This window comes from Spermophilus citellus (genome assembly GCF_964194105.1).
Source record: "Spermophilus citellus genome assembly, chromosome: 3".
Taxonomy (NCBI): Eukaryota; Metazoa; Chordata; class Mammalia; order Rodentia; family Sciuridae; genus Spermophilus; species Spermophilus citellus.
In genome coordinates, this window is record NC_138184.1 from 178,618,482 (window position 1) to 179,771,914 (window position 1,153,433).

Here is a 1,153,433-nt window from a genome sequence, read left to right on the forward strand (position 1 = left end):
TTCTACAGCAAAAAGCATTGCTTCAACATTCCCACCTCTGCAGGCTCCTTATAAATGGTGGCACTTGGGAGAGCAGCTTAGCAGTATAGATGCATAAAATGTTAGCATTTAAATTTAACTACAGTAGTGAGAAAATGCTATATTTCATTTTCAAGAGGGGTTGCAGAGCACTTGCATTTTAAGGCAAGGAATAGTTCCAGAAGGTGTGTTACTCCCAAGGACTGCATTCCAGTCACTCCTGCTGTCAGTGGATTCCAGTCACTAACCAGCCAAATGGCAAAGGCTTCTTAGAGCAGGTAAACCAATCTCAATGTCTTTCCCTCCCGGCTTAGGTGTTAAAGCAAATATATTTGTTTTCAAATAAATGAATCATATCAGACTGTGAGTCAGGGGTTATCTCCTCCATCTGACTAGGTTATAATGGAGGATTGGACTGAAGATTTATCCTGGACCAGGGGTTCCCTGAGACCAGATAAGAGGTGTTCAGCTGCAGGCAGGGAATATTCTCCTGCCGCAGTCTTGGCTGGGCACAGAATCACGAGCCACCACGCAGCTTTGTAGATTCAAACAGCAAATCTTTATTCCCGAACTCACACCGGCCTCCACACACGTTCTGGGGCAATCCCAGTTCTGCTGCCACCCAATTCACCTACTACACGAGGCTTTCTTCCCAAAAATCCTCTCTGAGTCTCACGAGAGCTCAATGGGAGCTCAGGCAGCAGGAACGCCCTAATTCCAGCAGCAATAATCCTCAACATCGAACTTCCCTAAAATCCAAGGTCTTAAACTGGGAACGCCCTTAACCCAAGGACCGGGATACTTCCTCAAACCTGATCAGCTCTAAACCCGGATCCGCCTTGGTCTTTGAGCAAGGTCACCTTACAATCAATGTCAACAGCGAAATCATTAACATGGGGTACGCTAGCAAGGAAATTTTGATGCGTCATTTCTACTTGGTAATGGCCTTCAGCATTCTCCGGCTGTGTCTTCTCATCTCCCCTCCCAGTGAGCCTCCTAGAGCAAAGGCTGTCTCTCCTCTTAGAGTGGAACTCCCAAAGGACAAAGAGGGTCTTTCCTTTCCTCCGTGTCCCCAGGAAAGCCAAACCCAGGGAACCATGTTGTCATTTCCCCAACACTGAGGCCCCTGTTTTCCTTCCTCTACTCCCCAAGAAAATCCTATCCTGAAGCAGCTGCTCCTGAAGCAGCTGCACCAGCAGAAGGTCTTGAACCACCTGTCCCCTGATCTGCTGCTGGCTGTGACTGCCAACTTGATGGAGGATGAGAACTACTGACGGTACTGCGGCAGGCAGCGCTGGCTGGCGCTCCACGTGGCCAAGCAGCGCAGCAGTTGGAAACACAAGTTCTTCGAGGGGCACTTGGAGAATTTGCTGAAGCACTTCATCCCGGTTACCACGGATCCCAGCATCATCCTCGACTTGCTGCCCCTCTGTGGGAACTACATTTGCAGGATCCCTGTAGTTCAGATCCTTCCACCTGTGCAACTCCCAGCCTCGCCACAGACCCAGAAGCCATACCACTCTGACAGCTAGGGGAAGTTAGAGGAGCCCACCTTGGACCACTATCAGCTGGGCGATCTGGTGGCTGGCCTGATCTACCTGGAGGAGCTGGACCTGGTGTACGGTGTCAAAGACTGTGGCATGAACTTCAAGTGGAACCTCTTCCTTTTCACCTTCGGAGACTGCCACTCCTTGGCGACCACCATCAAGGCATGCCACACCCTCAAGGTTCTCTAGTACCACCTTTTTAAAAATTATTATTATTCTAATTTGTTATGTATGACAGCAGAATGCATTACAATTCACATTACACATATAGACCACAATTTTTCATATCTCTGGTTGTACACAAAATTAAGTCACACGATTCATGTCTTCATATGTGTTCTTAGGGTAATGATGTCCATCTCATTCCACGGTCTTTCCTACCCCCATACCCCTCCCCTTTGCTCTATCTAGAGTTCATCTAATCCTTCCATGCTCCCCACCCCAACCCCATTATGAATCAGCATCCTTATATCTGAGAAAACATTCAGCATTTGATTTTTTGGGATTGGCTAACTTCACTTAGCATGATATTCTTCAACTCCATCCATTTACCTGCAAATACCATGATTTTATTCTATTTTAATGCTGAACAGTATTCCATTGTGTATATATACCACATTTTCATTATCCAATCATCAACTGAAGGGCATCTAGGTTGGTTCCACAGTTTAGCTATTGTAAATTGTGTTGCTATAAACATTGATGTGGCTGTGCCTTGTATTATGCTGTTTTTAAGTCTTTTGGGTATAGACCAAGGAGTGGGTTAGCTGGGTCAAATGTGGTTCCATTCCCAATTTTCCAAGAAATCTCCATACTGCTTTCCATATTGGCTGCACCAATTTGCAGTTTCACCAGCAATGTATGAGTGTACCTTTTTTCCCACATCCTCACCAACACTTATTGTTTGTTTGTATTCTTAATAGCTTCCATTCTGACTGGAGTGAGATAAAAATCTTAGTTTTGATTTGCATTTCTCTAATTGCTAGAAATGTTGAACATTTTTTCATATATTTGTTGATTGTATATCATCGTCTGGGAAGTGTCAATTCCTTGGCCCATTCATTGATAGGGTGACTTTTTTTTTGATGTTAAAATTTTTGAGTTCTTTATATATCTTAGAGATTAGTGCTGTATCTGATGTGCATGTGGTAAAAATTTTCTCCCAAAATGTAGGCTCTCTATTCACCTCACTGATTGTTTCTTTTGCTGAGAAGAAGCTTTTTAGTTTGAGTCCATCCCATTTATTGATTCTTGATTTTAATTCTTGTGCTATAGGAGTCTTATTAAGGAAGTTGGGGCCTAATGTGACATGATGGATATTTGAGCCTACTTTTTCTTCTATTAGGCACAGTGTCTCTGGTTTAATTCCTAGGTCCTGGATCTACTTTGAGTTGAGTTTTCTGCATGGTGAGAGAGAGGGGTTTAATTTCATTTTGTTGCATATGGATTTCCAGTTTTCCCAGCACCATTTGTTGAAGAGGCTCTCTTTTCTCCAATGTATGTTTTTGGCGCCTTGTCTAATATAAGATAACTGGAGTTATGTGGGTTTAGTCTGTGTCCTCTAATCTGTTGTATGTTTTTAATACCTTTGTTTATTTTTATGTAGTGCTGAGGATTGAACTCTGCCTGAGCCACAACCCCAGCCCACAACACCTGCTGTTTTTGTTACTATTGCTCTGTAGTGTAGTTTAAGGTCTGGTATAGTGATGCCACCTACTTCATTGTTCTTGCTAGGAATTGCTTTAGCTATTCTGGGTATCTTATTTTTCCAGATGAATTTAATGACTTATTTTTCTATTTCTATGAGGAATGTCATTGGGATTTTGATTAGAGTTGCATTAAATATGTATAGTGCTTTTGGTAGTATGGTCATTTTGAAAATTATTTCTGCCTATCCAAGAGCAAGGTAGATCTTTCCATCTTCTAAGGTCTTCTTTGACATCTTTCTTTAGGGTTCTGTAATTTTTATTATATAGATCTTTCACCTCTTTCATTAAGTTGATTCCCAAGTTTTTGTTTCTTTGTTTGTTTCTCTTGAGGCTATTGTAAATAGGGTAGTTTTCCTCATTTCCATTTCTGAAGATTTATTACTGATATACAGAAATGCCTTTGATTTATGGGTATTGATTTTATATCCTGATACTTTGCTGAATTTGTTTACTAGTTCTAGAAGTTTTCTGGTGGAAGTTTAAGGATCTTCTAGGTATAGAATCATATCATCAGCAAATAGTGCCAATTTGAGTTCTTCTTTTTCTATGTGTATCCCTTTAATTTCTTTTGTCTGTCTAAGTGATCTGGTCATTTTTCCAAGAACTGTGTTAAATAGAAATGGTGAAAGATGGCATCCCTGTCTCATTCCAGTTTTTAGAGGGAATTCCTTCAATTTTTCTCCATTTAGAATGATGTTGGCCTGGGGCTTAGCATAGATAGCCTTTCCAATGTTGAGATATGTTCCTGTTATCCCTAGTTTTTTCTAGTGTTTTGAACATGAAAGGGTACTGTATTTGTCAAATGTTTTTTCTGCATCTATTGAGATGATCATATGATTATTATCTTAAGTCTACTGATGTTATGAATTACATTTATTGATTTCTGTATGTTGAAACAACCTTCCGTCCCTGGGATGAACTCCACTTGATCATGGTGCACTATCTGTTTGTTATGTTTTTGTATTTAATCTGAGAATTTTTGCATCTATGTTCATTAGAGATATTGGTCTACAGTTTTCTTTCTTTGATGTGTCTTTGCCTGGGGTTGGAATCATGGTGATACTGGCTTCATAGAATGAGTTTGGAAGTGCTGCCTCTTTTTTTTCACTAAGTAACTTGAGGAGTATTTGTATTAGATCTTTGTTAAAGGTCTTGTAGAACCCAGCTGTGTATCCATCCTGTCCCGGGCTTTTCTTGGTTGATAGGCTTCTGAGGGCATCTTCTATGTCATCGCTTGAAATTGGTCTGTTTAAACTGTGTATATCATCCTGATTCAACTTGAGCAAATCAAATGACTTTAGAAATTTTTCAATGCCTTTGATATTTTCTATTTTATTGGAGTACAAGTTTCAAAATGATTTCTAATTATCTTCTGTATTTCTGTAGTGTCTGTTGTGATATTTCCTTTTTCATCACTTTCCTTCTCTTCGTTAGCATAACTAACGGTTTGTCAGGTTTTTTTTCAAAGAACCAACTTTTTGTTTTGTCAGTTTTTTCAATTGTTTCAATTTCATTGATTTCAGCTCTGATTTTAATTATTTCCTGTCTTCTATTAATTTTGTTGTTGGTTTGTTCTTCTTTTTCTAGGGCTTTGAGATGTAATGTTAGGTCATTGATTTGTTGACTTTTTCTTCTTTTAAGGAATGAACTCCATGCAATGAACTTTCCTCTTAGTACTGCCTTCATAGTGTCCCAGAGATTTCAATATGTTGTATCAGTGTCTTCATTAACCTCTAAGAATTTTTTAATCTCCTCCTTGATGTCTTTTGCAAGCCATTGTTCATTCAGTAGCATATTGCTTAGTCTCCAGGTGTTGAAGTAGCTTTTATTTTTTTTATCTTATCATTGTTTTCTAGTTTCATTCTGTTGTGATCTGATAGAATGCAGGGTAGTATCTCTACTTTTTTGTATTTGTTAAGAGCAGCTTTGTGGCATACTATATAGTTATTTTAGAGAAGGATCCATGTGCTGCTGAGAACAATGTGTCTTCACTTGTTGAAGGATGAAATATTCTATATATGCCAATTAAGTCTAAGTTATTGATTGTATTATTGAGTTCTGTGGTTTCTTTGTTCAGCTTTTGTTTGGAAGATCTATCCAGTGGTGAAAGAGGTGTGTTAAAGTCACCCAGGATTGAGGAGGAGATATCTCATGGAGGGACCAGATTAATGAAATTGATGGGTTATTCAGAGTTAAAAGCAATGGCTGTTTACTAAGCAGCATTGAAGTAATTCAGTGATTAATAAAGATTAAGGATATAGGAGCTGGGGTTGTAGCTCAGTGGTAGAGTGTTTGTCCAGCATGTGTGAGGCACTGGGTTTGATTCTCAGCACCACATATAAATAAATAAAAATAAAGTTCCATTGACAACTAAAAAAGAAATATATTTAAAAAAAGATTAAGGATATAAAAAATAAAAATAAATAAAAAATAGAGTCACCGAGGATTATTGTGTTGTGCTCTATTTGACTCTTGAATTTGAGAAGAGTTTGTTTGATGGACATAGATGCTCCATTGCTTGGGGCATATATATTTATAATTGTTATCTCTTGTTGGTGTACAGTTCCCTTGAGCAGTATGTAGTGTCCTTCTCTATCCCTTTTGATTAACTTTAGCTTGAAGTCTACTTTATTTGAAATGAGGATGAAAACCCCTGCAACTTTTCATCTTCAGTCAGTGGATATCTGTTTCTATGAGATGAATCTCTTGGAGACAGCATATTGTTGGGTCTTTTTTATTGATCCAATCTGCTAGTCTATGTTTTTGGTTAGTGAGTTTAGGCCATTAACATTCAGGGTTATTATTGAGACTTGATTTGTATTCCTAGCCATTTTGTTTAGTTTTGGTATTTAACTTGACTTGTTTCCCCTTTGATTAATTTTTCCTTTAGTGTAATACCTCCCTCTGCTGATTTTCATCACTGTTTTTCAACTCCTCTTCATGGAGTATTTTGCTGAGGATGTTCTATAGTGCAGGCTTTCTATTTGTAAATTTTTTTAACTTTTGTTTATCATAGAAGGTTTTTATTTTATCATCAAATCTAAAGCTTAATTTTGCTGGATATAAGATTCTTGGTTGGCATCCATTTTCTTTCAGAGCTTGGTATATGTTGTTTAATGATCTCCAGGTTTTCAGGATCTGGGTTGAAAAATCTGCTGAGATATGAATTGATCTCCCCTTGAATGCGATCTGATTCCTCTCTCTTATGGCCTTTAAGATTCTATCCTTATTCTGTATGCTAGGCATTTTCATTGTAATGTGCCTTGGTGTAGATCTGTTGTAATTTTGCACATTTGGTGTCCTATAAGCCTCTTGTATTTGATTTTCCAATTCATTTTTCATGCTTGGAAATTTTCTGAGGTTGTACATTCCTTTGGTTTGAAACTCTGTGCCTTCCTCTATCCCAATATTTTTTAGATTTGGTCCTTTGGTGCTATTCCATAATTCTTGGAAGTTCTGTTCATGGTTTCTTACTATCTTTTCTGTGTGGTCAACTTTATTTTCCATATTGTATACTTTGTCTTCATTTTCTGACTTTCTGTTTTCCAAGTGATCTAGTGTGTTCATGATGCTTCCTATTGAGTTTATTTGTTTGGTTTATTGTTTCCTTCAAGGATTTCTGATTGTTTTTTTTATTGTTTGTTTTTTTCAGAGTCTCTATCTCTTTCTTGAAGTAATCTTTTGCTACCTGTATTTGCTCTCATATCTCTTTGTTGGAATGGTCAACTTTAGCCTGCATTTGCTCACTTAGGTCATTCTTTAATTCACAGATCATTTTAATTATGAACCTTCTGAACTCCTTCTCTGACATTTCATCCACTTTGCTGTCCATGGGTTGTGTTATTGTAGTGCCCTGGTTTGTTTGGGGATACTTTCCTTCCTTGTTTTTTTCATGTTGTCTATGTGTCTTCCTTTCTTGCAGTGGATCTGAGATATTATAGTTTCTACCCTAAAATCTTGTAGTATCCATGCAGATTATCTGTACCTCACCTTGTTGTTGGGCTTCCAGACTCTGCAGGTGACCCTCGAAGTATTCTACTGCAACTAAAGGTGGTGGTGGCAATAGCAGAGGTAACTCAAGATAGCAGGGGAGGTGCCCCAAGATGGATGCAACGTCTTTCAGAGATGGGACTGAAAGGGTGGACCTTACATTGTCTTTGGGATGCCTACTCTGAGATGCAGCTGCTTCTAGGCCCTGTCTGTTGTCAAAAGGTAAGGCTATGGTGATGGAATTGCATTAGACCAGGCTCCCAAGGTGTGTGTGGAGGGGGTGGGGGGATTGGTGGACTCAGACCTACCCTGGGCCTGGGTCCCGTGCAGGTCAGCAGAGTCAGTCCTGTTCCGGAGCCTGAGTTCCAGTGGGTGTCTGTCAGTGGCAAGATGGACCTGGGCCTACCCTTGATGTAGGTGGATCGGGGCCTGGTCTGAGCTCCAGCGAGGGTTTGCTAGTCAGAGGAGCTCAATGTCTTAATATGACACCATTTATTTAGAGAAAAGGATAAAAACTTAAATATTGAACACAGTTGGGACTTGATACATCTCAACATCACTTATTTTTCAGCAGGTTTCTTGCTGACACCTCTGAACCAGCTGCTTCAAAAAAAAAAAAAAACAGTGAAGAGCTTATTGATAATGTACATTTCTTGGTTCACAGACTTATAAAACAGTAACTCTGGAGTGAAGCCTAGGATTCTGTATCTTTTATATGCCACTCAGGAAATTTCTGAACACATGAGAGTTTGAGAGACACTATCTTAAGAGATGTTGGGTGAATAGAACCTAAAAATAAAAACCAGGCTGAATGTTATATTTCTTACTACAGATTCTTTTTGACCTACAACATGGATATAATCTCTCTCTAATTTCTTCTAGATTAGTTTCTTTTACATGCCAATTCAAGACTATGTAATTCAGTTCTCTGAAATCATCCCTTCTTATTTCCTTTAGGCTGTTAAAACAAAATGTCCTCAACTGTCTGGGTCATAAACAATATAAATTTATTTCTCAGAACTATGGAGGCTAAGAAACCCAAGATTAAGGGTGCCAGCAAATTTGGTATCTGGTGAGTGCTTTCTGGTTCATAGATGGTGTCTTCTAGCTGTGTCCTCACATATGGTGGAAGGGTGAGTGAGCTCTTTGGGGGCTTCTTTAACAAGGACACTAATCCCATTCTCGAGGTTTCCATCCCCATGAGATCATCACCTCCCAAAGATTCTACCTCCTAATAATATCACCTTTCGGGGAGGGGGGGTAGAATTTAAACGTGAATTTTAGGAGGACATAAACATTCAGACCATAGCATTCTCTTCCTGATCTTAAAGGCCTCATTCTAAAATTACAAAACTACATGAAAGGTCATAGTCAAGTCTAGACACTCTCTCTCTCTCTCTCTCTCTCTCTCTCACACACACACACACACACACACACACACACGAGTTTTATCTCAGTTTGTGCGGGTTTGCCTCCATCATATTGTGATAAACTATAACTCTGCTTTCATCAACCACAATACTGTTTTCAAAGAATGGGAGACTGACACCAGAGAAAGCACACGTAAGATACTTAATTTATTTGAGCTCCAGTTTTTTTTTTTCATCTAGAAAATCAAAATAATAGTATTCTGGATTTTAAGAGGATTAAAGATAATTTCTATAATGTACTTGTTCATTGAATCAATCATAAATTCAAAAAATCTTTACTGGGGGTTGCGGAGCTGCAGGTCCCGGAGAGGGCTGGGCGGCCCAGCCGGCCACGAGGACGCCGGCGCCAGGGGACAGAGGAGCATGAGGTGGAGGATCACTAGGCAATGCTGAGCTGACGTGGATCTGGGGCGAACAGTCTGGGCCTCTCAGAACACACACTGAGCCCGGATCGGCTGAATTCAAGCTCCTGTTCGCCTGCTTCCCGCAGACAAACAGCTGTGACTCAGCACTAATCCATCCGGCTGAAACAACTGGTCAGCCCTTCTGATCCTACGGAGGTAAATGCCTACCGAGCCTTCATAGGTAGTGGCCACATGTTTGAAACGGGGCTTGGGAGAGACAGTAAGGACCCACCCGTTGCATTGGTCACCCGGCAAAGGGAAAAGAACTGTCGCCATTTGCAAGAGATACCACCATGGCAGAGAACTGACATCATCAGACTGCGGCGGAAGAGATAACTTCATTGAAACCTGCGGCTACAGGTGTGTAATTCCCTAGCCTTCCCTCTCCACACATCAGGGAAACCTTAAGGGCCCCTCCCAGCTCTCCCGTAAGGGCCCCTCCCAGCTCTCCCGTAAGGGCCCCTCCCAGCTCTCCCGTGAGCGCGATAGCCAGCCCCAGGGAATCAGAGGTAGCGCGGGACCACGGAGCGGAACTACCGCTCCCACCAGGGCTGACTGCTAAGGTCTCTTGCACCAGCTACCGGGGGCGTGGCTACCGGAGGCCAAGTAAAATTCGCTGAGGATTCTCAGCCCCAAGCTCTACAAACTTAGGGTCTGAGGGAATAGCAAACTGGAAGAGTGTGCCCAGTCGTTCATGAAAACAGGGCTCCCGGGAGCAGCAGACCTGGCGTGTAGCCAGTATTGTGGTGAGCATCACCCGTGAGAGGGGCCTGGCTAGAGGAAAAGTGGGAAGTGACTAGACACAAGAGGAGGCCCTAGGCACTCAGGATTGGAGACTCGCCCAGTCTGGGAGGAGGAGCTGCTGCACAGTGATTGGTTCCCGCATATTGACAGGAGAAACTTGGCCTGGTGGGCACAGCGCCACCTACTGGAAGAGAAGTTAATCAAACTCTAAGACTACATTTATTAGTTTTTTTTTCTTTTCTCTTTTTTTTGATTTGGGTTTTTCTTTCATTTTCATTTTTCTTTCCTGTTGTTTTCTTAATTTTTTTTTACAATTTTTTTAAAATTTTTTTTCTTCTAATTTTAATTTTTTTATTATTTTTTTAAAATTTTTTTTCTTTTTTTATTTCCTATTTTTTTCTTCTTTTGTCTTTTCATTTCTTTTCAATTATCTTATCCCCCCTTCCTTGAATTCTACCTGCTTACTCTCATTCTCTTTAGTGACTTCTTCCCTTCCCTTCTAATACCTTTCCTCCCAAGCATCAAATAAATTTATAGGAGTAAACAGTAACTCAGCAGTCAAACAGAACAAGAAGTAACATGAGCAGCTTCAAAAAGCAAGGAAGAAAAGGAGTACAAACAATGCAGGACAGCCTAAATATTCAGGAGGACCTAGAGTCATCAGAAAAATGGTCATATAAAGAACTCAAGGAACACCTTAGACAGATGGAATGGAACCTTAGAGAGGATACAAGACAGCAAATTCAAGCAGCAAAAGAACACATTGAGAATGAATTACATAAACAGATAAAAGAAGAAGTTAAGCATCTTTATCAGGAGATAGAGATTATAGAAAATAATCAAACAGTAATTCTAGAAATGAAGGAAATGATAAACCAAATTAAAAACTCAATTGAGAGTATCACCAACAGAGTGGAGCAAGTAGAAGCCAGAACGTCAGATAATGAAGACAAAATATATCATCTTGAAAAGAGTCTAGCCAACTCAGAAAGGCTGGTAAAAAATCACTAGAAAAACATCCAAGAGTTATGGGATAACATAAAAAAACCAAACTTACGAGTCATCGGGATAGAAGAAGGTACAGAGATTCAAACCAAGGGAATGAGTAAACTGCTGAATGAAATAATTACAGAAAACTTTCCAGAAATAAAAAAGGAAACAGATATACAAATTGAAGATGCATACAGGACACCGAGCACACAAAATCACAGTAGACAAACGCCAAGACACATTGTTATGAAGACATCCAATATACAGAACAAAGAGAAAATATTAAAAGCTACAAGAGAAAGGAGGCAGATTATATTCAGGGGTAAACCAATAAGGTTAACAATGGATTTTTCATCACAGACGCTGAAAGCAAGAAGGTCATGGAACAATGTATTTCAAACACTGAAAGACAATGGATGCCAACCAAGAATTCTGTATCCAGCAAAATTAAGCTTCAGGTATGACAACGAAATAAAAATCTTTCATGATAAACAAAAGTTAATAGAATTTGCAGCCAGAAAACCAGCATTGCAAAGCATTTTGAGCAAAACACTACACGAGGAAGAAATGAAAAACAATAACCAAAACCATCAGTGGGAAGTGCCTTGGTAAAGAGAGAGGGCGGGGGGGAAAGATAATCATGGAGAAACAAACTAAATTTAAAAAAAAAGATAAATAATCAAACATGGATGGAAGTACAAACCATATATCAATAGTAACTCTAAATGTTAATGGCTTAAACTCTCCGATAAAGCGACATAGGATGGAAACATGGATTAAAAAAACAAATCCAACAATATGCTGCCTCCAGGAGACACATCTGATTGGAAAAGACATACAAAGGCTGAAGGTAAAAGGATGGGAAAAAATATACCACGCACACAGTCCTTGTAAGCAATCAGGGGTGGCCATACTCATATCGAATAAAATCGACTTCAAGACTAAGTTAATCAAAAGGGATAAAGAAGGACATTATATACTGTTAAAAGGAACCATTCACCAACAAGACATAACAATTATCAATATTTATGCACCAAATAATGGTGCTGCGACATTCATAAAACAAATTCTCCTCAAGTTCAAGAATCAAATAGACCACAACACAATAATTATGGGTGACTTCAACACACCTCTCTCACCATTGGACAGATCCTCCAAACAAAAGTTGAATAAAGAAACTATAGAACTCAATACCACAATCAATAACCTAGACTTAACTGACATATATAGAATATATCAACCATCATAAAATGGTTATACTTTCTTTCTCAGCAGCACATGGATCCTTCTCAAAAATAGACCATATATAATGCCATAGGGCAACCCTCAGTCAATATAAAGGGGTGGAGATAATACCATGCATTTTATCTGATCATAATGGAATGAAACTCGAAATCAATGATAAAAGAAGGAAGGAAAAATCCTACATCACATGGAAAATGAACAATATGTTACTGAATGATCAATGGGTTACAGAAGACATAAAGGAGGAAATCAAAAAATTCTTAGAGATAAATGAAAATACAGACACAACATATCGGAATCTATGGGACACAATGAAAGCAGTTTTAAGAGGAAAATTCATTGCCTGGTGGTCATTCCTCAAAAAAAGAAAAAGCCAACAAATAAATGAGCTCACACTTCATCTCAAAGCCCTAGAAAAGGAAGAGCAAAACAACAGCAAATGTAGCAGAAGGCAAGAAATAATTAAAATCAGAGTGGAAATCAATGAAATTGAAACAAAAGAAACTATTGAAAAAATTAACAAAACTAAAAGTTGGCTCTTCGAAAAAATAAATAAGATCGACAGACCTTTAGCCATGCTAACGAAGAGAAGAAGAGAGAGAACTCAAATTACTAACATACAGGATGAAAAAAGCAATATCACAACAGATGCTATAGAAATACAGAAGACAATTAGAAATTATTTTGAAAACCTATATTCCAATAAAATAGAAGATAGTGAAGACATCGATAAATTTCTTAAGTCATATGATTTGCCCAGACTGAGTCAGGAGGATACACACAATTTGAACAGACCAATATCAATGGATGAAATAGAAGAAGCCATCAAAAGACTACCAACCAAGAAAAGCCCAGGACCGGATGGGTATACAGAGGAGTTTTACAAAACCTTTAAAGAAGAATTAATACCAATACTTTTCAAGTTATTTCAGGAAATAGAAAAAGAGGGAGCTCTTCCAAATTCATTCTATGAGGCCAACATCACTCTGATTCCGAAACCAGACAAAGACACCTCAAAGAAAGAAAACTACAGACCAATATCTCTAATGAACCTAGATGCAAAAATCCTCAATAAAATTCTGGCGAATCTAATAGAAAAACACATCAAAAAAATGTGCACCATGATCAAGTAGGATTCATCCCTGGGATGCAAGGATGGTTCAATATATGGAAATCAATAAATGTTATTCACCACATCAATAGACTTAAAGATAAGAACTATATGATCATCTCGATAGATGCAGAGAAAGCATTTGACAAAGTGCAGCATCCCTTTGTGTTCAAAACATTAGAAAAACTAGGGATAACAGGAACTTACCTTGACATTGTAAAAGCTATCTATGCTAAGCCTCAGGCTAGCATCATTCTGAATGGAGAAAAGTTGAAGGCATTCCCTCTAAAATCTGGAACAAGACAGGGATGCCCTCTATCACCACTTCTATTCAATATAGTTCTCGAAACACTGGCCAGAGCAATTAGACAGACGAAAGAAATTAAAGGCATAAAAATTGGAAAAGAAGAACTTAAATTATCACTATTTGCAGATGACATGATTCTATACCTAGAAGACCCAAAAGGGTCTACAAAAAAACCACTAGAACTAATAAATGAATTCAGCAAAGTGGCAGGATATAAAATCAACACGCATAAATCAAAGGCATTTCTGTATATCAGTGACAAATCCTCTGAAATGGAAATGAGGACAACCACTCCATTCACAATATCCCCCAAAATAATAAAATACTTGGGAATCAACCTAACAAAAGAGGTGAAAGATTTATACAATGAAAACTACCAGAACCCTAAAGAGAGAAGTAGAAGAAGATCTTAGACGATGGAAAAATATACCCTGTTCATGGATAGGCAGAACTAACATTCTCAAAATGGCGATATTACCAAAAGTTCTCTATAGGTTTAATGCAATGCCAATCAAAATCCCAATGGCATTTCTTGTAGAAATAGATAAAGCAATCATGAAATTCATATGGAAAAATAAAAGACCCAAAATAGTAAAAGCAATTCTAAGCAGGAAGTGTGAATCAGGCAGCATAGCGATTCCAGATTTCAAACTATATTACAGAGCAATAGTGACAAAAACAGCATGGTACTGGTACCAAAACAGGCGGGTGGACCAATGGTATAGAATAGAGGACACAGAGACTAATCCACAAAGTTACAACTATCTTATATTTGATAAAGGGGCTAAAAGCATGCAATGGAGGAAAGATAGAATCTTCAACAAATGGTGCTGGGAAAACTGGAAATCCATATGCAACAAAATGAAACTGAATCCCTTTCTCTCACCATGCACAAAAGTTAACTCAAAATGGATCAAGGAGCTTGATATCAAATCAGAGACTCTGCGTCTGATAGAAGAAAAAGTTGGTTCCGATCTACATATTGTGGGGTCGGGCTCCAAATTCCTTAATAGGACACCCATAGCACAAGAGTTAATAACAAGAATCAACAAATGGGACTTACTTAAACTAAAAAGTTTTTTTCTCAGCAAGAAAAACAATAAGAGAGGTAAATAGGGAGCCTACATCCTGGTAACAAATTTTTACTCCTCACACTTCAGATAGAGCCCTAATATCCAGAGTATACAAAGAACTCAAAAAATTAGACAATAAGATAACAAATAACCCAATCAACAAATGGGCCAAGGACCTGAACAGACACTTCTCAGAGGAGGATATACAATCAATCAACAAGTACATGAAAAAATGCTCACCATCTCTAGCAGTCAGAGAAATGCAAATCAAAACCACCCTAAGATACCATCTCACTCCAGTAAGACTGGCAGCCACTATGAAGTCAAACACCAACAAGTGCTGGCAAGGATGTGGAGAAAAGGGTACACTTGTACATTGCTGGTGGGACTGCAAATTGGTGCGGCCAATTTGGAAAGCAGTATGGAGATTCCTGGGAAAGCTGGGAATGGAACCACCATTTGACCCAGCTATTGCCCTTCTTGGACTATTCCCTGAAGACCTTAAAAGAGCATCTACAGGGATACTGCCACATCGATGTTCATAGCAGCACAATTCACAATAGCTGGACTGTGGAACCAACCCAGATGCTCTTCAATAGATGAATGGATAAAAAAATGTGGCATTTATACACCATGGAGTATTATGCAGCATTAAAAAATGACAAAGTCATGGAATCTGCAGGGAAATGGATGGCACTAGAGCAGATCATGCTTAGTGAAGCTAGCCAATCCCTAAAAAACAAATACCAAATGTCTTCTTTGATATAATGAGAGCAACTATGAACAGAGCAGGGAGGAAGAGCAGGAAGAAAAGATTAACATTAAACAGAGTCATGAGATGGGAGGGAAAGGGAGAGAAAAGCGAAATTGCATGGAAATGAAGGGAGACCCTCATTGCTATACAAAATTACATGTAAGAGGTTGTGCGGGGAATGGGAAAATAAACAAGGAGAGAAATGAATTACAGTAGATGGGGTAGAGAGAGAAGATGGGAGGGGAGGGGAGGGGGGATAGTAGGGGATAGGAAAGGTAGCAGAATACAACAGTTACTAATAGGGCATTATGTAAAATTGTGGATGTGTAATCGACGTGATTCTGCAATCTGCATTTGGGGTAAAAATTGGGAGTTCATAACCCACTTCAATCTAATGTATGAAATATGATATGTCAAGAGCTTTGTAATGTTGTGAACAACCAATAAAAAAAAGTTTCCATTATTGTTCCTGGTTAAAATGTTCATATTTTTATTCCTGGGGGAGAAGGAAATGTGGGACTGGCAAGAAGAAGGCTGGGGACTAAGGTCAGGTTAGTTTAGGAAGATGAGTTTTATCAATCTTTGCCAGCTTCTCAGCAATGCCTGGAATTAATCCTTTTCTCCAGGAGTATAGGTTATTATAGGATCCAACCCTTTTATTTGTATGTCTTGATAATAATATTGGAGATAGAAAGCTCTCGCTAGAACAATGTTGTGTTCAAGAGCAGGTAATGTTAAATATGTGCTTTTGAAAAATATAAATAAATTGCAATATTCATTCCTGTTGCCTTCATTTGTACTCACGGTTACGACTTTGGTCAGGTGAATTTAGAAACCCATTAGATTTTAAAGCATGATTTAGTAGAATTATTTCCTTAATAGTAACATTATTTTCTTAATTTGAAAAGTAAATTGCACAGAACAATCCAAGAACACTGAGAAAGAAATCTATAATGTTTTTGCAATACATACCATATATATATATCCCTAATAATGTTACCCTAAACTCTGTGTGTATGTGTGTGTATAGTTGAGCATTCCTTACCTGAACTACTTTGTGACCAGGGTGCTTCATATTAGGATTTTTCCCCCTGATTTTAGAATATTTGCATATATGTGAAGAGATAATTTGGGAGTAAGACTCATATGTAAAGATGACATTTGTTCATCTGTTATATACATCTGATACATATAGCTTCAAGGTAATTTTATACAATATTTTAAATAATTTTGCTCATGAAACAAAGTTTTATGCTTTGAAATTTTCCACTTGTGGTATTATGTTGGCCCTAAAAAATTTCAGATTTTGGAACATTTGGGATTTTGGATTTTCAGATTAGGGATGCTTAATGTGTGTATATGTTTTTGTTTTTCTTTGTGTAAGATTTGACTACTTGCCAGAACTCCCACCAAAAATGTCTACATACAGTCATAGTTAATTCCAAGTTCAATCATCCCAACCTCTGAGTTCTGTGGTCGAATGTAAAGAACTGGCCCAGCATCAGGGACCAGTTTTCTACCCTGCATCCCTTCCTTTAACTCACCGGGAGACTATGGGCATCAACACTTCCTTGCCTTGGGCAAGAGTTTTTCTCATCACGATATGAAGGGTTTTGATAAGATCATCTCAAGTTTTTTCTAGCTTGGCGATTCTAGATCTGACAAAATTTTAGAAATAATGGTTCTGTTTTCTGGTCACTTTAATTGTGTTCTTTCATTCTGGAGAAAACTTTTGCCTCCCCCTTCCTGCCTTGTCTCTCTTTTCTCTTACCTTTTTGTTTTCTTCTCCTTTGTCTTTTTTCAAACTGCAGGTGGGAGATGTAGTCCTCATTGATAGAAGGAAGATTCAAATTTCCTACCTCCCAACAATTTCAGTTTTTTCTTATAAAAGAAAAGCTCAGACCTTCTATGCTAATTTCAGCTTCAGAGACGAATGTGTGAGAATGTATTTGTCTGAAAACAATTCCTCAGAGGAAGCCACACTGGCAAAATGGCTGGTCTTGCCAGATGGTAAGACGGCTGCCTGTGGGCTCTGCTACTTGGGCTCAGCGTACTCCCTCCTGGTAGGATAGTATTGTCTTCTGTTTAATAAGGAGTTTGCAAAAACTCACCTGATTTGGACTTGAACAGTGAATTATCTATGTGTCTTTATGGTAGGACACCGGGTTTGTCTGAAATGCTTATTGACTGGGGGATGTTGTGGACTTGCTTGGTGGTGGGAAGGAGAGGCCCCTCTTTTCTCGTGGTGGAGGGAGCACTGACATCCAGGGGTCTCTGGGAGTTTTCCTAGTCAAGGCACTGCTCTGCCACTGTCCTCCCTAAGCTGCAGCAGTGACAGGATCACACCTCAAAGCATAGCAGCTGGAGACTCTGCACATGCTGCTAAAATAGTATCAAAATTGAGGTGAAAGGTTTAATTTTAGACTTTTAAGAAGGAGGCTTCTCATCTCCCACCAAGTTTGACATCAAATTGTTGTTTAGGGTTTTTTTCCCTCCCGGCTTGCTGGCTATAAAGCCCTTGACTGTCACTCATCAGGACACAGTAACATATTTGCAATACAGACTACTTAAATAGGGTTAACACCAAAAGTTTCCTTTTTTACTGTCTTTATATTGTGAGAGATCTTCAATCCTTAGGTCATATGCAGAGATTTTAAATTTAGTTCAAATTTGACAGGCCATTCTAGTTTCCATTTGGAAACTTTGTACCTTTTTTTGGAAAAATGATTCTTTCACCAAGGAAGGATTTACTAACAGGGGTGCTCTTTTATCCTGACAGCAGAGCCCAAAATATAAAGACTAAATCCCACTATTTAGCTCATAGCGGGGATATGGAAAACTGTTTTTTTCCTATCAAGGGTCATAGGAGGGGGAAAAAAAAATCTAGTGCAGGTCACACAAATTAAAAATAACTTGATGGGATTAAAACATAAGAATTTATAGCAAGTAACCATCTGTGAAGGTTATTCTGTCAAGAACAGGGAACAAGAAATTCTATTTTGAAAGTGAAACATAATAAACACTCTCTGTTTTGATAATTTTACTTAAGGAGGGAGGATGAAAATAAGTAGAGAAGGAAAGATGGAAGAAAGGGAGGTGGACAGAGAGAGGGTAGAGAAGCTGCCGAAGTAGAGAGAGAGAAGTGAGAAGGTCTGGGATATAGGAAGGGGACTTTCCCTTACCTGGATCTGGACTTCCTCTCCAGCTATAGTGCTGAGCACAGTTCCCTTTCTTGTCTTTAAAGTTCACTGCTCTGTGGCTTCACTTTTCCCATAGGGACAGCTCTCCCTGTCCACAGCCCCAGCCCTCCCGTCTGCCAGTACACCTGCCTGTACCTCTACTTTCTCATTCAAAAACTGCACCCAGGGGCTGGGATTGTGGCTCAGTGGTAGAGTGGTCGCCTAGCACATGTGAGGCACTGGGTTCAATCCTCAGCAACACATAAAAATAAACAAATCAAATAAAGGTATTGTGTCTACCTACAACTAAAAAAATTAAACAAATAAAAACAAAAACTGCACCCAGAACTTTCCTTTGACAATTCTCCCGAGTTCCACTTTCTAGTTCAGAGAAAACAGCTGAGGATCCCTCCCTCACTTCTAATTTATGGCAATAAAACCAGAAATGGCTACAGCCTTGTCCGGAGCTTTCATTGTCTCTCCTCTGTCTCTACCTCCCTCTTTGATTCCTTTCCCTTTTCTCTTCCTCCTTCGTCTCTGACTGAAATGGGAGAAAAATTCAGAAGTACCATCAGTCTGCCAAATGATGATCTCTTTCAGTTTTCTTCCTTCCAATCGAATTATCACTACTTATCTGGATTTGGAAGAATTGAGAAGGAAAAAGGAAGAGGAGAAGAAAGGGAAAATAAGCCTGGTATCAGCTATAGACAGGAAAGATCCTTTAGTGTGCTTTGTGATTACCCATTAATAAAAGAATAAAATTAAAGTTGTTTAAAGCAATGGATTCCCTGCCCACTGTTGTTTCTCCATCTCTCACTTCTTTTTCCCTGACAAATGCAATTATGTGTCAACTCTTTGTTAACTGGAGTTCTCTATAAATGGTATGTGCTGTGTTGTGTGAAACAGTTGATTTGAGTCTTTGATCCAACTGTTGACAGGTATGTTTAAAGTTTTGCAAGTCCCTCTTTCACCCACCAACCATAGACCCTCTTTTGGCATCAGACTTCTACAATGAGTTCCCATAATCCCTACGCTATGGTTTGGATCTTGGGGTGTCCCCTGAAAAGCTCCTGTGTTAGGCAATACAGCAATGTTTAAAGGTGAAAATATTGATTATGAGAGCTGTCATCTCATCAGTGGATTAACCCATTTGGTGGATCAATAATTTAAATGGACTACTGGGAGGTAACTGTGGCATGTGTGTGTGTGTATGGAGGAAGTAGGTCATTGGGAGCATGCCTTTGGGCACACTATGTTGTGTGTTCTCCCTCCATATTTCTCTTTCTCTCCCCACCCCCCTTCCTGGCTATCCTGAGCTGAGCAGCCTTCCTCTACCATGCGCTTCTGCCATGATGCCCTGCTTCACCTCAGGCAATGGAGTCATCCAACCATAGACTACACCTCTGAAACTTTAAGCCCCAAATAAACTTTTCCTCCTCTCAGTTTTTCCCATCAGATATTTTGGACACAGTGATAAAAAGCTGGCTAACATATCCTGATACCTGGTAATCCATGCCCCATGTAATCTCTTCCTTTACCTTGAGTATGTCCTGGACCTAGAGATTCACTTCTAATGAATTGAATATAGTAAATGTGATGGGATGTCACTTCCAAGGTGAGGTTACAAAGGGCCATGATTTCCTTCTTGTTGGCCTTCTTTTGTTTTCTTTCTCACTTGCTCATTCTGATAAAGCCTGTTACAATGTTGTGATCTGCCTTATAGAGAGACCTATGTGGCAAAGAACTAAAAGTGACCTCTGGCCAACAGCCAGCAAGGATCTAAGGCTTCCAGACCCAGAGCCTTCTCAACACCACAGAGTAAGCTGAGAACAGAGCCTGTCCCAGCCTAAGTTCGAGACTCATTTTGAAATGACTGAGAAGCCAGCAACACCTTGATTTCTGCCTTAGGAGATAGATAACTTGAGCAGAAGATCTGGGTAAGCCATGTCTGGATTCCTAACCAATAGAAATTACAAGATTAAAAAAAAATGTGTACAGTGTAAAGCTGTTAGTTTGTGGGGCAAGGTTTTATATGGCAGTAGATAGTTTTAAGTGACCTCTTCTTTAACAGAATCTTTTTTGTATCTCAATATCCTCAGATGAGGTTCATGATTTGTTTACCTTAGGCCATATTTTGCATTTAGAAAGCATTACTTAATAAGAGTCTTCTGAACTACATAGAAAAGGGAAATTTTCTCACTAGCCCTAGAACACTTGTTCCTTTTCTTACCCATCCTTCCTAGACCAGCTTCATCTTATACTCCCAAAGACTTTCCAAGCCCTCAGAACACCCTAATCTGGCCCATATGATTTAGCCACAGGTTGTTTATTTCCCTGTATTTTCTCTCTATTTTTGCATATCTGTCAGGCTGGATTGGAGTGTTTTATGGTGTAGTGGTTGTGACTTCATTTGGGGCTGTAAGCCAAATAGGTAATCTTGAGTCACTTGATTATTAATCTTGGAAATAATCAAATAGTTTATCTGGACTCACTATTAAAGTTCATGCTCATTTATATACTTTGGTTATTGTTAACACCTGGTCAATGGAAAGATAAATAATTAAACAAGTCAAAATATTTGGCCACTGGAAGTCTCAGGAAACTAATAATCACTTCTGACATCAAGATTATCACAAGAAGTTTTGATTTGAACTTAAACTCATATGAAGTAATATAGATTTTTTTGGGACAATGTAAGCTAGCAGCTACAATATATGTTCTTTCTATTTGCTAAGCATTGTTGCATGTGCTTTTCTTGACTCAGAATTCAGAGATTCAGATTTAAAATATAATGAACAATTTAAAAATAATGTAAAATCTAAACAATTTTAAACCTAAAGAGTTGAAATACATGAATGAAAGTCACATGAGAGATTGAATTACATCCAGCAATTTTTACAAAGTGATTTTAAAATGTAGTATGTATTAAACTTTCTCTAGTGTCACCTTTTAGCCTTGGAGGGAGCTAAATTGTGTGAGCAAGGTGATGGTAGTGGTGTTGGCTGTGGGAGAGATGGTGGTGGTGATGGTAGTGGTGTATCTATTTGATTACAAGGTTAATAGATAACTCATGGTTACCTACCCGTCCATGATCAGTCCTTGATCTGTTGGGCCATTGCTTGTGGGGCTATGGTGAAGTAGCATATCTCTTCAGGGAAAAAAGCAAAACTGCTCACCTCATGGCTGAAAAGCAAAGAGAGGAAGAGGAAGGTGCTGGGTTCCCATTATCCTCTTTGAAGCCATGTCCCCAACGACCCAAAGACCTCCCACTAGGCTCCAGCTCTTAAACTTTCTACCACCTTCCAAGGCTTTTCCATAAGGACCTAAGGACACTTAAGGTACAAAAACTATAGCATCTGCCAATCCTAGGACCACAAAGTTATCTGCCTTTGGCTGTCAGAAAGGGAAAGAAAGGATGAGAAGGCATCTACTCTGAGACTTCCTTGGACCCAAAGTGACATGCATCATTTCTGTTCATTCCACAAGAAAGAATTAGATGTCGGACCCCACCTAGATGCAAGGGAGGAAGAGGAAATGCAGTCCCTGAGCGTGTGGGAGTAGTTTCTCTCTACCAGTAATTCCACACTATTGAAAGGGGAGCATGAGTCTTGGTTGGAGAAATGTCTTTGTCATATGAACTTTATAGATAAGGAATTACAATGCAGAAATATTAAAAATGATGATATAAAGATGTCATGAGTTGTTAATGGCAAAGTTAGAGCTGGAACTTGACCTCTTTTTCTCCTCAGAAAACACCAGATGGAGTATTACTCTATGTAAACAGAGAGTAATATAAGTGAAAAGGGAGCATTTGTGGCCATGAGCAGGTGTGGATAGCATGGGTATATTCTCCCAGGGCTCCTGATTTCTTTTTGTATGAGTGTGGTGCTGGGGATCAAACTCAGGGCCTCACACATACTAGGCAAGCTCTCGATCACTGAACTAATGTCTGCCTCCTTAGGCTTTGCAAGCAAAATTTTTAAAAATGTACTAACTGACTGTAGGAGACTGATTTCCTGAATGTAGTAATTTTCAAATTTTAGTGAACATCACCAGAATCACCTGGAATGTTTGCAAAACATGCAGATTCCCAAGCCCTATTCCAGTGAATCTCATTCAAACTGTTCTGGGATAGGGTCCAAGAATCTGTGCTTATAACAAGCACCCCAGAAATTCTGAGGCAGGTGGTCCTTGAATCACACATGGGACAGTGCCTTGATTAGTATGTGTTTTGTGAAGTTTGCCTGGGAGCAGGTGATGTAGATGCTAACCTTGACCTGACCATTCTTTCTCTGCTTTACCACGCAGTTACATGCTACCTGACTACTAATTGCTGGTGCCTAAACTTCTTTGCCAGTAGGACTTTACCTGGCCTCTGTAGGCTGCTTTGCCACCCATGTGGTAGGTTGGAATTCCTGGAGAATTAACATCACTGGGGAACAGTTCATAACCAAGAGCTCATAGGTATCTTTGTATAGATACTTCACCTCCCTCACCCTCAGTTGGAGCAACTCTGTGGTGAGTTTTCTATACTGGCTTCCATAGTTCCCCAGTGGGATTTTATTTCGGGTGCCCACAGTGGAACCTAGTTTGATAACACATTCTTTATTGGCTCACTTCCTCTCCTGTTTCTTGTGGTTTCCTTTGCCTCTTAAGTTGTCTTGAATTTTTGTCTCAGGTCATGCTTCTGGGGAAACCCAAAATGAAGCTAGTACAGATGCACACACAATCTACTACCTCACCATCTAGAGGAATTTCTCCCATGACTCCTGTGTGCAGATAGGAACTGATTGCAGGAGTGAGGAGCACATTGCTCTTATGAACCTCATTGGCTCTGTATTACTGTTAGTCTAACATGTCTAATCTTGTTTCCAGCAGCCAGTGTCTTAATAAACTGAGCAAAGCCCACATGATATACTTACTGAAACTTGCAGATGGTCTAGCAAGGAAAATATTGTCTTAGTTTCCAAAAGAACAAATCCCATCTCCACTGTTTCCTGTCAGTTTTGCTTCATGTGGAAACTTCCTGCTGGGCCAATATGCCTCCTGGGTGAGTGTCCTGCAAAGATTCCAAGCTTTAATGGTTATCCAAAAGCAGGAATTGTGGCATAAATCTCCATGTGTAGAATACATATCACAGCTTGAGTTAAATGGACCCCAAACATATGGCATTGTTTTTTTGCATTTTCTAACACATGGGCAGTTTCTCACATTTTAAATCAACCGAAAATGAGAAGATTACAGGCAAATCTTCTTGGAGGATTAACTACCAGGAGATATATTTGGTTTGCATAAATATTTGGACTGAGATGGATGATGAGGTCAGACACTTTGCAAAGACGTATTTCACGCTGTAGAAAGTGTGAGCCCAAGGAGAGGACAGGTGACTCTGGAATCACCTACTTTCCCAGATTGAACTGCCTGGGCTTTAGTCACTTTCCCCTGACTTGGACTGCAGGAAAGGGCAAGCAGAGTTATGGTGTCTGGACTTGATAAATAGGGCTTATGCAGCTGGTATCCTTTTTATGTGAATGTTACTGACAGGGACCCATCACTCCCGGAAACAATCTCTCTTCTTATGTCCCAGTGTTGCTATCAGTCTTATAACCTGTGTATGAGCCTATGTTGCTTGCTTAGGAACTACTAGGTAAAGTCATTGAAAACACTCAAGATTATGTTGAAAAGCCCTATTCCCTGTTAACTAGATTTCATGTGGGATTTGATTGATGGCTACATTCTGAGTTATCAAGAGTTAAGGATGATACAAAGCTAAGCATCAAAATTATACTTTCTCTAAGAGAGATCAAGCCTTCTTATCTTGATGAAGATAAGAAGGCTGGCAACAGAAAAGGCAGGGATGTGCCTGTAGGACACCAGTTCTCTGCAGGTAAGATCAATAGGAAAGGAGGAAAGCAGCTCGTTAAGCATTTCTGTCTTTAGCAAATCACTCAGCCTTGTCAGGGCTCCAAAGCCACAATGGGCTGTGTTGTCCTCATTATGAAAATGGGCCCACCACAATTATGCTATGAGCATGTATGAATGTCACAATGAATCCCACTATTATGTATAATTATAATGCACTAATAAAAACATAATTTTAAACATTAAAAATAAAAGAAAATTAAATGGGCAAACCAGAGTGGTCTGCTGGGCCCACAGCTTACCCAAGAAGATGCTGAAGACCATTGTATGGTAAATGGCTCTGTGTACTCAGTACTTTTAGGCTTGCTCCACCTGCCCCCTCTTTTATGCCTCTTTCCTCCCTAAACGTAATAATATAACATAATAAAGGATTTATTAATATCCCTGTTTCCCAGGATAACTCTGCTCAGACAGAGATCAACAGTATGGAGTTTGGGGTGGGGTGGGATAGGATGCCTGGGCTGGAAACCAGGCTGCTGAGTTTACTTCTGTACTTCTGAGGGAGGAGGAAGCTCTTTCAATTCCTAATAAAGCCCCCCCAAGCTTCCTAGTAAACACACAATGAACAGATCCACTGAGCCCCATTTCTGCATCGATTAAAGATTCTTTCCTCTTCTCACCTTCCTTGTCCCAGCACTGTACTGTATATACCCAAAGAATTGAGATTCCTTATACAGGAAGGTTTGGGGGCCAGAGAGCATATATCTCTCTAAGTCTGCCCTCTTCCCTCCAGGTGGTTGTGGCCATAAAAGATGACTCTACACACAGGTAATTTCTCCTATGGAGGTAGGAAAGGGAACCAACCAAGGGAGAAGTTTCCCTGGGCTGGAAACCTGTAGATTTTTCTAAGTGACACAGGGTGAGGGTAGCTTTAGGAAACCAGGAAACTTTACACTCTAATCCTGGTCTTGGAAAAAGCAACAGCGCCAGAGAAAAAGTTGTCTATGGGATTTTGAAACTGATTTCTGCCTCTAGTGCTCTCTAGCCACGCCCATAAGCTTAGCTTTCCTTCTTCTTCTGTGGAGTAGGATTAATAATTTTGATCATCTCACAGAGTTGTTGTGAAAATTAAAGAAGTTTGAACAGGATAATAACTACATACAGGAATTAATGAATGTTACTGTCGTGGTATTTATGAAGTTCACTATGCTTAGGAATTCCCAATGGGGAAAGAGGACCGTCCTGCTCGGAGTCTGTTCTCCCGTCTGTCTCCACTCTCCCTTATCTCCCAGCTGTGCCACTTTCTCCCATCGCTGCCCCCTTTCGCAGGCTCCCGGCCTCAGGCTGGAGCTGCAGTTGCGCACGGACGCCTCTAGATGGAACTTTCTCACCAACACAAGGCTTGGCTGGCCGCAGGTCCTCGGGCGCCGGGCAGCTAAGGGGCTCTCTCACTCTTTCGCGCGTGCGGGTGCGGGTGGGGGTGGCTGAGCCATAACTAGAGGGGAGGGGAGCTGGACTGTGCACAGGAATCGCGGCGGGCTCCCATCGGCTTGGCGCAGGGAATCCCGAGGTTTCCCTGCACCGCGCGGAGTCTTCAGGAGTTTTCCTGCTGCGTCTGCGGCTCTTAGAATCATCTCAATAAAATGACAGTCGCCTGTACCGCCTGTGCCCCTTCTTGAACAGTGCCCATAGTGAGACCATACGTGTCCAACCTCGAGCTTCAGGGGCTCAGTAGAATCTGTCCCGGTTCACTCGGGGACGGGGTGTGGGGGAGATGGTCGCAGGAGACACCGGGCGGGATAAATGGCGGAAAGGTAACGCGGTGGGGGGCAAACTTTGCGGGGGCGGGAAACCGCCTAGCTTGAGGGATCTACTTTGAGCTTCCCCACAAAGAAAGTGTGTGGCGGGACACTTGTCATCTGTGATGTATTCTTCAAAGTGACCCTGCTCGGAGCCGTGCTAGGCGGGCGGACCTTTGCACTGTTGGACCGACTGCGGTGCTCCGCGTCGGCGTCGTGCTGCTCCTTCCCGTGGGGGCCCCGGGCTCGCCAGGCAGTTGGAGGAGCCACGTTCCTCCTACCGGCTCCCGCTCCCCTCTCCCCGCAATCTTTGGGCCCTCCCCCTTTTTTGATGGGGGCGGGGCAAGTAGGGGTGATTTTGTGAAAATCAGAACTATTGATATTTCTGGTCCCCGCGTCGCTTCTGGCTGAGGCGCAGAGGGGGTCCTGATGCACGAGTATCTTTGCCTCTGTCCGCGCCGGGGCTTCACCGTGACATCGAAATCCAGGGCTCCCGCCCTTCGGGGTTCCTCCTCCGGCTTCCCGAGGTGACTAGTTGGCGCGAAGCGATTGGCGATCCCGGGCGCGATCCCGGCCGCGGCTCCCCGCACCGCGCCGGGTGAATGGCCGCGGGCGGAGGATCGGGAGGCGCCGGGCGCAGACCAATCGCGGCCGCCGGTGGGAGTATTTGTTATTCACATGGAAGAGACTTGGAGGCGGCTCGGCCAGCTCAGCCCCCTCAGCCCCGAGATCAGCCACAAGTGCGGCCGCGGTGCTCGCCTCGCGCGGCGGCGGCGGCGGCGGCGGCGCTGACATGGAGCTGTGGGCCCCCCGCGGGCTTCCTCACCGCGCCCTCTGCGGGGAGCAGGGTAAGACTCCAAGCCGAGCAGCAGACAGAGGAAAAGAGGAAAGCAAGTGCAGAACCACAGGAAGAAAAAGCCCTCAGCCCCCCCAACTCCCTCAAACGCGGAGCTTGCTGAAAAAGGAGCCCCCCTCCCATTTTGTTACCCTTTACAATTTTCTCCCTAAAACCGTTCAGCTGACAGCCAGGTGCACCGTTCCTTCTCAGATCACTTTAGTGATTTGCTCATCCTGGGCACAAATAGATGGCCTTGCATACCCGGAGTCTGGGAGAGATCTGGTGGGCGAAGAAAGGAGAATGGGGAGAGAGGGAGAGTGGGCACCAGGGGGCGAGGGGCTGGCCGGGCATTGGAGCTTGATTGGGTGTCTGTTGATTTTACGTTGCAAATAACAAGGCAGCCACCCCTCTTGTCTTCCCATGATTACATTCCAGTGGAGAGGTTCAGAATAGAGGGGAGGCTTAGCTTGGAACTCTTAGGGCTTGAAGATGTGATCCCCCAAAAGTTTAGTCGGCGAATGGGAGATTGAAGGGTGAAGGGAAAGGGGCAGGCGCGCCTGGGATGCTCTGATGGGGCGTTCGGCGGCAGGATTTTAAATCGCTCTGCTTCAGATTGTCTGCCCTGGGTGACCTCCTGGACCTGCCCTGGCGGAATCCGGACTTGCCCCGCCGAGATGACGAGGTACCTTCATTTTGCCAATATAAAGCGAGGGATTTCCGAAGTTGGCGGCTTCTGGGATGAGTTGGGGTAACCCCCCCCCCCCGCCTTCCTGAGCTTGGGCTAGATGGATGTCTAACCAGGATCTAGGGAAGACTGGGGTCGCTGGGGATGCTGGGCGGTGGGGGTCCTCGAGACCCGTATCCCCGTGTGGCGCACGCTCTGCCTTGAGTTTGCGTTCTCTGAGTTACCACGCGAGGTTGGGATTTCCGTGTTTCCCCCGGTTCCCCGCCCCGTTTTATGGCTCTCGGGAAACACTGGAGTTCCGTGCCCCCTGTTGGGGGTGGGGGAAGAGGAAAGGTCTTTGGGATCTTGAGTTTCACCAGCAAACGCGCCCCGACAGCTCCTCGGCAGATCTACCGCCAGAGCAGCCCGAGTTTCGCAGGCACTAGCGCCGGGTGTGGGCGCTAGGGGCGGCCAGGTGTGGCGCGGGCGGGGGCGGAGGCGGAGGCGCTCCTGGCGGGGTTGCTATCAGAGGCAGGGTCCCCCGGCGCTCTGGGGGACAAGGACTGCCCCGGAGATGCACCAGGAAGGCAAGAAACACCAGGTACTTCCCCTCGGCCCTAGATTCTACCCAAACTGGGCTTCTATGGACCAAGGAACTGAGAAGAAAAAGGAAGATGCAACGGGGAAGAGGGGACCCAGGGCGGGGTGAGTGGCTGCTGTCTGAGACGGAGATAGAGAAGAGATAGACCTCTCAGCTTTGCAGATGAGCAAGTCCATTTGTTCTGTCAAACAGCTCAGAGATCCCTTGAGGTTCATACAGTTAGTGAAAAATATAATAGAAACACACACACACACACACACACACACACACACACACACACACACATCAACAAAGTCCCCCCTCCTCCGCACCCCCCGGTCTGGGTCTGGCTCGCTCCTTGGTGCAAATGAAATAAAGAGGAGCGTGCGAGTCACCCAATTGCGCAAGACAGCACCCCCGCGTTCCCCTGAAGAATTGCTTCCCCAGTGGCCCAAATCGGGCAACCCGGGGTCAGAGGGTGGCTGCACACCCAGGCTAATGTGATGAAAATAGATCCACTCACAGATTCCAAAAGCCCCAAACCCTCAGTTCCTTAAGGAAGTCCCACTCCGGGAGGGAATGTCTTGTTTGCCAATTGGGGGTGATCCTTTCCCACAGACCTGATGGTGTGGGAGTCTGGTGAATGTCCATTAATACACTACGGTCTGGGCTACTACCACGATTGAATACAAATGTTGCCCATTGACACAACTAGAAGATATGGTTTGTGGTGGTATTTATAAGAAAAATTAGAAGCAGGAGAAAAGCATTCTGATGATAGCTTGTATTTTGCTTGAAAGAAAAACAAAAAGAGAAAGAGACACCAGCAGGTAGATCTTGGATAAACAGCTTATTATACTTGACTATATTTTCCATTTTCCATTATAAAATTGTTTGTCAATAATTGCAAATGGCTACAGAAACCACTTTAGTTTACCTTGGTCACTTGCTTGTGAATAATATCTTGGAATATTTCTGTAGGAAACAGAATCACTGTGTGAAATTCATTCTCTGGTTCTTGAAAATATATGGGTTGATAATTTTGAAAAGAAAAGCTTTATTCATCAGGGAAATGATTTCTAATGCAATTTTCCTATTTCAGAGTCAACTACAGGTTGTACCATTTGTAAGATAAAGACAGAATTTTTACCTTTAAATATGGGATGTGGAAACAATTCGATGAGGGGAGGCTCTCTAGGAGATGTTTGCCCAGAATAAAGAAAAAAATGCTGAGAACACAACTCAATACTGTTATGTAGGCTCAATTTGTTTTATTTGGTTTGTGCTAGCTAGTTCTGCCCTATTATGCCCCCGTTAGCAAGTTATGGCTGCCTGAATAATTCTAAAGGCATCCAAGTCCAAAAGGAGTAGAAAAAAGAAAGAGCTAAGTTCCAATGAGTACAGAAGAAAGTTAGAAGTCTGGAGAGATGTGCTCTTTTCAAACTTGGCTGGGCAGGTTGAAGCTGCTTTGGGGCTTATTTAATTGGTATTTATGCAGCAAATAACCCAGCTGACATTCACATTGGTAGCATCATGTGCCAGTCTTTGTGTAAGAACGTTCCATTGTCTTCAGGGCATGATGCACAGAATGCTGTACACACACTCTTATGACAGTGATGATGTTTTTCCTTCCAAGTTTCTTTCCTGCTGCCTGCTGCCTGTAGTTAGAATGCCCAACATGAGGAGAACTTTGCTTTAGTCTGGGAGTAGCATTGCTCTGTCTCAGTGTCTTAAAAGAAGATGCTGCATGGATGGAACCCACACACAGCCCAAAGCTGGCTGCCATGCCTGTTGAACAAGCTGGGTGGCAAAGCTTCCGAAAACTGCTGCCCTTTTCTTGATAGTACCTGATTGGGTATCACCAGATTCACACAAGTAATTTGCCCAGTAGGAATGGTTACCCCATGTTGTTCCAGGACAGGCTGTGAGCAGACATCCAGCTGGACAATATTGTTTCCATCTCCAGAGAGGATTTCTCTCGGCTTGAAATTTAGATTTGGGCTTTATTTTTCTCTTTTTTTCCCTTTCTTTTAAATTTTTTTTTTCTCAAAGATATTTTATTTTAGTTTCTTCTTGGTGATTTGACAAGTTATGACAAACCCACCCAATGATTTAAGTATAGTGTTATCTCATTCCAGGACCCACCTTATGAGTGGTGGTTACTGCTGTTGGAGTGATTTGAGGAGCATTGTTGAGAGAAGGTGCCTGACTCATTGCTCCCTTGCTTTGGTTTGTTACATTGCCAGTCTTAACTACTGTCAATGGTGATCTATCCCTGGTAAAGGAATTATGGCTTTCCTAGGAATCATCTTAAAACTGCAGATGTTCCAATCGGGAGGAACAGGAATGCATCTTCAAGTTTTGATAACTGCTGATGAATTCACTCCCTGGGGAGTACACAGGTAATGAGAGAGCAAGGTCTTGAGGTCATGAACCATGGGACATGCCAGCACTGTGGGAGGGAAGAGATTCAGCTCTGAGAAAGGCAGAGCAGGTGAGGGGAAGTGGGAAGATGTAGGAGAAGCCCCAGAGGAGTGTGTGGAGGTTGTTGAATAGGGTTGGCTAATTTCTTACTTTTCCTGGCAGGATTAGGCCTAAAGATAGAAATGGTTTATTGGCTGGCTCTTCTAGTGTAATAAACCCCAGTGGCAGAAGCATTACATTCTTCTTACACTTTAGAAAGGTTTCCTATTGTCCTGTTTTCGCTACAAAGGCTACCTGATCACTAATTCCTTAAGAATAGTCCTTTGGATGCTCATAAGTACCCATGACCTTCATTTCCCCAGATCAGATATTGGTACTTCCATGCACCTTCCTTATATGTCCTTTCCTCTAGTTTTCCTTTGAGGTCTCTGCTCTCAGTATGGGCTCTCCAAGATTAATTCTTGACACATGACTGTCATTAATGTCTGACTGGCTATGCATGTGATGGGAAAGTGGTCTTCTCAGATCTTTCAAGTAATAATATACCAGAAAATACTTTATTTCTAGGGCTGATGGCTAAACTAATAGCATCCCTGTACATTCTTATAACACTTTTATAAAGTAATTTTACACATAGTATGTCATTTGATTTCTCAGCCTGAAAGATGGTCAGAAATTATTCCCCATTTTAAAACAAAGAAACCAGGATAAGTGACTTGCCCAATGCAACACAGTTGTGGGGAGTGAGACTAGAATAAGGATCTTCTAGGACCCGAATATCCCACTTACACCCCAAATGATCAAAGTAGGGTTAGCTCCATAACCATTAGGGTCTCCTGTACCTAGCAGGCATGGAGAGAGGCAAAGGTGAATACTGCATTTGAATCCAGCCCTGAGAATTTAGAAACAGACATATAATCTGTTTCCAGGTCCTCATATTCAGACACCAACCTCAGGTAGACTTTAGAAAGGAAATGAGATTATGTGTAAGGCTTCGGGCATACCATAGGCATTCAGTAAGTATTAGTCTCAACTCCTTTCTCTCTTCTTACCTGTTGTATACTATAAAAGTGGCTTCTCATTTCTTTAAATATGGTCTTTTTATGCAATAGTTGTTATTGGAAAAATAAGGGTGCAGATTAAATTCTACTACATCAGAATGCATTTCAAATACATGGGATTTAGCTATTTAAAGAAATCCTGTGGTGAATTCTTTTGTAATGCAAATAATCACCTTCTCATTTATCTGTTTAGTAAGTTGAGCATCTTGCAGCTCAGATTTTCTTAATATGGGGACTGCTTGTCTAGAGGAGCTTTCACAGCCCTCTTTCACTGATGGGAAAAAAGTCATTCAGCTTGCAAATAAAATCAGTGATTGTATTCACTTGGAAAAGCCTTGCTCTGATGTTTGAGCACAATCTCATTGTCCCTTATCATTAAATAAGAGAATCTCAGAGTGGGAAGCTGGAAGACACCTTAGAAATTGTATGGTTTATCTCACTTATTTCACAGATGAGGAAATGGAAGCACCACAGAAATGAAGTGACATGTTTGGTGTCACCAGCCAGTGACTGCCAGACAAGGATTCAATTCCAGGCCTTGGTTGCCAAGGGGAGAACTCTGTCTGCCCTATCCTACTCTGTCCCCACCAAGGATCCACACAGTAGCAGCCTGGGAGATGGTACAGAAATGTAATGCATTTTTCAACAACCAGAAAGAGCTGCAAGTGTGGGCAGTTTCACGTGAAACTTCTGGTTTAGCAATTTGATGAGTTGGTGACAACATTTAGCTTAACGTTTTTGTTAAAGAGCTGAATGACATGCAGTGTAGGAATAATGCTTTGGCCTTTTTATAAGAAAAAAAAATTATGATTCTTGGCTAATGACATTTTTCAGCAAGGATTTTACCATGTAATACCTTAATTTGCTCTTGGAGGAATACACAAAGGCTGACCCTGATAGACCCTGTGTGTGGCTGTGGTCCTATTCCCCTTGGCACCAACCTGGCCAGGAAGCCAGATTTGAAGTACAGGTATTTGGATAAACAGAACTGGTTATTTCCAACACTTTGAGAGATTAAAAAACCACTCTCTTGGAATGTCCCCAGATTCTCCCACATTGTTGTTCTTAAAGAGCTGATCACTGAAGATATATACAGTATTGAAATATTTCAGCAGAAGGGCAGGACTCTCACTTTCTCATACTGCCATGGCCAGTTTCTGCAGAACTGGGGGATTTCTCAAAGAATAGTACCCACCTTGGGGGCCTGAGGATTTTGAGGGTGCTATAACTTGCAAGTTCTAGACTTGGGGCTATAATAAACCTTTTGGAGCCTTCTTTTCTCATTTATATAAGAATTAATGATCAATGTTTGGAAATTCATTGATATTCTATTTTAGGTCAGTATCTCAGACTTTGGAAAAGAAGATACAGAGAAAATAAAAAGAAGCAGAATTCACGACTTTGGCTCACTTGAGCTCTCTTTGCTGGTCTTTCAAGAAACAGCTGGAACACCATTAGGGAGCCACAGGCTCAAGTTCCATATGGGGTGTCTTCCCCCAAGGAGACCAGGCCCACAGGAACATCAGTGGAAGGGCTGGTGATATATAATGTATGGTGTACTTGGAGTGGATTGAAATGGGGTGAACGGGAAGGACTAGGGGGATCATGGGTAAGCTTGCCTACAGGGTTGCACAGCCCCTCCCTGGGGGCCCAGGAGTAGTGCTGAGTATCCCTTCCTCTCCGAGGTCATTTTCAGAAGGATAGTCTTCAAACCCTCTTGATAAAGTCCATCAGCATAGGCCAGTTCCTTCCAGCCCCAGAAAAAGGTCAGTTACTTAAAATCAAACATGGAACATGAAGCAGAGCTATTTGGATCTATAGTGCAGAAAGGTCATTATTTCTTTAAATTCCATTGATTCCAACTGGGATGAGTTTGGATTAAAGCTCACAACAGTGCTATAAGAGCAAGATTGGGCAATGTAAGATCGTACAGTGAAACCTCGGTTACAAGGTTTTTTATGAACTTTCATATATATATATTTTTCCTTAGAATTTAAAAGGAAAACTAAAACTTCTAGCTATCAAGCCGTCTGTGATTTTCATGGCAATGTATCAGACTCTGCAATAACTGCAGTATTCAAACATTTTGTAAGTAGCTCTGATTTTATTTTTAAAATGACAAGCAAAATTCAGCAAAAACCTTACCAACTGGACAAAACCACAAAAAGTTGCTCAGTTTTAGTAGAAAAGGAATTAGAAACCAGATTAGCAATGGTAAAGCTGCAGTTAACTGAGCATGTCCCCTGTCCAGGTACTGTGTTTACCATGTGCTCCTTTATGGGCAAGAAAATCAAGTGCTAGAGAGCTTGCGTGCAATTAATTCTATGTTGCAGAGGAGGAAACTCAAGCAGAAACTGAAGTGAGCTGTCCAATAAACTTATAACCCAAACAGAACCTCTCGTTTTTCATTTCAATGCATTCACTCACTAAACCAAAAGATTCTTGCTTCATTGCTCTCCATTCCCCGACCTTTTCCTTAAATTAAACTTCCAAACAGACCTAGGAGATGCTAAAGAGACTAAACATTATTACAAACACCAATACATTTTAAAGAAATTCATATTTATTACTTTCAGGACTGCATTGTAGGTAAGGATGCTTTGTGATTAGAAGATAGATTGTTTATATGTTCATCTATAATTGAAAACCACTTATTTTCTTAAGTGTTTGAATATGTGGGAGGTGAGGTGGCATAAGGAAGGAAAGCTGATCTTTGGAGAATAGATTCTATCTGTTCCCCTTCACCTTATTTGTTTATTCTTGATTCTATCAGAAAAGAATGTATGGGACACCATTCCAGCCATGGAGACTTGGTTTCATTTTCTAAATTAGTGGTCAGAGTTACTGAGGTTTTACCATCATAAAACTGATCTTCCCTGTGAAACTGTAAAACACAGTCTTACTTCTCTTGATGGGTTGTATATGGTCCATACCTTAAATGGACTCATCCAGAAAGCTGAGAAGACTTTCCAAGTGTTTCCTTTGGTGGAATACTTGAGGCCAGGTTCTTGTGGGATCAGATTTTTAGAGGGAGAATGGCTGCTAGGAGAACTGAGTGGTGAGAAAAAACAGAAGAGGACTAAGTTTTGGGGGGCAGTGTAGAGACATCCAAGGCTTACCATGTGCCAGGAGACAGCAATACTTGTGGCAGGTAGCATAGAACTATCTTAGCAGAGTGGGCCCTGGTTGGCCAGGCTCCAGGTAGACACTCAGAAATACAGCTCAACAGGCCTACTAAGAACCCCTTTCAAATCTGAAAATGAAAAAAAAATGCCTTTCTCTGAAGGCATTTGGGCATCTGTTCAGTTGTCCTCTAGGGAGGCACGATCCTTCCTTTTGGGACAAGGAGGATGGAAAGAAAATTTTATGAACTGGAACCTGAACAAGTGAAAGGAAAATACAACCAGATGTTGGTTAGCTAGGGTAGAGGGAAATGGGCCAAATTTCAGGTTTCAAACTCATATATAAAATAGGTTAGAAATGAGCATTAGATTAACCATCCTGCCAAAATAAATTGGTCCTGTTTATTCCCTTAATTATCTGTACGTTTCAAATCTCCCATTCCCTATGTTAAGTCAGTTCTCATTTTTCAGTTAAACCTCTTCAAAAGACTTTTGAAAGAATTTCCTGGAATTCTTTAAGGACAAAGGCCCTAGAATAAACTTTTTCTATAGATTTTCCTGTAGACTTTTTCACTCTAGGTTATTTCTAGTCTTGATGAAATAACTGTTTCCCCTACTGAGTCAGACAAAATTAAGAAGGTTTTCAATTGATCTCCAGCTCTGAAGTGCTCCTTGTGATTCTAGGATCAAGGCATATTTACTTCAGAACTGTAAGCATGCCCTGACAAATTAATTGGGAACTCTGACAATGGTAATAGGAAGATCTTCACATATAACCCTCCCTTTGTGTTTAATTTTCAAGTCTTTGTTTTGTTATGAGAAAATGATAAGATGGCTTACAGGAAAAAGCTGGTATTCTATGTTAAAATTTTCACAAGCTATAAAACTTACATATTTTGAGATCTTTGTAGGTTCTTTCCTTTTTGTGATTGAATAATCACTTTTACCCACTGGGAAATCTGGGACACTAAAAAAAAATGTCATTAACAGATGACTGGCTTGTTGAATATACCACCTTTCATTATGATTTTGTGGTCAAAATTTAAATGCTGACTTCAAATAGCTGTAAAAAGTAAAAATAAAATTGCAAAGAAATAATGCCATTCATCACAGGGTATTTAGCTGCGTGGAAATAGGATTTATTGAAATAAAATGATAAATAAAAATACTTTCTGTCTTGAGAGAATCAACCTAGTTTCTGATACTTTTCAGTTTCTCTTGCTCTAAAAGTGTCATCAATCTCCCTGTTTAGATGCAGTGTGGCCAGGTGTTCAGAATCACAGGGGGACAAAAAGAATTAGTTTTTTACTGAATAGGGGAAATTTAAAAAAAAAAGAGGTTGGTTTAGACAGGGCTTAAATATACGAAAATCAGCTCCACTAAACTGAACACCCTTTCTTCCCTCCCCCTACCTTCAGGAATAATTCTGCTACAGGGCTGACTTCAAGGACGTGAATCGTTGACCTCATGCCAACATCAGAACCTCAGATGTTATTCTAATTTTCGCATCATTCCAGGCAAGTTGACTTTATATGGGGTAAAACTGAACCTTAAGGGTCTGATGGAATTTCACTGTGACGTTCACATCAAGACAACTTGCTGAAACCCACAGAGCCTTTCCCCCATGGGACCTGATGGTAGCCTCCAGAAGGTGCAGCCTCAGGTGGTCCCCTGTCTTCTGTGGCAAGAATAAACTTTGGGTCTTGGATTGCAACACCACTTGTGGAGAAAATGGTATGCGAGGGAAAGCGATCAGCCTCTTGCCCTTGTTTCTTCCTCTTGACCGCCAAGTTCTACTGGATCCTCACAATGATGCAAAGAACTCACAGCCAGGAGTATGCCCATTCCATACGAGTGGATGGGGACATCATTTTGGGGGGTCTCTTCCCTGTACATGCAAAGGGAGAGAGAGGGGTGCCTTGTGGGGAGTTGAAGAAGGAAAAGGGGATCCACAGACTTGAGGCCATGCTTTATGCAATCGACCAGATTAACAAGGACCCTGATCTCCTCTCCAATATTACTCTGGGCGTTCGGATCCTTGATACGTGCTCCAGGGACACCTACGCTTTGGAGCAGTCACTAACCTTCGTTCAGGCATTAATAGAAAAAGACGCTTCTGACGTGAAGTGCGCTAATGGAGATCCACCCATTTTCACCAAACCCGACAAGATTTCTGGAGTCATAGGTGCTGCCGCAAGCTCCGTGTCCATCATGGTTGCTAACATTTTAAGACTTTTTAAGGTAGGTAAAGGCATTGTCTTTCTGATCCTTGTGAAAGGACAGTAAATGGTTGACTCCAAGTGGAGGTTAAAGAAGAAAGTGAAGATGAGGATGCCTATAGGTAGACCCTTTCTGTGTCACCAGGTTCCTCAAAAGGGGGATTCTGTGTCTGGGTTTCTACATGTGTTTTAATTCTACTATTTACAATCAATTGGATCAATCGTAACTGTTTTCCCCAAATAAAGAGAAAAATGGTAAGTCTGTGACATATTGGGTCCTTTACCATCTTGGAATGATATCCTCAATAAGGCTCATTTTTAATTAAAGCAAGCATTTTTAGAGAATAATGAATACTTAGCGCATTGATCATACAGCATGTTTCATCGGTGTTTGAGGTATGTATGAGATAATTTACTTGGTGAGACTTCTCTAAGGTGAGATGCTCTGTTGTGACAAAAGTTCCTGTGTGAAGAAACAGTATTTATTACTAAAGCGTAGATGGGAGTGACACTCTGGGAGATAAGATGGCCATAAAATTGTCAGGCTTATTATAACTACAATAGAGCAGAACCTCATTAATTCAAACTGCTCCAATGCAGACTTGGAATAATTACATATAATTCTTATTGAGTTAATAGTTCAAATTTAACAGGATAAATCAAGACACTTTGATTTAAGTTTGATGATCTATTACTTATACACTGAATTTATATGTTGAATAAAATTGGCAATATGAAATACTATATGTAAAAACAGTTTGAAAAGTACAAAGTGCTATAAAAATAGTTATTGTAACTCACCATTTTCATTAACTTTCTCATCTTATTTATTAATATCCATTTTGTAGTCTTTTGTAACAGGCATATTTTTTTAAAATTGAAAATACTTTTCACTCTGATTTCTTACTCAGTGGGACTTGATTTTTTCCAACTTAACCTGAATTAATGAGGCTTCATTTTTTTATTGTGAGAAATGATTCCCATGCATATTAAATTTAAAGTTGGACAGATGACAGACATAGTGACAAAAATGAACAAAGTAATAGAAAACTTCACAAAAAAAAAAAAAGATGAAAGAGATTGAATCAAAGGCTTTCTGGTTTGGAAGATATCTTGGGGGCCCCATCTAGTTTGGTCCACATCTCATGCTAGATCCTCTCCAACATCCCCTGAGAGGCTGCACAGCCGCTATATGAATTCCTTTAGTTTAGAGGAAAGAATGCTAAGAGGCAGCTTTCATCAATTTCAGTTTGATGAAATTTCCTCAAATGAGGAGGCTATTGAGTAGAAGCTCTCTGTGTCTGAGGCATACTGGAGAGGCACAAACAGGCCCCAGAGAGCACACAGACATTTGAGCAAGACATTAGGCTCAGTCTCCTGGTAGTGAGGACATTAGGCTCAGTCTCTTGGTAGTGAGAGGACACAGGATCAAATAGACAGCCAAAGGTGCCCTCATCCTCTGTCTTCTGAAACCCTAAAGGAAGCTAAGCATTTGCCAATAATCTCTCTTGGGCTGATGGACTCCTTTCCTGGAGGCAAGGTGCCCAGCCAGGATTCTCCAGGGTTCTCCCACCTCCTGGAGTCTCAGATCCTTCCCAGAGGTTCCAGTTCTGTGCTGGGTGGCCTTTTCTGCTGTGGGGTCTTGTCTAGCTCAGCCATTTCCCCAACTGTTCTCACCATGCTGATTTGACCTTCCTCTTTGCCTGCTCCAAAGCATTCCTTTTCAGTTCTTAACACAGTGACTATGACTCAGAAATACTTAGAGGAAAACTCTAATAACGATCTCCTCCTTTCTCTGACCTTCTTCTTATATGTTAATGTCCATTGCCATCAAATCCCACAGTAATACCTATGAATCTGTCCCCTACCTGTAGTGTCCAGCCAAAAGTAGGCAAGGATTTGAGGAGTGGGGTGGAAGAGATAATGAGCTTATCTGAGGTTTTCAAAGCTTGTTTACATTAATTTTTACCACAGTGTCGGCTTGTCTGTAAGATGGTGATAATAATACTGTAATAATAGTAATACCATGTTAGGTTGTTAGGTATATTTGATTAAGAGAAAATGCAGTTAAAGGGTTTTGTCAGGACCTTTGGTTCCTTGGGCTGCTGAAGGAAACTTCAGGCCACCTGAAGGTGAGAGGGGAGTTTTGTTTTGCATAGGCTGGACCTGGCTTCCTTCTGCTCTGTTCTTTCCTTACTCACTGGCTGATTCTGTTACTGTTTTGAATAATTCTGGAGGGACTCCATCTGACCAGGGGATAGGATTACTATTGATCCTCTCAGTGCTTCTAGGCCAGCTCCTGAGCTACTGCTCAGCACTCCAGGAGGCTGCTCTGGCTACTCTTGACTGACCATAGGGAGTGGGTTATATTTGGCCGAGGGGGGGGGGGCGCTGGTAATGGTAGAAGTCATAACTAACATCATCAGTACACTGGTGAGAGCACACATTTAGCCCTCAGGAAATATATCTGTTTATTAACCAAGCTACTGAATTCAAAAAATTGATCTCATTCAAAAGTGAGTCAGTGAGAGGGTGTAGGTGCTCAGCCAGTCTTTCAGTTGAACCTGAAACCAAATGAATGCGAATTAGATAATTCCAATTTATTGTGTGCCTCATTAATTCACTTTGATGATTGATATACGACCTCCAGCTAGCACTCCACAGTGATTTTAATTATGAAATAATGATAGTTGCTCTTGGGATAAAAAATGGTCCACTTTACAATATGGATAACTTCTGTTTATACCCCACATGCTAGGACTGACATGAAATATTAGTATAGTTATCAAAGAAATGATTAACAAAGCATTAGAGGTTGGGATTCGTTCCATTTTGAAAAATAATCATCTTTTAAAGCCAAATGCTATGACTTGAATGAAAGGAAATTTTAGGAAAGTTTATGACCCCTGCAGGACAGCAACACAAGACTTACAGAATTTAAAAAGATGCACAGAAATCCATGTGCTGCCACTATTCCTGTCTTTTAGTCTGAGAACATACAAACAATTAACCTTGATCAGGGGAGATAAAAAAGCTCTCAACTTGTGAATTTACTTTCCTGCTCAGCAATAAACATGAACTAGATTTGAAGAACATGGCTGGAACCTGTTTAAAATTTTATAGAAAATATTTGGGCCAAAACTAGAACTTAACCTCTGAATGTCTTAGTTCTCTTTTTTGGACAATTTTGGAAAAGTCTGTCTCTACCTGCCAGAACTTATCTGAACTGAATTCTGAAGGAGGCTGCATCCTTCAGGCGTCCCCTTCTACTTTTCTTCAGTCTTGTCTCTCCTGTGACAACCTGTTCTGTCCTGTGCCCCTCTATGTTCTTCTAATCAAATCTCCTACAAAAGATCCATGTATTATCTGGCATCTGCATGTTAGTGCGTCTGTATTTAAGTCAGAAGGGGATTTCATTTGCACAGGATCAAATGGAATGAAATGATTGGTCTTTGTAAAGGATATTCCAGCCTCAGCAGGGGAGGTTCATTTAGTCCCCGCATGGACACCACCTCTGCCTGGAGTATTGAAGGCCCGGCTCATTTGATCTAGAGGGAATTGGTGTTGTCCTTTTTGTTTTTCTTCTTAGGAAGAAAACTCAGAAGCAAATAAAAAAAAAAAAAAGGTCCCTTTAATTTCAGAGATGAATGCACAAGGGGGAGTCAGACACTACCTGGGAGCAAGAAACACTGTGTGGCTTAGGCTTACAGGATACTGAATGCTCAATTAGAACCATAGTTCTCAACCCTGGCGGGGGTGGGTGGGGTGGGTGGGTTATTGGGGTAGAGGTGGGGGGGGTTGGGGTGGGGGGGGTGGAGGCTTATGTCACTCTCTCTTTCCCCATCAAGGGGTGTATGTCAGGTTATCAAAACTATCTGCCTCTCCAATGGCAGGACCCAGTGAGTGAATCTGTGGCTCCTTCCTGCTCTCTCTGGGAGCTACTTTTCTCAGAGGAGTGGGAGTGTCCCATATCCCTCAGATGTGTTGAGAGTGGAAGCAAGTTTGCAGAATAGTTCCGCCCAATACAAAGGTGGCAGTGAATTTATTAAAAAAACAAAAACAAAAAACAAAGGTCTGGTAGTGACCCCTCAGGACCTCCTGTATTGTAGCAAGCTCAGGAAAGAGGTGTCTAGCTCCCAGAATTTGAGTAGCTTGAAAAATAGTTTTTTTAAAAAATGAGGTGTCTTCTGGGAAGCCCGTAGATTAAAATTATTTATGTTTAATAAAGAGGTCGATTTTGTTGCCATTTTTTCTAGACATTTCTAGCCCTTTCCTTTACATCAGGTCTATTCCTCAAAACACTAATCACATGTCTTAACTTTGGGCAAAGGATGAACATTCTGAGTTAAAAAGAGCACATTGATGCTGCAGGTAATGCAGGAAAGATGTCCTCAAAGATTCATTGGGTTGTAAGAGGACAGGGTCAGATATAATTTCTCCCTCTTCTGTTTTTCTAGTTAACTTCACCTGGATTGTAAATTTTCTACTCTTGAAGGATAGGGGTTAGATAGCCTATAATGTATTTTTCCTTCCCAAGCAATCAAATGAGACTTTTCAATAGCAATCCATTTGTGGGAGGGATAGATAATTTCTCCTTGTGAGGAACTGTGCTGGTTATAAATGGCTAAAATTGATCTTCATGTGAAATAAATGAAATACAGCGAAGTATCCCACTTCCCTGGAAGTCTTTGCCTACTTTGCTGTGTTAACAAAGATATATTTTCTTTCAAGAGACTCTACCAAATGTAGCAATCACTAAAGCCAAGTGTTTTGCAAGTTATTTATTCCGTACAATGGATTTTATTAACTGTAAACTATGAAGAGGTAAATCTGCCATATCCAGGCTCATCTAGTTAGATGGACAGATAAATGACCACAATCAATAAACTCAACAGGAGGTAAACATTTCATGTAAGACTTATTTAAGGGCAAATAGATAACAGAAAATTGAAAGATAGACTCCTTCAGTCATTCCTTTGGCTTTGTAGCAAGCTCTAATTTAACTATGAAAAGAGCTCATTTACTTTAGATCAGATATTCTTTCCAGTGGCCCAAAGCAGTGACATTGGATGAGAATGGGCCCAGAGAGATCTGTCAAAAGCATGCACTTCGTAATCTCTCTCTCTCTTAAAACTCTTTAATGATTACCATTCCGAACCCTTTATCCCACAAAGGTTCACCTCAACTTTGCCAAGGAAGTCTTTTCTCACTTTCTTCAACTAGATTAAGTTTCTTGTTACTTGTACAAAGATGCCTCCTGTACTTCCTCTTTTTAACCTGTACTGCACACTATTGTAGTTGTTTGTACTCATGTGTATCCCCCATTAGACCATAAGCACCTGGGGCAGGATCCATGTATATCTCCTTTATACATGTCCAGGAAATCAGTAAATGTTGAATGGATGAGTGAACCAACCATATCTCTCCACTCACTCCCTTGTCCTACTCCCAAATATTGGAAATAATATTTGGGTAGATAGGACAGAAATAGAATTTTGTGTATTCTACTTTTATACTTTTTTTTTTTTTTTTTTTTTTTTAGAAAAAGGAACAGAAGGAGGAAGAAGTGTGGAGAAAAAAGGAAACATGGTGTATTTTGGGAGTTCTATTTTCACATGCTTCCTCGTTTTCCTACGCATTCATATTCTCTCTAAATAGATTTTTAAAGTTAAAATTTAAATAAGTAGAGTACACGAGTGCATTCTCATTTTGAAAGGTTTAAGCAATAAATAATTTAATAGTGTAAAATAGAAGGGGTCTATATCCCAACACATCTATTAATAAAATTACACATGCACACATAATTTTATTAATAGCTATGTGTCTTATAACTTTCTTTTCTACTTAATAATAAATGTGGGAGAGATTTCCATGTTGGCTAATATAGGTCTGCTCGGTGATTGTTAACCCTGGCAGCACGTTAATGTTACCTGGATAGCTTTTTAAAAAATCAAAAGCCAAATGTTCTCTCTGATATGTGGATGCTAACACACAATAAGTGGGTAGGGTGGGGAGGGAAGAATAGAAGTACTTTGGATTAGACAAAAGGAATGAAAAGAACGGGGGAATGGGAATAGGAAAAATAGTAGAATGAATTGGCATGTGCTCACATATTTCACACGACCAGTGAAACTCCTCATCATGTACAACCACAAGAATGGGAAGTTATACTCCATGTATGCATAATATGTCAAAATACATCTTACTGTTATGTATAACCAAATAGAACAAATAAAAAAAATATGGATGTTCAACCCTGTCCAAGATCAATGAAATTGGGGTAGAGCCCGGCCTTTATACATTATAAATAATTACCAGGTGATTCTAATATTTGTCCAGGATTGAGAATCATAAGACATTAATGGCTGCTTGATTTTTAATTATATGAATAGACCACAATTTATTTTACAAATCCCTGATAGAGAAGCAATTAAAGGTTATATCCCTTTGATTTCTTTCTTTTTCTTCTTCTTTTTTGGTCCTGAGGATTAAACCCAGAGGTATGTTACCACTGAGCTACATCCCCAGCCCTTTTTATTTATTTATTTTTAAATTTTGAGTTAGGGTCTTGGTCAGTTGCTTAGGACCTTGCTAAGTTGCTGAGGCTGGCCTTGAACTTGCAATCTTCCTGCCTCAGCCTCCTAAATCACTGGGATTATAGGTGTGCACCACTGTGCCCAGCTTCCCTTTGATTTCTTAAGATCTTTTATCATTTGAAAAATAGTCCTAACAATGTTAGAGCCTCATCCAAACACTGTGAGCTCTCGAATGAAATTTGGTATCAGAGGGTCATTTCTTGGACCATTAAAGGGGCTGAATTAATGAATAAATAACCACAACCATCTTGCTATAGGGTAGACTCCTCCTGGGACACAGGCATACATCACAGGCTGTGGCCCTTCATAACTTGGAATGGGTGTAGTGGAGATGTGCTCAGACTGTGAAAGAAGCTCTGTGGCTCTGGCTGGGTGGAACAGATTTAAACATGGTGAATTTAAATCTTTCTTACTTTTTTCTTTTCTGTAGCCCCAAATGGTCTGAAAATCCTACAGCAAATACAAAGGACATTTTAAGAGCTTATTTAGTGATAAAAATGCCTATCTTTTGGGTACCTGAAACAATGAGTTTGTTTTAAAAGTAGTGAGAAATCTTTCCATGAGAATTGCTTGTGTTTGGATGCTATATATATATATATATTTTTAAGTTGTCTAGAAACCTTTCTAGGACAAGTCAATGTGGCTGTCAATAAATAAATAGATCTATATAAGGAAAGTACTGTTCTTTCTACTAAATGACCCTAAAGATAACAGTATTTAAAATTTTATTTTATAGATTTTATTTTTTTTAGAGCAGTTTTGCGTTTACAGAAAAACTAAAAATTCAGTGATTTTATTTGATTTTAGTACAGGTATCTGTTTCATAGTCCCCCCCCCCCCCCCCGCCCCCAACCAAAGGTTATAACTTCTCAGAAGACAAAATTTGAAGGCTGTCTTATGGCTCCAGTTCAGTGGCTCTCAAACTTAGCATGCATCAGAATCACCCAGGGGGCTTGTTGAAACACAGATTGCTGAGCCCACCTTCAGAGTTTCTGATTCAGTAGGTCCAGGGTGGGCTCTGAGAATTGGCATTTCTAACAGTTCCCAGGTGATGCTGATGTTGCTGTTCTGCAGGCCACGCTTTGAGAACCACCGCTCCATACAAATTGCTTGCTGGCTGACTTAGCAAGTCAAAGGATGCAAAGCAAAAACGAGATTTCACAATATTCTGTCTGACAGCAGCCTTTTTTCTTTCGACTCCTACCTGGTTAGACTTCAGTTCATGTTGGTCATAATCACAGCAGCTGCTGTATGCATCTATTTTTAATTGTGTGCTCCTTTGGAAGTTGTGTTCCTTATTAAATAATGCATCGCTCGGGAGTCGTGATCGATGTAATGGTCACTGGGACACGATTCCTAAAGCAGGGTCACCCAGATCCTGCCACTTTTACTCATTTTTGACTACAGAAACAGTAGAGCAAACTGATGTAAGAAACTTAAACTGCAAGATACACATTAACTGGGAATTGAAACAGTAAGAGATGAGGGAGGCTATGATTTGTCTCAGCTCCCAGCAATTTGTCTTCAGAAACCATGACAGCTGCCTCCTGATTTCCATTATGCAATGAGATTGCAAATAACATTCCACAGCAATCTTAATCAATAGAGGGTCACAAGAGGCCCATCTTCCCCATGGTGGGGAAAGGGCCTATTTACCCATTTAATTGATATAACACACTTTCTGGCAAAAGACAGAGACATCTCTTTTAGCTATAATTGAGGACTCTTCCTATCTCTCTTAACAACATCGAAGCATACATGTGATTTTCATGTAGTTTAAACATATAATGAACACCAGGATGGTAAGGTTGAGGAGTTTAGGAATAGTATTTATCCACAGCCACCTTTATCTATTTCCAGGATGAGGCCAATCTCTGTAGCTTTCCTTCATTAAGCCCAGCAAAGCCCGTCAACATGTGTTCTCAGTGTTGGTCTTTAGTCTCCCTCCAAGATTCTTCCGGGTACCTCCTGAGCAGAGGGAGGCTGGTTTCCTTGGTATAATCTAACCCTAAATCTGCTGGTTAATTCAGAGAAGTCATGGCTCAGCCTCTGTGTATCCCCCACAGCCCCACAAAGCCCTGGGACATGCGGATGGTAACGTATCCTTGTACTAGCATCTTACTCTTGCTTTCCTTCACACAGATTGAGAGTGAACTCTAGCTTTCTTCAGTTCGTGGACTATTTCTTATACTTTAAGTATCTACATCATGTTAATTCTATTTATTTGGGTTCTCAGAATGCTTGTATTTATATTGCTTATAGAGCAAATGCCATATCCTATTCATGCAGATTTGTTAGATATTTGTGTCTTGTAGATATTATCTTTGTTATCAGAAGCTGTGTATTCAAACTATAGAATATTATGAAGTACTTATCTAGTGATGCTGATATTCTTAAGAGATGAAAATGAATTATATGACATAGCTCAGGTTATGTGGCCAGACTTGCTGGGTTTGAGTTCTGATATAATATATATTAACTGTGTGACTTTAAGCAAGGTCATTATTCTCTCTAAATATAGCTTTATTATCTCTAAAAATGTAGACAATAGTCCCTCCTTTATAAGATTTCTAATGTAGGCTGGTAAAATGAAATGCATAGAGTCCTAAGCAAATCCCTGGTACAGAGTAAGCACCATGCATATTGGTTATGATGCTGTTGAAGAGGAAGGTATTATGTCTCCCCATCAGCTGGACATGAATTTTGAGTTGTACTTCTCCAATTTCTCAACCATTCATACTGACTTACCCTATTTTGTGAATAATAACAGATTAACATTAAAGGTGTAGTCACTGGTCAAGAAACCAGAACAAAATGATAGGTCCAAATGGGTTCTGGTATAGAGCAAGGCTGTAGTGTTCTTCAAGGCCAAACTTGAGACTGAGACCTTATCAGCTCATGTGCTAGCCAGGTGAGCTAATAAGTAGGAAAGTAGGGTAGCTATTATAGTCCAAGTGTGTGTGTTCAGTAGTGAGAGTCAGTTTTATTTAAAAAACAACAAATTAAGAAAAGACTGGGTAGAAAAGCTTTGCTAAAATTCAGTATCGCTTCTGCACCTGAACAAAAGTGCCCTTAGGATTTAGTTATGCAAAACAAAACAGAACCAAACAAAACAATTCTGGCTTGACTCTGCAGGACCCCAGTTTTTGATGGTAGAATTGTGGTTGAAGCTGGGCAGCTAACTAACCCCAGGGTAGATGGCAGGGTTGGACAGACAACACACAGTCAACTAAGACTGCTACCCTCTGTTCTGGGGATGTTATGGTTTATATATGAGGTGTCCTTAAAAGCTCATGTGTGAGACAATGCAAGAAAGTTTGGAGGTGAAATGATTGGGTTATGTGAGCCTAAGCCTAATCAGTGCATTAATCTCCTGATAAGGTTAATTGGGTGATAACTATAGGCAGTTAGAATGTGGCTACAGGAGGTGGGTCATTGAGGGTGTGCCTTTGTGGTAGCTATTTTGTCCTTGGTGAGAGGAGAAGCCTCTCTCTGCTTCCTGGTGCTATATCCTGAGGCACTTTACTCCACCTCACTCTTCTGCCATGTTGTTCTGCCTCACCTCAAGCCCTGAGGACTGGAGCTTGCTGTCTGTGGACTGAGACCTTTAAAACCATGAGCCCCAAATGAACTTTTTCTACTCTAAAATTGCTCTTGTCAGGTCTTTTGGTCACAACAGCAAAAAAGCTGACTAGAACAGGGAAGATTTTTTTTCTTTTTCTCCCAGGGACATCTATGTAATACCGATTTCCGTCACCTGATACAAATGTTTTCAATGAAAGCACTAGTCAGAAGTAATTGCTCTAGAAGTCACATACCTTTTATTAAGTCAAACATATCAATTCTGCCCTAGTAAATTTTCATTTTAATAAAATATGGATAATTTATTCAAAGGCAGAAGGACTTCATAGGGTAGATAAATTATGTTTGCACAATGCAGACTTATACAGGTCCTTCTTAACCAGACCACATAAGACAGAATCTTATGGTGGACTCTGAAATAATGCTGAATAGTGCTTGGAGAATTAGGAATTTAAGAATTAGACTTTAAACTCAGTGCTGAATAGTGCTTGGAGAATTAGGAATTTAAGAATTAGACTTTTTTTTTTTTTTTTTTTAAAGAGAGAGTGAGAGAGAGATTTTTCAATATCTATTTATTTATCTTAGTTCTCGGCGGACACAACATCCCTGTTGGTATGTGGTGCTGAGGATCGAACCCGGGCCGCACGCATTCCAGGCGAGCGCGCCACCGCTTGAGCCACATCCCCAGCCCAAGAATTAGACTTTAAACTCAGTGCTAAATTCCTTTACTCCCCCCTCCACCAAGAGAAACAGAATAGTGTTAGCAGTTTACCCATTTTTTTTCCCTCCTTCTTTAACCTAATGGTGAAATAGATAAATGGGCAATTTGCAGTCAACTCACCAATAGGTATTTATTCAGACCCCTGTAGGTATGTGTACCATGTTTGACACTGCAGCAGATAATAGGAAAGAAATATAAGATCCTAAGCTGTCATGTTGCTTGGAATCTAGTTGAAGATAAATTACTAACATGTAAAATAACAGTGAACAACGTGAGTTGATCTCATAAGGGCTATACCATTGGGCAGCCTTCCAGGTTCAGAGCAAAGGCTGACATCATCTGAGTGAGCTACAGTTACCAGCCAATCTCTCTTGGTCAGCTTGGGCTGCTAGAACAGGCACCATAGACTGGATGGCTTAAACAGCACACCTTTCTCATTGTTCTGGAGGCTGGAAGTCTGAGATCAGGTACCAGGATGCGTAGGTTCTTGGTAAAGGCCTTCTTCCTGTATGGATGGATCTTTTCATTGTCTCATTGCATCCTAACATGGGAAAGGGAGAGAAAGAAAGGGAGAGAGAGGAAAAAGCTCTCCCTGTTTTTTTTCCCCCTATAAGATCTGTTCATATTAGTGCCTTATGAGGGTACTAGTTCATTCATGAACACGCCACCCTCATGAGTTAATCACTTCCAAAAAGCGCCACCACCATTACATTTCAACCTATGTTTCTGGAGGGACACACATTCAGTCCACAGCACAAGGCTTTGTACAGTGATGTGGAATTGTGTTGGGCTTAGAGGTTTGTGTAGGGGTTTATAAACTTAGAGTCTGGAGAGAAGAAAGAATCTTCTAAGCTCAGGAATTCCATGGACCTTTGACCTGAAACCAGATCACACTCAGCTATGATGGGGGTGGAAGTAAGTGGACGCTTCTTTTTCTCCTCACAGCACCTGTCTGGTATGACAAACTTTTTGAGGATTATTTTAGGAGTCTCTTAGGAAGACACAAAATGAGGAAGGTTGGAAAGCTATGTCCCCAGATCCCCGTGAACACAAAGTTGGGGGCCTCCAGTTAAAATCCAAGCCGCTGGGCACGGAGTATTCAAAGGACAGAATCAGGGGTGCCTTTGTGATCAGAGGTGGAGGAATAGGTAAAGGGGTGCATTGCTGTAAGATTTAAGGAAGGAGCCCAGAAATCCCCTCCACTCCCCATCCTGGCCACTCCATTCTTTCTGTTTGAAAATCTGTATAACCTAAGATCAAAAATTATGCTTTCCCCCCTCATTTGTCCCATGGGTATCTTGACTGTTTATGCTATTATCATTAAGTATAGGTATGTAATTGCCAAATGAGAAATTAAATGCATTTTCAATGAATTGATTCTAATAGCCTCATTTCCATAGGACAAACCTGTCTTTGAGGGGCTCACAGTTCCATCTTTCTGCCTTTCTGATCCTGAGTAAGCAGAGCAATCTACCTGTTCTGCTTTCTGTTTCACAAGATAGTAAACAGATCTCAGCAAGATACACATTTGGAGGAATTGACAATCATCTGAGCAGAAAGGGTTTTGAGTGATTGGGAAATAGATTTCGTATTGAAAATGGCATAAATGATAATTTTTCTGCTTAATGCTGCAGTGCTTTAGCCTTGATTTCTACTCTCCTGTCCCTATAAATTGGAATGGGAGCTCAATGGGAGGTGTTTGTCTTTGAAACCACGGGAATGGATTTTTCTTCCCTTCTGCCCGAGGAAAGAAGATACTGGAAATTCCTCTTATTTTTAAAGTCTGGATTCCTTTATTTCATTTGCATTCATGTAATTCATGCAGTTTAAGCAGCTAGTGAATTTGGCTGGGGTATAAATTAATATTTACAGGTAAAATTTGCTGAAGATAAAATAGATTAAGTGGAGAATATTTTTCCCACAGCTTCCTTCTCTAACGAAAATGAAATAACCCAGCATCACTCCTTTACTGAATGCCCCATCTGTCGGCTCCAGTCTGATCTGAATCTGTACTGTCTTGGCAGTTTTGGGACCCAGGGTCTCCACGTAAAGCAGGATGGGTTTAGCACATGCTGGGAGAATTAGAAATTTAAGATTTAGTCTTATGTTTTCTTTTAAATATTTCTCTGAATTATACTGAACTAAAATGAAAACCTTTATTTTGGAACTGCAATTATAGTTAAATTTCAGCTTCTTCTAATCAGTTTTATGCATAGTATTCGATAATTTTTTTTTAGCTATTAAATCAGTGCTCTCAAATTTCATGGTACAGGATTAATGAATAAATATTTGGCACATTATTTTAAAATTTTTCACAGGGTTTAAACTAGTAGCATTGGTATTTCAATCTAGTAAAATATAAAAACTATAAAAATATAAAAACTATAAATTCTGCTTATCATATCTACTTGATAAATTACCTCTAAAGTATCTATGCCCATCTAAAAAATGGTTCTTATGAAGGAAAAGTACATAGTTTTGCATTGTATTTTGTCTTAAGCAACTCAGAATTAAGTTCAGTAGAATTCCACAGTTTTTAAATGGGATGGATCTTAATCAATTATGATCCATGGGCATTTGGACATTTTCAAGATGTTTTAAGAATCTTGGCACAAAATAGTTTTTATTTTTTTCAAAGAGATTGTTTTCCCTGGTTCCAAGTCCTTGGAATCATGGTCTTAGAATTGAAAGGGATTTTTGAGGTCTTCTTGTATAGCCTCCCATCCAAAGTCAAATCTATTAAGTCCCTTGGCAGGAATTATAGGTAGATAGGATCCTTTGATCTCTGTGTTAAACCTATTTCTCAACCCACTCCCTCTCCTCTAATGCAGCTCTTGTCATGGGGTAGTCCTTTAGATGTCTGAAGAACCTTCTTATCCCCAAGCCTTAAGTTCTCTAGGCTAAGTATTCCTGTTGCTCCACCTGCTTCTCCTGGTAGTAACACCAGACTTAATGTTTGCAGGCCTCCTATATGCACTATGCTAAACACTTAGTTTGCCTAATCTTATTTGATCTTCATCACAATTGTCAGATAAGGCTCATTTCCTCTGCTGAAAACCATACTTCTCTAAGGTTACCCATAAAGTGAGTAGCCAATGTGTTTTCAAACCTAGGGTCTGATGGACTCAAAAGTCTGTTTTCAACCATTGCTTTGTGCTGCCTTTAAGATGGTACACTTTCAGATTTTCTGTATGGTTTCCTTTCGTTGAACACACTCCTGCTGTTAGTTTAACACCATTCAGAGTTAAATCCATTTTTTTCTTTGCCATTCTGAAAGATTGAAAAAAGTTAAGCCTTCCACTTGGAAGACTTCAGCTCTGTAAGCCTCATCTTCTCAGTGTGTAGGTGGTCAGAATGGCAGATGTCTGTTCAGCATATCCATGGTGGGGAGTAGCCTCACTACAAGGACGAGGTCTGACTGCCTATGATTCAGTGTGCCTTTCTTGCCATTGGAGTGGCCACACAGCTCCCAGGAAATGTTAGGAAACTTGCAAAATTTTTAGCAGCATTGACAGGAGCTTCCTATTGTTGCAGATGTTTTCTGAGGAGGATATCTGATGGGAAGAGTTTGTATTATTACAGATGGTCAGAGCAGTTTATAGATCAGGAAGTTCTCCATGGAAGGACTAATATATCCAGAATTCATTTTTGAAGTTGACGACAGGATGTGGTGAAATTACGTGGATTTCAGGAAAACACTGAAAACATCAAAATAAATGCATATGTTTTGCGCCTACTCCTTTCCCAAACTAAAATGTGGCTTATGACAGCATTTCCTCAACATGTGGGATCAAGTTCTAGATCAAATGGAGAGAAGATAAAATAAACCTATTTATATTAAGGTTTTAAAATTTTACTTCTCATTTCCATTAGAGTCTAGCTTAGAATGGTTGGGTGCACATATGGTTTTATCAATATCAGAAAAGCAAACCATTCATTTTCATCTGTGTGGGAAGAGGGCAGAGCCCTAGCCCTGTATCTTGGTAGAGGAAGAGAACTGAATTCTTTCAGCCACTTTTGTGGGGTGGTCTTGGCCTGTGGCCCACTGTCCCTGTGTCATTCCAACCAGAGAACTGTTTTCCACGGTGACCCAGTGGGCTATTCCTCTGTTAAGTGTGTCTTGGGCCTCCATTCCAAGGCTGCTTTAAGCTATAATGTGTTTGGTTAGACCTTTACTTTGAAAACACTTTTGATCTTTTTAGAGTTCCTCTAGGTTTTCCAATTAGATAAAACCAGCTTTTTATACCTTTTGTTTCCATGGTAATGGATTCTGGGACTGCTTTAGAAAACCACTAGTTTCATGTGCCAGTGTAAAGTTAGGATTATGGATTATGCAGTAAATATCTACGTGTACGAGGAGTCTAGGGCTGATAGAAGCACTTGAGAACAGAGTCAAGAAGGGATATGAACCTATTTTTTTTTTTTTTAAGCCACATTTAGTGGAATTTGGAAAGCGAGTCCCGCATTGCAGGCAAATGACTTGGGAACATTATCGTGAAATTTAGTGTTTGCTAATCAGCTCAAGGCAGAAAGAAATAACTAACTTGAGGCACTGATTTCAAATTTAACAATATATAAGAAGCCATGGAACCCCATTCCTGTTTTTCTTTTTTCCACAATCTTCCTGCGTTTTTGCAAGTGTCAGTTCTGCACTTGGGAGTCAGATGTGGGAAGAGAGGCTTCCTCCAGTTATTTGCCTTTTAGTGAAAAGTAGGTTGTTCAAAAAATCTTGGGGAAATCTACCTGGCATTGTCTGCAAATTCACCTTTTAGGAATCTGGGGTACAGATCAGAACTCAATAGAAAAATCTAATTAAGAGAGTTGGCTAAAGGCAGTACAAACATAATAAGTAGAGATTTTCTTAGAAAAATAGAACTACTTTTGTAAAAATCTTTAGGTGCTGTGTATGTGGAAGGAGGAATAATCAGAACTTTTTTGATCAACCCTGATTTTGCCCCCTACAATCTTACTGTTTGTTATATCATGGGATTGGGGCGGGGTAGTGGGGTGAGAGGCAAGAGAAAAGGCAGAGAGAAGGAAACAGGATGAGAGATTGGACAGGAATTTTGGAAGGGTGTGCCACATGGTTTGCACTTATTTGGAAGGGGACAATGAATCAAAGTCCCCCTTTCCACTCTAATATAGATTTTAATATTTTAAGTTACCAGTGCCATTATTAAGTATATTAAGAGGCTTTTTATGTGACCTGATTATAATTCTATTTGGAATAATGAATGACATATAATTGACAGGTACCCTCCCCAGGACCCCCCCCCCTTTTTTAAACATAAAAGTTATAAAAAAATGTAATGAAAAGTTTTCAGAAGCATTCTTCCAAGAGATAGAAACACAAGGCCAGCACATTGTATAAAGTGATTTCCAATAAGACCTGGGGTCTGGAAATATTTAGTATTCCTATCCCTAAGACAGCAGAATACAACAGACAATAGTATGGCAGTATGTAAAAACGTGGATGTGTAACTGATGTGATTCTGCAATCTGTATACGGGGGGAAAAATGGGAGTTCCATAACCCACTTGAATCAAATGTATGAAATATGATATGTCAAGAGCTATGTAATGTTTTGAACAACTAATAAAAAATAAAATTAAATTAAAGGAAGGTTCATTCATTTCAGTACTCAGTATTCATTTCTTCTTAATATTGCTAAGACTGAAAATACCTGTTAAAATAGGTCTTTCTAGCTGGTAGGGAGAGTGTATTAAGACTGATTGATTTTTGAACCCGTGATTTGAAGTGTTGGGGCACTTCTCTAAACTTGCTCAAGCTCTAGCAGACCTTTATCAAAGTCATCTTAGCTCCATCCAGCAGTGCAGCTTGCACACAGAGCAGATGATCAGAATGTAAATGTACCTATCTCCCCAGGAGGTTGCATCCACCATGCCAAAGGTTAGCTGAGACCCAGGCCTGGCAAGGATCCCCTTTGGGTACACTGGCTGGTCAGTCTGTTGCCATTGAGAAGAACCTTCTGTAGCTACCAGTACAAACATTCACTCAACCACACTAATGTCCAAGGCAAAGCTCTGTGGGAAAGCCTGGTGGGATCTCCCCCCCCCCCCGCCCCGATTCTATTCCAAATGTACCCCCAGAGCAGCAGATGGACTGTGCTCCCCTATAAAAAGGCTCTAGTTAGTTGTAGAGGGATTCTGCCTAAGAGGTGGAGATGCTTCTACCCCACCTCCCCCCTTTTCAGTTTCTCCTTTGCTCCTTTCCTGCTTTCCGGTGGGTTACTGGAGCATTTTGTAGAATTCCATGTTGATTTATCTGCAGTGTTTTAGAGACTATCCTTTTATGTAGCTTTTTACCTACATCATTTATTACAGTCTACTGGTGGTGTCTATACTTCACTGGAAGTATAGAACTTACCTACCTTTACCTTTCCTCATAATCATAGGATTGTCTTAGATATTTCTGATGCACATCTTAAGGACCATTAGATAGTGTTATGATTTTTTTTGCTTCATTCATCAACAAAATTTAGAAAATTTAAGAGGAGAAGCAAAGTCCATTGTATTTTTTATCCACTTTTTGCTCTCTGTTGTTCTTTCTTCCTTTCTAATGTTCCAAGGTTCTTTCTTTGACCTTTTCCTTTCTGATTAGAGAACTTCTTTAATTTCTTAGTCTTCCTTCCTGAGAATGCCATCCATGAAGAATATTTTTTCTGTATACAGAATTCTGATTAACAGTTCTTTTCTTCCAGCCGTTGAAAAATGTTATACCACTTCCTCTGAGCCTTCTTGATTTCTTTTGAGAAATTGTCTGACATGGGATTGTTTTTCTTCTTGTAGGTAATGTGTTATTTTTCTCTGGCTACTTTGGAAGTTTTTTTCTTTGTCTTTGGTGTGACAATGACACACCTTGGCAAGAACTTCTTTGGGTTTTTCTGTTCGGTGTTCACTCAGATTCTTGATTCTCTTTTGCCAACTTCAGAAAGTTTTTAGCCTTTATTCTTTAAGAATTTGTTTTTCTCTCCCACCCCTTTTCCCCCACTCTTTCTGAGAGTCAGCTGCGATAAGTCCTGTGAGTCTCCAGCGGTTGTATTCTTTTTTTTTTTCCCTTAGTCTAATTAATCTTTAATTTAGCTTGGGTAATTTCTATTGTTCTTTTGTCAAATGTACTGATACTCTGTCCTTTCTGTTCTATGAAGCCCATCCACGGAGGTCACTCCCTTTGTTAAAAAAATTTCAGCTATGCTATATTTTATTTAAAATTTTTTCTACTTGATTCTACTTTCTATCTTTATTTTTTTCCTGATGTCCCATTGTTTTGCTAACTGTAGCTTTTCATTGTTTCAGCCATGTTTGTTCTTGCCCCCTGGGGCTGATACTACTCAGTGCAGGGATACTAGTGCCTCATTACTTGTTCCCAGGTGACCTCACTGACACCGCTGGAGATCAGGCCTGCACGGTCAGTGGTAGTAGCGGAGCCTGGACTCTGCACTAACCTTCCCTGATGCCAGCTGAGTGGGCATTGCTAACTAGCTGAGGTGGAAGCCCGACTCCTCACTCAACCCTCTGAAATCAAGCTGGGGTGTTGAGTGTTGGGTCTGTATAGAGGCCCCACTAGGCTTTGGCCTATGTGGGAGGGGGTTGACCACAGGGTGGTTTTGTTTTTTTTCTTTTCTTTTTTTCTTTTTTTGGTGGTGGCATTTGGCTGGAGTACAGGAATTATTATCTACATGTTTTCTTTTCTGCCTAAAGGGGTTATCTGCCCCTTCCTTGGTTCTTCGGATAAATAAAATTTTTTTGCTTGTTTTATTTGTTTTTGGTAGCTATTGGCATTTCCAGCTTGCTGGTTTCTCCACAATAGACAAGAAAAATAAATGCACTATATGGGGAAAAACTAAAATCCAAGAATTTACTACCATGTTATTCCTTGAATCCTGAGGTGCTTAATCTGCTTGATTTCATCTCTCCTCCTGAGTCGTCTTGTGTTTGTCTTGGATATGATACCCATAGTTTTAGCTACATCTATAAGAGGGATAGGGTAGCCCACATTTGCTCCATCTCTTCCAAAGCCCCTTTGGATCCTTATCTTTATCCATTACAAGTGCCTTTTATATTGCTACACTCTATCAAGGCACAATTTTGAGAGCATCTAGTAATTCTTGCAGGAGACTTGGAACAGGAATGGCTGCAGTGTAGAACTAGTCTCTGTGTAGCTCTGGAGCCATAAGCAGGACTGGTCAACTGCCTTGTGGTTGGAAAAACCTGGGTTCAAATCCTGTTTCTACTATGTATGTGTTACTTAATCTTGACCAAGTTATTTAACTTTTTCATGTCTTATTTTCTCTACCAGTTATGAAGACAAGGGGTAACATATTTCGGGCACCTGGCATATATTAAATACTGTATAAGAAGAGTCATTATTGTTACAGTACCAGTTATAAACCCTCCAGACATTTTGTCAATAATCTGACCTCTATCAGGAAAGAAACCAGTTTAAACCCATATTCTAGGGTATTATTTTAGGTAAGCAAGTTATTGTTAAGTAATAATCCCAGAAATGACAAATGACCTCTCCCAAATCCTGCCTCTGGAGAAGAACATTGGTTAGGATACAGAGCAAGGATTGGTTCCTCTTAGAAAGTGGATAGAGTGATTTCAGAAGTGAAGGGTAGCTTGTTGGTGATACTATGTTGTGATGAACCCCCATAAAAAGATTTCATACTATAAGAAGCAAATTAAAGGATGTTGGGAATATTTCTTGTTCTCTAAGGAGAATTGCAAGAATGAGTATTTTAGGGAACATTCTTTTGCCAATGACAGCATAATCATTCAGACTTAAGAAAATATCTTTCAACATCTAATTGTAAGCCAGGGGAGAGGTAAGAGCTGAGAGGGTGAGAAAAAGGTGCTTGGTGCTTTTCCCAGGAGGAAGGGCAGACTTCTAAGCTAGAAGGGAGAAAGGGACTATTTTTTATCCAGTGACTGCATTCATTGTTGAGGGACTCTTGATAGAGAAAGTTATGGAGGCCATTTAATTTGGTCTCTATGGGGACTGAGCCAACATGTCATCTTGGAGCATTCATAGAGTGTCAGGTCAGGTTTCCTAGAAGCAGAGCTGAAGAGGGGGAATCTTATGCACCTGAGTTGTTGAAGAGCATCCTCAAGATAAAGGAAATAGTTTCAGGTGAAGTCTAGTCTTAGCCTGATCCTGTGGGATGCTCCAGAGCATCAGTTATATCAGAATCTGTTTTGCACTGAGGCAAGGAAGTGTTATCTTTGCATCAATCAGTCCTGAGCTATAGACACCCTCATCCTAAGTTAGAACTCCTTCCCAGACACCTGTGGACAAGGTGGCTCTGTCTAGGACCATTCTCTGGAGAAGGTATGAGGTTAACAATAGCACTAGGAGTTGCTTCAAGAGGGATCCCTGGAAAAATAGGCAGGGATTGGGCTTAATGCTCCAGGTTTTATCCATGGAACCATGTGAAAGCCACTGGTCTGGGTAATGGACGTCTTGGTTTATACTTCCAATTTGCTGTGTGACCTTGAGCAGTACTTCAACCTCTCTGCCTTATAGTTGGAAAAAAAAAGATTGCAATATATGGACTTTTAAGGCCCGTTTGATTGAGCTGAATTTACTGAAAATATTGGACTTAGTAGGATCAGGGCTTCCTGGCCTAAGGACCATAAAAGACCAAAGGCGGCAAGTGAAAGTGAAAGGCTACCATCACATGGCCTGAGCCCAAGCAGGCACCTTATGGGCCCTGAAAGTAAAGAGGCTTCCTTATACCAGGGGTCCAGGAGTGAAAGGGACTGGATAGCTTGATGATCAATGAGACAACAAGGAAGTTCACATCAAAAACTAAGTCCAGAAAGCAGATTCTGGGAAGAACCAAAACTCTTTGTCCGTTGTCTGAGTGGTTAGAGTGGGAATTTGTTCTGGTTCAAAGTTGGATTTGATGTTTAGCATCTAAACTTCAGTTTCTTCTATTTTTTGTCAACTTTTTTTTTTATATTCATTTCATCCATCTTATAAGAACCCTCTTTTCTGATTTGATTGCATTATTAGCAATATTTTATAATAATTCTTTGGCTCGTTACTGCAGCTTGTGCCATTAGGGGAAGAGGCAGATATTTCCATATTTTGGCATGTGCCTGCATGCAGGGACTAGACAGCTCCAGGGAATATTGGGAGCAGGTGAAGTTGTACAGATGGAGTAAACCTTATCAATGTCAGTTCTGGGGTTCTCTGAGGACAAATGCCTTCTGGAGGATGGATGCTTCTCTTGAGAATACTTTGTTGTCATCTAACACAAGTGGTTAATGTTTTGCCCAGTTACTCTTACTGAAATCATGGCATCGATTCACTGCTAGTTCCTGAGACTTGTTTGTTTTTTCAGGACATTTTAGGTCAACATCCATCAAAATAGACTCCCAGAGAGACTTCTCCTTTCATGAAGGGCTTTGGATTACAAAGCTCTTACTCTTCTCAAACTTCAGCTCCTCCTGGGTATTATCCCAGGCCAGAAACCCTGCCCTGAGAAGTCGAACCTTAGGTCAAATCAATGGGCTTCATATGACATTATGAAAAAAATCCTGAGTAGGCTTTTTCTTTGGGCATGGTTGCTTCTGTTGGCTTTCACCGAAAGCCAAACATTTATTGTGTGGAGTTGGATGTTTCAAAGAAGTTTTCAGGATTGATTAACTTATTAATAAAAAGATTGAATTCTTATGGGACCGTTTTCCAAAGGGCTCTGTATCTATCAAGGCTTCAGGGCATTAGAGAGGAAAGAAGGTTCCAGCTTGTTGGAACAAGAGGCAGTCTTGCCAAGGAGTGAGCTGCTTGTTTGCATGGGTTTTGCTGAGTTTGGGTGCTGCTTAGTGTGTTGAGCTTTCAAAGGGAAGAGTCAGTTTGTTGACTAGTCAGTAGATCAATGGTCTGCTGGGGCTCGCACCCCTCAGATGCTCATCCCCTGCTGGGTGAAGCTTTTAGGCAGGGGGCAGAAGCTTGTCTGCATTACTGGATTTAAATGAGGCCAGTGTGGCAATGTCACTTTTTGTGCTGACTTTCCTTTTCCTGGGTTCTTGAAATATCTGTGGTCATAAATAGGGACTTACTTAAAGTTCTATTATGTTCACCTCTAACAAATAGTTTTATTTAGAAAGATGAACTTAATACTTTAAATACCTCCTTAAGATTTAGTAGTGTGATGGAAACCAGTATGGAGATTCCTTGGAAAATTGGGAATGGAACCACCATTTGACCCAGCTATCCCTCTCCTTGGTCTTTAACCAAAGGACTTAAAAACAGGATACTACATGGACATAGCCACATCAATGTTTATAGCAGCACAATTCACGATAGTTAGATGCCCTTCAGTAGATAAATGGATAGAATATTACTCAGCATTAAAAGAGAATAAAATCATGGCATTTGCAGATAAATGGATGGAGTTGGAGGAGATAATGCTCAGTGAAGTTAGCCAATCCCAAAAAACTAAATGCCTAATGTTTTCTCTGATATAAGGAGGCTGATTCATAGTAGGGTAGGAAGGGGGAACATGGGAGGAATAGATGAACTCTAGATAGGCAGAGGGGTGGGAGGGGAATGGAGGGGGCATGGGGTTAGAAATGATGGTGGAATGTGATGGTCATCGTTATCCAAAGTACATGTATGAAGACACAAATAAATAAATAAAATTAAATAAACAAAATGAAAAAAAAAAGATTTAGTAGTGTAACTGATGAAATAATTTTGGTCATGGAAGTAAAAAAGTTCTTTACTGAATTTCTGTATCTCAGTCTTGAGGTAGCAGCTGACATTCTCAGGATGTGGCTTCCTTCCTTGGCTGAGATGTCAGCGGGACAGATATCGCCATTTGCTGCTAATGATGATTGATGTTAGTCAAAAAAGTTCTTCTATGTCAAGAGGGCACTTGGAAGCTGGCTGTAAAGAGCAGTTCTCAGCATCGGAAAGCATTTGTTATCACTCACGCTTTGATGCGGCAACACATTGCAGTTCTTGGCATAATGAGAGGCAGGTTTCAGGAATTACTGCCGCAACCAACTCATACCTGCCAAACTATAAAGACAAACTGTATTGAGGATTAAAGGATGGAATCCCTTTGTGCTTTGTTGCGGCAGAACTGAAAGGTTCATAATGACAGACGGAACCATTAGGAGGCATGAAAGGAAAAGCAGCAGCAAGGCAGAAAGTCTTCTGGGCTATAAAGGAGTTGACGCCCTTTGAACATTTAGGTTCAAATAATGTGCCGTCCTGTCCTTTATCTCCAAAGACAACACTACTGACCCACTGTCAGTAGAGCGCGTGCTGTGGGTTGTTTTCCAGCAGAGGAGATGGATTTCCTTCAGATCCATCTTCTCATGCTTGCCAGGGATCTCTTTTGGGACCAGTGACAGGCCCTGAGGAATCTGAAACCTGGAGAAGAGGAAGATGGAGTTTGATGGCTATTGGCTTGTTGGGTCCCCTTCTCGACACTTTACTGAGTTACCTTGATTATTCTTCATTGCCAGCTTGCCCTAGGAGTTAGGAACGCTTCTTATCCCCACCTACAGATCCCCACTGAAGAGGGCGAAGAACTTGCCCGAGGTCATGCAGATCTAAATGGTACAGTCAGGATTTGAACTCATTGAGTCTGACGGCAGATCTGAAGCTCTAAAGCCCTACATCCTGTAGCAGTCTAGTTGGCTGCTGAGAACATGGACTCTGGAGTCAGAGAAATAGGGGCTCCTGAGTCCCCCAGCTAACTGCAGTATGAACGTGGGCAAGTTTCTTAGCACTGTAAGAGCAATAAAGGAAGTCAGAGAGGCCACTGTTATTAGGGTTTGGTTGATTATTCTGTTTTTGTCCCAGGAGTGAAGCTAAGAAGTGGTAGTTCTTGAGGGTATGTTAGAAAGAGCTATCTGAGTGCTAATAGTTTTAACAGTGCAGTTTTACGGGCCCCACTGAAGAAAGATTTTAATTCAGTGGCTCTGGGGGAGTGGTGGCTAAATAGATCCAGGAACCTGCATTTTAAGCAAGAGCTTTATGTGATGCACAGGAAGTAATCATCAGGTACCACATTGAGAAGCCCTCATGTATTGGAGTCATAGTTCTGAGTTGGCCTCTCCTGCCCTAGTCCAACCTACAAAACTGACTGGCCACAGGTGGCATGCATGAGGTTTTAGAATTTACCAGAATTCAGAATTGCATTTCATTATTGGCTTGTGCATTTAGCCATAATTGAGCAACAGAGTGGCACACAGATATTCTGCAGATTCTCATAATCTTAAAAAAAAAAAAAATCCAAAAGGGGGAAAAAACCCCAAACACCAAAAAGAATTGATAAATTTCAGTGCTAGCTGGTTCAGAATAAGTGATGGAGCAAATCCAAGGATCCCTACGGGACTCCTACAGCTGGAGGGGACTTAGCAGACCCTTCATTCACACTGTGGTTTTACAGATGTTGAGCCAGAGGGCCAGGGAGCGAAAGGATCTACTTTTTTAAAAAATCACACAATTAGGTGAGGGCAGAGTCTGCAACCAATTTTATGTTTGACCACTTGGCCACCCCTGAACAAAAGGCCAAAACTGAACTCTGGGAAATTCTGCGTTCTCCAAATTCAGGCGATGGTGATAAGGAAGGAGGAATCTCATACCTGCTTGTGGCTACATGACCTGTTTTTCTGGATGCCTTTCTCTACCACGTCCAGCCAGTAATGGCAGCTCATTCTTCAGGGCCTTTAGCTGCCTTTTCTGGAAAAGTCCTTTCCCTGGCTCCTGCACTTGCTCCCAATAGAGTTCATTACTTCTTCTTTGGCCACTATGGAACCTGATGGCATTTATTTCACTTCCTTGAAATTTTTGTTGCTGTCTTCTTTCCCGGGATGAACTAGGTGATATAAGTAGAGCCACCCTCCCTTTTTGGACACTTGTAGACATTATTTGCCATTTATTTATTTATTTATTTACATATATATGAATAGACCTCTGGGTACATTTAGAGAAAATGGAGAAAAGCAAAATATGGATATGATAAATGGGAAAATATGAAAATAATTAGATAATTTAAGAAACTGATATGGACAATGAAAAAAGTAAAACAAGATGGTGTGATAAATGATGTGGTCAGGGGAGCTCCTTTTGGCTGAGGATGAGATGTGGGATTCATGTACATATCTGAGAGAAGAGTATTCTAGATGGGAGGAAGAGTGTGTGCCAAAGAACTGAGATGAGGATGACTAGGAGGCCAGTGTGGATAGGCTGAGATAGTAGGGGAAGGCGGCCTCATCTCCAGGGGCCCATCTGTAGACCCCAGCTTACAGTATAGGGGTAATGGGAAACTTGTAATAGTAGGTGCTTAAGTGGGGGAGTGGTATTTTTTACAGATCACTTTTATTTATTGAGCCTGGACTTGTCTCAGATTCTTAGAAAAATGCCCCAGACACACTCTACTTGTCAGTTAGTTTGTATTTTTTTTGGGAAAAGATTTTTATAGGCATTCTTGCTATATTCTTTGAGGGCCAAATCCATATTTTAATCACTTTTACATGTTTATCAGTTTGGATTTGGCAAAGAGCAGGTTCTTGGTGAATATTTGGTGCATAAATGAATGATTTCTGGACTATTTTGTCCTTTGGAATAGAGAATAGGCAAGGCTGTCTCTGTTGGGATTTTTTTTTGTAAGTCCCCTAAATGGTAGGTAATAGCATATTGTGAATGGGTTGGCTGACACCCCAGCTTACCTCAGTTCATGTCAGTTTTTTTTTTAATAGAATATATGGGTATGGGTAAGCTGGGAGGTAACAGAGTAGGGTCTCTCCAAAGCCCCTGAAGTTGCAGCAATATTCTCACCAGCCTTTAAGCAGCAGTTAGAGAAGAGCTGGTGATGTCTGCCTCTGGCATCATAACAGACTGAATAATGAGAAATTCTTCCAGTAGCACACACACACAGAAATGTCAGGTATCATACAAACATCAACCTTTTAAATGCATATCTAAGCCCATAAAATAGAAAATAAATCCACAAGGGCTAAAAATGAAGAGGGAGCTGACACCAGAGTGGTGAGTAAGCCACCAAGCAGTGGGCTGTTTTGGGGGTGTCTGCAGATTGCAAAAACCCAGGGCCTTGGTTTCTAATTACCACACAACAGGGGCAAGCTGGGGAGCCTTGTGGATTGGGAGACAAAGTCTTGGATTCTACAAAGTGGGCAGAACTGATTAAGAACCTGCAAAAGCCAGAGATCTTGAAGATGTGAACTCTCACGGAAAAGAGGGACTAGAAAAATCCATCTAGCAGAGAATGTTGGTATGAAAAAATTGTTCCAGGGGATATGGGAATAAAGGAGTCTCTCCTGAGAATTCTGGCCCCATGAGAGATTCGGGCTCAACTTTTCATGGCCTGTGTATACAGTTCCAGAAACAGCAAGTAGAGGAGTTAAGTTGATTGCTATGTGTGAGAGAACCAGAAGGCCTGGGCAGAATCTGAAAAGAATCCTCTGTAGAGGCAGGCAGCCACAGCTGGGGCTCTTCAGGATTCTCAGAGGTTAAAATCAGCCACCTAGGAGTTCACAATGGAAAGTTGCCAATTACACAGGGTAAACAAACCCTAAGTGGAAACAACAAAAGATAGAACTAGACTTCCGAAGAACTCCCATGGAAGAATGATCAGAGTCAGAATATAAACTATGTCCTTAAAATGTTTACTGAAATAAAAAATGGAATTGAAAATATGAGTAAGGAACAAAAGGCAATTAAAAGGGAGGAGGCAGCATTTGAAAAAGAACCAAAGCAAAATTCTAAAAATAGAGTATTATGTTGGAAATTAAAAGCTCAAAAGGGAAGGAAAAAAAGGTTTTTAACCTCCAAATGTTGTTTTGAAAAATCACTGATTTTGATAAGAGTTTGAGTGTACAATATGGCTAAAAAATCATAATCCCAGAAAAGTGTAAAATTATTAGTGTACCATGATGGATTTCCACAAATTAATGTAGCATGTAACTAGTATCCAGGTCAAGAAATAGAACACAATTGGCATTTCAAAAGCCCCTTTCATGTTCCCTTCCAGATCATCTCCCTCTGAGGGGAACCACTGTCCTGAATCCTATTATTGTATTACTTTTACCTGTTTTTAAATAAAATATAAATAAATTTATATAGTATATGCTATTTTATGCATTACATTTGTCTCAATGTTAGAAAATGATAAAAATATGAAATTCATTCATTTTTTTTCAAAATATAGATATAGTTTTCTTCTTTTTTAAGGTAGGATTCCTTTGTCTAAGTATACCCCAATTTATTCCATCTTGCAATTGATGCACACTTGTATCATTTCCAGTTTGGGGCTATTATTTATCTATATCAAGTCTCGGTTAAAGATAGCACCATGTTACAGGTTTATTTCTAGGAGTGGAATTGCTGGTCACAGAATATGCCTGTTTTCAGCATTAGTAGAATTTGTCTAAACAGTTTCCACAATTTTTACAACCCAGATGAAATCTGTGTGGAAATTCAAGAATTAACCATTCTTAACATGTCAAAACTCACATATAAAACCTAACACAATGGATAAATTATCAATAGATTAGACCCCATGAAGAATCAGTGATTTGGAAGATAAATATGAGAAAATTCCCAGGATGCAGCACAGAAAGACAACAGAAACAGAGGAGTTAGGTTAAGGAAAAGGTTAAAATTAGAAGACCCAATTTATTTCTAATTGAAGAAGACTCAGTGTAACTGAGTCAGAGAGCCTAAAATTATCAACTAGGTATTATCCAGTCAAGATGCAATATGAACCACACATGTCATTTTAAAATTTCCAATGTATTTTATTTAACCTAATATAAACAAAATATTTGAACATGAAAATTATTTAAGTATTTTTACATTTTTTCATATTAACTCTTCAAAATCCAGCAAGCAATTTTACAATAAGGTTTAGAACAGCCTCATTTCAAGTGCACAAAAGCCACATGTGGCTAGTGGCCACCATATTAGATAGCGTAGATCTAACAAAGGAAGGTATGTGAAAGTGGAGACGTTGACTGCGGGTCATTAGGTATTAGGAGAAGTGAACCAGCTGAAGTAGAGGGCAGGAGGAATGTGGGTTAGTGTAATGCCACTATGGCAGCACAGAGCTTTGAGTTTCTACACTCTTGTGTCCTTTTACACATTTATTATATCCTTCAACATCCGGTGAATGGTAGAATTACAGCTGCTGAGTAGTTCCAAGCCATAGTAAACAATGGCCTAGTACAAGAAGAGAAATATGTCCTATCTGTTGAATTCACAGAAGGGATTTAGAAACTGAAAATTTAATTATCCCCATGCAAATTTGACCAGAAGCCTAAAGTGAACATGTCTGACATTTACATCAAAGTTCACTGTGGGTATTAATAGAACCAGGCAGGTTGGAAGTGGTTTTCATTTCTTTGGCTCTAATAATGCGAAAACTTGACAATGAGTACAAGTAGGTCGTTACTTTAGTTTTTATGTCTCAGTTAAAAGATAGCACCATGTCCTAGTGTGCTCACACAACACAAAAGCTTTATTATTGGGATCTAGATCAAATACCATATAAATTTGACCCAAGTAACCCCAGGCTTCCTGGGAAATTCTATGTTTGGGTAAAATACGTGACTGTAGGCAGTTGGTTCACTTTTGCAACAACTTCAAAAGCGGGGAAGCAAGGCACTTGGAATCTGTCTAGCCTCTGCTGTTTGAAAAGTAGTAATAGAATTGAAAATGTATTTTTGTCCTTAAAAACACCTCTAAAATCTGTGTTTATTTGTGTAATAATGCGTTTTATGCTGGCTCTGCCAGTCCAAAAATAGGGGTGTGACTATTATGCAAGGGAGACCATTATGTAAGGTTGTGATCTTTAGAATGGAAAAAAAAAATCTTTCTCACACCCCAAGTAAGAAACAGATTCAGCCAAATCATTGCTGTCATTTTGTGTTTGATTGTGGGGTTAATAATGAAATTATTAGTTGAACCCAATTATCCCTGGTACTTGGATATAGCATTGTATCAGTCTAATCCCACTGCTAAAACAGAATACTTTGGGTTGAGTAATTGATAAACAATAGAAACTCATTTCTCACAGTTCTGGAGGTCAGGACATTCAAGACCAAGGCATTATTAGCATGTTTGGTGAGGCCTTGCTGTCTGACCATCACATGTTGAAGGGGCCTTGTTGCTGCATCCTCATGTTGGGAGGAGCCAAAGATGATTGGGCATGAGTCCCACCTAAAGTCCTCACCTCTTAATACTATCACCTTGGGGATTAAGTTCCAATCTATGAATTTTGGATGGACCCAAACATTCATACCATGCAAGCATTCCAGAAGGTTCTGCCATACCAAATCTGAGATCCTTTTTATATTGGCTCTTCAAAATTTTATGAAACAGTCTCAGTCTGATAATACAAAGTTGGTTATCTTACAAAATATGTGGAATCAAGTCTGTCTGATGTTGAGCCTTTCATTTGGGTCCATTGTCTATGAAACCAAAAGGAGCTTTATATAGCCAATGCCAGTGTTCCCTGGGGTCTTGGGATTGAGTTTATTGGTGGTGTGAAAGATAATTCAGTGGAAGGAGTACTAGACTAGATATGTAGTGCCTGATTGTGAGACTTGGGCTAAGTCATTGATCACTTTCTGTTTGGGTGATTTTGATGTAATAAAGATTTATCATCTACACTAGGATTAGAAGAAATCTTAGGGATTATTTATTCTCATCTCAACTCAAAAAGCTAGAACTGCTTAAAGCATCTACAGCATATAATCACTCTGTTTTGGCTTGAATAGGCCAAAGTCACTCTTTTACAATAACATTAACTCTGTTGTTCATTATTCCCAGGGTTAGAATCTTCTTCTTCTTCTCCTTCTCCTTCTCCTTCTTTTTCTTCTTCATTGGAATGTTCTTCTTTGCATTAAGCCAAATTTTTTTTTAGCTAATAACCAATTCATAAGGGGCTTAACAGGTAAAATATCATAAATATGAAATGTTTTTTAAAACAAAGTAAAAAATGTATATACCTATATCAGTATAGTTTACTGACATGGACCTACGTATATGGATCATAGCCTAAATTGTAAATGTCAGAATTCTTGTTTTTCAAAAACTTCAGTAACTCCCCAAATTGAAAGTATCAATATCTTTGTGGTTTTGACTTATAAACTAGAGTTTTGTGTGTCTGCCTTAAAAGTAGGGGAAAGAATTATGTCTCTTTTGACTAACAAGGAACACTCATGGTTTTAAAAGCTGGTTTCATTCATAATTACCCTCAGTTTTTAACACTGAAAATCTTTGCATGGTTAGGAATTCTCTCACTTCTAAGGGCTTGCTTTCCTAGACACTAGAGCCTTTTAGCTTTCTCTAATGCAGGGTAGTGGACGAATCACAGTCGTGGGGGTTCCACTGGTTCATAGGCAGTTTTAGAACTACATGCTGCCCCTGATTTGTTGCCTGAATAGAGAATATTCACTCATATTATTAATTCGTTCAGCTAATAATTGCTGAAAATTCAGCACTGTCTTGTTAATGCTCAGCACTGTCTTGACTCAGGAAACTCTAAATATCCTCTTCAACATGATGTATCCTTTCCAGAAGATCTTCAATCAAGATGGAGCTAGTCCAGGCCAGCTGTGGTGCCAGGGGACTGTGTGTACCCAGGAGACTTGAACATAGATCTCTATGATTTCCCCTTGGGTGAATTTGAATCTATCTAAAGCATCTCCCCTCTTTACCCTGCCAGGCTTTGTCCCTGGAAGGAATTTTATGGAGGATGTGGGGAATCCCCATGGTTCACAGTCCTCTGGCTACTCTGGAAACTCTGGTTCTAGCCCTAAAGTTTTGGGATTTGGGCTCAGGCAGGGAAGGGTGTGCTAAGTCACTGAGCAGCAGACCTGGCGGACTGGAGTCCCAGGATTTGTGGGGTGAGAGCCCCTCGCTCACTTCAGCATTTCTCTTTCTCTGTACAGCAAACAGCTGAAATCTTGGCAGGCTGATGTATTCTTGGCTTCGAAAAATGTGGTAGGGTGTTAACCAGTTTCTTTTCTAACTTAGCACTTGGCTAATTTCTTTCTAACAGCTGCTGTATCTCCCTGTGCCACATTGACTGAGTTTTCCAGGTGAATTTACCTCCTCAGCAATCTCCACGTGCAAATTGAAGGTGTAGTGTCTTGTTCTAGGTGCTAAACCTTGTTGAGGCAGAAAGAAGAAACTGAACTATATTTAAGCAAACACGGTAGGTAAGTCCCTCAGCTCACAGCTGGCGAGCCCTTGCTGGCTCCCAGAAGTACAACAGCAGCAAACGGAACCTCCATTTTAGGTATTTATATCTAAGACATTGAAACAAACACACAGTAGACATTCCAGAGTAAAACTTCTGTGGGAAATGGAACAGGAAACAATGTGTCCCCAAGGACAAGCCAAGCATTCAAGGCAAAAAAAAAAAAAAAAAAAAAAAGAAAGAAAGAAAATCAAGTAACAGGAAAAAAAATTTGGGCTGCTCACATGCTAGGAAACTTGATATTGTACTGTAATGAAATGACTGAAAACAAATAGCTTCTACGATTACAGGCAAAATGAGGTGGAGTAGAAGCTGCTAATGCTAGAGGTGTCTGGTGCACTGAAGCAAGTGGTTGGGGCGGAGAAAGGGGCAGATCTGTGAGATTTGAGACCAGCAAGCTAGGTTGTAACTATAAAAGCTTTCTAATGATTCATTTATGGATCTGCCTCCCCAGGGAATCTTGAGTTCCTTGAGATGGAATAGCAGAGACTGGCTCTGGAGTCTCTGTATCTGTTACAAATCTTGGTTTCCTACTCATTAGCCAAGTGACTCAACACATTGCTATATCAGTTTCATCATCTATGAAGTGGCCATTGTAGTGACAATTTCCTTGTGGTTTGTGGTGGGGACTGTGAATGATAAGTCATGTTCTTAGCATGGAAGCTGGTACTCCTTACATGTTAGGTTTTGTGATTGTTTTCTCTACTTCTGTGGTCTGTATTTGGCTTAGTATGTGGTTGATGTCCAACAAATGTTTGTTCAATAAGTGAGTGTATTTGATTAGCAGTTTAACAAAAATTTTATCTTCATTGATGATTGATATTATTCAGTGTACCAATAATACAGGAAACTTTGAAATAAAGGATTCTAAAAATAATGACCAAATGCATAGATATAGATACAAAGATAAATATTTTCTCTTAAGAATATAGTAAGCACTTTTTTAAAAATCAGGACTATATTCCCTACCATATGTCTCATCATTTTTCAATTAATAAACCAGTGTGTAATTAGTCATATATCTCCCCAGGTCTGCTCCTATTAGTTTTAATAAAAATGGCTGGCTCTACAATCTGTCAGTAATCTTAGCGTCATTGCTGCCTCCTATTTTCCCCATATGCACTCATAAGTTTGTGGACATTCAAGCCCTGTTCATTTCATCACCTGATTAGCCTCTGAGTCTGTCTTGTGTGTCTTTCCTTACTTCCACTGCCTTAGTCCAGCTACTGTCAACTCTTGTCTACATTAATGTCATAGTGCTCTGACCGATAATTAAGGACAAGTCTTCTAGGAATGTCCAAGGCAACCAGTGATTAAACTTCCTGCTGGCATGCTCTCTGGTATTCATGCTCATAGAACTTATGAATGATTTAAGTGGCTTGGATTTCCATGGGTTTGCAGAATGTTTGAGGTGCTTGCTTTCTCTCCTACAGAATTATGCATGGGGAGAGTGCTACTGAAGCTAGTTGGATGTGCATCTGAAGTGCACATAACTTGAGATTGTTCTTGAAGTTTGTTGTTATCATGGAGCTATGTTAGTTGCAAGGAAGATCATGATTTAGGTGTTGAGAAATTGACATAAGAAGATAGGAAAACTGCACACACACATACACACACACACACACACACACATACACAACTTAATCCAAATTTATTTAGCAAAGTCCGCATGTATATGTAGAACAACTGATGGTGAAGAAAAGTCTCATAGGACTAAGGTATCAATCACTCAGGATTCAGATGCTGAAAATTTCTAGATTGATTAGGAAAACCCAAGTAAATGGATTAATAAACTCAAATCAGCAGTTCTAAGAGAGGACTTTACCACATTTGGCACCCTTATTGACAGGCTTACCAGAATGGTTAGGGAATCTGACTTGGCAAGGAATCGTAAAGCATGCTGGTGGAGTAGCATGACTCCCTGTCACCCACAAGGTCCAGTTATTCTAACTCGTAGGTAGAGGTTGAGGAAAATGCTCAGTTGCAGTGGTTGGGTGGAGAAATACATTCGTCAGGAAATAAAACTGAATGGTTTAAAGACTTGTCCTGGGACTGAAGTTCTGGATGCCAGTGGCTCTCAATGTTCTCATCTGTCTCTACCTGGGCTTCTTAATGGAGTCCAAAATGGATTGGCCTTTTAGAACATGAGGTTAGTCAATCTGTGGTGATATAGTTGTATGAAATGATGCTTATAAGCATTCCTGTTTCTGAAGGAAAAAGAGGGACCTATTTTGTGCCTAGGAACCCGGAGAGGTGGGTGGAGAATAGAAGAGGATGAATAGGAATACATGGTGTCCAGTTGGAGAAATAGGTGAAGGTCAGAGGAAAAGAAGTAGTGTTTGTGAAAACACCGTGTGAAAGTTTGAGCATACACAGGCTCAGGGGATCAACTGTGATCCTAGCAAGTGAGTGCTCCTCCAGATGTCTCTCCCCAACCTGCCACAGACCCCAGGAAAAGTGTAACACACTGGACCCTCCTAGTGGACCCAGCAGAGTGCAGTGGAGAGCTGCAGAACAGCAGTAGGGATGATAACTCCCAAGTCAAGGACCTCATGGTGGCCCTGGAAACATCGTGGCAGTGTGCCAAGTCTCGTACTTGACTCCAGAGGCCACAACAAGCAAGAAGGGCAAAGTGGAGGAATGCGACTGGCTGGTTTTGTGCTTATTGGATGTGACATCTGATGACATTCTCAAATGGATTGGAGAAGGCTTCACGAGCAAGCCTGAGACCTAGTAATTCAGGCATTAATGGAAATGTGACTCCATTTATATTCATGGGCTGGTGAAACTTGGAATATTTGGAAGTATATGCAGTGCCTTAATTCTAAAATGCTATGATTATGCTATACTTACTAGCATTCACACATGGTGAGACAAAAAACTACTTAGCACTAATTTACAAGTGAGTCACAGAATTTTTAGCCCAGGAAGGAACTTTAGGAATCATCTACTTCAACCCCACATTTTAGAAATTAGAGTCAGAGAGCAAAAGATGGGAAGTGACTAAGCTCTGTGATATTGGGCATGTTAGTGACAGAATTAGGACTGTATCCAGATCTCTTGGGCCCTAAATTTGGCCAGTTGAGGACAAAAGGGAGGAAGACGTGAAGTTTAAGAGAATTCATGAAAAGATATCAAGTACAACTTGGTTTCACATAAGGTTAGAATTCTAAAAAATTTCATATTTACTGTAGTTATGTATCAAACCTGCCAGTCGTTCTCTAAGTAATAGTATATATGTAAAGAGAAAGTTCTGAAGCTTTAGTTCTATCAGTAGGCTCCAACATAAATTGTGTCTTTGGCCATTTCTAGGAAGCTCCTCCCTGTAGGTTGATTTCACTGCAAAAGGGAACACAGGCTCACATGCTGCTCATATAGGCTCACATGTCCATCAAGCCCTGCTTGAGCTATCTCCTCTCTCTCAGACACTCTTTCACTAAATCATCTTATAACTGTCTCCTTCTCATCTTTCATGCAAGAGTCACTTCCCATAGGACTGCCATTCCTCACCCTCCCCTTCCCAGACTGGTGACACTCTCTCTGTGATCTTCAGCTTTGGGTGCTTTTACCCCACAAGGAACATTTGGTAACACCTGAAGACGTTTTGATTGTCACAAGTGGGATTCTAGTAGAGAGAAGCCAGAAATGGTGCTAAATAGCCTATAACCCACAGGACAGCTGCCCACCACAAGAAATTAGCTGGTCCAATGTGTCAATAACATCAAGATTGAGAAACTCCATTCTAATCCATTGCTTTAGCTTCCCCCCCTCAAGACTGTATTACAATCTTATTTATTTGTTTACACATACATAGTTGTTTTGGTCTATTTTCCCCCATTCCCCCTACCTCAAATGAAAGCTATGTAAGACCAGGAAATTTGTTTTATTGTTGGATAAGCTTCTTCTGGAACAGAAGCTTATATGGTACCTGGTAGGTGCTACATAAATATGTATTGAATTGATTGAATGAATAAATGTCAACACTATTAGAAAAACAAATTATAGGACTAGCTGTGCTATGGTGTATTCTTCTAGCTGATGAAAGAAACTAAGGCAAAAGTACCAGGTAAAAGAGAATGCCTGAATTTTGTTGTGGTTATTCCCATATGTGTCAGCTTTTTGTTGCTGTGATTAAAATATCTAGGAAGAGAAACTTAGGAAGAACAGTATATTTTGCCTAATGGTTTTAGAGGTTTGGTCCATGATCAGCCAACTACATTGCTCTAGGCCTGAGGTGAGGCAGAACATCATGGTGGAAGAGTGTGGTGGAGAGAAGATCCTTGGTTCTTAGAAGCTAGGAAGCAGAGAGAGTGAAAGAAATGGGACAGGGACATGATATAGTCCCCAAGGGCATGCATTAGTGACCTCCTTCCTCAAGCTATGCCCCACCTGCCCACAGTTACCACCCACTAGTCCGTTCAAATTATTAATCCATCAAATGGATTAATTCACCGATGAGGTTATAGTTCTCACAATCCAATCTCTTCACCTCTGAACATTGCTTAACACATGAGCTCTTGGGGGGATATTTTTAGATCCAAATCATACTTTCCTACAATCTGAATCAGCACAATATTGTCATTCAGAAAAATCAACAAAAGAAAAAGGTGAAGTTTATTGAAAACAAGTGGGTGACAGCTGTCGGTATAATCCCATAGCTCCCATAACTGTAGTTATCTCAGCTCCCACTGAGAAGGGGAATGGAAAGGAAGCCATTTGTACAGAAGCTACAATTGGCAAAGAGTAACAACTTATTGATTCCTGCTGTCCAGGAAGGCCATGTTTCTTCTCCATGCCTTTTCATTCCTAGTCTGTATTGAATTGAGAACACAAATTCTACTAAAATGTAATAACAGCTTCCTAATGTAAGCTATTGCTCATGAGGAAATGAAAGGAATTATTTAAAACACTAGAGAAGGCCAGAGTTTCAAGTTGGTTTATTTCATCTGGTAAGTTATAGTTTAAAAAAAAAATAAAGAGCAACCCTGTACTAGAGTCAGATTGAGATCTCCTCGGTATTGTTTTCTCAGTAGAACAAAATAATATATTAGTGAGCACATCTAACTAGCAAATGTGATCAGGAGTATTGTGGAAATAAAGATGGAAAAGTGCCTTAACAGCTTTAAAATTCACAGATGGCAAATCAAGTAAAAGATCTGTTTATCACCCTCTGAGCACTTGGTAAAATGTACATCGGAGGGCTGGGATGTTTCTAATGGCAACTGCTGCACTTTTTGAAACCTCAGTGGAACCCTTGACTCTCTGATATTTAGCTTTTCCAGTGTCTTGCAGCAGAATGGAGAAGCCACTTTCCTGACCAAATGGCTCGGTGCGATCCAGTTGTACAGCCATTCTGCTTTGCCAGGAGTGTCTGAAGTAAAAAAATTAGAGAGTCAAATATGTATAATAATGCAATGGAGAGTGTTGTGCCATGTGCTATGTTTCATAATGTCTTGCACAAACAGCTTGATATAGAGCATTATGGAGAATTAAAATCTGCTTTCAAGTGTTGGGGGCTCTTTCTGTCGATAATCCAGTGACTGTTACATACATTAACTGTGTGGCTGGGGTACCACTTCTTTTTTAATGGCATGAAAATGAAAATTAATTAATGAACGCAACAGCCACCTAGAACTCTAATGCATTTGACCACAGCTCTTATATTTAGCCTATTTTATATTTTAAAAATACCTCAGCACCATCTTTCTTTATTCACATGACATATATTTAAGCATGCTATAAAATTTAAAAAATTATGTAGAAGCCTTTTAATTTGAGGCCATCCCATTTGTTGATTCTTTTATTTCTTGAGCTTTGGGAGTCAAGGATGTTATTGTCTGTTCCAATTTATTGCAGTGTTGACCCTTTGTTTTCTTCTAGCAGATGTAGTGTTTCTGGTCTAGTTCTTAGGTCTTTAATTCACTTTGAGTTGATTTCTATGTAGCATCAGAGGGATATAGTTTTATTTTTCTTCATATGGATATCCTGTTTTCCTACACTGTTTATTAACAACGTTTTCTCTAAAGTATGTTTTTTGGCACCTTTGTTGAGGATCAGATGACTATCTATGTGAATTTGTCTCCGTGTCTTCTATTCCATTGGTCTTCATGTATGTTTTTTTTAAATATATTTTTTGGTTGTAGATGGTCACAATGCCTTTATTTTTATTTTTATGTGGTGCTGAAGATAGAACCCAGTGCTTTCCACATGCAAGGCAAGCAAGCACTCTACCACTGAGCTACAACCCCAGCCCTTCATATCTGTTTTTATACTAATACCACACTGTTTTTGTTACTAAAGTTCTGTGGTATAATTTGGGTATTGTGACATCCCTAAAATCATTCTTATTGCTCAGTGTTGCTTTGGCTATTCTAGGATCTTTTATTCTTCCATATGATTTTAAGACTATTTTTTTATAGTTTTGTGAAGAATGTCTTTGATTTTTGGATGGGAATTTCATTGAATCCATAAATTGCTTTTGGTAATATATTCATTTTTACAATATTAATTCTGCTTATCCAAGAACATGGGAGGTCTTTCCATCTTCTATGGTCTTCAATTTCTTTTTTCAGATTTCTATAGTTTTCATTGTGGAGGTCTTTCCCTGGTTAGATTTATTCTCATGTGTTTTATTTTGTTTAAGCTACTGTGAATGAAATAGTTTTTCTGATTTCTTTCTCAGCAGATTCAGTATAGGAGTATAGAAAACCTATTCAGAGCATGAAGATAAGACCTCCAGAATGGGAGAAAATCTTTGTCAGTTACTTTTATACAGGGATATCTAAAGAATGTAAAAAACTTAACCTCAAGGAAACAAATAATATAATCAATAAACAGGTAACTGATCCAAGCAGGCACTTCTCAAAAGAGGAAATACAAATAAATGGCTGACAAGTATATGAAAAAATATTCAATATCCTTAGTAATCTGGGAAGTGCAAATCAAAACCAAACTGAGCTTTCATCTTATTCCAGTTAAAATGTCAATTATCAAGAATACAAATAACAATAATTGCTGGTGAGGATATGGGGAAAAATGTAACTAATGTATTGTTGGCAGGATTGCAAACTAACACAGCTACTTTGGAAAGCAGTATGGAGATGTCTTAAAATACTAGGATTGGAACCACCATATGACTCAGATATCCCACTCCTTGATATTTATCTAAGAGAACTGAAATTAACACACTATAGTGATACATGCACACCACTATATATAGTTCTGCAATTCACAATAGCCAAGCTATGGAACCAGCGTAGGTACCCATCAACAGATGAATGGATAAATAAAACATGGTATACATAAAAAAATGGAGTTCTACTTAGCCATAAAGAACGAAGGATGAATTATGAAGTTTGCTGGTAAGTCCGTGGAAGTGGAGAACATCTTGCTAAGTGAAATAACCCAGACTCAGAAAAACAAGGGTTGAATGTTTTCTCTTATGCAGAGGCTAGTGAGAAATAAAGATTTTTTTTTAAAGGGGGAGAGTCCCATTAAAATAGAAGGGAGAACAGTGAAGTAGAGGAAGGGGACCAAGGTAGAGGGAGGAGGGAGGGATGGGAAAGGGAAAGAGCTGTGGAATGAAATTGGCCAAATTATGGGATGTGCATGTATGAAGAAATCACAATGCATTCTACTTTTATGTATAACTATGATGCACCAATCAAAAAAAATAAATGGAAGGAAGTCCAGAAGAGTAGAGGAAGGGCATCAAGAGGAGAGAGGGGAGGAAAAGAGAATGAACAGGGGATTGAAATATTTTGAAACACATGTTTTTTAATATGCATCTATGGAAATGTCAAAACTCTACTGTTATGTGAATGTAGAAATAACAAATTAAAAAAATCTATCAAGGCATGAAAAAACATGGAGGAACCTTAATTTATATTGCTAAGTGAAAGAAACTCGTTTGAAAAGCAGCATTCTATATGATCTTAAATATATGTTATCTGCAAAAGGCAAAACTATGGAGACAGTACAAAGATTAGTGTTTGTAGGGGTTAAGAAAGAAGGATGAGTAGGGAGAGCACAAAAAATTAGGGTAGTGAAACTATTCTGTATGATACTGCAATTGAGGATGTATGACCTTATTATGCATTTGTCAAAACCAGAGGTGTATACAACACCAAGAGTGAATCCTAATGTAAAAAGTGATCTTTAGTTAATAGCAATGTATCAACAGTGGTTCAAACAAATGTGCCAACAAATGAAAGCTGTTAATAATTTTGGAGAAGGGATACAGAAGAGGGGACAGATGGGAACTCTCTGTACTTTCTGCATAATTTTTCTTTAACCCTAAAACTGCTTTAAAAAGTAGTCAAGTTTTATTGGAATCTAAAATATATTTGTAATTTCATATTTTATAAATATTACATTAAATATTTATAAAATTTAAAAAACACTATTATGTATAACTATAATATACTAATAAAAAGTAGTAAAATTAGGAAAACTGTTTTATAGTTATAGAAGGTTTCTCCTCTTTCTCTCCTTTCTCTGCCTTGTCAACTTCCCCTTTCTTCTTCCTTAAAACAGTTCATGCAAGTTCAGCCTTTAAAACTTCAAATTTAATCACCACCTTTAAAAAAATACTTGTTGTCAGATACAAAAATGTGAAATTTACTTGTTAAAATTTACCTATCCATAACATAAATATGATAATTCCATTTATATCCTATATTTGATGTCCAATTATAATATGGATCAACTCATGTTCTTCTGAAACATAATTTATGGTGATTACCTGACATAGCCTTTGGATTCTAAGAAAGGTCTTAGGTCTGTTTCCTTACCAAACATGAAGAAATTGTCTGAATGGTAGAGACCGCAGGGCTCTTGCTTCATTGAGCTAAAAAAGATGAATTTATTCTGAAGATGAAGATTCTTACCTCTATAAAATACCTTTAAGTCATTGTAACCCTAACCCTAACCCTAACCCTGACCCTAACCCTAACCCTAGGGATCTCAGAAGACAAGAATGGCTGATTGATTAAAAAGTTTAATAGAAATCTTAAAAAATAAATGGCATATTTGAAGATGTTTATCATCTTATAAATAAATGAGTGAATATTTGTCTTGTGTGGAGGGGGGCTTCATAGATACAGAAACTTGAGTCCAAATTCTGGCATATCCATTTATTAGGTCCTAAATGACTTCTCAGAGGAATGTGATACTCTGGTATCTTACACACATTTTGTGTATTCTTTTGCCTGTCTAAAAAATAAAGCAAACTTTTTGAAGTCTATATGATAAAATGGGGACTAGTAATAAGTACCTTGTAGGATTATTATAAAAATTAGTAATATGTATGGAAAGTGCTTCTTTATGTGATACCCAGGAGGCATTCTATAGATGTTAATTTATCAGCAATATTAATTTGTAAATAAGCAAAGTAGAATACCTTAAGAATCTGGAAAGAAAGTTCTGTTTTGTGGTGATGTTTATAAGACAAGATAGAACTTAGGGTGTTACCTCTGAACATTGCTGCACTGGGAACCCAGCCTTCCCCACAGGAGACTTGGGGGCACAATCCTAAGGGACATCAGTGTTGTCAAAACATTTCTTCTGTATCTATTGGGATACTTATATATTTTTTTCTTTATCCTGTTGATATGGAATTGCATTGCTTGATTTTTGTGTGTTGAACACCTTTAATTCCTATAATAAATACCACTTGGACCTGAAAAAAAAAAGAACTTAGGGTGTTAAATATGTACACACCACACACACTCACACACAAAACACACACACACAAATGTGCATATACATATACATTCTAAACCAGAGCCTTTCCTGAAACATCAGATGCAAGAGGGCATCTTTCAGCTGTGAATTTTAGCTTCTCAGTGAAAGTGCAACTCCTAAAAGGCAGGATCAGAATTGTCAGTTCTCTCCAGGGCCTTGTCAGGAACACGGGAAGGTTTAGCAAGGATTGGTTGATCAGGACAATGGTTCTTCCTACTTTTATTTCCTTAATGATATGACAACTTATTTTTCTTTCTTCCTTAGGATTTGGGGTACAAAAAGAGATGAGTCTTGGTCACTCTTTGTGCACAAAATGATAGCCATTTCCTGACTTCACTTCCTTGGCCTCACAAAAAACGAAAGAAAGCAAGTCCTATAGGGATGGCTGTGTTTGAGGCTATTCAAATAGTTCTTGGGCACCTTTTGGACTTTCCTTACTGCCATCATGCTTTTTATATTTTCAAGGTTAGGAAAGTATATGCATTTCATTGCAATATCAAGAATAACAACAACACGCCTGTAATCCCAGCGGTTCGGGAAGCTGAGGCAGGAGGATCTTGAGCTCAAAGCCAAGACCCTGTCTCTGAATACAATACCAAATAGGACTGAGGATGTGGCTCAGTGTTTGAGTGCCCCTGAGTTTAATCCCTGGTACCAACCCCAAGAAAACTACAAAAAGTAATAAAATCACCATCCCCTCTATGTGTCTTGGTGAGTGTCCCTGGATCCCTCTGGGTAGATCCTTTTGTCAGATCACTGAGTCTCTACCTTGACTGTCAAGGGTGAGAGTGAATATGACAAATCATTAAACATATTTTAGCAAATCCTGACCTGAATAAGGCTACAGACTTATTAGGAAGCATGCTTAATTGAGAAGGAAAAATGGAAACAGCAGGAACAGATGAACTTGAGTTGTCATCCCAAATCTACTGCTTATTAGCTGTGACCCTGGTAAGTGCTACTTTATTCATCTTTAGAAGAGGATTTATGCAACTTACCCTTACCTTTTGGTTTTTATATGGATCAAATGAGAACTCAAGAAGCACTAAGGACAGTATATAGCACAGAATAGGTATTTGATAAATGTCAGTCTTCCATCCTCCTCCCTAGACAGGCCTGTAGGCCTATCTGAGGATATTTTTATTTGTGGGTATGTGTTTTGGAGTGTCAGATGAGAAAATATGAAAGCACTCTGCAAACATAGAGCACAATATCCACATAAGTGATGAAAATGACAGATTTTATGATCCCAGATATGACAAAGCTGGGCATCTGTTGAGAAGTTGGCAAAGATTCTAAATTAATTTTGACTCCCCCTAGAAATTCCTTGATAATAGATGAGTAGTTTTGCACCCCATATATATTGGAATGAAAATGTTTCCCCGAATTCATGTCTACCTGTAATCTTAGCATGGAATCTTACATTTGGAAATATCATCTTTACATATTAATTAAGTAAAGGTGGAATCATACTGGCTTAAGGTGGGCCCTAGTTCAATGACTCATGGAAGAAGAATGACTTGTAATAAAAGGAGGACACAGAAAGACAGATGCAGGGGAGAAATCCTTGTGAAGTTTGAAGAGAGATTGGAGTGATACATCTAAGAACCAAGGAATTCTAGGGATTGGCAGCAATCACGAGAAGCCGGCAGAAGCAAGGATGCATTCTTCCCTAGAGCCTTCAGAGAGAGAGCATGGTCTTGCTGAAACCTTGATTTCAGACTTAGCTTCCAGAACAAAGAGAACAGATTTCTATTCCTGTAAGCCACTCAGTTTGTGGTGTTTTGTTAGGGCAGCCTTAGGAAACTAATACACCCTCTAGGTGGCCCTGACTTGCCATGATTCAACTTAAGATTTTCTGGTTTGATGATGTACCCATGCAACCAGTTCCCTTTTCACTTTGCAGTATTCAGTTAATTGCATGAGATATTTGACACTTTATTTTAAAGTAGGCTTTGTGTTAGATGACTTTGCCCAACTATAGGCTAATGTAAGTGTTCTGAACACAGGCAAGGGAGGCTAGGCCAAGCTTTGATGTTTGAGAAGTAAGGTGTATTAAGTGCATTTTTGGAGGGGAGGGTACTGGGGATTGAACTCAGGGGTACACGACCACTGAGCTGCATCCCCAGCCTCATTTTGTATTTTATTTAGAGACAGGGTCTCACTGAGTTGCTTAGTGCCTCAAATTTTCTGAGGCTGGCTTTAAACTCTAGATCCTCCTGCCTCAGCCTCCAGAGCCACTGGGATTATAGGTATGCACCATCACACCCAGCTATTAACTACATTTTTGACTGGTATTTTCAATTTATCAGCATGTAACTGCAGCATGAGTCAATAAACATCTGTATTTCCCCTCTTTTTATTAGTCAGAATTTTTCATTGTTTAAAATTAAGTCACAATGTTATTTTAACTTGAAAATAAAGATTAGTAAGAGGTCAAAGAAATCCTGCTAAGTAGAAATCAAATCTGATATAATCCACATGCAAAAGTTCCCAAAGTGTTGGCATTTTGGTTTTGTTTTTCTTAGAAATCCACCAAAGAATGTGGGATGAAATCAAAGCTGGGGGAAAACTTTGAGTTTCTAATTAGTCCCATTTATTTTCAAAACAGGTAAATTATCTAGACCAGAAAAGGTGTCTGTGTGTGTGTGTGTGGGGGTGCTAAGAATGAAATTTAATAGAATTTTTATAATGGAACTCTTTTTAATATTAAAATCATGTTGGGTGTCTTGACTATGGTCAAGATATGATCTAAAAGTTCTATTTTACCTACCTCCTAAACAATTTTGGGCTATGATGTAGTCTGCAGAAGGCAAGGAAATTAATCTAGTTTGTCCTATGGTTGGGTTCGTTCCTCCAGGGAGGGATCCTGTTTTCTTCTTGATACCACCCCAAATCAAATAAATGTAGATCCTCTTTCAGGCTTATGGTAGACGTCTGTTGAATCAATATGTGGTTGAATAAAGGAAATGGCGACTGAATTGAGTTGATACTTTCTGTGGGAGTAGAACTGCACATTCACAGCTTCTCAGTTAATGCTGAATGTTAGCTTGCTGTAGAAGCACAAAGAAATACATAGGGTTGGGTGAGGTTTCCATCTTCCCATCTTTCCCCATGCTCAGCCTCATTGCTTTATTGTTAGCATATACAAAAGCAGTTTATTTCTCTTCTTTAAGAAAAGTGTACGAATGATTGTACTTCTACATATAATGTACAGTATTCCTGGTCATTGGACATATCCCCACTCAGCACCCCCATCCCCCTAAGAATCACTACCAATAAAAAAGCAAATCTGAAGTATTCTAAAGATGAATAGTATAAAGTACTGAATAGTGTTTTGTCTGAAGCCTTTTGTTTTGTTTTGTTTTTGTTTTTCCCTTTAAAAGATCTTTCAGCTTAAAATAGGTACTGCCATTGTTATTGTGTTCCCCTGGTTAATTAGGATCCTATGCAGTGCTGGGGGGAAAACAGGAATGGCTTGTGCTTTTCTAAATGGAGGTTCAATCCGTTAAAAATGAGCATCCTTTGTAACAATAGGTGGTGCGGTTAGAGACAAGGCTGCTGAAAGATGAAATGAAAAGAAATCCTACCCTTATATGCCCTGATCTCAGGATTTACCAAAAACCAGTGCCTGGAACTAGGTGTGGTGATCCACATCCAAACCAGAAGAACCCAACTTACCACGTGCCATCTCTGCAAAAACCCACAAAGGCCTTGCTTCTTTGTTGCAGAGTTGTGCATCTGTAAAGGAAGGAACTATCTAATCAGTGATGGTCCTTTAAAGGCACATCATTGTATTTGTAAATCTGCCATAGGACCTTCATCTGTGATATATGGTCTCATTTTATTTGAAACAATTATAATTTCTTCTTGATAGGCATTCACAGGTTCTTTAACAGAGTTGAGGTGAAAATCCATCATGTACTATGAAATGAACCGGTCAATATAAGCTAGAGGTCAAGTCCTAGACTAGGAAAACAAGCAAAAAACCCTTCACACGGTATCTCAGTGAGAAACTAGAAATGACAACAACTAGTATTTATAGTGGGCTCACGGTGCCCCAGGTGTTTCACAAGAATCAGCTCATTTGGCCTTCCTAACAGTTACACCAGACTTTTGTCTAGTTTGTACACATCATGTTGTGATCTATGCTTGAAATAGCATAACTATTAAACAAGTTAATTATTTGGTATTCATGAATCAAGGAAAGCCTTATTAGGCCCATATAAAAGAAAAACAAAACCTTCTTTAGTTGCTTCCATGTACAGAATCAAAAGATGCAATATGTGCACATGATTTGGAGTTTCATTTTCAAATGCGTTCTGATAAAGAAATGACACAGGGAGGGCCTATGTGTATTACTGCCCACAGGAAGTGATTTTGTAGAATATAATTTTTTGTCCACTTTCTGAGCCCCACATCTTATCTTAATATAGAAGCACCTGAAATAAGAATAAGGAAGAATAATGTTCTTCCATTTACTTTTGTCAAATATAAATTCAGTTTTCTGCATTTAATATTTTGTTCTCGTGAATAAACAGGCAATATCAGAGAATTTCCTGGCATGTTTTATTGTCTTCTTTTCTATTGTTCCCTCTTTTCTGTGAGGATGTTTTATTCCTTTTCTATTTTTCACTTTTTCTAGTAGATTTCCTTTCTCACTGAAAATGAGAGAAACTTTTTGTTTAATGACATCAAAACATAACAAAACAAAATACACATATAAATCAATGAATTTTGAATTGCAAAGCCTATAAGGAAAAAGTATCCTTTCTTCTATAGCAACCTTCTCCATCTTGCTACCTGGGCATAGAGACGGTTAATGAGCAACTCCTTTGAGACGAAAAGTTTGAAGTAAATTCCAAAGTTTTGTTTCCTCCTAATTTCTTTGATGATTACCTTTCTGCATAGGTTGTTGTGGTTTTGTGAAAATATCTTCTTAAAAGTAGATAAAATTAGATAATTTTACATGTGAGCTAAAATTGTGATTTTGAGATGGGAAAGTGATCTTGGATTATCTAGTGGGTCAAACCTACTCATTCAAGCCCTTAAACACAAAGTGTATTTTTTTTTTTTTAGTTGTGTTAAGAGATTGAAGACAGAAAAAGAAGGGAAGCAATGTTGTTGGCTTTAAAAATGGAGGAAGGGGGCTGGGTGCTGAGGAATATGGTTGGCCTCTAGGTGTCAAAGCAAAGAAATAGGTTTTCCTTTATAGCCTCCAGAAAGAAATGCAGCCCTGTGAGCACCTTGATTTTAGTCCCTTGAGACCCACTCTGACTTCTGATTTCTAGAACTGTAAGACAGTTTTTTGATTCTTAAACTACTAAGTTTGTGATCATCTGTTATGGCAATACATATACTGAAAAAGTATAATGATATTACAAAGATATTTTTCCAATCCTCTGTGCTCAAGGGAGGAACCCCATTGATTACCATTGTAAGTATTTCACCATTTACAGTTAATTTTATCAATGAAGTAAATAAAAGTTTCTATTCTCATACCTTGAGAATTAATTGTAAAGTTGCCATTTTGTCTTTTAACTTACATATAAAGAGGAAAACTGAACTGTGCATTATTAAGTGGCTATTATTAATAAAATGTAATTTAAAAAATTAGCTAGATTTTGTTTTTGTTTTCATTTTTCCTGTTTTGTACTAGGGATTGAACCCAGGGCACTTAACCATTGAGCCACATCCCCAGCCCACCTTTTTAAAATTTTTTGTTTTGAGACAGGGTCTCACTAAGTTGCTTAGGGCTTTGCTAAGTTGCTGAGGCTGGCTTCAGACTTGAGATCCTCTTGCCTCAGCCTCCCAAGCCATTGGGATTATAGGCATAAGCATGTGCCACAACGTCCAGCCAATTTTCTAGTTTTTAAGTGAAGAAATTACACACTACCAATTTGGATGAGATAAAATATAATTTGAAAAGTAGTCATCCCTTTTACTCATTTACAGGCCTAAATAAGACTATTTTTTTTCTTTTTAAAATTTGACTTTCTTTTTCTTTAAGAGAGTTTGCTTGCTTAGAAGTTATTTGCTTTCAGATCTATCTCAATGCATTGACCATTTCAATTTTGAGGGTAGTTACCAAGAACTTAAATAGCATCTGCCTTTAAAGGGTACATCTTTCTTGGTTCAGGCACCTTGGGTACCACATGGTCTGTGGTGTTGGTTTTAGGACCCACTGCATCCCCAGATCTCTCTCTGAAGGCCTGGGTGGTCAAGATGAAAGGGAAGTGTTGGGGTATGATACATGGTAAACTACTTTTGAGAGTCAATCAATGTAGCATGTGGACAATCATACTTGAGTTTTCCTGGAAACAGTCATTAATGGAGTCTGTTCTACTACAGGTCAGAATGTACCTTTGTTCAAAATAACTACACATGCTAGTATTGCAGTAGATCACAGTTGTGGTACAAGACAGACATGGATCCTGAACCCTGGTGTTAGTGCCTTAAGGGGCTTCCTTTGATTCTTTTTTTACCCAGAGACAATTATTTTCCTGGTTTGTTTTAGTTATTTCATGTTTTTTTTTTTTTTAAATTTTGTTAGTATTGTATGCTGAGAATAGTCGTGGTTTTGGGGTTTGACATGCAAAATTCACAAAATGTGAATTACAAAATTGATATTTTTTGGGGAGAATTGTTGTCATTATAACATCATAGCAATTGTCCACTATAAAGAAGAAAAAAGTCCTCTCATTTGATTAGTTAACATTGCTTGCTTTATTTAAGAAGAACTCAAAGGAATGTTCAAAGCATTGTAGAGATTTCAAAGAAACATTTTTTTTATCCTGTAGAAGACACAAATCTATTTGGAGGAAAAACTCACATTCAAATGAAAAGATAAAGGATAGATGTTTTTTAACTTACATACAGTCAGTGAGGGAAAATTTCACTATTGTGAATGGGAATTGGGTGTCTGTGGATAGCAGTAAAGCAGTGAGCTGGTTGGGCAGAGTCAGAAAGACAAACAAGCTTTTAGGAGGGAAAGGCCTTGTGGCAGGGCCTAAACAAGTGATGAACACGAATGAGTAGATCATGCATTAAACTCTCATTGTGGGAAGGGGAGCAGAGAGATATAGGTAAGGACCAAAGTTGATGGGGTCTGTGAGCCAAAGAAAAAACTTGAAACAAGAAGATCACTGTTGGATCCCATTAAATGGAAAAACTTAAAATTATGGAAGTCCAGGTAAAGCATTATTTTTACATTTTTATATTCTATCTGTTGTTTCAAGTGAGTTCTTATGTGGGGAAGGGGAAACATACAAACCACAATCCTACCTGGAAGTCCCTGCAAAACATGGCTTGGCTTGTGTTTATTAATCATTTTGATATAAAGACTCTTTAAATGGTTTTCCTTGTGTAAGTGTGACTCAGGAGTAATTTATGCTGATTTCTCTGGATGTCTTGCCAAAATCAGTCTCATTACTTGGTATTCACATTTTCTATATCCTATATAATTAGTCTATCAGAAAAGCTAGTTAAATGAGGGAGTTAATATCATTTCTGACAGATTAACCATCAAGTTTTGTTGAAATGGGGCCATTATCAAGTGTAAAGTTCCTAATTTTTTAAAAATGCATTTGATGCTTAAACAGAAAATCCCAGAGTCACATGTGGTGCAGGAGCAAATTAATCTCTAGAATAATGAATGTCGAAGGTCAAATGACGATTTTCTTCCAAGTCTTCTGCTGTTATTTCATAGACCCTTAAGTATGGGATGAATACTTAAAAGATAACATAATTCAACTTCTTTATAGTAACAATACTGATAATGATGATAAGAGCTACTATGTATTGCCTATCATTTATTAGCTCACTTAATGTTCATGGTATTACCATGAGTGTTCTCCTTTTATAAATGAAGAAACCAAACTTAATTAACTTGTCCAAGTCAAAGTCTGACATGGTGTTTGAATCTAGGTTTGCTAAACTCCAACTCTAAAGCCCATTATGAGGGGAAAAAAACTCTAACTCCAAAGCCTTTTATTGCTACATTATGAGGAAACATTATGAGGCAAAGAAAAGCTAATTAAGTTATTGAAAGCCTAGAACTTATTATTTACAGAGTGGGGGTTAGAAGCTACATCTTTGGACTCAGAGTCATTGAAAGAATCTGGAGCCAGTTCAGCTGGTGGTAAGAGTGTGTCTTGACCTTCTCTAGATAACCTCTGTCACCGAATGGGGCTGCTTGCCTTTGAGTTGGGGCCTCATATTATTTGCTCATGCTTCAGGTATAATTCATGTTATAACAGGAATTGGATGTTAATTCTCTTGGAATCTTAAATTGAATTATTTTTTTTCTGCTTTTGTTTTCTGATGCTTGGAACAACAGGTGAAACTTTTTCTGAAAACAGACATTGCAGAAAGATCTTAGATGGGTTGGGCTCTACCTTTTAGAGATACCCAAACTTATGGGGACAGCTCCCTAAATTATGATAGTATTTATTCCTTCCATTTTTTCTCTGAAAGTTGCAAGACTAATATTTCAGAAAGTGATCTAAGACTATAATCCATACCACTGTTCTTTTTCCATAGTATTAACAGTCACTCTGGAGAAGCTGATCTTTCATTCTTTAAGCCTTGGGAAGACTTAGAGCCACCTGAAATGCCCTAGGAGGTTGCTTCAAATTGGAATTGGGAATCAATCCATCTCAAATTCACTTTGAAGTTAAACTATGGAGTTGACTCACTCAGGGATCCACTCTGATAAGGAAAAGTAGGTTTTGATTAAATTTGGTCTTCTAATAAATGATACAGAAACTTCAAAACCAGAACTCAAAATACCTGCCTGGGTCAGTAATGTGGAGTCTTCTTCCATTGACTAGCACTTTGGTTGGACCTTGGTGGGATTTATGAATTTTACATTCTCATTTATGCTCAAAGTCTGTTTGTATGATGATGTTTTTTTAAGACAAAATTGTTAAAATAGAAATTCAAAAACATGAAAAGCTGGGCTGGGGATGTGGCTAAAGAGGTAATGTGCTTGCATGGCATGTGCGGGGTGCTGGGTTCGATCCTCAGCACCACATAAAAATAAAATAAAGATGTTATGTCCACCGAAAACTGAAAAATAAATATTAAAAAACCATGAAAAGCATAAAAAACAAATTTGTGTTTTGTATTTACTTTGAATATGGTTCAATGGTCATCATTTAGGGTCATACTTAAACATTTTTTGTTTCTGTAGGACACACAATTTATTAGGGAAGACAATGGTGGAATATATATCTATTATATATATATATATGTATATATATACACACACACACACACATACACATATACATTCACATACACATACACACATGCACGCGTGCACACACTTAAATAGTGATAAATATTAAGGAGGTGAAAGAAATAGAGCAGAAAATACTTGAACATTTTTAATATGGTTTTGTCCTTACAAAATTTAACCTGCTAGGGAAACAGTGAATGCTTATGTAAGGCATATGGTAGATATGGATGGGAGAGAAAATTAACAATTATAATTTCTGCACAGAGATAGCACTGACTTTGTATTGAAATACTTTAGGAAGGTGAGAAGGTGGGAAATGAGTCGAATCTTAAAATATAGGTATGGGGAAACTTGAAGGTGAGAAACATGAGATGCATATAGGGGATATGTAAGTCAGTTTGGCCCAGTGGGGATCAGAGTGTCAAATATTCCTAGGGGGATGGAGCAAAAGCAGGAAATGTGCACTGGCCATGTCCAGCCTGGTAACCCCTCTCAACACAAGGCTTTAGGAAGCTTCAAGTATGATTACACATTTTATTTTAATACCACAAAGAATGTGATGATGGCAACTCAGTCCCTGTACTTGTTTAGAACATGACCTTCATTCTCAGCAGTTCCAGGGGTTCCTGTGCTGTATACAATATAAAATGCTCCCTGGCTGGGAGACAAGTATTTTTTATGTCTCTCAGACTTCCTTTCCTTTGTGAGCCCTGATGGGCTCCTTGAGACTCGTGATAAAGTGCAAACCTAGCTGTTGAAAGCAGAGAAGCCATAAATTAATGTATAGGAGCTGAGAGAGACTTCTTTGGAACAGTCTGGAATCTCAGACCACAGTTTGCAGTATCTCCCAGAAACAGATTTGAGAGTTCAGCTCCCTAGAGAAGCTACTTCCTCCACCCCCATCACGGCCTCGGGAATTTGAAATCAAAAACTGCAAATGGACTAAAATTTAAATGTAGCTTTAGTATCTATGACACACTTCGGTTAGCTATTCAAAATAATGATGCATAATTTGGTAGCATAAAACATATGTTCCACTTTTATACATTTGTTCTATTTACTTCCTCCAAGTTTTTATTTGAAAAGGTACTTCACATATATTCTGTGCCCCAGGTACCATTTCCTGATCAGAATATTGGGCAGATATTTCCATGTGGAGTTTACTTATGATGTGGTGATATGTTAGTGGGAACAGCAGTTGTTAAACACCATTTTACAAAAAGAGGGGGGAAAATGTGTTTCATCAGTTTGCTGCCACAAATTGAAACATACATGCAAAACCATGAGTTTTAATAAATGTGACATAAGTTAACAGAGCATGGAAGACAGAAGAATGGAGAATGGTGTCCCTAAATCAATTTAATGTAGTAAGAACCCCAAATAAACAACAGATTGATCCTCTTCAGCAAAATATACTAGAAAAACGAAGGCTGTCAGAAATTGTTCACAGTATATTCTTCATCAAATTGCAGTGGAGATGATCTGACAGAATTGAGTACAAAGTCATTTATGAGAAATTTGTCTTCTTGGTAGCTAATGTTGAGAAGGTTATTTATATTAACAGATAAAATAGGATGGTAGTACACAAGCAATTATCCAAATTTTGTAGATGTGGCTCTGCCTGTAAATCTGGGTAATGATGACATATCTCTTCTAGGACTACATTAACTTATATCATATCATAATTGTATTGAATGAAGGGAATGTCCACTTGAAGATTAAGACATCATAGTGCTAACCCCTAGCTGATTGATAGACAGATGACAAGGCCCTGGTCTTCAACCACAAAAGAAACTTTCCAATTAACTATTAGTCAATATAATTTTAACACTAACCCCTTTTATATTCATTACATTCCCCTATAACTGTCTCATTGCTGGAAGGTTAAAGGATGTGGAATTAAAATACTCTGCTTCTTCATATGGTAAAAATAATGCAGGTGGTTAAACAGTCAAGTGCATTGAACCCAGAAATAGAGATTCTGATTTCTGCAGAGATGTAATTTCATTTCAACATACTTTCAATCTGAGGCTGCTTCTGATATTGCAGTGACTTGGTCTTGACCCTGATGTGACTTGAGTTGGTGTTTCCAAAATATAAACATATACCTGAATCAGATGAGAAATAAAAATCTAGAAATCAGAGTGCACTACCTTTTTGTTTTTATTTTGTTAAAACTTACAGTGAAAGCAATTACTAAATTTGAAATCATGAAACAAAATTTTAATCTGTTTGGAATCTTTGTTATAGCAGATAGGATATTTTAATTTTTCTTTTTAAACATTAGAAAATTGACTCTTGTCCTAGACTTAGAAAAAAAGTTTAAAACTTTTATTAATGAATACAAGTGTTTTACCAAGCCACTTCAGTTGACTAAAGGATACTCAGAGAGAAATCAATTCACTCTCAGTATAAATGTTATTTACTTCAAGCTCATATTTAACTAATTATAGTAAATTCAAGACTGGAGTTTAAAAAATAATGTCTGAGCTAGACATTTATTAGAGGGGGCGAAAAACCACCTTTTTTTCTGTTCAGTTACCTAGTTTAGTACCTGCAACTATGCCTGGGCTCTATCTCTGTAATGCAAACTATTGTGGATTTTGTTGTTGTTGTAAATGTACAGTGGATGTGATGCATCATTGGCCTTAATTCTCCAGCTGTCCCTGTGCCATGCTCTCTACAATTTAACTTTACAGTCCATTTCCACTGAGTGTGGGAGATAATTCCCTGTCCCTGAGTGCAGACACATGACTTGCACTGGCCAATAGAATGAGGTGGAAGGGAGGGTATGTCAGCTTGGTGCTGAGGCCTCAAGAGCCCGTGTGTACACTGATGTCCAACTCCTCTTCAGTTGACATGACAATGGTCTGAATAGCCTGCTGGAGGGTAAGAGGCCTGTGGAACAGAGCTGAGTCATCCCAGTTGTCCTCAGCAAGGCCATCTGACGGTGAACATGTGAGCGAATCTGGCCAAGGTCAGATGAGCATTGAACTGATCCCCACCTGACCCAGCATAAAGTCAAATGCCTCTTACTGAATACCATGAGGTGTGTGTGGCTGTTTGTTATGTGGTACTGTTCTGGAAGTAACTCTCTGGTATGTTACTCCTGCTGACTATCCTCAGAGGTCAAAACACGTTGATTTGTATTTTTCTAGCAGTGGGGATGAGTTGCTGTAAGTTGGTTGCCATCTTTCAAAAGGTTCTCCTTAGAGTGTAAATTTAAGAGGGGGCTAATTGGCTGTTGGGTCATGGAATGGTGTTTAACCTGAAAGGCTCCATGGCTCATGAACCAGAGAGATGCAGTCTTTAATCTTGACTTCTTTTCACCTGCAATTACCTATTTACCTCCCTTGATTTCTTGCTTCTGTTTTTTTTTTCTTGTTCTTTTATTGTTCAGCACATGTTAACTAAATGTTTATTTAGTCCTTCCTATGGGTCAGATGGCCAGTATGGGACCACATGAAGCAGACCAGAATGCACTTTATTTCAACCAATTAAGAAGAAATTATTTAGGTAAAACATCAGTTTGGGGTATTTGATGAATATTTAGGAGTACGATTCTTACCTTAGGAGAAAGAAAAAGGTAGAAACTAGGGCAAATAAGGAATTCTGCAGATCCTCTTTCAAAGTGAATATAATAATGCCCCCCCCCTTCTGGCCAATTCTAAATAAAGCTGCTTCTCTGCACTGGAGATGAATCATTGCATTCGTGGTAAGGCACTTGACAATTACTGTTGTTTACAGAGAGCATCACCAGCAGCAGGGGTTAAGAATACCCCACAGTTAAAACACAAACACATTTGCAATGATGAGTGAAGGAAAAATAGCTGAAACCCACTTAGGTCTGTAGCTCTTCCTAACATACTGCATGTGCCCCTGTTAGGTAGTAGGGGAGGAAATGTCACTGGAAAGAGAGAGCTCAGGGTAGATGTTTGACTAACATCCAAATTCCTACAAAGGCATTTTTGAAGCGTCTAACTTTTATGGCAGTTTTGGATTTACAATGGCAATATAAAAACCTGGGCAATGGAAATCACGAGACAGTAAAAGTTCCTTTCACTACTTTGGAGGCTCAGTGTTTATATTAGCACTTAACACAAGATAAAAGCCCTAGGTTAGGAGTGTGGAGAGCTGATTGGAGGAGAATTGCTGTCAAGTCAGCCCTGGTGTATTGACAGGGGAGGCTCTACTTGTTCAAGGTGAGTGAGTGTCCTCAGACAATTTGGATAGTTTAGATTTGACTCTCTGGATAAAGTGAATTACTTGATTTATTAACAAACCTTGCTTGCTATTTGGTAAACACTCTATCAAGCTTGGCTGGAGGTGCCCTTAATAGATTGCTTGGGAAGATTAAATATGGCATGAGAACAAGTTAGAAAAAAAATGATGTCAGATATAGTATATAAACAAAGTAACAATTGTAACAGGTACAAATAATAAAGCACAGATAGCAGTTGATTCATTAAAGGTGGTTTTGTCAAGGTGTTGATCCTTAGTGCAATGCTTGAGATGACTTGGTTGAAGCTGTGACAGATGCTCCAGATGGGGTCAGGATGTCAATGTTAGAAGGGGGTGGAAAGTATCTTGGAGCTCAGGTAGCCCCTTACCCTGGAAATCTTAGCAGAGCTAAAGTCTGCCTTTTGAGCATTTTGTTAATATCTTTAAATTTTCACTGTTAATTCATTAAGAGGCATTATCATTTTGAGCCAATGATTCTTGGCTCAGCCACTTACTAGTTGAATGACATGTGGCAAGTTAGTGGCCTCAGGGTCTCTGTTTTCTCACTTATGAAATAGAGTCAACATTAAGGCCTGTGTCATAAAGTTCTTGTGAGAATGCAGTGATCCCTGCCTAAATATCCCATGTGGACGTGCTCAGAAATGACAACTGTTACTACATATGAAGGATAAGGACAATGCTTTGTACTCCTAGAACCTAGGCACAGTGGTCTCCCCTGGGCAGTCACTCAGTGTTGCTAGGTGGATGTGTGAAGAGTGACTGATACCAAGGGGCCAACTCTGCAGAGATTATTTACATGAGATCAGAAGAGCTCAGTGGAGGAATGATAAAATCAGAGCTAAAAGAGATCTTTGATATTGCCGAGTACCATTCTCTTGTCATTTTTACAGATGAGAAAACAGGTCTGAGTACATTCAAGTTAACCTGAGCCGTGGAAGCCGGGTGGATGGGAGAATAGTGTGAAAATATTATATTGGAGAATAGTTGTGCTTAGATGGAAAGATAAAAGGAGTCAAGGAACGGAGAGCAGGAGCCATGGGCTCTGAGGCTTATCACAGGGAGACTCGCACAGAAGGGGCTCCAGGAGAGGGTTGTGCCCAAGGAGTACACAGAGGAAAGGCCAGGAGTTCATGCTTCTTTTTTTTTTTTTTTTTTTTTATTGGATGTTCACAACATTACAAAACTCATGACACATCATATTTCATAGATTAGAATCAATTGGGTTATGAACTCCCATTTTTACCCCAAATACAGATTGCAGAATCACATCGGCTACACATCACATTTTTACATACTGCCATATTAGTGACTGTTGTATTCTGCTACCTTTACTATCCTCTATAATCCCCCCTCCCCTTCCCTCCCATCTTCTCTCTCTACCCCATCTATTGAAATTCATTTCCCTCCATGTTTGTTATCCCATTCCCCTCGTAAACTCTTCTATATAATTTTGTATTACAATGAGGGTCTCCCTCCATTTCCATGTGATTTCCCTTTTTTTTTTCCTCCCTTTCCCTCCCGCCTCATGTCTCTGTTTAATGCTAGTCTTTTCTTCCTGCTCAGCCTCACTGTTCTGCTCTTAGTTGCTCTCATTATATCAAAGAAGACATTTGGTATTTGTTTTTTAGGGATTGGCTAGCTTCACTAAGCATAATCTGCTCTAGTGCCATCCATTTCCCTGCAAATTCCGTGATTTTGTCATTTTTTAGTGCTGCGTAATATTCCATGGTATATAAATGCCACATTTTTTTTATCCATTTATCTATTGAAGGGCATCTGGGTTGATTCCACAGTCTAGCTATTGTGAATTGTGCTGCTATGAACATCGATGTGGCAGTATCCCTGTAGTGTGCTCTTTTAAGGTCTTCAGGAAATAGTCCGAGTAGGGCAATAGCTGGGTCAAATGGTGGTTCCATTCCCAGCTTTCCCAGGAATCTCCATACTGCTTTCCAAATTGGCCGCACCCGTTTGCAGTCCCACCAGCAGTGTACAAGAGTACCCTTTTCCCCACATCCTCGCCAGCACTTGTTGTTGTTTGACTTCATCATGGCTGCCAATCTTACTGGGGTGAGGTGGTATCTTAGGGTGGTTTTGATTTGCATTTCCTTGACTGCTAGAGATGGTGAGCATTTTTTCATGTACTTGTTGATTGATTGTATGTCCTCCTCTGAGAAGTGTCTGTTCAGGTCCTTGGCCCATTTGTTGATTGGGTTGTTTGTTTTCTTATTGTCTAATTTTTTGAGTTCTTTGTATACTCTGGATATTAGGGCTCTATCTGAAGTGTGAGGAGTAAAAATTTGTTCCCAGGATGTAGGCTCCCTATTTACCTCTCTTATTGTTTCTCTTGCTGAGAAAAAACTTTTCAGTTTAAGAAAGTCCCATTTGTTGATTCTTGTTATTAACTCTTGTGCTATGGGTGTCCTATTAAGGAATTTGGAGCCTGTCCCCACAATCTGTAGATCGGAACCAACTTTTTCTTCTATCAGACGTAGAGTCTCTGGTTTGATATCTAGCTCCTTTATCCACTTTGAGTTGACTTTTGTGCGTGGCGAGAGGAGGGGATTTAGTTTCATTTTGTTGCATATGGATTTCCAGTTTTCCCAACACCATTTGTTGAAGATACTATCCTTTCTCCATTGCATGTTTTTAGCTCCTTTATCAAATATAAGATAGTTGTAGCTTTGTGGATTAGTCTCTGTGTCCTCTATCCTGTACCATTGGTCCACCCGCCTGTTCTGGTACCAGTACCATGCTGTTTTTATTACTATTGCTCTGTAGTATAGTTTGAAGTCTGGTATCGCTATACCACCTGATTCACACTTCTTGCTTAGAATTGTTTTTGCTATTCTGGGTCTTTTGTTTTTCCATATGAATTTCATGATTGCTTTATCTATTTCTACAAGAAATGCCATTGGGATTTTGATTGGCATTGCATTGAACCTATAGAGAACTTTTGGTAATATCGCCATTTTGATGATGTTAATTCTGCCTAACCATGAACAGGGTATATTTTTCCATCTTCTAAGATCCTCTTCTATTTCTTTCTTTAGGGTTCTGTAGTTTTCATTGTATAGATCCTTCACCTCTTTTGTTAGGTTGATTCCCAAGTACTTTATTTTTTTTGAGGATATTGTGAATGGAGTGTTTTTCCTCATTTCCATTTCAGAGGTTTTGTCGCTGATATACAGAAATGCCTTTGATTTATGTGTGTTGATTTTATATCCTGCCACATTACTGAATTCATTTATTAGTTCTAGTAGTTTTCTTGTAGACCCTTTTGGGTCTTCTAGGTATAGAATCATGTCATCCGCAAATAGTGATAATTTAAGTTCTTCTTTTCCTATTTTTATGCCTTTAATTTCTTTCATTTGTCTAATTGCTCTGGCCAGTGTTTCCAGAACTATATTGAATAGAAGTGGTGATAGGGGGCATCCCTGTCGTGTTCCCGATTTTAGAGGGAATGCCTTCAATTTTTCTCCATTCAGAATGATGCTAGCCTGAGGCTTGGCATAGATAGCTTTTACAATGTCGAGGTAAGTTCCTGTTATCCCTATTTTTTCTAACGTTTTGAACATAAAGGGATGCTGTACTTTGTCAAATGCTTTTTCTGCGTCTATTGAGATGATCATATGGTTCTTCTCTTTAAGCCTATTGATGTGGTGAATAACATTTATTGATTTCCGTATATTGAACCATCCTTGCATCCCAGGGATGAATCCTACTTGATCATGGTGCACAATTTTTTTGATATGCCTTTGTATCTGATTCGCCAGAATTTTATTGAGGATTTTTGCATCTAGGTTCATTAGAGATATTGGTCTGTAGTTTTCTTTCTTTGAGGCGTCTTTGTCTGGTTTCGGAATCAGGGTGATGTTGGCCTCATAGAATGAATTTGGAAGAGCTCCCTCCTTTTCTATTTCCTGAAATAACTTGAAAAGTACTGGTATTAATTCTTCTTTAAAGGTTTTGTAGAACTCCGCTGTATACCCATCCGGTCCTGGGCTTTTCTTGGTTGGAAGTTTTTTAATTGCTTCTTCTATTTCATCTATTGATATTGGTCTGTTTAGGTTGTGAGTTTCCTCCTGACTCAGTCTGGGCAAATCATATGACTTAAGGAATTTATCGATGTCTTCATTTTCTTCTATTTTATTGGAATATAGGTTTTCAAAATAATTTCTAATTGTTTTCTGTATTTCTGAAGCGTCTGTTGTAACATTGCCTTTTTCATCCCGTATGTTAGTGATTTGAGTTCTCTCTCTTCTTCTCTTCGTTAGTATGGCTAGGGGTCTGTCGATCTTATTTATTTTTTCAAAGAACCAACTTTTTGTTTTGTTAATTTTTTCAATAGTTTCTTTTGTTTCAATTTCATTGATTTCTGCTCTGATTTTAATTAGTTCTTGCCTTCTGCTACATTTGCTATTGTTTTGCTCTTCCTTTTCTAGGGCTTTGAGATGAAGTGTGAGCTCATTTATTTGTTGGTTTTTCCTTTTTTTGAGGAATGACCTCCAGGCGATGAATTTCCCTCTTAAAACTGCTTTCATTGTGTCCCATAGATTCCGATATGTTGTGTCTGTATTTTCATTTATCTCTAAGAATTTTTTGATTTCCTTCTTTATGTCTTCTATAACCCATTGATCATTTAGTAACGTATTGTTCATTGTCCATGTGATGTAGGATTTTTCCTTCCTTCTCTTATCATTGATTTCCAGTTTCATTCCATTATGATCTGATAAAGTGCATGGTATTATCTCAACCCCTTTATATTTACTGAGGGTTGCCCTATGGCATAATATATGATCTATTTTTGAGAAGGTTCCATGTGCTGCTGAGAAAAAATATATCCACTTGATGATGGTTGATATATTCTATATATGTCAGTTAAGTCTAAGTTATTGATTGTGATATTGAGGTCAATAGTTTCTTTATTCAACTTTTGTTTGGAGGATCTGTCCAATGGTGAGAGAGGTGTGTTGAAGTCACCCGTGATTATTGTGTTGTGGTCTATTTGATTCTTGAACTTGAGGAGAGTTTGTTTTATGAACGTCGCAGCACCATTATTTGGTGCATAAATATTGATAATTGTTATGTCTTGTTGGTGAATGGTTCCTTTTAACAGTATATAATGTCCTTCCTTATCCCTTTTGATTAACTTAGTCTTGAAGTCGATTTTATTCGATATGAGAATGGCCACGCCTGCTTGCTTACGAGGACCGTGTGCTTGGTATATTTTTTCCCAACCTTTTACCTTGAGCCTGTGTATGTCTTTTCCAGTCAGATGTGTCTCCTGGAGGCAGCATATCGTTGGATTTGTTTTTTTAATCCATGTTACCAGCCTATGTCGCTTTATTGGAGAGTTTAAGCCATTAACATTTAGAGTTACTATTGATATATGGTTTGTACTTCCTGCCATGTTTGATTATTTATCTCTTTTTTTTTCCTTAATTTAGTTTGTTTCTCCATGATTAGCTTTCCTCCCATCCTCTGTCTTTACTGAGGCACTTCCCGCTGATGGTTTTGGTTATTGTTTTCCATTTCTTCCTCGTGTAGAGTTTTGCTCAAGACGCTTTGCAATGCTGGTTTTCTGGCTACAAATTCTTTTAGCTTTTGTTTATCATGGAAGATTTTTATTTCGTTGTCGTATCTGAAGCTTAATTTTGCTGGATACAGGATTCTTGGTTGGCATCCATTGTCTTTCAGTGTTTGAAATACATTGTTCCAGGATCTTCTCGCTTTCAGCGTCTGTGATGAAAAATCCGTTGTCAACCTTATTGGATTGCCCCTAAATGTAATCTGCCTCTTTTCTCTTGTAGCTTTTAATATTTTCTCTTTGTTCTGTATATTGGATAGCTTCATAACAATGTGTCTTGGCGTTGGTCTATTGTGATTTTGTGTGCTCGGTGTCCTGTATGCATCTACAATTTGTATATCTGTATCCTTTTTTATTTCTGGAAAGTTTTCTGTAATTATTTCCTTCAGTAAGTTACCCATTCCCTTGGCATGAATCTCTGTGCCCTCCTCTATCCCGATGACTCGTAAGTTTGGTTTTTTTATGTTATCCCAAACCTCTTGGATGTTTTTCTCGTGGTTTTTTACCAGCCTATCTGAGTTGGCTAGACTCTTTTCAAGGTGATATATTTTGTCTTCATTATCTGACGTTCTGGCTTCTACTTGCTCCACTCTGTTAGTGATACTCTCGATTGAGTTTTTAATTTGGTTTATCGTTTCCTTCATTTCTAGAATTATTGTTTGATTTTTTTTTATAATTTCTATCTCCTGATAAAGATGCTTAACTTCCTCTTTTATCTGTTTTTGTAATTCATTTTCAATGTGATCTTTAAGGTTCCTTTCCATCTGTCTAAGGTGTTCCTTGAGTTCTTTATATGGCCATTTTTCTGATGGCTCCAGGTCCTCCTGAATATTTAGGCTATCTTTCATTGTTTGTATTCCTTTTCTTCCTTGCTTTTTTATGCTCATGATACTTCTTGTTCTGTTTGACTGTTGAGTTACTGTTTACTCTTATAAGTTTATTTGATGCTTGGAAGGAGAGGTATTAGAAGGGAAGGGAAGAAGTCATAATTTCCGGCAGGTCTCTTTTCAGCGGAGTTTTGCTCGAAGTTCATCAGTAGGTAGAATCTGGGTGTATTAATGGATCTTTTTGATCCCGTTACTGTAGAGATACTGAACGTGCTGTTTCCTCGCCGGCCGCCATCTTTCCTCCAGGAGTTCATGCTTCTGAGGAGAAATGATGAAAACACCAAAGGCCGATATGTGACAAAGGAGTTTGAGCCAGTTTCGGATGATTAGCTGGTGGCTTTGGAGGCCATTTGGGTACACTGCCATTTCCCATTTGCAGGGAAGCCCCCCAATTTAATGGGAGTTGGAGGCTTACTTTGATTATACAGAAGGACATGCAGTTCCTCTTTGAATCTGGATGTTAAAAAAAAAAAGTTTCTGCTTGTTTCAACTGGAACATTCTTTAAAGAAAAAAAGAATCCTCTCAAAATAGTTTGGTGTTGGCAATGGGGAAAGCAGAAGCATACATATATGATTCTAACATCTCCAGGTACACAGTGTTGGGGTGATAATAACCTAGATGTTTTGATATTAAAGAATATCCTTTTAAGTAGCTTGTACTTGTCTTTGTCAAGAAGTACACTTGGAAGGCAGTACTGGGTTTGTTAATAAACTCCAATTATGCTCTTATTGGTGTATTCTCCACTGGAGTCGAAGATCAACATGTGTTTATTGTGTAATCTAAGAATAAAGAAATGATGAAAATTTCCCTCTTTATCTCACTGTTTGAGGAAACAGATTTATTATGGTACATAGGGCCTTGCAGAATCACACAGCACTTGATGTCTCTTGATTGTGCACAACTTGAGAGCCAATCATAGCTGCCCAATTTGATATACCCCCAACTTTCAGACCTCTACTTTCCTGTACTTTAAAGATCCCTCACTTCATTAAACTCTTCCCAGATGGATCCCTTTGTCTAAGTTCTTTCATATCAGCTTCATGATATTTACATACTATATATGAAGAGGAAGGAGAACAAAGAAGAAGCTATAGCGAACTGTACATTACTTTTGTGTAAGATCATTTCATTCAAGTTGAAAACACTTGTCATCAAATTAATACATTTTATATTCTTTCTATGAACAGATAAATAGAAATAAACAGAGGGATGATTTAAAAAATGAAGGGAGGGTCAAGGGAAGGCAACAAGGTTTGGTGCAAGAGGATGATATCACCCTTATGGCTGAAGGTACCTGGGGTTGGGCTTTAAGAGGTGGCTCTCTTCCAGGGGCTCTGGCTTTGAGAGAAGAATGTAGCCATTGTTTACCCACAGGACAGCAAGCAGGGAGCTAGAAAAATAAATACTCTCATCTCCTGTCTTCTGACCTCCTGCTACTTGACCTTCATGGGCAGTTAAAGTGAAGGAATCCCTTAATGAGGACCACAAGGACCAGACCCCTGGAGGTCTCTGGTGAAGAAGGTCCAAGGGTTCTCTGGAGAGGCAGTGAAGAATATCTAGCACTATATCTGTTGCATTTCTTGGTTTGAACCTTCATAGTTGGTCATGCATAATGAAGACACAGGGTCATTTTCTCCCCTTCCCTCCAAGACAATCATAGTTTAATCATAAATTTTAATGATTGATGATGATGATGATGATGATGATGATGATGATTTTTGCCTCCTGGATATCTGTCCTGGTTATCTCTTTAGCTATGGTTTATGCAATTTCTGTGTCTCTATTTTTCACATCTCCTCTTTTATCTGTCTGGTCCAGAGGTGGTTTTTTTTTTAAGGTCTCAAATTGGTGAACATTCTTAATTATGACTTAAAATACCCTAGAGAGGTACATAATAGTGCACACATAATGAGAAAGATAAGATACAGAAATTCATTAAGATGATTAAGAGTGGGAAAAAATTTTATGTGTGCAGGTGTGAAAGATCAATTTATATGTGCAGGTGTGAAAGACCATACACATTTTGTATAATAGATATTTGTTGGAATCATCTACTCCTGAGATAATATATTGCCAGAGATCTTGGATCCCCTTCTTGGTCCTGCAAATACAGCAAGTTCTCTTGAACAACTTGGTACCTGAATCCATGAACTTGGATGAGCCCAGTGATTGGGTGGCCATTTGGGCAAGGGAATATGATAGGAGGATGGACTTAATTAAGGCTAATTCATCATTTTTTTTTCACAGATTGTGCTTTTGGTATTGTACCTAAAAATTAATTGGCATGCCCAAGGCCGCTTAGATTTTGCTTCTGTTTTATTCTAGAAAGTTAATAATTTTGCATTTAGATCTGTGGTCCATTTGGAATTAATTTTTGTTAAAGATAAACCTATGCCTAGTTTTTTCCCTTTGTTTGTTTTTCATATAGCATCTAAATATTCCAGTGCCATTTTTTTGGAAAGACTATCTTTGCTCCTTTGGCAAAAATCAGATAATTATATTTGTGTAGGTCTATTTCTGAGTTCTTTATTCTATGCCATTGATTATGGTCTTTTGTCTTTCCATTTAAGCTTTAACATCAGTTTATATTGCAAAATTGCTTGCTGGGATTTTGATTGGGTTTGCTTTGTATCTATAGACCTATGGGGAGAACTGGCATCTTAACACTAGCGAGGCTTCTTGCCCAGGAACATGGAATTTTCTCCATTTATTTATTTCTCTGATTTCTTTAATCAAATTTATAGTTTTCTTTATATACATATTGTATGTATTTTGTTACATTTATACTTAGCTATTTCATTTTGGGGGTGCTATTGCAATTTTTTAAATAATTTCAAGTTCTACTTGGTGATTGTTAGTATGTAGGAAATCAATTCATTTCTGTATATTATTATTATATCTGTATAATGATCTTGCTATACTCATTTATTAATTCCAGAATCCTGCCCTCCACACTATTTTTTTTATTTCCTACATAGACGATGATGTCATCTGTAAACAAAAAAAATTAATATTTTCCTTCCAACTCTGTATGCCTCTTATTTTCTTTGTTGTCTTATTTCTTCAATTAGGATGATGTGCATATGGAATGGAAAGAGGCGATATCATTGTCTTGTTCATGATCTTAGAGAAAGTGACCAGTTTATCACCATTAAGCATTATGTTAAGTATAGGTTTTTGTTTTTGTTTTGGTAGATGTTCTTTATCAAATTGGGTAAGTTTCCTTGTATTCCTAGTTTGTTGGGAGCTTTTTTTTTAAAAAAAATATATAAGTGGGTGTTGGATTTTGCCAAATACCTTTTCTGCACCAATTAATATAGTTATGCAGTTTTTCTTTAGCCTGTCAATGTGTTGGATCACATTGATTATCAAACTGTAAAGCAGCCTTTCATGCCTAGAATAAATCCCACTAAGGCAAAACTTTGTTTGAATGTCCCCACCAAAATTTATATAGAAATTTAATTCCCTTTGCAAGGTATTTAAAGAGTAGGAACTTAATCCAACTATATATTTGCAACCACTGGGAGATATCTAAGGTCAAATGAGGCCATAAGAGTGGGTCTCTAATCCAATGGGACTGTGACTTTATAGGAAATGGAGCTAGGATGCTTAATGCCTTTCACCATGTGGAGGCTTTCACTGCCTTGGGACTCTGCAGAGTCCCCACCAGCAAGGAGGACATTGCCACATGTGGCTGCCTGATAGTGGAATTCCCAATCTTCAGAACCATTAATCAAAGAATTTTTTTTTTTTTTTTACAAATTACCCAGGTTCATGCATTTGGTTTTAGAAGCATAAAACTAAGACATTCTTTGTTGTCTTATTTCTTCAACTAGGATGATGTGCATGTGGAGTGGAAAGAGGCGATATCATTGTCTTGTTCATGATCTTAGAGAAAGTGACCAGTTTATCACCACTAAGCATTGTGTTAAATATAGGTTTTTGTTTTTGTTTTGTATAATTAAATTTTTATACATTGTTGTATTTGATTTGCTGATATGTTGTTGAAGATTTTTAGATTTATGTTCATGGGAGATATTGATCTGTAGTTTTCCCATCTTGTAATGTTCTTATCTGTTTTTGGCAAATTATTAAGGTAATTATGCACTTATAGAATAAACTAGGTAGTTGTTCCCTGTGCTTCTATTTTCTGAAAAAAAATTGTGAAGAAATGTATCATTTCTTCCTTAAATGTTTAGTGGAATTCCAATGAAACTATGAAGGCATGTTGCTTTCTTTTCTGGATGGCTATTAATTATTGATTAAATTTCATTAGTAGATAAAAGTCCTAATCAAATTATCTCTTTTTACTTTTGTGAGTTTTGGTAGTTTTTGGTCTTCGAAGAATTGGTTAATTTCATATAATTTGTCAAATTTGTGCGCAGAGTTGTTTGTAGTATTTATTATCCTTTTAGTTTTCCTTATGATTGACAGTGATAATCTTTCATTTTTGATATTGATAATTTGCATTTTCTATTTTTCTTGATTAGTCTGGCCAGGGATTTATAAATTTAATTGATCTTTTGGAAGAATCAGCTTTTGATTTCATTGATTTTTTGGGGGGTGGGGTGGGGAGGGGGTACCAGGGATTGAATTCAGGAACATTTGACCACTGAGCCACATCCTCAACCCTATTTTGTATTTTATTTCAAGACAGGGTCTCACTGAGTTGCTTAGCACCTTGCTGTTACTGAGATTGGCTTTGAACTTGCAATCCTCCTGTCTCAGCCTCCTGACCACTGGGATTACAGGCATGTGCCACCACGCCCAACTCATTGATTTTTTTTAAAAATATTGTTTTCCTGTTTTCGATGTCATTGGTTTCTATTCTTATTTTTATTATTTTTCTTTTTTGCTTCAGGATTTAAATTGTTCTTTTTCTCTAGTTTCTTGTGGTAGGAACTTAGACTATTGATTTTGGCTTTCTTCTTTTCTAATGTACTCATTTAATGCTGTAAATTTCCCTGTAGAACTGTTTTATTCATCCCACAAATTTTGATAGTTGCATTTTTATTTCCATTTAGTTAAAAATATTTTTATTTTCTCTTGAGACTTTTACTTTGAGCTACATGTTATTTAGAAGTGTGTTATTTAATCTCTAAATATTTGTCAGATTTTCCAAATCTCTTTCTGTTACTGATCTCTATTCAATGCCATTGTGATCATACTTACATGATTTCTATTCCTTTACTTTTGTTAAAGTGTTTTTTTTTTTTTGGTCAAGAACATGTTATGTTTTGGAGAATAATCCAGGCAACATGTAATTGGGCCTCATTTTTAAATCCACTCTGACAACCTTAGTCTTTAACTTTGCATATCAAAATCACTCATTAAAGTAATTATCGATATAGTTGTATGAATGTGTACTAAGTTTCTAACAATTTTCTAATAGCTGCACTTGTTCTTTTTCCTTTGTTCTAACATTTTCTGCCTTCTCTGATTTTAATTGCTTTTTAATGTGTTTTTTATCGTATTTACTCTCTTAGCAATTATACTTTTAAGATATTTTAATGGTGTCCTAGAGTTTGTAGTTTATATTTGAAATTAACTTCACCCTAATGACACTATACCACTTCATGTGCATCTCAGGGACTTATTCTAGAAGTATTCTTATTTCCTTCCTCCTCTGTCTTCTCACATCACTGTTGTGTTCATTTCATTTACTCCTATGCTACAACCACCCAATATACTGTTATGATGACTCAGTGTTTGATTTCTAGCACTTTCTTTTCATTATTTCTCAGTTTCCATAGATGGCTTACATTACCCATCCACTCTTGCATGTCATCCAATTTTTGCATTATAGTCCTTAATATACTAATCATCATAATCAAATTTGCTGTCTAAAAGTTCCAAAATCTGTGCCATATTGGAGTATGATCATAATACTTCCTTTATCTATTTATACTAGTTTTTCTTGAATGTTAGTATAATATGCTTTTGTAGTTTTTGTTGAAAGCCAGTCATAGTGTGTCAAGAAATAGAAAATGTGTAAATACACTTCACACTTCAGTATGAAGTTTTAATGTTAATATGCCTAGAAATTGGGCTGGTTTTTGTATCTGTTGCAAGACTAGATACTGGATATTTAGAGATGGGTGGATCAGGAAAGGCAGCAGGAAGCATTGTTGTCTTTTTGTAACTTGGGTAGGTTTTGACTTGTTAAGTAAGGGTTAGGCAATCTCAGGTAAAGTATTATAGTGAAGGTCTGGAATTAAGAAAGGAAGAGGCTAGAATTCCCTCAAATGATGCTGTTTGAAAGTCACAAATGGACTTGGCTGGGGGGAGGCAGTAGAAGTGTCAGAGCAAAGCAGCAGAGTACCAGGAGTTAAGGATGGGGTCATAGTAGATATGGCTCCTTGTATAATAAGCTCAGGATTCTGTATGCTTTACTTTTGTTTCTTTGACCATTTACAAATGTGAATCTTATGCTTGGGTAATTGAAAACTCAAAAATCTGGGATTGGTCTAATGACAGAGAACATAGTCAGTGACAACGAGGAAAACTGAAGGGGTCTCTTCCATTGCTATGGTCCCTGCATTTCCGTTCTCCACGGTTGATATGCACTGAATAGCCATTGCCTTATGTTCTTTCTCAGTGAATTTTTTCACCATTTAAGTTTTTTTTGTTAAATAATTGTACTTCTGATTTCTAAATGGAAATCGGATTTGGGTTTTTTTTTGGGGGGGAGCAAAAAAATGAGAAATTTTTAATATAGTTGTTGCTCTAGGAATGTCCCATTCTTTTGAGAGTTTGGAGGGGATGAGATGGAGGGGAGTATTCTGGAATTTAAGTGCTGGTTGTGGTGACAGAGGGCATCCTCAGGAGGTATCCTCAGGATGGTTGCTCTGTTTAACCTTTCCTTGTGGGCTTTAGGCCACTAAGAGCTTGAGATCTTGCCTGCTGACATTCCTCTCTTTCAGAAATCTCTATCTCCTGGGTGCTTTCTACTCTGGTCCACAGAAACCTGATATAGTGAGGAAATATGACACGGGTCATTTATACCTTAATATGTATTAGTTCTGTTCTCTGGAATATTTGCAATTATCTAAGAGTCATCTGTTATCTTTGTTCTCTTCTCAAGATGTCAGAACATCATTGTTTAAATGGGTGATCTTTGTAGATGATAGAGTCAAGACAAACTTCCTAGTGCAAGTAAAGTTATATCAAATAGGGAGTTTCCATGTTCTCATGAGACTCATTGGGTGCAAACTGTCATGTATGGAAAAAAGGGAAATCTACTACAGTCACCACAAAGTGCCCTGTGTGCCCATACCTTACTGTTTGAAGAGAAGGAAGGCAGGTATAATAGAAGTATTCAAATGTGGGCTTCAGAAGTATAGGTTGACAAATTTACCAGCTCGGAGCTGTGAGCATTGGCAAGTACTTGGTGTTAGCAAACATCAGAGAAAACTTTAAGCAGCTTTTTCCACCTTGTTAGGAAATAGTCATTCTTTATTTGTTCAGTTCTAGCTTCACATTCAACCTTTAGAGGGAAGTGTGGGTAAAAACTGGTCCACTTGGATGCATTTCATCTTGCTTTTGATAGTGCTTCTCTTGGAAGAGATTTTAAAAAATAGTTGAAGTTAAAAGCTTTCCATTGTGACAAATAAACTTTCAGAATTTCATTGAAAAAATTTAAATAGAATGAATTAATTTAGTCTTAAAAAAAAAGATTTTGAGGACTTAGAAGACCAATTTGGCTACCCCGAAACAGCCTTTGTCAGCTCTCCTGCAGAATGAAGGTCAGAGGCCCAGGGCAGAGCCTTTCTGTTCAGACAGTGGGTTGGTCTGGGGTATAGGCTGGCCTTGTTCAAACTTTAGGTAGACAAGCCTTCCTATGGAGGCTTGCCTCTGCATTTCCCACTTCATAGTGTGGCTGCCATGTCATCTTCTGGGATTGCCCTCCCTTTTACCCTGCCCACCAGTCATTCCTGTTTAGTACTAAAATACTAAGGGCAACACAAGTAGAAAAGTCAGATGTCAGGGCACTACGAGCATCTTATGTTTAGACCTGTTAGCATTGTATTCAAGTGGGTGTAGAATACGTGTGAATAATGAATATCTAAATATTGATGGGGGTGTGTATGTGAGTATGTGTGTATATTGCTATGCTTATTTCTGTATTTATTCTTGCCTAATTACAGTTACCTGGTTACTTGTGAGTTAGCAAGGGATAAGTTATATCAAAAGTTCATTTTCATAGGTTAAACATCCAGGTGCCGTTTTTAGTTTTATAGATGGCTCTTGGTGATATTCAGTGCAAAAATCATGAATCTCAGAGGATGAAATTTTAGCATCTGGTAGTACTTCTTGACCTCTACCTGAAGAATGTGTCTCCTGATTCTAGGAGAGTTGGTCAAGTTGCACCTGCAGGAGGGCAGTTGGGCCTCCTGACTAGTCAAATGGGATGTCTATCTTCATGGTGAACTCAGGCACAGGTGTCTTAGTTGCATCACCCCACACTCCTCTGGGCAGCCAAGAGGAATTTCAAGGTGGTATCTCCACTTACACTAAGGATACTCTTCAAAATCATAACTTGCATCATGTTGCTCCTCTGCTTAAAGTCCTGCCAGGGTGTCCTGTTTTACCCTGAGTAAAACACATAGTCCTTTTAAAGGCTTAATAAAAGTCTGTACCATCTGACCCTCCTGACCTCTCTGGCCTCACCTACTCTTTCCCTCTGACTCTGCTCCATGTCCTCCTTGCTCTTCCTGGAACAATCCAGACATGTTCTCTCTTTTCTCAGATGTCCACAAGGCTCATTCTCACTTTCTTCAAGTAGTCAAAAGTCATCTTCCCAAGGACCCATAACTACCTTATTTAAAAATGCATCTCCTGGCACTCATTTACTTCACTGGATTTATTATTTTCTCTGTAACACTTATTATTTTCTGAAATACTATATAATTTACCTGTTCATTATTTTATTACTTATTGTCTGTTTTTTAACTATAGTGAAAACATTAGAGGGCATGAAACTTAGCTATATTCTTAGTCCCTACATCATGGCTTGGCACAATGCTGGATGTCACTGGTCATGAATAAAGGGGTGAATGTATGAAATGAGTGAGCTAACAAATGAATGAATGTATGTGTTACTTACTTTCCATTTGTTCCTTTTCTTTCTAGGAATTTTTTACCCCTATCTTCCCTATAATCCACCACCCTATGCCAATACACAATCTTGGTGCAAACTTGTGTTAGACCTGAGAGGTAGGCAAAAGGTTAAAATCAAAAGGAACCTAAGAAAACTCCAGAAGGCAAGTGATGTGTAAAACATTTGCACTCAAAGAACATGATCATTTTTAACCCTCCTATCCTTTAGGTGACAGTTATCTTCAAAATGATTTCATATGAAATAAAATGGTTGGTAATAGTGGCCATAAAAGAAAGGCAGATTGTGGAAAAAATTGTATTGGGCGCCATTCTTAATTATACCAGTAAAATGCAAAAAAGAAAATGTATTACATACAAAAAAATAAAAAAAGTAATGGATTATTACTTTTTAAAAATCTATAACTTTAAATATTTTTATATTCTCTGATAATTTGTAAGATTTGAAGAATATCTTAACTTCACTAAAGTTTTAAATTATAGATCGCTAAATGTCAATAACAATAGCAACAAAATTACAGTCTTTTATACTCCCACTATGTAAGATATGAAAGACTTTCACCTCTTATTATGTTTTCCCCTATACTTTCATGTTTTTAGTTAATATAATATATGGGCTTTTTTTTAAAGAGAGAGAGAGAGAGAGAGAGAGAGAGAGAGAGAGAGAGAGAGAGAGAGAATGAATTTTAATATTTATTTATTTTTTTTTTAGTTTTTGGCAGACACAACATCCTTGTTGGTATGTGGTGCTGAGGATCGAACCCGGGCCGCACACATGCCAGGCGAGCGCGCTACCGCTTGAGCCACATCCCCAGCCCCCAATATATGGGCTTAATAAATTTTCAATTAAATCATTATGTTCACATTATCCATAGGACTGGATTAATATTTTAAATTATACTAATGTAAATTTTTTTAAAAAGGAGAAACTATTTATTGGCCAGTGACAGCAATGAATAACATTATAGTTTAATATCAGTTAAGTAAAATTATACAGAAATAACAGATGTATATCAATTTAAAAATATTGAAATTCAGTAAGATAATTTATGTATAAATTAAAATTTGTATTTACATAGAAATATTACATTTTGTATTCTGCACTCCATTTCCTTATTTACATTTTTTTACACAAATAAAAATTTCAGTGGTCATAATGGAATGATGAATTAACTCAAATTAGTTTCTTTCTTACAATTAATATCCTATCATTGTTCGAGTCTACTGTTTTATATATTTATTTTAATTAAAACAAAATTAAATTGCAATTTTAGGCTCATGTTTAAATTCCTTCCCACAAATCCATCAGAATATCCTATACTTTAAAGTAATCCATATAAAAGTAGTATAGAATAGCCTTAGAAATTCTAGAACAAAAAGTCAAATATGACATGGATTATAATGTTTTATGTCTTTAGCTCCAAGTTTGTATTATATGGTAACTGCAAAATTTCAACACGGAAGAAAAACAGTATCTCTTAATAAACACACACTAACAAATACAGGAAAATCCAAATACGCTAACCAGGCTTCAGTTGAATCTATTGCATTGAATTTGCTCTTTAAATGTGAGGATATGGAGTCCCATAAGAGTTTCCAAAGTAGACTGGAATGACTCCTGAATGTTCACACCCTTTACTTATAGAACAACTCTGTGTCTGTGATGGGATGCCCCTGGAGTCCACTGTGTCCCTGGGATCGGTCTGAATTAATTTACTTGTAAACAACAGTGTATATTAAAGAATGCATAATAAGAATGTGTTAAAGTTTGCATGTACATTATTAACATCTACCGTAACCCAGCAATTATTAGAACTTACACAACAACAACAACAAATTGGGGGGGGAACAGGCAGTATTTTCTCACATGATTTAGAATTGTTGACACATGGTGATAAGAATAGGTAGTCTCATATTTAGAAGGTTTTATTTTTAAAACATTATTATTATTCATATAGAACACTAATGATATTTTTGAATTCTCTACAGATAGCGCACTGTTTTGCCTGTGTTCCTGTCAGATGGTCCTCCCTTGTCTGCCTTTGGCATGCCACTGGAGACACTACTCTTTGTAGACCTTCATTCCCCAGATCTATTAATTGATCTATCTTTCTGGATGGACACAATATTTGTACAGATTTATGAGATACAGGGATGTTTTGATTCATGTATACTTTGGGTATTGATCAACTCATCTTAAACTTTTGCCACATTTTTACATTTAGAGTTCTCTCTGCTGACTATTTTGAGTTATATAATGCCAGTCCCCAGATTTTAAAAGGATGTTTTAGAGTTAGTGATATCCTTCCTTTAGTAGAGAAACTTTCAATTTTGTTTAACTCATGCTTGCAGCTCATAATTTTAAATCCAGATACAAAAGGAGAATAAAAACCCTTTCCTTTGATCAGAATAAAGAATTGCCTAGAAGATTAAGATAAGTCATACCAGAGGCCACAAGAAGGTGAACCAATGATAATTTAAACATGTTATTTAAGAAGAAAAATTTAAAAATTCCTTTAAAAATATTTAAAACTAGGACATTGAAGGATGTTTTTATGATAGGTATCTCTGTGAAAGGATGTGAGAGCGAGAGGCTAGAATTCTCAGGTATTTCTTCTCTCTGATATTTTTACTTGTGAGATAATGAAATGGGATTTTTATTATTTTGAGAAGAAAGATATTTTCTTCCTGTTAATTCCTCTTTTCACATTTGAAAGCTTTGGTGTTACCATAAAGCAAGGGGCTGCCTGTGCAGTTCTATTTGTCCTTGGAAACTGGACCACTCTATGCAGGGGCCAGTTTTTGGATGGTGGCTCCATCCCAGCTCTCACTGGGGACATGGAACAAGATGAGGACCTGACCAATTCTATCACAATTTCAGAAAGAAATCTCATGAATCTGAGTTGGTTGAGATCCTGGACAAGAAGGGCTCTCAATTCATGTGATCTTAAGTAAGTTTCTTAAAAGTTGATCTTAAGGATTTTATTTCTAAGCCTTTTAAATTTTCTAATCTTGAGTGACTTTGGGCCCTGAGTATAAAAAAGAAGGATAAAAAAAAATCCTCAGAGTAAGGGAGCAGAAGATCAAGCAGAATGTTCAGCTGGCCAAGATAGTTGATTGTTTAGTGCTTTATGTGGGGAGAAGTCCAGGGGCTCAGGATTAAATGATCCCATGATTTTATATTGCTAGAAATGAGTGTGTGTGTGTGTGTGTGTGTGTTTCCTCAATATATTCCATTAATTCACTTCCCAAGAGCTCATTGGGTAATAATTTTCATTACTAGAATTCTTTTCCCCCATGGTGGAAATAAGCACAGAATTTATCTTTCTTTCTGAATCTCCTGACACTTTCTAAGGTAAATCCTTATTTTGTTAATTCTCAGATTGTGAAATGGTCAGAAGACTGATAGCAGGGCTGTCGGATCATGTTCCTTCTGTCCCATGCCTAATAATTTCTCATTCCTCCCCTCCACCCATACAGCTTCTCACCCCCTCCCTCCAAGCTCACCTCTCCCAGGGGTGACAGCTCCCTTTGGAGTCTCCCCTCACCTTGGCTATAAATGGGAGTGAAGATGAGAGCTGAAGGAGCAGGAAAGAATTCTTCAGTGGTGATTCTGATATAAAAAGAAAGCAGGTGAGCAGGAGCACACAGCAGTTTAGAGGTGTAATTCAGATGGCAGGCGATGTCTGAGGAAACAATTAAGGGTGAAGAAGAAATCAAAAGGCCAAGTCTGTGAAATGGTAGAAGAACCTGTCAACAGTGTGAAGGAGCTGTGATGACAAAGCAGTGTTTGTAAAATTAGGTCAGTGTGAACTAGACAATATGGGGAAGGCAGGACATTTAGACAGGCAGTGTAATACAGCTTCCGCATGGACACTAGAGGTTTAAAATGTGACCTTATCCATGGCCAAGTCCACCAGTCCTGGTTAGGATTCTAGATTATCATGGGCTACTTTTTTTGGGGAAAACATATAATTCCCAAATATTTGAAAGTTTTAATATCGAAGAGTTTTTCATAGGCACTATAATTGGTTTAAAAACCAATTTCAATATGTATGTTGTCATCAAAATATTACCTACTTAAGCCATCCCAGGCCACTTTATCAAAAATAATATATTTCACTGTTTTTACTTTGTTTTAGGTTCTTCATAACACTTCGCAGTATTTGAAGCCCATCCATCTGTATGTGTGTATGTATGTGTCTGTGTGTACATGTCTATTTGTGTGTTTACTATCTGCCTCTCCTGTTGGAAAGAAACCTGAATGAGGTCAAGGGCTTTGTTACTGTTGTATTCTCAGAACTTAGAACAATCTAGACATGTAGAGAAGCTCAGCTCATGTTTCTTGCATAAACAGAAATAGTCGTAGCTAGCATTTATCAAATGCTTAGTGTCAGCCAATCTCAGATAAACTCACTTTGTGTTTATATAAATCTAAAAAAAATGCATACAGTTTTATTAAACCTTATTTTACAGATGATAAAATCAAGGCCCTGAGAGGTTAGGTACCATCCCAAAGTCATCAGGGATTGGTGGAGCTGAGATACCAGTTCTAAGGAGAGCCATTTTGGGTCAATATGGCAAAGAAACAATTTGCGAGGTAAACGAGCTGAGTTTCAGATTGAGTGAATTTTGATATGGAGAGGGAAGGCTAGATATCCCACGATACGATGAAGGAAAGTCAGAGAGGAAGTTTTTATAAAGATTTACAAAAGGATAAAAAAAGAGGTTTGCAAAAAGGTGTACTGTAAGATAAGATTAGAGAGTGCACAAAGGCCAGTCTGAGCTAGAAGGTGAATAAATTGTTCAAAAAATTAAGATATCATTTGTAATGTACATATTGCCTGAAACAAATTAAATTGTTCTTCTGATTAAGGTAAATTAGGTTTTACTCTCTAGTCCCAGTTTAGAAAGGACCACAAATTCATTGTTTTCCACCTTTGTCTTTTAAAAAACATATTTTAAATTGATACATAATAATGGTATACAGGGGTTGTGGTTGTGGCTCAGTGGTGGGGTACTTGCCTAGCATGTGTGAATCACTGGGTTTGATTCTCAGCACTGCACATAAATAAATAAAGATCCATTGACAGCTATAATATAAAAAAAGGTACATTTTTACGAGATAGAGTGTGTTATTTCAATACATGTGTACAATGTATAATCATCAGAGCAGGGAAATTGGTATGCCTATCACCTAAAACATTTATCATATGTTTGTGCTGGGAACATTCAAAATCCTCTCTACTAGCTATTTTAAAAATATACAATTAAGTGTTTTCAACCATAGTTACCTTACTGTGCTATGGAACACTAGAAGCTATTCCTCCTATCTGAGTGCACCCCTGAAGCCCTTGCCTCTTGAGGTAGTTCCAGGCAAAATTATGGAGTGGGCCATGTTCATTTTGTTGGTGTTCTCTACTCATTTTTTCTCTATTCCTGTTTCAATTCTGGTTCCCAGGGGAAACAGATAACATCTCCAAAAGGAATGTTTTTCCATAAAAAAATAAATAAAAAATAAAGCCTTTTTAATAAAGGAAAATTTTCAATATGTGCAAAAGTAGAAAATTATAAAGATTGCCCTGTATCCATTAACAGGTCTCTTAGCTTGGATAATTATCAGCTCATGGCCAAACATATTTCATCTATTATTATTTTACCTCTAAATATTTTAGGCTGTATTTTAAAAGAAAAGAACCACTTGAAAAAGTGACCACAGTATCCTCGTCACACCTGGGAAAATAATAATGAAGAATGTTGTTATTGAAGCGTTTTATTTATAAAGGGATAAGGGTTGAGGGACTTCAACTAGGGATGGTGAATCTCCCAAGGGTAAGCCACAGAGGGAAGCTACCACAACTTTTAACTAGGCTTGAAGAGGTTGCCACAACCTATGGGGACTTGCAAGTGTTGGAGAGCTCTGCCTGGCAGAAGCTGTGCCCATCAGCTGCCAACCAGTGGGAGAAAGGGAGTGCTGTAAGTATCAGAAGTGTTCTGTCCTTCTACCTTCTTCTCCCTGGAAAGTCCTTTGCATTGACTAGGTTCAACAGGAAACCAGAGGAAAGGTCAGGCTGATGGGGTTCACATAAGTCAGCCCCTCAGGCACACAGAGGACGGAGAAAGGTAGAGAATGAATTTGAAGCTGTAACTCATTCCTGCCTAGCATCATGCAGATGCCAGGCTTTCTTATTAGGATGTATTTTGAAGCACTTGTTCACCTCACTGTACCTCAGACCCTTAATCTATCACTTTGGGTCCACATAACATCATCCACATAACAAAAGAAAATAATCTCCTCTTGTCAACAGTGATGAGCCAGTGGAGTTAGATATTTTGGTTACAAAAGCCTTTTCCCTTCCAAAGGCAATCCTATTTTCAGCTGATCTTGATGCTACAAAGTAAGAACTATGCTTCAATATACTCGCATCTGACATTGATAAATCAAGGCACGAGGAAGCTACTCTAACTGCTTTTCAAACTTGCTTTGCTTTGCCGTGTTCCAATTAGGCTTAAAATATTTAGATGAGAAAAAGTAGTTCTGGTTCATTTAAGACAAGCCTCCAGTAAGAGGCAGTTTGGAATTTGCTGTTAGAAGCCAGCAGGGGTTATAAAATCCAGAGTCTAGTTAAATAAATCCTTCTACTATTAACTCTCTGGTAAGACAGGAAAGAGGAACTAGAAGAATGGTTAGTCTAGCAAAAGGAGAGAATAGGAGTTACCTGCAGTTTATCCTTGGTTACCTAGGCAACCATCCCCCGACTGCTGGAAAGCCATCCCAGAGGCTTGATTAGGTAGAAGAAAAAGACTTCCCGTCTTCCTTTCCACATCATTCTCTTCTGGTTTAGGAGAAAAGGGACAAAAAGAAAAAATGGGAATAAAGGAGAAAACAAGTGTGGAAAATCCCTGGAAGATAAAGTTGGAGAGAGAGGGGCAGCCGCTGGAGGAGGAGGGCTCCCTGGTCACTGGTACCTTCCCCTTGGGGCTGAAGTAGGGGTGCAGAAAAGGCTCAGCACCCCTGAAGACCCCCCAAAGAACAGAACCTACCTTTTGCTACTGCCTCAGGCTCCAGAATATCTTAGTTATGGAGGAAAACCAGAGACCTGGACCCACAGAATTTTTAGAACATACAGGAATTTTACAAATCATATGCAGTCTAGTACTATATATCTAGGAGAATGGAGGGACCTTCCAAGGACAATCCATCTAATAATGGTGTGAGAGTGATGAGTAATTCAGCTTGAGTATCCCTGATCTGAAAATCTGAAATCAAAATGCTCCAAAAATCCTAAACCTTTTGAACGTCAACATGATGCCACAAGTTGAAAATTCCACACTTGACCTCATGTGACAGACAAGCCACAACACAGATCCACTAACCATTTTATAAAATTACCTTCAGGCTGTGTGGATAAGGTGTATGTGAAACATAAATGAGTTTCACATTAGACTTGGGTTCCATCCTCAAGATCTCATTTTGCTTATGCATGCTTTCCAAAATCCAAAAAGTTCTGAAATCCAAAACACTTCTGTTTCCAAGCATTTCAGATAAGGGATACTGAACCTCAGTTGTATTCCATCTACTCTGACATTCCTGTGATCAGAATGTGTCTTACAGTTGTAGAGGTAAGGAGATAACTGAGCTAGAGTTTATTTAGCTTACATTACTTTTCCTTTCATGGTAGCACAGAAAATGGGACATTGCATAATGTTTGCCAGGAAGATTAAGGTCTAGAGTTCAATAGCACAGCAGAACAGCAATTTATTGTATATTTCAAAATAACTAGAAAGTGAAGATTTTGAATATTTAACACAAAGAATGGTAAGTGTTTGAGATGATAGATATGCTAATTATACTGATTTGATCATTACACATTATATACACATGTTGAAATATCTTCTTGCACACCTTGGATATGTATAATTATTATGTTATAATTATAAATAAAAAATAAATTAACCATCCAAAAGATAATGATGCATTGTATCACGAGTGATCTTTAGATCCACTGAAATAGGTGAATAGAATAGTGCATCTTCTGCTGGTGTGCCCTTTAAATCCTACTTGTTGTAGTGGTTTTGTTGATTCATGACTTATAGAGATTTTTTATAGATTTTTTTGATAGAAAAAAATTAGTCAAGTAGAGAAATGTGTATTTTATTTCATATAGCTGCTGTTCATGGTTGTTTGTTTGGTACTAGGGATCTAACCTAGGGATGCTTTACCACTGAGCTACATCACCAGCCCTTTTTATTTTATTTTTTTTTAAATTTGAGACAGGGTCTCACTAAGTGGCTGAGGGTCTTGCTAAGTTGCTAAGGCTGGCCTCGAACTTTCAATCCTCCTGTCTCAGCCTCCTGAGCCACTGGGATTACAGGTATGCACTACTGTATATAGCTGTTCATGTTTGGGATAAATCTGTGTGTTCTACTTAGGTAGCTCTACTACTACTACTACTACTACTACTACTACTACTACTACTATACACACACACACACAGAACACACACATGCATAGAAACACATGCATTATAGTAACCTATTTTCACTTAAGTCCTCTTTAGATGCTTCTGTGTCTGCAGTTGGCTGAGACTGGGTGTCAGAGTTTGGTGGTAATTGGGTAATGGAAGAACTGGAGTGTGAGTTAGGCACAGGGGGAAGCTAGGACCAGAAGACAGAGTCCATCTCTCTTCTATTCCAGTGTTCCTGGACCTCCAGGTCTCACAAGTGGGTCTCCTTCTTTGCACTTCTTATTTTTTTTTAACTCGGTTTCAATATTTTTCTTTTCTCCTCCTCTTTCCCTCCTTCTCCCTTCTCCCTCTCCTCCTCTTCCTCTTCTTTTTCCTCCTCTTTCCAAGGTTCAAGTGTCAAGCAGATTGGATTTATTTGATGAGGATGGGAACATTTATTTGGTTCATTATCTCCTTACTCTGGATCATGGTTCTTAAAAATCTGTGTGATCACATTTCTTTCAATAAATATATATTTTTTTGTTATTTAAAAACAAAATTTCAAGTTTATGGCAAAGAATATTTAAGCAAATCAGAAAAGTATAGGGATAAAGTAAAACAATGACCTTTAATCCTAACATCCAGGAGTAACCCCTCTAGAAGTAACCCCTGGTCTTAACTTTCTTTCCCCTCAAACCTGAAACCTGCTTATTTTTACTAAGAAAAGACAGCTCTGGCTGTTTCTCTGTGTTTGATCTTCTTTCCTACTTCCTGAGAAAATGACCTGGAGCTGGAGGGCTCAGCTGAGGTGGGCGCAATTGTGAGTTTGGACTCACCTCTGAGTGAGGTGATGCTAGGTGTCCACCTGTGGGGCATGGCCTGCATCCCCTGAGGGGTCCTCAGTGCTGCTCATCCTCCCTCAATTCATTCTGTAGCCCCAAGGCTTCTCTGTGGCTGGAAAACTACTATTTCACTCCTGCCAACCTTCTACAGCTCCCAGAGGAGGGGGAAAGGGCTAGGCCACTAAATTTGCCTTTCTCCTGATTTATTTTGATGTGAAGGCTTGAGATTTTGCAGTTCCCCAGTGTGACTTGTGAGGGCCCTGTGGGAGTGTGTGTGTGTGTGTGTGTGTGTGTGTGTGTGTGTGTGTTTCAGATGACCAAACCTCCTTACACAGTGCAACTCTGCTGCACTCTGGAATGTTCTCTCTTCCCTATTTTCTTAAATAATGAATTTAGGTTGTGGATTTTTCTTTGTTTTCCATTTTTTTAGTTAATCTTTGTTTAATTGCTTTAATAAAAAAACTAGCGTTTGTTTCAGTAAATGTGGATAAAGGGACATAACAGGAGTCAGTTTATTCTATCCTCTAAGACTGGAAGTCCCTTTGGCAGGTTTCCAGGTCTAGTACAGTTGAATTTGGAAAAACTCACCAATCACCCATCTATCTTCCTGCAATGGAAGCTCTCAGTGTCTGAGAATGTAGACTGTGGGCTGGGGTTTTGTCTAAGGAGGTATATATATGCTACCTCTCTTTTGCTGTATTTTATTAGATTAGTGTTTTCTTGGAAGAGATGCATGTTAATAATCTTCAAAATACCATTTTCTAGTTTTCTCATGTTTAGGCAATGCTTTTTATAAACCTCTCTATTAGATACGTTCTTTTACTTTCCATTAGAGTACTTATTTGTTAGTTTTGCTTTCCAAACTGTGGAAGTAAAGTCAATTTTCAGAATCATCTTTTATTCGAGAAAATAACAAAGTAGTTGGCTTTTGAGCAGGCTTTATTTGCACTTTATATCAGATCTTTAGGGGGAAATCTAGCATTTGGATTATTTTGCTTATATTTTAGAATAGCCTAACTTAATAAGAAGACAAATCTTCTTTATCTTTGGTCTAGTTGCCATTTAAATAACATCAACCCTCACAAAAAACAGCACCGTGCTCCATAGCTCTGTACACAAGTACAGTCAGGGTAAAAAATGCCTGTGGCAAAATGGATATGAAGCTGATTTACCAAATGAGAAGTATGCTAAGGGTTTACAAATTACTAAGAAATCTTGTAAGGTCACTTTTCAATTCCTTTCTTCTTCTTCTCCCACAGATTTAAGTGGGTTTTCGTCCTCATGCATTCACTCTGACACATCTGACAACTGTCCTCAGATCATGCCTTAAGCCTCTGCAGAATGGCTTCAATGGTGTCCTATGTTTAAAGTTAGTAGTGGGTTTGTCTAAAACCTTTGCGGGTGTTTCTTCCCCCCCCCTCCTCTCTGTAACAATTAATTAGGTCATCTTTAAAAATAGATGCTGGTGGCTAAGCTCAGCATTCACTCAGTATTTCCTGTCTGTTAATTTGCTGTGCTCACAAGCACTTTCTCTTGCATCTTATTATCAAACAGTGACTAAACGGCTTTACTTAGGTAAGTTATTTTTGCCAAGAGGACCTGTATATACATCAAATCTGTTATTATTAGTTCACAAAAAATGACTTGAAGAATATCCAGGATAGCTGAAAGCAAAGCTTTCACCATACAGACCTTTCTCCTGGGGAGTAGGTTTTATGGCATATTTGGGGACCAGCAGAACTTGCTGGGAGAGGTTTTATACTGTTGCTCTAGATTTTTGGCTAGGGTCCTTCAGACAACAGACACAGAGAGACAGAAGAGGGATCAATGAGTTGTTTATTGCTGCTACCTATAGCTAGGAGGTGGTGTAAAGACCAGGAGAGTATATTCAGCCATTTTTTTTTTTTTTTTTTGGTACAGATGAGGTTATAGTGAATCTTGTAGTCACCCCCCACCACACACACACCCTAATCCACATGTTGGAGTCTAATACCCAACATGATGATATTAATAAATGGGGCCCTTGGGAAATGATTAAGTCATGAGTGCTTCATGCTCATGAATGGGAGTAGTGCCCTTATAAAAGAAAGTCAAGCTGAGTGTGGTGGCTCATACCTGTAATCCCAGCAGCTCCAGAGGCTGAGGCAGGAGGATCTCCCGTCTCTAAATAAAACACAAAAAAGGGCTGGGGATGTGGCTCAGTGGTTGAGTGTCCGTGCGTTCAATTCCAGGTACCCCTCAAAAAAGATGGGTTAAGCAAGCTACCTTGCTCCTTTCCCACTACGTGAGGCCACAGCATCAAGGCATCATCTTTGAAGCAGAGCCTGAGTTCTTAACAGATCATGAATCTATTGGTATTTTGATCTTGAAAGTCAGAGCTTCAGAACTCTGGGAAATAAATTTGTTGTTCATAAATTATTACACCTAAGGTATTTTTTGTTATAACAGCAGATGGGATGCCATGACTGTGTCTAAATGTCTGGATGACCATTGGATTACTGAGTTTGTGCTGGCTTCACTGACAAGAGAGTGAGCATTGAGAGTGTCCTTTGTCTAAACCAGGAAAAACATTCCTGAAGAGCCTTTCAGAGCAGGACATTTCTGGGTGCTATCCCATGCTTCCTCTGTCTAGGCTGTGAGGCTCTTATCACTGACATGGTCTCAATGGTGGACTCTGCTGAGATGGAGTAAATAGCAATTTGGGGGCTATTAGACCTGACCAAGTTTGTGTTTATTTGTGCAATTTTTTTAGTTGCTATCTTATAATTCTTTTTTTTTTCTATCTATTCTAACACATGCCAATAACTTCTGACACTCAGCTCCCAATCATCTGTAGTGGTGTTGTTTGTTTCTTTTAATTAGATCTCAGGTACTAAAAGTTGAGTTAATCATTCTTAGTTCAGAGAACACTGCCATCATTGATTGGTGCAAAACCCTCTCCTGGTTTTATTTTATTTCTCTTTCATCTTGCCTGATCACTGTTCTAAATTCCCTTCTCTCCCTTAGCATTCACTCTGATGTCTTTGATGTATTGTTTTAAATATGTGCAAACCTTTGTTAAGTATAGGGCTATTTTTCTGGCATGTGAAGGTGTCTTTAATTTACATTAGTAGTATTATATTATAAATCTTGCTCTGTTCTCTACTTTTATCCCTTAGCTCTAAGTTGGATGTGTCACAAATGCTCAGTTAGGCTGCACTTAGAACCAACCCCTTACATTTCAACATCAGCAGCTGCATCAGTTTTCTCACTCATGCTATGTGCTTATTGTGGGTTGGCCATGGCTCTTCAAAATGACAGGAGTTATTAGACCTTCCATTAGATTTGGTGTATTTCATTGATAAAGGAGAAGGGCATATATTACTATATCAGAAATTTGTTTTCATATATTTTGGTAACTATGTTTTCACATAAATGTTTTTCTTTTTCTAATGGATTGTGTTTTATGCATTTAAAACGGTATTTTAGAATGAGTCCATAGAATTTACTGGTGCCACTGCCACATGGTTCCTGGCACCAAAAGGTGAAGAGGCTCCATTCTAGAATATTTGTCCTTAGTATTTTCTGTTTGGCCTCTTTTTTCCAAGGCCTTTTCCTTCTTTCCCCTTTCTTTCTTCCTTCTCTTTCTTTCTTTGCTTTCTCTCCTATTTTTATATTCTTTGCCTTTCTTTCCTTACTTATTCCATTTTGTTGTTCCTTTGTCCCCTCCTCCTTTAGGACCTTCTCTATGACCTTTCACTTTTCTTTAATCTTTGGAAATTTTCAGTCATTATTTCTTCTACTGTTTCCTTCCATTTTCCGCTTCTCTAAGACCCTTTTAAAAATATGTGGACACATGCATATTCCACATATCATAAATATTATCTTCATATCCTTTTCCTTTTCCAGCACCTTATGACCTTGTGGGAGACTTGCTGGATTTGCTCTTTAGTTCACGCCATTGTTCTTTGACCACATCCACTCTGTTATTTATTCTATCTGTGGATTTGTTCCAATTTTGTGGATTTGTTTTTCATATCTGGTATATCTACTTAGATCTTTTTGAGAAAATTTTCCTCCTGCTTTATGTTACAATACCCTCTCCTTGATGATATTTATTCTGATTTTTTTTTTTTTTACTTTTAATCATAATTGGTGCATTGTAGTTGTATATAATGGTGGGATTTATTTTTACCTACTTGTACACGCACACAATATAACAACATAATTTGGCCAATCTCATTCTTTAGTATTTACCTTTTCCTCCCCTTTTTACTATTCAAAAGTGTTTTTATTACCACATTATAGTTATATATAATATTGGGATTAATTTTGGCAAAATCTTGGATGCATAGAATATAATTTGCCCCATTTCAGTCCCCAGTACTTCCTCTTTATTGCCCTTTTCTATCTGTTCCCCTTCAACTGCTTTGCTGGACTTCCTTCTTCTATTTATTTATTTTTCTCTCTCTCTCTGGATATATATATATATATATATATATATATATATATATATATACACACACACACACACACACACACACACACACACACACACATATACACGGAATTCACTGTGGCATATTCATATGTATACATACCTAATTTTGTCAATTTCATTCACAGTTTCTCTCTTTTCCTGTTTCTCCTCCTTCCTCCTCTATCCCTTTCGTCTACTCCACTGATCTTCCTGCTTTTTTTCATGGGATCACTCTACCTTTTTTCTCCTTATTTTTCTTTAGCTTCCACACATGAGTGAAAAAATTCAACCCTTGATTTTCTGAGCTTGGCTTATTTCACTTAGCATGATGTTCTTTATTTCCATGCACTTACCTGCACCTATCATAATTTCATTCTTCTTCTGGCTGAGTAAAACTCCATTGTGTTGTAGACCACATTTTGTCCATCTAGTCATTTATTAAGGGACATTTGGGCTAGTGTCCCTTAGCTCTGTTTTATTGAGTATAGGTTATTCAGTGAATTGTCTTTCATTAAAACTGTCAGCTCACTTCTGTCTGGTGTCCTACGTTCCTCACCTCTGCTGCTTTTGCTAGCAGTCGTGAAGGAAGAGCCAAAATTAAATCCTAGCCCCTGTCATTCTTGAGGCTGGAAGGAGCGGAGGGTGTTGGGGTGCCCCTTGATAGAGTTCACTGCACCAAAACCTACATTAACACTTTGCGTTTGATGCTTCTTTACTAAGAATCTCTGCCCCTGGGCAGGGGGGTGGGGGGCAACTCTCAATGCCTCTCTTCAGAGCCTGTTCATTTTTGTCTTTTCTACTTGGTTGTTAAGTCTCAAACTGGGGCTGTGGAGCCTAATCTTCTCCAATGTAGGTCACGTTCCTCTGCTCCAGAGTTACCTTGTGACTGCTACAGCGTGGTCTGGTGCTGCTTATTCTGTCCCAGTGGTAAGAGGTCAGGTAGATTTCTATGGAGTGAAAAGAACAACCCCCAACCTGTACACTCACATATTGCCCTTCCTGCTTTAACTGACTTCCAATTTTCTTCTACGTTTGCTTACTACCAATCTCTTTCTTCCCAGGGTTTTTTTTCACAGTCTTTATATTAGTCCTTCAAATTCATGTTATTCTTCCTTTCCTTTATGGCTTCTCTATGGTTGGGCTAAAGAAGGATTTTGATAAATTCTGTATTCTGGAAGAAACATGGTTCATCTTTAAATGTGATAATCATTATATATAAACAAATATTTCAGAGAATTCCTAGAGTGTGCCAATCCATGATTTTGTCAATGAGAGGTAAAGGATCATATCAAACAGTTCTTTTTTTCCCTCAGAAATTCCTTATATGGCATGAAAAATACTATAAACATAAGTAATTAATCCCATCTTAAATGATGGATACCAGGATTAAACATTAGCCAGTTTTCTGGAATGTCTCAGTCCCCAGTTTTTCACCATCCTCCTGTTCTGTACCAGACAGTAGGTCAGCTTTCATTGTGTCCTATGTTATCAAGCTAGGAGACGCCTCCATAGTCTTCAAAGGGCACAGATCCCTATAGACATTAAATCAAAATGAACATAAGGAGGGTAAGAATAATTTCATTGTCTTTCTTTTTTCTTTTGTAATGGGGATTGAACCCAGGGGCACCTAACTGCTGAGCCATATCCCCAGTCCTTTTTTATATTTTATTTAGAGACAGGGTCTCACTGAGTTTCTTAGGACCTCACTAAGTTGCTGAAGCTGGTTTTGAACTCACAGTCCTCTGCCTCAGCCTCCTGAGCTGCTGGGATTACAGGCATGCACCACTGTACCTGGTTTCAATGTCTTTCTTGACTTCCTTAGATAAGGAATGGGATTCCAGCTTGTTTGGTATGCACATAAACATTACATTTACTGAGTGGAATTTTGAGCTCTCTCTGTGACAAGACTTGTGAATAAAACTTTTGTGAACCAAACTTGACTTTTGGTTCCATTTAACTTCTTAATGCTTTTCTGTGATTCAATGTTGGCTCGTCATATAATAAATCTACTTCAGTTCAATTGGTAATTCCGCTTTTTCCTTCCCAAACATTGGTGATTGAGAAGGACATTCATTAAGTTCATGACTGGAGTATCTTCCCCTTTGACCTCCCTTATGTACTTTTTCAGTGAAGTAAGTACTTTGGAAGATATTTTATTTTAAATGATCAATGACAGTTAGGTAGGATAAAAGAACTGCATCCTGTTTCAAGAAAATAAATTTCCCCAAACGACAAAACTGATTTTACAGGTTATAAAAGCTCCAGAAATGCCATGCTGAGTTAGATCAGACCAACCTGGATATCTCCTGCTCGGTGCTACAGCCATGACAAAGAAGTAAGTGGCACTTTGTGGGTAAGTGTGGGGTGGATGTGCCCTGCTGACAAGGTAAATAGCTCTAATTTCTACTCAATGACATGTTGGAACTATCATCCTAGATTATAGTTAAGTCCTTCTGGGAACCTACTTATATTTTCAAGTCTGTATCAATTCTCAGAATAAAGAGTTTCGTGTTTGCCTCCTGCTGTGTAAAGTGGCACTCCCTTTTATTTATTCCAAAGCCACCTTCTTCAGGCTTCGAGGGGTGCCTCTAATTCTAATATTCCCATATATGGAGGAACACAGTCTTATTTCTGTAACTCCCATGTCTTTTGCAATATGTTAGACCTCTTTAAATCAATATCAATCCTAATGTTTCTAGACTGTTTCAGTCAAAAAACCGATCGAACAAAGCAATCCACATTCATTTAAATTATCTCTCTTTCAGAAATTTTACTCAAACTCCATAGGATGTAGTCCTGAAGTCAGTAAAAAAAAAAAATTTGTCCATGAGTTGGAAAAAGCAAATGTCAAAATGAATTAATACCTAAGAAATAGTATTTGTCTGCAAGGTAGAGGAACAGTAAAATTCAATTCAACAGACAAGTAGTAGTGAGTATCTATGATGCACCAATCACTTTTCAAAAGATTGAACTAAGTGTGGCATTTTCCATACCTAATGGCACACTGAAGGACACAGTAAGGGTGGGGTGTAAGACTTCAGGAAAAGGGCAGACCAGCCTTTGTAAATGAGGAGATAATCTGAGGAGGAGGAGTAGGGGGAGTTTGTAATGGATGGGAGGGGGGGAGAAAGACCATCCCCTTCAGAGCTTGGAACTTAAAGTGACACATAGTGCTTTAAGGCAGGAAGTAATTGGAATAGCTGGAGCACCAGGTGCTGAGATGGAAGCAGCAAGAAGGGCTAGAGAGAGCTGTGGGTTGGGGTGGGAGCTGGGTCCTGAGAAGGAGAGGGAGGCATGCTCTATTATTTTTCTGCCTCAGTTCCAGTGCTCTTTGCAAAACTGAAAAGTGGGATCAGCAGGGCAACGGGGTTCCTGTAAAGCATTTCCCCAAATTCCAGGCTACCAAGCACAGTTTCCTTACAGGAACAGTGACACTATTTCTGCTGCTGATTCCCTTGATCTTATTTCTGGATCTCTGCTGCCCTCAAGGTGCTGTCCGCAGAGGAGATGGGCAGCTTTGTGGTCTTCATCACCCGTGCCCCCCAGGTCCCCTGAAGTTGCATCTGTCCTCACCTGTCCTCCCCTCTGCCACTGTCCCACCTCAAATGCACAGTCCAGGCCTCAGGTTTTCCTTTGTGCATATGTTGGACTTAACTGTCAAATCAGTTGTGTTTTGCAAACTTAAAATATTGCAGTATTAATATTTATATATATTCAGATAATTTAGATGATTTCTATTTCTAATTGAGTTCAAATGACATTTATGAGCATCTACTTTGTGCTAAGTATTAATGACACAAAGTGAATTAGGCCCCTCAAGAGTCCAGTATTGAAGGAGAAATGAACAGAACTGGGTTGAGAAGTTTGATACTTCTCTAAATTTATAGTTACCAACTTCAAATTGTCCAACAGTCCTCTGTTTCCCAACCAACTTGCTCTAACACATGCAAAGCGACTCTTTCAAATCACCCCACTCCCCACCTCTTTCTCTCTCAAAAATCTATTATGTACCAGAGAAAATGGAAGATACCTAACTTGAAATGCATAGACTTGTAAACCCAGAAACTCAGGAGGGAGGCTGAGGCAGGAGGATCTTAAGTTCAAGGCCAGCCTGGGAAATATAGTAATATAGTGAGATCCTACCTCAAAAAAAAATGCTGGGGTGTAGCTCAGTGGTAGAGTGCTTACCTAGCATGTGCAAGGCCCTGAGTTCAATCCATAATACCCCCCTTTCACCCCCCCCCCAAAAGAAAAGATACCTGACCCAACCATCTCAATTTCTACTCAACTTTAAGCCAGCCTATAGCCAGACTCATCAGGTGTTCCTCATATCAAGGCTGCAGCTGTGGTCAGGGTGTAATATTATCCCCCATTCTCGCAGTCTCTATGCTATCAATTTTCAAAAAAAAAAAAAAGAATTTCTCTCTTCTTTATAATATTTCTGACTATGGGGACTTCAGGATTGGCCTCACACTAGCTTTGCATAGTCCTTCTATTAGCTGCAACTTCTTGCCTGCGGAAGTGCTTCTAATAGCCGTGAAATATGTCTTTCCCATGGACTATAAATAAAACGAGCCTCGAATTTCATTAATGAATCCTTCCTCTCAATGTCCCAAGTGATCCAAATGCTAAAGATACAGTATTTCACAGCACGTTGTACGACCTTTTATGTAATATACCCTTTAAGTAAGTGGGTTATGGTCTTGTGATTAATGTGGCCTGATGTTCACATTGAGAAAACGGAAGGGTGTTAACTGCCTTAAGAAACCCAAGAGTTTAAGGAGAATTTTGTGATCCATGCAAATAAGATTGACTAATTTGTTATTCTACAAATGCAATGCCTATAATTTAATTTTGACTGACAAATGGTCCCAAACTGTCAAGAACATAAGTAGCACGCAGCAGTTGAACTCTAGTTCTGTGAAACATATCTGAAAAGTAATTTTATTCCTGATTTTCCTTTTGGGTAAATTTCCTTGGAGATCTTTTAATTGTTTTCTCCAAGTGTCATCCAATGTGCTTCCAATTGAAAGAAATAATTTCTGGCTCGTAATACCTGCATTCATTTATTTAAAAAAAAAAAAAAGCTCAAAGCAGATTTGCAAAGGAAAAGCCACCTAAGGACACTTTAGGCTGACTTTTTCCTGGGAGCAGGTATTGACTACTGTGGAGTTTGAATGTGGAGATAAACTGGAGTGAGAATGGGGATCCACATGGAATTTACAATCCAGTTCAAGTGCCGTTCCAATCAGAATAGAGTTATTAATTAGCTTGGTAGAGTGTTTCCTTTGTCCTGATCATATTTTGGATTTGAAGGTAAACTGTGTCCAGTGCTTTTTCTCGTTTTGTGACTTCACCCTCTCTACCCTGTCTCTACTTTCACCTGTCATCGCGGCCACCAGCATCAACTTTATATTTTTGGATTTTTCCACTGTGCAAGGGCTTTCCCTGTGTTGTTTCTTACTTACCCTTCGACCAGCCCCCACAAGGTGAGCATTACTTTTCAATTAGTTTATTTTCCACTCAGTAAGTGGTAAAACCCTCATGGGAACTTAGGCCTAAATGACAGAACATCAGTTCTCTTCACCCTCGGCATGTCCTGCCACTCTATCCTGTCCCTGTAGTTTTTACATTTTGTTCACTTTTCCAGGTGGCCGGAAGTAGAGGAGAGATAGCAGCTCCCCTGCTTTCAAGATCAAAAATAAACTTGAAAATTCAACAATTAGTAAGTGAGAAATAGTAAGGGTAATTTTAAAGTGCCCTAGGAACATCTAATATTTTTTAAAAAATTGTTTTTGGATCTCCAGAATTTAAAAGACTTGGAATGAAAAAGAGAAACCTGTAAAGTTTCATAATATAAAATATAATCTATATTTAATACTGCCAAGAGAAGAAAAGTATAGCATCCGGCTTTCTAAAGACCTCTCCAGGTGCATAATATCCCTTCTTTAGATTTGCAATCTGTAAGCTAAATGGAAGCAGCTTTCTTCCCTATGTGCTTCCTAGGCCTCAGATCACACTGAAGAGATTTTGCTCAGAGGTTCTCTATAAATATATATGCTCAACTTTTGGCAAGTCTCTGTGCGTCTTTATTAAATCTCAATAGAGAGCCATAAACTCAGGGACTCAAGGGCTACATGATCACAGTAATGAAGGGCAGATGTTGCAATGTGACTGAACACCTCTCAGAAGATCACCTGATGTGTTTATTGTTCAAAATGTCTTTGATGATCCCCTGAGTTTGATGTGACTTTTCACAACCTCCAACAATTAGCTTTTGGGGTATTTTTTCTTTTATGACACAAGTGGATCTTTGGAAGAGGTGAAGAAGATCCTTAGGGAAGAGAGAGAACTGCTCCTTACTTCTTACTTGCAAGTAGGAGACTTGCTGGAGATGGTTGATACACATACTCAGGGGCAATCAGACCACTTAGGTAGTTGACTTTATTGTAAAAGTGTGTAAGATGTGATTTTCTCTAAGAATGCCAAGGCTAGAAGGATCTGGGATAGCACAGCTTCTGGGGACTGAAGTCAACCTGTCAGACCATGTTAAGAGCCCTTTAGAATGTAGAATTGCCACTGCTGTCCTAAGGAGACTTGACCTCTCACAAAGTCCTTGTGTACCAAGAAGCCAGGTGGCTGCACACTTCTCGATGCCAGCATATGTTATTCCCCAAGGAGTGAAAAGTGCTTTATATTTGCTAAAATTTGATGCTTGTAAGAGATAGTACATACAAGCTTGGAAAAACCATACTTTGTTAAGACAGCATTTCATGGTACCAGTTTCCTTAGACTCATGTGGCACCATCTTGTTTTTGAGGCAGTGTCTGCCTGATTCAGACATGAGTGTGCAGTGGCATCTGGAGGGCTTCTTCAATTCTGAACTTTATGAAGCTACCCAAAGGGATAGCTGGGAATGACTGAGTCCACACTATGCGATGAAACCCATACATACTTGGACTCTTCCTAGGAGAAGAAGTAGAGCAGAGAGGCTAAAGGACAGGTCTGAGGGCTGGGTTGGTTTTAAATTCTGCAACATCACTTTTGATGGTGTGTTTTGGATATGAGTTTCACAGTCTGTTTTCTTCAGCTACTCCAATTGGAAAATGGGAATAATACTACTTATTGTCTATTGTGGTTGTCATTAAATGAAAGAGGTGGAGAGCCAAGTCTATCCATGGCACACCAATTTTTGGGGTAAGAGAGCAGGTAGGACTCTGACTTTAATTTCCAGTTCTTTCCTATCAAGATGTTGGGCATCCTATTGTCATGGTCTTCTTTTCTTTCTGGTTCTGGTGACTCCAGTCTCTGCTGAGCACTCCTGTATGCCCATGCTCTCCTGTTTCACCATCTGAGGATGCTCCCCAGCCTCAGAGACCTTTGCAGTCCCTTCGATTAAAATGCCTCCAGTGTTAAGTACCAGTTCTTTAGCAAATGCTTTCTGGGAGATGATCTATTTTCTCTCAGCTGAACCTTCCATACTATGTCTGTCATCTTTAAGTTCTACTGAGGGAATGAAAAGTGAATTTTATTAATTTTAATATATTTATTTTTGAATGCATTTATGGTTTAAGATATGCAACATGATGTTAAGGTATATGTGTAGATAGTAAAAAGAATATTTACTATAGTGAAGCAAATTAACATATCCAACATTTCACATGGTTACCTAGGTGAGAGCCCCTAAAATATACTGATTTAGCAGGAATCCCATACACAGCACCAAATTTTGACCCCCAGGTGTCTTGCTGTATTTAGGTCTGTACACTTGCTGATCCTACATATCTGCTACTTTTTGTCCTTAGATCTACATCTCTCTGTCCACCTCCTGTGCCCTTGATAATTTCTGTTTTGTTATCTATCTGTATATTTGAATTTTTAAGGTTTCACATAAGTGAGATAATGCAATATGTGTCTTTTTGTGTCTGGCATAATGCACTTAGCGTGATGTCCTCCAGGCTCATCTCTGTGTTGTGGCAAATGGAAAAATCTCGGGTGTTTTTGGGCTGAGTAATATTTCATTGTATATATGTACTACAGTTTCATTATCCATTTATCTGTTAATGTACACTTAGGATGTTTCCCTATCTTAGCTGTTATGCATAATGCTGTGATGAACACGAGAGTGCATTGACCCTTACTAGGTGGTGATTTCATTTCCTTTGGGTATATGCTGGATCATATGGTAGTTCTATTTTTAATTTATTTAGAAACCTCCATGCTGTTTTCCATAATGACTCTATCAATCTACATTCCCACTAGCAGTGCACTAGGGTTCCCTTTTCTCCACATCATTGGATATTTCCTTATTAATTTCCTGTCTGGTTGATCTATCCATTCTTGAGTGAGGTCTCCTCTGCTATTGTATTGCTATCTGCCTTCATGTCCATTAACATTCACCTTATGCATTTAAGTGTTCCAACATTGGGTGCATATATATTTATAGTGATTATATCCTCTTGATGAATTGATCTCTTCAGCTCTTTTATAGAGAAAGTTTCTTTCTCATGGGTAGGATTGATTGTGCAGAACTGGGGATACTTGAATTGACTCTTGTGTTGCAACCATTAAAGAAATATTTCTTATATATTACTTCATACCTGGGGGAAAGTTCCAGGTTTCGCAAAATTTATTGGGCATACAGATCACTTGGAGAATGTTGTTAAAGTGAAGACTGATTCGGTGGGTCTGTTATGGGTCCCAAGTCTTTGCATCTTCAACAAGTGTCATATGAGGCTAGCCCACAAAGCATACTTCATATAGCAGGGGGATGGGCCTCAATGAGGTGTTGGAGTTGAGTTCCATGGAGGTCAATGATAGACACATGATGCCTTTGAGCAACAGAATATTCTGTGTTCCTCTACACTAATTTTCATTAAAGCTACATTTGGGGCACCAATAATATGTAAACCCCTGATTTATTTTTTTGGAGTAAATAACATGAAACTCTATGCTTAAATCTTGATACATAAGTATATGAAGACTCAGGTGTTACAGATAAAAGGAGAAACCAGTAAAAATGTGTTGCTTTAGTCAATACATATGAACTTCTCAAAAGAGGTGATCTGAATCCTTGGGGGCATTGGGGCAAAGGGAACTTGTCTAAAGCAGAGACCTCCCCCTCAGAAAAAAACCACAAACCTCATTTTAGTTAACGAAGAAGTATCCAGGACCTAGGGACCATCTTTTAGGCCACGGAAAGTCCTCTGAAGAGATGTAGGACTGTAGAAGTGGGATGGCATGGGGAGTTCCTATAAAATGAATGACATACAAATTTTAATGGGAGTAACTAACTGTGGACACAAGGATACTTTTGAAAGGGAGGGGACCAGTAGCTCTAGATCTGTTCCACTGGAGCAGAGGCTTCTCTTTGGTGAACTATCTGGGTAATTGAATGAGAATTTCAGCTTTAATTCCACAGATTAAAAGATAGATTTCAAGAAGAACATATGTCCTGCTTATCACATCCCTCAGAACTCTCAGCTAGGAAGAAACACTTCCAATTCCAACAGTTGGAATTTGTCCTCCCTCTCCCATCTCTTATCCCTCTGTCTCCTGGTTCTTTACCTCCCTGAACCCTGAGATCCCCACTCTTTCATCTGAGGCTGCCTTTGCCATGGAGAACGCTGTCTTTTCCAGCTGTGTCTCTGAGGACTGCTCTGTCTACAGAGCCACAAATCTCTCCAGCACCATCTCTGGGTGACGTGATGCCACCCTCTTGTTGCTTGTTAGGTTTCCCAAGGGGCTGCGTGCCTGTTCTGTTTCATTCTGAAAGGTAAAACATTACTGAGAGACTCGCTGTCCTCTGAGACCTATCTATTACAATTAAAAAACAATTAAATCAGAGCAGATTAAACAACAGATCAATAACTTTTTAAACTCCAGATATGACTTACTAAATAGAGTGTTTGTCCTCTGAACATGATCTCCTGCTGCTGGCTACAGACCCATCCTAGCACCCTCCAGGGGCCCTGGAGAGGCCCAGAGCACTAAGGGCCATCACATTCCTCCTTTCTGCTGTAGCTCACTCTGCACCAGAGACCTGGAAAATGTTCTCAAGGTCGTAGATAAAATATAGAGTACTAGTTAAATTTCAATTTCTGATTAACAGTGAATAGTATTTTAGTATAAGTATGTTCCCTGCAATATGAGAAAAAATCCACAATTTTTTAAGCACAGATATCTTTTGGGTGTGTTTATTTTGCTAGATCTGATAACCCTAGTACAGGGCTTTTGGTAGTCTTTATTTTTTTGTTTGTTTGCTTTGACAACTCAGAGATTGGTAACATATTAGCCACCATTTTTCATTCTTTCACACCTCTTGGCTTCAAAGTGTTGAATGGCCAATATTTGATTTCAAAAATAAAATGAATTCTATCTAATTTTGTTTTGAGAAATTGTTAATGCCACTTGACACAATTAAGTGCCGTTGGTGTTTTGCAATATCAGACAGGAATTATTGACCTCTGGTAATATGAAAAACTGGATGCCATGACTGGGTTGCTCAGCTTGGCAAATTGCTTGTTTGGATTTCATGACCAAACATGAGTCCCTAATTGTAGAATTCGGCCTTTAAATATTTTAGTACTATGTTTTTGCACAAGTATATACAAGCACCTTGAAACATAGGTATTACACAACTACACTATTGCTTGCATACTACATGAATTGAATCAGATTCTTAACACTGAGAAACACTTGGAAAACTTATTTACAGATAAGACATTGTAAATACATACATAAGAGGAAAATACTTTTGATCATGGGTAATTTGAGTCACTGTTTTTGCAAGGAGAAATATTTAACTCGAATCAGATTTAGCAATAATTTGCATCAGGCTATTTACAGTTGAGAAAATTAATGAAAATGTCATCTGTTTAATTACTGTTTGTTACCCTTAATTAAAATGTTAATTGAGTACATTTGTGTGTGCAACATACTTAATATGTTTACTTTTTGACAAAGGGAATGACAGTGTTTTGAACCTTCTATATTCAAATGTTTAATTGTTCACTTAAATATTTTGAAGGAAAGATGAATATATTTGAGGATCATTGGAGCAAACCTTGAAAAATCATTTTTCTGCTAGCTGTTGATAGTAGATATGTAGAAAATCAGCACTTTAATCAGCAGAGAGGAAATCTACCACAAGCGTGCATTTTTGTCTTATATTTGCATGTGAGGAAAAGGGACAAAATTAATTAGCTGTAAAATGTCCATTTAGAATGACATTTGTAAGATTTGTAAGTAAAGAAATTGATTATAGGGAGATGTTCTTTAAATATACTCTTGCCTCACTAGCAGTCAGAATGCATGAAAGGATAATGAGAACCTTTATGTTCTCTTATATTGATGTACACTTGACCTTTTCATTTGACCAACATTTGAAATAGTTGTTTCAAATAACACATAGACCTGTGCTGCAAAATTGGTTTGAATTTTCTCTCAACAATGGTCATGATTTCTCTTCTCCACTCACACCACCCTCTGTTCAGTAAACAAACATATGCTGGATGTGTTTTGAAAAGCAAAACACCTCATATATCAGCATAAAAACAAAATGGTTCCTTTTCAAATAATTTATGAAGTGTAATGCCTTCCCAAAACAGCATCAGTTAGGCAATAGCATCCACAGTGCAGAATCTATCAGCAAGCCAAGCAGTTGGGGAATGGGGGACAGATTATGAAATAGATGTACTTGGCCCTTGTGAAGCTTCAAGTTTAAAGGTTTCTCTTCCCCCAACTCGAACTTACTCTTTTGTTTTTCTTCATGATAAACTCTAAGACTTTAAAATCTAGTAGGAAGAGATAAGCTGGTGCTTAGAAAGTAATAATCGTGAGAATAACAAAAACATAGTTTTATTTAGTGCCCATACTGTTATAGTATCTCATTTTATCATCAAGACAATCCTGTATGTAAACACCAATTATTATTATTATTCCTGTTAAACTGAGGTATAGCTTCCCAAGACCATGTAGTTGCGATGTGTCTAGGAGTTGAGATCAGACATTCCGGTCCTAGAGTTTGTCCTCTTATCTCCCCACTATTCCTACAAGAGGGATGAGCTATTTGGAATGACTGCACACCTAAGCCTTCTACAGCAAACCTAGGAGGAAGTACTTGTGTTATCGTTTCAGTTTTAAACTCAATGATTTGTTTATTTAAGGACTTTTAATGACCTTTTAAATATTAAAAATGATTAAGAGCAAATGGGGTAGCATAGGCTTGTAAAATGTTTTCTGAGAATAGTTTATCATGTTTTTTTCATAAATAATAATAAACCTTCCGCCCCTAATAGGGCTTCAATTCAGTGACTTTGTGGAGCTACATGGCCTTTGTTAAAATTTCATCTCTGCCACTTACCAGCTGAGTGATCATGAGCAAATTATTGAACCTCTGTAAGTGTTGGCGTCTTCTTTTTACAAAAAGCAGATAATAATTCCTCCCTTACAGGGTCGTTGTGAAGATTAAAGCACAAAGCACAGTGTTGGGCTCATTCTAGAGGGCCATGAAATGTGATCTACAGCTGCTACAAATTAAATAAGCAAATCATTATGTTGAGAAGCATCAAAATAGACATTAGTTAATACCTATTAGGATATCTCCAAAGAGATTTAGGGACAATATATGTGGACATGTAGCTTAACTTGCCTCAGAGAATAGGCTAGCGTGATTTCAAGCTTGCCCATTACTAACAGTGAATATTTATTATAAATTACAATGGAACTTCTCCATCTGTTACACTACTCGAAAGTATTCACCAAGAGCTGGTTCATTTTGCTTTTCTTCTTCTGTTCCAACAGCCTGTCTATTAGTTCTGGGGCAAAGAGCCAAAATTAAAGGGGAAGCTTAAAACAGAGGCCAGACAGGAAGGCTTTAATGAGCCAGGCTTAATCTTGAAGGTGAACGTGGAAGAGAAGAGAATGACTTGGAATATTCTTTTCACTTTACCCCTGTCTGGGGCTTTCTGCTGTGGCAGGGCAATTATTGGTCAAGTTCTCTCCTTGATGGAGTGGTAGAGTAAATGAGTGGGTGTTTCTTTACTCCAAACATTGGCTTATTTGCTTATTTATTTATTTTGGTACTGGGGATTGAACCCAGGGGTGTTTTACCACTGAACCACATTCCCAGCCTTTCTTACCTTTTATTTTGAGATAGGTTCTCACTAAGTTGTTGAGGAGTGACTCCCTTGCCTCAGCCTCCTGAGTTGCTGGGATTTGGGGAGAGCACGACAGCACCCGGCTCTAACCATTTTTTTTAAATGTGATTTATGCTAAGAAATACATTTTATTTTATTTTATTTTTTTTTAAAGAGAGAGTGAGAGAGGAAAGAGAGAGAGAGAGAGAGAGAGAGAGAGAGAGAGAGAGAGAGAGAGAGAGAGAATTTTTTAATATTTATTTTTTTTAGTTCTCGGCGGACACAACATCTTTGTTGGTATGTGGTGCCGAGGATCGAACCCGGGCCGCATGCATGCCAGGCGAGTGCGCTACCGCTTGAGCCACAACCCCAGCCCCAAGAAATACATTTTAGATAGCTGTCTAGTCTGTTAAGTATTATGAGTGTAGGAACTTCTATATGTTGCATTCATTGGTGTGTCCAAGTATCTAGAAAAGTACCGGGCAACTGATAGGTGTTCAGTAAATAGCTGTGTGTGTATGTATGCATATATCTGAATAATAGCTGTATGAATATATTTGGATAAGAGTTTCATCACACATTCTTTTTTTTTGGGGGGGGGTGTACCAGGGATTGAACTGAGGGGCACTGCACCACTGAGCCATATCCCCAGCCCAATTTTGTATTTTATTTAGAGACAGGGTCTCACTGAGTTGCTTAGTGCTTCACCGTTGCTGAGGCTGGCTTTGAACTCATGATCCACCTGCTTCAGCCTCCCGAGCTGCTGGGATCATAGGCATGCACCACGATGCTAGGCTCATCACATGTTTTTAAATTTACCATTTGCTTGCAATGCATTCTGAAAAATTCCTATTTCATCCCATAAAAAGAAAAAAAAAATCTCAGTCCAGACTTACTAAATTATTTTCTGTACACTCACTGGGGAGAGAACCTTAATATGTCATTCTTTCCCATCCTCTGGATTATGATCTGCAATTTGAAAAGCACTGCTTCTCACTGGGAGCTAGTGGTATTGTGTGTAAATTGTCTTGTGTCATTGGGACTTATCTTTCTTGCTGCCTCAGTGCCTGGGTAGGCTGGGTAGTCTCCAGTCCATGTGCTGCCTGGGAACTCACACTACCATAACCATGCTGCATGGTTAGAATAAGTCAGTTTATCCTGGGGCTTCTGAAAACATGAACTGCACTTGGGTGAGTCTTGTTTTTGTGAAGTCCCAGTGCAAATGGTAATTGTGGGGTAGTACCCTAGTCTAAGAAGCATCTATGCCTGACTACAATAGTTTGGGTACAGTCTTCCATGAAGGCAGAGGACTGGAAAAGCATGACTTATTAAAGTTCTTCACACATTTGCTTTTGGTCCATTCAGATAATGAATTTAAAATTAATTACAAATGGATTTTGAGAACTTAAAAGACTTTTTTGATTCTGATTTCCTTCTGAGTTATTTGTATTTAAATTGCATATTCACTGTAGGTAGGAAGAAGGAAGATGAGGTAGGGAAATTGATGCAATTAAGTGTTTTGATAGGTGTGAGAACTGCAAGTCTTTAATTTCCTAAGAAAATATGTGGGAGTAGAAAGAATAACATATTCAAATATTACATTTTTTTGTGAAGAAGAACTGGAGGTCCTATTTCTGTTCGTTTCCTAATCTTTACCCGTTTGGATCATCTAACTAGAAAAAGCAATACTTAGGTTTAAGTTTTGTGTGTAATATCTAGAAGTTTTAATTGAATATTAATTCCAACATTGAGTCTAGGTCAGAGGGCCATAGCCTAGCTCAGGTAACTATGATGTTGTGAGCAAAAAGACCTGTATCTGGAAAACCCCTTAACTACACAGGTGAGATGAGCACTCCAGGAGGGGGCAGGGTTACAGAATGAGATTGGCTGGCTATTGATAGCAGCCTGAGGGCTGGGGAGGAGGCAGGTGGTAGCAGCCTAATATAGCCATTGGCTTCACACAGGTGCAAAAGTGCTAATGAACAAACGTTGACAGGTTGTGGAAGCTCAGTGATGGCCAACTCAGAAGCAGGTGATATCTGAAGTTCCATGAAGCAGAAAAATAACAGTTGACTAATAATTCCACCCCTATGCAGGCAATCACAGACTCTGAGTTGGGACTGGTAGAATGATTTAGGGTCCTAACCCTAGAAGACCATGATATCATGGGGCCCATTATTAAAGTATAGGAATAAGAAATCAGTTATCTCTGAGTGATAAGTTGAGGTTGTCTTCAACTCATGGAACACACCTGGTTTTCAAACAGGGTCACAAAGATGTGGTTTAATGACAAATGGCAAGATATTTGACATTGACTTTCACAGCATGGGAATAGAGTACTCCCTTGCCAAATCAATATCAGCCCTTGAGCAAAGACAAGGGTGAAGTATAAAGCTGAGTTGAGTTCAAGGGCCCCAGGTGCTCAAAAGGAAGATGGAGAGATGGAAACTGTCAGAGCCTGGAATAGAAGACCTCATAGTTCATCAGGGTGTTTGAAGTACCATAATAGCTGAATAAGAAAGGCAGAGCACTTGAAACCAGAGTAAGCATCAAGGTATGACATACCTTTAAATGATTGCACTTTAGTGCAGAAGTCTTATGTTTGCCTTTTCTTTATGATAGTTTTGCTTTTGTGGTTCCATTATTCAAGATGATGCCACACTAATGTGACTACAGAATTGATCCATAAAGTTTGCCTCAAGGCCTGATGTGCTCAGGTTACTTTTGTAACCTTTCTATTGTGGAAGGAAGAAATAGACAGCCTTAATAGGTGTGTGAGATGCTCAAGGTACTGTCTGACTTAGTACCAAACTGATTCATGGGAGAAGTTTCCAGATAACTTATAATCAAGAAATTAGGAGAACACTTAGTTTCCCTACTTATCACCAAATCTGGGCTCATAAGCTGGAAGTCAGCACAGCAAAGTAATTAGAATTTGTGGGACTGAACATCAGACACAACAAAATTGGAGTCCCATCTCTACCACCTAGTATTATGTAAGACTTGAGGCATATTTCTTAGCAACCTAGAGCCTCTGTTTCCTTATATTGAAGAGCCTTTGTCACTAGGATTAGATAATATACGTGACTCATTTGACAAAGTGCTGGTGTCACTAAGGACAAAGTAAATGCTGATTATTTTTGTTGTCATCACTCTTCTTGTTAATTGCATTAAACTATTTATATTCTCTGTTCTTATCTTCTTGTTAAAGATATAGAGGGTGAGCTAAAAGTTGAATTTCAGGCAGGTATGGCGATTGGGCTCTCTTTCATGCTTTTCCTACTAAAGGGAGAGATTTTTGCCTTGGTGTGTATGCATTATAAATAAAATTTTAGAATTTATAGTGATGTAGGCCAAATTCCAAGAGGCAAATGCTTTATTCACTCAAATATTAGTTATTATGAAATGGAAATGGGTGATTCCTTTCAGTGCCCTCTTTAAACATTAAGTCATTTAAATTTGGGTTCCAGGACCAGTCAGAGGACTGGGAACCTTTAGAATGTTTATAAAACTGAAAAGAAGCATTGAAGAAAATCTGTGCTCCATAGTGGAGACCAGGAGCAGTGGAATGCTTGGGAAGACACAGGTGTCTGGGCCCCGTGCAGGGCATATAAAGGTTCCACAGGTTGCCAACTGATGATGAGTCTCCAATACATTTGTGAGGAGGATATATAAGTCTCTGAATATATGGACCCAGTTATATAATAACTGAAACAAACTCAATGTAAAAAAAAGGGGGGAATATTTCAGAAAGAATGAAATGGGTGGAGAGGAAGATTAGATGACATGATTTGTTTGGAAAAGGTAGATGGAAGAAAGGGCTTTGTAGCTCTGCACTGAAGACATCAGGAAAGTTAAAATTAACAGTTGTGCAGTCTCATCCACGCCACCTGTTTTTGTCACACTTCATGGAAAAGGCTCTGAATGTTCTGCTTATAGGTTGTCTCCATTATCCAGACTGCTTGGGAAAGAAGGGTTTCATGCTGGGTGTGGTGACTCACAGCTATAATCCCAGAGGCTCCAGACGCTGAGGCAGGAGTATCACAAGTTCAAAGCCAGCTTCAGCAACTTAGTGAGGTCCTGTCTCAAAAAATGAAAAGGGCTAGAGATGTGGCTCGGTGGTGAAGTGCCCCTGAGTTCAATCTCCAGTACAAAAAAAAAAAAAAAAGCTTCAGATATTGGGCGATTTTGTAATATTTGCATATAGACATAACTAGATATTTCGGGGATGGGTCCTGAGTCTAAATGTTAAATTCATTTATGTTTCCTATCTACCTTATCTGCATAGACTGAAAGTAATTTTGTGCAGTAGTTAGTGCATCTGTGTTTTGACTCCAACCCATTACATGAGATCAGGTGTTGAATTTTCCAATTGTGGTGTCACGTGAGTGCTCAAAAAATTTTGTATTTTGGAGCAATTCAGAGTTCAGATCTTTGGACTAAAGATGCTCAACCTGTACTTCTGATTGGGATTAGAGGACCAGTTTGGGGGTGAGGAGGGAAGAAGAAGGAATGGAAATAATCTGACTTGTGTCAAACAGGTTGCTATACCCTTGGAGAATTTTTTTTTTTTCCCTACTTGGGATTGAACCCAGAGATGCTTAACCGTGGACTGACATCCCCAGCCCTTTTTATTTTTTTATTTTGAGAAAGGATCTCCCTAAATTGCTTAGGGCTTCACTAAGTTGCTGAGGCTGGCCTTGAACTTGCAATTCTCTTGCCTCAGTCTCCTTAGCTGCTAGGATTACAGGCATGTACCACTGTTCCTGACTTGGCAAATTTTTAAAAATCCGGATCCCCTTTTTCAAAAGGAAATGAGGAAGTATTATTAAATTCTAACTTGAAACCTTCCTCTGGGTTTACAATCTGGCACAAATATTTTCATTTCTTTACTTTTTTTAACAAGAATTGGAAATGGGAAAGATTTCCTATAGGCAAAACTCAGTTATTTGAATTTTTACTCAGAAAATGATTGCATTTTGAATCAGAAAATAAACTCACCTGATTTTTAGGGCCTACAATTCTATAATTAAAAAAAAAGTCAAAAGCAAATTAAAATTTGGAAAGATGCCCAGACAAACCCAAAGATAGTAAAACATTGGGGGAAGTTTAAATTTCAAACCTTAGGTAGAAAAACAACAGCTGATTGTCATAGCTAAACAAGTCTCCATCTACATAAGTTTAAACAGGGGAAAATTTAATAGTTGAACAATAAATATTCTCCATTTTTTCTTTGATTCACTTGATAAAATACATTCACATATGGCGGAGCCAACTGCTCTTACCAAATGTAAGTTGTAATTGATACATTTCTCCTATATCCCAGGCATTGTGCTGGATCCTGGTGTTAAAGAATTGAGTATGGCATAGCTCCTTCCTGTAATGACCCTCATGTAAGGAGGAGGAGAAACCGGAGCAGATAACATGTATACGAGGTGGGAATTGGGGCTATAGAGAGGCCCACATGTTATTAAGCCTTTATAACTACATTTCATAGCATGCCTAACCTGGGGTATTGTGCTAGAGACTTAACTATGTGGTGTGTGTTTATGAACACTAACTCTTATGACAGAGCTACTTTTCTCATCATTTTATAGATGAGAGAATCAAGGCTTAGAAAGCTTGTTATCTAAGATCACACAGCTGTTTTTTTTTTTTTTTTTAATCAAACCTGAGATGGAGCTTGGAAGTCTGAATGACCTTGAAACCTATGTTCTTTACATTACAGGGCTGTAACTTTTACCCTCTGTCTAGTTCTTGTCTATATTCCATCAACCTAATTATGCCAGTATTCATTTTTTTTCCAGGAAGAAAATTTCTTTAAATTGGAAGTATTTTAGAAATTGCTTACATGTGATGGGGAATTTCCTCTGGAGTCAAATACTAAAAAGAAAGCTAGAGCTCACGGCAGTCTCCATGTGAACGTTACTGCTTGGTGCACGTTGTTCTGGTAGAACGAAGTGTGATGTCCAATTCATTCTCAAATGCTGACATGTCTGCCACGTGAAATGAACAATAAATCTGCTCTTTGTAGGGATGTCCATTGCCTGTGCACACCCACATTCGTGAAAATAGTGAGTTGAGTCTCAAAGTACACAGTAGAAATTGACACATTTTTCTAGTCCTGGGTAAGTTTTGTAACTGAACTTGGGTACTAGAGTTTGAAAGATTTTGAATAAAAAATATATCCCTTTGGTGGAGAGAGAGAAATATCTGGTCTACCACAGCTTACCAAATTTACGTTTGAAATACATTCACATTTCACGTAATAGAAGTTCTGCTGGTTTGTGCTTTATAACACACTAGTTGAAAGGTACTATTATGGATGTTAGCTTCCTTCCTGAACAGAGAATAAATATGACATAATCCATTCTGCCATAAGATGAGCTGTTAGAAATGATGCTTCTGGCTTTTAGGGGTAAATCATATCTATGGAATGAATTAAGAGTTGGGTTGTTTGCAGTATATTGGATTTGCCAGTTTCACAACTGCATTCATTAAATCCAAATTTGATGAAAGCTATTCATATTAAATTTGATATCCCCATTTCAAGAAAGTTACATATAATATAAAACTCCTTTGAAAATTCTGTGGCATTTCTCTTCTTTAATTATTGTCCTTTAATAGTTAAGCCATTTTTTTAAAAAAACTTAGTTACCCATGCTTATTCGTGAAGTACTTCATAATTTATGACTTTTAATGAATTAATTCAGAGTTCAGTGTTCTTGTTTGATTTTATCTTAATGATTTGGCATTGAAGAATCTAAGATTAGGGAATGATCTTAGTCTTTCAATTGAATTTGATGAACTTTTGAAGAACTCCTACAATGAATGCAGCATTGTACAAGAGGTAGTTGGTTTGAAAAGAAAAATAAGAAATCCTCAATTTCTGGGAAATTACTGTGTATTGAAATAATAACAGGCAACATCTCTGTACTAGGTATCTCCCCTATTATTTGCCAGAGAGGGACAACCTCTTTAGATGAAACCAAATGGGGAAAATGACCTGTCTTATCATATTTAAATTCTCCTTGAGTCTAAGAACAATAATTCTAGATGAACATAAGTGTTGTCTCTCTGACCAACTGCTTCTAATAGTTTCATTTTAAAAATTACTCATAAAAGGGGCTGGGGATGTGGCTCAAGCAGTAATGCGCTCGCCTGGCATGTGTGCGGCCCAGGTTCGATCCTCAGCACCACATACAAACAAAGATGTTGTGTCTGCTGAAAACTAAAAAATAAATATTAAAATTCTCTCTCTCTCTCTCTCTCTCTTTAAAAAAATTACTCATAAAAAAAATTACTCATTAGTTTTTAATCTCTCAACTCTGACTCTCTAAATGATTTCTTCTCATTTGTACCCCTGGACCATTCCCATCTGAATAGCAGAACAAAGTTCACATGGAGGAAAAGGTAGGGAGAGAGCAACTGGAATTAGTAAAATTGTTTTTATTATGAATAATTAAAATTTTAGCTTTATTATTTTCAAACTTTTATAATAACTCAAATAATGCCTAAAAAGTATTACATGGAATATTTTTGGTTAGAGGATTTTATAGATGTGCTTAAATAAATAGCTAAAAAATAATTTGTAATTTGTTTTATATAATGTTAACTTTTATTTATATGAAAAATGGATATTCTTAGATGTCTCAAAAAAGCTTTTTTCCCTCTTGAATGGGTTAAATATAATTTTCTGAAAATGTTTTCATTTTATTGTTTTACTGAGTAAAGTTTTATTTTTAATATTTTTTTGGTTTTAAACAATTTATTTCTACTGTACTTTGTTTTTTTGATTGGTTCTTTTTAGTTATACATGACAATAGAATCCATGTTGACATACTTATAAAAGCATGGAAAATATCTTCTTCTAATTCAGTTCCCAATACTTCCCCTTCCCCTCCTTTTCTCCCACACTGTTCCCTTCCCTCTACTCCACTGATCTTTGTGACATTTACCCATAATTATTTTTTAAAATAAATTTCTTGTAGATGTACACAATGGTGAGATTCACTGTGATATATTCATATATGTACATAGGAAAATTATGTCAGATTCATTCTGCTCTCTTTTCTTCTCCCTCTCTTCCTTTCATTCCCCTTTGTCTAATCCACTAAACTTCTAATCTCCCCCACCCCACTTGTTGTGGGCTAGCTTGCAGGTATCAGAGAGAACATTCAACCTTTTTGGGTTGGGGATTGGCTTATTTCACTTAGCATGATAGTTTCTAGTTCCATCCATTTACAGGCAAATGTCATAAAGTCATTCTTCTTTATGGCTTATACCCCATTGTGTATTATGCCATATTTTCCTTTATCTATTCATCTGTTGAAGGATGCCTAGGTTGGGTCCATGGTTTCTCTAATATGAATTGAGCTGCTATAAACATTGATGTGGCTGTGTCCCTACACTATGCTGATTTTAAATCCTTTGGATATATACCAAGGAGTGGGATAACTGAGTCAAATGGGTCCCGTTCCTCGATTTTTGAGGAAACACCTTACTTGCTTTTTCAGAGTAGTTGCTCCAATTTGCAGTTTCACCAACAATGTATGAGTGTACTCTCTTCCCCACATCCTTGCGAATATTTATTTTTACTTATATTATTGATCATTGCCGTTCTGACTGTAGTAAGATGAAATCTCAGCGTAGTTTTAATTTGCATTTCTTTAATTGCTAGAGATGGTAAACATTTTTATATATTTGTTTACCATTTTTATATCTTCTTTTGAGAAGTGTCTGTTTTGTTCCTTTCTTTTAAAAATTTATGATACATAAACAAATGCTGATTTAACCCAACATGTCTAATTCCAAGTTAATGAAGTCCAAATCAGTGACAAAATTCAGTACAACAGATAGGAACAATGATCTGTTAAATATACAATTCTCCTGTATTAAATTTCATTATGCTAAATGTTAGCCACAAATTTGGTATATTTTTTAAAATTGATGAATTTTACAGAAAAGTCAACCTGGTAAAAGATCTTTGTGAAAGTTCCAGACCCATTTTTTTAAAAAAATATTTATTTTCTAGTTGTAGTTGGACACAATACCTTTATTTATTTATTTTTATGTGGTGCTGAGAATTGAACCCAGGGCCTTGCATGTGCTAGGCAAGAACTCCACCACTGAGCCACAACCCGGCTCAGCTTTTTTTGCTGCTGTGATAAAAAGACTTGACAAGAACAATTAGAGAAGGAAAAGTTTATTTTGGAGCTCACAGTTTCAGAGATCTCTCTCCATATATACCTGACTCCAGTCTTTGGAGTCCCTGGATGAGGCAGGACAGGGTGGCAGAAGACTGTGGTGAAGGAAAGCAGCTCAAGCCATGGCAACAGGAAGGAGGGAGGGGCAGGCGCCGGGGGAGGGGGAGGAGGAGTGCTCCTGTCAACTAGGACAAAATATATACCCTAAAGGCAGGCCCCCAGTACCCACCACTTCCAGCTGCACCCTCCCTCAATAGTCACCACTCAGTTAATCCCTATGGAGATTTGTACACTGATGAGGTTAAACCTTTCGTAAGCCAATCATTTCATCTCCAAATTTCTTGCATTGTCTCGCACATCGGCTTTTGGGAGACACCACATGTTTACACCATAACACCCATGTTTAGCAGCTCAAAGGAAGGCCAGCTGAAATTTGGATGGATACCTCACTCAGCTGAAATATGTTATATGTTCAGAAGATTTAAGTCTTGCCTACATTTTATAGTTAAGAGCTTAATTTATTTTCATATATAAGAACATGCCTATTAGTAAGCTGGTCAGGAATTTCACAAACATTGCTTTGATATTTATAATATTTTAAAATATCATAGTAGCTGCAGGCTGAAAAATATTATTTTAATTTAATTTTTCTCTTCAGAATAGTTTGACTCTCCTACAATTCAAATTCCATCTTGGTCACATTTACCTTTGATAGCAAAAATGTTTTAGTGCATGCTTGAAATAACCCCATTTGGTTCTCACACTTTCTTTATTGAATCATAGCAGTTTTTAAGAGTAAATCAGCCCCACTGGAATTTATATAATGGTGGTTTATCAAGTTGAGGTGATATTTTCAGGAGGTGAGATCTGTAGCAAGTTGTGACTATGTTTTAAATTGATCTTTGAAGTGTTGAACAACTTTATTGCAGCCTTGTAGATATTTCTCACCCCTCCTTTTTATTTCACTAATCTCTATCTTTTTTTTCCTCAAGGAAGAAAACTTTCTGAGCACAAATGTACTCAGAAATGAGTTAGTGATTTTCTCACAAGTTTAATTATTAATAGAGTATATGATAATAAAAGAATAACTGTAGTTGCTGATGCCTGATTAGCACTTTTATGTACCAGGCTCTCTATTAAATTCTTTTCATGTATAATTTCATTTAATCTTCCTACTTCAGCACACCTTTTGTATGGGGAAATTTAGGGTGTAATCCTGTGAGGATGCATGGAGATAATATTCAAGTCACACAGGTAATCTAAGGTGGAAGGAGGTTGCAGAATTTGCCGGATGCCAAAGTCCATGTACCTAATGAACGTTATCCACCTCCATCAAACTATGTGTCTTAGCTAGCTAGAACTTTTAGCAAGCCCTATGTCTAATAAGTTCCCTGGTACAGATCGCAAAATGGCTTGACTTTTTAATGTATTAGAAGGTAATGCTTAATTTTTTGACAATTTATTTATTAGTGTGCAGATGAATAAAACAAGAAGTATAAAACCACAATCCCAGTTTATTTTGTTATTTGCTTCTTAAAAAGTTGATAGCAATTTATGGATTTAGTTCCATTAAAAAAAAATCCCAGCTATTACTCTAACAAGGGCTTTCCTTAGGAAATGTGGGGCAGGGGACAAGTCTGGGACAGAGCATCTGCAGCTCATCTTTCCCATCCATCCACCCAATCATAGCAGTGTCCTGGAGGATTCGGCTCCTGCTGGTGCTTAGAACCCTCTTTGTCTGCTACTTACAAAATAAGATACCTTCCTGTCCCTCAGAACCCATCTGGAGTGCCATCTCTCTAGAAAGTCCCTCACTAGCCCTGCAGCCTTAGCCAGATTCCTCTCTTAATTTCTAGCATAAGTCTCTGACCAGCTGTTGTTGGTTATTGTCTGTCACCCACCCCTACTTGTTTCTGAGCACCTTGACTCACAGGGTTTCAAGTACTGCCATGCAACAGGTTCTCAGCACATACTTGAAGAGTGAATGATAGAAAGAATGAATAGGAGAGTTTTGAGAAGGAAAAGAAATAGTTGGAATGAACAGAATGCAGTAAAAGTTTACATTTATAGCCTGAGCAGAGCTAATGGGATGAACAGCAGCAAGAGGCAGAGGAGGGCATTTTTCCTCAAGCACGTGAATCCCAGACCTGCCTAACCTGCCTTTGAAATGGAACAAGAGTGTCCCAATTTCATTCCCTGAGAAACAACTGTGTCCCTTGTCACTGCTTTGAATATGGCAAGACCCTGATCCAAACTCCAGGCCTCAGATTTGCTGTGTCCCAGAGAAGGCAATTGCACCATGCCAGAGATAATGAAGACTGGTCGGTGGTGTATAATGGCTTCTAGTTTGTCCCTATTTTTCTTTTCAAGACAGCAGAATTCAAAATAAATGACATGCTTTAAAGTAATGTTCTTTATTTTGAAAAATGTTATTATTAGAGTTAAAAATTAAGTTCACACTGTTCGGATTACTCTTTTGCATTTAAGAGTTCAGAGCTGCTTAGGTTTAGGGAGGGAAACATAATTAAACATAAGTAACAGATGCCAGGAAACAAAGGATAAAGGGAGGAAGTGCTAAATTATCACAGTAATGTGGCAAGACATGCAACAAATCTCCTTCCACCACAGACTCAACATTGGATGGGATCAATCAATTCTGTCTTTAAAACCTGGGGTGGGAAAACACAGAAATGAGAATTGTGGAAAATCATTTGCCTAAAAGTATGTGATGTTATGATTTAAAAGAAATTAGGAACTTGTGGTTAGGAGATACCTTTGACTAATGTCCTCATTGAAAGTTAGAGACAGGTAATAACTGAGAAATTGGCATAAGAATGAAGCCCTTCCACTTTACTTAAAATGGGAACAACATTTTCAAGGTAAATAGTAAAAAAAAAAAAAAAAAAAAAAAGCCCCCCCCCCTTTTTTTAAAGAAATACCCATTTATCTTAAGAAATAAAAATAAAATTATGAAGCTACTTTCTTCCAAAAGCTTTGTGTTTTCTATAGTTGCAACTTGATCTAACCATTCCAAAGATCATGTGTACATACATGTCTTTGCATGTGATTCTGGCAGGTCACCAGTACACATTTTATGACTTTATACAATGCTGACTTTTACAAGTTTCCAAGATTTTCATTTTTTTTGATACTATGGATTGAACTCAGAGGCACTCACTGAACCACATCTCCAGCCTTATTTTGCATTTTTCTGAGTTGCTTAGCACCTCACTTTTGCTGAAGCTGGCTTTGAACTCGCAATCCTCTTGCCTCTTCCTCCCAAGCTGCTGGGATTACAGGTATGTGATATCCCACCAGCATCCATCAAGGTTTTTGAGTGGAACAAAACTGAGTGTTGGGAATGGACTACTTTTCAGAGGCAAGGGGATTTGTGAATATATTTAATTATGGCAACTTGCTTTTCCATGCAACCCCCTTATTGAGAGAACTTGGCTAACACATGCTCAGACAATTAAGGATTCTTATCATCTTGCTTCCAAACAAAAACCTCTTGTGTTGCCACAAATCTTCCTACTGAGAAATGACTGGGAGATATGGGTTCCTCAAATTATCTTTATTGGTTACAACAGAGGCTCAAATTTAGAAAATTACTGTTTGATACATGTATCAGTTTGCTGGGGCAAGCTAAACTAGGAGGAGAAAAGACTACCAATATTCTGGCAATGGGAAAAATAACTACATTCATAGGGTGGGCTCCGAGGACGATCTTTCAGATTGTTTCTCTCATTGGTTTAGTTTCCTGTGGCCTGGGAATTAAATTCCCTACTGTGTGCAATTTAGATTTATTGAGAGATTGGGGGTTTTTTGTTTCTTTCTTTCTTTCTTTCTTTTTGAAAGCTGTTCTGTGGCGTGTCTGGATGAGAAGGAGCAATGACATTTTCAGCACTTTAGCACAAGGATTTGGGAATTTGAGTTTTGGTTATTTTGAATATTTAATTTACATGAGTATATATTTTTTTCAGAGCATAATGAAATGAAGGTTAAAATTATACTAAAGAACAGGGAGTTTGGTTTTGTGCCCAGCACTTTAGTTTTTCAAAGATATTGAATAATTTTGCCTTGATGTGGGGAAAGCATTTCAAAGGAAATGAATATCTTTTCATAAAAGAAAGCTATTACTTAATAGCTGCTGCAGGGAGTGGTAAATAAAAGTGTTAATTCTTGTTTATGCCTTGACTGAAAGGATAATAACTTTTTGCTTTATACCTTTGATTCTATAGATTTATTAAAAATGTCAGAATATGAAAATGTTAACTGGGTTCTTTCTATGAAATGTATAAAATCCTGACATACTTATAGACATCCAAATACATTATTTATAAGAAATAATTCCAATTTATCAGTGAAGGAGTTCTTTTGAAGTCACAGGATTAATATTGATAATACAATTATTATAGGACCTTAATTCATGGTTTTTTTTTTTTGGTTAATTTTCATTCTTCTTATACTCGGATATTAGCTATTGTTCCATGCTTTGATGGCTTTCTGCTGTGATAGTTGCTGTCTACAGCTGATGGGGGTGTATGTATGGGGTGTGTTTTATCAGTTTTTTAGCTGCTATGACTAAAGGAGCTGACCAGCACCATTGTAGAGGAGAAAAAGTTTATTTGAGGGCTCAGGGTTTCAGAGGTTTCAGTCCACAGAAGTCTGGCACCATACCTCAGTGCTCCAGGTGAGGCTGAACATCAGGACAGAAGAATGTGGCAGAGGGAAGCAGATCACCTGATGATCAGGAAGCAGGGAGAGAGAGACTCCACTGGCCAGATACAAATATATGCCCTAAAGCCACACCCCCAATGCCCCACCTCCTCCAGTTACCACTCAGTTAATCCCACTCATTTAGTTTACTAGGGAGAAGGGGAACGACAACACACAGATTCTGAATGTAGATACAAAGGAATCTGTGTGTGTGGTAGGGGACAGTTTTTCCTGCTTATTCCCAGGGAAGTTATTATATGGTATTTTAGGAAGAAGGTGGTCTCTGGAATCTGACAGATTCTGATTTAAGCCTTACCCCTTCATCAAGAGTTTGCTGGGCTTCAGTTTTCTTATTTGTGAAGTACAGAGAAGGATGCAGATATTTTACAAGATTTTTAGGAAAAAAGTTAGAGGTAATGTGCCTGAAAGTGTTTAGAAAGTTTTCCATAAATAGTAAAGATTAGAACTCTTACATTGTAGCCACATTGAAAGTTGCCTTCAGATTCAGGTGGTCAGGTTGCTCAGTGTGAGTGGTCTACCTTAGGTTTGATGGGCAGGTTCCCTGGTTATATCTGCCAGCATGTGTAGGTGCAGTGATATCAACAAAAAGATTCAGCTCCAAGTGGGAATGGCCCTCACCAACTTCTGTGATTCTTAGACCTGGATGATTATCAGGATAGTTGAGGAGCTCTTTGGTTGCATCCCAAAACTGGATTAAAATCTCCAGGTCCATGGCTATACTAAAGTATATGAAATTGTAAAGGCTGCCCAGGTGATTCTGATAATCACTCAGGTCTGGGAATGACCAACTTTAGGCATCACTGGGTGAGTACTAACAGGTTATTTTAAGATGTTTTATAATTTTTTGAAAGGGGGTAATTATTATATTTTTATATTCTGAATAAATTTAACATAATCCTTAGTATTATTTCAGTGTGATACTACATCGAATACAACCATAGAAATGAAAAGTTGTGCTGCAATTGTGTACAATGAATCAAAATGCATTCTCCTAAAAAAAAATTAAAAAAATAAAATTTAATTAAAAAAAATTCTTCATATTTACTTTGCCTAAATGGTCTCAAAATTTTCTATTTATAGTTGTTTATATTGATATTGAAAAGAGGTCCACACATCACATTTGCTATATACTTTAAGTCTTTTTTCTCTTATAAATATCATTGATTTGTTAGCCATACTGTAGGATTTAAACTGTAGAGTGTTCTGAAACATTCTACAGTGTAAATTTTGGATTTAAAAAACATTTTACTGGTTCTTTTAGTTATACATGACAGTAGGGTCCATTTTTATATAATTATGCAAGCATGGAATATATCATATTCGAATTAGAATACCAGTCTATGGATGTACATGATGGTGAGATTCACTGTGGTGTATTCATAAATGTACATAGGAAAGTTATGTCAGATCCATTCCACTGTCTTTCCTTTTCCCATTCTCTCTCCATTACCTTCATCCCCCTTTGTCTAATCCATTGAACTTCTATTCTTCCCCTATCTCCCTTATTTTGAGTTAACTTCCACACGTCAGAGAAAACATTCAACCTTCAGTTTTTTGGGGAATTGGCTTTTTTAACTTAGCACGATAGTCTCCAGTTCCATCAATTTACTGGAAAATACCATAAAGTCATTCTTTATGACTGAGTAATACTTTACTATGTATATATATCATGTTTTCTTTATCTATTCATCTAGGGTACCTAGGTTGGTTCCATTGCTTAGCTATTGTGAATTGAGCAGCCATAAATATTGATGTGGCTGTGTCAGTGTACTATGCTGATTTTAAATCCTTTGGATATAGATCAAGGAGTGGGATAACTGGATCAAATGGTGGTTCCATTCCTAGTTTTTTGAGGAATATCCATACTTGCTTTCCAGAGTGGTTGCACAAATTTGCAGTCCCACCAACAATGAATGAGTGTACTCTCTTCCCACATCCTTGTGAACATTAGGGCAGAAGAGTGTGGCAGGGGAAGCAACTCACCTGATCAGAAAGCAGAGAGACTCCACTGGCCAGATATAAATATATGCCCTAAAGACATGCCTCCAATTCCCCACTTCCTCCAGTTTCATTTTTACTTTACTTTTTTTTTTTTTTTTGTGGTTCGGGGGATTGAACCCAGGGCCTTGTGCATGTGAGGCAAGCACTCTACCAACTGAGCTATACCCCCAGCCCTTTACTTGTATTTTTCCAGTTTTAATTTTACTTGTTTTCTTGATAATTTCCATTCTGACTGTAGTCAGATGAAATATCAGTGTAGTTTTAATTTGGATTTCTCTAATTGCTAGAGATGATAAACATTTTTTATGTATTTGTTGACCATTTTTTTATGTATTCTTTGAGAAATGTCTGTTCAGTTTTTTTTTTTGCCCATTTATTGACCAAGTTATTTACTTTTGGTGTTAAGCTGTTTTATTCAGATTTTTTGCTGCTGTGACTAAAAGAGCGATAAGAACAATTTTAGGGGAGAAAAAGTTTATTTATAGGCTCATGGATTCAGAGGTCTCAGTCCATAGAAGGTTGGCTCAATTCCTTGGGGCTCAAGATAGGCAGAACCTCATGGTGGGTGAGTGTGGCAGAGGGAAGAGGCTCACATGATGATCAGATAGCAGAGACTCCACGTGGTGCTAGATACAATACATATACCCCAAAGGCACATCCCCAGTGTCCCACTTCCTCCAGCCACATTCTGACTGCCTTCAGTTACTACTCAGTTAATCCTATCAGGGAATCAATCCACTGGGTTAAGATAAGGCTCTCATAACCTAATCATTTCTGCTCTAAACCATCTTGCATTGTCTCACACATGAGCTTTTGGGGGATACCTCCCATCCAAACCATAACATAAACTTTTTGAGTTCTTTGTATACCCTGGATATTAACACCCTATTTGAGGTGCAGGTGGCAAAGATTTTCTCTCATCCTGTAGGCTTTCTATTTACTTCTTGATTGTTTCCTTTGCTGTGAAGAAGTTTGTAGTTTTATGCCATCCCATTTATTGATTATTAATTTTACTTCTTGCACTTTAGGAGTCTTGTTAAGGAAGTCAGTTCCTGAGCTGACATTTGGAATGTTGGGCTGACATTTTCTCCTAGTAGGTGCAGGTTTGGGTATAATTCCTAGGTTTTTTACTTCTTTGAGTTGAGTTTTGTTCAGGGTGAGAGATGGAGGTTCAATTTTATTCAACTACATATTCAATTTTCCCAGCACCATTTGTTGAAGAAGCTATCTTTTCTCCAGTGTATGTTTATGGTTGCCTTTCTCTAGGCTGAGATGGCTGTATTTATGTGTGTTTGTCTCTGACTTCTATTTTATTCCATTGGTTTTCCTGCCTGTTTTGGTGCCAGTGCCATGCTGTTTTTGTTACTGTAACTCTGTAGCATAATTTAAGGTCAGGTATTGTGATGCTTCCTGCTTTGTTTATCTTGCTAAGGATTGCTTTGGCTATTCTGGGCCTCTTACTTTTCCAGATGAATTTCATAACTGGTTTTTCCATTTCTATGAAAAATGTCATTGGAATTTTAATGGAAACTGCATAGAATCTGTATAGCACTTTTGGTAGTATGATCATTTAGGCAATATTAATTCTGCCTATTCAAGAACATAAGAGATCTTTTCATTTTCTAAGATCTTTTTCAATTTGTTTCTTTAGTGTTCTGTAGTTTTTATTGTAGATGTCCTTCACTTCTTTTGTTAGATTGCCTCTCAAGAATTTCTTTTGAGGCTACTATAAATGGAATAATTTTCTTAATTTTTTCCGCTGAACACAATTGATTTATGGATGTTAATTTTTGTTTCCTGCTACTTTGCTGGATTCATTTATGAGTTCTAGAAGTTTTCTGGTGGATTTCTTTGATATTCTAAATATGGGATCATGTCCTCTGCAAACAGAGATAGTTTGAGCTCTTCTTTTCTTATTGTAGTCCTTTATTTCTTTCATTTGCCCAGTTGCTCTAGCTAGAGTTTTAAGGACTATGTTGAATCAAGTGGTGAAAGTGGGAATTTCTGTCATTTTCCTGTTTTTAAAGGGAATGCTTTCAGTTTTTCTCCTTTTAGAATGATGTTGGCCTTGGGTTTTCATATATAGCTTTTATAATGTTGAGGTATTTTCCTTCTATCCCTAGTTTTTCTAGTGTTTTAAACATGAATTGGGGCTGTATTTTGTCAAATGCTTTTTCTGCATTGACTGAGATAATCATGCGATTCTTGTCTTTAAGTCTATTTGTGTGATGAATTACATTTATTGATTTCTGTATGTTGAACCAACCTTGTATTCTTGAGATTAAACCTACTTGATCATGGTGCACTACATTTTTAATGTGTTTTTGCATGAAATTTTTGGGGTGAAAATGGGAGTTCAAAACACAATTTGAGTCAAATGTATGAAAGATGATATATCATGAGCTATGTAATGCTTTAAATAATCAATAAAAAAAATTAAAAAAAAAAAGAATTTTTGCATGTATGTTCATCAAGGATATTGGTCTGAAGTTTTCTTTCCTTGATGTGTCTTTGGTTTTGTTATCAGGTTGATACTAGCTTCATAGAATAAGGTTAGAAGGGTTCCCTTCTTTTCTATTTCATTGGATAATTTGAGGAGGATTGGTGTCAGTTCCTTAAAGTTCTTGTAGAACTCAGCAGAGAATCCATCAAATCCTGAGCTTTTCTTTCTTGGTAGGCTTTTGATGGCATCATTAATTTCATTATTTGAAATAGATCTGCTTAAATTTTCTATATGCTCCTGGTTCAATTTGGGTAGGTCCTATGTCTCTAGGAATCTTTCAATGTCTTCAAGATTTTCTAGCTTATTAGAGTATAAATTTTCACAATAGTTTCTGATAATCCTCTCTAATTCACTAGTATCTATGGTGATATTTCTTTTTTTTATCATGGATTGTAATAACTTGAATTTTTTCTCTTTCTTTTGGTTAGCTTGGCTGAGGGTTTATCAATTTTGTTTCTTCTTTCAAAGAATCAGTATTTGTTTTGTTGATTTTTTTCAAATTGGTTTTTAAATCTCAGTTTCAGGCTGGGGTTGTGGCTCAGAGGTAGAGCACTCACCTAGCATGTGTGAGGCACCAGGTTGGATCCTCAGCAACACATAAACATAAAATAAAGATATTGTGTCCACCTATAACTAAAAAATAAATATTAAAAACTCAGTTTCATTCATTTCAGCTCTGATTTTAATTATTTCCCGTCTTCTACTGCTTTGGGTGTTAATGTGTTCTCCCTTCTGCCCCTGGGCCTTGAGATGTAATGTTAGATTATTTATTTGATATCTTTCTATTCTTTTATTGTATGAGCTCAATGTTATGAACTTTTCTCTTACAGTTGCCTTCATAGTGTTCCCGAAATTTTGATAGGTTATATCACTATTCTTATTTGCCTTAAAGTATTTTATTTTATTTAACCCTGATTTCTTCTGCTATCCATTCTTTATTCAGCAGTATATTATAAAGTGTCCAGGTATTAGAGGAGCTCCTATTTTTATCTTATCATTAATTATTAATTTCATCCCATTATGATCTGACAGAATTGAAGGTATTATCTCTATTTTTTTTGTATTTGCTAGGAGTTTCCTTGTGGCCTAAGATTTCATCTATTTTAGAGAAGAATCCACATATTACTGAGAAGAAAGTGTACTCAGTCCTTGATGAATGAAATATTTTCTGTATGTCTGTTAAGTCTGAATTTCTTATTGTACTTTTTAGTTCCAGAGATTTTTGATGTAGTTTTTATTTTGCAGCTCTATCCAGTGATAAGCATGTTAAAGTCACTTAGTATTATTATGTTGTGATATATCTGATTCTTGATATTGAGAAGGTTTTGTTTGATGTATGTAGGCGCTCCACTTTTGGGGGCATAAACATTTACAATTGTCATTTCTTGTTTGAATCCCTTAAGAAGTATGAAATGATCTTGTCTCTTCTGATTAACTTTGGCTTAAAGTTCACTTTATCTGATATGAGAATAGTAACCCCTTTGTTTATGAGATCTATGTGAATGATATATTTTTTGCTCATCTTTTTACCTTCAATTTGTGAATGTCTTGGCCCATGAGGTGAGTCTCTTAGAGACAGCATAATGTTGGGTCTTGTTTGTAAATCCAACCTGTCAGCCTGTGTCTTTTGATTGATGAATTTAGACCATTTACATTCAATGTTATTATTGAAAAAAGATTTTTACTCTGTCATTTTGATTTATTTCTTGTTTTTAAGTTTAATTAGATTCTGCTTTGATAGACTATTCCTCTAGTGTAGTCCCTCATTTGATGATTTTCCTTTTTATTTTTCATTTCTTCATGGAATATTTTATTTAGTGTTTTGTAGTACAGGCTTGCTAGTTGTGGATTTTTTTAAACTTTTGTTTATTGTGGAAGTTTTTATTTCATTTTCAAATGTGAAGCTTAATTTTGCTGGGTATAGTATTCTTGGTTGGCTTACATTTTATTTCAGAGTTTGGTATATATTATTCCAAGACATTCTACCTTTTAGGGTCTGGGTTGAGAAATCATCTGAGATTTTAATTGGTTTACCTCAAATTTGACCAATCATTTCGCTTTACCAGATTTAAAAAATCTATCCTAATTCTTTATATTAGGTATTAATGTGCCTTGGAGTGGGTCTATTTCAGTATTTTATGTTTGGAATCCTATATGCCTCCTGTATTTGATTTTCCATTTTATTCTTAAGGTTTGAAAATTTTTCTGATATTATGTCATTAAAAAGATTGTGTATTCCTTTAGTTTGTATTTCAGAGCTTTCATGTATCCCAATGAATGTTAAATTTGTCCTTTTAATGTTATCCCATATTTCTTGAAAATTCTGTTCATGGTCTCTTGACATCTTTTCTGCATTGTCAACTTTACTGTCCAGATCATACACTTCATCTTCTTTGCCTGAAACTCTATCTCCCAAGTGGTCTAGTCTATTGTTGATGATTTCCATTGGATTTTTATCTAGGATTATTGATTCCTTTATTTTGAGGATTTCTGCAATCAGAAATCTTTTTTAGACTTTCTATATCCTTATTGAAGTGATCTTTCACTTGTATTTTCTCTCTGATTTCTCTCCTTAGAAGTCTTTTACTTTATAGATCAGGTTAACTATGAACTTTCTAAATTCCTTATGATGTTTCCTACAATTTGATGGCAATGGATTCTGTTTTGAAGTATTTTCGTTTGTTTGGGATGGATTGTTCCCTTGCTTTTTCATATTGTTTGTTTATCCATCTATCTGTATGGATCTGCAGCAGGACAGTTTCTGCCCTATGAATTTATAGTATCCTTATAGGTTTCTATTTCCTCACAGAGAAAGGAGACAAATAATAACAATAACTGATGCAAACAATATACAGCATTAAACTAAATACTTAGTTCCTACTGTGAAATCTACAGTGTGAATTGGCACAATAAACAGAAATGGTAAGATCGGCAATTGCCATCAGTAAAAATAGTAAGTAATATATTATTTTTGACATAAAATCAAAGAACTGGTATCATCTAGGACTTCCATGGCATTAAAAATTGCTACAGCATTAGTGTTAAAGGAAGGCGTTATGTAAGTCAATCACTGCTAAGAAATGTCAAGAATGCAGTTCATTAAGAGGAAAGAATAATAGATACAGGGGTAGAAAAGGGTTTGCAATTTTGAAAGGTGAACAGGGAATGCAGAAGAGATGTAGGATATGATGGATATGAGGGATGAGGAGAAAAATAGAAGTACAACATTAAAGGTAGAGTGAAAGAGAAAACAATAAAATTTGTCTGTTAGCAAAAGAAAAGAGAGAATGAGAAACAAGTGAAACAGACAAGTGAAAAACAATACAAAATCAAACCAAAATATACTAATCCAAAACCCTAATCCTCAACAGAGCAAGGAAAAATAACTACCTTTAAAAATGTTAGAAATTTGAAAAAAGAAACAAATATGTATATGTGTGAATATCCATGAACCATTCAGCATGCACACACATACACACACACAGGGAAAAAAAGATAGATTATTGATGAAAAATTAAGTGATCATTTCCATTATGGTGATCAAAGTTGTCAATAAGAATATATGTTTGCTGTCTCTGCCCAACTGTCTTTCTTTCACTTTCTTCTTGAGATATGTACCAAGCATGAGAGTAGTGGTCACAGGCTGTCAAGCCCTTCCTCTTTTTTCTGTAGCACCCCAAGTTGCCATTTGGAGTTCAAAAATTTTCAGCTTCTCTTCTCAGTAGAATGGGGTGGAAAGTACTGTCTGCTGGGGTTTTGTCTGTGTAGAGCAGATTGATGTGCACCCATAGTAGAGTTGCTGCAGAGTTCTGTGAGAGGTATTCCCATAGGTGGCATTCCTGAAGGCGGGGCTTAGGTGTAGTCAGGCCCCAGGTGCTTTTTTGAGTGGCATCTCTAGGGGCTGGCAGTTGCCTACCTGCACCAGGAGACTGTACCCCAGGAGTCGTCCCAATGTTCCACTCATGAGGCAGAGGAGCCAATTCTTCACCCTTTCTACTACCCAAGGACCCTGCCTTTCCCAGCTTCTCAAGCTTAGTCTCTGAAAACAGGAACTAAACCTGCCTATTTAAATACCCATCCTACCTCAGCTGGTCCTTGGATCCACCAGACTCAAAGTGGGTTAGGGGCCAGGTTCTCCCCAGCCTCTCTGACCTGTATTCCCCTAGGTAGAAATACTCTCTGTGCTTGTTTTTCTCTGTTTGTTACACACAGTTTAGGTCGTGCGGCAGGTGTCTGTCAGGACCCTGTATTGGACCCAGCTCAGATTTTCTGGATTCTGTTCCCAGTTCCTGTAGCTACTGGATGATGTGGTGCAATCACCTCAGCATGGCTTGCTGCTGCCCCAGCTCTCTGGGGACTTTGGGAAACACGAAGCATCTTTCATGCACCGGTATATTGTATAGTACAGCTTCTGCAGCAGCCTATTGTCCCCTTTCCTTTTTTTTAATGTAAGTTTTTGAGTCTCTAAGGCACTTTGGCTGTCTAATGACTTTAATGAAATTTCTCTTCCACCCATCTCGCAGAGAAGCAGTGTTACTTAATATAATATAGCTTTCCTCTAGTCCACCATCTTGTGGTCTGTATTTGGGATTTGATTGATTGCTTTCTCATGATGTCATTTAATGTGTTGCTTTATTTTTATATTTTATGTAAACTGGTAATTTGATGTAGAGGCATACTTAGGTACAAAGTTTATTTCATTTTCAGATTATGATATTTCTAAAGTTTTCCAATTAATTGTGAATAGTCTTTTCGCAAATCATCTGATCTTAGTTAAGTAGAAACTCCTTCATATTGGCTCTGAGGTCCTTTGACACAACTTAGTGTCTTTGATAGTGTCCTTGCTTTCCAACATAAGATGTCCCAGCTCATTTCATTTGCTATCTAAGAGAGGTTCCCAGAAGGAGACTTGCTTCATTTTTGTGTATGAGGAGTGGTATTTAGAGACCATAATCTGAATGGTAGGAGAGCTCAATGGTTGTGCATGTAAATCTCATTTAACTTTTTCAGAAGAGTTAGAAGATACATATATAAGAGTAAAAGAAATTGTGAGTTTGAGATTTCCAATTCAAATGTAAGATTAGAAAATTTTTTCTTGCTTCATTTTATACTTGTATCTCTCTCTCTTTTGAGGGGTGGGTGGGGAATACTGGGATTTGAACCTAGGGTTGTTCTACTAAGCTACATGCCAACACTTTTTATTTTTTATTTTGAGATAGATCTCACTAAGTTGCCCAGGCTGGCCTAAAATTTGCAATACTCCTGCCTCAATCTCCCAAGTCTCAGGGATTATAGGCAAACACCTTCTGGTATCTCTTTAGTCTTAATACTGAAAATTTGAAGCCTTTCATCCTAACTCTTATAGTCATGCTGGCTATTGGACTAATTGCTCTCATATTTGTTTTCTTCTCATCCCTTGATTTGTCCTGTATTGCAGGGGGAATGACCCTTGAAGTTTGCACTTTTCTGGCTTCCAGTTGGTCCTTGTCAACGGGGGACACTGTTAGAGATTAGAATATGGAAAGGAGAGAGATTTCAAGTTATTTTTTTTTTTCATCTGTCTTTGAAACAATCTGTGGCAGTAGTTGTGTCTCTTCTGAAACCTTTACTTCCAAATGTACTGGCTTTTCATGGTTTCAACTTTCACTAGACAACACTGTCCCTGGCTCTAGTTAATGTGACCTCCCTCCCTTGCCCTGCTTAGGCATGGTAGTAGTCTCTTTTTGTGCTAATTTTTGTGTTATCTAAGTTAGCAGCTCTAAGGTCACTGGTATGTTATAGTTTTTTAATTTTAAATACACAAGTGGTTTCTAATACTTTGTTAGACCCTGATACAGTTGTGTTGTGTAATCCTTTAACATTTAATTTTGCCAACAGAATGTGAATTTTTATTACTTAGAGCTTGCGAACTGAGTCCTGGCAGTCATTGTTATCATTATCACAAATCATTTATTGATCATCACAGTAAGGATATCATTCCATACATTTATGCATTTCCACTTTAATTTTTACTGTTATCCTTTGTCTAATTATACTTCCTCTTTGGCTTCTGAAGCTGCCATTCCCACTGCTATCACCTCACTTTGGACCATTATGACAGTTCCTTAAATATTGCAATAACTTCACAACTCTTTCCCCACCTCCGGTCCCTCTGATCCACAGTCTATTTTAATGTATGTTGCCAGATTTATTTTTTACAAAGTATAGCTCTGGTAATGTAACACCACCACTAAGAAAAAAAAAAAAAGTCTGTGGCTCTCCACCACCTACCAAACTGAGCACAAACTCTTTATGCTGGCCTTCAGCATTCTCCACAGAATATCCCCAGACTTTCCACTGGGTTAAGTCTCTCTTCATACAACCACATTTTAGCCTTTTGATACATTTACATGGAAAATTTTTTTAAGTCAGAAATATTTCCCTAAGTTGGACATAGAGGATATGTTGTTTGAAAAGTCTTGTGGAAAGACCAAATCAAACTAGACTTAAATGTAGTAAGCAAATTTCAGTGTTACTATCATATAAATGATTCTGCATTTATTAGAGGACTCCTTCTGTAAAAAAACTTTTTTTTTCATTTACTATTTGATTTCTCTGAATCACTGAAAAGGTGTGATAAATATTTAGTTTTCCCCTCTTTATTATCAATCTCAGGGTAACAGATTGACATCTAAGCAGTTTCCAGTGGTGACCAATGAATTTTTAGTATTGCTATGAAGTAATAAATCATTTTATATTTTATATATTTCTATTCATTGAAGTTATTATTCTTTTAGATATACATCATCCCATTGCAGCTAATGAATCTATTTTAGATTTGAAACATAGAGATTACAGTGAATAAGTCCTTAAAGATAAAATGACATTCACATTTTATAGGCTTGTTTATTCAACTTTGAGTTCTAGGTCCCTCTGGACTCATTTTAGAAGTAAAATGTCAGTGATTAAAGGAGCTACTTACTCTCAGAGAAGGTCACTGTTGACACTTTATTTTATGGTCACTGTGAGATCATGTGAGATCACTTCATTCTTTGTTGTAGGCTATATTAATTCATTTATTCATGTTTGTTGAACCTTTTAATAATAGATACTGGGGATATTGCTGATGACTAAGATAGACAGGGCTACTATTCTCATGAAGCTTAAATCCAATAGGAGATGTAGACATTAAACAATAAATTACACAAATAATGGAGTTGTATTATGAGAGCCTGTGTGAGGGGCTCCGACTTGTGGGAGTAATGGGATAGGGAAAGTTTCCCTGATGAAGTCTTACTCAGAGATCTGAAGGATGAACAAGGATTTAGGTGAGGTGGGTATATGGGCAGAGAACACAGAAAGTGAGAAGGACTTACAGAAGGAAGAAGAGACTCCTCAGGTACTGAACAAACACACTCTGGCTGGTGTGTGGAGACCTAGAAGATGACGGGGATGGACTGAGAGGTATACAGAGGCCAGGCCATACCAAGCCTTCCAGATGATGCAAAAGACTGAACAGTGTTTAGAGGGTTGTCATAATCAAACATACATTCATTTGAAGCATGGGAAATTTATTGGGGGGGCACAAGAGTGCCTGGTGAGATGTCACAGGAAATGTGGGTGAGAAATGATGGGATGCAGGATGAGAGAGGTGACAGTGAAGATATGAGAGAGGTGACAGTGAAGACACCAAGACATTTTGAAGGGAAGCACAACATAGTGATTATTTGAATGAGTGTGGAGGGATAAGGATGTGGAAAAGCATGATACCAAGCTTTCACATAACTTGAAAGATTTGATTTTGGAGAGTATAGGCTGGAGTAGAAGGAGAGATGAGACATCAATTATTTTAAAAATTAATTTGTTAAAGAATAACTTACATATAATCATAAGTACCTATTATAAGTATATAGTTTGATGAGTTCTGACAAATGTATAAACCTGTATACCACCAGCAAAATCAGGGTACAGTATTTCTCATCATCTAAAGTTTCTTTGTGCCCTTTGCTGTCCCTACATCCTGCCCTGGTCCCAGAGAATCACTGATTTGTTATCTCACTAGAGATAAGATTTGCCTTTTCTGGAATGTAAATAAATAGAATCAAACTCTATGTAGATTTTGGGGATCAACTCCTTTTCTCAGTATAATAATTTTGATATTCATTCAAATTATCATGTGTATTAGTAATAGTTATGATTTAGCTGTGGGGTCCCCCAAAAGCTCGAGTGTGAGACAATGCAAGAAGGGTCAGAGGAGAAATGATTAGATTGTCAGAGTCTTAACCCAATCAGTGATTTAATCCCTTGATGGGGATTAACTGAATGGTAACTGAAGTGGTAGGGTGTGGCTGGAGGCCTGGGAATTAGCGGGTGTGGCTTTGGTGCATATATATTTGTATCTGGAGAGTGGAGTCTCTCTCTGTTCTTGATCACCAAGATGTGAGCTGTTTCCCTCTGCCTCATCTCAAGCCCTGAGAAATGGAGCCAGCCTTCTATGGACTAAGACCTCTGAAACCATGAGCATTCAAATGAACTCTTTCCCCTCCATAATTGTGCTGGTCTGATCCTTTAGTCAAAGCAGCGAAAAACCTGACTAAAACAGTAATTTGTTTCTTTTTTGTGTGAAGTCATATTTCATTCTATTGCTATTCCACAATTTATTTATCCATTTACCTGTTGATGATATTTAGGCTGGTTTTAATTTGGGACCATTACAAATAATCTACAGTGAACATTTGAGCATAGATTTTTGGACCTATAGTTTTATATCTCTAGAGTAAATATACCTAGTGGTGGAACTTTTATGAATTTCCTTTTTCTCTCTTTCTCTCTCTTCACTCATCCTATGTATAGTATACATTTGTATGTGTATAAAAACTGTCAAATTATTATCAGAGGTGATTGTGCCAATTTACACTCTGGCCAGCAGCATATGAGAGCTTCAATTGTTTTACATCACCATCCACACTTGGTATAGTCAATTTCTAACTTTGGCCATTCTGGTGGGTTTGATTGATTGGTTGGGTTTGATTGTTTGATGGTATTTTAATGTTTATTTCCTTGAAGATTAATGTGTTTGAGCATCTTTTCATTTATTCATTTGTGTATCTTTTCTGAACTTCCTTTCAAATCTTATGCCATTTTAATATTTGTAGTATTATTGAATTGTAAGAGTTCTTTAAAAATTCTGGGTAAATGTCTTTTGTCAGTTATATGTTGTAAATAGCAACCCCCTCCATCTGTGGCTTGCCTCACATTTCATTAATGAAGTTTTTTGAAGAGTAGAGGTTTATAATTTTGGTGATGTCCAATTTATTTGATTTTTAAAGAACTGTGCTTTTTGTATCCTAGCTAAAAACTTTGTTTATCCCAATTTTATGACTGTTTTCTATCTTTTCTTCTGGTAGTCTTAAAGTTTTATCATTTACTTGTGGCCAACTATACACTTTGAGTTAACTTTTAAGAACATTATTCATTGTTTTTCCCATATATATATTCAATGGTTCATGTTCCATTTGTTGAGATAATTATCCTTTCCTTGTGAATTGTTTAGGTACCTTTATGAAAAGTCACCTATTTCTGAACTCTTTATTCCATTGAGCTGTATATCTAGTTTTATGCAATATTTTGTTTTTCTCTCCACTGTAAGTTTTATAATAAGTTGATATCAGATTGTAAGTTTTACAATTTTGTTCTTATTTTTCAAAATTATTATTATTTTTTTTAAAGAGAGAGTGAGAGAGGAGAGAGAGAGAGAGAGAATTTTTAATATTTATTTCTTAGTTCTTGGCGGACACAACATCTTTGTTGGTATGTGGTGCTGAGGATCAAACCCGGGCCGCACGCATGCCAGACGAGCGCGCTACCGCTTGAGCCACATTCCCAGCCCCTTTCAAAATTATTTAGCTTTTATAAATCCATTTAATTTCCATAAAAAATTTACAATCAGATTGTCCATTCCTGAACCCCCCCAAAAAAAAACCAACAAAAAAATTAATCTTATGAAATTTTGATTGTGATTGTATTAAATCTGTATTGATGTGGGAATAATTGATATCACAATATTAAGTTCCCTGATCAATGAACATATCATATCTCTTTATTAATTTATATCTTCTTTAAATTTTCTGAGCAATATTTTGTATTTTTAATGTACATTTTTGTATGTATTTTGTTCAATCTATCCCTAAGCAGTTATTTTTTAATGCTACCAGAAGTGACATTTAAAAAAATATAATTTAAATATTACCATTTGTTGATAGCATATAGAAATATAATTAATTTTCTTCTAATGACTTTATATCTGTGACACTGGTAAACTTACTGCCTTATTTTAGTAGCTTTGTTATAGATTCTTTATGACTTCTCTGTAGAAAATTATGTCATCTATAAGTAAATGCAAGTTTTACTTCTTTCTTTCCAATATATGTGTCATTTATTGATTAATTAGCTGATCAATTCATCTATTTATCTACCTACCTACCTCTCTAACTATATATTTATTGATTTTTTTGCTTGCCCTATTGCACTGACTAAACGGTCTATCTAACAGTCTAGTTAAATAAACAAATAGAAATGGTGAGATATATCCTTGACTTGTACCTGCTCAGGGGAAAGCATTGAGCCCTTCTCTACTAGGTATGATTTAAGATACTGTTTCAGTCAATTTTTCATCACTGTAACCACAGTGTCTGATAAGAAAAATGTAGAGGAAGTTTATTTGGACTCGTAGTTTCAGGTTCTTAGTTCATAGCAGCTTACTCCACACCTCTGGGCCCAAGGTGAGGCAGAACATCATGGCAGAAGGGTGTGGCAGAGGAACGCAGCTCAGGACATGGAAGAGGAAGCCGAGAGAGCTGCTCACCTGCTCACCAGGGGCAAAATATAAATCTCATAGGCACATCCTCAGTGACCTATTTCCTCCAGTCACACCCTATCTACCTATAGTTACCACCCAGTCAATCCATATCAGTTGATTAAACAACTGATTAGGTTACAACTTATAATCCAGTGATTTTACCTCGGAACATTCTTACATTGCATTGTCTCATCTGTGAACTTTTGGGGGGCACCACGTATCTAAACTATAACAGATATATTTTTCTAAGACTACTTCATTATATTAATGAGGTTCCCGCATAGCCCTAATCTGCTGGGAATTTGTTTATTTAATCAATAAATATTTAAATTTTTAAATTACTTTCTTTACATCATTTGAGATGATTATATGGTTTTGTATGAATCTTGTTAAATATAGTGAATTGATTGAATTTCTATAATAAACCCTGTTTATTATTATTTATTATCCATTTTACAAACTTCTAAATTTAATTTGCATATATAATAGGGATATACCTGATCCCAGTTATTTCATTATAGCCAGAAGCACAAGTCTAAACATTCATTTGGTTATGTTGAATTTAAAGAAAAATTGAAATTTCTAAGTGAAGGTTTATTATCCAGATTTTCACTTTAGGAAGAAATTTAGGGTAAAAAGAGAAATTTAGGAATTATATGAATGGTTTAGTCATTAGCATGATTGGATGTTATTATCTTGCAAGAATGAAAGAATATCAAGAAAATTGAGCCATTGGTCAGGTCTTAAGGAACTTAAATTTTTTAATTTGTTCTAATTAGTAATATATGATAGCAGAATGTATTTCAATTCATTGTACACAAATGGAGCACAACTTTTTCATTTCTCTGATTATATATGATGTAGAGTTGTATCACATGAGCAATCATATATGTACCTAGGGTAATGATGTTCATCTTATTCTGCCATCATTCCTGTCCCCAGACCCCCTCCACTACTCTCACTCCCCTTTGCCCAAAGTTCCTCCATTCTCCCCATGCCCTACCCCCCATCATGGATCAGCATCTACATATCAGAGAGAACATTTGGCCTTTGGTTTTTTGGGATTGACTTACTTTGTTTAGCATGATATTCTCTGACTCCATCCACTTACCTGCAAATGCAATAATTTTATTCTCTTTTAATGCTGAGTAATATTCCATTGTGTATATATATACCACAGTTTCTTTATCCATTCATCCATTGAAAGGCATCTAGGGTTCTACAGTTTAGCTATTGTTAATTGAGCTGCTGTGAACATTGATGTGGCTGTGTCACTATAGTATGCTGATTTTTAAGTCCTTTGGATATAAACTGAGAAGTGGGAGAGCTGGGTCAAATGGTGGTTCCATTCCAAGTTTTTTGATGACTCTCCATACTGCTTTCAACAGTGGTTACCCCAATTTTCAGTGCCATAAGAAATGTCTTTTCTCCACATCCTTGCCAACACTTATTATTGCTTGTATTATTGATAATTGCCATTCTGACTGGAGTGAGTTGAATATTTTTTCATATATTTGTTGATTGATTGTATATCTTCTTCTGAGAAGTGTCTGTTCAGTTCCTTAGCCCATTTATTGATTGAGTTATTTATTTATTGGTATTATTATTATTATTATTATTATTATTATTATTATTATTATTATTTTGCTTTTTGAGTTCTTTATATATCCTGGAGATTAGAGCTCTATCTGATGTGCATGTAGTGAAGATGGAACTTAAATTTTTTAATTTTAAATTCCAGACATGGAAAGAAGAATTAAAGGAGGGGATAAAGAAGGAACATCTAGAAAGCTAGGAGTAAAACAGGAGAATGTGTATAGAAGTCAGAGCAGATATTTTTAGGATTTTAATTCTGCTTACTCAAGTGAATTGAGGAGTAGAAATTGGCCCACTGGATCTTGGGACATTTGAAGTTTTAGTGACTTCACTGAGCAATTTAAGTAGACCACTGGGACAGACACCAGATCTAGTGTGAGGAGTATGTGGGAGTTGAGACAACAGAAGGATAAATTTAGATAATTAAAAAAAATTGGTTGTAAAGGGGAAGATAAAAGTAAGCCTGAGAGCTGGCTTGATAAGGGTTTGAGTTATGGTTTCTTTTATTGTTCTTAAAAATATTTTCTTGCAGGGAGCCATGATTCAAGTTATAATCCCAGCTACTCTAGAGTCTGAGACAGGAGGATGACAAATTCAAGATCAACTTGGGAAACTTAGACCCTGTCTCAAAAATAAAAGATGAAAATGGCTGGGGGCAGGTAGCTATCTCCCTAATACTGCCAAAAATATAAATATAATTTTTATTTATAAATATGAGATACTTGGATGTATAGAAGTACCAAAATTAAGACTCAGTTAAGAGTAGAAGGTTAATGATCTATGAGAGAGAGGGAATAAGCTATAGAGTCTTCTCTAAAAAGGCTGCTACACATGTAAATTTAGAGCACCAAATGGGGCTTGACCCATAATAAAGCAGCATTTCTTTTTTCAATGGAAGGAAGAGATAAAAGTGCCCAGGAAGTTAGGTTTGCTGGCTAGAAATTTAGAACTATCATTAACTGATGGCTTCTAGTTCTTTTGGGAAAGAAAAAGATACATTCTGCAAAATGTCAAAAAAAAATTTGACCTATATTGAAATAGATCCAAAGAATTTTTAAAGACTATTACATATGGTTTATAAGAAACCATAGAGGAGATAGTTCAACTAGGGCTGCATGAGCACAGACCTGTTTGAGTACATCTGGTTGGCTATGCCAGTCCAGCAAGATGGCAGACAGATGATTAGCACAGTGTCAGCCCCTTAGCAAGGATGGAACACAGAAAGGAAACAGTGGCTTCTCTGTCTTCTCCAACTCCTACAAATGGGAATTAAAAGCCTTCCTCTCTCTAGAGTCTCCTTTCCCTGCTCCTGATGTTCCATCTGGACTCAAGCCGTGCCGCTTTCTCCACTTCTCCTCTACTCAGTCTCCAAACTTATTTCTCTAATTCTGTGTATTTATCTACCTCTACCTATTGAAAATCTTTTCCAAATTTTTCAGTATTTCCATTTCCTCCTCTTCTCATGTATTTGTCCTCCTTTATTTTTTAGTTACCTTGAGTTAAGTTCAGTCCTAATTTGTGGTAGATTATCTCTTGAATGCCATCTGAAGTGGCTTTACATTTTCTCAAATTTTTATTCCTTAAAATTAAAAGCATTAAAGGGTATTTAAAATGTAGTATGCACACGTCTTCAAGTTTGAGATTAAAATAGTATTTTTTCCAAAGACAGAAATGCCTGAAATTTTTTTTGCTTTTTTTTGGTTTTGGGTTTTTTTTTTTTTTAAAGGATAGAGAATCCAATGATGTTTATATTCAGTCTCTGGCAAACCATTATGAAGACATTTACATATTTAGATTATTTAGAAAATTAGAGAGAATTGGAAAGACAATAAATGTCTTCATATATCTAAGTTATGGTCTGTGAAAATGAGTCAGCTATTCATAAAAGCAGAAAAGTGTATTTTCACTTAAGCACCCAAAATGTGGGAAGCTTTTAAGTAGCAATTTTACTCGGTGGATGGTAAAAACTAAAAATCAGGAATCCTGAGTTGTTTTACTGTTATTAGTAGATAGTTAATCACCAACACATGTATTATCAACTATGTATGAGGTACTTTCCTAGAATCTAGGGAAGAATACAGTATATCCCAGCGTCTCTGCTCACATGCCTACTTGCTGAAGGGAGTTGGAATAAGGAATGAATTTGTTCTTCAAAACTCATGTACAAGAGACTTTTTTTTTTTTCGTATGGAATAATTCTGGCACTGAGTCATGTACACTTGAGTGTTATGAAATTCAATTGTAGCCATGTTTGAGGACCCAGGCAGCAGTATTCAAAGTTACAAAGATGTTCATTGCGGAGATGCTCACTGTACCCTTAGTGGGTTATTGAATGGAGGGTGATTCCATTTGTTCCATGGCAGGCACAGGAAATGGGCTGCTTTGATGAGTGAGGATCTCCATCACTCCCATGTCCATAGTGAAGCACCTCTCTACCCTTCTATTCCTAATTCTTCCTTCTCAATCTTTGGGAGATACTTCTAGTAATTTAGCTCTACAACCTATAGGCCATGATTTCTGAAAATCAGCTAATTCTCCAGGGCTTATAGGCTTGACTTTTTTTGTGCTCAGTACAAAGGAAAAGTCTTTCATGCATCTCCTAAAGCAGCAAGAACCAGACAGAAGTGAATGCCACTAAATTATCCTGCTGCATGTGAATGCTATGGAAAAGTTATTGGTGACAAGCTATATTGCATCTTGTATGTGACATTGAATCATGCAGCCTTTGTTAAATTTTTATTTTTTTCAGAAACTCATCTGTTAGTTTCAAATAAGTATGAAATATATTTTAAAACCTCTTACTGACTCAACACTTCATTTGATATATTCACTAGTCTATAGATTTGCTATGACACTAAAAATAAACTCCATGCCAGCATTCGATGCAAGAATTGAAACATAATGCTCTTAAAAATATAACTTTGGAAGCAGGATATTTCTAAAAAGAAATGTCTAGTTATCAGGAGGTGTTGTTCACCATAGGGGAAGTGAACATCATGTTCAAGGCATCAGTTCCCTCATAAAGTGAAACAGAGGGAGCTTTTATATCTCCTCATGATGATACCATCCAGAGATACCAAAATAATCCTTGCAATGAATGCATTTAAATCCCTTTTAGCATGATAGGGAAAATTTTCAAAAGAAGATATGGAGCTCTTGAGTATGCATTCATATTTTTTTCCTTTATACGGCAGCAATGCTTCTCCAACTTTATTGTGTATATGAATCACCTGGAAATCTTGTTAGAATGCAGATTCTCATTCAGTAGGTCTGGGATGAGGCCTGAGATTCTGCATTTATAACCAGCTTCCAGGTGATGCTGATACTGTGGTTTTGCTGATAGCTCTGAGCAGCAAAGTTATAGAGAAAACTGAAGTCAGTGCTACAGCTACCATAGTTAATGTGGTAAGTTGATCTTTGCAATGTAATACACCTTTCATACCCAAACATTAGTGTAAATTTTCCTCTTAAGGAAACATGGGCCTAAATTTAATTTTTAAAAAGTCTTTATTTATGAGGTCTACACTATAGTCATGGTTTGCATGATATAGGAGGAAAACACGGGACAGCTGCATAGTTGGAATATTCATGTATTTTAGAGCATGTGGTCCTCATATTGATTTGGAACCAGACTGGTTGGCAGTTATTACTTGAGGCCTGGGTGCACCAGCTGACCTCCAGTTCCTGCAGGGGCTGGATATGCTGTTTTGAGCTACCTGGTGAACACTCAAGAGGAGATGTCACATGAGTAGGATATGGGTCTGCAATTTAGTAAAGAGAAGTAGACTGGATGTATAGAATGAGTGTGAAGTGAAAAGAGAAATGTTAAAGGATACTAGCATTTAAATAAGAAACGAAGGAAGAATAGCCCACAAAGGAGACAGAGACTTAAGAGGAAATTGGAGAGTTATCATAGAAGCCAAGTAAGAAAGTGTTGGTATACAGTAAGTACTAAAACAAGAAGAAGGATAGACTGGTTTCAAGATGGCAGAATAGAGAAAGTCACTTTCTGGCTGCTCCATGGCATGAAACCAAGAAAATAGGCAGCTTCTCAGCAAGGTGGGTGAACAACAACAACAATGACAACAACAACAACAAAAATAAGGGGGTGACTTTACTGGAATTTAATACTGGACACTCAAAGCAGATAGGGGGTTCACAAGGTTAAATATAATAAGGAAAAAATCTGTAGTGCTACAGCTGCTGCTGTGGTGGGAAACACCAGCCAAAGCGTCCCCCTGTGAGCAAAGTGTAGGGATAAGGGAATTAAAGGAACCCACATTTTTAAGAGGATTGAGGTATCTCTGGATACAGAGAGTTTAGAGATCAAAGAAACTGCCTGACTAAACTGAATGGGGGTGCAGCACAATATCCTTATGTGGGAAAGAAACCACATCTTTCCTGGTGGCAGACAAAGGAAGGAACCATTTTGCAGTTGCAGCATGGGGGCTGGCAGCCACGAGAGCCAATTCCTGGCAAACTCACACTGCACAACATCAAGTGTGCCTAAGTGACAAGGAGAAAATCAAACGTGGAGAGAGGTTTACACAGGGGAGTAATGGTCATGGAAACCCACCCAACTCTCCCCGTCCCCCTCCAATTTGGCAGTTTGCAGGACTGGCTGGGAGAGACTAGCCTAGCCAGGAATTCAAAAGGGTGGGGGCAGGAGAGATTGAGTTTGGAGACTAAACCCAAGACCAGGAAATGTGGTGATCTAGTGGACTAAGAATTGGCTTCTCCACTACATGAGTGGAACCCAGGGGAGATCCCTGGGATGTAGTCTTCCAGCATGGACTGGCAATTGCTGGGCTCTGGAAATGCACTGATTTGAAATCTCCAGACCAAATGGCATTCAACAAAGAGCCTGGAACCTACCTAACCTAAACCCCACCTCCAGGAGTTCCTTCTATGGAATTATCTCTCTCACTCTAGGAACCCTACCATGAGAGTGGAGCAAGTATCACCCTCCAGACCACCCCACCTGACACTGCTGAAAAGGGAAGCTGGGAATATTTTGAACACCAATGGAAAATAATTCAACTTTTCATCAAGATCTTTTTTCTTTACTCTGTTTAATTGTGACCCTAATGATTTCATGCATTTTTAACTAATGTACGTTCATATTTGTTTTTTCTCATTTCTAGTATTTTAGAAACCAGTTATTTTTCAGGGATCATTTTTTTTGAGGACTAAGATGCTAAGATGATTAACTAGTAAGTTTCAATCCTGTTTGGTATTATTTTATTTTTAATTTTTAAAATTTTTACTTCACATATATTTTTTTCTTTCACTTATCTCTTTCCCTTGATTCTCTTTCTTTCTTTTGCTAACAGCCAATCTCTATTATTCTCTCTTTCACTCTTCCTTTATTTTTTTTATCTCCTCCTCCCTCATAATCACCACATCCTACATAACTTCTGTTCTCTCCTTGTTTACCATTTGAAATTGTAAATCCCTTTGCAAACTCACTGTTCTTATTGTAGGCAGTAACTGATCATATCATTTCTGTTTATTGTGACAACATTGTAGACATCAAAGTAGGAACTATTTGGTTTAATTCTGTATGTTTTTTGCATTGGTTGTTGTTGTTACTTGTCTCCCCTAAATGGGGAGGTACTGGAAACTTTAGTTTGTCTACAGGGTAGAAATTCTACTCCCTCAGATTCATATTATTATATGGGTAGACTCACAGACAACATGAAAAAGCAAGGGAAAATTTTCTCCAGACAAACCAAGATACTTTAATAACAGAATCCATTGACTGCACAGTGGAAGAAATGTCAGCAAAAGAGTTTAGAATATATATGGTTAAACTGATCTGTAAGGTAAAGATGATGTAAGGAGTGAAATCAGAGAAAAAATATAAGAAATGAAAGATCACTTCAGTAAGGCTATAGAGATTCTGAAAAACAAGGTCAAACTGAAATCCTCAAAATGAAGGAATCAATAAACCAAATTAAAAATTCAATGGAAAGCATCACTAACAGACTAGACCACTTGCAGTACAGAGGCTTAGGCAATGAAGATAAAATATATAATCTCAAAAATAAAGTTGACCATGGAAAAAGGATGTTAAAAGACCATTAACAGAACTTCCAAGAAATATGGGATAACCTGAAAAGATGCAGGATCAAATATTACAAATCAAAGCAATGCACTATCCTTTCAATGAAATAATATCAGAAAATTTCCCAAATCTAAAGAATGTAATGGAAAATCATATATAGGAAGCTTATAGGACCTCAAATATACAAAATTACAACAGACCCACACCAAGGCACATTATTATGAAAATACCTAACTTACAAAATAAGGATAGAATTTTAAAGGCTGCCAGAGAAAACAAAAAGGTTGCATTCAGAAGGAAATCAATCAGGATCTCAGTGGATTTCTCAACCCAGACCCTCACAGCTAGGAGGTCTTAAAATTATATATACAGTATGAAATATAATATGTCAAGAGCTTTGTAATGTTGTGAACAACCAATAAAAAAAATGTAAAAAAAAATAAATAAATAAAATAAAATGTTAAAAAAAAAATAAAATTATATATACAAAGCTCCAAAAGAAAATGGATGCCAGCCAAGAATTCTATATCCAGTAAAATTAAACTTCAGATTTGAAGATGAAATAAAAAACTTCTCTGATAAACAAAAGTTAAAGGAAGTCACTACTAGAAAGCCTGTACTACAAAACATAATAAAATATTTTATGAAGAAAAAATGAAAGTGAAAACCAGCAAATGGAGGAATTACACTAGAAGAATATTCAGTTAAAGGAGAAACTAATTCAAAGTAAAAACCAGACATAAATCAAAATGTCAGGAAATAAAAATCATTTCTCATAATAACATTGAATGTAAATGGCCTAAACTTACCCACCAAAAGACATAAACTTGCAGATTAAAACTTAAGACCCAACAATATGCTGTCTCTAAGAGACTGACCTCATAAGCACAGACATCCACAGACTGAAGGCAAAAGGACAGGAAAAAGCATCATTCACATGGATCTCATAAACCAGCAGATAAAGTACATTTCAAACCAAAGTTAATCAGAAGGGATAAAGAAAGACGTTTTATACTACTTAAGGAAATTATACATCAACAAGACATAATAAGCAGCCTGGCATGATGGCGTGCATCTGTAATCCCAGAGGCTCGGGAGGCTGAGATAGGAGGATCACGATTTCAAAGCCAGCCTCACCAACAGCAAGGTACTAAGCAACTCAATGAGATCCCATCTCTAAATAAAAATACAAAATAGGGCTGGTGATGTGGCTCAGTGGTTGAGTGTCCCTAAATTCAATCCACAGTACCATGGCAAAAAAAGAGACATAACAATCATAAATATTTATGCACAAACAATGGAACATCTATATACATCAAACAAACCCTTCTCAATTTCAAGAATCAAGTAGACACACAATAACACTGGGTAACTTTAACACAATTCTCTCACCACTGATTTTGTTTGATTCCCTCAAACAAAACTAAATAAATATCTATAGAACTTAAAAATAAAATTAATATGGGCTGAGGTTGTGGCTCAGTGGTAGAGCACTTGCCTAGCACATTCGAAGTCCTAGGTTTGATCCTCAGCACCACATAAAAATAAATAAATAAAATAAAAGTATTGTGTCCAACTACAACTAAAAAATAAATGTTTAAAAAATAAAGATAAAATTAATAATTTAGACTTAACACATGTATGTAGAATATTTCATTCATTAATGATTGAATACACGTTCTTCTCAGCAGCCTACCTATCCTTCTCTCAAATAGACCATATCTTTGACCACAAAGCAACTCTTAGCAAATTCAAAAAAATTAGAGATAATACTTTGTATTCTATAAGATCATAATGAAATAAAACTAGAAATCAAGATAAAATAAAAAATAGAAGGTACTCTAATACCTGGAGACTAAATGATATGCTAATGAATGATCAAAGGATGCAGGAGAAATTGGATGAAATAAAAAAAATACTTAGGAATAAATGAAAATAGTGATACAACATATCAAAATCTCTGGAACACTATGAAGGCAGTTCTAAGAGGAAAGTTCATTGTTTTTAACTCATTTATTAAAAGAATAGAAGGTTACCAAAGAAATAACCAAACTTTACATCTCAAAGCCCTAAAAATCGAAGAACAAACCAACACCAAAAGCAGAAGACATAAAATAATTAAAATCAGAGCTGGAATCAATGAATTTGAATGAAAAAAGCCCAAACATCATTTAATTTTATCTTTCAATTCTTTAAACAGACCATCTTCGAGAGTGTCCAATCAATTGCCACATACTTATAGATTTTTGAACTTCCCTTCCACTTTTGACTTCTAATTTTATTCTATGATGTTTATAAAATAATTTTAATATTTTCATATCTATTAACATTTTTTTCATTCTCTACGAGTTGGTATATCCAGTATCATATTCGTTTTGCTATTTAGATTGTTGAGTTTATATCTAATTGGTTTAAAGTATTTTTCAAAGTTTTCTGTTTTGAGATTACCATTTTGTATTACTTTATTTTTCTTTATAGTAAATGGGGATTGGCGTCTCTTAGAATGGAAGTGCTGCTTTCTATTTCTTTATTCAATTTTCTCCATTTTACCTTTTTATATTTTGGAAATATGATGTGAGTTGCAAGTGTACCTACTCTTGTTGCAGGATCCTAGGGAAAGGTCTCTTTTATCTTTATATAATATTCTATGTTTCCTCTTTTCAAAGTGTTTTTTTTTTCTATTCAGAAACTTTTTTTGTTTTATCTATTCAGAAACATTTTTGTTTTAAAATGTAATTTAAAATTTTAATTTTTCCACCCCAGGTTTCTTTGCTGACTTTTGTATGTAACATTCTTACGTACTTTTGCTTTCAGTTTACTTGTGTCCTTAGTTTTAGAGTCACCTGTAGATTATATACAGTTGTATTTTTTTTAGATTTAATTCTGTTAAACTTTATTTTTTGTTTTGATTGATGTTTTATAATAATGCATTTATAACAAAATAGATTCCTAGAAGTGAAATAAAAAGAAAAACAAAAACAAGTAAACAGAAAATAGACTGAACTGGGTTCATAACCTTGTGCCTAACTCACTGAGTTGTTTGCTTTGACTAAACAATACACATTCTTTCTTATGTGTGTTTCAATCAAATGCTGTCTCCTCTGACTGGAATAATATCTTTCTGTTTTTCTCCCACCTTTTCCTAATTTCTGCCTCTATTTCTTATCCTTGTTTTTATATTTGCTCTCTGGGCTTTGAACCTTTGGTATCCCTTTTTACAGCAGGCTTTTTCTGTAGACTGGCTTTGGTGCACTATCTTGCCCAGGCTCATCTCTGGCCATTTTGCAGGTATCCAGTTGGGCCAGGAAGTCTCCTTTCACATAATGAAGAACTCTAGCTATTACAGTTGATAGAAACCAAAGGAGGCAGGTCCTTCCTGGGTGTGGTAAATGTTAGTATCTCCTCTTCACTGTGATTCCAGATATGTTGAGGGTTGGTAATGTCCAAACTCATTAAGCTATGACCTGTAGCACTGAGGGAGTCATGTATGTGACCAGAAAAATTAGGAACAGGGAATGGTGGTTACTTCCTCAGGAACCTGAGCATACGTGGAAAGCAAAGCTACTGAGGAATGGAACAGCAGACTTTAAAATGGAGCGGTGAGGGCTGGGGTTGTGGCTCAGCGGTAGAGCATTTGCCTAGCATATGCAAGGCCCTAGGTTTGATCCTCAGCACCATAAAAAAAAATTTAAAAATAGATAGTAAATAAATAAAATAAAATCAAGGTATTGTGTTCAACTACAACTAAAAAATAACTATTTTTTTTAAATGGAGTGGAGATATCGGAGGATAAGCTGTTCAAGAGCTGAATCTAGAGTCAGAAGGCCTAGGTTTCAATGCCACTTTGCCAATTGCATATTATTTACTCTTAGAAAAATTACTTCTCCAGATCTCAGGTTTCTTCTCTATAAAATGAAAATAGAACACTCAGCACAATTCTTGGCCAATAAAACATATTAAATAAATATTGGTGAAACCAGCATGTGTGTCTGTCTGTGTGTGCATGTGTATCCACAAGTACATATACGCCATTTCATGAATTAGGTATACCGATGGAATGTGATGTATAAAAGTGGGTTATGAAGAAGAGTAAGACATTCTTCTCAAAAAGAGATTGTAGATGTGCATAAAGGGTGAATCCGTTCACTCTGGGGACACCTAATATGCTGCCCTTTAGATACTATTGATGTTTGTCAGAGGAACCTGTCCTTGGAGCGTTCTCCAGTACATCGTAGAATAATGGAATCTGAGTCTTCCACTCTTTGATCTGCTTATCCCATCATTCCATGATGGCCTTTATTAAATCAACTATTCATTCTTTGGAGATGGAGAAGGTTTTCCCTGCGTAAGTAGAGCTCTAATTAAGACCTTCAACCTCATATGGACCTCCTTCTAATTACAGAGTTTGGCCAACATGGGTAACATAAAGCAAATGAAAATTTCCAGTGGTATTAAGGTGTTAAGAACAGTACCTGAATACCAGCTGGAAGATAAATAATGACTTGAAGACCAGGATATCAGTGAATGTGAATAATCACTGAAAATCCAAGAAATTGTCAATCAGGAAACTTATTTGCATAGACAAATGTCTTTATCAACATTCTTCCTTATTTGCAGGATTCAAATCAGGTATTATTGAGCGTCAATAATGCCACGCTAAATGGAATATTTGCCAGCTTAAGGCTTATTGACTCCAATTTGTTGGTTATAATGACTAACTTTTTATGTTTAAATGTTCTAGTGCTGACATGCTTGGGGGAAAATTGAACCACAGCAGTGATTGCACAGCAAGGAAATCAGCAGAAGAGGAAAATTAAATGCTAGGTGATGGTTTGAAGTCAGCAGTGATGGGAATGAGTGGGTGGAAGAGTTAAATTTTTAAGTGATTTAGCAAATGATGCTAAGAAAGTGCCACAACATCACTTTGGTTTTTCTATTATAACAAATTATAATTGATCATTTTGGGGGACTCATGTACAAAAACCACTTTATAGAAAATTTTCTCTGCCCTAAGCAACTCATACAAAAAAATTCTCTACCTTTGGTTTAAAATAATATTCATAAACAGATTTAATTTTGAAATTCCAAACTACTCTTCAAATTTGTCAAGAAGTTATTGAAGAAGTGTCTCTTACTCTGGGATGCACTAGAATCCTGGCAGTAATAGTTAGAAATAATGAAACCAGGGAATGACCTTTTCTTTGCCTCTCTAGGATGTTAGGTCACTGAACAAAGTGTTCAGAGGAGAACAGATTCATTTATTTCTCTTGCCTTTTTCTGAGAAAATGTGTATTATCCTGTTTAAAAAAAAAGAAAAAAGAATGGCAGATTATCTTCTAGGATTGGTTCTAACCTGATTCTCATGCATTTTGAAATCCTGTCACAAAGTCTTCCTTATCTGAGCAAAATGAAGAGAACATTTCCTTCCAATTCTTTTTACTTTCCCAAGGAATCCAATATTAGAGCTTTTAAGTAACATAAATGTACATTTTCCCTCTGTGTTCTCCTCTTAAAGTTGTTTCTCACTTATGGGCTTAGTTTCTGCTCTATTCTTTCTTCTGTTCACATTCCATCTCTCCATCCATTTTCTCCTTGATTTCTCGCCCATACAAGCCTCAAAACTCCAGAGATCTACGTAGATCCAAGTTGGTTCTTAGTGATAATTTTACACTTATTTTCTTTATAGTTTTGGTATAAACCCCAAATTAAGTGCATGCTACTTGAAAATATATATTTCAGGGTGATTATAGTTAATAATAATGTATATTTCCAAATACCTAAAAGAGAAGATTTTAAATGCTCTCACTACAAAGAAATGATACATGTTCAAGGTGAAAGATAGGCTAATTACTCAGATTGGAACCTTACACAATGTACTAAATACATTACACATATACTAAATCATCATGCCGTACCCCATATATGTATCATTATTATATGTCAGTCAAAAAATCTAAAAGAAAGAAAATAAATTTGTAAGAAGCATGGTGGTCTTTGGTTTAATATTATTTGGCCTGGGGCAAGTTTTCTAAAATTAAGTGCCTGTCAGCCATCAGCCTCTCCTCTTTGCTTCTGCAAACTGTGTGGTTTATACATGTGAAAGAAGTCTGAAGTGAGAAGTCATCTATGGCTGGTGTTTAGTGTGCCTTTCTTTTCCCCCCTAATTTTTCATGTGTCAGCTTAATGTCACTTCACCCAGAAAGCCTGCCTTGTCCCCCACACCAGGTGAGTGACCCCAAACTCTTGGCAGTCTGTGCACTACTTTTATAGCACTTATTACAAATGCTGCTAAGTGTCTATTTGGCTCATTGTTTATGTAATACCTGTCTTTCCCATTTCACCACAGGCTCTGTGGGGGTGGGAGGACCATGTGTTGTTTACTGTCCTATTTCTAGGGCCTGTCACAGTGGCTGGCACCTAGTGTGAGCAAATTTGTTGAATAAATTATTAAAACATTTGAAGTCACCATTCAAAAGACATTGAATTTAATTTAATCACTGATCAGAAAAAGGGCATGTATTGAATTAACCTTTTAAATTGTGTGTAATATTACATATGCAATGGTTATAATTTTCTAGAAATCACAGAGTAGTGAAATGGAGAGAAATTAGGGGAAAAAACCCTCACAGTGTTCATTTCTTTTTAAAGGAAAATTGAAGATCAGGAGGAGCTTTAAACTAGAGAAGCTCTAAAATTAATTGGAATAGTAAAGTCCTTTTCAATAGTGAAGATTTTAATCCAACTTGCTATTCAAACTTTTGGTGAATATACACATGGCTTAAAACTCAAACTAATAGTAGCTTGATAGATCATAGCAACTCTTTCCCTTAGGAGCAGTTGTGGCTTCTCATTGTAAAATGTAATTAGCAGATGTAAAAAAAAAAAGGTTTATTAATCTTATAGGGTGTAATTGTGGTTGTTTATATGTAAATACTTTCACGTTCATGGATTGCTCATCTTTCATATTAAGTAAACAGGTTAGCTGTCAAATGCCAATACCAATTTGATTAAAATCATTACACTTAAAAAAAAAAAAACAGGCACTATTTTATTTTCCAAAAGAAATTCCAATGTAATTGGCTTCATTTTGAGATTTTCAAAACCAAACTAAAATGTCTTAGTGTAGCTTCTCTGCCAAAAGTGTTTGGAAGCATCAAGTTATAAAAAAGCAATGTAGCATAACAACCCCAGATCTGCACAGCCTTCATACATTTATTTAAAGTGTACAATGACTGACGTCCAGCAATACCTGGGCCAGTGGCTCCTGCTTGCCATATCCTCATTCTTTCTTTCCTTCAGCTCACTGTCTCTTGCCCCAGGGCTTCCAGCGGGTTCTGTTGAAGACTGGTAGGAGGTTTAAGTGGGGAGGTCAGGATGTAATTTCCTGGTGGGCCGTGCTGTGTCCCTCCAGGAAGATTGCTGCTTCTGTCACGATGGCTCCTGTGTTCACGATTCCTATTCTCTCCAACTGCTTCCTCCCACCCTTAGGGCTCACGTGCAGCACCTGCTGTACTCCCACTCCTAATGGACTGTGGCTTTCCACTGCCCCTGCCTTGAAAATAGTAGTGCCTTTATTTAGACTCGAGTTACTCTAATTCCAGTGCGCAGTTTATTTCCCTCACTTCTCTCATACAGTACCCTAGAAAAAGAGGTAAGGACTCTATTTCAATAGACCATCTAAGTGGATTATCAGAAACCAACAAATGCCATTGAATGTGTAATATATATTTACATTTTCAGGCACACATAGAAGCAAGAATGCACTCTGTTTTAAAGAAAGTATGCCTCCTATGACTTGATCTTCATGTTCATTGCTGACATTTCAGGTTCACCATCAATAGCAAACCATCTTTGAGTTATTTATTCATTGAGGCTGGATTGGACTTGTCTATGCCCTCTCTGGTTGACTTTCTTGGTGATGCTGTACATATGTTAAGAGGTTAAAGTTCTGGTGAGGTGTATAGTCTGTATACAGGTTCATAATGGAAACAAACTGGTGCCCTTAAACCTTCTAACACCATGTTATACTTGGCTGTGTTAACTAACATAGGCCTGTTCGGTGTGAATGTGTATATAAAGCTTTGCTGGGTCTGAGAGAGTACAATGACTAGATCTCTCTCACTGTTCTTAACTTCCACAGTTTCCCTTTTCAGTAGTCATCCCCTCCTAAGATCCATCATGCATCAAAAACCAAAGGCTTAGCTGGGCACAGTGGCTCACGCCTGTAATCCCAGTGATTTGAGAGGCTGAGGCAGGAGGATCACAAGTTCAAAGACAGCCTCAGCAACTTAGTGGGGTCCTAAGCAACTTAGCAAGAAGACCCTGTCTCAAAATAAAAAATGAAAAGGGCTGGAGATGTGACTCAGTGGTTAAGCACCCCTGGGTTCAATCCTTAGTGCCAAGAGAACAAAAACAAAAAAAAACAAAGGCTCAAGTCTTCTTCTGAGTCAACTGACTCAACTGAGGAGAAAAGCAGGGATGGATATGTCACATTCAGCATGAATTTGTACAATGGGAAGCTGAATAATTTTCCACTGTGTGGCAGGGTTGTTTAGAGCAGGAAAGGGAATCACACTTCTTCATGTGTTAGGATTTAAAGGTTGGGCAGGCATATTCTTCTTTATTATTTATCTCTTAAGCTCTACATTTTGGTCTCCTTTTTCCTCTCTTTATTCTGTTTTCATGAAGTTGAGAAGAGCCTGAAAGCTGTAGGCAATGTTGGCAGAGAAGGGCCAGTGCTGGGTATTAACTTCTAGCCTGTGTCCTCATTTTTATCTAATTTCTTTTTTTATGTTCTCATATTTTGCTACAAGCAACTAGTAGTTCTAATACTACAGAGCAGTGAAGTCTGAAGAGACAAAGTTAATGGCTATAATCATTATGCTTTTCTGGCCCTGTGTTTTGTAGCCATAACAAATCCATCCCAAGTCTGGATGGCAGGACGCAATTGTGATGGCTGCTGTTGCTAAGGCCATCATCACTGGAGAAGGGCTCAGGCAAGGACTGCCTCTGGAAGGAGGAGCATAGTTTCACGCTGATCCTTCCTTGGAGAAAACCAATGAGCAGCACAAAGAACCCACCTGGCCAATCTGCCCCACCAAGTTCAATAATGAATGAACAAAGTTGTTTATAGAGAAAAAGAACAAAAGTCATTTTTTGGTAGGAACTGATCATGAAAATGTATGTGACTCAGGTCTTCTGTCTGAAAACCTGTATTCAAATGTGCAAGTTTCTTGTGGGAAGACAAATTTACTACAATTTCAAGGGCTGTGCTTCAGGTGGCTTATTGCTAGGCTTGTCAGTGGTATCTTAGTTTTCTTGGGATCTCTGGCAAATCAGAAATTGTGGAGAACAGTTGTAGAACTCATGCCATTCTGAGCAGGCAAGGTGAATTTTAGCCTTGCCACAATATTTTGATATGCAAACAGTGGGAAACCTTTAAAAAAAAGCAGCTTAAGGAGAATTGTAACTTTCTTGGACCACAAAAGAGCCCCTTTGAGTCTTAGTAACCCCCAGTCTCACCCCTCGGTTATGTACAGTTAGACTCAGGGAAGGCAATATGGAGAGACACAGTTAGAGGGAGATGTTAGTACTTCTCCCTGTCTAGAATAATCAGTCTACAGATAAAGATAAGCAAGAAGGCACAAATCATTAATTCATATATTACTTTGACCTTTGATTAGAATATAATTTTAATTCTTCTTCAAGGATAAATTGATATTCACGGGCTTTCAAAGTGTTTGCCAAAGTTGTTCTGAAGTTTTCATGGCCAGTTTTAGAATTCCAGAGAGCTTTCTGGCAATTGGTCTGCTCCCTGTGATGAGTCTGTACAACTGAAATGGCCCTTGGTTGATTTACATTGGAATTCTGTCACCTCAGTTTAGCAAACACAGATTAACTAATAAGAAGCTTTAGGAGCTAAGTAGATAGCTCCTAAATAATATGGGAAATGAGCAATCAGATGGTTGTAGAACCTGGCTATCACAAAGGCTTTGACTAGAGTGTGGCTGTCTACTCCATCTTGGCAAAGGTATTGCCTGAGATGGCTCCTGGAGATCTAGACATTATGTCCAAATTCTAGTCATCAAGAAAGAGGGAGGTACATGAGAAAGGCATATGCATTCTTCAAGGACCCTTTAGAAGTTATGCTTACCAAAGCAAGGAAGTGCTGAGAAATGTAATCTAGTGGTGAGTAGCCAAAAGCCTAGGTAAAAGTGAGAGCTTCTATCTAGAAGTGGAGAACAGTCACCAGAGGAAAAGCGTCTCTGCTAACTTCTATTAAAAAATAATATGTGTATAATTATATGTGTATGCATATGTATATACATATATGCATATATAAATTTCTTTTGAAATCGAACTTTAACTTGAGCTCTAAGTCCAATTTTTGAATCCCTTCTTAGAGTTTGTAAGTCCAAGATTCACAGAATAGCTAGTTAAGTGTAGACCCAGTAATTAGCTTCATAACAGCTAGGCAAGCACCAAATAGCTCCCTAGATACACAGCTGTCTGTGAAGAACTGGATTGGAGGGAATTCAGCTTGGACCTGAGGACAAAATAGTACCTCCTCCTGCTATACCACATCTCAACCTTGGGACGCTCTTCTGCCTGCCTAGAATACTTGAAGTCCTCTTATTCAACCAGCAGCCTGGGATTCAGTCCTCTCTCATGTACTTTGTTGCCACAGGAACATGGAGCAAAGGACAGAGGGCTTCTACTTCAAGAAGAGGGGTCCTGGCTATGTAAGGAAAAGAAGTCTGGGATGTGTGTAGGCAGGTCAGAGAATAAAGGGAAAGTTTGTATATACTCTCACTTAATATATGTAGAACTCTGGCTTCTGATTTAGAGTTTAGTTTCTTCTCCCTGTTAGGAAGAATAAGTAGGGGTGGAAAGCTAGCTAGAAAATTTTGTTCTGGAATGACCCAAGAAGGATAGGGCTGGGGGCAGAAACCTCTTCTTCTGTGTAATGGGAATGTAACGGGAAAAATAACTATCAGAAAAATGGAAGCAAAAGCACTATTTTAGGGAGGGCATGATGAGTGTCCTGAGTTCTGTAATTAATTGCCTCAAATATGCTTTATTTGGGTATTGGAAATATGGCCTCATTTTAAGCACACATCGTATTCTTATGAAACCTCAGAACAAAGAAAATGAGAAACAAAGAAAAGCAAAATGACAGTTGTTTTCAAATAGGCAATTTGACGTCTTTGGGAACTGAAAGAGAAGAAAAAAGAAAAGTCATGCAAGGACAGTGGTAGACAATGCTGGAAGGGAAAGTGGATGGAGGAGAACTAAGAGGTTAGGGTAGGGCTGGCTGGGGCAGGACACAGAGGTCTGTTATAGGGGGTGCATTGGTCAGGCTGCTGGCACCCTCAGGCATCATGGAAAAGAGGCTAACAAAAAGGATTTTATAAGGTGTGGGTGCAGTTAAAGGAGCCACCACAGGAAGCTGAAGTACTCAGGAATCAGCAACAGTGCAAGGGTAGAGGGTGGTCACTAGAGCCTGGCAAGAGCTTTAACCATGGTGAAGGCTCAGACAGAGAAACACTGCACCAGTGGGGGAGGAAGCTGGAGAAATCGGTTCTAACTTCTGTCTTCTCTTTCCCGCCATGCTCTGTTGGTGTTTCCCATTGTCCAAACTCAACTGCAAGCCAGAAGCAAGAAAGCTTGGTGGTACAGCAGTAAGGAGCAACCCCGAGTACATACAGCAGGGTGGAGGGGCCAGTGGAGAAGACCATGACCCATATTTTAATGGAATGCAGGGAAGGCAACAGGATCACATTTCCTGCCATGGTTTAATTGGCGAATTGCCTCCAAACATTCATTGAGCGCTGGCTGTCAGGTATTGGGGATACGAAATAAGTTAACAGAGGGTCATAAGCAGGCAGTAAAGATTCTAATATCAGAGGGCAGGGCTATAGAAGTGAGGAATAGCAAAAGACAATTCTACCTGATAGAGCTGGGGGAAGCTTCCCAGGGAGGTATGCAGAAGATCACCAGGTAGAGAGTGGAGTCTCCCTGTACTGGGAACAGTGTAGCCAAGGGTACTGGTGCTGTCAGAGTATGGAGAGAAGACACCAGGCAGGGAGAGAGGATGGCACAGTGTGCTGATCATTCCAAGCAGACTGGAGAGTTTGCATTTTATTCTTAAAATTGGCAAGTGGGGATTCACAGAGGCTTATAAAGGATTTTACTTTAAAAGGATAGGAGAAAAGTTGAAGTCTGCTTTCCCTAATACCTTCTTTTGTTTCTTTTTTCCCTCTTTTTTTTTTATCTCATTTCCCTTTCCACCTCTCTCCCATAACCACCACCTTTTTATTATTGCTGCTTCTGGTAGATGAATCCTCCAGGGTTGGAGGGTAGTTAGGATGGATTGGATGTAGAGAAAAGAAAAAGAAGCATTCCATGACTTTAATAAATTCTCACTTCAGTTGCCAGTAGGGGTTTAACTTGAGGATAGTGGAAATATTGGGGATGCTGGCACTGAAATTAAAATGCTTAATGAGCCAATGCTTAGTGGTCTACTGCAATAAAGTAAAAATGAGATGTGACCACATGATAACTGGAAAAGTTGTCTTAAATACTAACCCTATACCATGATGTATATTATAATAAACTGTAACAGCAAAAACTAAGTGAAAATACAAACACATACTTGCACATTACTTTTTCACACATTGATCTGTAAAGAGAAAACTTTTCAAGACTTTGGGGAGAAAGTCCATTACTGAATTAATAAAGCAACCATCTTCTATCTACACTTTTATTTTATATACTCTTTACACCTGTTTAATTAATCCTAAACATGATGCTGACTGCTAATTAAACAGCCCTGGAAGTGACTGACTGAAGGTAGTAATTTGAGATAATTAGTTTTGGTTTCAAACACTCAATTTTCACACTTTGTGCTCATTTTTAGAAAGGGGTGGCTCATTATTATAGACAGGGTGGGGATTGTATAAGGCATTTTACTGCTGGACTCTTGAGTAGATGGAGAGGTGGGAGGATTATGTCTCCAAATAGGACAAGGAAATGGTACAGTGCTATGGAAGATGCTATAGAATACTGTTCCCCAACATGTGTGTGTGTGTGTGTGTGTGTGTGTGTGTGTGTGAATATGCATGTATGCGCGCATACACACACAGACTCACTGTGCTTCCCAATGTCAGACTGCTGAATCTCTTTCATTAGAACACAGAAACACACATGGTTTTGATCTTTGGAAAAATGTTTCCTAGTAAGGGACAGATCACACCAAGTCATTCATGATTTCTTCCTCAGGTTCTCTAGAAGGAATCAAGAAAAGCCACAAAAGTTTGGTGTGTGGTTGGAGACTTAGAGGCATGCCTTTCTCAGTAGTCATGTATTTCAAAGGCACAAAGCCTAGTGAAGTCAACCACCTGTCCAACAAGGCCAGAGAAAGCAAATGGCAGGAAGAGGGAGGTCAGATGTTTTACTTGATCCCACATTCTTGGTGAGTTTATATGCCCTCACCAAGAGGACAAAACCAGGAAGAATTTAGGGTTGAATAGGCTGAGTGACCATTGCTATAGTTAGTATGAGAAAATAGATTGATACCTGTTAAAACAGAATCCTGCAGCACCCTGATCAGCTCCAGGCACTTGGTTCTGCTTCTGTACGAGGGTGAGGCGCAGCAAACAAACTCCTTCATCAAAACAGACAACTTAAAAAAAAATGTATTTATATCTTGGGAAGTTCAGAGTTACTTCACTGGCCACCAATATGGAATAGGACTACTTAATCTAGACTTAGAAAGGCTGTTCATGTGTTCAGTGCTTTTCAAAGATGTCAAGAGAGGAGTCAAAACCTCCATGTGGATTGGAATTCATCAAGCTAGAGGGTGGTGGGTAACCAGTGGATCCCAGGATGTATACATTGGCATGGGCAGACAGAACCACAACCTCTTTGACATTGTCTTTGAGCACTGACATTAGCTACAATATTTGATGGAGAATAAAGTTGTTTTATGTATTAAGTCATGCCTTCATCTTCAAATAAGCCACCTAAGTTAGGATATGCTTGACTTCTGAACTTTCACCCACATCCCAGAATAGCAGCCAAAGAGTGATAAGACACCTAGCTATACAGCTCACCCTCCAAAATTATTGAGAAATGACATAGAATTCCTAGTTTTGAAAAATCTTTTAAAAATTTGCTCTGTTCATGTCAGAAAATAATCTCTTAAAAGAAGTTATGGTCTGGATTTCTTTTCCTTGTGACTTTTAGGGGGAACTAGAAAGATGTTTTTATTAGAGGATACATGGTTGGTTATTTCCAAACCTTTATAAGGTATTCATGATTACACCAATAAGTGATGAATAGGCTTTCAAAACTATATACTTAAAATTATTTACTGAAATTCAATATTAAGACTTAAAAAATCATCAAGTGTCAAAAATATCTTACATTTAATTTCCTGTTTGTCATTTTTTATAGCCTTTGTGTCCTAAAGCCAAAGGATAATTTCAGAGGTGACCTTTTCTGATGTATGTATGTACTATGCCTTCATTTCTTTCTCATTTTTATGCTAGAACAATCATGTACAGAATAAAAAAGCACAGATGTTTTCCTCTGGCTTATGAAACAATGGAAACTGAAGCAAGACTAAATTCTTTCTCACTATTTATAAGTATGTGCATTGAAAGAAAGCAAACCCATGGATCATTAGAAAATATTTTATAATTGGTATTTTGAAACCTTATTTTGGCTTTGAGCTGGTATGTCTAGGTTTTTGTTATAGCTTTGACCGTTTGGTCTCCTGGGACAGTCCATCATTCTAGAAGATTCCTCATAGGTTGAAATTAACTGTCATTTGTTTTACAGATACCTCAAATTAGCTATGCATCCACAGCCCCAGAGCTAAGTGATAACACCAGGTATGACTTCTTCTCTCGGGTGGTCCCGCCTGACTCCTACCAAGCTCAAGCCATGGTAGACATTGTGACGGCTCTGGGATGGAATTATGTGTCGACACTGGCTTCTGAGGGGAACTATGGAGAGAGTGGTGTGGAGGCCTTCACCCAGATCTCAAGGGAGATTGGTGAGCATATATTTCATATGATTGTATTTGGAGGTGACGGGTTGTTGAAGTATGAACAACTCCAAGTATATGAAATAATTAGAGCTCCTACAGATGTGTGGTCTCAGCTGTCCACTGTAGAGGAAAGCTGGATGTATTATAAATGATTTTATTTGTTCACAGGTCATTCAAGGTGACACTTTGGTGCTAATTTAGGAAATAGAGCTCCTGACTCAGGTGAACTTTTTTTTTTTTTAAGTGTCTGTTTTGATGAGGGAGTTTGCTGGCATAGTAGAGACACTGCAAATTTGAATAAATGACATACTATTTGATTGTTCTAGATGGAAGTTTACATTAGCAAGTCATTAAATTAAAAAAACAACAATGGAATTTAACATCCAGCACCAGAGGGATTAAAACTAGTAGTCATCATAAAGCAATTCCAAAGTAACCCCCAACGCTGTATTTAAGAGATAATAATTGTCATATTTGACTTTTTTTTAATTCTTACCTAAAACTTTGAAGCTTACATTGAAGTGAAAGGCAAAATGTGAAAACTTGGTTGAAACATAGTGCTGAGAAGCTCTGTCCTGGACTTTCTTCAAAGTACTTATTCAAATCTCTGGAGACCTTTCACCAATGTGTGTGTTTACCCATGAGGTTGTAAATCCATTACAAAACAGAACAAAACAACAACTTGGCTCATATATCTGAATGCTGATTAGTCTATAATGTATCTTTGTGGATAAAAAGGAGACATATTATTGTTACTTAAATACTATTATTATGAATGAATGCATTTTTTTTATGTAGGTAATAGCAACATCTCATGGAAACATTACAGTTTCCCTTGGCTGTTTTTCAGTAATTATGAACTTAAAGGAAGAAATTCTTTCTTGGAGAAAGGAAAAGATCATGGGCTTGATTCAGAGTTAACAATAATTACCAAGGACAAACAGTCTAAATTTATTAAAAATAAGATTTTCATTTGAAAAATTTGTAGATGTTCAGGTCTGTTCTTCTGTATAAGATGCCTTACATTGTCAACTGAGAAGAAGTATAAATTGGAAATTTATTATGCACAGGATTTGGCATATTTCACATTTGTTCAATGGCTTTGCTGTTGCAGAAACTGTAGAAAGGTCTGGTCTTGTTGGACAGATTAGGTTAATTTATTTAATTGGACAACCGTTCACACCTGCTCTAAGTGTCCATGATGCCATAATCTTTGCTCTTTGGAATTTTAAATTATATCACTATTGCCATAAAAATGATTCGAAACATTCGATTGTACTTTATATTATCTTCTTGGGTAAAAAGCCCAAGTTTATCCTTAGAGGAAATGCCTACTCAGATGAAAACAATAGCTGCTGGAAGCAGGGTTAATGCATTATTTAAGCAGCTGATGTCAATCCTTACCAGAGTGATAATTCAACACGAGATGGAAACTAATAGAGTACGTATTGAAATAAGTTTTCTGCAGTGATCCTGGGCATTCCTCAATGCCAGGAAACATTTTGTGTGCTTGAAACAGATTACTATGAAAAATTCAATACAGGACATAATCTGCCAATTGTTGTGGAATCTGATAAAATTCATTGTTCCAAAAGTTAAGTGGCAGTACAATTTTATTCTTTTGACTAAAAAAAGAAATATTTAGTTTTTACTTTTTCAGGAGCATTGCTATACTCTGGTAATACTGTCACATAAACGGTTTCAGATGGTACCATTCATTATTGCTGTTTCTATCTTAGTCATTAGTATGGGAGAAAATAATTTTAGTGCCTTGTGTATGCTTCTGATTAGAGCAACACATTTTTTTTTCTATGTTGATCCTTTCAGTTTTCTTTGACTTGATTGGCTGTCCATTCTATTTCAGTTCTCACTTATCTGGGGAATGGAGGAGGGATGGGTTGTCAATTAATATGCAGAATACTGAAAAGGCCAAATTAGTACCACACTAGAGTATGCCATAGAATATATTAAATATCAAAATCATCCCTCATTTTAATGACAAAGATTTTATCTAGAACAAAAATAGCTGAAAATTAAACCTTTTACATGACAATGATATTAATGGGAATGGCAAATGGTAGCAACTTAACCCATTCTGTAATTATCTGATGATTCTAATGAAAATTCATTAGTTCTGTAACATTTGCTGCTCTTAACTACAACATTGATGACATCTCTGTCATGATGTTAGTAGTGTGTTTTTAAAAAATCTTACTATCTTGACTAAGAAGGAAATGTATAAATGCATTTTTGGAGTGTCTGCCTATTAATAAAATTTTGTATTTTCCCAATTCTTATAAATATAAGTTCCCTTACTTGATTCTGAAATCCTCTTTAGCAACATCAACTGCTATGAAATTTCAGTCTAAATTGAGGCATACTATGTCTTATATCTGATTAATTCAGACATGTCATAATAGGATGATAGTGAAATGAAAATCATCTTAGTAGTAAATTGCGTGTACAGTTTAATTGGAATGTTTTTTATTTTAACAAAATTTGAGACCGAGGGAAGTTTTTCTTGTGAATCTGGGGGAAGGAAGTTTATGAGTAAATGGTGGCTGTAAGCATGTCAGTGATGGCCTCTCCCTAGGTGATATCCTTCTGAAGGAGAGTGATAGGAGATACTTGAGAAAATAAAGACAAATAGCTCCTTGATATCCCAGCTGTTTTAGTCTCAGCCCAAGGCATTTTTGGCTATAAGATTTTACTGGAGAAGCCAAAAAAATATTTGGGAATCAACAAATCGCACAATTTGACTGGAGCAGAGTTTGTATAGTGAGGTATAGGATATAAAATTGTTACTCTTGACATTGACACGTAGTTATGCAATCATAGGGTGTTTCGGATCATAGGCTGTTTTTTTCATTCTTAATTTTCTAGACAATGAGGAAACTGCTAAAGTCTGAGGGAGTCTATCAGGATGTGTACTTAAGTGGAAGATGGAGAGACCAGTTAAGGAGCCAATGCGATATCAGTGTTGGCCTGATAAACAGAAGACAGGCAACAGACACATCTGAGGTGGAGTCTATGGAAATTACGTAGAGCTGAGGCCAAAAAAAGAAACTAAAGGTGACTTTAGAATTCCATATCTGATTGAGTAGGAGAAAACTAGGGCCATCCACAGGAAAGAATAAAGTAGAAGATGGTTAGGACTGGGAAGCATGAGTTTGGTTAGGAACATACTAAGCTTTGGGTACCAATATACATATTTGTGGAGAAGAGCCGCAAGGAACACTGATCTGAAACTAAGCAGGAGCTGAGATGTAGTTCTGAAGCTGTTTCCCCAAAATTGAAAGGGAGGGAGCCGTGGTCGCTGAGGTAGAGGGTTGAGGGTGGATTCTGGGCCATAGCTCTGGCATAAGGGGTAGGGTAACGGTCGACATGCAGCAATGGGAAACTAAAAATAGGGCAGGGTGTTCTCCTCTCTTGGTGGTTTTGTGTTCATCAAGGGCTCTCTTTGCCTAGGAAGGTTTCCACTGCAGGAGGTGGTAGAAAGAGTTCCTTAGGAAAAATTCAAGGACTTTGTGCAATCTTTCATAAGAGAACAGGAACTTTTGCCAGAGGGCATAGCTGAAAGTATGTTGTATCATTACAGAGAACCAAGTAGTGTTCTTGAGAGGTGTTTTTCATTCCTAAGGCTACCAGAGCAAAGTAGCACACTTTGGGTGGCTTCAAACAACAGTAGATTTTTAGCTTTTAGTTCTGGAGACTAGAAATAAGACATCAAGGTATCAGCAGACCATGCTACCTCTGAGACTGTACAGGAGAATCCTTCCTTGCCCTTGAGGCTTCTGGTGTCATCACATGGCCATCATCTACTTTCTTGTGTCTGTCTCCATGTCTTCTCTTCTTACAAGGGTGCAGGATGAATGAAAGATCCTCCTTCCTCCTCTATCATCTCATTTTAACATTTGCCATCCTATTTCCAAATACATTCTGAGGCACTGAGGTTAGGATTTCAACATGTCTTTTTGGGGAGACAGTTCAACTCATAACACGATAATTGTGAAGCAATCAGGGAGAGAGCTTTCAGGGACAGAAGAGGCAGTCCCATAATCCACAAAGCTACAACTATCTTATATTTGATAAAGGAGCTAAAAGCATGCAATGGAGGAAGGATAGCATCTTCAACAAATGGTGCTGGGAAAATTGGAAATCCATATGCAACAAAATGAAATTGAATCCCTTTCTCTCGCCATCCACAAAAGTTAACTCAAAATGGATCAAGGAGCTAGATATCAAATTAGAGACGGTGCGTCTGATAGAAGAAAAAGTTGGCTCCGATCTACATATAGTGGGGTCAGGCTCCAAATTCCTTAATAGGACACCCATAGCCCAAGAGTTAACAACAAGAATCAACAAATGGGACTTACTTAAACTAAAAAGTTTTTTCTCAGCAAGAGAAATAATAAAAGAGGTAAATAGAGAGCCTACATCCTGGGAACAAATTTTTACCCCTCACACCTCAGATAGAGCCCTAATATCCAGAATGTACAAAGAACTCAAAAAAATTAAACAATAAGATAACAAACAACCCAATCAACAAATGGGCCAAGGACCTGAACAGACACTTCTCAGAGGAGGACATACAATCAATCAACAAGTACATGAAAAAATGCTCACCATCTCTAGCAGTCAGAGAAATGCAAATCAAAACCACCCTAAGATACCATCTCACTCCAGTAAGGTTGGCAGCCATTATGAAGTCAAACAACAATAAGTGTTGGCGGGGATGTGGGGAAAAGGGTACACTTGTACACTGCTGGTGGGACTGCAAAATGGTGAGGCCAATTTGGAAAGCAGTATGGAGATTCCTGGGAAAGCTGGGAATGGATCCACCATTCGACCCAGCTATCGCCCTTCTCGGACTATTCCCTGAGGACCTTAAAAGAGCGCACTATAGGGATACGGCCACATCAATGATTATAGCGGCACAATTCACAATAGCTAGACTGTGGAACCAACCTAGATGCCCTTCAATAGATGAATGGATAAAAAAAAATGTGGCATCTATACACAATGGAGTATTATGCAGCACTAAGAAATGACAAAATCATAGAATTTTCAGGGAAATGGATGGCATTAGAGCAGATTATGCTAAGTGAAGCTAGCCAAGCCCTAAAAAACAAATGCCAAATGTCTTCTTTGATATAAAGAGAGCAACTAAGAACAGAACAGGAAGGAAGAGCATGAGGGAAAGACTAATAGTAAACAAAGACGAATGGGGGGAGAGAAAGGGAGAGAGAAGGGAAAGCATATGGAAATGGTAGGAGACCTTCAATGGTACACAAAATTATAAGAGGTTATGAGGGGCAAGGGGGAGGGGGGGAGAAGGGGAGAGAATTGAACAATAGCAGAGGAGATAGAGAGGGAAGATGGGAGGGGAGGGGAGGGGAGGGGAGGGGGAATAGTAGGGGATAGGAAAGGTAGCAGAATACAACAGTCACTAATATGCCATTATGTAATAATGTGAGTATGTAACAGTTGTGATTCTGCAATCTGTATTTGGGGTAAAAATGGGAGTTCAAAACCCAATTGAGTCTAATGTATGAAAGATGATATATCATGAGCTCTGTAATGTTTTGAACAATCAATAAAAAAAAAAAAAAGAAGAGGCAGTCCCAGAAGACAGCAGGGTGGCAATAAGGACAAGAGGGACGCTGAGAAGACAGAATTTGGTTAATGGAGAAACCACTGTGGAAGTTCTTTTGGAGTGTTATGGAATTCTACTACTTCTACTGGAGTGGGTGGTGGGGTTCCCAGGATCTGGCTTCCCAGGCCTCAAGGTAGTAAAGAGCTTCCAGGGGGATTATTGTGGGTGCTGCTGATATGAACAGGTATTTGCTCTTCAACTGGCCTTGGTCTGAGTGTAATTTTCCATGACATCTGGAAAGGTCTGAACATCCAGAGAATCCCTTCTGTCTTAATTTATTTTTCTTTCCCTCTTTTGGCTTGAGGGAAGGGAATAGTTTAGTTGCTGCAGGCTGTCTTACACATTACCCATGTTACATACCCTCAGTTCAAGGACCACTGTCCTCTCTTTGTCTTGTTTCAATTATTGCATGTGATGTTTCATTGATATTGTAATAAAAGGGTGGATGATATTCTCTTATGCTTTTCCATCATCAGCTCTGGGGCTTGTAGCTTGTGACTCAATAAATGACTTCCTTGGGTCTTTAGACAGGCTGTTTCACTTCTTTGTTTTACCTTATTATACTACTTTTAAAAGAAGACAGGATAATAAATGTTAATGCTGCTACTATCATTCTAAGGGGCCAGGAAGCTAAAGCTTTATCTTTGAAGATAAAAGGGATTTGTGAAAGCCTGATGTCTTTTCGGTGTGGATTTGCACAGTGTGGCGACATACCTCCTTTAATCAGTCATCGTGTTTGTGATCTGCTTATGGAAGCCGACGGGCCTTCATGTCGTCATCGCATACATTATGGGGAGCAGAATAGACCTGAATCTGTCAAATCTATATGTGACATTTTTTTCCTAATTTGCAAATGCTGGAAGCTTCTGCACATTGTCTGACACATGCTCAGAATCTCAAAATCTCAGTGTTGGAAGGGACCACAGAGGTCATTGGATTGGCAGAGTCTGTTTCAGATGTTCATGTAATAAACAATTTGATTAATTCATTTTTGTATATAAAATAACTCACACTTGCCAAAAATTAATAGTGATTTATATTTGGTGAGGGTCAAACAATAAAGTAAGGGACATATCATTCCATTGAGAAGTGCCCTCTGATCATGTTCTTTTAACTTTGTATGGTTTTAAAAGAAAGCATTTTCCCCCCTTGGGTTATAAAAAAGAACTAAATTTCTATTAACTGAAATGGATTCACTTTAAGATTAAAACAAAATATTTTCAATGACAGAAAAGAATGCATAAGGAGCAACTTTTCCCCTCAGATGTTCATTGCTTTGGAAAAATGACTTCCAGCAGGCAAAAATCAATTTGACAAAAGTATTAATGTTGTAAAATACTGTGAATGAAAGGAAACATTTTAATTCAATTGAAAATTTTACTTTATATTCCTACAGCTGAGTTCCATTGATAACACCACATTTCAAGTTGCAAATCATATTTAATTAATATTAACACCAGGTAATTGGCAAGAATAACTTCAAAGGAGGGCTGAGGAAATTGCAAATTGGAACTGCAGGTGCAGCAATACTGCAGAAGCTTTAGAGGGTTCCAAAGAAAGTGTATGTGATTTTAACAATTACCGCAGAACCTGATCAAATAGAGTGTCATTTCAAAGCTTTTCTTCGCTCTGGCCCTTCCTGATATTTAGGGCTTAGTAACTTCCGACCAGCAACTGCAGGTATTAATGTGAACTAGCAAGCAGCATTCAAATAAGTACTTTAAAACCTACGATTCAAATTCTGTAGTTAAGTTTTTTTGTAAACAATGGCAGTTTGATACAGTGGAACCCATCTTTGAGTCACAACTTCCTTAAATCCCCTCAATTATGAGACTTCGTTAATGATCTTCTCTGAGGATTAATTTCCTTGTCTGTAAGATGGGGGGCTTCTACTCAGTGGTCCTCAAGTGATGTAATATTTGTGAATTTTTTTTGTTTTTTATAAACTCCAATGTGCTGTTTAATATCAGGTTTTACTTGTGAAAAGAATGGGGGTAATACAGGTTTTCCCCCAAGGTGTGACAAAGCTGTATATTATTATAGGGATGGTAGGTAGGTATGGTATACATTATTATAGGCAGGTAGGTACTGGACTAAAAGAAAGATCTCTGCTTGCTTTGTTAATTACCTTCAAACTTAGCCATCTATGGCACTTTTGCCTGAAAGGACAGAGAGTATTTTAAGGCACTCCTCACTCCACTGTCTTTTGTCTTTACTAGTTCTCTATAGCATCTGAGGCTGGAGTAGGTGGAGTAGGTGGTGGTATTCTACCCAGTCTTTTTTTTTGAATATTACTTATCATGTCACCTGACCATTGTCTTTGCTTGGGTCTGACCATTCAGTTGCCATTGTAACAGGGCTGAGGTGTTAGTACTACTAAGTTGGGGTCTCTCACCTCATCCTTAGTATTGTGTCCCATGAGTTCTGTGCTTAACCCTATAGTACCGCTCACCACTCTGATCATAATGCTGATTTCACTGGGTATCTCTTCCACTTGAATAAAGGACCCAGGGATGCCCAGCAGAGTGCTTGGTTTGAGGCAGGTGCTTCACGAATGCCTACTGAATAGTTACTGTCCCCGCTTTAATGCTGTGTTGGTCACATGATCCCAGAGGTTAGGCTTGCTCAGACTCTGGGAACTGAAAAGCAGAGATGTTTCCAACAATGGCTTATGCATTTTCTTGGCTAATGTGTAACCTCTAAGGGAATTTTCTGGGGCTTCTATCAAGTAGAACTTGATTTTTTTTTTTTTTGTTTCTGGAAAATACCAAAGTTATAAAGTAGGATTTAGCCCAACTGTAATTCTTTAGCCAAACATCATCGAGGCTTCTTACTGGCTAGGCTTGAGTTCCAGATCTGTCAGTGGGATGATAACTTTCCCAGTTTCCTCATCCGTCAAATGGTGATAACAATTGTGTAAGAATTGAGTAAGATCATATCTAATAGTGGGTGGCTCTGATAAGTGGCCAACAACTGTTGATTTATATTATGTTAGGAGTCCATTCTCATGAGTAGGTGACCTAGAAGGGGGTCTTACATTTTGCCCAAGGAATGGAAGGATGTGCACCTAGGAGTAAACAATCCTATTATTATTATTATTGTTATTATTATTATTATTGTTATTATTGTTATTATTATTATTATTATTATTATTATTAATTTCCTAGCAGGACTAATATGTTCCCTTGAATAGTGCTGGTGTGTCATTGAACACATGCATTAAGTACCGTCAGCATGGGCTCACTGAATCCACCTGCTCCTCTTCCCTTCAGAATCTTCCAAATATTAATTGATTTTTCCAGCATTTATATTTCACCCACCACGTGTCAAGCCACAGTATTTATGCTGAGGATACAGAGATCAGTCGCGGCCTCTGCTTTCTGGCAGGTCACCGTGTGTCAGAGGAGGCCCGGGTGCAAACAATTACAGATTAATGTGGCCATTGCCTTAGTGGAGCCATTATTTGAAGACATTACTCACAAACATCAGGCCCAAGGGAGGGCATCCTTCAGTTCAGGTAACCAAAAGACCTGGTGTGAGGCAGAGGAAGGTGGTGGTTGGATCTCAAGGTCAAAGGGAGTACACGATGTGTTGGGAATTAAACTAATTTCAATAACTTCAGCAAAAACATATCTTTTTTTCCTGAGGAAAAAAAGCACAAAAATCGAATGTAAAATATGTTTTTATCAACTTGGTGGCATCTATATTTGTGAAATGTTTAACATGTATAAAATATATATGTGTTTCATGATTATTTATTAATTTACTGATGATTACTCAGAGGTTTTTACTTACAATCAGCACAAGGTGTGCCCTGACATCAGACTATTTTTCAAGATCACTGCTACCCACCACCTCCTGTGCCCTGGCCCGAAGTTTTGGTTTAACTCAGCTCCTGAGTCTCAGCCAGAGCTAACCACTCGCACCCAGTCTCAGCCCACAAGTTGGCAGGGTGTGGAAGGATTTTTGTCCTGATAGACTCTGTCATCAGGGATGAGTCCTGGAGTCTCTCTCTATTACTGCAAACTTACAGTGCTGTTCTACACATGACTTACACTCCGGATCCTTGGGAATGGATTTGTGCCTGGACTCTGACCTCCTAGGATTGGACCATGACACCCACCTGTTCCCTGTCAACTTCCACCTGATTGGTGTAAGCATCCATTAGCTGCCTGCATTCTCAGGGTCACTAAGATCTGACTTTGCATGGAGCCTTTGAGCAGAATGCTGGCTGTGTACTGGCCCTTACTTTTTTTGTGCTAGGGTCCTAACCCTCTCAAGCTTGTTGTCTTTACACTTCTGAGGTCCATTTAATATTATTTTGATAGTAGACTATGAATGAATAGATATGAATTTCCTAGAATAAAAGAATTTGGCCTCAGGGAGTAGTTTGAGTTTCTCTCTCTCAGAGATTCCTATACAAATGCTTAGAAAGGGCTGGAATCTGTCTCATCAAAAGTGCAGTTCCTGTTTCAAGTTATTTTTTTCCTGCTACCTAACTCCCACTGCCAACTGCATTAGTTTCCTAGGGCTGCCGTAACAAAGTACCACAAATTGGGTAGCTTAAACAACATAAATATATCAGGATACGGTTCTGGAGGTTTGAAGTCTAAGATCAAGGTGTCAGCAGGGTTGGTTCTTTTCTGAGGACTGTAAGGAAGAATCTGTTTCATTCATCTCTCCTAGCGGTATTTTGCCGGTATCTTTGCCATTCCTTGGTGTATGGAAGCATCACTGTGATCTCTGCCTTCATCTTCACATGATTTTCTCTGTGTGCATGTCTGTGTGTGTCTCTCTGTGTGTCTGTGTCTAGATTTCTCTCGACATATTAGGACACCAGTCATATTGAATTAGGGGCCCATCTTACTCCAGTAGGATTTTGTATAACTTCATTTTCATTTAGTTAGTTAAATCTGCAAAGACCCTGTTTCCAAATAAGGTCACATTCTGAAGAACTTACTAGGGGTTAAGATTTCAACATATCAATTTTGGGGGTCACAGTTCAATCCATAACACCAACCATGGCTTCTGGATTGAGCTCTGATTAATGGAATTCTGTCTGAAGTGAGCCCACATTTGTACTGGTCCTTGAGATGAATTTTGGGCCTCCCTGTTTCCTCTGAATGATCTTCTCTGTAATCCGGGGACCCAGTGACTTTCCCCCTGACTCCTGCCAGATGGTCACTTTAATATCTCACAACTTAATGCCCAAGTCACAATAAGAATTATACTTCCCCCTGTCTTATCCCCAAAGAAATCACATTCTTTTATTTTCTTTTCCAAAGACATTTCCTTGTTAAAGGCATTCTGTTTGGAAACTCCAGCACTAGATGAGAACTTTAAGGTGCAATCTGTACTTTACTGTGTTGATAGAAGCACATAATATAAAAACACCCTTCTGCAGAAATGAAGCAACATCAGAATCCATTTATGTTATTTTTATAGGCCTTAAAGGAGTTGGCCAGAGAATTAGGAGTGTGTTTTCCCAGTTTACTTCATAACTTCTCAACTAAGCAACAATTATAGTTTCCTTAAAAATAAATGGCTCAAGAATAATAAAATAAGAAGGCTGTAAGATGAATAGTTGTTTGAAATAGGTGCCAATTATTTCAAGGGTTATGTCCCCTGGCAAAGCTGTGCAGAGTGGACCCTGTTCTCCAGCATCTGCGTGTGTGACAGATGCTGGGCTCCATCCTTTGCTGCTTTCACTGCTACCTGACCAAAGCCATTTCATGATTCAGTGGTGGCTCCAGGAGGGGTGGAGAGGGGAAAGAGAGAGTGAACCTCAAGTCAGCACATTTGTTTCTTGTTAACAGCTCTGGGAAGAGGTTTGGTCAGGAAAGAAATTTCAAGTAATGATTTAAACATATCTTCTGGCAGTTGTAGCAGTGAGGAAAAAAAAAATCCTTCTTGTAACAGCTCAGACACACTTCCAAGGCAGTGGTACACATAGCCATGTGACTCTGGAGTCATATTTGCATCATGTATCACAGCTGGCATGCACATAATGGGCTGTTAAGGGAAAGAGGGATGTTCAGGGTACATTGCTAGTCTTTTGTATTTGATATCATGGAGGGCAGTCACCATGGCCTCCTTCAAAATGTTGCTAGATGTCATTGCCAGAGGGAATCCTATGCTATAATAGAACTATTTCTGATAGCTGGTGCAACATTGCTCTCAATAAATATTTGAGCTCCTACTATGTGTCAGGGCCTTGTTTGAGATAGCAGGAATATGGTACTGATGAGACAGACCTGATTCCTGACCTCATGGGGTTCCCATTCTAGCTTACTGTCTTTCTATGTCTTGTGTCCTTTTAGTCTCATATCTCTCCATGGTATGGGAATTTAGATTAAGCCCACAGAGTGGGATGCCTCCAACTGAGTTCATGAAAAGGCTGAGAAAGGGCTTGCATCTCTCATACCCATGGCTTGATCCTTTGTGTGTTCGGGAGATGCTGAAGCTCAGCTGAGGTATCCATATGTGTATGTGTTTGCTCACCAGGTGCAGTTGCTTAGGGGCAATGCCAGTTGCAGGGAGAGTAAAGAATGACATGAAGGGCATAGATCAGAGATTATGGACCTGGTCATGGCCTGAACCTACTGCCACATGGCATGATATTCATACTTGCCATCTCTCAGCCTGAATGTCTGCCTGTCCTCCATGTTGGTCTGATTAACATTTCCTTGTCTTTCTTGGTTATTTCCATGAAGCCTCCATTTTTTTTAATTCCCACCTCCCCTAAGTCAAGATATTTGTGTTCTGTCAAATGAAAACTAATCCCTACTTAGATAAGAGAAAACTTTATTCAGAAAAAAAGACTATATTGCAATAGAAAAAATGGCCCAATCTCAGACATCTAGGAGCATCAGAAAATCAAAGAGACAAAGCTTTTCTTTTATAGGGTAGGGAGGGAGGGATAAGCAAAGTTTAATAGAATCTATTAAAGGGAAGTTGGGGCATGACCAGTGGGATCTGAAAGGATAGTTTCGTGCTGTGTTCAGCTGATTCTCAGGGGAAGCAAAGGGAACCTGCTTCAATTTTTAGTGCTTTCTCAGATTTGGGTGAAAACAGAGTTCAGGATCCCATAGGAAGGAGAGAATCCTCCTGTCCAGACCACATAGTGGGTAAAAAGCAGGTCACTGTGAACTCCTCTATGGTTCTATACAGATATATCACTGTTTTAATTACTTCTCTGTCTTCCTTCAGAAGTGGAGAGTATCTTTTTTCTTTGTTTAGTAAGTAGTTGCAAGACCTAGGAGATTCTGTCAAAATGTTTGTTGGATGAGTGAATAAATGGGTACATGGCAGGGGGGTGTAATCTGGAGACATGACATCAGGAAGCAGAGACTTGGAGAAAGGCATATGGGACGGGCTAGGAACTCACATGAAAGAATTCTGTGGCAGAGATGGGACCCTGATTCTGGGCTTAGTGTCACATCCTGCCTGGTGGCACTTGAGAGAAATGGGCTATGGGGCTATGGCTAGGTCTACAACAAGAAGGTACATAGGAAGGAGAAAAAGCCAGGAAACAAGAATTTAGTGTCAGGGTTAAGTCCATAATACAGAAAGAGTATCTAAGGTAGATGACAGCAAGGTCAGTGGCCAGATTGCTAAACTTTATTCTGAGAATTCAAGCAAGGTGGTAGATCTATAGTTCTGGTGGGGAAAAAAGGCAGATTAAGAACCAAAGAGCTCCTCTACAGCTGACAAAGGAGTAGATGCAGAAATCAGAAAGTAGATTAATGTGTTAAACCTATCACTTCTATTTCAACTGGCTTTGAGTCTTCAAGCTATATAAACATGATGTGATGTGATTCCTGGCTGCAAGATATCCTAAAGGTCCAGAACTTCTGCTATGTAGGATGACTCCAGGTCCTAGAGCTTGCTTATTCATCATGCATTCCATACGTGCTTGGTGCTTATGTGAAGTTCAAAGAACTGTGCTAGGTGCTGGGAATTCACCCTTGTTGGCCTCCAGGGTCTTAGCGCCTAGTGAGTGAGAAGATGTATTCATTTTTTCCCCTATTTTTTTCATTGGTACATAATAGTGGGATTTGTTATTACATATTCATATATGCATGAGAAGATTGATTTTAAAAAGTAAACAAGATAATAATTATAAATTGTGTCTTACTAAGAAAGAAAAAAAAATGAATGCTTATGGTTCTTTGAGAGACAGCTGGGAAACCATTGTGGGTGGAATGCAGAAAGGGTAGCAGGCTTTAAGATGAGTAGTCAAGGGCTACTGTAGGACAGCCATGACTGGCAGTGTAGGCTTTATTCTCAGCAGTAGGAAGCCTTTGAGGGGGTTTGGAGAATGGCATGGTGTTATTGAGGCTTTAAGAAGATCATGTACAGAAACTGGATTGCAGAGGCAAGATGAAAGCAGGAGACAAGTTAGACATTTACTCCAGCTCTCCAGGCAAGGGCTGGGTTGGCTGAATTAGCATGACCCTGGGGGAAGGAAGTATGAGTGTGTGATTTGGCATTGGCACAAGTAGAGATAAGGTCTTAGGCCTGGAGGACTGAGGTCACTTGATACTATGAGGATCAATGCCCTTGAAATAAAACTCCCTGAATCCATCTTGGCCAATAGCAGAGGATGTGCTGGAGCTCTTAGACTAGGGTGGGTATGTCCAGAATGACTATGTGGCTCTTTTGAATGAATGAATCAGGGCTGGGACATCAGATAAACTATTTTCTGGCAAAATTACTCTGATGCTTTAGTGAAAAAGAGCTAAAAATGTTAATGCCCCCCAAGTTGTTGTTACTTTTTTATTTTAATAACATCAATTTATAGATCTTTATTGCTATTTTTTGTTGGTGTTAGAACATGGAATTTAGAGTGTTCTTAATATTTTAAACATTTTCCCCTTAACTCATATTTCTTGTTGCTTTTTTATCCTCTCATGTTACTGATTCATTTTGAGTCTCATTAATCATTATGTAGTCTTCTGGACATTTTTGTATTCTCATAACAGTGGCTATTCTGGAAACATGCCTGGGTCCATGTAGTCAATGGTCACAGGAATGGGTGATTTGACATTTTTGTCTCTAGCAATGAGGTTTAGTGCATCTTTCATTTAAAGGATATGAAATTGTAATTTGTTCTACTTTTGATTTATAAATTCCAACATGGACCATATTTTTATTAATTGTGAATTATTGTCTTACCAAAGGCCTAATAAACCCTCTGTAGAAGAGGGAAACTCTTTTGGGTCTCTTTCTCTGTCCTATGGTCCCTGAATCTAATATCCTCCTTACATAATTCAATGAAAGGAGAGAGAACTAATATTTATTAGTGCTTGCTTTACATGTACCATTAAAGTTTTTACTATGCTATGAAACAGATATACAGATATCATTCATATTTTACAGGTGGGAAACCAAGGCTCAAAAAAAAAGGGGGGAGGGATGTAACAGCCCAAGACAACTAGTGAGGAAGTAATAGGGTAGGATCCAAGCCCACAACTCTTTGACACTAATGTGCGCTCTTTCACTTCCTCTTGCTATTTCACTTTGGAATTTAAGCATTTTGGTTTCTGCAGTCCTGTTTCCCATCCTTCCCTTCTCAAGCTGCAGAGAGGACAAAAGGACAATGCTCCGCATGTCTTGCTTTTCTTTTCCTTTCTCCTTGCCCCTTGTGATCTTGGCTTGGCCCATATGACCTGAGCATTTTCTAGTGTGCCTGTGCTGACCCTCTTCCATTTGCTGCAAATGCTGTATCCACAGCACTCACTTGGAGAGGCCTTCCTTCCTGAGGACCCTGCAGAAGTGATGCTTCCCAGTGAAACCTACCTGCATTTCCTTAAGTAGTTTGGGTTGAGCTCAACCCAAATTTGTGCATGCCTTGAGGAAAGAAAGCAGTTATTTCACTCAGGACTCAAACTCAATCCAATGAGGAAATTTAGGGTTCAGAAACTGAAGAAAGTGCAAATATCAACCTGACTTCCAGAGGCTTAGCTCCACATTTTTAAGTGACGTTGACAGGGACCTGTCTTGTTGCAGTTCTGGGTCTGCTTCCTTGTGCACTGGCTCCATTCTGTTTGGATCACGTGGTGGGAGGCGGCTGCTGGCTGCTGTAGGCCTGCATGCTGCCAGCCTAGCAACTGTATTAGTTTCCTAGAGCTGCCTTAACAAATCACCACATGCTGGGTGGTTTAAAACAACAGAAATTCATTCTCCTACAATTGTAGAGCTGGAAGTCTGAAATCAAGGTGTTGGCAGGGCTGGCTCCTTTTGGAGGCTCGGAAGGAGAATCTGTTTTGAGCCTCTCTGGCTTTTGGTGGCTGCCAGCAATTCTTGGCATTCCTTGGCTGGCAGCTGCCGATTCTGCTCTGTCTCCATTGTTACACCACCTCTCTGTGTACTTGTGTCTTCTCCTTTTCTGTCTCTCATAAGGACACTTGTCATTGGACTTAGGGCTCCCTCTAATCTAAGATGATCTGATTTTCAATTCCCTTCTTTAATTTCATCAGCAGACACCCTTATTTCAAATTAAGTCATGTCCTGAGGTTCCAGGTGTGTCTATCCTATGGTGGGACACTACTGACTCTCTAGAGAAACTTCAGTGGAAAAGTTGTGATTTCTTTTCATTTGTTCCAGCAAAAGTCCTGGGCCTGGCTCCCACTGTGCACCAGGTGATGCTTTGTCACTCAAGCACTCACTGTGGCCTGCAAAAGGCACTATTCACCTTGGCCCCACTTGGGCCATATGCCCACTTCTGGGGCTGGGGAGGGGAGGGTAGAGCAAACTGCACTTGAAACACATGGTCAAAGCCACAGGGAGCGGTCATTCCTTAAAGCTGATTTGAAGTGTTCTCCTAGAACAGGGAGAACAGGCTGCCTAGCAGGAGAACCACGCAGATGTCTGCTGCACATACTGCAGTGTCAGTCTGTTGACATCTCTGCCTTCACCTAGACTGTGACCTTCTCAGGGGTATCAGCAACCTGGTCTTACTCATCAGTGCCTGGGGCATGATAAAAACTCTATCAACATATGTTAAATTCCAGAGACCAAAATTTCCCTGAAAAAAAGATCTAAATGTAACCATGAATCATAATATTTGTCAAAAATAGTTTTGGCCTCCATCTGAATGACAATAAGCAAAGCAGCTTCAAGGACAAGAAAAGGCTTCTGTTGGGACACAGGCCCTTACTTTGAAAGACTCTGCATTCTCAGCCCAGGCATGTTGGGAACCAAAGGAGTGAACCCAGGGCTTCATGCTCGTCCACTGGAGCTCTGCCTACTTACCCATTGTTATCCATAGCAGGATGCAGACTCTGCCCACCACTGTTTCCAATTAATTGAGTTCAATCAGTGGAAACAGCACTAATCACATAGCAGCCAAGGAGCTGCCTTTGTAGGATTTTTCAGTAATGGGTCAGTTCTGACCACTAGCTAATTGGGTGGCAATCAGAGGAGCCCAGAACAAAACAATCTAGGTATTTATTTGGTTGTGGTAAGCATGGCTGAATACTTTATTTTCAGAGAAGAAATTTTAGTTCTTTTTGTGGTTTCTATATCAACGATGTTTGAATTTTTCCATTTAAAATGGAGCTGTCCTTGTGACTGGTCAGGAAACATGGAAACCTTATACATTCTGTGAGTCCTGAAGGGAAAGACACTCTGGAGAAGTCCTCTTATTATTATTAGTAGTAGTAGTACTAGTAGTAGTAGCGGTACTGAGGATTAAACTCAGGGTACTTAACCACTGAGCCCCATCCCCAACCTTTTAAAAAAAATTATTTTGAGACAGGGTCTTGCTAAGTTGCTGAGGCTGGCCTTGAACTTGTGATCCTCCTGCTTCAGCCTTCCAAGCTGCTGGGATTATAGGCATGTACCACTGGACCTGGTGGAAAGTCCTATCATTGAGACCTGACTTAAAAAAATCTAAATGTAACTGAATAGGGGTGACTCCATTGGGCTGCTTCTCTATTGCAACTACTACTACTACTACTACTACTACTACTACTACTACTACTACTACTACTTCTCCTTCTCCTTCTCCTTCTCCTTCTCCTTCTCCTTCTCCTTCTCCTTCTCCTTCTCCTTCTTCTTCTTTTCATCGTTTTTGTTTTGTGGTAAGAATTCTAAACAGGAGATCTACCCTCAATAGATTTTCAAGTGCACAGTACGTTATGGCTAAAGGTGCAGTGTTGTACAGCAGATCTCCAGAGCTTATTTACCTTGCTTGACTGAAACTTTATGCCTGTTGATTAATAACTCCTGGATTCCTCCTGCCCAAAGTCACTGGTAACTACTGTTCTACATTGTGATGCTAGGACTTTAACTTTATTTAACATCTCATTTAAGTGGCATAAAACAGTTTTTGTCTTTCTGTGACTGGATTATTTCACTTAGCATAATGTTCTCAAGGTTCAACTTCTTTGTTTTCAGCAACTGTAATTTTCTTCTCCTAAAGAGTCTACTATGTGGTGGTTTAGGTTCCCCTCATCCCCACCTAGAAGATCTTGGTCTCAGACTTAGTCTTCTAACTACTTCTAAATATGTAAGAAGACTCCTTTCAGGACTAATCCACAAAGTTACAACTATCTTATATTTGATAAAGGGGCTAAAAGCATGCAATGGAGGAAGGATAGCATCTTCAACAAATGGTGTTGGGAAAACTGGAAATCCATATGCAACAAAATGAAACTGAATCCCTTTCTCTCTCCATGCACAAAAGTTAACTCAAAATGGATCAAGGAGCTTGATATCAAATCAGAGACTCTGCGTCTGATAGAAGAAAAAGTTGGCTCCGATCTACAGATTGTGGGGTCGGGCTCCAAATTCCTTAATAGGACACCCATAGCACAAGAGTTAATAACAAGAATCAACAAATGGGACTTACTTAAACTAAAAAGTTTTTACTCAACAAGAGAAACAATAAGAGAGGTAAATAGGGAGCCTACATCCTGGGAACAAATTTTTACTCCTCACACTTCAGATAGAGTCCTAATATCCAGAGTATACAAAGAACTCAAAAAATTAGACAATAAGATAACAAATAACCCAATCAACAAATGGGCCAAGGACCTGAACAGACACTTCTCAGAGGAGGATATACAATCAATCAACAAGTTCATAAAAAAATGCTCACCATCTCTAGCAGTCAGAGAAATGCAAATCAAAACCACCCTAAGATACCATCTCACTCCAGTAAGATTGGCAGCAACTATGAAGTCAAACAACAACAAGTGCTGGCGAGGATGTGGAGAAAAGGGTACTCTTGTACATTGCTGATGGGACTGCAAATTGGTGCGGCCAATTTGGAAAGCAGTTTGGAGATTCCTGGGAAAAATGGGAATGGAACCACCATTTGACCCAGCTATTGCCCTTCTCGGACTATTCCCTGAAGACCTTAAAAGAGCATGCTACAGGGATACTGCCACATCGATGTTCATAGCAGCACAATTCACAATAGCTAGACTGTGGAACCAACCCAGATGCCCTTCAATAGATGAATGGATAAAAAAAATGTGGCATCTATACACAATGGAGTATTACGCAGCATTAAAAAATGACAAAATCATGGAATTTGCAGGGAAATGGATGGCACTAGAGCAGATTATGCTTAGTGAAGCTAGCCAATCCCTAAAAAACAAATACCAAATGTCTTCTTTGTTATAATGAGAGCAACTATGAACAGAGCAGGGAGGAAGAGCAGGAAGAAAAGATTAACATTAAACAGAGACATGAGATGGGAGGGAAAGGTAGAGAAAAGGGAAATTGCATGGAAATGAAGGGAGACCCTCATTGCTATACAAAATTACATATAAGAGGTTGTGAGGGGAATGGGAAAATAAACAAGGAGAGAAATGAATTGTAGTAGATGGGGTAGAGAGAGAAGATGGGAGGGGAGGAGGATAGTAGGGGATAGGAAAGGTAGCAGAATACAACAATTACTAATAGGGCATTATGTAAAATTGTGGATGTGTAACCGACGTGATTCTGCAATCTGCATTTGGGGTAAAATTGGGGGTTCATAACCCACTTCAATCTAATGTATGAAATATGATATGTCAAGAGCTTTGTAATGTTGTGACCAACCAATAAAAAAAATAAAATAAAATAAAAAAAGACTCCTTTCAGTTATTAAAATGTGCATTCCTATATGGTAAAATTTTGCAATTCAGACACACTGAATATTTCTCCCTTCCTGCAGCTTGGGACTGTTAAGGATGGAATCCTGTGGTGGAAAATGGATGGATACTGAGTTTGGATTCTTTCCTTCTGCTCCTTTGTGCTCTCTCTCTTCCTGCCCCAGCTGCTGGTCCTGTATTAGTAGCTTGTCCCAGCTAAGGAAGCACCAGATGACAGAGGCATTTCTGGTGTGGGTACAGTACCTGCCTTTCACGGAAGTCTTTTCTCCTCTCCACCTCTATTTATTTTTTCCTTGGAGGAACGATGGTTTTCTCCCTGGCGTTTGGCATCAGGCCTTCCATGTGGGCCAACATATGCTTCAGGTCTTGGTCTCAGCAGCATGAAGTGGTGAGTTCAGCTTTTCTCTTCCTTGCTTGTAAACAACAAGCTGGGGGTAGGACTTGATTAATGAAGGTGGAACAAGAGCTGAACCTAGTTTCTTTCATTTATGTTACAACAGGCAATGTCCCTTGGCCACACTCCGTAAGATGTATTGCACACCAGCTGTGGGCAAGGCACTGTGATAGGCACTGGAGAGGGACATGGATATGGATATGATATGACTGTTATCCTTAATGAGCTTGGAACCAAGACGAGAAAGTAATTGCTAGACGGAGGTACAGGCCCTGAGCTGGGCAAGTGCAGAGGATGAGGTGACTGGTCCTAGCCAGGGACATCGTGAGAGGGCTTTATGGAGAGGAAGCATTGGGCTAGGTACCAAAAACAGAACAGATACACATAGATGGAGCCTGGGCATGCAGATAAAAGCATTTAAAACAATGTGCGCTTCATTGAGTTAAAGATGTTCATTGATGAACACTGAAGATTGCTGTGGAATTTGGATGCTTACGTTTCTCAATTATAAAAATAAAAATTAGTTTGCTGCTTCTGACACAAATGCCTTTGTTTTCTTCCTCCCTTCAATTTTATGATCCAGAAGGACCTGATCCATCTACAGAATTTATGGTACATTCTTGGTAAACATGGCTTCACTCCATAGCCCTTTCCCTATTCATGATGATAGAGATGTGTTACTCTATTCTCACCCTGAGACACCTAGTGGTCTGAATGTCATTGTTATTGGAACTGTGGCCTTTGTGGGCCTTTGGTAGCAGCAACCCCTAAACAGAGACCAGGCAGGGTGTGGGTAAGTTAAGATAGGGCTGATATGCTGCTAAATGTCCTCCCATGTGGCCAGGGTGGGTGAGGCCTGGGTACCCTCTCTCCTTAATCATACCCTTTCTTCCTTTCTGCAGCTGGGAAACAATTATGCCATGGCTTTATTTTAATGACTTGTAGAATCCAAGGCTTATTATGGCATCATGTCTGCATATTGTCCATGGTCTGGTGTTTACAGAGAACTGTAATTATGATGAAGGTGACCCTGGGTTTCATGCATTGTATTTCATGCATTTCATAACAGTTGCAGTCCCGTGTGCACCTAAAGTCCCCTGGGCAGGTCTCACAGTTCAAGTACTCAGATGCTCAGCTGCATTTTAGCTCTTTTCCTTAGGAATTCAACCTCTAACCTGTTTTGTGTCTGAAGACTCTAGTGTTCACAAGTATCTTGAAGGGATAACCTAGTCTAGCTCTGTTTTTTCTCAATGTTCTACCAATTCTTTCTTCCCTGGTCACCAACTTTCCTTGGAGGTTGTAAAATTTATCATTTCAACTTCTAAAAGAAAAAAAAATATATGTTATAACCTTTCTTGAGGAAAAATAGATTAGTTTTTTATTTGCAGGTACCTCCAGTGATTTTTAAGACCTGTATTACATTGTGTGATACTAAGGAAAAGTAACATGTAGGGAGGCGACAATCTGGTTTTCTTTTTCTTTTTTTCCACTGAGTAAGGGGGAAAACCAACAAATGTATAAATATATTTTCTTTCCTTCCTTCTTTACCTCCCTCCTTGCTTTCTTTCTTTTCTTTTCTTTTCTTTTTTCTTTTTTTGGTACCAGGGATTGAATCCAGGAGCTCTTAACACTGAGCCACATCCCCAGAGTCTCTAGCCCTTTTTATTTTTTATTTTGAAACAGGGTTTCCTTAAGTTGTTGAGGCTGGTTTTGAACTTGAGATCCTCCTTTCTTAGCCTCCTGCAATGTGATTACAGGTGTGTACCGCTGTGCCTGATAACAAATGTATTTTCTAAAAGATTGTCTCTGCTGTTTTCCAGGATGAGTAGAAAGTACTTGGTCTCATACATCCAAGGTACCATGTTATTAGGTGTTCCAACTTCCAAGATTAACAGGACACAGCACTGTCTCCCAGGAATTTCCTATCTCAAGGAGTTGTTTCTAGTGGTTGAAAATTTTTGTGTTGAGGCACTGTCAGGACAGGCATGAGAGTATTTAGTTTGTCCAGAGATATCAGGAAGCACTTTTAAAAAATAATGACATTTCAGCTGATTGGGCAAAAATGAGGCTGGTATTGAGGCAGAGTAGTAACAGCATTTGCAAAAATTTGGAATCATGATAGGATACGGCAATTTCAAGGGAGTACAGAATTTTTTGTAAAGTGGGGGGTGCAAAGAATATAGGATTTATAGGGGGTGATGTGAGATGAGAAAGGAAAATGAATGAAGACAGGATCATACAGGATCTTTCCACCAAACTAAGGAGATAGGGGTATTGAAGGATTTAAAAACACAGGACGGCAGTATGACCAGATTTGTGTTTTCAGGAGGTTCCTCTGACGGTAGGTTGAAAGATGGATGGAGAGACTCAATCCATCTGTAGATGAGTTAGTAGGTCATTGCGATAGTCTCAGCAACAAATGACAAGACCTTAAATAAAGCTGTGGTAGTGGGGATGGAGGTGAGGTGACAAATAGGCACACAGTTAGGAAATAGATTTAATAGGTCTTTGCAAGCAATTGGGTGTACAGAGTGAAGGAGAAGGAAGAGTCATAATTCTCAAACTTTTGGCTTGGGAACCTATGTGGATAATTCTGTTATTAACCAAAATGAAATATTTGAAAATGAGTATTTTAAATTATTATTGAATACCTATTTCTGTTAAGTGTATAGGTATGATGGCTCATTTTATTTTCCAGCTTAACTAGGCCATGTTGCCTAGGTATATTGTTGAACATTATTCTAGATGTTACTGTGAGTATATTTTGTATGAGACTGACATTTAAAACATTGAGCTTTGAATAATGCACATTGCCTTCTGTAATGTGGGTGGGTCTCATACAACCTGTTGCAGGTCTGAATAAGACAAAAGATTTACTTCTTCTGAGCAAGAATATATTGGTTTTGCTGGGTGTGGTGTGGCGGCTCAGGAGGCTGAGGCAGGAGGATTCTGAGTTCAAAGCCAGCCTCAGCAAATTAGTGAGGCCCTAAGTAACACAGTGAGACCCTGTCTCTCAATAAAATAGGAAAAAATGCCTGGGGATGTGGCTTGGTGGTTAAGTGTCCCTGAAGTCAATTTCCAGTACCAAAAAAAAAAAAAAAAAAAAGGATATATTGTTGTGTTTTTTTTTTCCTATAGAGAACCCTGAATAGTTTAACAGGCTTTGTGTCATTACTTCCTGTGTATAATTCTGCTCTGGATCCTGCCCCATGGTACCACTGAGTGATGATTTTGGACAAATGACTTCTCCAAGCCCCATCTGTAAACTGAGCAAAACAATGTTCTTCACCTCATGTCTTTTGTGACAATTAAAAGAGAAAACCCATGTAAAGTTAAAAGTTTAGGGTCTAGTGTGCTTGTGAGAAATGTTTGCCATTATTATTTAGCCAAGGAAACATTCACACGTTAATGTTAATGACTAATAAATGCTTGCATTGTTACCTTTCCCAGGAGAGGTTTATGTGATAATAGGGATCAGAGTTTTCTGTTAGAGGAATTAGCCTCTTAGCTTAATTCTTTGCAGATTGAACTATTAGGTAAATATTCATTGAATGGTTAAATTGTTTCCTGGTATCAGTGAGTGGGATCAGAGAATCACGGCAGGTTAGAAAGGGAGAAACTGAGGAGATCCAGAGAGATGAATGATTTAGTACATGGAGTGGGCTATTGGAAAGCCTAGTGCCAAAACTTGGATCTCCTGACTTCTGGTCTACATTTACCCTTGGAGCAAAGGGGCTGCTCCTGAGTCTACGCCACACTGCCAGTCTCCAGTCTGCCAAGCCGGCCCTGGAAGAATGGGCTGTATTATATATCCTCTTTGGTAAAATCCTTAAAGGGCATATTCCTGAATAGATCAAAATATGTAAGGGCATTTTTTATTAATTAAAAATGTCTTCAAGATATCAGCCTATATCCGTGTGGAATGGAAGAAGGCAGAGTCATGTGCTTTGATCTTTTCCTTTTTGGGTGAGGGCCTGAAGAGCAGGGTGTGTTCAGTGTGTGTCCACTGACTCTCTTGCCTGTCTTCTTTGTCCCCTGCCATTTCCCCTCTTCTCTGCTCATTATAGTGAAGTTACTTCCTTGGAGATAATCTCACAGAGGCCAAGACCAAGGCACATCTCAGAGGCCAAGTTCAAAACCTTTCCCTGGCCCCCTTCTTTCTTGATCACTCAACATCCTTCCGCACTGTTGAAAGCCTTCTAAAACCATATCCTTGAACAGCAGGAAGAATTCCTTCCTCTGTATCTCTCTCTGGACACCTATGCCTTCTCTCATCCCTGATGGTAAATGTTTTTGAAGGAGCCGTTCCTGGTAGTCAGTTGTGACTCTCCTGTTTGCTGAATGGCTCCCCAAATGGTATCTTCAGTCCCTATGCTTCATCCAGGCTTCAAACTCATGTTCTGTCATATTTGTCCTTCCTTTCTTTCTTTTCCCCCCATCCTCCTCTCCTGGGGCCAGGCACAGAACTAGGTGTGGAGGTTATCCATGAAGTTTCTACCTTTGAGGACCAGGTTAGTGGTGACTGCGGCAAGCAAAGACTGATGATGTCTCCTGCAATCACAGCAATTCTAACAATTTGAAATGGGCAGGATGACCACGTGTCTAAGATTATATCAGAACACAGGAGAAGTGAGGTTATTAATGATTAATTCTCTTTGAGGAAAAGGGATGCCTTCCTTGGCTCCTTGAAGCCAGTGTTTGAGTTGCACTGTGAAGAATGAGGAGGTGCTAACCCAGTAAAAAGGCTCCTCATACATCCTGCTTCTTTGCTCAGAGATGGAGAAAGCAAGAAATGTGCTTGCAATGGCAGTTGTTCACTGTGGCAGGTATAGGACATGGAATTCAGAATAGGACCTGGGTGGGGGGAATGGGATTAGTAGAAGAGAACAGGTTCTGTAGGCAAAGGCCAACTCAGAAAGAACCTTTAGTGCTATTCTGGGGACTTTTAATTCTTTCTTCCCATCTTTAATTAGAATCTCATTCTTATAGCTTCTCAGACTAAAATGATTGAATGTCCCTGTTCACCCTACTAAATTTCAGCTAATGAGGGGATGTCTCATGGTGAGGGGTTTGTTTATAGAATGAGTTCATTTTAGGTAAAGGGGATAAAGACTGCCTTTGATGGAGAGCTGTAGAAGACCATCCCTAATCTGGCTAAAATCAGTGCATTTTTCTTCCTGTAAATCTGGAAGTCTGGAGGAATGGCAGCTCCTGTGTGGTTATGTCAATGCTCAGGAAAGATATGACTTCTTCCTATGCCTTTGTCCTGCTGTCCTTGGCAGGTGGCTTTCTCTTCATCTGTCTGCCTCATGGTCTCACTGAAGCAGGTCCAGGGATCATATATAGATGGTACCATCTGTGGAGAAGCAAGAGAAGTTTCTCTTTATCTCTCTATCCTTTCTCTTTTTCTTTTAAATATTTTAAAGTTGTTGATGGACCTTTATTTTATTTATTTGTATGTGGAGCTAAGAATCGAACCCAGTGCCTCATGCATGCCAAGCAAGCGCGCTACCACTGAGCCACAACCCCAGCCCCTCTTTTTTCTTTTTTAAAGCAGAAAGAAAATAACAAAACAAACAACATTTCCCAGAAACTTCCAGAAGACCCCCATCATGTTTCCCTGGCCAGAATTCTATCACATGCCTGTTTCTAAATCAGCACTCGGAAAAGAGAGTAGACTTCTGGTGACTTGAGTTAGACAATGCATTCTCCATGGTGGCAAAATCACCACAATGGGGACAAGATTTGGTTCTTGGAAATGGAGGATGTGTTAATTTCCTATGTGGCTATTATAGATTCCCACAAATTTGGTGGCTTCAAACAAAACAAATTTATTATCTTGGAGTCTGAATGTCAGAAGCCCAAAATAGGTCTCGCTGGCCTCTAATAAGGTTGTAATCGAGGTGTACCCATTATATGGTAGAGCTGTGTGTTCCTTTCTGAATCCAATTCTGTAACTTTTCAGCTTCTTGAAGCTGCCTACATTCCATGGCTCATGCCCCCTTTCCATTGTCAATGCCAACAATGACTAGTTAGTCTTTTCCATCATGACCTCTGCTTCAGATGCTTCTGCCTCCCTCTTCCCCATGTAAAGACCCTGTTGTTACATTGGACCTACCAGGATACTCCAGGATAGTCTCTGATGAGCAACCTTAATTTCAGCTGCATTCACCTTAATGCCTCATTGCCATGTAACCTACCATTTTCAAAGGCCTCAGAGGCAACATGAAAAGCCTGATAACATGAATGTGAAGGTGTTATTCTGCCTACCAGAAGGACAAGACAAATCTTAGATGTTACAATGATTCGTGGTCTTTCAAATGATACTACATCATATGGAATGAAAATTTCACAGGAGTCCGGAGGAAGTTTGGGGAGTGCTTGAAGAAAATAATATCTACAAAGGCTCCATGGGGGTTCTTTTTGGTTGAGAAATATAGACCACCCTTCACATCTTGGGTTCCACATCCATAGATTCAGTAAACTGTGGTTTGCTAATAATTTTTTAAAAATGCATCTATACTGAATATGAACAGGCTTTTTTTCCTTGTCATTATTCCCTAAACAATGCAATATAACAACTATTTACATAACATTTACATTGCTTTAGGTTTATAAGTAATCTAGAAATGATTTAAAGTACATGGGGGAGATGTTCATATGTTATATGTAAATACTGCACCAGTTTATACAAGGGACTTAAATAGCTGGAGATTTTGGTGTCCATGGGGATGTTGGAACCAATACCTCATGGATCCCAGGGATGGGATGGCTGCTAAACTAAGTAAACCAATGTTCACCAGTACGACCCAGGAGGGGCCAATGTACTTTAAAACAAATAGACACTGCTACCTGAAATCCACTAACAAGGAGGAAGGGGAAATAGCTTTTGGGTCTACAGTAGGCATGATGCACTCCAGGGGAGTTGTTTGAAGCTGAGGCAAAAGAAAGAACAATCAGTTGGCATGAATTTTTATAGAGGTGAAGTCACACAGAACCCATATGGTTTCTGTCACTGTTTTCTCTTTCCTCTGCTATTTTTAATTTGTTTTTATTTTATCTTTAAATGAACAAAACAATGAAGTATCTATTTTTAAGAAGCATCACAGTTTGATTGTCATTGACTTTTTAAAGAAAATATGTCAGGGACATTGCCTAATGCTTCAATTGTGCTTATATATGTCATGGTTGGATGGCTTGATGCAACAGTATCTGGAAGATGAGACCACATGGTTAGTTAGAAATGTTATAATCAAATTTCCTATTTCTTTGATACATCCTTTTCCGTATACACGGGCATCATTTTCCCCCCCAGTAACTGATTGTTTATCCAGAAGTTACCATTTGAAATTCCATTACTTCATGAACTGCTCACAATGCTTTGGAAAATTACTGCTAATTCTAAAATAATTGTACCACTTATCATTGCTCAGTCAAGAAAAATGGGCATTTATGTGTGCTTTAGCAATATTTAGATAGGCTGTTACACCTCTTCTTTTAAAATAGTTCTGATTGCAATGCAAATTGCAAGCTGTGATGCCATCACTGAAAATTGGAATGACAACGATCTCGGCTGGTTGATATCCTCTATTGACAGTGGGAGCCTCTGAGAGCTGTGTCAGTCATTTCTGGATCTCTTCCCTGAAAGGACCAGTGCATGGTCCTCTCAACAAGGCTGGATCTTGTATCATCTTGTAGTCATCCCCCTGACAATGCATGGCTTCCCTGTCTAATAGGAATTACCATTGTCCTCAACTGGACCTCATCTCCACTATTCTGCTAGGCATCTTAATGCTGAGATAGAGGAAGCTACTCTAGGAACATTCAATTAATTCCACAAATGTTATTAAATGCCAGTTCTATGCCAGCGACTTCTCCAAGGGAGCTGAAAGGGAATTATCTATGCTGCTAAGCAACTATGGCCTAACAAGGTGGATGAATGATCCAATGGTGTTTTGTGTAAAAAATGCCATAAAAGCCCAGATGGAGAAGTGGAAAGAAGACCATGGAAGGCTGCAGGGGGAGATGATATTGACCTGGATTTTTTGAGGTACAATTGAAATTACAGAACGCTATTTGAAAAAAGTGAGTTTCTAAGAAGGGTGGAAAGAATTTGTGTAAGTCTAGAACTAGCTGCTGCTAAATTGCTCCAGATCAGAGTTTCTCAAAACTCCCATCTTTTCAATCCCATGACATTTTGGGTTAGGAATTCATTGTTGTGGGTGTCTGTTCTCTGCATTTAGGATGGTTGGCTGTATTCCTGGCCTACAAGATGTACCCCCCCCCTTGTTTGTGACTATCAAAAATGTCTGGCAATAATGTTAAATGTACCCTGAGAGGAACCCACTTCCAGCTGGGAGTCATTGTTCTAAATAGTAAAATGAGAATTCAGAATCCCAAGGTTTCCTGAAAGGAGAGGTGAAGAGGAACAGGAAGATGGGAAAGAAGAGTAAAAAGGAGAGAAAGAGATGAAGAAAAGTTGGGTTACCAAGAGAGGGACATGGCCAGTTAAATAATCCCTGGAGGAAGCACTTTTAAAAAATCCCAGCATGTCTTCTGGCCAATTTGAATGGTTTGCATTGTTTTAATGTAAACTCCCTTTTCAACCTCATCCTCTCATACAGATAGCAGGCATTTGTGTGGGGTTTTGGATTTTGGTGGGATCTTTGCAAGGGGTTTGAGTTCCACGTGTATTATAGAATGAACAATGTCACAAGTATTCTAGTAGTCAAGCCATAACTGGAACCATGTGTGTTAGAAAATAAATTGGAGCCACAGATAACCATAAGGTCAGAAAAAATGGGGTAAATCCATTTTTAGTGAGAAGGGGAGTAAGATGGAGGTTTGGGTGAACATAGTTTGGTCCCAAATTGGTTGAGATGTGGACTAAATGGGAAAAGAGCAGAACCAGCTAGAGGAGTATTCCTTATTAAGAGCTGGCATTTGCCTGATGGACTATCAGAGGGCCAGTGTGAGCACAGGGACACTCCCAAGACATCTTTAACCTCTTACCATAGAATAGTTTCCCTGCAATCACAGGGATACATGTATCTACACAGCCACACCCACACATGTTCCATTAAAGGTCTGAAGAGAAAATAGTGCAGTAATACAGAATAACGAGGGACAGCCAAAGGGAGACCAGCATGTGCACATGATGTGCAGATGGGGTCAGGAGACAGGCCTTCTCTCTTGGCTCACACTCTAACATCTGTGTGAACCTCAAAGTCATTTCACTTCTCTGAACTTTGGTTTCTTCCTCATGAAAGGCTTCTGTCGGTCCACTGCTAACCACAGACCTTTCCAGCTCTAACATCCTGTGACTCCCTCTGAAACAAGGTATAGCTGACCTGGCTCCTGTTCTCCCTTCTGGGAGGCCCTGTTTATAAAAGGTCACTGGCTGGTAGGACCTGAGCCAGACTAGCTAAATAGTTATGATTTAAATATGAGGTATCACCCCCCCCAAAAAAAAAATCATGTGTGAGTCAATGCAAGGAAGTTCAGAGGTGAAATGATTGGGTTATGAGAGCTTTAACCTAACCAGTGCATTAACCCACTTGAGTGGATTCACTGGGCGGTAACTGTAGGCAGGTATGGCATAGCTGCAGAAGGTGGGTCACTGCAGGAGGTACCTTTGGGTTATATATTTTGTTCCTGGTGAGTAATGGCTCTCTTTCTTTCTCTGCTTCCTGGTGGCCATCTCCTGAGTTGCTTTCTTCCATCACACTCTTTCACTTTGATGTTCTGCCTCACTTTAGGACCAGAGCAACAGAATCGGCTGCCTATGGAGATCTCTGAATCTATGAGCCCCAAATAAACTATTCCTCCTCTAAAATTATTCTTGTCAGGTCTTTTGATCACAGTGGTAAAAAAAAAAAAAAAAAAAAACAAAAAAAAAACTTGACTAAAACATCTAAAACATGAGTTAAGCCAAATCTTTTTTTGGAATGGATATGGTGGTAAGCATGGAGGCTGTAGTCAGTACCAGATCTCTGGGGGAACCCTGCCAGATCTTGCTTTTCAGGGATGCCTTAAAGGGCATTATGGTGGACCTAGGTGTTGTCTTTAGAGTAAGCAGGAGGAGCAAAACAGAAGTTTGGAAGCTACCTCTACAGCAGGTGTCCCGGGAGCTTCCTGTCTCAAATCAACTTGTGGATTAGCTCTGTTCTTTCTGTTTTTTTTTTTTTTTTTTTTTTCTGGACTCCAAACTTCACCTCTTTTAGTAGTTCATTCATTTTAATAACAAAAGCTCAAAAACCAGATCTTTTCAGAACCTGTATTCTCTGTTTGTTGGGCTCTTTAGATGGATCTGAACATGAAGCAAAAACACAGGGCTTCCCTCCCTGTTGCATATTAAAGCATTAAAAATCTATTTGCTTCCTTTTATTGTTTTTCTTTTTCCTTTGCTGTTCCATCCCTATTTGGGACTCAGGGCTGCCTTAATGAATCCTTTACTATACTATGGCAAGTTGTTTACTGACTTCTGCTTCTAATGCAGATGTCAGACACTCAAAATGTCTATTAGGCAAACTGGCTCTCTATCAACCATGTTTTCCAAGCTTCCGTCTGTTAAACACAATGTTTTTGACTAGACTAAGCATTTCAGTCTTTTAACACTTTCAAAGCATGGTATATCCACTATACAATTCAATTCAAGAAACATCTTAGCACTTTCTCTGTGTAAAGCCTTCAACCAGGTGCCACTGGGTCGTATAAAGATAAATAAGGCTATGCTGTTCTTTTCAATTCAAACTCCAGTGGGAGCTTTGGAAGCAGGTAGGGTGAGTGGATTGTGTATTTTAAAAATTATTATTATTATTATTATATTTGTACATCTATATAATTCAGTATATATATAATGTATATTAAACAAACCAGGATAAGAAGTATTTCCATCTCTTCAACCATTAATTATTTTTGTTATCTTTTCTAGTTATTTCAAAATATATCATGAGTTATTTTGCCCATTAGTTTCTCTGCTGAGATAAAGAACTCAGAGTGATTCTTGGATTCTGTGTTTTGGTGCCTCTTACTGAATTTCTTTCTGTCTTTCCTCCTTCTTACCCTTCCCAGTTCCCAGTGGTCACTCTTCCATTTGGTGGGAATAATACAAGGTTGACTTATTGGTTTCCACAAACAAATGAGAATGTGTGGTACTTGTCTTTCTGTGTCTGGCTTGTTTTGAATAAACTAATGGTCTTCAGTTCCCTCTTTCATGATCATAGTATGTACTGGCCCAACTGGTTGGCTGGTGGTAGCTGTTTGTATGTCTCCTCCCTACTTCCAGAATAATGGGAAGAGTCTCCTTTGTAACTGGCTCACGATAGGACTGAACTGTAGTCACAGATTAGAATCAGCAAATTCTTGGCAAGTCATGCAACGCCCTCCACACTGCCCAATCCAAACCCAAAGAATGTAGATTTATCTCAGGGATAGAGACAAATGCCCTTACTTATTTCTGATTTCTCTGTTAGTATTCTTTCCTCTCTATCCTGCATACTACCTCCTCCCCTCAAAATGTTTAAAATTCCAACTAAGACAATTTATTAACACATTTACCAAGTAAATACTGGTAGATTTACTATATTTCTACCAATTTTATTTTAATCAATTTTCAATTTCATTTTAGTGAACTACCAGTGCAGCCACATCTTCTGGAGTATGGTCCATTAGATAAGTAATTTGGGGGAATATCTAATTATAACGGACTTAAGGCTTAATTCTAAATAATGACACATTTTATGGTGGAAAGTGCCATTTGTCATCTGTGATGAGCTGGGTAACCTGTAGATTTTGCTGAACGTCTCGCCTGGCGAAACTATAAATTGCTAGCTGCCAACATCTCCTCTCCCAACTGTACCACTGAGGTCTTTACTAGAAAGTTGACTATGGGAAGGATTTCTTATCTCAGAAATCTTTGAGGGAAATAAAATAAGCCTTCATATGGCATGAGTAGAGACTCCTATGTTAAGTGTGGCTGCCAGGCAGAGGAAGCATACCTGTAATGCTCAGAGTGAAATATGTTTGAAGAATATACAAAGGATGGCACAGGCCCTCTGATGGAGCACCCTACCACCTTGGAGAGCGCTTGTAAGTGGGACACTGACAAATGCCTGAGGAGTGAGTACCTGAAGTTCCAACACTTCGAATCAAAAGAGCCAGGGTGTAATCCTAGACAGAACTTGACTATGGAATTAAGACTGGCAAAGATAAGGTGCCAACATATCTAAGAGAAGAATGTGCCAATAGAAGATATAACATTTAAAGGGGAAGGGAAGATACAGAAGGCATGCCGTTCATGTACAGCCACACTGTCAGGAGAAAAGGCCACTTGACTGAATGCAATATTATGGCCCCATGGGCAAGGCAACTTGTATAATTGGGAAGGAGGCTTTATGTTATTTCTGGAGGCATGTCTCAAAATCAACTTCTTATTTCCAATGACGGTGAAATATTGTGAAGACTGATTTGTGTGAGCCAGTTCCCAGGTGTCTAAGAAAATTGAGTTTGCTGCATGTACAAAGCTGAGGATCATCTCTCAGAGTAGGGCAAGTAGGGACATCCCAGAAGCTCTGTCTCCAGAGGAAGAACAACACCCTGCCTCATTCCCTTCCAATACACACATCTGTGACCCTCTGCTGTCCTTGTCCTTTTCCTATATTACACAATTTCATGCTCAGATGCGATGTGTGAATGAAAAATTAGAAATATAAAAAATGGACTGTGGAGAATTAAATTTTTACAAGTGGCAAAAAGGCTGAATGTTATATCAAAGTCCCAAAAGTCTTCTTCCACCCCACTAATGGAACCCACACTCTAGATTATTAATTAATCAGAATATGATTTTATCACTACCTTCTATTATTTAAAAATTCCAATATTGTTTGGAATATCAGATTAATTCAGCATACTATTGTATTGCCATCTGGGCTTATCAGTAGCAACTATTTCCATTTCCAAGTCCTATTAAACCAAACACATTACAGCAATTTGTATGTGAAACATCCCAGCATTACTAAAACCCCTATCCTAAGGAAAATAAAAGTTAAAATAAAGCATACTCCTTATATTAGATAAGATTTCACTAATATTACAGTCCTGTCTGGAGAAGAAAAATTCTTTTCAAGGACAAAATTCTTACAGAAACTTCAAAATTACTAAGACACACAGTGACTTATACTGGACAAGTTTTCTGTCAAGTTAGAGGATTGCAGTCTCATTACAGACATAGAAAATGCCTTAGGAAGCCTAGTTGCACCCAAGAGATTCCTTGGGGGCTGGCTCTTTCTTCAAGTCTCTGATCTAGTGGGTGGTTCCTCTTCATAACTCCTGGAGGCCTGTGTAACTTATAAAGTGTGAACTAAAAATGCTCTCATGCTGTTTTTACTAAAACTAACCTTTGCTGGGTTAGTCTTAGTTTCACAGAGTCTAAGAAAACCGAGTCATCCATCCATCCCATGGAATCAGACAAAATAAGGTCCCCTGGCTCATACTTTCTTTTCTTCTCTTAGTGAAAGCTTCTAAGTTGACAACCCCTGAACCCCTGAAAGTGTAACTCTTCTCAAAAACCATAGCCATCTTAAACATCCTGAAAAAAACATCTTTGGGGATTTATTGACAGGACATGGACTGTGTCTCTCTGTACCCATCTTCCCCCTTTGCAGTCACGGTTGATTTCCCTCTCTTCCTGTTTGTATGGTCAGACTGATCCAGAAGCATTTGGGCTGCCATCTTTGAGGCTTTTTGTGTAGCTACCCCTCTTCAGCTGTTAAATGATTTTTTTCTCCTAATAGATCCCTCCAGTCCATAGAAATTTTATCCCTTGCAAAGGTCTGATCAGTGGCTTGGAATGGAGTGATATTTGTTCCTGCCTTCTGGGCAGAGGAAGGCTGCCATCCTCCAGCTGTGCCAGTGATGAATGACTGACTCTTTCTCCTTCTTATTCCCCCTTCACCTTCCCTGCCCTCCTCCAGGAGTTGCCTCTGCAGAGTACTACTTTTTGAAGCAAAAAGAAAAAGGAAAGAGGATGGCTTATTTGCAAACAATGGGTGGGCTATTTTCACCTCCCCTGGTCCCTTGCCAGAATGAAAGAGGAGAATAAGAACAGTAACTGACCTTATTTTACCCTTCCTTAGGGTAAAATAAAACCTAAAATGTTGAAAATTTATCATGTGGGCTAGAAAATTCTTTCTCTAAATTGCACTTTACAACTGTGGACCCTCTTCTTTGTGAAGGATTTCTTCAACATTCCTTGCATTTATTTATATTTCAAGGTAGCATTATGTTCATTCATTTATTCCTGCTGAATTACTAAACATTTTTTTTGCATCTGTGATTTGTGTGGTGATGAACTAGATGCTACAAATTCTGTAATATGAGTTTTCAGCATTCACTTGTTGATAGGACAAAAAAATACACATGAAGCCCTGTGTAACAGTAGAAAGAAGCATAATTCAGTTTGAGAGTGATTGATACAAATATAAATGTGAAAAGGTTACAGAGAAGATCAATATAATATGTAGTGATTGGGGAAAAAATCCACTTATATAGTGAGGCCTTGGAGAGTCTTAAATGACAAGCTTTCCAGATTGTGTTTTATTCTATAGATAATGGGAAGCTTTGGAAATATATTGGTCCTCTTGAGACCAGAGATGATACTGGTGTTGAGAATCAGATTCTGCATCCCTGTTCCCTTAGAGTTGAAAACTGAACACCTGAGAAATGCCAAGGCAAGAGCAAAATGTTTTATTTAAAGGATAGAACAGTGAGAGAGATAGAGACAGAGACTCCTTCACAGAGGAGAGGGTCCAAAGCTGGTGCCCAAGGCAGTGGGGGTGTCCTGCCCCTTTTATAGATTTCAGATTTCCTTTGTTTTCATGCCCCTCATCCATCCAGCCTACATGACCCAAAAGATGGAGTAATCCAAGGACAGGAAAGGAGCTGAGCTGGGGTACAGGCAGGAAGGAAGCCACTCAGGAGCTATTCATTACAACTTCTTGTAGGGAAGAACAATTTCCTGGAGGCAGGTAACCTTGGCAACACATTGGAAGATGGGGTAGTGCTCTGGGGGTATTAGCACTTTATATCCTTTTGAATCATCCCCCATCTTCCTGTCCCAATCATTCTTACCTATACTAATTGTCCTTTTGTCTTGCCCTCAATCCCCCTTCTGATAACAAAACCCTTACTGCTGTGAGGGGAAATGGATGATGATGCACTCTGGCTGCTTTGTGCTGAGAGGGGGCAATGTGGGACAATCAGTTTGAGTTTCCCTTTTAGGAATGTTTTGTGTCAGTTGAGGGGTCATTGGCAAAAATCTGATTTGGAAGAAACACATTGTAAAGTCTTCTGCTTCTATGAGAGAAACAAGAAGATATAAGTACTGGAATAAGATTAATACAACAATTAATACGGCAGCATCTGAACATGCCAATGAGCATGATGACAAGAGAAACCAGTAATCTTTCACCAGGAGGTTGTTCCCATAACAAGGACAGTGAGGACATGGCCTCTATTTAGTAATGTAAATCTTTAATGATATTAGTTACATTGTCAAAGTTATCAGGAATGTAAACATAACACTTTGTTTTTATAATGACATAGATGCCCTTATAATATGTAGTTAATTTATATAATACCATCTGATTATATCTCTCTATTGGTATAACCTTTGTCTTTAGTAGAGATACTTTTATCTCTGTTACTTAGGGATAGATAATCATATTATCAAACACAAATCAAGCCTATCTGTGTAGGAGGGTAGGAAGATAGGTAGGCCTTAAGCTGACTAAAAATATCTGACTTCGATAGTCTCTTTTGATAGTTATCAGGCACTTCTGTCACTCCTAAGAATTTTCTTTTGTAGACTCTTGGCTTACTTACTCTTGGTGGGGCTGATACAAGTGTACATCTTAATTTACACTAAAAAAAGAACTATTGACCTTCCTTTTAAATGCCCAGGTATGTCTGTACTTTGGCTATAACTTGTTTTGCTAGGTGTTTAAGACCAAGGCGGTCAAGTTGAACTTGTTCTTATCTATTGTTAAGAGTCAGATGAGTTCCCTCAGGGGGTCACTTGTAGGAACTTGAGGGGTCACTAGTGGGCATTTGAGAACAGTCTCTTAGCTTGTTTAATGCTATCTGCCAGGATGGGTCAGGATCTCATTGACTACATGGCTTCTCTTGGAAGCATCAGGGACATCACCTTCCCCAATGACTCTCCTTTTTACTGTATGTGCACTAGTTGGCTTTCTGTTCTCCAGGGTCTCATTGATCCCCCTGATCTGGAGGTATGTGGTCCAGAGTTGCCAAGCCCTTAGAGAAGTCCCCTTGTTCCCTGGGTTTAAGCTGATCTCAGAGGACAAGAGCCAAACACTGACTATTTTCTTTCTTGGTCTTTGTATTTCTTTAACTTTAGTCTCCAAGTTTTGGTCTTAAGCATCCAGCAATCCAGTTTCATCAGTCTTAAAGTAAGAGTACTGGGATTTAAATTTAATATCCATAACTTTACACTTATTTACCCCTTCCATTTAATTGGGATCAGTATTAGTACCCAAAGTTAGTCTTACAAACTGTGTGTCCTAGAGATGATGGCCTATTATCTCAAATTGGGTTGTTATATTAGAAGTTATACTTCTGTAAGGCACTAACAGATAACAGTTGTAGAGTTTACAAGGAAAATACAAAATGAAATTAACAAGTGTAAAAACATATTGAGTTTGTATAATATCCGTGAACCAAGGAACATAATTTTTTATAATCCCAAATTTTACTTTAAACTTTAGTTTGAAGAATATCAGCTTGGTAAAATGTTCTTTTAAACCTTATATTTAAAAGATTTTCATTCTTGGAAGATGTGAATACATCTATTATACCAATAATCCAGTAATAGTACCACAATTGTACTGACTTCTTATATTAACCAAGTTTTAGCTTTTAAAGAAAAATTCAGCATCTGTAGTGTAGTGTAATACTCTAAAATAACAATAGTTGTCTAACCAGAGTTGTAAAAACCCTAATTCCTTTAAAACATAAAACTTAACAAACAGAAGAAATTATCTTGATAGATAAGAGAAGATTAATGTTTTAAGAAATCTTTGTTACTTCCACCCATAGAGAATTAAACTTTGGTTACATCAGTACATTAATATTTGACATATGAGAAAAACCTTAACTGATGTGCTACTTAAATATAATCAATTTAGTTACACAAATGTTTTGAAATTTACCCCCCACAAACCTTCTGTAACTTACACATTTTGAAACTTTTTACTTTACCACACAAAAGACTTTCTCTTCCAGAAACATTTTTCTTCTCTTCTACTTTTCATACTAAGATATATTTCCATGCCTATAACCTTCTTATATTTCTTTCTTACCTGTTGATCACTTTAAAATTCACACTATGAAATAATCATCATGAAATTTCAGAATTTAGTCAAATTACTCCAATTTAATAAGATAAAACACTTTTATGTTTTTATAATACTTTAATTAAAACCCAAAAGAAACCTCTCATATTCTGTACATATAAACTATACCTGATAGAATCTTAACTCTTAGTAACCTTGTTTTTAGTGAAGACACAGAGACAAAGTAATCTCAAACTTTTGTCATTTACCCATTTATGAAAACACACAATGTTTAAATATGTTATGGAATTTAAGGAGTACTTGATTTTCTACTTAGTAGTTGATACTTTAGCACTTCAACTTTGTAAATTAATCAGATGTTTCCTTACCAAACACATTTATGATTAGCCCCATTGATTAAAACCTAATTTATTCATTTTTAACTGTAAAAACAAGATATCAGACAAGTGTAGTTAATGGTATTGGCCATCTCTTCACTGTTGAAGAAAATTCTGAAAAGCAATGGATATTACATTCTCAACATTTTATAGAAACCCACACTTTGTTAATTGTCTGACTACCTAGAAAAAATTGTAAGTAATTTTAAAAACATGTTTACTCTCTCATCTGTTTATCTAATTTTAAATTGAAATTTTTAGATCCATTTCTCATTTAAATTTTAATTTATGAGTGCTCATCTATCTGTATGCCACTTTTGATACCATATACATGATATATGGACACCAGTACGTATGTAGACACAACAATACAATTCCTAAGAGTGCACACATACATAAAACAGATAGGAAACAGAGATCTTGTAGCTTTTTAATTTGTTTTATTATTTTAAAAACTTTTCAAACAGGGTCTCACCAAACTACTCCAGGCCTCACAAAGTTGCTGAGGCTGGCTTTGAACTTGTGATCCTCCTGCTGCAACCTCCCAAGCTACTGGGATTACAGGTGTATACAACTGGGCCTAGTGATCTTGTAGCTTTTCATAAGTAGATATCCACAGGTTGGAGCACCACTACAGATGTTTATTAAAGCCTCTATTAGATCTAATCTGTTAGAGATTAAAATAGGGCCTGACATTTATATTATGACTTAAACATAAGGCATGCCTGTAGAATTGGAAATGCTAGGTGTAAAGTCTGATAACCATGGTGGACACTGAAATCAAAGGTTCAGATGGCCACTTGTCCCCTATATATTTGAGAGATAACCTTTGAAAATTACCCTCTGAACAAAAACAGTGTAAAATCCTTTATAGTTAGATAAATAAGGCTGATCAGAAAAATATATTAATTTGGGGGCACAGGATCAAATGCAAATTCACCATAAAACCATGAGCTCAAAATATAGAATTTTTAAAAATAAGAGTTGTAAAAATGACACAGCCATAATTATTCTGGTAAAGGAGCATGCAGAACATTATCAGATCACTGTGCACTTTTGGCTAGAGTTAGTCCAGGTATCTAAAGAATGTGAGGGTCTTGAAGTTCTCAGGTAAAGATTGTCAAAGAAAAGACTTGTATATATCAGATCATTCCATTTTCCCTTCCTGTGCTGTAGTGTTTAGGGAGGAACTCATTAAGCAAGCAAAGTGGTTGAGTACTAGAGCAGATAAGATAGCCAGCTATTTAGGTCTCACAGTAGCTTGAATTTAAAAATGACACTTTTTTTCCTTTGGTCTCAAGTTGATTCTCTGTAAGCCTTGTAAGTCTTGCAAGCTCTGCAAGTCTCCACAATTTGCATTTCAAATGCAAACCTTGGAGAGATAGAGATATACGACAGAAGCTAAGAAGTAAGGGAAGCTGCTTTTTTGAGCAAAACTTAATGCATATGGCATTTTAACCATTTTTTTTTTCATTTCCCCAGTTAGTAATCAGGCCAGGTTTGGATGCAGAAAATTATGAGATGTCATCTCCCATTACTTTTGAGGACAAGGCTCCCCTCTGAACAACAACATGAAACAAATAAATGAAAGAGATAAGAACCCATAGGTTCTTGTGTCGAGGAACTGTCTCTTTGGCTAGAGTACATCTCCCAAGTGCTGGAGCCTCTAGCTCCTAGAGCCTCTAGCAGCTAGCAGTTTCTTCCCTTCCTTTCATGCATGACCTCTGGACTTAACTACTACCTTACCAGTGTGGTTATAACCTGTGTGACTTGTAATCCCTGGGAGAACATGGGATCCTTTTTTGTAATGAATCTTGATCTGTCTTGTGTTGAGTTGAGCCTACCATTAATGAGCTTTTGTGGGGAGAATTGGGCCTCACTTAGAATGGAGAATCATAGCTGAGTCTAATTTACATTATTAGTGCAATTTGGGTTTTTGAAACAAGGTCCGAGCAGTCCTTAGGCTTGCACATAGGAACCTCGGACTATTCCCTTCCTTTTCATGGGCCAGGCTAAGCTGTAGAATGATATTAAGATTTATATTTCCCTCTGATGGCCATGGTTCTCTACCAGATGGAGAGTTGGTATTGAGACAATGTTTAACAGCAGAAGAACACTAGGAAAAAAGGTGGAATAAAGAGCTTATGCTCACTGTGGGCCAAAGGAATCTTCACAGGGCTGTGGGTATAAATTTCCCTTTCTGCAGCCAAAGAACCTTGCAGAGCACACAGGAGCACAGAAACAACAATGGGAAGCTCTACAAGCTTGTAAAGGCTGTGAACAAAGGGAACCCAGGCATTTTATTACAAACCACTTTTGTCCCTCTCTGAAACCTAGAATCTGAACAGCTAGAGTCTGATCAGGGAGGGGAGGAAAATACTCAGGAGGACTGAATGCAGAAGAGTGCAGTAGGGCTCATTCAAAGGTGCATATGTTATTGAGGCTCTCACAGTGTGGCTTGATCAACAGTCATCACAGGATACTCCATAAGGGCAGTCGGGAGAGGAGTTTGGGGAGAAACCTTTAAGATTCGCTGGGGATTGGCCTCAGCCAGACTCTTGTAGATGTTTCAACCCTTTGTCTGGCCCCATGCATCCAAAGGCAGACTTGGATTAGAGACACTGTGTACTCAGCACAAATGCATTCCAAGCCTGGATAGGATAGTGAGAAACGGCTTTGGCAGAACCCAACTTACCTGACCGACAAGACGGGTGATTAGGAGACATCTAGACCATGAATCCTGTCACCCGAGTCTTGTAGAATGGTGGCTTGAACTCACTAACTGCATTTAATTAGCTGACAGGTGTCCATTATTGTCCTCCATAAAGAAAGAAAAACAGAGAGATGCACCTCAGAAATATGTGGGTTGTGTGTGAAGCAGCTTACCTTGGTGCTGTGCCCATATCTGAGACCAGAGATGATACCAGTGTCAAGAAACAGATTCTGGGTCCCTGTTCCCCTGGTGTTGAAGACTGAATACCTGAGAAATGCTGAGGCAGGAGCAAAGAAGTTTTATTTAAAGGATAGAACAGAGGGAGAGAGACAGAGACTCCTTCACAGAGGAGGGGACCCAAAGCTGGTGCTAGAGGGAGTAGGGGTGTCCTGCCCCTTTTATAGATTTCAGATTTCCTCAGTTTTTATGCCCCTCCTCCCATCCTGCCCATGTGACCCAAAAGGTGGAGTGATCCAAGGGTGGGAAAGGAACTGTCCAAGGGTACAGGCAGGAAGGGAGCTGCCCAGGGGGTACTCACTAATAACTCCTTGCAGGGAGGAACAATTCCCTGGAGGCCGCTAACCTTGGCAACAGGTTAGAGGAGGAGGAGGTGTTCTGGAGGTATTGGCATTTTATTTCCTTTTGAATCAGCCCCATTTCCTGACCCAGTCATTCATTACCTACACTGACTATTCTTGGCTTCTTGCAAAGGTGAGTACACAAGGACTCTTTGTGGCTATGAAGGAAGTGGGCAGGAGAAACTTTCTTTTCTTTTTCTTTTTTAAAATATTTACAGTTTTTATACTTAAAGTGGATTTTCTTCATCTTTTTTTAGTTATACATGGCAGTAGAACCTATTTTGATATAATTATACAAGCATGGAATGTATCTTATTCTAATTCGAACCTCATTCTTGTGGATGTACATAATTGTGAGATTCACTGCTATGTAATCATGTAATTTCACTGTCTTTACTTTTCCTGGCCCCTAACTTCCTTTTCTTTTTTGTACTAGGGAATGAATCCAGGGACACATACCCAGAAAATTTTATATTTTATTTAGAGACAGGGTCTCACCAAGTTGCTGAGGGCCTTACTATGTTGATGAGGCTGGCTTTGAACTTGCTATCCTTCTATCCTCCTGCCTTAGCCTCCCGAGCCACTGGGATTACAGGCTTAGACACCATACCCCCAGCCCCTTCCTTTCACTCCCCTTTGACTAATCCACTAACCTTCTATCCCCACCCACACCCCCACTATTGTGGGTTAGCTTCCACAAAGTAGAGAAAACACCTGACCTTTGATTGGGGAGCATTATATTATTCTGTTTAGAATGATAGGCTCTAGATCTATCTATTTGCAGGCAAATGTCATATAGTCATACCACAATTTCTTTATCCATTTATCTTGTGGAGGGCACACAAGAGACTTTCTAGACATTTAAATGCAAGTGTGATGAAAATGAAGGAAGGGGAAGAGATTGCTGAAGTAAGTCTAGAGGGTGGTTAGGGTAGACTAGATTGCATAGAGTAAAGTTTCCATAAACCAGATATTGAACAGGTGACCTGTAGGCAGGGAGACATGATACCTCAGAATACTGGCAAAAGCAAGGTGAAAACCCTGGCAACAGCACAAACCTTCTGCTTCTCAGAGGGCAGAATAGCAGCCCAGCACAGCTTGAGTAAGGATCGAGCCATCCAGGGGAGCAGAGAGAATCAATGGGTTCAGGAGATAGTCATCAGCAGTATTAGCAATGTGGCAAAGCTGGGCATGTGGGAATGGAGAGGGAAAACCCAGAAAGATAAATATTTCTGATTTTACCCAATGTAAATTCAAACTGTGGATCTGAAATTCAGTTTAAAATATCTTGGATAGAGAGGAGTGTGCTTTGATTTATTTCTAGCTAAAATAAAGCATAGAAATAAAGTCAACTCTGAAACTCAACCATCATCGTATTTTTAGTCTATTATTTGATACACTCTCAGAGATATCCTCTTTTAAGTTATAATGTTTCCCATTATCTCTGAACTGACCTCCACAAATACAAAGAGGAGTAGGAAAAACGTCTGGGTTGCCAGGCAGGGTTAGTTCCACCTAGCTTTTGATCTGGCCCAATCAATGAAGGCCCTGTCAGAGGCTAATATAGGAGGCTTGTTGTGGGTAATGCAGAGAACCTAGCTCTAAATGGCTTTAAATTAATATCTGTTCACCTTCATGCTTGACTTTGAGCCTAATAACATCAACACAGAAAGGCAGGATGAGGTGGTCTTAAATCATTATCTGAAAACCAAGTGTGTAGGGAAAAAAGTCCAGTTTTAAGCTCATTAAGGGCTGCTGTTGAATACTGTGGGATATCAAATTAACCATTAGAAACCTTTGAAAGTTGAGTTGAAAAACTAGGACTTTTTTTTCACGTCGTTTGAGATTCTGTTTTTGAAGTGAATGAAATGTGGAGCTTTTTAGGCCCTCCACCCCACCAGCCATGATGAAGAGAACATTAAAGGACATTTGCTTAAACTACTTATATAAATTCAAAGAAGCTACTCTGGAAAAAGAATTGCTATGGCAGTGACATTATTTTCTGTAAGATAATAAGAGTGATCTAAGCCTGAGACTCACAAAATGTAGTCTGCAGCCACTGTATGTGGACTTGCTCAACAATTCGAGGGTAAAATCAAGGTACCTCATTTAATGCTGTTAGAGATAAGATGAAATGAACTGTTCTGAAACTTTTCTTAGGTGGAATTATAATGTTACTGAAAAGAAGAAGAATTCCCTTTGTTCTCTTACACAGCTTAATGGCTATAGAGAACAGGCTTTGAAATCAGAAAGACGAACAGGTTCAAGTCTTACTTCTGCTGTCACCAGTTCTAGGATACTGGGCTATTTTCCAAGTCTTAGTTTCATCATCTGTAACACGGATAATCATAGTCCCTTACAGAACAGAATTATTATGAGAATTAAACCAATTTATCTAATTCATATAATAAGCTTGGGGCAATCCCTGGCATTTGGTAATAGCTCTTAGTTTTCACCAGTAATAAAAATCAAAATTGAGGAAAATAATCCCTGTCTTGCTCACTATTCTCCTGGTTTATAGTGCAGGGTGACTTGAAGGGTCTTTCCATGCCCAAGGTGTCAGAAGAGTTATTGGCTATATTGACTTTTTTGCATTACTTCGGAAAGAACTGATTTTTTTTTTGTTCACATTTAACTATTATTAAAAAATGGTGGCGAACTCTGTCATCTTCCATTTGATGATTGTGCTTGTGATATAAGTAAAAATCAACCTCGGAGATTTGTAAAGAGTAGTATTCACCTCTCTACCTGGAAATCATGATTTTACTTAGAGCATAATCAAATACAATGAAGTCCCAGAATGGGGCTTGTTATATATAATGATCCCTATCTAGAAACAAGCTCCCTTGTAGATAGACACACACAAAGGAAGTAGGCGAATTGATTGTTCAAGTGCATTTTAGAACTTTTCAAGTACAAATATCAGGTTTTCTCTACCAGATACCCACTTGTTCTGATGAATGGCATTTTTAAAAACTATTTAGATTTTGAAGGATCAGATAAATGTAAAAGACAAAGAAAGTGAACTGCATTAGTTCTCACTAGGCTGGTACTGAGATTGGTAATAAATGTTGATAATGAACAATTTCCCAAATTTGAGAGTGACCTATTTGTTCATTTGCAGACAGAATGTTATCAGAGAGAAAGGAAAGGAAAAGATCTAACATTTTTTGAACAGCTGTTAGTGTTAAACATGGCATTCAACTTTTGCTATCTTATGAAGTTCTCATAAAATCCTGGAAATTGTGAATTTCACTTCTCAGACTTTCAGAAGGAGGATGGTTCATCTCTGAGCAGCTATAGAACTAAGCTTATACATGTAACAGATAAATACATGGAATGTCTTAATTATAATGCCATACTGCTGCCCCGTTTGTAAGGCCATCTCCATTAGTAAAATAAAACCACTGCTTTGAGCATCATTAATGTCTACTTCTGAGAAAGAAATCTTCTGATAGGCAAAGGTGGATGTTGACAGCTCTGTTTTCTCTTGGCTTACCCTAACTGTATGACCACTGCTTTGACAGTAAGTCACATTCATAGGTTCCTATCTTACCAACAAAAAGAGTTTTCTAAGCAGAAAGGGGAGAGTTCTCTCTTCTAAAAAAATTACATATTAGTTATATCAGAAGCAGCAATGTACACTGGCTGTCTGTGAGAAGTGAAAGGGAACTTTGTTTGCCTTCCAAAGTACTTCAGTCTAGCAGAAGCTCAAACCAAATTCCATATATATCACATTTTTAATAGCACATAAAGATTTTCTCTCAGAAAAGCAGGGAAGCCCTGTAATTCTGGTGGCATCTTTATCTCCTAACGTCAGTATTGAAGTGGGAGCCCTGCTTTACCTGCACATGTTCAGGTTTAAAGCAATGCGTCCTGGTTTAATTGAAAGCAAGAGAACAATGGACTCATCAGCTAACAGGTGAACACTAAGAGAAATCCACCTAGGAGGAAGAGATCTTCCACAGATCTCATCCCCACCTTGCTCTTGCTTTGTCATCTTTCTGTACCCCACCTGCAGATTCAGCCTGTCCTGCTCTGGGGCAATCTTGCCTTCATTTGGTGTCAGTTGAAGGCTTTAATTGAACACTGTTGTGACACAGCATCAGTACCTCCAGTCCAGTTCCCACCTTGTGTTTGGGGGCTCCTGCTGCACAGCCTTTTCCTGTTCCCAGGAGCAGGTCCTCCTCCATGTTGCCCAGTTTCCAGTTGAAGTTTGTTTTCTTAACTTGAATCTAGAGTTAGTGCAGTTTTGTCCAGGATGGGCATAGGTAACTGTGGACATCCCACACACCAACCTGATTTGTCTAGCACTGTCCTGCTTTTAGTCCTAAAAATCTCATGTCCTAGAAAATCTGGGCCAGAGTGGTCAGTCACCTGACGATGAGCTCCATCTTGATAATGTGGCTGGAATCACCTTTGCACCAGGTCTGACGCTCTAATGGTCTCTTGCTGTTTGAATCCTCAGACAGACTTGCTAAAATTCTCTGGTTATTGATGAGTATGTTAATAAATTGAATTTTGGATGCTGGCTGCAAGTTGCCCTAAATGATGTAATTTTTATTATCAGGTCACCCACCGCACTTTTGAGCATGAATTCTAATGATTAGAATTTCAATTCATTCCAGAGTTCTGTTAGTATCAGAGATTTGGGGATGTTAAAATAAGGAGGAAGAAGGAATAGTGAAAGCTTGAGGTTGACCATAAGAGGATAAATGTTTTATTGAGCAGGAAAGCATTCTACTCTGTTATTTGCTTCACTGGTCTGAAGGGACCAGTCATAGTCAGTTACCTAAATAAGTGCAATTATAAACCATACATATTCTTGTTGTTCTCTCTAAATCACAAATCCCCTTGGAGGAGCTTTGTCTAAAAGCATGTTTTACATGGTCCTTGGAGTGCTGTTGTGAATAAAATATTCAAATAATAATACTAACAATTGAGATGAAAATAAAGATTATTGTAACAAAATGATTTATCTAACTCTTGAAGACGGGACCTGGCATGCTATTCTAAATTGAATAGAGTCACTTTTTGCTATGAATGTCAGTTTTATCTAATGACACTTTTAATTGCTTGCATCTAGTGCAGGATAATGTCCTTTAAAACAAAGGGGAGACATTTAAGCATAATAAGCAACTCCCAGGAGCAGACTGTAGAACTGAAGCATTGCTTTTTCCCATCATAGGCAGTCAGAGTGGGGGACGGGAGGGTGGGGAAAGAGAGAGAGGGAGAGTGGAGAGAGCAAGTGATCACACTAATAAAGAATATTCCAGAGAGTTTCTCAAATCAAGCTAAATATTGAATGGGAAAAACAAACTTTCACAAAATTAGCTTACATGGAGTAAAGTCTCCTTTAAGAATTTTAAATAAAGTGTAATTCTTGATTGGGTAGAATTCTGTGTGGACTGTCACATGACAGGAATCATTTAAACAAGAATACAGCACCTGCTACTACCAGATGTGTGGCTTCCTTTGCCATAGGATGATGGGTATGCATAGCAGAAATACTCACAGGAGGTTTGAGTCATAAGAAAAGTAGCAGTTTGGCTCTAGAAATGGTATCTTAAGATACCTCTTTGGGGAGGGGCTGTCATGAGAAACCTTGGTCACCAGAAGAAGGTGGCCAACAAAGTAAGGGAAGTGAGGTCATCACAGATGGGCTGTTGGAGCTATGGGCAAGGACAGAACCTGTTTAAAAAGGCTGTTGGCATCAGTTTTTATCACACCATAGAGATCCTGATGCAGGAGAGAGCCCAGACCTTTGGGGCAGAATCTCAGCTTTACCATTTTATAGTTAAGCAGCTTTAGGCAAATCACTTAGCCTTTCTGAGTCTTGTTCTCACCTGAGAAATAAAACCTCTCTCACAGGGTTGATTTGGGCATGAGATGAGATAATGTCTGAGAAAGTACTTTGTATACTCTTAAATGCTACACAAAGGTTAACTATTTTCCCATAATGTGGTTTATAATTGCATGTGTTTAGGTATTCCATGAGTCACAATGTTACCTCCAAAACCCAAGGCCTGATATAAGTTATTCTGTGACACAGATATTAGCCCTCTCCCCAGGTACCAGCATTATAAAAGGTTAGCACTATATTAAGTAATAGATCTATTGCTCTGCTAAATTATTCATGATATGTGTTCAGTGAATGATTGGTTTGATTGAAATAATCATCAGGTGTTCTCAGGACTCTGGAGAGGAAGCTAATAAATGACATAAGCTTTCTTCAATGTGATGACTTTGCTCCCATTAAACATTAAGAAAAGCCAATTAATGGATTCACTGTGAAAAAAAAAATGTCATCGAGTTCCTGTCTGGAGTTTTAAAGATAGCATCTCTTCTTTGAAGTCATTGTTCTTTTAACAAATCAAAGCTTTTCAGAAAAATTTTGAGTAGTGAGCTAATTCAAACATTTTCTAAAGATCAGTTTTTGATTGGAAGGAGAAAAACCCATTTCTTAGCCACAGAAAAAGATACAATAAATTTTTATTGGTGTTGCTCAATGAATGAATGAATGAATGAGTGGGTTCGGTTTCGTTGAGCCAGGGATTTTAGTAGTTGCTGAAAAGGTTTGTGCTGAACTTATTTTGGGGAAATAGGAATCCCCTCAATTCTCTCTGTGACTTCACCAGTAAGCTCTGGAACCATGCCAGTCACAACAACATGAGAATTCCACTTGAGTGCCATGTTACTATCTCAAATTTGCTCATCTAAAGTTAAAATAGTTTCCTCCCTCTCCACATCTACCACCTTAACTATCCCCATCTCTGCCATTCTTCCCATCTCTCATGTTCAGTTATTCTGGATTCATATTTGTTTTTTAGCATCCAATATTCTTTATACAATATGTTCACAAGTTCGGACTTTTATTCCTCTGAAAATATCTCTCGTTGAATTCTCACTTCCCCTGTGTCCCCCTGCCACAACCTGCCTGCTTTCCCTAGCAGCTCTTACTGTCTGTGCTCTACACTTGGCTTTTCCCTGTGAGAAATTTAGGAAAGTTAAGAATCAAGTATGGCGAGAAGCTGCTTCAAAAACTGAAACTTGCTTGCTTCAAAACTCCATTTCGGGTATTTTCTTTAGTTTTTCTCTGTCTCAGGTGCTGCAATCTGGCTGGGCACAATTCAGGAGCCCTTTGTCAAAAGAAACAAACTTTATTTTTAGAACCACACACCAAACCACACAATCCTCAGGAAAAACCCTCAGAGCCCAACTGCCACCACCAGCTTCCCACAAGCCTCTCCACCTCCCCCCCCCCTTCTCTTGAGGCCGATTGGCTGGGTCGCATAGGCGGAGCCAAAAAAAGTCCCCCAATGAGCAGCTCCGTGGTATGAAAGGGCAGGGAAACAGCCCAATGAGCATCACCGCAGAGGAGCCAATCAGTTGGCAGCTAGAAGTTGCTGGGGCCGCTGTGAGCCAATCATCAGCTGGCAGCTGGAAGAGGGAGACATTGGGCTAATGAATGCCGTTCTCAAACCACCATAGAGGGTACTCCATGATCAAAAAATGAACAAGGACCAGGTGTTTATCCAGGATATCGTGGAGAAAGGCATGGGGCTCCATTGCCAAAAAATGGACAGGGGGGCCCAATGCTCTGGGGCCCAAAATTACAAATATACGGAGCACTGGAGGAACCCAGCAACCCCATCAGGGTAGTGCCCAGGACACATTGTCCATCAGATCCCTCATCAGACAAACCAGAGGGAACACAGGGTTGGACATCTGCGCCTCCGCAGAGCAGTACTAACTCCAGAGATGGGAGTTCAAATCATTCCCACAGGGGTAAAAGGACCTCTTCCCAAAGGAACAGTAGGCTTATTATTGGGATGCAGTTCTTCTACTCTAAAAGGACTTATGATAAGTCCTGGGGTAATTGATCCCGATTATGAAGGTGAAATAAAAATTATAGCCAGTTCTCCAAAGGGTATATCAGTAATTTCACCAGGAGATAGAATAGCACAGTTACTAATAATACCCAGCCTACATGATAAATTTTCCAGTCGTACTGTAGAAAGAGGTTCTAAGGGATTAGACTCCACAGGTGTAGATTGGGCTATGCTTTATTTAAATTTAGATTCTCGCCCCATGCTAAAACTAAATATTCAAGGACATGAATTTAATGGGCTACTGGATACAGGTGCAGACCTTAGCATCATCTCTCGTCAAGAATGGCCAAAACATTGGCCATTACAACAAGCTACTCAAACGCTTTGAGGCCTAGGAGTGGCGACTAATCCCCATAGAAGCGCAATGGTATTAGATTGGAAGGATCCTGAAGGATGTGAAGGAACTATACAACCATATGTATTGGATCATCTTCCTGTAAATTTATGGGGACGAGATGTCCTAGATCAATTAGGTTTGATATTAACAAATAACATCAATCAAAATGCACCCACTATTATGGCTAGATAAGGTTTTAGGAAAGGAAAAAGATTAGAAAAACAAGAACAAGGTATAGCAGCACCAATACAAATAGATCAAGGAACAGACAGACATGGGTTGGATTTTCAGAAAGGGCCACTGAGACAATAAAAATTACTTGGAAATCAGAAAGACCAGTATGGGTTCCTCAGTGGCCCCTGACTAAAGAAAAGATAAAGCAGCCCATGACCTGGTCAAACAACAATTAGCGGAAGGACATACACAACCTTCTGTATCTCCTCATAATACTCCCATTTTTGTCATCAAAAAGAAATCTGGTAAATGGAGATTATTGTAATATTTAAGAGATGGTTAAAGAGATTTATGAGATGGTTAATATGGGACCTGCTCAATCGGGGATTCCTCCATTGTCTGCTTTGCCAAAAACCTGGTATGTTTTAGTTATAGATATTAAAGATTGTTTTTTTTCAATTCCAATTCATCTTGAGGATAGTCCACGTTTTGCATTTACTATCCCTGCACTGAATCATGAAGGTCCTGATCAGAGATATGAATGGAAAGTACTCCCTCAAGGGATGGCTAACAGCCCAACTATGTGTCAAATTTATGTTAACAAAGTAATCCAGCCACTTAGAAATCAAAATCCTGAACTACAAATATTTCACTATATGGAGGATGTATTATTAGCACACAAAGATAAAAACACATTGCTAGAATGTTATGCCACACTTAAAAACTTATTAAAAAATTATAATCTAGAGATAGCAATAGATAAAGTACAATTAAAATTTCCAATTAATTATTTAGGAGTTCTATTATCCTCAACCATGGTCCGTCCACCAAAAATTCAAATACGAGTAGATCAACTCAAATCACTTAATGACTTTCAAAAGTTATTAGGAGACATAAATTGGATAAGGCCTTATCTAGGTATACCAACAGGAGAGTTGGGACCTTTATTTGATATCCTAAAAGGTCCATCAGATCCAAATTCACCCTGAATGTTAACGCCTGAAGCAAGAAAGGCATTAAAAATCATTGAAACATATATGGAAAATATGCATTTGGATAGAATTGATATAAGTTTGCCTTTATTATTTATTGTACTACCAACAAAAAATATTCCTACAGGAGTATTTTGGCAAGAAGGTCCATTATTATGGATACATTTATCTTATTCTCCTAACACTATTCTTACTAGGTATCCTGAGGCTGTAGGACAATTAATACTCAAAGGAATAAAAGCAGCAAAGGGAGTGTTTGGGATTTCTCCCAATAAAATTATTACTCCATATACTATGGATCAAATTGATGAGTTAGCTAATGAGTTAAATACTTGGGCAATAATCATGTGTAAAACTAGTGTTTCATTTGATAATCACTTGCCATCTAATCCTTTATTGTCTTTTTGGTCATTGCGTCCTGTAATTTTTCCAAAAATGACAAGAAAAACACCTATCATCAATGCTCCAAATATATTCACTGATGGGTCAAATGATGGTACAGCAGCAATAGTTACACCTGATCAAACTTTTACATTTTTAGTACCCAAACAATCAGCTCAAAAGGTAGAGCTTAATGCAGTATTACAAGCTTTTGTGATGTTTAAAGATTCTGTATTTAATTTATTTTCTGATAGTCAGTATATAGTTAATGCTATAGTATCCCTTGAAGATGCTGGCAGCTGGAAGTTTGCTGAGGCCCCTTCAGCTGTGGCTGTCAACACTCAGGCCTCCCTTTTCTTTTGTGAAAATGCAAGTACACCCTGTGGAAATGCAGTGAGCCATTTTCATCCTCAGCTTTAGTGCCTGCAACCCTGAGTCTCTAGGGAGAGGGCAGAGAGAAGCTTGGGTGGCATTAATAAAGCCCATGTCAGCAGGATGGACAGAGAAGAAATGGCAGCTTTCTCAGGAGGTCTGTGAAATAAAGTAAAATGTGAGTATCCACATGCATTAGCAGCAGGAGGAAGAATATGGGGAGAAGATGGAGTTGGGGCTGAATAGTCCACTAGACAGGCCCCAAAGCCAGAAATTATTCATCACATTGGTAATTTGATCTGTTGCTCCTCACCTAGAAACTCCAGGAAAATGGTAGGTTGAATGAATTTCAAATCAACAGTGCTCAGCTCGAAGACACACTCAAAAATGTTAATGTATTTATTCTAAAAAATGATGAGTTAGCAGATTAATTCAAACAGCTGAACTTTGTAGTTTATATTGGTTAATAAGTCTGTTCTTCTTCAATTAAATCATTAGATGTAACTGAACCAAATGTGATAACGTGGAGAGCACCTAGAACAATTTCTTTTGAGCTAGGAGGTCCTTAAGAAATGGGAGTATACTTCCCTTTTCCTGAACTCAGCAATTCAAAGAAAAATATTCTCATAAGTAAATAAAATTTAGATTCTCCCTGAAGTGAAGCTGAAGGGGAAAGGCCAAGTCTGGAGCACATGAACTCAAGTTCATATGATTATGAAGAGTACTCAATAAGTTAAAGAAAAAAGAAGAAAAAATAAGGTCGGGTGTTCATTGCCCTTGACTCAGGTATACAGGGTAGGTGTGGAATATGGAAGCAGACACGGTTCCATGTGAACACTTTAAGCCCTCACTCACAAATCCACCCCATCGTTACTATAGAATGATATATTTGCACAAATGAGTCCCTATTCGAAAAGGGCAGCCTGTGGAACTCCAAACTTACAAAATAGGTAAATTATTGGTGATTATTCTACCACGAAAGATTGTTTGCTCTCCAAAATACAAATTAAGTTTAAAAAGTTCCTCAACATGCATCTGTTGCATGAGCTGAATTATATCTAGATGAAAAGGACATTAATATATCGCTGGGTAAATCTGCAAAACCCAGGAATTTCTGGTGTTGCTATTCTTGTTTTTCTTCAGGATTTGAGATTTTTTTAAAAAAAAGATGTAATTATTAATGAAATTCAACTTAAGAACTTTGCTAACTCTCCAGCTTATAGTTGCATAGCACTTGGTTCCCATTTCTGTGGATCTTACTCTGTTTCCTATACAGATGGTCCTCAACTTTCAATGCTTTGACTTATGATTCTTCAGCTTTCTGATGGTAGCACAAAAGTAACAGCAGTAGAAACCATACTTTGAATGTTGATCTTTGGCTGTCCTTGATCTGGGCTAGCCATATGGTAAGGTAGTTTCAGGTGACACTGGGCAGTGAAGACTCCCAGTCAGCTACATGATCACAGGGGGAAACAAAACTCTACAGTGTACTGTGCTGTTAAGCTAAGATGCTAAATATATGAGGTGTATCTGATGCATTTTTCAACCTATAATATTTTCAGTTTTGGATGGGTTTAAGGATGTAATCCCATCATGACTTGAAGTGCACCTATATTTTGTTTTCTAAAATATCACTTATTCAAGCAAATTTCCCATTCATCTTATTTTGTTAGTATCCTATTAATGATAAAATTTGGTATATTTTATATGTGGGAAAGAGAGAGTATTTTGAAATTTCTCTTTATATAACCAATTGTTATTTATTGCATGTCTTTGGGAGTCTAGGTGCTAACACTATTGTTTAATCACTTTATAAAATGTGTGTGTGTGTGTGTGTGTGTGTGTGTGAGAGAGAGAGAGAGAGAGAGAGAGAGAGAGAGAGAGAGAGAGAGAGAGAGAGATTTGGCCTATCTTAAAAATCATACCTTAAAAATCATATAAAATTTTCATCAAGTTGTAATTAGTAGTTGCTCACCTAAAATCTAAAAGGATATGTGTATTTCTGGCTTAGGAATGACATTTTAGAAACTTGTTTGAAAATTTGCCTCTCAACATTTTGCAATTCTCAGAAAGATGAAGACAAGTCTTTGGGGGCTGAAATCCCCTAGAGTTCCTATTCTCTTGTCAGGTCTAGTTTTTAAACACCTCTTTAGGATTATGGTAGCAGAAGAAAATATCTAGCAGTGGCTTTAATCTGGGGTAAAATGTCAGAATATATAACCACTTACTGTTGACTGGGCTGAGGTGTTTCTTGTACTGTACATTAAAAAAAATACTCTTTTTTCTTTCTTTTTTTTAATGGTTGTTCAAAACATTACATAGTTCTTGATATATCATATTTCACACTTTGATTCAAGTGGGTTATGAACTCCCATTTTTACCCCGTATACAGATTGCAGAATCACATCAGTTACACTTCCATTGATTTACATATTGACATACTCATGTCTGTTGTATTCTGCTGCCTTTCCTATCCTCTACTATCCCCCCCCTCCCCTCCCCTCCCCTCTTCTCTCTCTACCCCCTCTACTGTAATTCATTTCTCCCCCTTGTATTATTTTTCCCTTTCCCCTCACTTCCTCTTGTATGTAATTTTGTATAACCCTGAGGGTCTCCTTCCATTTCCATGCAATTTCCCTTCTCTCTCCCTTTCCCTCCCACCTCTCATCCCTGTTTAATGTTAGTCTTCTTCTCATGCTCTTCTTCCCTACTCTGTTCTTAGTTACTCTCCTTATATCAAATAAGACATTTGGCATTTGTTTTTTAGGGATTGGGTAGCTTCACTTAGTATAATCTGCTCTAATACCATCCATTTCCCTCCAAATTCTATGATTTTGTCATTTTTTAATGCAGAGTAATACTCCATTGTGTATAAATGCCACATTTTTTTTATCCATTCGTCTATTGAAGGGCATCTAGGTTGGTTCCACAGTCTTGCTATTGTGAATTGTGCTGCTATGAACATCAATGTAGCAGTGTCCCTGTAGCATGCTCTTTTTAGGTCTTTAGGGAATAGACCCAGAAGGGGAATAGCTGGGTTCAACAAATGGTGCTGGGAAAACTGGAAATCCATATGCAACAAAATGAAACTGAATCCCTTTCTCTCGCCATGCACAAAAGTTAACTCAAAATGGATCAAGGAGCTTGATATCAAATCAGAGACACGGCATCTGATAGAAGAAAAAGTTGGCTACGACCTACATACTGTGGGGTCAGGCTCCAAATTCCTCAATAGGACACCCATAGCACAAGAGTTAATATCTAGAATCAACAAATGGGACTTACTCAAACTAAAAAGTTTTTTCTCAGCAAGAGAAACAATAAGAGAGGTAAATAGGGAGCCTACATCCTGGTAACAAATCTTTACTCCTCACACTTCAGATAGAGCCCTAATATCCAGAGTATACAAAGAACTCAAAAAATTAGACAATAAGATAACAAATAACCCAATCAACAAATGGGCCAAGGACCTGAACAGACACTTCTCAGAGGAGGACATACAATCAATCAACAAGTACATGAAAAAATGCTCACCATCTCTAGCAGTCAGAGAAATGCAAATCAAAACCACCCTAAGATACCATCTCACTCCAGTAAGATTGGCAGCCATTATGAAGTCAAACAACAACAAGTGCTGTCGAGGATGTGGGGAAAAGGGTACACTTGTACATTGTTGTTGGGACTGCAAATTGGTGCGGCCAATTTGGAAAGCAGTATGGAGATTTCTTGGAAAGCTGGGAATGGAACCACCATTTGAAAAAAAATACTCTTTAATGACAATCTTAAAAATGGATCATCAGGGATCTTTCTAACCCATCTTTATATATATGTCAGAAAGGAAGTTACCAAGATCTTTGTGGCTAGTCAGATGCTTTCAAGTAAATACAAGTGGCTTTAATTTCCAATTGTATTTGGTTATGAAGAGAGAAGGGACATATTTAGCTTCATGGGTAGAAAACTCTCCTAACAGATAACCATACTTTATAGAAAGAGTGCATTATGAATCATCTAGAGCTGTTTGTAATTTCAATGAGGATTATGGTAATACATGTGTGAGTCAGTACCCTCCAAACAGCATTTATATTGAACAGATGTCTTCAGAAAACATCTACAAAAGGTTGAATTTAGTCTAATTCTTTGGGTCTCCTATATGTCCAGATCTTTTCCCCCTTCTATTCATTTTTCAAGAAATAAACAAAATATTATCTTTCCTGTGAGATGTTTTTGGATTATTCTTTCCCTTTCTGAGTCCCCAGAACACTCCATCTTCTCATTATTAGAACCCTAAGCAGATAGTCTTGGAATCTGTTGCTCACCTGTCTCCCTATTGCTTAGTGAGTTCCTCAGAGTGGTCCTGCTGCTTCTGCTTGCTCTGAACCTTTCTACCTAGAACAGTTCCTGGCATATAGCCACTAGATGAATGAGAGGTTACATACACATGGGTTGGTATGCACAATCCACCCCATGTGTTTAATGAATTGGTAACTCCATCTTTTTGGAAGAATTCAAAAGCTAATTCAGAAAACCTTCAGATAAGTGTCTCATCCAAATGCCCAGGTTTTATCAAAGTGGTTGCAAACATGGAGACTCAGCTTTTCACCTTTTGCTGTGATGGCAAAAGTTCCTCATTCACAGATTTCAAAATCCCTCCCAACTAGTATAAATGTCTCCAGTCAAAATATTGACTTCTTCTGCTTCTTGCCTTCCCTGTTTTGCTATTTCAGAATTTTATAGAACAGGAATGCCCAAAGAAAAGAATCGTCAGAACGTAGATAACGAGGACAAGAAAGGAGGTGCAGAAGAATTAACTTTTTTTTTTCTTCCCACCAGCCTAAGGACTATCCTATCTTAGGCCTGAGTAGGTGCGAGGAGCTAACATCTGTAAATATTTATCTTTAAAATAGAGTTCAAGTGTTATGGGGCAAAGTGAGTAACAATCTGTGAAAAGGTGTGCCCACGATAACCAAGCCCTCAAACTCTCTGTTAACTTTCAAATCCTTCTAATTTGAGAACTGGGAAGTTTTAAGAGGCCAGCAAAGGATTTCTCCAGATCGTGTTCTCTCCTACCACCGGGGAGCGTGGCCAAGAGCAAGCAAAAAACTTTTAATGATTCTTGCTCTTCCTGGGGTCAGGCTGAGGGAGTGCTGCAGAGTTTAATTTGATGATATTATGCCATGACATTGTGTCAGTATGCGATGATGTGTTGCGATGGCACAGCGTCATCACGTGGTGACGCAACATCATGACGTAAGACGTCACATCGCCAGTCAAAGACGTGGCTCCAGAGGGACTTAGAATTGAGCAACACACCTGCACTGTAATCAAGGCTTGAGGTCTAGGGTGGGGGTGACAGCGGAACTGTAAGCTAGAGGTTAGAAAATGCTTCTTTGTGTGAATTACGACTCTTTTTTATTTGTATATGGCCCCTCTCTCCTTGAAAAGTAGGTTTAGAATTCGAGATATTATTTATTTAATTGACTGCTGTCACAGGTTGTCCCTATGTCCGTCTTTTTTGTCTTTGGACTATGAACTGGTGCTAAATGTCAATATAATTTCACAAGGTTTAGAAAATATAATCTATTCTTAATTTGCATATTTGTTAAAATAGACCCCATAGAGCTCCATGTGAAGTGATTTATAATTAAAATTACCTTGTTAGTAATATCTTTTGTATGCATACATTTCATAATAATTGTACACTAAGATCCAAATGATATGAAAATGTTAAAAAAGGGGAAAGAAAGAGAGATTAATTGATTATACTGGGAAAGTGTTATGTCTGTTTTGTGCCTCAGTTTCACTATCTTGAAAATGAATATAATGCATTTTTTCTGATTTGATAGGGATATTGTATGGACAAAGTATATGAATTCCTTTGTGTTCTTTGAAACAAAATGTTATATAATTTTAGGGCATTATTAAGTACTTTCTTCAGGTACATAGATCACTTATGAATTTAACATCAGATGGAATGTTTTAATCAGCTTTTTTTTTTGTCACCGAGATCAAGAGGCCCCACAAGAACAGTTAGTGGAGTAAAAGTTCTTTTGGCTCATGGTTTCTGAGGTCTCAGTCCATAGGTGGCAGACTCCACAGTTCTGTGCTCAAGGTGAAGCCAAAATCCTGTCAGAAGGGTATGGTAGAGGAAAGCATGTCAGGACATGGCAATCAGGAAAGAGAGACAGAGAGGGAGACAGAGAGACAGAGGGGGGGGGGGGAGAAGAGAGAGAGGAGAGAGAGAGAGAGAGAGTTATGGATATGGATATAAAGGTGCATGTTTTCAATTAGTGAAAGGAACTTTGCAACTCATATTAGGGACAACATAGTTTGAGCAAAAGTTCACAGTTTCCTAATCACAAGTAGCTTAGGCAATTCACAATCGAGAGAATTTTGAAAAAGGCTGACGTGCTATAAGGGCTTTTCTTACTGATTTTCCATGGTGAAGTGAAGCGATTGCTTTGTTGTCTTAAAATTCACATTTTGCCTCATTACTCTTCCTGTAACTCCAGTAAAAATGGACCAAAATTTTGTGCCTTCTGAAAGCGACACATGACTTTTTGATGGAGTTTGAAATGGTGGCTGATTACTTTTGAATACCAAAGCTCCACTGGTTGGCAGCTCACATCTGCAGCAGAGAAGAACAATTAGCAAATTTGTGAATTATCTTTGGTTTACACATTAAACAAGCAAAGTAATTCTTTATAACTTTAACCAATGGACTGTGCCCTGATTACAGGATATTGTTGCTTATTAATAAATGGAGCCATTTTTAGGTTTTGCCCAAGGCCTCTGAATCTCACTGGCTTGCCTTTTTAAATCTCAGTCACATCGTGTGCCTCTGTAGGGCCCAGTATTCAAAACTTGTTAAGATCTTTAAACATTGACAACAGAACATCAAACTAAGTACACAGCCCTTCTGGTCATAGTGCCCTGTGCAGGTGTGGAGGTTACACACCCATGAGGCCCTGCCAGGCATCATCTGGCAACACTGGATCCTATGTGTTATCTCATAGTTCCTATAATTTAATACCAGTTTTTGTGATCTCTAGCTTTGGCTGGATTCGTTATGGTAAATTTTGCTCTATTTATAATACTTTTATTTTTTAATCTGCAAATCTCTTAACTTGAAATAATGGGATTTAATTTAAAATTGAAGAATGCCTAGTTCAGATGAAAGCTGAATTTCTTAAATTAAAAGAATTTTTTTTCCAATTTGTACAGTATTCAGAATAAGTGCTGCTAACCAGTACCTGACCTGAGGTAAAGAGTGGATTACTAAGAAATTGAGAGGCTTAGTTTGAACAGAAATCATAATCTAATTATTTTTAATGATGTTTTCTTGAGTCTAGATATGAGACCAGCCTTTCTTTCCATTATCTTGTTGATACTAACAATCACTTTGCAAACATTTTTTTTTTTCTTGGATATTGCAAACTTTGATCCTGTTCCCCTCTGAATTGTTACAAATTTCAAATGGTAGAATCTGAACTAATGAGGCTTTGGTGTTGGTGTACATTCTACCAGAGAAGAACTTGTGTTTGTGTGTGTGTACATATTTGGAGTGGTCAGATATCAGTCTGAACTTCAAAACCACACTTTGCTGAGGCCATTATTAACATGAATGAGTCTTTTGAAATCACCTTTCTTTTTTTTTAATATTTATTTTTTAGTTCTTAGTGGGCACAACATCTTTGTATGTGGTGCTGAGGATCGAACCCAGGCCACACGCATGCCAGGCGAGCGCGCTACCGCTTGAGCCACATCCCCAGCCCCTCACCTTTCTTTTAGACAACTTCTTGGTTATAGTTTTGTCTTATTTCAGGCTTCCAAAGGAGCTCAAAATTCACTGAGACAAAATTTCCATTGATGCCTTAATCCCCTCTATAGTATCCCAGTATCTATTGGGTTCTTTAGACTGTTTTTCCCTACCCAACATGTGGAAACTCGGTCTTGTATGCCCATAATGTACATTCACTGATCATGCCAACTCATTCTCATTTGACTTCTTTTTATCCTTTAGAGTAGATCTGTTTTTATTTTATAGGCCACTTTAAAAATATTTAAAGATAGATGTTCCATTTGTCTTTAGTTTTCCTTTCTCCAAACTAAACACATCATTTTTAAAAAAATGTCCTTTCAGTTGACAGAGTAAGCTTGAATTTTCTTACCCTTCTAGTGTGAGATATTAAATGTCTCTTTGTCTATTTCTTTAAGGTTCAACACCCGTTCACATCTTTAAAGTTCAGCACCAAACCCATTTGCAATGTGTAGTTAAATTACCACTGTCAAGAAGAGCAGGCCTGTGGCCTCATTTCTCCAAGATACTTTTCTTATTTCTATTGTTGTACCTAAAGAGGGTACCAGCTTTTGGGATTCAAATTGATAATTTATTGTTAACCAAAGCTACAGCATCTCCTTCAAAGTAGATGCCAAACCTGGCTTTTTTTTTTTTAATATTCTGTACTTGAGATGGTTCCTTTTTGGATCCTAAACTTATTTCTGTTGCATTTCAATTTGTTCAAATTGACCCATCTATTCACCCTGTCAGATCTATTTTGGTTTATATAACATATTTATCACTGCACTCAACTTTTTGTCATCTTCACATTTTAGGACCTTGCTGTCTATTTTTCTATGCTGTGAACAATGTCTGGAAACAGGAGAGAGTCAAGGACAGAGTCCTGTGGTTCAGTTCTTTGTCCAAGCTGAGATCCTTTACTTCTTCATCACTAGCCTTTGGGTAGAGCTGCTCAACTAGTAACTAGTTGTCCTAGAATCCACCCTACATTTTTTTCCATTTTTTCCTGTTTGGATGTGAAAGTCCCTGACTTTTGGTTGAATCCAAGATACATTATTGACTGTATTTCCTGATAAAACAGACAAGTAGCTCCTTTAAAGTAAGCGATGAAGTCGATGTACATAACATAATATATAAAAGAGTTTGGTGAGGATAAAAAGATACAACAAGTAATTCTCAAGATCAGTCATCCACAGTAGTAAGACCACTGCATCTGTCTAAATGGGAAGAAGGTCTGGATGAGGAGCATATCATCATAACAGTGCATAACAGAAAAGGTCCCAGGGAGACTTGGCTAAGAAGTATGATGTTGTAAGGTAAGTATTGAATAGAGACCAGAAGTTGGTAGAGTGATAGTATCAAGGTAAAGTGCTCCAAAAGTTCATTTTAAAAGCACTTGTCTGTCTTTGAGTATTAGTATTGTCACAGAAGTGGGCCAATATAGACTTAGAATCTGGCTGGGGTTTTATAGTGATGTGATCCAGTACCAGGTAGGGACAGGATACCTACTTTTCAGGGTGACTATGAGAATTAAATAAGAAGTGGTTATAAGTACCTAGTATAGTCCATGACATTATATGAGCTTAATAATTAATGCTCTTAATTAATTAAGCAAGCATTAGTTGTATGCTATTATGGCAGATAATAGTAATTTTTGGTATAATAACTGAGAAACAATGTGAATTTTTTCTTCTATTAAAAGGCACACAAACACAGACACATAAAATTAATATAAATAAACACATATCTCCCTGAATCTAGCTTGGAGCTACATGACTCATTAATATATTTATTGTTTTTCAATCGAAAGTATTGAAACTTTAGACTGAGACTGTATACAGAAGGCCAGAACAGTTGGCTTTGGTTATTATATAGAACCAAAAGATTTCAGAGATGGGTGGAACTTCATAAATAATAAAGTCCACTTTGCACATATCCTAGATTAGGAAACTGAAGCCAAGAGATGTTGAATGGTTTTATAAAACCACTTAGCACATCTTAAAGCTAAAAGCAAATTTGCTTGTTTTTTTCAACTCATATTCCTAGCTAGTCAATATCAGATATATTTCCTACAACATCACACTTACCAAATGCCTATAAAGGTGCCTTGAATCCTCAGTGTTACAAAAACCATAAGGAGGAAAATACTACCCTAACCTGACTTACTGATTTTAAGTATGCAAATTAGTCAAACATAAAAGGATATGATAAATCTCAGTGATGGGTATACTTTATGTGCATTTGAAATATCTTATAATAAATAATAAATTAGTCAAAATTTGTAGTCATAGTGATGTTTATGTTAAAATAACAAGTGACATTCAGAGATAGAATCTACAAACCAGCCTATTTTGAATGGGAGTTTCTGATGTAAGGCATAACTGAGGAAAGATCAAACAAACCAAGTCCTAAAATGAGAAGCCAAGTTTTATTTTCATGAAAAAAAAAATCAGCTAGTTAGCTGGGTAGAATCATTTCTGATAAGGAGGTGGAGGTGATGCCCAAAGAATAGGAATAAAGAAATAAATACTGCTATAATGTTGATTTGAAATTCTCTTCCACTTGGTGAAATGCACTGCTAAAGAAAAAGATTCTCCTTCAAGGAAAGATTACTTACAAATTCAAGGTCATTTTCTAAATCCCACATAGCTTGTCTATGTGCCAAATTTTTCTGGTTGTATTTTTGTTCTTTTTGTCTTAAAATATATCTTAGAACACAAGTCTCTGTTTCCTGCTTTGTGATATGTTATTAGTCCCTGTCCCATTTGCTGGGGCCATTGTAAACAAGGGGGCTATTAGGGCGGACAGCTGGACAAGGCGCAGCCTCAGAGGAGACTGCAGCCCATGCATGGAGAAGAAAACGAGAAGGGACTGGGGATCTTTCTGAGTACCAAAAGAGATTGTAGAGATTCAAGAGGCAGAGAACTTCAGAGTCACTGAACTTAACCTCCTCTATTTTGCAAATCAGGAAACTGAGGCACAGGGAGAGAAAATAGTCTGCACCCCACCAAAGAGCTAAGAGCAGATTTGGGCTTCAAATTCAGGTAATTTGATAGCAAATTTCAACTATTTATTTCCTTACTAAAAATTTTAATGAGGTAATGCAGCTATACAGAAAATAAACCAATGTAAGAAACAACTCTGTGTCCATCTCTGCCTTCCCCAGGCTAAACCTCAACCTATTCAGAGGTTTAGATTTAGATTTTTAAATAAATAAAATTGATGAAGCCGCAGTAATACACGTGCTTGTCCCCCTTCCTTCCCTTTTCCCAGATCTAACAATACCTACTTAGTATCCTTATCAGGTCTTTATGATTTTACTACATGTGGGCATGCCACAAACATAATTGTCAATCTATACATATTCTTCTATGGCCTGCTTCATTTGCTCAGTATTATATTTCTGAGATTTCTCTGTGTTGATACATGTAGTTCTAATTCGTTCAATTTAACTGTAAGTTATGTTTCAATGCACAAATATGTCACAATTTATCTGTTCTTCTCTGTTGATAGGTACTCAGGTGATTTTTCATTATTAGAGACAGTGCCGCAGTGAACATTCATGTACATTTACATTTGGACTGGTGTGAGTTTCTCGCTGGTGGGCTATGGAAAGGATTATAGGGAGCTGCTCAGGTCAGCAGGACCTAGGGTGTCTGGAGCCTCTGGGCTTTTAGCTTCAGGCTTCTGAAAGTTTCAAGTGCTTAACATGGAATATTGCATAAACACTTGACATTTTCCTTTTTTGCCAAGATGTAAAAAGATTAGGAATCACTGTTCTAAAACAGTGGTTCTCAGACTTTAACATGCATCAGCATCACCTGGTGGGCTTGTTAAAAAGATTGCTGAGCCCCATCCCCAGAGTTTATGATTTGTACATCTAGACTGGGGCCCAAGTATTTTCATTCTAATAAAGTTCCAAGTGATGTTAATGTTCCTGGTTAGGGGAACCACTTTTGAGACCCAGTAGAGTATATATCTAGGAGTTGAACGGTGAGTTCCAATTAATGATTCAAATGCATTTGTGTTTTTGCAAAGCATTTTATTAGTAGTATTACACATCATCTAGAATATAATTTTAAAATGGAAATGGTATGATTCTATAATAGCTTAGAATTTGAAAGCTTTTGTGTGAAAGAAAGAGGGAGAGCATTTAATCATGCTCAGAAACAACTTCCCCATAATAGTAAATACTGCATTCCATTTCATGTGCAAACCAGAAAGAGGATTTTAAAAAGACAATTAAATGAGAAAAGCAGCCCTCCCTTCCTTCCCCTGTTATCTTTATGGAGTAATCAATAGGTCTGACACCCACTCACCAAGGAAGGAAAAGCAAAAAGGGAGATGTTACAATTAAAGCCTTGATAACCCTAAGCGAAGTTGCAAAGTAATCAGAGTGTGCTGTGATGCACTCTTCTTTGGGGGTCAGCTGAGTCTCTTTCTGTTGAGGTCCATGCTCATCCCTGTCTGCTATGTTTTGTGCTGGAGCCTGGTCCCTAATGTAATGGTATTGAGAGGTGGTGGGTCTTGAAGAGGCTGGACTGTGAAAGGTGATCAGATCATGGAGCCACCACCCTGAGAAGTGGTTAATTCTGGGCCCAAGGAGCTGGTTGGATGTTGCAGCAGTGGGATCAGTTCTTGTCAGAGCAGTTTGTTGTGAAAAAGCAAACCTGGCTTCTCCCCTGTCTCTTCTTTCCTCTCTTCCTATGTGACCTCTCTCTCAAACTTGCTCCTGCATGCTATGCTGTGACTCAGCATTGCAACCATCCCTAGAGGCCTCCAGATGTGGTTGCCCCATTTTGGACTTCCAGCCTCCAAATTGTGAGCTAAATGAACCTCTTTTCTTTACACAGTAACCAGCATCACGCATTCGGTTATAGCAACAGAAAACTGATTGAAACACTGTTCCTGTTGTGCATAAGCCTGGGTCAGTGTGCCTGGTTTAAAAATGTAACACCAATAGTTTACAGATCAAATTCGTATGACCTATTTTTATGCTGTTTAACCTGGAATCACCCAATTGTCACTATTGGGTAAGTGGAAATATTTCATTAGCAAATTTTTCTATATATAGGTATCCTGTGTTTCTTACCAGTAATATTACTCTATGAGAAAGAGAAAGAGCAAGGGCAAGGAGACTGTTTATCTTGAACAAGCAAAATTCTGATGGAAGACAGCATTTCCAGTATGCAAGATGGGCTAGAACTTGGGAAATATACCTTATAGTTCACAGATTTTAAAAAAGACTCAATAATCAAGTGGTAAAATGACTTTTAAAGAATATAGTCTCAGACTCTAGGAGAGCAGGAATATACTGTTGAGCTCCTAATTTCAAGGGCTAGATAAAATAAATCCCCAGGTTTGTAGATTTATTTGAAACAAACCTCATATTTGAACACCTGGGTTTTAAAATTATTTTTTAAGTGATTCAGAAATGAAACCCAGAAAGTCTGGATCTATACTATTCAAACCATTTTTATTTTAAATATAGGATTTGTGTAAAAGTCTATAAAGTATAAAACATGATTAAGATGAAATTATGAATTTTTTAATGTATAATATCATGTGTTAAATATAGAGATTTTGTGAAGCCACTTTCACAAGGTGAAATCCATATTGGTCTCATTCTGTTTACCACTCTTTGACCTTGGACAGGCTCTGGCTTTGAAACCAGCTGTACTTTATGTTGTCAGATTATTTATTCTTTCTTAGCTTCCTCATCTGGAATAAAAGCATAGTAACAGCGTCTATCCAGCTGCTGGGAGACTAAAGGACATGAGCTGTCCCTTGGGATGGCAATGGCTTCCTCACTGTCCTTGCAGCTTCTACAGCCTGTCCTTTACAGAGGTCCTTTACAAATATGCCAGGTCACCTTATTCCTGTGCTCAAAACTCTTCAGTGGCTCTTCATTTTTGTCAAGAATAAAAGCCACCAGGACCATCATAATCTGACCCCTGTACCTCCCTGTTGTCACCTCCTTTTCTCTGCTTCATCATCTAGCATCCCCGGCCCCTGGCCTCCTTGCTGCTCCCTGGATACACTAGGAATGCTCTTCCCATGGGTCCTGGTGCTCATTACCTTACCTCCTTCAAGTCTTCATTCAGAAAGACCTTCTCAGTAAGACGGAGAGCATTCTTCACAAAATTGCGCATCCGCCCCTCGCCTCTGCTCTCCGTACCCTCTTCTATATCTTCTTTTTTTCAATTATTTGCTTTTCTTTTTTTGGTACTGGGGATTGAACTCAGGACACTTTGTCACTGAGGAACACCCTCAGCCTTTTTTTTATTTTGAAACAGGATCTCAATAAATTGGGGAGGCTGGCCTTGAACTCAAGATCCTCTTGCCTCCGTCTGCCACATTGCAGGGATTATAGGTGTGCACCATCATACCTGGCACTATTTCTCCATTTTTAATTGTTTGTTTCCCCTTATATGAATTTCATGAGGTCAGGAATCATCGTTTTATATACTGATTATTTTAAGAACCTAGAACAATACCTAACTAACAGTGTTCAATATATGCTTGTTGAGAAAATGAACTTTGGATGAAGTCATTTAGTAGAGCAGCCTGTATATAGTATGCATTGAAAAAAAAACTGTGGCCAGTTATATAATCAGAGGAAGAGATTTTGCTTTGTTTTTTTTTTAAAGAAATACAGAATGATAAGAAAAAGAGAATATCAGAAAGTATAAAAAAAGTGAAGAAAACTACAAACAAGAGAGAAAGTAGAAGGAAAAAGTACTAGGGCAAGTTAAAACTTACAAAAAGGAAAAAAAAAATCCTCTTTGACTACTTCCTTGCTTGTTCCTCAACTTGCCTTACCCTCAAAGTAGAGAGAAAGTTGTAAGAAGAGGGATTTAATGTGTGTAGATCAGAGTGGACAAACTTTCTGTAAAGAGCCAGATGGTGAATACTTTTTAGGCTTTGTGGGATCTTGGGTCTTTGTGTCAACTACTCAGCTCTGATATGATTGCTTGAAAAGCAGCTATGTAAACTATGCAATGAATAGCATTGCTGTGCTTCAGGAACCTGGTAACTCTTTTTTTTTTAAAATAAAACTTCATTTTTTAAAAGTAGTGTGTGTAAATTGTACAGAACACATTTCATTGTAGCATATTTATACATGAGAATAATGTACTCTTATCACACCCATCTTCCCATGGCACTCCTCTCCCACTATTCCTGATTCTCTCCCTCTTCCATAATGATCTCTCTGTTACTTTCTGTTCATCTTTTAACAATTTTTCCATGATTTCACATATGAGAGGAAACATGTGATACTTGTCTTTCTGAGTCCTAACTTATTTCAGTTAACACTATGATCTCCAATTCTATCCATTTCCCTGCAAATGACAGAATTTTATTCAACTTTATGACTGAAAGCTCCATTATGTTTATATACCACATTTTCATTATCCATTCATTTGTGAATGGGCACCACAAATTGAATGCATAACTAGGCTATTGTGAATTGTGCTGTGATAAACATGGATATGTAGGTATTTCTATAGTATGCTGATTCTAATTCCTTTAAGGTATATACCCAGCAGTGGTATAGCTGGATCATATGATATTTCTATTTTTAGTTTTTTGACCATACTGATTTCCACAGTGGTTGAACTAATTTAATTCCTGCCAACAGTGTATAAAGTTTCCTTTATCTCTTACATTTCACCAGCATTTATTGTTTTTTATATTGTTGATGATAGCCATTCTGACTGGAGTGAGATGGAATCTCAATATAGTTTTGATTTGTATTTATCTGATGGCTAAAGATGTTGAATGTTTTTTTCATATAATTGTGCATGGCGGTGTTCCAATAACCCTTTTTAAAAAACAACAGGCTGTGTAGACTGTAGCTTGCTGACCCCTGGCCCAATGTACATTTTTGCTAAATGGTGTTCAGTATAGACTACCGCCTAGAGGATAACTTAATGAAAATCTCCTCTATTCACCAAGACTATTCATGACAAAAACTTACACCAAATTAGGAATGCACTGGACCTTCCTGATGTAGGGTATTGACCAAAAGACTCTGGAAACATAAAGAAAGGTGCATATTTTGAATATCTTCTTTTAATAAGATTAAGTCAGAAATATTGCTCTGCTCCATTTATCATGGTATTGTTAGTCTTGGATGTTTTAATAGCACAAGAAAGAAAACTATTTACAGGTAGAAGGAAGAAGAAGGAAGAAATTAAATCTGTTCCTCCTTGTAGATTACATCATTATTAAAAAGAAAATCCAAGATAATTCATAAATTATTTGAACAAACAAGAGAGTTTATAAACCCCTTAGACACCAAGACAATTATGCAAATTAATAACATTCTTTTAATAAAAGCTAACATTTACATTTGATTATTCGGTGCCAGGCACTTTGCATACGTTAACTTAGTTTATCTCTTAAGAACTTTGTGAAGTAGCACTGTTGAATTTGAGAAAACTGAGGCACAGAGAGGTTAAGGAGCTTGTCCAACAGTGACACAGCTAGTAAATAAGGAAATCAGGATGAACTTACTCCAAAATTAGGGTTAATGCTTTTCTTCCTCTTATGTATCAGAAGTAGTTCATTAAAAACATAATAGAAAAAAAATACTTCCCTTAACATAAACTCAAACTATAGTCCTTAGGAATAAATGTAGAGAAAATGTATAAAACCATTACAGAGTAAATATAAATATTATTGAAATACAGAGAAGTCCTGCATACTTAGTGAGATAATATTATACTTATGTAACTTCATATACTTTTATATTAAGAGTTGTATAGTCCTAATTAGCTTATAAATTCAATGAAATTTTAATGCCAACTGATTGTAATGTGTGTGAAAGACTTGACAGATTCTAAAATTTATATGGAAACATAAAACTATAAGAATAGGCAATTTTGAAACAAAAACAAAAACAAAAAAATAAGGACAAAACAAGTATTTACCTACATATTGATTTACCAGAAAGCTTCAGTACCATAACACAGTTTGAAGTTAGTACAGGAATCAATAAATATATCAAATAAAGTAGGTGGCTTGAAAGGTTACTCATACACATATGAGACCTTGAAATATGGAGATTTGATTGCTTACCAGTGCAGAAAGAAGAACTCTACAATGAAAACTATAGAACACTTAAGAATCACACTTCAGATAGAGCCCTAATATCCAGAGTATACAAAGAACTCAAAAAATTAAACAATAAGAAAACAAATAACCCAATCAACAAATGGGCCAAAGACCTGAACAGACACTTCTCAGAGGAGGACATACAATCAATCAACAAGTACACGAAAAATGCTCACCATCTCTAGCAATCAGAGAAATGCAAATCAAAACCACCCTAAGATACCATCTCACTCCAGTAAGATTGGCAGCCATTATGAAGTCAAATAACAACAAGTGCTGGCAAGGATATGGGGAAAAGGGTACTCTTGTACATTGCTGGTGGGACTGCCAATTGGTGCGGCCAATATGGAAAGCAGTATGGAGATTCCTGGGAAAGCTGGGAATGGAACCACCATTTGACCCAGCTGTTGCCCTTCTTGGACTATTCTCTGAAGACCTTAAAAGAGCGTACTACAGGGATACTGCCACATCGATGTTCATAGCAGCACAATTCACAATAGCTAGACTGTGGAACCAACCCCGATGCCCTTCAATAGATGAATGGATAAAAAAAAATGTGGCATTTATACACAATGGAGTACTACGCAGCACTAAAAAATGACAAAAATCATGGAATTTGCAGGGAAATGGATGGCATTAGAGCAGATTATGCTAAGTGAAGCTAGCCAATTCCTAAAAAACAAATGCCAAATGTCTTCTTTGCTATAATGAGAGCAACCAAGAACAGAGCAGGGAGGAAGAGCAGGAAGAAAAGATTAACATTAAAAAGAGTCATGAGGTGGGAGGGAAAGGGAGAGAAAAGGGAAATTGCATGGAAATGGAAGGAGACCCTCATTGTTATACAAAACTACATATAAGAGGTTGTGAGGGGAATTGGAAAAAAATAAGGAGAGAAATGAATTACAGTCGATGGGGTAGAGAGAAGATGGGAGGGGAGGGGAGAGAGGATAGTAGAGGATAGGAAAGGTAGCAGAATACAACAGTTACTATTATGGCATTATGTAAAAATGTGGATGTGTAACCGATGTGATTCTGCAATCTTTGTAATGTTTTGAATAACCAATAAAAAATAAATAAATAAAAATAAAACATATCAAAATTTGGGTAAAGCAGTAAAAAAAAAAAAAGAAAGAAAATGAAAAAGACCTTAGAAGATGGAAAGATCTCCTATGTTCTTGGATAAGCAGAAGCAATATTATGAAAGTGGCCATACTACCAAAAGCATAATACAGATTTAATGCAATTCCTATTAAAATTCCAATGATGTTCTTCACAGAAATATAAAAAGCAGTCATGAAATTTATTTGGAAAAATGAAAAGTCCAGAATAGCCAAAGTACTCCTTAATGAGAAAGTGATGCTGGAGGCATCATAATACCAGGCCTTAAATTATACTGCAGAGATACAGTAACAGTAACAGCATGGTATTAGTACCAAAACAGACATGAAGACCAAATGGAACAGAATGGAAGACACAGAGACAAACCCACATAAAGACAGTTATCACATACTAGACAAAGTCACCATAAATATACATCGGAAAAAAGATAGCCTTTTCAAAAAATGGTGCTGGGAAAACCAGAAATCCATATGTAACAGAATGAAATTTAACCCTGTCTTTCACCCTGGAAAAAAACAAGACTCAAAGTGGATGAACGAACGAGGCAGTAGACCAGGAACCCTACATCTCCTAGAAGAAAATGTAGCCCAACACTCCATCATGTCAGCTGAGGACCTGACTTCCTCAACAAGACTCCTAAAGCACAAGAAGTCAGATCAAGAATCAATAAATGTGATGGTATCAAACTGAAACAATACATCCCAAAGCAGTGAAATTCCACATCATGTACAACTGCAAGCCTGGGATCCTAATTAGAATAAGATGTACTCCATGTTTGTATAAATATGTTAAAATATACTATACTGTCATGTATACCTAAAAAGAACAACAACAAAAGGAATGGATCATTCATTAATCTTTTTGTTAGAATATAAATTTTCAAAATACTTTCTGATGATCCTCTGGATTTCAGTAGTGTCTGTGGTGATATTTCCTTTTTCAGCTCAAATTTTGTTGATTTTTTTTCTCTTTCTTTTGGTTAGTTTGGGTAAGGTTTTATCAATTTTGTTTATACTTTCAAAAAACCAATTCTTTGTTTTGTTGATCTTTTGTATTGTTTTCTTATTTTCAACTTCATTAATTTTGGCTTTGATTTTAATTATTTCCTGTCTTCTAGTAATTTTGGTGTTGGTTTGGTCTTCTTTTTCTAGGACCTTGGGATGTATTGTTTGATTATTTATTTGATATCTTTCTATTGTATACACTTGATGCTATGAACTTTCCTCTTAGAGCTGCCTTCATATTATTCCAGAGATTTTGATATGTTATATCACTATTCTCATTTACTTCTAAGAATTTTTAAGATTTCTCCCCTGATTTTTTTCTGCTACCCACTGAAAGTGTATTATTTATTAATTTAATTGTATTAAATTAATTGTATTGAAAGTGTATTATTTGATCTCCAGGTGTTAGTGGCACTACATTGCACTGAATTAGAGACCAAATATGGAAATGGAAACTTTGTAACTGCATGTAGAAAATACAGTTATAGGGTAGATAGGTAGGTAGGTAGATATAGAAGTATATCTTTATGACATCAAGATAAGGAAAAATTTAATGGAATAGATTACATGAAATTAGAAGCATCCTAAGTGACTAATGACCCAAAACAAAGATAAAGTTAGTATATACAAAGCTGGTGTACACAGAAGACCAATGATTCCTACAGCTTATTAAGAAATGGGTAAATAACCAAACATAAAAATGCACAAAATATATGAACAGGCCACACATAAAGAGGATGCTCAGAGAGCTGAAACTGATATGAAATCATGCTTAATCTCACTAGTGAGTAATCAGGAAAATGTAAATTAATAGAAAAACTTGAGATGAATTTTACTCTTAATTGGAAAAAAATATTCTGATAATGCCAAATATCAATGAGCATGTGAGAAAGCAGGTGAGAGTGACAGCTGGTAAACCTCCATGGAAAGCAATTGATAATATCTAGTAAAGTTTGCATACATCCAATGACCTAGTGTTTCTGCTCTAGAAAAATGTTCCAAAGGGACTTCTACATATGTATATAAAGATGTCTTATAAAACTACTTATAATGTGTAATTATTATATTATTCAAATAAAATTTATTACAGAAATGGGTAAATTCTTAACCATGCATGAAATAGAATATTCTGGAAGATAAATGAACTCAATAAAAGTATATTGATCATCCAACAAAATATTTTCTAAGCATATACTATATGATAGGCACTGTTTATGAGCTGACTATACATTATTGAATAAGACAGAAAAAAATTCTTTCATATTGTAATGGGGAGAAGGCAACATATAATAAATAAAATCAACCAGTAATAAACTTAAAAGTTGTTCATGCCGATAAGTACAATGGAAGAGGTTTATCAACCATGGTAAATTTTGAAATCATGTGTTTGAGTTGATTAAAGAAGATTTCAGAGAATAAAACAAAAATCAAAAATACACATAATTAGGAAAGAAGGAAGTCAAATTATTTCTGTTTTCTGATGATATGATTCTGTACATTGAAAATATCTAATGACTCCACTAAAAGACTATTAACACTAACAAACAAAATCAGCAAAGTAGCAGTATACTAAAATCAACACACAAAAATCAGTAGCTTTTTCTATACACCAATAATAAACTCATTGAGTAAGAAATCAGGGAAGTAAAACCATCATAATAGCCAGAAAAAGTTAAATACCTAAGAAAGAGTAAACCTAATAAAGAATGTGAAAGACCTTTAAAATGAAAACTACAAAACAGTGAAGAAATTAAAGAAGAAACTAAAAGGTGGAAATACCTCCCATGTTTATGGATTGGAGAATTAATATTGTTAAATGGACATACTACCAGAAAGGGTCTACATGTTCAATTAAATCCCCATCCAGATACCATAGTATTTGAAAACTATGATACCACAGTTTTCATAGAACTAGAAACAAATTTCTAGAAAAAATTTCTAAAATTCACATGGGAGCACAAAAGACCATGAATAGCCAAAGCAATCCTGAACAAAATGAGCAATGCATCACAACACCTGATTTCAAAATATATGCAGAGCCATATTAATAAAACCAACAGGGTATTGGTATAAAAATAGACACATGGACCAATGGAAGAAAATAGAGGACCCAGAAATATATCCACACATCTGCAGCCAAATGGTTCTTGATAAAGGTGCCTAAAATATACATTGCCTCATCAAGAAATGGTTCTGGGAAAACTGGAGATCCAACACAGGAGACTGAAACTAAACCTCTGTCTTTCATCCTGTAAAAAAATCAAAAAGAGTCAAAGACCTTAATGTGAGATCTGAAACTCTGGAACTACTGGGGGAAACCAGAGGGAACACATCAAGATATGTTGTACAGGCAACAGTTTCCTGGATAGGACTCCAAAAGATTAAAACAAGAATTGACAAATTCAAACGTGTACAGCAAAAGGAAACATTAACAAACCAAAGAGACAACCTACAGAATGGGAGAACATCTTTGCCAACTGCTCACCTGACAGAGGATTAATATCCAGATTATAAAAAGAACTAGAAAAACAACAAAGCTCCTAAATAATCCAGCCCCAAATGGACAAAGAATATAAACATACTCTTCTCTAAAGAAGAAAGACAGGGGCTGGGGTTATAGCTCAGCGGTAGAGCACTTGCCTAGCATGTGCTCTAAGATATGGAATCAGCCTAGGTGCCCATCAACAGATAAATGGATAAAGAAAATATTGTATATATGCATAGTGGAATATTATTTAGCATTTAAGAAGAATGAATCCTGTCATTTGCAGGAAAATGGATGGAACTTGGGAACATGTTAAGTGAAATAAGACAGGTATGGAAAAGACAATATCACGCTTTCTTGCGTATGTGGAAACTAAACAAACAAACAAAAGATGGCCTGAAAGCTGAGGGACTATTAGTATGAGGTACTGGGAATCGTGTATGGGTGTGGGGTGGAAGAAGGGTGAGCAGACATGATCAGTGCATAATACATGCATGTATGGAAATGTCACAGTGGATCCCATTAATTTGTACAATTCATGTGTTAACAATTATAATAAAAATGATTCCAGAAAATAAGTAAAAATTCTAAAATAATCTATATTTATAGGAAATATCAGATAAATGTAAATATTATTGAGGTGATGGATATGCTAGTCACCCTTCTTTGCTCATTTCGTGTTACAGACATACATTAAAAAACCACTCTGCATTCCATAAATATGTATGATTATTGTGTGTAAGTAAAAAGTAAAATAAGACAAAACAAGAATTTGGTCTGAATGTACACCACACTGATGGTGTAATGGCTGTCTCTGATGAAAGAGGAAATATGATTAGTGTTGTAGTCAGCCTTTTCACTGCTATGACCAAAAGACCTGACCAGCACAATTGTAGAGGAGGAAGAGTTGATTTGGGCGCTCATGGCTTCAGAAGTCTCAGTCCATGGACAACAGGCTCCATTCATTGGGATTCGAGGTGAGGCAGAACAACATGGCAGAAGAGTATGGTGGAGGGAAGCAGCTCACAGAAGAGAGAGAGGTCTCCACTTTCCAGATACAAATATGTACCCCAAAGCCACAACCAAGTTCTCACCTCCTCCAGCCACACCCTACGGCTTCAGTTACTGGTTAATCCCTATCCGAGGATTAGTTAACTGACTGGGTTAAGACTCTCACAACCCAATTATTTCTCCTCTGAACCTTCTTGCATTGTCTCACATGAGAGCTTTTGGGGGACACCTCACATCCAAACCATAATAATTGGGGGATCGAAATTACTTTAATAATAGAGTTTAATAAAAGTTTAATAAAAGAATCTGAAGTAAATATTAATAAATATTACTCATTAATTTGGTGGTGGCAGTTACATAGTTGTTACAGTATTTTCTTTTGTACTTTTTTGTCCTTAAAAGAAAAAAAGAGAGGACGAAATTGAGTAAGAATTGAACATAAAGCACTTAGCAGGGCCTGCCTCAACCCCCTGAAGTGGTCAGCTGTTGCTGCTGTCATTGCTGTGAAAATTGTTCTATTTAATTCTCTCCCCTTTCTCCCCGCACTCCCTGCAGCATCCTTACAAAGCCCTCAGCCTGCCTGACTCCATCTCTGGGTAGACTTTCCCACCAAATTAGTCCTGCTTGCTCCTACTTGACAGGGAAGGATTTGGGATTTTGATCCAAATTTTGTTACTTAAATTAAATACCATGGAGATTGCCTGATTTTTAGTGAAACTATTTCTAAAGAGCACCTACTGAGAGATACCTCATATATAATTTAGGTAAATTGCTAGTGAAAATTTATTTTAATTACTTTTAATATCTAAATTGTGCTGGAACTTTTAAATAGACTGCACTTGGAAGTCCCACATGGAGACGTAATTCATCTTTCCAAGCTTGATTTCTCCAGGGCAAGATACAGGAGCCATCTAGATTGATCTTCCTTCAATTCCTGCAGACAGGTGGAGTTGAGAGAGGCAGATACCCCTGTGCAGAATGGGGAATCTCCAGTGCTTCAGCTCATTTCTGCTGGAGAGGGGTGTGTGTGTGTGTGTGCGTTTGTACATGCATGTTCATGTACGTGCATACATGTCCCCAAACCAGAGCATGGCATTCCTGGGGGTGATTTCTGAGTTCGTTTAATGATTCCCTGGAACACCAGCTTCCTCTCAGACCTGCTCCTAGGCATCTGCTGTTGGTGTCTGGAGGGTTCTGTTTCCCCTTCCCACAGGTGCCCCACAGCCTCAGAGTGAGCTCAGTGGTACTTGGGGGAGGAGGGTCCCTTCCATTGCTTGCCTTTCCCCTCTGAGCCAGGATTGGGCAGGGCTTAAGAAAGTGAAGTCCTAAGAAGAGTTTTTGTTGTTGTTGTTGTTGTTTTCTATCTTTAACTTTTATGTGGTTCATGTGGAAAGGAAAAAATAAGAAAGAAAAAAAAATCAAGTGTGTCTTTGATATTCTTCAACTGCCCTGAAGTACCCCTGTGCCTCTCATCTCTTGCAACCTCTTGGCCACTGTTGTTCTAGAAGCTCCTTGCCTTACCTAGTCCCTGCTACTGAGCCTCTCCTTCAGGTGACTTCCTACCCACCTGTCTGCAAGGCTTTTTTAGCTTTGGACCTATTTATTTTTTCCTTTCCTTTCCACAACCTGATTGCCTGCTGTACTTCCTTGTTTCAGCTCAGTCAAAACTGAGCCTTTCACCTGCCATTTCTCTGTTCTTCTATATGGATGGAACCCATATACCTTTGCTCTGTGCACCACTTGGCCCAGTTCAAATGCTAACTTGATAGAATCACATTGCTTACCCTGCAGCCACTTTGATGCCCTGTCTTTGCTCTGGAAGCTCTTTGTATGTAACCTCTATTATCACATCTTATGGATTGTACTATAATTGCCTGTTGATCCACTTATCTTCCTCTTACCAATGATAGAAAATATATTTTATTAACTTGTGCTTCCATAGCATATAGGATTGAGTTTGATCAGGGTCATTGAATGACTGAATGAGTGAATAGAAACTTTCATTTTGTCAGTATCAGGAAAACACTGATAAATTTGAACTGTGGTGATGCTGGTTTGAGGAAGCCCGTATGTCATATATTTTAGTTCCTCTGTGCCTGAGCTTTACAGTATACTGGCATGATAAGGAGAAGTAAAATGAAACTATAAAATCTCTTCTCTCCTACAGATGCAACCCTGCCCTAAGATTTCTCTATCCCAACCCATTATCTGCACCTTAGTTTGCTCTCCTGCAGTCATGGTTGACTCCAAATTCAGGGGACTTTAGTAGAGTCCCATTGCCACATTCTGCTGTGGGCAGTTTACCTCCTTCGTACCTGACCACAGACATGCTAATTAGTCATTTACAGGAACTACCTCCATTTATTATTAATAGCTATGAAACTTAATGATTTAATATGTGTACCATTACTTATTCCTCAAATATGAATTGAACACCTCCTATTAATCACTGTTCTAGGCAATAGTTGGAGATGCACAGATTTAGTTTGCCTGTCAGATTAATGTAGTTAGATTTTCATTTTGATTGGAATCTGGCAAATTCTCTACTCTGCTTGTTTTTCACATTCTCTTCTACTCATATCTTTAAAACAACAAGCATTCTGATTCCCCATCCAGAACAAAGAAGACATGCTCAAAGGAAAGAGACTGAGTGAGTTTATGTGGGACTTTGGGGCCAACAGCCTAACGCTACCTTTGATTTTTTTCAAAGATGGGGGCCAGAAAACTGGATTTTACCACCCATAGCTCCCTGATTTAGAAGTTCCTCAGTAGGGTGATCACTATCTTTACATTTTTAATTTGGGTAGTCTGCCTCTCATTTCACAAGGATGCAGAAGTAGTTTGCAGGACAGGAATCTTCTGTGTAGCAAGAAGTCTTTGGTCAGTGAGGAGTAACTACATTGGCTTTTAACTCATCCAGAGAAGTAGTGCTTGAGGGAAAAAGAATATTCTGTACTTTCATAGTGATAACAGAGATGATATCTGAGATAAGATCTTACTAGAGATTGTGTTGTGTTGTTGGCTATTGTATTCTCACATGAGAGGATTTCAAGTCAGACACGAGACTTATCAAGTATAGCAAAGTTTATTGGAAAAGAAAGAAGGGGGAGAAGACACTCACAAGGGAGAGAGTGGGTCCTCTCAGAGAGGAATGACAGTTCTCTTCTTAGTAAGCTCAGTTTTACTGGGGTAGGAGTGGAATTTTCTGGAGACTCTTGCCAAGCACTACCTTTTAATTTTTGACTGACAGCAAGATTGTATCAGATTTTTAAGGCCCTACTGTGCATGTTTCTACTTAAGGGCAACTCTACTTAAAAAAACAAACAAAAAAAAAAAACCTCTCATTTTGTTTGTGTAAAGGTCTCCAAGGCCTTCTTTCATGAGGTCTGGCCTGGATCAGGGTAACTTGTGTTCTTTTCATCTGTGGAGGAGTTTTGGAATTGCATTCCTCAATCCTAAGAAGGAAGAGCAACCCTGAAAATAACAACCTTGTTAGTCAAGGATTGTAACATACTGTAATCTTTTTAAATTAGAACAAGGTCAGAATGGCCTTGTGGGTTGCTTCAAAGAAAAACATGCTGAGAGTTAGCAGATAGGCTCAGTCTATAGAATTAACACTTTAAATTCCCTGTTCCCCTGCTCACCTTTACCTGACAATATCAGTAACCAAAATGGAAAAAGTAGTTCATTCAGTGGAGATCTGGATAGGCATTTGGGATGTCTGAATAAAGTTTTTCCTGGTCACCTCCAGAGCTGTAGAGGTCTTCTAGTATGGCAGCCATGAGAATGAGCCTCTCAGATTTCTGAATATAAAAAAGTACAAAAACTCGATAACTCCAACTGCTGTGTTCTGAAATCCGTCACTGGTACTGCCCATGAGCTGTTCTCAGCCATTGACTGAACATGGCAGGCAGATCGGCAACCCCTTCCTGGGAGGTGCAGGACTCCGATATGGCCTTGCCAAATTCATCTTAGACCTGCACTGTAGTTCATACCACCCTAACTGTCTGCATGCCTGCCTTTTCTCCTTCACTCAGGGCAGACCAACATTGGGGACTCAGGCTCTCCCAACCAAAACACACTCCCTTCTCAGTTCCTCTCAAAGGAGTTTCCCCTAGTGTGTTGGTCTGCTAGGACTGCCACTTCAGGTCCCAGTGGTGGCTTAAACAACAGAAATGTATTTCTCCCATTTCTGGAGACTACAAATCTGATATCCGGGTGTTGGCGGTATTGCTTTTCCCGAGGCCTCTCTCCTCGACCTCTAGCAGTGAGTTTGCTAACCCTTGTGGACACCACGGTGAGTGGAGGGAGAGCTCTCCTTGGCCTCCTGCTTTTTTATGGGTTCTCAAAATCTTTAGCTGTGACTCAGACTTTCAGACATTTCCCTTCCTTTCACCATTTATGAAGCATTAAGTTTTGTTATGGTTTTCATGATTGTATCAAAATACTATCCAGGATCATTATTTTAATAGGCCCAACCAAGAAAATGAAGAAAAATACCTCCCCTTAACCTACCATCTCATTGAAGCAGGAAGTATAGAGTTTGGTGTGTCATACACTGTTGGTGTTTTATTATTCCATTTGTATGATATATGATTATTTAATTTTTATAGGAGCTTTCTGCTTCTGGAATTTTTTGGGTGACAAATCAAGATATGAATATGTATTTCTGTGGGTAAATAAATTAAAATTTAATATTTTTAAGTTCTTTATATAAGTTCATTCAAAGTCTTATTTCATTATCATGTAATGGGTGCATTAAGATGAAATAAAGAGTTCTTTAAAAGTTTGAATATCCTGTATATCATAGAAAATAATTTTTCTGCCTGGTCTGGAATGCCCTTCCAACAAATTCATATCCTAGATTTTCTTTAAGACTATTCAAAACTTAATTTCCTCATGTAAGTATCTTACTTTGTCCCATTACTGAAAATCCTTCCATTCCCCATTTTCCTGTAAATTTTCTATGAAGTATATGTTCTATAACTTTTACCTATTGTTTTTGATTTGTTTTGTTTTACTTTAATGGTTTCAGGTATATATGCAAACTCTGGTCCCCACAGCTAGATTATCTATTTCTAGGCTCTCTTGCTGTGTTATTTAGATGCTAAAGGAAAAGCAGAAGGAGAATAAGATATTGTTCCTGTCAATGTCTCCCTTAACGTTGGAAATTGTGAGCAGCAAATCTTGAGGCTGAATTGACAGAAAACAACTTTTAGCATGCAAATCAAATGCAATTTATGATAAAATTAATAATATATGTACACTGCTATACCAGTTATTTTGCATCTGGTTATTAGTCATAAATGGTAAATGTATTTCATGTGTAACTGTGATTGGCATTTCTTTTACATTGTCAAACCATGTTTCTAGTTTTTCTTTTCTTCATTAATTTTTAGGTGTATATAAAAAGCATCAGAGTTGGCAGGTTTTTGCTGGTGCTAAATATAGTGCTACTTTAATACACACACAAACCTGGATTTCAGCATCTGACTAGCCAAGCTTCCTTGTTATTCTTGTGTTTTTCAGGGCTGAGGTAGCTTTTGCTTTGGTCCTAGGTTTTGCAGCCTCCTCAGTTCACACCTCTCTGTCTTCTCATTTTCAAGAAGTCCCTGATCCTTGCTCCTTTCTGTCCCCTTTTGAAGTTGTGAAAGAGCAAAACTTGGTACCATAGCCCTGGGCTGATGGACCCAGCAGGATGGTCATACTTTGAGAGTAAGGAGGCAGATGGAGTTAAGGATGTTAGCTAAGGTTGTGTCATAAAGTGGGGGTAAGGTTACAGCAAGAGAGACCAGCATTTCACAGTCTTCAGGCTGAGAGGGAAGAAGTGGGGGAGGCAGAAACCCAGATAGGAAGGAAGTCTAGAATCTGCCTTAGTGACAGTGGCTTGGAAAATTCTCTGATCTCTACTTTGCTGGGCTTTCAGCAATTCCTGAGAGGGGACTCCTGAAGTCTTGTTTATTCACCTCAAGCTAGGAGTCCATTGACTGGGTTCCAGCCTCAGAGATCTAAGAGCTCCTGGCTATGTGCTGAGGGATGGATAGGGGTATATGTTTATCATAGTGAGAAGATCTGTGCCATTAGCAAAAGAATCTGTGACTTTAAAAAAAATCAGTTAAAAAAAACATTTTAGCATCATGTGAAACAATTTTAAGGCCAGTGTTTGAACAGATGACATGGGATGAACTATGGGCTCAGACACCTAGGCAACTGGAGAAGTGAGGGATAAGTGGTATTCCCTCTCCTCTGACTGTTTGCTTATCCCTTTGTTTGTCTACATTAAATTAAAAGCAGGGACAAACTAAAAGGAAAAGAAATGTGAGTCATTAAATAGAACCAGGAACAAGATTAAGATGACTATAAAACCTGTTTACTTGGGGTAGATCACACATTTGGCTGTATCCTAAAAGAGAAATGTAGTTAGTTACAAATGCCTTAAGGTCTATGAGAAAAGACAGAACTTTTGCTTTCGTAAAGTTTTGTCCTTGTTGCTAATACCAGGCAGGATTCTCTCCTAATGAGGAGGACCCTCTGCAATGTTACAGTGTACTCGTTTTCCTGACTGTGGATCCATGGTCAAATCTCACTTGCAACTTTCCAAGTAGCAATTTAATACAACTCTATAAAGATCACTGCTATGGATGACCAAGTGACCTGTCGTCCGCTGCTCTTTTTGCACAGGAGACAGTGGATTTTGTGTCTATGAAGAGTATATGTGCTCTAGGCAGGCTGTCAGGGTTTCTTCTGCCTAATTAATAATACAGATTGGGTATGTATTAAGTATGCATTAAGATTATTGGGTTGCTGTTGGCTCAGTGGCAGAGGCTTGGCTAGCATGTGTGAGGCACTGGGTTCGATCCTCAGCACCACATATAAATAAATAAAATAAAGATATACAAAATACAATAACTATTCAAAAAGATTATAGATTCAACATTGGGACTCTTATACCTTAACAATAATGACGGAATGAAAGAGATATCTAAGAAAACTGGGAAGTCTTTGTTAGGGTATATGTCTGAACAAACAGATACTCCTCTTATACTAAGAAGGAATTTAAGGGAGATAGTTGTGTCATTGGCAGGTTCCTTAACTTCTCTGTGCCTCCGTTTTCTAATACATTTATTAGATGCAGGCATTAGAACTGCCCTTATTTCAACTGAAGAACTGACAGTTACAAAAAACCAGGTGGACATAGTTCAACAGATGTACTGGTTCAAATCTCAAAGAGCTTAACAATCTGTTGTGGGTTATAAATATGTACTGATTACAGAGTGAGCCAGTAGTTTGTAATGAAATGCTCAAGTGGGAAAAGCAGTAGAGGAAGTCAGAAGAAAGAAATATCTGTCAGCTTGTCAAAGAATGCTTTTGTAGAAGGTGTGGCAAATGAAATTGGAGGGTAAAGCTCAAGTGGAGAGAGCAGTGAAGACAGCCATTGGATTGGGGTAACAGTACGGAGATGGGAACCTGTGCTGTGCCTTTGGGGGGAAGGCAGGTAGCCGACCTGTGTTTATAGAGCCCTCTAGCCACGAAGAAATAACAGATAGGGATTAAGAAACGTGAGGAAAAATTCCTGTCACGCAGAAGGGCAGCTTGTCAATAGCCTTACCATTGACTGATTTCCCAGAGTGCAAGGATGCTGATGCTGTCCCAGGTGCTGATAGTAAGCTGCACTGCCATCCCTGCCCTTGGAAGAGCTCAGTGTTTAGTGAGGAAGATAGTTTTGTAACAGGTAATGACCCTCCATAGTGAAGAAATGGGCGGTGAGTGCTGTGGATGACAGCTCCCAGTGGCCGAAGGGCGCTTGGTGGAGAGCAGGCAGGAGCCAACTGACTGTCCAGTCCATAGGATAAGCCAGTCCCTCACTTGGTTAATTTAGGCACACAGCACTGGCTTGAGTAAATGTTTAACTGCATTGACTGGTCAAGTGACTCAACCTAATCAGGTATTCGCTGGCATCATATAGACACAGCCTTAGCAAGGCAAATAGCATCATAGTCCCCAGCCTTTGAAATGATTCTGTGGAACTTTCCTGCTACTGTTGTGGGCTAACCAGGGTGTTTTGACTTTCTGCCAAATGATGGGAAGAGGGTTATTTTTTAATGGGATATCATTCATTGTCTCAAATACATTTCTGTATATATTTCCAATATTGACCTTATTTCTATGATTAAAAATATATATTTAAAATCTCTTTTTGAAGACTAATTTTTTCCTGTCTGGCAACTGATCTAAACTGAGCTGACTTGGTTTATGACCATAACCACTTTCCTAGATTTTAAAAATACCTGCTTTTAAAGCTCTGCAGATATATTTTTCCATGCTCACCCTAACCAAACACTTTTAAAATGATGAGTGAAAGTTCATAGTTTTATGGGCTTTCCTGTAGTAGTGCTATTTTTAGGAAAGAAAACAGGATATTTTGTTTTCTTAAAAAAAAAATCAAAACCCAAAACAGTTTTGTCTCCGTGGTCCACTGTACAGCAATGCTCAAGGTTATTCAAGGGATAGAGTGAGTACAATTCTGCTTTGATCCCCAGGAGCTTGTACCAATAAAAACACTGGATTTGTGAAGGTCAGGGATACACCTCTGACATAGGTTGTGTGGCCAATTTGTATTCTGACTCGGGAGCATCCAGGACTGAGTGTGAGTCAGTCACAAGCACAGCTATAAACCATTGAGAACTGAGTGTGGGAAGAAAAGTGGAAGGAGCTGGAGAGAATAAGGGTTAGGATAGCCAAGAGAGACACTGTCGGTTGGATTGTTCAGTGGAATAACTGCTTTCTCAAATTTATTTTCAGCCAGTGTACCTATAGTAGGCTTAGATTATAAGACCTGTAATATGGGCTTTTGTCCCAGTGTAGTGGTAATCATACAACCTATTCAAGGGTCATAAATTCAAATCCCGATAGAGATTAGGCAAGGTCATATAAATGTATCATGCCAGGCCAGTTGTGATGCAATAAGGAGTAGTACTGCCAATAGAAAATTGGAGAAAGCTTATGCATTTGTGTGGGACAGTTAAGGCTTTTCCATAGGCTGAATTTGGACATTGAACATTACCAATTTGCCACTCTTGAATTAAACTCCTGAATTAAAGTGCATGAGAAGAAAATATATTTGTATGTAGCTGAAGAAGAGAGATGTGAATTAATTATGTGGTGGTGTCCCTGTGTAGTTTTCCTTTGTGTCTGTCTCCAGGTTGATTAATGAGACGAGGAAACAGTGGATAGTGACCTTCCATCTTGGAGATTCAGAATTTTCATTCTTTCAGAAAACGATTCCATTAAACCATGGCAATGAATCTTCCCAGCTCTAGTTTTTGTGGTATGTCTTCCAGACAGCATAATTTGTGATGTACTGTTAGTGCTTATGGGGAAATAATTGAATAGATTAAAAGCAATGTGTTTACACATGTGATTTTAGCTTTCATTATTAACGGAGTCTATTTTTTTAATGTATGTGTCCAGAATTTATAAGAGGGCGGATTGTTCTGTGGGTCATCAGTCCTATACCTCCTAAAACTTGGTGTTCGTGGTTAAATGTTTAGGAAAGTCTCTCTCTCTCTAGAGTTTTGTAAGAGAATGTGCATAGTATTTTTCATAATCAATAAAATGATATGTATAAATGAATTATGGAGATAGAAAACCCAAGCTCTCAGGTTTGCATTTTGATTGTAACTTCTTTGGCTTGTACAACCTTAAGCAAACCATTTAACCCCTTGAATCATCAGTTTCATCATCTATAAAAGGAAGTTTCATAAAGCATAAATTAGATGGGACAAGTAGGTAGACTGATAGACCATGGGACATAATAGGTGCTTAAGAAACATTTAAATATTTGTATTATAATATTCCTAATTAATATTATTTCTAGAAATATAGGTGTTAAAATATGATATAGGGACCATTCTCAAGATTGATATAAGGCTTAGAATACAGACTATTTGGAAAAACTAAAATAATGATAGCTTGAAACTTTTACACCAGAAAAGTGAAGCTGAAGAAAGAGACTATTACTATTCAATCTAATTAAGGATGTTACTTAGTTCTATAGATTAAAAAAATTAGAAATTGACATAAAAGAATAGTTTTATAATTTTTATTTGTGGGGAAGATATTGTAAATAAAGTGAAAGTATAAGCAACAGACCAGGAGATGAAAATCATGACATTTATGCCAAACAGAGGATTGCTAGATATAGGTAAATTATGTCTGTATTTAGTTAAAAACCAATATCCAACTGATAAAAGTATAAAAATATGAAAAGAATTCACATGTGAAAAATTCTTAACTTACAGGGATTAAAGAGTTATAATTAAAATCAGATACCACATTGCAAAATAAAGTAAAACAAGAAAGAAAGGCTTCAAATAATTTCTAGAGACCTACTGATTAAAGATATTTAGTATGGCCTTTGAGAGAACTTTTAGATAAAACTCTCTTCTCTCCAAATTGTATAGCAAAAGATTTTTCCCAATTCAGTCTTTAGCTAAAAAAAAATAGCCTAAAGCAAAAATCAAAATTTAAAAATAGAAAACCCTTATCTTCTTTACCTTATGGAAAAAAAAAAACAAACAAAAAACCACAGACTTTCTCTCATCCCCTCTCATACTGAAATCTGGAAGCCATCCAGATTGGGAAGAGTGGAGTTCTGAGAAGGGAATGGATAATTTGAAGGCCAAATGGTCCTTTTATATTTTCTTAAATTTCCTATGTTCATGCATAGTTAAAGATTTGGGCTATTTATCTCTGGTGGGAATTAAGATTGCTATTGATTTTTTTAAGTAGCCCAAATTGAGGCAGTAAATGAACCTTTACAAAGTACAGGGCTTCAATTTTCTTTAAGGAGAATTGCTAGAAAGTGGGAGGAACAGTTTTCTTCCCTGAAAGTTTGCACAGCCTGGGTGACCCAGAGACCAAGTCCTGAGCAGGTAACGGGCAGGGTGGGGCACTGTCCTCTGAAATACTGCAGCTGGCCAATCAGCCACCAGTGGAAGGGAGTCGAATGCCACTGTTGGTGGGACAGGAGTCCTGAGGGAAAGACTGTTGCACATACAGAGGAAGTGATAAAGCAGAAAGCAGGAAAGCTGCGGGGGGACATCAGTGAGGACTGTGTTCCTGGGGTGGGCATAATGGTGTCAGCAAGACCCCCAAAACAGGATAAACTGGAACTCTGAGAAATGCTAGATCATAAAGTGCACTTTGAATCTGCATTTGGAATAAAAAGAATAATGAAATAATAGGCTCACCACTTGGAGCTGACGGTGCAGTGAGGATAGATTATAGAGAAAAGGAACCACAACTAAGACCTGAGTCGTCGTCTTCTTTTTCATAGTTTCCAGCAGAACAAATCATCTTCAAATTAGGAAAGTGCAGGAAAAGCCATATGAGTAACATGACCAACTCATTAATTTCTAAGATGAATGAGGAGATAGTAGGAGCTCTAGCCACAGCTCATGTTCTAGGTGCAGAAGTGGAACTGTCCAGGTACCCAAGGAATGTGAACATTAGGCCCTGGGAAAGGTAAGATTGCGTGGGCTTTTGCAGAGCTTTATTAATGGTGTCTGAAGAGGGACAGATAACCAGATAATTCAACAAAGTTGCAATGATTTTTGGAAAAGTTTAGAACAATATTGATGTTAGGATCATTGGGGGTGCTTTAGGAGATAATTTAATATGTTTTTTAATGGGGAAAACTAACTAACTAACTATATATATGTATGTATGTGTGTGTATGTATGTATGTGTGTGTGTGTGTGTGTGTGTATGTATGTATATATATATATCAAACTAAAACATACCTTCAAGGATCAGGTGATTTTTTTTGATAGATCATAAGTTAGTTGTAGATATACCATCATTTTCATTTCATCAAAGTCTTTCTTCAAAGTTCCAGAGGGGTGTGTGTGTGTGTGTGTGTGTATGTGTGTGTGTGTGTGCGTGCGCGCGCGCACACACACACACATGGAGACAGAAAGAGAAGAAATGTAGACTGTGTGAACATGACTAGAACTATTTATGTCAATTTGCAGTAGGGTGAGCAGCCATACCCCAAAATTGCCAATCCAGATGGAAATCTCTAGAACATTCCAGGTTTCTGACTTGGCTCTATTATCTGTAGATCATTGGAAACATATAAAATAGTTGTTTAGGTTTGGAGATGAGGCTCTATGGTAGAGTACTTGCCTAACACATGTGAGGCCCTGGATTCAATGCCCAGTACTGATTTTTTTTTTTTTTTGCTTAGAGAAAAATATGTTGTAAAATGTGTAGATAATGACAAATGTCATATCAAACAGCCTCTAGAGACTAGACCAATAGGGAAAGTACAAAAGGAAGAATTGTATTGGAACTAAATGTAAGATTCAACATTTGTATTTGAAAAAGTTGCTAGAACTAAGAGAAGAGGGATGTCTGACAGTCCATACACTGAAAAGTCTGGGCTGAGTGTTTATGGCACAGAGGGCTGGGTGTGAGCCAACTGTGTGGTTTCACTGCTGAGCAAAATCAACCCCCCTACACCTAATGCAAGTATAAGGTGCATTAACAGAAAAGGTGTGCCTGGCTCTCAGGAAGTGATAATTCGACTGTTCTCCACCGGTAGACCGCATCTTAAAAGTAATATTAATGCTTCAAAGAGGGCCAGCTAAGATGGTCAGTGGGTCCAGAAACCATGCAACATGAGGAACCTGGAGAAGAGAAGCTAGGGCCATATACCTGAGGATTTAAAAGAAATCTCATGTAGGGGGAAAAATAAGTTGTTCTGCAGTATCGAGCAGGAGTAGGCAAAATAGATGCACATTTTAGCTAAATAAGTCTTTTGATATTTGAACCACTAGGGCTATTCAACACGTTATGGGTTTCATTCTGATGTAGATAACTCTGTGTTTTAAAAGTGTTCAGAACAGGATTCATTTAATGAATCTTTAAGGATCATCTATTTTGTGAAACTGTTCTAGGTGCTGAGACAGAAGTGGTAGAAATTAAGAAAGAAATTAGTTGACATAGACAGAGAGCAAACCAATATGTGGCAATGATATTTTCCCTTTTTGTCTGGGAATTAGAGTTTCAGCTACAGGTTGAGAACCAGAGAAGCCAAGTGTCCCTAAGTTTAAGATGCTGCTGGAGAGTGGAAGGACCTCCTTCAGTAACTACTGGGAGACACTGATAACAACCAGTCTCACCACTAAACCTATCTTCACCAGTCAATGGAGGAAGATGAGAGGGGTAAGCCTTTTGGTGAGTGTGTATTCAGGGCCTGGCCATTTCCTTCCCTTCCCATGAGTGAGAAGGTCCTTGCTTCTGCTTGGAGCCAAGTGAGGAAGGCTCTGAGGGAGCCAATATTGGGGGTGTTGTCAAAATGGTGGATTGGCCTGGCATTCTCTACCACAATCTGTGGGGCTACTGGGAGAAGAGTTTGGGAGAGTATTCTTGGGGCCTAGCAGTAGGCATGCTATTCTTTTCTATCCAAGGCTTTGCTATAAATAGAATGAAAAGTGAGTATTTGACTTGTGCTCTTGAAGATTAGGGAAAGTATGTCTAATACCCTGCAGATCCTGGGGCAGAGCCCAGGACAAGGTGTGTGGTTTGACTGGAATGAAGAAGGGTTAGGTCTTACTTCATCCAGAATACTGGTAGCTCTCCAGGATGTACAAGGGAACCCCAGTTGTTAACATGGCTCCGCTGCAGTTATTTGGGGAGTAGCCAAGGTGTAAGAGGCAGATCAAGTTTTGGAGCTCTTAACATGGGAAAGCCAAAGGTGTCATGGCTGCTCCCCTGGGATAGGCGAGGGATGCCGTCCTCTGAAAACTCAGTCTTCACCTCAGCATATTCCTCTGGCAGGAAAACTCTGAATCAGGATAAAACATTGAGCCCCTTTTATCACCAGGCACATAATCAGAGTCTCTTTAATATTATAGTGGGAGAGGTTGTATGCATGTATGTGGGGGTGGGCAGAGGCTATATAAGAACTCTCTGTACTTTTCACTCAATTTTACTGTGAATCTGAAATGTCTCTAAAAAAGTCTATTAAAAATGCTAGCTTATCTAATAAGGAACATCTCTACCTCTCAGAATCATTTAGAGTTGATATGATTTTAATTGTTAAATGAAAGCAGCTCCAGCCACTTCTACCAAGAGCAAGGTTAGCCCTTTTGTTTTCCAGAATGATAAAGATTTTGCTAAATTGCCAAAAAAAAAAAAAAAAAAAAACCAACACAACTACATATCAAAGATATGGTAGATTCTCAGAAATGTTGACAGGAGTGCCTGCCACACCCAAAGCATGTTTGTTTGTATGAATGAGTGAATGGATCAATTAATGGACTAATGAAGATCTTGATCCCGAAACCAGTGAGTGCATCATAGAGCTAAACTCTACATCTCCACAGAGAAGAGGATAGAGGGAAAATCCTAAAAGTAAAAAAAAAAAAAAAAAAAAAAAGAGCAAACTGAAAAGAGTCTCTTCCTTCATGAAGCTCTTCTCCTGGGTGTGGTGAGCTGAGGTTCCCCGAGGCTTCTGGATCCAAGGGAAGAGGAATGAGGAAATTTAGAAAGAGAATAAAAAATTGTCTCAAATGAAATTGTGGATTGGCCTGGGCTGGGGGGTCAAGAATAGCTTTGAATTGACCTCAAGCCAGGTATTCTTAATATAGGGCCAAGTCTCAAATTCAAATAAGACTGCTGTCAGGCACAAGTGGCCAAAAAGCTATGGAATTTAGCCTGGATTCTATAAGGGACCTGCCTCCTCTGGAGAAGGAGAGAATGACATGGTACAGCCAGAGGCAGTGGTTTCATGTATATATTCCCAATAGGCAGAATTTTATCCATAAATGGGTTACACAGATAAGCAGACAAAAAAAATCATGAGAGCATGATGAAGAGAGCCATGGAGGGGCAGAGAGGTTTTTCTTGGTAGTGTATAGTGGGGGTCATCCTGAGGAGCAAACTTTGAGCCTAAATTTACATGAAAAGAAGATTCCAGCTCCTGTAGCTGGGAGCAGCGAGGTCTATAGACAGAGGCAATAGCTAGTGCAAAGGCCCTGAGGTGGGAAAGCCTTGGTCAAAACAAGGAACATAAAAAAGGCTGGGATAGCAAAAGGCAGGAAGACACGGTACAAGAGGAGGTCAGAGATCAGTTGCTGGAGGCCTTAAAAAGCCATAGAGCAAAGGTCAGATTTTATTCTTAGTATGAAGTTAAGTCTTTGGAGGGTTTCTCTGGGGAGGGGGGGAGGATGTGGTCTGATGTATATATTAAATGATTTTTTTAAATATATGTTTTGGTTTTTGGTGGACCTTTATTTTCTTTCTTTATTTATATGTGGTGCTAAGAATTGAACTCAGGACCTTACATGCTCTACCATTGAGCCACAATCCCAGCCCTGTGTTAAATGATTTTGAATGCTGTGTGCAGAATAATGAGGATGGAGGCAAGAGAGGGAATGGAGGCCAATTCCGTAGCAATCAGCTCTGTTTTCTGATTAATGCATTAATATCTCAATTGTTGATGCCATCATTAATGATGAATACAAAGAACTCCAGAAAACAGTGGAAATCCTCAATTGAAAATGCTGGGCAAGTCACTTCTCTCCCCCTGCCTGCTTCAAAATAATTACTATTCAGATATTAGCAGCTATCATGTACTGAGAGCTTATGAAGTGTCATACTGTGTGCCAAGCGTGTGAATGACTCTTACCTTATTTAATCCTCATAAGAATATGCACCAGCAATGCTGAAGAAGAGGTGGCAGCTGTTAATAGCCAAATATAAGACTTGACAAGCTATCAATTTAGTCAAGCAAATGATTAGCAGTGCAGAGATTTAAAATCAATTCCAAATTTGACTAAATTCCATCTTTTTAAAAAATGACTTTATTTACAGGACTAGTCTTGGGAGAAAAGACTTTCATATCAAAAGGAATACTTGAACTAGTCTTCTAGAGAAGCAGAGATATTTTGAAATCACACGCATTGTCAGGAATACATCCCAGAAAAATTACCAAGTCATTTTCTAAAATATCCTGCACATGTTATGGTTTTTAATATTCTGAAATTTTATGTAACATAGAAAACCCACATTGGAAGACACTATTTATTGAGGGCTTCACTTTAAGGAGCAAACAAGATTCCATGGAGCTTTGCATCATGGAATGAAGGGTGACCATGGATTTAAAATTGGAAATTTTGTCAGCCAAGGAGATTTTTTTGGTCTGTCTCCATGAATTCAATTTTACAGTTTTTACTTCATGAAATGATCAAAGCCTTTTGCTTCTAAGCTCACATTCCTTTGAAATGTAAAATTAATAGTTCAAAACTTAAAGGAGAAATTATCATGGTTTTAGATTTTTAAATAGGACTTCTTGTTGTGAATATTTGGAAAGAGAAATTTCCTCTTCAAAAACAAATGTTCAGATTTGGAAATTAAAACTACTTATTTTCTATAGAAGTGGAAAATAGTCTCAATGTTTGTCTCTTTTGCATAGATTCTGTATGTTTCTGTGAACAGCATGAAGGTTGTTGACATCATCTGGTAACAAAGATAGGTTTGCCATAATCAGAAACTATACACGATGGGTGAATAAATAAAAATTTGTAAATATTTAAATTTTGTTCTAAAAAAGAAAAAGAAAAAACTCATACGGGAGAGCTGAGAAAACCTATTAAGAACAAAACAGGAAGGAAAGGCAAGATAACAGAAGCTGTGTTCTTCCTGAGTTTTAGAGAGGAATACTACCCCAGAGTGGGCACATGCAAAAATAAGAAACCCAGGCTAGCTTCTAGTAAATCAGCTAATATTTTTGTAACTAATATATTATAATTGTAAATTGAGCATTTTGCTAGCATTTAAAATATATCTCATCCAAACATACATACCATTCCCATTTTATGCATGGGTAAGTTGAGGCTTAGAGAAATAAATAAGAATGTTAGGTTTTGAACTCAGGGCACAGTATTATCCTTTAGGATTTGGAAAAAGCTATAAAACTCAGGTGATTGGTGAAATAAAATGTATGCAAAAATGTAATAGTCTTGCATTAAAATCAGTGGGATTTTATTGATTAGTAAAAGTTCTCTGGCAATCATTGATATTTTTGTTTCCTGGTTTACATGCTCTTCATAGCAGATGTGGACATGACCTATTCTTATTTGCCTCTTTGACTGTGACTGAATGTCTGTTCTTTCCTCTTTCCTCTCCTCCACCCCATGCCTCTTCATTGTTCTCTCCCTGCCAAGAGTGAGTGGGGGCAGCAATCTGCCCTTTAGATTGGCTAGTCATTATGAGATTTAAAATATCTTTTCATTTTAAATATATTTAACTTGCTGGAAAAGATATTTTACGTTAGAAGTTAATATTTATGGCAGAAAATCATATGTGTGTTTGTGTGTTTGTGTGTGTGTGTGTGTGTGTGTGTGTGTATTTCTTCATGTTTAAATGCATTAAGTTTTGGATGAATCCTCCAAATACCTAGAAGAGCCTTAAAGACTACAATGGAAGTATGATTGAAGACTGCTGCTTCCAAGATTACTTAGAATTCAGATATTTATCATGCAGTGACCTATGCAGCCATCATTAACATTTATGTTATGAAAAAAAAAAACACCATCAATGCAGAGGAAGACAATAAGAAGTATTATTGTAAGAAAATTCAAATGCAGCCTTATCCATGACCTACTATCATGGTTGGGCCATAAGCCAGCTAATTCCTAGGCAGGAAAGTTAGAACTGGTTAAGTAAAATTTTAATATTGTTGCCAAATATTAATTACCCCAAACATAAGACTTAGGTTTGGATGATACATTGTTTTATCAGCATTTAATTATAAAGTTGAAAGTAAACAATAATTTAAATATCCCCCCAAAGTCCAAAACGTAAAATTTGCTCCTATCTTCTTATTGCATTTTATAGTATCCTTTCTAATCTGACTCTAATATTTTAATTTATTTGGTGCCTTAAAATGTGATTGAATTTGATCCAACAAACTTAATAATTGGCAGCTATCAATTATTGACTAATCTTTTTTCTAAAAGTGTTTTTGTGTCAATAGCCAATGTCCCTGTTAAAATGCCAACAAGTACAGTTTCCAGTGACAACATTAGGCTTATGTTTTTTTTTTTTTCTAAGATCTACTTAGGGATCTTTAAGTATAATTTCACAGACTTAGAAGGGCTACCACTTTGACTCCTTGATTGAACTATCTAAACAACTGGATTGATTCACTTTTTCTTCTATACCACCTAGAGTTCCATAGCTATATGGACTGAATTGGCCAAGAATCTATAGTTAACTTGCTGGAAATTAGTATCATTCATTTGCCACCTTTATTATTAGAAGAATAAAAGCTATCAAAGAGAAGATAATTTAATAGCTTTGGTTTGCGCTTATTATATTTCTTTGAAGTTCATTTCCTTAAAACACTCTCCCTGTGCAGTTTTTGGACTGGAGTTCCTTCATGGAAGCAGCTGGGGACAGGGAGGGCCCAGAGCCCAGTGGAGAGTGCAGGTTTTAATGAAAAATATTCCTGGCCCTGGTGCCATACAATGTGGAAGCCAGCACTTTGGATTCTCTGTTTCTCTTCATATTCTCTCTCTCATATTTAAATAATAATGGCTGTATTTGCAATACCTGCAAATGTGAGTGTAAGTGGCAGCATTTTGAAAAATGTGAAGATGTTATTCCTTGTAAGCATTTAGAACTGAAGTTGAAAGACTAGAAATTGTTGGCAACATCACAGGATCGCTTATCTCCTTTGCAGTAATGTACTGTTCAGCACACGGTACATTCCCTTAGGAAGCTCAGTGGAATCACCCTTTCTTCCACTTAGAGAGCTTTAATTTCCTTCCTGTGTCTATTCTGAATGGTAATTTTACGTTGAGATTCTTGTTTCCTGATTTATGATGATGATTAGGGCAACAGAGGAATAATACAAATTTGGCCACTCTAACATAAAATAAAACGGAACGTTCCCTGAATAATTACAAAGCTAGATAATGTTTGTTTTCCCGCTCAGCCACCTTCCTAGGAGGGAGCCACCAAGGCGACACACTTGTATTAACAAATGGACTGACATTTTTTGAGACTGGCCAAGAAAATGTTACCATTCATAGTTCCTGCAGGAAAAATACAGATTCTAGGTATCCATAAATATTACCACTGTTTAATCACTAGGGTCCTACTTACAAATGTTTTGTTCTCACTACCCCTTGCCTGCCAGACTGCCCTAAAGGAAGTGAGTGAATAGTCAGAGACACTCAGGAGGGAGGTGATGCTTGGTGAAAGGCAGCCCTCTGTGCTCCTAAGAGAGACATTTGCTTGGTTGTTGTGCTATTTCAAGGTGACAGGGGCAGAGAGCTGTGGGGCAGACAGCTGTGGATGTAAGGAAGACAAGAGGAAGAGGAGAACAGGGCAGATGCATCCAGAAGCATCCCTCCATCCTTAACCCCTCTTTGCTCAGGCTGCACCCAGGCATATCTCCTGCCCCTGCCTGTAACACAAGGGGTTATAGATATAACACACCGGGTGTAAGGGGTTCCTCAAAATTCTTTTATGAGATTGCTTAATACTGACATGTTTTCCTTTGGAAAATGGAAACCATCCTTAAAATACTCTTTTTGAGTTCTGCATGATTTTTCCAAAAATGGGTGCAATTGATTTTTACTATCCCACCTCAGTTTCTGGATGTTCATAATCTTTGCCTCAGAATTTAAGCAGAAAACCCCTTTTCATCTTGCACTTAATTAGGTTAAGATCCATCCTGTATGAACAGATTTTTACCAGCTCTTAGTTCTGCTTCCTTTAATGAAAATTCCTCAAATGCAGTTCAGTGTAGAGAAAGGGCAAAGGAGAAAGGAGATAATGTTTGCAGAGAGCTTACAGTGGTGTAGGTAGGCCTTTATGCTCACTGTGTTTGTTTATAAAGGATCTCATTTAATACTCAGAAAATGTAGGTATTCAGGAAACCAAAGCTTAGACAGATTGGGTAACTTGCTTCAGGTAACACAATTAGCATTTGATAGAGATACGATTCACATCCTAAGGTTTTTGGCTTCCGAGCTGTATTGGACTGAACACACCTTACAGTGAAATTCATGCTACAGTGGACAGCGTTAGAGAATGCACAGTGTAATGAGTCTCGGTGTTTACAATGCATGTCCAAGCTCGCCAGGGCTGATTTTACATACCCTGCAAAATGGCAATGACATGACAAATCAATGTGTATAATTAGAAAAAGGAAAATGTTGGAAATCTATTTATGCTTTAAGAACTGAAAAGGTACTGGTCTCCTGCCAAATTGACATATATTTTTAGAGTCAGAGACTCTAAGACACTCCTTTACATGATGCTTGTGATAAATAATGCCACTTAAATGTCCAGCTACCTGCTGCAGAATACAGCTGAGCTCTCAGAAGAACCCTCCCATTCCCTCCTCAGAGGATCTGGGTTGAGGATGTACAACAATGGAGAAAGTTTCTTGGAGTGTAATGGAGAAAATGTTGTGAACGTAATGACTAGATGTTTTTAAATACACCAGTTTTCTGTGGTTTGAAAGCTCAACAGCTTCCGAAGGTTGACATTTACAGTTCCAAAGCATTTTCCTAAACAAGGTAACACATTTTATTATATTGCTCTATCATTCCATGTATTTGTAGAGTGGCAGTGTCTCTGTTGGGAAGGAGGCCTCAGAATGCTTTTCTACTCCTATTTCTGTCTGTGTCATCATGACTTTGATCACCCCCTTCACTATAACTCCTCTTTCAACAGCGCTATGACCTGGTGTCAGTTAGGGATGTATTTGACTGCAGGTAACAGGAATGGGTCTGCATTGGCCCAACCAAATAGAAGCCTGCTTTTTCTCAACTAACAAGAAGCCCACAGGTAGACAGTCTGGAACTGATGCAGGGACTCCAGGATGTCATCAGAATTCCAGATCCCTGGGTTTTCCAGTTGTGTCTTCCTTAGTATGTGACTTTTATTCTGATTATAACTTCACATGACAAGATAACAGCTCAATTTCCAGCCTTGCAGTGTCATTTAGGGTTGGTGACAGCCTCTTTTATATGGGTCCCCATGGAGCATGTATCACCATTGTACTTATTGGTGTCTGTGGGTGTGGATTATTTGTACAAGGTCTTGCTCTCTTCTCTCTTAGACTATAGATTCTAGGAGATCGAAGGCTGTGTTTATTTTGGATACCCCTGCCCACCCCAGGGTGGAACACAATACCTAGTACACAGTAGATCCTTAGCTTATTGAATGAATTAGTAATTAAAATTTTTTTTGGTTGGCTTTCCTTTCATCTGCTTTTCTTCCTTTTCTATATTTCTTTTTGTTCTCTTTCTCCCTTCCCACGTTTGACGTTTAAGCACTCTCATTCATATTTGCTCATTCATTTGTATTTCTTTTTCTATTCTTGCCTCTCGCTGAATTGTTTTCCTCTTTCTTAGTCACATATTATTTGGTTCACAGTTGTACAATTTCCACTCCAGTTCTCTTACTCTGGTTTCAAATCACATGTCCTACTGCCCACTGCTTTTTTCCTGCAATGCCTCTCTATCACCCTATACTCAGCAAGTTCCAAATGACACTTATCAGGTCTCCATCTCAATTTTCTGGTTCCTGAAAATGATGCCACTTTCTTCTAGTTACTTACATTTGAAAACTTGGTGCTATTTGTGTCATCATTTATATCATTGACTGTTGTTTTCTTAACTTAGTGAAATCTCTAGCTGTTCTCCATGCTCACCCTAGTACCTGGTGTATTGGTTTGTGGGTGCTAGTACATGTGGATGGCTGGATCAGAGGTATCAGGAGTCAACTCCAGTGTTCCCCATCAAGCAGGGGGCAGAGGCTGTGCCAGTTCACCACTCTGGTAGATTCATTGAAACACCATCATTGTGTGCTCATGATTCATGGAACCATCTATTCAGATAACTTGTGATTACTCTGCAGTAAAATTTAAAAGAATTTGGCTCCTTGAAATGGGTGGGGCATTTTATGATGGTAAGTTTGGACATCTTTTACACTATTGATGAAAAGATCACAAAATGTTATTAAAAACTACAGAAGTATAGTTGCAGTAATAAAGGGTTTTTCTAAAGACAGATTAGATGTTCCCACTCAATCAACCTCATAATACAGAAATTAGTGGAAATTTATTGAAATTAATAGGTATTAAATTTAGAAAAGTTAGCACAATTGCTTCACAGATTATCTCATTAATCAAGATGTACATTTTTCTTTTAGAGAAAAGTAGTGAATCACATGAATAGATTGGATGAATAAATGAATAAGGCAGTGTCTCTGTGATGCCAACATGATTGGTTGGAAAGTGAAAAATTTCGATAAACGTCCTAGTTAGCATTTGTAGTCAGAAACTCTACCAACTAAAAAAATTAGTGTTTGAAAAAAATAAACATGCGCCAATGAAACCACATTTTAAAATGAAGCTTTAAAGAGCATAATGTGAATGGCTAGCTTTGCATGACTTTACATTCATCACTCATGTAGTAGTTCAGAAATTTAGGGAACGCCTTCCACATTCTCTTTTATGCTATAGAGAACAAAATTTCTTTTAGTTTTTTTTTTTCTGTTTAGATTGAGAGTGAGCAATGGTTTATGATACAGTTTATTTTTTAGTTCACTGCATTTGTCAAATAAAAATTCACCTCTGTCATCATCTTGTTCTTTGGGACAGATTTTTGGATAGATGGATATTTAGAAACGGAGCACAGAGGAAAAGAAACATAGTTGGTATCAATAACATGGTTTCATCACTTTGTAATTTCCCTAATTTTATACCTTTTCCTTGCTGTGTCATTCAAGTATCCATTTGATATGGGGATTATATACAGATAAAACTGTTGTATATGGGATCTATGAAGTGTTTGTTTCCTTTTAAATTTATTTCAGTTAACTCTGGCCCTTTCAGTGTATCTAGCATTGGAATATAGGCCATGCTTAAGTTTCTGCTGCAGCATGACTCCCTTGGGACGATTAGTACCTCAAAAAGGAGAACAGGAACCTAGAATCTATTCCCCTTACTGGTGCATGTATTTCATTTATTATTTTTAGAGCTGCTTCTCCTCTGGACATTTTCATATTTTTTTCAATAAGATAAAATAAATATGATTTAGGTGTTCATCAATCATAATAATAGCAAGCCACTGTCATAAGGAGAAAGCTAAGGCTTAAGAACTAGGGCAATTAAATAAAAGGCCTAAGCTTATTTGTATGACAAAAACAGTGAATGAAAGGTGTGCAGGAGATGCGAAAAATATGTGCCTAGTCTTTTTCTTTGGATCTTATCTTCAGGGATGTCTCAGAACAGGTGACTATAGTTCACATAGTCAGTTCAACTAAAGTCGTTAGAGATGGTTGTCATTATTCACTATTAAAAATAAGTCCTTCTCTTTTCAACTGGTTGGGCTTTATACATACACACACACACATACACATTTTCTCTTTCTTTCTCTCTCTCTCTCTCTCTCTCACACACACACACACACACACACACACAAAACCAACCTTCTGTACCATGAATATATGTCATTCTAGTGAAAAAGGAAAATCAACACATACACAAAACCAATAACAACCAATGCTGGGATTTGTAAACTATTCTGTTTATAAGAAACTTTCTTTTCTTCTATCATTTTTTTTTTGCAGTTTTATAATTTTTATTCTGTTCTTCCTTAATATTGTTGATGTAGTATGTTTCTCTGGGGGTACATTTTCTTTCAAAGTGCATATTTAGTTCTTTATTTTCTTGTATTATATCACTGACTTTTCTTTCCCAATTGTTGGGTTATGTACTTCAGGGAAACCAGTAATATTTCAGTTGGATCTACTTGCCCAAAGAGGTAAGAAGTGAATTCCAGTTCTCCACATTGTCACCAATAGTTAGTATGACTTGTCTTCTGAATAGTAGTGATTTCAAAAGATAGTATTCTATTATGTTTCTATGTTATTGATCTCATAATGCTTTTAAGTTATTGAATTGTTATACTAAATATTTCCCCATGCATTTAATGGCCACCTTCATATCTTGTTAATTGAAATTTCTGTTCAAATTTCACTTCTATTATTTTTAATTGTGTTATTTCTTTTTAAACATTGATTTTTGAGAGCTTTTTAGGTATCTGGTTACAATAATACATATTACTTTCTCAGATATATGACTTAAAACATTTCTCTCAGTCTTATTTCCAAGGATTTTAGGTCAGTTGAAATTTTCCTACATGTAAATAATGTTTTATTTTATTCATTTTTAAATTCCCATTTTGTTTTGTATTTCATTTAGGACAGTATTCATTGATAGTCTTCATGTTTTCTGATCCTTTTTTCTGCAATGTATAAACTGTAATTCATCCCAATGTATTTTTCATTGTGTACTTTGTATTTGTCACTCTTAAAAGTTTAATCTGAGTCTTATAACTGGTATTTATTTGTATAAATTTTATACATATAGGAGATGGATTTTTTTGTCCTCTTTATGGGTTTTAGTTTCCTGCTTTTAAAAACACCTATATACTTTTTAAAATTGATTTGTAGACATTGTGTATTTTAATATTTTGGTTATTAGGTACTTTTGTATTCCTATAAATAGTCTCATGTTGTATTCTGGGACACAGTGAAGTTGCTTTTGAGACATTTTATCCTTCCAGGTCTCTTCCTAGCTTTGTTAGATGGGACCAGAACTGTGCTTAGTCTCTAGCCAATTATTTCCCATTGCAGAGGCATGGTACTCTACAGTGCATATACTTTGTGTACTTTATGCTATATCCCATTAATTATGAGGTTCTCCAATTTGATTGATGGAAGCAGACACAGATTCTGGCTCCAAATAAGGTGGTTCTTGGATAGTTTTTTCACATGTATGCGCTGATAAGTTCTCAGTTGAACACTCAAAGGGACTTCTAGAGTTCTTCTCTGTGAACTTCTTCCCTCTTTGACACTCTACCCTCTCCCTGAACTCTCAACACCATCTGATCAAGGCATATTTTTTGCTGTGCTCTCAATGTGTTCCCCTCTCTTTGCAGCAACCTGGACAGGCTGTCAAGACAGCAAACTGGTAATCACATGGCTCACTTTATTTGCTTTTTGTCTCTTAGAGATCACTACACTTGGATGCCTGAAGGCCAGTCCCTTGAAAACTATTGTTTCATGAATTTAATGATTTTTTTGTTATTGTTCATGGCCAGAAAAAAAGGGGTTTCCTTCCCTGTTTCTTCTTTGAGATTATTACATGAATTTTGTACCCTTTTAAATGTTTTGTAGCTGTTAGTAACTTTACTGAAATTTAACATTTAGACTATTAAATAATAATTTTGTGGGGAATACAGTTCTGTGACTTGTCTTTTATGTAATATGTGCATACTAATTTTTATTTAATGACACATTTGTTTTTACTTCCAGATTTTATAATCCTGATGTTAATTGTACTATCATTTTTATAGAGTCAAAAAAATAGATATATAGTCAAAGTAAGATTGGATAGCAGCCAGCCTTGTGTTTTAAATGTAATGGGGCAGTGAGCAGAATTGCAAACAGTGAAAGTTCAAATCAAGCATGCTACTGAGTTGCCTGTATCTTAAGGTTCAAGGTCAATAGTACAGAAATGGCTCTGAAACTATAGGGGGTTACCTGCTGAGTAACCATCCTCCCATCTTTTCCTGTTTCTTCCTGGTCCTCTAGTTTTCTAAACACTCTAGCCATTTTAAGTTAGTATATTTCAACTTTCTAGATTTATGAATTGGTCTCAGGATGATCATGTGACCTAATAGGACACTTGTGTTGGAAGTTTGGAAGGATTCTTCTTTCTCATCCGTGTGTGTTTGTGTGTGTGTGTGTGTGTGTGTATCTGTCTGTCTGTGTCCCTTCACCCTTCCCATGTTGGATGCATGTAAACTATTCTGCAGTTTTCTGGCTTCCCTGTCAACTGACTTTCATTTCACAAGACTTAGGGGTAAATTGACACTCTAAGTGGCAAAAAGAAAGTATCCTAGATGATTTAGAACCATCCTATTTAAAAGCAAGTGGAAAAAACTAATTTAGTTGCCTACAGTATCTTTACCATGTATTTTAAAGTTTTAAGCCAAATTTTGTGAAATTGATACTTTTAGCATGAATAATAATAGCATCTATCAAATATAGAGTTTTTAATATATTCTGGGCATTGTGCTAGATAATTTATATTCCTTGGTTTGCTTAACCTGCAAAACTATATGTATAGTGAGCCAAATTTTACCACTCTTCATTTATAGATGAGGAAACTGAGGCAAAGAGAGTTTAAGTTACTTGCATAAGGAATAACATAGCTAGCAAGTGGTAGAGTCAGAATTCAGTCTTTAAGTCCATGCTCCTAATACAGTAAGCTATGACCAGACCTTGAATTTGGAAAGGGCTATTCTCAAGGTCATGTAGGTCTTTATCCTGAATATCCTTTAAGTAGCCCTTTGAGGGCAGTTTTGCAGAAGGATGGATCCTTTGAGCATTAATGACTTGAAAATCTTTGTCATGATTGTATAATAAATGGGATGAATAAAGCAGTGGTGAGATGGTAGGAAATCATTTGGCTCTGTGGATGCAATTCACTCTGTTGCCTTTGAGGCCAGTGGGCTCTGTTTGCTGTTCTGTCTTCCCCGTATCTCCAGGCATCCTGCCTTTCCATCTTTGACCTTGTCATCGTCAATTACCATGTTCTAGGAACCCAGATGCTGCCTTGTCTGATTAGCCTGATGCACTCTAAGAGAAATGATCCTTTACATTTTCATAGTAGCCTGTAACTCACCAAGAGTTTTCCCATCTTTGATCTTATTTGGGCCTTTCCACCGCGCTACAAGATAGGCTGATGCGCTCATTTTTCTTGTCTTAGGTGATTACATGTCAATTTGCCCTGAGTTAATTTGTACTTTTAAGTATGTAGCCTTACAAGTTACTTTTGGTTCTGTCTTACATGTTGCTGCCCTTGTAGCTAGACTATAAACTCCACAAAGACACGAATTTGTTTTAGGTTTTTGGTGCTTGACATTCCTTCTACAGTGTTCTCTCGATAGACAGTGTTTTCCCAAAATAACAAAGCCCAAAACAAAAATCCCAGATTTATGAAATTAATATGCAAAACAAGGAAATGTATAGTTCCTTCTAGTGATATGAAAATAGCACTAGATTTCCAGAATCAACTGTTAGATATTCAGGAATGTATATGGTTAGCAGGAGAGTAATCTATTGGCAGCTTGACATCTAAGGTGGAATTATTTATACCATAATGTGACAAAGACTACATTTCAGGGTTATTCTTTATCACGGCCTCCCCCAACAACCAATTTACCAGGACACTCTGGGTTACAATGTTTCCTATGGTCCACAGACAGCTGTCCTTCTTTCTCCTTTGTGGATTAACTAATGGCCTTGGCCCAAGTGTTCACATTAGGGGAGAAGGTGAAAGTGAGGTCACTCTATTAGTTTCCATGTCTTTTCTGTCCTGAGGCTCTGCGCAGAGAATGACAGTTTATGTTCACTGTAGAAAACCAAACTACAGAAAACTGTTCAGAGCAAATTGGGTTGGGAGGCCCAGGAGGAATATTACCAGAAGCCTGCCTCCTTCCCTACTCCATCCTGAGTGTTTATTCCCATCTTTGTTAGAACTTGTAAACTGATTAAGGAATCTCAGAGATTGTAACACAACATTTTGGGTTGCAGATAAATGCATTTCTGATTAAGAGTGGTCAAAATCAGAACATAAAGTCTGGGAATAATAGGTTCAGAGTTGATTCACTGTCTTAGCAATGACCTTGATGACTCCAAGCTCTTTCTTGACCCTTCTCTGCCACCTCAGTTTACTAGTGTTTCCCCTTCTGGCTGTGATAGATCTAAATGAAGGAAACAAACACACTACCCAAATCCTGAAGAATATCCTGGATTTGTTATAGAAAAGTTAAAGAGCTCGTTTGCCGCAGTCTTGGCTGGGCACAGAATCACGAGCCACCACACAGCTTTGTAGATTCAAACAGCAATTCTTTATTCCCAAACTCACACCGGCCTCCACACACGTTCTCGGGCAATCCCAGTTCTGCTGCCACCCAATTCACCTACTCCACGAGGCTTTTTTCCCAAAATGCTCTCTGAATCTCACGAGAGTTCAACAGGAGCTTAGGCAGCAGGAACGCCCTAATTCCAGCAGCAATAATCCTCAACATCGAACTTCCCTAAAATCCAAGGTCTTAAACTGGGAACGCCTTGTCTTAAACCGGGAACGCCCTAAACCCAAGGATTGGGATACTTCCTCAAACTGCAGGATACACCCTAATCCTGGATCCACCCTCGTCCTTGGGCAGGGTCACCTAACATGCAATGTCAACAGCGAAATTAACATGGGGTACGCTGGCAAGGAAATTTCCTACTTGGTAATGGCCCTCAGCATCTCCCCCCTTCTGATTAATTAAACAACAAGCAATGTGGCTTAAGGACCGTGCCTGGTAGGTTGTCCAATTCAACATATGGTTCTTACCCGTCATGGGAAAACTGACCTTTAGGCGTCAGCCTCCTGTCTTAGGTTGAATCCACTGCAATCAGATCAACCCGTCACTGACTACCGGTCCAGCATTCAGCCAAGCTTGTGGAAAGGCCTATGCACCAGTGGGGGGGTGAGGTTTCTTGCCTCACCTCTGTTGGCCCCCAAATATCCTTGGTGCCAGTGGGGGGGTGAGGTTCTTGCCTCACCTCTGTTGGCCCCCAAATTTTAGACCATCACTAGTAGAAGGGAGGAGGATACAGAAATGCCACGACACCAAGCCAATTGACGGCTCCTTTGGAAAAATTGTGTCACTGGTGACACCATCAGCAAAGATATGCCAGCAGTACCACAATTCGCTGCATCAGATGATATTTCACAATGCATGCAACTGATATATAGTCCAGGCAAGTTCTGCAGGCAGTTCAAATCGGAGGAGTCTATCAATATGTCCATTTCCTCCCAAAGTAAATCGAGTCCTTGATTGAGCATAACTTGTTGAGTTATATTCATTGATGCATCAGTTTATACAGTTACTGTGATGGCTATCATAGAAGCTGTAGTTTGGTTTTATCTTAGTCTTCACCGGCACTTGGATGGAGATGGGAATTCTGGCAATGATGCTAAAGAGACATTATCCTGAACAGAATTATTAAATATAATGAAAAGGAAAGGTGAAAGTAAACAAACAGATCTGTTAACCTCCTAAAAAACAATCCTTAACAGCTGTTTACCTAATTTAAATTAGTAAGCAAACAGATCTGTTAACCACCTTTAAAAACAATCCTTAACAGCTGTTTACCTAATTAAAATTAAAGCATTTAAATCACATGAATAAAAAAAAAATTCGGATCCATTTTTTTATGAGCGCTCCTTATATATGAAATATGGACATACACACATACAGACATACAACACAAAACAGAAATGTGCACACATAACATACAACACATAAGACAATAAAGGCCTTGTAGTTTTACCTAGGTGAAATCTCCATTGCAATGTTTAAAAACTCCACAGTCAAAAAATAAAACAGTCAAAAAATAAAACTGATCAGAAAAACACTAACCTAGGTTTGTAAAATAGATATTGAAAAAAGCACCATGGTTAATCACTGTCGCAGATGTAAGAATAGCCAAACTGGAGCTCTGGATATCAGCTGTTATGGATTTGAGTCAAATCATCTTCTTTTTGGTCTGTAGAAATTGCTTTAGTTAGTGTCTCTGGAATCCAACTCGGCTGCTGTTCTCCCTGTGGAAACACACAAAGGGAACCCCGATTCCAGACAATAACTGGGTCGGGACCTTTCCATTGTCCGGTTAGAATATCTTTCCAAAGTACCTTAGGCTTATGTACATTTTTCGGGTACATATGTCTTTCCGCAGCACTAAGTCCTGATGAATCCAAATTTAAAAAGTTTAGAGTAAAAAGGGTTATTTTATCTTTGGGGGATATATACCCCTATAAGATCCTTTTAAATTTAAGTCATTCAAAAGCATTCTGCCTTAGTTTTTAGAATTAGTTTAGTCCTTATAATTTTTTGATGTGGTTTTAAACCATAGTTGTCTTAGCCTCTTGCATTTTCTATCTGAAATACCTTTACTTGACATTTTCAACCATTTTCTATCTTATTTCTATCTTCTAGTTTTCTTCTAGGGTTTTCATATTTACCCTTAGTTGCTTTTTTCTCTCCTAGTTTTCTTTTGTTTCCTATTTTGTGGGTTTAAAATTCTTGTCTTTCTACATCTTTTTTATCTTCCTATATATTTTTTATCTTTCTACATCTTCTCTCTTTTTTTTTACCTTTCTGTACTTCTGTTTTTAAAGTTTTTCACTTCAAATTTTTAATCTTCTTTATCTAAATATCTTTTATCTTATTATCTTCCCATTTTCATGGGTTTTTTTTTTCCTCCATCATGAAGGCATCTTAACCACCTTCAATTTAACCTTTTAAAGCCTTTTGCAACTTATTTAGACATTTTACAACTTTATACTTTACCACACAAAGATTATCCCATCTCCCTCTTTATAGTTTAATAAGTATATTTAAATAGTTTGATGAGTAAAACAATCTTTTTCCCGCCATGAAGGTATCTCGACCACCTTCAATTTAACCTTTTAAAGCCTCCCAATTATCATCTGTACTGTACTTTAAATGTACTTTTTCACCACCTACAGCTTCACTCTTTTAAACGAGGCTTCGATTTTGTTTAAATCGCTTAATGTTAGTTTACATGGCTGCCCTTCAACCAAAGGCCTTTTTTTTTTTTTTCATTAAGAAGCTTTGTCTCAATCTGCCATGTACAAATATCTTTCTCTTCTTTCTTCCATTCTCAAGCTTTTAAATTAAGTCTAGTTTCCTCAAAATCTTTTTAAATGGCATTTTACAACTTTTTACTTTACCACACAGAGATTATCTCATCTAGAAACATTTCTTTTTCCTTTAACCTTTTATATTAAAATATATTTCCACATCTTGAATCCTTTTATATCTTTTTCAACCATTAACCCTTTTTATAAATTCACATTCTGAAACAACCCTTATAAAATTTTTGAATTTAGACAAATTACTCCACTTTAATAAGATGAAATACTTTCATGTTTTTTAAGGTACTATAATATTGTAATTGAAACCCAACTGAAACTTCTTATACTCTTTGTATATAAACTACACATGATAGAATCTTAAGACTTAGTAACCTTGTTTCAGCAAAGACACAGACCAAAGCAATATTAAACTTTTTTCTATTTACCAATTTATGAAAACACACATAATGTTTAAATATATTACCTTATGGAACTTAATAAGTAAAGAGTACTTGATTTCATATTTAGTGGTTGATATTTTAACACTTCAGCTTTGTAAATTAATTAGATGTCTGTAAAAACCAAGATCTTAGACAAGTATAGTAAACAGAACTAGGCATCTCTTTCTTGTTGAAGAAAAATCCTTCTACAGGATACCATGATGGTCCCATTGATATACTTAATAACTCGTCTCTAAAAAGCCATGGACTACATTTTTGTATTGTATCAACATATGTCCTAGCTGTTCTTGGTCTCACTGGGGTGCCTCCTTCCTCTAACAGTTTCTCTTCCTCAGAGGCGAGCAACTTCAAACCTTGAGTCAACCATTTTCCCCAGTTTGCCTGAGAAAGTTCTAGGAACAGGCAACTTGAAACAAAAACGAAATAAATCAAAACAAGAACACATTGCTTTATGAAATGGTCACCCATTCTCTCGCCTTCCCTCAGGGGCGAGGAATTTCACTTACCTCCAAGTTTCAGACGCTCCGCGTACGGGCCACCAAATGCCGCAGTCTTGGCTGGGCACAGAATCACGAGCCACCACACAGCTTTGTAGATTCAAACAGCAATTCTTTATTCCCAAACTCACACCGGCCTCCACACACGTTCTCGGGCAATCCCAGTTCTGCTGCCACCCAATTCACCTACTCCACGAGGCTTTTTTCCCAAAATGCTCTCTGAATCTCACGAGAGTTCAACAGGAGCTTAGGCAGCAGGAACGCCCTAATTCCAGCAGCAATAATCCTCAACATCGAACTTCCCTAAAATCCAAGGTCTTAAACTGGGAACGCCTTGTCTTAAACCGGGAACGCCCTAAACCCAAGGATTGGGATACTTCCTCAAACTGCAGGATACACCCTAATCCTGGATCCACCCTCGTCCTTGGGCAGGGTCACCTAACATGCAATGTCAACAGCGAAATTAACATGGGGTACGCTGGCAAGGAAATTTCCTACTTGGTAATGGCCCTCAGCACTCGTTTTTGCCTCTTCCCTGAAGTTATGATGTTATTTTTTCCTTAAATAAAGAGTACATGAAGTGAAAGGAAAATGACACATCTTATAGTATTAAAGATAGCTTTATGGTAAAAATAATTTTGAGTTATTCATTTCCAATTATCAGGGAACTCCAGTGATTCTATGTGATGAGAAATTAATTAAGGAATCCAACAATCCAAGGCAGTCATAGAAGCTATAGTATAAAGAAAAAAAAAACACTGTGAGAAGAACAAGCAAAAGCTTTCATTATAACATTGGAGGCAGTAAAATGCTATTTAAGTGGGTTTGAAGGCCCAAATGGCTGCAATTATAGAGTATTGAAAAATTTTTCACATTAAGGAAAAAATAATAGTTTTACGTTTATGGGAAGCAAAATTAGATGAAGCTGCCACAGGAGGCTATCCAAAATCATAGGAATGAGTGAGCTCCACTGCTCTGAAGGATTTGCTTTCCTCTGTTTCCATTGCTAACACAGTGCCTGGCACACCAAGTGTGTTCTGAATGAGAAGAAAAGACAGTTAAGGATTTGCAAAGAGAACTCTGGTACCAGATGGAGATTCATCATGGCAGGAGGGGACCCAGGTCCAGGTTGGTGGAACACAGGGAGATTGGCTCCAGGCAGAGTTGTGGAGTTGCTGGTGTTTGGATGATGTATTTCCCTCATTTGCTGCAGAGGAGACAGGGTTAGTCCCAGAGGCTACGCAAAATGACTCTGAAGGGCAGAGAGCCACAGGGTTGGGATTACTACACCCTTATACCCTTGGAAGGCCTGTTTTCTGGTTCAATCTTTTTGATATCTGATATTAACTTCCTTTCATACTGTTGGTTAAAATTAAGTAGTGAAGTGATTAGAGTTGATTCACAGGTTACTGGTACTTACGTTTACTAGCTCAATAACTAGTTTATAATCCCTTTTTTGTGGGGGAGGGGTGGGAAGTGGGCAGTGAATCCACATGTGAGGCTGGATTAGAAGGCAGCAATAGCAGTCATGCCAATTGCATCACTAGCTTAAAATGCATAGGGAAAACTTGAACACCAAGAAGGTCAGAAAACACTGTAGCACAGCTTAGGACATGAAAGAAGACTTGTCATTCTTCTTTAAGATTTTTATTTTTAAAAATGGTGATGTGTGAGTGTGTATGGTATAAAACTTGTTGGACATCTGTATTCACTAAATCACAAATGAAAAAATTTCTTAAGTGTTGAACATCAAAATCCATTATCATATTTAAAAACCTATCAATCCATCCTTAGAACACAATGGATTCAGAGAAAGAACACAATGAATTGTCTTTTTCTGGAGAAGTCTTCATTAGGTTTCAGATACAAAGCAAAAGGACAGACTGTAAATGCAGGTAGTTTAATAAACATGATATCACAGCATCACAATTCCACATCCTAAGCAAGATGTATAAATTTAGTAAAAATTGGAAGCATCATATTTGCAAAATATAGCAGTTTCTTTCCAACAATTTTAATATATGTTATTAAATCTCAAATCATTCTGTACTCTGAATTTTCATATTATATGCATATGTTTAAGTTAACACTGGGACTTTATTGAATTTTGAGTTCTTTCTGGGATAGCATTACCCCTTTTAACAAAGAATGTGTGAAAGACCAAGGCTATAAAAGTCTATAAACATTACTTTGGATTTAAGGTTGTATTATTTTGTATTCCGTGAATTTGTTATTGAGTTTTATAGAATCTGACATTCAAAGGAAATCCCTCTTAAATATTATCTCTGATTAAATAATACAGAGAATTCTTAGAAAAGACAATATGTAAGAAAATGAAGTAAAATTCAAGGGCGATAATAAGTAATAATGAACTAGATGGTAATCTCTGTGAGTTCATTTTCCTTTTTTAATAATTACCTTCCTTTTCCTCTCTGCTCTTTCCCCGTATCCCTTTCCTCAATCTTCCTTTAATTAAATTCTACACATCAAGTGACTTTGAATATCATGGCTACTCATAAAATATCTTTTGAATTAAAGAGTGAATACATGAGTCTTTTCATTCCTTCTCAAACCATGCCCACTATGTTGATTGTACTGAGTGATTGATAAGCATTTTTTTGAATGAAGTTTCTGAATTACAGGTATTTTTCCTCTAAGAGGTTCAATTTGATAACTTTCGAGCTTGAATTGCAATGAATGAGAAACTTGTGTTCCAAAAATTATTGAATAAAGATTTAAATGGATCCATATTAATACATAAAAGGATGCATTTATAATTAACCATGATGATATACAAATAAATTGCCAGAAAGAGATTAATTTGGTCACCCAAGAAGATGGTTTTCCTCTTACAGTTTTGTATATGAGTTTTTATGCATTGCCTTTATTTATTTATTTGTTTGTTTATCTGTTTTGGGTACCAGGAATTGAACCCAGGGGTGCTTAACTATTGAGCAACATCTCCCAGCTCTTTTTATTTTTTATTTGAGATGGGGTGCTGCTAAGTTGCTTAGGGCCTGGCTAAATTGCTTAGGCTGGCTTTGAACTCATGATCCTCCTGCCTCAGCCTCCTGAGCTGCTGAGATTACAGGAATGCATCACCATGCCTGGCTTAATACCTTGGTTTTATATGTAGTTACTTCCTGAAATCGAGCCATTTTCACTACTTTTGTGTGTTTTGACATGTTTTCCACCTTTACAGTTATTACTCAATATGTTATTTAAATTGATTTACTTTGTAATATAAATTTATTCAATGAGAACTTTACATTAGTATTGCAAATAGAAACCACTATCTTCTGCTACAAACAGAAGGAAACTATAAAAATAAATATAATGTAATGAAAATTACATTATTAAATTTTGGCCTAGTAGTTTTGCTTGAAGGAAAACTGATCCTGGTATAATTTTTTTTTTTTAAAAAGAGCATCTGGCAAACATTAGAAAAGTATAAATGATATAAAAGATGCTAAACTGGGCTTTGTGTCTGCCCATGTTATAAGGGTTGAAAAAGAAATAAAAAATAACAAAACCATGGCATTTTCAGGGAAATGGATGGCATTAGAGCAGATTATGCTAAGTGAAGTTAGCCAGTCCCTAAAACACAAATGCCAAATGTCTTCTCTGATATAAGGGAAGTGACTCAAAACAGAGTAGGGAGGAAGAGCATGAGAAGAAGATTGCCATAAAACAAGGAAAAGAGGTGGGAGGGAAAGGGAGGGAGCAGGGGAATTGCATGGAAGATGGAAGGAGACCCTCGTGGTTACACAAAATACATATACAATGGTGTGAGGGGGAAGGGAAGAAAAAAAAAGAGAGATAAGTGTCACAGTAGAATGGGTAGAGAGAGGTGATGGGAGGAGAGGGGAGGGGAGGGGGGATAGGGAGGGTAGCAGAGCACAACTGACACTAGGATTGCTGTATGTATACACATGGATGTATAACCAATGTGATCCTGCAATCTGTACATGTGGAAAAATGAGAATTCATACCCTATTTGAATCAAATATATGATATGTCAAGATCATTGTATTGTCTTGAGCAACTAATAAAAAAAACCCAAAAGATAATAACTTCTCTCTATACTAAATCAAGTCTAAGCTTCAACAAAGAAAAAAAAAATCCTAGATTTTTCTCAATTCCAAATTAGTAGGGCTTGAAATTTCAAAATTTCAGTACTATGATTTTTGGTCAAGTAAATTTTTTTTCATTTAAATTTTTTAAAAACACACTCTAAATGAAGAACACAGTTTATAATGAGGCTTCCATTTTTAGTTTATGCCCCATCCAATGGGTCATTTAAGCAATATTGAGGTTTTTCTGTGCTGGCACCAAATACAGAGTCAGTTTTATATTTTATGTATCATCAATACTTGGTAGAGAAAGTCATTCTAGGTAGTGCCCATGACATTGTCATATATATATGAATAGAAACCTATTAATTCCTTAGTGTCTTATGAAACTAATTCAGCAGAGAATGGGTTTAAATGACAAAAATTCCCAATTTATGTAGTCATAGATAATGAGATTTAGTATATCAGTTTTGAAGTATTTTACTCTTTAGCTTTGGACTGATAACCTCAACACTGAAAAATATCATTTTAGGTCATATCTGAAACACAATCAGTTTGACCCTGTAGATTGAAAGAATTGGTTTCTTAACAAGTAAAGTAATAGTCTGTCAATTTAGTTAAACCCCCAGTGGTCAGTCACTTTAATCAAAGTCAAACTGATTTTGTTCAGAGATGGGAAATAAAACCTATAAGTTCTACATCATTGGTCTCTCCTGTCATTTCAAGAAAAGCTATGTGGCTCAAAACTCAGCCTGGTAAATTTAAACAAGAAAGAAGTCAAATGAAAGGTATAATTTAGAATTTTTAGATGAGATAGTGGCATGTGTTATATAATGCTTCCTAATGAGAGTTTTATAAATGATTTATTGCACTGATGCAGGTAGAAATATTTAAAAGACTAAAAAGTCAAAGCAGGCAATCTTCAATGAACAGTGCATATATTTTTGCTCACACCATATAGGAGACAGCCTGAAAATAGAAGGAAATGTCCTCATGTCCAATGACTGATGCTTCATAATCACTGGGAACAGAGGCTGTTTTTAAAATGTTCACCAAATTTTTGTATATATTTTTGTAGTACTAATTGGCTTAAAAATAAGAACTTTAAATTAAATAAAGAAGAAGTGCTTTTACAAGACAAAAACAAGGCTCAGGTAAATGTTTTTACTTTTAATAGTTTATCTGAACAAACACTGAGAGATTAAATTGCAGCATAAAATGTAAATAGTTTTAAATTATTTAGAGAACAGCACATACTTTTCACAAATGCATTGCAAATAATTTAGTACCCAGGTGTTGAGTCATGAGGTATAATTTTAATAGTGCTGTATTTATAAGCATGAATGTGCTTTAAAATATAGATGGTTGATATTTTGGCCTGTTTTTCTTCTCTTTCATGTCCTTATGTCCAAATGTTTCTAAGATCTTCTGAAAGGAAGCTAATTACTTGAATCAGTCAGATGCAAAGTAGAGCATCTTGAGGGTTATTGTTAAAGGTCTTTCTATCTATCATGTTAATGTTGAAAAGATTATGTTTAACCCTAGTTAGATGTTTAGATCTACATGAGAAATTCCAGCAAAAATCATTTACTCTTTATAACATACAATCAAATATACCTTTAAAGTCTCTCCCGAAAGATAATAATGAAAATGACTGGTAAGGACTCTATACCTCTTAGTTTGTTTTCTTTGCTTGCTTATCTTTCCTTTGCTTCATTGTCTTTATACTTTCAGAACAAAGCCAAAGACATAATTAATCCTGACAAGCAGTGTGGGTGATCTCCAAGAACTGGGTGCCTATTACAATATGAAAAGAATTAGGCAAAGTGACTCCTTTAAGTTCAAATGCAATGTGTTATGGCAGTGTAGATACTTGGCAGTATTCTTTGTTAAATCTACAGAAGCTACTGTGAGTTAGGGTCTTTAACAGTAGCTCTTGTTACAATGACATCTAGATTGGGACACCTTTTGACATCCGAGTTCTATAATCTTGTTGGGGTCCTTTTATCAATCTGTATATGGATTTAAGTTAAAGAGGTACTTTATACCATATTTTAATATAGGGGTTCATTTGGTGTCTTTATAAAAGCCACGGAAATGCTTTTTCCTAACTCTAATTATAAGAAAATTATCTTGGCCCTGAACTTTCTAAGAATGCAAAAAAGTTATTCTCCTTTATTAAGATGTTAATCCTTGCCATATTACTCTATAGTAGTTTTAAAGAATTCACTAGTGATAAAACATTGCTAGAAGTCAGAAGTTAATAGTAAAATTAATGAAAAAAGTTATTAATATAAAGTAAAGCAGAGTGATAGGAAGAATCTATGATTCTTCCCTAAGGGAGAAAATGTTTTCTTATGGGAAGATTAACATTTTTGAAGAAATAGAGCATAAAATGGCACTAGAAACTCTCATATTTTTACTACCCATATTAAGATAAAAATATGTCCCATAGTCAGGAACAATCAATGTATTCTCTATTTTAAAACAGGTATGAACAATAATTAAACAAAACAGGCATCTCATTCCCAGAAGTGAAAACACCTACTATCTCCACCATTTCACCCACTATTTTTATTAATTTTATGTACAAATATTGCTCAAATCATCTGAGAAAAATAATGATCTTGAAAAGAAAGGGATGAAGGGTTTGCAGAGTGTTTCCTCTCTTAGAAGGAGGAACTGGAAATAATCTCAGAGAAAATAGGAGTCTGCTGCATAAAGAATGGGTCCCAACTTAACAGTTCAACTTATGATGGAGTGAAAGTGATACACGTGGAGTAGAAACCATGTTTTAAAGTTTGAAATTTGGTCTTTTCCTGGGCTAATGCTATGTGGTAGCACACTCTCTCATGATGCTGGGCAGTGGCAGTGAGCTGTAGCTCCAGTCAGCCTTGCAGGGATGCCTGGACTGTGTAGCAGAGTTATGATGCTCAGGAGATCAAGTGTATTAAATGTATTGTCAACTTACTGTATCTTCAAATTAATTAATTAATTAAAAGAAAAAAAAAACCCCACAAAACAACAACCAAAAAACCTTCAATTTTCAACAGGTTTATCAGGATGTAACCCAATTGAATTTGGGAAACATCCGTACAAAGGATCTCAGTTTCCGCCCCTACTCTAATTGATAAGACTTATATGGGCCAAAAAAATGAAGGTCTTTTACTAAAAAAAAAAAAAAGGAAATAATTGACACTGGTGAGGTATATCCCACACTGAGAGAATTTATTCTAGATCTTCTTAGGAAGAAAAGAAGAAAGGTTGTTGTATTAGTCAGGGTTTCCTAGAGAAACAGAATGAATAGGGTATACACAAATTGTGTGTGTGTTGGGGGGGATTGGTTTATTTGATTAAAGAGTATAATGCATTAGTAAGTTTTCTGTTGCAGTGACAAAATACCTGATAAAATCAACTTCAAGCCAAAAGGTTTATTTTGGGTCATGGCTTCAGAGGCTTCAGTCTGTGGTCAGCTGAATCCATTGCTTTTAGATCTGTAGTAAGGCAGAAACATCATGGTAGAAGGACACGGTGGAGGAAGCTATCTACCTCACAACAACCAGAAAGTAGAGAGTGGGATAGGGGCTGGAGACAAGATATACCCATTTAGGACACATCCCTAGGGACTTACTTCCTTCAACTAGCCCCATCTTCTACAATTTCCACCATCTCCCAATAGTCCATTGAATTATGTACCCATCAATGTATTAATCCATTAATGAGACTAGAGCTCTCATGATCCAGTCACTTCCCCAAAGCCCTATCTCTGCACTGAGGATCAATCTTTCAACTCATGAACCTTTAGGGGACATTTCAGATCCAAATTACAATAGATAAGCAGTCCCAAGAGAAGCAGGAAAACTGATGGTATAATTTCCAGCCTGAATTTGAATACAGGAGAAGACTGATGTTCAATCTCAAGACATTTAGACAAAAAGAGAATTCTCTCTTGCTCTGCCTTTGTTCCATTCAGACCTCAGTGGATTGGGTGAGGCCCACATACATTGGGAAGGAAAATCTGCTTTACTCATTCTGCTCATTCAAATGTTAAACTCATTCAGAAACATCCTCAGAATAATGTTTAACCAAATATCTGGGCAACTCATTACTTGGTCAAATTGACATAAAATTAACATTACTGCTATGCTTCCATATTTATTTAAAACCATCATAAAGATTTTTAGCACTCAATATGATGTTGGAACTCTCCTTCAAAGGGTAAAGGGGATATGAAGTTGGGCAGACTGAATTGATAGGGTATAGAAACAGCCACATTTCAGAAACTATGCACTGTGCCAACATGCCATTATAATGCACTTACTTTCATGGAGAAGATGCTCTAGAGGAGGCACAGGCCTTGGGAATGGTCATGCATACATGGAGAGCTATAGGACAGCATGAACATGCTGGATGCTTGTGGTGAGAGAGAAGAGACACTAGAAAATACCAAAATAACTGAGATGAACATTGCCTGTATGGAAATATCACTTGGTTTACCCTGTGACATATAGAAAACAGATTAATTATCATGAAATACTGTCAAAAAGTCTGTTTTTCCATGGCAACAGATAGGTTGCTTTAGTATTCATTCATTTGTTCATTCAGGAAATATCTCTTGAACACTTTCCGTGGGCTGGTACCAGTTTTGGCATTTACAGTAAATACAGCAAAGTCCCTAATCAAAGGGTTAAAACATAGGATTACATATGTTGGCAAAAAGTAACCAATAAGCAGGTAAACAAAGAAAAACTAAATATCTAAACTTTGACATTATAAAGTCTCATGAAGGGAAAAAAAGCAGAATAAAGTACAGAAGAATATTAGTAGGATAGGGCGGGGATGCTTTGCCTAAACTGGTCAGATAATTCTTCTTTGTTATCAGTGATATTGGAGAATGTATTTGAATGCCACAAGAATGGCATTTGTGTAAAGATACTAGGGGATAAAACTCTAGGCAAAAGCATGTGGAAATGTCCTGAGTGGAGGAAATTCGGTTTCTTTAAGGGAGCAAAAAGATCTGTGTATCTGGAAAGGAGTGAGCAGGAGATGAGGTTGAGTGGAAAGGTAAAAGCTTGTCATGTGGAGCCTTGTGGGCCATGAGGGAGTTAAGTTTCATCCAGTTAGTGGGTCCCTATTATAGTTTTCAGCAGATCCACCCTAATCTATGTTTTTAAACATTCAACTTGACTGTTTAATGAATAGATTATAGGGAGACAAGAATGGAAGATGAGTGACTCATAATTAGGCTATCGCAGCTGTCTAAGTGAGAGACAATGCAGTTTGGACTAAGGTGACAGCATTGGAAATTATTACATATGTTGGGTTTAGCATATTTTGAGGGCAAAAATGACAAGATTTATTGACGGTTTTGATCAGGGTTGAGAGAAAAGGAATAATCAAAGATTATTTACTAACCAAAGATTATAAGTAATCAATGATTACACTTAGATGTTTGGTTTGCAAGACAGTGATTGATGGTGCTGGTAACTGTGATGGAAGTCATTGAAGGAGGTTCAAATGTGTTGAGATAGAACTGAGTTTTTCTTTGGCCATTAGCTTAAGATGCCTTTAACATTCAAATGGAGATGTTAGATAGGGGTGGTAGGACATTAAGAATTTTTAGCTTAAGTACAGGGTTTGGAAATAGAATATATAGAATAGAATATGGAACTACAGTGAATAGAATATGGACTACAGTGAATATGTGTGACCAGGGAACCATCAGCATATTGGCCATTACAGAATACTTTGGAACTCTATGGGATTATCTAGGGAGGAATAAATATGAACAAGAAAAGACAACCAAGGACCAAGCTCTGGAGAAAGTTAACCTTGAAAGGAGAAGGAGCCAGCAACAGAAAATGAAAAGAAAAAAGCCAAAGAATTTGGAGGAGAACTATCTAGTAAAGTGCCTTTCACTGGAAGCCAAGGAAGCATGTAATTTGAGAACAAAGTTATTGTTTATTAAGTTAACACTTTTGAGAAGTTCAGTGATTTAGAGATGGATGTGGCAAATTGGAGGCTGTTAATGACCTTGGTTTGAACAGCTACTTGGGTTGGTGGTGACAGAAGCTTGATTTAGTCAACAATGTGTTGAGGGAGTAGAGAAGCAGGAAAATGGGGCAGAACCTGGAGGGACAAATGAGATAGAAGAAGTGTGTTTGCTTTTCAAATTGAGATGCTTTTTACGAGCTGGTGGAAATGATTCAGTCAAAAGGGGAAATCTTAAGAGGGATCAGAAAAGGAGAATAATTTAAGTAGCAGAGTTCTAAATATATGAGAAGGGATGGGATGAGTGCACTGTGAAGGGTTGATTTCCACGGATCAAGAAAATTACTTCCATCATATCAGTAGAAAAGGGAGAGTGGATGGGTTAGATAAAAAAAACTAGGTTAGAGGATTTGGTGATTGGAAAATGAGGACATTTTCTTCTGCTTTTATATTTTTAGGGAAATAGAAGTTAAGGTCATCAGCCCAGAGGGGCAGAAGGAGGAGGGGGAAATCAAGGATTTGAGATGAGAGAAAAATTTGTAAAGTTAAATTTGGGAGAGACAGAAAATGAGTTTGTATTGAAACACAGAAAGATGCTGTTGGTGGTGAAGTTTTTCTTAAGAGTGTGGTTGGATTCATAAGTTTCTTATGACAATGAAATACCTGAGGCAATTAACTCAGGAAGAGAAAGATTTATTTCATGGTTCTGGAGGTTTCAGTCCAAGATCAAGTGTCTCCACTTTGATCCTCTGGTGAAAGCAGCATATCATAGCAGGAGCATTTGACAGAGCTAACTAACTGTATGCCATGAACCAGGAAACAGAGACAGAAGGAGAGGGGGGTCCCATAGTACCCTTCCAGGTTATGCCTCCAATGACCAAAGGACCTTCCACTATGCCTCTCCTCTCAAAGGATCTACCACCACCCAATAGCACCACCTGGGACCAATCCTTTAACACATGGACTTTGGGGTATACTCATCCAAACATAGTAGTGATCATAAATTTATTTTAAGAAAATGAATTTTATTAAAAATTGTTTTTAAAAAGTTTATACAAGATTAGAAAACTTAAGTGACTATTTTTCTTCAGACACTTTCAGCTACAGGGGTAAAGTTAGGGAATAGATAGGAAGTTGAATTTTAACTGAGTTTGAATTTGGGAAGTAAGCACAGAAGAGAAAAAGAGTACAAGGAATATAGGAATTACTAAAAATAGTGCAGGGAGTAGGGGTGGAGAAGTAGAGTGAACAAGTTACTAAGCCCTAAATGAAATGCAAGGGAGTGATTGGGAAGATCACAGATAACTGTATTTGTAAAATAAGATCATAGGTACTCGTTGCAGGTGGGGCTTGGCAGAGTTACTATGATCTGCAACATAGTGCAAATTATCCATGGTTAAGAAAGCTTATAACCTGGCCTTTGGGGGATTAAACAATGTCATCATAGCCATCACGTGGCTGAAAAACTTGTTCTTTATTTTTCGTGCTTTCACATATAAAGTCAGACATTATCCAGGACAAAATGAAAGCACTGCCTGTGTCTCTGGGGAGTTAACATTCTACCAGACTTGGTGGAAAGGCTAATTAGATGTAGAAAATGATGCACAATTGTTTTCTGGAGTAGAGCCTGTTCAAGTGGGAAAGCAACAGGCACCTCAAGTTGTTTCTCTGCTCTTGTAGAGCAGAATGTAAATATTTATGGAATACAGACCTCTTTTAATCAGTTGCACAGTTGGGTCTCTACAAATATAGAGTTCTTTTTCAGATACTTCAAATTAGAGATGAATATCAGGGCAAATTACTGACAGTAAGATTCTAATATGTCAGGTATAAGCAGAAATTTCTGGGAAATCACATAGATGATTTGCAGTCAACACAAAATGAGTGATGGCCCCTTACACTTTCTCCTCTCTCTTCTCCTTCTTCTCCCCTCCCTTTTCTTCCTTCATTCTTTGTAATGATTGGTAACTAGGAAAGTGATAAAATAGATTCTTAGCAAATTAGTAGTCTTTTTCCTTCATTTCCTTTTTTTTTGAAAATATTAATAATTATTTATCTCTTTGATAAGAGTAATACACATTCATTATAAATATATAAGCAATAGAGGAAAGTACAAAAATGGTAATAACTCACATCAAATTCTACTCCCAGAAATAATCATTGTAAATTTGATGGTTCTTATTCTGGAACTCTGTTTATATGGATAGGTAGAAGAATGGATAGCAGGAATTGATAGCTAAGTCATTTTTCTTTATCCTTGGAAATGGGTGTTTTAGTCATTTTTTTTGTCACTATAACAAAATTCCTGAGACAATAAACTTATGAAGAGATAAGGTTTATTTTGAGCTCAAGGTCTCAGAAGTTCCAGTCTATGACTGAGAGGATACGTTGCTTTTTTAGTCCTTTGGCCAGGAGTTCTGGAAGGCAGGAAGCGTGTGTCAGAGCAAATTGCTTACTTCATGGCCAGGACGCAAATGAAGGAAAGGAAGAAGCTGTGGCCCCACAGTCCCCTAAAGTCACACCTCCAATGACCTCATGACCTCCTACCAGCCCCATTTCCTAAAGGTTCCACTGCCTCCCCAATAGCACCACCCTGGTGACCAAGCCTCCAACTCAAGAACCTGCGAAAGACACTTATCCAAACTATAGTGTTGGGGAAAATAACTTAGCCAAAGTTCTTTCTTACTTATGATCACTGTTCTTCAATTTTCCTGGAATTTCATGTCCTTTCATCTATACATTTGTTTTTCCCTTAAAAATCAGAAAAAAAAATTGTACTATGTCTTTTAATCCTTTTTATATTGTATTTATTTATCCTTTTTGTCTTTTGTGTGTGTGTGTGTATGTGTGTGTGTGTGTGTGTGTGTGTGTGTGTGTATAAATAGATAGATAGATCTCTCTATATATATCTCACATTTTAACAATTGTTCTTGTCTCTGTATTTTTAACTGCTTTGGCTGTAATTTTCTCAGGTTTTTTTTTTCTGCCAATAATTCTGTCTTCAACCTTGTCTATTCTGTTCTTTGATTTTACTAATTTTTTACTTTATTGATGGTATTCTTATGACCCTCTCTTATGACCCTCACTTTCCTTCTTTTTGCAATCTTTCTTTTTAATTTTATTATTTAATCATCTTTATCCTGACCTTATTTAATCAAATTGGTATTCATATTATTTATTAGAATTAAGCATTAATAGTGCATTTCTTTAAAAACTTTTGAAGAACCACTAGTAAAAAGAGGTGTTTATATCTGATCATAATTATAATTGTTGATTAATTCACCTAGTGTGAATACCTTTTTAAAAATAATGCATGTGCTTATAAAGTCCTTAAAGGATGTATTGTAAATGAACTCCACTGGCCCCTCCTAGTAAAATAAATGCTCCATTTGAACTAAGTTGTTAATTAACTTAGGTCTATATAAAGAAGACTAAAAATAAATCGATATGGACATATGTAAATATTGTTCTGGGATTAACTTTCAAAACATTACTGAGACCCTTGACCATAAGAGGATACTAGTGTTTCTCTGGCTGGTCACAGTTGGATCCTCTCTCTGTTGGGGTCCTCGTTCTCTTTCATTTACCAATCTTTGTCTGTATCCCAGGCTGATTCATGCTGGCTCAGGTTGGACTGCTCATTTTTAAGATCAAAAGCAGATATAAGGATGAAAATTATCAATCTTTCTACCATTGTTTGAAATATAGACTTTGACAGATTACTTCTCCATCAAGTCAATTTCTGTAGTTTAGTTATTTTTTCTATTTGACACTACACATTTACACATAATATGGAGTGCTCCAAAAAGTTGCCATACTCTTCCAATGCACAAATTGCAAAATTCCTTGGCTCAAATTGCCCTTCCTTTCTTCTGGTGTTGTGGAAGAGGTTTTATAGACTTTCTTCATGTGGGTGGAGAAGGAGTAATTCTCCATCTGGATGCCACCTGTAAGAGTTCACACTTATTCTCAGAAGAAATTTCATCTATAGTGACAAACTATTTCACGTTTTTTTAAGCAATCCTTGTCACCATTCTGTAGGAGTCAAGTATAAAGATTCTTGTTTTCCTAGGATGTTGCTATTTGTAGAATCAGTGTCTCTTGCATTTAACACTTGTTTAACAAAAACAAAGGTCAGCCATCAGTTATGTATTGGTCCATGCAAAAATTATGCTATGTCTTCATGAGAGACAATTTGTAGAAAATGTGTGGTGACTCATTTGATTTTGATTATATATTTGGTATGATCTAGCCTGTCAGTCACATAACTCCAACCCAAATTGGATGACTAAAATGTTAAGTGTCTCTGGCAGAGCAATGAAACAGTGAGCCATCAGAACAGCATTTGTCCAAAGTTTGAAGGCCTCTATGTGCATCAGAATCACAAAGGAGGTGTTAAAATACAGATTTTAGACCTTGATTTTAGTCTCCTTACAGATTATGTTGATTTGAATTAAGAACATGCAATGCTTGAGAGTCATGGTATTAGTTAGTAGTTGCCTATAAGATCACAAGAGAAAATGAATTTTATTAAGAAATATAGAAAAGCTGCAGGATGAATTTATATTGCAATAAAGAAAAATACATAGACCACCACTTTAGTTATGTTGACAGATTCTTAAGGGAACACCTTGGAGGTGGGGCCCTGAGAATTAGAGGGCTGTCCTTCTTCAGGAGGCCCCAAAGGTGATGGATGGATGTTTTTATAAAGTGGTTACCGAGAATATGCTTCTGGAGAGCTGGATATAGCAGCCGTTTTCTAAGTCCTGTCTCTGGAACTTCTTGCCAAGGAGGAAGATGCCACATAGTCTTTCTCGACTGTTTAGCCTGGGTTATGTATATTGCCAGTAGAAAAGAATGTAGATGTTTCCTGGCTGGGCATGAAGGAGAGATGCACCTTAGTGTGGCCCTTTACTGGGAATTCTGCTTATCCTCAATTCACACCCCACTTTGGCTTATCTGGGGGTAAGCTGGGCTGTGTTACTTTGATGATTCATTTTGCTGTCACCCCAATGAGTACATAATACATAGATTCAGTAATGGCTGCATAGATTTATTGCCACTTTTATTTTAAAAAATTTTTCTATAACTTTATTTATTTACCTTTTATGTAGTGCTGAGGATTGAACCCAGTGGCTCACCCGTGCTAGGCAAGGGCTCTATCACTGAGCTACAGCCCCAGCCCCAGCCCCTTTACTTCCACTTTTAAAACCTTCTTTATTCTGCAATCTGCATTCGGGGTAAAAAATGGGAGTTCATAACCCACTTGAATCTAATGTATGAAATATGATATGTCAAGAGCTTTGTAATGTTTTGAACAACCAATAAAAAATCTTCTTTATTGAGACATGATATGCACTTAAAATATGCCTGTTCTAAGTCATACAGTTTGATGAGTTTTGACAAATGTGTACATACATCTCTGTAACTATTACCATTATCAAGTTATAGAACATTTCCAATCACCCAAAAATGTGCTTGTGTGTCACTTTGTAGAAACCTATCAGCCACAACCCCAGGCAATCACTGACTAATCTGTGTTCTGTTACTACAGATTAGTTTTGTCTGTTTTTAGAATTTCATCTAAATGGAATGATATATTGTTTATTTCTTCCTTTGCTCAGAAAAAAATGTGTTTGAAATTCATTCATCTCAAGAGTACAAGAATACAAGAGTAATGATACTCTATTCTTTTGTATTGCTGAGTAGTACTTCATTAAATGGATGTTTCACGGTGTGGTTATTAGTTCACATGTTGATGGATAGTTTCTTCCGTGTTTTTGACTATCATCAATAAATCTGTTGCAATATTCTTGTGGGGTAGGCACATAATGTCATTACACTTGGGATTGTTAGGGCATGCGGCAGAAATGTGATTAACTGTGTAAGAATCTACCAAACTCCTTTACAAAGTCTGTGCCATTTTATTTTTTTCTACCAGCATTTTATGAGATTTCCACCTGTTCTAGACTTTTTATTTTTAGCCACTCTAATGCGTTTGTAATGGTATCTAAATGTTCTTTAAATTCGCATTTTCCTGATGACTCATGTAATTGTACATTTTTTGATATACTTAGTGGACCTTTGTATTTCTTTGGTGAAGTGTTTGTTAAAATCTTTTGACAATTTTTTAAAATGTGTTTTTGTCTTGTTATTAAGCTGAAGGTCATTAAGCCCTGGATACAATTTATTTGTCTCATGTATGTCGCAATTGGTATAGTGATACTATTCACCAACTTGGGCTTTGCAAAGTCTTCTCCTTTTAGTAGATTCTAGTTCTAGTTTCTACTTTTAGGCCTATGCTCCATTTTGAGTTACTATTGTGTATGATATGAGGGAAGGTCAGAGTTCATTGATTCATGTGCATATCCAGCTGTTCCATAGTATTCATTGAAAAGACTCTTCTTCCTATTGAATCACTTTGGTACTTTGTCAAAAACTAATTGACCATATATGTGTCTACTTCTCGATGTTCTTTTCTCTTCTATTGATCTATATATCTACTTTTACACAAGTACTGTACTATCTTGATTATTGTAATATTTTAGTAAGTTTTCAGATCAGGTATCGTAAACCCTTCAAATTCATTCATTTTTTTTTTCCAAAATGGTTTGGATCAGTCTAGGTCATTCATACTTTTATTTATAATTTATGGTCAACTTGTAAATTTCTATGAAAAAGCCTCCTAAGATCTTGCTTTGTAAATACAGTTTTAAAAATTATTATAGTTGTATTTACCATTTTAACCACTTTTGGTATAGAAATTGGTTGCCTTAATTACATTTTCAGTATCATCACTACTTCCAATTTTTTTCCAGTGCCCCAAACAAATCTCTGTGCCCTTACTAAGCAATAAATTCTCTTCTTTGGCCTTTAGTAATCTCTAATTTACTTTGTCTCTATGATTTGCCTACTCTAAATAAGTGAAATAGTACAGTATTTTCCTTTTGTGTTGGACTTATTTCACTTAGCAAAATGTTTTCAAGATTCATCCATACTGTAGTATGAATCAGAACTTCATTCCCTCTTATTACCAAATAATATTGCTTTTATTTGCATCTATATACCGCATTTGTTTATCCATTTATCTGCTTATGGTCACTTGGATTGTTTACAGCTTTGAGCTATTGTGATTCGGTGATCCAATGTCTTTTGAGCCCCTATTTTCAATGATTTGGGGTCTACACCTAGAAGTGAAGTGCCTGCATCATATGGAACTGCTGGGATTTAGTTGGGATTAAACTGGATTCATAAAACAGTTTGGATTGAATTTATATCTAACTCTTAACAATGCTGAGTCTTCTGATCTGTGAATATGATATATCTCTTAATCATCCAAGGCTTCCATAGACTAGGTGATTTAAACAAGAAGTTTGTTTTCTCACAGTTCTAGTGGATGAGGAGTCCAAGATCAAGATTCTGGTAGAGTAAGTTTTATTCTGAAGCCTTTTATTGGCTTGCCTTGTAATGGCTACCATCTTACTGTATATTCACCTGACCTCTATGCACACCTGGAGAAAAAGAACATGTGAGTGAATGCACAAGCATGTACCAGTTTTTGTGTCTTTCTGTGAGAGCACTCATCCCTAATGAGACTTCTATTCTCATGGCCTCACCTAAGTCTAAATAACTGTCAAAGTTCCCATCTTCAATACCATCATGTTGGACATTAGGGTTTTACTACATGAATTAAAGTAGAACATAAATCTGAAAGTTATTCTCAGTATTATTCTATAGAGTTGGTGCTCTTGTCTATACACACATTTTGTTAAATACATTCCTTTGTATTTTCAGGCTTTTTGATGCTATCGTGAATGTGTTTGTTTTATTTCTAGTTGCTTATTGTTAATATATAGAAATACAAGTAATGTGTACACATTAATCTTATATCTGTCTTATATCCTACAGCTTTGCTCAGTTAACTTATTTTTTCTAGTGACTTTTTTCAGATTCTTTTTTTTTAATTTAACATGAACACATTACCTTTGTTTTACTAATTTATTTATTTTATGTGGTGCTGAGGATGGAACCCAGTGTCTCACATGTGCAAGGCAAGTGCTCTACCACTGAGCCCCAGCCCCAGCCCCTTTTTTTCTCAGATTCTTAAGATATTCTACATGCTTAGTTGTGTTGTCTGCAAATAAATGTATTTTTACTTCCTCCTTTCATATCTGTGTGCCATACCTTTTTCTCCTTACTTTATTGCACTGACTGGGACCTCTAATACAGTGCTCAATAGAAGGGATGGGAGAAGACATCCTTGCCTCACCCCAATCATATGAGGAGAGCACAAGAGCTGGAGGGTGTTTTATTTGCATTTTTTATATTCTTAACTAAATAAGACCATATGATAAGTTCATTGGCTACACAATTATTTTCCTTACCCACTTTCTGTAATCAGTGGTTATAGTAGCTTCAGGCCTTTTAACTCTGCTTTAATCAGAGAATTTCTTATTTATCTATTTTATATTTTGAGATACTACATAAGATTTTTTTCCAGGTTTCATAGCTAAAAATAATTTTAAAATTGCTGGTCTATTGTCATGCTCTTGATTCTTACTGAAGTTCAAAGCAGCCACTGAATGTCACTGACAAAAACATTGTATCATGAAACTTAATTTTTCTTGAAGAAAGGACCATGAGATATTCCTATTGGAATTTAATATCAAGACCATACTTAGTATATAAAAGTGATATAGACATTTTCTATAACATAATAAGAATTGCTTAATCTATTGTATTTCCATTTTTGCTGTAGTCTAGTGGAACCTCAGAGCTAAGTTTTTGCATGATCTTAACTATGATGAGTTTTATATTTATATCCTCTTTTTCAGTGCTTTTGTATGTTTTGACTTATTTTAATAATCTTAATCTATTTATGTCTTATTGTAATTCAACTCAATTCCTTTTAAACAGGATTTAGAAGTTTAAATTATAATCTCTTTGAATTAATAGAAAGATATTTCATAAAAGAGCCTCCCTTTTAAATATTTAATTGGTATAAATACCTACCTTTAATAGGCTTAATGGAAAGCTATAAATGGAAAATCTTTAGTCTTGGGAACACAGCCTTTTACTGTCCTTGTAGGATAAGCTTCCAAAGAGAAACATTTGGAATAATAATCTTGTTGAAGTGAAGCTAAAATGTTTCTGACTAAAACAACACAAAACAAAAAACAGAAATCTTCTGTTTCCTCCAGTGATCCAAGAGAGTGGTAGAATGTCCTGAAAATAACCTAATAGCTAAAACACTAAGATTCTAAGTGTCTAGGGTTTTGAGGTGGGATGGTGATACTTTGGGGGTCTTGCCAGACATTTAAGTCTATCCTAGTGCTGGAAGAAATGCTTCTTATTCTGTGACCATAATTAAGACCATATAAAAAGATAAACCATGCAGCTAATTATTAGTTAATATTGTACCATCTAATTTAATCACATGAATATATCTGTACTCTTTAATGCTAATTGTACATTGCTTGGACCTACAGCATGTGATATCCACACTGTCACATACACAGATATAAAACAGGAATTATTTTATATAAATAATTTAATTCAATATCATACTAAATACTTAATTTTATGTTTGTTTTGGTACCAGGGATTGAATTTATGAGTATTTAACCACTGAGTCACATCCCAGCCCTTTATTATTATTATTATTTTTTGAGACAGGGTCTCATTAAGTTGCATAGGGCCTCACTAAATTGCTGAGAATGGCCTCAAACTTGCAATTCTTCTGTCTCAGCCTCCAACCTTCTAGAATTATAGGTGTGTGCCAACCTGGCCCAAAATGTTTAATTTTTATGTGCAATTATTTGGGGGATGATAAGTAACATTTACCTTAAAATATTTCTTAATATTTTTGTATTAAAGTGTCTTTTTCCCTGTGTATGGTTCTGGCGATCAAACCCAGGGCCTTGTGCAAGCTCTCTACTGTATGCTGCATCCCTAGCCCTAGAAGTGTGTCATTATGGTTGAGAATAATACTGTGTGTCAAATCCAATACTAGGTACTTTACGTACATCAATTTATATTTCTCATAATAATTCTATGGTAGTAATTGTGCTTACACCCATTTTAAAGATGAGAAACTAAAGCTTAGAGAAGTTTCATAGCTTGCCCAAGGTCACACAGTAAAAGGCAGAACCAGGATTCAATACCATATTAAATGTTTACTAAATGACCATCTGAGCCAGCATCTCAGTTGGAAGCTTATAACAACAACTTAAATAAACAAAATGTCTTTTTAAATTTCTCACATTAAGCTTTTTGCAGGCAAGGAACTGGAATTGCTCATGCTGGTTTAGTTGCTTGAACATTGTATTTTAACCTTGGTTCCACTGTCCCCATTGAGTTGGCATTTCATTTTAATTCTTGTTGCTTTGTGGCTATAAAATGCATGATGCAGGGCTGAGTATCATATTCAGGACAGAAAGAAGCAGGGCAGTGGCAATGCCAGTCATATTTCTTTTTTTTTTAAGTCAAGACAACAAAATCTTTTTGAGAAACCCTCTGCTGGATTTTGCATATATATATATATATATATATATATAAAATCACCAGCCAGATGGTTTCAGATCTATCCCCAACTGCAAGAGAAGCAAGGGATAAGCATTTAGTGGTTCTAACCACAGAGGAATATGGCTGGGCCAGCAAGTGGCTCTTTGGTTGGCAAACAAGTGTCTGACACATGAATATTACATAATGCCCATCTTATCAGGTAGGCACTCATGAAATTTATGCATAATTTAATGACAGTGATTGAGATGGGGAAAGGAAAGAAGAATAATTTACTTCCCACGGGCGCTTTAATTCAAATTTCCAGCAGAGGGCTTTGGATGCTCTTCTCTGCCCTCCTATTCCTCATTTTTGCAGAAGTTTATTGTCTTTACTGAACATGTCCCTGGAGTGGGCGCAGTAGTGTGCAACTTGTCAGGTCGTAAGGATGGCAAGACAGAAAGATAGTAACCTCATCATCCCTGGTCTCTCTGGGGACTTAGTTGGGAAATATGACAAGCATAAAGAGTAGAAGGCCTCGGAGGCATTGATTTCATCTTATTATCAAAGTTAAAAAAAAAAGGGAGCTAGGTTTGAATAATTGTGCAGAGTTTTAATTTATTATCTTGTTAACCTCTAGCTTAATACTCAGAATAATCTGAAAGATAACAAAAAAAAAGTGGAAAAACCGCTAGTACCAGAACCATGATTAAAGGTGAGGAGAATTAAGGAAATGTAACTGAAACTAATAGTTATTGATAAAGTTGTAGCTTGTGTCATTATTGTGCCTTAAGAGTTTGATCTCTGCATTTAGCAAGGATCAATATGGTAAGAGTAATGACCAAGTGACCATCTTCATGTCTGGTACTTCTGGAAATTTTTATAGATAGAACGTAGTTTTATGTGTTGGAACTAGGTTAAGTGGTGTCATCCATCTATTCAAACAATTGCATACTGATGCACAATCTGCCCAGAAATATATCAAGCCTCAGGGCTACAAAAGTCAAGGTTCTTATCCATGGGAGCTTATGGTTTAGGAGGGAACTGGTCTTCCAACAACAATTCATCTCTCTGGTTATGAACCTACTGGCTCTTCTAAGTGCCAAAGCCAATTTTAACTATTTGAGTGAATTGACTAGCCTGATTAGGAAAAAAAAAAAACAGTTAATAAGAATACAAACTACATAGGTATAACCTGACACATACCTATGCATGTTCCTGGCATTCCAGATGAAATAAATAATTATTTATGTCAACTAAAATTCTGCTAAGAATTCACTGTCTTTGCCATTGAATTTAACAATAATCTGGGAATTATTAACCCAATTAAAAAATATGGCTTTGCTGGCAGAAAAATTATTCATATAAATATACCCATTAGCATACCTGCACAAAATGGGCATGTAATTAACAATTTGACAAGTGGATATTGCTGAATGAAAGCGAATAAATCACGATTTCTCTGCAGAATTTTATTTTCCAGGAATTAGTAGGATATTTATAATGGAAGTCTTTCACTTATCAAAACAGGATATATTTTAGAAAAGTTATAGTTTGTGTTGGCTAATAAGTATAGTTAGGTTTAAATTATTGTTCCTTAAGGGCTTTTAGATCAGTTTTGCTGGGAATGCTTAAAGTGGTGTGTGAAAGGTTTCTCATGGTGTATCTAAATCCTCTGTTAAACTGACAAGTTGTTTTGATATTCTTTTCACAAAGTGCCATGACATAATTTCTTGTGGAGAGCAGTGTGCTAGTTGGCTGTGAGAAGATGCTATGAGGTTTGGCTGCAAGTGTTCTGCTGTGGTAGCGTGGTACATATTCCTTGATTTTCAACTTGAAATATTCAGTACACCTGTGCGGGCACTTCTTCAAATAAGGGACTTTTGGGATTTTTGTGTCTTAAGTTCAAAATTCCCCAAAGTTTGAAAGCTCCATGCCAACATGGGGTAGGCTAGTCATTATTGTATTTTCCTGCAATATCATTGCCTTTAAGTCACACAATTATTTATAGACACTTGCTAATTTTAAAATCGAAACCAGTGCCCATTCCTATGGGTAAAAAGAAGAAAAATATCTATTTATTTATTTTTATTTTGGGGTACCCGGGGATTGATCCCAGGGGTGCTGAGCCACTGAGCCACATCTCCAGCCCTTTTAAATATTTCATTTAGAGGGCTGGGGATGTGGCTCAAACGGTAACGTGCTCCTCTGGCATGTGCGGGGCGCTGGGTTCGATCCTCAGCACCACATAAAAATAAAATAAAGATGTTGTGTCTGCCAAAAACTGAAAAATAAATATTAAAAAATTCTCTCTCTCTCTCTTCTTTCTCTCTCTCTTAAAAAAATATTTCATTTAGAGACAGGGTCTTGTTCTCTTAAAAATATATATTTCATTTAGAGACAGGCTCTCACTAAGTTGCTCAGGTTGGCTTTGAACTCATGATCCTCCTGCTTCAGCCTCCCAAGTAGCAGGGATTACAGATGTGTGCCACTACGCCCTGCAAAATCTATTTAAGTGTTTAAATTAATAAGAAATCATTTTAACTCTTTGGCTGCTGGGCAATTTATAACCATGTTTTATCTGTTCAGGTTCAGGTTTTAGAGATACAACTATGGAAAAGATATGTTCCCTGCCCCTAAAGAACTTAAAGTTTAATGTGCAAAAATCATAGTAGGTGTTGCTATAAGAGAAAGCACAGAGTTAGGGGAATGCACAGCCAGAGATTACATGAGTCAATGGGATGAGGATCAGAAGACCTTGGCTTTCTGTGTGAGGGAGCCACAAAGTGGTCTCTGATCTCGAAGTTGTATTTTTCCCCCTTAGTTGTGGTGATTGAACACAGTGCTTTGCACATGCCAGGCAAGACCCCTACCACTGAGCTCCATACCCAAACCTCAAAGGGATAATTTTTCACATGATTAAAATCTCTAACACCCTTATGTTTCATTTTTGTATTCTAAATACAAAAATAATTTTGAATATTACAGGTGACCTACTAGAGTGCTTAAGAGCTCAGACTCTGAAACCAAACTCTCAAGTTCAACTCTGCCTTTGCCATTTACTGGTTCTAGGGACTTGGGCAAGACACCAGAGCTCTCTTTGTTCAGTATTCCCATTCATAAACTGAGGATAATGATACTGCCTAACTCAAAGGATTGTTTGGAGGACTGAATGAATTTGATATTTATAAAATGCTTAGAGCAATACCCAGTATAGCAAGTGCTATATTACTCTTTGTTAAATAAATATTGTCATACAAATGCAGAATCATTTTAACACAAGTAAACACATTCCTGCTTCCTGTGATGTAACTTATGCCTGTGTACATTTCTAAGTCAACAAGATAATTCTGATGACCTGAAGTTTCAGTAAAATGGCACTGGGAAATGGGCTAAATGTTGATTATGGTCTAGTCTTATCTAGAAGAAGGAAATTACTTATGTATATACATATCATATATACATACATGTATATTGATATACGTATATTTTCTATACATATGTGTATATTTCTAATTTTGAGCATTTTTAAAGGAATCTGAGTAACAAATATAGAACTTTGCATAGCTTCTCAGAGGGCCAGTACATTCAAGATAATAGAAACAGTTGTTATGAGGAAAAGTAAAAACAGTATGGACTTTGGTAACTTTAAGCATCAGTTAACTTCTATAGTTGTATTTAGGGCATACTTTGACTACAGGAATTAATTTAACTGTGATAAAATATGTCAGAAAGCTGAAGTAAACCTCCTTTCCTTTGATTACTAGAGCGGATATAATAACAATAAAAGGTCCTTGAATTTTCTTTTATATATTTAACCCTCATGAGAAAGGAATTAGTTGATTTTTAAAAGGTGATTAGAGCATTCTAACAAAGAATATTTTAAGAGTTCTGTCCTAAGTACTAATAAATTCAAATTAGAGTTTTACAATTTGGACCTTTAAACTAGGAGAAATAAATCTAGTTTTATAACACAATAACATAATGGTTTTTCTCTTTTAATTTTTTATCATTTTTGCCAGTGGTAAAACTACTTGAGTTCCCTTGACCAAAAGTTGGGCTGCTTTTAGTTTGTGGATGTCAGCCTGGAAGCTGCCAGCTGGAAGCCATTCTGTGACTAATCCAGGCTGTTGAGCTTCAGAACCTATGGAGAACGTTGTAACATGGATTTCCTGTGGGTGAGGCAGAAATGGGAACAGTATGTGAAATTGGCCAAAATATGCTAAAATAGTTTGCTTGTACTTCTTAAAACACCCATTTGAGTCAGTGAACTCAGTAAATTATCTCTAAAAGCTTTTCTTCCTCTTTATTTATTTTTGTGTGTATTTATAACTATAAGAGTAAAACTGAGTGGAGACCATGGGGAAAAAGTGATTAGGAAAGTTTTTAACAAGATAAAATAAGGAAACATGTGCAGGTATATAATGTTACCTGAGCCTTTCCTGAAAAATTAAAATAATTTTCAGAGATCAAAGAGGTTCTAATTCTTATTCCTAAATGAAATGGTCATATTAGTAACAAAAGTATAAGTTCATGAGAAAGGAACTTGATTCCACAGATAACAAGGAGGCATGATGGATTCCTGGATAGGGATAAGAACATGAACTTTTTCTTATTAATACAATCATTATCTTCCCTCTGTGCCAACTACTTTCCCCAGGCTGCCTGCAATGGTATAGGGAAGGGAACATAGAGGGCAGATGAGACACAGGGATACCAACTGTGAGAGGTGGGCATGGCTATTGCACATTAGGAGAGGTTGAGAAAGGCAACCATCAGGCAGAGGAACTCATGACTTCTAAGAGAGCAAACTCAGAATGGCACAGAAGAAGAGCTATTGCTTCATAGAAGGCTTCCTAGCATCACCGATGGTGGGGTTCCCCCAAACAGTCCCAATACCAGCCCCAGAGTTGGCCACCCCAACCATGACAGCCCTAGCTCCAATGAACTTGGCTATGTGTTGATGTTCCTTGATATGATGCTGGTTTGGAAGCTGTGACTGCAGATAGGTAAGGTCAGAGGATATGGGGCTGCGAGGCTTCATCTGTTGTGTCTCCCATGGTTTCAGCACCCATGTAGAAAGTGGTTGGCTAGCCACCCAAGAATTACCTCTGACAGGGAGAGGGGTAGAGATGAACTTGGCACTATTTTCAGGAAGTAAAGGACTCTGGCAGGAGAGTTGCTCCCCTGCAGAGAAGGCAGAAAGGGGCAATGAGAAACTATTTTAAGATTAATCATGATTCAAGTGTATGATCAGTTGTAAGGGAGAGAAAGTGAGACATTAATCCTTTTGAGGAGGTTGTTTAGTAATTCAGGTATGAGAAATGACAGCTTAGATTGTATGGCCTAACGGGAAAGGAAGAACTGTAAAAGTTCAAGAGAGATTCTGAAAATCTAATGGCAAGATTCAGGAGCTGGTGGGGTGGGATCTTTCCAAAGGCAATGTTTAATGATTGGTTGTAGTGTTTGGGAATGTAAATAGCTAAGAGTCACATTTAAAACTGCAATAATCAAAACCATAAATTCTAGAGAAACTTTTAAGAGGGGATCAAGGGCAGGAAAGAATTAAACTGTCAGCAAAAGTTCTAAAGAATCAAAGGCAGAAGAAAGACTAAACTCAAGTAAAACCTAAAGCCTTCAGTGACTTCCATTGCAGAACATGAAGAGAAATAGGCCAGCTGCTGTGGGCTTGGCCTTGCCTGCATGAAACAAGCATCTTGTCATAATAAGCCTAAAAGGGAGATAAATTAGCATTGAAGTTCACAATTGAAATAATCTTTCCCAACAGCTGTTGACCTGCTTGTTCTTGGTTTTCCCACTAGAATGCAGGCTTGGTGATAGGAGGTACTATATCTGTTTTGCCCATGGTTATATGTTCAATAGCCATACAAGGAATTGATACATGTTTGACAAATGAATACATTGTTAAATATTAGCACACCCTGATCTTCAGGGGAAATGAAGTCTGCCAAACTCTTAAAGGTAGAATTTGCCTGGTCAAGAACAAAAGGGAGCCAGGTGCAGTGATGCACATCTGTAAACCCAGCATCTTGGGAGGCTAAGACAGGAGGATGGCAAGTTCAAGGCCAGCCTCAGCAACTTAGCAAGGTCCTAACTAAGCAACTCAGCAAGTCCCTGTCTCTAAATAAAATATTAAAAAAGGCTGAGGATGTGGCTGAATAATGAAGTGCCCCTGGGTACAAAAAAAAAAAAAAAAAAAAAAGAACAAAAGGGAATCCTAGAGTAGTATTATCCCATGGAATGTGTACACCATGGCTACCAAGCAAATGAAATGTAGCTAGCACAATGGAGGAAATGGACTTTTAAGTTTATTTAATTTTGATTAAAGTAATTTTTATTTTAATTAAATAGCCTCATGTGACTAGTATCTACTGTATTAGATGGAACAGGTAGGTAGCACAACTTTATTGGTTAGGAAAACCTGCCTCTTCTGGGCAGATGTTACCTGTGCCAGGGCAATGACTCTGTTAGGGCCAAAATCAGAGTGGAGCTTGCAAAATAAATAAAAAATTTGCTACTGAGGCTGTTTTTAAATTAATCTTGAGCCCAAGGAGCAGGAACCAGATGTCAGGCTCACATGAGGTCCAGGCCATGTCACCAGGGAAAGAGACCAGAGAGGCATTTGGACCCAAAGCCCTAGGTAGCAATGAAGTTGAATTTACCCTGAGGGTCTTTGTGAACATATCAGTTAGGAATCTGCAAGTGTACAGGAGAGGCCTTTGTAGATGACTGGAAGTAATTCAAGATTCATGGATTATGCTCACTTTCATTTTGTACCAACATTAATAATAATTACATCCAATGATTAAAAGATGGGCTAGTCACATATTCTCTTAACTAAAACTCCACAAACATCCATGAATTCACAGTTTGGAAAGCAACATCTTTGAATATTGTAAGTATACTGGATACTCAAAATATTTATATATATATATATATATATATATATATATATATATATATATATATATCTTAAATTATTAAATTAGATATACACATCACACTTTAGTCTGTACATCTAATTGATATTAAGCTGGAAGTTTACTACTACTACTACTAGTGCATTTTCTATTTTAGCAAATTCTCCTGCTTCTTAGGCAAGTATTATAATTATTCTGATCCCCTTAAGTTTCCTGTAGCTGGACTTAGGGGAGGAGGGAGTTGTCTAGTAGCATGCTAAATTGGCCTTGTATTCAGAATTCACCCAGCAATAATACATATCAATATCATGTATTGAACTGTGTGCAGGAACAGATGTTTGGCATGTTTCAGGCTGCTTTTGGGAATAGTCTCTATTGAAAGTAAAGTATGCTTCAGATCTATTCACATAATTTATGAAAGTGAATAGGGATTTCTCAGAAAGGAAGAATGCAGGACAAACTATTTTATTCAGCAAGATAAAGTGAGCTGTGTGCAAATTCCCAAAGTTGGTCAGCCTAGCAAAGAACAAAGAGATATTAGTACATTCCTGGAAGGAGATTAGTTCTCTAAAGAGCAAACAAGCAAGAAAGAAGTCTCTTAGGGTTTCCTGAAGACTTGCTTCACCTCCCTGAGGCTATTTGTTTTCATCATCTTTATAAGAGAAAAATATTTTGCAAGAATCTAATTTTCACCACAGGAAAATGCTTGAATATTGAATCTTGAGGTTTGGAGGAATTTTCAAAGATTATCTAGTCCTAACACCTGTTTTATGGTTGAATTAGTTTTGTGAAAGTCTTGCCAAGGATCTTCCAATCAGGACTTCAGCATCTGGAAAGTGTTGTCAGAGCTCCCAGGCTGGGCCATTTTGTCCTTGGAGAACTTTGACAAGGAAGTATTGCAGCCTTCCATTTGTCTATCCACTGTGTAACCACTAAGGTCAAACCTAATGCTTGCAATTCTTTTTCCTATTAAAGTTCTTATGATATTTGAACATGATGATCAGATCTACACGTTAGATGTGCTCAATAACTTTGAGAAGTTCTTGGATATTATTGATCTGACTTTTTGTACTTCTTGAGTCCATCCTGAATGTGATTGGTGTATTCAGACTTGTGCTACAATCCTTCAAGGGTGGTCTGGGCTAACATAGACACAGTGGGCTTTTGCATCTCCTTATGTATATTTTCCTCTCTTCTTCCTCTCCTCCCCTGTCTTTTCCTTTCCTTTGTTCCTTCTATTCCCCTACTTCCCTTCCATCCTTCCCTCTCACCTCCCATTGATACTGCACTACATTTATTCATTCAGTCATTCAACAATTATTCCATTTACTGTTGATTCAAATTAACCTTTCTGAAGACTAAAATCCCTAAGCCTTAGTTTTCTGTATTGCTTTGAAGCTACATTGTCCCCATTCTGTACAAAATAACTGTTCTTTTTGACTTATTTTGGGCTTATTTACCTCATTTTAAGTTTATTTCAATTTCTTTTTATCAGAAATAGCTCTGGCTTCCAACTACTTGATTCAGTCATCTAATACATCTGTTCTCCCTTTTACAAATTTTTCTATATCCTCTCTATATTCTGATGCACAACATTGAATAAAACATTGAAACAGAACCCAGAGTAGAGTCCTTATGATGCTGGATTCTAGATCTGAGTTGACGTTGATCCATTAATTAGAACCCTCTGGGTGTAGCTATTGAAAATGTTCTTGTACTTGACGTACTTACACCACTCTGAGGATTCACTGGAAGAGCTAATGGTCAAGTTGGGGGTGATGTGTACCGGATCATCTTCACTTTCTCTAATTTTAGGAATTATATCAAAGAAGGAAAGGACACTTGACTACTTTATTTCCTCCTGGAGACACTGTGTCATCTTATCTTTAGTATATATCTTCGGAGGCAAACAATACCCCTTGATTCCCTAATAGACACATAGGACTCAAAGAGGAATATTGACAACAAATCAAACAATCAGGTAATTATTGGAAACAATGATGACATTTATGGGATTATAAAACAGAAAAACAAATTACTTTGATATATCAAGTGAGAGCTACTACGTCCTCATCAGCAGAGGATTTGAAATAATTGATGTTTTGGTTAAAACAATCAGAACCTCTGAACTGCTGCTAATGCTTATTTATTAAGGGTTTTCTTTTATTTTCCAAGTAACTGAAAATATTTTAAACCATTACTGTATCAATGTCATAAAACTTCAGGAGATTTATACACATTTTGGTCAAAATAGAACAGGTGCATAAAGAATCTCTTAGTAAAGATAAAAGCCTTATGGATGTATGGTAATGTGCCATTTGGGTACAAAAGTGATGAACTGAATTGAAGAATTTCTAGACTACACTTTGCCTTCTTATACAGAAAGTGGGGATGCATTCATTTTTCAACTAACTCTCTTAAGAGAGAATCAGTAAAAACACACACAAAAGCCCCCAAAGCTTTGTCATTTCTAATATCATAAAATAGAAACTAGTTTTCTATAAAATTATGGCTATTTCCTTCTCTTTCAAGTTAAAAGATATTCTCTGTAACCAGTGTGACTACTTCTAAGTTGTCATTATTCGGGTTATGAAGTTTTATATTAAACTATCTTCTATGTGTGCAAGCATTTAAATTAGAAATATTTTTATAAAATCAGTGTTCTGTTTTCTTTTTGGAAATCTTTGTCCATTTTTTATGTTAAGTTTTCTGATATCTTGGATTTCCTATTCTATAATTATAAACATGAAAATTTGAAACATCATAGTTATAAAAATAGTATTATAATAAATCTTTAATATATAGTTATTTAAAGTAATTTAATATTTAATATGATTGGAACAAAGAGACTTTTCAAGGTACAAAAATATATTTTTGGAAATGTAGATTTTTCTTGATAGAGTACATATGTTTTCAATACAGTGAGAAAAAAGAAAATCATCCATGCTCATGTATTTTTAAGCTTTAATTATGTTTGCTATGATTTGTCACTATCTGGACCTTACAGAACTGTCCTTGTACTCCCTGTCTTAGCATCTTAGGTTATTTTGTTCATCTGGTTTGAATACCAATTAGAAAATGTTACTCAGCTTTTCATTCCTGTAGCCAAAATATCTGAGAACAACTTAGAGTCAGAAAAGTTTATGTTGGGCTCACAGTTTCAGAGGTTCACTCCATGATTCGCGACTCCATTCCTCTGGGCCTGAGGAGAGGCATAACATGATGGAAGAGCATGGCAGAGGAATATTATAAGACTCATGGCATCCTTAAAGCAAAGAGCATGAGGAAGGGGCTAGGGATTAATATAGTCCAAGGCCATTTTCATAGTGACCTACTTCCTCTAGCCATCCTCTACCTGCCTACAGTTACCAACCAGAATTTCATTCAGTTATCAATGGATTAATCCATTTGCTGGAAAGCTACTAATTTGTCATTGGCAGAGGACTTGAAATAATTGATATTTTGGTTAAAACAATCAAAACCACTGAACTGCAGCTAATGCTTATTTATTGTTTTATTTTCCAAATAAGTGTAAATATTTAAAATCATTAGCTACATCAATGTCATGAAACTTCAGGAGATATATACATTGTGGTCAAATCTAGAAAATGGACTAATCTATTGATGGGTGCAGAGCCAAATCATTGTCTAAAACCCCACTTGATGCATTGGGGATCATGCTTTCAAAACATGGTCTTTTGGGAGGATATTCCAGGTTAAAATCATAACAGACTGGATAATAATGAGATAGATTGAGAGTAGCTATGAAATTAGTTCAACATTTCATTAGAGGTTTACAACTTAGAATTTAGAAGTTAAAATGAATATTATTTTTTCTTGGTATAATTATTTCATGTACATGTAGACAACCAGAGACTGTTTGTCAAAGTTATTAGAAATTCTGAACTCCCAAATAAAAGTGTCAGAAGATATTGCCTTGTTCTTTGTTGCATAACAGAACAAATGTATTTCCTGTGGGTGGGGGCTGTAACATCAAATTAAGGTTGGGCCAATTGCCTCCCCTACCTTCCTCCAAGTATCCCAAAGTGAAGGGAAATCGTGGTACCTATAAACTTGATGGAACAATCAGATTATGCAAAAGCAGTTTTCTTTGTTTTGCAGCAATTTACAAATATAATTTAAATATCAAGATAGAAAATAAAAATCTTCTAGGTCTAAGTCCTGGTAGATGTGGTTAAGCTTCACCATCCTCCTTTCTCCCTGGAATATAAGTCATGTTTGCCTCCCTTGAAATATCCCCCCAACAATCCTCAAACTTTAAGATTGGAATTCATGTTCATGTGGGGGAAAAACACACACACACACAAACTATCATGGCCCAACACCTGGACATATTTTTGCTGACTGCACTGTACTGATCTGATAGCCACATCAGTGGACTGACTTGTTCTCCTTGTGTGGGTAAGTGCTACTCAGTGGGGAAGTCCTCTTCCAAGTTTAGAGGTTGGATGCTTTTATACCAAGAGGGAATATTTTTGTTTCATTAACAGTCTATGGAATTATGTGGTAGATTATGATATTGGGCTATTTTCAGTTCTGAGAATGGGGCTTCCAGCTATGGACTCTCTTAATATTAAGGCATTTGAAATTTGAGTCCCCTTGGCAGCTTCCACATTGATGAGGTTAGTGGATTTGAATCAGAATTGTACATCTCATAAAAAGGGAAGCAAGCTCCAATTCACATCCTTACTTACTATATTTTACAAACTGTAGGATGTACCTTTTTCACATTTCTTAATTCTGGATATGCTTTCTTTTAGTTTTATTGTGATATTTAAGTAATAAATTGGGTGTATTTGAGGTTTACCTGAGGTGTGTGTGTGTTTGTGTGTGTGTTTGTGTGTGTGTGTGTTTGTGTGTGTGTGTGTGTTTGTGTGTGTGTGTGTGTGTGTAAAACAGTGGGTATAGTGAAGGAAATTAACATGTATATCATCAAACATACTTTTTTGTGATAAGAGAAGTTAAAATTTATTTAATCTTTAGAAAAATTTCTAAGGCCATTTTATTAACTGTAGTCCTCATGTTGTAATGAGATCTCTAGACATCCATCTTACATAGCTTTTCTTTAGGCCTTTGACTTATATCTCTCTATTTTCTGCTCCCTATCTGCCTTTAGTAATTCTTTACTTCTGTATGTTTTACTTTCTTTAAAAAAATTTCATATATAAGCAAGGTTATGTAGTACTTTTCTTTCCATGTCTGGCTCATGTCACTTAGCATGATCATGGTTTAATTGTAGCATTTTCTTTCTTGTTGATATGTAAGACTGTGATGCATATTACAGTCGATCAATGAAATACTGATCATATCAGAATCTCTGAGGGGATTTGTGTGAATTTTACCAAAGCTCTTCAGGTGAGTCTGTTGCATACTATTGGTTATTAATACGTTGAACTGGATGGTCTCAGTTAACAATGATAATAAACTGACCACTTCCCTTAACTGAGTTTTCCCTTGCCAGGAATGACTATAAGCCCTTTCCATACTTTAATCTCACTTAATTCTCACAACATACCTATTGGATGGGTATTTTTTTTATGTTCCCTATATAGATTAAAAACCCGAGGCTTACAGTGGTAAAGGAACTTGCACCAAAACATCCACTTAGTAGGAAAGAGCCAGAAAACAAATACAGGTGGGTTTGACTCCAGGGCTTTAACTACCATGTGATATATAATGAGTCTTAAAATGTGATCTCAGACTAGCAGCATCAGCATCCCCTGGGACACACTAGAAATGCAAATTTTAGGACCCTACCCTAGACCTAGGGAATGAGAAACTATGGGAATGGAACCCAGTAATGTGTTTTAGCAAGCTTTCCAGGTAATTTGGGAGCTTGCTAGAGTTTGAGGTCCACTGTCATAGAGAATACAAATCTCCTACAATAAGAAATGGGAGGCATGGCTAATAAAGATAGGACCTAATAAAGTTTATTGGATAGTTGACTGGCTCATATTGTAATCTTAAGATAATGCCATATTTGCAAGGTTGACTAAGCTTTTAGTTGCTTAATAACAAATAAAATTGCATTTGCTCAAATGTGCTTTAATTATAGTTCCCAGTAGGCAGAACTATGGTAACAAAATATACTAGGCACTAATGTTTTTTGCATAATGAGCGTAGTCAAAGCATTTAGCATGAATGGATTACAATTCCCCATACTAGATGGGAAAGCTTTAGAAGGGCCACATGCTTTTCTTTGGTGTGACATCCTCTTGTCCTCAATCTTGGTCTAATCCTATTATTTCTTTCTTCAAAAGTACAAAATATGGTATCTTTGTTCCTAAAAGGAAAGGATGAACTGACAAGATCCCTCCTTGTATTATCCTGGGTTGAGATTAGTTAAATCTAGCATTTGTAATGCAGATAGAAATAAACAATTCTGAACAAAAGCTGATTAAAGAATTGAGTTGAAAAAACACAGAACCTGCTTACTTAGTGAATAAAAATTGATTGACATTGAGGAATTAAGTATCCCAAGAGGATAAATAAATTTGATTCCAAGAGGAAAAAGCAGTATAAAAAATAATAATATACGAAAGCGACATAGTGTAAGGAAGCCTGGTGAATATGATTATGTCTACCTAACATCAGTACAACTATTTGAAAAGCACAGCATTCGAATAGTAATTTTTTTGCTCTGCATGATGCAAAATAAGCAATTTGATTTTTCCTTTTCCACTAAATTGACTGTTCTCAAATGCATTATTTGACCCATAGTACTGTATTATCCACAGCATTTCCCAGATGACTGAACTAAGTAGATGTCTTATTGTTGTTTTTTTCTAATAGACATGTATGGGAATGAAGATAGTGATAATTGGAAAAGAGGAAAGTATAGCATTTGGAACTTGGAAGTGGAGATTTTAGAATCTTGAGCACTTCTCAGCCTAGAGTCCTGGCATTCAGCTGCAGTGCCCTATAGACCCTGTCTCCACCTCTATGGGCTTGGAAACACACTAATTAATGCAGATTGGTGTCTCACAAATCTTACAAATAGGGCAAAGGGATTGGGGCCTTGTTGCAGATCCCAAATTAAATTGCTCCCTTTTTGATACATGTTTTAAACTCTTCTCTAATATGTGGCTTGAGCCTCAAAATGTTACGTGACTTATACCTGAGTGATATTTTGTCCTGAATCTTTCTGCCTTGAAGGAATCTTTGAACTCTGTTCTATATACCCTGTTTCTATTGCTGTCTATGTCCCCTGCCCAACTTGAATCTCAGAACTGGGAACCCAAACCACCTGTCCAAGTCTTGAATCCAGACTGCAATTTCCAGTTTGTATAGTGTCTTGGAAACATATGTTAGCCTTCCATAGTCTCATTGAAACGAGTGTTTGGGTGTGTTGGGGTGCATTGTTGTGAATTGGTTAAGTGCATTTACTGAGACTGGACTGAAATTGAGGTCCCCTGATGGTAATTCAGTAATTGTGAGATCTAAAGTAACTCTCTGTGCCTTAGTTTCCTTATATGCGTTATATCCAGTGAGTAAATACAATGCTGATGCAAGTAAAGTAGGATGATATGTTTAAGGTACATAGTGAAGCCTACACATAAATTAGGTGTTGGCCACATTTCCCATTGTTATAATGGGTCTTTCTTTATTCTGTTTGGTTATTTATTTGCTTTAACATTGTTACCACTCAGTCCCTGTATATACAAACTAGTTTCTGAGTATGACCTCTATTGGTAGGCTATTCTGAGAACTGCCATTGACAAGGTCAGACACATGTAGCATGAATCACATTATTTATTGAGGAAAGTTTATGGGTTTTTTTTTTCACTAAAGACTATTAGCATTGTACCATGGAATCAAATGGCTTCCTTCATCTGTGCAATAAGAAAACCATTTTAGGATTTTTTTCCCAAAAATTCTGTGAGAATTCTATGAGAATGTTTGTAGAAGAAAATGCAACATAGTACAAATGTTGTAATTCCTTGGTTCTGGCTTCTTGGATTGAATAAATGACAGACCTCAGGAACACTATAGCTTAACCCTTTAATTCTTAGACTTGCCTGCTTGTTAATTAGGGTGACTCTACAGATAAAATCCTTGGATTTGATTTCAAGTTGGCTTTTGGTTTGTATTGCACTAACAATCAGTGTATCTAAGTAATTTGTCATTCTTATAACAAGGATGAAGAAGAAGACTCCAAAATGGTAAACGAGTTTAGAAGTCATTGCAGTTGAAACTTGATAAGCTTTGGAGGATTAGATTATTTCTGACACAGGAATGTTTTATTGACCACAAGTAAATGGCTTCACAATATTCTTTTCATTTTTGGATCCTTTACAAACTTCTGAATTGTCTAATAGATAACTTAGACAATGGCATCATATCATGATGATGACACAGTGATAAACTCATATATTACATCTAATGGATATCAAAGTGGTTGCTTCTCTAAGACTAATGTGTGTCTAGAAGACATTTCATAAGCTGAAGTCGTAAAACACATTCATGCCTACATATGCATCCTTTACATTTACAGGTATACATTTAACTCTGCATGAATATTTATATAGTTATACACATGAATTGGGATTTATTATGAGTGCTGAATTTAGAATTGTAAAATCATGGGGGCTTAAGGCACTTTCCTCAAGACCCACATTTGCCTGATTATGATTTATTAGTTTAAACATAACCAGTTGTATATTAGTAGTCCTGCTCACTTTGAAGAGAGACCTATTATTTTCAAGGTTTATTAGGACTATATATGAATTTCAGACCTATATAAGACTTGACAAATTGGATAAGGAAATATGAAGTACTGTAAGTTTCTAAGCATGGAGGCTGCTTTCTGTTTTAGGTGATTGAATACTTTAAGACATATTTGAAGAAGCCATTGTGTTTGGAGGATCAAGTGAACGGATGATTTCCTAATGAAAGACAAAAGTGAAGAAGCAGAATCAAGGTCCTTATGATACATCTGTCAGTGCTGTATTATTTTTTTCCTAGTGCGGATAGAATTAAGAGGCTTGCAGAGGATCTTAGCTTGTGGGTTCTTATCCCAACATAGATTACTCTTCTCCATTAAACTTTATAGATATGTCTATATTATTTTCTCTTTGATGATATGAGCCATAGGAGTTAGCTTTAATAATTCAGTGATATCTCTGAATTGAAATGAACACAGTAAAAAGTAGAAGAAGAATTCCAACATGCATTGCTCCTGGATGGATTCTGATTTGCTTTAAGTCAAATTTATAGGTCAAATTTTCTGTCTGTATCTTTTCTGACCTAACTATATATTTGACTGAGTCCAATAGTAATCTTTACATGGTATATAAGGAGAGAAAGATACATATAGCCATGAACCATATAATAGCATTTTGGTCAACAATGGACTGCATATATGATGATAGTCCTATAAGAGTATATTGCTTAGTGACATCATAGTCATCTTAGTTTTGTGTAAGTACACACTATGATATTTGCACAATGATGAAATTATCTGACAAACATAGTGAATATCCCCATCATTAAGTGATTCATGACTCATGTGTATGTGCATGTGTGTGTGTGTGTGTGTGTGTGTGTGTGTGTGTGTGTGTAAGCTGTTAAATCAAAATTTAGAGATTGGATCAAAGCATTGTGAATAAATAAGGCAACACTGACAGCTAACAGAAATCCACCTGTCACTCATGGCCCCAGTAAATGTTAGCTGTGGTATAGGCATTCTGTCTCTAGGATGAATGAGTCCAACAACAAATGTAGAATGTGAATGATGGGTGCTTCTCACCTTCCCTGGCTTGTTGTGCCCCATGCTCTTGTCTTGCTCTTGTCCATCAGATCAGACTAGAATTACACTGGTCCATCTCCTCCAAAGCAATTCTAGTTTTCACTGACTTTTTCTAAACATCTAGGGAGAACTTGGGGAAGCAGATTACTATTTTTATTGACCAACTTGCTTTGTTTTATTAAGAGAACAAGTTTAGTAAATCAAAAGTTTTCTGGCTGGGTCACACTGACCAGTACAACAGTATCTCCAATTATTTTGCTATTAGAACAAAACATGTTTACTCCCTAAACCCTAAGTGTAGAAATCATGGTATATATGTTTCACCCTTTCCTGGGGAGGTAATCATTATTTCTTAGGAAAATTTCCAGTTCACAAGGTAACACCTGCTATGTTTTTTTAATAAGGTGAAATGATCACAAATTACTTAAAAAAAATCTCTGTGCATCATTACTTGTGCATAAATCCTTCTTTTATTTTGTAGACATACATTTTGATTTTTCCTTTGCTTCTACAAAGGGCAATTTTCTGTTTTTATCTAATTGGAATGACATTTTTGAGTACTTAATGTGTGCCACACATTGTGTTGGGGACTGGAGATAGAAAGATGAAAAGAAACAAACTTGCCTTCAGGTTGTTCATAGTTTTGCAAGAAAAAAAAATAAAATCAGTTATCTGTTTCTTTGATTATGTACTTCAGTTTAATGGACATTTTCCCCACAGTGTACCAGGTGATGAGGATCAGTGTGTGTATGAGTATTGGGGGTGTCAGGGAAAACTTCATTGAGGAGGAGCATTTGAAACTCATTTTTTGAGGAAAAAAAAGGAATCAAAGATAAATTTAAGAAAATCTTTGGGAAGATGTGGAAGGCATTTTGTACAACTATATTCAGAAGTCACTCATATTTATCACACACTGAAATGATAGCATTTCAGATATATTGAATCAAATAAAATTAATTTGAATATATTAAGTTTTAATGAATAAAAATTAAAAATTTAAATCAATCTGTTTCTTTTTACCTTTTGAAAATGTGATTAATAGAAAATCTAAAAGAGCCCATTAAAAATTTAGAATCACAGATGTGATTTACATTATGTTTTTACTGAAGAGCACTAATATAGATAAGTTTCTATATAGAAGGGTCAGAGATGTTCAATTAACCAAACAAATGCTTAATATATGCCTTGGGACAAGTTAATTGAGCGTCTATGTTTTGTGCAATGCTTGGCACATACGATTCTTCTTCCTTGCTATCCATATTTAAAACAATAGATCCAATTAATATTTGTTGATTGTATAAGTTGTGGAAAATACTATTCTAAGAGAATACTATTCTAAGAGAATTCTTCTGATACAAATAGAAATAACCCAGGCATTGTATGGTATCAGATATTTTGTAGCAAGATAAGTTATTGGAAATGAAGTCACCTGAAACTGACCAAAATAAAGGGAAATTGAGAATATAGAGTGTTATTTTGTCATTCCGATTTCGTTATAGGATAAGTACAAATCATCTTCCTAGATTAGTGACTATCCTTGCTAAAAAACAAAACAAGTAAAAACCCCAGTGGGTTATTTGATTAGAAGAAACAGATTAATTCATATAAGCATGTGTAAACATATATGTATGCTCACAGATTTGAAAGTGAAAAAAGGAAGAGAAGGTAAGGGCAAAGATGTCTGAGATTTCCACAAGTGGAGATATAACTATATAGAAGACTTGAGAACATAAGTATCTTTAATTCTGAACAGAAAACTTAGTTTTAGAGAAGTGGACCCAGAAATACTCTGACCTATAAGGTAAACCTCTGGGCAGAGCAAATATGTGGGCAGTAGTAGTGAAACATTTACTGCAGGCTGAGTTGATCTTGTTATCATGGTGGGCAACATTTGCTCTAACCACAGGTATTCGAAGAAAACGATGTTAAATGTTTTGAGCAAGCTCTTATTGAAGGGGATTGGTTAAAATTGGAAATTGCTAGCTGTGAGGTATTAAGAGACACAGTATCCATAAATCAATTAAGGTGCATTATATTCTATTCCATTGCCAACATTTATTTAAGCGTAAACTACTGTATATTCTATCACAGTAGTATAAATCAAAGGTTTAGGCTACTTGAACTTATTCTACAATGTTTGTCTTTTGTTGAAATAAATGAAACACTTCTTTTCTAATAAGCTGGAAGTGAAACACGTTTGTATTCAACAAATTCCTGGTGTTATAATCTTATTTTTGCTTTGCTTCTCATATTCTGATCTTATGAAACACTTGGGGCATTGGGAAAAGCTGGGCTTTGGCATCTCAACAGACCTCGTTTGAATATTGTTTCTATCACTCACTATATTCAACCTTGGCCAGGTCACTTAATGTACCTCAACTTCAATTTTCTTGACCCTTGCCTACTTCGGAAGGCAGTTCAGGGTAAGAAATGTAAAAGGCACTGCTTGGCACATAGTATCCATAGATATTGTTCTATTATTACAAGGTTGAAAAGCATTCTGAATAGGAAAGTTAGTTTTTGTGCAGTAAAAAGTTCTAATTAAGATGAGTATTTTATGTATAAAGAGTATTATTATTGCTTTTAGTCCCCAGCATATGGAAGGGAGAAAGGGTGTAGGGTACAAAGGCTGGAAAAGAGAGAAAGAGGGCACATGGCATCAGTGAAGAAAGATGCCCCATCTCTTGGGGAGTCCTTGGGGAGGTGAATGTCCTCTCTGGAGGATGCAGAGAATTACTTAGAACCAGAACAGATGAGTGAGGAGGTGTAGCAGAGCTGGGTGAGCTGCCTCTGACTGAGTTGCAGGGCTCAGCCATGCCAGACTAGCAGATGTCTAAGCAAAAAGGCCTGCAGAAGGAAACACTTCTATCTCCCCTCCCCTAAACCTCATGCTGAGGACAAATGCTTTCATTCAGGCTCTTGGGATTCTACTCATGTGCCTGATAGTGTGTGAACAGAAATGAACAAAACATCCATTCCTAGGTTTTGCTTAGTCTGGAACATGTCAGAGAGCACCTGCACTGGGGTGTTCAGAGGCTAGGGTAGAGCAGCCCCAGCCGGCTTAACCAGAAAGTGGCACAGAGTAGGGATGCCTAATGTTGATAGGATCCAAGCAAATCCCCGTGTCCTGCAGTTTTCAAGCCCCATGAGTATCAGCAGCATGAACAATTCAAGCTTTGTTCCAGAAAAAGCTTGTTATATTCCCTTACATATGGTGATGGTATAAGAGAAGAAAAGAGAATGGAAATCAATGATAAATTAAGCAAAGGGTATTAACTTCCAAAAGACAAGCACTTTAAATACCTCTCAAAATTCTGCATTTGCTTGTTTTACAAAATACTTTGATCAATGAAATTCAGGAGGTGAGGAGTTTCACACTTACTGATTCGTTCTCCAAAGCCTGTTTAGAATGAACCAGAAAATCTTTCACTTTTTTTCCTAAGCTTAACCTTTTTATATACAGAAAGGATTTCTGTTATCTTCATTTAAAGTAAGACTTTGATAACTAAGATTAATTAAATTTGAGAGCTATATACTTTATCCTGTAGCTATGATAATATGGTCAGAAGTGTCTTTATGAAAATGAGGAAAAAGAATTGTTTGATGTGTGAATATTTGCAGAATCTGACCAGATTCCGTTTCAGGGCATCACATTTGTTTATATGTCAGTCATCCATAATGATGAAGGAAAAGTATTTCCTGGAGGTGGCAATGTTCTTTGCTGAATTTCAAGTATTGCTAAACCATTTAGCAAGGGGATTTAGGATATCACTCAATTCATATAAGAAGTGGGACTAGCAGGGAAAGAATAAATTTAAATGGCGCTCTTTTCAACATAGGAATAGTCTGGATTTTAAAATTTATCTGTTGGGAAATGATATAGTCTAATGTCATTTACACATTTGAATTCAATTCCTTTTTTTTTCATGTGGATCTTGGAAATAGCATACAAAAGTAATTTTTCCAGGTTTACAACAAAGTCAAACCTGGGTCCCAATCTAAGACCCAATATTGTTTCCTTGGGTCCACCTAAAACAAATTAAGTTGATTTCTCTCCTGATAGCATCTCCTTAAACATACAACTTTATAAACTATAAAATAATTTCTTCTTTAAGTCTCAACCAGCATCCTAAGAATCGTGTAGCCTTTGGGCATAATATTTGTTTATTTTTTGGTTCTTATTCTAATAAAACATTATCTATTTTTTGATAACTAATGCTACTTTTTCGTTTTCTACATTTATTCAAAAGGCAAGATATATGAATTGCTTTTAGAAGGAATATTTTTTTTAAAGAGAGAGTTAGAGAGAGAGAGAGAGAGAGAGAGAATTTTTTTTTTTAATATTTATGTTTTAGTTCTCGGCGGACACAACATCTTTGTTGGTATGTGGTGCTGAGGATCGAACCTGGGCGAGCGCGCTACCGCTTGAGCCACATCCCCAGCCCATAGAAGGAATATTTTTGTCTTTTTAAAGTTTTTATTGGATCTTTGAAGAAGATTCACTAAATCAAATGGCATTATATTAGAAAATTATCTTCATAAATACTTATTGTGGTTTTCTCTCAAATATAATTGTGATATCACCTGATTTTTTTGATGACAAAGATGATACATCTTTGAGCAGATTTTTTTTTTCTTCACCACTCATTGCCAGGATCTTGTCAGAGCAGAAAAATTGGAAGATTGATTGGTGTCCTTTTCTTTTTCATTGATCTGCCTGGGTTTCTCACTGGCTGATGAATGTGTAGCATCAGGTATCATGGACTATGTTTGTAAGAAGGAAAACTAAAGGGCTCAATATTACAAATAATAAAGACTACCATTTGTTAATGCTTACAGTTTCCTAGGTATTGTGGGAAGTACTTCATGCACATTTTCCCTTTTAATCTCTTTTCATAACTGGATCTTATAGGTGAGGAAGCTTGAGTTTAGAGAGGATAATTAATTTATTCAATGCCACACCACTAATAAACGAGGAAGCTGATTCCACCCAAGGTTTATCTAACTTCAGAATCCAGACCAGATGGCTTATGATCAAATAACATTCAAAATATAGGAGCCAACCATTTTACTAGACATGGAGAATGAAAGACCCATATGGAATCCCTTGGAGGAAAAAGGGACACATACACCATGAATTAAATGATAATTGTAAGCACATTTTACAGGTGGGCTTTAGGTTTTCACCTCAGGGGTAATCCTTTGGCTTAAAATCTTTGCTTCTATCAATCCTGGAAAATAGAAGCTTTCTCTACAAAATCTGGATCCCTTGACCAATGATTCAACCTACATATAATGGAGATAAAGCTTTCTATGGCTTTCTTCCATTCCCAGTACAATGTTATCTTCTTTCAATAATAAATCAAAAACAGCCTTTAACTAAATGATCTCTTTTATGCCTCAAGCCCACTTTTTCTAAATTTTGCCTCTAGACCCTGTCTTTCCCTCTCTTCCAGGCCTCTGACATGGCTTTGGCTTAGTAAGTTTCCATCTCTGGTACAGTTGATTATAGTTTTTTTTCTTCCAGCATCTGCCTCCTCTCTCTATAGACTGTCTTTACTGCCTCTTATCATTGTGGTATTTTTCTCTCAATTAAAGGTTACATCAAGCCAGTCCTTAAAACTCTATGGATTCACAAGACCCTATGAATTAGAGCTAACAGCCTCCACTTTCTGCTTCAAAGTTTTTTTCCCAGGGTGACTCTTACATGATCACTGGCCTCATCTCCTTTTATCTTCCAGCTCTCCCTTTCCATCTGCCCACATTAAATTTCACCCTATTTCTAAAGCTTGTTAGGGAGTCAGCAATATAACTTCTGAATCTAAGTATGTCCTCCATGCTGGTTACTGCCTCATAGTTTTAGACATTAGACAACTTTACTGAATGGACTTACTTATTTATGAACTAAACTGGGTAAAATGTTGATTATCTGGTATTTTATGTAGCACACAGGTTTGAGGTGGGGAAAAGTAGGGAAAAAACTTTCTCTTTCTTTTTTTAATTCATTTAAATTAGTTATACATGACAGTAAGATGCACTTTGATAGATCATATATATGGAGTATAATTTCTCATTCTTCTGGTTATACACAATGTAGAATCCCACTGGTTTATAGTTATATATGTACATAGGTTAATAATGTCTGATTCATTCTACTAGCCTCCCTACTCCCATAGCCCCTCCCCTCCCTTCACTCCCCTCTACCTAATCTAAAGTAACTCTATTCTTCCATAGCACCTCCTATTGTGAATTAGCATTCACACATCAGAGTAGACACTCAGCCTTAGTTTTTTTGGGAGGGATTGGCTTGTAGGAAAAACCTTTAATATAAAATTCATGCTTTTTTCCCTGTAGATTCTTCCTTAAGAGAGGACACCCCATGGTTCCTGATCCTGTCAGGATAATCAGGAAAGTATCAGGAAGTAAAAAGAAATCAAATTGTGGCCTCTTCAATTATATTTTCATTGCAAATAGGAATGCTAAAGAAGAGTACACTGGCATTAGCATTTCTTGAATACCTACTGTCAGACAGTATTCTTAGAGTTATATATAACATTACATTTAATCAAACCATCTCTTAGGTAGATTACATATGAGGTGAGGATCAGAGAGACAAAATAATAAGTAATGGAGGGAGATCCTTCTAGCTGTATAATACAGGTTTTCTCTCATTTGTCTTTGAAGATTTGCAAACCTCAAAGTTGACAATATATGCATATTTCTTTTCCTTTTTCTTAAAGTAAAACTTATAATACCCTAATTTTAGAGTGCCAAAGTTAGATTTTATAGAATATTTTCATATTCACATCTTTTTGGTTCCCAAAGCTTTTAAGTTCCATTTATTTTTAGGTAGTTGATTATATATCAAAACTCACTGTCAGGCATGGTGACCTATACCCCCAGCTGTAGCATGAGCATTACAAGTTTGAGGCCATCCTGGGGGACTTAGCAAAATTATCTCAAAATACAATTTAAAAATAGAACTGGGAATGTAGTGCAGTGATACAGCACTGGGCTGACACAGAACAAAACCCTGGGTTCAATGCCCAGGATAAATAAATAAATAAATAAATAAATAAATAAATAAATAAACAAACAAATAAATTTCCTGATTTTGGCTCTTTTTATGAACATGTCACATGGACAGAAGAGAAGGCTTCCATTTAATTTAACTCAGCTCTCCATGTGAGCACTCAAGTAACCAAGTCCTCTCCCTCCTTTCTTTCTTTCTTTTTTTTTTTAAATAAATGTGAATGTGATGTTTAGGATGAAATTCCTATAATCTTTGTGAAAATTCCCCACAGCAAAACATCAGTGTGTATTCAAGAAATTGACAAGGTTGTCAGATTTTTTCTCTCATTAAAGAAATTAGAAAGAAATGGAAGGTCCTTCAGAGATGCACCTATTCTTTACACACCGTGCAGTTAACCAGCAATAATGCAAAAAAAAAAATTATTAACATGTTGGAATCTGAAGTTTATATGCTTGTATAAGGGAAAAGGTCCATTGGAGTTTGTTAACAGGAAGAAGACAGACCTGGATTGACAGGAATAATTAATCTCTTGAGATCTGATAAAGAAAAAGAGCTCATGTGAGTCTATGGAATACCCTCAAATACCTATGAATATCAGCTATAAAAAAATGAATCTTTTATGCACATCTGACTCCTAGGAAAGAAGAAATGGCCTTTGGACAGTGCTCGTGTAACTGAAGACTTGAATCCCCTTATTTATTTATTTTTTTTTACCCTTCAAGTCAGCAGGAAGAATGAGTTGATAGTGATTCAAACAATTTTCATTGAGAACCTTTCTGCAGTTCTGGTTTTTGCATCCAGCCAAGAGGAAAATGTTATTTTACAGCCTTTGTGTTGATGCTGATGGGTTCTTGGGCGGCTTCTGAGGAAGTGAAGGTGGAGGAGGTAGATAGGACACTTCTGAGAGAAGGGCTTAAGTGCTGGCTGTTATCCAGGCACAGGTAATCTTGGAAGGGACTGTCAACCAGCCACGCCACAGAAATATTTTACTAGAGGTCACTGTCAATTGTTTTTCATTTTTTAAGGGCCAGTAATAAGTATGTTTTTAATTTACATATATACCTTTTCCTCATTTTTGTTTGGGATTATCTTGGTTGTTTCACTCTAATTCTTTTGCCTTTTATTCTCAATTGAAATGAAAAATGAAATGTATGAAACATTGCAAGGAAATTCTGTAAGCTTTCCTCATTCTGAAGCCTGACAGTAATTATTATTAAGGGATTACAGGAAAATCTTGCAGCGTAATTTAGGGACTCTCAATTTATTCACAGACTCTTCTACCTTAGAGCAAAGACACTTTCTGTCTTCCTGATAAAATCTAAACTTGCTTATTAACTTATTTGTTCTTGCAACAAACCTTAATTAAATGCAAACAGTAACAATAAAGTAATAATAATAATAATAAGAGCAAGCATGTGTTGAATACATCATCATTTTGGGTTTTGTGCTTGGCACTAAATAGATTATTAGATTTGTTCCTCACCACAGCACTGTGTGGAAGTTATTATTATGATCCTCCCATTTGACAGATAAGGAAATGGAGAGTGATGGACATTAAGTCACTTGAGCAGCACAGACAGGAAGTAACAGGTCTCTACCAAAAATCTAAATCTGGACAAGTTGAATTGTAGTGTTGCTTTTCCATTTCTAAGAGGGGGAAGAGGAGTTACTAGATAAAATAAGTACAGGGCACCCAGTTGACTTAGAATTTTAGACAAACAATGAATAAATTTTGTGTACATATATCCTAAATATTGCATGGGAAAAGGAAATCCTGTACTGTTATTTGCTAGATCTGGCAACCCTATGAATAACTGATTATTTCCAGAATCAAATTTGACCCAGAGTTCTTTGGAAGCTGGCTATCTAGCCCCACTGTCTAAGAATACTGTAGAAGAAAGGCTCCGGAGTCTTAGATTTTCATGTTCCCCTGACAGGCAACACGGCCAGTTCTAGGATCTTGCTGTGCTGCCTCTCTTAACTCCTCAGCAGTTCTTCATTTGACTACCAAGGAAGTTTTCCCCTGTGGTCTTCTAAGAGTGTTCATCTTCTCTGTATTCTCAAAATTGTTGCATGAAGAGACAATCCTGGCAAATACTTTACCAATAATACTGTGAGGAAAAGTAGAGGTAGGGGAAGAGGAAACCACAAGTTAGAAGTTACTGGCTGCTCCTGTGTGCCAGCAATGCCAAATATTCTTTCCATGTGGCATCTCACTTTGGTAGAACAAGAGGCACAAGTTTAATGGCATATATTTAATATCCACTTGTCCCAGTCAAGTTTCTTTTAGACCTTAGCTGGGGGGTCCAATTTGAATGACTCCTAGTGTTAGAATGAATAAATAGGAATGCATTTTATAAAGTAGTCATCCTTTTAGCAGATAGTAAATTAAAATGTTGTATAATCCACAGAGTTCAATAGTGGGTCATTTTCTTCAAAAAAAAAAAAAAAAGAGAGGTATTAATTAGTCTGTTGCTTGGAGGCTTCATTATATATGCTTCATTCCCTTTGCTGTTGTAACAAACAGTTCCTGTGCGCTTGGGCCCTGACTGATTAACTTGCAGAGCTTCCTCTTGATAGCTCTCCATCTGACAGACACTGTTAAATAGGAGAGAATGGGGTGGAGGGGCAGAAAATACAAAAGACAAAACCTGGCTGTATTCATGATGTGAGGAAGCAAATAAATGCAGCACCTGGACCAACTGAAGTGAAACACGCTGCCCAGATTGTCCATCACAGAGTCGGGGCTCTGTCAGGCCCAAAGCAAATGCTTTGTGCACTTGGGGGTTGCAAACAAAGAGATCACAAAAGCTTCTTAGAAGGATCTTGTCTTTGGAAAAGAGAAAGATGGCTCTCCATATAAATTGGAAAATCAAGGTTGATTATGGCTGAGGAATAGAAATTCATTAGTAGATGAGTAGAAGGGATAGACTTGTTGATTAGATTCTTAAGTTAGAACTGTCAAAACTGGAACTTTTAAATCAAATTTTGTTTCCCTTGTATTATTTTCACATTAGTGCCCCCCCCCCCGCAAAAAAAATCTGGTCTTCCTAGATCTAAGAAATTAACATTGGTGCAATACTAGTAATTAAACAAACTAAATCTCTTATTCAAATCTCACTGTTTTTTTTTTTTTTTTAATCAATGGCTTGTTGTTTTGCCTGGGTTCCATTCAGGACTTCACATTGCATTTTGTTTTTATCCTGAACTATCCGTCATAGTTCCTCAACTTTCCTGAACCTTTATGACCCATACACATTGGAAGAGCATAGAACAGTTATTTTGCCAAATGTCCCTCAGTGTGGGTTTGTCTGGTGTTTTCTCATAATTAGATTGAGGTGATGTACTTTTTGGCAAGATTCCCACAGAAATGATGCTGTGCCCTTCTGTGTGCATCATATAATAGGGGTCACGATGTCAATATGTTCTGTTAATGGCGGAATTGACTGTGATCACTTGGTTAAGGTGGTTTCTGTTGAATTTCTGTGCTTTACAGTTACTATGTTTTTCCCTTATTGCCAACAAATATCTTGGGGTAAATACTTTGAGACTGTGCAATTCCTGTTTGTTTTCAGACTTGAACCTACTGATTTTTGCCTACATAAGTGGGTCTTGGTTCTAGTAACGATTACTATGTTGTTGGCTTAATGGTGAATCTTCATTTCCCTCTTTCTTTTAACATTTATTAATTTGGAATTCTACAGTGAGGAAGAACTTTCCTTCTCTCCTGTTTATCTACATAATTGATTCTTTACATCCATCAGTATGGACTCATGGATATTTATTTGATTCTATGGGTCATAATCCAGTATAGTCATTATTTAATTTGTTGCTCAGCTTGTTTTAGCCTTTGCTGTTAGAAGCAGCTTCAGTTTGTTGCTTGTCTTGTAAAGCCCTTATCTAATTCTTTTCTTTTTTAAATTTTTTTGAGAATGGCCTTATTTTTTTGCTTCATGCTATGTTCCAGATTCATTTGTATTTTTTCCACCCTAGCCCTGAAATCAATCACTTGTCCAGGTTTTATTTTATTGGAGAATAGTATTTAGGAACCTAGATCTTGGTGCCAGGATTGTTATTGCTCTAAGGGATGTTATTGCTCTAAGTTCTCTCCGTGGACAGAGGCAGGAAGTATATGCATTTACATCAGCCTGTGCCTCTATCCATTGACACATGTGTACATCTGTATTTCCATACTATTGGTCTGTATATGTATTTAACCCCATGCCTTAAATATAAATATATATAAATATATTGTAACCTCAGGATTTATTTTTTTCTTCCTCCTTTCTTAAATAGAAATCTGGGTCTTATTTTTCATGGCGTATTTACTTATTTGTTTAATTCTATCATATGCACTTTCAGAACTGTTAAACTATCAGCTAGTGAGAAACATTTACTGGCTAAATTACAGCATTTATGTAGTTACATTTTTATATGTGGTCTTAGAGTATCCAGGTAAGATACTCTTTTCTGCAGGTATTTAGGTAGGTTTATTATTCCCATTCCTTCAGTGTGGTTTTGTGATTTGTTTGTAATAAGCAGATCATTTGTAAATTTTTGTATTGTAATTGGGGTCCTTATCATTTTTAGTTTTGCTTATTCCTTAGATATATATGAAAATTATGAACTGTAACTGGTTCTAAGAGTCACAAAGAAGTGTCAACTCCATCTTCGTCCTGGTACCTCAAACCCATTTTTACTTTTGTTCCACTGCCCATAGTTAAAAAAATCTTTTTAGGGCTGGGATGTGGCTCAAGTGGTAGCATGCTCACCTGGCATGTGCGGGGTGCTGGGTTCGATCCTCAGCACCACATAAAAAAATAAAATAAAGATGTTGTGTCCACCGAAAACTAAAAAAAAAATTAAAAATTCTCTCTCTCTCTAAAAAATATCTTTTTAGTTTCTGATGAATTCTTCCCACATTTCCTTTATTAAAAAGAATACTTATAGTTGTGTTTTCTTATAATTACTCTTTTCTTACATGAAGAATATCATGCTAGATATTCTTTTTCACTTTGCTGATGCATGTCCTGGAAGTCCTTCCATGATGGTTCATAGAGCTCTTCCTTAATCATTCCATTGCATGCATGTATGTATGACAATATTCCATTGTATACATGTATGACAATATCTTTTTAATGTACAACTTTCCCAGAGTGGAAAAATCATGCCACTTATCAGACTAAGGAAGTTTAATATTATTCCAAGAAGAGAGAATAGAAAGCTTTAAAAATATAACTAAAACAGGACAAAGGTTGGCACATGTAGCTGCTATATTTAATGTCATTCTAGGGGGAATAAAACAGAAGTCAGTCCTGGTACTTTATATTTTTGAGGATATGTCTTTGCCCATGTCTGATTTTTTTTTTGGGGGGGGGGGGGAAACATCTTAGCGTGATGGGTAAGAGCAGTTTCTGCCATTAGTTGGTTTGGATCATCAAAAATTCTGGTCTTTCCTGGCACAGTGGCATATACCTATAATTCCAGTGACTAGGGAGGCTGAGGCAGGAGGATCTCAAGTTCAAGTCCAAGTTCAAGCCCAGCCTCGAGCCCAACCTCAGCACTTAAGCAAGGCCCTGTCTCAAAGCATAAAAGGGACTGAGGATGTAACTCCATGATAAAGCATCCTTGGGTTCAATCACTAGTACTACACTCCCACCCCTACCCCCCCCCCCCCCAAAAAAAAAGAAAATGAAATATCTGTACAATTTGCTGCTAATATACATTTCAGCAAGTTATTTAATATCACCCATGCCTCAGTTTCTCTTACATATAAAATAGGAATAATAAGAATATCTACCTTATAGTTTTATACGTAAGACATGGAAAACATTAGGGACAGTGTATGTAACTTTGTAAGCTAAAAGTTGATTATGAAATTCATTATTGTGTTGCCAGTTGCTCTTAAATGTTACACTAATTTATAATATAAACTGAAATTTTGATGGTTTGGTTTGTATACACAATTGACAAAACTTGGCATTTTAAAAAATATATTGTTGCTTTTATATCAATGCTGAGAGAGAAGAAATGGATAAAGACAAAATGAAAATTATCATTAATTTACTAACCAGAGAAAGTCACTGCTAGTCTATTAGTAAAACCCTTCCAGATAATTTTATATACTTATGTACAAAATATGTTTTTTAACAAGAGACATATAATTTAACCAAACTATTACCATATTCCATATGTACACATCATTCATTTAAAATTTTATTGTGAATATTCCACAGTATTATTCTTCCTGCCAAAAAGCCTGATCAGATCATTTGGTTATTTCAGTTTTAGGTATGATCAATCAAATGTGAAACAATTTGAAGAAGCAAACTACCAAAAAGCACAGTAAACTTGGGTGATGGAATGACCTGGGTCATGAACTCTACCAGCTGTTTTTATAAGTGTAGCATTTTTCTAGCAGTTACCTAGAAAAGATATAGTTGAATCCAAGGAATCTATCTTCTGCTATTGGAACTTGGATTTGTGATGTTCATTTTGGTGGCATTGTTAAGTGAGGGAATTAACCTCAACTTGAAACCCATGTGGAAGAAACGATTTTTAGTAGAGGGGGTGGAGAGAGAGAAGGGGAGGGGAGGGGAGGGGAGGGGAGGGGAGGGGGGATAGTGGAGAATGGGATAGACAGCAGAATACATCAGTCACTAGAAAGGCAATTTATAAATCAATGGAAATGTAACTGATGTGACACAGCAATCTGTATACGGGGTAAAAATGGGAGTTCATAACCCACTTGAATCAATCTGTGAAATATGGTATAATAAGAACTATGTAATGTTTTGAACAACCAACAATAAAATATTATAAAAAAAAAAAAATTCTCATCAGAGGCCTCCAGGCTTCTTCTAAGACGGTGGTTCTAAAGGAGGTATTTTCATCACAACTATGGCTTTACAAATTGTAAGTCAAGTTTTATAGTTTTTTTAAATAATTTTTTGTTTGTTTTAATTAGTTTCACATGACAGTAGAATGTATTATGCACTTTGTTATATCATACTTAAATGGGATATAATTTCTCATTTTTCTGATTGTACATGTTGTAGAATCACATTGGTCATGTAATCAAATACGTGCATAAGGTAATAACGTCTGTTTCATTCTACTGTCCTTCTTTATCCCCATATTCCTTCCCCTCCCTTCATTCCCTTCTACCTGATAAAAAGTAACTTTATTCTTCCCTAGCACCCCCCGCATTGTGAACTAGCAAACACATATCTGAGAAAACATTTGGTCTTTAGTTTTTTAGCGATTGACTTAGTTTGCTTATGATGTTCTCCAACTCCATCCATTTACCAGCAAATGCCATAATCTCATTCTTCTTTAAAGCTGAGTTATATTTCATTGGAATATATCTCTCACATTTTCTTTATCCACTTATCTATTGAAGGGCACCTAGGTTGGTTTCATAGTTTAGGTATTGTGAATTGAGTGGCTATAAACATTGATGTGGCTGCATCACTGTGGTTTGCTGATTTTAAGTCCTCTGGCTATACACTGAAGAGTAGGAAAAGAAGATTTAATTAGGTAAAAGCTCTGGAAAGGTCTCCTCTTTTCCCTTCTTCCTTTCCATCTTTCTTCATTTCTCCAGCTCTATCATGCAAGAACTGCTGGTCTTTTAATATTGCCAAAATTTTAGGTGGTGCTGAGACATGAAAATTTCCACCCATGTTGTTGATTGAGCTTTATCCTCATTTTTTTTTCATTTGTGAGTGTAGTGAGTGAGTGGATGAAAATCTAGTGAAGTTTTCCCATCTGAAAGGGCACTCTTAATCTCAAGTTTTAGCTTACAAAGCCACTGTGAGTTTGGGGGAACAGAGTTATAGGCATTCTTGCTGTATTTTTCATTTGAAACTTAAACCTGTAACACATATTTTGATCCTAATACTCTTTACACCTTTAAAAATCAGGCCTTCTCAAGGCTATTCCAAGAGTAGATATGATCCTTTATTGATCTTGGCTTAAATAAGAATGTAAGAAAGGCTTCTCTAGAGAAAGGATGAGACCCTTCAAATGCAGTATTTGTCTCTGAGGTCTCTGAAAGGGGACAGATAGGGGTTAAAATATTGAGGAGGGTGCTTCTATAACCATGTGTCAGGTTCTAGGCTTCTTCAGGAATAAGCAAGGTGCTTGATTGTATGATGCTAAGTGTAAGTAATCATAATTACAGGTTATGGAGTGTTTACCACAAGCCAGGATCTGTGCCAAATGTCTCACATGCATCATTTCATTTAGTATATTCATGATGTGAAATATGTGTAATTGTTATCTCCATTTTTAGAGGTGAGGATCCTGAGCTTGGAAAAGTGAAGTACACTTCCTCACACTTTCATTATATTAGAAACCACCTGCTAAGATTCATTGCAGGTCTGTTTAACTCTTACTATCTCAGTGTCAATTTTTGTTAAGTCTTACAGGTCTCTGGGATTCCTAAGACCATGCTTCTTTAGGAATGGCACATTATCTCAGAGAGCCACTGGGAGCAGCAGTGGGCTGTGGTCCTAGGTCCTGAACTCCCAAGCATCTTCAGTGTTTTCTTTGAGGATTGGGTCACGGTGAGTGGAACTATGAGGCTAGAGAGAATGAAATCCAGCAGAGTCTAGATGAAAGAGCAGTAGTCAGAGGCCAGCCTCCCACTGCTCCCATTCCTTTCCCAATCAATTTTTTTTTTCTAAATCACTGAATTTTCTTGTCTCCTCTTCTTTAGGAGAGTGTTCTTTGTTGAAAGCAAGGATAATCATGCCTCTTATCTGCTTATGGTCTTTTAGTAGCTAATTCCTTAGGCAAAAATCAAAACTCCTTTCCATGTCATGATCTATTTTTGCCTATTTCTTCCTTTATGTCTTATGAGATTTTCAACTTGCATCTCGGGTTTAAAATTACCCAGCTGTTTATAGTCTCTCTCTCTCTCTCTCTCTCTCTCTCTCTCTCTCTCTCTCTCTCTCTCTCTCTCTTTCCCTCTGTCTCTCTGTCTCTTTCTCTCTCTAGCATGTGTGTGTATTTAAATGCCTTTGCAAATGCTGTGTTCTCTGCCAATTGCTACCATGCTCTATATATCTTACAAACTTCTTATTTTTCTAAATACAGCTAAATCTTCTCCTTCATGAAGCTTTCTCTATCTGTTTGAACAGAGCAAGATATTCAGTCCTCTGGGGTCTTGAAGATCACATGCCTTAGCATGTGTGGCAGGGTTTAACACCTGTGTCCTCATCCTTCACTTGTACCTTGAGCTCCTTGAAGGTAAAGAGTTGGTTTTAGTACTCCTGGCATCCCTAGCGCCTAGCATAGTGTCTGGTGAATGACTGATGATTCTTGCTTGAGTGCATGAACAGGCACACCAGGACCAGCAAACATAAAGTGGAACCCTATCCTGAGAAGATGCTGCTGATGGTCAGTGAATTACAGGATCTCTCAAGCCTTAGTTTCCTCATCCATGAGATGATCTTGATCTCAGATAAGATAATGTCTCTGCCTTGGAGGACATTTAGACAGTTATTATAATAATGAGTTATTAAGGACCTTCTGATGGCCACTATTTTTAGTTTGCTTTTTGGATAAAATCTTTATTTCAGTCCAAGTTTTTCAAATGAGTGATTTGGACTGAGAAAAAAAAAAACACTAAAATCTATGGAGACTGAGTGGAATGAAAAGGTTGTTTTTATAATGGGAAGACCTCAGGGCTTATTTAACTGTTGCAGGATCTTGGAATGTTTAAATTGGAAGGAATCTAAGAGATAAGTTACTGAATCTCTTTATTTCAAGTTGGCGGGGGAGAGGGAGGGAGGAAGGGAGGGAGGGGGAGGGGGAGAGAGAGAGAGAGAGAGAGAGAGAGAGAGAGAGAGAGAGAGAGAGAGAAAGAAACAAGACACAGACACAAATGGATAGATATAGGCAGACAGACATCTGGAAAGCTTAAGTAACTTGATCAAAGTCATGGCACTAGTTTGTAGTAAAATGCAGCCTCGGAATTCTTAGTTTGTGCCTTTCTGCCACAGCCAACATTTGATCTCTGTAGCTAAATTAAGATGTTGAATGGATTGTCTGCTAAGATGTATGAGGGGCAAAGTATTAATATTAATCTCTAAGCTACTGTTTCATGGTCAACTCAGTTTGGAATAGACAATTATGTGTTATTTTGGTTTGCCTTTATATTCATTTGGCATGGGCTCTATTGCCAAATGCAACGTAGGCTAATGAAAGTTTGTTGCTTTTTTTTATGCATCAGTTAGAGAAGTCTCACTGAGGGTAAATGAAACGTCATAAAGGGTGCTTTTTTAGCATGACATAATCTTGCTAAATATTCCATTTGAGCCTCTGTTAGTGGAGTCCCAGCTTCATGGAAGACTAAATAAACATCTTCTAGATAAGAAACCAGACAATATATAGAAAAAATAGAGCAAGTTCTAATGCCAAAGACTAATGATGACATCGATCATGGAGGCTTGGAATGTTATATGTAGCTGTGAACCAGCAGGTCACATTTGCTACAATGGATGGATCATTTGTCCAGTCTTAAAAACTTCATGTATGAGGAGTATATGTATTGATTAACTATTGAAGCATAAGGAAACCATCTCAAAACTCAGTGGCTTAACACAATAAGCATTCAATGTTGTGTATGAGCTTGTGGTCAGCTGGACATTTCCTTTGGTCCCAGTGAAGTCTCTGCAGTCTCTGTGGGACAGGTGGATAGCTCTGCTGATCTTGACAGGGTTAACTCTGTAAGGTTTGTGTACAATAGCTTTTACTGGGATAGCTAACCTCTCCTCCAGATGGTTTACCATTCTCCAACAGACTAGCATAGCTTTTTAAATATTTTTTTCCATGAATGTTTAAGTTCAAGTCTGCAAGAGAGGGGGCAAAAAGAATACCAGCCTCTTGTGACCTAACCTAGTCATTGGCACACCCTCATTTCATTTGCATTCTATTGGCCAAACCAAGTTACAGCACTATACTACATAGTTATAGAGCAAAGGGTATAGATGTAGAAAGGACATTAATTGGGGTGTTGATGAAATCAATTCACTATGACATATAAATATATGTGAGCATTATAGAATTAGGTAGAGAAAGGGAAAAATTCCCCCTTCATCTTCTTACATTCTACTTTCTTCCAAAATTCACACTATTAATAATTATCTGTATTTTTTCAGGCCTTTGTATATGTGAGTATACATAGGAATAGGGATATATATGCATAGATCTGGATAGATTCTATAATATATTTTTACTTCAATGTTAATACAAAGAACTTTAAAATGTAGTACACACAGAAAATAAAATGAAAACTTATATAACCATCACCCAGATTAATAGGAACATTTGTAACTAATTGGATCAAATATTTTCCCTTTATGAAGAAATGAAATACTATAAATGGAATATGCTAACATTTATTACTTGTTCCTTTCTTATGAGCATTGGGTTTTCTATTTTTTTAGCATTACAAATATTTCTTCAGGGTATATCCTTGTACACATGTGTACAAACATGTGTCTCCCTGGACACATGGTTCAGTGATTGTCTAGATGAATACCTACATGTATAATTTCTGGGACTCAGAGCCTGTGCATCTTAACCTTTATAGGATAGTGCTAATTTGCTCCCCAAAAGATTGCTTCTCAACTTCCTATCCTACTAGTAGGGTGTAAAAGTTTCCCCGTATTTTTCAACTGACAATTTGTATCAAACTTTTTATTATTTATTCGACTTGATATATGTGAAGTGATATCATATTGTTAATCATTTCATTTTTCTGTAATTATAGATGAAGTAAACTAACTTCTTATATTCCTTTCCTTTAGAATCTATTATGCAATAAATTATCAATTCTTTTCCTTCTTTTCCTATTGGATTGTTTGGCTTTTCCTTATTGATCCTTATAAGTTCCTTATATATTTTATTACTAATTCTTTGTGTCTTATCTATATGATAATGAGTCTGTAGTTTGTCTTTTAGCTTTTTTTTTTTGTTGTTGTTGTTGTTAAGAGGGATTGAACCCAGGGCCACTCAACCCCTGGACCACATCCCTAGTCTTTTTTAAAAAAATATTTTATTTGAGGCAGGGTCTCACTAAGTTGGTTAGGACATCCTTAAGATTCTGAGACTGGTTTTGAACCTGTGATTCTTCTACCTCAGTGTCCTGAGACACTAGGATTACAAGTGTGTACCACTGAGTCCCGCTGTGGTTTGTCTTTTAGCTTATTTTATATTATATTTTGGGTATCATGATCATAGTAAAAACTCTGGCTAATTTTCTTTTTCTTTTTCTATTTTCTGTAACAGTTTGAATCTAAGATGGAATGAGGGAAAAATCTCACTTCTAAATTTCTATTTATTACACTTTTAATATCTTTAATAATTTTTGCATTTTGGGTGAAAACCACGCTTTGCTTCAGCCCCCCTGAGAAGGAGTGTTTTTATTCCAATTTTCTCTTCAAGGGCTGGGCAACTCTGAGGAAACCATATATCTAGTTCTAGTTCTCCCTGGGCAAAGGCAGGGCTCTAGGCCCAACCCCCAGGGCCTATATTCTTGAATAATACATCTTTAGGATGCTACATACAGTCCTAGAACACATCCTTGAGTTTTACTTCTCTATTTATTTATGGCTTCTGAGAACCTCCTCTCTCTCTTTCAAGTTCAGAGTACATTAAAATATTTATTTTGGTTATCTTCAATCCAATTTCAAATGTTGGTCAGAGGAATGTCAACTAGCCTCTCCTATTGCTGAGACTTCTCTGGGGAGGCTTAGCATCTACATTGGTGATTCCAGTGAGGACTGTTAGTGTCTCTTGGATGTATTGCTGATCTAAGGACCTGAGCTTCATTGGCATGTTAATAGATAGAACCCAGGGGTCAGTTGAGCTATACAGAAAGTATTATCGATAAACATTTTCAGATCAGGCATTTCACATTTGAATGTTTACCAAACTCATGAGTAAAATGAGTCCTTTAGAAAGGAAAATGTTCAGCTTTGCTTTCCACAAACAAGTTAAAAGCTCTTTTGGCAAATATTTGATAAAATTTTAAATCCATATATGCAGGTAAATTTGTCCATCTGTTTACTCTTACTGAGCTCCTTGCTGATCCACACCCTACTGCATTATCCGTTCAGTGAACATAACTCTGTGGGCCTGTTTTTAGCTGCCTTACTACCTTAAACATACGCAGCCTAATCACCTAAACATACACTATCCTAATACACAGCCTCAACCAGAGAGAGGAGAAAAAAATGGATCAGGTTTCATCTTGAATTATCTCAAGAGTTCTTCACCCTGTGAAAGTCAAATGGAGTCTGGGTGATGACGTAAGGTATTTGAGAAAGACAGGACTACCTACAATGCCCCAAACATCTACCAGCTTTTGTGTAAGTGATGTATAAATCTTGCCAGTTTTGATCTTACCCCTATAGTAGGGATCTGAGATCTGTGTACCTTTTTCTTTCTTGTGTCCTATCCGTGACCCCACACCTGACTCTTTGGTGCCATCTGCAGCCACTTCTCTGTGATAATGCCCATGGATCAGGCCTTTGCCCTGTGTTCCACAGTCCTTGTCTACTTGACTTGGAAGCCTAGAGTATGGCTGAGACTGAGTTTTGGCCTGTCCTCCTGAGTGATTGAGACCAATTTGATCTCTGGATTCCTGAAAACTTGGTTTTCTGATCCAGTGCTTGTCAGTTTCTTCAAACTTTTCTGATCATCTGGACTCATGATATCCAGGATTGTATGTACATGTCCCTCGGAGAAACTCCAGAATCTTACTGCTTAAAGTGAGGTCAAGGACTCAGCAACTTTGGCATGGTTTGAGAGTTTATTAGAAATACATAATCTCAGATCCTACCTAAGACCTATCAAATTGTAATCTGCATTTTAATAAGGTCCCATGTGATTCATATATAAATTTCAACTCATTCCTAGATATCAATATAAGATCGGGTCCTTTCTTCAAATAATGTGTGTCAAAACATTTGAGGTTAGCCTTCCTCACCCGCCCAAGGAGAGCATATTCTCTGATGACCAGTACCTATGAATCTGTTAGAGTAGAACCAGGGCTCTCACTTGGGTGTGTCAGTAAAAGAAACAAAGGTGAGAACTAGTGAGTTCACTAGGCCTGCTTCAGATCTGAACCACAGTCTGATTTTATTTTTTGATAAACATTTGCTTGTAGCTCCCCAATCCTGGTTGTGTTGGGAACTTGCTCCAGAATATTCACATATGCTCAAAGTCTGTCTCTCCCCACTGCACCCTGAGTGAGCTGCCACACAGTCCAGGTATCTGGCTTATTGTTGTGGAGCAGAGCAAACGTTCATCTGTGCCTTGTTCAGGACCTTGGCCTTATTAGCACTGACCTCCAAACTGAGCTTGTTATTGCAATGGTTGTTGTTGGGAAATGAGTATTTAAGCACCCACTGCTTCCAATTATAATGAATTATTGGCAATATGGTCTTAGCCCTCAAGCAACTGTGCAGTCTAAACTGGGCAAATGATATAAAGAAGGAAGAACAAAAGACATGCAGAATGGAAAAAAATATAGTATGTAGGTCTGCAAGGTGGTTCTTTGGACCACATGGCAACTACTTCATTGTCTGGAAGTTTTGGCATTTTAAAAACAGATACATTCATAGTACAGTACAGTTGGGCTTCCATGCTATTTCTTTATTGCAAGTGGAGGTGCTTGGCTGTTTGTTTGCACATATAATCAAACTATCCAGAAAGTAGTTTTCCTGTTTGAAATTTTTAAATGTCCAGAGAAATGATCTCCTTAAGTTCATTATCCAGAGCACAACTCGTGGTGTTAACAGGCTTTATTGATTTTCCTCAGATTTTTATTCTGGCTCATATGAGAAAAAGTATTGCAGAAAGATGCTTAAGTACACTTTAATTATAAAGTAAATTTCATCTTTATTTTCACTATTATTTTAATCATCTTTAATTTTATTTATTTATTTATTTTTGTGGTGCTGGGGTTGAACCAAGGGCCTCCTGCATGCGAAGCAGGCTCTCTACCACTGAGCTCCACCCAGCACTAAATTTCATTTATTAAAGAAAGGGAAAGATTTTGTTAGTCCTATATATTTGGAAGAAGCTATTTATTCCTTACTTGATATAAGAGTGGGGAGACTGACAGATTTTGATTTAAAAAATATTTTTAGATAAACTTGATTTTTGTTTTTAATGTAGATTATTTGTAAATCTATCAAACTTTTGCATTTATAGCTTTTGTAACTACTGTCACATTTGAATGTTGTTTGCTATTTTAATGGAAGTAAAAATGAACCATTTAAAAATCACAGGAATTTGTCTTGCTAATGGAACAGATTCAAATACATTTAATTTCTTAGGTCTCTAGGAAAGACTTTAATTTGCTTGCTTTGGTTGCAGCAAGATTTCATTTCAGAAAGTGAAGAATTGGAATTTGTTTGTACTCAGATTGGAGAGATCCACTGGATATGTATGTCCTTTGGCCAGTTTTCTCTAAGCACATGGCAAATGTGTTGTGGGGTCCCAGAAAATCTCTGTGGATGAAGTGGGCATGGAGACTGTTATCCAAGAGCTTATGACCAAGTAGAGAAGAAAAAAACATGATGTAAACCATTATAATATGTGATTGGAAATCACTAACAGGAGAGTTAAAGAGTAGTGGTGTGGATGTTTGGAGAAAGTCTCAGAGGAACAGGGAACAAATGAGCTCCATTTGAATGGGGAGTTAAAATGTGAACATGGGTCACAGCCTCATATAAAACCCTTCAGTAGAGAAGATGAACTAAAATGTTAAAATTTTTGCCCCATTATCATTTTCTTTGTCTCACGGTAGATCAAAACAAATGGAAAATTGGTCAAGTAAGCAAATAATGGTATGCAGAATACCCTTTTCATAATGTAATCTGTGTGATTATACCATAGGCTCTGGGCTCTTAGCTGGGACAGTCACAGCCAGCTATGCAGTAAATAGTCCAATTGGACAAAGTTGAAAACATCTTCAAAGGAAGAGAAAGGAAAAAACAAACCAAACAAAAAATAAACTCAAAATGACAATCATAGAAGACAGCCAAAATACTACAAGGGAATAAATATTCATAGCCAGGAGTCCTGCAATAAGACCCTGCATACCAGGAGCAACCCAGTGGAAAACTTCAGTTCTTCTTTAATTTCATTTTTGATTTATAGAGGATCAAGGACCCTTGTCTGTATGGTGACAACACAGATAACAGATCCGGTCTTGGTTCTGCAACCACAGAGCAGTGTCACCTGAGTCTGTATACTCCTCCTCTGGGGCCTCCATGAGGAAGGCCACTTTTTTTCATGAAGTGTACAGAGTGCCCACCAGATGCAGCCAAGATGGTTCCAGGGCTTGTGGCATTAGGGAGTGGAAGCAGATGAAGTGTGAAGCCACCCAGCAGGCAGCTCCACAGCTGAGAAAAATCAGCTTAGAAAATTGTGTCAGACTGGGGTGGTGACTATAATCAGAAACCTGCAAGGAGAAGCCATATAAACATGTTAGCCTGGGAAAAATCAATGGTTTCGAAAAATAAAGATGAAACAATGAAGTAACACTAAACATCTTTTGCCCTGATAGAAATGGGCTGAGGAATTAGAATTACAGGTGGAGAAGGAAAGGTTCCATTTTAATCCAGAAAAGAAAAGGCTCATTTCCCCCTTCAGTTTTAAGCATGTTGTTTAGTTTTAGGTTCATCTCCATTTTGGGGGGTGAAAAAGAAAGCTTGCTGATCCACCCCGGATGTTGGGTTAGCCAATGACACTAATTGTCGCAATCAGCTCCCTGAAGGCTAAGAGGGCAGTTTTCTTCCTACCAATTTAATTTTAGTTTTGTGAAATCATTGTCTTGGAAGATGCTAGACCACACTCACTGTTGTAATTGCTACTTAGCCAAGCCTCAAGTGGATAGAACATGGCACTAATAAGACAAAACACCATTGACAGTTTCATGGAAGCCATTTAGACTCACTAAAAATCTGTCTTGCAATCATTCCATCCCTAGACAACAGGCACTCAAAAACAGTGTTTTGGTATTAATGAAGAGTGGGATAGAATTGCTTGGATGGTCAGTGGGGTCCATCATCATGGTGAGAAAAATAGCAGAAAATGTGAACCTTACAACCAATGGGTTTCAAACTCATGTGGGTACTATTGTATTTTTATTCTAGACCATGGGAAGGGGGAAGAGAGAGAGAAGGTTAAGGACAAGCAATTTTCTTTTATAAATATATACTCCATTGGTCAATAGCCACAACTCTTTTGGCAAAATCTGGTCATGTAACTATGTTCAGTCAGCTACAAGAGATACTGGAAATGTAGGCTTTGGCTGAGGGCATCAAGCTATCTAGGAGTTCCTTAAAAAAACAAGAGGAAAATTGACCCTGGGGTTAATTTACAGTCACATTTCACCCCTGGAGCATCCAAGCATCTATTCCCAATTCTCATACCACACACTGGGCATATTCATTTTCTTCCTAACAGAGACAAACCAAAGTCCTTCCATTTGCTGCACCCAGCTGAGAGTCCAGGATGACTGTGAGATGTTCAATTCTTTTTCAGGCCATATGTGTTCCCAATGACCTGTGCGCTAAACACAATGTTGTTTGCTGCAAAATGCACATTTGAAAAGAGATACAATGGGAAGCACCTTGCAGAGGCTGGTCAGGAGCAGTTATCACATTTTGTTGGCAGGAATTATGTGGCAGCCCTGATTAGGCCCTCTTGTCCATTCTGGACTTACTCTCTGGCTGTAACTCCCTTGTGCATTGTTCTTGGTAGTCCTTGTACTTTGTGGCCACATCTATGGTGGGTTGGAGGATATGGTCTCCTTGGGAACTGCCCCCTTTGATAGCCTGTTTTCTGTTGGTGCAGGTGCAGGGAGCTGAGATTTGGCTCAGTAACTGAGCAGTCACTGGATTTGTCACCCAGGTTTTTGTTTCCTTTGGCAATCTAATTTCTTAAAAAATTCCAGTCTATTCCATATGAAAGTAACCTTTGGCTATAGTTCTTAAGTCTACCCTTTTGTTTATCAGCTTCAGTACATATCCATTCCTAACCCTGCCCTCAGTTTCAGGGCTTCTACCTTAAGGACATTGGAGGCAGTAGTTTTGAATGGAAAAGCTGTGGCTGCCCTGTCTGAATATCTGCAGCTGTACCTGAATCGGCTCCTGTTATGTGGCCCTGGGCAAAAATGCCTCCCTGGGAACTTTTTGAAACAGGGTCTGAGCCAAAATTTTATCTTACTTGGGGAACAGAGCAGTGGCTTTTCTAGCTGGGGTCACCACTTTTCTACCCTGTAGGAGCTGTGTCCTTACCACCTGTGACCTAGTTTCTCAGCCAGTGCCAAATATTTTCAGTTTTGTTACGGCCAGGCCCCACATTTAGGCAGCAAGTCTACATTAGCATACAGAGTAAACTGCTATAAGGAAGAGACTTAAGTAGCTTAGACAGGAGAGGAGTTTACTCTTACCTAATGGCCTCCAGATGGGCAGGTAGATCAGCCTGGGTTGGTGCCTCTCCTTTATAATACCTACTAGAGACCAGGTTCCTTCTGTTTCTTACTGTGTTAAGTCCCCTGGGGTGGCTCTCAGCTGCAGCACGGAAGCTGGGTCACACAACTGTGCCATTTTTCAGTCTGCAGGAGCTGGGAGAGTGAGTGCATAAACAATATTCTTATGAAAATATGAAATGGAGGGTGCACGCACCCCTCTCAATTATACTCATTGTAAAGACAGTCCTTTACCCATACCAGGGTGCTAGGTATGCTGCAGGGAATGGGGAGGTGTAGTGGGATAGCTATATGCTAAAAAATTCAGAGGATTCTACAACTAAAAAGAATGGAGAGTAAACACTGGGGGATCAGATAGTCTGTACCACAATCCTGTTGACTGACTATAAAATGAGGTTAAAACATGATTGGACTCCTGGTAGGCTTTAAATACTTTTTCCTTCATAAGGAGCCCATCCATCATGAAAAGCGATAGGGAAGAAAAATGTCCCCTCAGTCCTGTTACTTATTCAGCTCTTTCCCTGTGTTCTTACAAATACAATGTGAATTGAGTTTTCAGAAAAAAACTATCATAGGACAAGCGATCAACTGTGTTAAATCCAAAAATTCATCATTTTTTAGTTCCTTTCAGCCAACCACATTGTAATTCCATCACAGAAACTTATTTGTGTGTATAGAAAGGTGTGCGTATAACAACTCCAAACGACATGATTTAGACAGTTTTTATCTTTCCTTAACACAGACATTGTTGCCGCCCCAGATGGAGTGATTTGGGCTTGGTAGTGACATGTACTATGGACAGTTAATGTGTTCTAATGTGAAAGCAAGTGTGTTACACTGGTGAGCAAAGATGTCAAAATAAAGAGATTATGGGATCTGAACCTCGTTTACCCCTGCAAACAGTGAAACTGTGGACACAACTGCTTTCCAAATTTATAGTGGCAAGTGAGGGTTATTTAAGGTGAGGAAAGAAGGTAGCACAGGAGAGGAATTACACCTGGAGAAGTGAATTGGGCTGGGAAATGTACTTTGGAACCTCTACTTGTGTATTGTTTAATGAGGTTATAAATTCATCTGGATATTCATAAGCAATTTCCTCTTTATTGTGTTTGAACTCTGTTATCATCCCTAACACACAGTTGTTGAAATTCATTTCTGAGGCTATGTGAGTGATGTGTGTGCCGCTCTGTCTCTTCCATTTGCTGAGTCCACACATAGCTGCAATTCTGATGCTCTGGCCCTTGCCCCCTCCTGACCTTGAGATTGTCTCTCTTCTCCCCATTGCCTTAGAGCATCCTTTTGACTCTGGTGATGCACTTTGTCAATTTTCGGTGCTGCCTTACTGCTTGGGCATTGGGGATTGCAGGTTCTGGTACATTTGGATTTCCCTCCAGTCTTTACCACCTTTGCTGATGCATCCCTTGCTTCTGAGCAAGGCTGTCTCTGCCACATTGTGAACTCTGCCTTCAGGCCCTCCTCTTTATTTCCCCTTTCTTTATGAATCTCTACCATTGAAGTCTCCTTTAGCCTAAACCCAGGGTGACTTAAAGTCATCTACCACAAGCATGATATTTCTTTGTAATTACTTGTTTTGTTTTTTACAATACATACAAGTCTAGAATCCTATAGGACCCAATTGTTTAAATAAATGAATGATTTAAATTACTCCCAGTTAAAACACTCATCTCCCTCTCCTTCCAATCTTCCAGAAAACTTAATTTGCAAGAAAATAAGCCATATTTATCTCACGACTTGGCACAATCTTTTAGCACATAACTCTAAACCTCCAGGGAATCAAAGTATCCAGTTTGAGAACATGTATTTTTTTTTTAGCCAAAGAAATTGAGCTCTAACTGTGGGATTTGTGCTAAAGGATACTGTTTTTGAAGGGCAAGTTTCTCTCAAAAACCTAAAAATGATATCATAGAGAAGATTATTCCTCATAGCTTAAGGAGATCTAGTTTCTGCCCACATCTTTTTGAACCACGTATGTGTATATTGCATCTCTCCTGACCTTAACTGCAGGCACAAAGGACTCGAGAATTCTATCCTGGGTCCTAGGAGTAACATGCTGCTTAGTGGTCTTCTGACTTTGACATCTCCAGTCATTTATCTGAAGGTACATTTTATTCATTTGCCTTTCAATTTTTTTGTATTGCTGCTTTTTCTGGCCTAGAAATTACTGGTATGTTCATTTTTAACTCTGTGGTTTAACCTCTGTGTAATATTATTGATATCAATTTTTAAAAAGTCATAAGCATGCTGTGGAGAGCCATCACCAATGTTTTTATGAATGATTTAGAGTGGGGCTAAGTAATTACATTTTGTGGCTAGAAGACTCAGTTGATAAAGTTAGAGGAATAAACTGTCTCTCTGCCTTTTTAAAATATATTCTAGAATTACGTATTTTAAAAATAAAATTTATAATGTAAAAGCATTTTGATAGCATAGTCGAAGATTCGGAGGATTTTGTCTCCACCCACATTTCTCTAAATTTGCCTCCTTAAGAAATTGAAAAACTGTCTGGTTAAGTTTAAATATTATCATGATGAGCAGTTGTACAGGGCATGAAGGAGGAGTGGTGTCTTGCCCCTAGTTGCCTGAGAGCAAGAGTCAGAGTGATCATGTCTTCACACATGTATCAAGGGCTTTCTGGGTAACAAAGCGCAGAGCAATGACATACTCCTTACTCCATGTGTTCTCTGAGCTCTCCTACTTCCTCAGTGCTGGGCTATGTCCCTGAGGGACAGTGGGTCCCTGCTGTCATGGATCCAGTAAGTATACCTCCTATTTATCGTGCACTTTCACAGGTCAGGTATTTTTCTGCATTCTTCACTGTTTCAGTTAGTTTTTTTGCCACTGTGAATGAAAGACCTGACCAGAACAATTGTAGAGGCAGAAAAGTTTATTTGGGGGTTTCATGGTTTCAGAGATCTCAATCCATAGACAGCAGGCTCCATTCCTTAAGGCTTGAGGTGAGGCTGAACATCATGGTGGAAGAGTGTGGTAGAGGGAGGCAGCTCACATGATGATCAGGCAGGAGAGAGAGAGAGAGAGAGAGAGAGAGAGAGAGAGAGAGAGAGAGAGAGAGAGAGAGAGAGATATCTCTACTTACCAGATATAAATATATACCCCAAAGCTATGTCCCCAATGACCCACCTCCTCCAGTTACACCCTACCCACCTTCAGTTTCATTAGGTGATTAGTTCACTGATTGGATTAAGGCTCTCATAACCCAATCATTTTGTCTCTCAACCTTCTTGCATTGACTCACACATGAGCTTTTGGAGGTATACCTCACATCCAAACCATAACGTTCACCTATATTAACTCTTGATCTTTACAATAACATTATGAAGTATGGAATATGTTTATTTATAACTAGGAAATGTTGGAACCAAGATTTGAATCCTGTTACCTCTTTCCATAGCCCAGAGCCTTGACTCCCATACTGTCCTGTTATGTAATCAACCAATATATGCAGTGGTACCAACCTCTAAACTGTTAAGGGCTAAGAAGAATATGGGATGCTATGAGAAACCAATGGGGTGTACAAGGGATGTGGGTTCTGTGAAAGACAGTTGGAGTCAATGAAGTGGGAACTGGGCTGAGCCTAGTCTTTCATGGAGCCCTCTGCTTTCTTTTATTGAACTTTAGAGCCCATCTCTTTTAAGCTGCTATCTTGAGAGGAGGGAGGGAAGTATTCATTCATTGTGTCCTGCTGAGGACAAATCCATGTTGCATCTGTGCTCCAAGCTTAGGTGTGATTCTGAGATCCTCATTTTTCTGACTAAGTTTTTTCCAAGAGGTTACAACGTAACTTCTTTGTGAAACAATCTAGAGATTTTACTAGGAGAGTCATCCCCTTCCTGGGTTTCACATTTCATGGATAAGGATAGGGATTTCTAGGACTCTGACAGACCTCTTAGTTTATTCCTCCTTTATACTGGATAACTCCACAACCGGACTCTCTTTCTCTACTTCATTTCATAGCCAATCTGGTCTTAATTCAAGCATTGTCAGGACTCTATCTCTGCCTCTCCTTCTTACTTCCCCAACCTGAATTGTATGGATTCATTTCTGATATTTCTTTTGAATCCCTGTACTTCATGTAACCTAATAATATTCTCTCCTGCCTAGACATATTATTCTTTTTTTCACATATTCTAATTTGTAAAACCTACACTTCAAGAAAGTCTTTTCTTTTTTGCTGAATTCAGTTCATTAGACAGTATTCCAAATATCTAGGCATGTTTTTATGTTATTGACATGATATCTTTTGAACTCAATAATATACCTTTATGTGTGTGCCTGTCTATTTCCTCTGGCTAGGTCCTATAATCTTATTCAAAGATCCAAGCTTTGCCTTTTCTCTATGATTCTTCCACAAAGTTCTATATGTGAACCACCTGTGAATACTCAAAAAGATTTCTTAAATAACTAGTAGTACTGTGTTTATTCTTTATTCAGTTGTTTGCAAAATTTTCTGTGTGGTGCCAATCTCAATTGTAGTTTGTCAACTAAAAATATATCCTTTATTTGATTAGCTAAGGATAAACATTATGATTAGCTAAGGATAAACATTATGTTCATGAATGGGACTTTTCTTATTTTCTTTCTTTTGGCATCAAGAATGTTAGCCTGTGTATTGTGGCTTTCTACTATATTTCAAGAACTGTCCAGGTTGGGCAGGAACTTAACATTGCCTGTAGTCTCAGTCATTTGAGAGTCCGAGACAGAAAGATTACCTGAGCCCAGGACTTTGAGACTAGCCTGGGCAATATAGTGAGAGTCCATCTTAAATATATATATATATATATTCAAATACTACAAAGAACATTAAAGAAGACTCACAGAAAGTCAAACTAAATAAAGTAGTTGGGAAGGTTCATCTCTAAATTAGTTCCTAACTAAGATGCTATTTTAAAATTTAGAGGAGAAATTATAGATTGTTAAAAGAAATATTAGCAAAGTGAGTATAAAAATGGTCCTTAGGATTTGTTGTGAGGTCAGTAATTATTTTCTCTTGAGTTAGATGCAAAATGCTGTGTGATGCTCTTAAAACAACCATAATAAATTATTAAGTATTTATAATTTATTGCACACATCAGAGAATTAAGTATTGTAGTGTGAGCTGATGTCACTTAAGCAGCACCTGCTGAAGAATTTGCGTAGATACTGTGTGAGATTGAGGAAGCCATGAACTCATTAGTAACTCAGATGGTTACAGGAGACTGTTTTTCTTCTTATGGGGTTTTTCTTTTTTCAATTTCAAATTAGAAAATGAAAAATTGTGAATACCTATTGACATCATTCAGGTGTCCTGGTGAGACTTCTTCCCTCTGATATTATTGGAACAATTATCAGTATTTTCAAAAAAATAAATGTCTAGAATTTGGCTCCTTCTATTTAAAGCAAATGTTTTATGAATTCTTGATAAATATATTTTTGGGCTTTTGACTTTTTAGTTATTTCTGGCTGACATGAAGTGCTATTAATCTATTGCTTGTTTTCCTAGTTACAAGCTACATTTCCTATTATGCTCAGTGTTATTTTATGGAGAATAATTCACATTTGGCATGCAAAAGCATGCCCCAGGTAAGGATTAATTCATAAAGCCTTAGAGATTATGATTTTTCATAGCATCTTCACAAACTGAGTGTTTTCTTCTACTGATTCAAAGCACATCATTGAATTTGTATTTTGAGGGGAGTTAAAAAATATTCTTGCATTTTCTTTCCTAGCAATTATTGGAGCTCTTGCCACGTGCCCTGGCTTGTTAGCTCTGTAACAGCTTAAAAATCTTAAATTTATTTCATATTACTCATAAAAATATAAAAATGATTTTTTATCCTCTCTATTTTAACTAATGCTTTTCTTTTTGGGTATTCTGGATTTCATCTCCATTCCAATGCATTCAGAATCAGCTCTGCTTACAAATGATTTTACTGCCCTTGAGAGTTTTCCCTAAAAACTTTCAAAGCTCTATCCAGCTGCATCAAGTGTTGAGCTGGCTAGAGAGGGGGAAGGAGAGATGAGGGGTGTATGAGGACCAAATGGAAGGGCACAGTGGAGGCTGGAAAAGCAGAGAGAGAGAGTTCAGGAGCAGGCCAGGGTGGAACCCCCCCACCAGCACGGATTATGAATACAAAGAACATCCCAGTTGCAAACTATGAAGGAGGAGGGCTTCAGGAATTCTATGACTACTATTCACATTGCTGGGCTCCATGAAGGCATGTAATAATCAATAGAAATCATCAGCTCATAATCTTTTGTTTCTGACCCATTAGAAGTTGGAAGGAAAAGTAACCACGCAGACACAGTAGAATTGAATTTGTCTGGTAGGATGATGGAATTGGATTATCAGAGGAAGTGGAGACTTGCTTCAAGACCCTTTTTTATCTTTTGTTCCATATTATGTTTTCTCTTGTCTGGGACCTTGCCTGAGACCTCATCTAACATTCATGGGCTAAGACATATCACAGTAGAAAGGGAATTTGTCATGACCAGAGAAGTGTACCTTCCCAAAAGAGGCTGCTTTGTGCATTTGTAGGACTGCTGTTCTTGCGGTTAGTTACCAACCATGTTGAGCGATTTACTATGTCTGCCAGGTACTGCTCTAACTATTTTGCATGTGTTAACTCATATCAACCCTATGAATTTAACATTACTACTATTCCCATTGAAATGAGGAAGAAGCTGAGGCTCAGAGAAGCTAAGTAACTTGACTAAGGTCACCCAGCTAGTAAATCAGAAATGTATTCTAAGCACAGGCAGTCTGGCTCTGGAGTCTGCATCACTGTTGTCCCCTGACTTTTCAGTATGACTCAGTGAGCTCCTTGCTCCACAGAATTGCATTCTAATTAGGTGAGAAGACAAGGGACCCTCATTTCTTTGTTATCGCCTCTGTTGATGGAGAGTCCACATTCCTCTTTAGTTTTTATCCTCTTGTTAAATAAAATACATGAAAGTACATTATAAATGTGCAGACCATGAAACTATAATTTCCTATCCCCCAAACAGGTAAACTTGTTCTTTAAGTCATCCAATTCCTTTAGTTTGTTTCACTATTTAAAAAATCTTGTAGAATTTTAAATCAAATAAAAATTAAAAATTTAGTTTGTAATTTCTCTAGCCACATTTCATATGTCCAGTAGTCATCTGTTGTTTGTGGCCACAGTATGGACAGGGAAGCCATAGAACATGGCCATTATCACAAAAAGTTCTACTGGGCAGCACTGGATAGATTATAAGAACTTATATTCCCTTTCAAATGAGGCAACAGAGTGATTCAGTTCTTTTAGTGTTTGGACTATTTTATTTTTAAATATTTTTATGCTTATAGAATAAATGTATGTCATCTTCCCTAATCCTCCTGCTTACTTATTATTTCCATTACTTTAAACAAATGCACTTACTCCTTTTCCTCTCCCTTTCTTTTGCTTCAACTCATTCCTCCATTCTGCATAAATGTGAAAGCAGCTGCCAGAGCCTATTAAATGCATCAACACCTTTGCCTCTGGGCAGCCTGCTTCCAGACTTGCTTCTTTCAGAAGGCCTTTTCCGAGGGGAGGGGCAGGAGGGTTTTCTGAGACAACCTATTTGGACTTGAGGTCCTGCATCACGTATGAGTATGATTTTTGCTTAGAAATATCCATACTTTCTTTTCTCTTCTTCTCTTCTATCCTTTCTTTTCCCTCCCTTCCTCCTTCCCTCCCTCCCTCTTTCTCGTTTGGTTTTGTAATTCTCCCCACTCTGTTATTTGTTTCTTAGTAAAGAAGACCTCATTTTTAATGCATATATCTGAGATGGTATCCAGTATTCTATTTAGTAAGTCACTCAAGAGGACCAATGTCATGTGTCTTCCAGGCCAACAAATACTTTTAACAGTGTCTTGCACATTTTAGCAGATTGCGTGCCCAGTCAGAGGTTGCAGAAGTTACAAAGCAGCTCTTTAGTTTTTGAAGATCAGAAAAATCAGGATGAAAGGTTTGGTGAGATACTGTCACCAGAAGGCATCTACTAGAGGCTGAATCATTCCTTCATCTAACAAGCAAGTGTTTATCCACACGAAGAGCATATACTGTGCAGGGCTTTGAAAACCCACAGTTGGAGGCACATCTTTAACCTTAAGGAAACAAGAGGCTGGTTAGGAAGATAAGCAGTTATATAAGCAGCCACCATGCAGTGGAGTAAATGCTCCATGGGAGGGTTCTCATTCCTTCTGATGGGCTCATAGATGACCAGCCCACCCCAGGAGGATATGGAGTCAGGAAAGTCCTCTGGAGGATTACATCCTGACATGAGTCTCAGGACATGATGTCCAGATGAAGGCTTGAACGTGCACACCTTTTGTGGGTGTTCACTGGGTGTTTAGTTAGTGGTGCAAAGTGAGACTAAAAGCTGAAGTATTTTATAAGGTACTTTATTTGCTCTGCCATGAAGTTCAGATTTTGTCCTAAACAAAATGGCCTGCTATTGAAATATTTAAGGAGAGGAGTATTATTCACCATTAGATTGATGTTTTAGACCATGTACAGTGCAGTATCATGCACTAAACTAGAGGCAGACGTGTTGGAGAAAAGTTTATTATGGTAATCCAAGTGTAAGGATGATGGGGGCTTGAACTAAGGCCATGGCAGGGGGCCAGAGAGGGGTGGGGCAAATCATGAGGGGTTTTGGGCTTGAAACAGCAGGACTTAGTAATGCATTGGACAAAGGCAATTAAGCACAGCAGCAGTCTAGGGTGATTGCCAGGTGTCCATCAAAGATATTGCTATATAAATTTCTCCATGGGTGAAAGACTAGGTTAAATATTATCTATAGTCCTTTCACAAGTCTATGAGTCATAATTTAAAATTTTATTAACTTTCAGGTCTCCTTACAGCTTCTGCTAATTATTATAAAATATAGTAAACCTAAAATTTAACATCTATTTGTTAAAATGTGGCGGGATATCTTTTTTTAGATATTAGATTAGGAAAACATTAAAAATATAGCATTTGATATTGACAAGGCTGCTTAATAGATTGTTCCTAAAGGTATAAATTTATATATATATATATATATGTGTGTGTGTGTGTGTGTGTGTGTGTGTATTTTTTTTTTTTTTGGTCCCGGGAATTGAACTCAGGGGCACTCCACTACCGAGCCACATCTCCAACCCTATTTTGTACCCTTTATTTAGAAACGAGGTTTCACTCAGTTGCTTAGCCTTTTTATTTATGTTTTTTGCTAAGGCTGGTTTTGAATTCTTGATCCTCCTGCCTCCACCTCCATCTTGTCCTGAAGATTTTTCAGACATATAGAAAAAGGAACATAAGAAAAGAGTTATATAAAGGAAGTGTACATTGCAGTGGTATTTAGACCTGTGACATATTGGTCATGACCTATATGCCTAAGAATAAATAGAATAAGTAACATTTGCTATATCAAGCCAGTGAAGAGGGGGTATCTAAGAAAATGGTGACTCCCAACAACACAAGGAACAATCTTGTGTTAACACTTAATTTTATCATCTTGCTCCAATGTGAATATTATTTTTGTGGTTTCTCTTGTAGTTTTATGAAAGAATACTAACGATAACATGCTCAGTTGCAAACCAAACTTGAAAAAGTATACACATATCCATAATATCTGCTAATTGTGGGTTTATGTGAATAAAGACTAAAATTAATCATAATGTTTTAATGCTAAAATAACAATATTTATTTCTGTTTTCCTTTAGAAGTTTTTCTTTAAGATTCTATGCTCTGGTGCCACAATGATATTTTAACAATTATAAATGTAAAAAAAATAACACCAGTTTTATTTTGGTTTTAGAATTGTATTGTTTAGGTCTTCAGCTTTCCACAAGATTGCTTGTTATTATCCTTCCCAATTTAGAAGGGTTAGATATTTAATAATAGAACACATGTGCAGCAATTCTAGTACTGCATTCTAAAAATTAATTCAGCACAAATTCCAGAGAAGCCACCTACACTTTTTGAGCTATTTAATTTTTTACAGTTTTATGCCCATGTTGTGCTATGGCACCCATGCAAAAATAAATTGAATCCTAAACATCCAGCAGAAAAAATAGAAGAAATGTATATTATGAGCTCTAAAAAGGATGATGCAGGTGTTATTTTGGATAGTTTTTTTATGCTTACTGATAAAGGAAAAAAAGGAAGGAAAAGCCCCTGTTGTTGAAGTCTGACCCCCTTAGGCATTCCTCCTGGAGCTACTAAGGACTGTTTTCTTTCCCTCCAGATGCAAGGCCTCTTACCTTTCTTTCTCTATCCTATTTGCCTCCTTTTCTCCTTTGCTTTGACTGACTGACTTTCACATTCACTGGAGATTTATTTTGCTGGAGTGCTGTGAAGTGGCATTTATTTGGCTATGGATCTGGTCCTTATAAAAGGCCGGGACCTCTTTCTCTCTCTTTCTCCTCATTAAACATCTTAAACTCTCCAGAGGTTCCCAAGTCCATTTGTTTCCTTTGTACCTTGCTATGTCCAATTAGGACCTGATTCTTAGTGATAGCATCAACATCCAAAAAGATTGGTAATCTTGTTTCTAAAACAGAAAGAAGTAAGGGAGGGAGAGAATCAGGATTATCCTTATGAAGATTGTGGATATGAGTTGATGGAGCGTGAAAAAAATATCTAGTTATTAGCAGACAATGTGACAACCTGATTTCAAATAAGTCACTGCTATCTCTGGGGTACCCATGAGACCCAGGGGATTATGCAGTTTAATCCCTGTTGTAGAGTGACATAATGCAGGAAAAGAACCTGACATATTTTAAATTACATGATTGTTTTAAATTTTATGCCCAAGTGGTGTGACAAAATCCCTGAGATTTAAAATGAATATTTATTATTTGATATTAAAATGAAGGAACACTATAGGAGTCTTATTAAGGAAGTTGGGGCCTAGCCCCACATGATGGAGATTAGGGCCTACTTTTTCTTATATTAGATGCAGAATCTCTGGTCTAATTCCTAGGTCCTTGATCCATTTTAAGTTTTGTGCGTGGTGAGAGAGAGGGGTTTAATTTTATTTTGTTGCATATGGATTTCCAGTTTTCCCAGCACCATTTGTTAAAGATGCTATCTTTTATCCAGTGCATGTTTTTAGCACCTTTGTCTAATATAAGATAATTACAATTTTGTGGGTTTGTCTCTGTGTTCTCTATTCTGTACCATTGGTCTACCAGTCTGTTTTTGTTACTATTGCTCTGTAGTATAGTTAAAGGTCTGGTATAGCGATGCCACCTGCTTTACTCTTCCTGCTAAGGATTGCTTTAGCTATTCTGGATCTATTATTTTTCCAGATGTATTTCATGATTGCTTTTTCTATTTCTATGAGGAATGCCATTGGGATTTTAATTGGAATTGCACTAAATCTGCATAGTGCTTTTGGTAGTATGGTCATTTTGATAATATTAATTCTACCTATCCAAGAGCAAGGTAGATCTTTCCATCTTCTAAGGACTTCTTTTGATTTCTCTCTTTAGGGTTCAGTAGTTTTCATTGTATAGATCTTTTACCTCTTTTGTTAAGTTTATTCCCAAGTATCTTATTTTTTTTTTTGAGGTTATTGTGAATGGAGTGTTTTTCCTCATTTCCTTTTCAGAGGCTTTGTCACTGATATACAGAAATGCCTTTGATTTATGGGTGTTGATTTTATATCCTGCTACTTTGCTGAATTCATTTATTAGTTCTAGAAGTTTTCTGGTGGAGTTTTTTGGGTCTTCTAGATATAGAATCATATTGTCAGCAAATAGTGCTAATTTAAGTTCTTCTTTCCCTATACATATCCCTTAATTTCTTTCATTTGTCTAATTGCTCTGTCTAGTGTTTTAAGAACTATGTTGAATAGAAGTGGTGAAAGAGGGCACCCTGTCTTGTTCCAGTTTTTAGAGGGAATGCCTTCAGTTTTTCTCCATTTAGAATGATGTTGGCCTGAGGCTTAGCGTAGATAGCCTTTACGATGTTGAGATGTGTTTCTGTTATTCCTAGTTTTTCTAGTGTTTTGAACATAAAGGGGTGCTATATTTTGTCAAACCAAGAATCAATAATGGAATGGAATCAAACTAAAAAGTCTCTTCTCAGTAAAAGAAACAATTTGTGAGGTGAATAGAAAGCCTACATCCTGGGAGCAAATTTTTACCCCTCACACATTAGATAGAGCACTAATCTCTAGGGTATATAAAGAACTTAAAAAGCTAAGCACCAAAAAAACAAACAAACAAACAAACAAACAAAAAACCAAATAAACAAAATAGCCAATCAACAAATGGGCCAAGGACCTGAACAAACACTTCTCAGAAGAGGATATACAATCAGTCAACAAATATATGAAAAAATGCTCATCATCTCTAGCAATCAGAGAAATGCAAATCAAAACTACTCTAAGATATCATCTTACTTCAGTCAGAATGGCAGCTATTATGAAGACAAACAACAATAAATGTTGGCGAGGATATGAGGAAATAGGTACACTCATACATTGCTGGTGGGACTGTAAATTGGTACAGCCAATATAGAAAGCAGTACGGAGATTCCTTGGAAATCTGGGAATGGAACCACCATTTGACCCAGCTATCCCTCTCCTCGGACTATACCCAAAGGACTTAAAAACAGCATACTATAGGGACACAGCCACATCAGTGTCTATAGCAGCACAATTCACAATAGCTAAACTGTGGAGCCAACCTAGATGCCCTTCAGTGGATGAATGGATAAAAAAAAAAAATGGAATGGAATTTTACTCAGCATTAAAAAAGAATAAAATCATGGCATTTGCAGGTAAATGGATGGCGTTGGAGAAGATAATGCTAAGTGAAGTTAGCCAACCCCCAAAAAACAAATGCTGAATGTTTTCTCTGATATAAGGAGGCTTACTCATAGTGGGGTAGGGAGGGGGAACATGGGAGGATTAGATGAATTCTAGATAGGGAAGAGGGGTGGGAGGGAAAGGGAGGAAACAGGGATTAGCAAGGGTGGTTGAATGTGATGGACATCATTATCCAAAGTACATGTTTGAAGACTCAGATTGTGTGTCAACATATTTTATATATAAACAGATATAAAAAATTGTGGTATATATGTGTAATAAGAATTGTAATGCAAAGAAAACCCCACAACAAAGCACATGTATAAAGGCATGAATTGGCATGAACATACTCTATATATAAAGATATAAAAAATTGTACTCTATATATGTAATAAGAACTGTAATGTATTCCGCTGTCATGTATTTTAAAGAAAATAAAATCAATAAAACAAAAATAAATAAATAAACAAACAAACAAACAAATAAAATGAAGGGACACCTTATGAATCACATGAATCCCAGCTTGTTGGAAAAGCAGGATCTGGCCTTGAAAAACTGCTGCCTGTTAGTGCTCTGTGTGAAACACTCCTCCTCTTGCTGCTGTCTGATACTTCCATCTCCTTGTTAGTGCTGCAGGACACAGGGCCTCTTCATTTGCCTTGTAGTCTAGAGGCAGGTGGCCCATTTGCTGTTGGAAAAGAAATCACTGCAAATCTTTCCTTGAGATGTGTGAGGTAATCTCCATTTCCTTAATGTATACCATTTGTTTTATATAATATATACCATATATATTATGTGTAGATATATTCAAATCAGATTCATTAAATCTGTGGTTTATTTTTCACATGGGACTCATGAAGTTTTGATCTGTATGAGTTAGCTAAAATTTTGCCAAAAAGCTCTTTTGAGTCTTCTCATCTCTTCCTAAAGCACCTATACCAGGGTTTCAGTTTCTATCTTGAGGGGTTTGGATTATAGCCACTGGTATATATCCCTCCACTCCTTTCTCTCTTAAAATAACCTCTGAACACCTATCAAACTATGACCCAGTGTACCTCATAGCTAGAATCCCAAAGTGACCTCCACTAGTACAAAGATACCCATCTGGTTCCTCCTGTGTTCACCAAAACTCTGAAGTCATTCTGCCCATTGAGATTCATTCTTTTGTGGTCCTTGAATTGCTTACAAAAGATTGAGTGATAATTGAGAGAACTCTTATTTTCACTATTCTAACAACAAATGTAATATTATATTGCAAATAGGATCCAGATAATGGGTAAGTGTGGTTTTGTTTCCATGGTAGGTCTTTTATGTTGCTAAAGTCAACTACTGATACTTCTGAAAAGAATCTTTGGAATTTGGGTACAAAACAACAGGGACAGGTTAGCGCTGATTAACATGAAAAGCTGATGTTTTAAACCATGGCAATGGGGATTGTCATGTGGTTCTTATTTTATTCAATATGTTATTGCCTGGACTGTGTTCCTAAGAAGATTAAGCAAGCATCTATTATACCCCTGAAACAAATTGGTGTAAGATAACATGGCGCAGGTGTAAAGGTGCAGACAAGTTTTAAAGACACCTGACTCATAGAAGATGCTTGCCTAACTCATAGGATTAAAATCATTTTTGCCATCTTGAAATTCTGATCATTTAAAAAGCAGAGCCCCAAATATTTTTTTTATCTAAGTGATATTGTATATGATGCAACCAGGCTTAAGAAAAATCCCACCCCACACTACCTTAGGATTTTGATCTCCAAATATAGTGTTTTCAACCCTGTTACCCACTTTTGTTATTTGTTTCCATATTTCCATATGATGTATTTTATACTGTTATTTCTTGATTTTTAAACCTAGGTTTTGGGTACTGGGGATTGAACTCAGGGGCACTCCACTACTGAGCCACATCCCCAGCGGCTATTTTAATTTTTTATTTAGAGATAGGATTTCACTGAGTGGCTCAGCACACTGCTGCTGCCGAGGCTGGCTTTGAACTCATGATCCTCCTGCCTCAGCCTCCAGAGTTGTTGGGATTATAAACGTGCGTCACCTCACCCTGCAATTGTTTTACCCTTTATCTTATTGTTTAACCTTTTATCTTATTGTTTTCTTACTTTGATGACTCAGCTCCCTGCAATACAGATTGCATGTGCATACAAATACACATATACTCATTCTTCTCCAATGCTTGCAGTGAGATTGTGTCACAATTTTGGTTTAATTAATATTCAATGTTTATTTTTTTATGATTATGCATGTGATGTTACAGTTGATCTAGATAGTGTACTAAAATAACATTTCTTCACAACATTTTTTATTTCTTATAATTTTTTCTTGTTTTGTCATATTCTTGGTTTTCTATCTATTATTAATTCATCCTCCAACTCTGACAGAGATGTACATATTCTATCAGAACATCTAAATACATTTAAAAAACCCTCATTAATTCTTTTTTCCCTGGAGACATTTCCAGAGGCTTCCATCTTCTTGCTCTGATATGGATTGAATGACCTGTAGACTAGTTGCATGGTTTTTAACTCTGACCTCCCCTCATCCCGAGGTTGAGAGACCTTTTAACCTCTCCCATGTTGGATTACTTGTTACCTGGACTCTGAGTCCTCCTAGTTCTCATTTCCTTTCGTGTTTGGATGGCATACAACTTCAGAAGCATCCTAAGAAAAGTGCATGGGAAGTCAATATTATTTTGCCATTTCTGCATGTCTGAAATAGACTTCATTCTACCCACACACCACATGATTTATAGTTTATCTGGCTTTCTGTTCATCTAGAATAAAGCTCATCTTTCTTCTTAATTTTGAAAGTATTGCTCCGTTTTCTTCTGACTAGCAGTGTTGCTGTTGAGAATCCTGGAACCATACTGAGCCCTAATTCTGTTTCTGTAATCGGCTTTCACTCTCAAGGTTTTGAAATGTTATGCTTCATTTCCTTTATGTGGGTCTTTCTGCTTCTTCTTCCTCTCTTTTCTTTTCACTAGTATTTTTTAAATATATATTTTTAGTTGTAGATGGACTGAATGCCTTTATTTTATTTATTTATTTTATGTGGTGCTGAGACTCAAACCCAGTGCCTCACACGTGCTAGGCAAGGGCTCTACCACTGAGCCACAACCTCAGTCCCTTTTTGCTACTATTTTTAAAAGCAATTCAAGTCTAAAAATTTATGTTCTCAGAAATATATATCTATATATTATTTCTTTGGTAATGGTCTCCCTTTATTTTCTTCTTTGGGACTTCAGAATTTGAATGTTGAACCTCCTGAATGAATCATGTAATTCTAGGATCATTTTTCATTTGTTTAGCTTTCTGAAATATTCCCCCAACTTTCTCTTACATCTTATTTATTGAGATATTCCTATCTTTCACCTTTGCAATTTCTGGGAGCTCTTTCTCATTGTCTGAATGTTCCCATTTTGTTTTGTTTTCTCTCTCCTCATATTCTTGTTGCATGGAATCAGTGTCTTCTCTCTGAGGACATTAATATTCTTGAAGCTATCTTCAACTTACATCTTGTTTCTGTGTTCTCTGAATTCATCTCTTCTGTTTGTTTTGTTTTTGGATTTTCACAGTAGAGGCTCTTTTCAAGTAGAGGCCTTGGTGTTAAGAGTGTGGTGCTGACCTACTGCTCATTTAAGTGAGGGCATTTAAAGAGTGGACAAATTATTCAGCCTATGGACTTGAATTTAGCATGGAACCGGTAGACCTGGTCATGTACTTGGGAGACATCTGCTGGGGTATCAATGTGTCATTATCTTTGGGTAAGTTTCTAGAGAAGACAATTACAAGTTGTGGGTGCAGTTTAAGGTGCTGCAATCTGGGTGCTAAGTGAGGAAAGGGCACCTGGGATTTCCCTTTCCGTGTGTAGAATACCCTTTATGGAACCTTGCTGAATCATCAGCATGTGTAGTGTACTTGTGTCTGTCTTCAGGAAATGAACCTCTGATCATCCATGCCCAGGGACTAGAGTTAGGAGAAGGAGAACACAAAGGTTTTCAACCAAATATATTTTCAACTCCACCTAGTAGAGTCTCTGGCCCTCCACTTTTGGGGCTATCCTGGTGTGAATTAGAATGATTGTTTTGTTTCTGTTCTATGCTTCACACTCCTTCTGGGCTATTCTGTCATATTTTTTTTCCTACTCTGGTAAGTCAGTTACAACTTGGTCACCATCTGATTTTAAGATTTCAATGATGTTTCATATTTTGATGACATTTCTCTCCTGTTTTCCTCATTTTCTTTGTACTTGACGATTTAGTTGGGTATTTGGAGGAAGTAGAGTGTCTCAGGTAGCTTGGGCTGCTAAAACAAAATATCATAAACTGTTTGGCATAAACAAGAAACATTTCTCACAGTTCTTGAGGCTGGGAAGTCTGTCATAAGGGCCCCAGCAAGGTCAGGTTCTTGCTGATGGCATTCCTCCTGGCTTGCAGACACCTGCCTTTTTACTGTGCTGGTACATAGGAGAGAAACAGAGATCTTATGTCTTCTTTTTTTTTTTATTTTTTTTAATTGATTATTTAAAGCATTACATAGCTCATGATATATCATCTTTCATACATTTGACTCAAATTGTGTTTTGAACTCCCATTTTCACCCCAAATACAGATTGCAGAATCGCATCTGTTACATATTCACATTTTTACATAATGCCATATTAGTGACTGTTGTATTCTGCTACCTTTCCTATCCCCTACTATCCCCCCTCCCCTCCGCTCCCCTCCCCTCCCATCTTCCCTCTCTACCTCCCCTGCTGTTGTTCAATTCTCTCCCTTTTTCCCCTCCCCCTTGCCCCTCATAACCTCTTATAATTTTATGTATCATTGAAGGTCTCCTACTATTTCCATGTGCTTTCCCTTCTCTCTCCGTTTCTCTCCCCCCATTTGTCTTTGTTTACTGTAGTCTTTTCCTCATGCTCTTCCTTCCTGTTCTGTTCTTAGTTGTTCTCTTTATATCAAAGCAGACATTTGGCATTTGTTTTTTAGGGCTTGGCTAGCTTCGCTTAGCATAATCTGCTCTAATGCCATCCATTTCCCTGCAAATTCTATGATTTTGTCATTTCTTAGTGCTGCATAATACTCCATTGTGTATAGATGCCACTTTTTTATCCATTCATCTATTGAGGGGCATCTAGATTGGTTCCACAGTCTAGCTATTGTGAATTGTGCTGCTATAATCATTGATGCAGCCGTATCCCTATAGAGCGCTTTTTTAAGGTCCTCAGGGAATAGTCCGAGAAGTGTGATAGCTGGGTCAAATGGTGGATCCATTCCCAGCTTTCCCAGGAATCTCCATACTGCTTTCCAAATTGTCCTCACCATTTTGCAGCCCCACCAGCAGTGTACAAGTGTACCCTTTTCCCCACATCCCCGCCAACACTTATTGTTGTTTGACTTCATAATGGCTGCCAATCTTACTGGAGTGAGATGGTATCTTAGGGTGGTTTTGATTTACATTTCTCTGATTGCTAGAGATGGTGAGCATTTTTTCATGTACTTGTTGATTGATTGTATGTCCTCCTCTGAGAAGTGTCTGTTCAGGTCCTTGGCCCATTTGTTAATTGGGTTATTTGTTATCTTATTGTTTAATTTTTTGAGTTCTTTGTACATCCTGGATATTAGGGCTCTATCGGAGGTGTGGGGGGTAAAAATTTGTTCCCAGGATCTAGGCTCTCTATTTACCTCTTTTATTGTTTCTCTTGCTGAGAAAAAACTTTTTAGTTTAAGTAAGTCCCATTTGTTTATTCTTGTTGTTAACTCTTGGGCTATGGGTGTCCTATTAAGGTATTTGGAGCCCGACCCCACAATATGTAGATTGTAGCCAACTTTTTCTTCTATCAGACGCAGTGTCTCTGATTTGATATCTAGCTCCCTGATCCATTTTGAGTTAATTTTTGTGGATGGCGAGAGAAAGGGATTCAATTTCATTTTGTTGCATATGGATTTCCAATTTTCCCAGCACCATTTGTTGAAGATGCTATCCTTCCTCCATTGCATGCTTTTAGCCCCTTTATCAAATAGAAGATAGTTGTAACTTTGTGGATTAGTCTCTGTGTCTTCTATTCTGTACCATTGGTCCACCTGCCTGTTCTTCTACCAGTACCATGCTGTTTTTGTTACTATTGCTTTGTAGTACAGTTTGACCTCTGGTATCGCTATACCTCCAGATTCACACTTCCTGCTTAGAATTGCTTTTGCTATTCTGGGTCTTTTGTTTTTCCATATGAATTTCATGATTGCTTTGTCTATTTCTAGAAGAAATGCCGTTGGGATTTTGATTGGCATCACATTAAACCTGTAGAGAACTTTGGGTAATATCGCCATTTTGATGATGTTAGTTCTGCCTATCCATGAACAGGGTACATTTTTCCATCTTCTGAGATCTTCTTCTATCTCTCTCTTTAGGGTTCTGTAGTTTTCATTGTATAAATCTTTCACCTCTTTTGTTAGGTTGATTCCCAAGTATCTTATTTTCTTTGAGGATTTTGTGAATGGAGTGGTTTTCCTTATTTCCATTTCAGAGGTTTTGTTGCTGATATACAGGAATGCCTTTGATTTATGCGTGTTGATTTTATAACCTGCCACTTTGCTGAATTCATTTATTAACTCTAGCAGCTTCTTTGTAGACTCTTTTGGGTCTGTTAAGTATATTATCATGTCATCCGCAAATAGCGATAGTTCAATTTCTTCTTTTCCTATTTTTATGCCTTTAATTTCTTTTGTCTGTCTAATTGCTCTGGCTAGTACTTCGAGAACTAAATTGAATAGAAGTGGTGATAGAGGGCATCCCTGTCTTGTTCCAGATTTTAGAGGAAATGCCTTCAGTTTTTCTCCGTTTAGGATGATGCTAGCCTGAGGTTTAGCATATATAGCTTTTACAATGTTGAGGTAAGTTCCTGTTATCCCTAGTTTTTCTAGTGTTTTGAACATAAAGGGATGCTGTACTTTGTCAAATGCTTTTTCTGCATCCATCGAGATGATCATGTGGTTCTTGTCTTTAAGTCTATTGATGTGGTGAATGGCATTTATTGATTTCCATATATTGAACCATCCTTGCATCCCAGGAATGAATCCTACTTGATCATGGTGCACAAGTTTTCTGATATGTTTTTGTATTCGATTCGCCAGAATTTTATTGAGAATTTTTGCATCCAAGTTCATTAGAGATATTGGTCTATAGTTTTCTTTCTTTGAAGTATCCTTGTCTGGTTTTGGGATCAAAGTGATGTTGGCCTCATAGAATGAATTTGGAAGAGCTCCTTCTTTTTCTATTTCTTGAAATAGCTTGAAAAGTATTGGTATTAATTCTTCTTTGAAGGTTTTGTAGAACTCTGCTGTATACCCATCCGGTCCAGGGCTTTTCTTGGTTGGTAGTCTTTTGATGGCTTCTTCTATTTCTTCTTTTGTTATTGGTCTGTTTAAATTGTGTGTGTCTTCCTGTCTCAATCTGGGCAAATCATATGCCTTAAGAAATTTATCGATATCTTCATTATCTTCTATTTTATTGGAATATAGGGTTTCAAAATACTTTCTAATTATCTTCTGTATTTCTGTAGTGTTTGTTTGTTTTTCTGTTACTACTGTCCTGTTAATGAGTCACAGGGTAACAGAACAGAAATAATTGAAAAGGTACTATGTCAGGTGACTTAGTCCATTTTTAAATTGGGGTAAGAAGGTGGAGTAGGATAAAGAAACATGAGAGGGAAATGAAAAGATAGGAGAAGGAGAATACTCTAGAATAACAAAATGACAGCCATCGATGGACAACCATCTTCAGCCTATTCCCCACCTAATTTCATGTTTATAAAACTGACAATGGTCTATGGTCACCAGACCCTTACACCTGACTGAGTTTCTAATATTCTTATGAAAATTATTTGTTCAGTTACCTAGTCATGCTCTGACTCATGAAGCTAGGATTCATAATTTTGAGTTGGACAAGCTTTCATATGTTTCCTCTCGTTTTTTTATGGGCTTTTAGGAAAGTGATATAGTATAGTTTTCATGGTGTTTTATTCCCATATTAGAACTGATATAGTTCATAGTACTCATGGGAGGCAGAGCATGTGTTGTATTCGTAGAACACAAAATGTTGAAATTCAAAGGAATTTTGAGGTCATTCTGTCAAGCACCTTCCCCCTCCAAAAAGAAGAAACTGATAGAGAGGTTATGTGTCTTGCTCAGGGTCAAGCGATGGGAGTGCAGGCACACTCCAGGGTAGGGATGAGAAAGAAAGGTCCTGATGTCCTGTCATGAGTGAATTTGTTACTGTGGCAGAACTCGTGCTCCTGTTACACCATTTATATTCCAGGGCATTTCCCACAGCTGAACTGCTTTTCATTAATAGATTTTTCTCATGCTCTATGTAGCCAAGCTATAATGCCCTCATAATAATGAGTCTTATCTGGGAATCACTACATGAAAGGAAACTGTAGAAATCATATCACAGAACCTCATGAGGTAACAAGTTGTCCTTTTATTTGTAGTTCTGATCAGTTTTTGTTTTTTTGTGCTTGGAGATGTAGGGGTTGTTAAAAACTTCATGTTCTTTTCTAGGAATGCTACTGTTGGATTGGTTGTGGTTTACGTTTATTGAACCCAACTGAAATCCTTGGTTCTTAGGATTCTTGCTTTGCTATTTCTTCTCCAAGTGGCCATTTTAATTTTTATGTTAATTTTTTTCCTCTCTGTTTCTTCTACTTCAGGGTGAGCTGCTATTTCTTATTGTAGAAAAGTGAGATTAAATCCCTTTTCATACATAAATGTAGGGTGTTTAGTACAACATATTTTCATGGGAAATGGCAGTACGTGTCTGTTAACCAGCTGCGTACCTTAGAAATAGATTTTGCTAGTTTCTGGGTAGCTAAATCAATAATAACCTCGATTATGAAATGTTTTCTGACTTGTTGATCCTGGTGTGTATCAACCATACAACTGCTTTTAAAATGCTTTTCTAACCATGTGTTTCCAAGGTCACTGACAGGAGGCAGTGAATCTTTCTTAGTTACCAGGTTCAATTTCTCAGTTCCTGGTCCCTCACCTGCCCTGCATTATAGTATTTAATATCAAATTGTAATACTGTACTTATCTGCATATTGAGTTGTTCATTGAAAGCTCCTAAAAAATAGGGGCTGTGTCTTCTTATTCATTTTGTAACTTCAGATTCCAGCAGAGTACTCGGCATGGAGTAAGAACATGCTCTGTGAGTAATGGCAGTCATGACTGGGTTTATGGGGAAAAGCAGCCTGCAGGATACTTTTTTGGGAGGATAGTAGTGAATGAAATTTCTACACAACCTGAACCAGACCTAAAAGCATTTTTTCTAAACTATTTAGCCTTCATGGTATAAAATTCTGGAATTCACATTTTGATTTTACTACATTTCCTGTTGATTCTCTATTTAATTATGTATTATTGTATCCTTAAATCAAGATTTTTAAGATTTGAAGAGACTTAATGACCAAGGAGACAATTATTGAGAGATAATTACAAAGTACAGGGAATATAGTTAGCTATAAGAATTAGGTCCACGGGATCTCATTTGATTCCTTACTAACTCTGTGATCTTGAGGAGAGTTACTTCAATGCAAAAAAATCTATATATATAAAAATGTCTGTCCTACTTGTCCATTAGCCATTAGCACTGGGGCATTACACTGAAATAAGATACAAAAACATTGTGAACTAGCATTTTCTATCCAAATATGTTGTTATTTTCTGCTTATTCTAAAACTGGGTATTTATTAAGTAAAAAGTAGTAGAGTTAATTTCACTTGTGTTGGAGAGGGGTGTTTTGCACTCATACTACTAATTGTACACTAATTTGAATAAAACCTTGTCCAAACTTTATTTTAGCAAGGTTCCTTTAAAGAATGCAAATGTAAGAACTATTCACTCTTCTCTTTTTGTAGTATTTGAACTCAAGAAATTAGATACAGAATTGTACTTTTTAACCTGTTTATATCACATACACATAGATCAAGTTCTGCTGTGAAAAATAGTCTTGATGTTACCTAGAAAAACACTTCAAGGTACTTGTATTGCTTGAAAGACTAGATTTTTCAAGTGCTTTTGGGGCCCTTTTTTTCCCCCTCTGGCATTCACTTCTTAGGTCAGTACTTAGATTGGTCATGGAGTGAGCCTTGCTCTAACAGATTATTGGGCTAAAATAATAATGATCTTTCTGCTCTCATTTCTTCCTTCTTGGGATTGAGAATACCAGTTCCTTTTGTTTTGTTTTGTATTGTTATTTTGGCACCAGGGATTGAACCTAGGGATGCTTAACCACTGAACCACATCCCCAGCCCTTTTAAATATTTTATATAGAGACAGGGTCTCCCTAAATTGCTAAGTGCCTTGCTAATCTACTGAGGCTGACCTTGAACTCTCAATCCTCCTGCCTCAGGCTACTGAGTTGCTGGGATTACAGGCGTGTGCCACTGCACCTGGCTTACCAGTTCCTTTTGAGTATCTGTTGAAATGCTACTTTGAACAAAGACCACGGATTGAAAGCCAGTACCTAGACCATAGTAGAATAAGATATTACTTGGTACTGAATATGGTATTACTTAGTACTCAGGGTTTGCAAACTCTGATGACTGCTGTTAAGATAATAGAGTGGCTTATCTGCATTAGGCATTAGAAATGACTTTATGTTCTACACACACATAACATAGCTTCAGGATGCTTTGCCTTTTCCTGAATGATGGTGATATTAAGGTTGGGTATGCTTATCTCTTTATTATATCATTACACGATATCACGAAGGAGGAGCTTCTCATTTATTTATTTATTATCACATATCCAATGAATACCCCTAGGTCAAGCTTCACTGGACACTAGAGATAAGCTGAGATGTGAACTCTGAAGTCAGGAGCCTTTTGTAAGTTGTTCACTGATGTCACCCCTTTTATAAAAGTTTATTTTGTGTCATAACTGCACACACCAAAAAACATGTCAAATAATTGGAGAAGGATAAATATGATGAATGAATCTCCTCCCTTCTCCCTGACCGTGTTGATGTAATTCTGTGGTGGATCCTATACTGAATTACTGATTCTGGAATGGGTTTAATTTAAAGTTCAATACTTTTTTTTAAAGTCCAAAATGGATGAGAAATTTAAACAAGACGCACTTTGATCTAGCACTGTCTTTGTCATAATAATTTTTCCAAGCAATGCACTGGAAAGTATGAATTTTCTTTTCTCTCAGAGTCTGTTCCTATTGGGCATTTGAGCGTGTAGAGGGCATTTGAGATCTTCCTGTCCTATTATTGATCTGAGTGTCTGGGAACCAACTTCAAAAATGTCAAAAACAGAGAAAACAAAATAAGAATCTTAAAACACTTTTCAAAAGTCATTGATATAAATGCAAATGTATAACACATTAATGAAATTTATTTAAACCTAGTGAAGCCCTTCTTGTTGCTTTGATCTCACAGACATTCCACTTGGTGCCCAGTTCTCTAGATAATTCTGCATTGGGTAGTCTGTTCTCTTATCTCCTATCTTTCTACTCTTGTTCTCTTTTCTCATCTCATTCTTTCCACAGGCCATTTCTCATCTTATTCTCTCTTTTCTTGGTTTCTTCTTCTATATTTCTTGCTTTCTTTCTTTCCCTGAATCTTTCCCACCTCCTGTGCCCATGTCTCTCCAGACATTTCTAGTTCATAGGAGTGGGAAGAGGCAGCATCTCAGAAATCCAGGTTCAGCCTGTGGACATGCATTTCCCTTGTGGCTGTAGACCTTCTGCAGCAAACTCAACATCCCCACTGACCAGAAATTCTAGCAAGAGCTATCATCCCATGTACATCTGGGGAATGAAATTTGAGTGCTCCTAACTTAATGATGTAGGTGAATAAAAATTGGTCAAAGGGAGTTACTGTTGCTCAATTTTAATTTTAAATAAGTTACAATTAATGTATTTTATGAGGGGAAAAAAAACATTGAGTGCTTTCTAACTTCTTTGCAATAACCCATTTGGGCAGCATCCATTAATTTTCAGATGAGTTACGGAGGTACAAGGAAGTCACATAACTTATGCAGTGTCACAGAGCTAGTAAAAGAAGGGTCAGGATTTGGAGCCAAGATGTTTGACCCCAAAGAAGAGAGCTGTAACCATGTACCACTCTGTTCCTCTGAGCAGACCTTTGGCTCTGTGATGAGCTTCTGCTCTTAGAGAGCCCATGGTGAACCCTGCCCCTGTGAGCTGGAACCATCCAATCTACCTTCAGAGCACCAGCATCTCTCTGAGAGTAGCCCAGAGGCAGGCAGTATGGAGGCCCTCTGTGCCAGTGCTTTCCATAGTGGATTGTCCCTATTAGCAGAAGGTGTGGGTGATGGTAGGGATGCAGCCTCTCTGCAGAAGGAGTTTCATTCCCCCATTGCACTTCTTCTCAGAGTCCCTTTAAGGGTCTGTGTGGCATTTGATAGAAGAAAAACCATAAAATGTTTGAGATGGAGAGTGAAGAGAGAAAATAAACACAGATTCTAAGTGTGATTTCCCTCCTTTAATCCATGTTGGTAAAGATAACACTTTTTCTTTACAGTGATGTGCAAGATAAATCTTCTCTTTCGCAAAGTGTACTTTGAGCTGACAAACACACGGTTTCATCATACTGTGCATTTTCCTGCTAAGTCCCAGTTGTGCATCACATGAGGAGGTGAAAATATTGTTACAGGAAGTGTGATTACACTTATTTGAACCGTAGAATAAATTTCACCCAACTATCACTAAAGGACCAATTATATTAGGTCAAATTGCTATTTTACTTATGTCTCCAGAAAAATGAAAAGAAATGATGCCAAGGGTATTTAGGGTGGAGAGTTCATGTGCTTCTATTATCTTTAAAAAAAAAAGCTAAACCTGGTTATTTTGTTTTGCACATTGCTGTCATCTGAAGGTATGTTCATAAAAATAAACTAAATAATAGTTTTTATTAGATCAAAATGGTCAATTATAGGCAATGTCTTATGGCTAGCCTAAAATTTTATCTAAGCATTTTTAACCAATAGTCTAATTATTATTTTTAACAATTGGTAAAATGGTAATTTTGTTTGCATATTTGTTTGTGTACTAAAACCAAAAAGTCTGTCACGTAGATCAAATGACTTACACAAAGACTTGATCAGATTTATGTAAGACTTAATTTGATAGAAATCATGAAGCAATTTGAAATACTGATAATTGTCATGTTATTTTTCTAAAAATGTATTTGATATTCTACACATAGTTTTGTGAGTGATTTCTTCCTAATAAGTTAATCCTCGATTTCCATCACAGTTGGAACTTTGTGCTGTGGCATTGTTCCTTATTTTATTTTTCCTCCTACAACATTATTAACTGAGATTTTTGTCTTAAAAATAAACAACTGAAACGCAGTTCTTTATCCTTTTAGACTGTTTTAACAAAACTTCTCTATGAAGTACCAAGGAGTTTTAAGGTCTTGGTTCCCTTCTCTGCTGGATATAATTCCAGTTTTGTGCTGTTTGTGGAGATTGCTTTTCTTTGTGTAGTAGGTCTTCTTGGAAGAAGTGTTTTCATGTTAAATAATAAGATTCTATTATTTACTAGGCTTATGTTATCACCTCAGAGATACAGTATCTTCATTTCTGTATAAATTTCAATTTGTATGTATGGTGATTCCCCCCTTCAAGATCCCCAGTGAGTTACCTGATTTCCCTGCTTCTTGGACTGTTGTAGGCAGACAGCCTATAACTCTCAAACCCCTGAGGGATTGCCCTGGCTGTGAAGATCTGCCTTGCCCACATTACCTTCCCCTCCTCCAGGATGGCCCACATCCAATGACTGACTGTATTGATCAGGGTTCTCCAGAGAAATGGATCAAATGTGTGTGTGTGTGTGTGTGTGTGTGTGTGTGTGTGTGTTGTATGTGTATACATGCATATATATACATACACACACACACACACACACACACACACACACACACACACACTTGGATTTTTGGAATAGGAATTGAGGGATCAGGAAGAAAATGTTGGTAACTTTTCCATTCTCTCACCTTGAAATTGCCCTACTCAAATATAATCATTTTATTTATTGATGTAGATAAATGAGCAAGTATCACTTTTCAGAATTTAGGATATTTGATAGTATTACACAAAGAATAGTGAAGGGTTCATGGATGGGTTTTTTTAAAATCCCATATTTTGGGTCTGAACATTAATGTGGGCAATGATGCTTATCTGGCTAAATTTATTATTATTAACACTGATAATAATGTGCCACATCTGTACAGAAACTCTATCATTTTTAGTGAGATCCTCACAACATCCCTGGAAAATTATGAACTTTTTCATAGAGATAAAACTGAGAAAGCAGAGATTTGTTCAAGGTCAACTGAGGACCTACCTTCGATTCCTTTAACAACAAATCTCCTTTCTTCCCCACTCTACTGTGTCCCTGCACTAGCAGATCAGTATGTACAAAACTTCCATTTCCCGGGCCAGAGATACCAGACCACTCACCGATGAGCCTGAACTTTCTAAAGAGGTAAAAACTCTGAATTAGCATTGTTTGCAAATTTGCCCTTGTAGCATCAGTAAGAACAAATTATAATGCCACCCCACAGATGAATAAACTAAGGCCTGGGTAGGATTCTTACTCATGGCATCCTGATAAAACTATTTTGGGAGGCAGAGTCCATTTTATGGTAATTTCCTTTGAATCATTATGGTCCACAATTTCTTTTTAATTACATTCATTTTTAAACACATATGCAACCAATTGTTTCTCAACTGAGAGTTCTGTGAAAGCCAGACTGTCTCTCGTTTCTACTTCTCTCTCCCAGTAGTGCCTGTCTCAAGTCTTGCATTTATTCATTCAACAAATATTTATTGAAGTATCTATGTACCAAGCATGGTATTAGGTATGGGGCTGGCATGATAGTCAATGTGAAAGACAAGTTTCAGTAGTTATGGAGTTCTAATCGAGGAAGAGAGAAGGAAAAGATAATAAAATGAACAATATACTTATTGAGCTTGCTGTGGTATAAAAGTGAAGTCGAAGACAAGGGGCCTCAGTAAAGTCTTCTGAGGACATGCATTTACAGAAATGATTAGAAAGTTTTGAAGTTAGACTGGATGTATGCTGGAGAATTTGTAGTTCTATAACCTGCATGAGTCATAAGCATTTTAATTAAGTTCTTAATACTTAATAGAAATACTGTATTTATGTATCTGTCAATTAGATTTATATGGGACAACCTACTGGGTTTTTCAAATGAGTCTTTAAATTTGCTTTATAATATTCATCAATCATTTGTTGCCACTTAACCATTAAGTTACGGGTACAATCAGATATGAATGGGCTACGTGATGGGAAAAGTCTAGACTTAGAATCAGATAGCTCTGACTTAGAATAGACTGTGAATCCAATAGCTCCCGCCAGTGGTTGAGACCATCTTTCTCCTCATGAGAAAGATGGTGACAGTACCAAACTTTACATTGCTGTCATTAGACACAGCAGTGGTACAGGGGAGGATGGGACTGGAAAAAAGCCAGGATTTGTGTTGTAGAGCAGACAAAGTATTCAGTTCAACAAATGATCTTTAATTATTGTTAATAATCAAAAGGAGAAAAATTGCACAGTCTCCAAGCCTCCAAGGAAACCATGCAACAAATTCTGGAAAACGACCAATTATAAATTCCTTCATACAAAATTTTTTCCTAAGTGCTAAGCTATAAAAACAGCTCCCCTCACCCTCCGCCCCAGAACTGGCCACACCTTCAGAATAGTAAAGTCAGTGTCTCTTGAATTATTCACAGTCAGTAATCTTTCAGAGTGAGATATGCAGATATGGATGCAATATACAAATTGCCCCTTTGATGAAGGGCAACTTCTCTTTCTCCTACCCATCCCAGGAAATTAAATCATGATAGAGTTTCTTTATTAGATAGAAATGTATCTTTGATTATGACTAAATGTGTGGCTGAATTTCACTGTATTTTTAAAACAAATTCTAACAGTATATAATATGACTCCTTATTTGTATTAAGTCATGGGACTATTTTGAGGGATATCTTGTCTGTCATTTATTACTGGATTTCTGTGGATCTTACCCTGTTATTTTGCGTTGTTATCTAATTTAACACTCTGGTCTGACCCTTCTTATGCGCACGTATTGTCCTTCAGTTATCTGCCTGGGACTGGTGATCTTTTGAATGCCTGTAGCTTCTGAAACACAGTAGACCAGAGTGCTTGTGAATGGATTAACTGCCTGGCTTTTGACTGATATAAAGATAGAAAGCGTGAATGAGTTGCAGGGATAAAGAAAGTACCCTAATCTACAAACTCCAATCGCTTGAGAAGTAATCAGTCTAAACCCAATAAAATATCCATAAGGCACCCAACAGCCGCAGGTTCACTGTAATTATTTGTTCAGCTGATATAAATTAATTGTGCAGTGTCCTTTTTCAGGAAAATACAAACCGACCAGTCTAACAAATATAAGGTGAAGAAAATGAATGGAAAACAGTGAAATGGATTTAGACTAAGTATAAATTCAATCTAACTAATTCAGCTTTCTGCAAACAAAAAATGGCCAATAAATAGGTCCTTAGTGAATAAATCAATCAGTGAGTTCAGACAAAACTACAGGTCTGGATTGCCTGTTTGCCTCATCTAAAATAGTCATAATAAAATTTTTCCAATTTTCATTTCTTCTGGCTCTGGAGTCAGAATAGCCATAGAATGATACTCAGGATATCATATGTCTTTAATGCGGCACTTCAGTAAATATGGCAATTTAATTAAAAGGGAAATCATACTTTGAAACAGCTATTGTTCTTTAGAGAACACTAAAGTTTTGGTGTTGCATTTCTGCAGTTACTGTTTCCACTCACCCTATTTGTGTGTGGATTTTTACAGTCACATGATGTATCAGATTTCCCTTTTCTTCCCCTTATCTCCATTCCCATTTTTCCAGTTTGCTCTTCCATAGGTACTTCCATAGGTATGACCTGTCTTGAATCAAAGTGCTGCTTTTCTCCTCTGTGTACCATTCATCTTCCATATACCATTCATCCTGTTTGTTTAATGATGTCATCACATAACTGGTCACAAAGGCCAAATACTTGGAGTCATACTTGGTAGTTTCTCATTGCTTCACTACTTACATCAAAGCAATTCAAAACCCATTGATTCTAAGTCAGGAATTGTCCCTGAGCTCCATCTGCTCCTCTCCGGCTCCAGTAGCCAGGGTTGCCTGTCACCATTGCCCCTCTACCTAATCTAATCACCTCCTCATTGCCTCCTGCTCTTTTCACTTTGGGTTTCCATTTACATCAGCAGTCTTCATTCATTTTTCTGCCATGAAATGCAATGTTCATATATGATGTTCTTATAGGGGCTACTCCAGGGTTGAGCTAGAGTAACAGTCAGTGAGGAAGTGACACACTTCACTCGTGCGATTCCAGAGACTCACAGAGCCACGCATACTTTGGCCTCTGTCTTCTTTTTACCTTTTTCTTATACTTCTCTCCTCTCCACTCATTAATTCTGCTGGCTCTAACTTTCTTTCCTGACCTTTCCAATTCTGTTCTCTACCATTCTTCCATCCTTTCGACCTCAGCTAAATTATATCACTTTTGGGTAACTTCCTGAATATTCTTCAATCTAAATTAAGTTTCCTTGCTTCTTCTTATTGGGCTTTTCTTAATTCATAATCATGTAATAATTGTTACAGTTTTGTTTTCAGTAAGCCTGATTTACACAATATTTCTAAACTTTATGAAGGTAGAAACCATGTCCATTTTATTCACCACTGCATGCACAGCTCTCATGCAGTCCCAGGCAGATACTGGATACTCAATAAATACTTACTGAAGGAATGAATTAATCATCCCAACTATTAATGGTATGCTAGTTCACTACAGCATGGCTCAATCTGTGGGTTATGAGCAATTCCTATGCCTAAAGAGCATTTTGTAAGTAAGAGTAGTTCCATTATAGGAATACATTTGAATGCTCTCAAACTTATTTTAAGAAATAAGCTTTTTGTAATGTAGCACTGGAAGTCATATATTACTGCCATATACATTAAGTCTGATCATGCACACTGGGGATCCAATGTCAGCTGCCAGACTCTTCTTGTATATAGCCAACTCAGTTTCTCCCTAAAGCATGAAGTCCAGTATGTAATTCTCTTGCTTATGACCTTTTAATAGTTTGTCTCTCTCTCTCTCTCTCTCTCTCTCTCTCTCTCTCTCTCTCTGGTACTAAAGATTGAACTCAGGGACACTCAACTGCTGAGCCACACCCCAGCCCTATTTTTTGTATTTTATTTAGAGACAGGGTCTCACTGAGTTGCTTAGAGCCTTGTTTTTGCTGAGGCTGGCTTTGAACTCAAAATCCTCCTGCTTCAGCCTCCCTAGCCGCTGGGATTACAGGTTTGCACCACCAAGCCTGGCTTAATAGGTTATTATTGTTTTTAAAATAAAGCCTAAATTATTTAATGTCTTAGTTCATTCAGGACACTGTAACAAATGATCATGGAGTGGGTGGCATATAACAATAGGAATTTATCTCTCCTGGTTCTGGAGGCTGGAAGTCCATAATTAGGTGCCAGCGTGGTTGGATTCTGATAGAGATTTGTTTTCTTGTTCATAGAGAGCTGCCTTTTTGCTGTGTCCTCACATGCCAGCCAGTGCAAGGGAGCTTTCTGGGCTCTTTTTGATCAGGGAACCAATCCCATTCATGAGGATTTTACTCTTATGACCCAATTCCCTCCCAGTCACAGTGAAGATTAAGTTTCAACATATGAATATTCAATCTATAGCATCTGGCATGACTAAAAAGTCATTCTTAATCTGGAGCTGATTATTCTTTCTAACCTCAACTCCAGCCAGTTTCTACCACAGGTTGTAATCAGGTTTTTGCCTACCTTGGGCTCTACCATGAGTGTCCTGTTTTTATATGGATGTGTGTTTCCTTTTTTAAATCTAGCTTATTCAGACATTTTTTGTAATTCCTCTGGTGTTCCCATTGCATAGCATACTCTGTTAATTCTATGCTTTACCACATATCCAAGATTACTTATGAAACACTTATCTCCCAGACTGGATGGCATCTCCTGGTCTGGACTGGACTGGACTGTTCCAGTGTTAAGTCCAATTCATTGTGTAATGGCATTCAGCAATGTTGGGTGGCTAAATATATTGTCAATTGTTTGGAAGTAAAAATGTCTTTGCCCACTGAAACAATGCTATAAATGGTGATTTAATTCTTGACTGATTAAAAAAAAAATCCTGTTTAAACCATAATGCAGTAGAAACCTATGCTAGTATTGCTTTCTTTTCTAATATCAGAGTATGCTTTCTCTCTGTTCCATGGTAGTTGGAGAAACCTCTTTCCCTCTGAGGAAGGAGGAAGAGAGGTCTTCAAAAGTTTTCTCTTTGGCTTCTCATTGCCTTAGAAAAAAGACCCAAAGAAAAGTTCCTTCTTTTTCTTCCCTTCCTTTTCTCTCTTCCTCTTTCTCTCTTCCTTCCTCCCTCCCTTTCTTTCAGTTTGGATGGGATCTCTGCCACTTTGATTCTCTGGTGTTGTCTCTGGTGTTGGCAGACAAGATGCCACTTGTCTGTGTCTCAGAGAGCCTTGGAGACTAGTTGTCTCATAACACTGATGCATGAGAATCTTGCTGCAATACTATTAGCAATAAAATGAAATTAACTTTCAGTGAGGTCTACTAATAAAGAAAAGTAGCAAAAGGACCTTGATACTTAATAGGGGTCTCACCTATAAAACATACTCAGACTTTTTATTAATTCAGTCACCTGTCCTTTGACTTTCTGTTGAGTAAACGTAAACAACCCTCTCCCTTCCACTCCTTGACTCTTATCATGCATCATAAACACCTTGGTTTTCTTATTTACATCCACAAAATAATGTTTACATTTGGAGAAAAAACTCAAATTCATATATGATTAAGTAATTAATACTCCTTATTTGATGCACATATTATAATACAAGCATAATTACTTTTAATAGGTAAATGACTTGTGTTTTGAGAAACAGCATCTTATACTGAATCATATGCTTTTATAAAGTAGTTGGCATCATTAAGGTTTAATTAAACACACACTCTTTCTGAATTACCTCTTTTTTTCCCCATTAGGTGGTGTTTGCATTGCTCAGTCACAGAAAATTCCACGTGAACCAAGACCTGGAGAATTTGAAAAAATTATCAAACGCCTGCTAGAAACACCTAATGCTCGAGCAGTGATTATGTTTGCCAATGAGGATGACATCAGGTGCTGGTTACTTTTCTTTTGTATGAAGAATCAGATTTATGCTCCATATTTTTTTCATATTTGGATTTGGGGATGCCATATTTTATGTTCAGTGTCAAAACTGGGATTTCACAGGAATTGTCAAGTTCTCTTTTAATTACAGGCTGCCTCATGCTACAGACAACAAGCTTCTAGTTTCTACATCTTAAATTCCCATAGAGTAAAGTCTGGAACTGAATGAGATGAGATAAATAAGGATGATAAGAGCAATGGGAATGGGGTTGAAGATAAGGCTAATTAACACATGTGCTGGAGTTAAAGTCTCTGCTATATTTTCTTTAGGAGATGATAAGACTCACACAATTAGAATGATTGACTAATTGTTTAACATTGACCTCCTGAGCGTATTTAGCTTCATCAGACTGGTTTTCTTAACTTTCTGTTGCTATTTCTGCATACGACAGATTGGGTAGTTTATAAAGAAAAGAGGTTTATTTAGCTCTTGGTTCTGGAAGTCTAAGAGAATGACACAAGCATCTGTGTGAAATCTGGTGTGGGCCTTCCTGTTGGGTCATAACATGGGGGAGGCCATTATGTAGCAAGACAGAGAAGCTTCTTGCTTGACTCTCTCTTCTTTTCCTTATAAATCCCATAATGCCATCTTACGAGCCATACCATCATGACCTCATATAACCCTGATTACCTCCCACAAACCCTACCTTCAAATCATTAGCTTCCAATACCTGAAATTTGGGGGACACATTCAAACTATAATACTAGTCTTGTAATCTTCATAATTGTAGTGTTTCTTGATAAAAGTGGTATATTTATTTCCTTGTATTCCTACAGGAGGATATTGGAAGCGGCCAAAAAATTAAACCAAAGTGGGCATTTTCTGTGGATTGGCTCAGATAGCTGGGGATCCAAAATAGCACCTGTTTATCAGCAGGAGGAGATCGCAGAAGGGGCTGTGACAATTTTGCCCAAAAGAGCATCAATTGATGGTAAGGATGCACCACAGAGCATTCCTTTTATTCCAATTGAATCAAAACACAAAGACAAAGCAGAGCATTAGAATACAGTGAAATGTGCCCATTATTGATGACTCTGAGTAGAATGTTTAGCTCTTAGAGCAGAATTGTCGATACAGTAGCTTCACAGTTACTGGAGCCGTTAGATTGGTTTCTAATGGATAACATTAACTACTAGGTATTTTTCTTCGAACAAAACAGTACCCATTATATTTTATTTTTTCTCTTCTTTTTTTTTTAAGAAGCAGAACCAGTTATCCTTAGATGATTCCATGCTAGTGATTACACTTTTAAGTTTGCATATTTTCATGGGAATATATGAGGGTTATAGTATGTTGAGGGAAAGTGTTTGATTCATTAAAAGAAAAAAAAGATACAAATTGCTAGTTAGACTCTATGGATAAATAAATCCAACAGGAATGATTTTGAGCATCCTTGAAATAGAGTCTGTCTCCCAAATATCTTTCCAAATGGCCTTGATGACTGTGACTAAAATTCCTACTGTTATCATGATCCTTGGGAGGGAAGCATTATTTACAGGTGGTCTGCCTTCCGTGAGGTGGTCACCTGACCAAACTAACACTTCAGCACACTTTCCTGTGACTCCATAAGATCCCATTAGCACTGATTGCTTTACTCAATTGACTGAACATGGACCATGTAGGAGAGAGATATTTTGAAATGGGTAGAGACATAGGAAACTCTGGAACATTGATCCATGCTAGGAGAGGGTGAGGAGAGAGGAGAAAGAATTTTAAAAGTCTGAGTTGGGTCTGGAACATTCATGATCCTGCACTCGGCCACTGGTTGTGGCCCCAGGAAATGTAGAGTAGTGGGAGAGGTGATAAGGATGACAACAGCAGCAGGCTTTCCTGTTGTACTGATCCTTGGATCCAGGTGCTAAGGGTAGGGATGAAAATACTGCCCACTGATCCTCCTTGGCCTTTGCCATAGGGAATCCTTTACATCTGGGCTACTAGCTCTCCCTTATGTGTTATATTCAGATAAAAATTTTTCATGCATCAATCCCAATCTAATTTATTTAAACATCCTGATAGTATCTAGTTTTGATTTGGAAAGAATATTAAAAACATATCTTTTTTTCTTTCAAACAGGATTTGATCGATATTTTAGAAGCCGGACACTTGCCAATAATCGAAGAAATGTGTGGTTTGCAGAATTTTGGGAGGAGAATTTTGGATGCAAGTTAGGATCCCACGGAAAAAGGAACAGTCATATAAAGAAATGCACAGGTAGCCTCTTCAATATTTTACTCAGTGCATTTGTTTTAGCATTACCTGGAGAATGAAATTTTTTTCTAGTATGAATGATGAAGAGAGTGTCTTCTGCTCCCTTGTGCCCTCTCATAATCGTTTCCCAGCAAAGCAGAGTGTGAGCTGGTGGTTCAGCTCAGATTTTCTTACTGGTTCTCACTGTCATCAACAAGTGTTTACTGAACATACTCCACATGTGCAGCTCTGGGGTATTTCAGTTCTATTTGAGTAGCATTATTAAGTGTTGACTTTGGGGAAAGCACTCTGTTAGGTTTGATGGGCTATAAACACATAAATAAGATGTGGTATTGCTCTCTAGGAGTTCAAAATGTAGTGAGGATGATGGACCATAAGTTGCTATAGGACAGTGGTTTCCACTGTTTTTATCCACACCCCCTATGATGTAAGGCTGTTATTTTCTATCCAAGCATAGCAGCAATCCTAGAGCAGCTATGAAATTTTGATACTTTAATTTTCTATTGCTCCTGCTTAAAAATAATAATGACACTGTCCATTTTTAATGTTACAATGAAACTGTATTTATTTGCAGAGAACATGATTGTGTACATAGAAAGGAACTATGAGATTTTAAGAATTACTTAGCAATCAGAAGTAAATTTAGCCAGGTTATGGATGTGAGATTAATGTAAACATCCATCTATATGTGTTAGAACTTAACACATTGAAAATGATAAAGAATATTATTTATAGTAGGATAAAAAAGCATGAAACTAAAGGGAAAATTGTAACAAAGAAGCGTATTTCAATCTGCTTTTTTCACTGCTACAACGTAAAGGACTGACAAGAACAATTAAAGGAGGAAGTTTATTTTGGGGGCTCGTGATTTCAGAGATCTTAGTCGACAGATATCACGCCACTAGGAACCCATCTTCTCCCCACCCTACCTGCTCAGAGTTACCATCTAGTGTGGATTAACACATTGATTGGATTAAGGTTCTCATAACCCAGTCAGTTCACCTCTAAGCTTTCTTGCATTGTCTCACGCATGAGCTTTTGGGGGACACCTCACATCTAAACCATAGCAACACATAAATTCTCTACACAAAAAACTGCAAAACTTGAACATGTGTTTTATTAAACCATTCTCTCCTTCACCTCGCCACTCTCCTGCATGTTTTGATATGTCCATTTTCTCTACCTCACTCCCTTTAGAAATAGCTGTTCAAATGAAAGAGGTCATAGCTAAATGCTAGAGGAGACATGTAATCAGAGAGAAGATGAAGATGTGAAAATTGGTGTCACACAGAGAAGGAATCTGACTTCAGGCTTCCTGTGTGCCAGGTTCTGTTCAGGGGTAGAGGTGAGTGAAGAGAAACAAGTTTTGTGCTCATGGGGATTGTGTTTGAATGTGAGGAGACAGACACTAAATATGTAAACATGTACACTTCCAGATGCTGAGATGTGCTTAGGAGAAATAAAATAAACATGAAAAGGGACTAGATAGAACTGGAAGAGAGGGTGGTATCATTTTCTGCACTCCAAAGGTGGTCTAAGAGGTGACAGTTGAGTCCTTGTTACCATGTGAAGACATGAGAGCAGCACATTCCAGGATCCAGAGCCTGAAGGAGTCTCGTGTTCAAAGAAAAGTGATAAAACAGTTCTGAAAGCTAGAGTGAGTCCTGATTGAAAGGGAGATTAATGACAGGTAAAGCTAAAGAAATAGGTCATGAATGGTCTTGAAGGCTTTTTGTTTGTTTGTTTTCCCTAGAAGTTCTAGAGTTAAGGTGTTTGGGCTTTATCCTACCTGTAAGAAAGAATAACTTGGGGCTTTTCATCCAGAGAAATACTCAGATACCTGAGCAATATATAAATATCTCAAAAATAATTTTAAGAAGCTGTTTCTGGCAGAAGTGTGAGGAAGATTTGGGGGGTGGGAAGGAGCAGGTCAGGAAGGACTCATCCAGGAGTCCTGCAATGGGTGATCTCTGCCCAGGAGAGTGGGTGTGGGATAGGACACCCAGAATATATGCTCTAGTAGGTGATCTTTATGGTACATCGTGGGTGATCAGCCCTGGGGTGGGAATGGTAAGTGTTGGTGGTTCTGAACATTAGACTTCTATCAGGGAAGTCTAGAAAAATGGTGATGTGATTAGTTAGCAGAGAAAACAGCTGAATGAATTGTAGATGTTTGGAAACTGGCTTGAATTTAGTTCTCCCTGTGGAACTGCCCAGCAGGTGGCAGCAGAAAGTCTGGGACCTTACAGAGAGTTCACTAAAAATTCAAATTAGGGAGTCATAAGCAAGAAGTTTGGAGATTAGAGATGAAAACAGAGATGTCATTTTCATAGGAGACTGAGAAAAGGCGGGGAATGATGGCAGAAGCCTCAAAGGAAGGAGTCAGGAAAAACAAAAAACAAAACTAAACAAAACAGAATAGTGGGGCTGGGGAGGATGATATTACCTCTAAAGGATGGAATTTGGTGAGGGAAAAGATACATGCAAATATATACTTAACCAGAGGGAAGATTCCATGATCAAATGCTAAATTTGGACTTGGGTATTAAGGAAGTTCAAAAAACATATAAATGTAAATTCAAGTGGTAAAATCCAAAGCTTTGTGGAAGAGGTATTTGATAATAAGAAGGATGTGGGAAAATACATCCAAGTTGAAGAAGAAAGTGTGTCTGCAGGTCACAGGCATGGAGGTGTGCAAACACCAAAGAGGTCCAGATGTTGGAGAAGAGGATGAAAACTAGGGAATAATGGAACATAAAGAGAGGTGAGTTGGTAGAAGATTTGGGATGAGAGTTTACCAAAGAGGAACATGTATTTTTCATTGAGATATATTTTTACACGGTGCTTCTGAGTTCTGACTAGTATTGTTTGGCCCCTACAAGTTCAAATGCTGCAGTTTACACTGTAGTAATGAAACCATACCAGATCATGAAGTGGATGAACTACCATGTATATGTATGAATGAACTCATATATGTGTATATGTAACTGTAGGAAGTTAGCTATAAACAATCACCTAACTTTTTAATAGACTATTTGCAGAATAATCAGTTTCTTCAAACTGATATTTTCCAAGAAAATGAGGTATATAACTATACCAGTAGCATCTACAAATGGCATTGACTGGATATTTATTTAAGGTGTAAATACTGAACTGGTTGTTGTAGGATTCGGACTTGGTGGCAGGTCCACGTTAGATTCCTTTGATTTATTTGGGTGCTGCTGTAATTGTAACAATTTGTCCAATTAGAACTGTTTCCAGTGCAATGAAAATGGTGTTTGCAGCAAGTGCTAAAGCAAAGGCACCCTTAGGGAACTGGGTCAGTAAACAGATTTTCATGCAAATTCCATTGTGGAAGAGCCCAAAATAACTTGTTTCTGGGTGGAAAACAAAGGAATAATGGGAAATTCTAACAATTTCTCCTCCTCCTCCTAGTCCTCCTCATTGTCCTCCTCCTCTTCCTCCTCCTCCTCCTCCTCCTCCTCCTCCTAGTCATCCTCCTTCTCCTCCTCCTCCTTCTCCTTCTCATTCTCTTCTTCTTCTTTTAAGAAACACACTTAACTTTCATCTCTGTTTGGGGGAAGGAGGGAAAGTGATCTAGCATGTTGGTGGTTAAACATACACACTTAAGAGAAAAAATAGGCTATTTATTAGAAGAGGTGTCCTGAGGTTGATATAATTGTTAATTTATCTGGAAAAGTCCGTGCTTAACCACTTATACTCAGGAAAAGGCGCTCTCTGGGAACAAGATGTCTACAAGGCCCTTTTCCTCTGCATTTGGAACATCATTTATAGTTTTATTTGTTGAGTAGGATTTTACATTAGGCCATTGTAATCTGTGATTGTACTTATTTGCTTCCACTGGGGGCAATGCTGGCAGTATATTTACATGGATAAGAGAGTGCTTCCCAGCAGGGTAGGGCTTCTGTCTTATTAATTTTCGGGAGACAGAACATCATCAAGCAGTGAGGAGCATCCTCTTCCTAACATTAATTCCGTTCAGACAGTTTTCTAAGATGACTTCCCCCCTAGAATCTCAGGAAAGCTTTCAGAAAGATGTGATTGTAGTGCTAACTTTTGATATGCTGGCCAAATTCCAAGTGAGGTAATTCCTACCATCCACTTAGCTATTTATGTAGTTATTATTGCTTCTGAGAGCTGCTGAGTTCTGAAAGCTACCAGGACTTAATCCTTCTTAAAATTCTCTTTGTCTTTCTCAAGAAGAGAAAATGGGCTCTTTTGTACTTGTTATCTGTGGTGGGGGTTTTGTTTCATAGATGTTTATCTGACCTATCCCTCCCTCCTCATCCCTCATTCTACCCTCAGCTTTAATGCCTCTCCATTCCCCAGAACTGACATCCCCAGGATGCCTTGCATTCACACATTTTTCAAACACCTGTTTCCCCCACAGGCCTCTGCCTCAGCTCCTCTTGCGCTGTCCCCTCCTTTTATTTAAAATTTATTTTTCCCTCCTCCTTCCTGTTTTTTTTTTCTCATGGTCCCTTATCTGACATTGTTTTGTCCAGCAAGATTCTTGTTGGTAGTGGAGAGTTTTTCTTCAGAGGTGTCACTTGACTCTTATTGTTAATCACATTTCTTGTCTTCTCTAATAGCAGCAGCTAGAGAATATTGCAGGGATCTGAGTATGTGATCTGAGTGTGAGCTCCCTCTGGGCTCACACCAGGTCTCTACCTTCCTTTCTCTGCCATGAATTGTAAAAAGCTCTGCCCTTATCCAAACATCACCCCACCCCCACAAACCCAATCAGTCCCACATATGACCTTAGAACCTCCATTTGTTTTTGCCAGTTCAGCACATTGCCTGGCACAGGGCAAGCTGTTTAAATGAATCAACAAGTGATTCATTTATCATCCAATCACTTGTTGATTCATTTAAACAGCTTGCCCTGTGCCAGGCAATGTGCTGAAACTATAGAGACAAACAACAGGCCCCCTTTGCTCTCAAGGAGCTCACAAAGATGTACACACTGTCTTATTGAAATTGAATTGTTTTCCTGATCCATTGGGTTTTCATCCTCAGCCAGGAGGCTGGGGCACTGCAGCTTAGCCTGTATATAGCTGACACTCAGATAGTAAATGGTGGTGAGCATATGCTACATGAAATGGCCTATTGATTCTTATTTATGATGATAGAAATAGTGGTAATGGAAAAAGCAATGCACAAATATGTTTCTTCCCTCAAACAAGCGATTTTGTCAGTGAACCAAATAGCAGGCTCAATAATTAGCTCCTAGAAAGGCCTGTCAGTTTATTTTCTAGTGCCAGAGTAACTAGATAACTTTTCAGGTATAACTATCTCTCAGCAGACCTCTGTTTGCTTTGGAAAGCTGTGAAAGGTAGAGCTTGTCTCCCATTTACCCAGGACTCATGGCAACCCTTGAATGAATTGAAAAATGGGGATAGATTTCCACAATTTGATTTGGTGATTCAGAAAGAAAGGAAATCAAGATAATCTTCCCTAAATTAAAATATGTTCTGGCATTCCATTTATCTCCTTGCCTAGAGTAAAACTGTTGGGGGAATTGTCTTTATATTAGCACTATGAGGTAGTCATTGGGCCCACATGCTCCTGATCTTGGCAAATAAAATAGCAACAAAACAAAACAAAACAAAACAAAAAACAAAACAAAACAAACAAACAAACAAAAAAAAAAACCCACCCCAGAATGACTTATTTATGCCATTTCTGGGATTCCATTTTGAATTTCAGTAGGTGCATCTGAGATGACAAAACAGGCATTGATTTCAGGCACACTAGATTTAGAGCTGGGATGTAAAATCAAAATCATTCTCTAATCTTCTAGATGAAGAAACTAGAAACCAGAGAAGTGAATTATTGGGGGAAAAAAAGGCACTATTAGTCTCAGAGATGCAACTAGAATCCTGGTTCCTTTGATCTGAATTCATCCTTGACATTTATATCCTCAATTTATTTTTATCATTTACATATTTCGGAATTTTTGTCACCTAGTTTAAAAGTAATTTTTTATTTGCTCTTTATGCTGCTTTATATAGGACACAATGTGTTGCAAGATTTGAAAAGCACCAGCTATAAAGCAAAACAAAAACAACATATTGGTTGGTAGTTAACCTAATCCTACAGAAAATAGAAAATATTTTAATGTTCTTCATATTGATTTTCAATTATATATGTGTTTTTTGCTAGTGAGCTTGGAACAGCATAAACTTTTAATTCATTTATGGGTAGATGTAGGACTACATTAAGGAAAAAAATAGAGAAGCTATCAACTTTAAGCTTCTAAGCTCTTAGTGGCACTGAATTACAGCGATTCACTTTGCTAAATTTTAGTTAGTTCACTCATTTATTCAATACCTTAAAGAAAAAAAATCCCATCTTATTTTAAAATACAGTTTGGCAAAATCTATAATGTATAACAGCATTTCTAAAACTTCAGTGAACACACAAATCACCCAGGTACCTTGTCAAAATGCAGATTTTTATTTTGTTGGTCTGGGTAAAGCATTCCATATTTCTGACCAGTTCCTAGGTTACCTGGATATCAATGAATATCAATGAACTTTAGACAACACTTTCAATAAAAAGGGATTTGAGAGTTAGCTTACAGTGATAGCAATAACACCTGAAACTTAATTAGCAGAATAAATATTCACCTGTGCTAAGGATTACTAATAAATTCAAGGTGTCTTACATAGGATCATCTAAATAAGACTTTAAATATAAGTCATCAAATGTAAAACTCTGCAATCAGTAGCCTGTGTTTTATATACTATTTTCAATAAGTATTTAGATCAGTAAAGTGCGCAGACATAGTAATTTGTGCTGGTGTATATGCATTGTGTGTGTAAGTGTTTTCTCATTAGGAAATTTTGAAGTGGGAAGCTTAGTTACTAAATTTAAAGAAATGTACACAGATGCACCTGTATCTCCAAAATTTGCAAAGTAGATTGCAAAGTTTGTCAGGTCAAGAACCAAAAATATTCTGAAAACTTAAGAAACTGTACTTTCAGTCATAAATACACATAGATTAAATGAGTTAGAGGCCTATAAAGATCATTTAGCTCAATTCTTCGTTTTGCAGAAGAATAAATTGAGTCCCATTTGGCCTAGGTGAGTTGTCTAAAGCCTTCAGCCATCTGAAGGTGATGGTAGAACTGAAATCTGATTTGATGTTTGAGTGTTTCCTTGTTCTTTCTTGCTTGGAAGACCCTCCCCAGCATGAGGCTGAGTACTAACTTGTTCCACTCTTTACCTGGCATAGTGGCCCGAATGGCTCCTAATGGCCATCCAAGATTGTTTTTCCTCCTTGTGAATCTCCTTGACTGCTAAGGGGGTCATATTGATGCCCTTAGTGTAGGAACACTGGTCTTGCTACAATTGAGGAAGCAATAGAGTAAGCATCAAGGTTACACAAACTTTCACATTTCTCAGATATAACTTAAAATAGAAAAATACCCATCTTTCAGAATAAAAAAAGTGAATTTAGAAATCTTGAAATTCCTTTCTGCAAAGCCCACAGTAGACTCTGGCATTAGCATGGTTGAGTGGGAGTTGACTGTACTTGGATGATCTCTGGAATATTACACTGAAGGTCTCAGAAATGGAAGAGAACATAGGCAACCACATGCCAGTTAGGCATTTCTCAGAATCAGTTATTTGAATAAACAAAACAAAACAACATAGTGAGGCTCAGACCAGTGAGGATTACAGAAGGTATTAGAAAAGAACAGAAATTTAAAAATTGTCTTTCTGTCAGTGGTTCAACTATGAATCGATTTATTAAAACCAAGCCAAAGCAAACACATGAAAAGAGAATGTAAAGTTGATTCAATATTAGGATAATTTGATGTGTCTCCCTCCCCCCATGAAGTACAAAGCAGATAAATACAAGGTGCTAATCATTTATACTACACAATAAGTACTTATTTTTAGTATTTTTAAACCCCAGTGAAATGAGGCAATCCCATAGATACTATGATGAACTAAAAGAATTACTTCAAACTCTTAGAAACATATCTAAACAAAAGAATTCTCTGGTTGAACAAAGAATTAGATATATTAAGTTCAAGGATACCAAAAATAAAGTATGATCTCAGTTTAGTAAGACTAATTGAGAAAACCTACTAGAGTGTCTTGATTAGTTTTTGGTTACTTATGACATTTGTTAAATTCTATATTGCACTAAACATCTCCTCTCAAGGAGAGTATGCTTTATGAAGGCAACATTTAGAGAAATGAAGCAATTAGTCCATAGATTTCTAGTAGGCAGGGCTGTTTCTTCAGAACTTTGTATATGCTTAGCATTATGTCTTAAATTAATTGGTTAATAATGATGGCCAAATAGTCCTCCTGCTCTATCTACATTACAGTTTTGTAGATCAGGTGTGTGGGACCTAATTTGGCAGGTATTTGGTAAGTATTTTATTTGTTGGAAGGGCACAATTTTAAAAGAAATAAAAGCTCAATACAAACGATTATAAAAGGCTTTTATTGTAATTTAAGAAGAAAGTGGACCCTTATGGTAGTTTATCTGGAAAGTCCTTACCACATTGATATTATAGATGGAAATATGGTTTTAGAAACTCATATAGACTTATATTCTCAGGTCAGATTTTAATTGGAATGTTCAGTTTCACGATTACAAATGCCCTGACTTTGTAGTGTGTATTTTTTTAATTGCATTTATTTTATTTGAGAGGATAGCACTTTTTCCACACTGTCTCTAATGAAGTAACAGAATAATGAAAGGATGACTTTGGTAAACATCAGTTAAGAATGTGTTTGTTTATTCAACTTAAGCAAGTATTTTTTTTTAAATCTTGTTATCGCTCCTGTCCCCAAGAACATAAGTTTTATGAGGCAGAGATTTATTTTTTTCTTCACTGTTATCTAGTGCCTTGGGTGGTATTTGGCATAGATAGGTTTTCTTAAAATATTTGTGAAATGAATGAATGAATGAATTCAATTCATCCGATTTATTAACTACTTTTTTTGTCAAGCACTTTGTACTAGATGTAAGTGACATGTCGGTGAACAAAGCAGAAATAAATGGTTCTTACCCTCATGGGGCTTATAGTCTAATGGGTAAGATGAATCATTGAGCCAAGACTTTGCAAGTAAATGTGTTATGGAAGAATAGGAGCATATTGCAGGGAAAACTAATGTAGATGAAGGGAAAGGAGCGGTGCCATATAAGTCAAGATTAAAACATGAACAGAATTTAGAAAAAAAGCAAAAAGGTCATCAGTAGGATTACTATTTCAAGTAAAGAAAAGAACAAAGACCAGCAGACAAGAGAGAGGATAGCAGTCCAAGAAGCTGAACAAGTTCAATATGGCTGTAACTGAATGTAGATAGGGGAATAATAAGTAAGGATAGAACATGCAAGATTTTGCATGCCTCATGAGGGAGTTGAGATTTGTTTTGAAAGGCAATGAACAGGCACTAAAAGGTTTTAAGCAGATCAGTGACATAATCGGATTTTCATTTTGGAAAGATAATTCTGGCTGTAGTATGGAGAATATATTGGTAAGACATAACACTGGAGGAGAGTGACCTGGGTGATAATGTCTCATGGTTCCAGGATGGACAGAAGTAGATGGAATGAAAGACATTTTAAGAGATATGTTAGAACGTTTCAATTAATCAAGTGTTTAAGGAGATGACAAGTGAGGAATGACACCTTGATTTATGGACTGGGAATCTGGATCACTGAGAGAGCATTCCTGACATAATGGGTGATTGGGGAAGGGGTGGAGAAAGGAAGATAGAAAATTCTGTTTGGGATACACTGAATATGAGGAGTCTGTGAGAAACACAGTTTTGGATGTCTGGGAAGCAGTTAGTTGGTTATGAAGCTGAGAAAAAGAGATCTTTCTGTAGTTGGTCATCACTAGACTACAAATGGGAATATGTGAGACCCAGAAAGTCTGTAGAGAGCAAATTGAAGGGCCTCTGAGAGCCTCAGTGGACTCAATCTTGGGAATGTATTGAAGGAGAAAACCCTGGAATTCTGATTTCTCTGGTAATTTTCATCAGTATCCGTGGAGAGACAGGCTATGGTCCTATCTATAATCTACAACAATCTCCTCCTCCTTTCACCTACAGACTGATTGGTTTGAAGTTGGATGTTCGACCAACACTGGACCATCAGAGCCCCTATAAGGAATATTTACAACTGGAATGGGAGGAGTGAGATTACTCTTTCTTGGGGAAAGAGGAGTTAGTGGTTCGAAATTATGAGTTGTGAGGAGAAAACTGGCCTGGAAGAATAATGTTGATATGCAGGCAGAATAGAGAAGACAGACAGGGCTATGTGATCAAAACTTTAATTATGCCCTTCCTTGTAGGTATGTGAGGAATGTGAGATTGTTCAAGATCCTTCTAATTACATTTTCTTATCCTCAGCTAGCAACCTGGAGTCCAGACTAACACATAACAGTACTTGCCTCACAGGGCTTTGGGGAAGATTGAAGGAGATAATATGCATGGAGCTTATTGTCTGCTACATGGGGAATGCCATAGACACTCTTGCTTACTGATTCAATGGCAATTTACCTTTCCTCTAGAGTGTCTAATAGAACTTTCTGTGATGAGGAAAATTCTGTGTGTCTACATTATTGAATTGAGTAGCCACTAGCTACATGTGGCTGTTGATGACTTGAAATATGGCTAGTTCAAATAGAGAAACTAAATTTTAAGTTTTGTTTAATTGTAAGAACTTCACAGTTAAATGTAAATAGCCACATGTCTAGGCTCACAGACTTGTCAAACAATTTTGTTTCACCCAATGTGACACCCAGTATAACTCAGTTAATTATGATTGCTCTGGTCCAATGGTAGTGGTATGATCCTGCTTCCAAGTGTTGGATGATAGAGTAGTCGGTAAAACAGTTCTAGTCAATGAAGTAGATGGAAAGTCTTTCAGACCCTTTGGAAGGGGTGTATTTTTGTTCTTATGGACATTGTTACATCCGGAATTGATGACTGAACCTACAGTAGAGAAATCATGCTGAGCACAACACAATGGACAAGTAGAAGGAGACTCAGTCACTGCCGACATCTTTGAACCTCTGAATTAGCCAGCCTTGGAACACCCTCGCTGGGATGTCCTCCTATTCCCATTATGTAGGATGACAATAAGTCCTCTCAATTTTAAAGCCATTTTGCATTGTATTTTTCCATTATTTGCAGCTGAAAGCATCCTGACTAAAATGATTTATTAAAAATAAGTGGAAATGATTTATTTAACATGACATAAACATGGCTCATTTTAAGAAGATATGAGAAAAATTATAAATAAAATTGTTTATTTTTATACAAACACCATGCTTCTAAAAATGAATCCAAAGGTGAGTATTTGCAATACAAACTATATTAAATGGATTCAATTCTGATATCTCAAATTTGTCCTCCCAGTGAATATAAGATGTGTTTGATTTATTAAAATTAAAAAGATATACAGCTTGTCAGCAGTGTTTTACTGAGACACATTTCTATGTAAGTTGTGGAATTATAAAACACACGTATTAGAGAATATTCCTTAATTTATCAAGATAATTGACTCTTGGCTTTCCTTAAACAACATGCCCTTTATCCTACCAAAATATTTTACAGATTGTGGTAGTGTGTCACCACCCAGCTAGACAGTAATTCAGCTAAGCATTTTTCTTTGCAGTATAAGTGAAAACCTGTTTAAAGTGCTGGCAATTTTATCAACTAGATCATAAGACCTAAGACGAAATAGTTGTTTCCATTGCATTTTCTGTGTCTAGTAGCTGTATTATAGCTGGGTGGTTTTGTGCTGGTAACTCAACCTCCAAGCATCCTTGCTAAATCCTATTTTTTCCCTATTTTTAGCTTTTAGTGGTAATAATAGTGGTTTTCAGTGTGTTTATTTTTCATAAAAGCCACTCAGATTGCTCTATTTCTCCATAAGTTACCAGGAAATTATATGGGCAAAACATTGGGCATAACTGTATAACTTACATTTCTTTTAGAAATGGTACTTTCCTCTTTGTGCATCTCTCTAGTACACAAGGTGGATGACATGGCATGTGGCTATTTGTTGGGAGAAAAGATAGTATTCTTACAAATTGGTGATGTTATTCTACCTATGTACACTTTCCACTTAAGTACATTGACCCATACCTAACCTTGTAGTTGTAGGTTTATCTGCTTACATCCCTGTGGTCAAATGGTTAGAATAGTAGAATTTTGTTTGAGGAAATGATTGATATCTTTCATTAAGGACATTAACACTGGTTTGAATTCCCCCTTTGCTCAAGGTTCAGGAACACCGAAGCTTTCCCTAGCTTTTCTGTGAGAGGTGAGAGTATGCTCTATGAGTGTATCTACCCAGATTACTTTCAGAAAGAAAATAGTCAGTGTTAGCTAAACTGTTGGAAATATTCAATTCTTTGCCAAGAGAGATCTGAGACTCCAAATATGCCAATTCAGCAGACCACAGTGAGATTATCTAAAACCAAAGAAGGGCTCAGGATCCCATCAGAATATGAGATAATTTAAATAAAATTCAAATCCCACCAGCCAACAGAGAATCAGAGGACATTAGAGAAGGAAGGAAACTTAGAGGTCATTGTGCCTGATGTTTTGCTGAGCCTCACCTCTCAGGCTGATGTAAAATGAGGACAGGGAGTATACAGAAACATTTCAGTTTTACTGATTCAGTAGAATTCTTGAAGCCTTTTATTGGTGCAAAATGAGGCTTTCTCATTGACTCTAAATAGGCTTATTAGCAGCACACAGAAGGATTTCCACTGTGATCTTTTCTTTGTCCCTCGTCAGAGGGAAGGCTTAGGTCTGAAACTGGCTGATAGCTGTGGAAGTGAAAAGTACCCACAGACTGGAGGGCAGAGAACTGGCTGGCTGCCAGGGTCAGGTTCGACACCCTGAGGAGAGTCATTTGTCTGAGCCACTTTTATGAAACAGAAGCCCTCTTTTGTGTATTTGTACCTGTAAAAGGGAACAGCAGTGTAGCAGATCCAAAGTAGCAGAAAAACAAATAAATCATATTTATTTAGGATGCCCACCTAATCCCTTCTTTTTCAAGAGTGTTCGTTTACATTTCAATACATGACCAATATCCTGGGAATTCTGGTATGATGTGTTGCATTGGGGTTTCATTAATTAGGGTGAAGATTTAGTTCAGCATAGTGCAGGACACTGTCTAGCTTTTTCTCCTCTAATGACAGAAAGTGTCCCTGTTCCTGATTTCTTCCTGGGCTGGGTCTGCATCCTCCCTGAGCCGGACACAAAGCGCAGCTTCTGCATGCTGTGTGAACTGCGTGATGCACATTCTCCCCCAAGGGCCTTGGGTTTGATTAAATGTTTAAATGACCTTTCAGGAGAGATGATTATGAGGATGGGCAAACAATTTATTCTTCCTGTTCTTAATAACTTCAGTGTGTATTTGGGATATGTGTAGACAGAGTTGAACAAGAGACTTGGGTAATCATTGGAGATGAGGGTGATGGTGAGCATGATGATAATTTTGATATAGAGAGTGAGACTTGACAAAAGAGGGGCAAACACAACACAGTACCTCATCATGAGCTCCCTCCTCTGACTCTCCTACTCAGATGCACACTGCAGATTCTGCTGCTGGTCACTTCTTAACCACACAAGAGTCATAGTGCTTCTCAAGGACCACACCCTATCGCCACCGAGCTTTTGCCCTTGACTCTCTCAGGGCAGTCCTGTAGTATCTTTAACATGGCAAGTGTAATTTAAGAGTAGATTTACTTTAACGACATCCCCAGAAAAATACTGCATGCATTCGTAAATTGCACACAATCTCATCATTAATCGGTCTTCACAGAATCATAAATTGGCTACTGATTGCCCAGGCAGTCTGAGTAAGATTGCCTGTGTCTTGTGTATCTATTATCAGTTGATTCTTTCTCTCTTGCCCTAGTTGCTCAATTAGCAGTTTCTCCTGGTTTGTCTTGCACACATATCCATCCTCCTCTTGGATTCCATATTGACAACTTCCTTACTGAGACAGCTGGATGGACCCTGCCTTAGTCTACCTGGCTATTAACATCCACACCTTGTCTGGACAATTTTTAGAACAGTGTTTCTCTGCCTTTTCAAAATGCAGTCTCCCTTCTTTTGTCTATTTATTTTGATCTAAAATATGAATTCATAGCCACCCAGGATAAATACTAGACAAACATCTAAGGTTCTATTTTACACCTTACATATTTTATTATAAAGGTTGCTTTTACAACTATACTACTTAAGAATGAGGAGTATTACTCATGAGAAATCTCAATACACATACATTTCAGATAATGAAATCTGGACTGCATAAGATGAATTAGCTACAGCTTTTTTTTTTCCCTAGAAAAATGCATATTCAGTGACTTTCATTTACATGACCATGTCATTAATCTGTGGGCATTAATGCATTTGTGCAGCCTGCTCAGAAATTAACGAAGCCCGTTTATCCCATGGATTTTCTCATTAGTTCTTCCCCTTCTCTTGTCTTCTTGGCATCACAAAAGATGTTGTGAATCCCACGGCTGCATCCCTTGCAAGTTGTATTTTTTTTTTTTTTTTTTGGTGATTATTACACACTTAGGGACCTGAATACTTCTGGATCTCTGGCCAAATTATTTTGAAATTTCAACAGAAAATGCACAGGAGAAAATGAAAATGTGCAGAAGTAGGCAAACTTTTCTTTGTAAAAACTGCAATCTAAATAAAATGAGAGGTATAAAACGTGTCAGGAATTTTACTGCCCCGATTTCTTCATCTGTGGGCTTATGTACTTAAATGGTTGGTCTCAAGGTGTGTTAAGATGACACTAAGGGTATATGTAATTGTGGGGAAACTCAGACTTCAGTTTGCAGTGCATATTAGTGTGGAATGCCCTGGTCATTGGGGTCTCTATGCTCTAATACCTGCTTTAGCATCATAATAGAGCCTTGTTTGCAACAATACCACTTAAGTAAAGCAAAACATCATTGTACCTGCATGGAGTTATTGGTTATACAGCATGGATTAAAATGACACCACTGTAAGAACCTGAGGCTATTTATAAGGCATCTTCACAGAAATGGTACCATGCCAAGAGCCACAGAGAATATGAAATTGCAGTCCCCTGCCCTTCAGGAGCTTCTGTTTCTAGGCTTAAAAATGAGCTTGCCTTTGCATTCAGATAAGAACCTTTTTTTGTATACAGTTTGGCTTTCCTCCTTTTATGTCAGGAAAGTTGTACTTGAAGATACAGGATGGGTAGAATATCCCTTTCTTTCACCTTCTAATGTTTTGAAACCACTCTTGATTTAGTCAGTGATTCAAAAGTTAAAAATGAATTCAAATGGTGGTGCATGCCTGTATTCCCAGTGGCTTGGGAGGCTAAGGCAGGAGGACCAAGAGTTCAAGGCCAGCCTCAGCAAAAGCGAAGTGCTAAGCAACTCAGACCCTGTCACTAAATAAAATACAAAATAGGGCTTGGCATTTGGTTCAGTGGTCATGTGCCACTGAGTTCAATCCATGGTCCAAAAAAAAAAAAATCATGTTTACTATATGAAATCATCTAAACCTAATTTCTCAGTTATTTTAAGTTCATTCTCTGTTTTTTGTTTTGTTTTGTTTTGTGTTTTAGGCTTCACCATACCATGATCTTTTCTTCCATAGAAAAGATCAATAGATTTTCCTGCTGCTAAAAGATTAAGGCTCTTTTTAAATTCCCAAACCAATAGAAAACATTCGAATAGGAGTTACACAGGTATGGCTAGGGCAGGGCACACCCTTGTCTACTGTAAGAGCCCAGATGATGGGGAAGAGAAGATGAGCCTGTCAGGCAACTTTAGGTTTGCTTTGTGCCTCTTTTTGATATCAATAGCCATTTCTTGTTAGGAGCTTCTATTTTTAAGTTAGGACTTGGTTCATGGTTGGATGTGTACTTCTTACCTGTGGGAAGTTCTGAGTGTATCCAGTCTTCTCCTAGAGAACCCCTAAACTTATAGCACATCACAGTGGAAATACCCGGGAGGTCTTGCCTGGATCCCCCATCCATTTTGCTATAGCCATACCATGGATAAGCTGGAGGATGAGCTGCTCTGGTGTGAAGAAGGTTATAAAGCCCTGATGTACTGGGCTGTCAACAAGACCAGTGAAAAGCAGAGTTTGCTTTTGCTTCTGATGGAGAGGTACAGACCTTAGCATTGTCAAGAAGGACAAGGTATTCTTACCAAGACATCCCTTACCTGTTTATGGATGAACAAGGCTCTAGCAATAGAATTTAAAGTCTCCAACTCATCTTATCTTTCTGATTATGTCAGATCTTCTGTTAGAACTCCCTGATGTCCACAGGACATGTGCCCAATTTAGCTCTTATTATGGTTGTGCATTTATTTATAGGATATTTTTTATTGATATTTATCCTCTGTTAAAATTTAAGCTTCATGGGGACAAGGAGTGTGTCTTGGCTCATCTTTGAGTCCTCTGTGCCTAACCCATAGAAGGTAGTGGATAAATATTTTTGAATGAATAACTGGACCCCAAAATACTTTGAGGTGGGACAATACATTTATTAAGTATACACTACAATGAAAGACAGTTCTCCCTAATAGAACTTAATATCTATTTTTCCCTCCTATGTTATTTCTAGTTGCTAAGTTGACTCTGAGGTTGAGAAATTGGTTTGTGACTCAGTACATGCACAAACTCTTCGACAAATAATGTGCTTCATTTTCTTTTATAAAGCCAGGATGAGGGTGAAAAAGAGAAAGGAAAAAAATGAAAGATTTATTGAAGCTTTTGATATAGTTGATTGAGAAAGTATTTGGGTTCTCTGGTTGGTCATGAAACTTTCATATAAATATTTCTATCTGGCTTATTTAATTAATCTGGCTGCTCATATTTTCTCCTTGGATCACCTTTGCTTCAGCCACAGGTGAAAGACATTCAGTTCTTGTTGAAAATATTTCTATGACCCTGTTCAGGAGGTGTTTCTGTGACTTGGTCATTCCTAATACAGTTTTTTGCTTTACCTTTTGTTTTTAATTTATAGAATCAATAGATGATTTACACCACATTGTTAACCAGTGCTTATGAGAATGCTGATTTGAAGTATCCTAGGGAGCTCAGAGGAAAAAAAATCATAACCCATTTTTGTACTTTGTAAGATGTTATGACATATTTTAATACCATTATTCACTCAGTTTTTTTTTTCTTGTTAAACCATTGTCTCTAGTCTGATTTTTACTTTTCTTTTACTATACATATTTTTATATGTATGATATTTTGGAACATGCTATCTCTTCATCTTTATTGATTATTTATTATCTATCCTTAAACCCAGTAGTTTGATACATATCCAACAAATGGGTATGGAATGTACTAACAACATAATTGTGGATGTAGTAGTCTTGGTTAAAGGCTTTGGTCTGTCTCTGTGAATTGGATTCTTCAATTTTCTATGATTCTGGCTGAATCCTTATTTAATCTCGTGTTAGAGAGTTTTTGAATATATGTCTGACTGCTTCAGATCTGCCCAAAATGCAGCCTCATGGGAACATTGGTCTGCAATTCACAAAATTATATTTCGATCCTTCTTGGTATGTAAAGCAGTGGCTATTTTGTGGTTTGGAAGAAATTGTAGAGTTTATTTATACTGTATCCCTTTTTGACAAATTGGAAATCTGCAATCAATTGGAATAACTTTTCTAAGGGCCAGAGAAAGGAACCAGGACCAGAAATCCCATGTATCTCCTTATCTTACAGTGAATTTCTCCTAATTTGTTCTATGAGTCTGAATGATTTATGTGTGCTGTTCTATTTGACTTTCTGGCATCAAAATAAAAGAAGACCCAATTTGTTTTACTTTCTTCTTCTACCAATTACATAGCTCAAGTGATACTCAACATTCTCTTATAAATTCAAAATGTTTATCTAATTTAGAAAAATCAGGCCTAAGCATATGAAGTGGACTTTGAATGATTGAACCTAATCCAAACACCTAAATTAGCTGTGTAATTATGTGTCTGAGGAACTTTTTGAGTTTTGTTGTGCTACTGTCTGGACGGAGGCCAATCAGAGATGACCCAGGAGTTTCTGACTCAATCTAGGCAGTATCCCCTTGACCAAGGGGAACATTTGGGCATGAATTGTGGTTTTCATTGTCCAATGATTGACTCACATGACAAATAGCTACCTGAGACCAGCCTTTAGCCTTTGGTTCTCTTTTTGATCAAATTATCTCAGAGGCACAGCCTGATATTAATAGATATTAAGTTTTCAAAGGTCAAAGTGTTTTCTTTGACCTTTGAAAACTGTCCCAGGGCACAGGGAAATTACAAATACTATTGAGGTTGATAGTGTCTCAGTAATGAGGATACTACTTTATATGCTTAGAGATAGGTGCTTTTTCTCTGTGGGATGCCTGAGTAGGAAATTTTGATGGCCCCAAATGTGAATACAACAAACATCAGCAGTCTTCTATTTTAGAAATTCCCCTGACATTGAACTCTGGAGGATAAATTTGTTTTCAGTGCAAAGCCTTGACCCTTCTAAGAATGAAGCTTTACTTACATGTGGATGTATATGTGTGTGTAAGCACGTATTTATTTTTACTCTCATAGCAGAAATCAGTGTAGAATCTCATTCCTTGCCAGTGAATGCAACATAACAATTTTTATAAATGCTCTTCATCAGCTTTGAGTTCCTTTTTCTAGATGAATCAAATTGCCCACAGATTTTTATAGGTTATCCCTGGAATTTTTGTTTCTTGTTTAAAATATTCAAATGTTAGCATCTGGTAATATGAGGAAGCTTAAAAAGAACAGAAAACCTCTTCTTTGTACTCGCAGTGATATGGACAGCTAGAATATTTTTTTAATGTTTCTTTTGCTTTTTTTTTTTTTTTTGGTTCTGTTTTCTTTTAAATTGAAGAGGTTGAATTAGAAACATAGAGCAAAATAAGCAAAAACCTGAAGCTATAAATTTCTGGGTCACTCCAAATACATAAAGCATTAAAAAATGTCAGATGCGAAGCTAAATGCAAACTGACAGGGAGAAAAAAAAATCTGTTTGTGTACTTAAAGCCCCAAACCAAAATCAAAATTAAAATTTGTGCTGGCCCTTCTCCCTTGGGGCTGCAGATGTCACTGCTGTCCAGGACACCTTCTGTTACTGAGAGGAAGGAAGAGGAATGGCATCCAAGTCACTAGTGTAAATAAAATACTCTGCCTGCCAAGTCCTGAAGATGTTCTGCCATGTGTTTTAAGGCCAGGGGATGGGGGTAGAGGAGAATAAGAAAGGTGACCACTAACACTCATTGATTCTAGTCTTTGACAATTCATTCTTTTTTATTATGAGATGTTTTATAGGAGGCTGTCTGTGTGTTTATACACACATATGTACATATACACATATGCACATATGTATATAATTTTCGTTCAGTCTGTAACAACAGTAGCTATTATTTAGAGTTCATTTGGCTCGACAAATTATACACATTTTTTTTTTTCATTTTATGTTCAGAGCAATTCTGTAAACAGTATTATTCTTATTAAAGATAAAGAAACTGAGCCTTTATCTAAGCAAATTTCTCAAAGTGACACACGGAGGTCTGCAGCTGTTCTCTTACTCCAAATGCAGTTGCCACCCTCCAGAAGGCTACAGCTTAGCTTGGGACTAAGCCATCCTCCATCCATTCTCTCCCATTCTGTGTCCTCCCTAGGTCCTGGGTAAGCTGATCTTTGTCAATTATAGGACCAGGACTCTTTTTGTTTTCATCTTGGTTTGGATCAATCTAGAGCTCTAGGTTGATTTTGGAGGGTGGGTAGAGAAAGAGGTGAGGATATTTCTTCTTCTTTTTTTTTTTTAAAGAGAGAGTGAGAGAGGAGAGAGAGGGGAGGGAGGGAGGGAGAGAGAGAGAGAGAGAGAGAGAGAGAGAGAGAGAGAGAGAGAGAGAGAGAGAGAATTTTTTTTTAAATATTTATTTTCTAGTTCTCGGCGGACACAACATCTTTGTTTGTATGTGGTGCTGAGGATCGAACCCGGGCGGCACGCATGCCAGGCGAGCGCGCTACCACTTGAGCCACATCCCCAGCCCCGAGGATATTTCTTCTTTAGCTCCTCCTTTGACCCTGTGTGCTGCCCTTGGCAGTGCCTTTTCTGACTTTGATTCCCTTTAGCCTGCCCTCCTTCAGACCTCCACTTAAACTGGGCTATTAAGAACACACACCTGTTACTGTCATCCCCAGAGATGGTATCATCTTCTCACTACTGCTGTTCTTTGGGTGCCTCACCGTCTCATTTGCTATCTCTTTATTTATTTTTTTTTAAAAGAAGCTCTTTTTAGATCCCCAGCATCCTATCTTTTTTTTTATAATTAAATGGTCCTACATGATCTTGAACTTCTTTTTTTTTTTAAAGAAAGAGGAGAGAGAGAGAGAGAGAGAGAGAGAGAGAGAGAGAGAGAGAGAGAGAGAGAATTTTTTTAATATTTATTTTTCAGTTCTTGGCAGACACAACATCTTTGTTTGTATGTGGTGCTGAGGATCGAACCCGGGCCGCACGCATGCCAAGCGAGCGCGCTACCACTTGAGCCACATCCCCAGCCCCTGCTATCTCTTTATTTATTTGAACCATCTGGGATACATTCTCTTTTCCTTCTGGGACCCTGACTGATAAAGAGGCCAATAATATACCCATATGTCAAAGACAATTTGTAAGTCATGTTTGAAAGCTCTAAATTAGGATCACTAACATGCCAAAAGCTTCTGATAAAAAATAAGACAAGAAAATATAGGGCCTAGTGGAAAATTGTTTCTTACTAATAGAGAATCTGCCTCAGGGAGCAAGTAGGGTAGTAAGACAGGAAAAGACTTTAAGAGCCTGCTACACACCAAGCATTAGAGAACTGTTCTAGGTTTTGAGCTTGTGATAAAAGCAGTCTTGGGGGAAAATTTTTCTGGCAGTCATTTGTAGAAAGAGTGGAAGTGGAAGAAAGGTTCGCAGTGGAGAGGACAGGCTGAATGCTTTCAAAATAAGCCAGTTGGATTGGGGACAGGCTCACAACTGGCTGCAGGTATGAAAAATAAGGAATGAAAGTAGGAAAAAATTGCTACTTCTGGAGTTTTCATTTTGCTCATGTGATGTATTTGCTTTAAATTGGTATAAGCTCCTCACATGTGGAGGGCCATATGCCTTGATATAACATTAGATCAAATGGCAGAAGTTAAATTAGGAAATGAGGCAATATTTGGTTGTAAGAAGCATCATTCGTGTTTCTATCTCTTGGACTTTATGTGGCAGCTCTTAAAGTCCTAAGAGGCTAATTTCAGTTCAATCTATTTATTTAACAATATTTCAGATCCATAATTTTCTGTTTCCAGATGATCAAATGCCTCAGTTTGAAATTCAAGGGCATTATAGACTTCTAGAAAATTGCATGTGCATTAAGACTATTGAACTTGGGAAGAACAATCCTATAAAAGCCACATCATTGCTAGAACATTTTCCTAATCAGGTATTCCTCCTCAAATGTTTATTTGAAAATGTTTCTTTTTGGTGGGGGAGGTAAATGAACTAATGTGTATTGAGTTGCAACCACCAATTTGTTTACTTATTTATTCATCTAATAAACATTTTAGTGAAGAGGTTTCAGGCACATTTATGTTTTACCCAAGAGGCATTTCACTGAATACTCAGCCATTCAACCATTTATTCCTTCATAGTGAAAAGGTCGTAGGTTTTAGAACAAAGTGGGCCTGGGTTTGAAACATACCTTTGCCACTTACTTGTGGAGTTGTCTTGAGCAGATTATTTTTCAGACTCCCTTAGAGGTTAGGCCAAAAAGACACTCAAAAGAGATGAATCTAGTTCTTACTCTTACCTAACTAACCTTATATACATGCAAAAATACAGCAAACTCCAAGTTTAATGCAAAATATATGGAAGTATGATAATCATCCTTAAATGCAATTGCAGATACAAGACAATACACAACTCAGTTTAAGGATATAAGAAAATTGATATGCTAAAAACACAGTATGACATTTTCTTCTTGTATTTAATTGGTATAAAATCAATTCCTTAAATCTCACTTTTTGTCAACAAATATGATTATGTATGTAGTGATATATTGTTTTGCCTTGAGAAGGAAAGTGTAATTATAGTCATAAAATATTTAAGGAAATTCTGGAAAATGAGAGTAATGGAATTTTTTTTTTCAAATATTTTCCAAACATGTTTCAAATGGCTTTCCTAAAGGAGAGAGAGGGAGGGAGAAGAAAAGAAGAACAACAACATTCAAATTCAATTACAGATAAGATTCATGGATATTATTAGTAGACAAAAATAATAATGCATATTCAAAGATAATTTGCTGTTCACAGAATTTTGTTTAACATAAGCAGGTTATCTTAATAGCATTAGGAAAAAATACAATATGATATATATGTAAAGCCACATATTTAAAAAAACAAAAGATCTAAATATGTGGCTTTTTAATCAGCACTGAAAACTTGAGGAACTTTCTTTTCTCCCTCCCATAGGTGTAAAAAATTAAGTCTCATTATCATGAATTTTAAACATGGAGAAAGTAAGTAGAAGACAATATATTGAGATATAACCCTTTGATATTTTATTGATTTTCAATGAATTTCAAACATCAGTGGACTTGAAAGAAAGGCTGATGGAACTTGAGGGCAGGAGACATGGGCTAAAGTCCTACCTTGTCACTAAATGCTGAGCAGTGTAAACTTCAGGGGGCCTCTGAACTTCTCAGCCTCTGGAAAATGCATTTCCTGTGGAGCTGCCTCAGACCATCTGGGGAATAATTAGGAGATAAATTATAGCTTTCAACAAGTGTTATAAACCATAAATTTTCAGGCACATATAAGGCATTAGTCATCTATTCACACATTCATCAGGGGAATGGTGCCTGGTATTATGAGGCTGGTAGGGTGGGTTTATGGTGGATGAAATCTGGATCCTTGGGTCTCTGTGGTTAAGGGCATGGGCTTATGGAGTTAGACTCCCCAGGAGTGATCCAGGACTTACACCTCACTGTGACCCTGGGTGACTGCCTCCTGTCTTGAGACTTTTATTTTATCAGTCGCTTCATCATTTCAAATCCAGTTTCTTTAATGTTAATGTAAATACTGTATGTTTCATAGGGGGTGGGGTATGAGGATGTGAGAACTATCACCAAGCACTTAACTTAGCAAATAGAAAGCACTGATGAGAGTTGACAACTATCAACTCTTCAGAGACTTTCTGTTCAGGAGAGGAGCACTCACACCAAGAGGGACAGAGCAAAGCAATATGGATAAAAATGTCACAAAGAACTTAAGAATTCAGAATAGAGCTATGACCCTTTCAACTAGAATGATGAGTAAAGACTTTGAAGAGATGTAAAAATTTAGGATGAAACTTGGAAAAGGATCAGATTTCAATAGAAATGGTGGTTAGCATTCCAGGTAGAGGGAATGGAATGAGCTAAAGTTTAGAGGTGAGAGACGTGAGTGGTTCAGCTTTTTAGACTGTCACTGCCCAATAGAAAGTTTTGCCATGATGGCAACATTCTGTAAATGTGGTAGCCACCAATCCCATGTGGCTGTTGAGTAGTTGATGTAGATAGTGTGACTTGGCATTTGGATTCTGAATTTCATTTAATTTTAATTACTGCAACTTCTAAAAGTCACATGTGATGAATGGTAGTCTACACAATAGGATATACATGGAGAAGAGGTCATTGTATTAAGAGCTAAACATCTGGTAAATTGGGAAGAACTTAATTGCTAGACTAATACATTTAGATTACAAAAATGGAGCCAAACATACTTAGGAACAAGAAAAAAAAAAGAAGATGAAGAAATTTGTGAGGAGACTAAAAAGCAGCAGCAAGAGAAATAGGAAGCCAAAGAATGAGTATTAATGAAAGACTTTCCTTGTGCTGTTAGTTCAGAAGACAATGGGTATAGAAAAATGTGTTAGCTTTGGCTATTGAGAGATTATTAGAGACCTGCAAAATTAGTTTCCTTCCAATGGTGGAGGTACAAAGATTATTTGTAAAGATCAAGGAGTGAGATATGTTGAGTAGGAGCAACGTGGAACACAGTCTTCTTTATGAACAAGTTTCTATTCCTAGAGTTATACAGTAAAACACTACACACTAAGTTAGTTTCAGCAAGTACTATATAATCGCCGAGTAAGTGGAGTTCTTGCAGGCAAACTAGGTAGTTTCAATGCCAGGTGTGAAATTATAGTGGTTTAGATAAAATTTTGAAGCAGTTCTACAAATAACTACTCTGAGTCATGACATTTTTAGGCCACATTGAAAACAGTAGCTGAAAAGAATACAAACAATGTTCAAATTATAACCAAGCCCCTTGCTGAGTTTATATTCTGAGCTAAGGATAGATTTTCCTCATGCCTGTATTTTTATGTGGCAAAAGACTATGTTTCCTTGCACAGCACAGGTAGATACCAGATAAAGGAAGAGGGGCATTGCCATGGATACCTCAAAGAGAGCTAACCCATGGACAGAGAGATTTTGTATAAAGACAGATTTTCCTAGCTCTCCTGATTAAATGACCTCAATATTTCTCTGTCCTCATTATAAAAATCACTTGAAAAACTTGATAAACACACAGAATCTTTTGCCCACATTCAAAATGGCCAATTATTTTAGTCAGCTTTGTTTGCTGTGATCAGTATATCTGACAAGAACAAAACATAGAGAAGGAAGAGTTTATTTTAGCTCATAGTTTCCAAGGTTCAGTCCATGGTTGGCTGACTCCATGGCTCTGGACGTAGGTGAGGCAAAGCATCATGGTGGAAACACATAGCATCATGGTAGAAAGGCATGGTAGAGGAAAGTAACTCAGGACATGGTGACTGGAAGCAGAGAAAAAACTCTGCTCCAGGGACAAAATATAACCAAAGGCCCATCCCTAGTGACCTGCTTCCTCCAGCTATAATCAGCCTGCTTATAGTTACCACCCAGTTAATCCTTATCAGTGGATTAATCCACTAATTGCAACTCTCATAATCATCTTACCTTTGAACATTCTTGCATTGTCTCATACATGAATTTTTGGGGAACACTTCATATCTAAACCATAATGCCAATCTATAAGAATCTTCAGAGTGTTGTCATAGGGGTGTGCATTTTTAATTTGCAGTAATTTTTAATATCATTTTTGTTTATTTCATTTATGCATCCTTTCAACAAACATCAATTGAGCCTTTTCCATGTTCCAGCTAGATACTGGGGAATAAAGATGACTAAGATTATCTATGACCTTAAGAAATTGTTCTGGTTGAGAAAAACAGTACATGCCATTGTGGAATAAATGGTTTGTTGATGTTACAAAGAGATTACAGAGGAGGAACAGTTCAGCCTTGGGGAGGGCATGGAGGGCTGTCTTGGGGGAAGGTGAAGCTTCATTGTCCATGGATAGTAAACCAGAGGAGAGAGGAAAGAGAAGCCCTCTGTTCAAGGAAAACATCACATCAAAAGGAAAGAAATTATGTTTGGTGTGGGAATAGTATTAAATTCAACACCACTGGGCAGCAAGTTTTCCAAAAAAGAGTAGCTCATGTGGCAAAAGAGGAGGGCACTGGCCAGAGCACCAAAAGAAGTTTCTAGTTATTCCCAAGGTGCTGTGAAGTCATAAAACGATAATGTGGAGTTGGTGAGATTGGAGAGAGGGAGAATGATCAAAAGCCTAATATGATAATTGAGGAGAGAAGTGTTAGTGTCAAACCTTAAACAATAGCTATAAAAGTAGAATGGAAAGGACATTTTTGAGAAATAGTTGATGATTTATTAAGCATGACACAATCAGATGATAGTTCCCTTGATTCTTTTATTAAGGTTGTCATAATGAGATGAATTAGATTTCTGAATAATTGATTGTGTAGATGGATCACATCACACATTTGGGGCATAACAAGAAATATAAGTGTTTGCTTTTTCATAAATGTAGTCACTGCTTAAGAACACTGTTGCCATTGGACAAAGTTTCCACTATTATCCTGCTAATTCAGGGAGACTCAAAGTGGAAGGTGGTCTAGAAGTTATCATAGTTGCTTCCATTTATATCTCAAACTCTTTGAGTTTATGTAGTTGTGGAAGTGTATACAGCTTCTGGCCCTTTAATAATTTGTACTTTTTGTTTATCCATTTTTCATTACTTAAAGTTATAAAACTATTTAAAAACTTATTTATATCCTTTCCTTAACCTATTCCCAATTCAAATTAATAATATATATGAAATGTAATTTCCAAAAGATAAGTGCTCTAAAGGAATTATATTTGAGATTTATTGGCACTATCTAAAATATTTAAGATGTCTTGAGTTGACATGAAACTAAATTGGAAAGGTGCTTATTTATAGGGACAATATTTTTGGTGAAGCAAGAAAAGAGCCACTGGAAATTTCAATAAAGCTAAAGAGAATCAAACTACCTGACCTCCAAATAGAACAAAACCTCATAATAGAATACAAAGCATCATAATATGCTTGGCTGTTTTGTGATTCACAGATAAATTTTATAAGTTGGAAAAAACCTGTGGTTTCATAAATATGTATAAAATATGTGGTTGTTAATCATAACATTTGTATAAAATATGTGGTCATTAACATATTTTAGTACCTTGATTCTATTAGTATCTTGATTCTATTCTGAAACAACCTATGGCATAAAGTGTTTACAAGTTAAAAATGGTCAAAAGAGGTCTATGTTTATATGGCTTATAGGAAAGAAGTGGAAAATACAGAAGGAACATTGGCGTAGAGTAGCTGATGAAATCCAGGAGTTTGGAGTGATTCTGACTCTTTCAGGGTATGAACATAGATGAATGGGTTCACCAGAGCTTTGCTTTCCTCAGTTGTAATGTGGGATAATAATGCTTACCTTATAGGGTTGTGCCGAGGATTAAATGGGATAATGCATGCAAACATTCAGTATAATGGCTGACTCATAGCACACCAAGGGTAAAAATAATAGAAATTACAAAAAAGATTCAAGATTCTATTTGTAGTGTGGCTACAAATTCATGATGATTTTGAAAACATCATCATTTCTCTCAGGGCTTGAGCCTCCTTATCAGTAAAATGAAGCAGAAGAATTGGATGAATTCTAAATTTGATGACTGGGATCAGCAGTCAATGATGCATATGAATCAAATCTTAATTTGTTTCAGAAATTTATCATTTAAAAAGTTTTATTGTATCCCAAGCACATGAGCTTCTTAGCATTAAGAGTGAAATGCATTCAATCTAAACAGATTTAGAGAGTCAAAAAAAATAAAAAGAAAGAGAGAGAGAGAGAGAGAGAGAGAGAGAGAGAGAGAGAGAGAGAGAGAAATAAATGGTGGCATGCTGATTTTGGAAATATGGTGGATAGAAGTGAAAAATTCTATCAGGATACACACTTGTGATCTCTGCTACTTGGGAGGCAGAGGCCGGAGGATTGCAGGTTCAAGGCCAGCCTGGGCAATCTAGCCAGACCTGTGTCAACATAAAATTTTTAAAAGGAGGATGGGATGAGAGATGTGTTTCAGTGGTAGAGCACTTGCCTAGCATATGAATGGCCTTGGTTTCAATCTCCAGTAAAACACACACACACACACACACACACACACACACACACACACACACACCTTCTATCAGACAGCTAAAGATGAAACTCAGAAAAGAGGTAGAACTTAGAAAACAAAAGACTTTGAAAACACAAGTCATATGTAAAAGATGAAAGTGACTTATAGTTCCTTAGAAACAAGCAAACAAAAATATATAACAGGCAAATTTCACATTTTAAATTTTTTCAGTAATCCCAGCAGGGGTAACCCATTAAGAAACCAATGTTCAGTTAAGACTATTAATTGCAAAGTTTTCACAAAACATTGACTTAGAGGAATATACTCCTGTGAAACAATTCCAATTTTCATGTATTGTTGTGATGATAGTTGGAAAATGTTTGACATATTTGAAATAGGTGAGACCAATTATTTTCCGAGATCATGGATGAAATTTTATGTGTCACAGCGAGTCCACATTGTAACTTGAACACAGACTGTTGCTCAGAACGAAAGAAAACTCTGGAAAAGGTGAGACCAGGGACAGAGATTCGTGATTTTAACATATCTATCTTCAGTTAATTACCAGTTAACTTGAACCAATAAATATTTCTCTGCTGATCCTTCTATAGATGCATTCCTACTTAGAGAAGTTGTATAGTGTAGTGGTTGAGAATTTTAGTTTGGAGGTAGGTTTCCTAGGTTAAGGTAACTTACATAGCTCTATATCTTTAAGAAAGTTATTTTACTCTCTGAATGTTGGTTTCCCTAGATAGGAAATTAATTAATTGTACCTATCTTGTAAGAGTTTGCAAGAGTTAAATTAGATAATATATATGAAACAGGCCCCAAACTAATATGTAGTTTTTAAGGATCAGCTGTATTTCCCCCTCAGTTATTAAAATAAGCTTTGTTTTTATGAAGCTAAAATAAAAATAGTTCTCTATTTTAAAGAAAACTAATATGCTTAGTGAATTGGGTCATGTACACAAGAAAAAAAAATGCAATGAATATGGTTGTTTTTGAATTGACCTGTCAGTTTCATCAGAAAGCCAAATTGAGTACACTGTGCAGATACAATTGAGATTGGAAAGTGTTCCTCAATTGAAAGTTATAAAAAATGAAGCAATAGTGATATATGCTAAAAGAGGGAAAATACACTAGTAGAACTGTGCTTGTATGTGCATGCGTATGTGTTTATGTGTGTGTTTTAAACTGCAAGAGGAAGTCTAAATATCTCCCATAATTCTGGGAACTTGGTAATTACATTGTAGATTCTTTATATTAATATAAAATGAATTTTCAGTTATTTATAATGAGTGCTTTGTAATTCTGTAGGCAGGGGAAAAAAAGGTATTCACAAAAGTTATCTCAGTTTTCCCCTCTGAAGCTATGACATATGGCTGATGGGTATAGATTTTCATTTTAAAAATTAAAGAGGGGCTCAAATGAGTTTAGTTTTTTTCTTCGATGATGAAATGCTCCCGAGAGGTGGACCAAGAAGAGTGATAAATCTTTGATGCACCCGTGTAATATATGCAGTACACTGCTGAGAATATCTGGTTTTGAGGTTTCAGTGGCAGAGAACCAACTGCAGGGAATCTGGATATTCTAGTACAGTTTTGACCTTAAATGTTTTATCCACTGAAAAGAATAATGCAGAGTTTCAAAAATGTTAGCTCAATCCTCCCAAAAGGTGAAGGCTTTTTCTTTTTTCTTCCATGCAACTTTAACAACACTGAACTAAATGGTTAAAGTACATGTATTCCCTGGTTTAGATTGCTTCTAGTTAGTGTGCCCTGAAGAACATCTTAGCACCTTTGACTCTGGAAATGGCCTATATGTAAGACAAAGCCTGTTTAGACTGAAGAAGCAAAGGAGTAGGAATGGCTTTTTGTCCCAACCTCCTTAGCATTTCAGAATGAAAAGGAGAAAATGGGAGAGATCAGGAAAGAAGAGAGAGGGCAGCACAACACTTAAGAGAATTTTCTCATCCTCAAAAGCAAAGATGGAGAATTGAAGTTCCCTGAAGAAAGCTTTCCTTTCATCCATCCTGTGCAGGCACAAAGAGCAAGGACAGAAGCATATTTCTGTGCCAAGCCCCAGAGCAGGCACCCAGGTCACTTGCACACATATGCAAGTTTTCTCTACACGTATCCTTGGATGTGAGCTGGCAATGTTGGAATACACTTTATGCAAAGGATAAAAATGGATAAATTATTATCTGGACCTATGAATGTAGAACATCTTATGGATCATATCTACTAAAAATATTTGAGTTTATTGTGATCAGCCACAACATTATCTCTTCTACTTAAACATCCTTATTTAACACTTCTCGTGTTTTCTGTATGCATAAGTATCTGTGATGTTAGAGACTGGTTTAGTTGTGCTTCTACAAATACAAAATTATTTTTGAGCTCTACTTTCATAATACATTGACATCCTCTTTGACATCTAGAAAGACTGACATTGTAAAATTAGAACTCATTTCTATTCTATTCAATTATGTACGTTTATATACCAAGCAAAGTAAAATAAAGTGCATGGAACATACAGGACTTTAGTATAAAACATCTGACATGAAGCCTTTGCACATTCTTCTCCTTCATTCCTGGAGCCAGTACACACACATGCACAGTATGTGCAGCTCAGAGAGGTAGCTTAGTCATTCCATGGCCAAAAATCAAATTCCATATGAATTTTAGTAAAAGGATAGTTACAAAATGTACTTTCTCACTATTCCTACTTTAAACATGTCAGATCCTTTGAATATCTGAAAAGATACTTCATGAAAGTATTTTGCCTCATTAACTATCTTGCAGTTGTGAAGAGTGCACATACAGAGTAATGTGTATAATATGAAATGTCTTCTAAATATGAGCATTCTGGTCAGGCACAGTGAACCATTCTATTCTTCCTTATGTCCTTTTGTTCCATATCCTCTAAAACCCAATGAACAAACAGGGACCTCCTTTTTGCAGCTCCTGTCATTGCTTCAGGAAATGGACTAACAATTTCATTTCCAAAATATTTTCAGAAGATATTTTTTACATTTTAATTTATTTAGTTTTTTCAGTACTAGGGGTTGAACACAGAAGCATTGTATCAATGAGTCACAACCCCAACTCTTTTTATTTTATTCTGAGTCAGGGTCTTGCTATATTGCTGAGGCTGGCTTTGAACTTAGGATCTTTCTGCCTTAGCCTTCCAAGCAGCTGGGATTACAAGTGTGCACCACCATTCCCCACCAGAAGACATTCCTTTCCTGTGATTTCTTCATTCAAAAGGGCATTTATAAAATGAGGGATTTATTAGCGCAGCAGAATGTCTTCATATCTAAATGGCCCATATGTAGCAAAATGTTTTCTTTTAAAGAGATGGAGAAAATTTGAGAGCAGTTGTTACATATTATATACATAGGTCTTCTGTTAATGGCCAGTAAATCTTTCCTTAAAGTGGTGGGCACTTCCTGCTGGCCAAATGTGGCTTATTGTTCTATTATCCCTGCTATATTAAGGTATAGTAGAAGGAAGGCTGCCCTCAGGAAGGATATTGACTACTCCAACCGAGATTTCTTGTCTCTCATCATTTTCTGGGCTCGGGGGTCTTCTTCACTAGGGACATGATCCCAAGTCCAGGATCTGTGGGGCTCCATGGCCTGAGGCTGAGGTGGCCAAGCTCCTATCCACATGGGCCACCATTTTGGGATCCAGATGTTGTTCTTGGTGTGTGGAAGGTCACCATTCTCCTCAGCCCACCATGCTCTCAGTTCAACAGTGCAACATCCTCAGGGCCTTGTAGAGGCTCACTTGCAGCCTGCAGAGCTGGGACATAGATTAAGAGGTTCAAAGAAGTTGCAGGAAGGACAGGAATTGAAGATCCCCTGGCACTTGGGCCTATCCTTGGCCTGGTCATCCTGGGACCTGGCACTTGGGCCTATCCTTGGCCTGGTCATCCTGGGACCTTCGGTTCACCTGTCTGCTGAAGGTATGGGCCATGTTCTACTTCTTACTGTGCACTGTCAGCCTCCTTAATTTTCCTATTTTATTTTTCCTCTGATTAATGGTTTATGATGGATAAGTACCCTTAGGTCCTGATTATATGATTTTTCTCCTGTAAATGGTTGCTAATATTGAGACATTTTATAAATACTTGCATTAGTTGTTGATTGATTACTTCTCTTGAATTCCTTGTAAGATTTTGGCCCTGGTTCAGCACAGCAGACTTTTCATCACAGGTGGATGACAGAATCCTGTCTTGCTCAGGTCTCTGGCTCTCCTCTCTTCCTTTCTCTCCTCTCAGTTCTCTGTTAGCATTCTTATTATTCTTTGTTCCTACTGACACTTTTGATATGATCTGTTTTTCAGTTTCCTGTTTAATCTCTCATTTTTCTGATATTGCAATACACAGAGAAATGTAGTCAAGCATTCTTTACTGGGATTTTCCATATAATAAGTAATTTCTATACTTTCTTCTTTGCCAATGATTCATTACTTGAAAATATTGACATTGATTTCGAGAAATTTATAGGTCCCTAGTCAATACATCTAAATTTCAAATAAACCTCCAGTGGTTTTGGTAAGAAAGTGTCCAGTTTATTACTTTCCTTCATTTTTTGTAAACCACAACAGTGAATGTTTGGAACAAGACTATATCAGGATACAATATGAAATCAGCCTATGTAAATTAATTTTTCTATTTCCTTAGGCCTTAACATACTAGTGGCTCAGGTTGGTTAGAAACTCCTGAACTGTTTAGTTCCTGGAACTCAAGTATTGCCTCCTTATTTTATATTAAGATTGCAATGATAATGGCTTCTAGTTCTGTGAACTGCGGAAAAGCACACATACCTGGACATATGTAAGAGAACCAGTGTCTCTGAAGTAAGATTTTGCAATTCCACTCTCTTAAGAAAGATAAAGGTATCAAGAAGGCTGATGTCTCATATCCTCTACTGTTGTCGTGATAGCAATTATGTATAATATATCCACAATCATGTCATTTTCTTGTCAGATATGTAATACTTAGACTTTCTAGGTGGTAACTGCTTTAAAAATTACCACTGTGCTCATATCACATAATATATTAAATCAAAATGGATCAAAGCTCTAAAATTATTAAAAACCTTAGAAAAATAAGAGTAAATCTTTGTGACCATGGATTGGGCAATGATTTCTTAGATATGACACCAAAACATATTTAAAAAAAGGAAAAAGTAATAATTAGGCCATCATCAAAATTAAAAACTTTAATATTATTTCTAAGGATACCATAAAGAAAGTGAAAAAACAAGCCGAGTACAGTGGCACATGCCTGGAATCCCAGCAGCTATGGAGGCTGAGGCAGGGGGATTGGGAGTTCAAAGCCAGCTTCAGCAAAAGTGAGGCACTAAGCAACTCAGTGACACCCTGTCTCTAAATAAAATACAAAAAAAAAAAAAATGGGCTGGAGATGTGGCTCAGTGGTCAAGTGTCCCTGAGTTCATTCCCTGGTACTCCACCCTCCCTCCCCCCCAAAAAAATAGAAAGTGAAAAAATAACCCACAAAATGGGGAAAATATTTGTAAGTCACATATATGATTAGGGATTTGTGGCCACAATAAAAAAGAAATTTATAACATAATTAAAAAAGGCAACTCAATTAAAAAATTGACAAAGGATCAGAATAGACATTTTGTGCAAGATATAATAATATGGCCCATAAGAATATGAAAAGATGCTCAACACTATTAGTCATTAGGAAATTCAAATCAAGACCATAATTAGATACCAGTTATACCCACATGGGATGACTGTAATATAAAAAGACAAGTATTGACAAGAATGTGGGGAAATAGGAATTCCCATACATTACTGGTGGGAATGTAAGATAGTGTGCCCACTGTGGAAAGCAATCTGGCAATTTTTCAAGCAATTAAATAAAATTACCACACTTCTTTCTACTCCTAGCTACTTCCCCAAGCAAAATGAAACTATTTGCCAACAAGAAAACTTGATGGTAGTGTCATTATTCATAGTAACTAAAAACAACTCAAATATCCATCAACTAATGAATAGTTAAATACAGTATGGCATATCCATGGAATACTGTTTGGCAATAAAAGGAAATGAATTACTGATAGAGAAAACAACAATAGTGAAGCTTGAAACCATCTTACTTAGTGACAGAAGCCAATCACAGAGAATCACATATTATATGAGTCCATGTTTGTGTAATGTCCAGAATAGGCAAATTTGCAGAGGCAGAAAGTAGGTTAGTAGTTGCCGAGGGCTGGGGATTGGAGGGAAAGAAGCAGGATAATTGGAGACCAGTGGATAATGACAGTAGGGATTATTTTGCAGGTAATAAAAGTGTTTCAAAATCGATTGTGCTGATAGATTGATGTTGTGAATGAATTAAAAGCCATTAAATTGTATGCTTTAAATGGGTGGATTGTATGATATGAATTTTATCTCAATGAAATTGTTACCAAAGAAAAATACACACACACAAAATTCCATTGTGGTGAGAAAGCTTTTTCTTGAGAGGAATATAAGCCTAAGGAGGCACCCCTACAGGGAGAGGAATCAAGAAATATCTTTGGAAATAACCAGGGAATATATGAAGGAGTTAGGTAACATAGAGGGCTCTTTCATACTAAAATCATATAGACACTGGAAAAAGTATAGTAAAAATAATCCCAGAAAATCTTCAAACTAAGATAAGTCTCCAAGTTCCATAAATAAAGAAGAAACAGTGAAGAGAGCTCAGGGAGTATCAAAACTGGATATAGGAAATCAATACTGGATGCGGAAGCTGGGCTTGGAATTGAAATCAAGCTCTCTGAACAAATCCTGGAGCCAGGAGTCTGCTTAGTTTATAAACATTGTACTGGCAGTCTCCACAGTCTCCACAAACTCTAGGAAGCAGAAAGTAGAGTCAGCTATTAGTTCAGGACTTGGGTTGGAAAGATGGCATCTATGTCACACACTGGATTAGAGTTGAATTCCCACTACTATTATAGTATAGGAATACCAAACTGAGGAAATATTGCAATTATCGGCTCTGACAGAATATGTAAAGGTCCCTATTGAAGGAATCACTATCTTACAGAGGTAATTTCATATAGGGATGGTTTCATGTAAAACAACTGCCAAAATATCAAAAAATTAATACAGTTCATAGTAAAACAATCAAGAACAATGATTGTAAGGTAGAATCAGCAAAAGAGCCTAGAAATATAGAATAACTGAACATAATAAAAGTTAAATATAAAATCTTAAAAGGTATAAATGAAGGAACCAAACTATAAGGCAGCAATGAAAAGGAACTAACATAGAAAATTATCAGTAGATTGGATGAACAATGTTAGACACAGCAAATAAGGTAATTAGTGGATTTGAAGATAAAGGAAATAACCTATTATTGGAACACATGGGGACAAAAATATGGAAAATACAAAAGAGTTATGGAGGATAAAATAGATAATATAAAGCAGGAATTCCAGAATAAGAGAATAGGAAGAATGAAGGGGAGACAATAGTCAAATAGATAGCAATGAAGGATATAGAAAGAAATGGATCACCAGACTGAACCAGGCCCACCGAGAACCATAACAGTGGAAGTGTGAAATATACGGCCAAAAGGGACTCCTTAAAGATACCATAGAGGAAAGTCAAATTATCCAAAAAGATACATCAAATAAGAAGCATGACAAAATTCTAATTAGCTTAATAGGTGCTAGGAAGTACTACAAACATAGTTTTTAAATATTGAGGAAAAATAACAATAGTTCTCTCTATATAAATCTATCATTTAAGAATTCTGTTCTGAAAGACTGGAATTAAAGCCTGCTAAGCTGCTTAATAGTTCAGAAGAAAGATAAACTAATAAAAGTATAAGCTCTAGCTTAGAGATCACTAGAAGAAATAAAAATAGGTTGTATTGAAAAACTGATAATTCTGATGGGTGAAAGAAAAATAGAAGCAGCCAAATGGATGACAAATAAATAATAAAAATAAATTTGTAAATAAAAAAAGAATAAAATAAAATGCCCAGGAATAAAAAAAAAATTGTAAATAGGTACAAAATGTCATTAGTTTCAGTAAGACTCAACTGTTGAAATGCAGACTTTCTCAGATTGGATAAAATCCAAGTGAAAAGGAGGGTATAACACACATACTTGAATGTTTACCATGTATATATGTATATATAATTTAAAATGAAAAATAATATAGCAGGCAAATTTGAACCAAGATTTAAAAAGATTTTATAGTAAATTGATATGAGAAGGAATAGATATTTCTTATATGGCATTGCCAGAGATAAAGAACAATGTTAAAAAAAATCATTCATTAAAAGATAGGATAATTGTGAATTGAAATGAATTTGAAAAGCAAAATAGTAACAACAATAATATGATATTAACAAAATAATAATTCAAATGGGAGATATTAATACACATCTCAGAGATTAATAACCAGATAAAATACTTAGATTAATAAATTAATCAAACAAAAATACTTAGAAAAGATATGGAAGACTTCAACAACTTGATTATCAGAGTTGATTGACAGCTATATGTACAGCTGCACACCCCACTGATGAGCTGTTCTGTTCCCTTCAGGCACACAGAATTCAGAAGGGGTCTGTTGTGGAGGTAACAACTGCACACTCTGTAGACTGTGTTCCTTAGTTAAGTTACTTTAGGTTGCTGTGGCTCAGATTGCTCATTTGTAAATTACAGGTAATAATAGTAAATGGGGCTTTTGTGAGTCTTAACAAGTTAAAATATGTGAACCATATAGTGCCTAACTCATGGTAAATACTTGACAAATGTGAGTTGGTATGATTGTTATATAAGACTGCAAAAGAAGTATCACACAATTTCATGAACAAAATTGAATAAAATTAAACACCTATTTTAAAAGTAACCTGACACTTCCACATAGCTTGAAACTGAAAATCAACTTCTAAATAATTCATGATTTAATGAAGAAAGTAAAATAGATATCATACAATATTTATAATTGAGTCAGTGAACCTACAAAAACTCATGGGATGCAGGAATCACTTAAATAGAAGTTTCTAATTATAAGTGTATACATTTATAGTCTATATGACTAGTAAATATACATTTCTAAGACACATATTAGAAAAGAAATCATTTGAAAATAAATGAATGGCTGCGCACGGTGATGCATGCCTGTAATCCAGCAGCTCAGGAGGCTGAGGCAGGAGGATCCTGAGTTCAAAGCCAGCCTCGGGAACGGTGAGGCACTAAGCAACTCAGTGAGATCCTGTCTCTAAATAAAATAAGAAATAGGGTTGAGGATGTGGCTCAGTGGTTGAGGGCGCTCCTGAGTTCAATCCCTGGTACCACCGGCCCCCCACAAAAAAAAAAAAAAAAGGAAAAGAAAATAAATGAATGAAGGCACAATGCAAGAGCAATTAGAAAACAAACAGCAGAGAATCTCCCAAGAAAGTGGAAATAGTGAACATTTACAAAAATGGGCACAAATTAATAAAATAGCAAACAAAAAGAATGGAAAATGTTACTAACAGGATATAAAAGATGTGTTTTCAAAAAGATGTTAAATGGACAAGCCCAAGGCAAGATTAATGAATGAAAGAAGCATATGTGAACAAATATAGGCAATGTAAGGAATAAAAAATGATCTGGTCTGGTGAATATTTTTGAGAATAATGTAATATGCCAAATGACTTGCAATATTAGATTAAATGGACAACTTTCTAAATATGAATTCCCAGTAACAACACAAGAAAAAAACTTAAATACAATAATTAAAAACATTGAATTGATTGTAAAGCTGCTGCTTTCTTCCTTGAAGAGGAGTGCTGTCAGTATTTATCGTAGCTTTAATCCTAGACCTATGCAATAAGATGAGAAGAGGATAGAGGGATCACAAAAGAGTAACAATTGCACACTCTGTAGTGTGCAGTGCAGTTGAAGATAAATAAAAATCCAGGCACATCTACAGACAGATTTCAGAAGCAATAGTTTTATTTTGTATAAGAATTATTTAAGAATCTTCTTATAATACAGAAACAAATATCATTACACTGAGAAAAATCAAAATAGTGGTTATGGCTATGAGATGCCCATAAGACACCTAGTTGTTAATTTTTATTTTACCTTTATTACAAAAGAGGATAAAGCTCTTGGAAACTGACCATATGGGCAGTCAAGTTAATGAGGTGGTTCAAAAATCAGTGAGAAGACGATAGAGTATTGATGGTATTGAAGTGATTTGTTTTATAAATGGGAAACAAAACTGAGTTCATAGCATGCATTTAAAACAAAATAAAATCTAGACAAATTTAAAAATATGTGGAAAACATATTTTTAAAAAAATTGTAGTGAATGTCAGGGAACACATACAAATATATTCTGTCTTATGTAGCAAGTGATTTATTTAAAAACATACAAACACTGAGCATAAGAAAATTCTAAAAGTAAATGGTACAAAGTTCAGTAGAGGGAAGGAAATGTGGGAATGGGAGAGGGGAAAAATTGGGGACTGAATTAGAGCAAATTATATCCTATGCTTTTATAATTATGTCAAAATGAATCCTAATGTTATTTATAACTAAAAAGAACTAATAAAAAACATACAAAAAATCCTAAACCAAAATGAAAACTATAAAGGTTGCTCAATTTGATTACACCAAAACTACTTACAAACTGTAGATTCTTAAAAGAAGTTAAAACCCAGCTGCAGGTCAAGAAATGATTGTTATGTATGGTTTGGTCTTCCTATGCAACAAACAAAGCCAAAAATAATTATAAGCTCCAGGCTCTATAAGTAACCTGGACAAATTAGTGAGAAAGGAAAACCAACTCACTGTGTAGAATTAAAAACTAAGAATGACAACAGATCATAGAGAAAGTAGATAAGAATATGACCAATAAATATTAAAACAAATATTATATTCTTAAAAAAAGAATATGACCAACAAACATGAAAATGTTCAAGCTCACAAGGAATTAAGATATCACAAATTTCGAAAAAAAATCAAGGTAGTATAATTTTATATCTATTAGATAAGGAAAAATTAAATTATCTGACATTAGCAAATATTGGGGAGGTTGTAAGAAACCAGAGACTCAAATACTTTAGGTAGCAGAATAGATTGTCAAAACCACCTGAGAGGGTGATTTAGAAATATCCAGCGATGTTAAAAATTTGCATTCTATACTAGTCATTGCACTGTTAAGCATGCACTAGAGGGAGAGTCTCTTGTATGTGCCATGGGTGTTCATTGCTGCCTTGAATTTAATATGGAGAATTTGGAAACAACCCAAATGGCCATTTGTAAAGAACCTGGTAAATAAATTGTAACATATGAATTAAAATAAATGAACTAGATTGGCATGTATCAATGTTGGCAGAATTTTGAAGACATAATAGCGATGTTGAAAAGAATAAAGGGATGGTGTGATATTTGCTTTCTTTATGAATGGATATAGATGAAGGGAAATAAAAATAAGGGTATGAAAGGATGCCTAGTGATTTCAGTGTTATGTCTGGGAGGAAGTAAGGGGAATAGGATTCTTAATTCTTGGTGGTGAGTATTTCATAAAACCTTCATTCTATATTTTTGTGCATTAGAAATGTTAGCTAACTTTCAGACAGCATGCAATCCTTATGAACTACTAAGAACATATAACAGAATAGCTGTCTGGTATGAAATGAGAAAGATATGTCTGAGCGTGGCTAAAGGGCACAGAGGAAAATCACCAGTAAAGGGTTTATAATAATTGTGGCAGTCACAAACCATAGAACAATCTCTTTCTTTTTCTTTTCTTTTTTTTTAGAGAGAGAGAGAGAGAGAGAGAGAGAGAGAGAGAGAGAGAGAGAGAGAATTTTTTAATATTTATTTTTTAGTTTTTTGGTGGACACAACATCTTTATTTTTATGTGGTGCTGAGGATCAAACCCAGTGCCCTGCGCATGCCAGGTGAGCGTGATACCGCTTGAGCCATATACCCAGCCCATAGAACAATCTTAATATTAAGTTCACCATATTAAGTGGATTCATCATTATTTATATGTCTTCTCACATGATTATAATTTTATTTACTGAAAAGTGAAAGAACAGCTATATATAAATTATATATTGTGAAAAGTGTGTGTATGTGTGTGTGTGTGTGTGTGTGTGTGTGTGTGTTTTCCCAATATTCCCAATGTAGAAATATATTTTGGTCATCAGATGTGTTATGTAGAATGAAGCAGGATATTTGAACCTAGTATTCTCAGAATATCCACAAATCAATCTGCTGCTATTTAAAAGAGATGTGGCTGATATCTACAAATTGGGTAAAACATTAGCCACTTTTTAATGAGGTTTTGTTTATGCTTTTATTATAAAATAATTTGTTCTTCTATCACTTTAATTAGTAATTCTTTCTCCATAAATGTAATATTCTTTGATTTCACAAGTCTATCTATATTGCAAGTATCTTGATAGAGATAATCATCTAGATAATATTATTAGCAAAATAAATTTCTTAAGAAGGCATAGATACTCATATGTATAAATAATTGTGTTTCATGGTTGTGTTACCAAGAGTCTACAAATCACTTTCATAGCTGATTTTTCCTTAAGGATCTTCATGTGAGAAACTGGTGAGGAAGCTGGTGTGGCTCAGAGGAGGTAAACGCAGGGGAGAGTAACTGAAGGTAAAGTCAGAGTTAAAGGGGAGTGCCCATTGATTAAAAGAAGAATGAATGTCCTACTTTTAAAATATAACTATACAGTCCAACATAGGGAACATGGATTTATATTCTGTGTAAGAACCTTGGTTTCATTATAGGCTTCTTAAATGTAACTTATTTGATGTGACTTTTCCTCAGTTTTCCAGTATGAAAAAAAAGACAGCACCTCAGAAGACTCTTTTGGTAATTAAATGTGAGAATTTAATTCAGTAATGAATAAATAGGAAAATGAAATTCAATTCCATGAAGTTGTGTCAGACAATAATGTTTATTGGACACTATTCACATATTCTTTCTCTTCAATCTATTAGGACAAAGGTGAGTTCAAATTGCTTTAGCAAAACGAGGCACCCAGGATTTACCATGGGAGAAAATGGTATCTTGTTGCTCACGTAATAAAATGAAAGGGTCATTTATTTAGGCTCTAGCCTTCAGAATGCATAGTGAATAGGATTTAGAGGTTCCAGGCAACACTCAAATTGTATGTAAATTTTTTTGTGCAGTGCACTTCATTTCATATTTCAGTCCAGATTTGCATCAGACTCTCAAAGTATTATGGGATTCTCACATAGAGAAACGAGATACCAAGGCTTTCAGCAGGAACTGGCATTTGTGCCGGCACTGGCCACGTAGATTACTTAGTATCTAAAGGCTGAGAGCCCTGAACACAGGGGGGCATTGCCTTGTATACCCTCTGTTAGTCCCCCTGTTATGTTAGCCCTTTTTCCCCCCTAAATGGTAACATAAATTCTGATCCGGTATTGTATACTATGGAGCTGCAACAGAGTTGGGCCTTCCCTTTGTTCCCAGAGGGTTCTTATTGCAAAAGTACCCATGATTTCTCCAAATACTAAAATGTCTTGATTCTTCAGTGAGTGGAATACCCTTTATACAGCAATGTTGCTGAGGGTCATCTGGGATACCTTTTCACATTTGGGTGAACATTTTGGCTCCAATTCTAACATGTTAATTGCACTTATACAAACAAAAATTAGTTCCTCTCCCCCTTCCATTCAATTAAAGTACAAATAGCCTGGGAGGTGTGATTTATCTAGGTTATTAATGTCTCAGTGTAAGTTGACTAACTAGGAGTCTGAGTGGGTGGTGAAGACATGTCTTTCCCATTTCATACCAGACAACTATTCTGTTATTTGTTCTTTGTAGTTTATAAGGATTGCATGCTGTCTGAAACTTAGCTAACATTTCTAATGCACAACTCACATAGAGTTGGCCTCATGTGGTTGTATTTGGTCATGGTCCAGCTTTGTTTCACTGTTCTGTCAAAATCTGTGCCAAGCCCTGGTGCTGCTGTGGTAAACCAGAAAAAGAAGGTAGCAAATGAAACCCAAGAGATTCTAAATCACAGTGGCAGGGTCTGGGAAGGGGATAGAAGCGTGTTGAGAGAAGTTTGTGTGCCCCATGAAAAACAATTGAGCTACTGCTGTAAGGGAGGTTATGATGTGGTGGTCTGGGAATCTGCTCTCTGATTAGGGATATGGGGACACTAGACTGAGCCATGAAGAAAACCGGGAAGACCATCCAAGGCAGAGGCCTTGAGTACATGGAAAAGGACAGAAAAGAGCAAACATGGCTTGAGCATCCTGGTTGAGAGGGAGGCGGGTCGGAGGGGCAGGCAAGAGTCCAATCATGCAAATGCTTGCAGGTCAGGATTAGGAATTAAGGTTTTGCTGTCAGAGGAATGTATATAAATTAAAGAATTCTGAGATGGAGAGTAACCTGATTTAAGTGTTTAAACTGATTCCTGGTGCTTCTTGGAAAAAGGATTGTAGGAGCCAATAATAGATGCAGGGAGAAGGACCTCCAAATCACCAAGATAAGTTTTATCAATTCCAAAATTGTGCATCATATTCAGCCTCTTCACTGGCCATGGGGATTGAAGGAAAGGGTTAATTACTAAGTTTTTGACTTGATTAACTAGGTGAATGGGGGTATTATTTTCTTTGATGGAGACTTGGAAGGTCCAGATTTGACTGGGTAGAGAATGGGAACTTCTATTTTGAACATAATAAATTGTAAGTGCTGAGAAAACTTGCAGTTGTAGAATTGCATGGGGGATTCAAAAGTACAGAGGAAATGTATGACCTTGGATGAAAGTTGAGAATCAGCTGTACACAAATGATATTTAAACCACGGGACTGATAAGAGAAGCAGAGAGGACTTGCATAGGTAGCAATCTCGCTTGATAAGTTTTGCTCTAAAGGTGTTATGGTTTAGATATCAGGTGTCCCCCAAAAGCTTATGGTTGAGACAATGCAAGAAGGTTTAGAGGAAAAATGATTAGGTTATAGCCTTAACCCAATCAGTGAATTAATCCCTGATGGGATTAACTGAGTAGTGAAGGTGGGTAGGGTGTGGCTGGAGGAGGTAGATCATTGGGGCTGTGCCTTTGGGGTATATGTTTTATATCTGGTGCATGGAGTCTCTCTCTGCTTTCTGATCATCATGAGAGCTGCTTCCCTCTGCCACACTCTTCCACTATGATGTTCTGCCTCACCTTGAGCCCCCAAGGAATGGGGTCTACTGTCTATGTATAGACACCTCTGAAAGCTGAGCTTCAAATAAACTCTTTCTACTCTAAAATTCTTCTTGTCAGGTCTTTTAGCTAAAACAGCAAAAAAGCTGATGAAAACAAAAGGAAAACACAGAAATGATTTTGTAGGTAGAGGTGAATTTTGAGACAAACCTGGGAGCCTTATTTTTTTCTTCTCTTCTACCTTTTTCTTCAGATGAACTGCTTCAGAAGACATTTGCATATGGATAGAAATCATTCAGTTTTAGGGAGTAGTTGATAATGCTGAAAGAAGATGGCTCACCACTGTTTTGAGAGTTGAGGGCTAAGGCATTTCCTCTCTCAGTGGGTTCCATATTCAACTACTTTTTTTACCTGGGTAATTCAGTGGGAAATGGTTGCTTATAAATGCAACCATCACCTCTGCTTGCAGAAGCACAGGCAATAGCTCCATTTAGTTCAGTGCTTTACAAAGCTTACAGAGACTTCTCTAGGCACCAATAAAAAATAAAGATACCATCTCATGCAGTTGTTGTGATAACATGCAGAATTTTCCTTATTATTTTTATTTCTCCCTTGTCCCTTCTAGAATAGGTACAGTTTCTTTTTGGTGAGTAATTAGGTCAATTTTCAAGATCCTTTGAGTAAAGATTTTCTTCCTCATGGAAAGAAAGTTTATTCTGCTTTTGCCATACAGTAAATGTTCTATGTAATTACAAAGAACTTCTTTATTATTAAGTTCTTTGAATCAGGAATGTAGTAGCAGAGAACTTTCTCAAAGGACTGGAGGAAACACATGCTAATTAACCACATACCATAGGGCAGTATTGGTAATAGACTCAGCCAAGAAGACTTCCTTCTACAGGGCAGAATGAAAGAATGAGTGAATCTTATAGTGGATAGAATGTCACATTTGATGGTTATTCTCACAACAATAATTAAACAGCAGTATGGGACTGAATAAAGGCTTTGAAATTTCACTGTTTAATGTAGGTAATAGCTTAGCAGTGTTACATTTTTGTTCTCATTTTCAAACACTTGTATTAAGAAGTCACCCCTAAATGAGATAGATAAAATGTTTCCAAGTTCATCTGCATCATATTATGAATTTATTCAGTGGTTTGATTGATCTCTAAACTGAGCTGACTTGAGGAAGATAGCAACATGGAACAGAACTCATCCCTGAAGCTACCCTAGATAAAATCAGGAGAATAACAAATAAATGCAAATGAAATGTAAATAGAAATAGTACCATTTCTTCTATAAGTTTTAATCACCCAAGTTCCAAGCCCATATTTCAATTGCATCTACTCAGATCCTTCAGAATAGATTGCTGGGGAAAAAAATGGTTGCAATGTTATTTTCGTTGATTTTTTAATTTACAGGCATTCCCTGCAGATATCACAGTGACAGGAAATTTATAGAGTGTTAATAAAAAGGATGCACTGGCTGGAAATATTTTAAGATATGATATTTCTTAAAGTAATTACTCGAACCAGTAAGGTCCATAGCTCTAAAATTCTGCATATAAGCCTGATCTTTCATTAATTATTTGAATTTAGGAAAAAAAAAAACTTTAGAGAGAATTTTCTTTTGGAAAAAATGTAGATTTTAGCAATACTTGTGAAAAAATAACAAAAGCTGTGAAAGTCCATGCTTTTTAATCATTGAGGCCTTTTTTTTTTTCCTTTAAAGAAAGACATTTCATTCTCTTTTTCCAAGGGTTTCAAATTTCTCAAGGGCATAGTCTACATATTTAATTCAATTAAAATTTGAATTAAATATCCTTGAAACTATGGATGGTACAAAGATAAGTAAATCATTGTCTTTACTTGTAAGGAACATTCATTTACAAATCTAGTCTCATGTAAGGTAGGTAGTGGTTCAAGAGACATTCATATAGCTACAGAAGTGCAGAAGGAAGAGAAATTATTTTTGACTTAACAACTAGGTAAGATTTGGAATAAAAGAGTATTTGAAAAAGTGTTTGTGGGTTTCATGAAAATAGAAGGGACATCAATATAGTAGAGGTAGGAGATCTAGAGGTGTGGTGGAAGGGAGGGTAGGGGGAAGTAATGGGAGCAAAATCTACCAAATTATGCTTTGTCCATGTATGAACATATTTCTACAATTAATCCTTGTTTTATCTATAGTTATATTGCACTAATTAAAATAGTAATGATACTAATATTAGAAGGGAGATCTATAGAACAAGCAGATCAGGGGGAAAGAGGAGGGAAGGAAAAGTGAAGGTACTGAGGAATAAAATTGATCAAATTATGTATGAATATGACATAATGAATACCACAATTATATATGATGGTAATGCACCAATAAAAAAAGAATCAAGTGAAGTTAGTATTTACATAGTGTAGGTGGGTAGAGGAGTCTTCTTGAGAAATTAAACTAGTGATTTTTCAAGTGTGATTCCAGGACCAGCTGCAACCTCCTCATCATCTTGGAGTTTATTAGAAATGTAAAATCTTGGGTTCCACCCCAGACCTCCCAAATAGGAAATGATGGAGATGACTCCAGTGATGTGTGGTTTAACAAGCCTTCCAGGTGATTCTGATGCACACTAAAACTGAGGACCACTGGTTTACACTATTCGAGTAAAAGTAAGAGGTGGGAAAGGAAGCCATTTCAGAGATGGAAGATAATTTTTCTAGACTTTATGTTATAAAAGAGGCAATAGTGAGAGGTAAAAGTTGGGTAGGTATAATCCTGGAGAATTTTCATGCTATGCTTAAACTAGATTAAGGAATTTTGGCTTTATTGCATTGGCAGAGGGGGACCATTGAAAGCTGTTGAGTAGGAGAGTGACGCTATTAAGCGTGATTTCAAGAAGTATTCCTCTGGCAGCAAGAGTGCAGGGTGAGGAGCAAAATTTTCCATTGTTCTTATAGGACATTATCTCAGTTCAGCTGAGAGTGAGAATCTAGAGCTGCTCTGTCTAGGCTGCTGAGCATTTAAAATGTGGCTGGATTGAACTGAGGTGTGCTATATATATAAAATGCTCACTGAATTTTGAAGATGCAGCACAAAAACATAAAATATCTCAATCACATTATTTCTTGAAATTACAATAATTCAGACATGTTGGGTTAAATAAGATGTATTATTAAAATCAATTTTACCTTGTATCTTTTTACATTTTTCTAATATGCCTATTAGAAAATTAAAAGTGGCAGATACTTGGTCCCATTATAATTCTGTTATGCAGTCAGTGTATAGGTGAGAAAGCATACAGCATACATAGGTACTTTACCTGTATGCTGTGCTTCAAAGCATGGGTTTAGATGGCATCTCAAAGACATAGAATGTAGAGGGAAAGAGGAGGAGCTGAGGAGAGAAGTTCAGGGAATGCTTACAATTAGAAGTAGGAATGTGAGAGGAGAGGTGCTCTTGGCTTCATCTGTCATGTTTACTGTTAGGATTTGTTCCATTATGTGAATACTTTCTGAAAGAATAAGTACATGGAAAATGATAGATGAGCTGACATCTGCTCCTTCAAGTGGACTCTTCTTGCTGCTCACCAATCATACTTTATTTTCCTCAATCATTTGCTTTCATCCTCCTAGATAATTTCCCTCAAACCTCTAACTTCCAATCTTTCCTCCACCATCCTCCCTTGCAACTATGAGCTGCTGATCTAGCTTCCCCCTTTCACTGAGAACTAGAAGCAATCAGAAGAGGAGTTACTTTCCCAGCTCTGTCCCCACTTATCTCATTTGGCCCGCATGCCCACAGATCCATCTTTCCTCCCTTCCACTTGTACATAAGGTCCATTCAACACAGGACAGGGATCCAGCAGGTTTTTCTCTCCTGTATAAGAATTTCCTCTTCTTGACTGGATAGTTCCAATCAGTATAGAAAAATTGCTCCTTCTTTTATCTTAATGAAACCCTTTCTTGATCCTACTTCATTCTCCCATGGTTACTTCCCTTCACATCAAAATATCTTGAAAGGGTTGCCTACACAGGCTGCCTTCAATTTCTCTTCCTTATTCACTCCTGGGTCTACATCACTTGTAATTTCCAATGTTCACCTGTTATTTTCAAGGCCACTAAAAACTTCTAAGTTACCAAATCATTTCTTGGTCCTAATTTGATTGCTCAAAAGCACTTGACATAGTTGTCCATTATGGTCCGTCCTTGGCTTCCAGGGAAGGATTACTCCTGGTCTACCTTCCACTTCTTGGGCTATTCTCAGTATACTTGATTGCCCCTTTTTATCTCCCTGATCTTGACCTGTTAGGGTGCTCCAGGGTCCAGCCTTTAGCATTGTTCTATTGTTTGCTCATGGCAGTGATCTCCAGCCAAATACTTCCAGAACACACCTGTGATTGAACAAGTTGAATTTATTACTCACTACAACAGGAAAAATACATTAGAATTTTTTTTAAATAGGATTTGGGATTTGTTTGGGTGATTCAGGGGAGGGTCCAAGGAAGTGAAAGCTCACTCTGGATTGGGCACTATAAGATAGTGTATGATTGAGCATCTCAAATCTCATCTATAGAGAAGCGCACACTAGGACAAGGCTAAAGCTCTAACAGGTACAGATGCACAGCCACTAGATGCCATAGGAGAGTTACTCTTTTAATTTGAACAATGTTCATGCTTTGTCTGTGTTCAGAGCTGACTGTGGAATGGTCTTTTTTTTTTTTTTTTTTGTATCCCCCATAGCAAAGTGTGGCCTTTTCTGATATCAGTGTTCTGTGAAATTGTTTATGGTTAACAGGTGAACACCAGAGGCTACCTGATAGCCACATCAGCCTGTCAGAACAAGAAGGCCTAGCTAGTAGGAGGAGGCTGGCGTGGGGATGTCAGGAACTGCTTTGTTTCTGCTCACATCTAATCACATGACTTTAAATTTCATGAATATCCTGCCTATTCTCAAGTTTATATCCATAGTTCATAGAGTCATGAATTGACATGACAACCAAAAAGCCTTCCCCTAGAAGTGTTTTCATACTGAACATACCTGAATCTGGGATCCTAATAATCCCTTCCAAGTCTGTGTCTTGTGGTATACTTCCTCATCTTTGTTTAGATAATTTCATCCTTTCTACTTGTTCACATGTCAAAACACTCCTTTCTTTTCTTTGATATACCTTATCTTTCTTTTTTCCTCATATCTTATATTTAGCAAATCTCTTTGGCTGCACTTATAGAATATACCCAGAATCTGACCACTTGTCACCTTTCCAGGGCTATCCCTCTGTTCCAGGTCACCATTGTCCCCCTCCTGGATTATGGACTAGCTCCTGACTATTCTCCCTATTGCTGACCTTTCTATACTTCAGACAGCTCTCAACTTGGCAACCAGAGTTATTCTGTCAGAAAATAAGTCAGATGATAGCATTCATCAGCAGAAAGGAATTCCATGGCTTCCCATGAATAGCTTCCCATCTCAGAGTAAAAGCCAGATTTTTTTTGTGTGATGTATTAGATCTGGATATTCTTCTGACCTCATCTTTTGCTACCTCCACTCTTCTCCACCCTATTCTCCTATACTGACTTCCTTGCTGTCCTTTGAACATGTAGAAAATCACTAACTTTTTGTTCAGGGACTTTATAATAGTCTCCTCTGCCTAAAATGCTCTCTCCTTCATTATCTCCATGTATTATTTCCTCACTTTCCTTGGGTTTTTACTCCAATGTCATCTTCTGTGTTTCTCCCTAACTTTTCTCTCTAAAATTATAACCTCCTACACCTGACATTTCCTCTCCACATTTCTTGTCTTATGTTTTTTTTTTCTTTAGCCCTCTCACTCTCTAATATACTATATATTGCACGTACTGGTTTTAAGTTAATGTTTGGCTCCTCATTGTTTAACTGCTGCAAGAAGAATGCTCAAGAAGTAGTTGTTCTGAGTACCATAGTGTCATGCCAGAGACAGTGGATAGTGGGGCAACTGAGGAGTCAGAGGAAGGTGGCAGACTGGAAGAGCTAGCTGGTCCATGTCTCCAGAGACCAGTGGGGTTGATGCTAGTACTCAGGAGTGGAGTGCAGGTGGCACTATGCCCCCTTTCTGGTGTTCTCCTCATATGTGGACGGAGATGTCTAGCTCTGGTGTATGTGCAGGCCAGTGGGGCTGTATCTGTCTGAATCACCCTCTGTGCTCCAGGCACTTTATGGTCTTGTTTCCATGTATCCCAGATCCTAGGCAGCATGCTAGGCAGCTCAGCTTGACCTACAATACTTTTTTTTTTTTAATTTTTGACTAGACATCAGTGCATGGCATTTTGTTTTCCTATTTTAGATATAATTACACAAAGTTTAGCTAGAGAGTTGGCAGAGTATATTACTGAAAAAATAAACTAAGACAGTAGCAGTTGCTCTGTCAGCAGCTTGCAGGGCCACAGTTGCCCAGGGCAGGGTGGCAATGAGTAAACATTACTTGTATCTTTTATCCCCAATTAAATTATCCCAGTTCTCCCTAATGAAGGGTAAAAATAAAAAGAAAGAGCTTACAGTAAATTGTTTTGTAGAACTGAACTAGAAACAACAGAACTTGCTTTTGTACTAAATTGTAACATTTAATAAACCTTCTGAGAAATCTTGAAGTGTGTTGAGAGTATTTTCATTGAAACAATTTTCGAGTACTACTTTTTCAAAATCTAGAAACATATGCATTACTCAGTACATATTCCCCCCTGTATTGTTAATCTTTGAATTTTTTATATGTGTTTTATATAATTATGCTTAAATATATTTGTGCTTACATATTTTAAAATATGTGCATTTATGAAAGATTAAAGTTCTACTTTGTTGAACACATTTTTGATTTGACTCCAATAATGACTGACCAACAATTTTTAATTTAACTTCGACCTAATATTGCCTCTAGTTTAGAAGTAAACTGATTGACTTTACTAGCACCTGCATATGGTGTTTTTCCAAGTTGAGATATTAGAGAACATACTTTTCTGATGGATGGGATGTTTTGTAAATTTAGACCTTTTTGAAAAAGGATGTACCACATGTAGGAATTCTAGTACTATTTACCTCCTCTGTTTCTGGGGCTGAAAGAATCAGATCACTACAGACAGACCACTTTGGATTTGATATTAGCTTGTCTCTTCATCAGTGTCTGGTGTTTTTTTTGTTTTTTGTTTTTTTTTTTTTTTGTAAATCTATCATATGTAATAACAGATGAGGGAAGGATTATTTTCTTACTCCTAGTTCCCTTTACTTTACTGTGTTAAAATGTGCCCGCCTGATTTCTACTTACTTTAAGAGTATCCAGGTCATAGAAAAAAAAAAGGTGAGATTGGAGGGTGAGGCTTGAAGAGGCCCCTTCTAGACACAGGAAATCTATCAATCTGTTAGGATCTTTTCTGGACCCAGAAAAACTTAAAAGATAACCAATGCCTTCCATACATGGTTCATCCTATATAATTAATCTCTGATATAAGATTATGTATATATGTAGATTGGTAAGGTTATATGCATATACATGTGTAAATTTGAACTTATTATGCTTTGATGAGTAACAAGTTGCTTAGGCAATAATAGAGGCACTTTATTAAGGATATAGTGGTAAATTGAACCTAAGGATGGAGCAGGCCCCAGGGACAGACAGGAACCAGAGCCTATAAACCTGTAGGTGGCACTCCTGTTCACTTTGTTCCCTTCTCTTCACTTATTCTTGGACTTCTCCATTATCTGCCTTTTCCCATCTCCTTCTTTTCTTTCCCTTCTTTATAAATGCTCTCTTTCCCTATTACTGTAAAAAACAGAATGGATTTTTCCTGGCTCCATTGAGTCAGGTACCCAGGCTTGACCATTAACTGAGGCTGCAGCCAACTGGGCAAACAGCTGTCAGGAGGCTTACAGTTATGAAGATGTGTGAACATTAGGGTGAGAGAACTGTGGGTGGAGTGTGGAAAATTCCCAGAGAAGGGAACTGGGAAACAAGTTTAATATGGCCACTAAAATTCCTTTCTGGTTCCATGGGCTTCTTGGATGACAGAAAATGGGATGTTCCCATATGAAATTAATGCTTTTGTACCTGTTCCCTGCTAAGACTTGATAAAAGGACATCTGTGCAGATTATAGTTTCAAAAATGGATCCAACAATATATGTCTCTCACATACTCTCTTCATAAAATGCCTGTTGAAACTTCTCCACATAGAGATAAGTTCCATGTTCTCTCCCTTTGAATCTGGAAAGGCTTGTAACCAAAACAGAAGCAGTGTTGCATAACCCTTAGCCAGGTCATAAAAAGCAACATGGCTTCCACCTTGTTGTCTCTTTTGAGCACAAGTCTTGAGCCTTGAGAGTCCTGAGCTAACATATAAAATGTCTCTTTATCCTGAAAGTACTATGCAGGAGAGATCATTTGGAAAAGCCACATAGACACAGATGTCCAAGGATCCCCAGCTGTTTCAGCCTTGGTGTTTTGAGGCTTCAGATGCCTCTGGTTCACACACCTGAATGTCCCAGCTAATGCTGAGTGGAAAAGGGATGAACTATCTCATTTCTAACCAGGTGGTGGACTCTTAAAATGTATATATTTTGCTGTTGCATTTAACCATGAAGGTTGGAATGTTTTGTTAATATTTTTTATCAAGCAGAATCTCTTATTGAATTTTTGAATCTCAACTATGTAAGAATGGTCCCTACTATTCAATTCCAGGATTATAAAGAATTTTGCTTACTAAACACTCATTACGGAAAATCATTGTTATTTCCTTGGAATAATGTAGCCCATTGTGCTGTTTCTTTCAGGAATCAAAATTTCCCTTCTACAATGTTGCTTACACACAACTTTTAAAAGATAAAATGCCTTTACACTGAAGTTTACACTATGTGATTATTTGAGGGGAAGAAATGATTTAGTCACTTCAAGTGATAGTTTACAATGGAAAAGAAACTTACCTTTTTTCCTACCTTAGGTTTTATTAATAAATGTCCTTGCCTCTGAGTTACTGCTTATGTAGTTAAATTTTTGAAAGAAGGAACTTCATTTTGAGTTTGAGTTTTAATAGCATATTTCCAAAGTTTCCTTGAAAAACTCCTAAACATAGAATATCATACCCTGCTTTTCCAGATTTTTTGGTAATTCCTGGTTCCACATTTAACATTTATATGGCTTGGGCAGCTTAACTGATCTTCTTCACCAATTATCTACAATACTCAGGATTTTCATGATGGATACACACACATGCACACATACTCACATACACTATATATAAAATATGCCACATCTATTTTTATACCTACATTTTTATAATATTATATATGAAGTTTTATAGTTTGGGGAATAAGTTAGAAGATTGAATTAATAACAATAATTTTTTTATTTTTTCCATAAGGAGAAGAGTGGAATCAGTGATGATACTCTGCATTTCCTTCCCCTCTCCCTCCCAACAGTACGTTAAGGGCTTTCCCCTCTTCAACGCATACCTAACATTAAATGACATCTATACATTAACACAGAAGCAGAAGAACTGAGTTCTTTCTTTTAATGAAATTTCCTTCTATTAATTATTATATGTGAATAATACCATCTTTATAATACATGCTAAATATTTTTTTGGTATACAAATTCCCAACAAAATACAAATATTCATTCAATTGTAATAAGTGATTCTTTAAATACATTTTCATTTATCTTGCTTGGATGTTGATATAAGACTGTAAAAATGTGTTTTTATATTTTTTCTTTAATTCTTACTTGTTTCCTCCCCAGACTATGGTGTGTGAAGGAAGTTGAGATGTGAATGACTCATTTATATATAGATTGTGAATTGAAAAAATGCTGACTTTTTCTACTTTGTTCTCACCAATTTGGGATAAGAAAAAGTATAAGACAGAATATTAATTTCAAGCTAAGGCTTCTGGCTTTGGAAGAGAAGATGGATGTGAAATACAAAGGCAAACACAACCACCTCAACCTTTTCTGACATCCTCTCTTAAACTGCTGAAAACCCCTGTGTTGAGATCTTTTGAACCATGGTTCTCCATGAACACAAATACTTCACTAGTCATAAAGTTGCAGAGATAAAATAGTCATAGCCTCAAAGTTTAATGAAGAAACTTGGACTATATTAAAGTCTATTCTTAGTTAATGGGAGACTGATGATTCTTCCCAGCCAACCTCTATGTCCCAGTCATCGGGTGACCAATCACTATTCCTTTCCAATGGTCCAGAATAGAGGGTAAGAGTGAGGGAAGGCAGAAATGGTTAAGTTCTGGAATCAGACTAATTTGGGTGCAGATCCTGGGTACCACTTACTCACTATAATAGACAAGTGCTATAGACTGAGCTGTGTTCCCCCTCCTTCAGATTAATGTGTTGAAGCCCTAACTCCCCATGTGGCTGTATTTGGAGGTAAGGCTTTTTAGGAGGTGATTAAGAGTAAATGACATCCTAAGAGTGGGATGCTAATCCAATGGGATTGGTAACCTTCTGAGAAGAAGAGAAAGATCTTTTGACACACACACTCACACACACACACACACACACACACACACTGACTGGATACCGTTGAGCAACAGCAAGGAGGCAGCCACCTGCAAGTCAGGAAGAGGGCCCAGAAGCTGACCACACTAACTCCCTCATCTCAGCCTCCTCAGCCCCCAGAACCACAAGAAATAAATATCTCCCTCTCTTTTTATTTAAGCCTTCTAGTCTATGGTATTTTGGTTTGGCAGCCTGAGTTACTTGCAAGTGATGTAATCATTTGTCTCTCTGTCAAATGGAGATAATAATGATACCTGCCTCACCAGGTGATTGTGAAGACTGTTTAGATCATGTGTACAAGGACTTACAGATTTAAAGAAAAGAAGAAAAGGGTTTGAAGGACAGTATTGTCCAGGATAATCATGACTGCAAAACCACTCTGGTTACATATCCTTGACTCTATGATCCGAGTCTCCCAGAGAATTTGTTGAAAATACAGATTTTTATGCTCTACATAGACCTAAAGAATTGGTTTCTCTAAGCTGACTTTTACAAATTTCAGATGATCTTCGGTACACTAAAATTTAGGGACACTACCTTGAAGGATTAGTAAACTAATCAGTGTCTCAATATGTTGTTTTACAAATGCTTAATATCAGCAACTCAGATTAAAGCAATTTGTGTCAGTAGATGCCCATTGACAAGGAGAAGATTAACAGAAGTCTCTCTGAAAGCTGCTATCAGAGTCTGCCTTGGCTAGTGTTAATTTGTGCATAAATACTTTAGATGTACCACAAATGACAGTGGGAGAGTGCTGGTTGTAAAATTAATTAAGATAACATAATAAGACTACTGTACAATTTCATAAACTGCCACCCTTTTAAACTATCAGTTTCTGATCAATAATATATGAGAACATAGTGTGTTTAGGAAAAAAATGGTCTGAAGGAAGTTTTTACTCATGATTCCATATCTCTGCTATCTTGAACAAGTAACTAACAGGTGAAATTGTCTTTCTGTAGGCACATGTCACAGCTAAACAGAAGGAAAACATCCGTGATGTTCCCTCCCTGGCTCACAGAAATATTGACTTCTTTTTTAGTGATACTAAGTCTCATCTAAATGATTAAATCTTTAAAAAGAATGCCAAATACCCAGTGAATGGTAATTACAATGCCTAATCCACCTCCTCACATCTTCGTGAAAGACAATATTTACTCTGGGTTATGTGTTTGCCAGAACAATCATAGCCCAGCTTCAGCTGGTGGGTGTTCAGCTGTATCTTTGCCATGCATTTTTTGCAAGATGTTATGAAGACTCAGCTGAAACTCGGAAGCTCTGTCAATGGTTAAAAATGTCTCACTAGAAATGTATTTGCATTTTTACTTGGATCCAATTTGATATCTTTTTTTTAATTCCAAATAATTTTAGCTCCCTTCTCTCTTCTTTCCTTTGCTAAGGTACCTAATCTAACAAGCCATATGTGATAATGAGTTTGTTATTTCATAGCCATGTTTAGCTTACTTATATAATGGATTCATTTCTTCTTGAGCTAGTTTCCTGATGTCCATAGCCATCAAATCAGTATTAAACAAAACAGGAAGCTGATTTTTCAAACACTATATGGAACACATTTGTTATGAACCCAACAGGACTGTCCAGCATTGGGTTTTATGGAGACTTCTTTCAAGCAGTTATCTTCTTTTGTAATGCATTTATTAGCCTCAGTATCATTTTTATCATCCTTGAACAACTGTTTGTAAATGCACATGTGTTTAAATGCTTTTGGTTTTCCCCTTCAAGTTCCTCATACATTTTTCACAATTTCTATTGCTGCTGTCATGAATTATCACAAGTAGTGCCTTAAAATGGACATGTATTATCTTATAATTCTGAAAATCAGAAGCTTGAAATGGGCCTCATTGGACTAAAATCAGGGTGCTAGCTGGCTGCAGTCCTTTCTGGAGACTTTAGGGGAGAGTCTCTCTCTCTCTCTCTCTCTCTCTCTCTCTCTCTCTCTCTCTCTCTCTCTCTCTCAGACTGCTTGTGTTCCTTGGTTTATGTCTCCTTTTATCTTCACAACCAGCAATATTCCCTTGAGTCTTTCATTATGTCATCTTTCTGGAACTGGCTCATCCTCCTTCTGCATTTAAGGATCCTCATGATTATCCCAGACAATCTAAGATGATCTCCTGATTTAAAATTCACTTGTTCTGCAACATTAATTCCTTCATGTAACATATCCATAGGTTTCAGGAGTAGAACATGAACATCTATCTGCCTATTATTCTGCCTACCACAAATACATGGCATTCTCCCTTGCACCCTCTCTTGCTCTCAATCACCTTGCAAAGCCTAAATAAACCTTATTTACTAAGACTTCTTATTACATTGTTTTTGGTGGCAGTATTTCTTTTTTCCAGTAACTTGTGACTTAGAAAACACCTGCTTGTGGTTAAAAAGAATATAAGGCTATCCTGGATTTCAGTACCTTATAACCTCTTAAACCTTTTCAGTGACTCTGATTCTTTTTCTGTTCTGGTTTCCTTCTGCACACAGCTGCCCTGGTCTGCTACTGGCTGCCCCGCTGTAGTCTCCTTCCCATTTAGAGCCTTTTTTCTCTTCAGAGTATTCTCTTTTCTTCCTTCTCAATATAGACAGATAAACTATTTTAAAGTTTTCCCAATTATTGTGTCATTTCTTTTTAGCAATGAGTCACAAAATGGTTAAACAATGTGTTGATCATAGTTAACTTTTTTACATTTACCCTTATATGTAGGTGTGTGAGATTCCCCTTTATTTCATATTAATGATCTCATTTATTCTACCTAGAAATAAGAAGTGTATATTCTTTTCTTTCTTTCTTTTCTTTTTTTTTAAAAACCTAAAAACCACATTTCAATTCAACCTTCTTTGGTTTTACTTAATATACTGGGATCCATATTCTACTTAGTTAACAAATGTAGTAGAAGTGACATTTTGGGATTTCTGAAACAAATGCAGAAGAAACCTTATACCTTCTGTCTGGGTTTCTTGGAACATTTCCTTTGGGAGCCCTGAGCTGCCAAATCAAATACCCAGTCCTCTGAGACCACTGCATCAGAGAGGCCACAGGTGGTACATCAGTCTGCTTCCAGCTGAGCCCACTCTTCTCACCATTCCCACCATGATTCCAGAAACATAAATGAAGCTGGCTCTCTGGAGCAGCTCGGCCACCAACTCTTGCTGAAGACAACCAAGTAACTTCTGTCAGTGCCACCTGACATGGAAAAGTTGCTCAATTATTCCTTTCCTGAATGTTTTTTTTTTTTTTTTATCTTTTCTCTGGCTTCAAGCTTGTGATCTTCTTGCCTCAGCCTCTCAAAATGCTGAGATTGCAGGTGTGCACCACAGTGCCCGGCCTTCTTGATTCTTGACCCACACAATTACAATAAACGATCAAATGTTTGTTGTGATAAGCCACAAAACTTGAGGGTAATTTGTTAGTAGCAACAGATGACCAGAATATTACTCATAGCTTTCAGGGGCCTGAAAGTGAATCATGTAATCCATGTTCAGGCTCCTTATATGAGATTTTAAAGCTGTCACAATGCTAATACATGCATTATTCTAGCACAAAAAATAAAAGACTTCATTTTTAGACACTGCCAGAGCCTTTAATCTTCACATGCATAACTACATACACAAAATGAAATATATCTTCTTTATTAAATTTTCAGTTCTTCCTTGGATAGGGTCCAGAGTAATCTAACAAATATTGATTAAAAAAATCTAAAACTCTAATCCTATCTGTGAAATAATATTAGTTTATACCTTCCTCTATTAAAGTCAAAGTTTGAGGGAAAATTGTCATCTTTCTTTCAAAAGTGAGTGGTTTTCTATTCTCTTTCATTTATGTTAGAAATGTGAACAAAGCTCATTTATTTTCTTGGTATAAATGAATTCATCGGCCAGTCATGCTAAGGCCTGGAACTTGGAAGTTTTCACAGTGAAAAACACATGACCAAAGATTGATTTTAAAATTGGAACTCAAAGTCATAGATATTGACATAACATGGTTATCTACTTGGGCTACATGGTTATATAAAACAATAAAAACCAAAATTTTTAAAACACAATGCCAACTTTTCCTCCAAGAAAAGATGGAAATAATATCTCATTAAAGTGTTGAAAAATTTTTTAGAGTAAAAAGTCATTTGCTAAAATTTTCAAAAAGAACATGAAGGGAAAATAGTTGTATCCAACTAGTTTTTAACAAAAAGGTAAAAATCTTAACCTAATTAATTTTGACAACTTGAATAATAAATAGATGACCTGAAGTTTCCCTTTCTATTCTGGGATCAAGAATATTAACTTGGGGAATATAATAGTGTTAAGACTATAGCAAAAAATTATTTAACCAAACTTAAGGGATTTTTTAAAATCAGGCACTAATTTGCATTAAAATAACACATTTTAATGATCAGGCTTGAATACCATCGGTACAGATCTCAAATGGACACTTGGTTGGTTAATATAGTTTGATTTACTATATGTAGTAGAAAAAAACTCTGATTTTTAAAAAGTTTCACCCAAAGAGGTATTTCTATTTATCAGACTTAGTGAAATAGTTGTGATTTCTGGAAATCTCAATATTGAACTGATTGTCTGATATAAGAACCTGAAGATTAAGTATGTTTACTCAGCAAAGGAATATCCCAGGTCCTTAATCAAGGGATAAGGCAAGCTTAATTTATGAGGTGAAATTGCCATAATTCAATTAAGCACTCTTGAGCTTCTCTGTAAGATTATCTGATATCAAGACCACTTCTACTGAGCTGGAACTGTCAGCCCTTAGTCCTGAGCCAAACTGAAATGGACAAATAGTGTTTTCAGTCCAGTTTCCTCTCCAAGGCTTCTCTCCTACTTCCCAACCAGACATGTATTTCCTCTGTGACTCTCAGGCCACTCTTTTGTTCCCTAAAATGTAAAATTCTCAGTCTTAGATTTTGTCAGCTGAAGAAAAAATTGTGCCTAAGTGTAAATGTACTCTGTGTTTTTCATTCTTTAGGTGTCACTGCATCATCAAGAAGAGCTCTTGCTATTTTTATGTCTGAATCTTTGAGCTAGAGACATACCAGTTGGAATCTGAGTTATTCTGTTTACCTGGAGCAGCACTTCTCAATATTCATGTACATATAAGTCACCTGAATAGCCTATTAAAATGCAGATGATTCTTTAGTCATCTGGAGGTTGGCCCTGGGCTTCTGTTTCTAACAAGTTCCCGGGTGATGCATAGCTACTATTCCATGAACCATACTTTGTGTAGCAAAAATCTAAAACATGTTACCTGGTTCTGTTTTCTCACCTGACATTTGAAAATAATAATGCCAGTACCATACAGGTGTTACAGGTGTTGTTGCAGTTGTTATATGAATTGCCCTACATTAAGTACCAAGTGTAAAAATCAAGTATTAGTAGAAGTGGACATGATGGTGGTGGTATGATAGCGACAAGAGATTTAGTTATATGTTGGAGAATTTGTGGGCAAAGACCTTGAAATAATTTTTATATGTTGGAGTTTACTGAGCTACTAGATGTCATCCTTCAGACACAGCCCACCCAGCTACCTTGGGTTTTCTCCAAAGGGCAAAGCATGTACCTGGATAGTCCTTCAGTTGTCTTCCAGTAACTTAAGAATACAGAGGCTTTTGTGAGCCCATGGTAGTGTCTTAGGGTCTGTGGACCTGTTGCCACAAAGTACCAGCTGTGAGTTACCATTTTTCTCTTACAGCCTGACTTAGATGTTTTAAGAAGTAAATTCAGGAAGGGGAGACATGGGAAAGAGTCTTGGTTTTGTTTTATTTTACTTGTTAGTATCTACACATTGGAGGAGTCTTCAAGGAGTGTTCAGGAAGGGGAGAATTCAAAGGGAACTTACAATGCCTCTTAGCAATAATAAAATATTACCTGGAATATAGAAGTAAAGCATGAAGCTCATCTTACTTTATCTCTGGGGAGATAAGGAAATTGAAGTAGAATAGTTTCTTTCCCCTTAGTAATGGATAGTAGCTGGAGAAGGTTATAAACCAATTCTTTAGTGTCTTTGGTTGCTTACATTACTCTGTAATTCTAGAAAACTCTTCATATAATTGCAAAAAATCTGGAATTTCAGTACTTCAATGCTGAGCAAGCACAGCAGAGAAACAAAAGAAGAAAGGAGATATCTTCAATACTTGGCTAGTCACTGAAATCTTACTGCCCAGGTTTGGCTGGATTTTCAGGAAAATACCTTTTACTCCTGAGATTATTTTTTCTCCCTTAAGATGATTTTTCTAAAATCAAATACTCAGTTATTTGTCTTATTACTATGACTGCATATTAAAATGTAGACTGCATCAAATTAGAATAAGCTAAAAATACTCCAGCAGTTATCCTACTATATATTTTAGTGGTGTTATTTTTAAGTTTAGTGTGTTTAAAGATACAGGTAGTATTTACAATTATATATCAAGATTTTCACTTTTGAGGCAATGGTCATCTTTCATAATCCATTTGAAATATCCTTCATGGTCCCTTTAACTTTAAGAGGATATGGCTTCCTTCACAGATTTTTTAAGGGAAGCATCACAAGTCTTTGATTTTCTGCAGTACTGCTTGAAAGATGAAGATGTCAAGATGGATGACAGCTAATGAACTGAATGCTCAATAGTTCATCACCTTGGTTTTTCCTGAAACCATTTCTTGTCCTTGCCTGGTAAATTGAAATCACTTGACTTTGTTGCAATACCTGACAGGAGTCAAATCCCTAAAATATCCAGGCAGGAGTAAATTCTTGTAGCATTATAAATCTCCTGCTGTCTGGGCCCATTAGGCCAGTAGGTTAAGGTGAGAAGAGATGAGACCACGGTCATGTTCCATCTGGCACTTGTTGGTTCCCTTCACTCTGATAAAAAGTGATGTGGACATAGATCCTCTCACCTGGCCATTGGAAGAGAGAATGATGTGAGTGTTGTGCACAGATCAGTGTAGTGGATCTCCACTAACATAATTAGTAAGTGCCAGAACTTAACATTGTTGACTTAGTTTTTAGTAAATGCTAGTTATCACATAAGCTTTCCGAAATCTTATGGTCAAGTGTGGGAAAGAGAACTTAAATAAATAATTTTACATGTATATAATTGTACACATTGATAAATGTTTCAGGGGAAGAGTAGAACATGAGAAAGCAAATAGGGCACTCAATTCAACAGGTGGGTTAGGAGAGGACTAAATTTAAGTAGACTGGGGTCAGTAGGATGAAGCTTGGTGTACCTGAGGACTTCAAAGGAGGCCAGTGTGATCTTGGAGGGGACAATGAGTGATGAGGCTGAGGAGAAGCCCACACAAGAAACTGGAGAGAAAGGCATAAGACAACTCATGTAGGGTGTAGTGGGCCATGTCATGGACTTTAAATTTCATGTAAATACAGTGATAAAATTGGAGGTGGGGGATTACATGACCTGACTTAAACCAGGTCTTCTGCTTCCTATTTTAGTGACTGTTGCCAGGATATTTCATTCTTCAGTTTGTACTCTTGTGGAATTCTTCTTTTAATACCTTTATTTATTTACTTACGTTTAAATATACCACTTGTCTTATATTTAGTGAGTATATGGGTGTTTCATCTATTGGCTTTTATAATTGACTGTGACTTTTGCAAAGATTTTTAGTTTTGTATTTTTTTCTTCTACCTTTTGGGAGGATATAATTCTGGCCAGGAAATTAATATGAGGTTCTAGGGAAATTGTGTTTAATTCTCTGTGAACTTCATCAAAATGAAGTTCAATTTGGATTTTGACATACTTTCTTCATTATGTTAAACAAGTGGTTGCACGGTGCTTTTGATCAAACATAAAATATTTTAAAATTTTATATATACATAAAATGAGATGACCAAAGTAGGAATTTTTTTGAAGATAGGGGATGCTGCCCTTGACTGCCAACTGTTTCCTTGCCCTGCTCTCATCCATCAGTCTTTGCAGCGTACATCTAGATGTTGAATGAGTATTCTGCCCTTGAAGATAACCTATCCCTTTCAGAGGTGAGCGTATGTATGTGTTTTAAAGCAGGGAAATATATTCACTTTGAAGTTTTCTTTAAAATAACCTACATCTGTCCTTTGAATTAATGTCCTGAATTTTTCAGAAGCAGTTAGGACATATAAATGGGATTATTCACATAATTTCTGTTTTCCTGGGGACATCAGTATATTAAATGACATTTTGAGACCAGTACTTACTAATCATCTGAGAGCAAAATCAATTAATAAACTTTAATCTTTAGAAAACTTCATGTTTTCAAAGAAATTAAATGGATTTTAAAGATAGAAGTATTCAGTGTAATTTAACATTAGTTAATCCTCTATCACTGCAACATTTTTTATGCTTATCTAGCTGCTCCACAGTATGCAAGTGATAAAAGTTCCTAGGCACTTGGAAGTTGGCCTAAGAGATTTTTTATATTTCCTGAGGCTCATGTTTATCCAGGAACATTTCACCAGATTCATCAATAGAGCAATTTCACTTAGTGCACAGAGACCCTTATCTTTAAAGAGAATTGCTCTGTAGGAATTATACTTCATTTTCACTTGCTTTTTCCTTTAGTAACACATAGCCTATGTAAATCCACTATATAAATAATTTAATAACAAATAGCACTATGAGGGCACTCATTTTTCCTTTGCTAGAAACAGCAATGGTCTCATGCATCTGTATTTAAAGGACAGCTTGAACTTGTGTAGGGAACTATATAATACACTAAAAGTAATTCTCAGTTTTTCAGAATCATAATTCTCTTTCTTTTGCTGCTTTTGTTTTATGCATATAAACAATAATAATTTTTAAAATCATCATTATATGTGTGTTGCAAAATACTTTGAAGCTGCAAAATACTTTTAAAGCTTATGATTTCAGATTTGAAAAATAAGCCCCAGTGGTTAATTCTATTAAAGCCTCCCTATTCAGGGGTTTTAATCTGACTACACTGCTTTATTTGTCAGGACAATTATCACTTCTTGTGACATGTTCTGTTATTGTTGTTTTGTTTATTTGAACTATTCATGATCATAGCCCATAAGACAAAATGGACTCAATACATTGAAAAATATTATGTGTAATTAGACATAATCCTCACAGGTTTGTTGTTGCCTTCCTCAAGAGACTTTTCTTTGTAAAGAGAGATGACTTATTGCTCAAGATGAGCTCTCCTTGTCCAGACCTACCCCACCAGGCTAGAGCTGTATCCCACCAAGGGACAGCCAGTTTTCATCTACTATCCCTCCTACATCAATCTTAAAAATTCATTTTGAGATTGAGTAGGAGGATACTCGTCAGATTTTCTTTTCTCACTATTCAAAGATAGATTTCTAAGATCCTTTGAAGTGGAAATGGGGGTGGAAATAGGATAGTGCTTGCATATACATTACTCAGCTCAACCACTAGATGACTGACCCTAAGATACATGTGCCTATGGTGGCATCTCCTGGTTCTCTCCGATATCATTCATAGAACAGCCTGATTTCCAGACTCATCTCTCTGACTTCTCCTGGAATAGTATATTTGTTTGCAATCCCTTCTTCTCAAAGCTAATTTCAGCTCAGGACAGGATCTCTAACAATGAAGTCAGTGGACTCTTACCTCAGAATTCCCCAGACTGGTTTTGAAAGTATTTTCTGCTACCTCCTAGATGGAATGAATCAGAATCAGAAGGGTGCAGGGTTGATGATCTGAAGTTTTCTATGCCTCCACAAAATGTTCCTAGGTATACTGAAGACTAAAAATCAGTTATGGACTGAAGGCTTGTGTCCCCCCAAATTCATGCATTAAAGTCATCATCGCCAATGTAACCATGTTAGGAGGTGAGGACCTTTGGGAAGTGATTAGATTTAGTTTAGGTTATGACAGTGTCAGCTGCATGGTAGGATTATTGTCTTTATAAGAAGAGAAAGAAATACCAAGCCTTCCTCTCTCCATCATGGGGTACAGCAGGAAGGCAGCTGTCAGCCAGGAAGACAATCCTCACCAGAACCTGACCATACTGGCACCTTGATCTTAGGCTTTCCAGCATCCAGAACTATGAGAAATAAATGACTCTTGTTTAAGCCATCTATTCTTTGTTATTTTGTTATTGCTGCCTAAACTGACAAAGACAACCAGCATCCTAAGGGAATCTCCCTCTATCTGGACATAGAAATAGTTTTATCCTTTAGTTTGAGAATGAAGACCAAAGAAAGATTACTCAGAGATTATTAGTTCTTGTGCATAGTAGTCTTGAATTTTTTTTAAATTTGCTGACTATTGACTATTAATATATATCTCTAAAGCCCTTGTTTCTTACCCTTTTCGGCTTTCCTTCCACCAGCTGTATTTGGTATAAAAAAGGTTTTCAAAGCACAACTCAGGTGTTTAACTCTAAGTCCTCATCCCTAATCCTTGGCTAGCCAAAAGACTGATTGTGCAAGACTCCTTATGTTTCTGCAGAGTTAACTGAATTTTCTTTAGCATTAAATTTGAGAATAGCATGTGACCTCCTAGCACACATTAATATAGACAATATCCCTTTAGTCTTCAACATAAGATCATGTCATCTTTGAGGTTCTGCAAAATTTATGAACTGTCATTGAATTTTCTTAAATTAAAACAGCATGTTAACAAATGGCAGTAAATGTGATTTATTGGGTGCTTCAGCTATTCAACATATGCTATAGCTTTCAATTTGGGGGTTATTACTATTAGCTAGAGAATCACTCCAAAATGCTGTGAAAAGGAACTAACAGAAAAGTGTTTGATATAATACAGAAGTGCCCAAATTGCCAATTTCTTCCTTAATTTTGCTGGGAAGAATAGTCACATGGTTTAGAAAATTGAAAGTCTTAAAAGCTACTGTCTGATCCTTTCTTATAATAGAATTTTCAAATTGAGATTATATAATAGCCAGGTTTGATGGCCTAACACATCAGTCTAGATTTAAAAAAATGAAAATTTTAGGTAAATGAATTATTATAAGTGAAGAAAAAGTAACTCGCTGTTCCAACTCAACTTTTTAGTTTTTGATTATATATATGTTTCTTTTTGCCTTAACTGAATGGAAAAGTTTAGGCACTGAATATACAAATAGATTTATATATGACTTACATGAATTCAATGAAAAGAGATTAACTACATTATTAAGATAATTGGATGCACATTCCCAGCTTTATGAAACTTATATCATAAAACAGTCATTTGTTCATGATTAAATACATGCCTAAGTGGACCAGGGATCTGGTTCACTGGGGTTCACTGGGCTGTGGCGCATGATAGGTATAAAAAAGATGTTTGAGCATAGATTCGTAAAGTTAAGTCTGTGCTTAATTATTGAGATGGCTTTCACATTTGAAAAGGAAAACAGAATATGTTCTACCAAATTTCTGGAGATGTAAATTTATTTTTTAGTTAATTTTTAAAATTTATATATGATAACAGAATGCATTACAATTCACATTACACATATAGAACACATTTTTTCATATCTCTTGTTGTATACAAAGTATATTCACACCAATTCATGTCTTCATGCATGTACTTTGGATAATAATGTCCATCACATTCCACCATCATTTCTAACCCCATGCCTCCTCCCTTGCACTCTTCTGCCCTATCTCGAGTTCATCTATTCCTCCCATGTTCCTCCTCCCTATTTATCCCACTGTGAATCAGCCTCCTTATATCAGAGCAAACATTCAGCATTTGGTTTTGGGGGATTGGCTAACGTCACTTAGCATTATATTCTCCAACTCCATCCATTTACCTGCAAATGCCCTGATTTTATTCTCTTTTATTGCTGATTAATGTTCTATTGTGTTTATATGCCACTTTTTTTAATCCATTCATCTATTGAAGGGCATCTAGGTTGGTTCCACAGTTTATCTGTTGCGAATTGTGCTGCTATAAACATTGATGTGGCTGTGTCCCTGTAGTCTGCTGTTCTTAAGTCCTTTGGGTATAGAACGAGGAGAAGGATAGATGGGTCAAATGATGGTTCCATTCCCAATTTTCCAAGAAATACTGGAGATGTAAATTTAAATGAAAGAGAAAGAAAATTCAACAACTTAAATGTTTAAGATTCAAGAAATTATTTTACCTATGAACATGTCATTTGTGTGTAACAATTTCAAAGTTTTTAGATCAATGTTTAGGTTTCCATTAATTTAAGTTACAAATTCAGAATTTGTTCTTGGTGTGATCATATTGTTTAAAGAGTTACAAAAGTCTGGAAGCATACTTTCAAAACATAACCTAAATCTGGGTAATTGCACTTATTAATTTCGACCATAGATGAGTCATTTAATGCCTCGAAACCTTAGGTTTCCTAACTTGTTAGTGAGACATAGCAATACTAATAAATAATACCATTGAATTTGTGTATGTTTTAAGAATCTCATATTTGGGAAATTGCATTATCAAATCTGATGCAACAACAGACATGAAGGGTTACCCTAAGTGGTCTTTCCAAATTCTGCTGTTTCTCAACTACTTTCCTGAGGAAGAGGATCCCTTCTGAGAGTGTTGTAGCATGGAGGCTTTCATGACTTTTTATTCTTAATGCTCATTTGACCAACTTTTTCTTTTTAAATTTTGCTACATATGGGTTAGGGAGGAAGGAGGTAATATAATGGAATTGTTAAGACTTCACACAGGTTGAGAGATTTCAAGATATTTCTTAGTTGCTAACCAATAAGGTAAGGAAATAATCAAACATCATATACTCTTATTTTTGCTTATAAAGATACTCCCATTGATATACTTCCCTTCATGAAGAATCATATATATTTTGGACAGGTGCCATTAACGGTCATAATTATGGCCTGACAAATAGAAAGAGTGAATGACCCCACATCTTGGAGACTGTCAGGGGTTAAGCCAAAGTCTGTGGCCCAGATATCCCCTTCTAAGGATAACATGCATTTCTGCATAGGTTCCTTTATGTGGCATGTCCTCTCCTCCACTCACAAGACACCCTTTTTCCTCCAGTCAACAGGAAGGAGGCAATGGGAGGGAAAGCTAACACCCATTTGACACTCATGAATTCCTGGGAAGTGGGTCAACAAATTTTCAGAGTAGATTGTTTGCAATTTATTGGTTTGTTCTTAACCATTGACTCTGACTCCTTTCTTTTCTCGTGAGCACTTGTGACATACATAAAATAATCCGAGGCAGAGATTGACATAAACTCAGCAACACCCCCTGACTGTTGTCACACCTGGATTGTCTGCACCTGGAGAAAGATTAAAGGAGGGATGGACAATGACTATCCAAAAATAACAGTACCAGTGATGATGATAGTTTAATATGAATAATAGTTTCTTCAGTTTTATATAAAATATTTAATAAGAGCATTTCCAAATGTACTATATTTACATTCTAAACAAAAAATGAAGTTCTTTTTATACATGTAGATTTAAGATGGATTCCTTTGTATATCTCCATGTATTTCCCCCTCCTGCTACACACACACACACACACACACACACACACACACACACACACACAATATACTATGGGAATCCACCATTCACTGATGATGAGAAACCTGGAAAATCTTGGTTGCTCTCCCTCCTACTGCTGTCATGATAGTGACCCAATAGCTTAGCCACTATCACATGTCCTCAAGCCATTGGATGGTACAGCATGACACAGGGAACACCACTGAGGAGTTCTATGAATGAACTCCTTAATAAGTGGGACAAGATGCACAGAAATGTCAAGAGACAAGCTGGAGACACTGTAAGCCAAACAAATGTCTCCTTACTTTTCAACCTTATGACAGGGCAATTGGAAGAACTATGTGGTAAATGCAAAAGAGTGAAGACTTGTAACTAGGACAGTCTTGAGAAATTGCACCAGAGGGCTGATGACTAATGGACCACCACACAGACATATATGTCTCCAGAATTGTATGGCAGAGCTCATGCTTTCTTTCTTCCTCTCCTCTCCTCTCCTCTCCTCTCCTCTCCTCTCCTCTCCTCTCCTCTCCTCTCCTCTCCTCCTCCCCTCTTCTCTCTCTCTCTCTCTCTCTCTCTCTCTCTCTCTCTCTCTCTCTCTCTTTCTTGACTATATTTGGATCCTTTGTTTTAGATGAAGATAAAGAAGACATGCTTATCAACATACAGATGGGAGGGAATGCAGACTTTAGGCCCTGAGTGGGGTTGCTTATTCAACTCTTAGGTTTTTTAGGTACAGGTTTAAACTGCTATACCTGAGACTCCAAAATGTAAGTAGTTTTCTTATAGGTAAATGACGTATATGTTGCAAGTGTAACTAGCTTCCAGTTTCCACTGGCAAGAACAACTTACTGGGAAATGCAAACTCTGTACCTCTAAACTATCCATTACAGTAACCACTGGACAAATAAGGCTATTGAGCCTTTGAAACTTGTCTGTTCTGTATGAAGATGTGCTCTGAGTATAACATATGCATTTATTTCAAAGACTTGGAATGATGTGAAAAGGCACAATATCTCATTAATTTTTTATCTCAATTACATTTTGAAAAGATAATATTTTGGATGTGTTGGGATAAACAAGAAATGCACCTAAATTATTTTCAATTCTTTTTAATTTATTCAACGTGGTACCAAAAAACTAGTTTCATATGAGGCTCCCATTATATTTCTGTCAGATAGTGTTGCATCTCTCTGGTGAACAGGAACCAAATAAAACTGTGATACTATGGAAGAAGAAAAGAAAGGATTGAGGGGACAATCATTTTTCTACCCCACTACTCTCTCTCCAGCACTTCACAAAGAGCTGCATACCTAGTACTTGCTCAGTGTATCTTGATTTAATGACTAATTGAATTACTGCACTTGGATCCCAAAATGTATCAGACTGCAATGATTTAGCAGAGTGCAAATTTAACAGAGTGGAAGGTGTGGACTAAATTTTATATTTTCAATTATAGGATTGTGAAAACAGCTAGAGCAATATAGATTGAAAATTGAGAGATTATTCTTTCATAGTTCAATAAGTGTTAATTATGACATGGTCACCACAAAAATCTAATGCAATCTGAGACTATATTAATAAAATTTATTACAAAGAACACATGGCATTGTGAACTACTTTTTGAACTATCCTACTTTGGTGGGTTCACATATAGGTTGGATTAGTAGGGTTAGGGGGTGCTCCGTACTTGTAATCAGAGTCACAGGGCTAAACATCAGGGTTTTATTGTTGGTTGAGGGGTATGTTCGGTTTATGATTCTTCTAATGTGCACCACAGAGATGTTGGGAATACCGTTGTATGTATGAGTTAAGGATTAGCAAAGGAAAATATGTTGAAGATATCAATGTGGGAATTTTCCCTATAAGGATGGCAAGTAAAACCTGAGATGTAGATGATTTTGTTCAGAAATATTGTGTGGTTAGAAATAAGTACTCTGACATTTAGAGGTAACGTATCACAAAAGGAGCCAGAGAAGGGCTGAGACTGAAGAGAAGAAAGTTAGTGATAAGTAGGAAAGGGTGTGGCATTGTGGCAGCTGAGTCCTGGTGTAAGAATTATGAGAGTTCTCAGCAGTGTCAAGGCTACCATGTGGCCCAGGAGTAAAGAGTCAAGATGTTTATTTTATGTTGAATAACCAGAGAGGTCATGATGTTCTTTACAAGAGCAGTTCTGATGGGCTGATAGGAACGGAAGCCAGTGAACAGTGGATTAAAAAACAGGAGGGAAGAGATAAAGGGGAGTCAGTCAGAGGAGATAATTCTTAGAAAAAGTTTTGCCTGACATATTGATATCATGAATCTCTTGATATGATCCTTTCAGAAGGACACAATATCATTTCTGTGGTATTCTTGATAAAACTCAAGAATTTTTCGAATTTCAGTCATGAAAAAATATGAGACAAAGCCAAACTGAAGGACATTCTACAAAATAAATGATTCTTTTCAAAAGTGTTGATCATGCCTAGGAAAGGCAAAGGAACTATTATAGATCACTAAGAGGAAATAGCAACTGATTACAATGTGGAATTCTGTACTGGACCCTGGAATAGAAAATGGGATTAGTGGAAATTGGTGAAATATGAAAAAGTTTCCTGTTTTTGATAATTGTTCCAGTATTATGTCATGTGATAACTTTAGCGGAAGTTGAGAAGGGGTATAAGGGAACTCGGAACTGCTTTGAAACTTCTGTGAGTCTAAAATTGGTTGCCAAAACACTTTGATTGAAGGGGAAGGGGTGAGATGGGGGATGGTTGGAAAGAATAGAAAGCTGTAGGAAATTTAAAATGAACTGTAGCAATAAAATGATTGACAGTATTTCTGGTTATTATATGTTAGGTAAAATGTTCAGTACTTTGTGGAAGTTTTTCATTCTGTGTTCATGACCATACTCTGGAGGAAACATTTTCTTTTTGCCAGTTCCACTTTACATGTAAGGTAGTCATGTACGAAGCTAAACATAATCGCATAATAGTAAATACAGAACTAGTGTGTTGAAGCTGACTTTTTAAGTCACTATTACATTTTCTTTCAAAATGGGAAAGAATTAGGCATATTTAAATGTTGGACGGATGGGTGCTCTTAAATGAGGAGAAATAGAAAAAACAAGGGGGAGAGGCTAGAAAATCCAGGGTGAAACCCAATATGTGGGTGGAGTAAATGTAGTTAGACCCAGCTGTGAGACGCAGAAGCCACAGAGATAGTAGGGAAAGCTTAAGGACTAAGTGGGAAGGTAGTGAATGGGTAGGTTATCCTGGGTGGAAGTTGAGAGTTCTTCCCAGATGGTCTTTAATTTCTTTGTGAAGTAGGATCTAAGACCACCAGCTGATGGTCAGTTGGAAGACAGCAGAGACAGAAATTTGAGAGAGTGGAAAGGTTGTGAGTAGCCAATGTGGAGAAAGAGCTAGCAAAGAACAGAGAGGGTGGGCAGGCTGTGCTGAGAGCCAGTGGTGAGACTGTATCTGCCAGTGGTTCTGCCCCTGCAGTCGCATGGCTTTCTGTGGAACATTCTGTTGTCCATGTTGTGCGCTGTTGAATTTATCCAGGGAGGTCAGACTTTTGCCACGTGGGCACCAGACAGTTATTCATCAAGAAAAGAAAGATGTTGTTAAGAAAGCTCTGATAGGAGTAAAGTGAAGGTAGGAGGGGGTGATAAGGAAGAACTAGAGCAGTCTCTATGTTTCATTTGCACTTCTTTTGATTACTGTGAGCAGTAAATGTTTTTCATATATTTTTTGCCCATTTATATTTCTGCTCTTCTTATATCATCTGTGATTTTTTTCCCAAAAGAGAGCATTACTAATTTGTAAGAAATAGAGCAATTTCATTTTAAGAATATGATGAATTTATCAACAATTTTATTTCAAATGTTTTATTCTCAATGTGTGGTTTGTATTTGTACTTTCTTACAGAAGATTTTTTTTTAAATGTTTTACTTGTCAATGGACCTTTATTTTATTTATTTGTATGTGCTGCTAAGAATTGAACCCAGTGTCTCACTCATGGTAGGCAAGTGCTCTACCCCTGAGCCACAACCCCAGCCCCCTCTTATGGAAGATTTTACTTGGGTCTCTAGAACTTATAGAACTATCTGTTTAAAACATCAGTCATTAACTACAAGTGGCTATAAAGTTTAAGTATAATTTGAATTATAAATTGATCGATATTAAATAGAAGTAAAAATACAATTCTATAGTTTCATTAACTAAGTTTCAAGTTCCCAGTAGCTATGTGTAGTTAGTGGATACTGTGTGAGACAGTGTAACTATGAAATATATTGATCATGGATAAAAGTTATATTAGAAAGCAAAGCTATAGAATATTTTTCAAAATTAGAAAAGTCAGTGCTACTTTCCTTATTGACATTTGCCTTTGTATTTATGCTCAGAAAGGTCTTTTCCATCTTCCAACATGATATAATTTTTAAAAATTCTAATATTTCTATAGTTATCTAAAAAAAGTTATTTACCTATAGATTCATTGGTACTATATCTGATAAAATGAGCTAAGGTCTTGTTCTTTTTTCAAATTTCTGATTACAAATCCCCCAAAAGTTAAATGAAGTCGATATGACATGTAATGAGTATTTAAATATTCATAGTTTATTTATTGGATATTCATTATATTACATTGGTTTGTCTGTTAGAATTAATTTCGCTTTGATGAATATTTATCAAAGAGATTAATTTTAAAAACTAAGATATGATTTACTCTCGTATGAAATTTGTTGTTTAGCAGGAAGGAAATAGATAGAACAGATATTTATAATACTGTGTGAATATATTCACATGAGGCTGACAAAGTCTGGTGTGGTTTTTAAGGTTGTTAAAATGGGCTCTGTGTTTTGGAAGTTGTGGAGAGATTAGGGTTCATGCAGTGTATGCATGTGTGTGTTTGTGTGTGTGTCCAGTCAGTTGTGGGGAGAGGAGAACAAGTGAGGGGAGAAAACATGGTCAAATGTGGTGGAGTTAAATTGTGCAACGTTTTGTGAGTGACACTCTGGCTTGTGATCCATTCTAAGATCCATCCTCTGGGAATATAGATCTCTTGTCTGTTCAGTTAAGCATCAGTTACTGAGTGGGTAGATGTGGAATCAGGGCGGGCTCTCAGATGGCCGCTCCCATTTACCATTCAGGTGAGGGCTACAAAGGATCTGAATGAACTGAGGCATCAGCAGTGGGGTGAATTGGGGAGACTCTTGGAAGGCAGAACTGACAGGAGTTGGTTATGACTGGTTTTGGGGGGAATTGCTGATTGATATGCAAATGTATACTGTGCACTGATGTATGTCCCAGGTTTGGCCAAGAATGCCCAGGACCACTGACAGGTGGCAATATGCCCTTACCATATTAATACCATTTTCTTGTCAGAGTTCTAAATAACTAGGTTTGATTTTCTAGGTTTGGATAAAGTTGAAATTTAGCTTAGAAGAGTATCTTAATACTGAGGAAATATGTACTTACCAAGGTTTACCAGAGTGCCAAGATGAATTCTGGTAAGATGGTATAGTAGAAAGAAAGATGGCCACCACACTTTAATTGAACAAAGGATTCCATAGGACAGTCCATAGAAAATGTCCTGTTCTTATAATGTGTTGGTTTCTGGAAACAGATAGATCTCATTTTGATTGTGATTGTGTCTGGACTGAGTTACAAGAGCTTCAACTTTTCCTGTACTTAAAAAGAAATAATTTACAGTGTATGTATTTGAAAATATTCTCAAATATAAAAAATGTTATGGTTACAAATTTTAAAAAATATTGAGGGTATGACAGAGCATTTTAAAGAAATTATTTGAGGCAGACTGAATCAGCCAAGAATTGAATTATTACAGTTGAGAGATTTGACATTTGATATTTTCCAATGGCACTAAGGATCTGAATGTTAGTTTAATGACAGTAAGCAAGAAGAGATTATCTTTGTGTCCTGCAATTATGTCCTCTGTTTTTTCTTCTTGGAAAAGTATTTAACAGAGCAGTTGATGTTATTCACTTAAAGAACATAATCAAGCCCTAAGCCAATCCACAGAAATTAGATTTAGATTTCACTGGTTTTAGAGCATGCTCCCACTAATGACTTCGAGTTATATTTAATATTCATAAAAGGCAAACATCTCATTCATGTCAATTTTATTATTTGACAGGTGAAAATTAGACATTTCTGTTACTGTTGCATCTGACCAATTCATTTACTATTAAGATGTAAAGATGATATACTTAGATAATTCTTTTCCCTTTACCATCCTTAACTTTTTCATCTGGAAAAAATGCCTCTTAAGGATTTCTTATTTTATTTAGCTGTTGTTTCTATTCTCTGGAAAGACATAAAGAATATGAAGTTTAAGACTTTTGTGCAGTAACTCACTAGGTGAATTACCTTTGATTCTAAATGTTGTTTTTCCATAAAACTTAAGAAAATTTTGGTTGGCATGGGTGCAGAGGTGCACACTTGTCACCCCAGCTACTTGGGAGGCTGAAGCACCAGGATTGAGGCCAGAGCTGGCAATTTAGTGGAACCCTGTCTCAAAATAAAATTTAAAAAGACTTGGAAAGTAGCTCAGTGGTAGTGTTTGTTCAGTACTGCAAAACAGAAAAAAAATAAGAGAAGGTTTGTTATAGTACATATTAGAGTTTGGGAAAATAAGTGTGTTATGAGGAAAGAAAAGAAATTAAATGATAAATTATTTAGAATGAATCTAAGGTATTTTCTATTTATCCTTTTAAAGGGATAGTTTGCTACCCTCAGTAAAATCAAATCTTTTTCATTGAAGTGAGTTATGGATGCATAAAAACAGAAACATTTCGAATGACCTCCCCCTTATCTTTTCCCCTCAAATGTCTGCTTCTGAAAATCAATTGCTCAAAACTGATGATGGCAAAAGTGGTCAGGATATATTTACAGATGATGAATGACAGGGAAGGACTTTTCGTAAATATGCAACCCACAGGATATTTTCTAAATTTACTGGTAACTGTGCGTCAATAATCCTCAGTAAATAAACCAAACCTTACAAATGAATCAGACAAGCAAAAACTTATCATCCCGTAAGTAAATTATTTCTGATGGTACTGGCAAATATTTTGAAAATATTTGAAAATATATTTATGGCATGAAGTGAAGCCTCATGCAAAGTCTCCATGTTATCATTTCATTGTAATTCTCTTTACTGTACTAAAGTGAATTAAATAGCAAATATTACATAGACCACTCTAGGTTGGTTGTAATTAAAATAACAAGAAATTGTAAAGGAAACTCACAAGAGGTAGTAAAGATAGATATTTATAGAGATAAAATTCAGTTCTATTCCAAATTCTTCTTCTTAACAAAAATATATAAGTGATTCAATTAGTAACCATTCATTTTTATGAAAACCATTTAAAAGAAAAGTAAAAATGAAAAAAGGAGCCATAAATGTGTGGAAACAATAGAAATATGTAAAAATCAGCATTGAACTTCTTACCATATATTAGATTCATAGCACAAGCAATTGGGTAGATAATATTAAGGAATTTTAAGGAGTGATAATGATATTATGGTTATATTTTACAAAAGAGTTCTTATTTTAAAAAATGTATATAAAATGAAATATCACTAATGAAATGAGAATGATGCTTGGAATTTTCTTCAAATAAAATGAAGTAGAAGAGAGAATTGGGGAATTATGGATAAAAAATATTGTCTGAATTGATAATTGGTGAAACTGTGTGATGAATATATCAAGGTTCATAATACTATTACCTCTGTATATGCATGAATTTTATAGATGTATGAAATACACACACACACACACACATACACACACACACACTCTGTTGGTCATAGATGCAACTTGTCAGTATCACTGTGAGATAGCAAATAGTGATACAATTGCCATTCAGATTGTAGAACAAAGCAACTGTGAGAAATTATCATCACTACTACCACCATTATCATCATGATTGTCATTGTTATTGCTTATTTACCACCTATGTTCCAGACAATAGGATAAGTATGTTCCATGTTTTATCATAATTAATCATTAAATCACATTTAATCTTTGTACCCTAAGTGACATTATTATCCTGATTTGTCAGAAGAAGAAACGGAGACTTAGAGATATTAACTATTCCAAGATTAGACATACACTGAAGGGCAGAATTAGTAATAACTAAGTTCATATTGCCTTTTCTACACTGTCAGTATGCTCAGTAGAGGTCAGTGTGCAGTGTTGCCTGTAGGCAGTATATGAATGTGTGAAAATAAATGAAGTTCAACAAAATGAGAAGAAACCATTTATTCAGAACTTGTTACAGCTCCAGCCATAATCACGTATATCTATCTGAGACTCAAAGACAAACAAAAGAGTGAGAAAATATTAGACTGAAGAAAAAAAAAAGAAAAGACTGGAGATGCTATGATTGGACATCATAGGCATGGGGAAGCTGAAGGTAGGCTAACTAGAAGGCGTGAGCCTAATGTGATTGGTCTAGGGAGCCTATTTGGCTTTTTCTGATTTGTCCCGAGTTGTAAGTGGGAAGAAGAACAGGGAATCTGGCTGTAGCTTAATACAGCAGCGATGAGTCAGTGCTCTGTTGTCATTAACTCTGGCCACTGTCTATTTGTAGATTCAGACTCTCAGTTCAACCTTTAAGTTTTTCTCTCATTGTGAGAAGTTAGCAAATTCACAGATGGCTAGAGATCCAGACCTTTACCTTTCAGGTAAAGGTTGTTCAGTTGCTGGCATAGTCTCTGTATTCCTGACCTTTTTATTATTATATTACCATGGCTATCATATTGTGAGCAAATGACTGCACAGAAGCATTCAGGACTCTAGATAGAGTGCAACAGATTAGCATCTTGATCAGGATTACAGAAACGAGAATAATTAACAGTCCCTATAAGATGCTTTGTGACCAGGAACCTCAGCCAGTAACAACAATGATCCACCTCAGGTCACGAGAACAAATTCCACAGAGCATAAGGATCGCCACAGGAAACCAGGTAGTCTTCTCTTAAGGCAGCATATTATCTGGTGTGCATTGCCTGCTTCATTGATCCATGTACAACAAGCAGTATTAGCAACAGCACAGATGCCACCATAGCTAGCCAACAAGAAGCTTAGAGCATGTAGAATTTTCTTTACTACTGCCAGTGAATTGATACTGATGTGTATACATCTAGGTCGGATACTGTTAATAACGTCTATTAGAATTAGTGGTAAATTTCTTAAAGTTGTTTCTATATTGATGATTCCTATTATTGGGAACACTGTTCACATAAACAATGAATCAGTAGTTCTCCCAGGTAGAATATCTGCATAATCAAGGGCTGCCTCATTTTGCACTGCGTTTGAGTCAGAATTTCCAGCCTTGCTGATGGACAGAGTCAAGGTCTCTTTGTATAGAAAAGTCTTGAAACATTACTCCTAACATACATGAGGTATCAATCTGAGGCAAAGGGGACCAGGCATCCTGGTCACAGAGGAAGTAGTAACCAGTGGAGCACGTGTTTGTCTGCTTTTCATCACAGTGACCAATACCTGAGAGAAAAAAAAAAAAAAGGAAGAATTTATTTTGGCTCATGATTTCAGAGGTTTCAGTCCATGGTTGGTTGCCTCCATGACTTTGGGCCAGAAGTGAGCAGAACATCATGACATAAGGGCATGGTGGAGGAGAGTTGCTTACCTCATGGCAGCAGAAGCAGATGGGGGAAGGAATGGGCCAGGGACAAGATACACCTTCCAATAATGCCACCAAATTATTAATCCATCAATGGATTAGTTTACTAATGAAGTTAGAACCCTCATGATCCAGCACTTCCCAAGAGCCCCACCTCTGACTGTGGCACTGGGACAAATCCTTAACTCATGAATCTTTGGGGGTGATTCCAGATCAGACAATAAAAGGGCATATGGAGAGTCATGAAAATGAGCAAAGGATCTTTATGGCACGAGGTTGGAACCATTGTCTTATATTAGCTGGGTTTAATATTTGAAACTTTATTTCTGTCTTCTAAGTAGCAAGTAATCTACTCATCATCCAGTTATGACTTTAGAATTCAAGTTTAGAATTATCTAATGAATGGATGATAATAATTGGTTCTCCTCCTGGGTTGGAGGAGCAGTAGAAAAGTCACAGGATGATTTGTGTAAGGTCTCTCATCCAAGGAGTTACAAATGGAAATGCCATCAGCTATAATTCTCTATGGTATCATTTGAAATGATATCAGGATTGCTCAGAAGTTTTTATCAGGGCATGATTATTGATGACATATAGAGCAGTCAATAAGATTGAGGGCAATAGCTACTATTTCAGAGAATTTTAGTATGGCAAGAGAATGAGTAGGTTCTGACTTAGTTATAATAAAGAGAAGAGATAAGTTGATGACAAACATCTCTATGAAGATATGAGAATAGGAATTAGACGGGTTTTGGTCAGAAGCATAGAGCAGAATGTGTTTACTATCCAAGATTTCTCCTTTTTCTGAAGGTTTCATATCAGCTACCTGATTATGAAGACTGGCGACAGCTTCTCTAGTATCTCTGAGAATCCTCAGTGTGAGACCCCTGTTGGGCTGTCTTCCAATTGTGTGGAACAATAAATTAATTTTTTTCAGTTGTTCAACACAGACCCAAGGATTGACTTCCTGGAGTTTTGTGTCTGTTTTTATTGTAACTCCTTTCAATAAGGGTTCTGAATTGCTTTTAATTTTATTCTGATTTCACACCCCCCTAATAGTTGGAATCTCTTGGTTTGAAGATACAAAGAGGCAGTTGAGGAAGATGCACTGAACAAGTTAAAATTCAGTCTTGTTTGTGATGAGACTGGATACATTGCATGAATCCTGGTGATATTTTGTCAACTTTGTGTATAAGGAAAGAGCCTAGTATTAGAGGGGAGACCCTGAATGAATGGGCCTTCCAATTACCATATCATAGGTAGGTAACTGCTCTGTCATTGAGGGAGGGGACAATGTAGTCAAAATGGCTAGTGGAAATAACTTTGGTCTTACTTTCATAGACTTCTGAAATGTTTGCTAATTTTAATTTAAGGATGCCATTGGTTCTTCCAGACTTTTAATGTGATGGTGGGTGGTCACTCCTGGTTCTGTATGCAAAGTCAATTAAATCAGTATGTTCAAGAGAAAACTGTACTCCCATGTTAGACTATTCACTGTAGCCAAGAAGTAGAAACAACCAATTTTCCATTGATTGATGAAAGGATAGAGAAAAGGTAAGGTGAAACATATACACAATGGAATTCTATTCAGCCATGAAAAAGACATCCTGTCATTTCTGACAATGTGGGTGAAACTGCAGATCATTATGTGAAGTAAAATAAGCCAGGCACAGATACTAATACATGCTCTCACTCATAGGTGGAATCTAAAAACGTTGATCTCATAGAATTTGAGAGTAAAAAATGGTAGTTACAGAGAATGGGCAGAATAGGAGGAAGGGAGGGGGGAGGGAGGAGAAAGTTGATTAATGGGTATTAAGTTGTAGTTATATAGGAACAAGCCCTTATGGTATACTATTACACAGGAGGGTGAATATAGATGACAATAATGTACTATACATTTCAAAAATATAGAAAAAAGGATTTTGAAAGTTTTTACCATAATTAAATACTAAATGTTTGAGAAGATAGATATGGATAACCTCACTTATGCATTATGCAATGTATATATGTATCAAAACATTACATATTAACCCCTTAATATGTGCAATTTTTATGTTTCACTTTAAATTAAGCAATAACTAAGGTTGTAGGTGTTGAAGTATAATTTTTGAGTACAGCATGCCTTACATCTAGAATTTATGTTATACTGTTTCCCATTAAGTACATGCTTTTATTACTTGTGGGTAAAGCCGTATGCACCATGTTAGAAACACATAATAATAACAAGGAGTTTTTTTAGTGACTATGAAAGCTATAGCAAGGGGCAGTTTCAACCCACCCTATAAACACCTACAATAACTATAATGAATTAAAATCTCATGGATATCAGAAGCTGGATAAAATCCATCTGAAGATGTTTAGAAGGTTCTTGAGGTTCCTGGCCATGTCCCATCTTTATTTTTTTTCCAGGATTATGCTATTGATTATGTCATTTCAGGTTGGATGACACATGACCTGAAAATAACCTCAGCTTTCTGTAGAATTTTCCAAACCAGGTAGACTTGGGATTGTAACCAATTTGTACAGATGATGGGGAGCAACTTCATAAAGAAGTTTAGCTAATAAACATTTGAAGGTGATTTTGTGCCTTCATGCATTCTTATTGAGAATGCCAGAGACTATCTGAGAGAAATGGAATGACTAACATTTTTTTTCCCAATTCTTCCTTTTCAGGGACTTAATATTGGCATTTCTCAATGGCCTTTTTTGAATCCCCTTAGAAAGTCAAACCCTTTGAGTTTTCATTATGATCATAACCCCTGGTGAAGGCTACTTATTTAGCAGAATTATCTGCTATAGTGTTTCTTATAGGTTCTATATTCTCTCTCTCTCTCTCTCTCTCTCTCTTCATAGAGTGGGCAGGACTCAATCTTTATAATATCCAGCTCTTTAGGAGACATTGAAAAGTTTAACTTATTGTCAATTTTGGTGGACCTTTCATTAAAGGAAAGAATCTGGTTTCAGAGTATTCCAAAATCATGTACTACCCCAAAGCAATCTGCTCTCTGTACATTTAGCTTCTTGTCTTTTGCTAAATTATAGTCTCTAGTAAGAATAATAAATTCTGCCACCTGAATTGATATTACTTCAGTTAGAAGACAACATTCAAAGGAAGAGCTTGAATTGTTGATGACACACTGCTTGATAACCTCCTTTTTTTCTGCCTTGAGATTTGATCTAATAGTAAATAATATTAGATCAGGTTTGCACTGGGGATCTCCAGTAACCCTGAGTGAAATACAGAAGGTTCTCTGACTCAGGTAAGATGTTTGTAAAGTTTCCCTTCCTCTGGTAGCAGTGGGAGAGTGGCAGGATTTAGGGTACTGAGTGAAGTTAGTAATATGAGGAGAGTAACAAACTTATAAGAGGTTGACTGACTAAAAAAGTGTTGTTTGCTCTCAATCCGTAGTACTATCATTGTGTGAGGAACCATGAAATCAGGTGGGAAGCTGAAAACTAATTCTGAAACACTGATAAATTTTGTATCTGTAGCTTCTGTCCTGAGACAAGGACACTGGTGATTACTGTTTAGCTAAAAACCAGAGATGAAATGTACATTACAGATGTTAGATTGCTTTTGGAGTAGTACATGACTTTGGAAAGCTCTTCAGCCAAAGGAGTTTCTTACCTCTACTGAAACTTCAATTAAAGTAGATGGTAAGTTAAGAAACCTTTTGGTGTCTCCTTGCGGCCATGCAAGGGTGAGGCTGTAGTAAGCAATGGATTTTTGATGTGTCTCTTGAAGTTGAGTTCAAACCTCACCTTGTGCAGATCACTTAGGCACAGCAAAAGACTTCTTAGAATCAAGGATGCCTAGAGAAGGAAGCTTTTAAAGAGCATTCTTGGACTGGATATGTGACTCAATGATAGAGTACTTGTCTTGCCTAGCATGCAAGAGGACCTGAGTGTTATCCCCAGCTCTGGAGGGATGGAGGTGGGGAAGGAGGAGAAGTCATCTTTGGGTTCAGGAGGGCTGCTCATGATTGGTGTCTCAGAGGAGAGCATTACTTCCTGAGCCTTAGTCAATTCATAATGAGATATTTCAGATCATCCATATAGTTTACAAAACTGAATCAGAAGGAAAGCATCTTTTTAGCCTTATATGATCATTTCAGAAAAACAGGGGAGGGTTTTCGTGACTGAGGCATGACTGTCCAGGTGTACTGGTGTCCTCCCCAGGTCTCACCTGGTGCAAAGGTGTTGACTTCACTGGTCTAGAGACACACTAAAAAATGCAGAGCAGAGATCCACTAGAGTTCAGCAAGCAGCTTAATTTGGATCGAGTCAATGGTATTTGGGCTGGGTACTGTGGGGGAGTGAAGTTTAATAATCTTGTTGATGTCTCCAAAGTCTTGAAAAATCAATATCCTTACTTGTTTGATTCCTTTACTGGAAGGTCAGGAATGTGGTAGACACTAGTGCAGGATAATGAGAGGGCTTTGGATGTTAGGCTTTCCTCATAGAATCAAGTTCTTCCTTTGTTTCTGGCTTCAAGGGATATTACAGAAATTTGGTAAGAATTTGGTAGATAAATCTATCTGAATTTTATTATGTTCTTTCTCTGTGACTTCCTATGTCAGTGAAAATTTTAGTCCACAGAATGTCAGGAATCATGTTATGGTAAACAAAATCAATAGTTCCCCCTCTCTCTTCCCAAGAGCCCATATCTCACTTTACAGAAACTGGCTGTGTTGTGCTCTGTAGGAAGGGGAGTTAAGTCTATCTGTAGAATGAAAGTTACTTATCAGGTAACTTAGAGAAGGGGAGATAATGCAAGATTGTCCAGGTGTGCTCAGTGTAATCACAGGGATCCTTAAGGGGATAAGAAGAAGGTCAGAGTTAGAGATTTCAAGATATCCCACTGCTCAGTTTCAAGGTGGAAAAAAGAGGCCATGAGCCAAGGAATTTAAATGGCCCCTAAAGCTGAAAAATAGAGCCAGTGGCTTCTCCCTCTGAGTTTGCATTTTATCCCAATAAGACCCATTTTGCACTATGACCTCTAGAACTGTAAAGCAATAGATGTGCATTGTTTTAAGCCACTAAATTTGTGACAGTTTGGGAACTGATCCATATGTCCAGATCTCTCTCTGGGATGTGCTTGAGACCCAGTGAAGGAGTAAAGATACCTGGGCGGACACAAATACAACTAAAGCGGTTCTCTGGAACCTCAAGAATAGTCCAACTGGTTTGCATTTAATATTGCAATTTCATTTGCAAAGTCTCTTTCTAGTCAATTTTCAAGGTGGCATCCTTGGGTAGGGACTTTCTTTATTCAAGGGCTAAGAGTTATTACTTCAAGGAAGAATCCAAAGTTGGCAGAGTTCAGTGAAGAGAGAAGAGCTTTTGTACCTGCCTGGAGGTTGGCCACCTATACTGCAGTGAATTCATCTTAAGGATTTAAGGCAGATATTGGATGCATTCTTCTTCCTCAGAACTTACTCACCAATATGCATTGAAGGGATTTTTTTTGACTTGGTATTTATTTTGTAAGATCTTTTTATGTTGTTGTTGTTGTTGTTTTTTTTTTTTCAGTGTCTTTTCTGCTACTGTGCACAAGTGTCCTTGTTGGTTGGTGATCAGTTAGAAAGAGAGATACCTGGCTGTTTGATCTGCAGAACTATAAGTTTATTTTGGGTCCTGTCTTGTATTTTGTTCTAAAGCCCTTTTGTTCTCTGGGATGCTATAACTCAGGTAAAGGGGCTACTTTCAATTCTAATTTCTGTCTCTAAACTGGGTCTCCAATTTCAGGTATAACTTCATTGACAAAATTAGATGGAAGGGTTGGTGTTACATCAACACCTTCTTAATTCTCAAATGTTGACAAAAGGAATTTTCTATTCTCTCCTGAAAATGTTGTACAGTTTCATCTATTCTCTGTTTGCATGATTGAATTACAGTCCAATCAATTTTTGTTGGAAATGTTTCAGGTACAGGACTACTTTTTTAGTCCTATTTCAATCCTTAGGTTTATGGTGAAAAGAAGAATCCTATAGGTCTCTTTCTGGGTTGGTCTAATCAGCATTTGCCATCAAGGATTTAGCATCTGAGATTCTACCAATGTGTCTAAGTTAACATAGGTCAAGTATGCACTCAAATGATTATAAATTCTTCTGAGTACCTGATGGTCCTTTCTGGGTTTAGGGAAATCTTTGATTGTAGCTTGTAATCCAGCTAAAATCAGAAATTTTAATTCTCATGTTACCTGTATAACTGAGTCTGGGAAAAATGGGTCCTTAGAGGCAAATGACATTCTGGGGTTTTAGGAGAGTCATTTGGAAAAGGTCTAGACAAGGCCAAGAGGAGGGAGAAGACAGAGAAGAGAGAGTGAGGAGAGGGCATAGCAAAATCTGGATGTATGAAGGGAACTGAAGGATAAAGAAGGAGAGAATTTACTATGAAAATGAACTTTACTTGCTTAAGTCAAGTTTTTCATTAGTTTTGGCCAAAGGATCTTTTAAGTGAAGCAATTTTTTTAATGAGAATTTCATTTGGAGCCCTCTGCACATCAATAGAAAAATACTGCCCATTGGGTCTGAGAAATCGTTCCTTTTTTTCCTGAGGCCCCTCTCAAGTGGAACAGTTTTGCTCAAGTCCAATGTTCCACAGAGTAACCTTTGAAGACTCAAATTTTGGTCAGCTAGTGCTATTTAAAAACATATGCACAAGAATTGGGATTTTAGTGAATGTGCATAGAAGAATCAGGAGTTTTTCTTGGAGGAGAAGACAGACTTAATGACCCATGAGGCCTTACAATGATTGGTGGAAAGTGACATTTGGCTGGTTGTGATGGTGCCTGCCTGTAATCCCAGCTGAGGCAGGAGGATGGCAAGTTTGAGGCCAGTCTCAGAAATTTAATGAAACCCTGTCTCAAAAAAATAAATAAATAAATAAATAAATAAATAAATAAATAAATAAAAAGGCTGTGGATGTAACTCTCAGTGGCAGAGGGTTTGCCTATCATGTTACAAGGCCCTGGGTTAAATCCTCAGTGCCCAAAACAGTTATGTTTATATAAATATTTCATGTCTCAAGTCCCCATACAGTCAGCTTCCTATAAATGCAGAGTTGACAATGTGTACCCCTTGGTAGGCAGAAAAGCAGAGAGAACCCTCTCTGCATCGAAACCAAACTCTCAGCACAAAAAAATTGAATTGGAAGCAAGAAATCATTCAGTTTTATTAGTGGCCCACAGCAAAGTTTGTACAAATGGAAACTGGTCTGGTGAGAACCCAAATCTCAGCAGTCTGTGAGGCTGGCATGAAGTATTACAGCACCCATGCCTGTGTTCCTGTGATTCTCCTCTTCATGATAAACAACACTTTTAAATAGTGTAATACAAACAGAAGCACAAAAGAAAGCAAAAGGGAATGATAGGAATGGCCAGGCAACAAGGTCAAACAAATGGTAACTTATAATAAGACTTATTTAACAAATCAGGAACAAATAGCCAGGGGACTCAAAAGAGAGCAGAGTTCAGACCTTTGCTGATTTACCACATTTTTGTGGACTCAACAAGCCACAAGCAGCAAGGCATAGATAATGCACCTGATTGAAACCTAATAGCAGGGGAGATACATAATGCAAATCCTATCTCAGGAACTTCCAGAAGTACTGTGGAAGTAACAAAGACTAAGCAGGTGGGATCAAGCAGAGGTATTTGTTTAGAGCTTACCACAACAAGGCACTCAGCAGCTACCACTTGCAGAGACTGAAAGGCAGGAGAGTGGGAAAACTTTATAGAGAGATAAATAGATCCAGATATGCTCTGATTGGACATCGAGGAAGCTGTAGGCAGGCTAATTACAGGAGGGGCATTTAGGGAGCATATTTGGCTTTCTTTGTTTGGTCCTGAGTTGGAAAGAGAGCAGGGAGAAAAAAATAGCGAAACTGGCAGTCATTGACTTGGTCAAGTCCTGAACTTTCTTTGCTGATTCTTGCAGAAGTTTATGGTTTGGATTCCTAGGCTGATTAATGGGGGGATTGTGAGCTAGAATTCTACTGCCATTTATGGTGTGGCCATTACTGTTTGGAAACTCAGGCTCTTAAGTGGAAGCTGAATATTGGAATGGGTTTTTGTTGGATAGCAAGTGGTGAAAGGACCACTTTGTGGGCAAGGAACTCCCTCTTACCATTTACTTATTTGTTAAGTAAGGGGTCAGGGTTCCTAGCAGAATAGAATAGAACTGGTTAGGATTCTAAAAGACGTGCAAATTATTAACCAGCTTCAGCATAGATAGGGTAGACCTTAATGGAAACTAGATGCAGGCAGTGTCATTTCATCTCCCTTATAGAGGCAATTTGGCTCCCAGAGCTGAGTTGCTGAACTGAGGCTCTAAAGAAAGGGTCATTCTTCCTAGTTATGCTGCAATGTTTTCAGCTTATAAAACTGAACAACTCATCCACAGTGAGAACAAAATGCAGGTGTCTTTGTTGAATGGATTTTGAAGTGGAATTTTAAACTAGGTTCCCTGTAAGCTGTGACTGTGAGATAAAGGCTGGGGAGGGAGAAAGAGAGAACAGAAGAGGGAGGAGGCAGGGAGATCATCACCTAGGTTTATCATGCAGAATGTTCTGAGGTTAGTAGGTTAATGGCATAATGTTTACTGCAACTGGCTTGCTAATTTGGCCATTTATGACAAGAGAATAAAGTAAGGAAAGAAAAAGATGAAATGTAGTAGAGTTGGAGGGAATTTGTAGTAAATAAAATGATGAAGCCCCGTCATTTCAGTAAATCTTTCTCATGTTCTGAACATATTTGGAAAGAAAACTAAAAGAAATGACCTTGCCAAGTAAGAGATTTCTTTAAAATAGTAGATATGGAGGAAAGAGAGAAAACAAACAAACAAAACCTAACCTACCATACAGCTATAGAAAAAGCCACAGGGCTGGTAAGCAAGACTATGGAATACAACACGGATAAGCTCTTTCTCTGCAAAGATGCAACCTGAGAAGACATGAGGGGAGATTGAAGTCAGGTATAAAAGGAAAACCTAGTCACCCTGCCAATATGTTGGCCTTGTCCTTCTTTTGTGATTAAGGTAGGAAGCTATCGTGAGATAGCTACTTCCATTTTATTTATTTTTTCCTAATCTGACCATATAAACAGAGGAAAAAGTGCCCAATCAAGGGCATGTTATAAGGATTAATAGCACGAATGAGACAGGCCCAAAATAACTTTAAATTTAGCACTTTAAATACAAGTTCTCTTATTTAATTTTGTGAGATAGGTATATTGTTAACACTATTTTACTTAGGTTTAACAAGTAACCGGTGAACAATTTAAGCCCATAGCTCTTTTGACACCAGGACCAAGAGCTCTTGACCACTGTGGTCAGCATCCTTGCTGAGAGATGATTAAGATATCAGTTTACTTGAGTGTGAGGGTCATAAAACAATGCTGAAATCTCACTATAACTAGAATATGCAGGACTCGAAGAAAGGCAACTAAAGCCACTTGTGAGGATGCAGAAAAATATGAAGTCTTATTGTAGAATTTACAAAAAATCAATTGGTAACATTAGCTATGAAACTCAAAATACCTATAGATCAAAATTTCAAAATTTGAAAAAGAAAATGCATTTCTTATAACCTTTTAAAAATACTTACATACACTTAGTGGTATTGGGGTCCTTAATTTCCACCAATTCCAGAGTCTTAATAATTTCTTTTCTTTTTTTCTTCTTTTTCAGAAAAAGTTAAACTAGACATTGTAGGGAGAATCTCTAGGGGGTTGGTCACAGCCCATGCCTGGAGACTGAGTCCTGTGACATAACTCAATAAGCCAATGTTGCCATCTGCTGGTTACTTCTCTAAACTGCAGGCACAAGGTTCCAGGGTCCTTCCTATTTAAGGGCCTGTACCTTAGAGATGGAAACTAAAAGGCAAAGGAATCAATTGGGAATTTTTGTTTTGTTTTGCTTTGTTTTGGTGGTAAGTTTTTTGAGTTCTTTACATATCCTGGAAATTAATGCTCTATCTGAGATGCAGGTGGCAACGAATTTCTCCTATTCTGTAGGCTCTCTCTTCACACTCTTGATTATTTCCTTTGCTGTGAATAAAGAAGCTTTTTAGTTTGATGCTATTTATTGAGTGTTAATTTTACTTCTTGTGCTTTAGGAGTCTTAGTAAAGAAGTCATTTCCTGAGCCATTATGTTGGAGAGTTGGGCCTACATTTTCTTCTAGTAGGTGCAGAGTTTCTGGTCAAAAACTGGGCAAAGGAACTGAACACACACTTCACAGAACTACAGATGGTCAACGAATATATGAAAAAATGTTCATCTTCTCTAGCAAATAGAGAAATGCAAATTAAAACTACACTGAGATTTCATCTCAGTAAGAATGGCAATTTTAGAGAAGACAAGTAACAATAAATGTTGGTGAGGATGTGGGGAAAAAGGCACACTCATACATTGCTGTTGGGACTGCAAACTGGTGCAACCACACTGGAAAGCAGTATGGAGATTCTTCAAAAAAACCCAGGAATGAAACCACCATGTGACCCAGTTATTCCACTTGTTGGTATATATTTCAAAGGATTCAAAATCAGCATACTACAGTGACATAGCTATGTCAATGTTTATAGCAGCTAAAATCATAATAGCTAAGCTATGGAACCAACTTAGGTGCCCTTCAACAGATGAATGAATGAAGATAATGTAGTATACATACAAAATGGAGTATTACTCAGCTATAAATAAGAATGACTTTGTGACATTTGCAAGTAAAGGAATGGATCTAGAGACTATCATGCTAAGTGAAATAAGCCAATCCTCAAAAGCCAAAGGCTGAATGTTTTCTCTGATATGTGGAAGCTAACCCACTCACAATAAGGGTCCAGGGGTCGAATAGAAGTTCAGTAATTAAACAATGGAGAATGGAGGGAAGGGAGTGGGGATAAGAAAAGGAAAGACATTTGAATGAATTTGACATAATTTTCCTTTGCACAAATATGAAAACATCACAATGAATCCCACCAACATGTACATCCACAAGAATGGGGTCCCAACTAGAAAAAGATATATTCCAAGCTTGTATACTTATGTAAAAATGGGTTCTAATGTCATGTGTAAATAAAAAGAACCAATAAATAAATAAGACAAAGAAATCATGACACTCTAAACATTTGAAATGAAAGCCAAAATAATATTGAGCCCCTTGAGCACCAAGAAAACTACCAATTCATTCAGAGAGGATTTTCATTTAACCGATCCTTTGGAAACCTGCCTCTTTAATCTGCTTCTAGAAAAGGTGCCAGAATATTTTGTGTACTGCTTCTTACTCTCCTTCCTCCCCAATAAACCCTGCTAAGAGCTACCTGAAAATTTATGGCAGGTCCAGGTCCATGCCCACAGTCTATTAGTTCATTCACATGATGCTGTTGTAATTATGCAAATGAACATCCTTCTTCCTTGAAGCAGGTAGTCCTGGTCTTCAGTATAGTCTCTGCTCATTTTGATCTTTTTGATTTTCAAATGATGAAGGCTTTTATTTTCTAACTTAAAATTTTAATTTTACAATTTTTTTTCTGGTTTGTAGCACATGTTGGTAATACTGTTATTATACTTAAACTCGAAATAGGCATGGTTAGGATAGGCATTCTGAAAAGGCCAGTGCAAAGGCTGGCCAGAAAAAATGACCAGTATGGGGCACACTCAAAAGTTCTTTTAGCTTATTTTGTTTATATAATGTCTGCTAGGCTCCTTGCGGTTCCAAATGACAGAGTCTTTTTTCCATTTTATGGCTTGATAGCATTCCATTGTATATACACCACATTTTTTTAAATCTGTTCATTTGTTGATGCACCTTTAGGTTGGTTAAATAAGCCAGGCACAGAAAGACAAATACTGCCTGATCTTTCTCATCTGGGGAATCCCAAAAGTTGCACTGAGAAGTAGAAAGCAAATGGTGACTACTAGAAGATGGGGTAACAGGGAGACATTGGTCCAAGGATGTAAAATTAGGAGAAATAAATTTAAGAAATCTGTTTTTATACTTCAAAATTGCCAATCCACTGGATTTTAAGTGTTCTAACCTTTAAAACGTGCGTGAAATGAAAGCATATTTTAGCTTGATTTATTCACTCCACAATAACTGTACATACACGTCAAAACGTCATGTTGTACACCGTAGATAGGTACAATTTTTATTTGTCAATTAAAAAGTTCTAACATAATGAAAGAAACATAGAACTAGCACAGTTCTTTCAAATCTTTCATAAATAATAGATTGACACCCATTGCCAATGTTAGCTAAATAAACCATTAGGAAACTCTCACTTGCTTGAAGTCCAATATAACCCATGTTGATGTTTAAATTTCCTAAAATAGTTAAGAAAGTGGACCAAGCAATAGAATCCTCCTCAGAGCAAAGGAGACAGCAGTACTGCAGTTCATCTTTCTTCCCCCTATAATGAGCCACTGTGAAAGAACGGGGCTCTATTTTACTTTTTACTAAGAGGAAGCTGATTCTTCTGAATATTTTGTTTACTGCCTCTCGCCTGCTTTCCTCACTTCGAAATTGTAAATATTTATATATTTTTAATTATAATCATCATATAGTAGAATAACTACTCTACAATAAGATAGAAAATTATATAAAATGTAGTAAAAAATCTTTTGTATTTTTATTCCCTACACAAACAGATGCACATCATCATTTCAGTTTACACAAAATAAATAAGAAAAGCTGTCATGTAGAAGCCTGTTTTATCCCCTGAGTTAGCAATATATCATGAACAACCTTTAAGTTAACAATTACAGAGCTAAATCATTAATTTTCATGGCTGCAATTGTATTCCTTTTTATCTATACCCTCCATTGTTGGTTGCTTTAATAACCAATAACTTTGCATTTAATTAAGATATATTTCTAAAAGTGTCATTTCTGAGTGAAACATAACACAGTTTTAAATGTCAGCAAATTGCTATCTAGAAAATGTGGGTCTACCAGAACTACTACTATCAGTAAATGGGTGTTAATTGGTGAAAAATAGAGTGCATGACTTGACTTTGATTTGTATTTGTTTGACACAAAGAAGATTAAATACTTTTCATATGCATATTGATTGATTATATTCCTTATTTTCCCAAATATTCCTTTTATAATCTTTATCATTAAACATTTAATTTTTTTTCAAGTGTATCTCTCTCTCTTTTTATTTTTTATACTGGAGATTGAACTCAGAGCACTCAACCACTGAGCCACACCCCCAGCCCTATTTTGTATTTTATTTAGAGACAGGTTCTCAATGAGTTGCTTAGTGCCTCACGGTTGCTGAGGCTGGTTTTGAACTTGCAGTTCTCCTGTCTCAGCCTCCCAAGCTGCTGGGATTACAGGTGTGTGCTACCGCACCCTTTATTTATTTTAAACAGCTTTATCCACATTCAATGTTCATGTTACAAGTTTTTACCCCAGATACTTATTTGCCATTTAACATTACTAACAATATATTACTGTTTTGCATTTCATGGGTTTCGTATTTTTATTAAGTTAAATATTCATTGTCTTTAAGGTTTCTGATTGGTTTTAAAAGTCAGGATAATATCAGCACTCTGTTGTCTTTTAAGTACTTTATTTGTAAAAATGTAAATTGTTGCTTCATCAGAGTTTATTTTGGTGTAGATTTGAGAAAAGGATTTAACACATTTTTTCCCCAAACCTTTGGCTGGGACATCACATAGAAAAATCACAGGAAGCTGGGCATTCCAAGAAGCTTCACACCTTCCAAATATTGACTCAGTGTCAGAGTGGGGATGATGTGGGCTGCAGGCTCAGGGGCTGGTCCAAGGAAGAAATTTGTACATAGCAAGAGAGATGGAAACATTAGCTCAGTATGTAGTGTTTCACATTTCTCCATCATTAAATATAAGAAGAATTAGTATTGATGATCTGGAGCATAACTGCATTAGACTTATAAATATTTAAATGAGAAAAACAGTAGCAAAAATCTACTAAGGGCAGAAATGTGAGAATGCAGCCTGACCAGTGTGCAGATGAGGGACTTCGAAAAGGGAACCCAGACTGCATTAGAAAGGATGCCTGATGAATGATGAAGGCGAGTCTCCTTCCTGGGTTGTACAGAGCAATGCATTAGGATGGGATGAGATTTGCAGAGCTTATGGTTTTATGGTACCACAGAGTAATTTGCCAGGGTAGAATATTTTCAGCAGCATTAGTCATCATTATCGTCATTGTCATCATCTCAAAAAAAAAAAAAAGACAATTTATTTGAAAGTTAGAGATGTGTTTTTGTGTTTAATGATAATTGTATTATTGAACTTAAGCAAAGAGGATGCCTGTATTTTCTAATTTTGTAAAGTGAGATGATTGAACTACATCTTTTAAATATAGGCATTAAGACTCATTGGCTCCTTTCCCTGGCTTTACTTTCCTTGGATGGGGAAGGAGATGGCTGGATTCTGCAATTTGCCACTGGTTTGCCTCAAGTCCAGGTCTGTCTCACTCAAGTTCTTGAAAATCCCAAAGAGCTAAGAAAACGCAGCCTGGAGGGAGCAGATTGGATAGGTCAGAGGCACAGTCAGTAACAATTCTTAGTAGTAATTGTTCTTATTATAACAACAACAGTAACCACACTTGTGGAATTCCTGCTATCCTCCAGGGTTCAGAGTATTCCTTATATAGATCTCTGTTTACTAGTGGCCAAATATCCCAGCCAGGGACTCTGCTTCCTGTAGTCCAGGGATGGAGGAAGAAGGGATGGAGCTACTTTTGGAATGAATTTCCTAGGTGCAGCCACACATTACTTTGCATAAACATGTTTTGAGGAATGCATTGTTAGGTGATGTTGTTATTGTGTGTCCTTACATAAACCCAGATAGTGTAGGTCAGTCACTCACAGTAGCCTCTTGATGTAATCAAGAGAGGACGTAAACAAGATGTATGAGGCTGGTGCATAAAGCAACATGCTATTTTATGTTAAGTACCTTTTTGAGTATAGGGAATACATTCTAATATATTGATTTAATGTGATATTAGACACATAAACTATTAACATAGTCACTTATTAATATTATCAAGTCTTATGTCCTGTACATAGTTGTATGTTCTGTACTTTTATGTGAGTGGCACTGCAGTACATTTGACACCAACATTTCCACAAATCCATGAGTAATGCATGTGATTTGATGCTCTGCTGCTAATGATGATGTCACTAGGGACTTTTTCAGCTTTATTATAATTTTATGAGATCACTGCCATGTGTGGTCAGCTGTTGACTAAAATGTCATTATGCAGTATATGACTGCACAAGGAGAGTTTCTTTTTTTTTCTGGTTGATTTTTTTTTTTTTTTTGCACTGGGGATTGAACTTGGGGGCACTCGACCACTGAACCGCATCCTGAGCCCTATTTTGTATTTTATCTAGAGACAGGGTCTCACTGAGTTGCTCAGTATCTTGCTTTTGCTGAGGCTGGCTTTGAACTCTCAATCCTCCTGCCTTAGCCTTCTGAGTTTCTGGGATTACAGGTATGCACCACTGTGCCCAGCTTTCTGGTTAATTTTTACAAATTTTTTTATTGGTGCATTAAAATTATGCATATTACTAGGATTCATTGATATATATAGTCATACATGCACAAGCATAATTTGGTTAATTTCATTCCTCAGAACCTCCCCATTCCCCTCACTCCTTCCTTTACCAGTTCACTTCCTCTACAGGTCTTCCTTATATTTCTTATATTTTCTTTTTTTTAACTTGTATTCTTTTTTTTCTTTTTTTATTATTAGTTGTTCAAAACATTACAAAGCTCTTGACAAATCATATTTCATACATTTGATTCAAGTGGGTTATGAACTCCCATTTTTACCCCTGTACCCCCTATTTTCCTAACTTTTTTTAAACTTCCACATATGAGAGAAAACATATGGCCTTTGACTTTCTGAGTTTGCCTTGTTTCACTTATTTCTCAAGGTCTATATATTTTCCTGCAAAGGACATAATTCTGTTCTTAGGGCTGAATAAAACTCCATTGTGTGTGTGTGTGTGTGTGTGTGTGTGTGTGTGTGTGTGTATTTTTCTTTATCCATTCATCTACTGACATGTACCTCAGCTGGTTCCATAATCTGGCTATTGTGAATTGTGCTGCTATAATTGTGGCAATGCCTATATCTCTATAGTTTGCTGACTTCAATTCTTCTGGATAAATGCTGAGGGGTGGTGTAGCTGGGGACATATTGTGGTTCCATTCCTAGTCTTTGAAGAACTTTAAGGAGAGATTCTTAATGCTTAATACATCCTTTGTTTCTCCGTGTCAAACTGAGATTCAAAGAGATTGTTTAAAGTCATGTCTACATTTATTGTCACTATCTTTCAAGTGATTGAAGTTCATTCCTTTTCTCTTACATCCATCCTATTCATCTTCTTCAGGTTAATGTCTCTATTAACTATTTCTTGGTGTTTTCCATTCTTTTGTACAATTTGAGATGTTTCTTTCAAAGACATTTCAGAGCTTACCTTCAGCTTTAGTAACTGGGGATTCGACCAATTACTGGGTGTTATGGTTTGGATGTGAGGTGTCTCCCCAAAGCTCACATATATGAAATGAAAGAAGGTTTGGTGGAGAAATTATTGGGTTGTAGCCTTAACTTAATCAGTGAATTGATCCCTGATGGGATTAATTGAGTTGTAACTGGTTGCAGGGGGGTGTGGCTGGAGGAAGTGCATGGCTATGGGGTATATATTTTGTATCTGGAGAGTGGAGTCTCTCTGCTTCCTGATCATCATCTGAGCTGGTTCCCTCTGCCACAATCTCCTGCCATAATGTTCTGCCTCACCTTAGACCCTGAGGAATGGAGCCAGCCTTTTGTGGACTAAGACCTCTGAAACTATGAGCTCCCAAATAAACTTCCTCTTCTACAGTTGTTCTGGTTGGGTCTTTTAGTCACAGCAGAGAAAAAACTGAGTAAATCACTGGGGCAGTGCTTTTCCAACATCAATGTACATAAGACTCCTATGGCTATCTTGTCAAAATGCACAATTGATTCAAGAGGTCTGTTGAATCAAGTATACAGATGATGTTGATGCTGCTGGTCCATATACCCGAGTTCAAGTAGCAAGGGTCTAGGGTGTCTAATCTAGTTATTATGGCATTTTAGTCTTGTGTTTCTGGCTTCTTTCAACTTTGCATTGACTGCTAAGCTCCCTACATAACATCTCTGAAGAGTTCAGTTTCTGGAGTGTTCTTCTATAGTGCCACATAGGCCTTTCCTCCAAACTTTTGCTCCCAGTTATCATCATTATAGTCCTTCCAATTCCTGTGTCACCTCCTAGGTGAGACTTTTTCCCATAGCCCCAGCCTTCTAAAGCTCCCTCCTCTCTGGCTTCCTGTAAGAATGCCAATCATCTGCCCTTGGTAATATGTCAGGGGCAGCAAACCCTGCAACTCACCATTCATGTAACAAGTTCAGTGAAGTAAAACTAGTCTTGTTGAAGTAAGCTGTCTTCTTTTGTCTTTTTAATTTTCTATTAGGCAGGAGCCAAGGCTGACTTGCAGACTGCATGGCCTTATTTCAAAAGCCAGAGGTTGCTTCTTTACTATCCCTATTTATGCACAGGATATGGTGTCTGGTTCATCTCTGTAGTTATCTCTAACTTTTACTGATCATTCAGAATAACCCTAGATGTAGCCATGGGAACATGTCAAGGTGGGAATAACTGTATATTCTTTTCCCGTGAAGTAAAGGAAAATATTCAGTTTTACCCAGTTTTCCTTTGCTTTAAATTTCCAGACTAACTTATCAGGAGCCACATTTTCCCCATCAGGACTTTCCCTGATGTCTTTGTTATACTTGGTAAAATGGAAACACCAAAGCCCTTTCCCTTAATACTTAGTTATATGTTTTGAATCTACCTGGGTCATTTTCTTTGCTGATATGAAGGTGATAACACACTGCATAATGGGAAAAAATGTTCTAAAATATTAATCCCAATATAATGTATGACAAGTTGAAAACTCTGGACTTGTTTCTATATAAATCTGAAAAAATCTGAGATTTTGTTTAATGAAGAATGTAGGGTACCATGATGTCATCTACTTCTTCTCAGAGGCATTTTCTTCCTGTACTGTTTCTGGGGATATAAATTTATCCCCAAAGGAGATAATCTTGAATCTTTTCCAAGTGCTTTGGTGGTTAGATATATTTCTATAATAGACTTGTCCAATATTTGTGGTCTCCTTAATCCTACTTTTAATGGGGACATAAAAATGTACCTTTAGATAGTATTAGGTCTAGCCAGAAAAAAAAGTATGTTGCTATTTAAAGGAAAAGGGAGGGGACAGCAACTTTTGAATGTCTTTATTGTTTTATACCATCAGTGCTGGCTATGGATTTTAGAATAATATTTCATGTCCTATGAGTAGTTTTTATCCAATAATTAGACCTTTCAATTTTTAGTGTTTTTCCCCTAAATCTCTTAAGGTCAAAAATCATGAATAAATCCATGCTTGATAGACTGAAAGGTTTTAGCTTCAGAGAGTTGTCAGTAGACTTCAAATTGGGGCGATCTTTCAGTTCTGTTACTTGCAAGTTATTGATAAATTTGCACACCACTGGCTGTGGTCCTGATGAATATATTCATGGACCATGGAGCATGGCTGGATATTTAGAGGAATCCAAATGTGATTTTTATAAAAATTTAAATAGAGTTGGAAATGTTACTGGTGGTCGAATATTTTTAAAATATAACTTAAAATTAAGAATATGTGACATTATACTTTTAGTTCTAGATTACGTGTAAACAATGTAAATAATTGATGATAAACCACAAATGATGTTGTTAGGCTATTCAATTTAAGCTGTTCACTAATGCTAATCATAATGCAGATGAAGTATTTGTAAAAATTAAGAGGTCTAAGTGATTAAATCTTTATACTGACATAAAAGAGAATTATAACCTGTGGATATCTCAAGAATTAATGAACTGCAAATCTGATAATAACTCAAAGGGTTGGGGTAGGAAACTTGAGTTTTAATGACCATTTATGTAGTCTACAGTACAGTAGAACTCTTTGTTTTCAGCCAATGAATTATAATTTTAAAATGTCCAATTAGGTTTTTCTGTTTAGGAGAGAATGAAACACCTCTGTATGGTTCCTGAAATTTAATGTAACTGGGATTCTTGTATTTTTATTTGTGAAATCTGGCAATTCAGATTTAATTGACCTGAAGAGAGACAAGGTGGTGAGATAAGAAGATAAGACTTGGTTTTATAATGCCTAGAGTAGAGGTAAACCCCGGTGGGTCCTTCAAAAGTGTCTCTGGGAATGATGGTGGTTATTTGCTAATAATAAATATAGTATTCCTGGTGAGAGTGTTGTTCTCATGGAAGGGTGCTTAACAGGAGAGTCAATGACTTGCATTCATAGAGGGTCTGTGCCCTCCTGGACCTGCAGGGAGAAATGGGCACACTGAACCTAAAGTAAGGTAGCCTCTTTTTACATGGTTTATTTTCAAGTAATAGGAATTTGGGGTACAAAGAGTAAATCAGTAGGTTTCTTTATCTAGTCAGGAAATAACTTACTGGGGCCATGATAATTGGTCATTAGGATTGCCCTGTTAAGTTCTATCAAATCCTGTGCGATATGTGAGTCACTATGATAGCTTACTTACCAGTTGTATCAGTATCATCATGGACCCAACTCAGTGAAGATCATTTAAATCATTCACTGATCATTTATCTTTCCCTCTTTAGGAAAATGCCATATCTTGAAGAAATGGGTTAATTATCCCCAAATCTAGAGCTATACTAATAGATATCAGGATAATTTTGAAATTCCATTTTTGTTTTGTGAAACAGGAATATGGCTTCCCATTGTGTTTGATATGATCTAGTGTGTTGATAGGATAGTGAGAGCATGGAGACAAAGATGAATTATGAGAAAGAAAGCTGCAAATGGGCTTGTGCCTTTCCATATTGATCAATTTGTGCTCTTTCTTCATTTACAAAGTGGCAATACAAAGGTACATCTTGCTAAAGTTTATTTAGTAATAAATTTTAATTTAAATTTTAATTAAAATTTAATTCTCAATCAGTTATCTGTTTAGAATTCAGCTTTGTTTAAATTCTGGATTTCAAAATCCTAATGGATTCATGTTGAGGACTCTTGCAAGCTGATATTCTTTTTAAGAAAATATTACCTAAAGGCTATATTGATTTTTATTTTTTTGTAAATTATTATCATCTATTGATTAGATTGATATGTAAATATAGGGTGATATAGTAGTTGGGGAAGTTGATCACTTCAAGAAATTTTAGGGTGGGGCCGCGGTTGTTGCTCAATGGTAGAGTGCTCACTTAGCACGTGTCAGCCGCTAGGTTCAATCCTCAGCACCACATAAAAATAAATAAATAAGATAAAGGTATTGTGTCCAACTAAAACTAATATATATATATATATATATATATATATATATATATATATATATATATATACACATGTATATAAATGAAATGTTAGGATTGTTATTTGTTAATCTTACTGTTCTAACTCAGTGGCTGTAGCAACATATATATAGTAACCTGAATCTTCTCCCTTGTTGTGCAAACCTGTGAATGATTTTTTTGTGCCCATAATTATTCTACCTGAATCCCTATTCATTGGACAATTCCCAAATTCCTATTAGTAAAAAATAAACCATGTATAAAGATGCTACCTTCCGTTAGGTTCAGTGTTCCTATTTCTCCCTTCAGGTCCAGGAGGGCACAGACCCTCTATGAATGCAAGTCATTGACTCTCCTGTTAAAGCACTCTTCCATGATAACAACACTCTCACCAGGAATACTATATTCATTATTAGCAAATAACCACCATCATTCCCAGAGACACTTTTGAAGAACCCACTGCGAAAAAAACCACCAATATAATGAATTCTCAAAGGCAAAGAATGAATGTCACTGAGAGAGAGGGCTTTGACTTTGCTCCTCTCCTGCTGGAAATCCCAGAAATTCAGAGAGGGGTTTGTGAATGTAGAAGCCAATATATAAATTATGAAAAAAAATTAGCTGATTATGGAACAAATCTTTTGGAGGTCCTCATTTCAGTTAGTATTTTCTCAGTGTTTTCTAAGAGGATATTTTATTTTAAAAAGTTTATTCTAATTAACTTTCTGTGCAATAATAGGGTAACGATAGCCTACAACAATTTACAATGTATTTCAAAATGACTAGAAGAGCACAAAGGTTCCAAACATATAGCAATGATATATGTATAAGGAGATAGAAAGGCCGGTTGCCCTGATTGGGTCATCACATAGCACATAAATCAATTATCATACTGTCCTCCATAAATACATACAAGTATTATGTTTCAATTTAAAAAATATATTATTCCACAAATAAAGCTTAAGTCTTATGTTGAGGTTGCTCAGTTATTATATACTTAATTTAAAATCAGTCCACTCCTATGATTTTTTTTTTTTTGAAAACAAATCATGAAATCGTCAAGGAGGGATGAGAACTTCACTCTATTTGCCTTTGCCTTCTTCTGAACTAGATTATCTCAACTCAACCTGCACTACCTGAGTGTTTCTGAAGAGGGATATGTTCCCACCTTTTTAGAGCCTGGGTTTAGAATCAATAATTCTCAATCCCAAATGCTCAGTTGATGCAAAGATGGAAACTTTATAAAAATCTTGTGCCTAGGCCCCAGATCTTGGGTTGGCAGATTTAATAAATAAAAATGTAGGACGTCCAATTAAATTTAAACTTCAGACAAATAATATTTTAGTTTCAGTAAGTTAAAAAAAAAAAGTATGACCTGTGGTTTTTCTGGTAATCTTGCTTCTGATGTAATTGGTCTAGGGTGTGGTCTGGCCACTGGTGTTTCAAGTGAGTACAATGGATTTGGGAACCCCAGGCTAGTTTGACACAATGGTGCACTGTACATAGGAGTCCCCAGCAGTCTGTGAAGTGCAGCTTCCAGCATCCCTCCCATCTAATTCACTAGGATGGGGTTGAAGAACTTTGACAAACATCATGGTTAATTCTGGTTGCAGGAGGTCTGCGGAGCACACTTTGACAACCACTGTTTCAGGGCAAATTAGCAAGCACTGCGCGCTCGCTCTCTCTCTCTCTCTCTCTCTCTCTCTCTCTCTCTCTCTCTCTCATTAGCCTTATGCTGCTTTTATGTTATTATTTAAAAAAATATCACAGAATAGTAAAATCCCAGAACATAGCCTAATACACTGGTTAGGAATGAACATTTATTTTCATATATTTGAACAAATAATATGGATTGGTAAAATATTTTTCAGAAGAATATTAAAAATCAATATGTATTGTGTTCTGTAGTTTGCTATCATTTCTCATGTAGTGAATAAAAGGAGTATATCTTCTGAATTGGAAAGTGGGATCTTTGTGGTGACAATGTTAACTTTAAAGGCTACACTTTTTTAAGGACTCTAATCTTCAGTAACTGGAGGAAGTGACCTTTGAAGTCACAGAGCCTGGGGAATTGACACAATTTGGGACTGGTTGTAAACTCATGCTGAGCAAAATGTCTATGAAAACACACTCTACAAGGTTAATAGTCTGATTTTTTTTTCAAGTTTGTATACCAGGAAAAAGAATGTAGATAATTAACACTGCTGGTGCCAAGGGCTGTTTTTTTTTTTTCTTCCCATTTCTTATGTGGTTTTGGTAATAAAGAGAGCAAAGACATTCTGTCTTATTTTAGCCTTTTAGTTTTGGTGGTTTCTGAGTTCCAAATTGATATTTTTCCTAAGACTTGAAAAAAAGCCAGGGAAGTAAATATTGTGCTTTATTTTCAAGGGTCATTTAAATTGATGGAAATCTATACTGCTATTGATGATCCAGAGTAATTCCTTGTGGGTACAACTATTTCTCATAATTTATCATGGCATTGTTGATTAGCCCCAAAGCCCATTTTTTATGAGTAAGCATTTTCATACGTGATCATTGATCCCCCAAGAACCCCTTTCATGGTTCTTTTTGGTAGTGTGGTCTTTGGCATGTTTTCTCCTTTTGTTTCAATTTTTCTTCAATCTGGAAATAATTTAGGCCATATTTTCTAAGTATCTCTGTTTAGAATTTTGTTTTAGCAAAACAGAACAATTACTATTTGCTTTTATTACTAACATTTACTAGCTAGTGAATTGGATCAACTGGTCTAAATTGTGGCATTGTACCTGTACACCACATGGCTACTGTCACAAAACTTGTGATCCCTTTCAAGTCTTAAGTTCTATTTATGTAATTCTGAGTCTAGTAAACTCTCTCACCTACATGAGTAGGTCAGGTTTATGCAGATCTTTACTGCAGTACCAATGGCTTTACATAGTTTTAAAGTTTGATTTCCAGAGCTGTTATGGGGTATGCAGGGCAGGGGTAATTATCAACCCCATTTTCTAGCTCAGGAGTTCTGGCTCAGTGTTCAAAGTGGCATGTGCTGATGAATTTGTGAGTACTGGAACTGTCCGTTGACTACAAACCCACTGACTCACACCCTTCTCACACCATCCTAACCAGCTCTTATTAGAACAGACCAAACCAGGCAAAATAATATAAAAACACAGTAGGTGGGTTACTCTTACGGAGAAAACTATTACTTTATTTTTTAAAAGTATTGATCAGAAAGAAAGTAGTAAAAGAAGACACTTTTTATGTCAATCAGAAAAAAAAATAAGATTGGAAAGCAAGCTGATGGGAAAACTCATGAAAAAAAGGTCACATAGCAGCACAATCATATTCAATATATTCTTCCAACTTCTGTTTCTGGAAGGGAAAAGAAAGTACAAAGGGATTGGCACAGATGTGAAAGTGTGTTCGGTGGTTTAAATTATATTTTAGAAGAAGATGTGAATTCTATAGTATGGACTTCAGTAGGGAAGATGAGAGAAGGATTAGGAAGGATATTGTATCTCTTATCGAGGAAGGGCAGTGCAGAATGGACATTTGCTGTAGCCTGTCTTCCTACTGATGGGTGGGGTGCAAATCTTGTCCAAAGCTGTAGAAAGTCCAGGTCGTTTGATTCCCCATGACCACTGAGACAGTTTAAACAATGACAAAAGCTCCTGGTAACCTATGTAGAAGACTTTTTGGTTTCAATTGGAAAAATGGCTGTTTTCTAGAACTGTAGATATATTGCAGGCTGAAACTACTTGAATTGAAGGGGCTGTGGTAGTAACATCAGGGAAGACAATCAGGTTCAGATGAATCAATGATTACAGCTGAGAGTCATTTAGAATAACTGCACCTAATTGTTTACCTTGAAGCCACTGGCCTTCAAACTTAAGGGTGCATCAGAATCACTTTGCTAAAAATCCAGATTGCTGGACCTTAGCCAAGAGTTTCTAATTTAGTATAGCTGGTGTAAGACCTGAGTTTTTCCTAAAGTTCCCTGTCAGGATGCTGCCACTATTTTGGTACAAGGACCATACATTGCTGACTACTGTTTAAATATAGCTCTGATGACTGGATTTCCAGGAGCAATGGATATTGGTTAAAAGAAACACAACCATTCACTCTGAAGCTCTTTGAATTCCCATCAAGAAAACAGATGCTGACCCAGAACCAGCACAAAGTATAATCCTCCTGCTGACCTCCCATAGTCTTTGTTCCTTAGGGGCATCCTGAGGCTATGAACCTTACTCTCTAGAGTACTGTCTGCCAGATACTGGAATAAGAACAGCATTTTGCATGTACCATGAATCTTTTAAATCACCCCTCTGGAATTTTTTACTTAAAAATCTATGGGTTTTCATTGAAAGAATATTTATAAATACTGGGCACTCCTGATTTCTGAGGCAAACTCAGCATCAGCAAGCTTACACCCTTGATGAGAAGGAGCAGAGAATACACAGGTGTACCTATTCAGCCTCTGTTTCTATCTCTCCATCTTTCCAGAAGAACCCTGTTTATTTGCAATTACATGTTAATTTCAGGATAGTGATTAATAGCCTGATTAAAACAGATGCTTATCTGTTTTAGAGTTGCATTTTTATTTCCATGGAATTCAGTTAACCAACCCTATCATTCTTTTACCCACAAGCTGTGCCCCAAAGACGATTTTGCACTTGATGGAGACAAATTATAATCGTGGGCAAAACACTTGGGAAGATCATTAAAGGCTTGTGCTGTTGAGCCCAGGCCTGTGCACTGTATTACCACTCTGAACTCCTGAGCAAGGAGAAAGGAGAGCTCTGCTGCTTCTGTGCCTGAATGTATGCAGAGCTCAAAGGGTGAGTCACCACCTCAAGTTGGCAACCTCCCAGGACTTCAAAAAAACCGATCTGGGAAAGCTGCCTCATGTGAAACAATACAGACAATGCTTTGCATTTCAGGACTGAATACAGTGCGGAAGGTAGAAAGATAATAGTAACTCTGAAAGAAGTCATAAAGTACATGTGGGCAAAGAAAGGTGGTGGCAAGCCAAGATGTTTAATTATCTAAGCATGCCATCTCCATGTAAGGTTATTTTTTTTTTTTAAGTAAAAATGTAGTCATGTAATATTCTGAAGAACCATGTGCCATATCTGAATAGGTCTTTTTCTTGCTTTCTGTCCATTTAGTGCACTAACTGCATATATCAGATGTAGAAGTCATTGTTTCACATTGTTCAGGTGGGTAACAGTGTATATTAGTAAGATTAGCACTTTAGCATGAATGGTTCATTTCAACAGATGCTTAGATTCCACATAGAAGTCCAGCACTCTTGTTTATCAAATCGCACCCTAGAGGCCTCAGAGTTAATGAGTTAATGAGAATCTCACATTTCCTCCCTCACAGGAAAGGCATCTGACACGATTGCAGTCTAGCAAAGCAGCGGGCACCCCCTGACATTCATGGCAAGTTATTCTACTCCAAGTCCCAGATTCTCACCAACTGAGCCACCAGGCATTCGTGTCTGTATACGCACTTTATGGGACCTTGCTGCTGCTCTTTCTCATTCACCTTCACTTGTTTGGAATCTAGACTGTTCTCACCATATGTTCCTGCCACCATTAGTGCAGTCCTGAGTCCAAGGATGGTCTCGGATTTGGCAAATACCTCTTCTCTGACTTTTTTAGCACAGCCATATGAAAGTAGCTATTTACCTCTAGGACTTAGTCCTTAAGGAAACAGTAAACTTTTAAATAAAATGCTAATATAATAGTTTAAAACAATGGCTAATACAACAATATGAATAATTACTAATGCAAAAACTGTATTTCCAACATATAATTTAAATTTTTGCTGTGAATGGCTGTGTTGTCTGTTGTATCCTTATGAAGTGACATAAACATAAATTTCTCCTTAGGAAATAGAATATATCCACTTAAGAATATATCTTAAGAGGTCTTAATATATACTTACCATGCTAGTAATATCCATTTTCGTTTGCTTTTTTAAAAAATGTAGTCTATCATTATAATGACTTTAAGTGTATGTTCTCATACAGACCAGTTTTGGAATTAAACAAATAAAATATTTGTATTTCCTATTATAAAGTGCCAGCTGGGAAGCAGTTTAGTGATTCAAGTCTTTGAATCACTTCATCTTCTTCCTTTTGCAGAAATATTGATCTGATCTATATGATGTAACCCACATAGCAAACTTGGTCCCCAAAGTCACTCACAGGGTAGAAGAAGTAACTGGCTGGAATAGCAGAGGCGACCTGTAGTTCCTGTTCCACTAGAATGACATAATTTTAACAAGTCATGATATCGGATAATATCCATCTATTTTAGGGAGAGCATTTTTCATATTTCTTCAAGCTTGTTATTTGTCACCAACAAATAAGGAACTACTTTCTCCTGATGCTCAGTTTTAGTTATTTATATTTTAACCTATGTTATTTGTCATGGTCTATGGGGTTTCAACATTTTTTAAAAATAAATTAACTTCTGTGGAACATTAACCTGTACAACTGGATGTTGGTCCTGATGAAGAGAGCAGCCGCCTAAGAACAGCAGAGTTTCCATCATCTGTCAGGGCCGTGAAGATAAAAAGCTCGAAGCTGCCATAAATTTATAACATTGAAGCTGACTAGGAGTTTCTTGCTGTTTCTTTATATGTTGCCTTGTTTACAGGGCCATAATTATAAACTGATTACAGCTGGAGAAAATCCCTCTGTTGTTCTCCCCACTGAATAGTAATTATTCTGTTTTTGTGGATCATTGTGATTTTTTTTGGTCTTTTGAATATTATTAGGCTATTTTAGATTTCAGTATGGCTTCTGGCAAGGAAGAAATGCAAAATAAGTGTAATATATGTAAGATGTTTATAGCAATTATCCTACTACATGCTATAAATCATATTGTAGAGACATGACACATATACTTGAAACAAAATGTTTGGTTTCTCCATCTGTAGTCATTCGTAATCTGTTTGCTCTTTGTTCTATTTTTCTCTCTTCCCTGATAATATGTAGATAGCTCAGAAAAACTTTGTTTCAAAGTTAGAATGACATATATTACGGGTTTCACATATATTCTGGACAATAGGAAAAATCTATTTCTGTGTGAAGAATAGCTTGTCTTTCACTAAGGCTGCATTTACGTTGCTTACAAAACAAAGCTACAGAGTGCTTTCTCTCTCTCTCTCTCTCTCTCTCTCTCTCTCTCTCTCTCTCAATTGATGCTTTAAAAATTGACCTAACCAAACTGATAGCCTTCTCAAAGGCATAATCTGTGGATCATTTACTACAGTATATGTCTAATTAGTCCAAATGCTTTCTTGGTATGCTAGTAATTATATGTTTACCTGCAGAGTTATGATAAAGTCCTTGGTAGGGTAAAAGATAATTGATTTTCTATGTCTTTTAATGTAATAGTACTTTTTTGATCATTGTAATAGGTAGGGAGGGAGAATGAATTTTGTCTACATTCTAGGACATAAGAGCTAATCAAATGAGACTAAAATAAGGTAAATACTAAGAAGATGGTGGAGAATGAATAAAATAAATGCAAAGGATATTTGAAAGAGGTTTGTTGTTGTTACTTGGAATTGAACTCGGGGACACTCGACCACTGATAATTTCCCCAGCCCTATTTTGTATTTATTTAGAGACAGGATTTCGCTGAGTTGCTTAGCACTTCAATTTTTGCTGAAGCTGGCTTTGAATTTGCGATCCTCCTGCCTCAGCCTCCTGAGCCACTAGGGTTTGAGGTGTACGCCACTGTGCCTGGCTGAAGGAGATTTTTAAATGTTACAATGTTCAGGCAACTTGCTGTTTTTGTTGGATTTGACTGAAGTTTCATGGCAGAAAGTAAGAAGCAAGTCCATTTTCAAGGCTGGTACTTTAAGATAGAAAGAATTAGGTGGAGGGATTTCCCTTGTTATTAGGTATTTGTGGTATGTTTGATTTTTCAGGTGATATTTGTGTCTAAGAGAATAAAACTGATCACAAACAAAAACTTTTAGAAATTTCTCTGAATACTAATTAAATTAACTAAAGATTGAATCCCAGTGAAATTTTCCTTAGTTGCAGAAGTTGTATAATTGAGACACAGTCACACACACACACACGCACACACACACACACACACACACATATATATATGTAAGAAAATATCAAGTATCCAAAAATAGAAATAAAAGGTTTATATTAAATTGAGTTAGGCAAGTCGATGTTACAGTAAGTCAAAATAAGAAAGCTTAAAAAGAAGTTAAAATGGAGCAAAACCTTAATAAATACCAATTTAATTAATAAATTTCTCAGCCAGAATAGCAACTATTATTTTGTAAGTATTTTATAAGTGCAATGTGAATAGAGGAATCTTGGGGGACAATTTCTTAGTTTGGGAGGGAAAAGTAATTCATTTCACAATATGTTTTCATGTGAAATTTTATTTTTGAAGAAAGATATTTTCCATTAGCAGAGTAGAACATAACAAATTGCTTAAAAGTTAAATGTGCTCACTTATCTTAAAATGACTGGTATCCAATTATTAAGAGAACACTGTACAATCATTTTCTTTCCTCTTCCTGTTGACTCCTAGCAATCTGGTAAGAGGGTCATCTTCTGCATAGTTAAATTACATGCCCATATATTTTTTGGTTGTTCTTTCCTGTATATGTACAACTTCTGGACCTGATGGTGTAGAGTCTAGAAGTGAATAAGTGTTAACAGAATGCTCTCTGGTTGGTACCCTGGGGCAGCATCCATTATTAAAACTTCTATGTGAAGCAGTCTGCCTTGCTGGTGTGGGACACTTGTTGCGCAAGAATGAGAGTATCTGAATGATGATTCTTCAGAAGAGAAAAATGAGCTAGAATTGCAAAAGCAAGAGGCACTGGAGACCAACTTTGTTTCCTCTGGATGAGACATGTACTAAATACGGGGGCAGGGAAGAGCCAATATTGTGTCAAAAAGTAACATTTACAAATTGAAAAAAATATGGCACTGAAAATTACCATATGAAGTTAATTGAGAAAAGAGTGGAAAATAGTCACACAGTTCAGAAACCTTTGTAAACTCAACTGATCTACTTCTAAATTAGGGTATCACATCCAACAAATCGACTGAAATTCCATACATGCCCACTATAACCACTTTGGAGAACTTGTCTTATTTATTTATTTACTGTATTTACTATGAGATTATAAGAGTGTGAAATAGAATAACTACTTGTTGTTTTAGGATTATAATTGGAAAATAAAAGACAAAAGGTTGCCATGAGGTGGCCTATAAAGGTAAGACTAAACTCTACCTGTCGCTTTTCATTATGTGGCAATGGGAAGGACCCTTTGCCACTGGAATGACTAATATGGAGGTTTGGAGAGGGAGCACTAACATTTGGTGAGATGTTACTGTGTGCACTCGAGATGAAACAAATTAAAAAACCATAGTCCTTGTCCTTGTGGACCATTAAAGGCGTTGCTTTGAATTAAATAGGATGCAAAGATATCTTTTGAAAAAGACAAACAAACAAAAGGGAGAGTGTCTTTAAAGTTTTTATTTTCTTTCTTATATTATTTATTTATTGACATATACAAAAATATAAAGATAGTACATCTTAATGGAGTATCATGTTTCAATTCAAGTAACATTGGGAAATGTTTAAATCAAATTAAGCATATTTATGTCCTCAAACATTTACTATTTCATTATGATGAAACATTTCAAAACACTTTCTTCTAGCTTCTTGCTATATAGAGTACATTTTTGTAATCTATAGACATTCTACTGTGCAATAGCACCCCAAAACTTCTGGTTCCCATCTAACTGTAACTTAGTACCCATAAATCAACACTTCTGTCCCTCCCTCCCTCCTCCTCTGCCTGGATTCTGGTAACCAGCATTTGATTCTCAACTTCTATGAGATCAATATTTTTAGATTCCACATATAAGTAAGATCACGTCATACTTGTCTTTCTGTGCCTGGCTTATTTCGCTTAATGTAATGATCTCCAGTTCCATCCATGTTACCTCAAATGACATGATCTTATTCTTTTTATGGCTGAATAGTATTTGAGTGTGTATGTGCACCACATTTTCTTTATCCATTCACCAGTTGAACAGTAATTGGTTTATTTGAAGGCACTCAGAATGTTCATTGATTCAGTGAGGAGGCAAAATTATAGAGATACTCAGGTTAAAAGGCATTTAAAATTAAATGTCTTAAATGACTTTTATGAAAATAGGTCAAGAATACTGCAGAAATCATAGTTTTCGCATTTTGAAGTAGGGGGTCATTATCCCCTCATTCACAGATGACACTGAAACTATGAGAGGTTACATTATTTGTCAGACATAATAGAGATATAAGAGGAATTTTTATGATAAATTTAAAGTTTTTCCTACTGTACTAGGCAACCTCGAAAGACTAGTAGAATTAAAAGTCAAAATGTGGGGATGAACATGTCACTGTCCTTGGACTTAAATGAAGAAAGAGCTTGGTTTTACATCATTTAGGCTTATTCCCAGCTATAGGTAACAGAGAGTGGAAATGACACCTGTTTCAACAAGGTAGAACTTAATTTTTTTGCCTGGTACAATTAAGACAAAGCCGTCCAGGAATGATGGGGTGGTTCTGCCCTACACAGGCCTCAGGGACCACAGCTCCTTCTAGTTCATTGCTTTGCCATCTCTAGGGTCCAGTGCTTTGCTCTTGGTTCTAGATATCAGGTGAGTTTCTAGTGATCACATCAGGGTTTTAGGTGGCAGAATGGAGGAAAGGATGAAAAAGGATAAAGAGGCAAAGGCTATATAACTGTGTCTTTTAAGAAAGGCTCATAAAATTTGCCACATTATACATTGGCCTATGAGCTATTGGCAGCTAAAATTAGCTGCAAAGGAGGCTGGAAAATGAAGTCCTTGATCTGGTCAGCACTGTGTCCTGCTATAGACCTGCTATATGGTGTCCTAATGCATTGTAAGAAGTGGTGGATTAGTATCAGGGTACAACCAATGATCTCCACCCAGGTAGCCATGGTTTGTGTGATTGGGCCCAAGTCAGGTTGCAGGAGTCAGGATGTATACTGCAATGATGTAGTAGGGTCACAAATGGTCTTCTAAGAAGCCTGGCTCTGAAGCAGTGAGTGGTTTACCAGATGTTTCCAATACCTGAGGATGTCTCATTCCTAAAAGCATTTGACTATTGGAAAACTCACAAATTAAAAACAAGATACCACTTTATGTGGAATCTGAATATCAAGACTGTAATAGAATGTTAAAGGAAAATGTTTACTAGATGCTTAAAGGACTGATGTTAAATGAGATGTGTCTATCCAAGGATCTGGTCACAGTTATATCATCATCTAAATTCAGAACATTATTTGTAGGCTTATTCTTTATATAGACATTAGTTGTAATAAGAAAAAGAAGAACAATTGAAGTAGAGCTACACACAATATGGACACTTGACTGTGTGTCTTCTAAGTTTGTGGTAATGGGCAGATTGTTGTTGTTGTTTTTTTTTTTTCTGAGACTGTTTTCTTATACAAAAATGGGAATAATAAATCTTGCCTCCCAGACTTATTTCAAGTTATGCAGCAACATTTCCAACTTGTCTAGTATGGTGGTTGGCTTATGCAGATTCCTATAAATCCTAGGTCTTCTTTCAGCTTCTAAGAAGAAGGCTATTTCTGAACATTTATACCCTTGAACCTTTATATCTAAATGTAATTTCATCAAGCCTTCTCTATTTTCTATCTAGTCCTTGGTACCAGTAACATAATTTAGGTATCAAAAATAAATCACTGAGGAAAACAGACTTGTTAGAAATAAATTTAAAGTGTATCTAGGGCTATGATTTTCACATTAATTCTAAATTTATCAAATTTCTATTTATAATTTTTCTCACAAAATATGTTTTGATTTTCAAAGCATGTGATGAAAGTTAAAAGATGAAAATATTTTCAATTCTTTTTTGAATTTGCATGTATAAAAGTTTAAAGATGAAAATATTTTCAATTTTTTTCTCTGTATTTGCATACAAGGGTAATAATGAGAGAGTCTCATAGGTCTTGTTCCATCTCTCAAGGTGAAATCAGAGTTTGTTGTTAGAATAGATTCTGGGTTGTTCGCTCAGTTTTTCCTGGGCCAGAATTCTACTTCTGTTTTGGAATGTTTTCTAGGTCCTTATGGAACCTAGAGGTAAACCAAGGGCTATAATTTAGTTCATATGCACTGTGGAAGAATATCACATATTATATTAGTTAGGTTTCCTTTTAGGAAAGACTCATCAAATTAATTCACTCCATTTCCATTGTTAGTTAAATTTTTAGTCAAAAGCCTCACTTTTTGATCATAGGTAATGCTATGTATGTATTCTGCTTAATGGATACTGATGTTTTATTTATTATTTGGGAAGTGTTGAAATACAACCACAGGTTGCTGATTTATGAGCGTTTGCAATGAGCTGTCATGTGAGCACTCACCTCATCTTGGATCTGTTGTTTCAACACTGTCTAAGGTGGTTAGTCTCAGATGATCTATTTCCTCTATTATGGAAATTGTCCTGCTAGTCCATTTGAAGAGGAATACCTGCCCCCCCACCCCCCGCAAAAGAACAAACAAAAATAAATACTCCTTCCGACTATCTTTGATGAACATAAAAATAGAAGGTATAGATTTAGTTTATTTGACCAATGTTTTATAGTTGTACTTTAATATGTCTTATAATAGCTTCCTAGCATGGTACTTCATAGAATATTGGAAGTGAACAAGAGCCTATGGAAAGATAATTAGGACTATCTTATTTATATATACTTCTTTATCAAGAATCTCAGTTCAGGTCAGTTTACAAACATTGACATTAGTTTAAGATGTATTAGGGTGTTGTACCAGGACCAGCAAGAGCTCAGAGGAGTTAGATCCAGCCCCTGTGCTCCATGGAGTTTAGATTATTAGGGAACTAATACTTGGAAACAAGCTATAAATCAAAAAATTATAACTGCAAGATGAATCCTGCTTATCCACTAAACAGTCTGCAGCCTCTGCGTTGACTGATCCCTGTTGAGGAGTTGGAGTGAGGGTTCAGTTTGCATCCTCCCTGAAGATGTCTGGTAGAAGCAGAGGCCACCTGAATTAATTGGAAGGCAACAAGAGAGGTCATCTTGTCTGGTCCCTGTCCCTGTGAAGGATGGCACTGAAACTCTCAAGACAGATTGCGACCCGCTTTAATCAGGCGCTGGCATTATACCTATGCCTGTGCAGTGACCCCTAAAATTGGGAAGAAAAGTGAAAGACCTAGTCAGTCATCCAGAGGATTTGACTGTGCTCTACATTCAACAATTGTTTTCCTGTTTCATTGAGTGCTCCAGTACTACACACAGATACTATACTTATTTTAAGTATATGCATCTTATAGTTAATCTATTTTTAGTTTTTGTTCTTTTAAAATTTAAGTATTTATGACAAAATTCTTTGATTTCTGCCAGGTCAACCAAAAAACATGGTTCTCTGCTATTGGTTTTCCCTGATACAGTTTCCCATTGGATTGAGACAACTTTCACATAACTTATACCTTCCTGTTATTCATCTCTCCATAATTCACTTATTTCTTCAAGGTTTTTAATTCCTCATGGGAAATCTCATTTAGAGACTCCTTTGAATTTTACTTATCATTGATGGAATGTAATTAAAACAAGAAAGAAAGTGTGGCCAAAAAGAAGCACCATGTCATAAAGGGAAAGTCATGGTATTAAGTAACTCGGGGGTCCTTTTCTGGCTCTGCCATGATCTGCTGGAACTGGGAAACTCACTTGGTCTCTTGGTCCAAGTTTCAGCATTTGTAAAATAAGAGAATTAAAACAAGTTAGTGAGTTTCAAATGTTTTAAAACTACCTTCTAGATTAATAATTTATGGTGTATGACAACACAGAACACCTATCTCATTACTGAAATAAAGGTTTTAAGAAACCTTGCTTCCTGTTACTATTTGTGATGTGCTTGATTTCACTTAATTTTGAAAATGTATTATACAATGATTTCAAGAAACACTCATAGGGTATGTCACAAAGTATAGAGAAAGCAGATGGGGACGGTTTTCTAAGTCATTTTTTATGGGCATTCCTATTTTATGAATTACCAGTTCTAGGGTCTGGTAACATGTCTTCTGCAGTGATATTCCTTCATTGTTGACAGCATTTGAAAACAAACAACAGTGTAGAGGAATCGCAAGGTAGAATTAGAGAGGAGAGGAGAAGAGTTATATTTTCCTATGTTTATATTAAAGGCAGACTATCATATTTAGTAAGAGGATGATACTAGGAATGTGCAAATGAGATGATTGAAGTCAGTTTTGTTTTGTTTCTCTTTCTCTCTCTCTCTCTCTCTCTCTCTCTCTCTCTCTCTCTCTGTGTGTGTGTGTGTGTGTGTCATTGGGGATAGGACTCAGGGCCTCATGCATGGTAGGCAAGTGCTGTATCCCTGAGCTGCCTCCCCACCCTGAAGTCAGCCATGGAACCATGTCTGTCATGGAAACAACTCTTATGCCACCTCCTTCCCCAGTTCCTGCACCATACCCTATATCCAAGAAGTTTGTTAATAATTGACTAAGGACAACCCAATGTTGGATCCTTAAATCTGAACATACAAATGCTACAAGTCAGACAGAGTAGTCTCATAGTGTCAAGAGCGCACCCAGAGTTTTAGGAAGAGAAGGCTAGTAGAAGTTCATTGACCTGTCTCAATAGGAAGAGACACACTGTGTTGATTGCCCATTAGGCCAGTGTGAAGTTCTTACTGGGACACCACATTTCTGGTGTAGACAGTCTTGCCTAGCTCACTGAACAGCATCAGGACCGATGCAAATATAGAAACCAGGAACCTAGAAGTCACTTTTAGCACCACTCTTTGCTTCAGCTCCCATATCCAAATCCTGTTAATTTTGTCTTCTAATAGTCTCAAGTGCTTTCATGTTTCCCCTTCTTCATTAACACCTGAGCCCATGCCACTGTACACTCCTGTCCAACCTATGAAATTACCTCCCGAATGACCTTCCCATCTATGCTTTCCTCCTTCTTATCGGGTCTCCAGACCTAGTGCTATTTCTGAATAGGGAATCAGGTTATGCCACCTTTCTATGGCTTCCATTGTTCTTAGGAAGAAGATAAATTGACTCTGTGTAGCTGGCAGGGTCTCTGGTCTCCTCTTGGCCCTCCTCTGAGAGAGCCTGCTGCCTCAGTCTCAGCCTCCTTGGCCTTGTTTTGACCCTTTGTGCTGTTCTGCTCCCCATTACTGGGCTTTTGCCATTGCTATCACCTGCTCTTGTACTCTTTCTATGTACCTTGCTTACTTAATTCACTCCCATTTATCTTCCAGATCTTAGCCCTGGTGTCACTCTATGACCCAAGGGACAGGTCAGTTTTTGTTTACTATTGTATCCCACTCGGTACTTAGTATATCACAAAGCTTAATGAGTGATGATAGTAAGATGATTATAAGAAAAATGGCAGCCTCTTATGTAGTGCCTGTGGCTTTTCACATCCTCTTTAGACTGTCATATACATTGACTCATTCATTATGACAGCCACCCTATGGGGGAGATACCACTGTTATCCCCATTTTACATTAAGCAAACTGAAACATAGCAGGTTAAGGGACTTACTCAAAGTCCCATAACTAATAAATGGTGAAGCTAAGATCTGAACCCAGGAAGATGGGATACAGTGTGGGTGTTCCTAACCACTAAACTAAATTACCTTTTTTTCGTCTTTATTGAATGAATATACAAATCTGAATACCTGGTTTCACTTTCTGTTGCAATTTTTTACATTTGTGTGGTTGGAAAAATGTTGCACATTATAGAAGTTAAATATAACACTTTATAATGGTTACTATTTACTACATAATGGCCTGGATATCCTATATTATCTCATTTAATTCTCACAACCATCACACACACAAAAGGTTGAAATTCTCATTTTATGAGTGAAGAATATAAGATTCCAAAGCAGGGTCTAAAATCTTGATCAGTCTCATTCTGGAACCCTTACTCTTTTGCATTTTTCCTTTGTCACATAGGAGAAACACAACCTAATCTGTGCCTTCCGGGAGGCATGAAATTTAAAGAAGAGGGGAATAAAGTTTTGAGCATTAAAAGTGAATCAAAATTTATGAATTATGCCAAGAATAACTAATTACAAATCAAATCAAATATTCTTCTTTTGTAGAGATACAAAATATGAAATATCAAGGCATTAACTTAAAAAGAAATAATGTGGGTGATATATTGTTACTGAGGATTCCCAAAGATTTGAATATATTCAGCAGATAATTCATGTTCTCAAATGGGAATTCAATACTGTAAGTTTGTCAAATCTCCTTCAATTAATTTTATAAATGGATACAATCCTAATGAAAGATACAATTTCTTGAAGTAGTAAGACTTGTCCAGAAATATTTTAAAATAAGAGTATTATAGAACCAATGAACCAATGATGTGATCTAACATCATAAAATCACAGTATTGACATACCAAAAGACAAAAGGGTAGAGCAGGGACTCCAGATATATATCCCAGAATTTATAAGAATTTGATATGTATTAAAAGTGACTTTACATACATTAATGGGACAAAGTATACATTCAACAAATAGTACTGGGAGAATTAGCTTACTATTTGGAAAAATATTTGGGACCTCTTCCCTGCCCCAAATATCATATTGAGAATCAAGAAAGAATTAAATGAAAAGATCTAAGTCCATTAAATAACTAAAGGTTATATGAGCATCTTAAAGATTAAAGACGATATTAAAAATTATAGTTTTCCTACAGGAAAATATAGCGAAGTGAATACAACATTTAAAAAAGAGCATATCACAATGTTTAAAGAGGCAGAGAAAGAAACGTAGAAAGACACCAGAGCAATGTGCATATGGTGGCTAAGATGGGAGCTAATGCATGTTCTTTACTTTCTTTTTTATAAAATTTTATTTTCTAGTCAAACCATGTGTTACTTTTATAATTAGGAAAAAAAATAAATTTATTTTTGAAAGGCAAATCCTAAGCCAAGCCATAGGGTCTATAATGACTGTAACATATTGGATAGGGAAACATTAGAAGTCTCATCTGACAGGAAATTCTGATAGGAAAATTTGAATTAATTTGTAGAAGTATGTTATGATACAGATATGAGCTGTCCCTCAAAAGCTCCTGTGTTAATGTAGGAATGTTCAGAGGTGAAATGATTACTGTGAGAGCTGAAATCTCATGTGTCCATCCTAGTTTGAATGGACTAACTGGGTGGTAGCTGTAGGTGGATGGAGCATGGCCTGAGGAGGTGGGTTACTGAGGGCATGCCCTGGGTAGGGGGGTGCTTATCTTTCCTGTTGCCCCTTCCTGCTCTCTTTCCCTCTCCCTCTGCTTACTGGTCACTGAGCTGTCCTCTGCCATGCCCTTGTGGCATGATGGGCTGCCTCACCTTAGGCCTGGAGCAATAGCATGTGCTGTATATGGACTGAGACTACTGAAACCCTGAGCCCCAAATAAACTTTCCCTCCTCTAAGTTGTCCTTGTCAGGTATTTTGGTCACAGTGATTCAAAACTGACTAACTCAAGAGGGATGTCTTTAATATACTTTAAAGAGAGAAACTTCACCATCCGCAATAGTTTTATTCATTGTTTGAATCATACTTTGTCTCTTATGTGCATGATCTAAGATGATTATGTAGAAAAATGCAAATGACCGGATTTAATCAAACAGCCTTTTCTTTCTTTAGGGACTTAGAGATCTATCTGTGAAATAACTTGCTCTCCCGTAAAGTCTTTCTTTTAAACTGGTTGTTTTGCCTGAAGATAAGCTCTTAATCTTATTTGCCACTTAACTTTAGGTTTCTCAGTGTTTTAGAAACCCTAGGGCATTTCATGGATATTTTAACACCTGAAGGGGACACCTGGCACCTGCCTAAAGTACTTTCCACTTCCTGCCAGGCACAAAGGAGAGAAGTTATTGTGAGCTGATCTAGAGCTCTTCAGTGGTTGATTTACAAGTGTTTCCTGATGTGTCCTCAAGCAGTTGAGAGCCTTCAGTTCTTGCTACTGCATTTAAATTACAGAAGAAGGTAGAGAGCAGTTGATTTTCAGCAAAGGACCCTTACCTTGCAATTTCCTCTGCCCTTTGTAAATAGGTAAGGCAGAGGCTCAAATGAATTCATTAGCCCAAAACACCTGTCTCTACAGGTCCTTGACAAAGCCTACATAGAATCCAAGAAGCAAAACTGTAGGTGTGGAATTCTCCTTTGAACTTGTTATTTTCATAGAGAAATCCTTTAGAGACATAAACACACATACCTCCAAGGCTAAAATACACTATTATCATTTTGTAAGTATGAATTTATAAACTTTATTATCTTTGTCTTTCATCATAAATACCCAATCATCTTGCTTGTGAATTTCAGCCCTTTTATGCCTATTTTATCACAAATGCATGGCCAAAATTCACAAGCAAGATTAATTTTTTTTGTAGTTTGGAAAATTGCTCAAATTTTTTTTTGCAATGTACTGAAATACATTGTATTGAAATACATTTATTAGCATTTCTGTAAAGGCTTACATTATTTTTATACTTTTATACTTTTGATACTTGTGCTTGTATACTCTTTAAATATTAACAAACATGTATATCTGAAATATGTTTTCTCGTACTCCTGTACTTTTAATTTCTGCTATCTCATCCTATTTCCATTTTTTATGTGGTCTGCCTAATTTGCATCTCTACCTTCAACTTATGCTTACTTCAATTCACTTTGCAGTTCATTCTCAGCAATAATCTTAGGTGTTGACGATGGCTCTCTGTTTCAAGTGAATAGTATTCAATATTTGTGCCTAGCATTTAGAAACACTCCATGATCTAATCTAAGTTGTTAAACTGAAAAACAAAATTGGTGACTTGAGACTTGGAAGCTGGGAAGGAAGCATCTGAACCAGAGTGAAGAGTCACAGAGTGGACAGCAGATTGAGGTCCTGTGGTTTGGAGACCTCATGCTAAAGTTAAGAACTTATGGTGGCACAGATAGGTGGTTGGCACCAGTGGACAAGGCTGATAGAGGGAGAACCCCATCATGGAGGCCTTGGTAGGCTATATTCCCAGGTTAAACCAGGTAGAGTAAGGTTCGGGAATGTGTCTGGTGCTACACGTTTCAAGTTGTCCAGTGGGGATCCAACTGGACCCCAACTGGTCTACTGTCAGTTCAGTCCTCTGTCAGGGCCAGCTGCTTCCATCAATTTATCTTTCTTATTTATCTCAGGGTCCATGATTTCATGCCCCTGCAGTGTGTGGGGTACATATTTATGTGGGTAGCCTGGTGCTCAGGAGACATTCCTGTGTAATTGAGCATGCTGCTCAAGTTCCTTCCCTAAGATCCATTTATTATATCTTTGAACTCAAATCAGATTGCATTCAGCAAAAAATGAGCTATGTTTGCTTACTTGATGGCAATTACTCTTTAGTTCACAGTACAGTTTTTTGGCAAGATTCTCACTGATTTAAGTGTCACTGTGCTATGCAATTACAACATATATGTGCAGTATTGGGAAAGCACAGATGAAGCAGGAAAGCCTTATTCTTGGTTATCACTAGTTAGTCATGGAACTCTTGCAGAATTCAGAATGGCTTTTAAATCCAGTCCTACATATTAATGTATTTATTCATGTAAAGTTCACAAATTTTCTTCTTCCACTTACCATTGTCCCCACAGCAACTCCAAGAAAATGATGTAATTGTTTAAAACAATTGCTCCATATTCAAGAAAAAGACAGAAGTTAAGAAAAGAAAAAAATATTTTCTAACCTACATTTGTAACTTAGAGTCTGAGATTATTTATACCCCAAACAGAGTCAGTAATAAAACAATGCAATCAACTGGATGTTTGATTTCATGTGAATTAAGCAACTGACAAGACTATTTCTCCTCCTCCTCCTCCTCTTTCTCCTCTTCCTCCTCCTCCTCTTTCGGCCCTGAATTGACTGCTGTTTATTAGACCATCACCACATTAATATTGGAAATTTTGTATGATTAATTTCAGGAAAATGAAAACAGCCATCTGACATATCAGTTTAGAAAACTGAATACCAGCCCAAGAAATGGGAAATTCTTAGAAAGCAGAGCTCTGCAACAATAATGTGTGCATCAGAGAGTTTAAAATTCCTGTTGAGCTCTTCTTAGGCACCCACATTTTACTGTATACAAAGCTTTGCAATCTTGAGCTGGTTTGACTTTATATAGACCTAACAAAAGCCAAGAAGATGCACCATGGCATGTGAAAACCTAAACTGAAGTACATGTGGTATTTCTTGGACTAATAAGAAAGAGTGAGAAGTTTGAGATTTAATTAATGTAAGCATCAAGCAGTCTTGCTGTAAAATTTATGAGGCTGACTCCATCTCCCATGGTGCAAATGCTTTGCTATATGTTGTTAATTTTAAGCTATACACTAAAACACATCACAACTTTACAATCAGTGATGTTTTAAATGGATGGCTGACCTACAGCCTTTGACAATATTTAGCACTTTATAGCAATACATTAATGCTAACTTTAAAAACTATGTCATAATGAAAGTTTACAGCAAATTAAGTTCTTAAGTTCCTGTCCGCTTCCTAAACTCCTCTTTTGGATGAATAAGGGAATCAGATATAGGAAGTGAAGATCCACCTCTAGCTGCAGTAAAATCTTAAGTATTATCATGAGGCTCATGTTTAGTGAACAGACAAATACCTCATCTTTAGATGAATCTGAAGAGAAATATACTATATTTCTATTTTAATTTAAAAAGTCTCTTTCAGTCTTTATCACACCTGAGGAGTTCTCCCCAGATGGCGGTGAACCTCAACTCAGTGAGGTTCCTTGATGTCCTTGCAGAAAGGAACTTAAGGATGGGTCAAAGTGAGGTGCAGATTAAATTTACTAAGTGAAAGAAAGAAGTGCACACATCTGAGAGGCGGGAGGAGTACAGGCTTTGGAGAGCAATGAAACAGCTGCCTGTTAGCCACACTTACATGTGTAAAATCACCTAAGGGTATTTTTAGTTCTCCTTTCATAGGTAACCGGACATGTCGACCATTACGGGCTGGGGTTTCTTTTCTTCTTTGATATATTAGTGCACCTGTGGATAAGATCTAATAAATGATTTAATGGTGTTTTTTTTTTTCTGGTCAAGGTATGTGAAAGTGACTTTTAAATTGAGACTTTAAGTCCATACAAAAGTGGACTTTAAATCTAGAATTTAAATTGTGGCTACTCTAGTGTTGCCCCACATTCCTGCTTCCTACCTGTCCTGTCTTCTGTCCTACCTCATTTCCATTTGTTTCCATGTGCTTACATTGGCTTATATAAAATGATTCATGGTATCTATGGATTCATATGTGATACCAGTCACTAGACAGACTTCTGAATTTTTACTTTAGAAACTGCACAATTTGGATATAGTGAATCTTCTCTCAAACAAGTTGGATTTTATAACTAGCCAAGAAAATAAATGGTTTGAATAGGGAAAATTAAATAATTCCCTTTAATAAAGTGGTGTGGAATTTAAGAATGCATATAAATCCATTATATATGAAGTTGAACCTTTTTTTTTAAAGAAGAGCTGAAGAAGAGTATTATGTCTATTATGTTGAAGTTGCTTTATTACAATTAATCAGGAAAGGGTTGTATATAAATTTATCTTCATTATTAAATGATAGGGAATATCTTTATAGATCGACAGAGAGATTATAATAGCATTAAAATAAAATTATAATATATTAAATACAGGACATTTTGGGGATACAGAAAATTTAAAAATATTAAATATTTGTATTTTTCTAGCTCTGATGTGTGTCCCATGGATGTTGTGAAATTTCCAAATTCCTTCATGTTCTCACGGTCACTGCTTCCTTTGAAACAGTTTGGCTCAGGTGTTTTCTGCCAGTTCTGTGCTTGTTGTCCGCACTTCACTCTTTAGAAATGGAAACATAGACATCCTTCACCCTCCCTTTTCTTTAAAGCCAACAGAAGAAAGCAAAATTAGATTAAACAGCAATATTTACAAAGGAGGAGAGAGAGAGAGAGAGAGAGAGAGAGAGAGAGAGAGAGAGAGAGAGAGAGAGAGAGAGAGTGTATATAGTGGAGAGATTGACAGAGCAGTGATCTAATTAGCTTTAACCTGGAATGTTAGACATCTCTGTTTAAAAAAGTCCCTGCACAGGTGTTTTTTTTTTCCTCCTTGTGCTTAAGCTTTACCCTATGTTCTCCACTGACCCATCTCTTCATTTTCTATTCCTTTCCTTAGAGTTTTTTTTTTAATTTATAGATCATTCATATCTTTCTAGCATCTATTTGAAACCAGCTCCAGGCCTCCATGTGTGTCTAAGGACATGATAGAAGTTTTGAAATATACAGATACTGGGAATTATACCATTACCTTTCTTATCCACATGTTTTACATCTGGAGATTGAATTAACCATGGATCAGAAATATATTTTTTTTAAAGAGAGAGAATTTTTTAATATTTATTTTTTAGTTTTTGGTGGACACAACATCTTTATTTTATATTTACGTGGTGCTGAGGATCAAACCCAGTGCCCCACATATGCCAGGCGAGTGCACTACCACTTGAGCCACATCCCCAGCCCCCAAAATATTTTTTAAAAATTCATCTGCATAAAATATAAACAGGTTAGATTTTCTTGTCTTTATCCTCCAAATACTGTAGTATAACTGTTCATGTGGCATTTATATTGTATTAGATATCACAAGTAATCTACAGACAATATAAAGGATGGGTATTTACAAATACTACACCATTTTATGAGGGACTTGGGCATCCCTGAACAATGTATCTGCTGGGGTTCTGGAACCAATTTCCCAGAGAAACTGAGGGACAGCTGCATGGTCTTTTTCTAAAAGTGGGAGGGGTTTGATGAGGTTTTCTTCTAGTTGCACATACCATGAAAAAAATTATTTTCATTTTGATACTCTAATACCATAAAAGTAATCTCTAAACAGTAAATTTATATTGCTATTTTAAAGTATAGGATATTGAAGGGTAGTGGTTTCCAAAAGCTATTCCTCAGACTAGTCTGGGGCAGTGTTTGAAATGACAGATTCTCCTCATGCTCAAGTCAGGAATTTCTGATGTGGCCAATCTAGGGTGGTGGCACTCAGGAATCTGTATGTAGATGACTTAGCATGGGAACAAATGCTCTGAGGTTCACTGTCTTCCTCTTTAGTCATTGGGTTCAGTGATGCAATGTCAATGCAATGTCAACATCCAGGGATATCCATCTAGACTCAGGGACCTATCTTACAAGTACTTATAATTTTTTTTTAATAAGTAACCATCCTGGCTTTTTCAGGACTGTTTAGGTTTCAGTGCCATGTCCTGAGAAACTGCTCAGTCCTGAAATTTACCAGAGCAGTTGGTAATAGATAAGTGTCTATTAAAAATAGCTGGATCTATTTAGTGTCTGTAACTATTCTTAAATATTTACTTGAGTAGTCTATTTTAAGGTTAAAATTGTGGGAGTAAAATTGTAAGCAAGAGCTGAAAGGGGTGAAAGGGTCAGAACAGCATTCCTATTTCTGCATGGATGTGAGCTAAGATTATGTAACTAGGGTAAACTGAAGGAGAGAACATGCCTTTTGAAACTTTGTGTGAACTGATCATCTTTGTCTCCAAACCTACAAAAGTCTCAATAGGAAGTTTCAGGGAAATAATAATGCAGTTCCCTACAATGATTGCCTGAGTTTGGACATTGAGTGTGACTTAGAATCAGACTACTTAGACATATGATAGGTGATTGAAAATGTGAGCCTGGCAATTAGGTGATAAGAAAGGCATAGAAAACTAACCTTCCAAAGAACTAATTTCCAAAATGAATTAAATTGATTATCATAAATTGATTCTATTGTTTTGGACTCATAACAACATTTTGAATTCCAATTTATATTTCTAGACCATAGAAATAGGAATAGTTGACAGTGTTGATAATGAATAGATTCTAAGGTTAGAAATAGCCTTGCAGAATGGGTAGTTGAGACATGAGAAAAATCAGAAAATCCATGTTAAAGGGGAGGAGTATCATGATGGACTGTGGAGACTAGAACACAGTCAGCAGCACTGAAAGGAACAGAGTGTCACAGGTGATTGATTGAGATGGGGCATCATGGGTGGGGTGGGGGGTATACCCAATGATTGGCTGGATGAATAAAAATGAATAACTGAAGAAAGTAACTGGTTTTATGAGAATATAAATACCAATTATTAAAATAGCCATTTGAATTCAACTCTAAATTTAGCAGATCTTTGCATTAATAAAATAACAAATATTTGTTGGATTTATTGTAGATTAGAAACTAACATCCATTGGAAAGTTTAAAGTACTTGATTTTTCTTTCTCCAAATGTTACTGATGCATAAGTTTTGGGGAGGATGTGGAAGAAGCTCTGTTTTTGTTCCCTTAATGAACCCTTTAGGTCTTATTGTAATTCTTTCTTGAATGCCTCCCAATTATTCTCACCCACTAATGTTTTTTCCCTAGGGAAGGTGAAAATATTGTGTTTTCAGTCTGATATCTGGGGATGTTTCACAAATCTTTATGTAACCCATAGAACTATAAGTATAATCTCCATGTGTCTCAGTTTCCTCATCTTCAAAATAAGAACATTGAACCACAGTTGAGCTCTAATTTACCTTCCATTTTTAAAAAAAATCTCTGCTTCCAGACCAGCTTAAAAGTATTATCCAATGATAATTCTCAGCCCTAAATTTGCCTAAACGTAGGCACAATTACTTTGACATTCATTTTGAGAGATCTACATCTTTTTAATAGAAAATTAAAATAGAAAATTGAGATCAAAGAGAAAATAAATTGAATGATTCTTTTAAAGATAACTGGAGTCATTTAACAATACATTGTCATATAATAGTTATAAAAAGCTCCCAAATACAGCATATTCAAAACAAGAACAGATCTGAAGGGGGAAGAACTTACTTTAAAAAAAATTAGTTATGGGTGGACACAATATTTTTATTTTTTTTTTTACTTATTTTTATGTGGTGCTGAGGATTGAACCCAGTGCCTCACATGCGTGAAGCAAGTGCTGAGCTACAACCCCAGCCGCCCCCCTCCAAGAACTTAGTTACTTAGTTTTAGCCGCTAATCAAATATGATGCTCTTGGAGCTCAGAGAGATGACATTCTCTACCTTTTACTTAAAAGATCTAGTCACTATCAAAATGTTATATAATTACTACAATGTACGATATAATGGAATTTAATAAGGTGGAAATACAGATAATGAAACTATACTTCTCTATATTTTATTATTTTGTTACTAATGCAATAACTTCCACTCTTTCTAAAGAAACAAATTCAATACCCAATTTAAAAACCTAAATGGGATGCCGGGTGTAGTGGTGCCCACCTATATATAATCCCAGTGGTTTGGGAGGCAGAAGGCAGGTGGACTGCAAATTTCAAAGTCAGCCTTTGCAACTTAGGGAGACCCTGTCTCAAAATAAAAAGTACTGGGGATTTGGTTCAGTGGTTAAGGGCCATTGGGTTTAATCCCTGGCACTAAAACCAATAAAACAAAACAAACCACCTGGCTGGGAGGCTGGGGATACAACTCCATGGTAGAGTGCTTGTTTAGCATTTGCAGGTCCCTGGATTTGATCTCTAGCCACTGAAACAAAACAAAACAAACAAAACTCAATAATGTAGAATTAATCAGAAGTAAAATCTAATGGTTTGTATTTTGGTAAATATACTAAGTACCTCCAACGATGGAAATGTTTGTGCTAATGCCATCTTTTATTGAAATCTGTCAATGTCAAGTGATGGTTTTTCCTTTTATTTTGCAGGACTAGAGCGAATTGCTCGGGATTCATCTTATGAACAGGAAGGGAAAGTCCAATTTGTAATCGATGCAGTGTATTCCATGGCTTATGCCCTGCACAATATGCACAAAGATCTCTGTCCTGGATACATTGGCCTTTGCCCACGGATGAGCACCGTTGATGGGAAGGAGCTACTTGGTTATATCAGGGCTGTAAATTTTAATGGTAAGTTGCAACTTTTTTTGTGTGGTCTCTAAATGCTTTAGAAGTGACAGGATGTTTTTGTCCCCCCTATATATAGAAGATACTCAGGCAGAGTGGAAAGCACAGGATTAGAAACAGTTCTCCTTTTTAATCAGAAGTGTGAGTTTTTCCACCTGCTTTTAAATCTCAACATATTTTTTATGTTACCATTAATCTGCTTCTGAAAGAAGCAAAAGTTAAAAATAAGCCTCTATCAATCAAAATATTCTACTTAAATATTGCTATTTCAGAAACAACTTAGAAGGCTCATTCAAAACCATTGACGACAGATTAGATTTATTTGAAAATGTTTTGTTCGTGCCATTATTAGAGAAAAGATTATAGACGTTTTGTTTTGAAACTCATTTTAAGGTTTTTAAACAGTAAATTGACTTGAAGAAAATGGATGATCTGGAGTGGCTCTATATTTATATTCTTAAGAGTGTTGAGTTTCTGTGACTTCTTTTCTTTCCTTGTGTTTCTCTCAATGATTTAGTCAGTTAGAAGCAAAGAGCTGCATACAATGCTGTGTAGATAGGATTTTTCTACTGTAGAAGAAGAAATCTTGCTTCTGAACTGTCACAAGAAGCTGTTATAGAATGTCCTGGTTTCATAGTATTAGGTAGAGAAGAGCCAAACTACCCTGTCTGAAGTGATGGAATTATTGAATGCTGCTGTTCTTTCATGAGAGTTGTAATGGTTTATGCCCATGACTTTGACCATTATTTTCAAATGAAATGATAGAATGCTCTGAGCTGTCTAATTCTTTCAGTTTGGCTGTAATCCGCACAATGGACATGCCTCCAAGTCACGCACAGCGCGGCACTGTCCATCACAATGCACTCCAGTGACCTCCGCTGCCAGCCTTTCTCAAAACAGCACAAGGTCATCTTCAATTTAGAATTCAAGTGGAAACTTCTTATTTTGATTTTTCTCAGGCAACATAAGGCAGAATTTGGTTTCCATTCAACACAGAATATTCTCCTTTCTAGCAGAAATATTTGAGAATCATTACATGGCATTAATTCTTTGGTTAATATAAACACTAAGGAAAACGTTTGAAAATAATTTTCATGCAGTTATCAAACTGAGCAAGAGGATTGTTACAGTGTAAAGTTATTTACACTAATGTGAGGTTGGGAACACTTCATTTATCCATTAGTGTTAGGAAGTAGGAAGTTGAATGCAAATGAGGAAATTTTCTCAATTAGTGAGGCTCACCTTCAGAAAGGGAAATCTTTTCAAGAAGCACTGATGAAAGCATTTTAAAGGTGAATTACTAATTTCCCTTTTATCTTAACCATAGATCAAAACCTAACCCTTCCTTGATGACTCCAATTATTACACCATACTATAATATAATTGTGCTATTATGGACTATTAAAGAATGTCTGCATGTCTAATGGCTATTAACAGAATTTGCCTCTAGACACCAATGATCTCTGAGTTCTCCTGTCCACTTTGCACAGGTTTTATTTCCCCTGCTAGATTATCAGAGTTTGGCTGCTGTTCTTGCCTTTAGGCATGATTCCTTCCATAATCTGCTTTCTTTCAATCCACTATGGACAGAGAAGCAAATATAACACTTCATTAATTCAGTCAAGATGTTTAATTGAGCACATATGCTTTGCTCAGCAATATGATAGGTGCTAAACATATATTACTGGTGAGTCATGGGGATTTAGAGTTTTTTTTTTGTGAACTTAGATAACCAGTCAAGTAAATACCCCCAAACTATAATTATATTACCGACAATGAATGCTGCAAAGGGAGAGGTGCTGGAATTAGTATTTATAGTGAGGGAAATTTCTCTGATCTAGGGAGTTATAAACAGGTGAAATCTTAAGGAGCTTCATGTCTAAGGTGGAGCCATAGACAGAGTGATATGAGACCATGTGAGGTCTTTTAGGCAATTCCTAATGTTTGCTCTTATCTGAAAAATAATAGGAACCCACTGAAGTACAACAGTACTCTGTCTGATGCAATATTAAGTACGCTATGGAGAAGAGTCATGGAAAATACTTGAATTTTACTGTATGAACTTGAATTTCTTTGAGCTCCTTAGAGATTTATTTTGCAAGGCTTTAGATTTGCCTGTATTCCAATAGCTGATGATAAAGGGAGAGAGGCCTGAACATAGGCAAATTATCATGGACTATATAATTCTCTTGATTTTCCTCAATTTTCAGGATGTTCATCATTGTTTTATTTCATTATTGGTTTATCTATTAATGTTCATTCATCATTAATATTTTGCCTGTTTAAAAATAAAAGAGAATAGGAATATACCATCATCAAAACTATTACAGGAGGAAGAAATGAATATTGTAACCCAAATAAGGGCCTGTATTAGTTCTGAGCTTTCTACGCAGTCAAAGCACAAAGGGACCGGCAATGAAAATTATGTGATAAGAACAAGTCTGTTTTTCAAAAGAGAATAAAATTTCTTGGAAATTATTTCTACAAGAAAAAGTATCATATGGGGTTTTGACAGTCAAGTGAGCAATTCTATTTAACAAAATCATACAGCAAAAGTCAAAACCTTCTCTTCAGCTATTTTGCACCTGTACCCACAATCAAAACTAAGAAATGTAATGTTTGGAAAACCAAAGCTACTTCATTAAAGGTGTTTTCAAGGAGGAGGAAGACCTTTTCTTGCTCTAGATTTGTAACTCTTTTGCACTCTGATGATGTGGGATGAACCGTACTCTGAGAAGAATAAATGAAGAACATCTTCCTTATACTCTTTTTTTAAAAAAAATTAACTTCCTACTCATAAATCTGACATTTTGATCAGTTGAAGTAAGAGCTGCTGGGTTGAAGGGATTGGCGTAACCCTGGCCAATACACTTCTCAGTTTTACTCTCTGGTCTTGGTGTTACCTTGAAGGGTCCCAGCAGCTGTATAAGGAACTTACTTCTGTCCCACAGACTTACATATCATTGCTTTTTGCAGGAATTGTATTGTAAGTAGATGTTTGTAATTTGTTTTTGGAAATCTAGCAAACAACTATGTTGCATTGTTCACTGGATCATTATGGAGTTGGTTGTGTTGGTGACAACAATTGTTCTCATCTGGGGGACAGCCAGCCTATTTCCTAAAGATTGGAAATGCAGGGGCTTTTGGCCACACCACGTATTCCTCAGGACCAGTTTTAATTTCCTGAAGAGCACAGATGTGCTCAGCTAGACCCAGCGCTGCTTACCATACATAATACAAAAAATATACTATACACTGGAAAGAGCTTAGCATACTGTTATCAGTTGTCAAACAATGGGCTTCTCAGGGCTACTTCCAGTGTTGTACAATGTGGCTTCCAGTTCCTATCAGGATCAGTGAGCTACATGATGTTCTCTCAAAAGAAAAAAAAAAAAAACTTAACCCATCGCATGAAATTATTTAGCAGTGCCCAGTTAAATATTGAATAGTGACTGTGCTGAAGTGCTATTTCTGTGTGGATGATGTTAAATTATTTCACATGAACATGAGGGCTTTAAACTGTTTCTTTTTGACATTAATATGGACATATATCGCTTTTTGTGGTCCCTTCTAGTCAAGATAGTAAAACTATGTCATGTTTCGAGGAAGACTTCTAGTTTATAAGAGCAGGAGATAAAGCAGTACAAGCTGCTGAATGCTGCACAGGCCATTGGTGTAAAAGGGAATCATGTTTAAAATTTAGTCTTGCTGAGATTGTAAACAGGGATGTGGTATGCCTACTTAAGCAGTGGTTTCAAGACACTCAGTTTAAAAAATTATGTTTCTTCCAGAGTATTGTTTGACAATGTGAAGAGCATAAGAGAACTATAATGATAAAACATTAGTATTTCAGTTCTAAATTTGTCTCTCAGAAATTACTAAAGGTGAAATATTTAGTCAGATTACTAAACTAAAAGACTTAAGTTACTTTTGGCAACAAAAACATAAGCTACAATGGAGGTTTGATTGATTTTTAATACTCAAACTGTTTTTTATCATTGCTGGAAAATTTTACTTTCCCATCTCCTGAATCTGTATTGCAAGCACATTCAGAATCATGACAGGCTTAGAATCACTCGCGTTTTCCTTACAAGTTTTCTCAACCTCTCTTCTCTACTTGGGAAGCCAAAGGAAAACAACGACTTGACTTTTTAGGATTACTTTTATTGCTACTATTTGAACAAAATGCTATTTCTATAAATTTTTTAAATCCTAAGACCTATCAAAAGAAAAACATAAAGAAAAGGAGATCAGATTTTTTTTTTTTTTTAGGAACTTAAGCAACTATGTCAACTCCTTACTCCAAGGCAATAAATTATTAATACTGTACATCTTGTACGGAATCAAAGATTCTTCTGTTGCTACGAAAACCTTATTTATCATAAAGAAAAAGTGTTGGGCAGAATTCCTGAGATATCTCTCCATTCCTTTTACCTATAGTTGAGCTCATGTCAGGAGTGAGTCAAGCCTAATGGCATATTAATTTGGTTTGTTTGATTTCAGGTAACAAAAAGCAATTTAAGCTTGCTTAATTATGCTGATAGAATTTATGAGCACGTGTCAAGAAAAACCATAGCAGAATATAAAAGGGTCTAAGAAAAGAACTGGTTCTAGGAAAGGTAAACCTGACAGAAACTCAAACATCTTTCTGTATGTGTCTCTGCACCATCTGGTTCTCTTTGTACTGATTCTCTCTACTTTTAGCTCTCTGGTGGCGCATAGATCCATCCTACACTGCTAGAATTTAGCCATTCTTGGTTCAGGACACCTGCTGACACTAAGCACTTTTTTCAAACTCTCAATTCCAACTATGTGGGAGCTTGAATCTCATTAATAAACTTTGGTTGGGTATCAGTTCTGCTCCAAATTATCAGTGTTCAGGAGCAAGTAGTACAAATTTGGTTGTCATGAGTCCTGCCTTGAGGATGAAGAGGCTATTTTGGAAGTTTCTCTAAGCAATTTATGGGGAAAGTTATAACAGATGGAGCAGAGAGGTGGAAAACAAAGAGGACTGGTACCTACCTACCATAAGCAAGGAGGGTCAGAGGCTCTATGAGCTTCACAAGATTAATGAAAACCCCCTTAAGAATCAGAGTATCTGTGAGAACACCAGAAAGCAATCAGCTTTGTGGGTATGTGAGGTCAGCCTCACATGCATTGAATTTCCTGACACCAAGTGAGGTGAGGTAGCCCCTAAATCTTACTGTCCCACCATTTCAATGCTCAATCTTCTAGACCTCAGGGACTGGTACAAAGATGGCATTTATCAACATTTGCTTTTTTTGTTTCTTAAGAAACCTTTTTGATTTTAAAAACTTAGCTCAAAATGTTGAGTTATACAATTTTGAGAATCCTCTGAACACTTTAGTCTGATTCTCAAGGAAATATATTTGCATAAAATACACTTAAGCTATCTAAAGAAATAGTATAGCTTCATATTGGGAAATGTACTACAACCATGCTAATAGGTCAAATAAGATAATTAGCATTTCATAATATGATTTAAAGTCATTTGATTAAAATATAACCCTCATTTCTATTATAAGTACAAAACAAACTAGGAAGGGAATAAAAGTTTAATATGATAAAGTATAACTGCATCTATAATTATATACTTATAGCTGTTTCTATTAAATAGATGGATTAGAACTATAACCCTATTATTAATATTCTATATATTTTAACCAATATAATAAAGCATGAAACAAAAATAACAAAAATTACCACTAAAAAGTAAAATTAGTATCATTACTATATTCAAATAATCTGCTCTAAGGATAATAAATTAAAAAAAAATAAAATTACTTATTTTAGAAAGATAATCCAATCCATATTAAAATTAATATGAAAATATTCAGAACTTTCTATGTACCAGTAAGAAGTCATTGACTTAAATTATATGTAATTGAGCTCTGTTTCCTTTGCAGAAAATATTTAAAGTATTTTGCAACAAATTGAATGAAATATATGAAAGACCTATATGAAGACAGCTTTGTTGACAGATGTGCAACACATTTGAAAAATGGAGAGTCCTTGTTGATGGATGCAGAGCTAATTATATAAAAAATGTTAATCCTTTCTGAGTAAATTTGTATTTGTGCTTAGTGCAATTAAAAAAAATTAAAAAGGAGTATGTTCTGGAATTTTAGATAAATATTATTTTAAATTTTAATGATGAGAATAAGTGCATAAAAAGATGAATTTGAAGAAAACACTATTCCTTCCAAACATTTACATTTAAGCAACATGTTAAGTTATAATAATTATAACAATCAATCTAGTATTTAACTAGTACCAGAATAGACATAAAAATTAAACCAGAGGGTTGGGGGTATAGCTCATTTGGTAGAGTGCTTTCCTTGCATGCATGAGGCCCTGAGTTCAATCCCCAGCGCGCGCGCGCGCACATACACACACACACACACACACACACACACACACAACACCCAACAACAGAAATAGCCCAAAGTATATAATGACACTAAATAATTTTACACATGCATATGCATCTACATATGAATTTATCATGTTATAGCTTTAGAAGTAAGTGGGAAAAGCTGGGCCCAGTGGTGTACTCCTATATTCCCAGCGGCTCAGAAGGCTGAGACAGGAGGATCATGAGTACAAAGCCAACCTCAGCAAAAGTGAGGTACTAAGCAACTCAGTGAGACCCTATCTCTAAATACAATACAGAATAGGGCTAGGGATGTGGATTAGTGGTCAAGTTTCCATGACCCAAGAAAAAAGAGATAGTGAGAAAATCTAGGGAGGGGAAGTACAGAAGTTCATTGTATTAGACAAAGGGGAATGAAGGGAAGGGACAGGGGAGGGGAATAGGAAAGATAGTAGAAGGAATCAGACATAACTTTCCCATGCTCTGATATGAATATATGACCAGTGTAACTTCACATTTTGTTCAACCACAAGAATGTATCAAAATTGTAATGGGTTGCACCCATATATGTATAATATGTAAAAATATATCCTAATGTCATGTATATCTAAAAACAACAAATAAAAAAGAAAAAAAGTGACAAAGGACATTTTTTTTCTATTATTTAATTCAGTGAAACTGAGACAATTTCTTCACATAAGATGGAGTTTATTTTAGGTTTAGTTAAAAAACAAAAAGAAAAAAGGTAGGAAAGTTTATCTGATTTAAATGGATAAGCTTAAAATTAGTAAAATATTGAGGTGCTAAACGAGTATTAAAATTATCATAAGCATAGTTTTAAAACAAAGTAGGGATGATGTATTGAAGGCATGTCAAATAATTACTATATCAAATATGAAGCAGATGCATAGATTGATATAAATTATGACATCTCCAAGGTACCAATTGTCAAAACTTATAAATGTTAATAAATATATGAAAAGGTTAAGCCTCATGAATAATCAAAGAAAAACCAATTAATCAGCAAAGAAACAGTTTTCCATATATCAAATTTGCAAAGACTTAATAATAATTTTCATTGTAGAGGGCATTCTGTCTTTATATACATCTTATAAAGCAACAATTTTTAAAAGCCAGTCAATAGAGGAGAGGAATGGGAGCAGGGGGAAGCAGGAGGAGAGTGCAAGAGGAAGTACTGGGGACAGAAATGGAGCAAATTATATTCCCTGAATGCACAACTATTGTCAAAATGAACCCACTGTTATGTATAACTATAATACACTAATAAAAACATTTTTTAAAGATTAAGAAACAATCAACTAACAGGGAAACATGTTCATTACCTTGGAGTTAGCCAAGAGCACAGATGCCTGACACCCAGCCTTCAAATTTAATCACTAGATATTAATTAACAGAGAGAACAATAGGTGTCTTATTCAATCATCAATGATAAAACAGGTGATAGCTGGTATTTAATGCTAATTATCAGTTGAATTCCAGATTCCAAGGGTGAGCAGGCATGTGCAAGGTATAATACAGTGTTTCTAATACATATGGTGGTGCTAACTCTTTGTTATGGCATCTTACTATAATAAATGGGACTTGAGTATAAAAATAGTAGTAATAATAAAATGTAATTATTAAAAGGTGATTATCCTGGGTATTCCAAATATGCTTGGTAAGAGTAAGCATTAGTGTGATTTTTTTTCAATGATCATTTGATCATAGCATATTAAATCTTTATTTTCTTAATTCTAGGAATATATTCTAAGGAAATTATTTGAAATAAGTGTATTTTCAGATGCTTATTGAAGAAACAAGGAAGCCAAACATATTTTTGTTTTGTGTTTAATTAAAACCTACAAATGATATGTTGTACTGTGGCACAGCACTTTGACTGGGTACTGGGATCCTGGACTTCCTAGCTCTGCCACCCTCTTCCTGTGGTGTGAGCCCATCCCAACCTCTCAGCTTCATCTTTTAAAAAGAAGCATTATATAAAATGATTGAATCTGAGCTTAGAGCTCTCTTCCAGCTCTAAATTGTCTACATATTCCCTTTTATGATAAAGATTATTTTTATAAGGTGAAGGCATATTTTAAAAGCGTATATGTCTATCAATTTTTGTATTGTTGTCTTTCCTGTTTATGTTCACTTTTATCTCTTATGAATCATTTATCCCACATACATTTTATTGGGAATCTTATAAAGAACCTAATGAAAGAGCTCTGAGCTAAGCATCAAGAGCACAAAGATTATTAAAATGTGGACCTGTGAATTGTCAAATTTCATAGCTTAACAGAGAGGTACAGAAACATTTCACTAACAATAATTCAAGTGATTAGTGATATGATAGAGACATGGATGTTCACAAACAACAGAATGCTGAGATTTAGGAAACAATATAAAAGAGGTATAAAGAATACAACACAGAGAGTAAATGATATCTGATTTGAGTTACAAATGGAAAGTAACATTTCATCAGGTGGGTGAGATGAGGATAAGAAATTCTTGGCAGACAAAGCAGTTTAATAATCATTGAAAGACAGGGAAGAACACACACAGCACAAGAAAGTAAAGCTTCCATAATGGAAGAATGCATGATAATAGGTTGTAGAGATGAGGGGAGAGGGGTGCATGCTGGAAGATGAGCTAGGAAGGTAAGCTTGGGCCCATTTGAAGTCTTGCCAAGCTCTGTTGTTTGAATGTGACACAACCAGCAAAAAGAAACCAGGGAGGCTTTTTGAGCAGGATGATGAAGTGCTAAGTAGGTGATGAGAAAGTGTTTTAGAAAAATAACTATGGCAGTAATTGAAAGATGGGAGGGAGTGAGATTGAAGGCAGGAGAATGAAGGAAGTCAACGATAATTTGAAGGTATTTTATATAATTAATTTTTCAAAGCTAAGAGCTTACATGTATTTCCTGGAAATATTTATAAATTTAAGAAAAGTTAACAGAGTATATATTAATAATGAATACATAAAGATAAATAAGAAGTCTGATTTGAAATTAAGTAGTTTTTTAGTTTTTGATTAAGAACTTCAAGTTGGTTATAAAGTATTGAACTTATAAATTAAGTCATCATGAAAGTTAGGAGTGGAATTATACTTCTGCTTCTGTTTTCTAACTGAGTAGGGTGATAGACTATAAGGGAATTAAAGTCTAATATCTTTCATAGTCATGAAGGATGAAGTTTACTATTTTATCATTTCCTTCCTTAAAATAGAGACACATGCCAAGATTTCCCAGCCTTAAAGAAAAGCTTGAAACAAATCAGTGGATATATTCTGGTTGTTTTTTTGGAATTGCTCAATTTCATCCATTAGGTTGGATTTCTTTTACCCATCATTTATTCTTATTATTTATGATCTTCATAATATACTAAAAACAGAGGAATAAATGATAAGAAAATCCCAGAGACAGATAGGATGCCATGATTGCAGTATTAAGGACTGAGGGCTGAACCATGGGTCTAAATAGAGATGCTGTGGTGAGCCTTGAGTGAAGGATGAGGACCCTTCAGTGAATGAATGGATAAAATAATGTGGCATATATCACAATGGAATTTTGCTCAGTAATAAAAGAGAATAAAATCATGGCATTTGCAGGTAAATGGATAGTGTTGGAGAAGATAATGCTAAGTGAAGTTAGCTAATTCCCCCCCCAAAAAATGTCGAATGTTTTCTCTAATATAAGGAAGCTGACTCATAGGGGGTAGGGAGGGGGAACATGGGAAGAATAGATGAATTCTAGATAGGGCAGAGGGGTGGGAGGGAAAGGAAGGGGGCAGGGGTTTAGCAAGGATGGTGGAATGTGATGGACATTATTATACAAAGTACATGTATGAAGACACGAATTGGGTGTCAACATACTTTATATACAAACAGAGATATGAAAAATTGTGGTATATATGTGTAATAAGAATTGCAAAAAAAAGTACATGTATAAGACATGAATTGGTGTGAGCATATTTTATATACAAAGATATGAAAAACTGTGCTCTATATGTGAAACAAGAATTGCAATGTATTCCTCTGTCATATATTTAAAAAGAATAAATCAATTATACTGAAAAAAAAGAATGAGGAAACAGATGAAGGAGCTGAGAGGATCTGAGGTGATGGGAAAAATTTCTGAATGAGTGTGCATGTAATGGCTTGTACTTTTCACAGTGATCAGAAACACAGGCTTTATATTCAGAGTTTGAATGCAGTTTTACTACTTACTATATCATGATCTTGGCCAAGGAAACAAATCTCCCTAAATCTTTATTTCCTCATCTCTGATGAAAATAATAGTGATAATAGTATATGTACTGTGTGTGTGTGTGTGTGTGTGTGTGTGTGTGTGTGTGTAACCTTGGGGGAGGAATATATATATATATATATATATATATATATTCAGGGTTCCTATAAGTTTAAGATGATTAATACTTAGTACTTAAAAAGAGATAGACAAATTGTACAATACATGGAGAATATTTCATCAATAGACCTACAATGAAGTAAGTGTTTGATGAGATGGGTAGTCTGAGATTGAGGACTTGAACATCTTAAGAAAGATACAGACTTAAAAAGCATCGCATAGAAAGTCCAATAGTGGAAGTGAAAACAGGCCAGACTTTGGAAAGGATGCCTCTGCTATGGCTCCAATCAGCAAGTATTTTTCCAGCAGTGCCAGCCTCTTGGATATAGGAATGTGTGAATGTTTTTCCACTTTCAAAGCAAATGGAAAAATGCATTACCATTGAGATGGGCATGTGATGAGTCTAGAGTAGACCAAATGGGGCTCATTCTTTCATTATTTCCTCTGTTTTCTTAAAAAATTACATACCTTTTCTTTGAAATGAAGAAAGGTATTTAATGGAATAGCTCCCATGTTATTAGGGGTAATTATTTTCTGGTGATATTTCACTTCAGAAAGAATCTACCTGAAAATTAAAATGGAGCCTTGATTATTTTTCTCTTTAATGTTATTAACTCTTATAATTACATTAAGTTTAATCACAAAGTTAGTTTGAAAATGAGGGATATGAATGAAAAAATTCATGTTAATGCTGATGGTTAAATCATTACAGTTTGGGGACTTTGCTTTCTTAGTCTTTTGGGTGTGTTTAAAAACCATGACTATAAAATAACTTTGCTTTTGAACTACCTTTGTCTCTAGCTAAGTGAACAATTAACACATTTTGTTGTAGAAAAATCATGAGTGCATATTTATGGAATTTATATGAATATGTCAAACATGTTCATTTAACAAATATTTATCAATGTTTATTATGTGTCTAAATTATGCCATTGGTATTTTGTATTCCCTTCCGTTTCTCACTTCTTTTCCTTATTATCCTTTATATCTTAACCTTCTTTTTCTTTCCTCTTTTATTCCTTCTCCCAATATTTCTCCACTTGCTTTGTGATCCTTCAGTAACCAAGACAGTGACAAGTAGCCAATGGCATGAGCTTGGGAAAGATAGACATGAAGGCAAATCCTGACTCTTCCATTTAGGCCATGACATTTTGGTTCAGTCAGTTAGATTTTACAAGCCTGTGTGTTCCCTTCATTGGGAAGCAATAGTAATCATAACTGCTGTATAGTGTTACATAAGCATTTAATGAGCTAATTCTTCCTTAAGGGCTTAGCACAATGCCTGTATATAGTGAATAATCAATGGATGGTAATAGTAATGATTACTTTTTTTCCCTGCCCCTGAGAGGCATAAACCTCTGAATATATTTACAGAATTTCAAACAGACACACATAAACAATTCTCAAATATGCGCCCATTTGCATAAATTTTTCAACATAGATTTCAGAATGTGATAAATCTCCTTCATCAGTATTATTGTGGTCTAATATTAACTTATTATTTCTTCAAGGTTTCATTCATTTGTTCTCAAGACTACATAGGCATTTTAGTTTTCCCTTTCCCTTTTCTCTTGCAGTGGCTGTCAGAACTGTTCATTTATTATTAGAACCTTAAGGTGAGATATGGGAAGAAGAAGGCATAAAACTCATACTAATCAATTTTTCCTAGAGTTCAGTAACCAGGCAGGTAAGGAGGTAGGAACTGTTGCTTGAAGGGGAGCTCAGGGAATGTCCTAGAGTGAACCACATTTCCCATGTTCAGAATATCCTTGGAAACTCATCTATTCATGGACTGAACAGAAATGAATGACCTCTATAACCGGAGGTCTTCGATCTCATCCACTTCAACAGAGAAAACTTGCACCAGTGCATGATCGTGTCTATACTCACAGAGCAATGAAAACTGAACTCTCGGGATAAGATTGGTTAAAAGTCATAAGCTCTGTTTGTTTTGTATAATCATTCAAATAGAAATGAATATATATAAAGGGGTTGTAGTGCAAGTCTCTCAACAAGGCAATTAATTTCTAACTTAATCTTTATCCTACTGAAGAAGCTCTACTTTTCCCCAGATCTTATGTTTTTCTTTGCTGGCTGTGGTGGTTATACAGATGACCCTGTGGTTTATATTAGTTCATGAGTAACGCCAAGAAATTCTGACCTTCATGGAAATAATTTCAAAAGAGCTTTCTTTTCACCTTCTTGAAGCCCTCTTGGCGTCTTTATGTTCCTGTCTATTCTTATGTTAACCTGAGGATTGTGTGAAATTTTATATACCTTTATCTCTATTTTCTCTTTGCTTTAATCAACACTTAATAAAACAACGAATCATGCTTACTGCCTTTTTTTTTTACTTTATAAGGAGTAAACCTTACATACAGAAATGCACATGTTGAGTCTACAGCTCAGTGCATTTTCATAATAAGCTGAAAACCTCCAGGTCATAATTCAGAACACACCCAACCGCATCCAGAACACTGAACCAAACTCCCAAACTTCAGACTTCTTCTGTGTTCCCTTCCCATCATTACACCCCTCTCTGGGAAGTCCCTCTCCTGACTTTGAACAGCATAGACTGAGGTTGTCTGCCTTTATACTTATATAGATGAAATTTCTTTTATGTCTGGCTTCATTTTACTTCAATTTTTACTATAGAGGAAGTAAAGCACATTTCCATTATTATGTCTATCTATTAATGTTAGATTCAATTATTCAAATTGACTTTGTTGGATATTCAATATTTAAAGTTTTAAAGTCCAATAAATTAGTTTATGAAATAATAACATTTGGTATGTCTTAATGAGGTTTGAATATATGAAGAGTTAAATTTTTAGTGTAATACCTATAATTTCTGTGAAATCAGTAAAGAAAATATTACTGTCAAGAGCCTTCTCATCTTGGGCATGTTATCATCATCTTTTAAAATAATAGACTTTGTTTCTTAGAGAAATTTTAGGTTCACAGCAAAATCAAGTGGAAAGTACAGGAGTGTCCATAGTTTACATCAGAGTTCATTATGGATGTATTTTCTATGGGGTTTGGCAAATGTAAAATGACATGAAGCCAAAATGCACTACTATAATACGGAGTAGTTTCACTGCCCTAAAAATCCTCTGTCCCCTTGTTCATCACTTCCTCTCTACTAACCTTTGACAGTCACTGATCTTTTTATTATCTCCATATTTTGACTTCTCCAGTTTGTCATATAGTTGAAATTATATAATGTGTAGCCTTTTCAGATTGGCTTCTTTCACTTAGTAATGTATATTTAGACATTCTCCAAGTCTTGAAATGGCATGGTAGTTCTTTTTTTTTTTTAACATAGAATATTATTCTGTTTTCTGGATGTGCTCCAGTTCATCAGTTAACCTACTAAAGGACACTTTGATTGCTTCTAAGTTTTGGCTATTATGACTAAAGCCTCTATAAAGATCCAGGGATAGTTTTTTGTGTGGAGATAAATTTTCAACTTCTTTGGGTAAGTACTAAGAGCTTAATTGCTGGATCATACAGGAAAAGGATGTTTAGTTTTGTAATAAATTGCCAAACTATCTTCCAAAGGGGCCTTATCATTTTGTCTTTCTTCCAGTAATGAATTAGAGTTCTGTTGCTTTACGTGCTTGATGGGATTTGGTGTTGCCAGTGCTTCAGATTCTGGCCATTGTAATAAGTACATTACAGTGTGGTATTTCATAAGTAGTATGTCATTTTCATTTCAACTTGGAGTTCCCTAGTGATATCTGATAAGCATTTTTAATATAGCTATTTCATTGATAAAGCCAATAGGCCTACCCTCCATACCCTCCATTTAGAGTTAATTTGTATGAAGGGTGTAAAGTTTATGTCCAAATTCATTCTTTTTTTTTTGGCTTGGGAATATTTACTTGTTCTACCACTATATTACTCAGTTTTTTGTTGCTGTGACCAAAATACCTGATAAGGGCAATTCAGAGGAGGAAAAGTTTATTTGGAGTTCACAGTTTCAGAGATCTCAACCCATGGTTGGCTGATTCCATTGCTCTGGGCCCTAGGTCAGTGGGAACATCATGGCAAAGTGTGAGGCTGAGGAAAGCTGCTCAGATTATGACTGTGGTGAAGGAGCGGGTATGGGGGGAAGAGAGAGAGAGAGAGAGAGAGAGAGAGAGAGAGAGAGAGAGAGAGAGAGAGAGAGAGAGAGAGAGAGAGACAATGCATAGGGAACCAGGGATAAAATATAAACCCCAAAGGCACACCCGGGTAGCCTACTTTCTTTAGCCATACCTGCCTTTCTATAGTTATCAGGCAGCACAATAGTCATTTCAAATTATTACTCTATCAACTGTATTAATCCACCTTTGAACATTCCTGCATTATCTACGTGCGAGCTTTCAGGGTTACCTCATATTCAAACCAGAACAACCACTTTGTGAATTTATCATTTGCCCATCATTTCTTTTTTGGGGTGGGTGGGTATTGGGGATTGAACTCAGGGGCTCTCAACCACTGAGCCACAGCCCCAGCCTTATTTTGTATTTTATCTAGAGACAGGGTCTCACTGAGTTGCTTAGTGTCTCGCTTTTGCTAAGGCTGGCTTTGAACTTGTGAGCCTCCTGTCTCAGCTGCCTAAACTGCTGGGATTATTAGGCATGTGCCACCTTGCCTAGCCACCCATCATTTCTTGACAAAGTTAGCGATTTTCTCTCAGAATTGGCATAAGTAAAAATTGAGATCCTATAATATTCGTCTTATTTTTCATGAATCTGAGAAAAATGTTTCTAGAAATTAGTTTCATATAGCTCCTTAAATAATTTTAATCATACTCAATTGTTCATATGTCACTAGAAGTGAACTCATTCTTTGCAGCCAGTATATCATTACATGTGTGAATATGAGTGTGTGTGTCATCATTGTGGTTGTTTTTGTGATTGTTGGAACTGAAGGGGCATGCATATAATATTATGTAAACAGTGATAAAAGATAAAAAATAATAAATTTGAGCTTAAAAACTGTCCAGTGAAAATACTGCTTTATAGGACATACACAAACCATAACAAGGGCACCTGATTAATGCATATGGACATTTAGTGTGACTCTTGAAATACATTCCATCTTGTAGGAAACAGCATTTCATGACTATTTCAGTTTTAATCAGCATCATAAAAAAAATGCTTCTTGATTGCCTAGTTCCATCAGTCTTTGTTCTAGGCATTGAAGAGATGGAAATTAGACTGTTCCAGCTAATTTGCTAGGATATTTGCAAACAAATATACCAGTGTAAGATTTGAGAACAGTTTTTCTTTTTTCTCCTCGATAGTTTGTAATATTTTTATTTTACCAGGGAGGAAAACACATTTGCTTTCCTTAACTTAGCTGTTAATGACAATATGTCAGAATTGTCACCAATTCTGGAGTCCATAAATTCTAGAGTGCTAAAAAAGTGTTTGAGGAAACTGTGGTGTTCTTGATTGTGAATTGCTCCCATTTCCACATACATTAAAAAATTAAGTGAGGTTTCATTTTTCTGTTTTCATGCTTTCTCCAGAAATGACATTTGTTTTCCATCTGTAAAACAATGTCAGATTGACACTTCAGGAAGTTTTTTCCAGATAGTATTTAAATAGAATTGGTTTGGCATATCTTTTTGTTAAACTTCAGTCAAAACCATAAACAGAAGTGACATATATAGAACTACCTTAGGGTGGGGGAGACAAAAGTTATCTTCACTGCTAAAGCCTGTAATGAACTAGGAGATCTGGATGAGCGAGTTTTTCTTTTCTTCTTAAACATGGTCTATCTACATGGACACAAAATTTCAGATATTGTTAAAAAAGTAATGAGATTTTTATTGCAATGTTTGCATAATACTCTCTTTATATGCTTTTACAGGTTGAGTGCTTCATCAGTTTTGTACCATCTGAGCCTTTAAAGTGGGCTTCAGAAGCAAAATTTAAATGACAGTACTTTGGACAATAATGTGCTAATATAGGAATAAACAAATAGCATTTCATGATGGATTTTTTTTTCTTTTTAGCATTACTTGAAACCATATTTTAGTTTTTGAACATGATAGCAATGTGCTTCATTGGTACTGAGGCAGAAAATAACCGGTCCATAAATTTTCTAGCAGCCTCCACACACAAAATGTTTATGCAAATAAAATAACACAGCACCCTCAAAGATGTTTTCAGCAGAGTAGCTTTAACTTCTGAAACAGGTCTGTGCAGAAAGTGAAATTCTAATAATAAGAACTTTTATATATTTATATAATGGAATGTGCATATTGATGCACACACACACACACACACACACACATATATCCACACACCTCTATATAGAAATAGAGGAATAAAATAATATGTAGAAAGAAAGGGTGTGTCTCCTTGACAGTGTCAGGATAAATTTTTCTAACTTTATAGAGATATTGTATATTTTTCTAACTTTATAGAGATATTGTCTATTTTTAAAGCTTCATATCTTTGAATAGCAATTTGATAAACCAAATGACATTTGAGCTTCTGTTAACTTTTGGTTGGCATTTACAGAAAATGTTTCCAGAGTCACTACCTATATTATTATTACATTCTTAATCTAAATAATTGAACACAAACAGGAATCATGAATGTTTGGAGGGTTGTAAACAATATCCGCCTTGCCTTCTTTAGTACATTTTTAGAGCATCATAATATAGGTGTGACATGATTGCAGGGCAATGGAATGCATTATTTTAAAATGATAGTGCTGTAGTGCAGGGTTTTATTTCTTTTTATTTTTTGTGGTACTGGGGAGTGAACCCAGGGACACTCTATCACCACACTACATCCCCAGCCTTTTTTTTTTTTTTAAGAGAGAGAGAGAGAGAGAGAGAGAATTTTTTTAATATTTATTTTTTAGCTTTCGGCGGACACAACATCTTTGTTTGTATGTGGTGCTGAGGATTGAACCCTGGCCGCACGCATGCCAGGCGAGTGCGCTACCATTGAGCCACATCCCCAGCCCCCATCTTCAGCCTTTTTAAATTTTTTATTTTGAGACAGGGTGGCCTGAAACTCATGATCCTCCTGTTTTTCTTTAAAATGTTGTAATATTTTATCAATGAAATATTGTAGATATTTAATTCTTGATAACCAGGAAACCTGTGTTTGATTGACATATGCAAGCTTAGGTGATCCTATTTGATATCATAAGGGAATGGGTTTACAGATGTAGCTTAACATGAAAAATTAACTCTGTATTTCAAGAGTTCATGGAAATAATATACCTGGTTCACCTACCCATCTCTATCATTTGATTTGAATTAGGAATAAACTGTTAAATGCTATGTCATTATCTAGTGAGATATCTCTAAGATTTCAAATACTTCCCTTTATGGATAAGTGCATATGATTACTTAATCACTATGTTTAAAAAGACTTTTCAGAGTTCCTGGCAAAGATGATAGTGTCACAAGTACATAAAATTGATGGGTTCAAATCACTTGAAATGTATATTAGAAAAGATTACATAAAATTAGGTAGTGTTTAGGAAAAAAGTTAAATCACTTTAAACTATATGGCATATATTTTTTCTGTACCCATCATAGACTTTAATTTACAACCATTCTATTAGTATTTGAGTTGAAAAATAATCTTGTTATTCGGAATTTATGTTCAAACAAATGTGTGTGTTCACTGGTAGAAAACCCTAAAAAATGCCCCATGTTTTTTTACTTTGCACCTCCGTGCAAGATTTCTTTTGATGATAATTTCAAAACTCATCAATGATGAATATTAATGGTTTCTAATTACCCTGAATTTCAGCATACAATAATAAAAATAATAATTCCAGCCATGTTAATGCTTTTCTTTTTAAAGAATATATATATATATATATATGCATAGCTCTTTGCATATGTGTTTACATATGTGTATTCTCCTTAACCCCAACAGTCCATGTGGTAGGGCATATAAGTGAGTATTGTTATGTCATTTGACAACAGAGGCATATAAAAGTTAAGTAATATATTTAAGACTCATTCATAGAAAGTGAAGGAATTTGGACTAGATCAGGAATTTTAGTTCTATATTCAATAATTCAGATATCAAAAAAGACAAAATAGGATATTGCTCTGAAGGTAGCCAGTAATGTCTATATTCATTTACCAAGTTATTTATTCAATAGATTATTGATAAATGCCTGCAATGAATCAGTCTTTGTTAGGAATGGGACAAGCATAACACAGTCTTTGCCCTCAGAAGAATACTGTTGAATAAAGCCAGCAGTTTGTTAAAAAGCAAATAACAGCATGAGAAGTATTACCATAATTAAATGTAGAAGATTGTGAGAAGAGGTAGAGCTGAGTAGGTATGAATATCACTAGAATTAATTGAGTCCTGTTTTTCTTTAAAATGTTGTAATATTTTATCAAATAATAACACTACAGTTGCTTTGTTACAACTATCCACACCGATGTAGTTAGAAAAGTTAGAACAGAAAAGCCTAATTAGATTTGGGGAACATATGTGTTTTCCAAAATATTGATTTTCACTTGCAAGATCAAATTTTAAAAATGTCAAAAAATATCCCACCAGTTTTTCTTGAATCACAAAAGCAATAAGAGCCTAGGAATAACAAAATGATGGGAGGGGGTGGGAAAAAAACCTTTATAGATAGAAAAGATTTGTTCAAACATCATGATAAATTCTTCTGTCATGGTAATCAGATTCCTTTTTTGTTAAAATGTATGTTATTTCCTGAAATTCTCAGTATATGACTGTTCTTTCAAAGTCAAGATGGCATATCATCTAGTAAACACAGTGGAAACCCATAGAAACCTGTGAGCTGATGTCATAGTGGTCAGCATTCAGGCATGTCTTCCATATGAGCTTGTGCTACATCCTACTGTTTGGGGAAGTACTAATTTTAATAAGTAAGCATTTTTGTTGAAGTTCACACTGTGAACATGATACTACTGAAGACTGAGGCAGTGTAGGAAGTGTTTTGTCTTGCAAATGCTTTCCGGATTATAATTGTAGCTGGTGGTAAGTATAGAACAGCAAACTACATCAGATAATAGCTAGTTGTGTTTAATGGCTGTCATGGGTTTCTAGGGCAAGTAAACTCTCCTATTCATTGATTTCCCTCCTCCTCCTCCTAAAGGAGAAAGGGAGTGGTTTGCTTGGGTCACATTCAAGGTTTGACCCCTCTGTTTCTTGGTGGAACCATCTTCTGGCTGAAAGCACAAGAACAAGTCTCTTAATTAGAAGATTCCCAGAAGGAAAAGCAATAATCAAATACTGCCATGTCTGGAATCAGGCTGGGCTATCCTAGTCCCCCCCCCCCCCCCATGGATGTGTTTTTTTCTGTTTGGCCACTGACCAAACATTGCTGTCCTGGCCTGAGAAGCCATGACACAGGTTTATCTGGTTCAACTCAGAATTAGGCCCTTGCTTGTGTTTACTGGTTCATTTTTCTATCTAACATAGGGACAAGGGAGCCCTCCATATTGTCTCCTCTAGTTAATGAATTTCCACCATGGAATTTGAAGCCAAAGTCATAGATGATTAAAGTACAATTATGCCTTTCTCCACCACCTCCAGAAGTATGTTTCCTTGGAGATCACCATAAGAAGGGCATTGGCTAACCCAAGACTGGACTCAGATGTCTCTGGCTCTTCCGTCCAATAATGCTGCCTTCTATAGGGGCTCAAATGAATGTAAATCCTTGAAAGGTACCCAAAATAAAGTGAGACTGAGGTAAAATATATATACAATGAAAACCCATATACAGGATATAGAAAGTTGTAACAGGTATAAGAAGTCTATTCCCAAGACATAATGTTTACTTGTTCTCTTTATTGTGATATCACCAGAAACTTAAGAATATAACTATAACACAATATAAAAGATTAAAAAATGAAGAGGTCATGCAGAGCTAAAAATTACATTTGTACATTTTATAGTAACTTAATGAATATTTAAAAACTATGGACACAATCAACTATGAAGATGTTAATGTTTTCATGCTATTTTGTTTTTCTTGTCATGTTTTAAATGAATGTATCTTAACTCCAAATGAGTGATATATAGATAGCACTCATACATAAACACACATATATATGCATGTGTATATATATTCATACACACACACACACACACACACATATATATATATATGTTGTTTTTTTCTTTGTTGTTGTTTTTATGAATTGACTAAATAGTTCTAAGATTGATATATAGACACAAAAGTCAGAATAAAAAAGCAATTTTTAAAGAGAAAACCCTGGGTAATTTATGTTACTTGTTTTGAATTCCTAATGTAACACAATAGTAAAAAAAGACAATATAGCATATATATATATATATATATATATACACACACACACACACACACACACACACACACACACACACACATATATACATACACATCTTTGGAGCAAGACAGTGACTCCAGAAATAGACTCATAGATATGTGTTTAACTAATTCTCCCCCCAAAAATGACATAAAAATAATTCAATGAGAAATGGTAATCATTCTACAAAGTGGTGGTTGAAAATTGGATATCTATATTTTAAATTGAACTTCAACCCTCTCCTTATGACATATTTAAAAAAATACCTTTCTTGGGACCACAGATTTAAGTGTAAGACCTGAAACCTTAAGACTTTCAGAAGAAAACATTAGAGAAAATATTGTACTATTGGGTTAGACATATATTTGCTAGCTATGAAAGAAAAAATAAGAAAAATTAAGATTCCTAAAAGAAAAAGTTGATGAATTGGCTTCATCAAAGTTAAAAGTATTTGTCAAAAGACATAATTATGAAAAAATAATTATTTTTCTATATATATAAAAGAATTATTACATATTTGTGTATAAAATAAATATTCTATACCATCATCCACATAATCAATAAAGGACTTCTTTGGATTAAGATCTTTTTAAATTCAATAATAAGAAATAAATGATTCCATCTTTAAAAAATGTGTGAAAGTTTTGAAGGGACAAAGAAGATATAACAATGGCAAATAAGCATATAGAAAGATATGCAGAAGAACTATTGATAAGAGAAATGCAAATTAAGGCCACAATGATAAATCACTGTGTATTCTGGGAATGTTGGAGAGGAGTAAAGTAACTCGGACTATTACATATTCCTGTTAGGGATGCAAACTGATAGAGCTATTTTGGAAAATAGCTTGAGAGAGTCTCACAAGATTAAATACATTTTTACAATATAATCCAGAAATTCTACTCCCAGGTATTTACCCAAGCAAAACAAGAGCATGTTTTTACAAAGAATTGTACTTGAATCTTCACAGATGCCTTAGTCATAATGGAAAAAGACAGAACGACCTTTAGAACAACCCAATGGTCCATCCACTAGTGAATGGCTTAATTTTTATATATTAATGACCATAAAAAGGGCAATGAATGAACTAATAGATACAACAACACAAATGAATTTCAGATGCATTTTGTGCTAAACAGAACAAATCAGACACAAAATTTGAAAAAAAATGTATGCTTTCATTCATATTAAATTTTTTTTAAAGTGAAAATCTGTGGATAGAAGGCAAATTCAGTGTTTCCCAAGAAAGGGATCTGGTGGAAGATGGTGGAATAGAGGAGATTGTGTTCCTGGCTGCTCCATAGCATAAAACCAAGAAAGCAGACAGGCAGCTTCTCTGCAAGCTGGGTGATCAAAAAGGTGTGTGTGGGGGGGACTTTATTGGAATTTAAAACTGGATATTCAAAGTAGACTGGGGATACAGTAGGTTGGATATAATAAAATAAGGGAAAAATTGTCAGTGGCTTAGCCACTGCCACATCTGGGCCAGAAAGAAGCACCAGCAAGAAAGTTCCCTCTGTGAGCATAGTAGAGGCATAAGAGAATTAAGGAACCCACATTGGAAGGAACAGGTGTCTAGATACAGAGCACCTAGAGACCAAGGATGTTGCCCAACAAACCTGAAAGATGTGCTGTGTGTGGGGAAAGAAGCTGTCATCTCTCCAGGCAGCATGTGGGAGCCAAAGGAAGGAACTGTTTTGCAGCCTTGGTGAGGGGGCTGGCAGCTGAGGAAGCTGATTCCCAGCAAACCAGAATTTGGCCTGAAATACAGGCCCAGTAGACACACACTACAGGACATAGGTTTGCTTAAGTGATCAGGAGAAAAATCAAACGTGGAGAGAGGTTTACACAGGGGACAGTTGGTTGCAGAAACCCACCCGAGCTCTATCCTCTTCCTCCAATCTGCTACTTGCAGGACCAGAGAGATGCATCTGGCCAGGAGCTCAGAAGGGCCAGAGTGAGACAGTTTGTTTGGAGACTGAACCTGAGACCAGGAAACATGGGGTACTTAGATGATGTAGGGGACTAACAATTGGCTCCCATACCACATGAGTGGAACCTGGGGAGATCTTTGGGTTAGAGTCTTCCAGCATGGACCAGCAAGTACTAGGTGCTGGATGTGCACTGATTTAAAATCTCCAGACCAGTTGGCATTCATTGAAGAGCATGGAGCCTACCTAAGCCTAAATTTTGTCTATGGGATTACCTCTCTCATTCTAGCAATACAGAGGGTGGAGCATCATGCTCCTGACAACCCACTTAAAATTGCTGAGAAGAGAAGCTGAGAATAATTTGAGCTCCAAAGGAAAGAATTCTTTAACTTTTTATCAAGATTTTTTTCTTCTCTTTTCTTTTTAAATTATTATTCTCTGTTGAACTGTGACTTTGAATGTACATGGACATTTATACATTTTCATGTTTTTTTTTTCAATTCTAGCACTTTTGAAGCCAGTTATTTTTCAAGGATTAGTTTTTTTTTTGTGAACTAGGATATTTGATTTGTATATTTTAATTTTGTTTTGTTTTCATTTTTATTTAAAAAATTTTTACATTATATATATTTTTTTCTCCTGTTTCCCTTGATTCTTTCTCTTCTTCTGATAATACCCAATCTCTATTATTCTCTCTTTTACTCTTCCTTTAATCTTATACTTATGTCTTCTCTCCATTTATGTATGATGTGTCAAAATGCATTCTACCTTCATGTATAACTAATTATAACAAATTTAAAAAATAAAGAAAATGTTCAAAGTCATGCTTATGATGGTGGCCATAATATTGGTATAAAACACATCAAGTTTTCTTCTTAAAATGGGTGGATTTTATTCTCTGTATATTCCACTGCTGTATACAATCACACATACAATAATTTTACCCTAATAAAACCAAGACAAAATGATTGAGCTGAAAGGAACCTAATGTCCCCTCCTCACCCTTTAGAAGGTCATGGATATTAGCGTTCAGGGTCCTATATGACTGTAATAAGCTTTGAAAGGATTTACTTTGACTCCACATTTGTTTTTTCCATTGCCTTCCCTCTCTTGAGAACAATTCTGGGATTTTGATGCTCAGCCTCATTCCCACTTTGTTTCATAGGAGCTACATAGTTAAACAGAACTAATCTGAATCCATTAGTCCCAGAGTTGTCTACATTATAAAGGTTCTTTGTTTTCTCCTTTAGACGCATAGTTTTTCACTACAAGTTTCCCCTGCTTCTCCAATAGTGTTATCATTAGAGGTGATAAACCTTAATTATTGTAGTAATTACCATAATCACCACAGTAATTAGGACTGCAGCTATGATCTAAGTAATTCTTAAAGGCCTCAAATCCTGGCTCCATCACTTAATCAGGTAAGTGAACTAGGTATGTGTTTCAGCTTCCTCATCTGTAGACACAGGAATAAAAATTATCCCAACCTCATTATGTTATTTTGAAAACTAAATAAGGTAATGTACAAATGGCGCTTAGAAACTGACCTGGCACATTAGAAGGACTCAATAAATATTGGCATTGGTGTCTCATTTTTTCCAGTTAAGGATGATTTAGATTATGGGTACCTTGTAGGAAAGATGATGACCAAGTTATTTACCAGGGTTTCTTGAATAACTTTAGATGTCATAAGTTTAAATTTAGTTTTCTGTGACTAATTATATATTTTTAAATTTTAGGGTAGTATATGAAGGTGGTTTCAATAGAACAACAATAAGGTCTAATATAGAAAATTTTATTTTTATATTCTAGGTAACAGTGAATAAATTTCCTTGTTACTCCTAAGTCTCCAGCCTTTCATTATGAAAGATTCATAATAGTGGATAATATTCAATGACTCTCATGATTTATTAACATGATTTCAGTAATATGAATATTATGGTATATTATGTAAGAATTTCCTTGACTATGGCTATACTTCCAAGTTTTGTTGTCATGCTTTACTGATTCACATGGAGTCTGGTATTTAAATAAATGTGTCTCAATTCTTTTAGTGTTTTCCATACTGAGTTTAAAAATGATATGTTTTAAATCACCTTATTACAATCTGATTGTAGTATTCTGTAATAAATCCCCTTTTCCATTTTAATAAGTAGTACTCCGTTAGCCTTCTTTGGGGCAAATTAATATATGTTAATCAATAAGAGGATTTAAAAAATGTAAATTTCTTATATATCTATTTCTGAGTTCGTTTTTAGTAACTGAGAGAAGCATTAAGTGGAATGCACACACATACTCAATGTGATTTTGAATCTTTTTATTGTGAGGATCACATATGCTATTTGGAAGGAAAGAAACACTGAATGAAAGAAACAATTTTGTGAAAATCCAGTGTACAAGAAATTGAATAATCATGAGTTAGGGAGAATAAGTTTATAAGCAGAGTTCATATTGTAGAACTGAATAAAAAAAGAAAGAAGTTCACAGTTATGACTTATTATAAAAGAAAAATGTATTCATATTTTATGCCTAGTCTTAACATTAGGAAAGATCTCCTCAGAACACAGAGAGGGAAATTCCAATTAAGTGAGCACATGTACAATTCAGTGGTTTGTTTTGGGTCTATTAGAGTTCTCAGTGGGCATACTTCCAGGAAGAAGAAAGGTGAGATGGGGATACATTTATGAATATGTCCTTATATGATTAACAGTGGGAAGTGTAAGTACTCTGTCAGGACCTGAATCTTATTTTTTGGTTTCTTCCACTGTTTGTGGCCTATGAAGAAATAGGACTGAGAAATGGTTGTTGAGTAAATGTTATATAAATAATTTGTCCTGTATAGATAAAGAACCAAACTCAACAATATAAAAAACAGCATTGCCAGAGAATGACTTTTTTTCTATTACATTGTGGGAAATCCTAACATATTCTCTAAGTCAGCAATTCTCAAACATTTTCATCCCAGTAGACTTTTACAGTTAAAAATTATTAAGGACTCAAAAAAGCTTTTGTTTTTGTGCATTTTATCTATTGATTATTTACATTCCAAATTAAAGTTGAGGAAAATTTAAAATATTTAGTTGATTGAAATAATAATTCTAAATCAATTATATGTTAAGACAAATAGCATTGTAATAAAAATATTCCAAAAGAACAAATGTGAGAAGAAAGATATTGCATTACATATTTTACAATCTTTTTAAAGTCTGGATTAGTGGGAGAAAGCTTATTCTCATATATTCTACATATGCAATCTGTTCTATTAATTTCTACCTGAAGAATACAGAGAAAATCTGGGCTCAAATATATATGCAGTTGTAAAATAAAAGAATATTTTAACACCTTTTCAGATAATCTGTAATGCTATATCCAAACCTCACAAATATTGTTTTATAAAGTTCCAAGATAGAATGAGACTGTTTCTTCTATAAACTTGGATTCCATTTATCTATGATGTGCTTTGAATAGATCCTTTAACCATAGATGTTTTTGAAATGTTTGTAAATAATTGGTTCATTGAGTTATATATATCTTTAAAATGTCAGAATATTTTATCTAGTAATAACAAGGCAGTTCTTTTTTTTTTTTAATATCCTCCCAGTGTAACCAGAAAAGTCTGACCAGAGAAGCCTTGGACTTGAGGAAAACAGGAATTTTCCAAAATATTTACTTTCACTTGGAGTTCAAATTTTATCATGATTAAAAGAAAAAAAAATGCTGTCAGTTTTTCTAACAGGTTCACTTGGTTCATTTTTTAGAAAAATCTTCCAAACACTCAAGTCTTAATAATCATGGTTTATCAGTCATTTTTTTTTCAATAAAAGTATTGTGCCATTAACAGGGTGGCTAGCTCAGCTTTTAACTCAGTCATGAATTCTCCTGCCATCCTCCAAGTCAACTGTCATCCTTTGGTCTGTAACAGAAATGTTTTATTGCCGCAGTCTTGGCTGGGCACAAAATCACAAGCCACTCACAGCTTTGTAGATTCAAACAGCAATTCTTTATTCCTGAACTCACACGGGCCTCTACACACACGTTCTGGGGAAATCCAAGTTCTGCCACACAATTCACGTCCCAAATACTTTCTCAATTCCACGAGAACTCAAGGGGAACTCAGGCAGCAGGATACGCCCTATTCCCAGCAGCAATAACCTTAAACCTGGAACTGCCTTAAATCCAGATTGTCCTAAACCGGGATACTTCCTAAAACCTGCAGGATACACCCTAAACCTGGATCCACCCTTGTCCTTGAGCAGGGTCACCTTTCTCAAACACACATGCAATGTCACAGCGAATTTCCAAGGCAAGTCCATTTAACATGGGGTATGCTGGCAAGGAAATTTCGATGCATCATTCCTACTTGGCAATGGCCCTCAGCATTTTATATGTACTGACATTTAATCATGCAGGATATTAAGAAGTTTTTAATTTTAAGGATTTTAAAAATCAATACATGTTGCTGTTTTATCACAATCATTCTTAAGTGAAACTAGCTTTTTTTTTACTGCAAGTATGTAATACTGAGAAATATAAAGAATACTAGTATAGTTTGGTACTACTATCTGCCTTTGTTGTGAAATATGCTAATATCAACACAATGGACGAGGCAAATCTAATTTTAATATTACGATAAAAATGGTTTTCATCCTGCAGGTTACTTGAAAGGATTTGGGGGGCTTCTTGGGGCTTGTGGAATAGATTGAGAAATACTATTTTAGATAATATCTCTCCAAAAGTACTTTTGTATGAAGGAGGAAGAAAATAAAACTATATTATAAAAACGTGGGTAGACTATATTGTTGAAGAAGTTGCTTAAATATTATATTTGAAAATTTCAGTGCCCTCATTTGGCATAATTTCTTTAAGGAATATGAAGACAAAGTCATGTGGTTAGCCGTGACTGCATTTCCATTTCAGGTGAATATTCTCTTCTTTTTTTATGAGTTGATTGAAATCTAATTTAGTATAATTTTTTTTTAAAGTGTCACGTGGGTCAGTATAGGGTGGGATATAAAAAGTGCATAATTTTAATTGCACAAACACTTAAAATCTGCCCTAGGACATTAGCATGCATGCCTTCAAATATCTAAAAATGAAAAACAGGTTTTATTGGATCTGCATCATAGTACATTAAACTATAATATCTTTATGTGGGAGAATTACTTTTTAAACCACCAATTAGTTGCATCCTTTCACTGAAATCTTAACAACACATGTCCAAAGTTCAGTTATGTACTAGGCTATTTTTCAGATATTAAAGGCTTTATGCTTTACTTTTCAGAGTACACTTTGATTTAACATGTACCATACACCAAATTAAAGGCATCATGATGTGTACCAAATGGTCAAGATGAGTTTTTCCTTGGGCTCCTTTTGTGGCCATGGCATCCTCCAGTGCACAAATATTATTTCAATTAATTTGTGTTGAATATCTACTATCTTCAATGTAGGATGCCAGCTTCTGTGGGGAAAAATATAGGTATATTAGATAGACTGTCTTTCCCCAGGAGAATTGAAAGCTAGAGGAAATCCAGTGCCATAAAAGGCAATTATTAAAATCTATCAGAATGAATTATTGACTAGAATTAACAATGGAGGTTTATACATCTGAATGTTTTATGGGAGGCCAGTGAAAGGAATGGTGCATTCCAACTGAGAAACTTAGAGACAAAAGAAGTAGTATTTGGTCAGTCTGTCAGGAGTGAGATAGGTTTTGCTGGTGGTGATGTACTCTGTGGGTTATACTCCAGGCAGAAGGAAGTGTTGGGATCCAGGCACTGAATTGAAGATGCTCAGCATGGTAGCATGATAGTATGGTCGTTGGCAGTGAGATACAGTGGGCTGGGAAGGCTGGTCTTGTGAGGAGTGGTGTGTATGTTAGGAAGGGGCCGTTACCATAAGCAGGGGTTAACCATTGAAATGCTTCCAAATCAAGAGAAGCAGGATACTGTTTTAGTTTTACAATCCAAAAACGTGACCTTGAACTATTTTCCCTCTCTGATTTTTCACTTTCTCTGCTGGTTGATGCTCTCTCATGGAGCATATGTAGTGTGGATGGTTTTTTTCTGCTGTTCCCCCTGGATATGAGGTTAAAAATATAAAAAACTAGATTTAAAAATAATTTTTTGACCAATTTCATCACAAAGGATTGCTGCAGCAATCATAATATATGTATTACTACTACTAATATAATCCTAATATATGTATTACTACTACCACTAATAGTAGTAGTAATACATATATTATCTCACTTAATCCTCCTCATCAGTTTCTGAGGTGGGAACTCTTGGAATCTCCTTTTTATGGAGGAAGAACTTAATCTTTGAGAAGTAGGTATAGAGCTCTGATTTGAATCTAATCCTGAGAAGCATGCTGTACTGTCTCCTAAACTTTGTGTAAGTGGCTCCTATTCTTTCATTTTATATGTAAGAAACTTAAGATGTAGGAAGATTAAATAAGTTTCCCATATCCTTACCCTTTTTCAAAAAGGGCCAAGCTAGGATTTTAACCCTCATTTGCTTTGCCACTCAAAACTTTTGTTCTTCTTTTGACACTATGCTGTCAGTTTGTGTTGCACTGGTCCTCCTGAGGACATTTTATTTCTTCTCCCACAATCAGTTGCAAGAAAAAAAAATCATGTCCTGTTCCAAGAGAAAGCAGAAAGGAGAGCAACTGATGCTTACATAACTCTGCCATCCTTACGGGCATATTACCTGCATCCCTGAATTGAGCAAAGCAATTACATGTTATCTTCCCAACAGAAGGGCAAATGTTTGGATCATAAAATGATGTCTTTCTTAGAGTAGTAAATAGAGTTTTTATTTAAATTTTTAGCAGGTGGTCTAGGTTAATAATTTACATCCTTTGGAAATAGCCTCATTAGGATCAACATGGAACATTGAATGTGCGTGCACACACACACACACACACATACACACTGTTATGTGTACACACACATTCTTGGTATTCTGATTTAAAAGCTCAGGTGGTGATGATATAATGCCCAGCAGTCTCTTTCCTAAAAGTTTTGTGGTTAAGACAGCATAGTGCTGCCATGGTGAAATGGCCCATAAAGCCAGAGCTCATTGGTTTTATTTTTAACTATTTTAGCTTGGTCAGTTCAATAGCCTTTTTGTGCATCAATTTATCATCAATCTGTATGTGAATTTCCTGTGAATTCCACATATACTATGGCTATCTTATGCATTCTGACTTGAGACTTACTGGACTAGAGGAAACAATAACTTAGGAAAATCTAAGGAACAAGTGAGAAAATCCTGTGAATCCAAGGAACCGTTTTTGTACGTAGGGGCAAGGAAAGAAAACTGTATATCTAGGACAATTCAATTGTGGGTCCCACTTATATGTTTCCCACAATATGTGTTTTTCAAACTTTATAGCAAAACAGCATTAGTTTGGACCTCATTAAATGGAAATCTGGATGACTTAGATGTGGACTAAACAAACATTTCTTCTTAAACTACTTATAGCACTAGTGCTTTGTTAAGCACATTAATTTTGTAATCTAATTGCCTGAGGGGCATTTGATCTAATTAAATAAAAATACCCACATAAACTCTTATTACTCTGTAGTATATACTTGTACACCATTCATACACAGATTTTCCTAGAAGTGACTCTATTTAGAAATGCTTTTACAGAGTCTTAGGACCTTGAAATTTGTTAAAACCTGACAACTTGTTCATTTTCATTGATGAAGAAATTGAATAATAGAAAACTTAACATGACTAAAACCTCATAACTGGATAATTTCCAAAATGAGACTAGGGGTGCACTTTTTATTTGTTTTGATCAAAGATATAGAAAAGATTATTTATATTAAAGAAACTGAATTCTGACCACTTACTGTGCCATATGGGCTGAGAGATCCTATGTTGAAAAAGTAAGAACACAGGATTTAAAGCCTTTAGACCTCAGTTGACAGGCTTCCACCTTCTCTGCATATGTAACTAGAGTAGACTGCTGAGTTTTACTAAGCTTCAGTCTCCTTTTCCTTTGAATATAGATACAATAACACTGACCCTTGCATTCATGGTCAAGTATTCACATGTTTGTATATTTGAGAACAACTTTAAGAGTTCCATGATATGTAGCAAAGTGAGTGCTTCAGAGTAATTGATTCCCTTAGCTAGTGAGTAGGCTTAATCAACTATGCAGATTTTCTCTTGAAGATTAAAAACCTCTATATCTCGAAGATTAAAAATCTCTCTCTCTCTCTCTCTCTCTCTCTCTCTATATATATATATATATATATATATATATATATATATATATATATATATGACTGAAAAGAAATGCAACTGTTGGTGATGGTGGTGGAAAAGAAAAGGGATGGTAGTTATCTAATAAAAATGATGGTCCTTAGGAAATAGAAGTTGGGATAAAAGTTAGAGTGTCAAATTCCACTTGGTTCAGATCCAAGATATAACTTGTACTTTTTCATAAGTTCCACGTGTAAGAAACTAGAGAAAGTGATTCCTGAAACTTTTTCAGTAAATACAAAAAACCAAACCAAGTGAAACAAAATGTCCCCCAAACAAAAACCCAAAGAAAATCAAGCTTTAATGCAAATTGAACTGCAGATTACACCAAAGGTATATATCTCGATCATATATATGATATATAATCTCTATATGGTTATAGATATATGTCTATTCATATATATGTAGATGTCATATCATATATATGAATAGATATAGATACATATCTTTCATATAGATATAGATATATGGGACATAATTGATTTAAACATGGTTTTAAAGACTAGAAACATTCACCAAAATTTCCATGTTTGAAAATTTAGCGGTAGGGATATATATTCCTAACAAATGCAAGATTCTACTGTAGCCACTTGATAGTTATAAGGATCATGAGATAAAAACAATAATACATTTAGCATATGATGTCCTTAATAGCTATTATTTCTTTATTTGATCTGTATAAACAAAGGTTTACCATATAAGAGAGTATAGGTTTTATACTTGCTATCATTTCCTAGGTAAAGCATTAGTCAGTTACTGTTATTGATATTATTTATAGCTGATTCCTAAGTTTTACCACTTGTCATTTTTACAATAAAATCAATTTTTAACAAGAGGATATATTTTGGACAATTATGTTAATAACATCTATGTGTTTTACTGAAGGAAATATATATGTAAATGTGCACATACACATACATATGTAGACATTTATACATATATATAGAAATATATGGGAATATATATATAAAATCTATCTATATCTATATCTATCTATCTATCTATATTTTAATTTGACATTTAAGTTCTAAATATTGAACACAGGGCCCCACCTATGCTAAACACATGCTCTACTATAGACTATATCCTCAATCCCTGAAGAAAGATATTAACCAGGGTTTCTATGGTGGTGAATGTCTATCCTTTGATATTTTTTTGAAATTCTAAGTTACTATTATGATTGTTTGACTTACATTCCTGAAATAATGTGAGGCTTTAGAACAGGACTTCACTACACAATCATCTGTGGCTAGAGGAATCTTTTGACATACTTTCATGATCCTTCAAATCAAGAATTGTAGAGTTCAAGTCAGAAATAATAGAATTTTCTTTCCAATCTTGTGAAACTAAAGTAGGCAGTGTAAATGATTTGTTCAAGGTCAGGGAAGGAGTGCTTATTGGAGTCTCAGTTTGCGACCTGGGAACCATTTTTTTTTTGTGTGTGTGTGTGTGTATGTGTGTGTGTATGTCAACGATTAGTACAGAATTCCCTGTCGAGCAGTAAAAGTTAGTTGAAGAACGAATTGTGCTTTTATAAAAAGTATTCATAAAGTACCTGTGTTTATTAAAGACTTTTTAAAAGGCCATTGATCTTTTTGAAAAAACGGATTCAATTTGACTTGATACGAGTTATATCCTAGAGAATAAAAATGGCCTCATGTTAGTAATGGGAGGTGATATCAATTCATTAGGTGTTCTTCAGTGGAGCATCTCCTGTGATAGATGATGATTTGAGTCTTGTGAAGCATCTTTTCAGGAACCAAGTAAACAGCATGTTTATTGTGGGCCTGGTTGTTTCCATAGTTCTTAACACTGCATGGCATTTATTGAGGTAATAAATGTAGAGCTTGGGAAGGTGTTTGGGATCCCTCAGGTTGAACAATGCTGCAGAAATGTAAATCATCACAATTATTAATAATTTAAACGTGATGTTCAATTAGATATAGATACGACCATATGGAATAACTAAAAATAACTATACAAAGGGGTAGTGGGAGGATTGCTAAACTCCATGTAATAATAGAGAATTTTGCATTAGGAAAATTGAGAGCAATGATTTCAACCTCTGGTGAAGAAATCTCTAGGAAGAAAAGGTGGCATGTCACCTTCAATATAAAACACTGGCATTAAATATCAGGTGATTAACAGAGAGGTCTTAAAAGAAACATAAGATGCAATGAAGTGAACATTATGAGTTTATTTGTACTCATAGGATAAATTATGTTTTTGTGCTATGATGTATGTGCATACAAACACAATTTTGAGTACCTTTGGAAGGAAGTTCAAGGTGATTCATTCTAATTCCCAGATGCTTCTCCTGATATTGCTGCCATTTTATTGGGATTTTGGCATCAGAATTCAAAGGAAAACATTATTTTCTATTCCATTAAAACTATTTCCAAAATACTTCATTTATAGTTGAAAAGGATGTTACCAAACTATGTATTGTGGAAAAACTGGTTGTGATAATAGTTCATGTAAAACTGGTAGCTGATCAGGAGCACATCTGTATCCTTTTCTTTGGTAAGTTATTAAGAAAACTGACCTACACTATATCCTATTATCCTACTTAGCCTTCTGGAATCTGGTCCTTTCTCCTTCCCTTTCTTCTACCACTATTTCCTTCAGGTCTGATTTTTTCATTGCTAAAGTCTCTGAACAGCAGTCTTGCTCATCCATAGTGATTTCTCTGTAGCATCTGAGACTCTTACCTTTCTTGGAGCTCTTCATTAACTTCTGTAAATGATAATGACAATAAGCTCTCTTCTTCTCCCTCCATTCAGAGTTTAATAGGGTTCTATGCTGGTTCCTCCATTCTTCTTTCTGCATCTTCTCTCTCCACCCTGGAAACCTTGACCACTGTCATAACTTCAGCTACAACTTCTATAGCACATGATTCCCATACTTCTGAAGTAAACTTCTCTGTATTCTGTACTGATCCACTTGGATGTTGAACTCAACAAGTTCAAAACTAAGCTTACCAACTCCACATCTATTCATTCACTTGAATTTCTTATCTTAATTCATTATTAGCATCTACCTGGTCCTCCAAGTCAGCAGTCAAAACCAGTTTAGACTACTATTTATATTTATAGTATGTCATCAATAATGAAATATATTGCAAATCTGTTCTGTACCATACATTGCTCCTATCTCAACTGAAGTTAATACAATTTCTTTCTTGGATTATTGCAGTGATATTCCATTTCCCTTTCTATAGTTGGCTCTTTTTTTTCAATGTACCCTTCAATAATAGAGGACTTATTTTCAAAATGCTTGTATCATCATATTTTCCTCTGCTTAAACTCCTGAAATGACTTCTATGGCTTTCATCATCATGACCCAACTCCTTGGCTTAATCACACCTGTCCTGAAAATGCTTTGATTTTCTGTCTTTCTATTGCATGTGCCTTATTCTCTGGCAATGCTGGACTTGTCATTATGCAAATGGATCATGCTACATCATACCTTTCTGATAATGCACATTCTATTTCTTTTCCTGGCTAATTCTCCCTGCTGTCTTTGACATGCCACCTTTTCTTCCTCATCTTTCAACTCTCAGTTCAAGGGTCCCCTCTAGAAAGTCTTCCCTGACATGAGATCATCCTCATTAGTGTTAATCTGATTTCCACCCTCCACCTGCATGGCCCTTCATCAGTAAGTAGTGCTAACTGTAATGCAATTAAATTGCTAATTTACTGGTATACTCCTACCGAGACTATAATTTTCTTGAGGTCAGGAGTCATGACTTATATAACATTATATTTTCAGGGTTTTGTGCAGTATTTAGCTAAGTAGTGTTCAATAAATGTTTTCTGAATAAAAAAAATAATTAGTGGACTTTTGAAATGACTCTCTGTAAGTTTGGCCATTGGTCAGGAAGGGACAGGAAAAATTATATGCTGTGAATTTTTTGTCTAGTGTTATATTTAATGTCATCTGAGAGGTTATTTTTAGGGGGAAAGGAGAAAGTCTGTATGATATTAAAAAGATAGTGAGTTAAACCTAATTCTGAATCTTTAAGAAACCTGATAGCATTGCCTTAATGCTGAAAACATTGACTGAAAGTTTTTCCAATAAGATAAATCTTTGGGTATTCAGAAATATAAGCATATTTGGCCTCTTATAGAATAGCTATTTTGAGTAGTGATTGAAGGCATTTTCCCATCTCTATTAAAGATATTCTGGCACTATATAGCCTTAGAGGATAAATAGTGGCAAAGGTTAGAAATATTTAAAGCACCCCATAAATATAATGAAAGGCACACAAAAAATCTAGATTGCAATTATAGACTCATAATATTGACATAACTAATTAACGAATGACCTTGTCCAAATTACAGGGTAACCTGAATGTATCAAGTATGAGAAATGGAAATGTTTTTGCTTGGTTCAGCAGGTTATGTTTACAACTTCTAGGACATTTTTTGATCCCTATTTGGGGGGGTTATGTTTACACTTAGTTGAAGATATTGAAAATTGGCTAGAATTTCAATTGGTTCATAGTCGTTAAAGGTGTTGCCCATTTCCAGTTAGTGAAAAGAGATTGACACATGAACACAAGTTGTAAGCTAGACTGTTTCTGATTTATTACAGCACATTTTGTTGAAGGATTTCCTGGCCTCTCCTTCCCAAATACATCACAGAATTGCTGTTGATGTTATCTATACTAAGCAGAGAGGTGCTTGATATTTGAAAATGTTCAATTTGTGCAGAGCCACGAGTCTTTTGTACCCAGAGTTTATGCCAGCCTTCTGGAAGAACTTTACATTAACAATCTGTGCACTTCTGTTTAAGGTATTGCATACAAGTACTGGGCTCTTTGGTTCTTGAATCGAATGTAGCATTATCAAGGCTTAATTCTCATCTAGGGAAAGAAAGATGGTTAGTGCCCAGGTGTCCCTGTTTCTGCTTACGGCTTTTTAATGTTCCAGAAAACTTCTTCCCCACAGGTGCACAAATGGGACTCACATTGTCTCCATCTGCCTCTTTTATTCTTGTGCCTCTCTTTGTTCTTGTGATTAGAGCTTTTGAATTGTGGGTGCCATCTAAAAAATCTTTGTGTGTACTTGATTTTAATGTACTGTGAGGACAGGGTCTTTAAAATCTGAAATAGCTTTTCATTCTGGAAAAATAAATAATTCATCAGAATCTTGGTAATAACATGGTATCCTTTGTATATGAAGGAGATGATAATAATCCGTTTAGTTGTTCAATTATTTCCTTTAGTAAAAATTCTTGGGTTGATAATTGCTGTCTTTAAGTTCTTGAGAGATATTATCAAGCCCATCATAGTTACATATTAGTGGTAGGTAAGTTTACCTATTTTTCCATACATTCATCAAAACTGGATTTTATTATTTTTACCTTTATTGATATCAAAAGTAAAATTTATTTTGTTATTATTTATTTCTAATGATCTTGAAATTATTTAAATACTAATTAGGCAACCATATTTTTTATTTTGTAAATAGCTTGTTCATCACTTTGCTCATTTTCTTGTGGGGTATTCCTGTTGCCTATAGATTTGTATGAAACTCTTCTAGACTGAATATGCCAACCCTCTGTCTCTCAAATATTATACACATTATTTCTGTAAATCATTCTTTCATATTTGGTGTTTCTTGTCCTAGATCAGTTTAGACAAATTATGAGGGCACATCCATCCATCTTTTCCCTTGTATTTTATGTCAATGTATTATGCCTAGAAACATGAGTTAACAGTTCCATGGAAAATCCCCTGTGAGGGGCTGGATTTGCCAAAAACATTACCTTTGAATAAGGCACTATATTTTCATACCCCAAACTCACCACTTAATTATTTGGAATTTAAAAGTCAAATGATGCCAATTTATTCTAGTACAATTAAGGTTAATGCTACATTTGAATTCCAAGAATATAGTTAGATTTCAGTGATGCATTCAGGGGATTTGTGCATCTTTGTTCTTTTGTGGGTCACACTGTGCATGTATGATCCCTCTTAGGAGGTGTGGCCACTCTAAGTTAACTCTAGCAGATGGGGGAGCAGTCCTCTGCTCTTGTCTCTGGACAGAGGCAGGCATGCATGCAAGCACACAAAAATGCATTGTTTCCTATCAGCTGGATTCAGCTGATGGAATGCTCTTTCTCCTCTGATCAAGTGAGGTGGTCGGTCCCAGCTTTGGTCCTAGACCATCCCATTTCATGTCCCCAAGCACTCCCTAGCAGGTATACAACAATTCTGCCTTGAGAACTGAAAACCACATATACTTCTATTTCCTGAAGTCCCTTCTCATTTCCCACCCCTGCTTCTAGGGATGCAGGTATCAATAAATCCTTTTGTAAAATCATATATAATGCATTTATGTTCTTCATCATGTCCTGTTCACATTTTGATCATTGAAATAGAAATTGGTTTTAAACTAGACTAAAACAGATATAATACACTTTCAGAATTATTAAAAATATATATTTTCTTGTAGTTTTTTCATGATTTAATTTTTTACAATTACTCTTCACCTTTTTATAAGATTGGAAATTGATGTCTAACTTTTAAATTTCTAAATAGGCAGCATCTATTGTTATTTATTGAAAAGCCATTAATTTTTTGTTACTAATTTGAAATGCCGCTTTAATGATGTAGTATTTATTATATTTTTTGGATCTGTTTTTTGAATTTACTCTTCTATGAACAGTGCTAGTAGAACACTGTTTCAAATGTTGTAATTCTACAACATGTTAATATCTACCAAGATAAGTCACTACCTTTAGTATGTATTTCAAAAATTTCCAGCATATTTAGGAACATTTTGTAAAATCCCCCACCTCCCCAATGAATTGGGACTATTGTTTTTAGAAATAACCTCCATTTTCAGATCAACTTGGAAAGAATACTGCATCTATACAGGACAGTGATATATGTATGTTCTTTATTCAACATGTATGGCTCAGTAATATGTTATAATTATTAATATAGTTTTGAAAAATTTTCTTTAGGTTTATTTATGAGCATTTTATATTAGCTAATGTTGTTTTTTTTTTAGAGAGAGAGAGAGAGAGAGAGAGAGAGAGAGAGAGGGAGGGAGGGAGGGAGAGAATTTTAATATTTATTTATTTTTTAGTTTTCAGCGGACACATCTTTGTTTGGATGTGGTGCTGAGGATCCAACCTGGGCCACACACATGCCAGGCGAGTGCGCTACGGCTCAAGCCACATTCCCAACCCATTATTATTAATGGAATCTCTCCCATAATATTTTAAGTTAATTATTGTAGGTATGCTGAAAAATTATCAATAATTTTAAAATAAGAATTTTAAATAGCACTTTTATTTACTAACTATTTCTAATGAAATTTTGGATGATTCAATTATTTTTTTTCTATGTAACCAATCATATTTAAAGGATAATCTTGTCTGTTCCTTCATATATTCATCTCTTATTTCTTTTACTTGTCTTATTTCCAATGGTTGGGTATCACAAATGACATGGAATACAATGATTATACCAGACACCCTTGATGTAACGTTAATGACAATATTTTTGTATAATGCTGTTGTTGATTTCTAATAGTTACTGTTGACAATGCTAAAAACTACATCTAATTGTGAGTGCTTCTAAAAATGTGATTCAATATGAATTTTGTCAGTTGCTCTTTTTTCACCTATTGCCATATTTTTTCTTTAATTTATTAATACACTTATTTCTTAATGTCCTAACTTTTCTTAATATCTTAACATTCTTCTATCTGTGAACTAAATGATTCTTTAATATGTTATATTGTTCTTTTAATATAATGGTAGATTTAATAATCCTTAATATTTAATATTTTATCAATGATTTTTTCATTCATATTAATAAATGAGACTTAGTTACAGGCCTTTTCTCTTTTAATCTTTTTCCTAGAAAGTAATTTTTTAATTAGGAAAAGACATAATACATTATTATGTTATCAATTTTATATATAAAGTAAAAATATAATGAAGTAAAAGCAAAAAAAATTACATTTTGCTAATCTTTCTTTTATTGCAATTTCCAGTTGATGTAAAAATGTCCTTTAATATTTCTTAATGATTTTGTTTCCATTTACTAGAAAGGACATTGCCCTTTTTAAAGTGAATTAGTGAAAAAGAAAAAGATTGTCAGTAAGATGAACTAAATAAACATAATGGATTTTTCTTAAATATGCATTCAAAATAAACTGGATGATTCTTTAAGTTATTGATTCATAATATAGTGATTCAATGGAAAGTATTACTCATTTAAAAAATTAACAACAATAAAGCAAAAGGAAAATATTTCCTTATATCCCTATTTTCCATAAGTAGGTATGCTATAATATATTTTATCAGGTCTTCATATGTCTTTCAATGTCAACTAAGTGAAATTCTTAATCTGCTTTATGAAGTTCTCTGCATGCTATATTAATATTCTTGATGAAACATACAAAATTTTCTTTTTTCTTTCATGCTCTAGGTGATCATTGCTAAATAGGATGACTTCACTAAAATGTCTTTCATTAAATTAAGATAGCAATAGATTTTACTAATAATTCTCAAAGGACATTCACATGAGATGTAAAATTCAAAAGAATAAAAAGAATTTGTTAATTGGAAACTGAATTTTTCTTAGATGATTTGGAGACATTTGTTGTTGCTATGAGTGGATATAGAAGACTTAATTACATAATTTCTTAGATTTCCTAATGTGCATTTTAGTTTTTACAACAGATGTTCTTTTATAACTGGTCTTTTATCATCCTTAATAACCTGCCTGCAGTTTTTCAGTTTCATAGTTTAAATTAGTTTATTTGAAATTATATTAAACATCTAATATGGGAAAGGAACATATGATCATATTTGTTCTGGCTATGGACTAAATTTGGTTAATGACTGTGTATAAGGAATAGCTGCTGGCACATTTAACTAATTAGGGTTTTGGTGGTACTTTCATACTGAGTACTAGTTATTATGGTCTTTCCTAGCTGCTTTATGCCCCATGGCAGTTCTAATATCAAAGGAGGTTAGATCTCCCAAATATGAAATGTATAACATCTCTTATTTAGCAGAAGCTTTCACAACATTACACTCAGAAAACTTTATTTTTTAAAATACAAGTAATATGCCTGATTTCTTAATAATACAAGTCATGTACCTGATTACTTTAATCAGTTATTTTCTACTTATGGATAGACATTCTAGAAAATAATAAAGTAAGATTTCCTCATTGTCTTTTGGGGAATGTTTATATCCACAATTTATATGAAAACATATGTGAATTTATTAATATTTATTTCAATAATGGTGAGTATATTATTAAAAATATTCTAATCTGAATTTGAGCATTTGCTTCTAGTGATGAAGTGGAATATTAGTATATATTACACAATGGAGTCACGAGTGTAAGATTTGGGATGTCTAAAATTGGGCTTTATTATTAATAAAATGTCAGAGAATGAGTTAGAATGAACAGTTTATTGAAGGGGTCTTGTTTCTCCTCTTTTTACTATCTTTGGGAATATTCAGTCAATATTTCTTTAATCTCTTCTTATGGAAAATTATAAAACTAAGGGTCAAAGAAATAAACTGAGCAGGTAGAAATGGAAATGAGAAAATCATAAAATGATTCTTCAAACTTTGAAATGATTTAAGCACTAGGGTAAGTATTTAGGTTGAAATCGGGTCTTGACTTAACTTAGTTATACAAAAATTCTCAGAACATCTAGTGACTCTTTTCTATCTCCTGAGAGTGGCCAGAGAATGAGACTTAGTACTAGCTTCTCTGTGTGGGCTCATTCTAGTTCATCAAAATGACACCTTCTGAAGAGCCTCTTTCTCCATATTGAGTGTCACATTTAAGCAATTACCAACTATTTTTCATTTTTGCTGTCACACTATTTTCTCCTTTTTACCCTTTCTCTTTTTAAATCTTTTATATATTTATGCCTCTTTTTTTTCATGAGTGCACAGATTAATACCTCTTAGCTATTTACCGTCTTTTATGTTAAAAATATTTGACAATTCAATTTCATTCACACACACACACACACACACACACACACACACACACACAATTCTAAATTTCCTGGATTGAAATCTGGTGTCCACCTACCATGGTCCACCTCAAACTTATTTTTCCAAATTTCCCTTTGATCTCTCTTTTTTAATTAATTAGTTAGGTTTTTAGAATTTGGGTTTTACTTATTTTTGGTGGTCTGGGAATTGAACCCAGGGCCTCACATATGGTAGGCAAATGCTCTTCCATTGAAAGCTATATCCTCTTTAACTAAGGGCTTTTTTTTTCCCCATTGCCTCTAAACTTGAGAGATATTTACTTTCTCATTTCTCATCCTTATAAATCCAAAATAATTGCCAGGGTATTTTTGGTGCATGTTGTTAGGGATTCAAGGTATTTCAGGGCTTGAGGTTTTCTCTGTGAGACCTTGGAAGAGAAAAACATCATATAAGAAACATGGTGATTATGTGCAGCACAATAAAGTGATGTTCCACTTTATTCAGGGATAGTCTGGGCACTTTGTACCTGCCAAACTTGGGACTGTAACCTGAAAAACACAACTTATGCTGTGGGGCTTAGTGAATTTGCCTGTTTACTGTGCCTTGGTGCTGGAGGCTGGAGTTTACATGCCCACTCACCACACAGGTGTTGGCAGCTGCCCCAGAGGGCCAAGCCCCGTGAATCTCATACTACATGGAGGTAGGAAATGAGAATCTGGGGATTCCTTTCTTGTAAAGCACAGGAGACAATCTTTTCTTCTCATGAGGAAATTGTGGACAGAAAATGTCCTCTGTTTACACAGATGATGTTGGCTTTTCTCTAGAGAGCTCTGAAGAGGATGAAGAAAGTAGAAATAACTCTTTAATAGGTTTTCTCATTTTTTTTTCTTACAAATACTTAGAAATGTAGATCTGCCTACTTGGCCCCAACTTATTTTTTAATATTAAATCTATTCATCCATTGGTTATTATTACCATTCCTATAAAGCTTATAGTCTGTGAGCAACTGGATTGCTGAAGACTCTGATGTAGAATTGGCCTCAGTTGTTGTATCAAGGTGTGAGGAAGATATTTAGCATCAAACTCTCATCAGAGTGTGAAGACCATTCTCTAGAGTGTAAACTTGGCACTCTGGCCTGCCTTGCACAGAGGTTGAGCATGTTCCCAGGGCCAGAGGACCATTTATAGCTGTAGAGTGCAGGTGCTTATGATGTGTAGCCATTGGAGGGCACAGGAATAGAGTGCTGAGATGGGGAGACATCAATAATGTTGGCTACCGCTGGTGCCAAATGAGAAAAGTGAAGCAGAGTGGGTAAATAATCTGCTCAAAGTTGCACAGCCAGGAGGGATGGAATCAGGCCCTCACTGTAACAAACAGCCATGGCACTCGAGCGCTATGAAGATTTATGGCAGACTAAGGCAAGAAAAGTGAAGGAAGTTATTGTGTAAGCAGGTGGAAAGGGAAAGGCCCTTCTGCAGAGGATGTGTATGAAGAGAGGCCCAAAGAACTAAGAAGGTGAAGCTAGGGATTGTGTCTCAGGAAAGTGCCCACTGTGTTAAAGGTACAGCTGGAGTGGGGTAAGAATGGGAAGGACAGGTGTCTGGGGCCACATCACACAGGTCCAATGAGCTTTCTTGTGTCCCTCAATTATTGATGCTGTTTCCTCTTGTCACCTGTGGAGTTTATTGATTTTTCTAAGGTGTTCACCTAGCTACCCAATTGAGACTTTTCCAAATATCTTTCTATAACTTTTCAGAATCGAGTCTTTCCCCTTGATTTGAGGTGTTTTCCAAAGGCACTCTGGAGTTATAGTTTTTGTGCATTTGTGTAGAATGGGCAATCTCTCCTGAGTCAGAGGGTGTATTGCTTCTCTGTGATTCTTTCTTTCTATGTTTGGCTTTTCACAGATTGAGAAGGCCACATGGAATGAATACAGCGTGGTTCCCAGTACCTAGGAGATTTTTCTTGCCCACAGTATCACTGGTTTTCAGTGGGATCTTTTCTCCTGCTCCCACTGCCAGCCAGCCAGCTGGGGTCCATCTTTCTTCAGGAAGCAGACAGGAATGTGGTTACACACAGACAGCAGCCTGAGCAGTGCTTCAGGCTAGGGCAGGGGCAGGAGGGGCACAGCACTATGAGAATGGCTTTAGACCACATACTTCTCCCCTCCTTCATTTGCTGTCACATGCTGCAGTGCCAGGCTGGCTCTGTGAAGAGGCACGCTAATGGCAGTGGGGGGCGGGAGTGCAGGGTAGGGAGTGGCAGACATAGATTACTTGTGCTGCCTCAAAGAGCAACGGCTGGGGAATACATAGGTTCTCCATAATGATTTTCTTCTTTGGCATTTCTTAAAGGGATGTTCCCATGCTTGCTCACCCCACCCCAGCGCTTTGCGTCTACAGGGGTTTATGCAATTCCTGATGTACTAGAGTCACGTAGCATACCATCCATTTCTTTTCCAATGAGTAAATGGTATCATAATGCAAGCCCTAAAATGGGATCTTAGACATAACTGTGCTCAAGTGTACATGGCAGTCACATTACCAAGAAGCTACATACTGCAAACCTCACAGCTGGCCCCAGTACTCAGCTACTCATTTTTTGCCTGTTGTCAAAAAATCTGTGTCTGAAAGGTTATGGGGTGGGGGACAGAGATGGAGTGTGGGGAGGCAAACAGCATGGGAGAACCTGTGGTGTTTTGTTTTTGTTTTTGTTGTTTTGCACCATTTAGGTGAGCAGGTGTTCTTTCTGCTGGGCGCACCACTGGGTATGCTTTTAAATCCACTTTAAGTCATTTTAAAATTCTTTCATCCTGGAATACTATTAGTATTTGCTTTAGATGATATATTTCTTTTCTCTTTGTTTTTCTTAGTATTTATAGCTGTCTTAGTGGGAAATTGGAAAAGTCTATGTAAAAGACATCACCTGAATGATGATTTATTTCATTGAGGGTTTTGAACTCATTGTATCAATTCAGTGGCATAATGAATTTAAATTGCTTCAAATTTCAACACTGTATTTAAAAATCTATATTTTTCCGAGGCAGTAAAACTTGAAATCATTTTTTCTACATTTACACAGATCTCATACATTAATTTATGAATATCAATGATTAGAGTTTTTAAAGAAATTTCTTATTAATGCACTCACATGTCTCATACCATCCCCACAGAAGTATATAGGACATTCTAAATCCTGTCTTATTGAATTTATATATTGATACAAATTAACATATAAATATATTCCACATATATCATTCTGAATTTAATAATTTTATTTTCATAGATTTAGATACTCTTTGAATTGAAAAAAATTATGATTAATTAGTGTACATATGTATATCTTTATATAGTTATATGAGGAGTTTATTTTACAGGGTAATTGTGATATAGCTAATCAAATACTCTGATATACTTGGGATCTTATTAAAGAGGAGAATAATAATGAATAAATGTGTATGTATTTGTGTTTTTAAGTGCTTGATAATATATTTATGAGTGGTGGCACATTACTCATGCTAATTAGAAACTAGTTACTTCTAAACCTCTTGGTACAGATCTTACATAGTTTGTCATAGTTTTATCAGAATTTTCTTGGAATGGGAGGTTTTTTAGGTTTGTATTTACAAATATTTTAAACAATTTATTTTTGTATAGCTCTGGAGTGAAACTCACATAAAAATCTGAAGATTTTTCTGGGATGTAGGGGCAAATACTTTCAGCTCCTCTTTTGTGTTCTAAATTAGAATGGACTCAGAATCAGTAGCAAGACAAGGTCATCAACTCCTGAAAGGAGTTTTAGGAAGGTCAGGGCAATAGAACCAGGACTTGCCCTTGTCCTGGGGCAGGACCGTAAGTGACAGGAATAGGTAGGCAGTTGGAGGATTGGGAGCAACTTGCCTGAGTGGAGCCCTGTAGCTCAGATCAGAGGCCAGAGTGGAGAACCAGTCATCCCTATAGGCACAGAGATGTGACATATCCTTCAGAGTCTGGATCCATATGCCTATAAAATGGTCTAGATTAGGGTATCAAAGTTGACTCTGAATATCTTGGCCAGTGCAATAGCAAGCAACTGCTGCAGGAGCCTGCTTACACTCAGACTCATAGAGCAAGGTGTCTGTGCTTGTCACTGAAGTAGGGGACAGGCCTCCCCTATTTTCCCCCATGATTCATAATTAATAATGATGATAGATGTTGACAAAGTTTACTACAGGGGTATAACATGTATTAATTATATTCTCACAAAATGCTATGAGAAAGTGTTATTATTTCCATTTAACAGAAGAATAAAATGAGGCACAGTGAGTCTTCCTAATTGTGCCACCTGGAAATTGATTGAGTGTGCCTTATTAGCTCATTTCTAGGTCATGTCTGTCTGTGTTAGAAACTAGTGGACCTTCTATTGCAGACAGTGTGTTAAGCTTGGAGGGGTTCAGATTAGCTATTTCTGTATTTCTCCCACTTCCAGTCTCACTGTTAAGCAACACAGGCACTGATGACCTTTGACTAGTGTAGAATAAGACTTAGAAAGGATAGACAGGAACTCCTGCTGGTGGAAATTTGGGCCTCACAGTCTGAGGTCTGAGCATCACAAGGTGGGGCATATATTTTTGTGTTCCATAAAGAGGAATGTCATAGATTGAAATACACATGCATCATATGTATTTATGCAGATGATCCTCAAGAATCTAAGTTATTAAAGGTGTAATGGAAAGCAGGTCACTTTCCTTCATTATTGAGTGTAGTAAGATTACCCTTGGAGAGGCCAGCTTTGCCTGAAGATGCAGATCTGAAGGCTGGCATAGCCAACCTGCCGGTTGATAACTTGTAGACTCGGTGTTTTGATGCTTTCAGACTTATCTTCAGTCATCTAGAGCAAACATGTGTTCTTGTAATTTACTTTGCAATTCTCTTTCACAGTATGTACCTCATCTGAAAGAACCCACATACTGTAAAAGCTGACATGAGGTCTCGTCCATTTCTACACACAAGAATGTGCATCAATTTAAGTAACTTTGGAAAGCTCTTTTGTTTCACTTCTTTCTCTTCCCTAAACCAATGTTTTCATTTCTTTTAAAAAGTGCTACTTAAAATCAGGTTTGAAGATAATTACAGGAGACATTTATTAACATTATCAAAATCCCAAATGGATTTTTTATGAAATAGAAGTTAATTATACATATATACAATATTTTCAGCTGTCTCTTGACAGACAAGTTTTTGAAGTATTCTTTACATCATATATTTTCACAACCAAAAAGGAGGCAACAGAAAGGGAACTCCATGAACCATCTTTATGATACCTGTGTTATGTTCAGGATAACCAATTGTTGTACTAAGCAGTGCTAGAGTCTCAGTGGATCAACATGAGAAAGGTTGATTTCTTTATAAACATCACAGTCCAGTGCAGGTTGGTAAGGCTGGGGGAGAGCACTTTCCTGTAAATGCAGTCCTTTAGGGACTCAGGTTTGTTTCACAGGATCCTAGAGCTTCAAGGTTCTGGATCTTTGCATGTGGCTAGTCAATGAGGGAAGAGTGAAGGCAGGTGAGATACAGCAGGAAGTCTTTGAGAGCCAGGCCTGTGGAAGTGTCACACTCACTTCCAATCCCATTTCATTGACCAGAACCCAGTAAGGGTTGTACCTAGCTGCAAGGGATGCTGGGGAAAGACCTACCTTCCCTTTTGGTGACATATTTTGGTGAACAATTATTTAATCTTATACTTCTGACTGCAGAGACCTCAGAGCTTCTGACTGCAGAGTTGTTGATCTAGCTCTCTCCTCTAAGCCTTGATAACAGGTCTCTAGTGAATGAAGGTATCTCCATGTAGAGAAAACATGAGAACATATTCTCTTAATGACCTCAGTTTCCTGTTTAAACATGCATGCCTTTTATGTAAATGTGCCCCTGGAGGCTAGGGATGGTATCTCATATATAGGCCCTGACTTTAGTAAAATGGTTTAGTAAAATGAACCATTTCCTTTTTCTTTCTTCTTCTTCTTGTTATTTCTGATCATTTCTGTTTTGACCATGACCCCAAATTCTTCAATGCTCTGTCTTTTCACTCTTTGCTCATAGTGGATGAATTTAGGTAGAGGTAAGCAGAATACTAATTTGTTTAGATGGATAATTCACATTAAGATATAGTTATTTGTAAAAAGCTCCTAAATGTCAAAATGGCAACATCCCTTGACATTAAAATTTTTACTTCGCACTTACACATATTCAGAGCACCTCTATAGACTGTTGGTTTCAGCATAACTATACTTTCACTTGCACATATCTGAGTCCAAGGCTGCCCCAAGTGTTGCTGTTGATATGAACTCTGCTTCCCTTGATCTCTTGGGTCTGTTGTTATCCTCTTGCCTAAAGTGAGGCTGGTTTAGTTTACCCCTAAGCCTTAGTAACCACAAGTTTCTGAGACATCATTCCTTTTCCATGGTATGCAATTTCCTAGTACCATGGCAGTCTTTATTGTTTGGCTGATTTGCTCTTCAACCTAGATAAGTTTTGGGGTCCCTGTTTCCCATATGTGTTCTCCTGTCTGCAGGAATAACTTTTCAAAGACTCCACTTAATAACAAAAGGAAACCATCAATTGAAAGAATTTCTAAAATAGGTAAAGTGTTGTTGTAGATGCATTTTGGATTGAACTTGATTGATTCAGTGAGAAAAGGTAGGAAGATTAGCTGGGATCAAAAGATCAGCAATACTAAAGTATTTGAAAATTATCTCGAAGACTATAGGAGAGAGCAAAGACTTTTAGAGAATAGAGTGATGTGAACAGTTAGTCTTTGAGAATGATCATCCTCATAGCCCCAAGAGGGAATGATGATGAGATAATCTTGGAAGCAGAAAGGTCCTAAAAGCTGTGGCCAACATCCAGTGGGTGTCGATGATTATGGGTGGCAGGTGAAGAGGGTGGTGCTGATTTCATGGCTATATAGGAGACAGGCTTTACCAACTTGGTAACACTTACTTAGATGGAAGGACAAACAAAATGGAGTTTAGGATAACCCATTTTCTTTGGGCAATGGAAGGGTTGTTGATTAAATAAATATAAAAGGAGTAGCAGATCAGTGGAGAGAAAATGCATTTTGCTTTGGACATGTTGTGTTGAATTCCCCATTCTGGTTAAGTCCAGTTGAAAATATGATAAACAAGCATGAAGTTTAGAAGAGGAGTTAGAGAAATATAGTTTAAATACAGATTTGATGCTCTAGTGCCTTCTGATTGTCAGAATACCCAGTCAGGGTCATAACTGTATCAGATACACATGTGTCAGTGAGCTACCTCCTGATATCCTTCTCTTAAAATGCCTGTAACTACAATTCCACCCTTCAAATTCTAGGGTCAGGAGGTCTGGTCCTAACTTGATGTCAAAAATCAAATAACAACAACAACCACAAAATAATAGCAATAATATTTACAAAATGTGGTAAAAAGAGGCTCCGTGGTCAGGGAAGCACTGTTCATAGACAGAACTTGGCTTTCAATGAATGATATTATATGAAAGTGAATCAGTTAGCAGTAGAGTGCAGGAGGGTTCAGGTCTAACTAGAGGGAGGTGAAGAAAGAGCATGGGAGAAAGAGACTAGATTAGGCAAATTGAATGTCTTAGGAAAATAAATTAATGATGTTGATTTTCTGATGAACCTGGGAAACTATCTTTGAATTAGTTTCCAAAGAGGAATTAAAACATAAATGTTTTATACAATAGCCATACCATCAAGAAAGTATTTGATCTGCAAAGGGGTCAAAGATGAACATTTCTTTAGATGCATACATCATAGTACTGGCAAAATATATCTGTTTCCTTTCTTTATAACATCATTATGTTCATTTCTAAAATGCTTAAAGGAGAATGTGCTTTAGTGATGGCTGCTCTTCACTATTGAGGACAAAGTGCAGGGTTTGAGTCTGAACTGAGAAGATTTTTGATTGGGTAGATTTAGATCAAACCCCAAATTGTGTGCCTTTGAGTCTGATCACCATTCAAGTCGAGCTCTGAGGCATTTGACATTGTGAGGAAACAGTGACAGATCAAGGGATAAAAAGAAAAATCACTGCAGATAAAATTCGGTTCACACATTTTAAAGACAGGTATATGCTATATACCGTTTGGGGCATGGGGTCAAACTGTTAGTGCTGATGAGAAGCAGCTCAAGAGAGCAGAAAGCATTTTATGTTGTGATGACAGTGGATGACCAACACACTGATCTTTAATCCCTGTGTTTGCTAGAGGGAAAAAGCAAAGGAAGGCAGCAAAATAAACACTCACCAAAAAAAAAAAAAAAAAATGCTTTCTATAAAGCTATTGCCCAGACTCTCAGGGATGCTAATGAAAATCCCAACACCATCCAGGGAAAATGTCCTTTATTTTTTTTCTTATTTGTAACAACAATGGAATAACTTTGTTCAAGGAATATTTGCTGCATTATATTAAATTAAGTTTTGCATAAAAGATATATAATGTACTTCTCCTAATTTATTTATAACTGCTAAAGCTTTTATTTTTATCGGCATGTTTCTTAGAGTTAGAATTATGAAATATTGGAATTTTAAAGGCAGTATGTGTGTTGGGGGTGGGGATCCTAAAAATCATTTATTTATCCTTTCTGTCATTTCCTTCAAGTGAATGTATAGGAATGGTTCTGGGTAAACATCAATATTTGCTTGCTTTGTATTTATATACAGTGCCCATATCAAGAAGATAACATCATAAGAATGATTACTTCTTTTAATAACTGCCTATTCATTTAAAAGGTCACTTTTGAGGGTCACATGAGTTAATATTTATAAAAAAGGAAACAAAGGAGAGAGAGAAGGAAAGAGGCAGGGAGAGAAGAAGAGACAGGAGAAAGTAACAAGGGGTATGTTTATGATATATTGATATAACAACTGCTGCAGTCCGGCTGGCTGGGCAAAATAACAGGGGGGGGTGCGGGGTGGGGGGGGACGAGCAACTTGTGTACATTGATACAGCAGGAGTGGGAGGCGTTTATTGTAGGACCGGAGGGGTATATATACATTCCACACAGCTTATCTTAATTAACATAAACTAGATACAGCAGTCAACCAATAAGGAATCTCCACACTTAATGGCTCGCTGGCGTTACTTCACAAACCACTCCCTCTACAAAATGCCAGGCGCCATCCTGACTTGTTTACAGACCCTAACAAACAACTACTCAGTTTTATTAGGGGCATTATAAATTAAAGATCTGGGTAAAAATTGTGACTGTTGCTTTAAAAAAACAACATTGGGATTAGACGGGAAGAGAAAAAATAGAACTTGATACAGAAATCAGTAAACACCTTGTATTTCTTGATTTTTTTTTTCCTTTAAGACTCAAGATTGCCTTTTATCCTAACAGCTGCTGCTTTGAAGAAAAAAAAAATCCGCCCACTCCTCAAATCTCTGTCTATTTGTAATTTCCCAGTTCCCTGGAGACTTGGGGAATTGTGTGGCATTTTTCAAGAGAAAGATTGCCCGGCTAATAACTACAGCATGTTTTAGCCTGGGTGCGCCTCAGCTTCCCAATACCACACAACTATAAGGTATCTGGGTGATTCCAATGCCCATTTTATCATGTCACACAGGTTGATTGTCACAGGTCATGATAGCATACATGGAAATGGATGGAAAATTTGACAAAAATCCTCCACAACCTTTTTTATGACTCCTTTTAATTCAACTCCTGAAACATTCCTTCTTATTTTCTGGTTATAGTAGATTATAGCAGAATTCCTATGTGTTCAAAATATTTATACCAGTCAGAGTTTTATTGAGTAAATATTTTATTTTGATTATTTAATATAAGCTAGAAAATGAAATCTACATTTATGTTAAAAACAAGTGCTTTCAAAAATATACTGAAAGAACTCAGCAGGTTTTAAAAATGAGTAATATATTGTGACAATTTATTATGTTCCCACAATTTTGCAAAATGTTTTAATAAATTATTTATTAATTTATTCTGTCCTTAATTTTGTTAAGTATATCTTATTATTAATAATTACCATGTTTTGGGTCACAGATTTGGGGTTCACAGAGGTAAAATAACTTTCTTAAATCCTCCTGCCTTTTAGGAAGCTAATTTAGGTTGAACTCACATCTAATTAACTTTACAACCCGAGCATTTCCATTCTCTCACAATGTACAATATTGATTACACATTAAGGATTTTTTGAAGTAGATAAAAGTACATGAAAGATGACCATAGAGAGCCTAAGATTTTTCCTTAATGAAGTAGGGGACGAGGCTTTTTGATTGGAAAGGTTGGCAGATTATATAAGACTTGGAGTCACCTTCATGAGAAATGTGTGGGGCATCCATAAGGAGTTAATGATTTTGGTGAGAGGCCAAGGAAATGCACTTGTACAGATGTGTAATGATGAACTCACTGGAGCTCTGTGGCCTTCAAGGAGTTTTGAAAAGGAAAGAGAAAGAAAGCATAGCTAACAGAGCTGACCCCAGAGGCAAATGGTCCTGAAGTGTTGGACATAGAAAGTAACTGAAGAATCTAAAGCTTACTTCTGGTTACATCTACCGTGACTCTTACCTTGGCCATGAACCTTGCAAAGTAGCCAGTGGAGGTAAGTGCTGACCTCTACCGCACATCGGAAAAGCAGCTCACCAGCATAGAGGCAAAGCCCATGAGTACATCCTATAACTCTGACTCATCCCAGGTTGAATCAAACCTTAAACTTCTGTGAATCAAGTATTTTCCCCTGTTCTAGAACTTGAGCCTGAAATTATCAGGTATAAACACAATTGGTTTCTGAAGAATACATTTTTTTAGCCTCACAATATGGAACAAACTTACCCTTCCCTGTGGAAAACTGAGTAATAACACACAAAAAAACTAAGGTTATGACAGTCATCATTGATCCAATTAAAGAACCCACCTAACTATGTTCTTTTGAGTTACATCCAGAAAAAGTAAATAGTTTGATCTTAAATTTATGTTCTTTGTGTTTTTCTTTAAAATTCTTTAGATATTATCCAAAAGAGCTGGTCACTTAAGTTCTGTTGTAATTTTGATTAAATAAATAATTTTGCAAATTTTATTTAAATATTTTGTAAATTTTATTTACAAAATGTAGTATGTAATCACAAGTAATACATATTTTCAAATATTAGATCCCACGGTTGTTTGAAGGAGAAACACAGATTATGTTAAGAGATGCAAGTTCTTTCAACTTCACATAGAAAGCATAGTTACTGACCTCCACTGTTTTTCCTAATTGCCTCTTTTTGTGGAATTTTGTTCATAATGATATGTCCCAGTCAAATCTGACCTCTTTCAGCATAGAGAGGGCAATGGAGTCTGTGTCTGCTATGCTCTGTCACTCCCATCTCTCCTGATCCTGGATTGCTCACACTCATATGCAGGCCCTGCAAGCTCCTCTTTCACCCCCCATTCTCCTCTCTCTCCTCCATCCTCCATGCCTGACCCTTCTAGTCAGCCATGCCAATGCCTTCCATTTCCATCACTCCAGAATTATTTGCCCCCATGATTGGTGCCATTGTCTGTGCTTTCTACCCCTTCCCTGTCCAGATCTGCCCCAGAGTCATGTAGTTCCAGTAACTACAACATTATAGGTCTGTGCCAGTAACTTTCACATGGCGCTCACCGCAGCTATTAACTTCTTATAAGTACCCGATTACATTTCTGAGGAAGGAGTTTTTTTCATACTCCACTGCCCCTTGCAAGCAAGTGATCTTTTTTTAATATACGAATTCCAATCTTATTTTTATTTTTTTAATTTATTTTTTATTCTAATTTGTTATATATGACCACAGAATGCATTACAATTCATAATGCAAATATAGAGCACAATTTTTCATATCTCTGGTTGTATACAAAGTATATTCCCATCATTCGTATCTTCATACATGTACTTAGGATAATGATGTCCATCTCACTCCACCATCTTTTCTACTCCCATGCCCCCCCCCTTCCTCTCCCAGCCCTCTGCCCTATCTAGAATTCATCTAATCCTCCCATGTTTCCCCTCCCTACCCCACCATGAATCAGCCTCCTTATATCATAGAAAACATTTGGCATTTGGTTTTTTGGGATTGGCTAACTTCACTTAGCATTATATTCTCCAACTCCAACCATTTACCTGAAAATGCCCTGATTTTATTCTCATTTATTGCTGAGTAATATTCCACTGTGTATATTTACCTCATTTTCTTTATACTGAAGGGCATCTAGGTTGGTTCTACAGTTTAGCTTTTGTGAATTGTGCTGCTATAAAAATTGATGTGGCTGTGCCTTGTATTATGCTGTTTTTAAGTTTTTGTGTATAGATTGAGGAGTGGGATAGCTGGGTCAAATGGTGGTTCCATTCCCAGTTTTCCAAGGAATCTCAATACTGCTATCCATATTGGCTGCACCAATTTGCAGTCCCACCAGCAATGTATGAGTGTACCTTTTTCTCCACATCCTCACCAGCACTTACTGTTGTTGGTATTCTTAATAGCTGCCATTCTGACTGGAGTTAGATGAAATCTTAAGAGTAGTTTTGATTTGCATTTCTCTAATTGCTAGAGATGCTGAACATTTTCTCATATACTTGTTGATTGGTTGTATATTATCTTCTGAGAAAAGTCTCTTCACTTCCTTGCCCCACTTATTGATCATTTTTTTTTTTTGGTGTTTAGCTTTTTGAGTTCTTTTTTTTTAATGGATGTTCACAACATTACAAAGCTCTTGACAAATCATATTTCATACATTAGAATCAAGTGGGTTATGAACTCCCATTTTTACCCCAAATACAGATTTCAGAATCACATCGGTTACACATCACATTTTTACATACTGCCATATTAGTGACTGTTGTATTCTGCTACCTTTCCTATCCTCTACTATCCCCCCTCCCCTCCCCTCCCATCTTCTCTCTCTACCCCATCTACTGTAATTCATTTCCCTCCATGTTTGTTATCCCATTCCCCTCATAACCTCTTATATGTAATTTTGTATAACAATGAGGGTCTCCCTCCATTTCCATGTGATTTCCCTTTTTTTCTCCCTTTCCCTCCCGCCTCATGTCTCTGTTTAATGTTAATCTTTTCTTCCTGCTTTTCCTCCCTGTTCTGTTCTTAGTTGCTCTCATTATATCAAAGAAGACATCTGGTATTTGTTTTTTAGGGATTGGCTAGCTTCACTAAGCATAATCTGTTCTAGTGCCATCCATTTCCCTGCAAATTCCGTGATTTTGTCATTTTTTAGTGCTGCGTAATACTCCATGGTGTATAAATGCCACATTTTTTAATCCATTCATCTATTGAAGGGCATCTGGGTTGATTCCACAGTCTAGCAATTGTGAATTGTGCTGCTATGAACATCGATGTGGCAGTATCCCTGTAGTGTGCTCTTTTAAGGTTTTCAGGAAATAGTCCGAGAAGGGCAATAGCTGGGTCAAATGGTGGTTCCATTCCCAGCTTTCCCAGGAATCTCCATACTGCTTTCCAAATTGGCCGCACCCATTTGCAGTCCCACCAGCAGTGTACAAGAGTACACTTTTCCCCACATCCTCGCCAGCACTCTTTGTTGTTTGACTTCATCATGGCTGCCAATCTTACTGGGGTGAGGTGGTATCTTAGGGTGGTTTTGATTTGCATTTCCTTGACTGCTAGAGATGGTGAGCATTTTTTCATGTACTTGTTGATTGATTGTATGTCCTCCTCTGTGAAGTGTTTGTTCATGTCCTTGGCCCATTTGTTGATTGGGTTGTTTGTTTTCTTATTGTCTAATTTTTTGAGTTCTTTGTATACTCTGGATATTAGGGCTCTATCTGAAGTGTGAGGAGTAAAAATTTGTTCCCAGGATGTAGGCTCCCTATTTACCTCTCTTATTGTTTCTCTTGCTGAGAAAAAACTTTTCAGTTTAAGAAAGTCCCATTTGTTGATTCTTGTTATTAACTCTTGTGCTATGGGTGTCCTATTAAGGAATTTTGAGCCCGTCCCCACAATCTGTAGATCGGAGCCAACTTTTTCTTCTATCAGACGGAGAGTCTCTGATTTTATATCTAGCTCCTTTATCCACTTTGAGTTGACTTTTGTGCATGGCGAGAGGAGGGGATTCAGTTTCATTTTGTTGCATATGGATTTCCAGTTTTCCCAACACCATTTGTTGAAGATGCTATCCTTTCTTCATTGCATGTTTTTAGCTCCTTTATCAAATATAAGATAGTTGTAGCTTTGTGGATTAGTCTCTGCGTCCTCTATTCTGTACCATTGGTCCACCCGCCTGTTCTGGTACCAGTACCATGCTGTTTTTATTACTATTGCTCTGTAATATAGTTTGAAATCTGGTATCGCTATACCACCTGATACACACTTCCTGCTTAGAATTGTTTTTGCTATTCTGGGTCATAGAAGATAGTGAAGACATCGATAAATTCCTTAAGTCATATGATTTGCCCAGACTGAGTCAGGAGGAAACTCACAACTTAAACAGACAAATATCAATAGATGAAATAGAAGAAGCAATCAAAAGACTTCCAACCAAGAAAAGCCCAGGACCGGATGGGTATACAGCGGAGTTCTACAAAACCTTTAAAGAAGAATTAATACCAATATTTTTCAAGTTATTTCAGGAAATAGAAAAAGAGGGAGCTCTTCCAAATTCATTCTATGAGGCCAACATCACCCTGATTCCGAAACCAGACAAAGACACCTCAAAGAAAGAAAACTACAGACCAATATCTCTAATGAACCTAGATGCAAAAATCCTCAATAAAATTCTGGCGAATCGGATACAAAGGCACATCAAAAAAATTGTGCACCATGATCAAGTAGGATTCATCCCTGGGATGCAAGGATGGTTCAATATACGGAAATCAATAAATGTTATTCACCATATCAATAGACTTAAAGATAAGAACCATATGATCATCTCGATAGACGCATAAAAAAGCACAAAGTACAGCATCCCTTTATGTTCAAAACATTAGAAAAACTAGGGATAACAGGAACTTACCTCGACATTGTAAAAGCTATCTATGCTAAGCCTCAGGCTAGCATCATTCTGAATGGAGAAAAATTGAAGGCATTCCCTCTAAAATCTGGATCAAGCCAGGGATGCCCCCTATCACCACTTCTATTCAATATAGAAACACTGGCCAGAGCAATTAGAGAGACGAAAGAAATTAAAGGCATAAAAATAGGAAAAGAAGAACTTAAATTATCACTATTTGCAGATGACATGATTCTATACGTAGAAGACCCAAAAGGGTCTACAAAAAAACTACTAGAACTAATAAATGAATTCAGCAAAGTGGCAGGATATAAAATCAACACACATAAATCAAAGGCATTTCTGTATATCAGCGACAAAACTTCTGAAACGGAAATGAGGAAAAACACTCCATTCACAATATCCTCAAAAAAAAAAAATACTTGGGAATCAACCTAACAAAAGAGGTGAAAGACCTATACAATGAAAACTACAGAACCCTAAAGAAAGAAATAGAAGAGGATCTTAGAAGATGGAAAAATATACCTTGTTCATGGATAGGCAGAACTAACATCATCAAAATGGCGATATTACCAAAAGTTTTCTAGAGGTTTAATGCAATGCCAATCAAAATCCCAATGGCATTTCTTGTAGAAATAGATAAAGCAATCGTGAAATTCATATTGAGTTCTTTATATACCCTAGAGATTAGTGCTCTGATGTGCGAGTGGTAAAAATTTGCTCCCAGAATATAGGCTTTCTATTCAACTCACTGATTATTTCTTTTGTTGATAAGAAGCTTTTTAGTTTGAATTCATCCCATTTATTGATTCTTGATTTTAATTTTTGTGCTATAGGAGTCTTAGTAAGGAAGTTGGGGCCTAATCCCACATTTGAGCCTACTTTTTCTTCTATTAAACTCAGGATCCTTAGTTTAATTCCTATATTTTTGATCCACTTTGAGTTGAGTTTTGTGCATGGTGAGAGGTAAGGGTTTAATTTCATTTTGTTGCATATGGATTTCCAGTTTTCTCAGAACCATTTGTTGAAGAGGCTATCTTTTCTCCAATGTATGTTTTTGATGCTTTTAGGTGGAGAAAAATTGAAAGCATTTCATCTAAAAACTGGAACAAGACAGGGATGCCCTCTTTCACTACTTCTTTTAAAATTAGTTCTTGAAACACTGGTCAGAACAATTAGACGAAAGAAATTAAAGGGATATAAATAGGAAAAGAAGAACTCAAATTAGCACTATTTGCTTAGGATATGATTCTATACCTAGAAGACCCAAAAATTTCCATCAGAAAACTTCTAGAACTAGTAAATGAATTCAACAAAGTAGTAGGGCACAAAAATCAACACCCATAAACCAAAGACATTTCTATATTTCAGGGACAAATACTCTGAAAGGGAAACAAGGAAAACTATCCCATTTACAATAGCATAAAAAATACTTAGGAATTAACCTAACAAAAGAGGTGAAAGACCTCTATAACAAACATTATAGAATACTAAAGAAAGAAATTAAAGAAGACCTTTAAAGATGGAAAGATCTCCCTTGTTCTTGGATAGGCAGAATTAATATTGTCAAAATGACCATATTACCAAAACACTATACAGATTTAATGCAATTGTAATCAAAATCCCAATGAAATTCCTCATAGAAATAGAAAAAGCTATCATGAAATTCATCTGGAAAAATAAGAGACCCAGAATAGCTAAAGCAATTCTTAGCAAGAAGAGTGAAGCAGGTGGCATCACTATAACAGGCCTTAAACTGTACTACAGAGTAATACTATCAAAAACAGCATGGTATTGGCACCAAAATAGACTAGTAGACCAATGGTACAGAATAGAGGACACAGAGACTAACCCACATAATAACAGTTATCTTATATTAGACAAATGCGCCAAGGAAGTGATCTTACTCCCAATTTCTTTTTTTTTTTATTTATTTTTTAATTAATTAATTTATTTTTATTTTTTTATTGGATGTTCACAACATTACAAAGCTCATGACAAATCATATTTCATAAATTAGAATCAATTGGGTTATGAACTCCCATTTTTACCCCAAATACAGATTGCAGAATCACATCGGTTACACATCACATTTTTACATACTGAAAAAAAATGTGGCATTTATACACCATGGAGTATTACGCAGCACTAAAAAATGACAAAATCACGGAATTTGCAGGGAAATGGATGGCACTAGAGCAGATTATGCTTAGTGAAGCTAGCCAATTCCTAAAAAACAAATCCCAATTTCTTTAAAGGAAAAATGTTAGGCTATCTATGGCCATTTTTAATGTAGCTTATTTTCTCCATCTCAAAAAATTTAAGAAATCATTATCCTGTTTCTGCTCTCTTTTATACCTTAATTATCCCTTCTTACTCATGTCATAAGAATTCTCTGGTTTCTTTTATAAGATCCTTCCACTCATGTCCACAATCCTTCCTCTTCACTCTCATGCTCCTCTTTTTCAATTACTCTCATTTTCTGCATCTCTCCATTATCACTGATAATTCATTCTGCAAATATTCTAAATAATACTTGGTGTGCATGAGAACAGAGTAATCCTTACAAACATCCTCAGGGAGGATGAAAGTTCTTGGCTTTTGAAGATTTGGACACAGGCACAGATGGACTAGACAATGATATAAATTTTTGAATAAAGTGGGGCTGTGAGACAAGAGGGTGGAAGTGAGAATCAGCACTCCATAGAGACATTTTACAAAGGATTATTGAAATATTAGGTATGATGTATCATGAGGTACTTTATAGAAGTGTCTGTGTTTGGGATCCCAGGGGAATGATACAGGCAGACACCATGTGGAGCAAAGGGTATTAGAAAAAACAGTAAAAATTACAAGACTAACTGAGCCCTTTTCAAATTTCAGTGTATTTTTGGAGAGAAATAATTCAGGTGTCAAATACACTTCTCTGGCTAACTGCTTCATAACTCTTGATAGTTACAGAAATTGTTGCTGCCAACATGATTTTTAAATTAGGCCAATTAGACTGCAAAGTCAGAAGTCTTAAAACCCTAACTGTATGTAAGGAAGGAAAAAAATACCATTTTGAAAAAGAATCCAGGTTAGACATTTAGAGAGAAAGAATTCATGTGATTATTCAATTTGTATGCCTAAATTTAACTGTCCTTTAATTTAATCCTATGGAAATAATTTATTGTTAAACATCTACTGTAAGTCTAGATATTCTGGAGGATGCAAATGTATTTCTGACAAGATGATATAAAATTTGTTTCAGGTGAAGGGATTTATGCATATGAAAAAATTAGAGAATAGAGTTGGATTTTAAGCAACTATGAAAATATATGCTTAGTTAATTACCCATAAGTGGTTCAAAAAGAGAAGTTCAGTGTTGGCAGGAATTATCTGAAAAGGAAGTAGAAAAGAAAAGCCATTGGAAATGATAGAAAACTATTTTGAGAGAGAAACAAGGGTATTTCAGTCTAGAAGAGAAAAATGTAGGATATAGGGACGTGGATAGGAGCCTTGCCTACTTATTGCAGTATTTGAATATTGGCCTTGGAGAAATAAGGATAGAGACAAGCAGATAAATAAAAAAGAGGGGAGTTACCTTTTAATGATGTTAATTCCTATGACACTCTTCATTTAGACTCTCATTCACTTCTGGACAAAGCTTCTTTAGTACATTTCATAGTAGAATTTGATGGTTATAGGCTCTGGAGCCGGAGTGTGCTTGCAAAGCCTGGTTACAAATTATTCAATTATTCTATTGTTTAGGTTTTTTCATGCATAAACTAGAGACCATAAGAGAAACTACTTGAGAGGGTGATTGTCAAAATTAAATGACAACTATGAAAAATGTTAAGCACCAAAATTGGCATAAAGTAAGTGCTCTGTAAGTAGATACTCTCATTAAGTTACTTTCTGCTAGTTTCTGAGCTCCATGAAATGAGTGATTGGGCATTATTTATTTAATTTAAAAATATTTGTCAAGGGCCTGGGGGTGTAGCTCAGTTGGAAGAGTGCTTGGTTTGCATGCAAAAGGCCCTGGGTTCAATCCGCAGCACCAAAACAAACAAATGAATGAATAAAATTAAAAATAAATAAGTAAATAAAAATATTTGTCAAATAAATGTTCAATGTGTAAAAGATATGCATGTTATGTTACTATGACAAAATGCTCCAGGTTTAGTAACTTATAAAGAAATTTATTTGGCTCATAGTTTTAGAGTTTAGGAAGTCAAAACAGTATGGCACCATTTTTGGCAAGGGCTTCCCTGGCTATGTCTCATGTGGTGGATGGAATCATGATAGTAGTGTGTATGAGAAAGAGAGATCAGGTGGAGTTATGGTTTGGATATGAGGTGTCTCCCAAAAAATCCTGTGCTAATGCAGGAATATTTAAAGGTGAAATGATTATATTTTGAGAGCAATAACTGGTCCATCCTACTTTGAATGGACTGACTGGGTAGTAACTATAGGGTACCTTTAGGCAGGTGGGACAGGACTGGAGGAGATGGATCACTGAGCGCCATGCCCTGAAAGGGTTCAGCTTCTCTCTGTTTGTTACTATTTATATTCATTTTTTTTTTCCTTTGGTATGAAGTTTAAGTAAAGACAAAAGATCCTGAACTTGAAAGAAGAATGTTGAACTACTTGATGGCCAATTTTGGTGTCAATGTGACTGGGCTACAGGGTGCCTAGTCAAAATTTTTTTCTGACTTTTATCCTAAAATAACTTGACCTAGCATAGAAGATGTTCTCTAGAACCTCATCTATTCTCTTTTAGACTCGTCACTACCTTCTCCTGGGCATATTTCTTTGGATGATCAGTTGGCATCTCAAATAAGACTTATACAAAACAACAAATAAAATAACAAAACAAAACAAAAAATTGATCCCATTTCTGTGAACTATACCACATCTACCTTTTGATCCAGCTGAAAGCTGAGGACTTATCTTGAATTCCTCTTTTCCTTTACCCTATCTTTTTTACTAACATAACACATAACTAATCTTTTTTCCTCAATTCTTTGTTCACAAGGTGTCCAGAATAACATTCTTAAAATCATATCATGCCTAATTGAATTCCCAATTTACTTAGGATAAAGTTTGAATTTGTCTGTCATGGACATGACCTTGATCTGCCTCCTACAATGTCTCTTCCTTCCCATTCCCATATCTTAGCTCTGCTCCAGCAAAAATATCCTTCCTTTATTTCTTGAATATGTCAAGACCTTCTGCAATCTCAAGAACCTTTGCACCTGCCTAGAATTCTTTTCCCTGATTTATCTCGTTTTTCCTCTTCATTTTTCAGCTCTTTATCACTTTGTGACAGATAACAGAAAGTGCTCCATTTTTAGTATAGATATTTACCAAATTAGTGATGATGATGATGATGATGATTGATGATGATGATGATGATTGGTAAGGGCTTGAGAATAGCTGCAGATCAGAGCTTTGAGACTGACTCCAAGAACAACTTCAGAACTGATCCACCAGATCTGCCTCACCAAGGAACTGGGAAGTTGGGAAACTACTACCCCATCTGCTGGCTTCAGTGCTGTACCACCATAACCATGGGCAGCAGACTAAGAGGTTGGGTCAGGGTTGTTAGCTGCAGGAATGCAATACCTTATGTGCTACCTGATAGGAGGCCAGGCGTCTACACAAGCAAAGTGAAAATGTTCATATGCCAATGCCTTCTCCTCCATCAATTCATTGATGCCTCACACAGGTATATCTGGTTGGCAGGGGCTAATTATGGAACCCTTTCTATTAAGGAGGGTGAGAAAGACAACTTTTAGTTTTCTATAGAGCACAAGAAGTTTTATAAAAAGAGGTTGAGGCAGATGATGGTCTTCCAGAAGTCATCCCCCATCTTACCTGTTCTTCTGATAAAATGGTATCATACATATCACCCTGGTTTTACCTGTAAAAATTTTTATTGTAATCTCTAATTATCTTTTTGTTTATTTTTCATTTAAATATTATGAATATCCTACTACTAGCCTAATAAGCCCTATAAGGAAATAAGCTCTCTTTGTTTATGCATGACGTGGCATCTGTAAAAACTGACACAAATACATTGCTGTATTGAATGAATGAATGAGTGGAAGATAGAGCCTACCTGTTATTGATCTGCCCCCAGCTCACTGGAGGATATTCATTGGTCTCTGACAGGATTTCTGTATGGTGAGCAAGACCATATAGCTAATTGCCCAAATAAGGACACTTAAGAGAGGAACAGATAACACAACTAATAATTATAATAAGACATCAGGCATGGAATAGGACTGTCCAAACAGACTGAGACAGTCAGCCTGCTTGTTATTATCACTGTTTTCTGCCAGACTGGTCTTCCTAGGTTGCCTCAGAGGGATCCAGATGTCTCCACCTGGTATATTCTTTTAGTTATCTTCCCGTGATTGGTCAGGTGTTTTGGTTACAGGGACAATGATAGCAATTTTCTACCTCTTATAGTATTTCTGACTGCAATAAAATCTCACAAAACCTTATATGGACTTTTGGTCTCGATTCTAGATCTTATAATAATGAAAATAAAAATCAGGGTTATACTGTAAGGTCTTCCAATATCATTTTATACAAAATTACTGGGAGAGTATACTAGAAACAAATAAAAAAAATCTTCTTGGATATACTGATTTCCTTGGGGGAACTAAGGAATCCATTTCTTTATAAAAATTACTAATGATTCTAGTGCATGGTGAGGTTTAACAACTATAAGACTAGACAGCTCTGAAAACCCTTCCATATTTGGTACAATAATAAATAAACTTATCATATAATAATCACTGACATTAAGTAAGATAATAGCTACAAATGAGCCAGCAGTATGAATTAATAAGGCCACTGTATTCCCACCATCTGCATTGGGTGTAATTGCAATATAAGGCAGCCCACCTCCAACATTCTGGGCTTGTGGCTGGGATCAGCTGTGACAAACTTGATTCCAAATCTAGCTGACTTATTTTATTGTTTCTGGGTTCTCTTATTATGTCTTGAAATATTTGCAATGGAGAGCCCAGCACTGCCCCCTATGCTGGAAATGTAATTCCAGGATACACACACACACACACACACACACACAGAGAGAGAGAGAGAGAGAGAGAGAGAGAGAGAGAGAGAGACAGACAGACAGACAGACAGACAGACAGACACAGGAAAGGAAGGAAGGAGTGGGAAGGAGAAGGAGGAATCAAGCTATGAGATGTTGTAGGAAAAATAGCAGAAAAATGAATTAACTATTCTTAGGAAGCAATTTTGATTTAAGAACATAAAACTAAATCTCCACTTGGGGAAATGACAACATTATGTCCTCCTTTGTTTTGTATGACTAGTTCAAAAATGAAATTTTGAAATTTTGTTAGACTGGATTTTAGGTGTCTGAAAGCTAGAGTAATTGCACTTTTGGCTGAACATTAAAAATAAATGTAATTTACAATTTCATTTCATTAGATGATATAACAGGTTGATGTAAGAAAGGCTTTCAGCAGGATGAACTAAATTAGGACTGAAGTTTGAGAGGCCCCTCCACCACCCTTATTAAATTATATGTTTCATTTCTTTCAACTTTTTAAATTCTAATATGTAAATTATAGTAACTTTTTAAAGTTTTAGCATTATTAGAATATGAGAATCAACTCACTTAATGAATGTGAATCATTGTTATGAGAATCAAGTGTACTAATGAATGAGAAAGTACTTGGAAATATTAAAATTGAGATATAAAGAAATATTACTTAACATTCTTACAGAAAGAGGGTTTCTTAAAAAATCAATTATTAATAGAATGCAGAGGCATGCTATATTCAATTCTGGTAGTCTTTAGCCTTTTTTTTTCATTATACTAAATTCTTGATGTTTTGGTTTTCTTTAGGTCCAGCATGCTCTCTGTTAGATAATGGCACATGAAACAGCTTTTCCTGTTCATTAGTTGTCTAGAAATTGTGGAATTCCAGTTGTTCCATCTGTGCTATGCCAACCTCCTACTTAATACAATCACTGTGCAAAGCTGGATGATTAAGATAACTCTATTAATGATCTGAACAATATGTGCTCTGGTTCTGAATTTCTTCTATAACACTGTGGCACCGATAGCAGTTCAGTTAACATCCTCCATTTCCTCAGAAGGCAGTGCTTACCTCCTTGCGCTGAATAGATGGTAGTGCCTGGCAAAACGAAAAACAAACAAAAACATGTAAGTTTATCTATCAATAGACCTGTGTCTTAGTTTACTTTCTGTTCTTATAACAAAATACCATAAGGATAGATACTTTAAAAAGGAAAGAAACTTATTGAGCTCACAGTTCTGGAGACTAAAAGTCCAAGATGAGGCTTTCACATCTGTTTGGCCTCTGCTGAGGGCTTCATGGCAGATGATATGATATAACAATGGTGGGTGTACTTGTGGAAAGAGATCACATGTGAAAGAGAAAGCCACAGAGATTCTGGGGCCAGGCTTATTTTTTTTTTTATAACAACTACATTAATCCCTTCTAGGGTGCCACTCCCTAGTGTCCTAGCTACTTCCCACTGGGCCCTATCTCTGAAATGTTCTGTAATGTTCCAACACCAGCACACTAGGGACTAAACTCCTACTATATGGACCTTTGTGGGACAGACTCAAACCATATTCAAACCATAGAAACCTAGATCTTATATCACAGAGAAATGCACTTTTTATTGTTGTCCTGAAAAAAAAATGTATTGCAACTAGAGAGATGTAGCTGGCTCTGGCCAGCAAACCCTTAGTGGGCTTCAGGCATATCTGGACCACTCTGGGTCTTTGTCTGGAACCCAGAAACAACAGACACCAAAGGGAAAACCTCATCAGAGACTGAAAATGGCACCTCAGAGCCTGAAAAATATCTTTTGATTTCTTCAGGGATTGGGGGGGAAGCAAAGAAACATAAATGTCAGATTCAAAGTGTAACAGAAAAGTGAAAGTGAAAATAAAAAAGGAAGAAGGTGATAAAAATAAATGTATGAATTGCTTTTTTATTTATCTGTCTAATCAAAATTATGGGGTATGTGTTTTGTCTACCAGAGTCAAAATTCCTTGGGTATCAAATAAAAACATCATGAATTTTCAAAGTGCTTTCCATTCTACATTTTTAAAGCAAGTGGGTTTTACATTTAGTATCAGCCCAGCAGGTATGAACCAGCACCACAAAACTCTTAGAAGCTTATTTTTATTGAATTCACTCTTCATAAAAGCAGTACAGTTACAATTGAGAAAGAATGGGAAGTGGCTTTGCCATGAATTCTGATAGCTTTGTCAGATCTTCAAATCCACCCTCATTCCATCATTAGTCTTTTCCTTTCGAATCCTTTGGCAATCCTGTTGTACAGATGAACCCATTAATTCCCTGAGAGGTTAAGTGATGAACGCTGCCTGGCAGTCAGGTGCAGGATTAAGATTAGATAAAGTCCCTCAGGTTCTAGTGATTGCTAAACCTAGACAGCAACCCTCCTTATTATACAGACATTCAGAAATTTATCTACTGATTCCTCCTTCCACAGTCAAAAGAAATTTGAATATTTTTACAGAGGAAGTATGAAGTTTTCAAATATCAGGTGCTAGACCATGTTCTTTCTCCTTCGAAACTAACATAATTTAGAATTTCGTGAGGAAATATATTCCACTTATGCAAGGTGTGTGTAATTAATAGTTTGGTGAATATTTATTTGGCCTGCTAATAGTTCAGGTTCTATAGCAGGCTCTATTTGAGATTGCAAAGAAGCCCATAGAATCTTTCCACATTGTTGTTTTTCATTGTTTCATTCATCTATTTATGGTAGTCACTAATGGTTGTTAAGTTTTTGAAAAGAAAAGTAGCTTGATTGGAAACATTTTTTATGGTGTAGGTGGCATCAGATGAATGAAGTGTTAACAGTAACAGAAGTCTGGATACTTGCAGGTATACAACATAATACGACACACTCTCCCTACCCAGGACATCCCAGCGAATCAAGGAATTGCAGTGATTAGCACAGAGCATACACACTGAAATGCCTGGATTGTTCTGTGACCTAAGTGTGACTGAGAAACAACTTTAATGTAGTTAATATTTGTAAAACACCTTACGTTATCAAAGAAAAGCATTCTTTTTCTTGGCTTTCCGTTATTCTAATTTTTGCTGCAATTTTATGATTTGGTTTTGTTATATTCTAGCCTTTCCACAACACACTAAATAAAGCAACTATGAACAGAGCAGGGAGGAAGAGCAGGAAGAAAAGATTAACATTAAACAGAGACATGAGATGGGAGGGAAAGGGAGAGAAAAGGGAAATTGCATGGAAATGAAGGGAGACCCTCTTTGCTATACAAAATTACATATAAAAGGTTGTGAGGGGAATGGGAAAATAAACAAGGAGAGAAATGAATTACAGTAGATGGGGTAGAGAGAGAAGATGGGAGGGGAGGGGAGGGGGGATAGTAGGGGATAGGAAAGGTAGCAGAATACAACAATTACTAATAGGGCATTATGTAAAATTGTGGATGTGTAACCGACGTGATTCTGCAATCTGCATTTGGGGTAAAATTGGGGGTTCATAACCCACTTCAATCTAATGTATGAAATATGATATGTCAAGAGCTTTGTAATGTTGTGAACAACCAATAAAAAAAAAGAAAAAAAAAGTATAACAAAATAGCAAGCCACTACATACACTTAAAAAAATTCCTTTTCCACTTACTTTAGAAGAAAAGAAACTCCTATTTTAATTGTAAGGTTTTCACCAGAGGGTTGCCTAATTAAAGATGACCAAAAAAAGCAGCAGCCTCAGAGACTCCTTTAATTTGACAGGCTGGTTACTTAGCATGTTTGAGAGGTAGTTCTCAGGGGCAGTTCTGCAATCTATTCCATTATTATAGACCTCTGCAACTTCACTCAAACAATAGCAAAGCACAAAGGAAAACAGGTTTCCACGAATAACAAACATTCACTGCATTTGTTTGCATTGTTTCTCACCATTTGGGTAGGTATTTTATTGCTGAAATGAAAAGAAGTGTTTTATGGAAAAATTGCTCCAAGGTGTAGACTTGAGTGAACTTGGATATCCAGCTATGGCGGCCTGGAGTATAATTTCCACCTGACAGTTGGATAAGAATATTTTGGAAGTGATGTGAGCAGCACTTAAACACCACTTCTTTTATTTTCAGCAAACAGTGTTTTTAATGTTGCTTTGTTCTTCCCTTGTTAGAGCTTCACATTAGTAAATGCTGACTGATGTTCAAAAGAGAGGATTGCAGGAAGATAAGCATTGCATACTAATTCCTCTAAATTTGGGGATAGGGAGAAATACGGAAAGAAGTGAGTAAATGTTATAAACCGTTCAGAAGAAAGAGAAAAATGACCCACAGGAGGGAACTGTGCTGATGTTATTCACAAAACAAAGGCCTCTCTCTCTCTACCTGCCCTTCTCTCTCTAGCTCATTTTCTTTCCCTTCTCTTCCCTTCCTTTCTCCCTTTTCTCTTCTGATTTCTTTGCTCCTTCCTTCCTTTCTTTCTTTCTTCTTTCCTGTTTTAGACAGCTCTTTTGCTGCTATGACTAAAAGATCTGACCAGAACAATTTTAGGGAAGAAAAGTTTATTTGAGGGCTCCATTTCAGAGGTCTCAGTCCATAGAAGGCTGGTTCCATTCCTCAGGGCTCAAGATGAGGCAGAACATCAGGGAGGAAGAGTGTGGCAGAGGAAACCAGCTCAAATCATGATCAGGAAGCACAGAGAGAGGTCTCCACTTGCCAGGTACAAATATATACCCCAAAGCCACTCGCCCAATTCCCACCTCCTCCAGCCATACCCTACCATTTCAGTTAATCCCTATCAGGGAATTAATTCACTGGTTAAGACTCTCACAACCCAATAATTTCTTCACTGATTCTTCTTGTATTGTTTCACATGTGAGTTTTTGGGGGGCACCTCCCATCCAAACCATAACACTTCTTTCCTTCTCTTTCACTGTATTTCAAATGTGCAACATGGTGTTACATTACACTTTTTCATATATATAATGAAATGATTATTATAGTCCAGCAAATTAACATATCCATATCCACAGACTTTTTTTGGGGGAGGCAAGGGCACCTAATTTTATTCTCAGCAAGTTTCCAGCATATAATACAATATTATTAACTGTAATTCCTCATGCTGTATATCTCTAGACTTGTTCTAACATTACTCCAACTTCAGACATGTTGCTTAAGCCAAGTTCATCTGCTTGTTGCTTGAACAGGCCAGGGACTTGAGGACCAAGTTTTTGGACAAGGAGGAAGATTTATTCAGAAGGCCAGCAAACCAAATTAGATTGAGGAGATGCCTGTTGCCAACAAAGGCCATCTTAGGGAAATGGGGTTAGTGGGCTTTTGTAGGAAGGGAGTGGAGAAGCAGGGAGGCCATGAACATGGAAACCCATGACTAGAAGTTTCTAGGTGCTGCTCCAGGGGCCTGATTTGTTGCTATTACCTTGTTGTCTTCAGCCTTGGAAAGGGAGGAAAGAGATGAGGTAAGTTTAGGTCAAATCAACCTTGTATTATAGTTCTAGACTAGTCATTTCTTAAATGAGTAATATGTCCACATGCAGGGTTGAGCAGAAATCTGACCTAAGGGTTAAGATTGCAAAGGAGACAGATATGATGTGAAGGTAGAGATGCAGATGCCAGGCTCCTTCATCCTCTTTTACTCACTCATCAGACATGTGGAGGCCCAAGTGAAGAATCAGTGCTTTCAGAAAAGCCAAATTAAAGTCCCTGAAAAATATCCTAGGTGGCCATTATCATCATGACCCATGGTGTCAGAGGTATTATCTACAGCACAGTTGGTGAGAGACTAATAATGTGTTGCTTCTCTGCATGACCTCCAGAATTAGTGATTTTTAAAGTCAACTAAAATCAGGTGAAACTACAAGGGTTTATTTAGGTTTTGTCTTGATTCCATACATACATCTCTCCATTAAAATTTGTTTATTACAGTAGTATTTGCTACTGAGATTTTTGGCTTATTTATTTTAGCTGTTGTTCATTTTGGGTTCTTTTATTCCTTAAATTTTGCACCCAATGAAATGCAGCACTCATGTCACTAGTTGTACCTTTTTCCTGGCCCTGCATATCTTCTTGTACTTTTCACAGTAAATGGAGCTAATTATGTCTACCTTCAATCCCATCGTTCTTCCTGAAGTTGCTCCTGGTTCATCATGTTGCTGAGCAAGAAGTCTGGGGCATCTGAGACATACCCCCCTATCTTCCCAACCAAATGATCAACTGTCATATTTTACTTCTTTTAGCTCTTTTATAACTTTCTTCAGAAACACTGTCTTTACTTAACATCCCTCATCAATTCTTTCCTGAATGTCTTAACTCATATTTTATGCTAATGTGTCCCCCATCCTTTTCCAATCTTTTATTCACGCAGTTGCAGTCACAGAAATCTTTCAAAAATGCAAATCTGATCATACCCCCTGACTTGGTTAAATCCTTCAATACCTACTTATTGGCTTAGAACAGAATCCACAATCTTTAGCACACCACGTAAGAACCTTACCCACTGGGTCTTGATAAGCCTTTCATTTTCATTTCTTTCTCCTGACCAATTACTTTTGCTCAGATACTTGCAGGACAGTAAATTGGCTATTTTCCTCACAGCTTTGGTCCTCTAATCTTCAATTCATGCTGCTTGAAATTTTCTTCCTTTAGAACTCAGTTTAGAGGGCACATGCCTTAGCAATTTTTGCAGATGTTAATATCTGAGATGAGCATCCATAAGATCTGCTCCCTGGCATTTAGGACTTCCTCCGTAAAACTCTGACACTATTTCTTAGACAGCCGGCTCACCATACTATGAGTTACTTGGGAGCAGGGACTGTATCTTCTAGCCCTGTGTTGCTAGTGCATGATAGTTTTTGGCAGAATAGAGGTATTTCTCAAATTATAGAAGACATTGTTCTGGATAACATTTTTTCTCCTTTCTAAAGAAAATAGTATTCTCTTTAAAAAGTCTTCACATATTACTAACCTAGTATTTAAATGTGTCATGATTTATCTGCCTAAAGACTGTTATTCTTGAGTATGCACATCTCAATCTTTCCTCTTCTTGTTCATCCTTATTGGAAAGCCCATCCCATTCTGGTAACCCTAGTAAGAACAAAGATTCTGAAAAATCACGGCATTTTTAGCAGGAGACCCATGAGGCAAGAGGGAGGGTACAAGGAAAGGACCACACAAATTCTGTTTCTCCAAACTTAAGCCCAGACCACCAGGTACATGGTATTATCAAGGCAAGAAGCCATTGTTGGCCAGATGAGATGCCTCTGGTTAGAATATAAAGCTGGACAAGAACTGCCCAGACTTTTTAAGGAGCCTAGAGGGACAAACATATTTCAAAGGTGTGACTTACCCAAACTATTATAGTTTAAAAGCAGATACACAAAGGCATTATTAAATCTAACTCATTTTGCCTAAGCAGAAAGAACCCAGATGAGAAACGAGATCTAAAATAAGCTTTCAACACTCAAAAAGCTTTCTTGATCACTCTGAGACATGCTAACAATTTTCCACAGATATGACAGTTATGAGGCAATTAATGGAATACTTTGCAAATCAATTGCAAAAAAGAAGAATGAAAACCTAGGAAAAACTGAGTAACAGCTGAAGTAAAAAATGAAACTGCTATAAATATAGATAATAGCTTCCATTAAAAATGTCTTCCAACACTGGAAAGTTTAATCACAGTTATATTCAAATCATTGGTTACACTCTATTTCACAGTTATCCAGCTTGGGAAAATCTATACACCATTAAACATGAACAGTTCCATGTTTTTTAAAATATCTGGTCAGCAGTGGAAAATTTTGTTAGCTAATTTCATTAACCAGTTTTAGTTTCATTTAATTCTGACAATAATAATTAAAGAGCATTTTTTAAAAGATAGTGGTCTAATCTGTAGGAGGAGAGGATTTATTTTTAATTATGGAAAGTTAAAAAACAATTACACAGGGAACTATACATGGATTTAACCAAGTAAAAAGCTTACACATCATGATTGAATTCAGAAAAAAAGTAGAAGGGTGAAATATTTATTTCAAATATAAGAGAGACGTTTCATATATTGAATATTCACAATGATGACATATATTTGTAACAACTTCCTTTAATCTCCCTAAGTCTTAAAATATCAATCTACAAGAGCATATTCCAACAATTCACAAAAGTAACTACTTTTGAGTGAGCCATTTTCAACAGTGTAATCAACGAAGCACTATAACTTGAGGCACATTTTTCACCTTCTGAATCAGAAAATATTTTCAGAAAATGTACTTTGGGTGTATAAAAGGGACAGAATCAGAGTATTCTTCTCTGTGTTTAGCAAAAGATTAAGCAAAATATAAAATCATTTGGCAGTTATTCTCTTAATGCCCTTCGCTTCAGAAACATTACTTCTAAGAATTTTACTCTAAGAACTAATGTTATATTAAAAATAAAAAGTATTTATGCTTAAGGATTTTTAAAATATTTTTAATGTTAGAAAAAACATTCATAAATGTTAATGAAATTGAATATAATATGGGCATCAAGATTGACGATTATCACAATTTAACAAAATTAAAACATATAAATATCAAATTCATAGCACATACTTGGTATGATGTATGCTACTTACATATAACCACAAGACTAACAGGAATGCTAATCCACTATAATGAATATCTGTGGTTGTCAGTCTTATTATTATTATTGTTTTCTTGTACTTTTTCCTGTCTCCTTGCTTTTCCAAAAGGAGAACTGGTTACTTCATAATCAGGAAGGAAACATTGTTAATAAAAGGAATTCCATTGGAAGTGATTCACAAGGGAATAATATTAATATAACACTGTCTATTATCCACTAACCTCCAGTAAATTTATAGCTTCTTTTACCCATGTTGACACTTTGGTTTTCTGCCTTGTCATTTGTTATTCTAGTAAATGAGGACTGCAATCTTTAGGGGAAGTGGCATCACCAATTAATTTTTGTCAAGTTTCAGGTGATTATGATGTCTCTCTTACCTATTGAGTGTTTGGGTAATGGGATTGGGTGGCACCATTCTTGTTGAAGAGATAATTTAATATGGATAGTTAAATAAACAAAGCATTAGGTTTTGAAAAGAAATTTCCCATAAAGTATGACCTACTAATTTTCTGATTTTACATTTGTTTCACAAGACTGATATTTGAAAGGTGTTTAAAAAAAAAAAAAACTTTTTCAGGAATTAAGTTTGATAGGAATTTACTCCTGAAGGAGTAGTTCAGTTAAAGTTAAAATAACCTTTCTTTAATTCAAAGTTATCAAGGAACTCATCTATAATAGGGAAGAGAAAATTGCAGTGTGTGTGTGTGTGTGTGTGTGTGTGTGTGTGTGTGTGGGGTGTTGGTTTTATTTTTATTTATTTATTTTTTTCATTCAGAAGAGCATAAAATTCTATATTTTACCACTAAGAGAGGCGATGCTAGATGCAGTCTCTGGGATCCTGCTATATTCTCAGTTTATTGATGAGAGCCCTGGTATGTTTCTGTTACGTGCTGCTGGTCTTCCCAGGATGACCTCTGTGATCGAAGACGTAGTTTCAAGATTGTAGTTCAGTGTTCCTCAGCTCTGTCACTTCTACCTTAGTCAAAGCCCTTGTTACAGGGAAAGCCAACTCACTATTAGACAACATGTCTTTTCCAGGTCTATCTTTCACTTCTAATTCTCTAATTCTCTTTTCTCATAGCCTGTTGCTCTTCCCCTCAGAGTTCCAGAGCTCTGGTCTTTCTATCATGCTATCCTATAACTGCCATTGAGAGAAAAAAAAAAATCCTAAAAGTCAGACCTGAAAGTCACTTAATTTATAAGGTTTTTAATCACTCTTGGTTCTACCTACATTTAAAAGGACCCATATATCTGAGTCCTCTACATAAGTAAATTCGGATTGAATAAAATTTGAATTCCTTGAGCTATCAAATCTGCCCTGCGTTTAGGAGTCAGAGCCTCTTCCTCCTATCCAGCCAGCTCTGGTTTCAGTGGAGGGAAGCTCATGTAGATATTGAGCTGTCCATTTTTACTTTCCTACTTCTGTTTAACTTCTCTCCTTCCTCAGTCCTACCACTTCAGGTGGCCCCAAGTGGAGTCTCATTACTCCAAAATTGTCTTAACTCATTTCTCAAATTTTAGTCCTCTGACTGGCTTGAGAAGTGGTAGCAATAAATTCAGAAGCAATTCCCCGCAGCAATGCAAGAAGGTTAGCACTAGAATTTCCTATTGCTTTGACTATTTTATTTGCACGATTAGAGCTTATCTTTTATGTTTTCATCTGTCCATCTTCTTTAAAACCTGCTCTATAGAGAATCTCTTCCTACCTCACAGTTCTCACAAAGGAAAACAGACCATCCAAAGAGTATTTATTTAATCCAACAATTGTTATAGACACTCACAATCCTCTGATTCTTGTCACATAAGCACAAATCCACTGACCATCATGCAGAGACTTTTGGACATGTATTTGGTATATACATAAATTGTATATATATCCACTAACAAAATAGCCACTGGATCATTATTATAAGTGAAAATACAATCTCTGATTGTTAATGGGATACATTTGCAGAGTACATCTACTTCCACCTAGTTCACTTTTTGCAGATCTCCTTTCTAGCTCTACCCAGTACCTCCCCTCATACTCTAGAGAGTCATTTTGTTGAAGTCAGCACTGTGGCATTACCATTCAATTGAGAAATTGAGACTTCCTGGCTTTAATTATTTTAGCCTAGTGTTGAGTATCTTAAAACACATTAATCTGGCTCACCCTGCACAACAACTCATTTTTGTAGTTGGTGTGATTCCTGTCTTATGGAGGAGGATACCAAGGCTAAGAATAGTTGTTATCTGCCCAGTCCACTGTTTGGCAACATGGTTCAAGGTGAATTCCACAGGATCACATGGTTAAGGGAGATGAATTATTAGTGAAACTACCAAGATAGGGTCAGTGAAGGAGGCATGCCTCTCTCCATCCCACACTGAGGTGGGCCAGGCCAGGCTATTTCTGGAGACACAGCATGTTTATGTTCTACTAAAGGGACAGTGCTCTTCATTGCTTACCTTGTCGTTACAGTGCCTGTAAAGACACTGCAGGTTATTTGGTTGATAGGCAAAGTTATCAGTGGTTTCTAGTTGCTGTTCTGTACCTGTTCTCTGAGGAAGTCAGCTGCTCTGAATTTGGGGACTTTGGAACTCAGGGAGAGGATGATGTTCTTCTTCTAAGAGTGAGGAGAACATGGTAGCACCATCTCTTGGCAAAACGAGAGCTCTCACCGCCTGCTCATTTATTGTCCAGCAAACTACGAGGAAGCGTTTCCAGTCACTTTTAGAAGGTTCTACTTTTTATACTATAGTCACATTGTTGTGGGGGTACAGAAAGAGTTGTTAAAGCCACATCTCCTGGACTTCAAGGTTGATAAAATTATCTATCGCTTACAGTGCCTGCCTCACTGTTGTCTTCTGTCTGCAACTCCCAAAGCTCCCTCTCACTGTCATCAAGCTCAGCTCTGCACCCCAGGACAACTGTACTTCCCTTCTGTTCACCCATTTTCTTACACCATTGGGAATATTTATTTAAAGTGAAACCATGCTTCTAAATCTTAGAGATGTCTTTTATCTCTCCTTATATACCTAGTGCTCTATTTATCACTGAAGTTCCTTGAAATTTTCTCTAGTCAAGAATACTGCTCTCTCACTGAGTTGCATGAATAAGGCAAGAGGAGTCATAGGCTCTTTGCATTGAGATTCTGCTCCCTTAATTTCCTGGAAAATATGAATATGTTTGCAAGTCATCTTACCTTTCTAAGACATTTTTTGAGTTCTCATCCTTTTTGGGTTTAATTGGAAATTCCTTTTGTGTACTTCACAATGCCTTGCAAATTTGTTTATCAGAGAACTTGCCACAATGATTTTGTTTAAAATGCATCTTCTTTTAAATGGAAATGTTCAGAGAGTGGAAAGGGAAGCCCTAGTATGGAACAGGATATTTATAATATATGTAATGATTGAAGTGTTTGTGGATATTCTGGAAAACCTATCTGATAATAACATACCTACAAAATGGTGAGAAGAAGAAAGACAACCCAAAAGAAAATATGAGTATTGATTGATTTGAATATGCAGTTCACTAATACAAAAAAGAAAATTTAAAATGGTTCTAAACCCCATTAATATCTAGGAAATTCGATTTTAAACCACAATAAGATAGCAATATCTACCTTAAACAATAGTTAAATTTAAAGAAAACTAGAATAACAGGTCTCAATAAAGATCTGAAGTTATGAGGATTCTTAGACTCTCTAGGAGGAGTGGAATTGGCAGTGCTTGATGATTGATGGGTACCAGCTGATCCACTATTTAATTCTTAGTTATATATTTGATGGAAATACACATTAATCTGAACAAAAGAATATATAAAAGAATTTTGATAATACTAATGTAAATAATAGTAAACAGTAGAAGCAATCCATATGTACATTAACACAAATAGGTGCATAAATTATAGTATATTTGTTCAGTGGAATCCTATTCAGCAATGAAGATAAGTGAATTACAGAGAACTCTAACAATGAACATAATTCTCTCAAGCAAAGTCAAAAGTAGCCATATAGATGAACAGATTCTATATTATCCTATTATATAGAGTTCAAGCAGAAAAAATTTTGATTTATTTTATGTAAATTAAAAAAAACTAAACTAAAAGCTGAGGGATGCACAGTTGGGCCAAAATGATAACCAAAGTAAATCAAGAAAGCAATTACTTTAAAAGTCAGAATGGCTATCTTTAGACAAGAGGCAGCCTCCATGATTGGGACAGGTAGAGCAGGGCAGGAACATGGGCAAAAGGGGCCATCTGAAAGTGCTAGCAGTGAGTCATCTTTGTGCTTGGTATCTACACAGATGTCAATTTATGGTAATTCATTAAGGTGTATACTTTAGTTTTGTTCAGTTTTCTCTATGTATATCTCATGTCACATTTTTGAAAAAATATAAAACAATTAAATAACAAGTGGAAGTGAGCTACTAGAATTGGGAGGTGACAGGCACACTGAGAGGGATGAGATAGGTCAATAATTCCCTGCCTGTTTTGGAACATATCTCTGAGTGGAAGGAAATGGTAACCCAGATATTGGTGCAGTATTTTCCTCGGAGATGAATCAGTATGGAAAGACAACCAAGGGTACAAAACTGTTAGTCTTTAATAATCTGCAACTAAAAAAACCATGCATAACAAAATATACCAAAAAGAAGGTGCATGGCTCCTCATTTGTGAAATAGTAGAAAACCCAGGCTTTACTGGGATTTCCTTACCAACATAATCCTGAGAATCTGTAATGTTGTGGGTCACATTTAACCACATTTAACCCTCTTGCCCTACATCTGTTTCCCTGTGCTGTCGAGCAGAGGCCCCTTCAAGCTATACTGTACAGAAACTGTCCTGAGGCAGGCCACTTACTGCCACTGATGGTGTCCCACTGCTGTGTGAGTTTGGCAGGCCTACAATATGGTAGACAAATAACCTCTCCCCCCACCTGCTGCTAATTTCAGTGCACTTCTGGACACTGCTGTCCCAAGTGCAGAGATACTCTCCCTAACACTTAGCCCGTCAAGGTACAAGGAAGGATATTCTCTTACGCAATTTTCAGAAAGAAAAAGTTATCACCAAAGTCACTAGGAACCAAGTATAATAATACACAAGGAGGCCATTTCCCCAAGCTGAGCCCTTGGATTTCAACATCAGCCTTCCCTGCCAACAACCAGGTGCTTGGTTCAGAACGTCAGCTGTACCACCCACTCCATTATGGTGAGTGTGTCCAAAGAACTCCTATTGGTTTCTGTTATGGTTTGGATGTGAGGTGTCCCCCCAAAAATTCATGTGAGACTATGCAAGAAGGTTCAAAGAAGAAATGATTGGGTTACAAGAGCCTTAATCCAATCAATCAGTGAATTAATCACCAGATGAGATTAATTGAGTGGTAACTGAAAGCAGGTGGGGTGTAACTAGAGGAGGTGGGGCATTGGAGGTGTGGCTTTGGGGTGTATATTTGTATCTGGCAAGTGGAGTCTTTTACACTCTGCTTCCTGATAGTGACATGAACTGCTTTACTCTACCACATTCTGTCGCCATGATATTCATCCGCACATCAAGCCCCAAAGAATGGAGCCAACCTTCTGTGGACTAAGACCCCTGAAACTGTGAGCCTTCTAATAAAGTTTCCTCCTCTACAGTTGTTCTGGTTGGGTTGCTGAGTCACAGCAGCAAAAAATCTGACTAAAACCGTTTCCTTTCTGATCTTCCTTCCATCCACCTATTCTTTCTACTCTCATTCTCCTACCTTCCCTCCCTCTTATTACCTTTTTAAATCCACAAATATAATACGTACATGCCAGGGACCATTAGGCAATATAGAATGCAGTATTACAAAATTTGACTTTTTTTGGTGGAGGTCACAATTTCCTGTCTTCTGGCTTTAGTTTGCCTTATCTAAGAACCTCAGAAATGTTTTAATAACTATTTCACAGAAAGGGAATGCAGTCCAAATTTATTTTCTCCCAGGAGGCCTTTAATCTAATATTTACTCATCCCTCAAGGATGAAGAGAGCAGTGGGTTAGAAAGTCCTGCCCATCATCAGAGACCATGCCTTTGCAACAAAAGCAACTTATCTCCAGGCACCTGTCTGGGAAAAACATCTTGTTTAGGTAACATGTATCATATGTGACATATTTCAATACTTGATTGAGGGGAGCATTGGATTCTACTTAATTAATACTACCAATACTTGACATCCAATAAGGTCTATATATGAGCGGTTAGGTGGAGATATGAGGGGAGGAAGGGAAGGGAGAAGAAACACCTAAGAAATAAGAGTAGTCAGGAAAGGATAAAGGCTTACTAGTGTTTTAGTCATACTGGGAGCAGAATAATGTGATCACTTATGTCTACCCTTTGAAAGACTAATTAATCATGTAATAAGAAGTTCAGCTCTTTAGCTGCTCCCAGATTGAACTGTCAGAGGACTCACTAGGAATGAGTTAGCCATGGCACCAAACGGGGGAAAAGTTAAATAAGGCAGCAGCACAGACAAGACCAGTGTTAATCTAAGACTGGTCAGATTTTAAGTTAGGGACTTGCCTGGGTGTTTTTTCCCATAATAACATCATCTTGTTTGAGTTCAATGTAGGATAGAATTTTGGATTCAGCAAACATGGAGCCCAAGCTACTCAGGATTTCCTGCTTCTTCACTGCTCCTCTCCCCTCTGCTCCTTCAGTATATCCAAGGTCAAGGATCACATGCTTTTTCTGTAAAGCACCATATAATAAATATTTTAAGCTTTGTAGCACAGATTACCTTGGTTGCATCTATTCAACTTTTCTTTTGTAGCCCCAAAGCAGCCATAGACAATCTGTAAACACAAGGTGAGTTTGTGTTACCATTAAACTGTGTTTGCTAAAACAGTGGCAGGCAAAAGCAGTACATACCATACTTTGTTGACCCTTGTCTTAGTGAATAAGAGTACAGGTATTAAAGAGGACAGCACTGGGTTTAGATTAAAACTGTCATTTACAAGATTTATAACCTTTTCCATGCCACTTAACCTCTCTAAGTAGTTGTTTTCTCATCTGTAAATTTGGGATTATAATGCCTGCCTTACAATAGCATGAAAAAAATTAATTCATGAAAATTGCCCTATATAGCCCCTAGTATGAATTATGTTTTTAATAAAGTGCAGCTATCATTGATCTCTAATTTTCCATTCACTCATTCATTCACTCATTCAACCAACATTTAATAAATGCTAATTGTGCATCAGACATTTGGTAGGGTGGTGATGAAATGCTATATAATATTTACTCCTAATTTAAGGGAAACCATAGTCAAGGAAGGTGAAAAATGAACATATGTATAAGCATTTATAGGGCAAAGGGTTAGTCTAAGAAATATATTGTGCTTTACAAATATCCATTTTGGTTTTAAAGTTTCCTGGCTTTGAATAATGCTCTTTATATTTAGAACAGTTGCTAATTTATTAATGTATATTGGGTTGGGGTCCCTCTTAAAAACAAGTAAAACACATTCATAAAAGGGGAGAAGATTATCATGAGAATTAGTCAGAAATAATAAATACAGTGAATAAATTAGGAAGGGAAAAATGATGTCCAGTGTTAGAAAAATGAATTTTTCTGTGTTGAATACTTATCTGATACATACTGATTTTCAATTAAAAATAGATTTGGAGAAGGGGAGACCATTCAAGCTACTAGACCCTTGAACATACTCACAAAGAAGGATCTGCTAGAGTTTGAGCCTTAAACCCTCTCCAAAGGTTCATATGTTAAAGGCTTGGTCCCCGGTGTGATGCTGCTGGGAAGGGGGTCCAGTAGGAGGTTTTGGATCACTGGGGGCTGCTGCCAGTGAAGGGAATTGTGGTCCTTTCCTCCACCTCTCATTTTTGCTTCCTGGTTATGAGGTGAGTGGTTTTGCTCCATCTTGAGCTCCACCATGATGTGCTGCTGCCTCAGGCCCAAAGCAATGGGGCCAACTGATCATGGACCAAAGCCTGTAAAACTGTGAGCCAAAATAAGCCTTTCCTCCTCATAAATTAATTATGTCAGGTATTTATTATAGTAATAGAAATGTGACTAACACAGGCTCCTTCATATATCTGCCTTTAAAAATAGGTACCTAGCAATTGAAGGTAAATATGTATCAATGTGATGCTTGGATGTCTGTAAAACTGGAACAATACAAATTTCCTGCTCTGCCACAGGTGACTGACCCAGTTTGGAGAAACCCATCACATCTCTAAACCTTTAAGTTTCACCCTAACTTTTCCTTGATAAGGAATAGGTACTGGGGCGAAGGTATGTGCAGCACTTTCTGGCTGGTTTGTGATCTTATATTAACAGTGAACATATCGCTGTCAGAGGGGGTCCTTCCGAAGCACCCTCAATAGGTGCAGCTCTCTGATGAGTACCAGTGCCTGGCAGAGGGAACCAGCTGTGAGGGAGTTGGGGGCAGGGGATGGACTGCTTTCTAAAGGGGACCTGAGGTGGTGAGAAGATGCTGCTGACACAGAGCAATAGAAACTTTTGTTAAATAATGAGATACTTGTGGAGAGTCCTAAAATAATAGGGGGTCCTAGATGTTCTACATTCGTACAGAAGACAAGACCCTATAGATAATGAGACATAATAAATACTGGGATTAAGGAGTCAAAGAACTGACTGCCAAGCCATTTATTTTCTCTATCTACTTTCTGTTTCTCAATATTTCTAAAAATTTGAAGTTCCAGAATCACTTCTCATTAAACTCTAAAAATAAATGTTTTTTTTTTCCTTATCTTAAGCAGCCATGCAGTAGAAAGAAAGAAGGAAAATCTGTAGTGTAACCCAGTATGAACACATACACACACACACACACACACACACACACACACACGTGTGTGTGTGGGGGGGTATTAATACTGAGGGATTTGCATATTAACACAAATGATACCTGCATATTGCAAAAAAGTTGGAAGTAACAAATATTTCTGGGAAAACAGTACAGAGTTAGTTATCCTTACATCCTCCTAAGCAAAGCAACTGCTAATAATGTTAGCCAACAGTATACCAGGGCAGAAAGACAATGATAAAATGTGTCTATTAGTGATAAATAGGTTATTTACAAGAGTTATAAATCTAAAACTCTTCTTTCTTACTTTGCATTATTAAGTAGAATGTATAGTATGTCACTGAGGGGCAAAATTTAACTATCAGAAAGAAATAATTAGAACACATACACACAGTTAATATATATTAATATACTGTATTTTCTCAATTCTAATATCATCAATTATAAAACAAAAATTGTTAAAAATAATTTGCCTTGGACCTAAAAGACATTAAACATATATAAAAGCTAAAAAAGCAAATCCTAGTTATTTGGAAACTTCAACAAGTATAATACATGTTCCTGATCAAAGAAACAAACGTGGGTTGTATATATTGTCAACACTTTTACTGTATGACAAGTAAACTGGACAGGAGGCACAGGAGGTGAGCTTATAAACTAAGTAGACGGTCTTCTACTGACAATCTCATTGCTGCTGCACCATAAATAAATACCAGTTGGGAACTTGCCATAGCAGAGAGCAAGCCCATCGTGCCTTAAGAAACCTTGGCTCCTTGGCTGGCTCCTTAGCTTAGCTATTGTGAATTGAGGGGATAAGAAAGGAAAGACAGTAGAATGAATCTGATATCGTCGTATGCTATCCTTTGGCTGCCAGCACCTGGCCAAGGTAGTTTTCTGTTTAGAAGGTTGTGAGCCACCAGAGAAAATGAAAGTCTGAGATAATTAGTAAAGAAATAAGAGCCAGAGCCAGAAATTAGGTTCAAAGAGGAGCGCCTAATAGTTTCTCCAGTTCACGTAGAAGTTGGAACAGAACTACTAGAAAATGGCTCAGGTCCTTTATTTAAGGGAGAGTAGTACATCAAAGGCAGGGATAGGGTTTCAGTGGGTGGAATCTTGGTTCAGGGTGTCTGGCAGTCAACAGGTTGATTGGCATCTTGGCAAGCCACACCCATTTCTGAGAGGTTGTGCAGCTAGGTGGCTCCAGCAGGTCACCCCAACTCCAGTGCAGTGCTGAACCTGGCAGAACTAGGTAGGATATCTCATGTATTGGGCCATCTCAAACCAGCAGGATTGTGGCTGGGATTATTTCCTAGATACCCTATTTTCCTACCCAGTGGCTTTCATGCCCATTGGGTTCATGCACATTTCATGGATGGTCCTGGCAATATACATCCACAAGAATGGGGTTTTAACTAGAATAAGATAAATTCCATGCTTGTATATTCATATCAGAAAGGATTCTACTGTCATGTATAACTAAAAACCAATTTAAAATAAAAGAAAAAGAATCCTTGGTTCACTGCTGTTGTGCATCTCACTAGTTAATGCAGTCTGGGACAAGCCTCTTATTCATTAAGTTGGCCTTATGTGAGACCCTCTGAGAAAAGTTGTTTTTGAATGTACAAATTGGGTTTTACCAGTCTATTATACTCTTTCAGCAACCCATGCTTCTCATGTCCCCAGATTCTACAATTATAATTTAATTATTTGTTAATTACAGCAGAGTAGTATAGGTCCCATTCATCACTGTGATTCCAGCTTCTACCTTACAGCCTGGCATATGGTTGATGCTCCAATCATATTTGATGAAAAAAGTTATTTCACTCGCTTGGTGTCAGTCACCATCAGTAAGATGAGAACATTCCGCTAACAGATCTCTACAGAGTCCTTCCCTCCCTAAAATTCATTATTAATTTCCTTTTAATGTATCCCTCTTTTAAAATTGCATGTCACAGGAAATTCTAGCTTTTAATCATAAATTGTTCATTCATGCATCTAAAAAAATAATAGAATGTAAAATATCCATTTGGGAAAGATTTCCTGCAGTATATACATTTTATGTAATAATTTTTGTGGTATAAAAATGAGCTATTGAACTTATTTTAAAATGAGCTAATAGACTAGAAGCCCCTTGATGGGAAGGGCTATGCTGACTCTTGTTTTTAATTCTAGTTCTACCCCAGATCTCAGAAGATGGCACATGCTCTTTACTGAATTAATAAGAGAGGTTAAATGAATGAAACAGGAAGAAACATTGTCAAGGAAAGCTCTGCCAGCAGACACTTTAGGAATTTGAAGGAAAAGTGGGAGTAGATACAGGTATTTAGATGGGAAGTTTTGATTTCTTATTAATGATTTACAGAGTCTCAGATAAATATTTTTCTGAATTTGAAAACAGTTTTCAAATGACTAGTTAGAATAGTGCTTTTTATAATGTAAACTTTAAACAATGGAGAGAAGCTAGTGCTGGATTGGACCCTCGCCTCCCCAGGTCCTTGTTTTAATCAATTTTGAAAAACTGTCTCTTCCTGAAAGTGAGATATGCATTCTTGATCTGCAACCATCTCTATGACCTGGGCATTCATTAAAAGGGAGTAGCCGCACTCTCAGATGCATCAAGTTCTCCAGACAGCCGAGTCCCTCTTAATGAAAGATCCTTTACACAATAAACTTATTCTTTTTGGATGGAGGACTTCTAAGGAGTGCTTTTAGTTTATCAGAGAGAGCTGATGCTTTGAAAATGCTTTAAGTAGCTCAGATAAAGATGTATCCCTTTTATTGTCATTTTTATCCTCTTGCCCAAAGAATCTTAAAACTTAAAACCAACACATTTTCCTTCCAACTTTATATGAAGATGACACTCTGTGGCTCTTAATGGATAGAAACTTGAGCTACTTAACAGCTGCAACATAACCAGACACTTCAGAATCAGATTGCTCTGTGGCATTATTTGATTATTTCTCTTGAACTCAGAACAATAGTCTGTATCCACTTATCAGATATTAAACATATAACATGCATACCCTTAATAATCAAAAATAAAACATAAAGAAATCAGTATCTATTTTTAGATCTATATAAATCCTAATCCTTAGAAGCAGCTTCTAAAGATAATGATCAAATCACAGTATTGTTTTTGGTCCCAAAGTATTAAATCCTAATGTTGCTAACATTTGGGTTCCTTTAATACTGTTGCTTCAAACAAAGGATAGTCACTAATATCTTGATTTATGTACTTCTCAAACGTCCTTCTTGCTCATACCATCCATTCAGGCTTAAGATTCCAACATATGAATTTGGGGAGAACACAAATATTTGTTATGTAACAAACTATTTCAGGCCTTGTCTCACTTCACTCCCTAAAGACTGAAGGATCAATAACTTGGCCCATATTAATTCTTGCATTTGTGACGTATGTATGTACTTCAGCTCTCCACCTAGAAATGTGACCAGAATTCTGATTTACTTATTTATTTGCAATTACTTTTCCATACTTAGGATTGTGTGCTTAATTTTTGTTTTGAACAAACCCAGTGGCAATTGCTAGATGGCTTTCACCTATGAATCAGGTTAAACTGGGCAGCAGCCTTTCTTATTGCAATAGTCACTTACTCTACACAAATTTTTTTCCCCACTTGTCTAGGACCATGTGGTTCTCACGGATTAGCCAGTTATACTTTTTTTTCCTTTATTATACTTATGGCATTATATTACAGCTATTCTTTATTTTCACATTTTGAGTTCTTGGAGGTCAGGAATTTTATATGATTATTTCTCCAGTATCTTTCATAGCTCATTGGAAATGGTAAGTTTCCTAGAAACCTTACGTTTGATCCATTCAACAGTCTGACTGAACATAACAACTCACATGAACCTGTCGTTATGGAGGTGTCTAGAGTATAGATACAAATTTAGCATTTCTATAGATACAGATTTGGGGATATGAGTGCCCACTTCAGGAAGACATGTGCCATCTTATTTAGGGGATAAAGAATCCTAAATAGATCACAGAAAATGTTGTCACCTGCATTTAAAGATTATGACTAGGGAAAAACACGATGCCTTTTATATTCCTTAGTCGAATGATACAGACAGCTATAAATCTATTCTGTTGCTACTTGGGGATTATTAAATCTCTGGCAAACAGTGCAGAAGAGCTGGAGTATGGATTTTTGTTGAGTCTGCTGCATAGGAAGAAAAGGAAATAAATGGTAAGAGGCCAGCAGGTTGAGGGATGGAATAAGAATCAGAAGAGATTGAATTGTAGTGTTTGAGTTAGGTAGAAATGATGTGCAACTGGAGTGCAGTTTATATTGCTCTGAATCAGTTAATAGAATTGAGGACAAAGGTCTATATTGATACATTTAAGGTCTCTATTCACTTTGCAGCATCAGTGAAGAAGGCTAATAGAATGCCAACTAAAATTAGGGGAAATATTAATAATATCTAATATTTTCCAAAGTGTTTCATAAACCAAAGCCTCTGATGTGGAAAGTCTCTTAGAGGTCATACAGTCTACTTTTTCCTGTAATGTCTTCTTAAACTTTTATGCTGAAGACATACTTCTGAATGTTAGAATTTGGAGCTGCATAATTAGAGAGATTATGATACTCAAAATAATAACTAGTAAATTAATGGTTATTAAAACTCGCCATCCACCATGACAAATTTGATAAGCATGAACATGCTTAAAAAGAAAAAAAAATATGTATAGCAACCCACACTGTATCTAGTAACTTCTTCAGGCTCCACCCATATCTCTATGATGATGTGGGAGAATGGCAACCTGCATGCTCTCCTTGCTGAACCTCTCTTTGTACCTTTCCCCTTTCTCCAGTGAAGTCCACTTCTTGTGTGATATCATAGAATTTGTCACATACCCTGGTGTATAACATAGCTACCTTTAGGGGACCCACCTAGTAGGACACCTCTGTGTATCCCATAAGTCCATAAATCTCCTACTTGAGGTCTTTTCCCTAAATTGTCCAAGAATGTTGGGGATGTGCTCTGGTATATACAGAGTGTGGGTTCTTCTTCCAACAGGTGAAGAGGATGCCGAAGTCTCACAGTCTACTCTTGCTGCTTCTCATGGCCACATACTGCTCTCCTCTTCTATCCTCTGATATAATGATGCCCTTGGTGGTCCGGTATGCTGTGACACCACAGTGGACCCTAGCCTCACTCAGACGGGCTCCTCTGTTGTGCCACAAAATATCCCCACAGAATCTTTCATCCAAAATACCTGTTAGCATGAATCAGAAGCTGCGCCTAAGAACCTTGACCTTAGATTCCTGTCTGGGGCCTGAGTCACCAGCCTATACAAGCTCTTTCCTTTATAATTAGGATTAGGGTGTACTTTCCTTCCATTATCTCTTTACCTTGGTTCCTGGAGGTCAGTTGTCATTCTCCTCTTGAAGCTCCAGTTTTGCATTATAGCAGCTATCGGAAGTTGTGGTTTGATCAAAACAGAAAATAATAATTTTTTCTTATCCCTGAACAATTGGCAGCCACCTTTTTTTTCTTTTTGCCCAAAATTGCAGAGAGAGATCATTCAAGTTAAAAATATCTACTTCCAGATATATTTCTGAAAGCTGGAGAAAATTTTAAGAACATTCTATACTGGTATCCCAATCAAGCTCTACCTTTGTAGGTTTCCCTATTAATAATTAATAGGGATTAATTAATTATCTTTCACCCTGAATATTAACTATCAACTGTCATATTCCCATTCAATCTCATATTCCCAAGATGAAGATTTGCACTTATTACTATGTGGTTTTGGGAAAAAAATCTCTGCTTCAGACTACTTCATTTTGAAGTATGGATAATAATAATAATAATACATATGTCCAAGGTTAGTGATAGGTACATAGTGCTTTTGTGTTAATTTTTATCATTATTGTTATTATTACCATTACATTTAGCTAACAATACTTTCCTCCAAACACTTGACATCCGATTTGTTTTGAAATTCCTTTTAGTGTCTTTTTAATGCACAGGGCAGAATTCCATAATCAAGTAATTTAATATTTCTACAAACAGCCCTATGAATAAATTGGAATAGATAAACTATGGACACCTTCTCTTCTCTTAGTTTAGGTCTGAATTCAGCAACAATTGAATTAAAAATCTTCTGGTATTCAAACATTTTTAATTTCAGAACTGCACATGAAAGATGGCAAATCAGCATTATTGTTTATTTCTTTTAAAAAATGACTTAACAATTTGCTCTTCTGATTATTCTCTACATGGCTCCAGTTTGCCTTTGTCTTCCTTAATGTTGAGATTCCCAGAATGAAACATGTTATTTTGCATATAATGTGCTGAGTCCAGTAGGATTTATCTGTCAATCTCTTACTGTTGATATTAATGATTTTGTGGCCAGCTTACCACATTATGATTTTTCCATCAACAAAATCTTTATTTCTTTTTCATATGTACTACTTAATGTTTAATATCATATCTTTTATTGTTGTGCTACTTCTTTCAGGGAAATAAGTTTGTCCCTATGAAATTGTTTTTCCCCATCAAATTTAATTTTTTAGGCTTGGCATATTTTTCCAATCTGATGAGATAATTTTGGATCCTGACTCTGTCATCTATTTGCTATTGCCATGCATCAGATGTAACTTTGATCAGCATATCTTAATCCAATTTGGTGAGAAAAATATTGAAAAGGACAGTGCCAAGGGCAGAAATAACATTGCCCATTGACAAACATTAGTCAACACTATTTGAAATGGCCATTCAATTTATTAAAATACATCAAAGTGTATGCCAACACATGTATCCATCTTTGTCTATAAGAATATATAGAGTATCTTTGCCTGGGGTCTTATTAAAATCCACTTTTGATTATGTATAGAAATGGCATGCACTGTAGTAGCCCTGCTGTAGAAGCAATTAAGATAGACATCACCTAATTTAGTTTGATAAACCCATGTTTCCTTCTAGTGCTTGCTCCCTCTCAAAATCATCACAGAAACCCATATGACTGTCTGTTCCTCAGATTATCAAGACTTTATATTTTGGTCTAGATATACCAACATAGTTCTTCTTTCCATTTAGGAAAATTAGAAGTCCTGTTCATTTCCTATTACAGCACCACTTTTATTCTCTATGTAGTCTCAAAGATGGTTGCAAACAATATAATGTGCTATATTTTAGTAGGCAGATATAATGTTAAAGATGAGCATATATTTTATTATCCAAATAAAGATAGTTTTAAAAGGGAAAGGAGGTCTGATAATAATTATACTAAAAAGGCAGGCATAAACCAGAACTGTCTTGTGCAAACCAGGGCATATGGTTACCTACAAATGAACTGGCCTGCAGTCTTCAATTCATTCAGAGTCCCTTTTAGAATTGCCTCACTGCAGCTTGGGAGGCTGAGGCAGTTGGATTGAGAGTTCAAAGCAGCTTCAGCAACAGTGAGGTGCTAAGCCACTCAGTGAGACCCTGTCTCTAAATTAATACAAAATAGGGATGGGATGTGACTCAGTGGTCCAGTGCCCCTGAGTTCAATCCCTGGTACCAAAACAAAACAAAACAGAATTGAAGAATTGCCTCACCTGCCAGCTTTATGCCAGCATTGTTCCCAGCCATCTTTAATTGATAGCTGTCCTCTGTGACAGAAGACAATGAAAATGAGCACTGCATTCATTCACCAATCCCCAGATTCATTGACTCTTCCATGGGGATCAGAAGATGCTTGCCTCTGTGATTCTTCTTGCATTGAGTGGCACTTTACAAAAATAGGAGGGGTAGGCAAGGGGGAATGTTTTTTCTTCTGTGTATATTTTTTTCAAGCCTTAGCTCACTGTGGGCTTTAGCTTTCTTGACTATATTTTACTAACATTCTCCTCTTTACTATTTGTCCTTCTATCATTTGCACAAATCCTCATGATATTTGAGGTCATCAGAGATTTCTGTTGATCTCTTTAGGTATGCCTTCCCGCCCTTTTCTTTGTTTTCTGAATTATTTGCAGATAAAAAATGGAAATTTCCTTCTGCCTACTGTAATAACCCTCCAGAGCTTTCTTCCATTTCAGAATCTCAGCTGTGGGTTCTTTCTTCCCTTTATGGGGACCTTTTGAAGTTTCCCTTCCTGGCTTCCCCACATCTGATGCAACTTTAACATTCCTCTCATCAGCTCTCAAGAGGCTTGAGATGTCAGAGACACTTTTTCCTGTGGTTTCTGTCATTTTCTCACTTCCAATCTACCTGACGGTTAGAATTAATTTGAAAAATAGACATTTTTCTCATTACTTACTCTATTATCTTCTTCATAATTTACAAGTTTCTATTAAGAGGTCTCTTTCCAGTTTTATTTTCCTTTAAGCTTCCCAATCTCTGGAGAAAGTAAAAATAAAACCCCCCAAAAAACTGTTACCAAGTGGAAATTTAGAGCAATTCAGAAAATCTGAAGATATTTATTATGAAATAAGAACTGAGCAGTATAGGAATGTGGGCATGGCATTTTAACAGTTAATTTCAATGCCTTTCCAGGAATCTAACAAAGCCTGCTTTGCACACAGAGTCTTAGAATCATTAAATATAAGACAGGACAGAAATCAGGCCACTGTGAAGACATGGGAACCGTCTCTCATTAAAATGGCATATATTGATCTGAAACAAGTTGCTAAGGAGCTTCTTTTTTCTTTTATTTTTGTGAGGGGATTTCAAATATACTCTCTTGGAAGGAGCAGTACAGCAGTACACGTATGGTACTTCTGTCTTTCTATTTTATCTTCCTACTCAACAGAAGGAGGGAGCACTGACTGAGAGGTAAAAGCCCCACAGCCCATTTCTATGGGGCAGAGGCATTGCAGGAAGAGTTGGCCCTTGGGCTCTCTATTCTCAGACTTTGTAGGTGTTTGGTTTCTTCCTCCTTATGGTAACTGGGTCTGAGTCTGCTCAGCCTGAGCACTATCCTGATAAGTCAAGGTCCTGAGAGTTCTCAGTGTTGGGTTCAGGGAGCAGGTTAGGAGGTTCAATATATTCTCCAATTTGATCTTTAATTGCATTACAAGGATGCATTTTAAAACCTGATTTTCAAAATTTTTTGATAGCAAGGGCCAACATTATACTCTACATCGTACATTTACAATCTAGTGGACAGAATTTAGGGAGGGATTAGGGGTGTGGCAGGATTCTGGCAGAAAATTTTACCTTAGACTTTCCCTAAAAAAGAGTAGGGAGTGCTCTGTACAGGAGTGATGTTTTCACATACTTTTGTTAATTCCCTCTTGGAACTTTAACCAGGAGTTTTGGCAGCCTGATTAGTCAAGGGTATTTTCTGAAAAAAAGAATAATTATGGAAGGATAATTGCACTACAAGTAATTAAAACATTATTCAGCCATACTGATTTTAATATTGTAGCGGTATTACACTACTAGCCAGGCAGACCAATGGGCTTCAATAAAAAGTCTAGAAACATATCCAAACACCTGTAATCATTTAGTATGTAATGGAGCTGGCATTTCAAATTACTGGGATACAATAATATTATTTAAAATATAGTGTTAGAACGAAATTGGAAGAAGTCTAAATTTAGATTATTTTTATGTAGTGAGGAGTTAAATAATCACTAATGTTTAATCAGGTATTTATTATGTGCTAGACATTATGCCCTATGCTTTCAATGGATTATTACATTTATTACTTTTTAACTGTCCCATAAGGTAGATACTAATATTAATCACATTTTACGATGAAGAAATTAAAGCACCAAATAGGTTAAAAGTCATGAAGCAAAAAGTTATGAAGGAAAATATTCAACTACATAAAAATTTAAAGCTTTTTTGATTGAAGAAAAATGTCATAAAGGAAATAAGACAAATCAATGTCATTTTAAATATGTATGGCAGAGGATGGATTAATGTACTTAACATATTGAGGGCTCTTAGAAAAGCTTAATAGCTTGGAAGAAAAGTAGACAGAAATTAGGGCTATTCACAAAAAAGTATAGATGACTCAAAACATGAAAAATGATCAGTCTTGCCAGGTGCTGTGGTGCACACCTGTAATTTCAGTGACCTGGGAGGCTGAAGCAGGATGATCACAGGTTCCAGGCCAACTTCAGCAACTTAACAAGGCTCTTTCTCAAAAATAAAAAAATAAAAGGACTGGGGATGTAGCTCAGTTACCAAGTGCCCCTGAGTTCCATCCCAGAACTACAAAACAAAACAAAACAACAACAACAAAAGACAGTCTTACTAGTAACCAAGTAAGTGCAAAACAACAACAACAAAATAAAAACAAATAATTCACAATTTTATTTAAAATAGTGGAAATTAGAGAGTTTTTAACTTTAGGGGATTGATTAAAAGCAGTAGAATTTAATATCAATTTTAAAAGGACATTTTCAGAATATAATGAAATTGCAAATTACACAATGTATTACCAAGTAAAATGAAACTATCTGGGTTCCAATTCGATTTATAAACAAGGCATAGATGTGCAGATGAATCAAAACTATTGTGTAATATACCAAACCATGAACAATGATCCTTTCTAAGTGGAAAGTTTAAGGTTGGATATTTCTCATTTTTAAAAAATCTTTCCTCCCTCTTTTCCAAATATTCTATAATGCCCAGGTTATCAGTAAAAAAATATTAGTATGTAGGTAAAATAAGCCTTCAAATCAAAGCCACTTCAGAGTATTATTTACCTTTTCTAGTTATTTTTAGTTTACAAAGCTCAATCTTATACACTTCCTCTTGGCAGAATCACAATCTCAGGTAGGTTTCTGTTGCCACTTGTCGTAACCTAATTTTCCTTTTTCAATTTCAATTTAATTTTAACTGGTACATACAAAAACATGAAACAGCTGAATTTTCTATTTCTCGAATTTGGATATTAGAGAAATCTTTTTCAAAGAATCTATTTTGGGGATTCTGCTGTTCCTTTGTTCCAGTTCCACAGAGCATGCCATCCATAGTTCCCCCTGGAACTCATGGATCAACCCGCCAGGGAATCTGCAATTCAGCCTTCATACAAAGAAGCTCAGCAACCCAGTGCCACATTATTTGCCTTGGCCCAGGTTGGCAGTGTGGTGTGGACTGGGCAGGACTAACAGGTGGTAGTGCCTCAGTGATCACCCCTACTTTTGGGACTGGATACTCTCTCAGGTCCCTTCTGACAGTTTTGATCTTGTTCTCTGCTCACTTGGTCCTGCTCCTTGGTTCCAGTCACTAGTTCCTGTCCCTTGTAATTCATTTTACTCCCTCCCTCCAGTCTAACAAACAGGCCACTTTCTTTATGTTCGCTTAGGTCCCTGAAGGAGCTTGCTCTTATCCTTTCTGGAATCTGAGTTCACCATGTTTAGCTTCTGTGTGGACCTGCCTCCTGTAACCTCCTGAGTCATAGCTCAGCCCATGGCTCCTGGACTGGGCTCAGAGATTCTGTGATCTCAGCACACATAATGCCACAATCCTCACTCAGTGCAATCTCACCTGTTTTTTCTCTGTGCTTCTCCCTATTTAATTTTCTCCTGTTTCTCCTTAGAGCTCCTAAATCTCTTAAAACTTTACTTCCTTACATTGTTCTCAGACAATGCAGGCTATTCTAGCCTCCAGGTCATTTGTTTCAAGTTATTGGTTTTCTTTAAAAAATAATATAACATTCGCATCTCTTCACTTAATTTCAGTTTGCTTCTGGCTTCAGAGGTGAAAGAACTATAATGAAGACCAGGAACTCCTTTCCCATAGGCTACAAGCCTTCTCTACAAGCACCCTATAAATTACTGGTGAAGGTACCTCCTCTGATGGTTCTCTAATTTCCCCCAACCCCAGCTGGACAACCCACTGAATAAAGGACTGAATTTAAGGATTCAGGTGCACTCCCAGCTCACACACTGTGACATGATGTTTGCAACAAGGATCAATTTTACTGCATTTGTATTTTTTAACTATTAAGTTGAGGCAAATGTTTCCCCTATAGCTAGTGTTCCAGCAGTTTGTGGACAGATTCTTTTTTTAATTCTAATTTGTTATGTATGACAGCAGAATGCATTACAATTCATATTACACAAACAGAGCACAATATTTTTTATATCTCTGATCATACAAAAGACACACCATTCATGTCTTCATACGTGTACTTAGGGTAATAATGTCCATCTCATTCCACCGTCTTTCCTACCTGCATGCTCCTCCATTCCCCTTCCTTCCCTTTTGCTCTACCTACAGTTTGTCTAATCCACCCATGCTCCCTCCCCCCAACCCCTTTATGAATCAGCATCCTTATATCAGAGAAAACATTTGGCACTTGTTTTTTTTTTTTTTTTTTTTTTGGTGGGGGGATTGGCTCACTTCACGTAGAATTATATTCTCTAACTCTATCCATTTACCTGCAAATGTGCTGATTTTATTCTCTTTTATTGCTGAGTAATATTCCATTGTGTATATTTACCTCATTTTCTTTATCCATTCATCTACTGAAGGGCATCTGGGTTGGTTCTACAGTTTAGCTATTGTGAATTGTGCTGCTATAAACATTGATGTGACTGTGTCCCTGTAGTATGCTGTTTTTAAGTCCTTTGGGTATGGACCGAGGAGTAGGATAGCTGGGTCAGATGGTGGTTCCATTTCTAGTTTTCCAAGGAATCTCCATACGACTTTCAATATTGACTGCACCAACTTGCAGTCCCACCAGCAATGTATGAGTGTGCCTTTTCCCCCACATCCTCACCAACACTTACTATTGTTTGTATTCTTGAAAGCTGCAATTCTGACTGGAGTGAGATGAAATCTTAGAGTAGTTTTGATTTGCATTTCTCTAATTGCTAGAGATGTTGAACATTTTGTTCATATATTTGTAGATTAATTGTATATTACCTTCTGAGAAGTGTTTGTTCAGTTCCTTGGCAGATTTAATGCAATTTCAAACAAAATCCCAATGACATTCCTCATAGAAATAGAAAAAGAATTCATGAAATACATCTGGAAAAATAAGAGACCCATAATAGCTAAAGCAATCCTTAGGAAGAAGAATGAAGTAGGTGGCATCAGTATACCAGATCTTAAACTATATTACAGAACAATAGTAACAAAAACAGAATGGTATTGGCCCCCAAATAGACTTGTAGATCAATGGTACAGAATAGAGGACACAGAGTCAAACCCATATAACTACAGTCATCTTATAAAAGACAAAGGTGCCAAAAACATGGAGAAAAGATAATGTCTTCAATGAATGGTGCTGAGAAAACTGGAAATCCATATGTAACAAAATGAAATTAAACCCCTATCCCTCACCATGCACAAATTTTAACTCAAAGTGGATCAAGAACTTAAGAATTAAACCAGAGACAGTGCGGCTAATAGAAGAAAAAGTAGGCCTAAATCTCCATCGTGTCAGATTAGGCCCCAGCTTCCTTAATGGGAATCCTGTGGTGCAAGAATTAAAATCAAGAGTCAATAAATGGGATGGATTCAAACTAAAAAACTTCTTCTCAGAAAAAGAAACAATCAGTGAGGTGAATAGAGAGCCTACATTTTGGTAGCAAATTTTTACCACATGCACATCAGATAGAGCACTAATCTCTAGGATATATAAAGAACTCAAAAATTTTAACACCAAAAAACCCAAATAACCAAATTAATAAATGGGCCAAGAAATTCACAGATTCTGAGAGTGACACACACCTGGAACTATTATCCATGCCCACTCTCTGATTCAAATGTTTATATCCACATTAATGTGTGTTTACACATTAATTTCCCTAAGTAAATATCACACATTTACATTTATAATTTCTACCAATATAATTTATCTTCTTTATGAATTGGAACTGAAATATTTTTTAGGAGTATAAACATTTACTTTAAGAAAATATTTCAATGCCCCTTTTCTATTTAATGTCAAGCAGCATCTTAGGCTCAGTTTTCCTTTCCAAAAGGTGTTTTTTTGCATATTCGGTTATAGCCTGTCTCAATCTCTATGACTCTGTATTAACCCCTTGTGCCTTGCTTTTCTCACCTGAAAAACCATAAAATGGATGTAATATCACATGGATTTTCCTCCAAGAATAAATCACAGGAACCATTGTAGCACTCAGTAACTATAAATTGCTGTGTGAACATTACTAAATCATAGCCACCATGCTGTGTGCATAAGTACTTTGCATTTAGGTTCCTGGTTAATGCATTAATTTGTTGCCAGAGGTTAGACTCTGAAACCCATGACAGAAGCAGATGAATTTGTTTCCCTGGGTACTCAGAGCCTTCAAAGACAATGCTCCTTCCAATAAGAGGCAGCACATTTAAATTTTTTTATTAATAATGAACATGATTTTTTTTTGTGAAAGCAAACATCTCCAAAATACAGAGTTATCTACCCCAGTGCCAGCTGTTAACTCTAATTCCCTTCTAGTAGTTGCAGTTGTGTTCTGCTTCTTAGGTGTTGCTTCCAAAATGATGACAAGAGGAGGGGCTCTCACCAGTTCCCATGTCAGTCAATCTAAGAGGGCCTTAGGCAACATTCCTCTTTCATATGGTCACTGTTCTGATCACCAGAAAAGGACAGGATGGTGCCACAGTCCCTTAGTAACTCACTGACACTTCTCTCCAAATCCCAAAGCTCTGGCATTTAATGCCCCATTATTTTTATTTTATAATTTGCATCATTTCTTACGATCTTCCAAAAGCCAATACGAAAAGTTCAGTGGGAAGTTCTTTGAATTTGAGAATTGGTAGATTCTTTAAGATGGATTTTGTTATTGATGTTTCATTGTCAACTGCAAGGAAATGGTAATCACATTACCTATTTCCCAGTAGGAGAGAGTGCCAAAGTTAGCCAATTTTTCTGTGTATTTATTTCTATAAATACTGTTACCCTAAAAAATTATTTTAATGCTCTATTTTTTCCCACATATCTATCTTGGAAACATATCTATCTTGGGAATTGGTTACATTACATGTGGATGGGTGAATAATTCCTTTTGTAATTAAGCAAGATAAATAACCATTAGATTTGGACCAGCTATTTTGGTTTCTATCATTTATACATTCTGGACATTACTATTTGGTTTCTATCATTTATACATTTTGGACATTATCTGATAAATTGATACCATAACACTAAATCAAATGTCCAATATATGTCTGCAATAAAATATCCAAGAAAATGTCATCTTGTGTTCATTTGTAGTAGTCTCTCTCAGTCAGGGATGAGCCTGGTTCAAGTAGAATAACCAGTATTTGTGATGAAGAAGAAGGAGATATTTTAAATTTTCTATTTTACTTCATAAGATTATGTGATTCAATTGGGACCTATTCTCATTCTCGTAGGATAGGAAGATAGAGAAGATGGAGATATAGAACTTAAGAGGATCTGATAGACTGAGTTCTGAATCTGATGTTGAATGAATGATTGAAGGATGGAATAGTGAGTGAACATGAAGAGCTAAGGATATCATGATTATTTTTAAGGTGATATGAAAGTTACAAAAAGCAGATTTAATAGGGTTACTAATCTGTGTGAAAAATCAAATATGTGTTTCACCTTCCATTTTATTTATCTCCCTAATGTTTCTGGCTACATTTCCTCAGTAATGTTTCTTCAGGTCACTCCCTGCATTTGCCAGAGCCAGTGCCTCCAATCAATGATAATTAGCATCCATTCTCTGTGGCTTTCGCAGGATTTTTTTCAATGGTGTACTATTTTTTTTCTTTAACATATCCTACTGCTTTAATTTTCACTCTTGTTTTAAATTCTTCATTAACTTTAATTAAGCTTTCCCAAGGCTTAAATACCTGTAAAACTTTTTAAACTTAATCATTTGATTTGCCTGCTCAGCTTCCCTAGTCTTACCCAGTTTTAAGATTGCTAAACCTAAAATTGTGCCTTAGAGATGGTGTGATTACATAGGGGAAAAGAAATGATGGTATTGTTCGTGATGTTAATGGTGAATTTCACTGCAAAAATTCCACACTTTAGGGTTCGTTGTGTTTCATGCTGATAAGCAGCTAATAATTTTAAATGCCTTCATTTTATATTTATTGAAAGCATATATGATTTTCAAGTCCATATAAATACTCAGTACAATTTACCCAGTCTAGAAGAAAATGTACCTTACATTGTTCTTAGCACATTTTGTTGCTTATTTCAGCAAGTCTCTTTGATTTCAGTTCTGTAGACCATTAATTATCTTCTTAAACCTCTCATAATTTTTCTGATTAAGAATTTGGAAATGAAATTTGATCTTAGAGATGAAATATCCTATTTCCATTCAGTGTACAGAGGAAGGAACTGAAGCCCAGACAGGTGAAGTTTGAAGAGCTGGGTACCAGCAGAACCTGAGGAAAACCCAGCAACCTGGCTGGTTTGGGATCTGTCCACACTCTGGTCACCAGAGGTATTCACTCTGACCATAAGCCATGTGACCCTGCCAGGTCATCTAGAAAACCAGTCTTATTATTCTCTTCCCAACATAGGTCGAGATGTGCAGGAAGGATAAACACACACACACACACACACACACACACACACACACACACATATACACACACACACACAAAAACAAAAACAAAAAAACATCATTTGCTATCACCTGCTGAGGGCTCTGGTTCTTTCTAGAAATGATCCTGGAGAGAATTCACTTTAATTCTAATGGATGACATTTTCTCCTGGCTCGAGGGAAAGTTCTACCCTCTTATGCTCAGTTATGAACACTAGGACTAGCCTTTCTGAATTTTAAACTGCAGTTGTTTACAATCTGTGTGGTAGAATCTATCACTGATTATCAAAGGATACGATTGCATTGTCTGAGGTCGTGCTGGGTCCAATTATTTCCTCTTCTTACTACAATATATATTATCAGAATTGTCTCTTTTGCTGCTTTTGAGGGAAATAAATAGAATAATAGATGCTCTTCAATTATAAAGAAAACAACCCTTTTGAATCGAATGGTATTAAAATAAATAGAATATTCATGAATATCCTTGTCACAAATGATTTTCTCTGGGCTACCATTTTTACTTGTGTTTGTTTCTTTTGAGATTTCCATATGTGATGTAATCCCTTTTTCAACTGTAAGCCATAGAGGCAGCTGAAAAGTGAACTAGTTTGTGATTGGTGAGGTTTATGTGCTTTCAGAAGCTGTCACTCTTGTCTGTAGAATCAATGTCATTGTCTCCTTATTTCTGCTGGATTTCCCTTATTTAATATGATTTGAGGAAAAACTAGGTGTTTTGACACAATTGGAAATAGTTTCATCTTCAGGAAGTCTGTAAGAATCAGGTCAGTGTTCCTGGTCTTGGTCACTAACTGAGATGCATGTATCACTTAGGAAAACTGTCCTTCAAAGCTACAGGGATTCTTGATCTTGGGGAAAAGGTGGCACACAGAGAATGTAAGCCTGCTTAAGCTTTGTCTCCTCCTTCCTCTCTGCCATCACATATGAATATTCACATTTGGGATCCACATTTTTAGACATAGATGAACACAATATGATTTACTTGAAAGAAATGTGCTGAGCTAACATGACTTCTATAATCCAGAGTCTTTGAACTCAAGGGTGTCTTCCCATATCCCTCTCCTCAGTGATTTGCAATTGAAATCCACCAATCATGGTGTCTCTATAACACTCTTCTAACTCTTGTGGGTATATGGTGTCTCCCTATGCTCTCCTTCTGAGGATCGCCTGGTTCTGTTAGGTCTTAAACATCAGGGTCACTGTTCAGCATTGGTTAACTTAAAGATGACTTTTAATCATATTACATTTTTCTGTTTGAGATTATATGTATGCTTGAGGTAATAGAATTTCTGCATTCCCAAATTATTGGTAAAAAAACAGAAATATTTATTCCTGAACCAGAGTCATAGTTACATCTAGTCATATGAGAAAACAGCCAGATTTGGCTTTTGGTATGGGGCGTTCAGCTATGGAACTTCTCCTGTGTGACAGTGCTAGCTTTCCTACTCTTCTATTTAGAACTAAGACAGGAACCAAACCAAACTAATCACCACATACTGCAGAGCAATCAAGGGGGTTACCATGGACTATGTTTAATTCAAACACTGGGCAGATATTTTCAAACAGCAATTCAGAGTGCCTGACACTACATTAGGCATAGAATATCAGAAATAAACAAAAGACATCACTTGTCATCCTTATCAAAATCACACAATCAGGGAAGATAGTTAATAAATAATCCCATCAAGAATAGGTCATTTCCAACTATGATAAGTGTGATAGCATGGCTCAAGAGAGTTTAAGAACACTGTACTGGCAGGATGAAAAGCTCTCTTTGAAATTCAAACTGAGGTCATATTGGGCAGAGCCTTCCTTGCAGAGAGATAGCATGTGTGCAGGTTCTGAAACAGAAAAGCCCATCTTTTAAGGGGGTGAAACGAAGTAGGGTACTGGTGAACTCAAGGGGGAAACAGGCGTGGGATGCAGCTGGAGAGGTAGCCAGAATCCAAATTGTTCTTTCTTCTGAAAGTGATTGTGAGGCTTTTAAAATTTTCCAGTGTGCAATAAGACACCACTAAGAAATTTTGAGTGGAGTGATAATAAAATTTTTATTTCTAGAAGTTTATTTTGCCATGGAAAAGCATTGGAAGGGATCAAAGTGAAAAAAGATTGAGGAATTATAGAAGCAGTTGTTTTGCTTCCATTTGTGGGATAATTGTGATTTTGTTTAGTGCTAACAAATGGAGATAAAACAAGTTGACAAATTCAAGGTAAATTGTGAAGACAAAAACTGTCAGAAAATATTAAAGAGAGCATCCAGTAATGGTTCCAGTTTCTTCATGTAAGCAATGTAGGCGGAGTTACCAGATTGGGATTGGGGGAGGAGGAGATCTGTAGTTTGTGTCCATATGAGTTAAGTTTAGAATGGCTATGAAATATCTGAATGGGGATGTCAAGGGCAGAATTGAATATGTGAATCTGAAATGTGAAGAGATATAAACTGATTTATTAGGATGCATTCTCAGGAATTTTAGTTGCAAGTATTAAAAGCCAAATATGGCTAATTCACCCTAAAATCAGATTTATTAAAGGATATCAATAAATGTTATGGGCCTTGTATTTAAGGTTCAAAAAAGGTCCATGAAAATGAGGTGTATCTCTTGACTTGGCAACATCGATACAATTACAATCTTTGCAAGTTTGGAAATCAGCTTTGCATTCACTGGGACAAAATGCCTGGGTTAATTAGCTTTAAAATGGGAAAAGATTGATTTTTTTTCCTCATGGTTTTTGAAATTTCAGACCATAGTGTGTTGGTGCCAATGCTTTTAGACCTATGGTGAAGCAGTACATGATGGCAAGAACATGAGGTGGAGGAGGATGTTAATCTTATAGAGGCAGGGAAGCAAAGATAGATAAAGGGAACCCCTCCCTAAATACCTTCAAAGGCTTGCCCCCAGTCACCTAACTTCCTTTTCATAGGCTCCACCTCTTAAAGATCCCACCACTTCCCAATCACACCAAGCCTTTAACTCATGGGCCTTTGGGGGACATTCAGTGTCCAAACTATAGCACAAAGTAAGCTTCAGCACTGAGGGAAACCAGAGATTATGGGCAGTTGCAGACTAAAGGAAGCTAGGTTGGTGAGTGGAGAGAGACTTTTTTAAGGTAACTTTTCAAAATTTTTTGAGAAAAGCCACAAAAGATAAGACGGTCCTTAAAGAATTATCAAGTAACAAGGACGTTTTTACTTCGCTCCTCTCATTCTCCCTCCCTGTACTCATCTCTTTCTTCTCCTAGTCCTAAAATAAGCTAGTATACATTTGAATACAGCTAGCCAAGCATTAGTGGTGAAGAAGAGGTGAAGGGAGCAATGTGAGAGGCCCTGAGCATGTGGATGGAGAGATGACCAAGATACATGGGGGAGACTGACTTTTCAAGGACTACTTTCTCTGTTTTAGCTGGGAAGACAGGCAGGGAGGGATAAGCAAATGGTTTTGAAATTCAGCTGAGGAATACATTAGGGGCTATGCTTCATCACTTCTATTTTTTTTTTTCCAGTGAATTGTAGAGATAAGAATATCTGCTGTGGCAAGAGGAAGTTGGGGATAGCTGGAGATTTAGTAGAAGGATGCTGGGCAATATTTGTTGATCAGAATGAGAGAAAGCCAGCTTATTGAGAAACAGAGTGAGATTTCTAAGCTGTGTTTAAGTATTTCCTATGTGAATGATCATGAAATAGGAGTGATACTAACAGGGCAAGTCCTGTGGTTTATTTCTCCTTCTCTCTCTCCACAAGAAAAACACATTCAAACCTTAATATTGGGTGGAGTGTAGAGAACAGATTGGAGAATGAATAAGGCTCAAAGCAGAGAGACATTAGCATCCTCATTGAGAATGGTCTTTCCCTTTGGAATAATGGCTACAGGGCTGTGATCATGTGGAAACTGGTCATGGCTAACATTCCAGAGAATTTATGTCCTAGGCACTGAGATAACTAAAGACAAAAACATACAGAGGCATTTATAATGCAATAAACTAGGTGTGTCTTGCTAAAAAAGGCCCAGTGAAATTTTTGTTTTTTTCTGAAATTCTCCCCTTGTTTATCTCATTATCTATTTTCCAATATATACCCATATACCAATCATCCAATCTAATTTCTTCATCACTTTGAGAAATTAATTTATGTCAAGTGTATGCAGGTATATTTAAACATAGATCGAGTAGCCAGTACTCAATGTAATGCAAACATTATGGCAAATAAATAGAGGAGATAAAAATGTAAAAAATAAGTAAATATTAGAGGAGAAAAAATGTAAAAAATAAGTAAATATTTCCATTATGTTCCTTTTTTTCCTTTTGTGAAGATAATTAAGCAAGACATTCTGGTTTAACTGTTCACTGTCAGGAAGTATCACTGTTCACTGTCTATAAAGTATCTATGAAAATGACAATAGGTGTGAATTTTTATTTATTAAGGATTGGTATCAATCTAGAAGGTTTGCCTTTAACAACCAGTTGTTTGTCCTGAAAACTGAATATTAAACTGAAATCATAGATTAGATTGTCAATTGTTCTTTCCCTGCTGTAGGAGTTAGAAGGCATTTGGATATTGGTCATAGCATGTAATACTTGGTGGTAGGTTTGGCCTCCCAGAATAGGGAAGACTAAGATAACAGCTTGCTCCAACTGAAGTGTGAGCTACACAGAGGAAACTAACCACTGTTTTTATGGGATTTTGATTGAATAGACTAATTTTCAAAAGGGGGAAAAAAACATCTTTTGCAGTATGACTTAGGTGCTTGAGGAGATATCGTTTCTGTCCGTGGAAAACACTGCCATATGGCCATGATATCAGACATTTTTAATCCTTGAAAATTAGATCTTAAAGTAGAAAATCCATGGGAGGATGCAAATTCTCACACTGGCTATGTTCCTTTCAAAAACCAACCAAATTATGATGATAAAGGGAAGATTTAGGGCTGGGGTTGTGGCTCAGTGGTAGAGCGCTTGCCTAACGTGTGTGAGGCACTGGGTTAGATCCTCAGCACCACATTAAAATAAACAAATAAAGGTGTTGTGTCCATCTACAACTAAACAAACATTTTTTTTTTTTAAAGAGGGGTAACATTTATTGGTCAATTATGAGGCTGCTGTTGATGTGAGGAACTTAGGATTAGAACTTTCAATTCACACATAAAATATGTTAACATTGAACTTCATTTTAAAGGTAAAGTTTGAATTTGTCCATTTGCAGTTAGCTTTTATGGAAAACTTTTGGAATTGTAACATTGTTCCAAGATACCATCTAATGTAAAATTCACTATTAATAAACATATTTCTGGAAAAGAAGAGACAGTATATTGCATTTACATTTTTTTTTCAAACACATCTTTCTGTATATCTGTTCCAATGATTTTATTTCACTTGACTTGTGTAGATCACAATCAAAAGTTCTGAGCCTTCATTGTTTTCACAGGCTGCACATTTGATGTCACCTTTGGCCTTTGCCTGCACAATGATGTGCCACCTCCCAAAGCCTGTTTTCATGATCTTGACCTCTTCACTTGCCTTGGATTTGACAGAATAATTTTTTAAACATATCAAAGAGCACCAGGTTTTGTTTGCATTTGCTGTTTGGTTGAATTTTCAGTTTCAATTTTTCCACAATAGAAGTATCTTTTGCTGGATATTAAACTCCTCCTGAATATTGGCCAGAATTATTTGACAGTGACTGAGTTTTAGTATCATATAACTCTGGAACTTCTCTTTGCTTTTTAAAATCCTATAATCTATTCCAAGGTAATTGACAATTTCTATTGCCTTTAATGATCCTTTCACATGTGTTTTAGGTGATTTTATTATTTGAACAACTACACATGTACATAGATATTCCAAAAACACACATATACATACACAGAATTTTAATTGCATTGCACATATTCTTTCTTAAAAATTGGATGATTTTTTTCCTTAAAAGATACTATGAAGTGCATTTATTTTCTTATAGTGACACATTGTTTCAAAAAGATTGATAATCATGATATCTAACTTACATGAAATGCTTCCTGTTTCAAGAATTCGTATGACTATTACTATTAGCTCATATTAGTCCTCCCACTGACCCTATTGTCACCTTCATTTTACAGATGAGCCACAGGAGTTAAAGTGACATCCATCCCTATGGTCACACAACTCCTAAGTGGTAGAACCAGAAGAAGCATTCTGATTCCAACAGTATTCTTGACCACTAGCAATACTACCTCTTAGAAAATGTTTGCTTCCTTTATCTCTCTCTGTTATGTTTGGTATACAATCCTTTGCTTGATAGTTGCATCATTGCACCAACTTTTTAAATGCCATTTTCAATTACAGGTAGAATTAAAATTGTAAAGTCCAAGCACGTGTGTGTGGTACTACCAGTGACAACACTGTGGTGAGACACAATGTAGCATCAAATACCTTCACTGGGAATCCAAATTGTGCAAGGTTGCCTTAACCTCTATTTTAAAGTGTACACTGATTGAAGAAATTTTAGTATGTGAAAATGTGTTTCTAAGACTCAATGATATGTAGTAGCAATAATTCAGAATATTTAGAATTACCTTTTTCAATGCCTCCTATGTGACTAGTGAAGTATGACAGATGATGCAAGTGCCCACCCATATATACTCAATGTGTTCAGTTTCAGTCAATCCCATCTACCTTTGGGGTAGCAAGGTGGTTACCTAACTTCCAGGTAGAGATGGCCCTCTCTGTTATAGTTCTGGCCGATGAAGTGTAACTGGAAGGAGGTCAGTTTTGTCATGAGAGGGACAGATCCTAGTTCCTTGAAGGTGCCATGGATTCTCTTTCTTTTAAGCCTGAGCTTATGCTCAGCTAATGCTGTGCAGTCCATGCAGTTCACCTCTGCACATCCCCTGCCACCTTCCAGTCTGGCTGCAGTATCTCATGTAGGAGTAGAGAGCAGCCTGTGGATTAATGGACATGGGTACTTTTTATTTTTTAGTTAAATTAGTGAATCTTGCTGAGCTTCATTTTTATCACTGCAAAATAACAAAACTACCTACTTATTAGGGGTACGAGGGTTAAGGACAAGAATGTGAAAGTTGCCTTAGCTGGTACTGGGAAAAAAGCGTAGCTCCTCAGAGGTTTGTTACGTGCTCAGCAGAAATAGTCTTGCCCTTCCTCCCCTGAGGAAACTCTGTACCATGCTTACTCCATGTCACATACTATTTTTTTTCTTTATTTTGATTAATAATATCTTTATCTTTATTACCAAAGAAAGGAAAGCTCCTTGAGGCCACTGACCTTCATAGTTAGTGTTTGTAGTTAGTAATAAAAATTGGACTAGAAATGTATCTACATCTTAAGCCAACCTGAATTTATTCCACAGGTTTGCAGACTTTTTCTTTGTTTTAGGTTTAGAACAGTAGACTGTCAGTTTAAAAGGTTTTATTGAATAGTTACAGGTCATTGCACCAGGGACAAAGAGAGCAAGTAAATAGTATATACTAGAGAAACTCTGAAAAAGTAAAGTATTTCCATTCTAACAGAATACTTGAAGGGTATGTTGCAAAATGAAATATAAAAAAGTAAAGTATTTCCATTCTAACAGAAAACTTGAAGGGTATGATGCAAGATGAAATATAAGTTGATATTGATAATAGAGTCTTTTGGCAGAGACCAAAAGATATAGAGAAAGAAGCAGTTGATAGACCTTTTTTCCTTCCTTCCTTCCTTCCTTCCTTCCTTCCTTCCTTCTCTCTCTCTCTCTCTCTCTCTCTCTCTCTCTCTCTCTCTCTCTCTCTCATTCGTTCCTGGGATTCACACAGGTATGCAGGGACCCAGGGGGCTTAACCACTGAGCCCATTAAAAAAAAAAGTTATTTTGCGACAGGATCTCACTAAGTTGCTTAGAGCCTTGCTAAGTTGTTGAGGCTGGCTTTGAACTTGTGATCCTCCTGCCTTAGCCTCCTGAACCACTGGGATTACAGGCATGTGCTACCACACTGGGCTTGATAGACATTTTAAGGGACATTCATACTGGTTCTATAAGAATTGCTAAAAAAATAGGATTAGAATATGTTGATTTGCACTAAAGAATGAAAAACCCTCTTGGTTAGAAGTAATTACACTTGAAATTGCCATATTACCATATACCTGAGGCCAGGTGATTTATGAAGAACAGAGCTGTATTTTGCTCATGATTCAGGAGACTGGAAGTCCAAACTCAAGCAGCTGCATCTGGCAGGGGCCTCATCCTGAGACCCAGCATGATGGAGACCTAGCAAACAGAGGAGTGGCCTACTTTATAACAGTCTGCTCTTGTAGTGGCTAATCCAATCCTGTGTGAGAGAGAACCCACTACCTACCTACCGAATTAACCCAGTTAATAATAGAGTCTTTTGGCAGAGACCAATGATATAGAGAATGAAGCAGTTGATAGATCTTTCTTTCTTTCTTTCTTTCTTTCTTTCTTTCTTTCTTATTTATTCATTCATTTATTTTTTTGGTACCTGGGATTCACACAGGTACCCAGGAACCCAGGAGGCTTAACCACTGAGCAACATCTCCAGCCCTTTTTTGTTTAAAAAAAAAATTGCAACAGGATCTCTCTCTTTCCTTGAGGAAGACATTAATCCCTCTAACCATCCAATGAACTCTTCTTAAAGGCCTCACCAACCAACATCAACACAATGACAATGACATTCCCACATAATTTAGAGGGGACAACCCTATTCAAACAATAGCATGTGGAAAGAAGGATCTAAATAAGAATTCAAACAGAGCCTCCTTTCTCATGAGCTGTTTGCACCTGTGTATACCTGAAGTCAGCAGGATGGGGACAGGAGGGAGGGGAGAGGAAAGAGAAAGGGGAAAGTGTATAGAAGGGTAGCCCAGAACAGTTTCTCCACTTTCAGAAAATGACAGGGATAGAAGCAGTTCCAGGAGACACCTATTGGTGAGAAATCAAGTCAGAATTCCTGAATTCCTCTAGATTCCCAAAGTGCAGAATATATATGTATATATACCTTAGGATATATTTGTGTGTGTGTGTGTGTGTGTGTGTGTGTGAGAGAGAGAGAGAGAGAGAGAGAGAGAGAGAGAGGTAATATATTCACTTTTATACATAATTATTATGTATGATTATTCAAGTTGTTTCCTCTCAAACATCAGTCTAGTCCATTGATAGTATTCTAAAAATCAAACAAGCTTGTTTTTCCTCCCAGTTTAAATAATATTTTCTCTTCAGTTACTCTCATTTATCCACACAAAATACTGCCTTCCTACCCCAACATGTGGTAGAATGAATCCAAAGCCAATCATAAATATATTGGCCTCTCCAACATTCTGCCAAGTAAAACTCTAACCATCAGTTGCAAAATACCTGCATAGATTCATATTAATTGTATTAATTGTATTGATGTGTTATGAAAGAGTGTTCTTCCCTCTCTCTCTCTCTCTCTCTCTCTCTCTCTCTGTGTGTGTGTGTGTGTGTGTGTGTGTGTGTGTAAAATGTGTTCTTCTGATGAGTTGGGCTCTAAGTGTGACTGTTGGAAAGATTTCATATCCCACATTCTTCAACTGCTCTATTATGGCTCCTGTGCTCTGGTTATGTGTTAATAGTTTTCTGACATCTGAAATAACAGCCCCATTTGAGCCACATGGAGTGCTTTTATCTCAAAGGGATTCATCCTTAAATACAGATGGGCTTGTCAGCATGGTCTAGATGACATTTTTATAACCTGTAATGTTCTTCAGTAAGATGTGGTTAATGATCCTTCACATCATCCAGCCCAGAGAGCGCTTAGTTCCTGGTGGAAGGCTTCATTCACACCCCAGTTTCTGAGCCTACCGAACACAAAGTTATTACCATGGGAATTGGCTAATGACAATTTAGACATTGCTGCATAGTTCATTTTATCATAATTGGTATTAATCCCTGTAGTGTGACCTGTCTGTACTCTTGTCATACTGTTTTAGCTTAGCCTAATTTGACCTTTTGCTTTTTGAACAACACATAGCAACTTCCTATGCTAGAAAGGAAAGGAATCTTTCCTTGACTGTGCCCCTCTTGCTTTGGATGACTTCAGGATGACTTGGTTCTGCTGGATACTGACTTCTAGAAGTTTTTTGGACCCCTTACTAATGTAGTGAGACTATTCAGAAAATTATCATGAGGGGTACAAAGAAGTGAGAGCTAAATCTACAGAATACCTGAGACACATCGTCTCTATGGCCCTTCTTTTCCCCTTTTACACACTCAGGGTACTTCTCTCTGAAATTTTGGACTCTCTAATGTTGGAAATAAATTCAATAAGTGGTCATTGAGCATCTGCTTTGGCTAAGGCAGTGTGCCACATGATGGGAAGATACATTACCTCATGCAGTTCATAGTGAAAGATAATGGACTACAGGATTGGTATATGAACTTTCGTGCAAAATGAGATAGATGCTGTAAGAGAGACACAGCAAAGTGTTAAAGTTATTTCCAAATGGCAGGAAAAGAAAATGAACCCCAGAGTTGGCCTCTGAACAGGAATTTGAAAGTTTGTTAGCAGGAGAAAAGATGGACATGCTTATGAGGTTGTTTGAAGAGCTTTAGGAGTTTTGGCTAGTGGACCTGGGGAATCTTGTGTGTAGCTCAAGTGGAATATGTGGCTAAATGAGACTGCACAGTTAGTAGCAAGTGAGGTAAACAGACATTGAGGCCAGAGTAGAGCATAGGACAGGGGGTGACTATGTCTGGATGCCAGCTAAACAAGACTGGCTTTTACCCTGTTGGCACAGGGAGGTAACAGAGGTTTGCAGCAATATAATTTCATGAGTGCTTCAGAACCATTACTAGGGTTGGTGGAGGACTACAGATTTTGATTCCAAAGCTTGTGTATTATATCAGGTTACAAGAACTAAAGTCATGGAATAAAGGAAATATTCTATGGGAAATCATTCAGAAGTTGAAGGCTGTACATGGCGAAGAATCTGATATAAATATTCAGGGAAAGAGTGAGCTTGGGGTCTAGACTGGCATTCTGCTGACTTGTTCTACAGTGTTCTAGCACCTATACAGCAGAGAAGCAAAATGGGCTCAGTGATGAGGCAGGAAAATGCTGTCTTAGGCACACAGCAGTCATCCGCACTTGGCTATTGCTGTCTGACCTTGACAACAGGTATGGTGTCTCTTCTCATTCTTTCTGTTACCTGCTGGCTGTCTTAAAACTGCCTACCCAGGATTCTTTTCCAATACTCTGAGCTTCCTTTCTAAAATACCTATTTGTCTATTTACCCCACACCACCAGAATTCTGTGCTATTGATGAACAGATAAGATTGTCTATGTTACTATATTAGTGTGTTCCAGGAAAACCTCTAGGAGCAATTCTGTTGCACGTTATACCTAAAATCCTACTTGATCCCAATGGTCACATGAATACTGGAATTTCTGCTTCATCCAGAGAAGTAGGAAGATATCTGATGGCCTTTATGTCATACAAGGTACCTTCCTTCTGTTTATGAAAGGAATTCTCTTTTTCTAGAGATCTAACAGGAAAGGAACATATTTTAAAGGTCAGTTAGTGATACTCAAGCCACATAGGATTATAAAACAAAAGGAATATATTTTAATACATGACAAAAGTTTAGTTTCAGAATGAAGATGCATGCTTTCTTAAAAAATGTCATGTGATATTTTCTCAAGTTAAAGGAAAGTATGTTATATAGTGCTTTGATTTATTTTACTTTTAAAAAAAATCGACTTCCTTCCTGAAAAACTGTTGATGAAAACAAACTTCAAGAGATAGAAGAAGCAGGAGGTCATCACTGCTAACAATAACCTGCTTTTATAAAGATTCCAGTTCCTTCCACTGATGTTGTCAGGTAGATTCACATCATCAAACTTCAGGGGTAAAATTGTTCATGTTGAAAACTTGTGCAGTACAGAATTGTGTTCCCTCCTGCTGAAATGCAGCCACCTCAGGGGCAGATGGTAATGACCACTTGAAAGAGCATAGACTGCTGTAAACAGATTAAGTTTAGAAGTGACACAGATTATCAGAGACTTCCAGGGACTTCCAGGCAGCTAGAACATAATTACCCAAATTAAATTTGGCCTAAACAACAGGCTAATGCTTCTTTTCTAGCCACATGTTTTGGGGACACATTAATGTTCTACATTGTAATTTTCTGTGCAAGGAGAAACAGGCATTTTTGGGCACAGCAACAGTTTATAAACAATTTTTGCATTTGCCCCTTAGTTGTTTGCTATCTGGAGATGTCTGGAGCCCTTGCTTACATATGAGTTTGTTTTGGTACTGAATTTATTTCTTTGTTTTTACATTTTGGTAAAATAGACCTTACAAAAGGTATCATTTTAATCATTTTTAAAGGTTGTCCACACCACTCATCTCCAGAGCAAGTGTCCTTATTTTTGTTTCCTAGTCACTTTCATTTATATGATTCTGTATACTCAAAGAAACATGGTTTTATTTTTATTTTATTTTTATCCTTTTGTGACTATCACAACCTTCTCCCCTCACCCATATTTTATGACTATTTTCAAAATAGGTATTCAATTTATAATGTGTTTTCCCTCAGGAAGATAAATCACACATTCCACTAATCAGAATGGCATCCCAATTTAAAAATGAAAAGGGTTGGGGGATTCCTGGCTTCTCCAGAATTGAGTGGCTGCTGCTTCAGTTGTGAGTCTCTTATGCCCAAGGCAATTCCTAGTCAACAGCATTGAGTCCAGGAACTCTTGCTTTCCAGCAGTGTCAGTAGGGTTGCATTAAAATTATTGATATTCTTCCTTACTGGAAAAGTAAAACCATAACTTCCAATTTTAATCCTTTATTAGGTGAATATATAAATACCTCCCTTTAGATTACCTGTGTCCTTCCACACAAATGCACTTAGAGAAAACTTAACATGCTTACCTATGTGAGCCAAGTCTCCACCAGTGAATAAAGGGAGAGGGTGTTCTCTGGGAAAGACTTTTGGAGGAGACGGAAGAATGTAGATGGGAAAATGGAGCTCCACTTGGTCAGTTTTGCTATACATTCCGTAGAGCAAATTAAAATAGTAATCAATGAGCTTTTCAGTATCTTGATCCCTTTGAATTTTGAATTAAAGTAATTGTGGTCTCTAGAATAATGAGTTCTCATATTAAGATGCACAGCAACTTAGGTGTAGATTTTTGTCTCACAAATTCAAAAGAGACCCACGGACAATGGAGGGTAGAGTGACAGAATTTATTTCTTTTCTTAGAGAGGAAGAGCAAATACCACAAAGGGAGGAGCCCCCTAATAGTACTGTCTAGGTGCTTCTCCGAAGTAGCTGGCAGTGACCTTTAAAGATATTGGCTGAAGACTTTGGGGGAGGAGAGTTTCTTTATCCAGTCAGAATGATACATTGGGTGATCATGACTCCCCCCCATCAGGATATTGATAATGTGCTATTCATGTGTTTGTTCCCATGATTGACCAGGAGGGGTCTGGCACATCAGACACTTTGTATACAGAATTGTTGCAATCCAGGTCCTGACTGTCTGCCTATCATGATTATAGATCCTGTTCTCAATGTGCACACTGTTTTCTGTTAGAGGTGGTGTACAAATTTCATAAAACTCATTTATGAATCCTCCAGGAGTCAATAGAATGCATGTTCTCTATCAGTTTTTTCAGTGGTCTTGTAATGATATAATTTCAGACTTGTATGTTCTTGTTCAAATAATGCTCTGCAGATAAACAACATTTTCATCACCTGGGAGTTTATTAGAAATGCATATACTTGGGCTTCATGATGATCCCACTAGACAGAATTAGCCCTTTAAAAAATTTCCAGATTTGTCAGACACAGTGGCACATGTCTGTAATCCTAGCTACTTGGGAGGCTGCAGTAGGAGGATCACAAGTTCAAGGTCAGCCTCCATAACTTAAAGAGACCCTGTCTCAAAATAAGAAGGGCTGGGAATATAGCTCAGTGGTAGAATGACCCTGGGTTCAATGGCTAGTACAGAAAAAAAAATTAAGATCCACAATGAGAGTTTTACTCAGCCATAAAGAAGAAAAAAATTGATGTCATTTATAGGAAAATGATGGAACTTGAGAGATTTACATTAAGCAAAAAAAGCCAGACTCAGAAAGTCATGGGTCATGTGTTTTCTCTCATATGTGGAGGTTACAAAAAAGAAAAATATGAAAGGAAAAAATGAAAATAGATGGAAGATCATTAGAGTAAGGAAAGAGGAAGAGGAAGAGCGAGGAGTATAGAATGGGAAGTACTGGAGAATGAAATTTACCATAGTATGTCATGTGAATGTATGAGTGTCACAATGAATCCTAGTGTTATCTGTACTTATAATGCATCAATAAAAAAATTAAAGTTTGGATTGAATTTTTTAAATGCATAATCTCAATTCAATAGGGAACAAACATCAAAGAAACTCCATATTTATGTGTGTGTGTGTGTGTGTGTGTGTGTTTAATTTACATCCTGAAATAATTCTTAAATCTTTTTCACATTATTTTAATATCTGTACTTTCACATAGATGCTACTATTTAGATAAAGAATTCCCAAAAGTAAATTATCTACATCAGGATTTGCTCTTAACAAATCCAGCTGAAGAAGTAAAAATAAACCAGACTACTAGATAAAGAAACAGCCATGAAATGAACATTACATGTCCAATATTTACTTGGACCTTCTTGAATATTTTTCATCAGTATTTTGTATATAAACATGTACATATACAGATCTATAGATGTTTTGTTAGATATATATCAAAGCGTTTAATTTTTTGGAGTATTAAAAATCATGTTTAAAATTGCTATGAGATTTTGTGGCATTATTTTTATATAATTAAATAATTGGCAATCTCAGAAGAATACACCATTATGAGATTGGTGCAGTAAATTATGATATATTCATACAAGAAATAATATGTAGCCAATTAAGTTACAGTAATGATCTTCATGTATTGACATATAGAGTTTTCTATATAGAGTTACACTGTTAATTAAAAATGAAAGGATTAAAAATTGTATAAATCATATGATCCTGTTTTTAAAAACTATATTTACTCTACACCAGAGTAAGTTTTTGGGAAAGGAGGTTTCTAATGGATAACAGGTAGGATCCTACTAGGAAAATTTATTCAGTTATACAGGTATGTAAATATATGTCATTTGTAGGCTTGTGAATTGGTCCAAAAGTATACACACCAAATAGTTAGCTAAATACGTCTGGAGAATATGGAAGATGTTACTAAAGGGGAGGACTAAAAGTGTATTTTACCTACTATACACTTTTATATACTTCTACATTATAATTTTTTTAAATAAAGGAAAAAATCATGAATAAGTAAAAGAAACTATATAGCTCTAGGTACAATGAGAAAGAATGTAGATCAAACAATAAAAATGCTTATCGTTAAACAATGATAGGAGAAATAGCTATTGAAATGTATAATGAACAAATACAAATAAATAGATTCAAACATTTAAAAATAATAAGATGGTAGACGAATATTTTCTTTATCCTTTTATTCTCCTTTCTTTTGCTTATCTCTACATTTAAATTTATAATATGAATATCTCTAATGATATTTTAAGTTAAAATGAGAACAGCATTGTGCTCTAAATCTAAAAAATTCAACTCCTTTCTTCTATTATCTGATGATATTCTCTTTCCTCCTATTTTCAATGATAAAGATGGGCATTAAATCAGTTTGGCTTTAAAGGGTAACAGACAGATAGAACATGTATTAATTGGATGTCCTTGGATATAGTTTTCTTCTCCTGATACACAGTGGACTAGATGGATTGAGAAAGACTTTTAATGTTTCCCTCTTCCCTAATGAGATAATCTGATTATTGGTTGTTGCAAGGTAACATTGCAACCTACCCTTTAGATATGATATGACTATTTCAATAACATCATTACTATTGAGATGATGAACTTTAGAAACTAGTGCTATCAAAGTTAAAGGTAATGAAAAATGAATGAACAGAAATATAGTTACAAAAGTATCATGTAACCAAAAGATTAAAAAGCCATAAGGCATCCCAATTATTAAAGTTGCTTTCAGTATTGCACTTCTGTTATTTTTCTCTAATTTCCCATCTTGTGTTTGAATTTAAAGTATAAGAACAAATTAACTAATAAGGTAGCTAATATAATAAATATAATTCCTATAAGCTTTATATGAAAGTAAAACAAACACACAATTTTGGCTTTTGATTTTGTTTTGGCTTCTGGTTAAAGGGCCATGCAGGATGTTGTTCTTTAGAAATTATTTAAATATACCTTTCTCCTAGGCTATTCTCAGGATTTAAAAACACACGAAGTATCTTTTACATGAGTTTCTAAGGGTGTTTTAGTCATAAAAATAATACATCAGTCAACTTCCAAGAACTCAATTTTAGAAGGCATTTAAATCAGAAACCATAAAACATTTAGGTATTTCAAAGGAAGAAAAGGAGAGAGCTTGATAAACATTACCAATAATAATTTTGTTATTCTTTTCAGACAGTTGTTTTGGGACATATAGGATATCACCTTCTGAATTAAAAAAAAAATAAAATAAAAGTGTTTGGAGTATCATCTTCATTAATCTGAGTTAACTGTCTTCATTAACCTGAGTTAACTTTCTAAGAGGAAGGTTTCTGGTTTCATTAGTATATTTCTGACATGTAAATGCTTGTATGTATTCAGGTGATTATTATTCATTATTTTACCATCTTACTATTATAGTGAGTGATCAACTGGTTAAACTGAATCACATTTGTCTAGGGCTCTAACAGGAATCTGTGAGCCAAGTGGCTGTTAAGCAATGCAAGAGACAAGATTTCCTCTCTATAGGGTAACAAACAGGCAGGGCATTCATGCATGCTATGCTACTTTGCCTACAAAGTGCCAGAGTTCTTTGGTAGAGGTAGATTAAAAATTGTGAGACATTTAACAGAAAAAAAAAAGCCCTGAGGACCTGGTTTTTAAAAATTATTTCTATTTGAAAGAGTATATTCCATGGTATGCCCAAATTTTAGTTTTATTCACAGGAGCAAATAATTACATTGAAACTTCATTAAACTTGGGCCTCAGCAGAAGTCAACAAAGCTCAAAGTAGAGGGTCATGAGGGTTTAATGCTTTTGATTATTATGTTCTCAGAAACTTGTTTGAATTCAGCAGATCAATTTCTTAATTAGCTAAAGAGAGAAATATTGGTAGTTGACATTAATCACCAAATATGAACATAAATAGCTATAGGGCATTAACGCTTTTCAAATGGGAATTCATGTTGACAAAAATGAAATATCAACTTGGTTGAATTTTTTTACACCCTTGATCAAATCAATGGACACAAAAAAGATAAAATTGGTTTTTTGAGTTAATTATTCAGCTGAACAAAATTATTGATTTAAAAAGTTACTGATTTATTCTACTTTCATGGACATAGATAGCACTGAAGAATGAAGACGATAACAACCATCGACAGCATACCACTTATAAAATGTTGTATCATTTAATACATCAGTCACTCTATGATATGGTGGATATTTTCCCCAATCAGAAGAGAGAACCAGCACAATGAGAGCCTCTCAGAGCTCTCACAGGTATGGCAGGTTTGACTCTGAAGCATCTGCTCTCTCTACCACTAACCCCTTTACCCTTCTGAGGGTTGTCTGGTCATAACTTTCAGAGCATCCTTTAACATTCATTTGCTTTAACATCACTGCTTAAAGATAAAGTCACTAACATCTCTGGATGATCTTAAGTATAAGATGCACTTATATCTCTGTATATCCACAATGTTCAGCAAATAATAGGGACTCAATAATGGTTTGGTAATATTAGTGATAGTATTAATGGAGGTGATGATAATGTACAACTCTAAGACAGGAAGTCTGGTGGAGAAGGCTGACTAGGGGCTAATTCTAGGGGTTCAGGAGGTTAGTGCTAATACTGATTTTGAGTTTTCAGCCAGTAGCAAATATGAGAAGTAGATCCCTAAAGGGGTTTAAGTCAACACTGAGATTAAACAGTCTAAAAGTAAATTGTGAAATGCAAAGGAAACAAGGAAAATGAGAAACCAGGATTCTCAACCCGGGGAGTCAAGAAACCCGTTCTGTTGATGAATGAGAAGAGGTGACTAGCCATGGCCTAGATACATTTCCACATGGCTGGTAGATATTCCTTGTGACTTTGTTGTGCTGTGGACTGGGATATGAGAATGCTAGGAAAAATCAACAATGGATGCCTGATGATAGCTTAGGCGTAGAGCTTTTTAAAAAATTTCTTTTTTCAGATACATTTATAAACTGCTTTAAAACTACTTCTAATTACTCCCAATTCCTTGGTTTTAAGACTTGATGTTTTCATAATTTTAAAATCACAAGTTATTTACTTTAATAATCATGGGCAAAATACCCCCTTCTCTTTCTAAAAGAAACCAGTAACTTTATTTCTAATTGAATGGAATTTCTATATAGTATTACAAAGTAAACGGTAATAAAAGTCTGAAAACTCATATAAATGTAGATTTAAAATAGAACTGTTTTAACATAAAATACACATTCTCTTATATACTGTGATAAACATACTAGAAAATATGACAAAATATTTGTTCTGTTTTAAAGAACACAAAAGTTAAACTGAACTAATTGATTGCATGAACACTTCTATATACCATATAGTTATTGAAAAGAAGAGGGCATTTTTACACACAAAGAATTTTTATTTTTGAATATAGATTTAAAAATTACTGATGCTTTCTCAAAAGACTGATGCATTTTTAACCATTTAAAGGTCTTCAAAATGTAATATTAAATTATACAAGAATATTTTGAAATGAAAACTATTTCAATCACTTGTTTTATTACAAAAGTTATTTTAATTTTAATCAAAAAGTTTTTCTCATCCAGATGTTCCACTTAGTTTATATTTACAGATACAAACTCAGCTTGCATAATATCTAGACCAATCTTCAGAAATATCAGTACTAGCTAGCAACAATAACTGAACACACATCTTTCTCTCTTTCTTTTCTAGATGCTAGGATCTTTTAAACAAAAATACAGGCATGCTTTTGGGGGATTTATCAAAGATGAGCTACCTGTTTGACCTGAACAGACCTCATTGATGAATTGAAATTCTTTTTACAGAAGCAGAGTAAGGGAGGTAGGCTCTCCCTGCTGATACTGGAGTTAGCAGCTTTAAGAGCTACTTCTTCTATCTGCTAAATCTGTGTATAGTAGCCATTGATATGATATGTATTGTTTACCAGGAGATCCCAGGTGTATGCCCAGGAGAACTGAAAACACATGTTCACACAAAAAATTCTGCACAGATGGCTATATTTTACGTTTTGTGGAAAAGGCAAACCTTTTGCCACAGTGACTCTATAATTTTATACTCTCACTAGCAATGTATATGGGTCCCAATTTCTCCATTTCTTCACTAACACATCATTTCCACTTTTTAAAATATAGCTACCCTCGTGGGTGTATATGATCCTTTGGAAAGTAAAACTATTCCATGAAGTATTCCATATTAATAATATGTATTTATAGCATAATTTAATGGCTCCATTGCATTCTATTGTATGATATTTCACAGTTGATCCATGCACCCATTGATACTTTCATATTGTTTCTATTTTCTCGTTCTCAGCAAAATGGGATTATGTTTGTATCCCACATAGATTTTCAACCTTCTTTTTTCATTACAGTGGTTGAGTGTACATCTTTGTACCTGTCATAGTCCTCTGCCCATTTTTAGAACATAAATAGTAATTATTAAATCAAAGAATAAGCATGTTTTAAATGAGAATTGATACATCTTGAAAATTTGCCTCAAGAATGGTGGTATGAATTTAAATTATAACAGCAGAGAATGGAAGTGTCATTTTACCCCCTTTCACTTATAACATTTAATCCTGGATTGAATTTGAACATTCTCAACTCATTGATGTTATATTATTATTTATTGCAAACATTTTCTGTATACTTACTGTAAATTCTTATATTTTCTTCATAGAATTTTCTCTTCATGTTCACCAAATATGTTGGAGGTTTAAATTTTTAAGATTTAGAAGAGCTCCGTGTATGTTAGGAATATTGATTCCTTGATGCATTTTTTTTAGAAATCAATTCTTATTTCAATTGATTTTATAAAATTCTTAAATTTTACATATTTATGCCATTCACTTATTATTTCCCTCATATCTTTGATTTGGTGTCATGCTTTAAAAACATTTTTTATTTCAATATTTTTTGTGAGTCCATGTATGTGTATACACATTTGTTTAACCGTTAAAAAAACATTTATATCCTTAAATTTTTCTCTGAGAATAGCATTGGCCCAGTCCTTTAGGTTTTTTGTTTTTGTTTTTGGTCTTTATTTTATTTGTTTAGTTTTTTCATGTGGTGTGAAGGATCGAACCCAGTGTCTTGTGCAAACCAGGCAAGCACTCTGCCACTGAGTTTCAGCCCCAGCCCCTCATCCTTTAGGTTTTGAAATATACTGTTAAGTAGTAATCTATAATAATTGTGGTTTTAAATTTTCCCTTTGATTAAATAATTAACTTAAATAAATGTTTATTTTTTTTAAATTCTCAGGCATTGTTGATTTTTTAAGCATTTTTAAAATAAAAAATTTTAATATTTTTAAGGTTTTTGTTAAAAATTTCAAGTTGTGAGTCCTAGTGCTCAGAAAATATGAATTAGATGTCTAATTTATGATGTTGGCCAACATTTTATTTTTGGCAGAAAACAGTCATATTAAATGATTAAATTAAAAATAATTGGTAAATTCTTCATGTACATTTGAAAATAAAATGTTATTCAATAATTATTATTGTCACTTGACAGGTCATATTCTGAAATGCATATGTGAAAGTCACACTATATTTTTATTTTTTAATGTATAGTAACTTTTCTTCATATTTTCTGTTTCCTTTAATTATGCTCCTTATTATTAGGCATTTACTGTTGAATCTAAAATCACCATAGTAACATAGATAATTTACATTTATCACAGTGGCCTAATATGCATTGACAGTTCATATAATTACAGAAAATCAAGTCTATTATAAGAAAATGATTTATATCTTTTTAAAATTCCATAAATTATTGTCAGAAATGGGTCATCCTCTGCTAGTTTGATATTTTATTCATTTCTTTAGACACTTTGGCATCTATTCCTTAAGATTCTTTGTATTTGATAACTTTACAGTAATTCTGCAAATATTAACAAAATATTAATTCTGAAATATGCTGAAAGTACATTGGTGATATTTCAAACAATGAATTATTACAGAGTCATTCCTAACCCATGATAAAAGAACAATTTGAAACTCAGCAGGAGTGAAATAATGAATCAACTGGGAAGAAGTAAATTTTAGCCTTATTATACTCATTTAAAAATCTTCATAATGAAAAAAAAATGGGCTTTGTAGCTTAAAATTATATTGTGATTTTAATCCCAGACAGTTATAGTTCATAAACTAGATATTCTGACAGAAGGTTTGACAAATGTAAAATCTAAAAATATAAAAAATAGCTGCTTTGGAGAACTGGGTGAAGGAAATTCTGTATGTGACCTATTTTGTTTGGGTTCATAGACCTACAGGGAAGATTCACATTCTCCAATGCCATAATAATAGGCCTATAAGGCTAGCATTCATTTGATTCATGGAATTATACAAATGTTAGAGCACTGTCTCTAATATCCCTTTTCTTTTCCATAGTGGATTTCTCTGTTTTCAATTTTTTATTATTTTATGATGAATTAAAAAATTTATTATTTCTACCTTTCTTCCTTTTCTCTAACTTATTCCACTTTTCCCTGCCCTCCCCCATTTTAAAACCCTCCCTCTTTTCTCCTTCTCTGCCTCTTCCTCCTCCTCCTTCTTTATTTTCTACTTTATCTTTCTCTCTCTCCCCTGCCCCTTCTTGGCTTATCACACATACTCATCATTCATCCATGCAAACTTCACTTTATTTAGTTATTTGGTTATTTTAAGGAACAAAATGAAAATACTCCTAATGCCAAAATATAGAATTTTTTATAACTTTATTTATTTATTTGTTTGTTTGTTTGTCCTGAGGATTGAACCAAGTACCTCACACGTGCTAGGCAAGCACTCTATCACCGAGCCACAATACCAGCCCCCAAATCTAGAATTTTGAAAAGCTATATCCATCACCAGCTCATGATTGTTCCTGCTGAACAATCAACAACATTATTTCACCTTTTAGAACACATTGTGTTTCATATGTATATATTTCCCTAAGAATAAAATAAAAAATGTTTGCTTATACTTTTGTAAATTATATTTTGTGTACTTCCTTTTCTCACTCAATACTGCAATGCTAAGGTTCATCTACATTTGTGACTATCTCTGTGGTTCATTATTTTTTTAAAAAAACTTTTAATTTGTTCTAATTAGTTACACATGACAGTAGAATGCATCTTGTGTACATATTGTACACAAATGAAGCACAACTTCTCATTTCTCTGGCTGTACATGCGTAGAGTCATACCAATAGGGTAGTCATTCATGTATATAGGGTAAAAATGTCCATCTTGTTCCATCATCTTTCCCATCTCTACACCCCCTCCTCTCCCCTCACTTCCCTCTGCACAATCTAAAGTTCTTTCATTCTCCCTGCCCTCATTCCCCTCATTATGGATCAACAACTGCTTATCAGAGAAAACATTCATCCTTTGGTTTTTTTGAGTTTGGCTTATTTCACTTAGCATGATTTTCTCGAGCTCCATTCATTTACCTGAAAATGCTATAATTTCATTCTTCTTTAGGACTGAGTAATATCCCATTGTGTATATGTACCTTGTTCTCTTTACCAATTCTTCTGTGGAAGGACATCTAGGCTAGTTCCATGTTAGCTATTGTGAATTGAACTGCTATAAACATTGATGTGGCTACATCATTGTAGTATGCTGATTTTTAAGTCCTTTGGATATAAACCAAAGAGTGAGATAAATGGGTCAAATGGTGGTTCCATTTCAAGTTTTCTGCTTTCCATAGTGGTTGCATCAATTTGCAGTCCCAGAAATCCTACGCCTAATAGAAGAAAAAAGTAGGCCCACATATTCATCATCTTGTTTTAGGAACTAACTTCCTTAACAAGACTCCTAAAGCACAAGAAGTAAAATTAAGAATCAATAAATGAAATGGATTCAAACTAAAAAGCTTCTTATCAGCAAAGGAAACAATCAATAACATGAAGAGAGAGCCTACAGAATCGGAGAAAATCTTTTCCCCACACAGCTCAGATAGATTACTAATATTCAGGATATATAAAGAACTCATAAAACTCAACACCAGAAAAACAAATAACCCAATCAATAAGTGGGTTAAGAAACTGAACAGATACTTCACAGAAAAAAATACAATCAATAAACATGAAAAAATATTCATCATCTTTAGCAATTAGAGCAAGACTAAGATTTCATCACACTCCAGTCAGAATGGCAATTATCATGACTACATGTAATAATAACTGTTGGTAAGGATATAGGGAAAAAGGTACACCCATACATTGCTGGTGGAACTGCAAATTGGTGCAAACACTATGGAAAGCAGTTCATTCATTTTGATTATAATGTAATACTTCATTGTATGAATATGCCATATGCCAAAATTGATTTATTCAGTCTCCTCTGGGCATTTGATAGGATCCCAGATGTATTCTATAAAACTTTCAGGGAATACGTTTTCATAATTTTATGTAGAATTCTGCAGAAAATAGAAAAGAGGAGCTATTTTCTAAATCATTATTTGAGGTAAATATAACCCTAAAAAAGTCCATTATAAGAAAAAATATTATAGATCAATATTACTCTTCTTTTTTTGGTGCCAGGGATTGAACCCAGGGATGCTTAAACACTGAGCCACATCCCCAGCCCTTTTTAATATTTTATTTAGAGATAGAGACTTGCTGAGTTGCTAAGTGCCTCACTAATCTGCTGAAGCTGGCTTTGAACTCTCGATCCTCCTGCCTCAGCCTCCTAAGTTGCTGGGACTACAGACATGTGCCACCATGCCCACTCCTATTACTTTTGAGTATGATAAATTACTAAGTGTATTAGGACAGTTATTCAGGGGTTTCTCAACCTTGAAGTTATTGATGTTTGTACTGAATGAATTTTTGTTGTAGGGAGCTGTCCTGTATTTTGTAGGATGCTCAATAGCACTCCTGGGCTCTTCCACTATTTGCCAGTAGCATCACTTCACCACTTGTAACTATTAGAAATATCTCCAGGTATTGCCAGATATCTTCTGGGGGACAAGAATCACTTCTAGTAGAAAACCAATGGGTTAGATATAAGACTCACAGAAATGAGTCAGCTGCATTTTAAATAATAGCAGAAAAGTAGTAAGTAGTGCAATTTAAGACACACACACACACACACACACACACACATATACTTAAGAGTTATATACTTATGACTATATATAATGATATCAGATAATCAGATAATAATAATGATCAGATAATACTGAGAACCTAGGAATAAATCCACATATAAAAAATGATAAAGTGCTGTGGAAAAAAGATTTTAAAACTGGAGCCTGGAGTGCAGCTTAGTGATTGAGTGTGCTTAGCATATGTGTGTCCCCTGGTTCAATCCCCAGCATCAAACAACAAGAACTCTCTCCTCCCCCTGCAAAAACAGAAGAAATAAAATAAAATAAAATTATAAAATAGTTTAAGACCTCTGAATGAAAATCTAAATCACTGAGAAGCAAACTGTGCTACTGGATAGGAAGATAATACAAAGATAACAAAATTTTCCCAATTAATTTGAAGACTTTATTATTTTTCCAATCATCATCCAAACAAGATTGTTGACAGAACTTAATAAAATGGCTCTAAATTTCATATAGGAAAGAATAAACCAAAGAGAAGGCAGAGCACTTAGATTAAAGAATAGGGGATTTGTCATACCAGTTTCAGTCTTCTTATGAATTTTAATAATTTCTATAATATGACATTGGGTCAAGGGTGGACAAGGAGCTATTGGAACAGGAAAAAACAGGTAGTCTCACTTCTCTACAGTTCTTAAGTATAAAGCAAGAGCATCTGTGCAGTCAGTACTGAAAGGGAAATTATTTAATAAAAAATTGAAAAATGATTATCAGTTTATAAAAAAGTGGTATTGCATCCCTAAGTCACATCATATGTCAACTGCAGGTGAACTAAAAATGCATTTATCAAAAGCAAACATTTTAAAATTATTAGTAAAAAGTATAAACTTTCAATTTTTAGACATTTGAATAAAAAGATTCTTACACACACCGGAAAGCATTCATTGTAAAAATTGATAAATTTGAGTATTTTTAAATAGCAAGAACATCTTTTGCTAGCAACACAGTGAACTGTTTTCAAGCATCACAGTGGACACTCCTCCTAATATAACAAATTTGAAAGGCTGGAATATATGTCTGTATGTGCATTTGTGTACGGTCATGCATGTTCATGTTGCACGCGCGCGCGCACACACACACACTTCTTATGTATGTACTCATCACTATTAGAAATACAGTGATTCATAAAGCATAGTCCTTCTTATAATGGAAGTAATGTATTAAAATTCTCATGTAAAAAGTGTTTAATGCCCTCAAAAGTAATAATAAAGGGCTTCAGTTGCACGAGATAAAGGAAGGATTTCTATTAGGAAATAAAGATATATTGAATTCAGGGAATTGTAAGATACTTTGGTTTGTTCCCCAATTCCTTTTAAGATAAAATGTATTACTAAAATTTGCCTAATTGCAATATGTTCTTTCCCATTTCTTTTCTTTATTCAATCATTTGATATTTTAATAGTCTCTTTGGTCACTATTCTTACAAGAGATTTTATTTAAGCTTCTTAATTCATCTGCTTCCTTGAGATGTATATCACTATGTAATGGATTTTTTTTTCTTATTTTGAAAGTTCAATCAGCTTATGTGAGTACTATAAATGCAATTATAGATTGTATTTCTATTTCTCAACTGGTGCTATTCATTAATGATGATGACTCTTGGCAATCATAAAGCACCTTTAATCCCCAAATCATAAAGAGACTTCCACAAGAGGAAATAGTGCTTTCAGCTCAATTTCTGAATGGAAAAAAATCAAGAAGTGTTAGCTCAGAGAATTAGAAATGCCATTCAACTAAATATCTCATTCTGTTTTTCTTTCATTACATACCCAAATTGTCAAATAAAGTCATTTCAAACTAAAATTTGACACATATTTTAAATATCTGTATATGTAGTTTTTATGAAAACATTCAATTGTGTGAGTGCCTTAGCCATGGTTAATAAACATGGATACTTTTTCCCTGCAATTGTGGAATATGACTGCAAATTCTTCATTCCACCTTGTAGTGTGTGTGTGTGTGTGTGTGTGTGTGTGTGTGTGTGTGTGTGTGTCTACATTGCAGCAATCAGTCTTAACTCTTAAGGAGAATCTGAAGCCAATTACTCATCCATTCCTGTGTTTTTGTTGGCCAGTTATAAAACTCTGCAGAGTTCTTAAAACTTTATAATGTGTCCATAAGTGAAGCATTCATTTCCAGACTTAGTATAATTATACTGATTTATTTAGTAGTTATTAATTGAAGTTCTACTTTACTAGATACTCAGAGGTTATGGCTGTCTGCTGTAAGAAGATTCATGACCTATAATGACTCAAACAGAAGTTTGTTTTGAACTCACATAATAGCACTGGGTAAATGGTGGATGAACTAGTAGCACAGACCTTCTGCACACACACTGGGATGCAGGCTAATGCCAAGCTCTGCCATTTGACCAGGTAGACCAGATCCCTAGGTTATCCTGCATGCCATTTTCATTCTAGCCACCCAGAAGGAGAAATGAACACAGAGGACCACTTAAGGGGCTTTTAAAGATCCTTCTAAGTAGTACATATCACCTCTCATATTAGATTGACTATAACTAATCATTTGGCCATATCTAAGTACAATGACTGGCCATATAGCCTAACTCTGTTCCCAGGAGAGACTGTAGATTGAGATGCTCATCCAATAGCCTTTGGTACACATATGATGATCAACATGTCTCCACAGTCATAAGCATATAATTGAATAATACTTAATAATCAGTTAAATCCATGATATATTTTGGATACCCACTGTTGAGCGCCACAGCCAAAGGGGCCCCAGCAAACTTCCAGCTGCCAGCAAACTTCCAGCTGCCGGCTGATGATTGGCTCACAGCAGCCCCAGCAACATCTAGCTGATTGGCTCCTCTGCGGTGATGTTCATTGGGTTGTTTTCCTGCCCTTCACACTGCCAGCTGATGATTGGCTCACAGCGGCCCCAGCAACATCTAGCTGATTGGCTCCTCTGCGGTGATGTTCATTGGGCTGTTTCCCTGCCCTTCAGACTGCCAGCTGATGATTGGCTCACAGCGGCCCCAGCAACATCTAGCTGATTGGCTCCTCCACGGAGCTGCTCATTGGGGGACTTCTTTGGCTCCGCCCACACGACCCAGCCATCAGCCTCAAGAGCAGGAGGATTGTGGGAGGTGGTGAGGTTTGTGTGGGGGTGAGAGGCTGGCGGGAAGCCGGTGGTGGCAGTTGGGCTCTGAGGGTTTTTTCCTGAGGAGCTGTTTTGTTTGGCATTGTAGTTCTAAAAATAAAGTTAGTTTCTTTTGACAAGTGTCTCCTGAATTGTGCCCAGCCAGACTGCGGCATTTGGTGGCTTGCACGGGGAACGACTGAGGGTAAGTAAACTGCTCGCCCCTGAGGGCAGGGCGAGAGGATGGGTAGCCATTCTAAGTTTCCTCTTTTGTTTTGCTTCATTTTTGTTTTAAGTTGCCTGTCCCTGGTGATGAGTGAGACGGAAGAAAAACCGCTCACATCTGAGGAAAAACTATTTGCGTCTGAGGAACAGATAGGGAGAAAGGACGGATGCACATTTCAGGAGGATAGAAAGGCTGATATAATGATTTTGTGTTGTTCCATTTTTATTGCATTCTGTCTCGGTTTTGTTTGGCGTCATCTTGTTGGGTTGTATTATAGTAGAAATACGGGATCAGCAATTAGTAAAAAACAAACCGAAAGGCTGTTAAGTAAATTGTTAGAGGAGGGAGACATCCCAGTAAAATCAAGAGCAGTCAGAGCATACGTTGATACAATACAACAATGTAGCCCATGGCTTTTTAAGGAAGAGTTGTTAGATATATCACAATGGAACCATCATGGTGAAGATTTAAAAAGAATAGAAAAGAACAACCCAGGGACTCTGCCAGTTGGCCCATTGCCATTGTGGGCATTGGTATCTGGTTTGCTTAGTCCAAAGCCTTCAGTTCAGACAAAGGTAGAGGAAGGAGAAGACATATTGATTCAAGTAAAAGAGAAGGTCTCTCAAGTTAGTCAGAGGAAAAGATTCAAGTAAAAGAGAAGGTCTTTCAAGCTAGTGAGACAGAGGAAGGAAGTTTAGAGCAGAAAAAGCCATCAGGGGAAAAGTTACAACAGGAGACTGCTAATAACACCTTTCTATCAGAGAGCGTAAGTGTCCAACCAACAGCACCACCTCTACAGGAGACTGCTACTAACAACATTCTATCACCAGAGGGCATAAGTGTCCAATCAACAGCACCACCTCCATATGCTAGGAGACTCCCAACCCCCGCAGTTGATAGTTGGGATCCTGAAACAGGATCTCAAATATGCCCTGTATTTGAGGTAGGAGGGCAGCGAATTTACCAGGGTTTAAATTTCAAAACAGTGAAGGAGCTAAAAGAGGCTGTAACAACCTATGGTCCTCAAGCACCCTTCACTGTAAGCTTGGTCGAATCCATTACCAACTTAAACATGACGCCAGCAGATTGGGCTAATATTTGTAAAGCTGTGCTAAATGGAGGACAATACCTGTTATGGAAGGTTGCCAATGAGGAATTTTGCAAGGAGATGGCTAGGTGAAATTTTCACCTAGACGGCTAGGTGAAATAACCAGCAGCTGGTTATTCTCAGAGAAATCTAGATATGCTGTTAGGAAAGGGACCTTATGAGGATTGGCAGCAACAAATTGCATATGATCCTGGTGTATATTTACAAATTGCTGTGGATGCAGTTAAGGCATGGAAGACTTTACAAGAACATGGAGGTTTACAAGGTCAATTATCTAAGATAATACAAGGAGCTAATGAACCTTACGCTGAATTTGTAGATAGGCTTATTCAAACAGCTACCACCTCAGTTTTTGGGAATACAGAACAAGCAATGCCATTAATAAAACAACTGGCTTATGACCAAGTGAATCATTGGTGCAGAGATATCATTAGACCATGGAAACAGGAAGATTTAAACACATATATTAAATTATGTAGAGACATTAATGAACAAGAGCAAGTCATGGCAGCTGCAGTAAAACAGGCTTTAGATGCCAGAGACATTAATGAACAAGGGCATTATATACCAGGCATTATATACCAGCTTTATATACCAGGCCAAGAACATGCTACAATTGTCAACAAACAGGACATTTTAAAAGGAATTGCCCCATAGGAGGAGGGTTTAACAAAACTAGGTATCAAAGGAGTAGAATACCAGGTATTTGCCCACGATGCCATAGAGGGAGACATTGGGCTAATGAATGCCATTCTCAAACCACCATAGAGGGTACTCCATTACATTGGGCTAATGAATGCCGTTCTCAAACCACCATAGAGGGTACTCCATTATCAAAAAACGAACAAGGACAAGGTGTTTATCCACAATATCGTGGACAAAGGCATCGGGTTCCGTTGCCAAAAAATGGACAGGGGGCCCCAATGCTCCAGGGCCCCAAATCACAAATATACGGAGCACTGGAGGAACCCAGCAACCCCATCAGGGTAGTGACCAGGACACATTGTCTATCAGATCCCTCATCAGACAAACCAGAGGGAACACAGGGTTGGACATCTGCGCCTCCGCCAGATCAGTACTAACTCCAGAGATAGGAGTTCAAATCATTCCCACAGGGGTAAAAGGACCTCTTCCCAAAGGAACAGTAGGCTTATTATTGGGACGTAGCTCTTCTACTCTAAAAGGACTTTTGATAAGTCCTGGGGTAATTGATCCCGATTATGAAGTGAAATAAAAATTATAGCCAGTTCTCCAAAGGGTATATCAGTAATTTCACCAGGAGATAGAATAGCACAGTTACTAATAATACCAAGCCTACATGATAAATTTTCCAGTCATGCTGTAAAAAGAGGTTCCAAGGGATTAGGCTCCACAGGTGTAGATTGGGCTATGCTTTCTTTAAATTTAGATTCTCGCCCCATGCTAAAACTAAATATTCAAGGACATGAATTTAATGGGCTACTGGATACAGGTGCAGACCTTAGCATCATCTCTCGTCAAGAATGGCCAAAACATTGGCCATTACAACAAGCCACTCAAACGCTTCGAGGCCTAGGAGTGGCGACTAATCCCGATAGAAGCGCAATGGTATTAGATTGGAAGGATCCTGAAGGATGTGAAGGAACTATACAGCCATATGTATTGGATCATCTTCCCGTAAATTTATGGGGACAAGATGTCTTAGATCAATTAGGTTTGACATTAACAAATAACACCAATCAAAATGCACCTACTATTATGGCTAGACAAGGTTTTAGGAAAGGAAAAAGATTAGAAAAACAAGAACAAGGTATAGCAGCACCAATACAAATAGATCAAGGAACAGACAGACATGGGTTGGATTTTCACAAAGGGCCACTGAGACAATAAAAATTACATGGAAATCAGAAAGACCAGTATGGGTTCCTCAGTGGCCCTTGACTAAAGAAAAGATACAAGTAGCCCATGATCTGGTCAAACAACAATTAGCGGAAGGACATATACAACCTTCTGTATCTCCCCATAATACTCCCATTTTTGTCATCAAAAAGAAATCTGGTAAATGGAGATTATTGCAAGATTTAAGAGCCATTAATAATGAAATGGTCATTATGGGACCTGCTCAATCGGGGATTCCTCAATTGTCTGCTTTGCCAAAAACTTGGTATGTTTTAGTTATAGATATTAAAGATTGTTTTTTTTCGATTCCAATTCATCCTTAGGATAGTCCACGTTTTGCATTTACTATCCCTGCACTAAATCATGAAGGTCCTGATCAGAGATATGAATGGAAAGTACTCCCTCAAGGGATGGCTAACAGCCCAACTATGTGTCAAATTTATGTTAACAAAGTAATCCAGCCACTTAGAAATCAAAATCCTGAACTACAAACATTTCACTATATGGATGATGTATTATTAGCACACAAAGCTAAAAACACATTGTTAGAATGTTATGCCACACTTACAAATTTATTAAAAAATTATAATCTAGAGATAGCAATAGATAAAGTACAATTAAATTTTCCAATTAATTATTTAGGAGTTCTATTATCCTCAACCATGGTCCGTCCACCAAAAATTCAAATACGAGTAGATCAACTCAAATCACTTAATGACTTTCAAAAGTTATTAGGAGACATAAATTGGATAAGGCCTTATCTAGGTATTCCAACAGGAGAATTGGGACCTTTATTTGATATCTTAAAAGGTCCATCAGATCCAAATTCACCCCAAATGTTAACGCCTGAAGCAAGAAAGGCATTAAAAATCATTGAAACATATATGGAAAATATGCATTTGGATAGAATTGATATAAGTTTGCCTTTATTATTTATTGTACTACCAACAAAAAATATTCCTACAGGAGTATTTTGGCAAGAAGGTCCATTATTATGGATACATTTATCTTATTCTCCTAACACAATTCTTACTAGGTATCCTGAGGCTGTAGGACAATTAATACTCAAAGGAATAGAAACAGCAAAGGGAGTGTTTGGAATTTCTCCCAATAAAATTATTACTCCATATACTATGAATCAAATTGATGAATTAGCTAATGAGTTAAATACTTGGGCAATAATCATGTGCAAATCTAATGTTTCATTTGATAACCACTTACCATCGAATCCTTTATTGTCTCTTTGGTCATTGCATCCTGTAATTTTTCCAAAAATGACAAGAAAAACACCTATCATGAATGCTCCAAATATATTCACTGATGGGTCAAATAATGGTACAGCAGCAATAGTTACACCTGATCAAACTTTTACATTTTTAGTACCCAAACAATCAGCTCAAAAGGTAGAGCTTAATGCAGTATTACAAGCTTTTGTGATGTTTAAAGATTCTGTATTTAATTTATTTTCTGATAGTCAGTATATAGTTAATGCTATAGTATTCCTTGAAGATGCTGGTAGGATTTCCCCTTCTTCTACTGTTTTCTCTTTGTTTTCCACTATACAAAGTTTAATCTGGGACAGAAAAGATCCATTCTTTATAGGACATATCAGGGCACATACAGGATTGCCTGGAGCCCTTAGTTTGGGTAATGATTTAGCAGATAAAACTACACATGACATACATATTTTCTCTACACTAGAAGAAGCTATAAATTTTCATAAAAGGTTCCATGTCAATGCTAATACTTTACAAAAGCGTTTTAAAATAATTAAGGAACAAGCTGGACAAATAATAAAACAATGTCAAAATTGTGTGACCTTTTTACCACAAGTTAATCTTGGAGTCAATCCTAGAGGATTGATACCTAACCTTATTTGGCAGATGGATGTCACACACTTGCCAGAATTTGGAAAATTAAAATATTTGCATGTTACAGTTGATACTTCTTTTGGATTTTTGATTGACTATAACTAATCATTTGGCCATATCTAAGTACAATGACTGGCCATATAGCCTAACTCTGTTCCCAGGAGAGACTGTAGATTGAGATGCTCATCCAATAGCCTTTGGTACACATATGATGGTCAACATGTCTCCACAGTCATAAGCATATAATTGAATAATACTTAATAATCAGTTAAATCCATGATATATTTTGGATACCCACAAATACTATGAAAGAAATAGATAATGTGGGTAATAGTGAGTGACAGGCTTTATTACTTATAATTATTTGACAGGTCCTCTCTTTGTGATATTTGAGTTGGAATATAATCATGAGAAGAAGCCAGTGAGGTGATCCAAGGGAGAGGAACACTGGAACAGAGAACAGAAAATGCAAAATCCCTGAGACAGAGCAAGCTTTACATGTTTGCACAACAGGGATGGATACAATACAAAAAAATCAAAGAATGAGAGGGCCTTAAAGGCCATCATAAGTCTTTTGTATTTTATTATAAGTGAAATGGCAATCAGGCAAATGGTTTTTAAGAAGAGGAATGACATGATTTGATTTGTTTCATAGTATCACTTGGGCTCCAGGGTAGAGAGTACCTTGCTGTTGATCAGTGTGAATGCAGGGTACTGGCTATAGCAGGGAGAGATGGAATGGTAGTCTGGACTGAGCTAGTGGGAAAGGAAATGGAATGGGAAAATTGTGGATGTTTTTGAGACAGAATCTGTTTATACCAGATATGGCATGTGTTTGTTTGCCTTTTTAAAATTTTCACTCCTGCGATCTGGCATCCTCTGAGTCCTAGGTCAGACTTGGGTGAACCCATATACTTTTAGGGGAAAAACTAGTGAAGAGGGTTCAGTACAATTGGAGTAGAGGCCAACTGAATTGCCCTGTAGAAAGTATTAAAGTGCTGTTTTAATATGGTCACCAGTAGCCATGGGTGGCAACGGAGCACTTGAAATGAGGCTCATTCAAATTGTGATATGCTGTAAGCATAAAATATGCCTAGGATTTTGGAGACTTAGGAGAAAAGGTGGAAGCTACCTCATTAATACTCATATATTATTTATAGTTTGACATGATATTTTGCATATATTGGTTTTCATAAAAAATATATTGTAATAATTGATTTCTCCTTTTTCTTTTACTTTTTAAGATATTTTAAGAGAAATTAAATTTATAGAAAAACTGAGTGGCTAAAATATACAGTATAACATATACCCTCTTACATAGTTTCTCCAGTTAAAATCTTGCATGAGTGTGGTAAAGAACCAATTTGGATATATTGTTACAAATTGAAGTCCAGAGTTCACAACACTTCACCCCAAACGTGGTACTGTAAGTCATGTGTTATAGATTTATGTTCTGACTTGATTGAATGAATGGCCAATAGGTGCTGACAAAGAGCAGACAGATTACATGACTTTTCATGTTTGGAAATGTGTAAATATCAAGTATGGTATCTGAGTAAGAAGATTGCAATGTGAAGTTTAAGATAATTATAAAACAGCACAGTGGAAATGCAGATAGTTAGAATAGTGCACTCAGAAATGGACATTCCAATTAAAAACTCATCAATGGAGGTAGGAGGTTAAATTTGGAATCAAAATGGGTTGAAGAGTTAGAAATAAGAAAATAGAAATTAAGCACCATTTTGTTGTGAAGGAGGTAGAAATGAAGGCAGTAGCTAGCTGGGACTGGGATTAGAGTAATGGGATTTGTTTGCTTGCATTCATAATAAGAGGAGAATTATTTGAACTCATTTCCAAATTTAAGGGTATACTTCTACAGAAATTCTAAATTTGTTGATGTAAAATAAAGAGCTAGCTATGGACCTAAGGGTGCAGAGGGTGAGAGCGGATGAGGCCGGACACCAGGGAAGGAATGTGCCTTTGATTGGATCAGGAAGGTGTGTTGCAACAGCAGGGAAAACAGGGTACCAGTGTGGATGCAGGTTTTCTAGTGGAGTGACAGGGGAATTTCTGTCTTTTTTTTTTTTTGTATTTTATTTTTATTGGTTGTTCAAAACATTACATAGTTCTTGATATATCATATTTCACACTTTGATTCAAGTGGGTTATGAACTCCCATTTTTACCCTGTATACAGATTGCAGAGTCACATCAGTTACACTTCCACTGATTTACATATTGACATACTCATGTCTGTTGTATTTTACTGCCTTTCCTATCCTCTACTATCCCCCCTCCCCTCCCCTCCCCTCTTCTCTCTCTACCCCCTCTACTGTAATTCATTTCTCCCCCTTGTATTATTTTTCCCTTTCCCCTCACTTCCTCTTGTATGTAATTTTGTATAACCCTAAGGATCTCCTTCCATTTCCAAGCAATTTCCCTTCTCTCTCCCTGTCCCTCCCACCTCTCATCCCTGTTTAATGTTAGTCATCTTCTCATGCTCTTCTTCCCTACTCTGTTCTTAGTTACTTTCCTTATATCAAAGAAGACATTTGGCATTTGTTTTTTAGGGATTGGCTAGCTTCACTTAGCATAATCTGCTCTTGTTGCTGTTTTTTTCTCAGTAAGAATGTGTGAGACAAGCTAAAATGACAGGGAATGGAATGTGTTGAACATGTAAGGAGTGAGAATAAGATGCTAAATAGTCAAATATCCAGAAAGAAGAGGTCTGACTGGCAAAGTATGATAGGACTACAAAGCAATGTTGATTGCACATGTGAAATCTGATGTTGCAAATTTAAGGTAAGATCAGATAGCAGGTTCCTCATTAGCTAAAGCATACAAGTTAACTGCATGTAAAATTTAGGGAGACAGACACCCTCTGTCATGCCCTGGGTACAACACTTGCCTCAGCAGAGTCTGGTCCTTCCAGACAGTAGAGTTTTTGTTTCTTTAACAACATTCAGCTGCTTGAGTACAATTTAGTTTAACCATGACTGTGATTGGTAGAAGAACAAAACTGAACAGAGAGAAGTACATGAAAACAATAGGTATAGGCAAGGAAGATCATGGAACTCATGTAGTAAAAGAAGAGGAGAGAAAGTATTATGAGGGAGTGAGGTATGGTGACAAAAAGGGTGATCTGTGAATTGGTAAGTTTAGGGGCACATAGAATTTCTGTAGTAGAGGTAAAAAGTGTTGTCCAGAAGGAAAAGTTTGTAAATGACATCATTATTGTATGGGGCAATTTTAAGAGTGATCATGATCATAGATTATAAGACATTAAAAAAAAAGAAAAGAAAATTCTAAGTGAAGTCAGTTAATGCAGAGGCCAGGGTGTTGAGTCACCCAGGTGAGTAGTAAGAATTCCAGAAAGAACAGCAGGAATGTGGATGAAGAATACGGTGAGTCAGAAACTCAAGTCTTCAATGAATGGGGCTGCATCCTGGATGTGAGTCAGAGTAATCAGACTGATTCCTAAATAAGTAAACTATGAAGTGAGTTTTTCAAATACACAGTAATGATTATTGGTTGTAATAAATACTTGACAAAATGAAGAAGATAAGGAAAAGAAGAACATGAATAACTGAGGTTCTGTTGAAAATTGCTCTTTTCCATTGCATTTTAGTCAATGCCTTAAATTTAATACAGTCATTCTTTATCTAAGGTTGCTAAAAATGCTAAATTAACTGATCTCACAATTCTTATATTTTCTTACATTTTCCTGCTTGTCTAATGTTGGAGGTGGTGATGGGCTAATGGATGAAGTTTGGGTAGCAAAGAGAAGGGGGAACGAAAGTAGTAAATTTGAAAATAAATAGAGAAGCTTACACTTATAAATATATAAAAGTGTAATTTTTGCACAGGGAGGTGAATGAATTATTCTTGTATTGCTTTTTGCATTGTGGAGAGAAGAAAATGTAGACCAAGGGAACATACATGTAACGGCAAAGGAAAGGATAACGATGATGATAGTTTTCATTCATTGCTATTTATTGCATGCAAGCCCACAATAAATGCTTTACATGTGTCATCTCATGTATTCCTTGAAATAGCCCAGAGAGGTTGGGGTCATTATGCAAACTTGACAGATGAAAAATGAGGCCTAATGAGGGTAACTTGCCAAGATCACATAGGTAATTGGCAGATCCAGAAATCAAACTTTAGTACCTGAATCCCAAGCCCATAATCTCTCCCCACATAAAACTCAAAAGACCCAGCATTTTCAAATAAAATCTTCACTGGATGTATAGTTTTTCCTATACAACCACATTGCAAGTTATTGAGATGCCTAGTAATAAAAATATAATTTTCCCATACATTTCTTATTGTACAGAAAATGTTCCAGGAGATGTGTGGACCCTGAGGGCAGTACCTGACTAGTAAAAATTACTTCACATCTTCATGAGTTTGTTTCCATTTCTTTTTTTTTTAATGTATTTTTTTAAGAGAGAGTGAGAGAGGAGAGAGAGAGAGAGAGAGAGAATTTTTAATATTTATTGTTTTTTTAGTTCTCGGCGGACACAACATCTTTGTTGGTATGTGGTGCTGAGGATCGAACCCAGGCCGCACGCATGCCAGGCGAGCGTGCTACCGCTTGAGCCACATCCCCAGCCCTGTTTCCATTTCTTACTAGCATACATGGATGAAAAAGTATTTTAAAAATTTAATGCACTTAAAAATAAGATTCCTAAAGTGTAGAAAGGAAAGGAATAAAACAAGAAAATTTGATGGAGCATGATTTATAGTATTATATGTATATAATTCTATATATTATATACTATATATATATGATTATTCCCTGTTCAAATTTTTTTTTGTATTTACTTATGTAATTTAGTTATGATAAATTAATAAATATATTCAGAGTCATTTACCATTTGATTTTGTCCCAGACAAAATCTTCCTTAATTATGTTTCACAGAGTGGCTAATTTCAGTACAAAAGATCATCTTTTTAAAAGACAACAAACATGTATAAAGTAGTAAACCATCAATGAGTCCTTCATGTCTATTCAAGGGTGAACAAAGTATATTATTTGTATGTCTTTGTTACATAGACCAGAGTACCAGGGCAATAGTTTGAGATACATCAATATGCAACAGAGTCAGTTCTCTATGTGAGAGGCTTGATGTAATTCAACTGCAAGTCTAGCCCATGACCAAAAAACATATTCTAAAAAAACAAGATGCTAAAGCAATCAGCAATGAAAACTTCTTCAGCTACCAGAAATTAATTCATGGCTCATTTAGAGATATGCCAAAGTTTTGCCTTGGTTTCTAATGTCACATTGATAACAATGAGTAAAGGACTGATTTGATCTCTTCATTTGTGAATATAAAAGAAGAGAGGTGATACAAATGAAGCTCACACTATTATTTATTTATTTATGGTACCAAAGATTGAATGCAGGGACACTTAAGCACTGAGCCATATCCCCAGCCCTATTTATATATTTATTATTTTGAAGTTCATAATATTATGAAGAGGTTGAGCATGGCTTTGATTGAGAGCAAGAGGGAGTGCCCCTTTTATGCTTGCCTGTAATTTATTGATGGATTGCTCAATATTGAGCACTGTCTTTGGTGCAGTGCTTACAAAGATAATAGATACATTCCACCTTTACTAAGGATACCATGGCTTTGTGAGGAAGGCAGAATCAACTCAGTTTTGAGCACCAGGTAGGCTCTCAATAAATATGTGTTGAATGTATGTTAGTTATGTATGTGATCAATAATAAAAATATGCAGAGTAAAGTGAATGGAAGTGGTACTTGGGTCTTAGCTTCAGGTCTGGAAGATCATGCTCTACAAGAGCTTGACCCTTGAGCCACATCTCAGAGGAATGGAATGAACAAGAATGATTAGGAAGAAGCAGGAAGGGGATTTAGAACTGCACATGCAAAGGCAAGATGGCAAGTAGAGCATGGTGATGCAGGGAATGGGATTTTAGGTTATGTGGCATTTTGTTAAAACAGTATAAAGATTAGTAAGAGAGATATTGTGAAAACCGTATTTGCTCCCTGAGAAGTTCAAGTATTCTTACATCAATAAGGGTGTGGGGGGGGTTCAAATAACATTGGTGTGGGAAAAAAAAGAATAATATTTACTATAGGGGTGGTACTAGGCAATGAAATTAAACAAAGTGTATTATTTGCATGTCTGAATATGTAACAGTGAATTGTACTATTATGTATAACTATAATGTACCAACAAAATGAAAAGATACAGTTAAAATATTTATATAATATCTATATAAATATTTATATAAAATATTTATATAATATTCTTTACATAGATTGGTTCATTTAATACTTACATATCCCTCTGAGATGGGAATTACTATTAGCCCATATTTGAAGTGCAATATAATGAAATTACATATAGTAAGTGGCAGAACTGGGGCTTTGAACCCCACAATCTGATTCCAGAACTCATACTCCTAATCATATATTTCCCCTAAATTCCATGTCACATTTAGTGTAACTTGATGCTACAAATGATATGTAAAGTAGCAAAGTTGGGAGTTATATTTTTGTGATAATGTAGCCTTTGTTCACTTGCTTTCCAATAGGCTTTCTTGAACTGGAGAAAAGAGTTATAGAAACATCTGTTCCACTAGAAATTTTGTAGAACCCAGAGTACATTCATGGGAGTGTGTTACACAAGTGACTTTCTTCCATCTTGAGTATCATTGTGGCACAATGATTAGAAACTGCTATTGTAGGAGATGAGGAATCATTTGGTCAAGGAGGTGACAACGTTGGGAATTCTACTTAGAGAAAATTAAATATCATTTTATTCAGTAGAGAATGTGACATTCAAAATTTTCAAAGTGATATATAAATGTCAGGAATTGATGATAGTGTGAAATTCATAATATGTGTTTTTCTAGTCAGATCTTCACCATTGGAAATTCAATAATTTTTTGTTGAGGCATCACTTAAAGATGCCTCTGTTCTTACATGCACTGGTGTTTACTGAATCTAAATCCAAATATTTACTGAATCAAAATATTTAATTATCTCATGCGTTAATTTAAACACTTCATAAGAATTGATTCTTTTAATTCTCACAACATTTCTAAGACAAAAGTGCTATTACTCCCACTTTGTAGATGAAGAAACTTAGGATTTAAGAGGTTAACCACCTCAATGTCACACTAGAAGTTGGTAAAGGTGTTGGTTAAGAAAAGCAAATGGGTTTCCACTGGAGTATCTAGAAGTGGTAAGATGATACTGGTTGATTAGAGAGCTCCTGCTTCCCCCCTAATTCCTCAGTCTTCCATTGATTCATAAAGTCAATTCCTCCATGAATTAATAAAAAGAATGATTATGTGCATGGGTACTGTTCTCTAGCAACTTCAAAAATATATTATATTCATTGTTAAGTTCCTACTATAAATGAAAAAAGAGACATACACAGATTGTGAATGTAAATGGGGAATGGAGTTAGCCCTCAGATCAGTGACCTTTCCTCTAGGCTGTGCTACCTCTTGTTGGCTCAGCAGTATTTAAGAATATCAGGGATCTGTGGTTTCATTAGAGACTTCATCTTCTAATTTTAGAAAAAATCAAGAAAACAGATATATTAAACATTTTCATTAAATATTCTAATTGCTGTTGTGATGGTAATTATTTGCAAAGTTACAATCTTTTTTGATAATTTTACCTGTTTTGCCTGATAAATGTTTCAGAATTTTGTAATTATTGATCATTAGGTAAACAACTGTACATATAAAATAAACTCATTATCAGATGGAAATATATAAGTTGGTGTATTTAGAATAATATATGATTTTGGATAATATAATATGAAAAAGAGATAGCAAGGAGAGGAAAGTTTCTTTCTAGAACAAAAGAGAAATTAAATCCAATGTCTTCAAAGGAGAAATTCAGGGAAGGGAGCCTGTAGAGAGAAGATAGGCAGCAAGAAAAAGGATGGGTGTCAGGTGAATTTGTTGAGATAGGAAAGAATAATTCATGAAGATGAAGGGGTCTAAAGGCTGTTAAAGGAACAGAAAATCTGTCTAGAGTGAGGCTGGATGGAGCAAGACAACACTGGGGTGGTGATCTCTTTCCACTCAGACACCTGTAATTATAGAAGAGTCAATAAGATGGAAAGTAAAAGTGAGCCGAAGCTATTAAGAGGAAAGATGAAAGCTTCAGAGAGAAATGGAGTTTAGGAAAGACTGCATTTTTTGCATCTTGTGCTGCTCTAATACTGTCACACTTATCCCTGTGAATCAAGGGACTTTTATGATCTGAACAGAGATGGAATTTCCCACGGCTTGCTGCCTCACCCATTGAGAAGTTCCCAGTAGCAGCCCATGCTGATATTCTCTTGGGCAGAGGTAGCAGAGGCAGAGGAATTAGAAAGGGCAACAGCTTGAGTGTGGATTTGAAGTTGAGATTAAATCAAACTCCAAGAATTCTGGCTGGAATCTCCTCCTGACAATTTGGAATTGCTGTTTGTAGTTCGTATTGTACAATAGCTGTCATGCTTCAAGACATTTACATTTTTCTCTATTAACTACTGTTCTGTGTAGCAAGCAATGCATATTCAGTCTATCATCTTATATTTATTTAGCTGCTCTGTACATTGCCTAACTTGGATGCTCATCATTTACTTTCTAATGTGCATAATAAAGCACATCTGATTCCTATTCGTACATCTGGCTTATTTTCATTTAAAAGGTATTATTGCTATCAAGAATGACCTTGTATGGATTACAATCTTTGTATCACTTAAAACACATAATATATTTTATCTACCATTCTTCTTTAGAGAAAATATAATCCCAATGGACTATATTATTTAAACTTTATTAACACTGTTTTCTAACCGTTTATAGGCAGTGCTGGTACGCCTGTCACTTTTAATGAAAACGGAGATGCTCCCGGACGTTATGATATCTTCCAGTATCAAATAACCAACAAAAGTACAGAGTACAAAGTCATCGGACACTGGACCAATCAGCTTCATCTAAAAGCAAGTATCAATGTAAACGTGCATTAATACATATGGTTCTCAATGAGGGATGCTTTCTTTTAAAATACATAACTTCAACCTCTGTAGAAAAAAAACTCCTAATATCTATAAAGATTTAGTGAAATCTTTTCTTTGGCTGTACACTTAGAGAAATTTGCCCTTTTTTGAACTTGCTAGTTCATGTCTTTTGCACACTGTGTGTGTGTGTGTGTGTGTGTGTGTGTGTGAGAGAGAGAGAAAGAGAGAGAGAGAGAGAGAGAGAGAGAGAGAGAGAGAGAGAGAGAGAGAGAGAGAGAGAGAGAGATGGGGTGGGAGTGGCAAAATGTGTAGTGAATTTGTCAAGTCTGGACTTTAACAAAAGTGTACATTACCTTTGCCACATCATATGGTGACACCTAATGGCTATACCTGATGGATGGAAGTAAATCATACTCAATATTTATATTACCTCTTTGAGTTACAACACTAGGGGAAATTGGTGTGTGCAGGGTGATCTTCAGATTATTATGCTGCCTGGTACCTTTGTGTATCTTAGACATCTCAGTCCAAGCACCACGGATTTTATAGCTTTGTAAGTAGCCATATGAGGATAACTTGGAGAACCCTGGCCTAAGCTTCCTAAGCAGGATCCCAGGGTCTTTGGGTGTTGTGAAAGGTAGCTGGACATTTGCGTGCTAGAGAACCGTGCTCCTCCTGAGTCTACAGATCTTTCTGCAGGTGTCTGGCAGGGACCCAGTGAGGTTGACACAAGTGGATGGCAGCAGGGAGGAGTTTCAGCAGGTGTGCCTGGCTAGTGGGCAGCCCAAAAGTACTCCTAGAGGCATTTGTCTTTAGGGACTTGGGCGAGAACCATCAGGTACTTGTACCAACCAATTCTAAAGTGCTCTGGATAAAGAACTTGATGGATAAGGGAGGCTCCGGAAATCGCAGGGAGCAGAGCACTGGATTGGGCATGGCAGGGTAGGGAGGGTTTAAGGTGGAGGGAAATATTGGAGCAGCATCTGTTTACCAATGGGTTAAGAGTTATTTCACATTTTAACAGCTCTTGCTATATCAGGACATGTGGCTTCTTTGGGTATAGAGAGTGTGCCCAGAGGTGTTGGCTAAGAATGGGAACTCATTCATACAGCCTCTCTTCCTCAGAAACATAGGACTGTTTTCAGACATTTAAGTGGCCAAGGAATCACTACAACAGCAGCAATGCTTCCTCTGTAGATATTAAGATGCTTTTAAAATGCTTCTACTAAACTAGGAACATCTTCCATTGTTCTGTTGTTCAAATGTGTAAATAATTCACCCTTTCTTCTAATGAAAAGTGTCTCCTCTTCTTGGTTCTCTAAGCTATGGCAATCCTGTTGGGAGGTGCATAGGCTTTCTTGTGTTTGAACCCATTCAAAAGACATCAGTTAGTATTTTACAAATTTCTATTTCTGTAGGTCCAAATATGTCTCCTGAAGTAATACGTTTTGGCAGCATCTGTCATGGTATTCTCAGCAAAGAAGTAGATAATGAGAAAAAAATAAAACTAGAGTATGATTTATAGTTTCTTTGAAATGACTTCTTGATAATTATCATAGCTCTGCATTCAGCCAGGAAGAGACAGCTCATGTTTCCAACTATTGGAGTATGTAAGACAATGTGTCTACAATTTACTGCATGTAAGTGCTTCATGAAACATACATTGCTATGAATCCAAACTGATTTACTGAAACATGCATAGAAAATTCCATAAGTTGTTAATTACATGAAAATTATTAACTTTTTGTCAAATGTTCATTTGGAAGTAGATTTATGTGAAGTAAAATTATTCAACATGACAAAATTTGACAAGGGTTTAAAGAGGGAAGCTACGTTTCTCTGACTTTTATCAAAGCCAAAATTGCCTATTACATTCTTATGATTAAGGATTCCCATAACAAAATTCAGTGTTTAAGAAATACATGCACTAGTATATAGTAATAAGACACCTAAAATAGTTATTCACAAAGTGCCCACACACACATCTATATGGGTATAATGTATTTATTATAAAACTTCATATTGAATCTCAAGCTGCTCTTTTATGTACATTTAATGATGCATGAAAGTTTTATGTTTACGATCATGTTATCGTTCATAAAATATATCAAAACAATTTGTAAGAATTATTTCTCGTGCATGATTATGATCATTTGTAACTCTACCGTAGTGCTACTTTCACTGAAACTGTGAAAATGCAACTCTCAGAAGAGAACAGTGAATGAGGCTGTGGAGAGAGTTATAAATCATGGATTGAATTTTGGGGACTATTGTTGCAAACAAACTATCCTTGGAAGATGGATCAGATACCTGCCTGGAAAGCTACTGGTTTTTAAAAGTTATGCTTAGATCTTAGGCAAGGCACCAATTTCTTTGCCTGAGTTGCATCATCAGTAAAATGGAAATAGTAATTGCAACTACCTTATATGGTTATAATAAGAATTAAAACAAATAACACAATAAGTGCCTGGCACACAATTACTCCATATCTCATGATTCTATGGGATCAGTGAGAGATGTGACAATAAGTGCTTTGAGTAGGGAAGTGAAGGTCCTTTTAGAAGAAGTACTTGAGTTTGCTTTATAAAGTTCCAAGAATCTTCCATTTAAATGCTAATCTGTTGTCCCCACAGTCAGTTGTTTCTGCCTATCTTTGATATTTGATATTTACCTTAAAAAGTAAACTTTACATAATGTAAACACATTGTTTATTTTTCTATAGTATTTTGTGAATAGAAATTATCACGTAGGCAGTTGTGTGTGTGTGTTTGTGTGTGTATGTGTGTGTATTATTTTTCATGTTTTTATGTTTAAACCATGCAATACTTTCTTAAAACACATTTAAAATTTTATTTTTATTTGACTAATATTATATATAGTACAATGTGGTATTTTGATATATATTTACAATGTGGAATGATTTTAAAGCAGGCTAATGAACAAATCCATCCTCTCTCATACTAGTCATTGTGTGTGTGTGTGTGTGTGTGTGTGTGTGTGGTGAAAACACTTAAAATCTACTCTTTCAGCAATTTTGAAGTACACAACAAAGCATTATTTATTGCAGTCACCATTCTGTGATCAAAGAGTACAACGTTTCAAGCAGACAAGAGGCACAGGCAGCTATTTTTAAAAAGGCTTGTTAAGTTCATTCTGTGCTTGTACAAGTTGCTAGGGGTTGAGACTAGAGGCTGTGGGTCTCTGCTCACAGGGCAGTCCCAGATTAGAAGGGGAGACAGACCCTCAAACCAACAGTTCTCCTGTAGCAAGAAAGGTGTGCTGATGAAGGTGTGGATATAGTTTTGCAGTGGCAGCCTAGGGACAAGTTCCTATGTGGCCTGATGGGAATTATGGTAGGGAGCAAAGCAAGGTACTGAAAGGAAAATTTATTCTCCATATACTTTATTTCTTCTTATTCTATTAAACCAGATTTACAATTGGTTTTATACTCTCAATGTTAGCATTTGCTAACATTTTGTGTTAATGTATTTATTATAAAACTTTGGGTATAATGTATTTATTATAAAATTATTTAAAATTTTTATTTAATTTCAGTAAATGGCTATATTTACCGAACTGAATTTTGCTTGTTTTTAAAGCCAGGGTTGTTGTTGTTGTTTTTGTTGTTGTTTGTTTGTTTGTTTTCTGGGGGTGGCGCTGAATTTAAACATGATTTTACACAAGAGACTATATGGTTAAGCATACTTGAATGCAGCAAATTTGGACTGAATATATTTTAGTAAACTGAATAAATTTTTAAAACCAGCAGATTATTCTTTTTCTCTGGAAAATGTCTAAGGCATTTCATGTCCTCCAAAGCATAGACTTTATTGTTCCAAATATTATTGTCTCTTTTTTCTTTTTATATAAAGGACATATGTTTTTAATTTAGCAATTATAATCAGTTAGTATAATTTATTTTCAGTTAGGTATTCTATTCAGTAATCTTGGTCCACACACGAAGTACGTATTGTCTACCTGAGAGTGAATTTGAACAATTAGGTCTCTATTTTTATATGGTGGAATCTCTCAAGAGACAGGTGGTCCTTATTAGTGATTACAAAACATATTGTAACCTAGAGGTTCAGAATAAACAGAAGAGCCTGAACCGTGAGAAGCACAGCCATATGCTGCTGAGTCCACAGGGAGAAGGTGTATTGAGGTTACTGGATAGGCCAAAAATAACTCAGGGCTCACTTTTTTATACTTTTCAACCAGAGCCGATTTTTCTGGATTATTGTAGGAATGAGACACGCATAAAATGTTATTAGATATGTTTTTTCTTTTTCTTTAGCAAATAATTTTGAGATGAATAAAAATAGTGAAGAACAGTAATTCCACAATTGTGTCTCAACCGCAATTAGTTGGCACAATGTTAATTGGAAGAGTGACAAGTAGGAAAGGGGCTTCCTTGAACTTGATTTAACTTTTTCTTGGGTCATTCCATAGAAGAGTAACTTTTGATGAATTCTAGAATGCTAAGCCTCAGTTTTCCTATCTGCTAAGTAGAATAATAGGCTTATTATAAATATTAAATGAATCATTTTTTTTAATTTTTTATTGGTTGTTCACAACATTACAAAGCTCTTGACATATCATATTTCATACATTAGATTGAAGTGGGTTATGAACCCCCAATTTTACCCCAAATGCAGATTGCAGAATCACGTCGGTTACACATCCACAATTTTACATAATGCCCTATTAGTAATTGTTGTATTCTGCTACCTTTCCTATCCCCTACTATCCCCCCTCCCCTCCCCTCCCAACTTCTCTCTCTACCCCATCTACTGTAGTTCATTTCTCTCCTTGTTTATTTTCCCATTCCCCTCACAACCTCTTATATGTAATTTTGTATAGCAATGAGGGTCTCCCTCCATTTCCATGCAATTTCCCTTTTCTCTCCCTTTCCCTCCCATCTCATGTCTCTGTTTAAAGTTAATCTTTTCTTCCTGCTCTCCCTCCCTACTCTGTTCATAGTTGCTCTCATTATATCAAAGAAGACATTTGGTATTTGTTTTTTAGGGATTGGCTAGCTTCACTAAGCCTAATCTGCTCTAGTGCCATCCATTTCCCTGAAAATTCTATGATTTTGTCATTTTTTATTGCTGCATAGTACTCCATTGTGTATAGATGCCACATTTTTTTTATCCATTCATCTATTGAAGGGCATCTGGGTTGGTTCCACAGTCTAGCTATTGTGAATTGTGCTGCTATGAACATCGATGTGGCAGTATCCCTGTAGCATGCTTTTTTAAGGTCTTCAGGGAATAGTCCGAGAAGGGCAATAGCTGGGTCAAATGGTGGTTCCATTCCCAGCTTTCCCAGGAATCTCCAAACTGCTTTCCAAATTGGCCGCACCAATTTGCAGTCCCACCAGCAATGTACAAGTGTACCCTTTTCTCCACATCCTCGCCAGCACTTGTTGTTGTTTGACTTCATAGTGGCTGCCAATCTTACTGGGGTGAGATGGTATCTTAGTGTGGTTTTGATTTGCATTTCTCTGACTGCTAGAGATGGAGAGCATTTTTTCATGTACTTGTTGATTGATTGTATATCCTCTTCTGAGAAGTGTCTGTTCAGGTCCTTGGCCCATTTGTTGATTGGGTTATTTGTTATCTTATTGTCTAATTTTTTGAGTTCTTTGTATACTCTGGATATTAGGGCTCTATCTGAGGTGTGAGGAGTAAAAATTTGTTCCCAGGATGTAGGCTCCCTATTTACCTCTCTTATTGTTTCTTTTGCTGAGAAAAAACTTTTAAGTTTAATTAAGTCCCATTTGTTGATTCTAGTTGTTAACTCTTGTGCTATGGGTGTCCTATTAAGGAATTTGGAGCCCGACCCCACAATCTGTAGGTCGGAGCCAACTTTTTCTTCTATCAGACGGGATGAAAAAGGCAATATCACAACAGATGCTACAGAAATACAGAAGACAATCAGAAATTATTTTGAAAACCTATATTCCAATAAAATAGAGGATAGTGAAGACATCGATAAATTTCTTAAGTCATATGATTTGCCCAGACTGAGTCAGGAGGATACACACAATCTGAACAGACCAATTTCAATGGATGAAATTGAAGAAACCATCAAAAGACTACCAACCAAGAAAAGTCCAGGACCGGATGGGTATACAGCGGAGTTTTACAAAACCTTTAAAGAAGAATTAATACCAATACTTTTCAAGTTATTTCAGGAAATAGAAAAAGAGGGAGCTCTTCCAAATTCATTCTATGAGGCCAACATCACCCTGATTCCGAAACCAGACAAAGACACCTCAAAGAAAGAAAACTACAGACCAATATCTCTAATGAACCTAGATGCAAAAATCCTCAATAAAATTCTGGCGAATCGAATACAAAAACACATCAAAAAAATAGTGCACCATGATCAAGTAGGATTCATCCCTGGGATGCAAGGATGGTTCAACATACGGAAATCAATAAATGTTATTCACCACATCAATAGACTTAAAGATAAGAACCATATGATCATCTCAATAGATGCAGAGAAAGCATTTGACAAAGTACAGCATCCCTTTATGTTCAAAACATTAGAAAAACTAGGGATAACAGGAACTTACCTTGACATTGTAAAAGCTATCTATGCTAAGCCTCAGGCTAGCATTATTCTGAATGGACAAAAGTTGAAGGCATTCCCTCTAAAATCCGGAACAAGACAGGGATGCCCTTTATCTCCACTTCTATTCAATATAGTTCTCGAAACACTGGCCAGAGCAATTAGACAGACGAAAGAAATTAAAGGCATAAAAATTGGAAAAGAAGAACTTAAATTATCACTATTTGCAGATGACATGATTCTATACCTAGAAGACCCAAAAGGGTCTACAAAGAAACTACTAGAACTAATAAATGAATTCAGCAAAGTGGCAGGATATAAAATCAACACGCATAAATCAAAGGCATTTCTGTATATCAGCGACAAAACTTCTGAAATGGAAATGAGGAAAAACACTCCATTCACAATATCCTCAAAAAAAAATAAAATACTTGGGAATCAACCTAACAAAAGAGGTGAAAGACCTATTCAATGAAAACTACAGAACCCTAAAGAGAGAAATAGAAGAAGATCTTAGAAGATGGAAAAATATACCCTGTTCATGGATAGGCAGAACTAACATCATCAAAATGGCGATATTACCAAAAGTTCTCTATAGATTTAATGCAATGCCAATCAAAATCCCAACGGCATTTCTTGTAGAAATAGATAAAGCAATCATGAAATTCATATGGAAAAATAAAAGACCCAGAATAGCAAAAGCAATTCTAAGCAGAAAGTGTGAATCAGGCGGTATAGCAATACCAGATTTCAAACTATATTATAGAGCAATAGTGACAAAAACAGCATGGTACTGGTACCAAAACAGACGGGTGGACCAATGGTATAAAATAGAGGACACAGAGACTAATCCACAAAGCTACAACTATCTTATATTTGATAAAGGGGCTATAAGCATGCAATGGAGGAAGGATAGCATCTTTAACAAATGGTGTTGGGAAAACTGGAAATCCATATGCAACAAAATGAAACTGAATCCCTTTCTCTCGCCATGCACAAAAGTTAACTCAAAATGGATCAAGGAGCTTGATATTAAATGAATCATAATATAATGGCCAAGAACAAGATCTCAAAGTCCAAAAGATGAATTCTGACCTTCCTTTCATGTGTTGTGTGGCCCCAGTCATGTTGTTTTTACCTTTATTGGTCTCAAATTCTTCATCTGCATAGAAACTTGTCATATCTGCTTCATAGTGTTCTTGATATAAATGAATTGCATCTATAAAGGTCCTGTAACATAGCCTGACACATATTAAGTTTAAAACGAGTATGACAATCATAATTTGGTTCGAATCAGGATATTATTCACTATATGCTCAGTTAGTGCTTACCAAGGGTCTACTTAGGACTTGGAAAGAATGTGGTTAAAATTTAATCATCTTAATGTTTATTCAAAATGTCTGCTAGCTCATAAACAGAAATATAAATAATGACACCAAAATGACTTTTTGAAAAGAATAAATTAGCATCTAATAAACAAAAATACAGCTTTGAAGATTAATCGTCTTCTTACAGGAAAGGAAGGCAAACAAAAGATTTTCAGGATAGAGTACAAAGGCAGGCTAGCTTAGTATTTAAAGTTCTAACAGAATGTAGAGAAAGAGCTCAGGGAACCGACTTTCATACTTGTAGGAAAGGGAGTTATTTTTATATTATTATTTCACACAGTGGACTTTTATACACAGGTAGATGATAAATATATAGATAGATATAGATATAAATATATTTAGAGATAGAGATAGATAGATAATATAAGAAAGTATTTTCAAATGCAAGCAAATCTGCAAACAGGGACACAGAGGCAAAAAGAAAGTGCATGACTCCTAAGTAAACAGGTCTTCCCTCAAACAGTTTCAACTCCATTCAATCAACCACTACCTCAGGACTATGTTGTTATCCTTCATCATATAAAAGCTTTTCCTTTATTAAATTAGTGAATCTAATGATTTTGGCTTAAAACGGTTGACATTTATCCAGAACAGAAATTCCTAAAAAAAATGGGAAACCTGGGGAATTATTTCTTTCTGCATTCCAAACAAGTTGAGGAAGTCCCAGTATAATATATATGTATTTGATTGATCCTCTACTGCAAAAGCCAAACGTGTAATCAGAATTCCATGTGGTAGATACTATATTACAGGTATGGGGTAAAGACTGATTTAATGAAGTGAAATGCTGCTGGAAAGTTTGTTCAAATTTCTGTTTTTTTTTTTTTCCCAAAGCATATAAGTCATAGGACAAACATTTTAAAATATAAAAACACATTTTGGGTTTACTGAATGGGCACAGAAAAGTTATCCTGGTGTAGTCATCTCTTTTTACAGCTATTCTCTATTCAGAACATCAGAGTAAAGACCAAACTTTTCAAATACTGCTTCTACTTGATTTAATATTGATCTACCCATTGGGGGTCCTCTGTGACATGATGGTTACATTATCAAGATATCCAATGACCAAGCCTATGTAATCTAGCCAGATGAAAAACTCAGGGAAGTTCAAAATCATACATGGGAGCAAGGGAATGGATGCATGGAGCCAGGTAAAATTCTATAGGAGTTGGTGTACTGTAACCACTGGTTCTTCTTTCTGTCCACACCATTTGCAGAACTTCCTGTTCTCCAGAGGGCCTTAGAGTTTCTGAGTAGCCTCTTATGATTGAGGAACAGTACCACTGGATGGGCAGAACTATCCTGCCTGTTCAAGGACTTCATAATGCAAATGTAAGTGCAATGATGTGGTTGAACACTGTTGTCTATGCTTTCCATAGGGAGGTGAAACAGATGCCATTTCTTTAGTGAACTAAGGTATCCTGAGATGCTCTAGAGCAGAGGATAATCTGATCAGAGAAAATGTGGGACATGAAGGGAAATGACTCCAAGTTAAATTTTACAGGGTCTCAAAAACCAGGAGAACATGTTTAGTATGTTTTAAGATACAATGAGTTTTTCAAGAGATAGCCCTATCTTCAAACTTTAGGAGGATGTTTCTGGCTGCATAGTTAATATTGGCTGGAGAAAAAGTGGATCCATGAATTTGGTAACTAAGAATTAGCTATAATTAAGAATTAGACTGTAATTAAGAATTAACTTCATTTCTATTTTATCTAATTGTCTGATTCTTTCTCCTTAATCTAGTCATTTTCTTTGTTCTAGCCTTCTTCCATAACTTATTTAAAGGGATTTACTATGGAACATTTATCATAATAGGGAAAAATATGAACAAACAAGTGAGAAAGTGAGGAAGAAGAAATAGATTTAGTGAATTTCAGTTAATAGATTTGATTTTTCTCATCAAGAACAATAACCATAGATTCTTCCAGACTGTTCATTAGAGTAAGTAAAATAATTTATTTTAAGAACATACATAATTATGTATGTTCACATCAGATCTGAATCCAGTTAGTAATTGAGAAGCTAAATTCGGTTATCTAGATCCAGATGGAGGTAGTTTCCTGGGGTAATCTGCTAGTATTAAGGGACTTTGATGGTTTCTTAAGGAAAAATGGGATATTAAAAATTGTTAGTAGTACAAAAATGAGAAAAGAGCTTAGTTGGACAAGTAATAATGAAAATAACTCAGAAAGAAAAAGAAACCTGAAAAAAAAAGATGATAGAGGTCAAATTGGAAAAGACAAATGAAAGAATATAAGATATCTTAAAGAAGAAAGTAATATAAATTAGAAAATGTCTCTTTAAATGAGTTTCAAAGAAGGATAAAGGAAGATGGTCCTTCTAGACTTTTATGAGAATAATAAAGTAATAAAAATAAACATAAATGGTATGTTAATCCTAATTTTAACCTTGTGAGGAGCAAAGTGAGTACAATTGTGCCATGATGAGTAGACTAAGTAGGTTAAATAAGGTCATAAACATAAAATGATACTCTAGAATAGAAAAATAATGGGTAAAGAATATTTTTTTAAGTGGCAGATTTACTAAAATAAATGTGCGCTCTATATCCTAGGGTACTTTTAAAAGCTCAGAGGGCTCTTCAGTGTTATATAAAATATACAAAATACAAAAGAATTATAACTAAGAACTGAAATATTATATGAATAAAGCATGTAGCCCCCAGCTGTAGGTTGAGGTCCTTTACTACTAGTTAGAGCATGAAATTACACAAAACAAAGTTGCTCTACCTCTCAACTGAGCCAAAACTATAATGTGACATGTGACATCTTTCCTCAAGACTGAGGGAAGGGAAACAGCCAGAAGCTGGTATAGTTCCCTATACCATTTCACTGAGGTTAGAGATCCCTTGGCTCCAGGTGAAATTGCAGAAATTTGCAATCCTTTCTTTTTTTCTAAAACATATTCTACATTAAATATAAGGGTTAAACATCCCTTCTGAAAGCTTTGTTCAGTTTGGAATCGATACTTCACTCTTCAGAGAGAGACCCTTGGGAGCTCTGTGATAAATGTGGAAGGTAAAATTGAGAATTAGAAGACTAAGCCTCAGATGGGTTCAAACTCTGTTACTCAATATTTAGAGCTTCAATTTTCATGTTTATAAAATCAGGAATTTGCAATAGTTATTCACTAAAATTTCTTCCAGATCTATTTTTTTCCTAATTGGATATTTTATATATCAAGAGTTAGGTTAGAACGTAATTCTCTGCTTATCTTTTTGTTCAGAATTAAAAGGGATCCTAATATGTTTATGACCTCATTTATCTATGTAGATGGTACTACACCTCATGGTGTTTAAGGATTCAGAGGTCTTCCATTTATGGTTGATAAAATTTGGGGTATTTATTATAAAGAAATATGACTACTCCCAGCCTAAGAAAACTAGAACTAAAATGGAAGAAAACAATAATTGCCGCAGTCTTGGCTGGGCACAACATCAGGAGCCACTCACAGCTTTGTAGATTCAAACAGCAATTCTTTATTCCTGAACTCACACCGGCCTCTACACACCTTCTGGGGAAATCCAAGTTCTGCCCAATTCACCTACTCCATGAGGCTTTCTTTTCCAATACTTTTTTTTTTTCCAAGTTGAAGGGCTTGGTATTTTTAAATTTATTTATTTATTTATTGGTTGTTCACAACATTACAAAGCTCTTGACATATCATATTTCATACATTAGATTGAAGTGGGTTATGAACCCCCAATTTTACCCCAAATGCAGATTGCAGAATCACGTCGGTTACACATCCACAATTTTACATAATGCCCTATTAGTAATTGTTGTATTCTGCTACCTTTCCTATCCCCTACTATCCCCCCTCCCCTCCCCTCCCATCTTCTCTCTCTACCCCATCTACTGTAATTCATTTCTCTCCTTGTTTATTTTCCCATTCCCCTCACAACCTCTTATATGTAATTTTGTATAGCAATGAGGGTCTCCCTTCATTTCCATGCAATTTCCCTTTTCTCTCCCTTTCCCTCCCATGTCATGTCTCTGTTTAATGTTACTCTTTTCTTCCTGCTCTTCCTCCCTGCTCTGTTCATACTTGCTCTCATTATATCAAAGAAGACATTTGGTATTTGTTTTTTAGGGATTGGCTAGCTTCACTAAGCATAATCTGCTCTAGTGCCGTCCATTTCCCTGCAAATTCTATGATTTTGTCATTTTTTATTGCTGCATAGTACTCCATTGTGTATAGATGCCACATTTTTTTTTTATCCATTCATCTATGGAAGGGCATCTGGGTTGGTTCCACAGTCTAGTTATTGTGAATTGTGCTGCTATGAACATCGATGTGGCAGTATCCCTGTAGCATGCTCTTTTAAGGTCTTCAGGGAATAGTCCGAGAAGAGCAATAGCAGTGTCAAATGGTGGTTCCATTCCCATCTTTCCCAGGAATCTCCAAACTGCTTTCAAAATTGGCCCCACCAATTTGCAGTCCCACCAGCGATGTACAAGTGTACGCTTTTCTCCACATCCTCGCCAGCACTTGTTGTTGTTTGACTTCATAGTGGCTGCCAATCTTACTGGAGTGAGATGGTATCTTAGGGTGGTTTTGATTTGCATTTCTCTGACTGCTAGAGATGGTGAGCATTTTTTCATGTACTTGTTGATTGATTGTATATCCTCCTCTGAGAAGTGTCTGTTCAGGTCCTTGGCCCATTTGTTGATTGGGTGATTTGTTATCTTATTGTCTAATTTTTTGAGTTCTTTGTATACTCTGGATATTAGGGCTCTATATGAAGTATGAGGAGTAAAAATTTGTTCCCAGGATGTAGGCTCCCTATTTACCTCTCTTATTGTTTCTCTTGCTGAGAAAAAAACTTTTCGGTTTAAATAAGTCCCATTTGTTGATTCTTGTTATTAACTCTTGTGCCATGGGTGTCCTATTAAGGAATTTGGAGCCTGACCCCACAATCTGTAGATCGGAGCCAACTTTTTCTTCTATCAGACGCAGAGTCTCTGATTTGATATCAAGCTCCTTGATCCATTTTGAGTTAACTTTTGTGCATTGCGAGAGAAAGGGATTCAGTTTCATTTTGTTGCATATGGATTTCCAGTTTTCCCAACACCATTTGTTGAAGATTTTGTCCTTCCTCCATTGCATGCTTTTAGCCCCTTTATCAAATATAAGATAGTTGTAACTTTGTGGATTAGTCTCTGTGTCCTCTATTCTATACTATTGGTCCACCTGCCTGTTTTGGTACCAGTACCATGATTTTTGTCACTATTGCTCTGTAATATAGTTTGAAATCTGGTATCGCTATACCGCCTGATTCACACTTCCTGTCTATCACCACTTCTATTCAATATAGTTCTCGAAACACTGGCCAGAGCAATTAGACAGACAAAAGAAATTAAAGGCATAAAAATTGGAAAAGAAGAACTTAAATTATCACTATTTGCAGATGACATGATTCTATACCTAGAAGACCCAAAAGGGTCTACAAAGAAACTACTAGAACTAATAAATGAATTCAGCAAAGTGGCAGGATATAAAATCAACATGCATAAATCAAAGGCATTTCAGCGACAAAACTTCTGAAACGGAAATGAGGAAAAACACTCCATTCACAATATCCTCAAAAAAAAAATAAAATAAAATACTTGGGAATCAACCTAACAAAAGAGGTGAAAGATTTATACAATGAAAACTACAGAACCCTAAAGAGAGAGATAGAAGAAGATCTTAGAAGATGGAAAAATATACCCTGTTCATGGATAGGCAGAACTAACATCATCAAAATGACGATATTACCAAAAGTTCTCTATAGGTTTAATGCAATGCCAATCAAAATCCCAACGGCATTTCTTGTAGAAACAGATAAAGCAATCATGAAATTCATATGGAAAAATAAAAGTTCCAATATTTTTTGAATCTCACGAGAACTCAACGGGAACTCAAGCAGCAGGAACGCCCTATTCCCAGCAGCAATAATCTTCAACATCCAACTTCCCTAAAACCCATATTGTCTTAAACTGGGAACACCTTAAACTTGTCTTAAACCGGGAACGCCCTAAACCCAAGGAGCGGGATACTTCCTCAAACCTGCAGGATACACCCTAATCCTGGATCCACCCTGGTCCTTGAGCAGGGTCACCTTTCTCAAACACACATGCAATGTCACAGTGAATTTCCAAGGCAAGTCCATTTAACATGGGGTACGCTGGCAAGGAAATTTCGATGCGTCATTCCTACTTGGCAATGGCCCTCAGCAAATAATGACTTAATAATTTAGCTGACAGTTGTTTTTAAAAAATATAAAAATTGTTGCAAGGACTTTGACATTACTTTTGCTCTAACAAAAGCATGATTTCATAACACATTTTTTTTAAATAGGGCTCTGTCATAGGAAAGCTTGATGTCCTATTAGGTATATTGAATTCAAATGAGGATAAGTAGAAATGACTAATGTGATTTGTGAAATACTAATTTATTGGAAAAACACTATTTCGTGAAAATAAAAGGAGAGTTAAGGTCTATATTTGTGAGGAATTAGGGGATGTGATAGCTTAGAGAAGAGCCAGCCACGAATGGGCAATAAAGGTAAGCTCAGCTTATTTTTGTTCTCATAAAAAATAAAATAAAATACAGTGAATTCAGAATTCCCACTGTACCCTCACAGATTTGGTTGCATTCAGCTTATGACATTGAGGCAATCAGTGCACAAGTGTTTATTGCCCTTTTACCTCGAATACTGTAAAGAAGTAAAGAATTTGATTTTTGGAGATGGATGTAGTAGAACACAGGTTTAGTGACCACATCCCAGTTCTGCCTCCTTCATGAACTACCCAGCTATGCTTACCCATTTCTAGAGACTCTTGAGAATTTCTGCCCACTCTTTATACATTTTCACATATTTGTGTGTTGAACTTGTCTCCTGAGATGATGTTTCACATCTGCTACTGGCTGGACAAGCAATTGTTGAATATCACATGAAAAACAGAACATTTTCATAACCTTAAAGTTGCTGAGTTATTGTTAAGAAATAATGAGCCTTGGAAAGTCAGTACTATTCTGCTAACCTTGTAGCATAGCTACCCAAGAGATAAAATTTGGTTCATTTTCAGGGTTTGTGATGACTCTGCAACGTTTGGAGATGGTCTCTTTAACCAAAAGAAAAAAAAACCACAAAAAACCACAAAAAACAAACAAACAAACACATACACACACACAAACAAACAAAAACTAAAACTGTTATAAACCTGAGTCTGAAATATTTTCCAAGATGAAAACTATAGTTCTTGTCCAAGTCAGCATTTTCTCAAAATTTTCCTTAGAACACCAATTTGGCTGGCTTTTAAATAGCTATTATATATGCACACAAAAGCTTTGTGAACAAATAAGTTTAGGGGATGGTAGGACAATTTTTTTTGCTTTGTTTTCCTGTGAGACAGTTTAGAGCCTGAAAAGTACTAATGTTCATTGCAACCGACTGAGATGGGTACATTAGATGTACTGGATTCAATTTAATGTATTAACTTCAAACTCCCTTTTATTCAAGCAATGTTTTGCAGAACTCATATCCCTAGAAATCTACTTTGAGAAATGCTGGCTTAAGTTGAAGTTTCCACCTACCTTGACTTTTATACTTATTAACTCATTTGATCCTAATCATAACCCTGGGAATTAAGGACTCTCGGAAAGGCCATTTTATAGAAAACTAAAATTACCAATAAGTTACTTATTGTGTTTCACTTGACTAGTGGAAACACAGGTGAAATTCAAGAACATATATAAATATGTATGTGACTCCTGTGTGCATGCTTTTAGGAATATCAGAGAATTAGAATCAAGGAAAAGTTCATGACTGGACAGTAGAAGGTGGTGAACACAATGAATTTCAAATAGGTAAGAATACAAGAGGAATGAAGAAAGGAAAGGTTCAAGGAAGTCAGATTTGTTTTGATGGCTCTAGAATGTTCTAGATAAGGTATAGGAAGGCAGGACATACCAGGGGGGTAGGGAATAGATTGCACCAAGGCAGAAAGAGGGAATGTCAGAATTTCCCTGAGGAATAGAGAGCACAGGAACCAAAATCTTAGAAGGTTTCTATAAGAAGCAAATTTTAGAATTTGATCTCAATTTTAAGTGTGGATTTTACATTGTAACTGGTCTCAGTCACTGTAAAGAAATGACCTAATGACAACTGCACATTAAGAAGATTAAGTGTATCAGTCTATTAGAAAAGATGACCCTCAGAGACAATCACAATTTACCAGTACTATTGGATCATTCAAAATATGAGTGAACAGGCATGCCTTAACTTATAGCTTATTTACTGGAAAAAAAGAAAAGGAAGCAAACAAACAAATAAACAAAAAACCCTCATCTTTTATCCTAACCATAGTCTTTTCTTTAGTTTTTTATTTGGAATAAGCTAGTATTCATTTTACAAAACACCTTAATATGTGTTGTGGTATTTTCTTGAACTTAATATTGAGCTGATCTTATTTTAAGAAATTTAGGGACCTTTGAGGCAAGGATAGCAACATTAAAATTTTATTAAGTAATTAGTTCTGTAACAATGATTCATAGCAGAGTACCAAATAATTATCTCATTGTTTAAGTTAGTAATCTTCACTAATCCTTTCAATGCCACAGTTTAAAATTCATAAGTGAATGATTTAGTGGGTGAATTCAGGAGACAGAGGCTGAGCTTCAGTTTGGTTGATGGATGGTGGGTACTCTCAGGCACTCTGTAAGACAGGCAATGGGATTTTTTTTTTTTCCTGGAGTAATGACTACTTCTGCCCTTTCCATAAAACAGTTGGACAGTGGTCCTGCCAGCATTAGAGCAAAGCCTAGTTGTAATGTCTGTTGCCAGCTGTAGGATTATGAACATGTTGCTTCTCCAGTATGGAAGCCAACTCCAGCCAGTACACTACTGCTCTGAAATCTTTCCTCATCTATGAATTGAAATTTTCTATTATATAGTGGTTCTTGTTTTATAAAAAAAAATTTTAAAGGTCAAGAGTTTTGTGTGTGAAAATAGTTGGTGAACTTTAAAATGCCATGGAATTATAAGCTATTATTTGTGAGGGCTATAATAATTTTGAATAGAAAATACCAGCCACGCAAAACCACATTAAAAACAAACAAACAAAAAGTCCGAAACTCAATTCTGTCCCTTTCTTTGGGAGAATTTATGACATATTTTGAAATGAGTAAAAATTTGGTCAGAATTGGATTGGCATCCATTTAAACAGAAATGAACGTCTAGAGTTTTGTTTCCTGGCTCTTTTTTTTTTTTTTTTTTTTTTTTTTTTTTAATGAGATCTTTCACCCCTTACTTGGAAAAAAGACTTTCATCTGCTTCACATCAGATAATGCCCATGGAAAATTCTGGTCTTCTCACTGGCACATGGTCTAAGTTCACAGTCATTGTGGATTGAATCTGAAAAATTCCCTCATAAATTTTGTCACTTATTATTTACCCCTGCTTCAAATACGTAAGACCTGGATGAGAAGTCAAAAAATATTTTTAAAGTTTTATTTTTCTTTAATATTAATAACTGTACTATGGCTGATATATAATATAAAATTGCTACTAAAATTAGAGAGCTAAATTAAAAATTCCAATTAAAAATGATAATTTTCCATGAATGTGTCTCTTTGCAGCCTTCTCATAGATTATACTTAAGGCATATAAATATCGCTGCGTTTTGTAACTGGAGCCCTCACCATTCAAGAGTATACCTCCAGAGCATGGCAGCCATCTGCTGCTGCTCCCTCGTGGCTGCCCCCAAACTGCCCAGACTCTCAAATGTTGAGTGGAAGGAGAGAATGGAGCAGCTGTTCTGGAGCTCAGTGGCCGCCTCTGCCCTCCTCACCACCTGGCAAATACACAGTTCAGCTCATGAAGCAAGCAGACACACTAAGCCCCGCAGTTCCTCTCTGTACCCTTACTCCTCTCCCAAACTGCTAATTTCCTTCTTGTCATCCTTAGCCTTCTCCTTTCCCCTACTCCTTTCTGACTTCAAGGTGTTAAGTGGGAATGCAATAAGGAGATTGAGAGGTTGCACCCAGAAGGGTGCAGGATTCTTGCCTAATGGTATCCTGCTTCCCATCTCACTACTATTATTTCTTTAAGCAAAAACTCTTAAAAACCTGTGTCCAGGATATGCATAAATATATCTTTTCCTGTAGTTTACAACCAATCTTTTATGATGAGTATTATTATTCATATGTAATAGGAGAAATATGAATATCAAACTCTCAAGGGAATCAGGCCGATGAATGAGAAAAGAATCAGGCATCATTGAAATTATTTTGACTGATTTACAGTGAAAAGAGCAGAGCAAGAAGCAATGTGTCTAGGATAAGAGAAAGCAGGAAATAGGGAAAGGAGCATGGGTTGGGTTTGGGGGGAGGCTTTGAGAATTATAAGAGACAGGCTTTGGGGCAGCTACAGAATGGAAAAGATACATGTACAGAGAGGGAGAAGAAAGGGAGAGAAAAATCAGTGTTTGAAATTGAGAGACCTTCCGTGATAGTAAGCATGCTCAAAAGGGACGGGAAAAGGATTCAATAATTGTACTGGCTTACATGGGTTTCATAAGGATTCATGTTTTGACATTGCTGAGAAATTTCGATGAATATTTAAGTTTCTTACAATTTTTGTTGTTGTTGTTATATAGGCGTTATACTAAGTTCCATGAGGTAGCTGAAGTTTTCTGTTGTTGTTGTAGTAGTAGAATGTAAAATGTCATGTCTAGTGTCTTTTGGAGTAGATCATCATCTAGAACATAGAGTAGAATTTCACAGTATTTATGGTTTGGAAATTTCATAGAAATTTAGAAGATTGTTATCAGTATTGTCCCTGGAATACTATCCTAAACTTGGAGGGAAACGTTGCCTCTCCCCTGAGATTAGAATAATGTCTTACTATTATTTGGTTTGGATTACTTCTCTTTACTTCTTTTGGATTACTTTTAAAAATTCAGAAAATTGACACTCAGTTTAACACAGTAAATTAGACTGCATAGGAAATTCTCTTGGTAACTGCGTATCGGTAAATAGCTTTTTAACTTTACCTCCCAAGATATCAAGAATACAACAATTACTAATAGGGCATTATGTAAAATTGTGGATGTGTAACCGACGTGATTCTGCAATCTGCATTTGGGGTAAAATTGGGGGTTCATAACCCACTTCAATCTAATGTATGAAATATGATATGTCAAGAGCTTTGTAATGTTGTGAACAACCAATAAAAAAAAAAAGATATCAAGTATCTTATGAAATGAGAGGGATGAATGGCTTCCGTGGCTGGACGAGCTTTGAGTTGAAATTCTACTTCTAAATGTTAAACTGGGAAACCAGTGCTGCAGGAAGTTAAGGAATTGATGAAGAAGGGCTAAGACACAGGGGTCTAAATTTTGAATAGAGTTATCTGCTGGAACAGGACAGCTGTGCAAAGATGTGGAGGCCTTACTGTCAGCAGTTGAGTGAATGATCACAGGGTTTGGCTCTAGGATATTTTCCTGGAGTCAAGGACTGCTCATTCTGTGCTCCTGGAAAGGACAGACCCTGATCTAGAAAGGAAGCAGCAGAATGGAGGGAGGCTGGGAGTATATGTTTATTCTATAATTAAACTTTAATAATAAAGGAAGGAATATCCACTTCTGCATTCAGACTGGAGGGAATCCACACCCTGGGCATGTGAGGTTGGAATCTTTGTTGAGTTATGATGGGATAAAAAAGGAAATTCTTAAAAATATCATTGGGAGGGGCAGAAAAAGTAACAGGAGAATTTGGGATGATTTTGGAGAAATTTCTGTAGAGTTTTAAAGGAAGGAAGAGACGGGTATAGTTGTAAGTATCAGAAATATTAAAAGATGGGGGAATGACTTTCATAATTTTTGTTTTATGCTATGAATTGAATCTTTTTTTGTATTTGTGAATAATGTCAAGAAATATTCATGTCACAAAATATTGACATAGCATAGAAATTTGTTTTTTGTAAATATTACACTATTTGGGGCCAGGTCCACATGACATATTGGCTTTGCGAATGTTAAGCATAATTACAGATGAAGAGACTGAACTACTTCATAACAAAGAAGTAGTTCTCCCTGGGTTTCTAGCTACAGTTCTTGGGAAAGGCTCAGAGCATGTAGCATTCTATAGTGGCTGCCTCTATCAGCTTCTGTCATATTTCTTAAATATATACTATGCTGGGAGAATAGTAGAGAGGGTCATTTGTTGGGTGATGACAGATATTTGGGCAAAAACCCTAAAATCTGGGGCTGGGGGTGTGGTTCAGTAGTAGAGTGCTTGCCTACCATGTGTATTGCACTGAGTTTGATGCTAGCACCACATAAAAAAATAAATAAAATAAAGGTGTAAAAAAAATCCTTAAAATCACACTTGGAAATTAAGTTACCTGAGTAAGATAAATAGTAGCCCCTTAGGAAAGAGAATGTTGTTTTAAGGAGTTAGTGCTTCATTAATGTGAGTACCATAGGCTTACACTATCAAGAAATATGTTGTCTATAAACAAGTATAATTTCCTGAGTCCTGTATTGATAGCTGATTATTCAGTTGTGGTGATTTGCTTAATATTTTCTTTCTTTCCTCAGGCTTGAAGACAAAATTCATGGGTCAAGTAGCAGAGTTTTAGCTCATTTCCTAAAGCCTCTGTTACCTACCTTTACAGGGTATAGCAGAACAAAGTTAACTGGGGAATAGGAACCACCTGAGAATTTAAGGGGTTAGCCAGCCAGGTTTGTGACAGAGCTTGGAATTCAATAGGGCTGACAGAAGATTGTGAGTCATGTTATGCCATCCTTGCCTAATACAGTCAGCATTCATCAGGGATCCTCTTCACAGGAAGTGTTGGTTCCACACCCCGGACATCCTGGTCGATCAATAGCATCAGACAATAGATGTAGTCTCTGTGTCAGTTTGCAGAACAGTCTCCCCTCCCCCCAAAAGTAAAAAAAAAATAGAGTGTTAAAAAAAGAAAAAGAAAAGGACACTGCACTTTGTGAGTATCTAATTAAAAAAGAAAGAAAGGAAGGAAAGAAGTGGAACTCAGATTTCCTTGAGGGATTTTAGATCATGAAGCACTTAAAAGACAGCTTTGTAGAAAAAAAGGAAAGTGAAAACAGAGCTGGAAAACACATCCAAAGATTCAGGTAGTTGTGATTTCAAACAAAGGTCTGTTCGTCAGAGGAGCTTCACCTCTGACAGTGTAATATGTGGGGAAAATCACTGGCTTCTCTAAAAAGACACTTTCACATCCAGGTTTGGAATATGTTCCTGAATAGGTGATTTTCCAAGTCCCTCACATCTTTTTCTTATTTGTCCTTCAGTCTGTATTCACAGACTGACCTGACTGTATATCATGCTTTCTGTCCATCAAGCTAAAGAGCTGATATATTCCAGAAATCAACACATTGCCAAAATTAGTGGGTTTGTTTATGTTCAGTGTTCTGCCAGTAACAATAGTAATGTTTTTAAGGTAATAGTTTATTATACCAGTAGCTGGCACACTGAATAAGGCATTTGATGAGCCTAGAAAAAGGTATTGAGTCCCTACAGTGCTTAATGATGATATCAATGTCACTTGAACACTTTTAATTTTTCTTGAAGTTTTTATTTTAGAAAATAAAATAGAAATAGAAATAAAATTGAAATAGAAATCAAAAAATAAAATTGAAATAGAAATCAAGACTCTCTCATCTCCTTTCCAGACTCCTGAGAAGCAACATCCTTTAATTTTTTAAATAATTATTTCTGTTTTAACTCCAGATATTATTTTTAGATTTCAAATTTTTCACTTGAGACGAAAGCTAAGAATTTGTTTGCTTTTGCTATCTTTCCCATTCTCATCTCTTCCCAGTGCTTGCTTTGAGATTGTTTTGAGATCCTGGGTTTTGTTCGGGTAAATTTTATGATGCCCTGAAAAATAGACCTTTATTTCTGATCCCAACCTTTCAACATATACCCTATGATATATATCTCAACTATATATTTTAAGAAAAATATATAAAAACATACTATCTTTGTTCTTTCATCCCAGGTGAACACACACCTCCATTTTTTTTTTTCTTTTTGATCCACATTTTCACTTCTACAATGTTAGGTTAACATTGACATTGTATCCTAGAAGGACAACCAATCATTTCCTTTCCTTGTCCCAGGTGGACTCTCAAAATGGAAAGCAAACAAACATTTACATTGTTCTGATTAGATAAACATTAATTTCTGGGCTGACTCCATTTTTTACTCCAAAGGATCTGATGCCACAAACCTGGGGCCACCCAGAGGAAAATATTGCTGGCATCAAGATCAGATGGATTCTTTTTTCTTATTCTCAGTCTGTTGGTTAACATTCCCGAGCCTATTTCTTTCTTCATATTTAGATGAAACCTGCACCCCCCGCCCCGCCCATTTTATCCTGATGTTTCCAGTCATTGTTCAGCTTGTTTTTCCTTGCACATCTGTGGTGTTCTGTCCTCTCTTCTCTGTCTTCATTGCCCTCAGGAGTCTTCCTTCAACCCCCTATGGAGATTCTCTTTCTGAACCTATCTCCAAGCTTGGCTGATTGCTCTCTGAGTTTGCTGCACAAAAACTGCCCCTTGAATTCCCTTTGCTATCCTGCTGGGATGGAATTTCATCTCATGGATTCATGTTTTCCTCCGTCCTAGTTTCCTTACTACAGTTTGGAAGGCATCCTCAAATGAGTTCCTATGATAGGATAGAAAAAGAGAGGAAAACCATCTCAGAAAATATCTGAAAAATACCTTTCACCTGACTTACAATTACATGGATAGTTTGGTTGGATATGGAAGCATAGATAGAAAATGTTCTAGCAGAATTTAAAAGAAATTACTTTGTTGTTTTTAATATCCAGTACTTTTGATAAGAAATCAAATAGCTTTGAAAGAAATTACACTTGGGTGACTCAGCATCATTTTGTTGTTCCTTGTACAGAGGACCAAGTGGTCCCTGTCAATGTGAAGATTCATGTTCTTTAGCCCTGGAAAATGTCTTTGTATTATTTATTAGGTATTATGCCACTCCTCAGTCTTCTCCAGTCTTTTTGAAATTCTATTAACAACTATGCTATGTGGGCTGATTCTTTATCTTACTTACATTTTTTTCCTCATATTCATCTTTTAGCTGTATGCATTCTACATGTTCCAGTTTTATTTTACAATCTTTTCAACTTTTTAATTTCACCAGCTATATCATTAATCTCACTCAGTAGCACTCCAATCCCTCATGTTGACTTTTAACAATATCTTATATCAGTAGGTGTATTTTCCTCTTGAATCTCTATAGTAATTACCATTTTTAAAAAGTGGAGTACTTTTGTTCTGTGGAATACCTCAGTTTCCTCCAAGACATGAGTTTTTGGTTTGTTTTCTTATGGTCTCTCTTTCTTGCTGATTGGTCCTACTTGGTTTTAGACACTTCTGGAGAGCTGAAGTAGTTTTCCTCTGCTGTTATGAAAGATAATGGACATTTTCCTCACTGGATTCCTGAACAGAAAGGGAAACCAGGCCAGGAATGCTGTGCAAGTGAAGGGAGGGTGGGACACACCTGATGACAGATGAAGAGAATCTTTTCCTAATATGAAGGAATAGTATACATACAATATTTCCAGAATTTTGTTCAGTTTCTTTTAAGAGAAGTCCTGTGCTTTCTTATCCAGGGGTGAATGCCAGTTGAAAAAGATGGGTGTCCATCCTGGTCTTAGAAATAGACTATCATTGGTTCTGTATGTAGACTGTTTTCAGTACAGTTGTTAATCTCATATAATCCAAATTAACTACTGCCTCCATGTGCTCTGTCTCTATGGGGTTTCCTTTGGGAGAAACACATTCTTTTGAAGCCTTCTTATACTATAGTTTAGATTGTGGATTTTCTACTTATTCTTATCTATCAAATTAAGAACTACTTCTCATATTCAGAGCATTTATTAAAAATCTACTCTAGCTTGGTAATATTTCCACTATGTTTTGTGTAATTCGATAGCCTATAAGCACTTTATTCTCTCCTGCACCTCCCAACTTCTATTGTGGAGGGGTCTTGGAGTAATGGATAGCAAATTCATGAGCCAGAGTATAATTTTGGCCTGGCCATATGAATGTGCATTTGAAAGCAATCTCATGAAGTGTTTCACTTATGAAGAGGGTGGTTGCCTGTTGCAGATAGATTTAGGAAAAATTGACAAGCGTCATAAGAATGGTATTTGAATCTGGTCACAACTGATGCTATTGAAAATCTGAATGTCATTCAAAGCCAAGATCTGGAGATCCCAGAATGCTGGGATATTTATGAAAGAACATGTAAATTAACTGGACATCTATTTTCCAGAAACAGTTCTAGAATGGGCTTGCCTCTTCCCCATGTCTAGCTTTCCTAGAATGGGGTAGTCAGAGGAGGTGTTGTCATGGTAACTTATGGGAGGGGGCACTGAAGAGAATGAGTGAATATTCCTGAACTTATTAATAGTTTTATAATTTAGTGTCAGCAGCATTCAGGTAAGGAAAGGTGTTTTTCAAGAGTTCTTCAACTTTCCAATAAATGGATAATAGGAATAGTGTTAAACTAAAATAGTGTGAAACTAAATTCATCATTACACTTCTCAAAATTTCTTTAGATATTTCTAGCCCTTATGAGTGGGAGAGCTACTACTAAGGAGTATAGGAGATACTTCAAATTTCTAATTTCTAGTTTTTATTATATTCATACAATATCGTTGGTTATTGCAGCTGGAGAGGCTTAATGCTTGGAACTCTAAAATTATAATTTAAGAAATATCCTGCCTGACAGATGTCTAGGACCCATATTGTACTTCCTGCTCAATGATGCAAAGATCTTTCGTCCAATGCTATTCTATACTGTCTCCCAGTTGGGGAGCGTAGGTGAACTGAAATCAAATATAAAGTAACTGAGGGCCAAAAAATATGAATATGTGATGTTGAGAGAGGCTGGTGGCAAAGTACTGATGGAAAAAAAAACATGAGATAAGAAAGAAAAAGCTAGGGAAAAGAAAAGACAGTAGACACTAAAAGAAACTACCAAGTTAGCCTTAGGAATCAAGGAGATTGGGACGAGGTGATGTAGTCCGGAGAAGAGCTAAGAGGGAGATCAAAATGTCCTGGGGTTATGAAATACACGTGAATAAACAATGAATTCCTATTTCAGGTAACTTTTGAGGGCAAATTGTTCTTTAAGCCCTCATAGATAACTCCAAGCATTTTTAAGGACCAGGATTTTAAAAGGAGAATTTCTAAGACTGATATTCTTTGATTTGAAAAACTGGCAGACCTAAGTTGGACTTAGGTGCCTGTAATTTGCCTTCTTCTGTTCAACTTGGTATGCTAACACCTTGCAGCTGATGATAGAGTAGATTTTCCTAAGTGGATGAGACTGCATTTTGCATGATTTATGCTGTCAGATGATATGGGAGAAGCCACAATATTACCACATATTACTGGGAGAAGCCTCTTGTCCCCATTCATCATCACAGCAAAACTGGTGACAGTGGCTGTAGAAGGCTTCCCTGAGAGTTCTCCACGCAATTTCATTCCAATTTTAGTGACAGCATGCCAACACTGCCTGAAAAGTACTGGACTGTCAGTCTTTGACTGGCAGCTCTGATCTGAATACAAAGTGTCCTAGTCTCCCTGTGTCAGAATTAAATTAAAAATAAAATTCAGTTTCAGCATTTTTGTTTCTTTTTTAAAAATTTCAGTATTTCTTTGGAGAAAAAAATTCGAGTACATGGAGCCTATGGTGACTGTTAAATACCCAGGTTGGAAAGTTCCTTTTTGCGAACAATAGTTACTTGGCACTTTTGCCAACTTCATTGTATGAGGCAAATTAGAGAAATGTTGGCTTGTGGCTACATTATGTAAAACACAAAACAAAGCCAGATTCAGAAACTACCCAGTCTTTAGATGGCCCACTGTTTTGAGAAGAGAAATAAAATGTTCCTTGTTAGTTAATTGTGGATCTTTTGTGTGTTCATTTGGAGCAACTAAACTTTAGGGCATATATTTTAAAAATAATAATTTTAAGAGGGACAATAGAAGGGAATTTTGAAGAATCTTCAGAATATTAGATTGAATCATTGCTATTTAGCAATTAATTTACAAAGGCATTGCTCTTCTCTGGTTTGTTTTTCAGGGATTACATGTCCCAATTTGGTCTTTCTTCTCTTTGATCTCCCTTAGAATACTGTAAACCTTAATGGTGATTTTACATTTGCTTAGTATGTTTCTTCCTAGCTGGATCTCAAATCCCTTTGTAATGATTTTTAACTCATCAGAGAGCTGCAAACAATTGTCACAATTCTGAAGCTGCCAAATAGGTTCTACCAGCTTCCTTTAATTTTAATATTATAAAAATCTTATGGACGAAGAGTTCCATTTATTTTCTAACCTGATGGCATTTTTAACTTCAGTACAGCCATTTATAACTAAAATGAAGGAAGGTATTGTAAATGTTTATAGTACTTTTTTTTAACAGACAACAGATTAAAGTTAAAATAATAGTATACCAAGGAGAGTGAGAGGGGAGGAGAAAGGATTAGAGAGGGAGGGAGGAAAGAAGGGAAGGAGAAGGAGGGAGAGAGCCCTGAGCACTAAACAGTTTTCTTAGGAAATACATAGATAGTTGTTTTGTATGCTAAACAGATAATTTAAGTTATTTAAAGATTTACATCAATACTTATTTACTAATGTTAATAGAAAAAATATTTAAAATAAAAATCATTTGTCATTTAGAAACATTATATTTTTGGAAATACATTTTTTTCCTGTTAAAATAAATGTATTTGTGCTTTGAAAATATACTTAAAAATAATGATTTATGTCAGAAAGTTCTAAGTGAAGAGGAGATGTGCAGTTTTGAAACTTCCCTCCTATTTTGTTGCCATTTTATTCACCTCTGCTTCGGTCTTCATTCCAATTTTGAAAGCCTCAAATTGACATAAAACAGCAACTATATTTCTTCCTTTATTGCTACTGTAACTGGTTTACTCAATTTGGATCTATTGGGATATTACAAGAAATTGTTTATTTCTTTTTTCCTGCCTTTCAGAAAAGCTGAGTACAGATTACAGTTTTCTGACAATTTTTGACAATTACAAATAATATAGCAACACTTAGGAATGCAATCTCATTTCATATCTAAAACTTACCCGGTACCTCCCCTAATAAAGTCTAGACCTATTATTTTGGCCTGTGAATGTATAAGTGAGGGCTTTTGAGCAAGGATGGTACTGGGTCCAACCTGTGGGGTTCTCATTTAGTCCCATCTTAATAGCTGATTGGGGTTAGGGAGGAGCCATTGTGAGACCCAGTTCTTCTTACCTAAGAGGAGGCTTTCCTGTAGTGGGGAAATATTTCTCTCTCACTTTTTTTTTCCCCACTAGATTGCTAACTTATTGACATTTAGAAATCTACATAGTTTTTTAAAAAATGTATTTTTTCTTCTGGTGGTAAGAATACTTATTGCATCCTTTTAACATGAGATCTACCCTCAGTCAATGCATATTGTTGACCATAGTTGTGTGGTAGATCTCTAGAGCCTATTTGTCTTGTTTAACTGAAGCTTTATACCCACTGATTAAGCATCTCCCATTTCCCTGCCTCCCTGCCCCTACAGCAACCATTCTACTCTTGATTATCTAATTTTGACTATTTTAGATAACTTCTAAAAGTGGAATCATAATATTTATCTTTTTGTGACTGGCTTATTTCATTTAGCATAATGTCAAGCAAGGTTCATACATATTGTTATATATTACAGAATGTCTTTTTATTTATAAAAAGATAAAAAAAGAGAGTACATGTATAATGGCATAATTTGGCGTGAACATACTTTATTTACAGAGTTACGAAAACTTGTGCTGTAAATGGGTAATAATGAGTGTAATGCATTCCACTATTGTCATGTACATAAAAAATAAATTAAAAAAAAGATAAATGGTATTCATAGCATATATGTACCATATTTTCTTTTCCATTCACCTTTCAATGACACAGATATCTTTTCCATTTGTTTGTGTCTTATTTAATTTCTTTCATATATGTTTTATAGTTTTCAATATATGTCCTTTACCTTCTTAGTCAAGTCTATTCCTAGGTGTTTAATTCTTTTTTGTGCTATTGTAAATGGAATTTCTTTTCTTACTTTTCAGCTACCTTTTTGTGAATGTCTAGAAATATTTATTTTAGACTTGGAAATAAATATCAATTGATTTTTCTATGTTGACTCTGTGTCCTGTAACTTTATTTCATTTTTAATATTAATTTAACATTTCTTCTAGGGAGTCTTGAGGATATTCTGTAGGAATCATGTTGTCTGTTAACAAACAGTTATACTTCTTTTCCTGGACAAATTTTAGTTTTTTTCTCTTGTCTAATTGTTCTGGCTAGGATTTTTAATACCTGTTGAATAAAAATGGTAAGAGTGAGTACCCTTATTTCTCCTGGTCTTTCAACATTTTACCATCCAGTATGATGCTTGTTAGCTGTTTTTTTTTTAATTCTGTTAATGAGATACATTATATTAATTGATTGTCATATCTTGAGCCCTCATTACATTCAAAGGATAAATTCCACATGGTCACAGTGTATGATCCTTTTAATGTGCTGTTGTATTTGGTTTGCTAGTATTTAGTTAGGAATGTTCCTCCTTTGTTTATGAGAGACTGGGTAATACTTTTCCCCTCCTTTTTTTCTTATGTCACATTTATCTGGCTTTAGTACAGAGTAATATTGGCCTTGTAAAATGAGTTTGGAAGTACCATCTCCTATTCAATGTTTAGAAGAGACTGAGAAGGATTGGCTTTAATTCTTTTTAAAGTGTTTTTTTTTTTTGTTTTTTTTTTTTTTGTAGAATTCACCAGTGGAACTATCTTGAACTGTGCTTTTCTTTTTCTTTTCTGGGAGATTTTTGATGACTGGTTCACCTCCCTACTAATTATGGTATTTCTCAGAACTTATATTTCTTCCTGATTCCATCTTTGTAGGTTATATGTTTCTCATGATTTTTCCATTTCTTTTAGATTATCCAGTTTACTAATCTATAATCTTTCATAAATGGTCTCTTACAATCCTATTTGTGGCATAAATTGTAATGGAGATATTTCTTTGACTTCATTCTGGTTCCATCTGCTGCTGACCTTGGGCTAACATGGTTTCTAAATCAGTTGTATGTATGGTTTCTTAGAATAAAATTTGGTCTCAATCCACGTCTTCTTAGATGAGGATCCCTTCACATAACAGCAGCATATAATTCCTTGGCCCATGCTATTGAACAAGTCACCAATGAAATCTCTCACTAGGAGAGAGGTCTTATTTCTTATCTCAGTGATGCTGAGAAAGCCTATTGGGAATTCTGTTTGGCTTCACATGGTGGTAGAGGTACTCAAACTGCTAGTCTTCTTCCCCATCTCCAAAGTCCTGGAAGCCATATGCTACACCTAAAAATAGTGATAGCCTTTATTCCAACTTTTTGCTGTTTATTGGATGAGACACTCTGTTAGATTTTATTTCCACCATGCCCAGAATTCCTTGGAAATAAGCTTCCTCACATGGACATAATTCAAGAGATTCTGAAAAGCTTTCTCACCAAATTTCTCTGTAGTGGTAGCCTCAGGTATACCTGTGGATTCTATTGCTCAGAAAATATTTATCTAGAACATCATTTTATGCAGGTACTAGCAGTCTCCACAAGAGGTTCAGTGGAAAACCCTCCTGTGGAAGGAGACAATTATCTCTGCCATGAAATACCCCTTCCCTTGAGGCTAATCCTAGATTGTTATCCTCTGAGCACTTTCCCCACCAATGCGCTCCCTGTAAAGTGAGAGGAAGGGTAGAGTGGGGAATCAGAGAAGGAGAGTGGCTTCTGGAGCATCTTCAGGATAGTTCTTTGGCTCCTCTTTAGCAAGGAATTAAAGGTAGCTTTTGGGCAGCTTTTCTCATACCTTTCACTTTAGGGCTTACTTGGGCTTCTGGATAAAGGAAAATCCTCACTAAACAATCTGTTACACAATGGTTTCTTAGTATTTGCACTGGTGGCATGTGATGTAATGAACATTGTTGGTTAAGTATGCTTCTTTTAACTTCACAGAGGAAGCAAAAGTTAAATATTATGAACAGAGAAGTATTTAAATACAATCATTGTAATTATTAGCTGAATGTTGAATGCAATGTCCATGTATTCTACAAGGCCAAAGGCCCCACTGAATGCAAGATGACACAGAGAAGTGCACCTGAGTGGCATGGTGACCACACAATGACCATGTCCATTATAAAGGCGTTTACACTTTTAAAACATCATATCCACATACTGAGCAACAGGAAATAGTGAAATACTTCAGTAACATTTATGAGCTACATAGTTAACCATACATTATTTTAGTAATTCTTTGTTTAGTCATTTTTTTATATTTACAGATCACTTATTTAAGGCTTTTGCTTATTTTTAAGATGTTACACTTGAGTTTTATTTCTTAATTTTGATTTTTAAGTTATATACCACTTCAAAAATTCTTATTTAATTTACATTAACTGAGCATTTCTTCAACAGTAAATACTAAAGATTGTATTTCTCTGAAAGAATGAAATTTAACATAATAAACATTCCTAATGCCAGGACTCCTTCCTCAGTTAAGCTAGGGATAAATTTGGAGTGCATATTCCTTTTACCACAAAGAAGTTATAAAATCTTGGTGATGCCTTTCACACTAATGCAATCTATTCTCACTTCTATTTTTCCAGAGTTTTCCTCAAATTTTCCTTGATAAAGAGGAAAATCATCTTAGCAAGATAATTTACCTCTCAATGTTGGTCCACACTTTATTTATTTATTTTTGGTCTTGGGGATTGAATTCAGGGGCACTTGACCACTGAGCCACATCCCCAGCCCTATTTTATATTTTATTTAGAGACAGGGTCTCACTGAGTTGCTTAGTGCCTCGACTTTGCTGAGGCTGGGTTTGAACTCAGGATCCTCCTGCCTCAGCCTGAGTCACAGGGATTACAAAATGTATGCTACCATGCCTGGCTGGTTCACTGTTTTTAACAATCTATCCAGATTGACAGTTTGCTATTTTATTATCTCTTTTCTATATTTTCCCTCTGATTTGGAAATACAAAACTTGTAAGGCTGAGTCAATCAGATATTATTTATAAAGCTCAAAATAAACTTCTTTATACATCACACATCAACTTTAAAATTAAAGAAATGAGTTAATGAATTTTGAAGTGAATAAAGTGAAAGATAATTCATGGATAGATGAGGAAGAATCCATCTATAGACATTGCTATTGTTCAGACTATTATCATTTTGGTAAAATTATGTGTAACATCTTAAATTGTCTTTTGTTTTCTTACTTTTGTAGATTTTTTTTCTTCTAAAGAGGTACAAGATGGAAGGTGCCAATAATAATTATGATAGGTATAGGGTATTAAAGAATTGGTAGATATGTATATTTCAGTGTATGGACATAGGAGAGTCATAGATCATGTAGCATGTCTGTCACAGGGAGGAAGAGTCAACTAATAAAATCTTACATAAAAGAGCTGATTCCTACTATTGAACTTCCATTTTCTTACAATTGGATAAAATTAAGAAGAAGATTTGAAAAAAAACTCATATGGTTTCTTAGGCTGCTATAATAACATCAATTACAGAACTTTAAGTTACATGTGTATTTTATTAGCATTCCTAGTTAACCAACTTGGTAAATATACATTTGATTCATTTTTATTAAATAGCAATATTATCCTTATTCCATTTCTTCAATGGAAAAATTGCTTAATCCTATTTTGAAACTGGAATGTGAATATTCCATAATGGTGTCTTGTGAATGTTTGCCATGCTCCTTTATAGCATTTTGGGTCTTGGAGAAACCCATTATGGAAAGTAATCTATTTATTGTATCAGGCCTAACAACTTATCACACTGTGTTCTTATCCAAAAAAGACATATTTTGACCAATGAATCTTATCTATGGTGTTATTTTGCTTTTTTATATTGTACTCATTGGTATTTTGCTGGCTCATTTCATCTCTATGCAGAGATTCCCACTTATTTATAGACTAATTTATAAGTAACAATAGAAAGCTGACTTAACTTCTCTGGCTGTTTAAAATCTCAAAAGGTAAACAAATATTTTTCTAGAATTTCTGAATTCAGGAAACAGTAATTTTATGGATTTTTATTTATCCCATTCTGTCTTTCCATGAAATAGTTCAATGTTGTTCTTTAAAAAAAAATACAGATGAAATACTGATAATTAGTTACATTCAGAAGCCTTGCTACTAACTCAACTTTCAGTTAAAAAATCAATGACTTCATATAATTACTAATATAGACTAAAAATTGTGTGGGTTTAAAAAACTTACTGCTCTACATTTTTAAGTTCTTTCAGCTGAAGTAGGAATTCAGCCATGCCTTATAAAAGATGCAACTAAGTCAGCACAGGATGGAAGCATTCATTGCTGCTGGTTTGTAAGTACAGATTAGCCTTCACTCTAACAATGCAGCTTTCTATCTTTGGGCTAGATTTCAAGTGGCAAAGTATTTGTTGCTTCAACTTTCTCAGATCATAAACTGATCATGTCTGTTGACACAATTACAGATGCTGCTATTCAAGACTGGAGAGTGATTGAAGAGAATTTCAAAGAGAAAATATAATATACCTAGTTGCAAGGAGAGACACATGTCCCTTCACAGGCAGTAAACTCACAACTGTTACTCTGAGCCTACACAGCAGAAAAATAAGATTGAAAATTTCACTTCCAATTTAAAATAATGGTTTACATTCAGACCATGTGGGGTTTGGGAAGTTCCAATTTATACTCATATGTTCCTATACAGTTCGGAAGACTCACTGAATCAACTGAGAATTTTTCTTTCTGATTTTAAACACATTTTACCCTACTCTTGTCTCAGTGTAAGTTGTTAAGCCATTTCAATGGCATTTTAGAAGGCACTGGGGCACTACAAGATAATGTGATCCGTTCAAGAATTATCCAGTATGACAGTAATTGAGATGGGGTCTGAACCTTGTTCAAGTTGCTGAGCTCCTGCAGCTCTTTACCTGGTGCTGAAATTACCAAGAGCTGACACTTCCTTCAATATCAGTACTGGACTTGTTCTGACTTTGCTGCTATCTGCAGCTTATTTCCTTGTGTAGATTACTTGCACCATTTACTGTCTGTGATCTTGCCTGCAAAATACATGAAAAGGTGCCTTGCCTCAGTATCTGTCCCTCTTTACAAATTGTTGATGCTTCCTCTCTACTTGCCTCAGTTCTTGACTTCCTTATTTCTAACCTATTCCTAGTTTCTGTGTTCATCACTTTGAACTTTACAGCATCTCTCTCTGTTTTGTTGATTTCTTACCATTTTTCCATATTGAAAATGATTGACTACTCTGTGTTAAGATCATTGAGGTTCTTTCAACATCACTTATTTGAAAGATGCTGCCTGGAAAACAACATTCAGAGGTGAGAGGGTAGCTTTTTGATTAAGCTACTGGGCTTTAAACTCAGTTTTGCCATTTTGTCATTTCCTATGAATTTTCTGCATATATGCTTTGCCATAATTTTAGGCATGCATCAGATATGGCAATGAGTCAATCAGGGATTCTTACTGAGAAAACTCCTAGAACTTTATTTAAATCAACTCATTATACTAGTGCTAGCTAGAATTTCATATTTTAATTCTTGATTCCCAGTGAGTTCTGCAATGTTGAGAGATAGTATCCCTATGAACATCTTAGGAAAAGGCGCCCAACCTCTTCTTTAGGGGAGAAGTCCCCTGATAGGATGCTTACTTTTCAGAGCAAGAATAGAGTTCATCTTGTGTTTTCCTTTGTGTTTCTTCCTCTGTCCTCTGTTCCATCCAGTTAAAACAATACTTGTTACTATGTCTATATTTTTTTTCAAGTAGTTTATGGATCCTAAATAATCCTAAAAACACCAGTGAAGAAATCTTAACATCTGTGTTTGATTAGGGAAAGAAACTGAGGACGGAAGAGAAGAACATTCTCTACATAAAATATTCCTTTGCTTACATTTTTTTTAGTAATCTCAACAAGGGATTACATTTGCAATGCTGGAGGTTCCCTCCATAAAAGAAGATAGGTTTCTAACTTATAAAAGCATGTTCATTTTTAATTTTTATTTTAGAAAGAGAAAGTCTTCTCTGTTTTAACTCTAGCTACAGTGTCACCCTGGCCCTGGTTTGAGGCTTTCCCATATAGGTGCCAATCTGGAAAACACAAAACAATAATTGTCTTAACTGCTTGCCTTGCTTTGAATTTAAAATTATTCAAACCTGCATCTGCTCATGAGCCATTTCATTTATGAATGCAAAGTATTTTGTCTCTCATTCAAGTAACTAGAAACAAAGGATTAACTCTCCAACTGCAGGTATCATACTCCAAAACAATTATTTGGAGAAGTAAGAGTAAGAAGGAACTCAAGCTGGGTTTTTGACATTTCAGGGACATCGTACTCCTATGTTTACTTTTCAACCCAGGTTTTTGGTGCTTTATATATACTGCACTTCATTTTGTATGCTGAGATATGAGTTTTCCTTGGCATAGTCTTTTTACAGTGAATCAAATTGCTTTTCATGGGCATTACCAAATTTTAATTAGGGAGGATTCAAATATAATGTTTGAAGTGGAATTTATTCTAAGAGCATTCATTCTATACTTACTTTATTATAAGAAGAACAAAATATCTGGACATTTACATCTATACAAGTAAATAATCACCAAATATAAAACCAAACAAAGATATAAACTGAGCATATGGTCTAGGGATGTAGCTCAGTGGTAGAGCAATTGCCTAGCTTGTATGAGGTCCTAGGTTCAATATCTATTACCATGCACAAAAAAAACTATAAAACTGAACAATAGTCACTAAATGCTCATAGGACCATCACTGAATACACAAGTGATAAATATCAGAAGTCCTCTGAATAAATTATTTTGCCTTCAAATTGACATAATAATTAATTATAGTTTTAAATCAAAAGCAATTATAATTACAAACAATACATTAACAATTTGAGCAACTAAGAATATAGAATACAATACAGTGAACGTAGGTATTTGTGGTAATTGTTCATTTCTGATAATTAATAGATGGGCCTACAGCCTGATTTATGTGTGGCCAGGTAGGGATTCTAGCTAATGGCTATTTCCAACCTTATCTGGACTGGTGGTGATGAGCCATATAAATTTCACCAGCTCCTGTTGGAGTCTGCCTAGCTCTTAGCCAAGGATGTGAAGATAATGCCTCAGCCTGAGTGATTCATCAGAAGCTCCTTTCATCCTTTGCTACCTTGTCTCTTCACATTCATCTGTGGGTGCTTTTTGTAGCCTAGTTTGGCACTGTGTCATGGGATCAGGCTGTAATTTGTACCTAACTCTCCTGTATTCACATAGATCAGATTAAGCATCCCATGAATCTTTCAAAAGGATAAATTGCATCTGTTTTGTTCTATTAGTGTTTCTGTTCTAAATAATATAATTTGTGTTCTTTGTATTTGTTTTGTGTTAAAGTGTTTTCCTTGGTTCTGACATCATAATTTATTCTAAGTGCTCTTCCCCCTTCATTTTGCATTGTAAGGAACACATTAATCGTTTCCATGATGTTCTGAAAATAGGATTCTCTGTACCACCAATTGGAAGCTCAAATTCCATCTTGTATCTATTCTATTAATTGCCAAATGGAAAATAAGGACTTTAACAATGATAAACATTAGCCATGTCATGTTCTTTAAGGTATTCAAATCAGTTATTATAGTTGTTATAGAAAATAACAATAAAAGGAAGGCTGAATATAAAAAAAGTACTTCTAAAAACTTTTAGACAAATAATTGTATTTAACTGTGCTTTCTATCCTGACTCCTTAAAAACAGAAAACTATTTCTAGGGTTTGTTTTATAATGTGCTTTCATTTCACGTAGCTCTCTTTGGTTGACTTATTTTCTTGTTGACTTGTCCAACACTTATCTTTATGTTTTGATTTTTAGCTAAAATTTCTTATATTATTATGTCTGCATTCACACATTTATTGATTATAGATTATGTGACTTTTCATTTTTTCCCAACTGACACCATAATTTTTTACCATTTTTGAGATCTCTAATTTAACTCATTTAAATCTTATTTCTTTGAGAAATGATTGAATATATAGAATATTTCCACAGATATAAAGCATGTTCAGGTTATTATATATGATCATGCAGAAGATAAGCTTTGGAATTAAAGGGAAAAAATCAAGCACAAAAGAGTACCATAGGCACTGGGAGAGAGAAGAAATTATTTCACATAATTTGTGGTTTGGTGAGTAATGAATCTAACTGTCCTGCCACTGGAAATCCAAAATGCATTCAACTTTCATCTTGATTGTACATGTATTCTTTTAGTTTGATTGATAAGCTGTCATTGATTTACTTTCCAGCTATATCCATAGTTACATGTGTGCAATTTTCACAAACATTATAACCTACCAATTCTCTGGAGATAGGAAAAAGAGCTCATATACTTAAGTACAACGGAGTCATATTTTATAAACAATCAATACAATTGGGTTAACCTCTAAGAGTTTAATGTCTGAGTCTGAGTTCAGATTACTAGGTTGGACCAGATGTATTAGACTTCAAGTCATGCATTGGAGATAAAAACACATTACAATCCATGGAATGCTTTCCATATTTCATGATTTTATTCATCCATGTGATAAATTTACTTTTCATAACTCTTGGTCAAACAAAATATTGTCTCAGTGAACTCAAATTAACAAAACTGACATTTTAATGTTCTGTTTCCATCTTTAAAGTGAAAAAGATAATTTCAGTGGTGCATCACTATACATATCTAATTAAAATAACAAAAAAAAGAATACAACACAAAGGAAATGTCAGTCACATAGCAATGAATCTATACCAATGATGCACCAGGGCTGTATCAGAGAAACACATATAGTTAGTTGCATTACAGAGACTTAAAACCTGATCTGATATCAAACCCTGATGAAAACAGAGATTTTCAAAATGCCTAAGTTAAAATGACTTTTAAGTTATGAAGTATGATTTTCTTTTATTGGAAGCTAGAAAATTAAAATGATGTAAAAAGGCTGAATAGATTTTTATATTTAAAGATAAACCAAACTAACAACATAAACAACCATTTTAAATATATGCAATCAGCTAAAATGCTTTGAATAATACCTTACATAATAAATACTCATAAATCCTATCATTTTACATTTTGTTTTATATTTTAGAGTGAGGTTAACTGGAGATTCAAGCCTGGAAATCATGTATAATGAAGAGAAAGTGTACAGAAATGGATTTTGGAGTATTAGTTTGTATTATATAATTCTCAAAAATGCACAAAGGGTGATGGTGCATATTTGCTTGAGGACACTTTACTATTATTTCCTAATGCCTATAAAATTGTGAGTTAGGTTATCTCAAGATTGTACATTAAAAATATCATTAACACCTTTTTTATGGAATGCTAGGTTAAGTAACCTGATATAGATCTCAAGTATAAGGCATTTTTAAGGCACATATTAGACACCGTCCCTGACTTGAAAGAGATTAAAAGCTAATAAAATAGTTAATTATAATGTGGGAGCATAATGAAATTATCATATAAATGATACAAACAAAATTTCATGAGGCTAGAGGAGAAATTGGCCACTTATAGTTTAAGTAATCAGACTCGATTAATGGAAAAAGCATTTGAAATAACTCTTGAGGAAATAGTATTGTTTTGATAGGATTGGAAGAGTTGGATGTGGTGGCACTTGCCTATAATCCCAGTAACTCCAGAGCTGAGGCAATAGGATAGCAAGTTCAAAGCCAACCTCAGTAATTTAGAGAGACCCTGTCTTAAAATAAAAAAGGCTAGAGGTATAACTTAATGGCAGAGTGCCTCTGATTCAATCTCCAGTACAAGAAGGAAAGAAGGAAGGAAAGAAAGGAAAAATGGAGGGAGGAAGAGAATGAAAGAATGATTTTTAAGACAGAGATGAAATAGGTTTGAATAGCCATAGAAATAAAGCAGATATCTCTCTAAGAAGATATTAATACAAACATTTTTGAACCATATAATTCATGTAGGGGGATTTTATATGATGTTCAAGATATATATTGGGGCAGACTGAGGGCTTGAAATCATGTTATAAATTTTAAATTTTATTTTGAGAATAAGTGAGAATCAGTGAGAAGTCATTGTACTTCTCCATCACAGAAGTATAGAAGCAAAAGGGGATGTGTAGAGCAAAAGAAAAGTGACACAGGACTGATCACACACACACCTGGGATAGGAAGTGGGTTTATTGTCAGGAGCCTGACAAGGTTGTTCTGCACAAAGAGAGGGACAGCAGCAGCAAGCAGGGAGAGCAGCAGCAACTCCCCCTTGAAGTTTACCTTTTATAGGCTAGAATCATGGCCACGCCCTAGGGGTGGGATTAATCTTGACTGACATAGTAAGCATCCCCTGATCTTATGCAAGGCAAGTTTGTTTCTTGGGAACTGAGACAGGCAGTTTTCCTATCTCTCAGAAAGGGGAACAGAGAAACTGGCATGTCCCTTTATCTTCCCAAGGAGTGAACAAGGAAACCAGTAAGTCTCCATCTCAGGGGCCCGTAAATTGTCTCCTATCTCTCAATGAGATAACAGGGAGAGACGGGCATGTCTCCAGGCCAGTAGGTTTTATCTTGGGCTAGTTTCTATTTCTTGGGGATAAGAACAGTATTCATCAAGTGAGAGTGGGGAAAAGGAAGATGGCTGCATTATGCTAACATAGAGTATCGTTTTTATCTGACTCTGACTTACATCTGCAGGATGTAGTGAAAGAGAAAGAATGGCTGGTGCCATTTCTTTATGGTATTCAAGGAATGGCAATATGATGAGTGATTCCAGGAGGCCTGTGAGAATTGTGGATGGATAAAAGAAAAGATATATGTGGTGGCTGATATAGAGTATGAAATTGATTAAAAAAATGCTATATAGGTCAGATGATGAATCATTCACAAATGTTAAGCTTTATGTCACATATTATGTCTGCTTCACAGTGCCTGGTCAGGGAGCTACTGGAAATGTTCTAGTTTGTAAGTTATAGAGCAGGATTGAAATCAGCAATGATGTTTTAAGCCAGGGACTTGTTGGGATCTATGATAGAGAAAGATAAGTCAGAAAATATTAAGGGAAAAATCATGGGCAGAACTAGGGAACCAAGAAAGAAAAGTGAGAAGCAGCGTCCATGACAAGAGGAGAGGAAACAGTAGTGATGGTGTTCAGGTGCCAAGAAAGTAGGACTTCAAAATGAGGTGGATGGAGAATAGGTCATTTCATTTGGATGCTGATGCCTTTCTCCTGAGTGTTGAAGATGAATAGACAGCAAAAGCTAGTTTGCATGGGCATGATGGTGCAGAGGGTATATGTGATTGTTTCCAAGTGACAAGTCAAGTAAAAACAAGGAGAAAGAATGCAGCCTCTAAAGACATAATCGTGTCACAGTATTTTTTAGGTCTAGGAGTTCAGGATATATTTAAAGAGCAATATAGCAATATTATTTCATATTATTATGTTACATAGCAAATATACCATTTTCTTACTATTTTTATATATTCTTACTATTTTCCCCTTTTTATATCTATGATTATTATCTCAGAACTGAGGGTGCATATATCTCTTTTTTTCCCTTTTTTCCTCAATTAGATTTGCTAGCTATGTGCAATTTTAATGGCTACTAATTCAGTATTATTCTCTCTTCTATGTCTTATGTTATTATTTTTTCTTCTACTTTTTTAGCTTTATGCATTATTTTTGCCTTGCTTCTAAAATTGAACACTAAATTAATTTGTTTTCATCACTTCATATTGTATACTAAATACATTGAAGGACACAAATATTTTTAAAGTAAGATTTGTCCTTATCACTTAAGTTTTGTATGCAGTCTCCTCATTGTATTTTATTTCTAAATGGTTGTGATTGTAGTTTTGAACTGACTTATTGAAGAAAGTAACTGTTTAATTTCCAAGTCATTGTGTTTTATGTATGTGATCTTAATTTATTTCTAGTTTTACTAAAAGCTGACATCAGAAAATGTGGCCTAAACAATTTATTTAAAAAAAAAACTGTGAAGCATTTCCTTATGATCCATCTTTTTGATACATTTCCACAGAGCTCTGAAATTTATTGATTCATTATTTTTCTGACATTTTTTCCTTGTTTGTTTGATTACCCCCAAAGGACATGCAAATTAAATTTTCATTGAGGTCTGAGGTTTGGGATCCAAATTATAATTTTGTCCTTTGGATTTATAGATCCTATAAAATTATTTTTGATAGTTTTTATGGTTTGAATATTAGGTGTCCCACAAGAGCTCATGTGTGAGACAATGCAAGAACATTCAGATGTGAAATGATTGGGTTAAGGGAGTCTTAACCCAATCAGTGAATTAATACCCTCCTTGGGATTAACTGAGTGGTAACTGAAAGCAGGTAGGGTATGGCAGGAGGAGGTGAGCAGTGGGGACTCCTGCTTGTATCTGGCCAGTGGAGTCTCTCCTTCCCGGTATAATGCCTTGAACTGCTTTCCTCCACCACATTCTTCCACCAAGATTTTCTGCCTTACCTCAAAGACCCAAGGAATGAAATTGTCCATTTGTGGACTGAGACTTCTGAAACCAGGAGCCCCAAAGTAAACTTTTCCTCCTCTAAACTTGTTTTTGTCAAGTCTTTTGGTCACAGCAGCAAAAAAGCTGACTAAAAGAATAGTTGAGTCCAGTTTTGTAATTAGGTTTGCTCACAGTATCGTAGATTTCTCACATGCTTCAGTGATCACAGTCGTATTATAGTTCCGTGTCTGAATTTTTCAAGTTTGCCTTAATTTGGGGCAGACTGCATTACATATTCAAGCAAACTTTAACAATAAAATGTTTTTTTATATCTTATGTTTTCTTAGTGATTGCATATGTTTTTCTTCTAGTCCTCAAATGTGTAAAGTAGCTTGACATGTTAATTATGCGATCATAAGAGTTTCTTCTAAAATATAGTTTTGCTTCTCTTTAGTCTGCATTTGTGTTGAGATGTTTGAGGGTATCATTTAATTTTTTTCCCCTAGATAACCATTTTTGGTCAAGCTTGAATTTTATAAGTATCTTCTCTGACTTATAAACCCCTACCCAAAACAGCTTATGTTTTTGCAAATGTCTCCTATTGCTTAAGTGTTCTTTCTTCATACCTTATTTTCCTTAACAATTGTGTTGGTTTCTCCTTGAGAAATGTTAATTATCTTTTTTTTAAATTTTCTCAATAGTCTCTGTCTTACTTTTTTTCATATTTTCTAACTTTTCTCTCTCTATGCTTTTCTTCCTCCATTGTTTGAGATTCATGAAATAGTTGTCCTCTACATCAGTAATTTGATTTTAGGCAAATTCTATTCTGTACTACAATGTTTGTTGTGTGGATTTTTATTTGACATTTCATGTCCAGCTCCCTGAACTTTTCTGTTTTTTTGTTTGTATTGTTTTTTTCATTGGCTTTTTATCCTTTGTTTCAACTCATTCTTGTTTTTTAAAAAAATGTTAAACTTTTTGTAAATATGATTTAAAATTCATTGGTCCCACAAGGCTTATCTGGAAAATCTGAGCCCCGCCAAATTTCTGCTTTTCTTTCCAAATGTCCAAAGCAATTACATTCAATTATTTATTTCTTTATGTGTTTATCCTTGTTTCTAAATAACTGGCTTACACTTTCTTTTTACTTATTTTTCTGTGATGTCAGTTTATATTGACTTCATACTATGAAATATCAGGAATTATTTCCTATACCCATTCTCTATGGCCATTTATACTTCCTATCCTATCATATTCCCAATGAAGGTACACCATAAATTACATAATTATGGTCAGGAAGATACTGTTCTTAAATGTGCCATTGAGTATACTTTATTTTTGCTTTTCTGGATTTTTTTTCCCTGTACCTAATAATCATTACTTTAAAAGTAATTTGTTTGGTTGCTCAGTGGATTTAATATAATATAGTATAATATTTTATATATATATAAACAATTAACTCCCAAATTTTCCCAGAGGACAGCTGGTTAACTAGCAAGATTATGTGTCCAGAAACTCTTTCCCCAGCACAGCTTGCCTCTCAAGATCTTCCTTTTCTGGGGATGTTTTTCACATTTCTCTTGGTGAGCCTCCTGTTTTCTATAGCCAACCCCTGTCACTTTCTTTTACTTTCTCTTATTTAGGCTTGCTGAGACTGAAGAATGGAGGGTATTGTTTTTTAAATATTTTTTCTTTTAGAACTGAACATATAAAAGAACACCTCATTTTAATCTCATCTTATTATTATTTTTCTTAAGAAATAGGTTGCTGATATCGAGATTGGAAATCATTTTATTTCCATATGGAAAGGGTCTCTCTAATTGCATCCTGATTCTCAGGTTTCAAGTATTCTGTTCTTCAAAACCTTATTTGGGAATGGGAGAAGTGCTCCAAAATATATAAAGGTCTTATATTTATTCCAGGTATTCTGAAATCTTAGACTATATATCCTGATGTTTGTACATTTTTATGTATCTTTAGTATGAGCTTTTAATCTAGAATTTCATGCTTTCATTATGGAAATATTTGTTTGATAATCCCAATGTTCCTAATTTCTATTTTCTGAATGCTTATTATAGATCTTGAGTCTTTTGGACTCACCCTTTAATTATTTTTTTCTCTTTTTTTTTGCTCTAATTTCTGAGAGATTATTTCAAATTTACATTCTAATTTGTCAAGTTTCTGGAATTATAATTATGATATCTAGAATTATAACTAATAATTACTATTAATAATATAACTAAACACATTACTAACAATAATAATTACAATTATAATTAACTTTCAAGTTTTTTATGCTCTCTGAATATTCTTTTATACAACTTTTCTTGATTCATGTTTTGTATTTAAAAATATCTCTGAAGTTTTGAACAATTTTTAGATGCTTTCCTTGACACACATCACCTCTCTTTCTCTAAATTGCTTTTTTTGTTGTTGTTGTTATTTGTATGATTTAACATTTGTTTTCATGATAGAAAATTTCTTCAAGTAAAAATCCTTGACTTCTACTCATGTTTAATGATAGATTTTTTTAACTCATTTAAAATTCTCTAAACATGGATTTGTTTCTTGACAGTGAGCTTCCCTGAGAAATCACTTAATGTCCAAGTACTTTTCTTTAAGGTTGCTGAATCTAAGCATTTCCAAAATTGAATTTTCAAATACCCAGCTGATAATATTCTATGACCCAACAGGATAAGAGGGTTGAAAATCTCAAAATATAGTGTGTTGTTTTCACTTGGTACAACTAATTTCAGTGCAACACCCCAATTCCAAGAGTGCCCGTTGTTCTGCATCCAAGAAACCCGTTGTTTACCTTCAGAAAGAGTATCATTTAGTGCATTTTTAAATAACATGATAAATGTATGCAGTAACCTTTATGATTCTCTTACATGGAATGATATAGCTAGAACTGTCTTAGCCAGAAACAGTGTTGTGGAATCACAAGGGTTCTATTAGTGAGCTTTTTGTCAGTGTGACCAAAATATCTGACATTAAAAAAAAAAAAAAAAAACTTAGAGGAGGAAAGTTTTATTTTGGCTCATGTTTTAGTTCATGGTCAGTTGGCTTCATGACAGAAACATCATGGCAGAAGTATATGGCAAAGGGTAAAGGAAAACTGTTTCAGTCATGGCAGTGTGGAAACAGAAAGATAGAGATAGAGATAGAGAGATATGCAGGGGACAAAGACAAGATAAGGTCCCCAGAGCATGCCTTCAGTGACCTACTTACTCCATCCATGCCCCACTTGACTAGTTTTCACCTCCTGCCAGTAGCCCTTTCAAATTTTAATCCTCAAATAGATTAATCCACTGATGAGGTTAAAGTCCTCATGATCCAGTCACTTTCCAAAAGCACTACCCCTGGACATTGCTGCTTTGGGGACAAATACTTCAACACAGGAGCTTATGAGGACATTCCAGATCTGGATTATAACAAGGATACAATATTTTCAAACCATAAAACATACTTGTATTTTATTGTGAGTGTCTTAGGTTAGTCAGTTCTGTTACTGTGAAATACCTGAGATAAGTAACCTATAATGTAGAAGACTCATTTTGGCCCATGGTTTTTAGAGGTTCCAGCACATGATCAGGTGAACTCTTTGCTTTTAGACCTCTAGTGGGGGTGCCAGATGGCAATGAGCAAATCTGCTCACCTCATGGCCAGGAAGTAAAAGAGAGGAAGGCCCCAGGTCCTTCTAATCACCTTCCAAGGTACACCCTCCCATTATCTAGAGACCTGCCACTCCACCTCTTAAAATTTCTACCACTTCCTAATAGTGCCATGCAGGGGACCAACCTTGTGTGAGTGATACACAAGATCCAAACTATTGCATGTCCTGTGTGAATGAACTTTTAAAATAAATGATCAAAATATTGATTCTTCTCCCTTCATCTATTTTAGACTCACCCTACTTTTTCATTCCCAATGAACTGACCCTCCTGATATGACTGTCTAGAGTTTGTTACTGTATGTTACTGTCTAGAGTTTCTCCTGTCTGGGGCCACTTTTCCTTCACCTAGACTACTATTTTAAGTCCTTATGCCTCCTGCACTGCCTCCTATCTTCCTGTTCCCTATTATGGATGTTCCTTATACAATTTTCAAAAATAGTTAGCAACTTAACTACTATGTGTCATGCACTACCCTGGGAACAAGTGGATCTCACAATAAAATGTGAACTGGTATGTGTTAAACTATTAAACAGCTGTGTGATGTGAGGCATGTTACCTAACTCCCTGTGACACCTTAAACAAAATTCCCTGAGAAGTGGGGGAACAGATTCCTAACTTACTGGGTTGCTATAGCATTTAAAGTTAAGTTTTTAGAACACTTTCTGACACACATTATGCCATCAATAAATGTTAGTTGCTTTTATAATTGTTGTTGCTATGTTTACAGTGTTTGTTTAACAATATTTCTGACTTGCATCTGAAAATATTCTTTCCAGAACCCTTATAGCACTCTGAAGGCATTTGCTTCCTGCAACCTTCTATGAATAAAGTCCATTGAGTCATATGGACTCAGATTGAAATGGAGAAGTGTTTTTCACTGAGCAAAACATGTATCATGTTGTTCAAAATATATTTTATAATGAACTAACTCAGTCTCTGCATGCATTAATAGATTAGTGCAGGAAAAATAAGAAATATGAATAATTAAGTGGAATAATCTGAAAGTTTTCGCACTTGCCATTGGAGAATTTTAGTCCTGAACTGACTTTTATACTATTAAATTCTACTTACCTTTAGAAATGAAGAATCCATTTATTTAAATTTAGCTACCATAAAGCATTGGTATCACTACTTAATATAGCTATTTATATATGACATGTAAGTTATATTTTAAGATTTAGCTGAATTTTAAGTTCAAAAATATAAATATTGTGAATATGTTTAAATAATATTCAGAAAAAAATAGTCATACACTAATACCATTCTGAGAAATTAGATTAGTTGTTTACATCAAATACATTTAGATGAATTATTCCTATATGAAATGTTTATTGAAGAAAATTATTTAAAACTAATTTTGGCCATCTGAAATACAATAGTAATTCAACCGTACCTCGATGGCTTATGATTTAAAATTATCATCCTATAGTATTCAAGTTAGAATTACCATAAATTTATAAAGTCAGGTAATGATTCTGTTTTAGTAGTCTCAGGATAAATACCACACATTTACATATCCATTGTGTTGGGAGGAAACTTTGTTTTAGGATTGCTGTATCCCATGAATCAAAAATACTGCAGGACAGACATTGTGCACTCTTCCCTTAGGCCATTCATCCCACTACTCACACTTTAATGTCTCCATCCCCAAACTTGACTCTGGTCAAGGTGCAAGAGCACACTGCTATATGGCTTTCTCTGTATATAACTAGAGTGAAAGATGGCACATCTGGTGTGGCAATTATCAAAACCAGTATTAAGAGCTGAGATTCTGGGAAAACAAAAGCAAAAAAGAGCAGATCTGGATGAAATCCAGAGACAGTGGCTTTTTACTTGTTGTTGCTGACAATGTTCAGATAGACCAGCTGTATTTAATTATAGGCAGAGATGAGTACCTTCTTTCTAGTGCTTCCTCTCAGTCCCAAATCAAGGGATATGAAGAGTTTCTGCCTGTCATTTACATTTTCTGTTGGCATACCACTTTCAAAGATCTTAACATGTTGGATCTTTCCAACATCCCCCAAAGGTATGTGTCGGGATGCTTTGTCTCCTCAAAATCAGTTTCTCTGACGCTATGGATGAAATAACCTACAAACCTTAGATATTTAAGAAAGAACAAGTTTAGTACTCAGATCTTCCTATTGCCTGAAGCCAGGCTCCTCAAACACCAAGATGAGAGCAGTAGTAAATGTATCATTATAGACATGTCTCCAGTGTATTCTATTTCCTAATCAATTTATGTATTTGTCAAATATGAAATTCCTGCCGAGTCCTCTTTATTAATATAGGTGATGGAAGGTAAAAGTAAATAATATGTCCCTGAGATGAATGTATTCCCCATCTGAAGGGAAAATAAATACATCAGTAGAAAATCAAGAGTATACCGGAGCTACAATAAAAGTATGTTTTGGAGGCTGTTGAAACATTGTGGAAGAACAGATCTACCTGTGGAAAGTAATGTAGATCAGAGAGGAATTCACAGAAAAAGGTACATTTTATTTCATAAAGGTAACCAAGACTCTAGATGTTCACATCTTTTCCTCATGAAATATGGCTGTTCTAGACATTGCTAGCCACTACCTCATTTATGAAATTAACTGTTTCAGTGCAATTATTTCTTGGACTTTGATTTGGATTCTTCCCTACTTTCCATCTGGCTTTATTTATTTATTATCCATCCTCAGTGATCTTCCTAAATCTGCTTTTCACATTCTTAAATGTCCAAGGTTCTACTTGTAGCATCTTCCCTTTGTACTTTCTTTGATTTCCATGAGTGAATATTCCCTTAAGAAGATTTGTGGCCTCAACTGCCTTGTGTATAACTGTGTTTTTATTATCTTCCTCCAGGCAATTCTGACTCATAGGCATGATCTGCTTTTCAAAACCAGTCATTCTTTTCTACTTACTCGCTTTCATTCCTTCTCTATTTGCTCAACAAATATTTATTGATACCTATTAGGTCTTAGTCACTATTAGGCTGTCTGATACAATGGTGGAAAATTAGATCTGGCCCCTACTATGAAGAAGTAAACTAACTAAATTATTGCTTACTAAAGTATGACTCAGAATTACTGTGTAAGAATCACTAGAAGGAGGAGGAGTTCTTTTTGAAATTTCAACTTAGTGTTCCTTCCAAGAACCTACTGAGCTGTAAGCTCTAAGAAAATCAGGAATATGTATTTTAAGTAAACCCTATAAGTGATTCTTAGAGACATAAACTAAAATTTTAAGCAAATATTTCTTTAAGTTAAAAAAAAGCAAACAAATACATAAGTACATACTATAAAGGTGCCATGGAAGTACACTACAAGAACTAAGAAGTTTCAATAAATAAATGTCATCCAGTACCTGGGAGTTACACAGGAATAAGATTACATATGACCAGATAGGTTAGTGATGAATCAGGAGAAGTGGAAGTTAATGAATGCTAAGGATGAATGACTGATCAGAAATCTCAAAGCCATCTTTTGGTTCCTCTCCTGCCCTCACTTCTGTTATCTTTATTATATCTAAATTCATCTCATCTTCCTCTTACCACCCCTCTCACATGCCCACTGGCCCTTGTCTTGCTTGGTATCATGGTAGCATTCCCCTAATTCTTACTCTAGCTGCTGTATCGCTGTCTTCTCTGCTCTGTCACCCCAGTGAGCTCACCAAAACCTTTAAAAAAACAACAACAACACAACATTATCATGTCACATATTTGCTTAAAATCTTTCAATCCTTTCCCATAACCTTGAGAATAATGCCTGAGAACCTCACACTCCTTATGAACCCTTTCCTCATTTGGTCTCTGGCTGTCCTTCTTCCCTCTGTGTGTACACACCACATTCCAATCATGCCAGGTTGCTTACAGTCATTACCCTCTCTGTCTTTGCTCATGGGATCTATCCTACCTAAAAGGCATTTCCCCGTCTTCCCAGCAACTTTGTATCTTCCATGACAGCCCTCACCCCTCCCAAGAACCCTCCTTCTGCCCCCTGTGTCAATGCTGCAGTGCCCTTGCTCTGCATTTCCCTGGTGTCTTTTGCCTGCCTCTTTGATATTACTTATAATTTCATCATCGTTGGTGGTTAATAGTCTTAGGATCACATTGACTGTGGCTTTATGATGTGAAAAATCTATCTGATTCTTCTCTGCATGTGGAATCCCAAGTACAAAGCCATGTAATACGCCAGTGGGCTAATAAAGCTGATGGGTGAGGGACCTTATGACCATGCCTCATCATAAGAAGGCACCACCTAGAGTCTGTGCTAGTTTTGTAGGGCTGCCAGAAGAAAGTGCCACAGACTGAGCCACTTAAATAACAGAAATGAATTTTCTCACAGTTCTGGAGTCATGAAATTCAAGATCATGGTGATGGTGGAGTTGTTTTTCTGAGGCCTTCCTTCATTCATGGATGTGGTTTTCTCCCTGTGTCTTCTTATGGTCTTCCCTCCATTCATATTTTTATACTAATTCCCTGTTTTTATAAAAACAAAAACAACAACAACAACATTATTATGTCATCCTAGTGGGTGACTGGACTAGTGGTCTACGCTGGTGACTTCATTTACATTAATGATATCTGTAAAGACCCTTTCTCCAAATAGTTTCATTCTGTGGCATTGAAGGATAGACATGGGGGCAGCAAGACTCAGCTCAGGGCAGAGCCCCTTAGCACACTGAGGTATTTAGTGGTGGGAGTTCCATGATCCCAACTGCCTCTTGGCTTCAAGAATTCCTTCCTACTAACTAACCTTGAGCCTGAAACTTGCTATCTACCAAAATTGGTGATGGCTTTTAAAGCGGCAGCTGGCAGAATCCTCACTACCCCACCCCCATGGCCACAGCCATTTTTCAGATTCCCATTGTCATTACCTCTCAGCTGGAATTCTGCATCAGCCTCAAATTATCTGATATTTATCTTTATCCAGTCTTGGACTTGTTTTCCTTCTACCCTGCAGTCCAGAGAGTCTTTCTAAAGCAAGAATTATCATCCTTGTTCTGGCTAGAACCCTAACTTCAAGGTGACGTCCCAACTCCTTTTCGTGTCTTCCAGGGACCTTCATGACCTAATGCCCATGCTCTCCCCTACCCTCTCTTGCCACTCCATCCACTGCCTCATACCACACTCCTAATGTTCTTACTACCTTTAGTTTCTCCAGTTTTTCATGGCTGTTGCTGACAATATCTTTGTATTTGCTTGGTGAGCTCTTGAGACTTCTTTCATGTCTTCTACACATTCTTCAAACTACATCCATGAACCCTGAACTTGAACTAGGTGGCCCTGCCATATGCTCTTCTGGCAGCAATATTGTCTGTTTTTCTTTTCCTTCCTACTACTTCTCTTCCTCTTCCTTCTTTTCCTCTTCCCTCTCTTCCTCTTCCTTCTTTTCCTCTCCCCTCTCTTCCTCATCCTTTTCCTTCTTCCTCTTCCTATTCTTCTCCTTCTCCTTTTCATATTACTGGGGATAAAACCCAGGGCCTTGTACATGTCAGGCAAGTGCTTCACCACTGAGTGACACCCATAGGCCAGTACCATTTCTAACACCCTCCCAGGAGCCTAAAGCTAAACTGTGGCTCCTTTGTTTATCTCTGTCTTCACTCACACCATGTCTGGAGAGTAGAAACCATGTCTTGATCACTGTTGAATGCTCACACTGAACTTTGTGGCTTGATCCAAATAGCAAAATGAGCATGGAATATATTTTTTTTTTTTTGTATAATAATAAAGAACTGAGTGTTAAAACTGCCTGAATGTATCATGTCAAATAGTCTCTGTATTTTAAAGATAACAGTTTAATTGGGATAAATCATGCTATGCTTTGAATATGTACCCCCCCCCCAATTTATGCATTAAAAATTTAATCTTAAAATCATGTTAATGGTACTTGGAGGTGGGCCTTTAGGAGTTAGATTTAGATGAGGTCATGAAGTTTAAGTCCCCATGATGGCAAGGGTGGCTTTATAAGAAGAGGAAGAGACCCAAGGTAATATACTTGCTTTATTTCATTGTAAAATGCCCTCTGCCATGTTATGATGCAGAAAAAAAGGCCCTCACTGGATGCCAGTGCCATGGTTTTGGGCTCCCCAGACTTAGAATTGTGTGATTAAGAAACCTCTATTATTCATGCATTATCTAGTTTCAACTATTTGTTTTAGCAACAGAAAACAGACTTAAGACAATTTATACCATGAAATTCTCCCTTGTAAAGTACACAATTCAGTGGTTTTTCATATATTCAGTGTTATTTATCTGTTACTAATATCCCCCTTTAGGCCATTTTCATCACTATCCAAGAAAGCCCATTTGTTTTAGGTACCATTCTCTATTTTCGTTTTCCCTAACCCCAATAGTCACTGAGCTACTTCCTGTCTCTATGGATTTGCGTGCACTGGACATTGCTTATAAAATAAAAGCATACAACATAAAATCTTTTGTGATAGACTTCTTTGGCTTAGTATAATGTTTCTAAGGTTAATCCATTTTGTTGTATACATCAGTACTTTATCCCTTTTTTATTGCTGAATATTGTTTCATTGTATGTATATACCACATTTTGTTTATCCATCCATCAGTTAATGGACATTTGGATTGTTTCTGGGTTTCTTTTTTTGTATTATAAATAGTGTTCTATGAACACTTATGCATGAATTTTTCTGTTGATATATATTTTAAGTTATTTCTGATATACACCTAGGAGTCAATTTGCTAAATCATACTGCAACTCTGAGTTTTCAAGGAACTTCCAAATCATTTTACAAAGCTACAGTATCATTTTACATTTCCATCAGCCATGTGAAGGGTTCCAGTTTCTCCACATCCTCTTTTATATTTGTAATTATCTTAATTTTTATTATAATCATCCTAGTGGGTGCTGGTATTTAGATTTGTATTTCTCTGATGGTTAATGACGTTAGATATGTTTGCATGTGCTACTGGCAATTTCTGTATCTTCCTGGAGTAAAAGCTATTCAATTTGTTAACTTATTTTAAATTGTATTATTTATGTTTTAGCTGCTGAATTTTAGAAGTTTTCTTTAAAGTATATATTCTAGATACAAAGACCTTATCAGATCTATGATTTGAAAATTCTTTGCCCATTCTGGGGGCTATCTTTTCACATTTATGTTATCTGTTGAAACACAAAGGTATTTAACATTGATAGTCCAATTTATTTGTCTTTTTGTTGCTTCTACTTTGTTGTTATATCTGACAAACCATTAGTGCACTCCAGGTCACAGTGATTTCCTTTTCCTTGTTTTCTTCTAAGAGTTTTTTGTTTTATTTTAGGTTTCAGCTTTCACATTAAGTCTTTGATTAATTTTGAGTTAATTTTTGTGTAATGTGAGTGTGAAGTAGGAATCTTACTTCATATGTGTATATATGTGTGTATATATATATATATATACACACACACACACACACACACAAACACACATATGTGTGTGTGAGTGTGTGTGTGTGTGTGTGTGTGTGTATATATATATATATATATATATATATATCCAATTGTCTTAGCACCATTTAAAAAGACTGTTCAGTCTCATTGAATTTTCTTGCTATACTTGTCAATAATCAATGGCCACATATGTAAAGGTTTTGGCATTCTCAATTTTATTTTATTAACTCATCTCTATGCCAGTGGTATAGTTCTGGATCCCTTAATTTTTCCAAATAAATTTTAGGATGACCTTGTCAATTTTTGTAAAGAAGCCAGTTTGATTTTGATAGGGATTGTGTTGAATCGGTAGATAAGTTTGGGGAATATTACTATCTTAACAATAGTACCTCTTCTGATTTGTGAACATGGGATTTCTTCTCATTTATTTGAGCCTTGTTTTATTTTTCTCAACAATGTTTCATAATTTCCAGTTAAATCTTGTACTTCTTTTACTAAGCTTTTTCTTAAATATTTTATTTTTCAATGCTATTATAAATGAAATTGTTTTATTCAATTTCATCTTAAATTGTCCTTTAAAAAAGGAAATTTGTGTTTTTAAAGGTTATATTGGGCTGGGATTGTGGCTCAGTGGTAGAGCGCTCGCCTAGCATGGGTAGGACCCGGGTTCGATCCTCAGTACCACATAAAAATAAAGGCCTTGTGTTGTGTCCATCTACAAAAAAGATTCATATTCTCTCTCTCTCTCTCTCTCTCTCTCTCTCTCTCTCAAAAAAAAAAAAAAAAAAGGTTATATAGATTTGGAACATCACATAAAACCAGGACCTCAATCTGGTAATCACCTCAACCACATTCAATTTTCAAAGGGTGAAAAAAGTTACCAGTGTTATGATTAGATATCAGTCTTTTGTATTGTATGTTTAAAATATACTCACTTTATGTAATCACATTAATGAAGATAACACTTAATATATTTGAATCATCTCTAACAAGGTAAATTTTGAGTAAATTTGTAATAAATACTAGAAATTATTAATTACAATGGGGATTTTAATTGTGAAACATTCTTGTAAAGTTTTTTCAGAAGTTCTTTGTTACAGAACAAAATTATTCTCTAAAAATGATGTTCTTTTTAAAGAGTATATGTAACATTAATCTGATATGACTGTTCTGGAAAGATTAAAAGTCTTAAAATGCAAGCATAGTCACCCAGAAATTTTTTTTTTTAAATGTATGATTGCTGGTGTAGCTTTCTGCAGAAATAACAGGATTTTGCAACAGAAACAAGCCAGTGGCTTACATGTTCTGAAATGCACTGGATTGAAACCTACTGAATGAATCATTGTTGGTAAATAATGTCAAGATAGGAATGGGCTATCATTTTGTCTGTGGAAAGTCTATCTATATAACAATCATCCATTTGTTAGACTACATGTTTTAGACAGAAACATTGCAATATCTGAATAATACCAATGGTAGGGAGATCAATTTTAAAAATACTTGGATAAGCCTTCTCTTCATACTTATTATGAAAGATGGAATAATTTGTTAATATAGCAATCAAACCGATTCAATGATCCTTGTTAATTTTTTAATAAGGAATTTATAGAAATGAGGCAGTTTAATTTATATTCAAGTAGTATTGTTTAAAATCATCATTTAGAAACTATATAAAATATGTCATTAGTTTCAAATATCAATGTATTTATAAGATCCTCATTCAAGCATAGGCCATTTATCTTTCCTTGAGATGGATAGTGAGTAGTTGGTCTCCAGACCTTAATTATAATACCAATTCATAATATAGTCATACATTAATATATTTCTTGATGAAAATGGAGACACATATACTAAGCTTGTTTTCTAAAACAAACTTAATCTCCATTTATTAAAAAGTATTGCATGTATGATTTAAATATATTTTTATTTAAAAGAAACATTCACAGCTATTGAAATGTTGCATTTTCCACAGTTTTATAACTTTATTTTACATTTACAGAAAACATTTATCCATTAATTCTATACACAGAAAACTTATCAAGGAAAATTTCATATTTAGGTTATAATGGCACATATTCATCCTATGTATTGAGATTTATCCAACATGGTTATATTTCTTTGTTAATGCATCATATTTCCTTTCACAAAATAAGGTATGTGGAGATTCAAAACATCTGACATGTCACCAGAGATAACTGTGTTACTCAGCTTTTTGTCCTTGTGACAAAAATACCTGACAACTTAGAGGAGGAAAAAATTATTTTGTCTCATGGTTTTAGAGATTCAGCACATGGTGGGCCCATTTCTCTGGGCCCAAGACAAGGCAGAACATGGCAGAAGGGCATGGTGGAAGACTGCTTTTCTGTTCATGGCAGCCAAGAAGCAGAAAAAGGAAGGGGAGGGGCCATAGAGAAATGCACCCTTCCAGGGCACACCCCCAATGAACCACTTCCTCCAGCCAAGCTCCACCTACCTACAGTTACCACCTAGTTAGTTCATTCAAACTAGGATGGACTGATTATGTATGGTTCTCATAATCTGATCATTTCATCTTTGAATATTTGTGCATTAACACAGGGGCACTGGGGGGGGGCACCTCATATTCAAACCATAGTAGTATCCTTTAAATTTCCATCAAGTTTGATGTTTAACATTTCTGAATTTTTTTTTTTTGCTAACTCTTTTGGACTATAATATTATAAATCCATAAAAGTCCCAGGAAAAAAATGCAATTTTGGTTTTATAATAATTAGTTTTGAACCATAAAGTTTACCTTCAGAAAGTATTTTATTATCTTATGAGTCCATTATGGTATAAAATCAATATTTCAGCTACTCAGTAGAACATTTCATTTTTTTCTCAAAATTTTTTTTTTAGAAAAGCTACTATGTGCTTCCAATTTAACATTATTTTCTTTCTTACCATAATCTTGTAAGTAAATAAAATCTTAAAGTTATTAAAACTTAATGGAGAATTAGTAGTTATGATAGATTAATTTACCTCTGTGTTATGCTCATAGAATAGATTTAATAGTCTTGTATGAACTTATGACACATGAAATAGCATCTCCTTTCCCAAGGGAAGATGTTTGAAATGAATTCTTTACTCTACCTTGGAGGGGGTTAGATAGCCCTCTGCAAAAATTGAGTTTAAGAATTATGATTCTCTGCCCTCAGCTATTCAAAGAAGTTTTCAAGAAAGAAAAGCATTTTAAGTAATAAAAGCATAAGAACAATCTCAGTCATCTGGTTGCCAAAGGGAGGGGGCAGCCTTAAAAGTGATGAAGGAATATTTCTGAGACTGCACGCTTGATATTTTAAAGATGTATGGTAGCTGTGCCTGGGTGTGGCTTCTCAATACATTACTAATGTTAAAATGATAGTGGAAACAGAATGAGTAAGTTTCCAAGCTGCATTAATTTTCTTTTGCTATAAAAATAAAATTCAAAATTTAGCATTTTAAAACAACAAACATTTATAATCTCACATGCTTTCTGTAAATGAGAAATTCAGGAGAAGCTTAGCTGGGCTGCTTCACCTCAGGACTCTCCTGAGTTTGTAGCCAAGATGTCAGTCAGAGATGCATCATTCAAAGTCTTGACTTGGACCAGATGATGCCTTTGTGGGTGGCTCCATCTCAGGCACCACAAGTTGGTGATTGTGATTGGCCCAGGCCTCTCTTCCTTTCCATAGGGAATTGACACTGTGGTGCTTCCCCTGGAGTGAAAGATCCAAGAAAAAGCAAAGCATAGGCCAAAATGTCTTTTATGACCTAGCTTCAGAAATCACATACCATCATTTTTGGAATATACTCTTGTTTATGTAGATCATCTCTTATTCAAAGTGAGAGAGGACCAGGTGAGTGGATGCATTTCAGGAGAGGTTATCAGGGACCAATCTTGGAAAGTGACCAGCACAGAGTATCATAATTCCTAAGGATTGTTAATAAGCTGTGTCTTGGAAAAATAAGGGGTTTCTCCTTTTCACACATTCCTTCATTTCCCTTTTCCATGATTCTCAAATTGGCCTTTATTCCTGAGGTCTCTGTGTGCTACCTTTTCTACCCTTTCTTCCTCAAGAATTAAGTAAATATCTGTTGAAGACAAGATTGTGTGTCAGTGACTGTTGGTTCACACCAGTAAGCAGATCATTCCTTTCATAGACCTGACCTATTATATAGCAGCTGGTTTTCATAACAAATGGCCTCTTATCTATAGGAGTTTTTAACTACTAACATTCTGTTAAAATTATTGTATATCTTATAAGGAAGAAATTCAAGGTAAGGGACTGGCACTACAATTGCTACTGTCCCCTTCAAAATTATTTTTATTTCAATAAAATATTCTGTGATTTATAAGGTAGAACTTTAAAGCTGTAAGGCAAATATTCTGCACAGTAGGGAAACTCCCTCATTTGTAGTTAATGTCACTGTTTTAAATCACCTGTTGGATGACTTTTGTTCAGTGGAAAACATTACCATTAAGCTATCTCAATCAGCATGGTCTTTTGCATAATGTGGAAATGCACGCCTGAAGAAAAAGTGGATTCAAACCTAAAGAGGAACAAAGCACATAAGTGTTCTTATCTCCATGAACACATAAGGAGACAAAGATTAAAGTTAACTTGTTTTGCCATTTCCTTTCAAAATTGCCATAGTGTGAACTGAATTTCCCCCAGGATAGTAGAAAGACATAGATCATCTTTTAAATATGTTTATATCATAATCCAGTGTTTCAGAGAATCTGGCATTTATACTTGTGATTAGCTCTAAAATATCCTATGGACCTTTTTATTTATTTTTTCTTTTCGTGTTAAAACTGTTTGGGCCAATAAATCTTTCTGCAAATGTCAGATTGGTCAGCAATGAAGAGGTAAATGGAAACTAATGACACTTATCAAGTTGATGATGTGAATGATTTATTGGACCCAATCATTTAACACTTTCATAAAGTCAATATCGGGGAAAGAGATTGGGCTCTTATTATGGTAAACTGTATTTGTACTGTCAGCATTCAGTGATTTATTACAAACCTGTGGCTAGGATTAGGATATTATAAATGGGGGAAAAATGGAAGGCTCATTAATTTTTTATACCCACAGGTGGAAGACATGCAGTGGGCTAATAGAGAACACACTCAGCCAGCATCTGTCTGCAGCCTGCCCTGCAAGCCCGGGGAGAGGAAGAAAACCGTCAAAGGGGTCCCTTGCTGCTGGCACTGTGAGCGCTGTGAAGGTTACAACTACCAGGTAGATGAGCTCTCCTGTGAACTTTGCCCTTTGGATCAGAGACCAAACATCAACCGTACAGGCTGCCAGCGTATCCCCATCATCAAACTGGAGTGGCATTCTCCCTGGGCCGTGGTGCCTGTGTTTGTTGCAATACTGGGGATCATCGCCACCACCTTTGTGATTGTGACCTTTGTCCGCTATAATGACACACCTATTGTGAGGGCTTCAGGACGGGAACTTAGTTATGTGCTCCTAACAGGGATTTTTCTCTGTTATTCCATCACCTTTTTAATGATTGCAGCACCAGATACAATTATATGCTCCTTCCGACGGATCTTCTTGGGACTTGGTATGTGTTTCAGCTATGCAGCCCTTCTGACCAAAACAAACCGTATCCACCGAATATTTGAGCAGGGGAAGAAATCTGTCACAGCACCCAAGTTTATTAGTCCAGCATCCCAGCTGGTGATCACCTTCAGCCTCATCTCCATACAGCTCCTTGGGGTGTTTGTCTGGTTTGTTGTGGACCCACCACACACCATCATCGACTATGGAGAACAACGGACACTGGATCCGGAAAACGCCCGAGGAGTGCTCAAGTGTGACATTTCTGATCTCTCGCTCATTTGTTCCCTTGGATACAGTATCCTCTTGATGGTCACTTGTACTGTTTATGCCATTAAGACGAGAGGTGTTCCAGAGACTTTCAATGAAGCCAAACCAATCGGATTTACCATGTATACCACCTGCATCATTTGGTTAGCATTCATTCCCATCTTTTTTGGTACAGCTCAGTCAGCAGAAAAGGTAAGTGGCAGGAAATGCATTTGACAACCCTTTTTCTGGATTTAACTTCTTCATTTAGGATGCTTTTCCTCTTCCTGGTTCATTTACATTCTCTCAAGATGCTTCAGTCTGTGCTATTCTTATTTAGACATATATAGCTCAAGGTCACATTGCTTTGAGTATGTGTTGACTAGAGCTGATTTTCCAAGAAAAACACTCTCTTGTATCCTCCTTGGCAAGGGAGAAGATTGACAGAACACACATCACTTTCCTGGTCTCTTTTAACAGCTTTGTTATCTACTAACATCGAAGTTCTTTTTCCAAATGTTAATTAAAAGTGGGAGGAAAAAAGGGCAGATGTGGCTCACAGGAGTGAGCTGTCCCAGAATATTCTACTGCATGACAAATGCCTCCTTCCCTGTTCTACTGTAACTCTAGGGGGTTTCAGGGGAGGGAAGCCATCCCTTCATCATTATGATGATTTTAGTCATGGAAGTAGAGTTTACAATAGAACAACTAAAATAAAGAGAAACTGAAATGGTTAAGTACAATCTGAACCCTCTTATTATTTCTGAGCCCCTATTCTCATGACCTTTCCGTATGTGAAAGATGATAGTGAAGAATAAAGAAGACAGCAATGGAAAATTATATAAAACAGTTTATAACTTTAAGTAATTTCCTTTGTCACTAATCTCCCATTAACTTTTCCTACATAAAACATTGCTAATAAAGAACATCTGCATATGAGAGGGAACATGTGTTGAACTAGATGAATGTAGTTCTATATACAGTAAGACAGAAAAGTAAGGTTAACCCCAAATTATAAGATTTGGGTAGTGGGATAGTAATAAACCAATCTGTTGAACAAAGACCAGTGCCTAAGAGTCAGAACACATATTTTGTTATATGTCAATGGGAATTTATTAGGATCAAACTTGTAAATCTAAATTATGAAAGAATGTGGAAACAAATCTCTCAAAATCTATTTTTTAATATGATATATTGGACTAGTCAAAGAAAAATAATGTTTGTCAGCATTTGGAAATGTCTAAGCTATATGAATTATTAGTAAAGAAAACTTAAGCAGTTCTTATATTTGTATTTTAACTGTTTCTTTGTAGACTGATTTACCTGGAGAGGGCCATGATAAGTTCACTCTGCTTTCTGGTGGACAATAAATATTAGAACTAAACAAAATCTCCTGAGATAACATCTCACTTTTTTTCTATTTTCTCTTCCTTTATATTTTATGAAGTATAACCTATTCTTATTTTTCATATAATAATATCCACAGATGGAACAGGGCAAACACCAATGCAAATAAGATGTTTTTCTCTATTCAGACAATTCTTTCAGTGTCTAAGTTTTTTTAGACTAAATAAAAACATGCTCCTACAACAAGATGTTGGACATCATCTTAGTAGTTCAAGTATAAATCCTATTAGCAGTTTTTTAAGGTAATAAAAGAATAACTACTTATTTTCTCTCAGAGCATTAAAGTTTCAGAGCTGTAGCTGCCTGCTGAGAATAGTGATGGAGACAAAAATTTGGGGGTGAAAAGGATACCCCAATATGCCAGAGGGTGGAGGGTGCTTTGTGCTGTTATCCTGAGAGATGCACATCCCCTGAAAACTTGTGCATTATGTTTATTTATGAGTGTGGAATATCCACACCTTTAGAGATAGAATGTGGTTAGCAAAATTTCTTTTTCCATCTAAACTTTGTGGAATAAAGAAAGTCTAAGAGGCAAATTAAAAACAAATAATAATATAAGTTTGTTGGAATTCATTTCATATTTTATTTATTATTGAATATGAAACTTGTATTCAAGAGAAGAATTTGGTGGGGCACACTAACTCTTGGAATTTTCAGTTAATTGTAGAGTCCTCCAATTATTTAGCCTTGGAGTTGTTGCATTTAGACCAGCTCTGTATGAAGAACTATTATATTATAAATAACTAAGATCTGGCTTCTAAGGTACTTTATATAATAGAAGTATGTGTTATTCTAAAACTTATCTTCAAATTTGCTTCCTGCTCCTTCCTGTCAATATATATTTTATATTTGAAACCATACATAAAATGCTTGAGTATATTTATTTTTCCACATTGCCAAAACTACTGACATGAATATTAAAAATGAATAAAAGTCTTGTATCTCTAGAAGTTTTTAAATCAGTTGTATTGACTTTGGAGAAGCAAAGAGCTAGGCAGCCCTCTGTTTTCATTTATAATGCTCAGCCAATTAGCCCCACATTATCAACCTGAAGCCTTTACAACAGCGAGGCGGCACGCACATCCATTAATTCAGCAGATCCTTATTGAGCACTGTGTCCAGCATTGTGCTAGTTATTGAATCCATGTCAGTCTGCTTCCCTGAGCCTTCACTGTAAGGCTCAGTCTGGCTCCCAGCCCATGCCTTCCTGACGCCTGCCAGCCCCTGTGAGGTGCCAGGCTCAAGGACAGGGGAAGATGGTGAGAGGTCAGGTCTGAGACGAGAAAGCAAAGAACTGTTCATCCTCCAACTGTACATTAGTGATTCAGAATTTATAACATGGGAAATAGCAGAAGAACAAAATTTCTTCCTGTATGTATTTGATTATACTGTACCAGAGTAATGTCTATAGCAGAAAATTCATCTACACGGTCGCTTTGAAATTACAAGAAGTGTGAGAAAAAGTAAAATTAGTTGAATAATTTAGACAGATATTTTGGAAAACATGAATAACATCATAGTACTTGTCACAGAGTCATGAAGACTGACAGTTCTCTGAAGTGTGCCTTCATTCATTGATAAAACCTCATTTATTTTAATTTATTTTTTTTCAGATTTTTTAAATGGAGATCAATCTTGTTCTTTTCCAGTAGATTTTCATCACATCATATGTGTCTACTGCTGGGTTTTACTAAATCGCATGCAAATGTATTTTCTCTTTGTAGAGAAGTAGTGTAAAGGAAGGGTGGACACATAGAGGCACAGCCATAGATGAATAGAAATGCATGTGATTGTCAGGAAAAGACAAAAAAATTAAAAAGTAATTAACTTTATAGTCAGGAAAAGAGTCTTTAGGGATGGTTAGGGGCTGTTAGGATGGCAGCAATCTCTTAGAGACATATTTTATCCTCCCTAATTGGGCTCAGAAAATGGAAATAAGCAGAGAAAGGTTATGACACGGCCAAGCTCCAGGGAGCACAGAGCTCTGACCAGAGCATCAAATGGAAACCAAATAAAAACAACCTCAAGATGGAAGAGAAAAATTAAAGCTTAAGAGAGAAAACAATAAATCCTGAACCAGCTTATTTTTCTTTGCCCTCTGGTTCTACAGTGTAGCATCTATCTAGTAGCTCAAGTAAGAAACCCAGGGTTCATTTTCAACTCCTCCCTTTTCTTATTCCCACCCCATTATTTCCTCCTCTCTCCTTTCAGTGTTTTCTGTGTAAATCTGTGTCTATCTGATGTATATCTGAACGCATCCATTGCAACACAAACCCCTTCACACACTATAGCTTCAATAAATGCCTGTGGAATGAGTGGAGTGCCTTGTACAACAATGGCATAACGTGATAGCATAAATTCTTATTTAGGTGAGAATATAACATAATAGGAATCTTCTATATGTATCTAACTGTGATCCTCCTTACAATAACTATATTTTTTTCTGAAAAAAATTTTCCCATTCCACCAGGGACCACATTCATTTCTTAAAAAAAAAAAAAAAAAAAAAAAAAAAAAAAAAAAAAAAAACATTGACACTATCACTGATTCTGAAATATGGCTACTAAACATTTAGGGAGAAGGACAAGAAAGCATCTACAATTCTCAAAGCAAAGGAGAATTGATGTGACTGATATTTTCCCCCTACCCGCCCTCCCTGCTGCTTCCACTGTCTCTCTCTGTGCAGAGGCAGAGTGCAGGCGTGGAAAGGGAGTGGGTCCAGTGAGGAAGAGCATGAGCTCTGCAGCCTGAGGACTTGGGTTTGATTCCTGGATCTGCTAAGCTAGCTGAGAACACGTAGGCAAGAGGCTATACTTTGGCAGATAGAAGTTAAGATCCCCCAGAGGATGAGGATTAGACAACGGAGCCCTGAAAAGATGTTACCTGCTGCGTGTTCCCAGGCCTTTTTGCAATCTAGAGCAAACTTGAGTTCATATATTCTGGAAAAAGCAGGAAGATGGTAGAGTCAAAAGCAAAAACTCCTTTTGTATCATTATGATATGATTCTTATAGATACCTTATACTAGTTGGCAGAAACTTACACAACCTATGAGTCAGGAAAGGTGCTTAGCACATAATAAGCAGGAATTAATGTTGGGGATTATTACTTAATGTCAGGCTGTTAGCCATGAGGGTGAGAACCTTAATTGGTTTTGCTCACCTACCAGAATACCAGGTCTGAAAGAGGTTCTCAAAAAGAGATTAAATGACTTGGGATATATTTAAATGAATTGGGAGATCAGATATTTGATTTATCCAGATAATTGTCTCAATTTCTCCAGCCATTTGTTCCATGGTTGTGCAGCTTCCCAACTGGAAGTGTGTTCTGGGAAGCTTGCCTGAGAGTATAGATCATGAGATCACAGCAGTGAAAGAGGGCTGTGAGGGAGACAGCCATCTGAAGGATCAGAAGAAAGAGAGGTGCCTTCAAATATTTAGCTGCAAGTGTGCTCAGAAAGCAGTTGCTGAAATCTTGATGTTACAGTTTGAAATGTGAGTGAGTAGCCTTAACGAATTGGGAAAGGTAAGTCTGAGATTAGAGATTATTCATAAAACTCCTGCTGTAGGTGTAGCCCAGTTGAGACAAGAAAATCCTGGGGTAAAGAGTCCATATGACAAGGAAAACCACAGAAGAAATTTGCAGGATAGATCAGACCAGAGGTCATTCTCCAGCCACACCTATTTTCCAAATATTTCTCCTTTCCTTAGGAAGGAGTGAAGAAGAAGCAATGACCAGTGTCCACTTTGCATGTTTGTCATTGATGCTTATGACTATGTCATGCCATTTGTTGGTGAACTGTAAGCATTTTCATTCATCATCTTACATCCTATTGAAGACTTCAGTGATGTCCCAAGTTGAAGATTATGTTTCAGGTTGTGTTATGCTGTTTCTGAAAGGTGCCAGTTAGACCAGAATATTGCAATGCACTCTGGAATGGGAAAAATAAATTCAACAAAATACAAAAGAAACTGTATAATCTCATTTATATAGTTACTTTAAAATGAAGTGCTTGTAAACTTTTAGAAGAGAAAGTTGAGATAGATTCTGGGACACACATGGGCAGGGCTGGTAAGTATCTTTCCTTGGGAATTCTGCCTTATCCATATTTTTTGTTTGTTTTTCTGACTGTGCTATGTATTATTGCTAGAGAAAATTTTTATCTTTATACATTAAAGGCAATTCTTTTGGGGATGCTCATCTGATTTGACAGCACAAAGAATATTTGCTCAATGAACTTTATTTAGATTCCAAAATCCTATGATTTGACAGCACAAAGAATATTTGCTCAATGAACTTTATTTAGGTTCCAAAATCCTATGTTTGTGGGCTCTGAAGGAACTGTGGGGACTAGGTCTACTTAATGTAAGCATTTATTTATCAGTGAGATTCTAGTATTTTCTCATATTTTTTCAAACTGAAATTGCATTTCCATAAAGTTGAATTTCCTATGCCCAAATTACACTAATTTAATTAGCTAGACCATTAGTTAGTCAACCTGGGAACTTGGTTCTAAAGCTAGTGCATCTCATGAAAACAGTTTTGTTTACTTTGTATGACTGAAAATGCTGTGATACTAGATTTCATTAAGACTGAAATTTATTTTTAAAGTCACAGTGACCATGGTTTTATTTCAAAATGTTTAGAGAAATGTCATATAAATAGACTTATTTCTATACAGGCAGAACCTTAATGACATCCAGGCTGCATAATATAGAATGTAGTGACGAATTTACTTATTTTAACTCCAAATTGCATTTTCCATGATTCGCTAGATTCTAATATCTTATGCACACAGGGTGCTAGAAAGAGCAGATTGCAAGTAAATAGTTTCTTTTGGCTGAAACCATATATACATTTTTATATTGGGAAATTAAAAATATATATATATCTAAATGTAGTATCATGTGGGTTAGTCCCAACTACCTTAAAGTATAAAAAATATTTAACTAAGTATTAATATAAATACCAGGCTAGCTAAAATAACTGAAAAACAGATGTATTTGAATGTTAAAATACCATAAAATGGAAACAATCTGGTTTCTGGCTCAAAATAAATGCTGATTTTAAAAATACCCTCCCCCTAATAATGGAATGAAAAAAAATAAGGCAGAGAGGAGGAAGAGAAACAGTGGGGATGGGGCGGGGGGGGGGGAGAGAGAGAGAAGAGAAAGAGAGAGAGAGAGAGAGAGAGAGAGGTGTAGATAGGTAGGTAGGTGGTGGGGAGACATAATATTGTTAGCACTAAATTAGATGAAAAACATTTTGGAAAAACTATTGAAAAAATAAGTCAATTGGGTTTAATTTATGGAAAAACTAAAAGAATGGAAGCACACTCCAAGAGGCACGAGTGGGTCTTACTATGGAATTTCCAAATAATTCCCAAACTAAAGCTCAACAAAAATCCTAAGTAAACATTGCTGTGAGCATCAGGGAAATACTTGAAGAATCACACTGGAGAATAGCTGTGCCAGTTAGACCCCTCACTCCCCCTTTTGGCCCCAACTTCACATAAGAAGAGTGAAGATTAAAATTATGAAGTCTAAAGAATGAGAATAATCTGATGGAGGACTTCTAGTGTGGATATGTGCCACTGAAAGAGAAGGACAAGAATTTGAAGTAATTTTATTTTAAACATGGATGGTGGGGGGATAGGAAATATAACTCTGTCCAGGATAGATAAATTTCTCAACTCTACTCCTTCTGGGGTGGGTCCATACTCTGCTTGCCAATATGAAGATATTTTAAAGAGAGGCCAGTCAGGTTAAATGATCATTAACTCCAAGTCCACGGTCAGTCCTGACAAACAGAGAAAATGGGCTCAACCAGTAATCTTTATCAGTCAGCCTTGGCTGTCAATCATAATTTTCATTAGCAGTCATAGATGCTAGGATGAAGAAAACTAAAAATATATATTTAAAAGTTTAAAAAACAAACAAAACAAAATAACTGACTCAAAGAAAAAAATCCTAGAAAACATGAAAATTTTTAAAAATCAGCATTCTAAGAACCAAGAGAAGAATATTGAACACACATACACATATACATATGTGAAGGTTGCTATGGAAAAGATCAACCAGGGAATAAGAAAATGACTGGAAATTAAAATTATAAATGTGAAAATAAAAAGCTAAACAGATAGAAACTGGGAACCAGCATGGAGATGTGGAGGGTAAAATAAAAGGCAGAAGCAAAGAGAAAAAAGTTAAAAAAAAAATAAGGATAATATGAAGAAAAGTTAAAATATGCTGAGATAGATCCCAAGGTGTATCTAATAAACAGCAGAGGAAATGACAAAGAAGGCAAAGAAATAATATTTAAAAAGAAGACAAGTTTCAAAAGCTAATTCTTTAAATTAAAAAGAATTTTTTATTTAATTTTAGTAAAACTTCATTAAGTGATAGAAAACTTTAAGAACTTTCAGAGTTGAAAAAAGTTATCTACAAGGCATGAAAATCAGACCTCATCTGCTTGCCTGAAATCTGCATGGCAATGAGCAAAGACTTTCTTGAGGGAAAAGTATTTTAAATTTAAAATTGTATAGCCAGCCAAACTATCAGTCAGTGTGAGGCTAAAGACATAAATGGCTTAGAGAGTCTGTGCCTTACATATCTTATATATGGATTATTCTTGATGTAACTCAGCTATTAAAAGAGACATCATCAGATATGAGATGGATAACAGTGACAACTGCACATGATCTAAAAGTAATGAGGAAATTGGAAAAGGAATTACAAATGGATCTATTAGATCATCAGGGCTAATTATTTTTTTAAAATCCAGGTGTATTGGTGCATATTTGTAATCCCAGCAGCTCAGGAAGCTGTGACAGGAGGATTGCATGTACAAAGCCATCCTCAGCAACCTAGTGAGGCTGTAAGCAACCTAGTGAGACCTTGTTTCAAAAAAAAAAAAATTAAAAAGGGGGCTGGAGATATGTTTCAGTGGTTAAATGCCCTAGGGTTCAATCCCTGGTAACAATACATACATACATACATACATACAAAACTTCAGAATTTTAATAATTATTCTTATTCCTCTGCCAGTCCAGTTATGCTGCTTAAATATTTACCAGACATACATAGAAATTGCTTTTTTATTGGTTTTTACCTTGTTAGAAAGAACTTGGGGGAAAAAACACAGAAATAATAATTTATCTGCTAACATGAATGTAAATATTATTAACCCTGTACTTTAAAAACATTAATGTGACTTTAAAAAATTAGAAGGTCTGTAAGGACATTCAGGAGAAGGGAGTTGTCCCAGAACACCAAATCACTTACCTTCTCCTGTGAGTAGACAACAGTTACGATCTAAAATTGTTGAGTCAAGAGATACTATTACATTATTTGAATAGCAAAAATTAAACAGAACAAAAGTTTTAATATTGAGAATTCTATAGAGTAGCACCAAGAATGCATAGATAAATAAAGGACAGTTTTACCTAATAAATACTTAAATTTTATTTAATAAATATATTTATATGATACAAATGTGAATAATTGCATACGTAAGGATTTAAATGAAGATCTCCAACATGAATGTACATTCTCATAAACTTTTAGTGTATACTATTTTGAGAGATTCTTTCAGATGCAAAGTGGATGAATGATTTTGAATTTGTAAAAATGACTCAACATATTTGGTGGTTACAAATTATCTATAAATTTCCTCATCTTTAGGGTTAATTCAATTGCTTAAATAAGTACTTTTCAGAGACCATAATTTAAGTATCAGTTTATATCTGGTAATGGCATTACATAAAAATATTTATTAAATATTTTCTATAAACAAAGACCTTTGATGAGTGTTTTTTAAAATGCATAAGTGAATAAGAAGTTTGAATCAGGAATTTTTTAATTAGCATTAAGTAGTGGCTATACCAAGCATAAAATTGGCTAGTACAAGGCAGAGTAAGATAGTGGAAATCTTGGGGCAAGGGATTACTGAAAGGAAAAGAATACCATGTCTTTTGGGGGGATAAAGAAAGTCTCCATGAAGGAGGCAGAAATCAAAATAGGTCTAGAAGACAGAATAGAAAATATTCCTATTTTGCCTTCTGGAAAATAGGAATAATGGGTTTAAATAGTCAGAAAGGGGGGGGGGATCAGGTATTATTTGAAAAACCTGTGAGTTAAAAACTGTTCTAACTTAAAGATAACCATAGAGAGTAGGGTGATCATATATCCCTATTTCTTCTACTAATAGAACCTTTTTTACTGTGAAAACTGTTTCCCAATATGGGCAGTAAATTGCATTATTACCCATAAAATAAGGCTGAGCAGATAATTGGGAAGCATTCTATGGAGGGACTGATGCCAAGTTTGTACTTCTTTTGCTAGGAATTTGAGTGTATTTGAGTCATTCTAAGCATGGATGTGTTCTCAATAAAATTACGCTTTGTGAGATTTCTTTGCCAATGGTAAGTTGGACAAATTGTTGTGCACAATGAAAACAAAAAGGAGAAAATCAAGTTTATTTAAGAAATGCAGGCAAGAAATATTGGGGACTTATTTTAAATTGAATTGGGAGCAGAAGATAAAACAGGAGGGGAAGTGATTGCATTTTATATTCTGTAATTTTTCTTGTGATGGCAAAATTTTTCTTTGTTTGCTGTGGGGGTTCCACTCAATTGAGCTTCAAAAAGAGGTCCACCATAAAAATTGTTGTGCATGTATCAGTATAGTTTGCTGACTTTGGATAAATACCAATAGTTTTTTGGCCAAAAACCAAGGAGTGGGATTGCTTGGTAATACAGTGGTTCCTATCCAAGTCTTTTGAGAAATCTCCATACTGCTGTCCATAGTGGTTATACCAACTTGCAGTCCTACCAGTAATGTATTAGTGATCTTTCCCCCACATCTTCACAGTTGTTTTTTGTATTCTTGTTTTTTTTCTTTTTTTCTTTGTACATTATAATTATACATCACTGTGGAATTAGTTATGATAAGTTCATACATGCATGCAATAAAACAGTATAATTTGATTAATTTTATTCCCCAGTACCTCCCTTTCCTTCCTCTTGATCTCCTTCCTCTAGTCTACTGGTGTCCCTTCTGTTGTTTTTTAATTTGTTCTAAGTAGTTATACAGGACAGTAGTACACATTTTGACACATTGTACACAAATGGAGCACAGCTTTTCATTCCTCTGGCTGTACATGGTGCAAAGTCACATAAATAGTGTAATCATATATGTATATCAGCTAATAATGTCTGTCTTGCAGTCCCACCAGCAATGTATGAGTGTACATTTTCCCCACATCTTCCCCAACAGTTATTATTACTTGTATTCTTTTTTGTTGTTGTTGTTGTTGTTACTGGGGATTGAACTCAGGGGCACTTGACCACTGAACCACATCCCCAGCCCTATTTTGTATTTTATTTAGAGACAGGGTCTCACTGAGTTGCTTAGTACCTTGTCATTGCTGAGGTTGGCTTTGAACTCATGATCTTCCTGTCTCAGCCTCCTGATATTGCTTTTATTCTTGATGACTGCCATTCTAACTGGAGTGAGATGAAATCTTGATGTAGTTTTGATTTGCTTTTCCATGATTACTAAGGATGTTGAATATTTTTCATATATTTGTTGGCCATTTGTATTTCTTCTTTTGAGAAATTTTGTTTATGGCAGCACAACTCTCAATAGCCAAGTAATGGAATCAGTCTAGGTGCCTGTTAATGGATTAAAAAAAAATGATTTATTTGCAGAGTGGAGTTTTATTCAGCCGTGAAAAGAACAAAATTATGTCATTTGCTGATAAATGGATGGAACTAGAGAATATCATTTTAAGTGAAATAAGCCAGATGCAGAAAATCAAGGGTTGAAATTTTTGTTCTCATATATGGAAACTAGAGAGTAATAAGGAATTTTTAAAAGGTGGTATCTCATGAAAATAGAAGAGAGAACAATGGAGTATAAGGAGGGGATTGAGGGGGTGAGAGGAGGGATAGTGAAAGGGAGGAGCTGCAGAAGGAAAGTGACAAAACTATGCTATTGTTATGTATAAATAATTGCAATGAATTCCACTTTTATGTGTAACTATAAGGCACAATTTAAAAAGCAATAAATAATTGAAGGACGTCCAGTAGTGTAGAAGAAAGAGAACTGGGGAAGAGAGGAGGAGAGGGAAAGAGGAAGCATCGTGAATGAAATGAAGCAAATTATGTTATCTGCATCTATAAATATGTCAAAATGAATCATATTATGTATAACTGTAATGTATGAATAAAAACATTAAGAGCCCCACTCTTCTCTCTGATGTGAACTAAGGAAGAGAAAGAAATTCTTTTTGTGTAGAGGTAAAACCCAGGACCTCTCACATGCTGGGCAAGTGCTCTACCACTGAGCTACATTCCAAGCCTGTGTGTGTGTGTGTGTGTGTGTGTGTGTGTGTGTGTGTGTGTGTTGCTGAGAAGCAAGTCTTTTTAATTGATGACTAAAACTAGCCAAGAATGAAGAAGCATACTCAGGCCCACAGTAGGAAAAAAAAGTCAATGTGTCTGTGGATGAAACCAAGAATACCTGGTGGATTATGATTTTGAGTAAAGAAATCTGCTGAATAATATTGAAATCCATTTTGATAGTTGAAATAAAGCAAACACTTTAGAAATAAGATTAAAGTAACTTATAAATGATGCATTACATTTCACTATATAACCACCATTTTACTGTGTAAATTTAAAAATTAAATGGATTTTAGTTTCTAATGAATTTGGGCAAAGTTTAGGATAATCTCAATTTTCTCTAATTGCTATGTAGGGATAAATTTACTCAGTTTTTTTCTTCATTTTATCTCATTTTTGTGTAATTTTGTGTACCTGGCATATAAAACCAAAAAATTCTTTCCAATTATGATCACTGTTTGAAAGTCGTAAACTATTTAAGGTAATCCACAAATTCTGCATTTTGGCCATGTTCTGAATCCTATGAATAATCAGTAATGTTAACACTAATTGTAATTTTGAGTTTTGTTTGTTTAAAGATGAGTTAGGTTATCCCAATTTGAAAAAAAACAATGTTTAATTCAAAAATTGTGGCCGGACGTGGTAGCACACATTGAAAATCCCAGTGACTTTGGAAGCTGAGGCAGGAGAATTGCAAATTGGGAGCCAGCCTGTGCAATTTAGTGAGGACCTGTTAAAAAAAATAAAGATTGAGGGTGTAGAGTTCAGTACCACACTCTTCCCCCCAAAAAAATTTAATTAATTTAACATTTTCATCTTGGAATTTTAGATTCACTGAGTTATTTGTTCAGTTAAGTGTATTTTGGGAGAGTACAAATAAATGTAATATTTTCTGCTGTCTGTTGGTCCAAACCCTATAGAGGACAGATCCCTATGCAGTCTTTGTGAGTGTATGCAAAATCACTCACATTGATCACACATCTATGCATATAGCTTCTGTAGATTTCAGGTTCCTAGGCAAGATTAAATGTCATGCATTTCTCCTGCCAGCTGTTTCCTCTAAAATTCTTATTTTACTCAAATTGATTTGAATTGAAAATATTATTGGTAGATTGTAAACCTGCCATAAAACCTTCAAGTGTTTTTATCTGCAGGCAGCTTATCATTGTTAGCACTGCCCTTTCTTCAACAAAGCACTTTCCCCATGCTGAAATGTCCAATCAAACCACAATTTATTGCACACTTTGTTATACTGCATACTTATGGCTAAGAACTGACAATGTTAAGCATGAAATAATTAAATTCTGAATGCAAACGCATATGTATAGAAGGTGGCAACAAAAATGGCAATAAGCAGAGGCAGTCAGTTCTACAGGATTATAAAGGACATGTCTTCCAATAAGGCTCTTCAGTTTCTATTTTCCGACTTGCTTATCATTTATAGTGTTTTTATATACAGTACGTGCATACATTTATGGTTGCTAATGATGCCCTCCATTTTATATGGTCCCTTCCTCTATGCTCTGGGAAACCACATTGCCTTGAATCTGTTTTTGTTTCTTGTCTCTTTTATCTCATCTTCCTTCTGCTCAAGTTGCCCCTGATTTTGGCATTTCTCCCAGACGCCATTCCCTTGAAGTGCTCATCATTCACACAGTTTCTGTTAGAAAGGCTGCAATTCATGCTTTTCTAGCTGTGTTCTTAATCTCTGCCCTTTCACATGCTCAAAGATGTAGACTGTAACAATCCAAAACTGAAATCTGAAAGCAATCTAAAACCCAGATTGCAAAATTAAGCTACCTAAGAAACAAAATCTATCATATTTTAAATGGTTGTTTCTTATTAGATGTGCTGAAAAACATCTAAATTCTTCATATTTAAACCATCTTCTTCCATCTCTAAGAGATGAATCCTCAGAGATTAAGCCTCTGAAGAAAATTTTATAGATGCTGGAAAGTTGAGAATTTTTGCCTTCTACTGTTAATAGACCTCAGGTTTAACTTACTCCAGTTGTGCACAGACTCAGACTTTTAACTTCAACTTTATATTTCTTCATTATGTTAAATCTCTATTTTATTTCCCCCTTTCTTTAAAGATTATCTATATTTACCAAGATCTAAATTTGCATGTTGGCATTAATTTCTCTTTCCCTTGTACCCCTGTTTAACTTTTGTCAACAAATTATAGTGTTCATTTCAAATTTTTTCTATATCCATACTCCCCGACCCCCCCAACATCCATGGTCAAATCCCTAGTCCACTCCCAGCTTTTATAACCCAGGCTACTACTATTTGGATATAAGAACTAGTTTCATAGACTTGCTGTTTGACAGTGATTTCAAGATTTCTGTTATAAAGTTATTCTATAGCACTTCTACTTTGGCACTTTTTTAAATAGTTCTACTTAATGAGCCACTTTTTAGTTAACACCTTTGCTCTGTTGAATACTGATGGCATTGTTTGAACCAAAGATGGCTTGTCTTCATGGAACTTAAATTATAATAGAGGATGAGACTGATTTCAGTAGATAATTATAGAATCAGGTATTAGTAAAAATTGTTCTCAGTGCTATCAGTGGTCCTATGAAGGCTTTTTTAAAAACTAAAATTATTTTCTATTTAGCATTAGTTGAAACCTAAACTTTCCAAACTGTCTTTCCATGATCATCTTTCATTTTCATGAAATCAGTTTTCCTACCAAATGAACTAATCCATGACATCTTCTCTAACTTATTGAATATTACCAATTCAGAACAAATAGATGCTTTCTGTGGATGTCTATTATTTTGCATTTTGAGATTTGTTTCTATGTGGTTTGTTTCAGTAACTCTTCAGGAAAAGATGATAATTATAATTCCTTTGTATTTATTCCCAACTGAACTCTTACTTCTTAGTCACAAAATGACTCTCAACGTGCTTTGCAGATAGTTTCAGGTGACAGTATTTTATTTTATTGTTGTTGTTGTTGAACTGGATATAAAGGAAAGTGGTCAACATTTTCAAGCCAATTGAGTCAATGTATTAAGTTAAAGACAAAAGTGGAGAAAATATTTGAACTGAGAGGCAAGAAACTGAGGTTCTTGTCTCATTAACATCCCTGTGGCTTTGATCAGCAAGTTATCTTCCCTGAATCTTAGTCTGCTCACCTCAGGTAAAATGAGGACTGATAGTCTCGAAGGCTCTAATTCCAAATGCTCTTATTGTAAAGAAAATTTACCAGTTACATAAGAAATGGTCAACCACTCACAGACATGACCTAATTTTTAAGCAAATGTGCCTGGAGATTACTGTGCATATGCAGTGAAGAATGCAAATGAGGGCACAAAGCATTTTAGAAGATGAATGTACTTAAGGCAGATTATCAGTCTCATAAACCCTAATCAAGGCATTCATATCAACATAGCATGATGCAGACATGGGATCCAGAGTCTGAATGACTTTTCCAAAGAGTCCTATGGGGTATCTCCTCACACCATATGTTTCCTTCACTTTTGTGAACTATCTTAGGCAGAAAATTGCAAAAGGTTCTCAGTACATTAATTTATAAACTTTCTCACTTTCTAGTTAAAAAAGGAAGGAAAGAAGGATGGAAGATAGAAAATGGTATAGCTGACAGCAGATATTCCCCAGTTCATCAGATTTTGCTAGTTTAACATTACCTAACATTCTTTTGACACATTTTACTCATCATTTTCCTTGTTTATCATTCAAATCACTTTTCCTCTGCTAGGAATACATGAACCACTGGCTAGAAGACTTTGATGTGACCCCAGAGAAGTTAATGTCTAAAATAATCTCTTGCTAGAAATTGATTTTTATTTCACTTCACATTAGTGGGTTCCTTATCCCCTTCTACCACATTTTCCTTGTACTTCCAGTTAATGCAGTATCATAAATCGCTCCACCACAATGCCTAAGGAAGACTGAGGGAATTATGTCTACTAACCAATCCTCTCATGACAAATTATAGTGTGTTGGTAACAAGAACCAGTTAAGTTTCTTGTACACCTTTGATTTTTCTCTTATTTGATATATATTTTTTTTCCTTTCAGATGTTACTCAACCTATAGACACTGGGAAAAGCTGATGTTTGAAAGTCCCTTTGTAACTGGGAACAAGAAAGCTATTATTTTCTTGAAAAACTATTATTATAATTTAAGGAATCCAAGTGTACATGTCTTGTGTGGATATACTTTTGTGTGTGTGTGTGTGTGTGTACATATACACACACATATATATATAATATTTATGTCTACATATAGAGACACAAAAAATTATGTGTCTGCATCCACATACACTCACAAGAACACACATACACACACACACACACACACACACACACACAGTTTTTTTTTTCCCCTTAGACTTGAAACCTTTCAAAAGCAGTTGCTTTTTACAAAATGGTAATTCCTCAAAATTTTTTTCGTATACAAATGTTCTATACAGATGTTAGGGAAGTTGTATATGCATTTTCATTCATTTTAAAAAATAATGGCCATATTTTCAACATAAAATAGTTTAGAGTCAATTTTAATTGAATACAGCATGTGATAGTTAAAACTACAGTATTTTAAATAACACCCTGAACAATTAAATTGCATTCGGTTTAATTGCATGGAGGCAGCATGGTACAGCAGTTACAGAAATGGATAGAGGAGCTGGATACTTGGTAGAAACCCTGCTTTCATCCTGTGCTCAGTGATGCTGCCTGGGATGACTCTAAGCCTCAGCTTTCATCTGTAAAATTGGGGTGAAAGCCCTGTTCAACACACAGAACTGGCTTGAGCAATGAGTAAGACTACTGACCCATCTTATCCTAGTGTTGCTGATGACAATAATGGTGAGCTGGTGGCCTTTCAATTTCCAATGCCCAAATAACATGAAGCCCTCCAGCTGATCCTGCAAATTCTCTACCAGTTCTCCAAAGGAGCAATGTTCAAAGTTTTCTGTACTTGTGCATGTTTTAGTGAAGATTAGCAAAGGAACTTAATTCCTCATTTTTCTTAATTGCTTAAAATGCCTTTTTTAATGTCTTATACCTCAATTGCAGTATCTCTACTTGGGAACAGTTGGTCTGTTTCAAGTTATATCTCACTGAAATGTAATACAACATGCATCATAAGGTCAAAAGATGAGGTATATAGCTGTATCTTAAAATGAAATGTCTTCATAGCATCTTCAAATATTTAATATTTAGTGCCCTTAAATATTAAAGCAAATTGCAAATTGTTAATATGCATAGAAGAAAAATTATAAATATTTATAATAATAAAATATTCTATTTCAGTATTATGTACCATTAAAAGATATCTATTCCATTTGACATCTCAACTCAGTATATATTATCAATATTTTAAAAACTTACTTTAAAACAATACTAGGTGAAAGTTGCCTTATTTATTGAATAAAAATACAGATGGCCAATTAAATTTTATTTTCAGATAAACTACAGATAATTATTTTGTGCAAGTATGTTCTGTATACTATTTACCACATCCAAAAATATTTGCTATTGATCTGAAACGAAATTATAACAGGGTGCCCTATATTTTATTATACAATGCTATACTAAATTGATGATACAAAAAAAAACTGAGATGAATTTAATAACAAAAAGTTGTAAATCCTCAAATTACTTGCTATAAGAATTTAATAATGCTTTATGTATATGTCTAGGGAACAAAAACATTAACAGTGCAAATATAAATAAGCTCATATTACAAGAAAAAAATTAAACTAGAAAAATGTAAACTAGATCAATATTTCATTACTAGATGGCATAAAATTCAGTGGTTAGTAGTTGTAGTGAGCAGATTAAAGACCTACCAAAGATGTGAATATTCTAGTCACTAAAACCTGTGAATGTGTTATGTTACCTGGCAAAGGAGAATCAAGGTAGCAGGGTGGAATCAGGATTGCTAATCACCTGACCTTGAAATAAGGATCTGAGTGGTTCCTGAGCCTCCAGAAGGAATGTAGCTCTGTTGTGGACCTTGAGTTTTGCCTAGTGAGACCCATTTATAATTTTTGACCTCTGGAATTACAAGGTAACACATTTGCTTTATTTTCAATGGCTAAGATTGTGATGATGTTTTTTAATAACAGCAAAGACAACTTTCACCTAGTATTTTTTTAAAGTAAGTTTTAAAAATATTGGTAATATATACTGAGTTGAGATGTCAAATGGAATAGATATCTTTTAGATTAGATAAATATCATAAAATTATTGCTTTGGGTGATTCCCTATATAATTTTCTACCATTTTTAGATATGGCATGCAATTCCTTTACTCCTTTAAATCTTGTTCCTTGTAAATATATTTAACATTAAAAATACTTTTTTTCAAAAAATATGGCTGCAGATTTCAAACAATGTACTAAGCTAATATGCAATATACTAAGCATCTTAATTCACTTTTAATCATATGTGCATATTAAATCAAACTACAGAACATTGAGGGGAAATTTTAATTGTGATATATGGTGAAATAAGACAGAGTTATTATAAAAACAAAATAACAAATTCAAATACAAATAAAATGAATGTGTGTGTGCATTGCATTTAGAGAATTATCAAGGGAGACATCCATGTAATAATTATGAAAAGGCAAGTAAAATTATAATGTAATTATAGTTATAATAATTTAATTTTACCAATGCAGTATAAATTGAGTTTGCTTGCTTGTTTCTAAACCTATTTTAAAATGGATTCACTAGCAAATATTTAATGTCATACTAAACCAATTTTTAGAACCTGATTGAAACAGAAATATTATTATCCTTTCCAAATAATATGTAGAATTTTTACCATTTCAATGAAAATTATAAGATTCAATGGGTAAACATACAAATTTCTTTAGAATTTATCATCTAAATACAAATCTCATTCATGTCTTTATATTTAAGATTTAATTTTATAGGAATTGATCTTTGCTCAGGTCTAAAGCATTCTTTTTGTCATATGTCATTGTTTCAGGGCCGTGGTTTCATATAACTTTCCATTTTCCATTTTAAAGGTTTTGAGTAGAAGCCTAGAATGGAGAAGAATAATTGTGCTAACATTTATTGAGTGAGTTCCTATTTCGCTGAGCTGAGGACTCAGTGCCCTACATAGTTTAATTGACCACAGTTATGCAAAAGTCAGTTCATAAATGTTACCCCATTTTCCCTACAGCCAAACTTGGTTTCATGGGACTTTGTGAGTTTGAAACTTGCATTTAAACTCCAATTTGGCTTTGAAGTCTATTTTTTCAAATATTCAAATCATCAAAGCATTTTAATCATCCACTATAGCTTTATTGAACTGGGCTAATATAATATCACATAGAATTGAAACACGTTTTCATCCATGTGGGTTGACATCAGATTGCTTGCTGGTATACCAATTGCAAGTCACTGGAAGAAACGAAAACAGATGGGCCACAACTCCAGCATCTGCTGTGCTGACTGGGACTAAGTCACTGATGCTGAGCTTTCAGAGGCTTGGGATACTTGTTTTCTTCAGCTTTGTTTACTGTACCCAACACAGTGCTTCATATATAATGGGCATCCAAGAAGGGTTTTTGCAGGAATGAACCAATGCATGAGAGCAGGAAAAAGGCCAACTCTTCTCTCCCACATTGTTTCCCTTTAGAACCTTTTGGTTGAAACTGTGTTCTTTCAACACTCAAAGAGAAATCTGGAAAAAAACTGTATGAGGACAGTTTAAATTTATAAGAGTATTTGAATGCTTTATATCATTCACCTTTGAGTGCAACCAATCTGGGATCCATACTTCATCTATTCAGGTTGACGGAGAGTGAAGGTGAGCCAACAGGTCTCTCTCTCTACCTCATCCTCCCTCCCTCCCTCCCTTCTCTCACACCCATGTTCTCAGTATTCCTACCCTTTATCTTTCTTTTATAACCCCTCAAATCAGCTTCACCGGAATTCAGCTCCATTTATCTAAAGATAAAAGTAAGGAGAGGAAAAGAGAGGTTACAGTGAAGGGAAAATCAGGGTGTGACAAGGTGACAGGAACAGTCAGTAGAAGAACTTGGGGTGGAGAATAAAAAGCACAGTGTGTGGACAGTGTTAGGTCAGGTGGGACTGTGGCCTGGTAGCAAGCTGCTCTTTGTTCATGTGATTCCGGTTTGTTAGTACCCCACTGAACTTCCCTAGGAAGCCCTGGATCAAGTAATATTGATACTAGCTTCTAAGTCGGTGGAACCAGTGACAGAACTTAGAGATACTGAGTTTGGCTACCCTGAGTTTTATCAGCTGCTGCACAGACTGGTGCTGGGGTTGTTAAAATAGAAATTTACCCATTGTTTGACATTCTAAACAATTTGATCTTATAGTGACCAACATGGGTTTTGAAGCCTAAGACTGCCTTTTTAAATAATAAGCTTATTTATTTATTGAGAAACTTAGACATGGTTATATCAAATTATACCAGTTTTTAAAAGCCTAAAAAGAAGGAGAAAAGATCATTTCATTGTCTAAAACACATAAGAAACAGAAAACTGGTAACTATAGGAAAACACTAAGCTCTTTATAATTGACCTTTTGAAACAAAATGGCATATTAACTCTTCCATTTGTAACTTTTGGAGGAGTTGTTGTGCATAGGAATAATGGTGTTTTTTTTTTTTTTGTTTGTTTGTTTGTTTGTTTTACTGCTTAAGAGATGGCAGCTGCAATGGTCCCTATATCCTGGGCAGTTTCCTTCTTGGTGTGATAAAACACCTTGTAGTGGAAGAGCCTCCAATGAGTATAGCACTTCAGAGTCGGCCATTTCTGCATTATTCCCTAATATTTTCAGTCAAGTTCAAATAAACAATTTGGTTGACCAGAATACACATTTTCAAATTCTTTTATTATGCTCCTAAGGAATGCTGAAACAGCATGGAATCGCCCAAAACCTCCTATACCTGAATCTCAACTGTAGATTATGGTGTCAGCATAGTGTCACAAGCTGTAGGCATCAGGCAGATTGGATTTAAACTCCAATTTGGCTTTGAAATATAAAGTTTTTTAAATATTCAAATTGTCAAAGCATTTTAAATATCCACTATAGCTCCTTGCTATACCCCATGAGCATGAGCAGATACTGTCAGATTAAGTTCTACACAGTAGTGGGAATGATGAATACAAGCAATCATATGAGACCACAGAGACTGGAGTGGCCTGTGGTAAGGCCAGCTGTTAATATGGCCCAGATGGGTATGGGGACACTTTGTTAATCTTGCCCTCTTACATTTCTGTCAGTGGCTATGAGTTCTCATTTGAACCAACCTGTTAAGAGGATACTATAGAGTCTGTACTAAGCCCATAGGGCCACCTGCATAAAACAGGCACAAATAGATGAGAACAGAGTTAAGTGGGAGTCAGCTGTGTATGAATTTGTCTTTACAATTTTTGAATTAAATTTATTTTTAGCTGATATACAAAAAGCCCCACAAAATTGTACAATAGGGTACCATGTGATGTTTCAGTACATACACACACTGTGTGATCATATTGAACATTTATCACTTCTTTATTGTAAAAGCATTCTAAATTTTTTCTTCTAGTTTTTTTGAGATATATAGTACAAACATCACCATTTCTAGTTATGTTGTTATGCAATAACACAGGAGAATTTATTCCTACCTACCTACAAATTAGTAGACATTGACCAACCTTTTCCCTTCCCTCTTTCCCTCACTGCTTTCCTAGGCTCTGGTAACTACCATCTCTCCTCTCAATTTCCATGAGATCAAGGTTTTATACTCTACACATAAGTGAGATCATGCAGTACTTGATTTCTGTGTCAATCTGTTCATTCCTGCTCTCTAACTTCCTCTGAGGAGAAGTACAGTGCTGTAGAGATCAAATGAGCCCATTCTTTTTCTCTCTGCTATGGAAGAAGAGGAACAGATGGATGTGAATCCTTTGCATTTCTCATCCTCCAATACACATTATCAACCAATATGAAGAAAATCCCTTCCTTAACTTCTAATTTCTGTGGAATTATAAAGAATTTTTAAAAAAGATTTGGCTTCTTCTGTTGGCTAATTCTCTTCTTTCTTAAGACCTTAAATTTTAATTTTAACTCCGTTTTTCTTCTGTGCATTCAACTTTCCGCTGCATCCATCCTAAATATGATTTTGCCACTGAATTATTTTACCTTTGTTTCTTGGCCTTTTTGACATTCTTAGGTATTTTATAACTCATAGCCAAAGCCTGGAATGTTCCCACTGGAACATCCCACTGCAGGTGGCCCTATGGGCTTAGTATAGACTCTATAGTATCCTCTTAACAGGTTGGTTCAAATGACAGCAATGTAAGAGGGCAAGATTAACAAAGTGTCCCCATGCCCATCTGGGCCATATTAACAGCTGGCCTTACCACAGGCCACTGCAATCTCTGTGGTCTCCTGTGATTGCTTGTATTCATCATTCCCACTACTGTGTAGAACTTAATCTGACAGTATCTGCTCATGCTCATGGGGTATAGCAAGGGGCTATAGTGGATATTCCCACTGGAATATCAGAAATGCCTTTCTTAGCCTTATATTCTAATATTAACACTTAGAGTTCTACAAATTGACTGAAAAATTCTTTCTAGCTTTAATCGTATACATTTTCCTTACAGTTTTCTAAATTCATATTAGTGCATTCCTTGTCCTTTGCCCCACATTTAAATTTTCAACTCTTCCCAGAATTTGATCCTAAGAACACACAGTTACCACAGTCATTTACTGAGGCACATCTTCTTAATGATCTTTGTGGTGTCCTTGTGAGAACTTCCCTCAATAGGATAAGACAGAACTCATAGCTTCATTCTCATCACAATCTCATTTGGGGGTCAATGATTCAAAAACACAGGAGGTATGTAAAATTGCCTAGTAGTCCATAGTTTTGTCCAAGATGTTTCCACTCTAAGATTGTTAAGGACATGTGTTGGTGGAGATGACAGAATAAAAATTAACTTTCCTTCAGTCAGGCCTAAGTTTATGATATTCATCAGTTGGCATCCTCAGCTATTAGAATGTGACAAATGTAAACTGGGAAATGGCAGGGGAACATGCCATAGCAGAATTGAGCAGACAGCACAGCCCTGAAGTACTCAGCACTTCCCTGGGCTTCCTCAGACTCCTTTGTACATGGAGACCATGAGGTAGCTTCTACTGCTTTTTTACCTCATTACTCCCCACACCCCATTTGTAGGTACCTCCTTAGGAAGGAAAAATCTGTTTCCTCAATATATTAATGAGTGTGAATTCTATCTGCATATGGCTTTTAAAAAAAAATTGTTCTTTTTAGTTATACATGACAGTAGATGTATTTTTGGCAAATTATACAGAGTATAACTGATTCTATTTAGGATTCCACTCTTGTGGTTGCACATGATGTGATTGTGTATTCAAATACAAGGCTAAGAAAGTTATTTCTGATTAATTTTGCTATCTTTCCTATTCCCCTCCCTGCTTCCTTCTCTTTGTTTCTCTTTGTCTGTTCCAATCGACTTGTGTTATTCCCCTCCGCACCCTACCTGGTTTGGGGTTAGCATATTTCTTTTATTCTTTACCAACATCCTGATCAGGACTCTGTAAAAGCCAGATTTGAAGGATGTGGTGCTACAGAACCCGGAATCACAGGTTACAACTCCATGTAGACTCTAAAGCAAACCCTCAAGACATACCCTTCAGGTATAACTAAAGACTGTTTTCTTATTTTTTATCAAAATATTTTACAATTATGTACCAATGTGAGAAGGGGGACTGTAAAGCAATCTGTTCAGATCACAGTTTCAGCATTCAGATGTACCTTAAAGGACCCTCCAGTTACCCCAACAATTGATGCTAAACCATGTATGTCCAGATGATGCCTGAGCACTTGCAGTAATTAGGAGCTCTTGTCTCTCAAGCTAACCCATGGAATAGTTGCCAGAATTAAGTCTAAGTTGTTCCTTCAGTTAATATTTATCTTTTTAAAAAACTTATGCTGATGGGACCATAAAGGGATGGGGAGGCAGGCATGGCTAACCTTCTACCCTACAAGCATTCAATCCTTTATATACATGGGGACAGCCACCATGGTCTTTTTAATTTTGTTCTTAAATATGTTAATTTCTTTCATAATTCATTAAAATATTTTGTTTATTCAATTCTTAAATGTTCAGTGTTTCCCTCTTGAGGTCTTGGGTAGGAATGAAGGAGCTGAGTGTTCCCACAAGGTATTGGAATAACCAAGGTCAGTTCTAGGAAAGAATCAGATTCTATAGCTAATGAATACTAAGATCATATCACCTTTTGTTTGCAAGCCAAATCCACTCTTGAATCATATTCAGTGTATTTTCAACAAAAACTCATATCTTTTTAAGGCATTTATTTTATGAGTCACAAAATGCCATTTGCATACCCCATTGGAGCTTACAAAGGCTGCTGCAGGGCTTAGGAAAAAGAGTACCTGCCTTCTGCTGAATGAGACATGCAACAATAAATAAGTAAATATGTGTTTCTGTGCCAGCTTCAGATTGTATCAGGAGCACCTTGTATGGGTCCTTCTGTCTCTGGAGAATTCAGTATTGCTGTAGGTGCATATGGTCACATAGAAATGATTCCACCTTTCTTTCTTCTAACAGACAGGGTGTGTGTGTGTGTGTGTGTGTGTGTGTGTGTGTGTGTGTGTGTGAGAGAGAGAGAGAGAGAGAGAGAGAGAGAGAGAGAGAGAGAGATTGTTTTTATTTACAGTCAGTCCTGGTGATGGAACCCAAGCCCCTATGCATGCTAGGCAAGTTTCTGAGCCACTGAGTCACATCTCCAGCCCTGTGCATTTGTTTTAAAGCTTTCTGTCCTAATATTACCCTACTGGCAAAGTGTGAATAAGTATTCCATTTTTCCAAGTCGTTTTTGTTCCTGTGATGTTCTATTTCTCACCTGTATCTTCTTCACAATTTCATTATGTTTAGTACCTGTGTCCTATGAATAGAAGTGTCTGAAGTCATGTAGAGTTTATGTCCCCTTTGTTCCCCACTGTTTTCTCCTTAAATCTTCAGAGACCATGGGGAAATGTGTAGTTATATAATCCTGATTTCACATGAGATCTCTACTAGTTGCTAGCCCTGAGATTTATAGTAAGGTTTAAATCAATGAAATCCCATTTTAAAAAATCTGTGTAATAGACATAATAATTACCTACATCAAAGGGATATTGAAGCATGGAATCAGACATCTTTCAAGTGCCAGAGAAATAGTCAGCATTCAATGAATGGTAATAATACTTATTTTATTATTAATTTGTTATATTGTAGTTTCTACACTGCATTCATCTTCATAATATATGCAATTTGCAATTGATTTCACAACTTGATGTGGGTTTTTTCCATCTTCCCATGTCAGTTTAAATTAATTGTAAGCACATCAACTATTCTTTGAATAAGTATATACTTTCTGAATCCCATGGAATAATGTACTTTGTCCCCTCAAGGGTCCATCTTTCTAGTATCAGAAGCCACATTGCCAAAATCAAAATGCCATTATATGACATTATCTATGCACACAACTATTCCCTTACAGGGATTACCTATTCCAATATTTAAGCATACATTCAAACAAAAGATCCTGAAAAACTTTTATTCCAAAATATGAATTATCCCATCACTGTCTTAAGAGTTCTGAATATGTTTCCGTAATCTATGATCCTCATTTGTCCCCTAGCCCCCTAAAATAATTAGGAATTCAGTAGCATTTAATAGGTTTAAGCTATCACATCCTGGTGTGTTACAGAGAGATATCCAACACTAGGTCAGGTCTGTGTAGGGCCCCTTCATTGATGCCCTCCTTATATTATCATGTTGGTTCTGGCCAATACAATTATCATCTGATGTGTATTTGCCAACTGTCTCGATTTGTGCAGTGGGACAGAGCTTCATATATTTCATGTCATTCTAGGGTTGTAAATGTCTTTTAAGCTATTCTTTATATATATCATCCATTCTTCAGAACACATATTGGATCATTTGTTTGAGAGGCAATCCACTTGACTTAACCAACTTACCTGTCAACTCTTAGTTAATGGCTGCACTTGATAATCATGAGTCTAAATTGTTCATAAGGATCATTAATAACACATTTATTGCATCCATTGAAACAAACTTCTGCCTAAACATTACTGAAAACTGTAATTAAAGTAATTTAATTGCAGTAAAACTAATCTCATTCATTTTTAATTGCTATGATTTGAATGTTTATCTCTTCAAAAACTCATGTCAAAATTTAATTGCCAACATAATGGTATTGAGAGGTGGGGCCAAATGGAAGATGTAGAGGTCATGATGACTCCATTCTCATTAATGGGTTAATATTATTATGCAAAAGTATTTGGGACATGGTTTTCTCTCCTCTTCTGCCTTCTGCCTTCTGTGATGTTGTAAGAGGGTCTTCACAAAATGTTGGCACCTTGATCTTAGAACCACTCAGTCTCTAGAACTCTGATAAGCAAATATATGTTCTTAATAAATCACCTTAAATTTTTAGGGACACATGGGGAACTGTGTAGTGAGTTGATTCTGTAGATCTTTCTGTTATTCTGTCATATTAGCACAAAATGTCTAAGAGAATTACAAAGACTTTAAAAAATCTAGTTTAGTTCAGAAGATGAAGTTGAAAGTGTAGTTTCTTTCTGGTTCATAACTAATGAACACTCTGATGAATGTTCATGTTTTCCTCCTCTGTCTCATAGTGCAGGTTCTTCCAATGTAACTATGGATTTAAAAAAAAATGGCAACAGGGAGGTTTCAAACTGAAGAGAGGGGTTTGAAAGAGAGAAAAATCAAACACCAGAAAAGATATATGGATTGATAGATACAAGGTTTTTGTTGAACAAGCTGAATTGTAGAAAACTTGTGGAAGAATCTTACAGGGAAGTAGTGTTGAGATGAAATATGGTGGGGAGTACTGAAAGCGTTTGTTGAAAAGAAAGGACAAGCTCCAAGCAGAAGGAAATGCTGAGAGTAGCAGATGTCATTAAGCCCTTGGCATCATTCTGATTGGTCCAAGGGCAGTTGGTACTTATGTGTTGCCAACAGTGGTAGACAAATGCAAAAAAAAAAAAAAAAAGAGCGAGATTTCGAAACTAGAGAGGAATCCAGGAGTCTAGATAGATTAAAAAAAAAAAAAAACCTTCTGATCTAGAAGCAGTTATTGAGTTCCTGCTGTTTGCATTTAGGCAATATAGAGAAGTTCCCCAAAGTAAATAATAATTTATTAAATCTTAAGGTTATACTAATAAAAGATCGCCAATAGTAGAAGACAAAAATGATGTATTTATAGCCAATATTTATTTAATAATTACTAAGTACCACACACTGTTGTAACAATATTCTAAATGTATAAATCCAATGAGTCTTCACATTAACAACATAAAACATATAATTTTTATTCAAATTTAGAGATGAGATAGATGAAGAAACTGATGTACAGTGGGAAGGGGACTAGGATGAAATTCTAAATATGAGTGATTAACAGAGCTAGAGTTATGATTAACAGAGCTAGATGTCATGTTGTCTGGCTTCAGAGTTAATTACTTAAACATAATACACACTGTCACAAAGAAATCTATGTGGGAAAAGAAGACAGAGGGGGGAATTATTTGGCTATGAGGGATGAATACGTTATGTATGATGAATAAGTTCTAGAGCTCCAATGGACAGCATGGTGACTATGGTTAACAAACTCTATTGTAATTTTAAATATACTAAGTGTAGATCGTAAATGTTTTCACCACGAAAATAGTAACTGTGTGAGGTGATGGATTTATTAATTAACTTGATTATGGTGATCATTTCATAATGTCAGTATATATCAAAGCATCAATTGCCCATTTAAAATATGTAAAATTTTTATTTGTCAACTAAACACCAGTAAGTTGTTTAACATGACAGATTAAAACCTAAAGAAAAAAAATGAAGTGAAGCAGGTGACAGATAGATGAAATCTTAGCTTTGCTTTCTTAATTTTTCCTTGTTTGACTTTATCAATATCATTTATGTATGAATACAATCAGTTTGCAGAGATAGCAGTTAGCCTTTTCCTGCTCAATAGTTTGGGTAACACTTTTTCCTCTCCCACATACAGTGGGGTTTCTAGGCTATCACCTGTCTGAATTGGACATGTTTAGGTTGGGGGGTTGTATGATTAGGAAAAACTATCTATCTATACATTCTGTACAAATCCCATGAAAGACCTGAGGTCTGACTGTGTATTCAAGCAGATGCTGAAGGTATTAAATTTGAACCACTCTTATCAATACTCCTGTTAACTGACATGTAGATTAATTATTAACCTACCACAATTAATAAGGAGTACACTAAGGGAAATTTGGTGAGTAGAGGAGGAGAACAGAATGGTTGTGGGTTCATACATCTGTGCAGTCTGCTCACACAACACATCATTTCAGTCCTGGCACAGGTTTGCTTGCATCCATCAACCCACAGCCTAATTGGTGACGAGTTGCTTCTCCTGTTCATTACTCCATTGTGGACACTGAAACTGAAAAATGACTCCACCTGCACAACTGAAGACCTTCATTTTTTCTTCTTGGTATGAAAGAAGCTTATAATTGACTCCACTACTAGTTATCACTGCTTAATAGCTTGTGAATTTTATATTTATTTTGCACTATAGTTTGTAATAAAGACTTGATTATTTGGAAATTAGTGGGCAAGAAGCCCTTTCCATATTCCTTTTAAAAAATATTTGTATAAGTGTATTATAGTCAAACCTAATAGTGGAGTTCATTTTCATTTATTCTTAAATGCATATAACATAATTTGCTCCATTTCAACCCCCAGTACTTCCTCTTCCTCTCACTCTTCCCTCTCCTTGATAACATCCTATATTTTATAGGTTTTTGTTTTATTGTTATTTTTTGTCATTGGGTACCTTATACCTACACATAAAATAGTTTATTGTGATATGTTCACACACACGTGGCATAATCTGGTCAATTTCTTTCTTTAGCTCCTCTCCTGTTGCATCCCTCCTTGTCCCCCTCAAGCCCCATCCTCTACTCCATTGCTTTCCCTTCTATTTGCATGACATCCCTTTTTTTGTCTGTGAAATTTCTATCACACAACCATTTCTCTTGAAAATATTTGGATTAGAAAATATTTGGATAAAATTAAATCAGGGACAATCAATTGACTCCATAGATTATTTTTATTACTAACATGTGATTTCAACATAATAATTGGAAAATAATTGACAAATTGATTAAATATGTAATGTTTTGTATGTTTATTGAGACATAAAAATCTAAGACAGTCAACTGCAAATTCATCAGTACACTGATACTATACATATATATCATCATTACAAATGTAGAGAATAGGAAAAATAAGTTAAAAAGTGAAGGAAGAAGAATTTTGATTTATACTACCAAATTAATGTGAGAGTTGGAAACTTAGAATGTTAAAATGTTTTATTTTAAATTTAATAAAGCTGTATCTCATTAATATATAATATTCATAGTTTGATGATTAATTAATTGTGAAACATTTGATAATTATAAGGAGCTATATGATTCCTTGAAAATAGAATTCTTACAAATCACATTTGTATATCCAAAATGTTACTCATATGAAAAGTTTAGGGACTTTATTTTTTGAAAATTACTTACTCAAATGTCACCAAACTAAGCTTTGTGGAAAAAAAATGAAAAAAAAAATAAAAAGGGAAATACGAGTGAAGGCAGAGACTATGATATTGTGTTGACAAAATAACCCTTTAATCTCTTGTGTCTCATGAGACCAGATGATTATTTTCCATGTATGCAAAGCTTTCATTGGGTTAGGTGCCCTCCAGAGCCACTGTCATTTATGTGGTCACACAGCAACCAAAAATGTTTCTACCTAGAAGATGATAGCTTAGAGCTGCAGCATCGAGCACTGGTTCCTGAATGCTTCAGTCCAGTGGTGACGATGCCACTCATGTGCACATATCCCTTGTCTGATCTGGTCACATGTCTCCCTCCTACATTGGTCCTGGGGATGGTGCCCTATCACACACACTGCATGTTGAGTGGAACTCTACCATGATGGTTAACTTTACAACAGTTTCTAAATACTTATGCTCTTTTAAAATTTTTCCCAATAGAGTACATACTACATATTTCTGAAATACCCATTAAGGTAAAATATTTTAAACCCCAGTGTGAAAATATGCCAGAATTTGAATATTTATTGACAAATTATCACCAAATCTACCTGCTAAAAAAATTCTTCTCCAACCAAAAATGCTAAATATCATGATTTGGTAACTGCTCTCTATGCCCATGTTCATATTCTAAACTACCACTTGTAAAACACATGTAATTTGGTTGACATCTTTGCTTTCTTTCTTTTTTAAAAAAAATATATATCTTTATTATTTTTTAAATTCATTGCATATATGACAATAGTAGAATGCATTACATCTATAATTATCTATGTTTTCTTAAATTTTAGTTTCTATTCAGGTTTTTCCAGAGATGCTCACCCTCATCTTCCCTTGTGGGCTCTGACTGTTCTCTTTCTTGAATTCCTACTTTCTTTATCCTTATTCACCTTCCTTCAGATACAGATGTGCTTCTTTGTGAAAGGGGAGGATGAAGGTTTATAATCCCACACCACGTTCTCTAAATTTAGCAACCCCAGCAGAAAGAGAAATTAAATGATGCCTCCATTTCTGGGAATTCCTCTGATTCATCCTACTTCAGTTTCCTTCCCTAAATTTTAACCAATCCTAATTTCCATAAGAATGCAAGTTATGGGGCTGGAGTTGTAACTCAGTGGTAGAGCACTTACCTGGCATGCGTGAGGCCCTGGGTTCAATCCTCAGCACTGCATATAAATAAATAAATAAAGTGAAAGACACACTTACAACTAAAAACAAACAAAAAAGAATGCAAGTTATGAAAGCTTTGCACAGTGGTTCATGTCTGAAATCCCAGCTGCTTGGGAAGCTGAGGCAGAAGGATCTTGAGTTCAAAGCCACCCTTCAACTTAGTGAAACACTAAACGACTCAGTGAGACCCTGTCTCTAATAAAAATACAAAAATAGGACTGGGGATGTGGCTCAGAGGGTTTTGGGCCTGAGTTCAACCCCTGGTACCAAATCAATAAACAACATACACACACAAGAATGAAAGGTATGGAATCTAAGATCATTGCTGTGTCTAATGATTGGAAAGGTTTTTGCTTGACAGTAACACTGGAAATTTCCAGAATGTGAGGCCAGAGACTGTTCCCAGAGCAACAGATAGATAGATTCCATCCATATGTTCTCTGTGTTGTGTTTAGCAATTTCGCCTACTCTTCTAAGTCTATGCCCATGTTAGATAGGCCAAATTACCTTTTATATGCAGTCAGTCAGCAGCATTTTTATGTCTCTAATATTTAAAATGTATTAACTAAGCAGTAAGCTGGAGATAAAAGCACTCTCAAATCATTTACAAAGAGTAACTCATAAAGCATAAGAATCCAAAGCTCTATTTTGGATTACTATAATCATTTTAAAACACAAGGAATTTCAAAGAGTTTTACTAAAGCGGTCTTAGTACCCAAATCAATGTTTTCTTTTTCCATCAATATTTCACCAAAATTTCTTTTCAAGGCAAGAACAAATATTTACTTTTAAAAATTGCTATTTTTTGGCATATGCTATTATATTCATTTGTGTATTAAACAGAAACATTTGGGCTATCTCTCATGCTTTCAGCAGATACTTTTGGATACTTCTCTCTCCTCCTCCTCTGCAAACAGATCTTGTAATAAGGCTTCTAAACTCTACTGGGTTTGATTGCATTTCCTTGGCAGACTTTCACATAGGCAACAGAACTTGGTCATTACTTGATTTGTTGCTGTAGGGATAGCCTATGCCTCTCACTGCAATAGCATAAGGACAGGTAGCTGTTTTCCATTTTCTCCCATTCCCAAGTAATCATCAAATTATAAATACATTTTATTTTTTCATTCTTGGAAGAAACAGTCCTAGCCCCTGCTGCCGAAATATGTACAGGCACTCTTCTAATAGCAGGTTCTTCTCCATTAAGACAAAGAGTTCATAACTAATCCCAACAGGTCAAATGGTAACTGTAATCAATCCAGCCTGGTTGCTGGTCTTGCTCTAAAAGTAAATCAAATCTAGTCATCAACCCCTGTAAACACTTTATGAGCACCTGGATCTGCCAGGCATTGATCCTTCCTGTAACAGGCACCCTGCTGCTGCACCCAAGTCCTCCTGGCTGATTAAAATCCATACTTCTGACAGTCGACCTGCTCAAGCCTGCTATCAGCTCTTCTGGACACCACTGACACACATTCTCCTTTCATTGATTGTCATATTCTCAGACACCAACTGCAGCTTGCCTGAACCTGATCTCTGACTTGGGATTTGGGTCTCCTGATGAGTTTACTGGATCTTTTGAACTTGTCCAACCTGGTTTAACCTGGTCCAAAGTTATCCAAGTCCCTGGATGACAAGCACTTAGTCTCTTATAAATCTTTACTTCTTGTTGTTTCTAATAAATGTCTTCTCTACCACTGCTGTTTCTTTGTCAGCATTCCCCCCTTTTCCTTATTGCTGTGCCCCCCACCATCTTACTGCCACTCCTTCACACTTATTAGGCTCCACATGTTTAACAAATCCTAGTGCAGCAAGTGTTAATTTGGAGTTTCAGTTCTGCTCCACTGCGATCATATGGGCAGTCTGATATGTGACGAATACTTTCGCTTCCTCCACCAACTATTTCTTTGTCTGAACATTCTGGAAATATGATGGCTGTGGAAAGTAGATTCCTGGATAGCTAATGTTTCAGCACTCTTCCATAATGAAGCCATGCTCCTTCAGCTCTTCTATGAGTTTTCAAAAACCATTTTCCAACTCTGTACTCATTTTTATTTATTTTTACTTTTCAATGTTTTTGGTGTTGCTGGGTATTGAATGTATGCAAGACATATGTCCTGTCTCTGGGCTGTACTCACAGAACCCATTTCAAAAAATCTGCAGAAGGGAAATGCTAGCATTTAGTTTTGTAACTGTCCTTTCAGTCAAAAATAATTGATCCATGTAGAACTTTTGGATAGTCATTCATAAAGTATGTGATGTAAGTACAAAGTCTCACCATTATTCAAAAAATGGGTATTATTACTAGTTAGGTATAAACACAATAGAAGGCACTTAAAAATAAATTATAAAAATAAAGTATGGTACTATATGATTTATTATTTATTCATTCATTCATCCATTCATTTTTGTGGTGCTAGGGATTGAACCCAGGGCCTTGTGCATTTGAGGCAAGCACTCTACCAACTGAACTATATCCCGAGCCCATATGTGATTTATTTTTAAAGGGCCAGAAAAATTAAATATTATGATTTGACCAACAAAGACTAGCAGAGCATAACAGACAAAACAGAGCTGAATGGTTTACAAAATATGCCATCATTTATACAATGGTAATTTGCTGCAGTGCAAATAAAATTAAGTTGAATCCCTTTTGGGTTGATACAGCAGCTCATGAGTCATATTTATAATACATTAATAGCTATATAAGGAAGATATCAGATACCAGAAGAGGCTATGTGTGTGCTTATAATAATTGGTTATGTTTATTTACACTTATTTTGTGCCAAAACTATTCTATTCTTTTACACATTAACTTGCTGAGTACCTGAACTGAATGTTTTTCATTCATTATATTTCTTCTTATTGTTGTTTCTCAAACATATCATTTATTCATTTCCTTTCCTCCTCGCTTCCTTCCTTGATTTTGGAGATGGGGAGGGTCTCACTATGTTTCCCAGGCTGGCCTTTGACCTTTCATCTAAGCACAAGGCTCTAGTTGGTACTGAACATTCAGCTCTTTTATCTGGAAGGTATCTCAAGGAGAACAAGTCAGAAATGGAAACTATGGCTTTTCCTTCAGATTCTAGTCCCTGATAACCATGCCCCCAACGGGGTTTTGATTCCTCTCATTTCCCATGTGTGTTCTATCTCCAAAATCTCTAAGTTCCAAAATTCTCTAGAACCCTCATCAAACTGCCCTTATTTCTTCAATGCAATCACCTCCAAGTAGTTCAAGGGTTCATTTTCTCTCACTTAAATTGGCAAAAATTTTGTATCAGTCTCCTAACTGCTAACTGTCTCTGCCTCTAAAGTCTGTCAGTCTTTCCATTCAGTGATTTTTCCTAAAGAGAAAAGAGAAGGAGATAAGTAGATAGATAGATAGATAGATAGATAGATAGATAGATAGATAGATAGAAGAAAAGTAGGAAAGGTATTTTTTTAATTTAATTTAATTTAATTTTTTTTGTGGTGCTGGGGATTGAACTCGGGGCCTTATATATACAAGGCAAGTACTCTACCAACTGAGCTAGAGGGGTGGCAGGGAAAGGGAGGGCATATGGGGTTATAAATAATGGTGGAATGTGATGAACATTATTATCCAAAGTACATGCATGAAGACATGAATTGCTGTGAATATACTATGCATACAACCAGTGATATGAAACATTGTGCTCTATATGTGTAATAAGAATTGTAATGCATTCTGCTGTCATATATAAATTAAAAAGTTTTTTAAAGTAGGAAAGGAAGAAGGAGAGGAAGAAAAGGGGATCTTTTAGATTAAAAACCTTCATGGACTTCTGGAGAGCCCAAATTCTTAGGACATACCATTTCTCTTCAGGCACACCCTCCTTAGGCTTCAGACAACCTAAACTTTTACTGCTTTTCAGTGTGCTTTCTCTGAAAGATATATTCTCTATTATTTTTACCTGGAAAACACTGTACCTGTATCCCCAGAAATTCTTTGTTCCTTTTCTTTTTCTTCTTATCCTGACCAAAGTTAATTTCCACTGCCCTTTATGTGTATGTATTTCCCACTCCACTGAAGTCATATTCAGTTCAAGGATTGTGCTAGATTCATCTTGATATACTTAATATTTAGCATGGTACTTGGCTCAAAAGAGGAATTTTATGTCTTTCCTAAATAAATGAATGTGTGTTATTGCATGCTTTCCCCTAATAACACATTTCAGTGTACCTAAATACCGGGGCTATAAAAAAAAGAACAAAATTGTTTAACTTAATGAGGGGATAGAAAATCAGCAATGCCTGTTAATTTTAATTAAAAATGATGCAAATATTAACCTTATATTGACATCACCAAATATCAGATGCTCTTTCACGGACATTAACATGAATTTCTTCTCTTCTTTGCCTCCAAAGAACCATCTGCTGTTGAGGATTCTTATGAAATATGAAGGTTCTAGTGTTGAAAATAAGCTATATCTTGATCTGCATGTGTACATATTTAATAATGTGCTATAAACCCAAGATTAATGCATGTTTTGGTATTTATTTTCCACTCCAATAAAAAAAGTTCAAAATGAGAAATGAAAGACATGGAGTTCAGATGCCAGAGTTCCTAGATGTAAAGAAGCCTGTTTTTAAAGATAGAAACTTCAGGGATATGTTCCATTCCATTTAACGAAACAAACCAAAAATACTCGTAGATATGGAATAAGGCAAAGTTAATTTGGCCCATTGTTTTGTCATATTATTATACAAAGGGCTTTTTACACATGCATACTGTGTTCAGTTTGATTCAGGAAAATAGTAGATACTAAATTTTTGCAGGGGCTGGGGATGTGGCTCAAGTGGTAGCGCGCTCACCTGGCATGCGTGCGGCCTGGGTTCGATCCTCAGCACCACATACAAACAAAGATGTTGTGTCCGCCGAAAACTAAAAAATAAATATTAAAATTCTCTCTCTCTCTCTCTCTCTCTCTCTCTCTCTCTCTCTCTCTCTTTAAGAACAAAATTTTGCAGTAGATATTAGATAAAATTTTATAATGAGAATGGGATAAGAAAGTGTTGCAACAATAAAAAGTAAAAGGGAAGTAATGCAGTAGTAAATTCATGAAGCAGAGTCTTATTCACAGGGGCAGGGGAAATTAAGGGGAGACACTGGGCCTATTAGAACCTTGAAGATGGGAGAAGAGGCCGTGAGGATTTAGGATGAGACTCCATGTGCAGGGGTGGAAAGGTTTTGCTGTGCTGCAGGATTCTTTTTAATGCTGGGACTCAGGGCTACTAGGAGGTAGGGGATCTAGCTGCTGATGATACTTGAGGAGCTTGGAGAAGGTGTACCAGACTGAGAGCTCAGTCCTCTGAAGAGGACTGATGATGTCTTATTCTTATCAGGGGCTACATGATGCTCCTCTAAAAGTAACAACAGGAATGGGAGACCAAAACCACGTGTTGTGGTTGAGGTATGTATCATTGCCGGGCAACTTTCAGGAAAGGGTGTCCCTTTTCTTCTCTTCTTGTCCTCCACCTCCCTGTAGTAGGTTCTATTCATAGAACAAATTAGAAATCCAGCCAAGAATTAAATTTGTAGAATCTGAAAAAGTGGAACTGGTAGTGGAATTCATAGAATGGCAGTTACGGGAAGATGGGAGTAGTGAGTGGATAGACAGAGGGAAGGTACAGGTCAAAGGCTACAAGGTTTCAGCCAGATGAGAGGAGTAGGTTCTGGTGTTCTATTGAACAAGGTGACTATACTTAATAATATGATACTATATGTTTCAAAATAGATGAGTGGATTTTAAATGTTCTCATCAGAAAAAAATATAGATTTGAGGTGATAAGCATGCTAATTAGCCCGATTTGATCATACTTGTATAGAAATATCACATTGCACCTAGTACACGTATAAAATTATCATCATTCAATTAAAAATAAAATAAAATACGAAATAAAAATTTTAAAGAAGAAACATTGCTTGTAGGGAACCTGCACCAGCATCACAAACCAGAGCACATAGAAGGGTGGATTTCAAGAGATCCAAATTTGGACAGGGTGGTTGAGAAAAAAATAGTTTCATAACCTGAAAAGATAACAAATCTCAATTCTGAATAAATCTCTTATGAATTTTCCCAAGGAGGAAAGATCTACATTTGTTTTCCCAGGGACTTTCAAAAGATGATGTATGTCTAGTCACAAGATAGATATGCATTGGTATTCATGTCATGATATTCTACTTTATGTCAACAGTGAAGAGATTCACTATAGGTCAATAACTTTGATTTTTTTTCTAATTAACATGTTACTTTCATCAGTTAATGTAAGATAAATACATAATTTATGACCCATAATCAGATGTCATATAACAAAAGACCTAATTTGACACCATGCCTACCTTGTGTCCATAAAAGCTGGTTTTTTTACAGGTAGTGCCAATAAAGCTCCTGCACATTGGTATAGAACAGGGCACAGAAGAAGGTGAAAAAAGTGAAGTAAATTATGCTATAAAATATTTAATACCAATTTCCAGCTCATTAATCAGACAAAAACATCAGAGACAGCCAGCAGTGCCATTTCCCTGGCTTCTCTGGAGACACAGTGTCTGCTGGGTTGGATCAGTGTTTTCAGCAGAGCTCTTCTCAGTTATCCTCTGTGCCAGAAAGGGGCTCCCCACACCAAGGTCAGTGAGAATGGCGTCTTGGACACCAGGCAGTCCTGCTGGAAGTCAAATCTCCTGAGGCCCCACCAGTGCTCCAGGGTCAAATGACAAATAGCCCAGCTCTCTCCTGGGGTAAATTTTGAGAATCTTTATGGACTCAGAGCCCAATTCTCATTATGAAATCCTCTAACCCTTGGAGACTTGTGCCTGACTTACTTAAATTTCCAGAATCTATCTCCTATCCTCTTTAGCAAACCTTTCAGTGTCAAGGGATTTCCTTGTCTTATCCTTGATTTCCCGGTTCTTATCTGGAAATCTGTTGCTTTTGCACTGTGACCATTGACTTGACATTTGCATTCGACCCAGGAACAGGAAGCCCTCACCTACACTATACTGAAGAATGCCCCGGATGCTTTACTTTCATATCTGCTCCATTGATTATCCCTTCATCCCTCCATCAGCACAATCTCAGGTTCATAAATTACAGTTGTCTATCATTTCAGACTCCTATTCATCTGTCAGTGCATATGGCATTAGCCCAACACTGTGGAGGAAATCCTTCAGTTTTAGACCTACCAATTTTAGAAAGATTATGATCCATTCAGAGATAATAAAAAGCATTTTACCCAGAAAAATAAATAAATAAATAAATAGGTTAAACCAACTCCTGAGTTGTTAAAATAATAAAAATGGGGCAATAGCATCAACAGGCCAAAGAGAATGCCCAGGCTAGGCAATTCCTACTGGGACTGTCTAATATCTACACACACAGCTGGTCATTTGGTTAGAATAGCTGCTTAATCCCTGTTTATATGGGTAAATTCAGGCAGATGCAGCTTAAAATGCCAAGTTGGATGTCAGCATGCTAATGAAAGGAGGCTGGATTTGGGAGACAGATATACCCAGGTTTGAAGGACAACTCCTATATACACTATTTTACTTTAATCATCTTGTTTAAATTTGCAGCACCCAAATTTCTTCATTTCATCTTTTTAAGGTTCTTTGAAAAATAAACAAAATAGCAGATGTAAAGTTAAAAACATAGCATGTAATTATGTAATAATTAGTCACATTTCCCAAAATGGGCCTCTGCCTTCCTTCTATATGCTGCTATATCTTTTTTGGGGGAAGGAATATGGGCCCTATCGATGTTCCTGCTCTGTCCATATACTGAAACTGGCCTGCAACCACTGTGCCCAATACTTCTTAAATTCTACTATGTATATAGTACTAATTAAAACCCAATTTCATGCTTCTCAATGGAGGTATACTTCCTCTAGGGGGATGAAATTGATTATGGGGCCAGTGGGGGAAAATCTCACTCTATGAATAATGCATAGGTGTACAGGTGTGCATTTAGTATATAAGGAGAGTCACATAATATCTATGGTATTGAAATTTCATTGGGGTGGAGATTAGGAAAACATGCCTAAAAAGACTTTTAAAGGGCAGAGTGTGAAAAAGCAGTTGATAAATTCTGCTCTATTTAATTGCAGTACCCAAATTGCTCCTGCCACTATCCTACTAAGCATACCACAGAAAGGTTAGTGGTGAATGAATCCTCCACAGCTGCAGAGGCAGTGAGTGATAATCACATGATATAAATAAAACAGACCTCTGGGTGGTTTTAATTTTAGAGGGAGAAGTGGGAAAATTATACATAATATAGTAAAACGCCATTGCAAGACAATTAGTCCCACCAAACCTTCCTTAATTCACAAAAGTCTGCCAACCTCTGATTGAACAAAACAGAAGTACTTTGGTTTCACAGTAGGAGAACCATTGACATCTTCAGATCAAAAACCCTAGAATTCTTCTTTTTTAAAAGTACTGATGTAGCTATGGATAGTTCTTGCTCAAAAGAATTGTGAAGCCTGAGATTTAGTTCTGACTGTGTTAGGAAAGTATGAAATTCCAGTTAACATGTCTAGAACTCATTTGCCTAATCTGTAAAATCTGTGTATTCTGCCTCCTTCCTTCCCTCCACCTTTAGTTCGTTCCTTCCTTTCCCTTTCTTTTTAGTAACAAAAATTTCTTTTCAAAATAATATCTCTTATTAGACCTCAAGTATAAAATAGAAGATACAGGTTCTGAGTCTTCCTTGTTCCTCCTCTCAAGTCCTTGACTTTGATAGAACTGACTCAGGTTTGCTAAACAGACTCTAATCCAACTTTGTGTTCTAAAGCCTTGGACCACAACCTCTGCTGCAGTGCTGTAGCAAAATTTGCAAGTGTTTTTATTAATATTATTTATTTTATTTTATTAGTGTATTTATTTTTAACTTTAACTTTTCAAGTCATATCCACTTGAAAAATTAAAGTTAATAACATAAAGTTTGCATTTCTTGTTTTTGTAGTTGACTTTCAATGTTTTTTATTATAAAAAGCCCAGCTGTAAATGCTCATAAGAAAATTATTTATGCTGTGAACTTAGGCATATTTTTCAACAGTCATCTACTTTAACCAAATATATAATATTTCCCAATATTCAGTTTTCTTCAAAAGAAATGCATTTGGGATATCTTCAAAGATTTTGTTTTATGATTTTAGTAACCTGAGTCAGCAGAATAACAATATGTTTTCAATAAAAGCACAATTCAAAATTCTGTATTATTATCAATGATAGTGGCATTCAAATGTAAAAAGTTTTATGTTGAATGACTTGGAGTATTTTTTTTAACTTTTTTTTTAAATTAAAAGAAAACAATGTAGAGTATCATGAATGCATTGGCTTTCCAAGTGTTCATCTAAGTAAGCCCTGGCAGCAATTACCACGCTGCTTTCCTGTACCATGGGTTTATATTTTACTTGTTTAAAAAGGTAAAAATATAATCACAAATGCAAAGACTTGAGATTTTATGATGTGATCAATGACAAGGCTATTAATGTTGGCCTAAAAAGTCATTGAAATCAAGTGTTTGACACTGACTATTTAGCTAGCTGCATGTGGTTTGCAAATGTTCCCTAAGATTGTTTGAGATGTGGCTTAGTTTACATAATTACAAGTAGTGTGTCCTTCTATTCGAACTAATGGTGAGACTGCCTCTTTAAAAATGATGACATCTTATACTACTTATATCAAAAGATTTGTTAGTGCATGGGAATCACAGTAATCTCTTCTCTCCCTGTAGATTCTAAACTGATTACAAAATTAATAGTTATAAATAAAAAAAAGAAAATCAGCATCTTCATTACTAGTAAATATGTGTTGGAAAAACCAATTTGGATCTGAGAACTAAACTTTGGCTTCCCAATGCATCACCCTTTCCCTAATAGCCAGAGTCTAGTTCTTGAGACTCATTATGAGCGGGGGGTAGGGGATACAGCTCTGCAGAGTTGAAACTTCCCCTGCCAGTCATGCCATCAGAAGCCATTTCGTATGACAGCAGCAGCAGGGAGAAGAACTTGTCTTCTACAGCAGCTGGTTCCAAACAGAGAGCCTGGAAGGAGCTGAGTGGTACTCCCTTTGTGTCTTCATCTCATTTTAGTGATCAGCTAAATCACTCCCTCTTCCATTGGGAAACAAACACATAAGAGATGTCTGGGCAGGAAACAGATTAGGTGAACATCTATATAGAGTTGGTAGTAGAAAACTCTAAGGCAGCCATTCATTTTTCCAACTTAGAAAAAGAAAAAGCAACCTGGTAGAGGTCAGGGAGTCAGTCAAGGTTGCGGGTCTGGTAACTGATGGAGCAAAGCCTCAGATGTCCTCAGTAAAGCTGCCTCAGTAAAAGGTAGCAGCAGGCTGTGAGCCTGTGCAACTGCACATCTGCTCATTTACTTCTCACAGAGAGTCTGCCACAGGAGTTTCCAACAGCTCGGACCCATCTTGTGCTAAAGTCTGTTCTTTAGGGAAAGATGATAATTACTCTCTTAGCACATTCCTGCTAACCTTTGGTATGTGCTACTTTCTTTGGGAGAAACTTTACTCAATTTCTTTGAGCCCAGATATTCTTTGCCTCATGATCCTCCCATCCCTGCACTCCTACCCCACCCTGCCCCTTCCTCAGCTCTGCTTCCCCCCTCTAGTTCTGTTATCTCTCACACTGTGGGACTCTCTGCTCTGTATCTGGACATTGCTCTCTGTCTCTCCTGCTGTGAGCTCTGCATCTGCATTTTGAACATCATTCCTGGTGGCTTAAGGTTAGATCCTTTTTAACCTCCATTTTCTTCCTGAAGCATATTAAAATTAATTAAGATCATTAACCCAAAAAGAGGGAAAGGAAATTTCCTAGAACAGTTTTACTGTGAGAATATTTTATCTACTCTACTCTCTAATAAAAACAAACAAGCACTACTCAGCAGGCTGGAACAGGAGGCTTGCAAGTTCAAGGCCACCCAGAGCAACTTAGCAAGACCCTGTCTCAAAATAAAACTATACAACAGGGACTGGGTTATAGCTTGGTGGTCAAGTGCTTGCATGGCATGAAGGAGGCCTGACTTCAATTCCAGCACCTCACCCCACCTACCAAAAGAAAGATAAATGAAACTGAACAAACAAAATGTCTTCAATAATCATTTCCAGGAAATTCAATTAACAACCCACCACCCCAATGCCATTTTTCTCTCCACACATGTTGGTGCCCATTCTATGTTTGACATTTATCTTAGCAAAAATAATTTAATGAACTTGGAGAAGTTCTCCAGGAAATATTCAAATGGGTTTATCATGTATTCATTTGTGAACTCTGCTTATATTACTTCTTTGATTGTATATCAGCTTTACCAAGAAAAACAGGTCCACTGGACAGGATTAATTTTGAACTTTATGTGTAAAGAATACCTTTTTAAATAAAGCTATCTATACCTTTATCTATAAAGGCAGTGTTTGCAACATAATAAAATATAATTATGTGTTGTCTAATTTTATGAAAATAAATCTATTTATTTCTATGTTACAATATAGTTGATGTGACCAAATCATATCAATAAAGAACTGGTATGAGATGGAGGATCAGGAACAGAGCTTCAGGGGGCGGGAATCCTAGGATAGGGACCAGCTGTAACATTGGCTGTGTGACTTTGGCCTTGAGCATGTTAGATACCCCCTTTATATCTCAAATTTCTTCACTAATAAATTATGTGAATAATAAGACCCAACTCACAATTGTCTAGGATGAAATTAAAATAAGATAATGAATATATGGTTTTTAGCACAATTCCTGGTACATAAAAAATTCTTCATAAATGCTAAATATATAATTATGGGATTGTTAAGACTTGTGGAAACTCAGTGTAATTAATACTATACAATGAAAGGAATATTTGCTCCTTTCATTATTCTTCTCTGAAGTCAAATTCCCAATTTAGACATTGATACTAAAAGACAAACTAATAAAGAACAAATCTTGCAGAAGCCTATAAAATCTGTAGGAATTATTAATGTCTTCTGAAATTTATTGAAGGCTAGACTGGAAATAGTGAGATCCTGTCCACACCTACCAATTTATTATTTTCTTATATTGTTAAAGTTATTTCCAACTATGATCTCATTTTATTCTTTCAAAAGCTTTTCTATTGTTAACCTTATTTTACAAATAAGAAACCTGGCTAAGGTGGCTAAGAAAACATAATTTGGTTGAAGGTTCACAGAAGTTATAGGAAAGGAGTAAAGGAAAATTCATATGCTTTTCTTTTTAGTTCAACATTGTTTGTACGAGGCACCATGACTTCTAACAGGATGAAACTTTGATGAAGTTCTGTACATTTATATTTACACTTATAAAATGAAAGCACTCTAAATTTGTGAGTAATCCTTTTCTTAAACTGAAGTTACTTGAAGAAGCACATAAACTTTTTATGAAAAATGTAAATGACAAACAAAAATATCCATTTCATTGTAAATGCCAGTAAAATGAAGATAATAGAAACACACTGTTTAAGTTTTTGAACATTTGTAACAATGTTGGACTAAATTTCATTATAATAAAAGAAGATGGGCTACATTGAGTAAATTGTCTAGGGCTACATTGTGTAAATTGTCTAGGGTCTATGAGAGGGAGATTGTGTTTCTGTGAAATAGTGTAACTTTGTGAAATTCTTAAGATGATACTACTTTTTGTGGAATAATGCTTGCTTTTGAAATCTCATGATAAGCCAGTTTGGTGAGAAACTTCATTCTCAGAAGTTTCTCAGGAACCTCCTCGAATGATTTGAAATATTATTTCCAAAGACAAAGCATAGAGGAGATATTCAACTCTTGTTTGCAATTATTGAAATAATTATCATGGCATAAAGGAAGAAATAGTATAATGTTGGAGTTGAGTAGTTCAAAATTGACTCATATCTTAAACTAGGTATGTGGTCTTGGACATATTAGTTACTTCTCTAAATTACCCTTCCCTTATTCTTAAAATGGAGATCCAGCAGGATTATTCTAGAATTAGAGATTATCTATTCAAAGAGTCTACATTTTGTAGTGAGTGCTCCATAAAAAGTGGTAATTGTCTGAGTTTGAGTTTTTCTGAAATTTAGAAGTCTGAGATGAAGACTTGAGTGCCAGTTGTGTATTTGGGGGAGGATTCTAGAAGGAAGAGGGAGGGAGCATAACTGAGTAAGTACAGGAAGTATGTAAGGATAGACTATAGTCCTCAGAGGCTTCACTCTTCTAAGGCATCCGAAAATGTACAGACTACTTCCCCTATTATTCATATATTGAATAATAGGAGGCTAGAGCATTTGTCCACAGCATTTCTAGTATTCTGTAAAGATTTCTTTCTTCTAATTTCTTTTTAAGAACATATATATATATATATATATATATATATATATATATATATATTCATTTTTTGTAAAGATGTTGTAATTTTTGACTGCCAAAGACCTCTCAGACTTTATTCAACAGAATCCTGCTACTATTTTCAAGAGAGTCAGGGTTAACATGTGGGACAGTGCCATTACATAGGAATTTGGTTGAAGTAAAGATGGTGGTCACGTTAGGGAACTTGAACAGGGGGAGAAAGAGGAATTAAACAGGATGCACATATTGGTAAGGGTGATATATTAGCTTCCCACAGAAACAGATATAATAGGACATATCTGTATCAATATCAATATATCTATGTCTACATGTATCTATTTGAATAATCAGTACATATCAAAGATGTGCTTAGATTTGATAAAGGCTATCAATTTATAAAGCAATGTACAATTTTTCAGCATATGCAAACTACAGTTATGTATAATGGAAGGAAAACTAGGAGATACAAAATCTACATTCAAGTCTCCACACAGTGTGTGCTTAGAGAACCAAATGGATTTAAAGAAGCCACAAAACTAATCTGAGTCTTTGTACCTACAATAGCAAATTGCTCCCTTGCTGTAATATTTGAATAAGGAATCTTATAAGAAATTAATATTAAAAATCAGCCTTTTCCAAAAAACAATGCTCAAATGCAGTATTTTAGTATAACTATTGCCTTGAGACTTTACACATTAATTATAAACCAACATCAGTTTTAAGATGACAACAGCAGTAAAACACTTAGGAAGACTTTAGACACACAGTTAAAGCATCTTTGAGAATTCAATTCAAATAACCAGAACACACCACTTAGAGAATGACTTGCATATAGATAAATATCCTGTGCATGTATTTCATATGTAACCATTTTAGGCAAAGAGACATTATGATCCAGAATTAGCAGTCTGACTCTGAAAACCTAGCAAATAATATGACTCTGCAGAGATGCTATGAATTTATAAGAGCACCACACTGAAAGACCTCATAAAAATCTGAAGACTTCTCTTTCTCCTTTTTAAAGTTTTATTTTCATACAGTGCCTCCTTCATTTCCTAAAAGTTACATATGTGTCAACTTGACTGGACTAAGGGATGCCTACATGGCTGGGAAAACATGACTTCTGAGTGTTTATGTGAAGGTGCTTCTAAAACAGCCAACATTTGAATCCTTAGATAGAATAAAGTCCATTGCCCTCACCAATTTGGCAAACAAAGGGCAAATTCTCTCTTTGTTTCTTCTTGACCTAGAACAACCTTTTCTCCTGCCCTCGCAAATGGCCTCTCCAGACTTTGGTATATGCTAGTCTCACCCATCAGTGTTTCACCCCAGCACCCAATTCTCAGGTCTTTGGCTTTCTGCATTCCCCAGTTTTCAGATGACACATAGTGGGTATTCTCAGCCTTTATAATTGTGTGAGCCATTTCTATATAAATATCAATATTACAAAATGATTTGTTAGATTAAAATGTTTTCTCTATAAAGGTATTTACATACATAGAAGCATGGTGTATGATGTGACCTACTCTAAAAATACTAACATTTATAAAATTCAAGTTAATATTAATATCATCATTATTAGATGCTAAACTCTGAAAAACATTACAGTAAGACCAGAAGAACTATAAGACAATCCTTTTCCATGAAGACTTGACAATCTAGCTTTTAGAAACAATTTTAATATCCAAAGTAAAATCATAAATAGTGTATAATCAGTTGCTTAAATCAATAATATAGTAAAAATTTCAGAGACGTGGAATGGTGATAAAACTGGATATCTAGGGATACTCAAAGACATTTTAGGGAACTGTAAAGTAAAAAAATATTTTTCTAATTATACTAAGATATCATTTGTCTTTTCCACTGAATTGACATTTACACTATTGGTATAAATGTTATTTTGGAAAATTGCTGGTATGTTAACATGAATCGAAACACTTAACACCAAAATTGTGCTGTTAGTCATTGTATTTTTCACCACCATGCAATTAGAGTGTTTTAAACAATCCAGTTTCACTTGAGTGCTATTGATAAAGCAGTCAGAATTATTAACTTTACTAAGTCTAATTTATCAGATTTCTATGTGAAAAAGAAGCATTTTTCCTACTTACCCAAACGTGATGGTTGTTTCAAGGGAAATCTCTTGAGTGTGAGCTGTAAACCAGTTGCTTTTTTTCAGGATGACATTTTTAGGAATGACTGACAGATAAATTAGGGTTATTCAAACTTGAGTGTATGGCAGATATTTCCTTGGAAATGAATGGAGTAAGCTAGTCACTTTCAGGAAAATAACTGATGGCATTTGTTGCCATTGATGAAACTTAAGCTTTCAAGTAAAAAGTAGATTTTTGGAAAACTTACATCACTACCCTGCCCATTATAGCCTTTCATTTGTTAAAGATTTATCTGATGAGATCAGTGGAGATATTAACAAATGTAATATATTTGGTATTATATAATGAAATATGTTAACATAAAAACATATAGCTCAGTGAATCAGTATTTACCAGATGATAAATGCATGATGTTGCAAAATCATCATGAATACATAGATGCCTAGATGATATCTGTCCCAAATACAAAACGGCTTGTACTCTAACAGTGTATAGAAAGGTCATTTATATTGTTTTGAATTCAGTATTTCATCTAACCTTTAAGGGCTATTACAGTATAATAATGGGATAGTATCAAGCATACAATTATCAGAAAAGGTTATTAAAATATTCTCCCATATTCCAACCATATTAATTATGTGAAGCTTGGTTTTCATTATATTCTTCAACCAAAATGAATTGCACATTGAATCTGGAAGAAAGAATCCAGTTAATCCAGTTATCTTCTATTAAACCAGGAATGGAAAACTATTTCCAAAAATGTAAAAACAAACAAACAAACAAACAAAAAAACAACAAAAAAACCCTCTTCTTAATAATATTATTTTAAATGAATTCATTAATAAGTTCATTTAAATTCTTCAGGTTTAATTTCAAATATGAGAAGTATCAGCATACCTCACTCACATGAACAAAAATTTGTCAGATGGCAAAGTGTTCTTGAGACCAAAATGTAACTGTAGATCTGGCCAAGGGTATAACCACTGAGCATTTCTGAGTCTTCAATGTTAAATCCCTTTTACCCACTCTGTACTGTTATAGGCTAGGTTTTAATTTCTGCTTGAATTCCCTTGAAAACAAAGCACTTTAACATTCTTGAACATTTCATACACAGTCCTATGTAGTTTCCCTGGCTTTCTTCCCCAGATAGCTCTCATCCTTTCACATATCAGAGTTACTCTTGGCGGCCCAGAGCATACCCTGTGGTGCCTTGGCTTCCACAGTTTTACTTATCTGGAAAGCCCTCCTGCCTTTTTTCCACTTGTTTTTGTCTTTCTTGTCTATTGAGACTTAGCTTGGGTTTATCTGTCTTAGGAAACTAGCTGAACTCCCTTCTGGTCATAGCTCAATTCTTTGTACTTCTGTACCCCAATTAGCATTTAGTATAGTATGACATTTTCTGCCTCAGAAACCATATCTGCTAGTGGTTATTATACCTTCTGAGGACAGAGACTTACCTAATATACAGTTGTTATTTAAAAATGCTTATTTGGGCTGGGGATGTGGCTCAAGTGGTAGCGTGCTCGCCTGGCATGTGTGTGGCCCAGCTATCCTCAGCACCACATACAAATAAAGATGTTGTGTCTGCCGAAAACTAAAATAAAAATAAATAAATATTAAAATCCTCTCTCTCTCTCTCTTTAAAAAAATGCTTATTTAATTTTGCTTTCTTAATACCTAATGTAACAAAAATACAAATTAGAAGAATTAGGTAACCACCTTCAAAATGATTTCAAGTTGAAAAGATCATCAAGACAACTTTAGAATAATTTTTGACAAACAAAGCTCTGTATAAACCAAATTTACTTTTTCTCTTTATTGACATGAAGATCAAATCACAATAAAATTTTCAACAATAGCATTCAACAATAGATCCATGTAATCACAGCCTTAGTTTTCCAAAAACGTACAGATTATTTAACGTTTTTTACAGCGCATTTGTTTCAAAAAGGCTCAATTTAGCATCTTAAGGTCATTCCTTCAAATCGGATGTCATGAAAATCTGTGCAAGAGATTTTAAGGGAAAAAAACCACTTTTTTTGTTATAATTATCTCGCCTAACTTTTTAAAAAATCACTATGTTAATTGAATGAATAAGTTGAATGAATAAGTTGAATAAATTGAGCTTAATTTCTTGTTTGGCCTATACGTAATAGCTACACTGAACAGTAAGGGCACTTTCTTACTAATGTGCTCATTGCCCCATAGTGATACTAACTTTATCTGGACATAAGAAATGCATTTGACCACAGGAATGAAAAATAAGTACTTATTTTTAATATTTGTTCATATTAATTTGTTGAAATTCATGCTAAGGGCTATAAGCACTTGTTTGATTGTTTACATCCTTAGATGTCATTCCATTGCAGCTATTTCCTTAGTCATAATGGAAGTCTATTAGCATACCGAGTGGGCTGAGTTTGCACAGCTGTCCTTGCCAAGGGCTTCCCTGCAGTTGCTCCATCATTGGGGTAACCAGCTGTTACTTATTTAAAGCCTCCATCATTTTGTATGACAGAGTAACTTAATTATGCCCTGCTTTAGAGATGTTAAATGAAATTATCTTCAAAACAAGTGCACTTCATTTAATATTTTTCTCCATCAAGTACTTGAACTGTGACATTTACGTCATGAGCACTAAGTAACTAAATGCTTTATAAATTGAAGCTTTCTGATGGGGTAATTATTATTGAAGCAGAGCTCTACTCTAAAGTACCTGTAATAAAAATTGTGGTATCTGATGTTCAAGTCTGGATAGAAGGGTTTTGAGGAAATGAAAATTTGATAAAACAGGTCACAAGTTGTAGTTGTTGACCCTCTGGATGAGTCAAATTTTGTCTTTCAATTTTTGGATAGAGATACATTAGTGGTTTTAGGAAGCCCTTCAGTAGATCATGAAATCTCTTCATTGGGTCGTTAATAGCATTGGAAGGAAAGGAGGAAGGGAGGATGGGAGAAATTAAGAGAAATAGGACACATGGAAGAGAAAAGCAGGGAGGGAACAGAGGAAAGAAAAATGATAATTTAAAAGTGGATAATAAGGTCAAGTTTTGTTTTATGAAATTTTAATTTTAGTTACACACACACATACACACATACATATACATCTTGGATCAAATATATATGTTTTTCCTACACTCATACATGTACATATTGGATCAAATATAAATATTTTTCCTGCTATAGAACCTCTGTCAGAAGTTTGGAAACCAGTTAACCACACAACTATATAAATATTTTATGGAAGTTAACAGTTTAAACTTCTAAATACACCTGTAATCTTATTCACAAATATCTACCCTTCTTCATAATTTTTCCCTTAACATTCTTTTCCAATTACTTTTATAGTGCTAAAATGCACATAATATCAAATTTTTAATCTTAATAATTTTAAGCATACATTTCAGTTGTACTAAGCACATTCATATTGTAGTGCAATTTGCACTATCTTCCATCTCCAGAGCTCTTCTTCCTGCATAACTGAAACTTCTCGGTGCCGATTAAACATCTCTCCGCATTCCATCTGCTCCCACTCTGTCAACTACCATTCCACTTTCTCTATGATTTTGTCTCCTCTAAGAACCTCAGATAAGTGAAATCATGTTTATTCTCTTTTTGGATTGTTTATTTAACTTAGCATAATGTTCTCCAGGTTTGTTCATGGTGTTGCATGTGTTAGAATTCCCCTTATAGTTAAGGCTGAAAAATACCCCATGGTATTTATTACCATATTTTGCTTATCCATTCATCTACCAATGAACACACACACATATATATGTGTGTGTGTGTGTGTGTGTGTGTGTGTGTATGTGTGTATATATATAGAGAAAAAATGTATATATATATTGAATATATATATATATATATACTATATGTGTGTATATATATATAGTGTATAAATACATATATAGTGTGTGTGTGCATATATATATATATATATATATATATATATATATATATATATCCATTGAGCCATGTCCTCAGCTCTTTTCATTTTTTATTTTGAGAAAGGTTTTCACCAAGTTGCTTAAGGCTTCACTAACTTGGTGAGGCTTGCTTTGAACTTACAATTCTCCTGCTTCAGCCTCCTGAGCCACTTGGATTACAGGTGTCCAACTCCATGCCCAGCTATCTTTCAGTGTTTTGAGTGCATAGCCATGAGTGGAATTTCTGGATAATATAGAATTCTATTTTAATTTTTTAAATCCACCCTATTTTCCACAGCAACTTTACTCTTCTACATTCCCAACCATAGTGTGCCTGAGGTTCACTGTTTCTATACATCCTTTCCAACATGTCTTATTTGCTGTTTTTGTTTTTGATTTTTTCTTTTTTGAGCCGTGGGTGGGGGCACTGAGAATTGAGTTCCGGGGCTCATACATGCTAGGCAAGTGTTCTACCACTAAGCTACATCTCCAGCCCCACTGATTTTTTTTTTGTTGTTGTTGTTTTTGTATTGTTTTAAAATAGTAGCTATCTTTGGTTTCTGTTGCTATAAAATAACACTTATGATATAAGTGTTATTTATATGATATAAAGAAAATATGTTTATTTAACTCATAGTTTTGGAAGTCCAAGATCCTGGAACCAGCATCTGCTTGGCATCTGTTGAGGCTCTACTGCTGGGCCACAAAGGGCTTAACACATCACAGGCAAGCCAAAGAGAACTTGCTTTGACATCAAAGCCTCTCCTGTGTTAGAAAACCCATTGATCTGCTAATCTGTTAGTGCTAGATTCGGTTAGTCCATTCAGGAAAGAAGAGCCCCCGCCATGACCCAATCACCTTCTAATGGGCCTCCCTGGTCCCACCATTTAATATCTCATAATGGATATTCAATTTCAAGACCAGATTGGTGCAGACATTCCAACCACAGCAGTACTCATGTGGATGGGTATAGGGTGTATCTCATTGTAGTTTGGATTTGTGCATTCCTAACAGTCATTTTTCATGTGCTCATTAGCTATTCACATATTTTCTTTGGAGAAATGTCTATTCCAATTCTTTGATAGTTTTGAATGCAGTTGTTTGTTCTTTTGTTGTTTCCTCTAATGTGTTTTTAATTTGAGATAAATTTAGACATATAGAAACATTGTAAAAATAGCACAGAAAACTCCCAGAGGCCTTCCCCCATCTTCCTCTAATGTTCATATCGTATATAACCGTTGTGAGTAAAATGATCAAAAGTAGTAAATTAACATCAAGTCAACTACTGACCTTCAGACCTCCACAGCTTTCCCTCTTGTGTCCTTTCTGCACCCCAGTGTCAATTCCAGATCCCACATTGCCTTTAGTTCTCATGCTCCCCATAGTTTCTTTAATCTGAGACAGTTATTCACACTCTCTTCAGCTTTTACCACTTTAAAGATTTGAATGGTGATGGTCAGTTATTTTGTGAAGTATTCCTCACTTTTCTCTTGATAAATTATGCAGTTTTGGAAAGATCATGCCCCCAATAATATGCTATTATCATTGCACCATACCAGGAATATGTGTCTTATATGTATTTAGTGATATGCAGAAATATGTCTTAGTACTTGTGAGTTAACCTTGCTCCTTTGGTTGATATGATTTATTCTAGTTTTCTCCACTGTAAAGTTATCATTGTTCCCTGTATTTACTTAGCAAGAGATACGTTGAAATTGTGCACATAAAACTGATAAATAATTTTAGGAGAAAGAAACTATGACAGTGTGCAGATAGAAGTTTCTTCTTAACATTTATCCATTAGTTTTAGCATCAATAACATAATATTGTCTGAAATAACCATTACTGTGCTGTTCTAATAGTGATTTCCTACTTTCCTCATTCCTTCTCCTTTCATTAACTGGAATTTTTCTTCAAGGTAGAGTTATCTTTTCTCCTCCCTTTTTTTAACTCAGATATTTATTCAGTTTGGACACAGGATAATAATATCAATTTGAATATTTTAAAAATTAGGTTATAATCTAGCCTTATCGACATTTATTTTGCTGCTCAAAATTTTCTCATTTGGCCAGTGGGAGCTCTTTCAAGATGGATCCTGTTCAGATTTGATATTGCTTATATTTTATTTTTTTAATATTCCCTTATAATTTTGTAATCCAAGATTTTCTAAGCTAATCTCATATTTTTTTCTGCTAGAACCCCAGAATCAATGACTTCTGTAAGGAGACCATTTCCTTTTTTTGGAGAATAATGTATAGAAATCACAATCTGGATGCAAAGTGTGTTCATTACTACCGGGGTACCACTGTTACAAATATGAATGACATGAAAATGACGCAAAACAAATTTTGACAAGGATAAAAAAAAGGAAACTTCTTACTTTGTAGGAAGTTTCTCAAAATGTTAAACATACAGTTACTATGTAACCCAGGAATGATATATATATATATATATATATATATATATATATATATATATATATATATATATTTTCATGCACACACAGATATGTATATATATAAATATATTCATATAGATAGATGTTTTATATCTATATACAAAATAAAATTTAAGTTCAGACAAAGCTTTTACATGAATGTTCATGGTGCCATTATTAATAATTGGTAAAAAGTAGAAGCAATCCAATGAACATCATCTGATAAATGGATAATAAATTTAGCTTATCCATACAATGAAGTATTATTTGGCAACAAAGAAGGAATAAGTACTGATACATGCTATTACATGAATAAATCTTGAAAATATTATGCTACATGAAAGAGGAAATCACAAAAGATTGCATATTGCATGAATGTAGTTTTATGAAATGTCCAGATTAGGCAAATACATAGAAACAAATAGATTAGTGGTCACCCAGGGCTAAAAGAAGGGTCATGGAGATTTATTGCTAATTAGTACAGGGAGATGAAAATATTCTCTGGTGAACAGAACTATCTTTAGTTGACATTCTGTCTTTTTCCTGAACTTTTCGCTTTTCACCATTGAGTATGATGCTATCAGCTTTTTACATGTCCTTTATTAATTTAAGTAGCTTTATATACCTACTTTGATAAGTAATATTAGAGTAGGTATATAATTATATCAAATTAGGTATTCATTATTTTGAATTTTGTCAGATACTTTTTTCTGCATCCACTGAGATGCTCATAGTATTTCAATCCTTCATTCTGTTAATTCAATGTATCACATTCACTGATTTGTGGATGTGGAACTATCCTTGCATTGAGGATAATTACTGCTTGGTTATGTTGCATGGTTCTTTTAATGGGCTATTAGATTCTTATGTACCAGTCTCACATGAAGGGAGAAACCCTCCTCTACAAGGTCCAACCTGTAGAAACCTGTAGCACTGCAGTAGTTTTGTGCAAGAAAATTCTGTACTCAATATCTGGCCTCTCTTTAGCCCCTTTTAAACAAATCCTTCTGAGGTTGAAGATGGGCACTCACATAAGAATTGAATATATATATATATATATATATATATATATATATATATATATATATATATATAGAACATCTCCTTTGCAAAAACTTTTTAGTTGAAAGTTTGTTGCTTTACTTTGAAATGTGGAAAATAAAATGTTTCTAATTGTCTTAGAACACAAACTGAAACTAATTGAGTTGATTAAATGTGTCAAATGTACTAAGAGATAAGTGAAAATAAAGACTGAAAAGTGCTTATTTTATTTTGGTAACATGAAGGATAACTTGACAATATAAATTTTAAAAGAGGGATGGAGGAAAAAGAGATTTTAAAACTATTTTGCAAATTAGGTCATGGAAAATTTTTCATAAGATGGGATGTGATAGGTTTTTCCTATTATGATTAGAACAATTCAGTATAAATGGAAAAGCTGAAAATGTAGTGTGAAAGAAGAACATGTCACAACTATTGTACTTTCATAGGAAAAGGAGATAGGCTTTTATGCACAAGTGGTAGGTTGGCCTTATATAGGAACAAGAGCAAATATTGAAATAATGATTATGGAAGCTAGTACATTACTAACAATGGTATAGAAGTTAGTAGAAGTTCCTGTCTTTTCTGTTTACTTAGTGAAGTAAAAATTAGCTATTAAATAGAAGTAAGGAGAAAAGTAGGTACTGTAGCTTTAGTCATGCTCTTGAAGAGTAAGATAGTAAATTGACAAGGACACTCTAAGGATGTAGGAGGCTCTTTCATGTCGAGGTGAGGTTTATCATTAAACAATTGAAAATGGGACTAACTGCAATGAGCTGTTTTAGCTTTCTGATAAGTACATCCATAGAAGCAGTAGTGAGTGAGATTGAAATAGGGATGAAATTCTATTTTCTGAACATAGGTAATAGCAGGAAATAGGGACAAGAAAGTGCCAGGTATTTTCAGAGCAATGCTTTTAATGATAGGCAATGAAATCAAAAGCAAAGAAGAATGGAGTGGATGAATAGGAAAAGGTTTGTGTCTTGGTTTGTTCGAGGACGTTATAAAGTTGAAGGATTGTTGTTGTGCCAGAAGGAATAAATTTGAAAGGTGGAGTGTTAGTCAAGAGTTTAGGATGCTTGAATCTGAAACTTTGGAAGGTGTACAGTTATTATTAAAATAAATGGGATACATGACATGAGTATTTGAAGTGAGAAATGCAATGAAGTGAGAGGTCTAAGAGATAGCTCATCGATGTAGATGTTGATACCAGGAAGAAGAGAGGAGGGAAGAGAACTATATTTATCCAGGCATTAAGCCTTCAATAATATGTCAACACTACATTACAGCATTTTATTTCTCTTTTCTTTTTCATCTCTTAGATTGTAGGCAAATCACAAAGGCATATATTGAAATTTTGTGGTCAATACCAGATACCCAAAGCATCTTGCAGCACTTTATGGTCTTAGTGGTTTATGAAGCAATTTCACATGCATTGTCTTATTTAATTTTCATAGTTATCTAGTGAGACAATTAGAGATAGTATTGTTATAAAAGGTTTATAGATGAGGAAATTGAAGCTTGATCATATTAAATCAGTTGCCAGTCTATGACTAAGAAATGATAACATTTTTCCATGGGAACAAATTCCACATGTATAGAATTCTGAGAATGGTAAATATAAGACATTTGTAAAGTATCACATCCATATCTATTGTCCTAATTTGTGAAGTTTTTATAAAAGCCTTATCTTTAGTTGAACATTTTTTATGCAATAGAAATTTATATAAAGAAAATATAATATTTTAAAATTCTGAGATGCATTTTAAGAGATTTATGATCTATCAACTGGGCTAGCTAGGCACCTCTGAAACATGTTTTATATTGGTTTCAGAATACATAATATTTTTCTGCCCTCAGCATTAAGCATTCTGCCCTAAGTATCAAACACTCTGCCTTAAGCACTAAGTACTTCAAAAAAGCATAAATAATAATTCAGAACATACCTTAGTTATTGCATTAAGATTATATACTATATTTATAGGGAGCTAGAAAACCATAATTATGAATATAAATATGAAAGTATAAATAAAATATTGGGAACAACAATAATTCAACACAACATTGAAGTCCTATAATAATGGAAAGGTAATAAATATGCAAGAATCCAAATTAATTTATCTAATCACAAAAGGGTTAAGATACTATCAATGGATTAGGTGGAAAAAGCATAAAAACTTTCAATATGTATTCTTTTGGGGGGACGGGTATTGGTGATTGAACATAGGATTGCTTTACCCCTGAGCTCCATCCCAGCCCATTGTGTGTGTGTGTGTGTGTGTGTGTGTGTGTATAATTATCTCATATATATATATATATATATATATATATATATATATATATATATAACATATATAAAATTATATATAAAATTTTGAAAGAGGGTCTGACTAAGTTGCTGAGGGACTTGCTCAGTTGCCCAGGCTGGCCTTGAACTTGGGATCCTCCTGCCATAGTCTCCATATTATAAAAAGAATTTATAAAATTCTTTTTATAATATAATATTATATACTATTAGAATTAACAAATATAGATATATTATTATACTATATATAGATATAGTATATCTATATACAAATATAGATATACCATTAGAATTAACAAATAAGTTTGGAAAATTTTTTAAAATCAAGATCAACATACAACATTAATTATATTTCCATATAGAAGCAATGAAAATATAAAAGTGAAACTTTAAAAACATACCATTTATAATAACTAACAAATGGCTAGAGATATGTCAAACAAAAGAAATGCAAGGCCTCTACTACAAAATAATAAGAAAAATAAGTTAACTAGGACCTAAATAAATGAAAGTATGTAAAATATTTGTCAACTGGAAGATCCACTTTCATAAGGATCAAATTCTCAAGTTGATGTAAATCATAATACAACCACAATCAAAATCCTAGTAGAAAGATAAGCATATGAATGATTGGGTGTGTTTATATTGATAATTGGCATGCTGAGTATAAAATATACATGGAATTTTAAAGTCCACATATATCCAAGGCATTCTTGCAAAATAAAATAGGATTAAATAAAGCTAGAGGACTTCTATTATCGATGTGTATTATCAAATTACTATAATAATAAATTAGTAGATATTGGTACAAGATGAAAAAATAGGCCATTGGAACACAACAGAGTCTAGAACAGACCTATACACATTTGATGTATGATAAAAGAGACAGTAAACTACTTTTGAAATTCTTTGGGAATATCTACTAAAGTTAAGTAAAAGTTATTAAGTAGTAAAAGTTATTAACTGTGAGTTGTAGACTATTTAAACAAATCATATGAAGTCAATTTTATATGCAAATAAAATATTGATTCATCCCTTTTATGACATAGAAAAAACATTCCTTTTTGACCATAGATCTAAGATAATATGTAAAGTAATAAATATTTTCAAAGGAAACCATAAGAAAGTTCTGTAGGCAGGGGTTAGGCATAAGTTTCTTAAACATAACATATACATACATAAGCACACACATGAATCTCATAGCAATTTAAAAATTATAACAGAGAATCTCTCATTGTTCTGGTTTTGATGAGGTGTCCCTCAAAAGATCCTATGTTAATGCAGAAATGTTTGGATGTGAAGTGATTGGATTATGACAGCTGTAACCTAATAAGTCCATCCTAGTTTGGATGAACTGACTGGATGGTAAGTGTAAGTAGATAGGGCACAGCTGAAGGAGACTGACCACAGGCATGTCCTAGAAGAGTTCATCTTCCCTATGGTGCCTTTCTGGTTTCTCTAACTCTCTGCTTCCTGACCCCATGAATGGAGCTGTCCTTCTTCACCACATCCTTATGCCATGATGTGCTGTCTTACCTTAGTCCCAAAGAAATGGACTTGCCTGACCATGGACAAAACTTCTGGAACTGTTAGCCAAAATAAACATTTCCTTCTCTAAAATGTTCTTGTCAGGTATTTGGGTCATAGTAATGAAAAGCTGACTAACATACTGCAATTCAAAAATTACTGATAGGGGAGCAATGAGGCAAGCCACACAGTAGTAGATACTTACAACACACATGCAAGGAACTTGTATGCAGAATATGTTAAGGAGTAGTAAAAGTTATTAAGAAAGACACCAACTACTCCAAAGAAAATGGGAAAAAATTTATAACTTTATAGAAGAGGACACTCATACTCAAACAGAAAATAAATATGAAAAGGTGTTCAACAACATTGATTATAAACAACTTCAAATTACCACCACAAGTAGGTAACACTACAAATGTATTAGAAAAGCTAAAATGAAAAAGTCTAGAGAATCTCTTCGTGAGGATGTGCTGTATTAGAATTATCTTAGTCTGCTGGAGGGAATGTAAGTTAACTACTTTAGAAAACTCTTTGGGAATATCTACTAAAGTTAAGCATAAGTGTTCTCTGTATTCCAGAAATTTCAATTGGGTCAACCTCTGCCCCCTCCCCCACCAAAAAAGGTACTGTAATGTTCATGGTAGTGCTATGGGTACAGAAATTTTTTTCTCAATAAAATGACAAAGGTAAATTTTAGAAACAAAATGATAAACAAAAGAAGCATACACAGTAAAAGTACATATCATTTGGTTTCTTTGTACAAAATAGGGAAAGCTGTTTAGTTTGTTGTGGGATAAAAGAAGGATGAGGTTGTATTTTGAAGTATCAGAAATATTACATTTCTTAATTTGTGGGCTGGTCATACAAGTGTGCTCAGTTTGTGGTCATTTATAGAGATGTGTACTTTTGACTCAAATGATATTAAAAACAGGGAATTTATAATGGTTGCAAATTAAAACTAACATGGAATAAAGAGAAAATGGAAATATGTACATAATTACATGGGGATACTGCTTGTATAAAAATTTGCTACCATCTCACTGGAGAAGTCACATGACCAATTTCAGAATCAGAGTTATAAATTAAAGAGTTATAGGCAGAAGATATGCAGACAAAAAGGTCATTAGATAAAGTTAGGATACACGAAGATATATGCATATACCTAGGAAATGGTTCTGCTTTCTGGTTGAATCTAATATAATTGATAAATATTTTTGGCCAAATAAATCCATTCTTGGGAATAGTTGTAAATAAATATTTGCTAAAGCAAAAATATCTGGGAAAAAGATATTCATGGAAAATGAAGGGAAGTATAAGGTATATAAGAAAGAGAGGATAAAAGCCTAAAGTTTGGGTATTAATGTGAGATTTATTTACCCTGTGCCTAATTCCAACCGTATAGAGATGATGGGAAGAATAAATGAGGTAATGAATATAAGTTGTTTAAAAGTTGTTTAAACTGTTCTTGGCATTTAATGGACTCAGTAAGTGTTAATTATGATACATTGTTACTCTCATTTTTTAATAACCACCGAAAATTGTTGAGTGGGTAGTATATGAAGATATCATTATAGGCACTAAACAGACAACTGTAAGGAAAGTAGAAAAAGACTTGTCTTTACAAACCTCACAATAAAAAAATAGATATAAATTTAAAAATATGATAATGATAAGTGATGAGAAAAGTAAAGAAGAAAAGGAGAATGGAGAGTAATGAAGGGTGTAATTTTAGATAATGTGGCCTCAGATTAGAAAGAAAAAGCTAAATGTATAATATCAGCATGTTATTTTAATATGTTATTACTTGGATTGAAATTATGCATATATTGAAAATAACTTCTCTTTGGTTTTGATTTTGAGTTCACTGACTAGGTTATTTTATAAAATTCTATGATTTTAATGTCCAGAAAATAGATCAAGTTTATCAAGTTCATCAAGACCCTTTAGTGATAATGTATTTATGGAGACTGATCTGATCCTCAATTTAAGCATAATTTTTATGTTTTAATAATTAAATATATTATATATAAAAGCTAAAAGCAATTTTAATAAGAGAACACAGAAGTAAATTTTACTTTTTCATATTTAAAAAAGTAGATTAATAAACATGGAAGACATTTAATATGAACCTTTAAAAGTCTATGATCAAATACTTAATGTTCACACTATCCTCATTATTTAAAATATGTGATCTTTCCAATACAACATGTTAACATACAACATTTATCATATAAAATAAACCAACTGAAAAATTTTGCAAATAGTTAGCCAATGTTCCCAAAAGGAAATTTTTCTCATGAAAGGATCATAATTTCTTCAAAATAAAAAGAAAATATATGGCAACATGTTCTGTATCTTTTGGCACACAAAAAAATTCATCAAAGAGTGAGCACAATAAAACTCTCAATTCATGTTGCCCAGTCTTGCAATAAATGTAAATAAGCATAAAAATAGGTCACATACATATTAATGGACAGAATGAATATAATGTGTATTGCTTTTGTTGAAATAAGATACATTTTCATGAAGAATTATTCTATTAACTTGTGAAAACCTATTGGCAGAGGTAAACTAGTATTCAAAAGGATTGAAAAATTAACAACAAATAAATATATGTCCATAGGTATGTATTTGCAAAGAGTTATTCAATTAGTGCATCCCTATGTGAAAACCCACAACTATTTTAAAATTTGTTTTATAACTTTGTAGGATAATGCCTATATTAAAGACAGAAGTAATCCCTAATATAGGCAGTTAGTTTTAATCTCAGTAATGTTTAAAGAATCACCTCAACCCTCCCACAATAATATTCCTCTTTATTTGGCAAAATGATGAAGAATTTTTCTTGTTTTGTTCGAAGAATTGAGCCCAGGGCCCCTTGTATGCTAAGCAACACCCTTAGCCCAATGAGGGCTGAAGAATGACTATGGCTTGCTTAGTTGACTTGATCCGTGGTAGAGGGAGCTATTAAAAGGTGATCTCATTTATAGTCTTTCACTAGTTGTTGTTGCTATATTTAAACTTAAGCACACACATACGTGTATCTGAAAAACAAAGAAAACATCTCTTTGTTTAGATTCAACTATTTTTGTACTTATAGAAAATTAGATCAAAAACAATTAAACATGGCCCATGATTCTACCACACATAAACAGCCAGGGGTAATAACTCAGTTTATTTCCTTCCAACATTGATTTTAGAAATAAATACCTGTTTTAGGATTATACTGTAGATGAAGTTCTGGTCTATTTTAAAAAATTGTATTGTTCTCCATGTTGCTAAAATCTTTTCACATATGCAAATCATTGATATGCCATTATTTACCTGCTTTTTTAATTTTTGGAAGTGGATTTTGCCATTTTTAAGTTTTTTACGAACAATTTCTAGTAAGCATATTCATAAATATTGTTTACATATCTGATTTGTATGTATTTCAAGTAGAATAAATTACCAATAGGAAATTACTGGCTCAAATAACAATAATTTATCAGGTTAACATTTTCCGTTTCCCTTCATCTTTTATGAGCGTCAATAAAAAAGGTTTTTTTTCCTTTCTTTTTTTTTTCTTTTTGGTATTAGGATTGAAACTAAGGGGGTGCTTTGAGTTACTGAGTCACTGAGCCACATCCCCAGCCATTTTTATTTTTTATTTTAAGACTGGGTCTCACTAAATTGCTGAAGCTGACCTTGAGTCGCTGGGATTACAGGTGTGCACCAGTAAGTTTTCTTAACAAGAAATAGACAGTTTTACATTAATTTATTATCAATTTTTCTTTTATTATTATGAAGTCAAGAGGTTTTACAATTTGACATCTACTTAGCATTTTTCAAGAATGCTATACATTTTTAACTATAAGTCACTGTGTTATACATTACATCTCTTGAATTGAAATTTTGTATTCTTGATTAATAACCCCCCAACCTACCCTATTCTATCCCAGACTCTGGTAACCACCATTCTATTCTCTGCTTCTATGAGGTTAACTTGTTTAGATTGCACAACCAAGTGGGCTCCTAAAGCATTTGACTTTCTGTCCCTGGCTCATTTCTCTTAACATAATGTCCTCTAGTTTTATTCATGCAGTTACAAATAATGGGATTTCCTGCTGATTGCATTTAAATATTTATATTATGAAAAATGAAATCTTTGCAAATTACTCTCAGGACAATGCTTATATGTGTTTTTTTTTATGAATCAAGAATACAATATGTTGCTATTAAGTGTAGTCACCATGTTGTACATTTGATCTCTGAACTTTTTCCTCCTATTTAACTGAAATTTTGTACCCTTTGATCAAAACCTTCCTTACCTTCCACATTTATCTACTTGTGTCCCTGATAAAACTCTTTTCTACTTTTTGCTTCTATTATGTGATCAGTATTTTAGAATCTACATATGAGTGAGATCATGGAGTACTTGCCTTTCTATGCCTGGCTTATTTCACTTAGTGTTTTTCATTTCCATCTATGTTGTTGCAAATGATGGGATTTCCCTATTTTTACAACCGTAGAGAATTCTATTGTGTATATTACCACATATTATTGACCTATTCATCCATCTGGGAACATTCAGCTTGATTCCATACCTTGGTTACTGTGAATAATGCTACAATAAACAGTAGGGCCATGCACTTACTGTTCCAGTCTAAAGACTACAGACTCTAGCCACATTATTTGGGCTGGAAGCCCAGTTCTGTTCCTTCCTTGCCTTATGACCTTGAACAAGCAGCCTAATATTTCTGTGCCTCAATTTCTTCTTCAAAATGGGTATAAACAGAGAACATCCCTCAAAGAGTTGTGTGAATTTGCATAAAGTAGAAATGCATGTAAAATGCTTATAAAGGGCCTGTTATATAATAAATTATTGCAAATACAGTTTCTTATTATCCTGGTTTTTAAGTGTTGTCCTCCTTTCTGATATTCTGTATCTTAGGTTTTGCTATAGTGGATAAAGCAGAAAAGTCTCATTTTTACTACCCTAATTAGGGTTTTCTGAGTTTCTAACTGGATCCTGGACTTAGCCAGGTGACCTGATTATTGCCTTTATCTAGCTTGGTTGTGTCTGTTACAGCCTTCTTACCCCTGATCAACATATAGTGAAATCAAGGAGTTTCTGAATCTTTATATTTGACATAAAAGCTAAAGGCAGAAATGCTTAAGGGAAGATATTGATACTGAATAACATTAACACCAACAGTTGTGTGTTATTTCAGTACATTCAAAACACATTTTTATTCATTATTCACACCTAACCCTGTGAATTTATCAGGTCAGGAATAATTTTTCCTGTTTTACATATGAAGGACAAGACTCACAGAAGTTAACTTTTTGGCCTGGGTTTGCCATATTCAGGGATGGCAAAATTTAGCATGCAACTTTGGTTTCTGGTTCTCTCAGTAGAATGATCTGTCAACTGCACCAAATGGAGTCTCTAGAATATATTAATCAGCTTTTGCTAGTGTGTGCTGTTTAATAAATAACCTGATAATCAGTAGTTTGCAAAAGAACAATGTATCATTTGTTACCTGCATTGCATGTCAGGGCTTACAGTTTGACTGCTAAAAGACAGTTCTCATCTAAACTGTACCTTCTTTAGACAAAAGTAAAAAGCAAGGACCAATCAGTCATTCAGAGATGCTTAAAGATTCTCCCCCATGCTATGTAAGTTATATTTGCTCTCAACTCATTTTCTAAAACATCACATGATACCAAGGAAGTATTAACATTCAAAGAAAGGAAATAAGTAGTTCCAGAAAAAGTTTAATGCAAAGAGAAGATTAAGCAATAGTTTTCTTTTTTCTTAACTATTCAAAAATTTGAAGTGATTCTTCCTTGAAAATTTAATAGGAAATATATCTCAGTACTTTCCCTAACCAAAGACTAAGGTCACTGAATTTAGGAATAAACTTAATGGCCTGGGATTATGTTTGATAGAATGGACACTTTGTTAGAACATGGTAATAATGTTAACAAGGTCAATCATTACAATGCATCTGAGAATACTGGAACTTCATTTTTCTACCACAGCCATAGAAACAATTCTTTATCCTGCTCATTCATCTCACACTAGTCAGAGGAGCTGACTAACCATTTATTTGATGCATTCTTCCACTTGTAGAAAAACAATTTAATATGCATTCAGGGCCATTTCTTCCTCCCTTTGTTTTGGCATCTTCTAATGCCTAATTTTCTTAAATATAGAGTCAGTGAAAGAAGAGCAAAGAATATAGTGAAAGTTCACACATTCTTGGTATAGTGCTTTGAATTCTATAAAACACTAGTGACATTTATCATTTTGTTCCATTTTGTTTATATTGGTTCAAAATTTATCAATGAGACCATGTTACAAGTGGTCAGAGTACTCCACCACTGATCAGGTCCTCCACAAAATTAAATCTACACACATTTTGGTGGACTGCTAGCTTCCTGTGCCACACTCCTTTTTCCTACTAACAATTTTCTCCTTGATCAGCTGCTACATTTTAAAAATTCTGAATAAAAGTAATAAAAGGGTGAAAAGTATACAACCATTTTTTCTATAACATTGAAAGAAAGAATACTCAATATTTCCTGTGTAGCAATTAAAGATTTCACTTGATTGCAATTATTCTGTAAATGAAAGAAGCATCAGTACTTTGAACGTAATTGTATCTCAGTCTATCATATTTACCAATGGAATAACTTATCCACATAATTCTTTATCCCAACTCCTTGGAATACAGTTTTATTAGCATTACGCCATCAGAAATGCCCAGTTTGTTCTCCAGCTTAAAAATAGTTTATGTTTCAAAATTCTATTTATTTAAATAGAATTTGTTTGTGGAATTTGTGTGTTATTTTATATATATTGCATGTGATGGTTGTCTTTATGCCATCCGCAAAAGTCTATTTAACTAATGACTTTTACTGAAATATGGGACTTTTGCAATGAAAACTTCATAAACACTGTTGGGATGTTGGTCACACCATAAAAATCCTAGAGATGAAAAGTCTGGTTTTGAATATAAAACATTTAAATAAATTTGATGCTATTATGTATAAACCAGCTATGATAACTGAACATTATCCAATAATAGCTGAGTTTACTTTTTATTATCTGGAAAAACACAAGTAACACTATTTAATACTTGTAGTTTCACACTTGAAAAAAATCCTGATCCTATCATAATAAAGTTTGGTCCAGCAGCCACAATTTTCAAATACTTGGACAAGTTTTATTGAAAAAGATCCCTATAAACATTTATATTAATTCTGGTACCCCAGTAGACTACAAGGCATTTATACATAGAATATGCATTATGAGACATGAGGAGCACCCATCCTTCCTATGCATGAGCTACTTATCATTCCTGGGCAATGGTGCTCAGATCATTGAAGTCTGTGAACATAACTCTCTATATTTATTTGAAGTGAAAAATGGAATGACTTATGGAAAATACAATATAATATAAATAATCTTACAAAAAATAATATGTTTAAAAAGGCATATTTTACAGAATTTATAACTAGATAATGAACATGTGTTAAAATACAGACCATGATCATGAGACTAAGGACTGACACAGGGTAAAGGACAACATCACTGGAAATGAGGAGGTTGAGGAGGTGAGAGGTCAGACGGCTAGAACTCCCATGTACATGGATGTGAAGTTCCTCTACATCATGAAGGACAGAGAACAAGACTGTGTGCCAGAGCCAGGATCTCAAATGAATGAGGACAAATGATTGCAGGTTCAGAAAGAAGCTTGAAAGGGGATATACAGTATATGATATGATAATTTAAAAGGCAAAATATTTAAGAAAAAACCTGAGTTAATGATCCGGAGACAGCAAAAGATCATAAGAAATGCCCTACTGTATCATCTTCCCTGAAGGATATGGATTAAAAGAATAAAAACAACCATTACTTGAAAGGCTGCAGGGGAAATAATACTCTTCAGAAAAGCCCAGTTTCAGTTCAGACCACAGGGCAGAGGCAGGGAGAAGAGGCTGGGGATATGGAGGAGTTTGTTGTAAAAGAGGATTTATAGGTGAGGGAAGTGTAAGGAACCAGGTGAGTTTCAAGAAAATTCAGATAACTCTGATCCATGGCTCAACAGACTACCAGGGTAATTTTGGGAGCTCATTGATGACCACAGCAGTAATCCTCTGCGTTTGCTCTGAACAGAATAGCAACATCAGTGAGGAAAGACTTAGTTGAATAGCCAATGGGTGACACCTTCAGGGCCTAAGCATGGTGCCACTGTGTGTGGATGCCTGAATCATTGGCAACCGGGATATTGGTGAAGCCTATCATGGTGCTATTCTCATTGAAAGGAGGGAAGTCTGGGCTCACCCTCCCAGATTTAGTTGCTTGCAATTTCTGATTAATTTATGGTCCTAGATTATTCTAGTTTCTTGGTTCTAGCTTATATTTCACAAGTCTTATAATATGAAAGACATGTAGGATAATATGAAGGTTATTAAATGACTTTTGTGACTGACTTGAACTTTTGTGGGAAGGACTTTGGGCCAATTTCTCATTGAAGATTTTACAGAAGACTCCTCTCTTTCCCTCTTTTGTAGTTGGCTCTTTCAGGTGCCCGGTCACAGCAATCTTCGAGTCCTGTTAGGTGCTCTGTTCAGAGTATATTCCCCTGTGAAAGATGGATGAAACTCTTCAGATTTAAATAGGATTTATTTAATGGAGGAACCAGGCCCTCTTTCATGTCATTGAGTTTATAGAAGAATGTGTCAGAAGAGGACTCTTAACTGAGACCTAGAAGTGTGAGCACTGGGCAAGGCATTCTGTACCTTTCACTGGTTGCTATTTGAGACCTACAACTTCTATAGGCTGAGATATCTGGGTCTTTCCAGATGTTTGGACCCATAATAATTTTGTCTTTTCTTAAAAGAAGCTGCAATTACCATAATGACTAGATCTCCAACATAAGGATATTAGTGACCTTTGTGTGATAAATATATACTGGAGCAGATTGTTGGTCTGATATGAGCAGCATGGCTTCACCATGGATAGGTACAATGACTTACAGAGGTCACCATGTTTACAGATGAAGTTTTAACTTCCCTGAATACTTCAGCCATGACTGGTATCCAGGCAGGGAGAAGATAAAGCCTTTCATGGTGTGTCCCAGTGACCTACTTCCTCCAATTAGTACTCACCTCCCAGAGTTCATTCAGTTACCAAGAGGATTATTTGCTTTTAAGGCCAGAGCCCTAATGATCTAGTCATTGCCTGAAAGCACCACCTGTGAACCTTGCTTCATTGGGGACCACAGTTTCAACATAGGAGCCTTTTGGGGAATGTTCCAGATTCAATCCATAATATTCTGTCTACAGATTTCTGCATTCTGATTTTCATATACAGAATCAGCACATTCCTGTGAAATTGTAGCAGTAGGGAATACCTGGCTCATATCTATACATATATATTTTTTTCTTTCCTAGAACCTTGCCCCCCCTGAATCCTGGCTGTCTTGACTCTTCTCTGAGACTTCCAAAATGGTCTCCTTTAAATAAATTTTTTAAAAAATTAGAAAAAAAAGCTTTATGTTTTTCTCAGTTATTCTTAAGGGTTGCTTAGGACTAGTCTTTCAGACCCAGAATTGCAAGTCCTTTATCTATTGAGATTTTAAATTTAATGACAAAAATAATGGTTTTCATGATAATTTTTGCTACTTTTTATAATGCACTATTCTTTCAGAATATTTATATATAGTTTGATCTATCTATCTTTCTATCAATCATCTACTGTAAGGATTTTTTTCCATTAGCTGTATTGTATCTACTCAGGTTTTTTAATTTTTATTTTTTTATTGTATTTGAAATGGTTTCATGATTGTCTTTAAGTATTTGCTAAGTCCTGGTGGTTCATTCACCTGTATTTGTGAATCCCAGTGTAGCTGCCAACTATGCTGCCTCTTCTTGTCTCTAGCATCTGAGGAGATGGAATGGTGCCCATGTGGAAACCATGTGCTGCTGGCCATTTGTCTTCCCAGTGTAGACAGTATTTGTCCTTTTGCTTGTCAGCGGTTCCCTCAGGTACTTTACTGCCCCAGCCTTGTGTAAACTTTGTGATGAACTCCTTCACTCAAAAGGTTACCTTATTTAGCTCTTTGGGCCCATGTTTTCACCATGATTATCCTGCCAAGTTCAAATGTACAGTTCTAAGAAAGTTTGAATTGCTCTGGGACCTATAGGGAAGTTTGTAATGAAGAAAAGAGTTGATTATTAATAGCAAAACCTCTCTAAATTCTTAAAGTTTCAGTGATTTATCTGAGTCTGTGTTATTTTTAAGACAGTTGGCCCAGCTCTACTTGAAAGAGGATGATCTTCTGTTTTGTGGATGCCTCACATCACGCTGATCCTGATGTTTCACATCTCTCTGTATCTGTGTGGTATGCAATAACGTTTGACAGTTTATAGAACAACCCAGTGCCACACAAGTACCTGCCCTAAGTTACTGATGTAATTCTTTTGCCTTCTAGAAAGTAGCATCTGTTTGAACAGTGATTTAGAGCCTATTATAAAGTTATCATTGAATCCATTTTCAAAATGTTACATTTCATTAAATAATAAAATCTAAATAATAAATTTTTCTTAAAACTTAAATTTCAGCAAAGTTTCCATCTCTAAACAATGATAAAATCCCCAAAATGTTTTCTTTTCCCCTTATTGCCAGAACATACACTCTTTCTATTTCTACACACACACAAACACACACACACACACATGTTATATATAATTTAATTACAAGATAAATTTTTTACTTGTGATAATTTTCTTTCCCTTGCTTATTGCTAAAGCAAATTAAAATTTTATTTGTTCTGTTGTAAATATTCTCTCATATTTTATATCTGTTCAAAACATGATAAATATTTCCATTATTTTTATTCTTAGTACTCACCATGCTGCTGCAACATGACAAAGGGCTAGAAGTTGATAGGGAAGCATGAATCCATCGAGAGAAACATGGAGGAAAACACCTGTAAAGGAGAAATGAATAAACAGTTGAAAACTAGATGCTTTGTATTATTTGCATATACTCCAGTAGAAAATGCAACACAATTGTTCAATAAATTATTTTTATTATGTTTCTATAAAAAATTCTCATATAGAATAATTGAAAGTTAAATACTACATTTTATTTAATAATGCTATGCTTTAAAGCACTTTGTTTATAGCATTCCTTTCAGGCTTTAATAAAAATAAATTAGTAATGCAAATATTAACTATCACATTTAATTATAAATAGCCATTGTAAATCTAAAATCTGTTTTTATTCCTCTAGAAGATCTTGGGTTTCCTTAAAAATGTTCTTTCCTATCCCTAGAAAAGTTGCTTTTCTACTTGTTGGTTGATGCTACTATGTCTCTGCAGCTATTATCACCATTACCAATAACCCGAGGTCAAGGATTCAGAGTTCATGTGTGAACCAGCCCAGTGCTGAAGACACAGTCTTCATTCAAAATTTTGCAGTTGTAATCTTTGATTTAACCCTTCATTTTGCAAACATGTGGTCAGAGTGAAAGGCGATGTGATGAGAGTCAGCAAAAACATCAGAGCAAACTGATCTCCATAGTCACTAATGAGAACACAATGTACTTTCTCTAACCTGTTGATGGGTCTTCAACACTACAATTTCCCTGATAGAAGAAAAACAATACTCAGGCTAGTGATTCTTTCCAGGCAACTATGATTTTATAAATGTGATGAACCTAGATTTTCCACAAACATAAAGTTTATTTCTTTACAAATACATATTTTTGTCTGTGTAATCTTATGAATAAGGCTAAACTGTTGAAGCTGGTTTTGAGAGGGTAGCGCTGTTCAGGATTTATGGCATGAAGAATAAAGGAAGATGAATAAAGAATAGGATCAAGTTTAAATGACAATAAGAGTCACCGCTTATTGGTCACTATAGGCCAGGTTCTGTGACAATGTGTTATGTAGGTTGTCTCATTACATGCTTTGAGTTAGGGCTGCAGAAGCTTAAGAACAGTGTTGAGTGCATTACCCTCAGTTATAAGTTAAGTGGGAAAGGGGATCTCCCAAAGTGGAGCTCCCAAAGCTCTCATTTTCCCAAAGTAGAGACCAATGACTTTTAATTAATACTGACCTTTGCTACATTGGAAGCAGAATGGCCCATTGTCGAATTTACAGTATAAAAGAGCATCATGTTTTTCTATTCTTCTTTGCTAGCCTAGAGATTGATTTGAGAGGAAATAGGGCCCCCAATTTTCTAAGCTTTAGTCTCTCTCTGATTTATTGTTTCCTTTTTGAAACTGCATGGGTTATTTCCTTTAAATGCCTAACTTAAGCGTAAGAACCCATAGCAGCTCAAAGAAAATAGAAAATTTATGTCATCTAGACAGTGTTTGATGTGCTGAGTTTGGAGCACTGAAAAGCACAGGGAAAAATATTTGTATGTGTGGAAACTTTATTCCAGTTAGGAAAAGTAGATAATATAGAAATTAAATAAGAAAAATACACAGACTTTTGATAAAAATGTTAAATGCTAAGAAGTAAAATAAAGGTAAGAAATGCTAGTGGAGAGGCGATGGTGGCAATTTTATGGTACATTCAGAAAAACTCTCTTGGAGAAAGAACGTTCTAGTAAAGACCTGAAGGAAGTGAAAGAGCAAGCCATCAATTATGAATAAATATAAAAGCCTGAAAGCAGAAGCATGATTGGTCTTTTCCAGAACCAGCCACAGGCCAATATGACTGAAAGAGGACAATTAAAGGACAGAGTAAAAGCCAGATGAGTTCAGAGCTCCTGTGGTCACTGTAAGGAACCATCAATGGGAAGTTATTGCAGAGTTTTAGCGTAAGAGTGATAATCTAACCTGATTTATGAATAATGGGATTATTCTAGCTTCTTAATCAGCTAGAACCACTGAAAGAGAGCACAGGTAGAAGAAATCCCCAGAACAGCAGTACTGATGATCCAATGAGAGATGACCATGACTCAAGCAATGTAAAATCTGTGGAAATAACAGACAATGACCTAAGAAAGTTTTAAAAACAGAATCAATAGAATTTGGTAACAGATAGAGTGGGGTTTGAAAGTAGAGTTGAGAACAGTTTCAATTTTTTTGGTCCCAAGCAGTAGAAAGGTAGAATTGACAATATGGGGGAGATCATTGAAAAAGTAAGTTTAAGGGTGGAAGGTGAGAATCAGAGCTTGTTAATTGTTAGAGGCTGTCGGACATCCAGGGCAATGGAATTTCCTGAAAGAAGCCTGGAACATGTGGACATACAAATGATTTTTTTTTCCAAAGGACAAACTATATAATTTGTGTGGTCTAGTGAAAAATGAAAATGTAGGCCTTTCCATTCAGAAATTATTTAAAATTTAAAACATGGACAATAGAGCATAAGTCCAGAAATAGGGCCTTTCTTGAGTATGAGACCCTGTGTATAGTTATAGTGCTCACCCAAGAAGCTGATTCTTGGGATCAGGGGATTGGCGGGAGGGGGGGGGAGGGGCAGGGAGAGAATGAATATGATGAATGCAGATGGAGGTGGGTGGATGGATGGAGGGATGTGTGGATAGATGAGATGGAGAATGGTTGAACAAAAGTTCAAATACTGAGATCTGGGTACTTCAAGGTGAACATGTTCAAACATACAAGGAGAATATCTTAGAATTGACTGAAAGGAAGAAGCCAGGAAGGAATTTTAACTAAACAAATCAGAAACAATGGTAAAAGACTTAATATGGGCTTGTTGACAGATCTTGGTGTCCAGCTCAGCCAGAAAATTTGAGTATTTACCTCTCTTTTTGCTGCTTCTCATTTTCCACAGCAGTTTGGTTAGTCTGGCTTGTGGCACAATGGGTTCCTATAGGGCTTTACCATCCACAAGGCATTACTTGAGTGTTTCTGTAAATTTGGCATGAACATTGGAGTCAGTTCTAATAATAAATGAGATTTTGAAGTTCACTGGAAAAGTCTTGCTAAAAAGCAGAAGAAAATCCATTTTTCTAGGCAGGTGTCACTTTGGCAAACAGATGAGGAAATAGATAACAGAGACAGAGCAAGTCAGGCTGTGTTAATGTAGCTTTCTAACTGCTCAGGCTGTGTACAAAGCAGCCAAATAGAACCTGGCTGACTGTAGTAAAGAAGTGAGATTAAACCGTCTAGGGCAAGGCAGAAATGCTCTGGAATAAGTAATGAATGTGTTTATCACATGGCACAAAGCTGCTTTGTGTCTCAGGATTCATAATACGCTACTATAGCTACTGACATGTTAACATTGTACCAGGTAAAATATCAGAGTCTATGGAGTCTATGCGTTCATGCGGCTCAGAGAAAGTAAAGACTGACCTTTATCCTAGAGAAATAGCATCTCTTCACTCCTTGCTCTTCTGGGAGCCTTTAATGATTTCAGGTCACGACCCATATTCAGTATACCCTGGATGTGTGCAAATGACCCGTTTATGGAATGAAGAGGGAGCTGTAATAGGTCCCAGAAAAGATGTCAGGTTTGTATGCTCCATTGTGCCAACTCCTCTCTGTCTTATCTAAAGATTTCTTAAATCTGCTTCAGTGCATCTGACTGCTTCAAAATGTCCATGGGGCATGAAAGCAGAAGAAATGACAGGCCACAAAGGATGTGATAGAACAGATATTCCTCTTTCTCTGCATATGAATATTTTGGAGTTATAGGGCAGGAGGAGGCTCATAAAGAAGAATGGAATAGAGGAATTTTAGATAGGGCAGAGGGGGTGGAGGGGAAGGAAGGTAGCATGGGGTTATTAATGATGGTGGAATGTGATGATCATTATTATCCAAAGTACAGGTATAAAGACATGAATTGGTGTGAATATACTGTGTATACAACCAGAGATATGAAGACTTGTTTTCTATCTGTATAATAAGAATTATAATGCATTCCACTGTCATATATAAAAAAATAAAATATATATTTAAAAAAGAGAAGATTCCTTCCTCAGTGTGTCTTAATGAATTTATGTGAGTTAGAAGAGTTGATATGATCCCCTCCTCTGCATCCTGCTGGCCTGTAATTCTGAGACAGAGAGCTGCTGTATAATTCTAGGAATATAGCCTCTACTGAATATGGTATTGTCATCAGCAAATAGAGTTGGCATTTGGACAAAATTTTATTCTGTTTACTTTGAAGTGAGATTACAAAGGCCTTTCCTAGACATCAGTTAGAAATTAGTCATAAGCTCTACATTAAACAAACCTGTGTGGTTTGGATCATTGGCTAATTGGTCCCGCTTTTGGCCTACACACCTGGAAGAATGTTTTGTTACTGTGTTTTCAGATTCAAGGTTAAAGGAGTAAGTAGTCTTTGTGGAGCTACTATTTTGTACTTACAAGATATTTTAGAAAGATTCTGTCATCCCACCATGTAAATGCTCTATAAGTAGAGTATTACCCTACCCCATTTTATAGATATTAAATTAAATGCCAGAGAGAAAAATAAAATCACAGATTTGTCCAATTACCAGGAAAGCTTTATTAGAGTTTGTATGATAGCTTGGTTGGTAGGCTTAGGCTTTTATCACCTGTAAGTCAATGTGAGAGTATATCTGTAAACTTCTTTAAAATTTTTGTAAGGGATGGTGCTGGGATTTAAACCTAGGCAATTCTGTTGGAATATGCTATTTCACTTCATGATTCAAGTAATTAGAATTTTTTTCAAGATATACAGTTTTCTGGGAGTTTTTTTTTTTTGTCAGTGCTCATTTTCAATTTTTTAAAAATATAATCCCTTCATTCTTTAATATGGAAGACCATTGGAATCCTATCATTCATGCTAGGAAGGATTTAGTCTGTCTAGAATGATGATAGGAGGCACCTTTATTATGTTGTTAGTTTTGATGTTGTTGCTTTCATTGGGGCTTACAACATATGTCAGTTTTTCATTTCATTAAGTATTTAAAGATGAAGTTCAAAAACTCACTCTGTTCATGGTTCAAGGCCTTATGACAAAGGCTGGGACACCATAATGTTTTAGAGTTTAGGGTATGATTTTGCATAGATGACTTTCTTGTATTAAACTTACATTAAAAAGTTTTAGAGTTTAATCACATAATTAAGATCAGCATTTTGGTGTAATTTATAAGTATAGTGTTTAATGGAGAGCTTGGTATAGTTAGCATAGTACTGCTTGATTCTCATGTAAATGTTTATTGCTTTTTTTTTAGAGTTGGCTTGCCAAAAAAGTAGACTGCAGTAATGCATTTAATGAGGAAGCTAGCATTCCAAAATCTTTTTCATTCCTAATACTTAGAAAGATTAAAGTTTACCATATATTCCCAAAATTATTCTGAATATGGAAATTTTATAAGATTTTAAAAATATAAAGGTATTTATGTACTATTTGGACTAGTACTACATATTTTTTAGGAAGACTAACCAATTAAGATATAAAAAAATTTGTATGACTTTTCCCTTCACTTCATCACCATTTCACCTGTAGATTTTGTTGTTGTTTTTAGGCTACATTGATGTGGCAGGGTCTGATGGGACAAAACTAATGTCTACCCATTCAAGGGGCTTTGGGATATTTATGTGTGTGGGTTCAGCACTCTTTCCTTATTTTCATGCCCTCCCTCTGCATAGATTTGTTTTTACAGCACTGCTGCCTTGAAGTTCAAAGAAGATTAACGAGCACAGGAGAAGCTTAGGAATACTCATTTTAATAGGTTACTTAATAGTAGACAGCAAACCTTAGGGAGACTGATGTGGTTTAAAGGCACACATCTGCATTCCATTTGACCTTCTCGATTGACACGAATTTGATATGGGATTTCACTTATTGGCAGGTAGCATGAGATGTCATAACTTAGAAATTTTCCACTTGGTGAGGAATGTATTTGAATCAGGTCTCTACTGGGGCTGGTATCTGTGAGCTTACCCTAGAGTCTGGGATTTACACCTTATAACTTTGTTTCTTCCTCAAAATGTCACAAATCTCTATGGTAACCATTAATGATGTCCACATGATGGAGAGGGACATTATAGGAAGCCTATTTTCTATAATTTGTGTATATCAAGGGACTCTTATAAAGATTTTCATATACCTAAAATTAGTGAGAAATTTCGGAAAAACTACTTATTCTAGAATCTTGCATAGTTTCTTGGGGATATAGAAGGAAAAATACAGGCTACCTGTATTAAAGAATTTTATATTTTGATTATACATTTCATAATAAATTAATAATGAAGTTCATATAAACAAATATAATTATAAAGTTACACATTAGAAAGTGTTCCATTATTTTTACTTTAATGCATTAGTGCTTAGGAATAAAATGGAATATTGTAATTTAGATACAACTTATCATGGAATACTTCCTGGAGTAGGTGAATTTTGAAACAGTCCAATCAGAATCACCTTATGGTAAGGTATTCCCATCCTCACAGAGGAGAGCATTGCTGGTAGATAATTGATGAGCAAACTCAGAGATATGCATAATATAATTTCACAGACAAGGATAGTATTTTTACTATTGCAGGAATTTTTCCTCATAGTTTGGATAGTTTTTACCTCAAGGCCACATCTGTTAAGAGAAACCATCTCCTCTAGGAAAAAAGGAAACACTAATATTGATTCAGATAGCTATCCTTAGGAGTAAATTTTTAAAATACTTTATTAAAAAGGAAACAATTAGGTTGGCTTTTAAGATGGCCAGATGAAAATTGGCTACTTTTCATTTTTGAAGGTATTCAAGTGAGTGAATCTATTAATGAGGATTGTAGACATGAGAAAATGGGGGGTCTTTTTCACTGACTTAGGACCTGGTTTCTCTGTTGACTCAGTGTCCTAAGTTTTTTGGGGTAATTTATATTTTGAGCTCAGGAAAGAAAAATGAATGCGGAATAAAGATTTTCTGTTTTAGTTTTTAAAGATTAAAATATTGTCATGTTTCTTTCCATACCAGAGAGAAAAACCCAAAGCAGTGATTTTTAAGCTTGTTTCAGCTTCTTAACCTCCAGGCTATACAAAGAAAAAAATTTCCAGAGACTTCTTGTGGGCATGAAAGCAGGTGATTTCCATGGGAATGAATGCAGAGAGAATTTTCAAACACGGTAACCAGGACCCTATCTCCAGAGTACATGTCAAATCTTAGAGGAAGAAGGTCTTATATACTTTGTAAAAACACCTGCATTTATTTTGATATGATGTGATCATTGAGAAACCTCTGTAGTGTTCTGTGCTCTTTAGAGGGGCTTGTACAGTATCAGGTCCTAACAGCTTACCTGTGATTTATCAGGTTTGCTGGTTGGAATTAAGTAATGATGTGAAAATGAAACACAAATGTTTTTTTTTTTTAAGCAAGGGTTTACAGTGATGATATTCTAGAACTCTCCACTCCCAGTCTCTATTTTCATTCTATATAATTTACCCTTTGGGGTAAGTACTGCTACAAGAATAGGATTTGACTCACTGGTATCTCCTGAGGAAGACTATGTGGAATAAAGTGCTAGTGTTATGTCAGACTGATTTTCTCTCTTTCCTTAGGTAGCTTATTTATGATCCCAAAAGGAAATAAAGCTCCAGAGTCTTGGTTGTTGGTCTATTTGTTTTAAGGAATTGGGCTTAATAAACTTTACACACATACTTACTCACACACTTGCAGGTTGGGATATAGATATGCAATTTCAATAAGTAGTTTCTAGAGTACCTTTAATAGAGAAGCTGGAGTAATTTTTAGAAAATGGTATGCTATTGGCTTTATCTCTTATTAGTCAAACTTAACTACAGTGATTTTCTCTCTCTCTCTTTTTTTTCTCCCCTCAGATGTACATCCAGACAACAACACTTACTGTTTCCATGAGCTTAAGTGCTTCTGTGTCTCTGGGGATGCTCTATATGCCCAAGGTTTATATTATAATTTTTCATCCAGAGCAGAATGTTCAAAAACGCAAGAGGAGCTTCAAGGCCGTGGTGACAGCTGCCACCATGCAAAGCAAACTGATCCAAAAAGGAAATGACAGACCAAATGGCGAGGTGAAAAGCGAACTCTGTGAGAGTCTTGAAACCAACAGTAAGTCATCTGTAGACTTTCAGATGGTCAAGAGCGGGAGCACTCCTTGATAGATGTACGTTGAATATTCTTTTACTAGAATTGGGGACTATGCTACATGGTTCTGGGGGCGTGGAGGTAGCCACACACCATGAGACCACCACAACGGTCAGAACCATTTGAGAAATGAATTATTGCCAGCAGTTTGGCTGTCACCAGAATGCAAACATCCTTCTGTAAAGCATGGTACTCAGATGTTTCTTTTGAGGAGTTACAGAGCCTGATGTTTGGAACTATCTTCCATTTTTAAATGATCTTTTGACATATAGGAATATTTTACCCTCTTGAGGGGTTCAATATTGGCTGCTCTTTACATTTTGAAAGAAGCATACTCCTGCAGACCTTCCATAAATAAAAGATGTCATCTGGATCCTTAGGGATATGAGAAAACTAGTTAGTCAATATGTTTAATTAAATCACAGTTAGTACTTGTCTCGCCTCTTCTTTTAGCATCCCTCAGTTTCCTTTCTTGGATAGGTTTTGAGAATTAGAGCTCTTCTCTGAAAGTCAATTACCATGAAAAATGAATCCTTGGTACAACCACACCCTCTTCTCCTTTCCTCACTTACCTTCTGCTTCTCCTTCCTTCTACCACCCTAGAAGGAGCACATGATGACAATATACTGATTTTCAGGCTGATCTAGTAGGATTTAACTCATCCATGAAAGTCCATCTTCATATCTGTGGGAGAGTAGCAAATAGATTGAAGATCTGTATTGCAAAAAGTAAAGTATAGTAAAAATTGTAAACTTTATATTACTAGGTTCTACAGGTGTCCGCCCCAACAAAAAAGGAAAACTGAGGTCTTTACATTAGATGGCCTCCAGTCTTTTGAGAATACAACATCAGTATTTAATATGCAAAAATACTCTATTCCTCTCAGTTTCCTTCAGCAGGCTCTATCCCCTGCTCACTGTACTGTTAACACTGAATATAGAAGACTAAGAGTTGGTTTTATTTGGCTTAATTACTCTAGCAACTCATGATGTTCAATGGTCTCCTCCCCTTGTATAAAGATTTGCAGGTGAGCATTGCTCACTCCAATGTCCCATACATAAAACTAGAATCAGATTATTAGCATTGCTTAATTAAACTCATTGACCTGGAATTATTGGCCAGATTGGCTCTAGGAAGATTACCTATGGATCACTAATACCAAATTCAGTCACTTTTAGAGAAAGGAAACTTATAAGAATTGCACAAATACTCCCCCAGTACTCCCTTGTCAACATGCAACCTTGAGAAACTGGGAGAGAAGGTGCAATGAGGATGGATTTTAGTGACAAATTGTTATAATCATCTCTCATTAGAGCTATGCAATTTGCTAATAATGGGCTTCTTTTGTCTCTTAGCAAAAAATGTATTATAACTACTATTATGACTACTATTAAAGGCATCAGAGTAGAATGCTTGTGATTTGAGGGCAGAATTTTATCTGTTTTTCTACCTGGAAAGCAACAGTGTAGGAAGTTAAAACCTGTTGCAGGATGCCAATAAACTGCTGTTGGCAAAGACACACTAGAACACTGGCACCTCTCAGTGGGCTTCTCAGAGTCCATTGTACCTGTATTTCAATAACAACCCAGAGACTGATGCAACATAGTTTTAAATAGGTACAATCAAACTTCCAGTGAAGTAAATACCAATCATCCCAGACTCACCTATGGAAAATGATGAAAATAAAAAGAATAAATAGATTCTTAAAAAGAAAAATAAATCTCCAACATTTCCTGTTTTCTTTGTGTTATTTTCTCTTTATGTTGAAATGGAAATAACAGCCTGCAATCATTTCTCTACTTTCTCTAAAATAAATGTGGAAGACTTAAAACATGAGGCCTGTTTGAAGGGTCAGCCTGTAATGAGCTGGAAGGTAAGAAAAAGGGGAAAGGATAGATCAAGACACAGTCAGTGACTGCCTGGACAAAGGCAAATGGTATTTTGAAGATTTTAGCATGATCTTTTTTTTTTTTTATAGGAGTGGTTTAGGTCGAAGTAAGTTGGGTTAAAGTGATAATAATTTGAACATTCAGGAGATACAATATATGAAACCTTCACATCTTCCCATAGTCCCACCTCAGGTCATCATGGTCTGCCTTTGTGTACTTACATGACCATCCTATGATAAAAGGGTGGATTAGTGTGTTTTAAAACCAAGCTTGTAACTCAGTATATGGAAATCCACATGAGAAACCCGACATGGGTATCATAGGTTCCTTGAGTCTCAATTACCCTTAGTCCATGTACCTTGTATTAGTGAGAAATCTTCTGATTCCCAAACCCACTGAAAAGTATTTGTGTGATTAATAACTTGCATGTAATGTTTTCTTCTAAAAATATGTGCTGTTTTTAGAAGTATAACTGAATATTAGAGAAGCCTTTGCCATTGGATTATGGGTAACAAGCCCCTTACCTCCTCACATTTAGAATACCTCCTCTCAAAACAAGTAGAGTCTGTTCTTGATAATCCGCAGAACCGTATCCATGTTGCTGTGTCCTCACACTTTCTGCTGACAAACTTCTGTTAAGTCATCAATACTACAATGAAATCACGACATATAAAATATGGTTTTGTAAACTATAAAGCAATCAGAGGATAAATGTATCCGTATCACTGCTGCCTTAAAACTGTACATTGTTCTGTACTTAATAGGAAAGAGTATCTTGGAATTCAATAACTATTTTTTGGCAGCCCTTTTTCTTTGGTAAATATGTGGAAGATTTTTATGATTATGGCTACAATTCCATTGTTGGGATTTTTTTTTCTTTCTGACCAAATAGTTGTGGTTTTAGACGTATAAAAAAATACTTTTCTTTCATAGTCACAGAGCCATATAAGTCCTCAAATTTCAAAAACTCATCTTAAATGTGACTTGTTCATGTATGAAATTCTGGTCACATGTTCAAGATTTCAGTTTTCAAAATTCATGGAATAAACATAAGTAATACGAAACTGGAAAGAAAATCAATTTGCTGAATTTGCGATCTACTACACTTTATGTAAAAAAAAAAAAAAAAAAAAAAAAAAGGACATGTTGTTTCAGAACAGGGTGTGAAGGGAGTTAGAAACCAAGTTGGTAAATAAGAATTTTAATTTTCCCAATTAACCAATGCTCTATGTGATATTTCTTAAGCTGTGTTCATGAATAAGTTATGAAAACAGCTGCTACTGGAGGTAGATTTTGCTTTCTCCAGCATTTGAACACAGTGTGGTACACACAAGGAGAGTTATCATTGCTGTACTGAGAAATTGATTTTCACATACACATATTTGTTGCCACTGTAAAAAGTCTCCTTATTAATTCATCTGTGCATCTTTAATCCATTTTGTTTTTTAAAACATCTGAAATAAAGATGCATGCAGGAATTTGCTAATCATAGTTGGTTCCTTGTCATTGCTTTCATGTTGACAAAAATTTGACAAAAATTTTTCCAGAACTTAATTTTTAGAGCCAATGGAAAAATTAACACCAATTTCCTATGAATTATAATCACATTCTCAATAGAATTATACCATGTTTCTGTTTTAAAATTACTTTGGATGTTCAAAAAATAAAGAATGAATCAATGATTAGCTACAGAACTTCCAAATTAGAATTATCCTTAAAGATGGTGTGACCCACAACATCATAGGTTGAATAACATCTTCATATATCATCCTTTTCAAGGTCTTTCTGGTTTTTGTTCCTCTGCTTTAATCATGATTTTTCCTTTCTGTCTTCTACAAATTGTATAATTATGTGTTCTTCATTTTCAGATATTGTTGATGATACTGAATAGTAGAGAAGATGAGGAATACTTTTAGTGATTATTTTTTCTAATATATGATCATTATTCTTCACTTTGTCTACAAAGGTTATATGAAAGTCCTTCATAACAGAGATCAAGGAAATTTGGAGGCACATGAGAGCATTATATAAATTTAAAAAATTTAAAAAGTCAACAAATATAAAAATCATTTTGCTTCCCTTCATGTCAAACAAGTCTAATAGATCCTACCTTTTGGGGAGGGTGAGTTGAAAAATAGGACTCTACATTGGTTCTTCTAAACTACTTCTGTTCCTCTTTAGACACCATTTTCCTTCGTACTCACAAACACCCAATGCATTATTCATTTTGTAGAAAATAGAAGATAACATAAAATCAGGTTTATGTCTTCTTCATTTCTGTAGCATCACAATAACAACCTTGAGGCATGATCAATGTAGATAATTATGGCTGTTTTTGTTGTATAACTAACAATATTCAATGACAAAAATCAGTGAGAATGTCTACGATTTGCACTCCTTGGGCTCTATGTGTTAATTTCAGTGACTGTGGACATTGTAGGACCTTGATGTCTATAAGAACTTGTCAGGTCAATCACTGGTGAAGAAATGAGGAGTGATTATCCATTATTTCAGAGGATTAGCTATGTGATTTCTAATCATTTTCATTGTTCAGGAACTAAATTATTTTCTAAAAGTCTCTTTCCCCCTGGATTGGATTTATATATTGAAATACAAACATGTTTTACTTTTTTATACAATCATTCATTCCTAAATTTCAGTGAAAAGAAAAGGACATCATGTTTGAGTTTTAGGATCCAGATTTATTTCATTATAGCATTCAAAAATACAAAAGAATTTATGTATATAGATTTATTTTCACTGGTGATTTAAACATGAGTACAAATTTGATACAGGATATTTTGTTATAAATATCTAATAGTCTTATAATAATGAGGTTTACTTCAGAGAAAGTCAGTAATAGAACAATTAAATATTAATGTCCTTCTTTGAGTCTTTATTTATTTTCTAAACATCTCCATTTGTATACTTTGGATAAAACCAAAACAAACCAAAAATATGTACTTCCAAAGCACATACTTATTTCAAAGTTTACAAATACTGTATGTACTTGACATTTTATCACATTCACCTCTAGAGTATAAAATTATTGTTTATTTTTAAATGGAAGATATATTCATGATCAAGGCACAGTTAGTTAATCTGTGTGTGTGTGTGTGTGTGTGTGTGTGTGTGTGTGTATGTGTGTTACAACAAAGCAGCTTATTTGTGATCGGTGTTAGAGATTCTATACATCCTTCACAAATTTAATTTTACATAATCTGATACTCTATTAAAACTTAAACTTTGAACTGCTAGAAATTGTATTTCCATAGAACAGATGGGCAGATATAAAGCATTTTCCAGAAATGAGGTACAATTTCACAAACTGATTTCTCTTTTTTTGTTTGTTTGTTTGTTTTCAAGTTTTAAGGAACTAAATTTGTATTTGTTAAAATTAAAAAAGTAGGAAAGATGTTCTTTACAAATAATTGTAATCGAATGTGTATCCCAAGCAGAAAAGCAGGATAAAAAGGCTTTTCCTCTAACATTCCATATCGTACTATATTTGTGTTCAATAGGAATGAGCTTCTGTTATTTAATAAAAGAGTGAATTGTGGGTGGGGCTGCGGTTGTAGCTCAGTGTTAGAATGTTTGCCTAGCCCATGTGAGGCATTGGTTTCGATCCTCAGTACTACATAAAAATAAATTAAAAATAAAATAAAGGTATTATGTCCATCTACAACTAAAAAAATATTTTAAAATTAAAAAAGAATGAGTAGTGGGGAATAGATATGTTAGGAATTTCATAATGGGTTATTTTTATTTAACCTTTACTTGGTTATCAGATCAGACCCAAGGAATTGAGGTCTTTGGTGTAGACTATAAAAACTTTTTTTTTTTTAATTTGGTAGGACAGATAAGTTATCTGTTCTTTTATTTTACATACATGTAAATCTTTGTTAGTCAAAATTTACAGTTAAATATAATTTTACCTAAATTTATTAAAAATTACCATTTTACATTTTTACTTTTCTGCTAATTCTCCAGGAAAGGAGAAATGAAACTAGTAGTTTTTACAGACTAAAATTTCTGCTTGTCTTTTTATCTCGATGATCATTGAATTCCTAGTAGGTAGTTTAAAAATAATGAATAATATGATTTAAGAACTGGATATCACAAAACTATCATCACAGATTTGCATTTTAAAATTATATCAATAAAATAATTTATTAGTATGCTATTAATTTGTCCTAATTTATCCCAACAGCTTCCTCTACCAAGACAACATATATCAGCTACAGCAATCATTCAATCTGAAACAGGGAAATGACAATCTGAAGAAATATGGTATGTGATCTTAAACAATGAACATGAGACCACAAAGACTAACTCCTGGAGATCTCCATAGACTACAACCAATCAAATCAATATTCAGTCTAGTAAGGAACAAAAATTAGCCATGAGCCAAAAGTATCAATAACAGGGAATGAAGAACCCCGCTTTATAAAACACAACCAATGAGTGTCAAACTAAAGTATTGCTTCCTCATGAGAAGTTAAAAAAAATCACAAAAGGAAAACTAATGTTAGCTTGTGAAAAAAATATGCTGTTGAAATAAACCATGTCTGATGTTATTCTTGTAAGTATTTTTCTGTGATTGTGAGAACTCCCGTTCCTGTCCCTCATTGTTCAACTTGTATAAGATGAGTCTGTTTCTTGTAATGGCTGACCGGATTGAAGCCCTGGGTTGTGCTAAAAAATAAATGCAATGATTGACGCATGCAATTTTTTATACAAATAATTTATTTCTAATAATAAAGGAATGTTTTGCAAATGTTGAGAGTTGTTTCGTTCCAGTTTTAAAGCTAAGGCAAGCTCTTCTTTCCAGTTGGCACTTCTATTGGTATTTAGCCCCTTCCTGGTGTCCAAGGAATTGCCATTTCCTGAAAGAATGTGTTTTTGTATGTTTGTATATATATATGGGGAAAATTGTCTTTTATTTCTAGTTGAAAAGAAATTGCTTGTGTAAGATTTTGTGAATATTTCCAGATTTCTGTGATAGCTTTTCATAGTAACTGCTTCTTTTATGAAGAATCAAGTAATAGCTTGAGGTAAATTGCTTCAAGTTATTATAATTAACAAATGATGAGTTAAATTTTCCTTCACAGAATCTGATATGAAAAATTCCCACGTAGAAGTATATCAAAGCATCACGGAAATTCTACATTACATTTCTAATTCAAAGCTTCTGCATAGTGAAATGCTCCCTGGTATGTGGTGTTAACCTTTTCTCACCTGGGCTTGGTAGTTGCTGAAATCAGTGAAGTAATGGGCCTTACCAAGTGCATTTTCTGAAGCACGGAATTAGCATATTTATTCCCTTGGCATCACTAAAGAAACCACAGTTCAAGTAACATGTCAATGCTTTCTTATTTTCCAAATGAAAACATTCATTGGTTCATAGAACAGTATCATTAAAGAGAGAGAAAACAGGGAGCCTGTCTCATACTAATAAACTGTGCCAGGATAGATAAAAGGAGCCTGTTAATGGCTCTCAAATCTGTTACCATTTTTGTCATGGGCTCCTCTATTCCATACAATCCCAGTCATCCATCAAATCAATGGGTCTCTACAATCATTTTGTTAGTAAATGTTCTCTCTGCTGAGTTAGCTTGGATGGCTCATTGCACCTCTTATAGATATAAAGAGCTATCTGTGCTCTGTAGCTTCAACCCAGATATTAACAGTCACTTTATTTAATAGAGATGGTTGAAATAGCGTAGCACAGGTGCCTTCCACATATAACCACATGTCCTAGATACCTAGGAAGACATACTGCAACAGGTAGAAGGAAATGAGTATTAATTGACCTTTTATTGAGTTTCTCCTAATAGTATTTATTCTTTTAGATAATATTTAAATCAAAGAATAGAGGTGTCATTTTCATGTCCTCAGATAATCTGAATTACTGATAATACAATCTTGTAATCAGAATCCTAAACCCACCTCTAGGTGTGCCTTTCTAAAAAAGACCTAGACTAAGCAAAATAAACTGCATATTTATTGTACCATGTAGTTCAGTACCAATAGCCATACCAAGAAATAATTAAAATCATAATTTTAACTTTTAAATTGACAATTTTCTTCTTATTAGAGATTATTGGTAGTTTATAAAATATTTTGACCTGATTTTAAGTATCCATGTGTTTGGGTGATAAAACTGATTGAATTTTACAAGCCTTGCATTTCATTCTGAAAACAAAACTCAAGTATATTTTTATGTATTAATTGACTCTAATCAGGATAAGTAGGTGTAACAGGGTTAATATGAGAGCAAAGCTAGCTCTCAGGCCAATTTTGGGTTGTTGTTGTTGTTGTTATTATTATTATTATTATTATTATTAAAATTTAAGATTTTAGGAAAAAGAATAAAATACCAAGCATGATTTGTGATATTTCAAACTTGTTCTTCCTATTACAAACTTACCAATGGGTTGTTTTTCCCAAATATTTTTTATAAATAAATTGAACTTGTTTGGCGTTATACAAAATCTTATTTAACTCATATAACAGAATTGAATGATAGCTCTTGTGGATTTGCGTAAGTCAATCATCCTTTATAATATTGTCTCAGAGGGAAACTCTGCTGATGAAACCATCACCCTCCCCAGGAAGTGGGAGGAATCTTCCTCAGCCTCTTTATAGCAGGAGCTGAAGAATTCTCTCCTCCACTGTGGCTATTTTCTCAGGGATTTTGCGGAGGGCTCAGGGAGGTAGTCAAATAGGCTGTGACAATGGTGGCATCCTGTGAGAAGGATTTTAGCAAATGCTGGGTGGTGGTTCATAAGTCCTGTGCTTTAAAATGAACTGCCTGTGTTGTATAGATAAGCAAATGCAAAGTTGCACAAAAAATATAATATTATATTCTGTAGAATTGACCTTGTGTTTTATTCTGGACAAGAAATGTCGCATCTAATCTCAGCATGCCAGAGGGAATGCTAAAAATGTAGCCTAAGGTAATATTCAGCAAATGTCACTTGTAGACAATGAGAGATGTATTAGTGTGACCTTGGGCCAAATCAGATCTCAGTGTTTAAAAAAAAATTAGCTGATAATTGTTAATACTTAAAGTTGTCTACATTGATGATTGTTGATCTTTAAAATACTATTTTTTTAATTTTTAAGCAAAACTCATAAATTTAAACTTGAGGATGACCATTGGAATATGAATAGAAACTGAAAGATTAATTAAATTATTTTTAGTACTTAACAGAATTTTTTATGGAGAATTTGAAACATTATCTTACTTTTAAAATTTAAACTATCATATTAAAAAGAATCTAGGAACAAAAGTATTGTCATTTATTTCTTTCCCTTTTAAATCAATATTCTACATTATTTACCAATACTTCTTAACAATCTAGAAATAATATTGCTGATTTTCTAAACTGTGTTAATCAGCATTGATATTTAATTCAGCCAGCAAGTAGAAGAAATGGTACTTTTACAATTATGTAATCACACCAATTTGTATAATTTTGTTGTTTTTATTATCAATATATTCATCTGTCTTTTAAAAAGAAGTAGTCAAAAGGATTAACTGCATGAAAAGAGTGAAAAAATACCAAATTTTGTAAAAGCACACCTCATAATCACTAGAAATGTTTCTTTTTGATTTTATGGTTCTCATTTAATGAATATAAGACTAATGAAGAAAAATTGGACCACAGTTCTTAGAATCTTAAGGAGAAATTATTATGTCAATGAATTCTCAGAAACTTACTGACTGCTTGATAGTGTCATATTTCAGGAGTAATGAGAAAAATAGTATATAACTTAATTTTCTATGGTGTTCTAAAAATGTTTTTATAGCATAATCACTAATGGTATTGTAACTTTCAGGCCCATTATTTTCTCTTCAACTAACCTTCGTAGGATTTTCATAGTGCCCTTTTCTCTCTGTTAAACTCAGTTTATCAGTGTAAAGTCCTATATCACATTTAGACATGAGAATTTGCATTCAAACTGATAAAGGATGGAGAAAAACAATTTTTGCCTATTAAATTTTTTCCTATTTGCCTGCTATTTAAGTGAATTAGATATAGCTAACTTTGACAAATAACTTGTTTCAAAGTTATAATGTGCCAAGTGTGGACTGAGACCTATGAAAAGCTAGGAATGGAGCATGAAAAGACGCAGAAGGGAGGTGGAGATGTTCTGATTTTGAAAAACTGGAGAGCTAGTGATCAGTGTAAGGATTCAGGTTGTGAAGGCGTAAGAATCTAATGAATTAAGTCCCATTAAGTAAATTCACCAGATCATGGCATGGTTTTGAGGGTCAATGAAAAATACTAGAGTATTAAAGTATAATTTCAAAAACGATAAAATAACTTTCATAACAAAGGTAAAATGAACAATTTGAGTATTTCACTCAACTCAGTAACTAACAAGGGAACTAAAAAATGTTAGAACTAGTTTGAAGAACATTCGAGAAGTAGTAATTTATGTGCATTGTATATAAATAAATATTGGTATAAATCACAGGATTAGATTCAAGATTGCTTTTGTGTCTTGAAATATGAAAAATCATAATCATTAAGGTTATCCCACTGGACAGACCTTATTCAAATTTCTACTGGATAAAACTATATTAATTAACCCATATCTTTTGAGTTACATAGTAGCTGCACTGAGAGAAATTCATATTCAGCCATATCTTAAAAGAACACCATTGGTATAATTTGCCTGTTTTCACATTTTGGCTAATTTCTCTGATAACAGTGATATTTCAGGGGCTAGGGTTATGGCTCAGCAGTAGAGTGCTTGCCTTGCACGTGCAAGGCCCTGGGTTCAATCCTTAGCACCACATAAAAATAAATAAAATTATTAAAAAAGTGAAATTTCATTATTTTTCTCTCATAATTATAAGCATTAATTAGAAATATCTGAAATAAAGATCATAAACATACCTGAAAATTCTATGAAGATATCTCAAGTTAATAATGGAGGGGCTCTGGGATGTGACTATTTTAATTATTCTTTTCCAACTCAACTCCATTTCTATGTCAAAAGCAGAATTGTGTAAGATGATGTGAAGAGTAAAATGCATAGTTGCCTTCAGATTACAGATTGCTATCTGGCAGTTTCACAAATAATCTGTGGAAGAAAATGTGACTTCTTTCTTTTGTCCCCAGAGTACTATCATTTATAGGGACATTTTTCCTCTCCCTTTTTGTAGTCTGTCGCCCTAAAGGGGGAATCAGCTTTTCAAGAGTGTTCCTGAAGATGATGAACACTGGATGTTTTATCCTGTGCCCATGAGTTCTTTCTATTGACTGTTTACCCTCCCCTTCCCACAAAGCCTTCTCTGGGATCTTGCCTCTTGGCACCTTGCAGGCAGAGAAAGAGAGAATGAAGGAAGCCTTCCAAAGCAAAGGTGGGAGATGAAACAGGTATGGTAAAAAGGCTCAGCTTTTCCACAAACATTCTGGAATTTAATAAGCCCTTGTATCCCTCACTTCTGTCTGGTAACTTTGGCCCTGCAGAGCAGGGGAATTGTGAGTGCAGGCTTATGTGCTCTCTTCTTACATGGAACCCATATTTTAAATGGAGCACTAGCAACTCTGGAGCTCAATGGTCTCTTGGAGGATCTTTACTATTGTCCTGGAAGAAGGAATGAGAAGAAGCCTGATGTGACAAAAGTATAAAGAAGACAAAATCTGGTTTTTTACTTATTTCTGTTTTTTTTTCTCTCATGATGCTCTCCAACTTCATCATACCTCTTGCCTATGTCACCCAAGTGACCAATATTCTCAGTGTACTCAGAGATCCCCTTTCCTACCTTCCATCTTCTGACTCACTAGTACTTTCCTCTGTTCCAATAACTCAACCACAGATAACTTTCCTATGCAAAACATTTTTTCTTCCCAAGATACACATATATCATGAAGAGGCATATCAAAGGCCCCTAGGGAAGCTGCTGCAGCTGGATTTTAAATAATAAACCAAATAATTGAACTGGTTTCATCATCATTTTATTCAGCAACCATTGAGTTGCAGACATTATACAGGTGCTGAGACTTAACAATAAGCAAATAAAGAGTCTCTGCCTTGTAGTATTTATATTTCTGTAGAAGAAAAAAGCAAATTAGATAAATATATACATATAAGAGGTGGTAGATGGTAAAAAGTGCTGAGGAAAAAAAATAGGGAAAGTGGATAGGAAATATGTTAAGAAATTGTGACATGAAGGGAGTTGAAATTTTGGTTAAGATGGCCAAGGAAGATGACATGTGAGTAAGGCTTTAAAAATATGAGGGGTTGATTTGTGTAATGCCAGAGGAAGAGAATTTCAGGCAGGGAGAAAAGCAAGGAGACATGTACTGAGAAAAGAGCTTGTCTAGACCAGGGGAAGGGGAATGGGAGAGGATAAGATTTTGTAGGGGCTCTTAGGTCATTGAAAGACCTTTAACTTTTACCCTTAGGGATGAAGACCTGTTACAAGGATTTAAGCTAAGAAATGATGTAATGATTCTTGAATTTTCTTTCCAATTTCTATAACAAGATGAGTTTATCCTCAAGGAGGCAATGGCAGAAGCACAGGCTTCCAGTCGAAAACTCGTCAGTGGTCTAGGTTGGAAATGATTCTGATTTGAACTAAGTAAGCCAGTGGCAATGAGTGAAGTGATTGAACTGTGTAAATTTTGGCCAAAGATATTACTGATTTGCTGATGGATTAGAAATGCACTGAGAGAGAAGGAAGATTTCAGGACTTTTGATCTGAGTAACTGGGGTGGACTATAAGCAGAATGAATTCAGGGCAATAGAATTCATACTAAAGGATGAATGTCTAATATCTTTTCACACTTATGCTCTTTTCATTTGTATTTTTAAGATAAATCATTCATTCGAATTTATTCTGAAATCCTGGGACAAATTTTGGGGCAAAAACAAACAAACAACAACAACAACAAAAAAAAAAAAACATGAAGGCAAGCATTTGTTCCCTCTGAGATATTTTTATCAGGATCTTGGATCACATTCCTAGTGACTAGACCATTCCCTCTATGCTCAACCCTCAGTCTCTCTCAGGCTAAATTCTGAGCTGATTTTTTTTCTTTCATCTTAACTTATGTCTGTAACATTTATCTACCTCCTGATTCCTATCTCCATTCTTTTGTGATTATCCATATACTTGTTTTATTACTGTTGTAGTTGTTATTATCATTGTGCCATTGTTTTTTTCTGAAGTGCCTGAATCTTTGGATCAAATTTAATTTCAAAATTTCTGTTTTCTTAACTTCTGAGTTGTTCAAAAGTGAATGGTGCTCCTCAGAATCTACCCTGGGAAAATTATCCCTTATCCTCAATCCTTTATTCTAATCAAGATTCTTTCTTTGTCATCTACTGGAAAGGTCAACTGTTTTTCAAGGAGCAGCTCTGCTTGTAACATAGAATAAATAAGTAAAGGGGAGATTGCCTGAGGTCCCAAATATTCAGAGGCAACAGGAATATACTATTTTAGTTACTACGTTGTCTTCTTGTATAAAAGTTTTCTATATTTCAAGGGCTTACTTTTTAAAAAAATCTATATTTCATTCATTTAATCATTCACTGTTTCTTACAAAAAGAGCAATGTGAAAGATTATGTACTAATTCTTTCATCTGAATAAGGATACAAAGAGCTTACTAATTGGAAAGGATGATAAGACATCTGATAATAACATTTGCATATTAATGATATAGACCAGAATGATAGCTAAGATCATAAGACACTTATTATATTCAGACACCTTGTTAAGTACTATAGTGGACTAAATCTTACAGGACCCTTGTGGAGAAGGTGCTATTCTTTACCTTTTTCATAGATGATGAGATGGAGGCAAAGATTGATTAGCTAACTTGATTGGAGTTCAGAGAGCATATAGGCACAGAGCTGCAGTACGAGACAGCATGTGTCAACCAAGAGTCAGGACAAAATGTTATGAGAACCAGATCATACTCAGCTAGGAAAATTATGCACAGATATGTGAAAGAAGTTCCTGGAATTCTTTGATTTTATTTTTGATATCCATGTGCCACACATTACAATGTTTCTAGAAGAGTAATTCAACTTTTCTTAGCTTTGGGAAATATTTTAATTTTTATTCCATTGTCCCTAATGTGAAGGTTTTAAGAGATGCCAAGCACATCGCAAGATGAGATCACATGCAGACCTTTTCCCTTATAGTCATAATTTTTTTATACCACATTTGAAATTTTCCAAGTAATCAAAGAAATCAGAAAAACTGACAAGGCTACTTGAAGCACCTGAGGGTCATATTTACAACTTAGTCTTAAGTACACAAAAGTTAAGCTTGTTATATTGTTTGCTATATTTAGGGTAACTTTATTCAGAAGTTCAACCAACTTATTTGTAAATGTGCTATTACCATGCCGTAGGATGGCAAGCTATGATTATTTTACACAAGAGTATTTTGTCATGCAACTTTTGCATGAAAGAGTTCATGAGATACAGCTCATTATTATGATGATGTTTTCCACACAGAAATATTGGGTCCAATGATTATTAAGCTCAATATCAAATCATCCACTAGAATAGAACCTACAATCCACCAGGCAAGGCTAATACCCTTCTTCTAGATCACATTGACTTCATCCATTGCCCTTTAGTCTTGAACAGTTATTCCCTAATGAATATTTGTTGGACTCACAACCTTAATATTGTTCTTAATAAAAGCTGTCTGCATTGCTGAAGTATATCACAATGTAAACACGTGGAAGAGAGTAAAAAGAAAATAAAAACAAGAAGAATAGGCAGTGATCTTGTGGCATTTTTCTGGCACTTAAAAATCTTCTAGGCTACAAGGGAGGGAAAGGTGTTTAGATATACTCTACTGACACTCACCTTTATTGCTACTATACTGGATCCAGCTATCAACTGGTGAAAAGATTTTCAAGATGCTTTAAAGTTGTGTAAGTCTGGGTCCTATCCAGTCATCTCCCCTCTACACAAACACACACACACACACACACACACACACGATTTTTAAGGAGCAAAAACTAGACTCAGTTTTTCATTTTGTTATAAACCATTCACATCTTGTAGTTGGGATTTTAGAACATGCATCAGCAAAGATTGTGAATCTGAAATAGATGTTTAATGGGGCCCTGAGGCTCCTGGACAATCATAATAGTCCATAATGATTTTATGGACTGGGTTAGTGAACCAGAACACAGAAAGGTTTATGTGTTAGGCCTTAACAATTATGAAGAAGATATAGTAACCTATTGTAGCAAAAACCACCTTTCAGAAAATACCTGAATACTAATTTACACAGTAGGGATTTTTAACTAACAGCAGTAGCTGTCTCCCATTGAGGAGTTTACCAATAAGCAAAGAATTTGGCTGCTTCAATGTATTTAATTTCTAAATATATTTATTGTATAGCATTCAAATACAATTATCATATTTATGGGTTTCATTCTGCATACATAACATAAAAGCAGTATTTAATATGAATAATAAAGAGAAACTGTCCTCTTAGTGTATTCCTTATTGCTGTCAGCTTTAGAAATTTGCAAGTATGTTAAAATATATTTTAACTTAATTTTCCCCATTAATACATGATAATGATTCTTTCTTTCAGTCATTATATGTTCTGAGGTTAGCATTAAAATCAAGGATGAAATGACTCATGCTGAATTAAGCTAAATAAATATTTAAAATCACTTTTGAACATGCAGTAATGACAAAGTTCAGCCATACCATGGACTTGGAATATTTAATGGAGGCATTTTGTTTAAAGGTTGTGCACAGGTCACTTGCATCCCTACATACTAATTTTGTAAAACTTTTCATATGTGGATAATATTCATTTACAATTGCAGAGATTACAGATACTTCTTTTCAATGGAACATTTAGCAGCAAATATTCATGGTATGTTCTATAATTGTCCAATTTTTAAGGTTTAATTTTGCCACAAGTATGGTATAGCCTCTTCACCTACTTAGCTGACTAGCACCATATTTTGAAGCATAAAATACGCAGTCAATAAATATCAATATGTGGTGATGATTATCTGAAGTATGAGAAACCAATGTAAATATAAGAGAGCAAGTCAATTTACAAGACAGGTAAAAAGCAGGCAGCTTAGTTCTCTTGCTTCTCGACTAAACAAATACGTTTTCATTTCACCTTGCTCACTGTCATAGAAGGACCAAAACAATTAGACCATTTCAATAATTTATAAATCCGTTAAGTCTAAAATTAGTTCAAAATAAAAAGTCTTTAAAACAATCTGTAAATTTACTTCTTGTCTTCTATGATTAGTACACTCTGATCCCAACAGGTTGCCATGAGCATAAAATAGGACACACACATGTCATAAACCACATAAAATGGAACACTTTAAAGATGTTTTTCATTCTGTATTTGTCCAAGAGTCATCTGAACATCAGGAACAATATCAGGAATAATAAGCATATAGGTTTTAAATGTAGATCATGAATTCCTACTAAGTTTGACCTAATGAATTAGAATTTCAGGTGTAGGATTTGGGAATCTACATTCTTTATGTTAGTTCCTGTGTGAGTCTGGTACTCCAGAAGTTTAAGAACAGCTGTTTTGGAAGAATGAGTTGGAGGAACTTGATCCTAAAAATATGTTCCATGAAATAGAGCACCCATGATATTGAGTATTCATGCTCAGTATTCATGACTTGAGCATTCTGAGTGTCAAATTGTGCTGTTTTCTAGACCTACTTCCATCAGTTCTTTTTACTGCATTATAATTACTTATAAGTATGTGAATACTTTATCTGATTGAAATTAAAGAGTTTTAGATGGCTAACACCATTTATAGTTCCTATATAAAGACTCTATATTGCTTTTCCTTTAATCTAAATGAAAAGTCTTTATCATGTATTAGGAATTTGCCTTTCTTTATTTAATAAATTGTAAGGTGAACATTACTACTCCACAGTTTGGTAAACTTGTAAAGACTTCCTCTATGCTACTGTCCTCCCTCCTTTTCTCACTCCCTATCAGTAGAATTTTATTTAAATATGCACACACATTATTCGTGTGTGCATATTTAAATAAAAGTTAAATATGTTGGTCATGTCATTGAAACAAGGGACAAAAATTTAATATGGGAATAAACAAGGGAATAATAATAACAAGGGAAAAAATTTAAATATGTTGGTCATGCCATTGAAACAAGGGACAAAAATGAAGTCATCATTTACCATGTCATGGTTCCTCAGGAATAAGGCTAGCATGCAAAATCTTTGAAATTCTATCTGTGATAACAGTAATATATAGTAAGTCTACTTTATGAAGAATACACATTATTCTTCAAGAATTCTTCAAATGTTGACTTGCATGCACACCTAGGCTTAATGTCATTTCTCTTCTTGGTCCATATTCTTTACTCCTGTTACCAAGATTTTTTTCTCTTTCTTCTTCTTTTTTTTAATAGTCTATGGAATGCATTTTTGCATAAATAAAAAAAATACTTACATATTCATGATGTGTGTTTTTTCAGCACTTTGCCTCTGCCATGGACTGAAGGTTATTGAGGCAACATAATATCTATTGAGGAGTAAGACTCAATAAACCCTCTTTTAATTTAGGATGGCATGATTGAATAACACACTTTGAAGATAATGGAACTCGTTCAGCATTAAAATAAGTATAGTGCATAGACATGAGAGCAATAATGTGTCACCTTCTATAGTTATCCAGCTAAATCTGTGTTTTTTATACTTGGCATCATATTTAAAGAGAGACAATGACAAATTGGAATATAATCAGATGAGCATGAACTGCAATGATTAAACAGTAGGAACTTTTATTGAAAAAAAATAATTAAGTGCAATAAAATAGAAAACTCAAGTAACAAAATCATGATAACTGATTCCAGATCATGATAAATGGACTGTGTTAAAGTTTTATGGGGAAAAATAACTAAGGGTATTAAGATAGAAGAGAAGACTTAAGAGAAAAGGCGGGGTCTTTGAATCCAGATAGGGGATAGATGGGCTGCTTAGAAGAAGGATTGCATTTGGTCAAGTTATAAGGCAGAATTAAACTGCTTTGCATTATAGCAAGGTTTCAGATGGACAGTATGTGAGCATCTCTCAGAAATGTGCAGAAGTGTCTTACTTTAAACCTAAGGTAGGATCAGATGACCTCTTAGTCTTTTTCCAGAAAGTATGTGCTGAGTACCTACAATATGCCAATCACCCTGCTGTGGACTGCAAGGAGAACAGAGGAGCAAAGACACCATCTGTGTTTTCTACTGTGATAGACATTAGAAGAAAATCTAAAAACTTCTCTGGGCTTTCAAAGTAGGGATATATTTCATCTCTAGGACTATCTGATTTGAGTGTGTCTTTTGAGATTCATCATGCAGTTATTAATGTTGCACTAACATTCAAAACCTCTGAATGGAACCTCAATCATCTTAGATGGAAGAGAAGCCCCTGTGACTCTAACAAATTATGACACAGAGGTGACAATGGGTATATGTGGTTGACTATAGGGTGTTTCTAAAGAACAATTTTTAAAAATTGCTAAGAATGTCTAATCACATAGCAACATGAAGCAGGTCTTTCAGGTATGGATCTGTATAATCAATATTTATCAATGAATACAAATAAACATTGTGAAAATGCAAACATGAGCACATTAGAATTTATTTTAAAAACTATAGTCTCACCTATCTTTATTTTAAAAGCAAAACCTATTAATCACTTTAAATAGCTTTCTCACATTCAGCCTAATAAATATTTTAGTTGTCTGAAAATGTCATTTAAATGATTTTTTAAATTTATTTGTTTTCTTCTCTTTTCCTTTTCTTAAATTCATGGTTTTCATTTCTGTACCCAATTTCATGAAATGCTTTTGAACACTGTTATGAGATTTCTGATACATGGTAACACTAATCATGGCAAACCCAAGGAAATACTTAGAGGAATACCTATCCCAATTGTAATCTGCCTCTGCCCTCAAATCCCCTGGAATGCCTTCTCCTAGCTGAACTCAAGGAAGCATCTTGATGGCTTCCATTTGTCAGTCTACTTGGCACGAGCATGCCTTACAAAGACAGGGAGAGAGGCAAATGGGATATATCAGGCACACACACTTATTACATGTAAGGCTGCCTTCTATGTATTTGGAGTACAGTGATAAAGAGAATAATTTTTGGTGTGGGGAAGCAACTCAGTGACAGATTGCTTGCCCAGCATGCATAAGACTTTGTGTTCAATTCCCAGCTCTGAAAAAGAAAAAAAAAAAAAAAAAGAGAGACGTTCCCTCCTTCCAGAAACTCAGACAAGTGAATAGTTAACTTCAGAATTATCTGATGAGCATAACACTAGAAGTCAGCATGGGAACCTCTAGGGGGAACCTACCTGTGGCTGTTCCTCTCCTATGGATTCTCTGTATTTACATAAACCAAGTGGCCACAAAGACACTACAGGATAAAGATGAAGTAAATGGAGTAGTATGGAGTTTCTAAGTCCTGTCTCTGTTTTGACAAAGCTCCAGATACAGAAAGATTTGTCTGAACGCTGATAATTATTTATGCAAAATAAAAATATTGGTTAAAGTTTTAAAAAGTTGATGTTTAATATAATTACAACTAAACTGCTAAAATTCAATAGCAAAAAAAATATGAGGCGAGAAAGAAAAAAATCCTTTGTTGCTTCCTAAATAAAGTGTACGTTTGAAGAATTTACCAGAAAGAGAACTCCTCTCCCTTTTAGGTAAGAGATGACAAGGCAGATATTTCACACAGCAGGATTTTGTTTTTGTTTTTATTTCTGGATCTTAGGTCCCTGACCCCAGAAACACAAGCGTTTTGGAGTCTGTGAGGCTAGAAAAACAATCATTTAGCCTTTGGGCCTTGACTGCTTTATCTGTAAAATGGAAGTAATAAGACTTTCTATTTCCTGCAGAAGACCTCAATTTTGATAACTAATAAGAAACTAATAATAAAATGTCTTGAGCTCCCTGGAGGTCAGCTACTAGCCAGGATAAAGTGGATTATTATAACAGCACTTCTTGAGCTATTGGTACTTACAGCAACCAAAACCAAAATATATCATATCCTGTTGAAACTGCCCTTGGATAGGAAGAATGCAATCATCCAAGGTTAAAATTGATTGCAGAGTGTCTGGACTTTTATAAAGTGTGTCTTTGGTGCCCCAAGATACATGGACTATTTGGAGAAGTAGACTGTTTCTCGGAGAACAGGTAAGCATAATACACCCTTCTGGTTTTGAACGTTTTAGCATTGTGGTAGGGGCAGCATGGGATAAAATTCCATTTTCCCTGCAGTTTTAGCCACAAGTTGCCATGTTTTTATTTTGTTTTGCTTTGCATTTTTGTGCCTGTATGGTACTGGGATTGAACCCAGGTGTATTCTGGTTCTGAGCTATATCCCACCCCCTCATAAACTCTTTATTTTGCAATGGGATCTTCTTATTCATTTCCCCAGTGTGGCCATGAATTTGCTACTGTCCTGCCTCAGTCTTCTGAGTAGCTTGTATTACAGGAATGCACCACCATACTCAGCTTCATGCTGCTACTTTTAAGTGAAGAGTTGAAGTATTTTTCTATTTATTGGGAGAATCATCAACAAAACCTTTGAAGTGGAACCAATACAGGTTGTTTCAGGCAACTGAATTTCAAACCCAACTATGTAGAATGTAATGATAGCAAATACATCTTCCCAGATCCTTCATTTATGAAATGAGACCCAGTGAACCAGACCCTGGTATATGCTGAAAAAAGCCGCATAGGGGACTCTGATGAGAAGTCCATTCGTAGAAGAGCTCTATTAGAGCAAGTGAAACTCACAGAATAATTTCATAAATTATTCTGCTTATCAAATGGTACCACACAGTCACACGTCCTTTCTCTAAAACCTCTTAACATTTCCGCTTCAAACTTAACTCCTCCATTCCAAAAAAAAGGAAGTATGGGTTATAAAGACGTATCATAGGCATAGCAACCCCCATCTCATGCTCTGCCTTTCCCATGAGCACAGAATGGCATAAAAAAAAATGGTGATGGAAGCCATTAGTAAGCCAGTTCCTATTTAGGACAATATCCTTGACTTTGAAATACATATCAGGAAAAATGAGGGGATCACCAAGATAAAGTGAGGTGAATGAAAAATGGCAACACAGAAAGGAGAGCAGAGACTAGAAGGAATATTTGGGTCTAGCATTTGGGTAGCATTCAGAGTATTTTAAAGGTGAAATTTGTTCAGGGGAATTCAAAGTGCTGAATCTTGCCCTCAGCTGCCACTGCTCCTCTGAATTCTGTGTAAGCACGCGCGCGCACACACACATACACACACACACACACACACACACACACACGAGTTGCAAAGGAGGAATTATAACTATTGCCAGATATAATTCAGAGCCAGAATTCCAAAGCAAGACATAAAATATTCATTCTCAGTGTACGGTCATAAAACCAGCACCCTAAGTATCACCTGGACACTTGTTAGAAACACTCAGTCTCTTGCCCCACCCTAGACTCACTAAATCTGATGTTATGGTTTGGATGTGAGGTGTCTCCCAAAAGTTCACGAGTGAGACAATGCAAGAAGGTTTGGAGGAGAAATGATTGGGTTACAGCTTTAAACCAATCAGTGAATTAATCCCTAATGGGATTAACTGGGAGGTAATGGAGGCAGGTGGGGTGTGGCTGGAGGAAGTGGTTCTTGTGGGCGTGGCTATGGGGTATATATTTTGTTTCTGGAGAGTGGAGTTTCTTTCTGTCTCTGATCACCACCGTGAGCTGCTTTCCTCTGCCACACCCTCTGCTACATTGTTCTGCCTCACTTTCAGCTCTGAGGAATGAAGCCAGCCTTCTGTGGACTGAGACTTCTGAAACTGTGAGCCTCAAATAAACTTTTCCTCCTCTACAGTTGTTTTGATCAGGCCCTTTTAGTCCTAGCAGCAAAAAGAAAAAAAAAAAAAAAAAAACCTGACTAAAACACATAAGGATGTGGTGGTGACTTAACCTTAACAAGAATAAGTCATAGACTAGGAAAGCAACACTGAAAGGGATTCCAATTAATGTCTCAGAACACAGAGTAAGTGCTTCTTAGGAGAAATCCACTTAGAAGGAAATACTATACCTCATGCTAGGCCATTGAGTATGCTGGGCACACAGCTTTGTAATCAGTCTTAATCAGTCTCTCTATGACCAAGTCTTTCCCTATGCTGCTGGGTTCTGTCCTATCATCACACAAGAGAACCATTGACTCTCTTTCCCCACCAACCTACTCCTCATGCAACTATCTGTAGTTATCCTCTTCTTTACAAACTCAAATAAGCCAATATAAAGCAACAGCCTGAAATCCCTATTTACTCCACCTTGGTTGTATTTATGGTGTTCTTTGTTTTCCCAAACGTCACTCCAAATTGTTTTGTACAGCAAGAGCCTTATGCTTGATTGACATGTGTGCTAGTCAGCTTTTTATCACTGTGACAAAATACTTGAGAAACATAAAGGAGTAAAGGTGTACTTTGGTTCATGGTTTCAGAGATCCCTGTGGGCCTGTGGTACGATAAAGCATGGATGGATTAATCTGTTGATGAAGTCAGAGCCCCCATGATCCAATCACTTCAACAATCCCCATCTCTGAACACTGCTGTACTGGGGACCAAGGCTTCAACATATAAACCTATAGGGAATATTCTAGATCCAAACTATACAGCATTTCTTACAAGTTTCTTTCACAAACCTCTTTGGGATCAGAGTGATTAGATCACAGTGGACAATAGGACTAATGGTGCCAGCAGCAGGGTCCTCCCCCAACCCTACTTCCTACTTTTATGTGGGAGTAATGTTTATCATCTAAAACAATTGCCATTTTTTCAGTAACCATTGTTGCAAGGTAATAAATTATAAAAAGAGGATAAGCATAAAAGATGTGCATTTCTAAATTCCTACTTGTCATTGTCTTTTTTAAAATGTCCTTATTAGTGTGTTATATAGTTACACATAATATTGGGGTTTTATTTTTATATCATCCTATATGGAATATAATTTGCTTCACTTCAGTCTCTGATGCTTCCTCTTTCCTTTTCTTTCTTCCCTGCCCACACTCTCCTTCTTTACTCTACTGGCCTTCCTTCTATTCATTTAGAGTTATTTTTTTAATTGGTACTTTAAAGTCAACAGATGAATGAATAAAGAAAATGTGATATTTATATGTCATATACATATATGTGATATGTATGTGTATATATATATATATATATATATATATATATATATATGCATTCACATACAATGGAGCTTTACCTAGTCATAAAGAATAAAATTATGGCATTTTCTGGTAAATGGATGGCACTAGAGAACCTCATGCTAAGTGACATAAGTCAAACTCAGAAAATCAAGGGTTGAATGTTTTCTCTCATATGTGAAAGCTGGGCCAAAGGAAGTAGGGGGAAGGCTGGGGGGAAATTCTGTGAAAATGGAGGGGTGATCAGAGGAGAAGAGAAATGGGATAGAGGGAGAGGGAGGAAAGGACAGGAAAAGGGGGGAACAGGAATGAAATTGACCAAATTATGTTATGTATACATATGACTATTTCACAGTGAATTCCCCTTTGATGTATAACTAGCCTTTGTGTTTTCTATGATTGAGGGATAGATGATGGTTGTTTTCTCTAACCATCCAATGAGCACAATAGAGGAGAAGTGACTGAGTAATGGGACCAATTTTATATGTAAAATAGCAAGTGACATAGTATTTGGAAAGTGCCCTTAGCTCCCCTGGGGAGCTGTGTGCTTTGTTTTTACCCTCTGCCAGGGCCTCTTGATGGACTTCTGTGAGTTCTACAAATTCAGCTCAATTTACAGTATTTTCTTCTGGAATAGGATGGTAGTGAAGCATTATGCAGTGCTATATTTCTGAATTTATTTGTCAGAAACTCTGTTTTTGAAAACATTGAAGGATGATTTTCCTTGTAAATATTAACTTCTTTGAGAAAAAGTAAATGTATAATCATTTCAAGGGTGGTTATAAAATCATAAAACTGAGTTCCCAAGTCACACACCCAATTCTTATTAAAAATAGTTGTATCTTATAAATAACAGGTATATTCCTTGTCAGAATTATATTACCTGTCATTCATATGGAGTATAAAGTATTTTAACTGCATGGTTCCTGAATATATGAGATGAAAATTAAAATACCTCGATCATTTATAAAGTCAAAATTTGTGCAATTTTTAATGCAATAGACAAAGTATAGCAATGATGAATTATACCAGTTAAAGTCTAATTGTGTATGCAAAAATTGAGTAAAAGCACATACATATATAGAAAGACCTCCAAATTTAACTAATTGAGAGATGGGATAATCAAATCTGGGAGGAAATCCAAATTCTAGAATATGTTATGGTAAGAAGGCAATCTTGCTGTAGCTAGAGAAACAACAATGACGGCAGCAGAACTAATTGCTCACAAAATATTTCCAGCTACTGGCTGACCTTTTTTAATCAACATATTTTATTGCAAAATGAATAGAGAAGAATTTCATTGGTTAGGAGTCAGGGAGCTAAATCAGATAAATTTTCAGAATCTTCCCAGAGCATGACCTGTGATTTCAAGGTCTCTAAGTAGCAGCACCTAGTTATATAAAACTAATTAATGTGATAAAGCAGTTAAATACATTTCTTTCAAATACCTTACACATATTTTCTATACCATTTTTTACAGTTTGCTTTAAGAGAGATAACATAACACTGAACTACATACAGAACAGGCCAAATGATGTCACATGTCCCCATAATGGAATCTGAATTAATAACATTCTTGTCTTTGAGAATCACTCCCATTTGGTACTTGAGAACAAAGACATGGTTGAGTCCCAGCTTCCAGGGACTGCTTAAAAACCTCTCTGACCCCAGTAAGCTTAAAGCCTGTTGTATCTTAGCATCCTTCCTTGTCTGCCTTGAGTTGTTCAATTTACTGTTTTAGTTTACTCACAATCTCTATGACACATGACTTTAATCCAAAGGAATTTAGGGATCGGAGTTTATTTATTTTTTAATAAATTGAGCTGCTTTTGCTTTAGACCCCAAAGACAGCAAACTTGTCTGCAAAATTCTTGAGCTTTTTTTTTCCCCCCTATCATTGTAGTGACTGAAAAATCTGATTTTTTTTTATCTACTCTGAAAAGTGCTTTCATTTTGGTCTTTCAATTGTGTACTTCATGAAAATAGCACACAAAAAGACTCTGGGATGCTCTCATTGCTAATTGACCAGACACAGTGTGTGGCAAGAACAAAACCAGAAGCCAAGGATCTTTCAGCAGGCCACTGGAGAGATGAATGCTAAATGTACATTTCCTGGAAAAACCTAATGACAGATTTGGTGGCCCTTGTCATACCTGTCCTAATGTTGAGCTTTTCAGCATCAGTGGGAGGTTGTCTTAGTTGGCTATGGATGCTTATAACCAGTACCAGAAACCAGGGCTTAATCAGCGTTTATTTCTTAGGTCTGGATTTAGAAATTCCAAGATCAAGATGTTGGCTGATTTGGCTCCTAGGGAATGCTGTCTTTATTCTTGATGTACACTCACACCACTGGGGGAGAAAGAAAACTTCAGTAATCTGGTTCCTTCTAATAAAGACACTAATTCCAATATGAGGGCCCTGGCATTGTAATCACATCTAAATGTATTTATTTCTAAAGGTCCCATTTCCAAATACCATCACATAGGGGGTTAGGGCTCAACATATGAATTAAGGGAAACACAATTACATCCAAATTAAATAGAATATTTGTGGTGCTCAATAAAAAGAAAAAACTCACAAAATCAGATAACAAAATATAGCATCTTGGCTATTGCCTAAATCCAGTTGACTTCTCTAGAGAATAAGAATGCTTAAGTTTTTTTCTTTTGCTCCATATCACAAAACAAACAAAAATCCTAAATATATTCTTAGAATGATACTTTAAATACTAAGATTGAAAGAGTTATTTATCCCATGTATATCCTAAAAGTCAGGTGATTGCTTTTTTGAGGACAAAGAAACAGGAAGAAGAGTAAATAAATTCGTTTTAGGTAAAAATATAAAGCATATCCATTGTCTGTTAATTTTTCTGCAACCCTGTGTCACTTACCTGCCAGATTTGGGAAACAACTGGATCCAATTCACAAAGGGTAACTGAATACCAGCTGGTCAGTCCTGTCAGGTTAATCAAAAATCCACTTAAATTATATTTTTAGATCCAGGATATGGTCCTCAAAATGCAAGCTACTATTTTCAGTGATATTATGACCCTTTATTTGACATTCATCATTCTAGGACACTTGAGGGCATCCTATTATCATGACTGAAAAACTTTGGGAATCTTGACTTAATTTCAGCTTAGAAATGTAAAACTTGTTTTATTTGGAAAGTTTGAAAATGGTATCAACTATGTGCAGGGAGTCCCCCCATGATCAATAACTTGTTTCTTCTTTTTCTGATGTGCTTATCCTTTTTATAGTAGGTATGACCCTCAACTTTGTCAAGGTGTATGTGTAACTGGATCAGTAAAGGAAGCTTGCCACATTGAAACACAGGGAAGAAAAAAATGACAACATGGCTTTGAGGATGAACAAATATATCCTATTGAAATTCAGCTATGGCTTCTGAAAATGCTCACAGGATGTTTGGAAATTGCATTTCTAAATGTTATGGGCTTCGAGTCTTTCAACCATGTAATGAATATATATTTTTTCTCCATTTATTTATTATTGGTGGAAATTGAGTGATGGACTTTTCCACTGATGCTCCTGTCCATGTTTATTTTTCCATTGCTCCAGTCAGCATTGTTATCTGACAATGCAAAACAAGTTACGTTTGGGTTGATATACAGAGGCAATCCTTCTTCCAAGGAATTTTCATCTGTCACCATCATCTCCACTAAGATGCAGAACAGGGAATGACAGAATGATTGGTTTTATCTATATTTGGGTATATTTTTCTTTGAATGGCAGTCCCAGAGAACACAATTTTCAAGATAAAATAACAAAACTGTGATTATTTCAAATGGCAGGGTCTGATGGAGGGATTATAAATTATTGCCTAAAAGTGCCAAATACTTTAGACCAGAAGCTGGAAATTGTGTTTTGGAGATTGTTTGGAATGACTGCTTCTCTGAATCTCTTTCTTCATTTAAGAAAATGAACTGTTTCTTGAAAATGGCAGAAGGCCAAAGAAGAAGGAAGAGAGAGAGAGAGAGAGAGAGAGAGAGAGAGAGAGAGAGAGAGAGAGAGAGAGAGAGAGACCCCCCACAAAACACACGGCAAGGTCAAAACAAATTCAAGTAAAATTGACTGTATATTTCTCTTCACATTAGTAGCAAATGCCAATAATACTTTTCAAAGCTATAATACCTAGTTTTCAAAGAGGAAAAAGAATTTCTAAAGCCCATTTTAGCTTCAGTTTTTCAAGGGATACAAGTCTAAACACAATGACATAAATCTAATGCATTCAATGTGTATTTATCTTCAACTTCTAACTGCAGGTTTATGACAATATTAAATACTTATTTTTTCAAAGTGGAACTGTGTGGAAGATGCTAACAAAGTTGAGTTCCGGCTACTCTGCTTATGGTCTCACCAGACAAGATACCTGCTTCTCGGGCTTGAGGTCGAATGGAACAGTGACAACAGGAGACAGTTTTGGTAATAGATGGTCACAGTGACTCCAGTATTTTTGTCCAAATTCCTCTTTGGCTCTCACAGCAGAACATCTTCAAATGCAAATGGAAACACTACTTGCTGAATCATCTTTCTGTTAAAAGGTAGCAGTGGGTTATCTGACCCTTTTCCTAAGTGAGTTTGTAGATTAAGAAAGGAGCCTGGAAGGTTGAAGCCAGTTCTGTCTCCATAATCCATAAAATCTGATTTAATAAGGTCAACCACCTGTGTCACTTTATTCCCTGTTGGTCTATGCTAGAGGAAGACATCTAAGGAAATTGGTGTGGCTGAGTTCAGACTAAATCTTTATTTCACAGAAAATGATTTGGCAATCTGAACGAGCATATAATTACAGACTTCACTGATCTCCAAGTCCTCTTGCCCCCTGCCAAATTAAAACATCTTAAGACTATCAGCAATACTAACACTTGTCAATATTACTCTGTCAAAATAGAAAGCAGTCCAATTTTTTAGCCACTCCCAAGCTATGGATACAGCCAATCTAGATGGCCCAGGAAAAAAACAAAAACAAGTCTCGGATCAAAGATACATAAATTAACGAATTGAATTATTGTGAATTTGATAGATTCCATTTTGCTTTGCTAGTGAAAGGCAAAACCTTACATTGCTTTTCGGAACAGTAATATAATTCCTTAAGCCGTCAGCAGAGAAGAGGTTGCTGTGCAAATTAATTATGAATGAATGTTGGATAGTAGGTGGTCCCTGTATTGGGTAGCATATCATTAAGATATAAACAGATAAATGAGTAGTTTACAAAGCAATTCTAAAATTGATAGGCAGTCACAGACATGACTGCTTTGTGGGGAGTTAGATAAGAGAAAAAGAAAAATTTCTCCTCTGATTAACCTTTAAGCATACCTGACTCTTTATTTTATATTGTATGTGGAGGGTGACCAGCTGGAAGGCAAGGAAAAGGGAAAGAAAGAACAATTGCTATGAGAAAAATAGATCAGACAAGAGGATAAACCAAAGTGTGGGGCACCTGTGAATGATTTTATTCAACCTGAAGAAATTAAAACTTTACAGTAAGGAGTACTCTCCATTTTTTAACCCTATCTTGAAATACATGTGCAGCTCAGAAACAACAATCAAGAAAGATGTCCTGTCAACTATTTTGATTATTTCAATGACACATTGAAACTTCATGAAAAGTAACAATGATTTAAAGGTGTTCTAAAGTTTGTTAGAGCTATGGTGATAAAATGATTTTTTTTTTTACTCTTTATTTAAAAAGTGACCTAGACCTAAGTGTGTCCTTGCCATCATGTGGGATACCCTGGGTTCAATCTCCAGCACAGCAAATAAAAGGAAAACAAACAAACAAACAAAAACAAAAGAAAGAAAAAATTATAAATGTTAAAAGGAAAAGTAAGCTATTACTATAGATGTCAGTGCTGTATAAAGTTGCTAAATTTTGTCAGGAGAATAATCTTAGAAGAACTTGTTTTTATTAAAATGGAACAATATATGCAATATTTTGTCTAAAAAAGTCACTTGAATACAAAGAATTAGATGTAGCAAACACTGTGCATTTAAGTAGTTCTTATTCTACAGAAAACTTTTTGTTCTTAATTTTTTAAAGAAAAGTTGCAAGTTTGTTTACTCCCACCCAACATGAGATAAATGACAGCAGAGAATGTAGCTAGAGACATGTTGTCCTATTTTCTTTAAAAACCTGCTGAAAGAAGAAAAGAGTTATTGCAGAGCTGAAGGCTAAGAAATGAGATTTAGTATTACTACCTGTGTCTATCAAAATGCACAGAGAAAAACAGCATTCCGAAGGCCTTTGAAGTTCCTACATTGGTTTTTAAATTTATTTTAATTCACAATTAAAATGTACATATTTATGGTGTACATCATAATGTTTTAATAGATGTATATATTATAAAGGAGCTGTCAAGCTAATTAATAAACACATTACTTCATATACTCACTTTTTTTTTTTTTTTGTACTGGGGATTGAACTCAGGGACAATTAACCACTGACCCACATTCCCGTCCCTATTTTGGATTTTATTTCGAGACAGGATCTCACTGAATTGCTTTGAACTTGTGATCCTTGTGTCTCAGCTTTCCTGAGCTGCTGGGATTACAGGCATGTGCCACCTTACTGGGCATATGCATACTTTTTATGATTAGAACAACTATCTTCTTAGAAATTTTCAATTATATAATATATAAGCATTCTTTGGTAAAATGGGGGTTCTTCTACTAAATAAAATAAGTAATAGAATTGAGACTAACTTCTCTGGACTATCTCTAAAAAGCCAAAACTGTGATTATGATTAGTAACACAGAAGTTAAAGTTCAAATGTTTCAGATGCAATAAAAACGAACCATTTTACAATAATCAGGCAACAATTTTGGATGTGCAATATAATTTTAGGCACAAAAATATTTTCTCAAGGCAAAGATTTTCATTCGTTTTAGACACAGATAAATTATGAAGGATTAGAATAGTTAAATACATGGTAGGTAATTATGTACTTAAATATGATCGAATAAGTGAATAAATACTTATGGAATAACAGAGAATGTGACAGGAATAAAACATTCAAAATTATCATAAGAATTTATATGGATTATCTCCATTTATATACTAATCCTATAACATCTTCATTTAGATGTGAAGAAACTGAGGCACAGAGAGATTAAGTAATTCGCCTGAGATAACTTCCTATTAAATAATGTTGCTAAGGTTAGAACAGTCCTCTAACTTAAAGCTCACTCTCTGAACTATTAACCACCCCATAGTGTTTATGTTACTTCCGTTTACCTAAAACTCCTTTTTCAGAACAATTAAATGTAAGTCATTTGATGGTTAAAAATCCTCTCTGTACATATGTCAAAGCTCAATGATGAATGTGTCACCATCATCTGCCATTAATGATTAAGCTTAATTCCTGCTGCTGGTAGCTGTGTAAGTTTTCTGACATTCATACAAACCAGCATTGAAGCTGATATGGTTATTATTGGTTGATCTAATTTCTCAGTTTTCTTCACTTTAAAAAAGATTTGGGACCTTAAATATTATATTTGCAATTCTGAAAAAAAAAGAAGTGTAATCATCTTTCTAGGGCAGCCTTGAGAATTCTAAGTGTTGATCCACCTTTCCATTTGTCACTCAAGTGAAAGCCTTGTTTATACTTACAAAATTCAACAGTTTTAGAAGAAACAAACATAGTAAAGTAACGGGAATGACAGTTTCTCACATAGTGGGTTTCAGGCAATCTGATTCATCTTTTGATGACATTCATTCCCTGTTCCAGCCAAGCTCCCATTCCAGCTGCAACCTGAGGCCAAGTCTACTGGATGCCAACCAGCCTAATCCTCCCCTGGAACTAGAAAGAGCTCAGCATATGATTAAACAGGGCAAATTTTCTGATAATGTTTAGTTCCTCGTCTGAGTGAAAAATGTCAGCAATCCCTTGGGCACTATTTAAGCACCAAGCGATACGCAACCAGTACCAATAAAGATGAGATAAGGCAATTTCCTACTCTTTCTCTCCAATGCCCTAATAACTTTGGCCTGAGGTTTTTTAGTGTAAACGTGTACTTGCCCAAAAATTCAATCCAGCCCCACTTTCCAATTCTGTCATTCATTTCTCTTCCATAACTTTCAACGTTTGGGGAAAGGGACTGTGCTCTTCCACTTGAGTAGCTTTATTGCATTTTATTTGAATCAATAGCTAATATATCACCTGAAATTTACCAGAGTTGAGTCAGAAATTGATCCCAAACCATGCACACAGCAGAGGCACCCACAAGAAATCAAGGGTGATTTACCAAACTCAAATGTAGACTATTGCAGTAAGCATCTAATTAAGAAGGAGGCAGACAAAGGGTTGGCATTAAATATTAAAGCATGAAGAAAGGGCTTGGGGACCTTCAGCACCCAGACACATTAGCTATGGCACTTCTCTGCCAGATTTTGATGGAAAGGAAAATTTGCCAAACTGCTGACTCATGCTTTTGAGTTTTGTAATGCTAGCTGTTTGTGAAGACTTCCAATTGTCCCTGAATACTCATTATTCTCTTCTTATGTGTAATAGAAAATTCAGTTTTTTTTAGCTGAATGCTTGCTTACCTGTAATAAAGATCCTGTTTCCAAGTCAGATGCTGTGGTGAATACCTGTAATCCTAGCCACTCAAAAGGCTGAGGCAGGAAAAGCAAGTTCAAGGCTGGCCTCAGCAATTTAGAGAGACGCACAGCAACTTTGTGAGATCCTGTCTCAAAAGATAAAAAGAACTGGGGATGTAGCTCAGTGGTAAAGTGTCTCTGGGTTCAATCTCTGTAGTACCAAACAAAAATCAATTTTTTCCTTGAAATCAGAATGTGGAGAAGAATCTGTAAATCTGTACTCATATGTTTATCACAGCACTAGTCACAACAGCCAAGAGGTGGAGATGACCAAAGTGCCCATCAACTTGTGAATGGATATATATCACATTGTCTGTATTCACATATATATACACATATATACACTACAGAGTATTACTTGGCCAGAAAAATTAATTAAATTCTGTCATTCATAACAACTTGGAGGAACTAGAGATCATTATGTTAAGGGAAATAAGCCAGGTACCCATGATCTCACTCATAAGTGGAATCTGAAAAGTTGATCTGGTAGAAGTTGAGAGTAGAATGATGGCTATCAGAGCTTGGGGCAGTGGGAGGAGGAAGATATGGGTAAGATTAGTCAGATAGGAGCAAGAAGTTCTGGTGAAGTATTGAATAGTTGGGTGATCATAAATAACAATAATATACATTTCCAAAAGCTAAAAGCAAGGAGTTTGAAAGTTTTTGCCAAAATGAAATAACACATTTTTGAAGAAATAGGTATGTTTAACCTGATTTAAGTATTATACAGTGTATATAATCACTACAAGGTGTCCCATTAATGTGTATAATACTCATGCTTTTATCTATCTGTTAAGAACAAATTTAAAGAATTTTATCTTTTTCATTTGACTGGTATGACATAAAATTTATCTTTTTTTTCATTTTTATGCTGGTTAATACACAAAAGTACACATACATGCCTAGCTGATTTCTGAAAAAGGAACAAATCTAATTCAATGAGAGTCTTTTTAAAAATGGTGCTGGAATAATTTCTATCAATTTCCAACACAAAAAAACAAACCAAATTTTACACAAAATATCTCAAAATGGATAATAAACATATATTTTAAAATAAAACTATGAAACTTAAAAAATAGAAAACATTCACTACAGGTTTTTAGATAAGACACCAAAGTTGAATTTTATGAGAAAAATTCAATTGTTGGCCTCCATCAGAATTAAATACTTTCCTCTGTGAAAGACTACATTAAAAAATGAGAAGATATTCATTTATGGAACTATTGGAAATCACTTATCAGACATCTTATTCATATTCAAAATTCTGTACTCATATGCAGAATACATACAGAACTCTAGACTATAATGTAAGCAAACTGACAATCCAATCAGAAAATTAGCAATTTCATCCAAGAAAACATACAACTGATAAATAAACATAGAAAGGATATTTAACAATATTAGCTATTAGGAAATCCAAATTAACACCTCCATAAGAAATACAACTATTATCTATTAAAGTGGATGAAAAAAAAATTAATACTGTTTAGTGCTGGGAAAACTGTAAAATCAAACAACAACAACAAAAACTGTACCTGTCGTATATTGCTGGTGAAAATGTAAATGATATGACCACTTCGGAAATGAATCTGGCAATTTCCACCGCTGAACTTTTACTTCCTATATGACCCAGCATTTAAGAATCCTGGCATTTGTCCTAGAGAAAGAAAAACTTTTGTTTATACAAAAATCTGTACATGAATATTCATAGAAGCTTTATTTATGCAGCAAAAATTTGGAAATGACTCAAGCATCCTTCTACATGAATGAGTAAACCAACAGTGTTGCATCCAGACAATGAAATACTATGGATAATAGAAAGGAATAAATGATTGATAAATGTGGTGAATTGGTTTAATCTGAAGGGTATTGTGCTTTGAGAAAAATATCCAGAATCAAAAGATTCTGTAATGTATGATTCCATTAATCTAGCATTCTTAAAATGGCAGAGCTCCAGATATAGAGAATATATTAGTGGTTACCACGAGTTATGGAAGAGGAAGCAGGGTGTAAATATACTGGTGTAACATGAAAGAAGAACCTTGTGATGATGGAACAAATCTATAACAGCTTTTAATGATGGTTCTGGAATGTGATAATTGTCAAGAAAATCAACCACAAAACCCTGTGCAAAACAAGTGAATACAAAAAAAAAAAAATTCTGACTAATAATCTGCTGTCTACATAATTGTGCTGTTACAATTCATTCCCTGAATTTGATAGTGCTCTAAAGACATTAAAAGTCATTAGATACTATTTTAGCAACTTTTCTGAATCTGAGTCTATACTTATTTCAAAATAAAAAGTTCAAGTAAGACACTTTTATTAAAAGGATTGGAAATAGTCAAACACACAATTATATTAATTCCCTTATCACACAAGTACTTGTGATGCTACTGTCTTCAATTATGCAGATGATATTATTAATAAAATAGAAATTCATTTCTAAAGGAAAAAAACAGGCAAAATCCAGATGTAATGCCAGAGTTAGACATGGTTTCTTGGACTAGAAGTTGAAAGCTTCCTTCACAGGAAGTGACAAGACAGAAAGCATGTGTCTCTGATAATTGTGGGGCCATCATAGTAGCCCCTGGGGTCCTGTGTGTGTACAAGTGATCTTCTTCATACACATCTTGCTGGTATCATATTTATTTTGAACTTAATCTTAACCAATCTAAAAATAACAAATATTAATTGTTTGTTAATATGTAAGAAAAAAATGAAATGCAATTATGTGTGATATGTAATATTATATCAAATATAATTGTATTAACAGATTAATAAAATAAATAACATTTATGGTCAAGGCTATGCTGAATTAAACAACCATACGTAGGATTTGGTTTTACATATTTATTTGCTTTGGGCTTTCACTTTGGGTCTTCCTTTCTTCTGAACATAGCACCACTGAAACTTCTATGGCATTGAAGACCATGACCTCATAGATTCTTATCTACCCTATGTGAATCTAACTCCACTTGAGGCTGAGTAACTACTTGGCTCTAGAAGAAGGCAATATTTTATGACATATATGTTAATGCACCCAGACCCAGAACATCATCTTTCATACACTTAATAAGTTTACTATTTTATCACTTTTTTTTGGTACCAGGAATTGAACTAGGGGCACTTAACCACCAAGCTACATCCCCAGTCCTTTTTAATATTTTATTTATTTATTTTTAAATTTTGAGACAGAGTCTTACAAAGTTGCTTAGGACCTCACTAATTTGCTGAGGCTGGCTTTGAATTTGTGATCCTCCTGCCCTAGCCTCCAGAGCCTCTAGAATTATAGGCATGTGCAACTGCACCAGCAATATTTTATCATTTTAAAATAGGTACTCAATCATTTTTTTTAGTAGAATGTAATTAAGACAACTGACCTCATTCCAAAGAATATCATATCTCCATGATGGCATTTAGGATAAATTGCTCAATGTCTGTCTTTCAAACAAGGTGGCCAATATCAGCAAGTGCTATTGGTCCCTGGAAAACTTCCCCATAGCATCCTCATCTGAGTGACCCACATTATCTTTTTCATCTGTGACAAATATCCCTCATTTGTGATTTTGATCATTTCATGACAAGACTTACACCTCAACCTCTATTTTAACATTTCACTCTTCTAATTAGAAATAGATATTACTCCTAACTTAAGGTTTTATATTGTTAGGACCTCTAATGGTAGGTTTTCAATATTCTCTGTCTAATTAATACATAATAAATTAAAAATTGAGGCCCTTAACAATCCTTCAGTAAATGATGACCACTATCTAGTAGATTTGGGTATGTTCTTTTCATGTTTATTTTCTGAGTGCAGAAAACAAGCTAAACAGTGTTATTGTTTCCATTCATTGAACTTGTGTTGACTGAATAAATAAATGTATACATCAAGAAAGAGAATGGCAGAGACAGAAACTCCCTCTCTATTACCAAGCATATTGCAATTACAGTGTGTTTTATAATAGAATAAACCCTTTGTCATGGTGCAGGGTTGGATAATTATTTTCCAGGGAAATTGGGATTTAAGGAGATAAAAGGACTCTCCATAGAGAAAACCATTGTAAATTAGTCATCCATTGTAAATTCATCATCAGTTTACCACAGGTAGTTAAAGGAGAAAAGTTTGAGTTAGGCTATGTCTAAAAACAAACTAGTTTATGGGGGAGAATCAATTAAAATAAGCTACTAGATATTTAGGAAAAAATCCATTTGTATTTAGCAAATAAGAAAGTAGTTTTTAACTCTTCACTATTGAAATAAATTGCTCTTTGTACAATTTCTCTCTTGTTATTAGTATCTTTGTCTCTTCATTTCCCAATCTGATTTATAAGAAATCCCTTTTAATAATGATGGTGAGAATAAGTGCTTTATAAACTGTTCTATTATTTTTGCACAAGACCTATTTAGGTCTCTTAGGAATCATGAGTATTTTCATAGTTTTAGTGGCTTGACTATCATATCATCTGCTAATTGTAAAGAAATTTTGAACCAACTATTACTTCCAAATTTAGGATTAGAACCTAATTACATTGTAGTTTTTGCCCAATGAATAACCCATACTTCATTTTCATGCAAATTAGAAATTTTGAATTGTATGGGATGGGTGTTATTTCCAGGAAACAAGACAATATATTTGGCTTTTTTTTCCCAAAAATATTCAAGGTTTTAGAAGAATTGTGCTCTTCTATCTTATATGAAAAGTTATGGATGACTTTTTCCTTTTTAGGGGAAAGTATGAATTAAATAAACAATACAGTGTGTGTATAGTGATGTTTTTGCTTCTTTCAAATAATTAAGATCTTCTACATAATTCCAACCTGGTATTTTACAGGTGAGATAATAGATAATTTGACATAGCTCCATATAGTCCAGCAACATTGAACTAAAACCAATTCAGGTAACCTGTGTTTTTCAGATTTCAAACTTGTAGCAACTAAGAAAGGGCACTTTGAAACATCAATAAGCTCATAAGTACTAAATTCCACATGTAAATTGGTTTAGAAATTCTCTGCTAATTTCATTTGCACAATTATTAAGTTTAGGAATAACTAGGTAACTAGCTAGACGAAGTCCAAGAAGTTATTGAAGCATAAATCATTAGTATTAAGGGAGAAAACACAGTTTCAGGGTTGTTGATTGTTCTTCCATGTCCTTTAAAATATGACATTTGAAATCAATTTTAGAGCAGATTGCACCTTAACTTTGGAGAGAAGCAGAATGGATTTGGTTTTAATTTTCTAATGTAAAGGTCAATATCCTAGTCCAAAAGGAAACATTTGGAGGTAATGAGAAGCCAAATATTGGTATATAATAATGAAAGGTTTGCTTGCTTTTAGTTGCATCTTTGAGGTGGTTTACTTTCAGGACAATAAACAATGGTAGAACACAAAACAGTAGGAGACAGCTTTTGACTCTTTGCTAGAAACTTCAGAAAGGGTGAGGGTCTGACCTTTAGATAGGGCAGTCTGATGGGGGGAGGGTGTCTCCTATGTGGTTGGTGAGCTAGAAGGCAAGAGTTGTAGCCATTGCTACCCAGTAAGGAGATCCTGTGGCAGTACATGACTGGGAGGATTCATTTTTCTTTTCTTGTTAACCTACTGTTCTATCTGCATTTTTTAAAAAATTCTGTTTTCTACAAGCTTTTGATGATTTTTTGCTAGAAGTAATATCCAGGTCTGAGAATATCTTTGGACAACTAAGAGAAGGATTTATGTTGGCTTTTAGGATGTAACAGTATGAGAAATAGGCAGTAGATAAACTAGACTTGAGAGTTGAGGAGAGGGCTATAGGAGAGCAGGGGACCAAGTGACCACCAGGTGTAATAATCACAGATTATTGAGGCTTCTCAAAAATAGGAAAGAGCAAAGCTTGGCTCCTTCTGACCAAATATGACGGACAACTTGGATATGAAAAGATGATTCCTAAAGGCCGGAGAACTTGAGTATGGGTTACTCAGGAATATCTGGTTAAACAGACAAATTATTTACATTGAACTAAACTATTAATTTCTGAAAAAGGTCAAGAACTAATACATAGTAGGTGCTTAATAAACATGTCATTTTGTATCAAGCTATTTTTGAAAAATAATAATCTTAAGTTTTAGTAAACTTATTTATGCAAAAAATGCATTTTAATCACAAATGATACTATTTGTGAGACAGAGCTACATGGAGCACATTAATAAGCATTGTATGATTAATTGATTCAAAGATTCAGTTTAAAAAGGATGAGACTAAAATATGCCTCACAGGGCTTAAGGCTTTAGGACATCAAAGCAGTGCTGATAAAAACAAAGCTAAGAGATTCATCAATCTAATGAATTAGATTAATGCAACCAGTCAACCTGGATAATCTGGGGGAAATATTTTAATTTTCCTCAATAGCAAATATTTTTGTATGTAATTATTTTTAATCATTCGAATAATTGAATTAACTGTTGTACTCTGCTTGTGTGAATCAATTTTCTTGACTTAATTTGTCTCCGTAAGTTAAGGATTTCATTTTTGAAGATTTTTTATCATGTGGTCTGCCTTTGTTTGTGGTCATCCAAAAATTGTCCCTGTGATGTGATTTTTCTCCCCATAAAATATTTATCATTTCAATTATCTGATGTTTTTACTTTCTTCATCTTATTAGTATAAATAATTTTGATCACCACACATAGATCATGACCTTGATTTTCCTGTTTAAGTCCCACTTTATCTTGTCCATAAAATTTTCATTTACTTTGTCTATACATTTATCTTAATTAGCCTGCAGTTTCTTCAATTAAATATATCTCTATCAATGTTTGCTGTGACCAGGACAAGTGGTGGATAACAGTGCTATTTTAAGTAAGTATGAGTCAGATAACTGCAGCCCCGGGAATGCTTTTGTCTTTTTATCCTCCTTGAAAGTCCAAGGACCAAAAGAAGGACAAATAGAATTATTAGAATGAAAACCATGCTTCCTGGTAGAAGCAAGATTCAGAGTTGTTTCTCATTTGAATGGCCATCAAGAAACCATACTTTGTTGTGGCTAAGTCAAATATTTATATAACATTAAATGAAAATCATATATTTCCAGAAGAATCCTTTAGATTTTGTGAAATATGTCACTTATTTTGTATAGATGAGGAGGCAGACTTATGACAATCCAATCATGTGGAAATTTAAGAAAAATGAGAGTTGCTGCTCTAGCTAAGGAAATGTATTAGACTGGGGGAAAACAACCCAATACTGAATAGTATTTGATTTTCCTATTTCTCTTGTTTTCATGGAAATAGAGTCATTTTAAGAAAAGGTAGAAACCCATTTCTTTCCTATGGTCAGAAAGCTCTTGTGAAATAAATTTTCCCCCAAATGGAAAGAAGATGTAGTTTATAGTGGGAAACCATTACTGATGGTAAGACATAAACATGTTTAGACATGCACATTTTTCTTAATCTATATAATTTTTGCTCAGATCCTATTTTATTTCTCTGCAACCTATGTGATTTGTTGACCCATCTCTACTTTTATACTTCATAAGACTCTTGAAGAAATGTTGTTTGCTTTATTGCTATGTGATTCTGTAAGTTTCATAAATCTTTCCTTTCTTACAAAATGAAACTACAGTTCAGTATATGCAGCTAACTTCCATTGTTTGTTAAAAGGTATGTATAAGGGGATGGCAGAAAAAGAAACATGGGTGTAGCAGAAATATTTCTTTGAATAGCATTCTAAGGCCACAGAATTTTTTTTTTCAACTTCATAGTCATGATTTTATTTGCTCCTTATTACAACTCTATGGATTAGGAGGAATAGTAAATGCTAATCCATTTTACAGATGAGGATATGCAGTCAATAGATGAACAAGTGGAGGACATTTGAAGATAGGAATTGAATGACTGTCCTCCAGTTAACAACAGATGTCAAATAGTAGGGACCTCAGAAGTGATGGGTTGACCATCATAGATTTTTAATTCCTTGAGGCCTTGTCTCTACCTTTCTTCCTTTTTGAACTCTATTCTCTTTTTGTTTGGATTCCCTCCATTTCAGACCTTTCCAGGACTGGAGGCTCATTTGGAACCACCTGCTGGTTCTCTCATTATGATACAGCTTCCTTTAACTCTGGATCCTTCACTCCTTACACCTGAACTTAGGGCAAGAGACACATGGTGCTTGGTTGTCTGCAACTTGAATGACTCTTGATTTCTTTCCATTTGCATCAAGAGAGACTCCAACAAAATTAGTTGCTCAACTCAGAATATTTTTTTAATGTAAAGACATTATCAGACTTTAAAGTTGCAAAAGATATTAACGAGGATTCACCCATGTTCTTATTTTACCAAAGTAGAAACTGATATATTCAAGTATTTGCCCCAAGATATTGATTCATAGTACAACCAGTTGCCTCACTTGAGATTCAGTGGTAGAAAGACAAGGAAGACTGAGGTAGAGTGTACCATTATCTTATACCAAAACCTGACCCTCTGGTCTTAAACTGATGAAGACTGCATCTTGTTCAGGTACCAGATACGGGAATAGGGTCAAATGTCCTCTTCTTTCCCCAGTTACTTAATCCTTACATCTGCCTATCCAAGCCAAAGCCAGATGCCCAGATGCATGTGATAGGCCTAAATTCTCCCCTCTTCCTCTTCAGTCCCCTCTGTACTATGTCTGAGGGCCAGGGAAATGATAGGCTGCTTTATCTTTTATTTTCCTGCCTTTTACATACCCATTAGGCTCCTCTTCCATTTGATCAGCAGGCCACCTGACTTCATGGTCCCAACCCACATCTTCATTACTAGAGGATTCTGTGAACAGACTTAACCCTTAATATATTAAACACAAGAAAAGGAACTGGAAAGTTTTCTCCCCAGAGCATGATTCTTTCTTCAGGTCCATTGTCTCACTGCAAAATCCTATTTTGAATGTCCATGGCAAAATACTACTTAATTTCTTACTTCTAGCATTCTTAGGGAAACATAAGGAAGTCCCCTCAAATAGGGACATAGTAAATAAAACACATTAACAAATTTCAAAATAGATTTCTGGTCACATTATTTCATAAGTAGCAAATAATCCAGGAAGAAATCAACAAGGAGAGGTCAACATGTCATGCCACCTTGCTCATCATTACTAAATTACAAGAGTCATGCACTAAAAGCCATCAATCAGAAGTTACAGTATCCTCACTGAGGATGCTCTTGCACCTCAAATGCTTTGCCTCTAGACTTATGGGTATCAGACATCAGAAAAAGTGAGATTCTTTTTCTTTAAGTTTTTTTTTTTTTTTTTAGATTTTGATGGACCTTTATTTTATTCATTTATTTATATGAGGTGCTGAGAATCAAACCCAGGGCCTCACACATCCTAGGCAAGTGCTTTTACCACTGAAGCCCCAAAATTGAGATTCTAATAGATTTGAAACATAGGTTAGGCACGTGGGGAGGTTGAGGAGCAGCTTTCTGTCCCATAAGATGCACAACCTGATACAGTCAGCTGAAAATTCCTAAATGGATCAGTTATCCAGGGGAATGTGAATGGTTCTTCACAGTTCCATCTGTGAGTCTGTCATTTTTACATTACTTATTGCAAGAAAAATCCACTTAAAATCAAAGTCTAGCAACTATTTAAGGTCATAGTCTTATCCTCAGCTTTTGCAGGACTTTTTTATATTTATTTTTATTTTGGGGCAACTATAAGTCATCCAGGTCACTTTAAGGTTTTTTATGTATGTTTTAATTATGTTCTTGTGCTGTGTGCTCTTCACTGTAGAGAGTAAAATTTATGTACCTGATATGTGGACTAACATGGTAGCCTATATCTAAATACAAATGAACCTTTGGAAGAATAAGAGAAAGCTTAACTCATGAGGATCACTCAGACTCTAGAGGTTTACTTTACTCCTCAGATCCTCTCTTCCCCTCGGGATATCATCTACCATAATTGTTTTTTGAACAGCTCTAGTGATTTTAAAAACCTTGCCTGTAACTTCTTGTTTTGTTGTTCCTTTTTTCCCCCTAATCTTTTAAGACAAGATGTTTTTTGACATTCGCTTTTTTTTTTTCATGTAACTTTCATTTATGCCCTTGTTTCATTATTTGTAAGAAGTGGGAAATTGAAACTTTGTATATGATAGAAGCTACTAGTGAGTGCATATACTTCATTTGAAATCTCTTATCGTTTTTTTTCTGAGTCTAGATTTCAGTGTGGGCAACTAAAGGAATAAAGTTTATATTTATCAGTGTATATATTTCATATTTTATACCATTTGTTTTTATTTCCTTTGTGTGTGTGTGTGTGTGTGTGTGGTGCTGGGAACTAAATCCAGGGACATGCTACCACTGAGCTATATCCCCAGCTCCCAGGCCCTGCTTTTAATTTTATTTATTTTTTGGTACCAGGGATTGAAACCAGGTGTGTTCCACCACTGAGCCACATTCCCTGTCCATTTTTTTTTTTTTTTGAGACAGGGTCTCACAAAGTTTCTTAGGGCCTCACTAAATTGCTCAGGCTAGCTTTGAACTCCTGATCCTCTGCCTCAGCCTCTTGAGATGCTGGGATTACAGGCATACACCACCACACCTGAATCCTTCCTTTATATTTTGAGACAGTGTCTTACTAAGTTGCTGAGACTGTCCTTGAACTTGTGATCCTCCTGCCTCAGACTATCAAATTCCTAGGATTGTATATCACTGTACCAGGCATCTGCCTATCTTGTATTCTTTCTCTCTATATAAGTAACTACTTTCTTTTAGTAATCACCTTTTCCCATTTCTTTATAAGTAGTCCAGTTAGCTAGAATAGACTCTTGAAAAAAACAGCAGTGACTCAATTAACCTCTGACATGGGTTGTCATTAATAATGCATTCTAGTTTATATTCAATTTTGCTCATTTGTGGCTTTCAAACATTTCTTATTTTTTGGTGAATTTTGGATGTGTCTCTTAGGTCACTATTATAGTGTATTTCTCCATCCGTTAGTTTTTATTATAATTTATTCATTGAAGAAGTGGGTTTATTTGACCTGAAATTTTGATTATTTCTCTGTCTTCTGTGATTCCCACAATTTGGCAGCTCAAGCAGAAATTTGAGGAGACTCAGTCGCAGCCCCTTTGGCAACATTGCAAATTGTATTGTGTTATTGTATTTGTAGGAATGTATTGCTTGGTTGTCCTTCTCTTCATGGTATTGGTCACTGTGGACACTATGAAAAGATCCATGGATTCAGAGGGTGCTCTAAAATGCTGGTACTGTACTGCTGTCAATTGTTTTTCATTTATTGGCTACAATAATTCTATAAAAATGGCACTCCTTCAAATAGAAATTTCATACCCAATAATATTGGCAAGGTAATATAAACATTTCATTCTTTTATCTTATACTTCTCACGATAATAAATTTGTCCCCAGTCACCTTCTGAGTCACCAATCAGTTCTTTTCTTTTTTGCAGCATTCTGAACAAATGGATTTAAACATGCTTGATGGGTTTTAATCTCTTGCTATCATTATCTTTACTAGAATTCAAATTACCCCATAGGAGGCTAGTGGGAGTGTCATTTATGCATCTGGCTCTTGGTGCATTGACTGGGGTGATATCAAGGACTGACTCAGGGGCCTATCATCTCTGGCAGACTGGCCCAGATATCATCAGAGTGGTTAGAACATTCCAAAGAGCAACAAGATATGGCAAGTCTCAATGGGCAGGTATTCATTAAGTCTCTGCTTGAGTCCCATTTGCTTTTCTCTTCTTAGCCAAAGCAAGTCATATGGCTGAGCTCAGTTAAAGTTCCATTCCAATAAAACATGAAAAGGAAAAAATGAAGACTAAGAGAGGACAAGATAAGAACTTTATTTGGGTTAGGGTTATGAATTGTTTTTTCATGGAGACTTTTATTCTTTCTCCCTTTCATGGAGGTGAGAGTAAACTAAAGGATGTAAAGTTTTGTCTGGTTCTCTTTGGGACCAGTGATGATTATTTGTAATAAAAAGCTGGAGTTAGGCATGTTTACTGAGACCACAGAGTAAGGAGGAACTAGTTCATATTTGGTGCCTGACTCTGAAGCACACCATCATCCAGCCAACTGAACTTATTGAAATACAAACAACTTTTAGAAGAATAATCACTATGTTTTCTTTAATGCAAGAACTAAGTTGCCAAAGTCATGTTTATTCATTTAAGAGTGACACATTTCTACATGCACTAGGAGAAAGTAGTCCATGTTGAATTCAAATGAAGTACTGCAAGCCTCATGTTTATAGATACTTTCTTAATTACAAAAATTGCCAGGAACCAGTCTTTGATCTAAAACCTGTCAGGCTGCATTGAATTACAATGTTATTTCCTTCCCCTGTCCCCAAATGACAAGTTTTTGCTATAGCATGATCTCTTAATAATGTGATCTGAAGTTCCTGATTGAACATACAAAAATAGTACAGCAATACTCTTGTCATGGAAGAAGACTCAAAATGTCTTTTAGCTGACACAGTTGCCTTAGATATACCTACATTTATAGTTCCAGATTAAAACAGTTGGTGATAGTGAGAAATAAAGATCCCCTAAATCAGTACTAACCATGATAATGTTTTTACAAGAAGCGAAATTCAAACAAAGTCACCAGGTACTTTGGACTTCACTTGAAACATGCATTGGTAAAGTATTTTTAGGTCACTATTTGTTTACCTCAATGCAAAGATAACACTAAAGATTTTTCTTGGTAACATTAGTGGTAGGTGCATGTGTAGGAGAAGAAAGATGTGTTACAGGGGCTTTTTGGGGAAACTAAGGCAGTGTGAAGTCCTTCCCTGCCCTTAACACCAGATTCTTGAGATCAGGTCAGAAAGATTTCAGATGTGTCTCAGAGTTACAGACATGAATTTATTAGAATGGGTAGGAAATGGGGAAAGGGGACACTCTCAAGGGAGAAAAATGGGTCTTCTCAGAGAGTAGAGAGAGGGACTGTGCTCCCATCTGGCCTTCCAGTTTTATTGGGAGTCCCAGGGAAGCTTCCAGAGTCCCATTCTCCAGTCAGAAGGTAGAGTGGGACTTTCTGACTTTTGACTCATATCCTAGGAGCTGCATGGATCATCTGCAAGAGAGAATGGGGTAGTGTTCAGAGTTGGAGTTTTTTAAGGAAATTGAGTCCTTTCTGTTTTTGTCTCAATTTCTGGTTCCTTTAATGAGCTTATTATCAAGTTTTGCTTTGATTTCCTGCCCCCTTAGTAGATCTATGTTTCAGTCACTTTTTTTTTTTTTTTGCAGCTGTGACTGAAAGACATGACAAGAACAATTAGGGTAAGAACAGTTTATTTGGGGCTGATAGTTTTGGAGTTCTTAGTCCATAGATGACCATAGCTCTAGGTCTGGGATTAGTCAGGACAGCATGTTGGAAAGGTGTGGTGGAAGAAAGTAGCTTGGGTCATGAAAGAGGAAGCAAAGAGAAAGAGACACTCCATCTTCCAGATACAAAATATACACCCTGAAGACTTGCCCCCAATGGCCACCTCTTCTAATCACACCATATCTGCCTTCAGTTACCCCCCAATTAATTCCTATCTGGGTATTAATTCACTGGTTGGATTAGAACTTTCATAACCCAATCATTTTACCCACCTCTAAACCTTCTTGCATGAGCTTTTGGGGGATCCTAACACATGACTTTTGGGGAACTCCTCACACCTACATCATAATAATTTATTACACTTTGAATGCCCCCATCAAGTTTTCTTTGTGAAGGTCTAGATGGTTTGGCTATTGGGGTGATTGGGGGTTATGACTTAGTTTTGGTGATATGGGAGGGTCCTAGAGACTTGATTACAAGAGACGTGGATCTCAACTGGACACTCTGATGATAACAAATTCACACTGTTAATAATCTTCTCTTGTTAAATTCATTTTTTTCAACAAATTTTTGAGTGCCCTCCTGGGACGAATGTGATTCTGGGCATGATTGATAAAATGTAGACCAAACAAAAAAATTATCAGCCCTCAGAATGCTTGAAGTCTAAGAAGACAAGGGGAAAAAACCCTTCATAATAAAATATCAGGTATTAATAAGTGCTCTGGGAAAAATGTCATGCAAAACAAAGGGAGAGGCTATAGATGGTATTCTGAGGGGAGGATTCTAGATTATTCTGATCAAGGACATGAATTATTTGGAAATGAGTAGTATGAATACTTGGAGGAAGATATTTTTAGGCAATAGTACCAACAATAGTAATAGGAATGTATATTTTGGGAAGCTAGTTATACAGGTCTGAGAGAGTGGTTGAAATTAGATTTGGATTTTATAGGGATGTTTGCATTAGCTTTTCATCTCTGTGACCAAAATCCCTGACAACAACCACTGAGAGGAGGTAAAGTTTATTTTGCTCATGGTTTTAATGGTTTAGTCCATGACTGGCAGACTCCATAGCTCTGGGTCCAAGATGAAGCAGAACATCATGGTGGAAGGGCTGGACAGACGAAAGCAGCTCAGGACATGTCAACAGGAAGCAGAGACAGTTCTGTTCTCAAGGACAAAATATAAACCCAAAGGAATGCCCCTAGTAGACCTACTTCCTCCAGCCACTCCCCACCTGCCTATAGTTATCACCAGTTAATCCATATCAGTGGATCAAAGACCATGAGGCCATAGTAAGTTTTTATTTCGACATGAAATCCTATGGGAAGCTTTTTTCTTTTTTAATCTAGGAAGAGTTATGATTTTCAGAAGAAACATTTAGAGAAATGTCATTGGCTGCTATGTGCATCTGCATGTAAGAGAGAGAGACAGAATGTGTGTGTGTGTGTGTGTGTGTGTGTGTGTGTGCAGTTAATGTAGCAAGACTAGAAGCTGGAAAACCAGGTAGAATATGATATCACTAATCCAACTTAGTTATTGTGGTGGCCTAGACTAAGATATGTGCAACAGGTGTGGTTAGGAAGATCAGATTTAAGAATATGTTTTAATGGAGTAAGTGAAGAATGTGAAAAAGAGACAACAATGTTATTTCAATACCTTTGCCCTGAGCAACTTGGTAAATGTGGGTGACATCCGCTCACATACAAAAAGTGAGTTAGCAACAGGATTGGCTTTGTGTATAGAGTGGGGGAGAATAAAGAACTTAGTTTCAGATACATTTGAGTTGTTTTGAATGACAAGTGGAGATATGAAATGGGATGTTGAATAAAAGTGTTGCATTATGGGAAAATTCAGGTCTGTAATTGTAACTGTGGGAGTATTCAGTTTATAAATAATATTTAAAGATCTGGAGGGAATAACCAGAGACTGAGGATAGATAAAGAAGAGAGAAAAGAGTTATCTAAACTAAATACTGGTTGGCAAAAGGAGAATATAGCAAAAGCTATTGAAAACAGAGGTTAATAGAGGATAAAAACAACAGAACAATAAAAGAGTCCCTGCTAGAGGCCAGGCAAAGAAAGTTTGCCAGTGAACGGTATGAAGTGCTTCAGAAAGTAAAAAAGATGAACACTTATAATTCACCTTTGAATTTGGCAATATGCAGTCATTCGTGACCTTGACAAGTATAGTTTTGATTAAATGTTGGAAACAAAAGCAAAGCTTGCTCAGTGTGGTTTCAAGAGACAATGATCAGTGCGGAATGAATGACAGTATAAAGGAGAGAAATGAGGTGTAAATATTACACTGAAGAAGGAGCTGCTGTTAGGGGAAGACGGAGCTAAATTCTTGAAGGAAATCAGGGAGGCAGTCCATGCTGCTGATGCAGTAAGGTAAACCTCCACCAAACCTTTGTAGATTATGTTTGGAACATCTAGACTATATCTATAGGGAAAGAGGATAGAAATGAGAGTAAGATCGAATCAATCAAGAAGTCATTTAGGGTTTTTGATTGAAATATTTCTATAGTTCTGGGACTCACATTCATTGTTTGAAAGGTTTATGAAACACTGATAGAATGTTAGCTTGGAAATAGTATCAGGAATGATCCTCTTTTACTTTTTTATTGGATTATTGTCCTAAAAGTTCTCATCTACTATCATAGACTTTAATGTTGTCTATAATAAATTTTCTTAAAGTTAAAACCATGTTCCTAAATCATTTCCCAAACAACAAACCCCAGAGTATTAGCCAGGTTCTCTTGAGGAACAGAAACAGTTGGAAGCATCCAATTAGTTATCACAACATTAAGTTATTCTTATCACATGCAGAATCATAACAATTTCTATGTTCTGGAATCTCCTTGAATATTGTTATATAAGGAAAACAACTCAAGGTGTTCAGACATTTGGCTTCGTTCTGATTTTGAAGATAAATAGTTTTCTGGAAGTTTGGACATCTGGGTAGTAGAAAATGGAAAAAATAGTGATGCAAGGCAAGCACTGAGTTTGCTTTTTCCAAAGAAAAGAATATGGTCTTGTTGATGTTAGGTTGAGCATGAGGTAAGAAAGCCCAGCTGTCTGCAATTTTTTCTCTTGAAAGTATAATTGAATGCATTTCTCCTGAAACTGATGAGAATCCTAATTATCAAAGTCCTAGAATACAGCAGAAAATAATTCTGCAATCCAAAAAGATACTAGCTTTCTTGGACAGATCGTGAGCTGTTGAATATCAAGCCCCCTCGTCACACCTCAGAGACAATAAGTGACATGCCAGGATGGAAATAGAGCTACTGTCAAGATAGTCTCTATTCTTTGCTTAATATAAAACTTAAGATAGTAAAAATAATAGCTTAATCTAAATTTATTATGAGTTTGTTCTTTTCTCATGCCCATTGTCCATCCTGAGAAGCCATACCCTTCCTGCTTCATCTTAGTATATACCCTTGGTATCAGATCCCTTTTGTCATACTGTGTCATTCTTCCATATTTGTTCATGTTGTTGGTTCCACTTTGCTCATCCTTCTCCTCTTCACATAGAAAATTCTCTTAAAATTTAAGGTCCATTTAAATGCTACTTTTAGTATGCAGCCTTCTTTCTGCAGCACTTTGGTTTTGTCTCAGTGCCTGGAATTTTTTGTTTCTATGTGCAGAAGTTAACTGATTACATGTCTGAAGCTAACTACATGTACATTTCTGCACCCTCACAGCAACTGTCATAGGCTGTCTAACTCTAGGCAATTGACTAGTTGCTATTTGCAATGGACTAATTTAATAGACTATTTATTATACATCAGGAACCTTCACGCTGATAGTGTTCTTTTAGAGAGGTATACCTTCCAAAGACTATGAGAATGCATTTCAGGGAGATTCTAATTGAGTAGATAGGACTTTAAAACAAAAACATTTTAAAGTGTTCAATTTGGTATTATTTATATATTGCAATATTGTGAAATCCTCACGGGTATCTAAATCCAGAACCTTTCTGATACCTTTCCCCAAATACTGACCCTCACAATCAATCTCTCACCCCTTTTCTGGTGTTGACTAATCTACTTTCTGTCTGTTCATATATATCTATTGTGTATAGTTCACATAAGTGGAATCATATAATATGTGGTCTTTTGTGTATGTTTTCTTTTGTTTAGAATAGGTTTCTTCAAGTTTCATCCCTAACAGCATACTTATATCAGTTCTTCCTTCATTCCTTTTTATGTATTAATAATATTCCACTATATGGATATACCACATTTTACTAATCTATTTAACAAAATTTTGATGGTATATTTAAAAATGGTTGCCTGATCCAAATTTATGATGATCTATTTAATGTTTCCTTCTAATGTTTTATAGCCGTTATGGTTTAGATATTATGTGTATGCCAAAACCTCACATGTGAGATAATGCAAGAAAGTTTAGAGGTGAAATGATTGAGTTATGAGAGCTTTAATCTAATGAGTGCATTTATCCCCTGGTAGAGATTAACTGGGTGGTAACTGTAGGCCCATAGGGTATGACTGGAAGAGTAGGTAATTGAGGCCATGCCTCTGTGGTGTATATTTTGTCCCTGGAGAATGGAGCTGTCTTTCTTTATTTCCCTGAAGCCATGTCTTGAGCCACTTTTCTCTATCACACTCTTGTGTCATAATAATCTAACATGCCTAGGGCATAGCAATGTAGTTGGCTGTCTATGGACTGAAACCATGAGACCCAAATTAACTTTTCCTCCTCTAAAATTATTCTTGTCAAGTAATTTGGTCACAGCAATGAAAAGGATTAAACAAGTAGCTTTGAATATTATATTGAAGTCTTTAATTCATTATGAGTTAATTTTTATATGTAGTGTGAGGTAGGGGCCCAAATCTATAATTTTAAATTTGATTTTTCAGTTGACTCATTTGTTAAAAATAACTATTCTTTTTCCATTGAAGTGGCTTTCCAAGATAGAAAATCAATTGAGTATAGCTGGGTTATTTCTGATATTTTAATTTTATTCCATTGATCCAAACATCTGTGCTTATGTAAGTACTTTGATGCTTTTACTACTATTGTGTTATGTTTGAAATATGGAAATGTGAGTCTTCCAACTTTGTTCTGTTTCAAGATAATTTAAGGTATTTTGCTTCCCTTATATTTCCATATGAAGTTTAGAACCAACTTCCCCCATTATGAATAAAAAGACAGATCAATATAGGGAACACTGGCTTCTTGGCAATATTAAGCTTCTCAATCCATAAACATGGGGGTATCTTTCTATTTATTTAGTTCTTTCATATTTTTTTCAATGATGTTTTGTATTTACATTTCATTAATCTTTCACTTCCTTAGTTGAATTTATTTAATTCTTTAACTATTCTATTAAAAATAGAATAGTTTTATTAATTTTGATTTGGGGCCATTCACTTTTACTATATGGAAATATAACTCATATTCTATATTAACCTGAATCCTCCAATTTTGATGAATTTTTCCATTAACAATACGTTTTTTAGTGAGTTCTTCAGAATTTTCTTTACATAAAATAATGTCTTCTGGAAATTGTTTGTTATTCCTTTTCAATATGGATGTCCTTATTTTATGTTCCTTGTATATATTTTCTAGCTAGACTTCCAATACAATGTTGAATAGAAGTGCTGACCACAGACATTTGACTTTCCTCTATTTTAAGAGGAACATTCTTAGTCATTCACATTAGGTATGATGTTAGCTATGGACTTTTCTTAAGTGCCCTTCATCACATCAAGGAAGTTCTCATCTATTCTTAGTGTTATTTATTTATTTTCCATCATAAATTCATGTTGTATTTTTGTCAGGAAGTTATTTCTGAGTCCATCGAGAAGATTCTGTATTCCCCTTTTTTCTATCAATATACTGATTGATTTTCATCTGTTGAATCACTCTCATTCCTTGTGTAAAATCCACTTCATCATGGTGGGTAACCCTGATAATAGTATTCTAAATTAAGTTCTCTATTATTTTGTTGGAAATGTTTGATACTGTTCTATATTTTGGAATTATTTGAGAAAGACTGGTGTTAATTTATCTTTAAACTTTAAACAATTTTAAATTCACCAGTGAAGCCCTCTAGACCTGTACTTCTCATTCTGCATGGCTTTTGTTGTTATTTGCTTTTTAAAAACAAAACCCCAAAATCTTATTAACTCAATTTCTTTATTTGCTATAGGTTTGCTTAGGTTTTCTATTGTTTTTTCTTTTTAGTGAGTGTCAGTAATTTGTATGTTTCAGGAATTCATTCACTTTTGTAAATTACATAATTTGTTAGGATTCTGTTGTACATTGTATCATTTTATTATCCTTTCAATTTCATTATGGTCGATAATAATGTCCTCATTTTCATTTTTGGTTTTAGTAACTTTAGTATTTTTACTTTCCTTTGCCAAAGATTGCTAATTTTTTAAATCTTTCCAAGGGTCAACTTTTGGTTTGATCAAATTCTTTGTTTTTCTATTCTCTATTTCATTTATTTTTCCAGTTATCTTTGTTTTTCTATCTTTATTCTTGCTTTGGGTTACATCTGATATTTTTTGCTTGGTTTCTGAAAGTGAAAAATTAAATTGTAGATATACAATCTTTCTTCTTTTCTAATGTAGGTAATTAAATCTATAAATTTTCCTTTGAGCATAACTGTAGCTGCACTCCATAAAATTTTGGTATATTCTATTATCATTCATCTCAAATTACTTTTAAAAATGTCATGGTATCTTCTTTGAGTTATTGGTTTAAGTGTATATTATTTAAATTGCACATAAGTGTGAATTTTTTATATTTTTCTTCTGGAATATTCTTTATGAATTGATATATTTATCATTATATAATGTTTTTTGGTCTCTAGTAACATTTTTTTTTAATTTCTGAAGCCTGTATTATTTTATAATTGTGTAGTACCCCAACTCTTTTTTAAAATCTTATTTATTCTAATTAGTTATATATGACAGCAGAATGCAGCTCAATTCATATTACACAAATAAAGCAGAATTTTTCATGTCTCTGGTTGAACACAAAGTATAGTCACACCATTCATGTTTCCATACATGTACTTAGAGTAATGATGTCCATCTCATTCTACCATCTTTCCTACCCTGATACCTGCCCCCTTCCCCTCTCTCAACTTTGCCCTATCTAAAGTTCCTCCATTACTCCCATGCTCCCCCTATCCCCATTATGAATCAGCATCCTTATAACAGAGAAGACACTTGGCAGTTGTTCTTTTGGGATTGGCTTACTTCACTTAACATTATATTCTCCAACTCCATCCATTTATCTGCAAATGCCATGATTTTATTCTCTTTTAATGCTGAGTAATATTCCATTATGTATATATACTACATTTTTTTAATCCATTCATCTACTGAAGGGTATCTAGGTTGGATCCACAATTTAGCTATTGTGAATTGTGCTGCTATAAACATTGATGTGGCTGTGTCCCTATAGCATGCTGTTTTTAAGTCCATTGGATATAAATCAAGGAGTGGGATAACTGGGTCAAATGATGGTTCCATTCACAATTTTCCAAGGAATCTCCACCCTGATTTCCAGATTGGTTGCTCTAATTTGCAGTCCCATTAGCATTGTGAGAGTGTGCCCTTATCCCCACATCCTCTCCAACATTCATTGTTGTTTGTATTCTTAATAGCTGACATTCTGACTGGAGTGAGAGGAAATCTTAGAGTACTTTTGATTTGCATTTCTCTTATTGCTAGAGATACTGAACATTTTTTTCATATATTTGTTGATTGATTGTATATCAACTTCTGAGAATTGTCTGTTTAGTTCCTTAGCCCATTTATTTCTTGAATTATTTGTGGTTTTTTTTTTTTTTTGGTGTTAAGATTTTTGAGTAGAACCCCACCTCTTGACAACTGTTTACATAGAACAGAATTTTCTGTTCCTTTTACTTTCAATCTACTTGTATCTCTAAACTTAGAGTAAGTCACTTGTAGTCAACACATGACAAGATGATTAACTTACTTCTGTTTGTTTCATTTTGAACACTCTGCCTTTCCATTTGAGATGTTAATTCATTTACCTTTGAAGTAATTACTGATAAGGCAGAATTTACTTTTGCCACTTTAATATTTGTTCTCCATCAAATCCATTATTGCATTTCATCCCTTCACTGCTGCCTTATTGTGGCAAACAGATATTTATCATTTATCAATTTAAAATTCTCCATTTCTTCTTTAATATTGCATATTTTTACTTAATTTCTCATTGATTGCCTTGGAAATTATAGTCACTGCCTTAACCTTAAAAAATCTAATTTGGATCAGTTTCACCTTGATTTCAGTAGTATAAATAACTGTTGATAGGTAGCTTGTGTATCTACCTTAGTGATCAGTGTCTTTTCACTTTAGTCTATAGAAGTCCCTTTTGCATTTCCTTCAGGGTATGTCTAATATTCCTACAGGTTTTTTGTTTGTTTGTTTGTTTGTTTGTTTGTTTACTCTCTTATTGTTTTTATCTGAAAACATGTAATTCTTATGTGAAGGACCTAGGACTAATTCTTGAATGTTTAAAGGGTAGTTGTGCTGGATACAGAATTCTCCATTAACAGTTTTATATATGCCAACCCACTGCCTTCAGTCCTTTGTTGTTTCTAATGAGAAAGCAACTGTTATTCTTTATCATGGATCCCCTCTACTTCTCCCTTGGTATTTTTCAAGATTATTTTTGAGTTTCATCAATTTTATTGTCATGTGTGTAGATGTCTTTGAGTTTATCCTGCTTGAAATTCATTGTGTTTCTTGGTTATACATATTGATGGATATTCATAAAATCTGGCCATTTTTTTCAATTATTATTTCTGATGGGTTCTCTTTCTTCCTTCCTTTTGGAACTTCCTTTCCTTCCATTATGTCTATGCTTGATGGTGTTCTACAGATCTCTCAGGTTCTGCTCAATTTTATTCTTTTTACTTTCTATTTTTCACACTAGATCATCAAAATTGGCCTATCTTCAAGTTGTTGTATGCTTTTTTTCCACATGATATATTTGTGATTGAGACTTTCTAATAAATATTTTTCTTTTCTTACTTTAGTTTCAACTCCAGAATTAAAATTTGTTTTTTTCATAATTTCTATCTCTTTATTAACATTCTGCTTAATTGTGAGACATCATTAATGTGCTTTAATTTAACTCTTTAAATATCACCTTTCTTAGCTTCTTTCAGAAATTTAAAATAACCAGTTTAATATCATCTCATGTCTTTCCTGAGAATGTAACAGTTCAGTACATTTGCTTTCTAAATTCCCAGGGCAGGGCAAAAGTTTTTAGAGTCCTTATTTTCAAACCATCCACTTCCTCAAACTTTCATGTAAGGATTTTGGTTAGTCTAGTGTTTTCCCAGCTGTTATCCTTTGCTTCAGGCATCAGTACTAGAATATTGCCTGTAAATGTTTGTAACAAATGCTGCCTGGGTAGTGGGTTTAGTGCTGGGTACATTCTGAGCTACATAAGATAAAGCAAGCCTTTTTAGTGGGTCTTCTAAGTACCACCCTAGAGATCAAAACAAATCATTGCAATTTTTGGTAAGTAAGATCTTTTTACCTTCCTGTAGTAACACAACTAAGAATAAGGGCTACTATTTTCAAGACTGCCACTGTGCTGCAGGTGGGGGAATGAAATAACACAAAACTTGCTGTTGTTACTGAGTTTCAGTTGTTTTTCCTAAATGAATGTTCCCCGGGTTGCTGCAAGTTTTTGGTTAGTTTCCTTAGCTGTGAAGAAGTTCTTTCTGACCACATTTGCCAGTGTTTAATTTTATGAAGAGATAGACTTCTGAAGAATCTTAACTCTTTCATTTTATTTCATCTCACTCTTGATTGTTTTTGATTAGAAATCTTTTATTGTTCTGTTCTGCCCTTTGGCAATCCAGGGTCTCTTCAGTGAAGTTATGTATAAATATATGTTAAATATTAAAAAGCTTTAGCTTGCTTCCTATACCCCATGTGTTAGTCAGCTTTTCATTGCTGTGATCAAAATATCTGATGAGGCAACTTACAGGAAGAAAAGCTTATTTTGGCTCATGGTTTCAGAGGTTCAATCCATAGTGAGCTCTCTCCATTGCTCTGGGTACAAGGTGAGGTAGAACATCATGGCAGAAAGATGTGGTATTCCATTCACAGTGCCCAGGAACAGAGAGAGAAAGGGAAAAGGGCCTCAGGGAAGATTAATCTTTTCAAGGCATGCTTTCAGTGACCAACCTCTTCCCGGGCCATGCCCCACCTGTTTGTAGTTACCACTTACTTCATTCAAAGTAGGATATTTGATTCCGTTATAGCTCTCACAATCCAATTGTTTTACTTCTAAACATTCCTACATTAGCACAAGAGCTTGGGGTAGAGGCACTTCATATCCAAACCATACATTCTCTGACAAATCTTTGAGAATAAAAGAATTGAGAACAAAGACACACCATGGTTTGAAGCTCTTACAAGAAAAATTGAATGTAAATTTTCCTTAACCACAAAGGAAATGTTAGTTTTTATCTGTTTCTCGCATTTTAATGTGCATAACAATCACCTGAGGATCTTGTTGAAATATAGATGATAATTCATTAATTCTTAAGGTGATTTAAGAATAGAATAAGAAAGAACTACAGTGATTTGAGTGAAAGAATAGAATAAGAGATTGTGAAAAGGTCGACAGTATTAATTTCCAGTGCCCAATAAAACTTGCAGATAGCATTATATAGTTTTAACAAAGTCATTATCAAAAAATAGAAATGTGACCTAAAAGATCCCTAAAAGGAAAATATATCCTTTAAAATTAATATTATAAGAATGAGCAAAAATGAAAATGGCAGACCTGGAATTTCTGCTTCTTATATGTACATTCATTATTCATAGTACCAGGCTAAAATAATCATAAACTTGTTTGATATGATAGTATGTTTCTCCTGAACTTTCGAATTTATTGAAAACATTTGTTGCATGGATTTGCATTTGTAATTCTTAAAATGACCAGCACCTGGAGCAACTATTGTAACTTTAGACCTTAACTATTACCACATACGTTTTAAAATAATCATCCAAAACAAGAAGAAAAATGACAATAGTTTCAGTGTTTTTATTTTTTTTTTAGAATAATGCTCAGTATATTACATTATAAAATGTCACCTAATTCAAATATAATGGCAATTACTAAGAAGGCTTTTTTTTGGAGAATATTAGTCTTAGAAGGCAACAATCAGATATTATTGGAGAAATACTTATTAATCTTTCCACAGTAAAACTTGCTAAGGTAATAGAGGAAAAACAATAATACTACCACAAGCCAAAATTTATTATTATCAGAAATTACTGCTATTAGGAAAGTACACATGGAAAATATTGCTGAAGTTTTAAAATACCAACTAATAGATGAACTTAGTTTGTGTGAATACTGTTGGATGAAAATAATTTTTTTAAAAAAAATTTGCCTTAAGAAATTTGATAAATGATGAAATACTCAAGTTGATTCTCAATGAACCACTCAAAATAAGAGGCACTGGATTCAATTATGAAAGCAGGGATTCTTTTAATTAAAAAGAAAACAAAGCTTTAAAAGATTATGTAAATGTAACCACAGTGAATTACCTTGATTCCATTTTTTTCAAACTTGTACTCCGTTTTATAAGTTTCAGAAAATAGCTTTAAATGTGGGCTGCACTTTTTGCATTATTTTTAGGAAAGCTATTATAGCAAGACAACTTAAGCTAACAGTGCACAAAATGCTTTACTCTATGATACAATTAAGTTAAAAATTAAAATCTTTATAAATAATATTTAAAATGCATTACAATGAAAAGAGATATGACTTTGAGGATACATTATTTAGAACTGTGCCTCCAATTATCAGTGAAAGTCTTAAGATTTGGATTTAAATATGATCAACACACTTTTTATTTTAGAAGAAAAAATTCTAAATATAAGGAAATTTTCTCATATGGTTTCAGGCAAGTGTTGAAGTAAACAATTTGACCCTTCAAAGTAGAATAGCACATTAACAGTAATTGGAGAAGTTACTGAGTTTTTGAAAGAAACTTTAACTATTGAATGAAAATTTTTGATGACTTCTCAGCAATGTTTCACTATTTCACACTGATTTTGGTGGCTAAACAAAAATAATATCACCTAAAAATAATTCACATTTTTAAAAATAGGAACCAAGCTTTCTAACATATTTATTAATCTTCTTTATGAATAATATTTCCATGGTAGTTAAATCTCTTTGTTAAAAATATTAAAAAGCAGCATCATCTGATTAGTTTAAAGAAGTAATAGGCATTCAGAAAAGTGGAATTTTTCCAGATCATTTCAATAAAATCTTTCAGGGAATTTTTTAATGTGACTGAAATATTAACATCAGAATCTAATAAGTATAGTTGACAGTATATTTGTTTGGACATAATATCATCATGAGATGTCTTTTTCACTTATGGTTATTAAAAACTATTATTTAATAAAGTGAACTTTGAATCAAACCTTTAATTTTGGAATATAAAGTGTTCTTACTAGATTTTCAAAATTAAAAAAAGCATTTTCTATCAGCGTCTATGAGGGAAAATGCCCTTTGCACCATTAATAATTACAATTCAGTTTAAGATATTTTATCTTTTCCTTTTTAAGTTTAGTTTTCTACATATTGAAATCTTCTCCATTTTAAGGTATCCAGAGTTTGTCCTTCTATAAATGGAGCTGTGTTCTAAACTATGGTGGACATAAAGATATGGGCAGTCTAAAATAAATTGTGTGTATACTGAATAAAAACTTTGATATGTCACTGTAAGGAGATAAAAGCTGAGATACATTTTACTAGCTAGGGTAATTTCTTCTTAAAATGGAACTTTATTTGCATTTAGAGTGAGTGGCAAATTATTTCTTAAATACAAGTTGGTGTCAGAGTGGAGAATTAGCATATATATCAACTTCAACAAATTCTACTGTATTCTATTAAATATAATGGTTATGATAATAGTCATAGTAGTGTTGATAGAAATACCAGTAACAGTGGTAGTTAGGTTGGTGGTGATGGTCGTGATAAGTAATAATACTTATTTGAATATAACTATATGCTCCTTACATCTTATTACTCATTTAGTCCTTGTGACAACCCCATGAGATTGACATTATAATTGCTCTAATTAAATTGATGAGGAAAATGAAGCTCATAGTTTTAAATAACTGACTTTCAAATGCCCATCTAGTTGTGGAATAATGAAGATTTAACAATTAGAAATTGTGGCCCAAGTCACAGAATTCTTCAGTTGTTCAACAAGACAGAGTACCTGACTCAGAATCAAACAAATGAAAGGACTCACAAGACATTATAGTTTCTCCTCATGGAATGCAGTAATAAAAGGATGGGAAAAGAAAGTATTTCAACAAACTATGGGGTCATAGCTAGGTAATCATGTGGGAAGAAATAACGTCTTAGCACTATTTCATACTATCCAATAAAGCACAATAGGGAGAAAGCACAGACAACCACATAGAAATCTGAAAACCCACAGGTGCAATTCCTTAGGTGCTTTGTTTCTTTGTGTCGTGAACCACAAAGATATGCATAAGGTAGCTCAGTGTCAGGAAAGTCCAGGCCTAAGCTTCTTTTAGAGTCATAGAGTTAACTGACTAGTAACTAAAGCTAGGCAAGGTCACTGATTAAACCAGGGGAATGTCACCAGATATCTGTGAACAACAGACAAGCTAGTACCTGGTGTCTCCAGAGGTGTTTCCAAGTTTGAATAACACATCATAACTCACTCACTAGTATCTCATCCTTACCTTGACCACATGTCACTACCATACTTTTAGACATACTATATAGAAGCATAAAAGTGCCCTGTCCAGCTACGAGATAACCCAACTCATACACAGTCAAGATAGCCATGTCTGTCTTTAGAAATTTAAATCCAATCAAGTTCAGTATATTCACTCTTTTTATAGTTAGCATTTTTCTTTTAACTCTCCCAGAAATCCAGTGCTACTCCAATGTTGTGAAGATAATGCCTAATATTTCTTCTCCTTATCATTCTAGAAGCCTACAATTGAGCATTGAAGATTAGATCTATTGTCCATAGAGAATTTACAATTTGAGATGGTTCGAAATAGGGGCCAAAGGTCAATTTTTCCATATGGTTAACTGGTAACAACTTCTATTGAAAATCTTTTACTTTCTCTTTAATTAATTGGGCTACTTTGATGAGAATTAATTGCCAGTACAGGCATGGTTATTTCTAGGTTTTTATATCATATTGTCTATTTTTGCACTACCTTCACCAAGTAGAACAGGTCTGGAAATGACTTGATATAAGTGCTCAAACTCCACTCTTTTTCAGGGTTGTTTTAGTTGTTCTAGATTCTTTGTACTTATTTAGACACTTCATAATAAGCTTTTCAGTTCTTCCCTTGTCAAAGACAGTCTGCTGGGACCACAGTGAAAATATAGAATGATTTTTTTTGAAGAAAGAACATCATAACATATCAAATCTTCTCCATCTAAGAACAAGTTGACTTACCATTTATGTGGTTTTTGTTTTTATCATTTCTTTCAACAATATTTTTGGAGTTGAGGCCTTGTATATTTCTGTTTATCCATAATATTTTGATGAAACTTCAAATGACATATTTATATTTTAATTTTTCCAATTATTTGTTGCTAGTTTATAAAGTTACAATTATTCATCTCACCAGAGAATAGAATAGTGAGTAGTTGCCAGGGTGTAGAGTATCAGAGAAATGTTGAGTCATTCTTCAAATGATATAAAGTTTCATTTACTCTAGAGAAATTAGTTCCAGAGCTTCATTCAACAAGATATCGTCAAGCACATAAACATCTTTAAAACTGTGGATCTCATAATAAATATTCTTACTACAAAAAGAAAAAAAAATGACATACAAGAAACATTCTGGGTATGATGGATATGGCTATTATTTTGATTGGTATGATACTTTTATAGATGTTTTATATGTCCAGACTCATTCAATTATGTGCATTAAGTATGTGCAGTAAATATACCTGGGTAAAGCTGTTAAGAAAAGAAACAAAAAATGAAGATGCAATTGACTTTTGTGTATTAACCTTATGCTTTGCAAATGATAAAATTGTTTATACTTTCTAATAGTGTATTGATAGAATCCTTAGGAGTTCTACCTACAAGATCTGGGTATAAAAGCATTTTATTTCTTTTGTCTGTAATTATAAAATATATAATGGGTTTTAATCTGATATCACCTTGTTTTCCAAAATGGAAATATCATGGCAGAAATAAGGTACTCTAGTTACTTTTCTAAAACATGATGTCTATGTGGAGTGCTGGTTGTACAAGGGGCCTGGAAGAGATGTAACGAGGCTAAAATCTGGTGAGTGCTGTGGTTCCTGAGCCATGAAGCTTAGAAAATATTCAGAGTGGGGCTGGATTACCTAGTGGAAAGGAAATATTTTCTAATTCATACAAATCGCCTCATGAGCCAATAGTCACCATGTACCCGGAAGAAAGATTTAGTGAAAATAGGGAACTTATGAAGAAATAGAAAGTTGTGCACAAAGCCCTGCACCAAAAAAAAATAGGGAAGTGGCATTCAGAAAACAAGACAGAAAAATTTGTTGAATACAAGTTCTCAATTTTATTGGTATAATCTCAGTGGTAATGGTTATTATCTTTTTAATTTCTTGTATAATTTAAACGGATACTATAATATTAAAGGTAAAGGACCACACAGTTCTTCTGTCTTTCATATTTTTGTTGAGTATCTATGAACACCAGTTAGTGAGATGTAAAAATGCCTAATATGTAGTCCCTGTAGTCGAATCACCTTTGTGAAACCTGGGCTCCATTCTAAGTCATGACTTTATGGTGAAATTGACCCCAGTTATCCCCATTCTCTGTTCCTGAGAGTGACTAATTAGATATAGCCAAACACAGTCACAATCACAGCAAATGGTTCATAAATAAACATGTGATTCTGTTTAAGTAAAATAAACTAAGTATGTTATTTGGATATTTGTCTAATGTAAGATTATTTCCTTTTGGAGATGTTTTCCTACTGAATGATAGGTTACAATGTTACCATGAGTTAAGTAAGTTTAGTTGAAATTAAGAAGGGTATAGGTCTGTCTCTGTGGTGGTTTGGGAGGAAATAAGGCTAGGGAGAAACATTTGAGCTGAAAAAATTAATAATTGTGAATTTACTGAAGTTTTGGTTTTTATCCTCTAAGCATTTTGGAGAGATATATGATTTTTTTATGTGAGGAACAATTTTTTTTTATGACAAATGTCAAATTATGCACTTCTGCAGTTGGAGATAAAAGAGACCTAAATTTTGAATTGCTAACATCCTGCAAATTATAATATGTGAAATAGTCTCTGTATAATCATAATGAAAGGTGTAATTAATTGCACATTGTCAAGATTAGCTGCAATCTGAATGGTTCAGGATGCCATACTTCATGTCAAACTTCATTTGAATCTTTTTACAAGGTAAGTCTGGCTTTTAGTTGGTTTGAAGTCTTCCCCCAAAGCTTGCCTTTCCGACTGACATTTTTTTGTTCACTCTGAACAGAAATAAAATGATGTGCTTGACATGGGCAGATGAAACACATCACCATTGTACCTGACAGTTAAGAAATTTAAACTGACAAGATCCTCTTTAAAAAGTCATAGCAAGAGTGGACTTTGAACTAGGAGTGCAACCAGGAGACAATGGTGTGGACCTGGGCACAATGAGGGAAGATTCCCCTTTTTGCGCATCTTCTTTCCCACATATATATTTAAGAAATCAGGATTTTTCTTCTTAGAGAGTATTAGATGTCCAAACTGCTGAATGCAGATATAATAAACTGAAAAATGTGTATGTAGCTGCATAACCCATTATTTTAGTTTTACTTTCTAGAATTAAAAATGATGCTCCCTTTACCTCAATGGGGGAAAAAAAGAATATAAAATAGATACAGGATTATATCACACATTATTGGAACTCTATTTGCTATATTTAGAGATGAATCTTTTTCTTGCCTTGATGTTGAGAATGAATTTTGCTTCTCATGACTTGGGTTCCTCGGATTTATACTTCTGTGACAAAATACTACTTGAGATAAACAATTTAAAGGAAGGCAAACTTTATTTTGACTCGGGGTTTCAGAGGTTTCAGTCATGGTCACTTTGCCCTGTTGCTTTTGGTCTGGGGTGATGCGGAACATCAAAACTGTCCATCTCAGGGCAGCCAAGAGACACAGAGAGAAGTACGAATCTCAATATCCCCTATGAAGGCATGCCCATGTGACCTGACTTCCAGTAGGGTCCACCTCCTAAAATTTCTACCACCTCCCAATAACACTACAGGCTGGTGATCTAGCACCTTCAATATACAACCTTTGGGAGACAGTTAAGATCCATACAGTGAAATCACATCCACATTACCATGATTGACACTATCCCTCACTCAGCGGGTCATGAGGGAATAGTCACTTATCTTATTATCTAATCACTCAGCAGATTCTGTTGCTTATATGTGCAAACATATTAAAATTCACCTTGACCATCTCTGCCTTGTCAGTCCCTATAATCATTTCATAACTAATATACTCATTAATAGTTATGTGCCTTAAATATTTTGAACTTTGTGATTCTAGAAGCATGTCAAGATTGTATCTGCTACCTTCTATTTGGCATGGACAGGTGGATTTCATGGCCAATAAAGTGCGAATAGAAATGATGTACATTATTTCCAGATAGAAACTTTATCAATATAAAATTGGCATCCCTTTTCATTTTTGTTTCTTCTCAACAAAGTTTAGAGATGGAATTTTTTTCTGCCTTGTCCAGAAAGAATGACATGGGACTGCACTCTAATTGATCCTCATTGTCCACTTGATGTGTTCTGGTAATGAAATAAGTTCCTTTCATGCTGATAAGAGTGAGCCTTCTGTATCCCTCTCTACTACCTTTTAAAGGGATGACAGTGAAGCTGTATATTCAGAATCATCACTAACATATTATAGAATCTGGATCTCTGAGTTAACTATCCACACAAGTTTGTGGCCCAACGTGCAATGAACTTTGTACAAGGAAGATATAATTCACATGATGATAAAACATTCAACTCAGTGGATATATTCTAAACTTGAAGTCAACTAAAAAAATTAAAATATATAAAGCTAAAACTGAGCAAACTCCAAAGAGAAATTGCTAAATCAATTGTCATCCTCCTAACAAGAACTGCCTTTCAATTAGTAGCACAAATTAATGTAACTGAATGATGGGACAGGAAAACCAGTAAGTAGGACTCAGTGGACCTATGCAGAACATTGCATGTATACAGAGAGCCCATATTCTCGTGAGCTTTTAATAAATACAAAAAAAAATTGGTAATGTGCATGACCATAAAGCAAGCAAGAAATCTAGGCAGTGAGTATTATATAGATTATTCCGGAGAAGGGAAAACAGAAGAAACATTCCTCTACTCAGTATGTGATTCAGATCACATACTTGAAAATAGGCAAGTATGAGATACAAAAACTAAAAAAAAATAGAACACATTATTTTGTGTCTTCAACTCCTTAGCAAAACATGAAGACAATTAATCCAGGAATTTACAGAAAACAAGATCAAGTGTCTTGACTTGACCGGGTAAATTCCTGGAATATAAGGACAATTATTTTTTAAAAAAACTATTATTTCTAGCCATCATAATAACAGATAACAGGTAAGAGAAAAACACTCTGATGCTTCAAAAGGTGCAGATAAATTTTTGATAAATTTCAACACCTGTTCATGATGAAAATGTTAGTAATTAGGAAGACAAGAATGTCATGTCGTTAATTGTTGAATTAACTACAATATTCTACAGCAAAAATATGCTTACTGTTGAAATCTTTCTCATTCAATCAGGAACAATCAACAGTGCCCACTATCACTATATCTACTTCATATCTTACTGGCAACATTAGCAAACAGCAGCAACTTAAGTTAAAGAAACAAACAAAAAAAACCCTTTCAAACTGTAATTATCATGTTTGATTGAATTATTTTAATAGACAACAAAAGATCAGTTAGAGAACATTATCATGTTTGGGGGCTAGGGATGTTGGCTCAGTGGTACAGAGCTTACCTGGTATGTGTGAAGCACAGGGTTCGATTCTTACCATCACATAAAAATAAATAAATTAAATAAAGGTATTGTGTTCATTTACAACTAAAAACTTAAAAAAAGAATTAGCATTTTTGGCTAGATTAATGATTATAAGAGCAAAATCCAAAAATAAATTTGCATTTATCCCTAGAAGCGACAATGATTATCTTGTACTTTCTGCCAAATCTTGGACTTGATGTCTGGTGTCTGTTGACAGTTGACTCATCCTGCAATTTTATGTTGAGTTATTCATTGTTTCTCTGACTCTTAGATCATTTCAAGTATTCACAAAAACAATAATATTTGTTTAGCAACTTAGGGTAAGTGGGCAAGGCTGCTTCTGACCAGTGCAAAACAGCCTAGACTCATTCATGGCATATGCTCTTTACACTGTTAAACCAACTTGAAATTTAGAAAGCTTGTAGACCTTTGATGTAGCAAGTAGAAATGTGAAGTCATCTCCAATGTATCTACTTTTAATAGACCTGATTAAAATAGTGATTAGGTGTGTATAGTTTATATATATATATTTTTTTTTTCAATTGATAGATTCTTCTGGCAACACAGAATATTTAGAACTGATTGAAAAATCTTACAGCTTATTTCTGTTGTAATATTGAATTAAGTCTTAAAACCAACCATTTGCCTCCCTCAATATCTTTATTTTCACCAAGTATAAGTAAGACAATGTTCAGGCCGGTTATAGTGGTCAGTTCACCATAAATCAGGATTAAAATTCTGTTAATCTCAGAACCTGTAAGATAAGATTTCTAAAATCAGTATTTGGCTAACATTAAGCAGTTTTAAGGAGTGGGAAAAGCATTAACAATTGCCAATTATTTTGGAAACTTTGCCCTAACACTTAAAAAAAAAAATCTGAGTAAACTATTTCTCTTTCACACCTGATTTTATCCACTAGTTTCTAAATTTAAACATTCTTCATGTAAAAAAACCACATGGTTTGTATTGTAATTTCACTTCATCCAGAACTTTATTCAGCAGTATATAGATAAAATATTAATGTGGAAACAATATGCACACTCAGGATTCAAATGCATGAAGTTTGTAAATTAATGTCCTCCATGTTTCCTGCTCCCACCCTATTTGTCTCTATCCAAAGGACTTCAACCCATGTCAGAACTTTTTGTCATCTATTAGGAGCTTACTGACTCTGGTTTGCTTGCTTCATTTACCTGCTTATTTTTGGTCTCCGTTTATCATTATTTTTAACAGTTGTCAGCATTAAATGTGATTTGCCACATCAGCCAACTTACACAGCAAATGCAAATCCTTCTGAATTTCACTTGCAGTTTCTGAACTTCCCCAGTCCTTTCAATCTTGCTTTGTCAGCAGCGTCTGATTTTTTTTTTTCCCATTAGGGACAGTGATCCTGGTGATTTTTATTGTTTTAAAAGCAACAGAAACTAAAATAAACATGTTCAATTAGATGTAGTTCTTCAGTTATACAAACTAGAACATTTATTTCAACAGCCACAATTTAGATCAATGGAAGGAATTCACTGTCTTGTGACAGATAATGCAAAGCAATTAGAAATCTCTATATCTATCTATCTATGTATCTCTATCTCTAGCTTCACTTCTCGTGTGTACACACACACACACACACACACACACACACACACACACATACACATACGTATAAAAATATATGTGCTTTTTAGATTTTCCTTAGACTGCCCCATTGTAAGTTTGAGCTCAGCTTTTAGTTTTTGATTGCTTGATTTTATTTCTGAAAGTGACAATTAAGATCACATTTCTTTGTAAATATTCAAACTTTGTATTGTTCTTTAGAAATTCATCTTTCTGTTTAGGCAGTATTTAACTTTTTTAGTATCATCTTAGATTCTTATAAGATTTGTAAGAGTTGATTTTTAAAAAGTTCTTTGAGCACCCAAGTCAAATTTCCTTACCTTTTCTTTCATAGATCACAGTTGCATATGTTCATGTAGATATACATTGTTCTTATAGGCAGAGATTGCACTATTGTACTATATACCCCAAACTGGGTGATTTTTGGAAATGTGTAAATGTTTAAAATCACAGATACACAGTTTTTTTTCCCCTCACTATAAACTGTAGCAAACATATCTATTTAAAGTCAAAGCAGACTCTTCCAGCTAAATGTAAAGGAGGTGTAAAACTAAAGTCATAGTGTCTTAATTCAAATAAAACTGGGATCATTTAGAAAAAAAAAAGCAAAATGAATTCATTGGCAGTAAGTTGATAATATGCCCCTGAACCATAATCTTAAAATGTTAACCAGTGAAGATGTCACTTCAGATCCTCCTGCTTTGCCTACCTCTTACCTTTCCTCTCCACATGTAAGAGCTGGAAGCTACTCTTAGGAAAGTGCTACCCTTTTCTGAAGTGACCATCACAGGCTGCCTCGTGTTGGTGGTCAATGTGGCTGCATGAGGTCTGGGAAAGGTGGAGGGTGAAAGTACCTCACTTGGCTTAGACAAATCATGATCAGTTTTCTGGGACCAGGTCCATCATATCTAGAAACCAACTGGGATCCCTTTAGCAAAGAATGGAGATGGTTGCACATCATGTATGTGACTCTGTATCTCCTTACTGGAGAAAAAAAGAGGAAGGTGGAACTTCTTACTTTTCCCTCTTAACCTACAGGAAATAGGAGTAACTATTGAGGAAAGAAGAGTGAAATGAGAGCAATAATTAAGATTTTACTTCAGAAACCCGGGACTTACAGTTTCACATGAAATTGGGGGACAATGTACATCTTGGTGGTGAACTGAAAAAAATTCCCTTCTGCCCCTAAATGGTATCCATATCCTAATCTCTAGAACCTTACATGTTAAAAAAGAAAAAGGATACTTGTACATGAGGTTAAAAATCTTGAGATGGGTATGCTGCATCCTTAAAAGAGCAAGACATCAATGACCTGCATCCTTAGAAGAGTGAAGTGGAGAGGAATCATACACACACACACACACACACACACACACACACACACACACACGAGAGAGAGAGAGAGAGAGAGAGAGAGAGAGAGAGAGAGAGAGAGAGAAAGAGAGAGAGAGAGAGAGAGAGAGAAAACATGGAACTATATGATGATATGATAATTATAGTAAGACAAATAAAAGGAAGAAAACTTTTAAAAATACAAATACTTTCATAGCTGAGCAAATAATTACTATGCTAGTAAGATGTTTAATTCAGGTAAATAATGCCTTGTTGCCGTTTATGTATCATGGAACCATAAATTTATTTATAAAATATTTACAACAACAGAATACATACTTTTTTTTTTCACCATTGTGGATTGAACCTGAGATGTTGTACCACTGAGCCATACCCCAGTGCCCTTTTTTGAGATAGGGTCTCTCTAAATTGCCCAGACTGGCCTCAAACTTGCAAACCTCCTACCTCAGCCACCTAAGTTGCTGGGATTACAGAAATATGCTGCCATCCTCAACCAGAATACATATACTATACATATATGTTTATCATCATTTCACAAATGAAAACATATGATGTGAAATTGAGATATTTTAAATCCTTGACATGATTTAATGAGCAATTTCGTCTCATGAGATTAAAAATAGGTTTGGAGTGAAATAATTTCCTTCATGTATTATCATAAAACAGTGTTTGATTCAATGATTCTAGGATTAATATTGACTTTAGGTACATATGTAGTAGGATTCCTTATTCTAAAGATGGGAGATATTCCTCTGTTTATTACTCTGTCCTCAAATCCTTTAAAACTTGAGATTTCTCTCTTAAAATGACCTTATTCTAGGTGAAGTCCTTGGTCATTTTTGTAAGTTCTATATTTTATATTAGGTAAAACATTGAGTATTATCAGCATGACAAAGAGCACTTAAAACTTCTCCAATTATAGATTTGAATTGAAAAATATGTATGAGATGTTCTTGAGGAAGGCATAAGAGAAGGAGCAGGTAATGGTAGGACCACATGAAAGGAGCAAACAGACTGTGACCACAGTGATGCTAAAAGCCATCTTCAATTCTACTCACAGTGCAACTAAAGGACGAGGTATAACTATGGGCTGTCCTGACCTGGGTTGACAAATATCTTTAAGTAGACCACCAAAAGATCACCTATAACTGAATTCCTCTTAATAAACAAGAAATATACACATGGACCTTAAACTACATACAAGACCAAACAAAAGCATTTATATTCCTGTTCTTTTGCAGAAAAATGTCTGTATTTTGGAGACTTTCCCTTGCCTCCCCAACACATGATCCACATGTCTGTATGGACCTTTTGATAAATTGCACATTGTTGGAAGTTAGGAAACCATCAAGAATACTAGAGAGACATTTGAGAAAGATTTCAGTCATCAAGGTAGATCCTCAGAGAGAAGTGATTCAAGTGCATGTGATGTAAACGTTAATTATTATTTTAAAAACAATCATCTTGTTCATTTTGAATGTTATGTTATTGTTTTAACACGTGGTTACTTTTAAATACATTTGATAGCTTTAGTACTGTGTATTCTCTGTGTATGTCAAAGAACAAATAGGGGTTTTATAGTCATGTATAAATTTGTAGAATCACATTTCAGTATAAATATGTGAGAAAGCATTTGGAAGTTGATATTTCTAACTGAGCACATGGTTTGCCTAAAATGTGGAGAACACATTAAACTGTCAATTACCTGCAAACGATAGAATTAGAATTATTCACTGTAAACCAGTGAAATGGTTTGAATGTTTTAAATTTTTCCTTGAAAATCTGTTCCTGAAACTGTTCATAGAAACTAATGCCCCTCTCAGGAGGGGAGGAAGAAGGAATAATTGACATGGATTGACAAATAAAATTTAATAAAACCTCATGTCCGAAAACATTGAGTAAAATGGCTACTGAGAATATATTTGGCCTGATTATGTACTAAGTGAGAAGGGCAATAGCTAGAGAGGATGTATATATTAAATAATTATACTGAGTACCACAATGTTAATGATGTTGGCTTCTTAACTACTTCTGAGCAAATCCTTTGCTGATATGTTTTTCAATGAATGTGAATTGCATTGTGTTTCTCCACAAGAAGGATTTATATCAAGTCTCTGACATTGCAGTGGATTTATTGTTATTAATGGTCTGAACAGGAATAGAGTTCATTTGAACTCCCATTTTGCTACTGAGACAGTCAATCTATTTAAAACTATATTATGATTGAGTGGTCATAGTTGAAAGAACTGATTAGGAACTACTTCAACGTGGAAAATGAAGAACTCATTAGCTTAATTTTCTGCCAACAGGTCTTTTGAGCCCTTTTAACCAGCACTAAGTTGTCATGGTGATAGCAAAAGTTAATAGTGGATTGGGTGAGAATTCTGACCTGACTCTCTCAAGCAGCTAACAAGGTTATTCTGCCACAGAATTGAAGCCACAGACTTCTAGAGCTTGCAAGGACAGGAATAATTTTTAATATTATAGGCTAAAAATGGAAGCTTCTCCTTGGCCTTTCTGACCACTCTGACTTGTCTTTCAATGATCTTTGGTGCTTGGGTCTTTTGATCATTTGAGCAATTTCCTATGTTTTCTTTGGTGAGGGTTGTGCTATGGCTCAGTTTTAGACAAAGTCATTTATTTTAATGCTTCATTATGTCATAGCCAAAACTTCAGCAAGCACTGTTTATTTTGGGTCCTAGACCCCAACATTATTCTGCATTTTACATACAAATGACATAAGCAAGCTTCAGATTAAAATTTTAAATTTTTTTTTCTCTCCCTTCTCTGTCTTGTAGAATTGTGTAGAAAATATCATGGATCAAGATCAAATTTGAATATGGGAGATTAAACATTCTTATTTGTTTGACTGGAATATATGCCATCAGATTATTAACCTTCAAAAATAAATAGGTAGGGTGACAGATTAAGATGTGTGCTTAGTGTGATTCATACCTCCTGTAACTGGTCCTACACTTAAATGTAGTTTATGTAACTCACCAGGAATGCTTCAAAGAGAGTGATTTTTTCCCCCACAAGATCACTAAAGCAAAGCAGATCAAGAAGGCTAAAGTAAAATCTCTGAGGATTTTTCCTAGGAGATGGACATTAGTGTTTACTTAAGGAAAATGAAAAATTACATCCCAATATAAGTAATCTCTCTGTCCCACTGTCTCCGACTAAGCAGCATGTCACTGGATCAGTTTTATATATACAAAATATATATTTCCTTTATTGCAAACCTATCACTGCATTTATGATACTTGACTCATATCCCCAACACAATTGAAAGGCTTTACTGTAATTAAAAAAAAAAATAATTCCTAGGTTATTGTGTTGCAAGTTGCTGCATCTGTAACTTGGATAGGAAATGAGCATGGACATGTATGTTCACATATAAAGAATGTAAAACCCAAGATCTAAAGAGGTCATTAGGTCTCATTAATTTCAATGCCTCTGGTAATGGTCAGTCTCCCAAGGATTGTCAAAGAGATCATCATTTCTCTTTCCCAGGCCTGTATCCTTAACAGTTTTTTTATGATGATCTTATTGGAGTCCTTGTAATCAGGTTTCTTAGGGCTGGGCCTCAAGAGCCTCCACTTACTGATTTGCTTCATCCGTACACTCTCTCTCACTCTAAATTGTCCAGCAGGACTCACTGATGTTCTTTCCCTGTTCTCGGCTCGTTTTTGCCTCTTATAATCTTCAACAGTATTCTCCATACCTTGTCTTTTTATTTACTACTAAAAAATATCTGAATGATATTTTACTCATCTAAAAATCAGAGCTAGCCTAGCCAGCAATAGCTAACATAATGGGCCATAAATACAACAGTTTATTCAAGACTAGCAATAGGTACATTCACTGAAGCTTGAATGCATGATACCATTGCATTCTGCTGAACTAAAACCTGTAATTTTTTCCTATTATTCTGATTTCTTTTTTATAAAGCCTATATAACCACACCACTGCTTATGTATTATTATTTTAGAAGTGTTTCCTTAGTACTTCATTGACATAGATCCAAAAGTTATTTAACAAAATGTGTTTTAAAACTCATTCAACTATAAAAAATGGGATCATTACCATTGATGGCACCTATTAAAATTTCATCTCCCAGACTGAAAGGAGGCCATTAAACTTTAACAATGATCTATGATTTTGAAACATATGCAGTATACATTTTCTTTCAAATTGTACATTTAAAGTGCAATTTTAACAATAAACACTTGGTTTTCACATTACTGATTATCACTGTGTTTCAAAAATCTTCATACTGCAAGGATGTATGTGATTTTAGAGCCTAACAAACTGTAGAAAATAAAAATTACCTGTACTACTATAATCCATTAGAAGCCCTCTTAACATTTTGATAAATACACTTATTCAGCTTAATTCTATCATCTATCCTTTAGAAAGATAGATAAATTTAGCTAAACATTTCTATGAAATTATAAGTATCAAGTAAATTTTATATGATATTATACATGCAGACTGTTTGATAATTATTTTCCAACTTAATAATGATGAATACCTTCACATACTAACACACATAAATTTAAAGTCTTAACAACTTCTTTGCATTTAGTTTTATTAACATGCCATTATTAATTTAATATCTCCTTTTTTGGGGCATATTTACTTTTATTCTATTTTTAACAAGTTGAAATATGTGTGTTCATATTTCTGTGATATTCATTTCTGCATTATATAACTTACACAAAAAAATTATTTTGTAAAATCTATGTTAGAGTTCTCCAATCAACTTGACAATCCAGATTAACTATTATGATGAGTAAACTCATATGTATTCCCAAGAATATCATCCAGAAAATTTTCCTAAGTACACTCCCAACCTCCCAACAAATGGTACATAAGTGTTCTTATCATATATTTAATAATACAATTTTTGCCTATGAGGTCAGCTTAAAACCAGATTTCATATAATTTCAAATGTAATCAATAAAAAAATTGACTTTTTTAAGAGTTCTGTTATCAAACCAAGGACCTTGTGCTTACTAGGAAAGCATGTTATCACTGAGCTATACCTCCAGTATCAAATTTAACTCATTTATATTCAGTATGCATTTTATATATATTCACTGTTGAAAAAACTTGATTCATGTCTAGATTTGATTAAAATCAGTAAAGTTACAATTTAAAAGTATAGTCACATATCCAGGATACTTGAAACATACTAAACGTTCCCCAATAACCAAATCAAGTGTCAATTTTAAAATTTAAATTTAAGTCAATTTAAATTAAATTAAATTAAAAATTTAGTCATTCTAGCCACATTTCAAGTGATCAATAGCTACATTTGGCCAGTGGGCATGGTATCCATGCAGCACAGGTATAAAGCTCAAGATATAATCAGCAAGGTCATACATGATCGGGTCCCCATAAATTTTGTGACCTCATGTTTTTTCCACCATTATTCTGCTCATGTACTGTCTTTTTGGAACAGAGAAGTCTCCCCAGGACCTTGCTATTAGCTGTTCTGTCTACTCAGGATGTTTTTTTTTTTTTTTTTTTTTCCTCAAATATCCTCCTGGGTTGGCCTTGCTATTTCATCTTTGTTTACATGTGTGCTTAGCAATGAGAACTTCCCTGACTATTGCTACTCCATTCTTCCTTCTTGTTCTTAGCCTGTTTTATTTTTCCCATTATCATTGTTCTCCTGGCACTAGAATGCAAGCACTATAATAAGAGTATATATATATGCTCACTGTGATGTTTTCAGGGCCTGGAAAACTGCAGGTGCTCATTTACCTCATATGGAAGATCATTTAAAACTTTTAAATATAAAGAGGCCCCGTATGTATGTGGGTTATGTGTGTGTATGTGAGTGTGTGTTCGTTCATGAGCACTACTCCTTTCCCTCTTCCTCTTCCTTTTTTTTCTTATTCATTATGATTCTTAATCTACAAACAACTTTTCATTATCCATAATTTTTACTCTTACCCTAATTCACTTTCTCTACCAATTTCCTGTCATTGCTAAACCTGGGAGTGAGAAACTTCCACTTCAAATATGGGCAATGACAGACTTAGAGATTCACATAAATATACCTAGGAATTAAAAATTCTTGGTAAGAACTATTTAGCACTATGACTGAACAATGGTGCAGCTCAAATATAAGTTTTACCATGTAAGTGAGGATACGTGATTTAAACAATTAATTATCTCTCATCTCTCCTGTTAAATAAAAATCAGTTATTCCCAAAATAGAGCTTATCTATGATTCTGCAACAGATTATAATTACAGCTTCATGCATATATGTATTTTAGAACTCTTTGCATAATGAATACTTGGCTCTGAAGAGATCACATAAACTTAGAAAATTATATCATAGTATTAAAGTAAGGATCAAATTATCAATAGAAGTATCAGCCACTTACCAATCAGAAAACTTGGATTACATTTATAAATATTTATTATAAACACTGATGATTTAATATAATGCAAATTCTTCATGATAAAAAAAACTACCCATAATTATGGAAGGGGGTGTCTCCATTTTCAGAGAGCTCTCCTTTGTTCTACTATATCCACTATAATCTTTCTGATGTATTTCCGTAGATAATGCAGAAATCATTAAAGGTTTAAATGAATGAAACTACTTTAAAAAAAAATATCATCTTCTGGTAAGTTTACACATTCCAATACTTTTTGTGATGTTGCAAAAACAGCCCTCAGAGGTATCTTTCTCCTTTGCCCATTTACTTAATATTACCTGCAGTGAATCTTGCAAGTTCTCAACAGGGCAATGTCTTCCTACGGCTACCACTGCCTTTGTTATTTCAGGATGGGTTTTCCTAATGCTTTCTAATTAAATCTCTATTTGAAGACTCTCAAGGGAGTCAGGTCGTAAAGCTGCTCATTTGTAGTGAAATTGAGCATATGGAATGTGTAATGTTAGACTTGGTGTCCCTGGAATAGCTCACTATTTGAATTCAAGACAGCTAAACCCCATTTTAACATAGCACGCGAATAATCAGATTAAACAGAAAATTAGAATTGCAGAGGGAACTGGTACTTTGCATCATGGTCCTTGGTGTTATCCACTGGTTCCACTTTCATTATTCTTACACTTTTTGCCTAGAAGCTTCGGGTAACATTTTGAGACCTAAGTAAATGTCCGTTTCTTTTGTGAAGACTTCTGCAGGTTTCACAGGCAGTTTCTTAGTCCAACATGCCACATTCTTTTGTTCAAGGCTGGATGCACAGCATTTTAGACATGTATAATAGCCCACTTACTTATTCTTATCAGCTACAAACCTAGAACTTGTCCATGACTCCCGTTTTCTCTTTCCTCATCTAACCTGTCATCAGATTCTTAGCATTTTATCCTACATACAATAGGCAGAATAAGTGGGTCTAAAGATGTCCACATTCTAATCCTTACTATTTAACCTTGGGCAAACTCCATGACCTTTTGTGCTTCAAATTCTTCATGTGTAAATTGAGGATTATAGAAGTAGTATCTACTGAATATGGTCATGAGAATTAAATGGATATATACACACAGAGAAGGCCTGGCAGGAAGTAAGCACTCCAAAATATAATTACTGTGAGCTATAATTCTTAACCTGTATTTTCTAATATGAGCCATGTAAAACTCTGAAGTAAGTATTAACATTATTTTTCACTTGCAGATAAGGGAATTGAGGCTTGGAGTGCATAAATAACCATGTGAGAGGAAGCTCAGTGGTTAAAAACTCTGCATTCTGACTCTAAGATAGCATTGGTTTCCAATATTTATTCTAATGATACATTATATTTGTATAATCAATACAGACTTTTTATAAAATTTGATCTAATTTTCCATATAAAACTGTTAAACCTTTATATATGTAACAAATACAAATCTGTTGGCAAATTGATGGGTTTAGAAGGACTGTCCTAAATTTCCCATAATATTAATGACAATAAGCTATTGCATTTAAGGAGAAATAGATCCAGATCAAAACATTCTCTTAAATCTGGGCTTAAAGTGAAATATTGTGAGAGTAAAGTATGGTATTCATCTTTAAGCTTTTCTTTGATTTATAGCATGAAAGAATCATATACGTTAAGAAATCAGTATGTTAAGTAAATTTTATAAGAATCAGTCAAATGTATTTCTATTAAATAAGAAGTAGCTAGATGGGCTTTTAGACAAGAAGCTGTATTAAAGTAAAATTATTCCAAGAAAGGAAGAAAGGAAGAAAGGAAGAAAGGAAGAAAGGAAGAAAGAAGAAAGAAAGAAAAAAAGAAAGAAAGAAAGAAAGAAAGAAAGAAAGAAAGAAAGAAAGAAAGAAAGAAAGAAAGAAAGAAAGAAAGAAAGATGGTTTAAGTACCTCGGTATGGGAGAGACTGGCATTCTGACAGAGTAGGTTCATGCTCAGGAGGTGTGAGCTGCCTGGGAAATAAAAAGTCTGAAATAATCAGTAATAATCTGAAATAATCATGTGTAACTAATTAAGACAAATAAAAAGAAAAAAGAAAAAAAAAGAAAGAAGATAGAGCCAGAAATTAGATTCAATAAGGAGTGACTGCTGGGTCTTCCAGTTCTGATAAGAGCTGGAATTGAACAACTGAAAAAAAGGCTCCCATTCTTTATTTAAGGGGAAGTACATCAAAGGCAGGGATAAGGTTTCAGTGGGAAGAGTCTTGGTTCAGGGCTTGCTTCTCAGTGTGGCAGGAGTCTTGCTGCAAAATGGGTCATTGGCTTTAGGAAAGCCACACCCATCTCCAAGAGGCTGTGTGGCTCCAGCAGATCACACCATCTCTGGTGCTGTGCTCAAATTGAGATGGAGTTAGGCAGGATTCTACAAGAACCAGGCGTTCTCAAACCAGCAGGGTTGCTACTGGGAGTTCCAGATACCAGGCTTTCCTGAAAAATGGCTTCAACATCACTTTAGATCATGCACAGTTCACGGATGGCTCCCTGCATGTTGGGTCTCTTATTTGTTAGGATTTGAATTTGTTCTTACATAGTATGTTTTACCCTGTCTTTATGAAATTTAATTTGGATACATTTACATAAAATATTCTAAATTAGAATTTAAGAATTAGTGTTAATGTGAGACCCAACAGGTCAAGAACTGTAATCCATGTTTATATCCCCAGTATCCTGTGGGCTTATTTATTCTTTCTACAAATATTCAGTGCTCACTGTGGTCCACAAACTATTCTTAAGTCTTAGGATACCAAAACAAAACAAAACAAAACAAAGAAGACTTTAGAGTATAAATTTTAGTCAGGGAAGATAAGCATTACAAAAGTAAATCAACACATATGCACATAATGTCACTTAGATATACTTCAATAAATGATTGTTGAGACACTATTGAGGAAAGAGTCATTGCTAGACCAAATTTTAGTTAGGCTTCTGAATCTTCTGACAGATCTACCCGTGGCCTTTCTAAAATGACTTTAAGCAAAGAATCCTGCTAAGCCAGTTTGGCAAGAACACCCCTCAACCCCTGCCCCATGCACCATTCTCTGTATCTGATTATCCTTGATGTCTAACAAGGTTCCTTGGCCTTCATCATCTATCCTCCAGGTGATGCCCAATCACCTAGCCTGTCTGCCCCAAGAATCCTGTTAGGTCTGTGTAGTCAGAATAACCTTTATCCATGATGGCTCTTTCCTCTTAGTAATTTCCCATCCACTGACCCCATGCTATTCTTTAGCTATAAATTCCTACTTTTCATGCAGTGTTTAGAAAGTGTCCCTGTACCTATTGTCATGTCCCTGAATAAAATCTGCTATAATGAGCATTAACAAGTACCACTGAACAACTATTTTTTTACTTTGTGTATGTGTAACCACAATTTTGGAAAATAATTTCAGGAGATGTTTTTATTTTTCTGTGGGGGAAACTGAGAAATTTATATGTGATAAACCATAACAAAAACATGTATCTTCAAATTATTCAGTATAAGTTACATGCAGTTTTTATGATAATCTTTTAAATTAAATATAAATATCAAACCTACTACCGTACTACTATACACCAATGACTTCATTGGGTTATATTTTTGTCTATGGCATAGAACTCTAAAAGTCATTCTTTCTTCCAGCCAAATAGCACATCCTACACCAGGTTCAAAAGCTACTCTTCTATGATAAATAACAATTTTTGGAGCCAAATACAATTTAAATAAAAGTGGCTGACAGCAAGGGAAAGAAACAGATATACATTTTTATTTGCTTCTTTAAACAAATACTTTGTTTTCATGAAAGAATTTCAGTTAAATTCCTTTTTACAATGATGTCCAGTTAACAACTTCAACTTCAGTTTTAAAAACTTCTCATTTTTGTTTGGACTTCAAGATGAATGAGAAGAAAATTAAGTATCAACTAACTATGGAAGCTAACCAAATGCCTACAATTTCGGAGGAATTTTACTAGCCCTAAATAATGACTGTCTAGAGCAAAATAATCTGTGTTCTGCCTATTCTCCACCCATCTATGAGGAATATAGAAAAGACAACTTATGTTTGGAGGATCTGTCCAATGGTGAGAGAGGTGTGTTGAAGTCACCCATAATTATTGTGCTGTGGTCTATATGATTCTTGAACTTGAGGAGAGTTTGTTTTATGAACGTCGCAGCACCATTATTTGGTGCATAAATATTGATAATTGTTATGTCTTGTTGGTGAATGGTTCCTTTTAACAGTATATAATGTCCTTCCTTATCCCTTTTGATTAACTTAGTCTTGAAGTCGATTTTATTCGATATGAGGATGGCCACCCCTGCTTGCTTACGAGGACCGTGTGCGTGGTATATTTTTTCCCAACCTTTCACCTTAAGCCTATGTATGTCTTTTCCAATCAGATGTGTCTCCTGGAGGCAGCATATTGTTGGATTTGTTTTTTTAATCCATGTTACCAGCCTATGTCACTTTATTGGAGAGTTTAAGCCATTAACGTTTAGAGTTACTATTGATATATGGTTTGTACTTCCTGCCATGTTTGATTATTTATCTTTTTTTTCTAATTTAGTTTGTTTCTCCATGATTAGCTTTCTAAGATACCATCTCACCCCAGTAAGATTGGCAGCCATTATGAAGTCAAACAACAACGAGTGCTGGCGAGGATGTGGGTAAAAGGGTTCTCTTGTACATTGCTGGTGGGACTGCAAACGGGTACGGCCAATTTGGAAAGCAGTATGGAGATTCCTGGGAAAGCTGGGAATGGAACCACCATTTGACCCAACTATTGCCCTTCTCGGACTATTCCCTGAAGACCTTAAAAGAGCAAACTTCAGGGATACTTCCACATCGATGTTCATAGCAGCACAATTCACAATTGCTAGACTGTGGAACCAACCCAGATGCCCTTCAATAGATGAATGGATTAAAAGAATGTGGCATTTATACACCATGGAGTATTACGCAGCACTAAAAAATGACAAAATCATGGAATTTGCAGGGAAATGGATGGCACTAGAGCAGATTATGCTTAGTGAAGCTAGCCAATCCCTAAAAAACAAATGCCAAATGTCTTCTTTGATATAATGAGAGCAACTAAGAACAGAGCATGGAGGAAGAGCAGGAAGAAAAGATTAACATTAAACAGAGACATGAGGTGGGAGGGAAAGGGAGAAAAAAGGGAAATTGCATGGAAATGGAGGGAGACCCTCATTGTCATACAAAATTACATATAAGAGGTTGTGAGGGGAATGGGATAATAAACAAGGAGGTAAATGAATTACAGTAGATGGGGTAGAGAGAGAAGATGGGAGGGGAGGGGAGGGGGGATAGTAGAGGATAGGAAAGGTAGCAGAATACAACAGTCACTAATATGGCAGTATGTAAAAATGTGATGTGTAACCGATGTGATTCTGCAATCTGTATTTGGGGTAAAAATGGGAGTTCATAACCCACTTGATTCTAATGTATGAAATACGATATGTCAAGAGCTTTGTAATGTTGTGAACAACCAATAAAAAAAAAAGAAAAGACAACTTAGCCTTCTCTACTTTCTTCCCAGTGCAATTCAGAGGAAAAGATTTGTACCAATGAGCAATCTGTTTAGTCATCCATCTATTAAGTGGGATATATTTCCATGTTCCCTTCTTCTACTTCTATATCTTCTCAAGACTTGGATGTTGAAGATCCCTGAATTTGTTTCTCTGGTTTTCTGTAACACAGTGGAGAAAAACATCTCTGAGAAAGACTTTGTTGAAGTCCAGCAAAGGTGTAAGAGATGAACTGGTTTAGCATGGCTATGAACCCAAGAACAGGATTTCATCAGCCCCAAGTGGAAAAAGAGCAGGACCACAGGCAATCCACATTTCATCTCAGCTGGTAAATTTTGAGTATTATAAATTTCTCTTTTGAAGAAAAGTAGACATGAAGCAAAAAAATCAGCAACAGCAACAACCACAAAGAGAAAAGTAAAGAAATTGAAATTCATCAAGAATGAAAGAAGGAAATAATAAGAAGGACAAATTTTATTTTGAAGGACAGATAATATAGATAAAACTAAGAATAATATGTTTTCTGGAGGAAGAAAGACAAAGGTTTAGATAAAAGTAATAATCAAGTTATTAGAACAATCTTATTGCAAATCACAAAGGGATCAAACCAAAATGACTCAAATACTTTAAAAAAAATCTCTTATTTGGTTTCAGTATAAAATCAATAGAAAAAACTCATATATCACCATCATTCTCAGACTCTGATCCCAAAGATTATTTTCCTTGGGACAGGAAAATAAAAGTTGTGAAACTTAGGTCACAGGATTAGATTAAGAGAGGAGGTCTTTCCACCTTGGAGGTAATATGTGGGCTCCTATGTATGTGTGTGCATCCATGAAGTAAAAGTGTGATTTGTGTGATTGGAAGCATAGAGAACAGAATTAAGTAACATCATCAGCCACCCCCAGAACTGTAGAGCAGGAGCTTCTAGATCAATCCAAAGTGATGCATTAGAAAATTTAAAAGTGATGTGATACTACCCTATAGTCTTATTTGGTGCTATTTCCATCCTTTTAGGTCACTTGTGAGGGCATTCCTTATTAAACATTTTACCCTATCACATGACTCCACTCACCTGTTGTGTTTAGTTTGGGTCAGTGATCCCTGCCTGTCTCCAGCATTGGCCATTTACAGGTTGTTGGAGGACAGGAGGTGACTCCCTGCTGGATATCGACTGACAGTTCTAGTTGACCTTTATGAGGCTTATGAAGGAAACTGGCAGAAGAGGGTAGAAGTTAAATACAGGCCAAGAAAATGTTAAGCAGAAAGCATGCAAGGCAGAAAGATACAAACTAGTAGAAATAATGAGATAGAGAAGAGAATCAGGGGAATCCTTTGGTTACTAGGGTAGACATTTCAGACCTGAAGGGCAGGGAGGTAGTGACTGTCAGAACCTAAAGGCAGGAGCTTTCTGAGGAGGGGGCCTGCCCAGAGCCATGTGCTGAGTGGGAGAGGCAACCAGCCTTTAGCAACACAGCTTCCAGGCCTGAGGAATGAACTCCTGGAGTCATTTGTTCCCTTTGCCTTCCAATCTTCTACTGTCTCCTTCATTAGATAGAATACAACCAAAGCCAGAGTACAAGAGAGCTATTAACATGGTTCATGTAAGTTAGGTCAGCCTTCTGGGCTGGAGAAGTTAAATACAAACCAAGGTGCAGCTTCAGCTCTTCATAAGTAAGGTAAAAGTCTGAATTATTGTGATGCAGGAAATTTTTTAAAAAAACTGGCAAATACATATGTAAGGATATAAAGTATAGGGCCTCTAAGGACTGGAAGATTAGTTTTGTATGTCCCTTAGAAAACGTCTTTCTAGAGATTCTTAACTTGAAGATTGATGTGTGGGTTTTAGGCAGTGCTTGAATGTAAAAGTCCAGACAAAACTTTGTGATTATTTTGAAAGGAAAAATGCTTGTTTTCCGTGTAGAGGCCCACACCTTTTACTGAATTCTTTCAGATGTTTAAAGCCAAAAAATGTTCAGAACTATGGATCAGTATAAATTCAAGATGAAAAGGAATTTTATACCCTTGCAGATTTTTTTCATGTAAGATTGAGAAGACAATCATGGGCATGAATGTTTCAGAGATATATGCCTGCAGTGACCTTAGAAAAACTTTCTTCAGCCAATGCAAACGTGAACTAAGATTAAAAGCACAAGAATTGAAACATTGTGAGATAAATGGCAGATGGAGGACATTATAACTGATTCAACATAAGATTGAAATAATTGTCATAATTATGGTTACAAAATGGGATAATTAAAAAGAAATACAAAATTTAGTATAATTTGATAGTAATTATTTGTGTAAAATAGATTATTCTATCATATGAAAGACTAATTTTGTTTGACAGAGGGAGAAAAGGAGAAGATGGAAAGTAACGGATAAGAATAAAGGATTCTAATTTTTTAGATTTGTATGAAGATTAGGCAAAATATGACTTGTTATTGATTTTAAAATTACACACTGAGTAATGTTTTTTAGGTAATTTAAGGGAGATCATTTGAAGATTACAAGTGCATGAATTCCAAATCATTATGGAATCAAACCACAGGAAAATAGAAAAACAAATTAAAGAGGAAATAGCAACAAATAAAAATAGAAGATAGAATTTTTTAGGTTATGGAAATCTCTATAAAAATGCAATGTATGCTGGTGTTTAAAAATATCCAACTATATTGGCTGCTCATAAGAAAGACACCTAGAATAGTTAGATGGAAATTAAAGGGTATACAAAGATTATTCAGGAACCTATAAGCCAAATGCATACATGATGATCATAATTTATGAAAAAGTTGAATTCAGGGAAAAATGCTTTAAAACAGATTTTTTTTCCAACACAATTAAAAATCAATTAATTTAATGAACTTTCTTGCATAGTAAAATTGAATTATAGAAATCAGTAGAAATAAATATACAAAAATGTAATATGAAAAAGAAAGATTAGCATGTCCTCAGTCTTTGATAGATGCAAAACAATTCATAGTAAATTTTAATGTTTTAGTGAAGTTAAAAAAGTGTTATCAAGCATTTTTATGAAAAACTATAAAATTTTGCTGCATTATATTATATTCACACATTTTAATAGGTATAGGTAATTGGATTTTTGTTTCTGACATTGGGGATTGAATTCAGGGGCACTCAGCCACTGAGCCACATCCCCAGCTCTATTTTGTATTTTATTTAGAGTCGGGGTTTCATTAAGTTGCTCAGCACCTCCCCATTGCTGAGGCTAGCTTTGAACTTGCAATTACTGCCTCACCCTCCTAAGCCACTGGGATTACAGGTGTATGCCACCACTCCCAGCTAATCTTAAAATATTATATGTATTTCCTCAAATTATATGAATATTTATGGGGAAGACCGAGAAGAAGGACTTTTCTTTGTGAATTTTCATCTATTATAATAGTAATAATAATAAATATTTAATGTGATGATAAAAATGTAGTGCACAGCATGCATGTTTTAAAACATTATGCATTTGTGTAATACATTATGCATTATTACTGTGTTATAATTTTAAAAATGATATGGTGCCAGTACTGTAATCAAAAAGTGAATCAGTAATATCCTAAAATATTCTTTTGTATAGTAATAAAAAATATTTTTCTAGAATTAATATCAACAAATGCAATCAACGTCTGAGAAAAATGCACTTGACTATCTTGAATAAACTACCTCCAATAGAAATTTGCTTAATTTTCTGTTCAATTATGTTATCTTCTTAAAGAATAAATTATTTCCCATCCTCCCTTGCAGGTAGGCATCGTGATGTTGTAGTTCTATCTAATAATGCCAGCGGCAGTAGTGTGTTGAGATTTCTTTGGAACATACATAAAGGAAAATACATTAATGGCTTTCTCCTCTTTCCCTTCTATTAAATGGCTAAAGTTACTATAAATGTAATGACTGGTGGTGGTCAAAAAGTAGAAGCCAAATGTAAGGGCAGTAGAGAAAGAAAAAAAAAATCCAGAAGGAGCTTAGTCTCATAATGATTATGGACTCACCATTTTTGCCATTGTGTTTCTTCAGTGACATATGAGGAACCTAAACTGCTTTCTTCTATTTGTTATGTTACCATGTTGTACATTTTCTCTCACTCAAGATGAACTATATCTCAGTATCTTTATTTTTGTTGTGAAATAATTGTGTTTGATTCCACAGATTTTTACTAAAGTCAGAATGTGAGACAAATATTGATATAATAATAGAAGGCTTGGTATTTTTAAAAATTTAAGACTATTTTAGATAATAATAAGGAAAATAATAATAATATAACAAATATTCAATACCATCATAATTAGGAAACAAGACTATTTTAAAATTTCTCACTATATCCCTTATGAATCTGTTGTTCTTTTCCCATCTTCCATGACCCGATTGCTAAGAAGCTTTAATTACTGAATTTTGTGTTCATTATTCTCAAATTCATAATTTTACTTCAAAGATTGATGGTATTTTTTTTTTTAGATTTTTAAACTTAATACCTAGGGCACCTGACTGTATGTATTCTGATGGTTGCTTTTCCTCTAATTATCATAGTTTGTCAGATTAATCCATGATCATATTCATTCCTCTAGTTCATTTGTTTTCACTGTGATATCACACTCGTTAGTATAATATAATTCATTTATCTATTTTTTTATTGGTTGTTCACAACATTACAAAGCTCTTGACATATCATATTTCATACATTAGATTGAAGTGGGTTATGAACCCCCAATTTTACCCCAAATGCAGATTGCAGAATCACGTCGGTTACACATCCACAATTTTACATAATGCCCTATTAGTAATTGTTGTATTCTGCTACCTTTCCTATCCCCTACTATCCCCACTCCCCTCCCCTAACATCTTCTCTCTCTACCCCATCTACTGTAATTCATTTCTCTCCTTGTTTATTATCCCATTCCCCTCACAACCTCTTATATGTAATTTTGTATAGCAATGAGGGTCTCCCTTCATTTCCATGCAATTTCCCTTTTCTTTCCCTTTCCCTCCCATCTTATGTCTCTGTTTAATGTTACTCTTTTCTTCCTACTCTTCCTCCCTGCTCTGTTCATAGTTGCTCTCATTATATCAAAGGAGACATTTGGTATTTGTTTTTTAGGGATTGGCTAGCTTCACTAAGCATAATCTGCTCTAGTGCCATCCATTTCCCTGCAAATTCTATGATTTTGTCATTTTTTATTGCTGCATAGTACTCCATTGTGTATAGATGCCACATTTTTTTTATCCATTCATCTATTGAAGGGCATCTTGGTTGGTTCCACAGTCTAGGTATTGTGAATTGTGCTGCTATGAACATCGATGTGGCAGTATCCCTGTAGCATGCTCTTTTAAGGTCTTCAGGGAATAGTCCGAGAAGGGCAATAGCAGGGTCAAATGGTGGTTCCATTCCCATCTTTCCCAGGAATCTCCAAACTGCTTTCCAAATTGGCCACACCAATTTGCAGTCCCACCAACAATGTACAAGTGTACCCTTTTCCCCACATCCTTGCCAGCACTTGTTGTTTGACTTCATAGTGGCTGCCAATCTTACTGGAGTGAGATGGTATCTTAGGGTGGTTTTGATTTGCATTTCTCTGACTGCTAGAGATGGTGAGCATTTTTTCATGTACTTGTTGATTGATTGTATGTCCTCCTCTGAGAAGTGTCTGTTCAGGTCCTTGGCCCATTTGTTGATTGGGTTATTTGTTATCTTATTGTCTAATTTTTTGAGTTCTTTGTATACTCTGGATATTAGGGCTCTATCTGAAGTGTGAGGTGTAAAAATTTGTTCCCAGGATGTAGGCTCCCTATTTACCTCTCTTATTGTTTCTCTTGCTGAGAGAAAACTTTTAAGTTTAATTAAGTCCCATTTGTTGATTCTTGTTATTAACTCTTGTGCTATGGGTGTCCTATTAAGGAATTTGGAGCCCGACCCCACAATATGTAGATCGGAGCCAACTTTTTCTTCTATCAGATGCAGAGTCTCTGATTTGATATCAAGCTCCTTGATCCATTTTGAGTTAACTTTTGTGCATGGGGAGAGAAAGGGATTCAGTTTCATTTTGTTGCATATGGATTTCCAGTTTTCCCAGCACCATTTGTTGAAGATGCTATCCTTCCTCTATTGCATGCTTTTAGCCCCTTTATCAAATATAAGATAGTTGTAACTTTGTGGATTAGTCTCTGTGTCCTCTATTCTATACCATTGGTCCACCCGCCTGTTTTGGTACCAGTACCATGCTATTTTTGTCTCTATTGCTCTGTATTATAGTTTGAAATCTGGTATTGCTATACCGCCTGATTCACACTTCCTGCTTAGAATTGCTTTTGCTATTCTGGGTCTTTTATTTTTCCATATGAATTTCATGATTGCTTTATCTATTTCTACAAGAAATGCCATTCGGATTTTGATTGGCATTGCATTAAACCTATAGAGAACTTTTGGTAATATCGCCATTTTGATGATGTTAGTTCTGCCTATCCATGAACAGGGTATATTTTTCCATCTTCTAAGATCTTCTTCTACTTCTCTCTTTAGGGTTCTGTAGTTTTCATTGTATAAATCTTTCACCTCTTTTGTTAGGTTGATTCCCAAATATTTTATTTTTTTTTTGAGGATATTGTGAATGGAGTGTTTTTCCTCATTTCCGTTTCAGAAGTTTTGTCGCTGATATACAGAAATGCCTTTGATTTATGCGTGTTGATTTTATATCCTGCTACTTTGCTGAATTCATTTATTAGTTCTAGTAGTTTCTTTGTAGACCCTTTTGGGTCTTCTAGGTATAGAATCATGTCATCTGCAAATAGTGATAATTTAAGTTCTTCTTTTCCAATTTTTATGCCTTTAAATTCTTTCGTCTGTCTAATTGCTCTGGCCAGTGTTTCGAGAACTATATTGAATAGAAGTGGTGATAGAGGGCATCCCTGTCTTGTTCCAGATTTTAGAGGGAATGCCTTCAACTTTTGTCCATTTAGAATGATGCTAGCCTGAGGCTTAGCATAGATAGCTTTTACAATGTCAAGGTAAGTTCCTGTTATCCCTAGTTTTTCTAATGTTTTGAACATAAAGGGATGCTGTACTTTGTCAAATGCTTTCTCTGCATCTATTGAGATGATCATATGGTTCTTATCTTTAAGTCTATTGATGTGGTGAATAACATTTATTGATTTCCTTATGTTGAACCATCCTTGCATCCCAGGGATGAATCCTACTTGATCATGGTGCACAATTTTTTTGATGTGTTTTTGTATTCGATTTGCCAGAATTTTATTGAGGATTTTTGCATCTAGGTTCATTAGAGATATTGGTCTGTAGTTTTCTTTCTTTGAGGTGTCTTTGTCTGGTTTCGGAATCAGGGTGATGTTGGCCTCATAGAATGAATTTAGAAGAGCTCCCTCTTTTTCTATTTCCTGAAATAACTTGAAAAGTATCGGTATTAATTCTTCTTTGAAGGTTTTGTAAAACTCCGCTGTATACCAATCCGGTCCTGGGCTTTTCTTGGTTGGTAGTCTTTTGATGGCTTCTTCAATTTCATCCATTGATATTGGTCTGTTCAAATTGTGTGTATCCTCCTGACTCAGTCTGGGCAAGTCATATGACTTAAGAAATTTATCGATGTCTTCACTATCTTCTATTTTATTGGAATATAGGTTTTCAAAATAATTTCTAATTGTCTTCTGTATTTCTGTAGCATCTGTTGTGATATTGCCTTTTTCATCCCGTATGTTAGTAATTTGAGTTCTCTCTCTTCTTCTCTTCGTTAGCATGGCTAAATGTCTGTCGATCTTAATTATTTTTTCGAAGAACCAACTTTTAGTTTTGTTAATTTTTTCAATAGTTTCTTTTGTTTCAATTTCATTGATTTCCGCTCTGATTTTAATTATTTCTTGCCTTCTGCTACATTTGCTGTTGTTTTGCTCTTCCTTTTCTAGGGCTTTGAGATGAAGTGTGAGCTCATTTATTTGTTGTTTTTTTCTTTTTTTGAGGAATGACCACCAGGCGATGAATTTCCCTCTTAAAACTCCTTTCATTGTGTCCCATAGATTCCGATATGTTGTGTCTGTATTTTCATTTATCTCTAAGAATTTTTTGATTTCCTCCTTTATGTCTTCAGTAACCCATTGATCATTCAGTAACATATTGTTCATTTTCCATGTGATGTAGGATTTTTCCTTCCTTCTTTTATCATTGATTTCCAGTTTCATTCCATTATGATCAGATAAAATGCATGGTATTATCTCCACCCCTTTATATTTACTGAGGGTTGCCCTATGGCATAATATGTGGTCTATTTTTGAGAAGGATCCATGTGCTGCTGAGAAAAAAGTATATCCATTTGATGATGGTTGATATATTCTATATATGTCAGTTAAGTTTAGGTTATTGATTGTGATATTGAGTTCTATAGTTTCTTTATTCAACTTTTGTTTGGAGGATCTGTCCAATGGTGAGAGAGGTGTGTTGAAGTCACCCATAATTATTGTGTTGTGGTCTATTTGATTCTTGAACTTGAGGGGAATTTGTTTTATGAATGTCGCAGCACCATTATTTGGTGCATAAATATTGATAATTGTTATGTCTTGTTGGTGAATGGTTCCTTTTAACAGTATATAATGACCTTCTTTATCCCTTTTGATTAACTTAGTCTTGAAGTCGATTTTATTTGATATGAGGATGGCCACCCCTGCTTGCTTACGAGGACCGTTTGCGTGGTATATTTTTTCCCATCCTTTCACCTTCAGCCTGTGTATGTCTTTTCTAATCAGATGTGTCTCCTGGAGGCAGCATATTGTTGGATTTGTTTTTTTAATCCATGATACCAGCCTATGTCGCTTTATTGGAGAGTTTAAGCCATTAACATTCAGAGTTACTATCGATATATGGTTTGTACTTCCATCCATGTTTGAATGTTTATTCTTTTTTTAAAAAATTTAGTTTGTTTCTCCATGATTATCTTTCCCCTCGCCCTCTGTCTTTACTGAGGCACTTCCCACTGATGGTTTTGGTTATTGTTTTTCATTTCTTCCTCGTGTAGTGTTTTGTTCAAAATGCTTTGCAATGCTGGTTTTCTGGCTGCAAATTCTTTTAACTTTTGTTTATCATGAAAGATTTTTATTTCGTTGTCATACCTGAAGCTTAATTTTGCTGGATACAGAATTCTTGGTTGGCATCCATTGTCTTTCAGTGTTTGAAATACATTGTTCCATGACCTTCTTGCTTTCAGTGTCTGTGATTAAAAATCCGTTGTTAACCTTATTGGTTTACCCCTGAATGTAATCTGTCTCCTTTCTCTTGTAGCTTTTAATATTTTCTCTTTGTTCTGTATATTGGATAGCTTCATAACAATGTGTCTTGGTGTTGGTCTACTGTGATTTTGTGCGCTCGGTGTCCTGTATGCATCTTCAATTTGTATATCTGTTTCCTTTTTTATTTCTGGAAAGTTTTCTGTAATTATTTCATTCAGCAGGTTACTTATTCCCTTGGTTTGATTCTCTGTACCTTCTTCTATCCCGATGACTCGTAAGTTTGGTTTTTTTATGTTATCCCATAGCTCTTGGATGTTTTTCTCGTGATTTTTTAACCAGCCTTTCTGAGTTGGCTAGACTCTTTTCAAGATGATATATTTTGTCTTCATTATCTGACGTTCTGGCTTCTACTTGCTCCACTCTGTTAGTGATACTCTCAATTGAGTTTTTAATTTGGTTTATCGTTTCCTTCATTTCTAGAATTATTGTTTGATTATTTTTTATAATCTCTATCTCCTAATAAAGATGCTTATCTTCTTCTTTTATCTGTTTATGCAATTCATTTTCAATGTGTTCTTTCGCTGCTTGAATTTGCTGTCTTGTATCCTCTTTAAGGTTCCATTCCATCTGTCTAAGGTGTTCCTTGAGTTCTTTATATGACTATTTTTCTGATGACTCTAGGTCCTCCTGAATATTTAGGCTGTCCTGCATTGTTTGTACTCCTTTTCTTCCTTGCTTTTTGAAGCTGCTCATGTTACTTCTTGTTCTGTTTGACTGCTGAGTTACTGTTTACTCCTATAAATTTATTTGATGCTGTAGCCACAGGTTTCAATGAAGTTATCTCCTCCGCCGCAGTCTGATGACGTCAGTTCGCTGCCATAGTGGTGTCTCTTGCAAATGGCGACAGTTCGTTTCCCTTTGCGACCAATGCAACGGGTGGGTCCTTACTGTCTCTCCCAAGCCCTGTTTCAAACCTATGGCCACTACTTATGAAGGCTCAGTAGGCATTTACCTCCATAGGATGAGAAGGGCTGACCAGTTGTTTCAGCCGGATGGATTAATGCTGAGTCACAGCTGTTTGTCTGTGGGAAGCAGGTGATTGGGAGCTTTAATTCAGCCATCCGGGCTCAGTGTGTGTTCTGAGAGGCCCAGATTGTTCGCCCCAGATCCACGTCAGCTCAGCATTGCCTAGTGATCCTGAGCAAACAGATTTAGGTTGTTTACGACTCACTATGCCTGCACAGCTGAAGAGGTCAGAGACTTGATCTCTCCGCGCCCACCGCCATGTTGGAATCTCTAGTCTCAGTTTAGATTGGAGGATCTTTTCTGAACTTCTGGGTAAATTCTTCTGACTGCAGTAACATACAGGGTCCAGTAGGGGTCTCCTAAGACTTCCTGTATGCTACAGCACTTAACAGTCAGCCTTGTTAAACTCCAATTTACTCACAGATACCTCCCCAATGTAATCGACAATGTATTCCATCAGTTCGTCAGTATTCACTGATTATCGGTCCTACGAACAAACAAGGAATCCTGTCCCCAGAAACTGGCAGCCACAGGCCTCTGACTTTTCTTTAAAGCTCCCCACCCCTGTATGAAGTCGCTACTCTAGCGGCCACTGCTCCACTGGAGTGTAAACTTGAAGGGACTCCAAAGAGACCAGACTGTACACGTTCATAGCGGATAATCGCTGGGGCAGTGGAATGGATAGTAAGCTTAGCAGCCCCGCCGCCCCGGGAGGGGCGCGAGCTCCCCTCACACTCGCCGCCTCCTGAGAAGCTGCGACCCACGCGCTCACCGCCGGCACCTCGTTTCCTGCGGCATTTGGCAAGCAGCTGGGTTCAGAATCAGGCCTACGCGAAATTCGCTCCCGCTCCCGGAAGGAAAAAGGGAGCGGAAATCTGAGGAGCCTCAGAACCGGTTCTAGCAACCAGGGAACAACCCAGTACCAACTCTCAACTGTGAGGCCTCACGTCTAACACGCCTCATTTATCTATTTTTTGTTTGATGATCATTTGCATTGCTTCTATTATTTTCACATGAAAATCAATGCTTCTATGAATAGTTTTATGTCTTTTTGTGAGCAAGTGACAGTTTCATTAGCGTAGAGCTGGTGGTGTAATTTTTATGTCATTTTGTGAGTGTGTTTGCTTGTTCACCTTTAGCAGTTTTTGCAAAATTGCACTGCAAAATTAAAGGTTCTCCAAATCTATGTCGACACATAGCATTGGCAATTTTAAAAATTATCAATGGGTGAAGTGATAGTCCTTTTTACTTTAATTTGTGTATAATTTTCACTAACATTGTGTGTCTAAGCCATTTTTATGTGTGTCTAAGCCATTTAGGTTTTCACATTTGTTAATTTCTAATTGGTGTATCTGCCTAAATGTCTATTTTAGTTGTCATTTTTAATTTTTTTAGTTGTACATGAATATAATACCTTCATTTTATTTATTTTTATTTGGTGCTGAAGATTGGATCCAGTGCTTCACATGTGCTAGGTGAGTGCTCTACCACTGAACTAGAACTCCAGCCCTTAATTGTTATTTTCTTAATTAGTTCTTGCATGAGACTGCATCCATTGTTTTAAAAATATCTCCAATTTATTTAACTAATTTCTACAAAAAGAATTTTCGCTTATATGTCAGTGGTATTTAGCCTTCCATATAAAAATCTGTGTCTTCATGTCACGGTGTTATATATGAAAACTTGAGTGATAACTTTTCTAATTTTACCTCTGTGATCCATCTTTCATGATTAGAGAATCTATCAGCTTGGAGGATTTTCTCCCAGGCCTCCAGAAAGGAATGTTACCCTGGCCACATCTAGAGTTACCTCAGATAAGCCCTTGTAAAGTATCTGGCCATAGAACTATAAGATGACAAGTCTGTTATTTGCATTTTCTTTTTTTAAAAGAGTAATTCAATATTCGTACATAAAGGACTCAAGCTTTTTCTTAAATTTTACTTTTCATAGCTATATAGTATACTACTTTACCATCAAACCATAATCACAATTACAATAGCCTAAATGTTTGTGCCTTCCCAAAATTCTTATGTTGAACCTTAAACACCAGTGTGCAGAGATTTGGAAGTAGAGCCTTTGGGACTTGACTGTGTCATATGGACAGAACTCTCATGAGTGGGACAGTCTCCTTTTAAAAGAGCTCTGAGTGACCCCTGGACTCTGGATGAGGTTACAGAGCAAGGAAAGGAACCACTAAAAACGGAATATGGGTGACCTCGAGAAACTGGAAAGGGCAAGGAAATGGATTTCCTTTTTTGGGCTTCAGAAAGAAACGGAAGTTTCCTTCCCTTTTTCCTTCCTTCCTTCTTTCCAAATGTTTGGCCATATTTATTTCTCCAGGGTTGGTGAACAATTTTTTTTAAAATTGATAAGTCAATTCTTTGTATCTCTAAGAAAAAGAAACATTTTTACTTTTGGCATTGATTTTAGAATCTTGTCAATACAGATTTTTTTAAAAAGGCAAATTTAACTCATATATATATTTATATATATATTATATACATATATACCATATATAATATATATATACATATATATCATATAAATATTATATATATAATATATATATATAATTTTTAAACATCTATGAGCTATTTAGTACTTTAAAGCTTCCAACATGTATCTTTAGTTCTCTGTTATTCATCTTTCTCTTATTGTAATAAATGCCTAAGATAATCAAATTATAAAGAGACACGTTTTATTTAAGCTCACAGTTTTTAGAGGTCTCAGGGAAGGATTGACCTCATTGCTTTGTGCCTGTGGCAGGTAGCACGTCATGGTGGGAAGGCATGGCAGAGCAAAGCCACTTATTTCATGACCAGGAAGCTTAAGAGAGGAAGAGAAAGGGCTGGGTCTCACTGTCACCTTCAAGGGCCCACCTCCGCTGACTGCAAGTCCTCTTCGTAGCCCCTTAAATTTCCACCACCTCCCAAGAGAGCCTCCTTGGGGACTGAACTTCGGCCTCAGGAATCTTTTTGGGAAACTTAGGATTCAAACTATAGAAGATTACTTATCTCCTATTGAAAGCTATAAATACACTTCATTTTTTACTTCTTCCCAGAAGACAACCTGGTTGTTGTAACAGTATTCACTGACTATTCCACATATATATTTTTAGCAGTATATTCAAAAACAATTTCCTTTAAATTCAAAGTCTATAAATGATTTAATAATGGACATATTGCACATATCTAAAAGTGGCTAGCTTCAATTTACATTAATTGCACTAAAATACATTAATATCGTCTAAAGGACTAATATATATATTCTGTGTTTTTATAGAAGTATAGATAGTTTAATATAATTGCTTGGCAGGAGATGTGATAGACCCCAGTTGGATTGACTATAGAGCACACACCCATTTATCCAGTGCCCGTACCGGTCCTACAGGCCTTTCTTTTGGGGGACATTCCTCTGTCCCCTGTTCCTGACATGTGTGTGATTATTCCATGTTTGGGATAATACACCACCCAAATACAGTGTTGAAAATATAGTTTACTCTGGCCCAGTCAGGGAGAGTAATTCAGCCTGGCAAGCCATCACTAAGCGTGTCCCTGTTTGCTTGTTCCTGTGTTTGTTTATTTATTCAAACTTTGCTAGAGGAAAATAACCTTTTGCACACTGATTAGGATACCCAGAAAACATGATGGTGGAATGCCAGGGAGGCTTGTTTTCAGTTGGCTGAAAGATGTGGCCTGAGGGAAGAAAGTCGACTGACACACAAGATGAGGCAAGAAAATGTCCTGGATGATGTTGAATCTGGCGTTTGCATCTCTGTGGTCCAGATCCTTGTCCTGTACAAATCTTATGTGTTGCTTTTCATTCTGTTATGTGTATTAGTATCTTATCAGAACCAAATCTCCACTCTCCTTTTTTGTTTAATTTTTAAAAATTGTTGTATTGGTGTGTTATAATTATATATGGTAGTGGGATTTGTGGTTATGTTTGTTTTACATGAACACAACATAATTTGGTCAATTTCATTTTTTTTTCTTTTTTTTGTGGTGCTGGAATTACCCCAGAGCCTTGTGCATGCTAGGCAAGTGCTCTGTCACTTAGATTCCCCAGCCCTTGTTGCCTTAATACTGATTGATCTGAGTGCTTAGCATTTATTAGCCATGACTAAAATAAGAACACTGCTTTGAAAAGTAAAACGTTATCTTTCCTAGCAGTTGTTCTTGAAAAGAGCTTTGTCATTAATAAAACATACATAGTCCATTCAAGCACTTCAATTGTAATATATTATAGCTAATAAGCGATAAAATTTTGCAAGCTGCGTAGGTGAGGCATCTGGTTCCATTTTGGAAGTCTTTAGACTTAAGCAAAAAGCTAGGCAAATGATTATCAGTTACTAAAAAAGTAGACTGACACCATGTTGCTTTCTAAATTCCAATGTTTATCATTCAGATGCCAAGTGATTTTTAATAGTTTTATTTATCAAATAGAAAGCACACGTAAAATACACAGGGCTTTGCCTGACACAATAAAATAGTGATTATTCTATAGACCTTAAGTGATAATATCAGGCTCATTATAGTGATCTCAAATATCCTACAGTTTTTCAATGTCTCATTAAGTCTTACTAGTGTCTGCCTAGAATGGTACTTGGAACATATTGGGAATGCAAAGTATTTTTGTTGAATACTTGATGAATATTTCTGAAATAGTTATGACTGCCTTTCTTATTCATCCCTGAGACAGCTGCCTAGCTCATTCCTTGACACATCTAACAGCAGGTCCACTCAACAATCTTCTTACTTATTCCACTATCTACATCTGCCCTTTCAAATTTTCTGGAATGTTTTGATTTGGATATTAGGTGTCTGGTGCATAGCTCCTGTGTGAGAAGATGCAAGAAAGTTTAGAGGTGAAAGGATTGGGTTGTGAGAGCCTAAACCTAATCAGGATATTAATCCCCTGATAGGAATTAACTGGGTGGTAACTCTAGGTAGGTAGGGTGTGGGTGGAGGAGGGGTCATTGGGGGTGTGCCTTTGGGATAGATAGATAGACAGATAGATAGATAATTTGTCCATAATGAGGGGATATTCTCTCTCTCTCTCTCTCTCTCTCTCTCTCTCTCTCTCTCTCTCTCTCTCTCTCCTTCTTGGTGTTGTGCTCCCAGCTGCTTTCCTCTGCCACACTCTTCCATCATGACATCCTGCTCACCTTGAACCCTGAGAAATGGAGTTGACCACCACCTATGGACTGAGACCTCTGAACCCACAAGTCCCCAAATAAACTTTTCTTCTTCTAATTGTTCTTGTCAGGTCCTTTGGTCACAGCAGTGAAACAGCTGACTAAAACATGAAATGATATTTAAAACAAAGCTCTGAACAATTTACTACTTGTCAATGGTTTCCCAATTCTAAAAGGGTAAAGTGCTACCTATGCAGTATTGCTTCAGTGGGACAAAATACTCTTAATATGACATTTGTTGTATCATATGCCTTGCTGTGCCTGTTATTTATGTCTTCAGCTGGAACCTGCTAAAATTTGGATAGTGTTGTCAGGCATTAAGCAGAAATTATTTTCCATAAAATTATTGTAATAATAAACATGATGGGAATTAAGGGTCCCTATTTTCTAATAGAGGTGGATACAAAGTAAATGGTTGGACAAACACAAAGAATAATTGAGTCACTATAAAACCAAAGAGTTAGAAGGTTTATGAATTAAATCCTCTGAAGCAGATCCCTGATTGAACAGCTATTTTTTTTCCAACTGTGAATGTCAAGGAATGAGCACAAAGTGGGAGAAATAACCATTACATGATGTCTCACAAATAACTCTAAGACTTACACATCATTTTTACTGAATATATGTTAGTAGTATTTATTTTCAATTTGAGTAGCCTATAGGATTTTTATAATAGATAACAGAAAATATTATCATGACTCTTAAAACATGAACTACTAGTATGATTCTCCTTTTACGAGATGCAGTTGATCAACTAAAATTTCTCTTATTCAAAATTTATTTGATTATAATTTATAAGTAGTGTTGTCTTTATAAATTACATTTGTTTTAGCTAACCATATAATTGAAAACCTAGACTCCAGAAATTTGTGAACCTCCTGGTACCTCAAGTGTATAGACTCACTGTTATGAACTGAAATATATTTCTCCCAAATCAATATCTTAAAGCCCTACTCTCAATGTGACTGTATCTGGAGATAGAACGTGTGAGGTGCTGATAAAGGTTCAATTAAGTTGTAAGGGTGGGGCGATAGTCAGATGGTATTAATGCCCTTCCTTCCTTCCTTCCTTCCTTCCTTCCTTCCTTCCTTCCTTCCTTCCTTCCTTTCTTTCTTACCGATTGTATAATAGAGTGAGGTGACTTTCAAGAAAACACTAATGTTGGAGATATGTTTATATCCCACAGGTGTCCACTCCTTCATTACTTTTGGCTGATTCCTTTTCTACTCAATTTGGCTGTAAGAGATAGGTTCAAAACTACATCTTTTTATCCAGGGCTTGTATATCTCCTTGCCTGGAACCACTTTCTTGGGGTGTTCAGGAACCGAGCCATGGCCAGGACAGTATTTCCACTGTTTTGATTGGATAACCTGTGAGTGAGGCCACTGTTAGCCTGGAGAATCATTCTCTTCCCTACCACCTTGTGACTGAGCACTTATGCATTTGGAACCCATAGTGCTCTTTTCAGTCCACTGAACCCAGCTTCTCCTGGGATTCCTGCCAGACTCTGATCTCTCAGAGGGATTGAACACAAACATTTGGAACTCTAGGACCCTAGTTTCTTTCCCTTGCCACCTCTTCACTGCATATCATTAGGGGAAAGGGAAAAAAACAATACACAAACAAACAAACAAACATAAAAACAAACAAAAACTGTACCTTTCTTCCATAATATGGCTTTTTCCCTACCCTTAATTAGGTTTGGTGATTCATGAACAGACCTCATCTCCAATTATAAGCAACAGAAAGATTTGCCTGTCATGGTTCAGATAAATGGTGTGCCCCAAAAGCTCATGTGTGAGACAATGAAAGATCATTCAAAGGTGAAATGGTTAGGTTATGAAAGCCTTGATCTAATTTTTGGATTAAATCACTGAAAGGGATTAACTGGGTGGTAACTATAAGCAAGTAGGGTGTGGCTGGAAGAATTATATCACTTGGGGGATTGCCTTCTGGTTTTATATTTTGTCCCTGGTGAGCAGAGCTCTCTTGGCCTCCTGTTGCCACGTCCGGAGCCACAGCCTTCCATTGTGATGTTCTGCCTCACTTCTTTCCCAAAGCAGTGGAGTTAGCCATTCGTGGACTGAACCTTTGAAATTGTGAGCTGAAATAAACTTTTCCTCCTCTAAGTTGTTCTGGTCAGATCTTTTGGTCACAGGGATGCACAAGCTGACTAAAACTTGGCCTTTCATCCTGGATGGGAGCGAACATTATTTTATTACTTCTTGGTATGTTTCCTACCTCCAGAAATGGGCAGAAGAGCTCCTGTTTTGAGTAATAAAAAACAAAATGTGATCAATTAGCAGCAATTCAAATCTGGCTATGCTCAATTTGTTCAAAGATTTTTTTATTGTTGTTGCTCTTGGTTTTTCTTTCACCCTTTAAGATTACCTTCTCTGAAAACCAGGTGGACTAATAAATTTTGCATTGTAGACCTAGTGCAAGTACAGAGAAGATGCTTAGGAAATGTTTGGTTAACAAATGAATGAATGTACAAATAGCTCCTGGATGGAAATGTTTCTTCTGGGAGAAACTACCAGAGGCTCCCGGTACCTTTTGCTTATGTAATTGTTGAAACCATTTCTTTCCAATTAGCAGTACATCCTTGGAGATTTCAGCCATGTGGCTGTCCTTGTGATAATTCAGTGCCTTCTTCCACATGGTATTCTCTCTCCATTACTCAATGCAACCATCGCCATCTTTGACCATGTCAGAAGCTATTCTGGGCCTCTTTAATTGGAAAAAATGGTTTCAGGACGAAGAGTACCAGACTAATCAAGGGAGCAGAATATGCCACCCCCAAATGTATTACTTTAGCTTGAGCCTTATTTTGAGTTGAAATTGCTTGAAAAATACTCTGCCCATTTTCTTTAGAGCAAGAGATATAGTTCCCATGTGGAAGATGTCCTCTTTGTTCCAAAGGAAAGTAGCATTCTTATCATCAATGACCAGAAGTTGAAATTTGGAGAATTCTGTACAAACAGTCCTTGTTAAAACCATTTCTATCTTCATTTAATCTCTCTACATAGTTTACTTTTTCATACTTGCCTGTCTTCTCTGAACCTGCTATATAATCGTTCAAGTTTCACCACTTCTTTGTATCTTCACTTCTTTTAAGGGCTCCATGTCATTAAAATTTGTATACTTTTTCCTCTCAGTCTGTCCTATATCAATTTAATTCTCAGGTCCAGCCGAAACCCCCAAGAGGGCAGAGGGAAAGTTCGGGCTCCTCTACACAAGGATTTTCTGATCTCTCAGAACTTTTTCTAAGGAAATAATCTAAAGTCTCCTAAAAAAAAAAAAAAAAAAAAAAAAAAAAAAAAAGGTTTGGTTCATGGTCATGGTCAGCTGACTTCATAGTTCAGGGCCCAAAGTGAAGCACAGCATCATGGCAGAATTGTGTGGCAGAGGAAAGAAGCTCAGGACCTGGTAGCCAGAGAGCAGAGAAAGAGTTACAACGAACCAGGGATAATATAATCCCCAAGTACATGACCTTGTGACCTGCTTCCTCTAGCTATGCCCTATCTGCATCCATTAGTCCATTCAAATTATGCATCCATCAAATTGATTACTCTACTGATTAGGTCAGTACTCTCATAATCTAATAATTTTATCTCTGAGATTTCCTTTGTCTCACACATAGTTTTGGAGGACACCTCATATCCAAACTGTAAGGATAAAGTAAGTAAAAATTTGGCCCTGCCCTCTCCTCAGTGGTAACAGAAATAAATTTCTTAATTTACACACAAGCACTAAACAATGATGAGACAAGTAAGACCTTCCAAATTTCCTGTCCTGTCTCCAATTTAAATATGCACTGCCTGGAGAGCTGCTTTTAGCAGTATTTATGAACAGGGTTATTGGAAGGATGAAATTTAGATGCCTCCCTAGACCTGAAGTCTTTAGCTATACCAGTAGCTATTTCAAATGACAACTATCATGGTCCTAAATAAATCTGTGGAATTGCTTTAGGTTCATTCATTGCATTTGAAAACTTCTCATGTGATTCCCATGTATATGCTTGATTAAGTCTTACTCCTGGGTGCCAATCACAACTAACCAAACATTCCTTACTTCGATCATTAGCTTTTAGACCAATAAGTTTCCTATCCATAGGCAGCTCCCTTGACATTTATCACCCTCATAAACTGCAGAAAATATTGCCTCTTTGCTCAAATGTGTGTGAGAATTAAATAATATAATGCACCTACAATGCATAATACGGATATCTGATAAATGAAATTATTATTATGAAGCTAAGTAGGGTGAACCTATTCCCAAGAAGTAAATGAAAAATGCAACTATTCATTATGATAGTGAACAGGAATAAACAACTTTTAGAGAAAGGTAGAGCTGACAGTCCTTTGAAATATTTTGTTCTGGAAAAGCTCATTTGGTCAAAAGATGGTCTTAGAATGAAATCCAATAAAATATAGGCTAAGTCTATGGAAAGAGCTATCACAGAACCCAATGGAATTCAATTTAATTCTTTTCCTAAGCTTATAAATAAGTGCTGGAGTTGCCTTTCTCCATTTAAAGTGCTTTCAGCCAAGACAAACAGCTCAAATCCTTTTATTTTCTTTTAGTCGCCCTTAAATGAACACCTTAGTTATTTCTGACATCTCTAATCCAACCTGGGGTTCTCCATACTTTCTATAGCTACTATTTATTTCCTCAGAGTCTAATGGTTCCTGTCCTTCTGGAAGATGAATTCAGAAGCCACTCCCGGATTTCTTACTCATGGTTGCTTCCCAGTTGGGAAATTTAGTTCAAAGCCCATAATATAGCAAGTAGTAGACCAAAGCCTCTTCATTCATGGAAGAGATATGAGGCTGGAAAGCAAGCTTGCCTCGCTATTTCCAACTAAAAGATGAAGCAACAATTATGGAATTCGTACCTGGTGATTCATAGCAAAATTTTGGGCTACAACACAGAAGGCTTCTTTTCACACAGGAAACACTGTGAAAGCAAAACTTTAGGGGGATTCGGTTTTAGAAATCTGTCAGTTTCCCAAGTCAGGGAAATCAATTTTTCCTATCCCACTGCTATATCTCCCAATGGAAATTAAGTTGGCTAGAGATGGCATTCACAGATAAAACTGTAGCCTAGAAAGAGAGAGATTCTTCTAAAAGGGCTGCTTGTATCTTTTCTTTAGTCAGGGGCCACCAAAGGTTCCCTTCCTTTTGGAAGGCTCATGATACTTGTAATATGGTACTGCATTAATTCATGGGTAAAAATTCAATACAGAGACAGAGTGACAAACATACAATCAATAAAGACCATAAATATGATCTTCAAATAACGAGAGATAGGAAACAGACACTTATCTGACTTAATGGAAAGTTCTAACTCAATGAAGCTATCTTGTGTATTAAATGGTACATCAAAAATATGGTACAGGGGATGGGGGTTGTGGCTCAGTGGTAGAGTGCTCTCCTTGCACATGCGAGGCCCTGGGTTCGAATCCTCTGCACCACATAAAAATAAATAAATAAATAAATATGGTACATAGCTGAAGAAGAAAATAGTATGAGTTGTTGTAGTCACTTTGGGTTTCATATTTTAATAATCCCCCAAATAATGAAAAATGTAATAGTTAATGTATAATAGCTCCAAGTTTATTATATAGAGGTATGTATATGGTACACATACACTCATGCTCAACTTTTCATCAAAATCTGTAGTTTGAGTTCAGATGTTAATTACCATGTAAATTTTGTTGCTTAAAAAGTCCCCTCTAGCCAGATGTGGTGGTGCGTACCTGTAATCCCAGCAGCTCAGGAGGCTGAGGCAGGAGGATAAGGAGTTCAAATCAGCTTCAGCAACTTAGTGACACCCTAAGCAACTTACCGAGACCCTGTCTCTAAATAAATATAAAAAAGGGCTGGGGATGTTGTGGTGTGCTTAGGTACCTCCAAGCCCCCTCTACCACCCAAAATAACTTCCTCCACTATTGATATATTTTAAAAATTGACTGGATTTCTATCTTAACTTTAAAATAACACATATTCTAACTTGAGAATACAAATTATATGTTGTCTATAGCGACATGTTTTTTAGATCTTTTAATTTATTCTTTTCTTAAAGATATCTTTTAAAAATCAAAGTAAGACATCACATAAACATGGTGAATTTATTTAATCCTTTAACACGCATTTGAGTTCCTACTACAAGTCAGGAATTTTTCTAGATACTGGAGAATTCAATAATAAGCAAAATGAAAACCCTTATCTTGATGAAGGTTCTATTCTAGTTGGGGCTCAGATGCTGAAGTTATAAGATCTAAAGAGAAAACCAAAGTGCGGGAAGAAGGTAATGACTGTAGGACATGAGAGGAGTGGATAATAACCAAAATTTAAATAGGATTGCCAAAAAAGGCTGAGAAATGTGACATTTCAACCAATGCCTGAAGGAGGCAGAAGCAGCACTAGAACACCTGGGCAGGGCATTCTTGGCTGAGGTCTGAGAGGTAGCATGAGGCCCCCAGGAAGGAGTGCTTCTGGGCTGTTTTGAAGATGGCAGCTGGACTAGTGCAGTTGGAGAGAGGGGAGAATAATGAACAGTGTAGGAGACCAGGAGGCCAGGAGGCCATGGCTGGGGGCAAGGCTGAGAGAATCCTGCAAGGCCTTGTCCAGGCTTGTGCAGACTTGAGTTTTCACAGGGAATGATCTGGGGAACCACAGAGGGAGCCAAGCTGTGCAATTTGTGTTTATAGTGGGATCTGGCTTTTTCACTGAGAGTAAGGGAAGCATGGCGAGGAAGAGTTAGTTTGGAGGCTAATGTAAAAATAACTGTTCTGTACAGTACTAAAATAACTCAAATTTAAAACCTTTTTGTTTTTCCCATTCTCTAATTCTTCTTCCCCCAAAGGACCTTCCTCTATACTTCAGGTTCATTGCCCTTAGTAAACATCTCTCAGTGATATTCCATTCCTCAACTGACAAAGGCTTGGTGTTATTTATTCACCTCCTATTTTGGGAGAGGATTTAGGTCTCTCACATCATGATTTTCCATCAGGGACCCTCACTTTATCAATGTTCACAGGTCTTCATTTTTTTCTTCTTCTCTTTGAACAGTTTTGTTTTTTCTTGGCAAAGACTTCTTTTTAATGGCTCTTAAGGTTCTGGGGACCAGTGTGGTTAAGAAAGAAGAACTCCCACAATCCAGAAAAGAGATTTGAAGGCTGGTGATTTTTATCCCTGAGTTCTACCTTGCATGTCTGATATCCCTGCGTATGGAGTGCTTAATGCCTCCATGGAATAAATACATTGTCTGGTTTGTCTGGGGAGAGAATGTGGGGCATCAACTTTCTTATATAAGCATTTGTATGAGTTAATTTGCTTGAAGTTTTGCAGGGGTGAATTTCTTTTTAATACCCATGCAGGGACTTAAGATTTCAATATTCTCTATTCTGTTGAGTCAATCACACAATCTTGGTTTCATTTACTTTCTAGTCCCATTTTTTTATATTTAAACATTTTTATATCAATTTACTCTGACTTAAGTGGGGCTTCTGAAGGAAAAAGAAGTAAAGGGTTATGACCAATTGTGAAGGTTAATTTTAGGTGTCAAGTTGGCTAGGTCATGTTGCCCAGGTATTTGATGAAACATCATTCTTCAGCTTTCTTTGAAGGTATGCTTTAGATGAGATTTTCATTTAAACCAGTAGAACTGAGTGAAGCCAATTACCCTCCATTATGTGGGTGGGCCTTGTCCAATCAGTTGAAAGTTTTAATAGAACTCAAATGGATCTATCCTGAATACAACAGACTTCTGACAACACATGGCTTCAGATTCAAGCTTCAATTCTTCCCTGGGTCCCCAGCCTCCTGGCCTGCCCTGAAGATTTTGGATTTATCAGCTTCCATAATTGTGTGGGCCAATTGCTTAAAACATATTTCTCTTCCTCTTTCTGTGTGTTCCTCTATTCGTGATGGAATTACATCCCCATAAATCCATTTTTAGTAGAAAACATAGTGAGTAAAAACTGCATTCAATACACCTAACTTGCCAAATATCCTATCTATCAACACAATACAGTGTACAAAATATCGTTAATTTCCTCCCATGATCGCACGACTATCTGTAAGCACCTCAGTGTTAGTGTTGGGAACCATGCACACACACACACATCTCTCTCTCTCTCTCTCTCTCTCACACACACACACACACACACACACTCTCCCTGATGGTTTGGTTTCTCTGGAGATCCTTAATACCTCAATCCATTGTTTAAAATGTAAGTCAAATAATATCTCCTTTCTTCCCATTCACTGTTCTTACAGATTTATCTGCACTTCTCTCTTATAAATGCCAATTTCAGATATTTTTTGATATGTATATGAACACAGGAAAGCCCAAAATGATAATTTGAGTAAACGATATTTAGAACTGGGAATCCCACTCATGGTTTCTTTGTAAGGGTGACTAATATATTGCAGGCTAATGAAAGCTTGAAAATCCAGTATCTTTTGATTCTTCATTAGAAATAGAGTTACAGTTAGCTTGTGCTAATTTAATTAATTATAACTTTATCTAAAAGACCCAAGACCACAAGTGCATTTGCTTTGAAGCTCCATTTGCATGTGGATTTTCCCCTCAAAAAAATCAATCCTGGATTTTTTTTGACACTTTGACCTCTAAATAAAGTCCCCATAATGAAGAATTAGTAAATATCTCAAAATAAAATTATGTTTCACTTTCTGATGTATCAGACCTACTTTACATCTTTTCATTTAAGCACATAAACCAAAGGAGAACAGCAACACTTAAAGTTAATGGACTTTAATTCACAGTAAAACCACCCTGTACACGTCAGACACTAGGCTGAGGTGTGGTGAGTCAGGCCATTGAAAACCTGCTGGCATAACTGGGAAAATGCAGTGCAGTGTGATATGAACCATAATAGAAGCGTACCATTCCATCAACGTCAATGCTGAGAGTGACTTATTAACAGGGAGAACCCAGGAAACCAATAATGTTTTAGAGAAGAGGGGAAATCTAAATTCTCAGGAGTGATGAATCGTTTTCCAGGCCGGGGATCAGAGGAAGACATTCTCATATTTATCAAGTTAAAAAAAAAAAAACATGGGAGCAATTAATTTGATGAAGACGTTAGAAAAATTCCAGCCATCCGATTTGGAATTTGAAACAAATGGTGTATGAAAGTCAAGAATTCGTTGGAAGAGAAGCTGACTACCAAGGGAGAAATATCTTAAAAATCTATTTCCAGGACCTGACTCTAATAGCAGATGTGGTTGGCATGATGCCTGTATCCACTGCCCTGTTCACTAAAAAGGCGGCAGCTGAAGCACCTGTGTTTCTTTGTTGGAGGACTTTATCTCATCTCAGAATCCCACTTTGCTAGTGAGCACAGTAAGTCACAAAGCCTGGGGAATGGTAGCTTGTGAGGTCCATCCTTTAACCATTGCACTCTGGAGCTGGTGTTTTAAAAAATCCTGCTTTCTTTTCCATGTAGTGGGACAATTTTGAAGAACATATTCTATACTGGCTCCTAGAATTCATGTAGCTAGTTGAAGTGCTGGTTCCCCATAATCAGAACCTCAAAATGAGATACCCTCACTGACAATGGCAAATGGACATGCCATGATGTCATAATTAGTAAGATGCCTACCCCTGATGATGTGTGTTGGAACACAGATTGAAGGCTGTGCATTGCTTATATAATATATCTAGTGTTTTAGAGATCAGTGGCAGTGTTAAGACTTGTGCATTTAGCTTCTTTTTGTTAAATGTCATTGAAACACTGAAGGAAAAATCAAATGAGAGGCTCAGGTCAGTTAACTGCCAACTTGAGGTATAGTGTGAAAGCCAAAAGGTCTTTGGGCAGAATTCAAAGAGACATTTATCTTTCTAAACAAAGCGCAGAATGGGATAAAAAACCTGGGTTTCAGGTAGGATCAGGGGAATTAATGGATTTGGAAACAAGCCATTGTTAGTTTTTGTGCTATGATCAATGCCCTGAGATCTGGGATGGGGACACTAGAGAGATGAGATTCAGAAAAGGTGACCATCTTATGTTTAGGTACTGAGGATCCTTTACTGTGTTCCCTGGAAGAAACATCTCTGAATTTCTGATAAAAATTGAACTTTTGGGAAAATCAAGACAACATCTTCCAAGAAAATCGTTAATGAGATTTCCTCTTACTTCTACCCTTGATTTCCATACACATCTTGTTTAGTAATCAGAGACACAGCATCTCATATTGTTATGGGCCAGGCTATATGGGCAATGACCAAACAGACTCCATTTTATCCTGAGACTCCAGATCATGTAAGAAATTCTTCTCCCGTGGAACAGCCCCACCTCTGTACCCATGAATAGTTACCTAGCATAACATACTTGGCAACACACAATAGCAATTCTTATACAATGTGAAATTGTTCTCTTTGGTTTCCAGTTTTATTGGACAATATACCTTGTCAGAGATTGATTGTCTAGACATTAGTAACTATTCCCTAACGGGTACTGAACTAGGGTCATTTTGACCCCTTCCCTCTGCTCGCTGCTATGCCAACCTGCATTGTCTCACTAACTGCCCAATTCAGCTTTTGTTCCTGCTTGCTTGCAGCTATGTCAACCCAGATGTGGTTTTTGCCTTTAAATATCCTAAAATGCTCAGGCTCCGGGACTATTCCTTGAAGAGACAGTTATGGGTCCTGTGGGGAGTAGTCACCGGCCAGCTAAATAAAGACTGTTCAATTTGGACAAAACTGGGACTTGGTATGTTTTCTGAGCAACCTGCCCCACAACAATATATGTGCCACATCTTTATTGATTTTATATAGTGCTCATGCTAGCATTTCTGCTGTGCTTTTAAGGGACAATTTCAATGGTACACTTGGCTAAAAGCTTCTGAGAGTTAGAATATGTGGTAGGACTATATACATCTGGTCATGTACTCATTGTCGTACACCTCCACCCCCAACTGCAAAGTATGTTTCTTAGGGCATTATAATAGATAAAATATAACAAAATAGTCAGGAGTCATACAGTCTATGAGCCCTGAAACAGTGATGATGACTTAAGTCCCGAGTACAGAGAAGATAAACCCCTGCACCACTCACAATACACCCCCTCTTGGGCTGGGGATGTGGCTCAAGCGGTAGCGCGCTCGCCTGGCATGCGTGCGGCCCGGGTTTGATCCTCAGCACCACATACAAACAAAGATGTTGTATCCGCCGAGAACTAAAAAATAAATATTAAAAATTCTCTCTCTCTCTCTTTCACTCTCTCTCCTCTCTCACTCTCTCTTAAAAAAAATACACCCCCTCTTTTATATTATTGGGAATTGAACCCAGGGGTACTTTGGCACTGAGCTATATCTCCAGCCCTTCTTTAATTTTTTTTTAATTTTTTGTTTTGAGACAAGCTTTTGCTAGGCTGAGACTACCCTTGAACTTAGAATCTTCCTGCCTCCACCTCCTGAGTTGTTGGGATTACAGGCTGGTGCTTTGATCCATGTCAAATTGGATCTGTCCTGTCAGTTGTTCTTTTTTTAGATCTTTATTATTTATTGAGTATATGTATTGATTGTGTATATTAACAGGGTTCAGTATGGCATTTGGTCACCTATATATAGATGCACTGATAATATCCAGCCCCTCTTTATCCACTCTCTCCCCAATTCTTCCCAACTTCTAGTAATCACTATTCTGCATTCTGATCAACTTTTTTAGCTTCCACATAGGAAAAAGAACATGCAATAGTTGTCTTTCTGTGCTTGGTTTATTTCACTTAAGCTGGTGAGCTTAAAGAAGGGTTTGATATTGTAAGTGCATCTATATGTATGCATAATTTCCAGAAAAGCAAGAAGGAAGAAATAAAGATAGAAAGGAAAACAAGGAAAGGGAAAGGGAAGGGAAAAAATAAAAGAAAAAATAAAAATGAAGGAAGGAAGATGGAAGGAGGGAAGAGCTGTGGTAGGTATGATATTATACATGCCACTATAGTTTCTTCTGAAGAATTGATATTTATCATTGTCTTAGTTCATTTTCTGCTGCTATAACAAAATGTCACATATTAGTTTATGAAGAAAATATTTGAATCAGAGTTCTGGAGACTGGGAGTTCAAGAGCATGGCACTGGCACTTGACAAGGGACTACATGCTGTGGTGTAACATGGTGGAAACGCAAGCAAGCATGTGTGAGAAAGAGGGAAATTGGGCAAACTCATCCTTTTTAGGTTTTTATTTTAACTGATACATTAAAACTGAAAAACATGCACTTTTATGGTGTACCATGTGATGCTTTGACACACACACACACACACACACACACACACACATATATCATGCAATTTTCAAACAGGGTACATATATCTATATCTTCAAACATTTATCATATTTTTATGATGAAAACACTCCTTACTAAAGTTTTTTTTTTAAAAAAAACATCATTATCTATAGTCACAATACTGTGCAATAGAATACCTGAACTTCTTATTCTTATCAAACTATAATTTAATATCCATTCATCAATGTCTCCACCCTCTCAGGAAAGATTTCCATGATATCTCTAATTATGCACCCAATCCCATGATAATAGAATAAATCCACCAGTGACAGAATTGCCCTCATGACACATTCCCCTCTTAGATATCTCACCCCTTTATATGATTTTAATCACTATTAAATAGCAGCATGACATTTGGGAGGCATTCAAATGATATCAACCTTCTTTTTGTCTAACAATCATTGTTAAATTCCCCTCAATTTTTCTTAGTTCTCAGATCTTTATCCCTGAGATATCAGAACCCTTTTTAGCTGTTCCTGTAATTGGCCCATTATGTTTACCAACAGATTTGAAAGCACCAGGAAGCTCACAGTGAATGAATGCTTGACTTTTGTGTACCATACTGCTTTCACTAGGTAGTTGCAAGTCTAATGCCCCATGAAGATTAGGTTCAGGTCCTACTGTCAGTAATCCCTTTCTTCCTCTGCTGGCTTGTTGACAGGGGATGAACCCATGAGGATAAAAATTTAAGGTGGCTTTCCTTCATGAATCTCTGCTATTGTGCTATGGTTTTATAGTCTAACTGTAAGAATATGTTAGTCAGCTTTATGTTTGTGCAACCAAAAAACCTAACAAGAACAACTTAGAGGTGGAAAAGTTTATTTGGCTCATGGTTTGAGTGGTGCTCTGGGGCCAGAGGTGAAGCAGAACATCATGGCTCAAGGTGAGAAGAAAGCAGCTCATCTCATGGCAGCCCAGATACAGAGAAAAATACTGGAAGGGGCCAGGGATAGATATAGTCCGCAATGCCAATGCCCTCAGCAACTTCTTTCCTCCAACCATACCCACCTACCTACAGTTACTACCCCCCAGAAGTCCATTCAAATTATTGATTCATTCAAATTATTGATTATTAAATGGATCAACCCAATAATGAAATCATACCTCTCATGATCCAATGATTTTTCACCTCTGAACACTGCTGCATGGCCTTTAACACATTAGCTTTTGGAGGATATTCCAGATGCAAACCATAGCAGAGAAGATAATTTTGTTTTATTTACTTTTTTATTTCCAGTAGTTTAAGAAGTGCCTTGCTGTCGCCCCTCTGTGCAAACTACAATGCAATACTGCTGGAGGTTAGCATGTATGAGTAAATTCGGGCAGGAAGTAATTCTGAAGGTTATAAGAGATCAATTTGTGAAAAAGTTTAGTTGATAGTAGGCAATGGGATGTCCTTGAAGGATTTTTCAGGAAAGAAGTGATGGACCCAGATATATGATTTTGACAAGCAATTAAAATGGCTTGGAAAATTGAGACTGGAGGATGATAAAATGGTTAAAACAATCCCAGTAATCCATCTGAAGACCTGAAGAAGGGCAATCACAGTTGGATAAAAGATGGTAGGACAGATTTGAGAAATATATTCCAGGAAGAGAAGTTGAACTTTGGTATAACGAAATGGACATAAGGGCTAAATAAAAAGAGAGAGTTCTAACTGAATTAGGTTTGTTCTTATCACTGAGCTTTTAGTTGAGCCTTATCTCTCAGTCTTATCTCTTAGCCTCTGCTTTCTGTCACTTAGTGAGGATTAAGGAGTCAGAGAAGGCCTAAGATATAAAAGAAACTAAAAATTTGGCTTTGTAGTTTGCATCATGGAAGAATGTAAAGGGAAATATTGAGGGAGTAAGGTACAAGAGAAAGAATTTTCTAAAAAAAAAAAGAGTGAAAATCCATTATTTCCAAAAGGATATGTTTAGTACCTGATTGTGCTGATGGTCCCATGGAGCACACATATGTTCAAGTTCATAAAACTCTACGTATTAAATATGTACAAGATATTGTATATCAATTATACCTCAAAAAAAAAAGGTTTTAAAAAGCACCAAAGTCACATATTTTAAGGTTTTTCCTAAATAGATCTTCATGGTAATTGAACACCTTTCAAAAGTTCAGGTATAAAAGCTCCAGATATTATTGTAAATGAGGATTTTGAGGAAGATTTGTGAAATGTATTATACTTTGCTCCCCATCACTAATGTTAAGAAGGGGCAGGTGCTATATGTGGAGGGTTCTAGCTCTTTATTTCAAGTCAGTTGAGGTGCAGTTCCTAAAGGGGGTAGACCCAACAGTCTTGTAAGAGTCTTAGTCAAACCTGTTTTTATTACTAATTATTTATCATATGTAATATATTTATTTTTTATATATATTAAGTCACACTCTATGTAGCTCATATATTTATATTTACATTTGGTTAACATATTCCATAATTTTATATTAGTCTATAGTATGTAACAAGCTGGGTAACTGGAACAAACAGGACAAAGGAAAAATTGCTAAGCTGACAATGAATCATCATTCCACTCCCAGGACTTGTCAGGACACATGATTTGAGTGTTTTCTGTGGGCAGCATAGAGGACCCCACAAAAGAAAGAGAGCCAGTGTGAGATTTCCTTGAGAGAGCTTGTTAAATTTGAAGGACTTGTAAGACTTTTGTGTTTAGAGGAAAAGAGACAGCTGGAATTAAGTGTATAATTAAGTATATGAATTCATTGAAGCAATCAGAATGAGTGAAATCAGGCATGAAGAGTCTGCACATGTACTGGAGAGCACCAGCAATGCAGTGATAATAGAAGGCAACTTGAGTAGGGTTAGGAGGACCACAAAGACCTAACTCTGAGGGTACGTTAGCGATGACACAGCTCACTCTGGTTACTGACCTGTTTTCTCTTTGCAGAGACGCATCTTGAAAGGTAGGGGCTGAGGTATAGTTCAGGGGTAGAGCACTTGCCTAACATGTGTGAGGCTCTGATTTTGATCCCTAGTACCACAATCAATCAATCAATCAATAAATCCTATAGCTGCTGCCCCTTCTTATTTATCAAGAGATCCCTCCTCTACAAACTCTGAATACTGTCCTTTGTACCACTACACTGATACTAACAAAAGCCACTAAGGTATGCACAGTTGGCTCTCTATATCTCTGAGTTCTGTATCTGCAGTTCCTGTATCTATGGATTTGATCAACCATGGATCAAAAATAAAAATTGAGTTTGTATTTAATATACAGATTTTTAAAAATTTCTTTACATTATTTTCTAAACAATGCAATATAACAGCTATTTACTTAGCATTTATACTGTGTTAGGTATTATAAGTAATCTAGAGATAGTTTAAAGTATCTTGGAATATGTGAATAGGATCTATGCAAATATTGTGCCATCTTATATAAGGGACTTAAGCATTTATAGATTTTGGTACCTGAGGCATCCTGGAACCAGTCTTCCTTAGATACTGAGGGATAAGTGTATTAATTAAGGGTGATGTCGAAGCTAAAGGCTATTTTTCTGCTTTCTCTTATTTGAACTAGCTTTGGCCTTTGATTACAAGGGTCTGCTTCCTTCTTTGCTTTAGCCTCTGTGACCCTTGATTTCTTTTCCTGCCTCATTGGCTGGTCTTTCTGACTCATTTAAGTGAATTGCCTTCATCATATGAAATGTAAATATTGGAATATACCCAGAATCTAGTCTGGGCTCCTTTCTCACTTCTATTTGTTCTTTATTCCCGGTTAATGTTCATCCCTAGGTAATGTCCCTAAATTATGGGTGTTAAGTGTCCTTAACATGCTGATGAGTACTAAATTCTGTCTCCATCATCTCTCCTTTTCCTTCCTCCCTTCTTTATTCATGTTTTCTTCATTTTACAACTGCTGTTGTAATACTTTTATAGTATCAGGTGCTGTACGATAGACACAAGGGATTTAATTTGAATTAAAAAAAGAGATCTGACAAGATACAAGAGGGAAGAGAAATTATGTTTATGCCAAGTAAATCAGCAGCAGCATCCCTAATGGGTTTATTACAGCTACTCTATTAGTCACAAACAGCCAACAGGGCTCTGATTGTCTTACAGAGAAAAAAAAAGTACTTTGGAAATGTGGAGTATATCTCACAGAAATCTACAGGAAGGCCAGATGCAGGGTGTGACAAGAGCTAAACAAGGCAGGGCCAAAGCAACCCGTACATCACCAATGGCCACACCAACACTGGACTCTCCACTCCACTGCAGGGATCATTAAAACAATCTTCTCTGAACCTTCCCTTCACTTCACTTGCAATAATCAAACCGGGTCTTCTTAATGGCAAGGCTAAGATCATATAGCAGAAGAGGAAAGGTGTATCTAACCTCTTTTTAGTTTCTATGTAGGGAAGTGAAATGTCCTGTTGTCTTTCACTGGACTCCCTCAAAACATGTGCATGAATACCAAACATCCCCCATGTCAAATATTCACTAGAGACTATTCCAGAAGAGGGAAGCTTTCTGGTGTGGTGCAGGCAGAAGTGACTCTAGATCCCTGGGCTCTTGTTCACCACTCTGTCTTCAATTATCATGTGAGTTTATGCAGATTTTTCATCCTCTCTGGACCATTTGTTGCTTACTTCTCTATAAAATGAGGCTGTTTTTCCACATGTTTTCTGGCCCATTCCAGTGCTAAGATTCTCTAGGTAACATCTTACAGCTAAAGAAATATATCAGTATGACCAAGTCATAACATAAAGCAAGTTGACAGCACTTTATCACTTACAATCCTTCTTACAAGCCCTTAGCTGGTAGCATAGTTGACAATATATTCACCGAGCATTATAAAATAACGTTTAGAATACAAATTAGAAATACTAAGGGTTAGTTTCTATACACTGGTCAAGTGAATTGAAGTGAGACAGAAAGAGATAATTTTCCAACAGTGTGGTTAGGTTGATGCTCTTGATAAAAGAAAAAAAGTGCTAAGGGAGCCAGATTTCTCCCTTAGCAAACAGTTCAACAAAAAAATGGAAGACACCACAGTGTAAAAGCAGGATATGTCAAGTCAAACTCAAAATCAGCTGGAGGTAACAGGCTAAATACAATTAAGGTTTCTGTTCCACAGAGATGTCTGCAGAGCCAGGAGGTTTTGTAAAGATGAACACAGACTACAAATGATATGGGACTCATCTTCTCTGATATTACCATAGGCCACAGAGAAAAGCACCAGCAACAATTAAAGCTGAAATACCTGGTATGTTTTCAAATAGTATGTACCGGAAAAGTAGAACAAGAACATATGCCAGTTACTTTTAAGTGTTTTGATGGGCTAATAAATACACAAGAGAACAAAATGAAGTTAAGCCTGAAAAGCAGAAGATGGCCAGTTAAAATTGTATTTGTTCATGTTACCTGAAAATGTAATCACTCACTTTAGCCAAGAAACAAATCAGGGAAATTGAAAATACATCCTTGGACTTCTTTGAGAATGTATCGATGTTTTGCAACATAATGGATGCTGATATCCAGGGGGAGAATATTTTTTTATCCTAACACCAATTATTTAAGGTAGGGTATTCAGCTGAAGAATCAGTGCCTACTAAGAGAACAAACTAGGTAAAGACATGTCAAGATATGATCTTTTAGAGAAACACCTACAACCTTAGTTTTTGTAAAAAATACTTGATTTACAATCTGACAAGATGGCTTTATTTTATGTGTGAAGTGAAAAATCTTATTAATCAGAGGGGCAAGTATCTATGGCAGTGTATATTTTTAAGGCCTCTACGTAGTCTTATTGTTTTTCTTTTATGATTGAGGAATGCCTAATACATGTTTTTACTAATTAATACTTGCTATGATACTGAATAATTCTAGAAGCTGCAAAGAAATAAATTCTATTTTTTTCTGATAAAATGTATGGCTAGATTAAGGCAATTGAAACTAGGGGAAATAGCCTATTATTAAAAAGCATATAGAGAATAAAAATAAAGAACTAAATGCCTTCATGGTGCTTTGGCCTTCCTGCTGGCATCTAAAGATACACATGCCCACATGTATCTTTCAATCATGATATCATAACAGAAAAGACCAAAGGGCATCTAAAAACCATGAGAAGTACTATGAAGAGGATCATCTTTAGACAAGGTGTCTTAACACTAGCATGAAAGAAGGACCTATTACAGTGGAAACAGTCAACATCATTTTCCTAAAGAAGTCAATCTTTCAGAATCTTAACACAGAAATGTAAAAAGAGGGCAATGGTTACCCTATTGTAATTGACATTGAATGATCAATTTCAGGGATCAATAGCTCTTACAGTTATGAATTCTGCCTACCTTTCCAGCCAGGTACCTTGCTGGGACCAGAATTAGATTGTTAACACATATGGCAGAATCCCTTTAGAGGGGATTGGTAAGTATTTGTGTGAGTTAAGTGAAAAGATGAAAAAGGAATTGTGGAATAGTGGGTAAAATCATGTACTCTGAGGTCACACTGCTGAAATTATACTCCTCTAATTCTCTGAATAATATTGAGCAAGTTGTGGAACCTCTCTCTGTGATTTAGTTTTACAATGTTTGATAGGATTTCCGTGAGGATTAAAGGGGATAACACATATAAATTTCTTAGAGCAGCATCAGACATATGCCAATCATAACTGCTAGTCTTTTAAACCTTAAAAATTCAATATGGAGATATGTATGGCAGAGGCAGTAATTATTACAGGTGTTTGTCCAAGTATCCTGGTACCTTTATGATTAGGCAGAATAAATGATATCTTCTAACACTAGACTATAACTAAAGAGCTGATGGTTAATTTCTTCATGTTCCTAGTTGCCCTGCCATGAAGATGATGCAGGCATATGTTAAGACAGAAGAGTCATGAAATTCAAACATTCTGAATAAATTTTATGTTCTCTAGCAACTGGATTTTGGAGGTTATTGTTACTACAGCATAAGTGTACCTATCCTAATTTAGGATTGTCCCAAAGTTATACCGTAGAAACAAATGACTTCACTTTATATAATTACCTTTGATGAAATAAACAAGTAGGTGGAAGTATAAAGAATCAATAGCTACAATGATTAGAATGAAAACAATATCCTATGTAACTAAAATTCACTAATAAAAACATTAATGTTTTTAATATGAAGATTTTCCCAGGGGAAAACAAATGAAGGAGCCCACATACACATAGTTTCAAGGGTTCCTAAACCACAAATTATAAAAATTTGTGTTGTGTGTTTCTTTTTCTAGCCCCAATTTGAACTATTCATAATACTCTGGGAAGAATTTTTTAATAATTTTCATATATCAATGGGCAACAAAAGTTACTAATAGCATCAGCACTAGGTGGTATCTAATGCACTGTGAAAACTCAAACTAGTACAAAGATTGTGAAGGAAAAGTAGTCAATATTCATGAAACTGAGAAACAGTCACACTCTTTAATCTGGGAATTCTATGGTTAAGAATAATCCCCATAGGTACATGTACAAGATTGTGTCTAATATGTGTTCAAGGATCTTAACTGTTAGTTCTTCATTTGTCCCAGAAAAGATATGTGGGAATCATTACCACTGAAAGGAAACTGAAAAAACATTTTAGCATATTTTTACAATATAATACTCTTCAACCATTAATGAGAATGAAGTCAAAGTGTATATTCTGATATGGAAGATGAATTGTTTATTTAAATCACAAAACAACTGTGTGCATTAAATAGTGTTTTTTTTTTTTTGCAAATTGTGTGTGTGTGTTTGTATATGTGTATTCTGAAAGACTATGTCAGATACTATTAAAAAATATTTACCTTTGGTGAGTCATATGTCCATATATGACCCATAGGGGCATTCAATAAATACATCTGCATATATTTGTTATTCATTGATCTCGTGATTCCTCTGTGTTCAACACTGTTTTCTGTATATTGGAAACACAATGAATGTAGAAGCCTGTTATTACATTAAACTTTAATCTGTTTCAATAACAAAAATAGACATTTCAAATAATTCTAAGAAATGTAAAGGACAATATATGAAGAACTGCAAATTCAAAGTAAAGCAGCATAATGAGTGCTGAATAGTATGTTGTACAATTTGTAAGAAACTATTTTATAAAACAAAACAATGTCACCTGATCAACTGAGGCAAATATATATATTGTGTGTATGTGTGTATATGTGTGTAGTTTGTCGAAAACATGTGAATCATATAGTTTATATAGGAATAAATCAGGAAAACCCCAACTTTAATTCCAACATGTTCAATTATAGCAATATCACAACTTCTTTTTCACACTTTGGTTAACTGAAGGTTGAACAAACTCTGAAAAATATTTAGATCTTATTTATCAAGAATCACATGAGAAAACAGCAAGTGTAAATTAATATACCATTGCTATTCCTCTAATCATTTCTTGACATGTATCACAAATCCTCTTCACCTTCAACTTCTCAAACTCCAGCAAGCTATATTTGGCAATGTTGACAGCTTTATGAAGATAGCTCTTAGTGATGCTAAGAAAGTATGCTAGTCTTCGTCTGAGCCTGACAACATTTGATACATAGGCCATGTCCACAATTGCACCAGCTGGATCCTTACAGGAGACAAATCCGTCAAAAAAGTCAGCCAGTCAGTGTGTGTATCTGCACATTCACAAGCGTGACTGACATTTTTTCACTGATGTTGGAATCAAATCTTTATGGGAGAGAATACTGATGTTTACAGCTGACTTTAAAAAATACGCTGATCAATAGATCTTAAACTCAATAATATTTATGTGAAAAAATGTGCAGTCAAATTGTTAAAAAATCTAAAAAATAATAATAATAAATTGCTATTTCAATTGAGATACATTTGTTTAAAAATATACTCCCTTTTATATGTTAATGTTACATTATGGTCAACCTGCTACCAATTGTTACATGTTGTCCTAAAATGATTCTAAATTCCTTTAGTGAAAGAAAAGCTCTAAGTAGCATTGTGAGGTTAGTTGGAAAGAACTGAATGGCACAGACTTGGATACTCAGCATGAGTCTCTTGTCTTCCCAAATGCACGGTCCTTATGCAAGATGGCGTTGTGGACTCTTGGTGACATCCAAACAGGAAGTTCATATTTACATATGCAGAGTTGTCCAGGCCTCCTGTGGTCATACAAAAATCCTGCCTCTGTAAAATTCCTTCCATGGATTCATTTGCTGGACTGATTGGAATATAAATCTGACTGGGAAGTAAAGACAGAAAAAATGGTGCTGTATTCATCAGACTTTCTCAGAAAGTCCAAGAGGAATTTGTGATGTTTAAGTAGCTTGCTTTAGTTACTCTGGGAATGTTCTTGCTCCTTGTCTTAAATTTGAAAGCCTCACATTTAATAGCATTCATTGCCATCCTTTATCATAGAAAGCAAAGAACTGTGATATAGGTTTTTAATTTAAGTGAGGAATTTTCAGAGTTCCTAAAAATTTATAACTTTTTAAAAATATTTATTTACTTATTCTAATTAGATATATTTGATATCAGAATGCATTTTGATTCATCATACACAATTGCAGCGCAACTTTTCATTTCTCTGGTATACACTATGTAGTGTCACACCTATGTGCAGTCATACATGTCCCTAGGGTAATGATGTCCATCTCATTCCACCATCTTTCCTGTCTCCATACTCCCTCCCCTTTCCTCCTCTCCATCTCCTTTGACCAGTCACAGTTCTCACATTTTTCCCATTATGAACACTATGCTTCTTGGAAAGAATTATAACCAAAAGAGACTGAAAATTAAAAAGACAAAATTTATTTTATGCAAATTCTGGTGGATTCCCTATGATATTCCTCTTCTAAGATGAAGTAGAAGCTCCTCTGGAAGTTACACAAACCAATCTGTGAACTTCAGGTTGCCCAAGAGCAAAAACGTGCCTCATGGCAAAAGGGAAACAGGACTCTTTGTTCCTGCACCTGGAGAGGTCCATTAATAGTCATCACCGAGATGTTGCTAATACATAATTTTAAAATAGGAATACAAATTACTGGGTTAGGTAGGTCTCCTGCAGAAATCAGCAGGTGATGTAAAATAAAAGAGTTTTATTAAATACAAATTCTTAGTGCCTATCCACTGGAGGGTAAAATTGACATGACTCAAGGATTAATTAAGCCATTCCTGAAGTTCTTTTTTAGTTGCTAAATGCAGAAGAAAAAAAAGTCTACTTATCATAGGCAGCTACTCTAAGGAATAGAATTATCATATGCTACTTTACTTCTCTCACTTAACATCCTGCTAACACCTAGCAACTGCCAAACATGTGCGCTGGGTGATGGCTTCTGCTCTAAGCCAAAAATTGTGTTTTTCCTAAGTCTCTTAAAGAATATCAGAAATAATTGGGAAAATTGTGAATTACAAGTTCAAGCTATGTGACTACCCAAAGCTTTTGGGTGGGACCAGAATATCAAGAGGATCCTAAGACTTGAACAAGCTTTTTGAGATCAAGATTCAGTTACTATTTAGAGGTAGTGACAGATGCTACAGGATCAACTTTTGACATAGCCTCATTAGGGAATAAAGCCTCATCTTAAACTAAATTGTGCAAGATGCCTTGGAATCAGAAAAGCACTGAAGGGCAGATATGATATTGACTCCATGAAGTAAAACAAGGTGAAAGAATCATAATAAGGTCATAATAACATCATTAACTATAATTGATACATACTGTTAACTTGCATTTGAAATCAATCATCTCATTATACCTGATAGCACTCCAGTGGTATTATTGACACTGTTTATTCATTTCATTATTATTTGTTCACTTTAATAGGGGAAACTGAGGCTTTGCACAAAACCTCAAATTAAGAAAAATGCTTCAGATCACTTAGCATTTAAATGTCCAGGCTCTTAACAACCATGTTATCTTGAGCTCTCCACCTTTTCAAAGTGTCCAACTTTTCAAAGTGGTAAGAGACATCAGAAACATGACTGGAAAAGCCTATAGTAGGGTCCATTGCAGGGAGACCAACATGTGGAGAACCATACATGACAGAAGTCCCCTGGTGGGAGTCATTGTTTCTGGGATATATTCAAAACATTACTCAGAAATTATATTAACACCTTATATCCCATGTCTTATATACAGGACACTTATAAGAACCTATAATTTTTTAGGACACCTATAAAATTGCGGGTTCAGGTCTTTATAGGTATTCTATATATAGGATGATGGGACACAATGGGTAATTACAAAGCCTCTAAATACTTGCTATTCAGAATGGGGTCTCTGAACTCACACCATGCATGCTATAAATGTGGGATTTGGGGGCCAACTCCTCTGCCACTGAATCTATATCATAATGGATGTTATTAACTGGATTAAAATCAGTAGATAATTAACCAAGTAGTTTGAGATCACTGCCAACACATCACCCATAAGAGTCCAGTAGGATATCACACTAAGGCAGTGTTGCAGCTTAATAAGATGGCATGTGGTGGAATTGTGCAGATGGGGGTTTATTCTTTGTAGAGATGCTATTCTGTTGATACAAAGATAAGACACTCGATTTTGGGACAGGGAAGTTATTGCCACACTCTTCAACAGGAATTGACAGGATTGTATGTGTACTGCATGTGTGGTATTACCCAGGAGTCCATAAGGTTCTATTCTGTTTATAGGAAAGTTTTGCAGAGGAATCTGATAGCACAGTGCCATTTTTAGACAATTTAGATGCATCTCTAAGCAGCCAACCTAAACTGTAATCAATGAAAAGTAACCTGTTCACTTGGGAATTGCAGGTTGAAATGTGGAAAAGATAATGTCATGATAACAAATGCAAACTGAAAGTTGATGGTTCCCAAGGGGTCTAGAAAAAATGAAAGTTAGAAAGTAACAATTTGTCATTGTCTCTTTAGTATCCATCAGAAGATAAGATGTCCTTACTACTCACAAAACCCATTTCTCCACTGGGCAGCTAGATCTATTTAGAACAGACACTGCCTCACCAAACCTCAACTCAGGGGCTGAATGGTTTCTTAAGGCCACTCAGCTACCCATGTTCTAATTGCAAACTCATGAAGCAAACTTTTCTTATTTTAATTCACCTTCTTGGATCAGTTACACAACAGGTAAGGAGGTGTATTTAACAGATGGTACATAAATCCAGTCCTTGGTATAAATTATTTAAATGACTTCCTATTACAGATTTCTTTTGGCAAATGTAGGTGGTATTAACCTCTTTGAAGCTGACCTAAAGAATTGAAATTGCTAATATATATGAGATGCTAGACCTTGGATGAGAAGAAGTTGTGATTAAATTACACATTCTAGAAGGACTGGCCTACAAATAATCTGCTGACATTAATTGCTTAATATATTCAAATTTTTTCATCTATGTTAGTATAAAATTTTGCGTTAATAACTATTGGTGTACATCTGTGTAGTCTTTAGGAGATAAAATGTGTTGTGCCCACTCTAAGGACCGCATGCTCCCTTTGTGGCTTCCACTCTGCCCTGGACTGAGTGCTTTGGGTATTGTAGGATATTTTAGTCCATTTTCTTTGCTAGAACTGAATCCTATAGACTGGGTAATATATAAACCATAAAAGTTTCTTCAACCCAGTTCTGGACTCTGGGAAGTCTAGGAGCCTGGTATCAGCATCAGGGGTGGAACTTCATGCTGTGTTAAACAAAGCAGAAGGGCAAATGTCTATGGGAGACAGAAAAAGAATCTGGTTCAACTGTGCTTTTTATATAGAATTTACTCCAGTGACTACTTAGCTATTCCCATGAAAATTGCTTTGGTCAACATGAAGTCTAAGGTTTCATGACCTAATCATCTCTTAAATTTTCCATCTTTTAGTACTATTAAAATAAAAATCAGACTCCAGCATTAGTTTTGGTGGTGACATTTAAACTACGGGACTAGGGAAGCCTCTTTTATTACGTCTATGGTGTAGTAAAGAAGTCTTTGTGCTCTTGGATTAAAAATGGATTCACGCAGTCCTTGGTTCTTCAGATGAAGCTGTCCTAACACTGGCCTTCATAATACTGGTAGAAGATTGGAGGGTGTAGCAGTGTTTCCCCATCATCACCCATAACACTGAATCTCAAGGTGGGGTAGATGTCCTCTTTGCTCCCATTCTAGTTTGCCTGGGACTGAGGGGTTTTCTGGGACATGAAATTTTCAGTGCTAAAACTAAGAAAGTCAGAGGCAAACTAGAATTAGTTGGTTGTCAATTTTGGACTATCAACTATTCTTTCCTTATGTAAACCACTAGCTTTTTTTTTTTTTTTAAAGAGAGAGTGAGAGAGAGAGAGAGGAGAGAGAATTTTTTTAACATTTATTTTTTAGTTCTCGGCAGACACAACATCTTTGTTGGTATGTGGTGCTGAGGATCGAACCCGGGCCGCACGCATGCGAGGCGAGCGCGCTACCGCTTGAGCCACATCCCCAGCCCCAACCACTAGCTTTTTTGAGTCATGTTAGAAAATTACCCTCAACCCCCACTTGTAGCAGTCAAATTCAGCAATGCTTATCAAACCACTTGGGGAGAAAGATTGATCTTTGCCCCAATTTTTGATTGATCAATAACAAATAAATAAATATAAGAAGTGAGCACAGAAGTTGAATCTCTAAAATATTAGATGAAGTATAAAAGCATCCTCTATGGAATTGTAATAAAAGTGTGGGAAAAGTTTACTTTCCATTTCTATATTTCCTGCAGATGAGTAACAAAAAGTTGTGGGTCACATTTGAAAGAATAATTTTTCACAGAACCCAAGATTGTTCTTCATCATCCTTTATAGGTTTTACCTCCTGGTTCTTTGTTATTTCTTCCAAAAATTTCTCTTGTCATGATTCTTGTTGGTTTCAGTATCTGTATGGGTGATTCTCCCAACAACCTGGTTGCTCAGATATTTAAGCTGTAATAATCTTGTTTTTCGCCCATCCTGACACTTCCATATATCTGTTGACACATTCTCAAACTTATCATTGCCCATTGTGTAATTACTCCCTTCTGGGTCTACCCATGTTCTCTTTTGTCAAATCAATCCCTCCACAACCTTACTGAAACAATTTTCATTCTCACTTGGATCTGAAATCCACTGATCCTGCCACCTTTTGAGATTGTCATTAAGTTTATTTTTATTATGAAATACAATACATGGAATCAGCTTCTCAATTCTATAAATGAAATTTGGATTTTTCTTAAAACTGAAGTGAATCTATTGATCAGGTTTGAGAAGAACTGTGTCTCCAAAAATCAAAGCTATCTGGCCTGAAATACCATATTTTCTATTCATTTCAGCTTTACAAATCCCTGATATACTATGTATTTACTTGTTTATTTTTATTGACTGGCTTTATCTACAGCTGTGTAACCCTATGAAGGCAGGTATTTCATCTACCACTGTATAAACAGCACCTCCAACTGAGTGCATGGCCCATACTAGTCTTTAATAATATTTGATTTTCCCATTCACTCATCACAAAAAAGTTCTAAGATAAGCAAGAGATAATATTTTCAAAACTTTTATGTTTTTGGTTGATAATTGTTTAAGCAATAACTGTAATACAAAGTGTAATATAAAGTGAGATAAGTTTATATACTAACTGTAATACAAAGTGTAATATAAAGTGAGATAAGTTTATATACTGGGTATCAGGAGAGTAATGAGATAATGTATACAGTTCAATATGAAGCTGTAAGAACTTTTAAGCTTATTCTAGAGGGATAATGCAAGACATTCATGTGAAGGGTGAGATCATTCTGGGTCCATGCTGTGAAGATATGAGATGATGGGAAGTTCAAAGTACAGAGACAGAAACTTCAGGGAGCCTGGTTGAGCAATTATGAAGTATGAAATGTGAATTAGAGAGAAGCAAGATAAGGTTTGAGAGGCCCTTTTGCAAGTTTAAGAAATCTAGAGGGTTTTTTTTTTCTTTTTAATTTGTACATTCTAGAAACCACTGAGGAATTTTAAATGCGAAGATGAAATGTACAGATTCCTACTTTAATAAAGGATGAAACTGAGCATGATTTAGTTCAGGGAATATGTGATAACAAGTTTGAATTTGGCTATAATGTATAGCATTAAAGAGAAGAAAACAGATTTTAATATTATTTATATTTTTAATTTATGAGATGACTGAGAAATATATGGATTTGTGAGGTAAGAGAAAGAATGGAATTAATGAGAATCATTAGCCAGAATCAATCAGTCCTGTGACCTGGTCAAATTGAGGATTAGCTGAAAAAATAGATTTCCTATATATGAAGATACTTTTTTAATGCTAGTAACCACCAAATACCTAGAAATAAACCTAAGAGAAAATTTGCAAGATATTTATAAAAATTAAAATTTTATTGAGATAAAGAACAAAACTTTAGTAACTAGAATATGGTATTTTGTGTGCTTACATTGAAATTGAGATGTCAACTCATTTAAATTCACATATAAATGCAATGTTAAATGAAAGTACCATCACAATTTTATGTACTTCTCTGTGTCATCCTCCTCTATCTCTTTATTTAGATCTTGGGAAAAAAAAACTTATATGAGTATAAGTAAATAAGCTTAAAAAAAGAAGAAGAAGAAAAAAATTGTTGAAGGGTAGTGAGTTATTCCTGTTAAGTTTGTTAAACTCTATGTATCAAAATCATATAATGGCTTAGGGGCTGACAAATCAGTGGAACAGAACAGAGTACAAAATTACACGCATTTATATGTGATATTTAGTTCATATTATATATAAATCTTCAAAATTAGTAATGGAAAATAAGATCAGATTAGGATGGATAGCTACATTTTGACATAAGAAAGCTTGATGCTGCTTCTTAACAAATTCTCATAATTTTTTTTAAGTCACTAAACTCTGGTAAGTGTTCAATACCTGTGACAAAAATATAAATTCCTTAATTTATAAATAAATATTAATAATTTATTAAGAAAACAATGAATAGTTGTATAAAATGTGCAAGGATCTGGAAAACCAAGTATTTTCCCCTCTCTTTCTCAAATACACACAACTCATATAAATGACCAGAAAGGGTCACATACCTAATTAAAATATGCCAATTGAAGCAAAATCTAGCTGCTTTTTCACTCACTAGAGTGGCAAATACTGGGATCATTTATAAAATCTCATGTTATTTCAAACACAGGAAAATTAGTATCATCCTCTCCCTTGGGTAGAGATTGCAAGAACTTCCTAACGATGTTGTAAGAAGACATTAAAATTTTAGAAGTATGAAATTTATATGTCTTTTGGAATTATATCTCCAATAAAATTTACTCAATAATCACTCATTAAATACAGGGGCTTTTATTGTGATAGGAGTGACAAATATAAGTGCCCATTTAAGGTGCAAGAATTTTCATTGCAATAAGGATGGTATGGGATTGGATGCATCAATTAGGTTACAGTTTTACAACTCAATGCTGTAGAGAAAAAAAAAAAAAAAAAAATATATATATATATATATATATATATATATATATTCAAGATCAAGACTGTGGTGAGGGCCTTGGGGTACATAATAATAATTTTATGTGGAAGCAGCAAGTTAGAGATCATTATAAATTATCTGATTATATTAAAAAGAACATATGCACACATGCTTTTATATTTGTATATGCATGCAAAAAAGGGCTGGAAAAATACCCCCCAAACTACTAACAATACTTATCATGAGATGAGGAATAGGCATTTGTAAGGCAAAGAAAAAAAGATTTTCATTATTTACTTCAAAGATCTTAGTATTTTCTGAATTTTTAAATTATGATTATAAATTCCTTTTTAATAAAGACTACTTAATGTATAGTGGTGAATTAAATACTGTAATGCTCTCTGAATCCTACATATATTTCCTAGCAATATAAAATCTGGAGTAAAATTAGACAAATTTTTCTCCAGAAAAGACTGTATGTCAGTTTGCAATAGAACAGACTTTTTCAGGAGGCGTAGGCAAACAGGATTGAGTAAGATCAATATTAATGTAACCCATCCAAATCACTACCCAAGAAACCCCTCCATTTGACTCACCTACAAACTCAATACTCTGTTAATGTTGTTAGGAATTCGTTTATTCTGGAGATGGAAGTAAGTGATTAACATAGCCTATGTCAAATATTTAATAATAATTTGATTTATTTTGTATTTTTTTAACTTAGTTTAAACTGGTACATAAAAACATAAACATTGTACATTTTCATGGGGGACCATGAGGTGTTTTGATACATATATACCTTGTGAAATGTTTAACTCAAGTAGACATCTATCTCCTAAATGAGTTATTATTTCCTAGGGTGAAAACTCTCAAACTCCTTTTCTTAGCTTTTTGAAATGTATAGTACTTTATTATTACCTAAAGTTCCCTTTGTTTATATTCTTTAGTGGTTGAAGACATTTATTTGTACCCATGAAATAAATGCTTGTTTAATGAATTTAAGTATATTATACCGCTTTACTTAGCCCTAATACTTAGTGTCATGATTTTAAGAAAGTATACCTCCTCTACTAGAGTGTTAAATGAACAGATAGCTGCACAAAATTACAGGAGTTCTTAATAGTTAAATTTTTGAATTATAGTGATTCAGGAATACTTTTAGATAATTCTTAGATTTGCTTTGAAGAGGAATGGAAAAATCCCAGTGTGATTTGAAGTGCAAGTTCACTTTCAAGAGTGGAGGCTGGGAATGTAACTCAATAGTGGACTGCTTGCCCAGCATGCCAAGGCCCTGGGGTCAATCTCCAGCACTGAATGAATGAATGAATAAATAAATAGATCAATAAATGAATAGTACTAAGGAGAAGGAAAGGATGAAGCATTCACCTATGAGGTGATCAGCTGTACAATAAGTATTTTATTTACCAGCTCTTTCTTTCTGTTGAAGGGCAAAGAAAAATGTTCTGTGAGCTGATACATCCTTTTTTATATATTTGAAAAACTGCATTAGGTTTTGTTACCTCACTTAACTATTTTGACCCCCAAACAACTCAGTCTTGCCTGCAATATCAGTCAGATCTGGAACAGAGCAGAGAATGCTTTATGGAAACAATACCCCCTAAAGACTCTGTCTAGTGTTGCGACTTGATGGCATTTAATCACCTTGCTTTATGGAGTATGGCTATCACTGGCCACATACTAAGCAGGTTATGTAAGTATAAAACTGATGCATTGAACCAGAATAAATAAAAGATTCTTACTGTAAGTGTAGATCAATTACTTCTAAACTCTACTTAGGAAATTAGTTCTCACATTCATTTCCACTTACCTTGAGGATATTAATTATCAGAGCTCTAATGTGTCAATAAAGCTTACATTTCCTGTCTGTTTGCATTTATGACTTCTGTAATCTGAATCATATTCTTTGGCTTTATAGTAAGTGGCTAATATGAAAACCCCAGAGTTATTAATAAGGTGAAAACATTTTTTTTTTTCTAAAGTTTGAGTTTGTCAGAGACTTTTTATTAGGAAGAGTAAGAAAGACTTTTCTTAAGAAAAACAAATATAGAGTAAATTGGGCAGTTGGGAGTATTTGAAACTAAGGCTACCTCCTAAGTGTATTGCCTATGTATTCTGCAAAGGACACCACTCTGAGGAATCTTCTGTTCATTGTTTGAATATTTACCAAATGTTATGGTTTAGATATTAGGTGTTCACCCAAAAGCTCATGTGTGAGACAAAGTAAGAAGGCTTAGAAGTGAAATGATAGGTTTAGGAGACCCTTAACCCAATCAGTGACTTAATTCCTTGAAAAGGATTAACTAAGTGCTTAAAGTAGGGTGTGGCTGGAGGTATTTTGTGAGCTGAGCTGAGCTCTCTCTGCTTCTTGGCAACATGCTCCCAGCTGATCTCCTCAGTCACACTCTTCCACCATGATGTTCTGCCATGCCTCAAGCCCCAACAAATGGAACCAGTCTTCTGTGGACAGAGACCTCTGAAACCATGAACCCTAAAATAAATGTTTCCTCCTTTAATTGTTCTTGTCTTTTTTTTTTTTTTTTTTTTTTTGGTCACAGCAACCAAAAAGCTGACTAAAACACCAACATATGTGAGCATGAAGGCCAATTTGAACATTCCTGGATTTCAGGCTTTTGTCATTTAAGAAGAAATCTCTTCTACATAAGTCTATCCTTGCATGCTTGACTGTGTACAACTAACATATTCTGGTCCTCTACTGTGGTTGCTTCCTTCACATACCTGATGCTCTCAAATGCTCTATAATTTCCACTCTGCATCTTTCTCCCAGTAGAACTCACCCTGGCATAATTGGCTAATTTTATCACCTTGGGCCAGAAGTGGATGTGGTCTCAGATTTGCTTGTTGTGTGTTGGGGTCCATTGTACTAATGGGCGGTCCAATTAGAAATGGTATAAGGAATTCAAATGCGTCCATTCATTCTCCAATTATACTTGTGTAAATTTTGGTGGATTGCATGAGTAAATGGTTTTAATCCTTCCAAATATATAAAAGCCTACCTGCAAATAAATACCTGAAATTCAGAAGAGGTGTCTTACATTGTACCAAATGATTGATTTGGCCAGTTTAGTAAAGGAATAAAACAGCCCAGTGATTTGGCTTCATCAAAATGTCAAATCTGAAGCCTTGGAGTCCTATTAAACTTTTCTCACCCCCGCCTGTTACTTTCAATCTGTTTCCGTGCCCCCTAAATTCTACCTTCTAAGTACTTCTTAAGTCTATTCATGCTTCTCCAATCATACAACTAGAAGTTGATTTTAGACTCTCATCTTGCAGAACTCCTTGAAAAATATGACTAACTACAGTATTCTCTAGATTATTTTGTTCATCACCTGTCTTTGTTTACTATTAGTCACTAACATTTCTCAATAATTTCCATGACAGAGAGGGAAAGCGAAAGAGAAAAAAAAGGAGAGAGAGAAGAGAGAAAACAAATACTTGTTTTGTTCTTTGTTATACCTCTGTCCTGTATTAAATTTACCTACATGTAGTAGATGAGCAAAACATATGTTTTAAATCCACAAGTAAATGAAAACACAAAGGGTTGCATATATGATTGAAAAGATGTATTTAGACCTACTATACTACGTGCTGTGGTCATAGTGATTTTTTTGAAAGTGAATTTCAACTGACTTTTTCTCCCAATAAATGTTACTTAGTGCAATTATATTTGTTCAAATTATCTTACTCAAAAGGTACTGCTAACAGTTACAGCTATATACTCAAGCTACAGATGATCTGGCTGTATAAGGACATAGGAACTTTTGGCAACTCTAGTGTTTTTCATTTTATCTGTGTGAAACTAAACCAGTTAATTAGCTTCTCAGAACTCAGATTACCTTGACTATAAACTAGTGATGACAATGTCTAATTCACAAGATCAATAATGATGATGGTGATATCATTTACAAAGCACTTAAGCGGGCCAGCTTCTACAATAAGTACTTGGTGTAACCTATTCAACCCCCAACTTATCTGAATGAATTCATCTTCTTCCTCATGTGTGTATAAAATGATATTTGTCTAAAATTTCATAGGAAGTGAGTGCTAGGATTGAAACATGAGTTAGTTTTTTTCCAAAGTTATGCACTTCACTGCCACATCATGACCGATCATCCTATGATCAAACCTTCCATTCTCAATATGCCTAATTTCTAAGTGATTGTGCCTACTCAAAAGAAAGTATTGATTTTTAAATAATAGTCTCTCCTGAGAATCTAATAAATAGGATTCATTAATGGATTGTATAACTGCTTTAATCTCTTCTTCCGAGAAGAGGGTCATTACACTGGTCATTCCTTCTTAATTTACCATAGGGAGTGAGCATTCTATTATTTATTCAGTTCAGGTACCACAATAATGTAATACTATAAAAAGAAATTGAAGTATTCTGGGTAGAAAGCAAGTAATTAACATTGTTTCAGTTGTGTTCTACTGAGAGAAGGCATGCCTTTCAAGTCTATTTATTTGCTGAATAGTCTTATACACAAATTTGCTCTGCTTCTGTTTTTCTTGTAGAACCTTTAAATTGGTTATATTTCTGCCCCAAATCAGGAAAATCATTATGCAATGTTTTTCAGGAGTAGGACTAATACCTCCCTAGAATCTTTCTGAGGTATACTCAAACTAATCATTTGAATTTCTTTTAAGTGAACATACATTTATGAATCATCACCACCATCTTTTACCTTTTAGTGGGTTTATATTGGTATAGTTTTTGAGATTGCATGAACTTCATTTTAGTGTTCCACCTACACATATACTTGGACAAAGAGCTGTGGAGAGAGCCCACTGCCTCATGATGCATGAGCATGTTCCCTCTGTGTCCTTTTATGTTCAGATGGTATAGGGAGAGAAAAGGAGGAAATGAATGAGGAAAAAAAAAAGAACCAGCAGTATTAGTGAAAACAAATGATGACAAGTGCTGATGTTGCTGTTTTCCTTTCTCATGCATAGAGACACGTGAATTTACTTCCTTTCCAAATGTACTGTGCATAGTTCATGGATTTCTACATTTCACATAAATCATTTTGTTATACTCCAGTATTCTAATATTTCCTTAATTTTGGTTATTTTTATGGTCATGGCATTATCCAAAATCTTACATGTAGCTCAGATTTGTTTATTTTTATTTTTATGGACAAATTTAATTTGTCCAGTTAACTATTGGTGGTTATTTGGTGTATTTCCATCTCCCCATCCCTTTTTTTTCTATTGTCACAAAAATTCGTCTGTAAACTTCTTCCAAGTACATAATTAAAAATGATATGTTTCTCTCTCAGAATATACTCAATTACTAAAACATGCAATATCAGTAAATAAGACCAAATTGTATTTTATTCCACTAAGAATTGATTTTTACATATTTTATGAAATAGGGATTGAATTTTAAAAGCATACACAGGGACCTCCAATTATCTAAAGCATTTATTTCACAGTTTGTTCTCTCCCCATCAATGCAATGTCATCTCTCTCACATAGCAAATTTACCTACAGTTCTCTTTTCAAGGTCTCTCTTTTATCCATTATACTATAGACCTTTGTCTCCATCAAAGCCACACTGCCTTCTAAACAAGTATATAATACATTTTAATATCTGGTTGTACAAGTATTCCTACTTTGTTCCACTTACTTGATACTACCTTCTTGATTATTTGTCCTTTGCTGTGACCATTAAAAAAAATGGAACGAGCATGTTAAATTTCACAAATAGACTATCAAAATTTTGATTGTGATTCAACTGAATTCATGTAGTAATTTGCTTGAATTTTTTTCACAATATTGAATTTACTTATCAATACTAGCAGATAAAGGGCTGGTAGAATGGTTCAGAGGTAGAGCACTTGCCTAGCATGAGTCTTGCTCTGGGTTCTATCCCAACACCACAGGAGAGAAAAAAATAGTCACTTTTAAATTCACATATTTCAAACTTTTGGATATCTTTTTCACAATATTGAATTTACTTATCAATACTAGCAGATAAAGGGCTGGTGGAATGGTTCAGAGGTAGAGCACTTGCCTAGCATGAGTCTTGCTCTGGGTTCTATCCCAACACCACAGGAGAGAAAAAATAGTCACTTTTAAATTCACATATTTCAAACTTTTGGATATCTTTTAATTATACTTAAATTTTTTTACAAACCATTTAAATATCTTTTGATATAATTATTAAGTACCTTATATTTGCTGTTGTTTGCTACTATTCATTATATGATAGTTTGGGTTGGTTTGTTACTGACCTATAAGAATGATCTTGATTTTAATTTATCAACCATGTATCAAGAGAGACTGCTCTTACAACTCTACTGATTCATTTGTAGAATCTCTTAGATTTACTACATAGATAATCATATAATTTTTCAATATTGGGATTTATTTTCTTCCTTTCTCTTTCTTATAACTGCTCCTTGTTTTTTCATTGTCATACTCCACTGGTTAAAAACACCTGTATAGTGTCAGATAGAGGCAATGAGAGTGGTCATCCTTACATTTCTCTAGAATTTTTGTTCAAAGTTTTAATTTTTTGAGGTGTTGGCAGGTGAGTATTTATAGATCCCTTTTTAAAGCACTTTAACAAGTTACTTTCTATTTCAAATGTTTTAAGATTTCATTTTGGTTTTCTTTCTTGGTGGTTTGTGAACTGTACTTTTCTTAAAAAAAAATGTGAAATCTAACCCTAAGTTAAAGGTAGATGATTAAAAATCTCAGGGAAAATTCTCCACCTTCCCCAAGACTTTATAACAAAACAACGGTTTCTCTTTGCCCCTGTGGAATAGCAGATTTTTAAAGCTTTATTTCTTGCTTGCTTTCCGGCCTACCCCTTTATGTGAGATTATTACTGTTTGAGAGTCCAGGTTTATGTAAGCAACTCATCCCAATTCCCAGCTTGAATCATCCCAAAGACTTGTTGCTTGCCCCTTAGGTAAAACCAAAGTTCCCTTTTATCAAGATTTGCAAGTAATTGACTGAAATAGCATTTCTTCCTTACTGTGCTTACTTTCTGCTTTCTATTCATTTTTGCTCACCTTGATATATGTATTACTTTACTATTAGCTCTGGTATATCTTTAAAAGATATGGTATATTGCATTCACAGTTTTTTTTAATACTTCATGATGAAATTTTGAAATTATCTTAATATAGTAAATTAGTTTTGTAAAACAGTCTTTGACATCACCAGGATGAAATTACCATACTACCACATCGTTTAAATAATGGATTAATTATTGAGAAAGAGAGGAAGAGGGAAAAAGGAAAAATATGAGTAAGTCCCTTGTTGTCATCTATTCATCTATTAATTACGCAAATACGAATTGAGGTTTGGCCATAAAGTTACAATTTCAGATGAGGATTCCTGGATTTAAATTTGAACTGCTATGTTGTAAAGAAGTAGGAGTTAATTACAAAACTAAGAAAGAAAAGTTATAGATAAAGAGAAGGAAAGTATGTTAGAATTCTAGAGATTTTGAAGTTTACATTCCTATAATTATGGCATTTGCATTACAAAGCATATTTATATTATTTTAAAAATTTATTTTTTTCCAAGAAATTCAGAAATCACTGCTAATCTTGTTAAACCAGGCACTTTATAAGATATTGAAATTTGGGTCCCTCTCTTTGGGGTTTTACTGACTCAGAGATTTAGTTAAGTATCTTTGATTTGTGTTAAGTATCTTTATTTTTTTCCTTCTGTTTACAATTCACAATTTTTATCATTTTACTTTTAAAGGTATTAATGTTGAATATAGACTTATGTCCAGTACCTGAGTTTCAATTCTCTCACTGTCTTTAAGTTTTGGTTACCTTTGTTAATTTCCTAATATATGGACATGTGTATGTTTTTCCCGTTCAAACCCAATCTTCACATTATTTGTACAGATGCATGCAAGCATGCAGCATTCTTGGTTTTGTTTTTGTTTTTAATCAACTACTATATCTGCTTTTCATTTGGTAATAAAGTATTCATCCAAAGTAAAGTCTAGATGCAACTTTCAAAAGCAATGAAAGCTGACAGTATGAGTGAGAGTTTCAAGGCACCTGGTTTATGTCTCAGGGCTTTTACTGAAATGCTTTTTGAGCTTAGCCTATGCAGCAAGTGAGGCCTTAAAATCATTATTCAAAGAATGTTCTAAGTTTGTTTGGACTAATAATTATACCAACAGTGTGCAGGAGTTTGGAAGCAAAGTTAAAGGTGACAGAAAATGTATTTTCATATTAAAATATTCAAGTCTAAATATTTGTAGATAACACCAAAAGAATTATCTTAACAGAAAATGAGGGAAAATTTCAAATTATAATAAAGTACACAGCAGATGAGATGAACAAATTGAGGGCCAACCTGTGATCTTACAGGTTGCAATTCAATTTTATAAAGATGTCAAATTTTCATGATATTAATTTGCAAAGTATTGTTTCATTGTTTTTTTTGGAATTTGATATACATATAATAAAATGTACATGGAAGAATAAAGATGCACAAATAGCTGAATAGAAACTAAAGCAGGAGGGTTTATTTGGTGCTGATGGAAAGTGGCTCACTAAACATTCCTGGATCCTGCCTAACATGGTAACAGAAAGTGACTTGACAGACCAAGGAAAAAATATAAGGTTGACAGAGGGAAGGTAAGAATATGAACAAATATTACATTGATTAAAAATTAAAAAGGCTGAATCCAGTTGCAATGCCAATCTTGCCTGATTATTGATGAGTTTAATAAGGTATTTAGGAGTGTTAACGTGACACTGAAGGGTCCATCTAGGATTCATGAATGCCTACAGTTTTGTTTAAGACCTGGGTTTTGATTTATTTATTTTAATTGTTGTGTATTTATTACTTTATGCAATTGGGTTGTTTATCCAAAATAAAGGGGAACTAATCTATCTCATTCATGAGTTTAGGTATATAAAAACTCGGGTAAAATATGCATTTAGTGTCAATGTGTAGATGACTCTGTTTATTCTGAAGTCTTGAGTTATTTTTCCAGTACTAGAAAGCTCCCTATGAGCCATAAAAATTTGCAATCAGAAACCATAAATAGAGTGAAACAAAACTTGTCCTCAAAGGAATAGACCTGTGACTTTGGCCTCATTCATTGTGTAGTATGTTCTGAGTTAACAAGTTGTAGCCTAAACAAGTCAGAATTGCATTCACATACTGGAAATATTCTGAAGTTGTTCTTATGTATTTTTTTTTCCTTTTTTAATTTACTTTTTTTCCACATCAGGAAAAAAACACCTTCTCATTATTCTGTCTCAAGAGGTGTTTATTGCCATTCTTGTGTGAAGGAAGGTCTTAGCTCCTTGATCTCAACCCTAACCTGCCTCCTTCTTTTGAGTCTCCAAGGAGCTTAACTTGGATTATTCAGCCTACATGCTTTGGTCAGAGAGAGAGAGAGATCAGGCTGTTGACTCTTGAAATTTCAAACTCTGATGGAAATGTCTTCATCACAGGATAGTCTATAGCAGTGCTGAGAGGTGGTGGCCTGTCAGTGACAAACCAACCCAGGTTGGTACTGAAGCTATGAGCCACAGATGACTGTTTAGTCAGCAACTATCTGAGGGTTGAAGCATGGAAAACTCCATTAGCAGCTAAGAAGGCAGTGCTCAGGGTTCTGTATTCAGACCACATCTTTTATATCCTTTCTTCATTTAAGAAAGGCATGGGAGAGAGACTAGGAGTTTAAGATCCATCCTATTAAGAACTTTCTGTGCCCTATGTAAGTCATATAACCTCTTTGAATCTCAAGTTCTATAACTGTAAAATTAAAAGGTTGGGCTAGGTGACCTTGAAATTGCTTCAAGCTCTTACATTTATGATTTCAAATTCAGGGGAAAATTTCACTAATATCCTTATAAAAGAAAATTTTGTTCAGGAACTCTGTCAGAGTTAGATGGGGTGGAATAAAAAAATAATAAAAAAAGAGAAACTTCAAGACCCATTGCAGTGGTTGCTAAGGATACCAGCAGCAGAGTGGTTCAGGTTATTAATCAGTAATATCTTCCCAAGTAGTCAGCATTGGTGTCAGAAATACCACCATAAGAGCAAAACTGCCTTTAATTGAATTGTATATACAATGGTGTCTGATTAAAACTCAAATATCTATATAACTATTAATCTTTGTTAGCTACTAACAAATTATGACACCCATTTTCAAGGGTCAGGACAATCCAGATACATTTCCTAAAGAGGAAAGGAAGATCTGAAATATGTAAAGATACCTGAAGGGGAAACACTAGGATACTTCATAGGAAGGAACCCCAGATCAGGGAGCTTTGAAAATATTTTAGGGGAAGGAGGCAACAAGATGAGGAAAGAGGGAAAATCAAAGGAGGTGAATTCTAAAGGCAGCTAGTTTGACAGTGGTGCCCAGAATGAACATACATCACACATGGGGTGAATAGGTAAGAAGAATAACAACGTTCATTGTCTAAAAATCCTTTAATCTCTTCCTCTAATTCAAGTTTTCACAGAGCATGTTTTAGATATACTATGATTCTTGTTATTAAAATAAAAACGCAGCAAATTTCTTAGTATAAGAATAAAGATGTGCCTCTGTGAGCCTCTGTGTTATTTTCTAAAGAAATCACCAGAGTTTAATATGATTGACCCTAAAAGAGCTCTATTTTTAATTTTTGAGGCAGAAAATTAAAAATGGAGAGCTTTAAAGTAGTCATGCTCATCAGCCAAAATGGTTTTATCCTGTTCGTTTGTTTCTAAATCTTAAGTTAAATGGTTCTGATGAAAATTATTATACATATTCAGGTAGCTCAGGCAAAATTTTGGGGTTCATGTTTCCCAAGATCAATGTCATAGATATTCAAATGTTTTTTGCTTTTGTGACATATTTGAGCAAGTGTTTTTACTGTATTCAGTAAGTTCTTGAATATTCCTTGGTTGTGTAAATAAATAAAGTTGAATTTTTTTTGCAGGGAAGGTTACTAGGGCTTGAATTCAAGGGAACTTGACCACTGAGCCATATCCCCAAACCTATTTTGTATTTTATTCAGAGACAAGGTCTCACTGAGTTGCTTGGCACCTTGCTTTTACTGAGATTGACTTTGAACACATGATGCTCTTGTCTCAGCCTCCTGAGCTGCTGGGATTATAGGCATGCACCATGGCACCCAGCCCCAAGTTGAATTTTTAAAATGGATTATTATATCAAATAATAAAATGATCCAGTACATGTTAATTCTTATGTCATACCTGTATTACCCTAGTCATAGGGTGCTTTATGATCTAATCAATTTAGAATGTGTAAATAAAACTGGGACTGGGTAATTCACCACTGACATTTTGCTAGAAATTACCCAGCTCTATAGACAAGGGAAATTAGGAAGTCATAGCTTTCCAGTGAAAGACTGACTCATGATAAAAAATTTGGGGAACAAGAAAAAGTAGGAGAGATAGGAAGAGAGTTATGTTAGCTGACATGAAAAGTCATTCGATGGTTTCTCAAACAATTAAAACTAGAATTTAAACTAGATTGATTCAGCAACTGTACTTCTGGGTATTTCTCTGAAAGAACTGAAATCAGGATCTTTGAGAGAGATCAGCACCTCCATGTACACTGAAGCATTATTTTCAATAGCCAAGACAGGGAAGCAAATAAGTATTGGATAGATGAATGAATAAAGAAAATGTGGCATGTACAGACAACAGACTGTTGTTAAGTTTAAAAAGAAAGGTAATTCTGCAACATATGGCAACCTTGAGTACCAAGAGCAATATACCAGAGAAATGCAAATACTGCATAGTTCCATTTGTTTGGTAAGTCTACAACAATCAAAAATCTACAACAATCAAACTCATAGGAGAGAGCAAAATGGTGGTCTCCAGGGACAGCAGAGAGGAGGACAAGAGGAGTTATTAATCAAAAGGAATAAAGTTTCAGTTATTCATCATGAGTAAGTCCTTAAGATCTGCTGTGCCTACAATTAAAAATGTGGTAGTGTACACTTAAAACTCTGTTAACAGGGTTGTGTTTGTGTTAGGTGTTCTTACCACAATTTTTAAAAAATGATAGAGGAAAGAATGCTATGTGTTTCAGGAGCATTTTTGCATAACCCAATGCAAAAGTTATTACAGGAAATATTACTTGGGTCTTTGAAAAGAAGTAGACCAGTGGTAGACAGCAAGAAACTGTTTATCATCAGATATATAGTCCAAGCAAAAGAAAAAAGAGCCCTTCCTGGGAGCTGAGAGCAAGAACTGTGTGCAGGGAAGGAGACCATCACCACGGGGTACATTTGGAGATAACAGTGCAGAAAGAAAGAAGGACTTCTGAGTAGTTTTAAGCAGCTTAAGTGGGGGGCAAACTCTTGGAGAGGGAGACAAGACTGAAGAGAAATTTCTTTCAAGGTTTGAATATTAACATCATTCTTCAAAAATTGTTAAGGATTCTAGCAAAGTCAATAAACTCTTGTTTCATTGTTGCAAAACTAGAACATTCTGCCCCAGGAGGGAACTGGATGTCTCAGTTTTGTTCACACTTAGAATCACAAACTACCAGAGCTTCCCTTTCTCCTTTCTCTGATCAGGATTTTCCCAATGGTATTTATCCTCTCTGAAATGGGTAAGCTAGACATTCACCCTGAGAGCAGTGAGGAGTAGGGAGGAAGATATTCAATGACTTGAGAAAAGTAGCTAACAAAAATGATATTTTATAGCACAGCAGAAGATATCAAAACTTGCATACATATAGAACATGTCCTGATCTATTTGATTTAAAATTTAGCTCAATTATTCACTTACCTAGATTCTCTGATTTTGATTGAGAGCATTATTTACTATTATTCAATAAATTTAGTCGGTGTTACCACAATCTTTGGAGAGCAATGTGCCCAAGTGAGAACATCTCATCTGCAACTCAGTTATGTCATTTAGAGGACCATCCACTGAGGCATCTAATCTGCAGTTTATAGTTGAAAATGCTGTTAGAATTCTTTGGTTTTGACGTCATGACTTATATGGATGTTGCTCTAAGGTAGGAGGCACAATTCATTCACACATTTTCTCTTCTGAAAAAAAAAATGACTGCTTATTTCTCCAAGGTGACTGCCAGGATAACTTGAAATAGAATTAGGCGCTCCCTATACATCTTGTTATATAAACATGCCATGAAATTTGATTATTATCCATCCAGATGTTGTAAGTTGAAATAGACAGAAACTTGATTTTGATTTTGCATTTGGGATATATTTCATTACACTTGAAATTCCAAAAATGCTGCAAAGAATTTTTTTAGAATTCCATTCCAGTTTGTATTGTTCTCAGAAAAACTCCAGAGTGATACACAGGCATGATCCTTACAAACATACATACACACACACCTTATTTTATGCTTAGTACAAACATACATACACACATACATTATTTTATGTGTGTTGTGTATGCATTCATAAATGCATTATCTTGTTCATTTGTTCAATTCATTAATCTGCATAAAGCACTCATTTCTGACAGATGGATTTGAGGACAGCAAGAACCAACTGTCCATGTTGGAGATCCAGATCATAGAGACCATGGGTTGGAGTATTCCCAAGATCATGGAGGATTGGGCTGGGGATGTGGCTCAAGCGGTAGTGCGCTCACCTGGCATGCGTGTGGCCCGGGTTCGATCCTCAGCACCACATACAAACAAAGATGTTGTGTCCGCTGAATACTAAAAAATAAATAAATATTAAAAAAATTCTCTCTCTCTCTCTCTCTCAAAAAAAAAAAAAATCATGGAGGATCAGGTGAGCCTGTAATTTTTAACAAGGAGGGTATGACTAATGGAGCAGCTTAGTGAGCCATTTTCATCATGAAATTTCACAGGAGGGTCTTCATATCTAGTTCTCTGTCTGCCAGCTCATAATTGTCTGGTGTTCAGCAATCCCCTCTGAAACGTCTCTTTCTCCATCATTAGCAGAGAGCAGCTGCAGAACCTTTATTCTTCCTTCTGCCTCCCTCCTCTTTCATCTTTCTTCTTTTATTGTTTTTTTTTTTTTTTTTTTTTTTTTTTTTTTTTTTTTTTTTTGGAGTGGAGGGCAGGGTGAGAAAGAACAAATGATAGTGACACATTAAAGGAGCCATGACACTTTGATCTTGGGTCATTGTAATATCTTAATTGATCCTTGCAGTCAAACTGTGGACCTGAAGAAGTCACTAAAAAACAAACAAACAAACAAAAAAACAAAACGCATTTATGACTTTGAAATTCATATCCAGAAAAACATGGCACAAAAGATTCATAGTCAATGGTAGTTTTCATTCCATAGCAAACATAATTTGAAAGGTAATGTGAAATAGTGGAAACAGTTTTCGCCGCATGAAATCCCTGAGCTTGAGTACTTGCTGGTCTTCCTATTCTCTGTGATAGTTTAGAACTTTCCTGAGCCTTTTTGCTTAATCAGTTTCTTCATCCGAATTAAGGAACTAATGAATTCTGAATATGGGGGGGGGTATCTAACTACACAATGGCTTCTCAATACTTATTTGTTCCTTCCCATTAAACAGACATGAGCATGATCTTTAATCTTCACATTTTTTAAACTGAGAAATGAGTAACAATATTATTGAATACTTAATATATTCCAGGCACTGGGCTAAGTGCTTTCATACATGAACCCATTTAATTTTTGTCACAATTTTATAAATAGGAACTATTATGATCTCTATTTTATAATCAAAGAAAATGAGGTACCTAGAGTTGCAGTGATCTGCCTGAGGTGCACACCAACAGCCTGCTTTTCCCATTTTATTTTTGCTGTAGTCCATTGGGCTACAAATCTCTTCACTAAAACTTCAAATACAAACATTTCTTTTAAATCCATATTATTAGAATTTTTAAGGGAACTATTTCCATCCAAAACAATGCAACAGTTTACTAAAATATTCTCAACCAGCTCATTTATTTTTTCTTGAATGGACCATTATTGATAGGACAAGGAACAAATTTAATCCAGGAGATAGATGAAAAATCCTGATTTCAGATGATATGTCTAGAACTCTATGGATCCCCCGGCTATCCAACGGCTTCTCCTCCTCTCTTCTCCCCTTGCCTGCAGAATAGGCAATGGCATGGATTTCTCTGGAACGAGAGAGATGTTTGACTAGTGATTTCAATCTCAATATTCCCAAATTATCTCCATATGAACAAGAAAGAAATTTTATTTATTTATTTATTTATAGATAATGATGCAGCTACTTTTATTTATTTATATTAGTTGCTCAAGACAATACAATGATCTTGACATATCATACATTTGATTCAAATAGGGTATGAATTCTCATTTTTCCACGTGTACAGATTGCAGGATCACATTGGTTATACATCCATGTGTATACATACAGCAATCCTATTGTCAGTTGTATTCTGCTGCCCTCCCTAAACACCCCAGACTTAAAAAGGCTTATTTCTTCTTTTAGATAAAAGAACACTATTCTTAATAACAAGATATTAAAGATATAGGAGAAAATAACTAAAGGAGGATGACAGTGGATCAAGGAGGTGCCAGTGGAGAGGAGAGGATTATTTTCTCTGAATGTTTTCCCCTTCCTCCTCCCCACGTTTTTCAGTGCGCATGCGTGTGTGGGATTGCTAGACGTTAGGGGCTGGTCTTGAAGCTCTTAAACTGATGGGTCTAGTGATTCCCTCAAGCTTCTTCACTCATTGGCGGGAACAAATTTTCTGTCTGACCTGAGGCTGATGAATCCGGTGACTGATTATACTTCTGTCCATTAAGCTGCTAGAGGTAAGAGAGATGCATCTCCCCAAATCCCTTATCATCTTATACCCTGTAGCTTTCCTTTATTTTTGGCACCATCGTTGTACTGAGACCCTTCAATCACCTCTTCCACTTTCAAGTTCAAAGCTCTTACTGAAGGGTTCCAAGATGTCACAAAGATAAGAAACATGCATGTATGAAAGAAATGGAGAACCCTCAGTTCTATTTGTATTCATTCTATTCTGCCTGTAAGAAGACATTGACACATATTGCTTTCTGACTCACAAACTACAGGAAAAGGGTATTTTGCCCCAGGAATGCTTATATTCCCCCTAGGAAAAAACTAGTTTAAGCTCTTGGGAAACACCTTATTTGCGTTTGTGTGTGCACATGCACACCTGTGCATAATGAATCTTAATTGAAACAGCATATTGGGTTGTTGATGGACTATTTTATTTACCAATAGTTTCTTAACATACTCTACCTAGAAAAAATATTATTTTTAACACAGCAGCTGATTTCTTTGTACTATAGCACAAGCATTTCAGTATAGGATGTATTTTCTAACTTTATCATCAAAGAGATGCTCATCAACACGTTTGAAATGTATAAAAAAAATAGTTTTACTTTTCCAGGCTCCCTGCATCTTTGCATACTTGTGCAATCAAAAGAAGAAAATTCAGAGGGTGGTCTGGTTTTCCCATCAGCCCTCATGGAAGTGATAGTGTTTCTTCTTCTCCTGGAGTGGTCATGGCTTTATTTATTTATTTATTTATTTAGTTTTTGAGCCAGTCATCCTTAAAGAATACTTGCAGTGTGATCTAGGGTCCTTGCAGAATGTTAAATCTCATAAGGAGGAGTGCTTCCATTTTGACAGACTCACTCATGTCTGACTGTATTTCCTTCCCTTCCCTCCTGATCCAGCACCTTCAGAATTCTGTACCACACACACTTTCATCATTCCTGTCCTGAGGGTTGGTTGGGAATGGCAACTCCTTCAGCATCTGCTATCATTTCTCTTTTAGCCAATCCCTCTCCCCTCTGGATGCCATACATGATTTCTCAATCATCTAAGACATTTTAGTCACCTGTTTTTTGCATTTCATTACTGTTCCATCCCAGTGTAAAGTTAGTGAAAAATGCTGAGAGTTACACAGCTAACTGGTTCCAGGATGTATTCCTGCTCCATCCAGTACCAGCACAGAACCTTTGTTAGTAGGTAGGCTCTAGCTCAAAATTAGGGTTTGCTTTCCTAACAATTTCTGCTACCAGCTACTACTATAACTTCAGTTTCAAGGAAAAGAGATTGAAAGACACATTACCATGCAGGAGGTTTATCAGTGAGTGCTCTTTGAATCAATGAAAAAAAAAAAAAGGAAGAGAGTAGAAGAATGACCTAGAAATTGACCCCTGGTTGCCATCTTAGTGCCTCAACTGATCTATGGGAACCATGAAGCTAAATTGGTGGTTTAGAGTTTTTCCCATGATAGAGCAATTAGGCTGAATCTTTATACCTTACACCAACCAGTCATGGATGCAGACTGTCCCTACCAAGAACATGTTTCTTTGAGGAAATTGACTCCTTTCAGTAGAGGGCAATTAGCTGAGAGGACTGACATCTAGGATCTATTAGTCTGCAGCTGGAAGGATGTGTACTTTGGAAAAAGGAGGATCTGGGTGGCACAGCACAGCATCTACCAATCCATACAGTTTAAGTAGAGATTTTTGCTTCTATAAAGAGTCCTCTTCTTTTTATTCCCATTTTGCAAACTCTGGATTATCTTCACATTTGCCATGTATTCCTTGCTTTGAAAATTAATAAATAATTACCCCACTTTAGTCATCTCACAAGTCTATGCCTAGGTTCAAGGAAGGCTCAGGTGTGCAGGAGCATACAGTGGAGAACTGGGGGTATATTTCATATTTGGAGCACAGAGCAGTGCACCACTGTACAATTCTCTTTATAGAAATTAGTGTTCTAGACATTTTGACTACTGGAGTGGCTTTAGTTAGAACTCAGGGAGTCCTTTTATACACCCTAATTAAACAGAAATCCAGATTCAGCTCTTCTTTTGTAGGCATTTCTCCTATAGTTTTCTCCTCTATTAGGTTATGCTATTTAGCTCATAACATGCTCATTAAAATTTATGGTCTTTGTTTCATACACAATTTTGGCTTCTCTCTTTCTCTATTCTGATTCTAGTTTATGTAATTTGGACAGTCATCTGTTTTGTGGTTGCCAGATATGTGAAGGATCCCAGGGACATATCCATTGTGCCAGGACATATTGATGAAAGCTTCAAGTACAAAAGCTAAAACAATACAAAACAAAAACAAAAGCAAATGATTGGAGTTTAGTCACAAAGACTGTGTCTCTATTACATGCAACACACAAACACAAACACAGAACCGTCTGCATCCATATAGGCTTATTGATTGAAAGCTAGCCTGGTAGTTAGAATTTTGAATTATCTAAGCATAATTAGAAGTAACAGTTTTTTAATTTGTGGGTTTATTTATTTTAATGACTATTTTTGGTTTTTATTTTTTCTAATTATAATTATTGATATACAGTTGTTATTTATTAATTCATCAGTTAAAACCTGAACTACAATACACTTAAAATGTGTATTTTGGGCCAAGCTAATGAATGATGTTAATTTCTCCATTATACTTCAAATTAAATGACATTAAGAATATATTAAATATTAATATACATTAATATTTATATATAATTAAATATTAATATATATTGATATTTGTATATAATTTGACTACAATTTGGGGTTCATTTTTATGATTGTTATTTTATTGTTATAATTATATATATTATAACAATTATTTTTATTATTTTTTTTAAATTAACATGATTAAATGCTGACAAAAGTCAAATGGAAAGATGTTTATAAGACTCATTTTAAAATTTTTGAAAAGGCAACATTTAAACATTATTGTATTCACTAATTAGCATTCACTAATGAAATGTATAAGTCCTTTTTGTAAAATATAAAAGTGATAAGTTTACGAGGTAGTGTCCTGAATAAAGTATGAGCCAAAGGAAAAAATAATTAAAAAAACAAATTTTGAGATATTGTTTCTCAAATGTTAACATATTATATTTCCTTCTCTATCCATCCTCTCTCTCTCTCTCTCTCTCTCTCTCTCTCTCTCTCTCTGGTGTGTGTGTGTGTGTGTGTGTGTGTGTGTGTGTTTATTTTTTTAATGAACTTTTTGGTAGTAGGTTGCAGACATGACACCCTCTTGTACCTAAATATTTGAGAATTTTCCTACAAGCTTACATTCTTTCATATAACTGCAGTGTAATTATCAATGTGAGGAAATTATTATTGATACACCTGTAACATATAGCAGTAGTTCATTTACATGACAATCACACACATGAATTCATCTGGTCCCACTGTGTCTGGGGTACCTTGAACATACTAATTGTAAACATGGTGGGGATACAGTTGAGCAAATGAAAGATATGTGTCTCATTCAGTGCACTTGACAAACTACAAGTGCTCAATCAATTTCAGTTGAAGAAATAATATCAGTATTGTTGCTTTTCACATAGGTTTTTACATGGTTCAAAAAGCATTTGCATTTCAATACTAACACTCCTATTTATGTTAAAATATTTTGTGTTAAAATATTTGAGGTGATAAGCAATTGTAATTACATTAATGGAAACATAAAATGTCAAAGTAATATTATGGAGTCAACCTCAATAACTTTGTTTAGGAAAAAAATAAAACCTTCAGAAGAATGGATGGCTTTTTTCCACTTATTTGTGCTAATTTCCTTTTATCAACAGAAACTTTATTGTTGCTTTTGTCACAACTTACATTTCAGTGAAAATACACATTTTGAGTCTGTGATCTGCATGCAAATATATACTTCTTTCAGATTTTGTGAATATTTTCCAGCTGCTTTGTGTTAGGAAGTCAATTATGTACAATATATCATACAGAGGAAGCAATTACATTCATTTTCTTGGGCACTGAGAAATTTGATAAGGTTGACACTTGGCACATTGAGCTGTGATAACAGTTATTTTTTTAAAAGCATAAAATATAGGCCAGTTGAATTGAAGTCATTTGTTTTTAAATTGTTGGAGATTTTGTCACCTTAGATGCTTTCAGATGACACAAGGGAGTAAAAAATTAATTTAGAAATTTCTTCTAAATGCAGAATAAGTACTACACTCTTTTAATTAGAACAAAATACTTCATTCCAAAAACAAACTGATTTCTGGGACCTTACAATTGGATTCAGATGAAACTGAACCTTTGAGAAACTGTGAAGAAGGGAAGTCTTATTTGGCTTAATGTTTTCCTGAATTCTTTTCTGTTTTCAAATAACGCTTCTTTTCCCTTCTCCTGCATGCCACCTAGTACCCACATTGCTTATCCATCTCTTCATTAAAATAATCTGCCAGGAAGACAAGATACATTCATTAATACTTTGAAATAGATGACCCACAATTCTAAATGGATGAGGTGTGTTTTCATCCTTTATTAAGCATCTCTCCTGAGACAAATGATATGCTGTACAGTGTGTTGACCATCCTGAGTCCATGTTGAGAAACTGGGCACAGAGTGGCATATATGCAGGGCTTCATTTGAACCAGGATTGAATCATTTTGCTACATGAGTGTGTCCAAACTGGGGTGCAATTATAGATATGGAACTAGCTTAACGTATTTGGAGAATTATAAGTGATTTTTGAAGTCTGGAAGAAAACACAGTGATGATACATTGTGGTATTTCTGGAACCAATCTTGTTTGTACCTCTTATAAACTAATTAATAATGATATTCACTTTACCTCTCAGAGGTCCAGGTTTAGGCAATATATTGTACAATCACTTTGAGCATAGAAATAAATGTGAGCAAGATGGACAGTGAGGTTAAAAAGCGAGACAGGGACTGAATTGTGGGTATATCAGATGTCAAAGCAAGGCATGAAAACTTTATTTGAATGCAGCAGGCAGCTTGTATTTCATTCAAACTATAAGAGAAGCAAAATGTACAGGTCTCATTCTTTAGAGTCAGGCATTAATAAAAGGGGAATGTATTTAATTGCAGGATCACTTCCTGGCCACATTAGTTTATGCAACATTAATAACCTCTCATTAAAAACATGGGCTTCTCTGTACTTAACCTCTCTCTACATAGAAAGGTAAAAATAAAACCTTGAAACGTGGTTACTGACTGTATTAGCTTAAAAATCAAGTAAGTGTTTAAAGATGTCTTGGAATATCTATTAAATAAAAATAAAATTATTTTATTGTGTGTTGTTTTTGGGTATTTTATGGAATGGACTATATCAGTGAAGTATTAAAGACCCTAAGCAATTGATTGAAATAGACATGGAGTATGACATATAATCTGCCTTAATGAAAGGAAAATATCCAAAATAATAGGGAAAAAATGCAAACTGATCAAAGTTTTCTTTCCTTCCTCTAAAGGGAAGTTCCACAGGTAACCTGTCATGTAATCCCACAGGTCCCCTGAGATTAGGCATATTTTGTCATCTCTGCAGAGGCTCATCCTTTCCTAGATTTCATTAAGGCTCTACCATGAAAAATGTCTCCTTTGCAGTGACTCCAGAGAGTTTAGTGCAGGCTGTAGAAAATGAATGGGATAAATACCACGTAACACTGGCCATTTTATAACCAAAACCCTGGCGATGCCTCACTGACTACACTTTACGGTACTGTAAACACTGTTTACTGATCCATGCCAGGAATTTTGCTGCAACAACAATAGCAAATTACACAAGTGTGTACAGGTAACCAAACACAAGTGTGCAGAATATAAAGCCACACACACATATACCCATGGGGAAAAATTTGGAGCTCACAGATAAAAACAGTAGGACTGATCTGTTTCCCCCCATTTGGGTATTATACTTTTTTTTCATAAAATACATGCTGTCATGTATTTTCAACATAAAATTTTGCAATGAGATAAGGAAGGATGTTATTTTGAGAGAATCCCTTGTTCTTTGAGTAAAAGACTTGAGATAAAGAAGAAACAGGATAACAATGTCATGGAGTGTAAGTTGGAGATCTAAATTCATCCAGTTCATATTTCTTCGAAGTAGTTGGAACTGTGTGTACCCTCCAATTAGCCGGCCCATTGCCAAGCATTCACCCATGTGCATCAATGTAGAAACACTTTTTGCCGTCATAAATTTAGGTCTACACTGAAAGTAGTTTGTGTGACATAGATTTCATAGAACACAAACACGTAGATAAATATATAAGAGCTGAATAAAAAAAAAAAAGCTAAGGACAATGCCAATTAAGTCCCACAAAATAACATTGAAACTAACACAGTTCCATACTCCTTGAAAAGAATGAATGAACACCTCCCCCCCCACCCCCGTCACACACACACACACACACACACACACACACACACACATGACCAACATTACTCAACATTACTCATTCTGCAATGTTTGGATGCAATGAAGATAGCTTTCCTTCTTTGGGATATTCCATATAAATTTTTAACATTCCTAACAAACTTTTTGTAACCTTCAAAACTGAAAAATGGAAGTTAAATTCATATAATAAAATACATTCTTTTATTTATTTTTAAACTATTATTAACACATATTAATTTTGCGAAAGAATTGAATTCACTAGATTGAAATAGACATGGATGGATCATGTTCATCCCCTCTTCTTCTGCCCTTGCTGCCCTACTCTCTGGCCAGCACCCATCCCAGTCCCTTGTAATCCCTCTTCTACTTTTAGATCAACTTTTTGCACCACCTAGTTTTCACAATAAGAGGGAGAACAGGAAATACTTTCTGTGTCTGAATTATTTCACTTAACACAATGTACTCCAGTTCCATCCTTTTGCTGCAAATGACAGGATTCCATTCTTCTTTCTGGCTGAATAACACTTTATCATATACATGTACCGTATTTTCTTTATCCACTAATTTCTTGGTGAACACCTAGGCTAAACCCATACCTTAGTTATTGTACATATTACCAAAATAAACGTGTATGTAGACATCTATTTTCTACGGTGACATAAATTCCTTCTGATATTTATGCAGGAGTGGTTTAGCTGGATCATGTGTTGATTCTAATTTTAGTTTCTGTGAGTAACTTCTATACTAAGTTTTTATTAGCAGCTGTACTAATTTACATTTTCACCAACAATGTATAAGGGTTCTATTTTATTCACATCCTCACACACATTTATTACTTTTTACTTTTTTTTATACTAATCCTTCTAGATTGGGTGATGGTATCTCATTGCAGTTTTGCATTCCCCCAGTGGCTAATGATTGAGCATTTTTGCATATATTTATTGGTCATTTGTATTTCTTCTTTTGAGAAGTATCTATTCAAATCATTTTTCTATTTTTATTTGGATTAATTTTTGTTGTTGATAACAACAAAATTTTTTGTGTGTTTATTATTTATTCTGGATGTTAACCCTGTGTCAGATGAATAGCTGGGAAATATTTTCTCTCATTTGGTAGGTTTCTCTTCACTCAGTAGATGATTTCCTTCATTGTGGCAGAAGCTTTTAAGTCTCACACTATCCCAGTTGCCAATTTTTGCTGTCCCCCTCCCCCCCGTTCTTTTAGAGTTTTATCTAGATAATTGCTTCTACTAATATTTTAAGTGTTTCACCTGTATTTTCTTCTAGTAGATTCAGAGTTTTATATCTTATAGTATTGTCTTTGACCCATTTTGAGATGATTTTTTATATGGAGTGAGAGATAGGGGCTAAGTTTTAATTTTCTGCATGTGGATAAAGCATCAATTTTCAAAGAGGCTCTCTTCTTCACTCTATATTTTGATAACTTTGTCCAGAATCAGTTGGCTGTATATGTATGGATTTATTTCTGAGTTCTCTGTGTTGTTCCATTGGTCTGTGTATCAATTCTTACTCTTAAAGCTATGCTATTTTTGTTATTAGAACCCAGTAGTGTGTTGGAATTAGGTATTGTGATACCTCCTGTTTTCTCTTTTTGCTCAAGATTGCTTTGACTATTTGGAGTTTTTTATGATTCCATATGAATTTTAGGATTGTTTGTTCTAGTTCCACTCACAATATTATTGGCATTTTGATGGGGGATTTCATCGTAGTTCAGTTTTGGTAATATGGACATTTCTACTACATTACTTGTTCATATCCATGAACCTGGGAGGTCTTCCCAATTGTCAGTGTCTTCCTCAATAACTTTCTTCAATGTTTTTAATTGTTACTTATTTTATTTTGTGTGTGTGGTGAGTGGGTCTATTGTGAATGGAATTGTTTTCTTGATTTACATCTCATCATATTTGTTATTGGTGTATAGAAAAGCCATTTATTTTTGCTTCTTGGTTTTATATTTTGCTACTTTATCAGTTCTAGTAGTTGTTTGGTGGAGTCTGTGTTTTCCTATGTAAAGTATCACATCATCTGCAAACAGGGATAATTTGTCTTACTCTTTTCCTGTTCTGATGACATTTCTTTCTTTCTCTTGCCTAATTGCTCTGGCTATTCCTAGTCCTATGCTGAATAAGAGAAGTGAGAATAGACACCCTTATTTTTTCTTGAACTTAGAGGAAACTTTCTATTTTTTTTCCAATCAGCATGATATTGGCCTTAGGTTTGTCATATGCAGCCTTAATTATGTTAAAGTATGATCATTCCATAACTTATTTGTTGAGAACATTTATCATCAAGTGATGTTGCATTTTATTATTTTTTTTTCTGCTTCTACTGAAATGATTATGTATTTTATCTCTGATTCTATTCATGTCCTGTATTATATTTATTGATTTTCATATGTTGAGCCATCTTGCATTCTCTAAATGAAAATGACTTGATTATGGTGTGTGATTTTTTTTCTGTTTTGAAAGACCTTTCTTCAGTTTCCAATATTACCATTCCACCTGATCTGCTTTGTTGTTGAGGCTTTCAACTGAATTTTTTATCTGACTGAGCTCTTCATTTCCAAGATTCCTGATTAGATTCATTTTCAAAATCTTGTCTCTTTCTGAATTTTTCACTCGTATCTGGTATTATCTGCAAATTTCATTGAAGTATCTCTATTCTCTTAAATTTAATCAAGCTTTTTCAAAATAATTATTTTGAATTTCTGACATCCAACTTTATATTTTTGCAATCTGTTACTAGAGAATTATCATCTTTAGAAGAAGGTATCATATTACCTTGGTCTTTCATATTTATTAGGTTCCTATGTTCATAATTTTGAATCTGGTGGAACAGATAACTCTAACACTTTTATGGAATGTCCTTCTTCATAAGCAGTTCTCTGTTGAAGATGTTTCTTGGGGTGTCAGTTTGCTATGCAATGTTGAGTTTGTTTCTAGGTGGGCATTGTTGAATAATCTCCCAGTAACTTCTTTGGCTGGAATTAGCATTTTCTGGCACAGTGCTTTTTATATTAAAATCAGAAAGACTCACTCTCTCTTCAGTTTGTGTAACAGTGGGGACACTAGCAGCTCAGCGAGGTGGGGTATAGACAGCAGAGTGTGTGGGGTACACCCAATGTGGTTACTTCTACAATGGGTGTGGTGGGCCCTATTAGGGGATGGGGATTTCCTTGGGTACTGTTGATATTGGCCTTGTTACTTGAAGGAGTTTCTGGTATTAGCTGATCCAGTAGTAGTGATTGGCCTAAAGCCCTTGTTCTCTAGTGAGACCTGGTGTGGATCTCTAGTTAGACACAGGTGCTTCAGAAAAAAGTCAAGGACAGGAATCACAGCCATCTTGTTATCAGTGAGTTATCCAATCAGCTTGTTTGGCTACCACTGCAGGGAACCCATGTAAGTGGAGTGGCAGCAAAAATTGTGTTGCTCGTCTTTGCTGCTAATGTGGGCATGTCTGTCTAAGAGCAAGTTCTCAGAACCACCCAACCTGTGACTGCCTTGGGACAGGACAATGCTGGCACCTTTTCTCCCCAACACCTTTCAGTTGAAATGCCCGCCAGGAATCAGGTGGAAGTGAGTCACAGCTGGAGCCTGGCAAAATTCCTCTTAGCTGAAGTGTTCTCAGGAGTAAGCAAGAATGGAATGCAGCTAGTGCCAGTTAAAACTTCTTTGCAGACCTTCTTAGGTTGTGTTCCCCATGGATGGAACAACAGCCAGAGCTGCAGTAGCACTACTTAAGACCAACCCAGCATGTCTCTTTGGTCAGGGGGGCAATGCACCACAGAATGCTTTTTTTTTCACCTTATTAATGACAGATGCCAATGTGTGGGAGAGGGATGGCTAGAACCATATGGGCAGCTAACATTAGTTCTGGCATCCATGTGAAACCACATGTAACTTACAGTCCTGCAGTTCTGGAAGGCAGTTCCCTCTCCGTCTTCTGGTTCTAGAGGGCAGAGAGCTCCACTTTCAATAAGTATTGAAACATTTATCCTCAACAGTAAAGCTTTGTCAAGTGAGTCTGTGTCCACATCACTCATTGAGCCATGGTTGATTTGTGAGGAAGCTGCCTATTGGTCTAGTGAAATGGAATGACTACGGGGACCCAGAAAGGGGAACATGCATGGCTTTCTGAATCCCAGACCAGGCTGTTCTAACTATAGTTTCTTTCTTAAGAAGGTTCCTGGCTACAGCACTTTGGGTATTTGCTGGGGAATGAAGTAGGAACCTTTTTCAAAGCCAAGCTACTGTGCAGATTTTAGATTTCTTATCTATTTAAGCCTATAAAGGTTAGAACCTTACTGAGACTTTCTCTTTCAACTTTATCCTCTGGATGTGGAGCCAGGGTACAATTGTTGGGATATTTTATTTCTCTTTCTGTGCTTCTGTCCAAGGTCTATGGAATATATAAGTTTTCTGTTTTTCAGCTGTTGAAGTCTAATGTTCTCCCATGCTTACTCATCTAATTGTGCAGCTACACACCCACTGTGTTGGTTTTTCCTTGTGAAGGAGCACATAGAACTGGATGCCTTAATTCAAACCATCTTGCCAATCCCCTCTTTTAGAACATGAAGCATGAGGGGCTGGGGATGTGGCTCAAGTGGTAGCGTGCGGCCCAGGTTCGATCCTCAGCACCACATACAAAGATGTTGTGTCCGCCGAAAACTAAAAAATAAATATTAAAATTCTCTCTCTCTCTCTCTCTCTGTCTCTCTAAAGAAAAAAAAAGAACATGAAGCATGAATAAGTAGAACACTAACACTTTAGGAGAACAAAAGTCTTGGTTGAAATGAGAAGAAAATTTTAATAAACACCTAAAATATAGTAAATATAAAAAATGAAAAGCAGTAAAAGACCCATTTTCATCTATGAAGACAGAATATTGAAAAAAACAAAAAAGTAAGTAATACTGCAGATGAACTGGACATTTTCATATATATTATATGAAATAATATAACTTTCATAAGATGATTAAAAACAGAATTTCTAAAAATGTGCATTTTTAAATCCCAGCAGTTATATCTGTATAACAGTGCTTAAACAGTAATCTAAGATATGTTAAAAAGATGGATGTAGAAATATGACCACTGAATTATGAGCTAAAGATATGAGTTTCTGCTCACACAAAATACCCAGCAATAATAAAATGCTAGAAAAATGGTCTTTACATTCAGTGAGAAGCTGATATTGGCATGTATGCATTTTGTTGTGGAAGATTTTTAGCTTGGAAAAATCACTCAGAATATAATGTTAAAATGAAAAATTACACAGTATTATATGTGAAGGATAACTAACTTAAATATACAAGAGAGGAAATATATCAAAAGTTTGAAGTTGTTTTATATTGGTTAAAGAAATATGCATGGCTTAAGTCTGCTTGAAATATAATTTTTTTTTCAGTTTAGACAATGGGTATGTATTGCTTTTCATAAAAGGAAAAAAATGTTAGTTAAATTAGAAAATACAGTCTTGACAATGGAAATATAAAGTAGTTGAAGTTGATGACTAGAAGAAATAGTTGAGAGGACTGTTGTGGGGAATAAATAGGGTTATTTATAGATGCTCCTGGAAGCCCATTGGCTTAAGAAAAGTTATCTAGATTTAAAAGGAAGAAAATTAATGGTAATCTTTTCAATGCAACTTAACTTTGTCCTTCCATGTTTTTTTTTCTTTCATTCCTCTTCCTAGACCACATGCTCTCAATGTCATTGATGCTTCAAAATTTGACTTGAGCTTTTAAATCATAATGAACTATTGATATCATCATCATCATCATTATTATTGTCATTATTATCATTCCTGTAGTACTGGGGATTGACCCCAGGACCTTTACCATGCTAGGCAAGTATTCTGTCACTGTGCTGCATTCCTAGCCCTCTTTATATTATTAATTAGTTCTGGTAAGTAGAATTTTCTACATTTCTTATTCTTCTTATAGTTATACATTTCTATAATTTCTGTTAACTTTTGAGGTAAGTTTGGAGGCTGTGAGTCATTAGTAGATGCTTAGTTTGATATTTCAGGATAATTTTTAAATGTTCTTCAGATTCAGTATTTTCTGAATTTCATTCAGAAATAGGGTTACATTGATTTTCTAAGTATGAAAGAGAATGACTTGAGTTTTTCTATTCTATAAAAAGTAAAGTCAAGGTGACTATAGTTAATGAAGATATAGCTTATTGTTTAAAGATTCAACAATAAGTGGAGTGGATGTTAGTGTTTTCACCAGAGAATAGTAACAATGTGAAGCAATACACTTGTTAATGTGCTAGTTTTAACCATTTTATGTTGCATATGTACGTCAACATCATATTGCACATTATAAATAAGTATACTTTTATTCATTATTTTAGGACAAAAATTTTTTAAAATAATACTTAACATTATTATTAATAAAAATGAATGGTCATGTTGCCATAAGTGGGAAGCACTTAAACAAGAAAAAATTTATTAATAATCAGGTTAAAGGAAGTCAGAAGCAATAAATGCATTACTGTAAGGGGGAAATATGATATTTATAAAAGGACATCATCCAAAAATAACTGTGAATAAATAATGCTATGTCTTTAAAAAATACCCCAAGTAATTGCCTATTTATCATACTATTATTAGAATGATAAATATATTTTAACAATATTAAGCCTCTATTGTTCTTTTTATATTCACATAACAGTTATGATTCCACCATAAGTTACTTCTCATACACTCTGAAAACGTGTGTACTGATACAGTCGAGTGCAGTGTCCTGGTTGACAGCTCAGGCCCTTGACTCTGATTTTCTCTGTTAATAGTCTATATGACCTTAGGCTAATTAGGACAATTTCTTTTTGGGGGACACAGGGATGATAATATATACCTCAAGAGACCATAGCAAAACAACAGAAGAAATAAGTATTTGAAAATTCTTAGGAAGTGACTGTCACATGATAAGTGCATAACTACTGCTGCTTTTTATTCATGCTACTATTACCATCTCAATTTGCCTATCTACTTATTACCATCTCAATTTGCCTATCTACTTACTACACAAGAACACCAAAGCTTTGATGATGCTCACCTTAATAGTCTGTTAGTGTTACCAATACATAAATTAGTGATATTTTGGGTAGAATGGTATCTATGCTTTAATAAAACCAGTATGTGTGGTTTTGCTGTTCAGGCAGTTAGTAAGTGGCTGGCAAGGCCATGTTCAAACAATTCCATATAGACAGCCACATTATATCTTCTTCTGTTATTTAATTGTGTAGTGATACATGTTTTTGGTTCCATAATCTAAGCTTTCTTCTTTGGCATCCTCCCTTATGCACTGTATTTTTTTTTCCCTGCAATTAGAATAACAGAGAACAAGTGAATGATCATTGTATCACTCTGGGGCCACTTCCATGAGATTGGCATTGGCTGAGTATTTTGTCACAATAAAATTCAGAAAATTTGCTTTAATTTTTGGCAATTAAGAGGGAATTCTATATTTCAAGTTTTAATTGAGGGTGTTCATCTCAATAAATGCCAAAAAATGCATTTCAGTCCTTTGCAAAATTAACTCATTTCTTCCCCTAAGTGATAGAATTTAAGTCAAAATGTTTCTGTTTTAGTGTCCTAATTATTCGCATATTTCTGCTCTAAAAATACCAGGGAAAGTTGCATAGATAAGTATTTTACAATATGAACACCCCAGCATCCGAGAGGTGGTTTGTCACAGTCACAATCCCAGGAGACCCCTTCCATCCCACAAAGCTGCCTAATCAGATGGATATCTCTTTTTCTCACATTTCTTGATAATTGCATTGAAATATTACTCACTTGTAGTGTGAGGTTGTGAAGGAAAAAAGTAATTGCACAGTAATGTAATGGGACTAAAATTGGAGCTTGCAATATGAACCTTAAGAGAAGTTCTCCATTACTTCATGCACAATGAAATAGTTAAAAAGGAAAACTTTAGGCAGACATTTTCAAAACTTAAACAATTACCAATTTTATTTTTAAACAGAGAATAGATTCATTCATTCATTCTTTCATTCAGCACATATTTGTTTAACTTCCAGGCATAAAGATCAACAGTTGTAAGATCTAATGAGAAACATGAGAACCTAAGTAAAATTAAGGAAGTGGCCAATGGCCCAAACATGGGAAGATTTGGCGGCCAGGTTAAAGTCATAATGGTATTGGAGAACTATTGAGCACTCTGAAGTAGGAAAGAAACTTGACTAGCTCAGTTTGTTTCATAATATATGAAGAAAGAATTTTTTTAAAAAAGAACTTTTAATAATGAGTTCAGTATAAAAATTCCCTTCATTAATTTCCAAACCTGAGTTACTTACAAAGTTAACTTCTTTCATAAAAGAATCAATGGCATATAATTCATTTTGAGACCTCAAAATTGGAATGCATACACCAATGTCAGCATATATTTCTTTTTTATTTGTTTTTATTAAAATTTACCAAACTCCTGTTAGATGCCTGGCACTGTACTAGTGTCTTAAAAGGTTGGTAAAATACATGGTCAAGAGAGTGGTGCAGATTTGTATACCCAGGTATTTGGGAGGCTAAGGCAGGTTGGCAAGGGGCAAGATGGAGGCCAGCTTCAGAAACTTAGTGAGATTAAGTTTCTCAAAATTAAAAAAAAAAAAAAAGAAAAGAAAAGAAAAGAAAAAGAAACAGGCTATTGGTAGCGCACCCTTGGGTTCAATCTCCAGCACTTACACACACACACATACTAAAGAAAAGACATAAAGATATCTGACTTTCTGAATCTTCCTGATTCTCAATATCCATGGTGGTATAAGTTGAGCTTTGGGAGAACCTGAGTACCATGGCCTTCTGGGTTACATAAAAAATGATTATTGTTACACTTTTCCCAACATGGAATTTCCTTGCAGAGCCTAAGTCAATTGACCAAATCTAAACGTCTATCTTCTTTATTGACAACAAATGATTTCTTCAACTTATATTTATTCTTGATTCTAAACTCAGTTTTACATTTAAAAATATTTTACATTTCTTTCCTACCAATGTGATAGTAGGTTAACCATTAGCATAAAAATATTAAAAATAAACTAACTTTGTTTTCATGCAGTTCTCCTAATGCATAGACTCATATTTGATATGGATGTATGATAGGAAGTATTTTGGTTAGGTCATTAAAACACTACAAAAGAGAGAAATTTAATGTACTATCAATTACTTTGTTTTGGCTTACACAGGCTATTCAATAACGGGTCTCTCATTGGGTTGGACTTAGTTCCTAGACACATTCAAGATTCTGAAAAGATTATCAACTATTTCTGACTCCTAACAATGAAGAAAATTTTCCCCAAAAGTTGCCAGTACAAAATTTATAAAAAGATTGTCAGCTCTGTCATATTAATAAGAATCATAGCTATCATCACTTTATAATAAAAACTGGTGATGGTAGAGCAATTACTAAATGCCAGGCATTTCCTGACTTTCATTTTTTTATATACATTCGTAAATTCAGTAGAGGAAAAATGTTTCTAAATATTTTATAATTTTAGTTCTCTCTAACCTAGGATTTTAAGACACAGGGCTCATTGTTGTTATTATTATTGTCATTCCATCTGTCAGTGTTTTCTCATTTATTCATTTCCTTTAGACTATAATTATGTTTTCAACTTTTAGTTTCCTTACATGGTAACCAAGTAATGCCATTTAATACTATTTCTACTTTGATTAATTGAGAATTAATTCACTCACAACTTTGTATAAGATTGATTTTTATGAATGTTGTATCCTGGAATATAAGCATTACAAAGTTATTGTAATGATCCATTTACTATAATAAGTTTTATATATTTATGCATGTATTTTCCCTCAAGTTATCCCTTGGTATGATTCCCAAATGTGTGGTACCGGTTCTTGCCATCTCTCTGTTTAAAAGGATCACCCTTTTATTTTTAGTCTTTTTTGATTAATTTGGCCATAGATGTGTTTGAGGGGAGATTCTTCTTGAATCTGCCCTCCCCAGCGTTAGGTTGCACTGGGGTTCTATACTCTAGTGCCCGGATCCCTGAGTTTTCACAGAGAGGCACTTCTGTCTGAATGGATGCCATACTTCCATTGAGGGTTTAGATGAGCAAGGGACTTCCTCTTCTCCTGATGTCAAACGGATGCTACTGTCTGTCTTCTGTAGTGGTTTGTTTTCCTCCCCCTTCTCTCTCCCCTTTCTTCTTTCTTCCTACACAAGATGGCATTTGTTTTATATTGTTCCTTGGGCTCCTTCAGACAATTTTATCTTGTCTTTTTTTGTGGCTAACTCTATAATGGCAACATTATAGTGTATAATTATTTCTTGAGAGTATGTATTGATTCTTCATTTTAGATAATAACACCATTAGTATACTTTCACTCCCTGCCACCCCCATCTCCTCTTCCTGATACTAATTTGTTATATTCTCAGATAGTTCTGTTTTTAGTCCCCTACTGGTTTTCTGTAGAGTGAAAATACGTGTTTATGTTGCTAATGTCCAATATATCAATTCTTAATATTATATTTACTACTCAATTCTTACTTCATCCCTGTCACCCTTTCTATACTTTTAGAGCATAAGCTATAAAGCCTATAAATCTACAAATTAAAAATTTGATTTTTTTGTCATTTAAGAAAAACTTTTCTGTTATTTAGGCTTAAACCGTATTTAAACAGATTCAATGCTCAATACCAACTTTTTGGCCCATATAATATGCTATTGAATGACCAATGGATAGTAGAAGAAATCAGGGATGAAGTACAAAAATACTTAGATTTCCTCATTCTTCAAAGCACTGCCTCTTCATTATTTTTATCTTAACTTGATTTCTCAGTGTCACTTTCTTTGGACATGTTACAATCTTTCAATTTGCTAGAGGCAAATTCAGGAAGATTTTATTTAATTGGATTTTGGAATATTATTCCTTTATTTGTTTATATTTCTTCAGTAGGGATACCTGCTGTAAGTTGGCTATCTAAAATCTGTTGACTCTAATAACTGATATGAAAATAGCCTTTTTAACCATTGCATTATTTTTTATTTCATTTCTCTGGAGCTTGCTTTCCTTGTTCTTGTGATTTTTAGCATTGCTTGTTTTCTGTAATTTCCTATAAGGTATTAATTACTGTGTTGATTTTCTTTTCTCTTTGCCTGTTTATTAAATTCCACTGGTTCTTTTTTGGTTACTTATCAGTTTTCCCTTGAGTTTTATAGCTCTTTGTTGTAAACCTCTGCACAGGCATGCTTCCTCTTATCAGAGAAATATTCCTAAAATAAAATTAAAAAAACAAGAATCTTAGTGGGAACAAATTTAAGTGTATTTAACATATTAGGAAAATTTAAGTATTTAAAATTTAATAATGTAAAATATGTTTATATGTATGTACTCAGAGGAGACTTTTTTTCTGACAAAGAAGGAACTAAAATTATGCCATGTTTATTATTTTAGTAGTAGGAAAAGCTACATTTTTTTAGTTCATAATATATAAAAAGTCTGTGGGAATATTTTTATGAATTAAAAGTGTTTGAATTCTACCTCTGTTTTAATAGCAGATTTCTATGAGATTTTTGGAAATGACTTATTTTCTACCTCTGTTTTAATAGCAGATTTCTATGAGATTTTTGGAAATGACTTATTTTCTATTTCTTGGATTTCATTGTCAAGGACAAAAATAAGAGTTTCTATTAAACTATTTTGGTTTTAATTTTGCATACTTATAAAAATAAGAGTCATTTTTCAAGGACCTAGAACATGTACTTTTAATTGATAATTTAATGTGTATGAAACTTTAAGGGTTTGGAATATAGATATATAGCAGAGGGTGCACAAAATATCTAATGGTCCTCGAAAAACAACAAAGATTATTTAAGCACCAATTTAAGGACATATGAGGAGCTGCATAATTATGAATTTGAAGTCAAGTAGTCTATTTTAATTATCGGTTGAGGTGGTGTAAGACCAGAATATTATTATTATTTTTCCCTCCTTATTCCCTGTCAGTAATATATGTCAGGGTCTGTGAAATCTACATCAAGATTTCAAAACATGCAAAATGATGGCTTTTTTTGAGGGAGCATGTTATGTGCAACCCATCATGTAATCATTTTCTATTCTGAAAATTTCACTATTTGAAGTTACTGGGGGGGGGGGCACATTTTGAAAAGATCAAAGTCAATTTGAGCTATAATTAGTTTCTTTTTCATATGGATTTTGACCTCTTAATTTAATTATGGTGTAGCTCTGCTTCGGCCTTAAGTAGTAAATAGTATCCTGGCTGACAACTTTAGGAACAAACAGAAAAACAAAGGACTGTAAAAGAGATGCAGCCTATACAGTCAGTAATTCTCAGGGTGGATTTTCATGAGTAGAACCAAGAATGAGGTAAGCATCATGTACTCTTACTCCATATTGACATGAGTAGTCAGTTGCCTTAGTTTACCTGTAGATAATGTTCCTCATCTAATTTGTCTTATTTTCTATAGATTTCCTTAACACAATTATGCTAAATACCAACTTCATGCTAACCAACATGCCACCTCATGCTGAGTACATGTTCAATTAATTCATACCCCAAGTTTTAGAGCTTAGTCCTAAAACTAAGAGTTTGTGGGTTTTCCAACCTGAAGTTTCTTGTCCATGCAAAAGAATATTCTGTTAAAATATATTCTTATGATTTAAGGAGATTTTCATTTTTCCATCTATTAAGTAATTTTTTAACTCAGTTTTTAGAATTAACTCCACTAAAGTCCTTATTGGAAAAGCATGTTGAATTTGTGGTTATTGTTATTGTTGGAGGTGCTGGGGATCAAACCTATAACCTTATGCATGCTATTCATGCTCTCTGCCACTGAATTATACCTCAAGCACTAGTGTCTTTATTTTTAAATCCCTTTCATAAAGTCTCTGTTTTGACATACATTTTTGCATCTGTTATCAGGTGAACAAATACCATTAATTTCCCATAAGTTTCTTAGAATATGCTACAGTCATATTTCCAGTGTTCACTTGACTTTGGTCCATTGTAGACTGGTACTAAAAACTACAACAAACAACAGGAAATGAGATTCAAATCATCATTGGTTATATGCCCAGCATCACGCATAAACTGGGTGATTTTGAAAAAAATTAGTTGTTTAATCTACTATTGTGCCCCCTTCCTTACAAAATGACTAACCATGTCTATCAGGGTTGTTATAAAAATCAAAAGAGTAATGAATGTAAAATCTTTACAACAAAATGTTACATAGTATATACAAAATTTTAAAAAATACTAAATATTTGGTGCAATTATGTCAAGCAAGCCAGAAAATTGCTACAGAAAGGAGGACAAATTAGCAAACGGGACATTTATCTACATGTAAACCAAAGCAATTGACTACTCATGATAAAATGATGTCATACAGTTGTAGGGTCAGGTTTTGAGGGCACAAGACAGTGTCTAGTGAGGCTACAGCATTTCTAGAATAATTATGCACACTTAATAAAGGCTTACAAAGGGTATTTTTCAAATAAATTTTATTTGGCAGATAACTTGGCAGTTTTATTGGTATAAAGTTTTGCTTGTATGATTGACAGCTTTATATTGCTGTTGCTATTCTATGAATAACAATTCGCTCTGTTGATTTGTAGTCTCACTCTGAATGGAACTTTGTTTCATTCTTCCAATTATATACAGGGGCAGAGGGCAGAATGGAGCAAGTTTTAGGCTTTTTGTTTATTTCTAAATTTGATTGGTTGAATGATTGACTGCAGTACTGGCGATTGAGCTCAGAGGCACTATACCAATGAGCTACCTCCCTAGCCCTTTACTATTTTTGTGTTTTAAGACAGAATCACCTTCAGTTGTGGAGACTGTCCTTGCACTTGATGATCTTCCTGCCACAGCTTCCTGAGTTGCTGGGATTACAGGTGTGAACTACTGTGCCTGGTTGTTTGTTTGCTTTAAGTTTGTAAACAAAAATTACTCTTATGAAGTATTAGGCAGATTGTCACTGTGACAAATACCTGAGAATAACAACTTAAAAGGAGGAAAGATTTATTTTGAGCTTTTCTGTCCATGGTCAACTAGTGTGAGTGCTTTGGGCTTAAGTGAGGCAGAACATCATGATGGAAGGGGATGGTAGAGGAAAGCTGCTCAACTCTTGGCATCAGTGAATCTGTAGAGGATGGGGAGAAAGAAAGGGACAGGGATAAATATAGTCTCCAAGGACACATCCCCTGTAATCTACTTCCTCCAACCATGCCCTGCCTACCTAGTTTCCATCATCTCCCAGTAAGCAGTTTATTCAAATGATGTGTAGAATCCCATTTCTTCCAATGATTTGTAGAATCCCATTCATTACAATTTGGCAGAGCATATAATAACAGCTCTCCTTCAGGAACAAAAGATGGGAAACATTCTTCTTTTCCTACAGACTTTACAAAAATTCAATTAGTAAGAAAACTTAATAATTTATATAAAATTATTAGAATTATTGATGTTTTTGAATCAGATTAAGTACCCCCCAACCCATGAAAAATGCATGGCTGTATGGATTTCCTGTGGTGCTGGGAGGAGACAAAGGCATCCTTCCCTGCCTTAACAGAACACTTTCATTGAATGTGGCACAGTGATTACAAGTGCTTCCACTTTACCCCAAAAGAGAAGGCCATGGTCAGGAGTGAGTGCTGATCAGTCAGTTTGTGCATTTTAATGCCATTAATGAGATGATTTTGCCTGGGGCAGTCCTGGCCTCTGATGATATGGTAGGAGTCTCTTCTCAGCCACACTGTGAGAAATGAGATGAGACAGACATGGCAGCATCTCCTTGACTCTCTTTTACTCCCAAAGCCTCATTTTCTCACAATCTGCGGAGCATGAAGGGGAGAAATTATTGGTTGGAAAAAATAAGTGATACTAAAACTAACTTCAAACTCTGTGTCTCATTCTTCTTCATCCAGAATCTAATACATAAATATATGTATTTTATATATGGCATTGATAAAGAATAAGTTCCACAAAGACTTATGATCTGTGTTAATTGGCACAGAGCACAGTCTGACCATAATTATGTCTGTGCAATACAGAAATGTATCAGGCATCTCCCCTGGAATGGCAGACTTCAGGCAACCATCTTGTTGACTGAAATAGCAAACTGGTTTCTGTCTGTGATCTGTCAGTTTCATAGATTCAAACATTTCCTTGAAGACAAGTAAACAGAAATAAATGCTACATCAAACTGTTCAGCTACTGTTGACCTGCTCACATAGACTAAAGAGATGAATCCATAAAATCTCTGAAAAGATTCTATAATGTCTGTCCAACCATAAAATATGCCCTGGCTTTTAAACATGTGAAATTTACCATTAAGTGTCTATTTCCTTCCTTCTGTATCTTCTTTTGCTGCTCTCTACTCTCTCTGCCTGATAAGCCTTGTGAAGTTGTCCTTAAATGTTTGGCCTTCATGGCTACAGTGCCTAAAGATGCTATTCCACTACACCTTGAATCTACTTCCACTTATGCCTCTATATAAACTTACCTACTCCTGTCAGGCAGCAGGGCATACACTCATAATCCCAGAAACTCTGGAGGCTGAGGCAGGAGGACCCCAAGTTCAAAGCCAGCTTCATCAACTTAATGAGATCCTGTCTCAAAGTAGAAATAAAATAAAATAAAAAGGACTGGGGATGTGGTTCAGTAGTTATGGCACAAGGATTTGGGTTCAATCCCTGACACCCAAAGACAAAACAAAAGAACAAAATTTATGCGTACTTAAGAGTCTTTCTCTAAGGCCCTGCCAAGCTTTTAATTGATATAATAACCTATGGCTAAAAAATTACACTATTTTTTTATTTATATTCTTCAGATAACATTTATATTGCAAATAAAGGATTCCCATTCTTTCCATTATTGTTATTTTGATTGTACATAGGGTGCAGTGGGATAATTTGGTACACGTATCCAATGAGTGGTGATCCAATTAGGTTGTTAATATTTCCTTCTACTTAAACATCTTTAATAATAATTATACATGTTTATGAGGTTCAGAAAGATATTTCAGTACATGTATACAGTGCGTATTGAGAAAAACAGATGATTAACTTATTCCTTAGCTGAATATGTGCATAGCTTCTGCATTGCTACTCTGCAGGCAGAGGCAGTGGGGTAGGGATTTATCTGGGCTACCTTCTCTGAGCAATTCAGATGACATCACATGTGAAGCTACTGATTTTGCTTGTATGTGCTCAGGGTCTTGTATCTGGATGACCACTTAGAGTTCATTAAGCCTATCCAAACGTATTTTCATTATCAAATCTTAAGCAGTTTTACTGAAGAAATGTATGCAAATGAGAACTGAAGTTAATTACACCTATGAAAGTGCTCTTAATATCTTCCTAATTAAGCTGAACTGTTGTAGAGCATAACTATCCATATAAACTGATGCTGTGCCACTATTTACAAGAAATACATTTTAGTAAATTTTGAATTTTTATAAATCCTAAACAACTACATTGTTTTAACCCCTTAATGTAATCTGTCTCCTTTCTCTTGTAGCTTTTAATATTTTCTCTTTGTTCTGTATATTGGATATCTTCATAACAATGTGTCTTGGCGTTGGTCTACTGTGATTTTGTGTGCTCGGTGTCCTGTATGCATCTTCAATTTGTATATCTGTTTCCTTTTTTATTTCTGGAAAGTTTTCTGTAATTATTTCATTCAGCAGGTTACTCATTCCCTTGGTTTGAATCTCTGTACCTTCTTCTATCCCGATGACTCGTAAGTTTGGTTTTTTTGTTATCCCATAACTCTTGGATGTTTTTCTCGTGATTTTTTACCAGCCTTTCTGAGTTGGCTAGACTCTTTTCAAGATGATATATTTTGTCTTCATTATCTGACATTCTGGCTTCTACTTGCTCCACTCTGTTAGTGATACTCTCAATTGAGTTTTTAATTTGGTTTATCGTTTCCTTCATTTCTAGAATTATTGTTTGATTATTTTTATAATCTCTATTTCCTGATAAAGATGCTTAACTTCTTCTTTTATCTGTTTATGCAATTGATTCTCAATGTGTTCTTTCGCTGCTTGAATTTGCTGTCTCGTATCCTCTTTAAGGTTCCATTCCATCTGTCTAAGGTGTTCCTTGAGTTCTTTATATGACCATTTTTCTGATGACTCTAGGTCCTCCTGAATATTTAGGCTGTCCTGCATTGTTTGTACTCCTTTTCTTCCTTGCTTTTTGAAGCTGCTCATATTACTTCTTGTTCTGTTTGACTGCTGAGTTACTGTTTACTCCTATAAATTTTTTTGATGCTTGGGAGGAAAGGTATTAGAAGGGAAGGGAAGAAGTCACTAAAGAGAATGAGAGAAAGCAGGTAGAATTCAAGGAAGGGGGGATAAGAAAAATGAAAAGACAAAAGAAGAAAAAAATAGGAAATAAAAAAAGAAAAAAAAATTTAAAAAAAAATAATAAAAAAAATTACAATTAAAATTAGAAGAAAAAAATTTTTAAAAATTGTAAAAAAAAATTTAAAAAACAACAAGAAAAATGAAAATGAAAGAAAAACCCAAATCAAAAAAAAAAAAAGAGAAAAGAAAAAAAGGAAAAAAAAACTAATAAATGCAGTCTTAGAGTTTGATTAACTTCTCTTCCAGTAGGTGGCGCTGTGCCCACCAGGTCAAGTTTCTCCTGTCAATACGCGGGAACCAATCACTGTGCAGCAGCTCCTCCCAGACTGGGCGAGTCTCCAATCCTGAGTGTCTAGGGCCTCCTCTTGTGTCTAGTCACTTCCCACTTTTCCTCTAGCCAGGCCCCTCTCACGGGTGCCGCTCACCACAATACTGGCTACATGCCAGGTCTGCTGCTCCCGGGAGCCCTGTTTTCATGAACGACTGGGCACACTCTTCCAGTTTGCCATTCCCTCAGACCCTAAGTTTGTAGAGCTTGGGGCTGAGAATCCTCAGCGAATTTTACTTGCCCTCCAGTAGCCACGTCTCCGGTAGCAGGTGCAAGAGACCTCAGCTGTCAGCCCTGGTGGGAGCGGTAGTTCCGCAGGTCCCGCGCCACCTCTGATTCCCTCGGGTTGGCTGTCGCACTCACGGGAGAGCTGGGAGGGGCCCTTACGGGAGAGCTGGGAGGAGCCCTTAAGGTTTCCCTGATGTGTGGAGAGGGAAGGCTAGGGGATTACACACCTGTAGCCGCAGGTTTCAATGAAGTTATCTCCTCCACTGCAGTCTGATGACGTCAGTTCTCTGCCATAGTGGTGTCTCTTGCAAATGGCGACAGTTCGTTTCCCTTTGCCGGGCGACCAATGCAACGGGTGGGTCCTTACTGTCTCTCCCAAGCCCCGTTTCAAACCTGTGGCCACTACTTAGGAAGGCTCAGTAGGCATTTACCTCCGTAGGATGAGAAGGGCTGACCAGTTGCTTCAGCCGGATGGATTAATGCTGAGTCACAGCTGTTTGTCTGCTGGAAGCAGGCGATCGGGAGCTTGAATTCAGCCAATCTGGGCTCAGTGTGTGTTCTGAGAGGCCCAGACTGTTCGCCCCAGATCCACGTCAGCTCAGCATTGCCTAGTGATCCTGAGCAAACAGATTTAGGTTGTTTACGACTCCCTATGCCTGCACAGCTGAAGAGGTCAGAGACTTGATCTCTCTGCGCCCGCCGCCATGTTCCAACTACATTGTTTTAAGCCACTATTATGCTTTAATTTGATGTGCCTTAAGTAATACCTATATCTAATGTCTGTACTATCTTAATGATAATCCAGTACTTTTCAGAGCCACTGTAATACAAAATTGTGTTCATGGTGAATTTATAAATTACTCATATTTTTTTATGATGAACTATGAAATTCATCTAATTATGAGGATGGGATTGTTTGAAAATATACATGAAGCTATATTTCAGTACCAAATTTTATAAAACTGGATAGAGAACAATGTTTTGTAGAACTACTTTATTTAGAGAACATTAAACATTTACACTGCACACACGCACATATGTGTGTATATGTAAATCTTCCTATAGATTAGATATGATTTGATCAGAACTGATTCCTGTAACCTAATAGTAAACCTAATAGAGAACTGAATAGTAAATGAAACTTTGAAAGAGATAAGAAAACTAAGCCTAGAATTCTCAAATATGAACTGAAAATCTTAAATCCAAAGAAGTAACATTCTAAGGATTTTTCACATCTCACACCCTTCTAGGGATATTAGTTGTTTAAATCAACAAATATCAATTAGATCTTATACTGGACCAGGTACTATTCTAGGTCCTGGAGGAAAAGCATGAAGTAAAGTACGTACTTTCTCCCCTAATGGAACTTTTATTTTAGTCAGTGGTGACTGACAGTAATTCATGAAAATAATTAGATCTAATATAATAGATGTTGATAAGTATAAATAAAAGTAAAACAGTCTAAGGGCAATAAGGAAAATGAGAGGGTTGCTGTTTTATATGATGGTTAAGGAAAGTGCTTTTGCTAAATTGATACTTAAGCAGAAATCTCCAGAAAAGAAGAGATTGAGCAAGGTGAGTGTGTGGAAGAAGGAAATAACAGATAGAGATCAGAAAGCATAAATGACCTGAAGCAATATGTGTTGAGAAATATCAAGAAAAGGAAGGTAACTAACATAGAAAAGAATATTTAACTTTGTATATTTTCTATTTGTTAGATTTTTAAGATTATACAATTGGTTATATGCAGTTTTAAAATTTTTAATTCCTATCAGATAGTTACTATCTAAAGTAATTTTCTTGACCTAAAACCAACTTTTAAAATGCTACAGAGTATACCATTCTTTTCTGATTAGTTTTTATCATCTTTGTAATTTTTCATTGTTTTATTTCCAACATTTCAGATTTCATACATTTCAATTACTTTTCTTGCAGGCAGCATATGGCTTGAACTTCCAAAATTAAAGAGAATCTGTAAAAAACCTACAGTTAAAATCTTACTTGATATTTCTACAAGCAAGGCAGGAATGTCATCAGCGATGTTTAAACTTCATGCATCTCTTCAATATTGTGATGGGCAGTCCTGCCAATGTGATAAGGCATGGGAATATAATAAAACATATACATTTGCAGAGATGCACCATTTAGAAAGACTGTTTGTGTTGCCATACAACATGCTCATGCACATAGAAAACTAAAAGTACACACAAAAATGTATAGAACAAATATATGAAAATATAGACCAACAGGAAATAGAAAATTTAAAAATGTCATTTAAAACAGCAACAATAAGCATGAGCTTCTTAAGGCAAATCTAACAAAATGTGCAAATTTATACATTAAACTACTGATTCTGTCTCAGAAAAAAGATTTTAAAATAAAACTAAAGATATATTCATGAGTAGGAAGATTTGATACCTTTATGATATCTATTATTCCCACTTAATTCATTGATTCCACAAAATGCCAGTCAAAAATCTCAGCAAATTTATTTGTAGAATTGATAAGCTCGTTCTAAATTTATATGGAAACATTATGATCTTAGAAAAGTCAAAAAAACTTTGGGGGGAAGGAGAAAAAAAATTAGAGGAATTACATTACTTTATTCCAAGACTAACTATAAAGTTATAGCTATTAAGATAGAATATTATTATGTAAGGACAAATAAGTAGAAAAGAGTACAGAATACATTAACACACTCACACATATACAGACATTAATTTCCAACAAGATACCTAAGTAATTCAATGAAGAGAGTACAGTCTTTTCTTCTTTATTAAATTTATCTTTAATTGACACATAATAATTGTATATACATATTTCTAGGGGAGATGATGATAATTTTATGCATGTGTACAACATCTAATGGACAAATCAGGGTTTTTAAAATTTATGTCTTAAACATTTATCATTTCTTTGTGTTTGGAGTTCACAGACTCCTTTCTTCCCGTTCTTTATACAATTTATCGTAAGATGTTGTAAACTATATTCACCCTCCTGTGCTATAGAACATTGGAATATATTCCTCCTGTCTGTGTTGGTACCATTATCCAACTTCCCCTTTCCTCCTTTCTTCTTATTCTTTCTAGACCCTAGTAATTACTATTTTATTCTCTTTTTTCCATTCAATGGAATGGATATTCTTTTCAACACAGTGTTTAAGAACAATATGCAACTGAAAGCACATATTTTTAAGCATGCTCTTGACTCTTAACCCATTAAGTTCCAAGTTTTCAATTATGTGATTATCTCAGTGAAATTGATACAGATGTACTGAGATAGGTTGGAAATAATAATCTAGAGATTATATATCCCTTATATAGTTTTCATATATATATTTCAAATATTTCAAGTACTGTAATCATTCACCTGTTACTCTTCTCAAAAGACTAAACTTCTGAAACATGATAATTATTTTGAAGTTACTGTAAGTTATCATTAGTGGTATGTTTGTTGCTCTGTTAAAATTTTTATAGGTTTATCACTCTAGAGTGATGGGTCACAATGGGTTAATATCACAAGTAAAAATTAACATAAAACTGATGATAGACCTAAACTTAAAAAATGAAAACACTAACCCTTTTAAAAGAAAAGATGGAGAAAAATATATTCATAACTTTGGATAGGTAGGCTAAGATTCCTTGAATAAACAAGTAGACAAAAATACCTTAAATAAATCATATTAAAAATCCAAATTTTTATAAATTTCACTAGTAAATATGAAAATTGTTCTTTGAAATACTTTTTTAAGAAAACTTTTAAAACAGTCCCATTTGTTTATTCTTGTTATTAACTCTTGGGCTATGGGTGTCCTATTAAGGAATTTGGAGCCCGACCCCACAATATGTAGATCGTAGCCAACTTTTTCTTCTATCAGACGCAGTGTCTCTGATTTGATATCTAGCTCCCTGATCCATTTTGAATTAATTTTTGTGGATGTCGAGAGAAAGGGATTCAATTTCATTTTGTTGCATATGGATTTCCAATTTTCCCAGCACCATTTGTTGAAGATGCTATCCTTCCTCCATTGCATGCTTTTAGCCCCTTTATCAAATATAAGATAGTTGTAAATTTGTGGATTTGTCTCTGTGTCCTCTATTCTGTACCATTGGTCCACCTGCCTGTTTTGGTACCAGTACCATGCTGTTTTTGTTACTATTGCTTTGTAGTACAGTTTGACCTCTGGTATCGCTATGCCTCCAGATTCACACTTCCTGCTTAGAATTGCTTTTGCTATTCTGGGTCTTTTGTTTTTCCATATGAATTTCATGATTGCTTTGTCTATTTCTACAAGAAATGCCATTGGGATTTTGATTGGCATCGCATTAAACCTGTAGAGAACTTTGGGTAATATCGCCATTTTGATGATGTTAGTTCTGCCTATCCATGAACAGGGTACATTTTTCCATCTTCTGAGATCTTCTTCTATCTCTCTCTTTAGGGTTCTGTAGTTTTCATTGTATAAATCTTTCACCTCTTTTGTTAGGTTGATTCCCAAGTATCTTATTTTCTTTGAGGATATTGTGAATGGAGTGGTTTTCCTTATTTCCATTTCAGAGGTTTTGTTGCTGATATACAGGAATGCCTTTGATTTATGCGTGTTGATTTTATAACCTGCCACTTTTCTGAATTCATTTATTAACTCTAGCAGCTTCTTTGTAGACCCTTTTGGGTCTGTTAAGTATATTATCAGGACCATAGACTAGGAGAAAATTTTTGTGTAATACATAAACTTTACATGCATTAATTATATGTAAAGAACAATAATAATAATATGCAATTCAACACAATTTCCAACATAGCTTTCCCATAAAGGATATAAATGGCCAATTAGCACTTGAAAGGATGCTTCTGACAGCATCAGGGAAATGTAAAATCAACCAGAAGAAATACCGCTGCAGAAGTCTCATGAATATCTGTTGAAATGAAAATGGTGCAAATAGTGTCAAAATATTTTGAAAAATTATTTAAAGTTAAATAAAGTCAAATCCTGAAATTCTACTCTTAATTATTTATCCAAGTATTATAAAACATATGTGTATTTAAAACATGTAAATGTTCATAGCAGTTTTATTCTTAAAAGTCCAAAGCTGGAAAGAACTCAACTGTCAATCATAAGGTTAACATACCATAGTATATCTATCTGTACTACTAAACAAACCATGGTGTATCTATCTATACTACTAAACATTAACAAGGAAATCCTTATTAATACTCAAAATATAAATTAAACTTTAAAACATGCAGAATTAAAGAAATTACATAAAACAGAGTACATAGTATATAATACCATTTACATGATATTTTGTAAAAAACAAATTGTATCTATAGTTATCTGAAACAGATCAGATTTCTCCAGAAACTATTATTGGGGTGGAGTATAACTGCAAAGGACTTCATTGGAATTTTTGGAATGATGGGAAAACATGATTGTAGAATGGTTATACATTTATAAAAATTCATCAGACTATACCCATTAAATAGGTTATTAAAGAAATCATAAAGTTTGATTAAACAACAAAACAGGAACCACAGAAACACACACACATACACATATACATTTATATCTATACCACGTGTTAATAATCCCAATGTATTTATTTTAAAATCTTAAAATCAAGACCTATATTATTGCTAATAGGATAAGTTTTAATTGCTTATTTCTCAATATTTGTGAATGCCTTAGTACAAATTATTTTTACATAATGATATTGCTTTAAACATTGGGGACCTGACTTTTTCTTGTTAGAAAAGGCATAGATGACTCAATATTGGAAATTTGTTAGTGTTTAGGCCTTTAGTGTAGTTTGTAAAAAACCTTATCTTTCTACACAGTGAATGATATTTATGTTAATTTAAAGATATAGATATCATTAAATTTTTTATTATTTTTATTGGAGATGAGTCAAACCATTCTTATATGACCAAGAATCCATGTGTCCATTATACAAAACTTTGAAGGTGACTACCCACCTGTTTTTTCTTGTTTAATGCAATTTTCTGCCATGATAGACATGTTTCGTATATATGCTGTCCAATACGATACCTACTAATCACATGTGGCTACTTAAAATGAGAATGAAGAACTGAAAACATTATTTAGATTTTCATTTAAACAGCCATATGTGGCTATCAGTTACTGTAATGGAAAGCCAAGCAAAACACATGGCATTATTCTAGTTGGACATTCTTTGCACATTTATCAATGGACTGTGTGGCATTGTGGATGTTCTCTCTACCCCTTCTCGCTTTCACTTTTTTAGGATGAAATGCTCACCTGATTTAGTTATTTTCTTAGTGCTTGTTTGATCAACTTTTCAGTTGCTTTGAATGATACCATGTATGAGCAATGGCGCCCTCAGGTTCTTTCTGCTCATTGGCATGGTCTATTGAAAGAGCTGAGTTCAAATTTGTCTCACTGGGCATAGTTAGAAATAGCTTATTTGTTTCTTTTTTCATAAAAGTTGTTAGATTCTTCATTCCTAGTATTAAGATTTAAATTTGAGAAATGTTCGAAGCCCATTGACTACTCTCTAAACCATTTGTTTCAGTTGAGATTATCAGTGAAAATAACAGGCACTGACTAATGATGAATGGTTTTTTATTTTCTATTTTTTTCTATCAGTTTTATGGATGCCAAAGTATTTTATGCCAAATATTTATTTTTCCATATAATTGTGAGTTAGTTTCTGAAACTAAGTCAGAAACTAACTCATCATTCTCATGAGTTTTAGATCACCAAGTAGAGTTGATATATCTTGTCCCTGGGTATTTTAAAATAAGGTGCTGTCATATTCTTGATTTATTTGTACTTTGCCTTCCGGAATGGTTCCTGCTGTGGAATATTTCACTCTGTGGGTATGATGTAATATCTGTCATGCCTCTAAGCATTTTCTTTTTTATGTTGTCTCTTCTTTATGTCTATTAAAATCACATCCTCTCTGATTTTGTACACGTTGGAGAGGACAGGGTTAAGTGCCTTTATAGCAATAGAGTATCAGCACTTCCCTAGTAAACAGGGCATGGCGAACCTGGACAGATTACTCTACTGGTAAAAATGATAGGGATGTCTCTCAAGGCATTAAAAACATTGGGGGTGCTAAACTTGGTTCTAAGGAAATGAATATGTCTAATGATGGGTATTAATTTTGTTCCAAATCAAATATTTATACCTCATTTATTCCTACAAAATTAAAGGAAGAAACAATCGAGTTTTCTACTAATAAACAATTAAAATGATGATTTTTGGTGCCAAACCTAGTAGTTCAGAGAATTTATTTGCAAAAATCTTTCCATGTTAACCTACTTCCTATGCAAACAAGACTATCAGATCTAACATCTGAAGGTGCAAATCAGAAAAGGATGGCAGGTGTTATTATTACTGGGCTCTTTCATACTCTAGCAATAAATGATATTAATAATGGCATGCTGATTAATTATAAAAGAAAATTCAGGTATTAATGTTACTTTTAATAAGATTACTATTTTTATGTTATATTTATATATTTAGTTTAATTATGTTTTATCAATAATGCACTAATCTTTGTTGTAATTACAACTCTGCCTTTAAGAAAATTTTTCACAACCTTAGGACCTAATGAAAATAAATTTCACTTGTTACACTTTTTCCCCCAAGATTTAATTAAGAATATATATTATGTGAATAACATCTCCTGAAGTTAAGTAACACAGGGGTGTGAGAAGGAAATTAATTTTTAAAAGCAAAAAATAAAAATATATGACATTAATACAGTGAATTGATATCAATTCTATGAATAAAGTAGAATGGACATATGAATTCAAGGAGAAGAAGAAATGATGTGAAATTTCTGAATGTTATATATGTATATATATATACATGTATATCTGTATCTATGTCTATATCTATATTTACATCTATATGTTTTATATATATTCAGCTCTATTGAAGTATAATTGACAAAAATTACCTATTTGTTTTCAGGTATTAAAACAATCTGATGTTTTAATATACATATATCTTGTGAAGTGATAGTATATCCAAACTAATGAGCATATTCATCTCACATATTTACCTGTATTTTTGTGTGTGTAGCAATATTTAAGATCTATTATCTTAGCAGATTTCCAGTATATAGTACATTAACTATATTCCCCATGGTGTACATTAAGTCTCAAGGAGTTATTTATCTTACAACTCTAAGTTTGTGCCCTCTGACCAACATTACCTCATTTCCTCCACTCCTCAACCCCTGCCAACCCCTTCAACTCTATAAGTTTAACTTTTTCTGACTTTACATATAAGTGAGATCATGAAGTACTTGCCTTTCTATATCTGACTTACTTCACTTAGCATAATGTCCTTCAAGTTCATGTATGTTTTTGAATTTTGGATTGTGGGTGCCCGTTCTCTGTAGTAGATAAGAACCATTGAAAACATTAAGAATTCTACAGAAACTGCACTTCAGCTTCTATTTAACCATGTGGTAACCATGTGATTGGGGACTCAAAATTAAGATTATTTTAGCATACCTGAAAGAAAAAAATAATTTTGCAGGAATTGAAGAATTTAGAAGTCTTTCAAAGTAGATAAATAAACAGAACTTTGAACATCAAATGACTTAGACCAAAATGTCTAACAAGACCTCAGTCTCCACTGATGGTATTTGTAAGTTCAGTTTGTGTTGAGAAGATTGATGTTTCTTCTCAGACTTTACCTAGAGGATAAATGGAAAGTGTTTGATCTAAAACCATTAAAATTTGATACTTATTTTAAGTATTTAACTATAAAAATGATTAGTGGCTGGAAGAATATATAGAGATATATGTTGTCCAGATTCACAAGGCAATCTAGTATTCCCCAACACCTGATCCACAACATTGATTCATAAATGGAAACCACTATTATATACTAGTGCTTGGCATAGTACTTTATGCAATGTGGGCATGCAATAACTAACTCAATAAATAATTCTGGACTGCTGATATGAAATTTGTCAGTTTTTAAAATGTACATTAAAAAGCCCTTATTTTACATGCTGTGAGACATACACACAAGAACTTATGTGTGTGCCCACAAAGTTATACAAATTTGGGGAAGGACTGACTGGGTTTTTGCAAATTGAACTAATTTTTCAATTTGCAGAGAGTCAGAAGAATTTTGTTTTTAATTTTTGAAAATATATTAGATAGATAGCTCTTTTTTTTCTTAGCCTTGAAACCTATTATTATCCTTATTATTTCTACATCTACTTTGTTGGAGAAAGTGCTTTTGAATAATACTTTTGCCTTGAGGATTTCCTAAAGTTTTAATATTCTAATAATAGGGACATTTTGCTTCTTTGTGTGAAACTATTTTAATGAAACTTGTCTGTCTTTGAGATCACATTGTCTTTGCAAATTTAGGTTTAAAAAATATTTAAATACTGATAACTACTAAATTCCATAATTTGATGCATCTGGAGTTAATTTTTAATTTTGCTAGCTTAATACTTTGTTATAGTATTTTGATTCTTAGTGACTAAAATTTTAATTAGATAGTGTTTAAAAATACTATAAGAAACCATGATTTCCATTATAGCAGGAATTGAGTTAAGACAGAGCTCTCACCATGTAACAATTTATTTTTCTACATCTTACAGATGAATCCCAAGCATTCCCACATGGTTAACGCCATCTGTCGTAACTATCGAGATGCTGCGGGCTGCTTCTTTCTCAGTCTTTATTTACAATCCAAAATGAACATTTGTAAATGTGTAAAATTTATAAACAGAAGCATGAAATTTTATGCAGGATGTGCAGAAAAGGAAATTTCTTTCTCTTTGACACAATCTGCTTATTGTGTAATATTCAGGATCTTGCAGATCTCAGTGGTTTCATTGCTTTTTGCAATTCAGCAATAGGATAATGAAGCTCATCATAATAACCCTGAACAATTAGGTATGTTGATTCAACAAAGACAAATTATATTATGTTTGTGATAGGCTTAATGTCAAAGGTATTTACTTGAATTCTAATGTTTGGAAATTCAATTATCTGCAAAATTGATATAGCCCCTATTAATAAGAATACTTGATTAAGTAGAACTCTAATTAGTCACTTTAATATCATACCTGATGAAGGAAATAATGCAAACATAGGTGTGATAAAAGACTCACAGATGGCTTGTGTTCATGAATCAATATCTGGAACTCACAATGAGAATACTTGCAAAGATCACTGAGAACCACATATTCATATATACATGATTGTACTTATCCTTTTATTTTTCACTCAATTTACATAAAAATACATGTTCTACTGCAGTCAATTCCATACCCTGCTGGCAGTCACTGGGGTTCATGTTATGCTTTTGGATACCTTCTGTATTTGTCAGCTTTGTGTTCAGGTGACCAAAACACCTGACATAAACAACTTAAAGGAGGAAAAGTGTTTTGGTTTATGGCTTCAGAGAATCGGTCTATGATTGGTTTACTCCATAGCTTTGGGCCTATGATGAGGTAGAAAATCACATTGGAAGTACATGGTGGAGGAAAGTTGATCAAGTCCTGGTAGCTAGGAGCTGAGTTTGAGAGAGAGATAGGGGATGGGAGCAGGAAAAAGATATGTCCCACCTGCCTAAAATTTTCACCACCACTCACTAGTCCATTCAGCTATCAGTGGGCTAATCCAGTGAAGAGGTCAGAGCCCTCATGATCCAATCACTTCCTATCAGCTCCACCCGTGGATATTGCTGCATGTGGGACCAAGCCTTCAACTCATGAGTTTGGGCGGGGGACATAACACTCTCCAAAGTTTTCTTCCTTTCACATGAATTATTTCTTCTCCTGTCTCAAAGAAGAAGAAGTGTCAGGGAATCAGGAGTTTGGGAACATGAAGGAGGAATCCTAGCCTGACCCAATAACTAACTCCATTACCTTTAGCAAATGATTCATCTTACATCCAGTTTCCTTATATAACAGTATAACACTGTGTTTGACTAGACCACTGTGTGGCATAGCTTTATTAAAAGCACTGTATCCTTAAATAACCTTATCTTCAAAACAAACAAAACTGCACTAAACTCTGTGTGTCAGGCAGAAACAAGAGACTTGCTTGGCGTTAAATGAGATCAGAGGTCTAGATCCCTGCCCTCTCAGGAACTTATAGGGTATATCTGCAAAACCCTAAACAAACAGTTTCAAGATAATTGTACTCAGTTTTCTCCAAGAAGTTTTTCAATATACTGTGATTTAGGATATAAGACATATCAGTTATTAAAGACTTGGAAAGTGGTTTATCTTAATGATGAAAATTGAATTTTATATTACCTTAGTTTTTATTTTTCTTTCTTTCCTTTTAACTCACACTCTGGTATTACTTCTCAGAATTTGTAATTGAGAGTTGCTTGATCTCTATTTCCTCAGGATCTAGAATCCATTGCATTATGATAAATGTTCTGTAATTGTGGGTCAAAAAAACATCATTTATATGTATGACTGAATGATACATTCTGTTTCTTCATTTGTTAAGTAAGGAGACTGATATAAATGGAGTGAAAACTTTTTCAAACACTAATATGTGATACTTCTCTGAATTTATGACCAAGCTGACCAAATTTAAATACTGATAATTGACTAAGAAAGAGTCAATTAAAATGTATTTGAATTGAATTCATATTTAAGTTTAATTCAATTACAATTAATTTTAGTGAGAATTTCTATAATCAATAATTTATACAATCTTGTATATTATTTCTCCTTTTCCAACTACCATTTCTGTACTAATTCAATTTTGGCGTACTAGTTTACCCAATTCTTGTATTTCATTAATCTCCACATGTTTGGCTCTCTTTCCACTGATTCGATTTATCTATTCTTGACAGACCATCCATTTTACACTGAGCCCCACTCTAAAATCTCAAGAGACTCTCTCTATCACCACAGTGGCTAATAGTGAATGTGGACACAGTTCTCTTCTCTGTGATGCTTCTTATAACAATTCTCATCAGGAAGTTACTGTATATTTACTGACCCCTCAATTCTGGGCTGACCTTGTGACATCTTTGTATTTATAGAATGTAGCAGATATGATCTTGCAGATCCAAACTTAGGCTTCAAATTCCTTTTTTTCTCTTCCCTCTGAATACTCTGTCATCTCCATACGATCAAACCTGGGCTAGACTTGTGGATAATGAATGCACTTTGTACCTGTTACCTTCATCTCCCCAGTTGACAGGGAGTCAATACATGAGGATGAAGCCATCTTTAATCATTGAGGCCCCAGCAAATCACAAAGTGACTGAGTCAAGTTAAGATCAGCTTAGTTTGGCCCAGTTAAACAGAACAGTCCAGCTAACCCATGAATAGCAAATGGGTATTATTTTAAGCCAATAAATTTGGTAGTGATTTGTTAGGCATCAAAAACTGAAATCCAATTCCATTGTCCTATTTCATTCCTAAAATAGTTTTTGCTTGGATCAGTGTAAAAATATTCTGTTGATCTCTTTGTCTCTTGTCTTTATATTTTCTAATTAATTGTCCTCAGCAGTTTTAAAAAATGCTAAATTTATATCCCTGGGAGTGGCAAATATTTGCTTGACATACTGGGATCATAAAGCTTCAAGGAAATCTATTTCCAGATCTTCCATTCTCAAGGAAACTCTTCAACAGTCCTATTTAGGATGTATGTTCCTGTGATCAAGGTTCCATGCCGATTTGCTTTCCTACTTTCTCTTCACATGATCCCAATTAAAAATGTTTATTTTAGAAAACATTTTTACAATGAGTTGTTATGGTTTTCTCCCAAAATATGTTTAGGTAATGTGGAAGCAAAAATGTTTAAGAACCACCACATAATTGCCAATTGCATTTCTAAGCATACAGATTTTGTTACTTTTCTGTCTAATTTAAAATATTTCAACAACATTTTCGTTATTCATTAGATAAAAGTCAGAATTCTTGGCATGATGCTTAAGATCCACTTAAACAGAGATTGCTTAATTTTCTGTTTTTATTTCCTTTAGCAAAGCTTTGTTTTAGTTGCATTGCATTACTCCCGAGTCTCAGGTGTCTTCCTGCTCTATCTGTCCTCCTGCCTTTGCCTTGAAGTCACCTGCTCACACATCTTCTCTGGTTACCCAGAGCACAGGCTTCCTGTCCTGCGCAAGGCCCAACCCAAAGATTGTTCTTCTATCTCCTCTCACCAGTTTTAATCCTTCAGAGTGGTATTTTTTTAAAATCAATTTTGAAATTTCTTCGTTTTTTTTTTAAACTTTCATTTCTGTGTTATATCTTCTGACTGTGACCTTATCAAAGTTTACTCATCTAGGTATCTCCTTAGCATCTTCTCGAGGAAATCTTAAGGATGTAATTCTAAGTAGGTGAATACATAACATGAACTTCATTTTATGAAGAGAAGGAACAAAAGCTAGAAAGTTGTTAAGATCTGGGGTAGAGGAGGTCTTAGGGCATCTGTCTTTGCTGATTGACCCTCAAGGAAAGTCAACTTTCTTCTATCTTCATGAAAAGAGGTAATTACAACTTGGACCAAGGATTAGGCTCCTATGAAGTTAGGAGTTGGACTTCTGCCCACTCCCAAGCACTGTGCCTTTAATTGTTGTATTTTGATAAAAATGGCTACAAGTCTGTGAAAAAACAGTTCTGTGTTATAAAACTGGCAGGGGTTTTGAAAAGGTTTATATTTATTTTGAAAAGGTTTATATTTACATTAAGCAGAATTTATATTAACTAGTTTTCTAAAGTGAACCTCTAAGAAAAGGGAAGGCAGTAGTCTGGAATCAAGAATAAAATTGTCTAAACTTTGGTCAATCTGGGGAAAATCTTCAGCTATCTTGGTCAGTATTTTGAAGTATAATGGCAAACCAAAGTATTGATAAAGTTTTAGAACTATTTCTTCTATTTAGACCTATTTGTTAGACTTTTATGAAAGTTTATGAATTTTGAATATCATCAGTTTCATCTTTCTTTAAGTGTAGGAATCCCCTCCTGGTTGACTTGAGAGTTTGCTATTTGCAAAACTCTTCAATTGTATTGACACATAAAGTCATTATTTCACAAAGTGACAGAAATAAATTCTGCACATAGTGTCTCAAACTAAGAAAACCAGTAACTAGCCATTTATATTTTATATATATGTATCTATCTATATATTTTTTTCTTTTTGTGGGGGTGGTATCAGGGACTGAACTCAGGGGCACTTAACCACTGAGCCACATCCCCAGCCATATTTTGTATTTTATTAGAGACAGGGTCTCACTGAGTGTTTAGCACCTCACAGTTGCTGAGGCTGCATTTGAACTCATAATCCTCCTGCCCCAGCCTCTCAAGCTGCTGGGTTTACAGGCATGCACCATGCTCAGTCAGCAATATATATTTTATCTATAATCAATTCTTAATTGAAAAAAATCCATATTTCTTCTTCTCTATAATACAAAGGCTTCTGAATAGAGCCATTCTATCCTCAGTATATAAAATAAAAATCTAGACTTAATTTGCAGGAAAACAGATGAAAATTCTGAACAATATGTTAAGTAAAATAAGCCAGACACAGAAAGTCAAGGTTTATATGTTTTCTCTTATATGTATAAGTTAGAAAAGAAGGGTGTGCAAAAGGGGAGGGATCTTGGAAAAAAAAAAGGAAACTAGGAGAGTAGACGAAGGGGAGTAGGGGGAGGAGGAAAGAAGGGAAATGGGAAACACTGGGAGATAAAACCCACCAAATTATGTTATGTGCATGTATGAATATGTCACAATGAATCCCATTATGATGTACAAATATAATACATGAACCAAAATTAATTTTAAAATCTAAGATTATAGTTTCAGAATAAAATAATATGTTGCTAGTTACTGGTTTTCTTAGTTTAGGATTATATGAACAGAGTTTGATTTTGTCAGAAGACAGTCTGGTGATGCACATCTTAGAGGTATGTGAAGCAACCTTGAGAAAAGCTTCAACAATGCTTAAAATATTTGACTAATTCTTTTTTCCCCTAGACTGTGGATAATATATGAAACCCAAGCAATTAGCAGGGAAGTGTCAAAAAACTTGATCAATATGCTGGATCATTACAGTAATCGGTAAAGTACCCTGCTGGTGTTTGTTAAGCTTTCCAGTAAATTTCCTTCATATATTTTAGGCAGCAGGCAAAGGCATCTAGGGAAATGTACCAGCTATCAAAATAGGTTGCCGTTTTAGTTTGCATGAAACTTCTGTTGTAAATGCAGTTAAATTTGCTTTCCTATAGACTATTTTTCCCCTTACTATCTGAGTTCTTACAAAAACTTAGTAGTGATTTTAAGTATTAAGATGCCAGCTCTTTCCCTGAGGCCAAATAACTGCAAGTTCATGCTTGCTGCCTTCCTGAGCTTCACTGACCACACTAGACAATATGTTGAACCCCAATGCCTTACATTTTAGTATGCAGTTTGGGGCTCTAAACCCCAAATATATTATTTGTTGACAAATGTTCAACAAATAAAAATTATGGATAGGCAGATTATGTTTAAAAATCTTCTAAATCTTCTAGGATTGTATATATTGCCATTTCTTCATTTGAACACCAGATGCCTCTCTTTGTGTGTAGAAATCACATTAAATAGGTGAATCATATGTTTAGCCCATAAGACTAACCTAGCTGATGGTTTATCAGAATCACATTTTGCATTTGAGAATGCTCAAGAGTAATTAAAGGAATATTGGTTGTCCAACATTAAGTTAGTTATATTTTTCTCTTAGTTTTCCATTCTCTTTCTCTCCCCTCTCCTCATACACACATGCATGTGTGCTTGCGCAAGCACACACACACACACATACACACACACACACACACACACGCATGCCTGTGTATGCCCCACTATTGCAATTCAGTTATTTGGGTTTATGGTAACTGGAAACAAAATAATTCCCTATCCTTGTATTAAACTATGCTAGAACCAAGCAAAAATAATTTGGCTGCTTGCTACAGGAAATACCTGCTTCTACAAGAGAATGAACCAACTAAAAGGATTACTTATCAGGGCTACTACTTCCTGATCAAGACTTGCTTCAAGACCCTTGGCTCTATGTGCCCAGGAATTCAAAGTTATGACATCTAAAATGGTACTGTTTTCTAACTCATTTCTAGTCTTGCAAAACACCCTGAAAATCACTTGTTTCAGGCGCTAAAACCCTACAAATATCTTCCTTAATTTCCCATTTTGAGGCTATGAAGACTGTAAAGGTTATGTTCTCCTTTACCCTTTCTGGGATAAATCTACTAAATTTAATTTTGAAGAGCAAGTTTTCCTGCTGAACTTTTTGGAGAATCAACATTGAGAGCTAAGTGCCTGTATGATATGTCTCTACTGATTAGTATATCTGAAATCCTCTATGCTTTCATTTCTCAGATGTTTGGACTTTAAGCATGTGAAATACCTTCTCTTAGCTCTCAATAATAAGCTTTTCTACAATCTGATTTGTAATTTTTTTTTTCAGTTGACATCAAGGTAGACTGAAACCTATGCTGAGCCCCAGCCTGGTGAGGTATAGACCCTCAGTTACTCATCCTTCCTGCTCTTTACCATCCCCCATGATGCTGTCACTCAACTATACTTTCCCAAAACATTTCTTAGAAATTACAGTGTTTTGTTCTATTTATTAGACCAGGTGTAAGGGGACAGATAGATGAGGGTAGTGGGAACACAAGTTTGAGGTTAAGAGAATAATTCTATAAAATGAGCCCACTGTACTGACTTCTCACATGCTTTCTTTGCCAAAAATGCAATCTGCCTGCAGCCCCAACTGGCCTGAGGGGACAGGAAATATCACATTCCTCAACAAACTGAGGCAGGAGTTGGAAGACCTGGCACTCAGTGTAGATAATAAATGATGGAGGTCCAGAGAGCATGAGGGCTGGTTATCACTGGTTGCTAACACCTAACCCTGAGGATCACACTTCCCGACTCAAGGGGTTGCTAACACCTATCTCGGGAACACATTTCCCAATACCCCCTATGCTGCTTCTTCCTGCTCTTAGGGGAGTACCTAGAGAAGATGAGGGTCTATAAAAGAGCAAGACACACCCACTCCCAGCATCCAGCTCTGGGCCGCACTTCTCTCCAGACAAGTCTGTCTCTGTTCCTTTCTTAAATAAAACTTACTTTCTACATTTGCTCAGCATTTCTCCTGTGTTTAATCTTCAACACCCTGGGAACAAGGACTAGATCCTGATCTCCAAGAAGAGTATCACAGGTCCAAGAATTTCAGCCCATTTTCCAATGCAATTGTGTGGCTGGTGCTCTTAACCCTCAACTTACTGATCTCCAATCATTATCCTGTTTCCAGCATCTCAATTATTGAAGACCAAACCTTTACCATTGCTATTATATGTTTACTATGAATAGTCTATTTATATACAATTAGTATAAATTTAGTTTTAAAAGGATGTTTGAATCAATAACCTGATACATTCTAGCTGTATAAGATTTAGAACTGTGGAGTTTTACCTGGCATAATGATGCACATGTGTATTCCCAGGAATTGGGGAGGATGAAAGAAGAAGATTGTAAGTTTAAGGCCAGCTCTTGGGAATTGGATTAGACCCTTTCGCCAGCGGTGCTGTTAATAATTACTGGAGGCAGATTGTCTTTAGTGCAAGCATATATTTGATCATACCAATCATCAAACATACATAATTAATGCAAAGAGTGTTGGAGCACCCAAATTAATGCACATTAATTAACACTACAAGCAAATAACGTAATCCTAGGGTGACCATGAACCCTAAAATACCTCCCATACTGAACAGCAAATGTTGTCACTACCCAGTGGTTCTCTCCAGATGATGGTGGGACATCAGAGAATGGTGGAGTTAATCTTGGGATGAACAGCAAGGCGGCCAGTCTCACTGATGTCCTTGGAGCAGCCTTGTTTATGTGGCAGGACAAGTGATTTAAATATGGTTCCAAGTTGGTGATGTATGATGATGATCGGTTATACCCAGTGAAAGTCAATGTCCATTGGTTATGTCCAGTGAGAGGATGTAATTGCAACTGGGCATGTTCTTTGCACACATTCATGGAACTGTTCTCCCTATAGATTGCAACCAGTCATTATTAAGTATGCCTATGGTTAGTGCCACTTATAGCTCTTTATCAATTTCAACCAGACATGACTAAACATGCCTATGGCTGCTGTTCCTTATGGCCAGCAACTTAGTCCCAGAATGTCCCACCATGTCTATGGCAGATGCTCGTTAAAAATCCTATATCAAAAGGAAAAAAGTCTGTGTGTGGGGAGGGCTGGGGATGTAATTCAGTGGTACAGGTGGCAGAATACTCCTGAGTTCAATTGCTGATGCTGCAAAAAAAATTAAAGAAGCAATCCTGCTTCTACAATGATAACAGAAAAAAATGCAAAATAGATGAAATAATGTTCTATAGATGAATGTATCTTACAAATACAAAGTATCAGAGATACAGTACTTAGTAATCTATCAATGTGTTAGAATGCTTTGCATACTACAAAAACACACAAGAAGCTTGAGAAACTTATGGATTTGAATTTATACATTATCTCCTTAAATCAAGCTTCATTTTTCTCTTGCAGACAGAATATGGGGCATAGCAACCTAAAATCTCAGCTCAAGTGTTCAAGAAGACTCGTTTAAGCATTTCCTTCTCTCAGCTTCTTGTTTTGGCTTTGCTGCTGACCTTCTGGCCATCTGCAGTGTTCATTAACAAGTCTGAGCAAGGGATGTGAGCTGAGATAAAACTCTATTCTGTGTGTGACTTCTTGTTAGGAGCCCTATGAAATATTTATGAGAGAAAGGCTTTCCTTTTGCATGTATCCTCTCCTTATTTAGGGAGTGAGTAAGCAAGACATTGGCTATAAATAGTAAAGTTTATGGTCTGTGCACTATGACATCAAATGGCTTCAAAGGGATGGCTATGCCCAAGTACATTACAACATCATTAATCCTTGCCACTCAGGGATATGATTTTTGCTGTTAAATAGTTAGTGTTGCATATATTTACTTCTTATACATAGGCATAAGTATATTTATATACATTTCAAAATAATGAATATTTTATATTAATTGTACTATGTGAATTTTTCTTTGAGTGTGTTAACAGACACACAGATACTCAGCATATGCTGTTTTTTTAAAATTGAGATAAATATGTAGACCTTTATTTTCAAACTGACATGACCCTGATTTTCAAACCGAAATAAATAAAGGTTGAAAAATGGAAAAGCCCCATATATGACAGGGCCTTCTAAAAAAGTTTAAAAATTCTCCACCTTTATATGACTGGAAGAGGATTTTCAGTAAATAAGTTTTGACTCAGCCATTAATATCAAATGAAACACCTTGGGAGGTTGACATGGCTGGAGGCGTTGTTCAGAGAAGGAACTTCTCCCTGTTCCCCCAGGGCACAGGTTGTTAGCAATCAGAGACAGTTAACATGCTCTCTGCTGTGTTCTCCCCTGGTTGCAACTCTGGAAACTTAAGAGTGGTTCTTCAAGAAACCCTTGATTAGAATTCCTCACAGTAGTCCAGTTTGGAGGGCAGTAAGGGCAAATCCAGCTGTGACCAGTGCTATGTATAAGAAAAAAGGTTGGTGATTAAGAAAGAGAACTCACTCCTATAGCTGCTGAAGCTAATCTCACAGAAACACAATAACTTATCATTGTGCACCTAAACAGCCCTTTATGCTTTTTTGTTATTGAGAAAAATAACAATAAGCCTATTGAAAACAAAGTTCTATATGAACTGATTTACATCTGATAACATACAATGCATGATAATAATAAGCCTTTCATGCCAGATATCTCAAATTCATAACTGACGTTTTAAAACCACTGAGTTAGTTTCAGTCATTCAACAGTGAGAAAATATATTCACATTTCTCAGTCATGTTGAGGGCCTCCTGGGCAATTCCAGCAGGTCAGCACTTACTTCAAGGCCATGGTAACTTGAATGTAGGTGATTCTGTATCTCCAGGATCAATCAGGAGTTAAACCCATGCTTGAGATGCTTGAGATGCCCTCACCTGCCCTTCCGGGCTTTTTTTTTTTTTTTTTTTTTTTGAGAAACTGCCAAGATCTTTGCACTATGGAATACTCTAAGGGAGGAATCTAACCCAGCTTTCAGAGATAAAGCAAGCAATTGAATTAAAAGACACCATTAAGAAAATAAATAGACAAGTTACAAACACTGGAAAAAAATGTCTTCGCATTACATTTGTCTGGCAAAAGATTTGTATCTAGTCTGTATAATGAACTCCTACAGAAGACAATCTAAAGGAAAAGTATTCAATAAAAATGGGCCTAAAATTTGTATGTTTCCAAAAAGAGATATGCAAAAAGCCAATAGCACTTGAAAATGTGTGCATTGTTATCAGTTATTAGAGAAATTAAATTAAAAGCTAAAATTAAAGACTGTCAATAAAAAATATTGAAAAAAATGTGGAGCAGGTAAAACACTCATGCTCTGCAAAGAATGTAAAGTGCTGCCCCATTTTGGAAAACTGGTAACTTCTTGCAAGTGAAACATGCTCCTATACTATGATTGCCCTTACATATCCACCCAATTGCACTTCTATATATTTATGCAAGAGAGATGATAATGTAAGTCCTCAAAGAGTCTGCACAAGAATGCTCACACTAGCCTTCTGTGGACTTGCCAAATATTAGACATGACACAATTTCCATCCATTTGAAAAATTCATCAACCATTTGTGATATATTCATGCAATTATATAATTTTAGTATTAAGGAAAAACAAATTGCTCATGCATACAACAACATGGATAAATATCAGTAACACCAAGTTCAACAAAATGCAATGATTAGCACACTTACATAGTTTTATCTCAAAAACTTTATGCTAAGTGATATTTTAAAGTGGTTGCTTTTGGAAGGAGGTAACTTTTCCAGAAAGGTGCATGAAAAGAAAGCTCATGAGAGACGGGAATGTCAATATTATGTACTGTGTAATGGTATATAATTTTTAAAAGTATTGAACAAATATTTATGATATGTATGTTTTACTTAACAAGAGTTACTTTGCTAAAATAGATAAAGTAAAAAAATATATAAAGTGATGGAAAAACGTAAACAATATCAGGAAAAAATATTCTTCTACCCATTATTTCTTTTTCTGTGAATTTAACATAGATATCTCCAGTCATGCAAAACACATTCACATGTTTACAGTGTGTTTCTCATTGGGTACATATGGGAAAAATCTGAATACCTATACAAAAAGTGGTTGATTATCTGAGAATGGTAGTGCACTTTTATAATCCCAGCTGCTTGGGAGGATGAGGCGGAAGCATGAACATTTCAAGGCCAGCCTCAGCAACTTAGTGAGACCCTGTCTCAAAAATAAAATTAAAAAAAAGGACTGGGAACATAGCTCAGTGATACGGTGCTTACCTTACATGCATGAAACCCTAGGTTCAATCTCTAGTATCAAACATTTTAAAAATCTATGCAAATAATATGATGCAGATAATTTTTAAATTGGTGGGTATTATAGTTTGGGTATGAAATGTCCCCCAAAAGCTCATGTGTGGAAGGCTTGGTTCCCAATGAAGCAAAGTTCAGAGGTAAGGTTTTTAGAAAATGATTGTATAATGAGAGCTCTAACCTTATCAGTAGATTTATCCATTGATGGATTCATAATTTGTATAACTATAGGGAGGTGGGGGTAGAAATCATAAGAAGTAGGACCTGAAGGGATTGTCTTTGGGGGTATGCCTTATTCCTGCCCACACCCCTTTGCTTCCTGGCTGTCCTGAGGTGAGCAGCTATCCTCCACCAAGCCATTCTGCCTTAGTGTTCTGCCTCACCACAGGTCCAAAGTAATGGAGCCCTCTATGAATTAAAACCATGGAGTGATACTAGATTATCAGGTATGTAATTTCAAAATAATTCATTATAGTGTTATAGATCTATAGTGTTACTAAAAATGCTATATACCTGTACATATATAATTAAGTGGAGGAAGGAGAAAATCTCTTACAGTAAAACTAAAAGATGAGAAAGATGGAAGGAAAAAAAAAGTGAGGAAATCATCATTTTTATTAGTAATCAATTCAAGTAAAAATCCCATATAGTTGAATTTCTTTGCATCTTTGTGTGGATTATGATTCTAATTAAAAATTTATTTAATGTTCTTTATATTACTAAACGGTTTATACTCAATGATAATCCTACTTATATTTGAGAAATTTCTCAGATTCTACATAGATTATTACATATGAAAGAGTTTTTAAAAAAGAGGCATCTTGTCCATCAATTTTGCTTTATTAAAACAATTGGAGCTTTCATATAAAAATTATATTAAATTCAGTGTTTCATAAAACTTTTCACCTTATTTATATTAATATCCCTGTTTTATCATTTTAAATTATTAAACAGTTTAGAAATGGAATTTATTTATTTTAATCGTGAGATTTTTATATAATCATTGATAACTGCTACAACTGAGAGATCAAACCTCTCATTCTACTTATCCTACAGTTGATCTCTTTCTGCATGACTAATCATTAACAACCATTTGTGAGCTTTTCTGTCTCTGTTTTTGGGTATTTTCTAGAATTTCATATGAATAATATCATGAAATATGTACTCTTTAATTTTTTTTTTTTTTGCCTAGAAAACTAGTATCACAGTAATACTGAGCCTTCTTATCCATGAATGATGTTTCTTGCTATTTATTAAGTTCCTTAACTTCTCCATGCATAGTTTCTCCATTTTCAGGGAACAGTTCATTCATCTCTCTCAGTAAGTGTATTCCTGAGTATCTTTGGTGATGGTTGTGATGCTAAATAGAAGTAGTGAGAGGAGGTACTCTTGCCAAGTCTCTTAGGTACAGAACATTTATTCTTTCACTATTGGGTATGATGCTAGTTTTAGTCTTAATCAAGAGAACCCAAATAATGACAAAGAACTTTCCTTCCAACCAAATTGGTTGGTATTAAGTTATAGAGATTCTAGATTCTGTTATTTTTCTCTAAAAAGTGTTCTACCTTTGACACAAAAATTTTAATCTTCCTTTAAGTCAATTTAAGTCCAAGTATTTAAATTGAATATAATGATAAAATATACATAATATAAATAAGTTGGTATAAATAATATGGATTCTAGTAGAGAGATTCTTGAACCATTAAAGACATCTACAACTTAACCAAATTGTTAATCCTTAGAGAAAACTTACTTTATCTTGACCTTGCTCTGTGTGTGTGTGTGTGTGTGTGTGTGTGTATGTGTATATGGATTTGAGAAAGTGAGTTATGGAGGAAGAGAACAGTATTATTTTGATTGTTGCAATAATTTAATATCAACAATAAAATAAAAAAGCATTTTAATGTATGCACATGTGTTAATATATACTTACATCTACTATCTATGTAATTTATTTTTCATGTTCTTATACAATACATTCATGATATATACTTATAATATATAGAATTATCGTTTTTATAATGTGCATACTTTAAATGTTAATACATAGAAACTTTTAGAGTAGATTAATATGACATATTTAAAAGTATAAAGAAATATATATCTGATTTTACTTTTTTATTGTGTAAATATTAGAGATATTGGCACAATTAAAAGTCTAAAATGTGTTGGTGTTTGCAAGGGGTCCAATAAATGTGAGTGACACTTTGAGAGACAAGATTAAGTTTTTCCGCTAGTATTGCTGGCTCTGGCGATATTATATGACCATCCCCGTGCTCTCTCATGACTAAATGCTTACAGAAGCTCTTAAATATATTTGAAGCAATTGTCACTCTGTGAATAAATGTAATATGTATAGACAAGATAAAGAAAAGATAAAGTACCTGGGATTGTGTAAAGCAGGATAGGAGAGCCAAAAGATCACTATCTTGTTTGCCTGAGACCTGGTGACCCAGGAAAAGAAATTCATCTAATTTTATAGTTTCTTCATGATACATAATGACACTTAAAAGAAATTTCCTAAAGGTATGAAAATTAAATAAGCTTATAGGAATGCCATTTCATATTTAATAAATGATGTCTATTTTATGATTAGAGTAAGGGCAATCTAACATTAGAAGAAAATGATAAAGCACATTAATAGAAGGAATTATACTGTGAATGTTAGAAACAATAGAAAGCAGATAATTTTGAGCTAGATGAAATGGGATTTTTATTTAAATTAGGCTAGCTCAATTGAGGCTTTGCTAAAAGCGTAGACTTATCCTTTAAAGGACTTAAAGATTTAATTGACAATAAAATAATTGTAATATTAATTTCATTATATTATTATACAAATAATAACAGTAAATATCCATGTTATTAATTGGGGATTTAGTTATTAATTGTTTTATGAACATATCTTTGGGTAATTATTTTTATAATAAGCATTTTAACATAATATAAATGATTTATAGTTAGCAATAGCCAACTGTCTCTTTGCATAAAATTTGTTAAATCACTAATTTCATGTTCAGTCCAAATGCGTTCTTCTTATGACTGATGTCAGCAGACAAGTATTAAGCATGAAGTGCCTAGGGAATTCGTAACAATGCAACTCCATCAGGGAGAAGGGATGATCAGAGAGAAGGGTGAATCTGCCTTTAGAAACAGACCAGGGATAGAGAAGGGTATTTGGTATTTATAGGAAAATTAGGTACCCTGAGAAATATGCTTAAAGTTAGACATATTAATCTATGTGCTTAGGGCCAAAATAAGGTTGAGTATAAGAAGTGTTAAAATTCAGGAATATGCATGCTTAATGCTTCTGTAGGCAAAAGTGTACACCCCTTTTTTAGGGGTGGCACTTGTGTTAGCTGACCCCAGTTAGGAAACACAGCAAAGAACAAAACTGAGAGGGTCAGCACAAAGGGACCTGTGGTGTGCAAAGACTGAGCAGTCAGGATTTAGTAGCCAACCTGGGTAACAGTGCAAAGTTGGAGACGTATGTAGGTAATAATTGCCTTGCATGGATTTTTCACCAAGATTTCTCCACCCATGTAGAGTCAGGACTGGGGAGTATACAGATAGCACATTTAAGTCAAAATACAAATCTTGGAGAAGGAAAATGATAGGAGGCAATTTTAAGTCTGTATTTTAGTCATATAAACAGGTGATTGTCATACCAGTACATTTTAGATACTTGAGAAGGGTATTTGGTATCTATAGGAAAATTAGGTACCCTGAGAAATATGCTTAAAGTTAGACATACTAATCTATGTGCTTAGGGCCAAAATAAGGTTGAGTATAAGAAGTGTTAAAATTCAGGAATATGCATGCTTAATGCTTCTGTAGGCAAAAGTGTACACGCCCTTTTTTAGGGGTGGTACTTGTGTTAAGCGTGAGAACACTTTCAGAAGAAATCTGTAGTTCTATGGGTATAGCAGGAGCATTTTCTGCTGAAGCTAGACACTCTGTCAAGTAGATGTGCAGTAGCCATATCATTGTAACTGCCTTCATTAGGTTTTGGAAAAATGACAAAATGGTAGCATAAAAAGCTCACTGCAAATAGTTTCATTAATTGTGATTTATAGGTAAAGAGAAAGAATATCTAGTAGTTCCCTAGAAATGTTTTAAGGGAAAAAAAACACATTCTCACATTAATTAAAGTTAACTGACAGAACATTGCCATAATTAATTAAATTATAGAATCACTAGTTTTTTGAAGCTACATGTCCATCACGTGTATATAGGTGGCTGCTCTTTAGGAAGAAATAGAACATGTATATCACAGCTGAGAAATTCTGGTCTAGGTTTCAAGGGTAGAAACTATTTTACATTGATGAGGTGTATAGAATTGCTTTAGATTTTATAAAGAGCAGCAGATAAGCTTTCATTCATCTGATGACAAAACAAGACAAGGAGATATATTTGAGTATTCTAACTTTGCATAAAGAATGTGCTCAACTCTTTCCAGTGGAGCACATCATTTAAAAATGATTACAATCACAGCTGCTACAATGATAAAAGGGGTTCCTAAGAGTTTTTTCCCCAGGTATATAGCATGTTATGACATTTTGTGGAATAGGTTTTTACTTGCTTTTTCATCTTTAAAATTTAGATTACTCATCTATATCCCATTATACCACCGAAGATGGAGATTTATGTCTCAGAGCAATGTATATATTTTGTGGCAACAGACTGGTTAGTGACAGCAGGCTAGTACACACTTTTATGGAAATGGTAACACAGGAATGGATTGCAAAGCAATTCTCAATCATATGCAAAAAGCAATCTCAGGAAGCTTGCAAACAAGACAAAACTACAAATTCTACCATTACATATAAAAATAACAAGTCATGATAGAAATCACAGCTGTGTTTCATAGCTGCAATTTTAAAAATATCTTGCTAAATATAAAAAAATCCTTAACTTTGATTTTATCCATTTTTGTTTCTATAAATTACAAGTGAAGAGACATGTTGTGCTAAGTCCCACTGTTGTTCAAATCAAAGAAAATATCTCCTGTCCACATACTGCTATAAATTATAGTCATATAACATTATAAGAGTGACCTATTTAAGTCCTATTCTGAGCTTTGTGATTTTGAAAAGTCATGCAACAACACATAATAAATTGTAATTTTAGAATGCAATTTTTACAGTTTATAATGTAAGCAAAATACTTATACAGCAAAATTTAAGTGTGGAAGAGTCAGAAATTTTCTCTTTTTTTCTTTTTTTCCTTTTTTTCTTTCTTTTTTTTCAGAAACTAAGCTGTGCACTTTGTCTACAATGAGTGTAATTCCTGGATAGAGTAAACCTGGAAGAACTCTCCACTTGTAAAAGCAAATTCCTATAAAACTCACCCATTGCCCTTGCAGTGTTCAGCAAGCATCAATTAAAGAGAAAATGTGGATATAGTAGTAATGAATTCTGAATAATAATGAGAGTCGACAATCATGGAGCACTTAAAATGTTTCGGGCTTTGTTCTAAGCATTTCACATGTGTAATTAACATTTGCATTAGCTCTAAGAGCTGGGTATTATTTGTTTTGTTATTTTTTGGTTGTGGTAAAAACTATAAAATTCACAATCTTAACCATTTCTAAGCATACAGTCCAGTAGTGTTAAACATATTTACATTTTTCTCTAGAACTTTTTGTCTTGCAAAACTGAAATTCTGTACCTATTAATCAACTCTTCATTTCCCTTTTTTCCTGGCCTCTGGCAACCACCTTTCTAGTGTGGTAAACAGTCAATAAGGATCAGTGCAATTTGCCTTCAGTAAAAAGTAAATCACATGTAAAATCCTTCCATAGATTATGTAAAATCCCTCAAGTATTTTCCTGGATATTTCACTGAATTTAAACAAGAGAATTTGTGCAGATGGGAGATGATATAGTTCCTATGAATTTGACTACTTTATCTTGTATAAATGGAATAGTAAAATGTTTGTCTTTGTGCGACTGATTCACTTCATTTGGCATAATATCCTCAAGGTTCATCCATGTCGTAGCATGAGGCAGAATTTATTTCCTCTTTAAGACTGCATGATATTATATTGTATATATATTTAACACATTTTGTTTACCCATTCATCCACTGATGGACACCTGGGTTGATTCTGCCTCATGGTACAACATGGGTTTTGGGGAACAGTGTTTCATGAATATGAATGAGCTTGTAAATATTTTTGAGATCCTGCTTTCAATTCTCTTTGTTACACATTCATGAATGGATGGACTGGATCATATGGTAGTGTGATTTTTTTTAATTTTTATTTTTTGAGGATCTACTAAGTTGCTTTTCATATTGGCAGCATCATTTTATGTTCTCCCTACTATATGCAGAATTCCAATTTCTTTACATTGTTGCCAATACTTATTCTGTTCTTTCTTTGATAGTAGCCATCCTTAAGGGGTTGAGGTGATAGCTCATTGTGTTTTTGACTTGCATTTCCTATTTTATTCGTATTTTTCAGATGGAGAAATTAAGCTACACAGAGATTATGAAACCTGTGCATAACACCCCATTCAGAGTAAAGCCTAAAATCCTAGTTCTCTGCCTCCTGTGTTAGAGTTTCTGACCACTGCTTTGCAGCCAGCAATTGCAAACATATTGAGAAAGAGAAGACTTCTCCATAACAGCAATCAGGACAGAGTAGCTTGTTGATGGGCACTCAGCACTGTGCTATGAAGGGAGAGAATAATAGAGAGACAAATAATTCATCTTCATTGATTTTAATACTGATGGACAGGAATGACTGTGTTGTACCAGATTGCATGAATCAGAGCGGGTGAACAAAACAGTAATAGTGATGAAAGAAGAAGTAAACAGAAGCTAAATCAGAAGACAGCATTTTCCTGAGTCACAATGTGATAGATTTCCTAGAGTTCAAAATATGGAAATTGGTAATATGGTCATCGTGGAAATGTGACAAATCATATTAAGAAACTGATGTAACTCTATTTTTGAGAAACCAGCCTCTACCTCAGGGCAAAGCCTGTCCAAGGAGGGGGAATGACCCTTGTTCTTGGAAAAACCCACAGAGCATTCCTAGGCACATAGCCACCCGGCTGTGTTGTCTGTTTGTAAATAACAGGAGAGATCTGTGGCACCAGATGTCCCTGACTCAGTTAGGCTAGGTGAGGACCCATAGCAACCCCCTAGCAACCACCAATCAGCATGAGACAAGGAAAATACCTGGGATGCCAGATGACCCCCCAGTAGTCTCGGTGATGGATAACATGTTAGGAAACCAGATAGTTAAGCCCTCGCGGCTTAAACCAATCAGTTCAAACGAATCCCCCTCTTGTACTAACCAATCACCCTTACCCAAATTGTTCCCGCCAGTGAATGTGCTAATCAATGTTAAGAGTTGTTGTTTGATTTTCCCACTTTATGAAATGATTTGCTGTGTGATGTTGTGACACATAGAGTATCCCCCAAAACCTATAAAATCTCACTTAACAAAGGATCTGGACTCATTCCTTGGGACCTCTGCATCAGAAATGTTTGTGAGTCTGGGCTCGAGCTTGCAATAGAGACTCTAGTGTGATTGCATCGGATTCGGCTCCTGGAGGTCTATTGGGGTCCCAAGAATCTGGCATTACAATACTAGCATCACACCGTGTATTAGTTAGGATACATGTAAAGAATTGCTTATAACAACTTAATTGACATTATATTTAGTAATTTAGATTTATCTATTCTGTTTTTACCTCATTTGCTATCTTTGCTGAGTCCAAAGTTAAAATATATTCAGAATATTTTATATTTTCATTGGATCAGGTGACTCATCTAAAAGGTCTATTAAGATGGTAAAATCTCTTTGGGGAAGTTGAGTGATTGGAATATATCTTAAAAATAAGAATGCCTGTAGTCATAGTGATTTGGGAGGCAGAGGTAGGAAGATTGCAGGTTCTAAGCCAGTCTCAGCAACTTAGTGAGGCTCTAAATAACGTAGTAAGACCCTGTTTCAAAATAAAAAATTAAAAGGGTTGGGATGTGGCTCAGTGGTAAAGTGCCGTTGGGTTAAATCCCTGGTACCAAAATAAATGAATAAATAAATAAATAGATATGCCTACTGGATAATGACCACTGGGATATGCCAAGCTTTCTGCTAAATCTTTCACGTGTAATAATCTCTTGTAATCCACACCAGAGCTACTTACTTAGGATATTAATGATGCAGTTGACAATTTTAAAGGTATACATGGTTATTGCCCAAAGTTCAAATTTCACTTTTGGAAGATAGAAAATTCAGATCAGTTCTATTCTAGAGCAACATTAATGTGCCATACAAATAAGCCGCCAAGTCAGTTATTTCTCTATGCAGTCATTCAATAATTTGTCATGATTTAGTAAACACTTCCTCTATGTAAATTTTAGAAGATGACTAAAACACTCTGTGATTTCAAAGAGAAAAATGTCAACATACTGTATACAAGAAGTGCATAAACACAGGATGACAACACCTTTTCTGGGGCCATTGTACTTCTGGCAGAACAACTAGCTAGTTAAATTATAAAGGTGATATTTTTAAAGACATCAGAGAGTTATGGAAATAATGATCACAATGAATTGAAATTTCAGGGAAGGGGGCATTAGATGAGCAGATAGTCACAAGCTTTAATTGAGTTTTAAACCCTAAATTTCGGCTTGACAGAGAGAGGCTCATTAAGTGACAGATATTAAGACGTGAGGAGGAGGAGAAGAAAGAGGAGGAAGAAAATGATAATCTCTGTTGCATATGCATATTATTTCTCTTTCTGAAACAGTGACTCTGATTTTAGTTCACTCACAGGACCATTTAAAAAGATTTACTGAGATCAATGAATAATTACCTCCTTCTGTGATACAATGTCACTTTCTCCATTTTTCTTTTCTTTTTTCTTTTTTCCATACATCTCATTCAGAAGGAGCCTCATTCAGGATTTTGTAGCTATATGTTTTAATCAGCAATGCATACTACAGCTCCAATAATCTTACTCAAAGCATTCATCCATGAGTAAAAGTGAGGCTTGCCTTGACAACATCTCACAAATTTCATAGAAACAATCCTTCTTTCTCCTTTTTAATTACCTCTGCACCATTCAAGTTATTTCAAAAATTGTCATCAATTGCACTTTAGTAAGTATACAAAGACAAGTGTTAGTTTCATCTCCCATCTGCACAAATTCTCTTGTTAAAATTCAACAAAATAATCTCATGAAAATCCTCAAGGGAGAGTGGAAGAGGGACAGGTTTTATACAGGATTTATTTTTCCTACAGGCATATTGCACTGAACCTTATTAGATTTTTACTACACTAGAGGATTTTCCCTTTGTAACTTTGCTACTAAAAGCATTGTAATGTTTTTGTCAGGAATGGTTTCTAATTGTCTTAAATGAGGACTGATCCTTCTTCCTTAGAGGAGTGGTTGACAACAGAAACAACACAATAACCCCCAATAAATTGTATTTTTAGTAAAATATTCTTTTTATTCTTCAAAAGTGTTCTGAAGTCATAACGTCTGTAAGGAAAGCATGCTTGAACTCCCTTTCATGACAAGAATAAATTAATGTAGATAAGTAGAGGAGATATTAATGAAACTTTAATACCAGAGGTATGAAAAAATTTTAGTTCTGCCTCTTCTATCTTACATTAAAAATGACATGTATAAGACCTCTGTCTTCCTTTTGTAGGAAAATATTTATGCTTATTTACTTCTTTCTTTTAAAGTTTTCATATATCGCCATTTCTTTCTAAAAATATCTTTAGTCTGACTGCAAAGGAATGAGTGAGAATAGCATGTATCTAGACTTTCTCATATTTTTCCACAAGCAACACCTTTTTGGATACTGTAACATCAATACCTTTCAGCTGTTAAGATTGAACAGTTTTGTGAATGGTTTTTCTGGCAACCATGTTAGCTCTAGTGGTCCCAGCAGCCCCTTCAGAAGAGTTAAAAGGCACCCTCAGGCTGCCATGGTGGAGAGGAAGAAGAAAGATTTTGACTAACTACCTGAATTGCTTTAAGCATTTTTTTTTGCAAAGTCATCCAATCAAGGGGATGATCAAATTTCAGGATCCTCAGACATGACCTTGGGTTCCTTGCAAATATTTCTATGCCTCTCTTTTTATGTGATTGGCATAAAGTGCTGATTCTACATTGGGTATAGCTCCAGTTCTGAGGATGACAACAAAGTTCTGATTAGAAATATAATTTTTCTTAATTTCGCCTTCTCTATTTGCATTATAATTTGATTTCCATAAGTCTTTTAATTTTTGTGCCTTCTAACCACTAGCAAAAAAAAAAAATGTGTCTTGAGTAATATAAAAATCTTTCCAGTCATCTAATTTGTGTAATACTCTTTGTGATTGTGAAGTCCATTTTAACAAAATACCCAAAGAAATCTGTATTATGAAAAAATGATATTTGTTGTATCTAAGGCTTAATTTAAGACAGATTAAAGAATATTGTACTTTCAGCTGCAAAGTCTAGACTCATCAATTCAAGGAATTATAGAAGGTCATTTGTTGTACACCTTTTGCCAAAAAGGTTAAAATTTACTTTCCAAAGTATTTTATTATTTCCTTGAGTGATACCTCCATCTATATTTATTTCTGAAAAGTGTTCTCTTGGTGACTCCCTGGGTTAGTGAAAAGAGAGTACTTGGGATCCCTTTGGTATTCAGATAACTTTTTAAGCAACTGAATTTTTTTAACTCTCTTAATTAAGTCCCTGGGTAAATTGATAAAAGAAAAGACGTTTTACGTGATTTTTCTCTAATGTAACATAAATTTTCCCAGTTACCACTAGCTTGCAGGTAACTATGAGGTTACTTTTACACTAATACCATTTCCTTTTTTGATTCATTCTCCCATCCTTCTAGGAGTTTAGCCACCAGAAAAAGTTTCACAGGTATTTTTGAGCATTCTCACACATTCTTTTGAACAAGGTCACTTTTTATGGAAACTTTTGATGTTCAACTAGAGACAGCAGCTACCATTCAGTAGGCATCCTGCCCCCACCCAGGCTCAGGATGGCTGTGCTTCCCTTGGTGCATTAAATCCTTTCTGTTTCTTTACATAAATACAGAATTATCCATTGTATTATTTCCTCTCACTTCCTGTCTCTCCCAGTCCCATAGATGAGAAATGCTTTCTTCCTAGGTGGCCCTTTCAGCGTACAAAGAACCCTTAGCAAGGAGCCATGTTCCACATCCAAAGATGTACAGTTGAACCCTGCTTTTTTAGCTCATGGGTTCTTTCAATTTTTTTTTTCTTTTAAAAATTCTAGGGAAAGATGGGAACTCTGAATTTAGAATGTAAGTCCTCAAGAAGAGAAGAAATAAATAATAACACGGTCCTACTTCATTTAAATAATTAAGCTTATGTGGTTCTATTGACATCACAGTATGGCACCCTGTGTATCTCTTATTATAAAATCTCACACATTTCATTTGTAGATCAGCCCTGCACTATCTAAGTTAGCCTTTGCTGCCTTATATTTTAATCTACTTGTTCTTGTCCATACAAAGTTCTTTGATCTTTTGGGCTGTACTTTCCTCCTCCTCCTCCTCCTCCTCCTCCTCCTCCTCCTCCTCCTCCTCCTCCTCCTCCTCCTCTTCCTCCTCCTCCTTCTCTGAAAAGTATATAACTTGTAGCTTAATTGAGTTTTCACTTGAGACATAATTTTAATATTAAAAAATCAAGGCATTTGGGGACATTAAGTTGGGTATATTAGTGCTAATTTTTCCCCATTTTTTTATATCAGGAATTGTTTAACACTGTTACAAATAGAAGTGTTGCAATTTTAAAATAATTCTTGACTTTTCTATCCTATTATATCAGTAAGTGCATGTTTACTAAGGGGCCCCCCTCTACCAGGATCTGTACTGCATGACCTAGAGTTTTATAAATTTATAATACAAGAGACCCTGTGGTCAGAATGGCTGTTTCTTAAATACTAGAGATGACTATTTTCAGCTCACTTTTAGTCATATATTCTTATGATCATAAGAGAAAAACAGAGGAAAAATTTCCCTGTTCTATTGAAAAATGACCTTGAGAGGACATCATATTATTCACATTGGGAAGAAAGTGCTTCTTTTCTGTTTCAAAGGAGCTTAGGATGCTTGCTTTAAAGGTCTGCCTTTGTTTGGTTCATGCAAGAGCTGTGCAGCTGTTTCAACTGTATCATAGAGTTTTCCAGAAAAAAAAAATCCATTTGCTAAATCAAGGCAGGGAGATATTATTCCTCTACAATTATGTAACAATTAAGAGTTACAGAGATGTCTGTCAGCTTCAGAAGAACTGGCTCTGATGCAGTAAAAAACCCATGAGACGGTTCAGCAAGATTTTTGCAGGATGCTAACCTACAAAGACATTTGTCCTACATCTTGCCTTCCCATATCCTCCCATCCTGGATCTCATCCCAGCTTTTCGGATTTAAGCTACCAAAATGTTCAGTATCTTAAGGGAGATATACTAAGTACAATGGATAATCTCTTCCACTGATGTATTAAACTTGATTTTAATGTGTCTTGAGACAAAGAAAATCTCTCTGTGCCAAATTTGATATATACTCCACAGAAAAACTTATAGGAGTACATTTGATCGACTTGATGAATTCATGTGCAAAAGGCAAGCATATGCAGATTTTATTTTTTAAAATTAATAATTGTCCAAACTTTTCCAACAGGGCTTTTGGATATGTGGTTATTTATCCTGTAACTTTTCTCTTTTATTCATAATTATGTATATATTTACTATAAAATCTGAATGTATTTTATGAAAATAAGTCTCTTTCAAGTCTATACTCCAAAATGCACAAAGAGGGGCAAATGAGATAGCAACATACATGTTTATGAATTTAGGAAAATACTAACAAAATAGGTACTTTCTGACATTATTTTAAAATTCAATTTATCTTTTTATGTTAGGTATCCTTTTTAAAGGCAATTATTTTTTAAATAGCAAATTATCATAAGTGAAATTTGCCAGACACAGAAAGACAAATGCCACACGATCTTACTCATACATGGAATATCAAAAAGTTGAATTCATGATAGTTGCTCTGGTTTTAATATTAGGTATCTCCCCAAAACTCATATGTAAGACAATGCAAGAAAATTTAGAAGTGAAAAGATTGCATTATGAGAGGTGTATTATTAATACACCTAATCAGTGTATTAATTCCCTGGTAAGGATTAATTGGGTGGTAACTGTAAGCAGGTAGGGTGTGGCTGGAGGAGGTGGGTCATTAGGAGCATGCCTTTGAGGCACATATTTTGTCCCCGGTGAGCTGAACTTTGTCTTTTTCTGCTTCCTGATTTTCTGGTTTTTAGCTGTTTTCCTCTTCCACAGTCTTCTGCTGTAATGCTCTGCCTCACTCAGGCACAGAACAATGGAGCCAGATGTCTATGGACTGAGACCTCTAAAACTGTGAGCCCCCAAATAAACTTTTTCTCCTTTAGTTGTTCTTGTTAGGTCTTTTGGGTCACAGCAGGGAAGCAGCTGACTAAAACAGTAGTAGAGAGTAGAATGGTGGTTACTGGAAATTGGGAATGGGAAGGGTTGAGGAGATATTGATCAAAGACTATAAAATTTCAGTTTGGAGAAATAAGATCAAAGAGAACTATTGAACAACATGGTGACTAGAGTTAAAAATGTATATTTGTAAAACTTGGTGGAGAGTGGATACAAAGTTATCATAATACTTTTATTAATCAGCAAGCTTTAGCCACTCTACAGTGTAGACATACTTCTGAACAACTGGTACACATTGTAAGGACACACAATTTTGTCTGTCAATTACAAAATAAAAGAAACAGAAAATCACAAATAAGAGAAGAATTAGACATGTATTTTTCTTTCCTCCCCATCCCATGCCCTATCACTGAGGGACTCTATATTGTCTTTCACAAAGTTCTATCCTACGGAAGTCAAACCTTTGAAAGTTATTTAGGATTAAGTCTGAATTACTTTAAAAAATAAATGTCTGTATCTACTGGAGCAATGTGCTTGATGTTGTGTTTTACTTAGCCAGAGAGAACCATTTCAAACCAAAGTTGGTAGTTCCTTCTCCAGTCTTATGCTATTGCTATGTCCAATTAGATACTTGTGGGAAAATCTTGAAACTGATAGTTGTCTTGTTACCTGAGAAATATGGAAGATTAGGTTAGAGAGGGGAATATGATTAATAGGGAGGTTTAAAGTCCAGAAAAGAATGTCTAGTTAATTTTATCCTAAAAGACTTTTTTTTTAAATTTCATTTGTAATCAGATAAAACCTTTGTTCTTGACATTATATGCACAATTATTTTATTCATATTAGAAATACCAGTTAGGAGAACACACTTAAATTATGCATTTAATTGTGTGCATATTTGTTATTAGGTGAAGCTTGTTATAGGTAATATTTTTGTGATATTTTAAGGGGACAAATAGATGAGAATGATGGGAACATAAGGTTAAGAGGATAATTCTATAAAGTGGCTCCACAGTTTAGCTATTGTGAATTGTGCTGCTATAAACATTGATGTGGCTGAGTTCCTGTAGTATGCTGTTTTTAAGTCCTTTGGGTATAGTCCGAGGAGAGGGATAGCTGGGTCAAATGGTGGTTTCATTCCAAGATTTCCAAGGAATCGCCATACTGCTTTTCATATTGGCTGTGCCAACGGAATTTTACTCAGCAATAAAGGAGAATAAAATCATGACATTTGCAGGTAAATGGATGTCACTGGAGAAGAGAATGCTAAGTGAAGTTAGCCAATCCCCAAAAAACAAATGCCGAATGTTTTCTGTAATATAAGGAGGCTGACTCATAGTGGGGTAGGGAGGGGGAACATGGGGAATACATAAATTCTAGATACGGAAGAGGGTAGGAAGGGATAGGGAAGAAGCAGGGGATTAACAAGGATGGTGGAATGTGATGGACACCATTATTCAAAGTACATGTTTGAAGACACGAACGGCCGCCGCCTGCCCAGGCCACTGCCGGCCCCGCTCTGTGAACCGCCCCCGGCAGTTCGGCGCTGCAAAGACCCCCCCCTTTGGGTGAACAGCCCCGCCCGCCCAGCTCTGCGAAAAGCCCCGCCCGCACGGGGGAATCAGGAGTGGCGCGTACCTGCAGCGCGGAACTCCCAGCTACCACTCACCCCAGTGCTGATAACTGAGGTCTCTTGCACCAGCTTCCGGTGGCATGGCTACCGGAGGGCAAGCAAATTCGCTGGGGGTTCTCAGCCCCAAGCTCTACAAACATAGGGTCCGAAGGAATGGCAAACAGGGAGAGTGTGCCCAGGCGTTCATGAAAACAGGGCTCCCAGGAGCAGCAGACCTGGCGTGTAGCCAGTATTGTGGTCAGCGTCACCAGTGACCGGGGCCTGGCTCGAGGAAAAGTGGGGAAGTGACAAGACACAAGAGAAGGCCCTAGGCACTCAGGATTGGAGACCCGCCCAGTCCGGGAGGAAGACTGAGTCAGGAGGATACACACAATTTAAACAGACCAATATCAATGGATGAAATTGAAGAAGCAATCAAAAGACTACCAACCAAGAAAAGCCCAGGACCAGATGGGTATACAGCGGAGTTTTATAAAACCGTTAAAGAAGAATTAATACCAATACTTTTCAAGTTATTTCAGGAAATAGAAAAAGAGGGAGCTCTTCCAAATTCATTCTATGAGGCCAACATTACCCTGATTCCGAAACCAGACAAAGACACCTCAAAGAAAGAAAACTACAGACCAATATCTCTGATGAACCTAGATGCAAAAATCCTAAATAAAATTCTGGCGAATCGGATACAAAGGTACATCAAAAAAATTGTGCACCATGATCAAGTAGGATTCATCCCTGGGATGCAAGGATGGTTCAATATATGAAAATCAATAAATGTTATTCACCACATCAATACACTTAAAGATAAGAACCATATGATCATCTCGATAGATGCAGAAAAAGCATTCAACAAAGTACAGCATCCCTTTATGTTCAAAACATTAGAAAAACTAGGGATAACAGGAACTTACCTCGACATTGTAAAAGCTATTTATGCTAAGCCTCAGGCTAGCATCATTCTGAATGGAGAAAAATTGAAGGCATTCCCTCTAAAATCTGGAACAAGACAGGGATGCCCTCTATCACCACTTCTAATCAATATAGTTCTCGAAACACTGGCCAGAGCAATTAGACAAACGAAAGAAATTAAAGGCATAAAAATAGGAAAAGAAGAACTTAAATTATCACTATTTGCAGATGACATGATTCTATACCTAGAAGACTCAAAAGGGTCTACAAAAAAACTACTAGAACTAATAAATGAATTCAGCAAAGTGGCAGGATATAAAATCAACACACATAAATCAAAGGCATTTCTGTATATCAGCGACAAAACTTCTGAAACGGAAATTAGGAAAAACACTCCATTCACAATATCCTCAAAAATAAAATAAAATACTTGGGAATCAACCTAACAAAAGAGGTGAAAGATTTATACAATGAAAACTACAGAACCCTAAAGAGAGAAGTAGAAGAAGATCTTAGAAGATGGAAAAATATACCCTGTTCATGGATAGGCAGAACTAACATTATCAAAATGGTGATATTACCAAAAGTTCTCTATAGGTTTAATGCAATGCCAATCAAAATCCCAATGGCATTTCTTGTAGAAATAGATAAAGCAATCATGAAATTCATATGGAAAAATAAAAGACCCAGAATAGCAAAAGCAATTCTAAGCAGGAAGTGTGAATCAGGCAGTATAGCGATACCAGATTTCAAACTATATTACAGAGCAATAGAAACAAAAACAGCATGGTACTGGTACCAAAACAGGCGGGTGGACAAATGGTACAGAAGAGAGGACACAGAGACTAATCCACAAAGTTACAACTATCTTATATTTGATAAAGGGGCTAAAAGCATGCAATGGAGGAAGGATAGCATCTTCAACAAATGGTGTTGGGAAAACTGGAAATCCATATGCAACACAATGAAACTGAATCCCCTCCTCTCACCATGCACTAAAGTTAACTCAAAATGGATCAAGGAGCTTGATATCAAATCAGACTCTGCGTCTGATAGAAGAAAAAGTTGGCTCTGATCTACATATTGTGTGGTCGGGCTCCAAATTCCTTAATAGGACACCCATAGCACAAGAGTTAATAACAAGAATCAACAAATGGGACTTTCTTAAACTGAAAAGTTTTTTCTCAGCAAGAGAAACAATAAGAGAGGTAAATAGGGAGCCTACATCATGGGAACAAATTTTTACTCCTCACACTTCAGATAGAGCCCTAATATCCAGAGTATACAAAGAACTCAAAAAATTAGACAATAAGATAACAAATAACCCAATCAACAAATGGGCCAAGGACCTAAACAGACACTTCTCAGAGGAAGACATACAATCAATCAACAAGTACATGAAAAAATGCTCACCATCTCTAGCAGTCAGAGAAATGCAAATCAAAACCACCCTAAGATACCATCTCACTCCAGTAAGATTGGCAGCCATTATGAAGTCAAACAACAACAAGTGCTGGTGAGGATGTGGGGAAAAGGGTACTCTTGTACATTGCTGGTGGGACTGCAAATTGGTGCAGCCAATTTGGAAAGCAGTATGGAGATTCCTTGGAAAGCTGGGAATGGAACCACCATTTGACCCAGCTATTGCCCTTCTCAGACTATTCCCTGAAGACCTTAAAAGAGCATGCTACAGGGATACTGCCAGATCGATGTTCATAGCAGCACAGTTCACAATTGCTAGACTGTGGAACCAACCCAGATGCCTTTCAATGGATGAATTGATAAAAAAAATGTGGCATCTATACACCATGGAGTATTATGCAGCACTAAAAAATGACAAAATCATGGATTTCACAGGGAAATGGATGGCACTAGAGCAGATTATGCTTAGTGAAGCTAGCCAATCCCTAAAAAACAAATACCAAATGTCTTCTTTGATATAATGTGAGCAACTAAGAACAGAGCAGGGAGGAAGAGCAGGAAGAAAAGATTAACATTAAACAGAGGAGGGAGGGAAAGGGAGAGAAAGGGGGAATTGCATGGAAATGGAGGGAGACCCTCATTGTTATACAAAATTACATATAAGAGGTTGTGAGGGGAATGGGAAAATAAACAAGTAGAGAAATGAATTACAGTAGATGGGGTAGAGAGAGAAGATGGGAGGGGAGGGGAGGGGGATAGTAGAGGATAGGAAAGGTAGCAGAATACAACAGTTACTAATATGGCATTATGTAAAAATGTGGATATGTAACCCATGTGATTCTGCAATCTGTATTTGGGGTGAAAATGGGAGTTCATAACTCACTTGAATCTAATGTATGAAATATGATATGTCAAGAGCTTTGTAATGTTTTGAACAACCAATAAAAAAAAGAAAAGAAAAAGAATTGTGGAGACATCCTCGAGGATACTGGGGAACACACTTCAAGTGCAACTATCTTGGACATACTGAGTTTATTGCAAGAAAAAGACACGGTATTTTTTTTATATTAGGATTTTTAGCATCTGTGTACTTGTGCTTATCTTACTTTATTTGCAGTAACTGCAATATATGTAGAGGGATTCTTTTAAAATAACATTTCTCTGTGAATCAGGCTTTTACAATCCTTAAACTAGAGAGTCTCTCAGACTTCTAGATTATGGTCCATGGGTTTTATATCCAAAAAGGTTTCAAGTTTAATAACTCTCAATAGAAATATTTTGTATATTTAAATGACTATTTAGAATATGGATGACAATGGTAGTTTATTATTTGTCATTATTTTCTACACCCATGCAAAACCAAACACATTTTGTGTCTATCCTATAACCAAGTATGATATTTTTCTTAGTGATGTAATATTGTGTTTTGACAGTAAAACTAATGTTTCATATGTGCCTTGTTTATGTGGGTTATAAAAATGTAATGTCACAACAGCATATACATTATAATAGTTTATTCCATTGATGACACAGAAAAAAGAAAGTCTTTTAGAATAAAAAGTTCACAGTCTATAATTTTCATTGTTGAGACTCAATAAGTAAACACTGCACAATTATTTATCTAACTTGTAAACACAAGTGGTTATATTAAATCCACATATATAGTATTCATAATTATATGAAACTTCTGGTTCTTAATTGGATTCCAAAAGATATTAATTTTTCAATGATAATTAACACAACCTAGTTATCAGAGTCAAAATGGATGAGTTGTAAAGGCATATAGCAATGATAGAATGTGTTAACTCTTACACAAAGACATCTTAAGTTTGCCATACATTTAATCCAATGCTAAATAAAATTAATAAAGAAATAGAAGATAGGAAAAAGAAAACGTGGCTACTATTGCCCAAATAGTGATGGCAACCATTTCACTGAGGCTGTGCAGCAAATGATATAGGCAGTTCTTTAAATCACTCAACCATCGATCTTCCTAAACACAATGAGTCTGTGATTGTTTCTTATAAAATCCTACAGAGAATATTTCTGCATAACATCAGCTATTCTATTACACAACCATAAATATAATGTTTTCATGAACTGTATATCTGACCTTGAAAATAAAGTTGGAATTCAAAGTTATTATATTTCAATTTCCTGAAAGAATGCCATGAAAATATATAGCTTCTTGTTACTGCCTGATTGTTAAATTTGATAGATCAGTCGTGAAAACAAATGCTGTCTTGCATCACTAGTGTTTAAATGGATCTGCGTGGATCTAAAATGAACCACTCAGAAGCCAAAATGAGAGACATACAATAAATGAATTGAGAAATCTAATTTAGTTGGCTTTTGATTTTTATTTGTTTTCACAATAATATGTTTGTGGTCCAGGTTCTGAACATTTTTCATGTACTGCACTGTTAGTGTTTGCTTAGAACTGAAGTTAATGAAACAAAAGAAGAAAGAGTGTTGAGAAAGAAAGTATGTGTTCCCTACTCAGCTTCAATTAATTGTGTGCTGTGTGCCAACATGTATGCATATTGTGATGCTTTTTGACAAAAGATACTGGATGGATCTATGTGTCTTTATCTGAACAGACTATTAGGAAAATATCATCATGTATGAGATTATTGTTTGTTATCCCCACACACACTGTCAATAGTGTGACCATATGGTTTCATCAGATCATTAGGCAAATGAAGAGTCCTATTCTCAAAAATCTTTGGATCAAGGCTGGGGCCATAACTCAGGGCTGGGTTTGATCCTCAGCACAATATAAAAATAAATAAATAAAATAAAGATATTGTTTTCATCTACAAATAAAAATATGTTTAAAAAATCTTTGGAAATAGATCCTGGAAGCAGACAACTCAGAATATCAGGCCTAACTCAGTATTACATAATTCTATTGTTAATTCTATAACATACATAGATAACACACATAATATGCACACATGTTATATATTAATTATGAATCAAAATCATAACTAATAGTAAAACAAATACCAACATTAGATTTAAAACAATATTCTTTGTTGAAGGTACAATGATTTCTTCCACAATTCCATCTCCATGCCCCTTCCCCTCAGAGATAAACATGATTTTGAACTATTTCCTTATCATTTATGGGCTGTAGTTGTTATTTACCTCTTCTTACCTATATCCCCAAACTGTTTTACTCATGTTTGCCTATTTTTAGCCCTTTAAAAATATTATATTACATAATATATTTTCTTCAGCAAATAATTTTTGCTCAGTCAGCATTAGTTTCTGGAAAAACTAGACATGCTATTTGCATATTTTATTTAATCTTTTAAGCATTGTATATCTATGTTCCATTGTGTGACTGAATAAGCTACTATTTATTTATACATTATTTTCTGATGGATATTGGAAGGTTTGTATGTACAAACAGTTACAATCAAATTCTTGTAATTACAAACAATACTGCTATTAAAACATTTATACCTGTGTGTTGATCCATAGGGATGGAAATTCCCCTAAGGTATAGAAATGTGCATCTGTTAAAGGTAACATCAAATTGTTTCCATTGTGTGTTTCACTTTTTTCTCTCACCAGCAATGTTTATCAATATTGGTCAAAGTTTGGTATTTCATGCATGGGTAATAGAATCATTCAGAGTAAAACGTAAGAGTACAAAAAGCTGACTTATGTATTCCAATTCACTTTTAAGAAACTACCAGTTGAAAAGGCCACAAAATATTTGTCCCTGTAGATATTATGTAAGAATTATCTAAATTTTCCTCATAAACAAAACATATTAAATACAGAAATAGATAAGATCCAGCCATCTCCTATTAAGTCAGGCATTAAGAGTTGAAAAAAATATAAGCAATGTTATTCTCTACTGAATTAATTAGTTTTGAAAACAATAGTTTTTTCATAAAATATATTGTATGTCTAAGTAGAACTTTTTTAGTAAAAGATAGCAGAAGTTTTTATTTATTTAATGCTTCTATCATATATATATATACACACACACGTATATATACACACACATATATGTACATTTATTTCACACTACATATTATGTATACACTATATAGCATAAATTGACTTTAGAGCAATTTTAAATTATCTGCAGAATTTATTCTTTAATGAATGAAGGAACACATATATTAATTTTTATAGTATTGATTTATACATATCAAGTATCAATTGATATAACCCATAAAACCAAAAGACATTTTAGGTCCCCAATAATTTTTATTTTTTGACAGCTTTATTATGATATAATTTATAAATCTAAAATTTACCAATTTTAAGCATTAAATGCAATGATTTTGCCGATGCATACTGTTATGTAGTCATCACCACAGTCATGACATAGAACATTCTGTCACCTGAAAAGTTCCTCCCAGATCCATCCTAGCAAACAGGAATCTGCTTTGTATCCCTAGAACTTTGCCTTTTCCAGGATTTCAGTTACATGGAATCTATATTTCCAGTCTTTGCATTTGGCTCCTTTTACTTTGAATACTTATTTACTTTGAATACCTATGTACTTTGAATACCTATCTGTTTTCTTTCAGTTGTCAGTAGTTTGTTCATTTTCCTGAGGAGCGTGTCCTATTGTTTAGCTACACTACAACTTGTTTTACACATGTGTCCATTGACAGGCATTTGGCTTTTTTATAGTTTTTTTAATATTAAGAATTATGTTTCTCTGAGCACTTATTTTCATATTTTTGTATAAAAATTTATTTTGGGGGGAAGTTTAAACCCTAGGAGTGAAATTTCTGGGACGTATGGTGACTATTTTTTTATGTTCTATTGACCTGTGTTTTCTTTACATCAGCCCACATTTTCTTGATTACCATAGCTTTAAAGTAAGTTTAAAAGTCTTATAGTATAAATCATTCAACTCTATTGCTGTTTCTCAGAATTATTTTTTATATTGTGAATTCATTACATTTACACTTTAAATGTTAATTATTTTGCAAGTTTCTACAAGGAGCAGTTTGAACTGGTAAATGTTGAATCTATAGTTTATTTTGGGAGGCACTATTACCTTGATAGTATTGTATTTTTGATCCAGGTTTATTATATCTTCACATTTACTTATGTCCTTAATTTTTTTTCTCAGAAATATTTTGTATTTTTACTGCAATGATTTTAACCATATTTTGTTAAAATAATCCCTAAAATATTCTTTTTAATGCCATTTAATTTTAAAATGTTTTAATTGGTTCATTCTGATTGCACTTAATAGTGCAATTCATTGTACGAGAGAGTGTAATTCATTGTGATATATTCATATGTGCATATAACATTAGTTGGTTGATTTCCTTCCCCAGTACCTTCAGTTATTTTTTATCGCTAGAATAGAATAGAATTGATGAACCCGAATTCTGTACAATTGTTCAATTTGTGGTTGAGATCTTATAAAATTTTGTAGGTGACTCAGAATTTTTTATAGAGAGCTTCATGTCGTACAGACTGCTACCTATACCTTTCCAATTAGGAATGCCTTTCATGTCTTTTCCTCGCATTATTTACAGAGCTGAGAATTTCAATGCAATGTTGAAGAGCTGGTGAGAGTAAATTAAATATCCTTGCTTTGTTTCCTGATCTTCAGGAAAAACTGTTATGTAGTCATCACCACAGTCATCATGTAGAACATTCTGTCACCTGAAAAGTCCTTACCAGTGATTATGAGGCCACCTGTAGACTGTTGTAGACCCAGGAAGGGGAAGGAGTCTATCTGAGTAGCTCTGTGATGCTCAGTATTTGGCTGGTAGTAGACTAAGGAAAGTATAACACTTTAAAGCACTATTAAGGTGATGGAATTCAGAGGAAGTAGCAGGGGCCATTGGCCGTCAGTGATACTGTCTGCCATTGGAGATTGGACAGTCTGTTTCCCTGGATGCCTCACATGTGACTATTTTGGAAGGTACTAAATGCAGCATTCTATGATCTAATTTATATTTGAAAATTAGGACTGTGGACTGTGTGTGGAGAATTTCCCAAAACAGACTCCTGAGAGTGAGGGTATAGGTTATTCTTGCAGTATGCAGGTGAGAGATGGTGATACCTTGGATTTAAAACTTAAAGTGGATTTTGTGAGATTTGGGATATATTTTGAAGGTAAGGTTGAAAGGATTTATTGATGGATTGGATGTAGGACAATAGAGTTTAAAGTCAAAGGTTCGTATTTTTAAATTCAGGTGCAGGGCCTGGGGGTGGGGGGTGTTTTTGGGAAGTAAATCAGCGGTTAAGTCTTAAACATGCAAAGTTTGAAATGCTGTTAGAGCTCTAAGTGGGATGTGTAAAGGAAATTGTGCATATTAGAGAGACCACACATATTATGCCTACCTCACAGCTTAGAAAATAGAATTTCTAACAGAAATGAGCCTAGTTTAACTTTGTCTATTGTCATATGATACTGTTTTCATAATACCATTGTGTTGATAACATCTCACTATAAAGGTGATAGTCAAATAATATACAAAATTATAATAACCAAAGTATGAGGAATGTGGCAGGAAAATAAAAAGAAATGAGTTTTTGTTCTCCTTATTACAGTTATAGATAATAATGAAAACTCTTATAATTGTAAAGATATCTTATTCTGAGGTTTAAAATAAAAAAAAAAAATCCAGGAAATCTGAGTCTTACCCTGGCTACATTATCTCTCTAGACATTTCAGCTGTTAAATTCAACAATGTAAGAATCACTTTGTAGAAGACTACAGAGTATATTGTGCAATGCACTCTCTTCTTCAGAATAGCCACAACAATGTTTGGTTGTATCAAGTTCATAATAATAAATTAAGGCTCAGCTATAGTTTCATCTTTAAGCATGACAGGACTGAATCAATTTCCTCACAAAGGAAGGCACTGATATAAACATGGCCACTATTTAGTGAGGTTGAAAAATTAAATTGATGTCCAACTAATTTATTTAATGACATCTCACTTAGTATATTGTGCAAATTTCCATGTAGCAGGTAAGAATACTAAGTGCTTATTTTTGAAGTGAATTATTAGAGCTCAGGATGCTAAGTGTTCTAAAATATTATGTGTCAGATCCTGTGGGAGCACAGAGCATGACCGTCTGCAATAAAAATTCAAATCCTCTTAAGTTAGTTTTAGCCTAAAATAAAATGCCACATTGCTTTCCCTATGTGTTTTCTACTTAGAGTTCATGTAGTTGGTGCTATTGAATAAAATGTAGATGATTATATACACACACAAACACACATACACACACACAAATTTATTAGTTACCATGTACTTTAAAAACCATTATTTTTTTGAGACACTAGAGTTCTTCATATTTGATGAATCCAGACAATGGTAAAGCTCTATCACCCTGATCTTGTCTGGGAGATCCAATTGAGTATCTGCTTGATTTTAGGCAGAATGATAGGCACTTTCATGTCTGTTATATTATTTTCATTGTATAATAAACCTGTATGTTAAAATTACTAAAATCTATTCTCATATGAAATAGAAAAAGAAGACCCAAGTAGTTAAAGTAATTTCTGAGACCATACTACTATCAAAGAATAAATGTCAAAAAAAGAGATTGTGATTTCAAACTTCTTATTCTGCTGTATCACTTCCCATATTGCTATAGGCAAATGTTTCTATTTTTATCATAGTATAATTTATGTATAGTAGAATTCACCTTTTTTAGTGTGCTGTTCTGCAGCTTTTGACACACAAAAGGAGTACTGTTTTCAGCGCCTTTGTTAAGATATAGAACAGTTTCCTCATGCTCCTAAATGTCCCCTTGTCCTTAATTTTCTATCCCTACACTTTTGCCTTTGTGGCTATCATACAAGTGAAATCATGTAGCATATAGCCCTTACGGCTAATATGTTTCACTGACATGTTTCACTGATATGTTTCACCATTTGATTTTCATTCTTATTGGTGGTATACTATGAATGTGTTCCTTGTCATTGCTGGTAGTATTTCATCATTCAATGTTTATAAATGTATTTATCCCTGACTAATTTGAGTTACTGTGCTATAACCATCTACATAATTTGCTTTTGTGGGGAAACTTTTAAATCTGCAAAACATATTGGAATTAGATTTATAGGTGACATGATAAGAAAATGTTTGGCTTTGTAAGACACTGAACACCTGTTTCTAAATGGCTTCTCAACTTTACATTTCTATCAAAGATGTATAAGAGTTCTAGTTGCTTTGAATCTTCACCAGCACTTGATATGGCCATTTTATTTTTGTTGAAAGCCATCCTAATAGGTATATGTTTTGTGGTTTTCATTAATTATATCACAATTTTAATTGTCATCCTGAAAGAGGCTGTAAATAACCCACATATGAAAATTTTATATCAACATCTTTCATTTTAGTTTTGGAACAATCAGTTTACTGCTGTTAATTAGTAAGTAAATAATATGATTAAGTTGTATTTCATTTCTTTACTTCTTCATTGCTTTGGAAATGTCATATGTAAAATGGTCTGAAGAAGAAGAAAATCAGAGTAGGGTTTCCTAATAAACGACTTACATAGTTGCATTTTGAACATTTGAAAAATTGTCAAATAGACTAGATTTCCATTATATTCTTGACACTTGTAAACATAACTTATTAAGATAAGAATATATTTTCCTGACAATGAGGAACAAAAGAACTTGGGACAAACTTTGTAAACACATACAATAGTACCGATAAAGATCTTATTCCTGCTGAGTAAGATGGCGGCAGGAAGGGAGTGAGCCGCTCCGTGCCCTGCGCCGCCGCGCCCGCAGCGTGTGTTGCCGCATCTTAAAAGTAAAAGAAAAAGTAAAGATCGTTAAAGGAGATCTGTCGACAAAGACTAAGCACCGTGTCAAGAAAGGGGCCTAGGTGGAGTGAGTCCGTCAGGACTCCAGCCAAGGTGGAGTGAGTCCATCACGACTCCAGCGCGAGCAGTAAGGCTGCAGCCCCCGAGATGCCCGGCTCCCTCGGCCCCTTCTCCTTCTCCTCTCCGCCTTTCCACCTTGCTTCTCTCCCGCCGTCTCTCCTCCCACGCTCACTCCCTGAATCTGGATCTCAATTTCTTTCCCCCGCCCTGCCCGCTCTCTCACGTGCCCAGTCACCCGGCCCGCATGGGCCCCATGGCACTGCCTCTCCTCCCCTAGCCCGCACCCCCTCCCCGGGTGTCCCGAGGGCCGCAGCAGGGCCACTGCTGCCCCCACCGCTTCCTGCAGAGCACGTTAGAGCAGACTCTTCACCCGCGAGTGAGCCGCCGACACGCCGAGCAAAATGGAACAGCTGATGAGTGACAATTTAAAATCTAAGTGATCCAACATGGCGGCGGACGCGGAGAGATCAAGTCTCTAACCCCTTCAGCTGCGTGGGCATAGGGAGAAGTAAACTGTCAAAATGCTGTTTGCTCAGGACCACTAGGCACTGTTGAGCTGATGTGATTCCGGGGCGAACAGTCTGGGCTTCTCAGAACACACCGAGCCCAGATGGGCTGCACTCAAGCTCTGGTTCGCCTGCTTCTCGTGACTCAGCACTAACGATCCCGCTGAAATAACTAGTCGGCCCACCTGAACTTACAGAGGTAAAAGCCAACCGAGCACGATAGCCAGACCGAAGTAATCAGGAGTGACGCGGGACTAGCGACGCAGAACTGCCGGCTTACGCTCTCACCTGTACTGATAACTGAGGTCCCTTGCACCAGCTACCAGGGGAGTTGCTACCAGAGGGGAAACAAATTCGCTGGGGGTTCTCAGCCCCAAGCTCTACAAACTTAGGGTCTGAGGGAGGCAAACAGGGAGAGTGTGCCCAGGCTTTCATGAAAACAGGGCTCCCAGGAGCAGCAGACCTGGCATGTAGCCAGTATTGTGGTGAGTGTCACAGGTGAGCGGGGCCTGGCTTGAGGAAACACAAGAGAAGGCCCTAGGCACTCAGGATTGGAGACCCACACAGTCTGGGAGGAAGAGCTACTGCACAGTGATTGGATCCCACCTATGGAGAAGAGAAGCTTGGCCCAGTGGGCACAGCTCCACCTACTGGAAGAGAAGTTAATCGAGCTCTATGACTGCATTTATTATTATTTTTATTATTATTTTTTTCTTTTCTTTTATTTTCATTTTTTTGTTGTTCTTTAACTTTTTTATTAATGTTTTCAATTTTTAAAAATTCTTTTTATTTTATTAGTATTACTATTATTTTTTAAACTTTAATTTCCATTTTTTATTATCATTATAATTTTTTTTAATTTTTGTTTTTTCTTTTCTTTCTTTCTTTATTTTCATTTTTTTGGTCTTTTCATTTATTTTCAATTTTCTTATTCCCCCTTCCTTGAATTCTACATGCCTACACTCATTCTCTTTAGCGACTTCTTCCCTTCCCTTCTAATATCTTTCCTCCCAAGCATCAAATAAATTTATAAGAGTAAAAAGTAACTCAGCAGTCAAAGAGAACAAGAAGTAATATGAGCAGCATAAAAAAGCAAGGAAGAAAAGGAGTACAAAGAATGAAGGACAGCCTAAATATTCAGGAGGACCTAGAGTCATCAGAAAAATTGCCATAAAAAGAACTCAAGGAATACCTTAGACAGATGGAAAGGAACCTTAAACAGGATACAAGACAGCAAATCCAAACACTGAAAGATCACATTGAAAATGAATTACATAAACAGATAAAAGAAGAAGTTAAGCATCTTTATCAGGAGATAGAGATTATAAAAAAATCAAACAATAATTCTAGAAATGAAGGAAACGATTAACCAAATTAAAAACTCAATAGAGAGTATCACTAACAGAGTGGAACAAGTAGAAGCCAGAATGTCAGATAATGAAGACAAAATATATCATCTTGAAAAGAGTCTAGCCAACTCAGATAGGCTGGTAAAAAATCACGAGAAAAATATCCAACAGATGTGGGATAACATAAAAAAAACAAACTTATAAGTCATCGGGATAGAGGAAGGTACAGAGATTCATACCAAGGGAATGAGTAAACTGCTGAATGAAATAATTACAGAAAACTTTCCAGAAATAAAAAAGGAAACAGATATACAAATTGTAGATGCATATTGGACACCGAGCACACAAAATCACAGTAGACTAACGCCAAGACACATTGTTATGAAGATATCCAATATACAGAACAAAGAGAAAATATTAAAAGCTACAAGAGAAAGGAGGCAGATTACATTTAGGGATAAACCAATAAGGTTAACAACGGATTTTTCATCACAGACGCTGAAAGCGAGAAGATCTTGGAACAACGTATTTCAAACACTGAAAGACAATGGATGCCAACCAAGAATTCTGTATCCAGCAAAATTAAGCTTCAGGTACGACAACGAAATAAAAATCTTTCATGATAAACAAAAGCTAAAAGAATCAACAAGTACATGAAAAAATGCTCACCATCTCTAGCAGTCAGACAAATGCAAATCAAAACCACCCTAAGATATCATCTCACTCCAGTAAGATTGGCAGCCACTATGAAGTCAAACAACAACAAGTGCTGGCGAGGATGTGGAGAAAAGGGTACTCTTGTACATTGCTGGTGGGAATGCAAATTGGTGCGGCCAATTTGGAAAGCAGTTTGGAGATTCCTGGGAAAGATGGGAATGGAACCACCATTTGACCCTGCTATTGCCCTTCTTGGACTATTCCCTGAAGACCTTAAAAGAGCATACTACAGGGATACTGCCACATTGATGTTCATAGCAGCACAATTCACAATAGCTAGACTGTGGAACCAACCCAGATGCCCTTCAATAGATGAATGGATAAAAAAAATGTGGCATCTGTATACAATGGAGTACTATGCAGCAATAAAAAATGACAAAATCATAGAATTTGCAGGGAAATGGATGGCACTAGAGCAGATTATGCTTAGTGAAGCTAGCCAATCACTAAAAAACAAATACCAAATGTCTTCTTTGATATAATGAGAGCAACTACGAACAGAGCAGGGAGGAAGAGCAAGAAGAAAAGATTAACATTAAACAGAGACATGAGATGGGAGGGAAAGGGAGAGAAAAGGGAAATTGCATGGAAATGAAGGGAGACCCTCATTGCTATACAAAATTACATATAAGAGGTTGTGAGGGGAATGGGAAAATAAACAAGTAGAGAAATGAATTACAGTTGATGGGGTAGAGAGAGAAGATGGGAGGGGAGGGGAGGGGGGATAGTAGGGGATAGGAAAGGTAGCAGAATACAACAATTACTAATAGGGCATTATGTAAAATTGTGCATGTGTAACTGACGTGATTCTGCAATCTGCATTTGGGGTAAAATTGGGGGTTTATAACCCACTTCAATCTAATGTATGAAATATGATATGTCAAGAGATTTGTAATGTTGTGAACAACCAATAAAAAAATAAGTAGCAAAAAAAAAAAAGAATTTGTAGTAAGAAAACCAGCATTACAAAGCATTTTGAGCAAAACACTACACGAGGAAGAAATGAAAAACAATAACCAAAACCATCAGTGGGAAGTGCCTCGGTAAAGACAGAGGATGGAGGGAAAGCTAATCATGGAGAAACAAACTAAATTAGGAAAAAAAAGATAAATAATCAAACATGGCAGGAAGTACAAACCATATATCAATAGTAACTCTAAATGTTAATGGCTTAAACTCTCCAATAAAGCGACATAGGCTGGTAACATGGATTAAAAAAACAAATCCAACAATATGTTGCCTCCAGGAGACACATCTGATTGGAAAAGACATACACAGGCTGAAGGTGAAAGGTTGGGAAAAAATATACCACGCACACGGTCCTCGTAAGCAAGCAGGGGTGGCCATCCTCATATCGAATAAAATCGACTTCAAGACTAAGTTAATCAAAAGGGATAAGGAAAAACATTATATACTGTTAAAAGGAACCATTCACCAACAAGACATAAGAATTATCAATATTTATGCACCAAATAATGGTGCTGCGACATTCATAAAACAAATTCTCCTCAAGTTCGAGAATCAAATAGACCACAACACAATAATTATGGGTGACTTCAACACACCTCTCTCACCATTGGACAGATCCTCCAAACAAAAGTTGAATAAAGAAACTATAGAACTCAATATCACAATCAATAACCTAGACTTAACTGACATATATAGAATATATCAACCATCATCAAATGGATATACTTTTTTCTCAGCAGCACATGGATCCTTCTCAAAAATAGACCATATATTATGCCATATGGCAACCCTCAGTAAATATAAAGGGGTGGAGATAATACCTTGCATTTTATCTGATCATAATGGAATGAAACTGGAAATCAATGATAAAAGAAGGAAGGAAAAATCCTACATCACATGGAAAATGAACAATATGTTACTGAATGATCAATGGGTTACAGAAGACATAAAGGAGGAAATCAAAAAATTCTTAGAGATAAATGAAAATACAGACACAACATATCGGAATCTATGGGACACAATGAAAGCAGTTTTAAGAGGGAAATTCATCGCCTGGAGATCATTCCTCAAAAAAAGGAAAAACCAACAAATAAATGAGCTCACACTTCATCTCAAAGCCCTAGAAAAGGAAGAGCAAAACAACAGCAAATGTAGCAGAAGGCAAGAAATAATTAAAATCAGAGCAGAAATCAACGAAATTGAAACAAAAGAAACTATTGAAAAAATTAACAAAACTAAAAGTTGGTTCTTCGAAAAAATAAATAAGATCGACAGACCCTTAGCCATGCTAACGAAGAGAAGAAGAGAGAGAACTCAAATTACTAACATACGTGATGAAAAAGGCAACATCACAACAGATGCTACAGAAATACAGAAGACAATTAGAAATTATTTTGAAAACCTATACTCCAATTAAATAGAAGATAGTGAAGACATTGATAAATTTCTTAGGTCATATGATTTGCCCAGACTGAGTCAGGAGGATACACACAATTTAAAAAGACCAATATCAATGGATGAAATTGAAGAAGCAATCAAAAGACTACCAACCAAGAAAAGCCCAGGACCGGATGGGTACACAGCGGAGTTTTACAAAACCTTTAAAGAAGAATTAATACCAATACTTTTCAAGTTATTTCAGGAAATAGAAAAAGAGGGAGCTGTGCCAAATTCATTCTATGAGGCCAACATCACCCTGATTCCGAAACCAGACAAAGACACCTCAAAGAAAGAAAACTACAGACCAATATCTCTGATGAACCTAGATGCAAAAATCCTAAATAAAATTCTGGTGAATCGGATACAAAGGCACATCAAAAAAATTGTGCACCATGATCAAGTAGGATTCATCCCTGGGATGCAAGGATGGTTCAATATATGAAAATCAATAAATGTTATTCATCACAGCAATAGACCTAAAGATAAGAACCATATGATCATCTCGATAGATGCAGAAAAAGCATTCAACAAAGTACAGCATCCCTTTATGTTCAAAACATTAGAAAAACTAGGGATAACAGGAACTTACCTTGACATTGTAAAAGCTATCTATGCTAAGCCTCAGGCTAGCATCATTCTGAATGGAGAAAAATTGAAGGCATTCCCTCTGAAATCTGGAACAAGACAGGGATGCCCTCTATCACCACTTCTATTCAATATAGTTCTCGAAACACTGGCCAGAGTGACAAAACTTCTGAAACGGAAATGAGGAAAAACACTCCATTCACAATATCCTCAAAAAAATTAAAATTCTTGGGAATCAACCTAACAAAAGAGGTGAAAGATTTATACAATGAAAACTACAGAACCTTAAAGAGAGAAGTAGAAGAAGATCTTAGAAGATGGAAAAATATACCCTGTTCATGGATAGGCAGAACTAACATCATCAAAATGGCGATATTACCCAAAGTTCTCTATAGGTTTAATGCAATGCCAATCAAAAGCCCAATGGCATTTCTTGTAGAAATAGATAAAGCAATCATGAAATTCATATGGAAAAATAAAAGACCCAGAATAGCAAAAACAATTCTAAGCAGGAAGTGTGAATCGGGCAGTATAGCGATACCAGATTTCAAACTATATTACAGAGCAATAGTAACAAAAACAGTATGGTACTGGTACCAAAACAGGCGGTTGGACCAATGGTAGAGAATAGGGGACACAGAGACTAATCCACAAAGCTACAACTATCTTATATTTGATAAAGGGGCTAAAAGCATGCAATGGAGGAAGGATAGCATCTTCAACAAATGGTGTTGGGAAAACTGGAAATCCATATGCAACACAATGAAACTGAATCCCCTCCTCTCACCATGCACAAAAGTTAACTCAAAGTGGATCAAGGAGCTAGATATCAAATCAGAGACTCTCCGTCTGATAGAAGAAAAAGTTGGCTCCGATCTACAGATTGTGGGGTCGGGCTCTAAATTCCTTAATAGGACACCCACAGCACAAGAGTTAATAACAAGAATCAACAAATGGGACTTTCTTAAACTGAAAAGTTTTTTCTCAGCAATAGAAACATAAGAGAGGTAAATAGGGAGCCTACATCCTGGGAACAAATTTTTACCCCTCACACTTCAGATAGAGCCCTAATATCCCGAGTATACAAAGAACTCAAAAAATTAGACAATAAGAAAACAAATAACCCAATCAACAAATGGGCCAAGGACATGAACAAACACTTCACAGAGGAGGACATACAATCAATCAACAAGTACATGAAAAAATGCTCACCATCTCTAGCAGTCAAGGAAATGCAAATCAAACCCACCCTAAGGTACCATCTCACCCCAGTAAGATTGGCAGCCATTATGAAGTCAAACAACAACAAGTGCTGGCGAGGATGTTGGGAAAAGGGTACTCTTGTACATTGCTGGTGGGACTGCAAACGGGTGCGGCCAATTTGGAAAGCAGTTTGGAGATTCCTGGGAAAGCTGGGAATGGAACCACCATTTGACCCAGCTATTGCCCTTCTTGGACTATTCCCTGAAGACCTTAAAAGAGCATGCTACAGGGATACTGCCACATCGATGTTCATAGCAGCACAATTCACAATTGCTAGACTGTGGAACCAACCCAGATGCCCTTCAATAGATGAATGGATTAAAAAATGTGGCATTTATACACCATGGAGTATTACACAGCACTAAAAAATGACAAAATCATGGAATTTGCAGGGAAATGGATGGCACTAGAGCAGATTATGCTTAGTGAAGCTAGCCAATCCCTAAAAAACAAATACCAAATGTCTTCTTTGATATAATGAGAACAACTAAGAACAGAGCAGGGAGGAAGAGCAGGAAGAAAAGATTAACATTAAACAGAGACATGAGGTGGGAGGGAAATGGAGAAAAAAGAAAGGGAAATTGCATGGAAATGGAGGGATACCCTCATTGTTATACAAAATTACATATAATAGGTTGTGAGGGGCATGAGATAATAAACAAGGAGGGAAATGCATTACAGTAGATGGGGTAGATAGAGAAGATGGGAGGGGAGGGGAGGGGGGATAGTAGAGGATAGTAAAGGTAGCAGAATACAACAGTCACTAATATGGCAGTATGTAAAAATGTGGATGTGTAACTGATGCGATTCTGCAATCTGTATTTGGGGTAAAAATGGGAGTTCATAACCCACTTGATTCTAATTTATAAATATGATATGTCAAGAGCTTTGTAATGTTGTGAACAACCAATAAAAAAATAGTACTGATAAAAAGTTTCATCTTTTGTGATTTTTTTTTTAAAAGAGCATTTCATTTACATTAAAAAACTACTAAGTTCTACTATTTAGGCATGAATTATCCAAATTTATGGTTACATAAAAGGCTAGCAAATCCTCAGAGACATCTTAATGAAAGCATAACTCATCATAAACTCTCTAGAAGAAAATGCAAGGAACAAAATGCTTTTAAGATTATCTTATAAAGATTTTTTTCTAGGATCCATGCAGAAACTTTTACAGAATATGCAGGACAAGTGCTGTCAAGCACCTATTGAATTTTTTGTCTTACATTTGTTTTGGAGAGACATCAGTGTAAGTACAACCACATTCACTACACTCAAGTAGTACATTTAAAGAGTAAATGCATGCAAATTATATTCAGGTTGACTGTCTTTGACATGTTTATGTATGGGATGGAATGCAAAGCTACCAGAATAATGTAGGCAAAAGGATGGAAATCAGATTTTAAAAACATTTGCTTTATTAAAATGTTTAGTATGAGAGTTAATTCAGGAGCAATTTTATTGCGACTTGATAAAATGAGCACCCTCCTATAACTAAAAGCTACAGGGGTGGTTGAAGACAGTATGCCCCTCCTTTTGTTTTTACAAGTGCAAGAGTGTGCATCTATACACGTATTCATGGCATTACTTCCAAGTCAAATCAAGTTCTAAAAGGTAAATTCTGACTTTGCTTTTCATCTTCATTAGTAATAGCTGTGAAATGATGTGTACTTATTTATTTCTATTTAAATTAAAATCAATACATTTTGGTTGTATAAAATGCTTGTCTGTAAGAAATTAAAATAACCTCCCCTATGACTTAGTGGTACATCACCGACAGTACAATACAGGATTTATTTTCAACACTAGCATCTTTTCAAGTTATGTTAAAATCTAAATGACATTGTAGGATTTTTAGGATGTAATTATGGATTTTATTATTTCAAAGAATAAGTTCTTTTTATGTGCTCAATATGAGCACATAACAGAGAATTTAAGTTTACACAGTTATTCCATTTTATACTTATGGATTGAAATTACATGAATGTGATAAAATTTATTGCAATATGCTTTTACAACCTCAAAAGATGACTAGATGAGAAAAGAGCAAATTTCAGAACTAAAGAATGTCTTACAGTATAATATACTATTGATGTTATATTTTATGAAGATAAAACTATATTTGACACATTCTTGGTGACTGAGGAAAATCTATTTTGTTTGATTTGATTTTCTTACTTTTGTTTAATTTTATTAATTTAAAGATATTCCTTATGTTATGCATATTTAAAATTGTTATTCCTGTAATTTAAATGTAAATATATATCTTTCCAGGTATGATCATGGGCAGTTTTAATTATTTTTATCAAGTGTAGCATTTTTTTTAAATAAACCTTATATTTTAAAAAGAACTTCAAAATTTCTGAGACCTTTAGTAATCATTTTCTTTCAAACTGCCACATAAAGGCTAGAACTGTTAAGGGTAGAAAAGATCATGAACAAACATCAAAACATCCCTGGGATGACCTGATTTTAATGCCTTAATAAATAGTTGAGTGTAGCATAGTATCCTTCAAATTTTACTTAGCACCACACTTCTAGTGCCATAGCTCCATTTGACCCTATAAAAGTGCTCTTAATGGCTCTGTTTACTAGAATTTATTGCAACCAAGATGGAAAGCCACAATGCTATGAAACTAGTAATGTAGCAATATGCAACCCCAAGCCCTGTAATGTCTCTATATTTTGAAATCATTAAAATGCAGATGAGGACTAAGCTAAAGGCTGATTTTGTGATTGCTTTGAAGATATTGCATCGTTCTTAAAATATATATATGGGTGAGTGTGTATAAATAACTTGCATAGAGCGTATTTTTAAATTGTTTTGATATGAAGGGTATTTTCTTTGACCAGCAATTTCTCTTTATTTTTTAAATGTTCTGTGATTCATCAAGTAATAAGATAAATTTTGGGTTTTCACCATGTAAATGTAGAGCTTTCGATGTTTTTTAAAAAAATAATTTCCAGGTGTTACCTGTATGTGATATTTAAAAATGTTTTAGAATAAAGAAATATTCCCTTTATAACTTTTTTGCATATATCATGTATTTGATTCACATTATTGCAGGGCATTTCAAATTAGTACTTTTACTGTTCTATAGGTAGTTATTATTATTCTTTAGTGGTGTCCAGCCATGTGAAGATATATTAACAATGTAAATATATATGAAGAAAATATATTTATATACAAATCTTTTTATTGGGTAAAATTCTTGACTTGTGATAGCATACGATTTAAGGTATGGGTTAAAATGTCTCATGAGGGAAGCCACCCGTGGATCACTTGAGGGTCTTCACTCAGTATGGAGCCATGAAGATTTAGGTTTCTCCTTGGGAACTCTTACCCCTCTCATTAGATTGCCCAAGGCACATGACCTCTATCTCTGCTCTAATAGGAAGACCTTTTCATAGCTCTGGAGCTGGGCATAACCCACTGGGAACTGGACAGCCCACCTCCTACCTTATTTGGCAAAGAACATACCATGGAAAACCTTTGATATTCCCTGATATAAATAATCAAGCATGGGCTCCATTTTGCTCTTTTCAGTGTGCAAGCTCCACCCCTAAGATTGGCCAGTCTGTCCTGCTCCTGCTGTCTAAAAATATTTCCTGTGTTCTCTGTGTGTGTCCACCCACTCCCCCGCCGCAGCTCTACATTTCTTAGCCTTAAATTTGCAGCCAGCGTATTCCACCAAGAAGAACCCCATTCCTATCACCTGTTCAGGACGTGGGCGGGAGTCTCAGTATCAACAGAACAGCTGTAGTACCTTCAGAGAAAGCTCAGCCTTCTTTTATTAATTTCTACAGACATTCATGGTGAATTGTGTTAAAACATGATTCAGAGGGGAATCAATTTTTAAGACGGATGTTTCACACCCTTCATATTTGATGACTAACCTGTCTGTTTAAAAAGGTTTGAGACTTTATTCACTTTTTTGAGCTTCCTGATTTTACTTAGCTCACTGCACATTAGTGGCACTAAATGGACAAAAGAGGGCACTTCACAGACCACTTAGTTCTCCTCCATTGCTCGGTGCCCATTGATCCATATGTGGTGTGTTTTTACAAAATGTTATAGAGAAGTTTATTACTTGATTTTTTTTCACAAGTTAGGATGGAGGCTATAATTCTAGGAACATCTTGACATTATATTTTTCTTTTCACTCTAAACTGTCCCAGCCACACTGATGACTTCAGACTCTTATTTATATTCATGAATAGCTTTCAAAAATAGATATTTCTATTATTTTTCAGCTACAGATTCTCTACAATGCAAGTCCATATGAGAACCCATTAAATGTGGTAATTTTCAAACCCATGACCTCCCCTCCTCCGCCTAGTGTGCTCCTAACCAAGTTAGTGGTATCACTGCAGCACCTGAGCCCCCTCTCTTTTCCATACACAGCAGAAGTCTCCTAGATGGCTTCTCTGGTTCCAGTCTTACTTCCTTCAGTTTCATTATTCATACTCCAGTTGGACTGTGATCTACTTAAAACAAATCTTAACCTTCCATTTAGTATCTTAGGAAAATTAATACATTCTCAAACATCTGTAGATAAAGGTCAAGCTCTTTAGAGAAAAATTCAAATTTCTGCCTTGGGTATGTAGAAAGATAATCCTATATATTCCTTTCCCTGTGTCTTTTACCAGCTCACTTCTGCTTCTGGGCAGGGTCAGTCTTTGGGAGACATTTGTGGAGAATGGAGGCAAAAATTCAAAAAACCACTGGGCCAGGAGAGGAGCCATATTTTTGTTTGTTTGTATGAAGTTCTGGAGATCAAACTCTGAGCCTAGCTTATGCTAGGTAAGGGATCTACCACTGAGCCACAAAGGCAGCCCCATACTGTTTAATTACTATAGTTTTATGACATATTTTAATATATTTATGTATACTTTTATTATTTGATCACAGAATTACTTTGGCTATTGGGGAGTATTTTTTGTAGTATCATATGAATTATTTGATTATTTTTCCTCAATTTCTGTGAGATTTATCATTGGCATTTTAATGGAGATTTCCTTGGATCTATAGATCATTTTTAGTATATGAACATTTTAACAATATGAAACTCCTTTTATTCATGGACAGAGGATATCTTGACATTTATTTGTGTCTTTTTAAATTTCTTTCTTCAATGTTTGTAAAGAATCAATGGAAAAATATCTATCTGTTGAACTGAAGAAAACGTGCAATATATCTGATTAAAGGTTAGTATTCAAAATTTGTAAGAAATTTATATAATTCAATAGCAAAAATACTGACACCTGATTATACAATGGACAGAGTGCTTCAATAGCAAATTTTTCAATGGAAACATACAAATGATAACAGATATTTGAAAATATGTGCAAAATCACTGATCATCCGGGTAATACAAATTAAAACCCCAATGAAGTATTTTTCTCACACCTATTAGAATGAGCACCACAAAAAACAAGATCAAATTGTGTTGGCAAGGGTGTGGGGAAATTGGAACTCTAATACACAGTTGATGGGAATGAGAAATGGTGTAGGTGTGATGAAAAACACTATGAAGATTCCTCAGAGAATTAAAAATAGAGCTGCCATATGACCCAGCAATCCCACTTATGGATATATTAAAAAAATTGGAAGCAGGGTTTTGATGAGATATCTGCATGCTCTTTGCTGCACTATTTACAATAACCATAGTATGGAAACAACCTAAATGTCCATGGAGAGATAAATGGATTAAAAAATGGCATATGCATGCAATTGAATACCATTCAGGATTCAAAAGGAAGGAAATTCTATTATATGTGACAATATGGCTTAGCCTTGAGATTATGCTAAGTGAATACACCAGTTACAGAAAGACAAATATGATATGATTCTAGTTATATGAGGTGTGTCTAAAAAAGTCACTCTCACAGAGACAGAGAGTGGAACGGTGATTGCTTGGGTCTGGGACAAGAAAAAAAGGAGGAGTTAATGTTTAAAAGGCACAAAATATCAGTGTAAGATTAAAAAAAAGTTCTAGCAAACTGATCTACCATATCATGCCCACCCTCCACTTATAAATGCATTTTCCTACAGTTGATGACAAATCCTTTTTCCCCTAGATATTTATATTTTGATTGACATATAGCAATCTTCTGATAACTATTTGCTTACAATGAATAAGCAGCATGACTGAGAACTGGGCCCTTATAAAATGCTGAAAGGTGCCTTTTCTAAATAAGTCATCTTAATAATCCACTTCTTTGAAAATGATTAATCAACCCAATCCTGTACCTTGTTGAAAGAATCATATGAAATTCTTTGCTAAAATTTGAATATACTATTTTTATGTATTAATCTAGAACTACTCCCCCCATAGTAAAGTAATACTATACCTCTTCTGAAGTTACTTGTTCCTAATGAATTTATTCTTTGGTCTTTATGGACACTGTTTTGAAGTACTCATGACATCTTAATGCCAAATCTTGTTGATATGTTGTTTTCAAAATTCATCTTTTAATTATTTGGTTTTAAAAATTAAAATTGTGTTTCTCTGACTATTCTTGTGAATGTTTGTGATGTCTCTTCATCTGTGTACACCAAAATTCCCTGGAATAAATTTCTTTTGTCAGTGAAACTTAAGTTCCAAGGAAGTGATCTTACAAAACTTCTTCATCTCTTGGATTTCAATTATTTTTGATCAATATTGATTTATACTTTAGTTCAAAGTTAAATTCTTAGCAGGAAGATTGATTCTAATTATTGTAGAAAAGATGAATTCTGACTTCTATCACTGAAGGGAATACACACACACACACACACACACACACACACATTTTTATTGGAAGAAAGAGGAGTAGTGGAAGACAACTTTCTCTGGTATCCTTCCATATTAATGGCAATTTAAAAATTATCAGAGAAGTTGTATAACTGGGTCAAATAGTTGTTCCATTCTGAGTTTTCTAAGGACTCTCCATACTGCTTTCTAGAGTGATTACATCAATTTGCAGTCACAACAGCAATGTATGAGTGAACCTTTTCCCCACATCTTCATCCAACATTTATTATTATTTATATTCTTGATAATTTTCATTCTGACTGGAATGAGATGGAATCTCATGTAGTTCTAATTTGCATTTCTCTAATTGCTAGAGATGTTAAACATTTTTTCATATATTTTTTGACCTTTCATACTTCTTCTTTTATGAAATCCATTTGTTGATTGGGTTATTTGGGTTTTTGGTGTTAAGTTTTTTGAGTTCTCTGTATATTCCATAGATTAATCTGAAGTGCAGGTGGTAAAGATTTTCTCCCATTCTGTAGGCTATCTGTTCATGATCTTGATTATTTCCTTTGCTGTAAAGAAGCTTTTTAGTTTGATGTTATTCCATTTATTGATTATTGATTTTACTCCTTTGTCTTTAGAAGTCTTAGTGAGAAAGTCTGTTCCTGAGCCAACCCAATGGAGATTTGGGCCTATGTCTTCTTCTAGTATGCACAGAGCAGGGTCTCTGGTCTAATGCCAAGGTCCTTGATCCACATTGAGTTGAGTTTTGTGCAGGGTGAGATATGGGTGTTCAATTTCAATCTACTACATATGAATTTTCAGTTTTCCCAGCACCATTTGTTGAAAAGGCTATCTTTTCTCCAATGTATGTTAATGACACCTTTGTCTAGTATGAGATAACTTTATTTCATACTACAGTGATGCAGCCACATCAATATCTATAGCAGCTCAACTCACAATAACCAAGCTACAGAAACTACCCAGCTGTCCTTCAAGGGATGGATGAATAAAGAAAATACTCAGCCATAAAAAATGAAATAATGACATTTGCCCGTAAATATCTGGAACTGGAAAATACCTTGCTAAGTGAAATAAGCCAATCCTAAAAAGCCAAAGGCCGAATGTCTTCCCTGGTTTGTGGATGCTAACCCAAAACAAAGGAAGTCAGGGAGAGAATAATAGAAATTCATTGGATTAGACAAAGGGAAATGAAGGAATGGGAGAGGCAGGGGAATAGGAACAATGTAGAATTAATCAGACATAACTTTCCTAGCCTTGTATTTGAATACATGACCATGATAAATCTGCATCATGTACAACCACAAGAGTGGATCGTAAATAGAATACAGTATATTCTATGTATGTATAATTTGCCAAAATATATTCTACTGTCATATATAACTTAAAAGAAAGAATTAAAAAGAAGAATTTCTATGCATCTGTGGACTTAAAATATTTGCAAAGTAATTTTTTATACCTGGTGGGAGAAACAAAATTTAGCATTAGGTATTTGAAACTTCATTGCTTTTTGTGTTCTTGAAATTATTGAGAGAGAGAAAGAGAGAGAGTATGAATTGAATAACCGAAAAATCTCATCTCCTTCCTAAGGTTACATGCCTAAGAGAAAGAAGATGTGAAGGAATTAAAAAAAAAAATAAATATGGACATCCCTATTGTTCATCACACTTCTGACTATGGCAAAAATTTGGTTACTCCATAAATTTTGTTAACTGAGAATAGAGAGAAATTCTATCAATCATTGGCAACATGATCCATTTTTCATATTTTATTTACTGAGCTATATGTAGGTTATATTTAAATAATTCTTGTGATAATGTTTTGTTACTTTGATGTTTAAGGCACACAACATTTCTATAAATGTTCTTTTTCAGGGGAAAATAACCAGCTGTGTTTACTTTCTATTAAAGATAAATAAAACAAAAATTCTAATTAAAATAAAGAGTAATTAAGTAAAATTTTAATGGGCTAAGTCTTGAATCATGTTATATTGAATGATTGCCTCCTTCCTAGCATTTTTGCACAGGAGAATTTTAGACGTTCTGTAATTTCAGTACTGAGTAGAATTGGTTTTAGTTTTATAGTGGTACTAATTCTTCATGAGTGTGTCCAGTTTAAGATGAAAATTTTATTCTGTGTTATTATGCTAACAGCAATGTCAGATAAATTACATTAAAATCATGTTGGGTTTTTTTTTTGACTTTTTATTTCAGAAATATTTACTTACTGTAGAAAAGCAAGCTTGCTGAAAGAAATATCTAAAAATCAAAATCACCATAAATCCCATCTCTCAAAAATAATTGATTTTATCAGTTTATAATATCTATATATAAACAAATATTTATTATATTTATAATAAACATTTAATATATTTATTATATTTATAATAAATATTTATTATAATTATAAAGCTTTTTTTAGTACTTCCATGTTTTAAAGTTTTCATCGTTCTCACATGCATGCTTATGATTTATTTTACTAATAGTTTATTGAGTGAAAATTAGGTACCTTTATCTAACAGTTGATTGAAAAGATATCAAAGGTTATAAATTTAAAATATATCTAAGGTCATTTTTTGTAATGTTATAGGGATAAATATGGCAGGAGTTCTTCATAAAAAAACTTCTCAGAGACATTATTGCATTCTCCAATGCGTTGTAATTTCCAAAGGTGATAAAATGCAGTGTTTTCCAACTTACTTTATCATGTAATCAGGCTCTTTCTCCCCAGGAGACAGTTACGTGAATACGGTTCCTTCAAACCGAAATTTGACAAATGGTGATTCACACTTCTGTCCAGATTTTCAGAGGATGAATTCTAAGGGTGAACTCTCTCCATAATTTATTTTAGCCTTCGTCTGAGCCCAGAAATCCTTAAACATGAGGATTTTATGTAGGATCAACTCACTTTTAAAATATTAATTCATTTATTCTAGCAAATAATCTTTCAGAATTTTTAGTCTACACGGTTGCTATTAACTGGCAGTTTGAGTCTTCACCCTACTCTCACACACCTTGGGATTTGATAATGATGCTAACTATATTCTTGTGTAACTGCATCTTCTTTCTGGCATGGTGCCTGGCTTTGGCCATGACTCAGATTCCAAGACTCTGCCTATCAGGGTTCAACAGATTCATTTATAAAGTATAATATGGAGGATATTTTTTGAGAAGGTTATTTTACAACTAGTGTCGGTGTTTTCTTATAACCTCTCTTCTGTAAGTTTGACCACTTTATAATTACTTGCCTCAATAACTTTGCACAGAGCTAAAAAGGTCTACGTTTCATGAAAGCCAAGCCCCAAGAAGAGAGAATTTAATACAGTCCTTGTAAACACGTGGTAGGTGGCAATTACGTGAAGTAGGAAGAAAAATAATGGCTCTTTCCCTGGAGGTGAGGGAAATGAGATACAACATTATTTTATTATATTTCAGAGGAATTAGGCAGTGAGGAAATCAGGTTTCATGATTATATGCTGTATTTCAGTTGATTGAACATGAAGTCCTGGGGTTTCCTCAATAAATATTCCTTTATCCAAAGGAAGCACACTGCCAAAGAATGACAAGGTATCACCGTGGGTTAGAGTGGGGAAAAATAAAACTCTATATCAGAGTCATGATTTCAGAACTATGGGTCATAAACTTTTAATAGGCCATTTGCATTGCATATATGGATCATAGGTTGAATTTTTATTTAATAAAATAGTTAATAAAATTATAAAACTTTATAGCTTTAACATGCTTACATTATTTACATTATTACTTTATATTATCACTAAGACAAATACCTGGGAAAATCAACTTAAAGGAGGAAAGATTCATTTTTGATCACAGTTTTAGAGGTTTCATCAGAACCTATTGTTTGGGCATTTGTAAAAGCAGAAAATCATGGTAGAGAGCATATGATGTAACCAAGTTGTATTCTTTAAGGTGGATGGGAGATAGAGGAAGACACAGAGACAGTGGCCAGGGTCTCTGACTAGGGGCAAGAAAAAAAAAATAGACCTTTAAAGCCATACCTCCAATGATCCAACTTCTTCCACTTGGGTCTCACCTCCTAAATTCTCTACCAATTCCCAATATCATAATCAGCTGGCGACCGAGCCTTCAACAAATGAGCCTTTGAGAGACATTTCAGAGCCCAAATATGACAATTATTTAAACAACTTCTACAAAAGTTGATTTCCATAATGATGATGCTAACACACACTTGGGTTATTAGTTGCTAAGCTGGTAATATTTCCAAGATGTTTAGATGTATTAACTCATTCAATTCATACAATTATCCAGAAAGGAAAGAAACATATTTTTAGATGAGGAAACTCAATACTCAGAGGATTTTGTGAATTAAAGGTTACACAAATATTAAGTATATCACAGGCAGCCTGGCTCTAGCACCTGTGCAAATACTCACTAGCATTATACTGCTTAAGTTTATTGTAATTCTTAATACTAGAAAATCTACAGTATTAATAGATTCTAACAACTCCAGTGAAACATGTATTGCTTCATTAAACAATTTGTTTCACTTTTGGTCAAAACATTTGAAAACGGTTGGTTATATTACTTGTTTGTCTCTATTTTCTAGAACCATGTGATCCTCATAACTATAGCAAGTTAGAGATGAAATTTCCATCTGAAGGTGATGGGAGCTAGACTTTCAAATAGCTTTATGAATGAGATCCACAATGCCTACTGTAGTCAGTTTTATATGAGTTGAAGTAAGTTGTTTTCTATTTCTATCATCACTGGCTTGTTTATTTTTAAAGTAATTAAAAATTCAACTCATGTCCTTTTCCCCCCTAAAATCCTATGCAGGTAAGATAAAAGTCATCACTCTGAAGTGTTAATTCTTATTTATATTTAAACTGCTCAAATTCACTGAGTGTTTCTTAATATTGTTTTCTACTAGAACTCTTACAAATTTTGAATTAGATTACTCTGTTTTTACAATTAAGTAATATCTATAGTATAAACCCTCTTGTAATTAGGTATTTCATTCCCTGGAACTTCTTTAGGCAATATAAGAAAAATATGCTTCAAATTAAGGGAACGTATACTGGTTCATAAAAGCATTAATATTCTATTAAAATTAGAAAGTTAACCTAGACTATTGAAATCATAAAACTTAAACTATGATAATAAAAATATTTGAGAATGTGTGCTTTCCTTTCTTCCCAAAATGCATGTGTTATGGTTTAGATATGAGGTGTCACCAAGGTTCATGTGTGAGAAATCTTGAACATTCAGAGGTGAAATAGTTGAGCTATGAAGGCCTTCACCTAATCAGCATATTAAACCACTGATAGGATTAACTGGGTGGTAGCTGTAGGTAGGTGAGGTGTGGCTGGAGGAAATGCGTCTCTGGGGTTGTGTCTTTGGGGTTTATATTTTGTCTCTGGTGAGAAGTCTCTCTCTGTTTCTGATTGTCATGTCTGACCTGCTTTCCTCTTCCACACCTTTCCACCATATTCTTCTGTCTCACTTTGGGCAGCAGAGCAGTGGACTTGGCCATCTATGGAGTGATACCTCTAAGACCAAGTGCTCTAAATAACTTTTCCTCCTCCAAAATTGTTCTTGGCAGGTCTTTTGTCCACAGTGGCAAAAAAGCTGACTAAAACAGTACGGTTATCATTCTTTTGAAGATGATTATTTTATCATATATTTTCTAACCTTTTCACATCCCCAGAGAACTCAGTAATATTTCTTTAGAATGTTATTTTTTAATATTAATGGCAAAATGAAAAATGAGATACTTTTGTATCTTGAGACAATTGCATAGAATATCTATGCTGAAATAAAATTAGCATGCAGAAAAAAAAAACACATTACTATTCAACCCTTGTTTTTTAATGTATCAGCACAAAAGTACAAATGAAGGACAAGTGGCTATTGTTTTTAGATTTTTAGTAAGCATAGACTTTTATGTATGTGCATAGTATAATAATTTGTATTTTAAAAATCATCTAGAAGATGCAAATAGCAATTATATGCTATATTTTAATGTGAGAGTTATCCCATAGGCATTTCTCTGTTCGTAAACTATTTTATTGATTAATAGATATAACAATATCATCATTTATTATTTAATCATTATTTATTGTTTGCCACAATTTTAGTACTTACTGTGTACTGGAATGATGTCCTTTAATACATAATTATTGAATATAACTTCCATAAATTTTCTAGTTTTTACTGAAATTATTTATGTTATAGGCAGTATAGCAATCTAAAAATATGTTTCTAGAGAGACACTAATTCACTGGAAATACACAGGGAATGAGCATCAGCACTATATATTTGAAATGAGAGAAGATTTTTATGTTCAGTCAAAAATTGTCCTGTAGAGAAGGATGACACTAAAAACAGCTGCAGAACACTCGGTCAACATTGAGAAACATAAAGGAGACGGTTAAGTGCTGGGATCTAGAGTCAGACAACAAAAATTCAAATCCCAACTCAACCATGTACTTGTTTTATAATTCTGGCAAGTTTTCAAATCCTCTAGGCCAGAGATTCCTCATCTGTAAAATATGAACCTTCCTTATAAGGTTAATATGAAAATTAAATGAGCAGATACAGCAAAAAATGCTGAGAGGACTGCTAAATAGTAAAACTCTATTTTAACCATTAGGACCCAAAGACCATAATTTTGCTTCTAGAGTTCATTTTAATCTTTCTTCCTCCCTCTCTCCCTTATGCTTTCTTTTTATCTTTTGTTTATGAAGATGTAGCATATCTTGTTTTATTGATTGTTTATAAACTAATATATATTCTTTAAGAATCCTCTTGCCAATAAATTATTTCACATGATTTTTAGTAAACAACTAACATTTTAATTACAGATTAACCAAATCAACAATCTTCTAGTCTCCATTGGCAATTTTTACTTGAATGTAATTACTTTAAACATGATTGCAATAAATATTTCTATATGTGCATCATTCCTAATTTTGTTAGTGTAATATATGATGTGAAATTACCACATCAAAATGTACGCATGTTTTTAAAGACTTTCAATGTAAAATGCCAAATTGTCTTCTGGCAATTTTATTGATCTATTCATGACCTCATGAATAGATGTGTGTGTGTCCTATTCATGACCTCATGACCAACTGTGTTTCACTCTGCAACTAATGAAACAAATAATATATACTGAGTAAAGATATATATAATCTCCATGTATATCTAAATCTCCAATGAACTGCAGCAACCAGCCTGGAAACCAACCTCCCATCTGTAATTTAGACAGGTACCAGGTCAGACCACTATTTCTAGCAACCAGTCCAGTAAACCCAACAAAAACTCTTAGCCACTTGGTCCCGAACAACCTAGACTTCCTAAATAATCAAGAGCCTCTATAATTTTTGACCCTATTTGAGACAAAGAAAGCTAACTATGTACCATATAAGAAATCCTGCTTCTAGTTAAACCCACCTATAATGCCCTTCCCCTGACAACATCCTCCAATCGTGGTATACTTGAGTCTTCCCTTTGTCCACAATAAAATTTTCCATGCCTCCAATTGAACTTGTGTTTTGGCCAAAAGCAAGAAAAGGTTACTGACTCCTCTGCTGTTGCAAACTCGAAACAAGTAGCCTTTGCTTGTTCTTATTTGTGTGGTCTTTGTTTATTTCCACTGTGTATAATTATTTTTGTTTTTATTCTCCAAACTAAATAATAGTATTTCTTTGATGAAGCTGACTTGTTTGAATATGTCTGTTTTTTATTTTGGCATTTATTGTTTCCTTACAGACTTTTATTTCAGGTGCATTAAATTATACTTATAATTTTAAACTATATTTGCATCTCTTTTCACTAATAAAATGGCAACTATTATATGCTATTTGTTCCTTTTTAATATGTATTATATTTTTATTAATATTCTTGGGATTTCTGAGCAGAAAATTCCATTACCTGCAAATAGTTGTAAATTTATCATCTCCTTCAGTGAATATTAGTTTCTTGTTTTTGTTTTTTTTTATATCATTGCTTGATTTTTCCAGAAAAAAATGTGTTTTGAAAGTGGTATTAACATTTTTTATCTTGTTCATCATCTGTTATAAATGCCATCAGAAAAAGCACCAGTGACTTTGTTTACGGTCACTTGGAGATAAATTCTGATGCAACACCCTTCTATTTTTAGTTTATCAGGAGCTGTTAGAAATTGTTCTGGATGTGTATTGACTATTTTTGTATCTCTGGATATAACTAATTTATCCTTTGACTGATGTGATGAAATACAATTGTGAATTTCTTAATTTAGGCATCATTGGATTCTTAAAGTAAACCATACTTGGTGATTATTGATTAATATAATGCTACATTACAAGTGTAAAGCTTTGGAATTTTTGTTACACATTTCTTTTTCTCTAAAAGTTAAATATACAATGTGTAAACGCCAGCTGTGATATTAGGTACCCCCTACTCTTAATATTCTCTTCCAAATCTAGTATCTGTTTCCACTTCAACTCAACTTGTAAAACTTCAAGAAAGAGTGAATCAACTTAGACAAAGTTTCAGAAGATCTGGGGTTTTTACTGTCTGTTCAACAAAATGATGGATATTCCCAAACAAATGGGGAGAGTGTGGCAGACAGTCTAAAAGGTGATTCAGGAAATAGGAGAATATGTAAGTAAACTAGAATTGTGTTTTGTATGTCCTGGGATTGGAATAAGGATTAAAGGTTTTCAGGATGTATAATCTAAAAGAAAAGTGCTACAAGATGTACTTGAAAGAATTGATTAGCTTCATATTGAGCAGAATGTTTAAATACTGTAAGTCTGCCTTGTGTTAAGCAAGTAGTTTCTGAGCAGGGATTGCTATGCAAAGTGACATTTTAGAAATATAACTTCTGTAATTATATATGGGCTGAGTCATAGTAACATCAATTAGAAGAAGAAGAAACTAGTAAGAATTTTTTTATTGTTTTATTTGGTAGAAGGGATTGAACCCAGGTGAGTTTCACCACTGAGCCACATCCCCAGCCTTTTTTATTTTGAGACTGGATTTCACTAAGTTGCTTGGGACCTTGCTAAGTTGCTGAGACTGTTATCAAAATTGTGATCCTCCTGAGTCAGCTTCACAAATTGCTAGGGTTACAGGCGTGCACACCTGTACCCAGACATTACAATACTTTAAGGGTGATTTTTTATCTTTGTTGTGTAGGAAAATCTGATTTAAAAAATTATCTAGTCTCCCCCAATTTTTTTTATAATGACAGTTTGTGCATTTTAGCTAGTGGTTTTCTAATTTTACCCTTGAGTTCCCTCAAACTCTTGGGTAGATGTCAATTGGCTTGTCGATTTTTCTATGTGAACAGATGTTCCTAACAGAAATCTTTAATTTTTAATTGGAATGTATGATGCCACAAAAATAATGTATTTGCTGCAGAAGAACTATTTGTGGCAGCTTAATTTTATTTAAAGACCTTTCGTATCACAATAGTGCCAGCATTTGTATTTTATGGGCAAAATGTAATAAATGAGATTGTTTTGATAATGTGATTTCATGCTAACTATCTAGATAGAAGGAGATCAAACCTGATTTTAGTTAACATCCTCTGAACACTTGCATTGTGCAGTGTTTATTAGCAGGTATAAAGCAATTTCTAAAGAGAATAATAGACCTTAGGGCAATTTTCTCATCAGAAGCATGTGGGTTGTTTTTTGTTTTTTGTTTTTTGTTTTTTTTGGTGGTGACATTGCTATTAGAGATGGTTTCTTGTAATTTGAGAATAAATTTTTTATACAGAACTTAGGATGAACCTGTAGGCAATCCTAGATAAGAATCTCTTTCTTATGCTTCCAATAAACAATCAAATATAACACCTTTGATTATGCAAGGAAGGAAAATGAACCCCATGTTTCATGTCAAATAGTGTTTACAGCATGAAAGTGACAACCAAAGAATTTTTAACATGTAAGGACTCATTACCTATTGTTCCCATTGGCCCTTCTTTAAGAAACAACTAGGTGATAAACCTCAGCCAAGCAAAAAACCACTGAGGGAAATCTACACAGAATGCCTAAGTATATTTAACTGTAAATTGAAGAAAAAATGGTGGTAAAGGTAAGGGTAACTAAATAGAATACTATAGATGTGGGCAAGTGTAGAAACAGCCAAAATAGTAAGAATGAGATTTGGGGCAAGGAACAGGAGGAAAAGGATGAGCAGTGGAATAATCTCATTGACTGTCTCTTATGTGACAGTTGACAAAACAAACTGTAGAGACATAAGCGCAAAAGTAAATGAGAAAAAATGATACTATTGATTAAATTAGACATAAAGGAGAGGGAAGGGCAGAAAAAGAATAAGTCAATAATAGTTTACATAGTAGTCCAAAAAAAAAGAGTAATTAAAGAGAAATGTCTCAGAATATTTCATTAAAGCAACAACTCAGACAAAAATACAACATTTCCACTGTATTTGAACCTTTATATGAAACAAAATATTTTCTTTTGAAAGAGAACAGACTTTTAATGATAATTTCCATAGAATAGTTCAGGCTGGTGGAGCAAAAAAGGGATGTGATCACAACTTATATGAACCAGTCATTTGCACAATTAAACAATCCTCTTGCCATAATACACACTAGGTTTTAATGGCAAACAATGACATCACATCACAACCAGCATGTGAAGGCTGTCACGCTCACACCTGAGAAGGTTCTGTATCAGTAATGAGGTGCTGAGACCTGGACCATAGACAGTGCAACGCACTCCTTGGGGCATTGTCCTATGGCCACAGCCTGGTCACAGGGAACCCACACCCTGTCTGCGAGAAAAGGCCTCGCTATGAGCCTTTCTAGGTCCCAAGTGCAGCAACAGAGGGTCCATGAGAGAGTTTAGGGGATGGTGGAAGTCATAATGGGATAAATATGTCTTGATGGTTTATGTACACCAAAACAGCACTGCCTGTCCGAAGACCATTTTCTTCAATGAAGGAGAGGTTTGGCTTTAAGGAATAAATATGTTCCCCCCTAGAAACCATGCTGTTGAGTAGGTTCCACAGGCGAGACACACATTTAACACTTAACCAGACCCAGCATGCTTGACTGGTTTAATTGTGTTTTATCTGTCATCACTCTACACTGAGTAGAACACAGTGGATAAGCAAAGGTTTCTCCACCGTGGAGAGAGATTTGTGTTGCCACAAACTGTTTCTATTCCCTGTGTAGGAGGACTTGTGAGAATTTCCTGTTCCATGGAGCTTCATGACATGAGGCCCTGCCTCAGCATAAACTCTGAGCAAGAAGCCACATTTGGGCTAGAGACAACATGGCACAGGAAGGCCATGAAGAGCAAAGAAAGATCCGTTAACCATGGTGTGATAAGGCTAAAGCTTATCATGAAAATACAACATGAAAATACAAATAGGCACATTTACATCATGGGTGTCTGGATGCACAATTCAAATAGATCCTATCACTTTCTGAGATTCTTCATAACACTGTAAACATTTTTGCTTAAATTGAGCAATAAAAATACTACAAAAATTCAAAGAGGAGGTGTGTTCTTCACAGAAACCAACAGCCCTGCCTGTCTGAAGACCACTTTCTCCAACAAAGTAGTCTAGCCTGCCACTAAGTTCCATTTAGTATGAAAAGATAGCTTTTTTTTTGAAAGATATCTATTTCTTTATTCTACAGTAGTGAGAGTAACATACCAAACAACATCTCAGCAAATCATCTTGCCATTCTTGGAATAATGAAGGTTTAAAGGCCCAGATGCTTTTACAAAGGCAAACAAGGGACTTAATCCTGGTACAGCCCAAAGATAGTTCTTTATCAGTATGGATTCTGCCAGCCACAAGCAAAACAATCACAACAAATAATGCAACAAATAACAACAAGAAAGTTACTAATAATATTAATGAAGGCAGGTGCTTAACTTATCGGTCGAAGAAAATAAAGCTATATTTAAAGGTGATCACAAAGAAAAGCTTAAATCAAAGTGACTCACAAAGTTGGAAATAGGAAGGTAGGTGAAAGCAACAATTAATAATTATAATCCATAGACAAGGATTTTAATCCTGATTAAGCATGGGGAAAAAAGCTCTGATATCATTTCATGTACTTTTTAGCTCTAGGAATTGGATGACAATTTGTGATGGCAACAGGTGGTGTCTCCCTCAGAAAGTGCCACAGGAGTTTACAAAATCTTGACATTTGATGTTTGACAGCAGCTTCCTAAGCATATTAAGAATTCAGTAACTCTTATGGAGCAATGTTCTTTAAACGATATGCTTATTGAAGAAAATTTAAGAAATACAGACATTTAGAAAGAAGAATATGGAATGCTACATAGTTGCCTTAACCACCCATAAATACCACTAAATTTTAAAGAATCATTTTTGTGATATTTCTTTTGTAGATTATTAAAAATATATGCACAAAGAATATTTATGTAGCCTGTATGTTCTTGAAAACAAAGTTAGATATTACTGAATATATAGCTCTATCTAATCTTAGGGAACTGAATTGTGTCCCCTAAAATTCAAATGTCAAAATCCTAATCCCAATTGTATAAGACAGTACATTTCATGAGGTAATTATGTATAGGTGAGGTCATTAACGTGGGGCCCTAATCTGATATAGGTTCTTACAAGAGGAAGAGATGCAGTGAGGAACTCAATCTTTCTGTCTCTGTCTCTCTCTCTTTTAATGAATGCAGAACAAAGTCTATGCATGTGAGGACATAATGAAGGGATCCTCTGTCAATCTCTAGAGAGGGCCTTAGAGAAAATCTGTCAACACCTTCAACATGGTCTTCTAGTCTCTTGGGTTGTGAGAAATAAATTTCTGTTGTTGGAGTCCCCAGTCTCTGGTACTTCATTATGGCAGTCCTAGCAGACTAATACCGTGTTAGAGTGGAAATTGTTCATTCATAAACATTCTTTGCCTCTTAAGAAAGACACCCCTTTATTTAATTCAATGCATATTCAAAGTTATTTTCAATCTAGTTTTAATTTTTGCTTTGTAGTTTCACTCATAGTGTTTTAAAATGCCTTGCCATTGTAACTGCCATGGGATATGGTTCTGTTCTTTTATTTCTTCTTTAATTGCTGTTGTCCTTTAATGTACATATGTATCCTAAGAGTAAATAAATAGTCCTCTATATTATTTAGTTTGATTTACTTTTTGTTCTGTCTTGTATTTGATCTGGATTTAGTCAGCGTAAGGTATGAGATAGGAGTAGTTTAACATGTGATCCCAGCAACTTTTATCAACACGTTTGCCACACAATTTATGAAGCTGCAGTATCTCCTGTGCATTCATTTTCTATTGCTGCCATAGTAAATTACCACGAATTTAGTGGATTGAATCAGCACACATTTATTACCTTACTATTCTATAAGCAAAGTCCAACATGGTTCTCATTGGGCTAACATCAAAGTATCTGCCAAGTTGCGTGCATTTCTGAATTCTCTGGGGGAAAAATCGGTTTCCTGTCCTTTTCCAGTTTCTGACAGTGGCTGCCTTCCTTCATCTTCCAGATCAGCAGCAGTGGTCAAGCCCTTCTCAATTTGCATTGATCATACCCTTCTATCTTTGTATCTCTTGATCTACAGAAAAGTTTCTCTGCTTCTAAGGACTCATGTGGTGACTGGGCCCATTTGGATAATCCAGGATGATTTTCCCATCTCAGGTTTCCTAATGTTAATTATATCTGCAAAATCTCTTTTGTGATGTGAGAATGAACATATTAATTCCCTCCAGGGATGAGGTCATACACATTTTTGGGAGCAGAGGCATTGATAAACTTTCTGCAGGCCATGATCTATCATTGAAGCTTTCGTTCTATTCTATGGCTTATCATGCCTACTTCTGTTATGGTATTTTTAATTTTGATAATTTACTTAATAATTTCTAGTAGACTTAGTGTTTCCTAGTAGCTTTAGTATTTCAAAACATTCTCTGTGCTTATTTACTTTAGAAGGCACGTTACAACTAATGATTATATTCAGGAAACAGTATTTAAATATTTCATTTGAATTCACATATTATACAAATTAGACCAAGAATTAATATTCCATATTCAGTCAATATTTATAAGATCATGGCAACAAAATTTTAAATTTCCATGAACTATTTTCCTTGTAATTCTTTGAGTTTATCCCAGTTATTTGTTTTGTTCTTCTTGTTAAACATTGCTGTTGTTGCACATTATGGTTTGAGTATCAGGTGTCTCTCCAAAGCTCCTAAGTTAATGCAGGAAGATTCAGAAGTAAAATGATTGAATGGTCTAATGTTGATGGTTTGTAGAGTCATTTCTGTTTCACCAGGAGGTCTTTAAAGTCTCGCTCTGAAAGACAGGCCAGCATCTTGGTGTTAGAAGCTATTTTTCTCTTTTAGTAACATTATAAGCTAAGCCAAAAGAGTACTACCCAGAAAGATTTGGTATAACTTGTATGTGAAAGTGGTATTGTGTTAATTTTTATTATTTTATACTGTTGCTAATTATGGTGAATATTTCACTGAGTTCTTTTTGTTTAATTTAACAATCAAAGATTTGGAATATCACACATTATTTTTTTCTTTTGTACTGCCATCAGGATCAACTATTTGTAAGCTCACCTTTGAAGTCCTGAAATTCTAGGTTCAGAAATGTATTCTTAGTTTCACACCAATGTGCATGTGTGTGTGTGTATGGATATAGTTTGGGAGTGTGCTCATATTCATTACTAACTAAAGATGATAATTTATATTGCTGACAGCTAAACCTCTTGACTTTTTATAAGTATTTACTCTGTTAAGTGAATCACATACAAGTTTGTATAAAATGCTACATATGTGCATATACATATATATTACTCATCATATTGTGAATTTAACATGGTTAATGAGAAACTGTTTTTAATCTAAGAAACATGTATCCCAAGATAGAATAAGAAGTCATCTCCATGGGGTTGGGGTAGAGCACTTGCCTCACACTGTGAGGCACTGGGTTTAATCCTCAGCATCACATAAAAATATATAAAAATATTGTGTTCATTACATTACATTACATTACATTACATTACAACTAAAAAAAATTTAAAGTTTTAAGAGCCATCTATTCTCTTTTTAAGAGATTATGATCCTTATGTAAATTATGTAAGGAAATTTTAAATAATCCCTTCACAATTACAACAGAAAAAAGTTATAATAATTTTTCTGAATAGTGAATATATCCACATAGATTTATTCATTAAGTAAATTGATTTAAAATGGAAGATTGATATAGCTAAAATACAATAATATTTACAGAATTATTGAATTTAATGTCATGTTATTTCTCTGTTCAAAAAGGTCATGAACTAATTTCAAATTTCCTAGGTCAATAATGTACATTCAATTTTGATATTCAGGATATTAAACTATGATAAATAATATATATTCTATTTGGGTTTATGTTTACAGTGAATAAAATATAAAAATAAGTTTTTCTGCTATTACTCTGACAAAGAAATAAGGTTACCTATAAATAAGACATTAAATCTAGGAAATTTTTATCTTTAATAATGAAGTAATAGGGAAATTTTTATTTCAAATAGTACACTTAAAACTCAAGAATTACTTCTAAGGAACATCTTTAGAACATTGTTAACTCATTGCAATTTTATGCAAAACAAAGTTTTGAGAGCTGCAATTAAGGAGCTCAAGTAGAAGAAAATAACTGAAAGAATAAATAAATGGATAAAAATTTACAAAGGCATGATTATTAAGTTGAGCAATTGCAATCTTATAACAATTCTTTTTATCTGTTTTGTTAGGAGATATATATATATATATATATATATATATATATATATATATATAGATAGATATATATATGCAAAAGATATTATCACAGACTTGAAAGTATTTTTATTTTACACTGGCAAAGTGTATTTCAAAAGTGTCAATGTTAAACATGGGAGATGCTTGGGATGACAAATGAAAATGTAATTGCCTCTATACTGAATTATGCATGTGCAGGTTTTCATTCATTTTGAGTGAATTTAATAAAATTTTAGAAAGCAAATCATTTTATTTCACCTCAGATAGCAATTTGAATATTATTTTTTCCCTAACACCTTTTATATCTATGTTCACTCACAACTGGTCATTTGCTATAGCCCATAAAATTGGACTGGTTTTATCATTCTTGATGTTTATTTTTTCGTATTAGTTTTTTTGTTCTAAGTAATGTTTTTCCTCCATACATGATGATATACATTAGTTCTGATGACATGATACATATATACTTAAATCTTACACTACCCATACAAAAGAAAAGCCTCCTCAGAACTGTTTCATTTTTTATGTAAATATATCCATGATTTTGAACTCCTGCCCGTTAGTTATTTATTAACTTAAATAAATTACCTAAACCAAAATAAAAAGCAAGTTTATATTTTATGGGTTTTTCTTTAGTGTTACCTAGCAAAAGTACCATGTAAAATAATACTAACAATGTGTTAAAGAAAAAGTTAATGAAGGTTTATGTTTTTAATTAGAATTGTACTGGTTCCATCCTGATCATTTCAAGTTCATAAACTTGCTCAGGGGAAGCACTATCTTTAGAATAAATTTGGGTGCAGAATATGGAAAATTTGAGTCTTCTTTTTCACTTTCATTGTATTCTTATCAGAACATACAGACTTTTATGCATAATGAAATAACTAAAAAACTAAGGTTTCAAAGTGATTACATGATTATAAGAATACTATTAGCAGCTAGATCTGTTCTCATCTTCAAACTATTTCTACACAGGTGTACTTGAAACAATTATGGTTTTTCCACTTGTGGGAGCGATAGTGCATACACACTGCAAACACTAACACAAGTGCACCTCCTTATCCTTCTTCCTTAGAATATCTATTCTGTTCTGCCAAAGTGCCCCATTCCTCAGATGTGTGGATTCTGGTAGATATGAGTTCAAACAACTTAAATTCTCCTGTAAACAAATGTAGGGGAAGAGAGAAAAAGAGGTGAGGGTAGTGAGAGGAGAGAGAGAGAGAGAAACTACTTCATAAAATTTAGAAATATCAAAGTTAGAATTAAACCTATACCAAATTTAGAAATTTAGAAAGTGTCTTCTCTTCTCTTTGGTTGCAAACCAAAAAATGTGGACATTCTGTGATAAAATATGAAATTGCATAGGTAAGATTAAATATGAATATCTGATCAGCATAAAAACTTTCAGAGAGAATTTAAATGTTTTCAAGTATGTTTGGCTACTTTAAGCATCTTAAAGTATGTTTAATATTAGACTAAGTGATTTTATGCTATGATGTTCTCTTAGTTTATTTGTAGATTTATATAATGGTAGAATTCATCTTCACTCAATCTTCAAGAGATACTACTTTTTCTTACCATTGTATGAGTTCTCTGATAGTCTGAAAGTTTTCAGTCTGAGGTATTCTATTGGTCATGTTGTTTAGTCATTGTAACAGCACCAAAATAATTTGTTAACATTATTATATATAGTGATAGTGATGGAAAAACTATCATTAATTGTGTACCTTGTGGTTTACAAAAAAGTTTACATTTTGCCATGTACAGAATGTAAAATGCAACATTAGTTACTATTTACTCTTTATTTTCACTTAATTTTGTTTAGTTGAAAACATTATATAAATATAATATGATTAATTAAAAGAAGTTTAATATATAGAAGTTTATGGGAAAAATAAAACACTATATTTTTGTTTTTAGACTTTTTCTAGGATTAGCTATTTTTTTTACACAATTGCAATCATATGGCATATACATTTGATTGTCACTTTATAAAAATGCTGTCCTAAAATCTAGACCCTTCATAAGAAATTCTCATGATTGTTAAGGACATTAAAAATAATTTTCAATAATCACCATTCAAGAACAATAAACTAATGCATGATTTGGGAACATTATTTGCTTATCAATGTAGAAAAGTAGTTGTTAAAGACATTTCCTGACTCTGGGAAAAATGCAGAGAAACAAATTTTCTCACAAATTAATAAGGAGAAAGAAAATGAATGGTCACAGCAGTATTGGAAAGCACTGTGGAAATGTGTCACAATACTGTAAACACTCATATTGCTTAGCCCAATAATTCTACTCCTGGGACACAATCTCAAGAAAGCAATTATTACAAAGAAAATGAAGACAAAATACACATTTTAGAATCATTTTATACAGAATAATTTAGTAATAGTGTAAATGCTGTATAACATAGAAATGATTAAATGACTTGTGACATATTGCCTCAATTCAATGTTATGCACAGGTTTAAAGTGTTTACCAATAATTTGTTAAAAATATTTTCTTTTTATTTGATTTTTTTATTGGTTGTTCACAACATTACAAAGCTCTTGACATATCATATTTCATACATTAGATTCAAGTGGGTTATGAACTCCAAATTTTTACCCCAAATGCAGATTGCAGAATCACGTCGGTTACACATCCACAATTTTACATAATGCCCTATTAGTAACCGTTGTATTCTGATACATTTCCTATCCTCTACTATCCCCCTCCCCTTCCCTCCCATCTTCTCTCTCTACCCCATCTACTGTAATTCATTTCTCTCCTTGTTTATTTTCCCATTCCCCTCACAACCTCTTATATGTAATTTTGTATAGCAATGAGGGTCTCCTTTCATTTCCATGCAATTTCCCTTTCTTTTTTCTCCATTTCCCTCCCACCTCATGTCTCTGTTTAATGTTAATCTTTTCTTCCTGCTCTTCCTCCCTGCTCTGTTCTTAGTTGTTCTCATTATATCAAAGAAGACATTTGGTATTTGTTTTTTAGGGATTGGCTAGCTTCACTAAGCATAATCTGCTCTAGTGCCATCCATTTCCCTGCAAATTCCATGATTTTGTCATTTTTTAGTGCTGCGTAATACTCCATGGTGTATAAATGCTACATTTTTTAATCCATTCATCTATTGAAGGGCATCTGGGTTGGTTCCACAGTCTAGCAATTGTGAATTGTGCTGCTATGAACATCGATGTGGCAGTATCCCTGTAGCATGCTCTTTTAAGGTCTTCAGGGAATAGTCCAAGAAGGGCAATAGCTGGGTCAAATGGTGGTTCCATTCCCAGCTTTCCCAGGAATCTCTATACTGCTTTCCAAATTGGCCGCACCAATTTGCGGTCCCACCAGCAATGTACAAGTGTACCCTTTTCTCCACATCCTCGCCAGCACTTGTTGTTGTTTGACTTCATAGTGGCTGCCAATCTTACTGGAGTGAGATGGTATCTTAGGGTGGATTTGATTTGCATTTCTCTGACTGCTAGAGATGGTGAGCATTTTTTCATGTACTTATTGATTGATTGTATATCCTCCTCTGAGAAGTGTCTGTTCAGGTCCTTAGTCCATTTGTTGATTGGGTTATTTGTTATCTTATTGTCTAATTTTTTGAGTTCTTTGTATACTCTGGATATTAGGGCTCTATCTGAAGTGTGAGGAGTAAAAATTTGTTCCCATGATGTAGGCTCCCTATTTACCTCTCTTATTGTTTCTCTTGCTGAGAAAAAACTTTTTAGTTTAAGTAAGTCCCATTTGTTGATTCTTGTTATTAACTCTTGTGCTATGGGTGTCCTACTAAGGAGTTTGGAGCCTGACCCCACAATATGTAGATCGGAGCCAACTTTTTCTTCTATCAGACGCAAAGTCTCTGATTTGATATCAAGCTCCTTGATCCATTTTGAGTTAAATTTTGTGCATGGTGAGAGAAAGGGATTCAGTTTCATTTTGTTGCATATGGATTTCCAGTTTTCCCAACACCATTTGTTGAAGATGCTATCCTTCCTCCATTGCATGCTTTTAGCACCTTTATCAAATATAAGATAGTTGTAACTTTGTGGATTAGTCTCTGTGTCCTCTATTCTATACCATTGGTCCACCCGCCTGTTTTGGTACCAGTACCATGCTGTTTTTGTCACTATTGCTCTGTATTATAGTTTGAAATCTGGTATCGCTATACCGCCTGATTCACACTTCCTGCTTAGAATTGTTTTTGCTATTCTGGGTCTTTTATTTTTCCATATGAATTTCATGATTGCTTTATCTATTTCTACAAGAAATGCCATTCGGATTTTGATTGGCATTGCATTAAACCTATAGAGAACTTTTGGTAATATCGCCATTTTGATAATGTTAGTTCTGCCTATCCATGAACAGGGTATATTTTTCCATCTTCTAAGATCTTCTTCTACTTCTCTCTTTAGGGTTCTGTAGTTTTCATTGTATAAATCTTTCACCTCTTTTGTTAGGTTGATTCCCAAGTATTTTATTTTATTTTTGAGGATATTGTGAATGGAGTGTTTTCCTCATTTCCGTTTCAGAAGTTTTGTTGCTGATATACAGAAATGCCTTTGATTTATGCGTGTTGATTTTATATCCTGCCACTTTGCTGAATTCATTTATTAGTTCTAGTAGTTTCTTTGTAGACCCTTTTGGGTCTTCTAGGTATAGAATCATGTCATCTGCAAATAGTGATAATTTAAGTTCTTCTTTTCCTATTTTTATGCCTTTAATTTCTTTTGTCTGTCTAATTGCTCTGGCCAGTGTTTCGAGGACTATGTTGAACAGAAGTGGTGAGAGAGGGCATCCCTGTCTTGTTCCAGATTTTACAGGGAATGCCATCAATTTTTCTCCATTCAGAATGATGCTACCCTGAAGCTTATGCTTCTCTTGCACTAGTCTCCTCTGTGATTTTGCTTTATATTCAGGTTAGTTTGGCTTATGATAGCAACATCTAGAAGTATACAGGTTCTTTAATCCTTTAATTGTTAAATGAAAGTCAAGACCTTTAATCAGAACAATTCAACTTGTTTCTTCCTGAACTAGTCTACTGTGTCAAGAAGGGATGAGGTAGTAATCCCTGGAGCTCATGACAGATCAATATCCCCACAACTCAAGGCTACTGTGTAGCAAGGACAGTCTAATGGAGGCTAGAGAGATTACAACCATGGTTTCAGAAGAAAACTTGTCAATGGAGGAATTCAGTTGTCATAGCAGATATTAACCAAAGACAAAAGAATAAAAATATGATAGTATTTCTTAAACATGTTAAACCTAATCAATTTTTCATCTTACCAGAGTCTGGATAAACTGGTATCATTATCAACATTCTGCAAATGAGAATACTGAAGCTTATTAGGCTGAATTAATTAATTTGTTGAAAGTTACAGTCATCAGTGTTTGAAACCAGTTTTAACTGTAAATTTTGTGTCCATTCTGTGGCTCATATTACTTCCTCTCTAAGGATAGCACTAAGTAATCATAAAGTGTGATTTGTTTTAAACACATCTCAAATAACTGATGTTTTTTTTTAATTTTTAAAATAAGCCACTTTTCTATTTTATAGGAAATGGGAAGACATACAAATTATATGCTTTTTAATGAAATTGTAAAATTTATTGAAAATAATAGGCGTAGAGGAGATGTAAGGTCCCTAGAACGACTTTGAGAATACTTGTATAATAAAATAACTTATATAGCAGTCATAGGTCCTTGACTGGGTATATTGGCATCCTATAAATGCATAGCTGCAAATTGCTTCCCATCATCTGGCGAGAAGCAATCAACAGAAGAGTACATGAGAACCCTATGAAATTGCTGACATGGAAATATAACCAATGCATATTCCAGAAAATCTTGTAAATGTTCTTATGAACCACATATTTTCTGTCTAAAAAAATTCCAAATTGATATGGAGAACTCATGTTTAGAAAAAAAGTAGAAACACTCTATTATAAGGAGGTAAATCATACATAAGATATATGGTTATATATGTGCATGTGTCTATGTATATGCACATATGTAGTGTCTGAATTTTTAGAAGCCACTAGATTCAAAACTTAAATATGTGCTCATGCAAGAATAACTTACTTCTTAGAGAATATATGACAAACTGCAGCCCTGTCCTGTAGTCATTGTCTTACATTCCAGAAATTGATTTATTGCATTAAGCCCTTCCTTTTTTATAGGTAAACTGATAAAAAAGTTCCTTATAGTGTCTAAAATTTATGAATTACTGTAATTTAATAATTGAAGCAAATAGCTCTTCCAATAGATTGTGCACTTTTTATTTCAAATTGCATATTCATCTATATGCATGGTAATTGATCTAGCAAATATTTAGTTTCTACACAGCGGGAGCACTAGCAATGCAGTAGGAAATAAGAAATATGTACTCTTTTTATTTATTGAAGCAAACTATTTGTTGCATAAACCAACAGCAAATTTATTTTATCTCTAAACTCCATCATTATCCCCAGAAGATGGAGAAGAATTATTCTATTTTCTTTCCTTGGTATATGTGTGTGTACTCATATAGTACATATATATAATATTATACATTAATTGTACATTATATATAACATATACTATACATATATTTTATGTATTATATAATATATACACATAGAATGTATATATCTATATATTTTCCATTTCCCAGTTTCTCCATGTATATTATACTTACGATGGTGTATATGTGTGTGTGTATGTGTGTGTGTGTATATGTAGATACACAGTGTATTTTTATAAAATATTATAGATATGACATTATACTTTAATAGTGTATATATAACAATATATATATTATATGTTTTGTGAAATATGTAATATATAATAGAATACACATGTCTATATATTCTAGTATGTCCTTATATTTTATATATAACATATACATATATTGTGAGTATGTGAATATATGTGTATGTGTGTGTATTTCCATTTTCCAATCTCTCAGAGAGAAAAAGGGAAACTTCTTGGGATTTGTATTCTTGTCACTTTTATATTTTCACATTTAAAACAATTTGGTATGATCCAGATATGTCATTTTCTTGTCTATCCAGATTGATCTGTATAAAAATTTCAGTTTGTCTTCTAATATAAAGCTTATCCTTCTCCAACCCCTTAATTGTGTCTGATTTTTCACTCTCCTTTGTCCCCTTTACCCACATTCACTGCCTGCTGCTCATAGATAGGGTGGTGGCAGAAAATCCTTCTTGGAGAAGAGGTTATTACAGCTGAACATCCCAGAGAAAATGTGCAGCGTGAGAGATCATATTAAGTGTGTAAACTGGAAGCCCACTGGTCCAAGACAGAATATAGACAAGTTTTTTCTGATGTCATCATGATTTTAAACATGTTTATTAATTGCCCGTACTTATAAAGTTGTGTGATTTTAAGCAATAGAATGGATATCAATTCTTTTGTAAATTAGAAGACCCACTCTCCCTGGGCCAGTGGATTTGCACGACCAGTATGTAGTGCTGACCATAACTGTCCTCTTTAAGCCTCATCATCATATGCCCTACAGTCACAAATGGGCTATACCAGCCTCACTTTGCTTAAAGATCTGCTGTTCACTGACATTTGGAATTTGAATACTAGCCTACCAGCATGTGAATTTGCAAGTTCTTTATTCTATATTTTAGTTACAATTCTTATATGGCAACATAGTATAGCAAACTTAGATGAGAAATAAATTTGTTGAAGGATAATTGATAATTTACAGAAGCTCTAGGAGGAACAGAGAAACTGGCTTGGAAGCCACCTAGTTAAGAACACTCAAGTCAACTGTGTGCTAACCATTCATCTCTGCTAGAGATGAATAGTGGATACTATGTCATGATGCCTTGTGTGGGTCAGGTGGCTTCTGCCACTATTACCTGAAAGACCTCCATTTCTCTACAGCTTTCCTCTACCCTCCTGTTATGCCCCATGCCCCCAGTCTCATACTATTTTCTTCTAAGTCATCCTAGAAAGGGATCAATGTCTACGTGTCTGTATTGTATCTCTAAGCAAGGCTGGAGAAACAAGTATGTCTTCTACCTTGGTGAAGTGAAACTCTTAAAATGAAAAATCAACAAAATATCCTGTGTTCAAAAGACATATGGCATTTATAAGAATGATGGTCTCTGTGGCTTGGGAAAAGACATATAGTGAGCTGCTCAGGAAGGATGAAATTTCAAGCAACTTTTCTCTGTCCCAATCTGCTACTTTTTGCTTGCCTCTGAATCTATATTTATTCATTTACTATTTTAAAAAAATAGATTTTATTACATGGAGAAAGCTCATATTCATAATTTCTCTGCATATTTATTTTCAATAAAACATGATGCTATATAATACTGTGTCATACTTAATAAAATGGAAGACAGTGTACTACCATGTCCCTGAAATGCCCCTTTCTGTTGTTGGGTAGACCTAACCAAGTAAAGGGAACAATAAGAAGGGCTCAGACCAGAATATCCAAATAAATACTACCTTGATGAACATTGACTCTGTTTCCCATGTACAATGCAATAGGACAGACTAATTGCATGAACTTTCTTGCACACACCAGGACAGCTGCTCCTTGGAATGCTGGTCATACAAGGAAAAAAAGTAGATTAAACCAAATAACAATGTCACTGCTGCTGTTACCTAACTTATAAGCCCCTCTCCCTGTGGTAGTTGGTGTGAATTGAAGGCACTGTAGAGAAGACTAGGGCCATGCACCTAGCAGGTCATGACTGGAGCAAGCTTTAGAGTAACATAGACACTCTTTTCTGGAGCAACATCATGAGGGATAAGGTGTTTCTTGACAAAACACCAGGAGTCATGGAAGTGTTGTACGTCCATTTCTGTTGCCAAGCATTTTCAATAAACCTTATGTCTCTCATGCTGTCTCTGTGTTTTCTTTGGTCTTCCAGCAAGCAATACTCCTGTCCTAGTGAACTGGGATGAGGGCAAAACAGATATTTATATATGGTAACTATGGTGAACATATCTATCTCTTGCACAGTTGTTGATATGGTTTGGATGTGAGGTATCCCACAAAAGCTCCCGTGTGAGACAATGCAAGAAGGTTCAAAAGAGCATTGATTGGGTTGTAAAAGGCTTAACCCAATCGTTGCATTGATTCCCAGATAGGGATTAGCTAAGTGGTAACTAAAGGCAGGTAAGGTATGGCTAAAGGAGTTGGGCACTGAGGGCATGGCCTTGGGGTATATATTTTATAGCTGGCCAGTGGAGTCTCTCTCTCTGCTTTCTGATCATCATACTAGCTGCTTCCCATTGCCACACTCTTCTGACATGATGTTCTACCTCTCCTTGAGCCCAGAGGAATGGAATTGGCTTTCTATGGACTGAGACCTCTGAAACTGTGAGACTTCTAAGTAAAATTTTATTCCCTTAAAACTGTTTGTGTCAGGTTTTTTAATCACAGTAGTAAAAATGTTGACTAAAACATTTTTTTTCTTTTATTATGGCAAAGGCAGCTAAAGATCTACCTATCTGACAAATACAAAATACAGTACAATCTGTAGTTTTCATGTTATACATTAGAGTTACAGGTTGCTCATCCTACATATCTGCTGCTTTATATCCTCTGACCTATATGTTCCCACATTCTTCTCTGTCTCCCACTCTTGGTAACCACTGATATATTTGACTAATTTGTTTATTTTCCACATATGAAGGAGATCATGCAATAGTTGTCTCTCTGTGGTTCTCTTATTTCACCTAGCATAACTTTCACTCTGTATTTAAAGAAAAGGATAGAAAGCTCTAGTGCTAATTAAATGATCTGAAATGGTAAGACTTTTAGGAACTAGTTTTATATTTTTAATTTTAAAATATCTGCAATTTTGGGGTATATTTTAAAATTTAGAGTCAGGTCTCACTGAGTGTCTTAGCACCTCGCATTTACTGAGGCTGGCTTTGAACTATCGATCCTTCTGACTCAATATCCCTATCTGCTTTGATTACCAGTATATGCTGTCATGCCTGGCTTAAAATATCTGCAATTAAAAACACTCACTAACTATCCAATGCTTCCTTCATATAAGTTTGGGTATAATCAGAAAATATTTAACATTGATGTATAAATAGGTACCTAATGTTCTACTGTTAGTTCAGAAAGACATGCAACGTTAACAGGGTACCTTTCTTGCTAGCATTGATATCTTATTCTAGGATTACTACTTCATATTGCCCCAATATCTACCCCATAAGTACCACAATGGATTATTTCATCTCACATTGAGGTTTTAGCTTTTCCATTAGAAATTGAATTACACTAAGTAATAATGTGTTTTGGTTTTCTGTATATATGATGACCAGGTAGATTGTATGGGATATAAAAATGTTGAAATAATGAGTGTATGTGTGTGGGTGTGTGTGTTGAAAGAGTGCATACTCTTAATAAGAGGCTTTCAGATCATCAGAATGGTTACAGGGAGCTGAGATGAGAGAGTTTCCATATCCTCAATCATACTACATTTTTTTCACATTGTAATGAGATAAATAAAATGTCCTCCTTCCTTTGCCAAGATAAGTAGAGGTATCAATTATCTGAAATGTAATTTAATTTCTTTTGTGTGTCAGGCCAATATAAAAGAAGAGACACAGACACAGAAAAATAGCCTTAATCAAGAAATCATAAATAATTACATTCACAAGTCCAGTTGAAGTTGCTTTTCCAGACTTTTGTTTGTTATCCAATTATGTAACTTACAAAAGTGGTGATTAGATGAATGAATAAATGATCTTTTCAAAAGAAAGAAGACCTATGGTTGACTGTCTGACTACTGATCCTGCTCAGAGAGGGCCAGGGAACCACGGGGAGGAGGGAGAGTGGCTTAGAGCAGGAGTCTGAAATGATAATCAGGCCAGAAAAAAAGCACCCAGGAGGGCAAATTAAGTGCCCAGACCATCCACCTCCTTTTCTTTATTTTATTACAAAGTGTGGTGAAGGAAAGAAATGACAGAAAATGAATAGTCTTCCCTCTGAGAATATTAAAGCAAATAGCCCCTGGTAGTTTTTCTTTATTGTTTAATGCAATAAACTTAGCAAAGATGAGAGTACTTTTTATCATGGGTCTAATTGTCAGAGCTATGTATGCCATTTTGAAATAAGCAATGGAGATAATATTAGTATGAACTACTCCTTTCTCTCTCTCTCTCTCTCTCTCTCTCTCTCTCTCTCTCTCTCTCTCACACACACACACACACACACACACACACACATACACACATTATTTCAAGCATACACCTGCACGCAATCAGCACTGTATACCAATAAAAAGTAACCCTGAGATTTAGGCAGGAATAAAAGAATGAAAAAGAAAGAAAGAAAGGAGAAAAGGAGGGAGGAAGGGAGGGAAGATGGAAGGAAGGATGGAAGGAAGGAAGAAGCCCACTTAAATGCTTAAAAATACTAGAGTACTTTGCAATGTCTACTACTGTTGTTCATTATGAATTTGACTATATAGCTAAGTTTAAAAGAACAAATAAAAAATTTAAAAAATAAGACTCAAAGGTTTACAGCTATTGTAAAATCTATTTCTATCTTTTCCTACCTTGAATATTTTTCTTTGAATTTCCAATTAATCCTTCATCATATATTCTATTATTTAGCACATGAGTCTGTGTTGATCTGACAATATAATAACAGCACTGGATTAAGAAAGCCAGCATAGACCACTTGGATAAGAAATTGGAAATTATTCCTTTAAAGTATTTGGAATATACCCACATTCGGAGAAAAATATGTATACTTAGACTCTGGTATCATCATCTCCAGAATGTTGGTGTTCAGGGGATGAAAGCTAGAGAAGAGACAGGAACATGAAAAATACTTGCAGGAAAAGACAGTGAATTTGGCTCAGAGAGAACACAGCTTCCTGGGGCAAGGCAGGGAGTTCACCAGCAGAGAAAGTGCCTTCGCTCAAGCTGCACCCTTTCTTATCTTTGCAATAGTTCACAGTAGACACTAGGTCGTCCTTGAAAGCACCATTTTTATTTTTTAACCAGCACCAGAATAGCTGGGTTCTTTTTATACCTCTGATTTCTTTGTCTTCTTCTAACCTGCCAAGCTACTCTTTCTTACCTCTACTGAGATTGTTTTCTTACTCCGTGGGCATTTGGTTGATGTAATTGCCCCTGAGTTAGTTTAGCTAACATTTCTTTTTAAATTTCGAAATCAGCATCTTCTTTAACAAGCTTTTTCCCAAGCTCAAGGCACGTCGTGCTCCAAACTGTCTATTGGATATGGAGTACTGCTGTTTGGATTTCAGTTGCAAAGTGACTCCTTGACATCTAACATTATTGCTTCTGAAAGCTCAAATGATTTGTGAACTATTCCTTCATTCATTGATTTAAATCTTAAATCCAGTGAGTTTTCAATATGGCTACATTGTTTATTGTTTTAAATGTATATGCCACACCTACTTCTATGCTTTGCATCCACCTGACTTGGGATTCCTTTTGTCATCACTCTAGTTTACTCTCCCTTTCCCCAACAAGTGTTCCCTTATTCTTCTGTCCATTCTACTGATTAGTCAAACCTTCAAGAGATTACTACATATGCCAAGCGAAGTGGTGCATGCCTGTAATCCCAGGGGCTCAACAGGCTGAGACAGGAGGATCCTGAGTCTAAAGCCAGCTTCAGCAATTTAGCAAAGCCCTAAGCAACTCTAAATAAAATACAAAATAGGGCTGGGAATGTGTGCAGTGGTTGAGTGGCCCTGAGTTCAATCCCTGGTACTCCTCCCCCCGCCAAAAATTTTAAAAAAAGAAATTACTACATATATCTTTCTAAATTACCATTCTAATTACATACCCAATTCCCTTTATAAATGTTCAGTGATTTCTTGTTTTATAGTAAATGCTAGCTAAATTTATTCAAGCTCTTGAAAATTTTATACTCATTTGTTATGATATTTAAGGATCCATTTAATGTATTCTGTACCAAAATTAGATTACTTGGTTTTCCCTGAACAAGTTTGATGCTTTGTTTTATGCTGTATCCTCTGTTAAACATAGTCTTGATCTTTATGTATTAAAATTATACACATCTTTAAAGTACCATGAAGCATTGTGAGTACCTATTTTTTTTAACTCTTGCAGCCAATCTCTAAAATTGTACTAAGACTCAACAAAAGCAAGAAACTTAAATACAATGCCTTCACATGTCCTAATATAAATAACAAAATACATGTATTTAATATTTTTTGTTATTGTTGTATTTTCTTTTCTTTTTTATTAGTTGCTCAAGACAATACAATATTTAATATTTTTAATAAATACTGCATTGCAAAATAACTCTAATAATTATTATGAAATAATGTTGCACAGTAGAATACAAGTACATCAATTGGTAACATCTCAGGAGTATCCCTAGCTGCCCAGAACAGGCAAACTGCTAACTCCTATTCACTCACTCCTGCATTTCATTATTTTTTCACTCTATTGCTTAGTAATTTGGGATAAGATAATCTCCTTAGGATTTTCAATTAAAATTATGAAATTGATTAGTCTTAATTTTATTTTGGCACTTATGATGTTATGGTTTGTATACACTACATCCTTTTTACCTCACCCCAAGTCTTTTTTTTTTTTTTTTTTTTTTGATTTAACAAGAAAACAATATTTTTTTCCTGGAATATTTATTTCTTGTGTAAACTTTCAGGCATTAAGGAAGTAGCCTAGAAAAGTTTCATATAATACTATACTGTTATAATATCTGACTTACGGACATCAAGTTTTGCTTTCATTCTGAATTTTTAGTACCTTTTCTTTCTCATAATAGTAGCTTGACTTTGAAAACATTTGTCTTCTCTAGGCAAATAAAATAATGTTGTACCATATAGATCTTTTGGGTCCTAGAAGCATTAATCCTAATTTTCTTCAAAGTTTGTTTCAATGACAGGAATTCTTTTTTTTTTTTTATTGGTTGTTCACAACATTACAAGGCTCTTGACATATCATATTTCAAACATTAGAATCAAGTGGGTTATGAACTCCCATTTTTACCCCAAATACAGATTGCAGAATCACATTGGTTATACATCCACATTTTTACATACTGCCATATGAGTGACTGTTGTATTCTGCTACCTTTCCTATTCTCTACTATCCCCCCTCCCCTCCCCTCCCATCTTCTCTCTCTACCTCATCTACTGTAACTCATTTCCCTCCGTGTTTGTTATCCCATTCCCCTCACAACCTCTTATATGTAATTTTGTATAACAATGAGGGTCTCCCTCCATTTCCATGCAATTTCCCTTTTTTCTCCCTTTCCCTCCCACCTCATGTCTCTGTTTAATGTTAATCTTTTCTCCTGCTCTTCCTCCCTGCTCTGTTCTTAGTTGCTCTCATTATATCAAAGAAGACATTTGGTATTTGTTTTTTATGGATTGGCTAGCTTCACTGAGCATAATCTGCTCTAGTGCCATCCATTTCCCTGCAAATTCCGTGATTTTGTCATTTTTTAGTGCTGCGTAATACTCCATGGTGTATAGATGCCACATTTTTTTTTATCCATTCATCTATTGAAGGGCATCTGGGTTGATTCCACAGTCTAGCAATTGTGAATTGTGCTGCTATGAACATCGATGTGGCAGTATCCCTGTAGTGTGCTCTTTTAAAGTCTTCAGGGAATAGTCCGAGAAGGGCAATAGCTGGTTCCATTCCCAGCTTTCCCAGGAATCTCCATACTGCTTTCCAAATTGGCCGCACCAATTTGCAGTCCCACCAGCAGTGTACAAGAGTACCCTTTTCCCCACATCCTCGCCTGCACTCATTGTTGTTTGACTTCATCATGGCTGTCAATCTTACTGGGGTGAGGTGGTATCTTAGGGTGGTTTTGATTTGCATTTCCTTGACTGCTAGAGATGGTGAGCATTTTTTCATGTACTTGTTGATTGATTGTATGTCCTCCTCTGAGAAGTGTTTGTTCATGTCCTTGGCCCATTTGTTGATTGGGTTATTTGTTTTCTTATTGTCTAATTTTTTGAGTTCTTTGTATACTCTGGATATTAGGGCTCTATCTGAAGTGTGAGGAGTAAAAATTTGTTCCCAGGATGTAGGCTCTCTATTTACCTCTCTTATTGTTTCTCTTGCTGAGAAAAAACTTTTCAGTTTAAGAAAGTCCCATTTGTTGATTCTTGTTATTAACTCTTGTGCTATGGGTGTCCTATTAAGGAATTTGGAGCCCGACCCCACAATATGTAGATCGGAGCCAACTTTTTCTTCTATAAGACGGAGAGTCTCTGATTTGATATCTAGCTCCTTGATCCACTTTGAGTTGACTTTTGTGCTCACCCCAAGTCTTATTTGTGTTAGTACCCTATACCTCTGAGTCTCACTGGAGATGTTTCGTTGTTTAGAAAACGCTTTAAGATCCTAAGCCTAATAATTACCCATTAAGGACCTTCTGCATATGAATCAGGTGAGAATGAGAAATTGCACAACAGAATGACAAAGTGTCTAGACAGTGATATTCCCAGGTACACTGATGTTTTCTGGGTTCACACTAGCAGAAGCTTCACAAAGAAAGAGCATGGGCTTCCCTTATGCCAGCTATTCTTCTTATTCTCAGTATAACCTGGGATACATTGCCAAGCTCTCAGATCAAATATTTTTAGTGTTTTGGTGTTAGGGATTAAATCAGGAGTGTCACACACATTGAGCACTCACTTTACCACTGAACTACACACCCCAGCCCTCCGATTTTTAAATCCCATAATTGAGGATAATAATGACAACCTCATGATATCGTTATAATGAATAATAGACATAAGTAAAGTACTCAAAATCATTATGGCTAAACTTCTTTAATGTGTGAAATCAAAGAGATTAAAACTTTCAGATTCATTTTTAAAATAAAATATTTTACCAGATAATTTTGTTTGTTTGTTATTTAAGAAAGTATATTTCTAGTAACTATACCATCCAATGACAGGAATCAATAATCCTACTACATATTTGAAACTGCTTGACTGGAAAGACCTTGCTCATTTCCAATTTTGTATGTATCATAAGCATATGTGCCGCGTCCGGCAAATGGACCGAGTCCGGCGAGAGATGTCGGGGTTAAAAGAGTTCACAGGACACCAAGGTTCTTCATCCAGGAGGAGGCATGTGTGCCGCTTTATTATCCAAGTTTGTTCCCTTATATACTTTTTATAACTGCAGTCGAAATTTAGCCAAAACAGGGGAGGAATAACACCTGCTACTCTTGGGTTACCATGACCATCCCTTATCAGGAAGCTCCGAGAAGGCCAAGATGTTCCCCAAAAGGCACATATGTCTGAGGCAGATAAACATGAAACTGCAAGCCTGCATCACGACCCTGTGAGCTGGCCACTTTGACATGCAGAACAAGGAACTGGGGGCTGGGCCCCGGGGGCCAGGGAAGGCCTACTACCAGCACATATGTGGAATCAGGCTAGTACTTAAGATAAAATCACTGAATGAAAGTGAAGAGGACAACTGGGAGATATTAGCTCTAAATTGTTTTTAATGGTTTTATTAAAACAGAATACAACTAAATAGACACAGCTTTCTCTAAAACTTCACATGGGTAAGAAATGTTTAAGAACTTGTGAGAAATAGTTTTATTTGATAATAAAATTTGATTCAAAATAAAGGAAGCAAGAGATGAATTTGAAAAGACGATTTAGGTAATGTTCTATAATAAATTGCAAAACAATAACAAAAATGTAAGTCTTTTGTTATCTTTAGAGCTCTTAGAATGAGAATAGCCTACACTTATGTTCTGTATAATCTTTCTTTTTTGAAGACTGTCTTCTATAATTTGAAGCAATGGTTTTTCTGAATGGAGTATTTCTTGAAAAATTATAGAGCATTTGCTCAAAGAATCTGTATGTAGAAACTTTCCTCTTTATCCAAATGACTGTCATCTGTGGCTCTTTAGCTATTGTCTCAGTACTACACTGGGCTGTGAGCTTTGTCTTCTTCCTTTTACCTAATCTATTAGAGCAATTTCATATCTTGATTCTGGCTGAGACATGGCAATTAACTTATAATGATCTATGTATGTTATGAACCTTGTAAGTATGACCTAAACTGTATCTCCCAATTTCAAAAATTACCTTTCTGGATTCTAAGGAGAAAAATACCCCTCACTTCTCTGCATCAATTCTATGCCAAAATCTCATGTATTATTTGATTTTATGTTTTCACTGTTGAATATTGTTTCCCAAGATGGTTTTTCCTGAATGATTAAGACAGTCAACTAGAATGTTACCAAATAAGTTGGTTGAGTTAATTTATTTCATTAACAAATTAACTGTTTGATGTCTTCTAGTATATATGATCATGCATGTTGAATTCAAGTGAAATATTAATACTTAAATAATACTAAGAATTCCAAACTAAATATGAGGCTATATTCTTCCTTTTAACAAATTTTGTTTAAGGTTTTTATGAAATTCTTTCAGGATAGTTAGGAGGACATCCTTGAATATCCTTGAGGCGATGATTCAGGAAAAGCTATAAGTGAACAACTCTGAGAAAAACAATTCACAAAGTGTTTACTTTGGAGAGGCATCACACAGATTCTGAGCCAAAAAGAGATAGCTATCAACAGCAGGTTTTTATGAGCAGCCTGAATCAGTAAAATTTGTACTCAGTATGGAACAAAACTTAGGTCACCCATTCTTATTTTCAGCCATCTTTCTTACATTTATAAGTAAGTAATACCAGCTGTAGCTCCATCCTTAATTAGAAAAAAATATGATTTCTCCATGTGGCTCATTGCAGCCTCATCATCATCTCCATCTCATTCAACTGCAGATATGTTTTAGTCTAAATACTCTAGGAATGTTCCAGCAATAGTATCAAGCCCAACTGGAAGGATTCTCAATCGTGTACATTAGTTCTGATTGTCATTTCTGTCTAAATCAATGCCATCATTATGAAGTCTGTTTTATACATATTTATCTCCTTCTATCTTTAACATTAAATATCACTTTACATAGTAATCTCTCAACTAAATAAATGTGTTTTTTTTAGAAATAAGGCATTTCTTCCTATTTTAAGAATTATTATTTCTTCTTCATATAATAAGATCATTATTTTTATTTTCCATGCTGTTTGACTTAAACACATATTTTCTACCTCTTTCTATGATTTGTTTTGATATTTCACATTTTAAAATTTACCCGTGTCCAGATAGCATCATGAACAATATTCTTTAGCTTTGGGGATAACAAAGAAAAATGCCATTACTTTTTCTGGAAGTGAAGTTTGTCTCCAGGTTCTAGAAAAAACAGGTGGATAACATGATAGCAGCTGGACCACTACCTATTGATGTCGGAACTCAGGACACTTATGCTTTCAGGTGTGTTTCTGAGTCTTGTATGTAACTCTTTTAGATGGTCTGAATAAAATATAAAATGGAGCAGAGACATGGTCATAGTCCTGCCAGGAGAGGTAATAACCTGGAATAATGAATAAAGAAATTTAGAGCAAGTATCAGGATTTTAGAAATATGAATCACTGGGAGATTGAAAACTGCTCAGGTACCTCCTGGGCCCAAGCAGAATTACCTCCTAAAGATTACAAATTAACAGGTAATCACATTAAAATAGTAGCAATGCTGCAAAAGGCTGGTAATGCTGATAGGGGACAGACAGGTGCAAGTGCTGGGAACATAAGGTTAAGGGAATAATTCTATAAAATGGGTCAACTGTGCTGAACCCAAGAAGCAATGTACCTGAAGACACTCCTGGTTTAAATGGACCGGATATGTCACATTTCTCAGCAAACTACCTGTTGTCTGCACGAGAAAGGCAGGCCCCAAATGATGTCAACAATAGGAATCCAAGTTACTATGAAGGGGAAATCTTTTGTGACCCTTTTCCCAGAGCAAGTTCCAAAACTCAGGAAGACAAGGATAATTTCTCCTAACCATAAAATCTGTAAGAATTGAGATTTGGAAGGAAGTCTTCAGGCTGCTTCAGTTTTCCAGAAGGCTCCAACCCTGGAACAATGAAAGCATATACACACCACAGAAAAGGAGGTAAGGAATGCATTGGGGTAGAAAGGGTAGACATAAATGTGATAAGAAAGAAAAGAATTTTATCATAACAATTAAGCTCAAGGCCTTTCTCCATGGTGGTTCTGTGTGTATTGTTTACTGCTATATAATGTAATAGAGGGAAAATCAAATTGTTTAGCAATTGAAATAAAAGAGGAGAGTTATAATTAAATGTAGGTTTGGAAATTTTTTAAGAAGGTAAGATGACATTCTACTTTTTCTGATTGAGTACAGTTACTTTCCAAGGAATCAGTTTCATTAATATAAAAAAATTCTACCTCTAATAATAGGTGGGTGATACTATCATTTTTTGAATTATGGCTTTGTATTACTGATTTTTACAATTTTATGATAAGTCAGCACGAGGTCTAATCTATCTAGATAATAGGGAGGAATGAAAAAGTGACTGAGTTCTAGGGATCAATCCATAAGAAACATTTGGGTAAAAATAACTGTAAAATATTTTTTTTTTGAGGGGCGGGTACCAGGGATTGAGCCTAAGGTGTTAACCACTGAGACACTTACCCAGTCCTTTTTATTTTTTATTTTGAGACAGGGTCTCACTAAGTTGATAAGGGTCTCACTAACTTGCTTAGGGTCTCACTAAGTTGATAAGGGCCTCACTGAGTTGCTGAGGATGGCTTTGAAATTGTGATCCTCCTGCCTCAGTCTCCCGAGCTACTGGAATTACAGATGTGCACAATTGTGCCCAGCTGCAAAATCATTTTAAATGATAAAAATACAATCTACTTTAGAGGCATATAGACTCTTTATTGTTCCTAAATCTTGTAGGAAAATTCAATTGGATGGGAGCCAGGAAATGAGTGGAACACATATTTGTGTAAACTAGACTTGATGTGTGGTACCATGTTATGATTTGGAAATGTGTTGTTCCCCCAAAAGCTCATGTGTGAGACAATGCAAGAAAACTTTGGGGTGAAACGATGGCAGACCATCTACTCCTAAAATTATTTAAGAATATTTGTTAGGTATCTTTATGACAAAATCTACCTTAGACGTTAGACTGCTTAACAAGAAAAAACATGCTGCCTGCTCATAGGGAACATATGTTCTGGTAAATAAAGGAGAATAATACAGTCTACTAGTTTAGTACACAATGTCTCATGGAGTTATGATATTTCATAAATAGATGACAGGGGCCTTAGTTTCGGGTCTTATATGATATGAGAGAACATGGGAGGAATAACTCAGTTTGCCTTGTGGGTTGTCAAAGACCTTAAAGAGAAAGGAATATTTAGGTTGAAACTTACAAGGACAAATATATATATATATATTTCAGCGAGTGTAAAAGGTAAATCATTTCCTAAGAGGAAGTTTAAGGTTGGCTTTGCTGTAAAGCAGAGTCTCTAACAAAGACAAGCTTGAAGAACATTTATTAAAGAGTACTGTTAGTATCAAGCCCCATGGAAGCAGTGGAAGGGAAGGGTAGAGGGAGAAGTTTAGCATGGTGGAGGGCTCTTCTATGGGGAGGTCTGGAACTACAAGGAACTTTCAGGATTGTTCTGAGGTGGGCTGAGCTAACCAGGCCTTCACATCTCCCACATTAGTCATTCAAATGTGTGTCACTCCAATACAGGCATGCCTGAACCAGGGATTGGTACCTAAATGTCATCTGTTGACCACTCTCCCCACTGCTGGGCCACAATTCCTTCACTAAGGAGGGATCTGGGTGCCATATCACAATAATCATGACAGAGGAAAAGAGAATAGAAACTGGAGCTTGGTGAAGAAGGTTTGGAGTAGGCACTGTGGATAATGGGAAAACTTGTTGGATGAAATGCTCATTATAGAAGTGTTGAGGGAATCAGGAGTTCAGCAGGGGTTGGCTACCATACTAGGAAGGTAAAGTCCTACTTCCACTCTGAGAGGGTGATATGAAGAGTTCTAAGCAGCAAATCTTGCATAGAAGGAGAGTGAGGAGAAGGAAATTCATTAGTAGGTAGAGAAGACAGTTGTGAAAACCTGTGTTTAGTTGAAAGACACCAACACAGCCCTAGAGAGGCAAGACAGGACACAATTTCTACAGCAACTATTTTTTTGCCAGAAGCATATGATGGAAGTGTTGGTAGTCAGAATAATGGGTGGGTCCTGAAGTGATCTATGTCTTCATTCCCAGAATCTGTGAATATGTCAATTTATGTGGCAAGGTGACTGTGTAAATGTGATTAAGAGTAAAGACCTTGAAATGGGAAGGTGACTGTTGATTATCCATGTGAACCCAATATAATTACAATGGTTCTTAAAAGTAGAAAAAGGTACAGAAAAAATCAGAGAGATAATAGCTGTAAAAGACTCAAACTGCTTGGCTGGCTTTGAAGTTGCTAAAGGAGCAACAAGCCATGGAATGTGGGCAACCTCGAGAAGCTGGAAAGAGCATAGGAAAGAAAAGTAGTCTTGCCAATAGTTTTATTTATGAGACCCATGTCAGAATTCTGCCAAACAGAATTTCAAGACAGATATTGCCTTTTTAAAATTCATTAATTTTGTAATTAACTTGTTACAGCAACCATAGAAAACTAACACAGAAGACATAGTTTTGGTTCTAAATTCAGAACACAAGGCAAAATTCATTTGGTCAACATGGACTTGATAATATCTTTTATGACATCCTGGCTTATATGGACCTATATATTAAGCTGTATATGGTATACATAATGTAGAGGATAATACACACAGCACTTACATGACTGAAATATATATATATATATATATATATATATATATATATATATATATATATCTCACATATATATAAGAGTAATGCTACTTTTGAAATCATATACATAATGAAAATTGCATGGAATAATTGCATATGTGATGTTCTCAAGTAAAGGGAGACAAGAAAGACAAAACCCTATTGGAAATCACATTTTAGTAGTTCCCTTCAACGCAAGTGAATGAAGTAACAAATCATTTATTAGAATGGAATTCAAATATCAGAAAGGAAAAAGCAATTCTGACTTACAATTCTTCATATCTAGGAGCAGGATTGCTTCCAGAACTTGGGGCAGGTCCAAAATCCTGGGACATATGAACTACTCCATGGGATTCAGAGTCATGGAGCTAAGTAGATCAATGCAGAGCTTGACTATTCATTAACAAAGTTCTTTCTTTAGAATCCCCAGGTAATATTTAATGTCAACTGCCATCAGTTTTTAATAGGTAAAATAATAATAAAATTATAATATAACAATATTTCTGGCTAAAAACAATAAATTTAAAATTAAGTGCTATTACAAAGTTCTATTCTTATAAATTGGATCCTATAATTTTGGAAATAAACTTAATTCCTATCTAAAAACATTGATTTACAGTGGCTAAAAAATGAATCACCCTTAAGTAAGTTGGCCCATGTAGTTTAGTTAAAAACAAACAAACAAACAAACAAAAAACACATGGTATTCCTCCTGTTCTTATCCCAAGAGGTTGAAATTAATCCAGAGGTTTGATTAATGCACATTTCTCCTGCTGCCATATCATAAGTTGAAATATATCCAAAGTGTATTTTAACATGGAGTATGCAGTCAATAGGAAACTTGTGCTACAGAACTACAAGAAAAAAAAAAGTTCTGATTTTTTTCCCTTATGTGAAATAGATCCATTTCATTCTATGCAATTTTCAGTGATGCAGAAAATGCAAAGAAAAAAAAGCCCACATCCTCTTGTCTTTGCAAATTTAATGCCAAATTTACAAGGGTGGGAGAGAAGGAAGGAAGAAGAACACGACACAACATTAGTATCTTTGGATTTCATTAAATTTTAACATCATTAGAGACAAAGCAAGAGCTCCTGGAGCTTGAATTTATAACTCAATTTGGAGAACTTCATGACTTAGCAGAGGTAGCCATCAAAAAGCTCCCACTTCATAGCTGAAAAGGCAGAAACAGTAAAACAGAAGTCCTTGGAATAAAGGAAGGGATTTGGGGTCATTACTCAATTCTGGTGTGAAACCATGGGCCCAAATCCTTTGGGATCCTTAAAGTCCACATGGCTATAGGAAGTGCCCATTCCATCTTTGGCATCTCTGATGCTTCCTTCATGTCTGATGAGCAGGTTAAAGTGTTTATTGGTGACTGAAACTAAAGGCACCACTACTGGACAGTCAATAAATGTTTACTCAGTGTAATGGAGTAGGTGCTCAGCCTTCCTCAGTATAGAGGAAAGTATGCTCCACTTGCCCTTCCTCTGTGGTGATTGATATGTCTGTGTTCTGAGGTTCATGTCCAGTAGTAATTAAGCATACTCTACCTTTAAGTGATAATTTTTCAAAAGCTGATTATTTTTTTTGACTTATGGAACAGCCCACTTAAGTCTTCTAAATTGGTTTGCTGAGGAAATGCCCTGACCTACTTGCCCTTTATAATGAGGCTGATGTTATAGGTTTCTTAAACTAAAGCTATGCTCACATCAGAGCAATTAACTGAGTAACTGACCTAATGGGATTTTCACCTTCACTCTCAGTTAATTCGATGATTGCTGCAGTGTGAACATATGCTAATAGATCCTCAAGAAGAATTTAGCCTTTACCTTCCCAAACCAAAATCTACCATGCTGTCTCATCCCTAAATTTTCCCCATTAGAGATATAATAAATGTTAAAAATAAAATTATTGAAATAGAAATGTTAGAAATAAATTCTCCACTAATGATATTGTAGGGATATTTACTATTAAAAAGCTTTCTAGAATTTCTTCTCTCTCTCTGTTCCTCTCTCTCTCACTATATACACATGTATGCATACAAACATAAATACTTGTAAATATATATAAATGTAGACACACATATGCACAAGTGTTGGTATGCATACATATTCAATAAAGATCTTTCAAAGGAAAATTTCATCCAAAATGAGATGGTGAACTTTAGTGTTTAGCTAAAACCAAGGTAAAATCCAAGTATCATTACTATAGAATGTCAAAAGATATGAAAAATTTTCAAGTAGAACTTTTAAAGAACAAAATTTTATATCCTAAATTGCAATAACTGGATATTAAATACAGTTTATGAAAGTTAATTTGTTTAATAAAAAAATTTATGTAAAGATAAAAGATTTCAACAAAATAAAATTATTATATCTAAGATCTATTTTTCAAACTTGTCAGTTAAATAATTAGAATAGGTTTATTGACTTTAAAGAAGTGTTGTGTTCTTTCTAAAGTTATCTGCTTTTGTAACATTCATATCAGCAGTGACATTATTGTTCTGTTATTTTAAATTTATTAATGGTATCATTTTATACAAATTGTCATAATGATTATTAAATTAATTCAATTACTATTAAATTAATTTACCCATATGGATATCATATATTTTGATAATTTTTCCTCTGATGAGCATATAATTTGTTTGCAATTTTTAAGTATTACAAACCATGGAGCCGAGAAAATTTAATGAACATTGTTTTTTTACACACTAAATATTCACTCCCTTATCTTCCTTCCTAAGGGTATCACAAATTTGTTCAGGTATCTAGCCATTTATTGGAAGACCCGTGTGTCCCAGGTAGAAGAAACTATACTCATGGCCAGAAGTTGATATGATTAGTCCAAACATAGTCTTACCCACACTTTGAGGACATACTACCCCAAAATATGGCACCTTAATATTAAAAAAAAAAGTAGGAGGAAGGTCCTTCTCACCTTCCCCTCTTTTTTGTGCCTGCAGTAGGTCACAAGACCTAGAAGGCCATTCCCTGGCTCCTTCCCTCACTTCTCCTCTCACAGTCCAAGACTGTCATTCAAATGGTTGCTTTCCCTATAACTAGGAAAAAAGAATATCCTTCTCTGTAAAGACTCAGTGAGACAAGAAGAATCTGATCAGGCAGAACTGGCTAAGTTCCCTCTGATTTATTGCCATTAGATGTATCCACTTCCTTCATCACACTTCTCCACAACTATCCACTTCTGTCAAAACTGGCATTAAAAAATACACAGATTTACCTGTTTCTTTGGATCATTCCCTTATGAACTCTTCTAAAATGTGTATCCTTTGAATGTTTTTCTCTTGGTACTCTCTCTTTACTTGCAGGTCCTCAGCCAAGAACCTAAGATTGGAAAAGTAGATTTCTTTCTCCTACACCATTTTCCTGGCGATTGGCTAAGAAACAATTCATCTTGTAATTGCATTAAAATAGTAGCAATGCTGTGAAGACTGGTAATGCCAATAGGGGATAGACAGATGCAAGTGCTGGGAACATGAGGTTAAGGGAATTTTCTGGGAAAGTTCTTGGACATCCTTTGGGAATACTTTCGGAAGCCACTTTCTCTTTCTTTTTAGACTTTTCTTGTTATTGATCTGAGAGCCACAGTTGCTGCAGCCACATGCGGAAGAGGATAGAACCAGAGTCAACTCAAGCTGGAACACCAGGATGTGTAAAGGGGAACTTTGTACTTTGTCTCCTTTACATTTAAACCAGTATGACTGGAGTGTTCTATTACTAGTGGATGAAAACAGTGACACTTTGATTAACTATATAATATGTAAAAATAAGAAAACTTGACAATAGGGAATTCATTTTTTTTTCCTTTACTGCTGTTATACCTAGTGCATACAATGATACCTGGTGCACAGTGATTACATAATAAATGAATGCTTAAATTTCCACTTGTGAACATTTTAACTCAAAGCTCACATAAATGTAAAAATAAACCTTATATCTCCTTCAAATTTTCATTTTTAAATGGGTTTGGGTAAAGAATTGGATTATTTATATGCACATCTCAGTATACAAGTAAATATTTATCTTGGGAGTTTACACTTAACAGCTTCTTTGCTGTTTTTGCACAATATAAATGATGTGTTTCAAGAAGAAATACCATGTCAACAGATGGGAGGATTTGGTGATGAAAAAGACACGTGCCAACAGTAAATCTTTCATGGAAAGCTGTCAATGTCATATGTTCTTCTAAAGCAAACAACAAAAAAAATGAATCCTTGACTATTTTTGTCCCAGATATTTTATTTGGCTATAAAATTGTCCCACAAAATTTCCTAATTTACTAGGATATAGAGTTAAAATCATTTATTTATATTTAAAAAAATGTTATCACTTAAATCCTTTCTCAAAGATAGAGAAATAATCATATTCTCAATGTTTGCATGATGACTATTTCTGTATTGTCACACAGGCCCCATTAACTTCTGCTAGTCACCTACTGTCTTTTGGAACTTCACCACTGGAGAGAGAAGTACAATTCCTCAAAATTGTACTTTATGTTCACTATTCCTGCATCCATTTTCCCGGTATGAGGAAAAGTTTGATTGTTTCCCCTGGCTACTAACCTCTAAAGCCAACATTACAGTGATCAGTTCTAGGCTTCATTGTTGCTTTTTATGTTTCTCATGATTGAGAGTGAATGACAATTTAATTGAAAGGGTTTTTTATTTTATTGTGGCATAACATGATGAAGCATCTTACAATCTTTAATATGTCAATTCCTGTGAAATTTAATAGATATATTTTACAATGATTTTTTTACAATATTTCAACTTCTAAGCATAGTAGGTTCTTTTCATTTCAATACTCAATATTGTAAGGCCCTTCGGTATAGTTAATTGCTAATAGATTTCTGTTACTAAAATAGGTTTTTTTTATTTCTTTGTGGCAAATAATCCTGTGTTCAAAAACTCTTTTTCTTTCAGGTCACAAACCACTCCAACTCACATCATCTGATTGATTTTAATTGGTATTATTTGAAAAATATAAATAAACACATATTTTGAGCAGGTGTTCTTGAATTTTATTGCATAGTAGAATCATCTGACAAGTTTAAGAAAGGGTTTTAATGTTTTCAACTTAAAGAAATGGTAACTAAGGAGACAGATATGTTTAAAAATCATGAGGTACCCAATAAATAGGTGTAATTTTATGTTCTTATGTATCAGTTAAAATATATTTAGTTTATTTTTTTTAAGATTGTTGTAATTTTTATACTTTTATTTATTTATTTTTACGTGGTGCTGAGGATCAAACCCAGTGCCTCGCACATGCTATGCAAGCGCTGAGACCCAGCCCCAGTTTAAAATTTTTAAAAGTCCATACAGCCAGGCTGATCCCCTATCATCTTGGTAGGAATATTTGGAGCAGATCCTGAGCTAGCAGTTTTAGAAGTCCCCACTGATTCCCAAGTGAGGGCATGTTTGAGAACTAGGGTTCATCTGTTGCCTGTTGAGGGCTTCACTTGTGAGCATTCCTTCATTTCTTACCCAAATCAAAGCACTGAAATGATCTTTAACCAATCTCAAGATGCATGTATTAAATGAGTTAGCTCCCAATTAAAACTTCTAAAGCTTCTAATAATCAAACTTTTTTTTTGAAGCAATGAAAGATATTTCTTAATTTTTCTTGTTAAAATAAAATGTCTTATCACACTTTAATTCATTGCATACATATTGGGCATAATCTCTGTTTTGTTTCCTGAAATGATACAGGGGAAAATGTTTAAAATTATAAACAAAAATTGATGGAACTGTGAATTACAATGGGATTTTTGACCTATAATTTTGTCAGGCTCAAATTGAAAACAAAAGATAATCTAAGATACCTGCTTCTCTGGCATCCTGCACTCCCTTTCTGCTGTCATCCTAATTGGGTCTTCCTGTCTGAATGTTGGTTTTGATCAAAACTGACCTGTCCTATCTTCCTTAGTTCAGCTCTTTTTCTGAGTCTGCAGAGGCAATTGGCCCTATCCTGTGAGAGCTGGGAAGATTTCAAATAATTAGTTGTAGGTTCTTTTTAAGTTTTTGTCTCTGGGTGATAAAGTGGAGGGCAGAGGCATTCTCTCTGAGCGGATCTGTCTGAGCAGGAGTCCTAGATAACCGAGAATGACAGCAGCTGTGTTACTGCTCTAATGGTGTGGATTCAAGCATAACACTAACAAGATGCACAGGCAATAGGGAAAAATGGTCACAGGAGAATGCAGAGGTTTACAAATGCTGCTCCAATCATGCTCAGAACTTGTCACTTCAAAATGGGGATCCCATAGTGCAAACGTGTCCCTAGAAGAGTTGAGTATATTTAAAATGTTTGGGGAAATCAGGGTGTACCAGTTGGTGATGGTGGCAAACCTAGCAATTCACAATTTGAATAACAGGGCTCAGAAAGCAGTGGCAAGGTAATGTTGACTAGATAAGTTTATTCTGTGTATGTATAAATATGTACACATGTTGATCGAATGTATCATCCAAAACCCCTTAAAACATAATTGCCATTATAACAGTATCAAAAGGTGAGATATTGAAGAGGTGAGTAAATGAATAAATTAATTAAGTGGTGGCAGTGAGATGCGCTACTGAGGTTTCTCATAGCTGTTAGAATTTTCATTTAAATAAGTCCAGAGTGCTGGGGGAGTCATTGTGATGTTCATCACTTTTCTTCCCATGATTCTAAAAAATTGGAAATTTGTAACTAGCAGAGTTTTAGCATTTGCTATTTTCTTTTCTCCCCATGAAATGGTAACAATAAGTGATTCATAATAATAGTGACAGCAGTTGAGAGACCTGGTGGAGCTTTAAGTACCCCACAAGCTGCATTGGTTTTTCTCTCCTTTATATGATGTGATCATTCCCAAAGAATGTTCACATGAACACTGACATTTTCTCAATTTCATATAAATTGCTCAGCAAACAGGATCTGAAATTGGTTTCAACTGCCTACAAAGAAATTATCATCCTTGAGCTTTCGTGTTTTGAAATGAGGACCTACCATTGAATATAATAGCACTAGCTTTAAGTTTTAATCTGTTCCAGATGTAGATTATCACATGTTACTATGACCCTATAAAACTCAACTATCATTATTTTCCCACTTTATAGAATAGGAAATTGTGGTTTAGAAATGTTAAGAAAATCAAAACGACATTGAAACCATACTAGTAAAGATTCAGAATTTGAACTCAGTCTTCCTCTTAACCAGCACTTATACTGACACTAGCATTTACTGTCCCTTCAACATTTTCTCAATTGTGCTTTGTAGAGATAGGCCCCCCAAAATTGAACTTCCATTGAAAGTAGGCACATGTGAAATATTCATTTATTATAAGTCATTATGAAATATTATAATTATGACATGTAGTTTCTGTTCTAAAACATCTTATTCAACTCTGTGCCCTCGAACCTAATGTAGTGCTTAATACACACTAGATATTTTACAACTGCTTATTGCTAAACTATTGTGTTGGTTAGCTTTTTGTTTCTGTGATAAATATCTAGAAGAAGAACTTGGAGGAGGAATTATTTATCTGGGCTCATGATTTCAGAGATCCTTGTTCATAGTTGGCTGGCTCCATTGCTTTGAGCATGAGATGAGGCAGAATATCATGGTGGGAAGTGGTGGAGGAAAGGTGCTTAGATTATTGCATCCAACAAACTGAGGAAGAGAGGAGAGAAGAGAGGTGGAGAAAGAGAGAGAGAGAGATGGGGGAGAGGGGTCAGAAGACAAGCAATACCTTTCCAGAGCATACTCCTAGTCTAGTGACCTGCTTCCTCCCGCCCTGACCTACTACCACTGACTCCCCATAGTCCATTAAGTTATCCACAGATTAGTTCACTCATCAGTTCAAAGCCCTCAGGATCCAATTTTTCCCAAAAGTCCCACCTCTGACTGCTGCTTTGAGGACGTTTCACATCTAAATCATGACAACTATGGAGCTTAGACTAAGGTTCTTGGACAATATATTATGTTTTCATCCATTTTTTAAAAATAATAAACATTTATCAATAATTTTATACTGCATTTGTAGTGGGCAATGGGCTTAGCATATTCATGAGAAGACAGATCACAGTTTAACCTTACCAAGAACAGAGAAGAGGTATTTTATTTTTCCAGGTATTTCATAATTGCTTAGTATAATCTGCATCAACTTGTTGAGAGCCACAGACAAGTCAAGATGGCGCCTGGCACTTTGCTAAGAGGAGTGGTTTGTGAAGTAACGCCAGCGAGCCATTAAGTATGGAGATTCCTTAATGACTGACTGCTGTGTCTAGATTATGTCAATTAAGTTAAGCTGTGGGTAATTAGTTAAGTATATATCTCTCTCTGTCCGGTAATATAGCGGCTCCTGCTCATGCTGTATCAATCTTCACAAGTTGCTCATCACACCGCCCCCAGTTAGTTTGCCCAGCCAGACTGCGGCATCAACTAGAGAGTAGAACAGACATTCCCAGAAGATCTACCCTAAATGGATATTAACCTCAACATACTGAGTCGTCACCCAACTCCTTTCAGTTTGTTACAGGTTTTAGAGCATCTGGAGCTAGAAGGGTGAGTGTTCCCCTGAGAACTGTTTACTTTGGAAGTTTAAAGATTATTGTGAGTTTATAGATAATTAGCAGTTCTTTCTTGGCCAAACACACTCTCTAAGGTTGTATTTAAAGAACAAGAAACTAGTACTAGAAAATTTGCTAATATACTCTACCACATCCCTCACTGTAGTGTATTCTGGAAATTATGCAGCTAATGAATTTGAATAATAAACCAATTTTATGTATCTTAAAAGGATGGTTATAAACTAAGATATATATATATATTTATGGGTTCTGATCAGCTTTTGAGAACGTAGGTTCATTTAGCACCTCTGTAAACTGTTCATTCAATGATATTTATTTAAGAAAAGACTATAGAAACCAAGAAATTTCTGGATTAAAACAGTGTGGTAAATGCATAGAATCAAACAGTCATACTTGTAAAGGTTTGTAAAACTACTTAGAATTCTCATTTTGCTTAAATTTGAAAGTCAGCATAAATCTCTCCTTCTGCTTTAATGCTAATCGTCTTGGAGAACTTGGGACTTCATTTTCTTAGACTTTATAATTGCTTGGTGAGTCCTGGCATCTAGTATTTGAAGTGCTTTCATTATCTTCCTCACTGAACTATAATTTTATATTTAGGAACATGATGATGTCAGAGTCATCAGTATTTAACCTACATAATACCTGAGGAATGTGCTCTAATCCTTAAGATTGAAAATTGTATATTGTCCCTTTTCCTCGCCCAGGTTCTTTTCTTGGTTGAACAACATGAGATATAATAGACTTTTTTTTCTTCATTTCAAAGTCAATCAGAAACATGCCTTTATCTACTTCACCTAACTGTATCAAGAAACACACACACACACACACACACACATACACACACACACACTTGGGAGATTAGATACAAATATTTTGAAGGTCACTCCTCAAGGTATAAGCTCTCCCAGAGCATTTTTGTCTAGGTTTTGTGTGTTCTTTGGGGGTTTTTCTTTTTGCTTTTGTAATTTTACCTTTTATTTTTAAATCAAGATTTGCTCAGGTTTAATTAGTGTCAGCCAAGATCCTATATATATTTTCTATTCAAGCAGCCTCTCTTCCAATGAGGTTAAGGTTTGTGGGTGTTTAAATTTTACTGGACTGGCTCTCAGTCCAATGTACCCTAGAATACACTAGAATTGCCTGGGGGATCTGAGCAGCTCCTGATGCCTGTGCACTGTCTACCCAGAGATCCAATGTAACTGGATTTATTCAGGGTCCGGGCATTGTCAATCTTAGAAGCTTCAAAGAGGATGCTAACATGCATGCAGGGTGCAGATGCTCTCTGTGTATTCTGAACTGTTCTGATTTCTTGTAACTTTGAATGAAGAGTAGAGATTCAGTGAAGTTTCCTGACATTTTATTAATGACAGATTTGAGCAGGTACACAAGTTCACCCTGCTTAATTTCTTAAAATTCTCTAGAAAGCAAACTTTAGTTGTATCTTGAATATACTACACATCCTCCTTGTTCTCACATGACCAATTTTCATGACCCCTGGTTTTTTTTTTTTTTTTTTTTTTTTTTTTGTTTTTCAGCAAGTATTGTAGGCAGAGCCTCTCTGGAGGGCACCTGGAAACTTAGAAAAATTTCCAAGGTGCCACAGCTCCTTCTAGTCTGAAATAGTTTAATAAGGTCTAATCTCCTGTGCACTCATTGAGATGCAAAATTCTTTTAGCATCTAAAATAAATTTCCTCTGACATATAACACAATATGAATAATTTTTACCCTCCAAAAATTGGACATGCATCAACAATGGCATGTCCAATGGCATCAACAACAATGCCTAGCGGTGTTTAATGTGCTTATGCATGAATTGAACTCTTGCTACATGAATGAACAATGCATTTTCAGTTTGGACACTATGAAAAGCTGTACTTGACCACTCATGAACTTTGACTCAAACCTCTGGTCAAAGATTCAGGAATTGGGACCAGGAAAGTTTCAATAAATTCCAAGGTGCAAAACCTTATCTTCATAATTATACCAGTCTGAAACACACAGCTGCTCCCCAACAAAAGAGCAAACCAACCAACCCACTACTTAAAAAAAAAAGATTGGGAAAAAAGAGCAAGATATATGAGGCAACTCTTTCTCTATGTCAGCTTTCCCAGTAGTTTGCTTTGAAAATAAGTTTGTAATATCAGAATTCAATTTAATAATATAATATGTAGTGTTTTGGTTTGTGTACTGCTTGGTGAGCTTGGACACTACATGCTATCCCACATCTTTATAAGACAGAGGCCAAAGGAGGGTTCATGCAAGCAGAAGAGAAAAAGGTTGAAATGGAGGTAGAAATTGGAGTGATTTGGAGTATGTCATGGAATGCCAGCAGCTACCTGAAACTGGAAAACAAGAAATGCATTCTCCCTAGAGCTTTGGTGTTTGATAAAATTTGATAATGTCACAAATATGGAACCATTTCAATGAAAAATAATACTTAAGAATCCACTGGTTAACCCAAGGAAAAAGAACTGAGAAAAAAAAAAATGCTTCTAACAATGGTGTTGCTGACACCTGGATTTTAGTTAAGGGACACTTGATTAGACTTGGCCTTCAAACCTGTGACAAAATTAATTTCCTTTCTTTTAAGCCATCAACTTTGCGATGGTTTGTTACAGTAGCCAAATGAAATGAACTAAAGCAGTTTTAAAGGTCTCTGACTTTTGTCACCTGGCCACTATGGCTTGGGGAAACCGGTGAATTTAAGGAGTTGAGGTGAATTTCTAATCTTGTTCCACATCAAAACTATTTTTTTTCTAAGTTCACATCTATTGCTTATATTATTTCTCTTTCTTATTTTATGGCTTTATATTATAATTATTATTAGGTATAGAATACTTAACCACTGAGCCACATCTCAGCCCAGCTCAGATATTTATATGTATATATATTTTAATTTAGAGACAGGGTCTTGCTAAGTTGCTTAGGACCACACTAAGTTCTGAGGCTGGCTTTGAACTCTCGATTCTCCTGCCTCAGCCTCCAGAGCCACTAAGTTTTATATTAATTCAGGCCCCTGAATTTTAGATATTCCTTTTATATAAATGCCCACTGGGTTACATTATTATTTATGGACACAGGTGAAAGGGATTTGATACTTTCCAAGAGCAAGTGCCATTCTGGAGAAAAAATGAGCCTATAGTGTTGATTGCAGTGCTGGTAGATTCTTCAGTACACACAGCTTGTTTCAATGCTGCTCTAAGCACAGTGTGGCTATTTCTTTGTAATCATGGTCAACATCAATCACTGGCCAGATTCTAAGTCCTGGTATTAAAAGTTGTCGAAAGTAATTTTAGAGAGTCTTAGCTGCCATGTAATAATAATAGTAATATTTTAGAAACGGTGTCTGTAAGACACCACCTCAGAGTCACACAATCATTTAATTCTGTCAGGGATGGAGAATACAGTGTGAGCAAAGTAACCTCAGCAAGGTCAAGCTTCATCTCTACAAAACACCTCCCTTGGAAATAAAGATTTAGGGCCATGACTCCACCAAGCCTCTGAGTCCTGTGCTGGAGAGCCTGTGCTCGCAAGCAGTGCTCTGGATGGCCTGGCTCGTTGCAGGATCCCCAGGGAGAGGCAGCTTCCTGAGGATCAGGATGACACCTCCAGCTTCACAGAGCCTTCCTGCTGGCTTTGAGTGCTCTCTGCTCCTGAGCACCTGGATTGACTAAAAGTGGCAACTCTTGTTTCTTCTCCTGAAATTGTGTATCTGGAATGAAAACCATGTAATTAATCTAGAGTAGGACATTTCTCAGACTTGGAATGGCTTTGGGCAGCATCAGGAAGCCTGAAAGGACTATTTGAGGATCGAGAGAACAATTTTCGAGCTGAAGGACTAATTGTAAAAAATCAGTCAGAAATACCATAAGGAAAACCTTTTGAATTCTTCAGGTGGCTGATTCTTGGTTCAACTCCAGTCTAATATGTAGTGAAGAAAAATCAAAGTCTCAAATATGAAAAATATGCCATTGAACATCATAATGTAAATTTAGAAAAAAAACAAATGAAATGGCAGATATTTTGATTTTTTTTTCTTTTTATCGATGATAAAATATTTGTGAAACTCTCAAGACTCACCTCTAAGAATTGTCATGATTCTAATGTCTCAAATATGGAACCATTTCAGTGAAAAATAATACTTAAGAATCTATTGGTTAACCCAAGGAAGAAGAACTGAGAGGAGAAACAATGCTACTAACAACTTATTTTACATATTTTTTGGTAACATCATAGTCACTCAGGTTAAAGTGCAGTCTTTGAAACTGCTATATTGAATGCAGTAAATGTTAGATTTCATTCATACATGCAACAGAACCTAGTAACTTTCTTTCACTTAAAGATTCTGCAAACCATTGCCAAGTTCCAGCTCTCCTGATGTTCCACTATCAGGGTCCTTGAGGCATGGAGTCTACACAGGTAGATGGACTGTCGCCCAGTGAATGCTACTTACACAGCAACATGAGCACTGTTTTCTTTTCTGACAATGAGGTAAAATCAAGTCATTTTGGAAGAGAAGCCACGTTGCGTCTCTGCTTTAAAAGATTGCTCTGTTGTTGTCTTTGAGACTCTCATACTCCTTTCTCAGTCATCAATTTGTATTGCCTTAACCCACCTAGTTCTATAAGGAAGACGTGTCTCTCAATGCCTCTCCTCTTAATTTTGTCTCTTTTTCTCTGTTGAATTAGGGAAAGTATGTAGGTATCCCTGTCATTCCAGGGAGAGAAAAAGCTGTGAAGTTCCAAAAACTTATTTAGCTTGTCTATCAACCACCAGGCTGGGCTTTGCCAGTGGCAACTTTCTGAGAGTGTAAGACTAAGTACTTCTATCATGAAGCTTTACCCATTTCAGTCTCAAATACAAATAAAATTTGCTCAAAGCTTCTAGAACATCGTAGTAGCTTTTAATTTCAAAATGCTTTTCCCAACTCAATAAAGTTTTCCCCTTTCTTTTTTTGGTTGTCTAAAATCAAATTAATTATAAATAAGAAGGAGAAATATGCAACACTGGATTTAAAGGAGAGAATGAAGAATTGATCCCTTACAAGTGTAATAGATTAAATTGGAATTAGTAAATCAATGTTTTATGGCAATGAAAAGAATCAGAAAATAATTTTGGACTCTGTACTGAATCAAGACATGCTACTCGTAGGAGCTGAGAAGAGAAAGGACAACAAGATTGAAATATGTCAATGTAGATGATGCGGTCTTCATGTGGTACTAACAGAAATACTCAGCTGGTCTCTCTGTTAGAGGCATGAAACTTCAGGCTGCTGCAGAGAGATTTGCACAATGTTTTGGTGAACAGACTTCAAAGCAAGCATTGGGTGACTTTAGATTTCAAAATAGGCATGCAATTGGGGACTTAAATGTATGTGAAGAACAGGTCCTAAGTTCAACTTCAGAAAATTCTGAGCCATTTAGACAAAAACTGTCTATGATAATCAAAGAGAAGAAACTGCATCTAGCTTCGGGATGAGACTGATCTCTTTTGGAAGTCAATGCCAGAAAACACTCAGGCAAGTAGAAAAGATATCAGCATGCCAAGGAGGAAAATAAACAAAGGACAGTTGTCTGCTCCTTTATTTGCAAATGCAGATGGAAGTCGAGCTAAAATCAATTATTATTGGCAAATTAAAGCTGCCAAAAAGTGTGAAAAGGGACACAAGTATATTACCTGGGATATATAAACCTAGTAAAGATGTTTGTTTCACCAGATAAGTGTTTCAGAATGATTCTTTCAAATCTTTGCTCCAGAGGTCCAGCGTTTTCAAATTAATGTTCTAAGATTTCAACTTCTGGACAATCCCTGGCCCACCTCCTGCTGAATCACTAAGCAGTGAGGATGGCCAAATAAAATGCAGGTTCTTTATCCATAATGTTTCAATTTTGATTTAACCAGTGAATCAAGGTGTGATCTTAAGCTGCAAACAACTTCACAGAGAGTCTTGTAAGTCTTGAATAAAGTGAAGAGGAGCAAGATAAAGAAGGAGAAAGAATTTTCAAGATCAAAGTCTACAAAATACAAAATGTGATTTTTAACAGGGAAAAAAGTTGGGATGAAGTAAAACAAATAATCAGAGCAAATGCTTTAGAAAATCTTTACACAAAGGAACCTGATGGAAGATTCTTGGAAAATGTGAGAGTCAGAAACTAAGCTGGAAACTATGGTGTGATTAAATGGATTTGATGAGGAAAAGGGTTGTCCCTCCAAAAAACAAAAGATGGGATTGCAAATGAAGTTGTCCAAAGAGAGGGAGTTGAGAAGCAGGCTGTTGAATTTAAGTTATCTGCTGTGTGAGAGAGTCTGGACATTCTTGACTTTATGGATAACATACCGGAATATCAATGGTTTCATCTCATACTGAGATGCAACAAGAAATAGTCAAAAACCGGTTCCAGAGTAGAGTTCATTTGAGAATTGATAGTTTTTTGAGATCTAGGCTTCATAATATTAAGGATGCCTTTAATATGTGTTCAAATTCTGATTCTACCAATTAGATTTTGTGTTTAAAGATCAGACAATGTGAGTTGATTGGCAAATGGTTAATAAATTTATGTCATGTTTTTCATTTATCCTTGGTGCTAAAGTTACTACCATTATTATTAAGTTACTACCATTCTTCCTATGTGAGACAAATGTTTTCTATCAGCTTTTTTCACAGGGGTCAAGCTAAGAAGTTGAAAGTCCTAGAGATATATAGTAAATACTTTCATTATTTGAGATTAACTAGTTCTGAATATGTCTTTTAGTTTAATAAAATTTATAAATGGTGCTCTAGTGGCCTAGAGGAGATATAACATGCTATCAAATGACAATTTATTACACTATCTCGAACGTAGTGCTAGTTGATGGATTATTGCTATAAAGTACATTTTTCTACTTTATCTTCAAAATCCCTTTGATTAATCATAGATACTTTATTTAGCAATTTGATATATTATTACCCTCATACTTTTTTCCTGAAAGTATGTTAAAATTATCTTGTTAAACAGATGTTTTAACTCCTTTCAGGGAATGTGATGAAGTTAGCTCTGAAGAAACTAGAAAGTTAGCCACATCCACTTACCCAGAGGAGTACTGGACCCAATAGAATTTAATTCTAGTGTTCATTTGAAAGTCTCTCCATCACTGTAATTTGATAATAATAACATCAAACACTGATATAAAAGCATTCTGTATAACACAATTCTGTTTTAAGTCAGGCCACTTGCAGAAGAAAATTACTCTTTGTGTGTTCTCAAAATGAAGAAAAGGGAAACCAAAGCTGCTTATGGATTTGATCAGGGCTTTCAACAGAAGAAAAGATTTGAGCTTTTGTTGAATTGTATCTGAATTGTGAAAAATATGTCTAGACTTACGTTAATTAACACTAAAAGCTTACTTTTATTTTAATTATAGTAAGGGAAAATAAGAATTCAAAAAGTTCTTTCATGACCAAAACTTTTCTCTAGGAAGTTTCTCTACAAAAGAATGAAAACCACTCAATTGAATGTATTTTTTGAATGAGTTTTATAGTTTGCTTTTCTGAAAGTCACTCCAGAATAATTTTATATAATGAATATTGGGTTACTATTTCAATCTCTGTTCTTAAATATCTGTTTGATTAAAAAATAAAAGTTTATTTTTTGGAATGTTGCCTTCTTTTTCTTATTTAAGTTGAAAATATTTTTTGTAACTGTGGAGTTACAAAAGTGTTTAATGTGAATAAAAGTAGATAGCATAAAGAAAGATATCAGACATTAAAAACAGACAAAAAGACTAGACAGGGAAGAAATGCAGATTATGCCGTTGAGATATCACATGCAGCTGGAATTGAGGCTGACATGTGCATGCCATGACCACTTAATATGTACTAATGCTATTAGACCCTAATAAACCTTAAGTTTCCTTTTAGCAATGCTGAGAAAGAAAGGCAGTCAGCTATAAAATTACACTATTCCAAAAAATAAAATAAATTAATTAATTGGAAAAGCACAAATATTCTTGATGTTAAGATCATAAAGGTATTTTCCCAAGGATATTTCAAAAGGAAAATATGGTTTGCACAATTCAAATTCAAAGCCTTAAAAAAATAATTCTAGCAACAAGATTTACTCTAATCCCCAATGTAATCTACTATATTTATACCAATGCAAAATCAGTAAAAAGAAAATTCAATGCATGCAGCATCTGCATATCAGTGTTTGTATTTGGTGCATGAACTAGAATGTATGTGTTTGGCTAGGGTATGATGAATATGGCATATGGCAATGTGAGGTTAATCAAACAATGCTGGAGTACAATACCTAACCTGGTATTCAAATCCATTGGTGATGGTAAGAAAGTAGGAAAATGGATGGATGAAGTATCCTTCAAAATATTTCCCTCAAATCAAGTTTCTTTAACCTAAGTTTTACCAGATATGTGGTGGTACAGTGTTCTAAATTATTTTCTCTGTAAAGTTTAAATTCTAAAATCAGATTTAAATTTCATCTTCATGATATTCAAAATATTGAAAATTACTCTTTTGCAGCATTGCTGCAAGATTTTTTTTTCTGCCTCGTTCTCTCTCTTTAAGAGTCCATGTTGCAAAATCATATATCCAGCCTAGTGAACAAATGTGTCCTTTCCAAAGCATTGCTCATTCATGTTATGATGGGTTGAGGCTTCTCTTTAGCCAGCAGTTAAGTTGGAGTTGTGACATACGTATTTTCCATAAAGATAACTCATGAAAAAATCAAAATAATGAAGAGTAAATAGGGTTCTGATTATTGGGACAGACACAGGACTTGATCAAATATTTCTCCTTCTACCATGATATATTTAATTTATGAAACCTGAGACTCTCACAAGAGCAGTCTTCTTTTGTTTAATCAATTTTGAATTCATCATTAAGAAATGAATACTAATAAATCACAGGGCTTTCTTTATTCTAATAACTAAGATCTAAGGTTAATCTCTGAAAGGTAAGTAGCATCTAACGGGAGGTTAAACTTGTTGACCTCTAAATTCCCAATTCACACTGATAAGCTATTACCCTATGGCTTTTCATTGCACCTATCACCCTACTTCCTATTCAGGAAATTATAATGAGTAGCTTTGTTAAAGCCTGGAGAGCAAAGCTTTGCCCTGATCCTTAATTTGAGTTTCCTTTCTTAGTAGGGAGATCAATATGCCCCCTTAGCGTTTTGTCATCACACACATGGTTCATGCTTGTCAATCTTTCCCTCTGAAAACTCAAACCTTACCTCTTCTTTTTCTTCTTCCACTTTCTCCATCTCTGTTCCTTCTTGTCTCCCTCTTTCTCGTTTCCTTCTCCATCACTTCTCCTCCTTCTTGAAATTCAGGAACACAACCTTTGTTACTGTGTGTCCAGTAATTTATATATAGTGAAATCCTGCTACTTGTCCATCATTCTGTTTCTCTGGCTACCTAAGAGCCTTTAGGTTTGAACTTGAGAAGCTAGATTCTTATAAAAGAAAAAAATAGTCTTTTTGTCCTAATTCCTTTACATCTTTGAGGCCAAGACAGGGGTAACTTGAGAAGACCTGATTTCACCCAGAGGCATCTTGCTCAAAGGAAATAAAATGATTCAGCAGGACGAAGGCACTTAGGCTGATTAGCTTCAGAAGATGACAGTGGAAGATCTCAAATTATTTGCTATGCCTTTTGAGTTCAGTCTATTTTTATGGTTGGCTGATTAGACCACAAAGTTATTGGGAGCCTAACTCAGGCTGCTAGGACCTTTGAAGAGGAAAATTCCTCCCTGTTTATACTTCATGTGGGTTCTATCTACTACTGCTGATACCCGAGGGTGCATATGCCAGTTGAACATCAAGAGCTCTCTATCGCCTTTGAAACTTGCCATTCATGAGGTTACTAAAACAATTCTTTCTTTGTCAGTGCTGATTTTGTTATGGTCCCTGAAACTTTCTTGTTTAATCTCTATGGTCCTCCATAGCAACTCAAATATCTCTTCAAAATCCTTATGAAGACTACAAATGATTTCATGCAATTTTTTAAAATATTCTGAAGCAGCAGATTTTGTGGCTCTTACCTGAGGTCACACTGTATATTATGACATGTTGATACTACCTCAGAAGTCATTGATCACATCTTTTATTTTTTTGAGGTGAAAACACATGGACATATTTTGTATTCATAGTATTTATGAAGATGTTCCTTACATGGTAACTTGACTGTTTAATTTTTCTCTAATTTCTTCTGGTGTTTGACAATTCCATCACATTCTTTCTAGCTTGCTAAAGATCACTGCCAAACGGAACTTGTCCAAAAGAAGATGTGATCTTCCTCTTCACACTCCTAGGCTGGAATCCTGGTTCCTTAATTACTATTATATAATTTCTTTTCATTAGTTGTTTTATTCTGATTCCTGAAAGCTCCTTGATTTTCGTAGCATTTTTCATTTAATACAAGAATACTCCAAAGAAGTGTACATTCTGTTATCGTGTATCATAGTCAACAAAAGCAGTTTTGGAATCAAATATGGACATTCTAAATTTTATTGATTAAAAAAGAGACAAATATCAATAAAAAGGAAATGGTGTATACCAGCAGTTGATAGAGACTGAGAATAATTTTTAACAACTATGCATTTTTCTATAATATCATGTTTGCTTATATATTTTTTAAAACATGAATTTTCAAATTTGAAAATTACAAATTTCTTAAAGACTTCCCTGATTTTCTTACCTTATTTTAACAAGAATCAGTAAATTTTGTTTTATTATTTTCCTGGATTATATTGAAACAAGCAAAGCAAGGTACTCATGCACTATAAGTTCTGTTTAGTCATGTCAACTTACAAATTTATAATCCCAGAAAAGTAAAAATTGATATTTAGAAAAATCAACCTTCAATGATGTAAAAACCTTATATACTACAAAAAATTGTTTTTCTTGCATCTTCTTGTAATAATTTCTAGTGTTCTATAATACAGTGGGGTGACTAATTCATAATAACCTATTATATACTTCATGAATAACTAGGAAGATCTTGAAGGCCCTAAAAACAGTAATGATAAGGAGTGTGAAGCATTAGTTTCCCTGATTTGATTGGAATGCATTGTATACATATATTGGAATATCACCTTGTACCTCATAAATATGTAGGATTATTATGTGCTAATTAAAATTTTAAAGAAAAATGTTTAAGGAGATGAAAATGCTTACTACCCTGATTAAATAATTACATATTATATACATGTGTCAAATAGTTACATCATACCCCATAAACATGTAATATTAAAATAATAATAATTCAAATATGTATCTACAAAAGAAAGAAAAGCATTCTAATTAAGGTTTTACTTTGTGTGGGGCATATACATGTTAGTGTGCATATGTAATATTAAGCATGTAATGCATGTATGACAAGAACTTAGAGACTTAAAATACTTCTATAAACTTTGTAAATGACTGTTGTACAACTTCCAGCCTCAAGGTAAAATGTAAAATAAGAGATGTTTTCTAATGCTTGTGGTTTTCTTTCTTGTAAAAGAAAAAAACATAATCATTGTTAAGTAGTGACAACATTGATGTTTGTTCCTTATATACAGCTTTCCCAAAATGCTGAAAGAAGTAGTACTTCAAAAAACAATTTGAAAAATGCTCCTTTGTATTTTTTTGTGATTGTTGAGAATATTTTTCTGTGTATTCACTATTTTCTTCCTTCATATTTTCTTCCTACACATGCTCACTAAACTTAGTCAATGCACTCTGATAAATGGTCACTCACAGAAGTTGTTGCTTTCTATAAATGTTATCATCTGATTCAATTTTGTCAACTTACCCAACTTTTCAAAACTGTTTTATTTCTTGTCAGATCTTTAGTCATCTTGGATCTTGAGTAAAGTACAATGTCAAAATATCAAATCATCCCTTTCCTCCATTTTTATTTTTATTCTCTGGTGGTTTCTGGTAAATGAAGTGATTGGTTTTGGCTAGGTGAGGTCAGCTTGCTTGGAAAATGAGCACTTTTGTGCAGATAATATATTCAGTTTTTTTTCTTTGAAAGAGCATCATTTGAACCATTGGGCACCACATTGGAGTACAAGATGACAGAAATGTTACATTATATGAAAACAATTCATTTGGAAAGGTAGAACCCATTCACCCAAGTCATGGTCTCAACAAAATAATATCACAAACACAGCTTAATTGCTGGTGCCCTGGTCAGCATTTTAAGCTGTTCCAGTACCATAGCTATGCAAAATTGTGAAGGCTAAGGATCCATTTTAGACAGATCACAGTAGCTAAGTGAATGATAGGGTCCTAGAACCTTTATTACACTTGCCCTACTTTCATTTTCCTAGTTGCAGCAGAAGATTTCACATTTCAGACAATACCCAAACTGAGCAGAAGGTGAGTGGGTCAAGTGTTTAACAGATTCTGAATAAAGACTTGCACATTGTTTAATGGTAAAGGAAGTATCCTCCTGCTTCTGCATGTGATTGGGGTATTATACATATGTCACACACATGCACACACTGAAAGAATTAAATAATTCAGCACAAAGAATCATATTAAGTGGCAATTAAAAATCTCAGATTAAAGGCTCCCATTTTATCATTGTTTAATAAATATGGCTGCCTCCCCCTTCCTTTTTCCCATATATAGTCTTTAAATAAAAGGAACTATGGTTAAATTAAAGATTTTTTTAATATTTATTTTTTAGGTATAGATGGACACAACACAATGCCTTTATTTTTATGTGGTTCTGAGGATCCAACCCGGGTCCCTCTAGGCGAGCGCTCTATCACTGAGCCACAATCCCAGCCCTAAATTAAAGTTTTAAATAAGCAAAATACTGAAATGGCTTAAGATTTTCTTTTGATTTTTTTTTTTGTCATTTATTCTTAAATGTAGTGTATTGTGTCTCTCCAAAACTACTTTGTTTTGACCCATTGCCTGGTCTTTGACTTTTGACAAATTGACAAATTAGTCATTATTTTTCATAGTAAGTACTTCAAGTGATGGTTAGCAGATCAATACATTTCCATATCCTCTGTTGTAAAAAGAAGTTGTAACATACACTACTATCAATAGTAATGTTTATAGTAACAAAAAAAATATTCCTCAGAAAATTTAGTCAAATTCTTTAATATTTTTAGGAATCAACTTAATTGTATTATGATAAGAAAAAATTTATCACATAGGATGCAGCATCAAGGAAGAACCCAGTACTCTATATGTGTAATAAGAATTGTAATGCATTCCGCTGTTGTGTATTTAAAAAAATAAAATCAATAAAACTTAAAAAAAAAAAAAAGGAAGAACCCAGAAGTGAAAATAGTAACAAAATCGGTTTAGTCTTTTAATTGTGTTTTATGTTCAGGAAAACCATTTCATCACAAAAGTATACTTTCTCTGGAAAGGTAAGAATAGATTTTTTTTTCCAGCTTTATTGAGGTATCTTAAAACTGAAAGTGATCTTCCCACCTTCCCTTTCCTATTCTATGGGTCAAGAACCTGAATAGATATTTCTACAAAGAACATATATCTATTGCCAACAATTACCTTAAAAGATGTTTACATCACAGAATCATCAGAGAATTGCAAATCAAACCCACAGTAAGATGTCACCTCACAGCTGTTAGGCTGTTATAAAACAAAAGAAAAAAAAACAAGATATATAAAAGAGTTGGCAAGAGTACAGAGAAACGGGAAACCTTGTACAAAACTATTAGTAGGATTATCAGTATAAAACAATAGAAGTTTCTCAAGTGATTAAATAGAACAATTATAAGATTTAGCAATGACACTTGTGGGTATGTAACCAGAGGAAATGAAATCAGCATCTTGGAGAGATCTGCACTTCCATGTTCATGCAGCATTATTCATAGTCACCAAGATATAGAAGTAACTTCACAATGGATTTAGATGAAAAATTCAAAATATTAAATCATTTATTATATGAAAAATTTTATATATTTATATATCATTACATAAACATTTGATGAATCTGAATAAAGCAAATACATTGTAATGAGTTTTAACCAATGGGAAAAACTTAAAATTTCTTGCTACTTTTCTGGTACTTATACTCTTTTCCTACTGTAGCTAAATCCTTAAAACATTTTACATTTCTATAAACTACATCATGACATATATTAATGTTTTCATTGTAATTATTGATTTCTGTACTTATACTTGCCCATGTTTTCTTCATTTATATTTGTATCCAATCATATACATACATATTTTTTTATATTTATACTGAAAATTAATTGACAATTTTAATTCATGTTAATGTTTAACCTCTATGCTATGCCTTTTACTTTTATTTTTAATTGAATATCACATTTACACTTATTTATAAAGTAGGTTATCATAATTCGATACATGTTTATAATGTAAAATAATCAAATCAGCATAATCGGCATTTGCATCTTTTCAGATATCATTTCTCTGTGTTGGGAATTTTCAGTCTCTTTAGCTATTTTGAAATATATAATTGCTGTGGAATAAATTAAGAGACAAAAAGGCATGATGATGTACATTGATCTCTCATTGTCATTAGTCTTTGTTTTCTTCCTTTTCATTACCTACATTTCTAAGTCTTCCCTAGATATGCTCCTCCTACCCACTTGAGATATACTTAGTGCCTCAGATTAATTGGTATATATTTTTCACTTATGTTTTCAAAGATATTTTACATTATGGCCCCAATTTATAATTGTGATCCAGTCCTCTGCAGTTATATATTCTGGTCCAGGTAGAATTCAGAGAGCTACCAGAATAATAATAAGAATCTTAGGATGAAAGGACATTATAGGATTGGTAAGTGGGAGGGAAAAAATGGATTGCTTTAGAGATCAGTTTATTCTAAGTCAGTGTCATGATTTGAATGTCATTCTTGTCTTCAGACTCATCTGTGCTCCTAAGTTGACTCATAGTTTTACATCTTGAATGCTGATATCCAGACAGCGCTAGTCCTGTTGTATTTATGTTGACATCTGACACTACTCCAACCTTAACCACACATTCCTCTATCCAGGTATCATGAGGCTGGTCATTGCTGACTTGACTCCTTTGGTCCTGCCTGTGTCAAGTGCATGTGTGCTATAATCTTACTCTCTAAGAGAGTCAAAGTAGACCTATTCCTTATTACTGAAACTGCTCTTGCTAAGGTGAAATTCCACTGATTCCATTGATAATTTGATTTGGTTCATTTCTGATCTGACACTATTATTATTCTCTTTTTAATGAATTTCCACCCTCTCATTTATCTATGCTAGTATGTTATTTTTCTTAACTCTTTCCTGTTTTCTTTGTGTTTTCTCTGTGTTAATCTTCTTGCTCTTTTAATATTAGTTTCTTAGCTTTCTAAAATCTGTTCCATTTGCTTCACTTTCAATTTTTTAATGAGTTAATAAAATTCCATGGATTCAAACATCACCCGTGTGTTTAAATCATCTCCGACTACTGGAACCTCAACATCTAGATCCTACCTCTCCCTTCAAATAGCTGAAATTGCTCTTGTCATGTTTGCTAATTACTTCAATGTTGCCAAATGGGACCACTCATCTTCTATCCTCAACTTTCTGGGTCTCATTGTAGCTTTTTCACTCAGTGGGTTTGACCTTTATATTTGAATCACATTTCCCCTGGCCTTCTTTTGGCTTTCCGTTCTTTTCAATTGATGGCTACAACATAGTTTCCTTTTATAGTTGTTTCTTTTATAACTTATGTCATTGTAGATGTTTTAAGATTTTCTTTCTAAGCTGCCTTCTGTTGATGAACTGGCTTCTTCACTCATATCCAGTCTCATAGCCTTAAACCTTATAGTTTAATGAATATATCTATATCTGTAACTAGATCTATTTCTCTTCAGTCCTGATCTCTTCCTCAGTGCCCCACTAATAACTGAGTTTCTATCTAACATTTCTAGTTCTGAGTCCTATGAACATCTGGAGTCCAACTCACATTTTCAGATCTCCCTTACTTTGTCCTCCCTCATTCTTTCCAATTTCAGTAATGGACCAACTTTCATTTACATAAGGTATTCAAGCCATGAAATGTGTCCTCGATTCTGAACATTTGTCCTGCCTTCCTGTTCAATTCACCAAATCATATTCATTTGAACCCAAAATATATTTTATGACTATTTCCACTCTACTCTCATTACCTTGGCCAAAGTCACCACTCGTTACCTCTTGCTAGGTGCAGTAGATAGTACATTCACTAATGTCCATGTCCTTTACCTGTAGAAGAATTACACATCCCTGTCATACACTGAAGTCAGGTTTGGACATACATCTGCTCCAACAAATGAACTGTGAGCAGAGCTGAGACATGTCACTTGATGTCAAACCTTTAAGAGCTGACTATGCTTCGCTCAGGTTTTATTCCCCTCTGGGATAATCAGTGACAGTGTTTCAGATAATGAATGCTTCATCAGCCTTGATTTCAGCCCAAGGATGGTGATAACATACAGCAGAGACCTCAGCCAGTCCACAGTAGATGGGATGTGTGGGTGAAAAATATACCTACGCCTTTGTCCTTAGCAGGCACCGAGATGTCGGTAGTGTTTCTCATCACAGGATAAGCCATGCTGCCTTGACCAGAATAAGCAGATCAAAGACTATATGACTTCAGCTATTTCCTCTGCTCTCATGCTTCTCCCAGAATACAATCCCTCACTACAAGATGCTTTTCAAAGAATTGTAAATTTTAACCTCTTTTTTCTCCCATTGACTGTCCATTGCACTCAGAATAATATCCAAACCCCTTTCTCATGGACTCCAAGACCCTGCAGACCCTGGCTCCTGCCTGCTCTTAGATCTCTCATTCTACTCCCAGTTGATTCTTTACCTGCTTCCTGTTCTTTCTAGCTCTGGGCAGGCTAAGATTGACACTGAACTGGGGTCCCTGACTTTCTTGTTTCATTACTTCTGTTAGTTCTTCACGACTGTCTCTCATTTATCAGGATCAATCAGTATCCTAAGGTCAATTCTCTATGTTCAGAGACCACCTCATTCATTGTGTTTCCTCTTTGTTCCATTCTTTCCATCATGTAGCATTTAAAAGTTTATCTAGGATTCTAAACATAACATAAAATACAGACAGTGCAATGGAACTTAACTTGAATAGTGCCCCATATATTCTTTACTAAGTTTCTAAGGCATGTGGAGTTTACCTTTTCATCTTTACATCCCTAACACCCAGCACAATGCAATGCACAACACGTAGTAGGTAATGAATAAACTATTAATGAATTGAATTTGGTTGCTCCATATATCTTTCATCTTCACTTATTACTGATTAGTGTAAATATAAAAATATATAAGATTAATCAATGAAGTGCCATGATTTTTTTTTTCCTTTTACAAATAAAGGTCTAAAACACACTTGTATTTTAACACTAAATGTCTTAGAATACTGATACTTCCATATCATAATGTTTCTTGTGCTAATGTCATATTTTATAATAGAACAGATACATTTCCTTTTTGATGACTAATATTCCATTATGTATATATACTATAGTTTCTTTATCCATTCATCTACTGAAGGGCATCTAGGTTGGTTCCACAATTTAGCAATTGTGAATTGTGCTGCTATAAACATTGATGTGGCTACATCTGTATAGTATGCTGTTTTAAGTCCTTTGGGTATAAACCAAGGAGGGGATAGCTGAATCAAATTGTGGTTCCATTCCAACTTTTCCAAAAAATCTCCATACTGCTCTCCAGATTGGTTGCACCAATTTGCAGTCCCACTACAATGTATGAGTATGCCTTTTCCCCACATCCTCACCAACACTTATTGTTGTTTGTATTTTTAATAGCTGCCGTTCTGACTAGAATGAGATGAAATCTTAGAGTAGTTTTTTATTTGCATTTCTCTGATTGCTAGGGATGTTGGACACTTTTTCATAGATTTGTTGACTGATTGTATATCATCTTCTTAGAAGTATCTGTTCAGTTCCTTAGCCCATTTACTGATTGGGTTATTTGTTTATTTGGCAACACATGCAAATTAAAATGATATTTTAAAAACAAAAAATTTTATAATTCAAAGTATTTGTGTTTAGCTAGAAACATGAATCTAACATCTAAAATTTAACATTTTTTCTATCCTTAGGTCCATTCCAAGATAAGATAATTTTAAACCACTTCTATTATCATTTCATTTGATTAGTATGTCTGTAACAAAAATGGAAATAGTATGCAGATACTATACCATCATCTTTCATGGTGGAGATTGTAAGTCACATCTTCTCAGCAGTGCAGTATAAAATTTAATTGTTATAGAGGAATTACTCTTCATTGTCTGAGTTTGGGCATGTTCTGAAATGTAAGCAAAGTAATTAATGTCAAAGTTATACAAAATAAATGGAAAAGATTATACAATAAAATGCCATAATGTCAATTCTGAAGCCTTGAAATCAGAGCTCCTTTGGAAATAAAAAAATGCATTTTACCATTGGAGACATGCAATAGAAATGGTGTTCACACAATGCCTTAAACAACCTTTTTTGCTTGGGAACTTTGTTTTAGCTTTACATATATTATACCATTTAATAAAGGCAATGGAATGATTAAGAAATTATCAGATGATAAGATGCTTAAGTATGCAAACGAGAAAGTGAGCTCAGAGTTATTAACTGACTAAGAAAAGTTAAGAAATGGCAAACCAGTTCCCAAACTCAAGTCTTATGATACTAAATCTAATACTTTTTCTTAAGATACTGTTAGTTTCCAGGTCTGGGAAGTTAACACTGGATCACATATTATTTCTTTTTTTTTCATTTATTTATTTATTTGTTGCATTACAATTCTTTTTTTAAGCATCAGAAATTTATTAGTTGCTCAAAACATTACATTGATCTTTACATATCATATATCATACGCATTACAATTCTTAATACACCATTATACCATACTTTATCCTATCTCTGATTATATATAAGGTATGTTGACACCAAATTCACATCTTCATACATGTATTTTGTATAATGATGAGGTCTCCTTTCACCATCCATCTATTCCCCTTCTCCTCCCCTTTCCCTCCTACCCCTATTCCCTATCTAGAGGTAATCTTCCTCCCTTGCTCTCCCTCCCAACCGCATTTTGAGTCATCCTCCCCCTTATATCAGAGAAGACATTCAGCATTTGTTTTGGGGGAGTTGGCTAACTTCACTTAACATAATCTTCTCTAATGCCATCCATTTCCCTGCAAATGCCATGATCTTATTCTTTTTTATTTTTGCTGAGTAATATTCCATTGTGTACAAATGCCACATTTTTAAAATTCATTCATCCAATGAAGGACATCTAGGTTGGCTCCACAGTTTAGCTAATATAAATTGTGCTGCTATAAACATTGATGTGGCTGTGTCCCTGTAATATGCTGTTTTTAGGTCCTTTGGGTATAGTCCAAGAAGAGGAATAGCTGGGTCAAATGGTGGTTCCATTTCCAGTTTTCAAGGAATCTCCATACTGCTTTCCAAATTAGCTGCACCAATTTGCAGTCCCACCAGCAGTGTATGAGTGTACCTTTTTCCCACATCCACACCTGCACTTGTTGTTTGTCTTCATATTGGCTGCCACTCTTACTGGAGTGAGATGGTACCTTAGAGTAGTTTTAATTTGCATTTCTCTGATTTGCTAGAGATGATGAGCATTTTTTATCTTCATCATTTTACTTGGTAGTTTAGAAATATGGAATTTTGGTTGGCATTCCAGTATGACTGGATTTATTCCATTAGGAGATTTTAATTGTATTCATTTGTTTTCTATGTTTGGTGTACTGGTTATGCAATCACTTTTTTAAATCACTGTCAATCAATTCTCAGAAAAGGAATGAGAGTAGGAATATATAATTATCTATTATATAGAATGATTCCTATGTCCAGATGAATGAAAAAGAGGGGGAAAAAAGGCATGTATAATATTCTTTCCAAGTTGGATAGTGGGCTCATAAAGTAATCTAAACTTTTTGTACTCCTATTCACTATATGTATACTGTAGAGCAAAGGGAATTTTACAACTTTAGTTTGTGCCTTATTTCAAACTTAGGGCTTTATGTAGTTCTCAATGTTGAATGGAAATAGCAAAAACAGTTCAAATAAAAGCTGGAAGTGCAACAAATTTAACATTAGACTAAGAATAATAGGTAAACATTTACGGGCTATTACAAATCTAAAAGACTGAAGATAACTGCCAAATTATTGTACATAAAAATCACATTTATTTTAAACAAGAAAACTAGTACTATTTACTTATTTATTATTAGTGCATTGTACTTATACATAATAGTGGAGTTTATTTTGACATAATCATGCATGCATGGCATATAATTTACTTCATTTCAGTCCCTAGTACCTGCACTTTCCCTCACTTTCTCCCTCCTCCTGTTTCCCTTCCAATATTCTACTGGTCTTCCCTCTGTTTATAGTTTTTTGAACACCAAAAACACAAACAAACAACAACAACAACAAAAAACCCAAGTAACCCAATTATCAAAAGAGCAAAAGAACTAAATAGACAATTATCAAGTGAAGAAATACAAATGACTAACAGATATATGAAAAAATGTTTAACATCCCTAGCAATCAGGGAAATACAAATGAAAACTACCAGGCAATTAATTATCAAGAATGCAAATAATAGTAAATGCTGGTGAGGATGTAAGAAAAAAGGTATACTCATTCATTGTTACTGGAACTGCAAAATAGTACAACCACTCTGGAAAACACTATGAGGGTTCATCAAAAAACTAGGAATGGAACTACCATATGACGCAGTTATCTCACTTTTCAGTATTTATTCAAAAGAGCTAAAATCAGCACACTATAGTAATATAGTCACATCCATGTTTAAAGCAGCATAATTCACATAGAAAATGTGGTATATATGCACACTGGAATTTTACTCAGCCAAGAAGAGTAAAATTATGGTATCTAGGGGGTAAAAGGATGGAACTATAGAGTATTATGCTAGAAGAGAGATAAAGGAGTTGAGAAAGGGAATTGATGGTGAAGGTGGAGGTATGAAGAAAGGAAAGAATGGTGGAATTAAATTGACCAATACTATGTGTATATCTGAATATGCCACAGTGAATTTCACCATTATGCATTTCTATTCAGTGTAAATTTAAAAAATAGAAACTAGAATAATTTAAATTGAACTCTCCCCATATTATTTTTGCAAACAAAATAATTCATTAGATAAAATAATGAGATTATGCTTTTAAAGTTCTTTATTCAGAATCAAATGATTCCCACAGTACATGTATATATTTCTATTTAACTTTGAAATAAATTTAGTAGCTTACAAATTTTTAGATATGTTTAGGTATGACAAACCTTTAGAAAACAAAATGCAGTGTTTATAAGCTATATATCCATGCCACTGTCTCCTGTATCACAACATCTCTTTTCTTTCTCTTATTATTTGTCCTCAAAGTCTGTTTGGCCATCTACATTCAGGAGCTGCTCATATCACTTGTGACATACCTTTAGTAGTTACATACAAGGATTTTTCATATATATTCATTGTACTAAGTTTCATATTCCCAAAAGAGACCACTATTTTATAGCCACTCAGAACCCATGAACATTCTTCTCAAAGAGATGATTGGGTGATAAATTTCTTTCAAAAATGCTAAAGGAGTATTATGTTTTTCCATGTCATAAACTAATGACTTCTTTCTGATTTATTTTATTTAAAGAGAGATGGCAAATTTCAAATTGAGTCCTCAGTTGTTTGAATATCACTTATATGAAAGTTAGATATAACCTTTAATCATTTTTTTTGCAAAATTACCTGAGAAGTTGTTTTACCCTGTGTTATTTACACATTTTAAAAAATTTTGTGTGAGTCTTGGGTTGTGGCTCAGGGGTAGAGTGCTTGCCTAGCATGCATGAGGCACTGGATTCAATTTTCGGCACCACATACAAATAAATTTAAGAAAAAATTGTGTGGTAACAGTTCCCTGCAGAAATCCATATTTTTATCTAGAAAGAAAAACAGTTGGTTTCTTTATGTATCTTAAAATAATACTGAACTTCACAACATCTACTTTCAAACCTAATATTATTTATATTATTTCCTCATTGTTGCCACAACTTTATCATTTAAATCAAACTTAGGTACACTGAAAAATAATGGATATTGTATTTTTACATAAATTATAAAAAAATAATGAATACAAAGACTAATGCATATGGATTTCTATATAATGCTTGGTACATAGTGAAAGACCCCAGCCCCATAACCTAAGGCCGGATTATGAAAAGTAGAAAGTATGTAGTAAACAGGTGAGCTCACCACATGACCTGTTAGAAAGGGCACCCTGACCACATCACAGGACATGCTTGAGCAAACTGGGATCATAAGCGGGAACAGGGAGGAAACACAATGTAAACCTGTGAGATTAATGAGTTTTTCGGGAAACTATAGTGAAAAATAAGTTTATCATAGTGAAAAACAAGTTTATCATAGTGAAAAACAAGTTTACCCTTTAAGTGACGTGTATGCTGGATTCAAAAATACCTGTTATTGTGCTAGGTGGAAAACAACTCCTTTTTCCCTATAAAAGATCTGTACCCCAAAGCCCGGTGTGCCAGTTCACCAAAGCTTCGGCTGAGGTTTTGCTGTGCACCCGCAGGCGCCTGTGTATTAATAAACTTGCCTCTTGCTTTTGCAGCCAGTGTGACGCTAGTTCTCTTTTGGACGGGGGATTTGAGGGTCCGGGGGTCTTTCAATAGTAAAAAACTTGAAAATAATGCTCACTACTGTTAAATTCTACTTATGACCTGATCAATTAATTTCTTTACCAAGACTCTACACTGTATAAAAGTGTCCAAAGTAATCAAATATTATGTATTTTAAAAGTTAGAATAAATTTAAAAACAGATTAGTGAAAATAATTATTTATTGTAAAATAATTTTTCAATTAGTCTATTTCCGCTAATTCTCTACACCACAGCATATTTAGCCTGTATATTTTGTTTTTAAATAAATAATTATTTTTCATTTGAGAATGTAAGAAAAAGATCTATATTGATAAACCCTATATTTAAGTCTTATAAGTAAATCTAATTCTCTTTATCTAATGTTAGTATTATTCATCATAGCATGTATTTTTATTTTAATTCAGTGAATTCATTAAGTAGATGAGAGATACTGGCAAAGGATTACTGAGGAAGTTGCTGCTATATTAATCAGCAGTGCATTCTTTGTCTCTCAAAATAAAAACTCAATTGCAGCAGTAATATTATATTATAAATTCCTTTCCAACTGAGTAATCCTGAAAGTATTCATTGTAATCCAGTGTTAAGTATTTGTCCTTCTTAAATTGTCAACTAGATTGTGAGGGGCTATATATTAGAGACATTATTTCATGTTCTTTCTGAATGGTGTTTGAAAATATTTCTTTTCTAAAAGATTAAAGATGTTTCTTACATAGAACTTGCTTTTCTAGGATTCATCTTTTTATTAGCAATCTTTAAAAAGGCCATTTAAAAAACAAAATCTGTTTTGAATGGCATTATTCATTGTGAGACTAAGGTGGAAACAACTAAGCCTGCTAAAGAGCAGGATGGAGGGACATTTAGAGTCCTTGCTTAGTAAGTCTAATTACATTCTTTACACATGAGTAAGAAAAATTCTGATTAATTCTTCTGCCTACTTGGTAAATGGGCTATTTGTTTTTATTGATGTTAAGTTTTTTGAGTTCTATATATTCTAGATAGTAATCACAAATGGGCAAAATAACTAAACAGACACTTCTCAAAAGAAGAAATACACATGATCAACAAATACATGAAAACAATGCTCAACATTTTTAGAAATCAGAGAAATGCAAATCAAACTGCTTTGAGATTTCATCTCACTCCAGTAAGAATGGCAATTATTATGAATACAAATAATAATAATAAATGTTGGTGAGGATGTGTGGGAAGAGATACACTCATACATTTTTAGTGGGACTGCAAATTAGTACAACTGCTCTGAAAAGCAGTATGGAGATTCCTCAAACACTAAAAATGGAACCAACATATGATTCAGTTTTCATAATCCTTGGTATATATCCAAAGACCTAAAAGCAACATATAATAAAGATGTATCCTCCTCAATGTTGATAGCAGCACAATTTACAATAGTCACGTTATGGAACCAGCCTAGGTACCTGTCATCAGACAAATGGGTAAAGAAATTGTGGTATACATACAAAATGGAGTTTACTTAGCCATAAAGAAGAATGAAATTATGGTATTTGGATGGAACTGAAGAGGATCACGCTAAGTGAAATAAGCCAGACCCAGATTCCAAAGGACAAATGTTTTCTTGAATATGTGGAAACTAGAGGAAAGTAAAGCGGGATTTAAAAGGAAATAAAACGTGGAGGGCAGAATTCCATTAATTCAGTGAGAAAATAAGAGATAGGAACTGTGGAATGAATCTGACCAAACTTTCCTATGGACATATATGAATATACTACAGTGAATTTCACCTTTATGTATATCCATAATAAACTAATTTTAAAAAAGCCATACATTTTTTAAAAAGAAAATTCTGAGAAACAGCACATAATTCCCCTCATTCAAATGGCTGTTAAAGTTGTTAGTATGGCTGAAGTTCTTGAAATTTATTTTTTATTGGTTTATTTAATTTAAATTAATCACTAGAATTGAGGACAAAAGCATTTTTCAAGAATTAGGGACAAATCAAATTTAGTATCTAGTAATCAACCATGTAGCTTAATCAAATTGTTTTTGTATGCTTTTTTTAAAAAATAGGACTTTAAATATCAGTTAGAATATGCAAAATATGCAACAAGAAAAAAAATCATGTTAGCTGATAGAAAAGTAGAAAAAAACAAAAGTCATACTTTTATATTGGGCTAGGGAATATGTAAGTATGATTTTATGTACTGATTTATGTATTTGTATGTAATTTTATACCTGCCTTCCACTTTCCATTCAAGAATATACATCACTCTTGTCTGCTGAAAATGTGAATGGTGACATGTTCCTTCAATTAGTAGTCAAAACAGGTGCTAGTGAATTCTGTTAGTGACCTCTTTTGTGGGATGATAGCCCACTTTATGCAAATTTAGACTCTTCCACATTACAAAGTACAAATTATTGTATATTTCCTGAAAACAGAGGATTCAGGACAACCAGCTGGCTGAAAATATAATAAGAGTCAATCAGCTGCAGGGAGGGGCAGACTTTAACCACTTAACTGGGAAGAAACAGCTGGGCACTAATAAGAATTTAGCTGCAATAATTTACAAATTAGTGGGGGTTAATTGTGACGTGGAAAATGGGAGACCTAGCAGCCATAGTTTCAAAGTGTGTGTCTTCCTTGCTTAGGTACCATCAAGCACACACACGCAGGTACACACAGACTGTAGCAAGACTTGAAAGACCATCCCTCATGATATAAGCCTGGTGGAAAGAAACATGACCCTGGGGGATACACTTGAAATCCCTCCAGGGACTTTGTGCTCTATTTTAGCTATGAAACCAAAGACAACCTGCGGAGAAAAGGAGGATTAGGAAACTGGTAGAAACCCATTGCAACTGAAGAAAGGGAACACAACCAAGGACTGTCTCTAGGGAAGTAAAGGACACATTGTTACAGGTGTAGAAGTGGCAGGAGCATGAGAAAGCCCCCTCTCAAGCCCACAGAACCCAGTAAATGAATGTTTTGTCAGAAAAACAGAATTTTCCCTTTTTCCACCAACAGTGTTGATAAGAAGTAATAACAGAATTTTTCATAAGAGTTGCAAAAGTGAGTTTGTGAACGCTGTCTAAGCTGAGGTGCAAAGGGAAAACTTAAATCTGAGGATGGAACAGACTTTTAAGAAAATCTCAGGCAAACTAGCTCCTGACCTAAGTACAATATCTTTACAGACTAAATTAATGCCAACTGCCCACATTAAATCCTTAGCAGAAGAAAAGGTGCATCCATATCTAGGCATAAAAATTCTTTACCTTAGTCTCTATGAACATGCAGATGTCTGGCTCTCAATTAAAAAAAAATTACTAAGTATATGTAAAAGCAAGAATAAAACATATTGCTAAACAACTTGTCCACCAACAGAACCAAATTTAACTATGATATAGTTTGGAACAACCAATTTAAAACAATTTTGGTTTATATGTTAAAGGTTTTAATGGAAGTATGGAAGAGAAAATGGGAATTTTCATCAGACAGATGGAAGGATAGGAAAGAACCAAGTGGATATTTTAGAAATTTAAAATAAAACACAGCAAAAGAAATAAAGAATGCCTTCAAAACATCAGTAGATTTAGCACATACAAGGAAGCAAGAACTTGAGAATAGATGAGAGAACTGAGACAAACTTAAGAGAAAAGCAAAACAAGAACAAGTCAAGAATAGAACAGATGTGATTCTGCAATCTGTATATGGGGTAAAAATGGGAGTTCATAATCCATTTGAATCAAATGTATGAAATGTGATATCTCAAGAGCTTTGTAATGTTTTGAACAACTAATAAAAAAAAGAATAGAACAGAACTTTCTAGAGATGGGGGAAAGCAAATGAACAGTTGGAATCTCAGAATGAAAAAAAGAGAACTATAGGGGAAGAAATATTTGAAGAAATAAATGGCATAATTTTATGACAGACACCAAATAATAGACCCAAAGGGCTCAGAGATCACCAAGCAAGAAAAACACACATATGTAGACAAACAGACACCACCTAGGCATCTCCTTTTTTAAAAATTTAAATAGCTAAAAGACAAAAATACCTTGAAGGCAAAGACAAAAAAAAAAAAAAGATATATTTTGAGGAGAGATGCAAGGTAAGAAATCTAATTGACTTTTTGTCAGAAACCATGCAAGCTTAAGTTATTGATGTAACTGTTAAAGTGTTCACAGCAATTAAATCCTGCCAACTCTGAATTCTTTATCCAGTGAAACTATGAGTTCGAAAGTGAAGCTAACAGCTAGATTTCCTCAAACAAAAAGTAAGATCATTAATTTCCAGTAAACTCACACTATAAAATATTTTTAGGCAGAAGACGTATCATACTACACAGAAACTTAAATTTACATACAGAGAGAGAGAGAGAGAGAGAGAGAGAGAGAGAGAGAGATGACAAGCATTGGAAATTAAGTGATAAAATAAATTCATTTTCTTATTTACTCTGAATGATAACTGTATGAAACAAAAAAGGAGTAAGCTGTATGATTTTGTTAGAGATAAAATTAAACCCTATAGCAAGAATAATAAAAATAATGAGAGAAATAAAATGGGAATATAAAATGTTTTAAGAGATAATACTAAATGTAAACCTCTACAATAATATTTGAAGGTATATATGATCAATTAAAGGTATAAATTGCTATCCCTAGTTTAAGTGTTTTAAAATTCAAAAAGGTATCAATAATAAAAAATGGAGATAAACTATGCTCTGGTATAGGGGATATGCCACACTGGTACAATAGTGCTCTCCAAGTAACAATGAGCCTATAGGAGTATTGTTCCCTGACTTAGGATTTAATCATTTCCATTCTGCCATACATTCTCACCATTATACGCTGCCTAGCTACTGGTCCAAAGCAATGAGACCGATTGATCATGGACCGGAACTTCCAAAACCATAAGCCAAAAAAAAAAAAAAACCTTTTTATAAGTTATTTCAGATGTCTTGTTGTAGTGCTGTAGAGCTGACACACACAAGTTGTAATCATAAAAATATTTAAAGAATGAGGGCTGGGGACATAGCTCAGTTGGTAGAGTGCTTGCCTCACATGTACAAGGCCCTGGGTTTAATCCCCAGCAGGGCGTGTGCATGCACACCTGTACACACACACACACACACACACACGCGCGCGCGCGCGCGCGTACACACAAGGTTGAGAAACAAGATAAAACAGATAAAACTTTAAAAAAGCAATAAATAAAATAATAGATTTTATTTCATTTATTATAATAATTTCTCTCTATATAAAGTATTTATATACCAATTAAACAACAGAGTTTGGCAGATTAGATTTTAAAAAGCAAAGCTTCTATTATATGCTGTCTATAAAAAATAGCTTTATAGGCAGAGGTAGATTAAAAGTGAAAGAATTGACAAAGGCATACCATGAAACAATAATCCAAAGAAAGCTCTAATAACTATATTAATTTAGATAAAACCATCTCCCCATCAAAGAAAGACTACCTAAGATAAAGAGGGCCAGAATACAATGTCAAAGGGACTAATTGTCCAACAAGATATAACTAACAATCACAAACGTATATTTTCACAATAGGACACACAAATGCATGAGGTAAAAATTTAGCATTGAAAAGAAAAACACATAAATCTACAGATCATATTGGGAGACTTCCACACTAGTAATTGATAAGTACGTCAGTTAATTAACAAAGAAGTAAGCACACAAACAGTAGGTAGGTAAAAAGGCTGAAGAGCCTTACCATTCAGTTTAGCATAACTGGAATTTTTTGAGCAGTCCTTCACACAAGATGGGAATACATATTTTTCTATGTGCACTTGGATCATGCACCAAGATAATATTTGGGGTCACAAAGAAACCCTGGTTAAGAATATGAATTATACAAAACGAGTTCTCAGATTGGAAAGAATTAAAATTAAAATATCATAACAGAAAAAAATAGAAAATCACCATATATTTATTAAACCATAAACTTGTAAATAGCAAATGGGTTAAAAGGAATTCTCAAAAGACATCAAAATTTATTTTTAACTGAAAGAAAAATGAAACAATGTTATAATTAAGCAATCCTCATTCAATTCTTATACTTGTAAAGATCCAAGTGCTCGAATAAATCATTTAATTTTAACCTTAGAAAGGAAGAATATAAACAAACTCAAAAAATAAAGAAATACTAAAGATAAGGGTAAACTCAATAATTTGATGTATATCAAGGAGTGTAATATGGAAAATTAATAAGCCAAAGATCTGTCATAGTAAAAGATGACTCAAAATTATAAACATTTAGCTCAATGATCCAGAAGCAAAGAGAGCAGATAAAAATGGCTAATAGTTTTGAAAGAGTAGATATATCCTTAGATCATGCAGATATGAAAGAGAAAATAAGAAAATTAGATAAACAACTTTTTGTTAATAACTTGGATGAGTTAGATTAAATGTACTAAACATTGAAATAGTAAAAATACCAAGACCCACTGAGGAAGAAGTAAATATCTATACAATCTTTATTTATTACTTAAATTGAACTTATAGTTAAAACTTTCTGAAGATAAAATATCTGGGCATGGATGATTCAACAGGAAATTTTACACAAGCTTTAAGGAAGAATAGTCTTTCTATTGTCTTTCTCTGAAAAACAGAAGAGGAAATATTTTAAAATTTAATTTATGAGACCAAACTTAAAACCAGACAAAGATATTACAAGAAGAGGAAACAGTAATCCAACATCCTTCATGAACATTGACTCAGAAATCCTAAAAAAAAAAAAAAATGTTAGAGTTTTGATTCCAATTCTATTTCTGTCATACCTTCTTAAGATTGTTAATACATTATCTTTGATAGAATTTTAGATATTACATAAATTCTTTAGCTTTTCATTTACTCATATTCTCCTGGGTTATTGGTAAATATGATTAATTTTCTTTCTGATATGTGACCTTTAATAGTTTTTAAGTATAAAATTTTTCTATGATTTTATACATGGACTAGAGTCCCTTCTCATTATTTGCACTTTCTATTACCTTCAGATGTTGATGGGAAAGTTCTTTATTAATTCTGAGGGCAGGCAAAGCTTGTGTAACTCATCATGCTGATGTATTTTGTCCAGGAAAAGGGTACCTGTAATTATATTATCAAACTTGTTTTCCATCTAAATTATTCCTCTTAAATAATTTATTATTAAAATAGCCTAATTATAATTGTTTCACTTAGCCTTTCACCTATCTAACCTGATTATTTTAATCAACTTAATAGAAACAGAACTTCTTTCTATTCTACAAAAAGCATTCACTTGGAGGGTATAATTTTAAGAGCTTCAGCAAATTCACACGTTTGTGAATCTACCAACACAATCAATTACATTTTAAATTAAAATAATTGTTGATTGTTTGTATATCATTTTCTGAGAAGTGTCAGTTCTGATCCTTAGCCCATTTATTGATTCAGCTGTTTGTTTTTCTTGTGTGTGTGTGTTTAGCTTTTTGAGTTCCTTATATACCCTAGAGATTAGTGTTCCATCTGATGTATGAGGGGTAAAAATTTGCTCTGAAGATGAAGGCTCTCTATTTACCTCAGAGATTGTTTCTTTTGCTAAGAAGAAACTCTTTAGTTTGAATCCCTCCCATTTGTAGATTGATCTTTCAATTCAAGGTGGTAAAATGAAAAATAGAATTTTGTCTGGAATACCTTCAGAGTTCTTGATAAACAATAGCAACAATTAAAGACAGGAAAATATAGTGGATATTCACAAACATGTGAAGCAGGCACAGAAAGCTGTAGTTATGCTATTAGTTGTTTCAGTGGTGGCAAGAAATATTCTTTAACATAGAGCAACTCTATTTTTTCAGTTGCCTGAATTAAAATTATGATTTTTAAAATTCCTTTCATATTTCATAATCTATCCATCAGAAAATCTGTCTTAGTTCTACTTTCAGAACATGTTCACAAACTAATCCTTTTCACCATTGCCCATGATTTATTCAAGTCCAGGCCTTGCTATATTCAGCCTAGATTATTGAAATCATTGCTAGCTTCCATCTAGATTATTGGAATTAACATGCTCACTGGTCTTCCTATTTCTATTTGCCCTATAGTCACCCGGTAGAACAATTCTTTCAGAACTTCATGTTGGCCCCAGAGCAATGGAGTCAACCATCTAAACAAAGAAAAAAAGAAAGAAAAAATGTTGGAATGGCTTCTTACCATGTTTTCAAGCATGCTCTGTTACTTCTCTGACTTTAACTCTTAATATGTTTCTCCTTGCTGGCTTCACTATAGCCTCCTTATTACTTTTCAAACAAGCCAGTCATGTCCCAACTTGTATTTTATACTGAATACAGTAATTCAGCTCAGTTCATCAGCTTAGAACATGTTCCCTTTAGATATCTAATATTTTAGTTTTGGTTCCTCCAATGTAAAACTAGACCCTTGCCAAGAATTCAAAGGCTGTTGATTTACTGAGTACATGGAACACCAATAGGTAAGTGGGAAAATGGATCAGTAAAAGGGAAAGAGGCCAATGAAGGTGTGCTTCAAAGACACCACACAAGAAGCACAGTGGATACAGGAAGCTCGATTCCATTGGGATACCATGGGTAAAGTTAATACATTCTTCCTAATTAATTCACGAAATAGGTGATAAAACTGGTATTTACATACCAATTTTAGTCAGTTAAGGGCCTTTTTGGGGTAGAATCAGAACTGCACTTTTGAGTTCTAGAGTGTTTTGGTTTGAATTACTAATGTCCTCCCAAAAGCTCCTATGTTGAAATCGTGGTCCCAAATGCAGCAAGGTTTAGAAATGGGCCATTTGGGCAATGATTGAATCATAAGTGTTGTGATCTCATCAGTGGATCAATCCATCAGATGGACTGGTATCATTGATCTACTGGGATTCGGGACCTAGTCACAGGCAGTGTGTGCTGAGGGCAGGTGCTGGAAGGGTTTATCTTTTCCCAGCTCACCCCAGCCCTACTTTCTGTCTGCCATGAACTCAGCATCTTTCCTCTACCATGATGTTTCTGTAATGGCATCAGCTTACCATTGATTGAAACCTCTGAAACTATGACCCAAAATATATTTTCCTCCTCTAAGTGTTCGTATTTGGTATTTCAGTCACAAGAATGAAAAAATAATGCATAGAGATAGCTCCTGAAGTGAAGGTCACATCCATAGTACAAAGTTCATGACTTCTTTTAAGCTTTGTTCAAATGTCACCATCCCTCAACACCTTTTCAGCCTCTTCTACAATTGTAACCTGCTGGGTGACATACCCAAGTCCTCCCATCCAGCCTCAACCAGAGCTCCCAGTTGCCTTCCATGATCTCCAGAGAGATGTACCAGGAGATCAGACCTGCTTTCATAAGTACAGAAAATCTGTATCAATTACCCAGAGGATCTTTCTTGAATATAACTGGCTAACAGTTATGAGGAAAAACATCAAGATAAAGAATTACCAAGATAAGCTAATGTTTTCATAAGCTTTTTTGCTGTTGATGAAGCAAACCAGAACAACTATAGAGGAGGAAAAAGTCTACGTGGGGGCTCCTGGTTTCAGAAGTCTCAGTCCATAAACAAGTGGCTCCAATTCTATGGTAAGGCAGAACACCATGGCAGAGTGTGTGGTGGAGGGAAGAAGCTCACAGGATGATCAGAGAGCAGAGAGAGAAATTTCACTGGTCAGATACAAATATATACCCTAAAGCCACGCCCCTAATGCCCCACCTCCTTCAGCCACACCTCACCTGTCTTCAGTTACCACTCAATTAATCCTATTAGGTGATTAATTTACTGATTTGGGTAAGGCTCTTCTAACAGCTAAAACCTGATTTAAACATTTAAAACAATTAAGAAAAATGTTTTTTTCTTTTCATGAATATTGCCCTTTATTATATCCAAAAATTCAATATCAGGTAAGTTGAAATCTCTTTTGATTTTCTCTATTTCCAACTAGTCATTTTACTTTTTGCATTTTACATTTCTATAATCCATATTAAGTTAATTTTTGTGAAGACTGTAAAGTCTCTTTTGAAAGACATTTATTTTGCCAAATGTATATCCAATTTTGATACTATTTGTGAAAAAGAATATCATGTCTCAATTGAGTTGTTTTGTGACTTTGGCTTTCTTAGTATTATTGTAAATAACATTTTAAAAATATTTTTTCAACTTCTAATTTTTAATTGTTGATATTCATGAAAACAAGTGAATTTTCTGTATTTTATTTTATTCATTGACTTTCTTATGCATGCTAACATATCATATGCAAATCTTGATAATTTATTTCTTACTTTCTCATCTATATAGCTTTGATTTTTTTTCTTGCATTCTTGCACTTTTATAGGACTTCCAATATGATGTTGACTAGGAATGGTGAGTTCATTCTGCCTTGTTTCTGATCATAGTGGGAAGTGTACTGTCTCAAGGCATTGAAATGTTAGTGTAGATTTTTTTTTTTTTTTTAGATATTCTTTATCAATTGGAGGAAATTTCTGTATAGTTCAAGTTTGTTGAAAATTTTTAGGATGAATGAGTATTGAATTGTATAATACTTTTATAAAGTCAATTGATATCTCCATGTGATTTTTCTTTATTAACTTACTGACACTTATTATACTAAATCACATTGTTTTTTGAAAGTTAAGTCTGTCTTTTAACATCAGGAATAACTCACACTTGGTCATAATCTAGAATTCTCTGTATGTGACGTTGGTTTTAATTTACTAATATTTTATTGGGGATTTTATAGCTATTTTCCATGCTATGATTTGCACATGTCTCCCAAAGTTCACGTGTTAGAATCTTAGTCCTCAATTCAACACTGTTGAGAGGTGGAACCTGTGAGAGGAACCTGGGTCATGAGGGCTCTGCCTCCATGGGTAGGTTAATACTTTTATTATGGGAATGGGTTAGTTATGGCAGGATTGGGTTCAGGAAGGAAGGATGAATTCATCCTCTCTTCCCTCTTCCTCTTACCCTCTCTTGACCTTCTACTCCACCATAGGATGAAACAGCAGAAAACCCTCACTGATTCCCTGCTCTTTGACTTCCAAGCCTTCAGTGCTGTGAGCCAAATAAATTTCTGTTCATTATAAATTACCCAGAATGTGGTACTCTGTTATAGGAGTACAAAACAAAATGAGAGATTATGAGACATACTGATCTTCGTATTTGTTTCCATAGTTGTCTTTATCTGAATTAGATGTTAGAGTAATGCTGATTATATGGAATAAGTTAGGAAACGATTCTTGTGGTTCTATTTTCTGCAATACATTTTTTGAAATATATTTTTGAATAAATGGTATTATTTCTTCTTTTTGTTTGATAGAAATCACCAGTAAAAGTGTTTTATTTCAGTTTGTTTTTTTCCATTTTATCACCTATTTTTTTTGGGGGGGGGAATGCTTTTGTTGAATACAGAAAACCAATGTGATTAATTCTATTTCATGTTTTTTATCTTATTTCTACTGTATACTGTCTTATTTCTTCTCTATACTGTCTTTAATTTCTTTATATAATTTTTATATATTGCATAGTTTATAAACTTATCAGACCTACATCACATTGTTTCTACTCATTCTTTCTTAAGCAATATATATAGATTCTATTAGATAATTTAAAACATTTTTGTTATTATTTTTATTTTGGATGTTAAAAATTAAACCCAGGACTTTGCTTTATGCAAAGCACATGCTTTAGCACTGAGCCCCATCCTAGCCACAAATGTTTTTATATGAATTAACAATAAAAACAAATATTTTAATTTAAAAGGTTTTGCTCTTTATCCTAAGATGTCTGAATGAATATATTCCACATTTTTCTTATATTTCTTAGATACATTTTAATATTTTAGCAGGCAGTCACATATATGAAAAAATAAAATGTTGATTATCACATACAATCCATTATAATCACAACTTTATCCAATTTCATGGAATAACATCTTGAATAATGACGGATTTTTACTTAGGTATTCTGTTCTTCCTGTTTATATTTAACTTCAAGATCTTAAGTTTTATTTATTCATGTATACCGTGCCACATTATAGATGACATGGTAAAAATTTAACTTTATACTTTATTTTTATGGTGCTCAACTTCATATCTTTCAAAGATTATATAGCTGATAAATATTTTCACCTACTAAACTTTGATTTGAAAAATATAGAATTCAGAAAATCACCCATGCTTAAATTGATTTTTATGAAAACAGTTGTGCCTATATTTTAAATTGATGTGTGTGTTTCCCATACTTCATAAAGAATTTATCCAAGTTACATGTTTGTGTATAATATGTATAATCAGAGTCCATTTCAATTCTTACCTGTTACAACAGTAAGTTCAACCCTTTTTATGCAGTTTTGTTTTATCATTCAGAGAACAATTCTCTAAGTAATCCAGGAAAGCACTGGAAAACACCATCTGATTATATTTATCTTCTCTTGTTTGTCATTATTATTATTCTGGGAGTGTCTGGAATATTGAAATATATAAAATATATTGAAGAAACTCTCTTGCATTTAACAGAGAAAAGATTAGATACATAAGACATTTTTCTTTTTCTGATTACCATCATTGTAATCAGACAGTTCAATTGTATCCTGAAATGAATCATTTTATCAATGTTTAATATATTCAGAAATATACACGTAACTATCTTCAGAATCTTGAATCTTGGTTGTATTCATTTCTATCTTTGCAAATTTACTGCTACTGTAGAACAGAGAAAATTGAAAATTGACAGTGAATCTATTAAGTGAATACTAAAATAAAATGAGTATTATGCTTTTGCCTCAAAGTAGATGAAATGAAACATTCTGATGCTGAACTCCTCTGACCAGTTATCATTAGAACCTGCATGATAACAATGTGGACAGTATATAATTTCTTGAGAAAAAGAGAAGGATTTTGATTTTCAAATTGCTTTAGTTCTTACATATGGGAGTTCTTAAATATTATTAAGATAACCATATAAAGTAAAGCTAAAATCACAAATAAGTATGCTGCCTTGGGAAGAAATTTTTAATTCCAACAGTAGAATAGAAATCCAAAAATATAAAAGACAACAAAATAAATTCATGGTACAGGATATTCTCCAGAAAGAAGAGATAACAAATATGAATTATGGCTCCCTGAAGTCCAAAAAATTTTGTTTCAAAAATGTGTATATATGGCTGGGGTTGTGGCTCAGTAGTGGAGCGCTTGCCTGGCACATGCAGGGCACTGAGTTCGATCCTTAGCACCACATAAAAATAATAAATAAAATGAAGGTATTGTGTCCAACTTCAACCAAAATAAATATTTTTAAAAAATGTGTATATGTGTACACACACACACACACACACACTGAAAAAGCTAACAATATAAATTGTAAATCATAATGCTTTATATGATCTTTAAATGACATAATTTAAAAATATTAAAATAATATAAATATCTTAAACAATATTTTTATGAAGTCATGTGTACAATATTATTTGTCTTCTTTGCTGCAATGTGCAAGTAATTCCTCTTGCTCTGGAGTGGTAGAGAGGGACTTCTTACCAATGAACAATGATGTCAGAAATGATTATAAGAGATTTAATTTTTGGTTTTTGTTTTATGTATCATACATGGCATTTTTTTACACAATTCTAGAGTTGCAAAATTTTCTATGAGCTAACTTATAATGATATCTAGTTATAATTGTAAAGTTAATTTATAATGATGTAATTATTTTAAGCAATGAATAAGTTTCCATACATATACATGGAGACAAGCAAACCAACTCATATTAATACAATTTTTACTATCTTTAATTATACTCTTTCTCATTTTTATTTCAAACATTTGAAAAGCTTTATTCTCTTCTCTCTACCAATATTACTACTATTTTCATGAAATATACTTTGGAAAATCCCAACCACTCTGAATTCTTTTAGGTGAAGTTTTTTTTTTTTTTTTTTAACTCAATGCTAGACAAATTGTTTGGTAATTGAGTATGATATTAATTAAATGTTCAGGTTATCTATGGGTTACCAAAAATTTCTCTTTGTGCCCTACAAATTGTGAAATGTTTCCTGAAAAGTCCATGTTATTTCAGGATTATATTAGCCAGATTTCCATTCCCGTGACAACATAACAGAGAAATTCAATATCAAGGAGGAAAAGTTGACCCTGGTTTCAGAGGTTTTAGTGCGTGGGTCAGTTAACTCTTGAATGTGGGCCTGTGGTAAGGCAGAACATCATGGCCAAGAGTGTGTGGTACTGCTCATCTGTGAGGCCAGGAAGCAAAGAAAGAGAGGAAGGGTGGGATCCATCCCCAATATCATCTTCAAGGGCATGGTTCCAATGACCTGACTTGCTCTAATTGGGTCCTACCTCTTAAAGCTTCCATGACCTCTCAAGAGCACTACAGGCTGGTAGTCAAGTCTGTAGCATCTGAACTTTTGAAAGATGTTGAAGATTCAAACCTTAGCAAGGATTAGTTATTTATTTATTGGTACTGGGGATTGAAACCAGGGGGACTTAATTAATGAGTCACATCCCCAGCCACTTTTTTAAAAGAATTTTAAATTTTGAGACAGGGTGTCACTATGTTGCCTAAGGCCTCCCTAAAGCTGACTTTGTACTTGGGATCCTCCAGTCTCAGCTTCCTGAACTACTGGAAGTATAGGCATGCACCACTGTGCCCAGCATAACAAAGGTTATTTTGAGATTATTATAGTGATATTAGAAAAGCCTTACTTCTGGGTTATATAGGGTACAAGAGGGCTTTAACTTTTGAAATGGTTGTAGTGAAAGATCACTTAATATATCCCTATGTTATTAGAAGAAAACTGCTATAAGATAAATTTTTCTTAGCATTGATTTATTCTAGTTTAGTATATATAATATGAAAAACTTAGAAAAAATAATCTGACAATCTAAAATAAATGCATATTGTAAAATATTTATGACTGTTTATGAATTAACTACAAATCATGGGCTTAATAGTTTTCTAAAAATGAGGGAAATATCAACAAACATGATAGATGAAATAAAATCCCTTTCAATTGCTTCTTGTATAATTGTGGCATTTAATAAATACTTAAAATTATAATCAATTTTGAAAGTATTTGGTACTGTCTCCTTTCCCCAAATAATTCATCATTCCATCTGCTAGTATTTAACAAACTCAGCTTTACCTCGCTTCTTTGAAATGCCTCCTCTCATGGAAATGGTTTCCATAGTCACATTCTCATTAAATTGGGGACACTCTGTCATGATGGTTTCTGTCAATCTTTAGTTCCAAGGCCACTCACCATAAGTGCCAGTGTGGCTCTTCTCTAGGGGCAGCTGTTGCTATCCAACACCAAGGGCATTAGCACTGAGCCAGTATTTTCATTCCTCTAAAATAAAATACATTCCAGAAGACAGAGAGACTCATATATATTACTAAGAATATGGTTTAAAGGAAAGGGAAAACATTGGGTAGTAATTGTTAACAGTTCCATGAAACATTTCTCCTCTACCAAAAATTGATTTCCTTTTCTTCATTCCTTTTGAATTCCCTGCCAACTTCCCCTCGCTTCCTGTCTTTTTTGACTCCCTCTTGTCTTTCGGCTTCCTTAAATTTTAATTCTGGGCCCTGCACGGTTTCATTTTACATGTAAATTTATATAGTTTTGCCTGGGCTCTTACAAAAGCTATCAATTAATATACTTTAAGAATGTGAATGATCTTTGTGCCAAGGATGGATTTGTATTTAGGAAACACAATATTACAATTATGAAAATCCCCCTTACTTAGAAAATGCAGAGTGGATAGGGTAATGGTTGAAGAGTGGTAATAAAAGGAGAATGGGTTACAAACAACAAAATAAGTGATTTTTGCCAATCTTAAATACAATTAAGAAACAAAAAGTTTTCCTCCCCCACATAAAACATATCATCTAGGGGGTACTGACAATGGGTTAGTCACACTGTATGCCAGATATACCATTATTTCTATTTAACACATGAAGATGCTGAGTTCAGAAAGAACATACCAGTTTTTCAAGGTCATGTTACTAGTAAGTGACAAAACTGACTTTGAATCTATGTCTGACCCAAATACTTTGAACATTTTGCTGTGTTTAAAGTATGTCTGAAAAATCAAGTATACACTTATTAATCCTAGTATATTGTTTCTTCTATGTATTTAATTCTTCTTCAGAAAGTCTTTAGCATCTGAGAGATGTACTTAAGAAGATTGGACACACATAGATCCATACAAATAGATGCCTAAAAGAGTTCTATCTTTATTTGCTACATTGTGTATGGACCTGTGGTAATTAGTTTTATGTGTCAACATGTCTACACTACAGTATCCACTGATTTTATTCCAACATTCTTTTAGATGTTGCTGTCTTGATAGTTTGTAAATGTGGCTAGTGTGTGATTGTGTGTTACTGTTAGTTGACTCAACTCACTGTTAAGTAAGAATTATATCCTCTACAATGTGGGTGGGTCTCATAAAATCAGTTGAAGTCCTTGAAAGCAAAAACTAAAGAAAAATTATACCATTTTCCATATTTAGGGAGATACTAATGCCTTTACAAAAGTGACTGTTGTCTTATTTAGAGAAATCCAAGGATTATAATAGAATACTTGGAAGAGAAGGATTCATTGTGCTGACTGAAAAACAAAATTCTTTAGATATTGAAAGACAAATTATTTGTGTTTGTAAAACGTCAAAGATGTATGATGTATTCAATTCAATTTAGGCATACAAGGAATATTAGCAGAGCCATTGAAAATCAATCTTCATAAATCTAAATTATTTGGTTATATCTTCACATATGTATTTCTATCTGAAGATAATGCAGTGATAAATGTAGATTCATTAAAGCTATTGGTGGAATAGTAGAGAGGACATATACAATTATTCAAAGATGTATCATTTATCCATATTTAGCATGCAGTATTAAAAATGTAGGCAAAGCACATATTATTTTTAAAAAAATTTCAGAGTCAACAAATAAACCATGGTTCTCCTTACATAAAAGAAGACTGAATTCCTCTTTGAAAATTCTCAAATTAAACATTTATATAATTATAGCAGTCTGAGATTTATCTAACCCTTACCACTGCTCCTTATCATGTTGGTGGTTTAATCACAGATTGGATTAGAGTAGGAATCACTAGATGAATTAAATCACATATGTGATAAAATGAAAGTCACAGTCATTATGTAGGAAATGAAAGGAGACTCTGTCCCTGAAGAGTCTCAGGATTGCTGGCAAGAGGTTGCTTTTCTGTGCCTGTTACTATATCACTCTTTCTCTCTCTTTGCCAGTAGCATCCTGAACAGTTCGAATCACAATTCTAGACATAAAGTCACTAAAATATATAAAGGACAGAAAAGATACTTCCAAAACTCACTAATAAAGTAACATCTACACTAATAATAAATAGTAATCACGTAACTGAAAGGAATTCATAATTAACCTTTTTGAACCAACAGAAAGACATCATCCTACATATTATGTGATCTCCTATTTCTGTGATTGCAGCTGACTGTCACTTACCTAATTGAAATTCCACTGTGTTTCTGGCTGTTGGTACACAACAGAAGATTCTGCCATTGTGTATTCATATGACACTAGCAGATATTGTATGGGTCAATACCAACACTACTGCAGTGAGTTCTCATAAAACATGTCATTAGTACCTGAAGGGCTCTGGGTAATAAAATCATGGTGGCTGTTAATTTTACTTTTTTCCAAAGCTATATTTCATTCAGTCCGCCTAATAAAGAGTTTTCTCTCTCCCTCTTCCTTTATGTCTCTGTCCCTCTGCTTTTCTCTTTCTGTCTCTGCCTTAGTCAGTATGTCTCTCTCACAAGGACACACTGGCATTCCTTCAGACACTATTTTTTTTGGGGGGGGTTGGTACCAGGGTGCTTACCCACTGAGCTACACCCCCAACCCCTTTTCATATTTTATTAGAGACAGGGTCTCACTGAGTTGTTTACGATCTTGGTAAATTGCTGAGGCTGGGTTTGAGCTCACAATCCTCCTGCCTCAGCCTCCAGAGCTGTTGGGATTACAAGCATGTGCCACTGCACCTGGCCAAACATTCATTTTGAAACTGGCAATAAAATTGAATCATTGAAATCTGACTGTCTTCCTGTTTTTTTTTTCTTTTATTAATTAGAATCACAATGTTTGCTATAATTCTAATGTTTTGTATCTAGGTTAATTTATTCTATATGTAAAATTAGTCAGTTTTTAAGTACTATGCCCTGGGGGATGCATGCACAGAATGTTGGACATGAGACCTCTCAGAAGCCTTTCCTCAATGAAAACTGTGACAACAGTGGAAATAGTGGTCAAAAATCAACACTTTCTTTTTTCAGAATTCTGATATTTATCCAAAAACTTGGAACAATTCAAGGAGAATTTATTCAAGAAAAGTTTCTTTAGTAAGAAATGTTAATTTATGGTATTTTAACATATCCTGTTCCCATAACTTTCAGGTCTGTGGCAGTCAGTCTAGAAAACCAAAATTCCTGAGAATAGGTAGCTGTGAAAACCAGAAACCTAGGAGACAAGTAGAAAAGGCAAGATAGGATTGAGATAATTGTTACCATTTGATATGCTGGTGAGTGCCTTGAGAAATCCCGTCATATGTATTTATTTTAACTTGACTTGATCTCAGAATAACTCTGTGTAAATAGCCTTATTTCAAGGACACATTTTAAGGACAATCATTGGCAATTAACAGCATTGCTGACCGAGGTGCTGATACCAGCTGGAGATAGTGAAAGTCTGAACCAATATTTTCAAATAAATAGCTGGAGAAGAGACTTTAATAGGTAGCACTGACATATCTTGGGGTTATAAAGAACACGAATGAATGCTGGTGTGTGTGTGTGCAGGCAAGACCTGAGAAAGAGCAAAATTCTCACCATTGGCTGACCATGAAAATACATGCAAGCAAAGAATGTACCCCAGAGCTGGAAACCCCATTGAAGCTTTAAAATTAGTTAGTAGTAAATACATACAGAACCCCCAGAAAAAGACTGGGAAAACTTTTGATTTAAAAAAAATATATCCCTATCTAATAATTACATAAGCACTGGTGACCCAAGCACTGAGTGCTTGCACTTGACAAGGAATACATGCCATAAAGAATAGTCCAGGAAAAGCACTAAACAAACAAGTAACGACTATGACTACAGTTATCCAGTAGTTTCAAACCCAAACAAATTAAGTAAAATTAAAAATCTAATTTCCAGGACTGCAATATTCTATTAATTAAAATGCTCAATTTTCAACAAATGATATGAGATGTGTGAAAAATCAGGAATGTCTGATCTACATTCAACAAAACCAAAATAAATAGACAAATGAAACTCTCTCTCAGAGCCCAGATGTAGGACTCAGTACAGAAGTATTTTAAAAGACTTATTAAAAGTATTTTCAAATAAAAAAAGATAAATGTCTCTAGAAAATTAAAAGAATGTATGAGAATAATGTTTTAAGATTAGAGAACAGCAATGAAGACATAAAAATTAAACAAGGAAAGCAGAAATTCTAAAATTGAAAAGTATAATCACTGAAATTAAAATTGACTAGAGGAATTCAATGACAGATTTGAAATGGGAGATGAAGAAATCAGCTAACATGAAAATATATTGAGATTATCTAAATCAATACAATAGAAAAGAAAGAAGGCAAAATAGGGAGAGTCTCAGAGACCTGAGGGATATCATCAAACATATCAGCAAATAGTCATTGGGAGTCCCAGGAGGATAGGAGTGAGGGAAAGAGGCAGAAAGTTTATTTGAATAAATTATATCAAATAAAGTCGAAAGTTTGGTGTATATAATTAATCTGAACACCCATGCAACTTAATGATGTCCTAGTGAGATTAACTCAGTCCTACAACTTTGACCTGAGAGTTGGACTATTAGAAAATAAAGACAAGGAAACACTCTCAAAAGCAGTATAAAAAAAGTGACTTATTACAAATATAGGTTCTTCAGTAAGAACAACTACTTCCAGGAGTCAAGGAAGGCAGAAGCAGTTGGGTGGCAGTTAAGGTGATGAAGGGAAAAAAAAAATCAAGCAAGATTAATATTTCCAACAAAATTGTCATTCAAATATGGAAGAGAAATAAGCTATTCTCATATTAGCAACTGTTGAGAGAATTTCTTAGTAACAGAACTTTCCTTCAAAAAGAAATAAAGAGAGTCTTTTTGGATAAGTAACAAAATTTAAAAAGAACACGAGACTATAACTCAGGTCTACACCAAAAGGGCACTAATAAAGGTAAATACCTAGGTAAATGCCTAAAGATAGGATGAACATTTTTGTTTACATTTTTCTCTTTCTGATATAAAACACAATTGCACAAAGAAATAAATATAAAACGCTGGTGGTGCTCTTCTAATATATAAAGATATATTGTATGACAATAATAGCACAAATACAGGTCAGAGTGCCATTGGAGCAAAAATATTTATACTATTGAAATTGTTAGTTTTAACTCAAATTAAATTTCTTTTAGTATAGGTGTAAATTATCATCCATGATGCAATAACTAATCTGATAACATTTTAAAAAAATACAGTAAAGGAAGCATGAGAATGATATTATAAAGTTAGGAAACAGTAGGGAAGGTCACATTCACTTTGGGCCCCAACTGCAAATTCAGGTGTAGACAGAATCACTCTTAGATGTAATAACTCATTAGAATAATTCATAGGACTCACAGAAATCTAATGTTATTATAGTTCAAAACAGAAAAAGGATACATTTGAAATTTATCCCAAGGACGAGACCGAAGGGGCAGAGTTCAGGGGAGTTCCAAATATGAAACTGCTGTGGAACTCTTCTAGTGGAGTCATGGAGAGTGTGGACTTCTCCCAGCAACAATATTTGATAATCTTCATGGGCACCCAAAAACCAGAAGATGAGAACTGAGATGAGTTGATTGAGTTGGCAGTGTCAGGGACCAGATCAGTCAAAAGATAAAGCCAGATCAGCCACAGCTGGTGGGAGTGGATGTTAATGAACTGCCCACTCATGATCAGGAAATGCATTCTTGCAGGAGAGATTATACCACTGCTGAACTAGTAGAAATTAGAAACAATTTTAGGCAGAAAGCAAGGTAGAACATAATATAATTGTTTTGTGGCTTTAAGGACACTGGCTCTGAAGGCATATGCCTATCAGGGAGTAATGTGAGTAAAATTGCCTCACTTCTCACATACCCTACCTACAGTGATATTTACATCAGTTGTTAAGGACAACCATGCCATCTCTTTGTTGGCCCGGATGACACTTCCTGTAAAAATGCTTGATGGGATATGGGGGAATTACCTATGACCCCTCAAGATGGCAATTCATAAAAGAACTATAAGACCTCCTAAGAGAGTTGGGCATTAAGCCAACCATTTATGCAGCAAACTACTACTCTGGTCTTGATGATGAAGCCTTCACAGCAGGAATGAAGAAGGCTATTGTTCAAAAGGCTCCAATGAAGTGGTTTGGAAGTCTGGTGTAAATCCTGAGCTCATTAGTAGACCTTCTGTTCCTTGAGCAGCACAGGCTATAGCCCATATGGGGAAAAGTGGAAAAATTAGGAAGTGAAGGTTACAAAGTATAGATGAGAAGACTGAAAAAAAAAAGAAGACAAAGGAATATTCATAAGCATATTTATACTTTAACCTGAATGCCAATGGTAACCCCAACCATATCAACCCTAGCAAAAATGATACATATTTTTATATATAGATTTATACATATTTTCATATATATGCCATTATGTAAATTTATGTTCACATATAAATTCATATATATTTTAATATTCATTTTATATTTATATTCTATCTTTAAAACCAACCTTAAACATACACCTAATCCTAAATCTACCCATACTTAAAAACATTTATATTTAAACAGGTTTTCATATGTATTTTTACATATATATTCGTATATACAATCATATACATTTATATATATGTTCATAGTGTAACCCTAAACCTAACCTAGGCCTAAAAGTAGTCCTAATTATAGCACTACTTCTCATAATAAATATATATATATATACATACATATATATATATTTACATATATATATATATATATATTTGAAGATAGATATTTATATTTTCACCTATATAGATATATATTAATATATATTTATATATATACATTTAAGTATTCATACCCTATTTTAAAACAAACTGTAATCATACACCTAACCTTAAACCTATTCATATATGAAAGCACATATATTTATATAGGTTTTCATATGTATTTTCATATATATATATTCATATATATTTATATATGTTCATAATGTAACCCTAAACCAAACTCTAAACCTAGTCCTAATCTTAACAATTTCCCTAAACATAAAAGTAATTATATATAAAATAATATATTTATATGAATATTTATATATATTTACATGTATGGTTATAAATTTATATTTATTTATATATTTATAACCTATCTTTAAAATGAATGGTAACCATACACCTAATCTTAAAACAATCCAAATATAAATATAAATATATATTAATATATGTTTTCACATATACATTCAAATATATATACATATATATTCATAAATATGTTCATGTCTTAAAGATAATACCAACCTAAACCTCTACTTAGTCCTAACACTAACAATACATATACCACCGAACAATTTATATATAAAACTATGTATATTTATATAAATATTCATACATATTTGCCATATATATTTATGTATTCAAATATATATTGCTATATATTCAATTCATTTATATATAAGCAATCTATCTTTTAAAAACACATAAATATACACCTAACCCTAAACATATCCATGATAAAATCATAAATATTTACATAGGTTTTCATATATATTGTTACATATGTATTCACATGCATTGATATATATGGTGACACCCTACTCCTAGCATACCATATTCTTACATTTAGTCCTAACTCTGATAATACTACTAAACCTAAACCTTCTTATAAGTAAAACCACATATATTTTTATGAGTATTTATATATACTCTAACACACACACACACACACACACACGCACACACACATATATAAAATTTGACATATATATGTTCATTTATGTATTCATACCCTTTCTTCAAACAAACCCATAACCATACCTCTAATCCTAAACCTACCCATATTTGAAACCATATATACTTAAGTAAGTTTACATACATATATTCACATATAAACTCATATATATTGTTATATATATTCATAATCTAAAACTAACTCTAAACCTAACCTTAAACTTAGCCATAAACCTAAACTTACCTCTAACCATAAACATATTTGTATATTAAACATACATATTTATTTGAATATTCATATATATTTTGAAATGGACATTATTATATTCACATATAAATTTACATTTATATTCATATATAATAATTTATATATTAAGACCCCATCTCTAATCAAACCTGAAACACACACTTAACAATAATCCAATCAAAATGTTAACCCTATCTATATATTTATGAAGGTTTCCATATATATATTTCACATAGATATTCATGCATATATTCATACCTATTGATGTATATGCTCATGACTTAACCCTAACCCTTACTATAACACTTAACAAAGTCCACACCTTGACAATACCCCAGAGAACAAAATAATTTATATAAAAAATATATGCACATGAATATTCATATATATTTTGGTATATAAATTTATAAATTCACATATATATTTATATATTTTTCTTATATATTCATTTATATACATGGCCACAACTTTAAGACTTATAATACATACAGTAAATATTAAAGCTATCTATATAAAACTATATATGTTTACATAAGTTTTCATAAATATTTTCATGTATATTAATATACATTCCTATATATGTTCAGACACAAACCCTAACCTTAAATATACCCCTTAAATTAGTCCTCACTCAGTCACTATCCCAATCTTAAAAATACTTATCTATAAAACCATATATACTTACATGATTTTCATATATTTTTTGACATATGTTTATATAATCACATATATATTCAAATATTTTTGTGTATATCTATTAATAATCTCTAAACTAAAATTTAATCTTGTGTAACACTAAACGTATGTATTTGCATATATAAAACCATGTATTTATGTTTTATATATTCATATATATATTCTTATATAGTGATATATATATATTAATACCCAAATCAGAAACCTAATCCATGCCTAAATTAAGTCCTAACCCTAACATTTTCCTTCAAGCTAACCACTCAGATATGTAAAACCACCTATATTTATAAAAATACTTATATATATTTTGAGATTAATATTATATATTTATATGTAAATACATAATATTCATATATATTTATAAATACTTATATTTAAAATTATAACCATGCATTTAATAACAAAACTTATTCATATATAAAGTCATATAAATTTATATACTTTTTCATATTTATATTCATATAGATTGATATATATGTTCATTCCCTAACCCTATTCTAGACCTTCTCCTTAAAGTACTGCTTAAGGTAACACAACCACAAAGTGCATGGGCATTTTCATGAAAATCACAGAAATTTTGACAGGTACATTTATATATTATTTTATAATGCTGTATGTATATAAACATATATCCATATATGAATACATTGCCCAATTTTAAAACAAAATGTCAGCACACAGCTAGACCACCTATGCCTTTGTGAAAAATACATATTTTATAAAGTTTTTCAGACATAATTTCATGTACATTTTTATTAATTTATATAAATTGATATATATATATATATTCATTCCCTATCCCTAACCTTGGTCATTCCTTTAAAACTCCTCTCATCTGTAACAATGCTATACAATGCAAAAGTTTTTACAAGTATAAACATGGGCATTATATGAAAATGACAGGTACATTTATGTAACCATATATTATATCATATATATAAGTGTGTATTTATGTATGAATCCGTGGCTGAGATTTAATCCAAAATCTGGTCACACAGCTTCTCAGAAACCTATTTGTTTGTGAATATATATATGTGTGTGTGTGTGTGTGTGTGTGTGTGTGTGTGTGTGTGTTTTCTACATAATTTCATGTGTGTTTTAATTTTTTTATTCATACATATTGATAAATATTCCCTTCTTCCCCTAAAAATTATCCTGCCTCTAACATACCACAAAGCCACCAAACTCTTACCCATTATTATGGTTTGGATGTGAGATATCCCTCAAAACCTCACATGTGAGACAACGCAAGAAGGTTCTTAGGGGACCTGATTGGGTTGTGAGTGCCTTAGCCCAATCAGTCAATCAGTCACCTGATGGGATTAAATTGAGTGATAATTGATGGCTGGAGGAGGTAAGGCATTGGGGGCATGGCTTTAGAGTATATATTTATATCTGGCAAGTGAAGTCTCTCTCTCTCTCTCTCTCTCTCTCTCTCTCTCTCTCTCTCTCTCTCTCTCTCTCTCTGCTTCCTGGTCACTGTGTGAGCTGTTTCCCTCTACCACACTTCTCTACCTTGATGTTTAGCCTGACCTAGAGCCCTGAGGAATGGAGCTTATTGTCAATGAATTGAGACCTCTGAAACCATGAGCCCTCAAATAACATTTTTCTCCCCTAAAGTTGTTCTGGTCAGGTCTTTTAGTCACAACAACAACAAAAGCTGACTAGAACACCCTTATTATCATATGTATTTGTATAAAAATCATAGATATTTTGACAGGTACATTTATATATTCAAATATATTATTTTCATGTATGCATCCATGGCCCATTTTAAAATAATGTCAGCAAACAGTATTTAGAAACCTATTCTTTTGTGAAAACATGTATATTTATATGGGTTTTCCTAGATAATTTTACAAATATTTTTATTTCTTATTCATATATATTGATATATATGTTGATCTTCTCTATCCATAAGCCAGCACTGCCCATAAAACTACTTCTACCTCTAGTACAACCACAAAATCCAAAAGCCTTTACATATATAATCGTGGGCATCATATGAAAATCATAGAAATACTGGCTTGTACATTTATATACTCACAATATCATAGATAGATAGATAGATAGATAGATAGATAGATAGATATGCTTTCATATATGAATCTATGGATCATGTTTAAACCAAAATTTCAGAACAAAGCAAGATAAAATACATTCACTTGTGTAAACATATTTATATAGGTTTTCCTACATAATTTCATATATATTTTCATTTTTTAAATTCATATATATTGATATATATGTTGGTACCCTAAACCTAACCTTAGCATTTCCTCTAGAAGTACTCCTACTGTTAAAATGACCATAATGTGAAAAAACTTTTATATGTATAATCATAGGTATTTATATGAAAATAGACATTTTGACAGGCACTTTATATACTCATGTATAATATCATGTATAGAAATATATTTTCATGTAAGAACTCATGTCACAGTTTTAAAGCAAAACATCATCACGTAGCTAAACTGAAATTTGTTTGTGAAAAAATATTAATATAGTTTTTCTTACATTATTTTACTTATACTTTCATTTATTAATTCATATATATTTATATAATGTTCATTTCTTAAGCCTAACTTTAGCACATCCCCTAAACCTATTCTTATGCTATTACCACATTAAAGTGTAAAAGCCCTTACACATATTATCTGGGACATTTATATAAAAATCATAGATATTTTCACAGGTATATTTGAATATTTTCATATAACATCATATATATATGTACATATATATGTTAAATATATATGTACATATATAAAACACATATAATTTATGTTTTAAAACAAAATCTCACCACACATCAAGATGAAACTTGTGCATTTGTGAAATCATGTATATTTATAGAGTTTTCCCCAAAATTTCAAGAATATTTTAATTTATATAAATATATATAGATATAGATATATAGATATATATTGATATATGTGTTCATTCCCTAACCTTAGCCCTTCCTCTAAACTTATTCCTAACACTATTACAAAGCCCCAAAGCACCTACATTGTATAATCATGAGAATTTATATGAAAATCATACATATTTTGACTGGTACCTTCGTGTACTCACATTTCATATCATATAAATGTTATCATTTATGAACCCATGACCCAGTTTCAATCCAAAATGCCAGCATACAGTTACTCAGAAAACTATGTAATTGTAAAAAATACATATATTTATACAGGTTTTACTATAAATTTAATATTTTTCATTTATAAATCATATATATTGATATAAATGTTCAGTTTGTAACCCTAACCCAAGCCCTACCCCTGAATGTACTCCAACCCCTAATGCTACCACAAAGCACAAAAGCCCTTACATGTATAATCATGGGCATTTGTAAGAAAATAATAGGAATTTTCACAGGAATATTTATATAGTCACATATTATATCATACATTATATAATATGTGAATATATGTATATATATAGTCATGTGTGAATAAATGTCCCAGTTTTAAAACAAAATTTCAATATAGATAGTGGAAACCTCTACATTTGTGAAAACATATATATGTATGTAGGTTTTTCTACTTCATAATTCACACATATTTTCTATTTTTATTCATATATATTGATATATATGATCATTACCTAACTCTAACCCTAGCTCTACCCCTAAACGTACTGCTATACATAACACTACCATAAAATGAAAAATTTTTCATGTATAATCATTGGCATTTATACAAAAATCAGATATTTTGACAGGTATATTTATATACTCTCATAAAATACCATATATATAAATATATTTCCATGTAGGAAACCAAAGCCTTCGTTTCATTTCAAGTGTCAGCCCAAAGCAACTGAGAAATTTATTGGACTGTGAAAGCATATATATTTATATAGGATTTTCCACATAATTTCACATATATTTTCATTTGTTTATTCATTTATATTACATAAATGTTCATGCTTTAAACTAATTCTATACCTAACCCTACATTTACTCCTACCCCTAATAGTACTACAATGTGCCAAAGTCTTTGCACATAAAAATCATGGTCATTTATATGAAAATTATATATATTTTGACAGATTTATTAATATACTCACATATAATATCATATATATAAATATATTCTAAATTTATGAATCCATGGCTCAGTTTCAATTTCAAATGTCAGGGCAAATGAATTTAAAAACATTTACAATTGTGAGGGCATATGTTATTTATATAGATTGTATACATAATTTATATACATAATTATATACACAATTTCATGTAAATTTTTATTTTTTATTAATTCATATTGTATATATGTTCATTTCCTAACCCTAAACTTAGCCCAACCCCTCAATGTATTTCCACCCCTAACACTAATACACAATGTCAAAGCTGTTGCACAAATAATCATAGGCATTTATATGAACATCATGGATATTTTTACAGGTACATTTAAATATTCACTTATAATATCATATATATAAATATATTTTTATGTATGAATCCATGTCCCAGTTTTACTCCCAAATATCAGCGTGCAACTACTCAGAAACCTATCCTATCAAACAAACATATGTATAAATGAAGGTATTTCCACAAAATTTCACATGTATTTCATTTTCTTATTCATTTATATTGAGCGATGTGTTCATTCCTTAAACCTAATGCTAGATATATCCCTAAATATATACCTACCCCTAACACAAAAGCCCTTGCACCTGTAATCATGGGCATTTATATAAAATGATAGACATTTTGACACATACATTGACATAATCACATATATATACATATATATATATATATGTATGTGTGTGTGTGTATTTGCATGTATGAATACATCTTTCTGTTATAATACCAAATGTCAGCACACAACTTCTCAGAAACCTATCCTATTTGGAAACCAGAGTTATTTATTTAGATTCTCCTATATAATTTCATCTTTATTCATTTATATTGGTATATATGTCCATTCCATATTCCTATCCTAGCCCTACCACTAAATGTAATCAAACTCCTAACAACACCACAAATTTCAAAGGCCCTAGCACTTATAATCACGGGCGTTATATGAAAATCATATATATTTTGACAGGCACATCAATACACTCACATTTAATATTGTACTTATATATTTTTTATGTATTAACCTATGCCCCAGTTTTAATCCTAAATGTCCACACACAGCTCTCAGAAACATACCCAATTGAGAAAATAGATTTTTTTGTAGGTTTCCCTATGTAATTTCACATATATTTTCATTTTCTAATACATTTATATTGATATTTGTGTTAATTTCCTAATCCTAACCCTAGCTCTACCTCTCAATGTACTCATGCCCATAACTACCACAGAGCACAAAAGCCTTTGTGTGCATAATCATGGGGATTTATATAAAAATTATAGATATTTAGACAAGTACATTTGTATATTCACATATAATACAATATCTGTAAATATATTTTCATATATGAATCCATGGCTCAGTTGTAATCTTAAATGTCACCATACAGCTACTCAGAAAACTACCCCATCAAAAACATAATTTATATAGATTTTCTTACATAATTGCAGGTATATTTTCATTTACTTATTCCTTTATATTGGTATGTGTTCATTCCCTACCCTAACCATATTTACAATTCTCAATGTATTCCTATGGTTAATTATCACAATTACCCAAAAGCCCTTGCATGTATAATAATGGCTATTTATATGAAAATCATAGCTATTCTGACAGGTACATTTACATACTTGTATAATATTATGTATATAAATATATTTTAATGTCTGAATCCCTGCTCCAGTTTTAATCACAAATGTCATCTCATATCTATTCAGAAAATTATCCAATTGGGAAAACATATATATTTATGAAAGTTTTCCTATATAATGTTATATATATATTCATTTTTTTCATTTATACAGATATATGTGTTCCTTCCCTAACCCTAACCTTAATCATATTTCTCAATATACTCCTACTAGTGACACTTACAAAGTGCAAAAGCCCTGGCACTTATAATCATGGGCATTTATATAAAAATCATAGATATTTTGACTGGTACATTTATATACTGACATAAAATATCATGTATATAAATATATTTTCATGTACGAATCCATGACCCAGTTTAAATATCAAATGTCAGCATGCATATCTACTCATGAAACTATCAGGCAAACAGATGTATTTATATATAATTTTTAGCATAATTTTACACATATATTCATTTTCTTATTCATATGTATTGATACATGTGTTCATTCCTTACCCTAACCCTAGCCCTAATCCTTAAGGTACTTCTACCCCTAACTTTACCACAGCATGAAAATACCTGGCATGTATAATTATATGAAAATCATAGATATTTTGATAAGTACATTTATATAATCATATATTCATGTGTGAATACATAGCCCTGTTTTAATCCCATATGTCAGCACACAGCTACACAAAAGTCTATTCTATCGAGAAAACAGATGTATTCATGTAGGTTTTCCTACATAATTTCACATATATATTCATTTTTTTTCCCATTTATATTGATGTATATGTTCATTCCATAGCACTAACCTAGCCCTACTTTTAAATGTACTGCAACCCCTAACAATACCACAAAGTTCAAAAGCCATTGTACAGGCATATTTATATACTCATGTTTAATATCATACATATAAATATATTTTCATGTATGAATCCATGAAACAGTGTTAACCACAAATATCTGTATGCACTGTATTCTGAAATCTATCCAATTATGAAATAATATATATTCATTCAAGTTTTTCTACATAATTTTCCTTATATTTTCATTTTCTTATTTATTTATATTGATATATGTGTTCATTCCATAACCCTAACTCAAGCCCTACCACTCAATATACTCCTATCCTTAACACTAACACAAATTGCAAAATCCCTGGCAGGTATAATCATGGGCAGTTATATAAAAAATATAGATATTTTGATTGGTACATTTTTTTTACTCACATATGATATTATATATATATGTATATATATACACTCACATATAATATCATTTACATAAATACATTTTCTTATATGAATACATGGCTCAGTTTTAGTGCCAATTGTCATCACTCAGCTACACAGAAAACTATCAGATCAGAAAAATATAGCAGGTATATTTTCATTCACTTACTCATTTATATTGATATGTATGTTCATTCCCTAACCCTAACCCTAGCCGTACAAAACATAATGTACTCCTACCCCTAACACTATAATAAAGTGTAAAATCCTTGCACATATAATCATGACCATTCATATGAAAATCATAGATACTTCACAGGTATATTTATTTACTCACATGTAATATCATGTATACAAATTTATTTTCATATCTGAATCCATGTACAAGTTTTAATCCTAAATGTCAACACACAGCTACACATGAACATATCCAATTGGAAAAGGATGTATATTCATTTAGGTTTTCCTATGTAATTTTACTTATATTTTCATTTTCTTATTCATTTATATTGATATATATGTTCATTCCCTAACCCTAGCCCTAGCCCTAGACTTCAATGACCTCCTACCACTAACACTATCACAAAGTACAAAAGCCCTTATACATATAATCATGGGCATTTATATAAAAATCAAAGATATTTTGACAGGTATATTTATATACTCATTATGCTATCATAAAAATTATTATATTTTTATGTATGACTACATGGCCCAGTTGTGCTCCCAAATGTCATTACAGACCTACGCAGAAATCTATCTGATCAGAAAAACACATATATTTATGTATTTTTTCATACAGAATTTCACATGTATTTTTATTTTCTTATACATTTCTAATGATATAAGTGTTTATTCCTTATCCCTAACCTTAGTCCCATCCCTCAACGTACTCATACCCCTAATACTACCACAAATTGCAAAAGTTTGGGCACATTTAATCATGGGCATTTATATGAAAATCATAGATATGTGGATAGATAATATTTATACTCACATATAATATCATACATATAAATACATCATAATGTATGAATCCTTGCCCAGTTTTCAATCCCAAATGTCAGTATGCAGCTATGAAGAAATCTATCTAATTAGGAAAATATTTATTTTTGTAGGTTTTTCTACATAATTTCATGAATATTTTCATTTTCTTATTAATTTTTATTAATACATTTGTTCATTCACTAACACTAATCTTATCTTTTTCCCTCAGTGTTCTCCTACCATTTCATGACCACAAAGGAAAAAACATCCTTTCATGTATGATCATAAATTCCTTTCTATTGATACCTGAGCTAATTATCTAATCCTAACCTTAGTCCCACTGCTAAATGTACTTCAATCTTTAACAATACCACAAATTGCAAAAGCCCTTGCATGTATAATCATGGGCACTTCTCAGAAGAAGAAATATGAATGGTCAAAAATATATATGAAAAATGCTCTACATTTCTAGCAATTACAGAAATGAAAATTAAAACTACACCAAGTTCCATTTCACTCTAGTCAGAGTGGCAATTATAAAGAACACAAACATCAATAAATGTTGGTGAGGATGTTGGGAGAAGAGTAATCTCATATATTGTTGGTTGGTTGGCAAATTGTTGCAACCACTACACAAAGAAGTATGGAGATTCCTCAGAAAACTTGGAATGGGACCACTATTTTACCCAGTTATCCCATCCTCAGTTTATACCCAAAGGACTTAAAAATCAACATACTATAGTGACACAACCATATCAATGTTTATAGAAGGTCAACTCACAATAGTCAAGCTATGGGGGAAAATCTAGGTGTCCTTTAACAGATAAATGGATAATGAAAATGTGGTATATACACAAAATGGAATATTCCTCAGTTATACAGAAGAATGAAATTATGGTTTTTGCTGATAAATGGAACTGGAGAATATCATGCTAAGTGAAATAAGCCAATCCCCTCCAAAACCAAAGGCCAAATGTTCTCTCTGATATTTGTCTGCTAACCCACAACAAGGAAGGGTAGGGAGGATAGGGAGGGGAAAGAATAGAAGTCCATTGGAGTAGGCAAAGGGGAATAAAGGGAAGGGAGAGATGAAGAAAATAGGAAGGAAAGTAGAATTAATGGGATACAACTTTCCTAACCTTGTATTGAATACATGACCAGGGTAACTCTGCATAATGTATAACCAGAGAATAGGATCCTAATTAAAAAAAGTTATATTCTGTATATGTATAATTTGCCAAAATACATTCTACTGTCATGTATAATAAAAAAGAACAAGTAAAAATATAAAAAATTTTAAAAACAAATTAAAAATTAAAAAATAAAATATCAGAAACTTACTACTGTAACACAAATTAAATTAAAGGTGGCAAATAATCTTAATAAATTTCATAAGAGTGAATAGCAGAAATAACAATTCTGGTAATAAAGAGTTTATTGATCTTGAAAAAATATATGTATATATTAATAGAAATTTTCCTATATAATTTCACATGCATATTTATATTTATATCATATATATTGATATGTATGTTAAATTCATAACCCCAACCATACCCTCAAACCTAGTTCTATTCCTAACACTATTTCTAAAATCAAACCTACTTATATATAAAATAATATATTTATAAACATATTGCCATGTAATTTGACATCTCCTTTTATACATGCTCATTTATAGATACATCTTAATATATTTTATATATGAATTGATGCCCATTTTAAAACCAAAATATAATTATACCTCTAAACACAAATCTATCCTTTTTGAAGCCATATATATTTATATAGGTTTTCACATATATTTTTACATATATTCATATTGATATTAATATATAATGATATGAATGTTCACCCCACACTTAGCACAAATGATGAAACCATCATCTCATCTGGAAAAAGGGAAGGCCTGTTCGAACTTGAGTTTCTTCAGGACTTTTCTCAAGTAAAAATAATTGTAGAGCAGTTACAGGCTTTGGGCAGATTAGTTCAAGAACAACCTGATAAATTTAATGTTTCTAGCTCCCCTGATGAGTTTCACTTTGTCTGATGGCAATAGCAGGGAAATAAATAAGTTCCATTAGGACCTTGGTCACAGCTATGGAAGAAGGAAAAGATGGGGCAAAGACATTTGGAAACAAGTGCCTTGTTTGGAATTGACTGTGTCAGCACCTGGCCATGTTCCTCTGCCAGGCAATCAGCAAACAGATAACCTAACTAAAAATCAAATGATTATAAAATGTGCCAGGTGAGAAGGTGGTTGCTTGACTATATAGGAAGACCAGTCAAAAGGGAAAGAAAACTTTCTGTTCTATAGCAAAGAAGTGGGAGCCCACCAAGATTCTCAGACATTATATGTATGTGTTTCTTATTTTGCCTGTTCCGTAGAGCAGTCATGGTCAACGCCTCATGTGATGGGGTTAATAGGTCAAGGAAGGCAGGCTGCACAACAATGGTAGTTTGACCTCATTGGGCTCCTCCCTCTATCAGAAAGCTACATGATTGCCTTAAGCTGTGGAGACATGCATATTAGACTGCTACAAGTATGTACTTACAGAAGACAAACATACATGACCTTCAAGTGCTTGACACTATGTGAGGCACTCCTGTGGACATATAAAATGACAATGGAGTTTCTCATACTTCCCACATATATTGAGAAGTTGGACATATATTTTTTTTACACTTACCTTTAACACAGCTACATCAGGATTAATTGTAAAAATGAATGGCCCACTTGAACACCAACAAAACATGGAGGGTAGATCCTTAGTACTACAGACCAAGTTAACTAAGAGTTGTCATCAGGACCATCAACGAACATGACTGCAGTGCATGCCCCAGCGCCCGCCTTATGTTGACATAAGAACTTGACAACACCATCTTGATTCAAATGTTGATGTTTAAGAAGTTCATGTGCACTCCACAAATATAAGCACAGAATAATTTGCTGTTTCTGCTGCCACAGGAGCTGCCTCATGGCCATGTAGTCTATCGGCCATAGTAATATAGTAATGGCAAATAGGACCTCAGTGTTGTGTGTGCATGTCCATGGTCAAAGGGCCTAGATAAAGACATAGAATTAGGAAAAAAATACCCAAAAAACAAAAAAATAAAAACTAACTCTAGTTTTTCTTGTCAGATTTCCCCCCTCTGTGACCAAAAGAGAGGAAAGTTTATTTTGTGCTCGTAGTTTCAGAGATCTCTGTCCACAGACATCTGGTTCCATTGCTCTGAGCCCAAGGAAAGGCAGAACCATGGTGAAAGGGTATGGAAGAGGAAAGCAACTTAGGACATGCCAATCCTGAAGTAGTGTTAGAGAGCTGCACTCACCAGGTACAAAATATATACCCTAAAAACACACCCCCGGGACCTACTTCCTTCAGTTACACCCTGCCTGCCTACACTTACCACTCAGTTAATCCATTCATGTAGGTTAATATGCTGATTTGGTTAGGCTCTCATAATCCATTAATTTCAACTTTAAACATTTTTGCATTGTCTCATACATGAGCTTCTGGGGGACATGTCATTTCTGAAACATAACATTTTTCCCGTGGCACCCAAAAACCCATACCCATCTCATAATGCAACATACATTTATGCCACTTTCAAGAGTCCCCATAGTCTTAACATTTCCAGTATTACCAAAAAGTTCAAGTCCAAAATCTCCTCTGAGACTCAAGACAAACTGTCAGCATGAGCCTCTGTAAAAATCAGAAGCAAGTTACACACATCCAATATATATTAGCATTTAGAAAACATTTCCATTCCACAGGGAGAAATAGGGGTGTAGAAAGAAGCAAGACCAAAGGAAGACCAAAATCCAGCTACGAGCCAGTCCTATAGCTCTGAACCTGGCATCTATGGCACACAGTATCATGATGTTCTTTCCAAAAAGCTTATTTAACTCTGCTGCAATGATCTTGCTGGTTGCAGCCCACATGGTCTCTCTCTTGGTTTATTTCTGCTCCTGCAGCTTTCCTCAGCAAACATCTCCTATTCGTCACATATCTTAATCTGGGGTGGGTGTTTTTCCAATACAGCTTCACTTTTGTTCTCACATCTTCATGAATTACCTTCTCAGGTAGCCAGCAAGGATTCTAACCATGCTACACTTTGCCTGTCCTCCAAGGCTTTCCTTTGAAATCTTGTTGAATGTCTCTGGGATTCCCTAATTGCAACACTCTGCATTCCTGCAAAATCAACACCATGTGATTGCCACCAAGAGCTGCCACCATTTCAAGCAGTAGCCAAGCTTCTTGGGATCATGACTGTAGCTCCCTCTAAGTGCCTGGGTGACTGTGCATGGTGAAACAACTTTCTAGGCTCCTCTGTGAAAGCAGAGTGCTGCACTGATGTCTTAAGTAAAGTTTACTTTAAAATTTTCAAGACTGAGATGGGTGTGACCTTGTCAATTCCCTAGATGTCCTCAATCTATTGTATCAAATTATTGTCTCTGAGTAAAGTATTTAGCATTACGTTAGAGGCTATAATGTCTTTAATAATCAAAACTGCCTTAGTCCCAGGTTTACTCTCAATTTTTGGTCAAAATTTAAGTTTTTCAAATCTTTCTGCTCCTAATTAACACAGTAAACATGGCTAAATGCTACCACCTATATCTATGCTGCCTTGAAATTTCCTTCACCAGATTAATTATGCCATCATCTTTAAATTCAGCCTCACAAAAAGTCTCAGGATGCGGGCAAAATGTAGGCAACTTCTTTGCCAAAACTTAACACAAATAGCTTGTAGTCCAGTATCCAATATAGTCCTCCTTCTCCTCTGAAAGCTCATGATCACAGTCTTTACCATCCATGGTCTTATTTTGGCATTCTGGTCTTTTAAGCTCCCACCATCTTTAAGTACCCATTAAGCTCTGCTTAAAATATTCTAAAGCTTTTCCAGCTTTCATCTCTGAACATTTCAAAATTCTTACTCTCACAAACCAGGTCCTAAGGCTTCCTAACCACATGCTTGTGGTCAGGTTAATCACAGCAACAGTCCATTTATCTGTACCAATTTCTGTTTTAGATAACTTTCCTTTTGCTGTGGCCAAAAGACCTTAAAAGAACAATTTTGGAGAAGGAAAGTTTATTTTGTGCTCACATTTTCAGAGCTCTCAGTCCATAGACAACTGGCTACATTGCTCTGGGCCTGAGGTGAGGCAAAACATTATGGTACAAGGGTGTGGAAGAGAAAAGCAGCTTAGGGCATGACGATCAGGAAGGGAAGGGGGGAGGGAGGGGACAAGCACATGCTATAATTATCAGGTATAAAATACATACCCCAAAAGGCACACTCCCAGTAGCCTACCTCCTCCACCCACATGCTACTTACCTATACCTAACACCTAGTTAATCTATTCAAGTGGATTAATGCACTGGTTAGATTAAGGTTCCACAACTCAATCACTTTACCTCCAAATTTTCCTGCATTGTCTTCCACATGAGCTTTTGGGGGACATATCGTATCTATACCATAATACCAATACTTGAATTCTCAGGGAAAGACTAAAATGTGTACTTTCTTTATGATCTATAACAACTGCACCAACATCAGTGTCATACTTTTTTATTTTTTACTTTATTTATAACTAAATACACATGAAACACTGGGACAAGAAATATGGTATTATAAACTATTGAATGGGCCACAGGCTGTTAACATTTCTCATTCAAAATGATCAGGTCTCTTTTGTATTATTTGTGGTGAGGTGCATTGGTTTTGAAAACTGATCTCCATGGCAGCCGCTTTGGTGTCATTGAAATGAATGTTAAAAACAGGAGCAGCGCCCACCTTCCATGAACAGTGTTACACAACTATCCTGTGGACTTGAATGTAAATTTATATTCTTTTAAAGACAATAAATATTATGTCTCCCACTCGGTGTGGGAAGGAATGTCTATGATTAAGCATTGGACACTGCAGACATTATAAGGGCAGGCTGGGCATGATGGTGCACACCTGTATATCAGAGGTCAGGAAGGCTGTGACAGGACAAGTGCAAGTTTGATGCCAGCCTCATAAATTTAGTGAGACCATATCTCAATATAAAAAATAAGGGTTTGGGATGCAAGTCAGTGGTAACATGCCCAGGATTCAATCCCCAGTACCAAGTAATAAATAATAAAAAAATAAAATTATAAGGTCATTCTGGCACATGGGGGGGGGGGTAGAGACAAGGGAGAAAGTAAAACAACATATTCCTGAAGCCCCCCTCCTGTTCCCAAAAATCTACTCAAGGGAACAAGAAGAGCAAGCTATAGCCAGAAACTCCAGATACACATTATTTCAAAGGACACTGATTTTCTCTTATGTAACAGGGAACTAGGGGCAAGTTAATGTTATCTGTAAATAGTAACTTTCTTGTATCTGCACAAAGTTCCTTGGGATGCTGATCATATGATCAAATTAAGTAAGCTAATGCTTATTTTGTCAGTGCTTTTGCAGCCAACTAAAACCCTTCTTTGAGTGGTGTGGAACTGAGGACACCAGCAGGAATATGTGTCATTCCTCCAGTTGGCTACCACTGGACACAACTTTGTGAGGGAAAGCAGCCAAAGCTTGTCAAAGCATTGTTAGGGCTACATGTAAAACCTGTCATGACTGAAATCAGAACAGTTAGGATCACCTGTAAACCCTCCGATAAATTACATATCATTTGTGCTGTCTCTAGGAACTTTCTTTTGCTTCTCCAAAATCTGCCCACTCCCCTGGTACAACTGGGCTGTAGACAAAACAAAAAGTCAAGAAAGCTCATGTGAGTTTTTGGGGGGTGTCCACATCTTTGGGAGTATTTTTGTCATGTAGGTATGATTTGTGGCTGATTTCAATCTCCAGCCGTACACAGGTCAAGCTGATAATGCACAACTACAAGTTTTCATAATAAATAACATTATTAACATCTGCTGTGGCTCAAAATTCCACATAAACAAAGATACCCTGAGGCAGACTATTCTAAGAGCCTAGAGATTACCTCCCAGAAACCTAAGGCAAAGGTCAAACTTCTTTTGGGGCAAAGTTATTTATAATATAGGCATACTAGAAACTAGTTTGAATTTGTATCTTAAATAGCCATAGTACATTTTGAGTAAAGTAAGTGAGATCAAATATACATAAATGAGTATAATAAGTCCCATTTTTCTAAGAATAATCTGTAGCCACACTTTCATCAACCTTGATTAAACATTCCTATAGCTTTTATTTATAAGCACAGAACAATTCGGAAATACTAACCCCAGCTTCCTCAGTCTGTCAGTTGGCTTTTCATTGCAGTGACAAAATCCCTGACATTGCATACAAGAGAAAAATATTCATGTTGGCTCATGGTTTCAGAAGACTCAGTTCACTGTCAGTCACCTCCACTGCTCTGTATCTAAGGTGAGACAGAACATTATAGTAGAACAGTGTGGCTGAGGAAAACTGCTCACATCATGGTAACCAGAAAGCAGGGAATAGAGGAGAAGAAGGGAGAGACAGAGAAGATAAACTCTTCCATGGCATGTTCCCAGTGACCTACTTTCTCCAACAAATTCCAATGGTCCATAAATGAATTAATCTACTGACAAGGTCAAAGACCCCATGAACTAGTCACTTCCCGAAAGCCCCACTTCTGAATATGAGACTCTGAGGGAATATTCTAGCAATACAAAACATAACACTCAATTCTTAACAGTCAGTTATCGACATTATCTACAACCTACTTATCTAGATACCTAAGGAAGAAAAGGAAGAATTTCAATCAAATGATGTCTACCCCAATTAAGCCCTGTTCAAGGGCTAAATGTGCCAGTGTATTTTTTTATGTTGTATGTCTTGGATAATTCATTTTAAAAATCAATAGTGTATATTATGGGTCTACTAACAATAGAGAAGTCTCTGAGACAATGAGTTTAAAGATTCTATCCTTACCTGGAAGTGTTTACCTTCTAAAGACAGGGAGAAAAGCACTGAACCAAATATTACAATAAAATTAACAGCATTGAGATAGAAGAAAGCAATGTGCTCAACATCCTATGGGAAGTGAATATTTGAAGACATGCTACAGTTTTATTATGCATAAGAGTATGGATATATATAAAATTGTGTTACAAGAGAAGTGCAAAGAGTCAAAGAAACATAACATTAGTTAAATGGAAGAACGGTAAAATCTGGTACAATGGACGTTCTTGGAGCCACATCATGCAGACTTCATATTTAAAGACACAGAGTGAAAAATTCTCAAGTTGGGAGTGACATGGCTATATTTGTATTGAGAAAAATCACTATGCTAATAATCCACAGAACAGTAAATATGGAAGTAAACATCCAGTCATGTTTATACCAATTCATTCATTAACTCATTTATATACACATATATGCAATGCAATACATGTTTTTTATCACCTCCTATGTTCACTGTTACACATGATGAATGAATAATAAAAAAATAAGAGGTGCTTACAATTCCATATTTGTTGAAACACTGTTTACAAAAGCCAAAAAAATGTAAACAACCTAAGTGTCTGTCAACTGATGAATAGTTAAATAATCTGTGGCATGTATGCACAATTGCATACTATTCCACCACCAAAAGGAATGAAATCTGTCCTTTGTCAAAACAATGGAACTGGAGATTTTTTATAGTAAATGAAATAAGCCAGGCACCGAAAGATGAGTACTACATGATTTTACTCATATGTGAAGTGAAGTAAACTTCCCATAGAAGTTTAAAGTAGAATGGTGATTATCAGAAGCTAGATAGAGTAGGGAGATAGAGAATGGGGAGAGGTTAATCAATGAGTACTAAGTGAGAGCTAAGTGTAGGGGATCCATGAAGATACTGCCCAGCAGGATGACTATACCTAATGATAATATATTGTACATTTCAAAAAGCTAGAATAAAGATTTTGAATGTTTTCACCATAAAGAGATAATAAATGTTTGAATAAATGTTAAACATGCACATATTTTAACCAGATTTAAACTTTGCAAAATGAATAGTGTATTAAAATGTCATGTTATTCAATTAATTAATATGAACAATTTTTATGTCATCAATTAAAAATTACATTAAAATTAAATTTTTTAAAGAGAAAAAATAAGCATTTGTTCTCTTCCTATTCATTTCTCTCTATCTTTCATTCCTTTTTTTGTCTCACAGAGCTTGAGAAATATTAGTGATGATAGCAAACAGAGACAATAAGCACAATATTCTATAAGGTTAATGTGGTAAATTGTACAAGAAATTATTTTTCTCTGAATTAAATCTTCAGTAGTTCTATCAGAGAAACATAATATTGGGGAAACATTTTTAAGATATAATTTTTGGTTCATAAAGACAGATTAGAAGCAGGAAACCAGACACAATAGACTACACATGGTATGATTCCCTTTATGTGAAATGTCTAGAATAAGAAAATCTACAGAGACAGAAAGTAAATTAGTTATTTCTATGGCTGGGGGCAAGAGAAAATGGAGTGTGACTTCTAATGGGTACAAAATTTGTTTTGGCATCATTAAATGTTCTAAACTTAGATGGTGGTGATTAATGCTCAACTCTGTAATTATACCAAGAAACACTGAGTTGTATGCTTTAAAAACATGAATTTTATAATGTGAATTAGAGCTCAATGAAGCTATGGTAAAAAGTAGAATATTTACATACCATTATTGTTCGAATATAGCATTTTAAGAAAAGTAAAATCATTATATATGCCTCCTGATTTTCCAGTAATGTCACCAAATAACTTTTAGGGAAAATCTCCAGAGCTTCAATATAGTTGTAACTAACAAAAATTGTCCTTTTCAAGAAAAAAGTTTTCAAGATGAGTTGTGGTCTTATATGATTTTTTATCAACAGCATTTTATTTGTTTTAAGAAGAATATAAACATCTGAATCCCAAAGCTGGGTTTTAAATTGGATGGTGTTGAAATCCATACTATTTATTTTATTGCTCTGCAAATGTCTTAAACCATTGTATTGGGCTCTATGCAATTATATTTTATCCATGATGTAAGGTAATATCTACCCAGAGTTCAGTTTTTCAGAACTCTGGGTAGTCCTTCAAATTGCTATATACTAATAAACAATTCTTTTATTAGATTTATGCCAATAATTCTCAGTTTAGAGCTTAGATTTTTCTTTCCCAAATGAGGAGGAGATCTGAAATTTTACTAGCCTCAAAAAGCTATTTTCCAAAGAATTGTTATTTTGCTTATATGCTTCAGTGACTTCAAATAAAGTCAATGGGGAATTTAAAGTGCTGGGGAAAAAAATCTCAGCAAGAAATAATAAAAGACTAGCTATATGGCAGAATTGTAAGAGAAGCCAGTGAGATACAATTATTACCAATACTGTTACTGTGAGAGGGTTATGTTAGAAAGTGGTACCATAAGGTACTTGGAAAGTCAATTTAGCCACAGGATCATAAATCATTGGAAAAATAACATACCATTTGCACTAGTTACTCTTTATGGGTGGTTTTGACAAGAACTGAAATGAAATTTAATTGGCCTATTTCACAAGTTCCAATTTTACATATATACAGTATTTACACCCTCAATTTTCCATTGAGAAGAGGTTAAAAAATTCACTTAAATTTTTATTTCTCTGAATGTTGTGTGATATATTTGTTTTAAATGCAGAAATTATAGACTTTTGTATATTGCTAAAACAGCTAAAAGGTAAGATATTTTAAAATTTATAGTGAAATCATGTGGTAGTGAAATAGGAGTCCTTCTTGATTTTGGAATGGATTAACAGGAATAAAAAGACAGAATGTTCATATAATTACAAATATTTCCAAGTGTAATAACTACTATAAGAATTATACTCTCACTATTTAACTACAGAAAAAATAAAAAAATATATATGAAATGTGTATATAAAACATTGGAAAATGCTAACAAATTTATGGTGACAGAAAGTACATCAATGATTATCTGGGGAAGTGGGTTGAGGGTGCCAAAATAGAGGAATTACAAAGAGACATTAGAAACCATTTAGGGGAGATGGACATTATCTTGATTGTGGTGATGGTTTATGGTGATATACACATGTTAAAACTTAACAAATTGTGTATTTCATAAGAGGAATCTTTAAGTATATGACCTGTAACTCTATAGTGCTGTTGTATTTACATATACATATAAAACAAATATAAATGCATATTGTATATTATATGTTTCTGCATACACACAGAGTAATTACTAGGGAATTACTAAGAAAATACCTCAAAATTATATACAACAAATACAATAATAACAGAATCCATTCTTTTACACAAAATTAGACATTCATAGAGAAATAAAAGAACAAAATATATGACATGGGATATCAGAAATGACAGAACAGTGACAAGTGCAAATCCATTCATGATGTTAATGTTCCTTTAAATGTGATGTCTAACAACCAAATCAAAGGCAGATATTGTTAGACTGCATAGAAAAATATCAATAATTAACTATGTATTGTCTGAAAGAGACATACCTTCAACTAAAAAACATGAGTAGGTTGAAATTAAAAGGTTGGAAAATATGTACCATGCAAGCAGTAACCATATGTAAGTTGGAAGCCTTTATCAATGTTTGTCAGATATAATGAGAAAGCGGTCAGCATATTATAGACACTTAGAAATTATTAATACTTAACTAAGGAGAGAGTCTTAAAATATATAAAGCAAAAACTGACAGAATTACCAATAATGTATCTTTAAATGCTCCAATAGCAGTAATTAACAAAATAACTAAATAGGAAATCAAAGATGAAGAAGCCTTAATAACATCATCTATGAACTCGAGATGACCTATATAAAACACTTCATTCAAGAGCTGTAGAATACATATTCTTTGAAGTATACATTGTTTTCATATGCTGAAATATAAAAGAAGGCAAGTCTAGAGGACATTATGTTATATGAAATAAATTAGGTGCAAAAAGACAAACACTGTACCTTCTCACTCATGTGGAACCTGAAAAAGTTAATCACCTAGAAGTTACAAGTTGAGAGTAAAATAGTGGTTACCAGGGAGGGAACCCTGAAAAGAGATTCGTTAATGGGTACAATGTAACAGTTAGATTGGAGGTAATTTAGTCTGGTCTTGTATGATATAGCAGTATTAATATCCCTAATGACAATACATTATATATCTCGAAATAGAAGAGAAGGTTTTGAATGTACTCACTATGAGTAAATGATAAAAATAGTTAAGATGCTAGACACATTAATCATCCTGAATTGATCATTATTCTATAACATGCATCAAAACAAAAATATATGTGTTTAATGGAAAAAAGTAGATGCAATAATTTAAAAAATTCAAATTAGAAAAAGTTTTTATATGAAAACAACTAAGTTAATTAGAAACAAACAACAGAGAGATAACTAGGAAATCCCCAATCAATAATGAATTAAACAACAAACATTTAAATAAATCATTGTCATAGAAGAATTCACCTGAAAACCAAAAAATATTTTAACTTTATGAAAAGTAAAATATATTATAATTTGTGGACATAGCTAAAGCATTTCTTCAGGAGACATTTGTAGTGCTGACCTATATTAAAGAGCAAAATAGGGCTGGAGATGTGGCTCAAGTGGTAACTCTCTTGTCTGGCACGCATGAGGCGCTGGGTTCGATCCTCAGCACCACATAAAAATTTAAAAAAATAAAGATGCTGTGTCCACCGAAAACTAAAAACTAAATATTAAAAAATTCTCTCTCTCTCTTTAAAAAAAAAGAGCAAAATAAAGGGCTCAAATCACATCTTAAGGTTTCTACCTCAACTCAGAAAAGAAAATTAAGTCAATTTTAGTTAAAATGGAGATTAGAACAGAAATCAAGGAACTAGAAAAATATTATTAAACAAAATATGCATAGAAAAATAAATATAAAAGTTTTTACTTTAAATTGTCAAGAAAACTGACAGAAATATAGAAAGTGGAGAAAACACAATTTATCAGTAATGAAAAGGAGACTTCATTTTCAAACCTATACAAATTGTAATAATTACAAATATTATGACCAAATTTAAGCTAAAAATGAAATAATTAGAAAACAGAAAAATTGCCAAAAATTACTTGTCAAGAAATACAACCTTCAAATTAACCTATTGCAAGTAAAAAAAATTGAATTAGTAACTAAAAAATGTTCTTTCAAATAAAAACTTTGGCTCAGATAGCGTTGCTAGTTAATTTAATCAAATTTTAAAGAAATTACAATAATAATATTTTGCAAAATTATTCAGAAATTCAAAGAAGAGTAACCAGCTCCTGTTCTTCCCAGGAAACTAGTATTACCTTGGTATCAAAGCCAGAGAAAGACACCAGAAGAGCACAAAACAATCAACCCTTTTCCCAAGAACATATACACAAATGAACTTAACAAAATATTTGCAACCCGAGGCCAGATTTATTCCAGAATGCAATCATGGCTTAATATCTGAAACTCATTTATTGCTTTGCATTATTTTAAAAAATAAGAAGGACAATGCACATAAATATACCTTAGATATAGAAAAAGTATTTGACATAGTCCACCCCTACCAATTTATAAAACCTGTTAAGGAAATTAGAATGGTTGTATGTCTAAAATTCCTCCCACTAACATTATACTTAATTGTGAAAGAGTGGATGATTTCCTATAATATTCAGAAAAAATGGAAGTTGTCTACTTTTAACAATTCTATCCAATGTAGTATGAGAAATATTAAACAAAGAAAGGTGAAAATATAAGTCATTATGATTGGAAAGGAAAAAATAGAATTGATGAGAATTACCTATATTCTCTGTCCTGTGTGAGCACTGGGCACTATTTTCTCTGATCCTCGCAGATGGCTCTTTTTTGGTTCCTATCAATAGGCTGAAAGATTGTCATTAGTTGGTTCTCTGCTGTATACTTGATGCTAACCCTCTGCAGATCTTTCTCATTCTTTCTCTAGATAGAGGTCTGTAGTTTTGTCCTTAGTCTTGAATTGTAACATTCTTTATATATATGGACTCTTATCTTAGTTACAGGTAATATAGTTGATTAGATCTTTGCAAAGTTAGTGAAAGTTCAGAGACTGAGAGATACTGGTTTAGATCTCCAGGGTTGACTTCCAGATAAACTTCACAGAGATTTATCATGAGAACTGCTGCAATGAGGGAGAGATGAAGACCAAGTTAAAAACCACTGAGTAGTTGATTGGGGTGACACATAATCTTATTTGTCATTTGGGGGTTAGGGAATTAACAAAGGAGATCTTGCTTCCTGGATCACACCAAAGAGATCTGGTATCTTCTGTGTCTAAATTATAAACTGCAGAGTCACAACACAATCAGTAGATCCACATTAAAGAAAATGGGTGATGAGTATCTCATACCCATTCTCACAACAATCTTGCAGTTTGTAAACTCTAGAATGCTATCATTGAAAAGCAAAATACCCAATGACTGTGTTTCCAGGTAAAATCAGCACTACTACAGAAGCCCAGATCTCTTTTTATCTAACGAGGTTGTGATGGATTTAAACATTTGTTAATAGATAACCTAGTATTTTCAATGAGACTGAGGGTAACAAACTCTTGGGGTTATTGCTTTTACTCCAGTAATGACAGGGAAAGAGAGATAAGGAGGGAAAATGGGAGGGGAATGTAGAAGGAGTGATAAACCAGTGACATTGATAGATCAATGTTTTCATTTGCAGTTTCCATCAATGACTGCCTTACCACTACTTTCATATTTTGTTCTTCTTTGAATAAAATATTATAGGTTTCACCTTTTAATTTTGAAAACTGACTTAAATAGATAAGACACTTGAGGGACAAATTTTGTGAATCTGAGACAGGCACATTTTTGACCTTGTAGAAATTTTGAAAAAAAATCACAAATATACAAAGAACTGGAGAAATATTCTCTTTTACTGAGACACAACATGAGCAAGGCTTTTCATAAATTTGGGAAGAGGAAGATTTAATAGTTTGCTTCTCTTATTATTTTCTACATAATATTCTATAAAATAGTATACACTCTTAAAAATCTGTAAATACAATTCTTTAATTCATTCATTGAGTTTATAGTCATAAATATTCTTTTGAAAGATTGCTTTGTGATAAACACTGAGAGGAACTGAGATTACAAGGTTGCAAAAACCTCATGAAATTTACCATTTAATAATCTATCATTACTATTTAAAGTTTTAAAAGCAGGAATTAAAGTATCTTAACTCTCTCCTTCTAATATGCTTTCATAACTCTTTATATTACTCAAAGTTCTAGTTGTATCTCTATAAAAAATAGTGTCTACTTATAATTTCAGAAGAACTTAAACTTGATTAACTATTATCATTCTTCTCCCTCCTGAGGAGGTATTTGTTTTCTGAAGGTTTCAAATTGCTTAGTTCTCACACAAAATACTTCTGGTTTCTTGCTTTTAAGGTCTCTCTTTTTTTTTTTAGTGTTTAGTATGCAATAAGTATCTTAATCTACTATGGATGAACCTAAAATCATAAAACACTTGCTATTTAAGAAAAGTTCTTTGCTGAAAGTAAAATTGATCATTGATGAGGTTTTCTGAAGTTCATACTGGCTGACACTGCTTTGGGGATTTTATTTAGTGTATTCCTTTGTTTTCTTCAAAGCATTATCAAGTCATTATCATCTTGCTTTTATATAATCTTTCTCAGAACAATCTTAACATAGTAAACAGATTAAACACAATGAATGTTCACAGAAAATGATCATTTCCCTCAATGACGCATCCCACTAGGAAACTCTTCTTGGGTTAAAAAAGTAACTTTGCTTAACTTTAATTTTAATTTTGTTAAAAAAATGTTAGAACGAGGAACAAATATATGATTTTCATGACACAGACAGAATTAGAGGGACAACTATAAGAAAATCCAATATCAGTAGTACTCACCTATTTATTCCAATGAAAGTCTTTGTCAATTTGCTTAAGAATAGAATTCCAGATAATGCATAAAATTCTGCCAGAAAAGAGAATCCCACATATGTTTTCACGATTATTAAGGGCTATAGAAGACCAATTATATTTGAATGCATCCTGTGAGATCTCTCCCATGAATTATTTTCTGAGACATTTTGCATTAATTTTCATTCATTATCCTTCCTTTACCTAGTTTAATCTGAAAACATGGGACAAAAAATGTAATAAAAGAAAATAAAACCTGCATGCAATGTCTTCTAGGCTTTGCTCATTTCACTGAGGAACTGGAATGTGCAATAATTGGAAGTCACTGTAAATACCTGCATTAATCACCCACCCAATGCCTGACAATTTATGGATTGCAATAGCTCTTTACATTTGTTTTATCAGTTTATCTGAAATTTGCCATTTGAAATGGTTTTCAGAATTGCATCACCAACTGATTTTAAAAATTATTTTTGAAAATTCACAACTGCAGTTGAATATCATGAAATGATTACAACTAAAAAAAATATAGTCATCTTATTTGACTACAGGTCTGGACACTGTGACCTTCATGTACATGTGGTAGGAAATTTCTGTTTGCTCTTTCTAAATTTTTTGGAGAAGTACTATTTTAATCCTAAGGATCTGCTAGATACTTCCTCTCAGTATAAACATAAATCAGTTTGTGGAGGCAAATACACAAAGGTATGAGATCTATTCATGAAAAAACACTTCATTTAAAACAGAAAATAATAAAGATGGTCATCATGAGCTATTATAGACTTGCAAGATAACGGCTTCACTGGGAGTCATTGCTCTGTTGCTGTTGTGTCTTTTGGGGGGATGAAAATGGAACTGAGAGTCTCAGGCATGCAAGCCAAGAGCTTTACCATGGAGCCTGTCTAGACTGGTGGTTCATTTCTTGTGTGTCTCCAGGGAGGCTTAGAGCAGTGCAAAATTTCACTATAATAAAAGAAAAATAAAGGTCCCATGGCAGAGATAGATTTTTGCATTTCTTCTTATGGAAAATATGCATTTTGTTACTATAACCCGTGAATCTGTTAAGTTTCTATTGACCTATAGCTTTACTATCAGACTCACTGTTACCTTCATATTAATTTGGTTTTAATGTGTTTCAGACCAAGTATAGTTTAGAAATTGTCTACATCAATTTTATGATTTACACATGGATCATAGAATCCCCAGAGGCTTATCTGAAATCTATATCACAATTTCTATAATGTAGTGATTGAGCATACAAACTCATGAACCTGGACATGTGAATTTGAATGCTTGCTCCACCATTTCCACTTCCTTAATCATTTTTGTCAAAGATTTGCCAGTTGTCAAACTGATATATTATTACCAGTGTGTAGTTATTGAGAACTAAACCCATAATGGACCTTTACATAAAGACTTAAAGCAGATGCATAATACTTTATATATTAGTATGTTGATTATAACTATTTTATATGCTACCCAAGTTTTAGTAGAAATGTGAATCTAGAGAGTTGAATTGATTCAATTTCTGCTTATATTTACAATACACAACACATTCTAGAAATGGTTGGTCAAATTGTGATGAAGAAAATTTATTTTCTTTCTTTCTTTCTTTCTTTTTTTTTTTTTTTTTTGGTACCTGGGATTGAAGTCAGAGGCACTCAACCACTGAGACACATCCCCAGCTCTATTTCATAGGTTATTTAGACACAGGGTCTCATTGAGTTGCTTAGTGTCTTGCTCTTGCTGAGGCTGGCTTTGAACTTGTGATCCTTCTTTCTCAACCTCCTGAACTGCTGGGATTACAGTCATATGACACCGTGACCGGCTAGAAAATTTCTTTTCTTTCATTGCAGTTGTCCAAATAAAGTCAATGATTAAACGTGCCCAGGTCCCTAAACCTACAGTTCTCAATTAAGTCACAGTGTCATATCCTTAGAATATGCAGCTTCTACCATGAGAGCAAATGCTCTGCAAACTGCGTACAGACCAGAAACCACATCCCCTCAAAATCTGTGGGTTTTGTCATGGAGGATAGGTATTTAGATCAGTACTTCTGATTTCATAGGAAATTTTTACAAAAGATTTTGTTGACCATTACCATTATCTGTTCTGGTTTGGTAGAACTCTCTCAACAAGTTACTTTAATACCTTTGAAACCCAAAATGAAGGAGTTGAGAGTTTCAAATTCTTTACTCTAGAAGCTTCTAGCTGCCTTAGTAACTGCATGGTTACAGATTGAAATTGAGATTGCAGTTTTTGCTGAGATTGCTTGAAATCAAACTGATAAGATGGATATTTCTGTTCCTTTCAAACCTATTCCTACACAATTAATGGGCATTCTATCAAGCAGACAGTGAATGATCTTGATCTCTCCTTCATTTCCTTCAACATTTCCCTGTTTTTTTATATTCAAACTTTTCTTTGACGTCTAGAATAAGTTTGTCATACTAATCGTCCAACTCATTAAATTCTCAACTGTGATGATGTTTATTGCCTCTATCTTGGTTTCAAATTCAGAAATGATAAATTCCTTTAAATATAACTAAGTCCTTTCATTTATAGAAATTTTTTTAATTCATAAAATTGTGGCCTGGCATGTTCAAGGCCCTGGTTCAGTCCAAAGTAGCTGAAAAACAGAAAACAAAACCCAAAAAACAAAACAAACAAACAAACAAATAAACAAAAAAACTTTCTATGTTGTGAACTTGCAAGTCTCCAAAAATAAATTAACACTCTGTACCAGTATAAAAAACATTTAAGCTGGAGCATAACTCATTTTTATCATGGAATACATTTTATTTTGTAAGAAAAGATACCTCAGTTCTGTATATTCTGAGCCTTACTTATCTGGAAATATTTCTCTATTATTTTCACATTTCAATGATACATTTCTATGGAGAAAAACTTTTGAAAACATTTTATTTCTATCACATCTGTTACTTATCATTGTTTGGCACAGAAAGAGTCCAAGATGAGTCAAATTTTGTTTCTCTGTAAGTAATCAACCTTTCCCTGTATCTATACTTTTAGAATTGTATTCTTTATTTTTCATGAATGCTAGAAGCAAATAATTTTTATTTCTTCTGGTAATTAAGTATTAAAAAATCTGAATTAATCTGGACTATAAACAGTTATAAAATTGAACAACACATAGATATCATCTACTTAAAAACACTGGACAATACACAAAAATTATGAGATTTCTAAAGGAATAGAAACAAGGGAGAGGCTGTTTTCCATTGCCCAGGATTTCTGTCTAAAGATAATTTTTGGATATTGATAGAGGAAGGATAATAGAACAGAGAGCCTTTTAATCCTGCTGTATTTTAGGAGTCAGAGAAAAGAGATCTATGATGTGGAGGCAGATGTTGTGCAGAATAAAGAATTCAAAAAAAAAGGTACCTAGGGAGAGAAAAGGTTGTAGAAATTACCACAGTAGTTCCATTGAGCTATCCATTGGTGTAATAGCAATATTTGAATGAGTAAGGTTAAATACTACCAACCAGGGGAGAGCAATTCTAGGGACTATAGAATAGTGTATGCATGGTAAAAATTTCCATAGCTCATACACAAGCAGGTATTCCTGTTTTAACAAGACAGAATGGAGTGAAAATACTCACTATTAAACTCTTTAATAGGTCAGAAGAACCACATGTTGAAAATGGGATTATCTCTAGAGCCAAAATCAAGCTATGTGAGTTTAAAAATAAGACTCAAAAGAAACAAATTCACCTCTAGTATTTTATTTGGCCAGGATAAATATGAATACTCTCTAAAGGAAAGCAACAAAATCTAGCAAACAGCAATGCAAAATCCACAAGGTCTTATATCTAATCAGAACATGATGGACACATAAAAACAGGAAAATGCTATTGTTTATTTGGGACTCAGAGTCAGAAGTTCAGTCCATAGCAGTCAACTCCATTACTATGGGTCCAAGGTGAGGCAGTATATCATGAGAGAAGACCCAGTGGAGGAAAAAAGCTCTAGGTGTGGTCAGAAGCAGGTGTGTGTGTGTGTGTGTGTGTGTGTGTGTGTGTGTGTGTGTGTGTTGGGGGTCACAGATATAATACACCATTTTAGGACATGCTCATAGTGACCTGCCTTTATGGTGATCATCATACCTATCAAGAAAAGAATATTGATGATTGACAAACCTGGAGTGGGGCTGTCATTTAGATGTGTATTGCTTAAATGTGATTTTCCTTAAGGTTTCCTTTGAATAATTAATATAGATCCAGACACCATTCCCTCTTTAAATAGACTATGAAAGATATTTTTATTAGTTTAGTAATACATTTGTTTTTATTGTTGTATAAATCTTTCATGGTCAGAGAAATAGTACTTTTTCCCCCTATATTTGACATTTTCTTTTTCCTTTTATATCCCCTGGCCCCCACTAACATACAGATCTATATAGTATTGGGGATTGAGCCCATGGGTAATTTATCACTGAGTTCCATTCCATACCTAGCCCATTTTAACTATTTTTTTTTAAAAATTTGACACTGGGTTTGACTACCTTACTGAGGCTGGCCTCAAACTTGCAATCTTCCTGCCTCAGCCCCCTGGGTCTTGGGGTGTAAACATACACCAACACACCTAGTCCAAGTAATATTTATTAGACTTTTGTTATGGTCCATAAATAGCTAAATATTTCTAGAGGAGTCACAATAAAAACATCAACCCTGTCTTTTTTTTTTTCCTTTTGGATAGACAATTTATCCAAAAATATATGTTTTATTTTTCTAAAATTCCTCAATGATTTTGATTTTTATGTTTTAATTTCTTCTTCCATATTATCTTTTGATGTTTGTTTTTTAAAATTTCTCTGGAATGTCCTCTCTGTTTTACCTAGACTAAGTTCATTTAGAGATACAAATGTTTGAGTAAATTTATTATACTGTACTATATCTTATTTTCCTCATCTTGATTTTTGTAATACTTATAGTCGTGGGCATACCAAAAACGAAAAAGAAGTGGCGGGGGCGGGGGGGGGGGAGAAGAGGAGGAAGAAAAAGGAGAAGAGAAAGAAAATAAGTCTGTATTTGCCCTTGTTATTTTCCTTTAATTAGCTCATAAGTTTTCTGGATAAAGGTGTTATATCTTTATATTTTCTGCATTATCAAAATTGCATAGCCTTGTAGGTGTTCCCAGTAAGCACCTATGTGTTTGTGCTTGGTTTGAAAATTCAATTAGCAAACTAGCAGCATTTTCATGACTGATACTTGATGACTCTTTTCACCAGAGTTCCCTGACTCCCTGCTTTTCTATGCTCCAGTTGTTCTTTGAGTGACTGAATAATTCCTTACACTTCATTGTATGTTGAGGGAGTGTAGAGGTGATGAGAAAGAGCATACTGGACAGCAGTAAATCATTTCATTAGATCTTTTCTAATTCCCACCACAGATCCACTCTCCAACACTCTTCATAATTTAATATGCTTCAAACAACTGATTTATTTGGCCTGCATCCATTGGCTTCTTTCTTGTCTTCTAGTGTCTGTGTGTTTTTCACCCATAAGAAGCACAGGTAAGATGAGAGGAGGGAGAAGGAAATCATAGTATATTTTTCCTGTTCCTAACAGGCTCAAACTGGGTCAGGCTGCATTTCTCTTTCCAAAGCCAGGGCTCCTGTCAGGTGGCCATTTTAATCCAGCTCCAGCTCTCTGCCTTCTGGTAGCCTATCTTCCCTTAGCTTATTTCCTGAGTCGTACATCCTCTTAGCTCTTGATACTTCTTGAGTAGTTCCTTTGATGTTTTTCCTTAATCCTGCTCTCATCTTTGTAAATAAAGTCATCCCTTCATTAAACTCTCTTCAATTATACTAGTTGTTTTATGCTTTCCTTTTTCCCTTTTATGGACTCTTTAAGTTATGCAATGTTTTAAATGAAAGATGGAAAGATAAATCCAATCTATCTTTTTAATATGTACATTTGCTTTTATGTTTCTTTTCAGAGTTGATATTTGTATTTGATGTCAATAAATTATTATTTATTGCAAGCTTTACAGTTGGTGGAGTTTAAATATATACCACCTAGGTAACATCGCCTCCAACAGCTCAGATTGACCTTCTAAGGAATTAAGTGAATGTGAAAACACATATTGGCAAGGAAGAAATGACATTTACTGGCTTCTAAAATAGGTATTGTATTCTCTGCTTTCTTAAGACCAAAAGACAGCTAACTGAAAAGATCTTAAAGTGACTTGACAATATATTGGAAGCATCACATAAAAGACTTTGGTTGACACCTTGTCATGTTAACTTTATCTCTGCAAAGTCAGATGTTCTTACTCTCCTCCTAAAGAAGATTAAGGTGCTGCATGACAGATGGTTTTAAAAGTGAATTCCATTCCATCTGGTCCCAAATGGAAAAATGAAAGTCACCCACAACTTTTCATCTAAATATTGCAGTAAGAGGATTCTCAAAAGGGAGCTTAATATTTGATGAAATAATTCATAAGATTCTAGTGATGAAGGATTCCAATTACCACCCCCCCACACACAATTATAAACATTCGTGCTACATGCTACCTGGATAAGACCAAACTTAGAAATAGAAAATGCTAATCTTAGAAAGCTCCAGAACCACTTTATGACATTGCACTTCCCTCAAGTTTCAGTCGCCTCTCTACTCCCTTTCAGTTTTGACAATGTTTCAGGTAAAGTCTTTTCCTTAAATTTATTCTGTTATATGAACTGCAGAAAGCATTTAATGCATTATCTTAATATGTGCATTTATAAGTAGATAGAGCCTTTACTCAAAGAAACAAAATTTTAATGGTAGCATTTAATTCCCCAGGAAATCAAGTTGAGGGTGGATTCATAATTCCAGAGAAACATTCTGATTGTATTGAATTTTCTCAAATTTAAAAATATTTTCCACATATACAAACCTAATGTTCATTTTTTATAAACATTAGGATGGATTAATCCTGTAGCAGATGAAAAGGTGCTGATTAAATGTCATTGGTGTTTATAAGATCTTACATTAAGGAGAGAGTATTATTCAATAGTAGCTAACAAGTTTCTTGTTTTATGATAAAGTATAATCAGATGGAATTGGAGATCCTCTGAAACTTGGATGCCATGTACATATGATTATGTAACATGGAGAAAATTTTTTCTGTCATAACATTTCTACACTGTAGTTCAAAACTTATATAATTAATAAAGGGGAAAGTATAAAAGAAATACAATATATTTATAATAATGAACAACTAATAATTAATGTTTATATAACAAATTTTGACTTCATTCTTAATTTCACATATGGTATATGTGTGATGTATGTGAGAATAAATCTATGTGATGGAATATTTTTAAAATATTGTTAAGTGATGCTTCACTGATGAATTAATAATGCATATGCTTTATTAACTACCTAATTAATTCCTCTGCATCACTTTTCTTATTGGGGAATAAAAGAAATAACATGATTCTCATGTTATCTTCTTCTTTCCCCCTGTTGTTTTGTAAAGTACATGGTGTTCTGAAAGGTATGTGTTGGATTTTCCCTAAGACAATTTTTAGTTCTCTTAGAATATGATTCCCTGTAATATTAACCTATTGTTATATCACTAGATATAACAATTTTGTTTGTTTGATTTATTTAATATTATGGAATATGTCATTTAGGTGCAACTTATGTCACAGGTTTTAGTTACATACATAGGTGAGTAGATATATAATGTCATAGAACATCAAATATCATTGTTATTTCTTCATTCAATAGTGTGTGTGAACTGCCCAGTCTGCCTAGCACTGGGCATGGTATATAAAGGGATTCTTTAAAAAATATTAATCAACTAGTCATGCCTTGGATGGCTTATATTCTGATGGTCAGACCAAAAAAGCACATTTAAGTAAATATATAACTTTAAATTTTAGTCACCTTTTCATAGCTATGACAAAATCTGAGAAAATAAACTGAGAGGTACAACAATTTATTTTGGCTCATGGTTTCAGAGGTTTTAGTACAAGGCTGATTGACAGCACTGTTTGGGTCTGAGATGGTGGGAGTATGTGATAAGGGAGGCTGCTCACCTCATGCCATCAGGGAAGCAGAGTAAAATGGGTGGACCAGGTGTAAGATATAGTCTCTAAGGGCACATCCCCAAATCCCCATTCTCTTCAACTAGGTCCCACATTTTATAGTTTTTACCAGTTCCCAAAGGTCAACTTAGTTTTAATTTATCGATGGATGAACCAGTTGATGAGATCACAGCCCTCATAATTCAGTCACTTCCCAAAAGCCCCTCTCTGAACACAGCTGCATTAGGAACCATGCCTTCAACACATGGGCCTTTGGAGGATATTCCAGATCCAAACTGTAACAAATGTATACTAATTAAAACAAGCACACAGAGCCACATAGCAAAAGTAGAAAATACATCATGGTTAATCCTAGGAATAAATGAACAATTTATCATTGAAAGAAAACCTGTGTAAGTCATCATTTTAAGAAAATAAAAGAGAAATAAAACATATAATCATATCAATTGATACAAAATTATATTTAAAAATCAATGTCATTTATGTTAGAAACTCTGGCACTTTATTGTCAGATAAATGACATCTACTTAAACCTTATATTATTCTTAATTTTGAATTTCTGAATTATCTTCCCTGAAGAATTGAGAAAAGTGAGCCTATTTAAAATTGTACTAGAAGTTGGGGCAAATGCCGTGATGTAAGAAAAATGAAGACAAAAAAATTGGAAACAAGGTATTAAAAATGCCCTTGTCTACAAGCAAAATGTTTGTTCAAGTAGAAAATCCCAAGAATTTACAGAACTTTCTTCAAAATAATATGTGAGTTTACATTCTTCAGGGTACAATATAAACATACAAACATTAATTTCATTTCTTCATATAGGAAAATCAATAGTTGAAAGCAAATTTATATATCATACCATTTATGATATGTTCAAAACACTGAAATATTAAGATTCAAGAAAATCAAGGGTAAGTATTTTCTCATATGTGGGAGCTAGAAAGAAAGGGGAGCCAAAGAGAGCTCATGAAGATACAAGGGAACCCAGTCCAGCAGAGGCTAGGGATTGCAGGGAGGGAGAGGAGACGGAAAAGAAAGTATGGGGGAGTTAATTATACCAATTTGTGCTATATGCAGATACTGCCACACACCCATTAGAAGGTTTATAATGAGTAAAACTGACATTCAAACTCTGGCAATAGTGCAAAGTGAGTGGAACTGTCATAGCCTGCTAGTGGGAATGTGAGAATGGTACAGCCTCTGTAAAAGAGTTCATCAATTTCTTGAAATGTCAAAATTACCATAACTTCCAACAATCTCACTCCTACGTATTTTCCCTGGAGCAAAACAACTTTTATTTAATAAAAAATATGTACAAATTTTTTATAGCAGCTCTATTATTAATTGCCTCTATTGATATAATTTAAATGCCTTCAATGAGTGAATGGATAAAGAAATTACAATATATCCATTCAACATAATACATTCATAGCTAAAACATGGATGAATCTCAGATACATTATAGTGAATGAAAAAAGCCAAGCTCAAAATATTCTGTGCTGAATAATTCCATTTATATGAAATTTATTAAGAGGAAATAACTACTCAAGAGATAAAAAACCACATCCATGGTTGCCAGACATTGAGGTGGGAGGACAGTTTGCCTATAGAGGAGCATCATGGGAGAATTTTGGGAGTATGATTGGATAATTTGCTATCATTTTGTGATGTTATTACATGAATTGATAAATGGGTTGAAACCCATTTAGAAATGCAGTTATCTTACTGTGTGTAAATATAAAAATGTGAGTTATATTACGGTTATTCAATTGGAAATTAAAGATGTAGGCCTATATTTTTTAAAATATGAAACAATTTAAATTTTTATAAATTTTTATATATCTTTAAAGAGTGTCATCTAATATGAAGATTTTTAGAAGCAATTTCTACTGTTTAAGGCCCCAAATTTATGTTCCTTATTACAAATCCTCAGCTAGGTGCACATGGTAACACATATGAGAGTGTTCATACTAGTGCAATGTTCAATAATAGCAACAATTAAGATCATCGATATATAGATTTGCAGTAAAACCAGTAAATAATTATAATATATTCTGTTTTAATCAGATTTTTGCTAACAATTTCAGAGGTCTCAGTTCATTGACCACTGACTCCATAATTCTCTCCCTTAAGTGAGGCAAAACATCATGACAGAAGGTGATGGCAGAGGAAAAAAGAACTCCACTCACAAGGGACAAAATATAAACCTCAAAGACATACCCCCAGTGACCTTTTTCAGTCACACCCTGCTTGCCCACAGTTACCACCCAGTTAATCCATATCAGTGGATTAATTCACTGAATGGGCTTTAACTCTTATAAACTAATCATTTCACCTCTGAAAATTCTTGCATTGTCTCACACAGGAGCTTTGGGGAGATACCTCATATCCAAGCAAAACATAGTCAGATAATGAAATGTATACAGAATTGATAATAAATTCACTAGTACTAATTTATTATTGAGTATCATGCTAACATAATATTGAGCAAAAAAGCAAATGAATTATAAAATCATTGTATATCATTTATTAGACAGAACATTATAAATCTAGAAAACATAATACATATTATATAGGAATATCTGTTTCATAAAAGTGTAAAGATATTTGTGAAAATGGCATCTACAAAATTAAGCATAAATGTTACCTACCGAGCAGGGAGGATGAGATACTTGTATGATTAGTCAGGTATGCACAAAAGGTTTAGTTGTATATTTCTTAGTGAATACCTTATTGTAATCATATAATTATATGCCTAAATTTCCTTATGGAATATTTTTAAGAGAATACAGAAGAAAACATAATACTAATTAAGGTACTAGTGAGTCAAGGGCTTATTTTTTCAAATATTGTCCAAATTTTAAATTGATATATGTGTCTGTGCATATATATGTGTGTGTGTGTGTGTGTGTGTGTGTGTGTGTGTGTGTTATATGTAGTAATATGATAACTCACATATATGTGTGTATATGTATATATTTATATATGTATATATGTATTATATGTAGTAAATGACAACTCATATATATGTATATATTTATATATGTATATATAGTGTAGTATATGTATATATAGTATACTATATAAATCTATATAAATATAAATATATGTGTGTGTGTTATATGTAGTAATATGATAACTCACATATATGTGTATATATGTATATATTTATATATGTATATAGTATAGTACATGTATATATAGTATATTATAATATGTATATATACATATATGTATATATATGTAATATATGTAGTAATATGACAACTCACATATATATGTATATATGTATATATTTATATATGTATATATAGTGTAGTACATGTATATATAGTATACTATATAAATATAAATATATATGCACATATATGTGAGTTATCATATTACTACATATATAACATATATATATATATATATATATATATATGTGTGTGTGTGTGTGTGTGTGTGTGTGTGTGTGTGTGTGTAGTGTTTGCTTTAATGGTATTATCAGTTAACAGCAGAATTTCAAAATGCAGTAATAAGCTTGGGGTGGGGCAGAGTTAAGTTAAAGAAAATATATATGCACAGGAAATCCATCATAATCTACAGATGAAATTATAAACAGCCTTTGTAAGATATTAGTCTTGAGTAATACAAATCAATGGTTATTTTGAAAGAACATTTTTGTTATTACATAGGTAGGATACTATACTAGAAGATGTCATATATTAAATTTGTCATTTTCTATTTTTGCAATCATTTATTCTGTTTTTGTAGGGAAGTAATTAAAAGGAGTAATGAAATCGATTTTCTCCTGTTACAGTAAGCATGTCTCTGCATTTTTCCTAAGAAATTGCTCCTGAATTACAGACTTTACAGAAACTTCAAACAGCATAATTGAAGATAGATGCACTCCTTTTTAAAATTTATACTCTCCATCAACACAAAATCTGATGCAGTAGTAATGTGGTAATGATGTAACAATTTTATTTTTACAAGTCAATATATATGGATTTTGAGACAAAATGGAAATGCCCTCTACTCCATGAAGTTTTTTATAATCAAATTATAGTTATACATAATTTGGGGGTTTGTTTTGATTTTCTCATAAAACTATGGAATATAATTTGCTTCACTTTAGTCCTCACTTCTTCTCTTTTTCACTTTCCTTTACTGGATAGATTTTGTATCTATTCATTTATATTTTGGCTATTTTTAAAACTTAGTGCTTTATAGATATGCATAAAGGTGAAATTAATTGCATTTTCCATGGTAACTATGTTATTTTCTTCTAGTAAAAGCACTTTGCATTACCTCTTTAGCCCTCATCAAAATCTGACCCAACACACTGGAGTCTTGCATATATATTATGCTTGGCCAGTTGTAAACAAATGTAATCTTTCACATAAAAATCTGGATTTCTAATTTAGTGTAATTTTTTTGCACACGGGATCAGTTGCACAAATGATCTTTGAAAATCATATAACAGTCATTCTCCTTGTTCTGTTTTCTTAATGCATAAAGGAAGCTAGGAAATAGGAAGCATTTGAAGAAGCAGAGAGCACAGCTCTCCACAATTGTTAAAGGAGTGTATAAAAACCAATGAACAATAAAATATTCTTTCCTTATAGAAGCTTATAAAATGTTAATATAAAATATGTGCTATGTGCTTTTAAAGCTATTATTCACCTGAATGAAGACAATGAATAATAATTTCATGGATATTCAAATTGGTATTTTTTACTGTCCTCTTGCAAAAATAAAAGTAGACAATCACGTTTTTGGCATAAATATTGTGCTTTTACTCTGCCAGGGAGATTTATTTGGAAATTAAGAATTAGCATTCTTAGACAACAAAGTCAAATTTGAAAATATGAAAGTTGACAATATCATAATTGAGAAATAGTTATATTCTTGGGCTTTACACATGTAAAATATGATAACAGCATGAAAATATAGTTACATGATTGCACTGTAGGGCAATGAGACCATGATGTTAGAAATTATTTATCTAATATTTTTGCATCTCTCAATCCCCACCACCATTACATAGGTTTAAGTCTAAGACACATGCCTTTTGATCTCTAGAACCTCCAAACCAGTCTCCCAGTGTTCATTTTTATTCTTCTACCCATTAAGCCTCTGCTGTCAGATGATCATCATAAAATGCAAATATGAGTGCTTCATATTTTTCATGTACAACAATCCATAATGTGATTTGTGTGATCTTACACATTTAGCTCATGTAGTTTGTTTTATGTTCCAGTTTCTTCCCCTTTGTATCTCATTTATTTTTTCCAACTCAGCTGTGCTTCATCTTGCTCTGCACAGTGCCATTCCAGACTTTCCTTCATGTTCTTCTGGTGAATGGAACAGGATGTGTTCATTCCCCACACTTCAGCTTAAGTTCCTCCTGATTCTTCCTGGACTGTTTCTTCAGAAGTTAGTCTCACATTGTAGTCAAATCACTTGTTTATTTCCTCATGAAGACCTTTCATAATATGTACTTTTCCTATTTATATACTTGTCTTCAATACATTCTGTCTATCTCACTAAACCATAAGTTCTATAAGCAAGAAACCATTTTCTCCTTACAGTGTATCTTCAGGGCCTAGAAATATGTCTGGTACATTGTCAGCGCTCAGGAAGAACTACAGAGTAAAAAGATTAATGAATGAACAAAGTTCTATTCCCTATCCAACGTTTTTACGTCCTATAGCATCTAATGTCTCTGAAAAATAAAGATTCAAAGAAATTTTAAATCCTATCTATAGATAATTGAATTTTATACTTATCTTAGTTAAATTGCTTTGAAAGAATAAAAAGCACAGTTGTTCATTTTTTCTGGTTGTACACAAAGTAGAGTCACACCATTCATGTCTTCATACATGTACTTTATTTGGGATATTGATCAAAGAGCAAGCCATGGGGATTTACCCTGATAAATATATTGGGAGCATCATTCTATTTTCTTGAGTTTGTCCTGAATTAATTTACTCAACCAGCATCTAGTTAAATAGGTATCTATGATTCATGACTAAATTCTAGTTATATTTTTATTTTTGTTCATTTTTCTTAATTATTCAATTAAGGTAATATTTTCTAAAGGAATTTATAAGTAATAGTTCACTTAAATAATCTTGATAGGCACTAGGCAATTGATTTTTTTTAGGTTCTATAATTATTTAATGTGTTATTTATTGTTTATGAAATGTTAATATTGAGAGTTCTGAAATCTGAGAAATAGCATTCTTTAAATAAATAATCAAATAATAGGTTAAAGTTGGAAAACATAATATAAATCTCCTTTTTTCCCCTTAGACTTCAAAATATTCTTCTGGAACTTATAGAAAGGAGAATCTGTAAATCAATTTAATGGAAACTTTAAATCATATAAGATGATAGTCAAAAAAATTCTGTTGATTGATAGACTTTTTTTAATGCTTCTTATTACTTTGCATTCTCCCAAATTTAAGCACTATAGTCATTTTCTTCAGTTATAATCATTAATCATGCATATTAAATATTAATAATCAGTTGTTCCAAGGATACTTGGGGAACTCTAAAGACAAAACTAAAAAATGTTTGTATAATCCAATTTTTGATGTTCAGTAATGGTATTTAATAAACTTATTTGATAATTAAAACCAAAAAACAGGGACATGGTGGTATCCCAACTGCCAAGCAGGCACTGACCCCCGGGCTGAGTTCCGGATTGCAGACGGGGAAGGAAGCGGTACAGTCCCTTCCCCCACAAGGGACACTCCACTAAGGCAACCAGTGGCCACCATCTTGGATAACTGAAGTATCCACCGCCACTCTCCGACAGATTGCAACAACAAGACAGGTGTGTGTCACTCAGTTCAGCCCCCATACATAGGGGGATTTCACATAAATTCTCTCCTAGACTTTCAGGGGAAGGGAGTATCACAGTGAGCCTGCATAAAGACTAAGGGAGAATTAGAGGCACCTGACCTTCAACTCCCCCTCCCATCAGCAGGCAAAACAAAACCTGTCTAGCCAGCGCTGGGGGAGGGGCAAGCAGAAAAAATCAAAACCATAGAGTGCCGGGGATCCCAAAAGCCAATGGTGTGACCCCGGAGATCCAGGCTGTCTGATTCTGGCGGCCTGCCCCGCGGCTACAGAAGGCGTGGCGCCACAGTGCCGGGGATCCCAAAAGCCAAAGGTGTGACCCCGGAGATCCAGGCGGTCTGATTCTGGCGGCCTGCCCCGCAGCTACAGAAGGCGTGGCACCATAGAGAAGGGATTAAATAGTAAGCAGGGAGATAAGGGCCTGGGACATGGTGGTATCCCAACTGCCAAGCGGGCACTGACCCCCGGGCTGAGTTCGGGATTGCAGACGGGGAAGGAAGCGGTACAGTCCCTTCCCCCACAAGGGACACTCCACTAAGGCAACCAGCGGCCACCATCTTGGAGAGCTGAAGTATCCACCGCCACTCTCCGACAGATTGCAAAAACAAGACAGGTGTGTGTCACTCAGTTCAGCCCCCATACATAGGGGGATTTCACATAAATTCTCTCCTAGACTTTCAGGGGAAGGGAATATCACAGTGAGCCTGCATAAAGACTAAGGGAGAATTAGAGGCACCTGACCTTCAACCCCCCCTCCCATCAGCAGCCAAAACAAAACCCATCTAGCCAGCGCCGGGGGAGGAGTAAACAAACAGAAAAAATCAAAACCATAGAGAGCCGGGGATCCCAAAAGACAACGGTGTGACCCCGGAGATCCAGGCTGTGTGATTCGCGCGGCCTGCCCCGCGGCTACAGAGGCGTGGCGCTGCAGACAAGGGATTAACTAGCAAGCAGGGAGATAAGTGGTTGCCACGAAGTGGAATCCCGCCAGCCTAGCCCGCACTGACCCCCGGGCTGAGTACGGGATTTCAGACGGGGAAGGAAGCGGTACAGTTCTATTCACCACAAGGGAAACAAAACAATAGAGTGCCGGGGTTCCCAATAGCCACCCTCCACACCCAACAAACGGCAGGCCCAGAGTACAGTTTGAACTGCCGAGAACCATCACTCAGGGGAAATCTGGTCTAGCAGGAGAAACCAGGAGACTAGAGGCAAGGCCCTCGCGACTGAGCAGCTGTAAACTGCAGGCCCGCCGGCGACAGCTCACCCACTGCCCGCGTAACTGGGCGGTAGGAGAACGCCCACCCGCTGGCGACTGATCACCTGCTCGCGGCCTGTGATACTGGGCGGCTGGAGACTGCCCGCCTGCCGCGACAGGGAGCTGAAACCAAACAGAGACAGTCCAGTCACACCCCCCCATTAGGGCACCCCGGCAAGGAGACTGGGGCCCGTCATAGCAGAGTAGTGTCGTCACTGGAGCTTGGACGTCAGAATTCCTTCCCAGCGGAATCCAAGTTAGCAGGCATAGTTTAACAACACAAAGGAGAGACATCAGAGTAATACAGAAACAAAACAAATCTATAGAAGAGAGCAGAAACACGACAATCAAAAAGAGCTGGAAAGTAACGTGGACAACATGAGAAAACAAGGGAAAAAAGGATTACAAACAATGCAAGACAACCCAATTCTACAGGAGGACATAGAAACATCAGAAACAGGGATAGCGAAAGAACTCAAGGCATACCTAACTCGAATGGAAACGAATATTAGAGAAGACATGAGACAGCAAGTCCAAGAAATAAAAGTATATTTTGAAAATGAATTAAACAAACAAATTCAAATGGCAAAGAACGAGCTCTACCAGGAGATAGAGATCTTAAAAAAAAAAATCAAACAATAATCCTAGAATTGCAGGAAACTATAAACCTAATTAAAAACTCAAACGAGAATATTACAAATAGACTTGATCAAGTAGAAGTCAGAACATCAGATAATGAAGACAAGGTTTATCAACTTGAAAAGAATATAGTCAACACAGAAAAGATGCTTAAATCCCATGAGCAATCTATTCAAGAGATATGGGATGTCATAAAAAAAACAAATCTGAGAGTCATAGGGATAGAAGAAGGCACAGAGTTTCAAACCAAAGGAATGGACAGCATATTAAATGAAATAATTCTAGAAAACTTCCCAGAGTTGAAAGATGGAATGGATTGCCAAATCCTGGAAGCCTACAGGACCCCAAACATTCAAAACCATAATAGACCAACTCCAAGACATATAATTATGAAGATAGCCAACGTACAGAACAAGGAGAGAATATTAAAAGCTACGAGAGAAAAGAGGCAGATTACATTCAGGGGTAAACCAATTAGGTTAACGACCGATTTCTCATCACAAACTTTGAAAGCGAGAAGATCCTGGAATAATGTATTTCAAACGCTGAAAAATAATGGATTCCAACCAAGAATACTATATCCAGCAAAATTGAGCTTCAAATTTGACAATGAAATTAAAATCTTTCACGATAAACAAAAGCTAAAAGAATTTGCAGCAAGAAAACCAGCTCTGCAAAGCATTTTGAACAAAACACTACAAGAAGAGGAATGGAAAAATAGTGCCCAAAACTAACAGCAGGAGGTATCTCAGTAAAGGGGGAGAAGAATAACCAAAAAGCAAAACTAGCCAAACTAAAATAAATAAATAAAGAAGCATGACTGGAAGTACAAATCATATCTCAATTGTAACCTTAAATGTTAATGGCCTAAACTCACCAATTAAGAGACATAGGCTAGTAACCTGGATCAAGAAAACAAATCCAACAATATGCTGCCTTCAGGAGACTCATATGATAGGAAAAGACATACACAGGCTGAAAGTAAAAGGTTGGGAAAAATCATACCACTCACATGGCCCTCGGAAGCAAGCAGGAGTGGCCATACTCATATCGAATAAAATCAACTTCAAACCTAAGTTAATCAAGAAGGATAAAGAAGGTCACTATATACTGTTAAAAGGAACCATCCACCAACAAGACATAACAATCATCAATTTGTATGCACCAAACAATGGAGCTGCAACGTTCATAAAACAAACTCTCCTCAAGTTCAAGAGTCAAATAGACCACAACACAATAATTATGGGTGACTTCAACACACCGCTCTCGCCATTAGACAGATCCTCTAGACAAAAGCTGAATAAAGAAACTATAGAACTCAACAGCACAATCAATAACCTAGACTTAACCGACATATATAGAATATATCAACCATCATCAAGTGGGTATACGTTCTTCTCAGCAGCACATGGATCCTACTCAAAGATAGACCATGTATTATGCCATAAGGCAACTCTTAGTAAATATAAAGGTGTGGAGATAATACCATGCACCATATCTGATCATAATGGAATGAAATTGGAAATCAATGATAAAAGAAGGAAGGAAAAATCCTACATAACATGGAAAATGAACAATAAGTTACTGAATGATCAATGGGTTATAGAAGACATAAAGGAGGAGATGAAAAAATTCTTAGAATCAAATGATAACACAGACACAACATACCGGAATCTATGGGACACAATGAAAGCAGTTTTAAGAGGGAAATTCATTTCTTGGAGTTCTTACCTCAAAAAAAGAAAAAACCAACAAATAAATGAACTCACGCAACACCTCAAAAACCTAGAAAAGGAAGAGTAAAACAACAGCAAATGTAGTAGAAGACAAGAAATAATTAAAATTAGAGCAGAAATCAATGAAATTGAAACAAAAGAAACCATTGAAAAAATTGATAAAACTAAAATTTGGTTCTTTGAAAAAATAAATAAGATAGACAAGCCTTTAGCCATGCTAACAAAAAGAAGAAGAGAGAGAACTCAAATTACTAACATACGGGATGAAAAAGGCAATATCACAACAGACACTACAGAAATACAGAAGATAATTAGAAAGTATTTTGAAACCCTATATTCCAATAAAATAGAAGATAATGAAGATATCGATAAATTTCTTAAGGCATATGATTTGCCCAGATTGAGACAGGAAGACACACACAATTTAAACAGACCAATAACAAAAGAAGAAATAGAAGAAGCCATCAAAAGACTACCAACCAAGAAAAGCCCTGGACCGGATGGGTATACAGCGGAGTTCTACAAAACATTCAAAGAAGAATTAATACCAATACTTTTCAAGCTATTTGAAGAAATAGAAAAAGAAGGAGCTCTTCCAAATTCATTCTATGAGGCCAATATCACTTTGATCCCAAAACCAGACAAAGATACTTCAAAGAAAGAAAACTACAGACCAATATCTCTAATGAACTTGGATGCAAAAATTCTCAATAAAATTCTGGCGAATCGAATACAAAAACATATTAGAAAACTTGTGCACCATGATCAAGTAGGATTCATTCCTGGGATGCAAGGATGGTTCAATATACGGAAATCAATAAATGCTATTCACCACATCAATAGACTTAAAGACAAGAACCACATGATCATCTCGATGGATGCAGAAAAAGCATTTGACAAAGTACAGCAACCCTTTATGTTCAAAACATTAGAAAAACTAGGGATAACAGGAACTTACCTCAACATTGTAAAAGCTATTTATGCTAAACCTCAGGCTAGCATCATCCTGAACGGAGAAAAACTGAAGGCATTTCCTCTAAAATCTGGAACAAGACAGGGATGCCCTCTATCACCACTTCTATTCAATTTAGTTCTCGAAGTACTAGCCAGAGCAATTAGACAGACGAAAGAAATTAAAGGCATAAAAATAGGAAAAGAAGAAATTAAACTATCACTATTTGCGGATGACATGATAATATACTTAACAGACCCAAAAGAGTCTACAAAGAAGCTGCTAGAGTTAATAAATGAATTCAGCAAAGTGGCAGGTTATAAAATCAACACGCATAAATCAAAGGCATTCCTGTATATCAGCAACAAAACCTCTGAAATGGAAATAAGGAAAACCACTCCATTCACAATATCCTCAAAGAAAATAAGATACTTGGGAATCAACCTAACAAAAGAGGTGAAAGATTTATACAATGAAAACTACAGAACCCTAAAGAGAGAGATAGAAGAAGATCTCAGAAGATGGAAAAATGTACCCTGTTCATGGATAGGCAGAACTAACATCATCAAAATGGCGATATTACCCAAAATTCTCTACAGGTTTAATGCGATGCCAATCAAAATTCCAATGGCATATCTTGAAGAAATAGACAAAGCAATCATGAAATTCATATGGAAAAACAAAAGACCCAGAATAGCAAAAGCAATTCTAAGCAGGAAGTGTGAATCTGGAGGTATAGCGATACCGGAGGTCAAACTGTACTACAAAGCAATAGTAACAAAAACAGCATGGTACTGGTACCAAAACAGGCAGGTGGACCAATGGTACAGAATAGAAGACACAGAGACTAATCCACAAAGTTACAACTATCTTATATTTGATAAAGGGGCTAAAAGCATGCAATGGAGGAAGGATAGCATCTTCAACAAATGGTGCTGGGAAAATTGGAAATCCATATGCAACAAAATGAAATTGAATCCCTTTCTCTTGCCATCCACAAAAATTAACTCAAAATGGATCAGGGAGCTAGATATCAAATCAGAGACACTGCGTCTGATAGAAGAAAAAGTTGGATACGATTTATATATTGTGGGGTCGGGCTCCAAATTCCTTAATAGGACACCCATAGCCCAAGAGTTAACAACAAGAATAAACAAATGGGACTTACTTAAACTAAAAAGTTTTTTCTCAGCAAGAGAAACAATAAAAGAGGTAAATAGAGAGCCTACATCCTGGGAACAAATTTTTACCCCCCACACCTCCGATAGAGCCCTAATATCCAGAATGTACAAAGAACTCAAAAAATTAAACAATAAGATAACAAATAACCCAATTAACAAATGGGCCAAGGACCTGAACAGACACTTCTCAGAGGAGGACATACAATCAATCAACAAGTACATGAAAAAATGCTCACCATCTCTAGCAATCAGAGAAATGCAAATCAAAACCACCCTAAGATACCATCTCACTCCAGTAAGATTGGCAGCCATTATGAAGTCAAACAACAATAAGTGTTGGCGGGGATGTGTGGAAAAGGGCACACTTGTACACTGCTGGTGGGGCTGCAAAATGGTGAGGCCAATTTGGAAAGCAGTATGGAGATTCCTTGGAAAGCTGGGAATGGATCCACCATTTGACCCAGCTATCGCCCTTCTCGGACTATTCCCTGAGGACCTTAAAAGAGCGCTCTATAGGGATACGGCTGCATCAATGATTATAGCGGCACAATTCACAATAGCTAGACTGTGGAACCAACCTAGATGCCCCTCAATAGATGAATGGAAAAAAAAAATGTGGCATATATACACAATGGAGTATTATGCAGCACTAAGAAATGACAAAATCATAGAATTTGCAGGGAAATGGATGGCATTAGAACAGATTATGCTAAGTGAAGCTAGCCAAGCCCTAAAAAACAAATGCCAAATGTCTGCTTTGATATAATGAGAACAACTAAGAACAGAACAGGAAGGAAGAGCATGAGGAAAAGACTACAGTAAACAAAGACGAATGGGGGGAGAGAAACGGGGAGAGAAGGGAAAGCACATGGAAATGGTAGGAGACCTTCAATGATACATAAAATTATAAGAGGTTATGAGGGGCAAGGGGGAAGGAAAAAGAGGGAGAGAATTGAACAACAGCAGGGGAGGTAGAGAGGGAAGATGGGAGGGGAGGGGAGGGGAGGGGGGATAGTAGGGGATAGGAAAGGTAGCAGAATACAACAGTCACTAATATGGCATTATGTAAAAATGTGAATATGTAACAGATGTGATTCTGCAATCTGTATTTGGGGTGAAAATGGGAGTTCAAAACACAATTTGGGTCAAATGTATGGAAGATGATATATCATGAACTGTGTGATGCTTTAAATAATCAATTAAAAAAAATAAAACCAAAAAACAAACTAAAATGCAGCAACAAAATCAAAGCAGTAAGAATAATATAAGAACTAAGATGTGAGTGAGCCTTCAAACACATATGAAGTTTCCAATATAACAAAAGGTTGCAACTGAATGTGACAAAACAGATTCCATATTTTTCAGAAAAAAAATATAGATTCTATATTTTTCAGAAAAAAAAATATGAGATGAGAATTCCATGCTGACGTACTTACACCTTGGAAGAAAAATCAGTTTGAAGAGACAGACAAATTACAAATGTGAACAGATTATAGTTAATGAATTCTTAAAGGCTTTCGTGACTGCTGAAGCAGGTACTGGCTGAATTGCACTGTTTGAAATCTGGATATTATGGCAATCCATAGCATAGATAAGTATCTCAGGTGCCTTCTCTTTGTCAAACTAAAAGTTGACTTTCCTAGCTGGTATATCCAGGATCCCATTCCTGCCAAAAAAAAAAAAAAAAAAAAAAAGAAAAGAAAGAAAAGCCTTAGAATGAAGAAAAAAAAACAGTTTTGAGAATAAGACTTAGGGATACTGGTAAATAATTTGGTAAAAATCAAAATTATTTTCAGTTTAACAAAAGTTTCATTTGAAATTGTAAGGACTCAATACGCATGTTTAGGTTGGCAGGGTCCTAAAGATTTAAACAAAATTCTGTTTGTGTTTTTATTCAAAACTCATTCAGACCACATTTTCCAAACTTTTTTTTTAATAATTAAAGGAATGTATACTGTTGAGTTCTTGCTAAAGGAAGGTAAAGAGCAGAAATGTGTACCATGCCCATGCCCAGCTATGCTCCACCAAGGTCTTTCACATTCCTGTCTGGCTTGGATGAAGATGTACAGGGTAACCTTGAAAGCAACCATTTGTAGATGCCAAATTCTGAGGAAGGTTGGGTCCTTAAATGTTGATATGGAGACATATGGTCCTTTAATGTTGATATGCTCCCGTAACATGAAATTTGAGCACAAACAATATTTGTTTTGAAACATAGCATATATTTTATATTTGTTGTAGCAGTCTAGGATATCCTAATGAATATTCTGCATATGGCTTTTGAAGAGGTATAAAGTAAAAAAAAATACATATTTAAAAGGTTTTTTTCTTTTTCTTTTTATTATTATTATTATTATTTTTACTGTTAGTCTCACCCGAAAATAGCATACACCGGGCCTAGGAATAGTTTAAAGAGCATGAAGGTGATCTTTTGAAACTTTTTACTATTCCTGTGATCTCAGAATTGTTCACCTTTCTGGGCTTTAAAGTGGAAGACAATCATTCTTTGAATAAGTATCTGATTATGGCCGGTATCTCAATTATACACCAAAAATCTCAGATGCAGACAAATATATCATGTTGTTTGCACATATGTATCATTTTGACAATCATAAATCTTGAAATGCAGCATTGGAAAAACAATAAAAACAACACATGAGACTCGATTTGCTTGCTTCGATGCAATTTGTATTTTACTTAGCTTTTATACACTGGGAGTTTAAAATAAAATAGTACTGTCTAATTTAATATACGTCCAATGAATCTTAAGGATAACTATAAGAATTGTTTATTTCAGATTTCTAATATTTTTCTAGATATAATTTATGAATACATTTACATATATGTTTTGTTCAGCAAACACTTTTGTAATGTAGTAAATCATATATTTATCGTGCGCAATGTGATATTTCTATACATGCACACAGCATGCTCTGATCAAATCCAACCACCTTTTTCTTCCCTTCCCTTTCCCCCCTCCAGCTTCTCAATTATTTGTAACCATTATTCTACGTTCATATTGACCTATTTTTTTCTTCCACATAAGAGAAAGAATGTATGCTACTTGTTGTTTTGTGTCTTGCTTACTTCATTTAAGTTAATGTCTTCCAGTCCCATTCATTTTTATGCAAATGAAAGGTTTCCTTTGTCTTTATGGATGAGTCATACTACATCATGTTTATATACCACATTTTCTTTGTCCACTTATTGGTTGATGGGTACATAGTCTGACTCCATACCTTAGCTCTTGTGTATAGTGCCCCAGAAAATATGGGCATTCAGATATCTCTTGGGTATGCTAATTTCATTTCCTTTGGATATATACCAAGAAGAGGGATAATTGGATCATATGGTAGATGCAATTTCATTAAGATTCGTATCAGATTCGTACTTGGTAATACTACCTTCGACAGTATTTTCAGTCCATTTCAGCATCAACCTACTTTCTCGGCTCACATGTACTGATGTTCTACAGTTAGTTCACCCTGATGCCACTGCTGAAGCCACTAGTGACTTTGGCAAATCCTGAAATACCAGTATCCTCAGAATGTTTACTTTAGTTACTGTAATTACTGTGGCAATACATTTATTTGTTTTGTACTCTTCATATAATAGATTCACCCTAATATTTCAGAAAACAAATAACTTTCAGAGACTAATGGACCTACTGTGGCTAATTATGAAAAGACTGTGGTGATGATGATAATGATTCCTACTTAAGTAGTGAAAAAGTGGCCAAATGAATGGAATTTTCGTGGTATGAAGAAAGTTCACATCTATATCTAGATAACTTAAAGGGAAAAACTGAAATACTGTGGGCCAACTTAATCACAGGCTACAAGTAAAATTAGAGGTTTCGTGAATCTATAACTATATCATGAAATTTAACACTGGAGTCAATTCAGTTAAACATTAAGGAAACTCATCAGAGATGACAAGAGTAATAAACCCTGGAAGTTCTACTGAGAGAGCTAGAGGGAATATCTTCCTGGAGTTCATTAAGCAGAGAATGACAGCATTCTAACATAGATAATTTAGTCATTCATCTGCTTCAAGGAAAATGGTACTATTTGATGAGTTTTCAATATCTATTATTACTGAGGCTAGAAGAGAGAATCTAAGCAAAATTCTTACAATAGATGAAAGCCAGAGTTCTTCTATTGAGATTGGTCTTTGACTGATTTTTTTAAGGTATGGGCATGAAGGCATTAAGATTTTCAATAGTAGGTGAAAAAAAAAAAACTTGAAAATAATATTCTGCCATGTAATTTCTTAATATTTTTTGGAGCCTGTCTAAAAATGGTGCATACCATCTGGAAGTATAATGTTTGTATTTAAATTTGTTTATTTTATACAATAGACAAGAACAATATGACCACTCCAGTTCAATTCACAAATGACATTTATTTGAGCAGCTGTGGATTAAACACATATTTTTACTCTTTAAGCAGATGGTGTAATATGTGTTTTATGATAATATGACTACATCACTATAGGAAAGGGATTATTATAATTGAACAAACACTATTTTCCCTGTTCTCTCAAATCAAGAGAACTATGCATTTAAAAATTCTTTTCTTTCTTCTTTTACGTTTTTAATAGTATTTCCGTCATGTTTATACTAAAGGGTAAATGCAGTTTTCAAGTTTTGCTTAACATTTCATTGTTCCTATGCTAATATGACAAATCATTTAATCAAGTGTAGATATAATTGAAAATTCATTTAAAAGTTATTGACATAATTCTGTCTCTAGCAAGATGAGTCAATTGAAAAGAAATATATCGCACTAATATAACAAATATACTTTATTTTGAATTTATAATATATACATTATAAAATTGTATTGTTCCTATGCTAATATGACAATCATTTAATCAAGTGTAGATATAATTGAAAATTCATTTAAGTTATTGACATCATTCTGTCTCTAGCAAGATGATTCAATTGAAAAGAAATATATCTCACTATATAATAACAAATATACTTTATTTTGAATTTATAATATATACATTATAAAATTATATTACATATGCATGCACACACACACATATATATATTATATATTATATATATAATATATATCTTATAATATATATATATTTATATATATTATAAATACCAAAAATACAAAGAAAATATAGGATGCAGATCTATATGGTAAAAAGTATTTGTTTCATAATGTGCTTCCCCTTCTACTAGTGAAAAATCAATTAATGGTCTATTTAAAGAGAATTTAAATCACCTAAAAAAATGTTTACTTATCTACTTATTTTGTCATATTGTACATGGAGAACAACATACCCTTTGCCTAAATGAAAATGTTTTCTTGAAAGTCACAAAAATCAGAAATATATACACTCACTCTACTAAAATTAAGAACATTTGTTAATCAAAATATACATCTTAAAGAGTAAAATCACAAGCCTCTGAAGTGGGAGGAAATGTTTGTTGCCCATATAGATGGTAAAGTACCTGTATCCCAAATGAATGAATGCAACCCATTATAAAATGTACCAATTGACGGTACTTCAAAAGAGAGGATGAACAAATGACCAGGAAACATGTGGATAAGGGCTCAACCTCATTAGTTATCAGGAAAATAAAAACTACACAATGAGATATTTCTAAGCAGACAGAGTGGCAAAAATTAAAGATAGCTTTTGAAATGAAGGATAATCATGTAATAATTGGGTACTATGTGAAAATATTGAGCAACTAGAATTCTCATACACTGCTACTGGGAATATAAATTTGACAAGCACTCTGGCAGTGTTTACAAAAATTGATTATTGGTTAGTTTGTGATCCAGCATTCCCACGGCTAGCTGAATACCCAATGGGAATGTTAGATATATTCATCAACATTCAAAACCTACAATATTAATAGTAACATTGGCATAGTGCCCCATACTGAAAATAATGGGAATGTCAATCAATGGTGAAAATGGATTAATAAATTTTGGAATACTTGTTTATACAATGGAATATAAAAATTACAACTATAGGTAACAATAAGGATGAATCTCATTGGTCTACCTTGAAGCAAAATTAATCAGAAGCCAGTGATACTATATGCTTTGAAAGCAGAAAAAACTAACATGTCAGGATTTCCTA

The 1,153,433-nt window shown here is 35.9% G+C and overlaps 1 protein-coding gene across 2 annotated transcripts; it reads left to right on the top strand.

Annotated features, from left to right (window-relative positions):
• Nucleotides 1–26,569: 26,569 nt before the first annotated feature.
• GRM8 (glutamate metabotropic receptor 8) lies at nt 26,570–791,960 on the top strand. 2 transcript variants are annotated; one of them, XM_081288466.1, is made up of 13 exons: nt 26,570–27,010; nt 27,613–27,682; nt 30,547–30,646; nt 36,270–37,092; nt 185,739–185,955; nt 387,403–387,538; nt 388,367–388,521; nt 389,664–389,801; nt 512,450–512,650; nt 651,268–651,404; nt 708,208–709,143; nt 785,083–785,329; nt 791,465–791,960. In XM_081288466.1, exons 4-13 carry the CDS (start codon nt 36,583–36,585, stop codon nt 791,512–791,514), a joined length of 2,727 nt encoding a protein of 908 aa, XP_081144592.1. In that variant the 5' UTR covers nt 26,570–27,010; nt 27,613–27,682; nt 30,547–30,646; nt 36,270–36,582; the 3' UTR covers nt 791,515–791,960. The 2 variants fall into 2 exon arrangements, with proteins under 2 accessions (XP_081144592.1, XP_081144593.1); XM_081288467.1 differs by lacking the exon at nt 26,570–27,010 and having other exon boundaries at nt 27,083–27,682; nt 785,083–785,384.
• The last annotated feature ends 361,473 nt before the right edge of the window (nt 791,961–1,153,433 follow it).

Bases quoted from the DNA above. Each gene is read 5' to 3' on its own strand.
- GRM8 (XM_081288466.1), top strand. From the start codon at position 36,583: ATGGTATGCGAGGGAAAGCGATCAGCCTCTTGCCCTTGTTTCTTCCTC. The intron at 709,144-785,082 runs GTAAGTGGCAGG...TTCTCCCCTCAG, and splicing joins CAGCTCAGTCAGCAGAAAAG to ATGTACATCCAGACAACAAC. The intron at 785,330-791,464 runs GTAAGTCATCTG...TTATCCCAACAG, and splicing joins TGAGAGTCTTGAAACCAACA to CTTCCTCTACCAAGACAACA.